At 42.6% G+C, this 1,153,433-nt stretch overlaps 8 protein-coding genes, 1 long non-coding RNA gene, 7 other non-coding genes and 1 pseudogene across 61 annotated transcripts; 11 read left to right on the forward strand and 6 right to left on the reverse strand.

The window, feature by feature from the left end:
* Positions 1-6,408: 6,408 nt before the first annotated feature.
* Positions 6,409-22,058, reverse strand: LOC146350907 (uncharacterized). The gene is made up of 7 exons (XR_014788780.1): positions 21,593-22,058; positions 17,928-18,071; positions 15,544-15,639; positions 12,580-12,670; positions 10,490-10,525; positions 8,331-8,567; positions 6,409-7,833 (listed from the first exon to the last, which is right to left on the reverse strand). It is a non-coding gene; the product is annotated as an uncharacterized LOC146350907 (long non-coding RNA).
* Positions 20,971-310,591, forward strand: CTBP2 (C-terminal binding protein 2). 13 transcript variants are annotated; one of them, XM_084841493.1, is made up of 12 exons: positions 22,899-22,977; positions 162,528-174,491; positions 192,813-192,973; positions 269,188-269,342; positions 283,281-283,425; positions 290,659-290,865; positions 294,411-294,625; positions 296,770-296,900; positions 299,248-299,375; positions 301,244-301,361; positions 302,314-302,348; positions 304,540-310,591. In XM_084841493.1, the coding sequence occupies exons 3-12, from the start codon at positions 192,916-192,918 to the stop codon at positions 304,557-304,559; spliced, it is 1,212 nt and encodes a 403-aa protein (XP_084697619.1). In that variant the 5' UTR covers positions 22,899-22,977; positions 162,528-174,491; positions 192,813-192,915; the 3' UTR covers positions 304,560-310,591. The 13 variants fall into 13 exon arrangements, with proteins under 13 accessions (XP_084697621.1, XP_084697613.1, XP_084697623.1 ...); XM_084841495.1 differs by lacking the exons at positions 22,899-22,977; positions 162,528-174,491 and adding an exon at positions 20,971-21,481; XM_084841494.1 differs by lacking the exon at positions 162,528-174,491.
* On the reverse strand, positions 163,566-163,683 carry LOC146350909 (5S ribosomal RNA; annotated as a pseudogene).
* ZRANB1 (zinc finger RANBP2-type containing 1) lies at positions 296,406-371,092 on the reverse strand. Of its 5 annotated transcripts, none has more exons than XM_084841479.1 (12): positions 370,738-371,066; positions 352,135-352,239; positions 350,247-351,097; positions 340,353-340,540; positions 337,683-337,836; positions 331,277-331,348; positions 327,187-327,546; positions 326,069-326,267; positions 322,748-322,868; positions 318,067-318,196; positions 312,067-312,296; positions 296,406-311,339 (listed from the first exon to the last, which is right to left on the reverse strand). In XM_084841479.1, exons 3-12 carry the CDS (start codon positions 351,058-351,060, stop codon positions 311,121-311,123), a joined length of 2,487 nt encoding a protein of 828 aa, XP_084697605.1. In that variant the 5' UTR covers positions 351,061-351,097; positions 352,135-352,239; positions 370,738-371,066; the 3' UTR covers positions 296,406-311,120. The 5 variants fall into 5 exon arrangements, with proteins under 5 accessions (XP_084697605.1, XP_084697606.1, XP_084697608.1 ...); XM_084841480.1 differs by having other exon boundaries at positions 353,949-371,066; XM_084841482.1 differs by lacking the exon at positions 327,187-327,546 and having other exon boundaries at positions 370,738-371,092.
* A 39,110-nt stretch (positions 371,093-410,202) lies between these two features.
* On the reverse strand, positions 410,203-467,694 carry ABRAXAS2 (abraxas 2, BRISC complex subunit). Of its 4 annotated transcripts, XR_014788782.1 has the most exons (11): positions 467,594-467,694; positions 454,306-454,396; positions 453,382-453,418; positions 451,374-451,440; positions 446,973-447,163; positions 444,333-444,452; positions 443,669-443,753; positions 438,039-438,153; positions 425,737-426,730; positions 417,156-424,667; positions 410,203-416,316 (listed from the first exon to the last, which is right to left on the reverse strand). XR_014788782.1 is itself a non-coding variant. In XM_084841521.1 (9 exons), the coding sequence occupies exons 1-9, from the start codon at positions 467,663-467,665 to the stop codon at positions 426,264-426,266; spliced, it is 1,245 nt and encodes a 414-aa protein (XP_084697647.1). In that variant the 5' UTR covers positions 467,666-467,694; the 3' UTR covers positions 424,684-426,263. The 4 variants fall into 4 exon arrangements, 2 of the variants coding, with proteins under 2 accessions (XP_084697647.1, XP_084697648.1); XR_014788781.1 differs by having other exon boundaries at positions 410,203-424,667; XM_084841521.1 differs by lacking the exons at positions 410,203-416,316; positions 417,156-424,667 and having other exon boundaries at positions 424,684-426,730.
* A 456-nt stretch (positions 467,695-468,150) lies between these two features.
* EEF1AKMT2 (EEF1A lysine methyltransferase 2) lies at positions 468,151-487,555 on the forward strand. Of its 2 annotated transcripts, XM_084841529.1 has the most exons (6): positions 468,151-468,301; positions 472,205-472,270; positions 472,849-472,963; positions 474,466-474,573; positions 476,012-476,228; positions 481,193-487,555. In XM_084841529.1, the coding sequence occupies exons 1-6, from the start codon at positions 468,249-468,251 to the stop codon at positions 481,288-481,290; spliced, it is 657 nt and encodes a 218-aa protein (XP_084697655.1). In that variant the 5' UTR covers positions 468,151-468,248; the 3' UTR covers positions 481,291-487,555. The 2 variants fall into 2 exon arrangements, with proteins under 2 accessions (XP_084697655.1, XP_084697656.1); XM_084841530.1 differs by lacking the exon at positions 472,205-472,270.
* Positions 487,556-490,376: 2,821 nt separating this feature from the next.
* Positions 490,377-660,033, forward strand: FAM53B (family with sequence similarity 53 member B). 20 transcript variants are annotated; one of them, XM_084841501.1, is made up of 10 exons: positions 497,934-501,882; positions 502,437-502,575; positions 503,757-503,884; positions 504,880-504,977; positions 506,403-506,451; positions 507,796-507,885; positions 535,603-535,839; positions 542,229-542,283; positions 568,668-569,446; positions 651,635-660,033. In XM_084841501.1, exons 7-10 carry the CDS (start codon positions 535,753-535,755, stop codon positions 651,989-651,991), a joined length of 1,278 nt encoding a protein of 425 aa, XP_084697627.1. In that variant the 5' UTR covers positions 497,934-501,882; positions 502,437-502,575; positions 503,757-503,884; positions 504,880-504,977; positions 506,403-506,451; positions 507,796-507,885; positions 535,603-535,752; the 3' UTR covers positions 651,992-660,033. The 20 variants fall into 20 exon arrangements, with proteins under 20 accessions (XP_084697643.1, XP_084697642.1, XP_084697629.1 ...); XM_084841500.1 differs by having other exon boundaries at positions 504,880-504,945; XM_084841505.1 differs by lacking the exon at positions 504,880-504,977 and adding an exon at positions 518,344-518,485.
* On the reverse strand, positions 630,475-896,218 carry LHPP (phospholysine phosphohistidine inorganic pyrophosphate phosphatase). Of its 7 annotated transcripts, none has more exons than XR_014788783.1 (9): positions 896,061-896,218; positions 863,546-863,733; positions 857,582-857,735; positions 852,219-852,282; positions 845,197-845,289; positions 820,469-820,560; positions 674,948-675,058; positions 649,631-649,781; positions 630,475-635,819 (listed from the first exon to the last, which is right to left on the reverse strand). XR_014788783.1 is itself a non-coding variant. In XM_084841524.1 (8 exons), the coding sequence occupies exons 1-7, from the start codon at positions 896,186-896,188 to the stop codon at positions 674,962-674,964; spliced, it is 816 nt and encodes a 271-aa protein (XP_084697650.1). In that variant the 5' UTR covers positions 896,189-896,218; the 3' UTR covers positions 630,475-635,819; positions 674,948-674,961. The 7 variants fall into 7 exon arrangements, 5 of the variants coding, with proteins under 5 accessions (XP_084697650.1, XP_084697649.1, XP_084697651.1 ...); XR_014788784.1 differs by lacking the exon at positions 649,631-649,781 and adding an exon at positions 671,652-671,740 and having other exon boundaries at positions 635,683-635,819; XM_084841524.1 differs by lacking the exon at positions 649,631-649,781.
* A 13,275-nt stretch (positions 896,219-909,493) lies between these two features.
* Positions 909,494-913,788, forward strand: NKX1-2 (NK1 homeobox 2). Its single transcript, XM_084841531.1, has 2 exons — positions 909,494-909,719; positions 912,411-913,788. The coding sequence occupies exons 1-2, from the start codon at positions 909,494-909,496 to the stop codon at positions 913,043-913,045; spliced, it is 861 nt and encodes a 286-aa protein (XP_084697657.1). The 3' UTR covers positions 913,046-913,788.
* Positions 913,789-927,900: 14,112 nt separating this feature from the next.
* OAT (ornithine aminotransferase) lies at positions 927,901-951,732 on the forward strand. The gene is made up of 10 exons (XM_084845964.1): positions 927,901-927,990; positions 934,761-934,983; positions 941,461-941,685; positions 942,156-942,251; positions 943,794-943,921; positions 945,280-945,402; positions 947,136-947,264; positions 949,102-949,215; positions 949,707-949,851; positions 951,072-951,732. Exons 2-10 carry the CDS (start codon positions 934,785-934,787, stop codon positions 951,230-951,232), a joined length of 1,320 nt encoding a protein of 439 aa, XP_084702090.1. The 5' UTR covers positions 927,901-927,990; positions 934,761-934,784; the 3' UTR covers positions 951,233-951,732.
* A 71,296-nt stretch (positions 951,733-1,023,028) lies between these two features.
* On the forward strand, positions 1,023,029-1,023,102 carry TRNAT-AGU (transfer RNA threonine (anticodon AGU)). The gene has a single exon. It is a non-coding gene; the product is annotated as a tRNA-Thr (tRNA).
* A 3,087-nt stretch (positions 1,023,103-1,026,189) lies between these two features.
* TRNAT-AGU (transfer RNA threonine (anticodon AGU)) lies at positions 1,026,190-1,026,263 on the forward strand. The gene has a single exon. It is a non-coding gene; the product is annotated as a tRNA-Thr (tRNA).
* Positions 1,026,264-1,027,046: 783 nt separating this feature from the next.
* TRNAT-CGU (transfer RNA threonine (anticodon CGU)) lies at positions 1,027,047-1,027,120 on the forward strand. Its single transcript has one exon. It is a non-coding gene; the product is annotated as a tRNA-Thr (tRNA).
* Positions 1,027,121-1,030,690: 3,570 nt separating this feature from the next.
* On the forward strand, positions 1,030,691-1,030,764 carry TRNAT-UGU (transfer RNA threonine (anticodon UGU)). The gene has a single exon. It is a non-coding gene; the product is annotated as a tRNA-Thr (tRNA).
* Positions 1,030,765-1,031,110: 346 nt separating this feature from the next.
* TRNAT-AGU (transfer RNA threonine (anticodon AGU)) lies at positions 1,031,111-1,031,184 on the forward strand. Its single transcript has one exon. It is a non-coding gene; the product is annotated as a tRNA-Thr (tRNA).
* Positions 1,031,185-1,032,115: 931 nt separating this feature from the next.
* TRNAT-AGU (transfer RNA threonine (anticodon AGU)) lies at positions 1,032,116-1,032,189 on the forward strand. The gene has a single exon. It is a non-coding gene; the product is annotated as a tRNA-Thr (tRNA).
* A 114-nt stretch (positions 1,032,190-1,032,303) lies between these two features.
* Positions 1,032,304-1,032,375, reverse strand: TRNAP-GGG (transfer RNA proline (anticodon GGG)). Its single transcript has one exon. It is a non-coding gene; the product is annotated as a tRNA-Pro (tRNA).
* Between the last annotated feature and the right edge of the window lie 121,058 nt (positions 1,032,376-1,153,433).

The raw sequence follows: 1,153,433 nt of genomic DNA on the forward strand, positions 1-1,153,433 counted from the left end.
CTATTCAGGAAAGGGGTCCAACTGAGGGTGTCTTGGCCAATGACCCCCAAAACCTAGAGTCAGCATTGCTTTGTGGGAAAGTTATTGTTCCTCATGTTACTTGGGCAAAGTGCCCAAAAGGGCTGGATGTGCCTGATCTTGGCTGCTAAGCAGGGTCAGCCCTGGTTGGTACTTGGATGGGAAACCACCTGGGAATCAGGCTTCCTGCACTGAGCAGGGGGTTCGACTCGATGGTCTTGTAGGCCCTTTCCAATCCTATGCCTCTACGAGTTCTATGAGAGCCGTTGTTGTGCCCTGTTTTTTGCAAATAGCACTTTGCCCTGGCAACTCATGAAACTCATGTTTCATTCCATGCTACAGCTCCTGTTTGAAGGTCAGTTGCATGTAGGCCCTTGAAAAACAGTTCCACGATGTTTACTTTTTCTTTTCTTTTTTTACAATGAATATGTGCACAACTGTTTGTGAATATCTTCAGCCCTAGGTTGTGGGGCTGAGGGTGGTATGCAAATCTTCATATATATCAACAGGAAACACACAAAGTAAGTCCATGATAACAGCAGGAAGCTGGAACTAAAAGAAATGCAACAAAGAATGTTGGTGCAATTTTAACTATAGAAAAAGGTGGTGTTTGGCATGTTTTGGTTGTTCTTGACAGGTCAAACTCCAACTTCACTCACTGAGTATTCACATCTTTTGCCATCTGACCCCCAACATCTCTATTTTTTGTCTGTCTTTGAATTCCTGGCTAATTAGGCGACTCTGTGTTCCCTATGAGACTGGCCTTTTGTGCAGAGTTTGTAATTACAGTGTCTGTGCAGGGCTCTATTAATTGCAAGAATTGTGATTTTTAGATTAATGAGTTAATTGCTAATATCTGCTTACAACATTCCCTCAAGATGTATTACATTACAGTAAATAAAACTCACGTGTGGGATAGAAGTTATCAAAAGCAAACTACCGTGATCTTAGATACGGTTAGATGGTTAAATTAATGTTTATTTACAATACAGTTTTAATAAATTGTGTTTTTTTTTCCAAGTCACAATTGCACAATACACTGTTTCGCTGGGGTGAATGAAGCAATTTGGCCAGGAAGGTAAGGTGCTGCTTCCACTGTTGTCTTTCATATCACAGAAGATGTAGCACAGAATCCTTGATAGGATATCCATTCATTACTTTAAAGGAAGAGTGCAGAAACTCTTTCAGCCTAAGGGCTGAATTCTATTTCAGAGAAGCTGGGGGGGGGGGGCTGCGTGCCAGTGGTGGGTGGGGTTGAAGGCAAAAGGGGGTGGACTAAAACTACCAGCATATTGTGGCTTCAGCCTGTTACTGCAAGAAAGATAATCCTTCGGAGAGGTATTTCAGCCTTTTAGAATGGGGATAAAACTGCACAAAAACCAGGAAACCAATACAAGATTGGTGGTTGAGAAGAAGGGCTGGGGGCAGCAGAAGGGGTGTGACTTTCCAGGGAACCCTGGAGGATCAGACTGGGATCTTCAGAGGGCAGGATTTGGCCCCCAGGCCTGACGTTCTGCATTCCTGTTTAAAGGAAATGGTATAAAATGTATGGCTCACCATGAGAGGTGGCATGATTACTGCTCAATGCAAAATATAATGTAGCTTTACTATTCAAACTGTCTGCCTAAGTCCAGTATCACCATACATTCTAGGTTCCAATACATTTTTTGCCCTGTATCCTCCCACTTCTGTTTCATTGAGATGTCTTTGATCACATTTGTCAGGTACCTCAGCTATCATTGGATGTGTACAGGGGAAAAAATGGCACCATGAGATATTAGAATTAGAGCTGTGCACAAATGGCTTCTCAAAATTCTCCAGCTTATTTGTGGGCAGAGAAATTGGAGGGACAATTTCACCGAATTTCTCCTAGGGGAGGAGAAATTCTCCAGCAGTTTCTCACAGGTGGGGTTCACTTTTGGCACAAGTTGTAGCACAGATTCTTCCTCCCCCCCCCCCCCAAGGGCTTTTGGTTTATTGCACTGCTTCTGTAAGTGGCATTAGCATCAACTGTTGAACAACTGTATTGTTCTTCTGAGGCAGAATTTTGAATTTCTTTTGGTGGTGTTTTTGAGCTTCCCTAATCACTGCGAGGTGGCCGAGGGTGTTGCGTGTGTTTTCTCTATTACACATCTTTCCGTTGCTCTGCAGCCTCCCAGGCCACCTGCATTTCCTGATCTGAAAAAGCCCTATGGGAGGATAATGACTTCCTCTGGGTGGGAAGCCAAGGAGGCTACAGGCTGCCCGAGAAATGATTGTACAGTGAAAGATAGGACACTAGCATACACGCCTCAGCCACCTTGTAAGCTAAACAACAAGAACCCTGAACCAAGCCCATGAGAATTTCTCCAAAATTTCTTCTCCTTTGAATTTCTTTTCAAAAGCGATTTCATTTCTATCAAATTGAATGAGAATGGTCAGGAAAAAATGTGGCTGACATTTTTGGCACAACACTAATTAAAATGCCCAAATGGGCTGCCCACCTTTATCTTGCATTTGACAGAAGAGATTGCAGATTCAAGGCGACAGTTTTCCCCGTCACGTTGCCATGATGGCCGTTCGATGCTACAAGGGCAACTCATTTAGCCACGCCCCCATGAACTCTGCTTTAGGCACCCAAAAATAGTCATGCCACTGCGTATTTCCCAAGCAAGAAGAAATAGGCACTCATTCCCAGCAGGGGAAACATGGAAGTTGATCTTGAGCCTTGCTTTGAATGAGTTCTTCCTTCCGTGTCACCCTGAGAATTGCTATCTGGGATAGGCAAATGGGCTTTTGCATGCTCATACAAACATACATCCCATCTTAAAAAAACAAAGATAGCCATGCTGATCCAGGATGGGAAAAAAATCCAAATTGTAGAGTTGGAAAAAGTTGCAGAAAAGGGCAACTAAAATGATCAAGGGGCTGGGACAACTCCCCTATGAGGAAAGGTTACAATATCTGGGATTGTTTATCTTAGAGAAAAGGCGAGTAAGGGGAGACATGATAGAGATGTACAAAATTATGCATGGTGTGGAGAACGTGGATAGGGAGACATTTTTCTCCCTCTCTCCTAATACTGGAATCCAGGGTCATCCCATGAAGCTGGTTGGTGGGAGACTCAGGACAGATAAAAGGGGATACTTCTTCACACAGTGCTTAACCTATGGAATTTACTTCCACAAGATGTAGTGATAGCCTCCTTTTGGAGGGCTTTAAAAAATTAGACAAATTATTAGAGGAGAAGGCTATCAATGGCTACTAGTCATGATGGCCATATGCTACCTCCAGTACCAGAGGCAGTGAGCCTATGTACACCAGTTGCTGGGGAACATGGGTGGGAGGGTGCTGCTGCACTCATGTCCTTCTTGTGGGTTTCCCGTGGACAGCTGGTTGGCCACTGTGTGAGCAGAATGCTGGACTTGGTCTGCTCCAGCATGGCTCTTCTTATGGTATAAAAAGTGTGTGGGGTTGGGGGGTGGGGAACAATAACAAAGAAATGAATTTATACTGACAGATTTCCCCCATTGTTTCTAGTACTATATTTTTGTGAGTTTAAAGAAACTTACCACCCAGTCCTAATGTTTACTAAGATGTAAGTCACACTTTGTTTCGTGGCATTTATTCTCAGGGAAATGTGTACAGGATTGTGGTGTTAAATTGTATGCAAGTTTCTAAAAAGCTCTGTTGAACCTGTCTTGTGCTATTCATACCAGGTGTGAATGTCACAAATGTGGGATAGAAAGTAGAAGAGGAACTGCATGTGTGTTGTTCTCGCCAATGTAGGTTGTTGATTCACATATAGACCAATTTATGGAAAACTAGTTTAAGCCTTATGTGTGAGATTGCTTGAAAGAAAAGCAATACTGATTTGAGGATGTGAGGAACATGAAGCTATTAGTGACCACAATTTAAAATTGGCAGTGGTCATTAAAAAAAAACACCCACATTTTTCTAAACTGTGAATCTCTATTTTATTTCAAACCTCTTTTCTCATCATCTATTTAATGCCCTACTTTAGCCAATTTGTACATTCCTAATTCCTAGGTAATATAATTCCAACCATTTGCTGCTACCTTAATTTCCTATATGATTGTGCTTGGTCTGAAAATTGTGTAGATATATCATTTGAATCCTGTCCCTCCTCCAAGAAGCTCAGAGCAGTGTTTTATTTGGGTAGATGAAGCCCAAAGATGTCAACTTATAAAAAGGCTCACCCAGTGAACTTCATAGCTGAGCAGGGATTTGGACCCAATATTCCCACCTCTACTCTAGGTACTGGACCACACTGGCTCTGTTCCTGGGGTTTTGTATACACTCTAGCTGTAAAAATATCAGCTATGCAAAACTAACTGAACAATCTTGATTTCCATGATTTGCTCCTATTTATAGAACATGTGAACCAGTTGGACCTGAGCCAGAAATAGAAATGGACTGAAAGGGCAGAGAATGCTGCAAAATCTACAGTTCCATGATTACTTGTATGCAAATAGCATAGTTGTTGCTAATCAGCCAACAACAGATCGTGACTGTAGGCCTGAGCGAAAACTGAAATAAACCAGCAAGAGTCTAGAGCAGCCTTCTCTAACCCGCTGCCCTCCAGATGTTGTTGGACTACAAATCTCAGCTGACCATTGGCTATGCTGGCTGGGGCTGATGGGAGCTGAAGTCCCAAACACCTGGAGGCCATTGAGTTGGGAAAGACTGGTCTAGAGAGAAGAAATGGTTGCCCTGATGGCATAATGGCAAGCTATTTTGCCATACTTTCACAAACCAGAAGAATGGTCCTGAGAGAAATCCTGGGCTTAAAAGAAGGTAATGTTCACTAGTGGGCTAGAATGGCTTTATATTTAACCAGATATTTGAAAACATAGAACTGTAAGATACAAAGGTCCCCAGTGGATCATCTAGTCAGGCAGGTCTTGGCATGCAGCAGGGCAAAGTGACCAGTTTCAGGCAGCACCATGAGTGGGGGTTAGATAAAGTGAGAATTGGTGTTTGAATGGTGCAAGTCTTTTGAAAGTGTTGGCCCCAGCTGGGGTAAAGGTGGTGGCAGCTGGACTCCTCTTAAGGCAGTAAGGTATCTTGGCACAGCAGTGCATCTTGCCCAAAGCCTGGTGCCACAAAGTCTAAAGCACCGCCATGAGGTGGGTGCCCAACCTTTTTTGGGGAAACCTTCTAGAGCTTAATTTGTATCAGGCTCCGCCAGGGTTAGCCCTGGGTTCAGCAGCATTAGGGGCCGAGTCCTGAAATATGTGACCTAATATATATGTGTTCCTCAGAATGTGCAAAGTACCTTTCCCTCACCACTGACTAGCAACACACACTTGTTCTCTCACACTTAGGATTAAGGAGCAGAGCATCCAGGGCAAATGGTATGGACAAAATAGGGTTTATATAATAGAGCACCACCGTAAACACCCGTTGGACACAGCCCTCTCGCTATTAGCCCTGGCATTCCTGAGAGGGCTTCAGCAAACATGCAAGCAGGGTTCCAGCTTGCACGAAGGGCGGTGCACATACAGCTGCATACATGTACAGCTTGAGGGATGGGATCTACATGTGGATGCCTGGAGGTGGCAACGTCACATGCGTCACATCTGGAAACAGGGCTACCGGATGTGGCCCCACTTACGTGTTTACTTAAGCCCTGTTGGGAATGCATGAATAGGGCTATTACGTTATTACATTCAGCTTATGTGACAGACAATGTTCATCATGTATATAATTATGGAGCTTGGTTCCCTTTGGCAACTGGCTGATGTGACAAGGAAGAATGTTCACAGGATAAAAGCAATTTCAAATGGCCAAACTGATAAGTATAATTGTTGTGAATGAATTGTTGTGAATTGTTGTAAACTAAGATAATTTGTGAATTCAGTACATTCCAGTAGAGATGGAGTATTTCTCTCCTACCTAATCTATCTGATCTAAGTGAATACTGTTTTACACAAGATGACTTTCCACTCAGATACAGGTTCGATGTAGGGAAACCACATATGTACCTAACACTCGTATTTCACTCCATTAACCCTTCTGTGCTATCTTGAGAAAAATTTGCTTCATTGGGCTTTGGCCAGGCACTCTGGTAGGTCTCCAACAGTGCTCCACCCCAACTCCAGTCCCAATCCTACTTTTCAGGCAGGGCCAACTTCAAAACTTTGGGAGCCCCCAAACACTAGACCATCAGAGGATGCCTTAACAGCCAGTATGAAACATGCAAAAAAGCAGCCCCAAATCCTCTGATCAAAGGGTGTATCTTCATGACAGCATCACCATACTCCATACAAGTGCTGCCCAGGAATAGTGTCTACCTACAATTTTGGGGGGCTATCTACACAAATTTATTCCTTTATATTCTGCATTAATCCAGAATGCTGCCTTAGATCCATACTCACAAACATTACTGGAGATTCGAATACGTATTTACTAAGAATGTGTAAAAACAACATTTTGACATTAAGATTGTGGTTGCAACAAGATGGGTAAGCAAACTTAAGTAAGACTAAAGGGATAGCAAGATTATGCTGCATGGTTGTTTGTTTTGTTCCATTTTTTTCAGTGGGACCCCTGTTAGCCTCAGGGGGTCCTAATATTTGCCAAATGTTTCTGCCTTTGGAATTGGCCAAGTCTCCATGTGTTCAGCAGTCCCTAGCCCAGCACTAACAATGACCTCTGATGCATCTCCCCTCCCCATCCCACAAGAAGACGCATGGACCCTGGATGTCAGGATAGTCACCTTGCTTCCCACTGGGGAAGATGCTTTAGTTCCTGTTTCACTTTATACACATAACTGCAAAAACAGTTTAATTGTGAAAACACTTTCCTTTTTCCAGCCATTTGTACTTAGGTACAAATAGCTGAAGCCACTCCCAGAGATCGTAAGTAATGTCCTCATTCCACAAGGCACCTGCTTTCAATTTGAAGCCTGAGGGCAGTGAGCAACGTCTTCTATTCTGAGGGCAGTTGATATTGATGAAAAGCCTTAAATACAGTTGTCCTTCAGGCACTTGCGTTATCTTGCACTTGCTTACTTATTTCCTTTGTTCATAGTACAGTATAAATTGGGGATATCAGCAGATCTGTGATGGACATTGGATAGGCAGGATCTACCTCAGTACAAGTGTTTGGAATAGATGGCCTTAAATGTATCCCATTACCTAATACTGGTCATATCACTACAGAGATATGATTCTCTGTACAATTGATTCCTTCTGCTAATTAACTAGTTCTAAGCTGAACTGTAGAGAAGTTGAACTTTGAGGAAGTTCAGCTTTTATAGACAGGGAGGGGAATCCATAAACATATCTCTAACTGTTTGTTTAGGAACACCTGGCTCACTTATCAAAATTGCACATCCATCAAACGTTAAACCAAATGGATCGACACAAGGATTACCTATGCAATTTACCTGGAAACATTAATGGGAGATATTTCAAGGACATATACACTCAAGTATTAAGTCTGTTGACTCAGCAACACAGGGATAGATTACACCTATTGTATGCACAAGTTTTATGAGGTATTTATCTTGTCTAGGCTTGTTGAAAAACACAGGACAAATAGGAGAAACACTAAGAAGAAAAAAATGTTTTCACTGTGACCAGAAAGCAAGAATTGTCAGAAGACACATTTTTTCAGGTGTCAGCAAGTCCTTTTACTTGCATTTGCAAAAAGCAGTGAATTTGAGCATTTTCCACCAATACACATTTACCTATTTGTAGAAAGTAGGAAGTAATACATGTTCCCTGTCTCTTGCCAATGATTCAATTCAGTAGGTTTTCTGTATACAAGTCGTTTTTCTTTCTTTCTTGAAAAGAATACATTTGCCAGCTGGGGAAAAGTGTGACATTTGATAAAGAATATCAGACATCTTTAAACTAGTGTGACTCATTGAAATACAGCCAGAATCTACTTCTTACTCTACACACTTTCACATTAAATAAGCATAGTATATAAAAGCAGGTCCATATCAGAAAATACATTATTAGATATATCTGTGTGCTGATTAAATGAATAGTCCCAATTCATAGATGATCTTATTTCACTTTGAAAGGAATCATTTGTTTTGGGAATATACTTTTGCACTAGCATTAATAATATAATTTGTGCAGGTTCTGTACTAACCTTTCAGCCCTGCAGCTCAGACACTCTAGGGGACTTTGCTTACAACTGCTGTCATAGAAATCAGACTAGATATACCCTTAAGCAATGCAGCCACATACATCTATGTAATTTCAGTGTCTATATTTATGTATGCAAATTAGCTTATTTTAGGAAAGACAGCTTGTTCTTCACCAAGTTGCATGTGATATTTGAAAAGTGCATACCTTGTGGAAGGGTATCGACCTGTCCATGAAGTCGAGAAAAAGGTTGGCTGTGTTTCTCGCATTTTTGAGACTTGCATTCAGCAAACTGAAAACCAGCCCATAGGTCAGGAAGCAAAATGGGAACATCAAATTATCGTTCTAACAGTAAACTCAGGTTGGCGAGTACCCATCCGTTTGGGAACAAAATTAAGACTGACTAAAAATCAGGGAATAGTTTCTGTGTACTCAGGGAACTTCCTAGGTATGTAGAAATAGAAAAGTGAATAAATTAAAAGAAAAACAGGCAATAACCCCCCCCCCCCAAATTTCCTGAGAAGAACCCGTGAGCTTACAGAATGGTTATAGCATTAGAAGAGTGAGAGAAAAAGAAACTAGAAGTCAGGCAGATGGTTAGTTAAGTCTATGGTTGCAAGCAGTTGAAACACAGAATATTAAGATGACATTTGAAAATCAACCCACCAAAATAACCATGGGGGAAAGGGGGAACTGGCCTGCTCAAGCCCTCTACAGCTTGCAATAAGTATCCTGGAGGTAGGCATTAGTGTTGGGGTAGGAGGGATTTGTGGCGTCAGGTTAAAAATCCCCTCCTCTGTACTATGCAGTTTTTAGAACTGTGTACTCTTCTCCCTACCTGCCGCGATATAGTTCTAGAATGCTTGGATTTGGGACTGGAGCTGCCAGCCCTTTAGCACACTACAAAACACAATGAGCAGCCTTCATGGAGGGGTGGAGGGAGGTATCCTTATCCCATCCCCACTCCTGAAACCTGAACAGCATTACTACATGGCTCCTCTTCCAGGCTGGCTTAAGCCCTGAGCAGGAACATTCCTCTTCAGGCACGGAAATATACTGCAACAGTGGGCCAGTTCACACGTCACAATAAGACAAGATGAAAACAAGCCACGGTGGCTTGGTTAATTGCTTGCAAAGCTGTGCTGCTGCAGAGAGACGATCAGTCCTCCCGCCTGCTCCCAGCACCTATCCCAGGGGCCTTTGCAGTACAACTCCTCTATGCCCCCTCTGGGATGAGGTTCTCCCCTCCCCGCCACTTTCTTGCCTTCCCAAGCACCTGCATTGACAGGTATATGCCAGATCTTTGGATGGAGGGAGGGCGTTTACCTTTTTAGGATGAGGTGGCTGAAGATTTTATTTATTTTCTTTCTTTGACCCTTTAAAAAAGCTTCCTTGCTTCTCACAGCCACGACAAGTGATGTTCCGCTTCCTAACACAGTTATGCATGTATGCGTGACTGTCTTACCTCTGGGTAAGCACACATGCCCCTAATTCAGAACCATAGCAATTTGGGAGAGGGGGATTAAGTTTTCTCCCTCCTGTGTTCATGCCAAAATCCACCCCCCCACACACACACAGGTAATGGTTAAAAAAAGAAAACAAGTTGAGAATGTTTCTGTTTTTTTTAACACTCCTGCTGGTGGGGGGTGGGGGAGAGGGAATTTAGGCATGAATACAGGAGTGGGGAAGCTCAAATTCCCACCTCATGAATTGCAATAGTCCTGAATTGGGGGCATGTGTGCTTACCCAGACATAAGTCAACCACGCATAGCTGTGCTAACTGGGCACACAAGAAGATAAAGCCAGTTGCTGTCAAATGAAGTGCCAGGGTAGAGGGCACTGCAAGGAGTAGTTGGGGTTTTTACGACTCTTGCCAGGTGGCTCTGTAGCCTTTCCCAGCAAAACATATACCGGCCACTCTGTGGCTTCGGTCGTCACAAGCCACCCTGAAACCAGCAAGGGTGGCAACCCACCGTGGGTTCTCATGTTGTGCATCACTGGGTTGAGGATTCCACTTATGTACTGCTAATGGAAACCCAAGGCATTTATAAAAGAAATATATAATCACTTAATGAAAATAATTATGATTCATCAACTATAATAATTGAAGCAGATTTCTATTATGATCTTGGTAAACACTGGACTAGAATAGTGAATATGTAGTGCCAATAATTGGCTGCAGTGGATTTAACAAGTAAAATTAACCCTGCTTGACAACATTGTAAAAACCCACAAAAAATTTTCCTATATTCCCAGTACTAGTTTACTCTCAAACTGAGTGCTGATACTTGTAATACTGAAGCGTATTTTACAGGTTTAATTTATTCAACGAACTAAAGCTTTTAAAAGGTCAGATGCATAAGTACCTTTTCACTACCACTGTTTGCACACTGAAAACCAATCTGAAGATGTAGAGAGAAAAAGAGAAAAGTGACTAGCGTTTTATTTTTTAAAAAAAAAACATTTTTGTAATTGAGCATAGCACAATCAGTTCTTTGGAGTCATTTTAACATGTCTTCATATCTTCCTTTGTTTATGAACTTGGCCCAGGGTTTTTTCCAGACATTTGAATAACCTTCAGATATTACTGTAATTACTATTACAGTTGACTTATGGTATCTGGAAGACCATTCTTTTTTGTAGTGTATGTATTAAAGCCTTGTTTTTTTCATGTGCACCGATAAGTATGATACTTATTTGAACCAATAGTTTTATATTTTGGATTCCTTCCCTCAGTACTAGAGGCAGTAAATAACTTGTGGCTCCCTTCAAAGCAGTAACTGTCACGCTTATTGTGAATGGGAGCTGAGAAAAGGGGATGGACCCTAGATCTCTCTTAAAAGGACTTGCTGGACACTTGAGGAAGTACGGAATGGAAGCGGGGCACCCACAAGTGTCAGTTCACCATTTAAACCCTGGGGATCACCTTGCTAAGTTTGATCTTGTCCCCTTTTCCTGACCTGTCCCTGTCAATGGTGCACAAATTAGCCTATATGCAGTCCCGTCTTGTCGATTTTCTTGCAAGTTTCATATTGCACTTCTTCCCTTTGCCAGCTGAAACATACAACGCTATCGACAAGGCAAGGCTACACATACCTGACAGCTGCAAGGTACTTGCAGCACTTGCACAACTGTGAAAAACCGACCAAAAAAAAACCATTAAAAATTCTGAACACATTTGCACATATTTCTGGGGGTGAATATATATTACGACCCCTTTTGCACAAACGTCTGGGATCAATAAAATAAAATAAGCCAGGGAACAAAACGGGGTCATGATCGGACCGGGATGGGCAGACAAAACAGGTTCTGCTGCACAAGACCCTGGGATACTGGGTGGAAGACTGAGGGGGAAGGAGGGAGAGAACAACCCACAGTCAGCCTGATTGTCTGTCAGGCACACCGTGGGTTGTTCTGAAAATAACCCACACTCTGTAGCTTGTTTGCAGGGTAGGTTGTCATGTCCTGCGAATCCATACAGTGTGTGTGTGTTCTCTGAGAAAAAGTTCCCAGGACACTTTATTTTCTTACTTTTTTTTTTTGTTAATAACCCAAATAACCTAGCTTCTCTGGCTGACATAAAATTAACCCTTTAAAACAACAAAAGCATATTTTATTTATTTATTAATTAAATTTATTAATCACCAATCTGGCTGGTCACCCAGCCACTCTGGGTGATGTACAACATACAATAAAACAGTTTAAAACAATAAAATTCTACAATAAAAATATTTTCTAAAATACCCTAACCCACCCCAAATGCCTGCCTGAACAACCACATTTTTAATGCATGGCGGAAGCTCATTAAAGAGTGGGCATGGCTGAGTTCCCTAGGGAGGGAGTTCCACAGAGTGGGGGCTACCACAGAGAAGGCCCTCTCCCTCGTCCTCACCAGTCTAGTTGTCCTGGCTGATGGGACAGAGAGAAGGCCATCCAAGGCTGATCTTGTTAAGCAGCCTTTCTGGTGTTGCTGGAGGCGCTCCTTGAGATAGGCTGGGCCAGAACAATATAGGGTTTTAAAGGTCAAAACCAACACCTTGAATTTGGCCCGGAAAACAACTGGTAACCAGTGCAACTCCTTCAGCACTGGAGTGATGTGATCTCGCCAGCAGCTGCCTTTAATCAGGTGAGCTGCCGCGTTCTGTAGAAGCTGCAGCTTCTGAACTGTCTTCAAGGGTAACCCCACGTAGAGCGCATTACAGTAGTCTAAACGAGAGGAGACCAGGGCATGTACTACCGATGGGAGCAGATGGTCGGGAAGGTAGGGGCGCAGCTGCCATATCAGATGGAGTTGGTACAGCGCTGTCCGGCTCACAGCTGACACCTGAGCCTCCATGGACAGCTGGGAGTCTAAAATGACCTTCAGGCTGCAGACCTAGTCTTTCAAGGGTAACCATACCCCATTCAACACCAGGTCAACATCCCCCAACCTCCTCTTGTCTCCCACCAAAAGTACCTTGGTCTTGTCAGGGTTCAGCTTCATTTTATTCCTCCCCATCCAGCCATTCACCGTCTCCAGACATTTGGACAGGGATTCTATGGCCAACCTTGGTGAAGATTTGAATGAGAGTTAAGAGCTGCGTGTCATCCGCATATTGATGACACCGCACCCCAGACACCGCACAACAAAAACACAGAATCCATAAAATACCATCACATGCACTGAAAAAATAACAGACGCCAAAATAATAACCTGATCACAGAGAGCTAAAATAATCCAAAAGGGCAAAATGTGTACTTTCCAAAGCTCCTTCATATGCTACAGCACCCCACTGGGACTGCAAGAAACTATCACCCAGGCATCCCCTTAGAAAGTATTGGGATTTTATTGTTAAACAAGATACAGCAAGCTCCTTTCACGGTGCTTCATAATGTTATCCACTTTACTCTCATTCCCTTTCAAGTAAACCTTTGGACTCAGTTGCTTCTTAAATAAACTACAAAACCAAAGAAATGAGTCCCAAAATAAAAAAAAACACCCAATGTTCAGGAACAAACTACACTGAGATCTCCCTTCCTTGATATATGTAATTTCAAAAGGCTCTGCAGCATTCTCTGGATCAGGACTACATAATCCTAAAAGCCAATCTACATGTTAAGGGAAATTACAATGTACAGCCTTCCTTGGACTATATCACTTCAGAGGGCTGCTAGTTAATCATATGACTAAATGCCTTCCTGTACATAAAAGACTTGGATGTTAAGAAGGCCAGGCTAGAACCTTTACATCTAACATGCTAATTTTCTATATGGAAGAAGCATTCACTTGTGCGATTTCCCAGTCTGCATTCTCTGAAGTGGTACAAGCCAAGGAAAGCTGGGTGTGTAAGTTGGCTCTAAGCAGTCATGTTTTAAAACAGTCTGAACGATAACCACCCCATTTTTTAAGGGTTCCCTACACTATAACGTGATGATGTATGGTTAATATCCCCCTGGCTTCAGAGGGTTTTCCCCTCTTTTAAGCACACTTCTTGGAAAGATGTAACTTTCGCAGTAGAATAGGTTGCAGGGTTTATCAGCCAGCATTGCTGGAACAATTAGACTGAAGCTGCATGAATTTTGGAGTCTCTTGCTTTCTGTCTGCCTAGCAAAAAATACTTCCCTCCCAAAGGAAGCAGGACAAACTTTGATGGCCAGAATCTTATAAGAATGAGAAAGGAGCAGGTGACTACCGTGACTACCTACATTTTAAGAGGTGGCCTACAGCTGAGAGGAGAAGACAGGGCTTCCAAACTCTGACCTAAATAAAGGGAGCTGATGTGCCTTTCATGACAGGGCAGTTTGTCAGGTGGAGCTTCTGTAATTACTGCAGAACCACGACAGGAGCAGCTGTCTGCCGAATTTCCTCCTACCTCACATCTAACAACAACTTGGCAACCCTTGTTGAAGGCATGAAGCTAACTTCACATACGTTATTTCCCAATGGTGATGTGAACTATTTCAAGGTATACTACAACCGTTGCCCTAATCCTTTGAGGAGAGGAGCTTTTGACGTTGGTGCATGAGGTTTTTAAAATGTGTGAGGTGATAAAAGTTCACCTGGCACAAGTTAAAATCACAACATTTAGCATGTGTTAACTGATACCTTTACAAGCCAACCAAGCACAGAATCTCTTGTGTATTTACTGTTTTGTGTGTGTGAGTGTAACACAGGTCTTTCTGTTCATGCCACAAACACAGTTCATTATTAATTATAATTATTATTGATTTTTCCAGTGTTGTTAAGTTCCACAAAAACTCTTTATAAATGAGCACATATGCATTAAAATGTTTTTATTAATTTTCCAAATAGAAAGACAAAACAAACAAAATATATATCTAACTAAAATCTAGTTATTGACAGATGGTAGTATGTTTAACATATTGTTTCTGTTTAACTTTACAGACAAAAATATAGGTAGAATCCATTGGCTGGTTGGAGGTTTTCTTTATGGTTATTCATAATGACAAGTTACATTTAGGGCACAATCCTATCAGGAGAGGCGGCCGCCTCTGAACTCAGAGGCAACCGCCTATCCAATGCAAGGCAGGAGAAGCGCAGAGGGGATTGTCCCCTCCGCGCTTCAGCTGCCCTGCATTTGTGGCTAGACAGCCAATTTCAGCTTTCTAGCCGCAGGAAGGCAGAGCAGGGGAAGCGGCTGCCGGAAGACACATAGGATGTGTCATACTGGCATTTCCACCTTCCCCACCCCAGAACGCCCCCTGGAATGCCCTGTTTTTGCTGCTCCGCACTCCTCTTCCGAGCACGGAGCATGAGGCCATTCCGCGCTGCCTGAGAGGCAGTGGGGGAGTGGGGGATGGTTGATTCTCAGGGAACCGATGTATCCTATGGCTGTCTAGCTGCTGACTAGCAGCCATAGGATTGCTCCCTTAGTCTCTTTTCAATAAACTGAAGTATTTGACAAATATTATTGTGTATGTTCCTGATTTATATATAAAATAATCATGCCATATTTTATAATATAAAATGGTATATTGTTTATAAAAATCAGACATTTTGACAGAGCATTTTTTTAGTCTGTATAATATATGAAATATTAAGTCTGTATAATATATGAAATATTAGTGAGTGAAAAAAAACTGGATATAATGTACCAGTTAATCAAACATTGGATTTATCTGAGGGGGGGTTCAACCCTTAGCAAGACAACAAGTCATATATAATACAGACTTGTTTTATCTGAGTGGCATGGGAAACTTTTCAAAAGCTAGAACAGTGGTCTGCAACTAGTTGTTCACTAAATGTATTGCCAATATGGAGCAGTGGGTAAAATCCCTTTTGGGATTCCACTTTTCAGTTTGCCTACAATCTTCAGTTCCCACACTTACCTCATCCTGTGCACAGAAACCCCCGTCCCCCGGTCCATTGGTACTAACAGCGTTTATGTGCATCACTCCTCTGTTATCCAATTCCACTTACCTACCAAAATGCTGAAAAGTTCTAGAGATATCCAGAAGCAAAAGGGAGAGCTGGTTGTGTGTTCCTAACAGTTCTTATTTCACCATGTCCTGGAAACTGAGGACAGAGGTAATGGGAGAGAGAAACAGGTGGTAGCAAAGCGGTTGTTTTGTTGTTTTGTTGAAAATGTGTTTATTAAGGGCACAATTCTATGCATGTTTGGACAGAAAAAGTCATACAACTCTCAGCACTTGAAATGCTGGGAGTTGTAGGACTTTTTCTGTCTAAACATGCATAGGATTGTGTCTTAAATCACCTTATGAACATCCAAAGGTTGTTTATAAGAACAACAGCATCAGAAGCTTTCATAAGTGGAGATTAAATTGATCTCAAAGTAAGATGATATGACTCTGGATATATGAAAGCAAGCATTGTTAGTCTGGATAAGTACAAATAGTAGAAAACGAAGGTGCAAACATTTTATTGTATATTGCTAGATTATAGATAGATCAAATATAACACTACATACCATGATTATGATAAAATATTTTACACTTCTTTTGTTTTTCTCATTATCTCCATTTCATTTAACAGTTTACATCCAGCACATTGAACAAACTGTCCAATAGACAATTCTGAGGATTTTTTCACATAAATATTTCATTTGGACGTGCTAGACGCATTCAGTAAATGCATGGCAAACCAAGAGCAAGGTGGTGTAGAAGTGGCTGCCAGCAACTACCTACTTTGCAAAACCAACAGCTATTGTCAACACTCAACCACCACAAAATTACCATTCAATTGCATGGTTATTACATGAAGTCACACAAAATTAACTATAAGATGTTTCCATGTTGGGCTTATCAAGAGCTTATTTTGGCCATGTGAAAGTACCCAGTGTCTGTCAAGAATGTATAATAGACCACATGCAGTTACAGCCATGGTATATGAATTTCCTGGTATGAATGCAGAGCAGGCCATTTCCATCCAGAGATATCAGTGTATATATGACATTTCCAGTAGCACATGAATAGTAATAATAATTCTTAGCACTGATCTAGTGCTTGTATTCAAAGTGCTTCACATACATTGGGTCAGTACACAAGACGCGAGGGTGGTGAACAAGCTATGGGGACTTGTTCACCACCCTCGCACATGCTGGCTCATTTCCTTAATTACCCTTGATGGGTGCGGATTGTCATGACATCCGAACCCAGCAAAGATGGGTGACTGGGGTAGTTAATAAACCACCCAGAACCCATGGCCTGTTGTAGGGTGTTTTGTTAAATACCCCAACAAGCCACCCTCGCCAGGTTCGGATGACACAAGAAGCCACGGCAGGGAGCATGAATCAGTAACCTGGGGCCCACAGGCACCACAACCCAACATGGTTTAAATAAGCCATGGTGGGCTGCAGTGATCATGCAAACCAGGTCAGTATCTCAGTAATACTTCCATCAGCCTGGTAAGATAGGACATACTGAAGATTGGGGAGAGAAGGAAGAGGCAACTGACAAAGAGTGATTTACCCAAGTCCACCTAACAAGCTCATGACTGAGGCGAGATCTGAGCCAGGGACGGATCCTATGGATGCTTACTCAGCAATAAGTCCCATTGAGTTAACTGAGATTAATGCCCTATCGGGTGTTCTCCTTCATACAATTGTGATCGCATGGAGGAAGAAAGCAGGCTGACCCTGTTGGCGTTGACTCCATCGACAACTTGGGCAGGACTGTCTGAAAAGGGGAGCCTGCTGTACATGCGGAGGTTCTCCCCATGTTCAGAACACTGAGGGGGAACCTCACATGTGTAGAACAGCCTCCTCTCTTCAGACGGTTCCCCCTCAGGTGTGGATAGCAGGTTGGGTGGAGCCAGTGCGGACACAATGGCAGGGGTGGGGCCAGCAGGCGCAGCCTTTCACACTTCCTGCATGTGATTACTGGAGGGAAATGCTCGAAGGGGGCTCAACTGCGCATAGGATTTCGCCACTACATTACACCAGCTCTCAATGGTGGCCTTATTACCACTGGTTATCCACAGTTGCTATCCACTCTTGGAGTTTCAGTACAATTATTATCACTAAGGGTAGTGGACACCTCTCCCTCCCCACAAGAAACCATCACCATTGTTTGCACACCTCTGGAAGAATCTGCTGATATACCTGGGTCAGAACATATAGCAAATATAATAACAGCCTCTAACTGCTGACATGTGCAATAAAATACTGGGAATGTTTCAGTGGGACTTATTGCCAACTTCCAAGTGAGTATACATAGAACCACGGCCTTATTTTCACTAGTAACCATCCGATTCTAACTTCCAGAATCAGAAACGAGGATTCCCAGCAAATAAATGGAGTTTAATGGACAAGCTTAAGTCAATCAAGGCTTCTGTTGAACACAAACCTCTTGAAATCGTTTCCCAAACAGCAAATTCAAATGCTGATGCTGATTCCAATATAGGTAGTTTATTTGGCTTCAGGTTTTGCCTAGCTTCGGATTTTGTTTCCTCCCTGACAAAGCAGCAGGAAATAAATATGACAAAGAGAGCTAAAAGATTATACAAAAAAAAGAAAAGATAAGATCACGACCTGCCCACATCTTTGTGATAAGCAAAAACTAAGAATGACAGTGCTAACAGCCATCCTCAAAGCAATGCAGATTCAACACCCAAATGAATATGTGCCTGACCGTACTATCGCACATGTAACATCTGAACACTGTAGTGTGACTGTTATGCTATTCAAATCAAATTTAGTGCTTCATGGGGTGTACATCTCTGCTCCTCTGTCTTTAAGATGTCATCAGAAGGGGCTCAGCATGTCTGGTGGTGTTTATCCCAAGGCCCTAAAATATCCATTTCAAATTGCATGTGCTCTGTACGGGGTGAGAATGAATGTGTGACCTAATAATCACACTTTCAAATAAAAAATGTTGGGAGAAAATGACAGGGTGGTGCCGAAAGGACTTCTAAGCTGCTACTAGAAACCCCCAGTTGGAAAAAGCGAGGGTAGGGCTTGATGTGCCAACACCAGTTTTGTTTTCTTCCTGATCAGTGTCTTACTGTGATTAAGCGTGCATGCATAGAGCCAACACACATTTTGAAGAACCGGGCATGAAATTGCTGTTATTTCAGGCCTCACAGTTAAGATTTGGGAGTTCTTCAGCCTGCAAAGGTCTGCATGGCTGGCTTTCCCTGGTGAGAAAAGCAGCCTGCTTTTCCCTGGCCACTTCCCAAACTCCTGGTGCGTGTTACAGCATCCAACTGGAAGTGCAGGAAACTATAGCCTGGATATGGTCTAAATATCCTGAAATCAGTTAAAGATGCAAAATCTAAGCCTTATACTTCAGCCAGTATGAGGAACATTGCTAATTCTTGTCTCAAGGCAAGGGAGGTATTTAAAACAGGATGGAAAACCATGCAGATTTATATGGCACAATATGCAATTTTTAAAAACCCATAACTGGATTCCTTCAAATTCTGCCCAAGAGCCAGTGCAGTGTCGTGATTAGAGTACTGAACTGGGGCTGGGGAGACCTGGGTTCAAGTCCCCACTTGGCCATGAAGCTCACTGGGTGACTTTGGGCCAGTCACTGACTCTCAGTCTAACCTACCTCACAGGGTTGTTGTGAAGATAAAATGGAGAACAGGGGGATCATGTATGCCACGTTGGCCTCTTTGGAGGAGAAGGTGGGATATAAATGTAACAAATAATCAAGAGAATTTCCAGTATTATGGGGGAATTGTATTACTTAGAACTTACACATCCTAGAGTAATCAGACTCAGCCCCAGGGTTCTATACTTACCTGGGAGTAAGCCCTATTGAACACTCTAGGACTAAGGCCTGATTTGAATATATGTTTGTTTGTTTTAAACCCACTATTTTGGCATCCAAAATCCAGTGGGAACAATATCCAAAATCCAGTAAGGAATTACCTAATAAATTTGGGATCCACACACCCCTCCCAGATTTTTTACTCATGGACTAGCATAAGTATCTTTGTTTCTATGTACTCTGGCATGTTTTCTTACTAGTAATGCCCATTTTAAACATAATGCCATTTGTGTAAGAAAAATGTAATTGTGCATATTCCATGTGTGGCCAGTTTTATCATTTAGGGCCAAAAGAGACATTACTTTAAATCTGTGTCTAGCAGCGATCTTTTTCTTTTTTATACTTGAATAGGTGCAGAGCCCCCAGTTTGGATCAGGATCCCTAACATGGGCAGTATTTAAAAAAAGATTCAGATAGGACCCTCTGCACCTACTCTAGAGTAAAAATGAACAAAAGACATAGCTGCTAAGCACATATTTAAAGTAATGTCTCTTTTGGCCCTTAAGCCTGTTAATAAACGAATAGCACATCAGAGCACATGCCTGGGCCACAAATCCCCGGAGTGTTAAGGCTGCATGTGTAAGTGTGAGACGCTTGGTTTAAACAGGATGCTAACAACACACAGCAACAGGGATAGGGCTTTTTTTTTTTTTTTTTTACTCAGCTGCCGGTATGTTTAAATCAGACTGCACTCTTCGTAAATATGTTCTAGTAAACTGTATTTCGGCTGGCAGCACGATCGTTAAGTATACTTACTCCAAAGTAAGTCCATCTGCCTTCAGTGGGATTTACTCCAAAGAAAGTGCGTTTAGAACTGCAGTTTCAATTGGCAAGAAGCTTTACAGTCTCGCTCTGTGTCTGCCCAGGAGCCAGCTGGCACGTTTATGAGGACTGCTCCTACTCTCCCCACTTACAGCTAAGCGGGTGGGCCTGCAACAATTCTCGGGCGAGGGGGGGGGGATCCCGGTTCCCCGGGGGACATCGTGCACGTGGGGCACAAGGGAAAAGCAGCCGCTTCGGGCCGAGATCAGCCATTCCACGTGGCTGAAAAGAAAATGTGGGAAACACAGACACGCGAGAAAAGGACACGATCCGGGCGTGCTGCTGCAGTCGGTGGAGGTGCGGAACCAGCAGCAATAAACATTGATGTTTCGACCTTCCCACTTGCCCGGAAGAGAGACAATCGCCTCTTCTTGCCCGAAAGGCGTGGGGGAGGCGGCACTTTCTTCTCGAGGGCCTCCCCATCTGCGGTTCCTTCCGATTCCGTAAACGTTGCTCTCTCTCAAGTCCTGCCAACTTGGAGCCGCGAAAGTCGTGGAGGGGAGACCGGGGGGGGGGGGGGGCGACGACGACACACGAGTGCAGCGCAAGAGACGCTCCTCCTTCCTCTTCTTGACCCCCCTCCCTTTCCCCCCTTTTTTCTTTCTTTCTTTCTTGCTGCGTCTGTTTGTACTTTAGCTGATCTACTAATCCCCTGAGAAAGCCTATTTGCAGCGAGGAGTATCTGTAGGGGGCGAGGCTGGTCCATGTGGGTTTGTGTCATTGGTTTGCAAAGAGAGACCCCGCCTATTGCCCAAAAAGAAAAAAAGAAAAAACGAGAGAGAGAGAGAGAGAGAGAGAGAGAAAGAGAGACCCTACCTCTCCTAGCTACTCAGCACAACGGAGGAGGAAGAAGCGGAGGCTGTAGAAAATCACCCCCCCCCCTTTCTTTTTTTTTTGTTGCTGGAGGAGCACCGGCTAAATACTTTTTTTCTTTTCTTTTTTTGGAAGGGAAAAAAGCCAGGACAAATATTCCAAGTTGCAATTAGATTCCCCCCCCTTTCTTCCTCCATCTCTCCCCCCCCCCCCCATATCCATCCATCCATCCATCCTCACTTGGAGCAGCGGCAGGAGCCTGGCGAAGGAGGAGAGGATTAAGTTTTCGTGCGGTGTGTATGCGTGTGTCATTTTAAGGTGGATCTCAGGCAGCAAGAGCCCCGGCGCACACAAAAAAGAAGAAGCGGCAGCAAGCCAGCGGAGGCGATCGATAAAAGGGGGGAAGATGCAGCGTTGAGAGCCCGGCGACGGCTTCAGCCAAAGGGGGGGGGAACTGTTCCCTGTGGTCATTAAGAGCCGACGACGAGGTAAGGGGAGGGGAGAGGGGGGGCAGGAGGGGAAGGAAATCAAGGCTATTTCCCAAGCCTGATCGGTCGGGCACTGCTCGCTCGCTCTCCTCTTCCCTCCTAATAGCTTACCTGCAATCGTAATGTTTGTGCCCGTGCGAGTGTCCATGCGTCTTCGCTTCACTGCGCCATCCAGAGAAGGGAAGCCGGGGGTGCGGTGGGGGTGGGGGGGGGGAGGACAAGGGGAAGCTTGAAATGTGAGGACATCTTTGGTCACATCTCACCCGCTCCGGCCGGCTTTAATCCGTCTGGAGAGACCCTTCCGTCCAACTCTCTCCTCACGATGCTACAGATTTCGGCCGAATGTGGCTTTTTCTACCACTCCCCCACCCCGTGCCAGTGCGATTATGAAAAGGTGTGTGTGTGTTTGTCGAAAATGCTTTCCCATCCAGGGCTGCGTTAAAGCGCGCGCGTTGGCTTGTGTGTGTGTGTGTGTGTGTATATATATATATATATATATGTGTGTGTGTGTGTTTATATTCCGCCCTCCCCCATTCGATTATTATGCACATATTCCCCCCTCTCTCTCTCCCCCGGCCCCCCCCCCTTAATATATTTTGGCACGGATAGGATTGCACAGGCGTTTCTGGAGCCGAGGTGGGACGGATCGGACCAGGAGGATCTCTCGTCTTTCCCCCTAAAAAAAAAAAAGAGTGGGAGAAAGAGGCTGTTTCTTGTTGCTGCGCGGTGGAAAGCAGAAAAGCTGGCGGGGAAAGGGGGGGGGATGACAATAAGTTGCTGCCTTCCATTCTTAAAAGATTTTTTAAAAAAAAACCAAAAACAAATCTCTTCCCCCCTTTCTCAGCGCCCCCCTCCCGCTTCGGCAGAGAGTAAGTGAGAGACGTTAAATGAGGTGAAGTGGAAATCTTTTGTTTTGCTGGGCTCTGCATTGTTTACTTAGTACTGCGTGTGATGGACAACATCTGCCAGCAGATTAGCAGGGCAACCCACGGTTTGCAGCGCTGCCAAAGTCTCGGCCAAGACAAGGGAGGAGGAAAGGGGGGCGGCATCGGGGGGGCGGGAGAGGAGGGAGAGACGTTTCACACACCGCTCAGCTATGGGGACTTCCTCCTCCTAAGGCTGCGGAGAATCCACTTCTTGCCTGGTGCACGCTCCCCCGCCGCCGCCGCCGCCGCCGCGCACTTGAATGCAATCAGGAGAAAGTTTTCCTGCTGCTGGAAGTCGCGATAAGGCGAAGCGATTGCAAGAGGGTGGCTGGGTGGGCGTGATCCGTCTGGGCCCTCGTTTCTTTCTCTCGCTCCTTCCTGCTTTTTGCAAAGTACTTTGGCTCTGCGGCGGGGCTGGGGAAGGGCATTGGTGCGCAAGGCGCTTTATTTATTTTTATGGGCAAAGCGAAAGCGATCTGCGCCAGAGCCCTGAAAAACAAACAGTTGCAAAAAGAGGGTGAGCGAGAAAAACACACAACGAAACCCCGGTGGCGGTGGAAATGAGCAACGGTAGGGAAATCCGGATGGGTCTCGGAGGCACTTTGGGGACCTGGGGAGGGGGTGAAGGGGGGCATTGCTTATAAAGGCACCACCGTCTGTGGAGGACGACGGGCTATTACTGAGCAGAAATTCGAAACGCCTTGTCTGTCCTGGGGAAGAGTGTTTGCTCCATTTCATTGCGACGTTTACAAAGTGGGCTCTCGGTCTGCTTTTGGTTTACTCCCCTGCCCGAAAAGCGGCGTTCTTTGCCGCCCCAAAGCTACGCAACTCTACCGGTCTGGAGGGCGATTTTGTTTTGTTCTTCCTATTTCGTCCCCCCCGCCCCATTCCCGAGCTGGCCAGATCAGAGACTTGCGTCATATATTGTTCATCGCGACTGCTGTGTGGGTGGGGGGGGGATGGGGGGACCACCCGATCTGGATTGTTCGGGCACTTTATACTTGTAACGATCTTATTCCCTCCTCTCCTTCGCCCTCTCCCCCCCCTCCCCTTGGAACGCACGGAGAGAAACAAACATCCTTTTGAAATGGAAAATTGAAGTGCTGCGTTTCAAGAATGAAATGGCCGAGCGTTTTGGAAAGGTGTTGCCATCTGCACAGAGAAACATCAATGAGTAAACCAGCTCCTTAGCAACTCCTCTGGACACAGGATTTCTCTGTGTATCACTCTGATGTTTGTCAGGGGAGGCGTTTTCAGTGACAGAAGGAACACTTACATCTGACCCCTTAACTTGGAAGTCTGAAGTTTTCCTGTCCTCCTGTCCACCTCTTTTGCATGAAACCGTCTCCTTTCCATATAATTCAAACAAATGTTACACCACCAAGGTGTTACACCACCACTTTGTGTGTGCGTGTGCTTTTACATTGCATCAATATATACCTTTGAAAGGAAATCAGGTCTCTTGTATAGTTCTTGTGGAATTGGATATTGTAGGGCTTTGTTGTTTTTCATGGAGATTATAACTCCCGAGATCTTAAAAAAAAGAAACATTAAAAACCTGTTATCACTTTTCAATGAGTATCAGTGTAATTGTGTTGATTGAAGCTTATTGCTCAGTGTAATTCATCCATAAAGAGAGTGTTCTTTGATCCAAACTTAAGTTGGCAGGTTTCTATAAAAGCTTCTCTTTGCTTTCAGGAAATTTGTTTTTTTTTAAACAAAATCTAGATTTTGTGTATGGCCAAATATTTAAACTGATACTGTTACCTTGTGATGTATATTAGTGGAAACACAACAAAAGAGTAATTTTTAAAAAGACTAACTACTTTTTAAATATGCTTAAGTTATGCTCAGAGTTGATTGCAACCAATAGACTTGCAGAACGCTAATGAAAACATTGTAGTCATGCACTCTTGATCAAGTGTAACATGGGGAAACAAAAGAAAGCAACAGTTAACTTCTGTAAGTAGGTGGAAGAATGCTATATATAGTTTGATAATATTTTCTTAATTGCTGAGAAACAAGTTAAAAAGAGATGTGAGGTTCAGTTGATTGGCCTTGATGTTTTTATCATTGCTTGGGAAGCAGGAAAGAGATTAAGGTCACAATCCTATGCATGTTTAGACAAGAAAAAGTCCTACAGCTCTCAGCATTGGAGTTGTAAGACTCTTTTTTTTGTCTAAACATGCATAAGATTGCGCTTTAATTGGTGGTGTTGATAAATTTTGGGGAAACCATCGTTGTGATATCCCACATTGTTAGAACCAGTCAAATTTTCCCCATTGACACTGGTGATATGGGAATGTCAGTCGATTGGATACAAGCTTCCATGGATTCCAGCAGGTCTTGATTGCATCCATGGCATGTTTGTATGAGTGAACAATAAAAGTTGTGTGGGGAGGAACAACTAGTGGTTTTGGTTTTTCTAGAATTGGGAGATGATGGTGTAAAGCTACTCCAGCCCTTCTTAATAAGCCATACCAAGGACAATTGCATTATAAGTGTGTGTTCAGAATAGTATGAAGTGCTTCAGAACTGTAGCCCAGGCATTTCAATTATACAACCAATTGCAAAAGTGCTATTTTTTTCAGTTTGTGGATGTGATTTTTAAATCTTGTGATACTACAAATACAGCAACTTTTCCAAGGTGGGGTTGATAGAGTGAATTCACTAACAGACATAATCTGTAGCATAGTCTGTAGTTCAAATAGGCTATAATCTGCACTTAAGGCATGGTGTAAATGCACACGTTTTCTTCAGTGGGCCTTCACTGAATTGCCAAACTTTTTTTTTTTTTAATTTAACTGAGTTGAAGAAGTTGTGGGCATTCTCTTATTAACGGAGAAGTCCAAAATAGTATTTGTTCAACATCTCACTAAGGAAAAGTACACATTACTACAGTTAATACAGATTAGTTAATTATGTCATGATGTGTGATGTCAAGCCTTCACTCTAAGGATTGTATAAGGAACACAGCAGTTAAAATAAATTATTCTTAAGGGGTAATTAAAAAGAAGAGGAAAAATAAGTAAATCATATGATTCTAAAGAAAACTTTTTGGGGGGTTGGTTGGTTCAGGTTTACTTTTGACTGAAATTGTTCAGACTAGTAAAGTCATGGTAAGTAGCTTAGTATGACTGACTTGGTTCATGTGACAAAATAATGTAAATATTTATATTATGAGGTTGGTTTGCAAAGTTTTGATCCTGGATTATTCTTTGATTTTGGAATCAAAGATGTGATACAGTATTTAAGCCAAAACTTTAAATAACAGTCAAATCCTATGCATGCTTACCTCAAAGTAAATCCCACTGTGTCTAATAGGGTTGCTGTCTAGTAAGTGTATTTAGGATTGCAACCTAAAAAAAAAGAAAAGAACTGATTTTGTATGTGTATTTAAAAAAAACCCCACTATCTTCCTCAGTCCTGCATTGCCCTTCTTCACACTGCTAGATTGCTCTCTGATTTCTTACATCTAGCTGCGTTGGATCTTAGGTGCTAGGAAATTCATTCAGTAGTGCTTCCTGGAGGCCTAGCGACCATAAGGTCAGAAGTTTTAACTGGTATTCTGTGTTAATTACTGTATGGATATTTTGAGGGATTCTTTTGTTGTTGTAAGCTTCCCTGACATTATTTGGGGTGATGTGGTGGGATATTAATATACATACCTTTTAAGAAATAAATACATGCGGGCGACCTGTAAGGGAACTCTCTCTTTAATAAGCAGCTGTGTAGATGGTGACCCCGAGGTCAAATGTTAGAAAGAAAAGATTTCAGCGACAACTTAACTGCCACAGATGGACTGTCTTTGAGAGGATGCACTCAAATGTTGTCCTTTAGCCATCCCTTGACCAGTTCATTTCTGTTGTCTGCCTACCCTAAATTGCAGCCTTAAAGCAAAAAGCCTAAGTCCTGCCTGTTGCTTTTTAGTCCTTGAAGAGAAGAGACTGGAACACAGAATCCTGGATAAATGCAAACAAGTATGAGAATTCAGATACTGATTTATCTCGATTGGCAAATTAGTTACTCTGGACAGGTTCAGTGAATTTATTCTCGCATCACTTCTTCTCTGAAACAACAACCATATTCTCTCTTCCCACCTCTCATCCCACTGGCTCTGTTCTGCTTTGTGTTCAATAAAGATGTTCAGATCACGGGCCAGATACTGTTCTGGTTCAGGCAAATAAAGGTTCTGGTCTGATTTTTGTTTTTGATTCCTTGCATGCGAGGAGTTGGGAGTTCAGCCCTAGTTATGGTGCCTTTTTTGGTCTTGTGTTTTGTTCTTCATTGTATTCTGAGTTGCAAGGAACCAATAGGCAATATATCGCCCAATCCCCTGCCACAAGGCAGGGCCATACATCCACTGGCACCCCCTGCCCACTTCCTTCCCATGCGGTTCTAATCCTAGTGTATCACAAGTGGAGAAATGATACAACGTTCCATGATTTTTAGTATTTCTTACAGGTTAGTCCGGTTTCAGCTTCCCACCAAGGAATCCATCTATACATTATCTATCAAATAAAGATGACGGTGTAAATCCATTATAAAATACGTTCATATATGTTGGCCAAAGGGGTGTCTCAAATTTTTAGCAGTGGCACTTTTAAACCTCTAAAATAATGCTGAAGTTAAATTTTTATTCCAAATATAGAAATGTTTTCTTCCCATTAAAGGATGTAAAACAGTGACATGCTGAGAAATAATAAACGGAGTCACTGATTTTTGTTGAGCTTCTTTCCAGGTACAAGTGTGTTTAGGTTCACAGCATTAGGTGACAGTCCTAAACACACTAACGATTAAGCCTCGTTGAACACAGTGGGACTTATGTCTGAGTAAACCTCATAGGATTTGAATGTATTCACTTTTTATGAGCACAGATCTATTCCTTCCCACGGGAAGGAGAAACACTCATTCCAATAAATGCTAGAGGAAGTGTGGTGGTTGCATGTTTGGGAATCACAATTGCCTCCAGCTCTCTGCCACATGTTTTGTACATACTTAGGTACATGTGGCAGTTCTGCTTTTGCATGCTATTTTGTGTTTTCCCTTCACACTTTGTGTTCCCCATAGGGAACAGTGGTGTAAATGTGGTAAATTCATCTACCACCATAAGCTGATGCTGCTCTTAGAGTGTCAAACCCTGTAGTGCAAATTGAATGCCATTCATTCTTTTATCTGTTTATTTTAAAAAGATGGCTTTGTAGCTTACCAGTATAGAACAAGTCTTTGAAAGCCAGGATTTTTTTTTAATAGTGTGCGTCTCTTAAGGTTCAATTTAACTGGATAACTCTTGCAGAGTGACTTTTTGTGGAACTCCCGTTACAGAATGTCAGTTAATACCAAGTCACTCTGTCAGGAATCACTTTTGAAAGCAAAGTGGTACCCTTTGCCCTTGTACGTTTCCTAAATGGGAAAAAAATTAAGAAGAGTTTGTTGTAATAGTAGAATGGTGCCACTTGCTTTCATTTTTAACGTTGTCATTTCAGTAGAGAGGATGTGTCAACGTAATGTATGTGAGCTTGTCTGGGTTCCAGCACTAATCATCTTATTGTTAAAAAGCATCGGCCTAAATGTGCTGTGTCCTAGATGAAGGCTACAGATAGGCATTATTCAGGCTAGGGTTGGTGAAGACAAATTTTCTGTCAGGCTAGGAGATGTACAGAGAATACTTTGGAAGTTCATGCTGTTGAGAGAACATCTTCATTACTTTGAAAAAAATTGCAAATTCTGAATTAGATGTGCTTGATGGATTGTGAAAGACAAGATTATGTCATCAACAAATGTCTATCCAGCAATCTCGCCATCACTAGTATAGACAGAAATTGCTCTGCAACCCTGATCCTAAGTATACATGCTCCAGTCTCCCTCAAGTTTAGTTATGACTAAGGCTGCAGTTCGACACTGTAGTTATGACTGCCTGGGCTGCAGTCCCACACTTTTGTGGGAAAAGCCCCATTGGCCACAGTGAGACCTCTGAGTAAATATGGACAGGGTTGTGCTGCACGAGCCTCTGAAAACCATTGCAAATTTTAGCTGGATCAGGCCACATTCTAGCAAGTCTCCATTGCATGACATGTGAAAGAAGGGTGAAAATAGAACAGGATGTTGCTGGAAAGTTTTGTTGTGGTTAAAATATATAACTTTGTAATGGAAGAAGAATCTTCTGATTACTTTTGCTTTCCATAGATTGGGGCAGGGGTGGCCCTCCAGATGTTGGACTCCCAACTTCCATCTGCCCCAGGCACATGGCCAGTGGTCAGGGATGGTGGGAGCTGATATCAACATCTGGAGGGTCACTGATTGCTCACCCCTCATGAGAGGCTCAGCCTTGCAAATAAATTAACAAACATTACAAGTCCACAGTGGTTTTGCCTCTTATTGTCACTCATACCTATGTTAATCATTTGTGGTCCAGAAGGGAAAAGCAAAAATAAAACAAGCTTCTGTGAATTTTCCCCTGCTTGATCACCTGAAGGAAATTCCTGTATCATAGATAACCAGGCAAGTACTTGTGTACACCTTCGGCTTACCTTTCTAAGGGAGCAATCCTATGACTGCTAGACACAGCCTGGAGAGCCATAGGATATGCTCTTTTCTGGGAACCGACCTTGGAGCCTGCTCTCCAAGGTTGGTTCCTGGAAAGCTGACCTCTCCTGTCACCCGCGCTGCCATGGAGGCAGCACGGAGAAGCCCCATCCTCCGCGCTCATAAGAGGAGCATGGAGTGACTGAAAGGGGGTGTTCTGGGGGGCGTTCTGGAGCATGGAGAGCGGAGCTGCGCGTACAACACATCCAATGTGTCATACAGCAGCTTCCTCTCCCGGTCAGGTCTAAACGGCTGTCTAGCAAAAAACAGCAAGACAGGAGAGGCACGGAGTGAACGATCCCCCTGTGCCTCTCCTGCATTGCTTTGGATAGGCGGTCGCCTATCTAGTTAGGATTGCATCCTAACTGAAGCCCTCACTGATTAACGTGGTGCTTGACTGTTGCCCTCAGGCAGCCTTTAATTTCTAGGGAAGGAGCAGTGCTGGGGCTCAAACCAATGTGGAAATTACACCACTGACCAAAAAAAGGCCTTTTCGTTCATTCCAGACATCTAAGAGTGGTTCTTAGTGGTGAGGAAAATACACCCTATGCATGCCTAGAGGCAACCTTTTCTTTATTCACTTTGCTTGACATGTTCCAGGGCTGAAACGTGGTGGTCCTCAGTCTTGATTCAGCAGTCTTGTGGAAGTTAAGCAGGTTCTGGGGCTTGCCCATGCCTAGATGGGAGATTTCCTGAGAACCATATGTATGATAGATCAGAGGCATGATATAAGTGCAATAAATAACTCCTACATAGTAAAAGGTTTATGGATACTGAAATAGAAGTAACCCATAGGGAAGTTGCTTGTATATATTCATAATTAAATTAAATGGATAGCTTTATTTGGATTAAGGCTTCCTTGACTTCAATATTTTATTGTTGGCAGAACTTTGATTTTAAACATTTTATATCTGCATGGAGCTCCAGCAGAGGGCTGGGTGGGAGGAAAGATCTCTGTGTGATGAGCCAACAGAGAAACCCTTTCTGTTCAGATGCAATGCCTTCTTCTTCATAGGAGTGCTTCTGGAATGATTCCAGAGAGAAGAAACCATGTGTGGAACTTGGAACTGCAGATTCATATGGGTTTATCAGGAAAGATGAATAAGCCGTGACGGTAGAGGTCTCATATCCTGCTTTATAGGTCACTCCTGAAAATGCCATGCAGATTTCAACCTGATGTAATAATGAGCACGTGTTTTTGGTAAAGATTCCTGAGGAGGCAGGCACAGGGAAGGCAAATGTTTTCTTGGAACTGACAAGAGTTTCCTCTCCCTATTCTAATACTCTGAAGGTTTTTCTAAAAAAAAAAAAAAGCACAGGCACATTTTTCAAAAAGTACATCTCTTGTGTGTTGTTGTAGTTGTACAAGTCAGGTTTAAATAACTGTTGGTGCAGCTTTTTATCTGGAAATATAGAACATCCCAGTTGCTCCAGTATGTGTTCTACATCTGTAGTGCTGTCAAACAATCAATTGCGATTTACTTGCAGCAACGCATGCCAATTATTACTTAAGTAGACCCCCAGAGCATAGCGTAGCAAGGGAGTATGTCAAGCGGAGACCTACTCTTTATGAAGAAGTGTGTTCTAATGAGACTTGTAGTAATGTGTACTGATAACCTGCTACTAAATAAGCCCCAGCCTGTGTTGAGGGACATGGAGCAGGGCCTCTGATTCCCCCCCTCCTCCAAATAACAACAGCTTCAGATGTGGGCTGTGGCTGCAAGAATATTTTGAAAACTGTTGTGTGCAGAGCTACCCATTTTTACCTCTGTGGATTGTGACCGATGTGTTTATGGTTGAGAATCTTCTTTCTGAAAAAGGTGCCGTGTTAGCATTGGACTCTTGTCTTGGTTTAACTTGGATGACAATACACTTAGTAAAATATCTGAAGACGTTTTTAGTTTTGCTCCGTACAGATCACCATTACTCGCCTCTACTCAAAAATCCATTCTGGATACTGATGAGAAAAGCTTTTGCCATTAAAATAGATATGTGTCCCTACACCCTTGTTTTTAAAATACTGGCCTATTATTTGGAATTTGTAGGTATAGTCTGTTTCTAAAACAAGTTCATTTTAGTGAGAGATCGGCAGAAACAAGCTAGGCGAGGGAGTTTGCAAATTCACCATATCTTAACTTCTCTCTGTTTGCTGAAATTTTGATCTCTTAAAACTGTGGGAGCAGTCCACTCTCTAAAGAATCAACATCGACTACATTCCACTGTGGACACATACCAGTAAAGAAAATAGTAGAGATCATGCTCTGTATTTTGGATGACATGCCAGTCAAGTATAAAGTGTCAAAGCAAAGCTTGCTTGCAGTTATTTGAAAAGGTGATAGAAAAAGAATGGCGCAAATTATAGGAAATCTGTATTTTCTTGGATGGTGGTTGTGTGAATAAATTCAGTGCTGTGTAATTTAAACTTTAAAATAAGCAGTGTTTTTGAGTTGTCATCCAATTTGGAAAGTCTCTAGCGCCAAGGGTAATCTTGTGAAAACACTACACATGATTGAAAACACAAGTTTAAAATTGAGGTCACTTAACTATAATAGAATGGTGTTCTACCATAGCAAAACCCTAAAGTATGTTTGCACATGAGTTGCTGTGTTTCTTTAAAAAACTGAGCTTGTTTGAAATTCAGTTTGAAAAAAAGAGTTTCATATTTGCAGTTAAATTTAAAATTGGATTGAATTCTGCATTTGTAGGAATTGAGCATATTATTCTGAGAACTGACACAGCTTTGCTGAGCAAAATATAAAGTGCTGGTTCTTACCTTTAAAGCCTTACATGGTCTAGGTCCAAGGTGCCTTAGGGAGCAACTTCTCCCCTACATCCCAGTCTGCCACCTAAGGTCCTCTGAGGGCTATCTGCTGCAGTTGCCTAATGTGAGATTGGCAGCCATACGCAAGAGGACCTTTTCCTTTGCTGCCCCTCAGTTGTGGAATGACTTGCCAGTTGAAATGCACTTGCTGACCTTGCTGAAGGTTTTTAAGCAGGAATTTAAGACTCTATTATTCCAGCAGGCTTTCCCTTTTTTTGAACTCTCGTTTCTTTTTGTTGACTGTTGCATACTGTTTTTATGCTGTGTTGTTTTTATTGTTGGATTTTTGTTAAGTTGTTTTTAACTTTGTACGCTGCCTGGAGTATTTGTACATAGGCAGGTTATAAATTGAATAAATAAATACAGAAATAAATAAATAAAATTCGCTGAAATCAGCAGTGCTTTTGTCAGAACTACTGCATGTTCTTCTAGGAAGCTTTCATAGTTGCCTTTTGTTTGTACTTTTCAGAACATATATTTGAGAACTGGTGTAGTGACTAAGACTGAGCTATGAATCAGGAATTCCCTGTTTACCTAGTCTTATGCAAAATCTCCCCCCCCCCCCTGCGCAATAAGGAGGGGGGTAATAATACTTACGGTCGGGGCTGCAGTGGCTTAGTGGTTAAGACGCTGAACTGCAGACTGGAAGGTCGGCAGGTCAGCAGTTCGAGACCCGAGTGCCGCGTGACGGAGTGAGCTCCCGTCTTCAGTCCCAGCTACTGCCAACCTAGCAGTTCGAAAGCAAGAAATTGCAAGTAGATAAATAGGTACCGCCTCGGCGGGAAAGGTAACAGTGTTCCGTGCACCTCGGTGTTCAGTCATGCCGGCCACACGACCACGGAAGCGTCTTCGGACAGCGCTGGCTCTTCGGCTTAGAAACGGGGATGAGCACCGCACCCTAGAGTCGGACACGACTGGTTGGGGACACCTTTACCTTTTTTTAATAATACTTACAGCAGCCATCTCCAACCTGTGCTTTCCAGATGTGATGGACTGTAGTTGCTGTACTGGCTGAGGATGATGAGAAACATCAGGTTGGAGAAAGGTGCTTTACAAGGTTATTAGGATTAGAACTAGATGAGACCTGAACCACGGTGAACTGTGAAGTGTGATAAAATGTTAAGTATCATATTAGCAAAACTTACTCTACTTAATTCTTGTAAATGTTGTTTTATTTTTTATTTAAAATTACTTTTAGGCCACCTTTAAGGGTAAAAACCTCTCAAGGCGGCGTGTAGGATAAAAAAAAATACACATGAATACAAATAGGCAAATATACAATAAAACACTATAAAAACAAATGCACCACTTCTCTAACCTTTGTATATTTTCAACATGACAGCAAGAAGCTTTTTTTTAACCTTCTGGGTTTCATATTTTAACCTTCATATTTTAACCTTCAGAGGGACCCTACCCACCCCCGGTAACATCCAGTTAGAGAATGTAATTGTTTCATTGAAAGACTCAACTCAAAATAAGAAAAACTTTATTCTCCAATTAGATTTTGTTACAGAACGGTAGGACTAGAAGGTCCATAACGCATTGTGAGTGTAGGCAAAAAATTGTATGAAGTGTAACATTCTGGTGTAAGAATAAGCTATGGAATTATATGCTTCACCTTCCTTTGACATGGCCATGAGGAGGGGCTTGGAAGCTGTTGCTTTGGTTTTTTGTTCGTTTTGCTAGTTGCAGTTTCGTGTTCTGTCTGAATCTGAACAACTGCTGTTAGTATTAACCGTGGTATACTAAAGCAAACACCTTCAAACCTTGGTTAAGATCAACCATACTTCGCTGAAAGTGTGGAAAGGAATGAAGAAACAACTAAGGGAGTAAGAGGAGGTGATGGCCAGGTCTTACAAACAGCAGCACATATGGGAGGAGGAGGAGGAAGAGAAGGAGGAACCTGCTTCCTGTCTGACTGATAAGCCACGTGCCAGTGGCCAAGACTATATTTTTTAAGATGACATCATCTTCTGACCATTCTAGTACCCCTGGCTGTGAGCAACTAAGATCCAAACTCCGCATTACATGAATTAATTCAGTGGCATGTAGCTAAGGCTTGATTTCTTTTTTCGTTCCGGTGTAAGAGCACAAAGTCCACTTCAGATTGGGACTGCCATGCTCCAGGAGGGGAGGGTTAAATCCCCCTCCCGCTATTTTCCCTAATCCCCGCCCCCCTGCATTGATGCTAATGTAGTCCCCCCCCCTTTTTAAAGAAGTGTGTGTGTGCACGCGGGGAGATTTAACCCTCCCCTCCCAGAGCGCAGTGGTCCCAGTCTGAATTAGGGCCATGTGCACGTACACTAAAGTTTTTTTTTAAGGTCTTAGGTACACACTACACAATTAGTGTAACATGTAAGTTGGCTCGATGCTAAATTGTTTTCTTCAGCGTCAGGTTATTAGGCCAGGATGATTTGGAAAACAAGAGAATGACATGTTGTATCAGTAAAAGCAAGCATTTCTTTCATATAGATTTTTTTTAGTAAAGATAAAGCACAAAGTAAAACAGAATGCCTGAACTGTGATATTCCCATAAGCAGTATTGTCACTTGTATGCAATGTAATTATATTTTGTAAACTTGCCAATTAAGCAGTTATGCTTTAGACGGGAGGAAAAATTACCTCTTCAGGAGACTGAAGAGGAACATCGGAGAAAGCTAAATCAAATCAACTATACACATGCTAAAGTGTGTTGTGCATGCAGTTAAAATTTCAAAAATTAGCGCTGCATGGACATATATTTGGCAATATTCCTATTGAGTGAGTGCCCTCTTAGCAGCTTGAAGTCTTTCAGGTTGGAGACTATAATTCATCGTCTCTGCTTTTAAGAGGAATATTAATCCCTTGAATTCCTTCAGTGTAATGAAGGAGCAAATCGGCTGTGTCATTCCCAACTCTGGATTGCTTTTGAATGTGTTCTCAGATGAGTCTTGGATGATCGCATATCTTGGCCTAGTATTGAAAAGCAAACATTTAGGATCAGGTTTCCATTCTGAGATTCAAATATTACTAAAGGTGGATCCCTGACTACTCAAATAGGCCATCTTCTTATGTCAGAGTGGAGATGGATGGGATGATAGCTGTTTTTTTTTCTACACATTGTTTTGAAATCCAGTTAAAATCTTGAATTTTCAACATTTTGTTGAAGCCAGGTATGAAATGTTTCAGCCTGTTAAAGGAAGGGCCGCAAGTTTTAATCTCAGTTACAGTCAACTAAGTCCGTAAAGGATGATTAATTGTTGGTGCTGATTTTATTTATTTATTGCATTTATACCCCGCCTTTTTTCCTCTTGCAAGGAACCCAAGGTGGCTTACATTATCCTCCTCCTCTCCATTTTATCCTCACAACAACAACCCTGTGAGGTGGGTTGGGCTGAGAGTCTGTGACTGGCCCAAAGTCACCCAGTGAGCTTCCATGGCCGAGTGGGGACTAGAACCCGGATCTCCCAGCTCCTAGTCCAACACTCTTGCCACTACACCATACTGGCTTGATAACAAGTAGAACCCTGAGTGTTGATGCTTTGAAGACCCCATCGGTGCACTGTCTCCATCTTCCTTGTGCTAAACTTCAGAAAAAGGAACGTAAAGATTCCCTCTCTGGTCTGTTTCAGACACAGCAGTTAAAAATGATAAACGATTTGACACTTTAGAGAAACTGATATTTTCCTTAAGGAGGATCAAAAAGTCTTGCATCTGCATTGAGGTTTTGTAATATGTAAATGTATTTAAATTTAGTTAATAACTTAAATACCAGATGGAATACCCATTAAAGGATGATTTATCCAGAGTTATTTTGTTGTTGCTGAAAGGCCAAAGAGCATAGAAGAAACCAGAGGTTTCTTTAGCGGAAGAAATTTCATAATTTGGTCCATAGTTTCCAAGTCAGCTGTGATGTCCAGAAGTTAAATTCTGGCAGGGAGCAAGAAAAGCTTCTAGTATACTCTGCCACTGGAGTGAAAATGTTTTTGTAAAGCTACTGGAAACACAGGGAGGCAGGCACTGCCTTTTAAAAAATATGGCACCAGGCTGCATCTTGTGGTAGGGACTCTGCATTGGTGTTGTGGGTCGGGCGGAGGGTTTGCTACAAACACACAGACTTCATACAATGCTCCTCCCTGGAAAAACCATTATAGGGCAATCACTGGGTACAAAGGAATGAACTTATTTTGTTTCTGTGGAGCAAGAATTGAAGAAGCAAAGCTTTGCTTGTCTACTAGATAACAATGGTTGATGACTGAGCCTAGCTAAAATGTGTGAAATCTTGCTCATAACAAGATTGATTTCCTTGGGTTTGCTTGATCAATCAGGAATACCTTGGGGGTTTTCTAAGATGGTAACCCAACACAGTTTCACATCAGGGTTTGTCTATGGACTCTAGAATTCATGGTTGTTATATTACTTGTTGGTCACTTTGAGCTTGCCATGAACTGTGACGTTCTTTCTAGCTTCAGGTGCATGAATGTAGATGAAGGGTTTGTAATCCACAGATGTGTTTGCCTACTTAAAACCCTTGGTTAGTCTGTATTCTGTTTTGGACTTGCCCTTCCCAGTTTGCAGGTAGTGCTGCATGCTAGGAAGTTGCCTATGCAAACGTATTTTTTAATGTTCATGAAGAGTCTTTTCATTTGGGAGAAAAGCCATCTCTATATAGGTGTCTGTAGAAAGACTGTGGTGTCAGTGCCATAAATCTATTTCTGTTCTTCAATGAACCCATTGCAGCACAGCAAAGTTTAGAGTGGCTACCACATCACCCCAAAGCAGCTGCAGGACTACATTTCAAGTAGTGTGACATCTGTATACTGAAAGGGCCACTCTGGGTGTGCACCAGTATATATGGTACACAGCACCAGGCATACAAAAGCCCAAAGCATTTAGTATTGTGCATGTGTGGATGAATCTACACAGAGAAACATGACTAAAGAATGTTAGAATGTCTTTGGAGGTTACACAAATAATGGAGATAAACTTATTTGTGTGTAATTAAGTTTTTAGTCATTCAGTTATCCAGTCTACTCTTGTGTAAAATGAATAATGCAACATATCTCAAATTCCCTGTCTGGTTATTTGGCATGGGAAATATATCATGGGGTGGTTGTATATAATGAATGGTAGGTGAAGAACATATGAAGGTTTTACTGCAGTATAAAATGTCCGCTAGTAAGGGGTGATTGGTATTGAGCCATTTGAAAATAAATATATTGCTATCTTGGGGTCATCTGCTTCAGACTTTTTTTTCAGTGCTGTCTCTGTAATAATTCTGGTACTCTTATCTACGCAAGTCCTTTTCCCCTCCTTCGTTGACCAAATCTTAATCTTCTGAAGTTTTCTTACCTACCTAGAAGTTAAGTTGCTCTGCTTAATTTCAGGGTGGACTTGAATCGAAAGCATCTCATTGAAACTTTGTTTTATTATTGTTTTATTCCTGCACAGGCCTGTTGCCTAAATACTTGATGGAAGTGCTTAGGAATTGGAAATATTTTGTTCCAGCTCTGGCGTTAGATGCTTTGGTGGCATTCTGCGTAAAAGTTCCATTCCTGTCGGTTTTGCTGGCTGCAACTGCATCTTAACAGTGTCCCCTTTGTATCCGTCTTCTGTCTCCTTGTTTCAGAGATCCTGTAGTCCTTGCAGGCTAAATAAATATTGCAACATTTTTAATACTGAAGTGCTGCATTTCAGTGCTTTATCAAAGAGTGGAGCACATTGCTCCTTGTGATTCTGGTGCCTATTTATTTTGTGGTCTTTTGGCTTGTACCTTTTCTTTTGCTATTCAGTAGCATAGTCAATATGCTTTATGTAAATTGATTACTGCAGGTTTTTCCTCAAGTACGGCGTGTTTGATCGTTCAGGAAGCTGGCGGTTAAGCCAATTCTCTTGTAATTTCTGTTTGTAGTCCCTGCTTCATGCTTTTTTGCATTGTCGCTACCCATCTACTGTGCATCTGCTGGTGCCACTTTACAAGCTATGAAGTAATATATCCAGGAACATCAATATCTTTGTTTGGTTTCATTTATCTGTGGCATTTGCCTTGCTCATCCCAGACCTCCGTAAATGGCAATTACTTGCGTTCTCCAGTATGACACTAAGCTTTTCACCTTTATTTCACTGCAGTGTGATACAGCGAGCGAGATGACCAGCTTATATATGTATTGCAGAGCCTCTGCAACACTTCAGAGTCGAGGGGGGAAGACAAGCAGATGAAATGAATGTGATGATAATGAGTGCCAGAGAAAAGGAATAAGCAGCGTATTTTACAAAAAGGGAAAAACTTACACTGGCATCAGCCACCCTGCATCAGTGTATTTTGCAGAACATTTCCTGGCCATCAGATCCAATTAATAACAGATTCAGTCCAGGCTCCATTTTGCAGCTGGTTGCTAGCAGCAAGTTTGTGGGAGTCAGTGTGGTACAGCCGTTTAGTATCATGGATTCAGCGGGCCTGATACTTTGTTGCCCTGAGCTGTGTGCAGTCACTGTGCTGTGCAAGTTCCCCGTACGATGCACTGTGCTTAGAAAACGATCACAAAGTGTTGTGTGGTGTCCTGTGAAGTGCTTGAGCAGGGCTGGAAAAATCACTGGCACCATGTGCTTTTGGGGGCTTATAAACCTTTCATGCTGGAATCCAGGAATTTTGAAATCGATTTCTAGTCATTCTTGATAAGACACAGTGAAGGGAGGGGTTATATCTCCGTGGCAGAGGACTAGTAGCGTAGTGGCAAATTCAAAAGTGCAGGGTACAGCCACATCCCCTCACAGCCACGCCCCTTCTAAAATTATACAACCTTGTAAGATTATACAATACAAGTGAGCTTTCAGTCACTTTGTTTGGAGCATCTGGTCACCCTAATTCAGAATTATTAAAAGGTCAGTTTGAAAAGAAAACGCGCGCGCGGGCACACACACACACTCACAGTCATGTCCAGCAACTTGCTAGAAAATATTATTTGGTTAATAATAGAATCGTAGAATATTAGGGTTGGAAGGGGCCTATAAGACCATCGAGTCCAACCCCCTGCTCATTGCAGGAATCCAAGTCAAAGCTGTCCAGCTTCATCTTGAATTCCTCCAGTGTGGACTAAAAAGGTTAGTCCTTTTTAATTCAAGAAGCATGTAAAAATAATATAATCATAGTATATTTATTATTATTATTATCATGAAGAGCCATTGCAACCAGGTGTGAAGGAATGCCCCATTAAAATAAATGGAACTTAGTCCATGGTGACCCACAAGTCCTTTAAGGCTGTAATCCTATACACAGTTATTTGGGAATAAATCCCACTGAACATAATGGTACTTACTTCTGAATAGACAAGTAGGATTGCCCTATGAGGCTACAAGCATAACTACACTCACTAGGGGAGTAAACTGAAGTCTGAATCAGTCCCCTGTCAGTAGCCATGGATGTAGACAAAATGCACTCAAGTGGTGGGTTAGGAACAGACTTTTACTGGAGATATAACAAACTTACATCTCAAGGTAAGCTGGCTGAGGTCAACATCTCTTGCCGGAGGAAGAAGGAAGAAGATAGGAAAGTAGAGGGAGGAGGGAAGGAAAAGGCAGAAGAGGGCTCTCATTCCCTCCCACTGTACTCATATTAACCCGTCAAGTTCAGGTTAAGTGGCTCATGGCCCTAGTCCTTCCAACATCAACTCCATTGAACACCTTGGGACTTACTTACAAATAAACAAGCCTAGGATCCTACTGTGAACCAGAGGGGTTGGGTCCAACCCCAGGCCCCCTGCTCTGCCTCGAAGGACAAACTTGATGTGCAAACAAACAGCAGGTGAAAGCTTTTCACTGCATGGTGCTAAAACACAATCCCCTGCTAACGTCTGCACATCAAGCCCACTGGAATCCCTCTCCCACACACAACAAACCCCACGCATACGCACGAGCACAGACAATGGCAGCGGCGGCACCCCCCCTGCACCCCCCTGCTCCTGCTGTGGCCAGCAGCAGCCCTGAACAGGTGGCCGGTGCTGCAGGCATGGAGCGGGGATGGGCAGCAGGGTGGGGAAAGGGTCAGGAAGCTGAGGGGATGGCCGGGGATGGCCGACTTGCGAGGCGTGGCGGCTGCTCAGGGGGTGAAAGGCGGAGAAGCTGAGAGCCAAGGAGGAGAATAGGGGGCACCGAGAGGAGGCTGCAGAACTCCCTCCGGCTCCCTGTCTTGCCCCCTTTGTCTGGCCGGCTCTGCGTGGTAGGCGAGAGGCGGCCGCCAGTCACCCGCACTCCCTCCTCCTCTCGCCGCATCTGCCCCGCTGCAGCAGACTGTGACCCGGCTGGGAGCTGGCTCCAATAAAAGTGCAGGATCGAAGCCTCGGCGCGACCCCAGAGCACTGCACCCTTGCCGAGGATTTGTTTTGCATTCAGAAGGTCCCCAGGTTCAATCTCCAGCTAGGGCAGGAAAAACTCCTGCCTGAAACCTTGGAAGGTTGCTGCCAGTCAGTGTTGACCATACTGGGCTAGATGGAACAATTGTTTGATTCAGGATAAGGCAACGTCCTATCTTCCTAAGAGTATTGGATTTGTTCCACAATTTTTCATTCTGTCTATATCCTGTTGCTGCATTCCAGTGTGTGTGGGGTCTTCCGGGTCTGGAGGTGGATGGCTACAAGTTGAGTTCAAGCCCACAGAGGTTGGTTGTTGGATTTATGGTAGTGAGGGATGGTTGCAGTACAGGTGAAGGACTAGGGGCTCAAAGAGCAGGGCCATAACAAAGGCAAAATACTACAGGAGGGTTTGCTTCATCAATTGGTTCATGAATCTCTGAGAAGTGCTGCTTATCTATCTCATAAATAGAAAATTTAGCACTTCATCTGGGTTAATAATTGCTGTTTTTCTCTTTGTCCTTAGAGGACTTAAAATGAGCGAAGTATTTGTCTTCTAAAGCAGATGTCCAGATGTTTGGGACTTCACTCCCAGAAGCCCCTGGCAGTATGGTCAGGAATGCTGGGAGATGAAGTCCCAAATATTTGAAGATCAGCTTTTTGCCCACCCCTGTTCTAAAGCATGAATGGTAAGTGCAAAGGTTACAGATCTAGGCTGGAGCTTGTGGAAAAATATGTGTAGTGACTGTCTCATTAAGTGGCAGGTCTGGAAAAATCCCAGCATGTGGGCAACTGGGTACCTTAACATTTCATATAGTACCACATGGATTAGTGGAACTTGGTTTCCATCCTGCATCTCATCGTTCTCCATTCATCCTGCATCCAAGATGGTGAGTTTAGGGTTTTAGGCTCAGCCCAGTGGGACTTATGTGTAAGTGTGGGGACCCTGCTTGGGTCATATACAAAGTCTTCAGGGCAGAGAATTTAATTTAGTTCTTTTGATTTGCACTTGCATTATTACCTGTATAGTTTTGACCTCTTATATTAACTGTTTAATACAACTTCATTCCACCTTCCTGGCGATTTTTACTATGGTTATCGCAGTGGAATAATTACTCCTTGATTTGATTTGTTATCTGGAATATTAGTCCAAAAGCAGGGATAAAAATGAAAGTGTTGTGTTAGGCTGCAGAAAGTTTTATTTATGGATCTTTACTTACAGTACATGTTTTAAACAATTCCCTCAGTGACTTGCATAGCAGGGCAATTTATGGCTTTTCAAATAAGGTAAGTAAATAAACAGTTCCAGTGTTTCAAGCTGAACAAGGAGGAGAAATAAGCGAAAGGGCTGTTCTTACTTTTCAGACCATAAACAGATGAGAAAACATTTGAATTCAGCCTTCCCCAACCCGATGCTCTTCAGAGGTGTTGGACTATAACTCCCATCATTCCCAGATGGATTAATAATGCTTTGCACTGGAAAAAAGAGCATTGCCCAGTGTATTTCCTTGTTGTATTTCCTGTTGATCACCACTTTTACTTAAATTAAGTGGAGGTTGATGTATAGATTATTAGACATAAAGCAGACCCAGAGGGATAAGGCAGTGGTGGGTCCCTGCAGATAGGGGCATGGACCCTCAGGAGAATCCTTGAATTTTTCTTCAAATTATGTCCTGCCCTCCACCCTTCCTCAAAAATTCCAGCTGAGGCCTCATGCTGCCATGGAACTCTGGTGTCAGAGAGTAAGGCACCCCTGTGAGCTCTCTCAGCTGACTGGGGTTGGGAGTGAGACAGGCTTTCCTTCAATCTGGAGATAATGCTGGAGGGACTTGAGCTCATCATTGCATCCTACCAGCCCTGGTTCCCCACATAAGATCCTTTCAAATGCAAGGGGTAAAGCCCCCTCAATTCAAAGCATGGGAACTCCAGAGGTTCCAAGGCCCAATCCCCTCCCCCTGGAACCCACTGCTCCCTGCTGATGCACTGCTGATTTTGCTGCTGAAATGTAGCAGCATAGTGGCAAAATATTTCAAGGACAGTTTTCCTTTTGCTGCCATGCCACTGGAATTTTTTTTTGCCGTCACTGCCCCGATTTCCAGCACTGGTGGGGTAACGGAGACCACAAAAAAGGGAAGCCGCATGCAGCCCCACAGGATGGAGAAGGAGAACCAGAACGCACACCCTCAGGAGCACCTCCCGCTGAGGAGAAAGCCCTTTCACCGCTTAAAGGGCCATGGGGTAAGTCAGCTGCATATCACATCCAGATTCATTGTAAGCCCTCTTCAGTTTAATTGTGTGAAGCGGGCTCAGGTGTGCATTCTGCTGAAATCAGCGCGGTGCAAGACAGACAGCACCCACCCTCGGCTGTCAGTGGGGAAGTGCCATTGAACAGAAGCTTAATTTTTTTTTTTTACGGCTCTCTACTGTTGTCATCAGTCTGTGACCCCTGGTCCAAGTGCACTGAGGGTGGAGAAGTGCCTGGTTCAGTTGGGTCTGGTATACAGTCAGGGCCAGAAATATTGGAACAAGGATAACTGTTTTGGCAGTTGGCCTCTGTACACCACCACATTGAAGCTGAAAGGAAACACACCCAGATGGGAGCGAAGTCAGGACTTCCAGCTGTAATTCAAGGGGTTTGACAAAAGTGGGGCACTAACCATTCAGGAAGGACAGCCAGTGGCATACACACACACCCATCGTTGGTGGCTCATAAGTAATGGAACAAACCAACATCATTTCAAACTTAAGGATCGCCTTTGATACCTGGATGAAAATCCTTTGCAGTCAATGACTGTCTGAAGTCTGGAATCCATGGACATGACCCAATGCTGAGTTTCCTCCCTCGAGATGCTTTGTCAGGCCTTTACTGCAGCTGCCTTCAGCTGCTGCTTGTTTGTGGGTCTTTCTGCCTTCAGTCTCGCCTTCAGTAAGTGAGAAGCATGCTCTGTTGGGTTGAGATCAGGTGACTGACTTGGCCATTGAAGAACATCCCTCTTCTTTTCCTGGAGAAACTCTTGGGTAGCTTTTGCTGTATGTTTGGGGTCATTATCCATCTGGAATATGAAGCGGCGTCCTATCAGTTTGGCAGCATTCAGCTGAATCTGAGCAGAAAGTATAGCCCTATACACTTCAGAATTCATCCTGCTGCTTTTATTAGCAGTCAGGTCATCCATAAACACCAGTGACCCAGTTCCATTGGCAGCCATACATGCCCATGCCATAACACTGCCTCCACCATGTTTGACAGATGATGTGGTATGCTTTGGATCATGAGCTGTTCCTTTCCTTCTCCATACTTTTCTCTTCCCATCATTCTGGTACAAGTTAATCTTGGTTTCATCAGTCCAAAGAATCTTATTCCAGAACTAGGCAGGCCTTTTTAGGTGTTTGCTGGCAAAGGCTAATCTGGCCTTTTGGTTCTTGAGCGTTACCAGTGGTTTGCATATTGTTGTGAAGCCTCTGTATTTACATTCATAAAGCCGTCTCTTGACTGTAGATGTTGACAATGGCATGCCTACTTCCGCAAGAGCATTCTTGACCTGGCTAGATGTTGTGAAAGGGTTCCTCTTCACCATGAGCGGAATTCTGCGGTCATCCGCTTTAGTTGTCTTCTGTGGTCTTCCAGGCCTTTTGCTGTTGCTGAGCTTGCCAGGTAATTCCTTCTTTTTCAGGATGTTCCAAACTGTTGTGTTGGCCACTCCCACTGTTTTTGCTATCTCTCTGATGGGTTTATTTTGTTTCCTCAACCTAATGATGGCCTCCTTCACTCGCATGGACACCTCTTTTGTCCTCATGTTGGGAGTTCCAGTGAACAGCTACCAAATGCAAATGTAACACTCAGAACCACCTCTAGGCCTTTTATCTGCTTGATTGGTCATGGGGTATCCAGGAAACAGGCCACACCTGGCCATGCAGCTGCTTGTCAGCCATTTGTTCCGTTACTTATGAGCCACCAATGATGGGTGTGTGTGTATGCCACTGGCTGTATTTCCTGAATGGTTAGGCCCCACTTTTGTCAAACCCCTTGAATTACAGCTGAATGTCCTGACTTCACTCCCGTCTGGGTGTGTTTCCTTTCAACTTCAATGTGGTGGTGTACGAAAGCCAACTGCCAAAACAGTTATCCTTGTTCCAATATTTCTGGCCCTGACTGTATACCCGCTATCTGTCCTTAGCTAGGTGCTGATATAAAGCTGTCGCCCTGGAGCAAACAGATCAGGTTCTAAGGGGCCAAAGGAAAGGCCCAGCTTGAGTATCTGCCTTCTAAATGACTCCCTTGTACTGCAGTGCTTGGGGTCAAAATGCACGTTACTTTAAGGACATAGCTAGCAGCTACATCTTTTTTTCCTTATACATCTTTTTTCCTGTTATCCCTTAATAGTAAGTGCAGGGGAATGGATCTGGATAGGGACCGCAGTGGTAATGGTGGGAGGACAGAATTAAAGCACCCCTACCTCCTATACTAGGGTCCCTATGCATATTGGGGGCCCTGCATTTACTCTTGAATAAGGAAAAAAGTTGTCTCTGCCAGCTGTCTTTATGTGTAACGTAGGGTGTAGTTTGACCCTTAGTGAACAGCTTGGTTTGCAGGGCAGGAATCATGGAAGGAGCCTGCAAGACCATCGAGTCCAACCCCCTTCTTAATGCAGGAAGCCTGATTCCCAGGCAGTTTCCCATCCAAGTACTAACCAGGGCTGACCCTGCTTAGCTTCCGAGATCAGATGAGATCATGCCCACACAGACTGGCAGATTTGGGAGCACCAGTGGCGCAAGAGAGAAGGCACCTGGTCTAGGGTGCCCGGTTCAAGTCATACACATTTCCCCCACCCTCGCCCGGCACTGAAAAGGATGCCAGAAAGGGTGGAGGATTGTCATGACCTACTCATGCCCAACAGAAGGCCCAGAATTGTATCAGGGTAGCTGAAAGCAGAGGCAGCTCTATATTTGGGGTAAACAGGACAATGACCCTCTGCCTCCCCCCCCCCCACTTTTGGCAGAGAAATCCCCCCACAACCCAGGTACATAAATGGCATGCAGCTGCTGATTGTAACTCATGATCTTCTCCTGTCTTCCTCTGATAATTTCAGTAGAATATTGAGTATCTGCCCTGCCCTCCACCCCACCAGCTGCAATAAGCACCAGTCGCCACTGGCTGAAAAGACTCTTTAGCCAACAAGCCTCCAGCAATGGGTGACTGAAGAGGGGCGAGGAGACCCTGGGGTGGTTCATCTTCTTCTCTGCTCAAACAGGGGCAGAGGCTAGAGCACCTTGGATTTGGATGAACACAACTTGCGACATATACCATTGGAACCAAAGGAGAGGGGAAGTAAGCTCACTTCCCACTCCTCAGACCCAGATATCTCAGGAGTTCTTGGCAACGGGACTGTAAGAAGGACCTAGCTCTAGGGTGCTGTGACCTTAGAGCTATTATGGGGGCTGTAAGAAAGACCTATCTCTAGGGTGCTGTGTCCAACAACCTGGTGGGGTAGGTTAGGCTAAGAGTCAGTGACTGGCCCAAAATCACTCAGTGACCTTCATAGCTGAGTGGGGAGTAGAACCCGTGTCTCCCAAGTCCCAGTCCAACACTCTAACCACTTCACCACACTGATTCTCAGGGTTCCTCTTGCTTTCTGGGCAAGGAATTCATGTTGGGGAGGGGAAAACATTCTCCCTCCTCCCTGCCCAACCTTGCCTGTCTTGAGTTCTTTGTGGGCCAAAACTTGTATGATGCAGATGCAATCTTAGTGTCGACCTCACAAGTTTAGATAAACAGTCAGGCTCTTTATATAGGTTTTCATATGTAGAGGAGGTTCACCTAACAAATTCACATAATTGGGATGATTGTGCAATAGGGCTTCTGCTATATAGCTCTGTAAGTGAAGAAAGCAAACATGGACAATTGTTTATCAAGAAACAAGTTGTGTGTTTAGCCTAGACAGCACTTTTAAGCTGTTCTGATGCATCTGTGTCACAACCAAATTTACTCTGACTTCACAACAGCAATTAATGTTGAAGACATTATGACTTTATAGAAGTTAGTATAGCCCTAGGAATAAATAAGATCACAATGTTCCCTCCCACCTCCACTAAATTACATCACAACTTTTGAGTCGCATAAAAGCAAAACAAATTACTGCACAAAGAAACCAGGTTTCTTGTACTTGTGCAGTGATCTACCCGTCAACCCAAAATTTGGAAGCTGATCAGATAGGTGATGTGTTCTTTCAAACTACAATGCATTGGTATTGTCTACAGCTAGAATAATCAAAGGAGCAAAAACAAAACAGAAAAGAAGAAAAAGCAGCTGCTAAGTGAGTGTGTTCCTGAAATCGCAAATAAACTTTTCATTAGTCTGCTCAAGCATGAGGTGTTTTTTCTCACCCACCTTCGGCATGTCATGGGCATCAGACACTTTGCTGAGTATTTTTATAACACAAAAAGAACAGAAAGGCAGAGAGTGGTAAGGCCATGCCACTGTTGAGAAACTATTTAGAACATGTGTCAAGGAGTTCTTTATATTCTGGTATATTTGGGGCCTGAGGACATTGTTTCAGGAAGGAAACCAAGTTAAATTCACAGACATGGGGGCAGGGAGTTCTTACTGTGTCTCTATGTTCCACTTTGGCATGATGAATCCTCAAAGGATAATATCCTGCTTGCTAGTTGAACCTACAACCTGTGTTCTAGCAGCTATGGAAAGAGCCCATAGAGACCCAGTTGTCATGACTAAATACAACTCAGTTTTGCTTGTTGAAATAGTAATTGTATGGTCAGTTCCACTTGACCTTCTAACAAGGTTAGTGGTATTGAAGGGTAGGGGAGAATATAAGATGGGTCAGTGAGAGACCATGTTTCCTTTTGAAGAGAAGAATAGAATAGAGTACTAATTGTCAGAAGGTTGTGGGTCAGATTCATAAAATGACTAGCAGAAGTCTTTGCGCAAGGGAAAAAGAATGAGCATGAAGAAACATAGGGAAAAATAGCAATGCACCATGGATTTTATTTATTGCAATACGCAGACATGGTAATTCAAGCCAGCAAGAGCTTGCCTACTCTGAATGGAAGAATATATATATTTATATGGCCTTGGGTTTTGCTGCCTCCTGTCTAAAATGATGAGTGTTTCTACTTCTAAAGGGGAAATCTGTATGTAGGGGAGAACAAGAACCAACACGTAAGTTTTGAGGGATGCCTTGCATATTACAGAATTCCTACCTGGAAGGCACTTTGATGTGGGAAATAACCTATGTCACACATGTGGCTTGTTACATGTGACTGCTGTGCACATGAGTTTTTATTTATTTATTCATTTATTTAATCGGTTTATTAGCTGGTCTTCAGAAAAAGCTCTTAGAGCAGCTTGCAAGCATAAAACAATGAAATATAAATAATAAGTGATATAAATGACCCCCCCAAAAAAATATTACAACGCCAGTTTTTGCTATTTGTTTATTTTATTTAAAATTGATCTCAGGCTGCCTTTAAAGGTGGGACCCTCCTAAAGCACCATATATAATAAGAGAAACAATACAATAATATGGTAAAAATGTTTTTAAAACTAAGCACACATAGAAGCCCTCTTTGGATTGGGAGTGGACAGGTTGTGGCTGGTGTATATTGTGTGTGTGTGTGTGTGTGTGTGTGTGTGTTGCAGCGGGGCCAGCCTGAGTGCCCCCACGAGTTAGAATTTCCTGTTTAGGAAAAAATGCCTGAACAGGGCTATTAGTAATAAACAGAAAAAGTGGAGACCATGCAAGCTGCACTTCTAGAGTGGTGTGGATGAAGAAATGAAGATGTATTGTAAGAGCCTTGCTGGATTCAGACCATAGGCCTATCTAGCCCAGCTTCTTGTTTCTACAGTGGCTACCAAAATGCTTCTTAGGAACTTGCAAGAACTGAGAGCAAGTGCTCTCTACCATTATTGTTCCCCAGCAACTGGTCTTGCAGGGCATGCTGCTCTGAACCTGGAGGTAGTGTAGAGCCATCATGACTGGAAGCCATATTTGAATCTGCTTGCTGCTTATTTTTAAGAAGTCAAGCAGAAGCACTGGAAGAACCAAGCAATAAATTGATAAGTGTAGTTCCTTCATTTTTTAAAAAAAAGAGAGAGTGGAAAAAGTACACGAGAATTATTGCTAAAATATATCACCGTCATTAATATTTTAAAAGCTTAAACAGTTCTAAAATGTTAACATAAGTTGCAAGAGTCCCCCCATGCAGAAAAAAATACAAAAAAAGAACTACGTAAGTAATAAAATGAAAAAACAAGATGTATCTCTTAATCATATAACGTTTTACATTTAAAAAATGAAAGACAACAAGGTCAAATACATGAAGGGTGTTTTGTTTTGTTTTTAAATTAAGGCTGCAATCTTACACCCACTTACCTAGACGTATGCCTCATTGAACTTAATGAGGATTACTTCTGAGCAGGCATGTATAGGATTGTGCTGTTAGCAATATAAATAAAATGTGAAAAGCAGTGTTTATGAAGTACAAATGAAAGTTGTACTTAATTTATTGTAAAACGAAATAATTGTGGGATGTAACAAAGAAGTTGCAATATAATTCTCTGATTCTGTTCCACCACCCGCAACTGTACATTTGTGTTATATATTGATATTCATAGTTGTTTTCAGACTGAGAGATTGTTCTGTTTACACTCCAGTGCCCTTTGAGTTGCTTTGTAAAGTAACACACTTTTCAAATTCTTTGTAGTGTAAGATCCTTATAATGTGACTGGCTTTAAGGCAGATGGTTTAGTATTGAGCTGCTGCAGTCAATTTGTTCTAGGATGATTATTGTTGGATACAAATGGTCCTTTTTAAAGAGTGACCATAGTTGAATGTCTATGTAAAACCACAACTTTATATTGCCTAATGGAACTTCAGAGCTCAAAGAAATCTTTAGAAGCTACATTGGCTTCCTTAAAAAAAAAAAAAAGGATTGCCACACATTGTTAAACAATTGTAAGGCTTGATTGAGGTTTACAGAGGAAAAATTAGAGAAAATATGTTCAGGTTTTGGGTGATAATTATTATACATTTTTAATGTTTTGCCTTGACTGTCTTAGGGTGCAATCCTATGCATGTTTAGACAGAAAAATGTCCTAAAACTCCCAGCATTCCCCAGCCAGCTATGCTTTTTTCTGCCTAAACAGGACTTTTTTCTGCCTAAAGAAGCATAGGATTGCACCCTTCATTTTTCAGTGACAGGTTACATATTTTTAAAATCAAGGGCATGCCCCATAATGTCTCTTCCTTTGGATGTAAGGGTTCACATTCTTCCTTTGTTTTGTCAACACTTGACTTCATTACAGTACAAGCGTAATATTATAAAGACCAAAATAAGTTGGCCTCCTTTATCTTTAACCCACATTTGTCTTGGGTATTAATGCAATGTAGGTGAAATTTGTTCCCACCATTGTTTGGCGCAACCCATTCTCTTTGACTGTGGTCTCTGCTGCTGTTTTCCTGTTTCTTCCCTTGGTCCTTCTTTCTCTATAATGTGCTCTCGTATCCTCCAACACTTCACAGATTAAAATATGGACACTCTTGCAACACCCCAGTTCTAATACCAAGGATTGCTACCTGAGGTCCTCATCCTGCCACTATTACCGATTGCTGAAGTCTTCTTTTGGTTAAAGATGCATTTAAACCATTACACTTTTTGTCTTGTTAACATAATTGTGTATATATGTATATTATGTATATGACATAATTTGCCCATCTTATCAACCATTCAAAATATACCTCAGTAGCTGTGCAGTGTGTGAAATGTCAAGCTATTCACTGCATGGTATTCATGCACATATGTTATTTCGCATATGTGCACCAGAGACAAAATGCATCCCTTCCCCAATCAGAAGTTTAACTTGGAGAAAGTCTGGAGAAGGGAGCTAAATCCTTAAGAATTGCAACATATACAGCAGCTCTCACTGAACTTACACTAAAACGGCATCCTCAAAAGGCAAAATAGGGACAGCTACAAGAAAACTGGGATTGCCCATGGCAAATGGACGTTGCTGGAGTACATTTTATTTCTTGTTGCACCAGACTGCAGATGTGCTTTAGATAATGAATAGGCTGGCTCTTTAGTTGGACTTCTCTTTGCTCTCTGGTAGCTCTTTGGCGTTAAGGTTAGTGTTCTGTTCTATCACTAGATTTCACCTGGAAGGCTAATGCTGTGGTTATGGATGTCGGAGGAATCCATGGGGGGGGTTGCTCGCTGAGGTTTCATCACCTTGGCCCCCTGGACTTCAGGTTGCTTCCCTGTAAGCTGGTCCAACTCAATCTGCATAGAGTCGGGCCAGCTTGTGGATTTTGGGGGTGTTTTTTTTTTAAATAGAAAATTGTACAAATTGCAGTCATTATGTGCACATTATGGCTGTACTTTGTGCAAATTACACAAATCACAGCTGCAATTTGCACAACTCCCTATTTATGAAAAAAAAAAACACCCCAAAATGATCCCAGATTTTGTGAAAAGCCTGTGGCTCAGCTTGTGAATGCAAACCAAACCAGGCGGCCAGTGGGAATCCATTCAGCCCTCCGAAGACCCAGATTTGCATACAATGGGCATCCTTATCTGCAGTTGCAATGCTCAGCTCTATTGCTAGGCTTTTTTCTTTTCTTTTTTTGCTGTTAGTGTCTTTTACTCATCTAGGCTAATCTAGGGATGGATGAGAATTTTGTTTTACCTCAAGTTTTTTAAAAAAAGAATTTACTAAAGTTTGCAAAGTTCTCCATACCTGGGACAAAAAGAACTTGAAATTTTAAAAAAAATCATATGTAGGAGAAACTGAAACTGGCAGTTTCATCTATCCTGGTCCAAGGCTTTGAGTGCTTTGCTCTAAAAAGTATGGGTTTGAGTCTCTGTGTATTCAACCATGTTAGTGCTTAATTGGGGTTGCTACCTTGTTTTTCAGACAGGCTCCCCATCTTTAATAACTATATGGCAAGCAGGTACATCAGGGCCCTCTCCATGCTGGGAATAGCTAAATGAAGATGGTGCAGATGGGTGACAGTTTTGTTTCAGTTAATTTTTTATAAGAATTAACCAACATTCGCAACATTTTTCATGTTTGGGAGAGTAAGAACTTGAGATTTAAACAATTTGAATATGGGAGAAAGTGAAATTGATAGATTCATCTGTACCTAGCTAATGCGAAGTTAGGCAATGTTCTGACCACAGCAACAAACAAAACATCCATGCCTGTGATTTAACAGAAGAGGATTCATGTATAAAAACCAAACATAAAATATTAGATGGTATCGTGTCAGTGAACCTTAGATACTAATGCCTTTGAAAATTCCAGTGGAGAGCATTTTTAATGAAATGATACCTGAAAAGGCACAGAAAAGGCAGTAAACTTGGAAAGTGGTTGTAGCTTGTATATAAGGCTATATTCAAGCAGTTCAGTCTGTTTTAGGTTGCAGTCCTAAATGTACATACTAGAATGGTACCAACATCCAATTAAGAGTGCAATCCATAGAAGATTGGAACCCTCCATCTATCCTACGCCCTGCTGGCAAAAGCCAGGCAGGGCAGAAGGAGGACAGAGGTGATTTCGTCTCCTCCTCCTCTTAAAAAAAGAAAGAAAAGAAAATCATCTACACAGGCCATTGAGCCCATCTAGCTCATTTACCAGCAGTGGGTGGGGATGGGCAATAGAAGTAATAGGAAAATGCAGATCCTCGCCTCTCCTGTCCCTTCCCTTCCGCACCCACTGGAATGCCCCTTTTTGACGTCTGAGTTCATCTGAGGTCACCATTGTGGCCTCAGAAAGCACCCACCACAGATCTGATGTTGGATTCCTCCTCCTGATGTTGTAGGATGTCTGTGGTCTTGGGAAGGGGAATTTGGAATATCCTATGGTCCCTGGGACGCTCTCCCGGGGACATGAATACACATGGTCCTTAGGATCATGTGTATTTATTAATTTGTTACATTTGTGCCCTGCCCTTTTCTTTCCATAATAAAAATGCCTAAAACTGCTAACAGTAAAATCCACAATAAAAAATAACATAACAGATAAGCAGTATAAAACTGAAGACCATTAACAAGGGGACTAGACACGCCTCCCTCAATAGGGAGTTCCACACTTTGGGCACATCCACTGAGAAGGCTCTTCCTGGAGTTCCCACCAAATGCAAATCACACATAAGTTACATGTTTGTAAAATTAGAATAATGTATCTGTTCTAACAAAGTGAGGAACAGTTTATAAACCCCTTAGCATAACTATTGGAAAAACTGTTCTGTTAACAATCTATAAAATGGAACAGTACATTTGGCGGAATGGCTGCCTGTTTTGCACATTTAGGGAGAGGCATGAGTTCCCGATCATGGCAGCTTTGTAAGTACATTCAGCCGACTGCACTTAAAGCCCTCTTCAGATCTTAGTGCTAAATGCACTAAGATCTTTAAGGTAGTCAGGGGCATGGGGATGTTCAGGTGGCTGGCATGTGCACCCCCATCCCCATTTTAGGTCTACATGTGGTGCCTGCATGGACCTATGGAGTTGGGTGTTAACTGAGTATTGATAGCATCACATTTCAAATCTTTGGACAAACCTTTCCAAGTGGTTTCATGACAATGTTAAATGGCGATTTCAGAGTACCTTGTAGATAATATTGGTATATCTTATTTTTTGTGCCCTCAGTGCTGACTCGGAGTCTGCTATTAAGTGTCCTGTTAGTAATCTTTTGGAGATGATTAGCATTTAACAGTATGTAGAACTGAAGGTTTATTTTATGATGATGCCTTTCCATAGGGCACTATACAACACCTTTTAATTAGCTGGGAATTAACCCTTTTCACACATCTCAGTGAGTAATTATAGAGTACAAACAGATCTTACCTTGGAATAATAGTTAATCTCTTTCATGTTGTTACAGATTCAGTAGCAGACAAAAGAGACTTTCAGATTCAGTAGCAGACATTTGTGACTCTGGTATATATTGTATGTGAACACACTTGCTTCCTATAGGAACATTTTTACATGAGGCAACTTATGGAAAAGGCTGTCTTTAAATCCAGTTGGTGGTTGGTACGAGTTGGTACGAGTCAGCAATGCTTGTATGTGATGAGGCTGGGGAAATACTTCACTTTCCCTCTGTCATTGAAAATCATAATTCATAGCTTGCTAAAAGATTGAACCAAAGGGTGAGAATAGTTTAAAAACTACAGTTAACTGTTAACCGGGGTTAACGCGTCCGCCTCAGGGTTTAGCGTTGCAAACACTTTTAAGTACCCTCTTCTCCCTGTATTTTACAAGAAATACTGCCCTTAGTGAGGCTAAAAAAATGTAGCTGGATTGTAGATGTTGAAATTATAAAGTAAGTGGTAGAACTCACAGATACATGTTGTGTCTGTATAGAGTAGTGCTTTCTTTATGCTATGATTAATACAGTCTTCTGTTTAAAGCTATTAAGTATAGTGCTGTAATTGATTTACACTAAGTGCAGGTAAAAAATTTCGCTGTAAATTTCTAGAGATGCTGGGCAGAAATCATAAAGGAACACCCCACCATGTCCCCATGTAGAGTAACTATAATTTCACATTAATTTCCATGCAAAGTAACCAGCAAGTTCTTTTCAGGCTGCCACATTTTATGAGGTAGCTGCATGTGTAACGCCTATTTATGTGTTTTGGAATTACTGTAAGTACAGTGCTGATATAAGATGTTGTGACACTTCTTTTGAAAAGGTTTCTATCAAAAGGAAGAAAGTGAAAGGGCCATGCTTAATGTATAAATGTCAGTAGCATATTTTATTAAATTCTTGATTTAGCGTGGACTGTTTGCAGTCACACGTTATTTAAGGAATCCGCAGTCCCCATTTGAAGGTATGTGACATTTAAAAGATCTGTAAAGGAGATTGGCTTGACAGCTTCAAATTGCATTTGAAAGAGTTTTCCTTTTCAAAACAGAAAATGAATACTTCCTATTCCAAATGTCATTGCAAAGACACAAACATATTTAATCAAGTTTATACATTTAATTTATGCAAAATATGATTTTCCTGTTCTTATTCATGAGAGAGATGCACTTGCTACATTTTTTTCAAAGGTTTAGCTTGAAACTCCTGAGCTTTTGGAATAAATGAATCCATTGTTATAAGAAGGTTCTGGAATTCTTCAAAAACTGGCATTGGTTTATTACTTGAGCCTGTCCTTGATCTAGTTATTTAGCTAACCTGGCTCGTAGCAGAATGTACAGCATTACTGGTAGAGAAGTGCTTATAAAAGATTGTTGGAGAGCTTTGATAAAAAATCTTCACAAATAACAGGAAAACATTGAAACTAAACATTGCTGTGAATCATTAGCTTAGGAAGATACCTTTGAAGTGATGGTTGTTCAGGAGGCTTGTATAGCTTTGTATTCCAGAATTCTTTGGCTAAGGAGGACTAAAAGGTTAAGCAGTGTGCTTTTCCATTTACACTACAGTGTGGCATGCATAATTTGTAAGGGACTGTGTCATGGTACATTGGGAGGTGAACTGGGGCTGAAAGTTCAGCCATCCCAATGTGGGATGCAAAGCAAATCCCATTTGCTTTGGTTGTTCATGGCCAGCTTGATCTGTATTTTTGGTACCTGAATATTTAATTTCAGAGATCGTTGGGGTGCTAACTGAAATTATTAGTAAGAAAACTGCACATTGTGATAAGAAGGTTCCTATGGTTTGTAGGTATCAATTTCGGATAGTGAGCCATCTTTGAGATTGCAGTGTTTCCAAACTGGGTGACAGCCACTTAAAAAAAGAGGGTTTTTTTGGTAGCACAACTTTCTGTATTATATATACTTGAGATGAAGTATCTATCCTAGATAAAGACAAGATTAATTAACTGAGACAATGAAAAGTTGGAAATTCAAAATAATAGCCATTGATGCTGCAACACTATACACATTGAACTTAGTAGGACTTATTGCTGAGTAGATGTATATAGAATTGTGCTGTGAATGTCTCCACTGTGTGTGGTCTTCAAATATTAGCAAGTTCTACTGTATCATATACTGTGACATTATACAAACCTGGGAAGTAATGCTGTTTCTGGTCATACGTTGCCTCTAAAGGTGGTACTGACTCTGACATATTGTCCACACATGTCACCATTGTCGAAAATGTAGGAGGAAAGGGCTGATTTTAATTTTGAAGAATTGTTCAATAAATCCACGTCATGTTTTAGGCTCACTATCTTCAGGTTTTTCCGGGTACCATTTTTATTGCTAATTTTTATTGCCTGGCAGGTTCCCCATCCATGTTCTAGCTATTAGTACCATTCTGCACTTGCTGCCACCTATCACTCCTTCCTGTTTACGCCATTGTACTTTTCTGCAATTTCTCCTGCTGCTTGATAAAATGTACACCAAATGCATATATTTGTTCTGCACTTCTGCTGCATGCTAAACCATTCCGTCGGGTTTGTTGCACAACTATCTCATTGTATGTTATTAATATAAAGGCAACGAGATAAAGAATAAAGCTGGATAAATAACTTTGTCTGTTGTACCATTTTTGTAATCTGAGTTTTGCAGAACCATTAATGGCCATACTGTATACACTTTGTGCAGGACTGGAACCAAAAAATGCAACTTGAGGTCTCATTTGAGAGGGCTTTTGTACTCATGGGCGAACTGCACAGCCAAAGGCAACTGAACCTAAAAAAGGGCAAAAACAGATGACATTTTATCAGCAGAGTTTTGACATGTTTCAGTGCTCAACAGCGCCTCCATGCTGTGGTTCCAGACTGAATCCCAAATTCTTAATGCACTTCAAAATTGTTCCATTGAGATGAGATTCCTTTGCGAATGAATTAAAATACAGATATGTATGGTTAAAAGCAACAGTAATCTATTTTAAGAAGGATCCGTGGAAAGTGGCTGAGTCTCAATAGAAGTCAAATATTTGAAAATAATACTTGATAGAGCAATGGAGAATTCACTTCAAAATAAACCTACATTTGCAAAATAATGGAGTAGGACACGTATTGTGTCCTACGTATTGTGAGGTGTCTCAAAGTAGGAGGTGGGGCCTCCCTAAGGAGTTGTGTATGGTTATCTGGAAGGGAAGCTAGAATTTCAAGAGACTCTTGACTGGAATTGGCAGCTAATGTTTGTTATTCTAAATCTGCACTTTAAATACGTTAAATACGTACCATGCAGCTTAGCCTCTTTTTAATTTCCAAGTAATTATGTGGGGCCCCAATCCAGTTTGGGAGTGCCACACATAGCAAGGGAGGCTTAAAATTTCTCTGCCCAGCCACTCATTTTCCAAAATTCCTGTTTGTTCGCACCCCTACCTGAGGGCTAAAAAATACTCATTGGCACCAATTAAGGCTTTCCCCCCTTTGTGTAGCCTCTGTGCAGTGGGGTGGGTGGGATTTTGGAAAACGTTCCCATGCATGGTGCTCCTGATCAGAATCAGGGCCCTGCACTCTGACTTGCAAGTAAAAAAAGAAAAAAACAGCTAAGTTGCACAAAGAACAAATATTCTCTGGCTGGCTTACAGAGCAAAAAAGCAAAATGGATTAAATATTAAGAATTACTATATTATTAATCACATCTGTGTCCTGCCATTCTTTCGAGGAGTTCAGGGCTGTTTACATCACATTATCCTTAACAGTCCTGTGGAGTACATTAGCCTGAGCGATGGTAACTTGCCTAAAGTCACTACTAAGTGAGCATCTTGGTTGACCAGGGATTCAAGGTGACCTAGTCCAAGTTTAACACAGATGCTACTACAAATATTGGCTCTCCAGTTTTGAAACATTCTTGAGAGTCTCCGTGATTTTTATTTTGGCATTTTACAAAAGAGTGATATGTGTGTCTTATATACTGAAGGATTCTTCTGCTTGCTAACATTTTAAGGAATAGCACACAAGTGTTTGAAAGCAAAAAAGAGAGAAAAAGAAACTGCAGGATTCCCATTAATGATTACATCAAGGGTAGGCAACCTGGTACCCTCCCAATGTTTTGGACTACAGCTCCCATAATCCCTGACCACTGGCATGCTGACTGGGGCGTATCTGAATTGTAGTCTAAAATATCTGGACAGCATCAGGATTACATATTCCAGATTTTTGTGGCATAAACTGTCGATTTCTCTTCTGGTTCCATGATTGCAATGGTATGCATAGCAAGAAATATACTACACAAGTTTATGTATATTCTGGGCTATGCAGAACAGAGTGTGAGAACCAAGATAGAGCCAGAAATAATCCCCAAGACAGTTCTCTTCTTTGGCAGAGATTCTGCATGAACTAATCATTATTTGATTATCTTTAATCATTTATCTTGATTATCTGCTCCCTCGGACTGAGATCTTTTGAGAAGCCATTGAAAAGCTCACCTGCTCCAGTTTCTCAAAAATATGAAGTAAAAAGCTGCATACAAAGCTTCATAATTCATTTCTAAAATAAAGAGTGCCAGAACTCAAACCTCCCTGGAGCTCTCACTTTCTGATTTTATGATTATGTAGTGGACTTCCAGAACAACATAACCTGTTTCCCACAGTGGCCAACGAGATGCCTATGGGAAGTTCACAAGCAGGACATGAGGGCACTCTGCTAGTTTTGTTCCCCAGCAACTGCTATTCAGAGGAGGATTCGTGGAGGATAAATTCACAGAGGATAAAGCTATTAGTCATGATGGCTATATTTCCTGGATCAAAGCAGTGGAGGCTGGTGGCTGCAATGTCAGTGGGGCGGTGAATCCGCTTCACATCTTGGATAGCTCCTTTAGAGTTCTGACTGGTTCTGACGGAAACCTAGAGTAGATTCACCACCCCACTGACATCGGAACCACCAGCCTCCACTGAATTGACCCTGGGAATATAGCCATCTGACAAATAGCCCTATCCTCCGTTGGTTTGTTTAATCTCCCTTTAAAGCTATCTTAAGTGGTGGCCATCTCCATGTATTGTGGAAGTGAATTTCCTCATTTAACTATGTGCTGTATAAATTATAGATACATGAAAACTAGTTGTGATTTGGGTAAAGAAAATATACTCTGCATATACTCTTAGGTACTCTATATTACATGTTTTGGGAATTAGTCCTGACATTGAAAATAGGTTTTTGGGCTATGTTTTAGTAGCTCTTGGACTAAGTTGGCCCATATGGTGAATATGCTGTTGTAATTACTTTCTGGAGCAATACTGCTTGCTAGGCTATATAGAGAGAAATTGTATATTTGTTTTGGGGGGGCGGGGGGATTAGAGATACTGCTTTCAGAGTCTCTTGCTTTTAAAATCTCAGGCCAATAATGTTAGCACCCCTTCTCCTTTTTGGAAAAAAAATATTTTTGTAGCCTTGTAAATGATAGAAGGATTCATGGATTTCAGTTTGAACGATCAGTTTAAATAATATTTTTGAGAGTGTCAGCTCTGTACCCAGTGGCAATAGCATTCAGATCATGGAATGTTCAGATTTGTAATTGTCACACACAGGGTTTTTTTTAATTTTCACATGGCTTTGGATTTGCTGATATGTTAAAGATTTAGTATTCTTGTCTATTTTTCCTTAAAACCTCCCCCACTGTATTAATAACTAACGATTAACTCACCCCTCTGAAAAAAATTACATTCCGGATAGCTTACAAAACAGTTCCGCTTCCATCAGCAATGGTAAAAATGGTAGAGAAAGCAGGTGAGCCCCAGGGAGTCTTACCTCTCAAAGCTGTAGTGGTGTTGGACATAAGTAAAGAGAATTAATTATGCAGCATCACTACTTCAAATGTAGCAATGGACATGCTCCTTTATAGTGAAGCATCTCTTACTAACTTTCAGGAAAATCCACAAAGAGTCTTGTGCCACCTTAAAAACTATCAAATACATTATGGCTACTCCTCTGGTAAATTTTCAGGAGTTAACATAGGCACAGTACTACTGTTAGTGTGCTAACGATGCTGTCTCCTTATGTTTATACTGCTTTACATGACAGGAATGCATCAGCCTTCAACCATTTTCCTAAGGAAAAGCAACAGAGAAGGTGGAGCTAGCAAGCTCATCTTCACACTCGGTCATTTAATTCTAATTGTGTGGAGGATTAAAATACTCAAATATGACTATTCTGTTAAGTCTTACCAAAGCTTTCCCCTCTTCTTTTGAAATGCATTGGGTCTTTAGCCCAAGCAGGAACTTGTAGTTTATTTCAGTGTTTCACATCCATATTTCACTATGGTTTAGGCCTGCTGTCTTTTGCCCCACTTTGGGATTTGCCCAGTTCTTTGAGGGGAGGGCACTTTAGGCAAGTCCTAAAATGGGAAGATTTTGTGCCATTTTAGGGAGGGGGCTTAAATTGGTGGCAGGACAGTGCTCCTTACTTTTTTCTCTAGTTTAAACTTTTAAAAGGAGGGACTTAGAATTTTGTAGGCAGACTGAAACAAGTATCTGTTTAAAAAATTCTGACCCTTTAAATCTTGGTTTTCAAAGTTTTAATCTTACAAAAAAAGATAAAAACAAACAACTACAAGAGAACATAATCAGTTGTATGGCATAAAAAACAGCTAAAACCGTTAAATGCCTAGGCAAATAGAAGTCTTGGCCTGGTACCTAAAACTCATCAAGCTATGCCTAGTGAGCAGCTCTAAGGAGGACTGGTTGCTACCACTGCAAAGGCCCTTTTTCCAGTTGTCACCCACTTAATCTCTTACAGTGTGGACACCCAGAGAAGCACCTACACAGCTCAGTGCTGATGCAGTTTCAGGTGGAAAGAGGCTTGGGTCCAAATGGTTAGAACTAGCACTTTTAATTTAGTCTGGAAATGACTAGAAAACTGGTGAGATGTGTCTCAGCTGACCAATTCCAGTCAGCAATCTTGTTGCTGCATTTTGCAACCAATTGCCATTTCTGCCATTGTCTTCAAAGGCTGCCCCACATATAAGGTATTGTAGTAGTCTAACCAGGATGTTAACTGACCAGTTCTGGTCAGTAATCTTGTTGCTGTGTTTTGCAATCAATTGCCATTTCTGAATAGTCTTCAAAGGCAGTCCGTATAATGTATTGTAGTTGTCTAACTGAGAAGTTACCAGGGAATGGATAAAAGTGGCCAGGTTATTTCTGTCCAGAAGGGGCTACAGTTCTCATTCTGCCCTTAGTTAGGTGAAAGGCACTCATGCCACAGATCCCACCTGAGTATCTAATCATTTAGAGGATCAGCTGTAACCGCACACCCAAGCTGTTAACTTTAGGAAGAGTATAGCCCTGTCCAGAATATAATGAATAGCATGTCCTTGGTCTGACAAACCACCGACTGACAAGCACTTTGATCTTATCTGGATTGGCTTCATCATTTTATTAGCTCTCATCAAGTCTATTGCTGACCCTTGTACATTTTTTATCATATCCATCACCTCACTTGCAGTAGATGAGGAGGAGACGTAGAACAGGTGTCTAACAACATGGGCGACCCAAATAGAGCCCTGCAGTACCCCATAGCTCATATGCCATGGCCCAGAGCAGTATTCAGGAAACAACCCACTAGACAAGAATTGGAACCACTGGAGCATAGTTCCTCCCAATTCCCATCTCAGTTAGCTGGTCCAGAGAGGTACCATAGCTGGTGGTATTGAAAGTTGCTGAGAGGTCTAGGGCCCTCAGTGCGATGCACATTAGCAAATCTGATGGATAATTTTGCTTCTGGAGAACGTGCATTTGTATTAAAATGAGTGGGAATTGTTTAAAACACACACGCACGGTGGAAGCCTTTGTTGGGAATATTAATGATCACAGAGTGTGGTTTCTGTTTGGTATGAGTATATTCCTGTGTTTCTGCACTGCCACAGAATGCTGTTCCAAGCCTTAGCGAGGATGTTTTTCTTAGGGGGGGTGGAGTGACAAAGACATAGGATCTGCTCACTGCCTTATCCCTTCAAATAACTAAAGACAGCTTCCCTCCAAACTCTTGTCTTTTCCAAATACCAAAAGGAGTGAAGTGTCAATTTATTATAACACTTATTTTCTTACCACATAATCAGAAGGTACAATGTTTCACATAATATTATGTATTAGCACTAATACTGTGTGTAATATCACAGTTTCGGGTCCATTGGAATCTCTATTACTAGTCTCTGTGTTTCCCTAGGAGTGTAATTCCAACACGGACATGTATAGCAGGGATAAAACATAGCTTAGAGTTGACCTTCAGGTTGAGATTATGCAGTAGACCACAAAACTAGGTGGTAGTGTTTGAGCGAGAGGCAGCTTTCAGTACTGATGCATATGAAAATCATACATGTGTCTGTTGTACTCTGCTCAAAGCAAACACAAACAACAAACATGAACAGTCTGACTGAAAATTTAAAGTTCATTTCAATTAAAGTCAGTTGTTATTGAGAGAACATACTCAAAATATGGCTGAAGGTCTATGAAAGTTTCTGTGAAAGTCTATAAATCTGGGAGACAAATCTGGCATGAAGTCAACCGATCTGCATTGCCCCTCTGGTGTTGGTTTTGCTGAACTTCCCATTTAACCAAACTGCTACACATTTCTTATGACTCTGGTATCTCCATGACACATGGAGAGGTGTTAACACTGATGTGACTTGTGCCACTCCATTTCAGTTTTAGAAGTGAAAAGTTTTAGAAGTTCACATTTAGACATAACTACTTTAAGGGTGCAGCCCTATTGTGTTGATTGTAAGCCTCCAAACCCAGGGGCTTGCGGTCATACTATGCGAGCAGGAGGAGCGGTGGAGGAGATCTTTGCCTCCCCATCCTCCCACCTTGCATCCTCCCACCCTGCATTTGCATTAGATGGGCTTGCTAGCTAGGGTACTTCAGAGGGGAAGGGAAGAAGGCTGCAGAGTCCTCAGGATAGCTCGTATCCTGGCCTCTCCAGTCTCCTCCCCTCCCTGCCCACCAGAATGTCCCCTTCTCCCCCGCATTCCTGAGTTCTTTCTCCTGACCCCAGAGAGCAGCTGGCGTGGTTCTTTCTGCACTGGCTGTGGGGGGAGGGCGTCAGAGCTCTGTTTCCCCCCTTCGAGGTTGGCAAATTCAAGGCCCCTGTTTATTTTCCCTTCTAATGTTAATGCTTTAATTTTTAAACTGGACTATTGGGTGGGTCCCGGGTAGGTCCTGGTGGAGCAATGCAGAACCCTGACCCCTGGACGCTGCCCACCCCTGCTATACATTGTGAGTTCTATCTGCATTAGGCTCTAGTGCTTGAATCTACATTTGGCAATACTTCAAATTAGGGATGTACGGACTGTGTAAAATCCGCTCCATCTGTGTTTCGCAGATTGTCAGGTGCCTTTTGTTCTGTCGTGCCTTTTGTTCTATCACAGACGGATACAAATATTTTTTTCGTCATGCAGAAAAATACATAAATAATTATGCAAGCATTTACATAATTTACTTTAGTACATAACGTTTAGCGTATTGTTCCCCATTCCATTCAACATTTCCTCAGCAGAAACTTAAGTATTTTCCTACAAATTTATATGTGTAAATTTTGGGAAAGTAAAACAATCATCTGAAAGTCCACAGACTCCATGCGGCCTGAGGGGGTCGCTCTGCAGTGGATTCCGCAGGTCAGATTCTTAGAAGTCCAAGCTCATTTTAGTCCATCTCAAATTTCTCCAGGATCCCTAGTTCAAATAATACACTGAACACTGTGTGCTTCATATATATGCATATATATGTAGGTGTATTTTGTAATATATGTAAGTGGAGGCAGAACCATCATTTTATTCCATATTGCATTTTCAGAGAGAGTGCAATTTTATTGAACAAGTGGATTGAATTCTTAACTGACTAATCAATTTTAGTAGTAAGTTAAAATGCCTAGTATTAATGGACAGCTGCATCCATTAATCAGGCTTATAGCAGATTAACAGTTGTCAGCATTTATGCTAATAGTACTTACATACCATAGATTTGTGAAATGCACTTATGTTTCCATATTTTTCTAAAACATTTGGTAGTACTCTTGCTTTGCACTTGCAGATTGCTCCAGCCACTCTTACATGCCTGCATTAGAAGTGGCAAAAAGGTGACTTGTTTGCCATTCTGACATGAGGCAGCATCACTGAGGCTTCCTCCCACCCCCACCACATTACGCTTCATGTCAGAATAAGTGGAAATAATTTGTTCTAAGATTTTGATTGCTTTAAATTTAATTTGGTGTAGCGGTAAAAGAAGATAAATACGTTATAAAAGATTTTAGCAATGTGGTATGGAGAATTTGCAAAACAAATGTTCTAAAGGACTCTGGATTAAGATGTTAAGAAGAAGAAGCCCTGCTATACCAACAATAGGTGCAACAATGCTGCCCTCCCAGAGTAGGGCTTTAACCCAGAATCTCTTGCACCGTAAGTGATGATCATACCGCAGGACTAGAAAAAGCTAGGGATGAGCATCATGTTCCTCAGCAGACACAACCCATACACCTTTCAAGTAACAGCTGAATGTATTGTCCTATAGTGTTTTGGCTAGAGAATCACTCTGTGTGTGTGAGAGAGAGAGGGGGCGGGCTTAGTTTGATTGTTGGTTTGGGGTTGTGTTTTGTGCATGTAAAGAAAAAAAAACACCCCTCCAAATCTTGATAGCTGCAGCTTTTCAAAAAAGAAAGCGGGCTGCTTGGATGTGTTGTGTTAGGATTCTTCTTAGCTGAATCATCTAAGGGACTTACTATGCGTATTCCAGTTAGTTGATTGCTATAGATTGTCCAAAGGCCATGGAAAGCTCATCAAGATGTCTAATAGCTAGATCTTATTGATTGTCCTTCAATTAATCACGTCTGATGCTTTCATTTATCAAAAAACCAAATACATGTAATTAACTTTGAAGTGATAGAGCTCATTGCAGAGTGGTATTTGCTACTGTCACTGAAATATCTCAGGGTAGATTATACTAATGGGGACCGCAAGTAAAAATTAAGCTAATGGTATTCTGTCTGTCAAGGAATAATAATTTAAACCTGGAGTGTCAGACATTGTCGTGAATCTCTGGAAGTCCAGAAAAAATACGTAACATATCAAAACAAGCGCAAACAATTATCCCAGCAACCCCCAATGTGAACCTTTATATTTTACTTAATCTACAAAGGGCTTCTGGGCTGCAGCTTCTTTTTATTCTCTGTGATTAAACAATGAATGCTGCCTCTCACTTAAAGCAGAAGGGAGGGGGGAACACATAAATAAAACAATGACTACTGGCCAGCCTTTCATAGGTGCATTGATAAGGTTGGATGTAAGGTTCTAAGTAGCCTTTTTCAGAAGTTAGCACTCAGGCATTGATGGATCATTTGAATGGAAGGTGCCAGGTAGCTGCACCATCTCATGTCCTTGTGTTGACATGGACTTCTTCTAAGAGAAGCCTTTGTGTGTAAAAATGTACTACTGTACATAGGAAAGCTTCTACAAAATTGGGAATCCCATGCAGTTGTATGTGTGAAGGCATCTCCTTTGCAAGTGGTCTGTGGCAGTGCACAGACATCAGTGATGATGTGCACAGTCTAGGGGATGGAGATAGCCTGAGCAGCCTCACATCCCTGCTCGTGTTCAGTCAACACTTGAGCCCTAACTTCTGAAAAGTGTTAATATCAAGGATGCAGGCGATAATTTTAAGTACTGTGGAGCAGTGCTGGCTCCAGGTTTTTGAGGGCCCTTGGGCAAGACACCCTCACTGGGCCCCCTCCCTCAGTGAGTCTGTCTTCTCACCGCCACTGTCACCAGCTGCTATTTCTCCTCATCCTCTCATCATTGGTATCGCTTGCTTGCTTGGCAGGCAGAGAGCCCGTGAGCAAGTAGGCAGTGGCATCTCCTGCTCCTCCTTTTCACCGCCACCATTTTTAGTGCTAGAGCAAAAGGCAGACGAACAAGGGGGTTACAGTGGTGAGGAGGAGCAGCAACTTTAGGGCGTTTGTGTTAGTGGGCCCCTGCTGGGAGTGGGGCCCTTGGCAGGTATCCTACCATGCCAGCCCTTGCCACTGGCCCTGCTATGAAGTTTTCAGAAGAGATCTTTCTCTTTAAATCTTGTTTGGTTTTTATTTAAGCTCCCCCTCTTTACTTAACTTTCTCACCTTTTCCCTTTTCGTGTCTTCTATTTTTTGTCTCTTCACATACCTCTTAGCTGGTTTTGAAGAAGACCTGCATTGCAGGCATTTAAAATATCACTCTTCAGGTGCAAGGATGAGCAGGATCTAGATGCCAGTTGATTGAATTACATTTTAAGTTGTTGCTTTTCCCTGGTTTTTCCAGTGGCCTTATTACCACAACAAAGGCATATAAAACCTCTGAAAATGGGACGATTTTATTTTAATTTTTTCTGCTCATATATTTGCAATGTGTAGGAAAGCCAGCCTTGCAAATAAATCTAGCCCACAACTATTTTTACTAGCCATACTTTCTTCATATGCCTATTTCAGATCTTTTATGGCATAAAAACCCAGTTACGTTTGTCCTTCCAAGCCTCATCTCCTGGTAGCAGTTCTCACACCTCTTGCAGCCAGGCAGTTGGCTATTTATAAGCCTGGCATACATGAAGAATAGTGAGGGACTATTTATTTTTAATAATATTTCTATATGCTTTTTATCCCTAACAAGGCCATTTACAGAAACAACATATCAAAACCAATTTAAAATGAAACAGAATTAAAATAAAATATTAAACCCCAAAAGAGTTAAACACCTTCAGTTCTCAAATTAAAAGTCAGGTGGAGTAAAATGTTTTTGCTGCCCACCTAGAAGTCACCAGAGATGGGGCTAATCTAACCTATATTTGGAAGGAATTCTATAAATAGGGTTCCTTCTATAAATACAGGGGCAAGTTGACTTGTGAATATGTGCACCAGTAGGTGTGTGTAGTTATAAGAACATTTAAATTACAGATAGGTAGTGTCTTGATTGATTGATTGATTGATTGATTGCATTTATACCCTGTCTTTTTTCCTCTTTGAGGAACCCAAGGCGGCTTACATTATCCTCCTCCTCTCCATTTTATCCTCACAACAACAACCCTGTGAGGTGGGTTGGGCTGAGAGTGTGTGACTGGCCCAAAGTCACCCAGTGAGCTTCCGTGGCCGAATGGGGACTAGAACCCGGATCTCCCAGCTCCTAGTCCAACACCCTTGTCACTACACCACACTGGCTCTCAGGGCAGTTTAGGGCACCATTACCCCAGTGTTACCTCCAAAATGATGAGACTCAGAGGTTTCAGGTCAGATTTCGTGCCTTGTGAATTTGTTCACTGCCAATTCAAAATCTGCACCACACATGTAGCCCCATAAATGTACTACGTTCATTCCACCACACCAGTCTCACCTGTCCAATTTGCCATCTATTTCCACAGGACAAATGTTTCATATCCTCCATTACCACATATTTCTCTTAAAGTGGCACTCTTGCCACTACACCACACTGGCTCTCATGATGTATCCCAGAACACAGAATTAACTGCAGGTGTATTTTACACCTGTTCTAGGTGGTATTTAAGTCTCTTTGGGGCTTAAATTCTTCATTAAAGTGGTTCCAATTTTGTGTCATGGTGCAGTGTTCCTTATAATAAAATTGGAACCACTTTAATGAAGAATTTAAGCCCCAAAGAGACTTAAATACCACCTAGAACAGGTGTAAAATACACCTGCAGTTAATTCTGTGTTCTGGGATACATCATGAGAAAACAAGTTGAACAATCCTACTCTTCGAACAGAGCTGTAATTCACGCATCTGCTTGTGCAGTTTTACTGTAAGGCTCTTGTAGCCATTTGAAAGCAACAGCCCTGCAGAATCAATTCATAGTGTCATGGTCACTTGAGAAGTGTTCCCTTGGATAGCCTTGGATTTGTCTTCTAAATAGCTAGTTAAAGTGATTGGCTCAGGCAACCAGATGTGTATAACAGTGCATTTCTGGGAGTAATTACTTGCTTGTCCTGGGAAGCCTTTCATGTAAGTATAGAAATAAGAGTAGAGCATAGGACACACCTTGAAAAGGTGGATGTTAGTGTAAAACTTTATAGAGCAAAGAGGAGGTTCTCTGGCAGGAACAAGCACATTTGTACAATTATCAGAAAGGGAATTATTTTGCTTATTCTTTGAATTATGTCACTGAAACAGCTATTAAAAGGAGAGACAAGCTACACGGCACTTACTATAGCATTGCTTGGGTTCAGTAAAATTGAATGATGGAGTAACAGAACTATTGGAACGAAATCTTCGAGAAACGGTTCTCTGGCATGTACTTCTGAATTGTAATTCAGTATGTTTTAAAATGGAAGATAGCATTGGACAGTCACTAGTCTTGCATCTATTAAACATATATGTTGTGTGCTGCCACTTCGACTAACGTAAATGGGAGCCGTCTGAAAGAATGAGCGTGCTTTAATTCTGTTGAGTGGAAATTGATTTGCAATTTCAGACAACTTATTTCCATTGCTCGGCAGGCCGCTGTGTTCAGTTTGCCTGCATCGCAGCTCACTTTGTATCAGGTTCTGTTCCACTTGATTGTATACGAAACCTGTTTTGCAAGTTTAAATTTAGTAGTTGCTGCTTCTACTTTCTGTAACAACATTATCCTCCTGAGTAGATTTTAAAGTGGATTATTCTCATGACAAGAGATGTGTATGCTCAACGGTATCTCAATCCATTTCCCTGTGTCTGCATTCCCACCCAGATTATGGTATGTGCATGGCAGAGCAGCAGGGTGAGATTCTACTCTTTTGCTGAAATAGATCCTATTATATTTGTAAATTACCTATACATGTGTATGAGAAATTGTGACGGGTTGAGAAATGTATAAATATGTACAATGCAATCAAAACAGTAAATAAAATACAATCTGTTCAGTTTCCCAAATGCAGGCACAGATGAATATGTTTGTAAAGCGGTAGTATCCCAAAGTTAAATATTAGACTTCTAAATTGGTGACATGACAGCATCTTTGCAAGCAAGGAGGAGTTATGTGTCTTGTTGTTTCTGCAGAATCTGAATGGCGTGCAGGCTTCTTCATTTGAGATCTCTGCACATGTCAAAGTATAAAAGATAGGGTAACATTTTGTATGTCATGACTATCTCTATAAAATACACTCATGGACATAAGCTTCAGCTTGACTTCTGTTTGGATTTGTCTTCTAAAGAGCTAGTTAAAGTGATTTGCTCAGGCAACCAGATGTGTATAACAATGCATTTCTGGGAGTAATTACTTGCTTGTCCTGGGAAGCCTTTCATGTAAGTATAGAAATATGAGTAGAGCATAGGACACACATAGGACACAATTATCAGAAAGGGAACTATTTTGTGGCTGCTCCCATGTCAGTAATACTCAAAATGCATTGCTGTCATGGGCATAACCATGCAGTGCGTGCGTTCAGATGATCAGCAGGGGAAGCAATGCAGCTTTGGTCACGTGACCAGGATTACCCTAATGACCCATGTGGTGTCGCAGGTTGCTGTGTCCTTCGAACCTGGCACCATGCGCTGGGTTTGGACGGCACAGCAACCCACAATACGGTGTGGGTAATTAGGATAATCCTGGTTGTGCAACTGATGCACTCTGGGGTGGGGGAAACAACCGACACTGCATTGTTTCCCCTGCTGATCATCCAAACCCAGTCACTATGTCCAAACTATGAGGATAGAAGATTGACACATTACATTAGCATCACAGATGTTGCTGCCCAAAAGCGTTCCCGTGGTTGGCTACCACACTGCTTTGGTAACATATAAAAGCAGTACAAAGACTTAAAAGAGGGAGTCAAAGGAAAGGAAGGAAATTTGGCTACTGTCGTCAAATTAAATAGTTCTGGGAAAGCAATTACATGAGATGTAATATAGTATCTTTATCAATGTCTTCCTCTATTCACTGACACAACTTTGCTACTCTCTACCTTTGTCTTGATATGTTATATATTGTATAAATGACTCAAGCCCTTATAATCTACAACAGGATTATGTTGTGTTCATGGATGACTGTCTTGGTGGGGTGGGGTGGAGGGGTGGGGAACGATATCCTTCCTTTCTGATTGGGATGACCAGACTCTGGGTAAGCTGTCACATGAAAATAGTGGCGGGCTTAGTTTATTGGCACAGAGAAAAAGTCTATGTGTGTCATATACAGTCCATGACCATTATATTGGCTTCCTCTGGATTTTCTGCCATAAGCAGAAAGTCAAAGAAATGATAGATTTGAGATTTAAAAGTTTTGAGTATAAATAAGCTTAGTAAAATCTAGAAGGCACAAGTAAGCTTTGCCACATACTGCAAAAGAAGGTTACAAAAAAGTCCAGGTCACATCACTTCACTTGCCCATCTGACTTGAAGGAAGAAACCTCTTTCCAGCCCAAACCATGGGATCCCCACAGGCATACGTGGCCTTTAAGGATTCCCCCCTGGAGCAGTGGAGCTGACATGTGGCCAGATCAGCGGATCAGTCATTTCAGGGCCAAATAAAGAAAAAAAGGTTGCTGTTTTTAAAAATAGAAAGAGCCTTAGAGCACAATCCCAAGGGATTTTCACTTGATAGACAGAGGGTTCTGAGATTGGAGCCCTCTATCTATTCTTTGCCCTCCCGTTCCTCCCTTTCTTTCCATTTTCAGCTAGGTGAGCCTCTGGGCTTGTTTAGCTGACTTACCTTGTTGTGGGTGGGATAGGCGGTGGAGAGGCTTTAGGATCTTGTGAATCTTGGCCTCCCCTCCCTTCCCACCGATCTGCCTCCTTTTTGCTCTCCCCAAATTCTTCTGACTTGAGCTCGGAAGAACAACCGTGGTACTTTCCACAGTGGCTGCAAGAGAGTTGGGAGTGGGGGAATGATCCAAACTCTGATTTCCTCTCCCAAGGTTGTAGCAGTGTCTATAGGCTCTGGAGGGAGGACCCACCATATCCTCTGGTCCCTGGTTTGCTCTCCCAGGTACCATAGATTTGCTTTGCCCGAAGAATAAAACAACCCATGAAGCTTATATTGCTTGACTCTGGGGGAAAAGGATAGCTGCCTTCGTTGGTTAAGTAGAATCCCATGGCCACGCTGCTGAGGACAAGATAAAACTGGAGGTATGGCATCATTTGCGATTCATTGCTGCTTATTTTAATTTCCCCTTTTTCTTTTCTTTGTGTGCATGTGTGTGTGTTTGTGTGGAAAGTAAGCTTTTATTCTGCGCTAATCCTCAGAAGCAGCCCGAGAAATGACATTTATGCATATTTTATAATGTGATTTCTGTCGGCATACGGAGAAAACAAATCAATTTCTCAGCAGCACACTGTTTAAAAGAAACAGCAACAACCTGTGGGATAAGTTGCAGAAGCTGTTAAAATTAATTATAAATGGCAGAAGATATAATGTTAGGCAGGGAAAAAATGTGCTAATGTGTAAAGAATATTAAAGCTTGGTGCATAAAGGAATTGTCTGATTATTTAAAAATTTATGTTTTTATAAATGCCATAATGTGTTGAAACAATATACTGTAAAGACATCTTATTTTTGTTTGGATACTCTTAACAGCTTCACGTCTTATTTCAAATATTAGCAGTTGTCTTATGTTAGAGATGAGACATTGTGTTTTCAGAGTTCCATGCATATTCTACTTTCTGGTAGTGAGCAGCGGATGCCTCCAGGCTGAGTCGTGGAGAATGGGCAGATCCATGCTGAAAGTAGAGATCCCTAAGCCAATCATAATGCTGTGGTTGTGGCACTCATGTGTCTGAAATGCTGCTTTCCTGGCCTGCCAATCTCAGTCTGGGCAAATTGCTTCTTGATCATAATTAATCATAATCCATCAAAGCCTGGAAACTGCACACACTGTCCTTGTTCATCACCAGATAACATATTGGCTTAATTTCACTGAGGCAGTAAACCTGTCTACCCAGTACCACTTCATGCAGATTAGGGACTCACATGCCTGAATGTTTCTCATATGCACCGCAAATTCCCTACAAATAGAAAACTACATCTTGTAGAGCAAGGTGCAGGACTTCAGGACCAGGGGCCAAATCTGGCTCTCCGGGCTTCCCTGGAAGGACACGCACCCTTCACTTGGCCCCACCCTTTCCCCCAACCACCAATCATTTGGTGGTTTCTCGGATTTTGTGCAGCTTTCCCCCCATTCTAAAAGGTTGAAATGCCTCTCATAAAGCTTAGTTTATGTATGTATGTATGTATTTATTTATTTAGTACACTTCTAATCTACCCAATAGCTAATGTTCTCTGGGCAGATTGTTGTTGTTTATTCGGTCAGTCGCTTCCGACTCTTCGTGACTTCATGGACCAGCCCACGCCAGAGCTTCCTGTTGGCCGTCGCCACGTCCAGCTCCCCCAAGGTCGAGTCCGTCACCTCCAGAATATCATCCATCCATCTTGCCCTTGGTCAGTCCCTCTTCCTTTTGCCTTCCACTTTCCCTAGCATCAGCATCTTCTCCAGGGTATCCTGTCTTCTCATGATGTGGCCAAAGTACTTCAGTTTTGCCTTTAATATAATTCCCTCAAGTGAGCAGTCTGGCTTTACTTCCTGGAGTATGGACTGGTTTGATCTTCTTGCAGTCCAAGGCACTCTCAGAATTTTCCTCCAGCACCACAGTTCAAAAGCATCTATCTTCCTTCGCTCAGCCTTCCTTATGGTCCAGCTCTCGCAGCCATAGGTTACTACAGGGAATACCATTGCTTTCACTATGCGGACCTTTGTTGTCAGTGTGATGTCTCTGCTCTTACCTATTTTATCAAGATTTGTCATTGCTGTCCTCCCAAGAAGTAAACGTCTTCTGATTTCCTGGCTGCAGTCAGCGTCTGCAGTAATCTTTGCACCTAGAAAGACAAAGTCTGTCACTGCCTCCATGTTTTCTCCCTCTATTTGCCAGTTCTCAATCAAGCTGGTTGCCATAATCTTGGTTTTTTTGAGGTTTAACTGCAACCCAGCTTTTGAACTTTCTTCTTTCACCTTCGTCATGAGTAGGGATGTACGAAAGTCACTTACCTTTTCGCAGCTTGGCTTCGCAGCGGGGGGGAGGCGCTTCGCTTTCCCCCCCGAAGTTCAGGCGAAGGGGGGGAGGCTTCCCGCCTCGCCCGGCCGAAATTCAGGCCGGGGGGGAGGCTTCCCGCCTCGCCCAGCCGAAATTCAGGCCGGGGAGAAGCGCCCCGTCTCCCCGGCTGCGAAACAAAAAGTAAAAAAAAAAAAAAGACCCCGTGATAGGCTATGTGACGATTTACGTAGCCTATCACGGCTAGATTTCCAAAGTCAGCCGTGATAGGCTACGTAAATCGTCACGTAGCCTATTACGGGTGTGTGTTTTTTTTTTACTTTAGGTTTTTTTTTTTTGCAATGGCGGCGGCGGCAGCCGGTCGGGAGACCGGCCGCCGCCCCCGTCCGCGCCGAACCGCCGCCGGGACCCGCCTCCGGGAGGGACATTCGCCAAAGGTAAGTCCCGTCCCGGGGGTGGCGGAGAATTTCACCGCCGATTTTGGGGGGCTGAATGCGTTGGTGCTCGGCCCCCTGAAGATTCATGGAGAAATTCTCCGCCATCCCTAGTCATGAGGTTCCTCAGCTCCTCCTCACTTTCAGCCATCAAAGTGGTATCATCTGCATATCTGAGATTGTTAATGTTTCTTCCAGCGATTTTAACTCCAGCCTTGGCTTCATCAAGCCCAGCACATCGCATGATGTGTTCTGCATACAGGTTGAATAGGTTAGGGTGAGAGTATACAACCCTGCCGTACTCCTTTCCCAATCTTAAACCAGTCCGTTGTTCCGTGGTCTGTTCTTACCGTTGCTACTTGGTCGTTATACAGATTCCTCAGGAGGCAGACAAGATGACTTGGTATCCCCATCCCACCAAGAACTTGCCACAATTTGTTATGATCCACACAGTCAAAGGCTTTAGAATAGTTAATAAAACAGAAACAGATGTTTTTCTGAAACTCCCTGGCTTTCTCCATTATCCAGCGGATATTGGCAATTTGGTCTCTAGTTCTTCTGCCTTTTCTAAACCCAGCTTGTACATCTGGCAATTCTCGTTCCATGAATTGCTGGAGTCTACCTTGCAAGATCTTGAGCATTACCTTACTGGCATGTGAAATAAGTGCCACTGTTCGACAGTTTGAACATTCTTTGGTGCTTCCCTTTTTTGGTATGGGGATATAAGTTGATTTTTTCCAATCTGTTGGCCATTCTTGTGTTTTCCAAATTTGTTGGCATATGGCATGCATCACCTTGACAGCATCATCTTGCAAGATTTTAAACAGTTCAGCTGGGATGCCGTCATCTCCTGCTGCCTTGTTATTAGCAATGCTTCTTAAGGCCCATTCAACCTCACTCTTCAGGATGCCTGGCTCTAACTCACTGACCACACTGTCAAATCTATCCCCGATATTATTATCCTTCCTATACAGATCTTCCATATATTCTTGCCACCTTTTCTTGATCTCTTCTGCTTCTGTTAGGTCCTTGCCATCTTTGTTTTTGATCATACCCATTTTTGCCTGGAATTTACCTCTGATGTTTCTAATTTTCTGGAAGAGGTCTCTTGTCCTTCCTATTCTATTATCTTCTTCCGCTTCCGCGCATTGCTTGTTTAAAAATAATTCCTTATCTCTTCTGGCTAACCTTCGGAATTTTGCATTTAAGTGGGCATATCTCCCCCTATCACTGTTGCCTTTTGCTTTCCTTCTTTCTTGGGCTGCTTCCAGTGTCTCAGCAGACAGCCATCTTGCCTTCTTGGTTTTCTTTTTCTGTGGGACATTTTTTGTTGCCGCCTCCTGAACAATGTTGCGAACTTCTGTCCATAGTTCTTCCGGGACCCTATCTACTAAATCTAGTCCCTTAAATCTATTCTTCACCTCCACTGCATATTCATGAGGAATATTCGTGAGCTCATATCTAACTGATCTGTGGGTCTTCCCTATTCTCTTTAGTCTGATTCTAAATTGTGCAATAAGCAGTTCGTGATCTGAACTACAATCAGCTCCAGGTCTTGTTTTTACCAACTGCACAGATGTCCGCCACCTTTGGCTACAAAGGATGTAGTCAATCTGATTTCGGTATCGACCGTCTGGTGAAGTCCATGTATAAAGTTGTCTCTTGGGTTGTTGGAAGAGAGTGTTTGTTATGCACAGTGAGTTGTCTTGGCAAAATTCTGTCAGCCTATGTCCTGCTTCATTTTGTTCTCCCAGACCATGCTTGTCTGTAATTCCAGGTGTCATCTGACTACCCACCTTAGCATTCCAGTCTCCTATAATGAAAATAACATCTTTTTTTTTGGCGTACTATCCAGTAGGTGCTGCAGATTCTCATAGAACTGATCTACTTCTGCTTCTTCAGCATCTGTGGTTGGGGTGTATATTTGGATCACTGTGATGTTAAATGGCTTACCCTGAATTCGAATTGAGATCATTCTGTCATTTTTTGGATTGTATCCAAGCACTGCTTTAGCCACTTTATTATTAATTATGAAGGCTACTCCATTTCTTCTGTGGTCCTCTTGTCCACAGTAGTAGATCTGGTGGTCATTTGATGTGAAGTGGCCCATTCCAGTCCATTTCAGTTCATTGACACCCAAAATGTCTTTATTTAATCTTGACATCTCCCCAATAACCACATCCAATTTGCCCTGGCTCATAGATCTTACATTCCAGGTTCCTATGGTGTGTTGATCTTTAGAACATCGGATTTGTCGTTCACCACCAGCACCATCGGCTGCTACCTGTCCTTTCGGCTTTGAGCTAGCTGCGTCATCACATCTGGGGCTAGTTGAACTTATCCTCTGTTCCTCCCCAGTAGCATTTTGACCATCTTCCGACCTGGGAGTGCCATCTTCTGATGGCATACCGACTTGTCTCTGGTTGTACTGATCTATTTAGTTTTCACGGCAAGAATACTGGGGTGGGTTGCCGTTTCCTTCCCCAGGGATCGTATTTGCCATGACCTTGTCTCTCTGCCATGACCTTGTCGTCTTGGGTGTCCCTTCACGGTTTAGCTCATGACGTCATTGAGGTGCTCAAGCTCCAGCACCACAACAAGGTAATGATCTCCTTTGCTGAAGCTGGGCAGATTACAGTCAGCTAAAAAACTAAAATGCTATTTTAAAACACAGTTTAAAAATATAAAATACAGTACAAATATTTAAAAGAATAAAATGCAATATAATAAATAATAAACAGCACAGTAATCAATAAAACAGCCATAATAACCTAGAACTGGGTGTCTGAAATGCCTGGGAGGAAAGAAAGGTCTTAGTTACTGTCAGCAAGGGCTTTGAGCTAAGTTATGCTGGTAACGGTTTAGCTCATGACGTCATGGTAACAGGTTTGGGGTCCTGCCCATTTTGTCTTTGGCTCCATCTGCCACTGGAATGTGCCCTCCAAGAGCATTTCCAAAATGGAATTGGGCTGACAGAGGTTCTGCACCCCTGTTGTATGGAGAGGTTTTAGTGTAGCCTATTTAATAATACCTAGTTTTCTATGTGCAGGGACTTCTTACATTTTATTTTGCAGTGGAGAAACGTTCAGTCATATGAGCTGCCCTCCACAGTACAGCCAAGACACAGGTTTGCCATCTCTTGAGAACTAGGCCATTAACTGACCTGGTTCACACTAAGGCTAACCCTTTGTTAATCTGTAGCTTGTTGCCTTACCCAAAGTCTGTCTGGCAGATGATTGAACAAACCATGGTTTGTTTTCTCGATCCTTGGATTTTTTGTTTCCCTCATCCTTTGTCCACTCCCTCCCTCTATCCCAAATACTGCTGCGGCATTGTATTACTGGCATGTAGAGTGGCGGGGGGGGGGGGGTTGTTGTTTTTTTTACCATCCTTGCGTATCGCCTCTGTAGCCTGGCAAAACAACCTATGAACAACCCACAGTTCTGGCTTCACACATAATGACAACCCATAGTTTAAATAAGCCAGAACTCACAACCCAACAACAAACCATGAGTTCTCTTTCTGGTTTGTTTGTGGTTAACAAACCATGCTTTGTTAGCGCGGCTGCATTTCCACATCACGACAACTCAGAATTCAACAATCCATGGGTTAAATAAACCACGGGTTAGTGTTATGTGCAAACCAGGTCTATATGTGGTAAGAACAATCCCCAGGGTTAATCTGCAGTAGGTATGTCTTCTGGAGCTGATTCTGTAATGCAAAAAAGGTCTGTGAGCAGACAACCCCCATCATTATCTTGTCTCCATCTTGTCCTTTTGTACCATCTAAATTAATCCCAGAAGCCAGTATATTGGGCCTATGAAAGACTTATTTTGTGAAGTATAAATATACCATCAGTTGAATTAATTTAAAGGAATTATCTTTCACTAGTGAAAAGGCAAAATCAACAAGGGAATAAATAGCACCCCCCTTTCTTGCCATCAGCGGTATTTGGTCATGTACATGAGCTCCTAGATTTAATTAGGTCATTAATTTTTAGAAAAGAGTTGGCTTTTGTTGCTGAGTAAGAACAGAAATCAGTGTTTTACTTTTTCTAATTCAGTACAGATTGTGATAGTTCACCCGCATTTACAGTTCCTCCAGATGTTGTTTTCTGTGGAGTGGGTGTAACTTGCAAGTGAAACAGCTACAGATAGATTACAGCTGGGATTCTACTTGCCTTTTTAGGGATACTCATGTAGTTTTATATGTGTCATCACGTTTATTTATTATGGTAAACTATGGTGCTTTCCTTTTTAGTTTTAGTTTTTGTGTGCTTTTGGCTTTTAATAATAGTTTCTATTTCTCCATGGTAAGATTCACTGAATTACTATGGAATTATGAAATGGTTCCCCTTTAACCACAAGTCAGGTACACAAGAGGGGAATCTGGGGTATAGTCTCCTTTTTGTGGTGATACTCCGAATATAGTAGGTGGAACACTTTTGGTGTGGGAGCATGGTACAGTGTTCAGTCTCTATGAAAGGGTGGATTTCAATTAGAAACCCTGTAAACACATCCCTGTTTGAATAATGGTTCATTTTGGAACTTCGTGTATTCATACCGGATTGGATGACTAGAATAGCAAAAATCTGATCGCTGACCCCCTTGCCAGCAAGCTCAGAACATAGAGGCATTAGAGCCCTTAAATCGGTAGGAAATGCATTGTTCAACTGCGGGGAAAGATGCTTATTTTTTTTCTTGGCTTCATCCATGGAAACATCTGAATTGCTTCCACTGACACGTTATGGAAAGAAGATTGTTACTGGGGTAGGGTGGGGCGGGGGAGGGACACACTTCAAGCTGGAGAAAAGGTGGAAGCATAAAAAATACCAGGCCAGATGGAAAAAAGGTTTATAATAGAATGAATTGGGGCTACCTTCACGTTCAGGTAGTGCATCTCGTTCCCTCCTTCTACACAGCATGCTAGTGCCTATGTGTTCATTATAACCAGGTTTGATGGCTATGGACAATCCAAATGTCATGATCTCGGTCTGATAAGCCATGGTACATTGGACCAGGCATGAGCTGTTTTCCTACGCTCTCTCCTCCATTCACATGCTCAGTTTTGGGACCTCGGTTTCATATCCTAGTTTGGAGGAAGCCTTAAACTACAGTTTCCTATTTCGGTCATCATGGAGAAATGTGGTTTAAGAAACCAGGATATCTTCACTGAAGCTTGGTGTGGAAAGTGGGGAGGGAAGGGGAGAGGCAAAGAGGGAGCCCGTGGGCATGCAGTTTGTTTGGGCTGATAAACATTGGTTGTGCTGGCTAGGGCTGATGGGAATTGCAGTCGAACAACATGTGGAGGGCCACATGTTCCCCGCCCCTGCTCTATTTCATCTCACATTGACTACTGTAATATTGTCCCAGATTAAGGAGTTGTGATCTGATTATCTCACTCCTTGTTCAGCCAACACACACAAATCTACCTTCTCATCCATCATCCCCATTGCTTCTGTCCCCTTTATCCTTTTCTGTCTTTGTATTATCCTTATCTCACTGAAAACAAATAATGGATTTTCAGTAATTCCAGAGAAGCCAAAGACTGTAACACCAACATTAATTATTAGAAGCCCCTTCTGTTCCCTATAGTTTTGTACCACATGATATACCTGCTTTTCAAAACTCTGTGTTCCTATTCTAATTTTAGTTATAACTCCTCTTTCATTTTCATTATTGTTTCATTATTGTTTACTGTTACAAAAATCTGTAAAAATGACTGATACTCTACTTCATTGCACAAACCTATGGGAACTAACTCAGATCTTTTTGAAAGGCTATTCTAAACCAAGCATATGACACATAAGTTTCTTACAACTTTTTTTAGCCTTTCTTCATGTGTGGCCTGGGTGTACACATGTGCAACAAGAAGTTCACGTTTAGGCTCATCTTGTTATGTGTTTTATGGAAGACGAATGGATGAATGATGGTGATAGTCAGAGGTCTGCTGCTATTGCTGCACCATCAAAGCTTTAAAAACTGTAAAGAGAATGATGTGGGTGTGTGTGTGGATTTTAGGAGTCCTTCCTTGCGCCTAAAGTGTAAGCCCTCTCCCATCCCCTTCCTCTGAAACCATTTTGGGGGTCATTTCAGGGGTTGAATTGTGACCTCTGAAATAGCTGCTCCCAATTTGCTATCTGCAAATGGAGTGGGAAATTGCGGACAGCTGCTTTGTCTCACCCTATATTTCATTCAGAGAACATTTTCCACATGAACATGTCTGCGGAGGAATGGCTGCATGTTGCAGAGGAATGTGGGCCTGCTCTAGGACTGGTACTTCTTCACCCAGGGCACTGACTTGACATGTTAGGCCTCACCGTTGTTCTATGTGACACTCTTAAAACCCCTTCATGAGTTAGTTGCTTGAAGGGAGCATCATGTGAGTACTGGGGAGCAGAGCCCTAATCCTGTCAGGCATGCTGTTGGCCCTCCCTCTGGAAATGCCTAGGCGCAAGCAGAGACCCATATTTCTCTGGAACACAGTTTGGAAATCTTACACCATTTGAAAATCTTGGAAATCTATCAGTGGACCCCAAGTTCCAGCTGAAATTCTGACTGCCAGTTTGTATATGAGAATTGAGAATTGCATCAAAATGAAAATGATTCTTTTAAAAAATTCATACATATCAGTTCCTGTTCACTTCTGTTGTTCGTAACTGTGTTGACATTCAGCCCCACAAATATGAGGAAAAATAGTGCATATGGGTTTCCTGCATGCTAAAAATTTGAATCTATGTGTCAGAAATGGATTGTCCTTCCCCCTTTGCAATCAATACCACACGGAGATAAAGCTTCAGGCTAATACTACCTTTTTTTGCTAGAAACTAGCCTCTTTACAAATGCAAATTCCAGGAAACTTTCAGACTGCCTCAGGCCCCAAAACAACTAATCCGTAATTAGAGGAGACAAAAGTGGAGTTGCTGACAGTTTGGACTTGAACCTCATGGCCAGACTTGCTTCACAGTGATGCTCCTCCCTTAGGATGGCTCCTTCCTACATTGGCTTCCAAGAGTGGCTTTCCTGGCAGAGCGTCTGAGCCCTGCCCCTAACTTTTCCTACTTCGCTTTGTGATGTGCCCTAGCATCTCTCAAGTCACGCCCCTCTTCTTCTTCTTCCTCCTCCTCAGAAACTTGAGTACCTACAGTGGACGGAGGGGACAGGGACTTAGCTGGGGCCATCTGTTTGTCAAGGTCTTCAGAGGAATCTCTCCCAGCATCTTGGCTCGCTAGGGAGGATCCCTCCCCCAGCTCCTGATCTAGCTGCTCCCACTCTGATTCAGAATCGGAGCTGTCAGACATCTCAAGATGCTTGGACTTATCCCTAACACTATTGTCTCTAAGTATCTTGGGCTGAAATCCTATACCCTTTTACCTGGGAGTAAGCTCCTTCAACTCAGTGGGACTTGTTTCTGAGTAGACATGTATAGGATTGCACTGTTAAATATCTCTATAAATAAGCTATATGTAATGTTATAAGCTATAAGGATATTTAAATTAGTTTCTAATGTGATTTTCGGAGCTGATGTGTTGTGTATAATCTATTATTACTGAATGGATATATCCTTTTTTATAATTTTATTGTCTGAAATGAATACTAATGTGTATATGTATATGTACAGACTTTAAAGTTGCTTTTTATGGATTTAAAAGTATGATTTATGATATATGTTGGTCTTCCTGAATCTATTTTATGATGATTATCTACTCAAGTAGTCTATGAGTTTTATCTTGCTATATGCCATTGGTTGGTTTTCTAGATTTGCTTTTTGACATTTGTGTACACTGGTTTATTTTCTCATATAAATTTATAGTTGATATATGCAAAAATTGTACATATATGACATTGCACTGCACTACTGTGTTTGTTATCCTGAGAATATAGCACAAGACAATTATGGTTAGAATGAAAAATGCAAATTAGACAAGAATGTGTTGATATCATTGCATCTGCAATACACTGAGAGACATCTTCCTAGAATTTTGTTCTCTGCTGAGTTTCTTGTGGTATTCATTCACTAAGAAGCCCTTTAGAAGCAAGTGTTTTGTGAAGTATCTACAACATTATTAAATAAATAGGATTTCAGCCTTAGGTAATGCACAATGCAGTCCTGTGTCCTTAACATAAGAAGAGCCATGCTGGATCAGACCAAGGGTCCATCTAGTCCAGCAATTCTGTTCACACTGTGGCCAAACAGCTGTCGACAAGAAACCCACAAGCAGGACTTGAGTGCAACAGCACCCTCCTGCCCATGTTCCCCAGCAACTGGTGGACATAGACATACTGCCTCTGATACTGGAAGTAGCATAGAAGCTTACTGCCTCTGATACTGGAGGTAGGGAAACTGTCCTTTAAAACAAATGACAGTTTTCCTATTAAATAAAGTTGCAAAGATTAAGGTAATATTGGCAAATAAGCAAAGGTAGTTGTGTTGACCACAAGAAAAATTCTGAAATTTATGCTGTAATACCTTTATTAGGCCACCCAAAAGATCACCCAAAGAAATTGTGCATGCAAAATAAAGGAATTACAGCAATGTGGAAATTGCATATGTCATTTTATTGTAGTGGTTTTATAAGTTATAAATCATTGTGATAGAATTTTCCCCCGATGATAAAATTGTCAAATTCTCTTCTAATTTCCCTGTAGTACTTCCAACAAAGCATGACACCTGTTTCAAAATATGTCTCATTTCAGCATGATTTCGATGATTGCTAGGCCTGTGTAGCTGGTAAAAATTGCAGGGCTGAAGCACATTGTTTCTAGCATACAGTTGTGGGGCAGGTGGTAAGAAGTGCTCACCTGAGTTCAGTGATTCAGTCTTGAATGTGTTTTTTGACTTTATGATTAGAGTAATTAATGCGAGTGAGGTTTCAACCTGGCTGGTCTTTAAAAGTAAACAGGTGCTCTTCCTCCCCCCTGCCCCATCTTTGTCCACCCACACTCTCTTTACGCCAAGACAGTGGTAGGCAACAGGAACATATTCTAAATAAAACTCTTCAGTTATGTGTTCTTCTCTGTAGTGCTGGTGTCACTTAAATAAGCAGTCCCTACCCTAAAACCATTGAGCATTTAAACTTGTCAGTAATAACAGGCCAGTGTTATCCCACATGTTACAGAGGGAAAGGCCTAATGCTGATCAATGGAGGACATCTGAAGTGAGATTTGAACTAGGTGTTTTCCTTAGTATTTGCTTAACTATTATATTGCACTAGCTGTACCCACTAGATTACAATACAGTTGTGCCATGTTGCATTGAGGTCCAGTTCTCAATGATATTCTAGGCCATGGTTTGAAGGCATATGGTGCAGCCAGCTTGCTGAAGCTAAGCAGGTCTGGCTCTGGACGGGAGATTGCCTAGGAGCTCCACGTATGCTTCCTTGAGTTCCATGTATAATGGAAGAAAGATGAAGTAGAAAAAATGTACTAAACAAATAAACAAGCCTATTTCTGGGCTCACATGATAGAATGCTCCTCCATAGAAAAATAAAGCAACTCTAAACAAACTCTGCACTCAGAAAACTGGATGTCAGGTAAAAGGGGTCTAGTCTGGACAGTTCTCTTGATAGAGCTACTTGCTGAGATTAAAAAAAAAAATGAGTAGAATTCAGTCATGTGGTACAGCCCTCACACAGATTTGCCACTTCAGTGTACACTGAATCAGAGCAGTGACCTGCTGTGGGATTTTTCTGTTTTGTGTACCCAATAGTGTGTGGCTTCGCTGACTTGTGAAAGTACATAGTATTCTAGGTCCGTCTGTTTTCTAGGCTCCTTGAGGCACAATCCTATGCCTGTTTAGACAGAAAAAAAGTCCTATAGCATGCTGGGAGTTGTAGGATTTTTTCTGCCTAAACAAGCATAGGATTGCACCCTTAAGCAGTAATGACAAACCATAATAAAGAATAAAACCATCAGTATTAAAACAATTCTCATTTATAATCTGTTTAAGCACCAATCCAGAAGAAGTTAGTCCCACTTCAGGTCCATTTCAGTAAGGCTAGTTATTTGAGACTAATATCCCATTGATTTCAATAAGTCTCCAGCCTGACTAGCATTTTCTGGATCTGTGGACTTAACTTTTGTTGCAAAAATCAAAGAAGCAGTCCGCTACCGATTAAAAACTTTCCCAGATAGCAAGGTGTGGCTTTCTTTAAATTATCAGCACCATCATCTTAACAGATTCTGGCATCACTGGGGAGGCATTTCCACAGAGACCCCTGCTTTTTCTTTATGGTAGTAGATTATGTGTATTGGCCTTAGAGGTGCTTTCTATTTTATGTAAAAATCATGTTTGCCGTGAATAGGCTGGTGTTTCTTGCATGTCATGTGAAGAAGAGATGTGTGGCCTTAAAACACCACTGTTTACTGAGAGTCCTGATTGGGCAGTAGCTTCCCAGTGAATATATGCAGGTATTTAAGAACATCGGTTTCTTGTTGACACATTATGTGTTTGCTGCTGGAAACATGGCTGTGTTCATGCCCAGCACCAACACAATTGTCATGTGAAGTGGCTGTCTGAGTGGCAGGAATTATTTGATGTGTTGGTGGATCCTGCTTTAGCGCATCTGGTTAGATGATTATCTTCTCTGCTTGCCTTACAATTCCATGTGATGCTTAGGCGGCTCCTGTTGGACCAGGGCCTGTTAGCTACCATCTGAGTTCTGAAAATACAACCATAGCATCAGTGACGCTTGAATAGTTCACTTTCCCTCGCTGTGACCCAGTCAGTAGCTGAGAATGCAAGTGGCATCTTTATTCGGACGGTAAAAGAGACAAGGGTTAGGAGAAGCTGTCTTACAAGGCCACTTCACATGAAAGGCTATTAGATTCAGGTCACTGAGTTTGGTCATCTGCATTTTATGACAAAGTCTAAAAATGCAGATTTGTAACAACCTATGTTAATGAATTCCAACGGCTTGAATTTCACACTGAATAACGTCTGGAATTATGAGCGATGGTGATTTACAAGACTTGGTTGAATGCAATCTTTTTTCAAGATTAAGTTGATAGAATGCTGAAATATTGCACTATTTTTATTAATGAATGTTCTTTGCTACAAATAATGTGTTGGCAAAAGGAATTCTTTTTTTAAGAATAAAACAAAGGTGATAGAATGACAACTTCAAATGTCCAATAAATTTTTTAAAATCCAATATCACATTTTAAATGTAATTTTGTGCATACGGAGAATGGAAAATGATACCTCTTTACCCTGAGGCTGCTCACTTTTCATATATCAAAAATATTCTATTTATATGCAGATTTCGATTTGCTAACTGGCACTGTGTGCAAGGTTGAAGAGATGGAAAAGAGGCAGGAAACCTGTATCTTTTAAAAATTAAATATATACTTCAAATGTCCTATCAAGGCAAGGCATTACAGTTTCTAAATATGATAGAAGTTTGTGCTCTAGGGTCTGTACGTGAAGTGTCCTTAGTCTGATGCGTGATCCTAACAGGTGGTAGGAGAAAAAGTTAGATAAAACTTTTTTAAGCAATAAAATATAAAGGAGATGAGCCGTTCTTAAAAGAAAGAAATATAAACGTATATATATTTGTGTGTGTATACTGAAGAGAAAGTATACATGACTATAATCAACAAAATCTACAGGACTTAAAACTTGGACTGGATTCTGCCCTTTGGCTTGAGCACTGGTGGTGGTATTCGCCCAGTTTTGCCAAGCTTTTGCAATCTTCCTGTGTACAAGGGAAAACTCAGAGTTGAGGCATGTGAGGACATAAATAGCTCACATATTAAGAAATGTAAAAGAAGTTAGATTTGATGATAAGACCGTAATCGCCTGGCCCTACAAGTGTGTAGGCTCGCTGAGTGCAGTAATCCTTACTTCCATGTTGAATGTGCATTAGTATGCAGGTTAAGACCATTTCTTAGCATATGACTTTTTGAAATTAGTGTCTGTCTGTGATTTTAATGTAATTGAATGTTTTAATTAATAAAGCAGTTTTGTTTAGCTTTTGTTAGAGAACTGAAATCCTAAACACACTTACCAGTGCAATCCTATGCATATTTACTTGGAAGTGTCCTATTGTTCAACGGGGTTTACTCTCTAGTAAATGTGTTTGAAACCTATAGATATTATATTATAAATATATAATATTTATATTATATTATAAATATATACTACTGCAATAAGTGAGATTGATTTGTATGCACACTCCCCCCAATGATTGGTTGAGACATACTATTGATCTGAGATCTGTCAGGTTTTATCAATGATAGTTTTACCTTTTCTTCTTTGTAAAGATTTGTCAGCTCTTCCCTTGCTCATAAAACAGATAAATTAAATGAAAAGTAGTCTCCTCTCTTACCATAGCCTGTCCTTCTCACTTCTCATTACATACCTTGAACTAGGAATACAAACCGTTCAGTGCTCAAAACAGATGAGAAAGAGATTTGCATTTCACTTATCCATTTTTATTGACACAAGTCAACTGATAAACTTGACATTGTGGAATTCCATTAATTGCCTGTTGGATGCTGTACTAATTTTGAAACACTGCATTACAACTTCCACTATGAGATGAGTAGTAGTTCACAAGCACTTTCAGTGATTCCCATGTACTTAACTAAATGAAAAAGGTTTACTTATGAAGAGTTCTAAATAACGGTATACTATTTTAGTTTTCCTTTGGACTGGTTGAATACCAGAAGGAGACCCTTTGGTGGGCAGATTAAGATGATTGCGGCATTTGGATGATGCCTGTAATCATAGGCTCATAGTTTGAAATTCTCATCACATGATTTTCCACCATGCAACTACCTTTCCATTGCCCATGGCAAGAAAAGTTTCCATGAGGGTTGCTTTTCCATGTCAGTGATCTAGCTTATACCCATATGTGCTCTGTAATTTGTGAGGTAATCTTGATTTCCACCTCTAATACTTGGTGGCCTGACCATCATCAGTAGGGATCTTGTAACCAGTGGAGTATGTGTCTTATAGGATGCACAGAGACAAATTACATATCCCAGGGGTTCCTTGTGAACCTGTCCCACCACCCCCCTCTCTCTCTCTCTCGCTTGTGCTCTTGCCCACATGTCCCTCAAACCACTCATCATAATGACGAGCATTTCATTAATAGGTAAATGTGTACTACACGTGGTTATGTGTAATACATGTGGTTAGGACATTCTAGGACACCTTTAAGGCCTGTTGGCCTATGGCTTAAGTACCTCTTATTTTTTGCACATACCCTTCCATCAGTCTAGGGGTCCAGTAGCAATCCTAACCCTTTGTAGATACTGAAGGCTGGAAATAATTTTTTTTAGAAACTGTGTGGCAAAATGACCATGGATGACATGTCGAAAGTATAGTGGAAGTGATCTAGAGGTCAAAAGTAACTTTAGCATGGAACTTCCCTAGATCTTGTTTAATAAAACTAAGGATAGATGAATCAGTCTCTTTTTGGTCCCTGTCATGTCTGCATGTATTCACCCACAAGTCTATTCTATATCTGCATTCTGCTTTTAAAAAAAATCTGCACAAGCATTCACATTGTGTGTGTGTGTGTGTGTGTGTGTGTATGAGAGAGAGAGAGAGAGAGAGAAACTGCATTCTCAACTTTATCTCAAAATACAATTGTTTAAACATAGTCTGATATGTTTTCTGAGCCAACGACTGTGTTGGAACATGGGGAAGCATGAAAGCCAGTGTATAATAAGTTCTACCTGCATGTTATTCCAGGAGCTGCACATCAGGTCAGTTTGTACCAGAATTCGCAGCAGTCGAATTCCAAGTATCCCAGTGAGAGTTTGATTCTTACCATTTAAAGTGTTTGCATCCTATCACTGGCTAAGCTAGTATAAATAAATCTGAATATTCCATAGAGCAAGTAAATAGTGAAGCAAAGATTTTTTTTATTGCTGTAGTTCTGTTGTCTTAAAAATAATATTTAAACACTGATTAAGAAATTACTGAAGGAAGTATCCAACCAAATGTGGTTGAGGACTTGAGCATCTTAATTTTATAATATTTGACTTAGAACTGCTGTTGTAATCTTAGTTAACTTTAGTAATTCTTTACTTCTTTTTAAAAAGGAGTAAAATGAATGGAATGGGTTTACATATTGCCTTAACAACTTTCACAATAGTGCAAAGCTCCCATCAAGCATGTTATCAGATTATTTTATTATGCCAACATTAATATTGGAAGCACACACATAATCTGGAGTCAGCAGGTTCATACACTACTATCTCATTAAATTTTCAGGCAAAAGCTGCAAAAATTAATTGGAGGCGTGTAATAGTTTAGAATGTGAGCAGGCTTATGGTAATATAAATTACATGAAGAGAAGACAGTTTTATATACTGAGAGAGGGAAAACTGGTTTACTTTAATGAGAAGAGATAGAAATGTGGAGCTATTTTTTCATTACAGATGCACTCTAAACTGTTTGGACTTACTTGATGAATAGAGTTAATTCTCTGCTACAGTTCCAATAATTCATGTTACACAGTTTAATGACTTCTAGATAAAAACAGGATTGAAATGTTAATTTCTGTGAAGAAATTGGAGCACTCTCGTATATCAGGCTTTTTTTCTATTAAACTACTAGTTAATTTCACTAAACAGGTCTCTGGAGATATTTCATGCTACATCGAGCTTTGCATTTCCCTCTTTTTATTAAACTTGGTTTGTTTTTGAACATTGGCTACTGGAGAATGTTTGTTTATTATAGTCAAAGCTATGTGGAACTCCTGATTCTAATGTTTCAGCTTACTCAAAACAGCTTAGACAAAATGAGTTGGACCCAAAGATGCTTTTTGGTATCCAGAAGATGTCGTCCACTCACAGACAACTGTATAACACCTCCCACTAGTATGTTGCAGGGGAAAAATTTACGCTAGATATAAATACGTCCTTCTGCTTGTGCAAGAGTTTGCTCACACATGTGCAGGCAGAACAATGAGTAATGCAATATACTTTATTTATTGGCGTTTTTCTATACTGCCCCATAACCTAAGTTCTCTGGGCGGTGTGCATAAAATTTAAAATGCGTTATAAATAATAATACAGTATAAAACACATAACAAACACATAAGCAATGGAATTAAATACAGGCAGGCCTTAAAATGTCAAAACCTCAGAATCCATTTAAAAGCCCCTGAAAGGCCCCTTAAAACTTGGGACAATAAAGAAGTCTTTGCCTGCTGCTGAAAAGAATACAAACCAGGTGCCAGGCCTACTCTGGGTAGGGCATTGCATAACAAGGGTTATGTGAAGGCCCCCTCATAGCCAGCCACCAGATCTGACATGGTAGTGACTCTCGGAGAAGGACCTCTGATGATCTCAAATTCCAGGTAGGAGTATATGGAAGTAGGCGATTCTTCAGATAACCTCACCCCAAGCCATTTAGGGTTTTAGTGATTCAGGGGGCAATCCTACTGGGGTAGGCGGCTGCCTACGAACTTGGAGGCGACCGCCTATCCAATGCAGGGCAGGAGAAGCGCGGAGGGGATCATCCCCTCTGTGCTTCACCCGCCCTGCATTTGCAGCTAGACAGCCGATTTCTGCTGTCTAGGCACAGGAAGGCGGAGCGGGGGAAGTGGCTTCCTGATGATACATTGGATGTGTTGTACCGGCACTTCCACCTTCCCCGCCAAGGACCGTCCCATTTTCACTGTTCTGCATTCCTCTTCTGAGTGCAGAGTGCGGGGCTGTTCTGTGCTGCCTACAAGGCAGCGCTGGAGAGGGGGAAGGTCAGTTCGAGCTCCAATGTCAGTTCCCGGAACCGACATATCCTATGGCCATCTAGCGGCTTACTAGCGGCCATAGGATTGCTCCCTAAATGATTTAGTATGTTTTAGTTATATAGCATATTTATATTTTTATATTGGTTTTAATCCTGTATACTACCTGGATATGTTTTATATGACTAGCAGTATAAAGATATTTTTACATAAAGAAATGACAGCGGAACTTTGAATTGGGCCCAGAAATGGACCAGAAGCTAGTGGGAGCTAACAAAAGAGAGCACTTGATGTAATATGTTCAAAATGTCCAGCCCCAGTTAACCTTGCAGTCGTATTTGAGGTTAACTGAAGGTTCAAGACTGGTTCTAGTTCGGTTTCAAAGGAGGTCCACATACAGCACATTGCAATAATCTAAATAGGAGGTTACCAGAGCATGGATAACTGCAGCCAGCCAGCCTATTAGCTAGAGCTGATAAAAGGCACTCGGAACCACCAAGGCCATCTGTGCCTCCAGGGACAAGGCTGGAGTCATGTCAGGTTCACAGTCCGGGACTGGAAGTATGTGTTCAATGAGTACTCCCAATCCCAAAACTGTGAACCTGATACTTTAGGTGAGTACAGTCCCATCCAGTTTAGGTTGAATATTATTCAGCTGAGCAGATGAACCACCCACTCACGTACATCTTGTCTGGATTGAGTCTTGGTTTATTGGCCTTCATCCTGCCTGTTATTGCATCCAAGCACTGATTTAAGCCTTTCCTGGATTTTTTAAAAAGAGAGAGATGAGTATCATCTGCATATTAATGGAATGTCCTTCTAAACCTCTGGAAGACCTTGCCCGTAGCGATTTCATGTAAATGTTAAACAGCATGAAGGATAAGGTACAACCCTGCAAGGACTCCAAAACACAGTTTCCTAGAGGTTGAGCAGAAACCCGCCAGCACTATCTTCTGGAATCGACCTTCCAAGTAGGAATAGAACCACTGCACACTGCTGCACACTGCCCAATAGGCTATCTATCATGAAGGATACTACAGTAAGTGATATTGAAAACTACTGGCAGGTCTAGGAGAATTAACAGGGTCATACTCTTCCTCTTTTTTTCTCGACTGAGGTCATTCCATGGGACGTCAAAGGCAATTTCAGTTCCAAAAACAGGCCTGAATCCAGTTTGAAATAGATCTAGAAAATCCAGCTTAGTCCAAGAGTGTCTGGAGTTCCTCAGCAGCCACCCATTCAAGCACCTTGCCAGGGAATGGAAGCTACCAGTCTATAGGGTCCAATTTAGTTTTTTCCAAGAGTGGCTGAATCACTGCTGCCTCCAAGGAAGCTGGTAGCATTGTCGACCTTGGGGAAGTAATAAAAACCTCCTGGACCCAACTAGACATTCCCTCTTTAATGAATGTGATTAACTATGACAGGCAAGGGTCAAGCATACTGATGGCCAGACTTGCCCAAGCATTGGAACGTAGGAAGCTGCCTTATGCCAAGTCAGTATTGTTGACACTGACTGGTAGCAGCTTTCCAGGGCTTCAGACAGGATTCTTTCCTAAACATAACTGGAAAGGCCAGAGATTGAACCTGGGACCTTCTGTATGCAAAGCATCTGCTCTGCAACAGAGCTGCAGCCCCTCCTCATCCCGGCCTCAACAACTGAAATTTATCCACACAGACCTCTCCACTGATTTAACTGTATCAATTGCGGAACCCAGATGTGAGCTATCTTATCCACAAGGTTAAATATTTGGAGAGGTTCCTCCACTGAATATCTTCCTAGGTCAGATTGCAAAAGGCCACGAATCATCTGGAACAGCTCAGCTAGATGTAGGGATTGGGCCCAGCACCTCTGCAGGTGCGTCCCAAGATGACATGGAAACTGATTCAGAGTCAGAAGGAGATGAGGAGGAGGAATGTACTGTTGAAGCATCAACCTGGTAGGGCTAGGAGAGCACCGTTAATCATAGGGACATTTCCAAATTCCAGACAGTAACGAGAACCTCTCCAGGAGAACCAGCTCTACCAGCTGGAACTCACCCAGAGACTTCAGAAATCCAACAAGATCTATTAACCTCTCTGGCTGGACCATTTTAATAGGTCTCCGAGCCTTACCATTGAAAGACTAAACCTCATAAGGAAGTGTTCTGACCATGACAAGGCTAGATGTAAAGGCCTCTACATTCAGAACACCATCCCTCTACCTCTCAGAAAACACCAAATTAAGAGTGTGTCCTGCTAAATGTGTTGGCCCATGACATGTTGGGACAGCCCCATGGTTGTCATGATGGCCCTTAAATATTTATTTTATTTATAGAGCACCATCAGTGTGCATCGGTATAACCTACATATTATACAACTGCAAACTCTTCTACTTGCATTTTTACAAGAATTTGCAGCACAATGCTAGCAGCAGTCTTCCTTCCAGTCGAAGTTCTTTAGATCCAACCGTGTTTATTACCTTACCTGTCTCCTGCTGACCTAGCCTATTGGCCTCTCGAGGCAATTTACAAGAATTGCAATAGATTCTAAAGCCAACAAATCTGACCAAATTTGTAGCATAAAAGCCACCTACTACCACTGAAGAAAACTAAGCAGGAAGGTCTTAACAAATTTTCTAAATTGGGAGACAATCAGCCAGTCTGCCAAGGAGTTTCCAAGGAAAGGAGTCACAACAAAAAAGATCCTAGATCTCACTGCCCCTGTCTACACTTCCATCAGTGGAGGCATACAGAGTAGGGCCTTGCTGGTAAGAATTAGGGAACACAAGGCAGTGTACCTCTCAGAAGGCACTTCTTCAGATGACATGGAGCCAGGTCATTTATTTATTTATTTTCTAGATTGCACCTCCACCTACCAAGCACCCAGGGCAATGCTTAATAAAATATTAAAACGTATAGTAAAACCAAGAAAATACAAGCAACACAGGAGCTAAAACCCTGTGTTTGTGGGGTTTTTGAGGGCAGCATTAAGATTAAAATTGAAGAGCGACAAAACATTATACAGCATTATAAGCCCGATGGAACAGAACAATCTTGCTGGACATCTAAATCAAAATTCAGAAATAGCCACTCTCACCTACTTCAGGAAGACATTCCAGTCAGTGTGCTGCTACCAAAAGGTCCTGTCTCGAGTACCCACCAACATAGCTTTTGTAGGATGTAGGACATACAAGACCTACGATGATGATCGTAAATCATGGGCAAGTTCATGGGGGTGGTTTTCTGGCTTTAAAGAGCAGTACCAGTACCCTCATTTTGAATTAAACCCAGAAACAGACTGGCAACCAGGCCACCTGCTCAAGAATATATGTTGTGTAATCTGATGTTGGACAGGAGTTTAGCCACTACACTTTGGGCCAGCTGTAACTTCCAGGTCATCTTCAAAGGCAGTTCCTGAAAGAATGCATTTACTTCCTATGGTCTTGCTGGTGGAATTTCAGCTTTCTTCTAATACTGAACAATTAAAACTCTACCTCCATTAACAGATATGAAAAGAGATTTTTCTTCTTGGAGCCGTGGCTTTCTATATATCCCAGCAGCTATTGGGTTGAAAGGTATTGCTAGCTCTACTTTTATTTAAGATAAAATGTTCCAAAGGATCTGAAGGTGTGGACATGTCCACCAAATGTGCATTACAACTTCTTTAAACTCTAAGTACCTTTACTTTTAGTCTTATCTAACCTGTGCTTACATAGCTGCATTTCTTTGTAGATTGTCATTTCCACTTATTCTGGTTGACAAGAGAATTGTTCTTATCCAAATATTGTATGCTCAAGTAAACATATAGCCCCTTGTCATCAATATATAGGGTAGACGCGCACAGGGTTTTTGTTGCGGTTCAGACATATTGACACAGCATATGCAATTCCAGCACTTCAAATACCAACTGTGTTGATCCCTGTTAATCCACAGGACTACCAAAATTTTAAGGGCAACTGTAAGGGACATTCAATTCTGTCAGTGAAATTTGTACTTCTATGATATGTTTAGTAAATGCAGATCATTAGCCAGAGTTTAGAACTGGTCCATTATATGAATTGCTAACTACATGCAGTTTTTCTGACTTTCATTCATGATGACTTGGGTGGCCTTCTCTTAACCCCAAGGCACTATTCAAGCAGATGTACTTTCTGCTCTTTACTGAATTTCCATAGGGGATTTTTACAAAAAGCCTTGCTATTGTGCCTTGATTGTAGTGTTCAGATAATGTACCAGATATTGTTTGGATTATGGGTAGTGCTGATCACTTTGTTGTTGACTACAGACAGGCCAGAACAGATGTCTTGTTGTTTTGTTAACACCACTCCTTGGGAAATGGCAGGTCTAGATGCAGTTGCCCAAGACACTGGATACTTTTTCTACTGATGTTTTGAAGTGTAGTATATAGAGTTGTTGCTGAATTGGTCCACAAGGGGAAAAAAGGAGTTGTAAACGTGGAGGCAAAGCAACACCCTTTTATTGAACCAATTTCTGGCACACTTTGAAATTGCACAGAATCTAGAAATAGATATTATTTGTAGAGCTAACAATCTATTCTCCCTTACCACTTCACTCATCCTGCCCTGTTCATATGGTGACATTTTTTAAAATTCCAGATTAATTGATCACTACATTGAGTGAGCAGTATTGTTAGTTGTGACAGCAAAGCTGAAGGATGCATCTAGGTTGTATTTACTTTTTGAAACAGTACAGGATTTAAAGAGTTGGTGTTGGGATGTGTGTGAAGGAGTGGGTGGCGGGGAGAGATGGCTTGCTCCAAGATATGATATGAGCTACAATCCCCACTTGTAGTAAAAATAAAAGAGACACATTGAAAGTTGAAATGGAGAAAGAAGGGGGGGGAGACATACCAGTCCAAGCCAAGATAGTCTAATTTCAATAATCTATCCAGACTTTGTTTTGATTACCAAATGCAGTTGGCTAGATGCAAGTAATAGGAGAGTGCTGTTGAAGAGCTGTAGTTCAAGGGTAGCACAGATGCTTTGCATGAAGAAAATCCCAGGTAGAGTGAGGAAAGACTCCTGTCTGAATCACTAGAGAGCTGCTGCCTGTCAGTGTAGACAATACTGAGCTAGATGGACCAGTGTATAAGGCTGGTTCCTGTGTACCCAGAAGAGTCTGGTTACCCATGTTGTAGACAGAATGCTGGGTTGGATGGTCCTTTGTTCCACTCTAGCTGGGCTATTATGTTATGTTCATTTATTTCATATGTATTTATCAGCTTTTTAAAAAAAACACTTGCCAATATTTTTCATACATTCAGTAAATAGCAGGGGGAAAATAACTGTTGCAGTCCATACCCATACAGAGGAACCATGTGCCTACTGTGATTACAGTAGCCCTCCAGCCTGACCTTGGCAGAACTATTTAGTTCAGCTAAAATGCCAAGTCAAAGGCACTCACAGCTCGCTAAAACCTAAGGGAAAGAGAATGCAGTTTTATAGTTCCTCTATCACAAAGCACCAAAAATGTTATTGGGGACTTTAACATAAATCCATGTTTATATGTCTCATCGGCTTAAATATCTCAATGAGCAGTTGCTGTAGAACACCACCGGGAGGGTGCTGTTGCTCTCATGTCCTTCTTGTGGGTTTCCCACAGGCAGCTGATTGGCCACTGTGTGAACAGAATGCTGGATGAGATGGACCCTTGGTCTGGTCCAGTACAGCTGTTCTTATGTTCTTATGAAAATCAGGCACATAAAGTCAATAAAATATCCTGATCAAGAGCATATAATGGAACCTGAGGATGCAAAAAGACACCAGTGAGTGGTCACAGTTCAGTAGTTGAGCACATGCTTTGCATCCAAAACTCCCAGATTCAATCCTTGGCATTTCCTGGTAAGGCTGGAAAAACACCTGTCTGAAGCCCTGAAGAGCTGCTGCCAGTCAGTGTCAACAGTACTGAGCTAGATGGACCAATGGCCCGACTCATTATAAGGCAGCTTCCTATGTACTATAGATTTTGTGCTCATTCACATTTGTGGCTTGCCTGTAGACAACACATTTTTTCACCCAGGCTTTGCTAAAAATAAAGTTGAAAGCTCAAGTTGGCATATGCACAATGTCTTGTATCCTATCACCAGCACTGGATTGTGCTATGTATGTAAACATATCAAACTGAAAATAGCCCTGAAATAATGCCACAGAATGCTAATCCAGGTTTGAGCGGGGGAGAAAACCTTACATTGTGTCTTTGCAGTATTGCAACCGAAACTTTCCCCACGACCTGAGTTCGATCCCAGTGGAAGCTGGGTCCTGGGTAGCCGGCTCAGGTCGACTCAGCCAGCCATCCTTCCGAGGTCGGTAAAATGAGTACCCAGCTTGCCAGGGGAAAGGTAGTCATGACTGGGGAAGGCAATGGCAAACCACTCCGCTATAGTCTGCAATGAAAACGCCAGCGAAAGCGGCATCCCTCTAGGAGTCAGCAATGACTCGGTGCTTGCACAGGAGGAACCTTTCCCTTCCTTCATAAGTATAGAGCACCTATTGAGAGTGTCATCATTACATCTGGTGCAAAGCTGGACAGATCAAAGAGGTTAGTCCAGTAGAGAATGTGCCATTAGGAATAAGGGAGATTTTTGTGTGTGTTCATAAGGGTCACAATCCATGTAGAAGTGCAAGTTAATTATCAATAATGAAGTCTAGTAAGTATATTTTGTTAGTTATTCAGGTAATATAGTCTTTCCCATAAAGTTTTACTTCATATTTCACAAGTCTCCTGTGCACCCATCTCTATTTGCCTAAACGTTCATATCCCTGATTTCCATCTTGTACCATGTCCTCTTGGGTAATGGTTTATATTGACTGTTTTCCAAGTACAGATTGGAAATGGCAGGTGCCAGAGACTTTGACAGTTTTGCCTGAAGGCAAAGAAATTCTCTGCCCAGTGACATTAGATCAGGAAATTCCACATCCATGCTTTAAAGCAGGCAAAAGACATTTCTGTCTTCTATAGCCTTGTAGTTGGCTTAAAGTAAGTGGGGTGTGTGTGTGTGTGTGTGTGTCTGTGTGAGAGAGAGAGAGAGAGAGAGAGAGAGAGAGAGAGATTCCTGTACAGTACAGCCCTGGGATGTCTGTCAGGAAAGGCACTTTCTAAATGAATGCCGTCTTATATTGTATGACATCAGTATTTGACATTGGGATTAAACAAAAGTGTTTCATGTACAAGGTGCAGAAGGCAATTATTTTAACCCATGTTGCTTCCTAGTGTGGAAAATCTGCTTAAAATGGACCTTGCTAAAATCATTGTACCATATACAAAGGGGTTATTAAAATGCATTCTAGAAATAGAAAATAGGATTAGAGGAGACAGTTTTGGCTTTGAGGCCTTCTTCAGCCTCATGGCCGAGATGTCGCATTTAATCTCATTTCCTAGGTTCTGCTTTGAATTTTATTAACCCCTTTCCCTTCCTCCTCTTCCCCTCCCCTTCAATTTTCAGCTAGTATTTGTTGATGCATTAGGTTCCCATTGGTTTCCTGGGCTTCCCATGTAATAGGATCCCTTGCTCTGATACAGGCCAGTGCCTTTATACGTTATGCAGATTAATTACTTTTACATTAAGTAGTCCTTTTGTTTTGTTTTTTGCTCTGTCTTTGATATCTGGATTTTTTCTTCTCAATTCTTAAGTTTTATTGTAGGTTTCCTGGTGTAAATAACACCTGGCAATTTTTAGTTATTTTATGTGAAGTAATGCCTTTCAGACTATAGCTGAAGGCAATAGGAATTTGCAGTTGAACACTAGCCACATGGATAATTAGGAAAACCTGAAGAGATCAAAAAGTTGCAATGATTTAATGTACCTCATTTGACTTGTCTTGAAATTGACTTGTCTTCAGTGGGTATGCAATAGTGCATTTATATAATACTAGTAAATTAAGCTTTCATTCTACCAGAAGAAATACACACTCCTGGCTGCTACTCAAAGTCCCCCTTCCGCCAGATCATAGGCTGAGGACCAAACTACATGTTACACTTATTGAGGCCGATGGGAGCTTTTTTCCTAAAGCTCCAAGCTACATGGGAGGAGTGATTTTCCATTGGAATGTGACTTTTTTCATGCTGAGTTCAAAGTAAGACTCACTCCCCCGCACACCTGTAATTAATTTATTTTAAAAACGAGATATAGTTACACGTTAATGAGCATGTCTGGTTTGACTCCAACTGAAATGTGTGAAGAGACAATTGAACTCTCCCACCGCAGTGTTCTCTTCCTCATGGAGGTTGGCTTGCTCTGTGCTAGAATGCTGGTGCCGAGTATGAGGTGATCTTAATATCCCAAGTTTTAAACATAAGATATTAATATGTCACATTTTCAGACTTGCCTTGTAAGCTGTATGCCTTTCTCTTTAGAAGTAATGAACTTTAACTGTCTGGAAGGCCTGGTACACATGTGAGAGCCAGTGTGGTATAGTGGCAAGAGTGTTGGACTGGGAGCTGGAAGATCCGGGTTCTAGTCCCCACTCGGCCATGGAAGCTCACTGGGTGACTTTGGGCCAGTCACACACTCCCAGCCCAACCTACCCCACAGTGTTGTTGTTGTGAGGATAAAATGGAGAGGAGGAGGATAATGTAAGCCACCTTGGGTTCCTTGCAAGAGGAAAAAACATGGGATATAAATGCAATAAATAAATAAATAAATTGCCTTTACTTTGTGAGAGTACACTTACAGTCTGCCATATTAAAAAAGACATGTACAAATGTTCACTCCTTCTACTTCAGACTTTATTTCTGTTGCAATAACGGTGTATTGAATTACTTGTGTACCAAATTTCAGCTTCCTAGCTAGTGTGGGATTAGCATAACCATTTGAGAGTATTCTTTGAATGCCCTGTTTGGGGAATGAAATATCAGAATGTCCAGTTTTCAAGGTTTTCTAATAAATAAGGGTGCCTTGGACTACATGTGTAACAAATTTTACAGTTCTACCAAACTTGGAAGTATCATAATAATTTTGATATTAATGAGTGACTCAAGGAGACTCAGTTTTCTTAAAGTATGTTGAAATGTTAAAGGCTAAAGCAATGTTTTAGACTTTTTTAGTTGTCTCTGATTGTAGAGTCCCCTTTCCTGACTTCATTTTTTGCTCTTTCTCTTTTATCTCTCTTCCCCCCAATCTATCTACAGTGGATTAATTTATCTTATTTTATTTGCTAGATGATATCTGGTACTTTTGTAAGCCAAAGTAGCTTACTTTTTTTTAAAAAAACCAGTAAAACAACATTTTAAACTGAACTTAAGATTAATGTTTTTGCCCGTAGCAGCTGTTTCTAAACTGATAGTCGAAAGTTTGTTGGTTGTGGTGTCCTGCAATATTGTGAGGGTGTGGAAAATGAGGAATACCTTAGTCACATTGAGAGTAGGCCCATTGAAACCTGTAGTCATGACTAACTTGTTTCATTGATTTCAATGGTCTGTTCTAAGTATGACTAAGTATGGATCCAATTCATAAAGTGTACTTCAAATCAACCCTGAGTGCTCATTGGAAGGACAGATACTGAAGCTGAAGCTCAAATATTTTGGACACCTAATGCGAAGAGAAAACTCTCTGGAAAAGACCCTGATGGTGGGAAAGACTGAAGGCAAAAGGAGAAGGGGACGGCAGAGGATGAGATGGCTAGATAGCATCACTGATGCAATGAATATGGACTTGAGCACGCTCCGGGAGAGAGCACAGGACAGGAAGGCCTGGCGTGCTATGGTCCATGGGGTCACGAAGAGTCGGACACGACTGAATGACTGAACAACAACAACAACTTCACAATATGACACGATGCTCCAGAAAACCAGTTTTAAGTAGCAATTACGGCGCAGATCATCATCTCAACCTACTCTTAGTTTGTAATATTTCAGAAGATAGGAATTCATGCACCTGTATACATGTTGCTTAAATTTCTGGTCGTCTGATTCTGTTTGGAATTGGTCATTATGTTTTACTCAAAAGAATCTTGCATGCTACTGTGGACACAAACTGGTTATTCCTTGTTATAGAGCTAAATACATTTTGGATGCAGTATAGTCATCTTTCTTCCAAAACCAGCAAGAGAAAAGAAAAACAGGGAGGAAGTATTTGGTGAACACAAGAGAGAAGCAATTAAGACCAAGTCAGTGAACTTTATTAATCTAGTTTATGAACTGCAGCCTATGATAGAAATAGGAGCATGCCTATAGTGCATACTTATGTAGTAGACAACTAGATTGTGAAACCTGCATCAGGACAAAGGTTGTGTTGTTCAGCCTATGTCACCATTTGTTCCTGTTGTATTATTACAGGAATATTAAGTACATGTATTAAGACAATACCTGTCTATTCTCTGCTTTTGCCTTTGAATTAACCATGGGCTTTCCTGACAATATTCTGTGTGATGAAACTGTCTAACTTTGTTAATACAATTTTCTTTTCCTGAATTGCCTCAATTATTATAATTTCTGTAACTGCTCATTGTTAGCTTGCAATTTCAAATGTTCCTGACCATTTTGGGATGCTGATGTCACTCAATTTCAAAGACTTTCTTCAGTTAATAAGGAAGGGTGTTTTTGGTTTTTTAATCTGACTCAAGGTCGTTGGATCTTTTGTTTGCTTGACTGACCGGTTTCCATGGATACATACTGCTGATAGCTTCTACACAGCTGAGAAATAAACAGAACTTCGCTTTCTGAGAATTACGTATGTAAATCTGAAGATGTGTAATTCTTGAGTATTGCCCTTTGACCTCTGACTTTTGCCACTTAGGCTCTTATCAAAGTCTAGTTGCAATGCTACTTAGAGAGAGAGAGAGAGAGAGAGAGAGCGCTGATTCATTTGTCCTTTTCCTGAGACTTTTAAACACGAGAGACTTCTGAAATATAACTTTAACCTTTAAAATCACAGAATGTTTCTGTAAATCACACTTTGGTTTAACAGCTTCTTTGTTTACCCCTGGATTGTTCAAACTTCCCACCTAAGAGAAAACCTCGACCACAAGCTCACATCAGGTCGGGTTTGATACAATATGTTTGCTGAATTTGAAAGGTGGGCGTAGACATGTATAGATCACGCTGTTAATGCTCGGTGGGAAGAGTCATTTGTGCCTCATTGTTCTAATTGTATGTTTGCAGAAATGTATTTCAAACTTGCTTCTCCCATGTCAGTTTCAAGGGACTGGATTTGATCCACAGAAACTATAATGCAACTAGAAATTAAATAAATGTTTATACGCATTGGAAAAAAGCCAGCAAATGAAAGGACAATGTGGAGCAGGTGTGTAAATGTTCTATTTAGTTGGGCATCTCTCTCTCTCGCTCTCTCTCTGACAGGAACAGTTTACTCATGAACCAAACAAATGAAACTTAACTGCAAAAGGCAGTGATTGATCACATCTTGGTAAATGGTGTGAAGTCCATAAGAAGAGAGATGTTTAACTGACAGAGTAGAATTATCATATTAGGGTATTGGCACCTGTCAAGCATGACTACTGCTGTGCTTTCATAAAGTGTCACATAGTGACATTTGATAGGCATTTAATGCAGTGGGACAAAAGAATGGGAGTGTTTGTTGCTAGGGGTTCCAGTGACACTTTAAGGCCATGTTTTGACTGTTGACATATTTTTTTAAGCCATAGTAGTAAGTAACCTACTATTACACTGGTGCGCATCTCTTGTTTCACTGGAGGTGACTGGCTTTTTCTTTGGTGTATAGGTGTATAGGAATCATTTTCGGTGTATAGATGAGAATTTTAAACTAGCTAGTGCTCACAATATGTGTTCCTGAAGGCAGTGTTAATGAAACTTATGCAAATCCACACACATGCATACCCACCAACCCACACACTTGTTATAAAATAGAACAAAGTACAGTTTCTCCAACATGCAACCTTGATGGAACCAGGTGGAGAGTATGGAGGCTGCACATGCAGCAGGACATAGCTGTGAGCTTTGACTTGCATGACCCAGGGCCTATGCTCTATACTCTGGCTCGTGGAATCTGTCCATGGCGAAAAAGGTGTGGGTGGATAGATAGCATGAGTGGGTCCTATATGTAGGCCTTAGTTAATATTATAACTTTCTATGTGCAGTAATAGAAAGTGCACAGGACTCGAGACTTGCTTCCATGCCCTCTCAGGTGTACAACCTACGTACATAAATATCCAATATGAACTGGATATTTACAGGGTTGTATATGCAACTCTTTTAAAAATCTTAATCTAAAAATGAGGCATGCCAGAGTTCAGGTTCTGCTTCTTGGATTCAGATGAGTATGAATGCTTGCTCTTGAGTGTGCTCATGCCCTGATGGTGAGAGAAATGCAGTTTGTAAATGTTCGTCCTTTATTATTGGTTCACAGACTGTTGGAGCTAAGGTATGACATTCAAAATAAATTCTAGGGTTGAGTTTCAGGGAGTAGAATAATCACAAGGGCAACTTTCTGACTAAGACCAAAGTATGCATTAGTAGCCCCTGGCATGCTTCCATGTACTTAAAGACCAGAGACATTAGGATCGTTCATGAAATTATGGGGGAGCAGGCCATGCAGGCTCTTTTGGCCACACCTCAAAGATAACATCTGATGCATGGATGGATGCTATGGGCAGGGCATTGTCAGAGGTAGGGCAGTTACTGGGGACAGGGCAACCCTGTGCGCAATAATTGAATGAAGACCTTTTATATGTGCTGGGGTCATGATACTGCCTAGAGGGCTGGTCTGATATAAACTGTAAACCTTCCAAAGCCCTTGACCACCACTGAAATGACAGTATAATGCAGGGGCTTTGAAAGGCCTCACAATCTTACTGAAATAATGGATGCCTTGTTTTTGAGACAGTGCAGTTCAAAGGTGATCCTGCTAATTGAAATTCTGTTCTTGTGACCTTGTATAGAAGTGACTTGTGTATGTCGCTATCTCTCCACCTGGTTCAGGTAAGGTTGCATGTTGGAAGAAATGCAACATTGTAGTGCATAGCTTGTAGCAAGTTGCATATGTTGGATCTAAAATGTTATGAGGTCTTAGCAGTTGCTCTGTTTCCAACCCCCGCCCCCCAACAGAACTAAGTATCTAGCATACATCATAAGACTTTCAGTTCCCTGCTGAATTTCAAGATAAAAACAAACAAGATAATTTGTATAATAGGTGAATTTGAAATCCCATTGTTGAAGGTAGTACTTACAGATTGCCTGGATATTTATAGGCCTAACACTTTCAGAAGCAAATTATTTAGTTTAATAATGTTGGCCTTGTTTGAGAAATGGACTTATTCATTTTAATTATTGGGAATAACCACAGATGCTGCAACTGCAGCCGTTAATAGGGCTCAGTACATCCGTTGCACTTATCCCCTTCTTTCAGTGGCTTGACCTAACTTTGGGCTCTGGGACATCAGTAGCCATTGATATTGCTGCATCAAAGGGTTGGAGAAAAACATGAGCTGTGGTGCTCTTGAAGACCTTTTTGGAGGTAAAGAATAATCAATCCTGGGACTGTTTACCTGCTAGTCCTATGGGTTGATTGAAGGGCAAGTAAGATAGAGTAATAAGCTTGTCACTCTGACATGCTAGAAGCCTTTGTTTGTGTTGTTCCAGCTAGTATGACATATTTTAATTAGATGTAGGTGTGTGATGTACCAGTATTGAATAGATTGTAGCTACTGGCGATGGGGTTTCTGAATCAGCAATAATGACTCAGTATGGCCTATTTTAGGGATTTAGTTTTGTTATCAGAGTAGCATTTCTAATTTACACCCTGATTTTATTTGACCCTAGAATATATAAGATACTGCAGACATTTTAAGCTGAGCATAAAATGTTGCTGAGATTGTTAAAACACAAAATTATAGTGATTTGTACATTCTGCCTTAAGTTCTGCTATTAATGGCATAAATATAGAACTGTGTTAACTGGGAAGAACATTTACTTGACGAAGTCACTCTAAAACTTCAGGTGCAATGCTGAAGCAGTTTTGCATTGCTAAAAAGAATGAAGGATGTGGGGGGGCTTAAGGGCACAATCCTATTGAGACAGACAGTTGCCTCCAACTTCCTGTGAAGTTGGAGGCGACCACCTACCCAGTGCAGGGTGGCTGAAGCATGGAGGAGAGGATTCAGATGCCTGATTTTGGGCGTCTAAGCATGGGTTTGGGGAGGGGGCAGGAACAGGGCTGGAGACTGCATAGGAAGCTGTCTAAAACAGCTTCCACGGTCTCCCCTCCCCACCCCCAGGAATGCCCCCTTTTTGCCCTGTCTGTGCTCCATGTTATGAGCATGGACAGGCACAGAAGGGCGGCTCTCTCCGCCCTAGCTATGAGCGGGAGGGGACCACAGTTTCCCGGCTACAAGCTCCTTGTGCTGTCTACAAGCTCGGAGCTGGGAAACCGAAAATAGCTATCTCCCCCGGACGCTGTCTAGGGGACATAGGATTGCTCTCTAAGCCTGTTATAACTACTTGAGATCAAGCAGTTTGTACAATATTGTAATTCTGTCATATTGTGTTCCCTTAGGAAATGCAATTTTTCCAGTTACATAACAATAACTTGGTTGGTGGCTAGATTTGGCATTTCTGCCTAAGGTAGTCTTTGACTTCTATCTTCTGCAGGACATTGTGCTTCCATTTGCCCCCACAGATCTGGAAGATGACAGATGTAGTGCTCTAGCCCCTTAGAACATTGTTCATGAAAGTTAACAGCGGCCTCATTCAGAAGAACGCTAAATGATGGACTAGTGTTAAGCCTTGGGCTTGTCAGCTTTCTCCTTCTTCTCCGGCATATCTTCAAGGTAGAGATGGCCGTGAATTTCTCCACGAATCTCGGGGAGGCAGAATGCCAACGCATTCGGCCCCCCGAAATTGTTGGTGAAATTCTCCACACACCCCGTGGCCCCCCCCGGGATGGGACTTACCTCCCTCGAATGTCCCTCTTGGCGGCGGGTCCCGGCGGCGTTTCGGTGGGGGCGGCGGCTGGTCTTCCGACCGGCCGCCGCCACCATTACAAGGTGAATGAAAAAAAACACACACACACCCATGATAGGCTACGTAACTATTAACGTAGCCTATCACGGCTAGATTTCCAAAGTCAGCCGTGATAGGCTATGTTAATCGTTACGTAGCCTATCACGGGTGACTTTGGGGGGGGGGAAGCGCATACGCAAATGGCGGCACCCATGGGCGCCGCCATTTGCGTTCCTTATTTGGGCCCGGGTAGTCTACGTAAAGATTTAAGAATACGTAAAGATTTAAATTTTCGCCGTAGTCTACGTAAATCTTTACGTAGACTACCCGGGCCCAAATAAGGAACGCAAATGGCGGCGCCCATGGGCGCCGCCATTTGTGTACGCGCTTTTTTTTTTTCTCCAAAGTCACCCGTGATAGGCTATGTAACGATTAACGTAGCCTATCACGGCTGACTTTGGAAATCTAGCCGTGATAGGCTACGTTAATCGTTACGTAGCCTATCACGGGTGTGTGTTGTTGTTGTTTTAAATTCACTTTTGTATTTCGCAGCCGGGGAGATGGGGCGCTTCTCCCCGGGCTGAATTTCGGCCGGGCAAGGCGGGGCGCCTCCCCCCCCCGGCCTGAATTTCGGCTGGGCGAGGCGGGGCGCCTCCCCCTCCGGCCTGAACTTCGGGGGGAGAACCGAAGCGCCTCCCCCCCACCGCGAAGCAAACTGCGGGACCAGGTAAGTGACTTTCATACATCACTACTTCAAGGAGATGTTTGGAAGCTTTCGCTTCTGTTAACAAACTCAGTTTATTATTATGTCACAACAAAATATGGTTAGGCCCAGCTATGGTTATTGGACCAAGCCAACTCCAAAGTTTAGTTTATGAACTTGACTTGCTTTCCTAAGTCGTAGTTAAGAATAACCACAGTTTAGGTGTACTGATCAACTGCAGTTAATAGAAAATGGAAGTGAATGTTTCTGATTTCCTCCTAACGGGGGAGATCAGAGGGGAGAAGAAAGCACTTAAGCCTGGAGCTTGTGCACATTTAGTGTTAGGCCTGAACCAGGCCAAGACTTTTGTTTGTAACTCTAGTCAGAAGAATGGACCTTTCAAAGGTCCATTCTTTCAACTCTCAAAGACTTTCTATCACAATCTTCTATGTGCTTGGAAAGCAACCATTCCATCTAGGTTTGGGGGTTATGGACACCTCTGCTTTTGTCAGGGTGTCTCTTTTACAGACTTATCTAAAGTGCCACCTTGTCTACGCTTCTTACATTTGTGAAGCTTTTTGCCTTGGATATACGAATAAGAACAGACACAGTATTTGGCAAAGTGGTATTTCAGCGCTTATTCTCTGGAGAACACCATCACACTCCTCCAAGTATGCAAGTTCTTTAGTTACAGTTACGTTGAACTTCTCAGAGACTATGAAGAAAAAAAACCCAGGTTGCTTATTTGTAGCTGTTGTTCTTCTGTTAAGTCAGCAACCTCCTCTCTTTGTCCACTGCTGGTGTCATTATTTCTTTTCATTTTTTTATGGTAGATACCTCCACAGTAGTTGTGAAAAGAATCAAGTAGGAAGGTCTCCAAACTCACTTCCAGCTCTAGCAAAATCCAAGCTAGAAGAGAGTTCCTGGCTCTCGACCTCTCCTTCCACCCCACCAGCTCCCATAACATATACACACTCTCCTCCTTTGACTTACCTTAAGCAGGATGGTAGCAGGGCCAGCAGCAGGAGCATGCAGGACGTTTAAAAAGAAAGGATTTTTTCCCCCTCCTCCTTCCCAGTGTGCTGATTAGTAGTTCATATTGGGAAGGAGGAAGGGTAGGGGAACAAATCCTCCTTTCAAAACTCTGTACATGTTCTATCTCTTGACCCACCACTGACACGCTTGGAAAAGGGCAGGAGCTGGCAGGGATGGAAGTGGGCATTTTTCTGATCTCTCCCTACCCCCGTTTTGCCTCAGAAAAATGATTTGGGGTCTCCAGAGTTTGGGGAGGAGAGGTTGAATCAATTCCAAGTTAAAGTGGGTAGAGCTTTGTGGATATTACCCATCTAGAGTCACAAATCTTAGGGGGGGGGGCATGCGAGAGCCTCCTTGCAAGAGTTCTACAAGGTTCTATGAGTTGGGTTTGTGGAAGTATGGCCACAGGAACCACAGATTAACATCAGTTACAATAAATAACCTGGTTTGCTTGGTTGTTTTATACAAGGTAGTGTAGCAGGCATATAAAGACATTTTGGAGTATGGAGTATATCAGGCCAGAACGAGATGTTATGGAGGATGTGTGGCTGCTTCCAAAAGCAGCAATTCTGTATCGCCTCTTGTTTCCCCATAATGTCTGGTAATACAAAATTTATGAAGTTGGGGTTGTTTTTTTTACCACCACCAGGAACATGAAAAGTTGAAGCATGGTGATATCACATCGCATATTTTGTTTTGCAGAGAATTGGATACACAGCAGCAGTGCATTTCCCACGAAGTCCAGTTCTGCCATAATACTTTAACTAAAGATATGTTTCCTCCAAGATGTCCAGAAGTCAAAATAAAGTATTGCATGTGTTGTTCTTTTGCTGAAGAATCAACAGAATTTTAACATGAAGATTTGGCAGAAATATTTAATAGTCATCTTTTTGGTTCTAACTGATTGCTGTATTCGTGGAAAGAAATTTTTCCCTCTGTTAGATTACCTTGCAACCTTGGCTTCTTTTTGCTTTTACATATAGTTTATTGGACATCTTGCGCAAAGACCTGTCTTGGCACTTTTAGCATTTAACTGTTGGTATCAGCTTGTGGCAGTCTGTAATGCAGAGTGGGAAGATTCTACCCTTCAAGTGTGGGATTTGACTAGATGAGTTTATAGGGGAAGAGGAGTTTTTGGTTACCAGCAGCATTGTCAGTTTAATCATGTTTGCATGCTCAAATTTTAAGATGCAATTTTTGTGTTTCATAGTCAGCTGCAGCTAAATAAACTACCAGGAAATAACTTGGATGATAAGATTTTGTGCCAACTGCATACTCCTGCCAGCAGTGTTATCCCCATTAGAACAAGGATTTATAGAGAGCACAACTAGTAGTCAAGATTAATATCCTTACATGACACTTGTGTGCAATATCATCACATTTACTTAAGCCATAATATTGAATTCGTTCTGTACATAGCCAAAATACAGCAGTTAAGACATGTGGCGTTTCCAGTAGATACAGGTTTAGATCACTGAAGGGGTCAGTGTTCTCTAGCTAGAAATACCTTTTCATTATTTGTGCTGTCTTTTAAAGTGAGGGTGGTATGAAACTAGGCAGAAGAATAATTTGTCAACCCCTGTCAATTCTCATCCCCATTTGTCCAAGTTGTCAGACTTTTCACCCGCCACTTACTCTTTTCACACACAGGTTTGAAGCGATTGAGACAGTTAAATGACATTGCTATATTTATTTGTCACACCTATACAGTAGATGTGCATGGCCACACCTAAGATGTCAGCAGAACTGTATAATGGGGACACTGACACTTGCATGTCAGTGTGGATGTGCTGTGCAATCATAGTGAAGGAAATCAAAATGGCAAAAGCAAGGTATCCTGGCAGTTGTTGGTTCTTCTTTCTTGATATATCATCAAGAAAAGTCAGCAGCAGGTGAAAATGGGAGGAAATTTTGGGGAAAGAGGGTGTGCCCTGGATCACACAATTAAAATAAGCCACCCTGTAGCAGTTATATTAATTTTGAGAGGATCACTATTAATTAAAAAGTTTTCCAAGATTTTTTAGAGAGATAAAACATGCTGCTAGAATGTGAATTTTCTTCAATAGTATTATGGTCAGACTTCCTAGTTTTGGTGATAATGTGATATCAGTGATATCACTTTAATGGTGATAAAGGAAGGCTATCACAAAAGATGAAACAATATTTCAGGGTATTTTTTTTAAGATGAAAACATGACCTACATTGTACATAGAAAGACTTGTCCGTCCTATGCATCCTTTGACTTGAGAGATACCATCAAATGAGGGAAAGAGATGCGTAATTATCTCTAATCTTGGCATCTAGGAAAATTATTTGTATGCATTTATTTTTTATGCACATAAGGTTTGAAAACTGGTGTTCGTGTGTGTGAGTTTATGTTTATAGAAGGACCTCTTGAGTGTGTTGGTGTGTTGAGTCTTGTTCATTCTCACAATATTTCGGTAACATGGCTTGGCTTGCAGATGGATGGAAGATTGTAATCGCTTGTAGCAAATGCCATGTTAGCGGCTAAGTGCAGCACCTTTCCTTGTATTGACTTGCCAAACCTATCAATGCCTTTTGATGGTACAAGACAATTACATGATGGTTGGATGACAAAACAAAGGTATTGCCTCTGGTGGTCAACAAAAATCACAATGTATGGAGAGGAATGTTGGCCCTTTCCTGATAATTAATTTCTGTGTTTTTCCATTACAGATTTTCTTGTCATAATTTGAGTGGACATATATGTTGATCTTCTTTCATAAATCCCATACATCCTTATGTGATTTCTTTGGTATTCAGATGCTTTTTTGGCTGCATTTTATACCGTATGTCTCTCCTTAAGTTTGCAAAATATAGTATACTGTAATTTTTAAATGTTTCACAATGCTATATAATACTTTCTCATGTTCATATTTGTTAACTAATGGAGAAGAGCTAAAGGACTGCTAACAGAAATCACCTTTAACTTCATTTTAATCCACTGTGTTACCTAGCCCTCTGGGATCCCTATCCACAGCTTCAAGAGCTTCTCTGAAACTGAATTCTTCCCTTGGGCTGAAAGTGGTTCCCCACCCCTGCTGTACAGGAATTAATGGTCAGTTTTGATTTAGGTGGGAGACCTAAACTTTTGCCACAAGGGTATAATTGGTTACTTCCTTAGGTGCCCCATTTTATGGCTTTAATCCTCAGTATAACTTTATACTGCTCTAATGGTTCCATTACTACTTTGTCTTCTTTTACTTCACAGAAACCCAGTTTGGTTTATATTGACTTTTTAAAATATATACCTTGGGTTACCTTGTCCCCCACCACTAGGTAACATGACTTAATTCGGGTTCTATTGGCTTTTTTGTTTACGTAATGCACCTTCCAAAAGTAATCCCATGCTTTGTTAATATAAAAAGTGGTATATCTTTACTTTTGTTCTGTGTGTTTCACCTAAGTTTGGATTTGAAGACAAATCTGAGTGACAATGGATTATATATTTTCCAAGATCTGGGAATCAGCCATTACATGATCCTTTGTTCCAGTAGTTCTAGGTGTAATTTGAAATCCGCATAACACCTAATAGAGCCTAATCCATTTAAGTCCGTGCCACGACCTAAATTCCATTGTAAGACTGACCATGCAGGCTTCATGACTTCAACATCACTTCAGCCTTTTTTCCCTCCTCTTCCTCTTCCTCTTCCCCCTCACACCCCCACCACAGGGCTTTTCGTAATAACTTGCTCAATGAAAAGATCTTGATAGCTTTCCCACAATTCCGTGCATTTTTGGTTGTTCCTAATAAAGCTATTGTCTGATTGTGGATTTTGGTATTTTTACTTTGTCTTCCCCTCCACCACATACTTGGCTGAGGCCATGTGAAGCAGTAGCTCTTGCTGGCCCAGTTATAAAAAAAGAATTCCACACAGTTATGCAGAGGAAGCTGCTTTGATGGTAGAGAAATTTCCAGCCCTTGAGCAGCCTGTAAATTGTGCCATTCGCTAATAAATATCCCTGCTCCCTACTGTGTCTTATGTGGGATCCTGTAGTATTTTTATTGCTAGGGTGATCCCTCTTTTGGTAGCATGTGGCGCTACAGCTGGGCCACCAAGGAGAATCCTGCTTTGTGAAGATGAACGGAGAATATGTTCCTCAGAACTGCCATGCTTAATGAGGCTAAGGTTCTGGTATTAGGAGATGTTAATGAGCTGGAGCATATAAACTAACCGCAGGAAAAATCCTTTTAATGGTAGCAGCAGCAGTAGTAAAAAAGAAAGATGCTATTAATATGGAAGCTGATTCACAACTTATTGCAACATGTCGGAGGAATTACCACCATCTCATCGGGTTGACCCTGTTGACTTGAAAATGGGTTTCCATCATAGAAGAATTTGGACCTATGAACTTAACATACAGGATGAATGTATATGAAATCAGTGGCTATAAAGAGTTATGGTTACAATTAGTCTCTAGCAAGCATGCCATAGTGACCATATTTATTTTAAAAACAACTCTTACAAAACCCCTATTATGCACTACTTAGTGCTGACATCCCCTTGAATATGTGAAGTGGAAGGGTTAGTTATAATGTTTAGATCAGCCTTCCCCAACCTGGAACCCTCGAGATGTTTTGGACTATACTTCCCAGCATTCCCGACCATTGGCCGTGCTAGCTGGGGCTGATGGGGGTTGAAGTCCGAAATATCTGAAAGGCACCAGATTGGAGAAAGATGGTTTAGATAGTAGGGTAAGCTGCAAATCTATCTGGAGAAGGTACTGCCAATGTTAGCTTTGTGACTTTTGTATTGTTTGTCATTGGTTGATACGGTGCAGTCCTGCATCATGAAAAAATGCCTGCACAGGGCCTTCTAGTAAGATGTGAAAAAACAGATTCTAGAGGTGCAATCTCTGCTGTTTTTCCAGTCGTGTTTGTTGCAGTGGGTTAAATAATAGGCCAAAAGTAATGACTGCAGATGCTATAATTGTCAATCCCCTCCCCCAAACAATTTGAGGCTCTGTTTGCAAAGAATTGCGTGATAACACTAAAAATAAATAATCTTCTAACTTTTTATAGATCCCCAGGCAGTTGTCTTTAGAGGACCCAAAGGTTGCAAACCAAAGATGCTTCAACCTGACAACTGAATACTTAATGAGCGTTAAAGGCACTTAAATCACAGCTTATATAGTCTTAGAGTGGGGAAATTGTATAGATGTTGGGAAGAGTTTTATGTAGCTATAGGTGTTATGGCTGAATTGACCATTATCTCCTGGTCAAGATACACACTTGTATTTTTTTCATTTGCTGTTGAGGATAACACTGGGATATGTGTTGGAATAAGCCAGAAGTCAAATTCTGTTTTTCTTCAATAAATCTTGTAGACAATTTGGGAGAAAATATATGTCTTCACATGTCTGGCAAACCAATGAAGGCTCTCTGGCAATGGTTTCCACAGCATGTATTTTGCCACTGATATCATCAACAGCCCTCCTCAATTCATATGCACTACATTAAAATACATAAAGAAGGAACTTCAATAAGCATATCACTTAACAGTTTTTAATCTAGAAAATCCTGCTGTTTCGAGGGTTTGGGTTATATTTATCCATATGACTTCTTTTACATTATGGTTGCACACTTAATATTTCTCAGCATGGATTCTCAGTTACTGATTAACACACTTTCAACATCTGTTTGGCTCTCAAAGTTAAGAGAGTGGCAAAAATAAAATCCCCCACTTTTCTGATGCACATTTAAGTAAGAAATGTTTGAAGTGCTGACAGGTGCAAGTATGAAACATATGGGTATGGAACTAGAGTTTAATCATTGTTCCAGATGAACTGAACCAGCGTAAGGGGGTGCATATGCCCTGTCATTTTAGTTGAACTTTATTTTGGTTTTGTAGCATCTGTGGTTTTATATCTGAGACATCTATTGAAAGCAGTTGGCATCTGTGAAATGAGCCAGTGTAGGTTAATACTGGACGAAACATTGGTTTGGGACTGATAATTGATTATGGACTGATAACGGGGCCTTGAACATGTCGCAGTTTCTCAGTCAATTTCAATATCTGCAAAATTAGGATGATAGTAACCTGCTGCACATGGTTGTTGCAAATGAGATACTATTACTAATCATAAATCACTTTGCGCTTTGAAAGTACTACCATTTATGTCATTAATCCATTAAACCCAAGCCCATTGAGTGCTCTCAGATAAATAATTGTGTCCTAACCTCAGTTCATCCACCTTTTAAAATATAAATGAAAATGCTGAATATACTTTAGGGGACTGTAGAAATGAGAAATAAATATGGAAGCCTCAACTAACATAGTAATTATATTTGTTGTTAGGTTATTCCTGAGAAGTGTTACCTGTGGCTCGATTGTCACATAAACATAAACACATTGCCCATGTTTCTACTGAATGTAAGATTAAAGCTGTTATAAATGTTAACTGACAATCCCCACACACATACTCACACACATTTTTTCAGTTTAGCATCATACAGTAGGAATGCTCTGTGTAGTATTAGTGTCAGAGACACAAAGCCACACAACTAGAAGATCTGGGCAAGTGGAACGTAGGTCAAACTCTTTGTCCATTTAGGGTACTGTTGTTTTACTCTGGTGACAGTAGCTCTCCAGGGTTTCAGGCAGAGGTCTTCCTGTCAAATGCTTACCTGATCCTTTTACCTGGAGATTCAATCTGGGATGCTCTGCATGTAAAGCATGTGCTCTACCTCAGAGATATAATCCCTTCCACATGCCCAGTGTGGCATCAACACAGATAAGAAAGTAGAAGCCCAGCGAGAAAGATGATGTTTTGGGTTCATGGCATGGTTTGATCTTGGACTCCAGTTTTACCCTGCAAACGTCCTGGGTTCTGCCTTTTTGGCATGTATGTATTTGAGATACTCTAAAGTGCTTGGAATTTGTACATGAATAAATACATGTTTTCTTTAGAAAGTTGAAGATTTAAAGATAATTCAAGGATGAGGTAGAGTGTTTGGAGTTTAGAAGCAGTTAACATGCTCTTTCCTCCCCTCATCCACTGGCTATGGTTCTGTGTTAGAGACTGCTTCCATATACCGGTGGATGCGAAAGCTGTTTTTCTTCTTCTGTTCCTTTTTAAGAAAGCAAGACATATATTTTAAGATTAATAACTGTTAAGGATTTATTGATATATCTGTATGTGGTAATGACTGTTATTCAAGTAATTCTGTCTTGTATCTTCTTTTTAATATAATTGCTGCAGTCTTTCATCCTCTGTAATAACATAGTGGTTTACTGTAGTTACTGGATTTCGCAGTTCTATTCTGTTAAGGTTTTAACTTCCATTCTTGTGTCTGTTTTGCCTGTTCACTGGGTGATAGCACAGTCATCAGAAATAACAGCTGTTGGCAGCTGCTTGAACTTGCGGAAGTTATTGGTTGGGATGCTGTCGTTAACTATTTGGTTGCTTTGTTATAGAAAAGACCAGGCCAAAATGGTTGTTGAACAGAACAGCTATAAGGCTAAGATTACAATAGAATAACAGCATTTACATGGTGGTCTGTCCAATTCTGAACACAACACCACCTATTGCTGGAAGAGCAACTGTTTAATTACAGTTAAAACTCCACATGGTTGTTTTGTTCATATTTCATATCTAAGGAAATTTTATTTGTATTAGCTCCCTTGCCCAAATAATCTTCAGCTGTAGAGAAAATAGATGCTGTTTTTTAACAACAGCTAATATGAATAAGACTGAAAGCAATATGATTAAGTTGTAGACAGGCTGAGTTAGGTGAAATAATAGGATGAACCTCCTGAATGTAAGAGTTGTGTGTCTGTGAAAGAACTGATGGAGAAAGTTATGGAATAACTGAATAAAGTGCTACTTTAGAGTGGCTTGAAATGTAGATGTTCTAACCTTAGGGCCCAACAGACATCATTTTAAATCTATGTCCAGCTGCGTCTTTTTCTTTCATTTTTACTCTAGAGTAAGTGCAGGGGACCCAGCCCAGATCTTAAGAGTCCCCCTACCCCCATGCTGGGGTCCCAATCCAGACTGGGACTCCTGCATCTACTCTAGAATAAAAATTTTAAAAGATGTAGCCGCTAGACACAGATTTAAAGTAATGTGTGTTTTGGCCCTCAGTTGAATTTGGCTCTGTGGGAGTTCTTTTAAATTCTTGGAGTCTTTTAGCTGGTTTGGTCTAATCCATCACTAGAATACTATATTTTCTGGCCTTGAGTAAAGAAGATGTTCAAGATATAGTATTTGGTATTGCCCTGGCAGTGTGTGCTTAACTTCTAGAGCAGGGGTGTGGAGCTTTTTTTTTTTCTGTCAAGTGCCATTGACCTACAGGGGAAAAAAAAAATCGGTGAGGTGCACCACACAATTAATTGTATTTATTAATTGCTTATTTAATTGCATTGTATATTCTTAATTGTATTATAAATACCACAAATAAATAAAAATATTGTAAAGCCTACGAAGATAATGCTGGGGTGCTGCTATCACCTGACACTTTGGCTAGTCAGGTTGGGATCCACTGACTAATAGCAACAATACTTTAACTATCCCTGGAGAAGGAAGCAGGTGAAGACACATACCTGCTCCTTCTGTGAGGGAATATTTTGGTCGGAGCAGGAAAAGCCAGTGGGGGAGGGTTGGACACCATTGCTGGATGATGTTAGGGTGCTTTCCAGCATTGCCTCCCAACTAGTCATTTTGTAGCCCTTCACTTGGATAGAACCTGGTGCGGTAGATGAGAGATGGATGCCACTGCTAGAAGGTGCTTGTAGTGCCTTCTTGAAGTGGCGTGTAACCATCTGCTCCTGTTGGTGGTATGTCTCTCAGGCAAGGCTGACGGTGTTGGGTACTGCTGCAGTACTGCATCTTGCTGTACAGCAAGGGTCTCCAACTTTTTTAGGCCTGTGGGCATATTTGGCATTTCGAAAAAGTAACATGGACACAAACACAAATTGGCAGTGGGGGATCACAAAAATGATGGGAGCCCCCCCCCCCCCATCTGCATTTGTTTGCATGATTGTGCACCTTGTATGTGTGCTACTCACTCTGGCTTCTCTTTCTCTCTCTGGCTCTGGGCATCTCTTTTTCTTTCTCTGGCCTGCCTTCCTTCCTTCCTTCCTTCCTTCCTTCCTTCCTTCTGTCTCCCTGGCTTCGTCCTCTCTCTCTCTCTCTCTCTCGTCTCTCTCTCTCTGGTCCTTCCTTCCTTCCATTAGCTTAAATAAGGAGGGAAAAAGTCCTCCCTGCTGAAAAGTGACTGGAGAGGGGCACAGTCTACCCTCCACCAAGGAACCTTGGGGAAACAAGGTGGCATCCATGGGCACCATGTTGGAGACACCTGCTGTACAGGAAGGAGCTCCATGAAAATTCATGGGGATGGGGATGGTAGATGAAATAAAGGGGGTGGGGGATGTTTTCAACTCTTGGACTAGAGGTTTCCCACTCCTGTTCCAGAGGATGTGTTCTTTCTCCCCACCTCCCCCAGGTAAAGCCAGCATAGTATGGCAGTGTTGATGATTTGCCATGCAAAAGCTATTCATGTTCACTATGTTGTTGCAAAAAATAGAATGCTGAATTGCTTCAGTCCTTTATTGCAGTTTGCTAATTTTATTTCCTATTTAACAGTTCCTGCAGTTCTAGAAGTCACTAGAGCTTTGTAAGTTCAGCTTAAAAGCATTTTAAATAGTCATTGGGCTGTGTAACGATAGCATCAATCTTATGTGCTATTATTATATCTAGAAAACTGGATTGGATATCCATTTTCATATTTAAAGCTAAATTACTGGCAAGCAGCCATATCATCTAAAACACAGAGAGTGGTAACATGTGTAAAAGGCTTCTGTGCCTATAATAGCATTACCTATGGGTGTGGGATATATTTTTAAGCAAATCAGAATATGCTGGCAACAAAATGACTTCTGAAGAAGGTCTTTTATCCTTTAAACAGCTCCCACTTTCATTCTTTCACTTTCATTATTCTGTACTCTGCAGTCTACCTACTAATAATGATTAGATCTGTTTAATTGGAGTGTTATAAGCTTCAATTACCAGCTTGTCCACTGATAACTCTGCTTTGAGTGGGGGCCGATGGTGGATTTTTAAAAAATTAACTAGAAACTAACGGTGTAGTGTAAGTCCAAGGCAAATTGAATTAATTTCCTGTTCCACTTCTGTTTAAGGTAGACAGATAAATAGCTGATTTTTTAAAGGCTCTACTGTTTCCTTCAATCACTAGCTCACAGTACCATTTAACATTTTTATTTCCTGTTTTATCTCCCCACTCCCCACCCCACCCCTTCAGTCCCTCAAATATCTAATAGGTCTCTCTGATCTGAGGCCAATAGCAACATACTTATCTGGCAAAAGTAAAATGCAACCCTAAGCATCCTAGCAACAGAAACCCACTGTTGTCCAGCCCTTCAGCAGGGTTCTCAAGTTCAAAGATGCAGGCTTTTTAATAACCCTGCTTTAATTGTTCCATTCCCCTCTCTCCCAGAGATCCTTGCTGTTATTTCTTTATTGCCCATTCTTCCCTTATCAGTAGAGACAGGAAATGCAGCCACATCAGAGGATACTATGTGGCAAATGACTCGGCGTTGGCAATAAGAGGGTGAGGGAGCAAAAGGACCATCTTAGAATAATGAATTCTGAGAAAAACTGTTCATATAGTAGTTTTAACGGTGCAAGACAAGCTCCTTTTCTCTCTGCCGTATGTTTTCTGCATCGCACTTTTTCTGAGAGAATTAATGTGCTCTGAAAAGGGCACAGCGCTTGTTCAAAATGTCTCCAGATGACATCTTGGGAGAGAAATTTAGCCAACGTGGGAGAAAACATTTACAGATAATTTAACGAAGGGACTAAGCTCAGTTGCTCCTTGATAGGAAAAATAAATGAAGGTAGTGGACACAAAATAAGGTGTGTACTACTGAAACTTTTGGGGAACTAGGTCAAAGGAAGTTCGTGGTATATCCTAATGATGGAGAAGGGGAAATGCATTCAGCATGTCACTGGATCATACTTGCATTGTACATAATGGTATTCCTGAATATTTTTCAGTTTGAAACAGTTCAAAATAGAACATACAGCAGATCTTTCCTCTGTACCCAAAACAGGCCAAATGCAACTGGAAACTGCCTGGATTCTACTGCATTTCTGAGACAGTGTTTGCATTGCAGAATATATGTCTTGTACATAAGCATGGAGTGCAAAACAACTATTTGGTATATTTCTGTAAGACCAGCAGCAGCTTTTAATAGTTGCTGCTCTAAATTATTGCCAATTGAAAATGATGATGTTCAAAACATCCCACCATATATATTTTTTAAATTTTAAATACAGTTTTTATTTTTGGGTTATTAACAAAAGCTTGTAACATTCTTGGTGTTTTTCTCTGCTATGATTAGAGTAGAGTGTAGGCTCAGGCATAATAAAATAAATAAATAAAGTCAAATTGCAGTTCAAGTTGACCTCTTGTCACCTAGGAGACAATCTCAACTTTACCACTAGGGCAGTAGCCTGCCATAGTGCAGCTCTAGCACTTGAACATGAAGCCTGAATTAGGAGCACTCTTTCAGGATGAAGTAGATGGTAGAGCAGGGCCTAAGGGCTGTGGCAATGACATCACATACCTAGCACTGATGTAAATGTGCACTTGCAAAATAAATGTGTGGGAAGGGTTGGAGAGACAGATGTAGAATAGACTGACATGGATATCTGTTCTTGGCATAGATAGAATTGGGATGCCTCTATTTTTCATTTAATAGGAACAATAATTTGAAATATGGGTAAAAGTGAAGTGGGAGGAACTGCAGCTCACTGGTAGAGCACATGCCTGGAGAGTCCTAGGGATGTACGAAACCCCCCTTAACTGGCTCCGCCGGGTTCTGCTTCGCGGGGATCCTTGCCGGCCAGCTCCACTCCGCGGGGATTCTGCGGAGCCGCCAGCTGGCTCTGCCAGCAGCCGGACATCCGGCCACTGGCTAGCAGGGATGCAAATGGCGGCAGCTGTAGCTGCTGCCGTTTGCATCCCTGTATTCAGCCGTGATAGGCTACGTAAAGACTTACGTAGCCTATCACGTCTGGGTTTTAAAAAAAAAAAACGCGTACGCAAATGGCAGTGGCTACGGCCGCCGCCATTTGCGTTCCCTATTTTTAGTTGTCTTAGTCTACGTAAATATTTACGTAGACTAAGACAGTGAAACTAAGGGGGAACGCAAATAGCGTAGCGGACGCTATTTGCATTCCCCTTTACTTTCAACGTCTTAGTCTACGTAAACATTTACGTAGACTAAGACGGCGAAAATAAGGGGGAACGCAAATAGCGTCTGCTACGCTATTTGCATTCCCCCTTAGTTTCGCTGTCTTAGTCTACGTAAATATTTACGTAGACTTAAGAGAACCAAAAATAAGGAATGCAAATGGCGGCAGCCATAGCTGCCGCCATTTGCGTACGTGTGTTTTTTGTTGTTTTTTTAACCCAGACGTGATAGGCTACGTAAGTCTTTACGTAGCCTATCACGAATGGGGGGAAGCCTATCACGACTGGGGGGGGGGGGAAGACTGCAAATGGTGGCGGTGGCAGCCGGTCGGAAGACCAGCCGCCGCTGCCTCTGGAGCCGAAGCCGCCGCTGGAGCCACCGCCACCCAGAACATCCGCCCCAGGTAAGTCTCATCCCGGGGGGGATCCGCAGGGGGGGTGGGGGTGTCAGGCCGTTCTGCCACGGAGTTTGGGGGGCCGAATGCACTGGCATTCGGCCTCACCGAGATCCGTGGCAGAATTCTCTGACATCCCTAGAGAGTCCCAGGTTCAATCCTTAGTTTCTCAGATTAAAGGATCTTGGATAGCAGGGCTGGGAAAGACTTTCCTCTGTGAGTTACTGGAAAGTTGCTGCCAGTCAGAGGAGACTTGGCTAGATGGATCAAGTCTGTGATTTGTTATAAGGCAACTTCATATGTTCATTTTCCTTCATCCTATTCCCCCTTTTTAATTGTCCCTAATGGGGAGAGAACTACCAGATATACCTCTGACCATGAGTCTATATTTTTTAAAAATAGTCCCTAGTCTTATTTATAATATAGTTATGTCTCCTGCTTATCTGACTTCATTGGATGTTCCACGTAAATGTAACCACATATAGGTAGTATCCAATAGGGGCTGTGCGCATGCAGCCAGTCCTGCCTGGCCTTGGTCCTTACATGTCCAGACCTGCCAGCCCAGGACCACCATGGCTGCGATATAGCGCTTCTGGGGGCAAGCCCTGACACAAAGAAAAACGCTAATTTCTGGAAGGGCCGTGATCTGCCCCTTCCAGAAACCAGCATTTTTGTTCATATTAGGGCTTGCCCCCAGAAGCGCTGTATCACGGCTGTGTGCAGACCAGGACTGGTGGGGCTAGTCCTGCGCACATGGGCCTCTATTGGACAGTGCCCATTGATTGATTTGTAATACTTATATAGCACTTAATATATTAAAATATCTAAGCAGTTCACATACAAATATAAAAATTGCATTTAAAATACACTATTAAAAACAATCCCAACTACAAATAATAAAAAAACAATACAAGGAACAGTAAAATGGAACAGCATACAATTAATTGCAATTAATTTCAAGCCAGGGAAAGCCTGGCATTTTCAGGAGGTATTTGAAGCATACCATATTTTTTTTACCTGCTGAAGTGCATGGGGGAGGGTTTTCCAGAGGATGCTGCTGAGAAGGCCCGCCTTCAAGATATTACATGGCAATGTTCTGTTGGTCGCAGAATGACCAACAAGGCCTCATATAACACTACTAGTTTAGATAACTGATTTTCCAGTGAGATATGGGATTATCCATCCATCTAGTCAACCAAACATCCACACAAATATCCATATGCATATGTGTGTGTGTGTGTGTGTGTGTGTACACATATACATAATACACTCTTTAAATGTATAATCAAATTTGTGAATTATGTGATAATTGTTGTCACGAGATTTGTTTATCATAATTCTTACAGAGGAAGAACAGTTTAAAGTAGTCTGTGTGTGGAACCTTCAAAGTTCAAAAGTGTATACTGAACAAAAATGAAGTCCTGGGAGAACAATAGACTGGGAAACACCTGGATATGTATGCGAGTGAAACTTGGAGTAATTGTTGTGGAAGGAAAGGAATATCGAGGAATCTGGATGGAAAAGTTCCGTAGTCATTCTACTGAGTTGTACTCTCTGGGGCAGTTTCCGACCAAGAGTTTATGTCATATTTCATAGTTGTAAGTGTATCCCAGTAGATTAAAATTACTGTTGGGTTTTTCAGTTAGCAAAGACAAGATTATTCTGCTGAGTTGTCATGTCTCTACAGATTTTGCATACTTTGGGGGCTTGTGAATTTGCATAATGAATAGCAAATAAGTACCTTCTATGGACAAGTTTTAGTTAGAAATCTAATTCTGATTCTGCACTGCTGTCAGTATAGATGGAGGTGTCTCATACAAACTCAGAATCAAGATTAGGCAGATCCATAACAAGGAAATGACCAGATATACCACCGAAATGTTTGACACGTTTTTCAGTGTAATAAACTTTACTGTGGAATGCTGACAGGCTGACCTCCAAGTCTTTGAATGCAAGGCATACTGACAGTAAACCTTACAAATCAATGCCCTATTGATTTTTTATGGGAAGTACTTCCAAGAAAGTATCCTTTAGGAATGAAACCTTAGGGTCTCCCCAGTTCTTCCATTTTGGGGATTAAACTGGATTTTCAGGAGAAGTCCCATCTCAAAAAGAAATAATAATGTGGTCAACACTGCACATTTTATTGAACAGCTATTGGCACTTATTTCACTAATGCTTCTGTCTGCTAAGCACATGTGCAAAGGGTGAGTACAAAGATAGACCCTCCAGCATGTGAATTTGGGCGGATGGATGGATATGTTTGATGAGACCCTAATTGTTGGTTGCTCTACCATGAAGATGATGCAGCCCACTTCTGGAGGCAGATTTGGGGGTAAAATTGTCAATAATTTAGTTTATTATTATTGCTTTTACTATAATGTGTGACATAATTGGTTGTTCTGCCTCAAGCACCATTATTTCCTGTGTTAGCAACCAAATATCTGTACCTCCTCACTGTGTATTGCCTTATCTCCAAACTTTCTTTTTTTGGAGTCATCTGGTCTGGGTCATCTTTCCTAGCTCAGTTCACTTCCACATTACTCAACACATCCGTAGAACACAGTTTGGCCATAGAAACTTCTTTTAAGTCCAGGATGTTAATGTGTTATGTAAAGGGAATATTTTAGAATAGGTGCTTAGCTTCTCCCCTCCAGCTTCCACATTCAGAGTTGCGGGAAAAGTTTCCTGGCTGCAAGGTATGACAGAGTGCCTTTCCCAATATGAACCTATTTGTACACTACAATCAATATCTGAAGCCCTCCTCTGAATGACTCCTTTGAGGGAGGTTTGGAGGATAGCAACAAGGGAGAGAGGCTGGTGGTTGTCCCCCAAATTGTGGAATGTTGTCCGCATTGAGGTCCACCTGTCCCAACATTGTCATCTTTTTGGTGCAAGGTTAAGACTTTCCTCTACTCCCAGGCATTTGACTACAGATGATGGGGCTTTCAATGTCAGTTGTTATGTCAGGTCCTGGTATTTTATTGTAACTGTTTTAGCTGTTTAAAATCATTTTTAAATTTTGTATGTTAAAGATCTTATATTATGTTTTTATTATGTTGTATTTTGGATTGCAATGTTTGTGAACCACCCGGAGGACTGTGGCTATTGGGCGGTATAGAAATAAAAGAAATGGAATGAAATGAATGAAATGACTTCCAGGGTCAAACTAAATGCAATTGGATGAACGGTATGCAATTAGCAATTGCATGGGGGAAAAATCGTTTTTAAAGAGTAACTAGGTGCAGGAGGGAGCTGATCTGGATTGGGACTCTGATGGTGGGACTTTAACCCTTTGCTCTCTGCTGCAATCGCAATCTAGATGTTCCCCTGCCCCAGTACAGGCGGCTTCTTTTTAATCATCCAATGGCTAATTGCATAGATGGCGTCTCACCTAGTTTAATTCCCAGGCAGGCTGAAAAGCTGGCACGTCTTAATTTACAAATCAAGCACTGCTTCATTTTTGCACAAATATAAAACTTTCCTTTTTGGCTCTGTGAATGGCTATCACCTGCTATCCCCCCCCCCCCCACACACACACCTTCTCTTATCTGGCCTAGACCTTACCAAGATTGATGGAATCATGCTGAGCAGAGGATGGAATATCTGGCGGTTGCAGTGGGGAGAGAAGCATTTCTTTATTTGGCAAAGAATGTCAGGTTTCCTATTCTAAAATAACATGGCAGATGGTACTCAGTTGACAACTCCACGGTGATTCCTGCTCATATTTGGGGGGTGGGGTAGGGGAGCAAGGAGTGAACAGTTCTGAGTGAAATAGTTCATAAAGCCTGAGGTTTGGCTAATACAGTAGCTGTTATGTCATTTATTATACAGTGATTTAAGAGCCAACTAACATGTTGATTTTTTTGCTGAGGGAATAGCACAGCTTCCTTCTGTATGATTACATGTACTCCTGACCTGGAGTCCAGGAACCTGGCATCTGCCATTCTTAGGCAAGCATGCTGCATGTACTGCACACATACATAAGCTCTGTTATTTTGGGTATCCAGCAGTAGGAAGCATACACAAGTGGGTTCTCAACAGGATTGTGTGACTTGTGAATAAGACTTAACTGCTTTTTAGTATAGGCTAACTTACAAATCAAGCATTCATTGACAGCAGTGGTTGTAGACTAGGTCTTTCGAGTTTTCTTCAGTCAGAGTGATGTGACTACATTTGTCAGAAACATGAATATTAGGGATAAAGTTTTGTTTTAATCTGTAGAAGCTGAATATTGATAAGCACTCATGACTTTCCACCTTTCCCACTCTTCTTTGATAAAAGTAACATATTTTTGAATAGTTCAAGATGCTCTGAGAGTCTTGCACTATAAATATCAGAGTTTGATTGAGACTCTTTGTTACCACTTTTCATATAATAGCCTCCAGAGTGGAACTTAAGGATAAGAATCTGATTTGATTTTCAACAAAAATATTCATTTTAAGATTCCTTTGGCTGAAAATTGTTGTTGTTGTTCAGTCGTTCAGTCGTGTCCGACTCTTCGTGACCCCATGGACCATAGCACGCCAGGCCTTCCTGTCCTGCGCTCTCTCCCGGAGCGTGCTCAAGTTCATATTCATTGCATCCGTGATGCCATCTAGCCATCTCATCCTCTGCCGTCCCCTTCTCCTTTTGCCTTCAGTCTTTCCCAGCATCAGGGTCTTTTCCAGGGAGTTTTCTCTTCGCATTAGGTGGCCAAAATATTGGAGCTTCAGCTTCATTATCTGTCCTTCCAATGAGCACTCAGGGTTGATTTCCTTTAGGATGGACTGATTTGACCTCCTTGCAGTCCAGGGGACTCGTAAGAGTCTTCTCCAGCACCACAGTTCGAAAGCATCAATTCTTCGGCGCTCAGCCTTCCTTATAGTCCAGCTCTCACAGCCATACATTACTACTGGGAAAACCATAGCTTTGATTAGACGGACCTTTGTCGGCAAGGTGATGTCTCTGCTTCTTACTATGCTGTCTAGGTTGACCATAGCTTTCCTCGCAAGGAGCAAGCGTCTTTTAATTTCATGGCTACAGTCACCGTCTGCGGTGATCTTGGAACCCAAGAAAGTAAAATCTGTCACTGCTTCCATTTCTTCCCCTTCCATATGCCAGGAAGTGATGGGGCCAGATGCCATGATCTTCGTTTTTTTAATGTTGAGTTTCAAACCAGCTTTTGCACTCTCTTCTTTCACCCTCAACAAGAGGCTCTTTAGATCCTCTTCGCTTTCTGCCATTAGGGTGGTATCGTCTGCATATCGGAGGTTGTTGATAATTCTCCCGGCAATCTTAATTCCGACCTCTGATTCATCCAACCCGGCATTTCTCATGATGTACTCTGCATATAAGTTAAATAAGCAGGGTGACAATATGCAGCCTTGTCGTACTCCTTTCCCAATTTTGAACCAATCGGTTGTTCCATGTCTGGTTCTTACTGTTGCTTCTTGACCCTCGTACAGGTTTCTCAGGAGACAGGTAAGGTGGTCTGGTACTCCCATCACTTTAAGAATTTGCCACAGTTTGTTGTGATCCACACAATCAAAGGCTTTAGCGTAGTCAATGAAGCAGAAATAGACGTTTTTCTGGAATTCTCTTGCTTTCTCCATGATGCAGCGAATGTTGGCGATTTGATCTCTAGTTCCTCTGCCTCTTCGAAACCCAGCTTGTACTTCCGGTAATTCTCGGTTCGCATACTGCTGAAGCCTAGCTTGTAGGATTTTGAGCATCACCTTGCTGGCATGTGAAATGAGCGCAATTGTGCGGTAGTTTGAACACTCTTTGGCGTTGCCCTTCTTTGGAATTGGAATGTAAACTGACCTTTTCCAGTCTTGTGGCCACTGTTGAGTGTTCCAGATTTGTTGGCATATTGAATGCAGCACTTTAACAGCATCATCTTTTAGGATTTTAAATAGCTCGGCTGGAATACTGTCATCTCCGCTAGCTTTGTTGTTACTAATGCTTCCTAAGGCCCACTTGACTTCACTCTCTAGGATGTCCGGCTCAAATTCAATGACCGCACTATCATGGCTATCAGGGACATTCAGCTCTTTCCTGTATAGTTCTTCTGTGTATTCTTGCCACCTCTTCTTAATCTCATCTGCTTCTGTTAGGTCCCTGCCTTCTTTGTCCTTTATCATGCCCGTCTTTGCACAAAACGTTCCCTTGAGATCTCCAATTTTCTTGAAGAGATCTCTAGTCTTTCCCATTCTGTTGTTTTCCTCGATTTCTTTGCATTGTTCATTTAAGAAGGCCTTCTTGTCTCTCCTTGCTATTCTCTGGAACTCTGCATTCAGTTGGGTATATCTTCCCCTTTCTCCCTTGCTTTTCGCTTCCCTTCTTTCGTGAGCTACTTGTAAAGCCTCATCAGACAGCCACTTGGCTTTCTTGCATTTCTTTTTCTTTGGGATGGATTTCGTTGCTGCCTCCTGAACAATGTTACGGACCTCCGTCCATAGTTCCTCAGGCACTCTGTCTATCAGGTCTAATCCCTGAAATCTATTCCTCACCTCCACTGTATATTCATCAGGGATATGATTTAGGTCATACCTGAACGGTTTAGTGGTTTTCCCGACTTTCTTCAATTTAAGCCGAAATTTTGCAAGAAGCAGCTCATGATCTGAGCCACAGTCAGCTCCAGGTCTTGTTTTTACTGACTGTATGGAGCTTCTCCATCTTTGGCTGCAAAGGACATAATCAATCTGATTTCGATATTGACCATCTGGTGATGTCCATGTGTAGAGTCGCCTCTTGTGCTGTTGGAAAAGAGTGTTTGCTATGATCAGCATGTTCTCTTGGCAAAACTCTATTAGCTTTTGTCCTGCTTCATTTTGTACACCAAGGCCATGCTTGCCTGTTATCCCGGTGATTTCTTGACTTCCTACTTTAGCATTCCAATCCCCTATGATGAAGAGGACATCTTTTTTTGGTGTTAGTTCTAGAAGGCGTTGTAGGTCTTCATAGAACCGATCAACCTCAGCTTCTTCGGCCTCAGTGGTTGGGGCATAGACTTGAATTACTGTGATGTTGAATGGTTTGCCTTGGATTCGTACTGAGATCATTCTATCATTTTTAAGATTGTACCCCAGTACTGCTTTTCCCACCCTTTTGTTGACTATGAGTGCTACTCCATTTCTTCTAAGGGATTCTTGCCCACAATAGTAGATATGATAGTCACCTGAATTAAATTCGCCCATGCCTGTCCATTTGAGTTCGCTGATTCCCAAGATGTCGATGTTCAATCTTGCCATCTCATGTTTGACCACCTCCAGCTTACCTTGATTCATTGATCTGACATTCCAGGTTCCTAAACAATATTGTTCTTTACAGCATCGGATTTTCTTTTCACCACCAGACACATCCACAGCTGAGTGTCCTTTCGGGTTTGGCCCAGCCGCTTCACTCTTTCTGGAGCTACTTGGAAATACCCTCTGCTCTTCCCCAGTAGCATATTGGACACCTTCCGACCTGAGGGGCTCATCTTCCGGCGTCATCTCGTTTAGCCTTGTGATACATTCCATGGGGTTTTCTTGGCAGGAATACTGGAGTGGGTTGCCATTTCCTTCTCCAGTGGACCACATTTTGTCAGAACTCTCTGCCATGACCTGTCCGTCTTGGGTGGCCCTTCACGGCATAGCTTATGGCTTCATTGAGTTACGCAAGCCCCTTCGCCACAACAAGGCAGTGATCCATGAAGGGGTTGGCTGAAAATAGCTGACTGTTATTCATGTGCTAGCCTCTTAAACTTGCCACATAGTAGCTGGGGTGGTTGCTTGCAGCCTTTGCCCATGCAATATGTCAGGTGTTTCCATGTCCTTTGCTTCCTTCGATTTAAATGGATTTATTCATTATTATTTCATTTGTACCCTGCCTTTTTACCAAGAAAAATGGCGCTCAGGGGGACTTACAATCATGAATAAAACGTGATTATTCAGGGAGCGCCTCCAGCAACACCAGACAGGCCGCTCAACAAGATCAGCCTCGGATGGCCTTCTCTTTGTCCCATCAACCAGGACAGCTAGACTGGTAAGGATGAGGGAGAGGGCTTTCTCTGTGGTGGCCCCCACCCTGTGGAACTCCCTCCCTAGGGAACTCCACCATGCCCCCTCTTTAATGAGCTTCCGCCACGCATTAAAAACGTGGTTGTTCAGGCAGGCATTTGGGGTGGGGTTTTAGGGTGTTTTTAGAAATGTTTTCAATGTAGAATTTTATTGTTTTAAACTGTTTTTATTATTGTACATCACCCAGAGTGGCTGGGTGACCAGCCAGATGGGCGATTAATAAATTTAATTAATAAATAAATTAAAACAATAAGGAAACAAAAAACACAATTAAAAACACAATAATAACAAAATAAAAACACAATAATAACAAAAAAAGCAGCATCCAACCCAACAGACCACTTTACATGCCAAAGGCTTGCTTGAATAAAAAGATTTTTGCTTGCTTGCAAAAGGACAGCAGAGAGGGAGCAAATCTAGCCTACCTTGGCAGGGAGTTCCACAGCTTGGGAGAGGCCACTGAGAAGGCCCTCTTTCTGTGTCACCACCAAACTTGCTTCTGAAGGTGGCAGTCTCCAAAGAATGGCCTCTCTTGAATATCTTGAGATTTGGGAAGGCTCGTATGGGAGAATGCAGTCTTTCAAGGTCATAGCCAGCATTTTGAATTTACCCGGAAACAGACTGGTAGCGAGTGAATCTGTTGGGAACTAGCCCTGGTCAACAGTATGGCTGCAACATTCTGAAGTTTCTGACCAGCTGAAGTTTCTAAACAGTTTTCGAAGGCAGCCCCAAATAGAGCATGATACAGCAGTCCAAACAAGATGTAATTAAGGCATGTGTGATCGTGGCCAGATTAGACATTTCTAGGAACAGGAGCAGTTGGCGCACTAGCCTCAGCTGTGCAAACACACTCCTGGCCACTGCTGGAACCTGGGCATCCCAGTTCAAGGCCAGATCCAGGAGTACACCCAAACTTTGAGCCTGAGTCTTCAGGGGGAGTGTAACCATTCAGCACAGGAATTCCCTGATCTTCCTTTTGACTAACCAGGAGTGCCTTTGTCTTGTCTGGATTAAGCTTCAATTTGTTTGTCCTCATCCAGTCTGTTACTGACATCAGACACTGGGTTAGAACTACAACAGCTTCCTTAGATTTGGATGGAAAGGGGAGATAAAGTTGGGTGTCATCAGCCTACCAGTGGTGCCAAACCCCAAATCTCTGGACAGTTGTGGGGAGGACAGTGATGCAGGGCATACTTCCTAACCAGCGTTACACATGGACTGTTAGAGCTGCGACATGCTGTTAAGAGCTGCCATGTGATGAGTAGTTATCTGTCATTGTTTTCCACCTCTTAGTCATATGGGCACATAACATAATGACTTATTAAATGGTCTCTAAAAATCTCTAACACGTAGCTTTAGGAAGGATTATATTATCTTTTTTCTATAATTCTCCTATATTATCCCTCTCTTCCTCTCACCATTTTTAATACAGCTCCCACCCCAGCACAGTGATTAATGAATTGTATCCCCAGTTTAAAAATTGATGCAGGATATGCAGCAAGAAAACAAAGGAGATTTATTTCTTTTACTGCATTTTAAAATTCACTAAGCTCTAGTTCTTAAAGGGACCATTGATGCATAATCAAATTAATGGTCACAAACCTAAGTTACTATTAGCTTGCTCTAGGGTGTTTATCTAACACCTGGTGAGAGCCAGCTAAGACTAAAACTTCTTGTTATGCTCTAAATTTTACAAACTGTTCTTTGTAAGAATCATTAATAGAATTCTACCAGTAGGAGAGGACTGAAAGGTCATATAATCCAAGAATGATCTGTACCCGACATCCCTAACATTGTTGTGTCCGTATGAAAGCAGGGGAATACAAATAAGATGTATGATGTCGGAGAATCCCATTGGAAAGTTTTAGTAAAATACATTCAAATAGCTTAAGAAAGCCAGCTGAGAATGTTTGGCTAAATTTGTCTTTGGGCTTATTGTCACATACACATTTAAAGAGTTTGGTATGAAAAACAAAACCCAGTTCCAGGGCTCTTGCTTATACAAAATATGGCTAGGGGCTATTGGAACTCCCAGTCTTTTCTTTATCTATTTAGAGCTATTTCCAATTTGCCCTCTGCCCACAATATACAAAATTCATATAAAAGCAGCTATAAGCAGAATAAAACTAATGCAACCATAATGATAAATAAAAACAGAAGCTGGAGCATTCATCTCAGTAGAATCAGAAAATATTAAAAGCTTGATAGAACAATATCATTTTTACTGCCCATCTAAAGCATAAATAAAGCATAATAAAGAGGGTGTGAACTCCTAGGAAGGGAGTTCCATAGTCAAAGTGCTGCTACAGATAAAAATCCTGTCTTGAGTACCCATCAACCTAACTTCTTAAGTGGTAGGACATATAACTGGGTTCATATGGGAGGAGGTGGTCTTTTGGATATCCTGGCTCCAAACTCTTTAGGGATTTATAGGTAAGAACCAGCACCTTGAATTGGGCTTGGAAACAAACTGAAAGCCAGTGCAACCAGTCCAAGACTGGTGTTGGTTGGACCACCATGTTTTGTATTATATTGGCTGTAATTTCCAAACATTTTCCAAGGGCATCCCCATGTAGAGTGTGTTATATTAATCTAATCAAGAGGTGATTAAGGCATGGATCACTGTGGCTCGATTCTCCTTTTCCAGGAAGGGGCACAGCTGCCAAATAATATGAGCATAGGCACTTCTGGCCACCTCTGGCAACTGGCTTTCCAGGAGCAGTGCTCAATCCAAGAACAGCACAGAGTAACACCCCAAGCTGCACATCTGATCCTTCAGAGAGAATGCTATCCCATGCAGAACAAGTTGTACCCCAATCATGTGTTTCTGTACTGACCAATAGGATCTATGCCTTGTCTGGATTGTACTTCAGTTTGTTCACTCATGTCCAGTTCCTCACTGCACCCAAGCACTTGCTTGGCATCAGTTGAAATGGGGAAATGGAGCGAAGTGTCATCATCATCATGAGGCCCAACCCGAAAATTCTGGATGATCTCCCCCAGTGACTGCATGTAGATATTAACAGGATAAGGGACAAAATAGAGCCCTGGGGAACCCCATAGGCCAAGGGGCCAAGCAATAGTACCCACAATCACTTTCTGAGAACGTTCAGCTAAATATGACCAGAGCCATTGCAAAATGGTGCCCCAAATTCCCATATCAGCTAAGCGTCCCAGAAGGATGCCATAGTTGATGGTATTGAATGATGCTGAGAGGTCCAGCAGAACTAACAGGGACATATTCCATCCATCCAATTCCTGTTGTCAATCATCCACTAAGGTGATTTGGGCTGTTTCCCTCCCAAAACTAGGCCTGAACCTAGATTGGAAGAGATCCAAGTCCATACCAGAGGAAAGATAACAATATTTGTGTGCTGTTACATCTTGCAGTCTGAACATTCCTGATTATGAGGCTGTTATTTCATAGGACCTGTGCACATCAGTGGGAGCCTTTGGTGGTTCTCCCCTGTACTGAGGATATAGTAGGAATTCTAAGGATGTTTGTGGGAGTTTCTCTCAGCACTCTGAACTTCCATATACTTTTTAATAGGGATGGAGGGCTTTGGACAAAGCCTCCACGCTGATCCTGCTTTGATAGGGCTGGAACTTAAAGGACAATGTTTCCTTGGATTTATTCCTTGCCTTGATGCACGACTTTTGAAGTGAGGCGCTCCAGCCATTATGTCTACAACCAGATGACTTTGTTTTGGGTGTTCTCAGGCTAAAGAATTCCACTAGGAACTTGCACAAAGGAATTTCCACAAACATATGCCTGTTCTCCCCCCCACACACACACACACACACACATTTTCCATCACATCCTACGCTTAGGAGGGACGCAAAAATCACTTGGCTGGATAAAAAGTCTTAGAATCAGGTGTCCCAAGTCCACTCAGTTATTGCTATCTGTAGAATCACGATATCTGACTTCCTAAAGTATGTAACAAACCTGCAAAACTGTCACTGAAACAGTAGCATACCTTTTAATCACTTCTTTGTGTCCTTAGCATCCAAGTTAAATTGCTGAATCTCTAGAACTGTGCTCCCACTGTCTCCTTAGGACAACTGTTTATTGTATTTGGGTGGTTCTGGTTTAGAGTGTTAAGTGTAATCTTTTAGTTAGACATAAATTTCTTGACACCGCAGGGAATGTGATGTATTGTATTTTCCCTGCCTCTGTCACCCAGTTACCATCCTTTAGCCTTTGAAAAACATCCCTGGAGGAAGGAGAGGCAGGAAGGCATCCGATTAATGCAAAAGTTGAATCCACTTTCACAGGGTTTCTTCAGGAACTAATCTATAAAAATAATTTCTAACGTCTTCACAATAGAAACTGTTGGGTAGGATTCTTGAATGCTGCATGTGAAGTCTTTCTCATTCTGCACCTTCTTGCTATTCCCTTCCTATTTCTATGGGTTTAAAAATACCAGTTGCCTTACTTAAACAGCTTATTTATTTTTCTCTCCTCTGCCGCTTTGGAAAACCAATCCACCCAAGGAAAAACTGAGCAATTTGCTGACTAGGAACTATGGCAAAACAACAAAACTGAGCATAGTAATGATAAATGCATGGCGTAAGCAAGGTAAGAAGGAGGAAGAAACACTTTTTTCTTGCTAGATTTGTGCTGTCATACACACAGTAATTTTAAAGGCTTATTTATAGTATTTTATAGGGAACTTTTTAGACATCAGAAAATGTGCTTAAGTTAGCCATCCCCTCGGTAAATACAGAGATGCTCTGATCTGACACCATCTGAAAAGATTAAGGGCTGGTTCTCATGTTTTGCATTTGGTAAATTTACCACAAGGTCAGTTTTCATCTATATTACCATCTGCTTTGGCATGATAAATACCAAAGAGCATACTAAAGCAACATATTTATAATTTAAAACTGACATAAAATTCCTTTCTGATGACTTGACTATGTCCCAAAGTAACATTTTTGGCCCTTAGTCACTGATAAGGCTTATCAGTTGGCTGGGCCCTGAATAGTAGTTCCAAATATATTTATAGAGTTTATCAGGTGTTAATCAAAACCTGTTACAACTGTCAAGGAGTAGATTTTTCTTGTGTCTGTCGTGAAAGTTATAGAACCTAAAAACCAGTTTTTACGATTATACTTTTTACAAGAAAAATGGGAGAACACCCCCCCAACATACACACACACACACACAATCTCAAGTTGTTACTTGTATCCATGAAAGCAGAGTTTAAGATTCTTGAAATGCCTGTTCATGATTGAATGGGGATGGTTGATCAAGTCATTTCTGTTTCTTCCAGGTTTTATAACTTTTGACTTCCTTTGGCTTGATGTTGCCAGAGGTATCTTCTCTCATTATTAGACTCATTAGAGACTAATAATTATTAGTCTCTAAATCATTATTAGTCTTCATATTACGCCAGTACTACTGGCTGCTAGTCCATTTCCAGGCCCGATTCAAAGTGCTGGTGTTAACATTCAAAGCCTTTAATGGCTTGGGGCCAGGTTATCTGAAGGATCACCTCCTCCCATATGTGCCTGCCCAGACCTTAAGATCATCGTCAGCGACCCTTCTCTGTGAGCCCCTGCCAAAGGAAGTGAGGCGGGTGGCTACTAGGAGGAGGGCTTTTTCTGCTGTGGCACCCAGCTCTGGAATGAGCTCCCTATTGAGGTTCGCCTGGCACCTACATTGTATTCCTTTTGGCGCCAGGTGAAGACCTTTTTATTTTCCTAGGCATTTTAGCATTTTCGCTTTCTAAACTTTTAGCTTTGCTGTTTTAAATCTGTATTTTAAACTCCTTCACGGCTGCTAGGTTTTATTGTGGTTGTATTGTTATATTGTGGTTTTAATGTTCTATATATTTTAAATTGTTTTATTGTGTGCTGTTTGGTTTGAATTTTTGTGAACCGCCCAGAGAGCTTCAGCTATTGGGCAGTATAGAAATGAAATAAATTAGAAAATTAGAGTAACAAAGCATAGGTGGGACCCTTTTGTTGTTCCTGAACTTTTTGGTGAGATTGTACAAATTTTCTGGTGGACACGTTTTCCATTCAGTTTTTTTACAGCAACAGCCTCAAACAAAAGGAGATTATTTGGAACTTGGCAAATGCCAAACTTAAAGTGAGTGTAGATGGCTATACTTGTTGCATAGATACTTTGGGGACAGGGCCTACAGTCAGAATGTTATGGGGAATACTAAGTTATACCAAGAGGGTGCCATCATAGGTCAACATGATATTGTAAAACATCTAAATATAGGTCTGATATATTTAAAGTTACTGATTTAATTTAATTCAGCTTCTAAAGGGGCCTGGGGACAGATCTTTGCAACAATGGAATGAGAAGCATGTGGGAGTATTACCCAGATTTTCATGGAATCAGCTTTGGTCTGTCAGGGACACAGGAAGCAAGATAAGCAGAGTGTAGAGGCCTTTAAAATCCAGTTTTCAGGAGTCACACAGCACTTGAAAGGAACATACTTCCAGGTGGGGTGGGGGAGTAGAACTGAACGTCATCAAACTGGCAGGGGCTGCTCAACCAGTGAGAGAGGCTTGTTTGTCACCCCTGTCCAGGCTCCCCCCTGCTACTACATTATTATGAATGGAGAGCAACTAATTTTCCCCATGTGTGCAGATTTCCCTGAAGAAGCCAAAATCCCCAGTTCTCCATTGCAGCATCTAAAGGCTCCCCGCTGAGATCTTTCCCCAACCCCAATTTTGCCGCATTCTAGCAATCCGCCTCGGAGTTACTGCTCCCACCCCATTTTCTCCCATGTGTGCACTTTTGCCTATTGATTCCAACCCCCCCTTTCTCTCGAGAAGCTCCCATAAACCCGAAAGTTCATTTCTGCTATAAAGCGATAAAGCGGAGAACGGACTGTACAGAACATCAAAAAGCACAATATTGCAATAGCGATTTAAGAGAGCAATGGAGAAGCGAAAGAGCACTTTAGGGCAAGTTAGTAAAGTTAGCCTTTAACCCTTTCACTGAAGGGGAGCGAGATTTATTTCTTCTGAGTAGACATGCACAGAAGGGGGAATATGTTAAAGATTAAAAGCAAGCTAGCTAAGGTGAATGAGTGTCCCCACTACTGCAGTAATGTCAATGGTCACTGCTGAGCTCCTGGGGATTTTCTCAATGGGAAAACCTGCTTCCATCGGGGAAACAAGAGGGAATGGGGCATCCCACCCCCTTGACCATGTCATTGCCAGGTCATAGAGGCATGCCCAGGATTTATTGTGGGTGTGGGGGGACATGGCACACTGTGGTAAAACTGCCAGGGAGCCACTTTCAGTAAAAAAAAAAAGTAGGAGTAAAAGGACTGTCAGAAAATGCAGCTTTTCAAGAGGGAAGCAACTGGTTAGCAGCAGATTGGTGATGATGTCATCTGCTACAAAGGAACTCAAGCTGCTCTAACTTCACACTAAATCGCTCATGAAGACAGCTCCCTGGTGTTTTCCTAAGGCAGGGGTGCAAAGCATAATCCATGGGTTGCAGGCAGCCCACAGGTCCCCAGCATCTGCTGCCACCGAAAAATGTGTGTGTGGGGGAAGGCTGTATGGTTCCTGCTATACAGCAGGAGCCTCTTCCCTAGAGCATCCCAGGAAGCAGTGTGTGAAGCTTCCTGGCATGCTCTAGGAATGAGGTTCCTGCTGTATGGCCGGACCTGGTGTTGAATGGGGTACGGCTACCCTTGAAAGACCAGGTCCGCAGCCTGGGGGTCATTTTGGACTCCCAGCTGTCCATGGAGGCTCAGGTGTCAACTGTGAGCTGGACAGCGCTGTATCAACTCCACCTGATACGGCGGCTGCGCCCCTTTCTTCCCGACCATCTGCTCCCAACGGTAGTACATGCCCTGGTCTCCTCTCGTTTAGACTACTGTAATGCGCTCTATGTGGGGTTACCCTTGAAGACGGTTCAGAAACTGCAGCTGGTACAGAACGCGGCGGCTCACCTGATTAAAAGCAGCTGCCGGCGAGATCACATCACTCCAGTGCTGAAGGAGTTGCACTGGTTACCAGTTGTTTTCCGGGCCAAATTCAAGGTGTTGGTTTTGACCTTTAAAACCCTATATGGTTCCGGCCCAGCCTATCTTAAGGAGCGCCTCCAGCAGCACCAGACAGGCCGCTTAACAAGATCAGCCTCAGATGGCCTTCTCTCTGTCCCATCAGCCAGGACAGCTAGACTGATGGGGACGAGGGAGAGGGCCTTTTCTGTGGTGGCCCCCGCTCTGTGGAACTCCCTCCCTAGGGAACTCCGCCATGCCCCCTCTTTAATGAGCTTCCGTCGTGCATTAAAAACGTGGTTGTTCAGGCAGGCATTTGGGGTGGGTTAGGGTATTTTAGAAAATGTTTTTATTGTAGAATTTTATTGTTTTAAACTGTTTTATTGTACGCTGTACATTGCCCAGAGTGGCTGGGTGACCAGCCAGATGGGCGATTAATAAATTTAATAATAATAATAATAGCAATAATAACAATAATAACAACCATAAAGCCTGTTCCTAGAACCTTTTTCCTCTTTCTCTGGTGATTGTATTGGGGGTGGGTGGGTGCTTCATTGCCTTTATACTATTGCTGCAAGATCAAGATCTGTTGCTGCTGGGATGAGCGTGAGTGAAAAAGGTGTTTGTGTATGACTGGAAAGGTCGAGCACCCATGCCCTAAGGCATCCCCCGCCCCCCTTTCCATTGGCTATGGCCCTTGTTGGAGCTATATATGTACTTGGTGCTTCAAAAAATATATGAAAATTCTGTGTCCAGGTAACTCAAATTATGTGCCAAGAGAGACAATTCTCTGGCCTATATACATTATTCAAATTAAGTCCATTTTTATTATATATATTCGCCATTTTACTAGTTTGCATAAGTTAGGGCTCAATCCTATCCAGATAGGCAGCTGCCTCCGAACTCAGAGGCGACCACCTATCCAAAGCAGGGCAGGAGAAGCATGGAAGAGATCGTTCCCTTCGCGTTTCTTCTGCCCTGCTTTTTCTGCTAGACAGCCGATTGCAGCTGTCTAGCCGCAGGAGCACAGAGCGGGGAAGGAAGCTGCTGTACGACACATTGGATGTGTTGTATAGGCAGATACGATCTCCCTACCCTGGAACACCCCCAGCCATGCCCCTTTCTGGACCCTCTGTGCTCCTCTTGCGAGTGCGGAGGATGGCGCTGTTCCGCGCTGCCTCCGAGGCAGCGTGGAAGTGGGGGGAGGTCAGTTTTCTGGGAATCGACCTTGGAGCGCGAGCTCCGAAGTCAGTTCCCGGAAAACAGCATATCCTATGGCCATCTAGCCGCTGTCTAGTGGCCACAGGATTGCTCTCTTATTCTGTTAGTCTTTGGAAGGGTCGAGGAGCTACTGAGTGCACTGAAGCCCTTTCTCCCACCTGCTGGAAATCTGCAGCAACCCTCTGGCTTTTGAAATTTCAGCAGGCGTTGTCCATTCATTTGCCATGAGGGCTAGAATCCTAAATGCTGAGATTCTCAGGAAATTAAATTCTTCTGCAAATACTGCATTCTGTGGTTTTTCTGTACTTGTGAAGGACTGCAGCTTATACACCACCCCATTTGTACGTGTTTGCAACATAATGAAATGAAGCTAACACATAATGATTAACAGAGCAATCCTATACATGGGCAATATTCAGTGGTGGTGCAATGCTAGTGCTAATGACGTTGCACTAACATTGATTACACTAGTGCAATGTCATTAACACTAGCGCTTTACCATCCTTGGGTACTACACCATGTCTACACAAAAGTACGTCCAATTGAGTTCAGTGGGGCTTATTTGCATGACACTGGTTATAGTATTGCAGCCTCTTCTTTTTACTCTGGTCTGCCTCACAGAGTAGTCATGAAGCTAAACCGTTACTCTAAGCTCCTCAGAGGTCAGGTGTACAGGACTGAAATGTAATAAATTGAGTAGGTGCTCCCTCATTCTGTGTGTAAATAGTAGATTGCTCTTTTTATTTAAGGCCTTTGTTTATTTAGAAAGTCTCAATACTTAGAGGAATTTATAAAACCTACAATATCCATAAAACTGCCAGAGTTACAAAATGCAGTAATAATTCAGGTGAAATATTTAAGCCATTCCTGGATTTGTTCTGTCCCTGGGTTGATACATTGTAGAGCTTCATTTGGTAGGAATCAGCAGTTTTATGTGGCAATTAATTTTAACTTCAATAGGAGAGCTAAAGTGCTAAAAATTTACCCTTGGTTTTCTATACAAAGGTGGAAATAACCTAATATTTATTATTAAGATTGCAGAACTATGAAGTACTATGAACAGTACAATGAAATGCAGCTTTTAAGGTTTTATTCAGAGCTGATTTAGTTTCGGGTGTAATCTGCTAGTTAAACCATATTACAGGCTTTCATTCTCCTTAAAATAAATCACATCAGATCCTGTGAAAGCCTTACTTCTTGATTACTGCACATTATTTTTCCTTCCCTCTGCTCAGGTTTGCTATATAAATAATTTTTATGTTTAATTAACTATAGTGGAAATGCAGAAAATTGAGTTTGAGACACCCAAAAAACATTTACTTCTTCATCCTCCAATTCTTTGGTTTTATCTTTAGATCCAGTTAGAAAAATGAAGGTGGTTCTGAAAAAGAGAACAAATTTCGATTATGAAATGCTTTCTTTTAGAATAATGAATAAAATATTTAAGGATGCAATCCTATGCATGTGTAGACAGAAAAATATCCTACAACTCCCCAACATTCTCCAGCCAGCCATTTTTTTCTGTCTAAATACTCATAGGATTGTGCCTGAAGATAAAGTGTTCATGTATTGCTGCCTGGTCTTTACTTCCCAAAATTATTTCTTAAAACTATGTAATTGGAAGTTTTTCAGGGAGACTAGACATGTAAAATTTCTGGAGGTTTTTTTGGAGTCATAGGGTTTTGTTGTTGTTGTAATATCAGTCTTTTAGCTGTGGGAAGGGACAGAGATTACATTTGCGCCTAGCATGCAGTGACTTCCAGGAAGCAGGTAGATAATTTAAAAGAGCATGTACATCAGTAAATATTAAGGAGTATTCCAATACAAAATTTATTCATATAATGACCTTCTCCCAAAGGGCGCAATGACTGGGCATTGCCAAAACATACGCTTAAAAGAAGCATTAGTTGCTTCACACCTCCAGCAATTAGCCAACTTAGGCAAATCCTTATTAAAGAGACATTGCGGCATCCAGTAGACACAAAGCATGGATCTCAGGTTGCTGAATAAGACGCAACCTGAGATTCATAGACACATCAGATACAGACTCCAAGGTGGGCAATCCATTGATTAGGCAAAATGGGACAGTCCAGTTCCCTGTTCCATTCCTGCTTAAGACCCTGTATATCATATTTATTCACCAATAATAAGTATTTATAGACATGGATCGTAGGTTGCCTTATTGGCCTCAATGAGTGCTTCCAGTGTTGACGGAGACGCTGAAACTGTAAAAACAGCAGGCCCAAACCAAGATACTAACAAACGTTGCAACTGCACATATCGCCATTCTGCCGTGGCTGACAAATTATATTTAGCATGCAAACTAGAGAATGACAAAGACTCATCATCAACACACACCAGTTGATCCAAGGTAAAAATTGCCTTATCCATCCGTGCCCGTCACAAAAACATTTTCTTACCATTTTTTAAAATCTGGATTTTAAATGGTTTAAATCTGGAGGTGAGAAGAAAGTAGGGCCATACAAAAGGAAATCCAGCATAAGATTGTGCCAATACAAAGTGGTTGTTTAGGGCTGCTGGATTTTATACACACACCACACACAAGTGTACACAGTCTGGGGCTTCATGGCTTCACTTTATTGAAACGATCATTCCTTCATTCACTGCCATAGGCATTCACTTGAAGCAAACGTAAGAATTCTGAAGTGAGGGAGGGAATGAGAGAGATGCCTGTAAGGTAGAATGCTGAATGTTGTGATTTATACATAGGCCTGGTTCGCATAATGCTAACCCATAGTTTGGATTGTTAAATTCTGGATTGTTGCAATGTGTGAATGCAGCCACACTAACAAACCATGGTTTGTTAACCACGAACAACCCAGAAAGAGAAACCATGGTTTATTGTTGGGTTGTGAACTCTGGGTTGTTTAAACCATGGGTTGTTGTAATGAAGGCACCTAGAACCGTGGGTTGTTCATTGACTGTTTTGCCACACTACAGAGGTGGTGGGCAAGAGTGGTAAAAAAAAAAAAAAGTACATTATGTGCGAACCAGAGAGCATGAGGAGGGAGCGAGCCAAGGATACTGAACTATGTCCCAACCAGGATACAGTGATCTGATGGAGGAAAATGTCTCAAAACAGCTGGCAGGGGGAAGCACAGACCATTCATAACTGGTGATGGCAAAGAGAAGAAAGTGGGGGCCTGGGCAGGATACAATTCTGACTGGTAAGTTGAAACTGAATTGGCTTCAAGTGAAGTGCATGAAATCCTGGAAGAAAGGTCACTCCAAGAAGCATGCCAGCAAACAGAAGGCAGCAGCAGCCATTGCTAGACCAGCTGCTGGTAAGATGCTTGGAGGGCCAGCAGATGAATGAAAACTCTGTTCCTCTTCTTAAAAACGTGGATGTTACCCACCCAACATCTGAACATCAGGACATTTAAACTATCAGAAGCCTGCCCTGAATGGATGCAGAGAGAAGGCTTCATTAGGAATTTTCCTGACACTACTTTTCTGGGCAGCTTTATAATCCCTATGGTGAGTAGATCTGGGTAGTCTTCACCAATGTTAACAGGGATGTGTCATCCCACTGTTTGGCAGTGGCTCCTCCCTTCCCTTCCCTTCCCTTCCCTTCCCTTCCCTTCCCTTCCCCCTCTCCCTCTAACACACGCACACATGCGCACACGCACACACGCTTTCCAAACAAACTCTGCAGTTCTGGGAGAGTTTCAGTTTGTCCATATAGCAATATTCCCACCATCATCAACACCATTCTTTTAATAAACATAATATGCAGTATTTTTATTAGTCCTTTGCATGAGGAGTGGAAGCTCTGCCTTTCTGCCATAAAAGTTCATGCTCTCGCGATGGGAACAAGTCACCGCCCAAAAGATTACTTATTTCTGTTGATGGTGGTGTCTATGACTGTTGTCAGATACAGTAAAAACTAGGCCAAATGTTGCCCCAGAGCAACAACTACATTTGTATGTTTCCAAGCAACTTGGTGAGTTGGTTCAGTTACAAAGGGCTTTTAAAACTCTCCATCTGGTTTCCAACCCATGATGCGACCACCCCAAAGAATGATCTAATTCCTCTGCATTTAGACTTGGAATCTTTTCACCACTCGCTTCAGAGCAGGAAATCAAATAATAGCCTTTAGGAGCAATAAGATCCACATGCTAGTCTAATTGCATGTCAAGCACGTTTGTTGCTCATATTTCAACATATGTATAGCACCACAGTTAAAAAGCATAGTTTTTAGGCTACCACTCTCCCTTCCCCTAAAATGTAATAAATCGTGATGCAGGCTGATAAGCGATGTATTAGACTTTTAAGTATTAGACTTTTACATCTGATTTGGCATGTCTTGTACATAATGAATACTTACGGTCAGACAAAATTGCATCATTCCCCCGGCAGATGTAAACTTTATATGTGCACACATTTTTAAGAAGATACTATAATAATGGCGGATACTCTAATGCTGATATATTTTGTTTTAAGACAAAATGCTGGGGATTAATTGTACTCCTTTCAAAATGTGCATATGGCTATCTGTCTTTGGAGCCAAGGAGCACCGCCAACAAACTGTGCTCTGCAGGTTCATGTAACACCGAAGGGGATAGAAAAATAGAGGAAAATGGTGATAACCTGACACTAAAAACTTCTGCTGGACATCTTACAGTACAGATCTTTAAAAAGCCCTTTCTACTGCCACTTCATTCTCTCCCCTCCACATTTAAACTTGATAAAGAAGCAGAGGGTTGTTCATTTGTTTTAAAAGCTAATGTTGGATTGTGTGCTAGGGAAGTAGTTCAGGCACATGGCTTTGCCCCTCTTGCCTTTTGCTAAAATCTATCAACCTACCAGTTAGGGTGCAATCCTATCGGGATAGAGGTCCACCTCTGAACTCACAGAGCAGGTGGAGCACGGAGGGCATCTTCTCTGCGCTCTGGCTGCCCTGCATTCACAGTTAGACAGCTGATTTCAGCTGTCTGGCCATGGGACTTTAGAGTGGGGGAGACGTCGTACTGGCACTTCCGTACTCCTGGCCACCAGCAACGCACCTGCTCCACACTACTCTTCCGAGCGTGGAGCTCGGAGACGATCCGTGCCACCTATGAGGTGGCAGGGAGGTGGTTTTCCAGGAATCAACCTTGGAGCACAGGCTCCGAGGTCAGTTCCCGAAAACCGAACAATCCTATGGCCATCTAGCCACTGTCTAGCAGCCATAGGATTGTGCCCTTAACATACAATTTCCCTGCGCAAACCTGTACCCCCAAGTAAGGGTGTGTGTTGTTTGAAATTTAGTGCCTGTGGCCTGTATGGGCTACCTCTCTTTCTACTCCCCCGAATGTTTTTGGGTGTAACATCTCTACCTTTGTACCTCTTGTGCTTACTGCAGTTCCGGTGGTGATTGCTGCCCAAGTGCAAGGAATAGAGCAAGCTCCCTGTGATGGGACAAGATTGTGCCAGTGCTGCATATCCAGGTGGCTAATGCTTTCCTGGCACTGGTCAGCAGTGATGTGGGGTTTCTGGAAAATCTTGAATTGAAAAAATTCACTTTGCATCAGAAAATTTTCTGATGTCTTAAGAGAGTGACCGGATTTACTATATTTATTTTACAGGTATTAAGTGAACAATTTTGTTTTTAAAAGTACCCCATGTTGTTGTTTTTCTTCCAATATACTGCAGATATTCATGAAATATTTGAGGGGAAAATTCAAAGTACACTTAATGTAATTTAAATGTTACAGTATGCAGACATTTTTATTGGGATACTTGTAAAAATGTAAAGACAATACCATGTACTTCCCTTGCTTTGTTTAAATTTAAGAAAAACTACAACAAAGATACTGAAAACTGTTGTCACACTAATACATTTTAACAGTTTTAGCACTGTGCATGATATGATGACAACCACTCAGCTATTTCAACAGTGTTCAATTCTTTTCTGCAGAGGTTCTTGAGGCACCTTCAGTTTCATTGTCTTTACCTATTTTATTTCACACTGAGACATAGGTATGTCGGTTATATATGTATTGTCTGTAGGTGATTTAGAGAAAATCACCCAAAATATTTATTACAATTTTGAAACTGCCAAACATGCCTAATATTGTATTTGCAATTGGCATCCAAAATTTTCTGCAAGAAAATAAAGCACTGGAAATTTTTGTGCAGAAAATTTTCCACAGTACGTCACTTCTGGTCAGCGGACAGTTAATGTTATTTGGGTAGAATATCCCAAGCACCCTCTCCCTCTGAGCAGAGTGTGGGCAGGTCCCTGGTATTCATCTGAGCTGAGGGCAATGAAGCAAAAGGGAAAGGCAGTTAGAATGCAGATGGAGGAAGACTTGTGCCGAGTCTGACCAAACACAGGCTAGAGCTTATTATCGAGCCTACTCTGTGGCAGTGATGGTGACAAAGAGGGAATTCTTTTCCACCAGCATTGCATCTTCTCAGTGTCATCCAGCAGAGCTTTTCTGAGTGCTTCATGGTGCTTTGCAAGCTGGGCCGGGGGAAAAGAGATGATAGAAACCTCAGTAGCACGCTGTGACGAGTTTGCATGGCATGTCAAAGATAAAGTCACTCATATTCATCACGACTTGGACATCACACTTAATGCAGTTCCACTAGTAGACATGCCCAGAGCACCATCTGGTTCAATTTTACTGGATAAGTTCGGTTGTTGAGGCTTGAGGATGCAGACAAAGTTGTTGGAAGAATCTGGTCAACCACCTGTGTGCTTGACCCTTGCTCGTCATGGCTTATTACATCTAATAGGGAAGGGATGTCCAGCTCGGTCCACGATGCTGTCAACTCCTGCTTGAGAGAGGGAGTAGAGCTGGCCACTTTTAAAAGAGGCAGTTTAATAGGCCACTCCTGAAAAAGTCTAAAATGGACCTAGAAGACGTTAACAACTATAGGCTGGTTGCTAATATCCCCTTCCTGGATAAAATGCTTGAGCGAGTGGTTGCCAGCCAACTTCAGGCACTCTTGAATGAAACGGATTATATAGATTCATTTGAATCAGGCTTCAAGCCTGGTTTTGGAATGGGAACTGCCTTGGCTGCCCGGTGGGATGACCTTTGCTGGGAGAGGAACGGGGGAGTGCAACCCTGTTGGTTCTCTTGGGCTTCTCAGTGGCTTTCAATACCATTGACCACGGTATCCTTCAGGACAGGCTATTGGGCTGGCAGTTGGAGGCACTACACTGCAGTGGTTCTGCTCCTACTTGGATGGCCGATTCCAGAAGGTGATGGTAGGGAATTAATGCTCTGTGCCTTGGCAGTTATGCCATGGTATACCATAGGGTTCTGTTTTATCCAACATGCTGTTCAATGCCTACATGAAACTGCTCAGGGAGGTTATCTGGAGATGCGGACTGCACCGATATGCAGATGACACCCAGCTCTATCTACCCTTTTCATCAAATCCAGATAAGGCAGTGGTCGTTCTGAACCAGTACCTAGATGTGGTAATGAACTGGACGAGGGCCAATAAACAGAGACTCAATCCAGACAGGATGGAGTTACTGTTATTAGGTGGATTGTCGGCTCGGCTAAGTGATGTTCAATCTGTTCTGGAGGGGGTTGCACTCTCCCTAAAAGATCTGGTTCGTAGTTTGGGGGTGCTCTTGGATCCAGTATTGTCACTAGTGGCACAAGCAGACTCGGTGGCAAGGAGCACCTTTTATCAGCTTAGGTGATATATCAGCTATGTCCTTATCTGGACTTAGAGATACCCTAGCTATAGTTATCCATGCTGCCTTTGAGAATGGTCCAGAAACCTTAGGTGGTCCAAAATAGGGCAGTGAGATTGTTAACAGGGACTGGCCAACGTGATTATATTATGCCAGTACTTTTCCATGTGCACTGGATGCCAGTCAATTTATGGGCCCTGATTCAAACTGCTGGTACTAACAATCAAAGCCCTAAACAGCTTGGGGCAAGGTTACCTGAAGGATTGTCTCCTCCCGTATACACCTGCCCATACCCTAAGATGGTCTTCAGCAGTCCTTCTCTAGGAGCCCCCACCAAAGAAAGTGAGGTCGATGGCTACTAAGAAAAGGGCCTTTTCTATTGTGGCACCCTGGTTGTGGAATAAGCTTCCCAGAGAGGTTTGCCTTGCACCTACGTTGTGGTCTTTTCAGCACCAGGTGAAGACCTTTTCTTATTTTCCCAGGTGAAGACCTTTTCTTATTTTCTATTTGGTTATTATTTTATACTATAGCTTGAAACTTTTGAACTTTTACATGTATTTATCATGTTGTATTTTATGGTTTTAATTGTTGTGAACTGCCCCAAGTGCTTCAGCTATTGGGCAGTATAGAAGTGTTAATAATAATAATAAGAAGAAGAAGAAGAAGAAGAAGAAGAACAACAACAACAACAGTAGGCAAGAAATTATAGTAATCTGTCTTATGCCAAGTCCGACTATTTGCCCATTTAGCCCAAGATTGTCTTCTCTGACTGGTAGTGACTCTCCAGGGTCTTGGGCAAAATTTTTCACACCACCTGATCCTTTAAATAGGAGATGCCAGCGACTGAACATGGTATCTTCTGTATACAAAGCATGTTGTCTACCAATTCTATCATTTGACTTCATTTTTTTAAACATTTGTCATCTATATTTGGCCACCAGTTTTTCTTTTCTGATTATAGGAGGGAAAACAAGCTAAAATTTACCAATACATTTATTAGACTGAGTCATATCTTTATTTATATAATTGAATACATTTATTAAAGCTAGGAATAGTTTTTAAAACATAAATTGTTTAAAACTAAATTCATATTCCTTAATTTTTAATAAAAAGGTTTTTTTATTGCTAGAAGGTAGGTAAATTGTTATCTCCTGTTTATAAAACAAATCTTGATTCATACTTGTAGTTTTATATCATAGTTTCCTGTGGGACATCTCTCTTGGATCACAGGAAGTGTGATTGGGCACAAAGCCACATACATTCCACAGTTGTTAATTTTGTTAAACTAGTAATAATAATAAAAAAATACCACCAACCCCCCTCCACCAACCCCCAAGCAGTGCCAGTGTGCTTCTGAAGAACTACTGAGGGAATATAGACAATCTGCTGAAAATCTTTGACAGGCAGTTGGAAAAGAGATACCCTGCTCCTCAAAGTTGCATTTTTGTCAGCAAATGAAGCAGACAGTATTTTAATCTTTGTTGTGTACCTACCTCTGCATATTTTCTAGAAGAAACTTCTTTTTTGCCTCCAAGTTAACTTTTGGGGGGTTAGCAACATTTTTTTTCCACAGCTCCCTTGAGTGAAAATACTCTTTGACTGCCACTTGAAAGTGTGGAAACTGACAGTGCCTTGTCCTTTGATAGGCTTTGAGATAAGATAGAAATACAGCAGGAGTTTTTGTGTATAACTGCTGAGCAGATTGTAAAGAGATATTCAGAAGATTTTTCATAATAAACAAAATGGGGACAGTTAAGAGTGTGCTATTCTGTGAATTGAGGAAGGTGTGAGCAAAGAAGAATAGACAAGCTTAATCTATGGCAGCCTACCCCAACCTGGTGCCCACCAGATGTGTTGGACTACAACTTCCAGCATCCTCCAGCCAGCATGCTGACTGGGGGATGTTGGAAATTGTAGTCCAACACATCTGGAGGGCACCAGGTTAGGGAAGGCTGTTCTATGGCTAAGAGTTACTACACAAAATGTCATGATAAAGCATGTTGTTGTTAGGTGGATGGCTACTTGAAAGGCAATTGGAAGGTTTTCATAAGTTTCATTAACACTAAGTTAAGACATGTGTGGTTCTCTTTCAAGGAGCATAGACTTAACCAATAAGGACAAAGTAAATAGTGTTCATTTCCTGCTGACCTTATAACACGAACAGATGTTTTCTCTTACAAGAGCCATTAGTCCATTTTGCGATGTTTCCATTTTCATAGGCTGTAGGCTTCAAAACCAATTTAACCCCTTATAGCTTTGAGTTCCAAGCATCGAGAGTTAATTGCTCATTCTACATATTCTGACATGGGGGTGGGGTGTGGGGAATCACATTTAGAAGTGCTGTCTTGCAAGGAAACATTCACTGTAGTGTTTTCTTTTCTTTTCATTTCTTTTCTGTTCTTGTTATTATTATTAATAATAATAATAATTTAGTTTTTGGCTGAAGTCATCACTGCCTCCCTAGTCTTTCAGCCTCCACAGGGGACAACAGATGTTTCCTCTGACAAGCTCTGTGTGAGAGACTTTTGCAAAGGATTTTTCCCCTAGGGAAGTTGCTTTATTTTCCACCACACATACAGACAGAGCGCTTGTGCATGCTCATGCGCGCGCGCACACACACACACATATACACAGAATGAGTGAGAGAAAATGTGCACATTTTTCTTCTTTCCACATTAAAAAAAACCCTCTTAGAAGTTTTTTGTGGCACCATTAAGGGATTTTACTTAGTCTGACCTGCAGTGGATTCCATAGTGGAAATTAGCCAGTGCTGCTAGATATTATGCAAAACCTATTCTGTAGTAAGGCTGGATCTCGGATGCTTTTCATTCCCCCTTTCTTAGATGACAGGCAGTTCAAAATAAACTAACTCAGAGAAGCTATCGATTACGTATTTTTCCTTGGGGCAAGAGGAATGTGTGGCCAACACCAGACATTGTAGTAAATCCCTGTGCCTTTTAATACCTGGATGTGTGAGTTTGACAGGAACATTTTCTCGGCTGGGCAGACTCTGTTCAGATTTCATGGAACACTTTCAAATCACAATGACAGGAAGAAGGAGAGAGTGTAGACCGCATTGGGGAAGGTTAGTGTAGAAGGTAAGTGCAAAGTCTTTTTCAAGCCCAGTGTTCCTTTTTGGAGAAACTGTGTGACTTGACCACAGGATCTGAATTGGGAAGAATTTCTTGTTTGAGTCAAGGTTAGGAAAAGAGAGGCGGGAAAGTCTATTCTCACCCCCCCCCCCTTTCCTCTTGTCCCCAAGTATTCATGCTGATGCCCTGGATTAAAATGTGTGGACTCCCATTTTTTATTTTGGTATGGACAATTGTTCATACATTTATTTATGTGTGTATTTATTTATTACATTTCTATACCACCCAATAGCCAAAGCTCTCTGGATGGTTCACAAAAATAAGCTGGCCCTGCCTAAAAAAGAAGAGATGCCAAACAGATAAAATCATAATGACCATGATTAAAAGATAGCCATTCTGTATAAAGCATGTTGCATTTGGCACAAATGCATTGTTTTGGGACACTATATGTGTTGCCATAATTTTATAGAACTTATTTTCAGAAGCTGTATTGTTTGCAATGAACCCCCCCACCACCACCAAGTAAACAATTGTACTGCATATTACAAGGAATTCCTGTGTGTTCTTTGACCTCATTTGAATGCTGACCAGGACCAGCTCTACCAATAGGCAGAGTGCAGCAGTTGCCTTAGCAAGCAGATGCTGGGATATGGGTGCGAGGTGATGAATGAGAGAGATGTGTGCCAAAGTGGCCTGCCATAAGCCAGCCTGCTGCCTTCAAGTGTGGTAGACAGGGCTGTTCTGTCACCAGTGTGTTAGCTTTTGAATATGGAATAGGAGAAGGTACTGTCTTGTTCTTCGCCTCAGGCAGCAAAATGTCTTGGGCCGGCCCTGATCCTAACAGTACTTCCATAGCCGTGTACATTTTTTTCCTGTCTGTCTTTGAAAACGTTAGAGTTCATTTTTTGCCAGTCTGATTATCAAAAGTCCAAGTAACACCAAGGATGTGGCACTAGCTACACTGGCATTGTTGGCAACTAAAAGTAGACAAATGTTTAGTGATGACCCAAAGTACCTGGTACTGCAACTTTGAAACACAGCATGAGGTCAGGAGCAAGCAGAGGTGCCTCGGTCACCCCCCTCCAGCTTGGAGCTGATGAGGGGTGGTGGAGGCATGCCAGTTTTCTTCTTCTGTGCCTGCTGGGTGGGTGAAGATCCAGTGACCCACCAGACACAAGCAGTGTCTTTCTCCAGTTAGGACCCATAGGGGAAGGCAGAGGTTTGGTTTTGGCTCTCTGCTTACACCCAGAGCAGGCTTCTATCCATGTCTGGGGCTGGGAAGGGAGCAGGGATCATCCATCTCCTTATCCAGCTCTGGCATTAGGAGGAAGCCTTGGGCTCCTCTTCCTCAGTAGTCTGGCTGACCTCTTACCATGGTGAGGGGATGAGCAAGGTTGTCGAACCCTGTTGGCTATGGTGTTAGGTTAGGTACATACCAGGAACATTTACACAGATTAAGAAAACAGTTGTTCTGGATATCACAAAGATACAGTTGGGTTATAGGTTACTAGTGGAATAAAAAAATGCATAGGTGAATAAAAATGGTTTCTGACTGGCATCTAAAGGATACTAACATTGGTGCCAGGTGAGTTTCCTCGGGGAGGGCATTCCCTAGCTGGGCTGGCTCAGCTGAAAATTCCCTTCCCTAATGTCTGAGGGAGGTACATGGAGAAGGGCATCCTTTGATTTTCATCCTTATGCAAGTTTGTTTTATGTTCTCGTGTAAATTTTAAATCTGTCAGAGCTTCAGAGAAACATATCCGGGTGGCAGCTTAAGGGTGCATTTACAAAATCACTGCACTGCACTGTAGTTGCAGGAACTACCATGGGAAGTATGTCTACTGTGGTAGGATTTGCATACCCAGTGTGGGGGTTTCATATATTCATTTATAATACAAATGTAAGAAGAGCTCAGGCTAGTCCTGATTTACAGTCTGAGGCTGCAATAATATTCAGCCTTTCTTGGAAGTAAATTCCATTGAGCTCAATGGGACATATTTCTGAGTAGACATTCATAGGATTGTGTTGTAAATTGATCTGCTGGGACCTCTAAACTATATTTCCTAATTAATTAATATCCACAGGTACCATGACCATTTACTCCTCCCCAGCAGGCTGTAACAGGTTATCTGCTTTCTTGTGATGTCCACAACCTTTCTCCTGGAAGGCAAATTCCTATGCACTAAGTCTGCTTACCACATTTTTCTAATAAGCAAATCTGCCAGTATAACAGACCCCTGAATCTCAGCTCTTAGAAAGAGATTCCCATGATGAGAGGGTAGCAATCCACCTGGGAGACAGGAGAACCCTTTTAACAGAGTTCTTCTTTGTGAAGGACAAGAGCTGACAGTATTGGGGTCTTCTTGCAAGATATAAAGGTATAAGCAGAGTTCAAAAACTTTGGGCAGAAATGATTCTAGGCATATTAAGCTTGTTTTCATATAATAAACCAGGATTCAATTCCCTCTTGTTTCCTTCCATTACGGAAACAAAATTAGCTTCCCATAAGCAGTGAATGGAGTATGACCTGCCTGGTGCAAGCATAGCAGTTACACAAGTGTGAGGCGATCAGTTAAACACATGAATAAGAAAAATATAAATCCTGTTTTAAATATATTTCATAAGCAAGACATGCCATTGTTTAGCTTTTCCAGCTGCTGTGAGCAACTTATTTATTTATTTCATTTCTATACTGCCCAATAGCTGAAGCTCTCTGGGCAGTTCACAAAAATTAAAACCAAAAAGCGCAGATTAAAAACAATATAAAATACAAATGCATTAAAACCACAATATAACAATGCAACCAGAATGAAACCTCGCAGCAATGCAGAGATTTAAAATACAGATTTAAAACAACAAAACTAAAAGCCTAGGAAGCTAAAATGCTAAAATGCCTGGGAGAATAAAAACGTCTTCAGTTGGCACTGGAAGGAATCCAACATAGGTGCCAGGTGAACCTCTCTAGGGAGCTCATTCCACAGCCAGGGTGCCACAGCAGAAAAAGCCCTCTTCCTGGTAGCCACCTGCCTCACTTCTTTTGGTAGGGCCTCATGGAGAAGGACAACTGAGGATGATCTTACGGTCCGGGCAGGCACCTAAGGGAGGAGGCTATCCTTCAGATAACGTGGCCCCAAGTTGTTAAGGGCTTTGAATGTTAATACCAGCACTTTGAATGTTAATACCAGCAACTTATTTTTTTGAATGATGATAGAAGTGACGAGATTAGAGATGCCTTCCTCTTCCATTGGTGGAAGTTTCCATGGTGTCAAAAATACAATTTGGAAATCTATTCTCCAAGATCTTGTTTTTGCCTGCATGGTGGGCATTTATGACTATTATGTGTTGTTGCACTTTTCCCCTGACAAACATTGGCTTGGATCCTAAAATAGATTAACTTAAGGAAGTTCATGGAAGAAAAATCCCCTCAGGGATCGCAAGTGGCTGCAGGGGTGAGGAAGGGGACGGAAAACTTTCCTTCTGTGAACTTCCTTAAGTTAACTTATCTTAGGATCCAAGCCATTGTTTTTATATATTTGTAACGTTTATTCACCTAGTTTTCTCTTTCGGGGTGAAAATGAAGTCTTAATGTAATGGCCAGATTGTACATTGCAAGTATTTTGTGGCCGTGATAGTATAGTACTTACAAGAAGTAATGTTGTGAGTGAAGGGTTTGGAGGAAGGGCCATCAGTCTCCCAGGGGCAGGGTGGGAAGAACCCTGGTGGTGCTGGTTGCTGTTAAAATGCCTGCATGTAGTTAGAGGCTCTGGTCCTCAATTATGTTTTTATTGGAGAATAAATTGCTTATGTTTCTTTTATAAGATGCTGTGTCTGTTTGGGTGGAAGCCAGAGAATACCTCTGAGTCCCTATCATAACAATTTTATTTGTATTTTTCTATTTTATTAAACTATGTGGCTGTCCTCAGTAAATTTGATAAAGTTTGAGGAAGATATTGATTTGTTTTGTTTTTACAGCCTCCCATGTGATGTACTCCCCATGCCCCTGTTTTCTTGTTTTGAAGTTTTAATGTGAGAGAGACTTGATGGTATTATACTTTCCTTCAGAACTATTATTTATTTAGTTAAAAGAGTTACAGGCTACTTTTAGGGGAAAACTTCCCAAGGTGGCATGCAAGATTAATTCCTAAGTTTAGGTTTGTATTCATTTGGAAAAGATGAGGGCCTCTATCCAGGTCACATATGAGTACTTGAAAGCATAGAAGCAAGGCATAGGATTATTTGTGAGTTACTTTATCCCTTCTTTAGTGTAATGTTTTCTGTATGTGGTCCACCTAAATCTTCTCAGCTCTAAGGGTCTTCTAGATGAGCCTCTTACTATGCAATCACCCTGCCATCATCACAGAAATGTACAGGAGGGTCCAGATGATGCAGTCTTCCATTGTAATCCTCCTGTGTTTTCCTACCACAACTTTTTCTGTCTTTTGCTTACAACAAACAATCTGTTAAAGGAAGAAAGCTGGAATAGCTGCATGATGCCTTTTGATCAGTAGTACTAGCGTCTATCTGGAAGAACCCTAACTGATCAAGTTTCAAACTAGGTGTAGGGAATTCTTTTCTAATGTAAATAGACCTTCAGGCTGTGCTTGGGAAGACAGACCTGGATAAATTAATTATTGGCTGTTGTTCCAATCCAGTTTCAATCCAGACTAAATCCTTTATTGTTGCCCCAAAGGAATCCTTCCGACCATATGATAGTCTCTTCCCACTGAGGGTGTTTCAAGAAATGGTCAACAACCCCAAAGAAATGGAAGATGAACCCTCAAAGCAATATTCGAAAGTAGAACGTTTATTTGTACACACAACATATTTCAATGTGACACCTTCAGGCTCATAAAAAGGGAAACACGTATTTTTGTTTCCGGAATATCTTATACCACCAACTTGTTGTAGCACAACATGGTCCAAGTGAACTCAAGAAGATAGTGGAATAAGATATTTTTATTATAAAAATGTGTCCTTTTTCATGCTCCTGAAGAAGATCAACCCTGACTGCTCATTGGAAGGACAGATACTGAAGCTGAAGCTCCAATATTTTGGCCACCTAATGCGAAGAGAAAACTCCCTGGAAAAGACCCTGGTTCTGGGAAAGACTGAAGGCAAAAGGAGAAGGGGATGGCAGAGGATGAGATGGCTAGATAGCATCACTGATGCAATGAATATGAACTTGAGCACGCTCCGGGAGAGAGCGCAGGACAGGAAGGCCTGGCGTGCTATGGTCCATGGGGTCACGAAGAGTCGGACACGACTGAATAACTGAACAACAACAACAACAAATAATACAGTAAGAGTGCAATCCTATGGACTGCACACTCAAGAACCAGGCAGGGAAGGAGGAGGATGGAGGTGATTTTGCCTCTATTCCTATGTGTAACTTGCAAAAAGCAGCTAGATGGCTCTCTGAGCACGTTCAGATAGCTCACGTTTCGGTGGTCAGGGAGAGGACTGGAGAAGCCATAGGATTCTGCAAATGCTGGTTTCTCCCCTCCCCTCCCGCCAGCACGCCCCTTTTTCTCCCTCTCCGACTTCTCTTACGAAGTTGCAGTTGTGACCTCATAAGAGAAGCTTTCCGCAGCAGCTGGGAGGGGATGTGGGAGGGAAGATCCATGATCAGATCTCCTCCATGCTCGCAGCTCTGTGTATGGACATGAAGGAGGGGATCGTCAGCTATCTATGGCATCTCAGACACTGTCATTGAGAAAGCAATACAGGACTGCTCTCTTAATGTTCTGTTTTGCACATCATTGTGAGTCTTTGTCTTCCCCGCACCTGACCCTTTGGTGCTACTCCCCCTTTTTTTGTGTTTTTAAAACGTGGCTGCCCCCTCTAGCACAAGTGATCATGATCTCTACCTCATCAAATTTTGTAATCTTGCTCTGCTTGATCAATCAATTAATCACAGTTTATTATATGGTCACAGACTCGTTTATGCTTGATAAAACCATCACGACGATAGGGGTTGGAGCTAATTCAGATGCGACGAGGTCCAGTACTGTCACAGGATGGATGGTGCTGCTGGCAAACAAGCAGCTAAAGTACTGAAAAATGAAAAAGTCAGGGGACAGATGGGCTGGAACCTTCTCGTGGACATTTTAGCTTTTCATGTAGAGGGTATTTTAACATGGAGTGGTTTGGCATTCTGCCACATGCATTCTGAGGAAGCACAGGCCCACAAGATTGTACCACTTCAGAAAAAGCATGAATGAATGATGTCTAACAACAGGCAAACTTAGTCAAAGAGCATATTGATGCACTAAATCAGCCTTCTCCAACCTGATGCCTGTCAGATATTTTGGAGACAGCTCCCAGGATTTCTGAACATTGGCCATACTGGCTGGGGCTGATGGGAGTTGAAGTCTCCTAGTTGAAGAAGGGCCATAGCTCAGGTTCAATTCCTGCCCTCTCCAGGTAGAGCTGGAAAAACTCTTGCCTGAAAACCTGGACAGCTGCTGCCAGTCAGTGTCAAGGATACTGGGCTTAGATGGATTAATGGTCTGACTCTGTATAAGGCAGCTTCCTATGTTTCTGTCTAAAACATCTGGAGGGCACCAGGTTGGGGAAGGCTGTACGAGATTATGGACTCTGGTAAGGAAACTTTTGTTGCTGTTTGCTAGTGCTTAGTATCACTGTCCCTTTGGACTTATGAGGAAGCAGCTGTTGTGAATGTTGTTGTTGTTGTTCAGTCGTTCAGTCGTGTCCGACTCTTCGTGACCCCATGGACCATAGCACGCCAGGCCTTCCTGTCCTGCGCTGTCTCCCGGAGCGTGCTCAAGTTCATATTCATTGCATCCGTGATGCTATCTAGCCATCTCATCCTCTGCCGTCCCCTTCTCCTTTTGCCTTCAGTCTTTCCCAGCATCAGGGTCTTTTCCAGGGAGTTTTCTCTTCGCATTAGGTGGCCAAAATATTGGAGCTTCAGCTTCAGTATCTGTCCTTCCAATGAGCACTCAGGGTTGATTTCCTTTAGTATGGACTGATTTGACCTCCTTGCAGTCCAGGGGACTCGTAAGAGTCTTCTCCAGCACCACAGTTGGAAAGCATCAATTCTTCGGTGCTCAGCCTTCCTTACAGTCCAGCTCTCACAGCCATACGTTACTACTGGGAAAACCATAGCTTTGATTAGACGGACCTTTGTCGGAAAGGTGATGTCTCTGCTTCTTACTATGCTGTCTAGGTTTGCCATAGCTTTCCTTCCAAGGATCAAGCGTCTTTTAATTTCATGGCTACAGTCACCGTCTGCGGTGATCTTGGAGCCCAAGAAAGTAAAATCTGTCACTGCTTCCATTTCTTCCCCTTCTATATGCCAGGAAGTGATGGGGCCAGATGCCATGATCTTAGTTTTTTTAATGTTGAGTTTCAAACCAGCTTTTGCACTCTCCTCTTTCACCCTCAACAAGAGGCTCTTGAGATCCTCTTCACTTTCTGCCATTAGGGTGGTATCGTCTGCATATCGGAGGTTGTTGATAATTCTCCCAGCAATCTTAATTCCGACCTCTGATTCATCCATCCCGGCATTTCTCATGATGTACTCTGCATATAAGTTAAATAAGCAGGGTGACAATATGCAGCCTTGTCGTACTCCTTTCCCAATTTTGAACCAATCGGTTGTTCCATGTCTGGTTCTTACTGTTGCTTCTTGACCCCCATACAGGTTTCTCAGGAGACAGGTCAGGTGGTCTGGTACTCCCATCACTTTAAGAATTTGCCACAGTTTGTTGTGATCCACACAATCAAAGGCTTTAGCGTAGTCAATGAAGCAGAAATAGACGTTTTTCTGGAATTCTCTTGCTTTCTCCATGATGCAGCGAATGTTGGCGATTTGATCTCTAATTCCTCTGCCTCTTCTAAACCCAGCTTGTACTTCCGGTAGTTCTCAGTTCGCATACTGCTGAAGCCTAGCTTGTAGGATTTTGAGCATAACCTTGCTGGCATGTGAAATGAGCGCAATTGTGCGGTAGTTTGAACACTCTTTGGCATTGCCCTTCTTTGGAATTGGAATGTAAACTGACCTTTTCCAGTCTTGCGGCCATTGTTGAGTGTTCCAAATTTGTTGGCATATTGAATGCAGCACTTTAACAGCATCATCTTTTAGGATTTTAAATAGCTCAGCTGGAAGACTGTCATCTCCACTAGCTTTCTTGTTAGTAATGCTTCCTAAGGCCCACTTGACTTCACTCTCGAGGATGTCCGGCTCAAGTTCAGTGACCGCACTATCATGGTTATCAGGGACATTCAGATCTTTCCTGTATAGTTCTTCTGTGTATTCTTTCCTCCTCTTCTTAATCTCATCTGCTTCTGTTAGGTCCCTGCCTTCTTTGTCCTTTATCATGCCAGTCTTTGCACAAAACGTTCTCTTGAGATCTCCGATTTTCTTGAAGAGATCTCTAGTCTTTCCCATTCTGTTGTTTTCCTCGATTTCTTTGCATTGTTCATTTAAGAAGGCCTTCTTGTCTCTCCTTGCTATTCTCTGGAACTCTGCATTCAGTTGGGTATATCTTCCCCTTTCTCCCTTGCTTTTCACTTCCCTTCTTTCCTCCTTTAAATTTCCTTATTCCATGTCTATTATTACAAGTAATAACTGATAAAACATACCTGATGCTCTGTAACAGAGCCAAAATCTGTATTTTCCTCAATTGCTATAGTGAATTGATGGGGTCTTTAGTAGATAAGGGAGTAAGTCTTCTTGTAAGCTTCAGTATCAGTCTTGGAGTCACAGGTCAAGGGAAAACGTAGAACTCTGACAAGTCTCAAAGTTGGATGGGTATTTGATGTTTTTTTAAAAAAAAACAACAACAACTAAACAGAAGAGGGAATACAAGATTACAGGGAATGCAAACTGTTATGCCTTGAAAAATCAAAGGATATCTTGCATCAGCATTATCTCTATTAACAATATGGGTCGAACAAAATGCAAAAGTGACATCTAAGGAATTAATCATGATCATGCTGATGGCAACTGGCAGGATAACAGCTAAAAATGGGGAAACCGCAGAACTTCTAAGATTGAATTCTTGGTACATGGAACTTTGGCAAAATAACCACAGCAGAAACGCTGACATACCAACCGAAGTTAGCTAAAGATAAATTCAAAATATCTGATTTTCATGAAATACATTATGATTTTATTTCATATACAACCCAGGGACATACGCAGCAACATTTGTCAAAGCCTTTCCTCAGATTATGGAAGACTCTGGATGCAATCCTATACATCTCTAGACAGAAAAAAGTTCTACAACTCCCAGCATGCTTTTTCTATCTAAACATGCATAGGATTGTGCCCTAAGGCTACAATCCTATGAACACTTACCTGGGAGTAAGTCGTACTGAATTCCTTTGAGTTTGCTTCTGAGTAGACGCATACAGGATTGCACTATTAATACAATTTGTTTTTAATTGTAAAGAAAACCTCAAAGCAGCCAATGTAAAGTGGGGGGGGGGGGTGTTGTTAAACACACTGCCAATAACTAGACTTAAATATGATGCATTTTTGTTTGTATGTCTTTGTATTTGGGAAATAGAGTAAAAAGAGAAAAAAGAAGAAGAAAATGAAAGGAGAGTTCTGAAGCACTTTGTACGTACATGCCATGACTACTTATTTTTATTTATTTATTTAAAGAATTTTTATCCTTCTCAACCAAAAGGTCTCCAGAAGTGGTTTACAGACAATAATTAAAAAGAAGACAGTTCCTTCCCTCAGGCTTACAATCCAATAATAATTTACTTATGACAAAGCAATGACTTGTGTATGTAAGAGGAGTCAACAAGTGCTGAAGACAGGATTATTGTCATTAGTACAAATGGTGCCCAAGTCATAAATCCCACATGTGTTTATACCTTAACTATATTCTATGGCAGCCCTCCCCAAACCTGTTCCCACCAAATGTGTTGTAGTCACTCCCATCATGCCTTGCCAGCATGGCCAATGACATCTGGAGGGCACCGGTTGGGGAAGGCTGTTATATGGCATGAAGGCTTTACATGCTTCAGTACTGGGGAAGTTAAAAGCAGAAGGCAGCTTCATTCATCCATTGAATTTATCACTAGTCAGTAAGCCCGTGATGGATTTTGGTCTTAATCCCACATCTTTAAGGATCCAAGACCAAGTTTCTAACCCAAGTTTCATCCCTAGCCTGCTGTCATCCAAATATTTCAAGCTACAACTCCCATCAGTTCTAGCCAGCATGATAAGGAAAGATGAGTTTATAGTGCCGCTCCACCTCCTGCCTACAATGGCCCTAATATTTGCATTACATTATTATATCTTATTAGCATGTGGAGGATCTTATCATAATGTAATTTTACCTTATTATTTGAGAACTGTAAATATATTTCTGAATCTTTGGCCTTAAATAATCATAATTAAATAATCAGAGTGGCTGGGTGACCAGTCAGATGGGCGATTAATAAATTTAATAAATAAATAAAAATAAATAATTTTAAAAATGAAACTAAAAATGTATATTAAAGTGGTTATAATGAAGATGACTGAAAAAGATATTAATGCCTTAAATTAGAACTCATTAATTTTACCCATCATGGCAAAACTCAGGTTTTCAACCTGTTAAAATCTGGCCCCATCACTTCCTGGCATATAGAAGGGGAAGAAATGGAAGCAGTGACAGATTTTACTTTCTTGGGCTCCAAGATCACCGCAGACGGTGACTGTAGCCATGAAATTAAAAGACGCTTGCTCCTTGGGAGGAAAGCTATGGCCAACCTAGACAGCATAGTAAGAAGCAGAGACATCACCTTGCCGACAAAGGTTCGTATAATCAAAGCTATGGTTTTCCAAGTAGTAACGTATGGCTGTGAGAGCTGGACTATAAGGAAGGCTGAGCACTGAAGAATTGATGCTTTCCAACTGTGGTGCTGGAGAAGACTCTTACGAGTCCCCTGGACTGCAAGAAGGTCAAATCAGTCCATCCTAAAGGAAATCAACCCTGAGTGCTCATTGGAAGGACAGATACTGAAGCAGAAGCTCAAATATTTTGGCCACCTAATGCGAAGAGAAAAGTCACTGGAAAAGACCCTTATGCTGGGAAAGACTGAAGGCAAAAGGAGAAGGGGATGACAGAGGATGAGATGGCTAGATAGCATCACCAGATGCAATGAACATGAACTTGAGCACACTCCGGGAGAGAGCGCAGGACAGGAAGGCCTGGTGTGCTATGGTCCATGGGGTCACGAAGAGTCGGACACGACTGAATGACTGAACAACAACAAAATACAGTGACAACTCTGGAGAGGGCCCATATTGAATAATACTCCCCGAATTTGTAATTGCTGAGAAGTTGGATGTCAGCAGTTCAGCTGAGTCAGATTTTGAATTTGGAAGTGAAATGTTTTAATTGTTGCTTCTGTAAAAGATGATCCTTTTGTTGTATTCGGAACAACTAACACAGTTCCTTGGCCCACACTGATCGAAGTGTAGTAGCTGAGCCAACATGACTGAAGCAGAGTTGGATTGGGAGGGCAGTTCTATAGATGAAGTGTTTCTACTTCATGATCTTTGTGCAGCCACACTGACGGGATCCTGTGTCTGTGCAGAGCTAGGGCTTTAGCTGGGAACTGACGCTCTCCTTCCCCAAAGGAGGGTTCCTATCTAGTATGCATGCCCTATAGCAGCCTTCCCCAACCTGGTGCCCTCCAGATGTGTTGGAATACAATTCCCAGCATCCCCCAGCCAGCATGGCTGCCTGGGGATGCAGGGAAGTATGGTCTGAACACATCTGGAGGGCACCAGGTTGGGGAAGGCTGCTGTATGGTGTTGGATAAGCTCCTGCATGCTCAGTTCTCTGTTTTCCATAGCTTAGAAGAATTGCTCTCTTTATGCCAGGTTTTCCCTGCTATAGTGTTAGATACTTCTCACTTGTTCTGTTGTTGCTTCTCTTGTTCGACTTTTCCCCCTTTCTAGAACATTGCTCATTATTTTGTTGTCTTAGGACACTACCTTCTTTCCCCTTCTGACAGGGCTTGGGTGCCCTGATCCAGCAAGGGGGCAAATGCATGCAAGCAGCCTATTCATGAGAAACCCTCAAGGCAAGTGAGTGGTGTATGCACAGTTCTCCCCCTGATTCAGCTGCTGGGATTGCGCATCTAGAGCCCTGTTAGAAAATAGGCAATAATGCCAGTCATATGTGTAGGAAGGCAGATGGGACAAATGAGTGGGTTTGATTCTCCCCTTGCCCCCAAACCAATTGGCACAATTGGTTGGGGACTGGCTCAGCTCAGGGACTAGCTTTATTGTGAACTAGATTATATTATTGTCTATAAAAACAATTTAGCTCTGGAAAACTGGATCATAAACAACAGTAAAGATATCCAGCGTGATGAGTGCAGCCAGTGGCCATTCTTAAAAGGATATAAACATGCTCATTGAGTTTTGAGCAGAAGAAAGGAGTGGGATGAGCCTACACACTTAAAGAGAGACAGATGGGTGGCAGTCGGCTTTTGTTGGAAAGGAAGAGAGCAAAGTTTTTCTTAGACATAGAGAAAGGGAAGCACACAGCAGGGGACCCGTCAGGATTCTAGTAATAGCAGCAGGGAGCAGGCAACTGCGCTGCTTTAAGCCTGATTTCATTAAATAGATGGAAGATGTCAAGATACGTGAGCGAAGAAGCCCAAAGGTATTTGGGTTGGAAGGAGGGAAATTAAAGGGATTAAAAAGGAGAGAAGGAGAGAGACTGTCACTACTTAGCTATAGTTTTTGTGATAACTTAAAGGTTGTTAATGCTTAAAAGAGCCCCAGGGATCCAAAACTAATAAATGTACATGCAGGCAGGTTCAGCTTTCAGTCTTAACAATCTCACAAGTTAGATAGGTTAAGAAAATGTGTTTGCTTGTTCACTAAATAGTTTGGTGTGCATGCATGTATGACATTGTCGACAAATGAAAGATTCTCTCTCCCCCTCCGTCTGTTTGTATTTTATTAATGGTAAAGTTGTTTACAAGGTTCTTCTTTACGTTTTTGTTTGTTTTGTTTTATTCTTCCAATTTTTTTTGGTATAATTCTTTAGAATGACTTTGCGGAAAATTAGCTCCCTTCACTCTCCATCCTTAAATCTCATTTCTCTGAGGCTTGTCAGGGTAGAAATTTGTGCCATTATGTAGAATAGGTTATATTTGCTCTTTTTTTCTAAAATTACATGAGACCTTCCAGCAGCATTTTTTCTTTAAATCTGGCTGCTTTGGGACTTTAATTATAAAGTCCTATTTTTCTCAAGTGCCTGCTTCTTTGCTGCAGAAACATAGAAGGCCAGAGCCATAATGGTCTATTATGCCGGTGATCCATGGAATAATGCATCCCCAAGTAGTAGCCATTAACTTCTATAGTGGCACTGATTTGCGCATTAAAGGAACCCCTAGTAGGTGTTTCTAGAGGAAACCATAACAGCTCTGTAGGAGCCGTCACACTTCATTGCTTCAATAATCTGTATATTTTGCAATATGGAGACACAACGAGGCTTTTGGCACACAATGGAACATTATGGCTGCAGATGAGTTGTCATCGTTTTAGGTTAATAATCTATGGGCCGTTAGTATCCCAAAATAGCCTTGATACTGTAAACTGAAAGTGTTTCTATGAAGGCATTTGCAAATTGTACATCCTATACCGAAGCTAGAGGAAACACAAACATGCTGATTAAAATAGGTTGATCATTTTATTGAGATGTCCCTCCGTACTGTGAAAGCTAAACTATATAGTGTTTGTCTGTCTGTCTGTCTACCTACTGTATATATATATATATATATATATATACACACACACACACACACACACCCCACACACAGTGCTGAGAATTCCTGGTTGAAGCATAAAAGGTTTGGATGTAAAGTTTGATAGGTCATTTCAAGTGTGTAAGTATGCAATTAATATATCTGTTCAGTAGATTGCATAGAATGGCAGAGTTTTAAAGTAAGAGAATATTTGCAATGTTTTTCAGAGCTGCAGTGTTCTGGAATAAGGGGCAGTCTTTTCAAAATGATCCCCCAGCCATAAAACTAGGGAAATCTTAAAACTCTAAAACGCGATGTTCTAAAGGTAAATGATTCTGGCTATCACATGTGTTCCATATTGCAGAGGTACATCCTATCCAGAATTTTAGCATAAGCAGCTCCAATTGCTTCAATGGGTTTGTCAGTAATTTGCAAGCATACATTTCAGTAATCTGTTGAACCTTGGTCAGATTTTTCATCCCATTGTGGAACTGAAGGCATTGTGTGATTAATTAGCAACATTGATGGAAAACTGAGGTACTCGTTAGCCTTCCATAAGTGAATGAGCAGTACAGTGGTTCTAGAGATAGGAACATATTCTGTGCAACAGGAGGAGGAAGAAGAACAAACCTGAGTTGTGTTGCCTCAACCTTGAATGCATAAAAAGATACATGGACATATTATGACATCATGATTGTTAAGCCATTTTTCCCCAATGAGCACGTGCAGATGTTACAATGGATTTGACTGTGCATATAATTTCTCTGGAACTGAATCTATGAATAGGATACCCCAGGAATATTGGCTCTGGTATCTCCAGAAAGGTACACTGAGAACTAATTTTGATGAGATGTTTCAATAACTTTATCCATACACCTGTGCAATAATTTCAGAAGGAGATCCTATGAGCTCATTGCACGAGAAGAGGTCCATATCTATCTGTTTTCAGAGGGGTCAACATAACAGAACTTAAGCAAATCTCTTGTAGAATTTTTAAGATTAAGGCTGCAATCCTGTGCACACTTACCTGGGAGTAAGACCCATTTAACTCAGTGGAACGTACTTCTGAGTAAGCATGCATAAGATTTAGGCTGAATTTACACCAAGCAGCTACCGGAGATAGCAGCTAAACCCTTGTATATTAATGCATTCCCATGGAGCCCCGTGAATTTGTAGAAAACACTACCTTACAAAGCAATAGTCATGCAACCATCCCAAACTGTTATTAGAGGGAACAAGTGGGACTGTCACCACCTAGGAATGTTCTTATTCTGTTTTCCAGCTAGTCTGAAACATGAACCTTGTAGGGGCAGTTCAGGCCTCAAGGGGAGTGAGATGGGGAGGAAGGAAAGACATCTTTCCCCCCTTTTCCCATCCTTCTCTGAGGCCTTCCCTCTGTTGTGCTATATAAGGCTAGAGGGCTACGGTTTGGGGCTGGCTGCTAGTCCCCTGAATATGTAATCATATGGTAGCTTCAGAGAGTGGGAAAGAGAAAGGATTTCCTTAGATTTCATTGCCTTCCTCCAGAAATGCCCCCATATAGCACATGCAGGAGAAATACTGCAGAAATCCAGTATTTTAGCATATTTAAGATTGGGCAGTAGTGTGCTCCTCCCAAACAAAACATAGCAGTAAAAACAGGAATTCCTGTCTGGAATTCAATGTGAATATACTAGTATTTTAAAAAATCTCGATACTCTCAATCCTGGAAGCTCACAGTTGCTTGTTGGGCTATCTATCCCCCCCCCGCCCCCCCCTCTCTCTCTCTCACACACACACACACACACACTCTTATATTACTGTCTAGGAAGTCTTATGTAGAAATCAGTCCCTTACCTTTGGATAACTCCATTTTCTCTTCCAACCTGACTATTAGAGGGAGTAATGATAATAATGATGAGTGTATTGCTCCTCCCCCCTGTTTTATTTTTTATTTTATTTTTTATTTTATTGCATTTATACCCCGCCTTTTTTCCTCTTGCAAGGAACCCAAGGCGGCTTACATTATCATCCTCCTCTCCATTTTATCCTCACAACAACAACTCTGTGAGGTGGGTTGGGCTGAGAGTCTGTGACTGGCCCAAAGTCACCCAGTGAGCTTCCATGGCCGAGTGGGGACTAGAACCCAGATCTCCCAGCTCCTAGTCCAACACTCTTGCCACTACACCACACTGTTTGGAGTGCTTGATTTTGGGGAATGTTCTGTGTATAACGTTTGGCGAATTAGATATGCAGTGTTTGTGAAAAATGCAGGGTTGGCCCATTTAGTGCCTTTCCATTAGCAAAGCAGACATGACAATGATCAGTTGTCCATTCCTTCCCACCATTTTGCTTCAGTGTGAGCAGGAAGCCCCTGCATGTCTATGTATTCCTTTGCTGCAAAAGAAGAAGATAGAATCAATAGGCTAATCGGGATACACTTTCTTTGTAGTTATCTCGTGTGTGTGTACACTTCGTTCCTTGGCAATTACTGGCTTTTGCTTGACCCAGTGAACCTACCATTATTCATGGTAATATGAAGTCATTGTGAGGTGCCATGAACAAGTGACCAAGGTGTATATGCAAGGTGTCTTAATCTATTATATTTTCCCAGAGTCACTTGCTTGTTCATATATTGTTTAATTGTCCATTTCTTGATTAAGAAGATAACTGTGAACAAAAGGGCATGTTGGCTTAAGGCTGGGGTGAGTGATATGAATTCTGTGGCGCCAACTCAGGGAATTTGCTAGACATTCCAAAATGAATTGGAGACTGGTTGGTGAATGTGGATGGTGAATACTGAAAGTCTCGATTTTGCAATGTGGTCAGATAACATACTTCAGGATGAAAAACTTGGTATTTGAATTGTGTGAATGTTTCTCGAGTAATATATTAGAAGACAGCTGGAGAAGACGGTGGCATGATTAGCTAGGGTGGTGTGAGGCCAAATTCCTGTCCCAGTAGTGCTACAGCAAAAGGCACATTTGTGGAAATGGAACACAAATGCTAGTAGGACTTTGTGGCTTGTTACAAGCAGGTGGTTGAATAAGTCTTGATGAGTTGGGAGCTAAGATTTATAACAGGGATGGCAAAGTTAGCAGGGGATTGAGACCATGGCCCTCTGGATAATTATTTATGGACAACCTACACAAATGCATTGTAAAGCAGAGTACTAGTAAGATCAGAAAGATGGTGAACTCCTCCACCACTGTCACCTAGGCATTTCGGTTATCGTGGTTTTTTCTTGCCTCTTCCTGCATTATAAATTTAAATGGGTTTTGTTGTTGTTGTTTTTTACTGTTTTTACTTGGATGGAGATAATATCCTGCATACTTTTTGTACCTAGGAAAATGAATAAATGTGCCTTTTGGAGTCCTTTTCAACAGCATCTTAAGACAAATTGACTGCATGTTTGGTATACATTAATAACAAGAGAGAACCGTCTGAATGTAAGTGGCCGTGGCTTATCTTTTTGACAGTTCGAAAGTTCAGCTTTCCTTTCTTCGTCACCGAAAGAGCGATAAGAGTTCTAACCTTCACTTCAGGAAACAGATAATAGTGCCGTGACACTGTTTACAGTTTTTCCACAGTTAATCATTTTTGAAAAATTAAAAAACGTAATCTGCTGCTTTGGAGATTAACAATGGATGGGTTTTTATTACATCTGGAGGTTGGGAGGAAAGCCACTTCGGATGTTGCGGCACTAACTGCATGCCTTATAAGTGTTTAACCAAAGTCTTTTTATGTCTTATGGCTATTTCCTCTTGGCCTTGTTCTTGCTCCCTCTCCCCACCACCTTTTAAAAAATTATTATGGCATATGAAAAGGTTGAGAGGTGACAATCATGAAATGAAAGTTGACAGAAAAAGCTTCATTTTCTTAGCAACTGCAGATGAGGCTTGCTAACGCAGCTCACAAGCAGTGCGGGCCGTTCACTCTATAGTATGAAATGCCCTCTAATGGCCAAATAAGCATATGACTCAGGTTAAAGTATAGCAAATGCAATTATTCTTCCCTAGTGACTTTTCCTTTGGCTACAATAAATCAATGCAGTATGGTACTTGGGATGAAGTGAGGCTTAACCCGTGGACAAGGCAAGGGTTTGAACTAATATCTTCGGATAGTCACTTGCAAGGTAAATGATGAGAATCACAAACTTGCAAACTTTATTGGCCGTTACATAGGAACATAGGAAGCTGCTTTATACTGAGTGAGACCATTGGTCCATCAGGCCCGGTATTGTCGACACAGACTGGCCACTGCTCTCCAGGGTTTCAGGCAGAAGTTTTCCCAGCACTACCTAGAGATACTGGGGATTGAACCTTGGACCTTCTGAATTCAAAGCTTGTGCCCTGCCACTAAGCCACAGCTGCTCCCAACAGTAATCTGCAGCACCCAGTATTCCCAGGAAGCTTCCCATCCAAGTACTAATCAGTCCCAACCCTGCTTAACTTCTGAGATCAAATGGGATCAGGTGCTTTCAGAGTGGTGTGCGCTCTAGAAAAGTAAAAAGTATGGTCATCCAGCAAATATTAAAAAGTGGTGTTTAATAATTTTAAATATTTGTTACTAATGTTTAATTCTTAATGTTATTCACATTTTATTGCTATTGTATTATTATGCAATAAGCTGTAATTTGCACAATTACTACAGGGAGGTTTTTTTTCTCCTTTCACTTCACATGGAAAATTCTCTTTCATTGCCTTGTTAAAAACGCTACTCCCACCCTCACAGGAACATGGCCTCCCTGTATAGCCCATGAAACATACCCAACTCATAATAATGGATAGAGTGGTTGTCATAAGGCCCTCTTCCTAATCTAGACTCATTCTGCAACTCTTCATCTGTAGTGTCAAGCACATAAAACATAAAACATTTTACAATCTTACAGCTGGGGGGCGGGGGAGGTTGTATTTATTTATTTCTGTAGTCTAAGCAAGCCTTGTACAGAAGTGTTCTTTGCATTTCCAGAATTATATTGTTTCGGTTCTTCCCTCTAAACTGAAAAAAAAATGAAATCCAAGACAACTGCAGCTGAAGTTGCCCAGTAACATTCACTGTGATATGTTTTGTGCTAGCAATTTTATATACTGTTGCCAGCCCATCCAAGTATATTCTTTGTACCTGGATGGTGTTTTGATTCATCTTTGGAGCTTGGTGTTTCACTTAGGTCAGTAAATATGGGCTTATGAATATGTTTTATTGGAGCGCTTTTGGTTGGACAGCTTCAATTAAAATCAGGAATGTAATTTCTAATGCAGTCAATTATATATTCTCTACTGCTTTTTTGTGGTGATATTTTGTGATGCATACCCACAGTGGCTACAATCCAGAAATCAATTATTTGAGCACTTGGCAATGTGTGCTGGCTTTTATTCTTTTGGCCTTAGCCCAATGATTTCAAACTTTTCCCTTTTGAGGAACACTTTCTACAGTGACTTGCAAGCAAGTAAGTGGCCAGTTCAAATATATAACAAGTTCCTGATTAGGTATTACATAGGCAAGCGTTGGCCCTTTTGCTTCCAAACCAGAAAATGCAGGGTTTTTTACTGCCCGCCAAACCAGACTTGAAAGCCACATGAAAGAGGGAGTGTGTGAGCATGAGGCTATCTCACGTAACACCAGACCAGAGTTTGGCATTATATTTGAACCCCTGTTGATGGAATAGCTACTATGCCTTCATTCAAGGGTCATGCTTTCTCTGCAAATTTTAAGAAATTCAGCACTAGAGTGTTTTTTCGTTTTTTCATTTTGTAATTGACCACGTGTATATTTCCAGTGGAGCGAATCAGGAAAGTTGTAGTTTTACCAGGCATACTGTAGTATAAGATTACTTACTTGAGGCAACAGTGGTGGAATGTATTCCTTCGGAGTTAATATTTGATGTGATATAACACCAGTTATATGGATTATGTAGATGTTACTATTATCCTATAATTGGAGGTATGACACTAGTGCACCTCTGTATTAGTACTAATAACTGCTGGATTCTGAATACACTGCTAACAGATGACAACACTAGTCAAGCTTTATATACAGAAGCTGACTTTGGCTTATGTAAGCTGTAGCAAAATATTGCAATATTTTATTTCTGCTTTAGCAGAAAATAAAGGCAGTTTTTGGCTTTGCTTGAGGCATAGCTGAAAAGAATCCTTGTAGATGTCATATCTTTTAGATAAAATGACAATGCTGTTGTTGTGGTTTTCCTGAGTGGCATTTGGACATTACTGATAGCAATATATACAGGTTTATGTGTATTCTGCTCAAAAATAAATGAAATGTGGAAGTGTGTGTATGTGCGCGAACGCTCATGCGCACATGCGTTGAACTGGGGTTAAATGAAATTAACTACAAGATGTAATGAAGATTGCCGACTTGCGTGGGCTTAGAAGGGGATTAGACAAATTCATGGAAGATAATGGCTATTAATGGCTACTAGTTGTGATGGCTAGATATTTTTTAATGATCAAAAAACCTGCCAGATTAAGACCAGAATTAAGATGATTTCATGTTGGCTTATGCTCCAGAAAGCCAGGAAATTAGAAGCTAAGGGTGAGGCTTTAACTGATGTACCTGTGATCAGTGATGATGATGTTGTGTGATGTCACAAATTGTGCTTGCTTGCAACTTACCCTCCATGCACCCAAATGTTTCCTGGGTCTTTCAAGCCCAAATTCAGATGAGGAAGATGGAGTGCCTGGGACCAGCAAAGGTGCTCCATGTTGTCCTGGTCCTGTATTGCTTTTTGAAGCATCTGCACCTTACTGTATTGTTTGAGGAATCATGCTGTGAGATGAACCATGCCAGTTTGTTGCTTACATCATTGGGTGGAAGACAGTGAGAGGGAGCTCTCTTCTAGCAGTAAGGCTAGATGCTTCATAAGGCAATACAGGACCAGGACAACGTGGGCCATTTTTGAAGTCTAGAGCGATAGTGATTCTCGTTATTCAGTGCATAAAGATCCAACAAGCTCAGACCACAATTCCAAATATGACATTGAAACTAAAAATGGTATAGACACATTGCCAAGATGTTTCCACATACACTTCCAAGTGCATAAATGATGGCCAATGGTGTTTTTCAAAATATAGTATACATTGCCTGTTTAAATGCCTCTATTTAACCTATGATGAAATAAACTTCTTAAAAGACTTATCTTCCTAGTAGACCAGGGCTGATAGTGAATCAAAACCTGGGTTGCATCTAGGAACATAGCCAGATTTCCTTGTGACATCAAGAGAGGCAGCCTCAGAACTGTTACAGCCTGCCGCAGCCAATACCAGGAACAGGAGCAAATATCATCTCTGTGGTCTAAGCCAGTGGTCTCCAAAGTGGGGTGCGCACACCCCAGGGGGTGCTCAAGACAATCCACTGGGGTGTGCGAGCTGCCTCCCGCTGCTCCTACGAGCTGCTGTTGTGTGCAAGGAGGGTGGTGGCAGAGGCTGAAGGAAAGCAGGAAGGAGAGTAACCCTTCCCACTCTCCTTTCGCAAAAGGAAGCCAAGAAGGCTTCCTTAGATTCCTGCATCAAGCAGGGGGTTGGACTCGATGGTCTTATAGGCCTCTTCCAACCCTACTATTCTATGATTCTAAGGAAGCAGGCACTTTCCTCTCAGCTTCCATCCTGCCAAAGGAGAGTGGGAAGGGTTAACAGCCCAGGCCAAGCCACCAGTCAGCCAAGGAGTGGAGACTCTGCGCACGGTGCGGGGCTGGGACCAGGACTCCTGGCGCTGGCAGAAGCCCGACCAAGCACACCTTTTGGATCCTTGCAAGGAGACCATTCCCCTCCTTGCAAGTTGACAATGGTACCTTCGCTCAGTCTTCAGCATATAGCAACAACATGTGCACATTTAAGTGGATTTACAGATTATATTAATGCTTTTTTTAAGTGAGAGCTGAAAGGGTTTTTGTACCATTAATAAATAATTTTTTTAAAAAATTGTTTATTTCATCTTTATCTCATCCTGTTTAATTTTTATTTTTTGTGTATGTTCTATAATGTACATAATCTATTAGTACAGTAGTACATGTATATAATTTATAAATAAATATACATATATTGGGGGGTGCTCAACATTTTTTCACTGATGGGGTGAGTGATCCAAAAAGTTTGGAGTCTAAGCAATAACAGCAAGTCTCAGTGAAAGTTTACTTCACGTAACTGTTTTGGCTCTTCAACTCATGCAGTTGAGAAATTTGACAATTGTGCATAGGCTCCTCATGTACATCCTGTTACATAAGTTATATATTCAGAAGGAACTCATTATAATAATATTGTTTATAAGTGTGTGTGTGTGAAAATAACATACTATGTTTATGGATTTTTAAAAAAAACTGTGGGGTCCATTAGATTCCACATGCCATTCTTGTCAGTGTTTGGACTTTACATTGGGGAGTATTATTGGCTTTGGTGACTTCTTTACAGTTATATTGTTTTATTGAAAAAAAGGAAGGTCTCAGTAAAGGTGTCTGCAAATAGTGTCATGCTTAATATGATGTCATATGCTTAATATGTTGTCATATTAATCAATATATTTTATTTTTATGGCTTTCTTGGGATACATTTGACCCTAAAATTGGGCTGAAAAAGTAGAGTCTATTGACTGAGGGTTAAGTTAAACCACTCAGACTCAGTATTTCTTATTTTTCCTCCAGATTCTTCTCTTCCAATTCTTTATTTTCTTTGTCTATTGCTGTTAATATTGCTTCTTTTTCTCCACAAGCAAGATATCTTAGTAATATTTTTATCCTTTTTTTTTCTTGACATGTTATTGGATACATCTCATTTTCAGGCATTAAATATTGCTAAAATGTAGTATTTTCCTTCTGTTTTTGCTACCCATATTTTGATTTGTTCTATTACTTTTCCTATTTGAATTACTGTAATGTTTTTGGTTAGTTTTCTGTGTTCCCACCTTGAGTCTCTGGTTTCTATTTTGTATTCCACTGTTTGCCTTATTTTTTCCTGGATGCCTATATGATCGTGTTTCTCCTCTCTTTATTTCTTTTCACCGGGTAACTTTTTCTTTTTTGTATTCAATGAAAGATTCTACTCCTCTCTTTCCTTTATGTTTTTTCCCTCTCATAACCTTGGCTCCTATCATAGTCATTGGACTATTGTGTGTGTGTTTTTAATTTGCAAGAGGCTAGTTTGTGTAAAATATATAGGATTACATCCCTTTGGACACTTTAAGACAGGCACCATCCAGTTACATGAGTCTTTAATTGCCTTCTGCATTGATGTCTTGCACTTTTAACTTAAAAACAGATGTTTTGACTTATGTACAGTTCTATAGGATGTGTTACTCATATATTTCAACTCAGAATTGCTGTGATTGTGTAAAAGAACCCTCCCAGATATTGCTGTCCTCCTCGTCTGGAGTTCAGTGAAGAGAACGGTTCTTTATTTCCAACAATCAGGAATCACGGTTATTACTGAAACACACTACTGATGTTTAACCTCTAGCATCTTTGCTTCCTCCACCAGAGTGCAGAAATAGACTTGCTACACTTTTCTCCCCTGTAGTTTTTATCTTTGATTATAACAATATCGCTTCCCCAGTCATTCTAGCCGTAGCTACTCCCGATCTTTCTTTGTTATTTTCTGACCCTCTAATGTGAAAAGTGAAAAACAGCAGTTGGACAAGACTTGAAATGAAGTTCTCTGTGGTCTAGTTCCAGCAGGGAAGTATTAAAATATTGCACTTGCTGCTAATTATTTTTTTTTATGTCCAACACTTAGGTCTTATGCTAGTCCAATCCTTCTGAACCAAAACTCTATGACAGGACCAAAGGTTAACTGCTCCCCCACACACACACACACACATTTATAATGGAAAAGTCCTCTAATGAGAGATCTCTCCTGCCATTTTGGATCTCTGGCTGCCTGGTCATTTGTATCTGTGAGAGGTAGCAGAGGGGTTGCTCCCTGGAGGCAGCTCTAGTCAGCCATGATGAATGCTGGCAACATGGCTAAATATAGCCTTGTAGACCAGATGTTAAGCAACATAGAGTTGCAAGATAAATTTGTAGTGTTTTACTCCATAGTTCATTGTAGTTGTGTAAGACCTTCTCCCGGCTAATTCACCGTTATCACCTACAACTTGCAAGATCACCAAAGTTCATAGTTACCTGCTGCAATTTGTCCAGTTCATAATTCTTGAGATTCTGAATTGAGTGCTATTTCCCCAAGAACGTCTTCCATGGCTTGAGCACAATCTTTTGTTGAGTGAGTGTCTTCTTTTTTGGTTAGTCAGTAATTGTTTCTTGTAAAGGTTTTATGTGTATGTTGTCCCCTATGCTGTTCTAAAACCCTGTCTTGTACTGAGGTGCATTTGGGAGTGGGTATTGGGGGGCGGCTTAAATTTTCAGATAGCTTTCTACCATGGCTGATGCTCTGGAGTTGGTGCAAGCCAGGTGAAAGCAAATTAAAATTCCCAAGGGGGCAATGCAGCCATGTGCATGGCACCACTTGCACACCTGTGTCAGTATTACAAGCTGGGGCAGAACTCTTGAGACACAGGCAAGGTTTTCTGAATGCTTCCCAACCAAACTTGTAACTACTGAGCCATTTCTGAATGAAGCTGACCGAACTCTGCCCATCACTACCTACTGTACTGGTGAATGCTGAAGTGCCTTATATGCTTGCCTAGCCTTTGCAGACGGCTCAAGAAAACACATTGGCCCAGGCCTGCAGAACTTGTGGGCTACCAGGACAAAGGCAGCTTACTAGCTATATGTTTTGGTCTTTGGATTGCATGATAACTTTCCTATTTTCGCAGACCCTGGCAGGCTGGCAAAACAGGAGGCTTGTGGATTACTACATGTGGCTAGTGGGCTCAGTAGAGCTTGATAGGTTGCAAGTTGCGCAGGGCCTGTTCTGACTAGCCTGTCTGATTGCAAGTCTTTTTCTGGCTGCAGAGAGCTTAAGGCTCAGTGGGACTTACTTCGATGTACAATGTATAGGTTTGCACAGCAGTTTATTTAATTATTTATTACTTTCTATTCTGCCCACTAGCTGAAGCTCTGCAGTCTGTTCACAACAATTTTAAAATGATATAATACAGCATGATTAATTTAAAACAACAATATAAAACCAAAGGACAAACCAGCAGCAGTGTAAAGATTTAAAAATACAATAACAGATATAAAAACAACAAAAATGAACGAACTAAAATTTCTGGAAGAATAAGAAGGTCTTCACTTGGGACCAAAAAGACCACAACATAGGCATGAGGTGAGCCACTCTGAGGCGGTAATTCCAAAACTGCGGTGCTACAGCTGAAAAGGCCCTCTTCTTTGAAGCCACCCATATCAGCTCATTTGACAGGGACATCCAGAGGAGGGTCTCTAAAAGTGTCCTTAGGGTCTGGGCAGGTATATATGGGAGGAGATATCCTTCAGGTAACCTGGCCCCAAGCTGCTTAGGGTTTTGAAAGTTAATAAAAGCATTTGAATTTGGCCCAGAAATGGACTGGTTTTCTCTTTTAAGCTATCTAGATGTTTATTATTGTTTAGCACTGTAATGACAAATTATATAATTATAATTACATAAACAGGGAAAACAAATCCCTGTTTTCACAGGATTAAAAGCATAGTAATAGTTAAGGGTTAATAACGTCCAGTAATTGCCGTGCCTTTATAATATTGATAAAATTGGTATTTTACAGTTTTTCTTTTCAGGCTACCCAATCTTACATAAACTCACAGAAGCTATATTGACATGCCTGCAGCTGCCTCCCAGCTCTTACCACTTATATCATTGCCTCCCAGCTTCTTTCTTCTGGGGTCATACCAGTGATACGGGGCGGAAATTTTTCCAGTGCTTTATTTTTCCATGGAAAATTCCATTTCATAAGTCCTCTAGTAACAATGAATGGATGCCAATTACAAATACAATATTAGACAAGCTTGGCAGTTTCCAAGTTGTAATTAATATTTGTCAGGTGATTATTCCTAGCAAATAGTGTAAGAATAGATATATGTCATTGAAATATATATATGTGTGTGTGCGCTTGCACCTCTGTGAAATGAAACTAATAAGTAGTGACAGTGAAACTGTAGGTGCCCCAACAACCTCACTGGAAGAGGGTTAAGTTCTTTTGAAATGGGTGGTTATCAACATCACACACAGTTCCTTGAGTTGCTAAAATGTATTGATATGTCAACAGTTTTCAGTATCTTCCTTTAAAAAAAAAACATGTAATGGAAGTTTGTGCTATTGCCTTTTCATTTTTACCAATATTCTAATAAAAATGTCTACATAATATTTAAACCACATTGAGTGTGCTTTTCTCCCCTCAAATATTTCAGGTCAAATACTTGTGCTGTGTTGGGACAAAAAATTAACACTGAGTACATTTTTAAAGTTTTGTTTACTAAGTACAAATAAAATAAACATGCTAAAATCAATCCCTCTCTAGCACATCAGAAATTTTCTGATGAAAACTGCAGATTTTTGGATGCAAATTAACCTAATTTTCAGAGGAAAATTTTCCAATTCAAAATTTTCCAGAAAACCCAGCTTACTAGGTCATACTCAGAGCTAAAGGGAGCCATAATTTAGCCAGGTAGCACTATTGGGGCCTTGGCGTTGCAGTGATCCCAGTCACTGCTACTCTCTTGTTAGGTTCATAGGTAAGGCATTATTTTTTTTATTTAGAAAAATTTTATCCCACTTTTCAGTCAACTGATCTGCAAAGTGGCTTTCAATAGATTGTAATACGAAGAAGCAATAATTTGGACTTCAGGCAGAGATACAGGCTACTCTTTCAGCTGTGCTCTAGTGATGAGAGCCTGGCTGGCAATACAGCAGTGCCAGTCTGGCCACCCAGCTAAATTGTTTGACTGTTGATCTCCAATACGTTTTGGAAAAACACTGAATTCGTGCTAGCATGTAGCGAGCTTTCTCACACTTAGTGATATATGCAGTTAGCTTTGCTCTTCCACGTGCAGGCTTTGTTGAAGGCTAGCAAGTGGTTTACCATGTGCAAGATTTTCTTCACTGAAGACTAGCAAATGGTGAGCTCCTGGTCTCAGCAATACCTGGGACACACCCTACTTTAACTTACACGAAGCCAATGTTCCGTTGTGAAGCTGCCATTTGTGATGGAGGGCCACAGAAATGGCCATGTAAGCTATATATTGGCTACCCTGGTAAAGTTGTTTGTTATTCAAGGAACTTCAGAAAATGATCATTGCTTCCCATTTAGCATGAGACCATTTGTCCGTTTTGTATGTTTTCAGTAGGGCAGGACTGAAGAATGAGCCAATGTAAAATACTAACCTTTTTATTTAAGATTTGTTCTGTTGTTCCTTGTCAGTCAGCTGTTGGCATATTCTGTCTTGTGTGGAGATAGAAGATTTATATTGTTTACATACTCTCCTTGCCCAGCCTAACCCCACTGTAAATGTTCTCATTATCCATAGAAATGTCTAATCTTCTTCCAAATCCCTTAGAGTAGCTCTTGATGATATCTTATGGCAGTAACTTTTATGTAATGGATTTTCTCCTGTAGAAGAAAGCAAATAAGTATTTTATGTTTCTAGCTATGTAATTTCTTCACTCACATACCCTAAGCATTTTTTGTTTGATTGATTGATTTTTGTTTGTTAGTAAAGTTTGTTAGGGGAATATTTATCCATGTATGTATTTTCCTTTTTGAAGAGACAGAGAAGGACCTCTCTGAAGACTTTTGGCTTGAGGGATGCTGGGTGGCTGCCAGAGTGCCAATTGGCTCCTAATTAATTGTGTTGGAAAAACCTTAAAGGCAAGTAAATGTGCTACAGTGCATATGACTTCTTGCTTTGCCATAGATAATGGAAATTAATAAGTCTCCTTTATAGTTGCCAGATGGTTCTGGATAGAATTTGACCGGGTATGATAGTTCATCTTATTTCCTTTTGTAAAACCTTTGCGCAATTGCCAATTACTATATGTAAGCGCTTGTTGCAGTCTCTGACTTAATTGGCAATGGAAGGGACTTGGAGACCATGTGGTCAACCACTATAATCTTTATTGAGGTAGGATCTTCCATAAATATTAACATCTAACAGATTTTATTATGCCCCTGAAAAGAGAAGATGATGTTTTTCCCACTAGAGCCATTCTGGGAGTCAAAGAAATATGTTTTAATAGCAACAAATGTCCCCATGTCTCAAGATCCGATCTTTTAGCTTGGCTTCTGTCATTAGCAGATTGCTTCCACACTTTTCCCTTGCTAGGATCATGAACTCTCAACACAAAGGGAGAACCTCTGAAGAGGTGAGGCAGGATGAGGCGTGATGCCAGTAGTTATCCCTTTAATAGAACACTCTGGATAAGAGAACATCCGTACTCTTTCTGAGGGTAAATGGTCTTACCAGAATTATGGAGTATTGTGTGCAAAAATACTTTGTCCTCAGGGAATATGAAGCCTGAATTTCTCTACATTCCTGATTCTTCTCTTCAGGAACCATACTTGGCTAGCAAGAAATATATACCTGCATGCAGTTCCTTGTCATGCTAACCCTCTGCTGGGAAGGACAACAGGACATGAAATCATTACCATGAACCAAAAAAACAAAGAACTAGTGGTATGTTGTACACACAACTAAGGATCTAGTCTCTTTTCGTGGTACGCTTAGCCTCCCAATCTGCAACTCTCCTTTACACAAAAATGTTGTGCTGCTATAAGCTTCAGATTGGGTTCTTTATTTCATTTCATATATGTGTCATGTTTGGGATGGAAGTGTTTATAGTTTAGGTAGCAAATGGAGTCCATCCCTCCAGTTCTACAAGGGTATTCACAAACAAAACATTGGTGGAACAAGCCCTTTTTTGCTGCTAGATCTTCTTCTTCCTTGTCCTTTTCTCTCTCTCATGGACTATGGGTGCAAAATGCAGTCCTAAGAAGCAATCGAAATATTTTTGAAATTAGTTTTTTCTTCTTCATACCCTGTGATAGTTAAGCATTCCCTCCCTCTTCAAATAAATAAAGAAATACAAGTGTAGGGTAATGTCCGAGCACTTTCAGGGAAATTTACATTTTGAAAGACACCGCTGGAGACTAGCAAGGACATGCAATTACTATATGTAAATCACTTTGGTTGTTTCCTAATCTTGCTGAAGACCGAAGAATTACAGTCCTCCCCCACCCCATGTGTATCTTCTTTTACCACTCAGATTTTATTATATTCTGAAACTGTGCATGTTCATATGTGTTAATTGCCATCTATGCTTTCAGTTATGTTTAGTCTACTTACTACTGTTATTTTAGAGTTCTGTTTTATTTTCAGATCGAGTTTTAATATAGAAATCTCCTGGAGAAAGTGGTAGGTGTATGTTTCTGTGCATTCTGTTCAATGAATGGAAATCTTTTTATTCACATGTGTGTGCGTGAGTATTTGTGTATGTCTGTTTCTATAGGTAAGCCCCCAAATCCTGTTTGTGGGGCCCTGTTCCATTTTTAGCAGGCTGTTAAAATAGGCTCTCATTACGGTATGGTATCATCATGGACACCTGTCAAAGATAAATGGAATGGGCCCAATCATGGAAATTACATTAATCTGTGAAGTACGCTCGTAGTGTGCATTATGATGAATAATAGCTACCTTTTTTACAAAGTTTTTTTTAAGCAATGATGTAGTCAGTGGTTTAATAGTCTTTGTGTTTGCACTTTGTGTTCTGTGGTGCTGGCTTTAGCTAATGGTGGGCTAATTGACTCGTAAAGAGAATTAGTACCATGAAGTGTTTTTGCTGGATGCATTGTATTGTGAATGTTCATTGAAAACTTATAGTTTAAATGTGTGTGATGCAGACATTCCTCTTTAAAGTAAGATGTTTCCATGAGGTTAGCTTTGGCACATGCAGTGTCATAGTGTAAGCCCACTTTTACATATCAGCCTATTACTAAATATGGAATTGGGCTCAGCTCATTTCTCTTAACAAAACTTGGCCCTTGTTAAACATGGAAAATGGGCACATCCGAGTGCCCGTTTGTGTTTTGGACCGTGTGTATGGAGCATGCTGTATCAAATGAAGTACAACCCTGCCCCCCCAAAAAGAAGACACTGACAGATAGACAATGTAGAATACATGAAAATAATTTGTATTGTATATAACAGTTCAGAAGGTCTTAAGGTAATTTCTTGTGACACTAACACTTCACAAATATCAGAAGAAAGGCACAAAATGTGTCAATTCCTTAAGAGTTCAATACGTATAAGATGGAAAACATCATAGATGCTGTGTCCTGACCACAAGCAGGAGTCCACAGGGCACGATGGATGCCTGAGGATACCTTTGGCAGGTAGCAGGTAGAGACAGGCTGGAGTTTTGGGACCTTGGATAGCTCCCAGCAGACAACTTGATCTGGCTACATCCTGGAGCTCAGATGAGGCCTTTTGTCCCTTTTGAGCCAGACTGCCCCTCCCAGACTTTGCCTCCTTCCTGAAGACTGGAGCACCATAAAGGGGTAGTCCTTTGGCCTTGAGCCTAGGACTCCATCTCCTCTGTTAGCTCCTGCCTGCACTGGGGGGCCTCACAGGGGCCAGTTCCTCAGGGGAATCTGTCCTGAGCGTTACCTCTGAATGCTCCAAATGTGGGGAGGGCTCTAGCTCAAGGGATTCCTGTGTAAAAGGCTCCAACTCAGGCTCATTGTTGGGGCCTGGATTCAGCACTTCCACAGCTTTTACCACTGGACTTTCTGATCCAGGCTGTTTCTCCTCCTCTGAGCTCTGGCCACTACTCAAATTCAGGATCATGCCAATAGAACAGAGAGATTCACTCTGTTTAATGCACTCCCAAATGAACTAATAGGTTCATAAATGCTGAGACATAAGAGATGAATATCTTGTAGTATAGGAATATTGAAGAAACTGAAGTTATTTATGTCACGTGATTATTTGCTGCTGATGTAATGTCTTGGGCTCTTAATCAGAGAGATCATTAGTGGGCCATAAGATTGCACATTTGTTTACCTCAACAGTTTTAACCATAGATAAGGCCAGGGCAGGTGTTTCCAACTGTTTGTGTCCGTGGTCACATTTTGAATTTTGAGAAAGTGTGGACGTTGACACAAAATAGCTGCCATGGGGATGCCCTTTCACAAAATGGCTGTCATGGGATTGGCCAGTCAAAGAAACACCAATTTCTCAGAAGGCCAACTTGTGAGGCTGAGAGACAAGTAACTTGCCCAAGAAACTGAGAATAAGAAAAAGATGGGTTTGATCCCCAAATATCGAACCATTTCTGTGCCAGGCCAAAACTTTATTTGCCCAACCATTTTAGTTTAGGTATGCCTCTTAGCTTGTTCTAATTTTGCTTCTCTTCAGTACTGGTTATGATGATGATGTTCGTTGTTTTATTATTTATGTTAGTTTGTGGAACTAATTTGGTTACCATTGCTTGTTTTGTTTGAATGGCTAATTACTCATGCTTTTGTACACTGCCCTGATATTCATAAGAGTGAACAGTTGTTTAGAAATATTTTAATTAATTAATAAATAGAAGAGCAAAACGCCCATTTACCAGAAGGCAAACTGGTGAGGCTGAGAGGCATCTAATAATCTGAGTACAAGGCAGAGGTGAGAGTTTGAGCCCCAAAACACAAAACTACCCACAGTTTTCCATTCCAACAGAACATCCATTTCACAGAAGGCAGGCCAAATAATCTCCCCAAATTATCTCTAAATATTTTTTTTCTAAAATCAGTTCATCCACCCAGATTAATAGGAAGAATGCCCCTGCGTTGCTCTGGCCGTGGGCATCAAACTCTTAGGTTAGAGGTGCCAAGATAGTGATACATCAGATTCAAAGGTTTACTTACAAGGAGACTTTATTGGGTAACTTACAGCACACAGGCATACCCAATGGTTGGATCAGACAGCTTCTCTGAACCACAAGCCATGGGGTCAAATGGCTTTTATACCATACATGTCAGCAGTGAGGCAGCACAACACTAGCAAGCGCCCCTAGCGTCCATTCCCAGCATAGGCTAGAAGTGTTTGGTTCTCAAGCACAGCCACCTGCAGCTCACCATAAACACATAGCTTCACTTCTCGGGCACAGCCTGATAAGGCTTTCTACTCATTAGTAAGGAATGCACTGAGAAGGCTGTTATTGGCCCTTTGAATCATCTTCACATGCTCAGAGGCTTACTAGCAAGGGAATTGCACCAATAATGAACCTAAACAAGCATTATGGATCTCTAGGCCCCTCTAACGCTACAAATGACTTGGCTACACTCCTGGGGCCAATATATTCCACCCTCAGATGATCAAAGGCTGATAACAGTCTGCCTTGCCACTTGATCACCAGGGGGTTGACATCTACTTCAATGTATACTTTAAAATGCAACAGCCATATGAGCAAGCACACAAAGCTATAAAGCAGCCAATAACAGTCAGAATTATTGCAACCACTCACTTCCACCACCACCTCCGATTCCTTGAAACCAGTCTGAAATCGAGTCGAAGAGAGACTTCTCTCTTAGGTGCTGTATTTTCTCACTTTTCACATACAGAGCTCTGATGCTGTGATACAGCCCAGAGGTGGGCTATTACTTCCTCCCCCTGTTTGGGAAGAGAAATCTCTCTCTTTCTCTCTGACCTGCCTGTCTTGCTGATCGTGTTTCAAATTTTCTACATAAAACTCTCTGTGCCATGCACCAGCCTTAACCCTTCACTTGTCTTCTCTGCAAGTTAGGCTGTTTGCCTTCATCTCAACAGAAACTCACTTAAACTTTTCTTCTTGCCTTACACTAGTCCCAATGATGCACATTTGGGATAGGCTCTTTTTTGCTTTCTAGAAAACTCTTACATTATTGTGGCTACTCCACCGCCAGGTAATAAGCTCCAGGCATAATCAGCTGCTTCCAATTCACCATGGGGCCAACCACAGCCATGGTTTTTCTCTTTACTTATTCTTTCTCCTTGCCTCCTTCCTCTTCTTTGTCTGCTACTTACTCTGTCTCTCTGCCACTTTCTTTTTCTTTGCCCTTGTCTTTGTTTGTTTGCCTTCTGCGTATTAACTCTGAAGGCTCTGTCTCGGGTGGCACTAACATCAAACCATTGGGAACCACACTTAGTATCATTTAGAGTTGCAACTGACAATGCAAACATTTGCAAATATTACATAGTATTTAACAAATCATAAAATACATACAACAAACCTTCATTGAAATCTAACACTATGACTGGAAAACACTTCTTGCATGGTGAGGCATGATGGAGCAATAAAGACAAGATGTTTCCAGCAAAGGCTCCTTGCCTCTGCATCCTCTCAAAAGGGGGAAGGTGTGACTGTACACCCCTTACAAATCCTTCTTAGAAATCCCACTCTGCCTCTGTCAGGCTCTCACGGACAGCTTCCAGCCTCTCCCGTTCTAGGCTAAACTAGCGGCGGCTGGGGAATTGGGTGACTCCCCCTGGCTCTGACATTCTAAAAACTGAATAGGCCTAAACCCTTGTAGGCTAGTTCTAATCAAATTATGGCTATAACGTGGAAGGTCTCACTGCATTACTGAAACTGGGCCTTGACATTACTTTTGCTCTCATACCATTTCTTTACTGTAAAAATTCACTCCCCCCCCCCGCCACGCTTTCTCGGTTTGGTTGCTCAGAGACTGGTGAGGGGAAGCGACTGTCCAAGCTAGGGAGCCTGTAACCATATTGCTAGTGCTTTTGAGCTTTCAATGGGTCTACCTGGAAATCTCAATTCTAAGCTATTTCAAACACATTAAAAAATACAAAATTATTTCTTTTGCAAGGAGAAAAGGAGAGCTATGATCTCCTCCCTCTTCTGCAAAAGAACACTTAAAGATACAAGGCAGTTTTGAACTGCACAGGTCTTAACAACAAGAGAACAACAATTGTACTTTAAACGCTTCTTACACAAGAACTAAGGAAACTGAGGCTTTCGTGGGGGGAGAAAACTCTTGGGCCTATCAGTCACTAGGCAGGCTAACTAGGGATTCACGTCATAACACACACACATACACCCCTCTTTTCTTCTTCTCCCTCAACCTGGCACACAGGAACAAAGTGCTGGAACTCAGGACGTGGCAGGGTGATGGGGGGTCACCTTATACTTGCATTCTTTACGCAGCCATCAATCTTCTTTGGGAGGTGGCAGCAGGGTGATTTTCAGGGCTTCATAGTAAAGCTTCACAGCTTATTTGTAAATCCCAAGTTCAAAACAGGACACGATGAGGTAAACAGCAACTGGATTCTTGCTTTGTCAGGGGCGACAAATGACTCGGATCAGCTTTTTCCCTCTGGGGTGTCAAACAGGAAAACAGTCGTAGTTTCCACTTGTAACATCACTGACAGCGTCAGCCAGCCAGCTACACAGATCTCACTGTTTTTGAAGACACTACTTCAATATCTTCTTTTCTTCTCAATCAGGTTGGGTCTCCCAGCTTACACAGTTTATTGCAACTTGCAGGAGCATGGTAGTAGTGTTTTCTCAATCTCTTCAGTGCACATGCTCAGGCAGTCCAACACTGGATACTCAAATCAGTGAGATTTCTTCATTGCAGGGAATCCCACAGCAAAAGCTTAATGGTTACACTCTTCAGAAATCATATAGCTGATGGCCAGTAGCTATAGGCCCTATGCAGTTCTAGAACAGTTCATAATTAAACACTGTTACCTTGACAGAGATCTTCAGTGTGGTCTCTCTGCTTCATTCCATCTTGGGACCGTGCTCTGGCGCACTTTCCACTCTTAAGAGGGGTCTAGCCCATGCCCTGGGGGCTGATTCTTCACCTTTACTCAGTTCCATGTCTTCATCTTCTGGGTCTCCATTTTCAGTTTCCACTTCTTAGGGATTTCATCCCAATCAGGTGAGGTGATGATGCTGTACCCCTCGGAACGCTGTGGGCAATTCTTCCTTCGCGCTCAGCCTATCAGTCTAACGGCTACTTCTTTGCTCCCATGCTTCGTGAGAGGCCAGGCTGTCCTGCAACATTTCTCTAATTAGCAGCCTTAAATCTTGTTCTTCTCTCAGCTTGGCCTTGAGTTTTTCTGCTGTTTCCTCTCTCTATTCTGAATCCTTCTGCCCGACAGCTCCTAAAGCTGTCAGCAATAACCATGCGAGAGGTCCTGCGCACTGCTTCTCTTTAGCTGACCACTTTTCTATCTGCAGAGATTCTAACGCAGCTTCCAGACCCACTGGTATGCAGTCCTCTTCAACCTCTGGCCATGCAACTGGGCCACTCAGGACCGCCAGTTGCTTTGCGGCTGGACCCACAGACTCTCCTGTGGCCAGCCCAGGTCAGTTTACGCCGACCCCCCCAATCTTCCTTCCCTTTGAATCTGAACATAGCAGTATTCTTTGGCACCCTGCTCGCTGCGCCAAATGTGTCGCCCCGGCCGTAGGCCCTGAACTCGTAATTTAGAGGTGCCAAGATAGGGATACATCAAATTCAAAGGTTTACTTACAAGGAGACTTTATTGGGTAACTTACAGCACACAGGCGTACCCAATGGTTGGATCAGACAGCTTCTCTGAACCTCGAGCCATGGGGTCGAATGGGTTTTATACCATACATGTCAGCAATGAGGCAGCACAACACTAGCAAGCGCCCCTAGCGTCCATTCCCAGCATAGGCTAGAAGTGTTTGGTTCTCAAGCACAGCCATCTGCAGCTCACCATAAACACATAGCTTCACTTCTCGGGCACAGCCTGATAAGGCTTTCTACTCATTAGTAAGGAATGCACTGAGAAGGCTGTTATCGGCCCTTTGAATTATCTGCACATACTCAGAGGCTTATTAGCAAGGGAATTGCACCAATAATGAACCTAAACAAGCATTATGGATCTCTGGGCCCCTCTAACGCTACAAATGACTTGGCTACACTCCTGGGGCCAATATAGCCCCCAAATTAGTTTTTCCCAAATTCATTAGCCAAATTAATTCCTGTTCAAACAACTCTCATCTCCCCTCTGTCAACCCACTCCACCTTGCCCCCACCTTTCTCTGCCAGCCAACGCAAGACCATCTCCCTCCCACATCTCCTCCACAGGAATACCATGAAAACAAACATCCTTTTTCTCTTATGATCACCCACCCCCAAACTCTTCACCACGCCCACTCCCCTATCCACCCACATAAGCATGTACCCCATCCATCCATCCATCCATCCATCACAGACACACACACATGCCCCTATCAGGAGCGCCCTAGCTGCCTCTTACAGTCCCCTCCAATAGCCAACTCAAGACACAGACGACGAGGATTCTTTCCAAGGCTTTATTCCTTTATTACTTAATGACTCTTACAGATACTAATCACTAGCGACTAAGCAAGGAACTGCACTGGGGTAGATAGCAGAGTAGCCTAAGCTCCAGGTAAGGCAGTTGGTCCCTGTTTGAAGGAGAACCGCGGGAAGACTCTGAACTTATGGGCTATGGAGAGGTCCTCCCTCTTACCCTTGGGTCCTCGGGACGCGACCGTTGTTTTAGTGCCCAACGAGCAGAGCAGTGCCCAATGAGCAGAGCACCTCCTTTTGGCGCCCTCCATCTGGCATCGCTCCCTGCCTCTGCGCTGAGTGTCCAGCAAGCCCCCCTCCCCCCCGCTCTCTCACTGCCAGGGTCACTATCTCTCTCAGGAATGCTGGCAGGAGGAATCTCTGCCAGCTGCTGTGCTTGTGAGAGATGAGCGAGCTCCTCTCCCACAGATTGCTGTTCTTCCTCAGAATCAGAACTGCTCTGGGCTCTATGGGCTCAGTTTCCATCCTGACAGCCCCAAAGCTTTCCAGGATTCAGGAGTAGGGCCCACTTTTTCCTTTCCAACCTCCTTCAGAAGTGGGTGACTTCAAAGCGAAACTGCCATTGTTATTCTGGCATTCTGGGGAAATAAAGATGGAGGCAGACAGGAGGTTGGCAGTTCTCCTTGCAGCACACCAGCCCCCCCCAACCCTGTTAAAAAAAGAAGTAAAAAAGCAAGAAGCTCATGAGGTACCAGGGAAGTTGTCTGCAGGAGCTGCAGTTCCCATGGGCGCCACATTGGGAAAGTCGGTTACCTCCATACTGACATTTTACCCATGGTTAACGATAAACAGGTTGTCGTTTACCTTAGATTTGGAAACCTGCTTCAAATTCTGAATACAAATCCTGGTTAAAAGGAGAACCCTGGTTAACATTAACCATAATTTCTGTTCTAATTTTAGTTGTAATTTCTTTCATTTCTGTTGTCATTAAAGATAATGGCTTGGATCCAAACCTGCTCTTGCATGAACAGATATCCCATTCCTAAGTTCTGCCAATCCCCCCCCCCCCGCTCCATTGCAGCCCTTTGCACCACATCCCTGACCTTCAGGAGTGGTTTTTCAGCAGTCACAGGGAGAGTGGTATGAAAACCCCATTGCACTGCTTTGGATCCAAGCCCGTGAAGCATTTTAGGGCGCAATCCTATGCCTGTTTAGACAGAAATAAGTCCATGCTGTCTGGGGGATGCTGGGAGTTGTAGGAATTTTTTTTGTCTAAACATGTATAGGATTGTGCCCTTAATAAACTATTGATATGAACCATAGTTGAGCACAGTGCAGATGTCACCTTAGGACATGATTTTACACTAGACAGGGCAGCTTTTGGTCAGAGGAAGTGTGTGATTTCCCCAGCCCACTCCAAAGTAGGAGTGTTGGCTATACCAGCCCTTTAAAGCTCAGTTGAAGCACATTTCACAGAGTTAACCTCATTGTTCTTTAAATTTTAAAACAAGTAAAAGACTGTTGTTTATCAGCTTACATATCTTTTCACACAGTTCATGGTATCTGTATTGTGTTTATCAAGCAGACTTGTGTTTATCAAGCAACAAATCAGATTTGTGTTTTTCAAGCTCTCAGATACGCAGTAAGGGACTCGTTTCCTTGGCTTCTTATTTTTACAGCAGACCTTTAAGTTTGTGTGAAGCCTGTGAGCAAACACTAAATACAGATTTTTGTTTTCCTTTACTTCTTCAAAGTCACACTTGTATGTCTTTGAAGTGGTGTATTCGAAAGCTCCCTTACCTCTGCTCCTAAACTGTTTTAAGGTTCTGAATTTCTTCTTTTAGTGCAGCACTCTCCAATTTTCATGCATTCAAGATTTGTTACATTTGCTAATTGCCATGGAAAAGTAGCAAGGGTTTCCTTCCCTTGTGATTCTTCTGTGCTCCTGATGATCTAAGAGTTCCTGCTGTCGTTGTGTGCAGTTGGCTTAAAAGCAAATATTTTTACATGCAGAGATTTTCAACCATGTCAGTAATGAAGCCATTGCCTTTTAAAATTGTTTTTAAATTATCCATTTAAGGGCGATACTTGGTAATGAGAGAGACGGGGTCTGTTTTGATTGCCATCACTGCCAGGGCTGCATTACCGGTGCAAACATAACTGTATTCATGGTGCTGGTGTTTCACTCTGTGTCATATCAACTCCACTAGCCATGAAATGTACTACTTGCAATTGCCTCTAGCTGAGCACCGAGGTGATGAAATGCCCCTGCTGCTGTGAAAGAGTAACACTTCCAGGGTCATCATTCCTTTATTCCATCTCTGGCAAGACCATTTTATTCAAGCAGGCCTTTGTCATGTAAGCAAGTTAGCTGGGTTGGGTGCTGTTTTTATTTGGTTATTACTGTGTTTTATTGCATTTTAATGCATCGTTTTATTGTTTTAATCAAGTTTTATTTGTGATTGTAAGCCACCTTGATATATCAAATAAATTAAATAAATAAACAATGTGCCTACTATACCTCAGGATTAACTAGTTTACAGTGCAATGCTGGAACAGGTTTGTAGTCTACCTGGATCAAGACATGTAGAGATGCAACTCTGGGTCTGTCCTGTATTGAACTGACACGAGGAACCTGTTCAGCTGCCAAGACTAATGAAAGCTGAAGGAGGCAGCCATGGTGGTAGAAACTTCAGCACAGCTTCCTTCTTTAATTCTAGCTTGAATTCTCAAGAGAGTGAAGGAGGCAGTTGTAGCAAAAGTATACCTAACTTCCCTGTTGTCTACAAGCAAAAGATATCCTGTGGGGAAATGAATTATTCACTGCAGTGTGTGTGCGTGCTTGTAGGGCAGACTTCTCCAACCCTGTGCCCACCAGTTGTGCTGGACAGCAACTCCCATCATTCCCAGCCAATGCTGGCAAGGAATGATGGGAGTTCCAGTCTAGGACATCTGGAGGGAGCCTGGTTGAGGCATGCTGTTGTAGGGACTGCATGACTGGGAGTTTCTCTCAAATGTTACATGTATACATTTGTCTAAGTGTGTGCATTCACACTTTTCCCTACTTGGTTGTACTTTAAGTTGCTCCCAGCTCTTTCAGCCAGCTTTTGAACAACAACTTTTGTACTTCCCAGACAGACAGCTTTTAGTGCTACCAGTCGGAAGACATTGTGCAGCTATTTCATCTTTAGTTCTTAATGGAGTTTTGTGGAAAGAAAAAAAGATACAAAAAGCAGTAGGGAGGGTTCCAAACAGAATATGACATCTTTTGGACCCCTGTAAAATTCCATAAATGAGGCAGGATGATTGCATAATAAGAGAGCCTCTTCTGAAAGCACCATCATGGTAAACTTCTTATCAATCAAGTTCAGATATACTCCTGCCTGCTCTTACTCTACTGTCCTGTTCCTCTTAGAATAGAAGAGTGTAAAATTAAACTCAGAAATGTTGACAATGGAAAATACTTCACTTGTGTTTATCTACTGTTTTTATTTACTGTAACCTTTTATTCATCTGGGTTCTTTCCCCTGCCCTTCTTATTGGTAATGCAGTAAGCTCTTGACTTTAAAAAGCTTCAGTACCTACAACACAAGGGTTTAGGTACTTTTGAAATGCAGGATCAATTATTACTAGGAGTGGGAATCATGCTCTTTAGGATCGTCACATTTTGAGGGGGAAATCAATTCATTATTACTATAAATCTCTGTGATTATGCTGCCTTCGTATTGCTGGGAAATTGGCCATTAACTACCAGGAAATTGCCCATCTCCGATCAGTTAGAATTCAGCTGCACCAATGAGCCCCTGTTCTTTTTATAAATTAACTATCAATGTGATGCATAATTGATAAGAAGAATCTCTGTGAAATTTTGATCCTCGTTGGTAGTAGTTTTGTTACGGTCTTATTCTCCCCCAGCCCTAAAGTATCATATTGCATTTGTTAACTATTAGTAGCTAGCAGTTTCTGGAAGACTAAAGCCAAACTTATTCTGGGATGCTTTATTGGAGAAATATTTAGGATTATAGCTGTTAGAGAGTGGGATTATCCAGGCTTGCAAAACAGAGTGATAACACTCTGCCCTTAATGGCATTTCATGGGCTTCTTGGATAGCTTTGCAAATGAAGGTAAGCAATATTCTAAGGAAGCAAACACACAATGACCGCAGTCCAGCCCTAGTCTCAACATATAGTAACATATATGGACACAATCATAATCCATATCAAAACACGCGTCCAACCAATGTGTCCCAGATTATCGCCACGATGCAAATGCAGACTGGGTTATGCATCAGTATCCACATTGGCTATGATGCATGGAAACCTGCTTCTGCACGTGGATCTCCTGAGTGGGATTGGAGTGAATTGTATTACATAAGAAGAGACCTGCTGGATCAGACCAAGGGTCCATCTAGTCCAGCATGCTGTTCATGCAGTGGCCAACTAGCTGTCAACCAGGAAACCACAAGCAGGACACCCTCCTGCCTATGTTGTCCAGCAAGTGGTGTACATAGGCTCACTGCCTCTGGTACTGGAGGCAGCACATAGCCATCAAGCTTAGTAGCCATTGATGGCCTTCTCCTCCAGGAATTTATCTAACCCCCTTTGAAAGCCATCCATGTTGGTGGCCATAACTATATCACAGCATCCTTCCTCACACTTCCTTGCAGTCATTAAGAGTTCCTCTTTCAATGTTGGACCCACTGAAATGTTGCTTGTGATATCATTTAGGGTTCAGACACACGCTGCCTTCACACTGTAACTTGCCAAATAATGGGTTAGCCAGAAAGCACCACATTTTACTTTCCCATTAACGCTAGTAGATGTGAGCCAACACCACACATAGTTGGAGCATGCTTCTAATTTATACCTAAGAGTGGGACCTGCAATACAGCATTGGAGTTTATCCTCACCCCCTTACAGGAATGCTGTTGTTAAAGAGCCATGTCCTCCTCCAGGATACTCTAAGCTGGGAAGCAGGCCAGTTCCCCTCACCTCCAGTTTTCCATTTTCTTTCCCAAGTGACAACCTTCTGTGGCTCCTGGAGGTCTCCAAGCGTGCTCAGTCCTTATTGGGCAGTTTTTTTGTGATGGATTATTTTGCACTCTTTAAAAATATATATGTTTACTTCTGCATACCTTGGGGTTCATCACTGATACTTCCCTCTTGTCTTTCAGGGGCCCATTTTGGCTACTAGTTCTGTCAGCACTGAACCACCTGAATTCTCTATTAGAGAGAATGATTTTGATGGAGCATGTGATGGGGCACTTTAATGTTCTGTAGAAACCACTACTGCTGTGCTGAATCCTGCCCCCTATTTTCGGAAACCCTTTCTCTCCCTGCAAAAGAGGCATTGTTTTTTCTGCCTCTTTTGCAAGGAGGGGGAGAATTTTGGAGACTGTTCTCCTTGGGGAGGGATAATAATATTTATTTTTTTAAAACTCTGCACTTGCAGGAGCCCAGACTCTTCTCCAGCCAGGAGTTCTTCCTGAATGCCTATTGGAGAGGAAGAGATCACATGGTCTCTTGGGAGGTCAGAAAAAAACAGCTGGGCTGGAGAAGAGTCCTGGGCTCCTGCAAGTGCAGGGGGTGTTTTTAAAAATATATTTTAAAAAAATAGAAAGAAGACCCCTCAAGAATTGCCCACACTTAAAAAGGTATGTGGAAACCCTGTCCCCCTCCCCAAGGAGAACATTCTTCAAAATTCTCACCTCTCCCAGCCTCTTTTGCCAGAGTTTTCATCCCCCCACCCTTGAAATGCTAAAAATGGAAGAATCAAAATTTTCAGCACCGCACTAGAAACTACACATTCATAGGGCTAGGAGTGTGCATAGTATTTGGTAGGCACCTACATTGTCTTTCACGTTTGCTTTGACTTGCTTTTAAGCACCCTGCAGCTTTTTTCCCCTCTCCCTAAGTAATTATGTTGAGATTCATGACTTTCGCTAAGGAATCCACTTGACTGTTAATTTACTGGTGAATAGTGCTGATCATAGGGAGGCTTAAGGGAAGGTTGCCAGGCTGTTAACAGGTGGTGAAGTTAATGCAGTGCAAGAGGCTAAGTAAGTTCCATTTCAGCATCATATGTTGGAACCAGCAGGTTACATCAGTAAAGCTTGAAACCTCATCAAGAACCCATGCAAAGTCTAGATGGAACAGAGATCAGTACATCCTAACATATACCAGATACATTTATTTTATTTATTATTTGTGGGGGAAGTTCATTACCCTTCCTCCTCTGGAGTTGACATTAGATTGGAGACCGTTTCAGAGGAAATGTCCCTTGCAAACATTTTGTAGGCAATAATCAGTCGAACTAAAATACTGTTTCTGGATACCCAATTAAGTGCGCAAGTACTATCTTGTCAAGTGGATAACATTCTAGATCACATTTCCCCTGCCACTTATCTTCCAGAAAGAGATGAGTTCTCACTGAATCACAGGTAGTATTATTTTACTTGGTGAAATTTTAATGAGTTTGGTATACAGTTGCTTGAAATCTGATGTTGGTATAAGGTCTTTTGCCCCCGCCCCCTTTTCACTTTTTCCAAGTTCATTTAATAGCAGTGTGGCAAGTCTGAAAGAAAAGATGTGTGAATTATGTCATGGGCAGTAAATCAGCTCCATAATTATGTCTAGGATTACCTGTATATCTCTCTGTGTATATAGAATGCTTCAAGTAATATCCTCAAATTCTGCAAATGGTTGCATTATTATTAGTAGTAGTAGTATTATCATCATCATCAATTTATATACCACTTACCATATCAAAAGATATCTCTAAGCAGTTTACAGGAACAGATTGAAATACATAGTGAGTTGCATAAAATGGGCAAATCTGGATCTAAAAGGCTTTAGAATCTTGCGTTGTCTTTTCTTGGGCCTTGCGTTTGCAGGGAGCCTTGTGAAGAATATACTGGAAAAGTAAGCTTGAAAATGCAAGAAGACATGAACTGGAAGTTATGGCAAAGACAGGTTGAGCAAACATGTTCCATCCCCAGATCACCAGAAGTGATGTGTAGGCTCTTTCTAGTTTCTAAATTTTAATCAGAAACAGCCAGCACAGTTCCCATTTTTTCTCAAAAGCTGGGGAATTAAACTTTAATTTAATAAAAACCCAAGAAACTCTGTCAAGAACACGTTACCAGAGTCTGATTGGGGAAGCCACATTCAATGCTACAGGCTAGATTGAGGCCAGAACAGTTCCTTGACTTCATATCCATGAGTATAGCTGTCTGTACAGCAATTTTTGGCCTTCCTCAACCTGGTGCCCTCCAGATGTTTTGGAGTTCAACTCCTAACATCCCCAGCCAACATGGCCAATGGTTAGGAATACTGGGAGTGTAAGAACAATATTGTTTAGGAACCTGGAATGTAAGATCAATGAATCAAGGTAAGCTGGAGGTGGTCAAACATGAGATGGCAAGATTGAACATCGACATCTTGGGAATCAGCGAACTAAAATGGACAGGCATGGGTGAATTTAATTCAGGTGACCATTATATCTACTACTGTGGGCAAGAATCCCTTAGAAGAAGTGGAGTAGCACTCATAGTCAACAAAAGGGTGGGAAAAGCAGTCCTGGGGTACAATCTCAAAAACAATAGAATGATCTCAGTACGAATCCAAGGCAAACCATTCAACATCACAGTAATTCAAGTCTCTGCCCCAACCACTGAGGCCAAAGAAGCTGAGGTTGATCAGTTCTGTGAAGACCTACAACACCTTCTAGAACTAACACCAAAAAAAGATGTCCTCTTCATCATAGGGGATGGGAATGCTAAAGGAGGAAGTCAAGAAATCACCGGGATAACAGGCAAGCCTGGCCTTGGTGTACAAAATGAAGCAGGACAAAGGCTAATAGAGTTCTGCCAAGAGAACATGCTGATCATAGCAAACACTCTTTTCCAACAGCACAAGAGGCGACTCTACACAAGGACATCACCAGATGGTCAGTATCAAAATCAGATTGATTATTTGCAGTCAAAGATGGAGAAGCACCATATAGTCAATAAAAACAAGACCTGGAGCTGACTGTGGCTCAGATCATGAGCTTCTTATTGCAAAATTTCAGCTTAAATTGAAGAACATAGGGAAAACCACTAAACCATTCAGGTATGACCTAAATCATATCCCTGATGAATATACAGTGGAGGTGAGGAATAGATTTCAGGGATTAGACCTGATGGACAGAGTGCCTGAGGAACTATGGACGGAGGTCCGTAACATTGTTCAGGAGGCAGCAACGAAATCCATCCCAAAGAAAAAGAAATGCAAGAAAGCAAAGTGGCTGTCTGATGAGGCTTTACAAGTAGCTGAGGAAAGAAGGGAAGTGAAAAGCAAGGGAGAAAGGGGAAGATATATCCAACTGAATGCAGAGTTCCAGAGAATAGCAAGGAGAGACAAGAAGGCCTTCTTAAATGAACAATGCAAAGATATCAAGGAAAACAATAGAATGGGAAAGACTAGAGATCTTTTCAAGAAAATCAGAGATATCAAGGGAACGTTTTGTGCAAAGACAGGCATGATAAAGGACAAAGAAGGCAGAGACCTAACAGAAGCAGATGAGATTAAGAAGAGGTGGCAAGAATACACAGAAGAACTATACAGGAAAGATTTTAATGTCCCTGATAGCCATGATAGTGCAGTCACTGAACTTGAGCCGGACATCCTCGAGAGTGAAGTCAAGTGGGCCTTAGGAAGCATTAGTAACAACAAAGCTAGTGGAGATGACAGTATTCCAGCGGAGCTATTTAAAATCCTAAAAGATGATGCTGTAAAGTGCTGCGCTCAATATGCCAACAAATTTGGCACACTCAGCAGTGGCCACAAGACTGGAAAAGGTCAGTTTACATTCCAATTCCAAAGAAGGGCAACACCAGAGAGTGTTCAAACTACTGTACAATTGCGCTCATTTCACATGCCAGCAAGGTGATGCTCAAAATCCTACAAGCTAGGCTTCAGCAGTATGTGAACCGAGAACTACCAGAAGTACAAGCGGGGTTTCGAAGAGGCAGAGGAACTAGAGATCAAATCGCTAACATTTGCTGAATCATGGAGAAAGCAAGAGAATTCCAGAAAAACGTCTATTTCTGCTTCATTGACTACGCTAGAACCTTTGATTGTGTGGATCACAACAAACTGTGGCAAATTCTGAAAGAGATGGGAGTACCGGACCACCTGACCTGTCTCCTGAGAAACCTGTACGAGGGTCAAGAAGCAACAGTAAGAACCAGACATGGAACAACCGATTGGTTCAAAATTGGGAAAGGAGTACGACAAGGCTGTATATTGTCGCCCTGCTTATTTAACTTATATGCAGAGTACATCATGAGAAATGCCGGGTTGGATAAATCACAGGTCGAAATTAAGATTGCCGGAAGAATTGATCAACAACCTCAGATATGCAGACGATACCACCCTAATGGCAGAAAGCGAAGAGGATCTAAAGAGCCTCTTGTTGAGGGTGAAAGTGGAGAGTGCAAAAGCTGGTTTGAAACTCAACATTAAAAAAAGTAAGATCATGGCATCTGGCCCCATCACTTCCTGGCATATAGAAGGGGAAGAAATGGAAGCAGTGACAGATTTTATTTTCTTCGGCTCCAAGATCACTGCAGACGGTGACTGTAGCCATGAAATTAAAAGACGCTTGCTCCTTGGGAGGAACGCTATGGCACACCTAGACAGCATAGTAAGAAGCAGACACATCACCTTGCCAACAAAGTTTCGTATAATCAAAGCTATGGTTTTCCCAGGAGTAATGTACGGCTGTGAGATCTGGACTATAAGGAAGGCTGAGCGCCGAAGAATTGATGCCTTCGAACTGTGGTGCTGGAGAAGACTCTTATGAGTCCTCTGGACTGCAAGGAGGTCAAATCAGTCTATCCTAAAAGAAATCAACCCTGAGTGCTCATTGGAAGGACAGATACTGAAGCTGAAGCTCAAATATTGTGGCCACCTAATGCGAAGAGAAAACTCCCTGGAAAAGACCCTGATGCTGGGAAAGACTGAAGGCAAAAGGAGAAGGGGACGGCAGAGAATGAGATGGCTAGATAGCATCACCGATGCAATGAATATGAACTTGAGCACATTCTGGGAGAGAGCGGAGGACAGGAAGGCCTGGCGTGCTATGGTCCATGGGGTCACGAAGAGTTGGACACAACTTAACGACTGAACAACAACAACAACAATCCAAAATATCAGGAGGACACCAGGCTAGGTAAGGCAGCGATAAATTGAAATTACATATAATCCAGTTTATAGTGCGAGAGACATCTTGAGCCCCAATGTGTGCAGATTGAGGACTTCATCATAAAAATGTAGTTGTGCTGACAAGATGCATGACATTGCATATATGCTCATATCTATAGCCTAAGCATTATATGAAGTATAGATAGCTTAACATCAAGCTCAAATGACAAGTGCATATTTGGTTGTACGCTATAGTAAAAATGCATACAGCCAGAGAACTGGGTCGGAAAAAATTCATTCTTTCATAAAGTGTATAAGTACTGTGCAAATATATATATATATATATATATATATATACACATATACATATATATATATATATATATATATATATATATATATAAAAGATAGGCTGTGCCCACAGGCCTACTATCTCATTACTGACTTCTTCCCTCAACTTTGTCCCTAATGTCTTAAGATACAGTAGTCTGGCATACTCGCCTTAGGGATCTGTTTAAGTGCAATTTCTCAGAGAATGGTATGTAACGTCAGCAGCATCTTTTCCAAGCCAAGGTCTGAGATGAAGTACAAGTATAACCTTCAGTGTTTCATGTTTGGGAGGAAGTAGGTGTTACTGCAGTCCTGTGTCTGTCATAATGTCTAGTTCCTTGCTTCTTTGCAGTTCTGTTTAAGAGTTTGCTCTCCCATGAATACAACATGAGTTTGCATAGGCCTAAGGGCTCCATAATGAACAAAATGGCTTAAAGATCAATTGATTGCGTGTGGTGGGGAAGAGAGATTCCCATTTCTGTTCCATTCCTCTCCAGCCTATGTGCATCTATTCCATGTAACTTGTCTGTGCACTGTCATAATGCATTGCGTTGAGGATGGCAGTTGCTACTGCCAGCTCACCCTCTCGTGATAGTGCAACATCCTCATAGGATGACTGTGGTGACACATTGCTGCCATAGCAGTTACATGGGCATCCTACTGAGAAGTGTGTCGAGTTTTAACTGGTTTGTTGCAGCTGAAATGAAAATCTGGCACTGAAACAAAGATTTGTCTAAACAGTTATTTTTGTCTCCTTCGTTACACAGTGGGCATGGGGCATTCAGTTTGTAGCCAACTGTCTTAGGGGCCAAAAATACTAAAGCTATTTCATTTTGATAATACAAGTAGCATCTGTAGGCATTTCCAATACAGATTGTTGTTTTACCAAGGGCCAACTATGTACAACTCTCTTCTTGTTTCAGGATTCAAAGTGACGTTATGCACTCGGACTACTGTGAATTTCCATAAGTTCTTGGGGGATTGCTTTATCCTTTGATTCCAAAAGTTATAAAACGCAGTAGCACAATGGCACTTGTGGACAAACACAAAGTCAAACGGCAGCGATTGGACAGAATTTGTGAAGGTAAGCCTTGATGTAACCAGTACATTTAATGAAATATTCCTAAGACCTTTAGAAAATATGCCAATCGTTCATTTGTCCTTTGTTTTATGGAAATCAAGTTCAGCACTAATGGCGTCATTGAAATACAACACAAAGCAGAGAGCTGTTCCCTGGATATATCCGTGTATTTTGTAGTTGCCTGTAATTAACATAATCTGTCTGTCTGTCTATCTATCTATCTATCTATCTATCTATCTATCTTTTTCATGGTGGTTAGCAAGCAATAGTTAAAAAAAACCACATGCAATTACTTTGTAAGGTTTTTACTATGAAATTATCCCACATACAAACCCAATGTGAAAAATGTTGATTCAGCCTTTGCGAAAGTTTGAAACTCAAATGAATTGATTTGAAAAAAAAATGAAGAATCTAAATCTATGCATTACTTTCTTTTATCCCATTTTTTAGGACCAGTTCACAACTGGGCTGCTTTTTTCACCCATGAGAGTTGTCATTATTTTTTTTGTTTTGACATTTATACCCTGCCTTTCTATGATAAAATTAAACTTGGCTGTGAAATAAGAATATAAATCAAACCAAATTAAAAACAATCCTAATAATCAAATGTAATAAACAGCAGTAAAGAAAGAAAAGAATTACAAAAACCATATAAGCAACAGCTAACACATAGATTGGATCCAGACTTAGTCATACTTGGAACCAACCCATTGAAATCCAACACTGCTGGTCCAGTTACTCTACTGATGTATCACTAGCATAAGTGACCTCTAGTGGTACGTGAATAGCATAAGCTGATGCAACAGGTTTTCCAGGGAAACCCATAGCACCAGCTTACACTATTGGTGTACCGCTAGAGGTCGCTTACACTAGCAGTACGTCAATAGTGTAAGCAGAGTGACAGTTGGATACAGCCCTACAGGATTTAAGTTAATCATGACTAACTTAAGACACATTGATTTCAATGGGTCTACTCTTAAGTATGACTAAGGCTGGAGATGTGTGTATATGAATGAACATGGAACATTGGGATCTTACTTGCAGTAATTTTATAAATGCGGAACTGTACATTACAAACAAATGCAGTTAGTGCTCACCAACAAACCTCATGCTTTTGATGTGTGTTTCCTTACCTCTGCCAGCAGCAGCCAGTGGGAGCAAGGAAATGCGAATTGTAATGACATCAAGACACTGGACAACTTTTGTGTGTGTGCATGTATAGAGGCTAATCCAGATGGTGTTGCAGTTTTCAGTAGCAGCCCTGTGTTGTTTGTAATGTGTAGTTCTTCCCCAAAGCTCAAAGGAATGTGTGTGAGAGCCACAAAAATAGCTGCAGCTATAACCAGTTGGCTTCTTGCTCACATAAATAATTCCCATGATGGAAAAGAAGCAACCTTCTGTAATGTTTAATAGCCCTTTGCCTTTACATTTTACTCTTACTATGTGTTACAATTTATCCCTGCAATCATGACATCTAGACACCTCTGTTCATTTGATTTAATTAAACTGGGATGTTCATGGTTCTGATTAAAATTGGGGGAGGATAAGGGGGTGATGTGCCATAATACCGTGAGGACCACATGGTCTCCCTTTTTACAGGGAGTCTTGGCAAGATCTTAAGATGTCTACTTAGGAAGTGTTGCTTTTGTTTTGTTTTGTTTTTTTGCTGACTTGAATAATCAAATTTGAATGGTTCTGTTGGTAGTGAATTCACCTTCTAGGCTGAAAGGGTGTGTGCAAACCTATGGCCATGTGTCTTGTGTTTATACTGTAGTACAGCTTCCCCAACATGGTGCCCTCCAGATGTTTTGGACTACAACTTTCATCAGCCACAGCAAGCATTGCATATGGTTTGGGGTGATGGCAGCTGTAGTCTGAGACATTTGGAGGACACCAGGTTGGGGAAGCCTGCCAAGGAGTCTTTCAGAGATGGTATTTCTCCATAATTTTTTACTAGAGAGCTTCAACCATGTGCCCTGCTGTTATGATCAACTTCCAAGGTCCAGGCTGGAAAAACACAGCATACCTTTCTGTGACATAAGCTTGTGTGCCTCAGGCTACGCAAAAACCATTAAAGCATGCTAAATAGTAGCGTGCAGTCTGCTATGGATTATCATCTCATGAACTATGTTAAGGCATTTAATGTTATGATAGATATGGCAACCAGGCACTCTAGGAAATTCAGACAAGGATTCTGTGTTGCCACCTCTTACTGAACAGCTTGTACAATGTGTGGAGATGGCAAACCACGTTGAGAGCTTCTGTATGCATTATTATGAGAATAATTAAAATGCAAAAGTGATTGCAACTGGCTAGTCAGGCTTTTTACAGGATGTTGGTGAAAGTGAATGCCCCAAACAAAAGTATGTACATAGATCAATTAGGTATTCATTAGGGAAGTTTTTTCCCTTAGCGTACATCTTGGTATATTTGCGATAGTGACACATCGTAGCTTAGATTTTGGGGGTTTGGTTCATTGTTGTTAGGAAAGCACAATCCAGAAAGTACAGCTCCTCGCCAGTTCTTACACATTTTAATCAGTTTGTACAGAATAACTGTTTGAAAGAATACCATGGTTAGTTAGCAGTTGATCCATCCCTGCTGTTGGTCTAGACAGTATACGTTACTTCTATTTACCTACAGTGTCAGACTTTCTAATGAGTTCACTGATACTTCTCTCTGATGAAAATTGGTGGTGCTCCTATAAAAGTTTTACAGGCAGTAGCAAAAAGAGAGAGAAGGGTGTTATTCAATCTGCGGTAACTTAAATTGTGTCTTATAACTGATTAGCTACCTCTGAGGACAGGATCTGTCCAGAAGTATGATGAATTGTAGACAAAATGAACCTAGACATGAATGGTAAGATTATAATGTTCCCAGACTGAACCAGAAGTTCTATTATGTTTTTAAAAACCTTGTCCCATAAGGAATATAAAAGGATAACTATAATTTCCAAACTGCTATGGCACAAGCTTTCATAGGCAAGCACCTGTTTCATTGGATATATAAAGCAAGTAGGTTTTTGTGTACAAAAGCTGATGCATTTGTTAGCATTTAAGGTACCACAGGATTCTTGGTTGTCCTTTGCTTCAGCAGACTGACACAGGTGCTCTTCAAGGGTAGTCAGATATGCATCCGCACCTCAGCATCTTGCTAAAGTTTTCTGGAATTTTTGCTAGGGAAATCATTCAGTGGAACTCATATTCCTCCCCCACACATACTAACACACCTTCACCCAGTGCTTCTAAGTTTGTTATGAATTATTTAGCCATCGGTTGAGGGTGGACTGATGCTTGTGATTGTTTTCCATACACAGGCCCTCTGTGAAAGACATTATTGAAACTGATATCCCTTGGGAAGCAGTGTTCCCTATGAGACAGGAGTAAATTTCAAACTCCAAGCTGGAAGTGTGTGGTTGCTGGGGGAAATGGTGTGTGTGTGTGTGTGTGTGTGTGTGGCGGGTCTTTGTTTCATCATACAGAATACAGAAAAAATGTTAAAGCCATTCCACCTGTCAGTTTAATTAACCCAATCAAAATTGGGTTAATCTTCTCCAGAGCAGAGTGAAGTATGCTTTCTTTGTAATCCTGAAAAAAATGCTGACAACTGCCAGAACTGTATGGCTGGAGAGAGAGAGAGAGAGAGAGAGAGCAAGTGAGAGAGAGTGAGAGCGCGAGTGAGAGCTGTATTCTACCCATCAGAATGCCATAAACATGCAGGTGTAGCGCTCTATCTCATCTCTAAAACAGACTTTGAACCTGACTTAAAAGCGTTCCATCAGGCAGCTTTAGATTTTTCAAAAGGCACCCTTCCAGTTTGATGTTTGCTATCAGATGTGGTTGCTAAGTGTACAAGAAACTTAGGAGGATCAGAGGACAAGCCTACTTAACAGAGCATTAGATACAATTGAAGTTTAGATTCTTTTCCTCTGAACAATGGATTTCACAAGTCTTTCTCTTCTGTGTGTTTTTTTCCCTCACCAAAATATTTTTTTCCTAATCTGTAAAGGTGCAGTTTACATAAAAACCAAAAATCCATTTGTCATTTGCCAAGTACATTTGCAATTTTAATTATGCTTAAGGAATTTGCTGCTGTCACACACCACACAACATGCTTTTGCAACTGCTATTAAAACATTTATGAGAATAACAGATTATGACTAAATGCAGTTAAGAGATACTTTAAAAATAATACTGAAAAATTATTTCGCCTGACTAAGGTTCATGGGATTTCAATTCATTTCAAGGTTTTCTGGTGGCTGCATTTGTTGGACGATGATGAATCCATAATTTTAGAAAGATACGGCTTTTTATATGGTGTAATATATCTGGATGTCTTAAAACCTTATGTACAGGTGACTGGGGAGATAATATGGCTCTTTTTTTTTTACTTAGTCATTACTAGTTGAGTGGATTACAGACACTTGTTATTCACTCCAAATGTAATGCGCTGCATATAATGTTCCATATTTGATGTATATTTGCCACAGAATCATATTATGCCAGACAAAAACAGCTGACAACTTTCTACAGAACATAAGGTTATTGTTTGTATTGATATAAGAACTGCTACCCAGATAAGATTCAGGGCCTAAGACCAAGTCTACAGAGGAACTGAAAACATCCCAGGGTCCTGGTTCAATGCTTTGATGCTAAATCAAAAGTATGATAAACAATACCTGGAAAAGTGTATAGTGTGACTTTGTAGTTTAGTGGTCCTTACCCTATTCCCTGTATTTGACATGTGAAAAGGTGTGTGTGTGCGTGTGCGCACGCATGTTGGTATGCATTGGAAAGTGCTGTGGCGACTGGATCATAGATCATGGAATTGGACCAGCGAGGTCCTTAGAACCCCATGCATAGACATACCCTTAGTAGCTATGTTGGTACTACAGAATAAGAAACAAAGAAAGTCAGGTGGATTCATTTTATCGACCCTACTGGAGGCAAACATTAGAGAAAAAACGAATTTGCCCTGAAGTATCTGTATTTAGAAGGAGTACACAATATATTATAAACATGCAGTCTGCTTGAATTGTACCAAGAAGTCTTAAATCACTTTCTCCCACTTTGCCCAAGATGGCAAGACATAGAGATGAACCAATCAACAGTACTTGTACCAATTTCTGACAATCAAAGAGGGGAAAAGGATCACCTCCTTCCTTGTATGCTCTGGTGGTTGCAGTTTAGGGCATTCAACCATTGCTAGTGCTTCTGCCAGCAGAAGCTTAGACTTCAAGCCATTGCCTGATCCCCTGTAATCATTGCTGGAATTCCCCTGGCTCACCTCTGGCTCCTGAATGGAAAAGAATCTGTCTGGAACTGGGAAGTAGAACTCTTAAAGCATAGTAGGTAGCTCCAGCAGTGTCTCTACAATTATGGTTTAGAAAAAAAAGCTGTTTGCTTTGATAGTGTTTGTGCCTCTTTATTTTCATTAAAATCGAGGACAGATGAATCTTTATAGGAATCTAGCCAAATCTTATAGATAAATAGTTCAAGTGAATATTGCTGTTCTGTGTGTGTAGTTAGCAATACTTTGTTGTTGTTGTTCAGTCGTTCAGTCATGTCCGACTCTTCGTGACCCCATGTTCCCCACAGGCTTAAGTGGACTTTCCTTGGCTTGCAAATGAGATGCTATGTAGGCTCCAAATTAGGCAGATGCGCAGTCATTCCTACCACACTGAGGAATGTCATTTTTTTCTCCAAACCATGCACATGTTGCTCTCTTGTCTTACTCAAAGCTGGGGCACGGGGGAATCTATATGACAAGATTTAGAGTGTGAGATAGACATGAAACAAGCTGTGCAAATGAACATCTTGTACATTGCATTTAGTGAAGTGTAAAACAAGTGAATGAAGCCCCAACAGCCCACTGAGCGTTACCGACATAAGCTTTTGTAACAGAGGCAGCGATAAAGATGGAATATCGTTTTGTGTGGTGTTTTTGTCTGCCAATGCATGATTCCAAAATATAGGTCTGTCTTACTTTTATGGACTTGGTTTTCATGTTTCATCTTGAAGAGTCTACACAGATCCTGGGAAACACTTAAATGCTGCTTGAACTCCATATATGAGTAGTCTCTGTGTAGAGTATCATCCTAATCTTGCTGGAATTTCCTGTTTAATGGCCAAGATTGAATCCAAAGTCTAATTATTTCCCACAAGGTAATTCTATATAGCAACGTGGATGAAATGGTTCAGCCTCCAATGCCACATGAGAAACATATCATGAGTAAGTGGACTGTAGTAGCTTATTTGCATATTTTGTTGCATATAATTAAGTTTATGAATAATTTCATAATGAGTCCAACAGCTTCTCGGTATATGTGTTACACTTAATCTGAGATGCTCTAAGGGTGCTTCCAAATGGACAGCTCCTAGCACTACCTATCAAAATACTTTGTGCAGCTATTCAGTTTATCCCCTCCTTAACAGATTTTTTTTTCATGAAAGAACAAGATGGATTCGGTTGTGGAAAAACATGGGAGGGATATAGCTGGACGATGGTGTTGTCCATCTGTATTACAGTGGAAGTTTACCTCTGTAAAATTCCATGAATGAGACAGGGCAATTCCACTATACAAATCTAGCCTGGATTCATCCTAATTCTGTAGAGCAGAATTAACTTCAAAAGTGGAAATCCTTGAAAGAGCTCTTCAAATAGATGTCACTAGGCTTAGAAATAATTAAATTTGAAACCATAGGACAGATTTGGGTGTTTTTTTTATTATGTTGCTCTCAAGCCATTTTATTGTTCAAGAATACATTTCTATAACCGCTAGAGCCACTACCTAATCTAGTTAAGAAAAATGAAAGTTGGTACTCTATGTGTCTTTGAATAGTTCTATGGAGTGGATGCAGCTTCCCCATTACTACTGCAGAGGCTGATCCTTCTTCAGTAGTTCAATAACTTATGAATATAATGGAGGAAATAGACTTGCTACAAAAGGAAATGTCTGTTTTCTTCTTTCAAAACAATGAACAAACAAAAGCTGTACACTTTAGTGCTATAAAGGAGTGCACACTATTCAAAGTAACACCAGTTTTTGAAAATAACAAAATGTTACTGAAATGGCAAGAGAATGGGTTCAGAGCCTGTGTCCTATGGGCCTGCTCTGGCCCACAAAGCCTCCTTGGGTTCCTCCAAGCTCCACCCCCTGGAAGATTCCCTGCTGTTATCTCTGATCTCACTGATGTCATCTGGCCTGTGCAGGGCAATTTATCCCCACCCCACAGATTCCTGATGATGAATTCTGCAGCCCTTGTAGGTAGACTTGCATTTTTTTTCCTTTTAAAGTCCTAGAAACATACCTATAGGAAAGAATGGAATAAGCACTCATTACTTCATGTACACGTTCTGTTTAAAGTTTTAAAATTGTTCCAAAATTGCTCTATGAATTGTGTGTGTGTGTTCCATGCCATCTTGTAAAAATGGCATGAAAATAGAAAGCTTGAGATTTATTAGGTATTTTCCTTCACTGATTGCATAGATGTTCAGCTAGACAAGATCCCATAAAACTTACTGTGGTCCAAAACAGACTTTTGTTTCTGTTTTGGACCACAGTAAGTTTTATGGGATCTTGTCTAGCCATTTCTTAGGATAGAAGAAGCACATGATGTCTCAAAGAAGCAAGAAGGCAACACACGACTACTGGAACAATTGAGGCAAAGAAAAAAGAACCACCCCCTATTTAAATGTTCCTGGGGATAGAGAACTCCTCTAGTCAGTGAACCAGAGAATTGAAAACCCAGCCAATGAGGCAGAGGATGGGGTCCCACCAATCATATGCAGATATAGACAGATAAGATAGCCCTTACATGACCTCATCTATGGAATGCAGCGGAACCATCCATGACCCCAAACCGCACTTGCTAAGCCCCTGCCTGCTCTCAGCAACCTGCCTGGACTCACCCAGGTGGCGGCATGGAGCACTGCAATCGCCATGGCGGGGGGGGGAATGGAGATCATGAAAATTTGCATATATGCAAAAGGGGCCATGAATAGCTCATATGGGCAAGATTACAGGCGTTTGCTTGCCTGTAATCTTGCGTATATGGGCTCTTCAGAGCCCTATTTTGTATATACACGAATATGCGCATATCCACAAATGCACATATTTGTGTATATGCAAAATGGGGCCATGAATCGCCAATATATGCAAGATTACAGGCAAGCAAACGCCTGTAATCTTGCCTATATAGGCGATTCATGGCTCCATTTTGCGTATATGCAAATATGCACATTTTCACAATCACCATTTTATTATTTTTTTAATGGCAATTGCGGAGCTCAGTGAGCGGATGCAGGCGGTTCAGTGAGTGGTGGGAGCTTGAGTGTGGGTCCAGGGGCTGGGTGGGCGCCTGGAGAACTGGGGGGGGGGCACCTGCCCATCCCTACCTATAAATCCAGATCTGGCTTCCTGGGTGAAATGAGATTCCTCCATACCACGCACACATCCCAGAATACAAGTAGCTAACAATGGGGTTGGTAGATGCAGTTTGTAGCCTGTAAGAAAAATGGCACTTGTTTGGCTAATCTCAAACCTTTAAAAGTCCAATCAATTTCTATCACACACCTCATTTAGAACATTAATTAAATGTAGGGGTTCATGAAGGGACTGCATAATTTATATTCTTACAGCTTGACTGATAGGACAGTACTTTTTTTTCCTCTGAGCCTAGAGTCTGTGGCATGTTTTAAGAACTTGAATGGAGCTACCCCGGGGCTTACAGAAAAAGGGAAAGTCACTTCTATAGTGTTGCTTAGCATAATACATTAATACAAGCAATATTGCATACTTCCCAGGCACAATTTCTTGTGTACAGTTAAGCGTGTTTACCTGTGGATTTAACTGAGGGGTGGGCAACTTGTGGCCCTCCAAGATATTGTTGGACTGCAACTCCCATCTGCACTAGCTGGCATAGCTAATAGTGAGAGGTGATGGAAGTTGAAATCCAACAGCATCTGGAAGGCCACAGCTTGCACAGCCTTAATTTAATTAGATAAAGGCAGGCCCCAGTGTAACTAAAGTTCAGCAAAGCATAACTTTAGAGGATTCGTCCTTATCCTCCAAATTAACAATGCCCATGTAGCAAAACTGAAAAAGTAAGTTTCGAGGTACATGGGCCTTTCCACCAAATCAGATCCAGCAACACTTTTGGTTTAATTTGATGAGCCTGTTTTGGAAGATGGTAGCACAGTTTCCCATTTGAATGCAGTAGATATGGAGAGAAATAGCTGTGCTGCTGTTTCCCCTCCTTCTAAAAAACACCTTACTGGTTGAGTGCTCTAATACTGCAAGAAATTAAAGCAAAAATATATCCATCAGGATCTAAAGAACCATGTGAGTCTCGAGACCATCCTCCCTTTCCCTCTCCCCCAAAATAGCAGATCCCCATGTCACATGAAAAGCTACTTTTGAAACAAAGGGAATGACATGGAGCAGGATAGGAGAATCAGCTGTTCAAGGGGAGGCCAAGGTTCCACTGTGCATGCCCAAGCTGCTTGCATAAGCCCTAAGGAATTGTTTTGATCCAAGCCATAATAAAATGAAATGAAACTACAAATAGGATCAACTAATGGTTTGGGGACAGGAACAAAACAAAAGAGGCTACTCCTTTTTTAAAACCGGGTAAATTCCTTTTCTGGAGCTATATAGCAGGACAAAGACAGCCTTTAAAACCCTTTTTAAAAGAATATAAAACATTCAAAAACTGGGATCGTTTTTTTAATCACTGGTCAGCATTCTTGTAATGGGCAGTACTCAATAGGATATAGCCATGTTCCACTCAGCTCAAGCATAAAACCAACAGCTCGACTGAATTGTGGCCTGATGCCCAGGCTAGGACCCATAGATCTGACCCAATAATCTGCCATCAGACTGGATTTTAAGTTAGGTGCCAATCAGATATTTCCTAATGTAAGAATAATATTTAAGTGTGTTGTGCGTACATATAAAATTCTTAGTGTGTGATGAAAAGGATTTGTACTATTTACTGCAGTAACAAAAAAAAAATTAGGGATTACTAAGACATCTTGTCTCTATTTGGGTCAGAAATATAGCCCAGAGGCATTTGTATGATAGATGCATTAGACTGCATTAGTGACTTGGCTATCATAATAGCATGATGCACCATCATGTGACAGCTGGGGCTTCAAACATTTTATTGTGGATTAGCCCTAAAAATGCACAAGCTGACCTAGCAACAACCAAATGGTGACTATTACTACGCTGTTTTTCTTCCTCAATATCACAATCTAACATTTGCGTGGATATCTGTACTTTTCTCAAAGAAAGGAAACATTATAAATACGTTCTCTAGTCCTGTTCAATTCTGAGAGAGAGAAAGAAAGAGAGCAGTTCTTGTGAAAACAAGGATTCATGGAAGTCTGGCTACCGCCACTCAATATCTGTTGACTTTGTTGGTGTTTTTAAAGTGTTTGTTGCAATCTTCTGAAGTGTTAACCAAGTGTAGCAATGGCTAGTAGGTTGACAAAGAATAAATACCTCTCTCTAAATCCTTCCACCTCTCTGTGATGAGAATGTATAATCCATATTAACATTATGATGGGGCAAAGTATAATTAATAGTTGTGTCTATTTTACATCGAGTGTGAGTGTGTGTGTAAATAGCATAGCAGGAGACAAAAGGTAATGTCTATTCTCTGCTTTGGGCTTTGTAAAACCAAGGCTTTAGAGCCTTTGATCCTCCCTTTTCAGTGACCTCTTCTCAGGTCTTAAAATTATTAAGATTACACTTTAAGATTACACCTCTGCAATTTTCCTTCCTGGGATGATGAAAGGATTTGAGAATTATGGTAATAACACAAAGAATCCTTTTGGAGAATAATTAGCGGAGCTGGATTGAAACTGGCCTCTCTTCTCCCCTCCCCTTGATGCCCCAGTATTAAAAAAAAAAAAAAAATCTGTAGTGTTCATAAAGTGTTTCACAGATACCTAGATTGTTTCTAAGCATGATCTTATATACTTGTATATTTTCCTTCTTAGGGCTGGCAGGCCTTCTCCTATTTAATATGTCCTTAGCTCTGTGTGGGATTAGCATTTCATCAGGATGGATTAAGATTGAATTGACATTGAGGCTCCATTACCCTCCCCCACCTCCCGTTCTTGGTAGAGGTTTATAGCAAGGGAGAGGAAAGGTATAATTTTAAAGAAATCCTATGTTATGCATAGGAAACTTTTTTAAAAAAAGAATGTGATAGCTGTGATCTGAGGGCAAATGTATACTGCGGTGTTTGGGCTGATGCAGTAGGCTGCATCAGGCTAAAATGATGTCACATGGAACAAAAGCTTTAGGGGTTTTATTTAGCCTTTAATCCTCACAAACTGACTAGTTGTCCATGTGAGCAAGTCATCCCAAGCAGGAAGGGATAAACCATCTGGATTAAGTACAGCAACTCTTTTCCATGTCTGAATTGTACAGAAAAGACCTTCCCATTCTACAGTTTTTGGAGCCAGGCTGAGTTACTGCTAGGTCTTTGCTGTGTTTTGTCGACTAAAGTTTCGAAGAATTAATAATTCAGGCAGCACTTTGAAATAGTAAACCACTTGTTGGGCTGGTTCCTGAAGCTACAGAAGGATTCAGATATAGTGTGTTTTTTTGTTTTTTGTTTTATGCGTGTAACCGAAGATTTAACAAGAGAGCTTGGTTGTACTTTATTTAAGCTGAATATTACTGTGTTCCAATGCCAATTCCAAGCAAACATATTAGCCGCTCTCAGAGCTGGGATGGAGCAGGATGGTATGAAGACAACTGGGAGAATGAAAATGCATCTGAATACCAGAGACCTCCAGGGAAAAGGAATTCTCTAACCTACAGTGGTGAGGGAGTTTGGTATGAGCAGCCAACCCATAGATCCCATGATATCATCTTGCAGGGAGGTGCTGAACTGAAGCAAGAACTGTATCCATACCAGGAGCCAGTTTTTAACCAAGGTCCTATACGGAAAGGTTCTGTTCCTGACTTTGCTTACTATGACAGGCAGCCTGCAGTGTCTGCACGAAGTTCCTTGCCACCTCAGGATTACTACAGTGACCCATCCTTAGCTGCTAGATCACCTAAAGACCCACGCTGCTACAGAGACCACATGATTAATAGACCATTACCGAATTATGGCATGCCGAGTGCCAGATTGGCTTGGGATCAGATGCAAGTACGATCACCTACCCCACTTGAAGCAAGCCGCTTGTATAGAGATCCTATGACTAAAATGATTCCTGAGGCACAGAGGATTCGAAACAGAGATCCTTCTCCAACAAGGTATGGAGTTGAACCTCAAATGCCTAGATATGGAGTAGAGCCTCCAACTTTTCCCAACCGGCAAGTTTATAATGACACAGTGGACAGATCTATAGATTCTGCAGCCAATAGACAAGTTACTCCAACATGTTTGGTAGTTGATCCAAATTCAACTGCAGCTCCTGATGGAAGCGTAGCTGCTCCTGTAAACCATGGTTATGGACCAGTCAGGGAAAATGTTGGTGCAAAGGTTCCTTATAATGGCTATGAAACAGCCACAGCTCCTTCCCATACTCAAATGCCCATGCGTTTTCCAGGACAGGACATTAAAAAGAATGTGGATCCAGAGTTCTTAGCACTTATGCGTTCTGAAGGAGTGTCTGAAAGCACACTCAGTGCCTTGCTGCAGCAAGGATTTGATTCTCCGAGCCTGCTGGCAGTGATGGAAGACAACGACATAAAATCAGTTGCTCCAAATCTAGGGCAGGCAAGGGTTCTTCTTCGAATTGCTCATACCTACAAAGCAGAAATGCAGTTGCAGAGGCAGGACAGGAAGAACGCCATCATCCGTCCCAGGTACAGATCTAACAGCTTCAGTCACCGAAGTGAATTGCTCCAGAATGAGTATGGGATGCACCCTGCCACCAGTCCTATGGCAGATGGTGCAGTAGTGCATCAGCCACCAGCCACTTCTATGCAGGCCGTGCCCCCAAGAGTTGCAGCATTAACTCGTCGTCCATCTAGTGCTCCAACACAACATCTTCTGGAAACAGCAACTTACCCGGCATCTGGGTTACCTCATCAAGTTGCTCCTTTCCTTCCCAATTCTGGATACAGTGGTTCTGGTCCATGCAATATGCACACTCGACAAGCAGCTGGCTATTCTGCTCCGGCTGGAATATCTATGAACGCACTACAAACGAACCCACATCCAAGTCCCAAAACAGCATACTCAACCACATACACGGTACCCATGGAGCTGATGAAGAGGGATAGAAATCCTCCATTGTCCCCGATGCACAGCCCTCACAACAGCCCTCAACTCCTTCGAAAGCAAGGGGGCCAAACAGAACCCAACCTGGTACCAGCAGGACCAAGTTTTCCAATGCAGCATTCTCCGTATCAGAAAACCACAAGGCGCACAGGGCCACCAGTCATTGTCTCCACCATGGCATCACCTGAGCCAAGTAATTATTTTAAAGTATATTACTTTATAGAGTTCTTTAGGGCTGCTATATTCATGTTTAATTTAAAAAAATATTCAGTGTTCTAATGACCTTAGAAATAAATTACTAAATATATAGTCTCACACATCATGAGGTGATATTAATCTGTTCTATACTTATTAAATCACTCCAGCACTAGGATTCACCGTGTGCTATAATTGGCTTTTGGGGTTTACAGCAAATAAAAATGGCAAGTATGCCAAATTATCATTCCACAATGAATCTTGCCGTTTCTGTTATTTGCAAGGTACATAAGATTAGATGCTATACACTTTCTAGGCAATTAGGCTGAAGGGTTTCATTTCAAGACTGACTTCTCCCAGTTGTTATCAGTGCAAATGTGTTTCTCCAAGGAAATGGTTAGTGTTTCCTTGATGAAATTTATCAAGCAACTAATGATGTGATCCTGGATCTGCCAAACTTGGGCAGTAATTGTTATTCCTTTTGGACAGTGCCCTTCTTTTTTTAATAGGGTGTCCCAAATAAAATGCTGTGCTGTTGATTTCCTGTTGGAAATACTTATGAATGCAGAAGCTGTTCACAAAATAAGTTTGCATTTACTGCTAAAGCCAATCATTAACCACTAGAATGATAAATACGTGGGATTGCTTCTCCTGGAATTCCTTTCCTTGTTGCTGCTTTTACTTGGAAAACATAAGCTGATAAGTTTCTAAAGTTAACAAAGCTAAGCAAATATGAGCCTAAGTAATTCATTTTGCAACAAGAGGAACTATTAGCAGATCCCTTGCATGGGATGTGTTCAAATAAACCCTGACGAAGACAGTTGCTGGAACTGTAGAAATTGCCTTAAATTAGCAAATTGACTACCTCCACTGGAACATAATCCTAAAAAAGGTAGTTGTGACTAAGTTGGCAATACTATGTCTACCTACTTGGGAGTAAATCCCATTGAATTAAGTGGGACTTACTACTGAGTAAATATTGCTAGGATTGAGCTCATTGAAAAGCCACAGTAAAGCACATTTAAGTCTCATTGATTTCAGTGGGAGAGTTAAGCATGTGCATAACTCCCTTCTAGTTAATATCATTTTGAAGTGCTTATTTTTGGCTTGATTGTGCCTCAAAGTATACCATTTATAAGCACAAAAACAAACACTGCCTTGTAAATGATATAGTGTTATTTTAAATGGAGGAGTGATAAAAGTTACCAAAATTCAGACCTCGTTTCAATTTAAACATAGATTGTTCTTGGGTTAGATTTTGTAATGTCTGAAATAAATACAAGCATACCTTGAATAGATGAGAATTCTGTACAGAGCTGTATTAGAAACAGAGTACGTTGTTGTTTTTAATCAATCCTTTTGAAAAAGTCAAGGGTGGGGAAAGAGCATAGGTTATGAGATGCAGTGCTTATTTTGCTAAACTTTGGTCCTTTGTTGATTTTTTAGTAATGTTGGAAAGAAGAGTACGTATGATTTATAGCTGAGGTGATTTCCATATAATTTTGTATATGAATTAAGAATTTTTCAATTTATAGGGATAAAATGGTTTTTTAGAGGACTAGCATTTAGTCCCATCTATCAACCAGAGCCTCTTAAATTAATTTTTAGGGCCAAAATAAATGCTCTATCTAGTACAAACGGTGGAGCCATGCCTGCTAGTTTGCTTTATCTCCATTTAAGCGTCTGCAGCTCTGATTTGGATCGGGGCCATGGTGCTCTGGGAACGGGGCTTTAGACCTTTCCCCCACCATTTTTTTCATGAAATTCCAACCTCTCCCCGTGGGGGGTTAAAAGAAGAGCAAAAAACTGTTAGAGTCATTGGGTGTTACCTCAGAAACGGTGGAAATGGTATGCTTCCACATGAGGCGTTTATTGTGCAGTTGGCATTGTCTCATTCACGGAATGTTACTGGCAGTACAGGTGACAGTGTCTTCCCCTTGTAACACTCCCAGGTTTCAAACAGCTTCCTCCGCCTTTTTTTCTTTTCACAAAAAATCTGTTAAGGAAGATAAGACCGAATAGCCTCACAGTGCCTCCTAATTGATAGCACTAGGAGCCCTCTGCCTGGAAACACTGCCAAGCACAGTCCGACGGTCACTAGCAGCTTTCAGTAGCTTTGTGAGTACAGACAATTTTCAGTGGAGTTCATATTTTCTTAGGGTGAAGGCAGATATTCATTCTAAATATGGTAGAAATGGTTTTGAACACACTTTCTTTGCCCTGAGAACAAATGCCTCAGAATGCACATTATACATGTGACATTTGCACAGCACTTTAGAATATCTGACTGCCTTCACCTTTTATTCTTTTCATCACTCTCTTTATTATTTAAACTTTGTAATGTATATTTGGGGATTGGGAGGGAATCAATAGCTGGTTTCCCTTTTAAAATATTAGTCTATTATAAGACAATACCGACAGCATTGTTGGGATGCTGAGCAGCCTCTTCCTTGAGTCAAACATTCTTTCCCTACAACCAATTCATTTGCATGAGGATGACATTTGTTGCTCCAGTAATTTCATCTGATAATGGCCAGCTTGCAAAGCGGATCTGAAAACATATTCCTTAATTATGTGTTGCTAAGCAACGAGAGGGTTTGGTCATAATCACAGAAAGATTATCTTTCTATTGAAGTCACTGAAAAGGTTTAGCTGAAGTAGGACCTTCAGCTAAAATTGCCTCCATTCTTGTTTTGTTCTGTTCCCCCCCCCCCCGCCAAACAATGAAAGAAGGTATTTTTCCCCCTTCTTCTTAAAATGCATATTTAACTAGGAGTCAAGGTAAGATCCATTGTAAATAGAAACATGAGTGAAATGAGAGTTCCAGGATAACTTAATTATGAAGAAATGTATGTCTTTATGCAAATCCATTCTCAACCAATATATTCAAACAATAACTTGACATACATATAACATATAATCACTCATTTAAAATGACATGGTTAGGATGCAAAATTGGACAATGGTAGAACATTCATCTTTTATGTCATATGTCCTGTCAGGAGTAAGATATGAATGTCAGTGAAATATTTTGATCTCAACTTGGGTTTTTTGTATAAAAAAAAAGTTACTTGAACAGTGTAAATGTTAGCTGTTTAAGCTCTAATCCTATACACATTTACTAAGCCCCACTGAATTCAGAGGGATGTTCTTCCAAGAAAATATGAACAGGATCGCTCTAATCAATGTTGATACTTGCTCATTAAATTTCAGTGATTTTCCCTCTTTGGCTGCATTGCTAGGACATAAAGAATTATTAATTTCTTGTCTGTATGTTTATAATATATAAAATATAACATAATATATAGTAGATAATTTTTTAATTTTACAAAATGATTTAAAATAACATTTTAAATTGGTAGTCCATATTACACTTAAGCTACAATCCTCAGCACTCTTACCAGGGAGTAAGCCCCATTGAAAACAATTGGACTTACTTCTGAGTAACCATGTATAGCGTTGTATTGGTAATATATAATGGGTTAGATCCAGAGTCGCCCTTCTACAGACTGAAGGGCTCCTATTTGCAGGAGGGACCAAGATCCCGCAGAGGCTCCCACTAGAGGATTAGGGGGAGGCAATTCTGCCAGCACCCCTGCAGCCCCCTACATCTCCTCCCACACTGTTCCAGTGGAACTGCCAACCCTCCAGAGCAGATTTTCAAGGGGTACAGGTAGCTGCAGGAGGGGAGAGGAATGGGTGAAAATCATCTTCCCCGCTTCCTTCATTGGAAGTATTCCATGAACAGAGTTCTGCTCGTGGAAAGTATGGATCTAACACATTCCTTTAATTGAACTTCAAAGGGCTTTGGCTATTGGGTGGTATAGAAATGAATGAATGAATGTAATAAATAAAATAATGCTTTTAAAAATCCATTTAGTAAGTTCATAACTTTATGCAAATGTATTTTCATATTTGCTTTTCAGTTATGGCAAAGGATTCATTAAAGCTCAATAGTATTTAGTTCAACAGAAAATTATTATTAATGTAAATGGGAAGCTAACAGATGGTGGGGAGTAGGGAGGGAAGGGAGGTTAACAAGGCATGAATGTGAACAAATGCACAGACTTGATGACAAATATCAAGCTTTCTGGAAGCCCTTTTTACCTGAGGGATGGAAACCAACTCAAAATTGAGTTGGACATGGCTGTGTCCAAAGGCAATATGGCTACAGTAATGGTCTTCGCTATTACTCTGTTTTCATTGAACATGGGAAATTTTGATTTTTAATTTGTGCGATGTAGCTTTTTTTATCAGTGATTATGAGAGCCGGTGTTTCATAGTGGCTACAAATCTCATTGGTTTCAATCTTGCCTCTGCCATGAACTCATTTAGGTGGCCTTCAGCAAGCCGCCTGCTCTCCTCCTCAGTACCCCTCCCCATCTGCAATATGGAGGATAATAATACTGATGTATTTTACATTGTTGTTGTAAAGATTACAGATAGGTAGTGCATGTGATGAGCTTTGACCTTATGTAAGTGCTATACAAATGTTAAGTATTAATTATGTTTTATTAATGTGATTGTTTACAATTTTTGTGCATTGCTCCAGGTGTTACTATTGCCATGAATGTGACAAGTAAGTTTGAGAAATTATTAAAATGAATAAATATTTCCAACTTCTCCCCATACAAGTTGGGAATATTTTTTTTTTCATTTTATGAAACACTGCCTTAACTTGCCAATCAATTAATTTGCTGGTATTGGTAGTCTCAGTTCTCTGTTTAAAAAATGATATTATAAAGACTGGGAATCTCACAGTGGTTATGTGAAGGAAAGGTGTGTTGTATGTTTCAAATACTTTATATACAAATAATAACTATTATTGTTCCTGTTTAATTTAATGACTGAAGTTGCAAAGGAATTGTAAGACAGAGTTGGGGGGGGGGTAACCAGAATTATTGCTTGTTGTAAAGGCCATGAATGCTCAGGCAAATTAAGAAATGTTGTATTCTGTACAAATAATAAGTAGATTTTAAAAACAGACATTAAAAAACTCAACAATACTGAGATGAGGAGGTCACATTTAAAAAAAAAAATAGGTGACGAAATTGGCCTCATATCAATTTGGCTCTGAAAAATCCCTGATCCATTACAGATCTTTCCCTGCCAGTCCTCCACTGTCTCCAGCCTTGATTGTTGTTGAATTCTCTTTTCCTTAAATCCTGGTGGTGAGTCTCCACAGCCCTTCCCTTTCTATTAGGCTCACTTTTCAGCAGTAACAATGTGGGATGAGGTCTGAAGGGATAGGCTACTCCTTGGATTTTCATTAGACCCCAGAGCTTTACAAACAGAAAGTTCTCAGTGCAAAACTGCCTGAAATGTTAATTTGCCAGGGCTGCTGGGCCCTCACCAAGGGCCCATCAGCCCTGGAAAATCACATTTCCCGGAGATCGCTGCACCAGAGATCTCTGCACCAGGTTTGTCAGGCATAATGAAGGCTGAGGAGCAGCCTTCACCTCTCTGCCACCATTGCTGCTGCTAGAAAGTAAGTCTTGAGGAAGGAGATGGGCCAGATGAGAATTATCTAGCTTATTTAGGAGTCTGGTTGAAATTCAAAGGGATTTTGGCTTGTATCATAAAAAGCTTGCTATAACTGGGAGAGGGTCATTTCTGAACCCTCCACTCCAAATTCTGTAACTGCAACATCACTAATAAAGACTGGCTGAATCCTGACTCCTTTGCCAAGTAATTCTCTCTGAAAATGTTAAAGATTAACCTTGCTAACCCAGCAGTGACAACATTTAAATGCCTTTCATACCAAGCTTATACCAGCCACAAGTTCAAGCTTTGGCTAGAAAAACACTGTGATAGCATAAAAAATTGGAATGATCATGAATTTAGACATTAAAATAGTCTCTTTAAACTATGAGACTCATGATGAAGGTACAACAGTTAGCAATCCCACTTGTCATCTATAAATTTATAGATGATTTCAGCCTTTTTCAGAAGTTTCCTTGGGACCACAGTTTGATCCTAATTTGTTTTAACTCTAACTAGAGTTAGAATAAACCACAGTTCTCCAAGTTTGTACTTAGCAGGAAAATGAAGATTAGTCAAAAGTGAAAGCAGAAGCTTTTGTTCATATCTCACATGCCAAGGATGAAAGGAGAGGATGAAGAGCCCTTGAGCTTAAGGCTCACGGCAGTTTGGTCATTATCACCTAAACCACAGATTTAGATTATTGTCTGAACCAGATCTAACAGTAGCAACCAAGTCAGACCAGATTTGGGTGATATTGACCTTGGGTGTCAAGCTAAACGATGGTTTAGTGAGATGTGAACAAGCCTAGCCTCCTCCTCTCTACCCATGCACAGCTGAGGAGTTTGGAAGTTTTTGCTTCCATTTTTAGTTAACTGCAGTTTGTTGTGTCATCTCGACCAACAAACTGTGGTTAACATTAACTATGGTTAGTTTAAAACAAGCCAACTTCAAACCATCATTTCTGATACTGGCTTGTTTACACTAGCCATAGTTAATATTAGCTACATATGCTTAGTTTGGAAAAGATGGCAAGCTTTGGAATAACTAAAAGTGGATACAAAAGTTTCTGAACTTCTCCTTTAGGTCATGTAGTAGGGGGAGCATGTGAGTCCAGGAAGAGGCTAAGCTCATTCACCTCTCGCTAAACCACAGATTAGTGTAATGTCCAAACGTGGTCACTGCCAATAAAAAAATCAAGGAAAATTAAATAAAATATCACAATAAAATATAGCTCCTTCACCTCCACCACACCATCCCTGTAGATTCTCCCTTGGACCACTTGGAACTTGTAAGTGACGGTGAAAATGGACATTACTTTAAATCTTTGACTAGCAGCTACATATTTTCCCTCCTCCATTTTTACTCTAAAGTAAGCACAGGGTCCAGATTGGGACCCAAGCAAGGGAGTAAGGGGGCTTTAAAGATCCAGTTTGGGCCCCTGTGCTTACTCTAGGATAACAATGAACAAAGTATGTAGCTGCTAGACACAGATTTTAAAGTAATGTCTGTTTTGATCCTGAACCAATAAGATCTTTACTGTTTATTGGTTTAGAAATAATCTTCAGACTCAGTAAAATTTCTAATTCATTTAATATATCGCAGCATTTATATATAAATGAGCTAAACTAAAAATGTAAAGATTCCCAAAGAGTAGATGTAACTCTACGGATACCCTTTCCACAGTCAAGCGATTTGTGGGCTCCCTTCTCCCCCTTTTCTGTATGACCGCCCCCCCATCTCTTGTGAGCTTTAACCATGGTTACAGCATTATGTCTATACTGTTACTAACTGAGGTTAATGTTTGAAAGCCAACTTCACCCTCTGGTTTTAAACTCTGATGAAAGGCTAGCCATAATAAATATCGATCGTTATTAGTCTCTATGTAGACATAACCCAATGCCATGGTTAGTTTTTCAAATGGAAAGCAGGATGGGATTTGCATGGAAGAAGAAAGAGTAAGGCAGGCCCATTGCCTAATACCAATGTCTTTACCATATTTACAAGACTGGCAACTGTATATCCACACTAGGCTTTTAAGTTTTATTTAATTTGCACATAGTCCTAATAGCCTATAACCACTAACAACCTAGAGTTCATCTGGGTACAACTCATGCTTGCTATGTCCTAAAGCAGAAAAATGAATAATGACAATACAGGTTTCTAAATAAAAAAAAAAAATTCAATGCAAATGGCTTTTACCACTTAAGGTGTCCAAATGCTGCTCACATTGTGAACAAAGAGCATGTACAGTTTCATCTTCATAAATCACATGCAATTTTAGAAACAAACAGAATTGTCAACTTCTTGAATTATTTATTTCATCTTCCAGCTACAAAGCTGCTAAAACAAATTTTAATAAATACCTATATATACAGTGTCTATGTAATATAGGAAGACTACTGAAATAGTAAGGTATGTCTTTTGTCACGGGATATTGGACTTCTCAAGCTGTGGCGTTTTATCAGTGATAGATGAAGGTGTAAATAGGATGTTGATGAAAGGTAACGAATTATACTGCTGATTTGTGATGAAATCATGGAAGTGGAAGGTTGGCTCCCATCCTGCTTTGTTCTGAGCTAAACATTATATCTTATTCTAAATACTCTTCCATTCAGTCTCTCTCTCTCTCTCTCTCTCTCTCACTCTCTCTCACTCTCACACACACACATCCCAGTCAACTGTCCATCATCACACTTGCACTTCCACTCATTCCTCATTAATACACAGAATCATCTACCCTTGGCTTTAATCAGCCCATATCTTATACATACAAGCTCACACATTACTCTGCTCAGTCTCACACACATGATTCCTTACCTAACTTGCATATAGGTTTATAATTGGGTGCTCCATTCCTGGGATGCCCATTTTCTTTTGGTGGAGAAATGAGTATGCTCAGTAGTGTCCTTGGGCAAGAAGTCTTGAGTTTCTGAATATTTTATCTGAAGAGCAATTTCTTAATCAAAATTACTCTTTGTGCAAGTAGGTGTGGTACGGGGCTGTGTAAAGCCCTAAATCAGCTACCTTGAACCTGGGAAATTATTGCATATGTTCTCCACATAATGGCAACTTCATATAGTATACAACAACAGCAACATAGTAATCCTGTAATAAAATCAGAATTCAGTGTTTTAATCTCTGATTATTACACATTTATAGTGGCACTCTTGACTCAGAAGTAAGTCCCACTGACTTTCTTTCAGGTAAGTGAGTATAGGATTGCAGCCTATATCTCTTTGTAAGATTCTCTACTTGAGGTAATGGTAACTGAATCTGAATAATTATAAAGTAATTTGAGTGATTCATGGTGTTTTTAAATCAAAGGTTTAGTTATGCAAGGGTATTGCTTTTCTGATACTCTGGGTGGCTTTGACCATGGTTATAGCACATGCTTGGCTAATAAATTAGTTGCATATTTCTAAGCCGTTTGTTAAAAGGTAGTGTATCTTGACTGTTTATCTACAAAAATGCCGCAATCAACATTGATTTCTGGTATAAAGATATATATCGCTTAATCAGATGTAAGGATGCAACTATAAATGTAGATATATTGCTTTCCTTCAAATAATGGCTTGCTGTGGCAGAATTGTTCAGGTTAGTTGATGTGGAAACATTCTTATTTGTACTGCTATCAGTTTTCTTATATGAATATTCTCAGGTTATTAGAGTTAATTCTGAGAATTATTCTAATTGTTATTGTAGCTAACATGTTAAAACGTTTTTGCAATGTTGAGCTTGCTGAGTAGCTTAATACTAATGATGTTGTCTACGCTGACTAGTTCGACATACTGATTTTACTACAGTATATTGTGCAAGGTCAGGAAGCTAGAACTGAAACCTGAATTCCATTGGTGGGGTTCAATGACATGTTTGTTGGTCTGTCTGGAAAAATGAGTGGTTCACTAGTCTCAGTATAGCCAATGTGGAGTCCTTCCTGAAGTATTTGTGTAGGATCAATAAGTGATTTTTTTATATATAAAGGTCCCTTTTACTGCTTCCCCAAACTTGCATTATTGGGCTTAAAATGGTATAGAGGCCCTTAAAAGCTGTAACAAGATTGGCATTGATAAGATAAAGTTCATGCTGGCTAAAGAATTTTCCAGGATATTTGGCATATGTATGAATGTCAGAACAAGTCATTTCATACTATTAATGGTTCAGAGATGAGCTGGAAATACACTTTATGAATTCCTAATTAGTAATATTAATTTCCAATATTGATTGTTGTGAAATTAAGATGACTAGAGGATCTGGACCAGTGGTTGAAAAAGCATATGATGTTTTGGAGGCAGTGGATAGAAATTATCCCGGGGGAAACTAGCCAACTTCACAACATGGCAAGCACAATTGTAGCTCTGGTTAAACAGCCTTTAGCTGTTTCATTGATTCTCATTGCTATTTATTGAATGACTTGAAGGAAGACGTATACATCTTATATTTGGGAGTATTTTATTTATTTATTTATTTATTTCTTCATTTCATTTCTATACCGCCCAATAGCCGAAGCTCTCTGGGCAGTTCAAAATGAGTTTAAGGATCTCAAGCAGCCCCTTCATGGATCACTGCCTTGTTGTGGCAAAGGGGCTTGCGGAACTCAGTGAAGCCATAAGCTATGCCGTGCAGGGCCACCCAAGACAGACAGGTCATGGCAAAGAGTTCTGACAAAATGTGGTCCACTGGAGAAGGAAATGGCAACCCACTCCAGTGTTCTTGCCAAGAAAACCCCATGGAACATATCACAAGGCTAAAAGATATGACGCCGGAAGATGAGCCCCTCAGGTCGGAAGGTATCCAATATACTACTGGGGAAGAGCAGAGGGGATTTCCAAGTAGCACCAGAAAGAGTGAAGTGGCTGGGCCAAAGCCGAAAGGACACTCAGCTGTGGATGTGTCTGGTGGTGAAAAGAAAGTCCGATGCTGTAAAGAACAATATTGTTTAGGAACCTGGAATGTCAGATCAATGAATCAAGGTAAGCTGAAGGTGGTCAAACATGAGATGGCAAGATTGAACATTGACATCTTGGGAATCAGCGAACTAAAATGGACAAGCATGGGCGAATTTAATTCAGGTGACCATCATATCTACTACTGTGGGCAAGAATCCCTTAGAAGAAATGGAGTAGCACTCATAGTCAACAAAAGGGTGGGAAAAGCAGTACTGGGGTACAATCTCAAAAATGATAGAATGATCTCAGTACGAATCCAAGGCAAACCATTCAACATCACAGTAATTCAAGTCTATGCCCCAACCACTGAGGCCGAAGAAGCTGAGGTTGATCGGTTCTATGAAGACCTACAACACCTTCTAGAACTAACACCCAAAAAAGATGTAATCTTCATCATAGGGGATTGGAATGCTAAAGTAGGAAGTCAAGAAATCACCGGGATAACAGGCAAGCATGGCCTTGGTGTACAAAATGAAGCAGGACAAAGGCTAATAGAGTTCTGCCAAGAGAACACGCTATCTTAGCATACATGCTTTTCCAACAGCACAAGAGGCGACTCTACACATGGACATCACCAGATGGTCAATATCGAAATCGGATTGATTATGTACTTTGCAGCCAAAGATGGAGAAGCTCTATACAGTCTGTAAAAACAAGACCTGGAGCCGACTGTGGCTCAGATCATGAGCTGCTTCTTGCAACATTTTGGCTTAAATTGAAGAACGTAGGGAAAACCACTACCTAAATCATATCCCTTATGAATGTACAGTGGAGGTGAGGAATAGATTTAAGGGATTAGACCTGATGGATAGAGTGCCTGAGGAACTATGGACAGAGGTCCGTAACATTGTTCAGGAGGCAGCAACTCAATCCATCCCAAAGAAAAAGAAATGCAAGAAAGCAAAGTGGCTGTCTGATGAGGCTTTACAAGTATCTGAGTAAAGAAGGGAAGCGAAAAGCAAGGGAGAAAGGGGAAGATATATCCAACTGAATGCAGAGTTCCAGAGAATAGCAAGGAGAGACAAGAAGGCCTTCTTAAATGAACAATGCAAAGATATCAAGGAAAACAATAGAATGGGAAAGACTAGAGATCTTTTCAAGAAAATCGGAGATCTCAAGGGAACGTTTTGTGCAAAGACAGGCATGATAAAGGACAAAGAAGGCAGGTACCTAACAGAAGCAGATGAGATTAAGAAGAGGTGGAAAGAATACACAGAAGAACTATCCAGGAAAGATCGTAATGTCCCTGATAGCCATGATAGTGCGGTCACTGAACTTGAGCCAGACATCCTCGAGAGTGAAGTCAAGTGGGCCTTAGGAAGCATTATTAACAACAAAGCTAGCGGAGATGACAGTCTTCCAGCGGAGCTATTTAAAATCCTACAAGATGATGCTGTTAAAGTGCTGCACTCAATATGCCAACAAATTTGGAACACTCAACAGTGGCCACAAGACTGGAAAAGGTCAGTTTACATTCCAATTCCAAAGAAGGGCAATGCCAAAGAGTGTTCAAACTACCATACAGTTGCGCTCATTTCACATGCCAGCAAGGTTATGCTCAAAATCCTACAAGCTAGGCTTCAGCAGTATGTGAACTAAGAACTACCGGAAGTACAAGCTGGGTTTCGAAGAGGCCGAGGAACTAGAGATCAAATCACCAACATTTGCTGGATCATGGAGAAAGCAAGAGAATTCCAGAAAAACGTCCATTTCTGCTTCATTGACTACGCTAAAGCCTTTGATTGTGTGGATCACAACAAACTGTGGCAAATTCTGAAAGAGATGGGAGTACCAGACCACCTGACCTGTCTCCTGAGAAACCTGTATGAGGGTCAAGAAGCAACAGTAAGAACCGGACATGGAACAACCGATTGGTTCAAAATTGGGAAAGGAGTACGACAAGGCTGTATATTATCACCCTGCTTATTTAATTTATATGCAGAGTACATCATGAGAAACGCCGGGTTGGATGAATCACAGGTCAGAATTAAGATTGCCAGGAGAATTATTAACAACCTCAGATACGCAGACCCTAATGGCAGAAAGTGAAGAGGATCTCAAGAGCCTCTTGTTGAGGGTGAAAGTGGAGAGTGCAAAAGCTGGTTTGAAACGCAACATTAAAAAAACTTAAGATCATGGCATCTGGCCCCATCACTTCCTGGCATATAGAAGGGGAAGAAATGGAAGCAGTGACAGATTTTATTTTCTTGGGCTCCAAGATCACCGCAGACGGTGACTGTAGCCATGAAATTAAAAGACGTTTGCTCCTTGGGAGGAAAGCTATGGCAAACCTAGACAGCATAGTAAGAAGCAGAGACATCACCTTGCCGACAAAGGTTCGTATAATCAAGGCTATGATTTTCCCAGTAGCAACGTATGACTGTGAGAGCTGGACTATAAGGAACGCTGAGCACCGAAGAATTGATACTTTCAAACTGTGGTGCTGGAGAAGACTTTTACGAGTCCCCTGGACTGCAAGGAGGTCAAATCAGTCAATCCTAAAGGAAATCAACCCTGACTGCTCGTTGGAAGGACAGATACTGAAGCTGAAGCTCAAATATTATAGCCACCTAATGCGAAGAGAAAAGTCCCTGGAAAAGACCCTGATGCTGGGAAAGATTGAAGGCAAAAGGAGAAGGGGACGGCAGAGGATGAGATGGCTAGATAGCATCACCGATGCAATGAATATGAACTTGAGCACATTCTGGGAGAGAGCAGAGGACAGGAAGGCGTGGCGTGCTATGGTCCATGGGGTCACGAAGAGTCAGACACGACGTAACGACTGAGCAGCAACAACAATTTCAAACAGGCATTCTGTTTTCATTGTTGACTGCATTCTTGATCCCGTTCCATTTGAAACTGAAGAAAGATAATGGATTAATATATTAGTGTCCCTATCATTGTGTGGCATTGCTAATCAACATTTTCATGCTATTTCTTTGCAACACCCTTATTTGCATTTTTAAGTCCTATCATCCAATATTTAAAGCTGTGGTCTGTACCCTGTGCCAGGATATGGATATGTCACTGAGCAGAAATGTTACATTTTCTGTGCTAGTGAGTAACTCATACATGATTTGATGCGACAGATAGAAAACATGAAACTGCCAAGTTGGACCACTGGTCCACCTAACTCAGCATTATCTATCCTGATTGGCAGCATCTATCCAGGGTTTCGGACAGGGTCCCTTCAAAGCCCTACTAGGAGATCATAGATGGACTACTCATTCTAGAGTGTTGGTCTTCTGATTAATTGTTGGTGTATTTTTTCTTAACACTCTTAGGAGAATAGTTAACAGAGTTATCTTTAATTTCTATAGAGTCTCTGCTGTGTTTCAAAAATGTTACTGTGGGTAATTATTCTTATGTTTCTAAAGGCAGTTATAAACTCACCCTAATGCTTTAGTGACAGTAATTCCTAACACTAAATGTTTTTACAATATTTAAAATGTTAGAACAATTTGTCAAATGGAAAATGAGAACTATTTCATTAGTAACTATACAACGTGTATATCCCTTTCCTATTATAGCAGGTTATATTTAGCCAGTACATTTTATATGAACTGTTGCTTATTCAATCATTTGCAACGTATGGTGGGGAATTTTGGGCCAGGGGACCAAATCCGGCCCTTTTGGGGTCCTAATCTGGCTCTCCAGACTTTCCCATATGGCCATACCCCCTTTCCCCCAACCACTGGTCATTTGGTGGTTTCCTAGCTTTTGTGAAAAAAATTCCCCATTCATTGAAATGCCTCTCCTGAGAGTTAATTACTGGCAGTAGGATACAATATGCTGGTAGTTTTTGCATTTTTGGCCTCACCCCTTGAATTAGGTCCTTAGCCTGACAGAGATTCCCCACCCCTGCTCTGAGGGGCAGTTCACTTCTGAGTTTTTCTATGCGATCATCTACACAGGCATACAGTCACATAGAAGACAGTTGGTTTGAACTGTATGGTATACATGTTGAGCCAGTATTCATTGTCATAATCTGGTTGGATAGAAGAAAACGCAGCTGAGAACATGGAGATGGCTGTCAGATTACTGTGTGTACCACCCTGTTTAGCTTTTCCGCATGTCTTTGTGTATATGATTGGGTGAAGAAACTCAGTCGCCCTCAAATTACACTTTTATTATACCAATCCTCTTAACTCGTGTCCAACAAAACTCACGCTATTTTATTCACCAGGGAAAGGTGCATTGTATTTACTTTCACATTCCCCCAGCCACCCAAGCAACAGTTGCAAAATCTATTTATTCATTTTAGATATATTTATCTTGCCTTTCCTAGGCTCAGGGCTGATGATAATAACAAAAGTGTTTCAGGGGATTTATGCCGTATTTGGTTGAGTCTCAGCTGACTGGAGCCACACACATAAACATAAGATGAGACTAATGAGGGCATTTTTTGTTGCTAAATGTGTGGTCCTCAGGTACTGAAAGTTCCCACCAAGCCATGAGAGATGGGTCAAAGAAATGCTAATGCAGGGAGCCTCAGAGCAGTTGGCATATAAAGTGAGGAAATCTTGACAAATATGGAAGTTTGTGGGGTGGATTCTTGGAGCTCTATAGATGCCACTTGGACTATACCATACAGGGATGTCAGTTGTGCACATTTTGGCTATAGCTCAGAAATGTTTTTTAAATATATATGTATTCTTTTTATTTGCTTATTTAGGTAAATTTACTTAGGGTGCAATCCTATCCAGATAGGCAACTGCCTCCGAACTCGGAGGTGACCGCCTATCCAGTGCAGGGCAGGAAAAGCACAGAGGGGATCATTCCCTCTGCACTTGTCCTGCCCTGCATTTTTGGCTAGACAGCTGATTGCAGCTGTCTAGCCGCAGGAGGACGGAGCAGGGGAAGAAGCTGCTATACACATTGGATGTGTCATACAGGCATTTCTGCCCGCCCCAGGATGCCCCCAGACACGCCCCTTTTTGGCCGCTCTGTGCTCCTCTTTGGAGCGCGGAGGGTGGAGCTGTTCCGCGCTGCCTCGGAGGCAGCGCGGAAGTGGGGGGAGGTCAGTTCTCTGGGAACTGACTTCGGAGCACCAACTCTGAGGTCAGTTCCCAGAAAACAAGATATCCTATGGCCATCAAGCCACTGAGGATTGCTCCCTCCATTTTACTTTTTAAATAAATAATAATTTCTATATATAGGGGGGTGTGTGTGTGTGTGTGTGCGTGTGTGTGTAAGGAGGGGGAAGGCATAGAGAGAGTGGGGAATTGGGAATTGTTCATGTATAAAATCAAGTAATCTTTCAATAAAATATTAATAACAAAATGAAACAAACAGTAATTGCAGTCAAGCACAGTAAAATCAATTAAAAGAAAAACAGCACAAAACTCATAACAATGAAAGAAAAGTTTGGCAGCCATAGCCTTGCAAACCAAGAATGTTTTCTCACCATCTCCAAAAAGAAATGAGAATGGCTGTGGAACTCCTCTGGGAGGGCAACCCAAGCATCAGGGCAGCTCTTTGATAATAGCCCTACGGTTCACATCTGATGTTCTTCCCTACCACAGGGGAGGCACTTGGCACACAGGCCAAGCTGCTGGCAGTGAATGCTGCAGGGGCTCACGCAGTGGATGCGATCTTTAAGGTATACAATACTAGGCTGTGAAGGATGTTCATTTTCACCTTAAATTCTGCATAGAACCAAATGAGTAGCCGATGTAGTTACAAAACAGGCCCAGTAGATGTTTTTCCCGATTCCAGAAAGTTTTGTAATTTTTTGCCCAAGTCCCGTGATTTGTGCAAATGGGATCGTGTGTGTGGTTGCTTTTTTCAGGTCCTATGATTTACGCAAATAAGATCCCCCCCCCCCACCGCCGCCCTTTTTTCGGGTCCAGAGATTTGTGTAAATGGGATTTTTTTCCCTTCAGGTCTTTAAATTTGCTCACATGGGGTCATAATTTTGTTTAAAAGAATTATGAGGGGTCTTGAACAAATGCCCACTTTCACAAGTCCGCCTGTCCTCTATGTAGCCCCACAGAGGCATATTCCTGTTGTAAATATCCTTGTCAGTTTCATCCCCTCCACATACTACTTCCTTTAGCCTAGCAGAGCTAGATTCACTACTTGTCAATGAACTTGTCAATTTCATCCTCCACTTCAGCACTCCCTCCCCTCACTTGCGGCAAGATTCTGTTTGTCCCTTTCGAGTTTGATCTCTGCTTGTGCCCAGCTAAGTATCCAGGGGTTCCTAAATCAATCCTGTAGAAAAGAAAGGAATGTTTGAAATAAATGTCCTGATTTTGAGTTAGTAATCAGTTGATTCATTAATATTTTCTGTGAAAGTGGAATGTGAAGCCTGGCAGAGGTTTTTTTAATTCAGACTTGAACAGATCTTTACAATGACATCTAGGGTGACTGATGGAGAATGTTCCATATGATTGTACTCTAGAATTAGAATTAGAGTCATAAATCGTCATAGTTAACTTTCTCCCTTAATTGCAGTTGTTAATGATCTGATAACTATATCACAATCCAGTCCTCAACAATTGTTCAAAGAAATGTCTCACCTATTTCAATATAATAGGGGGCCCGTACACAAATTATTCTACCCATCACCTCTGAGCATGGTGAGATGAGAAGTAAGTCTTGGGATCATATGCTTTCTTCCCTCTTTTTTTAACCATGTGCAGAAGGTACCATCTTGATCAGGAGATCTCACAGTATTCCCAGTGGGTTCCAAAGGATCTCCACATTCAAATTAATGGTGGAATCTATTAGTTCAGATGTTACCTTCTATGTACCTTTTATGAACTATCTCCTAGTAGTCATGGAGGGAGTGTGTGAGCCCAAATACTGCTCCCAGTCCCAAAGTAGGACAAGCCTTTTAACACATGATGTGCATAGGATTGGGATGTTAAGTTGGCTACAGTGTAGGAACAGTTTACATAGAATAATTTGGGGAACATGTTTAACTGGTTCAAGTTCCTGAACTCTCAGCTGTTTTGGAAAAGGTAATACTTAATGTGTTACCATTGTGTGCTCAGTTAGAAATGCCATGCACCTTATAAAGGGCCTATAAGCACAACTGGGTGTAGAATAAACATAAGACTGATACATCAGAGAGAATATCCTGTTTCGGTGAGTTTGTACAGAGCAAATAACGAGTTCTTAAGCTCTGCAGAGAATAGTAAATGAGAAATGGGCTATCATTATTGACTGATTTGTTTCTGGAACCAGAGCTTTTGGCGCTCAGTAGAGGTTTCCTTTAAGTGTATTGTGTGTTTGATAAAAAGCTTTCCCCAGGGACGTGGTGGAGGGAAGCATCAAATCATTGTGGTTTGCTTTTGTTTTTTCCCCCAGCTACTCACAAGTAAGTCTAATGTCTCCTGTAAGCCAAACATTAGAAGGCAAGGGCCACTTAATTCCTTAATATCATCCTTGCTTCCTTGACACATCATTGAATCTGGTTTAATTGCCTGCCAGGCTAAAAGTGATGGGAACAGTTATAATGGCGGGTGGATAGGTAATGTGATCAGGATAGGTAATGTTGGCAGTTAACTTAAAGTGCATGAAACCTATGCATCAAAGAAATTAGAGTTTTCTGGGTTTTTAAAAAAACAAATTAAAAGAATTTTAAAGAATCATCAAATTGTCTCATCTGATAGCAGAAAGCAAAGGTCCAAGAGAAGCAGCTTCTCATGGGATTGTAAAGAAAGGTTTTATCTCACATTACTTGTAGCAGGTGCAGCAAATCTAAAATTCCTTCTGATGTTGAAGGCAAATTCCCCCATTCTTTCATCTTTTCTGGGTATTTTGAATTTTCTTTCAGTAGGAAAACAGGTTATGTTCCCTGTGGCTTTTTATGTGTTTCAGCTCTGTTTTATTGATTGGGTTTTTAAAAATTTGATTTGTATCCCCTTTTGACCAGAATCCTCAAAATGGCTCACAATATTCATAAAACACAGTAACAACAGGCATATGATGGAGAATTTGTCTGCCCTCCCTCCCTCTCCTGGTACTTTGTTACAGAGCAGTTGGTCTTATGTGTATGTCAGAGCAGACATTCTGGCTGAATCAGAACTGGGTGTGTGGTAATGTCTTTGCCTGACTGTCTCCCTCTCCTAAAGCAGATAGCCAAAGCATGCAAATTCTAAACAAAATGGAGATCATTAATGTTAAATATTGTATAATGAAGTCTTACCCAGACAACAAGAGAAATTGAGCAAGGACAGGTTCGAAGACCTCTCTGCTCTCAAACAAAATGATCAGTTCCTCACTGGAAACAGAAGAAGGAAAGCAGGTAGAAGAGCTTACAAACACACCAAATTGTACGTGTTTCATTTTAAATTAACAGGACTACTCAGTATTCTAAAGGAAGCCAACTATGACAGATAATATCTGGGAGAACTAAAGTGAAGGTTCTGATTGGCAACATCAACAGCAACAACTGGGCATGCCTCCACTTTTTGTGTTGCATCTGTTGTTACGACCTTTGGTTTCCAGTTTCCTTTTGTGATCTCTGTCCTGTGATTGTTGTCTATTTACCTTTTAGAAGGACAACTTTCTGTTTTCTGGACGTGCAGGAAACAACCGGCTCTTATTTTGGTTGGAGGGCCAGTGGGCATGTTATGCTAATCACTGAGATGCTTCTGAGCACAGCTTCCCTGTGACAAGTGACATTGACTCTGATCCTAAGGGTTATACATGGTTACCACGGATACTTTCTTGGCAGCCACTCCACTGCCAGGGCCATGGAGACTTTCAGTGTGATTACACTATAGTAAGCACTTTACATATTACAGCAGGGGCAGAGATCATTCACTATTTCTTGTTCTTGAAATTGTTCTTGATTGTTCTTGGCAGCATCCTGTGGGCAAGTGTAAGGTATATTTCAGCTCTGATTCTGGTCAGCAGGGTGGAGTTAGGATTTGGTTCAGAACTTTGGATGGAATGCAACTTGTGTGAATGTGGTAGAGAGTTGCTGAATTTCTGTTTTCAAAATAATAATAGTATGAAAATGAAGAACTAAAATGATTCAAAAAAAGAAGGCATCCAAAAGTAAGGACTCAGAATAGTCATTTAAATGGGAAAACTGCTCAGGTGTGCTGGTAGAATTGCAGGCAGTTTAGCAAAGTATTTATTTATTTATTTATTTATTTATTTAATAATTTATACATCAAGAGATATCAGAGCAATGTTCAATAAATTAAAACGAAATGCAAAAAGTTACAATAAAAGCAAATAAAACAATAAAATAGTGGCTGCAATTTACTCATCACTTAGGAAATGCTTACCTAAATTTGACTTAACTCTACAGCTGCCTGATTCTTAACAATACATGTCAGTTGAGTAAAGTGTCTACAATGGCACACAACTTAGTAATTACGTTAAAGTGAGATTTACAGTGCAAATCCCATACGCATCTACTCCAGAAGTAAGCCTCACTGGGGCTTACTCCCAGGTAAGAAGGCAGAGGATTGCAGCATTAAAGAACTAGTGGAGAGTGTGGGCAATATGTGGACACTATCACAGAGTTCCTATTTAATGTTGCCTCCTTTGTAATTGGATGAAAGACATTACAGTCACTGTTTCCATGTTCATTTCATCTCTTCATGGCCTTCTCAAGGCTGAAAATGCCAGGTTCTCAATCCCGCCCCCCTTAAACTTTCACTGAAATATTTTAAGACAGGTAAAGAAAAAGGCCCAATTTCCACCTACAATGTTATGACATTTCTTTCCACTTAAAGGTGACCAATGACATGTCGTGCCAGTCGTCTAGTTTAGTTGCAGCTAAGCACCCTTCCTAAGCGCTCCAAATCCTTCTCTTACTGTAACAAGTAATGGGGGGGGGGGGTTCCAGTTGGAGTTTTGTATAAAAAAATAATATCTTGCAGGAGTAAACATCACTTTTTGACAGGCTTTAGTGCTTTACTGCTTTACTGGGCTTCAAGCCTGGAAGGCTTTAAAAATCATTATACTTTAAGGGGAAGTTGAGGAGAAAGGAGGGAAGGGAAGGGGCTGTTCTAACCAGCTGTTGTGATTTGGGAAAACACTTATCTCCACCAGAAGAAAAGTAACTGTGATTGAGAGAGTCATCCAGCCCTGAAATAGCCATACCCGACAAGATTAGGACAAAATTAGAGCCTCGGTTTAGGTGAGCTTACTTCCCTAATACAACAAACATGAATAAAGACAAGTCGTTGATTTCCATGGGTTGCATGTGTTTAAAAAACACACATCCTTGTAAACCTTTTATTACAGAACATTGTTCTTTCAGTTGATTGCTTTTCAATTTAAATGAATGGCCTAGCATGTAATAATGCTTTGGCAAATCGACACATAGGGCAAGTGCCAGTTTTAATGAAGAAAGGAAAGTTTATTGTTGCAAAGATTGGTGCATTTTGTTGTGCGTTTCCATATTTAACTTACGGGGCAATTTGTCACCAAGTATATTTGCCCTGACAGAAATGATACAGTTATCTAGATCCATTTCAATCGGGCTTCAGGCCTGGTTTTGGAACAGAAACTGCCTTGGTCGCCCTGTGGGATGACCTCTGCCGGGAGAGGGACAGGGGGAGTGCGACCCTGTTGATTCTCCTGGACCTCTCAGCGGCTTTCGATACCATCGACCATGGTATCCTTCTGGATAGGTTGTCTGGGTTGGGAGTTGGAGGCACTGCACTACAGTGGTTCCGCTCCTACTTGGATGGCCGATTCCAGAAGGTGGTGCTGGGGGATTATTGCTCTGTGCCATGGCAATTGTGCCATGGGGTTCCACAGGGCTCTATTTTATTCCCCATGTTGTTTAACATCTACATGAAACCGCTGGGGGAGGTTATCCAGAGGTGTGGGCTGAGGTGCCATCAATATGCGGATGACACCAGCTCTACCTCTCTTTCTCATCAAAACCAGGTGAGGCAGTGGCTGTTCTGAACCAGTGCCTGGGAACGGTAATGGACTGGATGAGGGCTAATAAACTGAAACTCAATCCAGACAAGACGGAGGTACTGTTAGTGGGTGGTTCGTCTGCCCGGCTAGGTGATATTCAACCTGTTCTGGAGGGGGTTGCACTCCCCCTAAAGGATCAGGTTTGTAGTTTGGGGGTGCTCTTGGATCCAGAACTGTCACTTGAGGCACAGGTGAACTCAGTGGCACGGAGCACTTTTTATCAGCTTAGGCTGGTATACCAACTACGCCCTTATCTGGACAGAGATAGCCTAGCTACAGTTATCCATGCTCTGATAACTTCTCGTCTGGATTACTGCAATGCGTTATACGTGGGGCTGCCTTTGAAAACGGTCCGGAAACTTCAGCTGGTCCAAAATAGGGCAGCAAGATTGTTAACAGGGACTGGCCTGCGAGCTCATATTACGCCAGTACTTTTCCAGCTGCACTGGCTGCCAGTCCATTTCCGGGCCCGATTCAAAGTGCTGGTGTTAACATTCAAAGCCCTTAACGGCTTGGGGCCAGGTTACCTGAAGGATCGCCTCCTCCCATATGTGCCTGGCCGGACCTTAAGATCATCAGCAGCAGCCCTTCTCCGTGAGCCCCTGCCAAAGGAAGTGAGGCGGGTGGCTACTAGGAGGAGGGCTTTTTCTGTTGTGGCACCCCGGCTCTGGAATGAGCTCCCTAGTGAGGTTCGCCTGGCGCCTACATTGTACTCCTTTCAGCGCCAGGTGAAGACCTTTTTATTTTCCCAGGCATTTTAGCTTTCTAAATTTTTATCTTTGCTGTTTTAAATCTGTATTTTAAACTCCTGTACTGCTGCTAGGTTTTATTGTGGTTGTATTGTTATATTGTGGTTTTAATGTTCTATTTATTTTAAATTGTTTTATTGTGTGTTGTTTGGTTTTAGTTTTTGTGAACCGCCCAGAGAGCTTCGGCTATTGGGCGGTATAGAAATGAAATGAAATGAAATGAAATAAATAAATAAATAAATAAAATTCCTTACCACAGGATGTCTTGTGGTACTTGCGAATAACAAAAACCTTTTCCTCTTTGATTCATTCCTTAGGTAAGTCCTTGCTTTATTAAGGAAATAAAACTATTAACAGCATTATGGGTGTGGGGGTGTGGCTGTGTTGGTACATGGACCACAGTGGAGCCCATTCTCCACACTTATTCATGATAAGTGACAAAGATATTGATGTAAAAACGTGGTGACTTGTTAAACAACCATTCACTCTCCACCGTTTGTTCTGTTCTATAAGAAAATGAAAAATAGCTACTTTCTTTTGTAACACATGTGATTTATGATATTTCACATTCTGGATGCATCATTTGCATATACACCGACATATCCTTATTTCTTTTGTTTTCTTCCCCTTCCCTCACTTAAGTTTCTTGTATGGATTAGCACTCCAAGCTTATATGATGGAGTATGGTTTAACTGATGTTTGGAGAATTTTACATCCTGCTGATAGAGAGGTATACTTTTATTTCACCATTTCACCATAATTGCTTTAGATTAGACTATTCTTTGATTTCTACAACTTTAGTATGTCAAATCAAAGATTGCAAGATTGACACATTGGTAGTGTCAGATCATAGTTTGGAAGTGCATGTTTGGAACTGCAATTTTCTGATACTACTAGGGCCCCCAGTCTTTGGCATTTTAATGTTTCAGTTCTTAATGATGAGAAGTTTAAAACCCAGACGTTCGCTAACTGAGTATTTCAATACTAATGAGGGTACAGCAGGTTCATGCGCCATTGAGCGCCATTGAATGGGAGGCTAGTACAGCTTTTATAAGGGGCCGAATTATGTTTTATGCTTCTTATCAAAAGAAGCTTTAAAAAAAACTCAACAGACACAAATAAGAAGCTGAAATATCTTATAACTCAGTTTGCCACTTCCCCCACAGCACAACTTTTATCAAGAGCTACAGAATACTAATTATGAGTTGAATAATATCCTTTCTCAACAGGCGGAATTTGCTCTGACTTGCCTACAACAGAAATATTGGGAAAATGGTGAACGTCCTAGTAAGATCCTTGCACATCTTCTTAAACAGCACCAACATCAAAACGTTAGTTCAGCTATTAAAGATGATAGTGGCAAAGTATATACTTCTTCTGCAGACATAAACTCAGTCTTTAAAGTTTTATTCTGATCTGTATAGTACCGGTAATAAAATATCAGTGCAAGATATGGATGCTTTTATTCTCAGATTAAACTTCCATGTTTAGATTCTTCACAACAACAGCTCCTTTTAGCTCCCTGCGTTTAGAGGAAATTATGAATGCGATAATGAAAATGAATACCGGGAAATCATCTGGACTGAATGGATTCCCAATTGAATGGTATAAAACATTCTCTAGTTTTTTTAGCCCTGAAGTTGTATTGCCTCTATAACGATATTTTTGAAGCGAGCTCCCTTTCTTCATCGTTAAATGATGCTTATATTACTGTGATTCCTAAGCCAGGCAAGGACCATACCTATTGTGCTAACTATCGACCTATATCGTTAATTAACATAGATATCAAAATATTAACAGCAATCTTGGCTGATAGATTACAACAAGTCATGGCCGTAGTGATTAGACCAAACCAGGCGGGATTTATTAAAATAGACAGGGGGCTGATAATCTTAGATTAGTTGTTGATATAGTTGCTTTAAACTCTGAAAGAACTGATCAGGTGGCCATCATTTCCTTGGATGCAGAAAAGGCCTTTGACAAAATTCATTCAAAATTTATTTTTACTATATTGACTAATTTTATATAGAATTTTTGAAATGGGTTAAAATTTTATACTCAGCTCCTAGAGGGAGAGTAAGAACTAACAGTTTATTCACAGCTTTTTTATTTTTACTTGGGCGGGTACTAGACAAGGTTGCCCATTTTCCCCATTGATATTTAATTTATGTTTGGAACCCCTGGCATGTGCTGTTAGACAAAATAATAGTATTCATGGATTTGTCATTTTGTTTTAGAATTCAAAATTAGTCTTTATGCTCATGATCTTTTGTTGCTTATCTTGAGACTACAGTCGTCGGTTCCAGCTTTGATGAAATTGATTAATATGTTTGGTGAATTGTCCAGCTGTTCAGTTAACTGGTCTAAGTCAGAAATAATGCCGATTGGAGATAGGATATACTCCAGTGTATTAGCCAATTGGCAATTTCGATGGTGCCCAGAGTTCATTACTTATTTAGGAATAATTATTCCTAGAGATATATCTCAAATGATTAGTTTAAATGTAAACAAGTTGATTAATGATATTTCACAAGATATAGATAGATGGGCATCTTTAAAGTTGAGTTTATGGGGTAAGGTGAGTACACTTAAGATGAATACCATACCTTGAATTGTTTATGTTATACGTGGGATCCCTATAGTTATACCTGGCAAATATTTCTAAAAACGTAATGCTTTGTTTCATAAATTCTTTTGGGGTTCCTCTCCACCAAGAATATCTTTAAAAAGGATGCGACTTCCAATTAATGAAGGCGGGTTCGGTTTTCTGGATCTAGCTACATACCATCAGGCCTATTTGCTGACCTCTACTAAGTTTTGTTCTTTTCTACTCAAATTATATTTTCCTCCTTGGTCAGTATTGGAATCTTCTTGTCTGGAGCCTCTCTTTAACTGGATGACATTAGGTTCTCGGCATATTAAGGTAGACAGAGCTCCTCCCACAATTTTGGCAGTTAGGAAAGTTTGGCGTATGTCACATCAGTTACAGTTTGATCCATTTTCCCATGCTAGAATCACTTTATGGGGAAATCCAGATTTAAGAATTGGCCAGAAAATGTTTTGATGGTGGACTTGGACAGATGCAATTATCCTTACTCTGGATCAATTAGTGGGTGTTGATGAGTTTTTGTTATTTTCAGCTTTATGAGATCAATTTGATTTGCCTGCTACAGTGGAATGGTGGTACTTGCAACTGAAACATTTGTTAGTATCTAGATTCGGTCCTGCTGCTTTTAGTGCCTCGGAGTGTCCTTTGCTATTGGAAATACTTACTGAAGCTGATCAGATATACTGACCTACAATTCATGTTTACAAACATTTATTATCAATGAATAAATATGATACAAGTGGTTTACAGCAGGAATGGAACAGGGAATTGGAACGTCCTATTTTGCTTAATCAATGGACTGCCGTTTTGGCGTCTGTATCGGACATTTCAATGGATCTTTGGTTATGCCTTATTCAACAAACACTTTTGTTTGGGGACTGTTGGATGCCACAACGTCTTTTTAGTAAAGGCCTGTCAATTATTGGAGGTGCAGTGCAGTCAGTGCTTCTTTTATTCATATGTTTTGGAAATGCCCAATGGTTGCCTCCTTTTGGGAGGAAGTTATTGTATGGATAAATTTTGTATTAGAAAGCTCTTCAATATTCACTTATGTAAATGTTCTCTTATTTACCTGCTTCTTGGAATGTAACACGTGGTCAGCGTAAATGGATTTTGTGTACCCTTTTGGTTGCTAAAAGACTGATACTATGATATTGGAAGGATAAAAGCTCATTGTCTATGATGCAATGGACTGAAGACTTAACAACACTAGCAACATTTGAAATAGTGGTATATAGGTGTAACTTGCAGATAAACATATGTGGATATTTGGTCTGCTTTTACTGAAGTTTATGTATAACCTTTTCCCCCCTTTTTTTTCTTTCTCGAATATTGTAATATTTGAAACTCAGGATTTTAGAACATGTTGATGTATTTTTATTTTTATTTTGTTCTTTTTTTAGGTTTTCTTATGTTTTTGGTTTGGTTTGGTCTGTAAAAATTCACAATAAAAGATTGGGGGGGAAATAAAAAAATAAAAAAGTTTCTTGTATGGGTAGCAAGTTTCTGGGTGTATATTTTAGCACTGGGTTCTATCAAAACAAGAACACAGTTGTCTGTTTAGCCCATAGTTGTCTGTTTCATCTCACCTATAGGAAGATAGGAAGAGCTGGGGAAATGATAGATTTCAACCAAAACTGTACTCTGTATTCAGAGCTCAGCTTTCATTCCCCAAGTACTGTGTTCCATGTGTGCTATGAAGACTCTGTTGGGAATTGGACCCTCTCAGATTCACATACCTCTGCCTGATGTAGATTACAACAACCTAATAATAAATATTATTATCCCCTTCATGGATCACTGCCTTGTTGTGGCAAAGGGGCTTGCGTAACTCAGTGAAGCCATAAGCTATGCCGTGCAGGGCCACCCAAGACGGACAGGTCATGGCAGAGAGTTCTGACAAAATGTGGTCCACTGGAGAAGGAAATGGCAACCCACTCCAGTATTCTTGCCAAGAAAACCCCATGGAACATATCACAAGGCTAAAAGATATGACGCCGGAAGATGAGCCCCTCAGGTCGGAAGGTGTCCAATATACTACTGGGGAAGAGCAGAGGGTATTTCCAAGTAGTGCCAGAAAGAGTGAAGCGGCTGGGCCAAAGCCGAAAGGACACTCAGCTGTGGATGTGTCTGGTGGTGAAAAGAAAATCCGATGCTGTAAAGAACAATATTGTTTAGGAACCTGGAATGTCAGATCAATGAATCAAGGTAAGCTGGAGGTGGTCAAACATGAGATGGCAAGATTGAACATCGACATCTTGGGAATCAGCGAACTAAAATGGACAGGCATGGGCGAATTTAATTCAGGTGACCATCATATCTACTATTGTGGGCAAGAATCCCTTAGAAGAAATGGAGTAGCACTCATAGTCAACAAAAGGGTGGGAAAAGCAGTACTGGGGTACAATCTTAAAAATGATAGAATGATCTCAGTACGAATCCAAGGCAAACCATTCAACATCACAGTAATTCAAGTCTATGCCCCAACCACTGAGGCCGAAGAAGCTGAGGTTGATCGGTTCTATGAAGACCTACAACACCTTCTAGAACTAACACCAAAAAAAGATGTCCTCTTCATCATAGGGGATTGGAATGCTAAAGTAGGAAGTCAAGAAATCACCGGGATAACAGGCAGGCATGGCCTTGGTATACAAAATGAAGCAGGACAAAAGCTAATAGAGTTTTGCCAAGAGAACACGCTGATCATAGCAAACACTCTTTTCCAACAGCACAAGAGGCGACTCTACACATGGACGTCACCAGATGGTCAATATCGAAATCAGATTGATTATGTCCTTTGCAGCCAAAGATGGAGAAGCTCCATACAGTCAGTAAAAACAAGACCTGGAGCTGACTGTGGCTCAGATCATGAGCTGCTTGTTGCAAAATTTCGGCTTAAATTGAAGAACGTCGGGAAAACCACTAAACCGTTCAGGTATGACCTAAATCATATCCCTGATGAATATACAGTGGAGGTGAGGAATAGATTTCAGGGATTAGACCTGATAGACAGAGTGCCTGAGGAACTATGGACGGAGGTCCGTAACATTGTTCAGGAGGCAGCAACGAAATCCATCCCAAAGAAAAAGAAATGCAAGAAAGCCAAGTGGCTGTCTGATGAGGCTTTACAAGTAGCTGAGGAAAGAAGGGAAGCGAAAAGCAAGGGAGAAAGGGGAAGATATATCCAACTGAATGCAGAGTTCCGGAGAATAGCAAGGAGAGACAAGAAGGCCTTCTTAAATGAACAATACAAAGAAATCGAGGAAAACAACAGAATGGGAAAGACTAGAGATCTCTTCAAGAAAATTGGAGATCTCAAGGGAACGTTTTGTGCAAAGATGGGCATGATAAAGGACAAAGAAGGCAGGGACCTAACAGAAGCAGATGAGATTAAGAAGAGGTGGAAAGAATACACAGAAGAACTATACAGGAAAGATCGTAATGCCCCTGATAGCCATGATAGTGCGCTCACTGAACTTGAGCCGGACATCCTCGAGAGTGAAGTCAAGTGGGCCTTAGGAAGCATTAGTAACAACAAAGCTAGCGGAGATGACAGTATTCCAGCCGAGCTATTTAAAATCCTAAAAGATGATGCTGTTAAAGTGCTGCATTCAATATGCCAACAAATCTGGAACACTCAACAGTGGCCACAAGACTGGAAAAGGTCAGTTTACATTCCAATTCCAAAGAAGGGCAACGCCAAAGAGTGTTCAAACTACCATACAATTGCGCTCATTTCACATGCCAGCAAGGTTATGCTCAAAATCCTACAAGCTAGGCTTCAGCAGTATGCGAACCGAGAACTACCGGAAGTACAAGCTGGGTTTCGAAGAGGCAGAGGAACGGATGCAATGAATATGAACTTGAGCACGCTCCGGGAGAGAGCGCAGGACAGGAAGGCCTGGTGTGCTATGGTCCATGGGGTCACGAAGAGTCGGACACGACTGAACGACTGAAGAACAATAATAAATATGCATTCTATAAGGACAATGCAACTATGCTGTGCAATGCTCCAATGTGTTGGTACATCCATAAGATGATTCAGTGTAGTACTTAGGGAAGCCAATACAAAATGAAGGTTCATTGCTTGTACAGGTATTGAACAGAAGGAAACTTTTTCACTGGGATTCTTAAATCCAAATCACTACCTGAGAGATGCCAAGGGACCATAAAAAGGCAGAAAATCTGGTTTATCGTGTGTGTGTGTGTGTGTGTGTGTGTTTGGGGGAGAGAGAAAGAGAGAGAGAGAGAGAGAGAGAGAGAGAGAGATTCCAGTATGTTTAGAAACAAGCAAATAACAGGTCACCTTTCAATAGAATATTGTGACTTCTATCAACATTTGAAGATGCACCAGTTTTGAGTAAATAACTTGTTTCCATTTCTTCAAAACATTCTGCTTTAGTAGCCACATACAGTTTAAAGACTTCAGTCATATACCCCTCTCTTCATAATATGAAAAACAAGAGAGTAACTATAGAACGTTTGTGCATTGTAAGAGAGAGTGTCAAGAATGTTGACACAGCCAGCTTGGTTTTCCCCATGTTAGAGGAAATTCTGGAGCAGCCTTCCCCAGCCTGTGCCCTCCAGATGTTTTGGACTTCCAACACCCATCAGCATGGCCAACAGTTAGGAATCCTGGGAGTGGTGGTCCAAAATATCTGGAGGGCACCAGGTTGGGGAAGGCTGTGTTAAAGGAACACACTAGGGATGTACGAATCCCTTACCTTGTTCCGGTGGTGGCGTCCGCTGGAGGGGGGGAGGCGCTCCGTCCCTCCCCCCGGAATCCTCAACGGGGGGGAGGTGATCCGGTCCTCCCCCCCCCCCCCAGAATCCTTGACGGCCGCTCTGCAGAGCAGCCAGCCAGGCCAGGGCCGTCCGCAGCCGCATTTCCAGCTGCGGACTGGCTGCTGGGTAAAAAATAAAACGGCGTACGCAAATGGCGGCGGCTATGGCTGCCACCATTTGCATTCCTTATTTTTCACTGTCTTAGTCTACGTAAATATTTACGTAGACTATTACGGTGAAAATAAAGGGGAACACAAATATCGTAGTGGGCGCTATTTGCGTCCCTTTTTGATTTGCCGTTTTAGATATTTACGTACGCTAAAACAGCAAATCAAAAAGGGACGCAAATAGCGCCCACTAATCTATTTGCGTTCCCCTTTATTTTTGTCGTAATAGTCTACGTAAATATTTACGTAGTAATAGTCTTGTCCCGGGGGGGATCCACGGGGGGCAGGGCGTGGCAGGCCATTCCGCCATGGATTTCGGGGGCCTGCCACCCCCTGCCCCCCGTGGATCCCCCCCGGGACGAGACTTACCTGGGGCGGATGTTCCGGGTGGCGGCAGCTCTGGCGGCGGATACGGCTGGTCTTCCCACCAGCCGCCGCCATTTGCAATCTGGTCGTTTGGGGGTGGTTTTTTTTTTACATAGACGTGATAGGCTATGTAAAGACTTACGTAGCCTATCATGTCTGGGTTAAAAAAAAACACGTACGCAAATGGCGGCGGCTATGGCCGCTGCCATTTGCATTCCTTATTTTTCGCCGTCTTAGTCTACGTAAATATTTATGTAGACTATTACGGCAAAAATAAAGGGGAACGCAAATAGTGAAAAATAAGGAATGCAAATGGTGGCAGCCATAGCCGCTGCCATTTGCGTACGCTGTTTTTTTTTTTACCCAGCAGCCAGTCCGCGGCTGGAAATGCGGCTGCGGACAGCCCTGGCCTGGCCGGCTGCTCTGCGGAGCGGCCGTCAAGGATTCTGGGGGGGGGAGGACCGGATCACCTCCCCGCCCGTTGAGGATTCCGGGGGGAGGGACGGAGCGCCTCACTGAGATCCGTGGCGGAATTCTCTGACATCTCTAAACACGGCTGCTAACCATTTCAGTTCCGAACTAAGATGTTGGGAAAGAATTTATGGGATATGTTTTGCAGCAGCTACTGCTCATCTACAACAGTGTGCTGTAACAAGCCGTATCTAATGGACAGCAGTGGGCAGCCTGTAACATAAGGTTAACAAAAGCTTACATAGAGGAAAAAAAGAATGCCTTCTTCCACTGTATGTGTGTTTGGGATAGTTATATGACACAGAACTGAAGCATGCTGCGATCTGCTGAGTCTTTGACAGACTCCTAAGCGGGTTCTTCTTCCCAGGGTCCCCCTCAAGAGCTTCTTTCTTTCAGCTAATGACAAAATAGATTGAAACACCACAGGAAATAATTTCCAAAATCCTGTGACTTGAGCCTTTAGCTGGTTCCCCAGTTCTTGAAAAGACTTCGGAAGTTTCTGTACATGTCGGAGTCTTTCTTCCCTTCTAAATAAAGAAATGAGCAAAATTTTTCAAAATGGATGGGGCTGTGCTACTGGCTGAGAGCTCCGAATGGGGCTTAGGGATGATGGAATTATAGCCAGACTGAGAAGTAGGAAAGCTCTGGATAAAATAAATCCTAAGGCTTTTTGCTGAAGAGTAGGACCATCCCATGCATAATGTGCTCTTATTCATTTCTGTATTCCCTGCAATTCTTTGAGAAAGATAGGTTTTGATGATGCAGTTGGTTTGCAGACTGCTGCAGGCTCATGTGGAACTGAAAGTCTGTATAAATTGAATAAAACACAATAGTACCACTTCCCTCTCCATTAAAAATTTTCTAGATACAAAATTCTGTATCATGTTGACGCATAGAAAAAAGTCATGTGTTCAGATAATTGGGGGAAGCCTGCAACATGTCAGGGTTTATCAGAATTTTGAATTAACTGGACCTCTGCTTAACTATAGGTAAATTGCCATATCTGGAGGACATGAAAAGTATCTGCTTATTTGGATAACGGATTCTCTTGTGGGGGGGCAGGGTGTCAGTAAAGACAATTTATGTTGTGAGTTAGAAGATTTCTTGTTTAACAAGGTGTTGTAAAAGAGCTTCTGCTTATGAGATTTTTTTTTATACTATAGTTCTGATTGTTGTTCAGTCATTAAGTCGTGTCCAACTCTTCGTGACCCCATGGACCATAGCACGCCAGGCCTTCCTGTCCTCCGCTCTCTCCCGGAGTGTGCTGAAGTCCATATTCATCGCATTGGTGATGCTGTCTAGCCATCTCATCCTCTTCCGTCCCCTTCTCCTTTGGCCTTCAATCTTTCCCAGCATCAGGGTCTTTTCCAGGGAGTTTTCTCTTCGCATTAGGTGGCCAAAATATTGGAGCTTCAGCTTCAGTATCTGTCCTTCCAATGAGCAGTCAGGGTTGATTTCCTTTAGGATTGACTGATTTGACCTCCTTGTAGTCCAGGGGACTCGTAAGAGTCTTCTCCAGCACCACAGTCTCTTTAAAAATTTACCACAGTTTGTTGTGATCCACACAATCAAAGGCTTTAGCATAGTCAATGAAGCAGAAATACACGTTTTTCTGGAATTCTCTTGCTTTTTCCATGATCCAGCAAATGTTGGCGATTTGATCTCTAGTTCCTCTGCCTCTTCGAAACCCCGCTTGTACTTCTGGTAGTTCTCGGTTCACATACTGCTGAAGCCTAGCTTGTAGGATTTTGAGCATAACCTTGCTGGCATGTGAAATGAGCGCAATTGTACGGTAGTCTGAACACTCTTTGGCATTGTCCTTCTTTGGAATTGGAATGTAAACTGACCTTTTCCAGTCTTGTGGCCACTGTTGAGTGCTCCAAATTTGTTGGCATATTGAGTGCAGCACTTTAACAGCATCATCGTTTAGGATTTTAAATAGCTCAGCTGGAAGACTGTCATCTCCGCTAGCTTTGTTGTTAGTAATGCTTCCTAAGGCCCACTTGACTTCACTCTCGAGGATGTCGGGCTCAAGTTCAGTGAGCGCACTATCATGGCTATCAGGGGCATTACGATCTTTCCTGTATAGTTCTTCTGTGTATTCTTTCCACCTCTTCTTAATCTCTTCTGCTTCTGTTAGGTCCCTGCCTTCTTTGTCCTTTATCATGCCCATCTTTGCACAAATTGTTCCCTTGATATCTCCGATTTTCTTGAAAAGATCTCTAGTCTTTCCCATTCTGTTGTTTTCCTCGATTTCTCTGCATTGTTCATTTAAGAAGGCCTTCTTGTCTCTCCTTGCTATTCTCTGGAACTCTGCATTCAGTTGGATATATCTTCCCCTTTCTCCCTTGCTTTTCGCTTCCCTTCTTTCTGAGTTCTGATACTCAGGCTCAAATTACATGCATCTTGTGTCATGCATGAAAGGTCACAGGTGTGTTTTTAAAAAACAGCTTCTCTCTTCCAAATACACATGAATGGGGAGCAGGAAAAGATCAGGCAGAAAAGTCATATGCATTTGGAAATAAGCCAGCCACAATGTAGACATATAAAGGACTAGTTCAAGCTGTAACACTGCTTCCACCCTCTGCCCCATACATCTTTTGTATGCTGGTATTTGGGGAGGGTGGGCTGCGACAGGGGAGAACTGTTCCTCCTCTAGAGATTTTTTTAAAATTGCAGCTCCTTCCCTCTCCCCACCCCCACTTTTATAAGTGGATGGAGTAAAGGGAGAGGATGCTGTTGGGAAAATGGAGGAGGAAGAGAGCAGCTTGCCCCTGTCTCAAGGTTCTAGAACAGGGTTCTAGAATAGGGTTCCCCCTTATATTTTCTATTGTAGCTGGTACCTCCTAAACCCCAGAGAGCTGCCTGTACTGCCTATAGGGTTGGGCTAGCCCTGTGCATGTGCTCCGTTAGCACTGAAGCAAGACACCTGTATTGTATTTCATTATCACAACTTGAGTACAAAATGTCTCATAAGAAGTGGGATCAGATTCTGGTTAAAATGCCCTTCCGCTGGGTGGTTAAACTTTTGTGAAGGATATATATAGTCTATAATAGAAGTACTTTTTCTATTATATTTAAGGCATTCATTATTGGACCATGTCCTAATTCTTGTTTTGTGTTGTAGGCTGAAAATGACTGAAGTTTAGTTCGGACAAGTGTTACGCGTTAATTGAGAGTAACCTCAGGGTATGTAACTATAGAATTCTTAGGTTTATAGGTGATGGATTTTATTAGGGCAATAAAATATAGAAAACCATTAAGGAAAAATGGCTTACTACATCATCATAGTTCCACGTGATTTATATCTTCATAACCTTAGGCACATCTGAAATATTTTCAACTGCTTCTGTATACATTATCAGATAAATCTAGAGTGTGTTCTCACCTACATCAGAATTGATTTTCAGTTTCTCTGGAAGTAAAATACAGCAGGGGTGAAAAACAAAGGTTTTATTCCTATTACATTTTAGCATTTTAAACTGTAGCCAATCTATTCTTGCCCTTTTGTAAAAGTGGCATCAGTTACACAAATAATGTCATTCATTGGTAATGAGAGTTACAAGTAAATACCATACACATGTGAGAATTTTTGCACCCAGTTTAGGACTGGTAACATTTTGTGCCAAAAAGTCACATCTCAGGATTAGTTCTCTTTAATCTCCTTAGTTTCTTCTTTAATTCCCTTGGATGTGGGTAGCATCACAGATGTGACATGTCACTTCCCCTTTCTAAGTCTGTTGGAATGCTTTTTGGTAGAGGAGTTGACCATATAGTTGATTTGTTGCCTGTTTTCAGTCCCATATGCCAGATTTACTTGCAGGAAACATGGAACAATATCATTGCTGAATGATCAGGTGACATATCCTTGAAAAAGATCTCATCTGAATTTTGTCTACATGATTGGCCATATCTGACATCTACCAAACTGAGTTTTAGAAATACAGGTTAGTAGGTAGAAAAAGATCCAAAATCCACAGTTGGGTAACACCAAACAAAATGCCACAAAAGCGTGCAAGCTTTCAGGTTCTCCAGAAGTTTGCATCAGGCTAGGTGGCACAAAAAGCAGGTGATGAGGGAAGAAATAGAGAAGTCCAAAAATATGATGTTGTGCCCATGAGGCCTGCAGTTTTCGACTCTGTCTCAAAATGGAGGTTTGCAGACTGAATCATTGGTAGACGTTGCAGGTATCAGATTATGCCTAGCAATACATTCTGGGACAGAGAAGCAATGGCTGATCTCCATTTCTGAAAATGTAAAGGCTGGCTGTATGGCTATCTTTGTTTTTCTTAGGTAGAAAAAAGGAAAATCAGGTGTGCAGGAGGACTGCCAGTATCTTGGCCTGAAGACCTAGGTTTGAATCACTAGAGACTGATAACTGGCAACTTATCGATATCTTCATTAATCAAGAACCTAACCTATATAACACATGAACATTGTAGAAGGCTCCATAGGTGGAAGAATAAGAGATGCAATTGGGGGGGGGGGATAAGAAAGAGGGAATATGCTTTGAAGAGTGTGAAACGATTAGGACATTAGAAAAGTGAAGCGAGCACAGTGATTAGAACATAGGAAGCTGCCTTATACTGAGCCAGACCACTGGTCCATCTAGCCCAGTATTGTCAACACTGACTGGCAGCGGCTCTCCAGGATTTTAAGCAAGATTCTTTCCTAGCAATACCTGGAGATGCCATGGACTGAATCTAGGACCTTGTGCATGCAAAGCAAGCGCTCAACCACTGAGCTATGGCCCTTCCCCATGTTGTCTTTTTATGTAGTTCAAATACTACAAGTCACCCAAGAAGTAACTGTTTTAAAACAGAGCGCGCCCCCCCCCCCCCCCGGACACACACACAGGACTGGCAGTGTTCATGGGAAGATCAAATTTCAGTGGGTACTATTTGTGGGCAGTCCCGCCTAATTATGAAGGTGTCAATAGGCCTTCCTCTCGGAGAAGGAAATGGGTAACAGGAAATGGTATAATTCTGTTGCCTTCCAGTATTTGGGGCTCTGATAGCGGCTCGATCCATGTCCTTCCAAGTGTGCTGCTGTTGGAGGGGGGGAAAAAGTTTAGATTGGCTGCTATTGTGATGCACTGTGATGGTTGGTTTTTGGTTTGCGGGTTTATACAATGTGAGTATGCACAGAACAGATGGCTTTGTAAATCAGTAGGCAGCAAGACTCGTTTGTCTGCATTTTGTGTTCCTATTGCAAGAAGAAATGGGGAAAGTTGAGAATCTTCCCTGACAATGAGATACCTCACAATAGGGGAGATGCTTGACTTCCTCTTGCATGTCACACTTCAAGAACCAAAAATGTATGTGCAAGTCATATATATGTGCACTGATGCCTTGGATAACCCTGTGAAGCCACCCTAAGCAACAGTATTTTGTAACTAGCTACATTAAGACATAACTGTAGCATTTACTCCCAAACATGAATTTTCCAGTGAATGTTTCCAGTAGTTTTCCGCAAAGGTATTTCCCACCATTTTTTATTCCCTCCTTCCCTCCTCAGAGGGTCTGTACTACATGAAAGATGGATTTTATTTATTTATGGCTGAGGCTGGATTGACATCAAAGAACATAGCTTTATGAAAAGGCTATGGAGAAGTTCTAAGAATAAATTAATAAATAAATGCCAGACTTGTCATTGCCAAGGGGGTTCACAGGAGCCCTAGTAAAATACTACCAGGATTTCCCCCTTCCTAATTGAGGAACAGAGTCTTGCAAGGAGATGGTATATGTGGGGCTATGGTTTGAATTATTACCACAGTAACACTGGAAAACATGTCTGGGACATGTGCCAGGCATAGATGAAAATCATAGGGTCCTGCTGACAGAAACTAAAGTAATCCGGCTGTAAGATGTCCTTGAAATTTATTTACACCCATTGCTGTATAACTGCTAATCTATTATATTTGGGATTCTCTGACCAAATATTGATGAAATGTAAAATTCAGGGTGGCAGTAATACTTGCATTCTCAAAGGGGGAGTCTGGGGATCCCTATGAATGAGAATTAGGCACAATTACTTGCAAGATACAGTCAGGGCCAGAAATATTGGAACAAGGATAACTGTTTTGGCAGTTAGCCTCTGTACACCACCACATTGAAGTTGAAAGGAAACACACCCAGATGGGAGCGAAGCCAGGACTTTCAGCTGTATTTCAAGGGGTTTGACAAAAATGGGGCACTAACCATTCAGGAAATACAGCCAGTGGCACACACACACACCCCCATCGTTGGTGGCTCATAAGTAATGGAACGAATGGCTGACAAGCAGCTGCATGGCCAAGTGTGGCCTGTTTCCTGGGTACCCCATGACCAATCAAGCAGAGAAAAGGCCTGGAGGTGGTTCTGAGTGTTACATTTGCATTTGGTAGCTGTTCCCTGGAACTCCCAACATGAGGTCCAAAGAGGCATCCATGCGAGTGAAGGAGGCCATCATTACGCTGAGGAAACAAAATAAACCCATCAGAGAGATAGCAAAAACAGTGGGAGTGGCCAACACAACAGTTTGGAACATCCTGAAAAAGAAGGAATTAACTGGCAAGCTCAGCAATAGCAAAAGGCCTGGAAGACCACGGAAGACAACTAAAGTGGATGACCGCAGAATTCTGCTCATGGTGAAGAGGAACCCTTTCACAACTTCTAGCCAGGTCAAGAATGCCCTTGCGGAGGTAGGCATGTCATTGTCAACATCTACAGTCAAGAGACGGCTTTATGAATGTAAATACAGAGGTTTCACAACAAGGTGCAAACCACTGGTAAAGCTCAAGAACCAAAAGGCCAGATTAGCCTTTTCCAGCAAACACCTAAAAAAGCCTGCCCAGTTCTGGAATAAGATTCTTTGGACTGATGAAACCAAGATTAACTTGTACCAGAATGATGAGAAGAGAAAAATATGGAGAAGGAAAGGAACAGCGCATGATCCAAAGCATACTGCATCTGTCAAACATGGTGTTATGGCATGGGCATGTATGGCTGCAAATGGAACTGGGTCACTAGTGTTTATTGATGACCTGACTGCTGATCAAAGCATCAGGATGAATTCTGAAGTGTATAGGGCTATATTTTCTGCTGAGATTCAGCCGAATGCTGCCAAACTGATAGGATGCCGCTTCATATTACAGATGGATAATAACCCCAAACATACAGCAAAAGCCACCCAAGAGTTTCTCCAGGCAAAGAAGTGGGATGTTCTTCAATGGCCAAGTCAGTCACCTGATCTCAACCCAATAGAGCATGCTTTTCACTTACTGAAGACCAGACTGAAGGCAGAAAGACCCACAAACAAGCAGCAGCTGAAGGCAGCTACAGTAAAGGCCTGGCAAAGCATCTCGAGGGAGGAAACTCAGCATTTGGAAAAGACCCTGATGCTGGAAAAGATTGAAGGCAAAAGGAGAAAGGGACGGCAGAGGATGAGATGGCTAGATAGCATCACCGATGCAATGAATATGAATTTGAGCACACTCTGGGAGAGAGCAGAGGACAGGAAGGCCTGGCGTGCTATGGTCCATGGGGTCACGAAGAGTCGGACACGGCTTAACGTCTGAACAACAACAACAACAACAATGGGTTCCAGACTTCAGGCAGTCATTGATTGCAAAAGTTTTTCATCCAGGTATTAAAGCCGATCCTTAAGTTTGAAACGATGTTGGTTTGTTCCATTACTTATGAGCCACCAACGATGGGTGTGTGTGTATGCCACTGGCTGTACTTCCTGAATAGTTAGTGCCCCACTTTTGTCAAACCCCTTGAATTACAACTGAAAGTCCTGACTTCGCTCCCATCTGGGTGTGTTTCCTTTCAACTTCAATGTGGTGGTGTATGGAGGCCAACTGCCAAAACAGTTATCCTTGTTCCAATATTTCTGGCCCTGACTGTAGGCTTCCCTGCTGTACAACAAACCTGTGAAAATCCAGTGACTCCAGAGTCTCTCTCCAAACAGTGAAAAAAATTTAATTTAAAAAAACTTATCTGAAATAACTGCAGTTATTTATTTATTCCAAGTATTTATAAGCCACTTTTTCAAGCCAAACGTTCACAAAGCAACCTACAAAGAATGAAACAATAGTATACTATACAGATCTTGTACTGTAAGTGTCACATATAGCCATCAGTTCTCCTTAAGGAAATGCAGAAGTTAAAAAGAGATGTTTTTAAGGGTCCAATACTATGCATGCTGGCAGGGAAAGGCTGGGAATTATGGCACTTTTTTCTGTCCGAACTTGCATAGGATTGTACTCTAAGGACCACTTAAATGTCTGTAATGAAGAGGCCAACAAATGTTAACCAGAAGGGAGTTCCATAACTCTGGGGCCACTACTAAAAAGGCCCTGTCTCTTGTGTTTGCCAACCTAATGGATTTTATTGGTGGACATATGAGCAGTTCCGTTTCTAGGTACTAGTTACACACTTAAGTCAATACATTGTGGCCAGAAATTATCTTTGTATCTCTACATCCCTGTTAATGCTTGTAATACATTACATCTTTGCCCTTGTGGGTATAGTTGGTGTCTGTCTGTCAACGGTGTTAATGTTTATCTTCTTAAAAATGTTATTTTGTCCCACACAAACAGTGCTTAAAATAATCTCTGCCCTGGAGGAACTTTTTGCAAGGATAATTCATTGTAAATTACATTGTCTACACTTATTCCCCTCCTACCCCTCACTGAACTATTCCTACACATTGTGGCAACACAGTTCTATTTAAGACAAAATCTAATTTTCCTTCAATGGCACATTAAAATAATGCCTGTCAAGGATATTTTAAAGCTGTGTTAAAAAGCATTGCTGCAGTCCTACACTCGGTTACAGAGACATAATTCCTACTGCTTTCAGAGGGATTTAAATGTGTGGGACTGAGGGCAAGATTACAGGCTAAGATGCAAAAACATAGATAATCATTTGTGACTGTTTCCCTTGTGCTCCTGGAAGTGCAAGAACTCTACTTTTGATCTCGGCTGAAGCTCATGGGCGTGATAATCCAAAACCAGCCATACACATGAAAGACCAGGTTGTAGCACCATGGACAGGTTTTGGTTCATGCTTGATGACTTATACCTTCCATAAGTTCTGTTTAGGATGCAAAAAGTGCTAGTGGAATGTTTAACAATAAACATAAGTATTATCCCACATATTCTCCTTACTACTTATCAATGCTCTCAGCAAACACTCTTACAATTAAACATCTCTCCCCACCCCACACCAGTTTTGCCATTTCTTTAAAACGTTTAGCTGACAGTAGTAAGGTACACTGCAATACTGTGCTGAACCCAGTATTTGGGGGCATGTTCTTAATCTCTGGTTACATATGAAGGTATATAATTGTGTTGGGGTATTGGAAGTGATGACTAGTAATACAAATCAGAATGTGGACCATCTCAGATTCAGCATGACCTGTTCTTTTGACTCATTAGACATTCATAGTAACTGGATCTTATATGCAAGGCTATGTGTTTCTTTGGAATTGGGAGGATTCGCAACAGTCTGGGAGTGACCAGCGCCTTGCCTTGTCCGCTGTTAGAAAGAATAAAGTTATTTGAGAGATGCAAAAATATTCAGGCGTATTGCAGATATGGCCAAGCTGAATTAGGCTGTTGGAGAGCAGGTGTTGGGTCTTATTCTCAAATGATTCCATAGGAAGATGCCAAAAACAGCCATCTTCATAGCACAGAGCAATCCTTTTGGAGCATTGCCTTATGTTAGTGTCCAGTTTATTACAGTAAGCAGCAGGTAAATAGGCATGGCCTAAAGCAAAACCAATCAACATTATAAGTCTTCAGATTTGCTTTACTTTTATTTAATAGCCTGGCTTACATGTGAGCAGGACAATTGGTCTGGGTGACAAGGAGGAGGGGAGGGAAGACTGACAGGAAGCCAGGGCTTAAAAGTATCCCATAGCTGGGAGGTGATACTACAGTCCAAGAGCTCTCTGTTACTAGATAAGTACTGGACAGCAAGTACTGGACAATATTTAAAACAATATGTTTTAAAATAGAACTTTATTTTTGTATGTGCCTGTGCTTTTTCATTGATTGGATCATGTTCATGTTTTTTGGCTTGCACTTATGCAAAGCTGTTGGTGGAAAGTGCTCTATCCTATTGGCTGGAGTAGATAGCACATTGTTAACACCATGCTTTTAGCTGGAGAAGGTAGCAAATTCTTTACAGTTATACTAACTGCAGGTAATAATTTCAAGCGCAGGACAGGGTGAGCATGCCTGGACTCATCCACATTGCCGGCAACTGTCATGTTCCCCAGCCTTGACCTGTCTTCTGGCTCTGAAGCAGAGGAAGAGGAAGAGGGGACTCCCTCCATTAATGCTGTCCCCACTAGGCCAGGGCCTCCCAGACCAGAGGATGTGCCTCTACCTGACTCCTCTGGTGCAGAAGACACTTCCCCATTACAGCCTTCACTACCCCCACCCCGTAGGAGCCAGTGGTTACAACTCAAGGGTAGGCATAAATGGCCCTTCGGTTGATAGATTGAGAGGGACCCCTCTGCTCATGACCTAGCTGGGCTTTGGAGTTTCCCGGCATCTTAGCTGGACGTTTCGATGCGAAGTGGCCCAACTGGCCACAATATGAATGTAGCTTCAGGCAACGACAATGATCTTTTTTCCATATAAACAAAATGAGCTAGCATAGTCCAGCACAGACCCAGAACCCTGGCAGAGACACCAAATCCGATGATTCACCATTTCCTTCTTCTGCAGGTCTTCAAAGGCTTGGTGGAAAACTGCAATGAAAGCAGTCCAGTCATTTAAGAGGGCACTTGATTCCACATGGAGTAGCCCATTTTGCAGCTCTGTCTTTCAGCAGGCTGAGCACGAAATACACCCGAACTCGATCCAAGGGGAAATCTCCTGGGTGAAGATCCATGTAAATTTGACATTGGGCCAAAAAACTGGGGAACAGTCCCCAACCTCCCCCAAACTTCTCCAGTAAAATCATTATAAGAGGAAAAAGATCATTGTATTATTTCTGAACAAGAGCCTCAGTTTGTGGCAAGATTCTGGAAAGAGCTGTTCCAGGCATTGCAGGTAGGAGTGTACCTCTCCTCTGCTCGCCATCCCGAACAGATGGGCAGACTGAGCAGACCAATCAGACTGTAGAACAGTATCTGCACTGCTATAGTATTTACCAACAAGATAACTGGGCCATGCTACTACCTTTTGCTGGATTTGCTTGTAATAACTCGGTCCACTCCTCCACCCAATACACTCCATTTCTTGTGAACTATGGCTTCCATCGATGCTATTTTCCTGATCCTTGTCCATCTACCAGTGTGCCTGCAGTAAGCCAATTGCTGGAATAACTACAACCAGTTCAAATGGATCTGAAAGGCCTAGTTGATCAGGCCAAAGAAACATACAAAGCATATGCAGACAAGAAACAATGGCCTGGACTATTTCTAAAAGGAGGAGCTCTAGTATGGCTGTACACAAAGTATCTTTGCACCATCTGCCCATCACGAAAATTAGACTACTGGTTTCTTGGTCCATTCCCAATCACTCCTGTGGTAAATCCAGTGGAATTCCATCTTTGTCTCCCTGATTCAATTAAAGCACACCCTGTTTTCCATCAATCCTTGCTGGTCCCATACATCCCTGATGATGAACCACATAGATACCAGCCACCACCACCTCCAGTGCAGGTAGATGGGGAAGAAGAATTTGAGGTCCAGTATATTTTGGATTCCAGAATACGCCAGGGAAAATTACAATACCTGGTCGACTGGAAGGGATATGGGCAAGAGGAGCATTCCTTGGAACCAGCTGGCCCCCCACCCAGCTACTCCGTCAATTCCATAAACGCTATCCCACCAAACCAGGTTCCCCAAACCAGAAGGGGGCAGTATCTGAGGGGGGGATGATGTCATGTTCCCCAGTCTTGACCTCTCCTCTAGCTCCGAAGAGGACTCGGAGGCAGAGGAGACTCCCTCCATTAATGCTGTCGCCGCTAGGCCAGGGCCTCCCAGACAAGAGGATGTGCCTCTACCTGACTCCTCTGGTGCAGAAGACACTCCCCCAGCCTTCAGCGCCCCCACCCTGTAGGAACCAGCAGCTACAAATCAGGCAGTAGCCCTTTACAAAACAAACTACTTCTCTGAGAGGGTGGAGTTAACTGCAGGTCTTGAGCTGCTGGGCTTTATAAGGCTTCAGACTTTGTTGCTGAGTCAGCGGTTCTCTTTGCTTGAATCTCAGCTAACTGGGAGCTAGCCAAGGTCCTGGAAGACCCTGCCTGGTCTAACTTGCCTGACTATTTGGCACCCTTATACCGGACTGGCCTTGCCTTGCCTTGGCTACGAAGGTGGTGCCGATGAGAGAGATTTGGATTCTGGGACCACGGGCTATACTTCCTGGAAGATGGGCTGTTGGCAAGGGACGGGTTGCACCTCACAAAGGCTGGGAAGAATGTGTTTGGCCACAGCATGAAGAACTTCATCAGGAGGGCTTTAAACTGAATCCTACGGGGAAGGGAGATGTAATGTTGGGGGTAACAATGGACATAGGCGCATGCACTGCAACGGAGACAACAGCTCTGATAGTGCCCAATAACAGTCTTCAGACATATGTAGGAAGAAAGCCAGACTATGAAGCACATGGTCTTCGATGTCTATATACTAATGCCAGGAGTATGGGAAACAAACAGAACGAACTTGAACTCTTAATACAGGAGGGAAATTATGACTTGATAGGTATAACTGAGACTTGGTGGGATGACTCTCATGACTGGAATACAGCAAATGAAGGATATAACTTGTTCAAAAAGAACAGGAGGAACAGAAAGGGAGGTGGGGTTGCACTGTATGTGAAAAGTACATATCTCTGCACAGAAATACAGGAGGAGGAGCTTGGTAGCCCCATTGAGAGCATCTGGATCAAAATAAATGGAGCAAAGAATAAAAGGAACCTGGTGGTCGGAGTCTACTACCGGCCACCCAACCAAGGAGAAGACGAGGATGAAACTTTTGAAAAGCAAATAGCCAATGTTTTAAGGAAGCATGATGTAGTAGTAATGGGGGACTTCAATTTCCCCGATATTTGTTGGGAGACACATTCTGCAAAACATGGCCCCTCCAGGAAATTCCTGCCTTGTGTGGCGGATAACTTCCTCCTACAGAAAGTAGAGGAAGGAACTAGAGGATCGGCTATCCTTGACTTGATCCTAAGCAACAGAGATGACTTAGTGGATCAAGTAGCAGTTACAGGAACTCTGGGGGAAAGCGACCATGTTGCACTTGAGTTCTTGGTTCTAAGGGAAGCAAAAGCCGAGTGTAGTCAAACGCGTACCCTGGATTTTAGAAAAGCTGATTTTAATAAACTCAGAACAATGATCAGTAAGGTCCCATGGCAAGCGATGCTAACGAGAAAAGGAGTCCAAGATGGGTGGGAGCTTTTAAAAAAGGAAATTTTCAAGGCACTATCACAAACAATTCCAACAAGAAGAAAAGGTGGAAGACAACAGAAGAAGCCAATGTGGCTTCACAAAAAGCTTAGGGATTACCTGAAAACAAAAAAGGACACATATAGGAAGTGGAAAGATGGCCAAGTAACAAAGGAAGAGTACAGGCAGGTAGCACAGAATTGCAGGGATGGCATCAGGAAGGCTAAAGCTGAGAACGAGCTGAGGTTAGCGAGGGATGCTAAAAATAACAAAAAGGCTTTCTTCAGGTATGTGCATAGTAAAAGGCAGAGGAAAGAAATGGTTGTTCAGTTATTAAATAAGGATGGCAAAATGATAACAGATGACACAGAAAAGGCAGAGGTGCTCAATTCCTACTTTGGCTCAGTCTTCTCCCAAAAGAGGGTCTAAGACCCCCTGGCAAAGGCGAAGTGCAGGCTGAAGGGGCAGGATTGCAGCTTGAGATCGATAGGCATATGGTCAAGGAACACCTCATTACATTGAATGAGTTCAAATCTCCAGGGCCAGATGAACTGCATCCTAGAGTAATAAAGGAACGGGCAGAAGAACTCTTAGAACCACTGTCTATTCTCTTTGAGAAATCTTGGAGGACGGGGGAAGTGCCAGTTGACTGAAGGAGGGCTAATGTTGTCCCTATCTTCAAAAAGGGTAAAAAGGAGGAACCTGGGAACTACAGACCAGTCAGTCTGACATCAATCCCTGGGAAAATTCTGGAGCAGATGATAAAGCAATCCATCTGGAAGCACCTTGAAAACAATGCCGTGATTACTCGAAACCAACATGGAAAAACAAGTCCTGCCCGACAAATGTGATCTCACTTTTTGATCAAGTAACCTCCCTTGTAGACCGTGGGAATGCTGTAGACATCATATACCTCGACTTCAGCAAAGCTTTCGACAAAGTGCCCCATGATATCCTGATGAGCAAACTAGCTCAAAGTGGGCTTGATGAAACAACGATCTGGTGGATCCACAGTTGGCTTCAGAATCGGACTCAAAGAGTGCTTATCAGTGGGACCTTCTCAAACTGGGGAGAGGTAACGAGTGGGGTACCGCAGGGCTCAGTCCTGGGCCCAGTGCTCTTCAACATTTTTATGAATGACTTGGAGGAGGAGGTGCAGGGAATGCTGATCAAATTTGCAGATGACACAAAATTGGGAGGGATAGCTAATACTTTGGAAGACAGAAACAAAATTCAAAGTGATCTGGATAGACTGGAGCGCTGGGCAGAAAACAGCAGAATGAGATTTAATAGGGATAAATGCCAAGTTCTGCACCTAGGAAAAAGAAATCAAATGCACAGTTACAAGATGGGGGATACGTGGCTCAACAACACTACAAGCGAGAAAGATCTTGGAATTGTTGTTGATCACAAGCTGAATATGAGCCAACAATGTGATGTGGCTGCAAAAAAGGCAAATGCTCTTTTGGGCTGCAGTAATAGAGGCATAGCTTCCAAATCCTGTGAAGTACTAGTTCCCCTCTACTCTGCACCGGTTAGGCCTCATCTGGAGTACTGGGTCCAGTTCTGGGCACCACATTTTAAGAAGGATGCAGACAAACTGGAGAGGGTTCAGAGGAGGGCAACAAAGATGATCAGAGGACTGGAAACAAAGCCCTATGAAGAGAGACTGAAAGAACTGGGCATGTTTAGCCTTGAGAAGAGAAGACTGAGGGGAGATATGATAGCACTCTTCAAGTACTTGAAAGGTTGTCACAGAGAAGAAGGCCAGGATCTCTTCTCGATCATCCCAGAGTGCAGGACACGGAATAATGGGCTCAAGTTACAGGAAGCCAGATTCCGGCTGAACATCAGGAAAAACCTCCTGACTGTTAGAGCAATACGACAATGGAACCCATTACCTAGGGAGGTAGTGGGCTCTCCCACACTGGAGGCGTTCAAGACGAGGCTGGACAGCCATCTGTCAGGGATGCTCTGACCTGGATTCCTGCACTGAGCAGGGGTTTGGACTCGATGGCCTTGTAGGCCCCTTCCAACCCTAGTATTCTATGATTCTATGACTGGCCTGGCCTCACCTTGACTGGACTTGACCTGATCCGACCTGACTTTCCAGGCCCTTTCCTGTACATACCTTGCTGGTTTTAGCCCCTCTGGGTGCCTTGCACCAAGCTGGACAGGACAGCAACCATATTTATTTATTTATTATTAAATTTATATGCTGCCGTTTTTTGACTTGCAAGGAGCCCAAGGTGGCTCACTTGTCTCCCTCTCCATTTTATCCTCTCAGCGAGCCTCTGAGGTAGGTTAGGCTGAGAGCCAGTGACTGGCCCAAAGTCACCCAGTGAGCTTCATGGTTGAGCGGGGACTAAAACCCAGATCTCCTGGGCCCCAGTACAACACTCTAACCACTACACCACACTGGCTATTAATAAAGGGTATTATCATATTGTGTTCCTAGCTTTTGCTCACAAGCTAGGAAGCTAAGCTTAGTTCTCCTCTTCACCACCACCCCAACAAAACAGCACTGCCTTTTCTATTTTTCTTTGTGGAGGAAGAGTTAAGCTCTCACTTAAAGCATTTTGGACTTCCACAAGGCTTTTGACAAAGTCCATCACCAAAGACTCCTGAGCAAACTTAGCAGTCCTGGAATAAGAGGACAGGACCTCTTGTAGATCAGTAACTGGTTGAAGAACAGAAAGCAGAGAGTAGGAATAAATGGTAAATTCTCCCAGTGGAGGGAAGTAAATAGTGTGGCCCCACAGGGATCTCTATTGGGACCAATGCTTTTCAACTTGTTCATAAATGATCCGGAATTAGGAGTGAGCAGTGAAGTGGCCAAGTTTGAGGATGACTCCAAATTATTTAGGGTAGTTAAAACAAAAAGGGTTGTGAGGAGCTCCAAAAGGATCTCTTCAAACTGGGAGAATGAGCATCCAAATGGCAAATGGGATTCAATGTAAGCAAGTGTAAAGTGATGCATGTTGGGTCAAAAAACCAACTTCAAGTGTAACCTGATGGGATCTGAGCTAGCAGTGTCAACCAAGAAAGAGATCTTGAGGTTGTGGTGGAGAGCTCAGTGAAAATGACAACCCAGTGTGCAATCGCTGTAAAAAAAAAACCAAACAAACTCCGTGTTAGGCATAATTAGAAAAATCATTGAGAATAAAACTGCCGATATCATACTGCCTTTATACTGCAACCACAGTTCTGGTCACCACACCTACAAAAAGATACTGTAGAGCTGGGGAAAGTGCAGAAAAGGGCAACTAAAATGATTAAGGGGCTGGAGCATCTCCCCTTTGAGAGAAGGTAACAATAGCTGGGATTGTTTATCTTGGAAAAAAGGAGGGTAAGGGGAGACATGATAAAGGTGTACAAAATTATGCATGGTGTGGAGAATGGATAGGGAGACATGTTTCTCCCTCTCACATAATACCAGAACCCAAGGTCATCCCATGAAGTTGATTGGTGGGAGATTCAGGACAGATAAAAGGAAGTATTTCTTCACACAGCCCGTAGTTAAACTATGGAATTCACTACCACAGCATGTAGTGATGGCCACCCATTTGGATGGCTTTAAAAGGGGGTTGGATAAATTCTTGGAGGCAAAGGCTACCAATGGCTACTAGTCCTGATGGTAATGTGCTACCACCAGTATCAGAGGCAGTGAGCCTATGTACACCAGTTGCTGGGGAACATGGGTGAGGTACTGTTGTGCTCATGGGTTCCTGGTGGGTTCCTGGTCGACAGCTGGTTGGCCACTGCGTGAACAGAATGCTGGACTAGATGGACCCTTGGTGTGATCTAGTATGGCTTTTCTTACACTCTTATATGTGACCAGGTTAAAATGATTTCTAGAATCTTTGCAAAACCTTCGAGTTCTTTTCTGGGACCAGAATGATCGGTTGTTCCATTACTTACCTCTTCTCTGCCTTCCTGGCATTCAGACCACAACAAAGAGCTTCTCTCCCTATAAGAGTTCTGAAGCTGGGCAACTTCCAGCACATGTAGATGGCTTATCTCCCCCCATCCCTCCCACCTTGTAGTTACTGAAATACTATAATGGAAGAACCTGTGCTTATGGAACCTCCGTATTTTAGCAGCTTCGGGGGAGGGCTTCACTCTTTCTCCCTTTGGCCCTATATCTCCCTACTTTGTCAAGCCAACCTCTGCCTTATTATTGCCATCTTCACACATTGCTGCTGCACATTTGGCAAATTGAATAAAGTTGGCCTCAGAATGTGTCTACATTATACTGATCTGGTGCTGATATTGGCCATGTGGATCATGAAAACATGCCTCCTTCAATTTATTCATTATCATCCATTATTATTATTGAGTAGAATTTCCTGGGGAAACTATTTTTCAACTCCTAGAATTGCAGAAAATGATTTATCTTACCTTTATGTATGTCAGAAACAACATTGGCATTTTGGACCAATTCCATCCTGGATCTAAACAATAGAACTACTCGATGTAGGTCAGCATACATCTAATAACAGGTCAAATCGGTTCTGTTTTTAGGCTGCAGTCCTGGTACAGCTAGGCAGCTTAAATCCCATTGAAAACAAAGGGATGTAAACAGCCTAACTGTACATAACAGTTGCAGCCTGTTCTTTTCTACCATGGTGAGATGGACTGTGAATTCTCACCAAGACATAAGAAACCCTTCTGCTGCTAGAATTGTACACATAAACAATAGTATGGGATAAGAATTTTACAATCCATTAGATCCAGGTTACCCAAATACATTTAAAGATTAACCCAAGAAAATAACTAAAGTAAGCTACATCCAGTGGGACATCTGCACTCTTTAAGAAATAAACTGCATAAAAAGATTATGGGGTGTTTAGTTTTTATTTTCCTCTTTATATCCTTGCATCTGGAAAGAATATCAAAAGCAGATGCAGACTGGGCATTTGGGGAACAGGATGGAATCCCCAAGAAGGTACCTGCATCCTCCTCCTTTATAAATATGTATTATGGGTGAGGAACTCCAACAAAATGTGGTGCTGTGTTGGCAGTGTGCCCCACCACTACATCCACTTTGTGTGTTCATGCACATGTATGTGCGTGTGCATAATTTCTCCACCTACCTCCTCTCTAACTCTATTGCTAACTGTGGGCGTGGGTTTATAGAAGTGTTTTATGATATGATCCTTTTCCTAATAATACCCAGTATTGAGTTAGACTCTTTTACTGCTGCTAGACTTATGCCCTATTTGCAAATAATGGTGGCAAATCGTGGGTTCATTAACCCACGATTTGCTGTGCTGTGTACAACCACCATTCTAAACATGCAACCTCCAGTCAGCCCGATCTGAGGTTATTCTGTGATGTGTGAACCCAGACAATATGGGTTAATTCTGGGTTAAACAATCCACAGTTAACCTAAGAACTAATTGTAGATAGGAGGTTGCATATTCAAAATGGTGGCAGCACACAACCCCAGCAAATAATTCACTGCTGTTATGTGCAAACCAGAAATAATTAATTAATGAAATAATGAATGAATGAAATAATTAATTCACTGCTGTTATGTGCAAACCAGATCACTGAGCTGATGTTTCAGTAAGCTGTCCGCTACAACCCCAATATCTTCCCTGCATAGTCACAGCCAAATCAAGCCTCATCCATGTATATATGTACAATTTATTGATTGCCTAACCTTCCCACTCTGTTCCTTGTACTCTGCAATTCTCTCTTTCCCTTCCTTCCTTCCTTCCTTCCTTCCTTCCTTCCTTCCCTCCAGAAAACCAGAGTTGCCCTATTTCATCCACATCAGCAAGCAATTGTTTGTATTTGCCCTGCAACCCTGGATTGGAAAGCACATTTTGATCCTGGTTTGCAAGACATGTACAAGCCATAGTTTACTGATTCAGACAACTATGGCTTGCCACAAACTGGGAAGGAACAGAGGTAGTGTTGGTGTGCAAAGGGAGGAGGTAGTGGGTGAGCCTGAGTTTCCTTAAATGCTCAGTCACTTAGGGCGCAATCCTGTGCATGGTTAGACAGAAGAAAGTCCTACAGTTCCCCAGGCTGGGGAATGCTGGGAGTTGTCGGACTTTCTTCTAACCACGCATAGGATTGCGCACTTAGCCACCAAACCATGGTTTGAAATTAGATCTGAAATAATCCAGTGAGTCTATCTCATCTCCTGTTGTAGCCAATTATATTAATTAAGCCGGGTTTCTAAAAAGGGGTGTGGGACTTTGAAATCCTGGGGCTATATTCATCCAGACCAGATAGCACCACTACTACTGCTAGACCAGGAATCTGACATTCAGGCATAGTTTAATCTACAGTTTACATTTAGAATTTAGCCTAGAGACTGAAATGAAAACAGAATCTAATCCCACAACTTGCTTTCCAAAGGAAGGATTGCAAGAGTGCCTCTGATAATTCTTGTACTGAAACACATTGAGCTCCTTATGATTTTTATTCTTCCGTCTCAGCAACATCCTGTGGCTCACCTCTTGCTTGTGGTTCTCTTCTGTTTTGTTGGTGTATTCATTTTCACTCTAGCCTTTGTTTTAACGTATTGAAAAATTTAAGCTTGGTTAAAGTGTTTGTTACTGACCTCCCACGAAAACATATTTGAAGAGAATGTAAAAGTATTTTCCCATAGCATCTATTGTTTTGCTTTAAATGAACTTTCTCCTCTACTATACATATTGCTCAAGAACTGCAGGATCAAACAATATTTCTTTAGACTTTCTGAAACTGAATCTGTATTTTTGGTGACCTTTTCTAGTCAAGCAAAATGTCTGTTTTTATTTCTATTCTGGATGTGCAATTTGCTGGCATGAACCTTACAACGAATTTGGTTTTCTTCCCCCATGTTTGATTTTTCTCTTGTAAGTTCAGTGGCTCGAATGAGTTTTAAGATGTGGTCTGACATTTGCTGCTGAAATAGTTTTAAAATCTGTAGACAAGGTGGCATGTTCAATTATATTGTTCAGCAACAGAAAACACAATCATTCCCCCAAATTTCCCAAACATGGGAAAATCATTCCCCCAAACTCTAGGAATTTTGGAATCCAATATTCTGGTTCTTTCTTGTCCATTTTCTCTCTCCTTCATTCCATCCATCAAATAAGGCTTACTGGGACAGTAGTTTCTAATTAGGCCCACATATGGATTGTACTATGAACAACAGAAAAAAATTCTTTGAGTTTTTGTGTTGCTTTCATGCAGATATAATCATAAGTAATTTCTATTAGGGTTGGGCATTTGGTCAAAAATATGTAGTCCATGGATTAATCAAATATTGGTCCAACAAGCAGGCATAACACGATGATGCTGTAAACAGGCTGCCATCTTCGTAATGGTATTTTTTGGCTTCACTGAATATTTGGCTGCAAACAATGTGTATTTATTTATATAATTTCTACCCCACCTTTTTGATCAAGAAGGAACCACAAAGTGTTACATAAAATTTAAAAAAACATTAAGTCAGGACTGCATTCACACACACACACACACACACACACCACACATAACATTACTCTGAAGTAGCCCCTACACCCCAGAAATGCCCCTTAGTTCTCATTAGGCCACTGTAGCTGTTCCCACCCTGTTTCAGAATAATTTGTTGAGTTTGGGGATTGTTTATGTGAATGTTGTTCTGGATCATTGACTCCTTAACCAGCTGTTGACCTTTCTCTTCTCCCTGGTGTTGAGAACAGCAGGGAGTGGGATGTGGCACCAGTGACTCTGCAGCAGGAGCCTTGCTCATGTTCTAGTGCTTGTAGATATAAATCAGCATTTAGTAATTATTCATTGTACTGCTGTTTGCTTGTTTGATGGTTGTGTATTCTCTGTTGTCAATTTACTCATCCCACCTAATAAATAATAATTCCTAAGATTTGTGTATATGTGACTGTGTGTATATATATTTCATTTACTTTTTTGCTTGAACATTTCTTAGTCCGCTCTTCGGTCCAAAAGGTCTCCCAGAGCAGCATACAATAAAATAACACGATTTTCAAGGATCTTTCCTCCCCCCACACACACCACAGCTCATCCCATTCAGCAGGGTCCTTCAACCTTCTGTGTAGAATTTTCAGGGGGCTGGAGGACTGCCATGAAGAGGAAGGGGTGGGGAACTCCTCTTCTGCCAGCCCAGCCAGCGTGCACCTAAATCTGGACCTGACCCCAAGATCTGAAAAGTCTAAACAATCTAAAAGGCCTATGTGAATGAAAAGGTTTTCATCTGATGCTGAGACAGAGAGCACCAGGAAAACCTTTTTAGGAAGAAGAGTTCCACAGTTGTGGGTCCTTAACCACAAGGGCCTATGCCTAGTCATAATCCACCTTACCTCTGACAATGCGAAGATTCAGGAAAAGCCCTCTGAGAATTATCATAATACGCAGGCAGGTTCATGTGGCAAAAGGAAGGCAAAAGGGTACCCTGGTCCCATGTTGCTAGTACTAAAGGTTAAAAGCAGCCCTTTGAATTGTGCTCAGAATAGACTGGGAGCTCATGTAGGTCTTTTATAAAGAGCAAGATGTGTTGCATATTCCTGGTCACATTGTGTTTTGAACCTTTCCAGATTGCTGTCCAAAGAGGAAGTTGCGAGAGAATGAATCACTGTGGATAGGCTGTTTCTGTCCTGGTGGGCCTAAGCTAGCGGGAGGTGTTACATACCGCAGAAACCGCTTGAGTTGCCAATGACAATGCAGGTCTGGTAGCATCTCAGACCTGTGGACCTTCAGAGAGAGTGAAACCCTGTTTAGAACAGGTTGAACACTACCACCCAGGTCAGACGGACCACCAACCAGCAATACATCCATCTTGTCTGTGCTGAGCTCTAGTGCATTGGCCCTGATTCAGTCTATGGCTGACTCGAAACACTGGTTCAGTACCTCCACAGCTTCACCACAAGTTAACGGCAAGGAGAAGTAGAAATATAAGAAGCTGCTTTATACAGTCAGAGTATTGCTCCCTACCTCATTATAGTCTAAACTGTCCGGCAGTGACTCTCAGATAAATCTGAGAGATGTCAGGATTGAACCTAGGACCTTTTGCATGTAAAGCATGTGCTTTACCACTGAGCTATGGCCCTTCTCCAAAAAAAGAATAAAGAAAAATTATAGAAGGCTGCCTTATACCAGATTCTTTGTCAGACTATTTGTCCCTGCATTATCTGTTCCGGCAGCTCTTCAGGTTGTCAGGCAGCGAGGTCTTTTCTATCACTTGTTACCTGATCCATTTAAGTATACACCCCCAGATTGAACAAGGGTCCTTCTTCATGCATAGCATGTACTATACCACTGAGCTATGGCCCCTCCCCAAATAGTGTGTCATCAGCATACTGATGACCCCTCATCCCATATATCTGGTTTCATGTTGATGTTAAACAGCACGGGAGACAAAATAGAGTCCTGTAGCACACCATAGTATAACTACCGTGGGATAGAGCAGTAGTCCCCCAGCATACCTCCTAGAAACAGCCGTCCAATGAATAGAAGAGCTCCAGTGGAGCTCAGTATACCTCTCCCCGTCCCAATAGTCACTCCAGAAGAATACCATGTTCAATGGTATTGAAAGCTGCTAAGCCATCCAGGAGAATTAGCAGGGTCACACTTGCCTTGTTCTTCTCCTGGAAAAGTGATCAAAGTTGTTTGCATGCCAAATTCAGGTCTGAAGCTGGACCAAATGAATCTAGATAATCAGTGTCATCCAGGGGTGCTTGGACTTGCCCAGCAACCACCTACTCGAGCATCTTGCCCAAGACAGATATATTAGTGATTCAACGAAAGATAGAACCATCCTTAGGGTCCAGAGAGGCCTTCTGTAGGAACAGTCTCGCAACTATTTCTTTCAGGACAATCAAAACCACCTTCTCTCATAAGAAGACATTAATAAATTCTGGGCCCAGCTAGTCAACCCTGCCCTGCTAGGGGAGCACATGCAGGGTCGACCAAAGACTTCCAAGTGCTTTGTCCATATCCCTGGGCCTTAGCAACTGGAATTCATGCAAGAGCACCTGACTAGATGATGATCTGGTCACATTACCAGACTGCGGTGCAAAGTGCAATTTAAAACGCTGCAATCAGTTTTAATCCTCAAAGTGCCTTTATGTCACAACAGGTGACATATTTTTTTAAATATAAATCTATGCACAATCCAGATAAAGTTAAGCGCTTGCAATTACCATTAATTTCAATGCGAAAGTTGCGCACCTGTCTGAAGCTCTCCCGATCAGACCAATGGGACATTGAAATGCCTACAATAGACTAACAAGTTGGCATGTACTCTGCAAACCTAGGTACATTTTTAGGTGCCACTGCAAATTTGCCCTCTAATAATCTGAGGCTGGTTTAAGTCTGTTGAGAGGCAACTTCCACACCTGTGCATTTGTTTCATATGTGGCTTGGCTTGCTCTTTGCTGGGATGTGACTGCTATTGTAAGACAGATTTCTCATCCGATGATTGGATCGGACTGACACAAATAAAAAAAAAACATTACCAAATTAGTTATGACAGTGGCTGGGTTCAGCTATCAGTGGGGGAAACAACACAGTGTCGGTTGTTCCCCCACCCCTGCATGTGCCGGTCACATGACCAGGATTACCCTAATTACCCATGCTGCGTCGCAGGTTGCCATGTCGTCCAAACCTGGTGCACAGTGCCATGGGTTGTTGGGTGGCTGAAAAGGCATTACACCCGCACTCGGACAGGTTCGGACAACATGGCAAACCACAGCGTGGCAGGGGTGATTAAGGTAATCCTGGTTGCATGATCGGCATGCACGGGGGTGAGGGAAACAACCAATGCTGCATTGATTTCCCCACTGATCATCCGAACCCAGGCAAGTGTGGTCCAAGTGTCTTGGACTACATGTTTACCAGACTTTGGCTTTCTGTCTGCTCTGGAAGTACCCTAACAATTTTTCATACCGCTGTGAATTAGTCTTTGAGTGTTTTGTAGCATAAGAGCGTTCTTGCTTGGGTGCGTGCGTGGGTGCGTGTGTATGTGTACATGCACACACACATCTATTACTTTTCACTGCCATACCTCCATAATTCCATCTAGAACCTATGAAGACCATTTCTGAAATTCTTCAAACCCACTTTTGTTGAGTTTTGATCAAAAGAGAATGTTATCTGAAGTGTAAGGGGAATTGAAAACTACACTATATAAACTTCCACATCACTAATGAATCTGCCCTTTCTTTTATGTAGCTTTATCATTGAGTGTATTCTTGCTTAAAACTGTTTATATTTCTTGGCATAAACCTTGGTTCCGCCAACTGATAGCAATATTGTTCATCAGGCCTCATTTCGGTTAAGGTGGAGATGAGCCATCCAGCCCCCCTGTGCCCCAAATTGGAGTAAAGAGCATTTCTATGAAACTGACTTCCTGCTGTGTTTTTTGTAAGCATGTCCCAAAATGGGGGTCAAGAGAATTCCTGTTCAGCCAAAGCAAAGAGCAAATGTTACCATCCGGTCACTATCTTCCTATACTAATTCCAGCCTATACGAACAATTCAGAACTATGTGTGGAAGAGTCATGTAAAAGGGAAGCCAAAAGCAAGAGAAAGTTTGCCCAATAAAACCCTGCAAGCTTTGTAGAAGCAGGATACTAGATACAAAAAAGTACAGTTCTTACTTCTGCAGATTATTTCAGGTATCATGTGCATGTGACACCTGCAAGCCATATGGGAACTGTGTCAGTCCCCCTGCTAATTGCTACTAGTCCAAATGGCAATGATCTGGGTCAGCAAAGGTGGCACAGTCCAAATGTGCTCACAGATCATTGCAACATAGTCCTACTTTTTCTGCCCCGCATTTCTTCCATAGTTGGGAAGGGGCCATAGCTCAGTGGTAGAGCACCTGCTTTGCATGCAGAAGGTCCCGGGTTTGATCCATGGCATCTCCAGGTAGGGCTGGGAAAACTCCTGCCTGAAACTTTGGAGAGCTGCTGCCAATCAGTGTTGAAAATACTGGGCTAGATGGACCAAGGGTCCAGCTCAGTATAAGGCAGCTTCCTATGTTCCTTAAATGTAGGAAGATGCCATTTGAATTCAGCCTTCTACTCTTCTCAACAACTTTCCATTATACACACACACACACACACACGTATATACTGTATAAAAGTATTAGGCATTGCTATTTCCCCTTATCGCTAAGTTACCAGCAAATTGACACAGACGGAGTACTAGACCTGGTCCCAAATCCTAGATATTTAGCTGTCAAGTTAGTCCTTCTGACTTGAGCATCTGTGTGGCTGCTTACAAAATGTGCCACATGAGTGGCAGCAGTTATCTGGCAAACCCTGTGTGTGTGTGTGTGTGTGTGTGTGTATGTGTGTCCATCTGTCCATCTAGAGCCCTGTTAGCTTTTGTTATTGTTGTAGGCAACAACAGGCATAAACCCAAGTGCACCACCTCCGTTAGCAGAACACATTTTCCTTTAAGTAATGAAATAATGCAGAGTGACAGATTAAATATGTTCGAGACAACCAGGAAAACGGGACAAACGTGCAAGTCAGTTATTGGCAGGGGTTGTGGGGGGGGGGACACAAATACAAACAGTTCAGAGTGCATAGTGTAGGATGTATTTATTTTTTGGGCCAGCACTCACATGATTTTATTCAAGGGCTGGGAAAGAACTTTGAATTAGTTAAAAGCTGCAGCAAGGTCTTGAGGGAGTGTTCGAAAGAGTTTGGAGCCGTGCAGAGGTGACTATAACTCCTCTAGCAATTCCAGACTATTCTTCTGTAACGGGACAAAAGCCTTTTCTTTTCCCTCCCGTGTTGAAAGAGACATTTGTCTCAAGACTTTGCAGCTGTGGGCCGTGGGGATGCTTGTTTGAAGATACCCCCTCATAGACCAGAGGAGAGTCGGCACACTGAACAGTGGTGTAGTATTTTATACTCCCCCCCTCCCCGTTCCTCCCTCCCTCCCTCCCTCCCTCCCTCTCTCCTCCTCCTCTACCATGTGCAGTTTTTAATAAGAAGAAGAATGTGGAGGCAACATTTTCAAGGCAAGGGGAAATTTCCTGTTTTCTTTTCTCTGTTTGTTTAATAAAAGTGTCCCATTGACTTTTAGAACTGTAGTGACTTCTGTTGCAAATGGGGGGATTCAAGGGAACGTTTGACTTGGTTCTTGATGCACTTTTTATATACTGCCAGAGAAGATGTTTAAATCCTCTTTTTTTTAAGAAGAAGAAGAAGCTGCGTGGCGTAGGCAAGTGAGATTAATAAGAATTAGGCAAATGGCTTCTTCTGCTTTTGTTTCAGCGAGATAGTTCCAGCCGTCTTGCAGCCACACAAAGGCTGCCATTTACCAGGGAGTGCTCCCTAATTCTCTTGGCAGGGGTGCCACTGGAATCGGATACAAGTGGGTGGCAATGGGAGGAGCCGCAAAAGAGGACAAGCAGGCTTTGTGTATTTTTTTTTCTAAAAATGCAACAAAAGCACTTTATCCATTGAGCTGCGTGCAACAAGCTGTGCAGCTTGTGAGTCGGGGTGGAGTAGTTTTGAGTTCTCAGTGTACATACAGAGCCCCCTCCTCCAACCATCTTTAAAAGCTCTCTGCTTAAACGTTGGCTAAACTCCATAGAGAGCTGAAAGTGCCAAAAAAAAAAATTATTGGACAATGCTTCTGACAACTGGCTTCATACTGGAAAGCTCTGAAAGGAGAAAACAGACCATCTTCATTTTGAAAGCATTTCTGGAGCACCTTGTTGATATTCTGGTCAGAAAATTGGATTCAGTTTCCTTCCTATTGTACACGCCTTTCTTTATTGGCGACTAGTTCCCACTGAATAGAATGATATACTTTTGTCCCCCTAGTCCTTTCTCTACTTTACTCTCTGTACATAAATATATATACCGTTGATTTTCTTTCTCTTTTTACTTTCGTGTAATGCTGCAGTTCCTTTTCCCATGTCCCAGACAAATGAGGTTTGAGATGATTGTTGTAGAAGCAATATTAAGGCGTCATAATAAAAACAAAGGTGATATATTAAATGATAAACACAATATAAACAAAGGAGGACAGGCTTTCTCTCCTTTAATTTACCCAGCCCCCTTAAGTTACCACCTGATCTTAAGAATTTTTTCTCAGAAGAAAGTCACACCAAGTTCCTAGTAAGTGTTTTTAGGATTGCAGCAAAAGTCATGTATTTTTTGCCCCTTATGTTGTCAATTAAGCATTCGTAACGAGAGCAACTATCATTCCCTCATATAACATTTGAGCCTGTCCTAACCACTGAGTTTATGATTTTATACCGTATTTGTAGGTGTAAAAGCCCTCAAACCATAATTTATATTTTAAAAGGTTTGTATAACTGTAGTTGTAAATCGTTGTTGGGGCGTGCGTGTGTGTGTGGAGATAATAAAACATTTCAAATAACACAGTTGAACAATGGGGCACATATTATTTCACATGATTTTAGACTGCAAATCTGTCAGTAGTTTTCATTGAAATGTAATTACTGGTACATCCTGTTCTCCAGTAGCTCCACTTCCAAAGTTTTGTTTCTGTCACAAGTTGAAGTAATTGACTCCATCCAGTTGCTTTGAATTAAAAGAAGAGAGAGAGACACAGAGAGAGAGTTTTTAAACATTTTAGCCACATTTCTTGCTAACATTTGTCCTTGGCATATGAAAATATATTCTGTAGTACTGGTGTCCCCAGTGTACTGACTGTGGACAGCACTGTGCCCATGGAAACCTCCTTTGGTGCCCACCACCCTCTCTGCCCCAGTTTGTTTTTTGTTGTTGTTGTTGTTGTTTTAAAGATTATTTTAAAATTAATTTTAAAAACTGGCATGCTACAAAACAATGTACCGGTCTCCACCATTTTTATTTCACAAATCTCTCTGGGCCCAATATGGCTCACAGAGACGTTCTTCAAAAATAAAAATGGCAAGTAGTTGCAGCCTAGTGCCTCAATTTGGAATGTACCCAGAGGCCCAGAAAATAAGGAAAAGGTGGGGGGGGGGGACAAACATGCTAGAGGGCTAGGGAGGGTGGCAGGGATAGAGAGGGGGGTGCTTTGGCTCGTGGGGGGGTGTTTGTGTTTTTCCATGTGTTTTCAGTGTGGTGTGTGTAGCTGGTTTGTTTGTTTGTTTGTTTTGGTGTGGGGTGTGTTTTGTCTGGAATATATGTGTGTGTGTTGTGTGTGTGTGTGTGTGTATGTGTTTTGCCTCTGTGTGTTTCTTTCAGCATCACCACTTTGCCTTCTATGAATTTTGTTGTGCTTTGTGGGTTTTAATCTGTGACTTGACAATTGAGGCTCATACCTTAACATCTGCCTTATAATTAATTTCTTGGCCAAGTTACTTCTCTCTGGGCCTCATCAGTTTGCCTTCGGTAAAATGGCTGTTGGAGGAGAAAACTGCGGGCTTAGAAGAGTGGTTTTTGAGCTCAGACCCCACCTCTGCCTTGTATTCAGGTTCTGTTGGCCTTACCAGTTTGCCTTCTGGAAATGAGTGTTTTGTGACTGGCTATACCTACCAAGGCAGGCATTTTGTGAACCTGCCTGTGACACACTCTCTAAGTTACAATTACGCCCACCAGCCCAAAAAGGTTGGGGACCCCTGCTGTAATGACATGATGTCTGAAAAGCCTGGGTCATCAGCTCTTGCAAACATGCCAGTTCATCGTAATTCTTGGCCCGCAAAGTTACAGATGTTGTTATATCAGAAGAGGGAGAAAGGAAAGCTGCATTTCTCTTGCCTTGCAAAGTCACTTATTTAATCAGATAATAAAGTTTCAGCCAAGGCCAGTTTTGTTTTGTGTTTGGTGATTTATGGTTTCAAAAAGCAGGCACCAACCCCAAAGTACATTGTTGTTATTAAGTGTTTCCTGCCTTCCTTAGAAACTATGCTCTGATTACAAGTTACCGAGGAACATAGGAACTGATACACAGTGTAACTGGTAGTGGCTGCCTGAAGCCATTGTCTTGATGGGGAATCTTAACTTCAATTACCCTCCCATTTGCGTCTCCATTCTGCTTTTGACAGTAACAATGTGAGACTGTCATTTAGTTATATTCTCAATCCTAGAGACTGTACACCGGCATCAATGTACAATTGGAATGCTTTATTAAACCAGGAAAGGGGTTAATCTGAACAGAGAATAGCAGTTCAGCAAGCCTTTTGGTTTTATGCGTTTTCCCCTTTAATCCTGGTTATCTGCTTAGGGCAAGCTTCTTTCACTTATCCCAATCATCTCAGCACTCTGCCATGCATACTGCGACACAGTTGCACGTCCATCTGGATGAAATGCTGAAAGATGCATTACTTTTCAGTAAACAGAACCACAAAGGCAGGAAGTGAGATATCCAATATTTATTTGTTAAATTTCAAATATTTCATTTGGCCTTCTATTCGGATTTTCTCTTTAAACTACAGTTAGGTGTGAAATCTTCAGTGTGTTTCTACTAAATGTACAGGAAAGAGTTGGCTGAGTTTTTTCCTCTTAAAATAACAATCCCAAATGATACCTTCCCTAAAGCCAGTCCAGGCATTACAGCCTGGTGCCATGCCTGCCTGTTCCCTTTTGTGTTCCTTTCATTATTTCTGCCATGCTCCCCACCCTTCAAGCCACTGCCACAGACTTCCAAATAACTCTGGCTCAGTCAAAATGCCCAGCAGGCTTAGGAGGCCGTTATGGCATCTAGGAATGGCAAAGATTATAGTTGCATCTAGCAACTGCTTTCCAACAGTTTGATCTCACTATTGCATGCAGGTTCTGCACCCATGACAAGATTCTCATTTGCTTTATGTGTGTACCTGACCTCCTGAAAAATATGAGCTAATATGAATTAATGTCACTGAACTAACTGTATTAACTAGTGTATTATCCAAGCTTTTACTCTCATATGCTATAGGGAGAGCTGGTATGGTATCTATAAATAGCAGCCTGGACAGAGGCACAACTCTAATATTTTCTTTGTTTTGTATCACTGTTGTTGCCTTTCTCTGGCACTAACGATTATTTGGACTCCATTTCATATTCTGTCCCCCTCACAGTAAGTTGCTGAGATACTATCTCAAATGCTTGACATTGAGGATCTTCATTTTAGCCTATAACTCATCCTCTTCCCTCCACTTCTGTCTTTGGGCATTTTCATAAATGGCTCTACGAACACCTTTAGTCTCTGTCTTAATACATCAGTTCTGAATGTTCTAAAGCTCTATAGAAAGTAGAAGGGGCTAACGTATATGCTGATAAATGTAGTGACTTAGTTTAATAATAAAGGAAATTCAAATGGCGTTTGGCTTAACCTTTTGAAGACCTGTATGATAACAGAACATAACTTTGGTCCTCAGTATTGATTTATAAGTTCTGCATGAATGTTAAGCGCTCATGGAATGCATTCCACAAATACAATTTTCTGAGTTCAGAATCACTCTCTTTGATTTTCCAGCGCTGAGCAATCTAATGTTTATTGTCAAAGCAATAATCTTAAGGGACTCGTTTCTGTGAGAATTTAGGAAGTTCCAGACATAAGTGAGAGGTAGTTCTGGAGTAAATTAATTTCTTCTTTCAGTGCTTAGAGTTGCAGAGAATTCAATAGCATGTGTTGTGATTGAACTGTGGCCCTGAGTCTTTAAGAGGAAAACCTAGTAAGATAATGCCAGGTTTATTTTGTCAGAAAAGCACCCCTCAGGGCAGTACTTTCAGAAGTGGACTTTGCTATTTGAAGTTCCTGGCCTGTATCACATGAAGCCTCAGCTGTTTGTGTGCATGCTCAGAAGTGTGCTCTGAATGTTGGTGCTCAAGGCAGTCTGTGGAATGCACCCTAAAAGGAATAGCGCTTGGCCAAGCATAGAAATTCAAGCTGGGATCCAAAGAGCTATTGAGTTAAGCCCAGAGCTTGTACCTATCCAGGTGCCTGTTTTTGTTGTTGCTCTTGTTTTCAACAACAAACCCTCATGCCATTTCACTCTCCTTCAAAAACAGCTTGCCCTACGGCATGTGGGACCAAAAAACATCTCAAGTTAAAACTTCTGAATTTGAGTACTTATATAGTACTTGAAATCCACTGGCTTTAAGTCATCACAGAGAGATGTGAAAACGTATAGCTGTCTACTTGAAGGTGGTGGCATTTTTAGTCACTAGAAGTAACAATCTTCTGGGAATATAATCTGTGTCCCAATTTAAGGGACACAATCCCTCAATGTGTGAGTATGGGAGTTTCTATTTCCACTATTCCACTTTACAGTCCGGTTTCCTAGGGACCTGTGCTATTCCTCTGCATACAAAGAGGCTAATGTGAGGCTCTAGCCTTCTCCAACTTGGTGCCCTACAGATGTGTTTGACGGCAACTCCCATTATTCCCAGCCAGCATGGCCCTGCTGGACGGGGATAATGGAACCTGTAGTCCAACATGTATGGAGGAGTACAGTGTTGGGGGAAGCTGCTCTTGTGCGTGGTGTGGGAGCACTTGATGCTGCAGAATTGTTGAAGCTAAGTGGGTGCGGGCTTGATCAGTGCATGGATGGGAAACTACAGACAGTCTCATGCAAACCACTTTTAAGGCTGAATCTACACATAGCAGTTTTACCGCTATCATACTGCGATGATAACTATTGGTGCACATGACACCAATGGGCACCAATAGTTATCACTGCAGTATGATAAGGGTAAAACTGCTATGTGTAGATTCAGCCTAAGGCTGCAATCCTATACATACTTACTTCGTAGCAAGCACCATTGAATTCACAATGTAGAGGGTTGTGCTATAAACTATCCAAATGAAATTTCAGAATAAAGACATTGGGAAGCAAGTTGAGAATACTTACCTCAAGCCGCATCCTCACTCTTTTGTAAAGCCAAAACACCTTAACTACAGTTTTAGTTGCATCCATATGACCATCCGTGGTACTATTAAGGTGATTTAACACTTACGCTCCATTTGGTTCCAGGTATTCGCCCACAAATAATGAATGGCCCTATGCATCCTCGTCCATTGGTGGCTTTATTAGATGGAAGGGATTGTACAGTGGAGATGCCAATTTTGAAGGACTTGGCTACTGTTGCATTCTGTGATGCGCAATCAACTCAGGAAATCCATGAAAAGGTAAAGAAAATGATTTTGTCTCTTGCAAATCGACTTACAAAGGAAAACAAAATGAACGTTGAGCTTCTAACCTAATTTAATTTCTGCTAGGGAATATTCCAGGACATTGTATCTTAACAGATTAATATAGTGACATCTGCATATGACAGGGGTACATAGATAGCATTTCTTTGGACCAACAGAATGGTGTGTCTGAAGCCCAACTAGATGTGATGGAGCCATTTTACATTTCTGTACACAGTTTGAGTTAGTCTGTCCTTAATTACACGTGTTGTAGTCAGTCTGAGATTGCACCTGGTGATGAGCTAAACAGAACAAGGGCAGGAGAATAATGCACCCTAAACAACGGAGCTTGGGAAGATGAGGAGGAGGCTTAAGCTTTTGGGTGTAGAATTTATAGTCCTACCCACCTTTATACATGAACATCGCAGAGCTAACAAATGCAGCTGCCTCCATTTTTTCTAGTTTGGCCCCCTGACTGCCTACTAGGCCCTTCAGCAGACTTCCCCTACCTGGACCATGCTGGATAGGAATTATGGGAGTTGCCGTCCCAACACATCCGGAGGGCCCCAGGTTGGGGAAGCCTTGCCCTACAGTGTGCGCTGTTAAGAATAAGCCGCCAAGCCTCCCCTCAAAACATGCAGAGTACATCAGACATATTTTTAAAAGAGTAGGGCTTTACTAACCTTTATGATACACCGGATTTGGATCTACAAGAGGCATCTTTATCAGTTGTGAATTTGTGACTGCGTATGTTCGTTGGCTTATTCTAATATTCTCTTCCCCCTTTGTATTGCTGTTGCTTTCTTGATCAGTCTCCCCCATCATCTCCCGTGCTGGCTGGGGAATGATGGGTTTTGTAGTCCAACACAGCTGGAGAGTGTGAGGTTGTGGGGAAGCTGCCCTAGACAATAATGAATACACCTGACATTTGGATTCCTGAGCACATCTAAAGTTTCTTTGATGGCATCTGCCTAGGATTTGATGGCTAAGCGTGTTGCTTAAACAGGCACTATCAGTCTCCTGGATTCAAAAACTGACTGATCTTGTTAGATAGGCTTTAAAATAGGTAGGTAAGTGGGGAAAGGTTAATGCAAACAATCTGCCTAGCGCAGGTGCTGTGCTCCTTGCATTCCATGTTTTTATGAACAGCTGTCAGTAACAAACAGCATGTGTTCATGAAGAACAGATTGAGCTACTCTGGCCTGATTGATTTTCTTAAATGATACAAAATCAATAGACGCAAGCAAAGGAATTAATGTATAAAAGCAGATCAAATATACTTGGATTCCATCTAAACATTACACGACTGTTTCCCAGGAACTTTTTGAACCTGACTCAGCTAGGGGATTCTATCAGGTAGATTGGCAAATGGCAAGAATCATTGAAATGAAGCTTGAGATAAGTGCGAACATATGCAGCTTGTTGAGGCAAGCTAAAGTCCAAAGTAGATATTAGATGTAGGTACGCATACCATTTCCCCAGTCACTCTTTTTTAGTCAGCTTTGAGAGGGGGAGATCAGCAGCAGGAAAGCAACAAAGAGTGAGGAGTGGGGGTACTAAACCCCTGCCGCCACTGATCTCCCCACAGAGTTCCAAACGTGTGTTTGCTTTTCTTTTTATAGGTAGGGAGGCATTGGGGGAATGTTTCACAAGTCTTTGGAACATTTGGTTTGGCCTTAAGGTAATTACATCATCAAGTTCAATATATATGGGAATAACTCCTCCATAAGGCTTTAAATGCAAGTGAAGCTCCATTTGGGAACACCGTTTGGAAATGCCATAAATATTACAGGGACACTGAACACAAAACTTGTTGGCTACTCGCCACAGCTCTTAAAGACAAGGCCAAAACTGTGTATACAATCATAGAATAGTAGGGTTGGAAGGGGCCTACAAGGCCATCGAGTCCAACCCCCTGCTCAATGCAGGAATCCAAGTCAGAGCATCCCTGACAAATGGCTGTCCAGCCTCGTCTTGAAGGCCTCCAGTGTGGGAGAGCCCACCACCTCCCCAGGTAATTGGTTCCATTGTCGTATTGCTCTTACAGTCAGGAGGTTTTTCCTGATGTTCAGCCGGAATCTGGCTTCCTGTAACTTGAGCCCATTATTCCGTGTCCTGCACTCTGGGATGATCGAGAAGAGATCCTGGCCTTCTTCTCTGTGACAACCTTTCAAGTACTTGAAGAGTGCTATCATATCTCCCTTCAGTCTTCTCTTCTCAAGGCTAAACATGCCCAGTTCTTTCAGTCTCTCTTCATAGGGCTTTGTTTCCAGTCCCCTGATCATCTTTGTTGCCCTCCTCTGAACCCTCTCCAGTTTGTCTGCATCCTTCTTAAAGTGTGGTGCCCAGAACTGGACACAGTACTCCAGATGAGGCCTAACCAGTGCTGAGTAGAGGGGAACTAGTACTTCCCAGGATTTGGAAGCGATTCTTCTATGAATGCAGCCCAAAAGAGCATTTGCCTTTTTTGCAGCTGCATCACATTGTTGGCTCATATTCAGCATGTGATCGACAACAATTCCAAGATCCTTCTCGCTTGTAGTGTGGTTGAGCCACGTATCCCCCATCTTGTAACTGTGCATTTGGTTTCTTTTTCCTAGGTGCAGAACTTGGCATTTGTCCCTATTAAATGTCATTCTGTTGTTTTCTGCCCAGCGCTCCAGTCTATCCAGATCACTTTGAATTTTGTTTCTGTCTTCCAAAGTATTAGCTATCCCTCCCAATTTTGTGTCATCTGCAAATTTGATCAGCATTCCCTGCACCTCCTCCTCCAAGTCATTCATAAAAATGTTGAAGAGCACTGGGCCCAGGACTGAGCCCTGCGGTACCCCACTCGTTACCTCTCCCCAGTTTGAGAAGGTCCCATTGATAAGCACTCTTTGAGTCCGATTCTATAGCCAACTGTGGATCCACCGGATCGTTGTTTCATCTAGCCCACTTTGAGCTAGTTTGCTCATCAGGATATCATGGGGCACTTTGTCGAAAGCTTTGCTGAAGTCGAGGTATATGATGTCTACAGCATTCCCACGGTCTACAAGGGAGGTTACTTGATCAAAAAATTAGATCAGATTTGTCGGGCGGGACTTGTTTTTGACAAATCCATGTTAGCTTCGAGTGTTCACGGCATTGTTGTCAAGGTGCTTCCAGATGGATTGCTTTATGATCTGCTCCAGAATTTTCCCAGGGATTGATGTCAGACTGACTGGTCTGTAGTTCCCAGGTTCCTCCTTTTTACCCTTTTTGAAGATAGGGACAACGTTAGCCCTCCTCCAGTCATCTGGCACTTCCCCCATCCTCCATGATTTCTCAAAGAGAATAGACAGCGGTTCTGAGAGTTCTTCTGCCAGTTCCTTTATTACTCTAGGATGCAGTTCATCTGGCCCTGGAGATTTGAACTCATTCAAAGTAATGAGGTGTTCCTTGACCATATGCCTGTTGATCTCCAGCTGCAATCCTGCCCCTTCAGCCTGTACTTCGCCTTTGCCAGGCGGGTCATAGACCCTCTTTTGGGAGAAGACTGAGCCAAAGTAGGAATTGAGCACCTCTGCCTTTTCTTTGTCATCTGTTATCTTTTTGCCATCCTCATTTAATAGCTGAACCACCATTTCTTTCCTCTGCCTTTTACTATGCACGTAGCTGAAGAAAGCCTTTTTGTTGTTTTTAACATCCCTTGCTAGCCTCAGCTCATTCTCAGCTTTAGCCTTCCTGACGCCATCCCTGCAATTCTGTGCTATCTGCCTGTACTCTTCCTTTGTTACTTGGCCTTCTTTCCACTTCCTATATGTGTCCTTTTTTGTTTTCAGGTCATCCCTAAACTTTTTGTGAAGCCACATTGGCTTCTTCTGTTGTCTTCCACCTTTTCTTCTTGTTGGAATTGTTTGTGATAGTGCCTTGAGAATTTCCTTTTTTAAAAGCTCCCACCCATCTTGGACTCCTTTTCTCGCTAGCATCGCTTGCCATGGGACCTTACTGATCATTGTTCTGAGTTTATTAAAATCAGCTTTCCTAAAATCCAGGGTACGCGTTTGACTACACTCGGCTTTTGCTTCCCTTGGAACCAAGAACTCAAGTACAACATGGTCGCTTTCCCCCAGAGTTCCTGTAACTGCTACTTGATCCACTAAGTCATCTCTGTTGCTTAGGATCAAGTCAAGGATAGCCGATCCTCTAGTTCCTTCCTCTACTTTCTGTAGGAGGAAGTTATCCGCCACACAAGGCAGGAATTTCCTGGAGGGGCCATGTTTTGCAGAATGTGTCTCCCAACAAACATCGGGGAAATTGAAGTCCCCCATTACTACTACATCATGCTTCCTTAAAACACTGGCTATTTGCTTTTCAAAAGTTTCATCCTTGTCTTCTCCTTGATTGGGTGGCCGGTAGTAGACTCCGACCACCAGGTTCCTTTTATTCTTTGCTCCATTTATTTCAACCCAGATGCTCTCGATGGGGCTACCAAGCTCCTCCTCCTGTATTTCTGTGCAGAGATATGTATTTTTCACATACAGTGCAAGCCCACCTCCCTTTCTGTTCCTCCTGTTCTTTTTGAACAAGTTATATCCTTCAACTGCTATATTCCAGTCATGAGAGTCATCCCACCAAGTCTCAGTTATACCTATCAGGTCATAATTTCCCTCTTGTATGAAGAGTTCAAGTTTGTTCTGTTTGTTTCCCATACTCTGGGCATTAGTATATAGACATCGAAGACCATGTGCTTCATAGTCTGGCTTTCTTCCTACATGTGTCTGAAGACTATTATTGGGCGCTATCAGAGCTGTTCTCTCCATTGCAGTGCATGCGCCTATGTCCATTGTTACCCCCAACATTACATCTCCCTTCCCCGTAGGATTCAGTTTAAAGCCCTCCTGATGAAGTTCTTCATGCTGTGGCCAAACACATTCTTCCCATCCTTTGTGAGGTGCAACCCATCCCTAGCCAACAGCCCATCTTCCAGGAAGTGTAGCCCGTGGTCCCAGAATCCAAATCTCTCTCGTCGGCACCACCTTCGTAGCCAGTCATTCACCCGGAGTATTTTTCGTTCCCTTTCTATCCCTCTTCTAACTACTGGAAGGATGGATGAGAAAACTATCTGGGCCCCAAAGTTCTTGAGTTTCCTTCCCAAAGCTTCAAAGTCTGACGTGATCTCTTCGTAGCTCCTCTTGGCGGTATCATTTGTTCCCACATGGATGAGAAGAAAGGGATGCCTGTCAGTGGGCTTTATGAGTGCAGGCAACCTTTCAGTCACGTCTCTAATCTGTCCTCCCGGGAGACAACATACCTGGTGAGTCCATGGGTCTTCGCGACATACTTGGGTCTCGATCCCACGCAGCAAGGAGTCTCCCACTACTACCACTCTTCTCTTCTTCTTCTTGTAGGCCTGGGTTTCATCGCCTCTGTTTGACTGACCTTTAGCCTCTTGCTCACTCTCATGCAGGTTCCCCTGTGATTCTTCCTCTGCAGGCTGTCCTCCAGTCTCATCCGCAAGTAGCTGGAATCGGTTCCACAGCTCCACTGCTTCCACTGGTGCAGAGTGGCATCTAGTTCTTCTTCTCCTGTCACCCTTTTCCAAGGAGTATCCTTTATTCCATTTTTCTTCACCTCAGCATTTCCCACTGCCTCATCTTGCTGTTGCTCTTCAAGCTTCTGGTCTGCCCTTTGCTGCTGTAGTTCCCCCATTCTGTCCAAGAACTCTTCGTGTTCTCTTATTCCCCGGAGGGTCGACAGTCGCCGCTCCAGTCCACTTACTTTTTCCTCCAGCAGCGTGATCAACTTGCACTTGTTGCAGGTGTAGGCCATGTTGTTCTCAGGCAAGAAAACAAACACACCTTGCAGGTCACCACCACTGGAGGGTCTTGTCCTTCCATAGCCTCTTTTCCCTTTTTGTGTCTAGCTTTGTGATTGTTCTAGACTAGCCTGTACCTGCTCCTCTACTCAGTAGAGGTTAAAAGCAGAGTCCCACTGGTGTGAAAGTGTGTGTTACAAGACAAATAAATGGAAAAAAGTTAGTTAAAATAAAAAATAAAAATAATTTAAAAAAAATGTTAGGGGCCTCCCCCTTGACCTCCCCTGCCGAACTCCCCTGGCCAACTCCTGTTTGCTCCCCCTGTTTGCTCGCTCTGTTCGCTCGCTCTCTGGGAGCTTGCCTGCTTCTGTAGTCCCTGGACCAGCTGGAGCAGCTTGCTCTGCTCTGCTCTGCTCTGCTCAGCTGGGAGGCGGGAAACACACTGAAGCTTCCCGCCCAGTCAGCTGCTGGGAGTACTCAGGCCACACCCCTCCAATTCAGTTGGAGCTCTCAGAAGCACCTGGTGATCTCACAGCCAATCAGAAGGATAAAGGGCAGCCTCCTGGGCTTCCTGCAACCCACTTACCTCTTAGCCTCTGTCTCCTTTGTCTCCTTTGTCTCTTCAACCACTGCAGCTCTCCTGGCCAACTCCTGTTTGCTCCCCCTGTTCGCTCCCCCTGTTCGTTCGCTCTCTGGGAGCTTGCCTGCTTCTGTAGTCCCTGGACCAGCTGGAGCAGCTTGCTCTGCTCTGCTCTGCTCTGCTCTGCTCAGCTGGGAGGCGGGAAACAGACACAGTGTATATTCCATGTGCTGTTAGTTTCACCGAGCACACCATCTAAAACCTGTAGAATTTGGCATTCAAATTCAAAAGCCCAATTCTCACTTTATTGAGAGAAGAAAACTTTTTTTTCCCTGGTTCTTATGAGAAATATGTGAAGTTAATGTCTGGAGAAGATTTGGAAACTAGTGGAGTAATACACAAGAATCAAACTACACATTATGTTGATTCTGTAGAATTCAGCCCCCTTTCTTGTTCTCCCTTACTTTAAAGTAAGCATGCAGGGCCACCAATGGAGCCTTTTTCCTTCCTTTACCTGCTCTCCAAGGGGGATGGATTTGGGGAGGGAACAGCTGAGGAGTTAAGGATAAAACCTCCGCTCTCTGCCTGCATTGGTCCCAGTCCAGAACAGGGCCCCATATGCTTGCTTTAGAGTAAAGAACAACAAGAGCGGGAGCTATACGCTACAAAATTAATGTAACATTCAGTTTGACCCCAAGAGAGGCTTAGATGGGTTGAGGCCCTATTCTGTATCTCTCTCTCCAGACTTCTGTTTCATCTTTTTCATGCTACCCTTCACCAACCAGCCAATGTTATTGGCCATGTAAACCCCAGTCACACTTCCCTTTCTTTCCTGTGTTGTCCCATTCCTTGCCAGAAGAATTCAGAAAGCCTAGATCTTGGAAGCACAATAAACATTTTCATATGAATGTTTGGCCTAGAACATGTTTATCAGTGGATATCTTTGAACAAAAATGGACAAGCTGAGTAGTAGTTCAAGAAGAATGCCATGTAGAAAGAGATCTTTCTGGGAAAAGGGGTGGGGGGCTGAAATCCAAGTCTCCGAGAAATTAAGACAAAGGGGAGGCAGATGGTGGGGGGAGAATGACAAGATCAAAAATGACTGGGTGGAGGTGGCAGGCAAATCCTTAGAAGGCTTACTGTCATTCATAGCTCAGTCTGTCCTCAGGATGCTCGCAACTTAAGGAATTATCCCTTGCTAGGGCAGGCTTCAGCGCTGGTTTTAAATAATCAGCAGTAGACTGGTCAACTCAAATATAAAGCTGTATCCAAGGAATCTCACCCTTGTCATTGCCTATTTGAAGTATTTTCTACTCTTGAGCTGTGTTTACACTTCGTACGGAATAATGATGGTGAATGTAACTTTACTCTTAGTGACTCTCTCTGGCAGGCAGTATAAATCTGTGCATTAGAGTGTAAATCCCGTTGGGGCTTGTAGGGCCTTCTGATCTGTAGTATCCCATCATGTGAGGCCAATTGGATGTCAATGGCTGTCGTTTTATCTCTTCCTCCTCTTGCTCTTACCCAGTATCTGGAAAAGTTCATATTTCTCTCATCAGTCATTTTTGAGAATCTGATCGTAACCATTCCCAGATACAAATCCTTCCTTGCGTTTCCTCATTTCACATTTTTCACCACTTCATGCCAACATCATAGTACCTCGTCCACTAAGCAGTGAGGAAGCAAGCTGTGGCTCAGTTATGGCTGTGGGGCAGCTTACAACGGTGCTCAGCTTCAACTGAGCACCTTAACAACCGCATGGGAAGAAAATGGTCTAGATTACGGTTCAATATAATGCAGTGAGCTAAATGTCGAGGTGGAAGATGTATAACATCCACTTCATAACAAAACATTGGAATACTGCAATTAATATTTAATGACACAGTGCCTGAGGATTTGGAGCTTAATAACTATTGTGTAGCTAACAGAGGCCCAATACAGATGACCGAATCACCAAGTGGTAAGGTTCTCCCCAGACTCATGGGGGGCATTCCAACTTGTTTTGGGAGTAGTCTCCTCCTTCTGTTGGAGGCAGGGTCAACCAACCTTTTTGGTTGCTCCAAAAAGGGAGGGGCTCTCTCCACACACCCCAGACCGGCCCTGTCTAGTGCTGGCAAAGCAGTTAATCAGAGGTTCAGTCAGCTTTATGTTAAAGCCTTAACCTGACTTTCCATCCATGAGCAATTGGACTGGGGAAAAGCGGATCACACGCAGCATCATTAGGTTCAAGGCCTGGTGAGTGGCTTGCCGAGGGAAGTGGCTCAGCCGCTCCTAGGGAGACCACAGGCAGCAGCGTTTGGCAGTGAGACGCCTCTCTCTCAGCCATGAGACTGTGGCTCAGGGCTTCATTCCGCTGCACATTTGGCTTCCAGATGGCTTCCTGTTTGGCTTTGGCTTCTCACGGAAGCTGCTGGTGGCACAGGCCATGCAGGCCATCAGAATGCCACAGCTCAGATCCCACTGCCCTTCCTCCAGCCACGGTGAGCAAGGAACAGAGTCTGAGTGCTGCCACACACAGGTATTGCCCATGCACCTGATGGCAGGATCTCAGGCAACAGAGTAGTTGGCGACAGAGGTGGTTGTCATTACGGGACTGCATGCAGAGGTCAGGGCTGTCAACATGAACATAGGAAGCTGCCTTAGAACGTGTCAGACCATTGGTCCATCTAGCGGAGTACTGTCGACACTGAGTGGCAGCGGCTCTCCGGGGTTTTAGGCAGGGGTTTTTCCAGCCCTCCCTGGAGATGCCAAGGATCGAACCTGGGACCTTCTGCATGCCAAGCATATGCTCTACCACTGAGCTACAGCCCTTCCTAGTCCATGGAAGCCCAGCACTTCACAGCAGCACCAGCACAGCTTCGGAGAGGATATGTTGCGGACTCCTCCCAATGCAGCCCACAGGCCCTGCAGTTGTATTGCAGGGTAGGCCCAGCCAAAGGTTTTGCAGGGGATGATTGCCATGTCTGCATTAGAGGTGGGAGTGGCCCTACCCCTTATTGGGGGTAGGGAGCACAGTACAAACCTGCTCTGGTTCTGGCTCCCAAGAAGCAAGTGGGGAGGAAGGGCAAGCATTGGGGGGGAAAGTTCCAGGAACAACCGGAGGAAAGAATGCAGTTCAAGAATGCAATACCACCACTAGCAGAGCTTTGTCCCTAGTGCCCTGCTTGCCAGCAAACTAGAACAAAGATGATCACAGAAACTGCTCATAAGGCAGTCTGTGGAGGTGCACACATCGGAGGCCTCTGCCCTGGCGACGAGCACAAGCCTGAGAAGTATTCTACTGGACCACAGATTCTCTCTCTCTCCAAGCAGGTCAGAGTCTTCACTGAACCTCAGTGACAGGGAGGATGGCAAACTATCAGAAGAAGAGCTAGATGAGTCAGTGAGCAATCAGGGCCTCTTGTTTCTGGCCAAATGATTCCTCATGCTCAAATGGCCTACTATACCTTGCATCTATTTGGTGAGAAAGAAAGGGGTGAAGTGCTGGTCCTTCTGCCCAAAGTGGTAAAAGAGGTGTTCCTACAGGGGCTCACGAAAGCACAACCTGTACCTTTCTAGATTTTTTTTTTTTACAGGATCTGGAAGAGGGAGTGAGACAGCCCTCTTAAGAAGATGTCCACACTCAAGATGACCAATAGGTTATATACACTGCCTGGAGCTATCATGGATCAACTCCAAGTGCCTACAGTGGACACCTGTGCCAGCTCTTACTTCTTCTGTAGTGAATGGAGCCAAGGACCCTTGTGATAAGAGGATGGAGGTTGCAATAAGAAAAAACTGACCCATTTTCAACTGCCTCAGAACCTCTGCAACCAACTTGGTCCTCACTAGCATCAGCACTCTAGTGAAGGCCATGTTGATTATGGAGGCTCTGAGGGTGGAGAGACTTGGTGATGTAGAGCTCTCACCCGAGGAGCTGAAAGTGGGCCTTAAAAAATCTCTCCATGGTTCTCCTAGCAGATTCATCTTGGGATGCTGTACAGCTGGAGTCAGAGGTTTGGTGGCAAAAGTAGCCAGGCACAGTATCTGGCTGAGAAAATGACAGGAGCTATACCTTTACATATCCATCAGGCCATGCCACAGAAGGTTTTTCTGCTTCTGCTACAAGAGGCATTTATCCTCCGTCTCAGAGCCTTTGTCTTCAGTCTCAGGAACTGAACATCAGGGTGTTCACCAAAGTTCTAATACCGTTGTTGATTCAGGCATACCTGTTCCTGGAAGACACTTTGATCTCTGAATAAGGACACCAAAAATATTCAGACAACCCTGGGCTGCCTCAGGGACCATGGGTTGGTGGTCAACATGGACAAGAGGCCCTGACACCAATATGTATCCCAGAACACCTAGATGTTGCCTTGGGGGATCCGATGACTGCAAATCTCATAACCCTTGCATAACAACTAGGCATGGTGGTGTCTTGCCAGGACTCAGTAAGCTGGCCAAGGTTCTATCTGAGGCCCCTGTAGCAGCTACTGCTCTCTTACCAGGAGCAGATAGCATGAGAATCCTTGCAGTTAACCCTCTCCTTGCATTGGTGGCTATCCCCCATTTCTTGACACTGGTCGGAGTAGTAGTCACCAGAAGACCACTGTTTGGCCAGGGCCAACATGGACAGCCACCTAACTGAGAGAGAGTGAACAATTGAGGACGCCAAGAAGAACATCCACTTGGCTATAGCTGAGGACCACTGAGCTGGCCTTGGTGGCCTTTCAAAACCATATCCAGGATCAATGTCCTAGTCAGGAAAGACGATACATTCACAAAGGCCTGTATGAATGGGCGAAGTAGAATGCACCTGGTACAACTCCATCAGGAAGCCATCAGAATTAGTTCAGCTTCATCTATGCTCCTTTAGGACAGCACACCTGGAAGGGGTGACCAGTACACTAACAGATTTGCTAAGCAGGACATAAGTAAAGGAAGTAGAATGGGCACTCAACCCACGGCTGTTCTGGATAGCTATTCAGGGGTTCAGCAGATCAGAGTTCTTATGTGTTCACCACCACAAAAAGCAATCAAGTCTCAAGGTTCTTTGTTTGGCACCCATGCCCAGAGGCAGAGGACACAAATGCCTATAGCAGGCTTCTCCAATCTGGTGGCCTCCAAATGAGTTGGACGACAAGTCCTGTCATCCTCAGCCACCATGGTGGCCATGCTGGCTAGGGATGATGGGGTTGTAGTCCAACACATCTGGAGTCCACCAGATTGGGGAGTACTGTCCTAGAGGCACCTTGGCCAGCAAGACTCCTCTATGTGTTTTCCCCATTCCAGGTTATGCCAGCAGTTCTCATGTGAGTCCAGGAGCCAGCTGTGGTGCCATACTGGCCAAGAAGACCCTGATTTCCAGACCTAGTAAACTTGCCAGTCCAGAGGTGTTGGTGGTTAACAACATATGTGCTTCTGCACATATCGACAATGACACACACCTGTCCAGAGTTGCTTCAGTTCATAGCCTGGAGGCTGAAAGCCTCGACAATGACACACACCTGTCCAGAGTTGCTTCATCTCATAGCCTGGAGGCTATGGGGCTAGAGGAGTTGGGTCATTCAAATGAGGTGCTGAAAACCTTGTCGTCAAGGATGGAATCCACTAACAATGTGTATAGCAATACATGTAAGACCTACCAGCAATGGGCAGATGGGTCTGGCAGATCAAAGGGAGGCAACAAAATCAAGGACATGGTAGATTTTTTCCAGGTACATCATTCTAATGGCCTGAGTACTAGCACCCTTAAAAGGCAGGATGCAACACTGAACAGTATCATAAGCTGCAAAGGGGTAGAGTACATATCCAACTGCTCCCATATTCATATCTTCCTAAAGATCATAGCAGTATTTCCCCATTCTGGAACCTGAACCAGGTCCTCACAGCATGCTCTCACAGGTCCTGTGATGGGCACTGCCATATGTCACTTAAGAACCTAACATTAAAAATGGTGCAGCTGGTAGCAGTCACTACAGCATAAGAGTCTCAGGGCTAAACGTTGTATCTTCCAATTGTCAACGCTGTGTTTTCCATGCAGACAAAGTGGTGTTTTATACCAACCCCTCCATCACCCCTAAGGTGAATTCAGTTTTCCTTGCTGCCCATGTTCTTTCAGACTGTGGTGTGTAGAGGGATGCTGCTCCTCTTGTAGAGGAACTAAGATTGGTTGACTCTTCCTCCAACAGAGGGAGGAGCCTACTCCAAAAGCAAGTTGGAATGTCTTCCATGAGTCAAGGAGAGTACATAGTAAGTGAGCTCCTTTTGTCTGCTGCAGATTTGCTTGGCCATCTTTATTAAAGAAAGCATGGTATATTGTTTTTCCTGCCGTGGATTCCTATATGTGGTAAAGATTGGGGGCCATATCAGGTTTATCTGTATTCACATAAAATCCCTGCTATATCTTTAGCAAGTGCCCTCAACAAACAGGACAGTCATGGGCTGCAGAATTGTAGTTAGCGAGTGAGTATTGAAAGTGGGAAGAGTTCCTTGTTCCAGTTTTTGTCCTGACCAATTCCTCATCTATCCAACTCCCTCCAACTCTTGCTGAGATCAAACCTGAAGAGGTAGAATTCAATTTGTGGGATGGAGGAACAGGCAGTGAACACTTTGCAGAGGGGCCATATTCATCCCAGCCTGGTGCTTTCCAGATATGTTGGACTGTAACACCCATAATTCCCAGACAGGAGGGAATTATGGGAATTGCAGTCCAATACATCTGGAGGGCATCAGGTTGGGGAAGGCTGTTCTAGCCATATTCTCCATCTCTTCTCTGAAAAACCTTCTCCTTTCATAGCTGTCACATTACTAGCACATTATGAATCTTACCAGTTCTAAAAGTAATACATATTTGTTGATCTTCTGGTATCCTAAGGGATAACTTAAAAGAGGGTAGAATAACCTCCCAGTTGAGAAAACGGGAGGCTAGTTGCACTGTCCTTTTTCTACACAGCTCTTGGGAAGTCCCATCTGCCTCTCTACCATTTAGTTGCTGTTAGAGAAAAAGAAGTGTTCGCCTACATCACAAAGGATTTGAGAATGTTTAATGACCAGGGGGCCTGCAAAGGTTCAGAAATGATTGAGCATTATCTAGATAAATACCTTAGCATGGGAATACATGGGGGCATAGTTCATTCAGACAATTCATCATCTAATACAAAATATTTCCAGTACTGAAAGGTGGTCCAGTGGCACATGGATGCAAAGGGAGAATATTAGTGTATTTCTATCTGTTACACAGACAAAAGAGCATGTGCAAATTCTCACTGCTTATGATTCTTGTTTGGACAATTAACTGTTTTCACCCAAGTTCTCTCAATGCGTAAGCCTCCTGACTGCAAGTGAAGCCTCCTTCAGGGCAAAATACCTTATACATAAACACTGGGGGTTTCTTCACATATATGCTGGAGTTCTTTAGGGTTTTCACTATTACTTGGAAGTCTCTGAGCACTTTATCAGACTGAACCATTTGCCTTGCTAGATCCTTTGTGTGACTCATCACCGGACTTCAGCAGCTGTTACCGGAATACATCCATCTGCTTCACTAATGTCTATGATTTCCTTCTTTTTGTGTGTGCCTGTGTGTGTTTGTTAGGTTTTAAATGAAGCCGTCGGAGCAATGATGTACCACACTATCACTCTCACCCGGGAAGACCTAGAGAAATTCAAGGCTTTACGAGTCATTGTTCGGATAGGCAGCGGTTATGACAACATAGACATCAAAGCTGCAGGGGAGCTTGGTATGTTTAGACTCCATTCTAGTAGAACCTCTTAACCAAGTTGTTGGTTGTTATTGTTTTTAAAAGTAGTATAAATTACTGGATTGTCTCAGAATCATGTTTACAGCCTGGTTTTTTATAAGACTGGCTTTGACACAGCGAAGCAGCTTTATTTTACTTGATGTGATACAGCTGCTCCAGAGTTCACATGGAAGCCCCAATACAGATGCACAGTTTCATGCACCTAAAGGCTTCCCCATTCTCAGCTGTAAATTGCATGGACTGAATCTAATGCTTTGTGGAGCTCTGATGTGGATACGAAACTTCACGGACATTGGAGACTGCCCCATAGTTCTCTATAACAGAGAATAGCCCTTCAGTGCGGTGGAGGTTGCCTGTTGCACTCTGGAACAATCTCCTACCATAGATAGAAGACCAAGAGTGTGACCTCCATGCCTGGGAAGCTCCATGTTGACATTGGAATCCTACAGTTATTGGATTATATCCTAATGCTTCAAGAAGAGTCTGTGAATGCTAGGAGCAGCACTATAGGGTTGGTTCAGACATAATGCTACCACCATGTAGCATTCTAAGAATGAGCCTAGACAAGCATATTTATTTTATAAAGCTGTTGTTTCTTACTCAGTAAACAACATCTTTATGGAAGACTAGAGCCCTTCAGGCGCTATGCAAAGTGATGAAAACCATGACGCAAGCAGGAACAAAGCTGCGGTGAGTAGCCCTGTCCCTGATATCACATCATAACATAGCTCTGCCCACAGACACCCACACATACAGCATGAATCCCTGCGACAGGGAGCCCTTTGCATGTACACCTGTATGTGTGCAGGCCCATACAATTCAGAACCGTGATCATGCGGCGTTCTGAATCTCGTAGAAGCCTACAAGCGTACAGCCTCCCTGCTACAGATATCCGCTCTGTATGTGTGGATTCATATGGGCAGAGCTATGTTATGATGTGACGTCAGGGGCCGAGCTACTCAGTGTAGCCCTGCTCCTGCTCACATGGTGAGTTTCATCACTTTGAATAACACTTTAATAGGACTTAGGTGTATGGGATATTTAATGTTGGCTGGTCCCAAGAAGAAATCTTTGCATGGAGTTAATATTACAGCTGCTAAAATACAGTCACTATTTAGACCTTATCTGCCTTCTGAACATGCATAGCTATAACTTGGATTTCTGATCTTGTGACTCTTGTGATAGCCCTATGAAAATGCAAAACTAGCTTCTACTTGGATTAATTGAAATGAAGCAAGCCATTTGCCCTAATATATTTTTAAATAGCTGAGCTAATCTTTAGTCCCTGTGGGGCATCATGCACCTTCTCAAGATTCTTCCCTTTTGAACTACAAATAGTCTCAATATTTTTTTCAGAGGTCTGTTCTTTAGACCTCTGAAAAAAAGTGAAGCATAGTCTGTTCCATGCTTCACATCCACAGGTGGCAAATGGGCTAAATTGCATGTCCTAATCGAGAGACTAGGTTTGCGCTCTTGGACGACATGTCCATTCAGTTTTATTTGTATACCGTCCTTTAATGGGTTGAATCTAGATTTAGGCACATGCAACTGGTGTGGCGGAAGTGGACTTCCCTGCCTCCTCCTCCCTATAGCAGTCCCTCCAGGTCCCTAAAAATGCTACACAGAGGGTCAAGAACCCTGCTGAATGGGATCAGCTGTGGGGCGGGGGAAGGAGAGATCCACCAAAATCAGGCAGAGGCACATTCTGTAAGCAGAGCCCTCTCATCAATGTAAGGCAAATCCTAGATCCAGCCCCATATATATTATGTTTAAAGCAATTTACATAAAAACTGATAATTATAAAAAAAAAATTAAGACAAAGCGGTTAATCCACAATGCCTTGCAATATTAAGAGAAGCCTAATATGATATCCCTTGTCCTTATGTTCACAGGTGTATTTGCATATGCCATGTTCACATTCTGTGATGTATTCCCAACATCCTTTATTCCAGTTAGGACGAAAATGGTGGCATGTTGCTTGATTGTGATATTTCTTCAAGAATAGTCTATTCTCAGTTGTACTGCAAGACTGGATATCTTGTTTCCCTTAATATAAAACACCAAGAGCTGCTGCTACACATGTATGTATACATACATACATGTGTGCTTCCCTGAAAAGAACAGCTGGCATACTATCAGTACTTAATGCAGTTTGGATAGCATTTCTATTATTTGTCACTTTTATGTCATTCCCACATTTATTTATTTAACATTTATATACCACCTTATTTGCTAAAAAGCCATCAAGGTGATACACAGCAATTTAAAACAATCGCATCTTAAAACAAACAAAAACATTTCAAACAGTAAAACATTAGAACAGCCTTCCTCAACCTGGTGCCCCCCAGATGGTTTGGACTTCAACTTCCATCAGCCCCAGCCATCATGATAAATGGTCAGGAATGCTGGGAGTTGTAATCCTGAACATCTGGAGGGCACAACGTCGGGGAAGGCTGCATTAGAACATTAAAATAACTACATAATTTAAAAGGCTAGGTTAAAATGAAGTGTCCTCACACCCTTTCTAAAAGCCAAGAGAGGTGGGGAGGGGCAATTGTAGCTCTTGAGGGAGCTCATTCCATAGTTTTGGAATGACACAGGAGAAAGACCTTTCATGTGTGCTTTCTGTGGGAAATGGTGCCCTCAAAACGGTGAATTTGTCTTTGCCTTTATATTTTCCCTTTGGGGACATTGTTAGTTCAGGGTTCTTACTTAAGGGCCACTTGTCATGATATGGTGGTGTCTGTTTGAATCTGCTTTAACATGGTGGCTCTTCCACAGACTTCTTGTTGGTATATGCCAGGGGGTCCCCAGTGTGACACACAGCTCTTTACTCTCTACCCCCTTCAAAAAAAAAAGTAAATAAAATATTAAAAAATGCTAGGGTGCCAGGTTCTCTTTCCTGTTCCTGGACCTGCTGCTGATCAGCTGTTCAGCAGCAGGAAGAGAAAGCAAGGCAAGGGGGTAGAGGGAAGAGAAAAAGTGAAGGTAGATATTAGGAAGGGAGAGAAATAACGAGGAAATGGGTTGGGGGAGAGAAATCGCAAGGCTAGAGTGGAGAGAGAGGAAAGGGAAAAGGTCTGTGTGGACAGAAGATTGAGTGGGCCAGGAAGCAACTCTTTCCATTTCCCCCTCCTGCCAAGCCTCTAGCCTTGCTATTTCTCCTCGCTATTTCTCCCCTGCCAGGCCCCCACGGTAGCCATTATATGACTAGCCACATCCTCAATAGCAGCCATTTTGGTGCCCACAGCAGTGTCTGATATTCCCAAATGTGCTGATGTCCCCAACAGTTTGGGGACCCCTGTTCTACTTGACAATTATTGCATAGGAACAATCCCAAAACACCACCAGTATAATGAAACTGTAGTTTATCATCAGAGAGTGTTGATATAGCTATGCAAAGATGTCTTCTAGGACCAACCCCTGTGGATGGGCTAATGGTCACCTCAGCAGTTGGCAGGTTTCTTTTCAAGGCCCTGTTTAATAGTATGGTATGTAGACAGTAGTCCCCTTGGTTTGATATCTCTTAGCAGCGAAGTCTCTTGCTGCCTGACAACAAACATAGACAACTAATTATGTTATCCTTAACTAGATTTAAGAATTATAACATATTGGCCATTTCAGTGTGCTACTAAAATGCTAGTGAGCTGTTTGCAAGCGCATCGTTAATTGTTTTACCACTAATGAGTACCACTGCATTAGCATATAAAATAAAATTGATCTTTATAGGGTGCCAGCTGTATATGTTTGTCGATAGGGTGTCATTAAAGTGATTAATTGCTTCAGAGTACTCCACTGTAAATCTTAATAAAACTAAAGAAACACGTATCCTTTGCAGCACTCATTCTAAACAAGACACTTTGCCAGATCATTTACATTAAAACATTCTAACTTGCCTGGGAACTCCCTGCTGTTTTCCTTACAACTGGACTTTGCTGTCAGAAATGTGAGATGGAGCAACTTCTCGGGGGATTTTTAAAACAAGTAATCAAGGGAAAGACTGAAGGCAAAAGGAGAAGGGGACGGCAGAGGATGAGATGGCTAGATAGCATCACGGATGCAATGAATATGAACTTGAGCACGCTCCGGGAGAGAGCGCAGGACAGGAAGGCCTGGCGTGCTATGGTCCATGGGGTCACGAAGAGTCGGACACGACTGAACGACTGAACAACAACAACAATCAAGGGCTGTCTAATCATGTATATTTTGAAGATTTCCTTCTGAGAGTTCTTTCCTTCCCAGTCCCCAATATGCCATCACACAGAGGGTGTTGCAAGCATGGTCCTTCAGATGTTGTTGGTCTCCAGCTCCCATCAGCCGTGGCCATCATGGCCAATGGTCAGGGTTGGTGGGAGTTGTAGTCCAACATCATCTGGAGGGGGACAGGTTCTCCACTCCTGCACTGTCAATATATTCAGCTGTAATTCTAGCAGCATTGATTCACACAAATGTATTTTTGAGAGCTACCATGTCAATTGGAAAGATATATATCTCAGGGCAACCACCGGCATCCTCAGGGAAAGATCCTGAAGGGCGTTGTCTGTCAGAATTGGCATGAGTAATGGAAGATGACAGGAGTTGTTGCCCAACACATCTGGAGCACCCCAGGTTGGGAAAGACTGATCTAGATGGTCTGTTCTTCTGATTTTATAAGGCCATTCTTTATCTCTGACCTCTAGCATTACAACATTTAAAACAGAAAATCCACAGGTAGCCAAGAGAAAAATGGCCATTGGCATCCGAGGCTTTGGGCCTTGTAGACACTTAGGACTTAATGTCTGCATTACAGTTGCGTCTTGTTTTCTCCTTCTTTTGGTACATTGCCCGTGGCGGACTTTTGGTGGCTATTAGTAGTTATACATTTACTTGACTGCTTCATATCATTTTCTATACCACCTCATCTGTGGCGTGAACACTGCATGGGCTGATTTGCAGGAAGGTTGCTCTTAATAGGGAAATGCCAAAATACTGTAGTAAACAGAACTTTCCAACATAGTGTGGTCCATCAGTGTGATGTCGAAGTTAGAGTGTCAGAGGAGGGCTGGGTGGACCTGGGTTCAAGTCCCTGCATGTCCAGGAAGCTTTTTCTCAGCCTAATCTAACCTATTTACAGGGATGGGAGTGGAAACTTGTGTTATGCTGCCCTCAGCTTCTTGGAAGAAGGGTGGGATAAAAACGTAAGAAATAAACTATTTTATTAAATGTTTCATACATAGCATATTTGGGAATTGCTCTGAGTCCATTCTAAAAGACTGTTTTTAAACTTGTATATTATAGTATATTTTTCTGCCCGAAACGAGGTCAAAATGAGTTTTGCTTTTAAAGCACTGTGGGCAGACAGAGGGAAGGATGGTCACACCATCATTCCCGGACTGATTGGGACATGGTTTTGTGGGCCTAGGAAGGAGTGACTTGTGCTGAACGCTTCTTTCTCGGGAATCCTGGCATCACAAAGAGCCAGTCCTGTGCTGAGCAAACATTGCTATACTTTGCTTATGCGTCTTAACCCTGTCCTGTTGTTAACTTGCATGGCTCGGCATTACCTTGTCCAAGCAGCTCTTCCTGCACGTAGACAGGGCAAGGTGGGGAAAGCAGCTCCTTTGGTGATCTTAGGGACACAATGGCTTAAATGGAAAGCATGGCAGTAAGGAGTGCAGGCTCGGGGACAAAAGAGCTTCCACTGTTAAATAGAGTTGGATTCCACGTTACCCATGTACAGTGGGAATGGGTGGAATGGGGAATCGAGCTCTCTCCTGCATGTCTTCTAGAGATTAGTATAGACAAGGGCTGGATGCGCCCGATCTCAGCTGATCTCAGAAGCTAAGCAGGGTCAGCCCTGGTTAGTACTTGGATGGGAGACTGGGAATCGGGCTTCCTGCATTGAGCAGGGGGTTGGACTCAATGGTCTTGTAGGCCCCTTCCAACCCTATGATTCTATGTCTATGATTCTATGTCTAATGAGAACTGGGGCTCATTCATAGTGCCCACAAATAGTAGGAATGCTTGCTGAAGCTGGAGAGGACCAGAGAAAAAAGGGGGATGAAAAGAACGGATCTCCAACAAGAGACTCGTCCCTTTACATCAGTCTCATTGCTGCTGCCTGCATGGATGAGTTGGCGGGTGAGGCAATGACTGGAGAGAAGCTTTGGTGGCTACAGTACTCCCTCCTCACCATCTGTATGAGTGGTTCAGAGGCAGAGCTCATGCTTTGCATGCAGAAGGTCCCGGGTTTGATCCCTGGCATCTCCAGGGAGGGCTGGAAAAACTCCTGCCTGAAACGCTAGAGATCCGCTGACAGTCGGTGTCAGCAATACTGACAAGATGGACCAATGGTCTGACATTCTAAGACAGTTTCCTATGAGAACAAAGGAAGGACTCTGTGGCTTCACTTCCTCCCTGGAATGGTCCTTTCTCAGTTCTACCAGGCCCAACCTCAAAAAACAGGAGTTGGCGATGGATTTGCTTTCCCTAATGGGATGATGCGAGTACATGAAGGATCTCCAGCTCTTGTGCCTGTATTGATCTCTAGAAAAATGCCTGTGTTGATCTCTAGAAAAATGGATCATGTTCTTTTCTTCCAGCTGCTGCAACAAGCAGCATTAGAACTTGTATCTGGACATCCATGATGCACATCAGCTAATGTGGAAGTTACTGAGTAGGCAAGAAACAAGAGGCTCTTTGTGCAGCATTTCCAGTCTGCTGCCAGAGTGGCAATACCAGGCTAGCAGGACATATAGTCTGACCTATAATGAGGCAACTTTCTGTGATTTCCTAGGACAAAACATCTCTGCATATGGAAAAACAGCACATCAAGGAGGAGGCAGGCTTAGACCCTACTCTATAATGAACTACCTTTCCTTGTGCAGGGAATTGAGTACTTCTACACCACTTCATTCCCATGTTAAACCTGCAGTGTGCTTATGTATCCCTATAGCAACATAGGCCTGGGCTCTGATGGTATACATTATAAATTGTGCCAAAAGATGCTATATTTGATCCACTTTCGTACTATTCTAAAGAGTGTTGTCTCACCAGTTGTTTTCTGCAGTGTTTGCCTATTGTCTCAAAATAAACTTAGAGCTATTTTGTAACAACTGAGGACACTATGCTGGTGGCCTGAATTTTTAGTATTATGTTTGTGAAAAAAACCTTGTGATTTCCTGGCAATTTTCTCAACCCCTAAATCTTGTGCGTTTCTGCCCCATATTGCAGGGATTGCTGTTTGCAACATTCCCTCAGCAGCAGTAGAAGAGACGGCGGATTCCACTCTCTGCCACGTCCTTAATCTCTACAGACGGAATACGTGGCTCTACCAGGCGCTGAGGGAAGGAACCAGAGTGCAGAGCGTGGAACAGATACGGGAGGTGGCTTCCGGGGCAGCTCGTATTAGAGGCGAAACGCTTGGCCTGATCGGATTTGGTATGTTGGTGGCTTCTGAGGGAAACAGAGTGTGTGTGTGTGTGTGTGTGTATGAATATATATATATATATATGAAATGGATCCCATTTTTCTTTCACTTACATAAGAGAACTTTATGTTATGGGGCAGCACACAAATGGTGTAAATAAAAATAAATCAGTTGGGACCAGGTCTTACATGAAGATGTGCGTGTGGATTCTAGAATCATGCTTCCCAACTGCAACTTTTGTTATGTGAGAAAGCTGAAGTTTTGAGCAGAAGACCAGCAGTGGAGTGGGGTGGGGCAAGAGGCTCTTTCCCCTTTTGGCTGTATTTTTTACACTCATAATTATGTCCCCCCAACTGCTCTTCTCCCACAGGAGAAAATATTGTTTATACAGTTACAGAATCCAACTTTTCCTTTGCATTTGGCACCGAATATGCACAAGCCTTGCTGGTGGAGAGTTCATTGGCCACGATTTCAGCTCTCCTTGTGCTGTGAAGCACCTGGAACATCCCATCTGGAAAGGAGACCGCTTTCTAAACTGGAGATGCTCACCAGTAGAATGGCTTCAGCTCCTGGAGCGACATTTGTTCCCCAAGTTGCTACCAAGGGCCCCTCTCATGGTGGTGCTTTAACTGCTGTTAGGAGTCTCGCTCTCTTTGACCGCCAGCCTAATCCTGCCATTTCTGTGCTCAGAACAGAGTAGGCCAGCGAGCAGCCGTTTGCACTTGCTTCTCAGATTGTCCAACTTTCCCCCCTGTACTAGGCACTGAGCTGCACATTTCTGCAATGCCTGTTAATGAGTAATTGCAATCAAAGCTGGGTGTGCTTCTGCCTGCCCATCTGTGCCTAAACATGGCACAGTCAAGAAAGGGGAGATTTTTTTCTATTAATCACCCCACAAAACCAGTATTATCTTATTCTGATAGCCCCTTTTCCAATGTGAAGGCATGGCCATGGCTGGTTCTATGACTTTCTCTACATTTTCTAAAAAGGAAGAGTCCTGTCTTGATGTAGAAGTCGGTGAGTTGAGCCCAGGCAGTGACATTGAATTGGAATGACATTGTGGATAATGACCTGCTGATTGCACTGCAGCTGTCCCTCTTTATCAGAAGAGCCTTATTAAACCTTTGCTTCCAAACCATGACAGTTGTCTTAGTCATGCCCAATTAAATAGCCATTCAGCAAGAGTGCAGAAGGAAGAGGGAGGGGAAAAAGCCCCTACAGCAAACTAGTTGCTCTTATTATAAATAAGGCTCAGAGGGGGCTTGTTGTTGTATTGTTGTATCAAAGTCATTCGTAATAAGATTTGCTAAACATGCCTTTCTGTTTTAGATCAGGATTGAGAAGCCATGCAGAGGCTTAAGTGGGGCTGGAACATAGCATTTTTGTGGCTACTACAGCTGCTGAAGATCAGCACTCCAGTATTTTGGGAAACTGTACTAAGTGCAGTGGGAATCAAGTTCCTTCGCCAACCAGAGTCCCCTCACTCCCTGTCCCTCCCACTTCCAGTTTGTGAATTTAGCAGTACTCTACGGGTACATCTACATCCCCCGTTAAAGCTGGGACATGCTTCTGTATCCACATAGCAATGTCTGTTCAAATTAATTGCCTCTGAAGTGCTATGGCAAATAGTTAATGGACATTTTTGAAAAATGCCATAGCTGCTTATATTCTAAAAGGAGATTCTAGTAATGTCCTTGTACACGCTGCATTACACGGTCCATGTTTGACCTTCAGCTAAGTCAGCAGTAAGCCTGTCTATCCAAAGAATTTCTCTCTTCGAGATTTAAGATGTGCCAGCAAAAAAAGTGGAGGGGGACACACAAAGCAAGGTGTTCTCTGATACCCTCTTGTGCCTGGAAAAAAAGACGACACATCTGGATAGGTTTCTCAGACACACACACATACTCAGATTCTACTTAAAAAGAAACACCAGGTGAATTCAAGTGAGGTGCTGGGGGAAGTAGCATCAGGGATAACTTTAGCATTAAGAAAACAGTAAGTGATGAGTAAGAGATGATTAAGCCTTAGTGATCATATGTATCCCTTATATATTCATGGTATGTATTCATGCATTCCGCAGTCTAAAAGGAGACTTACGGAGCAACCTTATGGCCGCTCGTCAGCAGCTAGGTGGTCAGAGCTAGTTTTCCAGGAACCAACCTTCCCCCCGACTTATGCACTGCCTCGCAGGGAGTGCGGAACAGCCCCGCGCTCCGAAGAGGAGTGCAGAGCAGTGCAAACGGGGTGTTCTGGGGGGCGCTCTGGGGTGGGGAAGGCAGAAATGCCAGTACGACAGATCCTATGTGTCGTCTGGCAGCCTCCTCCCCCGCTCTGCCTTCCTGCGGCTAGACAGCCGAAATCGGCAAATGCAGGGCAGGAGAAGCACGGAGGGAATGATCCCCTCCGTGCTTCTCCTGCCCTGCATTGGATAGGCGGTCGCCTCCGATTTCAGAGACGGCTGCCTATCCCCATAGAGTTGCACTTTTATTGTCAATACCAGTCTTAGAGACAGTCCCCATAACTATGCCACTAGAGCAGGCCTGCACTACGTGTGACCTCAAGCCCCAAAGATTGCCCACCAGCCACATATCGTGGTCCAAGAGCTTGATCACCCCTGCTGCTGCAGTTCCAGGCAGCCAGCAAAAAAAAACCCTTGGCAGGTCATTGTACATGAACTAATGCCCTGTGTTTGATCCTGCAGAACTTAGGACCCACCAAGCCAAAGAACAATAACACTACCCTCAACTGAACCTTCCTTTGTGTATGTCCTGCTCTCCCCACCCTCAACATATCTAAGGCCAGAGGCCCTGCTAGACCTGAGGATCTTTCCACACAATTAGAGTATTATCATAGTCTTCCTTCGGTGGGGTAGTCATTCTGCTATTTGCAACTGTTTAAATAGATACATAGATTTAAATGGATTATAGCAGGGCGGTAATGTAACAACCAATTTTTTTAAAAGAGTAAAGGTTTGTGTAATGCTAGCAAAATATAGACAGAGAATGCTGTGGTCCTCTTTTATTTTATTTTTTAAAGTAGCACTGAACTAGCCTGCGAAGAGAGGCATTTTCCCAGGTACAGGCGACAGTGCAGAGAAAAATATGAAACCCCTGCACCAGCAATTCCGCTTTCGAGGGCTGCAGTGAAAACATCTGCAATCTTTGCAGTTGGGCCATTTTGCAAACTTGCTGCCTATTCTCAAAGCCTCCCCCACTGCTGGTGCCTAGCACAATGGGGCATGTGGCAAAAGCTCAGCTGCATGAAGAGCGGGGTGACAGAGAAGTTGTGCAGAAGTGTCCGCTTGGCTCTGGCCAGTGTGCTTGTGCCCTTTGTTTCCTTTTGCAAACAACCCATTTCAGCTGCTCCTGACCAAGGGAGAATGTAGGACAGAATGAGAGCCGCATGCATGCCTTTGCCGTGGTCGGAGAAAGCGTCCGGCAGCAAGTCGTGCCGATTGGTGCCTTTACATGCACTCTTGGGGATTTATTCAATGCCGCCATTTTGCCAAGCCTATGATGACAACTCTCTGCTTGTTGTCTTTTGTTTTTTGCCTTAGGTCGCACTGCGCAAGCAGTTGCAGTTCGAGCCAAGGCATTTGGATTCAATGTGATCTTTTATGACCCGTACCTACAGGATGGCATAGAAAGGTCCCTGGGAGTCCAGCGGGTCTACACGCTCCAGGATCTGCTGTACCAAAGTGACTGTGTGTCATTACACTGTAACCTCAATGAACATAATCACCACCTTATCAATGACTTTACGATTAAGCAGGTAATTCTAAATGGAGGCAGATCATCTTTTTGGCTCCAACTGCGGTCTAGGAATGTGTGGCTGCCGAGTGCTAGAATTCCTGCTGGCAAAGTGATAATACCAAGCAGATGCAAGGAGTAATCGTATGTATTTTTACCTTCGGGATAGTTGAGAGTTATAGCTAATTGTCCATCTGTCTTTTGCACATTATACATCAGGTGATGCCACTTCAGCAGGTTGGCTTAGCGCTATCAATACATTACAGATAGCCTAATATTGAAGAATGTAACAAGCTGAAGATGGTTTTGTTTTCTTTTTGTTTCCTTTTTTGGCTCAAATCTTTGGGCTGGATCCAGATTTAGGCGTGTGAGATTGGGTTGGCAGAAGCAGGCTTCCCCGTTCCCCTGCCTTCATGGCAGCTCCTCCAGCCCCCTGAAAATGTTACACAGAGGGTCGAGGACCCTGCTGAATGGGGTGAGCTGAGGTGTGGAAGTGTGATCCCCGAAGTTCGGGCGGAAGCAACTTCCCTTCCATCCACAGATCCTGGATCCAACCCTTGGTCTTACTGGAGTAAGACGTGCTTCCACCAGTGAGTGGGCCTTCTAAAAATTTACACTTTGAGAAACTGGGCTGGCTGTTAGTGTAAGCAAGAGCAAGATTCTTCTATCCACGTTTTCCCTTTCCCTTCCCTCCTCTCTCTTTTGGAATAACAATAACATTTCAGCTAATTTCCCTTTTAAGGCCGAGGAATCCACATGGATCTGCTTCCACCCTGTTGTTTTCAGGCTGTGCTGCTTTGGTTCTCCGGTTCTCTTAATTACCTCTATTCTATGCAAAGAGCACATAAATAAGTAGCAAATGGGCACTTAGCGTAACAGTCATAGTGCAGCATTTAGTAACCTAGAAAAGCACCTTGGGGACACAGAGTATCATGTGAAAAAGGTAATGCTTCCAGAAAAGAGTATTCAGCCATAGGGTGTGTATTTACCATAGGAAAGGGTTTTAGAAATTCTATTTGCAGTGCTTTGAGATGGAAAGACAGATCTTGTGTAGCATCTCTTTACACAGCTGTTTGGCCAGATCTGATCCTTGTTTCCCCAGTTATCCATGGCCCAGTCCTAAATATCTGCCTCTAGAGCAGCTTTCCCCAACATGATGCCCTCCGGATGTCTTGGACTACATCACCCATATCGCCAGCCAGCATGGCTGTTGCTGTAATCCAACACTGCTGGAGGGCACCAGGTTGGACAAGGCTGCTCTAGAGCCCCTGCCTAGTATCACAGTCTCCAGGGTAATGATGCACTTTGTGGCACTGCACTGGGGCCTCATCCAGGAGAGCAAAAGCAAAGAGGCAGGTTCAAGCCAGTGCTGCTGGAAAGCAATACTTTGATTTTGAAAGCGTATGCTTGAGCTGGAGAAAAAGGTGCATGAAGATCGTTTCGTCCCTGAGAAAGACTGATGGTTGAAAACATATTAAACAGTGTCCATAAAATAAATGGCTGCTTTCCAGCATCTGCTTATGGACTGCCTCTTCCTTTGCTGTTCTGGATTATTCTCTCCAGCCTCATTGAAGCCCAGAACTGGTCCAATTATGATAGCAGGCATTAATGCTGCTGTGCTAGGGTGAGAGACCCAGGAAAGTCCCTAAAATCAAAGGCAAGATTGCATGGGCCTGTGTGGCCTTTTCCCTTACAGCAGAGGTGCAAAACTTCAAGCCTGGGGCCCAAATCCGGCCCATATGAGGTCCCAGTCTGGCCCTCTGGGGTTCCCCCAATTGCCACACTCTTTTTCCCTAACCACCAGCATGCAGTGGTTTGCTGGCTTTTGTGCAGCAGAGACGCCTCTCCTAAGGCTTCGTTACTGGCAATGAGAGTTCTCACTAAAATATTCCAGTATTTTGGTCTCGCCCCTTTTTGCCTCCAGCCCTGCCCCTTCTGCTTTTGGCCCCACCCATCACTGGAATGCAGCCTCCAAGAGTTTTGGTTCGGGCTGAAAGAGCTTCAACGTTCCTGCTTACAAAAAGCACTTAAACGAGTGGAGTGCGCGCTGGCGGAGGCCAGAGGCAGCTACTTCGGCAGTACAAAGCAGTGGCAACACTCTGCTTGTGTTGAGCTCTAGTCATATTCATGCTTGAACAGTGTTTTCTTTCTTCCTGGCTCCGTTAGATGAGGCAGGGAGCATTTTTGGTTAACACAGCACGTGGTGGTCTGGTGGATGAAAAGGCCTTAACTCAAGCCCTAAAGGAAGGAAGGATACGAGGGGCAGCACTGGATGTGCATGAATCAGAGCCGTTCAGGTAAGTAGAGGTTTTATTAGTATGGCAAGTTCTATCCATAAAATTATGTAACACCATATAGATACACATAGTAAAAATTTCTCATTCTGTAGTAAACTACAGAAGCATTGATAAAATCTGTTACACGGAACCATTAAAAATCAGAATCAAAGATTCACAAAGATGTTAGAACATCTGTATTAAAAGTGGCTTGCTCTTTTTATTTTGTGTTAAAAGGGTATGTGAGCCTCTTTGGGTATAGCTCTCCAAAGAATTGGGGCCAAACCTGAGAAGGCCCTGCTATGGCCCCTGCTAGTGTTTTAAACTTACTTCCTTAACCAGAGGTGGGAATCTTAAGTAGGGTCTCCTGAATTTTTAATGATTTTCAGCAGGATTTTTCAGAGGCTGTTAGGATTTGAGGTGCTATAAGACACGTCCTTGTTTTTGCTGCAACTGACTAACACATTTATTATGGCATAAGTCTGAATAAATGAAAAGCGGAACAAACAACCTGCAATGATTATGTGACTGCAGTCAAACATTGCCAGATATTCCATGGAGCCAGGAATGCAGCTGTGTAGATGACAGCTTACCTTTTAAAAATAATTATGGTGTCATTTGTTAGTAAAGACAAGCAAGGGCTGCTTGCTCCATAATCCTGTGGATGTCAGTGGCAAACTTAGCAGCATGGCAAAGCGTCTCCAACTGATCACCTGCTAGAATTGCAGGCTTCTCAAACAGGAACTCAAGCAATCATCAGTGGCGAAAGTCACTGCCTAGGACCACCCATGACTCCCAGGAGCAAGGGAGTACTCCTTCCATGGAATCTGGCTGTTTGCTCTGAAAAGCTCCTATGAGGGATTGGAGTTAGATTCAGAAGGACAATCGCTCTTGAAAGAACTGAAGGTACTAACTGAAGTCAAACATACGAGATGCTGCTGCAAGTGAGACATTGAGTTATGGAGAGTTGGGGAAAGCCAGAGTTTTTGTTCTAATAAAATAAATACTTTAGGCAACTTGTGGTCATCCAGGTGTTTAGGCCTTCAGCTCCCATAATCCCTCACCATTGGCTGTACTCGCTAGTTCTGATGGGAATTGCCCACCCCTGCTTTAAAGATACTTGACCACTGTTTGACAATATTTGCACAGTCCAGTCTTCATTAGGGTCTACCTGTCCTCCTCCTGAGAATAGTTCTGATATGTACAGAGTCTAGAATTCCACTTTCTAGGAAGAACAAAATGAAATAAATACCGTTTTCCCAAAAAGCCTTGCTGACCTTTGCAAGAAACCTCTAACCACAAGGATTTTTAGAAGTATTCTGAGATGCCAACAGGGCCGGTGAGCCACTTTGGGGCGGCAAGGGCGGAGTTGGGTTTCAGCCATACTGTTGGCCTGTAAGAAGTGATGGAGACAGGGGTGCCCTCACTCAGCACCATGCAAGCATATGGTTGTTGGCTGGATAGTCCCCCTTCCTAATGTTCAGCAGACTGTGCCGGGGCAAATCACCAGGTAGCTACCACGTACTTTCCTGTTGCTGACTAAGGTGTCCTCTGTCTCTACTACCACCTCTACGGCACTTAAAGGTATGGGTGGAATGCCCCATCCACTTGAATTTTATCTGGTGAACTGCCTCACCAGTCACTGTTGTGAGATACTGGCTTTCACCATGTGTAAGCATACATGAGAAGAACAACCCAGGACATACCCGGTTGGTAACTAAAGTCAGGAGTAGGGCAGGCTTGCAGCAGGGAAGGCAGAAGGCAAGATCCTCTGTAGTTTGTGGACCACGGAAACCCAACGTCAGAGCTACACTTCACCCATAAACTCTCCAGATGGCCTTGGTCAAGGCACACTTACTATCCCCATCTGTCAAATATCTTCCAGTGGTGGTGTGATTTGGGATAAGTATCTTACGAAAATACGGGAATTGTAGGGCTTTTTACTGTGTAAACATGCATAGGTTTGTGCCCTCAGTAGAACACCTTTTTGCTGGGAGATTTTTCATATGCCGAAGTGGAGTATTTTATACAGGGCAGCTTCTAGAGGTAAAACTGGAATAGGAATTTCGGCTTATAAGTTTTCTGTCGTTGGCCGATTTTCAGTGAATATTTTATGTGGTTGTTTGTAACTTGCTCATTAGTACTTGGCAAAGCTCTTTGAAATTCCTCGTTTTATTGCCTCTATTCAAGTAATTTCATTTGGATATAAAATGTGGAAAACCAAAGGACTATTACATATAGCAAGAGGGTAAGGGCCTTCAGTCCTGTCTTATGTCTTATGATATCTATCTGGGTTGAAAGGGGGCACAGAAACACTCTAGGAAGGCATATCTTTGTTTTTCTTTCTTTATATTTTTTTCTGCTGTAGCTTTGCTCAAGGGCCGCTGAAAGACGCTCCTAATTTAATTTGTACACCACACACTGCTTGGTATAGTGAACAGGCCTCACTGGAGATGAGAGAAGCTGCTGCGACAGAGATACGCCGAGCTATCACAGGTGTGGCAACTTGCTTTCTCATCGATAGCTTCCCATCAGGAGGCAACCCAAAGTGCTTACCCCAACTATTACCTTGGGTTGGATCCAGATTTAGATATACTTAGAGTAGACCTATTGAAATTAATGGGATTCAACTTATTACTAACAAGTTCCATTGATTTCAGTAGGCCTACTCTTAAATATGACTTAATCTGGATCTAACCCCAGGGTGTGCAGTGTCTCTATGCCAGCATTGTATATCCCAGGCATTGGTTGCACATGTATGTGCCAGTGTATAGAATAACAACTTTTTGAACATTACGTCTACCATATGTAGCAGCAAATGCATTCTCTTACTTCTGTGGATTGGGTGCATGCGTGTATGGCAGGATTAACTTTTAAATCAACCACAGGGTTAATGTAATTCCAACAGCTTTTCAAATTGCATTTAAATCTTTGACATTTACACACACACACGCTCCTGGATGTTCAGCCATGGTTCCCCTGTCGTTCAAGAAAGCTTACTGAGTTAAATGCTCTCTCGCACTTACCACCCAAAAAGCACATCAGGGGTGATCAATATATCAAAAGCTACACTGAGTCAGGATAACGTCACTATTAGGTGGTCCTGTGTCACATCCCTTCTCTAAGTCTCACTGACCCAGTTTGCATGTAATGCCCAGTCATGGGTTATTCAATGCACAGGTTGGCAGGGTTGAGCTGGAACAAGTGAGTGCACAGCCAACTGTGTGCGCCTCACTTCCGCTTTCAATTAACAACCTACAATTGCCCCGTTGGTAGGTTGTTAGCATGATATCCAAACCCGGACTCCCTGGGTTGTTTAATCCCCAAACAACCCAGAGTGTCCAGGTTCAGCCATCTTGCCATCAGCCTATGAATAGGGTAATCATAGGTTATTAATTGAAAGTGGAAGTGAGGAGTGTGCTGGAGGGAGTGTCGTTATGTGTGAACTGGGTCATTGTGAATCATGACCCTTCCCCCTGCTTTGGATCTGTAGGTACCTCAAATAGAGGCACAGCCTTAATACTCTCAGCTATCTGGGTGGGGGGGTGTTGCATATTGTGCAGCGTATCTTGAGTACTTGGATACACACTTTTCATTTTTCACAATAATGGCAAAAATCAGAATTGGGCTGGACAGCACTACTGTTGTAGATGTGGTAGCAAATCACAATTAATGACATAGTGAACCCCTAAATGGATGGGGATTGTTATCTGAGTATTTTCAGGCAAACACAAAGGGTATAAACATCTCCACTTGAGCTTCAGCATCTACACAAATACTCCATACATGTTACAGGCACCCCTATGGCATACATAAATAAAAAGTTAATTAGTTTGTTATTTTTCTTCTTGTTTGGTTATTCTCCTCTGTCATATTGGGTTGATACTCTACTGCTCCCCTAACTGAAGCAATTCTGGGAATATCTGCTGGGAGGGAAGGTGACATAATTACCATCTTTTAGACTGCTTTTTCATTCATTCCAGTGAAGAAGCCTGCAGTGACCAGCAAACTTTGCAGTCCAATGGGACTTGTAAAGTGACTTAGTGCAGTAAAAAGATGGTAAACTGTTAGTCTGCTGGCTGAATCTAGCCCTTCGCTGCAATTCTGTTTAGCTCCTGGCAGATAGTTATCTTTGGAAAGACAACAATACTGCCTACTGTCTCACTTGTAAGCAAATTCCACAGCACTGCTTTATTTTGAACATTTATTCTGAATTTTGGTGGAGGGCTCAGGATTTTCTTCCCCTTCCCATGTCCAATTATAGTAAACAGTGCAGGAAAACAGCAAGCTGGGTTTAGTTATTGCATATCAATAAGACTGACTGTGCCTGATCCCTTTTTGAATTTGAATCGTTCCTACTGCAGGTCGCATCCCCGAAAGCCTACGAAACTGTGTGAACAAGGAATTCTTTGTCACAACAGCTCCTTGGTCAGTAATAGATCAGCAAGCAATTCATCCAGAGCTCAATGGTGCCACATACAGGTAAGATGGAGAAAAGGATTTCTTTTTAAAAAAAGATTAACACTTGCTTTACGCAAGAATGGAGCTAAAGAATAAGTTACAGAAATTCTAGCATTTCTCAGAAGATGATGGTAGCCCTTCAACGGCGGTGTACTGAAGCTTCCTCATAGAAGGCTCTTCTTTATTCCAGTCAAGACATTACTGACAGTGCTGAGAAATCATCTCCACAAGTAACTTGCACTGCATGTAGGTCCTGTAATAAAGGTACTATAGATTCACTTTGTGCTTCTCTGCAAGGCCTTTCCAGAGTTTCAAGTGAATCTTACTAATTTACCCACTTATAACTTGCCCCCTTCACATGACATAGGGAGCTGCTGGGAGACAACTTGAACACCTCGTACCATTAATTTGGAGTAAAAATATACTATGGTGTTCCTTAAGGACTATTCCACGATTCTGTGACTTGGAAGGCTCTTGGCAGAGTTAGGAGTGGCACCAGCATATCTATCAGTATGATATCTACACCTGGTACAGGCTGAGAGGTGGAGTATGACTTAGAACAAGGGGAAATACATATAAATCTTATATATGGCTAGAAGAGTCAGGGGAGATGAAGAAAAGTTGCACTGCAGTGTTCTCTGGCCGCTGGAAATGCCAACCAGTCCTTTTAAGGGCCTTTGCCTGTAGTTGTGCAATAATTGTGCAGTTGTTTAATAACTTGTTGCAAGAGAATTCAGACATACTTTGTCAAGGCAGTGCTTTTGTTGCAAAGAGTGCTCATTTGGCTAGTGCCCATGACTGCACAAATGGCATAAGCATGGGGAGAAAGTATTGCTCCCCTCACCAAGTGAACATTATGGTGTGTTTTTGAATAAATAATTCGCTTTAAATTCCTCATGGCTTTCAAGCACCAGATTATTCATGCAGTCTTAAATTCACTTGCAGATGTTTGTCTCTTTTTTGTTTCCCATAGGTTTAATAACCTATCAGCAATCCTAAACACAGAAGGTATGAACTTTCCGAGGAATCCCAGTGGGGCACAATAGATCCCTATTTCTCTCCACCTCCCTGTCCACATGCAGATAATCCATCAGGGCAGTTATCGAAATTTGTGCTCCCATATTTTCATCCCCTGTGACTTCTGCATGCACCATCTGGGAATTATAGGATAGAAACAGGGCTCTGTTGAGTTCTGTTAGGATCTCTGCATGCATCAGCACTGCACCCACATGGGGAGGAACCACAATCTTCTGTAATCAAATTTGGATAGCTAGAATTGCTGTTTTAGAGGGACCATGTGGCCCTCCAGATGTTAGACTACAACTCCCATTATCCCTCACCATTGGCTAAGGTCACATGTTCCCCTCCCTGGCATAGGTGATGCATTCCCCAGGGGTAGCCATGGATGGTAGTCTGTTAACAGCAAAAACAAAAGGGTGTTGTGGCACCTTAAAACCAACTATACATTTCCCAGCCAGGCATGAAAGCATCCTTCAAGTGTTCTTCTCTAGTGGCCCCAATGTGATCTCCTGTACATATCTTTGTGACTGCCTTTGGTCTTACTATTAATTAAAATGACACTTCTTTGTCTCAAAGGCACATCAGGTATTTTTGTCCTCCTTAGTCTCTCCCCATCTCTCTGCCAGGCATAGTTTGAGCTCATGAGCAAGACTCTGTGTGTTCCAGATTGTGACATGTGAGAAAAATCATGAAGTCTAATATTGGGTTGCACACAGTAACCATCCAGAAAATCTGTTTTCAGATATAAAAATTGCCAAGTTTCTAACCCTCTTGGATATGATGCTAGCCTTGCAAGTAGGTATGCAATACTCTCAAACACTAGATAAGGGCATGAGGAACCTCCTGCTCCTTCCCAGGACTAACAGAAATAAATTATGCAAGTATAATAGCAGCTTGTTTTAGTATACATAATTTATACAAGCCTCAGACTTAGCTTAATTTTAGTAGAAAATATCCACTTTTTTTTTAACAGAGCACACAGCCCTGCTTATGATGCATTCTTCAGTTGTAAAGTTAACCTGCTAAAAATCCAACTCTATTCAAGGAGTGGAATTGACTTGCAAGATAACTTTTTATCTTTTCATTGCTCCTGTAAATGCAGCGGCCCCATAACTATAACCCATATGCTGGGATTCAGAAGGATGCAAGATTGCTTCTGCTCACTGAAGAGACTTTCTACTAGCCAAGTGGAATTTGGGGTTTTCCCCCCCCTAAGACTCCTGTGTCATATCCCAACACTTTTTGAAACTCCCTCAGTTTCAAAAACATTGCAATGTTGAGAACAGGGGGTGACTATTGGAGAAAACCAAGTATAAAGGCCCTTTGGGCTTTCAGAACTAGTTGCATGGCTCTTTAGATCATGGCCACAGGCTCAGGCACCAGCAGTACACCACTTTATGTTAGGTCAGGCAAACTTGAGTCTAGTTATATACCCTGATTAGCAGCATGTTCAGCATGTCAGGTTTCACTGAAAGAAAAAAAACACCTTTCCTGATTTAAGAATAAATACAGATTCAAGCTGTATGTGTAAATTAAGAGGATACGATGTAAAACTACTGAAACAAGAAAAATCACATTCTTTGAAACTTTTTCTTGGCAGCAACTCCACAAGTCAGGTCTACCCTTTTGCTTCATGTTCTTTAAAGGATTTTCCAGGAAGAAAGTATGTCCCCTAATAGCCAAAACATTTCAGTTGCCCTTGCTTTTAATTAATTAACAACAAAGGGGTCTGTCATATTTTCTCTCCAGATATATGTTTTGACATCAATAAAAGGAATAATGCAGGGCAGGGGCAGCTTTGGATTGTTCATGCAAGGCTGACCTGCAGCTGCTGGAATGTGCACTCTGTGGATGTTTGTTTTAATGTCTGGAATAGTTCTGTCTTATGCTTCAGTGTGGCTAAACCAGTATGAAAAGGAAAACAGTTTGTAAGAGCAGTAAGTCAGCTGAACTGTTGATTAAAATCAAACCTATCCCCTTCAAAACATACTTGGAAAGGTTCAGAGTTTTCTATAACAACATGGTAAAACAGAAAGTGCTCTCTTGCTGCAATTATTTGGCAAAGAATAAAGTTACTTCAGAGGCTATTTTTTCCTGTTGACCTCATTTCATAGCCTCTTCCTCTATAGAAAGTTTGCATATTGTGCTCCTTGTAACTTGGAAATCAATCTCTTTCTAGATATCCACCAGGCATGGTGAGCGTTACACCAGGCGGGATTCCGGCAGCTATGGAAGGTATCATCCCAGGAGGGATTCCTGTTACCCACAATCTTCCGACAGTGGCACATCCTTCCCAAGCTCCATCTCCTAACCAGCCCTCAAAACACGGGGACAACAGGGAACATCCCAATGAGCAATAGCAGATAATTTAAAGCACTCCAACTTGGGACCAAGAGACATTGGAAAAGAAAATTACACACAAACTGACAGGAATTTGATACAAAATTTGTAAGGTTGATTTTGGACTGAAGCATCATGATGTTCCAGTGTTAACTACAAATAAAAAAAAAATAGGAGTCAAGACTTGGGGGAGGGAGGGAGAACCCAGAAGAAGTCACCTGCTTACTGAAGCACTGAAAACTAGGATTTGATGATACATTACTGATCAGCTTCTTTTATTGTGTGTTTAAGTTTCCTTCATCTTTACATCAATCACAAGAATAATGTATATTTCTTCTCAATCCCTTTGGGGAATAGCAGCTGATTGAAGTATCTGCTGCTTAGAGCATGTCCAACAGTCCTAACAAAGCTTACATGATATTAAGAGGAAACCATCATGTGACTTCAGCCCTTTCCTTCCTCACTTACCTGGCTTCTCCTTGTACAGCCTGAGGAATGATAACAGACATGGGGGAACAGTTTTGCTTGTTGCAGTAATATATATGGCCATTAATGGATTGGAGGGATGCTACTCGAGTTTAACTGCAGTTATGTAGGTCAGGGGAGAGAAAAAGGCCCATGTTAACTAGCTGCCTTTTAACCACAGAAATTGATGCTTCTCCTCCAAGATACACTTAATAAAGTAGCTGTACATTCAATAACACGTGCTGATGATGCAAAAAAAGTGTTAAATCTCACATTTATACTCAAATATATTTTTCTCAGTTTTAAATCCACAGCTATTTTATTGAGTGGAAAAGTCTTGAGCTGGAAAGGGTTCAAGAATAATGTTGCATTTCCTTATGTCTCAGGAAAAAAAACACTTTTTATGGTAACTTGTCAGACTGTATGAACAAAACCCACTTTTTTAGACATTGAAGTCTTCTTTTCTTCATGTGATATTTTATACAAGAACACTTCAAAAATGTGTTATTAGATGTGACTGATTTTAACAAATCCTATTAGATTTGTATCAACTAGTTACATGTTATACTCATAGTCTTTTGTGAATCATCGCCTTTTTGTTGAAAAAGATGGCCTATTCTGAGCCTTTGTATGGGTACATTCCTGTTTCTGTGATAAAGTTTTAAAAGCTGTCCCAAACAAAACAAAAAAACAGAACCAATGGCTACCAGAAGTATGTTTTGTTTTAGTGTGTTACCGTTACTGTATTTGTTTATTGTAAAGGTGGACATATAGCGTTCAGTGCAGTTTTCAATAAAAAGTGACCATTTCTATAATTTGAGCTGGACCAGGCCCTCAATGTACTTGACCCTATTCAAAATGAGAACATACTTCCAGATCACATGAGTGATCAAGCCAAAACTAGCCCTTCTAGTATTTGATTGAATAAGGGTGATTATTCTCCTCTATTCTCAATATTCCACCACACAAATCATTCATAGTTTACAGACTCTTGAGAAACTATTGAATGGTCTGAAGTTAAAGTGGACTGTGACTTTCCAAGATTTCTCAGTCAGTCACACACCCCTCTCCAAACAACCTGTGTACCAAAAATGTATTCCCATTAAAGTCAATAAGAGTCCTCTTGAGTATCTGCACTTATTTGAGAGTTTTAGCCACAATCCTCACAGGATACAGAACAAGGCTACACACTGCTAGGCAATGGCCAACTAATGTTTTGAGCAGGCAACCGGAACTCTACACAGGGCAAAATGACAGAAGGCCCCTCCTCTTCCATGCTCACTCTTTCTCTCATCACATGAGACAGTAATGAGTGTACTGGGAGAATTCCCCATTTATTTGAACGTAAGATCTCCTTGACCATACAGGATAGAACCCACTAGAAGCAAGGGAGAAGCAAGGGAGATACAAGAGAGTCTACTGCTGTTCTCACCTTAAATAGAATCCTGGGAGCCCTATGACTGGGCCCCTAAGTTAGGGAGACAGCCGTAGAGCAAGAACATGCATTACTCTTCTCATCAGTGTGAGACTGCCATATGCAAAGTGGCCCATGATACCCACAGTAGGCTGGTAATGAAGAGCTGCCGTTGTTTTGACAACTGTTTAGTGTACTGACAGCATATGCAGTAGTGGGAAGAGCCGTGAACTACGGTGTGGGAAGCCTGTAGGTCAAATTGCTCTAGCCACATAAAAGCCCCCCTTCAGGTGTTCTTGCTATGTTGAATGAAAGCATGAGAAGAGAGCTCCAGCTCCGCCCCGCCACCTCCGTCATCACATCTGTCACCCTGCACACTTGGAGGGCAGCCATCTGAGCAGGAGAGCCTCCTGTATCCATGGATATTTTCCACACAATTAAGAACGCTCCTGGAGTGCTCCTCCTCTCATGTGTTCATTCAACACAATAAAAAGTACAGCTGAAGAGGTATAAACTCACTAGGGAACCTTTGTCCAGTCCTTATTCTCTAACTCAGCCTCCAGTCTATAATACAAGGATGATACTGTCCAAGCTTACAAGGCTGGTATAAAGATTACCAAGATTAAACCAAATCGTGTAAATTTAAAAATCACTGTAAATTCTATAATCAGTGCTCTACAAACTTCAGGGAGTGACACTAAAGTATGTGGGAAAGAAGCTGTGAACAACAAAGGGACAAGTGGCAAGATGAGTAGAAGCTGCCTCCAGCGCAGGGGGAAGGTAGTTTCCCTCTTTTCCTCCTTCCACTACAGTATCTTCAGCCTCTGGGATAGTGGCAGATAAAAAGTAAAGACGACTAGATTCAGGCATAGGTTGATACAAATGCAATCCCACCACAAGCACAAAATCAGGCCATACACACAGTGCCACAGAATTCCACTTATACAATTATATAATTATTTTTGACTGCTGATAGATTAGTTTTCCAATGCCTTTTTAAAGTGAAGTTGGCTATTAAATAATGTCTAGACTGAAGGTATTTGTTGGGGGTGGGGGGAGAAATGACAAATAATGTATGGAAAGACAGAAATTGAAAACAAACCATTGGTACAAAACTTGTATTTGTTTTGTTTTAAATTAATGGAAAAGCACATTACCAGCTTTGAACATATTTAAGGGAGTCAACTTCATAGATGTGTCAATGATCTAACACTGCAATTATGAATAACTTACCATAGACACCAGTATAGAGCAACCAGGAGGAGGAACATTGGTGAGTTACAGAGAACATTTAGGAAGCCACACAAATGAAGGTGAAATAATAGAACATTTACACCGGCATTAGTGATTTTTAGAAGCTGCTATTATTGGAATATTAAACCAGGCAGTGGCATTCCAGATAGGCATAATTAATGTTGTTGAAAATGAATACTTTGTAACAGGGCAATTGCATTTGAGGCAGGCTCTTCTACCACCAGTGAATGTGCTAGGAACCTCTGGCACAAAATTTGGCTGCTTTGAGGCAGTTAACTTCACATTACTTCCAGGTACTGACTTGAAGAAAAACACCCCACTTGAAATTAAAACCAAATTTATCGCTGGGGGAGGCTTTAAGTCAAACTCCAATATAATAGTTGTAGTTCTAAAATTCATCTTGATATGATAAATAGGTAAATTGCCAAATGCAGAAGATGTAGGTCATTGAAGAGTTTATAAAATGCTGGAGTAATTCAGAAAGTATAGGTCCACTGCAGTAGGACAAAGCTTCGAACAAAATAAAGTTATTAAAGTACAAAATGGTGGAGATAATGAGAAAGAAAGCCATTTTGTTGCTAAAACAGTGCTTTTAGCATTTGAAATAGTGGTACTTTTCTAAATAGAATTGGGCAGTAAGCTTTGAAGTCAGACATATGCAACAAAACAAAAGGGGGCGGGGAGAAAGAATTCATACAGGTATTTACGCAGGTTTCTCTACCCCCACTAGAGCTCAAAAGGAAGATCAGCCATTCAACAATGCCTGAACTTAAAGCGTTCTATTATAGCACCCCAAACTACTCTAGAAAGAGAACTCAAACTGTAGCTTGCCCTTCAGGTTTAAAGGTGATAGTACAACTAAAACAACAACAACAACAACAACCCAGTTGTAACTTAGAACACAGGCAAGTGAAATAACAGTCTTCATTTTTTTTAAGAAGACATCAATAAGAGACCAGTGCATTATTGCAATCAATGGTCAAGGCACAGCCACAGCTTACTCGATGCCTTTTCTCCAGCGCTGTAACAACTACTGGAGTCACAATCTAAAGAAACACTGACATCCACTGATTATCACAGGCATGTACTGAGACAACATTACAAGAAGCGGATTGGGTATTGCTGTCTGCGTAACTGTAAAATATATGGGGAATATGAGCCAGTAAAAATGTACACTGTTACCAATATTATTTCAGAGAGCAACCAAATGGTTTCATCCAAGAAGGGTCCAAAAAATCTCAGACTTTGTTACTGCAGTGGAATAAGCATAGCTAGAGATTTAGCTATTTTCCTCTACTACGGTAGGGCAAATAAACGTAAAGTGATGCTTTTATTTAAGAAAGCTGTATTTCACTGGAAATAGCTATATATTAATGCTAGATAGTGACTCAGATTTTGGGCATAAGTTGCATCATTTCAAGCAACTACCTCCTCCAACACAAGCATAATCACCAAACTTATTCTACTGGTCCAGGAATGCAGGGATTTCACTGTGAAGCATGTAAGGTGGGAACAGATTGATTAATTAATGAGGTATTAATTTTACCTTATGATTGTATTTAGAAAAAACTAAGTTAGGATTGTACATTAAAGCAGAACCTGTTTTAGGAAGACTAAACCAATTATTGTAATGTTTAGGAAATTTAACTCATCACAGGTAAACATGCACCTTTACCTGATAATCTCTGCATGCACCAAGTAGAGAACTAATGACCAAAATACACACACACACACACACACACACACTCTCTCTCTGTGTTATATGCTTGTGTCAGAGGTGGAAAAAGTTGCATTATATTTCTTCCATGTAGTACCTTGATGAAATTTCAGTGTAGTTTTGTCACTAGGATTATTATTTCGTGGATTTTTTTTTTCAATACCAGCTAAGCCACATTTAGAAAAGCAGCAAATTCTGAAGGGTTCCTATATTTAACAACTATGTAAAAATACATATGTATAGTTTCTGTCCAGATTCTTAAACAAGGAAATCTATTTTGCAAGTTTCCTTATCACCATTTCCACCATCATTAGTCTTCAAAAAGTGCTCATCAGGATCTGCTTTATGCATACAAAACTATTCAACCTTTAGTGTTTTTAAAGTGAGGTTTTGGATAGGCTATATCCATTCAAGATAGCATGGCTAAAGTTATCAAGTATAATAAAAAGATTTTCTACTGGAGAATATATTCTGAACTTATACTTTCAGGAAACTTACATATTCAATGTGGCCACAATCAACATGCAAAAAATTCCAAAGTTTACATACCAAGAAAAGATAATATACAGTACTTTAAAACAAACTTTAGAATAAAGGCTTTTAAGGAAAACTGCCAAAGTGCTTTCTCACTCGATTTTAATGACCAAGGAGTGCTCCTCAATGGAGGTGATTTTAACTTGCACGGGGAAAGGCTTGATAAAATATTTTCTACGGTACAACTCACAGCAAGACCGGGTTTGGACAAAATGCAGTTTTCAGTTCAATTTAGCAAACTCCACACAATTGTTTAGCATATAGCTTTCTGAAACAGTACTTCTTTGACTATTTTAAGTAGGCTGGGAAAAAAACCTATCCCAAAGAAATGATACAAAATATTAATGGACAGCAGAGAAGCCTTTACAGAAAACTTAATCAAAATTTATCATCCCTTCCATAGTTTTTTTCCCTTCAACATTTCATTTTATTATAATGGGCACAATATTAACTGAAATCTTAATAAAACAATAAGCTTGTTCATACTTCTGACCTACTCTGGATATATGGCATCAACAAAAAGCCACATGATCTGACCTGGGCATTAGCAATATTTCATATAAAATGATCTTTCAAGGAAGTGTGCCAGAATGCCTAAAACGTGATGCAGAATAAACAAGTTTTACTGTAAGTCTCAAAAAGAACAGATATTCATCTATGATGTGCTTTTTTAAGTGCCCGTATTCAAAATAAATTTCTTCAATAATTTTAAGATGCTGGTAATACTTTTTCCTATTACACAACTTTCTTACACGACCACATGCGGTACATTTATAGGCAGATGTACAACTGGAAAGAAAAACGCTATGTGTCTTGGTAATAAAATTAGGGCTTTGCATTTTTACAAATGGTAGTCCAACCAACGTAGCTGTCTTCACAGATCGGATGAGCCTCTGAATTCTCCCCATGCTGATTAAAAATCCTATGCAGGATGCTTCCTGCTACAATTGGATCATCATGTAACAAATAGCTAGACTGTGCCCCAAGATCTGGGGTTGTCACCATACATTATATGCAGCCAGATATCTCAATTTTATCATTCATCGTCATCGTCTTCATCTTCCTCTCCATCTGAAAGGGACGTACAGGGGCGAATTTGTCTATAGCGGTCAAGCCATTTCTCTACCATCTGCGTTACCAGGGGATGGTTGCGCCGGCGAGAGCTTTTCTGCATAGCAACTAGGACTCCACCCTCGGTCACGCAACAGTCCAGCCACTCCCTGAGCAGCTTCTCCTGCTGTTCCTCATTACCAATCTTCAGAGAAAGAACACATACACTTAGGACATGCTTCAATTCAGATTGCTGACAACTAATACAGACTGGTGCCCTGTGGCAGTTGTGGTGTACCAGGAAGACTTTCCTTCAAAAATTCAGGAGTATCCAATTCCTACACAACGCACAAAGATCACACCTTTTTTACTTCCCCTAAATGAAATTTGAAGTAACTGCCAGCTCTGCATTTTATAAACAAATAATTAAAACTGATTAGGATTCCCATTCCACTTGTAAGCATGTACCAAATACTACTCCTCTAACTTTATTCTTCTCTTTAAGGAGGATACAATGGGAGTGGTTAAATGTTATTAGAGGGTCTTGTAGCCTCCCTCAAGCATTCTAATTCCAACTTTCTAGTTACAGAATCTAAGCGTACTGTCTTACGCTAACACCATTCAGGACCTCACTGTTTTGTAACTGATTTCTGTCTAGAAAATCTCTGCAGATATTCCTCAAAAGCTTTACTACTACACTTCTAAAAACACACACACACTTATACACAAATATCTAAACAGAAAGACTCTCAACACACCTCACATCTCTCCCTTAGTTTTCTGTAAGCTATTCAAATGCCTTTTCTGCAAGATAATTTTTCACACATTGCCCACATGCCATAGCACTCAGGTTCTCTCTTAGGGCATTTTTCTTTTGATACAATGTTTCAGGCACTTATTTGAGTCAGTCTGAACTGCTCAATGTTTCTTACCTCTTGAGCAGACAGGAAGTGAATGTGCAGCAGCTTCCTTTCACTGTCAACCAATGGTAAAAAAGTAATAGTAACATCATCATCAGTGTTCAAGTTAGCACCAGCACCTCGATTGCCATAGCCATCATTCTCCATGGCAACCAAAGCAGAGAAGTGGCCCCTCGTGTAGCCCAGAGCAATAGGGCTTTTCCAACAAAAACTCTGTTCCCACAACAAAGGCAAATATACACCTAAGAAGAAGAGGGAGTGGTGAAAGGGTAAGTCAAAGTGAATTATTTTATTGAAAAGTTTCATCTGAAAGCAAGACACTGAACGATATTACAATGTACATCTCAATATACCTTTAAAATTTAAGCCATGATAATTCCAGTTTCACATTAGGAGGCTGAGTCTTTTTCGATCAGTGAGTATAAAATGTTGTAAATTTATGCTGATGGTATTCACTGGCCACACAGTAAATACAACACACATGTACTTGCTTAAGTTTGCACTGAAGAGACTCACAGAACCATGGGTCCCAGTAAAAATTCCAAGGTAAATGGCATCAGAGAGGCAATTAATTCAAAGACTCTACACATGCCTTCTTTCTCAGTATCTAAAAGTTTCAACACCATCTTAAAATATCAACTATCCTACATGGTTACAGAAGTGGAATAAAGTTTTATGCAATTCAGTGCCAATTAACCTAGTCCCCATAGCCTGTCATTACATATACTTGAATCCTCCATCCCTTCTAGGAACATCAGAAGTTATTCATAGACTTCAGCACAACAACTAAGTCAGGAACGTGCCCTGCCTTGAGAGAGTTTAAAAATAGCAGTGAGTAATCCAAGTGCATATGTAGCATAGCAACCTTTGACAGAAAAACTCTGTTCAATGTATGTGCACAGGAAGCTACCTTCAATATGTCTCCCACAATAGACCAATGGATCTCTTGCAATCAATTAGCATCATTCCTATTTCTTGTTCTCAAGAACAAATACTTGGCAATGTCCTTCACAGTGTGGCAGTTAAAAATGATGGTACAGTGCACACTGCACCTACCTTCAGCAAAGCTATGCTCACTTACATATTCTGATTTCATGTACACTTTATATTCCAAATGCTATATGGGGAGTGTTTACACACACAGAATTTGGATTTACAACAGGCCATTGTCATTTGGCTCTCACCTGATTGACTGTGGAACATCTCCGGGCATCAATGTGCAACCCCATTGCTAAGTCAAAGAGCATACATGTAGCAGACCCACTACTTTAAAAGAATACAGCAGCCTAATGTGCCTTCCACATCCTGTGTGCTGCCTCTTCCTTGTCTGGCATAGACACAGAGAACATCCCAAGATCTGAGGCAGCAACAGCACATGAATATGTTTCATCAGAAGAGAAAAATGATACTGTTATGGCTACAGCTGCTATGATTGATCTGACTTTCTCTCCACCTTCCTAGCAGACTGTGGAAGTACTTGAACCTCTCCTGGGATTTTCCATGGCATCTAACTTTACGGCCAAAAAGCAAAGAGGATCTCCTGAGTGCAGTCACATTAGCAGAACAGCTCTACTGATCAGACCACCAGCTTATCTAAGTTAAGCCCACAAGAAGGATATGAGGCAATAGCCTTCTCCTACTGTTGTTCTCTATGAATGATATTCAGAGGTATTCGGTCTCTAATTGTGGAGTATATAGGCCATCATAAGAAGTAGCCACTGACATCCTTATCCACCACAAATTTGTCTAAACCTCTTTAAATATTCTTGGCCCTAAACAACCCATCTTTCTCTTTCATCTTATTTAATACTGTATGGCAAAGCTATGCTACAGGCAGTAAGAGTTAGGGAAAGGGGGCAATAGCAACTGGGTTCTGTCACTAGCAATGGGCTTAGATCTCAGCTCTGATATAGCAGCTACTGGCTGACCCTAACCCTACTGCTTGATCCCATAAACTGATACTGTGGAATAGCAGCTCATAGGATTAAATAGGTGAATAGTGGAGGAGAAAAGGGGGTAAGCCAGGTACAAAGCACAATCTGGCAGAAACAGGCACAAGCCTCCACTGGAGATCATGCTAGCATTGTTCCCGAGCCTTCCGCAATCTTGCAATATTTTCCATCTTTCCTCCAAAACCAATCAGACACAGCCATTTTAGAAAAAACAGGAAAGCAAAGAATTTCAAGACTGATGTTCCCCCTACTGGGCCACACAATCATTGTATGAGTATGGAATATGAACTTCACTGATTAAATATATTACTACTACCCCTGACAATTGGGGAAACCCTTTTTAATTTAAAAAACTATAGCCCAAGTTTTAAAAATTAACTTTGAACTTAAGTATTTTGGGGAACAGCTGTAAAATGTAAAGAATACATCATCTTGAAGCTACCCATGCTCTGATAACCTCTTGTCTGGATTACTGCAATGCATTATACGTGGGGCTGCCTTTGAAAACAGTCCAGAAACTTGAGCTAGTCCAAAAAAGGGCAGCAAGATTGTTAACTGGCCAACAAGATCACCAGTACTTTTCCAGATACACTGGCTACCAGTCCATTTCCAGGCCTGATTCAAACTGCTGGTATTTACATTCAAAGCCCTTAACGACTTGGGGCCAGGTTATCTGAAGGATAGCCTCCTCCCATATGTGCCTGCCCAGACCCTAAGATCATCCTCAGCGGCCCTTCTCCGTGAGCCCCTGCCAAAGGATGTGAGGTGGGTGACTACCAGGAAGAGGGCCTTTTCTGCTGTGGCTCCCTGGCTGTGGAATGACTTCCCTAAAGAGGTTCACCTGGCGCCTACATTGTACTCCTTCCGGCGCCAGGTGAAGACCCTTTTTATTCTCCCAGTATTTTAGCATTTTAGCTTCCTAGTCTTTTAGCTTTGGTGTTTTAAATCTGTATGTTAAATCTCTGCATTGCTGCTACATTTTATTCTGGTTGTGCTGTTATATTGTGGTTTTAAGCTTTCATATTTTATATTGTTTTCTGCTGCACTTTGTGGTTTTAATTTTGTGAACTGCCCAGAGAGCTTCAGCTATTGGGCAGTATAGAAATGAAATAAATAAACAGAACAGAACAGAATAGATATCAGTTATATTAAAGAATACATAAACCAAAAAGGTTACATGATATTAAATGTATCCCAGTCCTTAGAAAGTAATTGCTTAAATATGCATACCAACTAGCTCCATATATATTTTACATTTCAATATTAGTTCTACTGAAATCCCTGATCAGCAAAACTTCATAAAAAAGACCATGGGCAGTATCCAATGGGGTGTTTCCGCACCCTGCGATTCCCTTCTGCCCCCCCGACCCCCTCCCGTCCCAATGATTTCCTTCCACAAGCGGTGGGTCTCACCGATTCCACTGCAGAAGCAGGACCCACTGCTTACACAACAGAGATTTAGCGCTCCTAGAAGAAGCTCCAAAAGGAGTGGAAACACTCATTTCTGGATTGGGACACATCAGCAGAACTCCCTTATGAGACCTGCCCCATTCTAGAAAGAAAAGTTCCCACTTGTTTCAGGTTGCTCCCGGAAGCACTAAATCACTATTGCACAAGCAGTGAGGTCATTTGCACAAGAGAATTGGCAGGGCACAAAAGAATCAGCAGGAGTGTAAGCCCCCTTTTGGATACTGCCCCATGGCTGCAATCCTACATCCACTTATTTTGCATAGCCTTGTACAGAAATGCACTGTAAATTTGTTACTACAAGTATTCTCATTTGGGGATGGTCATTACATTTTTTCATTGCTTACTAACTTGTTCATACTTCAATAGTTTTAATGCTTTTAAGAAGAGCAGTAAGATTAAGAATATCTGACACGATGCATTTTTACTCCATCAAAACAGAACTGAAGTACTAGATGTTTAGAAACCAACCTAAATAATCTTTGACCCAATACAATTTTTTTAAACTCTATCCCTTAGCTCCATTTAAAAAAAAAAAACATTGATAAGGAAAGTTGAGAGGTCAGATTGGATTTGATGGGAAACATTCTGGCAATAGGATTGTGAAAAAGATATCAAGGGTAGCAACAGTGCAGGCAGTTATTGGCCACAGCCTTTTGGAGCTGCCATACTAGTAGTAAGAATGCTCAGTAGATTGAGGGGCTACAAGTGGCCAGAATACAGTTTGCAGGATTAAAATCAAACACATTTTTGTCCAGCAACACCATTAATGCAATTAAATAATCAGTGCATGTTACAAGACAACTCCTGGATTTCTTATTTCAGTCACAACGTTTGCTTGCATTTAAAAGGTTTGCCTACGGCTGTTGCAACTGTATTTGTGAAAAAGGAAATCATGCTGTCCCCAAATGCCTCTCTTCCAAGACAGTGTGCATCTTGCCATGCTTACTTCCCAATCTTTTGGAACTACAGTTCCAGTATGACAGTATACTCTCAGCTGGTTCTCATAGTAACCTTTTGGTGCACCCAGGAAATCCTGGTAATCCTCTAGTATTCATTTAACATTAGATGTGTGAATCAACTAGTCACAAATATGGGTCATTAATCATTTCTGTGATCATGGAAGCATTTTTATAGCCATGTAAGTCACAGAAGTATCTAATGGTCAGTTCACTCTACCATTGTCCAGATTAGTGCTTGCCTCAGGACATGTATGAATTCAACTACTGTGTGACAAGGCCTCAAAATAACTGGATTGATTGATTGATTGATTATTTATTTATTTATTTATTGCATTTATACCCCGCCTTTTTTCCTCTTGCAAGGAACCTAAGGCGGCTTACATTATCCTTCTCCTCTCCCTTTTATCCTCACAACAACAACCCTGTGAGGTGGGTTGGGCTGAGAGTGTGTGACTGGCCCAAAGTCACCCAGTGAGCTTCCATGGCCGAGTGGGGACTAGAACCCGGATCTCCCGGCTCCTAGTCCTACACTCTTGCCACTACACCACACTGTTTCAATCCAGGTATTTGAAGTAGCAAGTAGAATTTACCCCAGGGGTGGGGCAACTTTTTTGTCCCAAAAGCTGCATGCAGAGTCAGGCAGTGTGTTGGGGGCTGTGCACATACATGTAGAAAACAGTAATCTAGATACATGCTATTAGCAGCAGGGAACAGCAACCTTAAATGCTTCAGAATTGCTGGGAGGGCACAGGTTTTAGCCTCTCCACATCTCTCCCCTCCATCCCAGCAATCCTGATTAACATTGCCATTTCTCTGCTATTACCATTTTATGTGATAAATCAAGTGTGATTTTTTTTCTACCAAGCATATATATACAGTAGTAATAGAAATCCATGTGTGGGATGCACCATTCTAAAATACTAAGTTCGGTGATAATTTCTGACAGTACAGTAATATTTCTTTGCATAATAAGCCCAACTATGTCAACCAATAGGATTCTGCATTAGTGCTGCTACATTATGAGACACATAGAAAAATCCAGTTAGGAGGCCTGCCTGGATAAGTAACTCCTTGAGAGACCTTTGAACACTGAAGTTATTCTATATATATATGTCTGCCAACTGCTAAAATAGAAAAAATACGAACACAAATAAAATGGATGCAGTTATCCTGTCTTAAACACATTAGGTGGCCTTTGAAATATTTATAAATCCTTGCATTGCACTGAACTGGGATGAACATCACTTGCCAGCAAGTAATGGATTCTAAAAAATCAGTTTGTATATAAATTCTATAGAATTTATAGAATTCTATGGGTGAAAACCAACTTTGTGCGAGTGAAAGTTTGTATCCCCCTAAAAATCTGCTCTGGATCCAGGGAAGAATTTGACGGCACGCAGGGGGCAGAGCCCCCCTTCTGGTTCTGCTGATGGAAGCATTCTGTCAGTGGAAAAAATGAACTGGATTTCACTCAACAGGAGCTAAGAAAACTGTTGAACATGAAGCCTACCTAAGCTCAACAAGTCAGATGTATTACATAAATCTACTGCTACATCCATTTACCATCTTTCACAATAGTTTTTCTCAACAGTTTAAATTAAAAGTCAGGTTTTATTCTAAGTCATGCTTACCTTGAAAACGGGTATATCCTAAAGTTTCTCCCCGGAAACTCTTATAATATTTTACTCCATAAACTATAATTGGTCTTCTAAGAATATGTGCAAGTACAAAAATGTGTGTCTGTTCCAAACTTGCCCCAGGCTGTATCAAAGAGAACAACATTCGAAATAAAAATGTCATGTCAGATAACACAAAACAATTAATAGTTTTTGATTCAATTCTACCAAAATCATGACCACTATTTAGATGTTGATTACCAAATCAATCATTTTGTTGAATTGTTTTATTTATTTATTTATTTATTTATTACATTTATATCCCGCCTTTTTTCCTCCAAGGAACTCAAGGTGGCGTACATAATCCTCCTCCTCTCCATTTTATCCTCACAACAACAACCCTGTGAGGTGGGTTGGGCTGAGAGTGTGTGACTGGCCCAAAGTCACCCAGTGAGCTTCCATGGCCGAGTGGGGACTAGAACCTGGATCTCCCAGCTCCCAGTCCGTCACTCTCACCACTACATTTTGAAAAGTTTAATTACCTAAACTTAATGTATGCAATCATCATTGTATTGGTGCTGGAATTATGGGAAGAAAGTTAACGGGCTTCAATAAAATCCGAAAGCTTCACCTACCAATTTTTCCCCAATTCAGTTAAATAATGGCTCCCGTGTAGCTTTCTAGAAATAGTACCTAAGGTGGTAAAAAGCACAAACGGGGACCAGGCTTTCTTTTGCACTCTTGTAATTTGACCACTGCCAAAAGAGGTCACTTTATCTCAAGTTCATGTACTAAATTATTGTACAGTGCTTTGTACATTTTGATAAGCCATTTTAATATTATAATAAAATTTGAGTAATGCATTTTGAAATCTTAGATGCCACTTCAGTACTAACAGAGGAAATTACCCTGAAGCAGCACAGGGGTTTCCATTCCAGAATGTCCCTTTCACTTGTCTTTTGTTTCATGTTACATTGGGCTTGCTCTCAATGCATCTTTTATTTTGTGACAACTGAAAATATTCAGAATGAACTAATGCCCAACACTAGTTAAGCACATTATGCTCAATGGTAATTTGTGATTTCTCCACACTTTTGTCCAGTAGGAAACAAGAGGAAGTACTGTTATCAGCTATGGGACTATGCCCCAAATGCTCTCATTTTTCTGGAGCAAACTTAACCCCGCAGTTGAAGCAGTCACTTTTAGTCACCTGTACTGGTACAATACACCCAAGCAGAGATCCAAGTAGGACTGGAAAGAAACCTACGGGGTCCAACCACATCCAAGCCATCAGTGACAAATCTAACCACCTTTGTAGCAAAAACTGTCAATCCAGGACAAAAATGCAACAAATATATAAGCCCACAGGACTCAAGCAAGCTCATATCTACCCTCAAAGGAGAAGATTCCTCTTCTGGCAATTGAGGAGGACAAAGAACATTAATTGCAACCAAATGATGCTGATAAATCTATTCCTCTATCGCCATACCTTTGCAGAGATATAAACAAAGTGTAGCAGAATGGAAGAGTAACAAAGCACTTTAAAATGCTCACTGCACCAGTACAGATGTAACACTCCCAACTGTTTAACTAGCTTAGAACCTCCATTTCAAATCCTGGTTAAACATAAACCTGGTTAGCCTAACAGTAGTTAAGGTCTGTGGCAGGTATTCATAGTGCAGGAAAGCATAGAAACATAAGAGCCATGAGGCACCAGACCAAGGGTCCATCTAGTCCAGCATTCTGTTCACACAGTGCCCAGCCAGCTGCCCACAGAAAACCCACAAGCAGGACATGACTGCACAGCAGCCGCCCACCCAGGTTTTCCAGCAACCGATGTACATAGGCATACTGCCTCTGATACTGGAGGCAGTATAGAGCCATCAGGTCTAGTAGCTATCAATAGCTTTATCCTCCATGAATTTCTCCAATACCCTTTTAAAGCCATCCAAATTTGTGGCCATCACTACATCTTGTGGAAGTGAATTCCATAGTTTAACTATGCCCTGTGTGAAGTACTTCTGTTTATCTGTCCTGAATCTCTCACCAATCAGCTTCATAGGATGACTCTGGGTTCTAGTATTTTGAGAGAAGGAGAAAAATGTCTCTCTATCCACTTTCTCCACACCATGGATAATTTTGTACACCTCTATCATGACTCCCCTTACTCGCCTTTTTTCTAAGCTAAACAATCTCAAGACATTGTAACCTTTCCTCATAGGGGAGTTGCTCCAGTCCCTTGATCATTTTAGTTTCCGTTTTCTGCACTTTTCCACAATATCCTTTTTTAGGTGCACCGACCAGAAATGTACACAGTATTCTAAGTGTGGTCGCACCATAGATTTATATAAGGGGAGTATGATCTTGAAAATTATTTTTTTAATTCTTTTCCTAATTATGCCTAACATGGAATTTGCCTTTTTCACAGCAGCCACACACTGGGTTGACATTTTCATTGAGCTGTCCACCCCAACCCCAAGATCTTTTTATTGGTCAGTCACCGCTAGCTGAGATCCCATCAGCATATACGTAAAGTTGGGATTTTTAGCCCCAACATGCAGCCCTTTACACTTGCTTACATTGAACCACATTTACCATTTTGATGCCCAGTTTGGAGAGATCCTTTTAGAGCTCCTTGCAATATCTTTTTGTTTTAGACAACCTAAGTAATTTGGTGTCATCAGCAAACTTGGCCACTTCACTGCTCTCTCCTAATTCCAGATCATTTATTAATAACTTGAAAAGCATTTGTCCCAATAGAGATCCCTGTGGGATTCCTCTCCATTGGAAGTTACCATTTACTTCTACTCTCAGCTTTCTGTTCTATAACCAGTTACTGTTCCATAAGAGGACCTCTCCTCTTATTCTACAACTACTATGTTTGTTGAGGAGTCTTTAGTGAGGGACTTTGGCAAAAACATTTTGGAAGCCCAAGTAAACAATGTCTACTGGATCACCACTGTCCACATGTTTACTGACACTCTCAAAGAACTCTAAAAGGTTAGTGAGACAGGACTTACCTTTGCAAAAGGCATGTTAATTCTTTTTCAGCAGGGCTTATCCTTCTATATGCTTACTAATTTTATCCTTTATCATGCTTTCAATCAATTTACCCAGAACAGATGTTAAGCTAACATGGATTCCTTTTTAAAAATTGGTGGTACATTGGCCATTCTCTAGTCCTCTGGTACAGAGGCTAATCTTAGGGGAAAGTTAAATATTTTTGTTAGAAGATCAGCAATTTCACATTTGAGTTCTTTTAGAATTGTAGGATGGATACCATCTGGGCCTAGTGATTTATTTACTTTCAATTTGTCAACAAGTTCTACAATTTCATCTTTTGTCACCAATATTTGCCTCAGTTCCTCAGACTCCCTTTCTGAAAATCAATTCAGGCAGAGGTATCTGTCCTATATCTTCTGCAGTGAAGACAAATGAACAGAATTAATTCAGTGTCTCCACAATCTCCTTATCCTCCTTTAATTCTATTGTCATCCAACAGTCGAACTGCCTCTCTAGCTGGTTTCCTGCTTCTGACATATTTAAAGAATTCTTTATTGTTGATCTTGATGTTGTTAGAAATATGCTTCTCAAAATGCTTTTTGCATCTCTTAGGGTGGGTTCACACAACACAACACAACACAACCTACAATTAAGGTATGCAGTGTAGGTTGTTCACAGAACAACCCATGGTGCACCCAACAGATGATCAGGCTCATGGTGGGTTATTCTCCACTTCCTACCCCCTAAGTCCTCCAGCCTGCATCCTAGTGTCCATCGTGACAGAACCTGACTTGTCTGCCTGTCCCCTCCCCCTCCCCACTCTGATCATGACCCTTTTCATTCCCCAGCTTTAAAAAAAAAAGTGCCCCTAGACATCTGTGCAAATGGGGCCATAATATAGATATATATTTATTTTTTGGCTGCAGAAATGTGCACAAATATGTTCGTATTTTTTTGGTCGGTCTTTCAGAGGTGCGCAAGTGTGTACATATGGTTGTCCAGTATATGTAGCCTTGCCTTGTCAATATCTTTGTAAGTTTCAGCTGTCAAAGGCAGTGAAATACAATATGAAACTTGCAAGGAAATTGACAAAAGACAAGACTATGATCCTCTGGGTTTTAAGTGCTGAACTGACACTTGTGGGTGCCCTGCTTCCATTCCACACTTCCCTGAGTCTCCAGCAAGTCCTTATAAGACAGATCTAGGGTCCATCCCTTTTCACAGCTCCCATTCACAGTAACCACAGCAATAACTGTGAATATCACACACAGACAGATTATGGAAGTTTGGATTTTAATTTGTGAACTGAGTTTGCACAGTGAACACAATTAAGCCCAACTTTGTATTTCCATGTCCCATTGATCTCAATGGGAGAGAACGAAGTATGTGAAAACTTAAAAATTCTTAAGGCTCATTGACTTTGGCTAAATGGTGCTCATGATATTTAAATTCTAAGATATGGCAAAACCCATATTAATTTTTTTAAAAAACACCAGCCACAGTATTGGAGGTCACTTAAAAGAATAACTTCAGCTTTTGGATGGCTAGTCAAAAAATATACCACAATGAGGGAGGAAAAACAGTCCACAACAATTCTATGTGTGAAATACAAATACCTTTCTAAACAACTTTGTCTTTCCCGTATTTATTCTTTTACTTACACACACACACACACACACACACACACACTTACCTGACTAGCAAGAGAAAGTATAAATGCCCAGTCTTCCTGCCACTGTTCTTCTCGCAGTGAGAAGTGTAAACCAAAGCTTTGAGAGTACCATGACTCCCACTCTTTCCATCGGGTATAGAACCTACAAAAAGTACACGTAACGGAAAAATGTTTATTCATAATTCCAAATCATACTGAACTGTGTAAGAAGGACTCTGGAAGTTCCCCCCCGCCCCACTGCTCTTGCCACTTTAATCTGGTATTGTACATGGGGGTGTGGAGGAAGTAGAGAACTGAAAATTAAAATGCCAGATTCTGAGAAAGATTGATTGTACTTACGGTTGCAACACAATGCATTTAGTGTCTCCCTACATATTTGTAGTACAAGACTGGTGATCGTTTCAAGTAGGGTGTTTAGCTCATTACTTTTGGTACTGCATCACATGTGACAATCATGTTCACAAAAGCATTGTAGTAGATGACTTCTCCCTGAATATACTGTATGTATGTGACCAAGCATCTAGGTCAACATACACTGTTAAACTGCTCTGATATTCTCCTTTCTCCCCATCCCACACCACCAAAGGTTAAAGGCTGCTTAGCACTTTCTTGCACCTATTCAGAAACACCTATCACCTTCAACAACTAACATTTCAACATGGGTGGTGCCTTGCCCTCAATAGATACTGATGCACAGGGACTCTGTGACCAATCTTTAATGAGACAGAACAACTTCCTTCAGTTCATACGTGACGCAGTTGACCATAATTGAAGTACTAGTTTAAAATTAAGAAGCTCATTGTTGGTCTGCTCTTTCCAAAGCTCTTGGCACAGATTCATCAGCCTGGATTTTAAAATGGGGGTAAAGTCACTTGATGGAATCTTTGTATGTTTACAAGTAATGTGTGTTGCCACTCTATCAGCCTAGTCAGATTGACCTTGATGGTACAGTATCCAACAAAACCCAACATGATAGTTTGAAGAACCCCCACCTGAAAAAGAACAGAAAGCAGAGGATGCAAGCGCAAAGTAAATACTTCAAGATCATCAGTGAGCTGTGGAAGTCTGTACAGATCACTAATTTTTCCAAACCTAACTCTTCGTGTAATTCATCTCCAGGAAGATTGCAAGAAGTTCTGCAATGAACACAGATGCCCTAGTCGAAGGGCCTTCCTATGGTCAGGCACCTATGGACAAATGGTGGTCCCACATGGTCTCTGGACTTGGAACTATCCATGAAAATCACTGCATAACCCTTGAGAAGTGAGTGGTGTTCATAATACAAACCCTCTGGAAGGGTAGGTTTTGTGTACGAGATTTCAGAGCCAATTTACAATTAGTTCACTGAAGCATATTGTGGAATAATTGTATTCAAAGTATATATAGTACCAATTTCCATGAGAAAGGCATTAGTTTTATCAGCTGCTCTGGGTTCCAGTCCATTTCTGTTGTTTTTACAACAATGTAAAGTGGTGGTTTTAACTTTTAAAGCCCTTAACAGCTTGGGATAAGGTTAGTTGAAATATCGCCTTCTGCCATATATATATCAGTTTGAACCTTAAGATCCCTATCAGAGGCCAAATGAAGCAAGGCGAGTGGCTATTAGAGTACTGAGAGTACACTGAGAGTACCTTCTCAGTGATGGCACCATGCCTCCCTAGAGAGGCTCATCTGGCACCATCTTTATGGACTTTTTCAATGCCAAGTTAAGCCCTTTTTATTCAACCTGGTATTTTAAACAACTAGCATTTTAAACAAATAAAATCTGGGCTCTCACTGTGTAAGCTGTGTTTTATTTTGTAAATTGAACTGCTACACCAGAAAGGGCATTCTTAAGGCTATATTTTTGTGTTTTTATGTATTTTAATTATCATATCATATTTTAATATTCTATCTTACTCCTTTTTTAAACTTCCCAGGGAACATCTGTGGATGAGTGGCCACATAGATCTATTCATACTAATACTAATTTTTCTTTCTTGACGTGAAAAAAAAATCAGATGCTTCCTTTTCCTTCTGAGGACCTTGTCCAATATAACCAGTCTACCCAAATAAATCTTGACAAAAATAGCTAATCTTTTATAAGGTTGTAATTGCAAATTGAAGGTTTGCGCAGCTGACCAGTCAGCAGAATAGTCTTTTATTTACTTTTCAGTTCCCTACAAATGCTGAACCTGTTCTAGAATATACAATGGATTGGATCCAGATTTAGGTATATACAACTGGACTAGCAGAAGGAGACTTCCACACTCCCTCCTCCCCATGGCAGCTCCCTAAAAATGCTGCACAGAAGGAAAGGGGACCCTGCTAAATGGGGTAGACTATGTTGCTTGCAGGAAGTAGAGATCAAGCAGAGGCACATTCTATGTTACAACTGCTCCCACTTTAGGCTACTCTCGCAATACCATTGCTCAGTTCCTTCCATCCAAGGCTTTTCCTACCTGTTCCACCCACAGAAGCTTCTATTGGCAATGATACCTTAATGGAACCTCCATGTTCAGAGTTGGTATACCTATGAATACCAGATGCTGGGAACACTGTTGCTCTCATACCCTGCTTGTAAGCTCCCTAGAGCTATTTGGCAGGCCACAAACAGAAGACAAGTTAGAAGTGAGGTCTGAGCCTCAAACACTAAACATCCAGAACATTCCCTCTCCAAATAATTTCCAAGTCTCAGATTCCCATAAATGGATTCCCACAGTCACACTCCAATTACATTTTCCCCTCAGTGCACTGATTTTTAGGGAGTTTGTTTTGCCCATAAGATGCAGTTCGGCACACTGTACAAGGAATCACCACTAATTCATGGAGTGAAAGCTTAAGTTCTAGTGTGAAAGCCCATCATAATCAAGATACTAGATCCATAGTTCACAGAATCAAAGTACTGCACACATCAATTCCAGTTAGACAACTGATGTGATTTGGGGCTATAGAGGTTTCTGGACATATTTCAGAGCATAGACTACAAGAACAGCAAGTAAAAAAAATCAAAGATGACATGATTATTTCAGTTACTGCTTTATATAAACTGCATTGGACAAAAGTCATTCAGAGGTGACTAAGAAAGTATGTTGGTGTAGTCGTTTAATATGGACTTTATATTATAGACACAAGCCAGATAGCGTGTATAAATTCCAAGACTTATAGCAAGATTGCAACTTACTTCATCCACCCTGGAACAAAAAGAGAATAACAGGAACTGTCACAGATGTTTGCATGTTTCAAGGTAAAGTCACTCAGCAAGCTATGGTTACTTTTGTTCCAAAAAATTAGAATACAGATGTTTATTTGTGAATTATAGCTCTTGCCACAGGAATTATTTCCAAAAGCATTTCTGCTTACCAATGAGAACAATCATGTAAACTGTCATGAAGAGCTTTACGTAGCACCGAGTCCTTGTCATAAATGCCCCAGGTAGCTTGTAGTACTGAATCAAGCAGGCAATCTCCTGCAGTCCGATTCCAAAGTGCATAAAGTCTACTGTCCAAACGCGTACCCAATTCCAGAGACCAGTTTATAATGGGAGATTCTTCTTCTAGTTCTAGAAAATATTAACAATACAATGTTAGTCATCTTACATCCAATGAAAATGAAAAATACCTGTTACATTCCAAGGTACTAGTGCACATGCTTTCTGAAATTCTAGAATTACATTTACCAGGATGTGGCAGTTTTCCATCAGTAGATCTCTTGACATAATTCCAAAATGCAATCATACAATCCATGCAACTGCATACACACATAGCTCAATTGGGAGAAAGTACTGCAGTACAAACCTACATTTCAGATGCAATCCAAGATCCTTACTGCTAAGCCTTATTAGCAAGAAAACCCTATTCAATAGGGCCTATTGAATACAGTGGGACTTACTTCCAAGTAAGCATGCCTAGAATTGTACTGTTAAGTGCTACTGTTACAGCTTCTGTCAATGTACCAGAGCCAAAAAGGTGAAGGTTTATTTAAAAGCCTAGGAAGTATTAAGCAGCTGAGAAGCAAGGAGGAATTAAGTTTAGTTTTCAGTAATACATAAAATTAAAATGTATTATATGGTGTGCTTTTGAGGATATTTCAGTTACTATAACTTTCTCACAAGTAAATAAACTGAGGAAATTCCAATCATATTTTAAGAACTCCTTTCAAAATTTATATTCTACAGGAATATCAAGATACTTCAGCACAATTTCAATCACCATCTTTTGCAACATGAATTGATGTGCACACGTGTACAGTTTTGGAAATATATGTATTCTTGCCTCCAATTTTCCTTTCTCTTGCCACTATTTGCCAACCTGCCCAGTTTTTTAACACCTAGGCTGACTACTAGTCCTGGGAATGGGGGTAAAAAAAACGCGGTAAGCCTGTGTTAGTCTAGGCATCCCTTTACCCAGCCTTACTGATAAGTCCTATTAGACAGATCTGGTATAGCCTCATAGTTATCAAAGAAAAATGACTTTACATACTTCTATTCTGAGTACCCCCTTCATGGATCACTGCCTTGTTGTGGCGAAGGGGCTTGCGTAACTCAGTGAAGCCATAAGCTATGCCGTGCAGGGCCACCCAAGACGGACAGGTCATGGCAGAGAGTTCTGACAAAATGTGGTCCACTGGAGAAGGAAATGGCAACCCACTCCAGTATTCTTGCCAAGAAAACCCCATGGAACGTATCACAAGGCTAAAAGAGATGACGCCGGAAGATGAGCCCCTCAGGTCGGAAGGTGTCCAATATGCTACTGGGGAAGAGCAGAGGGTATTTCCAAGTAGCGCCAGAAAGAGTGAAGCGGCTGGGCCAAACCCGAAAGGACACTCAGCTGTGGATGTGTCTGGTGGTGAAAAGAAAATCCGATGCTGTAAAGAACAATATTGTTTAGGAACCTGGAATGTAAGGTCAATGAATCAAGGTAAGCTGGAGGTGGTCAAACATGAGATGGCAAGATTGAACATCGACATCTTGGGAATCAGCGAACTAAAATGGACAGGCATGGGCGAATTTAATTCAGGTGACCATCATATCTACTATTGTGGGCAAGAATCCCTTAGAAGAAATGGAGTAGCACTCATAGTCAACAAAAGGGTGGGAAAAGCAGTACTGGGGTACAATCTTAAAAATGATAGAATGATCTCAGTACGAATCCAAGGCAAACCATTCAACATCACAGTAATTCAAGTCTATGCCCCAACCACTGAGGCTGAAGAAGCTGAGGTTGATCGGTTCTATGAAGACCTACAACACCTTCTAGAACTAACACCAAAAAAAGATGTCCTCTTCATCATAGGGGATTGGAATGCTAAAGTAGGAAGTCAAGAAATCACCGGGATAACAGGCAGGCATGGCCTTGGTGTACAAAATGAAGCAGGACAAAAGCTAATAGAGTTTTGCCAAGAGAACACGCTGATCATAGCAAACACTCTTTTCCAACAGCACAAGAGGCGACTCTACACATGGACGTCACCAGATGGTCAATATCGAAATCAGATTGATTATGTCCTTTGCAGCCAAAGATGGAGAAGCTCCATACAGTCAGTAAAAACAAGACCTGGAGCTGACTGTGGCTCAGATCATGAGCTGCTTCTTGCAAAATTTCGGCTTAAATTGAAGAACGTCGGGAAAACCACTAAACCGTTCAGGTATGACCTAAGTCATATCCCTGATGAATATACAGTGGAGGTGAGGAATAGATTTCAGGGATTAGACCTGATAGACAGAGTGCCTGAGGAACTATGGACGGAGGTCCGTAACATTGTTCAGGAGGCAGCAACGAAATCCGTCCCAAAGAAAAAGAAATGCAAGAAAGCCAAGTGGCTGTCTGATGAGGCTTTACAAGTAGCTCACGAAAGAAGGGAAGCGAAAAGCAAGGGAGAAAGGGGAAGATATACCCAACTGAATGCAGAGTTCCAGAGAATAGCAAGGAGAGACAAGAAGGCCTTCTTAAATGAACAATGCAAAGAAATCGAGGAAAACAACAGAATGGGAAAGACTAGAGATCTCTTCAAGAAAATTGGAGATCTCAAGGGAACGTTTTGTGCAAAGACGGGCATGATAAAGGACAAAGAAGGCAGGGACCTAACAGAAGCAGATGAGATTAAGAAGAGGTGGCAAGAATACACAGAAGAACTATACAGGAAAGATCTGAATGTCCCTGATAGCCATGATAGTGCGGTCACTGAACTTGAGCCGGACATCCTCGAGAGTGAAGTCAAGTGGGCCTTAGGAAGCATTAGTAACAACAAAGCTAGCGGAGATGACAGTATTCCAGCTGAGCTATTTAAAATCCTAAAAGATGATGCTGTTAAAGTGCTGCATTCAATATGCCAACAAATCTGGAACACTCAACAGTGGCCACAAGACTGGAAAAGGTCAGTTTACATTCCAATTCCAAAGAAGGGCAACACCAAAGAGTGTTCAAACTACCGCACAATTGCGCTCATTTCACATGCCAGCAAGGTGATGCTCAAAATCCTACAAGCTAGGCTTCAGCAGTATGCGAACCGAGAACTACCGGAAGTACAAGCTGGGTTTCGAAGAGGCAGAGGAACTAGAGATCAAATCGCCAACATTCGCTGCATCATGGAGAAAGCAAGAGAATTCCAGAAAAACGTCTATTTCTGCTTCATTGACTACGCTAAAGCCTTTGATTGTGTGGATCACAACAAACTCTGGCAAATTCTTAAAGTGATGGGAGTACCAGACCACCTTACCTGTCTCCTGAGAAACCTGTACGAGGGTCAAGAAGCAACAGTAAGAACCAGACATGGAACAACCGATTGGTTCAAAATTGGGAAAGGAGTACGACAAGGCTGCATACTGTCACCCTGCTTATTTAACTTATATGCAGAGTACATCATGAGAAATGCCGGGTTGGATGAATCAGAGGTCGGAATTAAGATTGCCGGGAGAATTATCAACAACCTCCGATATGCAGACGATACCACCCTAATGGCAGAAAGCGAAGAGGATCTCAAGAGCCTCTTGTTGAGGGTGAAAGAGGAGAGTGCAAAAGCTGGTTTGAAACTCAACATTAAAAAAACTAAGATCATGGCATCTGGCCCCATCACTTCCTGGCATATAGAAGGGGAAGAAATGGAAGCAGTGACAGATTTTACTTTCTTGGGCTCCAAGATCACCGCAGACGGTGACTGTAGCCATGAAATTAAAAGACGCTTGCTCCTTGGGAGGAAAGCTATGGCAAACCTAGACAGCATAGTAAGAAGCAGAGACATCACCTTGCCGACAAAGGTCCGTCTAATCAAAGCTATGGTTTTCCCAGTAGTAATGTATGGCTGTGAGAGCTGGACTATAAGGAAGGCTGAGCGCTGAAGAATTGATGCTTTCGAACTGTGGTGCTGGAGAAGACTCTTACGAGTCCCCTGGACTGCAAGGAGGTCAAATCAGTCCATCCTAAAGGAAATCAACCCTGAGTGCTCATTGGAAGGACAGATACTGAAGCTGAAGCTCAACTATTTTGGCCACCTAATGCGAAGAGAAAACTCCCTGGAAAAGACCCTGATGCTGGGAAAGACTGAAGGCAAAAGGAGAAGGGGACGGCAGAGGATGAGATGGCTAGATAGCATCACGGATGCAATGAATATGAACTTGAGCACGCTCCGGGAGAGAGCACAGGACAGGAAGGCCTGGCGTGCTATGGTCCATGGGGTCACGAAGAGTCGGACACGACTGAACGACTGAACAACAACAACATTCTGAGTACACAGAACTGCCTCAGCCACAAACTATTTACTCCTTACATGCTAGAGAAAGATACCATATTTACCTTTTTTAAATTGAGAAAGAAAAATATAAAACAAGTGCATCTAACCATTCCTTCACATCTCTACATCAAAAATTTCTCTTGATTTCAAAATCACAGCCAAGGCATCTTCAAGTCTAGTTCTGTAGGTTTGATCCATTTCCAGTATTGCATAAAGGGAGTCTAGTTCTGACTAGCAGTTTCTATTCTCTGAACTTTGAATTTTGAAAGGTGCTTATAACAAGTAAATCTATTTATCAACATGATCCAAACGTTATACCTTCAAACCTCCTAAGACAGTAGTTAGTCCATTTCCATGCTTTGAACAATAAAATTTGAGTAGTTATTAACATATGTCATCATTGCAGTATATTCTTTTCTTCCTTGTCCCCTTAGGGCTCTGACCAATATTACTAAGAGATCTAACTGGATTTCTTATCCTATAATATCTTTCCAATAGTTAACAAGACTACAGTGCCAACATATATGGGCAAATGAACTGGCAGTTTCACAACACCAACAGGAATCAAAAACTCTCAAACATTTTGGACAATTTTTGCAGGGTACCACCTACGTAGAAGCTACATCCAAGATAAATTTCACTGACTCCTTGACTCCTTACACACACACAGACACACACAGTATAATTACACTGCATTCTTCCCCAACTTTCTTTAATAATTCTATTCCACCAATATTCCATAAATCCTGGACAAAAGACACTTATTTTTCTGAAGTAACTTCTCAAAAGCAATCAATATTTAATTAATATTAACGGCCTGTATAACTGATATAAGATACTTACCTTTTTGAACATCCCTATCAAGTACTTCATCAAATAGTTTCTCTTGAACTGTTTGTGGTAAGTCTTCAATATCTGCAGAAACAAGAAATTTTACCAGTGACACATTTGAAGGATAACAAATGGCTTAAGTCAGGGATGGGGAACATGCAGTCCAACATCATCTGTAGGGTCACACACTCCCACCCCTAGCTTAAGTGTACAATTCATTGTGCCCCAGGCATCTGAGAACTGCTTCACAACATAGAACTATCATTTAGAGACCAGCAGGAACAATATCCATACAGTGGCTGTTCCGTATGGAAACCAATCTGAGCCAAGTTGGTACACATGAAATGGCTTGTTGAGTTTTCAACTGCCACACAAAGGCCATTCACATGGTAGTCATGTCATACAAAGTGGCCCTTTTGTCCCTGGAAATACATAGGGCTAACTAGCTTCAAATCAAGTACTCCATTTGAAATTTATTATGCCTTCTCCTGTATGAAATTATGCATTATGTTATCCTGGTCTCTATTCATAATTCCAACCCAGTGGCTCTTTTCACAAAGCTTGTTATTTTTACCTGCACATGCACCAAAAACTGAAATCCTAGATTAAAGCAACAATTCTTTATGCTAATTGTAATTTGGTGGTCCACCCAACACACACTCCAACACCCTGCCCAAAAATGGAAGATTAGACACTGGACAGTAATTATCCCAAACTATTGGGTCTACATTTGTTTTCTCTAATGAAGTTCTCACCACTGCCTCCTTCAAGGCAGCAGGGTCACACCATCCCTCAAAGAGGCATTAACCACATCTGCAATCTGTATCTCCAGAGCCAGACATCAAAAAGGCCATTCATCACCTGAAAAAGTTCTGCTGGACCACACTGAGCTGATGCAATGTTAGCAGAGATTTCTTTGTCACCATCGCCACCACAGAATAATATCAAAAATGGATTCTTACCTGTGTTCAGTCAGATTCATTACGAGTCTTCCACCATTTGTGTTCTAATCGCTGACCCTGTCATTTCATCGCCCTCAACCCCTAAGAATACCAAGGAGCTGACACTGCTCTACGACCGGGTCAAGGACGTTTGGGAGTGATCATATAGATAGCCCAAGTAATCCCCTCATTCCAAATGGAAACCAGGGCTAAGCCTGCAGGAAAATCCTAAAGAGACCTCAGAAAACCATCTGGTTTCATCAGCCTCTGGGGGTAGACTATCATGTTCACACCTCCACCCTTGCAGAGTTAAAGGCAGCCTAAAGGTCCAACTTGATCAGGTAACTATATGCTTTTTCCCACCCAAAATAAAGTAATATATTGAATAGTAAGAATATTCTGTGCCATGGGTTCATAGGTCAGGCAGCCAATACATTCAACTGGTGTTTATTAAGTGCACCTACAATAGGAAATACATTCATGCTCACAACACATACAATCTCCGTGAAGAAAGTGTAATATGACACAATCTTATATTATATTGGTTGTTGTTGTTGTTGTTCTTCAGTCGTTCAGTCGTGTCCGATTCTCTGTGACCCCATGGACCATAGCACGCCAGGCCTTCCTGTCCTGCGCTCTCTCCCGGAGTGTGCTCAAGTCCATATTCATTGCATCGGTGATGCTATCTAGCCATCTCATCCTCTGCCGTCCCCTTCTCCTTTCGCCTTCAATCTTTCCCAGCATCAGGGTCTTTTCCAGGGAGTTTTCTCTTTGCATTAGGTGGCCAAAATATTTGAGCTTCAGCTTTAGTATCTGTCCTTCCAATGAGCACTCAGGGTTGATTTCCTTTAGGATGGACTGATTTGACCTCCTTGCAGTCCAGGGGACTCATAAGAGTCTTCTCCAGCACCACAGTTCGAAAGCATCAATTCTTCGGCGCTCAGCCTTCCTTATAGTCCAGCTCTCACAGCCATACGTTGCTACTGGGAAAACCAGTACAAACATAGCTTTGATTATACGAACCTTTGTCAGCAAGGTGATGTCTCTGCTTCTTACTATGCTGTCTAGGTTTGCCATAGCTTTCCTTCCAAGGAGCAAGCGTCTTTTGATTTCATGGCTACAGTCACCATCTGCGGTGATCTTGGAGCCCAAGAAAATAAAATCTGTCACTGCTTCCATTTCTTCCCCTTCTATATGCCAGGAAGTGATGGGGCCAGATGCCATGACCTTAGTTTTTTTAAGGTTGAGTTTCAAACCAGCTTTTGCACTCTCCACTTTCACCCTCAACAACAGGCTCTTGAGATCCTCTTCGCTTTCTGCCATTAGGGTGGTATCATCTGCATATCTGAGGTTGTTGATAATTCTCCCAGCAATCTTAATTCCGACCTGTGATTCATCCAACCCGGCATTTCTCATGATGTACTCTGCGTATAAATTAAATAAGCAAGGCGACAGTATGCAGCCTTGTCGTACTCCTTTCCCAATTTTGAACCAATCAGTTGTTCCATGTCCGGTTCTTACTGTTGCTTCTTGACCCTCGTACAGGTTTCTCAGGAGACAGGTCAGGTGGTCTGGTACTCCAATCTCTTTCAGAATTTGCCACAGGTTGTTGTGATCCACACAATCAAAGGCTTTAGCATAGTCAATGAAGCAGAAATAGAGGTTTTTCTGGAATTCTCTTGCTTTCTCCATGATCCAGCGAATGTTGGCAATTTGATCTCTAGTTCCTCTGCCTCTTCGAAACCCAGCTTGTACTTCCGGTAGTTCTCGGTTCACATACTGCTGAAGCCTAGCTTGTAGGATTTTGAGCATTGGTACTTCCAAACAAAATTAGTTTAGGGGAAGGGTATTTAAATTTCTATTAAGAACTCCATTCTAGAAGCCCCTACATTATTATTATTACTTCAAGTAACACAATTCTTGCTTTCTTTCCCATCTCACCTCACTTACCAAAAGAGATGCACCAAATGCAATTATTTTCACTTAGTGGAGTAGTCAGATTGTCTGTTTTGCATTACATGATCCAGTGAATCAGAACAAATTAAGTACAAAATGCAGAATTGAAGAAAAGGAGTGTTTCTGTTTTTAAAAATCTTGCAACAGAGCTAGGTCAATTCTTTTCTTAAAAATACTCTTTGGCAACAAGTAATTCTCTACTCTAATTTGAGCACAGTGATTTCGCATTTATGAAATCACTACTCAAAGAGTTACAAGAATTTTGAAAGGTAAAGATAAAAACAAATGAGAATCTATACTGCAGTCGCAGCAATCAGTTGCCACAATAATTTCTATCTCGAGTATCTTAAACTGGAAAAGAGAATTCAAACGCCATGACAGCGGGCTGTGACATGCCCTTTGTAGCAAGACGCTGGCATACCAGCAAAAATATAGTTCATATTCCTAACTTAGGCCATAATATAGTTACCATTTCTAATTCTAGAGCTGGTTACAGCCTGTTCATCTAAAATGCAAAATCAATATAACTATTTTTAGAGGGGCTGCCCTGCGCAGGAACATACTGTGTGCCAAAACTGGCACAGCAAGGGGGTCAAGAAAGGGCCACTGAAGTTAGTGCAGGGCCCAGACTGAAGGGAAAGAAATGCCAGCCCCACTAGCTTACCTTCAGTCTGGGACAAGGGGGAAGATGGTGCTCAGAGGAACTGTACTCTGAGGCATACATTCTATAAGTCAAATTCCATCTCTTCCCTAGAACAGCCTAGGGAGCTGAAGAGGACATAGAGCAATCCAACCACCACATGTTGATGCCCATTGTGGGGGCTTCCACAAACTCACCCAACAACCACTTTTGCCCATAATGGCTGCCTTCATAAGGACTGTACTGTCTTTACAGTCATTTCTCAGGTGGAGCTGGACACCTCCCTACCAAGCAGAAGGACTGCAACAGCTATCCCTATAGACAGCTCTAAGTAGGGATGGCGTGGGAGTCCGAAGAGGGGGTGGAGTCCAACAGACTCCCCTCCCCCAAGCCTCCACTAGCCAAGCCCTGGGGCGCTGACGGACCTGGCCACCAAGCGCTCTGGAGCTTGGGGAGTGGCTGGGAGCGCTGCAGCACCCAAGCGCTCTCACCCTGGCCTCCTTGGGAGGAGGCCAAGGCGAGAGCGCTGGGGGGTGCACCACGTCAAGGACTCTGGCAGTCAAGACCTTGTGCGCATAAAGCACAAGGGCTTGACTTCTGGAGTCCTTGGCACAGAGGGGAGGGGAGGGTTGCACAGCTCGGAAGGTGGGCAGGGTGAGCAGGGAGGCTCGCCAAGCGGGTCCAGGTCATGCAAGTAGGGGGTGCAGCTCGTTGAGCTCCCTCATGCCCCAGATGGAAATGGGTCCATCCATCCCTAGCTCTAAGGCACTAAGCATCCCAATTCAACTAAGGAGATTCTTATGGAGAAGTGGGATTACCAGATTAGATCTCCTTAAGAGAATGCATAAATCAGACGTACACCAAAGGGCAGATGTTTATTCATACCGTATTGCTTTCAATGGAATATGCATCAGGGCAGGCAGGCAAATGCACATTAAATTGAACGAAATTCATTTCAAAATGCGGAGTGTTTAAGCCAAAATTTGACAAAATCATGCGCTTTGGGTTAAAAGGATCATCAACTTGCCATAAACCTATACTGATAATGCCTAAACATTTCCTGATATCAATCCTCCCTCATATCCATTCCTGTTTTGAAATAAATGAGTTCAAAACTGTCTGGAGAATTATGAAAGCTTAGTGGTAGATAATGAACAACAGAAGGTTTTAGTTCAAGAAACTGTAATGGGGGCCACACACGCCGAGGTTGGGGCATATTATTTGGGGTGACCCAAAGCTTAGTTTGGCAGTGTACAAATCCCAGTTCCTTATCCATTTTTGAGTACAATGGCTATTAGTGGCATAGGGGTGCCCATGCTTGTGCCAAAAATGGAATTGGGCCAGGTGCAGTGCTGTGATGTCTCGTAAAGGCCACTCCCTCTAGAGGTTTGGGTATATGATCTGGGGTGGCCCAAGCCTTATTGCAGGGTTGCATACCTACAGATCCTTATTCGTTTTTTAGTAAGTTGGGTATTGTTGGCATGAGGGTGCTCTGTTTGACAGTGTCTAGGGCCCCACTGAAACACTGGTCCAAAAGCAAGGCTGAGGCATCTTGTAGAGACTACTCTCTCCATGAATTTGGGTGGTCTAAAGCTTAGTTTAGGATGTACCTTATTCATACGTTCCTTATTTATATTCTGGCCAGAACTCTCCACTTACATGCACATTTGGATGAGCATCTATTGTGCTTGCTTCTGACCCAACTAAGGAGACTGACACTGGGAAGCTTGCTTCTGCATGCAGATTTAATACCAAATGAATGTTAAAATACAGCTTTTTGATTTGAAATTCGATTTTCAGCTTTAAGAGTGGACATTTTCTTGTTATGTCCTATCTGGGATGTAACAAAATGCACAACGCCTTGCTTTTCCCTACACCTCTATACTTAAGCAAGAATCTATTCACAACTGCACTTGCTTTGGTAAATCATGATATACCCAAATTGCAGCATTTAATCCTTGCAAAAATCTAAATGTTGGAGCAGCCCAGTGACTAGAATCTTGAGAATCTCAGGATTGTTCAGTGTTGTTGTTTTTTTAACTGAAACGTTCTCAATATGCTGCATTAAAAAAGTTGGACATTGTTCTGTAAGACTAGAATTACAAACATTGTGTGCACCACAAACCTCTTTAGCCTTGCTTCCAGCATATCTTGGGAAATACAATTCTATCTCTGCACCCTGCAATATACTAACAGCCATCTTCCAGAATAGGCTCCAGTAAACTTCTTTCTAGGATATCACTTGCATGTCCAAGATGTATTTCTAGAACTAGAGGAAGGCTTGCCACAGTAGTTCCCACCAGCTATACCTTCCCTTTGCATGCATGCTTGCATACATCACCAGACTTCCACACACCTCTAGGGTCCATTTCAGGAACATCTACTATAACTTCTGAAAAATGCAATGACTACACCATTGCACATTCACAACTTGGTGCTCTTTGGAATGCAGTTACCCCTTTGCAAGCAGCAGTAATCACCATCAGCAAGAAACATGGATATTTTATAGTGACAATGTTCTACAGCAGTGTAGGCTATCAGAATTTGAGCAAACTTGTGCACATTTCCATGACAGATATTTATTTAACTAACAAAAACAGAGGTTGAATCCAACACTAAAATACAAACCTGAAGACTGAGTTATGCAAACACAGGAAAGTGCCTTAAAATAATTTCAATGTTAATATAATACTGTGAGGACAGTCTTTCTATATAAGTTTCCTTATCTCTCCATGTGTAACAAAGGCTTAATGATGGCAAAGATCTCTGAAAACGGAAAGCACTATTGTAGACTCCCCAGCAACTTCTGCAGGAAGAGTTAAAAGAAGTCAGAAGTTGGCAATTAAGGACAAGTTAACAGAGAAAAATATATCATAATTACCTGCAGGCAATGTAAATGTTACAAGGTCAGTTAGGAAATAGCAAGCAAAGTCTCCCTTCCGCTGATGAAGAGAAGCAGCAATTTCACGCCGGATTTGTTCAGTAAGCTCTGGGCACACCATAGCTGGAATGCACTTAGCTGCATGTTGGGATACCTGCAACAGCACATTTTATGGCTTTGTTTGCTTAAGAGAGAAATGGATTACACATATCAAAACATCTGAGAAAGTTATTTTCCAAGACAGTTTACAGTCAGTCAGCATCAAGTAAGAGCCAATATGCTACATTTTAGAATGTTTGGACTTGGAATGAAAACATCTGGATTCCAATTCTTACTCAGCCATGAAGGTTGCTGGGTGATCACAGGCCAGTAACATGCTTTCAGCCTAACTTGCCCCACAGGATTGTTGGAGGAAAATGCCATCCTGAGTGCCTTAAAGAATTATGGAAGCTAACGAGACACCAATTGGGTTTTAAGATGATTAGAACTTTACCCAAAGATTAAATGCTATGTGGCAATCCAGAGAAAGTTAAGTTCATAAGAAGCGCTGCCAGGATTTGTGAACAGTCTTTGAACTGACATCATTCCTTCAGATACAAAATATCTCAACATGCAGCCTTATTTTTTGCCCATATCATGCTAATACATGAATTTATGTGTTTCCACTATGGACACAGCTGAGAAATATTATTATTTATCAAGGGTCCTGATTCAGCAGAATACCAAGGGCTGCTTCAGATTTAACATATTGGGCAGGTTTGCATGACACAAGCCACCCTGCAAATAAGCTATGCAGTGTGGGTTATTTGCGGAAAAACCCACAGCGCACCCGACAGAAGATCAGGCTCACTGTGGGCGATCTTCTCCCTTGGACCTCCAGCCAGTATCCCAAGGTCCTTCACAGCAGAAGCCATCTTGTCTGCCTGTCCCACCCCCCTCCCCACTCCAATTGTGACCCCTTTTTGTTCCCCGGATTATTTTATTTTATTTTTTGGCCCCCAAAATTTGCCAAATGGGGCTGTAATGGCGGGGTCGGTCTTTCAGAGGAGCACAAACGTGCACGTACAGCTGTGCAATGTGTATATCCTTGCCTTGTCAATGCCCTTGTATGTTTCAGCTGTCAAAGGGAATAAAGTTACTAGGGAACATGAAAGGAAACTGACAAGCTGAGACTACCTATAGGCTAATTTGCGCACTATTTAAAGTGACAGGTTGGAAAAACAAGTGCACCAAAAAAGCATTGGGGACAAGATCAGTTACTTAGCAAGGTGAGCCTCAGGGTTTTAAGTATTGAACTGACACTTATCAGTGTCCTGCTTCCATTGAACACTTCCCTGAGTTCCCAGCTACTCGAGAAAGGGGAGATGCAGGCTTTCCCACCCCGCAACCTGACTTTTCTTCCCTTTCGCAGTAACCGCAGCTGCAACTGCTCCGAATGGGAGGCATGAAAAAGGAGGGGGGTGCCCAGGTCACCCTTTTCTGGAACAGCTGGAAACTCTGGGGAGCGTTGAATGGAAGCAGGACAATGACAAGCATCAGTTCAACACTTAAAACCCTGAGGATCACCAGACAAGGCAAGACTATATGTTTTGGATAGTTGGTGTTGTGCATTTGCGCAACTCCAAAAATGTGACAAAAATATATTTATTTATTTATTTATTTTAAAAGAGGACATTTGTGCACATTTCGGGGTCAAAAAAATAAAAAAATAATGTATTTTGTCCCCATTTTTGCACAAATGTCTGAACAGCAAAATAAAATTTAAAAGCAGGAACCACAACTAGGGCGAAGGGGACTGGGCAGCAGACAAGAGGACAAAGGCAGACAAATCCCAGGGACTTGCCGCCAAGTCCCCAGGATACCTGCTTGGCCTGGCAGAAGGATCGAGGGGGGAGAACAACTCCCACTGAGCCCGATCATCTGTCGGGCTCACCATGGGTTGTTTGGACAGCAACCCACACCGTGTAGCTGATTTCACAGGGTGGGTTGTCATGTCGTGTGAACTTGACTACTGGGTGGGTTCAAATAACATAATAACCCACACCCAAGAGTTGAATATGGGTTGAGTGTGGGCTGTCATTGAACCATAGTTTGTTGTGTTGTCTGAACCCAGCCATGATAACAAACCATGGGTCACAACCCAACAAAAAACCATGAGTTCTCTTCATGGGTTGTTCATGCTTTGTTAGTGTGTGGTTTCTAAGCGTGTGGTTTGTAATCATGGTTTGTTAACCCAGCTGGGTTCAGAGTACATGTTAACCCACATTTCAACAACCCACACTCAACCTTGAGTGTGGGGTATTGTGTCATCTGAATCCAGTCATTTTCTACAGTTAGTGAAATTACTTCCTCTAGGCAAAATTCCTGTGCAAACTAGCCACAAAGGGTCAGTCAGCTTCATTATTTTCTTTCTGTATCAGAAAATTGCCTGTATTACACAACAGAGGGAAACTAAGCAGCCTCAAGGATCTGCATTGGGCTCAGTGGTGTTTATCTTATTCATATCTCTCTGTGATTTACGTGAACATCTTTCAAAAGCACCAAATGGCGAGCCTGACCAATCAAGGAAGGCGTCATCATTAATCTCATTACTCAAATAGTACCTGTTGATATTTCCGTTATCTCTGGGACTCCCATCAAGTACACCAACCAGCAAAAGTGAAGACTCACCTCTGTAAGCAGAACTGCTAACATATCTTGTCTTTGAAAACGTATAGCAAGATGAACAAGTGTGTATCCTACATCAAAAGCAGAAGGGCGATTTAATAAGCGTACTTCATCTGCAGTAAGCTGGCGTGCAATATCTCCTCCTGATGACTTGTATGCTTCAATAGCAGCTAGGTCACCTTCTACAACCCCTAGACATGGAAGACACATTAGAAATTTTATTTTTTATATACAACAGACTGCTGTAAACCAAGTCACCATTTACCACACAGTTTCTTACTGCACACCTTTGGAATCCTGACTTAGGGTGGGAAGGAAATTGGATGTGGTTGCTATTAGATGGGAAGCGTTGCAGCCCTGTCAATTACATTAACCAATAATGCATGCACAGTTCACAGCAATACATAGGATTTTTAGTGCAGTGCACATGAAGGTGGCACTCCATTCAGTACCAATCCATGGAGCAGCACAAGTCAAGTCCATATAATTCTTGTTCCTTTCAGCCTTTATCCATACCATGGAAGTTCAAGAGAAGGAACAAAAGAACTGCATATATTCACATGGCCACTGTGCAAGGACTTCAAATACATGAATAATGAAATTAGCTTCTTGCATCTAGTTGCACTAACAGAATCTCACCTGAGGAGTCCTTCTGCAATTGATTTCAAGACAACTTGGCCAGATACTCTCTCTGGACACTGGGCCAAGTGTGTCATGTTTGAAGGCATGGGTCAAAGTCCAAATGTCAGATCTGGCTATCTTCATGAGAGGAACATTTCAGAAGTTAGCCAGGATGAAACGTGAGCATGGCTGGCTTGAACATAATGTGACAGAACTTACTGAAATCTTGCCTGTGATGGCATACAATCTATTGTGAGATTATTTTTATCCCACTCTTACTCCAAGGAACTCAAGGTGGCTTCATGCATACCTATGGGACGGCGCGTGAACAAACTCAGCCCTTAACCTGGTGCACAGTCCTCTTTTTTGAAGCATCCAAAAATTCAATTGCTAGTTTCAAGCAGTGTAAGCCCTCTAGCAAAAAGGAGCACAACCCTCTCCCACAAGCTCTTACTTGTTCAGCTATTTGGAAAAGCTAAGAAACGGACAGAAAGACTCCCGTCTCTTACCTTCACTGTACATCAACCCAAATGAGAGAATCCCTGCTGAGTCTCCCAAGTTTCTGCACAAGACAAAGAGCCTTAGGAAGGGGTTGGTGGCCATAGCCATAGTACCCTTTACTTACCAGGCCAAAAAAGAAGAAGCCAGCTAGGATGGCTCCCTGGGTGTACAACAGCTGGATAGAAGGTATAAAAAGTGCCAGTACAACTGGTTATTCCTGCCTCCCTGCTCAGTAAGTACAGGAGACTTGTTAGGGGCTAAAAGGGCCCCCTTCTTACCCTTTAGTGCCCTTTGCTCCTCCCCATGGGTCTGTCTATCATGGGGGTCAGGACACATAGGTGCATAAGGGCTGGATTGTGCCTAAAACCAAAAAGGAATGTGGATTTAGTATTTTTGTACACACACAGTTACTTAAGAGCAACTAATATATTCAGGAGATGCATAACTCATCTTTTGAAAAAAGCCCTCAGTGTGACTTACAAAACAAACTGTGCCTATACCTAGGAGTGGAGCATGACTTGGGCTCGAAGAATGGAGGCCAATGTTTAACTGGGTTAAAACATGCCATAACTTTATTGCTTACAGCTTCCAGATAATTTTGGCATTGAATGGGTAGGAATTCAAATATTATTGGCAGCTGATGAACTGACAGCAGCTCCAGCCCTTGCACCGGGGGGTGGGGGGGGGCTTAATCTGACAAAGAAGCGCAAGTTAGAACTAGCCTGATGTATGTTTTTTGGAATATTTTGAAATTGATTTACATAGGGCAATTAGATCAGTAGAGAGTGATCTAATTTTAGCATGTTTATTTTACTTGTGTTTAGCAGAGAAAGCTAGAAAAAAAGTTAAATTTTTGTCACAATACATCACTTATTTGACCTGAAATATTTGAAGGAAGACATTAAAGCACACTTAATGTGGTTTACATTTCATTTATTATGTAGAAATTTTTATTGGGATACTTGTAAATATCTAAAGACAATAGGATGTACTTCTTTTACTTGGTTTAAATTTAAGGGGGGGAAAGCTATTGAAAACTGTTGACACAGTAAGGGCCTCACTGCTTAGAAGTCCCCAAACTTGGAGGTTTCTGAGATTTGTATGCCCTGCCGGTCTGAAGCCAACAGGACAAGGAGCGGCAGAGGCAATCTTTGCCTCCGCATCCTCCAGTCTTTGATTTTTTGCTAGACAGGCTTTTCAGCCTGTCTAGCAAGGGTGCTTCAGAGGAAGGAGGTTGGAGAAGGCTCAGGATAACTTGCATCCTGGCCTTTCCAGTCTCCTCTTCTCACTGCCCACCAGAACGCCCCCTTTTCCCCCTCTCCGAGGTTGATATTTTGACCTCGGAGAGATGGCCAGCACAGTTCTCTCCACACCAGCTGCAAGGGGGCAGGGGCAGATTTCTGACTCCCTCTTCTGAGGTCAGTGCACAGTCTCCAACCTCAGAAGGGAGATTCCAAATCATCCTATGGTCCCTTGGACTCTTGCCCAGGGACCATACAATTGCCCTCTAATAAATTTTAGCAACCCAAAGTACTGTGCATGATATGTTGACAACCATCATCTGTTTCAGCAGTCTTCAATTCTCTTCCACTGAGATTGTTGGGGCACCTTCAATTTTGCTATCACTACTTATTAGTTCCATTTCACATTGAAGCATATATGCATTTAAATCATATATATGTATTTTCTCGCATACTTGCTAGGTATAATCACCTGAAAACACTACAATTTTAAACTGCCAAACTTGCCTAATACTGTATTTGCAATTGGCCTCTATTCATCATTACTAATGAAAAATTTTCTATGGAAAAATAAAGGACTGGAAATTTTTCTGGAAAACTTTCCATACCATCATTAGGAAAGGTAACGGAATGGGCCACTACTCCTGCCCGTCTCCACCATTCTTCAGGCATGGCTGGCATGCCAGTCCCTAAACTCACCCCACTTACTCCTCAACTACGATCCTTACCTGATGCCCAAACAGTAGCTGTGACAGAGTGAGCAGAAAACAAAACAAATTTGACATTAGTTTTTAAAGAGAAAAATACAGTGCGTAGTATCCAATAAGAGCCCATGCACACGTGACCAGCCCTACTGGCCCAGGTCTGCACCTTCCCAGCCCTGGTCCATGCACAGCCGTGATATAGCGCTTCCAGGGGCAAGCCCCGACATGAATGAAAACACTGGTTTCTGGAAAGAGCGCACTATGCCCCTTCTAGAAACTAGCATTTTCACTTGCATCAAGCCTTGCCCCAGAAGTGTTATATCACAGCCACACATGGACCTGGGCTTGTGGAGCTGGGCACATGTGGACTGGGGCCTATGGGGCTGGTTGCACACACACTGCCCTATTGGATATTACCCATTGTTTTCTATGAGGAAGTAAAATCTGGCTCCCTAACACAAAGTTAAATTCCTTTCCTGCTCCTTCAACCACTTACTTGACTCTACATCCAAAGCAAATGAAATTATGCTGCAATAACCAGAAAAGGGTGGAAGAGGGGCTGTCACAAAAACACTGGACAAGGAGACTAGAAGGGGGAAGTTTGCCTTCTGGTACAAACCCCTTAGTCCCATTCCCAGGTATGAAGTGGTATGGGTCAGTCACACTGATGAACATGCCTAAGGAGGTGTGTACAGCTCTGAAAAAGTTATTCTCAGAAATTGCATGAGACATGTATTAAAATCATATCCCTTAATACATATCTCCTGCTGTATATAAGCCATGCAACAAAAAGTTACGCATGTGCGCACGCACAAACAAACATTAAACACGAGTTTAAAAGAACTGTTATTTTAGTAAAACTGATAATGGAATCAACCTAAGAAAGGAAATACTTCACTTCAAACAGCAATATCTTACTAGTTTGTGGATGCATTAACCTTTATCATCATTTTCTGTTTAGTAAGAAGACGGGTTATCAAAAATAAATTATGAATTTAAGATGTGACCAATGGGCCAGTTCACACGATCCAACAGCCCACTGTGAGTTAAACCATGGTGAGCCACGGTGCATACTGGCTGGCATTTTGCATATTCAAACCCTAACCATGGATTGTCGTGTCGTGCAAACCTGGCTTCCATGGGTTATGCGAAGGTTAAATAACCCTCTTATGAAAGGGTTAAATAACTCTTACTTTTACTTTTTAAACAACCCTCACATAACCCAAGGTCTGTTGTTTTGCTGGCATTTTGCATATTCAACTTCTGGCTATGTATGGGTTGTTGTGCCATGCAAACCCAGCCGGCAGGGTTTATGTGAGGGTTAAACAATCCTCACATGACCTAAGGTATGTTGTTTAACCCTCACATAACCCACAGTGGCCGGATACACACAACACGACAACCCATGTTCAGAGGTTGAATATGCAAAATGTGGGCTGTTTGTGCAAACCAGGTCATTTTCTCTGGTCATGATAGGGTATGACATTCAGGATACTGTGGCTACATTGTGTGTTGAAAATCTCAAAATGCATTGCAGCTTCTCTGCTTCTTATCCATCTGTAAAGTTATTCTGTTTGTTATGTGGATATCAAGCAGTTTTTCTGAGTGGGGGTGGAAGAGCTAGAATTCTTCATCTGGAGTTGCTATAACAGGACCTGTTAGTCAGAAAAGCGCGTTACTGAAACTATACTGGTTATTATTCAAACTGTTCAATGTACCTTGCTAAGATGCTACACTTGTCCCACAACCACGTTTCACTATCATCTTTAAGCTATGCAATTAGCCAATTTAAAATGGAAGGCATTTCTACATCTATAAAACTATGGTTTTAGCAGAGTATCCATTATTTATTTACAGATCTAGAATACCATATCCTCAAAGATGGAATGAACTTCATTATTTATATCAAATTACTTCATCCATATCTTAATATAAACTGGCTACATTAGATCATATATAAAAATTTCTGAGTAAATGATCAAACTAAGTACAAACCTTAAGCATTAATAATGTTATCCCATCATTTCAGTCTCCACCCCCTCCCATCATGTGCGTTAGCAGTAGGAATTTTGACCACTGTTTGAAAACAATGGTTTCAAAAATGTTAAAGTTACACCAAAGAAGGGAGACTAGTGATTTTCATACATGGTCACAGAAGCAAAGCTAGAAAGAGTAGTGATCAAATAGCTCTGAACAATTAATCAATGAATTAGAATCCAAGCCAACTGATAGCAAAAAGCCTAATTCACCTTTCTCTATAAAATGTAATGAAATTACATCAACCTTGACATTAATCAAATGCCTACTTATCTGGGGCACATATTAGTTCCTTGTACAGACTTAGACTTCGCTTACTCGACTTCACTGTTCATGCCATCCTGGTGATATAAATAGATCCAGATAGGGAAGTTGGTAAAAGAGGAGAGAAGTTAATTACTTAGAGCAGCTTTCCACAATCAGATGTCCTCTAGATGTTTTGGACTACAACCCCTATCAACCCCAACCACAGGCCATACTGGCTAGGGCTAATGGGAGTTGCATTCTAAAACATCTGGAAGCCACCAGGTAGGGCAAGGCCAAACTGGTGTGTAATGCAGTTTTGCCAAAAAGGACACAGGGCTCATTTATGCATTCTACTACAGTGGAAGCCACTGTGGTCCTACTTAGCTCTGAGGCACTTGTCCTTCAGAGGCATCTACCCTTACTTCATGCACTGCTATCCTGCAGAACAGGATTATATCCCAGGGCAACATAAACTCCCAGTGGCATGCAGTAGAATTCCTAAGGCCACCAGAATACCTTATCAACTTAAATATGATGCCCAAGACTTGAGTATCGACAACATTAATTCAGGATTTCAATAGCAAGTAATCCAGCCAGGACTTCCTGTGCTGCCACTAATAGATGTAATGTGATCACTTGCCAACATCCCACAAATCTCCACTGTGAACCAAGGATAACAATCAATGCGTTGCTGAAAAGGGGGAAGAAGGTGGGAGCAGTCACTACCACAATCTAGTATACAGACTTACTCTCCTCCCTTTCCCCCCATCAGATAATCCTGGAAAAATCAGAGTAAACTTAAAATGATATACAAGTTAAAATTATTAGAATATGGATAACACAAATTAATAAGGATTTTAAAGACTAAAACTACATCTTGAAAGTTATGTGGGCTAACCAAAGATTGCCACTTCCCATCTTGTTTATAGAAAGCACAGGTTCCTTTCTGCTGCTAGGCTGTGGTATCAAACTTGAGGATAGGAGAGCCAGTGTGGTGTAGTGGCTAGAGTGTTGGACTGGGAGCCCAGCGATCTGGGTTCTAGTCCCCACTCAGCCATGGAAGCTCACTGGGTGACTTTGGGCCAGTCACAGACTCTCAGCCCAACCTACCTCACAGGGTTGTTGTGAGGATAAAATGGAGAGGAGGAGGATCATGTAAGCCGCCTTGGGTTCCTTGCAACAGGAAAAAAGGCGGGATATAAATGCAATAAAATAAAAATAAAATAAAATAAATTTAAAAATCGGTATAAGATCTATCCTGTTCTACTAGGAGTGTAAAATATTCCATAACTGGGGCACAGTCTGTGCATTTGTGTACAGTTAGCAGATTTTTTGAAAACCAGAGATGGTCTTGCCTATTTGAATTTAGTAGCATAACTCCAATGGATGCAAACTTCATTGTTCAATGGCAAACTTCTCAAGCTTTAGCTTTTGCAGGATACACAGTTGACCTGGTTGGGACATAACGATAACTCAGAGTACGGGATGAATATGTGCTGTCAATAACCCACGATTCAACATTACATGTGAAGCCTGACCTATAGTTTAACTACAAGTTGTTAAACATGAACAAGCCAGAGTTCACAACCCAACAACAAACCATGGGTTCTGTTCTTGGATTGTTTGTGTTTAACAACCCATAGTTAAACGATAGCACAGGGTTTGCACATAGCAACCCATCATTCAAAAACAACCCATGATAAAACAACAACTCCACGATTCAACCCATACTCTGGCTTGCCGTTACGTGCAAACCAGGCCAGTGTGATCTAATGTTACAATAGAAGCAGAACATCTATCAGTAAGTAGTCCAGTGGAGAACAGAAAAAAACAAAATAGGCAAGCGCTTACCTATAAAGACCAATTTCCATTATATTTTATATATTCAAAGCATCAGTCCCTGAAATGTTAACGTTGTGGAGCAGAAAACTCAACATTACTTGTAAGTAAAAACAGTAGCCTCCAATACCTTCAAGCCTAACTACTTGAAATAAATTCAAACAATTCCAAAGAGAATACAGAACTGATGCGTTATATTTTTACAATTAATACAACTGATTTAAAAAAGGGAAAGGTTATAATTTTGAGTAAAGCTGCTTTGCTGTGTTTAAACAACTTGTTGGAGAGGAAACATTAAATTCTGCAGTCATTGGGGAGCACACCCTCACAAGATTTAGAGAGCCACTTTGGAATGGTGAGCCTTTAATTGTGCTGCTCCCCTTTTGTTCAGTAGCCAGGGCAACTGAAGCTTAAAGGGACAAAAAAAATGTGTAGACAATATCAATTTGCCACCAGTTTTAACTAGATTTTAATTACATTTACTTTCTTTTTAATTAATGGTGGAATGAGACTGGCCATTTCAGCCTTGGTGTACTGTTTCTGAAAGTTGTGAATGCCACAGAAACCTAGTATGTCAGAGGTTGGTAAATACCTTAACATTTCACTCACATGTGGCAGAGATATAGGTGGATCTGAGTGGATTTGGTATTACGATAAAGATGGGCTACGATCATGCTTTTAACATTAAACAAAAACAGGCTTTGAAGAACCATGCAGAATCTAGTCATGCAGAATCATTTGGTACCTTACAAAAGGCATCCCAAGGGAAACAATTTATCACATACCAATTTAAATAAATGCTAGAGTGACTGACATCATCATTGCTAAGAATAATTATGGAAAACAGCAACTTGAAGCCACTATAAAAAGACAGTGAAGAAACAATTTTAACCAGGGGAAATGTAATCATATTAGAAAAAATGATATATTTTCTTTTTAAGGATGCACTGCAGTATAGGATGCAAACGTCCTAAACTCCTTAGAGTTATTTGCATTTTGAACTCAAAAATCTTGGCCAAAATAACAATTTATATTTTTTGCTCTTTTAGGGTGCAAAAGATTGCACCCTTAAAATCTATATATAAGCACTACAGAAAATATTACCTTATGAGGACCTTCCTTACTTGGCCAACTAGAAGGAAGTCTTACTTGCCTCAGGGAGCTGAGCACAGTTTGCAAGCCTATCATATTAAAATTATATATATTATTTGCTGGGTTTCTTATATTGTTTTGACACAAGTCAGTACTACCATTACAGAAATATTAGGTATCCGCGTTAGACACCAATGTTAAATTGCAAGTTTCTCAAACACCAGCACTCCGAGCTAAACATCTATATAATGTTTAACAAAAGCAAGCAAGAACATTCCTGTTCTTCAAGTGAGGAAGAAAATGTTCTATTCATGAAAGTTAAAAAAAAATCCATCAGAAGTCTTTGTGTAATAAAAGAGAAATATGGCAATGAACATTGTTTCTAACATTTTACTATCCTAGGTTTTCAAATACACAGGATAAAAAATGGGCTGCATCCAGACTTAGTCATGCTTAGAGTAGGTCTATTAAAATCAATGTGACTTAAGTTACTCATGACTAACTTGTCCCACTGGTTTCGATGAGTGTACTCCGAGTATAACAAAGTCTGGATCCAACCCTATGACAAGCAATTCCACCTCCCAGAGAAAAAGATTTCCTGACAATGCTTTGCATATTGGTATTGCTGTGAAGGAATAGTCCCATTACACCCTTTCTCCCCACTGCCCCTAAGGCTTGGACTGCCTCCCAGAACAATTGTGTGATGCTACCTCTCTCTTCCTGCAAATTCTTCTTCAAAATCCAGTCATCTCTTTCCCATGCCCTACTGCGAGCAAGTTCAAACTACATAATAGCTGCCCTTGATCAGACCAAAGGCCTATCTAGTTCAGCATTCTATTCCCACAGTACCCAACCAAATGCCTATGGGAAGACCACAAGCAGGAGTGCAATAGCCCTGCCATTCATGTTCCCCAGCAACTTGTATTGAGAGGCATACTGCCTCTGATGCTAGAGGTTATATACAGCTATCATGACTAGTAGCCATTGATAGCCTTATCCTCCATAACTGTGATGCTACATGTAATGGTAAATGTGTCATTAGCAACTACATCCAAGTTTTTTTTAGTGTACAATACTAGGCAGGGAAGCAATTTTCATCAGGAACACAGAATGCAGGGAGGGGAGGTTTAATCCTTCCCTCTCCAGCTGTGATCCCAACAAAAATCACACACACACCCCACTGCACTTCGCCTTAAGGGAAAAAGCTCTCATCAGTACCAATCTTATTAAAGACAATTTAAAGCATACATTGTAATGTTTATAATATGCTAGACTGTTTTAGAAAAAATATATTGGTTACTACATTCAGATTAAAAAATATTTGTTACTATTGCAGTCAGCATTATGCATCAAAAGCTACGTATCTGTTGTTATTGTCAACTGACAGCCACACACTTGTGTAAGATCTTCACTGTTTACAAACACTTGTGAACTGCAGCTGCTGATTCTAAGACACATCTTGCCATCTTACAAAGGGCAACACATTTTTAGATACATTAGTATTCATATAAGGCAGTTTGTTGATAAAAACCTTTAAAAACTTCATTTTGTTCCACATCTTAACCAATAAACACCATGCTTCTTCACTTGAACATGAAATATGACAAAGAACTCACCAACACAAGCATTGAGAAACAGCCAGTCAGTCTTCTTCATTCTGTTTTTTATTTGCTTTAGTTTTTTGAAGTCAACTTCAAGTTCTTCTTTACTGCCAACAGCTCCAGCGAGCTCAATTCTCTGAAAGTCCATTTTCATTTCAGATTCCCGTTTGGTTGTAGGAGGTGATCTTCTTTGGCTATTACCACTACTACAGCTTCCCCTCCACCGAGTTCTATCTTGTTCATTTATTATCGAAGAAGCCTCTTCCGTTCCTGCCAATTCTATTGCTTCAATGTTGTTGGGTCTTGGATGATCACAGACAACACATTTTCTGGCCTTAGCCCAGTTTTCATATGTACAAACAGAGCAAGTCCAATGCTGTGTCCGCATATTCAATTTATTTCTATCATTGTACTCCTCACAAGGATCCACAGAGAAAGGAACTGGTCTTGAGCCAGACCCTGAAGACTGAGGGGATTCTGTGGGGCTCCTGGTCCTACGCTGAGACAAGCACTGAGTGCATCTTATTGCACGAGGCCAGTTCAAATATGTGCACATATGGCATGACCACTTATTTGCACTTTCCATGCTGTAGGATGACTTAACTCTTGGTCTTGCACTGGAATCTGGACATATCAAAGGGCTGCTGCCTCCTTCAATACTTGCAGGATCCCAGTCTCTACCAACATCACTTGAACCACTCTTGAATGGATCTTCTGTGATAATAGTTCCACTAGGTCTTTGAGCACGGCACATGGTACACTTGATTGCAGATGGCCAGTTTTCATATGTACAATACTCACAAGCCCATTTTATTCCACGTTCTGTCATCCTGCACTCCCTGAAGTTAATTGTTTCAGGCAGAAAGCTTTAAAAAGAGAGTAAGAATAAAACTATTAGAATATACACATTATGTACCATCCACAGCTCTGGAAAAAAAATCCTCTCCAAGTTCTTCAGAAAAGTGACTAATTTCAAAGCTTTATCCCATTAAGAGAACAAGCCAAGGCAAGCCTCAAGTCATGCACTCCCTCCTCCCCTTTTCTCCTCATATGTCTGTGTGTGTACAAAAGGCATATGATTAAACGCTTTCAGTTTCAATTTTAAATAAACTCAGTGTCCTATAAAACAGTTTTCCTGTTACATCCACACTCAGTTTAGTTTTTTAAAAAAGGATCAAAACATAGTTTCAAATTCTGGTTTGTTAACTAGCTTAATATGGCTTTATTTAGCTGTGTAATTTATTCACATGATAGAACCTGCTAAACAGCTATCAGCGACCTTGATTAATTCTTTTTCTCTCATGCAATGCAAGATTGCTTATAAGAAATAAACAAACAGACAGATATGGCATATTTTAATAGTGTAGTTGTCTTAGTTTAGTGACAAATAAAGCATCTTTCAAAAATGAATTGGAAGGTATACTGGAAGCTATTTTCTGCTATTGCTTAGCAAAGATCAGTACCCAGCACCCGGCATCAGGAATACCACAGATTTATAAACTGTGAGTATGTATTGGATGACATCTTTTCATCCTATTATTTTATTAAGAGGGGGAAAAATAGGAAAACTTTCTCCAAGCTGTTCCAAAATCCCACCTAATGAGGGTCCATTACATACAAGCTGGAAAACTCCTGCTTACTAATGGATTGTGTGCTTATAAATTCATCCAAGAGGCAAGACTGCAAGCAGCATTATGAGGAAGTTATTGTTACATACATCTAAATTACAAAATTAAGTGAGTTTTACACAGGTTAACCGCAGAAGAATCCAAATATTTACAATTTTATGAGGGTCCTCCAAATTTAGAAACCACAAACTCACAACTACAATACATAAGATAAGAGAGGGAAGATGCTGTGTTTTCAGATGGCCATATGATTTCAAACAAATGGCTGCATTTACTTTTTCTATACTGAAGATCTATTTCATCTCCATGCTGTGTCAGGCCTTGTCCTCTTCCATGGAAACTGCCAAGGACGACCAACAGCACTATGTAAACAGCTTTTCCTGTAAATAATATGAATTCTTGTTAAAATCTTACTCTAGCATACAGAAAAAGAGTACTGATACACTAGCTACATTCCAACTCAGTATATTTAAAATATTCAAATCTTGATCTACTCTGATGTTAAATTGCCATATGTACCACAAATCAGTGAATCAGTTTAAACCAGGGATGGGCAACATGTGGTCCTCCAGGTGTTTTCACTTCAACCCTATCATCCCTCACTATTGAGTATGCTGGCTAGGGCTGATGGAGTTGTAGGCCCAAATATCTGGAGGGCTACGTGCTTCCCATCCCTGGTTTAAACAAACTGAAATTGCAAGAAACACACTTAGCCTATGGGGTTGCTGTTTCATTAATTCACACACAACTTTAATAAATATGCCCAACTGCATAATGCATTAAGTAGTATTGACTTAACAATTAGCTTCTCGTATTTATCAATACATTGCTTTCAGAATACCTTCAGAATGGAGAGAATCCACAAATGATTCATGAATTATTCACGAATCAACATTCAAACTGACTACGTTCTCACATGTTTTAGAATGGGGGTGAGGAGTCTTTTTCTTATAAATGCCTATTGATCCATAGGAAGTCAATTAAGCTGCAGCCAACAGTGGGTAGAATTTGTAGAATTGTATACTGCTCCCTTTCTCTGCCACCCCATCGAGCCCTCTCTCTGCTACCCACAGAGGGCTGCAGGTATCCCAGCCAGCCCTACAGACAACCACCCCAGGTTCCACCACCAGTTAGCTAATCTGAACTGTTTAATGGAAAGGTAAAAGATGATACTGAAGATTATCTGTCAAGGAGAATATATTCAAACTGCCTCCAGCAATTGGTCAAATCAACAAAAGCTAAAAGGTTAATCTCCAACCTAAGGTATCCAGCCTCACAAGGCCCAGTAAGGACACTGAGTGACAATGCTAACTCACTCTCATTAAGACTCCCATTTACTCATCTTGGAGAAAAGACTAATGAATTACACTTCCTTATATACATAGCCAAAAAGCCTTGACTCTTGTAAAGGATATTCTCAGTATCTAGGGTTTCACCTTTTCAAACAAAATAGTATTTTGTAGTCAAGACAACAACTGAAAACCTTTTCTCCTTGTAGATTTTTAGATAACTTACCTAGACAAAGTTGCATTGCAAATCATAAAAAACAAGTCTCTGGTTCAATTCACATACAACTCCAGCATGTAGTTTTTATACACTATGAGGCACATATGATATGATCTATGTGCTCCAAAAATGGGCCTATTGATCATTTGACTGGAGAATGCTTGAACAGGTATTCACATATGCAGGTCACAATTAACACAAGTTTCTAATATAGTTGGGGGAGGGCACACTAACTCAGGGCTTGCTTCCCTGCCTCACTGATCTTGCATATGTGGTTTTAGAAAACAGAGGGGTACAAATGTGATTTAGAGTTACAGATCTCAGACTCCACCCTTCCCTCACAGCCTCTGGTTCTCATCTCCCTGCCTCTATTTCAAGCATACTCCAGTGTTCTGAGAAGCCCTTCTCTCCCAGTCACACACAAAAATCCAATTTTTCAACAAAGCACATACATTTGATGCATTCTTGTTTTCCAACTGACAAGATTTGTCTTTAAGCACAGGTTTGTACAGGCAGGAGGTAGAAACCATCATGGAAAGAGATAAAGCACTATTAAGTTCAAAATCACCACTAGAAGAATTACCTGGAATACTTTAATTGCGAGTGTTCAGAAAATGAGAGCTCCAGTTTCAAAATATTGAGTTCTACTAGTACCTGTGGCCCCTTCATGGATCACTGCCTTGTTGTGGCGAAGGGGCCTGCGTAACTCAGTGAAGCCATAAGCTATGCCGTGCAGGGCCACCCAAGACGGACAGGTCACGGCGGAGAGTTCTGACAAAATGTGGTCCACTGGAGAAGGAAATGGCAACCCACTCCAGTATTCTTGCCAAGAAAAACCCATGGAACGTATCACAAGGCTAAAAGATATGACGCCGGAAGATGAGCCCCTCAGGTCGGAAGGTGTCCAATATACTACTGGGGAAGAGCAGAGGGAATTTCCAAGCAGCGCCAGAAAGAGTGAAGCGGCTGGGCCAAAGCCAAAAGGACACTCAGCTGTGGATGCGTCTGGTGGTGAAAAGAAAATCCGATGCTGTAAAGACTCCAGGAAAGAGCGGAGGACAGGAAGGCCTGGAGTGCTATGGTCCATGGGGTCACGAAGAGTCGGACACGACTTAACGACTGAACAACAACAACAAATTGGAACAAAGGACAACAGCTTCAGTCATCCCAAATCTGCCTCACTTCAGGTCAGATGCATCAAAGGAGACTTTGGCTGATACTCTCATTTGCAGCATACAGAATTTTCACTTAGGTGGAACTAGGTCAGCAGTTCCATGCCTTGCACAGTTCTGACCTGTGGCAATAGACAAATCCATACAGGGTTGTGTAACTTTTTCGCACTATTCAGGTTCAGAAATTACAATCATTTATAGAATCAGATGAGAATACATAAGAATTTCTATGTAGAAGCAGCAGCTGCATAGGGATGGTCTATGGCCAACACTTCAGTAACTTTTTTGAAACTATGTATTGAGGAGAAAGTCACTAAAAATTACCGCCCATTCTGATATGCAAAGACAATTATTTTCTAACAGGCATTTGGTCTGTCCAGCTGTTAATTTTAACCTCCCTGATATTTTAAGTATGTTATCTGCTCCCTCTCTTATTTTGTATTTTATTGTTTTTTTAATCTGTTAGATTATAAACCATGGTGAACTTTTTTTTAAATGGGAAAGCAAAATAAAAAAAAATTTCTAATACACACATGCACACATGTATCTCTGCAAGCAGCTATACTACTGGGCTGGTTCACCCAATCAAAATAAACCATTTAAATAAACTTATTTAAATTACAGCATGTGCCAGGCACAATTTGAATAAACATTGCCTGGTCTGAACCCAGGCAGTGTGGCTTGTTGGAGGGGGAAACAACCTTCCAATTACCCTACAACAGTCACTTGACTGTGTGCATCTGGTCAATGTAATCTGTACACTTGCTGCAGTTCAGGTAACACATCTGATCATGCCGACAATGGCCTAAGCATTAATAAGCTAAATTTAAATAATCATACATTTACAGTGGCATGTAGTTTTAACACAGTATTTGTTTAATGGAGGGAGGAGAGAAGAGATTACAAGAGCACTTAACACCAGCAAAAGCTCAGAACTTTGGTTCAGTGCAGATGTCATGATGCTCCCTGCAAAGTGTAAAGTAAATGCTTTGTGTAGGAACCTTTGGTTTTAAACAAATAAATCATTTGACATGTGATCTGTAAATCAGGAACCAGCTTCAGGAACAAACACTGTACCCCATCCCCTGGCACACATTTGTCAACCGTGGTTTGGCATTACATCTCCACTGACATAAACTACAATAACACCAACAGATTCCATCTTAACCAGGACATACAAACCCATTTCAAACTCTGGTTAAGACGGGAATCCTGGTTAACATTAACCATAGCAGGGGTTAGTGCAGATGTAGGGCCAACCAGGGTGAAGGCTGAAAAGGGAAGGAGGAATTCACAAAGGGGGGGGGAGAAGAGAATAGGCAGGTTTGCACCATCATGGAGGGAAAATAAGCCATGGTGGCTTAGGTTCCCTCTCCGCACATGCAGGTCACAAGCCACCTAATTAGCATAATTACCCTTGCCAGGCACAGGTTGTCATGATGTCCAAACCCAGAAAGGGTGGGTAGCTGGAGCGGTTTACAAACTACCCTGAAACCCTAGAACAAGCTGTGGGTTTCAGGGGGGAGGTTGTAAACCACCCCAGCCAGCCACCCTCGCTGGGTTCAGATGTTACAACAACCTGTGCCCAGCGATGGTAATTATGCTAATTAGGCAGTTCGCGACCAGCACACGCTGATCATGCAAACCCAGTCAACACAGATAGTGTTCTTGGGGCTGGCTCCCAATTTGCAAAACCATGCTTTAAAGGAAGCCAAAATAATGACATGGTTTGCACGATCAAAATAAGTCACAGTGGTATATTTAAGTCACCACTGCTTATTTAAATCACGACACACGCCAGGGGCAATCCCCATAATCACTTCCCTGGGAATGGCTTTTTATCGGAACCCAGAAGGCATGACTTGTTGGAGGGGGAAACAAACCTCTAATAACTACTACAGCCAATAGGTTATTGGAGGGGTTTTCCTGCTCTAAGAATCCATACCACCCAGGTTCAGATGACACAACAAGCCGCACCCTGGCAGTGATAATGCAAATTGTGCCACCATTTAAACTGGCCGCAGTCGCTTATTCCGATAGTACAAACTGGCCCTACATCTGTTCCAGCCTCAAAAGAATTAGAAACACACTCAAAGAAACATTTTCATTACACCATTTATAGTACAGCATCATAAGTAACTCTTACGGACCTTTCTAAGTAGTAAACAATAGCAAAGGAAGTGTATATTTATCCATAACAGAATATCCAGCAATAGCAGAACAAAGGAAAGAATACTTTTGAAAAGTTAGAGTGCGTAAAATTACATTCTAATCAACAAGGAATTTCTCCTGTATATTTCCTACTGAAGTCACAAGAACAAATTCCACTAGTTTCAGATAGAGTTTGTGACAGACATAAACGTAAGACATAAATTCATTTAGTGTGAGAGTAACAAAAAAAAAAATTCATTAGGTTCGCATTTCATGCAAAGGCAATTTCTCCCTAAGACAACCTATAATGCACAGTAAAATTTACCAGCTGCAGGTTTTTTATTTGATTAAAGTGATAGAAGTCACTCCTGAAGCCTTTCTCCACTGTGAATACTATAAATTAATTTCCTCTTGCTCTATACCAATCCTTCAGCTAGTAAACAGATCTATATAAATATGCTTGTAGCCAAACATAAAATGATATAGTAGTTTTGGCAACAATTTATGCCAGTTTCCAATGCCTGTATTAGAAAATAAGAACTGAATGCACATGTTTTAGAAGAAAATTAGGTAGACACTTTTCCCATATAGCTGTGAAATAAAAACCATCATGAATTTAAGGTAATGTTCTGTAAGTGACATTGCAGCTTCACTCTAAAGTAGCAGTACACAGTTCTTTGTGACGTAAATACCTTTGAGCAAAAATAGTACCTCACACTCATTACTTAAGTACTAAGTTAGCAGTTATTCATTCCAATCCCGCCCACCCCCCACCCCATGTATCTGACAATAGGAGAAGTCCAGGATCACTACTCATTTAAAGTTTTGAATTTAGGCACAAAATGCAAGCACAGCCGCATTGCATCAACTGAGAATGTCATACTTGCTTTTCCTAAAGTGCAGATCAAGAAAAGCTCTTAAGTCCCCACTTTTCATATGAAAATGCAGTGATTTAAAATATGCATGCTTGCCCTTCTCAAATGATCAGGGCCAACACATTTGTACTTGCTACTGTGGTACCATCACCCTCCTTTCTTCCATCTCTTAAACTGCAGGAAGCTCAGCCTACTCAAACAGGCCACATGAATGGCATAGAACCCCAGCGATGCAGGTATGGAGAATCAAATTTATCAGCAAGGCTAAACTAGATCTGAATGTTTTGTTTCACACAGTAGCATTTCTTCTTGTCTACAGGAGAGCCAAAGTACTGCCATTTCAGTGTAGTAATGAAGCTTTATGTTTGCTTGCAGCTTTGCTCCAAGCACATTAGTGCTATTAAACCAGTTTAAACAATAGTGACTTTTCCAGTATTCAGCATTTCAAAAAATTTGACTTGTAAAATCCATTTATTTTCAAGCGTGAAATCAAGCAACTGCAAGCCTTGAATAATGATTGGTGCAGCTAATGTTTTAAAGATTCCAAGTATAGACCTGCTTTATTACAAAGGTACAATGACTGCTTGCCAGGTAAATTGCAACAAAACTGCAAGAGCTCACTACATCTAACCAAAGTGTAACCTAAATAAAACCAATCTAATGCAGATAAGTTTTTACCCAAGCAATTATTCAGTCTCCAGAAGATACAAGCAGCTCCCTACTGATAAAAGTAATACAACTCTAAACTCTGATCACAGTAAATTGGTTCCACATTGAGTAGTACACAGCATTCCCAAGTAGGATGCAAGCCTTCTGAGAAAACAGCACAATACCCTCATCATTTATGCTGAGTGAGAGCCACTATACATATGCATTTAGAAAATGCTCTTTTACCAAGTCACAGAATTTAATTCCCTATGAAGATAGTCAGATTAAGAGAAGAGATAATAGCCAGAGAAGCCACTGATCCACCCAGAATGATCTGCAAGTATGTGAGCACATCATATAAAGTAAGACCTGGTTTGCACATAATAGCAACATGCTTTGTTGTTGGGTTAACCACTGGGTTGTTTAGCCCCTAAGCAACTCAGAGCACTGAGTTTGAACATCACGCAATGTATCATCCACTTGTTATCCTCTGAAAAACTACGAGCACACTTTAGTCAAAGTTTAGTACTTCAAAATCCAATTGTTTTCAATGAGAAATATTTTAAACAAGTTCTTAACTCTCCCATTGGAATAAATGAGAAACAGAAGTGCTTACTTGGGCCCAAACTAGCCCCTATGTTTGAAAGCACCCCAATTTATATCATACTTTTTTCTAAAGAGTTTCTTGGAAATTGCTAAAGTAGTTCTGCCTGATCAGAGCCAGGATTTAATAGAAGAATCTTGACTATTCCTTTAATGGCTGATTGCTGAATTGTCAATTCACTTACAGGGGTTAGGGTCCAAGATGAATGGAGACAGCAATAGTTAACAGGGAAACTGGGGTACAGCCTTGCAGCAACCAGACAAGTCACTATGGGGATTTGCTGCCTGCTGTAGTAATGCTTCATTCCACTGTGCTCTGATTGAATATTTATAAGCAAAGCAAATATTATGAAGACACTGCAAGTCTCCATTGCTCTCTTCTCCAAACAAAAGACACCCAGTAGCACTGCCCCTAGAACTTATCAGTCAGGCATAGAGGGCGTTTTAACAAAATCAGTTCTCTGTCCACTTCAAGTCCTCAGTAGTCCTCAAATATTATAAGTTTTAATTTTGTTGTAAGTCACTTTGAGTATTTTTTTTAAAAAGGATCTAAAAAATCTTCATCATAAATCCAAGGGAAAGATACTTTAAAAAGCAAGCAGTATAGCCACAGAATCTACCACAGAATTTTGGATTTGTGGTTACTACTGCATGGAATGCTTCTGGAGAAACGTGCAGGGTTACAAAAATATTAACATCCACATACAACCATTTCTTGTATACTGAGAATAAAATAGTGCAATTAACCCTTAAAGCTTTGTTTACACACACACAAATTTATTTATGTAAAACATTTGTATCCCGCTCTATATCATCAAGATCTCAGGGCAACGTATAGATAAAATCAATTTAAACAGTATAAATTAATAAATAATTTAAACAGCTAAAACATATTAACCCATTAAACAAGCTAATACCAATTAAAATCTAAAACAATAAAAAAGTTAAAATAGCGTACAACTTTAGGGAATGCATTTAGCCCTCAAAAGCTTTGGTAAAAAGCCATATTTTAACATGGCGCTGAAATGAAACCAATGTATGTGCCAATCAGGCAGGGGAGGGCATTCCACAACCAGGGTGCCACAGCAGAGAAGGTCCTCTCCCACATCCCACCATAGTGCAGGTCTCACACTGGTGGGATGAAGAGGAGGGCCCCTCCAGCAGATCTCAATCCTCAGGCAGGCATATACTGGGAGAAGCACTCCCTCAAATATCAAGGTTTCAAGCTGCTTGGGGCTTTAAATGTCATAACCAGAACCTTGAATTCTGACCAGAAGCATATTGGCAGCCTGTGCAATTCCTTTAAGACTGGTGTTATATGATATTTACGAGATGTTCCAGTCAACAGTCTAGCTGCTGCATTTTGCACTAGCTGCAACTTCTGAATCGTCGTCAAAGGCAGCCCCACATAAAATGTATTGCAGTAGTCTAATCAGGAAGTTACCAGTGCATGTACTACTGTGGCTAGGTTATCCCTGTCTAGAAAAGGCCATAGCTGGTGGATGAGCCAAAGCTGACCCCAAATACTCTGGGCCACAGAATCCACATCGGCTCCAGTGACAGAAATGGATCTAGGAGTACTCCCAAGCTACACACCTCCTCCTTCAGGGGGAGTGCAACCTCATCCAAGACAGGTCACTTACCCAATTCCTGGACTCAGGAACCACCAATCCACAGAGATTCCACCTTGTCAGGATCTAACTTCAGTTTATCGGCCCTCATCCAACCCATTAGAGCCTCCAGGCACTGATCCAGCACCTTCACCATCTCAGCGGACTCCGACAACAAGGAGAAATAGACCTGAGCATCATCAGCGTACTGGTGACAACCCACCCCAAAACTTCTAATGACCTCACCCAACAGCTTCATGTAGATATTGAACAGCATGGGGAATAGAATAGAACCCTGTGGCACCCCACAGCTAATAGCCATGGGGTAGAACAGGAATCCCCCAATACCACTCTCTGGAATCAGCCCTGCAGGTAGGAATGGAACCACTGTAACACAGTGCCCCGAACTTCCAACCACCCCCTAGACCCACCCAATTAACCCACCCCTGCTAGATCGTATTAGCCAAGATGGGCAAGGGTCAAGCTTACATGTTGTGGGACAGAATGATTCAAGCATCTTGTCCACATCATTAGGCTGCAACAACTGAAACTGATCCCAGGAAACACAACCAGATGGAACACTGGACACCTCCCCACACTCTGCGATAAGTGTGACGTCAAGTTCTAAGCAAATATGAGCAACTGTCTCCTTGAAGTGCCTAGCAAATTTATTACAGCAAATGACAGAGGGTTCCAATCCCAATTTCTCTTGAGCCTAAGCCAAATCCCAACAGGCTCTTCACCACTTGGAACAATTCTGCTGGATGACATTTCGAGGATGAGATAATAGAGGTGTAATAAAAGCTTTTTGCCATCTTCACTGCCACACAGTAGGCACAATGAAGAGTCTTTGTTAATCTTTGATCGTACTGGCTCCAAGACCTGCTCCACCTGCACTCTTGCCATCGTCCAGCCCGTTTCATTGTCTGTAGATCTTCCGTAAACCAAGGTGAATTACAAACTCCACAGCACTAGAGTGGTTGCTTGGAAGCGATTGTAATAGAGTTATTTAAATTCTGCAGAAATACACAAGAAGCTGAAATCCTATGCACTGAGTACAACCCATTGAACTCAGCAAGAATTTACTTTAACTTTGCAGGATCTACTTTGCTTTTTACTAGAACCTCGAAGCCCACCAGCTGGAGCCATGTACAAAATAGTGGCTCAGGAAAGAGGATGTAGAACTCAGAAACAAGGTGTCTGAGCACATGCTTGGCCCAGGAATTCAGCACCAGAACTGCAGCTTGCATACACATGAATACACGGTTCTATTCTACTCCTGTTTCCCTCCAAGCTTTCTTGATTTCAGCAGCCTAGTTAGAGATAAAAAAAACCTTTTCCACCATTGGGGATTGATCCCTCTTGCTGATCTACTGAGAATTTCCTAAAAATATACCAGCAGACCTACTAGAAAGGAGAGGGAGGCAAGCAAGCAGGCAAATACCACCTCAGAGCCTGCTCCAGTCAGACTTTCTCACTCCCCCACAGGGTCGTCTACCAGCATCTGCTCTGTGGGAAGATCTCAGAAAAGGGATGCAGGTAAGTGAACAACACCTCCAGCTGGACTGTCTCCCCGACAGGGCCATCTATCACCATCTGCCCTATGGAAAGGATCCTGGTCGCTTGTTATTTTTTAATATTTATTATTTCATTAAACATTGTTGATGTTACTTGTAAGCTGCCTTGGAAGGATTTGTATCCTGAAAGGTGAGATATGAATAATTGCAACAAATAAATATCAGAATTGATTTTCTAATTGGGAAGTTAATAGCAACATCCCAGTGCAGTCTAAAAGACTAAAGTGCTAGTCTGCTTTTAAATAATACAATTCCTGCCTTACAAAAACAAAACTTATCTCTAGTCTTTCTTAGCTATCTGTTCAAGCTCTCAAATCCTGCATATACAAGCATATTAAAATCCTACATTTTAAACATGTCAGTGCTATAATCTACTGCATATGAATAAATGGAATTTTAAGTGCCTCTGAATATGAATAGAACAAAACATATATAAGATATGGTACTAACACGTTTTTCCATGCTCAGCAGTCAATAAACTATTGAAAGTCCTGTTTTTTAATAAACTGATGCAAACCAAATAGAAAATATATTTTACAGACTGCAATTTCATTTTAACAGAAGTTTCTCCTAACTGACATCCAAAATACTACAATTCCTAAAAAAATCAGCTTGCTAAAAAATCAAGGTCTTCATTGAGTTCATCTTTATTAGTTTTAAATAATTTTAGGCTGTCTTTAAGGATGGAGCCCTCTCATAACTAAAGGAATATGCAAGTGTTTTAGTGGGGCAAGTGATAATGTAATGTCAGATTCCCTGACTGTCCCTAGGGGAAAACTGTCTATTGCCTGTACAGCTCCAAGCATCCTCTAGGATTATTCATGAATAATTGGGCAGGGGGGAGTCTAAGACCTGGTTCGCACATAACAACTCAGAGTATGGGTTGAGTATGGGTTGTCATTGAATCGTGGGTTGTTATGTGCGAACCCTGCATTATGGTTTCACTATGGGTTATAAACCACAAACAGCCCATTGTTCATACTCAACCCATACTCTCTGGGTTGTTGTTACATGCGAACCTGGCCTAACTGTAGCATTACCTACACTTTAAAAGAGAGACAGACCAGGGGGCATATTGACCTGATTTATACAACATGACAAGCCAGAATACAGTTTGAGAATGGGTCATTGAATTGCGGGTTGTTGAGTTGTGTGAACCTAGCTGTGCTAGCAAGTCATGATTTCTTAACCATGAACAACCCACAGTTCACAACCCAACAACTATGGGTTCTCTTTGTGGGTTGTTCATGGTTAACAAACCATGGTTTGTTAGTGTGGCTGGGTTCATACAACACAACAACCCATGATTCAACAATCTACCATTCAACAACCCATACTCAACCTGTACTATGGCTTGTCACATTGTATGAACCCAGCCATTGTAGTATGAGCAAGAGCCTGCATCATAGGTTTCATGTAGGCAACAGCCTACTTCATCAAACACAAGAAGTAAACATTTTAACTAAGTTTAGAAATTCCAAGAAAATGCATGAGTTTCAAGTCAACTGACATCACAAAATAATAATCATGCCCATTCTAATAACTGTACTATAGTACATTATTTCACAACTTAGCCAACTTGGGCTGTCCGATCAGCAGGAGATACCCTGCTCATGGTGTACACACACGTACACACACACACACGATGTGAGGAGGGTGGGGATTCAAGAGAGGACTTTCCTAGTGGCAGCCCCCGCTTTGTGGAACTCTCTTCCAGGAGAGGTGCAATGAGACCTCACTGTGACTATTTTTAAACCTAAAGACCTATTTACATAAACATTTGGTTCCTGTCTGTTTTAGGTTAGATTATTGTTGTATTTCAATTGTTTTGGTATGATAGTTAGATTTTGTGGTTGTTTTATTGGTACTTTTATTAATTTTGTAAGCCACTCCATGCTCCTTTTGGAGGAAGAATGGGGTATAAGAATTCTAAGTAAATAAACCAATCCATTTGGGTTCACTAAATGTTTAACAAACTGCCACAATAATAAACGGTTTTTTTTTTTTAAAAGGCAACTCTTCCATCCATTAGTTGTCTCTAGACAACAGATGTCCAATTATTACTGTCTCCTAGCAACTAAGGTTAGACGATTCACACATTTGTAACCCTTATATGTAGACCAATAGCCTGAACATTCATTTATCACAACACTATCAGTAGGATTTATAGAAAACAAAGAGTCCAGTAATTTGGCAGAATCAGCTGTTGTTTAATATATTTATTTTCCTTCACTATCTTGAAATGGAGGATAATAAATGATGCAGCATAAACCAAGATGGCATGACAGAGTCCTCTACACATTAGGTTGGTGATGAAAATAAGCCAAATGGAAATATATCCAAGTCCAAGCAAAATAAATGGATGAAAATAAAAATACAGAAGGATATGATGTAGGAGGAATTGGCTGGTTTTACTATTTGAATAGACAAGTATATGGGAAGGGAACTAGTATAGTTAAAGAGAAATAAACAACTAAACACACAACAATGGTTTTTCACACTATCTAGATCTGTCCACTAAGGTTCAGAGATCCAGCTTTTCCACAACTACTTGTTTCAATCCAACTGTTACACAGAATAGCCTTGATCAGGTCATATTCACACAAAATGCAAATGATATGTGATTACATGCAGTCCAGCTTTGGTCCCTTCATCATTACATGAAAGTTCAGGCATATCCTGCAGTGTACATATCTTGTACAATGCAGTACAAGAAGCTGCAGTTGAAAACAAGGCAAAGTTATAATCACAGAAACACTAGCATCTACTCAAGAAATTCTTCGAATCATAATAAATTTAAAGTTCGTATCTCTTGCTCAACACTGCACCATAACAGAATGTTGTATAAAGTTAATCTGAACTCTACTTTTAAGGTATTAACTTCAATATTACTTAATTTTACAATTAGATTACTAGTAGACATAATATCAAGAAGGATTTCCCTATAATATGCATTTTTACTCCTGTTGAAAACCAAACAGGTACCACACAATATTGGTTATGGCAATATTTTTATTCTTTCCACCACTAAAAGTTCAGATCAATTAAAACGCTACCACTGAGACAACAAATACTTCTCAGGTTGTGTAAACCTTTCCAATTTGAACCCATTCTGCAACTTTGCACCTACCTTCTTATCCTAACATTTGCCTCCTGTTTTGCTAAATCAAGACTGTTTATTTTTGCCTCTGTGCCTTCCATGGGACCTCAGAGTTCCAAACCACACTAGTGACAGACATGACTTGTTTAATTTTTTTCAAAGTGAGCCTTCTCCATTACTGCCTTATCCCTGGAGGGCTTTGTGTAATTTGAAACAGTAGTAGAAGGCCTACCCTTAACCAAGTTATGCAAGTACTTCCATCTTGACTGAACAGCGGGGGGGGGGGGGGGACCTACAAACAAGGTTAAGAAAAGGAACTTCTTGAAATCCTTTCTAAGAACGAAGTTTTGTTTAATTCAAGAAGCATACTGTAACACTGGTTGGCCCTGGTAAACAACATTTCTTCACTGACTTTTTTTTTCTGAACCAACATAGCAACTTGATTTTTATCTGTTCTAGATGCATGAAGAATTCAAACCCAGTCAGCGCTAAAACTTCAGTTTATTGTTCATGCAAACACCAAAAAAAAGTATTAACCCTAATTCATAATATATGCGCTTATGCAGTTTTTAACATTTGCCCTATTGAAGACGATGGGTGTGAAGAAGTTTCTCACCTACAATATACCTATATCAACAGATTCTTCCTCCTAACCCTCCATACTGCATGACCAAAACCTTTACAGTGTCATAACATGCGCAAATAAAATGCAATAAATACCAGAAAGTTGTCTGAATTGGCACCTTGACAAAATTTCAACTCTTCAGATCACTGTCAATTACAAGTTAACATGTACCGCTCAACATGGCACCATAAATAATGCACATAACCATCTATAGGGGCTTTTGACCTATTCCTCCCCCACCCACCCCATCACCACCATAGAGCAAGCAGCATTTGAAATGCAGGCAAGATTCAAAAGGCTCGATAGAAGTGACTCCTGTGCAAAAAATTCAAAGTCCCACTGGGCACACCTAATGATGGCCTATCAGCAATGGTTGAGGTCATTTAGAAACAGCCCCCTCTCATTAAATGGCTATGGCAAGTGCATACTATCCCTGCACATCAGGAGTAATATATATCAATATAGCTATTTTACTCAAACTTAGCAGGCCAGGAAAAGAATTTCCATTTCCTTCTTCTTTCACATGAATGTAACAAGCACTATTTTAATTCCTGTAGCAAAGTGTAGTAGTGCACTCTACACCACTACTACTCTGAACACGTGTTGTGAAACTTTTAAAATGTAAAATCAGCCTTCCCCAACATGGTGTCATCCAGATGTTTTGGATTTCAGCTCCAGCCAGCAGAGCTAGTGGTCAGGAATCCTGGGAGTCGTAGTCCAAAACATCTGGAGGGCATTAGGTAGGGGAAGACTAAGTGTAAATATTGAAAACACAGATTTCTATACAAGAATCTAGTCAACACAGATTCATTACGTGCATGGATATCTGGCACATATAGATTTGGCTAAACACTACTAGTAACTATTCATCTGAAGTCAATAAGAAGTTTCCTTACCATAAATTTCTCAATATGCAAAATTTTAGGATTTGAGACTTTCAAAATAGGTATTTTAGGCCACTTTGTTTTCATTTAAGAAAAATTTGAAATGGGAGCATTTAGTATTTCATCCTCTAACCTACACTTGAGCTCTTTTTTCATTATTTATCCTTTACTACAGAAATAATTATTAGCCTTAACTCATCATGGTTACAAAAGGATCATCAGTAATTGCAACAGCAGCTTAAGCTTCTGCTATGTAGCTAGAACATAGCCTTCAGCTAATAAAGAGGTAAGCTGCCCAAACCTTGGGTAGAGGGCAACCTTGCTGGCAGACCCAAGACTTACTTATACATGATACTGGACCATTTACTTTGTAGCTCAAAGCAGCAAGGCTCTGGCTATTTAAATAGGAAATGGGTCAGAGTGAGAAGATTAAACAATTCAAACTTTCCTCCCTACCACTTCCAATTAGGAAGTGGCTTTGTTTTGTGTTCTATGTCCTGGTCCTGATCAATCTTACCTTGGAGAAAGAGAGAGAAGGGACTGCTCAGTGGCACCTTCCCTTTGGAATTCTCTGGCCCAAAAGGTCAGCCAAACCACCTTTCTGTTTGTCTTTCATCAGCAGTTAAATGTTTCTGTTCACAAGTGTGTTTCATGACCGTTAATATTACTGTTGCTGCTTCTTTGCAAGTGTTATATTTTTGGTATTGCTATTTTTAGCACTACTTAGGAGATTACTGATATTTTGTAATTCACTTTATATGTTTTTAAACAGGGAATATAAAATTTATGAAAGAAATAAATTAGTTTAATATGCTTTACAAAATATGCCCAAAGTCACATAGTATTAGTGTTGTACACAACTGCATTTCTATATACATTTATCTAAATTTTGGATTATTGTAACATGCTCTATCCAGGACTGCCCTTATAAATTTTCATTGGTATAAAATGTTGCTACCAGGCTGTTGCCTGGAGTGGTGCAACGAGAACATATCACCCCAATGTTATTTGGCCTGAACTGGCTACGTCTCTGAGTCCAATTTAAGGTGCTGGTCCTTGCCTTTAAGGCCATAAACAGCTTCCAACCTCAGTAAATGACTGAAATGCAGCAGATATCTATAAGGAGCAGGGCCCTTTTGGCTGTGGCATCAACACGGTGTAAAGCCCTCCCTAGAGAGGCCTGCCTACCCCAAACACTAAATATTTTTAGATGTCAAGTTAAGACCTGGCTTTTTAGGGTGAACTTTGATGAGGACTGTGTGCTGCCTGGTTGTGTTTTTCTTCTCTTCTTTCTGTTTTTCTGTAAGGGTTGTTTACCCCTTGTGATTTGCTGTTGCATTATTATGTGGCCTTTTATTTTTTATTATTTAATGCTGTTATTTTGGTTTTATTAGTCATAGTATGACTACTGTTTTAATTTATATATTATGTTTTCAGTCACTCTGATTTCTTTTTGGACAAGAGCAGTATAGAATTGTTTACAATAAATTCATAAATGGTAAGTTTCCATGCAGACAGGTTAGAGTTCAATAAATACAGTAACTTGAGAGGTCTGGTTCCGACAAGCATAAACTAACAGCAGCTTTCGCGGTGCAACTACTGATTTCCTTAGTGGCTTCAGTGGAGTCCATAAACACCTACTGGACATTCACAAGTAGAATCACCTCATAAATAAGCCTGAAATCAAAGAGGAGCACATCCTCTTGAATCAGTAATTTACAGATTCAAATGAAAGTTACAGATGTAGAATTTGTAACTGCATTTGAACTACAATAATCAAGATGCTGGAAATCCACAAAAAAGCATAGCTGGGACTGAATACACCCCGTGATTCAATAGGATGTAGCTTGTCTTCAATAGCATCTCTGCCCAATTGCCAGAAAAATATGACAGCTAGATAAATATTTGCCCCTGAAAACATAGGCAGCATATGTAACAGGAAGCATTACAAATTATAGTGTCACCTCTCATGAGCTCTAGGAAAGGCATCTGATGGTCATACTAAAAACCTATGCAATTACAGAACTACATGGCACTTGTCAAGAACTATGTTTGGGCCATCCTGCTGTCACACACACATCCGATGCAACCCTCAGGGCTGAAACCTGTGCACCCCTGTACTATATAACACATCAGAGCCAGTGTGGTGTAGTGGCAAGAGTGTTGGACTGGGAGCTGGGAGATCCAGGTTCTAGTCCTCACTCGGCCATGGAAGCTCACTGGGTACTTTGGGCCAGTCACACACTCTCAGCCCAACCTACCTCACAGGGTTGTTGTTGTGAGGATAAAATGGAGAGGAGGAGGAGGATAATGTAAGCCGCCTTGAGTTCCTTGCAAGAGGAAAAAAGGTGGGATAGAAATGCAATAATAAATAAATAAATAAAATCAGCTGAATATGGTATATTGAGAGTTGGATTAGAAGGGCTGAAAAAAAGAACTCACTCAAATGGGGAAGGAGAAAAATAATAATGCACAGAGCCTCAAACAGAAGTTTTTTCAAGACACACAGCACTGGGGAACATGCAACTCTCAGAAACTGAGGGGAGGCTATTTGCAGTAGTCCAGGTATTCATAAGGTGCCTTGAATGACCTCCCAAAAAAGCCTTGTTTAGCCATAAAGATAGCTACTGTAATGTGGGAAGATCTTATGAGACCCTTTTAAATTATCATCCAGTACAAGTTCCCATAAAGGTCTGATGCTGTTCAAGAAGTGTGATCAAGCCAAAGATGCAGTCTCCTAGTGAGAGTTGCTGTTATGGAAAAAATAATAATCTGCTCAGCTACTACTGCTGCATAAAAATACGTTGATTCCACTTTAAGCAAGGATGAAGAATTTAACCTCTGTACTGTAAAAAAAAATAAAAAAAAATCCAGTATTTATGACAAGCTACTTTTGCAACAGAAATAGACACAGGTTACAGTTGATGAATAATGAGGAAGAGGAGGGGCTGAAAACAGGAGAGGTATGACCTCACTATAGTAAGTTGTAGGTACTGCAGCACTAAATGTGGATAACCCAGCACACAGAAACATTTCTCTACTGCATATGCCAAATGGTATTTTTAAAAGAGCTTAGACAGAATAGTGATAGCTGTCTTAGCTGTACATCACTGAGCATTTACTGCATCAAATTCCCCCCCTTCCAAATGCAGAAGTGATGCTATCAATGCAGACAATGTCTTTCAGACCGTCATGCACATTAAGGAAAGCAAAACAAGAGTTGCAATATTTAGTGGTTTCCCAAAAGCCGCCGAGGCTGTGAGTGACTCAGTACATGTTACATACACATTAATACTTCAAGTACAGAAAGCCAACTCTCTCACGAGCAACTATCATAGGCTGCAATTCCTAGTAAACAACCCAGTTGCGACAGCAGCATCCCTCCCGGGCAGGTGGCTGAGTATCCCAAATCCTTGTGGTGCGGGGGGATTCATTACACAGAGTAACAGATAAGCATTCCATCTAGCTATGACACCCTTCCTGTTAATCCTGGGTGACCCCCATGTCCCCAACTCAAAACACAATTAAGGAAGTTTTAGCACATCTCCCTTGCTCTCTCCCCCAGCGCCTTTCCCCGCGCAAGAAAAAGCCTTACGGACAGGAAAATAAAGAGGAGCTCAGGAACGAACAAGGGACCCGAGAGAACTACTTGGCCCTGCCCCCATCTTTAAACAAAGTGTAAAAGCTGGGGGGGGGGCGCTAAAAACCTCTGGCGACCGGCCGAACGGCGTTAAGAATCCTTTATACTTTAGCAGTACAGTACTAGAGCGGATGGGCCTGCCAACAAAGTGATACTGAAAAGGTAAGGGGGAAAGGGGGAGGCCGAGCATTAAGGCAGGGCTATAGGAGAGCAGGCAGGGGACAGAGGAGTTAACCTCCCTGTTCAGAAGCGCAACTGAACACCACCTTCCCCTCCTCCGAGGAAGAACTATACGGCGCTGGTAGAAGAATTACCTCACATTCAGACACGGGGACGAGGGGAGGGGGGACACTCAATGTGAGGTAATTTCTCACAGGAAGTCTCGAAGTCCCCGAAGGATAAAGAGCTCTATGGAACCCACTACGCCGCCACCCCGTTTCCTCCAAGCCAGCACGGGTGAGGGAAAGGGAGGACAGGTTTACTGTACCTTGTAGGGCTGCCTCCCGATCCCGCGGCTGTCTCCTCAGCAGCTGCCGTTCATGCCCCTCACCCGCATCCCACCCACCCCTGCACCGCTGGCTGCGGCCTCCTGCTCTCACCCCCCCCCCCGGCTCAGGACATGGTTTCTTCCTGGTCTGGGCGGCTGAAAGGACGTAATTAGTTGGAAGGGCGCTACCACCCGAGCGGGACGCGGGGGGGGAGACCAGGAAAGGCGATCCCGCCACCCTAGAAGCTATCCTGGCTCGCCTAATGGCGGCGGCTGGAGCGGCCCAAAGCAAAATAAACCCCCATACGGCAGAGACTGGAGCTCGCACGTCAGCCCGCCCGGCCTGGGGCCCTGCCGCTCGTTCATTGGCCAGTAAGAGGCCGCCAGCCAGCCAATGGGACGGCGCCTCTTTGGAGACGAACAGCTGATGTCATCCCAGTCTTTGGGGCGCTTCATTGTGAGGATGCTGAAAGGGAAAAGGGGGCAAAGAAGAAGCTACCCCCCACACAGGCTCCCCTCCCCCGTATGTATGTATGTATGTATGTTTACATACACACGAGGAAAACCTGAGCGGCCCGCCTCGACCCTCCTCAGCAAACAGGGCAGAAATGGCCGCTTCACAACGGCAGAGTCCTCGCAGGACATCCCCGCCCCCCCGTAAATAGCCAGGCAGGGGCTCCCTTTGCTCCACCACCTAGATTTCTTTCACCTGCAAAAAGAGGAGGCCGCCCTAAAAGAAGCTCCCATTCCCCGCAAGCCAGGAGACTCTGCTCTCCTTATATAGAGCTAGGCAGGACACCCCTTATCGCACCCCCCTCCCCTGCCTTTTGTTGCAGCCTGGACAGGTGCTTCTCATTCCCGCCTATCCATCTCCCTAAGATATGGTTCCCGCTGACTGCTTGCTTCATGTCATTGAAGCTGGCGTACAGAGTTAGCCTATTTGGACCATCATTTTTTCTGACTTGGTGGTAGTGGCCAAGACAATGCTTCCGGACGAAGAGCTCCTAGCACTAACCATTTAGAAGGCAGTGAGCAGCTATTCCGTCTTTTTTTCTCCTTTCCGTTTCTGTGGAAGGAAAAAGGCAGAAGAAGCAGTGAGGAAACCCAGGAGGTTTCAAGTGGAACATGGTGGCATCTGGAGGCGCCCCCCCCCCCCATATCACGAATGGGGCAGTGTGATGGAACAATAAACGCCTAGTGTGGATGCACCACTGGGCTGCCCAGTGGACTTATGGGGCCTGGGCCAATCGTGATGTTTGGTGCCCTGCCGCTGCCCCCTACAAGGACCCATGCATGGGGGCTCTCAGCAATGTGGCAGGGCAAGGTCAAATGGTATGCACAGGACCGGGGGTGGGGGGAGGTTTACTTTGCAGGAAGGATTGTTTTACAAGGCCCTGAGGCAAGTTGCCCACCCCCCCTCTCTGGGCAACCCTGAGAGTGGCTCTAAAGCAAGGGTGCAGAACTCAGTGGTCTTATAGGCCCCTTCCAACCCTAGTATTCTATGAATCTCAGGCTCCAGGGCCAAATCAGCCCTTCTGGTGGTCCCAGCCCAGAACTCCAGGGTTTCCTTCCCCAAAAAGCCACACTCACCCTTACCCTGGTCCGACCTCCTTTCCTCTGATGACTGATCATTTGATGGTTTCCTGGCTTTTGTGCAGTTTCCTCTCCCATTCTAAAAGGTTGAAATGCCTCTCCTAAGGCTTAGTTATTGGCAGGAAGAGGTCTAAACTAAAATATAGTGGTCTTTTGCCCCCAGCCCTTTTGCCCCACCCCCTAACCCCTGAGCACTTCTCCAAAATGGAATTTGGCCTTCGGGCTGAAAGACGTTCTGCACCCCTACTCTAAAGGGTCTCGGGATGAATGTCTTTCCTATTCCAGCTTCCTAGAATAGTAGCTGGAATAGGATTTTGATTTTGCTGGAGCCTGGAACCTTCTTCATGTACTTTTTCAGAACTTTACTGAATTATGACTCCAGTAAATAGCCAGTATTTTGGGCAAATGCACCATGAGTTTATATAATAAAACAGAGGATAGTCAAGTATAAAATACTGGATAGTATGTTACAGTGAATTATTCTGCCAATTTCTTGCGATCTATTTCTCTCTCTCTCTCTTCTTGCCTATAGACTATGGAGCTGGGGATGACCAGGCAGGACTGATTCCATGCCAAAGCTGAGCTTATAGGTCCTCTCTACTGTGCCACAAACCAGAATTTCTGAGCTATATGTCAACATATGGTTTATATTCACAAGAACAGTTGCTTCTATTTAACAAATCCTTAACTTACTACAGTACTAAGCATATTTATTTGGAAGTTTAATATCATTGACTGCAATGGAACTTACTTCAAAATACAGCTGAAATCCTATGCATATTCACCTAGGAGTAAGCCCATTGAACTCAGTGAGACTTATTTCTGAGTATCAGGCTGTGAATATGCTTATGATTACAGCCTTTAATTCTTGTTTTCTTCACAAAGTGAAGAGGAACAAAGAGTGCGGGCTTTACTTTAAAGAAGATTACTTTCCCTGATTTACGTAAAGGGTGACGTAGATGAGCAAAGTTGGGCAAAGTACAATGGGCAACCAAACTAGCCAAAAGGTTTTATCTATAGAAATAGCTGATGTATATGAAACAGAGCTTGCCCCTCTGAGAACCTTTTCTCTCATACTTCTTTCCTAGTGCCACCTGTAGAACTGGGGTTCGGGTTTGGGGGAGCCTTGGGGAAGATGCTTTCCATGGGCCCACTTCCTCCTTGCTGCTGCTGCCCATTACTTGCCCTCTTCCCCTGGGCCTGGTCTGAACAGCCAGCCAGAGGTTGAGGTGAGTGGATGCTCCTCCTCCTCCGTGTTTCTGTAGCTGTTCACTTCCTCACTCAGAAATGGCAGGTAAACAGGAGGAGCAGGGCCAAAAGGCTACAGGAGTTGGCAGTGGGTCTCCTGCTGAGACATGGGCTTCAGCAGATACCTGATGACACTGATATCAGAAATGGCTCCATCCCTTCCCAGAGTGCCTCAGATACAGTTTCTCCCATTAGAAAAAGTGAAGAAGAGTTGAATGTTTTTTTCCCTTTCCTATAGTAGCTACCATTTTATAGATAAAATATTTTTTAAAAAAACACTGCATGTTAAAAGGAGAATTTGTGATGTATGTTTCTTCTACTAACTCTGAAACATCTGAACTAGTTCTCAGTCCACTCTAGACAAAATTATTACTGCTGCGAATAATACTTACACTTCCTTGAAATGATCCCTCTTTCTTTTATGTATTTATTTACAACATTTGTATACCACTCCACATCTAAACAGATTCCAGAGCGGTGAACAACTAGAGAAAAATTAACAAAAGATAAAAAGAAGAAGAATGAAACATATTAAACTTATTCTTTAACAAAACAACAACCAAGAGTGCCAATAAAACCGAGGCTGTTCCACCAAGGAAGGCTTCCTGGAAAAGAGCAGCTGCTCAATCTTTTCATCCTTAACAGATTTTTTTCTGGTAAGAAAAAAGACAGAATTAACACAGGAAGGCTACAAACACAGGAACACAGGAAGGCTACAAATTGAAGACAATGACATCTGGACACACACACATACCCATAAAATTCTGTGAATGAAGCAAATGTGATTGCACAATAAAACCCTAGCCTGAAAGCATCCTACATATAAATGAACAGAACATGTGTTCTTATCCTATGTAATTTCCCGCCCCTGTGTCAAATGTAAGATTATAATCTCAGGACAGGGACTTGTTTTTTTGTTGTTAATCAGAAACATATAACAAACTTCTCTGGTAATTGGTCCTCTGATTAAAATTGATATTAATTTGTACCATCTGATGTCTCTGATTATTTAATTCAGAAAGGTGATACTCTCCTGCAATCTCAAGTGGTTTAATACTTTTGACCCTTTTTTCCCATCACATTTGTTGGTCTCTTCCTCAGACATGGCTTTCTCCATTTTTTGGTCATTTTCATTCTTAACTCAAGGCTGCTAAACAGCTATAATACATATCTCATTATTCAGACTTTCTTTATATATATTTGTCTTCATCATATTTACATATACTTTTTTCTGCCAAGCAGTCTTATTTTGCTTTTCTTATTAATTTGACTTCTTGCCCCTGTCACTTGGTCTCAATTCTCTTCTCCATCCTCTTCTTTTCTTTTAACACTTCCTCCTAATATGTTTGCTGAATTGTTAAGATTCAGATTGCTATGGTCCATTCTTCTATAACTACCTCTTTCTCTCTCAAGTGCCTTCTGCCACTCTCCTCCTTCATCATTGTCTTATTTCCATTGTTCTCTTTTGCTCCAGTATCCACAATGGATATCTCATCCTTTCTTCTAAATGTACTATTTCTACAATTCCATCTTTTCTGTTCTATTGCTATTCTGTTCTGCTACCTCTTACTCATATATTTATAATCTTGGCCTTTCTTCACATACTGTTCCTTCTGACTTTGGTCATTGTTTTACCTGTTTAGAAGTAATCTTCCTTGCACGCTCTTTCCCTTTCTAATTACCGGCCTCTTCTTATTCCCTTCTTTTTCTTCCAGACTTCTAGGGTACCTTGTTTATTTCTCAGGGTTTTCCATTTCTATATTCTAACTCTGGTTTCCAGTTCATTCCATCAAGATTACGAATGATTTATTCCTCAGTAAATTACAGGGTCTCTCTTCTAGTCTTGCTCCCTAAAATCTTTTTGTACAGCCATAGTGGAATCCTAATTTTAATTTTCACCAACTGGAGGGGGTGAGGATGAGACAAACCCATTTATGCCACTGGAAATCCAGATACATCACTGGAACTATGCTACTACACCACTAGAACATCAAATATACTGGCATAACTCCAATGCTACACTTGTTATGCTGCCAGCACTCTCCCACAACTCTGCCAACAGAATGGCTAAAACTAAGGTAGGAGTAGCTACACCTCACCAAAACTCCCTCATTCCCATGATATGCCTACAATGACAACAAAACTTTACACCATCTCAAGGGCTGGTGTAAGTATTTTCCCTCTCACTGAAGTCAGTAGGAGGGGGGAACCCCTTGGAAAAAAGCTGCCCCAGTGTCACCTCCTGCCCCACCCACCTTGGAAAGGACAGAGCTTGGGATGTGGTCTAACTCAACACCCAATCACAGCACACCACGTAGGCAGAATACAAGTCAGATGATGGAACATGTGGCTATATCTGTCTGGCCCTATGTTGTGCACACTTTGAGATCACAAGGGGGAACTCTGGTGATGGGAGACTATGGAGAAAGGGCACTTTGCACAGAAAGAGAAGCATTCTACACCAGAAAGATGGACTTTGCACAAAAAGGGGAAACTTGGTGATAATGGCCACATTTGTTACACTTTCCTTTTCACCCTGTCCTCACAGCTCTTTAAAATTCCCTGAATTTAAAAACAAAACATTTTGCAGATGCGGCATGTGTGGTCTTGTTGGTGCTTAAAGAAAAACTTGTGGGGCAGGGCCATTAAACAAGGACAAATGTAAAGCATTACACATAGGAAAGAAAAACCGAATTCACAGGCATAACAGCTGAGAACAAGCTACAATTGCACGGAGAAGAACACTTGGGCAGTTAAGTGGATAGCAAGCTGTACAACTGTGTGATCCTAGAGCACAGAGTCTCAATGTCATTCTAGCAGCAAATTCAAAAAGTAACAGTGCCAAAGCTGTTATTGGTTGTGAATTAAAGGAGCATGTGCATCCTAATATTTTTGCCAAGACTCTTTTTCAGAAGCTGCCCCCTCAGAATTCCTCTATTGTTTTAAAGGTCTCACAATTGAAAAAGAAATGCAATAATGTTTTTCAAAGGGAAATACTGCTGAGGCAACACAGGCTGCTAGAAGTTCAGACTGGTACTGAAAGACATAATGGCCGCTCCCTGGATTAGGATTTGTGTTCATCACTGTTAGATGAGGAAGGTGTATTGCCATGATATTAACCTTCTTACATCTTTATCTTTACATGATGTGGATGATACTGTTCTAAGAGGCTCTTTTGTCAACACAGACCTAGCTGGCAAGAGGAACTTCAAGCCAATAATGCCTGATGCTAACATCATTACTGTAAAAGCTTCAAGTGCTGCTATCAGATGACTGACAAGGAACTAAGACGTCTGGCATGCTCCTTTCAAAGTAAAGGAAGTGCTTCAGGGGCATGAGCCATGGAAAACAGTAAAAATCTCATGACAAGAGTGCTACTTTAATTCACTCCTCCTCCTCCTTCTAAGTATCCAGCAGCATACATTGCACCGCATCACATGTGTCAAGAACTAAATTAATAGACTCTATAGATGACGATTTCAGAAAATGGATGGTGATTCAACTATAGAAGAGTATTTTAAACCTCAGGACCTGTTTTCTAGCCCAATCCAAAAATGTAGTTTTCCATGTACCTACAATACCTTCTCCTGCTAGTGATTTTGAACAGATTAGTTCATTTCAGGGTTCCCAGATTTTCAGGTGTTGACCTTATTGGTACTTATTTTGCCTCTGCAACGGTACTGTGGACTGCTACTCTCTCATGGAACGGCATTCTCTAGGGAATCTTATCTGACCTCATCACATTCACTCCTATTCTGATTTAGCTAATAGAAGCTCCATAAATGGGACCTACCACAAAATGTAGCGTTCAGCAAGGTACACCTGATGAAATGTCCTCTTCTACACAACTATTAAAGGTATAGGAGCCCTGTCCGCTTTTTCATTTGGCCACCCTAGATCATTCATGCTAAAGGAATCTTGTGGGAGGAGAGCTGTGGAAGTCAGTATTTGGAAGTAACAATTTTTATAACATGGAGAATTCATAATCATTATGTCTAGAGCTGCAATATTTAATGGATCAATAGATGAATTGGTTAAAAAGCTTAAAATTGACTAAAAAGGTGTCTCTGATTAATTGGGCAGCAGATTACACACACACACACACACACACACACACACACACACTTCTCCAAACTGGGGCCATCCAGATGTATTGAACGGCAACTCCCATCATGGCTATTGGCCATGCTGGCCTGGGAATGATGGGAGTTGCAGTCTGGCACATCTGGAAGATACCAGTTTGGACAAGGTTGATATATAATTTTTGAGTTGATAAAAACTGCAGAAGGTAAGAGCCATCTTCAAAGAGGTACATACACCTTTTCCCTCTCACAAAAGGAGGGAATGCCTCTTCTAAGAGGATGCATACTTCAGTGCATGTGTGCATAATTTAAAAACAAAGGAAGTATGCTAATTGCTTGAGAACTAATTTTGCCCATATGTAAATATCTTGAAATAATGGAGGGAGCAATCCTATGGCCACTAGTCAGTGGCTACACGGCCATAGGATATCTTGTTTTCCAGGAACCAACCTCGGAGCCCATGATCCAAGGCCAGTTCCCGGATAACCGACCTTTCCCCCTTCCACACTGCCTCACAGGCAGCACAGAAAAGCACCCTGCCTCACGCTCACAAGAGGAGTGCGGAGCGGCTGAAACAGGGTGTTCCGGGGCAGGGAGGGCAGAAATGCCAGTACAACACATCCAACGTGTCATCCAGCAGCCTCCTCTTCCGCTCCACCATCCCACAGCTAGACAGCAGAAATCGTCTGTCTAGCTGAAACTGCAGGGCAGGAGAAGCACGGAGGGAACAATCCCCTCCATGTTTCTCCTGCCCTGCATTGGATAGGTGGTCGCCTCTGAGTTCAGAGGCGGCCGCCTATCTGCATAGGATTGCACTGTTAATCAATTAATAGTGCAGTCCCATGGTGGATACTCTGAAGTAAGTACCATTGACCTGGTTTGCACCACACGGCCAGGTCATCATAGGTTATGTAACCCACGATGAGCTGCAGCACATGCTGGGCACATGTGGCCACTAATTTGAATATGCAACCTGTGATTGGGGACTATGTCATGTCATGCGAACCTGGCCATCAGGGGTTATTTGGGGGTTAAACAACCCTCGCATAACCCTTGATTAGTAGTAGTTGAACCAGCCCACTGTGTTCAATGGACTTAGTATTAGGTAAGTGCATAGGATTGCAGCCTAAAAGTCATACGATTAAGCACATAAGAGTCCCGCTGGATCAGACCTATTGAGTCCAGTGTCCTGTATCCTAAATGCTTCTTGGGAAGCTTTCAAGCAGGACATACGAGCAAAAGCCCTCTACTGCTGTTTTCTCCCAGCATCTGATATTCAAAGTGACTGGTAGCCATTGATAGCTTTATCCTCCATTAATTTGTCTAATCCCCTTTTAAAGCCATCTAAAACTGGTGGTCATCACCATGGGCGTCTCTACATTAGCAAAAACGCCAAAAAAACCCACATCCTTGCCAGGGTTTTCTGCTTTCAGTTTCTTTGTCGGATTAGAAGGGGCTCCTTTACATGGCAGACATGTGGTTTGAATCAAAGGAGCACCTCCCTCTTCTGAGCAGACATAAGATTGTGCTGTAAGTCTGCAACCCTAGATACACTTACTTGGGAGTAAGCCCCACTGAACTTAATCACATGCTCTGAATCAACAGAGGACATTGATTCTGAGCTTGGTGGAGTGGGGGATCAGATCTGTCTCCCTTCATTGCAAGGAGGCATTTAACCCTCTTCTCCCTCTGACTGAGAAATGTGCTCAAGCATTTACATGGCAGACACATGATTTGAATCAAGGAAAGTACTTCCTCAGCAAATTCATAGCATTATGGCAGCATTTCACACTATCAATATGCCATGTTTTAAAACTTATCCAGCTTATCTCGTTCCAGCTTATCTCCAATCTTTTTGAAAGCGGGATAAATGGGAAAAGGTGCAGGAGGCATCCTGGAGGTTAACAATGTCATGTAAAGGACCCACAAACTTCCAAGAGTGGCCAATCACAAGCGTGCAATAAATTGCTTGTGTAGAGACACCCCATGTGTTGACTAAGAGTACTTCCAGCAGAGGTTTTTATCATGCAATTGCCCTTCATTCACAGAAATCTCAGGTGGTCACCTTCCACTTGTAACCCTCCAATGTTTTCCCATCGCTTCTTCCATCTTTTTTCTTTCCACAAAAAAATCTGTTACGGAGGAAACAGGTCTTTTTATTGGTAGCACTTGGAGCCATCCTCCTGGAAGCACCCACAGGTTCCTTTAACTTGATAACAGCTCGACTTAAGTTTGAACTGGACCTTAGAATGTTTGCAAGGAACTCTCCCAAAGTTTGTCTCCAATACAAACTGTCCCTTTGCTTTTCCAGCCAGCCCCATGCTTCTTCTCAATTCTCTCCCCTCAAGTGTGCTTTCTGACTTTTCTTCAAAGCTTTCCTGGCTCTTGTACTCTCTGTTATATAGATGCCCTCAAGCCCACACTCCTGCTTTTATCTTCTTTTCACATCCCTTGAATCCTTTATTTCTGTTCCATGTAGGAGTCTCCATTAAGGAAACTCTGATACATTTTCTTTAGAATATTGCTAAACCTTTCAGATCGTTGTTTAAGGGCTTCCATTGTCACCCATAATGTCTTTACTGCATGGTGAAGATCCACAGGGCATTCAGCAATGACTAAATTACCTTTTTTATACTAGAAAGTGAAATATTCAAAGACTATATGCAAGGGTGAAAAGATGTGATGTAGTTCCTAGTAAAAGCGGTGCTGCATATTTCTCCATTATGTAATTCTGGTCAATATTGTCTATCAGTCACATACTGATAACTGACCTACCAGAACCGGTCAGAATGCGCAGATTTGTACAATCCATCACCTGGTTTGCATGATCGTTACATGGTTTGCAGATCATTCGCATGATGTTAACAAGCTATGTGGCTTGTTAACCCCGCAGCACATGCCAGTCACATGCTGGCTGGATTTCCCTAATTACTCTTGCTGGCATAGCTTGCCATGTCATCTGAACCCAGGCGGCATGGCTTGTTTGAGGGGGCAGCAACCCCCAAATAACCCATAGGCTGTTGCTGAGTTATAGAATCATAGAATAGTAGGGTTGGAAGGGGCCTACAAGACCATCAAGTCTGACCCCCTGCTCAATGCAGAAATCCAGATCAAAGCATCCCTGACAAGTGGCTGCCCAGCTTCATCTTGAATGTCTCCAGTGTGGGAGAGCCCACTACCTCCCTAGGTCATTGGTTCTATTGCCGTATTGCTCTAACAGTCAGGAAGCTTTTCCAGATGTTCAGCTGGAATCTGGCTTCCTGTAACTTGAGCCCATTATTCCGTGTCCTGCACTCTGGGATGATCGAGAAGAGATCCTGGCCTTCCTCTCTGTGGCAATCTTTTAAGTACTTGAAGAGTGTTATCATACCTCCCCTCAGTCTTCTCTTCTCAAGGCTAAACATGCCCAGTTCTTTCAGTCTCTTCTCATTGGGGTTTGTTTCCAGTCCCCTGATCATCTTTGCTGCCCTCCTCTGAACCCTCTCCAGCTTGTCTGCATCCTTCTTAAAGTGTGGTGCCCAGAACTGGACACAGTACTCCAGATGAGGCCTAACCAGTGCTGAGTAGAGGGGAACTAGTACTTCACGGGATTTGGAAGCTATACTTTTATTAATGCAGCCCAAAATAGCATTTGCCTTTTTTGCAGTCACATCACCTTGTTGGCTCATATTCAGCATGTGATCGACAACAATTACAAGATCCTTCTCTCTTTTGTGTTGTTGAGCCAAGTATCCCCCATCTTGTAACTGTGCATTTGGTTTCTTTTTCCTAGGTGCAGAACTTGGCATTTATCCCTATTAAATGTCATTCTGTTGTTTTCAGCCCAGCACTCCAGCCTATCAAGATCACTTCAAATTTTGTTTCTGACTTCCAAGGTATTAGCTATCCTGCCCAATTTTGTGTCATCTGCAAATCTGATCAGCATTCCCTGCACCTCCTCCTCCAAGCCATTAATAAAAATGTTGAAGAGCACTGGGCCCAGGACTGAGCCCTGCAGTACCCTGTTCATTACCTCTCCCCAGTTGGAGAAGGTCCCATTGATAAGCACTCTTTGAGTCCGATTCTGTAGCCCACTGTGGATCCACCGGATCGTTGTTTCATCTAGCCCACCTTGAGCTAGTTTGCTCATCAGGATATCATGGGGCACTTTGTCGAAAGCTTTGCTGAAGTCAAGATATATTATGTCCACAGCATTCCCACAGTCCACAAAGAGGTTACCTGATCAAAAAATGAGATCAGATTAGTCTGGCAGGATTTGTTCTTGACAAATCCATGTTGGCTCAAGTAATAACTGTTTTCATGGTGCTTACAGATTGATTGCTTTATAATCTGCTCCTGAATTTTCCCAGGGATTGATGTCAGACTGAATGGTCTGTAGTTCCCAGGTTCCTCCTTTTTACCCTTTTTGAAGATAGGGACAACATTAGCCCTCCTCCAGTCATCTGGCATGTCACCCGTCCTCCATGATTTCTCAAAGAGAATAGACAGTGGTTCTGAGAGCTTTTCTGCCAGTTCCTTTATTACTCTAGGATGCAGTTCATCTGGCCCTGGAAATTTGAACTCATTCAATGTAATTAGGTGTAACACCTATCAATTACCTAATTACAAATGTAATTAGGTGTTACACCTATTAGGTGTTACACCTATTAGGTGTTACACCTATTAGGTGTTACACCTATTAGGTGTTACACCTATTAGGTGTTACACCTATTAGGTGTTACACCTATTAGGTGTTACACCTATTAGGTGTTACACCTATTAGGTGTTACACCTATTAGGTGTTAGCTATCAATCTCAAGCTGCAGTCCTGCCCCTTCAGCTTGTACTTCGCTTTTGCCAGGGGGGGTCAGAGACTCTGTTTTGGGAGAAGACTGAGCCAAAGTAGGAATTGAGCACTTCTGCCTTTTTCTTGTCATCTGTTATCATTTTGCCATCCTTATTTAGTAGTTGAACCACCATTTCTTTCCTCTGTCTTTAACTATGCACGTATCTGAAGAAAGCCTTTTTGTTGCGTTTAGCATCCCTCACTAACCTCAGCTCATTCTCAGCTTTAGCCTTCCTGATGCTATTCCCAGAGTTCCTGTAACTGCTACTTTATCCACTAAAGTATCCCATGACTGGAATACAGCAATTGAAGCTGATATCACTTGTTCAAAAAGAACAGGAGGAACAGAAAGGGAGGTGGAGTTGCACTATATGTTAAAAATACATATCTCATAAAAATTAAAGCAAATGGGAGAGAAAAAAAGTAAACCATGAAAGCAAAAAGTAATCTGGAGATGAGGACAAGGAGGTATTCTGAAAGTAAAACATTAAATAAGAACAAAGAAATCAAGAAATGCCTCTCACATAGAAGGCATATTACTTTTCTCATCACCAGGTATAAGCAAAATACTACTGGGATAGACAGGAGAATCATATCTTCCTCAAGAAGAAATGAAAGGCCATAAACTAGTTCTCACACAGGAGGAAAATCAGCCCACAGAGGGCTGCATTCCTTAAACAAAGGCCGTGGAAAGCTGCAACGCCTCTTATTTACACAATACTAAAATGACACCTCCAGGACCACCTTGCAGCTCAAATAATCAGGTCTAACTTGCACCGCAAGTAATTGGTATTTACTTCTGTGTTTAGAGGTTTGAGGATCAGGGTGTAAAACTCTACTATGGCCCTCCATGTGTTGCTGGACTACAACTCCCACCTTCCCTGACCTTTGGCCATGCTGGCTGGCGCTGATGGGAGTTGAAGTCCAACAACATCTGGAGGCTCAAAGATTCTCTACTCCTGAGAAACTTTAAATGGCATCTGTATGTCAGCCATGTTATAGCTGTCTTCTGACCTGGGAAGGTTCTTATTCCATAGTTGAAGGGCAACTACTGAAAATGTTCCTCTACATATCTTTGTTATCTCAACTTTTCTTTAAGCAAATGGAAATAATGTGGTCTCTCTTGATCTCATAGAATCTCTGTTGATCTGATAGTTTGCAAGGTATGCTGCTGTCTTGATGAGCATCACATTTCTGAAGCTAAAATCCACAAAATCCACAAAATACAAGATAAACTAACTTAGACAATAATTTTGAATTACAAATAGCATGGTGTTTTATGCCTGGTGCTATATTGGTTGCCAGTCTGTGCTTGCTTAGTACCACTCTGAGTCCTCAGTTAGCAATTTATTTTCTTATGATGTTTGCAGAAAAACTGTATAATGCAGTACTACTTGATCAAAATCTTAGGTCAGAGGTTCCCAACCTTTTTAGGTCAGTGGGCACATTTGGATTTTTGAGAGACTGTTGTGCATGCTCTCACAAAATGGCTGCCATGGGGGGTGGGCTTGTCCATTCACAAAATATTTGCTATGGTGAACATGGCCAGTCACAAAACACCCATTTCCCAGAAGGCAAATTGATAAGACAAAAAGAAAAGGAACTTGCCCAAGAACCTAAGTACAAGGCAGAGTTGGGGGTCTGAGCTCCAAAGCATAAAACCACTCTTTTGAACCCAAATAAAGATGGCACTGAAGGGCAGTACCTCACTTTGCAGCATGCCAGATATAGGTAGCTAGATATAATTAAAAACAATCTTAAGAAATAAGATAAAGATCAGGAGGGGCAGGGAGCCTGGCTCCACATTGGAAACCCCAGTCTTTGATAAATATATGACATTTACAGCATCATGACATAGTTTGTCAATAAGCTTCCAGACTAGCAGGTATAAAGTGAAGGTTGTGCTGTTGTTACATCTGTAACCAAGAAACAACATGCTAGGCCAGCCTTCACCAACCTGGAACCTTTCAGATGTGTTGGACTACAACTCCCCGAATCAAATAAATATTGCTCCACAGCGGTCACAAATTCCTGTCCAAATTGACTATATGGGTGTTCTGCTATACTGCCTGTCTTTCCTTCCCGGTGTGTTTGTCAGTCAAAAGTGTGTGTGCGTGCGTGTGTGTATAAGGGGTGCTGTGTCTTCAGGGATCCTGGCGGCATCTTAGTCACTGGGCTGTTACTTTCTACACCACACCGGCTGATGCTGCACAGGGTGCTGTGGTGTCCTTGGTTGGGTGTTGTCTGTGTGGTGGCATGGGGTGATGTCAACAGGTGTTCAGCTATGGGGTGGCATAGAAATAGAATGAATGAATGAATTTCCCCATCTCTGTGTGTACATTGGCTCATTCCATGCATAGCTAGTGTAGGGACAGCACTGACATGCTGCTCCATGAGTGGCGGGAACTGGTGGGGTTACTGGGGAAAAGGCTGCTGGGTTGCCCTGTTTTGTGTTGTTAAAGTGATCTTGTTTTGCTGTTGTCTTCGCTCCTGAGAGTACATATAATCTGAGATATGTGCTCTCTGGCAAGGGGGTTTATACAGCAGCAAAGTCAACCTATCATCCGAGATATGGACTCTATGGCACGAAAGTTATCTACTGCTGGCAGTATCTGCAGTGATTGTGGAATTAGTCTGTAGAGTTAGTAACTGTAGAGTTGTTAAATACTGCACTCTGTTGTGGCTGTGTGGTGAAGTAGAATGGACATACATCAGTCATTAATAAATAAGGTGACGGCGTTAAAAGTTATACATACCTCGGCTGTAAATAAAGAGACAATATGAACAGTGCAGTAAATAATCCTACAATATTTCCTTTATTCACATTTTCTGTGCCAACAATTAGCTCATAGCAGCTCTTGTGATGGCTAACAAAGAATTGTTAGCAATTATTAACAATATGAACCATGTCAGTATCTCCAGACACTGTGCAAAGCACCACTGATGACAAAGAACACTCTCACATTGTATCTTAGCATGGATTTGCATGCAGATTAATGTATCAGATGGCCAGACAAATATTCTCTATGCTAGCAGAAAACCTCTGTTCTATTTACTGAGGACAGTATTTTCATAGCAAACTGAATCACTGTTTCCTAATCGGATTACTGGATAAATCAGGGAAAGTGAGACTGTGATCATGTCAGACATAATCCACTGATGCATCTTTTAGGCATTCTCTCTCCAGCTTTCCCTTAACAGATTGCTGAGTCTTCTTCACTTGGTTAGTATTAAGCGGCTCTCTCTCTGTGTGCGTGCTCATGTGTCTGCCCGTGCACTCATGCATCTTGATGTACCTCCCAAAGAATATAAACATTAGACAAAGACCCAGTAGCTCATCATGGCTGATGGGCAACATGGCAGGGATAGTAAAAGACAGTTTTTAACAACAACATCAGCTACACAGGTTTTGAGCAGGGTTCTCAAATAATGTCACAGTGAGTGACCTTGACAGTGGCAATCATATATGTGGATGAGGGGAGGGAGACTCTGGCCCAGTTCACATATAATGAAAAGCTACCAAGGGTGTATTTCCCTATAGAGCTTCTTGTGGTGGTGGCCGCTATTTTGAATATTCAAGCTGTGGTGGGGCCACATAGTAGCTTGTTGTTACATGCAAAGCTCGTATGGGTGCGTTGTTGGAGTGCTTGACAAGCCACCTGAAACCCTAAAATGGCCCATGGGCTCTGGACGGCTTGTCAAGCACCCCAACAAATCATCTTCGCTGGGTTCGCACATAACGAGAAGCTATGGCATGCCCTGTCATGGCTTGCATATTCAATATGGTGGCCACCATCACAGCCATAAGCCCTGTAGGGAAATTCCCCCACAGTCTCTTCTTGTTACATGCAAATCAGGTTTCTGGCTGTTTCCACCTGCCTTGCCACACCCCCAGCCCGAGAAATCTCCATAAGGGAGCTGTTGCTACTTATAGTGCATGCGCGCGTGTGTGTGTATGTGAGAAGATGTTTGTGCTGTTTCGGGGACAGCTTGGGGACATCTACCCAGGAAGAGACTTCTTTCCATCTTGTTACCTCCTGTTTCTCTGCTGCCAAGAGGTAGCCAGGTGAAAAACCGTGGGGATGAGGGTGCCCTTTCTTGGTTGAGGACATGCAACCCTGATAAGAGGAGGGTCACTCTGATGCTTGAGGGTGGGCTGCTTGAAGTGCCTTGTGGCTTTAAAAAAAAATGTCCTTGTTGGCTATGAGTTTGATGTGGATGAGGTATTAATATTGTTAGGTCTCTTAACCCTTAAAGACTGCCTAGAAATAATTTTAGAGAGTCAGACAGATGAACGGTTTAGTAAATTGTTTAATGTGAGGTTAATGCTGATATTATTGGTATTGTATATTGTTAACTGGTATGTCTTGTGGCTATCAAACATTTACATATGTTTTAAATGAACTGTATTTATTTATTGACTGTACTTTTAATTCTGTACTTGTGACTGTGTTAATGTACTCTGCCGCTGAGCTATGGCCCTTCCCCTCTGCCTATCTTTCCTAAAGCTAGTGTACCTGAGCTGATCCCATGGTAAAACTGTTCCTTGATCATACCACTTCAGATAGCGGGTGAAGGATTGCATGACTGAATTCTCCTTCAAGAAAAAAAAAACCCATCCTGCACACAGAGGGCGGTATCTAATGCTGCGTTTGAGCTAGCAGGAACAACTGCGAGACTAATGGGAAGCTAACACTTGATAGCACAACCAGAAACTAGCCCAGACTAGCACTTCTGGAATGGGGCAAGTCAGTGGAGCCCACAGAAGGGAACTCTGCTGATTTGCCCCATTCTGAAAGCACTAGTTTGAGCTAGTTTCCAGGATTGCGCTATGAAGCTCTAGCTTTTCATTGCATGAGCAGTCATTCCCACTAGTGCAATGTGATTGGCACTGGCAGACCGCCAGCCTTGGATACTGCCCAGTATATTTGTTTTCAGGGACAAGGGTTCTAACCTAATTTCCTTACTGACATGTTGGTAATTTCCTTACTAACATGATTTACATGTTGAATCATTAGATGTTCTAAGCAGCATATAACCAAGAGTAAGGCTTTAATCTGAACATTTTGTTGTGTGTTTTCTTCCTTTTATTGTAGATGAGAAGTAAATGTGCACCAGTCCCATATGTCCACTGGAAATAGCTGTGGTATTTGTGTAACACATTCCAAGTTACTTAGGTATCAGTACCATAGAACATTGCAGAATAAAGGTGCAACCCAGACCATGTTAGTCCAACTGCAAACAAATAGATCTGAGCACTTCACTCCCACAAATTTCAACAGTATTTAAGTGCACCAAAATGCTATGAGTTGTGCCCTTAAACTACAGCCTTATGAACTGCTGAGCATACTTATCAATAAAACTAAGTATGAAAAGCTAACCTTGAAAATCAGAACTTAGGACAGACCTAGCGTTCCCAGGAGGCATTTAAGTTCCCAGTTATGTGTGTGTCAAGTGCCACAGGACCCAAACTCAGCATTCTGGGGGACAGGCACTGGCTCTTTATTCACAGTTCCACCACAGGTCATGGATGACAACTATAAACCATCTGGCACACTTCACAGAACAGAACTCTCTTGAATCAGGAAGTCAGCTGTCTATCCAGAATCATTATCTTCAGTGGGCAATAAGTTGCTTAGACTGAGGAACTACAGCAGAGGCGTCGATTAAACTGTATTGCAGTTCTTCATGTCAGTAACTTGTTGCTTGGATGGACCACTGATTGTGGCTCAGTTTACACTTTCATACTCATGACATGTATTTTGATTAACTATCACAGATCAATCATGCTTTTCAGTTGAGTTCTCATATTCAGCTATGGGCCAGCAAGTGATGGACAGTCAGGGCCAGAAATATTGGAACAAGGATAACTGTTTTGGCAGTTGGCCTCTGTACACCACCACATTGAAGTTCAAAGGAAACACACCCAGATGGGAGCGAAGCCAGGACTTTCAGCTGTAATTCAAGGGGTTTGACAAAAGTGGGGCCTAACCATTCAGGAAGTACAGCCAGTGGCATACACCCCCCCCCCATCATTGGTGGCTCATAAGTAATGGAACGAATGGCTGATAAGCAGCTGCACGGCCAGGTGTGGCCTGTTTCCTGGTACCCCATGACCAATCAAGCAGATAAAAGGCCTGGAGGTGGTTCTGAGTGTTACATTTGCATTTGGTAGCTGTTTACTGGAACTCCCAACATGAGGTCCAAAGAGGTGTCCATGAAAGTGAAGGAGGCCATCATTAGGCTGAGGAAACAACATAAACCCATCAGAGAGATAGCAAAAGCAGTGGGAGTGGCCAACACAACAGTTTGGAACATCCTGAAAAAGAAGGAATTACCTGGAAAGCTCAGCAACAGCAAAAGGCCTGGAAGACCACAGAAGACAACCAAAGTGGATGACCGCAGAATTCTGCTCATGGTGAAGAGGAACCCTTTCACAACATCTAGCCAGGTCAAGAACGCTGTTGTGGAGGTAGGCATGCCATTGTCAACATCTATAGTCAAGAGACAGATTTATGAATGTAAATACAGAGGCTTCACAACAAGGTGCAAACCACTGGTATTGCTCAAGAACCGAAAGACCAGATTAGCCTTTTCCAGCAAACACCTAAAAAAGCCTGCCCAGTTCCGGAATAAGATTCTTTGGACTGATGAAACCAAGATTAACTTGTACCAGAATGATGGGAAGAGAAAAGTATGGAGAAGGAAAGGAACAGCTCATGATCCAAAACATACCACATCATCTGTCAAACATGGTGGAGGCAGTGCTATGGCATGGGCATGTATGGCTGCCAATGGAACTGGGTCACTGGTGTTTTTTGATGACCTGACTGCTGATTAAAGCAGCAGGATGAATTCTGAAGTGTATAGGGCTATACTTTCTCCTCAGATTCAGCCGAATGCTGCCAAACTGATAGGACGCCGCTTCATATTGCAGATACATAATGACCCAAAACATACAGCAAAAGCTACCCAAGAGTTTCTGAAGGCAAAGAAGTGGGATGTTCTTCAATGGCCAAGTCAGTCACCTGATCTCAACCCAATGGAGCATGCTTTTCACTTACTGAAGACCAGTCCGAAGGCAGAAAGACCCACAAACAAGCAGCAGCTGAAAGCAGCTGCAGTAAAGGCCTGGCAAAGCATCTCGAGGGAGGAAACTCAGCATTGGGTCATGTCCATGGGTTCCAGACTCCAGGCAGTCATTGACTGCAAAGGATTTTCATCCAGGTATTAAAGGCGATCCTTAAGTTTGAAATGATGTTGGTTTGTTCCATTACTTATGAGCCACCAACGATGGGGGTATGTGTATGCCACTGGCTGTACTTCTTGAATGGTTAGTACCACACTTTTGTCAAACCCCTTGAATTACAGCTGGAAGTCCTGACTTCGCTCCCATCTGGGTGTATTTCCTTTCAACTTCACTGTGGTGGTGTACAGAGGCCAACTGCCAAAACAGTTATCCTTGTTCCAATATTTCTGGCCCTGACTGTATATGTATGTGTGAACCAGCCCTGTGCTCTTCCGATTGCTGAACTGCCTGATCACCTGCCTGGCCTTCATGCATCTGTCATACCATGTTGCTTCCCCGCAGATTCAATTCCTCAACTTTGGACTCCTTGCTTGTTTTAGGGACTTTACCTGTACCTGGACTACCTTGAATTCTCCTTCATTGCCAAGATCTGGTCTTGCAAATAATGAGAAACCATGTGCCTGGGAAGCAGGCTGATTTTTGTTCTGGAGGCCAGAATTATTCTTTCTTCTTCTTGATGAAGTTTTGGTGAATTTCGTAGTGCTTCTTACCCATCACTGTTATATAAATAAACTACAATCCAGAGCCCACCGGGTGTCATCCATGTGGACCACTTCTTTGTTTTTTAAAGGGGACTTTGCATCTACATCCTAAATATGCATGCTAGACCAGCCTTTCTCAACCTGGTGCCCTCCAGATGTATTGGACTATAACTCATATCATCCCCAGCCAGCAAGGCCAATGTTGTAGTCCAACACATCTGGAGGACACCAGGTTAGAGAAGGCTGCAGTAGACCTTTCTGACTGGCAGCCTAAAGATTGCCTGTTTCCATAGAAAAAATTATATGTATAGTTACAGATGTCAAAAGGTTATTAAAGGCCATATTTTGACTAAAAATTCAACGTAATTACTATCATCATTACAATAATGAAATCCACGAGCAATTGTTTCAGATGCATGTCAGCTGGCATGGTAATAACCAACAAGCTTAAAAAGTTTCCTCTTTTGGATGTCTTCAAGGCATTGTTTACCTGGGACACAAGGACCCTGAAGGACCCATTCAGACTTGTATGTTTCTTCTCAGGATCTTATATATGCCTGTAAGCGGGAAACCCAACCTGTAGATATCCACACCACCATGAGTAGCCGCACAGCCAGGGATATACACAAATGGAAGCAGAGTAACGGGGTGGGGGGAGAAAAGAAAAGGCCCACTTCAGTCTGGATGGATGATAAATGATGAAATGCAGATCCACACCTTGTTTGATGGACATCGCCCCTTGCAGAGAGCAGAGTTAGCAAGACTTCTGGGGGAAGGATTTTTGAGAATGGAACTTCTGAGACACAAGTAGCTAAATGCCTCCCACATTTTGGAACCCTAGAGTGTGTCATTTTGCCTTAAGAATGGACCCAGGGAGGACGCTCTGGGAAGTGAATGTGGATACCTTCTCCTTAACGCTCTACTTAAGGGTCAAGCTGTACATTATATGCAAGTGCACATATTTAAAGCCCAATGGCTCCTTTCATTAGGGAAAAGCAGCTTTGGGAGGATGTGATTTGGAGTAAAGCAGCAGCAGGGGAAGGGCTTCTTAACCCTTCATCCACTTGCAGTTCTTCTGCTGCAGTTCTTCTGCTACAGTTCCTCCACAAGCCACTTCTGCCCTCCCGCACATGAGGGAGGCAAACATGTATCTGAAATCCAGCGAGTGGCTAGGGGTGGATCTGCAACAAACAAATGGTAATGGGATAGGAAGGGCTGAGGCCCCTCCCTTCCACTCAGTACTTCTCCCCTCATCTCTTCTCTCCCCAAACTGCTTTTCCAAAGCAAGAGCAGCTGTCAGAATTTAAACACATACATTTCCATCTAACATGCACTTTGGGCCTGAGATTTTGTCCTGCTGTTTGTAAAAATATTTAATATTGATAATAGCAAGTTATTTTACTTTGTACTCTCATCCTGTTGGGATTAACTTTTTACTGCGCTAGACTATATCATACTTTATTGGTAGCACACTATTATTACATATCTATCACTTACATTTGTGGTCTTCCTCCAAGGAGGCCCCAGATAGCAGTTTATTCTGAGAACAACTTTATGAAATAGGTTAGTCTGTGGACTTACCCAAAATCACCCAGCGAGAGCCTGGTTTGGGGGGTGAAAGGGTATACTGCAGGCAGGTAGAGGGTTTAATAAACCTGGAATGGAAGCAGGAGCAGTGGGGGGAGGGAAGCAATGCACACAAATGTACACAGAATGAACTAAGGTCAGCTGTTTCCACTGAAAACTGTGAATTGAAACAGGAAGCTCTGTGAAGTGGTGCCATCAGGTCAGGTCTTTGGGGCAGTTGTCCAGGGTCCCACTCAGTAGCACAAACAGGAGGGCCCCTAAACGCAGCAGGATTGGTTTACCATGTTCTGAAGAGAGTGAATTAATGCACATTAACATCTAAAGAGAGCCTCCCCACATAAGACCATTAAGGGCACAATCCTAACTAGATAGGCAGCCGCCTCTGAACTCAGAGGCGACCGTCTGTCCTAAGCAAGGCAGGAGAGGCACGGGGGGATCGTTCCCTCCACGCCTCTCCTGCCTTGCTGTTTTTCACTAGACAGCCATTTTCACCTGTCTAGCGGTAGGGGGGCTGACTGGGAAAGGAAGCTGCTGTACGACACATAGGATGTGTTGTATGCACAGCTCCGCTCTCCCCGCCCCAGAATGCCCCCCTGGAATGCCCCTTTTCAGTCACTCCACACTTGTCTTCTGAGTGCGGAGGATGGGGCTTCTCCGCGCTGACGAGGGGGGAGGTTGGATTTCCAGGAACTGACCTCAGAGTGCGGGCTCCAAGGCCAGTTCCCAGAAATGAGCATATCCTATGGCCCTCTGGACAGCATCTAGTGGCCATAGGATTGCTCCCTCCGTCTAGAATCTAAAATTACCTAACTTCGCCACTGTCTCTGTGTAAACAGTTCTCAGGTATTCATCACATCACAGTGCAGCATTTGAACATCAACTAAATCGTGAACCATTGCAGAGCATAACCTGTTCCTTGATTTTGAGGCTTCTATTATCTCTTATCTTGGGTGGTTCTTAAACAACCCGGATTTTGCAAGATGACATTGGCTGTCTTTGAAGACATGGAAGAGAGTTCAGGACATCTTAACACAGGGTACTTAATTCTGTACATAGAACGTTAGGTGACCACCAACATGCCAGAGAACATTTGCATTTCATTTAGCTTCCCCTTGCCCTCAATTCCATTCCCTCCAGTAATGTTACTGTGCTCATCCTTGTTCTCAACAATTTTCTAGGGGGATTCCTGACTTTTAAAAGGCAGAAAATACTAGCTTACTCTGAGAGAGGCATATATTTAGAAAAGTCACAAGGTAGAGTGTTTGACAAACAAAATAAAAGCATGTTTAAAAAGTTAACCCCTCCCCAAGTAATCACAATTATGTTTTATCAGGAGGATTCTTCCCTGTTGCGCACACACCAATCAAGAGAACAAGGCAAAGGAATGGCTGCAAGTTATGTATATCTTCAATATGGAAGATCTGGGAAAAGCTCTGGCCATTTGCCAAAGAGAGCACACAGACATTTCATGTTTACATTTGTTCATGTAATCCCGTCTCAAGCACTACTTCCTAAATTGTGTTACAGTATGTGGTTGTCTGGAATTGCTGAATGCTTTCACTATAAAAGGGCGCAGAGTTTAGTATACAAACCCGCCGAGAAAAGAAAAAAGAGGTCAGTATTGTTAAAGCAGTTTCAGCGTGATGAAATACAGGTGCAGAAAACGTGGTAAAGGGTGAATGGCTCTTTACGTGTATCTGAGGCTATAGGTCATTTGCAAGTTCTTATTTGCAATAATATTCATTTGTTTATTATATATTTACCCCATTATATCTTTAGGGCTCAGGGATAAACTATACATGGCACCCGTGACCAGGAGATCTGGTGCTGATCTCACAATGTTATGGTGGCGGTTTTTAACTAAATACAACTGCAGGAGTCACTAATTTCATGTGGCTGGGGGCATTTAATTCTTTCCCTCTGCAATATTTATTAATATAAATCACACACACACACACCACATTACTCATGTTCATAGGCATCTGGTTGGCTACTCTGGAAACAGATTACTGGGCTAGATAGTCGTTTGGTCTCATGTTCTCTGTGTAGGGGAAATATAGGCACCTGTATTTTTTCCTCTGTGGAGCAAGTAGCAGTGGGGCTGGGGGCAGTTTAGACTTTCCTTTGGCCCCATAGAATACAAAGTTATTATCAGCCCTGAGCGGCATCACCTCACTCACAATTCAATACATCAGTATTTTGTAACGTAAGCATGGTCCTCAAATCTTCAATATTCTTTGTAATTTGCTAGGCCTATTTGGAAGTATCTGCTAGCAGTTTCTCTCTGGTGGGATCCACACATAAATAATGTTGGGGAGCTCTTTTTAGTCCCTTCAGAAAATAGTTCACTGCACACCCAAAGAAAATATTTCTGAGTCAGTTCTGCCTTGCTGATGTTTATAAATGGAATGAAGGAGAGAGCAACCTTCCCATGCCAGTATGAACTGGAGTATCCCCAAATGACTACGCTGTCAATAGATCATTCAACAATGCTTTATTGGTGTGACAAGGGATGCAAACAGAGGCTCTATGGTGAAAGTGTGCATGCATTTGTACTCTTGTACTGCCGTCCTTTTGAGATTGTCCTCTATGGTCAATATATGAAGCTAATGCAAATGCATTGCCCACCTTTCAATCTTTGAACCCTTTATATGGTCCTGTTCTGTAAGTATAAGGAGCAGTACCTCGAAGATGTGTATGCGAAGGTTCTGATCTCCAAAGGAGAAGATAGGACCCTGCCTGGCTCAGCTCAGAGGGCAGGCTGAGATGAAACAAATCCAATGGCAAGTAAGGGAAAGATGGCAAAAGCAGAGTGTCTCATTTCCCCAGACCGGGCAGTAAGCCTGGCCAGGAAAGCTTCATAGGGGTTAGGGCAGGGGTGGCAAACCTTGTTCAGCCTGAGGGCTAAGTTCAATTTCAGAGAAGCTCTCAGGGGCCACATTTCAGTGGTAGGCAGGGCCCAAGGTAAAATGGGTGGGCCTAAATGCAAAGGGGGTGGGGCCAAATACGACCATACTTTAGCTTAAAACTCTTACTACCAGTAACTAACCCTTAGGAGAGGGATCTCAACCTTTTTGAATGGGAGGTTAAAGGTAGAGGTGATCCCAGCCAGTCGTGTCCGACTCGAGGGTGTGGTGCTCATCCCCGTTTCTAAGCCGAAGAGCCAGCGCTGTCCGAAGATGCTTCCGTGGCCATGTGGCCGGCATGACTGAACACCGAGGTGCACGGAACGCTGTTACCTTTCCCGCCGAAGCGGTACCTATTTATCTACTTGCAATTTCTTGCTTTCGAACTGCTAGGTTGACAGGAGCTGGGACTGAAGACGGGAGCTCACTCCGTCACGCGGCACTCGGGTCTCGAACTGCTGTCCTGCCGACCTTCTGGTCTGCAGTTCAGCATCTTAACCACTAAGCCACCACGGCCAAAAAACCCAGGAAACTACCAAACAATAAACCATCAGAGAATTGGGGTAGGGCCAGGGGAAGGCAGAGTGGCTGTTTGGGGAATTCCAGCGGACTGAATTTGGCCCATGGGCATGACATATTGATGTAAAGGAGCATCTTTGCTGATTTGGCTCACTGCAGTTCTCTCCTTTGGCCAGAGCTAGGTGGTTGTCACAGGCTGAATCTCTGCCTGATCGGACATCCCTCAGGTCGCTGGTTCAAGATCCACAGCCCCTGAATTCCCACTGCCAGTGGCCCATGGTGATACATGCCACCTACCCTACTCCCTTGATATATTCCTCTACTTTGGAAAACCATGGTCAAGGGGGTCTCATTTAGATTTCTATCCCCTTCCTTCCTAGAATGTTTTCTTCCTTATCTATGTGGGTGGCTGAAAAAAATTCCCTCTTCTACGTAACTATGAAGCAGAGGTAGGGAATGTGTTGCCCTCCAGATGTTGCGGACTGCAACTCCTGCCAGCATAGCCAATGGTGAGGGATGACAGGAGTTGCAGTCCAACAACATCTGGAGGCCAACATGATCCCCATCCCTGCTGTAAACGCACAGGTGGAACTTCCTACTTTCTATCTGCTCATCCTATTCCCATCATGCTTCTTACTGACCTGCTATCCACAGACTCCAGTGGTCCTACCTAACCTTCTCACAAATATCCAAGGCTATCAAAATAATAATATTCTGATCTGGGAAAGATCTCATGCACATTCAATTTATGTTGCTGTTCAGTTGTGTTCGACTCTTCGTGACTCCATGTACCATAGCACGCCAGGCCTTCCTCTCCTCCACTCTCTCCCAGAGTGTGCTCAAGTTCATATTCATTGCATCGGTGATGCTATGTAGCCATCTCATCCTCTGCCATCCCCTTCTCCTTTTGCCTTTAATCTTTCCCAGCATCAGGGTCTTTTCCAATGACTTTTCTCTTCGCATTAGGTGGCCAAAATATTTCAGCTTCAGCTTCAGTATCTGTCCTTCTGATGAGCAGTCAGGGTTGATTTCCTTTAGGACGGACTAATTTGACCTCCTTGCAGTCCAGGGGACTCGTAAGAGTCTTCTCCAGCACACAGTTCGAAAGCATCGATTCTTCGGCACTCAGCCTTCCCTATAGTCCAGCTCTCACAGCCATACGTTGCTACTGGGAAAACCATAGCTTTGATTATACAAACCTTTGTCGGCAAGGTGATGTCTCTGCTTCTTACTACGCTGTCTAGGTTGGCCATAGCCTTCCTCCCAAGGAGCAAGTGTCTTTTAATTTCATGGCTACAGTCACCGTCTGCGGTGATCTTGGAGCCCAAGAAAATAAAATCTGTCACTGCTTCCATTTCTTCCCCTTCTATAGCCAGGAAGTGATGGGGCCAGATGCCATGATCTTAGTTTTTTTTAATGTTGAGTTTCAAACCAGCTTTTGCACTCTCCACTTCCACCCTCAACAAGAGGCTCTTTAGATCCTCTTCGCTTTCTGCCATTAGGGTGGTATCGTCTGCGTATCTGAGGTTGTTGATAATTCTCCCAGCAATCTTAATTCCGACCTGTGATTCATCCAACCCGGCGTTTCTCATGATGTACTCTGCATATAAGTTAAATAAGCAGGGTGACAATATGCAGCCTTGTCGTACTCCTTTCCCAATTTTGAACCAATCAGTTGTTCCATGTCCGGTTCTTACTGTTGCTTCTTGACCCTCATACAGGTTTCTCAGGAGACAGGTAAGGCGGTCTGGTACTCCCATCTCTTTCAGAATTTGCCACAGTTTGTTGTGATCCACACAATCAAAGGCTTTAGCATAGTCAATGAAGCAGAAATAGAGGTTTTTCTGGAATTCTCTTGCTTTCTCCATGATCCAGCAAATGTTGGCGATTTGATCTCTAGTTCCTCTGCCTCTTCGAAACCCAGCTTGTACTTCCGGTAGTTCTTGGTTCACATGCTGCTGAAGCCTAGCTTGTAGGATTTTGAGCATCACCTTGCTGGCATGTGAAATGAGCACAATTGTACGGTAGTTTGAACACTCTTTGGCATTGCCCTTCTTTGGAATTGGAATGTAAACTGACCTTTTCCAGTCTTGTGGCCACTGCTGAGTGTGCCAAATTTGTTGGCATATTGAGTGCAGCACTTTAACAGCATCATCTTTTAGGATCTTAAATAGCTCCGCTGGAATACTGTCATCTCCGCTAGCTTTGTTGTTAGTAATGCTTCCTAAGGCCCACTTGACTTCACTTTCTAGGATGTCCGGCTCAAGTTCAGTGAGCGCACTATCATGGCTATCAGGGACATTCAGATCTTTCCTGTATAGTTCTTCTGTGTATTCTTGCCACCTCTTCTTAATCTCATCTGCTTCTGTTAGGTCCCTGCCTTCTTTGTCCTTTATCATGCCCGTCTTTGCACAAAACGTTCCCTTGAGATCTCCGATTTTCTTGAAGAGATCTCTAGTCTTTCCCATTCTATTGTTTTCCTCGATTTCTTTGCATTGTTCATTTAAGAAGGCCTTCTTGTCTCTCCTTGCTATTCTCTGGAACTCTGCATTCAGTTGGATATATTTTCCCCTTTCTCCCTTGCTTTTCGCTTCCCTTCTTTCCTCAGCTACTTGTAAAGCTTCATCAGACAGCCACTTTGCTTTCTTGCATTTCTTTTTCTTTGGGATGGATTGAGTTGCTCCCTCCTGAACAATGTTACGGACCTCCGTCCATAGTTCCTCAGGCACTCTCTCTGTCAGGTCTAATCCCTTAAATCTATTCCTCACCTCCACTGTATATTCATAAGGGATATGATTTAGGTCATACCTGAATGGTTTAGTGGTTTTCCCTACGTTCTTCAATCTATGGGTGGGGCCAAAATATTATTACTGATTTTAAGCCTACTGAGAAGTAAGGTGGAACATCAAATTCCCAGCTCAAGGTACATAGTGTCCAAGGCTGGCTAAGAAATTTTGGCACCTGAGACAGAAAATCCTGGAAGTGCCTCTCTGTGGGAATAAAAATACAGCAATAATAAATTAGGCAGCTAACAATTTGCTTCCCTTTGATGACACCTCAATCAGCTGCCTGAGGTGGCTGCCCCACTCTGCCTAATGGTAGGGCTGGCCCTGAGAAGGGTTGTGAGAGAAGATTTGGCAAATTTAGGTTGCACAGAGGGAGGCCCTGCTGATGCACAGTATTGCATGGGTACATGTCAAATCTCTGGGTCTGGCAGCCTGAAGTGCCAGAAAGATCTTCCCAAGCAATCTCTACCCAAGGTCTTGTCCAGTCCCATCTTCAGCTTATGGCAGATAAACTCCACCAATCAGGAGAACACAGCTAGTTATTTTCCTAGAGCTTGATAGGAATCACAGCCTTTCCTTCAAACAGCTTGACATGTTATGCTATTAAGTATCTCTGAATTTAATGTCACACACTTGAATGCGGCTGAGTATGTGTAGGCAGAGAAGATTACACAGTTAATAGTCATATTACCTGTCAAAGCTGGCAATATGACCCTCCAGGGATACATTTTACACTTTAAAGATGCAACGTACTTGGGACTTAAGCATATGTACTTAGAAATAAGCCCCATTTAAATCAACGAGCCTAGCAAGTAAATGTGTGCAAAGATGGGCTGTAAATGTTTCCATGCTAATAAAATTGGCTATTTTCACATCGCCATGCACTGACTACATTTTATGAATACCGAGTTGTGCATGGGTTCAATTAGGCAGCAGGTACATATATGCAAGGTGCACAATTAGAATGTGGCACAATTTCTAAGATCTGTTTTTTGAATGGGATGGAAAGGAATGGAATGTGCCACCATTCTGTACAAAGGAGTGATGTTCGTGTTTAATTTTACTCTTCCTAGATATAATAGCACTTTTTTGCTAGCAATGCAATGCATCTGAACTTAATTGTCTCAAAGGGGAGGGGTTTACAATATATTCCTGGGAAATCGGTTCCACCATGTTAAATGGGACTTACTCCCTAGTAAATGTCTTTAGGATTGCAACCTTAGACATAACTGTTAAAGGGACAGGTGTTGTGTCTTCCTTGCATCTGCTCACCCCAGCAGGTTCTAGTGAGAACAAGTTATCTTGGATTTCCTTATCTAGTTTAGCAGATCTGAAATACTGGAGAAGAAAAAAAAAACAGTAATAAAAACCATTTACAAGGTGCACTTTATTGGAATGTCTCAGCACATTTTAAAAAATCTATACTCTGGGGCCAAGCACAATAATGTGGAAGCCAATTTCCAAACCATTTTACCAAGAGAAAAACGAGGCCTCCTTGCTTTATACCAAGCTAACAAGGAGTTTATAGTATGGTCATGAATGTAGGACACTTCCAGGGAGTCTGGTGTTGTCTATACCCATCCCATGAAGTACCTCCTGAAATGTTTCTACCTTCAAAATGGGCATTAACAGCTACAAAAACACATTTCCACATCACATTGTCAAATTTTACTATCACACAGCATCTCATACTCCAAATGCTAAATGTCATGTACACATAGCAATGAAACTCCCAAGAAAGGTGGGTAAACTATGATATTAGGTACAAAATGAATACATATCGGAAACCGTACACAGAATAAGAGTATAGGAATTGTACCTATTAAGTAGATACCACTAGTTTATTGAATAGTATTGTAAGGCAAAATGCAAGAGAGACAGAGAGAGAGATTGAGTGGGAGGGGGAGAGATCACTGTTAAGTAAAATAGCCCTTCCATAGTGCAAATGGGTTAAGTAATCCATATGGCCTTAGTTAACCTCTGTTAATGAGGAGACAGCCAACTGGGCATGTGATACGAAATTCTAGATCATTTATCAGGCAGGGATATTGAGATGCTATGGGTAGCTTGTTGTGGTGATGTTACTGGGTTCAGGCTTAAACATACTTTAAGTGTAAAGAAACTTCAATAATTAAAGCTCAGTGGGGCAAAAATAAAAATGGCAAATATGTTTAAGTCTGCATTTTGCTGAGGACAAGGGAGATAATTATGTTGCTCAACACATTAAATGGATACTAGAATGCTTCCTGTGGGGAAAATTGTAATAATTTTGGTTAAGATACTACAATTTCTTAATATTGATATTCCTGGAAAAAGAATTATGTTGGAAAAAGATAAATTAGCTGCATTATAGAGTTTTACTCCTGAGGTAAATAAGCCAAGCGTCCAGGCTGAAAGAGGTGGTAAAAAAAAAGAGTCCTATAGCCGGGACTAGATCATTTAGTTCTTGAAGTGAAGTAAACAGGAGATTGAATTTCAGCTAAAGGTGAATTATGGAACAAATACTAGAGTGTGCAGACCATATTTGATTAGGCTTTCGTGTCTGAGGGGAAAACAGTGTCACTCACTGTAATGGGTACTGGAGTGACTGAACTCCCCACCTATTTCCAAAGATAAGAAGTATTTGTGAGAATGCTCTCTTTTATTCCAGAATAATACACAATAGCTGTAACTTCCTGCTTTTTCTTTGACTAATATGGTAAGAAAGATAAGGGGTGTTCAGAGTCCAACATTGTACAGACACAGACATTTAGGGCCAAAACAGACATTATTGGATTGGACCTCCTGCACTTACTCTACAGTAAAAATGAAAAAAGAGCATAGATGCTATACATGGATTTAAAGTAATGACTGTTTTTGTGTAAGGGAAAGCAGGATCACATTTCCTTGCCCCACCCCTAACTTCAACACCCACCCTCTAAATGCATGGAGGACAAGATGGTACCATGTGGCACTCCTTGGTACAATTGTCAGGGGGCCAAAGACAATCGCCCAGTGCTACTTGCTGTAACTGGTCCTCACAGACAATCTAGTAGGATAACATGACCAATGGTATCAAAAGCCACTGAGCAATCAAGCAAGGGTAACAGGGTTGCACACCTGACCCTCTCCTAATAAATAATCCATCAGGGTGACCGAGGCCAATTTAGTCACCAAACCAGATCTGAACCCAGACTGAAATGGGTCTAGAAAATTTGTTTCCCCAAAGAGCACCTGGAGCTGGGCTGCCATCACTCTCTCAAGTACCTTTCTCCAAAAGAGGATCAACCATATTTCCTTTGATGTTTATTTCATAGGAAAAGAGGATCCTGTTACTATTGATTTTTTTTCTTTGTCATTGTCTTTTTTGGACAATATAAAGATAAAAGGTTTGAAGCCATATTAAATAGTGCACATTGATACAGTATCACTCCAAGTGGAAGGAAATTCCAAGGGTGGCCTCTTTACAAGGCCTATTCCTTGTAATATGAGAGAGGGCAGGAAAGATGGTATCAGGGGAAAAAAAGGACTGAGGAGGGCAGCTAGAATGTATACCATAGGTTAGGAAAGGTAGCACTACATCCAAGAGGTCACCAGCATGGTTACTGAGCAATATCAAGGAAGCTATTAAAGAAGGCTTCCTTCAGAAAATGGAAGCCTTGCCCAAATGAGGAAAATGAAAGGGAGCACAAAGGATTTGCAGGCAAACAATAAGAGATGCAAAAAAGCATTTTGAGGATCATATCATATCACTAACAACATAAAGGACAACAATAAAGAATTCTTTAAATTTCTCAGAAGCAAGAAACCAGCTAGGGAGACAGTTGGACCATTAGACACCAACAGAGTTAAAGGAGTACTCAGGGAGGATAAGGAAATTACAGCTGAATGAATTGTTTTCATCTGTCTTCACTATAGAAGATGTAGGGCAGATACCTATGCCTGAACTGATGTTTTCAGGAAGCGAGTCTGAGGAACTGAGGGAAACAGTGGTAAAAGATTAAGTTCTCAACCTTATTGACAAACTGAAAGTTAATAAATCAGCAGGCCCAGATGGTATCCATCCTAAAGTTCTTAAAGAACTGAAATGTGAAATTGTTGATCTTCTGACAAAAATATGTAATGTCCCTAAGATCAGCCTCTGTACCAGCAGGCTGAAGAACGGCCAATGTAACACCAATTTCTGAAAAGAGATCCAGGGAGATCCAGGAAATTACAGGCCAGTTAGCTTAGCATCTGTTCCGGGTAAATTGGTTGAAAACATTATTAAAGATAAAATTAGTAAGCATATAGAATCAACATGCTAAACAAGAATCAACACAGCTTGATTCCACAAAGGTAAGTCATGTCTCATTAACCTTTTAGAGTTCTTTGAGAGTGTCGATAAACATGTAGACAGGGGTGATCTGATAGACATTGTCAAAAGCATTTTGGAAGTCCAAGTAAACAAAGCCCCTCAGCAAAGTCTGCTGAGCAAACTTAGCAGTCATGGAATAAGGGGAGAGATCCTCTTATGGATCAGTAACTGGTTAAGAACATAAGAACATAAGAACCATGCTGGATCAGACCAAGGGTCCACCTAGTCCAGCATTCCGTTCACACAGTGGCAAACCAGCTGCCATCCAGGAACCCACAAGCAGGGCATGAGCGCAACAGCACCCTCTCACCCATGTTCCCCAGCAACTGGTGTACACAGGCTCACTGCCTCTGGTACTGGATGTAGCACATAGCCATCAAGACTAGTAGCCATTTACAGCCTTTTCCTCCAGGAATTTGTCTAACCCCCTTTTAAAGTTATCCAAACTGGTTAAAGAACAGAAAGCCGAGAGTAGAAAAAAAATGGTCAATTCTCCCAATGGAGATCCCACAGAAATCTGTATTGGGACAAATGCTTTTCAATTTGTTCATAAATGATCTGGAATTAGGAGTGGGCAGTGAGATGGCCAAGTTTGCCAATAACACAAAATTATTTAGGGTGGTTAAAACAAAAAGGGATTGTGGAGTGTTCCAAAAAATATCTCCAAACTTGGAGAATGGGCATCAAAATGGCAAATGTGGTTCAATGTAAGCAAGTATAAAGTGATGCTCGTTGAGGCTAAAATCCCATTTTCACATATATGCTGATGGGATCTCAGCTAGCACTGACTGACCAAGAAAGAGATCTTGGATTGCAGTGGACAGCTCGATGAAAATGTCAACCCAGTCTGCAGCTGTGAAAAAGCCAAATTATATGTTAGGCATAATTAAGAAATGAATCGAAAATAAATCTGCCATGATTATGCTCCCCTTATACAAATTTATGGTGCAACCAGACTTGGGATATTGTTTACAGTTTGTGTACAATACAGGATATTGCTGACCACACCTAAAAAAAGATATTGTACAGTTTGAAAATTGCAGAAAAGGGCAAATGAAATGGTCAATGGGCTGGAGCAACTCCCCTAGGAGGAAAAGTTACAAGGGACTGTTTCATTTAGAAAAAAATGTGAGTAAGGGGAGACATGACAGAGGTGTACAAAATTATGCATGGTGCAGAGAATGTGGATAGAGAGACATTTTTCTCTCTCTCATACAATATTGGAATCCAGGGTCATCATATGAAGCTGACTGGCAGGATATTCAGGATAGATAAAAAGTACTTCTTCACACCGCACATAGTTCAACTATGGAATTCACCTCTACAAGATGTAGTGATGGCAATCCATTTGGATGGCTTTAAAAGGGGATTGGACAAAATCCTGAAGCTGAAGGCTATCAATGGTTACTAGTCTTGAAGGCTATAGGCTATGTCCAGTATCAGTGACAATATGCCTATGTACACCAGTTGCTGGTGAACATGGGTGGGAGGGTGCTGTTGTACTGATGTCCTGCTTGTGGGTGCCCCATGGGCAGCTGGTTGTGTGAACAGAATGCTGGACTAGATGGACCTTTGGTCTGATCCAGCATTGCTCTTCCTATGTTCTTATGGCACAGAAGGGGCAAAGAGCATTCCAGAAGGGAGGGGGAGCATGTGAAAACCACTTTTACTTCAAGTAACCAAAGGGGCTGGTGATGAAGGGTTGGAGACTAGCTACTTGTCTGGTGGGGACACTTGCCCCTTTGCAAACCCCCAGCATAATTTATGGAGATTGCCCTGGAAACGTATGGTGTCCTTGTAATATCTGTTTAGTTACAAATATACAAGGAGAGCATATTGAAAGCAGCAGTTCTTTAAATGAGGCAGTATGCCTGCTAATCATCCTCCATCAGGTTTCCAAAGCCCAAGAGTTGCAGCTAGGGATGTTGGAGAAATCCTTAACAGAACCAAATGAGTTTGGATTTTCATGCATCAAACCTGCAGATTATGCAGCAGACCGACCCTTCCCCTGTCAGGCAGATTTCACCAACTTGCACAAAATTCAGGAAAGCTAGAAAAATGGTCTGCAAGTTTCGTCATAGAAAAAGACATAAAATTAAAAAACACAACCAAAAATGCTCATCCCCCCAGGCTAAATGGTGAAAATGTGCATTTGGGGGAATTTGTGCATTTGCATATGTGCGAAATTGCACAATTGCGCATCTGCGCAAATATGAATTTGTACAAATTCGGAAACAAATAAAAATCCAATTCTGCTGATGGGCGGACGACAGAATGAAAGGCATCTGACATTCCATGAAACACAGCTGGAATGGATTTTACACAGTCCGTACATCCCTAGTTGCAGCTGTTCCCTACTTTTGACTACAGCCCAGTTTCAGCTAGCTCCAGCTAAACTCCCTCTGCCCAAATTCATACCACAACAAATATTTTCCTTGACCTTCCCATTAGCTGAAGAAGGTTATATTCCAAGGGCTGAAGGTGGACTTCTAGTCATTAAGAGCCAGTCAACTTTTTTTGTCTTACATCAGACACCCAGTGAGACAAACATAGTTTTAAGGCCTACTCACAATAGTCAAGTGTACCAAATATGAAACAATACAAAAAGGATGTATATATCAGTGGGGGGTGGAGAAGAGTCATATAATGGCAAAGTTATCTGTCATGCAGATAGGTTTCTCTCTTAAGGATCTTAGAAACTGCTAGTTGATCACTTATTCCTCATGATAAGGAAGCCCCATGAATCAGAGAAGAAAACTTTTAACTGATGGGAGTTCATGCCCATAGTATGGGAAACAAACAGAACAAACTTGAACTCTTAATACAAGGGGGAAATTATGACTTGATAGGTATAACTGAGACTTGGTGGGATGACTCTCATGACTGGAATACAGCAATTGAAGGATATAACTTGTTCAAAAAGAACAGGAGGAAAAGAAAGGGAGGTGGGGTTGCACTATATGTTAAAAATACATGTCTCTGCACAGAAATACAGGAGGATGAGCTTGGTAGCCCCATCGAGAGCATCTGGATCAAAATAAATGGAGCAAAGAATAAAAGGAACATGGTGGTCAGAGTCTACTACCGGCCACCCAATCAAGGAGAAGACGAGGATGAAACTTTTGAAAAGCAAATAGCCAATGTTTTAAGGAAGCATGATGTAGTAGTAATGGGGGACTTCCATTTCCCCTATATTTGTTGGGAGACAAATTCTGCAAAACATGGCCCCTCCAGGAAATTCCTGACTTGTGTGGCAGATAACTTCCTCCTACACAAAGTAGAGGAAGGAACTAGAGGATCAGCTATCCTTGACTTGATCCTAACCAACAGAGTGACTTAGTGGATAAAGTAGCAGTTATAGGAACTCTGGGGGAAAGCAACCATGTTGTACTTGAGTTCTTGGTTCTAAGAGAAGCAAAAGCCGAGTGTAGACAAACGCGTACCCTGGATTTTAGGAAAGCTGATTTTAATAAACTCAAAACAATGATCAGTAAGGTCCCATGGCAAGTGACGGTAATGAGAAAAGGAGTCCAAGATGGGTGGGAGCTTTTAAAAAAGGAAATTCTCAAGGCACAATTACAAACAATTCCAACAAGAAGAAAAGGTGGAAGACAACAGAAGAAGCCAGTGTGGCTTTACAAAAAGCTTAGGGATGACCTGAAAACAAGAAAGGACACATATAGGAAGTGGAAAGAAGGCCAAGTAACAAAGGAAGAGTACAGGCAGGTAGCACAGAATTGCAGGGATGGCGTCAGGAAGGCTAAAGCTGAGAACGAGCTGAGGTTAGCGAGGGATGCTAAAAACAACAAAAAGGCTTTCTTCAGATACATGCATAGTACAAGGCAGAGGAAAGAAATGGTGGTTCAGCTATTAAATGAGGATGGCAAACTGATAACCGATGACAAAGAAAAGGCAGAGGTGCTCAATTCCTACTTTGGCTCAGTCTTCTCCCAAAAGAGAGTCTATGACCCCCCTGGCAAAGGCGAAGTACAGGCTGAAGGGGCAGGATTGCAGCTTGAGATCGATAGGCATATGGTCAAGGAACACCTAATTACTTTGAATGAGTTCAAATCTCCAGGGCCAGATGAACTGCATCCTAGAGTAATAAAGGAACTGGCAGAAGAACTCTCAGAACCACTGTCTATTCTCTTTGAGAAATCATGGAGGACGGGTGACGTGCCAGATGATTGGAGGAGGGCTAATGTTGTCCCTATCTTCAAAAAGGGTAAAAAGGAGGAACCTGGGAACTACAGACCATTCAGTCTGACATCAATCCCTGGGAAAATTCTGGAGCAGATGGTAAAGCAATCCATCCATAAGCACCTTGAAAACAATGCAGCGATTACTCCAAGCCAAGAACAAGTCCTGCCAGACGAATCTGATCTCATTTTTTGATCAAGTCACCTCCCTTGTGGACTGTGAGAATGCTGTAGACATAATATACCTTGACTTCAGCAAAGCTTTCGACAAAGTGCCCCATGATATCCTGATGAGCAAACTAGTTCAAAGTGGGCTAGATCAAACAACCATCAGGTGGATCCACAGTTGGCTACAGAATCGGACTCAAAGAGTGCTTATCAATGGGATCTTCTCAAACTGGGGAGAGGTAATGAACAGGGTACCGCAGGGCTCAGTCCTGGGCCCAGTGCTCTTCAACATTTTTATTAATGACTTGAAGGAGGGGGTGCAGGGAATGCTGATCAAATCTGCAGATGACACAAAATTGGGCGGGATAGCTAATACGCTGGAAGACAGAAACAAAATTCAAAGTGATCTTGATAGACTGGAGTGCTGGGCAGGAAACAGAATGACATTTAATAGGGATAAATGCCAAGTTCTGCATCTAAGAAAAAGAAACCAAATGCACAGTTACAAGATGGGGGATATGTGGCTCAACAACACTACAAGTGAGAAGAATCTTGGAATTGTTGTTGATCACAAGCTGAATATGAGCTAACAATGCGATGTGGTTGCAAAAAAGGCAAATGCTATTTTGGGCTGTATTAATAAAAGTATAGCTTCCAAATCCCGTGAAGTACTAGTCCCTCTCTACTCACCACTGGTTAGGCCTCATCTGGAGTACTGGGTCCAGTTCTGGGCACCACACTTTAAGAAGGATGCAGACAAGCTGGAGAGGGTTCAAAGGAGGGCAGCAAAGATGATCAGGGGACTGGAAACAAAGCCCTATGAAGGGAGACTGAAAGAACTGGGCATGTTTAGCCTTGAGAAGACTGAGGGGAGATATGATAGTGCTCTTCAAGTACTTGAAAGGCTGTCACAGAGAGGAAGGCCAGGATCTCTTCTCGATCATCCCAGAGTGCAGGACACGGAATAATGGGCTCAAGTTCCAGGAAGCCAGATTCTGGCTGAACATCTGGAAAAGCTTCCTGTTAGAGCAATATGACAATGGAACCAATTACCTGGGGAGGTGGTGGGCTCTCCCACACTGGTGGCATTCAAGACAAGGCTGGACAGCCATCTGTCAGGGATGCTCTGACTTGGATTCCTGCATTGAGCAGGGGGTTGGACTCGATGGCCTTGTAGGCCCCTTCCAACCCTACTATTCTATGATTCTATGTCTGAAAGCAGCATGGGTGGGTGAGTGGGCTGGCTGTGTCCAGAGAACTAAATGGATTTTTGGATGCCAGATTGATGCTGCCCCCACAACCCATCAAGGCAACCCACTAAGGGCCATCCCTATTTGACAAACTGTTTTTACAATGCCTGCTCTTGCTATGCACCTAGGGTGGCCTGGTAAAAAAAAGGGGGGAATAGGGCTCCTGCACTGTTTAATATTTCTATAGAATGGTGTATTTCAGCAGGTCATGCTGGGAAGGGGTGGAGCTGGCAGGGAAGGCAGCTAATGCTATTTACTTTTTAAAAAAATCCTACATGTTAGATGCAAAGAGCATTTAACTTCATGTGTGGTTTGTCTCTCAGTGTGCTACCAAATGAGGACATCATTTCAGCAGAAAATGGATCCCCTGTGAATATCCATGTGCAAACATGTGGTTCCAGACTGCTTCAAACCATGACTGGGGCCCTGCACAGAACCGGACAGAAGCCAAAACACATGAGGATGAATCTGCTGATCTATTCAGGGCAGTCACTGAATTGTTGCTTCAACAGAACAGAGATGCTTTCCTTTTATTGAGTTAAGCAATTGACCTGTTTGGTTCCTTCTCATGCCATTAATTTTGTTCTAAATGCACTTTGCAGAGTGGCAGCTGGAATAGACTGGAGGCAGTCGCTTTTGTGACCGTCTAAAAATAGGACAGAATAAAAAAGCACATCTCTGAAAAGAAGTTTGACAGAATGTAAAGAGCAGTAGGGGAGAGGGTTTAACCCTTTCCCTCTGTGCCATTTTTTGTAATGAAAACTGCCTCCCCATTGCTATTTTGCTCCATGGGGGAAAATTGTCAGAAAAATGGTGCCAAGGGGAGGGGAATAAGAACATAAGAAGAGCGATACTGGATCAGACCAAGGATCCATCTAGTCCAGCATTCTGTTCACACAGTAGCCAACCAGTTGCCAATGGGAAACCCACAAGCAGGACATGAATGCATAGCACCCTCCTGCCCATGTTCCCCAGCAGCTGGTGTACATAGGCATACTGCCTCTGATACTGGAGGTAGTTGTATAGGCATCAGGACTAGTAGCCATTGATTGCTTTATCCTCCATGATTTTGTCCAATCCCCCTTTAAAGCCATCCAAACTGGTGGCCATCACTACATCTTGTGGAAATGAATTCCATTGTTTAACTATTCGCTGTGTGAAGGCCTTCCTTTTATCTATCCTGCATCTCCCAGCTTCATCGGATGACCCCAGGTTGTAATATTATGAGAGGGAGAAAAACGTCTCCCTATCCACTTTCTCCATGCCATGCATAATTTTATACACCTTTATCATTTTGTACATCTCTCTCATAATTGTGTACATCATTTTGTACACCTCTATCATAATTAGACACACTCCCTTGCGGCAGATCCATAATCACTGGCAACCTGCTGTGGCCACATTTTAATAATAATAATAATAATAATAGGAGAGCATAGATCCCTCATATCATGTATAGCTTTGTCCTTAATCTGGCCAAACACACCCAGATGCAGTAGTTTATACTGGCATATCACAGCATATACAAGTTATTGAGAGCTAGTGTGGTATAGTGGTTAGAGTGTTGGCGTGGACTCGGGAGATCCGGGTTCTAGTGCCCACTCAGCCATGAAGCTCACTGGGTGACTTTGGACCTGTCACTGACTCTCAGCCTAACCTACCTCACAAGGCTGTTGTGAGGATAAAATGGAGAGGAGGACCCGATAAGCCTGGAGAGAAGAACTATATGAGCCACCTTGGGTTCCTTGTGAGAGGAAAAAAGGCAGAATAAAAATGTAATTTAAAAAAAGTATTTAAAACAGGGTTGAAAACTACCATTGATTACACCACAATGATTGATTTAATTGATTAGGCAAGTTAACATGGGATGTAAATTGGACTGATGCCCTGTGAAATAAAGGATATTGGTGGTAGAATAAACAAAGGCCTCATTCACACGTGCAAATTCGTGCATGATAGCTTCTTCAAATACAGCCATGTGAGACAGTTATGTTGCAAGCTAACACGATCTTTCTTTTTTTGTGGTTTGCACCAACATGGTGAAAAATGCCTGAACCATTGGGGGTGGGGTGGAAGAAGAGGGAGAATTGCTTTGCAAAATTGGCAGTCTCCATGTAGTAATATTTTGTTACTACAGCTACCACACCACATTTTATACAAGTGAGTTGGGTCTAATTTTTGATCAAGCATAGAATCACATACTGTCGATAGGTTCCAGTGGATTTTCCCCTAACAGCAACTGTAGAATTCAGAGAGGACATCCTGGCAGGCCCAACCTACCAAGTCGAACCTATCTAGCTATTATCAACTGTTATAACAGGCCTCTAATGTTCATAGAAATGACAAGCAAAGAATGGTAATCATATGCAATTAAAACATGGAAGAGGAAATTAAGAATAGACACTCAGACTATACACGAGAAAACAATCATGTTGCCATCCTGTGCCATGTATCATTCTCCTCTTACTAAGTGCTAAACATGTGATACAGTCAAGGACTTCAAACAGAGAAAACCATATGGCTGCACCAGTGACCACATTAGGTCAAATCTGTCAAATTATTGGGGGTGAAGAGAACATAGGGGGCCTTAATTAAATCCACCAACTCTACCCCCTGACCCCCACCAATTTTAATCAAATCATGCCCTACTATAGCTTAAGGTTGCTGTCAGAAAAGACAGGGGAACGAGGGACCCCCTAATCCTGCTGTAATTGAAGTATACACATTCAAATGAAAAAAACAACAACCCCCACATGATTGGGGCTTTTGATTTATTTTGTGCAAACAATGGTGGGAATTGTTAAACCTTCTTCCAGGTCCATATGTTCCTATTAATTGGAGCCTTGATAAGCACACACTATGTATTGCAATAGAATTTGCCAGAGAATTTCTATACCGCCTGTAATAAAAAATAGATCTTGTAAATGCAGTAGCTTGCTTGTTCTCAGAGGTACTGGACAATGTGAACTCATCCACCTGAGGCAGGGCGTGGCTCTAAGCCTTTGTTTAAAGGAAGGAATTCAATTGCTGAGTACTAAAGCTGCTGCTTGGCATGCATCCCAGTAAAGCGCACAGCACTGTGTCATTAGGAGGGACAATTACATGGATTCTACTGTAATGTTAAAAAGCATTCTTTTCTGCAGGAACAGAAGGGAGGGGTGCATGTGGGGCAAGGAACATTATGTTCAGTAGGCTGGAACAGTTGCCAGGGCACAGGTAGTGCTGTCAAAACAAAGGAGCTTTGGTCTATAAAGTCTGAAAATAATAGTATGACAATATTGCACTGAAGTGACCTTGTTTTTCATTTGGGGGTCTGCACAGTAGCAAAAAAGGATTCGATGGCTGTAATCCTATACACTCTGTCCCACCCTTCTTCCATGGAAGTCAAGGCAGCAGATGTGGTTCCCCCTTCTGGTTCTCACAACAGCCCTGTGAGGTAGGGTAAGCTGGGAACGAGTGACTTGCTAAGTGAGCTTCATGGCTGAGTGGGACTTCAAACCAGGATCTCTTTAGGTTAAGTCCAACACCCTGACTGTGGTGAAAGTGTGAAGCCCAAAACAGACATTTCAAGTGTGTATCTAGCAGCTACATTTTTCTTTTCTCCTCTATAGTAGGTGCAGGGCTCCCCAATTTGGATTGGAATGATAGCATAGCAGGGTAAGGGGGCTTTTAAGATCTGGATTATGGCCCTCGCATCTACTCTAGTTTAAAAATGAAAAGAAAACATAGCTGCTAGACACATTTAAAGCCATGTCTGTTTTGGCCCTGCCTTTCAGCACACCTAGCTGCACTAAGTACCGTTGAACATACTTCCAAATATACGTGCACAGCACCAAGGTCTAATTTAAGATTACTGTAATGTACTCTGCATAGAGCTACCCTTAATGATAGTTCAGAAGCTTCTGTTGATGCACAAGATAGCAGCTCAGCTCCTCTCCAGGATGAACATTAGAGAGCATATTACATCAGTGCTCTAACTATAGCTGCAGCATTGGCTCTCCATCATCTTTCAGAAACAATTCAAGATGCTGGCTGTGATCCATAAATGCCTGAGTGGTTAGGGCTGCCTTATCCCTGCTGTGTGATACTGGACCTCACATACAACATTTTTGATACTGACCCGTTGCTGTGTATTTTGATTGCTTTTATAATGATTGTACATTCATTTTGTGATGAAGGGTGGGATAATTTTTTAAAATAAAGTATTTTACTGCAAGAGAGATGTGCAAATTCCTTCTTTGGACATTACACAGGAAATATGAAAAACAAAGTTCAAACCAGCCATGCTCCTCTACCTCCTCTGTAATATGAAAGTCACCTTGTGTTTGTTTCACTGGAGTTTCCCAAACCATGTTAACAGTTACGGCTGAGAGCTGAACTTCCTGAATTAAAGCAGAACATTTGTATTGGGGCTTAGGTCCTTTACATATTAGCCCTTTATAAGTTTGATTTAAGTTAAGCTTGGAATATATGAAAAGATGAGTTGCTTGATTCATACTTCAGGCTGAAATTCTAAGCACATTTATTAGGGAGTAAGCCCTTTTGAAAAAAATGGGACTTCGGGGTAAATATGCATAGGATTGCACTTCATGAAACCTAATGTGAATGAATGCAAATATTTACACCATGATTTCTTGGCTTTAAATCAAAGTGGTGTTTACATCTTTCCCATTAGTAGTTCAAAATTATTATAAGCATATAATAATTGGCTGAGGATCCATCTAGTCTTAAATCCAGTGTTGTGTTTACAGCAGGGATGGGGAACGTCCAGCCCATGTATGTTCTCTTATCCAATCTGCAGAGGCTCCTCCGCAAGCCCAGCCCCCTGGCCTGGATGGTACCATGGGTTTGGGGAGGAGGCAGGGAAAGGAATCCTCTTATTCTCTCCAATCTGTGATTAGAGATAACAAGGGGATTCCCTTCAGGGAGCAGTGCACTAAGCACTGCACACCAAGTCCTCTTTGTATGCTGCTCCAGTCGGGACAGCGAACAGTGTGTGAAGAAAGTGCCCACCTCAGCCAGCGTTTACGGGAGTGGCTCCTGCAAGTGCAGGCCAAGTCCCTTTTGCTATGCAGAGAAAGCTCCGTGTCACTCTCTACACAGAGAAAGGAAAAACGGTGGGGGCTGGATGATCTTTCTTAATAAAATCTCTAGGGAGAGGGTGGGTTTCAGGGGCAGACTCTTGCCCCCTTGATGTCATCTGCCCCATCAGATTGGTCCAGGGGGCAATCCAGGCTGAGGACTAAAAGAAGGTTCCCAGTTACTGGTTTACAGTAATAGTCTGCCAGATGTCTCCTGGAAGCTGACAGGACATGATGCAAATAGTCTGCTGCTTTTTTCCAGCATCTGGCATATTGTCTCTTAACACACCTATTGGTACATTTCATCATTATATATAAACAATAAGAACAGTGAACAAGGACACCAGGTTATGATTAGTGATGCTGCCAAATTTCATAATTAGTTGGATTGCTGGTCAAACTTCGCCTGTTCATAAATGCTCACCTTTTTAACAAGCCTGGACTGGCGTTTCATGAATTCACTATTTTCAGAATTGATCCTGAACTTCTGAACATGTGCAGTCTGTATCTAAACAATGCTGTTTCTGTGCATGTGCCGAGTTGGTTGGATTAATCCTTTTCTTGCTTACAGTAAACTGTGATGTCACAACTGTCGCTTACTGTTGTTAGATTGGATTTGGGTCATTGTTGATACAGTACTTCCTTTTATTTTGTTCAGCAAAGAAATGTGTACTTTGCTTACTGCTGCTGGTAAGTGGAGTGTTTCTGTGAAAGGCCACAGGAAACAACTAGTCAAGAAGGGGGCACATAACATGGTGATGTGCGACGTCCAACGGGTTTCCAACTACAGCTCGCAAGATGCACTTCATATTGTGCCTGTGCAAAAGCTCACTTACGCAGAAGGAGAGTTAATTTGAAGGGAGGACTCTCATCCGAGCATACATAGGTGAGTTTATTATTCAAGGAAATTAAAAAATTTACCCAGGGAAAGTTCACCCATCACTAGTTATGATAGCTATGTAGGCAAAATAAGGAGTATGCTTTGGGTGAACCCCAGGTTTTGCAGTAGCAGAATTTTTTTTTTTTTTTAGGGAAAAAACTATGGAGGCAGTGGCACCCCCTAACAGCCCAATGAGTAGAGCATACTTAGTGGTTAATAGGATTGCAGCCCTATTCTCCATTCATGGTTAGTGGCAATCAGAACATCCAATGCCAAAAATACGTTGCATGGAGAAATAATTCCTTTGTTTGACCAGAGTGGACAATGAAACACCTTAACTGGATGACAAAGCTATAGCATTTTGAGAGAGAGAGAGGGAGAGAGAGAGGGAGAGAGGGTGAGAGAGAGAGATCTGTTTTATTCTAAATTCTACGTAATTTTACATAAACGGCTATCATGCCCTGCTCTAAAAACCTCTATCCTTTTAAAACCTGTTCCCTACTGAGCTTGCAGTTCTATATTCATCTTCCCATTGCTGCAGCCCCATAAAGACAGTGATGTCTTACTGAAGGATAAGATGAAGCATCTGACCAAGGACATTTCTACATCAGCCTAAAATCCTGCATTTAAAACGGGGCTTTCTGCTTCCATTTTAAATGCAGGATCACAATGACTCCCTTTTTCACGTGCTTCCTTTCCCCCCTCCCTCCCCCCCTCCCCATATCTGAGTCTTCCATTATTTTTCACTGATCTCGCTCCTCTTCTTGCCGCTTTAACTCTTTTCATGGAGGAAAATGAAGCGGAAACACATCAGGGCAATTTGATAACTCATTATCTGTGATCTATTTAAAAATGGAACAAAGGGCATTTAGTGCCGGAGATGCCCTGGAGGGTTATGGCAGGGTGACGGCGCCATAAAAAGAGCCCACAAACTTTTGTGAAGGAGCAATCTCAATTGCAGGATAAAAGCTCCATGTGAAGGAGTCCCAAAGGATGCGAATAAACGATATTATTACGCATAGTCAATGCAATTTCCTCTGAGGAATATAGGCTTATTGGCAAGATCCCAACTGACTCTGGTGTGGAGACTCAAAGCTGAATCCAACGATGGGTTGATTGGCTCCATTCCTCGTGGAAGACTGTGACAAAAATGACCTATATTGGAGGGATCATGCAGGTTCCATGACTGCCAGCAAGATTGGGCCTACAATTAGGTTAGAGTGGTCAGTTATGAACTGCAAAAAAGAGGGCATGAATGATTTGCATAAAATTTGCATATGCTAATTTGTTTTAGATGCAAATTCAGAAATGATTATTAGAATTTAAATAGAAATTCAGTACATCTTAACAAATCGCAGAAGATCTGTGTCCGCCTGTTTAATCTGCTCCCCAGGTGCTAACAGTTGATGGCCAACTTTTCTTCTGCTTCTTATTTTTAAACCAGCCTGGACACTGAAAGGATTGACAGGTTGGTAGCTCCTTCTTGATTCTGTGGGTGGTGATGCATAGCCGTTCCTAATTGGTGGAGTGATTTATCTGGTTAATTCCAATAATGAATTCTGGCATGCTAACTAGTTTTGTGACCCCCAAGCAGTCAGCGTCCAACTTCTTAGAGGGACAAGTGGTGTTCAGCCCCCTGAGATTGAGCAATAACAGGTCTGTGATGCCTTTAGATGTCCAGGGCCACACAAGCACTACACTGACTGGCTCAGCATGTGTCTCCACTATGCCGACAGATGCAGGTAACCCGTGAACCCATTTTTGATGGGGATTGCAATTATTCCCCATGGATGAGGAATTCCAAGTATAGGTCATAAGCTCATGTTGATTAAGTCCCTGCCCTTTGTACACACCACCTGTCGCTACTATCGATTGCGCGGTTTAGTGCGGTCCTCAGACTGGCCCTGCCAGGGTTGGTCATGGCCCTGGCGGAGCCCCGAGAAGATGGTCGAACTTGACTATCTAGATGAAGTAATATCAAATATAGAACAGCTCTCTGGAAGCCCTTTAGAGGACTATGCCCTATAAAAGAGGTCTCATGGCCACCTTAGATTAGGCAGAGTGAGGCATCGGCCTAAAGCAGCTTATTTGAAGTGTCATGAGAGGGCAGCAGATTGCTAGTCATTTAAATAATTATTACTGCATTTTTTACTGGGAGGGGACAAGCACTCCTTGGGTTTTCTGTTTCCTGTGCGAAAATAACTTCACCAGCCTTGGGTACCATCTACATTAACTTGTGGGTGTAGGTTCAGGCAACAAAATGTCTTGGACCAGCCCCAGTAGGTGAGAGTAGAGCTTGATTTTCCAAGGAAGCAGCTTCCAGGCAACCTAAAGCAGTCAATGGAAAATGAGATCGAAAAGGTGGTATGAGTCAGGGAGGATGAACCAGGGAAGTTCTGATTTTCTAACTCAACTGAAGACTGATCTCATCCAAACTCTGTATTGCTAACTTGCTAGACCTTGGCAAGATTAATTTTATGCTCATAGAACCTCTTACAGGGAAAAGTTTGAAGCTATATGGCCTTATATACCTGTACATCTCTTTGGGGCAAGGAGAGGAACCAAATACATTTTCCATTTTTCTCCCCACAGCTAACAGAGCATCAATAACATGTATATAATGCAACACAATCCAAACGTTTCTGCTCTCAGCGGAAAAGGGATGATTTTTCTTCCTCCCCTCATTGGCCTTCCTTCATTAAAATCTTTTGGCAGAAAGGGAGGCAAACTATATAAAATAGCCTCACAGCTAACAACTACACCTTCTAAATGGATAACTCATAAGGAAAATAATTGATTTTCTCAATGCTACATCTTTCTACTAGTGCTAAATTGATTCTTCAGAAATACAGCAGGATGCTTTACCACTTAGGCATTTCACTCCAACTGTATTAAAATTGCAACACGCTGGAGTCATAAAGTACAAGGACAAACTATCAGTTCTAAGGAAATGGATGCAGTCAAAATGGTGTACTCAAGAGAACCAACAAATGCCAGCTGGAACCAATAAATCAGGCTTCCCCAACCTGGTGCTCTCCAGATGTGGTGGACTACAAATCCCATAATCCTCAGCAAGCATGGCCAATGAACCCAAAGTCCCTTAAGTATAATTCATCATTATCCTCTATAGAAATAAAGACTTCTGCTTATTGCTACCATATAATTACCTTTACATTAGGCGGTGCCCTTGCCTTGATCTGTGCCAAGGCAAATACCAGTTTTCAGTACAAGGGGTAGATGGCAGCCTTCTTAGTGCTTGGTTTTGTGCTGAGAGAGCTTCATGAGTACCTCTTCACTTCCATAGGAAGTGCACTGGGAAAGCACTCAGAATATAGATAATGAGAAATATAAATATTTAAACATTGTAAAATGGCACAGGGTGAGGGTTTTGGTTTCTTAGCATCAATGTTCCAGGCATTAGCCATGTTACCTGCATAATCACTACAGGTGTACTTGCTGTAAACATGTGCATATATGTGGCTGGAAAGAAGACGGGAATTATACTCTGTGTGACAAAAAATGGTTGCCCAAACTTCTAGATATTTGATGCCGATATATAGGAATTAAGCATTTACACAGTATTTATAGAGGCCTGTGTAGCACTGGCATCTTAAAGTCTGATATTGGCCTCCAATACATTTGAGATGGTCATTAACATATTTTTCAGCCTTGAAAATTATCGTATAGAATTTAGACATAGCATGCCCTCCTCCCATAACCTTTCATTTTTTGGGAAAATAATTTGACTAAAGAGATTTCCACATTTCTGACTCATCTAAATATCTAACGCACTTATGAAGCACTGCTCCAACTCACTTTTAGCTCCTTTCTTTTAAACCATACAGCCTTATCTATTAGTCCCATGGAGTTCAATGAGAGCTTCCAAGTAAGCATCCTAACTGCACACTTACTTGGGAATAAAGCCCATGGATCTCTGTTCCACGCTGAGCCCTTAGAAACACAGATTCATCAAAAGCAACTTGCTTTTAATCTTCTGCTCACAAATTCTGCCTTTATGTTGGAGTCTACTCAGCCCTTCCTGTGTACTTCAATAATCCGTCCAATTATTTTGTAAATTATTAATAGCAGCTAATTATGGTATATAAGTCTCCAAATCAGAAAGTGGCCTCTGGCATTTATTTATTTTTTACTTGTTCTATCCCTATTGATGGCAATATGAAGCTTGAGTTGCGCATGACACAGGCACCTTACTGAAACTAAACAGGTCTCAGACTGTTGAAGCCTGGATGGGAGGGAGACCATGGCAAAGCCTATACTGCCTTGAGTTCTATCACGGAAGAAAGGCAGGATAAAAATAGAAGTGTGACGTTTGGACAATTAATTCTCTTCACAAGAGACTGTGCAATAACAACCCCCACCCCACCCCATACAAGAGATAGTGAGACATTTTAAAACTGACTATAGAGCACTTACTGTGTTCGCATTTATGCCTCAGATAATACATTACGTATCCAGGCAGACAAAAACAATCTGCCACCATAGTAACAAGGTAGAATGTGCATCTCAAATCCTTTGAAGATTTCTTTCAGAGGTGCTGGGAACAATTCTAAGCACATTTCTTCTCCTCTTATTATAATTTGTTATTATACAATGTGCATACAAATGCAAAATAATTGGATGGATTGTTGGAGAAGCGAGTACAGACGGAAGGCTGACTAGACTCCAACTAAAACACAGAATACAAGAACAGAAAAACCACATTACTGTACAACGTTGTTATTATTTGAGGCTGGATACCAGTAGCAATTAAGGGTATGTATTTACATCAGCTACCACCCAAGGGAGCAGAATTCCACAAGTGGTACAGGTGTTCTAGTTGGTCACACCATAACAAATAACTGAAAGAAACAAATTACAATGAACAAACAGGATAGCCAAGTCTGGTAGTTTCACTGGAGGTAATTAGGCCTCTTTGTGAAAATAGTGCTTTCTGAATTACTGAGAAATCCTATGAAATTAATGTCCTGTAACTGTAATGTATAAGAAAGTGGCAAATTTCCTGGAGGTTGCTTCTTTCAACGGAAATTTAGTGTAGGATGGAGTACAGTGTTTAACTGGCAAGAATAATGGAAAACTCACGTGGAGGTGAAGAGAAAGGTCCCTCTTCTCATTTTTTCTTACATACAAACTATTGACTAAGGGCAGTATCCAGTGCTGCCCGCATACTAGCAGGACCCACCGCTAGTGCAACAGGAAGCTAGAGGATCCTGAAGCAACTAGAAATGAGCCGAAATGCTTGTAAGTCAGTGGAGTTTATGGAAGGGAGCTCTGCTGACCTGTCCCGTTTTGGAAACTAGCGTTTGTTTTAGGAAGCACTAGCTTCCTGTTGTGCTAGCAGTTGGTCCTGCGGGTGCAACAGAATGAGCAGAGGCGTAGTGATAGCATTGGACAACACTTTCTGTCATATTCAAAATATGTAATAATGTCTAAGTGTTATTTCTTTTTCCACCTCCCTTGATTATGGGACGACAGGTAGAAAGTTTAATGGAAATGTCTTACCACTGCCATCAACCCCATATCAACTAAATTATGGTTGTTGTACTGTTCAAGAACCAATACCCAAGGGGTTGTCATGGGAAAGTAAAGGGGCTAGGCCACTCTGTAATGAGAGCACTGCTGTCTCTACCTTGTACATTTTTAAACCATGATTTCTGCACCACAAATACTTCAGCAAAGGAAAAATATAAGCTCCTTGTCTGTAGCCACAATAACTATCTTGGAATCCACCACAAGATGTGTGGTCACACATCTCACACAAGAATAACACATGGATCGTCTTAATGGCTCCCCTTAGATAACAAGCATCTGCAGAATACTCTCTCACTTTCCTTGCACAGGAAAACTAGAACAAAGTTATGATAGACCTCTACCAAAGCATAATTCTCAACCAGCGAGAAACGGGAAAAACTGAAAATAGAAACCAAATGTATCTACTCCCATCATTCAGCATATGAGCATCCCTCTAAGATCTGGGCTGGAATGGATGATGCATGGGGGAGCAAGACACATCCAGGACTGACCAAGTTCTCTTTGTGAATGGAACTTCTGGTTCTGAGGCACTCTGCCTCTGAATACCAGTTCCTGGGGGAAATACAATGGTGGGGAGGCCTGTTGCCTTCATGCCTTGCTATCGAGTTTCTCAGATAACTTGGCTGGCCACCAGGATATTGAATTAGATGGACTTTTGGTCTGATCCAGCAGGGCTCTTCTTACAATCTTATGCTTTAGATGTGATTGGGGGAGATCTGGTTGTAAAGAAATGGGTTTGCTTCCACCATGTGTAGCTTTGGCCAAGTTAATGGCCACACAGATGCAAAGGCATACATTCACCATATAACAGCAAAGTAAAAGAAGAGAGAGAGGAAAAGCTGACTCTTGTAATGGAGGTGGTGGTCCAGGATGAGCAACTATAGGAAAAACATAGGAAGCTGCATTATACCGAGTCAGGCCATTGGTCGATCTATGCTCCCAGGGAGTCAGACAAAAACCTTTCCCAGGCCTAACTGCAGATGTTAAGATACTGAACTTGGGACCTTTGCCAAACACAAGAATGCCATGGGAACCACTTACCTGCATCTGCTGTAGCAGATAAAAGGGACAATATGGCAGAAACCAAGATGCACGTAGGCTTAAAACAACAACAGCCAACCAACCACTTCACTTTCTGCCCCTAAAACATTCAAAAACTCACAGAATTTGGTCTCCAGGTTAACTTAGCTGCCCAATAGCTGCTTATCAGTAGCATGTAGCACAGAAAAGCTGTTAACATGAGTAGGCTTGAAGAGTATAAATCCCAAAGGCATAGTAATGTGATGCCAGTAGAAGAATGTATTTATTTATAACAAAAGAGATTTGAAACATAATACTTAAAATTTACCCTACAATTGTACAACCCTACAATCAATAAATTAAAATTTACCCTACAAGATTCTTTCAGTGCTCTCATTTACATTCCTATTTTGCCTTTAAAATATGTTTCCAGTGTAAGTTTGCTATTAGAATGCATTGTATTCTAGTCTATGGTATTCAGTAAAGCTTGCTAATACATTTTCCTTGGTATAGGTAACAGCCAAGAAATTCTGAAACTAAAGCACAAGAGAGCCAACATCTTCATGTTTGAATTCTCCAAGGGACCAGATCCCACATTTTAATGGAAAACACTTTATTATTTGCAAAGTGTTTCCACTTTTCTTAATGATGGAATCAATCACAGTCTTACAGGTCTGTAAGAGGAGGCATGTGTTGGGGAAAAGCAAATCCAGGTCAGGTAAGATCTGAATAAAATCATGCCCATAGTAAGGAATGCCTGGCTAGCAACAGGATTAACATTTCAAATGGGGAAGATGTTCCAGGAAAAGAACACAGGAAGTAAGACTCCCCAACACATTTTCTCAGAAGGGCTGATGAGGGAAGAAGGTGCAACATGCTTGTTACTCACTGTACCCACTGGTACAGTACTTAAAAGTTGGGGGTGGGGCTCAGAAAAATTGGAATGAGGTACAGCTAAGACCACTGTGGATCATGTTCATCACACTTAGCGCAACCTTTAAAGGTCATGGAAGCAGTATGGGGTGAATCCGTGGCTAAATGGTTCCTACATCACTTCCAAAATATTCAGAAGTCATTCTAGCTAAACCAAAATCCTTCTCATATTCACATCTGCTGTAATTTTTAATGCACAATGATAGATGCTTCACAGAGCAATCTCAAGTTAGGTCAGCCACCTCCAGTTCAAAACATTTTTAAACTCCAGGTATGCAAGGTTACCACTAATACAAAATCATATTTCTCTGTGTTCTATCGATTGCTGGTCAACCAACAACAAAAGCATAGTCTTTCTCTCCCATATCCCCTAATATGTTCTTTCCTCTCAGAGCTAAAATGTATGATGGCATTTTTACCTGGAATTTTCTTTCCGTATTTACTACTCATGCCATTGTCAAGCTGATCAAATAGCCAACGCAGAGCACATTCATCCTTCTTTAAAGCCATCCAAGTCAGTAACCTTCACAACAACTTCTGGTCGCACATTACATGGCATAATTATGTGCTGTGTGAGGTACTTCCTTTCGTCTGCCCTGAATCTCTCACCATTCAGCTTTACTGATGACCCCAGGTTCTCATGTTACACAGAAGCTCAGCCATGATGGCTTTCTCTACATGCATCTTGCATTTTTATTGGCATCACCCTGGCATCTTGGCTAAAGAATTCATTTTGTTCTGAGAAAAGCAGTAAGAAGCTTGAAGGTGCAAAGAACTAGAGGCCCCCAAATGGTAGTAGAGGGTTAAGTTCCCACTTGTCTACATTTGCCCTCTACTGATTAAATTCAAAAGGAGTTGCTCCCATGGAACTGCAGGTGCATGCAAATACCTACCCGACTTCCCAGACAACCCATGAGGGTATATTTAAATTGGTCAATCTACGGCCTTGGTGGAAAACACAGACCAATCCTGAAGCATTTTCAAATAGATCAATTGGATAAAGCACTACACAGGCACCCCTCATGATGCCTCTACCCAGCTGTCTCCCAGATGCATCGCTTCTGCAGTTTTCAGTCAGCTAGTTTTAACTGAAATAGCAAGGAAACTCCACCAGGCCTCCTTTCATTTCTAGAGTCAAACTACTGATTCCTTTATTCTGCCCCATCTTGAATCCAGCCTCAGAGCCATTGACCCCTTTGTAACAGCCCTCAAATTAAAGCTCCCAGGGTTCTTCCTTGTGATTTGAGGCTCAGCTTCAAGATCAGCCCACTGTTCATATTGCTCTCAAATTTGTTTCTTGTGAACTTTCCTAGCACTTTCTCTGCCCTACTCTGGTGCCTAAATTGTTTGCAGGAGAATAATCCTTCTCTCCCTCCTCTTGAACCACCTTGTTGCATTTGCCTAGATAGATCTATTTCCCTGTATTCCCAGATAGAGCTTCACCCCCTGATACAGCATCCATAATCTCTCCAGCCAGGTTCCTTTTGGGATGCAGTCCACCTTGCGAGCTCTCTGCATTGCTCACTGGAGCTAGGGGTCTTCCAGGATGAGTTGCTGACTTCTTCCTCTGTATGAGTTGCTGACTATGAGTCCAGTGATTTGGACCACAATATACTTTTTGTCTTGGTATCGGCCATTACCAACAACAGAGTATATTCCTTGCAATACTTCTCAAACCATCCCCAAAATGTATTCAACACTTAGTTATATCAGCATCCTTTACTAAAAAAAAAAAAAAAAGAGCAATAGCAATGCATATCATAGCATATAATTTGCTGCATCCTGCCCTGGACACTCCACTTTCTTCTGCATGCTTTTGGGGTTTCTGAGATTGTATGAAGGGCACCATGTGTGCACTGGGGTTTTGGGAATGATTGCCCTTTTTAATACAGCCCCTTGCACCTATATATGTGCACACTGACACCTCTGTCAGGGAAGTATCTAGGGTGACATTCAACAGGCCATGAGGGAGAAAATCAGCTGAGAAAGCATATTCCACATGCTTGAGAAATACAGACACTTTACAGACATATAGGTCCCTTTGGATCCCAGCCTCAAAATCAAGAATAAGGCTATCTTCTTTGTAGGAAGCACTACCTTGATAGAAATCTTAATTTCTTTGCAGCCTGAAAACAGTTGAAAGGTATCTTAAACTTTAGATTTTTCGAAGTCTGTTCCATGTTCTGTCACAGATTCTTTCAGTGCTCTCATTTACATTCCTATTTTGCCTTCAAAATATGTTTCCAGTGTAAGTTTACTAATAGAATGCATTGTATTCTTGTCTATGGTATTCAGTAAAGCTTGCTAATACATTTTCCTTGGTATAGGTAACAGCCAAGAAATTCTGAAACTAAAGCACAAGAGAGCCAACATCTTCATGTTCCTAAATTTGAGATTCCAGTTAATCTCATTTCAATTTCAACAGTACAGACAGTTTGCAGAAAAGAAGCAATGATACTTCTGGATTAGGTATGACAGTACATTTCAAAGTGTACCCTGAACTCATGACGATTAGAGATTTAGTTTACTTTTTCAGTAAAAGCTTCAGGAGCTACATTCTGAGCTAAATTTTAAAACGTCACATTGCATACAATGCATCTATTAGGACCCAAGTAAAATGCACAGACTATATTAGGGAGCTCCTAATAGGACAAGTTATACTTCAGATCCATACCGGTTGGGCTGAAACTTATTAGTGAGCATATGCATATGTTCACTAATAAGAGCTAGGCTGTAATCACTATTAGGTACTGCAGAGTACTTCAATAGTTTAAAAGAAAAGGCATAGATAGACTTGGATTTCTGACTACTAATTTTATAAGACCCCATTTTTTTTTATAGGCAACCATCACTTAAGTGAAGTAATTTGTGTGTATACTAAATGGAATTGCTGCCTCCAGAAGTTGCTGTGGTGTGCTATGCAAACTAAAGGAATGCTGCCGCCAGTCTTCTGTGCAAGGATTATAGATATTTGTCATGCATGAATAAATGTGAATAATGGGCATTTAAAAAGTGATTACTACGGTATACATACCATAATCTCATGGGTGCTCCTCTTTACCCTCAGCCAATGTGGAAATCAGTATGCAGTTTTGTCAATCATTTGTACCTTTTGAAAAAAAATCTTAACACTGCTTTCACTTGTAGATGCATGATCTCACTGCAATGGAACCTTGCTGACAGATATTAAAAGATAAAGGATTAAATAATATTTTATTGTCACATTTAACTGCTTTGTCAGAGATGTACATTAAAGGTTTCTGAGCGAGATAAAAATAATTTTTTTAATGAACTGATGAGATGGTAACAGCACTTATTTAACAAACCAGCAATATAGTTGCTTGCAGATACCCAAAGTTAAAAAAAACCAAACTTCTTTTTGTTAATTAGAACAAACTGCGTGAAAAAGAAAACGCATCATGTTAAGGCCAAAGAGTATGTTAAGTACTGAAAACAGAAAAGTTTAAAAGTTCCAAATGTCCAAGGAGACAGAAATTTTTACCATATTTCAAAGCCACTTGGTTTTACTTAGTACAGACAACAGAGAGGCTAATAAATAGGTGTGGGATCATTTAGCTTTAGGCAATCAGATGTCTAAAGGAAATCTTCTTGTGGGTGTTTAATGAAGAATGGGATTATATATGATTAAGATGCATTTGTCACAGACTGAGGAGTTTGCTGTTTGCTAAATGAGGAAAGAGCCTAATTGGATAATTAATGGCACAATTTCATATCATTTGGGCAACAATTCTACTGCAAGCATAAAATAAAAAAAAATATAAGTGCATCCAAACATTCTTTGAGCCGAGTCACTTCATGCCTCCAAAATCACAGGGTTCTCCCCTCCCCAACAAGAGCTACAGTTTAAATTTCAGAGGAAACCCTAGTCTATTTTACTAGGCAGCCTCTTCCATTCCCCATGACTTAAATTTTATAGAATAAATCTGGAAATCTTTGCAGGTTACAAGAACTTGTCTTCATTAAATGTTCAACATTTGCAGAGTTCTAACACAAAACTTTGACAGAACTGACCACATCACCTTCTGCTATGTGCTCTTCATATGTTTAGAACAAAAACAAGACAATGAGGATAGTGTGGCAGAGTTACTTGAAATCCACCAAGGTCAGAAGAGTTGCGCTTGAGACATTCACTGATGATTTACTGGTAATCGCTTTTCTACATAAAAAGGCAACCATAATTTTAAGTGATACACATTAGACTAGTAGAAAAAGATCGAAACAAACCTCATCTCTATTAAAAGAGCATGCAGAGAAGATAGTTCACATTTGTTCCAATCAGGCTTCTTGGATTATCAAAGTTTTTTTTTTCTGGCAATGATCTATTTGGCTTCACCATTAAAAAGCCTGCTGATCAAGGTCCTTAGAAATAACCCCCACCCCCTAAAATTCAAGGCATGATAGTGCACGAGGTAAGCTTTGATTTGAGATCATTAAAAGACTGTGCTTAGCTGCTAAATCCCATGTTTCTTATGGAGAATATGGCAACAAAAGCTACACATTTTTCAAATTTCACTTTGCTTATTTACCAGTACATCCATGAATATCATAAATTAGTATGATTTGATTATCCTAATGATTCCATTCCAAAACTTGCAAAAGTGTATCACAAAGTGGATAAGCCATCTAAGTTCAAGTCTTCTACATCTGCTGTGCACAATAATCCACTTTTGTAGCCCATTTCCTCCAAGTCAAATCCCAAAATATTTCTGTAACAATTAGGAAAGATGGTGCTATATTAAGCTTATGTTCTATTAAATCTGGGAGATTTGAGTGTTCCTGGAATCTCCATCTGCATGTGTCAAGGGTCGAGAATCTCTTGTTTGTGCGTATTCGCTGTCAGATGACTCTGTAGGTTCAAGCAAATTCTCATAGTCACTGTCTTCCGATTCATTAATATTGTCACCGGTTGTTTGGGAAGAGGATGGCATGGCTGTTCCATTGCCTGAATGCTTCAATCCTGTATTTGTTGAAACATAACTAGAAGAGCCCACCGCTTGAGGTCGAGGCATAAAAACACTGCTGTCTAGAACAGCGGGGCGTACAGCACTGTCATGATTGATCACACTGAAGTCAGCATAAGGGGGTGGAGGGTCAGAGACTTCCGATTCTTCAAGATTGCTACCTTCCACAGCAAATCCAGCAAGGGACATTCGTGGGGTGAACACAGGTTCCAAGGTATCATTTGACATTTGCCTGCTTAAGATGGTCTGCTGCAGTCCTACAAAAGTGTAAAAAGAATTGCAATTACCTGCAAGAGCAAAATAGTTCGTCTACTTATGTATGAATCTGTTTGTTAGAAATTTTGATACTGTGGATGTGGGAAAAGAACTTATTGTAAGTCGCCTTGAGGGCTGTATTTGGGCCGAGAGTGACCCATAAATTTATAAATAAAATAAAATGCAGGTTATATACCCAACTGTGTTTAAGCAAGTCATTTGAGTGAAAATTTGTCAGTGCTGAGCATAAAGTGTAAACTGAACTCAGTTCCCCTAGAAATCACGATAGTAGTGCTAGCATGATTCATGTAACCTGTTCTTTAGATAGGAACAGCATCTTGCAAGAAAACAAACACTTGGTCAAAATGAAGTAGCGCCACTTGGGTCAGTTAATTCAGACAGGATTTCTTAAGTAAAGGCAGACAGTAACATAAACTTGATAATGAACTGCTACTGATGCATCTCAAGAGAATTCCACACAGGCAAAACAGTACTGTATAGGAACAGCAGAGCATGTATAGCATACAACTATTACACCACAGAAAGGGATGGAAACCAAACATTACATGAGTGGAACCCTGCTTGCACAACAGGACTTTCTTACTCTCTCCTCTCCCCTGCAGTCCCTTGTGACTGCTGAAAATTTGCTTTGTACAGCCCTTTGGGGCTGACTTTCAGACTCTGCAGGGGACTGCAGGAAGGAGGGGGGATCACCCTCTCCCTTTTCTGCTGGTGGAAGTAGTTCCATCAGTGGAAAAATTGGATTGGATTTCACCCAGAGGATTGCCTATGCAAAAAAGACTTAAGTACTTTAAATGGTTTAATTTCAACTGACTTCTAGTTAACAGAGCAAAATTGATAATTTAACAGTTATTCCAAGGTTAACTTAAAAAAAAGGAAAGAATTCGGAACGGAATTTGAATCACTAGAACACTACATGAAGGTCTCTCATCTCTTCATTCTTTATATTCAAATGTTACTGAGACCAACTGGGATGTGACATATGTACCTCTGAACTGAATGGCAGCAACGTCTCCTGGTTTTCTGACTTAATGATGAGCCTAAGCACAGCTCACTTCTCATGCATTCTGCTACCAAGAATGGCACCTTAGTGCCAATTGCTCCATCTCCCTTTGTTGTGCAATGTTTAAAAGATGGGTGCTACCATCGCACTGTGTCCTGGCACCCCGCTCCACACTGATGGCAGGTACTGGAGACATATTTATGTATCGGCAGCACCCCATGTTCCAATACAGAGGGGAGGTGCCCAAAGACACCTCCTCTGTGCCTCTCAATTTTTTTATTTATTTTTAATAGAAGTTGGGTTTCTGGGCAGCTGCAAAGTGGCTTGCAGCCACTCGCCATATTAATTTTCTTTTCCCAGAATGCCTTTGGGCCCCATACGGGCCCAGAGGCTGTAAAATGAGTGTTTTGTGACTGGTTGTGCCCATTTTTGTGATTGAACATCTCCATGGCAGCTATTCTCTGAAAGCACCCATGACATTCTCAAAATATTAAATATATCCACCACCCCAAAAATGTCGAGGACTCCTGATCTAACTGTTTAGAGAGTGGATCTAACTGTGCACTCTCTAAACAGGCATGCTATTTTTGGTGGTATCTCGTTTGCAAACATAATCCACCGTTAAGTCATGGCAGTTACTCAGCCTACTATTGTGTTTTGAGAGGGAGAAGAGGATGGGAGAAGACATAAAATTATATACCAACTTAGAACATACAAAGCCTTCTCATCACTATTAGCATTTAGCCATAGTGACAGAAAATTCTGTTACTCTTTAAGAGCAGTTATAGAAATGTTTAAGATTTGCATATATTGTCTGCTTTTAATCAATGAAAGTATGTCACCTCTATAGATATGTTTAGGATAAACAGAAGGTTGAGTTTTTTGCGGGATTTTTTGGCGGTGGGAGGAATAATGTATTCTTGTTAATAATTCATTGTGGTTTGCATATCTTCAGCTGAAGGTTGTGAGGGTACTGCATTTCCTGAGCACTCAAACCATACTGGGATGGATCCAGTCTTGCTCTTTTGTTCGCAGAAGGAACCAAGATCCAGTGGACTGTCCCTGCTGGAGGAACGCAAGGAAGCCTGGACCAGGCAGGAGAAGGCAGCCGGGACATCCAACAGAGACAGGTGGGCCAATGTACCACCTTATTGGCTCTGCTGGGACTGTGTAGCTGCCAGTGAGAAGCCACCCCCCTGGCTGGAGCTGAAGAGGGAAAGAAAAAACTCCCCCAGGGTTAATTATGGCTGATTCGAGAGCTGGCTGGGAAGACTCTTATCTGCCCAGCTCTGATGCAGGGCAGCAGCACCCTGGCGGCAGTGGTGTCGAAGGCGGGGTCGCCCTTTTTGGGGGAGCCACTTTGGGGGAGACGCAAGGGCCACCCCCCAACACTGGGTTGACTGGTTCTTGTGGCTTCTATGAATGGGTGTTGGTTGTTGTTTTTTGTTTTGTATCTGTTTTGCTTAGGATCCTGTTATGTGCCTGGGTGAGAGGATATATAGCCAAGTCAGGGCACTTGAGAGAGCCCCCAATTAGTGTGGTTAAGGGTCAAGGGAGATATGGAGCTGGAAGGAGGGCTAGCCAGGTTAAGGGAACACGGCCCAGACAGCTAATAGCTGGGCCGTGGTCCGGCCCTCCCCCACACCACAGGCATGGTGGTTACCGTATCAGCCTGCCCTCGGGTCTCCGGATGCTGCTTTTAAATGCCAGATCGGTTGAAGGTAAGACCTCCCTCATCCATGACTTAAAAGTGGATGAGGTGGCCGATCCTGCATATATAACCGAGACCTGGGTGGGTGAGCAGGGAAGAGTTAGTCTCTCCCAGCTCCGCCCACCGGGGTACTTGGTTCAGCATCAGGGAAGACCTGAGGGCCGGGAAGGGGGTTGCTGTGATCTCTAGGAACTCCATCTCCCTCTGCAGGCTCCCTGTCCATGTGACTACTGTTCTGGAGTGTTTGCACCTTGTGTTGGGCCAGAGGGACAGATTGGGGACTCTATTGGTGTACCACCCACAGACTCCCTATCTGAGCTGACAAAGGTGGTCTCTGGTGCGTTGTTGTGATCCCCCAGACTGTTGGTTCTGGGGGATGTCAATATTCGCGTTGAGAGCACCTTGTCTAGGGCGGCTCAGGATTTCATGGCCTCCATGACGACCATGGGACTGTCCCAAAATGTCATCGGCCTGACATATGTAGCGGGGCATACTCTAGACTTGGTTTTCACAACTGGACATGGAGATGGTGGTCTGAAGGTGGAGGACTCTGCATCAGTCCCCTTGTCATGGTCAGATCATTACCTGCTGAGGTTTAGACTTACAGCAGCGTTTCCCCTCCGCAAAGATGGGGGACCTATTAAGATGGTCCGCCCCCGGAGGCTAATGGATCTGGATGGTTTCCAAAGGACTCTGGGGAGGTTTCTGGCTGATATGGTGGGCTCTCCTGTCGAAACCCTGGCTGATCTGTGGAATGCAGAAATGACCTGGGCGGTTGACATGATCGCTCCAGAGCGCCCTTTCCTGAGTAGAGCTCGAACTGCTCTGTGGTATACCCCAGAGCTGAGAGCAATGAAACAAAATAGGAGACAGCTTGAGTACAGATGGAGAAGAACTCCTAGTGGATGCAATCAAATGCTGCTATGTGCCTATGGTAAAGTATATTCAGGGGCAGTGAGGGCGGTAAAAAAAACACACCATCTTGCTGCCTCTATTGAATCTTCTGTCTGCTGCCCAGTGGAGCTTTTCAGAGTCATCTGGGGGCTATTACATGCAAGCCCTAAGAACACTAGATCCCTCTGAGGCCAGCTATAATGCATTTGCTAGGCACTTCCAGGATAAGATCTCTTGCATCCGCTGGGACTTAAGACTCCAGTGTCATAGCACATGAATCTGGTGAGGTATCCGGAGGATAGCCTTGTCCTGTTCTCCTAGATGAGTTTCAGTTGGTACAGCTCGAGGACTTTGACAAGGTGCTTGGACAGCTTCGTGCAACAACTTCCGTACTGGATCCTTGCCCCTCTTGGCTGATAAAAACTGGCAGGGAAGGAACAGCGGGCTGGGCCAAGGAGGTGATTAATGCCTCTTTGCAAGAGGGGATGGTCCTGGGCCGCCTCAAAGAGGCAGTAGTGAGACCACTCCTAAAGAAACCCTCTTTGGACCCAGAAAATATTAGTAATTTCAGACCAGTGGCAAATGTTCCTTTCCTGGGCAAGGTTCTTGAGCAGGTGGTTGCCAACCACCTCCAGACACTCTTGGATGAGACCGATTACCTAGATTCATTTCAGTCTGGGTTCAGGCCAGGTTTTGGCATAGAAACAGCCTTGGTTGCCCTTTATGAGATGGGGGAGTGTGACCTTGTTGATTCCTCTTGATTTCTCAGCGGCTTTCGATAACATCGACCATGGCATCCTTCTGGGACGATTGTCTGAGCTGGGAGTGGGAGGCATTTCATTGCAGTGGTTTCATTCCTACTTGGATGGTTGGCTCCAGAAGGTGGTGCTTGTGGAATATTGCTCGGCCCCGTGGCTTCTCCAGTATGGAGTGCCACAGGGGTAGGGATGGATGAAAGTCCCTTACCTGATCCCGACGCTTGCTTCGCGGTGGAGGGGAGGCGCCCCATCCCTCCCCCCGAAATTCTGGCTGGGGGGGAGGCGCCCTGTCCCTCCGGCCACGAAACCTCGTCTCCTGCCGGGATGCAAATGGCAGCGGCCGTAGACGCTGCCGTTTGCGTCCCTGCAGTCAGCCGTGATAGGCTATGTAAACATTTACGTAGCCTATCACAGCTGACTTTGGGGGGGGGAAAAAGCACGTATGCAAATGGCGGCACCCATGGGCACCGCCATTTGCGTATGCGCTTCCCCCCCCCAAAGTCAGCCATGATAGGCTACGTAAACATTTACGTAGCCTATCACGGTGTTTTTTAAACCTATCGTAGGTACGTAGCCTATCACGTTTGTTTTACTTGGAAATGGTGGTGGCGGCGGCCGGTTGGAAGACCGGCCGCCGCCGCCGCCAGGGACATTCGAGCAAGGTAAGTCCCGGGACATTCGAGCAAGGTAAGTCCCGTCCCAGGGGGCAGACCGTTTCTCCACCAATTTCGGGGGGCCGAATGCGCTGGCATTCGGCCTCCCCGAGATTCGTGGAGAAATTCTCTGACATCCCTACAACAGGGGTCAGTTCTATCACCCATGCTATTTAACATCTACATGAAACCATTGAGTGTGGTCAACTGGAGTTTTGGGGCGTGTTGTCATCAGTATGCTGATGACACGCGGCTCTATTTCTCCTTTTCATCTTCTTCAGGTGAGGCTATGGATGTGCTAAGTCGGTGCCTGGCTGCGACCATGGACCAGATGAAGGCTAATAAACTGAAACTCAATCCAGACGAGACTGAGATGCTGCTGGTGGGTGGTTCTTCTGACTGGCTGGAGGGTGCTCAACCTGTTCTGGATGGGGTTACACTCCCCTTGAAAGAGCACATTCGTAGCTTGGGCGGTTCTCCTTGAGCCATCTTTGTCACTTGAGGCTCAGGTGTCCTCAGTGGCATGGAGTGCCTTCTACCAACTTCGGCTGGTGGCCCAGCTACACACCTATCTGGACAGGTATAACATGGCTTCAGTTGCCTATGCTTTGGTAATCTCCAAGTTAGATTACTGTAATGCACTTTACGTGGGACTACCTTTGAAGATGGTTCAGAAACTGCAGCTCCTGCAAAATGTGGCAGCCAGACTGATAATGGGGACTAGAAGGTCCAAACATATAAGACCAACTCTGGCCCGCTTGCATTGGATGCCTGTATGTTTCCGAGCCCGATTCAAGATGCTGCTTTTAACCTATAAAGCCTTACATGGCTTGGGACCACAATACCTGATGGAGCGCCTCTCCTGAGGCGAACCTACCCGTATACTATGCTCAGCATCTCAAGGTCCTCCTCCAGCTGCCTACACCGAGGGAAGCTCGGAAGACAGCAACAAGGGAGAGGGCTTTTTCGGTGGTGGCCCTCAAATTGTGCAATGATCTCCCCCACGAGGCCCACCTGGAACCAACACTGTTATCTTTTCGGTGCCAGGTTAAGACCTTTCTCTTCTCCCAGGCAGTCGGCAATATATGATAAGTGTTTAATTGATCCTGAAATGTCTTATGGTTGTTTGTTTTTGAGATTGTTTGAAGTTGTTTCAGATATGTTTCTTTTGTGTATATTGGCTGTTCATGTGTTTTTTATGTAAATGGTTTTTAATCTCTGTATATTGTATTTTTAATGTTTTTAATCTTTGTAAACCGCCCAGAGAGCTCCAGCTATTCGATGGTATAGAAACGTAATGAATGAATGAATGAATGAATTGCTGTTTTCCCCCTTTTTCCCATGCTGTTTCAGGACCCTGTGATCCAAGGAGAAGCTGGGATTGCTGAAAATTATCTTCTATCCTTTTCTTCCAATGGAACATCCCATAAATAGAGTTCTGCTGGTGGGTGGTCTGGAGTGAATCCAGTATTTTGTACCTGAGAAAATGCAATACCTTCCCAAACAACATTTCCATTGCTATTGAAACCACCATACAGAATTGCAACATGGGCTGCAACATGGGCATTCACTATATATTTATGGACCATAATTAGAGGAAATCCTCACCCTTTAGATGCAACATGTTAACTTTTAAGAGTTTTTAAAGTTCCCCTGGTAGCTTTGTAATCTCCTATGCAGCAATGCTTATCCAGAAGCAATTAAAAATCCACAACCATAGATATGACAAACTGCAGCAGGATTCTCTTCTTTACACACCAAGGCCCTGCCATTTTGTGAGCCTTCACATTTTTAGCCCATCAGTTCCACTTCTCCACAGCCAACATCTATATAGCCCCTTACCAAACATCACTATGCTCTCCCTCATGCCCCATCTATACTATTGTCACTGTATTATGGCTTGTAAGAGTACAGCACAGTGAGTAATATCCAGTGCAGGTACCCTTTGATCACTTAGAAAGGCCCTGGACTATGGCAATGTTCCATCCATTGTCATTACACATTTGTTACACTCTTGCTTCAGCTGATTAAGAACCGAGTCATAGGACCATGTTTTTGACATCGTAAATCAATATCATGTAATAGCTACATCATGGGAAACTGCTCACATGTTATCTATCACAGACAGAAATTTCATGTACAAGCAGTCATGTGATAACTAGAACAGAACTACCACACCATTAGCTATTTCCCCATATACCTCATAATAGCTCTGTACTCTTCAAATTCTGGGTAAGGGTGGGGGCAGGAGAAAGCAAAGTGGCAGATGCTCTGCCACATCCAAGGCTCCACCAGTTTGTGCTGCTCTGTGTTACTTTTTTCCCTTCTTTGGGGGCCCCTTCCCCCCAGGTTGGCTTCAATGAGAGAAAAGACTTATGCCAGCTCTAACTCTTGCAAATACCCACACCAGTTTCCCCTCTTGGGGAAATGGAGACCTGGATCAGGAGATCCAAGGTGAGCTCTGCCCTGCCCCATTTTGGGGTCCACTGCTCATGGTAGACCTATGCCTGCAGAGCTTTCCACAGGCATACTGGGATGGATATGTCTCATCCTAACACCCCTCGAACCAAGAGACTGGGAGTTAGGATTATGTTCTTAACCTAATAGACAAAATAAAAGGGATGGGAGAGGAGAGAGAAACGGTTATTTGGGGAAGGAAGGAGGTTGGCAGAGCTCCCTTATGCAAGCTCCACTTACCTGTCTCCTTCCAAAAACTAGTGTTTCTGCTCGTTTTGAGTTGCCCCGGAAGCACTAAATTGCTGCTTGTACAATAGACTTCATGGGGCAGAAGAGAATTGGCAGGGGTGGAAGCGCCCCATTGGATTCTGCCCATTGTAACTAAATTTGCTTATTTCCACTCATTTCGGAGCTTAATCTAGGAAGGCCTAATTCTCCCTTCCGCAAGCAGTGGGTCCCGCTCGTTCATCAGTTACAGAAGGGAATTGGCGGGGTGGAAAGGAATCGACAGAGCGCCCCGTTGGATTCTGCCCAGTGCTTACAGTATGATCAGAGCAAAAATGCATGATACCACCATACATTACACTTTTGCCACCTTACGCTTCCACAGCATCTCTGATCAATGCTGTGAAGGAAGTTATTTTGATGAAACAAGGCAATTAGCCACAGGAAGGGATGTCACGGCGTGGTAATAGTCTTATCTGTCTGTCAGAAAAGTAGGATTGAACAAGCCAGAAAACTGTACAGAAGCAGAAAATAAGTGCAGTATAAGTAACTGTATTGGTCTTGATTTCATTTTAGGTTGCTAAATATATGGCATGAACATTCACTCTATTAAAATACGGTGTAGAATTCTAGTGAACCCCTGCTCAATGCAGGAATCTAAGTCAAACCATGTGTCAGGGATGCTTTGACTTAGATTTCTGCATTGAGCAGGGGATGGACTTGATAGTCTTATAGGCCCCTTCCAACCCTACTATTCTATGATTTGATGAAAAAATGCAGGTTTTTAACATGGATAACATACTGGTAGCAACATGTTAAATCAAAAATGAAAACCTAGTATGAAAGTGGAAGGTATTCTGACGAGAGGAAGTACCCACTGTACCAACCTTGAGTCAACAATCTTGACTATAGATCTTGTTTTACACTTGCTGTTACCCCAAGGGTTGTATTTATGTAGAAAAATCTAGAGACTGTTTTTCCCATCATTGACACTATTCAGTGCTAACACTATCAGAAGGAACATGTTAAATAAGAGGTCTAAGTATCAAAAGAATAACATATTGCCCATCCAATCAAATATTGAACATTTAGTCAGGTGTACTGGAAAACTACCTGTACGAGGGTCAAACCTGTACGAGGGTCAAGAAGCAACAGTAAGAACCAGACATGGAACAACCAATTGGTTCAAAATTGGGAAAGTACGACAAGGCTGCATATTGTTGCCCTGCTTATTTAACTTATATGAAGAGTACATCATGAGAAACGATGAACGGTTGGATGAATCACAGGTCGGAATTAAGATTGCCGGGAGAATTATCAACAACCTCAGATATGCAGACGATACCACCCTAATGGCAGAAAGTGAAGCGGATCTAAAGAGCCTCTTGTTGAGGGAGAAAGAGGAGAGTGCAAAAGCTGGTTTGAAACTCAACATTAAAAAAGCTAAGATCATGGCATCTGGCCCCATCACTTCCTGGCATATAGAAGGGGAAGAAATGGAAGCAGTGACAGATTTTATTTTCTTGGGCTCCAAGATCACCGCAGACGGTGACTGTAGCCATGAAATTAAAAGACGCTTGCTCCCTGGGAGGAAAGCTATGGCAAACCTAGACAGCAGAGTAAGAAGCAGAGACATCACCTGGCCGACAAAGGTCCGTCTAATCAAAGCTATGGTTTTCCCAGTAGTAATGTATGGCTGTGAGAGCTGGACCATAAGGAAGGCTGAGCGCCGAAGAATTGATGCTTTCTAACTGTGGTGCTGGAGAAGACTCTTACGAGTCTCCTGGACTGCAAGGAGGTCAAATCAGTCAATCCTAAAGGAAATCAACCCTGAGTGCTCATTGGAAGGACAAATACTGAAGCTGAAGCTCAAATATTTTGGCCACCTAATGCGAAGAGAAAAGTCATTGGAAAAGACCCTGATGCTGAGAAAGATTGAAGGCAAAAGGAGAAGGGGGCGGCAGAGGATGAGATGGCTAGATAGCATCACCAATGCAATGAATATGAACTTGAGCATGCTCTGGGAGAGAGCGCAGGACAGGAAGGCCTGGCGTGCTATGGTCCATGGGGTCACGAAGAGTCGGACATGACTTAATGACTGAACAACAACAACAAACTGGAAAACTGCTTAAGAGTAGCACTTAAGGGCCATGATATGATTATAGTACTTCATTCTTTAAAATTCAGAGACATACACCAAGAGTGGTACAATGGTGAACCAGGGCATTAAATATTGTAAAAGGCACATCTGAAGAATCAACCACAAACGAAACAAATATTGCTCACTATTGCTGATATTTTCACTTTACCTTTATCTACCCTGACCCTTTATAATTTTCTAGCTATTTCTTTATTATTCCAATATATGGCCTGCTCTCTCAGTCCATAGCTCTTGCAATCCTATAATCTCCTTTGAGCTTTCTCCTCTAAGCAACTGCTTGGAATTTCATCACATTGTATCTAATAATTTAAATACCCAACTAATACACAAGACATGTACGAACATAAGTGTTCATGAGTAACACAAAAAGGGATGGGGTGCTCTAATAAAAACATGTACTGGGCTCCCTATTCAAATAGTTTAATAAATTACATGTTATAAAGCTAACTGGTCTACCTTCCAAATATAAAACATACAGCTTCTCAGTCAGCTATTTATAACTAGCATCAAATCTAATGCCAAGTGGTTTTTAATCGGAATGTAAGAACTGCAGACCACATTCTGACATCCAGCTATGACCACTATGCTTCAGATACAGGCAGACACATTTCTAGAACCCCATTTACACAGGTCATAACCAACAGCCACCATATTTGATGCTACAGCTGAAGTGTCTTGGTTTTGATATTTTCACTGCACATGGAGTCCCCATAAAAAATCTATCTCTTCTGCATTGCAAACTGTGTATCCCCTCCCTCTGCTGCCTTTCCACCTCCAATATTTTTTTCTTTTGCTAGGCACTTATGCTGCAATTTCTCCAGCCAATATTCGAGTGTTGGAGCTGCATCAGGGCTTATCATGCCCCTTCTCCGGTAGAAATTACATGGAGAACTGAAGTAGTTAGCATTTGGCTGAAGCATCACCCCTGCCCTACTATGAAGGTAGCTACAGAAACGGGAAAGCCTGTGAAACTCAGAGCTCCAACAGTGGGTTGACAGAAAGGGAATATACAATTGAAAACAGTGTGCATGTGCAAGTGTATATTCCACTTCAAGAAAATGCATGCTCATGTACATGCACCTCCCCACCCCAAGCCTGTCTCCTCCTATCAGCTTTCCTTACTTGGTCCTGCTATCACAGAATTATAAAGTACATAGAATATGCCTGATATTTGGACTAAGTAGTAGTCCATGTTCACCTAAGTAGGTGAACATCTCTCTTAAAACTAGAGGCAGTCGTATGTAATTGTTTCTAAATACTCAGCACTTTGTTCAAGACTTTTTCTATTTGTGCTACGTCCTATATCTCCTAAATGATGGAATTCGTTCATATATATTTCAGACTTTACTGTGTAATAGAGCACAATGGAGCTGAGTGTTACATTGAGTTTTCAAGCAACCAAGAGAACATTTACAGAAGAGGCTTACTTATTTCCTGCTCCTTTTCATTTTTCCTTTGTGAGATTTGCCTTTTTAGCTTATTCACCTCCGCCTGAAAAGATTCAACAGCTCGCTCACTCTTCTCTACATCTATACATACTGCCTGGGAGAAAAACAACAAGGTTAGTTCAATGGACATTTAGCAGTCTTAGCAGAAATATAATGCGGAAGTCAAGATCAAGGACACATCCATCATGAGATGTTGATAATTCATATTTTATTTGTCACTTGTGTCCAAACCTCAATTACTGTACGACAGAGGAAATTGCCTAAGCTTCCACTGTGGACATCCTCCCATAATAGCAAAAGAATGACGTAGTTGACACTGTTATAAGCAGCTATGTTTTGGTTTCACACACAGTGCTGTTAAATGTGCTGACTGCCTTGGAAATACACAGAAACCCTCCCTGAAAATAGGCGATAATATTCTGAGCCAAAGTCAAACAGGCTTTCAACCTCTACCCCCTTGGACATGAGAACAGTAATTGGAAGGAACAATCTTATGTCCCCTAGACAGTGTCTGAGGGGACAAGAAGATTGTTTGGTTTCTGGGCTCCACACCTCCTCCCACTCCTCCTCATACCCAGTGCAGTTCTGGCTACATCTCCGCACTCGGAAACAGAGCACAGAGATGGGAAAAGGGGGTGTTCCTGGGGGCGGGCAGGGGGCATTGGCCATATGTTTCCTACAGCCATCCCAGCCTCCTTCCCTCCTACTCCAACGCGCCGCTGCTAAACAGACAAAATTGCCCGTCTAGCAGAAATGCAGGGCAGGTCTGCTGGAACTGGAGGTAAAGATCGCCTCCGCACTCCAGACGCCCTGCATTGGCTGCCAACTATCTTCATACGATTGCACCCTAAAATGATTTAAAGCCTGTTTCTGTGTTCTACAGTTCAAAAGCATGCGAGTCATGCATTCATTTATTTAAAATATTTATATACTGCCCTTCTTTTGGTATCAGAGCAATTTACAAAATGTAATTTAAAAAAACTTCAGTAAAATCAAACTACGACACAAAAGCGGAAGATATATAAAATAGGCAGCTACACCACCTGGCTTCATAAATTAATTTAAAATGCTGGGTAAACAAACAGGTTTTGAGCTGGCACTGAAAATAACACAATGGTGCCAGTCACACCTCCATGAAATGTATCAGTGGAGGGACAGAGCTGCCTATAGCCTGGGATGCATTGCCACAAAACCTTGAAAGCAGCCCCCAGCCACTAATTCTGGCAGCAGTTTGTTCTGGCAAACCAGAGTAGTAAGAATTTAAGTGGTTATTTGGGGCAAATGTGGGAGAACTGCCTCTTGAGTTGCTGCAGTACTGCAGTTTATCTCTACTGCAGCAACTAAAGTCGAGGAGATGAATGGGCTGCTGAAGAAGTAGTTTAATAAAAATGCATTTATGCCTATAGCTTTTCAAATATAATTGTGATACATTTAATGAATACTGGTCAAGTAAGAAATACTCAGGAAGTAACTTTGTACTCCTTAAGCAAGTTTTTAAAGAAGTTGTTACAGATAAATGAGAAAGCAGAGATCCATACTTCCTTTCTAGAAGTAACAACTATACTTAATCTTGCAAGAAAAAACTATGGCAAAGCTGACAGATTTGCAACTTTCAACACAAAGGGAAATTGAGCGAGCATTTAAGCAAGTATAGCCAGGCTTCTTAGAGCCATTTAAACATTAACATGCGGCACACATGTGGGTTCTGTTTCTAGAAAAATCAGAAGATAATTTGCTGGAAAGCCAGCATTTTCTCCATTTTGTGCCAGACAAAGTTCAGCAGACCTGCAAGATTACTGTTACTACATATGCTCAAATCTGACTTTGACAAAGATGTACCATGTAAAAGAACCACTATGGGTAGAAATGTTCACAACAGGATTGGCACTCCATATCAATCTATCCATCCACTAGTTAAAAAAGGGAGGGGGGGGTCTATTAAAAAAAAGATGTGTGCTTGAATATAGAAGAGTGCTTCTGATCACTTCTAAGAAGCCACAGCAAACCACTGCGCATCTGAAATAAGGTAGATGTCTCAGTCAGGTGGCACAGCTACCAGTCAGATTTGAGCTGTGACAACTTTTTCTCAACACAGTTTGGTGAAACGTCTATTGCAGAATGAAAAATGAAGCAGTACAATAAAGCAGAGTTCCATATCTACTGACCCATGGGCACTACAGATACACAATGTAATTCGACAGATGTCAGTTTAACAGATCTGTAAAGTGAATCTCATGGCAGAAGATGGATCAAACTGGATCTCCCTCGACAAAGTAAAGTGGTGAAAGAAGGAAAAGGAGATGGCAATCTCATGCATGGCCTGGAGAAATTACAGATGCTTATTCTACCTATAATGCCACAAATCAGGTTTCAGGGACATAACTGGGCAGCTACTTATTGATGTAGCTAGTGATGTCATGGCTCCGCCTAATTGGCACCTAATTTCTGAAAAAGCAACAGAACTGGCAATAGGGCCTGAACCACTTAAAGGGAAGGAATGGAGTGGACTGAAGGAAGGTTTCCATTTTCTGTTTATTTTCAACTGTTTTTTTAAGATCCCTCATCAAGTATTTAACACAAAGAGGCTTAATGCATTATACACCAGGGCCCCAATCTTACAATCAAATACAAAAAAATAAACACCTGCTTTTGAATGCAGCTGCAGAGATTCGGCAGTCTGTCCATTCAGATCTTGAAGTGAGATTTGGACCTAAGAACACAATTTGTCCTCACTGGGTGTATTGGGAGTGCTAACAAGCGCAATGAGGGGGAGACATGTAAACCTCTGCCGCCACCTCATCTCAGTGCGCACCTGGACAATGCAAGGGGAGTGGATTGGCTGCACTTGGGTAGGAGGCAGGTGCAGGAGGGATGAGGACATGGGGCTGGGTGAGACGGAGATCACTTGCAAATGTTTACAAGGTCTGGAGCCTTGGATGATGCAGCACTGGTGCAAATATCATTGCCAATTCTCCTTTCCCCACATGTGCCACACTCAACTCCTGTAGCCATCCACAGAACCAAAGACAAGGGGCCCTGGGAATCTCAAGGAGCAGTAACAGAAAGAATGAGGCTGCTGTCTTACAGCCTGATCCAGTCTATACATGTGTACTACTTAACAACCATTCACACTTTGTTCAATAGGACTTACTTGCAAGACATATGCAGGTGATTGCTGCCCTGCAATCTTAGCCTATGCATGTTTACTATGGAGTAATTTGCACTGAATTAAGGCTGCCTGGCTGCAGGAAAGGGCAAAGGCTATGCCTGGCCACAGAAAGAGTGTTTTCAGTCTGCCTGCTGCTTCACGGTAAGAATCACCGTACAATGATGATCACCGTACAATGCTGGCTCCGCATAGAATCATACTATTCCTGGTTCTTTCCCCCTCTCCCCTTCACAGTAATAAGTCTGACTTACAGAAACTGCTACAAGCAATCCTGACTCTGAGGGGCAAGCTCATATTTTAGTAAAGGAAAAGTTGGAAAATCTGATGTTTTTGCTTTTAGGAGAGGACATTATTGGGGCAAGGGTGAGTTCCATTGCTTACAAATAAAACTGCTGCTCACTCAGCGTGGAGGAACTGAACAGCAGTGCACACTACTATTAGTACAAGAGAGCAGAGATGGGAGGTGGCAGCCAATCAGAGTGGAAGCAGCAGCAGCAGGTGGCTGCTGATTGGATTCCATTGCCGCCTTCTTGTGCCAATCAGTTTCTCCAAGCTGCATGAGCAGCAGCTGCCACATTGGAATTGCAGGAGGCTGCTTAGGTGCACAATGGGTGATTTGGGGTGTTGGAGGCAGTGGTGTGAAGTGAGACTGCACGGTGGGTGGGTGAGGAGGTGCCAAGACCCACCTAGAACAGCACTGCAACTCAGTTTTGGGTCATGAACCATACTGGGCTAAAGTGTAATTAAACTAAATGTTCAACTATTAAACAATGGAACATGGATACTTACCGTGAAGGTTCCTCCTGGTTTGGTGTTAAGGAGGCACCCAACAATGGGTTAACTCCGCCTGTTGCCCAGAAAAGCAGGGATCATGTGACCTAATTTTTTGCCTCTAGGCTTGGTGTTGCTAGACTCCACCCCAGTTCCATCCTGTGGCTAGGCATGAGATAGAGTACAACCTCCTGAGTCCAAAAAAGAAATTTCCTCCCTGATTAGGCTTAGGCAGGAGTGCAGAGAAGAGGGTGCAGCTTACCTATAGTTTCCAACTATGCCATGCGAATCAGCCACTGATTGATGAGGACGTGGTTTGGATGCCTCCATCACACCAAATCAGAAGGAACTACCATAGTAAGCACTGAATGTTATGTTCTCAGATTGGTGTGAGGAGGCACCCAACAATGGGACATGTACAACCTAACCTAAAGTCTAGGAAGAGTGACAGTGGCTGAAACTATGAGGAAGAACATGTTGTATCACTTCTGTCACAAAAGATGCCCCCATGGAGGAATTGAACTTGTAGTTTAATGAAGGTGCTGTCCATGTGGAAGCCCTACATCAGCAATGGGCAAATTGTGGCCCTCCAAATGCTTTGGACTACAACTCCCATCATCCCTCAGCATTGGCTATGCTAGCTAGGTGTGGTGGAAGTTGTAGGCAAAAACATCTGGACAGCCACAAGTTGCCCACCCCTGCCCTACATATTTCTGTAAGGGGTGTGTTAGTAGAGATGGCTGTGAACTTGGGATACGACCCTGGTCAAGTGAGGTGTGATATGGAGATTTTTAGTCAGGTGTTGGGCTTCATGTGGCAATACATGCCTTAAGCCATCTGGCTAAAAGGAGAACTAGAAACTTTTTCCCCCAGGGAAAAAATGGGCCGAAAGGAAACAAGGTGTCAGTGTCCCTGAAGGATTCTGTGTGACACATGTAGATCTTGAGTGATCTGTGCACATTCAGCTGGTGTCAAGCCTGCTCACAAGGATGAAAGGGCAAAATGAGGTTGGAGTTCCCGAGACCTGTGAAATACAATGTTTACTTTTTGTATGAAGGAGGGAAGAAAAGAACAGTATAAACGGGACTTTTAAAAAATACTGAGGTTACATACCTGCCTTCCTTGGCGATAGGGCAGGGGTGGGGAAGGCTTTCTGATCCATGGGCTGGATGACCCCTCTCAAACAATCCAGTGAGCTGGATGACATCACGGGGGTGATGTCACCCACCGTCCAGAGCCTACCTTGCCTTTCTCTGCACATAGAGAGACATGGAGAAAGGAACTTGGCCAGTGCCTGGAGGAGCCATTCCTCCAGGTGCTGGCTGAACCAGGTACCTCCTTTGTGCACTGTCCCAGTTGGGACAGTGCATGAAGGGAATCTTTGATTTGATCTCCGATCAGTGATAGGTCAGAGATAACAGGGGTGATTCTAATCCCCATGGAGAGGGGGACGGAGCTTGCTGCGTGCCAGGAATTCCCCATCCCTGCAGTAGTGGGAGGGAGAACCCATTGTTGAATGCCTCCTCACACAAAAATCAGAAAAGCAAAATTATTCCTGGAACAAGTTTAAAATTTGAAATAAAGCTGGTTTTCTTGCAGTTCTGCATTATTAAAGCACATCAAGTTTATCACAATAGTTGTTGACTGATATTAACATACAAGGAGTTACCTGTACTTTTTCCTGAAGTGCGTTATAAACCTGATATATAGCCCTGATGTCCTTCATCACGCCATCTTTATCAAAAAAATCAGTACTGAAAATAAATCAGAAATAATGAGTTAGAAGAGATCACACTTAAAACTTACTCTACATTTTACCCTTCAATTTATATTTCTTAGAAAGCTATTTATATTTCTTAGAAATCAATATTCCAAGCAACAGTGCATGAACTGCCATGCCTTTTGCAGAGCCAGTTGTTTTTGCTCAGCCTAATATTGAACTGATTAATGTAGGAGAATTTGCTCCCTAAGGTAGCAGAGTGAAGAACTACCTTATTCAATTTAACCCACCCCCAATGTTTTATTGCGCTAACAAAATATAATCATTATATAGTGAAGAGCACATGTCTCTCACTGAACTCCATATATATTCTACACTTGGAGTTCTTCTACAGCTAAAGCTTGGTCCTGTTAACTTTGCTTTTCTTGTGGGGTTGTTTTACCTTGATAAATATTTCCAAAGTATTTTTCTATTTCTCTGTACTGTTTAGAAGACAGTAATCATGAAATAGAAGTAGATAATCAAGGTGCTACATATCTATTCTTGGTTTAAATCTAGATTTATTTGTTTGTATCCCAGAATGGCAATGGTTACATATGAAAAGAATGCTTACCCATGCTCCTTAATAACTTTGGTATAATTTTGTGAAGTATTTGGCACTGAAGAAACCTTGTATTCCTGCTGGCTTGTGTTGCCTAGATTAGGAATAGCAAGTGACACTCTTTGATTATACCTACAGAAAGGTTTAGAAAGACAGTTGTCAGCCTTCATGTAGATTACTTCCGGCAATGTGATCTCTTTTTGAAGAGATTCTAGTCATAGTAATAACCAAGATAACCCATCACCTTAACTGTTCCCCTAGATCAAATTGTTCCCCTAGATCCTATTAACAAGGAGGAAATAAGATTTCACATAGACAGCCGCAGCTGCAAGTTACTAATTAAAGAACAACTGTCTAACTAATTGACTAAGCTTATATTTCCATATTACTAACATCCCAATGTAGGTGCTTTTTTGAGATTCTGAATAAATGCAAGATAGCTTTTGTTTGCTAAAGATATTTATTGTTGGAAAATATTAGAGGACCTCTTTCTTTCACCATTACAGAAACATACTAGAACTAAATTGCTTTAAAAACCCAGAACTAGTTTATCTCTAAATCTCAGCTCCATAGATTAAAGTTGATTTTAGCAAAATGTTTAGTTGATTAATCTATTGAGTAAAGTTTGCAGCCCTATATAAGTAAAACCAGATCGGCCATATATAAGGAGCCAAATTGTAATGGAGTCATTTTCATGACACACAAGTACTATATTAATTTTAATCCCTCTTGCAGGCCACTAAGAAAATCTCTAGCTGCTACAGCCCACAAATCGAAAACTTTTTGTTAGCATAGGGACAGGCAGGAGGATTTACTTGCAAATATACTGATAATACTGCTTCCATTCATATGACTGAGACACATTTGACCAGCAGGACTAAAAAAAAAGAAAACCTTCAAGATACTTTTTTAAAAAGCTGTTGCTGTGGCGTGGTTCGTACGTAACAACCCGGCTCTGGAATGAGCTCCCTAGTGAGGTTCGCCTGGCGCCTACATTGTACTCCTTTCGGCGCCAGGTGAAGACCTTTTTATTTTCCCAGGCATTTTAGCATTTTAGCTTTCTAAATTTTTATCTTTGCTGTTTTAAATCTGTATTTTAAACTCCTGTACTGCTGCTAGGTTTTATTGTGGTTGTATTGTTATATTGTGGTTTTAATGTTCTATATATTTTAAATTGTTTTATTGTGTGTTGTTTGGTTTTAGTTTTTGTGAACCGCCCAGAGAGCTTCGGCTATTGGGCAGTATAGAAATGAAATAAATAAATAAATAAAATAACAACCACCCATGGGTTGTTGGGGTGAGTGCGAGCAAGCACACTGCTTCCCATGCACCTGCTGCTCCCACTTTGCTAAACAGCCCAGGAACGGTCCATTCCTGGGTTGTTGGTCATGACATTTGAACCCTGCACTCCAGGTTAGTGAGGGTTAAACAACCCAGAATTTTAACCCAACAACTAGCCATGGGTTCACATTCTGGGTTGTTTAACCCTCAACAACCCAGAAGTGCTGGGTTTGGATATCATGACTAATTATGTATGAACATTCCTGCGCTGTTTAGTTGCTCGCACTCAGCCCTACCAATTCACGGGTTGTTTCACCTATGAAATGTTGTTACATGCAAACCAGGTCAACCTGTAATCCAATATTAAGTCTGACAATGAACCCAGTATTTTTCATATATAAGCTATACTTTCTGGATATTCTGCTTAGAATCTGCCATCTAATTTCAGGAACAGCAAGACAGCCTCCAAAGGCTGGCATACTGCTGGCGTACTGCAAACCAAGGCACTAGTCTCAAGCACCATCTTTTAACTTCCAAGAATGCCACATGGGCCCCACGTGGAGCACCAGCACTTCATTCTGAAGCATGCCCAGAAAAACGAAAAAGGTAGGCTAAAGGTGATGGGGAGCATCACGGAGGGCTAGAGGGGATGGCAGGGAGTGAATGAGGGTGTTTTGCCTGGCTTTCTGTGCTTTGCCTGGCTTTCTGTGCACACACACAGAAATGCGAAGGCTCAGGGAGAAAAACCTGAAAAAATTTATTTCTCAATTTTCCAATTTCTTAGGTTTTTGAGCACGTTTCTTTTAACCTCACGAGTTTGCCTTTGGGAAATGGGTGTTTGTGACTGGCCACACGTGCTATGGCAGCCATTTTGTGAAGGGGCAATCTTCCTCATGGCAGCCACTGTGTGAAAGCACCCACCACATTCTCTCAAAACCCCAAATATGAACACAAGCACAAAAAGGTTGGGGACTCCTGTCCTAGTTCAACACTATGTGTTGGATTCAAACTTACTCGTATTTACAGTAGACCCTCTGAAATCAATGGGATTTAAGACCAATTGATTTCAGTAGTCTACTTGAAGCCTAAGTCTGGTCCAACTCTTTTTTTTAGCACTAGAAACTGCACCAGCTATTTTGTAACTGGATCCAACTGAGAGCAGCTTCAAACATTCTAAACAAATAATAGGAAAGGGAAAACGATCTGTGAATGCAGAAATGAAATTATTTTGAACTCCTCCAAAGTAGTGTTAAAACAAATGTCCAAATATATCTGGATGGATCTGAAATCTATTGCTGCCCTTATTACTCATCTTAATCAAAATGTGTAGTTGGAACAAAGTGTTTTTTCTACATCCCAGGAATTGTTTACCTTCGGTTTGGTCTAAAAAGAACATATTCTAAAGCATGTGTTGAGTTATTCGCGGTGGAGATGAAACTGAAGAGAAGGAAGACAAGGTCAGGCACTCCAAGAATCTGTGTCAGCTGTTTATGGATGATGTGTTCTCTATATGACATTTGTTGCTGAGTGTTTCTCCTAAATCTGTACCATCCAATAACATTCTACAAGGGATAAGAGGAGAATGTATTAAGGACAATAACTTTATCTGTTGATATTTTGGAAGTACACACAATACAGATAAACTACTGGCACCAGAGTTCTTAAGTAATAATTATTCTGATTATAGAAACAAATATGTTCCTGTGCTAATGTGTCACTTAAAAAGCAGACACTGTAATCTACAGAACATGGAATATTTTCATGTTATCTATAATCCTATGTATAATGATGGTTTACATTTTGTAATGATGGAAATGCCTTCATTTCATATGTGTCAGCAGATCTCATCCAACTTTGAAAGCCAATAGATCTAGGCTAATCACTCACGTGTTATTTCATGTGGAATATACAGTCAGGGCCAGAAATATTGGAACAAGGATAACTGTTTTGGCAGTTGGCCTCTGTACATTGAAGTTGAAAGGAAACACACACAGATGGGAGCGAAGTCAGGACTTCCAGCTGTAATTCAAGGGGTTTGACAAAAGTGGGGCACTAACCATTCAGGAAAGAGTCAGTGGCACCCCCCCCATCGTTGGTGGCTCATAAGTAATGGAACAAACCAACATCATTTCAAACTGAAAGATCGCCTTTGATAGCTGGATGAAAATCCTTGCAGTCAATGATTGCCTGAAGTCTGGAACCCATGGACATGACCCAATGCTGAGTTTCCTCCCTCGAGATGCTTTGCCAGGCCTTTACTGCAGCTGCTTTCAGCTGCTGCTTGTTTGTGGGTCTTTCTGCCTTCGGACTGGTCTTCAGTAAGTGAAAAGCATGCTCCATTGGGTTGAGATCAGGTGACTGACTTGGCCATTGAAGAACATCCCACTTCTTTGCCTTCAGAAACTCTTGGGTAGCTTTTGCTGTATGTTTTGGGTCATTATGTATCTGCAATATGAAGGGGCGTCCTATCAGTTTGGCAGCATTCGGCTGAATCTGAGGAGAAAGTATAGCCCTATACACTTCAGAATTCATCCTGCTGCTTTTATCAGCAGTCAGATTATCAATCAACACCAGTGACCCGGTTCCACTGGCAGCCATACATGCCCATGCCATAACTCTGCCTCCACCATGTTTGACAGATGATGTGGTATGCTTTGGATCATGAGCTGTTCCTTTCCTTCTCCATACTTTTCTCTTCCCATCATTCTGGTACAAGGTAATCTTGATTGCATCAGTCCAAAGAATCTTATTCCAGAACTGGGCAGGCTTTTTTAGGTGTTTGCTGGCAAAGGCTAATCTGGCCTGTCTGTTCTTGAGCTTTACCAGTGGTTTGCACCTTGTTGTGAAGCCTCTGTATTTACATTCATAAAGCTGTCTCTTGACTGTAGATGTTGACAATGACATGCCTACCTCCACAAGAGATTCATAAAGCTGTCTCTTGACCTGGCTAGATGTTGTGAAAGGGTTCCTCTTCACCATGAGCAGAATTCTGTGGTCATCCACTTTAGTTGTCTTCCGTGGTCTTCCAGGCCTTTTGCTGTTGTTGAGCTTGCCAGGTAATTCCTTCTTTTTCAGGATGTTCCAGACTGTTGTGTTGGCCACTCCCACTGCTTTTGCTGTCTCTCTAATGGGTTTATTTTGTTTCCTCAGCTAATGATGGCCTCCTTCACTCGCATGGACACCTCTTTGGACCTCATGTTGGGAGTTCCAGTGAACAGCTACCAAATGCAAATGTAACACTCAGAACCACCTCCAGGCCTTTTATCTGCTTGATTGGTCATGGGGTACCAGGAAACAGGCCACACCTGGCCGTGAAGCTGCTTGTCAGCCATTCCTTCCATTACTTATGAGCCACCAACGATGGGTGTGTGCGTGTGTGTGTGTGCGCGCGCCACTGGCTGTACTTCCTGAATGGTTAGTGCCCCACTTTTGTCAAACCCCTTGAATTACAGCTGAAAGTCCTGACTTCGCTCCCATCTGGGTGTGTTTCCTTTCAACTTCAATGTGGTGGTGTACGAAAGCCAACTGCCAAAACAGTTATCCTTGTTCCAATATTTCTGGCCCTGACTGTATATACCACATGAACTGGAAAGAATAAGTTTAAAAAAAAACCTGGAACACTAGTTGTTCTGACTTTTTACAGCAGATTGCTGATGAAACATTTATAATAGTCAACAGAGTTTGAGAAACATTATTATGTTTAGTGTATTTATATGCTGCTTTTCCCAGCGTAAACTGTGCCCGAAGTGGCTTTAACTTTAAGTTATTGTCAAAGAGCATTTCATTTGAAAAAACAATTACAAAACACATTTTAAGACAAAATAAATACAACACAAGCTAAATTCAATATGAAATTATCTAGACTTAAGAAATAACAAGTACAGAGCAAAATCGAAATTAACAGGCCAATGTGGTAAAGTTATAGGTGCTGGCAAATTACAAAACAAAGTGGACATGTGCTGAAGAGACTGAGGCTCAATGAGCTTTGTTTTTATGTAAGGCTGAACTGATTGTCACAGTCGGGAGGCGGCATCACAGAGGAAGAAGAGCAGGAGTGAGTTCAACCTGAAAGTTAGATCAGCTTCTGACTAAGCTAATTTTTCTTTACACCTTTTCTTTGGCATTTTTGTTGTTGTTTTCAACTAAAATGACATTAAGTTCCCTTTAACTGTTCAGTGATTCCAAACAAGCAGTAGCAATACCATATTAAAGAGGCCTGCCCTTGATATTCAGGGACAGGGGATTTACACGTCACTATCTAATCTCCCTTTCTTGGCAAGGATGCTCAAGTGGGTTGTGGCTAAGCAGCACTACATACTCCTGGATGTATGGATTTAAATCTGTTTCAACTAGGCTTCTGGGCTAGGGTATGAGACACAGGCTGACTTGATCAACCTGGTTGACTAGCTGGGGACAGCTAGCCTGTTGGTTCTCATGGACCCACCAAGTCCCTTTTGATACTATTAATAATGGAATCCTTTTGAAATTGACCACATAGATTGGAAGTACAGAGGCACTCTAAAGGGGTTCTGGTCCTACCTCAGTGGAGTCACAGAGAGTGGTGCTGAAGGATTGTTCTTTCCTATGGGAGCTCTTGAGTGATTCCACAGGGCTCTATCTTTATCCCATGCTTAACATCTATATGAAACTCCTGGAAGGTGTTGTCTAATATTCTGGAGCAAGTTGCTGATGCCATTCAACCCAATTCTATTTCTCCTTTCCATCTGAACTAGGTTTGGAATAAGATGGAGTTTCTCATGATCAGTCCCATGGATCCTACAAGACCTGGTCCCTGTTCCTCTGCCTGGCACATTTCCACCTGGCATGAAAAAGTGGGATGCTGACTAACAGCAGCTACAGAGGCTGTTCAACATGCCTACAGAACAGCGAAGTTTAGAGAGCAACTCTTAGTTTGGGATAAGATTATTTTTGCTGCTAGTTAGATTGTTTTTGCATTGCTTGGCCCCACTATGAAATATCAGTAGATTAAATTTTGTCTTGTAAAGGTTGCTGAGTCATCTTCAAATGTTTTATTATGTAAACTCTTCTGATGCTGTGAGTTGCTTTGAGCATGGTTTACCATGGAAAAGCAGCATACAAATAAACTGATGGAGGTCCTAGACCAAGAGAAGTGATAAGACTTCCCTCATCCTAGATCATGACCTTCTCCTAAATTTATAGGTGGAGTGGTGGCCAGGAGCATGCTCTACCAGCTGTGGCTGTTATGTGCGAGCAGTACCCCTTCTTGGAAAGGAGATCTTGCCACTGTTGTGTGCCCTGGTAACCTCTTGAATACACTACTGTAATGAGCTGTACGTGGAGTTCCCCACTAAAATAACTCAAACTTCAGTTGATACAGAATGGGATAATCAGATTAACACCTGCTATTAGACAATGAAGTATCAATTCTGCAAGGGTACCATTGGTTACCAATTTATTTCTGAGCCAACTCAGAGGTGTTCTTACATACATTTAAAGCCCTGTAAGTTACAAGTCCACATATTACAGAAAGAAAAGCAGGGTAAAAAAAAAAAATCAAATCACCAAGGAAGAGGCCTCTATAAAACCTTCTTTTACATATAGCCCAATGTGACCCAAATATTTCTTATATATACCTGACGCTGTACCAAACGTACCCACACCACTTCTCAAAACCTGCCTTAGCCATGGGCACTGCAGGTCTAAATATTTTAAGTGATCAAACTTTAAGTACTTTTTCTTCAGCCCTTATTAGTTGCACAGGAAATTTTTCATAAGGATAGGTAAACTTACTTTTCTCCGATCTTTAAGAATCCTGTCCAAATTCTCTTCATTGACTTTGCCTGCATAGTCATAAAAGCTTAAAAGAAAAAAATGGAGGTTTGGCTTACATATCAGATCAAAATCATGTGTAGTGAAACAAAATGTACTATATGGATTGTATTGGCATACCTGAGCTGAACAGACTACTCATTCGCTACATCCATATATGATCCTAATCATATAGAAAAGTTGTATGGGATGCTTAGATAGCTATGTTATGAAAACTATCATCCTCCCCCCCCTAAAGATCTGTTACTATTTAGATGTCAAGTGAGTCACATGTAACAGATGTACAGATAACCTATAAAAACTGCACCTCTCTCAACTAGTTAATGAGAAAATCCTGGCATGGAAGTCTGGTTACATGCATGTTACTTACACTGTTATTAAAAAGGAAGGAGTACAATTGCAGGAGCAGCATTTATACCACTGGGCCTAAGCATCCTTTTGACAAAGGCAAATGCCTACACTGCAGCTTAGTATTAGTTTGTTCCTATGTGCCCATCCAATGTGCCGGAGAATGTGGGAGCCACTGCGTGCAGGAAAAAGTTATGTGTGGACAATGCATATACTTTGTATGCAGTTGAGCCCTGCACACTTTTTATCCAATCTTATCCACATTGAACAATAGGGAGAGATGGAAATGTGAGTATGCAAGCCACGCATGCACATCCTGAGTACACACATTTATGCAGCACTCCAACACCCCACTCTGTATAGCGTGCACACACACACATATGTTTAAATGAGGATATTTTCAAATATTTTCACAGATCTCAACGTGAGATTGTCTTAAAGTAACATAACTAATACTAATAATTTCTCTTAACATCACCAACACTAATAATTTCATGATTATAATACAACTTTGGATGACAGAGAAATGAAAAAGAACTGGATGGGAATAAGACAATTCTAGTTTATAAATACATGCTATAGATAATTTTATACCACTGCCTCCATTACAAACAGTTATACATTAAACACATGCAGAATCAAATTCATAGCATACAGCTCATGGACTCTAAAGAGAGATATGTAGAATTCTGTGCACTTTGAGAGTCACAAAACAGCTGAACTTAACCAGCTGAAAATTCTGTTACTAACCACCTGGTACAAACAGGAAAAACTGGCTTCTCTGTTATTGTTTTAGACAGAGTTTATCCAGACATTCCAAGAAATGCCTAATGTATTTTTTCTACATCTTTAAAAGGACTTAGTCCTTTGTTTTAAAAATGGTGGCTTGCAAGTTGACACACAATTAGGGTGGTATCCAATCAACCACTCCCACCAATGGAATGAGTTCCATCAGGGAGGACCCAATGCTGTCTCCCCCACAACACACTTAAAATCTGCTGACAGGTGTTGGGCGACCCTCCAGAGCATATTTGGGGGGCACAGGGGGAGGAGGGGAGGAGAAAAGTCCCACTGCACAAGCAGAAGTCTGCTTGTGTAATGCTGGATTTTGCCATTTGGTAGTACTTTTTAATGTGATGTACCGTATATATTAAAAATCATGTTTATGACATATTTTGGCCACGTAATGTGAAGAGAAAACTCCCTGGAAAAGACCCTGATGCTGGGAAAGACTGAAGGCAAAAGGAGAAGGGGACGGCAGAGGATGAGATGGCTAGACAGCATCACCGATGCAATGAATATGAACTTGAGCATGCTCTGGGAGAGAGCAGAGGACAGGAAGGCCTGGCGTGCTATGTTCCATGGGGTCACGAAGAGTCGGACACGACGTAACGACTGAACAACATGACATACAGAACTTCCACTTGCATTCAAGATTTCCTTTTGTTCTATACAATTGTTTCCCCTACTTTGCATTACATGTTCTATTGCATTTTTCTTATTTAAATAACTAGGCTGGATGCTCATTCTGGTCAATATTAGGGAACTGTATTAATGCTGGATACAGCCCACCTACTGCTGGCAAGGGGCGGGGAGGAAAGAGGTGACAAAAGTAACTTACCTGAAGAGTTTGGAACAAGGCTCATGATTATGGACTTCTGTAACAAGAATGCATATTTCAGTTACACAAGACCAAGGGAAAAGCTACAGAGATGTACTCCACATATGTTTTTTCCCCAAGTTGCAGACCAAAAGCAAACCACTTATGTTTCCCAGGACACGATGCCTTAAAATCTAAGAAAAATTCCTAATGGCCACAGCAGCACATCCCTGCAATGTGTGTAGACTTATAGTCACTCCTTAAATTTAATCCAGTAATTTAAGGCGCAATCCTATGTGCGCTTAGACAGAAAAAAGTCCTACAACTCTCAGCATGGCTGGCTGGGGCATGCTGGGAGTTGTTGGACTTTTTTCTGTTTAAACACACATAGGATTACACCCTAAAATACTTGTCCATAGGCACACAATATCAGTGAGATTATCTTATACAAGCAATTGTTTCAATCAGTTGATTATAATAGAAATAATATAAAAGATGCTCTTCTAATGATAGTGGACCAAAATATTGCATCCAGATATGTTTCCATGTTTCCAATGCAATGCATCAAACTCCTTTCTCCTTAGAAACTGAATAATGTTTTAAACCACCCAAGTGTAAGGTAAAAGTCTGCAGTTCAGCTGGAAATCTGTTGATTTGGAAAAACAACATGCACTCAGGTGCACATGGACACAATCATGACCTAGCTGCTCTTTATTTTCTTTTTCAGAAACAAACCAAATGTACACCTGGGACTTATCATATCCCCCCCCCCCAAATATAAATCAAGTGGCACTAGTGAACTAAGTTCCATACGTTCCTATGAAGAAACTTACTGAAGTCAAACTGACTTGACTCTTTGACCATTCAAAGAATTGATCACCTGCTAAGCACTAAACCCCAGGAGTGTAATCTTGTACTATCAGAAAGAAATATAGTGTGACTTACCAATTACTTGAAGAAATTCAGTGTTGCTGATTTGTGAGTCACTAATACTAAATGTCTCCTCTTGTCTTACCTCTCCCAACAGAAATCCTTCCTGCAAAATGGAAGAAAATGATTATGATTAATGACAGGAAAAAACTCTTACAACTGTACTCCATTTTGTTTTATCTTCATGCAGTTTTCACAAGTATATGCAAGTGAAAATGTTAAATGATCCCATCTGGAAAGTTTAACTATCAAAACAGCTGACTATAGGAAAAGGCTGTATTACAAGACAGTAGAATTTTAGTATAGGCAAGGGTCCCCTGTAAATCCCAAGTGATTTCCATCAGAAAATCCTAAAATCTAAAGAAGCTGTATTTACCTTTTAAGTAGATCCTCAAACATATGGATTTTGTGAATAAAACCTTGAAAAGGAATTGCAGTATTGCAGGCCAAGATATGCTCAAACACATGTACAATGGCCTCAATATCTTAAAAAAAAAAAAAAGAGGGAGACAGAAGCAGCTTTGAAAGAAAGGATAGGTGATGCTTAACCTTTGTCTTGTTTTCAGCTTCTCCACTAAAAATCCCAGTCTATAGACTGTTCTTCCTCAAAAGTTGTGTTTGACATTAGAAAAAGGGGATGGAATAGAGAAGCTGCAGCCAAGAAAAAGGGTCAAGCACTTCCTACTCCAAATTCCCTCCTCCTGATGCTGCTTTTCTGAAAGCTATCAAGACCACCTTATCTGCACTTGTGCAGCTCTTGTGTAACATGCATTGCTCAAAAGCAATATTCAAAGCCAGTGTTAACATCTTCAATGCTCCTGTCTATTTCTATGTTATAAACTGTCTGGACCAATTTCTAAAGGATTCAGTCTAGACTGGGAAAATGGGAGAGCCGAGAGATCAGGCAAGCCTGTTCCAAGGATATCTAGATTAAAAGTGCAACTCAGTCAAAGGAGTCTCAGCCGCAGAGACATACATTTTCAGCTCTTAGCAACAACTCTATATTTGTCAGATAAAAATAATGACCAATATAATATAATTGGTTATATGAACATACCAATAACTTTGCAAGCTAAGTAATCATGAATAACTCAGGATAACACTTCATGCATCTGATGAAGTGGGGTGCACTCCACAAAACCTTATGTCATAATGTCACAAGTCTCTTTTTTGTTTTGCCGCAATGGACTATCATGGCTACCCCTCTGATGTTATCAATGAAATACATTCATACATCAAAACGCTAGTGATGCTTCACAGTGAGCTTACCCAATGAATTATGATGCATCAGAGGATACCAAAATGCAGGAAATAAGGTAGAGCATACAATTAAAATGTGTTATTTTGACATTTTTGTATTTTTTCTATATAGTGTAGATTACTTTCAGTTTTAGAATTTTCATCATGGGAATGGCACTACAATGACATATTAAAACACAATACCAAATATGTCATTTGGGCCTCATGTTGAACATATTAAGCAGGTTGATAAAAACAAAGTTGGGGACCGCTGCTTTGCTTTATGAGCAGCATCTACTTCCAATCCTCAACACAAGAAATATATTAAGACTATTTTCTTCTTTAGAGTCTCATATAAAGTAATGTGGATTGTAGACAATTTTCAGATCTACGATTAGTCAGACATGACCCAGAAAGGGCCAGATAGTTATGAAAATCACAGCTCAAAGACCAAGATAAAGCACTCAGAGTAGAAAAGTCTTAATAACATTCTAAATTATCTTGTTCTCTGTAATCTCTCCTAAGCACAATGGAACCTGAAATCCAGGCTCTTCATATAACAAAACAGGAAGTTCCTTGGTCTTGAAAAAATAATGTGTAGAGCAAAGTTCCTTCTAAAACAGAACTAAAAAGTGACAGCACATACAAGAGTCTAATTCATATATACAAAAGCCACAATCCAGCAGCTGCGAACTGAAAATGTGGTCAGAACATTCCTATTTTTGGCTTTGGAACAGCTTGTGCTTCCAGAACCTTGTCTTCCATAGCAAACAGGAGTCATTGGATCAGGAGCCAAAATTGTTTAAGTTGAAAAGAATAATGTTATACTAAGGACACAAAGACTGGGTTCGGATGTCAAGATAACCCACAATAGGTTAAATAAACCACAATAGCTTATTTAACTCATCATTGGGTATTGTGTTGTCTGTCGAGAATTTTTTAATCCATGATGGTTTCTTTGGCTGAAATAACCCATTCTGATAACCCATAGTAGGTTAAATAACCCTTACGGCAGATCATGTTATTGTGTCATCTAGTACTCACCATGGCTTATTCCGATCGCCTACAGAGTCAGCTGGCAAGAGCAGCCAAAACCGCGGACACCACTCTGATCCAGCCTACAGATCCTTTTTTCCTGAACTCTGACAAGCAGCCCCGGGACAACTGCAGCCAAACAAGCACAGCATTCGCTGATACCACACTACAGTTACAAAATGACAGCGTTCCCTTAGTACAGTGAAAGCCTTGCGCTACTGCACTACGCTGCTACAGTGAATTATAGGCTTCCTTGATCGCTACTTTGAAACTTCAAAAGCTTGGGAAATAGGGAAAGAATTGCTCCCTTTTTCATGAAGTGCAGTTCTGCAGTTATCCACTACAGCATCTTAACGCTCCCCATGAGGGGGCCCCAGCTATGCAAGTTCATGCCATTCCAGCAAACTATCAAGGGGCTAGACTTCCTACTCCCCTTTTTCTTTTTCTGGCCTGCCTTCCCTGATCACATGATCCTGCAGCTGTGAAGTAACACAATGCCAGCCTTGCGCAAAACAAAAAGAAGTCAAGAGGAAAAGATCCCTGTTCACAACTCTGAAAATGAGCAAATCTAGAAATGTGCAAAAGTGCAAAGGAAAGATTAAAAAAATAAAGAGGAACAGAGACAACTACAGAATAGAGGAAAATTAATCAGGGAGTGCTGTGATTGTGCAGCTTTGCAGAAGCAGGATCATGCTATCTGGGAAGGCTGGCGTTTTCATCAGGGGAGGCTGTCTGTGTGTTTTCACTACTCAAAGTAGTTGCACGGGGTTTTGACAGTGCATAGAGTGCCTCCCGACTGAGGGAGGCTGTGTATGAAGTTTTGTCCCCATACTGCAAACTTCCAGCACTCTAGAGGTGTAACAGTTCCACTGCTTAGTCAGGAGGACTACAGCAGGACAGGGGGTGGGATGGGGTGAGAGTCAAATTACACACAGTAGTTTATTAGAATTGATGCTTTCGAACTGTGGTGCTGGAGAAGACTCTTACGAGTCCCCTGGACTGCAAGGAGGTCCAATCAGTCCATCCTAAAGGAAATCAACCCTGACTGCTCATTGGAAGGACAGATACTGAAGCTCAAATATTTTGGCCACCTAATGCAAAGAGAAAATTCTCTGGAAAAGGCCCTGATGCTGGGCAAGACTGAAGGCAAAAGGAGAAGGGGACGGCAGAGGATGAGATGGCTAGATAGCATCACCGATGCAATGACTATGAACTTCAGCACGCTCCGGGAGAGAGCGCAGGACAGGAAGGCCTGGCGTGCTATGGTTCATGGGGTCATGAAGAGTCGGACACGACTTAACGACTGAACAACAAAGTTTATTAGCTTGGTCATGTGGCGAGGCATCTTGGATTCTTTAAAAATAAGCTACTGTGAGTAGCTTATTAAGCCACCATGGCTTAAAGTGACATCCAAACATGGCCAAAGTATTAAAGAAGTTTGGTTTACAGACCTCTAAAAATTAATGACAGAAACAAAGAACAGCATTTACTCCTTTGCTCCTTATGCATTATGAAGAACACAGAATTAAAATAGGCTAGTTTCTTTCAAGGAGGCAGTTCACTAGCTAAGTCAGTTAAAATTCAAATCACCGCTTGTGTAGAACCACGTTAGTTCATTAACTCACTAAACCAAGGATTTGAGGAATACTTTTTTTTCGAAATCTATATTCTCTCTCATTAGTTCTCAAACTAGCTCACTTAAAACTTAATTCGATACAATTAATGGTGGTTTAAACCACCATAAAAATCCAACTGCAAATCAGTGTCTGGAGCAAGCAAAAGAGGGCTATAAAATCGTTATAGAATACAGTATTTGTATTATGAAAAAGAGTGGTTTTAAGAAGTGTCTTAGATTCTTCATAGCAACCTTCCTCCAACATGGTGCCCTTGAGATGTGTGAGGATCAGTGATACAGGGCAGAAAATTTTACAGTGCTTTATTTTTCTGCAGGAAATTTTCCGTTTTATAAATTCTTTAGTAAAAATGAATGTATGGCAATTGCAAATACAATATTAGGCGAGCTTGGCAGCTTCAAAGTTGTAATTAATGCTTTTCAGGTGATTATCCCTAGCATACAGCTATATAATTGAAATATATATATGTCTCAGAGTGAACCGGAACTAATAAATAGTGACAGCAAAACAGAAGGTGCCCAACAACCTTTGTGGAAGAGAGTTGAACTCTTGTTGAAATAAATGAGCGGTTGTCAGCATATCATGCATAGTTCTTTGGGTTGCTAAAATTAATTACTGTATCAACAGTTTTCAGTACCTTTGGGGATTTCTTCTTAAATTTAAACAATGCAAGGTAAGTACATACTATTGTCTTTACATTTTTACAAGTATTACAAAAAATCTATGTAATATAGTATTTAAGTCACATTAAGCGTGTTTAATTTCCCCCGGCTCAAAGATTTCATGTCAATATTTGTGGTGTACTGGGACAAAAAATTAACATGTTTTCTTCTTTTGCTTTGTGGTTTACTACATACAAGTAAAATAAACTTGCCAAATTATCTCTCCCTAGGACAACGGTAGACAACTTCTAGCCTTCCAGATGTTCTGGCCTATGGCTGTCATCAGCTCTAGCCAGCATAGCCAATGGTGAGGGATTGTGGGAGTTGCAGGCCAAAACATCTGGAGGACCACATACTACCCACCCCTGCTCTAGGGCATCAGACCATTTTCTGATGCAAACTAAAAATGTTCCTACACCAATTAAGCTAAATTTTCAGTTTGCAACAGAAAATGTTCTTATTCCAACAAGTGTTTCCAAAAAGATAACATTGGCTTCAGTATACAGTAATGTACAGTATTTTCTTATAATCTTATACTATACTGTTTTATACATAGCTTAGAAATTTCTTTTAATATAAGCAATTCATAAATACTATTAAATCAGTCAATCATGGTTAGGACAAAGCATGGTTTGGCATTACTTCCTAACCAACCCAGTGACAATCCTTCTAGCAATCAACACTGAATGCAACCGAAGGGTATATTCACGCAGTACTTTGCTGCACTCCCTTGTTGAGTAGGAAGCATGATCTAGAAAGCATACGAAGTGTAGTATTGTGATATCTCTGCATCAGATTTGTGGACTTCGTCATATTCGCAGCCCGCAATTCTTTACAGCTCTGTATGGGATACACATAAGTACCATATGGCTGAACAGGGATTGGGTGCACTGAATGATCCCTACACAAAACCCCACAGGGAAATTACTAGTTTTTTGAGCTTTGTGAACAACACTATACAAAAATTAAAAGAGATCTAGCTCGCAGACTTAAATACAGCACAACAGAAGGAAAATGTAAGGTCCATCAGGAAAAGCCAGAATGAAAAAGATGCATCTCAAGGAGGTGCTCAAACATAACAATGAGATAAGAGTGAGAGGTGAAGTGGAAAGATAGACATAGGGAGACGTAAAGTTGGGGGTAACAATGGACAAAGGCTCATGCATTGCAATGGGGAGAACAGCTCTAATAGAGCCCAATAATAGTCGTCACAGACATGTAGGAAGAAAGCCACTCCATGAAGCACATGGTCTTTGATGTCTATATACTACTACCCAGAGTATGGGAAACAAACCAAGTGAACTTGAGCTCTTAGCACAGGAGAGAAATCATGACTTGATAGGTATAACTGAGACTTGGTGGGATGACTCTCATGACTGGAATACAGCAATTGAAGGATATAACTTGTTCAAAAAGAACAGGAGGAACAGAAAGGGAGGTGGGGTTGCACTATGTTAAAAATACATATCTCTGCAGAGAAATACAGGCAGGTGAGCTTGGTAGTCCCATTGAGAGCATCTGGGTTAAAATAAATGGAGCAAAGAATAAAAGGAACATGGTGGTTGGAGTCTACTACCGGCCACCCAATCAAGGAGAAGACAAGGATGAAACTTTTGAAAAGCAAATAGCCAATGTTTCAAGGAAGCATGATGTAGTAGTAATGGGGGACTTCCATTTCCCCTATATTTGTTGGGAGACAAATTCTGCAAAACATGGCCCCTCCAGGAAATTCCTGACTTGTGTGGCAGATAACTTCCTCCTACACAAAGTAGAGGAAGGAACTAGAGGATCAGCTATCCTTGACTTGGTCCTAACCAACAGAGATGACTTCGTGGGTAAAGTAGCGGTTACAGGAACTCTGGGGGAAAGTGACCATGTTATACTTGACTTGATGGTTCTAAGGGAAGCAAAAGCCGAGTGTAGTCAAACACGTACCCTGGATTTTAGGAAAGCTGATTTTAATAAACCCAGAACAATGATCAGTAAGGTCCCATGGCAAGCGACTAACGAGAAAAGGAGTCCAAGATGGGTGGGAGCTTTTAAAAAAGGAAATTCTCAAGGCACAATTACAAACAATTCCAACAAGAAGGAGAAACGGTGGAAGACAACAGAAGAAGCCAATGTGGCTTCACAAAAAGCTTAGAGATGACCTGAAAACACAAAAGGACACATATAGGATGTGTAAGGAAGGCCAAGCAACAAAGGAAGAGTACAGGCAGGTAGCACAGAATTGCAGGGGTGGCGTCAGGAAGGCTAAAGCTGAGAATGAGCTGAGGTTAGCGAGGGATGCTAAAAGCAACAAAAAAGCTTTCTTCAGCTACGTGCATAGTAAAAGGCAGAGGAAAGAAATGGTGGCTTAGCTATTAAATAACGATGGCAAAATGATTAACAGATGACAAAGAAAAGGCAGAGGTGCTCAATTCCTACTTTGGCTCAGTCTTCTCCCAAAAGAGGGTCTATGAGCCCCCTGGCAAAGGCGAAGTACAGGCTGATGGAGCAGAATTGCAGCCTGAGATCGATAGGCATATGGTCAAGGAACACCTGATTACTTTGAATGAGTTCAAATCTCCAGGGTCAGATGAACTGCACGCTAGAGTAATAAAGGAACTGAAAGAAGAACTCTCAGAACCGCTGTCTATTCTCTTTGAGAAATCATGGAGGACGGGTGAAGTGCCAGATGAATGGAGGGCTAATGTTGTCCCTATCTTCAAAAAGGGTAAAAAGGAGGAACCTGGGAACTACAGACCAGTCAGTCTGACATCAATCCCTGGGGAAATTCTGGAGAAGATTATTTTATTTTAATTAATTAATTAATTAATTTTAGTTCTATACCACCCAATAGCCGAAGCTCTCTGGGCGGTTCACAAAAATTAAAACCAAACGGCACACAATAAAACGATTTAAAATATATAGAACATTAAAACCACAGTATAACAATACAACCACAATAAAACCTAACAGCAGTGCAGGAAGTTAAAATACAGATTTAAAATAGCAAAGCTAAAAGTCTAGAAAGCTAAAATGCCTGGGAAAATAAAAAGGTCTTCACCTGGCGCCGGAAGGAATACAATGTAGGTGCCAGGCAAACCTCACTAGAGAGTTCATTCCACAGCCGGGTGCCACAGCAGAGAAAGCCCTCCTCCTAGTAGCCACCTGCCTCACTTCCTTTGGCAGGGGCTCACAGAGAAGGGCTGCTGAGGATGATCTTAAGGTCCAGGCAGGCACATATGGGAGGAGGCGATCCTTCAGATAACCTGGCCCCAAGCTGTTAAGGGCTTTAAATGTTAATACCAGCATTTTGAATTGGGCCCGAAAATGGACTGGCAGCCAGTGCAGCTGAAAAAGTACTGGCGTAATACGAGCTCACTGGCCAGTCCCTGTTAACAATCTTGCTGCCCTATTTTGGACCAGCTGAAGTTTCTAGACCATTTCCAAAGGCAGTGCCATGGATTACACATTGCAGTAATCCAAACGAGAAGTTATCAGAGCATGGATAACTGTAGCTAGGCTATCTCTGCCCAGATAAGGGCGTAGTTGGTATACCAGCCTAAGCTGATAAAAAGTGCTCCATGCCACTGAGTTCACCTGTGCCTCAAGTGACAGTTCTGGATCCAAGAGCACCCCCAAACTATGAACATGATCCTTTCGGGAGAGTGCAACCCCCCTCCAGAACAGGTTGATTATAAAGCAATCCATCTGTAAGTACCTTGAAAACAATGCAGTGATTACTCGAAGCCAACATGGATTTGTCAAGAACAAATCCTACCAGACTAATCTGATCTCATTTTTTGATCGAGTAACCTCCCTTGTGGACTGTGGAAATGCTGTGGACATAATATACCTCGACTTCAGCAAAGCTTTTGACAAAGTGCCCCATGATATCCTGATGAGCAAACTAGCTCAAAGTGGGCTAGATCAAACAACTACCAGGTAGATAAACAGTTGGCTACAGAATCGGACTCAAAGAGTGCTTATCAATGGGACCTTCTCAAACTGAGGAGAGGTAACGAGTGGGGTACCGCAGGGCTCAGTCCTGGGCCCAGTGCTCTTCAACATTTTTATGAAAGACTTGTATGAGGTGGTGCAGGGAATGCTGATCAAATTTGCAGATGACACAAAATTGGGTGGGATAGCTTTGGAAGACAGAAACAAAATTCAAAGTATTCTTGACAGACTGGAGCTCTGGGCAGAAAACAGAATGACATTTAATAGGGATAAATGCCAAGTTCTGCGCCTAGGAAAAAGAAACCAAATGCACAGTTACAAGATGGGGGATACTTGGCTCAGCAACACTACAAGAGAGAAAGATTTTGGGATTGTTGTCGATCACAAGCTGAATATGAGCTAACAATGTGATGTGGCTGCAAAGAAGGAAAATGCTCTTTTGGGCTGCATTAATAGAAGCATCGCTTCCAAATCCCGGGAAGTACTAGTTCCCCTCTACTCGGCACTGGTTAGGCCTCATCTTGAGTACTGTGTCCAGTTCTGGGCACCACACTTTAAGAAGGATGCAGACAAGCTGGAGAGGGTTCAGAGGAGGGCAACAAAGATGATCAGGGGACTGGAAACAAAGCCCTATGAACGGAGACTGAAAGAACTGGGCATGTTTAGCCTTGAAAAGAGAAGACTGAGGGGAGATATGATATTGCTCTTCAAGTACTTGAAAGGTTGTCACAGAGAAGAAGGCCAGGATCTCTTCTCCATCATCCCAGAATGCAGGACATGGAATAATGGGCTCAAGTTACAGGAAGCCAGATACCGGCTGAACATCTGGAAAAGCTGCCTGACTGTTAGAGCAATACGACAATGGAACCAATTACCTAGGGAGGTGGTGGGCTCTCCCACACAGGAGGAATTCAAGACGAGGCTGGACAGCCATCTGTCAGGGATGCTCTGACTTGGATTCCTGCACTGAACAGGGGGTTGGACTCGATGGCCTTGTAGGCCCCTTCCAACTCTACTATTCTATCATTCTATGATATTACACTGGTGGGGAGCTGCAATGAAAGAGAGAGGCTAATTGCATGTTTAACAATATGCGGTATCCATAAAGCAACCAATCATGCAGGGGCTTATAGGGAAAGAATTGTAGGTATAGGGCCTGTTCACACAATCAGTGCTGCCCACCGTGACTTTGGAAGTAATCTAGCCGATTCATGAACTTCATTAGAGAAGCAAAAAAGCAGTAACAAAGACACAGAACGTGCAACTAAGACTGCCAGTATGGTGTAGTGGTTAGAGTGCTGGAGTGCAACTTCGGAGATCTGGGTTCTAATCCCCACTCGGCCTTGACACTCAGTGGGTGACTTTGGGCCAGTCACTCAACCGAACCTACCTCACAGGATTGTCGTGAGAGTAAAATAGAGAGAAGAACCATGTAAGCTGCCTGGGGCTCCTTGCAAGAGGAAAAAAGGCGGGATATACATGCAATTATTATTAATAATAAATTTTTAAACCAGCTATATCAGGGCTTTTTGTTAAAAAAATAGTGGATTCAACAGATATGTATCTAAGGCAAAAGTTTAGTATGGGAGCAGATCAAGGTATAATTATATTAATGTGGCATATGCAAACAATTTAGATCTGTACTTCACCTTGAAATTACTGCAGCGGACAAGGATACTGAGAGAACTATACATGTATTCTTTGCACCCAATTATTCACTTCAGAGCTATTTCACTGTGAATGAATGATCTAGATAAATCCACTATGACATGTTCATTTCCAAAAGGCAAAATTTATTCCTACCACAAAGGAAGCTTATTTAGTCTAAGAACCATAATGATAAAGCAACATAGCAATTCTAGAAAATTAAAGGTGGTGTACAGTTTTTACAACCTTAAACCACTAAGGATTTCAAACATATTGGCTTTGTTTGAATGCAGTGCTAAAACACAGTTTAGCTTCTGAGAATGAATTGCAGTGAGACTTGCTTCCCCCCTGCCCCGGCCCCAAGTGTAGTTCCCCACTCTCTGTACAAGCATGAGAAGAAGTTTGGAAGCTTTTACTTCTCGTTTAGATTAACCACAGCTTGTTGTGACATCCAAATATGATTAATCTTTATGGTTTGTTGAAGCCAGCCAACTGCACACCATAGTTTATGAACCTGGCTTGTTTCAGCTAACCACAGTTAGCTGTGGTTATTTAAAAATAACCACAGTTTAGAGTTCAGATGACACACTAGACTGTAGTTAATCTAGAACAGTAGCCTGAGGTTTACTATGGCTCTTTCTTGTAATACAAAGGGAGCAATCCTATGGGGATAGGTGGCCGCCTCCAAGCTCAGAGGCAACCACCTATCCAGTGCACAGTGGGAGGAGCACAGAGGGGATCGTCTCTGCATTTGCGGCTAAACGGCCAACAGCTATCTAGCCGCAGGACACTGGAGCACGGGGAGGCTGGACAACACATAGGAAGTGTCGCACCAGCACTTCCACACTCCCTGCCCCTGGGAACGCTCCCTTTTGCCTCGCTCTCCGCTGCTCTTACGAGCATGGAGCGCAGGGACGATCTGCACTGCCGACGAGGTGGCAGGGGAGGGGGTGGGGAGGTGGTTCTGTAGGAACCAACCTCGGAGCACGGGCTCTGAGGTGAGTTCCCAGAAACTGACCAATCCTATGGCTGTCTAACCGCTGTCTAGTGGCCATAGGATTGCACCCTAAATCTTGGTTTAGGATTACTTCTGAATACAGCCATTGTAAACCATATCTCATATTTAAATTAACCACTGTATACTGTACCTTGTGTTTTGTTATAGCCCAGCTTCCCTCAACTTGGTACCCTCCAGATGTCTGGGTTTCAGTTCCCATCAGCCCCAGCAAGCATAGCCAATGGTAAGGAATGGAGGAGCTGTAATCCAAAACATCTAGACAGCACTAGGTCGGAAAAGAATGTTATAGCCTATGCTAAAGAAAATGGATTCTTTACATGATATTTAAAGAGAAAAAAACATGATTTTAAAATTATTTATGTAACAGGCAACACAGGGAGACTAACAAAGTGACCATGAACAGCACATTTTGCTCAGGTTAAGACTGTCTCTGTGGTTTTATTCTCTCCCACCACAAGAACTACCCATGAACATAATTTTTTTCAGTGGTACTCCCCTGTCTATTCTGCCCCTTAATACAGACATGTGCAATCTTGTACCAAAACCCATTTCTGGCAGGCAGCCTAATCTACCAAAGGCTTACGGCAATCATTTGCAAATTGCTGATGTATTTCCTTAACACTGATTTAACTCATGGTATCTGCATCATGTCTGCTGGGCATGAGCCAAGTAACTTTTAACCCAGAAGTAACAGAGTATGTTGTGCCCTAGAAACAAGAGACATTTCTCCCTATTCTCTCTTTCCAGTTTAAAGTTTTGATTGAAGGTAGTAGGAAGATGGCTGGAAAATTACATGGGAGCCACTCTGCTGCATCTTAAAGTGGCACCAATAGCAGAAATACAGCCAACACCTCCCCATCTCCTCCCTGCTTGACTCCAGGAGTCCAGCAGAACATTGGGGTAAGAGAACATCCATTATTAGCGTTTGGTGCTACAGTAGCCTGATGAAGTGTACACTTGCATAAATATAAACGTAACACTAACACAAAAGAAAGGAATTCAGTTATAATACCAATATAAATATTGGTTGAAGCATATATCTGCTTGCAGATTTGTCCATACACAGTGCAATCAGAGGAAGTAATATAACAAACTCAGGTGGCAAGTGATAGCAGAAGTGGAGCAATTCAGAAGTAACAGACAGGAATCAGCATGTTCAAGAGGACACTTAATTTTAATTTAGGGGTTTTTTACGGAGGTGTTTTGAAGAAGTTCAAAACATCTCTGTAAAAAAACCCTAAGGGGGCAATTCCCTCCCCCCCCAAAACAGCCCAATGCGTACTGAATATGCTCCATAGCCATTAAATTTTTAGCATCAATTAGAAAAAACATGTAACTGGAGGGACAGAGAATGCTCTGCTTGAGCTAGCACCCTGAACAAGAGTACTCCGGTTCCACTTGTCCACACTATAAACGTTAACACTAACACAAACGAAAGGAATTCAGTTATAATACCAATATAAATACCGGCTGAAGCATGTATCTGCTTCCAGTTCACATATGCTCATAGTTAAGTTTCAAGATACTCACGCAGCTACAACTACAAGCATCATGTTTCAAGACCTTAAGATATGAACAAAGTGTTCGCTGCACGTTTTGCATTTCTCCGCGATGAGAACGGGCTACTTCTCGAAGCTCAAGTGACAATACAACGGCTACAAATGACGCAGAATCGCTTCCTCACGTGTCACCGTGTAGATCAAGCGACGTACTTCTCAGGCTTGGCATCGCGCGCTCTATGGCAGCGGCCCCTATGGCACCGGCCCTAGACCCCCTCGCCGCCCCCCGCCTCCAACTGCGCTCCATGAAGGATCCACAGGCGGCTTCCTGATCAACAGAACTGTTCGGTGTTCTCGTCATATGCTTTGCCGCTCCCCACCTCCTTTCAGGCCTCCTCTGCAACTCCCTTACCCCGCCGCTCCTATCCCACTTCCCAAGACGGCTGCTCAGGACCCGCCGTCCCTTTGAGCCCATTCCTCCTTCCCCTCACACCCATTTCCTCTTGCCTGCCCCTGCCTTCCTCGTTCCTCCTTCCCCTCCAGAGCGGGGAGAGAGGAGAGAGAAAGCTCCCCTCACAACCCGCCCAAGACGAGACGAGACGACCGGCGGGCGGGAGCACTTACGTGGTCGGCGCTGCTGTTGGCGCTGTAGTAACAAACAGAACTGAACGTGTAGCCCGAAATGGAAGCCGCCATGATGGAGCCCCACCACCACCGCCGCCGACGGTCCCACAAGCCACCGCACCTGCGCCTCCCCACGCCCCGGCTTCCGGGCAGCGCCGCACGGCCTCCTGGGAAACGTAGTTCTCAGCGATCTAATGCAAGCTGAGGGGAGAAAGGCCAACCTCAGCGGCCGAAGGTTAGGGAGCCGCCACCGACCGCAGAGGATTAGTCACTTGCACTGCGCATGACAGGATTTGGAGCGCGGTCACCTTTTATTTTTCATAACTGGGGGCAGCCCTTCCCTTGTCCGCCAATAGGAAATCTCCTCCTACTCGTTCCAATGAGCTTTAAATCGGTCCCTCCTTTCCAGAGGAGAGATGACGTAACTTTGGCAGGGAGGGACCTTTCTCGGATCCTTCCCCCCCCCCCATTGTACCCTCGGAAACAGCTGCTGGTTCCCATCGCACGCTCTTAACCCACAGGAAGAGGTCGAAGGCGCAGCGAGGAAACGGTCCTCCAGAAGCCTAGAGGGGCAAATCCAGAGCAGGCCCAGCGCCGCTTTCTTCTGTAATTACACCCAGGTCTGTCCAGAGTTTCAGGCTCTCACCGGCAGGCAATGAGCGGCGGGCAGGAGGAATTCGAGCCGTCGGCGCTGGGCACCAAAGAGCAGTGAGTGCGCAACGTGGGGCCGGGCTGGAGTCTGCAGTGGACTCAGGGCGCAATCCTGTGCCTGTTTAGACAGCATGGCTGGCTGGGGGATGCTGGGAGTTGTAGGACTTCTTTCTGTCTAGACGTGCACAGGATTGCGCCCTGAGTCACTGTCAGCCTTTCCCCGACCTGGTGTCCTCCAGATGTCTTCGGATTTCAGTTCCCATCAGCCAGCATGGCTCATGTTCAAGAATGCTGGTCCAGAGCATCTGCATGAGGGCAACACTTTGGGGAAGGCTGCACTATTTATTTATTTATTTATTTATTACATTTTTACACTCCCCAATAGCTGAACCGCTCTCTGGGCGGTTCACAGTTAAAACCATAAAACACAAGACAATAAAATGCACATGATAAAATACAATCCAAACGTTTAAAACCACAATATAAAAATAGGCAGAAGGTAGCAGTGGTAGAGCACCTTTGCATTCAGAAGGCCCCAAAGTTCAGTCTCCAGGTAGGGCAGGAAAAACTCCTGTCTGAATTCCTGGAGAGCTGCAGCCAGTCGGTGTTGACAATACTGGGCTAGATGGACCAATGGGCTGACTCGGTATAAGGCAGCTTCCTACCCTATGTTCACCTTCTGTTTGTGACATTATAGCCTAGTTGCAGAAGTTAAGTAGGAATCTTGATTCTCAGACTTATACAGCTGTCTGAGGTTTAATGTGAGGAGGAGCTAAGGGCTCTGTTTGTGGCGGATGACTCTATACTTGATTGAAAGCTGAAACTTAAATATTGTATCAAAACCTTTTTCTAGTTGCATCTAATAAGTATGTCAAAATAACATTGTCTTAAACAGCATTTTCGACAAAAACTGTTCCTTTTTAGAAGCATCCTGCTCCCTGTTTTTTATGTTTTGTTCTTCATTGATTGGGGAATGGGGAATATAAAATGTTTCCTCTTATGATGTCTTGCTGTATGATTTAAAAAACAAAACAAAAACAAACTCAAGCAAGCTCAGATGTTGTTGGTGCTGGGAGTTGTAGGCCTTTTCTCTGTCTAAGCATGCATAGGATTGTGCCCTAAGAGAGCAATCCTATGGCTACTAGACACTGTCTAGAGGGCCATAGGATTTTTCGATTCTGAGGAACTACACTCCCCTCCCCCTTATAGCTAGCACAGTTTCTCTGCACCAGCTGCTTCTCCATTCTCACAAACAGAGCACAGAGAGGGCAAAAAGTGGGGTGGCCCAGGGGGCGGGGCAGAGACTGTGGAAGCCTATACCAGGGTTCCTATGTGCCATGCAGCCTTCTCCCCTCCTGCTGCGATGGCCCTGGCTAGATGCAGGAAGTCGCATGTCTAGCCAAAAATGCAGGACAGCCGGAAGACAGGTTTCCTTCTGTGCTTCAGCCATTCTGCATTGGATAGCCGTCAGTCTTCGAGTTCGGAGGCTGATGTCTATCTCCATAGGATTGTGCTCTAAATGTGGCACAAGGTGGAAAGAATAAGTATTGTTTGCATGTTTGCTTACATAGCACTGTGCTTTTTTTATATCAACCCCATGAATTAATTCTGAACAAGCTTGCTTGTTGAATTAAACCTTTAATTGATTGATCTTAGCCTGTTTATTAAGTTAATACAAGTTTGTAGCCCTAAGTGGCCTCTAGAACATGTAAAGCAATAGTGTCACCCTAAGGGCATGTGCAGAGTTCATTTTCCTCAGAAATGAGTAATGAATACACCAAGGATTAGGGAGGGAGGATTCCAGGTAAGGTGTTGTGGCTTTCAGGCAGGCTTGAGCCTTGGTATTTCTCATTTTAGAAACTAAACACATCTATTTTCCCAGAGGAGAGCCAGCCTTTTTGTTTGCAAATGTTAATTCACTTACTATATACACCTTTAGAATTGCTTAGTACTAAATGCTGAGCTAAAATAGAAACTGGCCAGGTGCATACAAATGATTTTCTGTCACAACTCTTTAAAAGGCCAAGGTGGCAATTGTCTCTGTGTGCTTGGAACCTAATCCTTCAAGTTATCCCTTTTGTGGCACCAACTTTTACTAGCCTTGCTGGTCTCGTAAAATATGAAAAAGCTGCTTTTAGATAGCAATAACATCAGTTCTTGACTCCTGCAGTTCTGAGCTGTGGCCAGTCTATGCTGTTGACAAGAGAATGCAGGCCAGTCTGCACATCTGACACCTCAAGCTCACCTTAAGAGCATCCTGTGGGAAAACATATTTGCCATACTAGGCCGCTTCCCGCACCCCACTAGGCTGCAGTTCTATATATACTTACCTGGGAGTAAGTCCCACTGTGTTAACAGAGCTTTATTTATTTAGTTATTTATTTAATAATCTGTGTTCCCACCCAAAAATGGTGCTCAAGGCATCTAACAATAAAACCAGATTTAAAATGAAGTTTTAATTAAACAAAAATAAATAAAAACACAATAAAAGAAATAGCAGCAATTAAACCCCTTTCGGTAAAAGACTAACTTACATGCTGAAGGTCTGCCTTAAATGAAAACACCACTACCTGCCAGCAGAAGGACAACAGATAGGGGGCCAACCTAGGGAGCAACCAATGTTCCCTCAGCATTGAGTCTCAGAGCTTTGGGAAGGCCCTCTCTTACATCTCCACCAAACAGGCCTCTGATGGCGGTGGTACTAAGAGAAGTGCCTCCCCTGAAGATCTTAGAACCCAGGCAGGCTCGTATGGAAGGAGGAGGTTTTTCAGATAGCCCAGTTCTAAACCGTATTGGGCTTTATAGGTCATAATCAGCACTTTGAAACAGACCTGTAGCCAATAAAGCTGTCGTAACAGTTACACTTCCTGTAACTGGTCCCAGTCCACTGTCTGGCCATAGCATTCTGGACTAGCTGAAGTTTCTGAACACTTCTCAAAGGTAGCTCCACATAGAGCATGTTGCAGTAGTTCAAATGGGATGTAACTGGGGCCAGATCAGACATCTTTAGAAATGGGCACAGTTGGCACACTACCCTCAGCTGTGCAACTGCACTCCTGGCCATTGCTGAGACCTGGGCATCCAGGGCCGAATTCAGGAGTATATCCAGTCTGCGAGCCTGTGATTTCAGGGGGAGTGTAACCCCATCCAGCACAGAGTGAGCCCCTATTCCCCGATCTGCCTTTCGACTAAGTAGGAGCACCTCTGTCTTGCCTGGATTAACATCTGACACTGATTTAGAGCTAGACCAGCTTCCTTAGATTTAGATTGAAAGGAGAGAGAGTTGGGTGTCATCAGTGGTGACATGTATAAGATTGCTCTAAAACGCTTATATTTGTTAGGCCTGTAATAATCAGTATATTTGATGCTGCTGTTGGTTAGTTTGGGTTTTTAGATAGTTCACATGATCAAACAAGTCACTATGGTGTGTTTAAATTGCTGGATTGACTGGCCTAATGCCACATGCCATTAGCTTAATTGTAGTGTTGTCCAAACCTGGGCAGCATGGCTTGTTTAAGAGAGAAACAAGCCAGTGATTTAAATAAGCCACAATGGTTTGTCTTGATTGTGCAAACTGGTTTAACATATTTATGGATTGGGTTTTAATGTCTACATTTTTTTTTGTTTTTTATTTGAAGTTTTGTAAGCCACCTTGAAGAAAATTGTAAGATGTGGTATAATAACAAAATTAAATGTGAAGTGCAGTCCTATCTATCCTTACTCGTAAGTCCTGCTGTGATCAGTGGAGCTTACTCCTAATTTGATGTGCTTACTCCTAGTATGGACCTGATTAAATTTAGGATTGGCTGTAGGTAGAGATAAAGTAAAGGGTGGGCTTATGACTTTTCTGGGAACAGGGCAGGCCATGCTTCCTTAGGTAGTTCCTTCTCCCAGTTGGGGGAACTAACAGATGCAAAGTCTTTGCTCTGTTAATGTCCATATTCTTTTCTATCCCTATAGCTGGGATGCAGCATATGAACAAGAATTACAAAATTTTAAAGAAAGTGGCAATACTGGTGAGATCTGGCAAGTATCAATAACAGCATGACATGCTTCAGTAAATGCTTGTACATTATTTTCTTTCTAAAAGTGCATGTAATAAAATAAAATTGTACATCTGCTCTTTTGCTTAGAGTACTGGTAATGTGATACAGAGGTTTTTGTGAAAAAATGCCAGCTCTTGTCTGGGTGAAACCTGTTGCAAATTAAAATGGCTAATTATCATCTGACATCTGTTTTTTTATGTGGGAAATGAATTGCTGACTACAGTTTGCTTGGTAGAGGCCAAATGTTCATATCCCTGACATTTGCCAAAAATTAAATAAGAGGTACAGGCAAAGATGCACTGCTGCTTTGTGTTTCTATAGAAAATGTGTTTTAAAAGACCAGCAACCTCTCATCTTCTGTAACACTAACCCAGCAGGTTTCAGAGCCATCCATTCATTTAAAAAATTGAGCTAAACAAACTGGTAATGTAATCTCGGGAGATTGATGCGTTGATGCTGACTTAATGTGGATGCATTGCATGAGATTGATCAAGTTTGTTTGCCTTTGCTTTGCATAGCTTAATGGAGTTAGTTACCTGAAACTTTGTTTCTGATTAGGTTCGGCGAAGAGAGCATGACTCGTTTAATTAGATGGATAGAAAAACAAAAGATACCCCTGGACAGCTCTGTGCTTGACATTGGAACAGGAAATGGTGTTTTGCTGGTTGAATTGGTTGGTATTTGTAAAAACCGTGCATTTTGATGCAAAATCTAAAGCTAGGAACCAAGCAAGCAAAAGCTGAGAATTGGCTGAAACACTGATTAAAATGCAGGACAGTCCATTAACATCCAGTGGTCCATCTCCAACTATTATTTGAATTCATTTTGAATCTTCAATGTGAACAGGAGAACATCAGTCCTGATATAATTCAGTTGCATAAAATCATGGTCTAGAAGTTTGTTACAGTCAAAAGAAGGAGCTTTGAATCTCCAAATCCTATGTAGATAAAAGAGCTTGTGAACATTTCTGAAAAGCTGCCTCTGACAAATACTGGCTGAATTGGTATCCTGATTGGATCCTAATCCTGATACAGTCTTATCTCTTGGCTAAAGCAGGAGAAGGGAACTGTCCAGATGTTGTCGGACTGCAACTCCCATTACAATTGACCATTGGCCATGCTGATAGGGGCTGATAGGACATGGAGTCCAACAACAGCTGGAAGGCCACAGGTTCCTCACCCCCCAAAATTATTCTACAGCTAGTTCTAGTGTAATCTTCTCAATATATTGATTGTATGGTATGTTTCATTACTTTCTTGGAAGAAGAGTGAATAGCATGTCCATATTCGAGAGACATGGTCCAGTCTCATAGTGTTTTTTAACTGTTCTATGCTTATAAAAAGAAGCATAATAAAATCAGCTGCACTTTAATTGAGACTACCTAAAAATGGCTTCATGTGTTACACTGAAATGGTGCTTTACATTGTATTCCCAGTGTAATGTATGTAATGGGGGACTTGTACATCTTCCTTTATAGTTTGATGTGTTATCTGTACCTATATCTAGTATCCATGCATCTCTTGTTGGAAAGGTTTTTATTTATTTATTACATTTATATCCCGCCTTTTTTCCTCATTTAAGGAGCCCAAGGCGGCATACATAATCCTCCTCCTCTCCATTTTGTCCTCACAACAACAACCCTGTGAGGTGGGTTGGGCTGAGAGTCTGTGTCTGGCCCAAAGTCACCCAGTGAGCTTCCATGGCTGAGTGGGGACTAGAACCCGGATCTCCCGACTCCCAGTCCAACACTGTAGCCACTGTGGCACCAGTAATGTGAAAAATGGATTCACTCATGCAACCATTTTTACTGTGTCAGCCTCTTTAAAGTATCCTAATCTCAGTCAATTTATGAAAATCATAAATGTGTTGATTGCAATTATGCCCTGATGTAGCAATTGGGAGTTTTTCCATTGGTTAATAGAACCTTTAATCTGAAAGTTTTCCAACTCATGAAATAATCCTTCTATAATTTGGTATAGTTTGCTGACATTCTTATGTTCCAATCTTACATAGACTGCCATAAATGCCATGGAAGCCAATTGGTAAACCAAATAAGGGCACAATCCTATGCATGGGAATGCTGGGAGTTGTAGGACTTCCTTCTGTCTAAGCATGCATAGGATTGTGACCTAAATGTGTTTAAGACTTAGTGGGCTTTTATTTTCCTCTCTTTAGGCCAAATCCGGTTACACCAACCTTACAGGAGTTGACTACTCTCCTTCTGCAGTGCAACTTTCAAAAAAAATAATGGAGAAAGAACAGCTGCCTCATGTTAAATTGCAGGTGAGTCTTCATAGGGAATGGGGGAAGTGCAGAAAAGGGCAACCAAAGTGGTCAAGGGGGTTATGGAGGATTTTCCCCAAGGGAAAAGGATAAAAGCACTGGGGGCTATTTAGTTGAGGAAGTAAATGACTTAGGGTGGACATGATAAGAAGTGTATAGAAATTAGGTATGGTGTGGTGAAAGGGAGGATAGCAGAAAGAAACCTTTTTCTCCCTCTCTCATAATGCTAAAACCAGTGAATTTGATAGGCAGTAGATCCAGAACATTCATTGGGCTGGATCCAGACTAAGTTAGTTCTGCTTAGGGGTAGGAGTTGTGCCTTCCAGATGTGTTGGATTACAAGGTTGAGTAAAGGTGAACTGGATGAACCTTTGGTCTGATCTAGGAAGGTTCTTCTTAATCCCCACTCAGCCTTGAAATTCATTGAGGCTGCAATCCAATATCCACTGACCTGGGAGTAAGCTCCATTGAACTCAATGGTGCTTACTTCTGTGTGGGATTGCAGTGTAAAAAATTTGGTTAGGGAATAATCTTGTGGTTCCAAGGACCATTGGATTCTTCGGTGTCCCCCCTCTGAAGCTGTAGACACTGCTATGACCTTGGAAGGCGAACTCTGGAATCTGATCCTGTCCCCTCACAGCCGCTGTGGAAAGAACCACACCAGCTACATTCTGAGGTCACAAGAGCGGCCTTGGAGAACTTGAGAGAGGTCGAAAAGGGGGTGTTCCAGGGGGCAGGGTGGGGAGAGGAATGGCCAGGATACAAGGAATCCTATGCTCTCTTCAGCTCCAGCCCCATGCCTGCCAGCATACCTCCTCTAGATGGGCTCAGAGGCCTGTCTAAAGAGAAAAGGCAGAAAAAAGGAGGACAGAGGCAAAAATTGCCTCTGTTGCTTGTCCTGCCCTGCTGGCGGCAGCAGGGCATTGGATACTTGGAAGCCTCCAAGATTAGAGGCTTCCCTCTGACAAGAGCACAACCCATGGGATTGCACCCATAAAATATTTTAAAAGGTCTGTTGTCTGATAGGGTGTACCACGTTAGTCAAAAATATTTTAATCAACTGAATTTAACTGACTAAATATTGCAGCTCTATCATCTTTACAATTTACCATGTTTTGTAGGCTTTTCAAGTTGGAGAAAATCCCTAGAAATGACTGAGATTTCTAACCAATGTTTTGTCTTAAGCTTCGGGGCAGGTTACAATCAATAATCCAAATTAGATTTAAAAAATAGAATCTGCTAAAAGTACATAAAATACATAATAAAATGTTGACTAAACAGAACGAAAATATCCCTAAATGCCTGTCTAAAGAAAAGTGTTACACCTTTTCGTTTTTAGTATGACTCTAGCAACGCATAGGTATAGCAGTCCTGACTTGTTAAAGTATTAAGTAGAGATTGCACTAAAAAGTTTAACAACTATAACTACCTTGTACAGGTAGAAGATATTTTAAATTCCTCTGATGAATTATCAGATTTTCATGTTTGCATCGATAAAGGGACTTTTGATGCCATCAGTCTGAACCCAGAAAATGCAGCAGAGAAAAGGAAGCAATATGTGCAAGTCGTGCACAGAGTGTTGAGACCAGGAGGCTTTTTCCTCATAACATCTTGTAATTGGACCAGGGAGGAGCTGTGCAAGGAATTCAGTGAAGGTGTGTGTTTGGCTTGCAATTCCATATATCTAGTTCAGAATGTGTTCCTGTGCTTTTTGTGTCTTCCACATGTCAGAATTGCTTGGTAGAAGTGCACGCCTCTGTTTGCATTTCACACATTAAGGCACTACTAGTGAGGGATCTTTAGGTCTTCAGTCTTAACCAACATTGAACTAGGCTCTGCACAACATGAGGAACTAATTATGTAGGAAAAACAACCACTGCAAAGTTGTTCTAGAGAGTACACAGTATGTTCAGTTATATGTGAATTTCTGTGAAGGTATACTATTTTTGAAAGGACACAAAGTTCAGTGATGGCTGTAAGCACCTAATTGGCTTTTAATCTTCCTAACTAGTCCTGTCAAAAGTATTTTGGCAGCTCAGGTGTTTCAAGTTTGAGGGCAAAGTTTATAGGCTTTTGAAAATGTGCTACTGCCAGTATCAGGAGCAGTAAGCCTATGTACACCAGTTGCAGGGAAACGTGGGCGGGAAGGTGCTGTTGCACTTGTGTCCTGCTTGTGGTTTCCTGGTCGACAGCTGATGGGCTACTGTGTGAACAGAATGCTGGACTAGATGGACCCATGGTCTGATGCAGCATGGCTCTTTGTATGTTCTTAGGAAATCAAGCACTGGTACAGTTGCTTTTTTTTATAACCCAGTTGTGTTACTGGTTTGCTATATGCATTGTGCTTGGTTTTTCTGAATTATTATACAGTGCCTGTTCATTTTCTAAACATTATGGTTGTGATCCAGAGAAGGGACATTTACACACTGGAGTTCTTCAAAGTGTGTGCATAGACAAAGCTTTGCTTGACATTTTCACCACAGCTGTTTCCATAATGCCAGAGAGATAAGCTGCTTTTTAAATTGAAATGCAACATGTCTCTTTGGCAGTGAAAATGTTGATGACTTACAAGAGCGAGTAAATCTTCGTCTGCATGTGCAGCTTTAACATGTTAAAATGTCGCATCTCTGGATCCTAGCACACAATTATAAGCTTGAAACCCAGGAGCAGTAGACCAATAATCCTCCATGGAAAAGGACAAATGAACTGTGGAGAGTGGGATTTCTAGCAATGAATCTGTAGTTTCTTCAGAATCTCTCATTTTTTCAAAAGAATATGTTTCTGATTGTCACTGTAAAAAAAAAAAAAAGCATGTAAAGTGTTTCTGCTTGAATATTCAGAAATCAAATGCACTTTCAGCAGTCTTCCTGCTAACGTGAGGCAGACTGTTAAAATACATCCTATTCTCCTTGACCCACATTTTTCCATAGCATCATATATCTCCTTTCTCTTTATTGCCTGTGTGGGGAAAAATATAATGTAAACTCATTATTGCTACAAAAATTAAGAAGATAAATTAAGCAAGTCTAAATTTTCAGACACTAAATAGGATTTAAGCTTTCTGATCCCCAAACAGTTAAAAAAAATATTTCCTGGCTCCAAGACTACTGATTTCATATATATCACACATATGCCATCTGAAATTGGAATTAATGGCATGATGTTGTTGTTGTTGTTCAGTCGTTAAGTCGTGTCCGACTCTTCGTGACCCCATGGACCATAGCACGCCAGGCCTTCCTGTCCTTCGCTCTCTCCCAGAGCATGCTCAAGTTCATATTCATTGCATTGGTGATGCTATCTAGCCATCTCATCCTCTGCTGTCCCCTTCTCCTTTTGCCTTCAGTCTTTCCCAGCATCAGGGTCTTTTCCAGGGACTTGTCTCTTCGCATTAGGTGGCCAAAATATTTGAGCTTCAGTTTCAGTATCTGTCCTTCCAATGAGCAGTCAGGGTTGATTTCCTTTAAGATGGACTGATTGGACCTCCTTGCAGTCCAGGGGACTCGTAAGAGTCTTCTCCAGCACCACAGTTAGAAGGCATCAATTCTTCGGCACTCAGCCTTCCTTATAGTCCAGCTCTCACAGCCATACATTACTACTGGGAAAACCATAGCTTTGATTATGCGGACCGTTGTCGGCAAGGTGATGTCTCTGCTTCTTACTCTGCTGTCTAGGTTTGCCATAGCTTTCCTCCCAAGGAGCAAGTGTCTTTTAATTTCATGGCTACAGTCACCGTCTGCGGTGATCTTGGAGCCCAAGAAAATACAATCTGTCACTGCTTCCATTTCTTCCCCTTCTATATGCCAGGAAGTGATGGGGCCAGACGCCATGATCTTAGCTTTTTTAATGTTGAGTTTCAAACCAGCTTTTGCACTCTCCACTTTCACCCTCAACAAGAGGCTCTTTAGATCCCCTTCGCATTCTGCCATTAGGGTGGTATCATCTGCGTATCTGAGGTTGTTGATAATTCTCCCAGCAATCTTAATTCCGACCTGTGATTCATCCAACCCGGCGTTTCTCATGATGTACTCTGCATATAAGTTAAATAAGCAGGGTGACAATATGCAGCCTTGTCGTACTCCTTTCCCAATTTTGAACCACTCGGTTGTTCCATGTCCGGTTCTTACTGTTGCTTCTTGACCCTCGTACAGGTTTCTCAGGAGACAGGTAAGGTGGTCTGGTACTCCCATCTCTTTAAGAATTTGCCAGAGTTTGTTGTGATCCACACAATCAAAGGCTTTAGCATAGTCAATGAAGCAGAAATAGACATTTTTCTGGAATTCTCTTGCTTTCGCCATGATCCAGCAAATGTTGGCGATTTGATCTCTAGTTCCTCTGCCTCTTCGGAACCCGGCTTGTACTTCTGGTAGTTCTTAGTTCACATACTCCTGAAGCCTAGCTTGTAGGATTTTGAGCATAACCTTGCTGGCGTGTGAAATGAGCGCAATTGTACAGTAGTTTGAACACTCTTTGGCATTGCCCTTCTTTGGAATTGGAATGTAAACTGACCTTTCCCGGTCTTGTGGCCACTGCTGAATGTTCCAAATTTGTTGGCATACTGCGTGCAGCACTTTAACAGCATCATCTTTTAGGATCTTAAATAGCTCGGTTGGAATACTGTCATCTCCGCTAGCTTTGTTGCTAGTAATGCTTCCTAAGGCCCACTTGATTTCACTCTCGAGGATGTCCGGCTCAAGTTCAGTGACCGCACTATCATGGCTATCAGGGACATTAAGATCTTTTCTGTATAGTTCTTCTGTGTATTCTTTCCACCTCTTCTTAATCTCATCTGCTTCTGTAAGGTCCCTGCCTTCTTTGTCTTATATCATGCCCATCTTTGCACAAAATGTTCCCTTGATATCTCCGATTTTCTTGAAGAGATCTCTAGTCTTTCCCATTCTGTAGTTTTCCTCGATTTCTTTGCATTGTTCATTTGAGAAGGCCTTCTTGTCTCTCCTTGCTATTCTCTGGAACTCTGCATTCAGTTGGATATATCTTCCCCTTTCTCCTTTGCTTTTCGTTTCCCTTCTTTCCTCAGCTACTTGTAAAGCCTCATCAGACAGCCACTTTGCTTTCTTGCATTTCTTTTTCTTTGGGATGGATTGAGTTGCTGCCTCCTGAACAATGTTACGGACCTCTGTCCATAGTTCCTCAGGCACTGTGTCTATCAGGTCTAATCCCTTAAATCTATTTGTCACCTCCACTGTATATTCATAAGGGATATGATTTAGGCCATACCTGAATGGTTTAGTGGTTTTCCCTACGTTCTTCAATTTAAGCCAAAATTTTGCAAGAAGCAGCTCATGATCTGAGCCACAGTCAGCTCCAGGTCTTGTTTTTACTGACTGTATAGAGCGTCTCCATCTTTGGCTACAAAGTACATAATCAATCTGATTTCGATATTGACCATCTGGTGATGTCCATGTGTAGAGTTGCCTCTTGTGCTGTTGGAAAAGAGTGTTTGCTATGATCAGCGTGTTCTCTTGGCAAAACTCTATTAGCCTTTGTCCTGCTTCATTTTGTACACCAAGGCCATGCTTGCCTGTTATCCCGGTGATTTCTTGACTTCCTATTTTAGCATTCCAATCCCCTATGATGAAAAGGACATCTTTTTGTGGTGTTAGTTCTAGAAGGTGTTGTAGGTCTTCACAGAACCGATCAAGCTCAGCTTCTTCGGCCTCAGTGGTTGGGGCAGAGACTTGAATTACTGTGATGTTGAATGGTTTGCCTTGGATTCGTACTGAGATCATTCTATTGTTTTTGAGATTGTACCCCAGGACTGCTTTTCCCACCCTTTTGTTGACTATGAGTGCTACTGCATTTCTTCTAAGGGATTCTTGCCCACAGTAGTAGATACAATGGTCACCTGAATTAAATTCGCCCATGCTTGTCCATTTTAGTTCCCTGACTCCCAAGATGTTCGATGTTCAATCTTGCCATCTCATGTTTGACCACCTCCAGCTTACCTTGATTCATTGATCTGACATTCCAAGTTCCTAAACAATATTGTTCTTTACAGCATCGGATTTTCTTTTCACCACCAGACACATCCACAGCTGAGTGTCCTTTCGGCTTTGGCCCAGCCGGTTCACTCTTTCTGGTGCTACTTGGAAATTCCCTCTGCTCTTCCCCAGTAGTATATTGGACACCTTCCAACCTGAGGGGCTCATCTTCCGGTGTCATATCTTTTAGCCTTGTGATACGTTCCATGGGGTTTTTTTGGCAAGAATACTGGAGTGGGTTGCCATTTCCTTCTCCAGTGAACCACATTTTGTCAGAACTCTCTGCCATGACCTGTCCGTCTTGGGTGGCCCTGCACGGCATAGCTTATGGCTTCACTGAGTTGCGCAAGCCCCTTCGCCACAACAAGGCAGTGATCCATGAAGGGGTAATGGCATGATAGCATCCCATTATCTGTCTTTAATCAATATGAGGAATAAACTTTAGCTAAGTGGTATTGGTCAGCAATATAAAATTCCCACTTTTATTTAAAAAAAAAACCCTGCAGAGGTTGCTGACATGTGTGTGCTGTATTTGAATTAATATCAGAATTTAAAAGGATTTTCAATAAGAGTATAAGTTGATTGCTTCAAAATGAAAGTATCTTACTTTTCTTGGGCAGGATTTCTTCTCCTGGAGGAACTGCCAACGCCCACATTCTGCTTTGGAGGAAGAACTGGAAAAAATGTAACTGCTTTGGTTTTCCAACAGAAAACATAAGTTTTCTATACTGGGTGAACTTTTGATGGAAGACTCCCTGACTTGAATTCTGAATTTCATTGACAAATGATATAAAACAGGATTATAAAATGAAATACAAGTTTTAGAGAGTTTAAAAGTGTATGCAAATTTGGTTTCTTTGAAGCAAACTTTATTACAGGTATATTGTATGAATGTAACTAAAGAAAAACATTTTTCTAAGAATAAAATAGCTAGATACTATCTTTTGCATTTGAAATCTAAGGTATCTTTTATTATGTTATGGTGGACTTGAAAAAATTGGATGAATCTTGATGACATTTGTCATGTTTGGTATTGTGTATTAAGGCAGGTGGAAGTGAAATTGCTGTTCTTTAGAAATGTGACAGATTGCCTGATATAACTTCTTGGATGACTAAAAGACTATATGTATTAACATTTGAAAATGTGTGTGCATGCTGAGATCTAAAGGAGGGGGAAGATGGCACTGTTCACTAAAGGTTAAAATGCTTTACAAAGGTATAAATGATTATATATTGAAGTTATACAAGAGCCATTTCAGGTGACAGTTCTAAAAGATAGGAGCCAAATGGCAATTGATGGTGTCACTTTCTCCCTCTGATGCAGCTGGGTAGAGTTAGTGTAGGTGAATGTAGTTCTAACTAATGTAGTTAATAGCTGCAGTTTAATTTATGTAGAAATAAGATTAGCAACCACAAGCTTGGTTGTGATTTAGAAATGGAATGCTAAATTTGAGAATTTTCTTTCATTGATTTCAGACAAAGCAGAATTTGCAGGGTCTTAAACAGTGTTGGTTGAACATTGCCTCTAATCTATGTTGATAAATACTGTGAAAATTCTAGTTTTACACTGCATTTTTGGAACTGCATTCTTTTAAGTGCTTTCACTTCAGTGTGTTTTTATTAGTTTGTACAGCTTAGAACAACCTTCCCCAACCTGATGGCGGCCAGATATTTTGGACTACAATTCCAATTCCTGATAATTGATCATGCTGGTTGGGGCTGATGGAACTTGTAGTTCACAACATTTGGAGGGCACCAGGTTGGGGGAGGATGACTTTGACTCTAGCATAAAAACATTACATACAAACTGTTGATTCAAGACAGTCTTTCCAATTGTGTTTGGCTCTTCTGCAAACTAAATGCAGGTTTAAATTACATAACATCAATAAATAGATGTAGGCATCAAGCCTGATAACCTAGGAATGATCATACTAATCACTTCCCACCTGCTCTTTATTTTATGTTTCTGAGATTATGATAATACAGCTGCCTTGAGGGAACACAGCCATTTTTTCTCCCTTAGGTCTAAATATGTACACACATTTTCAAATAGCAATAAATATGGTATTTTAGTCATTCAAGAAGTTCTGTCAGGCAATCTGTCATACTTCTAGACAACAGCAATTTCTCTTGTGCCTGTCAATGGTATTTTATGGGAAACTTAATTTCAGCTGGAGAAGATGGATTTTGGGAGTCACTAAGGAAACTGAATAGGAGCTTCTACAATCTTTTTCCATCTTGGCGCTCTCCTCTTCTCTCTACCTCATCCTGCCTTGGGTTCAATTTGTAATGTGTAATATAGAGGTCCTATGTGATCCTGCTAGGAGTTGTTTGGATAATCCTCCATATTCTATACTAGGAATGGTCCCTAGGCCAGAGCTCAGTGCCCCAAGCAATTTTATCTGGTCTATGTTGTCCCTGCCTAGTGTGCTTAAAATATTTATCACACTTTAAGAAAAGCATAGAGCCACTTCCATCTGTGTTTTGAGGTGATCTTTCAGGAAAGACATTTATTTCTGAGGTAACCCTCCTTTTCCCCCACTAATTCCTGGTCTGATATCATCTGAACACAGCAAATCCCTTACTATTGGGTGATGTCAGCTTTATCATAGAGCCTGACTGTCTGTGGGGGAGGATCAAATTGTTCTGGCCCTCAGACAAATATCAGGAGAATAGAGTATCTGAAGCATATATCTATATGGCATTGCGGCTGACTACCATTTTGAACACCATCCAGAGGCTTCAGGTGGGGTAGCAATGCTTTTTTAAAAGGATAATATTTACAATAACTAGCAATGCTAACTTTATAGTATGTGATGAAAAGCGACCCAAAACTTCATCCCTGCTTTGTAGAAATTGTTATGTAAGCTATACTTTTTTTTATTATTTTTTTGCCGCTAGAAAATGTATATATGGGCACAAACAGACCTGTGTGGGTGAAGGAGATTCACTGCTTCTGTTTTGTTGCACAGCCCAGGGTGAGAGATGAACATCAGAGGAGCACATGCTTTCCCCAACTGTGGAAAGTGTAGAGGATGACACTGACTTTGGCAGATTGTGGGAGCTATTTGTACATTAGGATGATCTTATTCTTGAATGTTCTTGTAAATGGCACATTAGATGGACAAAGTTGGTGGTATGTTAGAACACTGGCCAACAAGAAATAATGGTTCTGTTCTGCATTAGACCTACTGGTTTTCTGTTTATCTTCACCCACAGAAACAATGCTATGACTCCTTCAGGGGAAGTGCCCTTTTCATTACAGATTATTTTCTTTTGGCCAGTGTTCCAAGATACTATGCTATATAGTGAAACTGCAAGTGAGAAATTTTGTAATAAGAGCTGAAATCCCACTTTTTTTTTTAAGTCAATGAAACAGCTTTTTCTCACCTTGGCATGATGCAAGTTAACAAAAGGATCTGTGGACCAATGATAGCTTTCTTTTGTAGGATCATAAAACCTCATTCACACTGGTTCCTGAATCTTCTGGCATTTTAATTCTGAAGCAGTACACAGTCCTATTGGCAAAAAATTAACACTGGAATGAATCTGGTTATTGATCAGCAGATGAAGCTCATGCTCCTTTGCCTGCAACTGTTAAATGGGCCATGTTTTTAAAGGTTAATCATGAGTTTGCCTTTTAATTATCTCCGAAAGGGACAGTTCTGCAAAGCATGATATGCTCTTGACATCCTCACCAGATCCAGACATGGAGAATAATCCAGACAAGAGCCAGGAATTCTTCGTAAACTCAATCCCAATAATTGGGAGGCAGGAATGGATTTTTTAAAATGGAAAATGGTCAAACTACTTAAAGAATTCTGAACACACACAAAAATTTAAAAAAATAAGGAAATTGGACATTATAAAACCTGCTTTCATTAGGATTTACAAGACACGAGTGATTAAAAAACATCTTTCATTCAACCTGCCTTGCATTATTAAGATGAACTGGATGAAGTTAATCTTTCCTGTATGTGGTATTTGGTACAGCACCAACATAGGATGAAGGGCCTGTGTCAGGCGGTTACTATTGTCTTTATATAGGGATAACATCTCCAGGCTTCTGGTCTGCTTGGTTTCCAGTTTTGAATGTTTGTCCAGAATGATGGGCTCTAGGGACAAGTTGGGGATTCTGATAGTATATTGACTTACTGGTGTCTAGCAGTTTACCTGTCTGACCTGACTGAGGTTGAGTTGGTGCTGAGGATTCCCAGGATGGCAGCTCTGGGGAACCTCAACATCCATGCCAAGGTTTCTTTGGCTCAGGACTTCATGGGTTCCATGACAACCATAATGCTGTCCCAAAATGTCAGCATATGTAGAAGAACACACTCTTGACTTGGTTTTACTAGCATGACAAGAGGGTGGTCCTCTGATGGGGTGGGGGTGGATCATGTCATGGTCAGATTAGGTAGTGGACCTATTAGGATGATTTGTCTCAGGATGCTGATGGAATCGTATGGATTCCGGAAAGTGCTTGGAACTTTTTGGTCAACACAGCTAGTGCTCCTGTTGAAACTCTGATTACTCTGTTGAATCCTGAGATAAGTCAGACAATTGGCACAATAATTTCTAAGCATGGTCTTCTGCTGGGCAGAGCCTGAGCAGTAACCTGGTTTCCTGGAGAGCTGAATACTATGAAGCAGGCAGGGAGGCAACTTGAACATGTGCTGGAAAATGCACAGTAAGTTTGACCAAACACAGATAATAGCTCATTATTTGGCTTCCTGTGACTTTTGGATCTTCACTATACTCTCTAGCAGAACTTTCCCAAGTGGTTTGGACCCTTGTCCAAGTCGGCCCAGCAAGAGTTGTGAAAGAACCTTCAGAGTTTGTAAGGATAAAATTGTTTATGTTCACTGTGACCTGGATACCATGATTAGGTCAGTTCAGTCTGTGGATGTATCCAGAGTCCTGTCTAGTCCCATGTTATTGGATTCATTTCAGTTGTTGCAGCCAGAGTGTGTGGTCTTGATCCATTTCAATTGAGTTTTGGGCCTGGTTTTGGCACAGAAATGGTCTTGGTCACTCTGGCTTATGCTGGAAAAGGGATGTGAAGTATGGAGGGAGTTTGAACCTGTTGATTCTTCTAGATTTCTTGGCAGGTTTTGATACCATTGACCATGATATCTTTCTGAATAGCCTGTCTAAATTAGGGACTGGAGACACTGCATTGTGCTGGTGGCGTTCCTGTTTAGACAGCCAATTCCAAAACATGGTCCTGGGGAACTTCTGTGTAGCCCCATGGCACAGTTGAGAGAGATCATCCAGGGTTTTAGAGTTGTATGTTATCAATGTGGTGATGACACACACATCTGTCTCCTTAACATCAGACTCAAGCAAGATGGTGGAAGTGCTGGACTGGTGTCTGGGTTTGGTAATGGACTGAATGAAGGCCAATAAACAATCCAGACAAGGTGAAGGTGTTGTTGGTGCCTGGTTCATGTGTAGGAGAAGGTGGCATTCAGCCTGTTCTACATGGGATTGCATTCTCCCTGAAGGATCAGGTTGATCTATGTCCATGGTCTTCACTGCAAGGCCCGCAAGCCATATGTGGCTTGCAGAGACTCCAAGTGCGGCTTCTCCCCCCCGCATCTCTCCTTGCTGCATCTGACAGAGCTCCTTCCTGTCCCAACAGCCACAGTGCTTGACGCATTGCTCTACAAGGACCCTACTGCTAGTCCTTTGTTGCTGGCCCCTTTATTTCACCGCCTGCCCTGCCTGCCAGCTACTTAACCACCTCCTCCGCAGCTGGCTGCCCTGCTTCCCAGAGAAAGTCACTGCAGGATGACAAGGTGTGTGTGTATCTCTCTCCTCTCTCAGTAGCCAGGAGCTGCCCCGCTGGGTTGCAATTGTTTCTTCCCTTCCTGTCCACAGTGTGGTGCGAGAGACCCACGATTAGCATCTTCCCAGTTTCCCCACCCTTCCCTCTTCCCTAAAATACTATTACAGCTCAAGTCTATGCATGTAGACTCAGAAATAAATCCCATTGGATTCAATGAGTCTTACTTCCAAGTAATTGTGCATAAGGATTGCAATCCTAGTAGCTCAGTTGTGATAGACCCACTCGCATTTATTTATTTATTTATTTCTATACCGCCCAATAGCTGAAGCTGTCTGGGCAGTGCACAAAAATTAAAACCAAGGAGCACACAATAAAACAATATAAAATATATAAAACATTAAAACCACAGTATAACAATACAACCAGACTAAAACCAGAATGAAACCTAGCAGCAGGGGAGCAATTTAAAATACAGATTTAAAGCAGCAAAGCTAAAAGTCTAGAAAGCTAAAATGCCTGGGGAAATAAAAAGGTCTTCACCTGGCACTGGAAGGAATACAATGTAGGTGCCAGGCAAACCTTGCTAGCGAGCTCATTCCACAGCCCGGTGCCACAGCAGAAAAGGCCCTCCTCCTGTAGCCACCCGCCTCACTTCCTTTGGCAGGGGCTCACGGAGAAGGGCCGCTGACGATCTTACAGTCCGGGCAGGCACATATGGGAGGAGGCGATCCTTCAGATAACCTGGCCCCAAGCTGTTAAGGGCTTTAAATGTTAATACCAGCACTTTGAATTGGGCCCAGAAATGGACTGGCAGCCAGTGCAGCTGGAAAAGTACTGGCATAATATGAGCTCGCAGGCCAGTCCCTGTTAACAATCTTGCTGCCCTATTTTGGACCAGCTGAAGTTTCCGGACCATTTTCAAAGGCAGCCCCACGTATAACGCATTGCAGTAATCCAGACGAGAAGTTATCAGAGCATGGATAACTGTAGCTAGGCTATCTCTGTCCAGATAAGGGCGTAGTTGGTATACCAGCCTAAGCTGATAAAAAGTGCTCCATGCCACTGAGTTCACCTGTGCCTCAAGTGACGGTTCTGGATCCAAAAGCACCCCCAAACTATGAATGTGATCCTTTAGGGGGAGTGCAACCCCTTCCAGAACAGGTTGAATATCACCTAGCCAGGCAGACAAACCACCCACTAACAGTACCTCTGTCTTGTCTGGATTGAGTTTCAGTTTATTAGCCCTCATCCAGTCCATTACCGTGCCCAGGCACTGATTCAGAACAGCCACTGCCTCACCTGGGTTTGATGAGAAAGAGGTAGAGCTGGGTGTCATCCGCATATTGATGGCACCTCAGCCCACACCTCCGGATAACCTCCCCCAGCGGTTTCATGTAGATGTTAAACAGCATGGGGAATAAAATAGAGCCCTGTGGAACCCCATGGCACAATTGCCATGGCACAGAGCAATAATCCCCCAGCACCACCTTCTGGAATCGGCCATCCAAGTAGGAGTGGAACCACTGCAGTGCCTCCAACTCCCAAACCAGACAACCTATCCAGATGGATACCATGGTCAATGATATCAAAAGCCACTGAGAGGTCCAGGAGAATCAACAGGGTCGCACTCCCCCTGTCCCTCTCCTGGCAGAGGTCATCCCACAGGGCGACCAAGGCAGTTTCCGTTCCAAAACCAGGCCTCAAGCCCGATTGAAATGGATCTAGATAATCTGTTTCATTCAAGAGTGCCTGGAGCTGTCCTACAACCACCTGCTCAAGCACCTTGCCCAGGAAGGGGATGTTGGCCACTGGCCTATAATTGTTAACATCCTCTGGGTCCAGGTTAGTCTTTTTCAGGAGTAGTCTGATTACTGCCTCTTTTAAAGCGGCCGGCACCACTCCTTCTCTCAAGGAGGAATTTACAACCTCCTGGACCCAGCCGGAATCCCCTCCTTATTTGATTTAATAAGCCATGAAGGGCAAGGGTCAAGCACACAAGTGGTCGATCGGACTTGGCCAAGCACCTTGTCCACATCCTCAGGCCTCAATAACTGAAACTCATCCAATAAAACTGAACCAGATGGTGCTCTGAACGCCTCTACCAAAGGAACTGCATCAATCGTGGTGTCATGGCAAATCTGAGTGACTTTATCTTCAAAGTGCTGTGCAAACTCATCACAGCATGCAACCAAGGGTTCCACAGTCTCTTTCCCTGGCCCAGAATGTAACAAGCGGCGAACCACTCGGAAAAGCTCCGCTGGACAACTGAGAAGATGCAATGCTGGTGGAAAATAACTATCTCTGTGCCATCCTCACCACCACAGAGTAGGCTCGATAGTGAGCTCTTACCTATGTTCGGTCAGACTCAGCATGAGTTTTCCTCCACCTGCGTTCTAGCTGTCTCCCCTCTTTCTTCATTGCCCTCAGCTTAGGTGCATACTAAGGAGCTGGCTGGGCTCTGCACAGAGGGAGAGGGTGCTGTGGTGCGATTGTGTCAACCGCCCAAGTTATCTCTGTATTCCACAGAGCGACCTGGGCTTCAACAGGAGCCCCGGCCATACCAGCAGGAAAATCTCCCAGAGCCCTCTGGAATCCATCGGAATCCATTAGCCTCCAGGGCGGACCATTTTTGCGTGGGGGCGGGGTGGAGGGAGAGGTGAATGCTCATCTGGGGGAATAGACACAACAAGTGTGTTGGTGGATGGAGGATTTTGCCTTCAAAGGCTGTGGTGTTGGGTTTTTCCATTTCTACTCATTTTGTTTTGAGGGAGGTCTCTGGGGCTTGCCTTAATGGACTTCAGAGTATATGTACAGCCTCAGAAGTTGCATCTCTCTCATTTTTTATGTTACCTTTTAGCAATTGTTGGGCACAGTAAGAAGAAGGCTAGGATGTTTTTACTTTTCTTTTTTTAACAATGTTGGGATTTATGCCTCCATTGGTTTGGCAAATCATAGGTCAGTGTACGTTTCTAGAGAAGGCTGGTTTTATAAATTAGTTTGTTTTAATAGTTATAAGCTGATAAAAGCAGATATGTAGGAAAAGCTAATTTGTTTTGGCCTTTTATTGAAGGTTGCCCAGAGTGTGTGGAAGCACTGTGGGAACAGAATGCTGGACCAGAGAGGCCTTTGGTCTGTTCCAGCACAGCTCTTCTTGTGTTCTAAACATGCTGCTGCTTCTTGAGTTGTATTTTAATAAACAAATTACAAGAATGCTCATTAGGAACAATGAGAGCACTCTGAGTACATTAAATCAGTCTTCACACTTTTTCCACATTCAGTGAATTACGTTTTGCTTTTGATCGATTTGTGTTAATTTTAGTAGTAAGTTAATGTGGCTCTCACACAGATTTTTTTTTGGGGGGGGGGGGCAAAGTGGCTCCCATTTGAAAAATAGTGGAGGCTACTGATCCATGCAGCCTGGAATATAATGTATCCAGGGCTAGTGCAACACCTTCCACCACCTGAAGTGGGAGTTTGTGCCGCTGCCCTCTCTTCTCTCCCCTTCCCTGGCCTCACCCGCCCCATCCCCCACATGACGATTATGGTGGCAGCTACAACCTGCCCTCTTCCACCTTTTCATTCCCCCAACCAGGGTTGCCTTCTCTGGCCCCTCCTCCTGGCCACAACTGTGGTTGCGGCAGCCACTCACTTGTCCCCTCCCCAACTGTGTTGATGATGAGGGCGGGGGTAGCTGCTGCCCACCCTCCTCCTCCCTTCCCCCACTCCTCTTAAAGCAGTGGCAGTCACCCTCCTCCTCCTCCCCCCCGCTGCTTTTCTCTTTCTTCCTCCTGCCCCCCAGCCATGGTGGATGCCCATCCCCTCCTCCTCCTCCTTCTAATGGTGGTGGCGGCTGGCCTCTCTCCTCCCTCAATACCTTGCTTTGAATGGTCCTTCCTTGAGCAAAGCATTGGTGTGGAGGTGGCCCTGGAGATTGTGCCATGGCAGCACAGGCACTCTCTAGGGCCACCTCCACACCAATGCTTTGCTCAAGGAAGGACCCTTCGCAGCGAGGCATTTGAGCCAGGCTCTCTGGAAAGCCGTGCAGGCTACTCTTTCTTCTGAGCACCTGGTGGGGTTTCTGAGAGAGTCTACACACCCAATTCTGTGCTTGGCAGGGTCCTCAAAGCGAGGCACTGGACTGGTGGTGCTCCAGAGAGCTGTGCCAGCCGCCCTTGCAGCAGCAGGAGAGCAGCCAGCAAAGCTTTCTGGAGTGCTGGGCGGGGAGCGCAGTTCTAGGGGTGAAATCCACTGACAGAAGCGGGGGCTTCACCCCGTTTCATGGAAGGTCCAGTCCTGAATGTACTGCAAGAAAAAAATTAGCGGTAATTACAATGCATTGCAGAGTTGCCTGTATGTCAGCTTGTACGTGCTTTATCACTGGAGTCCCTTCCACTAGCTGAAGCTGGTATGCCAGTTACAACCATTTCTAGACATATTGCCTAGCCACATCGATCTATTGTCAAGAAACTGTGATTCAAATATAGCTGCTAAGGTGCTGTGACCGCTGTTGGGATTACATCTTGCCAGTGTATAAGCACTTGAACTACCTCCCAGTCCAATTCAAGGTGCTGCTGCTGACTTTCAAGGCCTATACAGCTTTAAACCAGGTTATCTGAAGGACCACAGCCTCCATATTAGCCTAGCTATATATTAGGATGTTATCCAGATCATGTAAAGATCTTTTTTGACCTGCTGTGGGTGCCCCGCCACCTAAGGTGAGGCAAGCGGTGATGTGAGAGAGGGACTTCTCAGTGGTTGCCTCCCAACCATGGAATGCTCTTCCCAGGGCAGTTCACCTAGCCCCTACCAGGGGTTGGATCCAAGGTAGACATTCCTCCAGTAGAAAGGATACTATTGACAGAATGGGACTTCCTGCATGCCCTCCAAATCTGCTCTGGAGGGTCCCCCAACCCTTCAGAGCAATTTAGAGGGTGCCTGGGGCCTGCAGGGAGACATTTTTCTCCCTCTCTCATAATACTAGAACCCGGGGTCATCCCATGGAGGTGATTGATGGGAGATTCAGGACAGATAAAAGGAAGTACTTCTTCACCCAGCACATGGTTAAACTATGGAATTCGCTACCACAAGATGCAGTGATGGCCACCAATTTGAATGGCTTTAAAAGGGGGTTAAATTCCTGGAGGAGAAGGCTATCAATGGCTACTAGTCCCGATAGCTATGTGCTTCCACCAGTAGCAGAGGAAGTAAGCCTATGTACACCAGTTGCTGGGGAACATGGGCGGGAGGGTGCTGCTGTGCTCGTGTCCTGCTTGTGGTTTCTTCGTCAACAGCTGGTTGGCCGCTGTGTGAACAGAATGCTGGACTATATGGACCCTTAGTCTGATCCAGCATGGCTCTTCTTGTGTTCTTATGGGGAGGGAAAAGACAGGAAAGTACCGTTCTGCCAGTAGTATCCATTTCACTGGCGGAATGTTGACCTTGGATCAAACCCATCATCATTCTGGCACCAGATAAAAATATTTTTATTTTCCCAGGCCTTTTAATAGCTTTACTTCCTATGAAATTGGTTTTATGCTGCTTTTATATGCTGTTTCTATTTATTATGTAGCATTAATATTGTGTGTTTATGGACTATAATTTTTAAATATGCTGTAAGCTGCCTTGGGAAAAATTATTTTTGAAGAGGGAGATATAACATGTATAATAAATAAATTTTGCCTCTAATGCAAGGCAGAGATGACTTTTTTGGACCACCTCAGGTGCCTTAAAATACCCAAACTGAATATAATTGCTAGACCTGCAGGCAATTCTTCAGTCTACCATGATTACTGCTATTTGTTTTCTTGAGGTACATATGGATCATTAAAGGTGCGAGGTCTAGAGACTTAAGCTTTGTTGTAAAAGACTGGATTAGAAAATTTTAACACCTAGAACATCAGAACTGCTTTAGATTTTTTTTTAACATATATGCATCTTCTTTCTCTCTCTGCTTTTTCTCCTTTCTACCTATCATGCTACTTGTCTTTCTTTACTATTTATGTTAAGTTTTTTCTTACTCTTAAGAAATTTTGAAACCAATGGTGATGCCACTGGTGACCCTCTTGTAGGTCATAATCTGCCCCATGAAAACCAATGGATTATAATAGGTAGCCATTTGAAATTAAGGAAGCGGGGTTAGTGCTTTCAGACAGCAAAGCAGGTAAGGTGCAGCAAAGGTAAAGGAGTGATTTGAGAAACCACAAAGAAAAGTTGATGAAGAACCAGTCTGAGCAGGGTACTGATTTTTCCTACTATGCACTGGATCTGCAATACTGAATATAACTGAAATATTAAGCCTGGTCCTTTGGAAATTCTTTGCATCCAACTCACTTGTTTTGAAACTCAAGGAATAGGTTATGAACAAGAAATAGTCTTTTAAAGTGATTCAAACAGCCAGAATACAAATATTAATTACAGACCACACTTAGTAACACTGTGGTTTTTATTGCTTAGGTTATTCAGTTTGGACAACCATTTGAGAAGGTTTTATGTGTAAGGACTCCAAAGCTAACATTTAAACGAGTACTTTAAATATAAGATTGATATGTGATTTGCCAGGTCACTTTAGCTATTCTTCCTGCTGGATCTTAACTAAAGCAGAAGTTTTTCGCTTCGATGCACTGCCACATAATAGATGTGACAGGGGATAGCTCTGCAATGCAGGATACCCTTCCTGGCAAATCCAGAAGCAATATGGTGCCCTGCTGCAGTGAACACACAGTGCAACTAAAGACTGGACTATCCTAAAGGTTAACAAACTGTATGTTGGTGCCCCCTTCCTCAGTTTTATTATGAAAGGACAATACTTAATCTGTTATATCACTGTAATTTTGCCTGATGCTTCTGCTGCAGTTAAAACTTGGACTTAGAATACTGGAGCTATACAGTCCAATGATACTAACCTAGCAGTAAGCCCCACTGAACTTAGGGGTACTTACTTCGGAGTAAACGTGCACAGGATGGGGCTGTAGGACTTCTGTTGGTCAGGAAAATGGTTTAGAAAACTTGTGAGCGCACTAGGCTAGTCACCACTTTCCAAATCCACACAACATTTAGTAGAAGAAAGAAAGGGGCATGGAGAAAGAGCAGCAATGACTGTACTAATGGAAGGAATACAAGTAGCATCTGGCGCTTTTCTCTTGTGCCAAAAGTTTGCTAGGGGATCAGCATATACCAGTAGGAGTCACTCTTGGCTTCTTAATAGAAATTTTAAGAAACAAACACAAGGCATCCTTGCAACCAAATGCACTGATTTATAGGTAATAATTCCTGCTTAAAGAACACCAGGGCATTAGCCAAGAAAAACACAGACAGTATTCTTGATAGGTTATCTTTAGATTATTTCTGTTTGATTTATTTTTCCTTGTGGTGTTCAAATTAATTATCTTTTAATGAGTCTTCTCAAATCTGAGAGAACAAAAATTTGAAGCTATTAACTATAGGCTGTTAAATCAATTTGTTGAGATAAATTGGAAATATTATAAGCCTGAAAACCAACTAGAGCTACACTGTTTGTTTTAGTGGTACACAACTGATATAATTTTGGATATAATTGTCACAGGTATACCACATGCCAAGTCTTAATCCAGGCAGGTGACATTAAACTTACTGATATGCTAACTGTATAATTGTTCACTCTTAATGTAAACTACCTTCTATCAGACCTTCTTGATAATCTTGATATGAGATTGGGAAAATGAGATGATGGACTGTGTGTGTAGCATTTAGCACATAACTGCCATCCTTTATTCTTGAGCTGAATGTTTTTATGTTTGTATCTGCTTTGTGTCAACCAACATTAGATTTAAAAAATACCCTTATTACCAAATGATCACAACAAATAATTTGTGGATTGCATATTCAGCACAAGTATGAGCTACTCTTATTACGTATTAGTCTGGAATATGTCACACTTTAATTCAGCAAGGCCATTGCCTCTTTATCTTATTTGTCCTCACAATAATGTTATGAGTAATTTTATTTTGACCACTTTAGAGTTGGGGAAACATCTGTCTGTCAATCTTGAGTACTGATCAAGTTTCCCATACCCAGCTTCAGTATTTTATTCATCAACCCTTTCAGTCCTATATTTATTTATTGCATTGACATCCAACATTTCCTCTAAGGAGCTCAGAGCAGTGTTTTAAACTGTAATGCCATGCTTACTTAACCTGGGAGTACATTTCATGGAACATGGTGGGACATTGCTGAGTAAATATGCATAGAATGGGGCCGTTACTTTCACAACAACCCTGTGAGGAAGATTAGGTAGAGAGAGAGTGATTTACCCTGGCCCACCAAATGAGCTTAACAGCTGAGCACTGAGCAGATATTTGAACTTGGGTTTCTGCACTGAAGCCAAGCAAACTAGTTATCACATTGGCTCTTTTCTAGGGTCTCTCAATTACCATGAAGTTTTGCAAAATGTAGGATTTTATGCCCATTCTAAATACAGTGGTTGATTTCAGGAGCATATCCAAATCCGTAATAATCCAAATCTGTAATTATTGCATCAATAATAGCACCCCCTCTTAAAAAAAAAGTCTTATGGATAATTAAACCCATTGAACAACATGTAGACACTCAGATTAATCTGCTCCATGCACACTAGTCCTAATAAATTGCTGTAGTTCAGCCAGGCAGTTATCAGCCCTGTGTACAACAGGAAATAACAAGATTTGTGCAGAACAAAAATGCTTTAGTTAAAAAAAAAAAGCCACACACACTACACCCATGTTACATATAAAGCTGGGCCAATGTTTCATTCAACACAGGTGGAATTATGTCAGGAAAACAGACACATTTCCAGTTTCACTTGAGAAAATGAATAAGGAAGATCCTAGAGAAAATTTAGATTTCCCACACTATTACACTCTTTAACTAATTACAAATAGAACTGTAAAGAAGTTCAGCAGAATTTTAAACAGGGTCATATCTATTCCAACACGTTAGTCACCCCTTGTTGCAGAGTTCCTCCCAAGGTCGACTTGGCTGGCCTCTCCTTGACCAAAGCTGCTCTTTTCTAGAGAGCTTTTGGGGCTCTGTGCTTCTCTCCACTTTTATTATGTTTTTCTTTATTAGTTTTATGTCTATGTGCTTTTATTATGTTGTAACTGTGCCTTTGGAGGCAGAAATGGTACGTGCACGCATGCGCGCACATACTGCATTAACAAATAAACCAACAAGCCGAGGTAATTCATGTCTCTCTTCAGTTAAGCCCTCCAATGTTATCATAATTTGGACACATCAATCTGTCTTGAGAGCTGCTTTCTACTGGGAAAATAATACAATTTAAAAAATATAATTTCCCATCAAAAGAGGTTCATTAAAAGAGCAGGGAGTCAGCTACACCCATTCCTGGAGCATGTGGACCTGGTAATGGTGGTGCACGCGGTGGTAACCTCTATACTTGATTTCTGCAATGCGCTGTACTTGGGGCTGCCTTTATATTTAGTTCGGAAACTTCACCTGGTACAAAATGTGGCAGCCAGGTTGGTCTCCGGGACATCCTGTGGAGACCATATTACACCGGTTTTAAAGTCTTTACACTGACTGCCAATTTGTTTCCGAGCAAAATATAAAGTGCTGGTTCTTACCTTTAAAAACTTACATGGTCTAGATCCAAGGTACTTTAGGGAGCGCCTTCTCCCCTACATGCCAGTCTGCCACCTAAGGTCCTCTGAGGGCTATCTGTTGCCATTGCCGAATGTGAGATTGGCAGCCACATGCAAGAGGGCCTTTTCCTTTGCCGCCCCTCTGTTGTGGATTTCAACCTGCTGGTTGAAATGCGCCTGCTGACCTCGTTGAAGGTTTTTAAACAAGCATTAAAGATGCTGTTATTCCAGCAAGCCTTCCCTTTTTATAACTTTTGTTCCTTTAGCTGACTTTTGTATATTTTTAAGCAGTGTTATTTTAAGATGTGTTTTATTGTTGGATTTTTTTTAAACAAATTGTTTTTAGTTCAAAGTTGTTTTGAGTGATATGTTTGTCCATATGTTTTATGTAAATGGTTTTTAAACTTTGTATATTGTATTTTAATGTTTTAACTTTTGTAAACCGCCCAGACAGCTTCAGCTATGGGGTGGTATAGAAATATAATAAATAGATAAAAAATACAGTCAGGACTGACCCGACTGCGCAAGTAACACAAGTAGTTGGATGGGGTGGCAAGTGTTTTAGTAGCGGGGGAGAGAGAGAGAAGAGGGTAAGGAATAAACTACTAGGGAACCCAAGAATTCTGCCTTCCATTCTCTGGAAACAATTTATAGGACTCTAGAGCTCACACGGCTTGGTTTTTCTGAGGCAGCAAAACAAAATCTAGCTCCAGCCCTAAAAGGTCTTCTAAATTCAAATTGATGAGGAAAGACTCCACTAGGTCCCAGTGCTTCATTTCAAAGATGTCATATTCCTGGGTTTCAGCCTGTGTGGCAGCCATACCCCTTGACCTGGAAGACCTTCTCCTAATCCCGGATGTATTCAAGAAGTGTGTGCGTGCATATGCGTGTGTGTATATGTGTGTGTCCGTCCGTGAAGGGAAGGCACTTTGTATTCTCTAGCCGGCTCTCTTTGTTATGACTTCCTATGTTCCTTGGCATTGCAAAATAGGTGCCGGGACTGAGGCTTGGCTCAATTCCAGGCAGGCACCCTCTCCATAGGAAGTCGCCACCAAATAAACTGCCAATGCGATGCAAATCATCACGCAGGCCCTCCTCTTTGAAGTAAACCCGCCCAGACCGTAAAGGTTTTATGGAGCTATTGGGACACCTGGAGAAAAACCCTATAGCTCGGTGCACACGATTGCCGCTACTACACCCGGTGTTGTGTCTTCCGCTGCCGCTACTCCTACCCCGCAGGGCACAGAACAAGGGCGCCCCCCGCCCCACTTCCATAGCCAAAGCTGAGCTGAAGACAATTTCCAAGTTAGCACCCCCACCCCATGCAACTTGCAAAAGCAGCCGCGGCCGCCACCTCGCCCTTCTCGCAAAGGCGGTGGAGTCTGCACAGCGATCGGGTGCTGGTGCTTTTGCTGCCCCGATGGCTTGCAAGAGAACGAAGCATCGAGAGCCGCGCATAAGTTCAGCCTTGACGTTCGGTGCTTTGGCTTGAATTTTTTTTTTTTTTTTGCATTGGGTCGGGCGTGGGGGGGGGGGAGCCGGGGGCGCAAAGGACTCGCTGAGAAAACAAACCAGGAAGTGACAAGCCTATTTCCTTTCTCCGGGAGGATCGGTCCACAGCACCGTGCTTTTAGCAGGGGAGCCGCCTGTGCAGTCCTTGCAAGAGATCGTGCTTCGGGCTGCACCGGGGACGCGCACAACGGGCGGCTTGGGAACGGGGGGGCGTCGAGCCATCGGCCAGGTAAGAGATGGCGCTGGAGAGAGGGGCTTTTAAGTGGCCGCACGCTGTCCTTTCGTTCTCTAGCCTTTCTCCCCCCCCCTTTCCATTCCTGTGCCATTGGTCTCGTCCTGGGGGCAGATATGGTTACAATGTGTAGAATAGGAGAGCGCAGACACTTTTCATTCCCCTCTTGGACAGAAAGAGAGGAGGGAAGGCTGTCTTGATGGCTTGAGGTGGAAGCTATTTATTATCTGATTTCCCTCCCCCCCCCCTTTTTGGGTTGGTTTGTTGGTTTCTTTAGTTTTTGGTTGGTAATTGGCGCTTGGTTTTCTTGTCTGCACCTGAAAAGGAGATTGGGATGGAGCGATGACAGGGGGACGGTCGAAGCAGGGGACGAAGTCCCCCAACCCCCACCACTTAAAGGTTTGCTAGGGGTATTTCGAAAAGGGAACCAGCAAGCGAAATCAGATGATTGATCCGAGGCGTTTTCTTTGAAAATCAAATTTCTAGCTTCATCGTTCTGGGCTGTCATGGCCAGAAAAGAAGATACTTTGAGAGACGAGCCGGGAGAAGGATGGGGGTTGGGGTGGCGGGGTCAGCTTCTCGAAAAGTTTAAGAATTATCCTTTTGTTTACTGAACTTTGCGTGTAGCTGGATAGGTGGACACAGAGCAGCAAAGGGCTGCCGCTTCGATTGATTGAATTGAGACCTTTCACTGTAGCTGCTGCTTGCTGGAAGTGTGTTAACGTTTTTACCTTTTCCCTCCCCGATATTACATTTGTTGCTTCTCTGATTCCTTTTCACAGAATAATAATAATTAATAATAATTTACCGCGTGCTTCGCATTTGCGCATGGCGATAGGATCTGTCCTTGAAAGGCTCTTGTAAAGTCACATTTTTCCAATACGTCATTGATTTGTCGAAAGTTTTCTGCCCAGGCTTCATTTCTCTTTTCCCCCTCCTGTGAATATAACCAAGTTGGTCTGAGCATAAACAGGTTGCTAATGCTTACGGTTGTATGTGAGTGTTTTACAGCTCTGTTCCTAGCAACATTTGCTCACTGTGTTTTATGTCTGTACGTCCCACTTGGTCATGCAGTCTGTATTTTCCACTTTTTAACGGTATTTCAGTACTGTATGCCTCAGTGATTGTGTTATGCGTATTGTACTTAGATGGTGATTTTGCTATACTTGATCAGTGGAGGGTTGTTATGGACTATTCTTCAGCATTATGGCTTGGGTCCAGACTTAAGAGTGGGTCCAGACAAGGCTTTTATTGTGCATATTATTATTGCTTTGCCTCATTCACAGAATTTTAGAAGAGGTCCAAACCATGTCTTCATCAGTGTGTAACCCTCCCATGTGGGTCTTCCATCTCTTCTTACCAGAAAAACCAATTAAGGAGGAGAAGATGGAATAGGTTCACAATGCTTTTTGATTGGGAGTGCTAGGTGTCCCATTCGTTATGCTTGGAGTAGACCCATTGGAAACAATGAGTCTTAAAGTTAATCATGACTCATTTATGTCCCACTGATTTCAAGGGGTCTACTCGAAGTACAGTTAAATCTGGATCCAACCAAATGTGTCTGGTGGTAGTTTAGCTCACACCTAGACAGACATTTGTATGCATTCAGTTATAAGCTACCTGAATAAAAGCTAGCTCGCTATGAATTGGGATTTATTGTTCATTTGTTTGTTTGCAGGATGGTGTAGTATGACTGATAAACAGAGAGGGTTGTATTTTCCAATTAACCCTATTTTAAATGTGTTACTTTCTTAAATATTCATTTATACATCTTGGTTTTATCCGTTACGGTTTCTTATAAAGCCTAGTTAGAGTAACCAAATAGATGTAATAGTATTGATCCTTATGTTAATCGAGCATATCATATACATAAAGTCACATTACAAGTGTTGATGAAAGAAATAGCTTATTTTGTAAGATTATATTATTCCTGAGCTTGTTTGGGGCTGTAATTTAATTATTCTTTGTGCATATGTGCTGAATACTTTATATTAGATAGGCTAACAGTTTGCAGATTGTTAGTGCTGCAAAACAAAGCTGAGGAAGTTGTAAAATCTGGAGCAGACCCTTTATCTGTTTCACAACCCCTTTTTTGGATCAGGGGAAAATGTGCTTTTTCTGAGATGATTTAGGAGTGTGCTTCAACTGTAGTCTTGGCAGTACAGCATATAAACTGATTGAGTACAAACTCTGTTCTGTGTTGCGACCACATAGTACATAGTTGGACTATGGAGAAAAGATACAGAGCAAAGCAAGAACTACAGTGGGAGACCACACATGCAACTAGAGAATGGTACTAAGTGTTTAGATGCATACTTGTTGCAGGATTAGGCCATAGCCCTAAACTATCCCAGTGTGAAGGACATCTTGCATTTGGCTTTATTGATTAATACTAACCCATATTTTCTAATTAGGTTAGCTGAATTTACCTGCTTATCAAATAGATCCAGGCTATTCATTTTGTCCTACTGGACTGTCCCTTCTAAAAGTCCTCTCTTGCATTTCAGATTCTGGGAGAGTAGACCAGCAGGTATAGGCTAGGGCTTTTGCAAGAAAAACATAAAGTAAACTGGGGCTTACAAGAGAGTAAGGCCTGTGAACACAGTGATACTTATTTCTGTGTAAACTTGCATAGGATTGTACCGTGGAGCAGTAAAGATAACAGCCTTTATTCGGAACAATCAGTATTCTCAAAATGTAGCATACAAGCATTAGAGTTTAGCAGAACTCTTCCTCAAGCTGGATATTCAAGATTTTTTTTAAAGGGGAAAAATAGATTTTTTCAGCCAGGGCATGGAGTTAATCTCAGCATTTAGAACTCAACAAGATACATTTTATTTCCAGATTAGCATATTTCTTCTTTGGCAGTCTGTTGTGTGTGTATATGTGTATGCACATTATGTGTTCCATCTGCATTGGGAATAATGACTTGATACAGCTTAAGTAAGGAAAATAATGCCAGCAACAAGCACTGATTCCAATCAAGATTCAGATGTGTTCTGGGTAAATGTTTTAGGCTGCAATCCTAAACACACACCGATTAAGCTCCTTTGAACACAGTGGAACTTACTTCAGAGTAAACATCTATAGGCTTGCACTTTGAACAAGCCAGGATTGTGCTGCTAAAGAAGTTGTAGACCTGGGTTCAAATCTTTTTGCAATGAAGCTGATAAAATGGCCTTGGGTGAGTCACTATTGCTATATCTCAGTCTAAACTACTTTGTAAGGCAGTTATTCTGAGCTCTTGTGGTAGAATGGGAAATAAATCTAAAGATATAATGAAAGCTGTGTTCAGAGATGGAACTAAGTACTGAAGAAGTAAATAAGTTTGGGCTCATACAACCAGTGCAGTGAATATACTTAATCACTGCAAGGTTTACTCTTGATTAATGAAGTCCTTCATGAAAGTGTTTGTGAGACTTGAAACTTGATTGAAGTTTCTTATAGACTACTGTGCGATATTCCTAAGGAATATTGCAGATATGCCCAGTACATCCTAAAGTTATGAAATCCACTCTTACTTGCAGATGTTACAGCAAATTCCTCCCCCCGGCCCTTTTCATGTTGCATAGTACCCAAGGTTGGTCAAATTATTTTGGCACCCAAGGCAGAAAATCCCACAAGTGTACCTCTCCGTCCTGACAATAAAAATACATCAACAATAAATTAAATAACTCACAATTTACCCTTTCATGACACCCCAAATCAACTGCCATCTCTCTCTCTCTCTCTCTCAGTCAAAGAAATTATTTCCACTAGTTGGCTTACTTCCATATTTTCTCTTCATACCGAAGCCATATTTAAGGAATTTTCTTTTTAATTATAGGTTGAGTATTCCAAAATTGGATTATATTTGTGAACTATAGGGAATATGGACATACTGCATTGCTAGAATCAGCTACCAGTTCTGTAGCAATTATGAAGTCTACAAAACTGTTTGTTTTGTCCTATGATATATTTTATCTGGATCTAGGTTTCAGTTGGATAATCCAAAAAGATGATATATAACCATTTCTTCCCAATTAACACAACATGAAAGAATGAAGATTTGTGGTGCTGCCTTGGCAATCATTTTTCTATGAGCTGAACATATGTTTCCCTAGAAGCCTTTGGCCTCTGTCATTCAGTTTGGAAGTGGACCTATCTCCGTATATATCTCTGTAGGCAAGTTATTTTTAAAACGAGCCACAATTTATTGTGTAATATGTTGATAAAAGGAGCTTCAGCTTTAGATTTGACCCAGATGTTAATGTTTTCTTTCTAAATGCTCAAACAATACTGGGAATATATCTCACTAGGTTAAAAGTGACTTTCAAGTTGCAACCCGGCTTGCAATAATCAGGATCCTAAAAATTCTCAATTCCAGGGGCAGTTTTAGGTCTCTTTTGATCCTGCTTAATTCCATTTACCCCTCAAGCAGTTTATTTTCATGTCTCTGCCTTGAAAGAATGATTTGCTCTACAATAATGATATACATGGTGTCAGCATAACCTGACCTACCTGACTCTACCAGATGTTTTTAACGTTGTAGTTTTTGATATCTGGGGGGGAAAAGAAAATGCTTCTATACCCACTTTCAACAAATACAAGCCATGCAGTGATTCAGTGATTTCAGTGATTCAGTATGCTATGGGAGCAGTAGTTATATAAATGGGCTAGCAATAGAACTAATGAGGTGATAAGATGTAATAAGTGGAATTCATTTCTTATTTATACAGCTCTCACTTTAAAAAAATCTGGCATGGAAGATTATGGTCCCTTCTTCAGAGTCGATATTTCTCCACAAAATTTCCATTGGCTCATGAGTTGAGCAGTGCTTTGCAATGAAGCAGGACTGCATACATCAATACGTGAATGGTACTGAAGCTAGGCTTTGTGTTCTGTGTTCATTTTAGCAATCTTTTCCTATATGTAATCCTATTCTTTGTCTTATTTATTACGCCAACCGTGTTTTACAGAATAACAAACGCAAAACTGTCTTGTTCTGCTTAAACAACAAAGTCTTCTTGTGATGCCTTGAAAGACTTAATGATTTTATTATGGCATGAGCTTTCGTGGACTAGAATCCATTTCATCTAGTCCATGAACGCTTATGTCATAATAAATGTGTTAGGGCGCAATCCTATGCATGCTTAGACAGAAGGGAGTCATACAACTCCCAGCATTCCCCAGCGAGCATGGCTGTCTGAGGAACGCTGGGAGTTGTGGGACTTCTTTCTGTCTAAATGTGTATAGGATTGCGCCCTTAGTCTTTAAGGTATCGCAAGACTCTTGGCAATGTTTGCTGCAACAGAGTAACTTGGTTATGCCTCTGGAAATAATTTGGTTTAGAGAAACTGACAAAGGCAAATTGAGTAGCACTCTTGTGTTTATCAAAGGGCCTATGCATTCAGATGTTATAAAATTTGGTCAGCCTGGACATTCACGTGGAAAAGATGTGGCTCATTTGCCTGGGACCAACTGTGCAGTTCAGTTACTAGAAGCCAGAGGTCCCCAACTTTTTTGGACATGTGGGCACATTTGGGAATTTGAGAAACTGCTGTGGGCACCACCACAAAATGACTCTCATGAAGGATGTGGCTAGTCACACAATGTCTGCCATGGGGCTCTGGCTATGGGGGTGGGGAAGAAATGGCAAGGCTAGAGACTGGGAGGGATGGGGAAATGGAAAGAGTTGCTTCCTTTCTCACCCAATCTTCTTCCATTCACACAGACATTTCCCCTTTGTTCTGTCTCTCTCTCTCCACTCCCAGCCAATGGCCTTGCTATTTCACTCCCCCAGCTCCTTTCCTCCCTATTTCTTTCCTTCCCCATCCCTAGCCTTCTTCTTTCTCTCCCTTCCTAGCCCCTAGCCTTGCTCTTTCTCTCCCCCTGCCACCTTTTTACCTTGTAGTTTCTCCCCCCTCCTAGCCTTTATCCCCTCTCCCCCTTTCCCTTGCTTTCTCTTTCAGCCCACTGAAGCAGTGGCAGGTTCAGGAACAGGAAGGAGAACTTGGCTCCCTAATGTTTTTCAATTTTTTATTAATTTTTTTTTCCAGGGGGCAGGGAGTGAAGAACTGTGCGGGTACCATTGGAGGTGCTGCTTTGGGGATCCCTGCTATAAGGGATTACTTCACTTGGTCTCTTCTATGGATGCATGGGGAGTGTCTTTATGAAAGAACAATGTGTAAGCACAGTTGTTTTAAGTCTACTTGAAAACTTAAGATATTTGATATGCTTTTGTTAAAGTTGCCCATGCTAAATTGCTTTAAAAAAAAAAAAAAAAAAAGTGGCATTACTCAGCTGCTTTTATTAGTGGTGGCTGTCCTGCTCTGACATAAAATAACTACACATGCTGAGCAAGCTGTGCTGACTTGTAGCTATGATATTTACGAGTAAAACACATGGGTGTATGTTGTAAACGTGTCTTGGTGTCAGCTCCAGAGACTAGCTTACAACAGGCTGCCACAGAGTCTAAGTCTGAGACATGGGACAATGGACATTTGGGACAGAGGCAGGAGATGTGGTTGTGAATGGGCTGGATGTCAAGCACTGGATCTGGCAAACAGGGAGGTAGGGTCAGCTGAAAGCACATAGGCCAATACTGCTGCCTACAGAGTGCCTTTGCCCTGTGGAGCCTGGGCTGTCTGGTTGAAGGCCTAGAGCAGGGGTGCATGACCTCAGGCCTGGCGATCAAATCCAGCTGTCTTGGGGTCCCAGTCCTGTCCTCGAGGCTTCTCCAGATGGTCCTACCCCCAACCCCTTTTTCCTAACCACAGATCATTTAGTGATTTCCTGGTGATTGTGCAGTACTTTTCCCTGTTCAAAAAGTTTGAAATGTCTCCTGAGGCTTACTTACTGGCAGCAAAAGCTTTAAGCTAAAATATCCTGGTATTTTGACCCTTTTGTCTGTGGCCCTGCCCACCACTTGGAATGTGGCCCCTGAGAGCTCTGAAATGGAATTCAGCCCTTGAGCTGAAAGAGGTTCATCATCCCCTAGCCTAGAGTTTTTGTGTTACAGGAGGTAAGGTGTTGGAAGACTGGCTGCTGGATGGCCCTTTCCATGACTCCCTTTGGTGGCTTACGTTTGCCTTCTTTAAATGTATATTTCACTTCTTGTGGTATCAAACGAACTCATCCATGGAAGAGTGAATCTGAATATGCATTCTAACCTCTGACTAGGTCCACGGGAACCAAGGCGAGAGCTATTTCAGACTGGTTTTGCTGTTGCAACCTTTGACTTATATGGTACAGCCAGTGTTCTTATTAAACCGTCTTAGGTATTTCAAAATGCTTGTTTTAAAGTAGTACCGAACTGGGGAGGGCAAAAAGCTGCTCCAAAGCTGTTTTGAGAGTTGCTGAAAAGCTAAAAAATGTCATAATTTTAGCCATCACTCCTTAACAGTTCTGGAATTGAAACAAAATGCCTAATAATAATAATAATAATAATATGGTTATTACTCTTTTTTGGAACAAGGGGCAGGGAGGAGTAGGACAGGCATTATTCTGTTTAAGTGAAGTCACTGTTGGCAAAACAGAAAGATACTTGACTGGGAAATGTTCAGTGTATTTTTTTAAGCTCCTGGCAGTCCTATTTGCCTAGTTTTAAAGTTAATCTGTCAATTCAGCTGAAGGGCTTGAATCAGTTCGGGATAGTTTGTGAGGGAGAAGCAGTCTGCCCTACTATCTAGCAGGGTGAGATTGGTGAGCTCAAGCTGCACAGCGTGGGGTACTGCTGAAGGGCAGAAAGTTGTCAATTATTTTATTAACAATTAGGTTTCTTTACCACCATAGAGGTACCATTTTCTGCGTCAAATACCAAAATGTCTTCAACTCTGAGGAGAGAGTAAATATTTTGTTTCTAAGCACACCTTTTACAAAAGCCACCTCAGATGTTGTTGTTTTTTTGCAAACATTTTGGAGCCATGTCTCCAGAATACCCCATGGATAGATAAACTTATTTCAAATGTCAATTTCACTGACAGTCCTATGTAATTCAGAGCCTGTTGTAGAATTTTGGATGTTAAGGAATTGAGAGCAAGGCAAAGCTTTGCATCACCAGTTTATGTCATGTATTTGTCCATCTATTTCACAGGTAGGGGAAATGTGTGGTCCTCCAGATGTTTTTGGACTGTAGCTCCTCTCATCCTTCAAAAGCGGCTGTGCTGGCTAGGGCTATTGGGAAGTTGCAGTCCAACAACATTTGGAGGGCCATATGTTGCTCACCCCCTTATGTATATGGACAAAGAGTTGCCTACATATGTAACATTATGTATGTATATATGTATTAACAATAAATACGTTTATGCTGAGTATTTCTAGGGTGAGTATGGGGTGATTGACAGGAAGAATGGTGGATTTGAATATGTGTGATGATTGGCTGAGTGGGTGAAGGGCAGAGTGAAGTGTGTGTGCTCTATAAACTGTGTGCTGTGCTTTTGTGAGTCAGACAGGGTTTAGAACAGAGATGATTTGAGATAGAATTTGTGGTGGGGACTAGAAGATAGGGATATAGGATTTTAGGACTGAGAATTGAGAGAGGGAGATCTGTGGTGTTTTGTAAAATAATTGTTTGAGAGTGTGATCTAGAGTACTATGTATGAGAGAACATTAAGTATGATAAAGCCATTAAGAGGTACTTGTTTATTACTCAGCAACTTATTACTGTAGTTAATAAAGTTTATTTGTTTACCCAAATCCTGCAGCTTCTGTTCTTGGCTACGTAACGGGAAGATAATAAAGGAAACAATACAGGTGATATTATAAACAAGTGTGTCCTTGCAGATAGAGGACTGAGTGTGGGTTAAACCTGAGCCTTAAAGGTCCTGGTAGCTGCGTGATTGCGTTTGGGAAAGGTCTTTCCCGCTTGGGTAAGAAAGGCCTTAGAGAAGGGGAATTCTCACTAGGAGAAGGCAGGAATGCCACCGGTGTTAATATTTATTAACAATATTTATATACTGCTTCTCATTTGAAATAAATCCCAAAGTAGTTTACAAAAGAATAAACACAAGCCAAAACAAACAAAAAAGATCACAGACACATGCAGGGTAGTATCATGGTGTTGGTATAAAGACAGTGCACGCCTAGGGTAAAACCAAAACAAACAGATATATTTTCAATAAATGCCTACAACATACCAGCGTTGAGGCCTGATGTATTTCAGATGGGAGATCTTTCCACAGGGTGGGTGCCACTACAGAAATAGCCTGTCTCGGTGTTGTTGCCAAATGGAAGTCTGTATGCCATGGCATGGACAACAGGGCCTCCCCTGAAGATTGTAACGGCTTGGGAGGGTGGTATAGGGGGAGATGTTCCTTGAGGTAACCTGGTCCTGAGTTGTATAGGGCTTTGTATACTAATGCCAACACCATAAACCTAGCTCGTTAACTTTTGAATCTCACTTAATGTTTCAAACCACACCTGTAGTAACTGCATTTTCTTGAGCAGCAATTTTTCTTTCCTGATACAATGAAGATACCGCACTGAAGAAGTAACATAGAAGGCTAATCAATTTATTTATTTGTTTATTACATTTCCATACTGCCCCATAGCTGATGCTCTCTGGGCAGTTCACAAAAATTAAAACCTCAAGGTATGGCATAAAACAATATAAAATATAAAAGCTTAAAACTACAATATAAAAGTACAACCAGAATAAAACCTAGCAGCAATGCGGAGAGATTTAAAATACAGATTTAAAACAGCAGAGCTAAAAGATTAGAATGCTAAAATGCTGGGAAAATAAAAAGGTCTTCACCTGGCACTGAAAGGGGTACAATGTGGGCACCAGGTGAACCTCTCTAGGGAGCTCATTCCACAGCCAGGGTGCCACAGCAGAAAAGGCCCTCTTTCTTGTAGCCACCCACCTCACTTCCTTTGGCAGGGGCTCCCAGAGAAGGGAGCCTCTGCCAAATCAATGTATAAATATGTTGTGTTGATTTACTTATTTCAAATGTAAAATATTTTTTTTAGCCTATCTTTCAGCCAAAGCTGTGAATCTGGCTAACAAAATTAATAAAACAGTGTATATTTTATTAATGTTAAAGGCCATTCTTTCTACTGCACTATGTTCTTACTTTTATCATTTTTCTCTACCAGGTAGGAGAGGATTATGGCAGGAGCCATCTCTGCTAAATAAGGAAACAAAGAGCGCAACAAAAGGACCTTGGAAACCTGTGCATTTCGAAGGTACTATAGATTTCACAGCATGGCATGGAAGTATCTTATATCTGTATCCATATTTATATGAATGATATTTCTGCATTTGTTCCCTCCATCTTGTGCTAGAAGGGTGGACCTCAGGCAGTCTACCTAAAGGCACATTGCTGAGGTGTTCGTACTGAAATATAAGGAATCATATAGAAATAGTGTCCTCTTAAATCTCTGGATAATACTGTTCACTGGATAATAATGGGATGAACTTATGTGGTAGAGCTAAAGACTGCAGTCATATGCACACTTACTTGAAAGTAAACCCCATTGAACTTAATGGCACATAGTACCGAGTAAACATGGAGGATTGGGATGTAAGGCTGCAATTCTGTGCACGGTTATATGGGATCAAGTCCATTGAACTTGCTGGAGGTTATAGGTATTCCTAAGATCAAGTTTTAAGGCATGTAGGCTTTTAAGATTCTGACTGCATTTGGACATCAGAAAACCCCAGAGTTTTTTTTTAAACCCTGGATTGTTGTGAATAAAATGGGAGCAAACAAGTATGCTGGCTCCCGCTACCCAATCAGTTACGCCAGGGCCAGACAGCCAATGGGTTCCAACTCTGGGTTGTCCCTCCTCCAACAGTCCAGAATTCCTGGTTCATACCTCATACTAAACAATCCAGAGATAGAGTGTCCCTGGGTTGTTTAGCCCCTGTAGCAGTAATCGGGTGATGGGACGCTCCCTCGCTCCCACTTGGTTTACAACGACCCAGGTTTGGTTTTGTTTTAAAAAATCTGGGTTGTGATGTTTGAATGCGGCTGAAGAATCCAGTCTGACAGCTTGGAAAAGACTTGTGGTCAGATCCTTCTCTCCTCGGTGGGCTCTAACTAATAAGAGTTTCAGTTTTGCTATTAATGAGCTTGTGTTTCATGAGTTAATATCTATTACACAGTGGTTAGTACTCAAATAGTAAAACAACGTTTTATTGACCAAGTATGGATAGAGTGTTCAACTTGGCCTTGAAAACTGCCTTTATATCAGAGCTTAGCCACAGACTTGCTGGGTGGTCTCTCCGAAACTCTACTCCTGTCTGATTTTTCTAACCTGTAGAATATTAACAAAGACATGACTCACCGGATGAGTTGTGAGGATGGACTACATTTCAAGCAGCAAACCTAGTACCATTTCTGTACGAAATCATTTGAAATACACGTGGTATGCTAGAGATTACTGCTCTCCCCTTTGTGTCTCAGAACTCTTGCATGCAGGTTAACGTGTGGTTTCTAGAGAGACAAATGGTGACATTGTGAAGTATAAAATCATTAATTAAATGAACAAAGTTCAACGCTGTCCTTGGAAACTTTGCTCATAAACCTTCTGCATGGAAAGAGGATTTGAATGTAGATAGCTGTAGAGAGAGCACGGCTAATGTGGCATCTGGCATCCTTGGCTTGGGGAAGGCTGGTATAACTTATTTTCTGACCCCTAAGTAGAGATCTTGCCAGTTGATCAGTTAAGTGTGATCAGCTCAACTCAGTGTTGACCAGTTAAGTGTGTCATGGTCCCAGATTTCTGTCTTAAGGTGTTCCCATGGCCTAGCAGATGAAAGAGGAGCACATCAATAGTATTTCTAGCAAAATTTGATCCTAAATTGACAAACCCTCAAATATTTGAAGATTTAATTTTTGAAAAGATGCAGCAAAACCCTGCTGAAATCCTGCCTCAAGTTTAGTTAGACCATTGGTCCATCTAGCTTAATATTGTTTACTGTAACTCTTACCAAGTCTTACCAGGTCTTGAACAGAGATTTTCCTACCTTTCCAACCTGAGTTCCTTTTTACTGGAGGTTCTGAGGATTGAACTTGGAATCTTACACATGAAAGCCATCTGCTGCTTCTTTGAATCATATGTCATCTTCTAAATATGTCAAAGGTATAAGGCCATGCCACTCCCTTAGCCAAGGATGCTGTGGTATTTGATATTTCAACCCACAATTGCAAGGGTGCAAGCTGGCAAGAGTGCCCGTTCTAAACCACTGAATCACAAATTTAGGGCCCTAAACATTGAGAGAACAGTACTTGAAAATGTATGTTATTCTGTAGTTGCATAGGTAGGACTCTAAACATTTTGGCTAGAATCCTGTGGAGTGTTCTAGCTGTATGAACATAAGTCAGAGGCTGACAAAATATTTGAAAATCATGAATGGCATTTTTGACTTCTTTTGAGATGATGCTGGCATCTGTGAAGCATGCGGACAGAGCTACTGTCAGGCCATTTCGGGGTGGCCTGGGTTCTAATTCTTTTTGGGCTCTCTCTTTCTTCCCATCAGTAGCTAATGACACAGATGGGATGGAGGCTAAAGCATCTTTTGGGGATTAGTCACTCCTGACTGATGCCAGTGATTCCAAAAAACAGAATTTACAGTAAAGATAGGGCATATTCCTATCAGGATGCCCGTCAGCCTCCAAACTCGGAGGCTGATGAGCATCCTATGCAAAGCAGGAGGAGCTCAGAGGCAATCTTCATCTCCACGCTCCTCCAACTCTGCATTTTTGCTAGACAGGCTTTTTCGCCCATCTAGCTGGGACTCTGAGGAGCGGGAGAGAAGGAGGCTGGGGAGGCCAGAGGACTTGTTGTAAGCTGGCCTCCCCAATCCCCTGCCCTCGACACACATGGAACTGCCCCCCTTTCCTCCTCTCTGAAGTCACCTTTGCGACCTTGAAGAAGCAGCCAGTGTGGTTCTCTCCATGCCAGCTGCGAGGCAGAGTGGGAGGGGACAGGGAGCTCAGATTCCTGGGTTAGAGCACTGTCTCAGACCTCGCATCCAGGAATCTGAACTATCTTATGTCTGCTCAGATGCTGTTTAGGGGGCATAGGATTGCTCTCTTAGTAGAGATTCATCACTGAATCTCCATGTGGTTAGTCAGCCATACTATTGGTTGTGTTATGAGACCGGCATGCTGGATATGGGTGCAAGGCATTTCCTGGCATTTTATATAGTATCGAATATTGGCCACGTGACTAATGTTTCCATAATGGAGCTGGACGTTGGCCTGGTCTATAAGCCAGGATATGCAGATGCTTTGTACACCCACACTCAGCCCTTTAGGTCCTGCTTCACTCCTCTGTTTGTGCAAGTACAGACACAAGCCAAGAAGCCCCAGTGGCTAAACTGATAAATTATAGTTAATGGCTTCTAAACAAGCAAGGATATGAAGCCATGGTTTAATGTTGGCTTCCAAGACCTGGCTTGTTTGGAAGCCTTTAACCATAATTTCCCAGTTAAGATGTAATGGGAAGCTGTGATGAACTGTGGCTTCTTGGCTTGATCGCTCAAGAGGAAAGCAACACAGAACCAAATATGCATGTCCTTACTTATTTGATCATCCGAACATAGCCACGCATTCAGATGTGCAGTGTGGAAAATATTCAGCTCCAGTACAGCTTTTGGAAATAGTAGTTTACTTTTCATTAAATGTAATATTTTATAAGTGCATAGTTGAAGTAAGAGTTATACAAGCTCAGTAAAGCTCCAAGTAAAGGTTTCCATACTCCCCCCCCCACACACACACTAAAGCATACTATCGTAACATTACTGAAGTCTGCCAGGCATAAACTCCATGGCTAAATTCCATAAAGGAAGGGAATTATATAACATAAGGGGTAACTAAAGCCAACTGTCATATAGCAACCTAACTTGAGCACACTCCGGGAGAGTGCGGAGGACAGGAAGGCCTGGCATGCAATGGTCCATGGGGTCACGAAGAGTCGGACACGACTTAACGACTGAACAACAACAAAAAATCCTGCTTAATTAACAGTCTGAAAGAAAAAACCACTACCAAGGTTCCCCTGGGCTCACCTCATTTTCTTCCCCTTTGGGGTAGACTATGCACTCAGTGTAGTTTGCATTCTACACTGAGTGCATCTTGGCTATATCTAGTACCGTGAACTAGTACGAATCTTGGTTATATCTAGTACCGTGAACTTTTGGAGTTTGTCACATATACTGTTATTTTGTGGATTTTCTCAGTGTCCAGCATAAAATATTTTTTTCTTTAGAAACTTCTTCTTGAATAGCTGATTGCTTATGCATATTTCATGAGAAAAACGTTGGAAGTGCCTGTTAAGACTTTCTAGGTGACCTAATTGAAAGACATTTGACCTATTGATGGTTTCCAGGAGCATAAAAACATAATGTCAAATTGCTGAAAATTGCAACAGCTCAACTAAATTACAAAATTGCACCTCGCTTCCCCCCCTCCCCCGAAAGGAACTCATTTCCAAAAGTTTGAGATAACTACATTTATCAGTTTGATTTCTATCAAAACCAGGCAATCATGGATAACATAAACTTAGCTGTTCCCCTGTGAACTTTCAGTGCGAGTTTGTTTTTCCATAGAAAAAGCTCTCATTGTGTATGTCCTGTAGAATTTATGAATAAGTAGCGTTGCTAAAGTTTGGGAGACAAATTCTCTATAGTTACACTGATATACATTGAAGATAAATCCCAAGGAATGACAGACTGAAGCCACAATCCTATGCACACTTACCTGTTGGAAGTAAGTCCCATGAAACACCATGAGACTTACTTTTGAGTAAACATGCATCGGATTGGGTTGTGAAACACGTTATCCAACAGGATAGATTTTATTTATTTTTTTATTGCATTTATATCCCACCTTTTTTCCTGTTCCAAGGAACCCAAGGCGGCTTACATGATCCTCCTTTTCTCCATTTTATCCTCGCAACTACCCTGTGAGGTAGGTTGGGCTGAGAGTCTGTGACTGGCCCAAAGTCACCCAGTGAGCTTCCATGGCTGAGTGGGGACTCGAACCCAGATCTCTGGGCTCCCAGTCCAACACTCTAGCCACTATGCCCCACTGGCTCTAAATAAATTGGGTGTAAATTTAATCAGGATCTGATGCATTTTATTAGATTCTTCAGCTGAACATGCTTTCCATCAATTGTGACTCCATCTCTTTGGAACTTCCTATCAAGGAACCTCCAGCTTGCTCCTTGCTTCTGTGACCTGGTTCACATGTAATGACAACCCAGAGTATGGGTTGAATTGTGGGTTCTTGATGAATCATGGGTTGTTGTTACATGCAGACCTTCCACTATGGTTTAACTATGAGTTATTAACTACTCACAACCCAGAGTTCATAACACAACAACAAACTATGGGTTCTCTTCCTGGGTTTTTAAATATGTTTTTAAAATATTACTCTAAGGCATATACAGGCTAATGCAGTTATTTCAGGTTTATTGGCAAATAAATCCCTGCTGGCTTTATTTGTTTGTTTTGTAGTTTTAAAACTAAGATTTTACCTTCGTGTGTTGCTTTAAGTGTCTTAATTGTTTCAAATGAAGAGAAGACTCAATGTAAGCATGTATAAGTATGCATACATGCGTATCTTTTGCATGCATGCAATCTGTCTTTGTAAAATGAGAGTTGGAGTTCATATTTCTTACTGGAGGTCACTTGCAAATGGGAGAAGGCAACAAAATATACAAATCATAGAATGCATCAAATTATGCAAATAAGGAATGAATAGCTGCATGCATGATGTTACTTTTAGGTTCAAGAAACTGCCCCTTAACACACACAAGAACATTAATTTAGGAAGCAATGACTGGGTTCACACAACACGACAACCCGCACTCAAGAATGTTGGGTGGTTGTTGAAACGTGGGTTGTTGTGTTGTGTGAACCCAGTGGCGGTAGCAAATCATGGTTTATTAACCACAAACAACCCACAGTTCACAACCCAAGAACAAACCATGGGTTCTCTTCATAGGTTGTTGCTCATGGTTAAGAAACCATGGTTTGTTAGCACGGGTGGGTTAGCACATGACAACCCATGTTTCAACAACAACCCATGGTTCAACGACAAACCCACGCTCCACCCATACTTAACCTTGAATGTGAGTTATTGTGTTGCCTGAACTCTATATCTTTCACTGAAGATACTCCTTTAAAACGTTTGGAAAATAAACGGTCGGTCACTTCTGTATGGCTAAACTGCACCCAGATAATGAGGAAATACTGGAAGCTCATGTTCATCAAATGTTGCTTTTTGGCTCTCTTGATGATGATGCTTGCATGAACTTTGAGCATGTGTTCACTTTTGGTCTGATTGTTTGTCTAATACATGCACATCCCATCACTGGTGAAGGGTGCCGAGATGTATTTAATGCAGTTTCCCCTCCTAAAAACATATGTAAGTGGTGACTGAGAAGAGGTCCAAGTCCCCACATCCACATGTATTTTGAAGGGAAAAGCTACAGTTCCTGCATATGGATGTCTTTTATAACTGACACATTTTTTACTTGGGAATCTGTGTGCTTCATGAATCTGATGAGGTAGGTTCTGGCCTATTAAAGCTCATGCCAGCGTAAGTTTGTTAGCCGTTAAAGTAGCCTTCTCCAACCGAGCACCATCCAGATTTTTTAGACTACAACTCCTGTCATCCCTGACCATTGAAAGGCTGGCTTAGGCTGATGAGGGATGTAGTCAAAACATCTGGATAGCACCTTTAAGCAGAGAAGACTGCTTTAAGGTGCCGTTGGAAACTTGGTGGTTTTTCTCTCTGAACTGAAGCCTGAAGAAAACTTGTTTAGTGTTAGGTTCAGTCTGTGCTACCTGCCAAAGACCAATCAGTACAACCTCAAGTAAGGGCATGTCTGTGGAAATTTCCCACTCACCCATGTTTGCACTTTTGTACAAATAATAGTTTTTTAAAAAATACATTTACATAATATTTTTAAATTTCTGCCATTTACATTCTGCCTTCCTTTTCCAAGGATATGCTCTGATACAATACAAGTATGAGTGCTGCAAGTACAGCAAAACAAAACCAGGGACTGTGTTGCTTAGGGTTCTGCACGCTTTCGTCCTGTGTTGGCCCTTCCATCCCTTGAGGTTCCGCTGATCAGCTGGAATGAATACTGGCCATAATCATAGGCCGTGCACAGATGCTGCAGAGCTTTGGAGGAGCCAAGGCCCAGAACTAACTCATCTAACCTTCCCCCTAAGCCCTTGCGTTGCCAGTTAAGCAGTATACTTGGTACTCTATTTAGTATGCCATTATATTAACATGAATCACTCTGTCTATAAACAGTGCTTCAAATGCTCCAACTTGGAGGCAGGAAAACGTAGCCACTGATGCATGTGGGGTGGGTATGTGGCCTACTTCAGAGAGGACGGTCATCCATTTTATGGGGTGTCAGAGGACATTCCTCTGTATGAAGGGCTGCCCAGTCCAAGTTTGGTTTAAAGATAAAAAAGGGAGGGCAGAGAAATGAGGGTCACCTGGTCATAGCCTTCCCCACTATGGTGAGATGTATTTTATTTCTCTTTAAATTATAGTAGTTATTTCCAAAGTTGCATCTATGCATATAAATTAACATATGCAGTCCTTGTATAAATTGCTGTCTTCTTTTGTCCTCTTTCCTTTTCCTTTTTTTCGGTGATGCTTTTCCTCTTTTTCGGTGATGCAAGAGCTGTTGCCCTCAATGGACGTGTGAACAAAAATTGGCTGTGGGTAGGAGCTGGTAAAGAAATGTAAAAATATAGTTTTACATTTACGCTGTGCTGAGTTGTAATCTTGAAGCTCATTTGCCCACTAGAGTTTGAGGTTTTCCCCTTTTCCTCCTATCTCTCAAGGCCAGGCCCACTCTTCGGCCCTCACTGTTTCCCACACTGATAAGGGTGTGCGTAGACCAGCCTTCCCCAACCCGGTGCCCTCCAGACTGCAACACCCATGTGTTGGACTGCAATGCCCAAGCTAGCTGGAGATGGTGGGAGTTGCAGTCCAACATATCTGGAGGGCACCAGGTTGGGGAAGGCTGGCACAGATTGTCCAATTAGCACATTTGCTTGCCTATGAGGGCATCCCTGGGAGGAAAAAAGGGTCCCCCACCCCCACCCCGAGATGCTTCCAGCACTCCGGGTCATCCCCTGCAGTGACCAGCTTAGAACACAGGAAGCCTATTCACAGAGTGGCTCAATGTGTACACGCTGCACACAGTAGGTTTCAGGATGCAGCCCTGGGTGTGTGCATGTCCAATTTGTTTCAGTTAGGACACTGTATGTGATTGAATACGTGAGTACATCCTGCCCACATAATTTGTGCATGCATATTTTTAAACTGGACAAATTGCATGCCAAGATGTACATGCCTGAGCATTCCTCTACACACTGGTGTGTGCACTCTTTCTTAAGTCACCAGAGATCCAGCTATATGTGATTTTGTGCCTGAGAAGACTTGGCATGTTGCTTATTCCTGCCTCTTGCTTGAGATACATTAGCATTTGAAGAGGAGTTGGGGATCCTGCTAGTGGAACACTATGAGCCAAAAATGCTTGCTTTGTCCAGAAGTTTTTAAAAGCTTTGTTGGGCTCCATACTGATGAGAATTTAATTTCAGCAATTCTCCATTTCAACTTCTCTTGGGTAAGTCTTTATCTATTCATATGCAATGCCTCTGTGTTATCTGCGTTTTGAGCAAACACTTCACCAGACTCAGCACTTTAGCAAGACACTTTATATTAGAAAATACAATTTTCTCCAGGCTGATGTTGCAGATTGAGCTACTTAACTAGCATGTGCTTGGCCTATGAGCCTTCAGGTGCTGAAAGGAAAAAAATGTTATTCTGTGGTGAGACAGCTATGTAGCAAGTCCAGAGTTTAGTGTGAAAGTCATTAAGGTTCACTGGGCCAGGTCCAGTTTTAAATGCATCCCAAGCACACATTTGCACTGAATGCTCAAGAAATACATGGATTTTTGTGTTGATGCCTATAAACCTATGAAGAAAATATAGAGAGTGATTTGTGATAGATACTTCAGTTGTTTCTTCTTTGGGTGGAGTTGTAAAAGGTATTGTCTCTAAAAAAAAATGTATAATTATGATTTTGGACTGGTTTTGTTGTTGCTCTTGTTAGACTGGATCACCTTAAAGAGAATTAGCAATGAAAACAACTCCTCTTCTCAAATACGCAAACAGCACTTGGTTTCATATGAGTTTTCTAAGTCTTGGAAAATCTGACTTGAAGATGTTCTTCTAACAATACTGTTTCTGGGAAAAGGCCATACTGATGTTAATGACAGAACAGAGGAAGCTCATATAAAACTGGTTCCAGGTTTTAAATCACAATACTTCCAAGTGGACTTTGGCTCCCCCCCCCCCTTTATTTGCTGTGAATTTGCATGAGTTGTTTTGCTTTCTGACATCACAGGCTGAGAGGATAATGTGTCCAGGACTACCCAAGTAATTCCATGATATTTGAACAGTGTGTTTCACTATGCTGCTCACTGTGACTAAACGATGTTGGCTGATCATGAGTACCATATCTGTACTTATGGGAAGGACTGTAGCTCAGTGCTAGAACACATGCTTTGCATGCAGGAGCTCCCAGGTTCAATTCCTGGCATCTCCAGGTAGGGCTAAGAAAGAATCTTGTCTGAAACCCTTGAGAGCTGCTGCCAGGCAGTGCTGACAGTATGGGGCTACATGGACCAATGGTATGACTTGGCAAAAGGCAGCTTCCTTTGAATAAAGAAGGTATGTAGAGAAGTGAGATGTCTATGTGACAAAAAGCATGATAAGAGGGAAAGGAAAGAGGGTGGACCTTGTTTATTTGCAAGAAAAGAAGGAAGCAGCAAAAGGGGAAAGACTGTAGCTGGCAGAAGAAACTACTGGAGGCAACAGTCACTCATGAGAAGATAAGCAGATGTCAGGGGGATGGGGAAACAGAAGTTAAATAGCTATCGAAATCATGAATGGGTGAGAAGGGAGGGATGGCAAACAATAAGATACGGGCGTTTTGATAATACATTACTTTATAAATGAGTAGGAGTGGTAATATCCCATGCCATAAAGTGATTTAGAAACTCTCCCGGGTAGAGAAGCCCACAAGGCAACTGGTTTTAAAAATACAGCTGTATGTATCACAGGTCACAGGGGGATAGTTACGTGAGGGGCTGTTGTTAACGCTTTGGCAGCACTTCACTAGGTGGGGCAGCTCCATTTTGTACGATAAATATGGCTCTTTGTTTTGAGAAGCAGGAAGTAATGGAATGGGAGAGGGAAAAAGTACTACCATATCACATAGGATTCAGCATATGGCAGAAAGAGTTTAACCCTTGGTGATTTGACCTTTTGTGTTCCTGTGCGATACCGGAGATGACCACAACAAAACTGGGTCTACCATAATGAGTGGTATTGTGATCAGAGGGACAAATTGATGACCAAAGTAATGGTCGGGAAGGAACATTTTAGGACTGACCCTCCCCACCTTAATGGTCGGGAAGGAACATTTTAGAAGGACTGTCCCTCCCCACCTTAATGTGTGAAGCAGCTTGTTTGTTCAAACCCATATACAATTTACATCACCTTTGGGTATTTCTTTTGTGGTGTGCCTTAGTCTCTATTCATTTTATGCTTTAGCCTGGATGATATTTGATTAGAATCATTTAACCCTTAGGAATCTCATACAGAATTGGATCCAGATTTACGCTTGATCAGCTGTAATGATGGAAGTGGATTTCCCTGCTCTCTCCTTCCCATGGCAGCCCCTCCAGCACCCTGGAAATGTTATGCAGACACAGGAGACCCTACTGAATGGAGTGAGCTGTTGTGTGTGTGTGTGTGTGTGTGTGTGTGTGTATGTGTGGGGAGGGATCCCTAAAAATTAAGCGGAGGGACTTTTTGCAAGCAGAGCCCTTCCTCTTACAGAAGATAACTTCCTCCTGTGGAAGGCAGATCCTGGATGGAACCCATGGAGGATCTTTTTCCCAGGACAGAGGGCTATACTGAATGACTGTGGCATACAATCCAGGCATGATCCACCAGGAATTTGAACAGGGTTTGATAGGAAGAAATTGTTGGCGCTGCAGACGAGAACAATGATGCCTATGTACAAGAGCTGCCCAGTGGGTTGGGCCCTTCAGCAGTAGGATTTTATGTCATTATTCTGCCAGCTGTATTCTTTTTAAATATTTGAATATTAAATTTTAATGCAACTTTTTAGACCTTGTGCATGCATCAGTATGTTGCTTCCATTAGTTTGTTGTTGCTTATGTAAGTAAACTTCACATTTTTGACAAACCTCATTCTCTGCATGTAATCAGTGGGCATTTAGCAGGCATCAAAACTGCTGGGGGAAGACTTTGCATGTCAGAGCTCTGGAGGGGTTTGTACTGTGCTAATGAATTATGATGTGCAAGTTTACATAAAAAACTTGTAATTTAAATATCCTTCATAGGCTATCCCTTGTCACTTTCTCTTCATTTCTTCTAATTAGGTGCCTATTAGTAAAAGGGATTTAGAACATTATTGGCAGGTCAGTATATAATCTAAAATTCCAGGGCAGTGGACAAAAAGCAGACAACCTTATTTTGTGTGCAAAATTCAGAATCCTGAGAAGTTGAGCTGTCATTAAAAAACAAACAAACCAAGTTTCTAGCCCTTGTGGCTGTGATGAAAGTTTTGAAAGTTCTTGGCTGTTCCTCAGTATTACCAGAATATATTATGCAAAATAGGAATTTGGGTTACTGTGATGCATAAGTACACACAGCTCTATTAGCACTGGCTAAAAAGAAGTCTCTCAAGACCTTTTACTGCAACCCTTCCCTAACTGAAGAGAGTGGATGCAGATGGTTCCTTCTTTGCTCCAAAAAAGCATATAAAAAGGGAAGGGAGCATTCTTTCCCTCCTACATATTCATACCTCAGCTAGAGATGTCCGCATCGATTCCTTTGCAGCCAGTGCACGTAGAGACCATCTTCAGGGAACAGACTGTAATGTATTTAATGAATCTGAGGAAAGTAAGAAATTTTAAAGGCTGCAGGGCAATATACACTTGCTGTTCAGTCTGCCAAATTTGCATTAATTAGGACAACTTGCAGCTGTCTGGCTTCTTCATTAGGAGACATTTGTCTTGGGTATGGGGCTAAACTTTTACTTTTTCTGACACGTTGAAAATTCTTTGGTAATACCAGCCACTTTGTAAGCAAAGATTGAAATAGTGGCATTACTTTGTTGAAAAAGTAGATGCAGTATGGAGCAAATACCGTGTTTTAATATAGCATCTTTGGGACAGTTTTCTTAGGGTCCCTCTCCAAAGAGAGAAAGTTCATGATTTAATCCATTGATAGGTTGGAGTTCAAGTAAACATGACATGGCATGACTAAGGCTACAATCCTATATATACTTACCTGGGAGAAAGTCCCATTGAAAACAATGGGGTGAACTTCTGAGTAGACATGTACAGAATTTCACTGTAAATCCCATTGGACTTGTTCAAGTAAATATGCAGAAGCTCGCCCTAAAATGTGCCTGTCCTCATCTTGGATTTGATACCATTTGGTAATAACCTGGCAAATGTCTGCTCATTTCCACATGTGGGAGCTGAAGTGGGTGCACTTTGAAGCATATCTGGGCTGTGCAATTTGCATCATGTCTTGCTGTCAACATTTACACATCATATGGTATCATAATAAACTATTGGGGTAAGCTTGGGTGTCATTGGATGCCATGATTAGTGCTGGAACACAGTTACACTATCCCACGTTGTTCTTGGTTCTAATTGGTACAAACCTCACCATTTCTTTCTGTACTAAACAGACACAAGTAAGTTAATATTTTATTGACAGAATAGGTTTACAGTCATGTACTCATTGTAGGAGGTACATCTTTTCATAGCTGCTGTTTGGAAGTGGAAATTCCTCTTTTCTTCCCACTGTGCCACTATCAAAGCACTAGAATTAATCATCGTATGGTACTGGTCATAACTTTAATTCATTAGTCATCAGTATTAATAACATTGTCATTATTTGTAATGAAAGTTCTCAAATACCTGGGTTGATTTGACCGAGAGCCAATTTTAGCCCTCTTGCCAGAAATACTTTTTGTGGCCAACTAATCAGAACTCCAGAGATATTTTATGCTTTCTATAAATGTGTGGATACAGATATTCAGAGAAGGCAGAATACTGTTTGCTGTTTATAGCCTTCAGTCTACCTTTCATCTCTTCAATCCTCTCACATGCACACTTTCTATCTAGCGCTGTTCAGATAGCCCCTCCATAATAATGGCTGATTCCTGACCCCCCCCTTTTTTTAATCTACTGGGTGAGTGGGAGGTCAGAATTTGCGTGCTGTATGTGGGAATGCTTTCCTCTCGTGACGCGTACTTGAAACAGCATAACAAGAGGCAGAATTAGTGCTTTAGAAATGCGCCAAGTTCTAGTGACCTGCTGCTGTGCATGAAGGAACATAAAGAGAAACCACTTACGGCAAAGAGAGCCAAACATTGGCCATTTCCCAGAATTCCATGCAAGGCAATGACTGAGGCTGCTGTTGCTAAATATTTTGGGATGGAGGATCAGTTCCTCATTCTCTCTTTCAGTCAGTACCAGTTTCTGCACCTGCACAAGGAAGCTCAGATCTACTGTAATGGTGAATATTGTGTCAGATGAAAACATGACTGCAAAATTTGGCTTAGAGTAGTGGTGCCTACTTGTGTTTTGTGGTTGTGCAGAACTACCATCTGCCTTCTATTTTTCAAGAGCCACTTCCTATTCCAGCTGTTCCCTGTTCCTCCACTCCTGTGCTACATTATTCTGGCTACCAGGCTTATTTTACATTATCCTTACATTTCTTTAATCATCTGACTGAGGTTTTTTGAGTTCAGTTTTGGGCAACGGATAATTGAAATTTAACATACACTTAAAAAGAGAATTGGCATTATTTTCTCTAAAGAAACTCTACAAACCCAAGAGGCTGTTGGCTGCGAATACATGAGGGACTAAGATACTTGGAACTGGTCCAGACCACACAGTTTGACTGATAGTGTTCAAGGCTGGCTCCTTGAGTATTATGACTGGCCCTGAGTGGAAGTAGCCTCCCCAGATTTCAGTAGATCTTGGTCCACAGCAGGAGCATCGCACAGGTTTAGGGCCGAGAAGGTAGAAGCAATAACACTAGGGTGTTTTAGCGCAATCCAGAAAGTATGCAACAGCTTTTTATTCATCATGCAATGTTTTTGCCAGGCCAATCTAGCTGCAATAGTGCAGTATTCCATCTCTAGTCTGGTGGGGGTGGAAAGTAAGTTCTGCTACAGGAGAGTGGTTTTGCTGCAGGGTGTGTTGGCTTGTGAAGGCTGAACATAATTTCTCTGGACCTGGCTCAAGCTTTTCCCAGGAGTCCAACTCTTCTAACAAGGCCTTGTCTGATATGAAAAATTGGATGACTGACTGGCATCCTTTAGTTTCCTTTAGTTTCCGTTAAGCTCCTCACATTCCTGGATATCTGATCACCCCCCGCTTCCTCCAGGGAACTCAGGGGTACATAAATTATTTTCCCCATCCCACTGTATCCTCATAACAAGTCTGTGAGGGAGGTTAGGCTGAGAGATAATAACAGGCCCAATAAGATTCACAGCTGAGTGGAGATCTGAACCTGGGTCTTCCTAGTCCTAGTCTGACACTACACCTGTCAGATGCCCAGCCCCTGGGTTTCTTCGTAGTCAAGTGGACAAACTCTGTTTCCAGTCAATTACCTTTATTATGCAAGCTACAAACAAATAGGCATTGCCTTGGGCTGACAGTATCCTCATGCAGCAATCAATGACAAGCTTTCCTAGCAGGCTTTGCATAATACAGTAGGCTTCAGGGAGCTCCCAGAATAAAACACCATGAATTAGAGTTGCTAATAAACTGCTGCTGGCTACTACAGACCCCCCTTCTTAAACTGAGTGGTCTACCAAATCCCACCCTCAAGGTGGGTCTTTCCACGGGGTCTCCTCCCTTGCAGATCCCTTGGAGCACCTCATGACCCTGCATTGCTCCTCCCTTTTCACTTGATGTCTAACTCCTGGGTCTCTTATTCCTACCCTGTCCTCCTCTTGATTAGGAGCCTGTGTTCCCACAGGTTCAGAGGACCCGGTCTGGCTGTCATTCATATGAATAGATGGCAGCTGGGCTTCATCTTCTCTGTCACTGTTGATTCCCAGTAGTGCCCCCGCTCCTGCAACCTTGAAGCATCAACAACGCCTTCCTCATTCCCCTCCCCATTTGACTCAGAATCAGTTCCCATGTATTCTTGAGGGGTGTCTGCAGAGGTACTGGGCCCGATCCCTATGACCATTGTATTTAAATACACACATAACACTATGGCGTGCATATATATATATCTACATATATCTGAATGAGTGCACTGACAGATGAATGCCTTTTTAGATGCTGTTTTAGATGCTAGAATTATACATTGGGTGGCCAAACGTAAAAGAAATTCCAGTTGAAATTCCCTCTTCTATACAACTATTAAAGGTGCAAGAGCCCTGTCCTCCTTTGCATCTGGCTACCATAATTGTACGTGTGCTGAATTCATAAGGTTTCATCCCCCCTAAAAGCACTACCAGGCAGTTTTCAACCATATTCATTGATCTGAAGCACATATCCTTTCCATTTTATGATTTATAGAAGGCAGTATGTGCAATTTTTCCCCATGGCATAGCTGATGGCATGGCCTTTTTTCTTGGTTACTAGACTTGTTAGTTTTTTTATCCATTGCCTCATATCTTTATTTGTAGTCTTGGAGGGCTGAAATTGATGGCCTCTGTACCCTAGTGGAAGGAAGATACTGCCTTTTGAACAGTCTACTTAGTAGTTGCTGTCAAAAGATTAATTTATCCTGGAGACTTTTCCTTGAGAAAGCAGCTATTTGTGTTACAACATGGAAAACTTTGTCAGCTCTGGGGGTCACTTTGAATACCTATTGTGAGTTGGGGGCTGCTCCTTGTTTGAATACATGTCTGGAAACACATCGGTAGAGGGAGTACTGGAATTTTTTAAAAAGGCGCATATCAGTCTATGTTTTTCTATTGATCTGCAGTAGATGTGACAGGACAAACAGCAGCTTGCACTGTTTGATATCCTGTTTCTGCCAGGACTCCCTTCACTTGAGTCCCACAGAAGATAGTGCTGTGCAATATAAGACACTGATTGAGAATGAATAAGATACCTGAAAGCACTTGGACAGTTAAAAGATGCTGGGGAGATAATCATTTACCAATACACAAGGATTAAGGGTTGTCTTAGGAAATGGTTCAGTATTTTGGATCTAATTAATTAAGCTAATGTATTTCAAGAATTGAACTGGCTTTGCTTCTTAGGAATGCATTGGGACACACCAGTTTGTGCTGGAGAAAGTGCATCCCTAATCGACCTACTGTGATAGCTACTTGACTTCAAGTTCATTTAATTGTTTCATTTTATTTATGATAAAATATGGAGCTGAACGCATGTGAGATCACACCCATTCTGAAAAGTTATATGTGCCTATCTCTTACTCTAATAGCATTAAAGTAATTTTTAAAATCTGTATTGTAGGACAAAAAATGGGCTGCTGTTGTATATGGAAATTCGTGTGTGTGTGTGATATTGTTTCAAGGAGCAGATCTAAGATAACCTCAGTTCTTTTTTATTACAGCTTTGTAAGGACTCAATGTGGGATTTTACATGAATATGGAAAAACAATTATTTGCTAAAATTTTCCAATTTCCATGTATTGAGTAGTTTATGGTTTTTCCTTCCAGTGTTTGTGATAGCTATCCTGACAAGTAGTGTTGCTATGCATGGGTAGAAAGTCTGATGAGTTTTTTGAATCTGTTCAAATAAGGATATTTTGAGAAGGCATAGCTGGTAGGAAATATTAAATTGCAAACATGAGAATTTACATGAGGGGAAGTTTTAAGATATGCGGACCTATGGTTTGCTTCTGTCTCAGATGGCAAAATCATACCCTAGAAGCAAAATTCTCTGGGGGGAAAAAAAATGTGGATGTAGCAAATTGTATGAACAGCAAAGTATTTGTAAAAAGCCAAGGGTTGTTACAGAACTACTAATACAAGTAAAGTTGACATTTGTGTGACATTGTTTTCAATTGTATATGTATAGATGCAGATAGTAAATGTGTAGATGCAGACAGTAAATTGCTGTAAACTCATGTAAAAGCAACGTTTGGCTTCTCCATCAGAACTGAGACCCCAGCATCATCAGTGCTAGCTTTTAACCCCACTATTGATGGTCTCTTCCTCAATATATTACAGTTATATGTTTGTTGTCCTGGAAAGAAGAGAAGGGTGTGGATATTTGGAAAGAACAGAGTTCATATAGTATGACCCTGTGGTCCTTTGAGGCTTATTGGAGCAGTAAAGACCAATGGAACCCTTATTGACCACATCTGGAAGAAGGTATTGCCTGGTGAGGAGGGAGAGCTGGATGGCTTTTTCTCAACCTTGCCAGGTGAGATGCCTTAGTGGCTATGGTGGCACAAGCCACTGCTTGAAACATCAGAGCTGCGGTAAGTACAGCAAGAACTATCTGCTTGTCAAGGACCTCATGGTTGAGTCTCCACAGTCAAAAGTTAAAAGGCGAAGAAAAGATAATCTTGCTTGTCCCTGATTTAGAAGCAGGGCAAGCCTAGGGAAAAGGGAGGGAGTGAGGCTGTATGCTTCACAATGTTCTTCAGTACTCCCAAGGTAGGTATCCCAAGGAAGATAATGTGTGACTCTATATTAGTTAGTAGCACCTATTGTCAGCCTTTACTGTGCATCCTGCCCATATTAGATTACTGGATTAGACTACTGTAATGTGTTTTAGATGGGTCTGCCTTTGGACATAGTCTGTAAACTTCATCAGATTCAGAATCTGCCTTCCTGGCTGTTTGTTTCTTCATTCATTCGGGTGTCGACAAGTATGAACTCCTATTATGATATTTCATTGGCTTCTGTTTCGTTTCAGACCAGTGCAAGGAGCCATAACTTGTCTAGGTCCTGAGTAGAGATGTAAAATTTATGGAAATCTTGAGGCCACAGGAAAAAAACTTTTTTTTCCTGGAAAAACCTGGAAATTTTCAGAAAAATAGAAAAATAAGCAATACTTATTTTTTTAGCACTCTTTACAGAACTAAAGTCACTTCGTTGCTTTAAGACAGCCTTCCCCAACCTGGTGCCCTCCAGATATTTTGGACTTCAGCTCCCATCAGCCTCAGGCAGCATGTCCTAATGATCAGGAATGCTAGGCACTGTAGTCTAAAACATCTGGAGGGTACCAGGTTTGGGGGGGCTGCTTTAGGAACATAAAGTAGTCTTTCTGTTCCTAAAGTTATTTTATGTATGGATTAGTTTGCTCATAAAATTATCATTATATTTTAACACTTTAAAAAGTAAATTCATAATTATTGTCTGGATAGATTAGAACTACATTAAATGGCTGCTCCAGCATCAGAAACACAGGATTCTATAGAACAAAACCTAAACTGTCAAGAATGAACATTTACTGTCAGGAATGCATAATGGTGACTCACATGCTGGGAAACTGAGCATAAATGTCTATCAGTAAAATATACTTTAGATCAATGATTTTAATAAAGCATTAAAAAAAACTATGCTGGGAATTTATAGAAGATTAAAAAATATTTTTCTCTGTGGCTTCATTATTTCCAGACATGTTACATCCCTAGTCTTTCAGTAAAAGTGTTCTTATTACATAGTTTTTAGAAATCATTTTGAGGGGAGTAAAGGCTGGGTAACAATATATAAATAGTTTGTGTTAAATTCTAAAAGAAAATATTTCATAATCCAAATCTGTTCAGTTTTTCAGAAAAAAACAAAGACAGTCCTCAGAAAAAAAAAAAAAACCTGAAAAAGACCCCCCCCCCCCGATTTTTTCTGGGACCTTCACATCTCCAGTCCCTTATCTCAAGGACGAGTGCTTTGTTTCTTATGATTCTCCCTCCTCCTTCCCCTGAAAAAATATTTGGCCAGTGAAGCCCTGCTCCAGGTAGCATCTTTTTTGGATGCTAGATTGTCATGAAATAGTAGCAGGTTTTTCTCTGTGGTTGCCCCAGAGCTCTAGCATGCCTTTTCCCAGAAGGTCCACTTTTCTACTTTGCTTGTCTCCTTCTGAAGACAGTTAAAAACTTTGATTTTAACCAAGTCTTTGGAAGATACGCTTTTAAATTTCTAATTGCTGCCTATTTAGTTCCCGCCACCTTTTTAATATTAGAGTGACTTTCAATGACAAATGTGTTTGCTGCTGGTATTAAACTAGTGTTTGTAACAGCAAACATGTAAAGTATAAATTGCAGTTGCCGTTAATAAACACCTGTCTGCATATTTTAGGGAATACTCTTTTGAAGTTAGAAGGTAGGTTTTGAGAACCTCCTTTGTGGCTTTAAACCGAAGCCTATACATCTCATTAACAAAGAAACTACTAATCTGTATATCCATATTTGCATGCACACATTCATGCAGCCAAAGTTCTTCAAAACAGAGCAACCAACTTTAAAATCTGGAATAAAATGATCAGTTTCTAATGTAATTGCTTTGATGCATTAGGGCACAACTTGGCAGAGTTTTGAACTCTGGTCATACCAATTCTCAGAAATGTTGCAGGCAGAAAGGAAGGCTAAAAATATTCTTAGAAAAGATTGACTTCTGAAAGGACATCTCAAATCACTTTTTCATGGAGGCAAAGAGTTCAAATCCTCTTTCCTCATGTAGTTAAAAACAGAACAGCCAGGCCTGCAATTTCCTATTCTTGAGAAGGTAAAGATATATTCAGTAGAACTCTAGCTTAAGTTTGAGAAACAAATAATATTACTACTTTTATTATACTCTTCTCATATGGTGACATAGATTTATCTTGGAGGGCATGCTCTGCACAACAGGATGTCCTTTCACGAAGAAATATTTTGCCTGTACTTGCAAAATCATTGTTGTAAGGTCTCCTGAGTATCTTGCAAAAGCATTAATCATTACCTTAGGGAAAAGATAATTATCTGTGGAGAAATCATACCCTGATTCTAGATAAACTCTTGACTTAACAGTGTGACTGCTGCTCAATAGTTCAGAGGGGAAATTCTTTTTCATCTTCAATAGCAGAGCTGTGAAAGATCTCTGCTTGGGATCTTGGTAAGGTGCCACCAATCTGAGCAGGCAATATGGGTCAGGACTCTAATATTGATTCACATAGGTTCCTCTAGCCACTAGACCAGGAAGAGGAAACATGCAGACGGCATGTGGCTTCTGCCACCCCCCGAAGTTGTAAAAAAGAAAAAAAGTTTGCATGCTAATGTTGCCCCTTTTAGTGTTCTATAGCCACCACAGACCATCAAAAGAGTCAAAGTAAGCTTGCAAACAAACTCATGTTGACCCTTTCAGCGCTACAAACCCCATTTAAATTTATTTTTTCTGGAAGGGGGGTGCAGCCCACGGGGGCCGGATCGGGGTGTGTGTGTAAATGGTCCCCAGACCTCTCACAGTTGCTCACTCTTGCACTAGAGAGACCAATAGTAAATCAGTATTAGGCAGCTTCGCATGTTCATATATGTCAAAGTGCTTCATTTTGGTTGCATCACACCCAGTGGGGTTCAGTTGCCATATTTGGAGCAAATGTTTTGAGTTTGGAACTGATAGAGTTTAATAAGTGCTATGAGATATGGCCAAAAGATGAGGAAATAAAGGGGCAATATTTATCTGTTTCGCCCTTATTTGAAGACATGGAAAACCCAAAGAGCTGAAGCCTTCATAATGAACTGCTCAGTGTAACCCACAGAGCCTTAAAGAAGTTGTGATTATTTAAAAAATCTAAAGACCCATAGTAAGGTTTCTTTCTGGTAATTCTCCCCGCTCAGGGTATTTCATTAATTATTAACTATGTAAGGAGAACTCCTCAGAGTATCTACTGCTTTTACCAGTGTAAGAAAACAGTTCTCCACCCTTTTCAGGATTTAATTGCTTCTCAAAGTCCCAGTGCAAGCCAAGCACTGGGCAGACCACATGCTGATAAAAACAACTCACTTGTCAGAAAATGGCTGACACAAATGGCGGCATTAGCTAATTTTAAGTACCGTTGTCATTTTTTATAAAAACTACATCTACTCCTCACTCACTGCCTCCTATCTTGACCCTTACGTTATTGCAGAAGTGGAGGGTCAGTATTTTTATGGCTAAGAGTACAATCTCCCCTTTTTGTTTTATCAGAGACAGTGCTGTATTTTTTCCTCTCCTCTGACCCCATGTGTTCATCAGTTTCACTTACTCCTAATCACCTGACAGGTCTCTCCTCCTCTTGCATTACTTGCATTTGGTATATGATTCTCTTGCTATTCTGCTAGTGTGCTATTAGGTAGTGGGTGCTATAGACTGGTATTTTCATCGGCTCTACTGCATTGCTAGCTGATGGTTCTGATGTCAAGGCACAAGCTTGCAAGGCATGACTCCGTCAGTTCCGCTGGCTGGCTAAATTAATGTTGTCACTTTCAGAGGTGATGCAACCTTTGGCTTTCTGATAAAATGTCATGGGAGAGGGCACTGGACGGTCACTGGCCTAGTAACTCTAGTGTATGCATATTTCTGCTTTTGTGAGTTCACTGGTCAGAACTTAGCCCTGTTGGTCTGGTGTCAAGGTTCAGGACTCTTTGGGGTCATTAGCTTAGTAGCTTTAGCCTGCAGGAATGAGGTCAAGAAAGAGGCCTCAAAGAGGTCACTTTCTCATCGCCTCTGGCTTGCTGCAGGAGAAACTGGCCACCAAGCATTTAGAGCTGACACCACAAAAAGGTGAATATTTGAGGATGTGTGCAAATTACCCATGGCCACTGAGGCTGTACTTGATTTCCAAAAGAAAATTGTTAGGGGGTGGGGGGGGGGATGTCAGTCCAGTAAAAAGCTGGTCAAATGGCAGTCCAGCAAACTTCTTGAATTTATGTTGAATAGGCCTTTGAGGATTTACAGATGCATCTCTGGTTTGCTATTCATTTTACTCTTAGCTTGTACCAGTTCTACACTTGTAGCTAAGAGTGAACAAAAAGTGAAAATACATTAAATAATTTTGTTTTTCTTCTTACTCTCCTTTCACTAATTTGTTTCTCATTTCCTTTCAGCAGTTAGATGAAAGGAGGACCCCCCTTTCCCATGCCTTTTAAGTGTATTTGAGAGGTTGTGATTTTGGGGGAGAAAACTGTGCAGCATGAGTAAAGATACACGTGATGGTTAAAATGTGCCTTGCATACAATTTCCTCCAGGGAAGTGATTTCTATGTAGGAATTTTTTAGCTTGATTTAGTCATGAGAGAAGAGAGAGGCAGTAGCATTTATTCTAGAATAATTGAATCTGGAATAAAAGACTATGGGTGCTTCCAGACAGACAGCTCCTAGCGCAAACAATCAAAAGCTTTGCCTATTGGGCGATAGAAATGAAATAAATGAAATACATAAATAATAGACACTGTGCAACTATTCTGTCTTTTCGTCCTTAATGGATTATTGTGTGGAAAGAAAAAAGATGGAAGAAGTGGTGGGAAAACACAGGAGGGTTAAAAATGTATGACACAATAAGTCCTCTTCTGAAAGCATCCTGTGTTGTTTTAGTAATTCCCTTTCTGAATATTCTGCCATATCCAGAAGAGTTTTGCCCATCATATTATTTGTTTTTATGGGTTATAATTGCATATTTTTATTCACACATAAAGCAAAGGTAGCTGTGCTGGCCAAAAGAAAAATTCCAAACAAAAGTGTCCCAAATCCATATAATATAATATCAATGACTAGGTTCTTATAACACCAGGGTGGTTAATAATCCATGGTGGCTTATTAGCCACCCCTGCACATGCTGGTTGTGTGCTGCCCAATTACCTAATTACTCTCCCTGGGCATGGCTTGTCATGCTGGCCAAACCTGGAGAGGGTGGCTGGCTGGGGTGGTTAACAAACCACCCAGCAACCCTACAACAGACTGTGGGTTCTGGGTGGTTTGTTAACCACCCTAGTCAGCCACCGTCACCGAGTTTGGAAGTCACGACAAGCTGCGTCCAGTGAGGGTAATTAGATAAATTGGGCAGCACACGATGTGCATGGCATGTACTCGGGATGCACGAGAGTGGTTAACAAGCAATCATATCTTATTAATCACCCTCACATTGTGTAAACCGGCCCTGTAGGGTATTTATGGTGATGGGGATTTTGGCAGTTTTCTTTTGGAAATTTTGTTTTTGGCCAACACGGTTGCCTTCGCTTTTTGTGTGACCTGAAGAATACCAAATTTAGCCATTCAGTGCAGGATCCTACACTGGAGGAAGATGGTTGTATTGTATATTACCTGAAGTTGAGACTATATTCTCTGAGGGTACATCCTCTCCAACTACTAGGTAAAGCTATCTAATTTGGCTTCCACTGACTTGTGCTTATTTACCATCTAAAATTATTGTCAACTTTGTTAGTATAAAACTGTCTAGTTCTATCTACTTCCACCTATTGAGGAACTTTTGTGTTTCCCTAAGGCTGGAGATGTTACTGCTAGATTTTATATTTTCGAAAATGGAGGATTATTTGTTTCTTCTTTCCAGAAACTCTTGGAAAGATCCCAGGTGCAACCTGAAACCATCGCAGTACCTGGTATGCAACCTCCTCCCATTTTCCATTTTAAGACTGTAACCAAATGCAGACCCCATAGCATTCCCCTCTCTTCATTTCATTTATTTACCATCTTGCCTGATGAAGAGGCCTGAGTGACTCAGAAGCTTGCACACTATTTTGTTACCTTTGAGTTGGCCTAATAAAGTAGTACAGTGATATGAATTTTGGCTATTTTCTTTTGGAATATTTTTAATCTTATTGTAAGCCAGCCAGTAAACTTTGCTGGGCAGCATATAAATACTGTATATAAATAAATGCTACTGTTTCCCACCAGTTCCACTTTATTGTGGATAATGCAAATTGGTACTCCCTGTGTGTCGTGCTTTGGGCATATAAAACCAGCAAAAGTTCTCTCCTCAGTTACCCCTGTTCACATATTGAAGTTCAGTGGGATTTGTTCGTTTTTCACCCTACTCTTAATTGGTCATTCATCATTCTGTCTCATTTAGATTGTGATCAGGGATTGATTATGCACAGCGAGAGAGAGAGAGATTTTTAAAACAAAAGTTTTAAAAATCTGTTATTTGACCATCTTTTAGTAACACAAAATGCAGGTACAGGAATTCCCACATAGAATAGAATAAAGAGCTCTGAGGAGCTTCCATCCTCAAATAAAACACAAGTTCCATGTTTGCTTTTCTTTTCCTGTTACGTGTGTGCATGTGTGTGTGTGTGTGCGCACGTGCGCATGCTTGCGTTGTGGACAAGCAAACTGTGTGGCAAAGCACTACGCAGTCCACATTTCAACAAACACAACATGTATTTAAATTTTATACTACACTGTATGGCAAAGCAAGCCCAATATGAGGCATCTTCGGGGCTTTGGCAGGGACAGAGGTGGGCAAGGTGCTGGTGGCACCAGCAGTACTGGTAGCCAGGCTGAGTTGCCCCCAGTCTGGATAGCGCATCCTGGTTTAGAGCAGCAGAGTGCGGGAGGCCAGTCACAGTGCCCAGAGGCAGGGTTGCTGTGTTTGCTACTTCCTGCCTCTGTCAGACAAGACCACTCTCGTTCTTTGTTCAAGTCAATGTGAAGCTGAATAGGAAAGTAGGACTAAGGGAGAGGGGTTTGCACTTCAAAGAAAACTAGAGCAGAGATTAGGGATCGTGTCCTCCTCCTAATCACCGCTTAAAAACCTAACTTCTCTGATTATTGCTTTATGCCCTTTGATTTGAGTTTCTGAGAACAGCACATTTTACCTGTGCCTAGCACAAAAACTACTGGCCAAACCATCTGACGTTTGGCAAGTTCAGTCACCTCCATGGGGGCTGCTAGGTGCCCAGATTTCATGTACTTCTGTGGAAACAATGAAAAGTTATAGCTCCTTGCTTTGAGATTTTTTGTTGAAAAAATCAAATTTTAACTCCACCTACCACAAAACACTACTGGGCCAAACTGTTTGATATTTGGCATGTGGAATCACCTCCACAGGGGCTGACAGATTCCCAAATTTCATGAATTTATCATGAAAACTGAAAAAGTTACGGCTGTTTCTATTTTCCAGTGCACGTCAATGGGAAAATGTCATATCTGAATCGCGCTTCAGATCCAAATCGATCCGAAGTGAAGCGGGGCTACTTTGGAACGTCTGAAGCAGCATCCGAAGTGGAGCGGGGGGTCCATGCACAGCCCTAGTGGGAACCACTGTTGTCAAACAGTTTAAATGTGTGGTGTAAACAGTCCCCTGCGGTAGTACCGTTTCAGAAACAAAGCTATTATATGAGAAACTGAGTAAAAATGCAGGTGAATAGCCCATGTTATTAAGGCTGGGGGGCCAAATCCACCCCTCTGGGGTTCCCCAGATGTCTCTACCCCCTTGCACTGGCTCCACCCACCAACTGTTTGGTGGTTTCCTGGCTTTTGCGCAGTTTATTCTGAAAGGCTGAAATGCTGCTCCTAAGGCTTAGTTATTGACAGTAAGAGCTTTAAGTAACAATATCCTGGGGGGGGGGGTGTTGTTGAAGTTTTGACCTCACCTCCTTTTGCCTTTGGCTCCACCCACCACGGGAATGCAGCCCCAGAAAGCTTCTCCAAAATTGAATTGAAAAAGCTTTCCCACCCCTGCTTTATACTAAAGGGCTCTCATCTTAGAAATGGGCACCGTGGCACAAACTGGTTTATATTTTATAGCTGCATAGTGAAGTGGGATTTTCATACCAACAAACGGGTCTGCCTTGCTTGATTCATACGGGATACTGGGTAGCTAAATCAGATATAGTGCCTACCCTGTGCGCCCGCAGCTAAGCATATTTTTTTAGGATTTGCGTGTTAGTCTTGTCTCATCTTCCCTGCTTGTAGCTTTCATAATTCTCAGGTCATTCGGTTGTTCAGAGATTAATGGGGAAGCTACCAGCAAACTATACTTGAGGACAGCTACTATGACACACAGAAATGTGAGACTCCATCACACTTCCTTTTTTCAACAGTAAATCTTCACAAAATGTATTGATTTTCTTCCTTCCATGGTTTTGCACTCTGGGTGAACCTAGTTCTGACAAAATAATAGTAGATAATTTTTCTTTACTAGCCAGCTGGCCTTTAAATGAGCATTCTCAATGGCACCCACTTGCAAGCTCAAATCCAAGTAAACAAGAAATATGATTTGTAGGCTAACCAGGGAATCAGTATTGGCTCTTAATGTTTTCTAATGCTTATCAGCATATTCTGAATCATTGACCTTACATAAAACTGCTTGATTTTAATTGCACAGTAGGGGATAAATGTTTAGTATCTTATACCTCATGGTTTTCTTTCTCTCTTCTCTTTCCATTGACAAAAAGACAATAAAATGTTTAAACAGGATTATAAGCAATACTTTGGAAAATTATTTCTCTAATTAGATCTTAACTACAATCTGTCAGTTTTTGGCTGCAAGGCCTGCCAGAAGCTGGAAAAAAATTGTTTTGGCTATCTGACTTTTCCCTGATTCCCCCATCTAGTTCATGTAAATATCTCACAGTCATTTGAACTTTTATCTTGAAATGTTTTGAAGGCTGCCCTGGGGTTCGGATAAATAAGGTTGGGCTATATGCAAACATCTTTATGAATTATAAAACAATTGTTCAGCTTTTTACTGAAACGTCATTCCAGGAAAAATATTCCATCAGTGTTGGGGTTGCATTAACTATCTTTCTGAGTATGCTCCTTTCCCATTGCTTTGGGGTGACTTACTTTGCCTTTGGGAAGGGGAAATGGGGCACAGGCATCAGCCCAGCAGGAATGTAGGCATCTTTCTATTTCATAGTCCAGCCCATGGCTACCCAGCTCCTGCTTTGGGCAGGTGATAATTTTCTATTGCGGGAGCAAGTTGACACCCTTGGACATACTTGGGTTGTAGATTGGGCACCCAGTGCCTTACAGCAAGAGGTACAGAACCTCATGCCCGGGGCCAAATCTGGTCCTCCAGGATTCGTCAGATGCCCACATGTCCTTTCATTTCAATTATTACATTTCTATACCGCCCAGTAGCCTGAGCCCTCTGGACGGTTTACAAATATAAACCTTTTCCCCAACCACCAATTGTTTGGTGGTTTCCTGGTGGGTTTTGTGCAGTTTTCCTCATTCTAAAAGGTTGAAATATCTCTCCTAAGGCTTAGTTACTGCAGTATGAGCTTTAAGCTAAAATATGCTGGTATTTTTGGACCTGCCCCATTTACAGTCAGCCCCTCACACCTCTGGAATGTGGTGCCCGAAAGGTCCTCTGAAATGGAATTCAATCCTGGAACTGAAAGAGGTTCTGCACTCCTGTCTTAGATTCTGATTTCTACAGGGAAGAAAAATTCTTGCGCCAGAATGCCTTCCCCTATTAACTTAGTCCGTTACTTGAGAATTTGCAGTAATGCAACAGGAGGCTTAGAAGCAGTTTGCAGTTGTAGAGCCCCTACAAATAGCTATGAATTCCCTCAATCTCTGATCCCTAACTGCTGACAAATGTGTTCTGCCTTCTTTTCTTGCTAGCTAGCTGATAGTCACTAGTTTATAGTGGTCCCCCACCTGTTCAGTACCCTAATTAATCAGCTCTCCATCTTGTAGCTGCACAGTTCATGTAAGAAGGAAAGGACATGTTTGTCCTTACCACAGGTATAATTTAATTGTACAGCCACCATGTTGTGCTCTTGGACACATGGGAAAAAGTAGGATTCCCTAGATCTATTGTGGGAGCAAGGACATATTTCCCACAAAGCCTAAATTTCAAACAATAATTTGTGAAAGCAATTTACAAACAAGTTGTGTTTATCTTTCTGTGCCCCTCCCCCCTTTTCTTCCAGAGAGTGAAGATTTTGGAGCAATTTTTGTACAGTTTCTAAAACAGATGGGAATTGGTTCCATTGAAGCTTTCTTCTGGGAAAATGCACTGAATCAGACACTGTGCCTAATATGGCTGATTGTGACCTTTACCTCTACTGGAATGGACCCCAATGCATGACTTTGTTACCATGGTGATGATCTTAACTACAACTCTGGAAAACAAAGGTGCTGATTCTCTATCACGCAGGGCTGAGCTGGTAAGAATTCATTTCACACACTGACAGCTTAGCTTATGCTATGAGGCATTTATATCTTTCAGAATGCAGGGCTGGGCTCTCATCTGGAGTAAAAACAAGTAGAACTTGGTTGATTTTTTCAGTGGTACTGTGCTTATAGCCCAATTTAAACACAATGATGCATGAGCAAGCAGAACTTATATATGCAGTGTTGCACATGACCAATACTGTATGTGCACACGCGTGTGTGTGTATGAAAGATGTGTCTGTCCTAGTTTATTCTGAGCATAGAATTGGGATTTTCGTGGCAAGTTTGGCTTTTCTTGGCAGAGATTTTTTATGAGTGGTTAATGCTTTGCATGTTTTTGCATAACATAATAGTTGATATTTCTGCTTACTGTTTCCCAGAATCGAACACTAGTGCAGACGATCCGTGAGAAACTTTAGTAAAATGTATGCACAGCAATTGAAGGTCATCTTTCTATTAAATTCTTTATTTACCTTAAGAAAAACAATTGCGATGCCTAATTTACTTCTTCACTTCCCAGTTTTACTATTAAGGCACAACCCTTGTGAATTGGTAATTACAGTTAAAGTGGGCACAAATATAGTTTCAAAACGTTCTTCTGACTTCCTCATTTTTTTCTTTTTTCTCAGACCTAAGTTTTGTTTTTTGAGTAATTGTTTAATGTTTGGAGAGAAATATAGACTGTCCAAGCACTCTTTCTTCTCTGCCACTTAAGTAGTAGAAATACCAGTTGTTGTTGTTGTTCAGTCGTTAAGACATGACCGACTCTTCGTGACCCCATGGACCATAGCATGCCAGGCCTTCCTGTCCTGCGCTCTCTCCCGGAGTGTGCTCAAGTTCATATTCATTGCATCGGTGATGCTATCTAGCCATCTCATCCTCTGCCATCCCCTTCTCCTTTTGCCTTCAGTCATCTTTCCCAGCATCAGGGTCTTTTCCAGGGAGTTTTCTCTTCGCATTAGGTGGCCAAAATATTTGAGCTTCAGCTTCAGTATCTGTCCTTCCAATGAGCAGTCAGGGTTGATTTCCTTTAGGATGGACTGATTTGACCTCCTTGCAGTCCAGGGGACTCGTAAGAGTCTTCTCCAGCACCACAGTTCGAAAACATCAATTCTTCGGCGCTCAGCCTTCCTTAAAGTCCAGCTCTCACAGCCATACGTTGCTACTGGGAAAACCATAGCTTTGATTATACGAACCTTGGTCGGCAAGGTGATGTGTCTGCTTCTTACTCTGCTGTCTAGGTTTGCCATAGCTTTCCTCCCAAGGAGCAAGCGTCTTTTAATTTCATGGCTGCAGTCACTGTCTGCAGTGATCTTGGAGCCCAAGAAAATAAAATCTGTCACTGCTTCCATTTCTTCCCCTTCTATATGCCAGGAAGTGATGGGGCCAGATGCCATGATCTTAGTTTTTTTTAATGTTGAGTTTCAAACCAGCTTTTGCACTCTCCACTTCCACCCTCAACAAGAGGCTCTTTAGATCCTCTTTGCTTTCTGTCATTAGGGTGGTATCGTTTGCGTATCTGAGGTTGTTGATAATTCTCCAGGCAATCTTAATCCCGACCTGTGATTCATCCAACCCGGCGTTTCTCATGAAACTCTGCATATAAATTAAATAGGCAGGGTGACAATATACAGCCTTGTCGTACCCCTTTCCCAGTTTTGAACCAATTGGTTGTTCCATGTCTGGTTCTTACCGTTGCTTCATGTCCCTCGTACAGGTTTCTCAGGAGACAGGTAAGGTGGTCTGGTACTCCCATCTCTTTAAGGATTTGCCAGAGTTTGTTGTGATCCACACAATCAAAGGCTTTAGCGTAGTCAATGAAGTAGAAATAGATGTTTTTCTGGAATTCTCTTGCTTTCTCCATGATCCAGCGAACGTTGGTGATTTGATCCGTAGTTCCTCTGCCTCTTCGAAACCCAGCTTGTACTTCCGGTAGTTCTCGGTTCACATGCTGCTGAAACGTAGCTTGTAGGATTTTGAGCAAAACCTTGCTGGCATGTGAAATGAGCACAATTGTACGGTAGTTTGAACACTCTTTGGCATTGCCCTTCTTTGGAATTGGAATGTAAACTGGCCTTTTCCAGTCTTGTGGCCACTGTTGAGTGTTCCAAATTTGTTGGCATATTGAGTGCAGCACTTTAACAGCATCATCTTTTAGGATTTTAAATAGCTCAGCTGGAAGACTGTCATCTCCGCTAGCTTTGTTGTTAGTAATGCTTCCTAAGGCCCACTTGATTTCACTCTCTAGGATGTCCGGCTCAAGTTCAGTGAGCGCACTATCAGGGACATTCAGATCTTTCCTGTATAGTTCTTCTGTGTATTCTTTCCACCTCTTCTTAATCTCATTTGTTTCTGTTAGGTCCCTGCCTTCTTTGTCCTTTATCATGCCCGTCTTTGCACAAAATGTTCCCTTGAGATCTCTGATTTTCTTGAAAAAATCTCTAGTCTTTCCCATTCTGTTGTTTTCCTTGATTTCTTTGCATTGTTCATTTGAGAAGGCCTTCTTGTCTCTCCTTGCTATTCTCTGGAACTCTGCATTCTGTTGGGTATATCTTCCCCTTTCTCCCTTGCTTTTTGCTTCCCTTCTTTCCTCAGCTACTTGTAAAGCCTCATCAGACAGCCACTTTGCTTCCTTGCATTTCTTTTTCTTTGGGATGGATTTCGTTGCTGCCTCCTGAACAATGTTACGGACCTCCATCCATAGTTCCTCAGGCACTCTTGTCTATCAGGTCTAATCCCTTAAATCTATTTGTCACCTCCACTGTATATTCGTAAGGGATATGATTGAGGTCATACCTGAATGGTTTAGTGGTTTTCCCTACGTTCTTCAATTTAAGCTGAAATAGAAGCAGCTCATGATCTGAGCCACAGTCAGCTCCAGTTCTTGTTTTTACTGACTGTATGGAGCTTCTCCATCTTTGGCTGCAAAGTACATAATCAATCTGGTTTCACTATTGACCATCTGGTGATGTCCATGTGTAGAGTCGCCTCTTGTGCTGTTGGAAAAGAGTGTTTGCTATGATTAGTGTGTTCTCTTGACAAAACTCTATTAGCCTTTGTCCTGCTTCATTTTGTACACCAAGGCCATGCTTGCCTGTTATCTCGGTGATTTCTTGACTTCCTACTTTAGCATTCCAATCCGCTATGATGAAGAGGACATCTTTTTTTGGTGTTAGTACTAGAAGGTGTTGTAGGTCTTCATAGAACCGATCAAGCTCAGCTTCTTCGGCCTCAGTGGTTGGGGCATAGACTTGAATTACTGTGATGGTGAATGGTTTTCCTTGGATTCGTACTAAGATCATTCTATCGTTTTTGAGATTGTACCCCTGTACGGCTTTTCCCACCCTTTTGTTGACTATGAGTGCTACTCCATTTCTTCTAAGGGATTCTTGCCCACAGTAGTAGATATAATGGTCACCTGAATTAAATTCGCCATGCCTGTCCATTTTAGTTCGCTGATTCCCAAGTTGTCGATGTTCAATCTTGCCATCTCATGTTTGACCACCTCCAGAAACCTTGATTCATTGATCTTACATTCCAGGTTCCTAAACAATATTGTTCTTTACAGCATCGGATTTTCTTTTCACCATCGGACACATCCACAGCTGAGTGTCCTTTCGGCTTTGGCCCATTCGCTTCACTCTTTCTGGCGCTACTTGGAAATTCCATCTGCTCTTCCCCAGTAGTATATTGGACACCTTCCGACCTGAGGGGTCATCCTTCCGGTGTCATATCTTTTAGCCTTGTGATACGTTCCATGGGGTTTTCTTGGCAAGAATACTGGAGTGGGTTGCCATTTCCTTCTCCAGTGGACCACATTTTGTCAGAACTCTCCACCATGTCCTGTCTGTCTTGGGTGGCCCTGCACGGCATAGTTTATGGCTTCACTGAGTTACGCAAGTCCCTTCGCCACAACAAGGCAGTGATCCATGAAGGGGATAAATACCAGTATACAAAGGCAAATTAAAAAACACAATAACTTAAGGAAGCAATAAATATAAATGAATAGATATGAGGAATGCACACATTTAATGTGTACAAAAATGCTTTCAAACTGAGATATAATAAATAAAATCCCTAAAGCTGGGGAAACAGTGCTATTTCCCTATGTAATTCCCAGGGGGAAGGGGTATTTGAGAGCTCTCTGCCACCTTTTTAGGAAATTTTTAAGAAGTGTGTAGATATTCAAGAAAATATAATTCTACCCTTGTTTTGTTTGTATTTTTTAAATAACCTTATAGATATGCTAAATCTTGATAAATATAAATATGCCCATATCATCTGAAAATGACAGGTTTCTTTCCAGAAAGGTGGAAGAATAAAAAAATTTCTACTAGTAGTAATTGAATAGGTGTGTGTATGAGAGGTATTGTGTGCAAGCTAAGAAGGAGAAGACGGTAATGGGCCTTGTTTGGGTTGCCTACAACTTTCACCTGGGAGAGAGCTCCTAAATACCCTTTCGTCCTGGGAATTACATAGGGAAATAACACCATTTCCCCAGTTTCAGGGAGGTATTGTTTTTGTGACGTCAGCCACCATTAACTAATTCCTACCCACATCTCAGACATATTTGTATGCCTAGAAACCAACATACCCCACAATAAAGAATGAAGTAATGGCTGCCATTCTTAACAAGCCTGGAAAGAAAGCTTCAAGAATTAATGTGGGTATGTAGAGAAGAACAACAGTGATCACAGCTATTATCTGGAAGCATAACTGAGTAGCTGTGCAAGCCTTTTGGAACGAGAAACAAATGTGAGGGTTCCCAGAGATGGAAAGAAAAAGAAGCAGGGGGAGAAGGAGAGAGAGAGAGAGAGAGAGAAGCAACATCAGCTGAGAAGGGAAGTTGTGATGAAAGTTGCCCACCCAGGAGCAACTCGTCTTTATGACCATATTTCAATACATGTTCCAACACATGTTTAAAGTTTAGTACTCCAAAACTCTAGTGGTGCAATGCTATGCATGTCTACTTAGAAGTAATTACCTCTGAGTTCAGTGAGGCTTCCTCTGTGGAAAGTATGCAGAGGATTGTAGCCTGTGTTTTAAAGTGCTTGAAGCTGCGGTGCTACATATACTTAACTGAAAGTGAGCCTATTGGTCTCAATGGCACATATTTCTGAGTAGACATGTATAGATTGTGCTGTAAGACTGCAGATACATAGAAAAACAAAAGCAAATGTAACTGGTGAAACTTGGATAAAGCATATCTACAGTATCAATATAGATTGTATCAGTATAAATATATATTTGATTGAATGTGCTTTATTACTACATAAATCTCTTTTTTGTAAAGTGAGAGGGACTTGCTAGAGAAAAAAATGGAAAAGCAGAAGAGGGAATGGGTCTGCACTAGAAGTACAAAAGAACAGTGAGCTAGTATATCTAATTTCATGAAAATTACTAACATTTCTGTAGCTGCTGAGATATTGTCTTATTGGATGCAGGACTACAATTTGATTCCTGCTCTTTTTTCCCCTTTTGCGGGGAAGAGAAGTCACAAAGCGATGATACTGATGAAGGAGAACATTTATGAAAACAGGACTTTACTGAAACTCAAATCATTTTTTGTTTAATTTTGGCAACAGTAAGAACAAGACAAATCCTGTAAAAGCAATCTGGAACTGTTTTAGCTGTGGAGGTAATCTTAATGTATATATTTAAATCCACAATCTGTATAACCCTGAAGAGAAATTAGAATGAACAACTATTCAAAATTTAAAACTTCACCTGAGTCTTTAATCTTGTATTAGCACATTCACAACATTACTACTTGACTCTTTCTCTGGTTTAGTCTTCCATATAGTTCTGGAAACTATTAACAAAGGAGACCCATTAAAAGGAATAGAAGCTACAAAAAAGCAGTACAAGGACAGAACAGGCTTCTTGTTTTGAAGTTTGCCATTATCTTTCCCTTTGCTTGTGTGCCTGACTCTATCCCATGAGTGGTGCACAGTTTTTGAATGGCATCTAGAATAAAGGTGTTCTAAATTTTTCCCTGTACCAACCTATCCATATTATAAGATTTTCAGAAGACGTTCTTCTCTCGGTTCCTTTGCTATGAAAAGCTCATCTTGTAAGACTAGTCAGAGGGTCTTCTCTTTGATGGCACCCCGTTTCTGGAGTGCCATCCCTGTTGAAGCTTGACTGGCACTGATGGTGTTATTTCAGCAACATTGTTAGAATTTAGTCATTTGTCCAGGCATTTTAAAGAGTTATACATGTTTAATTTCTCTGCTGTTTTTAATGTTTCTGGCTTGTTTTTATTGAAATGTTTTATGGTTGTATTGTATTATATTGAGACTTATTTTTATTTTACTGCCCTGATACTTTGGATGAAGGGTAGGTTAAAACCAGAGTCAATAGCTTTTCTGCTTGTTTTCAGCACACTTCAAAGAAGATGAGTCAAGGACCCACTCTTTTCTCTTGTGGAATTATGGGTGAGTAGGACAATTTTTTTTATTGTTCAGTTATCACTGCAGATTATGAAGGGGAAATGTAGCAGAGGTCTTTGAACTGATCCTCCATGTTTGGCTATGAACAAGAGCTTTAAATTGTATTTCCTAATTTGTCATTCACTTCTTAGAATTCCATATGGCTGGCTGTTGATCTGCTTTATGTTACGCAACATAGTACCCAGCTGATGAGCTCTGTGTGTGTGTGTGTAAATTTCCAACTGGCTGCCCTGCATGTCAAATTTTGGGTGACCTCCACCTCATCTCAAGTATTGTAGAATCTAGTAAATCATCTATTCTCACTTCAGTCTAAACCAGATGTACTTAACTGCGGCAACTGACAGGGAACAGATCCCATACAAAGCATTTTAGTGTCTTGAAAAATCAGCTAAATGGCACATCTGGTATATTCAAACTTCACATTCAGTGATGCTGGATAGACTAGCCCTAGTTGTTCATGGGTATGACATGAAACTTGTCTGCCATTCTTGTATAATTTTCTGCTCACTCCAAGCCTGGATTTTGGGATGCTGAGTGTTTCAATACTTTTTTTTGGCATGTGTGTCCTAAAAATACTTTTGAATGTCACTTATTTTCACAGTAATTGGTACAATGAAACAGAACATCACTTCCTAATCTTTAAAAGAAAGTAATAACCACCAGGCAACAGGAAGGCCTGGTGTGCTATTGTCCATGGGGTCACGAAGAGTCGGACACAACTGAACGACTGAACAACAATTGCAGCTTAATTGGTATTCTTATGCTGCTTTCAACAGTTGACATACTGTACTGGTACATAAGCTGCCATTTTTTTGAATAGAGATATGCTGTTGAACTTTATGATGTTTGGGGTGTGGTTGGATGCCTTTTAAGGCCTGGTGGTTTTGAAGCACCTAGTTCTGTATTGTATTCCTTAGTTTCTTATGTGACTGGGCAATGACCTCCAGACCCAATTAAAACATTAGGTAGAGTTTGAGCCAAACTGTTCTATCACAAAAGCTGTATTTTACAAAGTGTCTCTTCCCACCATTCACAGGCATTACCCCTTATTGAATTACTAGGGGCTGAGCAGTTGTATGGAGGGCAGTTGTATGTAATCTTCCAGACAGGGAAGTCATCTGAGATGGGAGGAGACAAAGTATTTGTGGAGAGACAAAGTAGTGTGCATGCGTGTGTGCATGGGGGTTGAGTACGTGTATGTATATGTACATATGAAGGAATGTGTTGTCTGTGCCCAAATGAAAATGCAAACTTCAAAGTCAACTAGTGAGAGAAACAGTCTGTTCTCTTTATGTTCTCTGTAAAGAATGAATCAAGAAACAAAGATTACCAATCCAGTTAATCAAAGAATATGATGGGCCCAGGACTAATAAGGTTGTTTGTCATTAACTTTCTACAAATCTGTATGCATTTGAGTTACGTAAGTGCTAGTCTTATTTTGCTAAAGTATCCTGTTACGAAGGGATCCTAATTGTACCTTGTTCATCCTTTGTGCAATTGTTTTTATCATGCCCAGTCAAAAAGAGCAAATCCCACTGGCATTATTTTTGTTTCACTCTGTAATTTTAGGCATCTTTTCCGATGCTTTTATTCACTCAAGCTTCCAACTAACTCAGGTTAACCAGCCAAGTCACTGTTGAAACATGCCCAGATAGGTTCACTGCTGACATCCACAATGAATTCAAACTGCTATGCTATTTCCGGTTAGATAGTTGTGTTCTTGCTTGCGCAAAGAATTGAGACAAGTACATCCTTTTAAGTTTGGATTTGAATTAGGGCCAGTGGGAAGCTAAGAAATGCAGTGCCACATGGGACCTCCTTGGACCAGAGCGAGAGCTTGGCTGCCCTTCTTGTCTTCTCAGTCAGGAGAGGCATGGTGTCTTGAGAACTAATTATCTAGTTGGCTTTGAATGGAGGCAGCAGAAGTAGGAACTAATAAAGCTGGTCTATCCATAGAATAAATAATACTGCTTTTGAGAAGGATGTTGTGTAAGATTAGCATTAGGATGATATCAGGATAGCCTGTAGCTAGGGCACCCTGCCCATCAGAGCATAGATTGAAGCAAATTGGGAATGGTGACTGATATCCAACTTCTACTGTATAAAGCATGGGAAAACTTAAAGTTGTCCCTGGCAGACATGCCATTTTACCTCAAGGAAGAGGCCAGATAGCCCAGGCACTATCTTCGTCTCAAATGCACTGATGGCCTTCTACAATATTCCTGCTTCATTCTCACACTCCATAGATTTACCCATGGTTTACACAGGAATACTTCACCTACTTTAGCTTGATTTAAATATTTGTAAATTAAAAAATCAATAAAGCAAAAGTGAGGCATTTTCTAAAATCAAAGTTACCGAACACAAAGCCTTACTTAATCATCGGCAAACTGCTCTGGGCTTTCCTCTCTCCACAGATAATGTTGTTGCTTTTAAGTTTCATAACCATAACCAAGTTATTGCCATTCATTTCCTGTTAGTTAATTCTGGACTACTGTCATTAGCTTTTTAGGCTTTCAGTATGTCAGAGTAAATGTCACTTCCCTTTAGGCTTTGTTTGATTTCAATCCCTCTATCACTTAACCTCTAGCATTACCTGTTTACTCTATTGAAGTACACCACTTTAAAACAAGTTATGGGAATAAAACTGTTTATCATAACTACATATGTAGAAAATGTGTGTGTATATATTATCCATTAGCATTTAGTGGCTAATGGACAATATTTCTCTCTATCATCACAATTATGTGTCATTCAAAGGGTTTGCCAAGGAGAAAACCAGTATTCAGAACCACAGTAGGGAAAAATGATAATTAACTAATTCCTGAATGTCTTTCAGCCTAGTCATATATATTTTTATATATATGCAAGAAGTTGCAGTGCTCAAACTACCTTATCCAGTATAGTTCCATTTGTGTCAGTGGGATCCTATGGAATCGAGCAGCTTTAGGATTTTATGTTATGATGTTCAGTATAAATAATAAGGAAGGAGAGTCCTATAAGAATTAATTTCATTGTTTTGCTAAAGGAGCATGATAACTTGGAAGCACCATGTTGAGCAGAGTTATGCTTCACAGCTTTTAGCACGGGAAGCGTCACCATAAATGCAGTTACCCACCTCTAATATGTCAGAAGGATGCTAACTATGCAGCATATGTCAGCTGTGTAGTTGCCTAGGTTTGAGCACAGTCTGAATGTCCTGTAAACTTTGGATACACCACCCATGCTATGGAGCTTTTGGCTCTCACCTATCACCAACTAGCAGCAGAAAAGCTGGGCATCTTCTGCCACATATGCCAGATGTTGACATTTGCTTCCTGAAACAGGCACAGAACTGTTTTAGAAGCACTGCTGAGGGTTTTGGCTTTGTAATTCAGGGGTAGACAACCTTTCTTGGAAATTTGAGAAACTGTTCTGGGCACCACTACAAAATGGAGGTGTGGCAAAGGACAAGTTACCTGCTCAAAGAACTGAGGTGGGGCCTGAGTCCCAACATACTAAAGAAATTTCTTTGAACCCACAGTTTTCAGCCCCAACAGAAACCTATTTCACAGTGATCCCAGCTACCATTAAGAAAATTTGTTAATTTTTTTTAAGTGGTAAGGGTAGGTCATGTTGGCAAATGCTAAGAAAGGTGTCTGGGAGCGCATTGGTGCTCACAGGCACCAGGTTGCCTGCTCCTGTTGTAATTCCTTAAAGTGCCTCGAAGTAGGAACCCAGATTGTTGAAAAGAGATGCAAAAGGTTCAATCCCAAGTGCCAATATAAGCCTCAAAATTCTGCTATTATAAGCCTCAAAATTCAGTTGTTTATAAAAATGACACCTGTATAGCTAATAACTTGAAACTTGGCATCCATAATATACCTGATGGGTTCTACAGTTGTGGAAAGTTTCAAACTAATCTGATACAAATTGCCACAGATACAGGAAATAACAGTGTGCTGAAAATGGCTACATTTGTACTTTTTACTCCAAGCTGTGGTTTGGTATATCATATATTTCTTTCAAATTGTGGGGAAAACTACTGATGTACTTCATTCAGGATTGTCAAGGGGGTGTGGCTTGCATTGGTTTGGTGAAATTCTGAACAATGCTTTAAAAATATCAGGGTTTTTCTGTCCCACGCAAGCCCATGGGAGCCACTGCTGGAAAAGTTATGTCATGGATGCTCAGATGCACGCTGAAGCAAGAATTGCCAATGTTCCAGTGTTATGAATTCTACTGTTCCTTTCAGCACTCTGACAGCAGGGGTGGGGTAGCAGAAAAATGTCAACTGAAATGAGGCAATTTTGAAGGCTGAGGGAATCACGCTCACTGATTGACAGATCATTGATGAAGACAGGAAAAAAAGGGGGAAAGCTGTGTTGGAGTCCTGTGCAGGCTTACGCAGAAGTAAGCTATTCTGAACATACAGGGACATATCCATATCTACTCAGTTAATAACACAAACTATAAGTGGTTTTTTTTTAGTCTGTTTGTGTGTGGCAGGGGGGCGGTGGTTTAGGACACTATAATAATTTCCTTTTTAAAAACCAGGGAAATTCAGTGATAAAAAAAAAAACTCTGCTGGATTAAGACCAGAGTTAAGGCTATCTCAAGCTCCACAAATCCAGGAAACTGAAAGCTTAGGCTGATGTCTTAAGAGACATGCCCCGTGATCAATTCCGATGTTGTACAATGTCACAGATTGTGCTTGCTTACAAGCAACAAACAGTCATGGATCAACTCACAGGAGGGATTCCTCTAGCAATACAGTAAAGTTCAGATGTTTCATAAAGTAATTCAGTACCAGGATACCTCTGCAGGCATACCATCCTCCCCATCTGGATTTGGGCCTGAAAGACCAGGAGAAACTGTCAGTACATAGAGGGTAAGTTGTAAGCAAGCACAATTTGTGACACTGCACAACATCATTACTGATCATGGGCAGAGGTAGCCCTAGACTAGCTGCCAGCAACTGCCGCCCCAGGCAAACCATGTAGTCGGTTCCCCCAAACCTCAAGGGCGGACCTGCGCTGAGGTTTTTGGTAAACCGGGAAACATTTTACCCCTATTTTTTGTTTAATGAAGAGCCCCCTCTTCCAGTGTCTTCAGAAGCAGAAATATTAGCATTTATAATAACACACGCCCAAAATAGTTTTATTTACTGAGCGCTGTATCAGCACAGAGGGTCTGAAAAAACAACAAAGGAGATGAGCACAGCCATCCACTCTGTGAAGGAAACGAAAGCCCATTTACAATGCACAATGAAGGTTCTTGAAGAAGGGTACTGGTTGCATCCATCCTTGGGGTGACATGGCCAGCGAGGTGCTTCCAGCCCCTAGGCTCAGCCCTCTGGGGGCAAAGGAAGCAGCTGCACTCCAGGGGGTCTCTCACTTCCTGCCTCCAGCTTGGAGCAGCAGTGCAGCAGGAAAACATCCTGCGCTGCCTGAGGGAGGACCAGGTCCCAAAGGCAGGTGGGCGGCCAGATTTAGCCCCACCATCCCCAGTTGGTCCCTTGCTCACCTCCACAGCCTTATCATGTTCCCTCAGTACGCTCACGGGAATTGAAACAGTGACATCTTTCTTATTTTATTTGTATTTTTAAAAATTTGTGTTGTTGTTTTTTAGTTCTCCTGTATGGATGGGCTGCCCCTGATCACAAGGCACATCTCTTTAGGCATGAGCCGTAGCTTCCAGTTTCCTAGCTTTGTGGAGCTTGAGCCAACATGAGATAGCCTTAACTCTTATCTTAAAGTGACAAGTTTTTTGATCACTGAATATTATTTAGCTTTAGGGAGAAATTGGCCAAAATATAAACTCAATTTAAAACTACAATTGTAACAATTTCCAGAGGGCAGACCTGAAACTTTCCATAATACATGCATCTGATGAAGTGGATTATAGTCCACGAAAACTTATGCTGGATTAAATTTAGTAGCCTTTAAGGAACCAAAGACGCTTTCTTGTTTTGTTTTTTTTAATTCATTTGTATCTGTCAGTTCTACTGCTTTCCTCATAAACAGGAGGGATAACTTCCAGGAAGTGGAAGCCGTAGTTAGTAGCACTTAATGTTCCCATCTCAGTGCTGGGTCTCATACATGAGATCTGGAACAGAGACTTTTAGGTGCCAGAAGCAGACAATCTAAATGATGTCCCCAGCCATGATGGTAAAAATACAACGTAAAGCTAAATCATTGACAATTTGCTGCCATAATGGCAGGGCCTGTCCCAAATGCATCTTCCACTTCCTGTAGGTCAGTCACATGGTTTACTGGGAAACCAGTAGAGTTGGCAGGCATGGTTTCAACAAATATGCAACAGTTTGAAGATTAGTCATATTGCACATTTAGCCTGTCTGGGAACTTTCTCTCACTTCTCCTGTATGTGTATATGTCAGGTGGCAGGTGATGAGCAGGCACACAGCTTTTTAGCCATTTATGATACAATTCATTTTGCTGGGTCATACTTTGAACCTTTACAATATGGCTCTTAAATATAAGCACAATCTTCCTCAGTTCTTCCTTCTATTAAACCTCTTGACGGTAAAGGCAGTTCAACAGTGGAGCCAATTACGTGGAGGGGTGGGCAGCCCCTCCCTTGCTGGAAGTCTTCAGGCAGAGGCTGGACAGCCAGCTGCTGGGAATATTCTAGCTCTGGATTTCCTGCATCAAGCAGGGGGTTGGACTAGATGGCCTACAGCTCCTCCTCCATCTCCATGATTCAATGTAGTCAGTAATCACTAGAGTTTAGCATTTTCTCAAGGAAGAATCAAAGGTAAAAAGTGCTGCTCCCAAGCTTTTGTTAATTTAAAGCCCCTTTTAATTTGGAATTAGTCATTTAATTCTTCAGCAACTTTGCCTCGGGACCTATGGGTGTGATTCTATAAACATCTGTTTCTTCTGTGCAAAATATTTGCTTACTACTTAGACTTATTTGAGCTGAATTTAATGAGGCTATATTAAGATATATGCATAGTTTTCCTGGCATTATTTTCCCTAGTGTAACAAGGGAAATATGTGTGGAGGATTCATTTCTAAGTAGTAGTGGTTTTCTGTGATCTTTATAAAAGAGAGAGAAGAAAACTGATGCTGGATGCAAATAAAAGTTGATATAATAAAAGGAAATATATGCTGTCATCATTTTGACATCATTGTTTTTAGAAGGAAGAGACTCATATTTTACAAGGGCTAAGCATCTAGTGTTGTATTATCTTAATAATACTTTGTTGGAATAAGTACATTTTCCTGCACTCTTCCCTCAAAAAGCACCATTTTACTTTCCAATCAGGGCTATGAATTCTCATATGTGTACATGAATCAGGCTGTAACATCAGATGCACCCACTGAACTCAGTGGGACTTAGTTCTGGGTAGACATGGATGGGATTTCACTGTCAAGAGCCTGTTGCATGACATGTGAGAACTTTTGCCCTCTCATACAGAAATCAAGAATTAAGTTGCTCAGTGCAGCACAGTGGAAATGTGAGAGTGGTGGTGTGCTGGAAGAGAGGTGGCATTTTCTTTGCTTTTACTGCTGTTTTTGCTCCAACCAGGAATGGTTGGCTTTGCTGCAACACTTTTCCCCAGCAGCAAGTTCCTGGGAAAGTGGCTTCCTTCCCTATTTTTCTAGGTGTGTTGAGGATTGCTTGCCTCTTCTGACAGTGCTGTGGGGAAGTGGAGTGGAAAAAGTCTGAGAACAGTGTATGTAGGGTGTGTCTGAGGGTGTGAGAAACTCTGTTCTTCTTTATGCTAGGATAGGTATGACGGACAATGGATAAATCCCTAGGGAATGGAATGTGGCAGCTACGATGCCCTGAGGCTTTGTCCTGACATAAATTGGTTTGTGGTGGCATTAATCACTTCCTAAGAGGGCGAGATGGAGGCCATGGCTACGGTTGGAGTGTGCCTCCTACCCAAATTCATATGAGAGTTCTGAGGAAACAGGCATGTTGAGGCTCTGGAACGAGGATTTCAAGCTTTTAATTTATCGATGCTGTTTTCAGACTATATATGCTCCAACTCCTTCTGTTGCTGAGTGTCCACCTAAAGCAGATTGCCCACCTAAATGTGACTAATTGCTATATACATATGACAGGAAATAATGCTGAATAAAGTCTTTCTTCCATCTATGTGGCCTACAGTTAGGTCTCTAGGCTAACTTCACCATGAAATTATTTGATTTTATTCAGATCAGCAAAGCTTCATTACCAGTCTTTCTAAGGGCTGTATGTAAAGTGGGGGGGGGGGGCAGTGAATTTGTTGCTGCAGATAAGCTGACTCTGCTGTGGATTCCTAGGGCCAGTACAGACATTACTTTAAATGTGTGTCTAGCAGCTACATCTTTTTCATTCTTACTCCAGAGTAAGCACAGGGTCTACTCTAGATACATAGCTGCTAGACACACATTTAAAGTAATGTCTGTTTTAGCCCCCAAGTGTGTACCCAGAAGGACTGCTTCTTTTGACAGACATGTAGGTGTGTAGGAGAAGCCGCACCTTTACTCTGCCTTCTTTAATCTCTCTTCCGCTGCCTCTTATATACTTTCTATTGTTCAAGTGGTGCCAAATACAAGTTATCTAGTTTCCTCAGGGAATATCTGTGGAGGTCTGATGAGCAGAGCAGGTTTTCAGATGAGAGAACAATTCCTTCTTGAGAAGAGACATGCCAGTTTCTGCCCGAAATCTCTCTTGGGTCCATTGCTTTTTTCCCCTCTAAGAAAACTGTTTCTCTCCCCAGGTATACGGAGTGAAGTGACATTTCTCCATCGTTCTCCTGTGAAGATTGTTAAAACATGAATGTTTTTCCACGTGGTGACAATTCAGAACAAATATTTTCCAGGACATTGATCTGGCAGTGCTGGGGCATGTTTGGAAAATATCTTCACAAAAGAATAACAACAGGAAACATCTCTCCCATCCCAAATGAATTTGGACTCTCAATTTCTTAAGGAGAGTTATAGCTAAGATTTAATTAAAAGTAGCTTGGATGGGCTTGGGCCTATTCAGCCAATTCCCTGTTCACCTACTCATCTGGCTTTGGCAGCCAGGGAGGCTGGAAGCTGTCTGTGAGAACCTGACAGAGGTGGGGTGAGATTTGCAGAAGGGTCGCCCAGGTTGAAGTGTCACTGCTGGAGGGCTGAGCAGTGGCGCCCTGTTTAGACAGGAGCCTAGCTGAAAGGCTAAAGGCCCTTATCTGTCAAGCGATCCGGAGGGGGTGTCTTACAGACACACCCTCCCTTTTAAGCTGATGCAAAGGCAGAGAGCCTTTGCTAGGAACATCTCGTCTTCATTGCCCGAAGCCTTCTCTGTTTGGATCCATCATCATCTGAGCTTTTGGATGCACTCTTTACATGGACTGAAACTTTAGATTGTTAAGGACTTGCCATGAAAAGTGCTGTGAGGCTTTTCATAGACTTGAACTCTTGTTGCTGTGGATTGTGTGTGTCTGTTGTCAGCTCAGCATACTGGCAGGCTGGGTTTGATCTACAACGTTTGGACTTTCCTCTGCCTGGACGCATGCAGTGTGGAGTTACCAGTGCGAAAGTGGTGGCACGGAACTCCCTGCGTGTCTGGGTTTGTCCTTCGTTTGACCTTGATAGGCCTTGACCATGTAGCCTGGAGTTATCAACGAAGATTCAAAGTTGGTCTCTCTATGGGTGTAGTTTGTTTAGGCCCTTCAGGAAGATATCCCTTGATTGCCTGATGGGTTCATTCCAGGAATCATTCCCTTTCCATGTCTGGGGTTGGAACCCTGTGAAAGGATTGCCTGGTTAGGTTCCCATGAATCCAGAGTCCCTTCTGTTGTATTCAGAACTGTGGAGAATGACAATGGGGAAACCACGTTGATGAGGATCTCAGTCATGGTAGTAATATTTAGCTGTGGACTGTTCTGGAATTGCATACAGCCTATAGCTACTGACCACCTGCTATATGATTTCTGAAGAGTGTAACCGTTAAGCTTTTGTCGTGGGATTTCCTGCAATAAAGAAATCTCAGTGATTTGGGTGTCCGGTATCAGATTGCCCGAGTGTGTGCACTAGTGGGATTGGGAAGCCTGAAAGGAATGTGGAAAAAACACTTTGGTACCTTTTGGGTAACCAAGGAAAACTTGACAACCAAACAGATTGGCTGACATATCCCACCATACAGGATGGTATGGTTTTGCGAACTCCAGGTCAATTTAACCATGTAAAGTGTTTCCCCCCACCAGTTTTACATCAATGAAGGCTCTGCCCTTTTACTTCTGAAGACCATGATTGTGTGTATGTGTGTGCTGGGAAGGTGTGGGGGCTTGAACCACCTTGTTTTGTGGGCTCTGTGTGCAGAAGGATTCCAGGTGCACGGTGATGCCAGTCCCTTTGGACGAGACATTTATTTTTGTATTAATTAACTTTAGTAAGAAAGGAAAGGTAGTGGGAAAGGTTGTAGCCTGGCCTATCCTGTAGGGCCCAGATTAAAAAAGAAAATATAAGTAGGGCTTGCAACGGAATGTTGCTGTATGTCCTCATCTCCCGCTGATAGAAATGTGCCAGGCATGTCTTCTTCTAGGATATTATAAGCCGCTATGGGCTCCAGCAAGCCAATTCTCTCCTCATTCTCTACCCCTCAGACCTCTGTTTGTTGTTTTCCAACTGACAGTCAACATTCTGTGGTTCCCGGTGAGCACTGAGCATGCTCGGTCCTCATTGACCTTTTTGGGGGGGCACTTCCTCCATTTGGGTGGATTTAAAAATACTTTATTGTACTTCTGCAAATTTTGGGGTTGCTCTGTGTGTGCTGATTTCTGCCATTTGATTCTCAGTGGCCACATTTTGTTTTCATTTCCTTCAGCATGGGGACACAGAATTGGATTGTCAGGGGGGAAAAAACACATTTACCTCCAATCTTTTTTTTTTTTTAATCATTAATTTGGGGAAGAAACATTTTTAGTATGGAAGATTAAAGAACAAAGGCAGCTTTGGAGAAAACATGAAACTGGCCCTCTTGAAGAAAAGTGGTGGGTCTTATTTGCATGAAAGCCACAAACCTTGCCATGCTATGGTTTCTGAAGAGGCAGATTGTGTTCTCTAATTTGTTTCCTACTGAAATACCCTAGATGCCTTATCTTTTAAAATATTTTTTTGTGAGACAGGAAAGCAGTTTCTTTGTCATTGCTATCAGCTAATTACCACCATTAAATTCATTCCATAATTAGAAGCCACATCTTTAATCTAAATGGAGGGGACAATCAAAAGTACAAGATGCTGCTTTCTTGTGCTCTGTGCATGCTAAAACACTAAGGCAAATAGTACACAATGAATTAAAAGCAGGTGGCTCACTCAAGAGATGCATGATAATATATTGGCTAAGAAAAGTCTGTACCGTGTGATCTGAACAGTTTGTATGCCCAAGCCACACCCTTAGTTCAGAATATTATAGAACCCATAATTACTTTTTCTTACAGTAATTTATTTTTTTTAATAAATTATGTCATGGAGACCTGAGTTGAAGGAAGAGACCTGAGCAAAATATTATATATTAAAAAAGTACAAAAGGTGGATATTTGTGTAGTAGCATTTAAAGTTGTGTTGAGTGTTTTTAATTATAAGTTTTTTTCTGTATGTAACAAATGTAGTTGATAAATTAACATTGTATTGGTCAAGGAGACCATTTACACTTATGTTAGTTTAAAGAGGTAGTGGCATTTTTGAAGTTTCAGAAGTAAAAAAAAACAGAAAATGATAGTTCTCTTCCTGGATTTATGTTGCTGATCTTCCAAATAGATTTGCTTGTACCTAATCTCAGGGGTGCTTCTATCTGCTTTAATAACTGTGTGGCAGGGAGAGGTTTGTGTGGTATGGCTCCTGTTGCCATTAGAATGGCAATCTTCTCTCCAAAGAATAGTCACTGAGCTGTTTCAAGGCATGGACAACTGTAGGTTGCTACATAGGACAGCACTGTGGTAGGCAAAAGAGATTTTTGCAGCAGCAAGACAACAGATAAAAATACATTTTCTTTCTGGTGTGACCATAGGATTTGCTCCAGACTTAAGTTATGCTTATAGTAGATGTATTACAATCTACAGGACTTAAGTTAGTCATGACGAACTTGTCCTATTGATTTCAGTGGTCTACTCTAAGTATGATTAAGTCTGGATCTAACTCATAGTACACAAATTTATGCTGTTCAGAAAAAAGCTTTGGAGATGGAAGTGAAATTAAAAAGTATATGTATTCACTGATGTGGGTGTACAAGTCAGCTAAAAACAACAACCCTGACTAGCACTAGGAGAGAAGAATCTCTTTGGTGGCAAACACTTGCATTTATTTTATTTAACCAATCTATCAATTTCTAGACTATCAATTTATAGATATCAATTTTTAGATAACTTTAAAAAGATATCTCGAAGCCATTTACACTGTAAACATTTAAAATACAAAACATCTACAGTTAAAACAGTTTTTTAAAAACAAAATACACAACCTCAATTAAAAGGTTTAAAATCAGGGAATCAACAGTCAACAAAAAACGGGGCAGAAAAATCAGTCAGGGAAGGCGTGAGTGAAAAGGTAGATCCTTAACTGACACCTAAAACATGCCAGAGTTCGCACCTCCCACATATCAAGTGGGAGGGAATTCCACAAAGTATCTTATTTTCTAAGTCACTGTATTATGAAATATAGGATCTAAATTGTACCTATTATCCACTATAGGTTGGTTTCAGACTTTGTCATACTTAGCCTAGGCTCATTGAAATAAGTGAGACTTAAGATAGTTAGACTTAAGACTAACTTAAGTCCAATGTATTTTAATGGGTCTACTCTAAGCATAACTAAGTTTGGATCCAACCCTATGTTTTGTCAGTGTTGCCTGTACTACAGAAATGGTATAGCATTCTTCGTAGGCAGTCTGGAAGCTGGGAATCCATAACTATGGAGGAATACTGCACATATAGTTCAAATGTTATTGATTAGTTCCTTAACCTGCTTCTGCAAGATTTATGTAGTTGCTGCTGAAAATTAAAATTCCATGGTCACAAGTGGAAAACTGACTACTTCCTGCAGGCGTTAGGAGCATAATATCTGTTACCATATCCATCAGCAGTACCTATGTTTCCCTGGCTCCAGGTCTCAAACTTTTCTGTAGGCTAAAGCTGTAGCATTCATTTCAACAGGGCTTGTGGTGGCAGAGGAATAGTAAATAAAACATATTCTCATTGAGATGACTAAGCTGCTTGAATAGAAGAAGAATAAATATTCAGAATTTGAGAACTGAACGCATAGCAGAACTCAGGTAGTCAGAGACAAGTGCAAGATTACCCATATGGTTTCTATAGATAACCCTGGTAATATGCCCCTGCCCAGTCAATACATTCTTCAGGGGAGGCACTTCTAGTACTGCCTCATGCTTCCTCTGTCTGCTCTATGGTTGTCAGGGTTAGGGCGTGGGTGTTAACAGTACCTGCTTTGTGGAATTCCTTCCCTATTAACATCAGGCACACATCTTACAGTGTTGGCTTTTAGATGCTTGCTTAAGACCTGTTTGTTTAGACAGGCATGCCCTGAAGTATGACTCTAGCTATATAACTTTTTGATGTGTATTTTGTACTGAATGTTTATATTCAGTGTTTTATGAATAATAATTAAATGGATACCTTTGTAGGGATGCCTTAATTGACTTTATTTATGCATTTTTACACTTTTTTATTTCTGACCCGCCCTATGACAAACCACTGGATAATACAGTTGGGACCTGCAATAAAATATTGTTGTGTATTCCCACCCCGTAAGATTAGTGCTCCTGTCCAGAACTCCAGCCAACCTTACAACAGGAGCCTTCTAGTGCTATTTAGGTCTCTCAGGTGGGGGAGGTTCTCAGGAAGTGAAAGGTATCTTTTCCATTCCACTGAAGCTATCCTTTGCTTTGAATTGGTGCCAGAGGGACCTTATCTCTCACCTTGCCCTCCTTTTTCTTTAAAACAGCAACCCTGCTTTCAACCATATACTGAGGCTGCAATCCTATTCTCAATTACCTGGGAGTAAGTCTCATTGAGACGATACCACCCTAATGGCAGAAAGTGAAGAGGATCTAAAGAGCCTCTTGTTGAGGGTGAAAGTGGAGAGTGCAAAAGTTGGCTTGAAACTCAACATTAAAAAAAAAACTAAGATCATGGCATCTGGCCCCATCACTTTCTGGCATATAGAAGGGGAAGAAATGGAAGCAGTGACAGATTTTATTTTCTTGGGCTCCAAGATCACTGCAGACGGTGACTGTAGCCATGAAATTAAAAGACGCTTGCGCCTTGGGAGGAAAGCTATGGCAAACCTAGACAGCATAGTAAGAAGCAGAGACATCACCTTGCCGACAAAGATTCGTATAATCAAAGCTATGGTTTTCCCAGTAGCAATGTATGGCTGTGAGAGCTGGACTATAAGGAAGGCTGAGCGCCAAAGAATCGATGCTTTCGAACTGTGGTGCTGGAGAAGACTCTTATGAGACCCCTGGACTGGAAGGAGGTCAAATCAGTCACTGCTAAAGGAAGTCAACCCTGAGTGCTCATTGGAAGGACAGATACTGAAGCTCAAATATTGTGGCCACGTAATGCGAAAAGTCCCTGGAAAAGACCCTGATGCTGGGAAAGATTGAAGGCAAAAGGAGAAGGCGGCAGCAGAGGATGAGATGGCTAGATAGCATCACCGATGCAATGAATATGGACTTGAGCACACTCTGGGAGAGAGCGGAGGACAGGAAGGCCTGGCGTGCTATGGTCCATGGGGTCAGGAAGAGTCAGACACGACTTAACGACTGAACAACAACAAAGTCTCATTGAACTCAGTGGGACTTCTGAGTAGATATGTATAGAATTACACTATTAATTGACAGATCCATACAATCTGCCTGACTTCTAGTTTCTTTAGACCATCTTTTCCCCCTTCCTCTTGAACAGAAATGGGGAAATAATGACAAAATCCATGATTTTAGCATAGCTATGATTGGTCAATAGTGTGTCTGCCCCCCCCATGAAAGGTAGCAGCAACTGCCATCAGCATTCTGTAAGGTGACAGGTCTTTGTTGTGCCACTTTAGCTTTAATTCTTTGAATTTACAAACTTGTGTACATCTGTGTACCTACGGAGTCCCCCTAGTATGTAGAAACTGCTACCTTATTTGTTGGTTTACTGTTTTGCTTCCAAAATTATTGGTACTAAGGCACCCAAGCTGGCATTAGAGTGAATGATAAATGGGGAGGGGGGGGAGATGCTTCCTTGTCTCCAGAGAGTTCACAGGCTAAGGGCACAATCGTATGCATGTTTAGACAGAGAAAAGGCCTACAACTCCCAGCATTCCCCAGCCAGCCATGCTGGAAGTTGTAGGCCTTTTCTCTGTCTAAGCATGCATAGGATTGCACCCTTAAAAACTGAAATGTGGGGGAAATAAAGATAGACCTGAGGTAATGGGTAGAATTTTAATACACAGTAGTTCTATACAAATAAAATAAGTAGCTAAGCAGTAATCTTTTCTACTCCCTACTAATCTCTCCGGTAGAAAATCAGTGATACAAAATGAATGCTTTTGAAAATCTATCAAATTGACCTAGTATTTCTTTTTAATCCACTGAAATAAATGAGAGACATTTATTTGTGTGTGTGTGTGTGTGTGTGTGTGTGTATTCCCGACAATGGCCTGTTAAACAAAGTTTCACGTCTTTCATTGGAAATCATTTCTCAGATTTGTTAGGAGTGCTATTATACAGTACTTTTAAACATGCTAGGGTTGTAATTTCAGATGGTATTTTTGTTATTGAGAAGTATTGTCACTTCTTGGTTTAAGGCAGATTTACGTATGATTTTGTCAGCAACAATTGTGTAAAAAAAAAAAAAAAAAAAGAGCCCCACAATCACATTAGAGTTAGCTGCAAAACCAATGTTCAACCATAAAAACAGTATTGCTTGCAAAGGCAACCTGGTACCCTCCAGCTGTTACAAGCCTTAGAAAATGTAAACTGCTTTAGCTGAATCTTTGTTAGAAAGTGCTCTGGTTTTCCTGCGATAGTCGTCTAATTCATAATCTAGGCTATAAATAAGACACTTAAAGCTGGCTTGTGGCATTGTTTCTTTAGTGGTCAAGTCTGTATTGAGTTCTACTTAGCCATTTGTTCTCATCAAGGGTTTGCCAGTTCTTGGTTCTCTAGCCCTAGAGTTTTCTCCAGTCTGTCTAGGGAACCCAGACTATCTGTTCCCAGTATAGAGAGGTTCGCCTGGCACCTACATTGTATTCCTTCCTGCACCAGGTGAAGACCTTTTTATTCTCCCAGGCATTTTAGCGTTTTAGCTTCCTAGTCTTTTAGCTTTGGTATTTTAAATCTGTATTTTAAATCTCTGCGTTGCTGCTAGGTTTTATTCTGGTTGCATTGTTATATTGTGGTTTTAATGCTTTTATATTTTATATTGTTTTATCCTGTGCTTTGTGGTTTTAATTTGTGTGAACCGCCAGAGAGCTTCAGCTATTGGGCAGTATAGAAATTAAATAAATAAATAAATAAATTATAGGGACAATTGAGTTCTTCAACAGGTGGCTTTCTGTGGCAGTTTTCATATGATAACACTGTCTTGTAAATCCCTATATGTGGTGAAATTACAATGTCCGTCTTTTTGTTTTTCTAGAGATTTTTCAGGGCAATCTTGTGATTTTAATATCACAGTGTTCAAATGTTCATTGTGCAAATGTTCAGTGTTCTTTCACTTGTCCGTTTTTACCATATGCAGATATGGTTGCATGAATAGTTTCTATCGTATCATAGTGCTGGCTTGAGTTTGTTTTTGAAGCGAAAGATCTGCCTTTGAACCATTGGCTTTCTATGGTTGACCTATAGAGCCACAGAATCAATGGCTGCTAAGGTGGGTTGGTCAGGCTGCCATTGCTTTTTCCCAGCCACTGGGGCCTGAAAATGCATAGAGCCTGTGCATGTTCAAAACATCAGGTCTTCCTCGGTAAGCCCACCTACATCCTCACCCAAGGCTGAGTAAAGTCTCTGTGCAAGCTTCTGATTGCCTCACTGCTAAAACAATTATGTCAGCATGGTAGAGTAATTGCCACTGCCAATTATGTCAGCACAGCAGTAGAGGAAGAATCCTGCTAAAGCAGGAACATAAGCCCATTTCGGGCCCCATGGAGGAGCATCTAAACAGTGGCTCTTGAGTATCAGCCAACACTGCCCATAGAAACATTTTCCTGTGCTGATGTAAAGGACAGCAGCCAAGAAAACTGGTAACAAGAAAGCCTAGGAGGAGCATATGGAGATTGGCGGGGAGGGGTTGGGTTCAGTTTCACAGCTGATGAGAGTGGAAACCATGTAAATGATAAAATGGAAGCCTTAGGGGCAGTGGTATGATTTTAATAAAGGCTTCCTTCGTAGGACTTGCTCTCTGCAATCACAGTAGGTTACAAAGGAGGACAGCAAAGAAGATTACTCCTCTCACATCTGTTACTGATAAAAATAATCCTTTTTTTATGGCTTCTATTGCTTCACAGGCTTCTTTCTTAATAAATATTCATAGTAGGTGCACACACACACACTCTGAGTAGGTTTCCCCCTTATTAAAAGCTTCATCACTCCGGTCTCTGAATCCACCATGTGTACACTCCACCCCCCTGTGTCATTCTGTTTAAATAGGCCATTCATTTATCCAAACTATCAGGATGTTGGGGTTGAGCTGGATTCAGTGCACAATTAAATTTGCATTCTAGTGGCTTGGGCTTGACTATAAGCGCTATAAGAACACCAGATTTTAAAAAGAGAATCTTTAAAAGTAAGATAATCTCAGTCTTTATTTTCGCCTCATGCTGAATAGGATGTTAAGTGGGCTTTCAAATATGGTTAAACCATATTTCATGCATAAGCAGTTTCAGTTCCAGTCTTCTGATTTCCTTTGTCTCTTGAGAGAGAGAGAGAGAGAGAGAGAGAGAGAGAAAGAGGAGGAAAAAAAGTAAAAGAAAAAAAAACCTGGACACCCAGATAATAGTATGAAGCCCGTTGCCCCTCTCTACCACTTTCTCATGGTTTGTTACTTAACAAAGCTAGCGTCAGCTGGATTTAAGTCGCAAGCTTTAATAGCTGTCAACCGCAGCAGATATAGGTGAGCTGTTAAAATGAATAAGCTGCCCACGTTGAATTATGGTGTAGCTCCAGCACCAGTGAGTTTTAGCTCAGAAGCCTGACGCACTTCTTAGGGTGTTGGTGGGGAAACCACACACTCACATATTGTTTAGAGCCATGTGCGTGTCTGTGTGTATGTATGTGCGTGTCTATGTGTGGATATAGATATATATCACCTATCAGAACAAAAGAGCCAATGCGTAACATAGGTGTCTGAAGTTGCGAAATTAGAATAATTGAATGACTATGTAGTTTTATATTTACAGGTTGCTTTAGATCCACAGCAGATTAATAAAAGTAATATGTACTTGCATTAAGTACTTTTACATCTGAAAGGGGGGAAAGCACTCTTTCCTAAAATAAAGTTAAATAACACTCCTGTGGTTGACAGACCTAAACATATACATAAAAAGACATGATGGTCTGTTCTGTAATACCCACCGTGGGTGGTTTGGGACATAACGCTAAACCATGGTTAGCTACACTGGGACTTTATATGCCACTACCACCTTGATTCTTTGAGCTTGTGCCAGCTGTAGGTCCTACTGAATTAATTAGAACAAATGGTCCATTCTCTATCCTGGAAGTTCACTTTTCCTTACCCTTTTTTTTTCATTGTGCTTGACACCCCTTGACAGCAGCCTGGGCCCGATCATTAACAAGACTCTCAGGTCCTATTTCATGGATCCTGAGCCCCTATTTAAAAAAAATGCTGAGCTCAAAGTCCATGTACAGTGAGGATCTTGCCAAAGTTATTTTCTCATAGGATATTTTTATATAAATGAAGGCACACAGAACACACATAGCAGAGTAGTAAGCAGCCATCTTCGCAAAGTGCAAGGGGGAAAGTAAATAATTTGATTGCTGCCGAAGACAGTAATCTTTTCCCATTGAATTATCTCTTCTAAAGGTTTATAGCTGTTCACAGAAATATTGTTGAAAGAGGGAGAGAGAGGTGTCCTGTATCCTCTTGTACAGGATTACCAAGGCCTTTTGTAAAATAGTGATGTCTGGACCCCAAGGATCATGGCAGCTTGCCAATAAAATTAGCTTCTATTTCTGTTTCTTTTGTCTGGTGACCTGACCTGAGAAGGCTCTGTTGGCTGTAGTTAATACAGTGAGGGAAATAAGCAGTATCTAAACATAGATGTAATTATTTAGTGTGTATATCGTGCTTTGTATTGTGTTCCTTAAAGTGAGGAAAAACTACATCAAGCTAAAAATAGAACTTGTAGCTGCATCCTCAAGCAGATCTCAGCATTTTGATTGTTGGGTAGCGTGAGCATCCACTTGCAGATGTCCATTCCAAGAGGCAACTGGTGACATGCATGTAGTTAAGGACATACATCTATTTGTGGGTTCTAAATGTGAACTTCCTAACTCTGAACATTGTTGGGGGTCAGTGTTCACCATTACAAGCTGGCGGTGCAGAACTAGAGCTCTTCCCCTAAACATGAAAATGTCTTAAACAAATGCAGAGGATCTAGAAAATATTCCCATCCAATTGATACATCTGGAAAGGGTATGACCCAGAGCACTCCAATAAACTGCAACAGAGGCCTAAAAACAGACTTTTGAGGCGAGAAACAATGGACAAAGTACAGATAAACCTGGAAAAGAGCCAGATATGGTGCCCAGAACTGCAAAAATGTGAAGGACAACAACGAGCTTCTCTCTGAAATATCAAACCAAATAGTTACTCTGAAAACCGACCTGATGCTAGAGTGGAAAAATTCACTCAAGCCACTTGGAGAGAAAATTGAGGAGTTCTCAAAAGTGGTAAAGGATGCCTCCATGAAAGCAAGTGAAGCCCTAGAATCAGCACTCATTGCCAAACAGAAATGGCGGACCATAAAAGATGTAATACTTACCTACATGAACGTATACTCGAGTTGGAGAACCACAGAATCTCTGGGTAAGAGTACCGAGTAAATCCAGTGACAACGTCAACCTAATTCCAATTCTTACTGAGATTTTTGCACACCTCTTCCTTGCACTAACTGTAAGCCCTGTTGATATATATGAGAGAGAGCACACAGGGCCCTGCCACCAAAGCAAGCACCTGGTAGAAGGCTCAGAGACATTATTATAAAGTTTGTTAACAGCTCCCTCAAATACAACGTACTGCAGGCTATGAGAAACAAAGGAAATATGCACTACAAAGGCAATAAACTCCAGCTATATCAAGACTTAGCTTCCGAAACACTACAGAAAAGAAAAAAAAACCCTGCAAATTCTTCACCATCTCTCTTTGCAGTGCAGGAATTCCCTATTGCTAGAGTTTTCCCATGAAAATTCTGATCATTTATGCAAGCAAAACCTATTCAGTCTCTACAATTGCGGAAGCAAAACGAGTGCTACAAATCCTAAATCTCCAGTCGGATCTGTCCTACACACCAACCGAGGAAGAAGAGATAGGGCCACTGGAACTAACTGCACAGACAATGGATAGACAATGGTACAAAACTATAAAGGAAAAAAGACCAACACTGAAAACTTTGATGGACCAGCCAAGCCCACAAACCTGGATCCTTCAACTTCATATGGCACCTGAAAGACCTTGACTGGGTTTAGTTGACATGTTGTTTAACCCTCGACGAGCCGCAGTGCCCACGGATGCCAAGTTGTATATGCAACCCCCACTCAGGGGTTGTCATGTCATGCGAACCTAGGAAGCATGGGTTATGTGAGGGTCAAACAACCCTCACATAACCCTAAAACAAACCATGGGTTATGTGAGGGTTGTTTAACCCATCCTCACTGGATTCACATGACACAACAACCCCGAGTGGCGGTTGCATATTCAAATGGCAGCCACTCACAACGCAGCCTCACCATGGGTTAAATAACCCATGGTGGGCTGTTGTGTCATGTGAAAAGCCCCGTTGCATCCTAAACACAGATTTAACATTTCATGGGAGGGAGATAAGTATGAATAACAATTGCTAAGGCATAAGCTGTACTGTAAATATATTACTTTGTATAATGAGTAGAATATCAATAATAATTGCTGCGTAACAAATTTATATGCATGTATTATTTCTTTGGTTGGGCGGGGTAGATTATCCTCAAGTCAAGCCTCCAAATTCAAAGGGGAAGGAGGTTATACCTTCTGTATGAGTGCATTGCCTTCAGCGTCTCACTGTGCTGGGGGCCAAAAAATGTATGGCTATTTTATGCCATGTTTAATATTTTGGTTAATGTTTGTTATAGGCTGCAGGTGCAATAGCCAATCTGGTTGAAAAAAATTGAGTTCAGTTAATGAAAACAATGTAAGGTCAAAGTTTTCACCATTTTCAGTGACTGAAATTAAAACTTTAACTATAAATGCCAGAGGTTTGAGAACCCCAGTCAAATGAAAACAAGATCAGAAATTTATCAAAAAGAGAAACACCAAATTGTGCTTCTTCAGGAAACACACGGAAAAAAGGAAAATGGTAATATGTTAAGTTCAACAGGGATAGGAAAGAGTTTCACAACGTATGGGACTTCAAAGGCCAGAGGAGAATTCGAAGGCCAGAGGAGAATTTTTATATGCAAACTGAAGACACCCTTTAAGACCATACTGAGCGATATATATTTATGCAAGGAAAAGCTGGGAAAATAGACTTGATTATAGGATCGATATATGCTCCAAACTCAAATCAAAATGGTTTCTTTTTACATGAAACTCTCCATAGATTGAATGAATTTAAGCAAGGCAAAATCATTGTGTGTGCAGGTGTGTTAAGGTTCTTAAAGCTAATAAAGATTGTAATGTGTTTGCTAAATTTCTCGAAGACTATGACTTCATAGACACATGGAGAATGCTTCACCTGGAAGAAAGAGATTATTCCCTTTTTCTGCATGCTGCCACAGTTCTATGAGACTAGATAATATGTACTTGCATTTTCTTTTGTGTCAAGAAAACTTCCACAAAACTTAAAACAAGCCTCTATTGGACAGATAACATCCTCTGATCATGCCCCTATGTGTATGGTGTTGCACATGGGGGTGGAAGAACAATATACATACATGTAGTCTCTATTATTAAATGAAACACAGAAAAAAACTCAAGAAAAAATACAATTGTGCAATATTTAGAAATCAACAACACTCCAGAAATCTCAAAAGCAATTATATGGGATTGTTTAAAGACAGTAATACGTGGAGTTTGCATCAGTGAGAACAGCTGTTGGCACAAGGAAAAAATAAAAATGGAAATGTTATTATTGAAGAAAATAAGCACCCTAGAACATAAAAAGACTTCCAGCAAAAGGATTTACAGACGTGTACTACAAAAGTAGAATTAACACTTTGGAATTAAACAAAATAGCAAACTCGTTACGATATTGTAATCAAAAATATTATGACTTTGATAATGAATGTTAAATTATTGGCCCCCCCAAATTAAAAAAAAAAATCCAGGAACAAAATTCCCTGTATGAAATATTATTTAGGTCATACTTTGTATAATGTAAAAGAAATTTCCCAAGAATTTAAGAATGTTTTTGCTAACTATATCCCACAGACCATCCACACTTAGAACAAATGAATGAATACTTAGGAAAGACACAATTTAAAAAGCTAAGTGATTACCATCAACCTTTTATTAACCAAAAAATAAGAGGAAAAAATATAAATTGCAATTAAACAAACCTGAAATCCTAAAAGGCTCCAGGGCTGGATGATCTGCCAAGGGAATTTTATAAAAAAAATTATTGAAACTGTCACACAACAATTAGAAATTCAATTTAATTATATCTTACTTGGGGGTGCTATCCATACTTCATGGAAAGTCTGAAAAATAATAATGATCCCTAAACGAAACAAAGATTCAGCATTAGTAGATTCATGCAACCTATAACTTTAACCGATCAAGACTACAAAATATTTACTTCAATCTTCACTGAAAGACTAAGCAGGGTAACTCCAACATATATCCACCCAAACCATACTGGTTTTATTAAAGGGGGGAACATAGGGTCTGCTATCTGCAAAGTTCTCAGTGTAATGTAGCTTTGTAAAAAATAAGCGACCAAAGCAATTATTGCCTCAATGGATGTGAACAAGGCTTTTGATCTGGTGGAATGGTCTTTCCTGTTCAATTTCCTTATAAAATTAAATTTTGGACTCCCCGTTGTAAATATTATATTGAGACTATATGCTAATAAGGCAATAATCAGAATTAATAACTATAATTCAAAGATAATAAACGTTAACAGAAGTACTAAGCAAGGATGCCTTCTGTCAACACTTTTATTCACATATGATATTGAACCACTAGCAGAAGCCATACGTATAAAATCAACTTATTTACAGACAGTGTAATATTAACCCTTACAAAACCAAAAGTATGTATTTCAAATGATGCTGAAGAATTTAGTAAATTTGGGGAGGTTGCAGGGCTAAGTATAATTTTTTTTTAAATGTTGGCTCTTAAATTATCTAAAGAAATAAAACTGGACATTAATAATGCCGCAGGAATCAAAATTTGTAACAAGAAAAGAAAAAATACAGGAAAAGCTTTTAAATATCTAGGTGTTAAAATATCAACCAATTTTATGGACCTATTGAAACTCAACTTTATTCCCCTAATTAAATACATGAAATTAATTCTTAGAAATGGGACCAAACTACATTTATCATGGCTAGGAAGAGTGGCAGCTATAAAAATAATTCTATTACCAAAATCTTTGTACCTTTTCCCATCCCACTTCTGGAAGACAAATTAATACTTGCAGAAAATGTTAAACCAATATCTAGTTAATGGTGAGAAACCTATAATCAATTAAACTTCTCAGTATAGGCTACCTGCTAGCACAGGTGCTTACCAAATTTAAGAATTTATTATGAAGCATACCAGCTTAAGCAATTGATTAGCTTGATCCATGATAATAATCCAAACTAATGGGTGGTGAGGACTAGGGTAAAACTCAGATCTAAGCCCTTCCATTCTTCATACAAAACACATCAGTGGATAAAATTAGACAGAACCCTTTCTTGAGTCTTATTCTGAAAAAAATGGAATAAAAAGCCACTTCCTTTGATGTCTCTGCAGTGCTTACTCCTTTTTTAGCTTTCTCCTTTAATCCATTATTTGCTAGTGCTGGCAAAGAAAAATTCAAGACCTGTGAATCATGTAAACTATGTAATTTACAAGCTCTCTATAATAATATGCAACTAAAAGCTGAGCCACAGTTAGTCAGCCACTTAGGCAATATATGTTATTCTTTGTCCAACTACACCAAATTTCACCTCTAATGTTATGGTAAAGTCTCAAGCTATTAGGACCTTAGCTCAGTTTGAAAGGTTAATAATCAAAGCGGAATCTGACTTACCTCACAGATATATAAGTTACTGATTACAGAAACTATGGAACCGCTCCTGGAATTAAAGCTAGTTGGGACGGAGATCTCAAAGAAAAAATAGAAAATGGAATATGGTCCAAAAAACCTGTAGGATCAGTCTCGACTAGAATCCGATAAAATTCTTTAAAAGTGATCTATAGATGGCATCTAAAATTTATACCATGATACGCCCCAAGTGTTGGCATAATGGTACAGATGTTGGATCTTTTTATTATCTATGGTGGAAATGTGACATAATCCAGAATTTTTGGCAAACTGTCTTTGAAGAATGTAAGAAGAATATAAAATTCCAATTGCAGCTTAACCCCAAATTAGCCTTGCTTTCCCTGTTATGGAGGAAAATAAAGATCCTCCATATAAAGAAGGAGTATTTTTCATGATGGTCACTGCTTGACAGGTTATTGCAGCTAGTTGGAAGAGTGACACAGGATGAACCTTAGATCTTTCGTATGGCTTCCTGTGGACATTACCGACATTAAAGTACTTAGGGAACAACAGGACACTGACACTTTGCCAGCTCTTGGTTCTATTTCCTAGTTTATGTAAAAAATGAAGCAAAAGAACCACCAAATACATGTGATACTCTTGGGAAAGGCTGTTTGAGATGAATAAACTTCATCTAAAGTTTAGATGAACTTTTTCTCTATTTTCAGTCATTGATGAAATGTATATCGGGCTAGTTCACACAGTCAAACAAACTACTGTAGCTTAAACAAGCCAAGGTGGCTTGCTTTATTCCCCGGTACATGGGGGCTTGTCATGTGACATGACCCAGGCCTGGCTTGTCATGTGGCATGGCTTGTTTGAGAGGAAAACAACCCTCAAATAACCCTACAGGTGATAGGTTTTTTGAGGGTTGTTTCCCCCTCAAACAACCCATCTGCCCAGGTTTGGACAATAGGGCAAATTGCTCCTGGGCAGGTAATTAGGGGAATGGTGCCCAGCATGCGCCAGGGATTAAAACAAGCCACCATGGCTTGTTTTGATCATGCAAACTGGGTCATTGTCTCTGATTTGCTGTAAATTCCCCTGATCTTTGTTGGTTTATTTGTGTATGTATTCTTAAAACTTAATAAAAACAATTAAAAAAAAACTTCTGATCATTGTTGTATTACTGGAAAGATGTTATAATTTAGTCACTGTCGGTGGTACAGTATTCCCTAGAGGCTTATTTTCACGAATAGCCTGTTTGTTTTTCCACATTCAGTACCGTGGATAACAAGCCACCCAGAACCCAACAACATCCCTGTTCTGGGTTGCTTGTTACCCATGGCAGCAAGTCACCCTAGCTGGGTTCTCATGACACAACAAGCTGTGCTGACTACAGTAATTATGCTAATCCCGCCAGCCACGATCATGTGAATCTGGCCTCTATGTAGCATTTTCAGGAGGGCTGCCAAAGGGAGAGGGGAGAGGCCCATGCCTAAAACTGCTAACGTGCACTGCGTTGAAGATGAACAATTGTTCAGTGTTGAAGCTGAATAAGTACAATGTTTAATTTACTATTACTATTGCATATCTGTTTATCAGCAACACTGTTCCAGTTCTGATTTTTGATCCTCACTAAACTCTTATATTCACATTTAAACTTTAAATTCTAAAAACAAAATTCTCAGAGAATTCTGTTATCACATGTAAAAAAAGTTGTTCATTGCTGCTTGTTCTGTTTGTTCTTGCTGCTTCTTATTTTATATTTGCAGCTTTTGCTCCGATAACAAACTTTTTTCTCTCTGTATCCTAAATGATTTACTTGTCAAGCCAAATTCTAAGGATTACCTAATTTATAATGAAGTGTCCCATGATATTTTTGTATGTGTGGGTTTAAAGAAGTGAATGATATGGCAAGTGACCCATATTGTTAATTGGAACTAATGAATGTATATTATTTTATCATTTCAAAATTAGAAAATGACAGATGGAGAGATCTCAGCAGGAAATGTCCCCTTCAGATCCAGCAGCCAAGCACCAACATTTGGGACTGCTTGCCTGACAAAAGCGAAGAAAGCTCCATATGGCAGAGAGAGGCAGCTAGCACATGCTCGGTGACCAGCTTGATCAAAGACCTCAGTCTCAGTGACCGCAATGGAAACCCCTCAGCACCTCCCAGCAAACGCCAATGTAGGTCACTCTCTTTTTCTGATGAGATGTCTAGCTGCAGGGCTTCATGGAGGCCTATAGGATCGAAGGTCTGGACTCCTGTAGAAAAGAGACGGTGTTATAGCGGGGGAAGTGTCCAGCGCTACTCCAATGGATTCACAACCATGCAGAGGAGTTCAAGTTTTAGCCTTCCGTCCAGGTCAAACACACTTTCCTCCTCCTATGACCAGTCTGGATTTAGCAACCGATTTGGATGTCAGCCATGCCAAGGAATGCAGAAGTCAGCCACTTATGGACAGACAAATGATATCTGGGGCAACGATCACAATTCTGTTGAGGGTAGCAGGGTTGACATCCAGCGATCACTCTCCTGTTCCCACGATCAGATTTCCTTTTCAGAGTATTGTCTGCCCTCGGCAAACAGCACACCCGCTTCAACACCAGAGCTGACAAGGCGCTCCAATGGGCTTTCCCGAAGTCGCTCCCAGCCATGTGTCCTTAATGACAAAAAAGTTGGAATTAAACGACGGCGGCCTGAAGAGGTAAAGGAACAGAGGCCTTCACTGGACCTTGCCAAGATGACCCAGGTAAGAGTTGATTACATCACTAACGAATGATAGGGCCAGGCCAGTGATATACAAATCACATAAGGCATTTATTTATATAGAGACATGTGTAGCACTCTGAGCATGCACTCAGAGTATTGGGTGGTATTGTGCAATTATCAAAACCAGAAAGCTGTCTAATTTCTTTACCTGGTTGAATTCTATATTTTATTTTGTTTATGTGGGGAAGTGGTTCTGTCGTTGTAAGCAGGAGATGAATTCTTATTCTAACAGGTGTGCTTTTTAGGGCCAACACCACCCCTGCCGTGTGTCAAACTTAGAAATGAAATCCTCACTGTCCAGAAGGATTCTCACCTTTTGAAACTTTCTCTTTCTCATAATGTAACATTCAAGCAACTTAATAGTTTCACAAAATTCAGCATTATTGAAATGAAATTGTGTTTCCTACAGATAAGCAGAATGTGCTTCAGTTAGCAGGGTTTTTTTTTTTAAAAAAATCTTGTACGAAACTGCAGAAGGGGGGGGCTTTCAAGCATATGCTGTGGAAAGTGAAAGAAACCTCAAGGGTGCTTAGTGTTCACCTGCTTTCTGTTTAAATTCTCAGAACTGGGGAGTTTGCTGGCTATGAGAGCTTCAGGCAGACTCTTAGCTTCTGTAATCTTCCACTTCATTATCACATTTCATTTTCAGTTGCAAAACAGAGGGCAAAGCATTCCTCTTCAGTTGGGAATCCAAAGTGTGAGCAAATAAAGATCAGGTGTGCACATCACAGAGGATGTTACTCCCATAAATCCATAATTTTCAGAAGCCATTTGTGAGATAAGCAGCCTTTAAAAATGTAAGAAATATAACTAAGTTTGAAGAACCCCTTCAAAGAACAGCATCTCAAACCAGCTTTATATTTTTTATCTAATAACCAAAGTTTTATCTTTTGTCATTTCGTTGTCAGTAATCTGTAGGCATATATATGTTGATGGAATAATGATACCTTAGTGTGGGACAGAGATAAATTGGGGTTTAAAGATCTGATAGCTTCTTCTACCCAATCCCCAACAATAGTGTATTAACCCTACTTTCCTGGCATAATTCCCGTTTTAGTTTTATTGCTGTCTACCTAATGGAGAAGCTTCCGTCCCCCACCTTCCACTTAAGCTTCCACTACCTCTAATATTCTTCTTAACATTGTTAACATTGGGTGCATGCACTTAAAGCAGCTGTTGCATCTCCATGAAGATATAATCCCTTCTCATTGTGTGTACTGCCTTGAATGACGTTTATACTTGGGATTCTTCTTAATAAACGATGCTACATGAAATGTACATACTATTTTTGTTAACAGTGAATTTCCTTAGCAGGTATGGCAGACTAGAAAGCTTCAGTTGTAAGTTACTTCCCTTTACTTCCCCATAATGTCTTTTTGTCAGTGGAAACTATTTTCCTTTTTATAAGAACATGATGCTTTACCATATTTTATGGCGCTATGGGTGATAGAACAAGTTCATTTTCTTTTGTGTTTCAGGGAATGCTTTTTCCTTCTCTAGAGAAGTTTAATAGATAAAAGGGTAAGGAAATAACATGCTCAGGTGACTTGAGGGGGAAACATTGCGTTATACTGCTCTGCAGTCCCAGTTTGAAAATGTGTCAGTGAAATTTAATATGCTAAGCTGCTTTATTAGCTAATAAACTGGATAGGTAGTAAAAACAACCTTATTATATTTTATGAGTCCCAAGTTGAAATCACACAGCTAGTATCACTGAAGGCCTTTTCATTTTCTTGTACTAGTGGAAACTGTTTTAAAATATATAGTTATGCATATTTGTACCCAGGTATATATAGGTTGTTTCATTTGCTCCAGGCTGGTATCCAAGGAAGAGTTGGTGGCTGGAAGCAGAAGGTGTAAAAGGGACTGCTGAATGAAACAAACCTCTGTGGTTGGCTTAGTTTTTTCATCAGCAGAGCTCCAGGTACATCAAACATACATGAAAGCAGAACACGGCAGAATTATAATTACTGTACACCAGACTTAAGTGTTGGTGATTTAGCAAAACATGTGCCTCCTGGAATTTCGGTGGAATAGGAAAACCTGTGACAAAACCCATGTGTATATTACCAGGTAAAGGTGATAGCAGGAAAATGGTAATCTTCAACTGGTATCACATTTACCTCTATGGAAATGATCATTGTTATGAAGTAAAGATTATGGGTTTGATCTAGGTTAAGTTACTTGAACTTAGGTCCCATTGAAATCAATAAGGCAATCTATATGAAGCCACTGGGGGCTATCATCAGGAGGTTTGGGGTGCAGTGTCACCAATATGCAGATGACACGCAACTCTACCTCTCATTTAAATCCTCGCCAAGGCTGGCTGTAGAAACCCTGTCCCAAGTGTCTGGAGTCGGTGAGTGGCTGGATGGAAAGGACTAAGCTGAAACCGAACCCCGACAAAACCGAAGTACTTTTTGTGGGAGAGAAGGGGAGGTTGGATGATGTTGACCTGGTGTTTAATGGGGTGCGGCTACCCCTGAAGGACCAGGTCCGCAGTCTGGGGGTCCCAGCTGTCCATGGAGGCTCAGGTGTCAGCCGTGAGCCGGGGAGTGCTGTACCAACTCCATCTGATACGGCGGCTGTGCCGCTATCTCCCTAACCATCTGCTCTCATCACTAGTTCATGCCCTGGTCTCCTCTCGCCTAGACTACTGTAATGCGCTCTATGTGGGGTTACCCTTGAAGATGGTTTGGAAGTTGCAGCTGGTGCAGAATGCGGCAGCCCGCCTGATTAAAGGCAGCTGTCAGCGAGACCACATCACTCCAGTGCTGAAGGAATTGCACTGGATACCAATTGTTTTTCGGGCCCAGTTCAAGGTGTTGGCATTGACCTTTAAAACTCTATATGGTTCCAGCCCAGTCTATCTTAAGGAGCGCCTCCAACAACACCAGGGACGCCACTCAACGTGATTGGCCTCGGTAGGCCTTCTGTCTGTCCCATCAGCTAGGACAGCTGGGCTGGTGAGGACTAAGGAGAGGGCCTTTTCTGTGGTGGCCCCCACTCTGTGGAATTCTCTCCCTAGTGACCTCCGCCATGTCCCCTCTTTGATGAGCCTTTAAAAACCTGGCTGTTCAGGGTGGGCATTTGGGGTGGGTTAGGGTTTTTTTTAGAGCAGTGTTATTGGTTGTTGTTGTTGTTGTTCAGTTGATTGTGTAAATTCGTTATTAGTATTGTACGCCGCCTAAAGTGGCCGGGTAGCCGGCCAGATGAGCGGCTAATAAATAAAATAAATAAACTGGCCCATTGACTTCAGTGGGAAACTAAGTTCAACTAACTTAGTCAGGAACCAACCAAATGGATTAACTCTTTCAGAATCAATGATCATTTAAGTGGAGTTTCTGTTGTAAGACCCATTGAATGGATGTTGCGCAACATCACTGCTTTGTGGTTTTTCCATATGTCTTTATTTGGGATTACTCATATGAGCTAAGATTCACAAGTGCCGCCATGAGTTGACCTGTCTGGCCCTAATAAAACAGCACCCTGGTTTTAATTTTACTATTTTGCTTTGCCAACCTTCATATCCACAATATAGTTTGACAACTATGGGTTAGTTCACACATTGCACTCTTAATTAGATCCAAACTAAATCAGATGTAGGAGGCGTGTTAGCATTCTCCCGAGGAACGTGTGGGGTCTGGTTTTTGTTTTAACTGAAATGCAGCCACTGGGGGCTATGCATTTGATTGGAGTAGTGTAGGGAAATAACCTTTTCCCAGAAGCCAATGGTTCTGATCAAAATGTTCATTCTTAAGCTGCTTTACTAAATTCACAGCCCCTTGTACGTGCATTTTCAGTTAACAACAACAACAAAATTAAGAGACATCTCCGATATCTTATCTACTGTGGTAAGGACTGGATGAGACAGAACAAGTTAAATCTTAATCCAGTCAAGACTGAAGTACTATTGGTTGGTGGACTCAAGGTTGGGTGTGAGGCCTGTATTTGGTGGGATTGCACTCCCCCTAAAAGATAAGGTTTGCAGCTTGGGGGTGCTCCTTGACTAGGCACTCCATTAAATGTACCAGTGGCATCAGTGGTGAGGGATGCTTTTTTCCAGCTCCAGTTGACGTGCCAGCCATTTGCCTTCCTGACGAAATCAGAACTTGCCATTGTCATTACACTTCTGTAATGTCCTCTGCCTGGGACTGCCCTTGAAAAGCATTGAGAAATTTCAGTAGGAGCAAAATGTCACTGCCTGATTGTTAACAAGGGCTAGGCCTCATGAACATATGATATATATTTTGTTTGATTTGCACTGGTTATCAACTTGTTTCTGGACTCAATTGAAGGTACTAGTTTTAACTTTTAAAGTCCCCAAAGCCTTGGTATCCGAGTACTTTAAGGACTGCCTACTTCCATCTATCTATGTCTGAGGCCTTGCTCTGATCCCTTGGTTGTATGAGGTATGATGGACAACTGCTTGGAGCAAGGCCTTTTCTGAGGTGATTTGTTGTTGTTTATTCGGTCAGTCGCTTCCGAGTCTTCGTGACTTCATGGACCAGCCCACGCCAGGGCTTCCTGCCACTTTGTTAAATGCCGTTCCAGATAAGAGCAGCCAGGCCCTGGCTCTTTTAAGAGTTTGTTTAAAGCATGGCTGTTTGGGAAGGCATTTGGCTGAATGGTCTGGCTTGTTGTAATATTGTTGCCTTTTATAGTTGTCTTTTGTTGGTTGTAATTTGATACTGATGATATTTATATTATCATGAGGCTTTGTTTTGTAGGTTGCTTGATATCAACTGATGAAAAAAGTCAGTGTATACATTTTTAAAATAGAAAGTAGTAATAATCACATGTAAGCTAACTTCCCTCTGACTGGAATCCCAAAGAAAAGAACAAACTTCTTAAACTAGATGTTTAGATATTTGAAACATAATTTGTGTAATTACTTTTGACTTAGGGCTCCTTCACACCGGCTTTTTATCCTGCGATTGAGATTGCTCCTTCATGGAAGTTTGTGGGCTCTTTACATGACCCAATGATCATCACAGGCATCACTAAATGCCCTTTGTTCCGTTTTTAAATATATAGCAGATAATGAACTATCAAATTACCCTTTTGTGTTCCACTTCAGTTCCCTCCATGAAAAGGGTTAAAGTGGCAAGAAGAGGAGCGAGATCAATGAAAGATAATTGAAGACTCAGATAGGGGGAGAAGGAGGGGGGAAGGGGAGTGTGTGTAAAGGGAGTCAGTTGTGAACCTGCACTTAAAACTGAAGCAGAAAGCCCCGCTTTAAATGCAGGATTTTAGGCTGCCCGTAGAGATGCCCTTAGATGCTTTCTTATAATGACCTAGGAGTCCTTGTTTTTATTTATCTAGATAGTTCCCAAATCACCTCTTCCTCCTCTAGTAGTACGTTTTAGTGCCTTGTTTATTTGAATCCAAAATACTTAGATATTATTCCTATATTATCCTGGAAATTAGCAAGACAGGGAAAACAGAGCTGCATGCCATGCTAACAACTGGGTACATATAAAAACCGTATTTGTAGTACTATTTCCACACTCTAAATATACTTTGTGTTTGAAGGTGCCCCCAAACGGTTATGGTGTGCTATATTGGACAGTGACGGAAGAATAGCACAATATGTTCTGCTCTACAGCAAGGTTCCTGCTGTGCAAGACAATACAAAATCGTCTGTACCACATCTTTGTGAGAAAACAGCCAGCCCCTCTTGTGTAGGTCCTTGTGTGATCTCACCATCTGGATGGAAGAACTAAATAAATTAGCCTCAAATGGTGGATCAGAGTCCTAAAAAGCCCAACATGATGGAATACTACAAGAAGGCATTCAAGCAAAGCAGACTTTCATGTAATTGTAATTATGATCAGCCTTTTTCATCAGAGGAAGCTGCTTTTAATGAAATGCAAAAGAATCAGTCACATTCTTCTAATTTGTACTAAAAGCTATTTTGGTAATGCTTTCTGTACAGTGCCTTGTCTTAAAACTACCTTAGGGAGGATCAGAAAACATTTTTCATTCAAGGATGAACTAAAAGCAATTAGGATTTTTAAAAAGAGATGGCTAAGAATGGTTATGGCCGAGATGGAAATGGATTGGTGGGGAAAGGAACAGAAAACAATTGTTTACCTTTTCTCAAAAATACTAAAATTAAATGACATTTGATTAATTTTACCCACAGCAGGATCATCATCATCATACTGTGCACCCGTTGCCACTGGGAGTAATGATTGCCAATGCTGTAATTGAGCTCAAATTTGAGAGATAATATCATTTCCTGGTAAACTGGCAAATCTCCAGTTCGAACCTCAGCTGCGCTGTAAACACTGGATGGCACAATCTCTCAGCCTCTCCCCCATCCCAGCAGTATGGGGATGATGATTGCCTAATGCCTATCATATAGAGTTGTGTAAGGATTACAAAAATGTTACTGGGTTGGATCCAGGATCTGCCTTCCATTCACAGAAGGTACTTGCGCCCTATGTTTTGGGATCCCCCCTCACCTCAACTCATGCCACTCAGCAGGGTCCCTTGATTTTCTGCGTAGCGTTTTCAGGGGGCTGCAGGGACTGCCATGGGAGGAGGGATGGGGAAGTTTATTTCACACGCCGAAACCTGGATCCAGCCCGGTGTGCTTTGAAATACATTGTACTGTATTGTTATATTTAGGGGAGATAGGAATATCAGCAACTGTTAGTGATTGTCAGGCTAGCTACAGATTGCTACATACATTTGAGTCCGTGCCTCCTTGTATGTAGCAGGCACCTTTAACAGTGATCCAACATGCAGGGCTTGTTTAGAAGGATTGGGTCGGCTTATCCCATCTGATAGAAATTTTTACTTTTTATACGTCCCTGACATTATTGCTTTGTAGAGCTGCATTATTGTGCAAAAACGTTAGAAACATGTTTATGTAGTGAAAGATCACACACCAGTGAATTGGGATTTTTATAAGCATTCTGATAGCAGCACAATGAAGCCATTTACAGTTACTGGTGAAAAGTAGCATGTTGCCTAAGGCAATGGATTCATTTAGGAGACTAGAGCCCTTGTTCTCTATTCTTCCTTAGATTTTTCTGTGGCTAGAGGAGAATTGCTCAGCTTTTTCTCCTCCTCAAAGGGCTGCTATGAGCCTGAGCCTCTTGGTGCTTATAAAGATCAATGAGATTCCTAGAAAGTAGATATTGTACAAAATAATGCGACCAAAATATTAAAGACAACACTGCTTTTTACAGAAGTCCAGCACGTTGAGCAGGTGAGGCACGCTCCTCCGATGTAGACTTCAGTTCTGTGGTCATGCCTCCACTTCAGAAAGGAAACTTCTCTGTATGGCCCTACATTTTAAGCTATTCATGTTTAGTCATACAGAGAAGTTTCCCTTCTGAACTGTAGGCGTGACCACAGAAATGCAGTCTACGTGGGAGGAAGGTACCCCTTCTGCTCAATGTGCTGGGCTCCTTTAAAGTATTTTCAAATGCAAGCCATTACATGTTTAGGTCTTCTGAGATTTAGGTCTTCTGAATACAGTATGTCTTGATCAAGACTTGTTAATATAGTGCAGGATCCTGTATCTGCATCTCTTTCTCACCCTCTCTCTGTGTATACATAAAGAATATATATGAAATTGCAAAACAAGAAAAATAACTGCAAGTACTAAATAGGGTAAAACCTAAACATCCTTCAGCCTTCCTCCAACCTGGTGTGCTCCAGATATGTTGGACTACAACTCCCATCACCCTGTCTAGAGCTGTGTTGGCTGGGGTGATGTCCAAAACATCTGGAGGGCACCAGGATGGGGAAAGCTAGCATACTTCAGTTTTAAACTTTTTAAATGTTTATATTTTTTTTATCATGTTGTATTTTATGATTTAACTCATGTGAACTGGCCAGAGAGCTTCAGCTATTGGATGTTATAGAAATGTAATAAATGAGTATTTGCATGTGTGAAGGATTTTGTTGCACATTGAGGTTCTCAGCTAAAAAGTGCAGTCTTAAGCCTACTGAAATATGTTTGATTCTAGGCACTGATGATTATGGAGTCAGGATTTTTCCTTATTTGTTGTCCATCACATAACATTGATATGTTTGAACCAAACGGAAATATCGAAAGAGCTGCTGAGCATAGATCCCTTTTGTGTCCTCTTTTGTGTACTGTGCTTCTGTCTACCATGCCGTCGGCTGTCAGCACTGTTATCCCTTCTACAATCTACTTTTCATAAGGTCATGGCTGTTGCAAGCTCTGCACCTTTTATCTCGAAATAATAATAAAAAAAGCAATGGGTTTATCTTTGAAAATGCCAACAAAGCAATTTTACCGAGACTTCCTGCAAGTTTGGGCAGTTAAATTGTTGATAATTTAATGACTGAGTCATAAGAGCGAATATGGAGTAAGGTAGTACAGGAAGGTGAGAAGCCTGCCTTCCAACACAAAGTCCCATTTTAAAAAAAAGCAACTTGTTTACTTCCTTTTAAGAAGAAATATTTTATCTAAAGTGAATTGCTTCCATTCATTTCTCTAACCCATAGAACGCAAAATAATTGCTCTTGCACAGCACGATCCTAAGCATATTTACTCAGAAGTAAGTCCAGTGGGACTTACCCTCTAGTAAGTGTGTTTAGGATTGCAGCCTTAATGCAGAAATAACTAACAGGCACAGATTCACAGGTGATATATTGGATTCATCCTCCAAAGAATTCAGGGCCTGTGACTCTGGAAACCTGGAACCACATCCAAGCTTTGAATGTAAATTATTTAGGGATTGTTTTTATGATCTCACCTCTAGTCCAGGATAAATTGGTAGAAAAGCACACAGCTCTAACGATGTAGTCCTTGTGTTCAGGTTACCTATTTTAAGCAGATATACTGCAAACATAAAATGTATTTCAGTGCAAAGGAATACTGATCTGTGAAGGTGCTATAAATCCCTTCCAGCAAGTCTCTACAATCTTAAAAAAAACACCCAGCAATTCCAAAGGTTTCATTAATGCCCTGACCTAGTATGATGCTACAACTCTTTCCCTGCCGTCCTGTAATCCATGTATACATAGCACATGTCCTAATCACATTTCTATTGAAGGCAAAGGCTACAAAGAATACAGTAAAAAGAGAGACCCTAGAGTGGGTAGTGCAGTCTGCAATTTAAGACCCAGGAGGCATGCTTATAATAAAGTAGCATGTACTGATTATACTTTGCCAGCCATAGAGAAGCAGATTTGTGGTGGTAATTCATGTGACAAAATGTATATATGAACCAGGTCTAGTTTAGAAATTTAAGTGTGTTTGGAAGGAATTATTAACCTGAGTCATAATCTTCTAAAAACAAACCTTAAAAGCTAATTTTGATTTAGGTAGGATAAGGGTGCAATCCTATGCATGTTTAGAAGAAAAAAGTCCTGTTTAGACAGAAAAAAGCATGGCTGGCTGGGGAATGCTGGTAGTTGTAGGACTTTTTTTTGTCTAAATATGCATAGGATTGTGCCCTAAATTTGTTAGTCTAAGATGCTACAAGACTCTTTGTTGTTTTTGCTGATTAACGTGACTTTACCTCTGAACACGATTGTCACTTATGGCATATTTTTAAGTAATAGTTCAGTTGCATAAAGAAAGCTTCTGTTAGAACTGGTTATACATGCCACTTTTTCATATCCAAATCTGGATCTTGCACTGCCCTGGAATCCTGTGTATGAAGGATGGCTAAGAAATATTCTAAATAAATATATAAATCTGTGATCTGAACCCAGCAAGAATTGTAGGGCTACATCTAGAAAGTGGCTCCCCTATGGCTGGTTTTGGCAGGCGTTTATATGTGAGAACTGGGAAGCAGGATGCAATTTCAAGGAAGATGTACTGATTCTACGAGGATTTTGTTTTAGATTATTGCTTTGGCTGAGGTATTTGTACAGACTTCATTAGGTCATAGCTTTTTTTTAACATCAGCAGGAATCAGCGTGGACACTTGCACAATCTCCATGTGGTTTGTAGGTGTCACTTGCACCCCTGGTCGTGTTCCTGTGTAGAAAACTAATTCGGATGTATCCAGCATTTTGACATGGCTGTGTGCGTGTTGATTCTCTTCAGAAAGCTATCCCATGAGTACCCCATATTATAGAACTGGCCCTTCATGCCATCATTCCTTTGAAAGAAATTTTGTCAGTAGCGGCTTGAGGGTGAATTGTGTAGATATCTACAGCTCTTGCAAGAACGTCCTCCCCTGCTGCTCCCTATGGTGAAAGAGAAAGGAAGGCTGCCATGTCGTTTGAACGCTGAAAAGCTTTCAGCTTAAAAATATGTGTGTGAGAAACCCTGTACCCAGGCAAGTTTAAGTATTCAAAACCGCCAGCGTCTATAACACTTCACTTTGGCATTTGAGGAACTGTAAGTGGGGTTTTGTGTTTGTTTCTTTTTGTACATGCAATAGCAGAACAGCTGCTCATAGAGCTTCCTCCCCCCCTTTTTGTTTTTTAGCGCTGTTTTAATCCCTGACATCAATCAAGCCACAACACTTAAAGGGGCACAAAAGCTCAATTTGTTCTAGTATTGCCCCTGACATGCTTTCCTCCCATTGGGAAGGCAGGGGGACATAATTGTAATGCCATATAATAGAATTGCATTAATTTCTCCTAGTGACAGAGTGAAGGAGGAAGGTGAACTGTAGTGCTGAGCTTTTAAAGAGAGCTGTTAAGTATCTCAAACAACTTAATTTGGCTATCTCCGCAGTTTTGATGGCTTGCACAGATAAATCATGCAACATTTCAGTCCAGCCTCAAATCTCTATATGCTCTGGCTACCCAAATTCCATTGTCACTGCTGGCCAAAGGGGTATATTGAACTCTCATGGGAAGCAGAATAATATCATATAGCTATGTCAAGGTGGGTAGTAGCAGGGCTGTTTATACTGGGAGCAAAGCCAAAGCTATAGCCAGCCAAGCAGGTGGGTCAGAAGGATTCGTTTATTAGGGTAAAGCATATAAAGAAAGGCGACAAAGGAGAAATAAAATCCAACCATAAAGCATCAAATGACATCTTCCTTTTCCATGCTGTATTAGTTTATGTTCTTGACGGAACAACTGGAAGTCCAGTTTCATGCAGTTTATCGTTCAACATGAAATCCATATTGTTTCTTAATAGCCACACTGGTGATAGGGTAATTAGGGTGGTAGCTCAGAGACTTGCGACTCGCTTCTTTCAGCCTCCACAATAAAATGTAGGACAGTTACTATCAATTGAAAGAGTAAGTCACTGAAAGCATCAACAGTGAAACAGAGGATTTAGAAGATTTAAGGGATGGGAACCAAGTGCTGCATGTTCTTTGCAGCAGGAACACATGAAAGGAATGCCTCTTCACCCTGTTGTAATGCATAAAATTTCAAATGTTTAACAGCAATACATCCTGATCCCCTGGCTTCCTCATCCCATTACTCTTGTGAGGAAAACCTCTGTGTGTGTGTGTGTGTTTATTGTGCTGAAAACATGCATCAAAGTTAAGAATAAACATCTTAAAGGAATATAAGCTTAATTTGACCAGATTCAGAGTAGGTGTTAATTGCTTCACTTTGACCAAAACAACGTTGCCTTTAAAGGGAAAACACAGCAGCCTAAGGCAATGTGATTTACCAAAAAAAGAAGTATAAAACCTTAGGAAAATATATATTTACTACAACTTGAATATATGACTCTTAATACAATTAGTAATATTTTCTAATTTATCTGAAGCTTTCATTACTTAGGAAACAAAGTAAAATGTACTAATGCAAGAGTATCTAGTATTAGTATAACAAATTGTTACTCTAGAATAAAAACATAATTCAATATCCAGTGAATTAATCAGACTGGCCTGTAAATACATTTATGTCTCTCTGATCCATCTGTCTGTCAGCCTCACTCATGTTTAGAATGGTCAGTTATCATTTATAAGCAAGGAACAGATCGATGTTGGCACTGTCAAGAAGGAAATGCAACTGCTTACCACATATGGTGGAGTTGTCCTAAGGTGGCATATTTTGGAGGGGAAATAGTAAGCACAATTAAATTTATGTTAGGTTATGAGGTACCATTAGACCCTATTGTTATCTTATTAAGATATTTGAAAGAGGAGTAAGTAAATATCAGGATGTTAAGTAAATATCAGGAGTTAACTTGGAATTTATTTGCGGCAGCCAAAATATTAATAGCCACCAAATGGAGAAATAGCAAGGTACTCGCTATTAAAAGCTGGTCATTGAAAGTATATGAAATAGCAAAAATTGTAAAATTAACAAAATATGTACAAATAAGAGACAGGAAGAAGGTTCTTTCAAAACATTTTCAGTAATTGGAACCCCTTTTTAGAGTTTATGAGTTAGATATTGGTAAATATAAGACAAATTAAGGAATTGTGCAATTTTGATTAGATGTATGGTAAAATTAAGGGGCCGCGGTGGCTTAGTGGTTAAGATGCTGAACTGTAGACTGGAAGGTCGGCAGGTGAGCAGTTCGAGACCCGAGTGCTGCGTGACGGAGTGAGCTCCCATCTTCAGTCCCAGCTTCCGCCAACCTAGCAGTTCGAAAGCAAGAAATTGCAAGTAGATAAATAGGTACTGCCTCGGGAGGAAAGTTAACAGCGTTCCGTGCACCTCGGTGTTCAGTCATGCCGGCCACATGACCACAGAAGCGTCTTCGGACAGCTCTGGCTCTTCGGCTTAGAAACGGGGATGAGCACCGCACCCTAGAGTCGGACACGACTGGTTGGGGACACCTTTACCTTTTTATGGTAAAAGTAGGACTACCTCATCCTTCCTGAAGGAGTTCTGCATGGCATGTATGATGGCCATCACATTTTATCTTTACAACAACCGTTTTGAGGACAGAGCTGACAAGGTTACCTGGTAAGCTTTGTGGTGGAGTGGTGATTTGAGCCCGGCTCACTTAGTCTAAGTCTATCATTTATGGCTCTTCTATGTTGTCCTTTAAAAACTGTGTCAAACTGTTGCCTGAGATTATCTACCTTCTCAAATCTAGTTCCATATGAAAACACACTTAACAGGCAGAACCAAAAGGTGGCAAGCCTAATACAGAGCTAACAGTGTTGTTTCCGTCTTACTTTTCCATAAGTATTTCTGTCCTGTTTCACATGGCCAAAATGTTGATAGCTGCATCCTGAATTGTCCTAAATCTTGGTGATTCAATTGGCAACCCTATGTACATTTAAAAAAAAAAACTTTATGAAAACATTTATCAGGGAACAGCTAACTAAAGGAACATACACAAGCATACAGAAAATAAATAGAAAAGGTATTTGGTTATATGCGTGTGCATGCATGCAGAATTTTGTATATTATTATTAAAGTTATATAAAATAATATCAAACAGTAATCAATTAATAATAAAACAATCAACTGTAATACAAAATGCAACCCTATATACATTTTATGACATGGTGGTTGCTTGGCAAATGGGAGAACCTTCACACACAGAGCCATGGTAATGATTGCATAAATGCATGCATTGTCATGCGCAGCCTCTATAGTTGTGCTCATCTTCCTGAGTAGCAATGGAATATGAGGTTTGTGAGGGAGGCACAAAAAATTCCAGATAAATAAAGAAGCTTTGAAACATGTTGCTTGACTTGTCTGTGCCTGCTGTACCCATCAGGATGTAACTGGGGTAAGTCCCCCAATGCAAACGAAGTCTGTGTTTCCACATCTTATTTGCCTAATACATACAACGTGGTTTTTCCAGTCTAAGGTGATGCCAGGGAGTCAAAAATCATTTAACTGTAAGACAGCATAAATAAAAATTAATAATAGTAATTTCTGACAGTCAAACTAAAGTAGAGCTACTCTGTTTGGTAAAACAGAGTAAATGGGCTACAGGCATCTATACCTAGTGCATGCAGGGATATGACTCAATGAACATTGGCAAGCCACAGGTGTATTAGGATACTAAGAAGTGATTAGAGCCCAGGGAAGGTTTGTAAAAGTTCTAACTGATATGGTTTTCATGCTTAATCCAGATCCTTTATGGTAGTTGCTCACACAGCAGAAATTGCTTGCATAGTTTTTCTCTGTTATGGTGAGAAGTAAAATCTTCTTCTCATTGTGATTGCATCATACCAAAGACATCTCTTCTCCTTCTAGGCTTGAGCACCAGCAGAGAGGAAGATAATCAGATATATTCTTTGATTATAATTGGTGCTTGTAAAGAATGGGCAGGTGTAGTTCTCTAGCAGCCAGCTGCTCTGCAGACTCATAAACGTTCATTCTTTACTTCTCAGGCTCCCTCAACAGACAAATGCACTGAGACAGCAATTTGTCATTTGAATATATGGCTGCCTTTGTTTTCCTGCAAACGTATTATAGGAGCATATGAAAACAAGAAATAAAAAGATCGTGTTCTTTGAACTAAATATGCTATGGCTTAATCATTAATAAGCAACAGGTCAGGCATGCATTAAATGTTTTTAAACTGACAGATTTCCTCGTACGAAGGAAAAGGCAGGAGAGCTAAGGAAGGGATCTATTTATCAAAGATTGATTTAGAGTCAGAATTACAGTTGCGAATATCTGCATTTTTAATTTTCAAGGGCAACCCCACATATTTACAGTATGTATATGAGTGGGCATGATGTTTCTGAATGGTTATGGTAGATCTAGGTAAAAGGAAGACAACATGTGAGGCCTTAGGTCAGGGCTTTGCATGGGGAATAAGATGACCAGTAGCAAGCTGGTCAGCACTTTAAATGGGGAACTATGAATAATTGTCTTTTACCATAATAAATAGTCTTTTAAAACACGTTTTACAAGAGAACATACATGTTTCTATAAAAAAAAGGAGCATATGTGTTTCTGTAAATAAATAATAATTTTTAAAGGATGTGTACCTATAAATAAATGGAAACTTATGCTCCATAATCCTAGAATCTGAACTAACGTACAAATTAACATGTACATTAACAAACTGCAAAAGAAGAAATGTAATTTTCTGGAGTGCAAGTAAATGTTATTTACCAGATAAAATCCCCAAGCTTACAACTTTACTTTTTGACAACGTGGAACATTGACAACAGTAATCAATGTTTCCCACATCCCTAGAACCTTTGTTGGGTTCACATTTGGCCAGGATAAATTTTATTCTGTCATCATTAAAGCTTCTCAAAAAAACAAAACCATATATTTGTCTAACGCAAGCAAACTGCAGCATTCTTTTGCCAGGCCAAATATGGAGATAGTGATAGAAACAATGGCCAGTGCATTGACTGGAAGCCATTCAGTGAGCTTTTATTGTTATTAATATTAATGGTAACACTGAAATATTATTTGGGTTTCAGACTAGAATCTTGGGTTCTGTAAATTCAAATACCACCAGATTTGAGGGGGGGAAATCCCTTGTTCCGTGAAGGGTCACTTAACACTCCATGTAAAATCAACCTTAAAAACTTGACTAACAGGTGAATTAGAAGCAAGTTTCATGAAGGAAGCAACCATGGTAGACAAAACAGAAAAAGGAAATAAAAGCAGAGAAGCAACCCCCGCCAACAATGTTCTTAGCAACAACAAGATAGCAAGGAGGGCTAAAAACAACCGTGTGTCAATGTAGAAAATGTATTTGGTAATTTCAACAGCTGCGCTGTGGATCATGTAGCATTAACTGTTTGGCAAGGAACACTAGATGTAATCTGAAATGGCATGAAGTTAATTGTCATCAACAGAGATACAGCTGTAGTAGTTCAATTCAGATGATATGGTTAAACCTAAAAGTGTTCTGCCAACTTGTTGGGGCACTTGCTTGCTTTTTCCAAAAACGCAAGGTTTGTGTCTTGCTGAGTTCATATTCTGGATGTTCTGCTCCAGGGCAGCAAGATGTAAATGGATACATTATCCATTAGGATGTGGCAATGTCACAGATGGATGGTAAAGTACAGACAGCGGCATCTGTTGTGTACAATAGGCCATAAAAACTGGGATATCTTAATGCCCCCAGATGGATTTTGAACATTAAATTGCAAGCTCTGGAGAGACCAGTTCGTAGCCATGCTGGTTCTGCACAGGGAGACACAATGACCTGGTTCACATGACACAACAGCCCACCGTGGCTTAATTTACCCGTGGGGGCTGTTGTGTTGTGCCGGGTACCTGGCTTGCCGTGTCATTCAAACCCAGGTGGCAGGGGTTGTTTGAGAGTTAGACAACCTTCAAATAATGCATGACTTGTTTTAGGGCTGTTTGAGGGTTGTCTTACCCTCAAACAACTCCTGCTGGTGCCCAGCACAATGTGACAGCCACTGTGGATAAATTAAGCCGCAGTGGGTTGTCGTGTCATGTGAACCAGGTCGGTGTGTGAACACAGACGACCAATTACAGATGGTTACTTGCAACTATGTTTATTTAGCTACTTCGTAAACCAGTCATTTGTATCATACTGTCAATTGGTGAGAATTTGATCTCCCTTCTGCTCCTTATCAAAAATCTAAGGAAACGGGGGAAAGTTATGTGTCCCTGCAGCTTGGTGCGGTGTTACGGATAGTCATCTTGTCAAGTGGTCGCAAGTACACAGTTGCCACTTAATAAAATGTTCATTTATACTTACTAGTGATGTGCAAAGGGGCCGCGGTGGCTTAGTGGTTAAGATGCTGAACTGCAGACTGGAAGGTCGGCAGGTCAGCAGTTCGAGACCCGAGTGCTGTGTGACGGAGTGAGCTTTCGTCTTCAGTCCCAGCTTCTGCCAACCTAGCAGTTCGAAAGCAAGAAATTGCAAGTAGAGAAATAGGTACCGCTCCGGCGGGAAAGGTAACAGCGTTCCGTGCACCTCGGTGTTCAGTCATGCCGGCCACATGACCACGGAAGCATCTTCGGACAGCGCTGGCTCTTCGGCTTAGAAACGGGGATGAGCACCGCACCCTAGAGTCGGACACGACTGGTTGGGGACACCTTTACCTTTACCTTTTAGTGATGTGCAAAGTCCCTCATCTCATCTCAAAATCCTTTATTTTTAAAATACCTTTCCTTGAGAATGCATGAAGCAAACGGTCAGTTTTTTCAAGTTTTTCCAAGAAAGCACAGAGAAAATTGCAAACCTCCTGCTCCCCATGAGAAAATGATGGCCATGAGCATCCTCAAGAGCATCAAAGCCAAGTACGGACTGGCCAGCAAGGCCTTGCATCTGTCTAGCAAGCCCTTGCCACTACAAGTCATCTATTCCCCCTTCTCAAAGGTAAGGGCTTTTTTGTTTGGGAAGGGGAGGGTACTTCCTGGGAGGGCTGGCTTTGAGTGAGGACAAACCCCATTTCAAGCCAGACCCAAATTCAGAAGGATCTGAATGTGGCTCAGAATTGGTCTAGATTTTTTGAACCAGATGAGCTTATATTTCAAGCTTTGCCACATCCCACTTTACTCCCATCCCTAGTATTTATCCGTAGAACCAGAGCTAAGCTGCTTGAGACATAGTGTCCTAAGCAAAAAATAAAATACCCTTCCTACCACCCACTTCACCTCTGACTTTGACAGCCATTTTTCCCTATGCCATTTTGTCACGTTCCAACAACATCAGTCTTCTCTCCATCCCTACCTTTACAGAGTAGTAGTTAACTTGCCCTCTTCTTTCTGTGCCTCTCAGTGATTCTTAGTCCCCAGATCCCAGCTGGCTGCTGCTCCTGACCCCCTGAGGTATCATATTTGGTGTTAAGCCCCTAGACTTTCAGAGCCACTAGAAACTGTGTTATTCCCATCTAGTTTTAGGCCTTCCATCCTGCTTTGATGTCAGTTGTTTCTTAGCAGCAGAAACCAAAGCATTTCTTTTATATCTGCTGCTGCAGCAGCAAAAACTGCCCCTGCTAAGTGCTGCCCCATCAAGTAGTAGGGCTTTCTCTGCAAAAGCTAGGTGAAATAATATTTATTGGACCAACAACTTCTGATGCTGCTACTCTTCCAACCTTGACTGGGTTCACACAATGCAATAACCCACACTCAAAGTTGAGTATGGATTGAGTGTGGGTTGTCGCTGAACTGTGAGTTGTCTTGTCTGAACACAGCCATGCTAACAAGCCATGATTTGTTAACCACGAACAACCTATGAGGAGAAGCCATGGTTTGTTGTTGAACTGTGAACTATGGCTTGTTCGTGGTTAACAAACCTTAGTTTGTTATCGTGGCTGGGTTCAAACAACATAGCAACCCATGGTTCAGTAACAACCCATGGTTCAAGGACAACCCACCCTCAACCCATACTCAACTTTGAGTGTGTGTGGCTTATTGTGTTGTATGAACCCAGCCATTACATGATTCTTTCTTAGGCCAGGGCATTTGTAACTGAAATAAAAAAGGACGAAATAAGGATATTCTTTTCTTTTTTTGCTGGTGAAGGAAGCCTTTCTCCATATGACAGAAATACCTAACTTGAAGTCTCAGGTCAGCAAAGCAGTGGAGAATGAGAAGCGGAGATTGTGTGCTTCTGGAAGGAAGTGCTGATGGTTTATTCCAAGGCTTCTGTAGCCTGAACGGCCATCTGTAATTATATACACTCTGGATGTGATTCTATTTATTGCTCACATTTTGCCCTAGATTGATCTGATACTGTATTTCATATGAGACAGCTGGTTTTTCAAAAAATGATCTTGAAAAGGCCTTTACTCATTTATATTCCCATTAAGCATTACTTTATGTATATTTCACACAATTAAAAAGTGGATCTTTGTGAAGGACATTTCTGCAGGAGGATATTTTGGGCTGTGAAAACTGCATCAGTTAATGCAGATCAGAAGACTTGCAGCTGTGTTGAATAAGAAACATAGAGTAAGGGTAACAATGTTTTTCTTCTAAATAAGTCATTTAGAGTCTTGCAAACTTTTGAAGTGTATGTTTATCACCAGACATAGATGTTCAGAACAAATTAAAAATAGAACTTACATGTTCAGGCTGCTACCTGAGTGTACAGCTCTTAGACCAAACAAAAAAAGTTATTAGATTCAGTGTAATTAGTAGTAGCAGCAGAAGCAGTACTAGTACTTCTAATAATATTGATTTAGGATGAATACTGCACTACGAGTGATTATTTCTCTGCACAGGAGGCTCGCTTTCTGCATTAGATGCAGAAGGTGAACATGGGATGGGTGGAGAGTGACAGAACCCAGGAATTACCAAATGAGTCAGCAAGAATTTGTTGTTGTTTATTCGGTCAGTTGCTTCCGACTCTTCGTGACTTCGTGGACCAGCCCACTCCAGAGCTTCCTATCGGCCATCACCACTCCTAGCTCCCCCAAGGTCGAGTCCGTCACCTCCAGAATATCATCCATCCATCTTGCCCTTGGTCGGCCCCTCTTCCTTTTGCCTTCCACTTTCCCTACCATCAGCATCTTCTCCAGGGTGTCCTGTCTTCTCATGATGTGGCCAAAGTACTTCAGTTTTGCCTTTAATATCATTGCCTCAGGTGAGCAGTCTGGCTTTATTTCCTGGAGTATGGACTGGTTTGATCTTCTTGCAGTCCAAGGCACTCTCAGAATTTTCCTCCAGCACCACAGTTCAAAAGCATCTCACTCAGCCTTCCTTATGGTCCAGCTCTCACAGCCATAGGTTACTACGAGGAATACCATTGCTTTAACTATGTGGACCTTTGTTGTCAGTGTGATGTCTCTGCTCTTCACTATTTTATCAAGATTTGTTATTGCTCTCCTCCCAAGAAGTAAACGTCTTCTGATTTCCTGGCTGCAGTCAGCGTCTGCAGTAATCTTTGCGCCTAGAAGGACAAAGTCTGTTTGTGCCTCCATGTTCTCTCCCTCTATTTGCCAGTTATCAATCAAGCTAGTTGCCATAATCTTGGTTTTTTTGAGGTTGAACTGCAACCCAGCTTTTGCACTTTCTTCTTTCACCTTCGTCATAAGGTACCTCAGCTCCTCCTCGCTTTCAGCCATCAAGGTGGTATCATCTGCATATCTGAGATAAATCCCAACGATTTTAACTCCAGCCTTGGCTTCATCAAGCCCAGCATGTCGCATGATGTGTTCTGCGTACAGGTTGAATAGGTAGGGTGAGAGTATACAACCCTGCCGTACTCCTTTCCTAATCTTAAACCAGTCCGTTGTTCCGTGGTCTGTTCTTACTGTTGCTACTTGGTACTACAGATTCCTCAGGAGGCAGACAAGATGACTTGGTATCCCCATACCACCAAGAACTTGTCACAATTTGTTATGATCCACACAGTCAAAGGCTTTAGAATAGTCAATAAATCAGAAATAGATGTTTTTTTGAAACTCCTGGCTTTCTCCATTATCCAGCGGATATTGGCAATTTGGTCTCTACTTCCTCTGCCTTTTCTAAACCCAGCTTGTACATCTGGCAATTCTCGTTCCATGAATTGCTGGAGTCTACCTTGCAAGATCTTGAGCAGTATCTTCCTGGCATGTGAAATAAGTGCCACTGTTCGATAGTAGTAAAGGTGCAGGTAGGATGACACAAAGACAATTCAGACTGGGGTCATAGAATCATAGAATAGTAGGGTTGGAAGGGGCCTACAAGGTCAGACATTGCAGATAACCCATGATGGGGTAATTAAGTCATGATGGCTTACTTAACCCATCGTGGGTTATTGTGTCACCTGGTGGGAGATTTTTAACCTACAGTGGCTTATTTGGCCAAAAATAAGTGGTCTGCAGAATGGATAATTTAACCCATCATGGGTTATCATGTTGTCTAGCAGTCACTGTGGGTTATTTTGGCTGGCTACACAGCTGTGCGGGAAGAGTGGTCAAAACCGCTGCTGCTCTGCTCTTTGCTGGCTTTGCGCTTAGTAACACATTAAAGCAACCAAGCCAGCAGTGTAAGGGGGTGGGGGGATGAGCAGGATTAGGACCAAACCTCATAGCCAGCCTCGCCTACCCAGAAGGCACCCGATGCATCATCAAAACCCAGCATCCTAGCACCAGTGAAAATCCAAAGTGATTCGAAAACCTCGGGGGTTTGCAGGATCCAGACAAAACTTCATACACAGCCTCCTCCAGTCAGGAGGCACCCTATCCACCATCAAAACCCAGTGCAATCACTCACCAAGCAGAGAAAATCCCTAGTGCAGCAAAAAGTGGGTGGTGGCTAGAAAACCTTGGGGGTTTGCAGGATCGGGACCAAATTCCACATGCAGCTTCTCCTAGTTGGGAGGCACCTGATGCACCCTCAGAGCCCTGCACAATTACCCCAGGGGAGCAAAAATCCCAAGTGCAGCAAAAAGGGGGAGATGTCTATAACACCATGGGGGTTTGCAGGATTGGGAGCAAACCTCACAGCCAGCCTCCCCTACTCAGGAGGCACCTGATGCACCCTCAAACCCCAGTGCTCTTACACTGACAGTAGCAAAAATCCAAGGTGGCTATAAGCCTTGGAGGTTTGCAGGATCAGGACCAAGCTTCATAGAGATGCAATGCTCACTTGCTAAAGCACAATCATCCCCATAGGCATTATGAAACCTTGGGGGTTTGTGGGATTGGGCCCAAACTTCACAGCACAGCTTCTCCTCGTGGGGAGGCACTCAATCCACCATCAAAACCCAATCATCCCCATAGGCATTGCTGGCAAAGAAGCTTTAACATCTTCCCAGTACTGCAATTGTGAAGTCTTACCCCTCCGCTTTTTGCTGCACTCAGAATTTTTGCTCCCCTGGGGTATTTGCAGTGGGTTTTGATGGTGGATTGAGTGCCTCCCCACGAGGAGAGGCTGTGCTGTGAAGTTTGGGCCCAATCCCACAAACCCCCAAGGTTTCATAATCATATCCCCCTTTTTGTTGCACTCAGGATTTTCGCTGGTTGGTGAGTGATCGCGCCGGGTTTTGATGGTAGATCAGGTGCCTCCTGACTGCGGGAGGCTGCGTATGAGGTTTTGTCCAGCTCCTGCAGACTTCCAGTGCTTTAGAGGTGAAACAGCACCACTGCTTGGGCAGGAGAACTGCAGCAGGACAGGGGGCGGGGGTGTGAGTCAAACTATGCACAGTAGCTTATTAGTCCAGTCATGTGGTAGGGTATCATGGACTATTTAAAAAATAAGCTACTATGAGTAGCTTATTAAGCCACCGTGGGTTATCGTGACTTCCGAACATGGCTTCAGTCTTTGCTGCAGAAGTGAATCTTGAAAAGGGAAAGTATAAGGATCAACATGGTGGCAGAATGAAGACATGGAAGGGAGCCAGTAGCAGATGAATTTGTGTAGGGAAGAGATATTGAGAAGAAGTATAATGGAAGACGAGGGAGGACTGGTGTGTGGTGCAGTGTTGTGAGTGGTTGCGCTGGAGGTTTCGATATTAACTACATTTCTATACCGCCCCAGAGCCAAAGCTCTCTGGGCAGTTTACAAAAGTTAAAACATTAAAATACAATATACAAAGTTTAAAAACCATTTACATAAAAGCATACAGGCCATATATACAAAAAATATATAACTGAAAACAACTTTGAACTAAAAACAATTTTTAAAAATCCAACAATTAAACATCACAGCTTAAAAACAGTACACAAAAGTCAGGAAAGGACTGAGAGTTCTAAAAAGGGAAGGCCTGATGGAATAATAGAGTCTTTAACGCCTGCTACAAACCTGCAAAGAGGTCAGCAGGCGCATTTCAACTGACAGGTCATTCCACAACTGAGGGGTGGCAAAGGAAAATGTGCTCTTGCATGTGGCAGCCAATCTCACATTAGGATCAGATAGGAGATGCATTAAGCATTTTGTTCCCTATGGTACAAATACTATATCTGGCCAGATAGCACGCTGAGGACCCAGGCTAGTGGTGGGCAGGTCCTGGGCTAGAAGTAGGGCCTGTGATCTTCATCTTCTTACACACACTTCCTTCCCCCACTCACTGTCTCTCTGTGTCTGTCTGTCTGTCTCTCTCTCTCTCTCTCTCTGTCTCTCTCTCTCTCACACACACACACACCCAACTGACTTTCTCTCTCTCTCTCTCTTTCTGTTGTTGTTGTTCAGTCATTACGTCGTGTCCGACTCTTCGTGACCCCATGGACCATAGCATGCCAGGCCTTCCTGTCCTCCGCTCTCTCCCGGAGTGTGCTCAAGTTCATATTCATTGCATCGGTGATGCTATCTAGCCATCTCATCCTCTGCTGTCCCCTTCTCCTTTTGCCTTCAATCTTTTCCAGCATCAGGGTCTTTTCCAGGGACTTTTCTCTTCGCATTAGGTGGCCAAAATATTTGAGCTTCAGCTTCAGTATCTGTCCTTCCAATGAGCAGTCAGGGTTGATTTCCTTTAGGATGGACTGATTTGACCTCCTTGCAGTCCAGGGGACTCGTAAGAGTCTTCTCCAGCACCACAGTTCGAAAACATCAATTCTTCTGCACTCAGCCTTCCTTAAAGTCCAGCTCTCATAGCCATACGTTGCTACTGGGAAAACCATAGCTTTGATTAGACAGACCTTTGTCGGCAAGGTGATGTCTCTGCTTCTTACTATGCTGTCTAGGTTTGCCATAGCTTTCCTCCCAGGGAGCAAGTGTCTTTTAATTTCATGGCTACAGTCACTGTCTGCGGTGATCTTGGAGCCCAAGAAAATAAAATCTGTCACTGCTTCCATTTCTTCCCCTTCTGTATGCCAGGAAGTGATGGGGCCAGATGCCACGATCTGAGTTTTTTTAATGTTGAGTTTCAAACCAGCTTTTGCACCCTCCACTTTCACCCTTAGATCCTCTTCGCTTTCTGCCATTAGGGTGGTATTGTCTGCATATCGGAGGTTGTTGATAATTCTCCCCGTAGTCTTAATTCTGACCTGTGATTCATCCAACCCGGCTTTTCTCATGATGTACTCTGCATATAAATTAAATAAGCAGGGGGACAATATACAGTCTTGTCATACTCTTTTCCCAATTTTGAACCAATCGATTGTTCCATGTCCGGTTCTTACTGTTGCTTCTTGTCCCTCGTACAGGTTTCTCAGGAGACAGGTAAGGTGGTCTGGTACTCCCATCTCTTTCAGAATTTGCCACAGTTTGTTGTGATCCACACACTCAAAGACTTTAGCGTAGTCAATGAAGCAGAAATAGAGTTTTTTCTGGAATTCTCTTGCTTTCTCCATGATGCAGCGAATGTTGGCGATTTGATCTCTAGTTCCTCTGCCTCTTCGAAACCCCACTTGTACTTCCGGTAGTTCTCAGTTCACATGCTGCTGAAGCCTAGCTTGTAGGATTTTGAGCATCACCTTGCTGGCATGTGAAATGAGCGCAATTGTACAGTAGTTTGAACACTCTTTGGTGTTGCCCTTCTTTGGAATTGTAATGTAAACTGACATTTTCCAGTCTTGTGGCCACTACTGAGTGTTCCAAATTTGTTGGCATATTGAGTTTAGCACTTTAACAGCATCATCTTTTAGGATCTTAAATAGCTCAGCTGGAATACTGTCATCTCCACTAGCTTTGTTGTTAGTAATGCTTCCTAAGGCCCACTTGACTTTACTCTCGAGGATGTCCCGCTTAAGTTCAGTGAGCGCACTATCATGGCTATCAGGGACATTAAGATCTTTCCTGTATAGTTCTTCTGTGTATTCTTTCCACCTCTTCTTAATCTCATCTGCTTCTGTTAGGTCCCTGCCTTCTTTGTCCTTTATCATGCCCATCTTTGCACAAAACGTTTCCTTGATGTCTCCAATTTTCTTGAAGAGATCTCTAGTCTTTCCCATTCTGTTGTTTTCCTCGATTTCTTTGCATTGTTCATTTGAGAAGGCCTTCTTGTCTCTCCTTGCTATTCTCTGGAATTCTGCATTCAGTTGGATATATCTTCCCCTTTCTCCCTTGCTTTTCGCTTCCCTTCTTTCTGCAGCTACTTGTAAAGTAAAGCTTCATCAGACAGCCACTTTGCTTTCATGCATTTCTTTTTCTTTGAGATGGATTGAGTTGCTGCCTCCTGAACAATGTTACGGACCTCCATCCATAGTTCCTTAGGCACTCTGTCTATCAGGTCTAATCCCTTAAATCTATTCGTCACCTCCACTGTATATACATAAGGGATGTGATTTAGGTCATACCTGTATGGTTTAGTGGTTTTCCCTACGTTCTTCAATTTAAGCCGAAAGTTTGCAAGAAGCAGCTCATGATCTGAGCCACAGTCAGCTCCAGTTCTTGTTTTTACTGACTATATGGAGCTTCTCCATCTTTGGCTGCAAAGTACATAATCAGTCTGATTTCGATATTGACCATCTGGTGATGTCCATGTGTAGAGTCGCCTCCTGTGCTGTTGGAAAAGCGTGTTTGCTATGATCAGCGTGTTCTCTTGGCAAAACTCTATTAGCCTTTGTCCTGCTTCATTTTGTACACCAAGGCCATGCTTGCCTGTTATCCCGGTGATTTCTTGACTTCCTACTTTAGCATTCCAATCCCCTGTGATGAAGAGGACATCTTTTGTTGGTGTTAGTACTAGAAGGTGTTGTAGGTCTTCATAGAATCGATCAACCTCAGCTTCTTCGGCCTCAGTGGTTGGGGTGTAGCCTTGATTTACTGTGATGTTGAATGGTTTGCCTTGGATTCATACTGTGATCATTCTGTCGTTTTTGAGATTGTACCCCAGTACTGCTTTTCCCACCCTTTTGTTGACTATGAGTGCTACTCCATTTCATCTAAGGGATTCTTGCCCACAGTAGTAGATATAATGGTCACCTGAATTAAATTTGCCCATGCTTGTCCATTTTAGTTCGCTGAGTCACAACATGTCGATATTCAATCCTGCCATCTCATGTTTGATCACCTCCAGCTTACCTTGATTCATTGATTCCAGGTTCCTAAACAATATTGTTCTTTACAGCATTGGACTTTCTTTTCACCACCAGACACATACACAGCTGAGTGTCCTTTCGGCTTTGGCCCAGCCGCTTCACTCTTTCTGGCGCTACTTGGAAATTCCCTCTGCTCTTCCCCAGTAGTACATTGGACACCTTCCAACCTGAGGGGCTCATCTACTGGCGTCATATCTTTTAGCCTTGTGATACGTTCCATGGGGTTTTCTTGGCAAGAATACTGGAGTGGGTTGCCATTTCCTTCTCCAGTGGACCACATTTTGTCAGAACTCTCCACCATGACCTGTCCATCTTGGGTGGCCCTGCACGGCATAACTTATGGCTTCACTGAGTTCCGCAAGCCCTTTCGCCACAACAAGGCAGTGATCCATGAAGGGGCTCTCTCTGTTACCTTTTTACAAATTAAACCTGCTCTCCCCCATGTCTCCTTCTCCCAGAGAGAAAAGGGAGCTACTCTAGCCTGCCTTATTCCATGGTTTCTTTCTCAGATCCCTGAGAGAGAAGCTGTAGATCAGCAGTTGGGATACTCAGGCCCATGGAGGTTCTCCACCTGACCCACCAAGGTTTGGGCTCTCTCTGCAGGCCCTGACCATCCTCCCCTGGCCTGGAGGCTACAGGGGGGTTGGGGAGGAAGTGGTGAGAGGAATCCCCTTCTTGTCCCTGATCTGTGATTTCCTGTATGTATCCCGCCCTCCGAATTGAGAGAGCCAGTGGCATGTAGGGGAATCCCCAGCTGGGTCCCTTTCTAGGTGCGTAGAGAGGCACAGTTCCCCACCCAAAATGAGTGGGGGCAGGGTGATGATGTCAGTGGGCCTTTCCTGACCCTGGAAGAGGGGGAGGAGAAAAAATCAGCAGCAGGGAGAAGAGGTTGGGGGAGGCAATAGGACACTTGCAGGCTTCAGGAGAGACCCCGAAGGGTTGCATGCAGCCTGCAGGGTGCCCACATGTGGTGTAAATGCTTTTGATGCATTCTCAGCTAAAGCTGAGCAACTTTAGTAGTGACATGATTTAGCAAAGCGAAAGGAGAAGACATCTGAGTTTATTTCAGATCCAGCCCTTATATATGAGCATTGCTTTTGTGATAAATTTGCCTATAGTAAAGTATCTAAAATGAAAAGGAATTATGAACAGGAGCAGGATTTCTTCAATTATAATATTTATTTTAATCAGTAGTTTATTTCTTTCCCTTAAAAAAAAAATCCCAAAGAACATTCCCCTCCGTGCCATCTGGACATCCTCCTCTTGTTGCCATCTGGTTATCTCAGGTAACATGAAATAGCCACAAGGTCATTTTTTGTGCTCTTCTGGGGGGATAACAGGCAGTCTTCGATAGCTTCTCACCTCCTGTTCTGTCCTACTGTATTCCTCAGCATCATCCAAGACCCGGGTCTCCAGAAGGATAGCATGTTTTGCATGTTCTCCCATTTCCATTCTCTTGTTTAACCCTCCGCTTTGAAATCCACCCAGATCCCCATGTCTCTTTTCAACAATATATGTTTAATGAAAGTCTTGGGAGCTGATGTTGAAAGGTGATTTAGAAATATTGTTAAATAAATCTTGCTTGGTTAGCTTGTCTTTGGAAGATAGCATTCTGTGCATTCACATTTCATGTCTCCCTCTCCCTCATAGTAGATGGCACAAGGAGAGGGAAACTACATACTGAGCGGAAAGAATGAATTCATCAATGTATTATGCAAGGAAGTTTTATTTGCAGACAAATAAAATTACTTTGCCTTTATGGTAACAAAACCTGGAAGCTTGTCTGAAACACCATCCTTCTTTTAATGGGGAAATAACCTCTCCTGAAACACTGCTAATCCTGGGACAGGATGCAAAAGCAAACATTAAGTATGTTTTACTTGTTTGTATTTTTGACGATTATCCTCCAAGGATTATTTTGGACATTTCAGCTAAAAAAAGAGTTTCCATTATATCTAAGGATGGAAACATGTTACCAGAAAATAAAATGTGAAAAGATTTGGCTGCCTCTTACTAGATCCCATTTGATCCAGGAAAAGCTCTTCCATTCTCGTTTGGAAAAGTACACACATACACACACACACACAAACACGAAAAAAGATAGAAGAAACTGTGGGAAAACTGTGGTGGGTTCCGGTGCCTCTGGGTGCCAGGTTGGCAATCCAAGCCCTTGCCCAAAGACGGTAGGTTGTTGGGGTGGCTGACAAGCCACCCAGAACCCACGGTCTCTTTTAGGGTGGCTTGTCAACCACCCCAACAACCCACCTTTGGTGGGTTCATGTGTCACAAGAAGGTATGGTGTGCCCCCTGCTGCACCTCAAATATTCAAAATGACAGCTGCTGACAGAACAAGAAGTCCCACAGCCCATTGTTTGGAAACTGGGCCATCGTTTGCCCCCCCCACCAGCCCCCCATAAAATTCCATGAATGAGGCAGGGCAATGGCAAAATAAAAGCCTCGTCTGGAAGCACCCTATGTGTGTTTGTGATAATGTCATAACAAATCCTCTATCATGTCTTCTTACTCTTCCCTATTAACTTTACTACTACCCCTGCTGGGGCTTTCCTGATATAAGATCTGTGTCCTGCAGACCATGTCCCAGTAAGCTTGTGCTCAAGGCCACGTCAACCAAAGATGTAACAGATCTGCAATAATGAAATTGCATTTCTAATTTCAGCTAAAGGGCTTTAAAGGTTAAAACTAGCATGTTGAATTGGGCCTAGAAAAGGAGTGGTTGCCAGTACATCTGGCATAGCATCAGTGTGATATGATCATAACACCCAGTCCCTTTTAATAGTCTAGCCAATTGCTGAGAGCCCATGCTAACAGTGGGAGCCCTTTCTGGCCTTCGGTATTTTATTTGTCTTATCTGCTTGGTGCTGGCCACAGCCTTGAGTTTTTGTTTTAATTTTTAAGCTGTGGTCAGGTAAACCTTTGCTGCTGCCGTCATTTACATTTTCCCTTGACTTCTGCCAGCATTGGGGAGCCACCACTTGAGGGGAAATTCTCTCAACATTTTCTTCCTGGTTAAAATCCCTACCATGGAGGCTGCCTGGCCCGTGATCTGAGAAACACCATGTGCAGCTGCTGATTTGAATGCCATGTGAGAGGAAGAAGGGTTTGAAAATTTCCATTCAGCTCCGCCACAATTACTAGAACATTACTATCTGTGGAGGCAGTGTCTGAGGGACTGTGGGATATCCAGGCTGAGTGACCTAGTGTGTTCCCCTCCCTCACCCCTTCCCTCCCCCATTCTCCAAGGCTGTGTAAGAGGGTCCCAAGTCCAACAGGGATAGTTTGTGGAACTTTGTGGAGTTCTTACCTGCTGACACCTACCACCTTTACCCTGGTCTCCTATGTGCGGTGAGAACGCTTGGAGTTCGAAAGCTGTGCACACAAGGGTGAGACTGGTTGTAGCCAACTCAGAGGGTAAGCAGCTGTACATTCTTTGTAAGGATTGTAAGGTCTAGGAGAGCAACCGGCTATCAATTAACCTGGCTAGCTGACGACCTGGAGTTTCCTTCCCGATCCGTGCTGTTGCTGTGTGTTTTTATTTCCTATTTCTTTTTCTGGAAGACCAGAACGCACCCCCCTCCCTCCCCACCCCTTTGAGGTCGTATAGGACATCTTGGGCGTTGGTGGCTTGGTGGGGGGTTGGGGTTGGGGAGAGTTCTGAGGAGCCCACAATTGTCATTTGCATCTAGGGATGCATGCAACTTTGATTTTTGGTAAATTTGAAACTTACAGTCCAAACTCTGGCATGGCCTTCCTGCTGGAAACGCCGTGGGAACTTTCCTTGGAAAGCCTGGGTTTATTTGATCTTAGGGGTTTTTTTTTTCCTGTGCCAATGGTTCTTACTAGAGAAGGATATAAACATTTTGGACTGGTCCCTATGACAGAGGACATTGTGTCTTAGGTAAAGGCCCTAAATCAATCAAGAATAACAGATTTTTTCAGTGCTAAATCTGAAAAAAGGACAATAGTAGATGAGAGGGAAACTGCACTTTCTGGAGAGTTTCAGGAATGGTTCCTGGGTCCATCACTGTCTGACAGTGATAGACTCAGAGAAAGCCATGGACTATTGACTCTGTGATACAGGAACCATGGTCGATTATATGACTCTCAAGTAGGGCCTCTCCTTTCCTAGTAGAGCCCCCAAATCAAGAGCCTAAACAGGTGTTTGGTGTAGTTAATAAATCCCGGCAATTACAGTTGTTGAAGCAGAATTTGGTTTGTGCTAATTATCCCAAACCAAAGGGTGTGTTGACTCCACTGCAGCACAAAGGGCTTTTGGGGGGGCGGGCAGCATGTCATCCTCTATCTTTTTAACCTTGGTTCTATTTTAAAGATTGAATATCTGTTTTATAAATAATATTCCACTTGAGCTGTTGTAACATTTGCTTTGGCTAATATAGCAGCTAGAATCTACAGCGCTAGAGCTGGTTTTTGCAAGATGGGGATGCATGTTTATAGGTGCTTTAAGGATAACTCCCCTTGCATTTCTCTGGGAGTAGCAGGTGATTGGAAGGGGAGATCTTCTAGTCTTGCTCACAAGGACCTTCCGGTGGGGAATCTGATCGAGCTTACTATGACTAACGACAGGTCTTCTTACCCCCATGTTCAATCACTAAATGCTATACCAGCTGTCAGCCTCAGCGATATCTGTACTAATGAGAAGGGGGAAGATGTTAGTGCTCCTTTGAGGAATTTTATGCCAAAGGAATATGAGGTTATTAGAAGTTTTGGTGCCCTTTCAGATGTGGGCCAGCAAGACCTTTTGCAGAGACTTTCCATTTTACAGACGACACTACTTAACATGAGCAATCGAGGTGACGGTTTACACTCAAAAGATATTTGTTTGACTGTCTCTGATCCCGAGAGTGACAAGGAAGCTAGTATTGGAAGGGGGACTGAATGGCCCCTGATGAACCATCAGAAGCCTCCTACCAAACGAACAGAATGTAATAGTCAGGGGGGAACTCTGCCTTATTTGACTATCAACAGCTTACCCTAAGGAGTGATCTTGCTTTGAGCCTAGAAGTTGTGGTTCTGCAGCCTAGTAAACAAGTTCTAACGACTGTGCTTGGGAATGAGAAAGAAGTAAGGACTACCTCTGTCCCAGATGCACCCTCTGCTCCTGCTAATTTTAAACTTTAAATAAAGGGGAAATTGACTGGTTGGGTTCTCGATATTTGGAAATATATGAGCTAGGTTCTCAGGACCCTGCCAGTACTAACAGGAGTGGCTCCGGAACCTGCAGCCCACAAACAGACCAGCATAATGGCTATGTTTTGGGCAATGCTGGGGGCACCCTGGACAAAATTGTGGAGCTTGACTGACTGCATCAGGTGGCTGGTCCCACTCTGCTCAAAATTATCTCTTGGAATATTGTGGGCTGGAATGCTAAAAGTAGGAATTCAGTTCTCCTTGAGTATCTGAATGAATTTGACACAGTCCTGCTTCAAGGAACCTGGTGTTGCAACCATATCTATCTAGTAGTCTAGCCACCACATTCCAAATTAACTGCATTCTGAAAAGTTTTCCAAGGCAGTCCCATGCAGATCTAACCTGGAGCTTACGGGATCATGGATCGGTGAGGCTGGGTTGTCTCCGCCTAGGTAAGGTCATAGCGGACTTACCTGGCAAAGCTGATAAGCTGCCATGGAAGCAAACTGTGCCTCCTGTGACAAGGATGGATTGAGGAGCATCCCCAAACTGTGAACCTTCAGGGGAGAATGCAACCCCAGTTTTTACAGCATGAACACCATTCCCCTGTGCAGACAACTCCCAGTGTGTTTCATTCCAGTGGTCAAATTGTCACACTAACTTTAAAGGTAGAAAAAACAATAGAGTGTAATTAATTCCTCGTGATCATTAGAAAGTCATTGACATGAGTGGAAGCAGGACCAAAGCTATAAATATGTCCTAAGAAGTGGGGAGGGATTTTTTTTATTATGTGTGGGGGGTTTTCCTGAGGAAAATAGATTTGCCAGAGCTGTGCAAGTGAAATTGCCTCCATGTGGTAGTAATATACTCACTGGCACAGAGAAACATAGCAGGATTAGACAAGTTGGGTTCAACATTCTTGACTTTGGTGGAGCTGATTTTCATAGGACTGAGAGATTTTGATATTACAGGAGAGCCAGACAGAATCCTGGAGGCAAAAAGGAGTTGGAAGATAGCTGACCCTTTCTGCTTGGACTCTGATGGTAAAAACAGACATTGCTTAAAAGGGTGACCATTCACTGTGCCTGATTTTAATGAGGGCTGGAATTAAAATATTAAATAAATGAATATGAACTTGAGCATGCTCTGGGAGAGAGCGCAGGACAGGAAGGCCTGGCGTGCTATGGTCCATGGGGTCACGAAGAGTCGGACACGACTGAACGAGTGAACAACAACAACAACAACAACAAATGTTTGGATACTGTCACAAATTAGAGCTCCATTATCTAATCTTGTGTTACACTGCCTGGGCTACCTTCTACATTTTCTAATTTGGCTCGGGACTTAACACAAAGCAAACCAGACACTCTCTGGTTTGGTATGGAAGGCTAAGTTTATTCTAGAAAATGTCGGTATAAATCCAGGTCACCATGTATTACGTTGGATTTGCTTTTTGTGATTTTTATCAATGATTATCTGAATGTATAATTCTTATTTATTTAAAATACTTCTTGGCCGCCTTTCAGGGCAGAAGCCCTCCCAAGGCAGCTTACAGCAATAAAATACATAAAAACAGTTAAAATATTAAAAGTTATAAAAACAATAAAAACAATAAAAGCCACCAATAAAACCCGCAACAATAGCAGTCATATCAAGAGAAGGCCAAGATAAAATAATATGTTTTCAAGGCCTTCTTAAAAGTCTGCAATGACGGAGCATGGTGGACCTCCAATGGCAGCTTGTTCCAAAGCTGTGGGCCACTGCAGAGAAGGCCCTCTCACGTGTGGTCACCCACCTGACTGCTCTCATTCTGATCTTAAAGTGCAGGCAGGCTGATATGGGTGAGGGCAGTCCTTCAAGTAACTTGGTCCCAAACCATTTAAGGCTTCAAAGGTCAAAACCAGCACTTTGAATTGGGCTCGGAAACTCACTGCTCAAGCTGGAGTTTCTGAACCATCTTCGAAAGGCAGCCCCACATATAGCGCATTACAGTAGTCCAGGCTGGACGTGACTAGTACGTGGATAACATCCATCCTCTCCAGATAGGGCTGCAGTTGGTGTACCAGCCTAAGCTGGTAAAAAGCACTCCTGGACACTGCAGCCACCTGGGCTTCTGCGCACTTGGTCTTTCATAGGAGTGCAAGCCCATCTAAGACCAGTTTTAAACCTCCATCCGAAGTAGTTGGTTTCCCAACCCACAGTACCTCCATCTTATCTGGATTACGTTTCAGCTTGTTCAGCCTCAACCATCCCAAAACAGCCTCCAGACGTTGGTTCAAGAGTTCCACAGCCTCCCTGGGATGTGCAGATGGAATCGAGAGGTAGAGCTGAGTATCATCCGCATACTGATGACATTTCAGCCCAAACCTCCTGATGACTTCCCCCAGCGGTTTCATGTGGGGGACAAGATAGAACCTTGCAGCAGGCTAATTGTGCTTTGCATGTTACTTCATTGCAGTACATCTTGAGGGATAATAGCAAGCCTCTCCTTTTGCTTTTGAGCATCTGTATTAGCTGGTAAGTCCTCTCACTCATCTTTTACTTGGGGAAGTTGAATATGAATGATAGTGGGTGGGCTCTGTGTACATCATGCAGTTTTCATATGCATGGTTCATTGAACTGAATGGTTGCTACGCATGAGGCAAAGATCCCACGTGGTGCAATGTAATGAGCACTGAACATGGGCCAGGGAGTCCTGGGTTCCATCTCTGCTCAGCGTTACCCAGGGTTATTGTGAGAATTAAATAGAAAAATGTTCTGGGTGCCATCCTGAGCTCCTTGAGAGAAGGGTAGGATACAAATACAAGGAATGCTACTAATAAGGACCTGGTGAAATACACTAACCATATTTTTTATTAGTACCAAGATAATGTGTAGCAAGACAATCAGGGTTTAAGTTCAGCTGGGGAGGCTTTGCTTGTTGTGGTGGTCTTGAGGAATGTGGCCTGTGGAGTTACCACAGGTGACAGGGCTTTTTTGGTGGCGGCACCTCACCTGTGGAAATCTCTTCTGGTACAGATTCAGCTGTTTCCCATGCTATTGTCACTTAGGCACCAGTTAAAGACATAGTTATTTGTGCAGGCTTTAGGGGTATAGATAAGTGCTGTATTTATTTATTTATTTATTTATTTAGATTGATTGATTGATTGATTATATTGATGATTTTAGTATATATTTTTTGCTTTAGAGTTATGATTTTAAAGTTGTTGTGTGTTGTGTTTTAAATAGGTTGTTAGGTGTTCTGGGCTCTTTGTGAGGCAGGGTGTGATATAAATCAAATAAGGGTGCAATCCTATGCATGTTTAGACAGAAAAAAGTCCTACAACTCCCAGCATTCCCTAGCTAGGCATGCTGGCTGGGGAATGCTGGGAATTATGGGACTTTTTTCTGTCTAAACATGCATAGGATTGCATCCTGAATAAATAAGTTTGAAATTACTTGGATAAGTAGCTGGCAATATATGGAGCATAGACTACAATGTCTCAGGGCCTATGCCACTGTTGTGACTTAACCTGTGGCCTGACTGTTCATGGATAATGGCTCCTGGGGGGAAAGACTTTGGACGATTGGATGCATCACACTGGACATAAATTGTAAACCACTAAGGTAGATAATAGTAAAGAAATTGTGTTAATTGTGAAGCATATTTTTGAAAGAGAAAAAGAAAGGCAGTTAATGTCCTACCCTATGCCATGGGACTTCAGAGGTTTAATTCCTTTTTCATGTCAAACTTTAACTGCCTTTGGGCCGATGAAACATTTTTTATTTTTTGTAGCTAGTGTGTGAGATACGGTCAATAGTCCCTTCCTGTCTACAAAAACTATAGTAATACCACACAGATAGAGCTAATTATTATTCAGCATGCTAGAACGTTCTTAGAAATGACTCCACACATTCTGTCAACGCAGGGAGGGGGACCATGCCTGCTTGGCCTCCTCACAACGCCAGTATCCTGTGGCTCCGCCTCTGTCCTCCATGCATTTGGTGGAGGGTCTGAAGGGGAAGCCTGCGCATCCACCGACAGCTATATGCCTGCAGGATTCTCCTTTGAACTTCCTGCCGAATGGGCCGCTGATGTCGGGGGTGGGGCCAGCAGACTTGACCCTGTTTCCCTTCCATGCGTTCCCTGAATGTCTGGAGGCACTTCTGAAGAGGGTTACAGAAACTACAGTAAATACACAGTCGCTAGTTACCGTTATGGGCTGCAGTTATGAAAATGTATGTGCTTTCCATTATTTATTTATTTTTAAATGTCAAAGGCCGTTTGTCCAAGTTGGCTGACACAAGGGAAACAATTGTACTGTAATTCATACAGCTGTGTGGCCACTTTTCTTCCACAGGAAAACAGAAATGAACTGGCAAGAATCAGGCTTATATATTCTACTAATACGTTTGTACAAAACTGAAAGCAGTAGAATTCAAAGTCTTCCATCAGGCCTTTTAGGTGCTACTTTAGGGAAAAAAACAATTTGCACAAGGCATTTATTATTGGACAAGATATTTCAATTAAAGTATTTGCATGAGAGACTATGCTGAGATTTGGAAATGATTAGTGGAGTTTAATGCTGAATGAATGAACACACTCATTCATTATGGACTGGTTGCACTTCTCTATAGTGAAATCCTATATATGTCTACTCAGAAGTATGTCCCACTGAGTTCTATGGAGCTTACTCACAGGTAACTGTTTCTTGGTTTGCAGCCTTACGGTAGAATCCTATGCATGTTTAGACAGAGAAAAGGCCTACAACTCCTGGCTGGGGAATACTGGAAGTTATAGGTCTTTTCTCTGTCTAAACATGCATAGGATTGTGCCCTTAGATACTTAAAAAAATTCAGAAAAATTAATTTCTGGCTCTTAAAAATTGTTTTGTGTATCTTTGGGTTGAAATTTAGATGGAGATATAGTTGCTTATCATCATCCTCATCCTCATCCTCATGTCCCTTACAATATAAAAAGAACAATATAAAAAGAACTGAATCTAACAAACTATGATAGTTTTAAAAAAATGCAAGATTTTTGTTTCCTTTTAAGTTAGATTTACAAAATCAACAACAAAACAATGGATACAAAATATACACTTCAGTCCTAAAATGATACAATAACCATGCAGTACAAAAGTTGATTTAGGCTGTTATACTAATATAGTTTCGTGGATCACAGCACTTGGTAATGAAATAACTGGGGGGGCTGGGGGTGGACGGAGATGACTTCGATATCGGACAATGAATGAAATAGAAAACTCTCCTTCTCTCCCCCAGAAGATATCCCTCCCGCTTCCATATAATTACAAGCAGTCACATTTCTAGATGTTGCCCAACTTCTTCGACTATGCCCTTAACACAAAAGGACTTGCACTACAGTTCTTATTGCAGCAGTGCTGTTCCTAATGAATGGCAAACCTGTCAGCCTGCTTGATTTATGCCTGAACCTGAGACACCTATTTAAATCTCATGTAACAACACCCTGGTGCAGATGTCAGTGTAGTGCAGCGCTGGTCTTGGAGTTGTTCAGCTGTCTAGACAGTTTGAGGTGATAGGTCATTCAGAAAATGTTACAGAACTGCATGTGCCATAATTGGATTATTAAGGAAATATGAAACCAGTTTTCCAAAGTGGTGGCCTGTTTGGTGGCTGCAGTTTTCACCCTTCCAACTTAGAAAAAATTAGGTGGTGTAATTTCTTAGTAGTAGCTTTTATAAGTTTCTTAAGCTGCAATCCTGTGTACACCTTCTTGGCAGTAATCCTATTAAACTCAGTGGGGCATACTTCAGAGGACTGGACTTTACATTGCATAACCTTCCTAGGAATAGTATCACATTCATATCATTGCCTTTTCTATGTGACTAGAAAATAGTTGTGAAAATAAATAAATCCAGCCTTCTGTATTGAAGCATGAACCTTTGTCACCCAACATATCTCTTGGATTAAACCATTTTACATGTTAGTTGGTCGCACAACGATGATGAAGCAGAGTGTATGAGTGGGGGACAGGAGATTAATTAAAAAATACATCGTCCAGATTGCTCAAAACCACAAACCATACCACATGTTACTGGGGAATTTCCAGGTGCCGTGATGAAGAAGATGCTGGCTCCAGATATGGTGGTCTGGCCCTTGAGTGTGTAAAAGCAAATCCTATCTACCAACTATAAGAGAAAATCTTTATAGCTCTTTATTACATTTGTAATACGTCTAGATATTTAGAAGGGAAATTATATTACTGATGCTATATTTCTGAGACTGAAGGCCAGTTTTTATGATACCTTTCCCCCCTTCACTCAAGGAGTCCTAGCCTTTGCTGGATTAGCACATTTGCAGAGAAATCTAATATGTAAATGGAACAATTCCTGTGATTGTAGCAGAATTTTTCTTTTCCAGCTAGACAGAGATTATATCAATGGGTCGTAAATTAAGTGCTTGTTCCATTTCTATGAGAGCAGTATTTGCTCCATGAACTCCTACAGGCTTATGAGCAGGGGTGTATATGAACATGGGAGCTCGTAACATTCACCTGTTATGCTCTTGCCTGTGTTCATTGTTATGTCACGGTTACAGCTTACTGTGGTTTAGTCCACAGTCAGCTTCCCCAGTGGTTTCAGTGTGAGGGATATTCTGTGTACACAGTGGGGATATATGCATGGAACTATTCCTGCCCATAAGTGGGGAAGCCATGGCCCATGAGGGAACTCATGACTTGACCAGAGCTTCAAGACATCTAAGGAGCACCTAGCTTAATGAGCATTTTATTGGCAGCTAACATAGGGGTTTACTTCTGTAGTTATTATGTTGCAATGTGATCTTGTTGGCCAGTCCCTGTTAATAAACTTGCTGCCCTATTTTGGACTAGCTGAAGTTTCCGGGCCGTTTTCAAAGGCAGCCCCACAGATAACCTCTCGTCTGAATTACTGCAATGCATTATCAGAGCATGGATAAGGGTAGGCAGGCTATCTCTGTCCAGATAAAGGCATAGTGGGTATATTAGCCTAAGCTGATAAAAGGTGCTCCATGCCACTGAGTTCACCTGTATCTCAAGTGACAGTTCTGGATCCAAGAGCACCCCCAACTACAAGCCTGATCCTTTAGGGGCAGTGCAACTCCCTTCAGAACAGGTTGGGTAGATGAACCACCCACTAACAGTACCTCCGTCTTCTCTGCACTGAGTTTCAGTTTATTGGCTCTCATCCAGTCCATTGCTGTGCCCAGGCACTGATTCAGAACAGCCACTGCCTCACCTGGGTTTGCTGAAAAAGAGAGGTAGAGTTGGGTGTCATCTGCATATTGATGGCGTGTCAGCCCACACCTCTGGATACCCTCCCCCAGTGGTTTCATGTAGATGTTAAACAGCATGGAGGATAAAATAGAACCCTGTGGAACCCCATGGCATAATTGCCAAGGCACAGAGCAATAATCCCCCAGCACCACCTTCTGGAATCGGCCGTCCAAGTAGGAGCAGAACCACTGCAGTGCAGTGCCTCCAACTCCCAACCCAGACAACCTATCCAGAAGGATACCATGGTTGATGGTATCGAAAGCTGCTGAGAGCTCCAGGAGAATCAACAGCGTCGCACTCCCCCTGTTCCTCTCCAAGCAGAGGTCATCCCACAGGGCGACCAAGGCAGTTTCTGTTCCAAAACCAGTTCTGAAGCCTGATTGAAATGGATCTAGATAATCTGTTTCATTCAAGAGTTCCTCAGACCACCCAACTGAAATCAAGGCAAAGATTCCTAGTTGAGTCTATTAGCCACTACACTCCACCAGCAAAAGAACTCCGTACATTAATAGTAGAGAGAGCTTAACTGTCATGAAATTGTTAACTAAAGAGTGGTAAAAAATGTAAGATTTTAAATTGTGATATTGACAATTATTGTATCTTTATTGTATTTCTAAAACATCAACCCTGTATACAACATTACAATATTTACCTCATTGGGAGATCCTGAAAACCTGCCACACATATATGGAATGAGAACTTTACATTTGAAAGGAAGATGAGCCTTCTTACATAAATAGAATCTTTGATGCTTGTATGAATGTAAATTACTCTGGTTTTGTAATCCGAACTCCTTGCTCAGTTTTTCATGCTTTTAAAAATCTAATATTTTGCCAAACACACACCTTTTTCTAGTTTTGTTCTGGATTCTGTTATTGTTATTAGCCTTTCCTTCACCCATTGTTGTTGTTGTTGTTGTTCAGTCGTTCAGTCGTGTCCGACTCTTCGTGACCCCATGGACCATAGCACGCCAGGCCTTCCTGTCCTGCACTCTTTCCCGGAGCGTGCTCAAGTTCATATTCATTGCATCCATGATGCTATCTAGCCATCTCATCCTCTGCCGTCCCCTTCTCCTTTTGCCTTCAGTTCTAAAAGTCTTCTGGGATTCTGTCCTTCCTCACAGATCCAAATCTTTGCTATCCTTGCAATAACTGGTCCCACTTCTAAATTTAGCTCTCTTCACAATTGTTTGGAATATGTCACTACAGCAGTAATTTCTATGTAAAGCTATATTGGTAGTGTTTCTTAAGAATTCAAAGGTACAGTCAGGGCCAGAAATATTGGAACAAGGATAACTGTTTTGGCAGTTGGCCTCTGTATACCACCACATTGAAGTTGAAAGGAAACACACCCAGATGGGAGTGAAGTCAGGACTTTCAGCTGTAATTCAAGGGGTTTGACAAAAGTGGGGCACTAACCATTCAGGAAGTACAGCCAGTGGCATACACACACACCCATTGTTGGTGGCTCATAAGTAATGGAAGGAATGGCTAATAAGCAGCTGCATGGCCAGGTGTGGCCTGTTTCCTGGGTACCCCATGACCAATCAAGCAGATAAAAGGCCTGGAGGTGGTTCTGAGTGTTACATTTGCATTTGGTAGCTGTTCCCTGGAACTCCCAACATGAGGTCCAATGAGGTGTCCATGCGAGTGAAGGAGGCCATCATTAGGCTGAGGAAACAAAATAAACCCATCAGAGAGATAGCAAAAACAGTGGGAGTGGCCAATACAACAGTTTGGAACATCCTGAAAAAGAAGGAATTACCTGGCAAGCTCAGCAACAGCAAAAGGCCTGGAAGACCACGGAAGACAACTAAAGTGGATGACCACAGAATTCTGCTCATGGTGAAGAGGAACCCTTTCACAACATCTAGCCAGGTCAAGAACACTGTTGTGGAGGTAGGCATGTCATTGTCAACATCTACAGTCAAGAGACGGCTTTATGAATGTAAATACAGAGGCTTCACAACAAGGTGCAAACCACTGGTAACGCTCAAGAACCAAAAGGCCAGATTAGCCTTTGCCAGCGAACACCTAAAAAAGCCTGCCTTTTTTATCTGGAATAAGATTCTTTGGACTAATGAAACCAAGATTAACTTGTACCAGAATGATGGGAAGAGAAAAGTATGGAGAAGGAAAGGAACAGCTCATGATCCAAAGCATACCACATCATCTGTCAAACATGGTGGAGGCAGTGCTATGGCATGGGTATGTATGGCTGCCAATGGAACTGGGTCACTGGTGTTTATTGATGACCTGACTGCTGATTAAAGCAGCAGGATGAATTCTGAAGTGTATAGGGCTATACTTTCTGCTCAGATTCAGCCGAATGCTGCCAAACTGATAGGACGCTGCTTCATATTGCAGATGGATAATGACCCAAAACATACAGCAAAAGCTACCCAAGAGTTTCTGAAGGCAAAGAAGTGGGCAGTTCTTCAATGGCCAAGTCAGTCACCTGATCTCAACCCAATAGAGCATGCTTTTCACTTATTGAAGACCAGACTGAAGGCAGCTGCAGTCAAGGCCTGGCAAAGCATCTCGAGGGAGGAAACTCAGCATTTGGTCATGTCTATGGGTTCCAGACTTCAGGCAGTCATTGACTGCAAAGGATTTTCCTCCAGTTATTAAAGGCGATCCTTAAGTTTGAAATGATGTTGGTTTGTTCCATTACTTATGAGCCACCAACGATGGGTGTGTGTATGGCTGTCCTTCCTGAATGGTTAGTGCCCCACTTTTGTCAAACCCCTTGAATTATAGCTGGAAGTCCTGACTTCGCTCCCATCTGGGTGTGTTTCCTTTCAACTTCAATGTGGTGGTGTACAGAGGCCAACTGCCAAAACAGTTATCCTTGTTCCAATATTTCTGGCCTTGACTGTATTTCTTAAACACAGAGGGCTCTGAATGACTTACTATAAAGTACCACTTTAAAGGATTACACCACTCTGGTCTTGGGGCACACAAGAGCAAAGTTAATAAATGGCATTCTATGTATCTATGAATACTTTTTTCCTTAAATTTTCATTCGTGCAGTATGCTGGTGCAGCCTCATATGGCTTCACCCCATACCTGTAGTGGCACACAGATGGTATGTAAAAACTCCTGCCCTTCATAGGCTGTGTATTGACAATAGCTTTTCTGGAATCTTGATGTAATGATGTGGAAATGTATTGGGTATGTGTACACATCCATTTTTTCTGTCCTGCCGAGATCGCCCGTCAAACTGGTTTTGCAGGACTTTCATACTACTTCAAGCTGTACTCTGGAGAAAACACAACTGTGACATCAGTGCGTCTGCAGCAGATGCCTGTATGTCAGGGATAGGCAATCTGGTGCTCTCCAGATGTTTTGGACTACAGTTCTCATAGGCCCAGTCAGGATGGCCAGTGGTCAGAGGCTATGGGAATTATAGTCCAAAACCTCTGGAGGGCACCAGGTTGCCTATTCCTGGTGATGAGCAGTCAATAGATGTGACATTCACTGTTACCTATGACGATGAACAACACACTTCCCTTATCTGTGACTGAGGAGGTTTTGAAATGGTTTCTAAGGGTTTTTTCTCCCGAACAGTTTTAATATAGAAAATATAAATACATATTTATTTACACACCCAAGTAATCCTTTAAAAGAAAATAGATTATTCCAAACTTTCCCTTGGGAGTGAAAATGATAGGATCACAAAATGCTGGTCTGGTCAGTTTCAATACTCCGTTGACTTATTTCGGACTAATAGTAGCTGCTGATCACCCTTTTTCCTCTATAGTAAAATGGCATGTTTCTCCATACTGTTTATACAATTACTAAGATGTTGGTACCAGACAAGGGTAGTGCCACGGTAACAGAAAGAAGAAAGTTCTTCCCATTGCTCTACAGAAATAATAATCTAGACCAGCCTTCCCCACATTGGTGCCCTGCAGTTGTTTTGGCCTTTAAATCTCAGCAGTCCCAGCCAGCATGTTCAATGATCAGCAGTGCTTGGAGTTGTAGTCCAAAATGTCTGAAGGGCACCAGGTTTGGGAAGGCTGTTATATACAGTCTTCATGGTAGTCAGTCAACAAACATTAAGATAAATGGAGTGTTTCATGAAATGGATTATAGTAGGGAATGCCAGTATGTCTTTGCCACAAAAGCTGGATGAGAATGAGGTAGCCTTGTGTCATTTTTGGTTGGCTCTGAAACTCAGAAAGGCTTATTCTGTATTTCTGCTTGATAATTACATTGCCAAGCCTTAGTAAGTTTAAAGATAGATAAATAAAAATATTAAATTAATCTTCACAACACTCAGCCAACACAAGGTGTACCAAATCCTTTCCCTCAGAGGTCACCTTGGTGGTAAAGAAGGGCTGAACTCTCTCTCCCCCTCCAAAGTATCCATGAAGAGAGGGAGGATGGGTTCTGAGACAGTGTACTCATGTCTCTGAGCCCACCTTCCCCACTAAAGCAACCATGGGAAGAAAAATTAACACAGGGCTGCACATTTGCTGTTTTACTTAAATTCTAACCCAGTTTGCCTTATAGAATACCAGTACCAGTATAATCCCAAGTTCTTGTTTCTCTGCCTGCCCCATTAAACACAGTAACAGCTGTCAAGAATTGTGTATGTTTCACCGTGATGTCACCTGAGTGCTTCCAGCTGTGGGTAGGCAAACAGAAATTAGCTTATTTTAGTTTTTCATTATTTTAAAATCATAACACCCTGGGCAGTGCATATGTCATACCATATAAAGGAAATAGTCCCAGAGACCCATTTAATGCTTAGATGAGAAACTTCAGAAATGTAAAGCTTTTGACTTTTTGTTTTCAAACTGCAGCCCTTCCCCCTCTGCCTTGCCACATGGCAAGTTTCACTTGAAACTTGTGGAGGGAAGCCTACCTGAAAGAGCTCTCTGGATTGTGATTCGTGAATAAGATGTGAGGCAGATGCTTTGAATACAAGTTTTAGAAAATCTTTAGCACTTTTTCCAATTGTGGAGAGCGTCAGAATTGCAGTGGTCTGGTAGAAATGTTTCTACATGATTCTGACACACTATACAATGAGGAAAAAGTGGGGAGAGACATACCTGAATGAGCTCTCTGGACTGGGGTTCTTGAATAATATGCATGGCTAATGGGACATAAAAAGTTTAGCTAAGAGTTAGTTCAGACTTCCATATTTCTCATATGAGTGTTGCAGTTATCAAATGATAGTTCGTGCAATACTACTGTCATAGATAAGCTATTACAGTGGGTTCCTTCTTACTATTTCAGCCTGCCCTCACTTTTGCATGTAATACCAATTTATTTAACCCTATTTGTGGGTTATTGGTGGGGGTGAGTGAGAGTGAGCAAATGTGGTACCTCCAGCGAGCTCCTCACTTCTACTTTCTGTAAACCACCTACGATCACTCCATTTGTAGGTTGTGAAAATGATGTCTGGACCCAGACACTCTGGGTTGCTTAGCGGTTAATCAACCCAGGGTTAACCCAACAACAAATCATAGGTTAACTCTGGAGGCAGCTCATTTGCTCACTCCTGCTCATACCTGACGACCCATAGTTTGTTGTTACATACGAAACAGGTCTAAAGAAATCTGATGTAAGGTAGTAACTTTGAGACAATAGTTTCTCAGTCCAGAAATAGAAACTTGTGGGAATACATCTAATGGAGGTTTCTCATTTCTACAGTGAATGTTGAGGTATTTGTGAACCAAAGAGCTCTGTCTGTCACAATCTGATACTATCTCGTCACTGTTTCCATTAGCCGTTATGATCTTTGATGCCCTTTTTCTTTGCTTGAAGTGTCTAATATTGTGTCAGCTGCCTGATGGCTGGAGAATCCAGATTGGCTAGTAGGACTAGTTTTGCATGTGGGGAGAGCATTCCATTATGACAGAGAGAATTTCTCATTAAATACAAATCATGCACTTGATATTAAAACTACCCTGTTGTGAGTAAAACCTCCCCATGGAGTGCCGGCAACACCTGGCCACCTCCTTCTCAGATATATGAGCTTCACAAAGTAACGTGCAAATGTGATTTCCACCTTGTACAACAGTCAAGCCTATTTATACTCACCTTTCTTGTGGCTCCATCACTTTGCCATTCCTTTCCCACCGCCCCAGACCTCTTTTTGTTAGACTGCTCTGTTCTGTACTGTGTTTGTTGTTTTAAGCGTGCAAATTTAACAGCTGCAACAGTGTCTCTATCAAGTTGAGGAAATCTTCTAAAAATGCTTTGGTGCCAGATTCTTTTAGCATTGTATTGTTTATTTATAGCTCTGCAAGAGTTCTTCTTTGCAGAACTATCCTTTTATTAAGATTTTCCCTTTTCAGAATTTTGGAGCCTGGTCTACAGGTTAGAGTCTTTCTCCATCCTTCCTGGAGATGCCAGGGACTGAAACTGGGATCTTTCCCATGCAAAACATGAGCTACGGCCCTGCTTCACCAATAATCCATGTATTATTGGGTATTAAGCTGCCTTGGGTGCCTTGCAAGAGGAAAAAAGGTGGGACATAAATGTAATAAATAAATAAATTATGCAGGACAGACAAACAAAACCTCTCCAAATTCTTCCAGCACCCAGTTTATATGTGCCTGGGCTTTTATTAAGATGTTGCCTGTGACTGGGACCGTTCTAAAACAATGACTATGTTTGTCGTAGGTTGTTGTGACTCATGTTTCAGTTTTTCATACACCATCTTTTTAAAAGCTCTGTTAACCTACACCTATATTAATAATTACGGTGGATGCAAGTCGCCAGGACAATTCTTGTCTGTGGAGAGAGGTCCTTGCCAACTATTATGTCCTGTGTAATAGGACATAATAGTTTGATTGTACAAATGGGGAATAGAGATTGAAATTTGCTTAGGCTGCCAGGTGAATTCTTTGCTGAAGTGGGCTTTGAACCTATGTCTCTCTGGCTCATATCTAATATTTTAACCACTAGCTCCATGATGCTACTTTTCTTGCTTCTTTCAAATCCCTCCTCAAAACCTTTCTTTTCCATGAAGCCTTTGATACAACCTCTACTTCTTGTACCCTACCATGAATAAGCCTACATGCCTGTGACTGAAACAATCACATATTCTTTCCCTGTTTGCCCCAGCCTCTATTTCCCTGCCCATGTTCTGTTGTCTATCTTTTGTCAATTTCTAGATTGCAATCTCCTCGGGTTGGGGACCTGTCCTCTCAAAATAAGTAAAGCACCATGTATGTGGAGGGTGATATGTTATGATATTCACCTCCAGATGCATACACTCATGTTGTTCCTATTGAGGGCCACTTATATGTTCTGGCCAATAATGTCTGTTCCTTCCATTATCTCTCGCTTTTAAAAAAATCATATTCAAGTGTCTTGGAAGTATTGCTGGAAATCGAGTACAATTTGGTGGATTCAGGTAGCCATGTTACTCACACGATAGATGCAGTTTTTACCCTAGCTATTTGAAGCTATCATCACGTAGTAATTGAACACAAGATACTTTTTTTATTTCCTAAGAGCAGTACGTTTCAGTGGAAAGACAACTCCCAAATAATAAAATTGTCACAATATGACATGACTGTTAAGATGACATGTGAATCCACCCATTATGCATACTTGATAAAATTAGTGGCACTGATGTGAAGATACTGATTGGCATAAATCAGATTTTAAAATATATCTTATCACTTTGGAAAATTGACTAACTTGATTTAGGGAATATCTCTACCTCTGAAAATAGTGTCTATAGTCATCTTTAAGTCTTATTTTACATTAATCTTGCCAAGAAGGAAAGTTTTTGTTCACTATCACAAACTGATCTGGGTTACTTTTCCCCCTAGTCACAATCTCTAACCAATTGCTTTGAGAGAAAGGTCAGTGCCTCCATTTTAACAGCTCTGCTTTAACTACTAACAGCAGTTCATTGAATGTGCCTATTTACATTCATGACTTCACCATGCTTGCGTGCATGACATCTAACTGAAGCAAGTATGTTGCCCAGCATTTGTCTTTAAAAGAAAACAATGTCTCAACTGTTCTGCCCTTGCTATTACTCACATGAGAGGAACAGATTGAAGGCATAACAAAGATGTACAGTGTCTCTTTGCAGAGTAAGTACAGATGCCAGTTGAATCTGAAAGAGTGACACTATCCCATGACTTTCTTCAATTGTTGAAGCATCTGAAGATGTATTGCATGTATTAGTGGGTGGCTGAGGTGACAGGCCAAGCCCCATCTTGGAAGAGCTCCCTAAGCATTTCAACTTTGCTTGCTTCTCTTCCCCATGTTTTTGTCCCCATAGTTGGCTGGAACCAGTGGCTACAAGCTCCCAAAAAGGGAAGAAGGGAAAATAGCGAAGCTCATTCTAGGCAACTTCCAAAATGGTTTTCCTAGAATCTCCCACCCAGTTTATTACATGGACTGGTTTTTTGGCCAAAGGTCCATCAGTTGCCACCCTACTAGTAACTGAATGCAGATTTTCAGACACGAGACATTTCTTCTTATTTAACAAAGGTCGGACTTGCACATGAAGCCTATAGGTTTGTTATAATGTCCTTAAACGTCCCTGGACAAGCATATTTTAAAAAGTGCTTAAGCAAGTCATTGGGTCCCAAATGGAACATAAATTTGCCTAATTTATTTTCTTTTTTTATGCAAGTTCTTTGGACTCAAGTTAGCTCCCATGTTAGTTGTTATGAGAACTTTGTGAATGCCCCTTGCTTAATAGAAACATTGAAAACACTGATGAATACATTAATAACAGATAAGCTTTGGATTTGTATTGGCCCTCCTCCTATGCAAGTACGGTGAATGGTCATAGCATTGTTGTAAATGTTTTGAATACAATTAGAGGATAGGTTTTGCAGTAACTATTAGTTTCTCTTTCTCTTGAGTTAAACAGTTCATGCAAAGTGATTTTCCAAACTGTGAATTATTTACATTTCGTTTAATCAGTAAGATTAAATTGGGTTTTTAAAAAACTGCCTGATGTTTAGGTTTTAGTGTTTTCATTTTAAATTTTTGGAAATCGCTCACAGGAGTATGTTGAGAGGGCAGTACATATGTACTGAAACAAATAAATAGAACAATTACCTATCAGAACATTACCTATGTTGCTTATATTTCTTTGCTTAGTTACTGTGGTTTTATTTTTTAAATGGTAAGAGCACACAATTCTAATTTGGAAAACCACCCCCACCAATGTTTGAAATCATGAGGCTGGGTTTTTTAAAATTAACATTGAGATTCTCTAGATTCTAATGAAGAACTAGATTTCCAGAAAAAAGCTTTCAATTGCTGAAGTTAACCTGATGTCAGTTATTTGTTGAACTGGTTTAGGGCACAATCCTATGGGGATAGTTGACCGCCTCAGAACTTGGAAGCGACCAACTATCCAATGCAGACTGGGTAGAGCCGGAAGGTATCTTCTCCTCAGCACTCTGGCCGCCCTGCATTTGTGGCTAAACAGCTGATTTTGGCTGTCTAACCGGGTTGCCTCGGAGCAGTGGCGGGGTGCGGCGGGAGGCCAGACGGTGTATAGGAAGCATTGTACCAGCACTTGTACAGTCCCCTCTCCTCCCTTCCCCCAGGATCACTCCCGTTTCAGCCACTCTGCACCGCTCTTATGAGCATGGATCCGGGGACGAACCACATCGCCAGGGAAGGGGAGGGGAGTTGCATTTGTGGGAACCAACCTCGGAGTCTAGACACTATCTAGCGGCCATAGGATTGCACCCTTATAGTACTTAGAATCTTATAAGTAGAGGGATCTAAAGACAAAGTGAGAGGCCTGATTGTTCAACAGTCCTTGCTGCAAATAAAGATGTTGATCTGATCACCTGTACGATTTCTCTATTCATTAACATTGGCCTTAGCAGAAAAACAGCCTCATATAATTGCAACATCTTGGTAGAGCATTAGTTATTATCTCTGTTGAATAACTGCTAGGGCAGCTTGCCATGTCATTACCAGGTACGTAACATTATTTGGGCTCCTGTTGACTTTGGTCTAGTCTATAAAGCAAAAATGTCTGAAGTTGTTAAATATGATTTAGAAGGCGAGACAGGTTAAGAGTGACCTTTCTTTTCTTTTCTTTAGAATAGCTTGTCACTTGGGTCAGCCCTTGATGAACCTAGACTTACAAAACTAATTCTCAAAACAGACTTTGAGGCAAGGAGGTTTATGAAGCAAGTCCAGCCTTTAAAATCTCAACACATGGTCTTGATTTAAGTTTCAGAAGGATCTGTCTTGAACTGAATGTTCTAGGACAACCTTCCCCAATCGGGTTCCCTCCAGTTGTGTTGAACTGCAGTTCTCATCATCTGAACTGCAGCTTCCATCATCCCCAGCCAGTGTTGCATGGGGAGGGCTGGTCGGGAAGGCTGTTCTAGGAGAAGATCCATAGGTGGGATTCACTCTCAGAGAAGTCCCCGCTAACATAAGCAAATTTAGCTTTGCAATATACATGTCGTTAACGTGTGTGTGTGTGTGTGTGTTTGTGTGCATCTAACAGAGAAAATATTAATTTGAGTTAATCTGCATTGGTTTTTGCCTGCAAATTAATCTCTGGAGAACCAGCTGACTTTTAATTACAATTTATATGTATGGGTGGAAGTATATTGGGGTGGTTGAGACATGTCAGTTTCTGCTGCAGTTGGTATGAGAGGAAGAAATGTACCTAGCAGCATGTTTAACTGCCTTTGATTTACCTAGCCAAATAGATCAGGCTCTCATTAATAATAAAACTGAATAGACTAGGAACAACCCTTCAATATGACATTAAGAGAAATACAAACCCCAGAATCTTTAAGATTCTTAAAGATACTTTAAGCACAATATTTGATTCAGTATTTGGAACAGACTAAACAATGCTCTCTAAGAGTCTTAAGAAAACCAGGGGGCTGTCTTCACAAGTGATTTAGTGTGAAGTTAGAGCAGTCTGAATTCCTTTGTGACAGATGACGCCGTCACCAATCCACTGCAAACCAGCCGCTTTCCTCTTGAAAAGCCGCATTTTCTGAAACTTGTTTTACTCCAACTATTTTACTGAAAACCGCTCCCTGGCGGTTTTATCACGGTGTACCATGTCGTCCTTGTCCTGCATTAAATCCTGAGTGTGCTTCTCTGACCTGGCAGTGACATGGTCAAGGGGGTGGGATGCCCTATTCCCTCTTATTTCCCCAACAGAAGTAGTTTTTGCCATTGAGAAAATCCCCAGGAGCACAGCAGCAACCCCTCACATTACCACAGTAGTGGAGGCACTCATTCACCTTAGCTAGCCTGCGCTTAATCTTTAACATATCCCCCCTTCTGTGCATGTTTACTCAGAAGTAAGAAGTAAATCTTGCTTACCTGCAGTGAAAGAGTTAAAGGCTAACTTTAGTAACTCTCCTTAAAGTGCTCTTTCGCTTCTCCGTTGCGATGTTGTGCTTCTTTGATGTTATGTAGTTTCTCTGATGTAAAGTCTTTTTTTATGTAAAGCTCCTTCTCCGCTTTATCACAGTAACGACCTTTCGGGTTTATGGGAGCTTCTCATTGAGATCAGGGAGAAGGAGAAAGAGAGAAAGTGGGGGGTTAGAAGAAATAGGCAAAAGTGCGCAGATGGGGGAAATGGGGTGCAAGCAATAACTCTGCAGCAGGTTGCTGGAATGTGGCGAAATTGGGGTGGGGGAAGCTCTCATCATTCTCTCAGATGCTGCACTGGAGAATTGGGGATTTTGGCTTCTTCAGGGAAGTCTGCACACATGGGGAAAATTAGCTGCTCTCTATTCATAATAATGTAGTAGCAGGGGGGAGCCTGAACAGGGGTGGGAAACAAGCCTCTCTCATTGGTTGAGTAGCCCCTGCCAGTTTGATGATGTTCAGTTCTACTCACCCCACCCCACCCCACCCCACCCCACCCCACCCCACCCCACCTGGAAGTATGCTCCGTTCAAGCACTGTGTGGCCCCTGAAACCCGGATTTTAAAGGTATGCTACGCTCAGCTTATCTTTCTTCATGTGTCCCTGGTGGACCAAAGCTGATTCCATGAAAATCTGGGTAATACTCATAAGCTCCCTAGCTAGACAGGCTTGCTAACCACTCTGAACAACCTAAAAACAAACCATGGGTTCTGACGATGGCTTGTTCGAGAAAAATAAGCCACACTGCATGGTTAACAAGCCACCCTGTGGAAAATGTCCTGGGTTCAGACATCACACCAACCCATTGTTCAGCAAACAATCTACGTGCAACCACTGAGTGTGGGTTAGTGTGTTATGCGAACCCAGTCATAAACTCTGCCACAAACATTTACTCACTCAAGAAAGAGACTCAGACTGACTCACTGACTCATTCAGACAATGGCAGACACACACAACTGCAGACACACACACACACTCACACTCACTCACTCAGAGCCAGGTCTGGTCCGAGACATTTTGCTGCCTGAGGAAGACCAGCAAATGTCTCCCATTCCTCACTGGATGAACTTGGATCAGTCACTCTTGTGAGGGTATAAAGGGGAGACCTTTACTTACTGGGGAGCTGGTGTGTTTCTGTTCTCCTACTGTAATGGGTGGAATGGGGAGGGTTCTAGAGAGTGAGTAGAAGATGACTGGCATGCTGGGCAGGGGAACACCTCTGACATCACCACTAGCTGCATGCTGGGCAGGGGAACACCTCTGACATCACCACTAGCTGAGCCAGTGAAAGTTCACAAAGACCACCATTTCAAATTCTGGGCATGCGCTCACATACAGCTTCCTAGGAAGGGATGGTAAAGTCGAATGGCCAGTGATAGATTCAGACTGGTTGTTAGGGATAGGAAGAGGCAGTGGGCTAACTAGAGAATACTGTTAAGGTGAATCAGTTAAGGTGGAGCAGCTGAGCTGAGCCGAGGGAACGAAAAGGCAGTAAAAAGAGCCCAATCTCTATATGTCTACTCAGAAGCGTAAATCCCTGAGCAAAATGAGGCTTACTTCCAGGTAAGAGGGACAGCTCAATGGAACTTGCGTCTCTGAGTAGATATGTATGTATGTATGTATGTATGTATGTATTTATTTATTTATTGCATTTGTATCCTGCCTTTTTTCCTCTGTAGAGGTTTGATATGTAGATATGTAGAGGTTTGCGCTATTACTAAACCTTATGCAAACATCCCCCTAGCCCTTAACTTCACAGCCCCCACCCCCCAAGCCGTCCACGAGACTAGATAACAACACTGGACTAACTGCAGTGCTGTCATACACTACTCTTCCTGCCTCCCATCAATATGGGAACAATAATAATGGACTCCTTCCCAAGGCTTTAGTAACCTGTACACTCACTGTGCCACCACTGCCCCTCGTGCAATGTGGGTGTAAGGGCCAACTTTATTTGCATTGGCAAGGTGTTCTTAAAAATGTTTACAAGCACAGCTAGCTAGTGAGCCCCCTGCAATGGTGGGCTGGAGTTGGAGCCCCCTTAGCCGAGTGGTTAATAAGGCCATAGGTCAGACTTGCTCCTTGGTCTGAACAGCAAGGCTCAGCTTTCTGCCATTTTCTGCAACACTAAACCTTGCCTTGCCTCTTTTTTGGTCAGCTTCGCCTTTCTCCAAGGACCTTGACTTGGAGCCAGGTATATGACAACCATCTGGATTTAATTTTCCCAAACACACAGTGATGGAATAATAAAATAAAGGTCGGGACAATTCCTCAAAATACAAATGGCAAACAGTTTCCTTGAAAGGTGCCATATAAGAGCCAAGAAGTTAAAAATTTCTGAAACCAGCCAATAGACTTTTATAACGGTCTAAGTGGTGCTTTCCTGGCAATCCATGGTTGCAACTCCAAGGAGAGACTGTGGATGGTTCTCTAGTGGGCAAACGAAAATGCACAAATGAAAATGTACTTTGTCTGCCAGTTGCCCTCTGTTTTAAGTTTGAGTATATTCTCTTTGCTGGCTTGGTATCAGGTCTTTTCTTGGTAGCTGCTGCCAGATTCCTGACATACTGACATACTGTAATGCGGCAGCCAGAAGCATTTGTTCATGACGGCTTAAGAAATTTTCAAGAAATCCTCGGCTGTTCTCTTGGCTTGAGATACTCATTTGCCTCCCTGCTTTGAGTCAAAGCAATATGGTCAAGGAACAGTAGTCCTCTTCCCCCACCACCCAGCCCCATTTCCCTTTAGAATGTTTTGATAATTGTTTCTTATTTTTCTGTCTGAGGCCACTGAAGAGAATAATGTAAAAGAACAAAAATAATTGTCCAAAACAGAGACAGTGTCCAGGCAAGACATATGGCAAGACATTAAAGGATGATTTGGAATCTACAGCCAACTTAAGCACAGCTGTTATAATGGTTCCTTTGGGCATGAGAAAATGTTACTCAAGTCTCTTGGACAAATCAATTGTTGTTGTCTACATGTATTTTTCATGCTGAAGTTTTAGCCATGATTAAAAGAAATACTTGTGGGCATCTTGTTTAGAGCTACTTCCTAAGCATCAGCAAAAGAGGGTTGTTGTCTTTAAAGCATAAATCACTGGAGCAATCAGTGCTGCCTAAACCCCAATCTCATAGCAGCTTCTTTTACAAATTTGCAAAGAACTTCCATGACCTGGGGCAACATCCACCAAGGAAAATCAAGAGTGTAACAGTATTCGTTGCTGCTCTCTAAATCTGGTAGTGAGTAGAGGCTCCAACCTGTGTCTCTGACACAGCCACAGACAAAACAAGCTTTCCAAACCACACAGATACCCACTTGTACATACAAGTATCCCATCGCCCAGGAACCCCAACCCTATTGGGCCTTTGGGCATATTTGGAATTTTGAAAGTGTCCTGGATGCCCCCCAAAATGGCTACTGTGCAGAGCGTGGTCACTCACAAAAACCTCACAAGATCTCATGGTTACAGCAGAGTCTTGCAATATCTTAGCACCCACTTCATTGCTCAGAATGATAATGAGATCACAGAATCATAGAATCATAGAACAGTAGGGTTGGAAGTGGGCTACAAGACCATCCAGTCCAACCCCCTGCTCAATGCAGGAATCCAAGTCAGAGCATCCCCGACAGATGGCTGTCCAGCCTCATATTGAATGCCTCCAGTGTGGGAGAGCCCACTACCTCCCTAGGTAATTGGTTCCATTGTCATATTGCTCTTACAGTCAGGAAGTTTTTCCTGATGTTCAGCCGGAATCTGGCTTCATATCATAGAATCATAGAATAGTAGGGTTGGAAGGGTGTCCTGCATTCTGGGATGATCGAGAAAAGATCCTGGCCTTCCTCTCTGTGACAACCTTTCAAGTACTTGAAGAGCGCTATCGTATCTCCCCTCCGTCTTCTCTTCTCAAGGCTAAACATGCCCAGATCTTTCAGTCTCTCTTCATAGGGCTTTGTTTGCAGTCCCCTGATTATCCTTGTTGCCCTCCTCTGAACCCTCTCCAGCTTGTCTGCATCCTTCCTAAAGTGTGGTGCCCAGAACTGGACACGGTACTCCAGATGAGGCCTAACTAGTTCTGAGTAGAAGGGAACTAGTACTTCCCAGGATTTGGAAGCTATGCTTCTATTAATGCAAGTCAAAATAGAATTTGCCTTTTTTGCAGCCACATCACATTGTTGGCTCATATTCATCTTGTGATCGACAACAATTCCAAGATCCTTCTCACTTGTAGTGTTGTTGAGCCATGTATCCCCCATCTTGTAACTGTGCATTTGGTTTCTTTTTTCTAGGTGCAGAACTGGGCATTTATCCCTATTAAATGTCATTCTGTTATTTTCTGCCCAGAGCTCCAGTCTGTCAAGATCACTTTGAATTCTGGTTCTGTATTCCACAGTATTAGCTACCCCGCCCAATTTTGTGACATCTGCAAATTTGATCAGCATTCCCTGCACCTCCTCCTCCAAGTCATTAATAAAAATGTTGAAGAGCACTGGGCCCAGGACTGAGCCCTGTGGTACCTCGCTCATTACCTCTCCCCAGGTTGAGAAGATCCCATTGATAAGTGCTCTTTGAGTCCAATCCTGTAGCCAACTGTGGATCCACCTGATGGTTGTTTCATCTAGCCCACTTTGAGCTAGTTTGCTCATCAGGATATCATGGGGCACTTTGTCGAAAGCTTTGTTGAAGTCGAGGTATATTATGTCCACAGCATTCCCACAGTCCACAAGGGAGGTTTCCTGATCAAAAAATGAGATCAGATTCGTCTGGCAGGACTAGTTCTTGACAAATCCGTGTTGGCTTCGAGTAATCACTGCATTGTTTTCAAGGTGCTTACGGATGGATTTTTTTGTTATCTGCTCCAGAATTTCCCAAGGGATTGATGTCAGACTGACTGTTCTGTAGTTCCCAGGTTCCTCCTTTTTACCCTTTTTGAAGATAGGGACAACATTAGCCCTCCTCCAGTCATCTGGCACTTCTCCCATCCTCCATGATTTCTCAAAGATAATGGACAGTGGTTCTGAGAGTTCTTCTGGCAGTTCCTTTATTACTCTAGGGTGTAGTTCATCTGGCCCTGGAGATTTGAACTCATTCAAAGTAATTAGGTGTAATTAGGCCTATCGATCTCAAGCTGCAATTCTGCTCCATCAGCCTGTACTTTGCCTTTGCCAGGGGGGTCTTAGACCCTCTTTTGGGAGAAGACTGAGACAAAGTAGGAATTGAGCACCTCTGCCTTTTCTTTGTCATCTGTTATCATTTTGCCATCCTTATTTAATAGCTGAGCCACCATTTCTTTCCTGTCTTTTACTATGCACGTAGCTGAAGATAGCCTTTTTGTTGCTTTTAGCATCCCTCACTAACCTCAGCCCGTTCCCAGCTTTAGCCTTCCTGATGCCATCCCTGCAATTCTGTGCTACCTGCCTGTACTCTTCCTTTGTTACTTGGCCTTCCTTCCACTTCCTATATGTGTACTTTTTTGTTTTCAAGTCATCTCTAAGCTTTTTGTGAAGCCACCTTTTCTTCTTGTTGGAATTGTTTGTAATTGTGCCTTGAGAATTTCCTTTTTTAAAGACTCCCACCCATCTTGGACTCCTTTTCTTGTTAGAGTCGCTTGCCATGGGACCTTACTGATCATTGTTCTGAGTTTATTAAAATCAGCTTTCCTAAAATCCAGGGTACGCGTTTGACTACACTCAGCTTTTGCTTCCTTTAGAACCATGAACTCAAGTATAACATAGTCGCTTTCCCCCAGAGTTCCTGTAACTGCTACTTTACCCACTATGTTATCTCTGTTGGTTAGGATCAAGTCAAGGATAGCTAATCCTCTAGTTCCTTCCTCTACTTTGGGCTGCAGATGGAGCTGGGGGCCTCATGGGCACCGTAGAATGTCTCCGGGAGGTGCTCTGATGCTCATGATACTGTGGGCATCTCTACACCCACCTAAAATCCTGCATTTAAAATGGGGTTTTCTGCTTCCGTTTTAAATGCGGGATCATGACGACTCCTTTTTTCACACACTTCCTTTCCCCGGTTCCCTTTCCCCCTCCTTCTCCCCATATCTGAATCTTCCATTGTCTTTCATTGATCATGCTCCTCTTCTTTCCGCTTTTCCTCTTTTCACGTAGGGAACTCAAGCGGAACACAAAGGGGTGATTTGATAGCTCATTATCCGCAGTCTATTTAAAAACAGAACAAAGGGCATTTAGTGCAGGAGACACCCTGGAGGGTCACGACATCATGTAAAGAGCCCGCAAACTTCCGTGAGGGAGCAATCTTAATCGCAGGTAAAAGCTCCATGTGAAGAAAGCCCGTGTTGGGGATCGCAGCTATAGCCAACATACATTCAAGTCCCTTTCTTCTAATGCAATGTCCAGTCTATAACACCGTCCGCTGGTTATTTTTGACACTAGTGGTCTTCTGCTATGACCTAGCCCTTCCACACCATTGGCATTATCTGGCCCCATCTTACTGTCAAGGCCAGAATGTAGCAGCCTGCTTCTGCTTGTCAGTCCTCTTATGCTGTCTCTCCAAAGTCTTCATACACAGAAGAAATGACAACATGTTTTGGGGAATTACTGTGGATTTGATTAAAGAGTAAATATCTAATAATTCATTGATGGGCAGAATAAAGAATGGAAATGGATCCTTTGTGAACTGGTGAGTTGAACGTACCCAATTATTCTAAATTTACTTTAATGTAAATTTATTCTGCAGTTTACAGTTAATCCTGATTATCGTTTTATCATTTTGTTAATATAATGTAACTCAGTATCTTTCTGTAAAAGCACTCTCCTTAAACATAACTATATATGATCTTGTATTAATCATCTAGTAAATTGTCTCAGCCTGCTTTGGATTGTTCATGCTTTAACATCTCATAGTTGTGATAAAGACTATGCTTAAACTGACATAAGATGCCTTTTAGAATCACAGAAATGGAGCTGGAAGGGACAGAATGGATTATTTTAGTCAAAGTGCCTGTCCTGAGGCAGGGAATTTTATACTTTAAGCATTTCTGCCAGATGCCTCTAGTTTCCTCATAGGAATTTCCAGCAGTGGAGATTTCCCAACTGTGGAACTTGTTCCAATGCCCCACATTTTCTGCAGTTAAGAAGTTTTCCTAATACTCAGTCTGAATCAACTGCTTGCCCTTAAATCTATTACATCTTGCTTGTCCTGTTAGTAGCATAGAATGAACTCTCCTTTTTAGGATGGCTCTTGTGTCCACCATTTATTCTTATTTTGCTCCAGTTTAAAATGCTTTGTTCCTGGAACCTTTAATTGTATGACTGAAGACCAGGGTGGGCAATTTGCACTCCCCATATATTTTTGCCTACAACTTCCATGGGCACTAGCTACTATAGCCAATGGCTGGATGGTGAGAGGGCCACAAGTTGCCCACCACTGCTGAAGGCAATTCAGATGTTCAGGGAAATAATCTGGTAGAATCCTGGATTGTACCACTTCAGGCTGCAGGCGGTTGTCTGCAATACTCTGCCCATGTAGAATGCTTGCTGTGGAGGGAAAATACTAAGCTAAAACTCCTTGACATACTAGCTTTCCTTTTGCAAGGTTTTTTTTTGTGGGGGGGTTGTGTGTATGTTTGTTTGGCATTAAACAGATCCCCACCTGCAGTCTGAAATTAATAGTCCTTGGCAAACTGTAGCATGTGCTTTTCTTGCACATTTGAATTATATTTGTACTCTTCATATGCTGCTCCAAATAAATGCACAGGGCAGTTACAGTTGTGTGAAACACTAATTGTTACTAGTACTACATTTCCATTTTTAGGAAGTGTCATGTGTTCTGCTATACATTAACCCTTTTCAAGGTATTTGGATATCTATGTTGAATGGCATCCTTTATTTTAAACAATTGCCCTTCTCTCCCCCCGCCCCCCCAAAGCATCATGCTTCAACAAGACATAATGGATGTCCCTGATATGTAGAAAGCTTTCTCTAGAATCATTTAATGGACCAGCTGGCTTTGCATTCAAAGCCTTACACTATATACTTGCATTGAACTGCCATTTGGAATGGAAAATAGTTAAGAAATGAATTCTTTTTTTTTTATCAGCAGCATGCTGGTTGGAATACATTGCTGACAACGTCTAGAGAAGTAGACATACCTCTACACTGTCAGCAAGGTATTAATGTAACAAATCAGTTAAACCATCCTTACTATGGTAAAATATTTGCTTCACGACCAGGACTTGTACAAGCCAATAAAAGCTTAGTAAATGAGCCCAACATTTTTCTAACCTCTGTGCAAATAGAGCATTTCCATAATATGCCACAATTGGTAGTCCTGGGTATAAACATCATGTAAGCATGAGGTTCAGATTCTATTAGTATTAACTCCAGAGTAGTTGTTTTTACTTGACAAGCACAAAATAATTTCCCTGTATATGGTTAGATGATCAGATTCAATTCTAGGTATCTCCAGGCAGGACTGTGAAAGACCTCTGCCTAAAACCATGAAAGGCAATATTGAGCTAGGTGGACCAGAGATCTCAGTATAAGGCAGCTTCCTTTGTTCCAAAGTACTCTAATTTTAGATAATGATTTTGTTCTCAACAATCTTTTATTCATCTTGACCTTGGCTGAAACAAGGCTAGTTAGTAATGATTAGCCAAATATTTCCAGAACAATCTATTCTGCAGGTGGTTTTCTGCTTTTCCTCATGCTCCTGTAGTCTTTTACTATTGCTGTTTTATGCAGTGGAAACAGCTATAGAATAAATGGGGTGATCTGGTCTCTTGAGAGTAAAATATGAGGGACCTTTTCTAAGAATAGCAGGTGGGGCAATGTAAACCTTGCCAGATGCAGGGACAAACTGCAGGCACACTTTATAGTTCTGATTCCTAAGGTGCTTTAATTGAGCCAACTTGGTAATTTTGTATTGTGAAGGTATTTCCGTAGTTTATTGTCCACACCTTTACACATACACACTGTGTGTATGTGTGTTGAATAGGAAAAACACATTACCAAGGTATAGTTCACACAAGTCAGCCTCTTTTTTTCTACATCTGTTTTAATCATCTGCAGATACGGAATTATAAAGTGAAATATAATGTGTGAAGTGGTGATGAACTGTTGTTTCATAGATGCCCTGTGCTCTAAGATCTGTGGCTGTGATGGCTCCAACAGTGGTGCTGTGACTGAGGAAAAAATGCAGAAGAGTGAATATTGGTGGTGGTTCACTGCCAGTACAAACCTTACATTTCCCCATAGAGTCCTGTACCTGGGGATAGATGGAAGGGGTTGTGTGGAGTGGATGGCTTGTGGGTCTGAACCAGCCCTTAATTATCCTGCTTTCTGTGACTCTTAAACAATACGCCCAGGTAACTTTCTTCCTTGCCTGCTTCTGCAGGTCACTGGAGATCTGCTCTCCTACCTCTGCAGAATGAAGGTCTTGCTACTCACATCATGCTGCTTTTAAGAACCACTGACATTTGCTTATTCTGGAGCACGCTCAGCAAACTTGGCACTGCTTTTCTACAGACTAGACTAACTTTCCTGGTGTGTAGCAATGTTTAAATCCCAACTCTGTGGAATTGCCCAGATACTAAGAAGATTGAATATACTGTGCATATCCAAGAAACGTCTGTGCGCTTTCACAGAATATAAGTCATTGTTGGATTGTAACTCCAACCCCAAATCACAAGGCAATAAAGAATTAAAACAACCCATAAATGAAAGTTGTTCTTAACTCCAACATCCTTTTTCAAGCTCTACTCTCTGCTGATCCATATCTCATACCTAACTGGCAGTATACCAGCATGCACTCACACACTTAACATGATTGCACCAAGAGGGCCTTTCAATGTCCTTTCTGTATCCACCTCTGTCACAGAATCACAGAACAGGAAGGGACTAACATGCCTCTCCTCATGGTTGGAAACATGCAACCCCACTCCAGATCAGTGAATGTGATGCCAGAAGCAGAGAACAGATGTATCTCCAAAAAGGTACCTGCTGGACACATAGCTCCAGGTGATTTAAGAAAGTGATTCTGAAAGGCATGTAAATATAAATTTGGGGGTAGGTGAAGCTATAGTGACACCACTCAATACTCCCCCCACTGATTTATAACCTTGCTTCCCTGTTCTATGCCCTCTGAAGACTAACGCCCTTTGAGTCCCCAAGTCAAAGGAAACTGCCAGGTCAGATTATTTATCCATTTAGCCCAGTAGTGTTTACTCCAACTGGCAGTGGCTCAAGCAAAGAATAAATACAGAACAAAACAATGACGTAGCAAAGAGATATGTAGAAAAAATAATCATGAAGTGTGGTTGAAATTTTTATTTTATATAGGTATAATTTTATTTTCTAAACTACCTGAAGGGTCTGAAGGTGACACTTTTCTACAATGTACACAAACCCATTATAGTCAAATTAGAATAATAAAACACAACTACACTCATTCCATTTTGGTTCTCTCCCAACTGCAGGGAACAAAAGTTGATACAGTAATGGGCAGAACCACTGATTTGACTAGGGATGGATGCATTAGCCTGTTTCTGGTCACTGTCATTTTTTTATGAGTTCATAAGTCTGTTCTGTCTCGTTTCTGCATTGATAAACATCAGCATGAAAATTCATATTTAAATAAATTTTTAATGTATTTTCTCACAACACACACATTTCTAAAATTATTTTCTTGCAAAGTATGCATTTTAAATGTACTTTAGCTTAAAATATGCATTTCAAAACACATTTTAGTGTTTTTTGACCCAAGAACTGCATCGCAAAATTCGGAGAAGAATAACTGTGTTCTGATTCACACATTAATTTGGGAGATGCGGATGAAGTCAGTTTATATCAGAATTTGCAAAGAACAAATTCCTGAAGCATCTCTAGATTTGACATTTGTATCTAACAACAACAAAATAATAAAAAGTTTGATATTCTTAATATAAATAGCTTTATTTACTCTCAATGTATCCTCCAAAGCGTTCAAGAAGAAATACATGTTTCTAAAAACAACAAGAAATATATGATATCCCTGTTTTATGCTTACCACAACCTGATGAGGTAGGTTAAGCAGAGAGACATTGACAAGCCCAGTGTCACTCAGAAAGCTTTGAGCCAAGGTCTTCCTGGTTTACACTAAACACTCTGACCACTATACCACACTTGCTCAGTATGCAATGTATGTTTTCCAGTAATGATTATTTGTATAACAGTACTTATCAGTACAGTCAGTACTTATGTCCATTTGGTTCTCAGTAACATTAATAAGTAATTTATCTTATCCTCCATTAAGAAGAAAAGCAAAGCACATATAATCAACAGCACAATCCTTTAATGTCTATTCAGAAGTATGGCCCATTTAGTTCAATGGGGCTTACTCCCAAGTAAGTGTGTATAGGATTACAGCCCAAGTATCTCCCCCAAAGTCTTTTAGTGCAGGGACAAAATCTAAGTCTTTGGGGCCTGTAGCCAGTGGAAATTCATGAGCCCAAGAATTTTCAACCTTTTTGTTTTTTCAGAGTTAAGGCAAAGAAGGCAGAGAGAATAGGCTGAGCTTTCAATGGGAAACTAGTGAAGTGGAGAAAAGGGACTTGTTTTGAGTGTCTTACATTTAAAGTAAAATAGGAAATGAATAAAAATGATCAGGGATGTGTCTAGTATGTCATATGGGACACTGTTAAAATGCTTAGACATTCACTGTTGCCTGATTATCGGCAACTAAACAGTGGCCTGACAGTAAGATTTGCCTCATTATTTGCGAATATAATAGTATTCTTAAGAGTGAAACCATAGGAGTTGCACCTTTTTTTTCATTGTGGAATTACTTCAACTACAGTAGAAGTTTCTTAGGTCACCTGATGAGGGCCCGATATGGGTGCTACACTCATCTGAGGTTAGACTGATGACTGTGAGGAGTACTGGCTTTTTCCGTGCTGGCATTCTGTGTGTGTGTGGCATTTCTTTCAGGTCCATTTTATTTTAGCTTTTAGGAGGCTGGTTAAAAACTGGCTATTTCAGAATGTCTTTGGAGCAGAGGGCAGTAGTGGTTCATGCATGCTGGCCGTTTTGTAAATTCTATTTTGCTGTTTTTAGCTGTTTTGCTTGTTTTGTTTTATTGTCCTCATTGTGAATTTTTAAGCCACATTGAGGGCCATCCTGGGGCCATACGGTGAAATATAAATTCAATAAGTATAATCAACAAAAATACTCAAGTTTTGTTATGTACAGGTGTTAAAGGCACAGATGACTTGTTCTGTATGGAATTAGGCACCACATCTTGATAGACCAATATTCCCTATACTGCTAATACAATGTGTGTTATTGTTCTGTTGCTGGTTTTTATATTGCCTCTTTATCTGGGCTTTAGCCTGACTGTTAACAGGCTTCTTTGCATATTTTATCATCTTTACTACCCTCCTTTTTGGGGTGTAGCATTTATTCTGTGATAATTTCATCCTGAAAGTCTCTTCAAATTCAGTCAACAAGGGTTCCTTTACAACTGTCAGAATTATTCCAGTTGTTAGTTTACTCATTCTGCAGTGTTTTAAATACTAAGTGCCAGTCTGCTTCACTTTTGGTTGGACGAATCCTGTAATCCCAGTGTTGTTCCGTAAAAGGATAGACAGTAGCTTCTAATAAATGTTGTTATACCTTGTGTTTCAGTTGTGACCCTGGAGTTTCAAAGGTCACTCTGTCTTTTCTACATATTGGGGAAAGATGCCGTATAAATTCTGGACTTTTTCTTTATTGTCGAGCACTATTAAAAAGGTGTAAACCGTGTTCTCCCCACCTGGCACCCTCCAAATGTGTTGGATTACAACTTCCTTCATCCCTGGTAAATGCTGTGCTGTCTGGGATGTTGGGAGTTGTAGTCCAACACATCTGGAGGGCACCAGGTTTGTGGAAGATTGGTTTAAAGGGACCAGAGTTGTTTGGGATCCTGATGTCATCCCCATTTGCTCAGTAAAGCTCTTATTGAGAATCTCCAGTTTAAAAGAATTTCTTAGTTCTTGAATCTGCATAGATGGAGACCCAGTAAATTGCTTATAATGTGTGGTATTCTCTATTAGGTTTCAGTTTCCATGCTTTGCATCACACACACACACACACACACACACGTACACCCTGCCTGTAGCTGCTGAGAAACTTGCAGTGGGAAACTGGTTTTGTTGCTTTGCATGATTAGAGTTGGAGACCTCAAAATCTTGTGTGCATAGACAACTTGCAGATGGCATCTGCTGACACCAGGCTGGGCCAGCGTGGTGGAGCTTTGTTTTGGGGCCGGGGAGGGCGGAATCTGAATCAGTCTGTTATGGGTGGGGTTTTTTGTTTTTGTTTTAATATAGGTGACATTTTCCCCACCTTGAAGATAATTCCAGCCACTTTAATCAGTCACACGAAATAGTTTTTTGGGAGAAGTCTGAAATCCCTGTCATCTCTTTTTCACATCTCATGAAGATTGGAACGCCACTCTCTGGCAGGGGGTGTTAAGTAATCATTGTGGATTGTGTTTTGGCAGAGCCTCCCCATCTTTACAGGAGATAGCATCTGGCTTGAAGTTTAAAGAGAACTTCCAATAAAGCAGCAAGGCCCTGCAGTTACTGTACATGTTTTGTACCAGCTTGCTTTGAAGTTAACATGCTTTGGTTTGTATGGTTTCAGTAAAGAAGCTGAAGCATGGTACCTCCAGGGGCTACTTCTGCCTCATACTACTGGCCTTCCCCCCCTCCTGTGCTGTGCAAATAGAGCTGGTTTTATGTAATGTACCTAGTGAACTTTATGCAGGAGAGCAATTATTTATTGGCAGCTATTGAAATAAAATGAGGCCTTGCCATTTCATTAGGGCTGACCCCACTCGTATCTGAGAGATGCAGTTGTTTCCTTGTTTGCCTTTTGCTCCTAGGGGATAGCATTCACTACTGGCTAAGTTCAACAGCTGGTTACTAGTCCTACACTCTCTTTTCAGATGGTTTGTTCTGAACACAGGGCTGTATGTATGAGTGCCCCAATTCTGTGGGAGCACAGAAAAATGCAAAATGTGGTATTCATGTTTCTGAGGATATCTGGTTGCATTTTCTTTAAAAACAAAGTTCCTAGTCCTTATGATTGTGAGGACATGTTTGAAAATGGCGGGCCATGCCAGGTGAAATCTTCGAAACTAGAGAGGTAGTTAAATTTTTTTTTTTTAGTGATTGGGCTTCAGTGCCTTGCATTGCTCTGCGTGATTAGCAAAACCAGAATAAATGATGCAGTATAACAAAATGTACAAACTTGCTAAATTAATCCACATAACTTCTGCGGATCATGAGATTCAGGTTTTCTTGGTGCAGAATTAATTGCCTGAGGCAGAATTTTAACTTAATTTTTTTTTTTAGTGAGAAGCACACATAGGCCTGCTCATAAATTATAGGTTGATGTTTTCAGAAGTTTCCATTTACATCTGACTGTTCTTTTCTTCTGTACTCCCTTGCATGGCATGAGAGCTCACATCTCTAGATTTACAGAGAGTCTTTGAAGGTGGGGAAGATAAGCTTCAAACACAGGCTTGCTGTACCATACTTTATAAATACTTTGAAAAATAACAGTAAGCATGATATGAACAGTGCTATTACTTAATAGGCCATCAGACCAGATCCATTTTTCTGAAACATGTACAATTCCCAAAGAAGCCCACCATACAGAACAGGACTTCCCAAAACATGGATGGGGTGCAGGGTGCATCTTGATAGGGAGTGAGGCTTGGAGAAAATTTAGCCCATTGCTTCTGTGCCTTTAAGTAGCCTTCCTCAAACTGGTGCCCTCCAGATATTTTATACCTCAACCCCCATCAGCCCCACCTGCATGGCCAGTGGTCAGGAATGGTGGTTATCATCCAAACCATGTGAAGGGGACCATGTTGGGGAAAGCTGCTTTAGGATCTATTTAGCTGTCATGGCTAACAGCCACTGAGAGAGCTATCCATGAATATAAAAAGTTGCATAAAGTATTCAGCTCTGATGTGTGAGTTTAAATGTGTTGCTAGAAAGTTATATAAGACAAAATGCTTAACTTTACTGTTGCATATAAACAAGTATTTTTTTTTTTTAAAAACCCATGTTTTAAAATACACATATTTTATCACATTGTTTGAGGAAATGTCCTTAAATGAAGAGAGCATGATAAATCTTACCACTAATGGGTAAATTCAACAGTAATTGCAGCTGCCAGATGCATTTCAACCTTACGGTCTTCTTCAATGCCATAAATGTTGCAAACTGGATTAGCTAATCCAGAGGATTATAGGAGTGTTCATGGTTACATAGATTGAAAGGCATATTCTTTCCATAAAGATGTATATTATACTTCAGTTAACTCCATTTGCAAATCTTACTTGGAATATCTTGTTATATTAAAAAAAAAAATACTGGGCTGGGCTGCATATAGTAATTTGCCATTTGTTTCTTCAGATAAACAGGTTTACTATGGGGAATCATCCACTCACCAGGCTTTCTAAATCGGGACAAAAGTGGATTGCAATTCCAAATGGTTAGGTTCAAGTGTGTAAAGATGAATATACAAACATTTGTGTGTGTGTGTGTGTGCGCGCGCGCGCATGTGTGTGCAATCCTGTAGAAATAGATGGGTGGCTCTGACCTCCCCTGAAGTTGGAGGCAACTGCCTATCCAATGCAGGGTGGAAGCAGCACAGAGGAGAGGCTTCCCAGTGTGCTTCAGCCACCCTGCACTTCGCCTTAGATGCATGTTTTTGGGAAGGGAGCGGGAGACCAAATAGGAAGCTGTCTAAAACAGAAACAGCCCGTTTTCATCAGTCTGAGCTCTATGTTATGAGCGTGGAGGTGGCAGCGGAGGCTCTGTTCTCTCCACGTGAGCAATGAGGGGTGGGGGAGCGGAGCACAGTTTCCCGGCTGTGTGCTTGTAGCGCCGTCTATGAGGTCAGAGCTGGGAAACCGAGAAATCCTATCTCCCCTAGATGCTGTCTAAGGGACACAGGATTGCTCTCTCCATGTGCTATATATAGGAATATCGAAAGCTGCCTCATACTGAGTCAGACCATCGCTTCTCTAGCTCAGTATTGTTGACAATGATGAAAGCGGCTCTCCAGGGTTTTTTTCCAGCCTTACCTGGAGATGCTGGAATTGAAACTGGAACCTTCTGCATACAAAGCAGGTGCTCTGCCACTTAGTGTGTACTATGTTTCAGTTGCCACATCATGTCTTTCAAATGCTTGGGGCTTAATCTTGGTGCGCCATGCTTGCAAATGAGAGAAGGAAATACGTGGCCACACGAGTACCTACAGGCAACTAGCTGTGAGGGTAAAATTCCTGCCATGTTTATGCTGGGTGACATAATTCTGTAGCTCAAGGGGGTGGGGATGCAAATGTGACTCGGCAAAACTTGAGCTCGTTGAAGTCCTCCAATTTGCACCTTGAAGCTTGTTCTATCAATTTGGGTCCGTATCAGATTGTGAGATTTTTTTTCTGGCGTGGAAATTTGTAGGTATTTCTATGTGCATTTCTTGAAATGTATGCATTTGTGTGCACAGTTTTAAAATGTACACATTGACTAAAGGCTGTATGTGAATATTTCTCAACTGTATGCATTTTTTCAAGCACATTTCCCAAAATATATGTATTTTTCATACACATTTTTTGGGGTGTGGAAATCAGGTCACCAGCCTGTAAATGTATGGATTTCTGATCATCTGTGTTCATCTCTGTGGGTTGTGAATTGAGAAACCTTGTATACTTTACAAACATTTAATTTAAACGTTTAATTGCTCCCCAGTCCCTAGGTGGGGGTGACAGGAGTCAACAACAACAAAACATTTAGGCTTCAATGTATAGATCTCAGTTCTTCTGATTCTTGAAAGCAGGTCTATCTGTGCTGCAGTAACTTTCTGAAATAATGAGTAAAGAAACACAAATTATTATTATGCAGAACAAATATTGTACGGGGAGAACTCATTGATACAGCAGTATTGGCAGAGTCTTCCTTCCTAGGTGTATAACCCAACTTGGACTCCCTGCCAGGCATATAGTATTCTGTTTGTATTTCATGTATTTTTATAACTACTCTCTGTGTATTTTTTTCCTGAGCATTTCTGTCATATATTTTCCTGACACTTCATTCATCACTTGGAAGTTAAAGCCAGGGAAAAGAAATGCCAGTATAATATCTGCCTCCTTTTCTCCAGTGTGACTGTTGATCTTGGAGTTCTTTGGACTTTCCCTCATTGCTCTAGTATATACTGGCAAAGCTGGCTAATTGCTGCTGGGAGAAATAAGACAGCCACATCTTTCAGCATCTCTTGGAACTGGGCTCCAAAACTCACAGTCATGGTGCAAATTAGGAATCTAAGGCAACCAGCAGTTAGAACTATTAGATTTCTACATTGACTTTAACATAGAGAGTCAGTGTATCGATGTATTTCATTTCAGCTCTTGGGTTCCATGGAATGCCATAAAAGTTAAATACCAAGATACTGGCTGCATTTAGACATCACAGTAAACTACAGTTCATCATGACAGGAGTGAGCCTAGCATCCGGGTGTCACAGTAAACCATGGTTCATTGTGATGGGAACGAGCTCCTCCAGAGGGCCATAATTCAGTGGCACATGCTTTGCATGCAAAGGGTCCCAGGTTCAATCCCTGGCATTTCTATCATCAAGACCCTTGCTTGAAACCCTAGAGATCTGCTTCCAGTCAGTGTAGACAGTACTGATCCAGATGGACAAATGGTTTGACTCCATGTAAGGCAGCTTTCTATGTTCCCTCTCCACCTGTGGTATGCCCATGATGAGGAGTTCAGAAGCTTTCATTTCTGTTTTTGATTAGTTTGTCATGTTGTCTGAATCTGACAAAATCTGGTTAATCTTAACTATCTATGGTTTATTTGAAAAAAGCCAACATTAAACCATGGGTTACGATGCTAATTTATTTCAAGATTACTCACAGTTTAGGGTTCAGATGATACACAAATCTGTGGTTAATCTACATTGAGAGTGGAAGCTTCTGATGTCTTGTGGCTACACTGGGAGAAAGGGAAGGGAGGAGTATGCAGTCCCAAGGGGTGGCATATTCCTGTTGTGACAAACCATGGTTTATCATGATGCCTGACTGTAGTCAAACTTTTATTTGCAAACTGCTTTATTGCGATTTCTAAAAGGTGAAAATGACATTGACCTACCTGCTTTGCTTTTTCCTTTAAGTGGCTGAGTAACTATTTTAAGAATTGTAAGTACATATGAATGGTAACAATGGAGTATTGTTCTTTGGACTCCCAGCCCTTCTTGTCAACCCTTGATGACAAGGGTTGCCTTAATTGACTAACTGTCCAGATTTTGAATAGAATGTTTCAGGACTTGTATCACTACATCGCAGATCAGGTGATGTTTGAACATAGTTAATGAAAATACTGTTTCAACTAAAAGAGACCAAAAAGAAGTATATGTTAGCTGCATTGCATTAAGTCAGTAGAGGGCTTCATTGTAAATGTTCAGTGCAAAACAACACTGGAACCTTTTTATGACAAATTTTGATTTAACACAGATTCTCCATCTGTCATCTCTGATTATTGATTTTTACCCCCCAGAAAATCACATGGCCATTAAATTATTTTTGCCCCAATTGTTTGAGTTGCTAACATAGACACTCACTTTTAATGTATCAAGTGCTTTGAAAACTTTTAGCTTGTTCATTCTCATCAGAATTCCCAGTTAAGAGGGGAAAAGAGATGTGACTTGACCAGAGGCCACTCAGAGATAAAGAACAAAAAAATGATTTGAACTCAGATCTTTCTAGGTTTAACAGCCCAATGCAGCCCTCTGGACTACAGTGTTCCCATATAATTCTCAAAGGGATAGTTTGCTCTTCAGAGAAGTTTCTTTGTCCTAGCTATAATGTAATAAGGGGAAAGATGATGAAGTCCTCTGCAAGGACCCATCTTGGGTGCACTGTTTTGATCATTACAGGTCACAGACATCTGAGTAACATCTGTGAGGTCCCAGCTCATGAATACATTGCTCATGCAAATACAGACATTCCAACCTTAGCATTTTAAAAAATGACCCAATATATTATAGCAATCAGCTCTTAAAAGGGTGGACTACTCGATACCTGTACAGCTCAAAGTCACTCCACAGTTTCCTTCTCGCCAATGAGTTATTTTTAGCTCTATGAAGAAACAATTGTAGCACAGTGTGCTAAATGGCAAGCATGACAGTTTAGTAGGTAAGACTAGAATTGTTGACAACTTGTAGCATTACACCTTCAACAGGAGAACTGTTGCAATAACCCAGCAGGGATGAAAAAGAAAAATGTGGTGGTGGGGGGAAGGTATTTGTGTAAAACCATTTTAGTCTTTTTAACTTTGTGCACCCTAACCTAGTTAATACTATTTTTCCTAGCATAGCTACTTGGGGATTGCTTGCTTTAGAGGAAGATATTCTTGGAATTTTACCCCCACACCCTAAAAATACAGACTGAATTTTACATTTGATAAAAAGGAGTATTTTGATGAAGAAATGTTCGTAAGTGTTGTAACCGTCTCAGTGTGTGACCTGCAAAAATGAGTGACTGCTAGATGTAATTGGGAAACTGATATTCTGTGTTTCGGTTATCTAAACCTTTAGAATGGATAACTGAACAGCAAATATTGTTCAAGGAGCAAGTTGGATTTAGGCCTGGAAGAGCTACTATGGATCAGCCTCCCCCAACCTCCCCCAAGCTCTCCAGATGTGTTGGACCGCAACTTCCATAATACCCAGGCAACATAGCTCTCTGATGGAGAATGTAACCGGGGAGGTGGGAAATATACTATGGAGAAGCTGATTTCTCTGAAGAATATAGTATCCAGATGGGCCTTACTTTCTTGCCTGAGGATGTACTGAAAGAGAGTGTATAGACATAAAGGAGGGTCACAGATAGAGGTCTACCCAGCACAAATGGATTTGGGTTGGGCACGCACTATCCCAAGTGGTGGAGCCAACAGTAGGTCATTATTTATTCCATTTGTAATACTTTTATACTGCTTAGTATACTAAAAATCCTAATGGTTTACATTACACCACTTTAAACTGCTGAGGATATGGTGTGTATTGAGATAGGCCTAGGTTCCGTTGAGGCCTAGCACATCCAGTTGAAAGGACTAAAAGATGTCTGCCCAAGAGCTGCCGCCATTTCAGTAGACAGTACTGGACTCAGTGATTCGATTCCCTGTAAGTTAGTTTCAGTTGAGAGAATTCTCTATTCTGATTTGGAAGAAAAGTTTCTTTGCTTTGGCTGATGGTCCCCAAATGTCAAAATTAAATGCTTGTAGAGAAGCATGCAGAATTCTTAAGTTTTATACATGCATTTGAAATGGGATAAGGAGGCTCGGGCTATCAAAATATACAGTCTGTCTCTCCTTGTGTGGGATGGAGATATATGGTCAGGATTGTGCAAATGCCACAATTCCACAGAAATATAGAAAAACCCCAGAATATGGTAATAGGCACAGAATTCAGGTTCCTGAGAACTGAAGTGCTCAGTTTCATGAAGAGTCAATTTTTAGCCCTTATGGTTGCAAAGGTATGCTTTTAACTGTGTGGGCAACATCTACTGAAATTTCAGAAGCTAGAGGGGTGACTAAGCAAGATTCCCGGTAGTTGGAGTTGAGCCTTCAGTGCCCTGTATAGCTCCTTACCTCTCCAGTTGATTGGCAGCACCAGTTTAAATTATGCAAAAGAAGAGCAGTGTGTATTTTTGTTTGATAATTTATCAGGTTACAGAATTGAGCTTTTTCTTGGCTTGGTATCTGAGCTGGTATTTCCATTTTTTTTAAAGTTAATTTATTTATGTTTGTGCAGAGTATACACAGCTCTGAATATGGCTTACAGCCAAGATCACTTAGCTAAGAAGTTAGAGATAATCCAAAGCAAGTTTTTATGTGTCTTCTCTTTTTTTTATTTAAGACAAATCCCTGGTTCCCTAATGAAAACAAATCTAGAAATGAAGGCTACAATGCTGTGCACACTTAGCTAGAAGTAAGCTCTCACAAACACAGTGCTTACTTCTGAGGAAATATGCATAGGGTTGTTACGTCTCTTTAAAAACAGATAACTTTGTTAGTTTTAAAACTCTGCTCTGTGATCTATGACATGCAATTATATTGCCTCCCACACTTTAAGAAGGATGCAGACAAACTGGAAAGGGTTCAGAGGAGGGCAACAAAGATGATCAGGGGACTGGAAACAAAGCCCTATGAAGAGAGACTGAAAGAACTGGGCATGTTTAGCCTTGAAAAGAGAAGACTGAGGGGAGATATGATAGCACTCTTCAAGTACTTGAAAGGTTGTCACAGAGAAGAGTGCAGGACATGGAATAATGGGCTCAAGTTACAGGAAGCCAGATTCCGGCTGAACATCAGGAAAAACTTCCTGACTGTTAGAGCAATACGACAATGGAACCAACTACCTAGGGAGGTGGTGGGCTCTCCCACACTGGAGGCATTCAAGACGAGGCTGAACAGCCATCTGTCAGGGATGCTCTGACTTGGATTCCTGCATTGAGCAGGGGGTTGGACTGGATGGCCTTGTAGGCCCCTTCCAACCCTATTATTCTATGATTCTATGATATGTACTTAAATTAATAAACCAATTTTTTGGAAAATATCAATTTTTAATAAATAAATAAATAAAAATAACATCTATTTTATATTGTAGGCTCAGATTTTTAAATGTTGTAATGAATTTAACTTGTGCATGAGTATTTGGAAATGGCCACTAACATATGGTATAAGATGGAATGGCCAGGGGTTGCCAAATACATAGCAGAGTGGAATATAATAGAGTTGGGTAGAACTGAATAAGTAGGTAGGGTGGGATTAAGATTGGTCAAGAAGAGAGAGTGAAGCAAAACTACAGTTAGCGCCACATTTTCTTCTTATATTTAAGTTCTGTGTTACCAAAAGGACTGTATAGTTGTACATCTGGGAAGGTATAATTCCCCAAAACCTGAACAGAAACCTACATTTTGGTTGTGGTTTACTTTGGCATCACTGATTCTTATGTGGCCGTGCTATTGAGAATTTGGCTGCACGCCAAAAATTCTAAGTCTCCCAAAGTGATAGCCCTCTCTGTTAATAAGTGCCATTCAAATTCCTAATTGCAGGATGCTAAAAAGACACAGAGACTGCAACAGAGCTACTGTACATAAACTAAAAGAAAAAAAAAGAAAACGTTCTGTTAAAATAACATTCCCAGCCTTTTCAAACTAACGACATCAGGGAGGTGCCAAGATAAGACTTGTGTTGGCATGTCCAGGCATGTTTGCAGAATATTAGGCCTGTATATGATAAAATCAAACACTTTTCTCAGGGCCAATGTGTAGTGCTTGTTCACAAGTAGTCAGCTGAGAATAAAAGCAACTGTGGAATGCAAGGAATGCCTAACAGTGCAAACAGTCTCATGGAATTCAGATCCATGTATAGAGATTAATTATGATAGATGATGTTTTAACACCTCGGGTTTGTTTGGTTTTTTTGCTGTGAGGATTTCTCCTCTTATCTCTAAATATAAGGGCCAACGTACACATTATAGCAGATACTTGGCTTTCTCACACCACACTCTTACCTCTCTCCCAGTAACATGTAGACCCAGTTCACACATCATGGTAAACCACAACCTTTTAAAATTGTGGGTTATTGTGACAAGGTGAGCAACTCATGGCCTTACAGATGTGTTTGGCCTGCACCTTCCATCATCCCTCAGCCACTGCTGATGGGAGCTGTAGGCCAAAACATCTGGAGGGCCACAAGTTGCCCACCTTTGGTCTAAACAAACCACAGACCAGGGTAGGTACTTTCTGTCTGTGGTTTGTTTAGCATTACATGTGAACCAGGAACTCTGGCTTGTCGCACTCCTCTGACAAGCCAAGGTAATAATGCTCAGTCAGGGGAGAGACAAGCCAATGTTCCTGGTTTACATATAATGCTAAACAAATCATGGACAGAAGGTCCGTGGTTTGTTTAGCCTGCTTGCAGTGAGAGGGATTGGGCAGTATAAAATAGCACGCTGTCTTGTTCACAATAACCCACATTTTTTTTAAAAAATGTGGGTTATCATGACATGCAAGCCGGGAAGTAGTTTCCCGTCAGTCAGCATAATATGATGCTGTCATGTCATGTTGTGCCTTTCCCTGCCACCAGTGGTAGCCAGTGATATGTAAAAGAAAATGCAGTGTGATAACGTCAAATTTCAGATCAAGTAAAAGTATGCATTATTGTGAAGAACATCATATGGCAATGCCAGTTTTGATGACAGCCCCATGTCTGCCGCAATATGTACTCATGTACAATATGTAGCCTTATGGAGCTGCCTTATATAAAGTCAGACCCATGGTTCATCTAGTCAAGTACTGCTTACCCTCACTGTCGGTGGCTCTCCAAGTTCCGTGTTATCTGAGATCATTTAGCTGGAGTTGCTGAGGATTGAGGCTGGAGTATGACGTGATGCTAAAAAACATTGCTAATGAGCAGAGACAATTGTCTTCTACCTTGTGGGCAGAGAATAGCAAAAGTGGTGAACAAACTCTAGTTACTGAAGAAGATTCCTCAGTCTTGATGTTGTGGAGGATCAAGCTATATCCTTTCAGAGGCCTCTGATTTTATGAGCTCTGCTGGACAGACTTTGCATCATCTGTAATGATGCAAAGTCATCTGGCCCTGGCTATCTCTCTAGCACCACCATATTTGTATTAAACCCTGAGAGTGCCAAACTAACAAGGCAAGGCAAATATGAATACTCTGTCACTGCTTTCAGCAACAGTGACATTGGCGTGTGGGGAAGGGGGAAGGTTCAGGTTGCAGAGATAAATAGAATATAGAAAACAAAACTGTATTCTCTAAGGGAGCATTATGCATGAGGTGGGAACACACACAGCTAGACAAAACAAAAAAGCATGCCCTCCAACACTTGAAATATGATAACAGGTGCACTTGTATGGCGTTAAACCAGGGACTGACTCATTGCACAGTAGTGAACCAGCAAAACAAGCTAACTGCTTCCAAGGGGCAGGATGGCTTTGACTCAGAGTGTTTAAAGGTAGAGGCATTAAATATATGGTTTTGCATTCTGACACTGGGGTAGGGGTGGGGTGGAGAAAACATCTGTATGGTTTTTATCAGATTGCGTAAGATCTCTCACTCTCTCATGACATCTGGTACCAAATAGAAGAATTGGTATTGTACCATTCGGAACACTGTAGCGGAAGGCAATGGCGATGGACGAGTGCCAATACAAATATGAATAGAGTGCTAGCTATTAAACAGCATTCATAACCCGAAGATAAAAGGTCTGGAGTTATATATGTCTTGATCTTCTCTTTGCATTGCAGCACATTAAGCACAAGTGGCTTGCCTTCATAGCTCATTCCCGCCCTCTCTTTTATCTGTGCCATGCTGGTCTCTACCCTTGCTCTAAAAACACTGCCAGCTTTGATCTCCCACCTGTTTCAACTGCAGCTGTCTTTGTGTTTTGTCCCATGATGTTATATAAGGGCGAACCTTTCAGTAATTGTGCACAAAAGCTGCAGTCTTCAAGCCAATTACTTTGGAATGATCCCAGTGAAATAATTATTAGGAGCATTCCAAAATAGTTCACTTGAGGAGTGCAGCCAGCTATCTTGGTATCCTTCACATTTTTTCCCGAGATACTGTGCCATGATTGACTATAGTTAAGCTGCAGAGGCAGAGAGATGTCTGCCTAAGATCAGCCTGTCTTGAATTCTGCACTAAAGCCCCCAGATTCTGTGGCCAAAAAACAACAACCCTACATTCTATTAATTCGTGGTGGGACCTAGTCAAGGCCATGGGTGGCTGTACCCAAATGGAAGTACAGGGTAGGGATAATAGGCGCAGTGGACCATGGAAATGGGATAAGGCCCATGGAGTGAAGAGGCACACCATGATAACTGGAAATCCACCTCTGAAATCCACCCCTCTCTCATTTCTTGGCTTTTAACATGCACCACTAATGTATTTTCTTCTTTTCTGTGAGTGAGAGCTAGAAACTTATTCTTTATGTAAAAACAAATGCTTGCATTTTAAGGGATCTGACAAACCTCCCAGCTTCAGTTTGTGAATTGGTCTGGTTAAAGAAGAAGATCCAAATTTTTGCTAAGTTTGTACAACTCCTTTTGGCTCACCAAAACTGGATTTGGATTCCAGTCCATATGTCAATCTGCTTATATGCTAGTGCATCTGCTGATCAAATCTATAAGACAGAGTCTGTGAGACATGCAGAGAGACATCCCTTTTCCTAGAGAAAGATTCCCACAGAAATCTGAAAATGAGAGTTTTGTACATGTCTCTGTTAAATGGGAAATCAAATGGTACCCCAAAATGGATAAGGTATTCTAGGCAACCAGAAAGCTGACATTTGGTATATACATAGTTGAAGATTTAAAAAAAAAAAAAGTCTGAAAGGGAGAAATTTATACATAACAGAGGGCAAAAAGTGCACTCCTAAATAGTTACAGTTCTTTGAGTCACTCAGCTGAAATTTGGTACATAGCCCATGACACGCTGGCTAGGTTCAGATGTAATGCCAAACCAATATGCGAGCGCTGGGCTCATACTTCACTCCTTCACTCATGCATTCCCATCCTTTCACAGCAAACCATAGTTTGCCGGTACATCTGAACCAGCAAACAGTTTAACTGTGGTTTACAATTTTGGTTTGGAGCGCAAGAGCAAGTCATGACAAACTGTAGTTTGCTGCAAAAGAAGGGGATGCAAGAAACCATGGGAGGAGGCCAAGACTTGAGAGCCAGCATGGTGCACTGGCTAGAGTGTTGGACTGGGAGCCGGGAGATCCGGGTTCTAGTCCCCAATTGGCCATGGAAGCTCACTGGGTGGCTTTGGGCCAGTCACAGACTCTCAGCCCAGCCTACCTCACAGGGTTGTTGTTGTGAGGCTAAAATGGAGAGGAGGATTATGTATGCCACTTTTGGTTTCTTAAAAGAGGGGAAAGGGTGGGATATAAATGTAATAAATAAATAAGACTTGCTCACATTACACTAAACACTAAACTATGGTTTGGCATTATGTCCAAACTGAGTGATAGATCAGATTAGAAAATTCTGGGAATAGAACAGTTTTACACGTGACCAAAACTTGGGGCATGGAGTTTCCTTCATAACAGGGGCCGGCATTTCAACATAAGCCAAGGTATGCTGCACATGGAGTAGACTGGTAGGTTGTGCAACTTGTGTTGCCTCGTCATACTTGGATTTGAGATAAGGGGTAGTTGCAACAAGGAATGTAGATCTATGCTTGCAGAGTTCGATGTTCATTTAGAGTAACAGATGATGAATGAAGATTCATAAATCAATTTGTATGGGGTTGGCTGGGGCATAAGAATACTTCCAGTGAGTGCATTTTTTTTTAGTGTTTTCAAATAAAACACTTTTTTTAGTGTTTTCAAATAAAATTCAAATAAATTTTACAACTGCTGCAGGGAAGTTTGTGTTTTGGACAGGATGGGATGGGATGCCCAGTTAGCAGCACAATGTGATCCTTGATCAGATTTTGCACTTGTCATATGCATGTGCTACAGGGTGGAATGACTTCAGCACAGAGTATCCCCACGCCTCACTGTTCCTCCTCAGTGAGGAAAAAGACCCACCTTTGACTCCCTGCTGTAGTAAAGCAGGCATAGACACATTGAAAGTTGCGTATTCAGCCTGCCATCTCCATGCCTTTGACAAGTGCACAGTCTCTCCTGTACTTTCCTAATCCTCTTCTGTGTTTTGGTCATTGCTGTTTCCCTCTCTCTTGCCCACAGTCTGCTGCTGTCCATCCCCTAGCCACTGTCCTGACTTTCATCTTGAATTCCTCTTCACAATTCGCAAACCCCTTCCCAGAGTCATTTTATGAACTTCTTTTATTTGATTCTTTTTTTAAAAAGTTTCTGCAATATGTTAATTAAGAAGGAGGTCGCTTCCTCTGTCCCTCCCACCCCGCACAGACGACAGCCCAACGAGGTGTGCTGCTGCTACATTTCCACAACAGGTATGCTGGATGGTGGATGATGGGAGCTGTAGGCTCCATGTATCTGGAGAACACCAGGTTGGGTGAGGCTGGCTGACAGCAAGAGACACAGGAGAATGAGCCAAGAAAGGATCTCACCCACCAGCCTTTAAAACGCCAGTGCAGGAGAGCTCATCCAGCAATGTGGCTTTTAAAAAGGGGTCTGAGCAAGACAGTTGCTGCATCAGATTTCCAAAGAGCCTCCTTTAGTACTCTGTTTGACCTTGAAATAATAGATTACAGTGAGAACCACTATCAGTCACTTCATCTGGTTTGGTTTCTGTTCTCCCATTCAGGGATGTTTCTTGGGATAGTCTTGTTCCCACAGCTTCACTCAGTGCCATCTCAAAACAAGCAAGGCCTGCCTTGCCCTGCCCTGCCCTGCCCTGCCCTCTCCTAATATTTGGTAATTGTAATAAAAGCCACAAGCTGTTCCAACTTGTGTCTGAGGTCTGGCCCCGAGCTTAGCACCCCAGGACCAGGCATGTCCAAAAGTCAGCTGCCTGTCACTTGAGTGCTGCAAATGGGTGCAAATCCTGGTGGAATATATACCTTTTCCCATCATGAGCTTTGGGGCCTCTCCCTAAGCCCCTCAGATATACTAGCAGCTTGCCTCAAGATGATCCTGCCAGCTACAGTGTAAGGCAGCTCCGTGCAATTTCACCCGTTGGAGCAGAATCTAGCCCCCCCCCCCCCCCCGGTATCTAACCACGCTGCTGATCTGTACTAATGTATATTTTAGTCTGGTTTCAGGCCAGGGTACAGCACTAAAATGGCCTTGGTTGCTCTGTCTGACGACCTACTCCGGGTGAAAGACAAGGGGAGTGCTACCCTGTTGATCTTCCTGGATCTCTCAGTGGCTTTTAACACCATTGATGATGGTGTCTTACTGGATCAGCTCTGCAGGATGGGAGTTTGGGGCACTGTGCTACAGGGGTTCCACTCCTACCTGCAGGACCAATTCCAGAGAGTGGTATTGGGGGATTCCTGTTCTACCCCATGGCTATTAATCTGTGGGATGCCACAGGGTTCTATTCTATCGCCCATGCTGTTCAACATCAATATGAAGCCGTTGGGTGAGGTCATTAGAAGTTTTGGGGTGGGTTGTCACCAGTACGCTGATGATGCTCAGGTCTATTTCTCCTTGTTGTCGGAGTCCGCTGAGATGGTGAAGGTGCTGGATCAGTGCCTGGAAGCTGTAATGGGCTGGATGAGGGCCGATAAACTGAAGCTAAATCCTGACAAGATGGAAGCTCTGTGGATTGGTCGTTCCCAAGTCTGGGAATTGGGTAAACGACCTATCCTGGATGGGGTTGCACTCTCCATGAAGGAGCAGGTGTGTAGCTTGGGAGTACTCCTAGATCCATCCCTGTCACTGGAGCTCCAGGTGGACTCCATTGCCCAGAGTACTTGGGGCCAGCTTTGGCTGATCCACCAGCTATGGCCTTTCCTGGACAGGGATAACCTAGCCACAGTAGTACATGCACTGGTAACTTCCTGATTAGACTACTGCAATGCACTTTATGTGGGGCTGCCCTTGAAGATGACTTGGAAGTTGCAGCTAGTGCAAAATGCAGCAGCTAGACTGCTGACTGCAACATCTTATAAAAATCATATAACACCCATTTTAAAGGGATTGCACTGGCTGCAAATACACTTCCGGTCAGAATTCAAGGTTTTGGTGATGACATTTAAAGCCCTAAACAGCTTGGGACCTTGATATTTGAGGGAGCGCCTCTCCCTATATATGCCTGCCTGAGGACTGAGATCTGTTGGAGGGGCCCTCTTCTGCATCCCACCAGTATGGGACATACACTATGGTGGGACGTGGGAGAGGGCCTTCTCTGCTTTGGCACCCCGGTTGTGGAATGCCCTCCCCTTGGAAGCCCAATTAGCACAGACATTGGTCTCATTTTGGCACCAAGTAAAAACATGGCTTTTTACCAAAGCCTTTGAGGGCTAAATGCATTCCCTAAAATAGCACACTGCTTTAACTATTTTATTGTTTTGGATTTTAAATCCAAAACTTGTTTAATGTGTAATATTTGTTTAAATGTTTAATATGTTTTTAACTATTTAAATTATTTATTGTTTTATACTGTTTAAATTGATTTTATCTGTACCTCACCCTGAGATCTTAATGCTATAGGGTGGGATACAAATGTTTTAAATAAATAAACAATAGAACAGTTTGGTCTGACTCAGTTGTTAGTTTTGGCTTGGCCTTGGGAAAGTAGAATGTTTTGGAAAGGTGCATGCTCTTGTGTAATAAGAATTCTATTCACCTCAAGAGGAGACAAAGGGAGGCTGCCTTGCAAGCCCATGGAGTAATTCTACAATGTAGGGCCTGACAAACAGAGCATTTGTTCTGCAACTGTGAAAGGTTGAAAAGATCCTTTTGAACCCAGGGTGGTACATACACCTTTAATCTCGGAGCTGAGGGAGAACAGCAGTATTGACACAGTTGCCCTCCAAGCAGAGAGGAGTGAAAGGTGGAATTCAGAGGACTTGGCCACTTCACTTGCAGCACTGTTTGCAAACTGAATACACCTCCGTGGTTACCAGGTAACTAGAGACCAGAGAATTCTGCAAAACTCTGTGGCATCAAGATTAGCAAAGGCTTCTTTTCCTCTTCAGGCAGACATTGGCAACAACATCATAATGCCTGCCTGACTAATGAAATGTCATGGGGCCATCCTTTCCCCAACACTCCAGAAAACATTTCAGCCTGTGAAAACTTGCTTTTTGAATTTGAAAGATGGGCAATGGAGCTTCCAAACACAGCTTAGTTCATAAAACTGTAAGTGATTCCAAAGCAGCCCAGCCTTCTTTCTGGAGCCAGAGTGATGGTGGCTCAGATTTCAGACAGATACGTGGCTACCTGTTTTCCCATCACCTGCTCAAGAGTGACTCAATTCAGTCTCTGCCCCTGGGGAAAGGTGTATTGGTAATGGGTGGGTATGTCAGTAATGGGTGGGGGTTGGTGGGTGGGATGTCTCAGCTGTTCTCCTGTGGTGCACTTGGCCTCTTGCAAGTACAGCTGGAATCCCCACCTGTGACAGACCCAAGATGTACAGAGACTTTCAGCCCACAGAGTAGAAAGGAGCAACATGGGTCTCCAGGTTCTCAGGCCACATAATAGATCTTTCTGTCTGGTACAGCCTCCCTCTGTGGCCGTGGTGGCTTAGTGGTTAAGACGCTGAACTACAGACTGGAAGGTCGGCAGGTCAGCAGTTCGAGACCCGAGTGCCACGTGACGGAGTGAGCTCCCGTCTTCAGTCCCAGCTCCTGCCAACCTAGCAGTTCGAAAGCAAGAAATTGCAAGTAGATAAATAGGTACCGCCTCAGCGGGAAAGGTAACAGCGTTCTGTGCACCTCGGTGTTCAGTCATGCCGGCCACATGACCACGGAAGCGTCTTCGGACAGCGCTGGCTCTTCGGCTTAGAAACGGGGATGAGCACCGCACCCTAGAGTCGGACACAACTGGTTGGGGACACCTTTACCTTTACCTTTTTACAGCCTCCCTCACGAATTCACACCTGCACGTTATACAGTATGTCACTTGATAACGCATCATTCAGTGGTATCAGTGAAGTTATTTTAGAATTTTGCATCAAAGTAATTGTCACAGAAATAATACCTGGTTTTTTGTACTCAGAAAGGCATCCTGATTAATATATCCAAAGACTACCAAAATCCAAGTTGCCAATTTTGGGAGGTCATTGTTTGTTCTTATTTTGAGCATCACGAACTCAGAAAAATGCACGGATAAATAGCACTAAGCAGCAAACCTGCAACAAAGTGAACACAAAAGGGTTCAGAACCGGTGGAAACCTGGAAGGAAGAAATGGAAGTTGTCTGGATGGTTCTCACCTGCAGCCTGAGCCCCACCAGCTATGGCTCAGCAGGACAGTGGGAGCTTCCTTGGGTCTCTCCATCAGTATCATGATGGGTTGCACAAATTTTCAGAACAAGAATTGAATAGTCTTGTTTCTCTACGCTGTGATGAGCAGCACTGAGATCGTATTTATTGTATTTAAGATATTTGTATGCTGCCCTTTAAAGGAGAAAAAAAAAAAACCTTGTTGCAGCTTGTAGGAGCCCTGTGTTCCATAAACCCCAAGCACTGGCAGATCCCAGTGTAGGACCAGGCAGCTGCTACTAAGGTGATCATCCTTGGGCACCTTTTTATGGAGTTGTATGGGTGAATTTATAACAAACATGTGGAGTCCACTGGAACTGCCCAGCCTCAGATGAAAGGGAGCACATGTTTGTTATAAGTTCACCCTCTTCCCAACCTGGTGCCCTCCAGACATTTTGGACTACAACTCCCCCCCATTCCTGACCATTGGCCATGTTGGCAGGGGCTGGTGGGAGTTGAAGTCCAAAACAACTGGAGAGTGCCCGCTTGCGGAAAGCTGGGTTAGAGGGACAGTATCGCTGGCAGGAAACATGCTTCTTGTACAGGTACTGCTGGTACAACTGCACCTAGTATCGGGTGCTGAAATGAACAGTTAAGTTCTGTATGAAGACAACAAACATTCTGTTGTTAGATTTGCAAAACCAGAAGAAAATGGGCACAGCCTCACATGAGGATGTTGGAAGATAACAGAAGAAATGCAGGAACCAATGAAAAGAGAAACATTTCCTGCCATTTTTTCCTCATGAACTTTGCTAAGAATAACCAATCTGTACCAGTGTACGTTTGGGGAAAGGACATATGGCTATCCCAGAGGGTTTGACTGAGCCAGGTTCACTTAGATCATTTTCCTGAGATGTCCTTTTCAGCAGCAGTTTTTCCAAGTGTAATTTTATATTTTGATGAAGAGTAATTAAGTAATGTTTTCCATGTCATGTGGAAGCTTTAAAATGAGTGTCTACAATTAATGATTGTCGTACTACATTCGAAACCTACATAAGGAAGGCAGCGGAGCCAGTATGGTGTAGTGGTTAAAGTATGGGACTAAGAGTAGAAGGACTCTGGTTCTAATCCCCCCTCAGCCACGAAGCTCTCAGAGAGACATTGGGCCAGTCACGATCTCTCAGCCTAACTGACCTCACAGGATTGTTGTTAGGATAGAATGGGGTGGGGGAGAACCTGGTATTTCTGCACTGCGTTCCTTGTACAAATGGCAGGATAGAAACCTAACTAGTAATCATAATATACGATGGAGTGTTCTTTTTGCTGTTATCTAGTAAACATGCAATAGAACAGGAGTGAGGAACCTCTTTCAGCTCAAGGGCCAGATTTAATTCTGGAGAAGCTCTCGGGGGCTGCATTCCAGTGGTGGGTGGGGTCAAAGGCAAAATGCATGGACCCAAGAATACAACCCCCTCCGAAACTACTAGTATATTGTAACTTAAATCTCTTACTCCCAGTAACTCAGCCTTAGGAGAGGCATTTCCACCTTTTAGAATGGGGGGAAAGCGGCACAAAAGGCAGGAAACCACCAAACAATCAGTGGTTAGGGGAAAGGGGTGGGGCCATCTGGGAAACCCCAAGAGTTGGCCCCCAAGCCTGAGGTTACACTCCCCCGCAGTAAAAGAAATGAGAAAACTCTGATAGGGAGGTGCTCAAATGTGCCAACACCTTTGCTTTCCAGTTGCAGCAGTTCAGCTTTCTATTTTCTTTTCTCTTTTGCAGAATTGTCAAACTTTTAACAGCCTTAGCTGCCTTAGCACCACAGCAGATGACTGCGCTCACCAGAATCAGTTCTCACCTGGCATCAGCAGCACCAAGTCATGGACAACCTCCTTGGATGTCATGCCAGGCAGGACACCAGCCTGCACCCCTGTGCCAGAGCCACACTCAAGTGTGGAAGAATGTAAATCGAGCAAAGAAGATGATTTCTCCTATGAGGAGTCAGAGTTTTGTGCCACAGAAGACGAGAGCAGTAGGAAAGAAGATGAAAATTCCTCATGGAGGAACAGTGGGACAGGAGAGGATAATGTCTTTCAGTTGGATGGTGAATTAGATATTGAGCAAATAGAAAACAACTGAAAACATAAACAGGATGACCTGTCTGCGTCAAAGCTTTCAGGAATGGTAAAATCTTACAGATGATCATGCAGACAGAGAAGAAAATCCACATTCTCCTCCTCTGCAGGTGGAGAGGACAAGAAGCTTTGCCAAAACTTCATCAGGTATCTTGTTAAACCTTGAAACTCTTTAGAACTACTGTAGCCCATGAGGTTTTGCAAACGAGCTTTAGAGAAAACCTCCAAATTACATCAGCACATTTTTTTTAAAAAAAGAAAGCTTTGTAGTTGTATCAAAACTTGAAATTCTCAAGCATTAGAATTACAGTAAATTAAAAACAAACAAAAAATGTGTTTGGAACAGGGCTTAAGCAAGAAGAAAGGAAAGACCAGAATGTCAATTGCTGGTCTTCATTCACAAAGTAGACAACATGCCATCTAGAGAGGAAGCTGATCCCATCTTCTGCCTGATGGGAATCCTAATTTGCTTTGGCTTTTGGAAAGAGTGGAATATAAATATATTTTATTGTTGTTGGCTGATTTTGGTTCTTAACTGCACCTCAGCTATCCTTAGCAAAGGGGAAAAGATGAAGATTAGTGTTTTATCTGAATTCATTTTCTGTTAGATTATCTTTCAGATTGCATATCTGATAGGTCCTACAAGGTCTCACAAATCAGAATTTCCAATTCTTTGCTGTAGAGTCAAAATTCCCAGAGATACAGGAGCCTGTTATGGTCTTTAAGCTCTTTTTTTTTTTTCTTTTTGTAGTCCTCAATAGTACCATGAAAAGAAAGCACGATACATTTGTCCTGACCCAGCAAGGGAGATATGTGGGCGTAAAGAGGTTTCCATGCTTACAGCCCAATCAGATACAGGTGAGCCTTTTGGATACACATCCCCATCCATGCTCATCTGGTCCAGGTTGGATTGACTGGGGGCATCTTTTGATGCAAATGAGGATGCACAGCCCTCTTTGGGCCCAGATACTTGTTACGTCTAGCTAGTTACATGCAGCTAGAGCTGGATTGAGGCCATTGTCTTGGGCAGAGGATCAGCACAAACATTTGTGCATCCAGAAATTTAAATAAATAGCAGCAATAAATGGGTAATGCTATATCCATAATATAGTATTATGTTATCTGGGTAACTGGTATTTGGGTTACATTGTGTGAGACAGAGTATATAAAAGTTAGGGCACAATTGAGAATCCAATGCAGGCTGGCCATAGCACAGAGGTGATTCTTGCTTCCATGCTCCGGCCACCCTACATTTTTGGCTAGACAGCTGATTTTGGTTGTCTAGCTGCAGCTTCAGGGAAGGGGAGGGAAGGAGGCCGTGTGGTGCATAGTAACACAGCTTCTGCAGTCTTCTTCCTCCCCGACCTCTGGGATCACCCCTTTTCCCCATCTCTGCATTCCATTTCCGAGCGTAGAGAGAACTGTGCCTGCTCCGAGGGAAAGGGGGAGCAGGGTGCAGGGGTGGGGAGAGGGGATTCTGCGAACCATGTTCGTACCCCTGGCTCTGACCTTGGTTCCCAGAAACTGAAATATCCTATGGCCCTCTAGACAGTGTCTAGTGGCCATAGGATTGCTCCCTCCATGAATAATGGAGTTTCTTGACATTAGTGCTTGGCATCTGAAAAGGATCATAAATACCTTGGTTTTTTGCTGGAGTGGATAACAAAGCCTACCCCACCCTGGCTCCCTCCAGATGTTTTGGACTTCAAATCCCATCAGCTTTGAACGACCATGGCCGATGGTCAGGGATGCTGGGAGTGCTAGTGCAAAACATCTGGAGGGCACCAGGTTGGGAAAGGCTGGGATAACATATGGTTTCTTAGCTGCATTTTATACAGTTTGCCACCCCCATAATAATTGGCATCTAACATATCACATTCATCAGCAGAAAGAAGTGAAGGTAACACCTTGCTTTGCATGCATTGCACATCACCTTGGGATCATCCTCATGTCCTAGGACTGGAAAGACCAAACAGTAGCATAGGGCATGTACAGTACTATCTTTCTTTCAAGAAAGACAGTAGCGATAAGCACAAATAGGGATGTTACCACAGGTACCAGTTGCAGGGCCTATATCCCTTATGGTGGATTGCTTATATTACCTTTCTCCCACCCCTACCTCCCCATGGAAGTTATGGATGCATATGGTCCTAAGAGCAGGAGAAAGTACCCTCAACAGGTATCTGTTGCCCAATTTCCCCAGCTCAAAATAGAATAAAACTTTACCTTTCAGAGCAAACCAATTTCTAGCTACTTGGTGGTGTTGTCAACTGAAAGGAGTTTATTATAAGAGCACATAATCTAGTGCACCCTGGAGGGCTTGTATTGAGCATCACAGATCAGGCTTTGAGGATTTTGTTGAATATTCACAGATCAGGCTTTGAGGATTTTGTTGAATATTAACATGGAAACCTTAGAGATTCATGCCCCTGAATCTCTAGAGCAGGAGGAGGGAATCCGTGGCCCTCTAGACATTGTAGACAGTAACACTCATTATCCCTGGCCATTCGCCATGCTGGCTGAGGCTGATGGGAATTGTAGTCCAACAATATTTGGAGGAGTGCAGCTTCCCCAGCCCTGTTCTAAGGTGTTAACTCTGTTTTCTATCGAGTTTGAGCTACATTGCTTTTATGATCTGAGTAAGCTCAGTGTTTAGCAAGTGGTGGCCTTAAAAACAATTCACGTGAACTGGCATATATGGTGAAATACCCATGGTAATTGCATGGGTGCTGGGAGAAAGATGGCATCGCCCTCCTCCTGTTGAGGTGGTTGGTTACATATTACTTTTCTCAGGCCTACATTCTCTGTTCACATTGGTTCTGCCTCTTTGCTCTCTCAATACTCCCCAGTCTGATTTTCTGCTAGTTGGGCTGTGTACAATCTGTATTATTACTACTTTAAAAAACAGATTTCTGCATGAAGATAGCCACAAATTCTGCACATTGTATAAACTAATCATATTTGCATGCATCTTCATAAGATGGAGCAAAGAACTGAGTTTGGTACTAGAGCTCCACCTCCTCACCTCTGGAAATTCCTCTCAGCCACCCCTCTGGCTTTAGCTATTTCACCAGACTTTGCACACACATGTGTGTATGTGTGTGCAAGAGCATATATGTGAGTATACATACACACATGCACACACTCCTGCCTACTTATTCTGTCAGCCTTCAAAGCTAGAGATACGTGCTTTTTTTTAAAAAAAATCAAAGCTGAAATTGTTAGGAGGCGAAATTATATGTCCAGTATGTCACAGAATGCACATAGTCCTGTTTATACAGAGACATGCCTACACAAATGCAGTACAGGCCTGATTGAGCATCCTCTTGGCCTTGGTGCAGTTTTGACTTGACTGTATACCCACAGATAGGTCTTCAGTGGCAGAAAAGTCAGTTCTGCCATAACATCAAACTATAGTTTGGCATAATGCAAGCCAGCCTTGGGCTTGCATTCCCCCCCCCCTCCCCTGGGCCATCTTCCATTTCCTCTTTTGCAGCAAAACCAGTCTGTTGTTACATCCAAACTGCCAAAATACAGTTTGCACCTTTCATCCAACTGGAATTACAAACCACAATCAAAACTGGTTTGAAATTAAGATTTGGTCAGCAAGTGCAAACCATAGCCTCCAGGGTTCCATGTAACGGCACACCATGGTTTTCTATGAAGGGGGGTGGAAATGGAGCTGGGGAGAGGAGGAGGGAGTGCACAGGCCTGAGGTTCTGTATTACTTAAGAACTGAACCATTCTCACATTTCAGGTTTCAGTCACAGGAACCTTCAACCTATCTTACAAGATCTGTGATCATCACAAACAGACTCGCATGTAAACGGTGACAAATAAACAAGTAAAGAGAAGGGATCAAGGTTACATCTGTCTACTGATGCATCCTTGGATCAAACACAGGACTTCCCATTTCACTGAAGGCATATTATAGAATGCAAACCTCATATATGTGGACTCCCTGTGCACAGACATGGGAGAAACCTCCAAGATGACTAACACATAGCTTAGATGAACAAGCAATAAATATATAGTGCAAATCAGGATGTTTTTACTTAGGCAGATCACATAGGACCTGTCTTTTGCCATGGTGAGGCTGATACAAAATGCAGTTTGAGATGTAAATGTTCAGTTAGCAGCAGTCCAGCATTTCCTTCCACCTCTCTCGTTGATAGCGGTGAACAATAAGCATGTACAATTTAGGACACATAACTCAATTAAATAAGCTGTTCACTTACTACATGGAAACCAATGTTTTGTTTACTTACGGGGCGGGGGAAGAATAGAAATTTTTTTTTAGTGACACAACCTTTTTACTGCACTTTTTTTCCTACGGTGGTGTAGGTGCTTGTGGCATCTAATACCACAGTAGATTCCATCCAGTGGTAGCTTTACAAATGTCCAGTCAAACTGCACAGATTTTGTTTGTTCATTTGTTGATTTCTGCTGTTTTCTCCCTAATTGATGCTCACATAATGTGCAAGCCATATAGGGAGAAAACTGCTTTAATTCTGAATGTCCTGGATTATGCATTTTGGTGCCATGATACAACCTGGTAAACATACCTATATCCTTAATATTCTCAAAGAGGACATGCTTACAGCGTGTTGGCTGCATGCCGAGTTAACATGCACAGCTGGTTTCAGAAATTGACAGAGCAGGTGTTCATCTTGGTGATGGGCAAGCCTCCCCAGGCTTCATTTGAAATGGGTTCTCCCAAAATGAACTAAATTTGCCTCAGTTCAGGCCTGAATTAGCTCAGTTTACACTTGGGCCTATCCAGGTTTCATTGTACTCTCAATGATGTCCTCAGGAATGTGTCAAATGCTCAAACTGAAGGCTCCCATTCTCCATTCCTTTTGCAAATTTTTTTGTTCCTCCTCCCCCCACCCCCGAATTTACCAAGTGGCAGTGGTGGCCTTAATTATGCAGCAGCATTGTACCCACTGGGTCTTTAGGAGCCCTGGGAAACTAGTTTCCAGGAATACTAGCACCAGGATGCTTTTGTGAGCATGCTGAGCTCCATCGACCAAGGCCCCTAGAAATTCTAGTTTCCACAGGTCTTCATGTCCACAATGCTGCTGCCACCTAATGAAGATACAGCAGCAACCACCACCACTTCCTGCAATAAAGGTAAGGCAAAGCTATGATGGTGGAAGGATTGATACTGGGGCCAATCTAATTATGAGTTGAGCCTGAACTTTGGAGAGATTTGGATTCAGCTTGTAGACCACTTGGGAGTTTTGAACTAAGGAAATCCATCCTCTGAACTCTCCAGTCAGCTGCATCACTACTGTGGCTTAGAAGATGTTTGGCAGGTTCAGCTCACTGAAAGGGGATGCTGTTTTCTTCTGAATGTCTCTACCACAAAACTATTAAGGTGCAGAATACTTCTACTTCAGGAGCTGGAAATCCTTTAGCTTGAACATAGGGGTATTGCTGCTGCCCTCTGCGACATCACCCCAAGGAATTAAATTTCCCTCTTGGGGATTTCTCCAACAGGATAGATAGGGAACAGGGTAGGGTTGGGTTGGAATGAGTGGCAGAGGAGCTGGGTGATATAATAGTATTGGTTTGGGACTGGTGAAAAAGAATGGAGCACGTGTGACATGTGAGTCCATCCTTAGCTTTACAGATTGCTTGCAGCAGATACTGAGGGCTGGTCAGCACCAGCCATTTATGGTTCCAGGCTGACATTATCTGTGTTGTGGTCATCTGAGCATTTTATTGAAGATAAACCACTGCTGAGGTCAAGCTGGGCAAAATTTACAATGGCAGTTGAATCAGCCACATCCTGGCAAGCTAAGTAGGTCATGTGAATCAGCCCTAAATAACCAACAATAGCACAGTGCAGTCTAGGATATACAGGTACAATCTGAACACAGACTGGATGTGCAAGAATGCACACAGTGCTGTGTACGGTCTTCCATACAACTAAAGGGAAGGGTTGGTTATACAACATCTGCATGTATAACCACTTCACAAGGACATAGCAAAAAGTAGCTATTCAGTGGACGTTTTGAATAGTAGCAGACTGACAGTCTGCCTGTTTGCACTCTGTTCAGCAATGCTAGAAGAATCCATGAGTCCAATATGGTGCAGGCATATTGGAATAGGAAGTTTGAGGGGTTATTGTTTAAGGTGACATGCAGGTTCTATTGCACATAGAAGCTGTGCCATAATATTTCATACATGGTGTAAGAACCACATTTCTTGAAGTGCTCGTTGTCTGCCTTTTCTCAGTTACTATTTAAAAATACTCTGTGCAGCCCTAAATCAGCATCCTGCAGAACTGCACCAACTTTATTGGTCAGTTGCAAACACAGGGTTGGATCAAGACTAAGGCTGCAATCCTGTACACACTTACATGGATGTAATTGTCACTCAGCTCAATGGGGCTTACTTTTGAGTAAATATGTATAGGATTGTGCTGTAGGTTAGTTGCATTTAGGTCGCACTGAAATTAGTGGGACAAGATAGTAATGACTTCAGTCCAATTGATTTCAGTGGGAACTAAGTTCAACTGATGTAATCTGGATCCAGCCCACTTTACTTCTTTTCCATTTGTTATATGTTCCTGAAGTGACAAGACTTCCCTCCGCTTGGATTTCATAGGGACTTTCCCTAACTCTCATTTACTATCAAGTAACTGATCAATCACATATCTGATGTGCATAAACATACTCCCCCATTTTTACCATAACACTCTGTAATTGAAGTAACTGTTCCTTATCATAGCATCTGTATTTGGGCTTACCAACATCTTGTTCCATTAGCATTATGCTTTTTGAGAAAGCATATCAGTTCTTTTAGGTCTGACTTACATACATCTTGATTTGTGGCAGTTCAGTTTGCCGTTAGCGCTATCGAGATGTTGTTTTCCTTTCTTGGGACTTTAAACTCATAAGGGCTTTAAAAAACAAAAACAAAAAGGGCTGCTACCTACAATAAGCTAAATACACAGAGTAGGAAAGTGCCCCAAAGGACCACTACCCAACTCTCCTAGCTGTAGTGTAGCATTTATATAGCAGCAAACTCTCTTTGCCTTAGTAAAGATGCTTCACTGAATAATGGCCTTACAGTGGGCACATCTGCATAGACACACTATACTGTTTTGCCTAAAGTTAGGCCAAGGTGGCATTTCATTGGTTTTGGTTTTGTATGATTTATGTACTGAAACTGAGTTTTTTAAAGCCTTACTTAAAAAAAAAAGGAAAAAAAAGAAAAGAAATAAAACTTTGTGGAGTTACGAATGAGTGTGTGTGTTTGTGTGTGTACACATGTACATACACTCACACAAAATTAAATGTCTGAAATGCAGTACGTCTCATGTTCAAAGGACATGCACTTGATTGTAACATCTAAGATGTGTTGCTCTGTAGAAACAACAGAAGCTCAGCTGGATCACTGATTTCCCACATCAGCTGAAAAGTCACTGGATCCTTCCAGCAGGGACCCCTGGTTCCTGCTGGATTTATCTGATACTACACAGACCACTTGAATTAACTCACGTGGATTCAAGAATCTGTCACTGGCATTTGCTGTGGACAAATACTTTTATTTTCTAAGTAGTAAAGTCAATTCAGCAGGGAGTCAGACAATGCCTTGTTTGGAACTGGATCAATCTGGACTTTAGGCATTTCATGATAACAGCAATAAATGTTAGCAATCAATTTCCCTTTCAAAAAACCATTTTAAATGCAAATTTTTTGGAGCTGTTTTTAAAAAAAATATTTTAGCACTGGTAAACTTGCTTACAGGGAATTTGCCATGCATCTGCAGTCATTGCTGTTTGGAACAGGTGTTCGTGAAACATTAAGATACATGAAGAAAAAAGGAGGCAGAAAGGACATATTTCTGTGTTTGATTGTAATTTTTCACAAGATAGCCTAGCCTCTTTGGCAAATAAACATTGTGTTTCAAGTGCATTTTTGAATAGTCCTTATTGAACAGGACAAGAGGATATTTTTAGGATTGTAGCAGTGTTTTCCAACATTTGTTTTTGATGTTTAAGAATCAAATGAATCAAAAGATGATGGCCAAAAAGCCTTTGGAAAAACATGAACTCTGGTAGCATTCTGTGTGTGTGTATGTGTGTGTGTGTGTGTTTACACATTCTCTGTGTGTGTGTGTGCGTCTTTCTGTCCATGGTAACTGCACAGATGCAGTCATATTGACATGTAAACAAAAGTCAGCTCTGTAGTTGGTGTTACATTTGTTCAAAATCAACTCTTACTGAAGACTATTCCTTGACCTGAAAATTAAGAAGACTGCTGATTTGTACTCTCTCAAATGACATTATTGCACTATAGAGCAGCTCAGTCTCAGGAATTTACTTGTTACTTTGACGATGTAAATAAAGCTTTCTGATTCTGTAACCTGCCACCTGCCACTACTCTTTGTTTATGCTTTCCAGTGTTGTTCCAATGACCAAGATGCCATCATCATTGTTAAAAAAAAATGAGTTGCTTGCTCAAAGGACAGGGCTACTGGAAAATAAGGGCCTTTTTAGTTACTTGGGCACAGGTACTCTTCAAGCATGTCTGTGCAACTAATCATATTGCCTGTGATCACACAGAAACGACACTATCCCAGCCTTTGATTTATGCTCAAGATTTAGCCCTTTTTTATCCCTCTTCTTCTAGCTCTAAGAAATGGGTATGGTGAAGTACAACACAATTAACAGAAGGGCCAGAGCTTGTCCAACATTGCCTGAGCAACTCCTACACATACCTCTAGCAGACTCGTAAAGTGTTCAAAGTTTTTCTGTCATTGCAAACTCCCCATCATTATGAAAGGGCAAGGGGCAGAATGGCGTTGGATTGGTCTTTCCTTCCCATTCTCACCTACACAGGGCCTCATTTATTCATGTGCCATTCAACACTAGCAATAGTTCTGCTTATAGGCAAGATGTCCAGCCTGCTCCTCACCATGTTCTCATATGCAGTGGAGAACTTCCACCCTTACCTGGGGCAAGTGCAAAATCTACTGTAATGGTCCCCAAGCAAGGCATGGCTAATCAGAGGCACTCTTCTCATGGGTTTTGCATTGCCCCAGCTGGTTACAATCAAGGAATGCTTTGCTGTACGTGGAATGCTAGCACTTCCAAGGGAAATTATCAGCTTAGTTTCTTAATCTTCATCCCTATTCTAATGTCACTGCATTTGCTTACATACATCCCTTGATACCACTGCCCCTCTGATTCCTCCCTTCTTTCTAGGGAATCAAAGAGCTGAGGGCACTAGGCAATGGCTTGTCAGAGCCTTCCCGCAACCTGGTGCCCTCTAGGTGTGTTAGACTACAACTCCCATCATCCCCAGCCATCATGGCCATTGTCTATCACACGAGGGTACCAGGTTGGGAAAGGCTAAAACTGGCCTCTGCACATGGACATGTATTCACACACACACACACAGTCTGCAGTTGGAGAATGCTTCACTAAGCAAGAGTGACATTGACTAGACCAGTTCATCTTCCTTCATAAATACCCCCAGAAAGTTTAAGGAAAGCACAGGGTTTTACAATCCAAAAAAACAGAACCCCACTGGCCACACTAACAGGATACATTTGTAAGAAACTGGGAAGATAAATACCATGAATATCTGCTTGAATTCTTTAAACAAGTGCACAAGACACCCAAATAAAGATTGTAAGTGTCACAACGGCATATCAGGAACTGGATGCTGAAATCCTCAGTGATTAAAAAAAAGCAGCTTCAACCTTGTGCTCTCTATCAGGGAAATCTGCTGCTTATGCTAAATTTAGGTGTAGAGACCCAGAGCCACTTGAGCAGTGTCCTACGACCTCTGCAGTATCGTTAACAAAATTCCCACAGGGCTTAGTATAGCTACTGCATACAAAATATATGGTCTGTGTCTTTTGAATTGAGGAGAATCCAGGAGTGACCGTAAACAAACTCTTGGAAAGGAAGTATAGAAAATTAAAAGGTGTATTTATACAGTAGCTGCCACCATCATCATCTTCCACCAGATAATTCTTTCTGTAATAAAATGCGAGCCTTCAGACTTGTTCTTCTAACACAGTGAACCACGGTGGTCTTTTCTTCATAATGGTGTAAGAAAAAACTGCATCACTTTTCTTGGGAACTGGCTGCTCTGACAAATGCCCAAGCCAGACTTTGATGGAAGGACTATTAATATAGGCAGACTGAATAGCAGTGCATAACTCACTGAGATATTCATTTAGGGGGTGGTAATTCAGTTCTTACAGCATCTGAAGGGCATCAGGAAAGAAAAAAGTGTTATTTACAGCAAAACTTTAGCACCATTTATTCCCAAGCTATTTCACCCAGCAAAAGACTTAAACCCTCCCCATAATCCAATACTGTACAGACAGTCTATAGGGTACAGTCAGTCTTTTCTGCAGCCCCAACTCTCAGATCTACAGCAAACACTGCAACCTCTAGAGCCTCCGGTTGTAATAACACAAGTTTAAAAGAAGCTGTTTCCAGAGCATCAGGAAAAGGAATGATGGAGGCCAAGGCACAGCTGGCATTTTCTAGCCCAGCGGTGGGGAACCAGAGGTTGTTGAACTCTTAAGTCCCATCAGCCCCAGCCAGCATGACAAAGGGTTGGGTGACAGGAGTTGTAGTCCAAGATCTGGAGGACCACAGGTTCCCCACCTCTGATCCAGTGGGATGAAAGGATGCATCCCCTGCATCAGCAGGGTCATGACTGGGAATTGCTTCCTCACCATCACTGCACTAGTCCTTTGGATGCCCTTCAACAATAACAGCGATGTTGTGATCTTCTACCTTGTCCTGGTTGCTCAGATGCACAAAGTATGCACACGAGTGGCCACAGGCTTCCTGTCCAGTGGCAAATATGAACAGACTGAAAGATCTGCAGAGTGCAGGCTGTGCTAACCTTCCTCAGGTACTGGTCGCTTGCTGACATTTTATGTTGGTGGGGATGCAGGTTTTAAACTCCCCTACCCATGTCGAGACCAGCACAGCACTTGTAAAGGAAAGAGTGCCTTAAACATCGTGCAAAGTGTCATGATCTCACTACTAGAAAACATCAATGGATAGAAGAATACCTTCCTTGTGAGAAGGCATGAACACGGCGTCCAGAGAAAGTTGAGATCCAGCACATGAACAACCTCGTTGAGAAACTGAGCCACACTAAGTGGCATATATTCTTACAGTCATAGATATTTTAGTGACACACACACATTGCCAAAAACCAAAAGAATAAAGGCATTAAAGTTTATAAAATCCCAGGGAAGACTTGCTTCTGATTGCATGCACAATCCACTCAAGCCTTGCAAAAACCAAATCACTTATTTTCCTAGAGTTGAAAGAACATATTTATTTCAGCCACATTTACAAATGTAAGGGTATATGGTTGGAGTCCACAGGAACCATCGGAGTTTAACATTAGAACTAATGATGTCACTGAGACTCATGTTTCTTGGCTTAGAAAAAGGAGTCTCAGGAAGAGTTATGAGCCCCTGGATTCAACATAATGCTCAAACGCTCACCTCAGATGCAAGACAAATGCTATGACCCCTGAATTCATCATTGTCTAATATTTAATGTGAGCAATCTATCCCCTCAACCACCCCCAGCACCCAAACCCTTTCCCACCAACCCACTCGGCTCTCCCTTTTCTGAAACCCACTTACCAGACTGGGGCCAAGGCACAGGCACAGACATTGGTTGGGTACTCATGTGGCCAAAAAGCAGAAATTTGCTTGCAAAGGCTGAATCTTGGTTGGATTAAGAAAACACAACCTGAATTTTGAAGCAGAAGCAGCAGACTAACAAACTGAAGGGAAAAGCCCAGGTAAGAAAAATCCAATTTTAATTATCTAGTAATGACTTATTTTCACAGAACTATTATGAGGATGATAGCTACTGATAATATCACTTTACTGGCTACAGACTTGCTACCGGCTCCTCTCATCATATCCTTCAGAAGAGTTAAACAGGCTAACTGTGTGCGTGTAGAGCAAAAAAAAAAAAAATGTTTTTGTGCTCGTTGGTTCTTGTATTATATATTGGGTTGCATCCAGATTTAATCATGTCCAACTGGACTGGCAGAAGCAGACTTCCCCACAGCAGCCTCCTGAAAATGCTATGCAGAGGGTTGGGGGACCCTATTGAATGGGGTGAGCTATGGGGTAGGTGGAGCGGGAATCTCCAAAAATCAGGTAGAGACACCTTCTGTGAGCAGAGCATTTCTGTCAATGGAGGCATATCCTGGATCTAACCCATTATGTATTATATTTCTTCTTCAAATTTGGAGCCTTCAACAGTCCAGTTTAATCTCTCTCTTATTCCCTCTTAGCGCTCCTCTGGCAGAGACTAACAGGCAAAGGATCTATCACCACTCATACACCCTCCCATAAAAGTCTAGTGTGAAAATAAATCCTTTCCCCCACAGGTCCAACTTCATTCCATGGAAGAAGAGTGCTTTGAAAAAAAAAACAGAATAAAAATATCCTCTGCAAAGAGAAAGATGGAAAACACATTTCAGAAGCTTTGAAACATCCAAAACGTCTCTGTGCAAATAGCTTAAGGAACATAAGAAAATGCACAGATGTTTCAGTGACCTCTCACATTGGGCAGAGGGTGGTGCCAAAAGAAAACCTGATAATGAGTGGAATAATCAGATCACCGTCTTTTCATTAGCATCTGTTAAGATTGTGTGCTCTCCAGAGTCATGTTTACTATATATGTGAGCCTGTTTCAGCTTCCTCTCCAATTGTGCTGACGTGCCGAGTATAATACTACACTCAAATCCAGAAAGGCCTTACAAGCACAGTCCAAACAAGTCTGATTAGAACAGGCAGTCACCAGGTAGATGGGTTGCTTACCTGTAACTGTGGTTCTTCGAGTGGTAATTTGTGCATTCACACATAGGTGCTCTGCGCCAGCATGGAGCCTTGATTCGGGAAAATTCTACAGCTGCGGCATTATAGGTGGGAGCCCTACCCCCACTGTCTACTGCGCATGTCCCAGTGGGGTCCCACCTATTCCCTCAGTTTTTTGAGACCAACATTGTGGCCTCAGAACTGAGGAAGTACATCCTCTGAATCAACAACAAAATCAAGAGGGGGGTGGTGGGTGGGTCATGTGAATGCACAGATGACCAGTTGAAGAACTACAGTTACAGATAAGCAACCTGTCTTTCTTCTTTGGGGTCTCTGTGCATCACACCTATGGGCGAATAGCAAGCTGACTTACCAGAGGGGGGACAGTGTCCTAAACAAGAATCAATGACAGGGCTGTACATCAGAATGAACAGGCAGCTCTTGGTCTGACATCCAATCAGTAATGCTGCACAAAGGTAGATGGCATAGACCAAGTAGCAGCATGGCAGAGGTCTGGGCCTGCAATGCCTTTCTCAAAGACTAATGATGTGTGCTCAGTGCACTACAGCTGTAGCGACATCTGAACAAGTAAATTGAGACCAGCCAATTCATATGCAAGTTCAATTGTCTTGACCACCCAGGAGACGAACCGCTTCGGCGATAAGTGTTATCCTTCATGTTGCTCACCATAGCAAATAGACAGTGACTTTCAGAACAATTCCGTTCTGGACTTATAAAAGGCTAGCGCTTGTATGACATCTAAAGTGCGTAGCATAGATTCCAGTGGAGTAGAGCAGGATGGAAAGGTCAGCAGGATGGTGTCTTGACCAAGGTGGAAGTTGGAGACTACCTTTGGCAAAAAGGCAATATCAGGATGTAAAATGACCTTATCCCTATGGAATTGAAGATAAGATGGATCAACATGGAGGGCACAAAGCTCACTTGCCTAGCAGGCAGAAGTAATCACTACCAATAATGCAGCCTTCCAGGAGAGAAGACGCAAGTCTACCATCACAAGTGGCTCAAATGGCTTCAGAGTCAGCGTCTTAAGTACAACTGAGGTGCCCCCAGGTGGAACTGTAAGTCAGAGCTGCTAAGTTCTGAGCCCCTCTCAGAAATGTCTTTGCGGCTGGGTGCGACAAAACTGAAAATCCCTCAACCGGAGGATGAAACGCAGAAAGGGCCAAAAGGTACACTCATAGGGACAACAGCTTGAGGCCCCTGTCAAACAGCTCCAATAAAAACAAGAGGGCTTGGTGGACCGTGCACCCTTGAGGGTCAAAACCATGCGATGTAGCAAAAGCTGGAAATGCTGCCCATTTCCCAGTGTACAATCTCTGAGTTGCCAGCTTATGGGCAGCATCCAGGATCCTCTGTACCAAGGGCAGTATCACTTCCGAGGCGTCTAAGCGATTCTCCATGTAGTCATGCGAACTGTTAGCAGATCTGGATGTCCACCTGACTGCCTTCCCTGGTGAAGAGAGATGAGAGTCTGAGATACCATTTGTAGAAGGGGGATGAACCAGGCTTGCCTGGGCCACCACAGCATGATCAAAATGCACTCTGCGTTGTTGGATCTGATCTTTGTCAACACCCATGGTATCAACGGGAACTGGGGAAAGGGATAAAAGAGCATCCCTATCCAAGGGTGGACGACTACATCTCCCATCAATCCCTGACTGTGGCCTGCACAAATGAAAAACTGCAGAACAACAGTATTGTCCTTGGTGGCAAATAGGTCTACCGTTGGTGTGCCCCACTGGCTGAAAAGAGTTGCTAAGATGTCGCTGTCCATCTCCCACTCGTGGGAGACCTTCAATTAGTGACTGAGGCAGTCCACAAGTACACTGTCAACACACAATGTGCAGTTGATGGAGTGAGCATTTGTTGAAGTTGATAATAGCTGGGCTGTGGGTGGTACCAGTGTCACTGTCTCAGTTGTTGTGACTTTGAGACATGGCAGTAACGGCAGCCTTCTGTACAGAGTCAAGACTCATCGGTTTTGGCACTGAGTAGGTCCTTACCATCGAAGGGCCGGCCTTTAATCCTGCCTCTTCAGAAAGCCCAGCTGATCTTAACCAGGCATGACGATGGAGTGCCACAGCACCCACCAGTGCCTTTCAGTCACAATCCACTTGGTGCTGTCTTGTATGGATCTGCTGTCTTGAGAGTCTCATTGCCTCATTTTGAAATTCATGGTCTAGGTTCCTCTGATCGTCAGGCAAATGCTCAAAAAATGTACCACCTTTATCCCACAACGGGAGTTGGTAGCCCAACATGGCAGCCTGATCATTCAAGACCTTGAGGCCATAACAGTAGACGAATATACAGTATACGCCTGCCCAAGAAGTCAAGACAACATCCCTCTTTATCAACCAGAGAGGAATGTTGTCTATGCAATTTACCCTGTGTGGCCTCTACTACAATGGAGTTAGGGGCAGGATGTTGGAAGAGAAACTCTGTTTCTGCCTCCTGCACCCTATAATACTTACAAGGTGCTTCAACATAGCCATCATGGTAGTTGGTGTTTTCCAAGATTGTTTGGTTGTAGCCAGCAAGGCTAGCAACATTGGAATGGAGACTGGCTGAGTCACCTCCATATTGATTGCATCAAAAACGAGATCCTGGACTCAAGGCACTGCTTGCTGAGTTGCCAGTCCAAGTGTCTAAGCCATTCTTAGCACCTGATCAGCAAAATGCCCCATATCCTCTGATAGGGAGACAACATTCTGGGACACCATCAGGAGAAGAGATTGAAGGTTGTTCAGCTGAAGGCGATGTCAAATCTGAGAGGTATCCCACGGTACCAGACAGGAGTGAATCTTGTGGGTGAGGCTGAGTCAGTGTTGTTTGTTTGACCGCTGCCTGTTGTGTAGCAGGGGAGGGGGCTGTTACTGACAGCGCCACAGGTGGCAGTGCAAACTGCTGCGCCGATTCAGGCCACACCTGAGGTGATAACATATCCATCCCCAAAGATTCAGACTGAGTAGGTGCTGGAGCCCGAAAAACATCTTTGGTATCAGGTGACCTCGACACCAAGGATGTCGATAGTAGCATCTCTCAGGTGGTTTGGATGGGCATCAATAGTAGCATCCCTCAGGTGGTTTGGATGGGCATCAATAGTAGCATCCCTCAGGTGGTTTGGATGGGCATCAATAGTAGCGTCCCTCAGGTGGTCCGTACAAACAAGTAAAGGAAGAACCATATGAATCTGCACCCCAATAACAGGGTCTCTTGTACAGTAGTCCCCAATCAGATCGACAATCCCACTCTGGCAGCAATCTCGACCTCTCCCTTGGTCCATCAAGGAGCCTGAAATAATAATCTCTTGCTGATGACGCCAAGAACATCAAATCTGGTGAGTCATACCTCTGCGAATCCTCATTGCCATGCCTCTACTGTGGAACATACTGATGGGGTGGTGGTCTTGGAGACACATTATGAATGTCCCCCTCTGATGTAGAGATAATTGGGTGGGGTTCCACCACCGGTGCTGGTGGAACCTGAGGAATCTGAGGACTCTGGAAGTGGCGGGACGGGCAGGATCACCCTCGGTGTTGACTCAGGTTGATCCCAAAGAGAGATGGGCAGTGCAGGTGACTGCGGTTTGCTTCAAGGAGATCATGCAGGTGGAGGTCGAACCACCTGCTTCAATGGTCGTGGTTGGTCCCAATTGGAACCATATCGCCTCTTTGGAGATTTTTTCCTTTTCTTAGCACTCTCCCACCCTCAGTGGGAGGAGCAGATGTGTGCTTCTTTTACTTTGCCCTTTTCTTTAGGTTCTTTGCCAATGACAGCGTCAAAGACCTACCTGGTGTTGGGGGTTGGTGTTGTATGCTTGCCACAGTATGAGCAGGACACTCTGGGGACTTTTCCACCACTGAAGTAGATGGCGATGGGGCAACAGGTGGTTGAGCCATAGATGTTTTAGGCTGCTCAACAGCCTCAAGTGCTTTGCGCCAGAGCACTGTCTTAAGCCGATCAGAGTGGTTTTGGCACACCTGTTTAGAGAATGCTCAGCAGTGTGGGCAAGACTCTACCGCATGCCCTTCCCCTAAACAGAAGCAGCAGAGGGAGTGGCCATCTGATGGTGGCAACTTGCTGTCATATCCCATACACTTTCCAAAGGGGGCCCTGAGGGCCATGTGCCCTTTCAGATTATCACTAGATCGTGAAATAAAACACAAATAAAAAGTAACACAATAACACAATAAGAAAAAGAAACATACAACAGGCAGAGAAAAGATAGAAACAAAACATCTCTGCAGCACCTAATTGAGATCAAACTCAAGGAAAAGCTCACTTAGGAGGCTGCCACAATGGCAGACGAAAGAGAACTGAGGGAGTAGGCAGGAACTTGCCAGGACATGCGCAGCACAGGGTGGGGGGTAGGGTTCCTGCCTAAAACACCTCAGCTACAGAAGTTTCCCAAATTGAGGCTCTGTGCAGGCACAGAGCCCATATGTGTGATGCACAGAGAACACAAAGAACTGAGAATTTTGGGCTGTTTAGTCACAGTTTCATTGCAGAGGTTACACATGGCCAAAATTAGCACCACAATTATCTTGATCTGGGGTTATTTTGCACCATTTATACTCTTTTGCAAATATATATGAAGATTAGGGATAAGTGGATCTAAACATCTCGATCTCATCTGCTTCCAAGTTTGTTCTGCTGCGGTTTGCGTGGGCTCAGGTGTTCCCCGCATAGACATCCATATGTATTTTTGTGCTCATTTTTTAGTTTCTCAGTTTCTGTTTTAAAACTGTTAGTGTGATTTAAATCTTTGCAATAAATTGTTTTTTTTTTCAATTGGACACATTGTTGTACTCATGCCTCCATTGACTAAAGTGTATTTGTGCACATTTTAGAAGCGTTCACAGTATTTGTTGCATGTTTTTCAAACATGTGCATGTTGTCAAACCCCTCCCCTCAACTCCCACCGCAGAATATATCTCAAGCCCAGAAAGGTATGGAGCTTTGACTGCAAGTTGTATTCAGTTCCACAAGGTGTGAATTGTATAAATCCATTTAAAAAAACCCTAGGTGGAGCTAACTTCAGTTCTCACCAATCCCTAGTGAAGATAGCAAATGCATTGTGGACCATTTCCTCTCCCTACTTGGCCACTCTCCATTTATGCCTGTGAACATACATGTCATCAGCCCTGGCACATGCTCATTTTTTAAAAACTACAGTGTGCTGTTGTTTACAGAGTCTTCCCCCCCACCCCCAACATCCCTAGGTAAGTCTTCTAATGCTTGTGATACAAAATGTGTACCAACAGTGTGATACAAAGTGAAGACTCTTTCCTAATCAACAGCACCAAGCATGCAAATATACTCAGGAAAGAGGTCTGATTGCATCACGCTGAACAGTCTGCAATAGCATCTGTTTAGAGATGGGAGGGGCAAAGGGCAGGGGTAGAGAAGCTACAGTGGCCTCACCAGGAAGATGGCAGCCACGGCACCATCAACTTGCTCATGGCAAAGTGCAGTGAAAAACACAGCATGGCTAAATGCTTGATCTCTCCAACAGACTGAAGCTTGTGGGGTTCAGAGATAATGGGCTGCAAAGAAGCATTTCTTGAAGACATATATACAGCATGTGTGCAATGAACATTTTTATGGATAGATAAAAGGAAACCAACATCACTGCTATCAGAGAGACTAATAAACCATGTCTTTTTATTTGTTAAGATGGTTCACTATAAAAATTCAATCCTATATCCTATTGCAGGTCAGTACCATCATGACTGGATTTGTAATGGTATTATTGTCTAAGTACCTGTAAAATTACTGACTGCCATTTCAAGCAATAGCCAACACATAAGTACATTTAGTGATTGTTAGGAACAGAAATCTGAATGCACTGTGGAGTATCAGTGCAAACATACTTCAGAATTACATGTAGGGTTTGAAAACTGCTGTGGAGAGAGGCCACTATAAGACAGATAATTTTCTATAATTCAGCTTAGGGCCAAGCTAAATGTGACATGGTGATTCATACAATTAGCAACTGCATGAATTATTTCTAGAGTAAACAGTAGGTGATCCAGATTAGGGCTCTTGTGGGGGAGGGGGGCAAACTTCAACCCTTCGCTCCTCTGCTGCCATCTGGATCTGGATAAGACCACCCATGTCTGCTATTTGCATCCAGAGGAACCCCATGCAAACAGTTGTGGGACCCCCTGATCCAGACTGGGATCACAGCAATGGACAAAGGGTTAAAGCAGTGTTCTCCAACCTGGTGCCCTCCAGATGTTTTGGACTTCAACTCCCACCAGCCCCTGCCAACATGGCCAATGGTCAAGAAGTTGTACTGCAAAATACGTGTAAGGCACCAGGACGAGGAAGGTGGGCTAAAGCCTTTCTACTCCCCACCAGAGCCCCATCCTGCATCAGGCTCCTTGGCATCTCCCATTACTCTTACAAAAACACAGTTGCATAATTGTTAATTGTGCTAATGGTGCCACATGTAGCTTGGCCCTGATGAGGATAAGAGCTGTTGCAGAGTGCAATAAAGAGTTTGTGTGCCATTGGCACATCACTAAATCAAGACTATAGGCCTATTATTTCTCACTGAGGTGGAAAACCTGCGTCTGGGCAGGTGGGGGCTCACGTGACTGAATACTCATCCATAACCCCCCCCCCAATGCCTCCACATAGAAAGCTAGCATGTCATGGACGGTCTCCTGATGACCTCCTCCCCCAAAACGGCTGAGGCTGAGCAAAAGGGTCAGAGGCAACCTTGACTGTCCTTAGGATGTCTTTGCAGAGAGGTTTGGAAGGGAATGAAGATAGAAGGCGCACTTAAATCTGATACCTACCGACCACAAATATCAGTCCATGCTGTTCCTCTGCCTATAATTCCCCACCCACGCTGCAAGGTGGAAAAACTGTATGGCCAGCATGGAACCTGCAGTCAACAGAGCATGAAAGACACTGCCATTATTGGGGGGGGGGGGGATACTTATTTCTGCCCAAGCTGTTGCCTTTTCCACTTCCCAAATATGGTTTTTGTGCTAATGGACAGCATCAGTAGTGTGGGCAGTTCCTCTGCACATCTGCCACGTTGCACATTCCTGTAGGAAGAATGCCCAGTCCAGTTCCTTCCTGCAGAATTCACAGGCCCAGGATTCTGAAGCCACTGCATGCTTTTCTCCTGAGTAACTCATTTCACGTGACAGAGATATTTGCTGAAGAACAGTTGGAGCAGATGGAGTGTTCATAAATTTTAAGAACTGGGAACGGTATCAGACTCATTCCTGATGCTACTTCAGCTTAATTCAGTGGAGAAATAAAGGCTGTACATATGCTGTAGACAAGAACCTGTAAGGTTCTGGCTTTTGTCTTCTCACTGGCTCCAGTGGTAGGGGAGGTGCTCATTCCTCCTATATAGAAAGTGAAATGCAATCCTCAAAAGTGAAGTCCACTGCATTCCATGTGGCATACTCCCAGGAAAGTGTGCATAGGCTTGCAGAGATAGAAGAGATAGAAATGCCTAGTTCTCACAGAGGTTGTAAGCCTGTATCTGGGCTGTACCACTTCAGGCTGGAGATCTGGGCTCCCATTTACTGATTGACTGGATTTGTACCCAGACTACCCAGAAAATGGCACTCAAGGCAGCTTACAATCATAGGCACTAAGAAGATTTTTAAAATAAAAAACTCACAGAATCATAGAATCCAACCCCCATCGAGTCCAACCACCTGCTCAATGCAGGAATCTAAGTCAAAGCATCCCTGACAGATGGCTGTCCAGCTTCATCTTGAATGCCTCCAGTGTGGGACAGCCCACTACCTCCCTACGTAAATTAAATTACCTAGGTAAATTAAATTAAAATAATAATAAAACAACTACATTAAAAACACAATTTAAAACACAACAATAACAGAATAAAAATAGCACCAAACCCAACAGACCAAATTAAATGCCAAAGGCCTGCTGGAATAAAAAATGGCTTTGCCTTTTGGTGGAAGGACAGCAGAGAGGGTGCCAACCTAGCCTCCCTCAGCAGGGAATTCCACCGCTTGAGAGCAGCCACCGAGAAGGCCCATGACTGAATGCTCTGTACACAAAGTTCCCTCCACAGAGAAAACTAATGTCGGGGGAAGGTTCTCACAGACTTTTCTTTGACAGCTACTTTTATATAGGCATATATTTCTAATAAAGGGACATTCGCAGTTACTTGAGCCACACCTGAAGTGGTACAGCCCCAACCGCAAGTTTACTCCTTCAGTGAAACAATCTTGACACCTTTTGTATGTGTAGTGTAGTGTAATGTAGTGTGTGTATGTGTGTGTGTATGTGTGTGTGTGTGGGGGGGTGCTACTCCAGGCTACTCTTGCTTTTAGCCTTAAATGCCATAATGCCAAGAAGCTACTGAAATGGCAAAATGGGCAAATGTTCTTGCAATACAGTGCTAAGGTTAGCCACAGTTATTTTCTGCTCCCTTTCCTAATCCAAGAAGACTTCTGAGCTGCAGCAGAAGCAACAGAGGGCATAGTCATTTGGCTCAGAAATCCAGAAACCAAATACCAGCTCTTTCGGTTCAGCATCCAGCCACCGGAAGACAGTTCTCTACATGTGAGCTGTTCTTAGAAGAGCAAAATAATGTGATTAGATAGAAGCAGCCCAGTCGTGGGAGCCTGGGATCCCTCCAAGACAAAGAAAGCGAACACAACTGTGCATGTTTCTTGGGATGACATGTGAACAGAACTCAAGACGTGCACAAAATGGCATGGGTGCAAAATATAGGGGGGAAGCTTCTTCCAAAATGCTGGGCACTGATCTAGCTCTGGTTCTATCAGGAGTTAACAGCAGTTGCACGCCAAACACTTTTGAAAATAGCCCAACTATTGCCTGGGCTAGCTTCAAAACAATCCATTCCCTTGTCTGAGAACAAGTGCTACTTCTCAGATTAGAAAAGGCGGATGTAATACAAAAAGAGTGCCCACAGTGGGTCCTGGAACCTAGCGTTGCAACTGAAATAACAGATGTGCATAGCAGTGAATCTGGCTCAGACACCTGGGTTGCCCCTTCTCTTAGACTTCAGGGAGGCTGTGCACACTTTAAAAATGTTTAAATGAGCCGTATTATGTATACATTCATTCACTGCCTGTTATTAAAACAGTTGGTTTTTTTTTAATAGTTAAAACTGCTCTATAGAGTTTTTAAATATTTAAAACTGCTGGGGGAGTTTTTTGGTTGATGCTACATAGGGTGCTACCATGGGCACAACGCAGAGCAAGCTTCTGCTGCAAGATTTAACACCCCCCCCCCCCCGTTCAATCCTGAAGAAGAAAGGTATGTCTGAACTGGAGGGAGGGAGGTTGTTCACAAGGCAGCTTCACTGTTTTACAAATGCTTACCTTCACTCTAAGGAGAATGCTGCTTCTCCCTTGGAGGTTAGCCCCAAAGCACAATCTTATCATTCTCTGATTAAGAATTAGACCAGCCTTCACAAATCCAGCTCTTCCAGATGTGTTGGACTACAGTTCCCCATCACCCCCAGGCTGGCTGGTGCTGGCTAGAGATGATGGGAGCCAGGGTTCCCTCCAAGACAATGAAAGTGAACACATTTGTGTGTGTTTCTCAGCACAAAGTGTGAACGGAACTCATGACCAATGCATCTGGAGGGCATCGGGTTAGGAAAGCCTGCATTAGACCAATTCTGCCTTAAACTCTTTAGGAGAATGACCTAGAGACGGAGTGACCGGTCCCTGTGGGCTTTCTTCTAGGAAATGGCGGCGGGGGGCGGGGAATCAAGTCAATACAGGAAACAGGTCCTAGGCCGAGTGTTCTGTGGCACAGATGTTTATTCAGTGATTTGGTAGGGCTAGATGTACCCAAAACAGATAGTTAAGATTAAAAAGATTCTTCGTGGGTGGAGGATAGGAGTCCTAAGCATTTATCAGGCTTAATTTTTTTTGTTTCGCTTTTGGTTATAGGCAGTATTTCACCTTAGGTACTTGCAATGGCGAGTTAGAAAAACTAGATTTTTGAGGCATGTATGTAGTGCTGCTGGTTGCTACATAATTACTGCATTAAAGTTGGGAGCAGAGATGTAAACAAACTGAACAGAAGCGTGCACAGTTCTGTCAAAGGCCTCGTGTTCAGTCACCTCCTGGAGCACCTTTACTTCTGCAGTTGCTTCAAAATCACATCCACAGCTTCAGCAAGGTTGTTCACATAACCATCTGCCTTCACATCTGGGTGTTGTTCATCACAAGGCCTGTGGAGGAGAAAAAAGGACAGAATCAGTGGAGGGTGGAATGGTGCACAGAAATAATGGGAGCATCCCCATCTCCTTACTGTGAACCATAATCGGGAGGGCTGGTTCACAGAGTGGTTTCCGTCCGCTCGAGCAGCACCACTTCTCTCAAGGAGAGGCTAATGTGTGCACAGGCAATCATGAAGGATGGCTAGCAGCCAATCTTGTACTTTTGTCCCTTATTTTGCTTTTTTCCTAGCACAGTGACGGTTTGAATTGCTGCCAAATATGCCTGTGATCACCCAGCCAACATGATACATTTGTTAATGTAAATACCTACTGGGCAACAGTTCAGATTGCTTGCATGGGCCATGTCTTCTGTAAACCAGGCCCCAGTTAATTGTTTTCAGTAAAGCCCTCTCCAGATGTTCTAAGGGTGGGTAGGCTCTATACATGAGGAGGAGGAATGGGGATGAGTGTGCTACCTCCTCACCCACCCACCCACCCCCCGCTGTTATTTTCATCACCCTTCACACGCAGAAGGAGACTGTTTCCAGTGGGGAGCTTTCTCTACCCATGGAGGCTCTGCACATGATTTAGACCCCTCGAAAATCAGGGCTCTAAATCACACAGACAACCTCCAAGGATAGAGGCAACATGTAGAAGGTGACAAGGATGGAAATGGGGGCAGGGGGAGCTAGTGCGCTCCTCCCCACTCCCCTCATATGTACAGCCTAACAATGCTAAGAACATCTGAAGAGGGCTTACAAGTTAGTGTCCGTGCAACATTATATAAACAGAATCTCATGTAATTGAAGAAGGATGTATAAAGGACTTGGATACCTTCTAGACCACTTCAATAATAAAGTTAGTTATCCTGTATTTAATGAATAGGACATAATTTTTATGTAGTGGAGCTACAAAACACACAGAATGTGAGATTTATATACATGCATTCATTTCTAGCACCACAAGAGTGTTGGTTTATTATGACCTTTAAACCTCACACCCATTTAGCTGTAACCGCTCTCTCTTCCGATTCCTTGTTCTTTGCTAATTCACAGTCCTCTGTATCTCTTCCTCCTCCCCTACCCTCCAAAGATCGGAAGTATACTTTGGCTGAAGTTTCTGTAGCAAGAGTATTTCAGGATAATGAGGGTCAAGAGTTTTCAGGTCAACCAAGATGGGAACCAGAATTGAACGCCTCCTAAGAGATTGGCTCAGTCCTGGAGGGACTTCAGGGACAGACATAAGAACACAGTTGTGCACTCTACAATTTCCTCTTTTCAACAGTGTAAAAGGCAAAGCTATATTTACTGAAAGGTATTTCCTCACCCTGTGAAAATACATTTCCCAAGGGATGTATACTGGGTACAGATGCCACTTGCAGCAGATACTTGTCAGAACAATAATATGTTTATGTTCCTGAGGTAAGGCTACCAGGGGCTTCTTCCCTTCCGAAGTCCTCTTACTTTCTCAAGTGAATTTAATTTCTTACAAAGCCTCTTTGGACTATTATTCAGCAGTGATAGACAGACAGATTTTTTGGGAGAAGAAAAAGGGGAATATGCTGAGAATCACTGTGGTTTTGTTCAATTTATGAGTGAGTTTGCCAAGCAAAGATATAGCCACACGAAGAAACCTCTATCTTTTCTTTTCTTCATTGTATTACAAGGTAAAAACTAGAACCTTCTAGCATATTTCTCTTTGCCTCCCGGCTAATTCATACCTTATAATCACCCATATTATGACCATCTTAGTTCATTTAATAGCTCACGTGTGTAATCTTCTCACCTAAAAGCACAATGTGGGAGAAGGGAACTAGTGCAATACCACAGGGTTTTTCAATTTCAAAGAGACCCTTCTCATGGAAGCTGCAGCTGTGATACTGTTTGACTTCCCAACCCATATGTTACACTGCTCACATAAGGAGATCATTCTGGTGAGTTGTTAAACAAATAAATAAAATGCCGACGCAACATACAAATTGTTGCACTGTCTCCTAAGCTTGTCATACCCAAGCTCTGTGGTTGCAATAGTGTAAACGAAACTAACAGTAAACATTGAATGAAGGCCCTACATGGCAATTTACTTTGGAACTATACACACACACACACACACACAAAGCCTAAAAGTACAAAACCAACTAGTAAAACCTCACAGCTCCTGCTCACCTACTGAATTCCTATGTTGGAGATTCCTAGGTTTTTCATGGAATTGAAGGTGGTTTGAAAGAAGATCCCCTTGTCAGGAAAAGTCCTATGTTCATGGTGCATAAACTCATCTTATTTTCATCTCTTAGAGCACAATCCTATGCTTGTTCAGACAAAAAATAGTCCTACAATTCCCAGCATTCCCCAGCCAGTTGTAGGATTTTTTTTCCTGTCCAAACTGGCATAGGACTGTGTCCCTATACACAGATTTTTCGGGGAGGCAAGAAGGCTATAATGCAGGGCTGGGAAACCTCAGGCCCAGCCCCCCCCCCCCAGGGATTCCCCAGATGGCCCCCTTTGCAGCCAGCCACCTATCAATTGGTGGTTTCCTGGATTCTGTGCAGTTTTTCCCCCGTTCTGAAAGGCTGAAATGCTTCTCCTAAGGCTGAGTTACTGGCAGTAAGACCTTTACACTAAAATCTGCTGGAATTTTTTGTATTTTGCCCCCCCACCACCACCACTGGTAGGTGGCCCCCAAGAGCTTCTTTGACATGGAATTCAGCCCTCAGGCTGAAAGAGGTTCCCCATCTCTGCCATAGTGACATGCTGAAATAGCCTGAATATATTTAGCTTTTTACGTATAGTACAGAGTCATGACAAATAATACCTGTGTCAGAGATATATGCAGGGGAGAATACAGCAGCTGCGCCAGAAGTAATGATCCTTCTGTTCTGGGACTGCGTGACGTTCACTCCAACCTTGTTACGTTTTGCAGTGTCAGGAGCACCAGTGTACCTTTAATGGCCATACACAGTCTTCCTTACTTGACCCATGCAATGCATAGATATTTGCACAGGGCAGTGTTTCCTCCACTAAATAGAACCACATGCATGTAGATACTGGGTACAGCTTCAGCGGAGACCTCCCTCCCACAGATACCAACTGAAATCATGGAGGCCCCCAGAGGGAGAGGAAGCAGCAGCAATTCCAGCTTATATCACCTGTTGAACTTTGTAACTAAGAAACTAGGGACTGAGTTTGCGTTTTTCCTCCTGCCTCCCAATCCTTTTTCCTTTTGTGACATGTCTTTTAGATAGCCAGCCTGTGAGCAGGGAATGTTTTCTTTCTGATCTCTGTAACCTGCTATGGAAGCTGTTTTAACTGAAAACCAGGGTAAATTTGCTTTAAATAAATCATAAATAGACGCTCTAATTTATTTATTTATTTATTGCATTTATATCCCGCCTTTTTTCCTCTTGCAAGGAACCCAAGGTGGCTTACATGATCCTCCTCCTCTCCATTTTATCCTCACAACAACAACCCTGTGAGGTAGGTTGGGCTGAGAGTCTGTGACTGGCCCAAAGTCACCCAGTGAGCTTCCATGGCTGAGTGGGGATTAGAACCCGGATCTCTGGGCTCCCAGTCCAACACTCTAGCCACTACGCCACACTGGCTCTCATAGACCACAAGGGGTCCTAAACTGGGTGCATCAGAGTGTGGTTGACAGTGCTGTCCTTCTGTCTTATAGCAGTAACTTCAGAGTTAGATTGTTGTAGCAAATGGTCATATCCTAATACCTTTTAACCTTCAGCTCCGAATTTTTGTTATTATTGTTGATACATGGGCCCATCTGGTAATCTGTTGTTTGTTTTGCAGTTTCCTTTGTAGAGCTCAAAAATAAAACCCAATGTTCAAAGGAATGTGTTTTCTTTCCTTTTTACACATCAGGGTTTAGTGAGCTGCCAGAAGCTCACAAGCAAATGACAAGGATAAATGGTTCCCATGCCAATGGAATTTTATTTTTTAACTCAATGGGAAGAAAAATATTGTTGCCATATTAAAACATTTGATTTACTTCACAGCGGGGCATAAATCCAAGACATGATTGTTTTATTTCAAAAATATTTCATACGTCTTCAATGAAATTCCAAAAATCATATTTCTTTACAGAAGCAATTTGTTTATACTATATATAAGCTATGCACACCTTTTGATGTGGCAACTTGGTGAAACAGTAAGTTTGAACATAAGAATAGAGGAAAACACAGCTTTCAATCCCAAATATTGACAGATGTCATCAAGCAGCTATATTAACAGCTATGATTAATAGCAGTATATCAGATAAAAAATGGAAGGATGTAGGAAGAGGGGTCAAAAATAAGATATGGATGTTGCTACAAGGTTTAAAAGATCAATATTTGTAATATTTAACACCTCATAGATTACAGAAGATATATAAATCTAATGCACCATGCTGGAGGTGTGGTCAGGAGAGTGCAGACTTTAAACATATATAATGGACCTGGAAAGATACAAAGGGTTTTTAGATCAATATTTTGGCCACCTAATGTGAAGAGAAAATTCTCTGGAAAAGACCCTGATGCTGGGAAAGATTGAAGGCAAAAGGAGAAGGGGACGGCAGAGGATGAGATGGCTAGATAGCATCACCGATGCAATGAATATGAACTTCAGCACACTCCGGAAGAGAGCGGAGGACAGGAAGGCCCAGCATGCTATGGTCCATGGGGTCACGAAGAGTTGGACACGACTTAACGACTGAACAACAACAATCATGATTACAGAGAAAAGAACTATAAATTACCTATGAACCCATTTGTCTTATTATTGAGTAAGTTGAATAAATTGGTAGCACCCAAGACTGAGTGACCTGGTTCACAGATAACACTAGCCCATGATTAAGTAATCCATGGTTTGTTGCCCTAGACAGGGTTTGTCTGACAGGCTATCGAACAAACCCTGGTTTGTTTTCTCAAGCCCTGGATTGTCCTTTGCCTACTCCTTCCCTTTATTCCAAATTTGCAGCACTGTAGAACTGGCATGCAGAATGTCTGGTATTTCTGACCGCTCTTGTCAGCTGCCTCTGTAGCCTGCCGAAACAACCCATTCTCACATAATGACAAGCCATAACTTAAACAGCCTAGAATTCACAACCCAACAACAAACTATAGATTCTCTTTCTGGATAGCATGGCCACATTCACACATCATGACAACCAGAATTCAACAACTCATACCATGGGTTAGCGTTATGTATGAACCAGGCCAGTGACTACTAAATATGTTAGTTTCAGTTCAGATATCAATAGCAAAAAAATTGGAAAAAACATGAAGTATCATCTTTAAGAAAATGGGAAAGTAATATCTAGAATAGAGTACTAATGCACAAAATTTCATTTTATAAGAAAACTTGGGAGGGCCAAGCTACAAATAATGATTCTCTAGAACAATGGGATAAGTTTATTCAATACCGGAGATGAAATCATAACTACAGGGATATAAATAAAGAAGTTTTAGAAGTAGTATAAAATTGAATACTGGGTGAGTAAAATATGACAACACTACATAACTAATGCTTTAAAACAAACAAAGGTTTGTACTTAATTCTGATTTAGTCTGTACTTTATTTTACCCTTCTGGAATGCTTTATCGGTATGTTTTATGTTTCTCTGTTTTGTAAACAGGAATTTAAAGAAAGGTGGATAACTGGCTTGTTAATAGTCTTGGCCATTACATTCAGAACAGATACCAGACTGCAGACTTTTAGAAGAATGAAAGGATGGAAATTACTGGAAATGGAAGTTCTCCAATCCATATCAATGAAACATAATTTAGCGCATGCTGGGAATGGCTGTACTGGAAATATAGGTTCGGTTGAATCCTGGATCTGCCTTCTGCAAGAGAGAGAGCTCCCCTTACAGAAAGTCCCTTTACCTGCTTGGGGGGATCCCCCCTAACCCCCACCACTGCTCACCCCATTCAACAGGGTCTCCTGACTCTGTGTAACATTTGCCATCAGACAGAGGGAGCATGGAAGTCCACTTCCATCAGTGCAGTTGATCCAGCATAAATCTGGATCCAACCCATAGTATTGCTCCATTACAGAAACAAAAAGTTGCATCAAAGTTTGCCCAACCCAGCTTATCAGCTATATCAATCACTAGCTGGAGGAAATATGGAGACTTAAGGAAAACCAAACTACTTTATGGCTATAAATGATCTTTCAAACACATTTATTTCGAGAGACTGTGCAGTACCTAAGGCTCCGTTCATCTCGCTCACAATTACCCCATGGTAATGGTTAAGGACCATTCTTCCCATTCACTTTTAGCTGATTTTGGAATATTTGTGCTCTTTATGCTGTCCAATTGAAGGAAAGGACATTTTTGTTTCCATTACAGACATTTTCAAAGGGGCTCAACAGTTACAACCATTAAGTTAATACCATTTACAAGCTCTACATTCTTCTGTTGTTGTTGTTGTTGTTGTTGTTGTCCGACTCTTGCTGACCCCATGGACCATAGCAGGCCAGGCCTTCCTGTCCTGCACTCTCTCCCGGAGTGTGCTCAAATCCATATTCATTGCATCGGTGATGTTATCTAGTCATCTCATCCTCTGCCGTCCTCTTCTCCTTTTGCCTTCCATCTTTCCCAGCATCAGAGTCTTTTCCAGTGACTTTTCTCTTCGCATTAGGTGGCCAAAGTAGTTGAGCTTCAGCTTCAGTATCTGTCCTTCCAATGAGCAGTCAGGGTTGATTTCCTTTAGGATGGACTGATTTGACCTCCTTGCAGTCCAGGGGACTCATAAGAGTCACCTCCAGCACCACAGTTCGAAAGCATCGATTCTTCGGCGCTCAGCCTTCCTTATAGTCCAGCTCTCACAGCCATAAGTTGCTACTGGGAAAACCATAGCTTTGATTATACGAACCTTTGTCGGCAAGGTGATGTCTCTGCTTCTTACTATGCTGTCTAGGTGTGCCATAGCTTTCCTCCCAAGGAGCAAGCGTCTTTTAATTTCATGGCTACAGTCACCGTCTGCGGTGATCTTGGAGCTCAAGAAAATAAAATCTGTCACTGCTTCCATTTCTTCCCCTTCGATATGCCAGGAAGTGATGGGGCCAGATGCCATGATCTTAGTTTTTTTAATGTTGAGTTTCAAACCAGCTTTTGCACTCTCCACTTTCACCCTCAACAAGAGGCTCTTGAGATCCTCTTCGCTTTCTGCCACTAGGGTGGTATCATCTGCGTATCTGAGGTTGTTAATAATTCTCCCGGCAATCTTAATTCCAACCTGTGATTCATCCAACCCGGCGTTTCTCATGATGTACTCTGCATATAAATTAAATAAGCAGGACAACAATATACAGCCTTGTCGTACTCCTGTCCCAATTATGAACCAATCGGTTGTTCCATGTCCGGTTCTTACTGTTGCTTCTTGACCCTCGTACAGGTTTCTCAGGAGACAGGTAAGGTAGTCTGGTACTCCCATCTCTTTAAGGATTTGCCAGAGTTTGTTGTGATCCACACAATCAAAGGTTTTAGCGTAGTCAATGAAGCAGAAATAGACGTTTTTCTGGAATTCTCTTGCTTTCTCCATGATCCAGTGAATGTTGGCAATTTGATCTCTAGTTCCTCTGCCTCTTCGAAACCCAGCTTGTACTTCCGGTAGTTCTCTGTTCACATACTGCTGAAGCCTAGCTTGTAGGATTTTGAACATAACCTTGCTGGCATGTGAAATGAGCGCAATTGTGCGGTAGTTTGAACACTCTTTGGCATTGCCCTTCTTTGGAATTGGAATGTAAACTGACCTTTTCCAGTCTTGTGGCCACTGTTGAGTGTTCCAGATTTGTTGGCATATTGAGTGCAGCACTTTAACAGCATCATCTTTTAGGATCTTAAATAGCTCAGCTGGAAGACTGTCATCTCTGCTAGCTTTGTTGTTAGTAATGCTTCCTAAGGCCCACTTGACTTCACTCTCGAGGATGTCCGGCTCAAGTTCAGTGAGCGCACTATCATGGCTATCAGGAACATTAAGATCTTTCCCGTATAGTTCTTCTGTGTATTCTTTCCACCTCTTCTTAATCTCATCTTCTTCTGTTAGGGTCCTGTCTTCTTTGTCCTTTATCATGCCCGTCTTTGCACAAAATCGGAGATCTCCCTTGAGATCTCCGATTTTTTTGAAAAGATCTCTAGTCTTTCCCATTCTATTGTTTTCTTTGATTTCTTTGCATTGTTCATTTAAGAAGGCCTTCTTGTCTCTCCTTGCTATTCTCTGGAAATCTGCATTCAGTTGGGTATATCTTCCCGTTTGTCCCTTGCCTTTTGCTTCCCTTCTTTTCTCAGCTACTTGTAAAGCCTCATCAGACAGCCACTTTGCTTTCTTGCATTTCTTTTTCTTTGGGATGGATTGAGTTGCTGCCTCCTGAACAATGTTACGGACCTCTGTCCATAGTTCCTCAGGCACTGTGTCTACCAGGTCTAATCCCTTAAATCTATTCCTCACCTCCACTGTATATTCATAAGGGATATGATTTAGGTCATACCTGAATAGTTTAGTGGTTTTCCCTACGTTCTTCAATTTAAGCTGAAATTTTGCAATAAAAAGCTCATTAACTGAGCTCCAGGTCTTGTTTTTACTGACTGTATGGAGCTTCTCCATCTTTGGCTGCAAAGGACATAATCAATTTGATTTCGATGTTGACCATCTGGTGATGTCCATGTGTAGAGTTGCCTCTTGTGCTGTTGGAAAAGAGTGTTTGCTATGATCAGCGTGTTCTCTTGGCAAAACTCTATTAGCCTTTGTCCTGCTTCATTTTGTACACCAAGGCCATGCTTGCCTGTTATCCCGGTGATTTCTTGACTTCCTACTTTAGCATTCCAATCCCCTATGATGAAGAGGACATCTTTTTTTGGTGTTAGTTCTAGAAGGTGTTGTAGGTCTTCACAGAACCGATCAACCTCAGCTTCTTCAGCATCAGTGGTTGGGGCAGCAGCATAATTTAAACCACAGAAAGGTGTGTCTTTGCGTCTTGATTAACAGCCAAATTCTTTCTGACAAAATTTGGAGAAAGTATCTGTGTACATACCTGTGTTTCTTGGCAGATGGCAATTCAGTTCTTTTTTGAAGATAATTTGCTACACTCCCAATTTGCTCATAATAATCACACTTAAACCATAAGGCCAGTTCAGGCACTACTTTTTAACAATAATGCTCTAAGGCAGCCTTCCTACAATTCTCATCATCCTCAGTCAGCGTAGGTTGTACTCTTAGCACATCTGGAGGGCACCTGGTTGGGGAAGGCTGCCTTAAGCCCGAAATTAAATGGTTTGGGTCCAGACTTAGGGTAGGTGCCTTCAAATCAATGGGACTTCAGTTAGTCATGACTAACTTAAGTTCCATTGATTTCAACAGGTACACTCAAAATATGGTTAACTCTGGATCCAACCCTATGTCAATGCCACTTTTCAATATTTGGAATATGGTTTCTTGAGAAAAAAAACTAGAAACTGGTGTGCAGAAACTACTTCGGGAGTGAAAATGTGGCTCTGGATCTGAACGATACCTGAAGTGTAGCATATCTTCCCTGTGAGGATGTGGAAACTGTACCTTCATACATGTTCTTGCTGGACATCTGCATACTCCCCACCACATTGGATATCAACGACATGGATAAATAGTGGAAGCAGGACTCACTTGCACTTCCTGTGCCATGGATGCCACTGATGCCTGAAGCTGCTCTTGGCATTCAAAAGTGACTGGTGAGGATATTAAGACTTTTATCCCGAAACACCCATAGCGTGTCCCTGCCCATAAATGACTGCTGATTAATTTCTCTTTTTTATCTTTTATTTTTGCACAATATAAACGTCATTCCCCCTCCAAACTAAGTTTCATAACTACTCCATGCTGGAGTCAAGATTAAGAAGAAAAAACCATTCTCAATGTAAAAGTACATTAATATATCCAAATATTTTAGTGGTATGTTGATGTCCCTCTTACTAGACAGAAATAAAAACAAACACTACGGTATTGAAAGAAGATGTATACAAAAGGACACGCAAGGTATCGGAAGTGCTGGCTTCTTTGCTTGTCATGTTGATGAACCCTAAAAGGCATTTGCATGAGAAGCTGATGAAAAATAAAGACACTGCAGTGGCAGAGGCTATATAAAAAGGAGTTTATGCAAGGAGGAGGACTTGGGTGTTTCCATATGTATGTTAACTAGCATCTGTTAAAATCCTGATGCAGCCAAGTTACACTTGCCAGATTGTTATCACATTAAAACTTACCTCCAATATATATGAACACGTCATGTAAACATGGTTTAAGATGGACAGGCCAAGCTACCGACAAACAGGCTCATCTGCACTGCTTCCTCCAGTGCAAACCATCAGGAATGCAAAATAATTATTTCCTTCATAAATAAATGAATAAATTGAGTAAATGCCAGGAAATACCAGTCTCAAGCTGTCTTTTCCTGTTATCATTTCCCCCCCACCCCAGTGCAAGTGAGCACGCTCATGTGCAGAAGAGCTTTCCAAAGACAGTAGGCTTTAAATCAGAGTTGCGCAAGGGTGTACTTTGGCCTGTTAATGCATATAGAGAGCTCATGCTTCCTTTTTCTTCAGTAGACCTGAGCAGGAAGCATCCTGGAGCTGACCTGAAGACTTGAACAGAGGTGGGCTGGGCTGCAAGCCACTGCAGATGCAAACTGAGGACACTGGGAAGAGTTGGCAAGAGGCCTTGCAGAGAGTACTGACTTATAGTCATGTTCCAGCTCCTTTGTTGTGGCTTCCAGTTGACAGATGACAAGATGGCTAAATCATTAAGGATCTGGCTCAGCCACATCCCTGACAAACATTAAAAAAGTTAATAATGTTGAGATAAAGATCACTGGGGAAGGATTCGAGCTCAAGCTTCTTGTATATAAAATGGAAGTGTAGCAAGATTTTTTTAAAGCCGTTGTGTTGTTTGGGAGCGAGGCCAGTTTCCTGCAGCAATTGAGAACCTCAGTTATTCCAAAGCTATCCCATGTGCTTCAGAGTAAATACACATGGCTTCATAGGGCGAGAGCAAGGTAAACAGAAAACTATCTGGTTCTTATTCTCCTGTCACATGTTAGTGTCTTTATTACTAAGGCTGCAGTTCAGTGCATACTTACTTGGGAGGAAGTCCCACTGAACTCTGTATGGCTTACTTCTGAGTCAACTTGCCAAGGATGGGGCTGCCTGTCAGTGTTCATGACCATATTCAGATTTCTGATATTTTCCTATATTTGCCATGTCAGCACACCACCAAATCTAGGGCGCAATCCTATGCATGATTAGACAGAAAAAAGTCCTACAGCTCTCAGCATTCCCCAGCCAGCCATGCTGGCTGGGGAATGCTGGGAGTTGTAGGACTTTTTTCTGTCTAAACATGCATAGGATTGTGCCCTTAGTGTGTTGTTGTTTTTAATTCCAGAAATAAGGTATAGTATAAACCAGGGGGAGTGAACCAATGGCCCCGCAGATGTTGTTGGACTATGACTCCTATGTCTAAGGGAGAGGCTGTAGCTCAGTGGTGGAGGACCTGCTTTGCATACAGAAGGTCCTAGGTTCAATCCCCGGCATCCCCAGGTAGTGCAGAAAAAACTCCTGCCTAAAACCCTGGAGAGTCACTGCCGGTCAGTGTTGATAATACTCTGCTAGATGGCCCAGTGGTCTGACTCTGTATAAGGCAGGTTCCTATGTCCCCATCATCCCTGGCCATTGGCCATGGTGGCTGGAGTCCAACAACATCTGGAAGGCCACAGGTTCCCCACCCCTGGTATAAAGTGAAGACAAACACAGGGAGAAAATACCATCAAAATTCTGGATTCTGCTGTATTTGTGAAAACAAACCCTTGCAGACTTATTTATATAATGGTGGGTTGGCAGCCAAGCCTGCATTTCTGCATATAAAGAGAAGAAAAATTAAGCCTTCCACAAAATATTTCCTTCCTGAATATAGTAATGTACAGATAAGAATGAAAGTAGAATGAAGGCTGTAGAAGAATGAAGTCGTTTTTTAAAAAGAACCGATATACTGATATGGTCATTAGTTGTATACGTGATTAAACATTTCAAGTATTTTATACAGTAGATTTCCAAATATTTAAAAGTTTGTTTCTGAGCCACATCCTCTGGCCTCGACATTAATGTACTCTGCCTTTTGGTGGGGAATAATGATTGCTGAAAACAGTATTCAAATTTCATATTAAGCATATTTTGCTACTTGTAATATTCTGGTTATTATGCACATTATGCACAACAATTATCTGAAAGTGCATAAATATCAGGATATTTTATGATAAAGTATTTGGGTCTAAATCCAGTCCTGCTTGATGCATGTGTGCAGCACATGGGTGCATGCACAGGTATTGCACCAGGTTGTTGCATGGAATCTGAGTCCTGAGCATGGGTCCCATATCCAAATATCACATGATAAAAAGGAAGATACCACATACTACAGCATACCAATCTGCTGAAGTGTTAAAGTTGGTATATTTTTTCAAGGGCCAGAATGCCATGTCAAGTTTATTTTAGCCAAAGATATGATGACCATTCTTGTTCTCCGTGTTTTATTTCTAGCATTGCTACTCCTAATTGTTGCTTGATTTCAGACAGTCACTTGACTTTCTGTAATTAACAGCACAATCCTATTTCAGAACTAAGTCCCAATTAGTTCAATAGAATTTACTCCCATGTATGTAAGTATAGCATTGTAGCCTCAATCCATCACCACGTTAAGCTAACACCAGTTTCTCTAGAAAAATGGTAATAATAATAATAATAATACAATCTTTACAGTTGATGTTTTCCATCATCTGACTTCAAAGCATTTCACATAAACAACTCCCCAAGGACAGTAAATATGTATTATCAACAAAGAGAGGATAAATCACTTAAAACTATACATAAATTCATTATGCATCACAGATGAAATAAAAGATTCTTTAATTTTTTTTGGAAAGTAAATTTCACAGCCATTAAGAAATAGATGCCATTAACATTTACTAAAAACAAAACAAGTTGGAATTTGACAAAGAAAAGAGAGTTTGTAGGAAAAAAAATGAATATTGTTAATGTCTAAGGAGTCACACAACCTTTTTGACATAGTGAAATCACCACATCTTCCCATTTGGATCGTGTGGTCTAATCTTGTGAATGCTCTCCTTGAAGTTGAGATTTAACTGGCACTTTACAAAGATTTTTAAGGATGTGGTGAGCTGCAAATCTAGGATGTCCAGAGCTTTCACAAGGTAGTTACCATGTCCCCCCACAAGGGAATTCACAATGGCCTCAAAACCACACAAAACTGATCAGACACCAAACCTCTATTCGTACTTTGGGGAGACCCGATGCACATAGAGGAGGCTCCCCTCTGCAGACATTCCTCCCAACTTGTGGACACGCACTCCATGCTTTCATTAATCTTTTGGAGAGAATGCCCAAATAGGGCTCATTGCCTTCTTGAATATCCTTCCATAGTCCTTTCTATATAGTTTTTAGAGCTGTTGTGTTTTTTTCCATTGGGCATCCTCATGTCAGATCAAATGCTACTGTTTAACCATGTCCACAGAAGCATCTACGGACTATTTCTATGCTGGCCCAGTTCACACATAACGAGAAGCCACCATGGGCTTCATGTTACCAATGAGTTGTTTTAAGGTTATGGATGGGCTGTTTTAGGGTTACAGGTGGTTTGTCAACCATTCCTACAAAACACCCTTGCTGGGTTTACACATAACAGCAAGTTTCAGAGCGCCCCCAATGTGGCTCAAATTATTCAAAATGGCCAACACCTCCATGAGAAATCCAGCAGGGAAACTCACCCACAGTAGCTTCTTGTTACATGTGAACCAGGTCACTGACTGGCAGCAGCTCTCCAGGTTTCAGAGAGGAGTATTTCCTAGATCTAACTGAAGATGCAACGGACTGAACCTGGTATCTTCTGCATGCAAAGCATGGGCTCTACCACGGAGTTACAGCTTTCCTCCCTTTTCCTTCACAGCAGGGGGAAGTTTTATTGCCTCCCACAAGGAAGGGAAGGTTTAATCCTTCCCTCTCCAGCCCTGATTTTACTGCTAATCCCCCTATTTAGAAAAAAAAAAAACTTAGAAAAATTGCGTCAGCGGAGATTTTTTTCCTAAGCCCCAGAGCGACACGCTCCGATTACTGATAAAATCGGAGCTGGGGCGGAAAATATTAAACCACCCCTACCTGGACAGGAGAGTCCCAATAAAAATAGATTCCCCCTCCCCAACTGTATGGAGGGAAAGGTGTTGTTGCTAGGTGTTGGCTAGATCTTTAATGTAATGTGTGGTGTGGCTGTTGAGTAAGATTCTCAAGGGAAGATCTACCAGTGCCCTTGTGTGGGTGGCCAGGTCCACTGGCCCCACTACCCACGCGACCATCACCAGCATGCACACAGCCCCTATCACTGGCAGGCACAATTTAGTGTTTCGGGGGGCAAATCACAAAATGAGTGGAAACACACATTTCTGGAAAGGCCGTGACCTGTTCTGCTAATTTTGCAGCTTGCCCCTGGAAGTGCTACATCGCATGGCTGTCAGTGGTAGAGGCCATGCATGTGCCAGGGTCAACTGCATGCGCACTGGGCCCAGCGGACCTGGCCATCAGCACAACAGCACCATTGGATCCTGCCCTCATTGCTGTTCAAAGTGAATTCAGTGCCACAGCAGCAGGGTTAAACTAGATGCAATATTTTCCCCACTTTAAAATAGCAATTGGGGGGATCTGGATCATGGTACAAGGGAATTACTCCTTTGCCCACTACCATTTTTCCTCAAAACCCCCACCCCACCCTGCAAGCTGCAGATGCCATCACAGCAAATGGCACTTTTTGTGGGCAAATATCAGCTTTGTGAAGTAATTTTCAGTGGGAAAATGCCACTGGGGGAAAGGGTTTGATCCTATCCCCCCACACCATAGTTCTGACCCAGATCTCCCCCCTCCACCACACAACTGTTAACAATAATTTTTAAAAATAAATTTTAAATATCAGAAATTTTCCTAAATTTAATGTTCTCCTTGGCAGAAGATTAGTTCACTTATAGAAAGCGAAGGGGCACAAAGGGGAAATTCGGGGGTGGGCTGTATGTGCAGGAGGTTATTGTGGCTTTTTTCAAAACTTTAATGTATGCATGTGTGTGCTTTATATACCAAAATAAAAGTCTTACTACTACTACTACTACTACTACTATTTTTATAATATCTTTTCAAAAGGGGGAGACAGGCAATGACATATTGAACATCACGTCTAGTTTGGCCATCAGCCACTGATGACTGATGACCAACAGTAATTTCTCATGAACGAAATTACTGTTATTTGTTAGGTTTTATTAACAGGAATCCCGAACCCTTCTCTGCTAACATACTCAAGTTATATATTGCTTATGGACCTGGTAGCATCCAAGTTACAGAGAAAAGCTATTCCGTCTGCTTCTCTGTGCTGACAGGAGAAGCTCTCGCCAGCTATTGAGGCCAATGTTCTGGATGTGTGTTTCAGGGAGGAATATCAGGAAGCCTGTTTGGCTGGAATGAAAAATGAAAACTATAATACCATCTAGTGGGCTTTGTCCAACCTTTTGGATAATTTCTCAAACTTGCCACTTCATCTTAAGCCGAAGTTCCTTGCTTTTAGGGATACAGTTCCACACATTTTGTCTTTCTTTTCCTTTTCCTTTTAAATGATTCACTTCAGTTTTAAAATCCACTTCATGCTATGAAACTGCTTTTGAACTTGGGATAAAGAAAGACAGATATGTTGAAAGTAAATAAATGGTAAATCAATAAATTAAAATCTTGAAATGTATGATGGGACCATGGGCGTTGGGCGTGAATTTATAAATGTTGGTGGAAATAAAAGTGTCCCCAGGCCGAGCTAGCTGGGAAGACTGTCACCAGAGGACTTGCATGTCTTACATGGGGATGCACTGAGCATTGCTGTTCTCCATGTGCAGTACAACTGTTTTCAATAAAATGGCATCTCCTCCCTCTGCCTCCAACGGCAAATGCTCAAATGTGTTTCTCCCTCTCTGCCAGTTTGCTGAGAAAATTGGGGAAAGAGCTCGCTGCTCTGTCGTTAAAATCCAAGGTTAATATCCTTCTGTCTGCTTAGTTTTATTACTGATGAATGAGGTTAGGTTCCCCCCCGCCCAACATAATATTTCACTGTAGTTACAAGCAGTTAAAGATCACCAAGGAGGATCTTTTCCAGGAGGTACACAGAAGTATGTATCTTAAGGATTCCAGGCATAAGTACAAACAAGCATCCACATTAAATACACCTACAGAAGTAACAGGTAAGCGACGATGTATTTATTAACTCACTAATTTTGAAAAAGTTAACTTCTAGGTCTTTCCCAAGCTGCCTAGGAGACTGCAGCACCCAATTCTTACTGTGAATACCAACCACCATAGGCAACTCAGACTAGGGGTCTATGTATCAAATATGCTAATGAAGAGAGGCAGAATGGGAAGATGATTTTGACAGTTTCATTGTATGAGATACAGATGCCTTCCCTACAAGTTACAGCTCTACAGCAGGAGAACTCAGCAGTCAACCCAGCCCAAATGGCGTTCTTTCTGCCCCAGCTAGCACATCCATTGTTCTGCAATTGCTTTACATAAAGTGGTTATGTGGCTGCCATTGGCATCTACTCAACACAATTCACACACGTCACAGGACTGAACAATTCTGGAGTTTCTGTAACACATTTAAACAAAAATAAAAATCAATGCAACTTTTTTTCCAGCATGAGGAGTCCCCCACTGAACTGTGTGAGCATGAGAACTGCATCACTCCATCTAAAGGAAAAAGTTATAAACGAGGGCAAACCGATCCCTGTACATCCCTGGCAATGGCTACCTCTCTCCAACAATCTTTTCTTACTTTTTGCTTTTGTAAGTTGTGTGCTTACAGGAAAGATCCAATGATGTACTACCACTAGTACGACTGATGTTGCGCTAGTGGAAACCAATGTTCGTGCAATATCAATAGTGCTTGCTAATCCAACGGCTTTCCCATTGCTAGCAAGTGCTATCAAAGTTGTGAGAACGTTGGTTTCCAGTAGCACAACGCCAATAGCGCTAGCAGCGGCACAGCACCAGACCCTGTCCCATGTGCTGATTTCTCCATTTTTACAGGGCAATAACTAACCAAAGCTTTTCTAATCTTAGCAAGGTTAATGAACTGGTGACTAATTATCACCCCATTTCTGGCTTTCCTTCAGTCAACACGTCTGGAGACAGATTCAACTGTCCCTCTGGAGGAACCTCTGCCACCAACACATCAGGAAGCCTTAGGCTAGCTGTTCTTTCAGCATCACTGAAAATGCCCCACTGCTGGCATTACATGGATAGTAAAACTGGTCTAAATTACAGGCTGGATTACAAACTTATAGTGTATGTCAGCCTTCTCCAACCTGGAGCCCTCCAGATGTTTTGGACTTCAACTCCCATCAGCCCCAGACAGCATGGTCAATGGTCAAGAATGCTGGGAGTTGTAGTCCAAAATATCTGGAAGGCATCAGGTTGGGGAAGGCTGGTGCATGTGAAAGTATCTTGAGCTCAAAAATATGATATAAATGCCAGGTATCATCATTATCTGAAGAAGATGCTGATTTAAGTGCCAACTCAGTATTCAACAGCACAACAATCAGTTGAGATTTGATACCAGATGAAGGAGCCAAGCTGGCATGCATTACAGAAGCCTTGCTGGACGAGACAATGGTTCCTGCCCTGCCGGCTTAATTACAACCAGCTATTTCTTTTTCTGCGCAGCATCAATGAAATACTGAAGGCCCTTACTTTTAAATAGCAGTAAACACACAAATACATTGGCAAACACACTGAAGACACACACAAACCTGCTGTTGTGCCTGAAGTCCAAATTGGTTTATTTTTCAGAACCAGCATTTATGAGTCTATGTGGCGACATAATCACTTGTCCACATGTGTTGAAAAACTTGAGGGTTGGGCACACAGCACAGCAATCACTGCTTTACCACATGCTATCCCACATTTCAGTAGAGGGCTGGTGCAGTGTAGCGGCCAAGACACTGAGCTATGGATCAGGAAGTCCCCAGTCTGAATCTCTGTCATAAACTCACCAGGTGGCCTTGGGCAAGCTACTCTCTGCAAGCCTCATCTGCAATATGGCGATAATAATACAGACTTACCTTACAGGGGTTATTGTCAGGATTACAACTGGATAATGCTTGTGAGGCACTCTGAACACTTGAAAGGGCAAGACAAATTTTGTTGTTGCTGTTGTTGCTAAAGTTTTATGATCAATAAGCAGTGCAATTCTAAACCTGTTTACTCAGAAGTAAGTTTCATCATTTTCAGTAGAGCTTACTTCCAGGTAAATTGTATAGAATTATAGCCTTAGATATCCACATCTCATGAATCTTATGGGCAGCTTTTAGAGTTGTGTGAATTAGTCTTAATGCTACTGAAATTTAAAAACACGCCAGAGTCCCAGTATAGTGATTTACTCATGAGTCATGACACAGGAGCTCTGATAGACACACTGAGGTTCCATCTGCCCTCCAGGGCAGAACACACACAGCTCTTCTTCCATTGATGTAAATGGGGCAGCCTACAGAGGATGGAAGCAAAATTCTGTATGGAATGGCATGTAGATATTTCCCTCTATTGAAGAGATTCAGAAAGTATGCTGAAACATGAATTTAAGGAGAGCTCATCACGAACAGCTCTGAACAAACAGAAATTAAGCAAGGTGAACATCCTGATTTATCACCCAACCTTTTGTTGCTTTATGTCCTTTAGAAATGAGGGGTTAAAAATGTAGGATGTAAAATGAAGTCCCATTTTACTCCTGTGGTTGAGGGATCACACCACTATGGCAAGCTAATTATATAGCCATATAGGCACAGAAACCGTATCTTGCCAATGAACAGGAATGATAGCTCAGTCTCCCCCACCACTGCTTTCTGCTGTTTCTCTGACCTCTTCGACCCCCCTTTTCATCTTTTTAATTACAGGGATAAATCCCACATACCCAAGCCAAGCTATGCGTAGCAATGGCTTCAACAGACCCAGTTTTACACACTTCTGATGTTGTAGTAAAATTTCACTACTGATGGTTCACCACTGATGAGAAGGGGGAAATATAATGTCACTGCCCACTAGAAAGGGAAGCAGTTCTGCCCAAGTAAGGTCAAAAGGAATAAAAATAATCAAAGACACAAAAGACAGAATGAAGCACTCAGCTGCCCATCAAATTAATGGGAACTGGGTGTCACTCTCAATCTCTTATACAGGGTTTGTAACACATCAGTTAAAATGCATTGGCATGCAAGTTTCAGTGCTCTATTCAGGTGAAATAACAAAAGGAACAGCAAGACAACAAAAACCTAATAGGAATCGAATTAAACTTGTGTTTACAAAAGCAATTCCAACACCCAAATCTGCATGCAACTTTGAAAGATCCACGATGCCACTTTTCCTTTTGGCCTGAATGGACTAACCTCACAGGTGATCTGCTCAAACAGGTTCAGTATCTGAGATTTGGTAGTAGATTGGATTTGGGCTAACAAATGTAGCTTAGAGTAGACAGAAGTGCTTGTGATTAGTAAGACTACTTGTCCTGGTACAATTAGTTTTGGATAGGGTGGCACTCCCCCAAAGAATGAGGTCCACCAATTGGGAATGTTCCTGGAACAGGAGTGCCTGTACCCAGCTTCAGCTGAGGTTGGTGTGCCAGGTTGCTGGGGAACAGGGACCTGGCTATGATTACAAATGCCTGTTACATTAAGGTTGGATTCCCGTCATGCACTCTATACGAGGCTGCCTTTAAAAATTATTTGCAAATTGCGGCTGGCCCCAAATTTCATCCAGCTAGGATTTTATCCAGCACCAGGCTGTTTTGAAATGTACAATTCTGTTACTATTTCATCGGCGGTGGCTTCCTGTTTGTTTCCGAGCCCAATTCCCATCTGTGGAATGATCTCCCAAGGGAGGCTCACCTGTTGCCAACTTTGATGTCATTTCAGCTTCAGAAGAAATCTTTTTATTTGCCTAGGCTTTTACCATGTAGTGTAATCCAGCTGTTAGGCTTGTTTATCTGTTCCACTGAATAATATAGCCTGTTTAGCTGCTGTTTTATCAGTTGTTTTTATATTTACTGTTTCTATAATGTTAATGTATGCTGCCCTGGGAATTATTCTGAAGGCCAGCCTAGAAATAGTCTAAAGAAATAAATGGAGTGTGCTGGTTATTACCTTTAAACCTCCTCCCACATGATCCTGCCCATACGCTCAGGACCTTAGAAAACTCTGCTCTGTGTCCCACCACAATCAGAGGCATAGTTGGTATGAATTCAGGAGAAGACGGTCTGCATTGCAGCACATTGGCCAAGGATCTTCCTGCCTGATTTTCCTGGAGAACAGATTGGCCTCCATGTAGCTGTTAGCCTAAACTGCTATTATTTCAACATGGTATGGTCTGTCAACTCTGAAAATGACTGTTGATTATCTCATGCGTTCTCTGGTTACTTTTTGTTGTTTCTTTTAATTTGTAACTGTTCGTAACTTTTGTCACTGCTAGCCACTTTGAGCACCTTATTAAGAGTTGGACAGGCAGGATGCAAATATTTTTTATAAAATAAGTATCTTGGGGCGGGGGGGGGGGGGGAAGCCAGGCAGTGCCTCTGTAGGCCATGTCTCCATTTTAAAGACCTGAAGAAGCAGCTGTGAGTTTTATTGCCTGTGCTTGATTTTGACACATGGGCTGGATACATGGGATGCCTCTGCTGTACAGTGAGAGAGCTGGCCTGGACAAAGTCTAGAAAGGGAACTGGCATTTCTGCTACTGAGATATAGAAGTGTGTGTGTCCCTCACCTATTCTGGGTAAGGGTCAACAAAGGGTCACATATCATTCATGGTTTACTGACAGAAATAGTATACATATTATGAAAAAGAACTTTAGGGAAATTATGGATTCAGCAGGCAAGCTTAAAATTCCACAGTAGAAAGTCTCAATTTCTATTTTCATATATATCATTAAGGGACATTCAAACAAATATAACATGATATCAGTGTAGCTGGTCCAAATATACGCTTTAGTTTTTAGGTCACTACTCAAGGGACTGCTCATACTTTAGATTCTAAAGTTCAGAAACACTGAAAGCTTGAGGAATTAAATCAGGGAGAATACAAAGACTGTTCCATGTCATTTTAACAGTGTAAATTAGGATTTGTTTATTTTAATAAATGCCTAACCTGGGCTAGCAATTACTGTTCTTGTAAGCTTGCCTGAAGTAGATACATACCAGCTTTAGTGCTGGAAGCCTCAGCAAGACAGAACATTTGCTTGAAAAATGTAATACACTTCAAAGCTGCAAACACTATCGTTTTCCACTATTATTGTTTTCCAGGGTGAGCCTACACAATCAATATGTATGGGTTAACTTTCTATAGTCAGTCATCTGGGCTTGAGCACTGTCATGTGTGAGTCTGTTTTAATATATGCATCCTCTCTAGAAAGGCAATGTGTTGTCTTGACAATGGAATTCAGGTGCTACATGGGTGGTGGTAATGTTGGAAAGTTTGGTATGACTTACTGCAGAGTTGCTTTATTCATAGAAAGCATAGCAACACAGCATTTAGTATTAAAAGCAATAAATGCAACCTAGAGCCAGTTTAAAAGAAGTTCAAATCAACTTACTTTATTAGCACTTTTATGCACATTGTCAGAGAAGGCTATCTAACACTGTTTAACTACAAACACCCCCTAATGCTGGGTGCATGAGTGTATGTAAGCAAAGGCATGAGATATAGTTACTTGCATCCTTCCAGAGGAGAGTACATGGCGCTTGTTGCAGAGGCAAGAGGGAAAAGGAGGAAGGAGGAAAAGGAAGGAGAGGGAGCAGGAAATAAGAACTGATCAAGCTACAGGGCATTCTCTATCACCACCTAGTGTCCAGAAGCATGCGGAGTTGTTCCTATTATCCAACAGGTAACATGACAAATTGATTAACAGAATTATACATAGCTCCCTGGTAGTGCTTTTAGTACTGGTGTACACAGCAGGCTTCCTCCTTGCCAAGTAAACAGAGGAAGGGAGGAGTCTGGAGGCAGGATTATACTTACGAGGGCAGGTAGTTAATTAACCGTGCTTGAATACAACACAGATATGGGTTATTTTGTATTTAGGAGAGCATAGCAGCTTTATTGGTAAAACACACGCACACACACAAAGCAGCAACACCTACTGACAGAAGACAGAGCCTTCAAAGACAAGAAAAAAATCTGCAAATATTATTGTGGTTACTATATAATACAGAGTAATATATGTGAAAAAGCCAGGCTCCTTCCCAAAAGAAACTCACAATTTAAGATATACTAAAAAATAAAATAAAAGACAGAACATAGCAGTAACCATTCTACGATAGAAGCTGGGGAACAAAAAGAAATGTCCAGAATAGCCACTCCTTCCAGAATTATCTATGGTACAGTGGGACAAAACTCTTCTGTTCTGTGGGGTTAAGACAGCGGAGCCCAATGTCCACAAGCAAACAACCATGGAGGGAGCCAAAACAGATCAACCAAACGTAAGAACTTTGAGCGAGGAGCAGGGGACAATAGGACTTCTCAAAACAGAGGGAGAGGATATTTTCACCATATTGTTTTTAAGCCATACAAGCAAATGTACACTGAAATAACTGAAGGTTTTTTAAAACTAACAAACCCCAAAAGTTACATGGTCTTTCGGCTGTGTAAGCTCATCCTAGTTTTACAGGGACTAAGCCCACTGATTTTGTCAGGTTGTGTGATAAAAGGAGTGGCTGAACCTACTGTGTTTTAGGCAGCCCATTCCTTCAACCCAAGCATAATGGGCAGATCAGTGCTGAAGCCAATTTGCCTACAATGGGAGGGCAAGAGGTGCCAAGCACTGCAGCAAACTCCTAAGCAATACTGCCTAGACCTGGCTGCTCTGTACCCACTCCAGGGCCATCTTCATCATGGACACATTTGGTGGCATCATGGCATTGATCAGGTGGCCGTAACGTTGCAAACATCTGTGCTACGTTGTGAAACTTCTTCTCAAGAAAGATACAAAATGGACAGTGCCACTTGAATAGGTCCATCCCCAAAAATGTCGCTTAGCAGGAGCCATGCGCTATTTCATTTACATTTCTATACCGCCCAATAGCGAAAGCTCTCTGGGCAGTTTACAAATATCAAAACCTTGATATATAATACAGTAACATAATATAAAAAAAACATTTTATACACACACACACACACACAATTTAACAATCAATAATAAGAAATCGCAGGACCCATTGAAGACCCTATCATATTCTCTCAAATGCCTGGGAGTAGAGAAAGGTCTTAACCTGGTGCCTGAAAGATGACAATGTTGGCACCAAGTGGAACACACTGGGAAGAGCATTCCATAATCGGGGGGGACGGACACTACCGAGAAGGCCCTCCCTCTTGTTGCCATCCTCTGAACCTCCCTCAAGGAGACAGCTTGAGGGCTTCACATGTTGATCGAAGTGTATAGGTAGTTTCACATTGGGAAAGGTGCTCCATCAGGTAGTACAGTGGGAGTGGTGACAACAAGTAGGCAGAGAAAAGCCCACTGTCTTGCCTAGGAAGTGCCTATAAACTAAAGAACCACCTCTGTTCAGAGAGTGATAATGTTTTGTTTGCATTTGCATCTGAGGAACTCAAGTGTTTAACAGAGCGGGACAGATGCTCTCAGCTGTGGCTAAATTTGACTTTCTGAACAGAAATTGCAGCCATCAGGGTGCTGGCTAAGGCTTTGGTTCTCTGGTTCACTGCTTTGCTTCATCCTGAAATGGATTAAAACTAGGGATGTGCCATTGATCATAACAAGCTACGGATTTTTACAGGGCCTAAACCAGGAGTGGGACACATTTTCAGCACCAAGGACCATGTAGGAGAAATACTTCCAGTGCCAGAGGGCACCTGCTCATTTGTATAGTTGATTTTATTAATATACAGCTTTCATCCCATTTGTTGTAACAAAGGCAAAAGGCAAACAAGGGTTGACGGACATTAGCACTCTGAAATTACAACCCACAAATGTGCAAAAATTGTGAGTTAGCCTCTGAGAAACCTTCAGAAGCCTCTGAAACACCCCTGTGCTCAAATCTGTCCACACAAAGACTTTAAATGCCCTGATTTGAAGGGGACTAAACAGCACATTTCCAAATACATTTTAATATGTCTATTAAAGGTACAAAAAAGATTAAGATTATTTCCATAACCATCATTATAATCCATCATATTTCTAAATACATTTTATTTTCTTAGTCTGCTTGGGGACTCCATGGCATTATTTGAAATACAGACACTCAGCCATCCCTGGATCTTAGTTCTGTATACAGAATACTGAAAGGCTTCTGGAAGGCAATTAAGTGCCTGCCTTCCCTAGTCTGGCTTGCAGCTTTAGTCATGGTGATTAGCAACACACATGCTGGAATTGCAATCTGCACTGTGTGCACAGCATGTTGCAAAGTAAACTAAACCAAAATACAGAGTGACATATAATGAGATTAGAGAGATGAGAAACTCCAAGCATGTTTGGGATAATTAAAATTATAATACTAGTGACATACCATAATATTTAAGCAGTTCCTGTAAATTATGAAAAAAAAAAACCATGGTAGAAGCAATTACTTGTGGGGGAAAGAACAGTGGTGATTAATGGTGAGGGAGAACAGATCTTCCTTCTGAATTTTCCTAGCACCTTCCCCAAATATCAGCACTGCTGTAATCAGTATCCTTGTTTGCTCTCTGTTCTGTTTGGTAAGACTGCCTGTTTCACTGCCTTCCAGAAACATACGTACGTTCCTCAGCCTCCCAGTTCCTGAACATTGCTACCATTTTATTTTGCTGCCTCACGTGCTGCCAGTTTCTGTTGAAAGTGAGCAGTACAGCAGGAGTGGGGAACATATGGCCTTCCAGATGTTGTTGGACTACAACTTCCATCATCTCTGACTACTGGCTGATGGGAATTGGAGTCCAACAACATTTGGAGTGCCATAGGTTCCACACCCCTGAGTAGGGGCAGCAGACGGTTGTACAAAAGCTGAGGCAGCAGCACAAACACGCCCAGCATGGGTATTTGTTGATCCATCAAGCTGTAACTGCCTGATCCCCTGGACTAAGACTGTCATAGATAGCTGGTTGTGATGCTGGCTGTACTGCTCTTTCTGGTAATATAAATTATAGAAATTGTTATCCCTAGCATTTTCAATCTCTAGTGAAAATGTCAAATTATGGTAGCAATATGACACATAGGGTCGGTTCAGACACTCCATTCCTGGCTTTCTAAGTCATAGTTTAGCAGCCGGGAATGGGCAACAGGATGGCCTTCTCCCTTTCCTCCTCATCTCCCTTCCTCAGTGCTTATATCTCATGATTTAATTAAACTGCAGTTAGCCATTATGTCTGAAATGGGGAGCTGTGGCTTGATGTCAGTTTACTAACCAGAATCTTAAACCAACTTTAAACTGTAGTTTAAGATCCTTGTTAGTAACCTGATATTAAACCACAGTTCCCCATTTCAGATGTAATAGTGAACTAAGGTTTAATTAAATCACAATGTAAGCACCGAGGAGGCAAGGGGAGAAGAAAGGATGGAGCCTGCAGTCCTGCTGCTCATTCCTGGCTGCTAAACTATGGCTTAGAAAACTGAGAATTAGGTATCCAAACAGGGCCATGCTTAGCCATGCATGTCTTGCTGAAATCAGTGGGTGTGATGCATGAATAACCAACTGTTAGGAAAGATATTATAAGGGGTTGTGCTTCTTATCCCACAGGTTCTGTTACTTGTGCAAATCCAACATTAATAGGAATAGAGGTAAAATGTATTTTGAAAAGTGAACACACCTATAAGACATAGTCTCTCTTAGCTGCCTTATACCTCAGACTGCTCCAGATGTGCATGCTGTGCAGCATGGAAACAGCTGAAGAGGCTAAAAAGGAGAAGGGCAAAAGGAGAACAGGGAGGGACCTATTACGGCTCCATAATCAAACTGTAGAGCAAAACTAAAACATCCCGTTGCTATATTCAGTTCTGTGCCATATGGAACATGTTTGATTCAATAGGCAGAATGTTCATAACAAGAAATAAAGAGATCTACAACTCTGAAGCCCCAGGAGTGACAGAAGGATGAAAATTTAAAGAAACTTGGATGAAAGGGGATTTGGCCTAAGACAACAGGCAGCCATTTTAATAGGAGTAATTTGGGGATGACATTGGCCAGACCAAAGCAGCCGTAAAATGGATTAATGAATATGTTCCATACATATACTCTTAAAGCTTTCTAATCCTAAAGATCTCCAGATGACTTTCATATCCTTCACTAGGCCATTTTACAAAGACCCTTTCATTCGCATGTCAAGAAACTTTGAAGCAATTGACTGCTCTGATCCCTTACAAATTACAGAATTGAACTGGCCAGCCCCATTTTTATGCAATCAACTCTTAAAAGCTCTGTGGAGGACATAATCATGAACTTCTAAGGAGGCCTATGTCAAACCTACTGAAGTCAGAGGAAGCTTTGTGTAAAGAAAAATACCAATCTCTTGGGCCCAGCTCTGCTGTAAAACCTAACAAAACATTGTTTCAGCTTCCAAAAATACACACTTTAAAACCCACACACCACGCAAATCTTATACGCATATGGCTTGTAGCAGCAGCAGAAGCTAAAACTATGCACATTGACTTCTGCAATATCTCACCTTAATGAAACCCCTTTAAACTTAAAACACTCCTCTGGGCGATACTACATGTTATACACAGTTGCAAGTAACTCCTCTGCCTCATTTTTTTTTCATTGAACAGCAGTTATGGAACACTCTAATCTGGAAGAGAGGGGAGGGATCCTTTCTCCTTGGGCCATTTGGTGTGTGAGCTCAAAATCAACTCCCCTTTTGAGCAGGGGAATACATTCAGAGATCTGCATATTTTCCTCACCATGGGGAGGGGAAGCAGTTTGGGGATGGGGACAAGTTTGAGCAGAAAAATTGCCTGCAGGGAAAGGGTTAAGCGCCTCTTTCCCAAGCACCCCTTTCTCTGCTCCTGATTGTAGTTGGGTTTCATTTTAAAAAATTGTTGGAGAAACAATTACACATAACTGCGTGTAACAAGTAGTTTGGTCCTTAAATGGTGAGCCAGAAAGCTGTGCTATAAAACAGCCTTGCCAACCTAGTGCTCTCCAGAGATGTTTTGGACTACAACTCCCAACATTCCTGACCACTGGCCATGCTGGCTGTGACTGATGGAAACTGAAGTCCAAAACGTCTGGGCAGCACCAGGCTGGGGAAAACTGGTTTAAAACAAGGCATGCATGCATGAATACCTCTGAAAACCATTCCGGGGCCTATGACAGAATATCCCCTCACTTCTTTTAGCTTTCAGTCGATGAAAATCTTCACACTTCTGGACTATTCTGGAAGTTCCCTAAATTAATTATGGACTGAGAACCTTTACTCTGTGGTTATTGATTCAAAGCTGCCTTGGTCACAGATTTCTTTTCTTTTTTCTTCAGCTGGAGAGAAACCCTGTTCTATCATCTGGATAGATATTCTGACAGCTTTGTGCCTCAGGAGATGCTGTTTGCTGTAAACAGCAAGTGGAGGGGGTTGGGGAGGGATCGCCAATAGGGAATGATTTTCAGCAAACTAGTGCAGGGGCCCTGATCTCTCTCTCTCTCTCTCTCTCTCTCTCTCTTTCATTTCTATACCGCCCAATAGCCGAAGCTCTCTGGGCGGTTCACAAAAATTAAAACCAAACAACACACAATAAAACAATTTAAAATATACTCTGATTTTAACCTCTACTGAGTAGAGGAGCAGGCACAGGCTAGTCTAGAACAATCACAAAGCTAGACACAAAAAGGGAAAAGGGGCTATGGAAGGACAAGACTCTCCAGTGGTGGTGACCTGCAAGGTGTGTGCAATGTTTGTTTTCTTGCCTGAGAACAACATGGCCTACACCTGCAACAAGTGCAAGTTGATCACGCTGCTGGAGGAAAAAGTAAGTGGACTGGAGCGGCGACTGTCAACCCTCCGGGGAATAAGAGAACACGAAGAGTTCTTGGACAGAATGGGGGAACTACAGCAGCAAAGGGCAGACCAGAAGCTTGAAGAGCAACAGCAAGATGAGGCAGAAGTGGGAAATGCTGAGGAGAAGAAAAATGGAGTAGAGGATACTCCTTGGAAAACGGTGACAGTTAGGAGAAGAAGAACTAGACGCCACTCTGCACCAGTGGAAGCGGTGGAGCTGTGGAACCGATTCCAGGTACTTGCAGATGAGACTGGAGGACAGCCTGCAGAGGAAGAATCACAGGGGAACCTGCATGAGAGTGAGCAAGAGGCTAAAGGTCAGTCAAACAGAGGCGATGAAACCCAGGCCTACAAGAAGAAGAAGAGAAGAGTGGTAGTAGTGGGAGACTCCTTGCTGCGTGGGATCGAGACCCAAGTATGTCGCGAAGACCCGTGGACTCGCCAGGTATGTTGTCTCCCGGGAGGACGGATTAGAGACGTGACTGAAAGGTTGCCTGCACTCATAAAGCCCACTGACAGGCATCCCTTTCTTCTCATCCATGTGGGAACAAATGATACCGCCAAGCGGAGCTACGAAGAGATCACGTCAGACTTTGAAGCTTTGGGAAGGAAACTCAAGAACTTTGGGGCCCAGATAGTTTTCTCATCCATCCTTCCAGTAGTTAGAAGAGGGATAGAAAGGGAACGAAAAATACTCCGGGTGAATGACTGGCTACGAAGGTGGTGCCGACGAGAGAGATTTGGATTCTGGGACCACGGGCTATACTTCCTGGAAGATGGGCTGTTGGCTAGGGATGGGTTGCACCTCACAAAGGCTGGGAAGAATGTGTTTGGACACAGCATGAAGAACTTCATCAGGAGGGCTTTAAACTGAATCCTACGGGGAAGGGAGATGTAATGTTGGGGGTAACAATGGACGTAGGCGCATGCACTGCAATGGAGAGAACAGCGCTGATAGCGCCCAATAATAGTCTTCAGACACATGTAGGAAGAAAGCCAGACTATGAAGCACATGGTCTTCGATGTCTATATACTAATGCCCAGAGTATGGGAAACAAACAGAATGAACTTGAACTCTTAATACAGGAGGGAAATTATGACTTGATAGGTATAACTGAGACTTGGTGGGATGACTCTCATGACTGGAATACAGCAGTTGAAGGATATAACTTGTTCAAAAAGAACAGGAGGAACAGAAAGGGAGGCGGGGTTGCACTGTATGTGAAAAATACATATCTCTGCACAGAAATACAGGAGGAGGAGCTTGGTAGCCCCATCAAGAGCATCTGGGTTGAAATAAATGGAGCAAAGAATAAAAGGAACCTGGTGGTCGGAGTCTACTACCGGCCACCCAATCAAGGAGAAGCCAAGGATGAAACTTTTGAAAAGCAAATAGCCAATGTTTTAAGGAAGCATGATGTAGTAGTAATGGGGGACTTCAATTTCCCCGATATTTGTTGGGAGACAAATTCTGCAAAACATGGCCCCTCCAGGAAATTCCTGACTTGTGTGGCGGATAACTTCCTCCTACAGAAAGTAGAGGAAGGAACTAGAGGATCGGCTATCCTTGACTTGATCCTAACCAACAGAGATGACTTAGTGGATAAAGTAGCAGTTACAGGAACTCTGGGGGAAAGCGACCATGTTGTACTTGAGTTCTTGGTTCTAAGGGAAGCAAAAGCCGAGTGTACTCAAACGCGTACCCTGGATTTTAGGAAAGCTGATTTTAATAAACTCAGAACAATGATCAGTAAGGTCCCATGGCAAACAATGCTAGCGAGAAAAGGAGTCCAAGATGGGTGGGAACTTTTAAAAAAGGAAATTCTCAAGGCACAATCACAAACAATTCCAACAAGAAGAAAAGGTGGAAGACAACAGAAGAAGCCAATGTGGCTTCACAAAAAGCTTAGGGATGACCTGAAAACAAAAAAGGACACATATAAGAAGTGGAAAGAAGGCCAAGTAACAAAGGAAGAGTACAGGCAGGTAGCACAGAATTGCAGGGATGGCGTCAGGAAGGCTAAAGCGGAGAACGAGGTGAGGTTAGCGAGGGATGCTAAAAACAACAAAAAGGCTTTCTTCAGCTACGTGCATAGTAAAAGGCAGAGGAAAGAAATGGTTGTTCAGCTATTAAATAAGGATGGCAAAATGATAACAGAGGACAAAGAAAAGGCAGAGGTGCTCAATTCCTACTTTGGCTCAGTCTTCTCCCAAAAGAGGGTCTATGACCCCCCTGGCAAAGGCGAAGTACAGGCTGAAGGGGCAGGATTGCAGCTTGAGATCGACAGGCATATGGTCAAGGAACACCTCATTACTTTGAATGAGTTCAAATCTCCAGGGCCAGATGAACTGCATCCTAGAGTAATAAAGGAACTGGCAGAAGAACTCTCAGAACCACTGTCTATTCTCTTTGAGAAATCATGGAGGACCGGGGAAGTGCCAGATGACTGGAGGAGGGCTAACGTTGTCCCTATCTTCAAAAAGGGTAAAAAGGAGGAACCTGGGAACTACAGACCAGTCAGTTTGACATCAATCCCTGGGAAAATTCTGGAGCAGATCATAAAGCAATCCATCTGGAAGCACCTTGACAACAATGCCGTGATTACTCGAAGCCAACATGGATTTGTCAAAAACAAGTCCTGCCAGACAAATCTGATCTCATTTTTTGATCAAGTCACCTCCCTTGTAGACCGTGGGAATGCTGTAGACATCATATACCTCGACTTCAGTAAAGCTTTCGACAAAGTGCCCCATGATATCCTGATGAGCAAACTTGCTCGAAGTGGGCTAGATGAAACAACGATCATGTGGATCCACAGTTGGCTACAGAATCGGACTCAAAGAGTGCTTATCAATGGGACCTTCTCAAGCTGGGGAGAGGTAACGAGCGGGGTACCGCAGGGCTCAGTCCTGGGCCCAGTGCTCTTCAACATTTTTATTAATGACTTGGAGGAGGAGGTGCAGGGAATGCTGATCAAATTTGCAGATGACACAAAATTGGGAGGGATAGCTAATACTTTGGAAGACAGAAACAAAATTCAAAGTGATCTGGATAGACTGGAGTGCTGGGCAGAAAACAACAGAATGGCATTTAATAGGGACAAATGCCAAGTTCTGCACCTAGGAAAAAGAAACCAAATGCACAGTTACAAGATGGGGGATACGTGGCTCAACCACACTACGAGCGAGAAGGATCTTGGAATTGTCGTCGATCACAAGCTGAATATGAGCCAACAATGTGATGTGGCTGCAAAAAAGGCAAATGCTATTTTGGGCTGCATTAATAGAAGCATCGCTTCCAAATCCCGGGAAGTACTAGTTCCCCTCTACTCAGCACTGGTTAGGCCTCATCTGGAGTACTGTGTCCAGTTCTGGGCACCACACTTTAAGAAGGATGCAGACAAGCTGGAGAGGGTTCAAAGGAGGGCAACAAAGATGATCAGGGGACTGGAAACAAAGTCCTATGAAGAGAGACTGAAAGAACTGGGCATGTTTAGCCTTGAGAAGAGAAGACTGAGGGGAGATATGATAGCACTCTTCAAGTACTTGAAAGGTTGTCACAGAGAAGAAGGCCAGGATCTCTTCTTGATCATCCCAGAGTGCAGGACACGGAATAATGGGCCCAAGTTACAGGAAGCCAGATTCCGGCTGAACATCAGGAAAAACTTCCTGAGTGTCAGAGCAATACGGCAATGGAACCAATTACCTGGGGAGGTGGTGGGCTCTCCCACACTGGAGGCCTTTAAGACGAGGCTGGACAGCCATTTGTCAGGGATGCTCTGACTTGGATTCCTGCATTGAGCAGGGGGTTGGACTCGATGGCCTTGTAGGCCCCTTCCAACCCTACTATTCTATGATTCTATGATTCTATATAGAACATTAAAACCACAATATAATAATACAACCACAATAAAACCTAGCAGCAGTGCAGGAGTTTAAAATACAGATTTAAAACAGCAAAGCTAAAAATTCAGAAAGTTAAAATGCTAAAATGCCTGGGAAAATAAAAAGGTCTTCACCTGGCGCCGAAAGGAATACAATGTAGGTGCCAGGCAAACCTCACTAGGGAGCTCATTCCAGAGCCGGGGTGCCACAGCAGAAAAAGCCCTCCTCCTAGTAGCCACTCGCCTCACTTCCTTTGGCAGGGGCTCACGGAGAAGGGCCGCTGACGATGATCTTAAGATTGATCTTAAGATGATCTAGATTGGGAACATGTTCTGGATAGGGGCCCTGTGACTGCTTTTTCTCCAAAATTAATCTGGCTACGTGAAGCGCTCTTGTTTAAACATATAAATATCATTTGCAGGTTGGACCTACTCAGTTTCATGTCAGAGTAGAGATTTGTTCCTGGGTCGCTTCTCTTCTACTCCTTCACCCTAACCACTACACCACACTGTCTTTCATATTAATAGTAATATTCCTTTCACCTCCATTTGCACTTAATTAGCCCAGGGACATGCTTGAAACACTGACATGACTCCCACACCCTCCTCCAGTCCTTTTTCCTCACACTCAGAGGCCTAATATTCACTAAAGTGGTAAACCTGTGCCTGGGCTGTACCATTTCAGACTGCAGCTGGCAGCACACATGATTCAACACACCTCAATACCCCTGCCAGAAAAAAAAAAAAACCTTTCTGCATGGAAAACTATATGTCAGGGAGGAGGTTAGGCTAAAATTCTTTTGCCTGACATCTAGATTTCTATGTGCAGTGTAATGTTTTTATGGAACAGCATTCAATTCTCTGAGCTCCACCTACAGTTTGAAGCGGTATTGTCCAGGTACAGGTTTACTCTCTCAGTAAGAAGTAACTACCACTACTTGGAAGTGGAAGAACACAAGACCAATGCTTTATTTTCACAACAGAGAAATTACAAAAGTAAACAAGCAGTAAATGGGAACCGCTCCCATATCAACCTTTACAAATTGAGCAAAGAGGTTAAAGTTCATGAAGAACATACTTTATATATGACTAAGGAGTACTGTTCGACTTGCTGTGAAGTGTAGCAAGCTCTTTTGACCGTTCCACATGAGGTGAGTGAAATTTTTCATCCAGTCAGGAGAAAGACACAACATCAACTCCCATCCTGTGTGTTTTCCCATCCATATATCTTCATCAGCCATAAAAAGGCATCCCATTGTGAAGAGTGTTTGGATGACAGGGGTTCTTAATAAGTCCGTGCTGTGGTTCAGTCAGGGCTGCTGGCACTGGTGTGAGAATTAATCTGGTCTGTCTGTCTGTCTGTCTGTCCATCTATCTATTTATTTATTTTCATTTCTATGCCGCCCAATAGTTGAAGCTCTCTGGGCGGCTCACAAAAATTAAAACCACAAAGCGCAGCATAAAACAATATAAAATATGAAAGTTTAAAACCACAATATAACAGTACAATGAACTGTGGTGCTGGAGAGAGTCCCCTGGACTGCAAGGAGGTCAAATCAGTCAATCCTAAAGGAAATCAACCCTGACTGCTCATTGGAAGGACAGATACTGAAGCTGAAGCTCAAATATTTTGGCCACCTAATGCGAAGAGAAAAGTCCCTGGAAAAGACCCTGATGCTGGGAAAGACTGAAGGCAAAAGGAGAAGGGGGTGGCAGAGGATGAGATGGCTAGATAGCATCACCGATGCAATGAATATGAACTTGAGCACGCTCCAGGACAGAGAGGACAGGAAGGCCTGGCGTGCTATGGTCCATGGGGTCACGAAGAGTCGGACACGACTTAACGACTGAACAACAACAAACAACAAAATAACAGTACAACCAGAATAAAACATAGCAGCAATGCAGAGATTTAAAATACAGATTTAAAACACCAAAGCTAAAAGATTAGGAAGCTAAAATGCTAAAATACTGGGAGAATAAAAAGGTCTTCACCTTGCGCTGGAAGGAGTACAATGTAGGCGCCAGGAGAACCTCTCTAGGGAGCTCATTCCACAGCTGGGGGGCCACAGCAGAAAAGGCCCTCTTCCTGGTAGCCACCCACCTCACTTCCTTTAGTAGGGGCTCATGGAGATCTTAGGGTCCGGGCAGGCACATATTGGAGGAGGCAATCCTTCAAGCAACCCAGGTCATTGTGAATAAATCTAATTGAGAATAGATGCCCCTTCTCAACCTGGCATTTTAAGCAGGCCATTTGTACCTTCTGTGCCTCACTATTCCTGTACAAAACTTTACATATGTGTAGCGCAAATCCACAAAAAGCAACAAAGGAATGAGGGGAACCAACAATGGACACACAGATGAGAGAAATAAAATTTTAAAAGAAACCAAGCATCAGAAGGGGCAATTATACAAAATATCCTAAGGGACAGGTTTATAGGATGATGACAAGAAAAAACCTTGACAAGGAAAGACATCAGGATCAATACTTATGTCTCTGAAGAGACATCTCAACTTTTCTTTCCACAAGACTAACTGCAGGAAACTAACTGTGCAGGACAGCCTTCCCCAACCTGGTGTCCTCCAGATGTGTTAGGCTACAATTCCAATAATCCCAAATGGAATGATGGGATTTTTAGCTTGACACATCTGGAGGGCACCAAGTTGGGGGAGGCTGCTGTAGGGTAACACTCTTAAGGTGGGATGATGGGAGTTGTAGTCCAACACATTTGGAGGGCACTAAGTTGGGGAAAGCTGGTGTAATGTAACAGTCTTAAGGTAACCAAGTGATTTTCTAGTCATGATTTTGACTCAGCCTGCCAACCTTCAAGGTTTACAGAGGTTTCCCATCTGTCCTTCCATTTTATTCAGTATTCAGAGAGTTTGTGGATTAACAGTGTGGGTGATCAAAGGAGATGTCATGAGAGCCAAGAAGGTCTGCAAATCAAAAGATCTGCCTGATGAAAAATGCTTCTGAAATTTGGGTGGGTATGAAACTATGGAATGTTTTCCTGAGGAAGGGAGAAACATAGTATATACAGGGCCATTGAAAAAATTTCCTGCCTTGGGTGCCAAAAGGTCCAGTTCCAGCCTTGGACCGGTAGATGGAAATTCCAGGTGGAATAACTGTAGCAGAATCTCTGCCTCTGCCACAGCTGTCACAGAAGTCAGAGAGTTCAGACATTTGATGCATTATGTCAGCTAGCAAACAGAAACTGTGAGACACTGGGCAAAATTAATCAACTTAGTTGGGAGAATTGCATCACCGACATGCAGAAGAATTAAACAGAAGGTAAGAGAAAGTTTGATATGTCTTTACAACGTTAACATTGTAACAGTTGCCTTAAAACATTCTGTCTGAAAGAGGCACCTTTCTGGAGCAACAGAAGTCAGGATTATTGCCCTCAAAGAAGCTGTTTTGTTATAAACATTAGCGTTCTCCTTTGTAATAAAACAAATTACACCCATCATATTTGAGATTCCCCCCTCCCCATGGCAAGAACCAGCTACTTCAAAATTCCCACTACCACTTCTTTTAGCACAATGTATTAGCTTTAATGGAGTTTAGTTCTAAAACTGGAGATGTAGTAGAATTGGCTATTCTGAATAGGGATTATTTGCCCCTTAGGGAGCAATCTTATGCATGTTTAGATAGAGATAAAAAGTCCTATAACTCCCAGCATTCTGCAACCAGCCATGCTGGCTGGGGAATGCTGAGAGTTGTAGGACTTTTTCCTGTCTAAATATGGGTAGGATTGTGCCCTTAAAGGAGTAGGCCTACAGCCGGTGTCTGCTCTTGGATCTGGCTGTGCTCTTAGATTCTCAGGTGGTGGCTGTGGCCAGGGCTGTATTCTATGAGGTTTTAGCTGATTTGTCAAAAGTGCTAAAAAGTGAGAAAGAAACCTTACCAGTGTTTCCTCAACTGGACTACTGTCATGTGCTGTCATGTGTAGCTGCTTTTTAAAAACAGTTTGGAAATTTCAATAGGTCCAGAATGCAAAAAGCCAGACTGGTTGCTGATATTAGCATGCAGCTACCTTTCTGTTTTAATTGTACTCAAAAGTAAACACACACACACACACACACACACACCCCAATATGGACTAGGATAACATCATGCAGAGAAGGGAGGTTTAATCCCAAGCCATGAATGCCCCCCTCCCAATTACCATGACCAGTAATTACCACCAGTAGTAAGAAGGAGGAGGAGGGGGGGAGAAGCAGCAGCCGCAGCCACAGCAGCTGCCGCCCCACTAGCACCTGAAAATTCAAATGTATACTGATGGGAGTTTGCACTGGCCAGGAATGCAGTTTAGGAAATTGGTCGTGATCACTGGGGTAGACAGGAGTTGTAGTTCAAAACATCTGGAGGGCACTGGTTGGGGAAGGCTGATACAGTTTATGAATGCCTACCTCATTGCTAGGGATATGTGGAAATCATTGTGATCATAATGTAACGTAACTGGTCGTATTTCAACATCTTAAATTAGGGAAAAATATTTACTAATGTTGAAAGTTTTCCTGGTGATTGTGTCGGCTTGGCTTTATTCACCGGGAAGAGAAAAATTACGCTAAGGTCAAGATGAACCCACTCACGGCTTTTGATTGTTTATGTGGCTATTGACCACGTAAACAGCAAGTACCATCTGTCTCTCTGTTTCCATTAAATGGTATCAGTGCTGCACCGTAAGCAGTCAAACAGGTACAGATAAGAAAGTACAAATCTTGGAAGAACTTGGACTCAGGCAGTCCTAGTTCTTCCAGGAATTAGGACTCCAGTCCTGTAGGGCCTAGGCAGGGCCTGAGAAGGAGGTCTGCATCAAGATAGCACAGAAGTTCAACCTAGAGGCAGAGTTGACTGTAGGCAAGGCTCTAAACAGAGAAGTACAACCAAAGGGGCTGGAACAAGAAGCTGCACAGAAAAGGACAGGCAGGCAAAGAAAGCTGTTTGTTATTTATTCAGTCAGTCGCTTCCGACTCTTTGTGACTTCATGGACCAGCCCACGCCAGAGCTTCCTGTCAGTCGTCGCCACCCCCAGCTCCCCCAAGGTTGAGCCCATCACCTCCAGAATATAATCCATCCACCTTGCCCTTGGTCGGCCCCTCTTCCTTTTGCCTTCCACTTTCCCTAGCATCAGCATCTTCTCCAGGGTATCCTGTCTTCTCATGATGTGGCCAAAGTACTTCAGTTTTGCCTTTAATATCCTTCCCTCAAGTGAGCAGTCTGGCTTTATTTCCTGGAGTATGGACTGGTTTGATCTTCTTGCAGTCCAAGGCACTCTCAGAATTTTCCTCCAGCACCACAGTTCAAAAGCATCTATCTTCCTTCGCTCAGCCTTCCTTATGGTCCAGCTCTCGCAGCCATAGGTTACTACGGGGAATACCATTGCTTTAACTATGTGGACCTTTGTTGTCAGTGTGATGTCTCTGCTCTTCACTATTTTATCAAGATTTGTCATTGCTGTCCTCCCAAGAAGTAAACGTCTTCTGATTTCCTGGCTGCAGTCAGCGTCTGCAGTAATCTTTGCGCCTAGAAAGACAAAGTCTGTCACTGCCTCCACGTTTTCTCCCTCTATTTGCCAGTTATCAATCAAGCTGGTTGCCATAATCTTGGTTTTTTTGAGGTTTAACTGCAACCCAGCTTTTGCACTTTCTTCTTTTACCTTCAGGGTGAAAAGAGAGCCAGTGTAGTGTAGTGGTGAGAGTGATGGACTGGAAGCCGGGAGATCTGGGTTCTATTCCCCACTTGGCCATGGAAGCTCACTGGGTGACTTTGGGCCAGTCACAGACTCTCAGCCCAACCTACCTCACAGGGTTGTTGTTGTGAGGATACAACGGAGAGGAGGAGGATAATGTAAGCCGCCTTGGGTTCCTTGCAAGAGGAAAAAAGGCGGGATATAAATGCAATAATAAATAATAAATAAATTCGTCATGAGGTTCCTCAGCTCCTCCTCACTTTCAGCCATCAAAGTGGTATCATCTGCATATCGGAGATTATTAATGTTTCTTCCAGAGATTTTAACTCCAGTCTTGGCTTCATCAAGCCCAGCACGTCGCATGAGGTGTTCTGCATACAGGTTGAACAGGTAGGGTGAGAGTATACAACCCTGCCGTACTCCTTTCCCAATCTTAAACCAGTCCGTTGTTCCGTGGTCTGTTCTTACCGTTGCTACTTGGTCGTTATACAGACTCCTCAGGAGGCAGACAAGATGACTTGGTATCCCCATACAACCGAGAACTTGCCACAATTTGTTATGATCCACACAGTCAAAGGCTTTAGAATAATCAATAAAACAGAAATAGATGTTTTTCTGAAACTCCCTGGCTTTCTCCATTATGCAGCAGATAAAGAAAGCTGGCAAAGGGGCAAACTAGAGTAAGGGTGGGCAGAAGGTAGATCTTCGGATGTTTTGGACTTCAACTCCCAGAAGCCCCTGCCAGCATGGCCAATGGTCAGGAATACTAGGAGTTGTGCCCTCCAAATGTTTTGGGCTACAAGGTTGGAGAAGGCTAGTTTAAAGGATGATACTCTGCTGATAACCATGTCCTTTATATAGGCACATACTTGAAAGCCATCATTGTATTATAGTTCATGAAAATTGGCACAGGGCTTCAATTCCATGCAGGTAAGACAATAGCTTTTTCAGACATTCTCAATTAAAAAAATAAAAATAAAAGTGAATAAATGTTGGAATCTACTTTCTGCAGAAATACCTAGACAGCACCTAGGGCAAGGGTGGGCAACTTGTGGCTTTCCAGATGTTGTTGGACTGTAACCCCCATCAGCCCTGGCCAGCATAGTCAATGGTGAGGCATGATGGGAGTTGCAGTCCAACATCTGGAGGATCACAACTTGCCCATCCCTGATCAGGAAAAAATCCAGGCCTGGCCCAGATGTGTTTATAATCAGACCAAGTAGAAAGTATGGGTTGTCAGAGAGTGAGTGAGTATGGGTGTATGTAGCCATGATGGGCCAGGGAAGACAATATTGCCTCTTTTTCCTACTATTCACCACTCTAGTGCATAGACCAGGACGATCAGAGTTTGAATCCTGCCTGATCCTGACAGTACTGCCCCTGCTTGCAATAAAAGGCTCTGAAATGGCACAATTACTTTTCAGCAACAAGATGTTATTCAACAGCCCATGGTATGTAGGCAATTCTTATATGCTTTAATGTAACATACCATAAACATTCGACAATGTAAAATTCCAGGTCTAATATCTTCCCTACTGTCCCTTTGTACTCAGCTGCCCAGACCAGTGGAACATCAGAGTAGCTAAGACCAATGGGAGTTAGAGGAAATGAGTCACCGCTGCCTGTCCAAGCCTACTGTGACATGAGAGCAGACCAGCCAATGATATCAAGTGAGGCACAATATTGACAAACGAAAGAGACTGGAGGATGAGGAGACGTATGCAGGGGTGTTGGAGGATATGTATCAAAGAAATTGAAACATATTCTCCCCATAATTTGTCAATGCGAGGCAGTGTGCACAGGTCATGTCACCTGAAACCTGTTAATATAAAGACACTCATAGCTCAAGGGCAACCATCATTGTGTAAGCAGGGATTTCACCGACTAGGATCAGCCTTCCCCAATCTGGTGACTTCTAGATGTTTTGGCTTGGACTACAACTCCTAGCATTCCTGACCATACTGGCTGGGGATGATGCAAGTTTAAGTCCAAAACATCTCAATCGCACTAGGTTGGGGAAGGCTGCACTAGAGGAACTTAACTTGAGTCCCCAGCACTGCCATAGTACAGCCATTGATTGTTTTCTCCCTCCCAGGGGTGGGCAACTAGGGGCTGTCCAGATGTTTTTGCCTACAACTCCCATCAGCCCTAGCTAGCATAGCCCATGGTGAAGGAAACTGTAGATTAAAACATCTGGAGGGCCACAAGTTGCCCACCTCTACTCTACACAGTAGTGTAGTCCCCTTCATGGATCACTGCCTTGTTGTGGCGAAGGGGCTTGCGTAACTCAGTGAAGCCATAAGCTATGCCGTGCAGGGCCACCCAAGACGGACAGGTCATGGCAGAGAGTTCTGACAAAATGTGGTCCACTGGAGAAGGAAATGGCAACCCACTCCAGTATTCTTGCCAAGAAAACCCCATGGAACGTATCACAAGGCTAAAAGAGATGACGCCGGAAGATGAGCCCCTCAGGTCGGAAGGTGTCCAATATGCTACTGGGGAAGAGCAGAGGGTATTTCCAAGTAGAGCCAGAAAGAGTGAAGCGGCTGGGCCAAACCCGAAAGGACACTCAGCTGTGGATGTGTCCGATGGTGAAAAGAAAATCCGATGCTGTAAATAAAGAACAATATTGTTTAGGAACCTGGAATGTCAGATCAATGAATCAAGGTAAGCTGGAGGTGCTCAAACATGAGATGACAAGATTGAACATCGACATCTTGGGAATCAGCGAACTAAAATGGACAGGCATGGGCGAATTTAATTCAGGTGACTATCATATCTACTACTGTGGGCAAGAATCCCTTAGAAGAAATGGAGTAGCACTCATAGTCAACAAAAGGGTGGAAAAAGCAGTACTGGGGTACAATCTTAAAAATGATAGAATGATCTCAGTACGAATCCAAGGCAAACCATTCAACATCACAGTAATTCAAGTCTATGCCCCAACCACTGAGGCCGAAGAAGCTGAGGTTGATCGGTTCTATGAAGACCTACAACACCTTCTAGAACTAACACCAAAAAAGATGTCCTCTTCATCATAGGGGATTGGAATGCTAAAGTAGGAAGTCAAGAAATCACCGGGATAACAGGCAGGCATGGCCTTGGTGTACAAAATGAAGCAGGACAAAAGCTAATAGAGTTTTGCCAAGAGAACACGCTGATCATAGCAAACACTCTTTTCCAACAGCACAAGAGGCGACTCTACACATGGACGTCACCAGATGGTCAATATCGAAATCAGATTGATTATGTCCTTTGCAGCCAAAGATGGAGAAGCTCCATACAGTCAGTAAAAACAAGACCTGGAGCTGACTGTGGCTCAGATCATGAGCTGCTTCTTGCAAAATTTCGGCTTAAATTGAAGAACGTCGGGAAAACCACTAAACCGTTCAGGTATGACCCAAATCATATCCCTGATGAATATACAGTGGAGGTGAGGAATAGATTTCAGGGATTAGACCTGATAGACAGAGTGCCTGAGGAACTATGGACGGAGGTCCGTAACATTGTTCAGGAGGCAGCAACGAAATCCATCCCAAAAAAAAAGAAATGCAAGAAAGCAAAGTGGCTGTCTGATGAGGCTTTACAAGTAGCTCACGAAAGAAGGGAAGCGAAAAGCAAGGGAGAAAGGGGAAGATATACCCAACTGAATGCAGAGTTCCAGAGAATAGCAAGGAGAGACAAGAAGGCCTTCTTAAATGAACAATGCAAAGAAATCGAGGAAAACAACAGAATGGGAAAGACTAGAGATCTCTTCAAGAAAATTGGAGATCTCAAGGGAACGTTTTGTGCAAAGATGGGCATGATAAAGGACAAAGAAGGCAGGGACCTAACAGAAGCAGATGACATTAAGAAGAGGTGGCAAGAATACACAGAAGAACTATACAGGAAAGATCTGAATGTCCCTGATAGCCATGATAGTGCGGTCACTGAACTTGAGCCGGACATCCTCGAGAGTGAAGTCAAGTGGGCCTTAGGAAGCATTAGTAACAACAAAGCTAGTGGAGATGACAGTATTCCAGCCGAGCTATTTAAAATCCTAAAAGATGATGCTGTTAAAGTGCTGCATTCAATATGCCAACAAATCTGGAACACTCAACAGTGGCCACAAGACTGGAAAAGGTCAGTTTACATTCCAATTCCAAAGAAGGGCAACGCCAAAGAGTGTTCAAACTACCGCACAATTGCGCTCATTTCACATGCCAGCAAGGTGATGCTCAAAATCCTACAAGCTAGGCTTCAGCAGTATGCGAACCGAGAACTACCGGAAGTACAAGCTGGGTTTCGAAGAGGCAGAGGAACTAGAGATCAAATCGCCAACATTCGCTGCATCATGGAGAAAGCAAGAGAATTCCAGAACAACGTCTATTTCTGCTTCATTGACTACGCTAAAGCATTTGATTGTGTGGATCACAACAAACTGTGGCAAATTCTTAAAGTGATGGGAGTACCAGACCACCTTACCTGTCTCCTGAGAAACCTGTACGAGGGTCAAGAAGCAACAGTCAGAACCAGACATGGAACAACCGAGTGGTTCAAAATTGGGAAAGGAGTACGACAAGGCTGCATATTGTCACCCTGCTTATTTAACTTATATGCAGAGTACATCATGAGAAATGCCGGGTTGGATGAATCAGAGGTCGGAATTAAGATTGCTGGGAGAATTATCAACAACCTCCGATATGCAGACGATACCACCCTAATGGCAGAAAGCGAAGAGGATCTCAAGAGCCTCTTGTTGAGGGTGAAAGTGGAGAGTGCAAAAGCTGGTTTGAAACTCAACATTAAAAAAACTAAGATCGTGGCATCTGGCCCTATCACTTCCTGGCATATAGAAGGGGAAGAAATGGAAGCAGTGACAGATTTTACTTTCTTGGGCTCCAAGATCACCGCAGACGGTGACTGTAGCCATGAAATTAAAAGACGCTTGCTCCTTGGGAGGAAAGCTATGGCCAACCTAGACAGCATAGTAAGAAGCAGAGACATCACCTTGCCGACAAAGGTCCGTCTAATCAAAGCTATGGTTTTCCCAGTAGTAATGTATGGCTGTGAGAGCTGGACTATAAGGAAGGCTGAGCGCCGAAGAATTGATGCTTTTGAACTGTGGTGCTGGAGAAGACTCTTACGAGTCCCCTGGACTGCAAGGAGGTCAAATCAGTCCATCCTAAAGGAAATCAACCCTGAGTGCTCATTGGAAGGACAGATAATGAAGCTGAAGCTCCAATATTTTGGCCACCTAATGTGAAGAGAAAACTCCCTGGAAAAGACCCTGATGCTGGGAAAGACTGAAGGCAAAAGGAGAAGGGGACGGCAGAGGATGAGATGGCTAGATAGCATCACCGATGCAATGAATATGAACTTGAGCACGCTCTGGGAGAGAGCGCAGGACAGGAAGGCCTGGCGTGCTATGGTCCATGGGGTCACGAAGAGTCGGACACGACTGAACGACTGAACAACAACAACAACAACAACAACTCTACACAGTGGTGCAGGAATTGCAGGATTGATCTAAAATGACTTCCTAATGGGTATCCCAGGAACCGTTTATTAGACCAGAAGCCAGGAATAAAGGCTGCACTGCCAACCCTACATGGAAAAGAGCTTTTATAGAAACTAGGGCAGAGTAAGGTATCTGTGACCCACTTGCTAAGTACAGAATGCTATTTTAGCTGCTGGAGAGTGAACAACTGTTTGCATAATAGACACTGAAGCTGATCCATTGGATCGGGCAGACAGATGGTAGATGTCCAAAGTGATATAAACTGGCTACAAAAAATAAGCAACAAATCCAATTATCCCTCTAATGCCTTGGTACTGTTGTTCATTGGAAGGACAGATACTGAAGCTGAAGCTCAAATATTTTGGCCACCTAATGCGAAGAGAAAACTCTCTGGAAAAGGCCCTGATGCTGGGCAAGACTGAAGGCAAAAGGAGAAGGGGACGGCAGAGGATGAGATGGCTAGATAGCATCACGGATGCAATGAATATGAACTTGAGCACGCTCCGGGAGAGAGCGCAGGACAGGAAGGCCTGGCGTGCTATGGTCCATGGGGTCACGAAGAGTCGGACACGACTGAACAACTGAACAACAACAAATGGTTCAAGATGTGTTAAAACCTTTTATCTGCCTGCAAAATGTTCATTTCTGTTCCCTGATTTTAGTGATGTCAGCAGATCCACCTTTGACAATGAGTATAAAACCAGCTGTTTGGAAAGTGGAGAGTTCTGTATGCAACCACCGGCATTTATTCACTTCCTAGCTTTGGTCTTAGAGTAGCCCAGTTTTACTCAACTCAGGTACTATGATGTGTTCTTCCCAGGTGAGCTTTCCTGAATCCACAATTCTGCTCCATCTCTGGTGCAGAGCCAGGCCAGGATTTTGTTTTTGTTGCTGTTGTTGTTAATGTGTATCACTTTTCACCTATGGATGCTACATTTTGTTTCCCTTTGTCCACAAGACCCTTGTGAAGTTCTCCACTGTTTACTTTAAAACAATTTTGAATAATGTGCTATCCACTGCAAATTTCCATACGTCACTACTCTCCCCTGTCCCTCTAATTTCTAGGTCATTAGTGAATTTTTAAGAAGGAACAGATCCCAGTGCAGATCCTTGGAGAACCTGACTATTGAGTCCTTTCCACTGTATGAACTGTCCATTTATGCCTACCATCTGTTGCCTAATCTCTCAACCAGCTGCTAATCCACTAAAGGGTATTTCCTTTGATGCCAGGATGATTTCTCATTTTTAGAGGGTCTTTGATGAGGGGCCTTGTCAAAGACAGTATCAACTCTATCACCATTATCCACATGTTTGCGACATCCTTATACAATTCTGTGAGATTTGTAAGGCATACTTTCCTTTTACAAAAGCCATGCTGACTCTGCCTTAACATACTATGTTTATCCATGTGTGTTTTCAAATGCGGTGTGTTTTCAAATACAGTTCCAGCTTATTGGTCCAATGCGAATACCGTTAGAAAATAAACAGGAAACAGCATTACCCAAACCCTACTTGATCTACGTTTACTATCTGTTTTTTCCTCCTGCCAATGTTCCTTTTTTGTTGTTGTTGTTGTTGTTTGTAAGCCAGTCTGAATATAATGCTTTTAGAAAAGTTACTGATAACTAACCTAAAAACAACTGCTACCATTTGACAGCAGAAATTCAACAACTTAAGATTTTCCAGGCTTGGACTTGCAGTAATAGTGAATGCTGTGCCTACTGGGTTTCTGCCTCTCATGCACCTGTTAAAGGCACAAAGCATCTGTCAGAAAAGAAGATGTCAATCCTTCACATGATAAAAAGCTGAAATTATTATATGGAGTTACCCTATTATATGGAGCTACCAGAGATATAATATGGAGATACTGGTCTCTCCCTGATCAGGCATCTACACTTAGGAGATGCAGAAAGCACACAAAATAATAATACTGAGATGTCAGGGTGATAATTGATTAATGGGGCCTGTCTCTGAAGGGGATTGTCTTTGACCCTTGGAAAACCAATGTGCTTAGTGTCCAACTGGGACCAGGAAGAGCCTAAGTTCAAATCCCCACTCACTCATAAAGCTCTGGCTTGAGCCAGTCACCATCTCTCAGCTTTACTTATCTCGCAGGGTTATTGTGGAAATAGAAGAGGAGGTGGATAGAAAGAACCATGTATGCTACCTTGAACTTCATGGAGAAAGGGTGGGATAAAAAAAAATGTAATCAATCAATATGGGAACAGACACAAATGCATGCCTGAATTCCTCTTAAATTGCATTTATGAAAAACTATATATTTATATCTATAGATATATATTCAGATTATCGGCTTTATATTGCACTGCACTTGTGGGTATGAAGCCTCTCACACAGATTGGCTGAGCTTCACTGATGTGATGGAATGCTCACAAATTCAAGGAACACTGCTATCAAAATGTTTAGTCTGGATTCTGTGAGTGAAGGAAAAGTTGTTAATTTGGCTAGGATTAAAACCTGACACACTCCTTAGGGGGAGGAGTATCTCTGTAGCCAACGATTTGGAAGATATATCAAGAACTGGGAAACTAGGGGGGGGGGAACCAGATGCAGGGTGGCTGAAGCATGAGAGGAACCTGGGTAAGGAGAGATGGTTGTGGTGATGGTTGACGGATGTTGTCAATTGTCAATTCAGTCAGCTTCTGCATGTGGAAACTGGGGCTTCAGCACCTTTGAGAAGGTCTGAAGGCACCCATTTTTAAATTAAAATAACAGCAATAAAAAAGAGAGTGAAGAAGAGTGGTACAAGGCATTAATTGTTACAGTGAAATCATGTGTGAAGTCTGCAGCTGGCTGTCTGTCATTTGCATTTCTGTCCAGACCACATAGTTTGGTTAAATCACTAACCTGAAAATTAGGGGTTTCAGAGGAAATGCTGACAAATCCTAAGCTTCAGTAGCCCAGCAGTAACCCTCAAGACCATTTTACACCAAGGCCAAGTTTAAAAGAAATGAATGTGTTAGGGGTGGGTAGAGCCACGAGAATAAAATTACAGCCTTTTCCCCATGTATGCACTGCTGTGTACAGTAACAGCTGGTAAGGTTGATAATAGCCGTTGGCAGTAAATAGTTTGGGACTGGGCCTACAAACATACCAGCCTCTGCTTTTCCATCAACAGCTTCATGTTTTCTCTGAAATGCATCTCATTGTCTCATATCTTCCCCTTGCTTGATATGCAGGACACTACCTGCCTGAGCCTCAAGTGTCTCCTTGATTCTTTTCCAGGTCAGCTCTGTCCTAGCGTAGCATTTTCATCTTGATAACTCTTGGAACTAAACAAGTTAAGTCACCGTAGTATAACAAGATGATCCATCGCTGCTTTACCACAAGATGTTTCCAATGTGACATTTAAAGGCAGTCTTACACAAGCGCATGCAGGGCAAAATAAGGCATGGCCTGCAGGGCAATGAATAATTGGACGGCAGCTTTTCTTATTACATTTTTCCAAAATGGAAAGCACTCACATGCACTCCTGCCTAAAACAAGTGTGAAAACATTTTGGCAACTGTGCCACAATACAAACCCAAAGTGTGAAAGACACATTTAAGGCTGCAATCATATGCACATTTACCTTAGACTAAGCACCACTAAACACAATGGGACTTACAACTGAATAAGCATGCATAGGAATGCACTGTTAGTTTGTCCTACAGTACACATACAGTACACCAACACATCTTACTTTGGGGCAGTTTTATTTCTACTATACTAAGCTGGGGACTGGGGAGCAGTACAGAGCTGGAAAGGAGAATAAGTCTGACTATGTTAGCCGGCACCATGGGCCATCTTGCTTCTGCCTATGTATGCTACAAACCTCTGCTGCTTGTGCCACAGGTTAATCACTGAAGGGAAATAATTTTGCTGTAGGTGGAATAGCCAGGTGTCCTACGTTAGAGAGGAGAGGAAAACTGGCAGAGGACAATCCTCTATCTGAAGGCATCCTCTGTTTGATGGGCTATCCAGGCCAAGTCTTGTTTAAAGTCAAAGAACCCTAAGGAGGGAGAGCAGCAGGGGCCTTGAAGTTGCCCATCAGCACTTAGTTCCTGGACAGCAGACCGCGCAGGTACATAGGTCACCTAGTCAATGTTCTCCACTATAGTGAGATGTATTGCATTTCTATTTAAATTATAGTAATTATTTCTAAATTTGCATCTATACATATAAATTAGCATATGCAAAGTTTATGCAAATGGGTGTCCTCTTTTTTGGTGATGAGTAAGTGGCCACCCTACTTGTAAGTCCTCATGCAATTCCATACCTAATTCCTAGTTTCTTTTCTGAACCCTTAAATCAGTTGGTATAGCTTACCAAGATTTATTTATTTATTACATTTATATCCTGCCTTTTTAACTCCTTAAGGAACCCAAGGGGGTGTACATAATCCTCCTCCTCTCCATTTTATCCTCACAACAACAACCCTAGAGAGGTTCGCCTGGTGCCTACGTTGTACTCCTTTTGGTGCCAGGTGAAGACTTTTTTTTTTATTTTCCCAGCATTTTAGCTTTCTAGTCTTTTAGCTCTGGTGTTTTAAATCTGTATTTTAAATATTTGCATTGCTGCTAGGTTTTATTCTGGTTGTACTGTTATATTGTAGTTTTAAGCTTTCATATTTTATATTGTTTTATGCTGCACCTTGTGGTTTTAATTTCTCTGAACTGCCCAGAGAACTTCAACGGTTGGGTGGTATAGAAATTAAATATATATCGAACACAGGTAAGAGCCCACTATCGAGCCTACTCTGTGGCGGTGAGGGTGGCAAAGAGGCAGTTCTTTTCCACCAGCATTGCATCTTCTCAGTGTCGCCCGGCGGAGCTTTTCCGAGTGGTTCGCGGCCTGTTACATTCTGGGCCAGGGAGAGAGACGGTGGAACCCTCGGTAGCACGCTGTGACGGGTTTGCGCGGCACTTTGAGGATAAAGTCGCTCAGATTCGTCATGAATTGGACACCACGATTAATGCAGTTCCATTGGTAGAGGCGTTCAGAGCACCGTATGGTCCAGTTTTATTGGATGAGTTTCAGTTACTGAGGCCTGAGGATGCGGACAAGGTGCTTGGCCAAGTCCGATCGACCACTTGTGTGCTTGACCCTTGCCCTTCAAGGCTTATTAAATCAAACAAGGAGGGGTTGTCCGGCTGGGTCCAGGAGGTTGTAAATTCCTCCTTGAGAGAGGGAGTGGTGCCTGCCGCTTTAAAAGAGGCAGTAATTAGACCACTCCTGAAAAAGCCTAACCTGGACCCAGAGGATGTTAACAATTATAGGCCAGTGGCCAACATCCCCTTCCTGGGCAAGGTGCTTGAGTGGGTGGTTGTAGGACAGCTCCAGGCACTCTTGAATGAAACGGATTATCTAGATCCATTTCAATCGGGCTTCAGGCCTGGTTTTGGAACGGAAACTGCCTTGGTCGCCCTGTGGGATGACCTCTGCCGGGAGAGGGACAGGGGGAGTGCGACCCTGTTGATTCTCCTGGACCTCTCAGCGGCTTTCGATACCATCGACCATGGTATCCTTCTGGATAGGTTGTCTGGGTTGGGAGTTGGAGGCACTGCACTACAGTGGTTCCGCTCCTACTTGGATGGCCGATTCCAGAAGGTGGTGCTGGGGGATTATTGCTCTGTGCCATGGCAATTGTGCCATGGGGTTCCACAGGGCTCTATTCTATCCCCCATGCTGTTTAACATCTACATGAAACCGCTGGGGGAGGTTATCCGGAGGTGTGGGCTGAGGTGCCATCAATATGCGGATGACACCCAGCTCTACCTTTCTTTCTCATCAAAACCAGGTGAGGCAGTGGCTGTTCTGAACCAGTGCCTGGGCACGGTAATGGACTGGATGAGGGCCAATAAACTGAAACTCAATCCAGACAAGACGGAGGTACTGTTAGTGGGTGGTTCGTCTGCCCGGCTAGGTGATAATCAACCTGTTCTGGAGGGGGTTGCACTCCCCCTAAAGGGTCAGGTTCGTAGTTTGGGGGTGCTCTTGGATCCAGAACTGTCACTTGAGGCACAGGTGAACTCAGTGGCACGGAGCACTTTTTATCAGCTTAGGCTAGTATACCAACTACGCCCTTATCTGGACAGAGATAGCCTAGCTACAGTTATCCATGCTCTGATAACTTCTCGTCTGGATTACTGCAATGCGTTATACGTGGGGCTGCCTTTGAAAACGGTCCGGAAACTTCAGCTGGTCCAAAATAGGGCAGCAAGATTGTTAACAGGGACTGGCCTGCGAGCTCATATTACGCCAGTACTTTTCCAGCTGCACTGGCTGCCGGTCCATTTCTGGGCCCGATTCAAAGTGCTGGTGTTAACATTCAAAGCCCTTAACGGCTTGGGGCCAGGTTACCTGAAGGATCGCCTCCTCCCATATGTGCCTGCCCGGACCTTAAGATCATCAGCAGCAGCCCTTCTCCGTGAGCCCCTGCCAAAGGAAGTGAGGCGGGTGGCTACTAGGAGGAGGGCTTTTTCTGTTGTGGCACCCCGGCTCTGGAATGAGCTCCCTAGTGAGGTTCGCCTGGCGCCTACATTGTACTCCTTTCGGTGCCAGGTGAAGACCTTTTTATTTTCCCAGGCATTTTAGCTTTCTAAATTTTTATCTTTGCTGTTTTAAATCTGTATTTTAAACTCCTGTACTGCTGCTAGGTTTTATTGTGGTTGTATTGTTATATTGTGGTTTTAATGTTCTATATATTTTAAATTGTTTTATTGTGTGTTGTTTGGTTTTAGTTTTTGTGAACCGCCCAGAGAGCTTCAGCTATTGGGCGGTATAGAAATAAATAAATAAATAAATAATAAATAAATAAATACTCTGTGAAGTAGGTTGGGCTGGGAGTCTGTGAATGGTCCAAAGTCACTCAGTGAGCTTCCATGGCTAAGTGGGGACTAGAACCCAGATTTCCCGACTTCCAGTCCAACACTCTAGCCACTACACCACACTGGCTCTCAGATGACTCCTGAACAACTTTGTGACCCACCCACCAAGCTGAATGCAGCTCTCCAGCCATGTGGGCTGACCAGCCAGTGATTGACAACCCCTTGCAGTTCCAGACAGACAAATAAAAATAGGTTCATCGAACACCAGGTGGGCCTTCATATATGGCTGGAGGGCAGTGTTCAGCTTGGTGACACTAATTGTTCCACCTGACCAAGACTGCCAGCCAAATTACTCAAACTAATGGAAAAACAGTTTGAGAAGAAAGGAAACAGGAGCTTTATAGATAAATGCCCAAGAAGGGAGAGATTAAGTGTCTTTCTCCAAAGGCTTTAATCAAATCACCTCTCTCCAAAGGGTTAAATGCATCTTATTACTTTCAAATTCTCTTATTATTTTCAAGGATGAAACTTTCATTGACTATTGCCCTTATTTTCCACGATTAAAATAAAATCTTCATTGAAAACACTTGGCCTTGGAACATGAAATCAAACAATTTGAGCTGGCTCCCGGACAACCTCAAACTACTGATATCGTAAAGTAACCATTGGCAAAGTACAGAATTGAAAGACGGAGAATAATGAACTCATTCAGAACAGCCGAGCAGGTCAAGAAGAGTTAGAACGTGCAAGGAGAATTGCAAACCTGAGAGAGCTGCAAGAACACAATATTCTCAGTACAGACATGTGGGGTGTAAATGTGTAGTAACCCCAGGGAGGTCAACACAGTGGAGCTGTAATAAAGCCAGATTAAATGGAAGCCAGAATTTGGCCTAAATATGATTTAGAACACTTGAAAATGCTGGAGTGGAATGAAATAATGGCACAGTCCTTTTCATAAAAAGAAAATAATGGGAAACGGCAGGACTTTAGTGCTTTCTATACATACAGGATGAATAAACAATTCTGTTATTAAACCATTCTGGCAGAGAGAGAAGATATTGGATGGCTAAAATTCCTGAATCCAATCTCTCTGATTAGCAGCTACAAAAAATGCAAGCCTCTGGGCAAAAAAATAATAAAAAATTACTTCACCATTGCTTCTTATAAATCCGTCTCACATAAATTAACTGGCCCCCAGATTTCAATGCCTCAATGTGCATTTGACAAAGGGGTATTACTTGCAGGGATCTGTGCAGCAACTGACTGTAACTTTTTCTTATTTGGAAATCAGGCAGAGAGCCAAACAACTGTGGACACACTGCATTTATTCCATTACTAAACTATTTTTGCCTGTTAAAAGTTGCTGTATAGAACGTGCAGACTGGACAAACCATTATATTATTCATTTGGGAACAGGCTGTTCTCCTGAATGCATGGACCAATTCCAAGTTGTGGGGTATATGCCAGGTAAATTCAAATCTCAGTAGTACACAGAATTGTGTATACTCGCTAGAATGTCTTTTGTGTGCATTCTGCTAGGGCACAATTGAAAACATAGTGCTGAGGCTACTGCCTGCTGAGCCCAAGGGTGGAGCCGGTGACTGCGAGGACAAGATTATGGCAACAATATTCCAACTGGGAAGCCCAGCTGAAATGGAAAAAGGGCAAGGGCCAACAAATCCAGCAACATATAGCTAAATGTCTCTGAGGAAGACACAGTTTGAAGCCTTAAAGGACAAATGGGTTAGGAAGGAAGGATGAAGTCAACACAACCCTGGCTGTGTCACTTTCTTTGACCATCTGAGGCATAAGCTCTGCTACCACCACTGCACACACACACACACACACAAGCTTGGCCCCCCCCCATTTTTTAAGAGAACCAGCACAACCACTACCAGCAGCCAATGATAAACCTTTTAAGAAATGCCACTTTGGCCACTGAAACAATTTCAAAAAGTTGCCCAAATATGCCGCCTACAAACGGGGCAGCAAGTTGGATCCACAAGTTGTGTGTGTGTGTGTGTGTATTTTGTGCTGGCTCTCATTCTTATACCAGTTTCTGAAGGACATGGTCTTAACCACACCCTTTCATAACATAAGCGTCCTCTTACTAAGAAGAAATAATTTATACTACACAAAAGTTTACACCCCAACAGTTGTTGTTGTTCAGTCGTTCAGTCGTGTCCGACTCTTCGTGACCCCGTGGACCATAGCATGCCAGGCCTTCCTGTCCTCCGCTTTCTCCCGGAGTGTGCTCAAGTTCATATTCATTGCATCAGTGATGCTATCTAGCCATCTCATCCTCTGCCGTCCCCTTCTCCTTTTGCCTTCAGTCTTTCCCAGCATCAGGGTCTTTTCCAGTGACTTTTACACCCCAACAGAGTTTTTGTCTATTTTGCCCCCAACAGATTTTTTGTCTATTTTGCCCCGCTGTAGGGGCACTGACCTTAACAGCCTGTCTCTTGATGCACTGGCCTCTAGCACCATTCAGAATCATCAAGGTATCCTACGCTGGCTGGCTCCCAGATTGCTGCATTCCTGTCTGCTCTCGTCCACCCACTGCCGGCCAAACGTCTTGGATTATGCTAAGCATGCTCAATGGCCATGAAGAACATGTGCAGACATGTTCAAGAAGAGAGCTGCCATTTTAGAAACGGATGTCACCATGCTGGATTTGTGAACATATGTGCGGGATCAGTGGGATGCAATTGGGCATTTTTAGTATGTTTCAGGTCTTTAGGAGGAGTCCAGGGACTACTTTGAGAGATAGATAAAAGGAGAGAAAACGTGTTTAACATGACACCTATCCTGTATGAATACAGCTTTACTCCTTTTGGATACAACCAATATGTATACATGTTGTGGGCACATACTGTTTTAAATGGTCTCAAAAAAGACTGCCAGTCCACACAATCGCGGCTGGGGAAATAAGCCACAGAGGCTTATTTCGCCTGCTGCATGTTCTGGTTGTGTGCCATGAGGATTAGCATAATCCTCGGCAATACAGCTTGTCATGTTGTGCAACCCCAGCCAAGGTGGCTTGTTGCCATGGGTAACAAGCCACCCAGAACCCAACAACAGCCCACAGTTTCTGGGTGGCCTTTTACCCATGCCAACAAGCCACCCTGGCTGGGTTCACACGACATGATAAGTCCCGCTGCCAAAGCTAATTATGTGAAACTCCCCAGCACTGACCAGCACACAGAGGGTAGTTAACAAGCCGCTGTGGTTTATTAACCACCCTGCGATCATGCAAACCCAATCAGTAGGTACCCAGGAAGTCAGGTTGCCACATGTAAAACCAAAGTAAGGTTACAACTGAGTGCTGGGGATGTAGCTCAGATTGCTCTGGTTCCACCCAAATAAACTCAACCACCTGCCTATCAGCTGACTTCTATTTTGCCCCCTACACCTTTTTGCTTCTTTTACATGTCATTAAATTAGCCTCAAGAGTTTCCAAGTTGAACCGACCCAGAGCCAGTTTTATGGCAATGTAAAGAATGGATGCAAGTGTGGTTTACAAGCCACTTTTCTTATTACACAAAGTCTTGAAAAAGGTTTGCTAACCTTTGAGCATACTTAACAATCCCCCCCCCCCCTGCCATTTCCCCCTGGCCTTCTGTGTAAAAAAAGCTACATTTGAAAAGCACAGGTCCTAAAAGGGACTGCTGTTTTTTGTTTTTAATCAGATGGCAATGATGAATACAGCATGAAAACATTTAATAGTTCTCATTAAAGGCATTGCTGGAGAAAAGACTTGATTTATGAACAGTACACCACAGTTATAAATAAGCTGCACTTTGCTTCTCACACAGCTGGTCAAGAAAATTAATGTTTTGTTTTCTGTAACCTTTGTACTCTCCTTTCCTCTGCTACTATGGCAAAGCTTAATGCATATCAAGTCGATGGTTCTCAGAAAAGGACAACACAACCTTGCCCAGCTTTTGGATAAAAAGAAAACACCCAACAAAAATTGGTAGGCCTTTGTTTTTGCCAAAGTTGGAAGTCATCATATTCTCTCAGTACACAAGTGCATTTCCCCTTTTCAGAAATTAACTCACTGCCTGGTTTTCTTTTTGCTTAGCCCAGCAAAGTATACCAAGAAAATATACTTAAGACATATTTCACTTTGAAACCACTCTGAAATACATCCATCAGCAAGCTAAAAATAATCTGAGGACTGCTGGTTCACCAAATAGTGGGTCTGAGACAGGTTCCCCCCCCCCCAGTGCTTCTAATTCAGGCTTCCCCAACCTGGTGCCCTCCAGATGTGTTGGCTACAACTCCCATCATCCCCAGCCAGCATGGCCACTGCTTAAACAATCTCACTTGGCCAGCTGAGTAGTATTCTCCTCAGAATGATCACTTCCAGTACAAGGTCGATGCTGCTGTATGTGTGATTTAGCCATGGGGAGGGGAACAAACAACCACCCCAACTCCACCCATCTTTGCAAAGCAGAAAGTCATACATGCAGTGTTTAGAAAACAGGACTTAAAGAAGAAAGGAATCTCAGTTTTTGAAATAAAAGGAATTTGCTTTAGTATTATAGGATTAAATATCAGCCTCCGCTTTTGCAAGATCTGTATTATTTCTAGGATAATTTTGTGAAGCACTTTGATACTCCAGTAAGAGGGGCTTCCTGAACCACAGTCCTAAACACATTTATTTGGACTATGCACCACTGATTTCCAAAGAACTTGTTTCTACACATGTGTGCTTAGTATTGTAGATTCATATAAGTAAGCAGCAAAAGGAACTGAAAGAATACACGGGGGGTGTAACTTGGAGGCACCTACTGCCACCCACTCTGACCCCTAATTACTTAAACCATCGAGAATCAATCCTGCCCCTATCTGCATAACTCCATCTTGATCATGCTAGAGTGTGACAGAATACTGTGAATTCACTTTTATGTACATATAAATTGTGAAGTGTATTTTACAAATACTTATTAAACTATTATTTTTTTAAAAAACAGTGTCTACAGCTATTAAATCACATGCTACAGATCCAAATTCTCTTTGCGAGCGTGCAGAGCAGTCCTGTGCATGTTTACTTAAAATTAAGTCCCACTGTGTTCAATGGAGCTTACGTCCAGGAAAGTGTGCACAGAATTGCAAACTGGCAGCGCAATCCTATGCATGTCTACTCAGAAGTAAGTCCCACTGTGTTCAGTGGGCTTACTTCCAGGTAAGTGGGTATTTGCAGCCTATATAGGTTATAGGGCACTGTTTATATTAAACTAATATGCACTGTTGTCATACACAGACGGCTGTTTTTCAAGGGAGTGGGAAGAGGTTTTGGCATGTTATTTCCATTATTTTACTGCCTACAGTATTCTTAGAAGCAGCAGCAAATGTTTTTTCAGGAATGCATTTGCTGAAAGAACAAAAGAGCAAAAACAAAAGGCAAGTCTTTCTGTAACACAAATTATACTTGAGCTCAGGTACAGAAAAATGTGCTTTCAAAATATGCAGTTTGGAGAAATATTATCCTCACCTATATAAGGAATAAAATCTGATGGGTCTGTAGCCAACTATTGTGTGACTCTTTTGTTGACCTAGCTGCTTCATACAGAGGTTAATGGGGGTGGGTGGGGGTGGATAGTTCTTGCAGCAAAGGAGAAGAGCACAACACAGTAAAGAAGGCAGGAACGAGGTACCTTAACACAAAAGTTGCCATCGACTGCTGCACTGGAAAACTGATAAAAAAGAAGGCTCCAAAACAGCCTTTAATGCAAGTTTTAATGCAAGATGAATAAAGTTTTCTTAATAGCTATAATCCAAGGACTTGTGATAGTCCCTACAAATCAAGTTGCTAAGAAATGTGTATCTTGTCCTCCAGATGAACATAAAAAGATCTCAAAAGAGAAGGACCAGAATAATCTATATTTTAAACCAGGGACGGGAAGAAAGTAGATCAGAATCTACTGGTAGATCTCTGGGTGATTTGCAGTAGAACTGAAAGGGTTTCTGATTCCCAAGTCTCTAACAATAGCAATAACTAAAAAGATGTTCCCCATCCCCTGAATTAGATTGCTGGAAAAAAAAGTCTTGGAGGACAAACTAGGTGTGGATTTTTGTGTGGAAGGACTTGTGAGCTTAGTTCTGGTACTGGTCACAAAGTCCTGGGCTGAGCATGTGCACGGAAGCACCCTGATCCCCTGATTCTTAGCATATGCCGGCCTGCACCACTAATTTGTACCTTGCTGCAGTTGGTGGAGTTCAGGAACCTAAAAGAAAGTAGATACTGCAAACCTGAAGTCTGCACGCCCCTGTTTTAAAACAGTTTTAACCTGATTTGACAGTACTTCAAAGTATGAATAATAACCTGAAAAATTGGAACCAACACTGCAGCAGCAGTTTGGTGATGGTGGAGTCAGAAGTCTCCATAAAGTGGACATTATTGATGGGGTGGAAAAAGGAAGATATTTGACAGAAATATACTTAGGAAGGGAAACCCACAAGAACTACGTAGAGATACATATTATAATGTTTGAATGTTAGTTTCATGGAAAGGAACTCTGGCTATAATAGAATTGAGGTAAAGAAGACAAGAATAATGCATCTGGCATTGGGCTAATGAAGACACACCACGATAATTAGTAGCAATGGTATATTCTGTATGTTGACATTAGAAGGATATAAAGGGCATGTCACAAAATAGAAGGGAGGAAGCAGAATTTTAAAAACAAAATGTGCATTTGGAACTTATGCGTCCTACCTTGGGACACTTCACACTTTACATAGGAAGCATAAAAAGGCAAACTATGACTCATTCCTGGATCCTTTGATACTAACTAAACCAACCTAATATGTCTAAAACTACGTAGGCCAAATTTTGTGTCCTTTTAATGTTGATTGACTTTGACACAGAGAAAGTGAAGATCCCATAACTCTTGCTAATTCCTTCCTGCCCTTGTTCCCTAGAAATGAATAACATCTGATTAGAAGTTACATTTGACTAATGTAAAAAATCAACATCACTATGTGGATTTACACATTAACTCAGTATATGAAACTATCCTGGCTTCTAGCAGATGGTGTTCTGCCCAAAATTCAGCCACAGACCATTATGAGAATGAGTAGCCAGTAAAGCTACATTCATAACTTTTAATGACTGAGCTCAGAGTTCAATTATCCCAGTGGCTTCAAAACTAGTTGAGTTCTGCATTTCCCACAAAGCAACATTACTGACGCCCCATAGAGTAATAATGTTCTCCCCAAAATGAGATGCAGATGCTAGCTTTGTGGTCATCCAGCTTTGATTAAAATATATTAGAGCAGCAATCAGAACAGAAAGGCTAACAAGTACACTATAATTTGGGGAAGTGTCTTAAATCATTGTTGTAGCATAACAGAGTATTTGTGGGGCCCTAATGGTAGAGATGGTGGGCTAGATTTCTCTCTCATGCAAAAACAGAAATGACAGGTCTGGGTGTCATTTCTGTGTCCGCTCTTTGCTCACACAGCAACATTCTAGACCAGGGGTAGGAAACCCAGTGCACTGCAGATGTTTTGGACTACAGCTCCCACAATCCTTGACCATTGGCCATGCTGGGTGGGGCTTTTGCGAGTTGTAGTCCAAAGTATCTGGAGGGCATCAGGTTGCCTATCCCAGTTCTAGAAACAGGCACATGTCTGCTTGGCAGTAAAGGATTTAACCAGGACTTGGTACCATAGTATTCCCTTAGTATCTGCCAAGATCAAAGATGAGGATAGAGGATGAAGAAGAGAGAGAGAAATGGGTAATTGTGTGTGTGCTGAGGGAGAGGGAGGGAATGCATAGCCTTCTGCGTGTTCTTGCAAGGTGATGTTATTCTCAACCAGTTCTGCCCTGGACTACAAACCTTCTCACGCTGGCAATCGTAAGGATTCTGAATGCTTGGAGGGGAGGGGGATACTGTCTGGTATCCCCACTCCCAACATTCAAACTTTCTGTGTTCCTTTGTGAGCAGAGTCAAATATAGACAACTTGTCCAAGTGTAAGCTCTATTAAAAAAGAGAATACAATGGGTTGGATCCAGTCCAGGCTATGTTAATGGAATGATGTCCCACTGAAATCAATGGGACAGGTTAGTCAAGTCTTAACTCCCACTGATTTCAACTAACTGAGTCTAGATCTAACCCATTGTCTGGATGTTATGAACAGGGATTGTGCATGTGGTTCTACTACCGTTACACATATTTACACAGATTGCAACTGGGTTAAACAGGGCTATATGTTTTTTTAAAACTTTTTAAAAGCAGCTTTTAGGTGGGCATGGTTATGTGCAAAAGATTACTTCCAGACTTTCTTTCCCCTGCCCATAGCATGCTTTGCCTCCTAAACAAAAGCTTAGTCTACCAGAGGTAGATGACTAAATTTTTGTGTGCCTGCTCTATATTTGTTCAAGACAAATACCACTGTTAAGGTCTGCACACACTACACCAGCCTGCCCCAATCTGGGGCCCCTTCAAAGTTGCACTACAATCCCCATGCTGGCTAGGGACAATGGGGGTTGTAGTACAACACATCTGGCAAACACCAGATGGGGGAAGGCTGCACCGAATTAAGAATAAGCTTATGTTGAGCAGGTGCATGAGGAAGTACTGAAAGCCACCTCTAAAACTGCGGGAAATAAGGAAATGACTGTATTAGTGTTATACCCGTTTGGTTCTATCTTGCTTTTAAAAGACACATTTTGTTCCTACAGGCCACAGTGCATTTGCATATTCACTTAGCCCTGGCCAGAAAAAATACAGAACAGTTCCCCAACTTTCGTGAACATTAAGAATTCAACTCTACAATTTTTATAGAAGAAACCCCCTTGAAAGAAAACTGGCAAAAGTCTTTAAGGGCACAATCCTATGGCCACTAGACAGTGGCTAGACAGCTATAGGATTGTTCAGTTTTCGGGAACTGACCTCAAAGCCCATGCTCTGAGGTTGGTTCCTGGAAAAATGCCTCCCCGCCCCCACCCCCACTGCCTCATAGGTGGAACAGATTGTCCTTGGGCTCCGTGCTCAGAAGAGCAGCAAGGAGTGGGGCAAAAGGCAGCGTTCCCGGAGGCGGGGAAGGGAATGAGGAAGTGGCGGTACGACACTTCCTGTGCATCATCCAGCCTCCCCCCCCTCCGAAGTCCCGTGGCTAGACAGCCAAAATTGGCCATCTAGCCATGAATGCAGGGCGGCCAGAGCACAGAAGAGAAGATCCCCTCTGCACTCTGCCCACCTACATTGGATAGTCGGCCACCTCTTGAGTTCGGAGGTGGCCACCTATCCCAATAGGATTGCTCCCTAACTAATTATTCTTATGCTTGTCTCCTTAATGGAAGGAAGGGAATTCACCTTCATTAGCCAATAATGAAAATCCGGTTTGGCAATGATTAAAAACCAAGATAAACAAGGATTTTGTGACATGTAAAAAAAAAATACATATAATGTGCAATGTAACATAGGTTGTTAAATGTATTAAATTATAGTCTTAAAAACATGAGAAATCTGGTTCTGGAGGATGGTTGTTCAGAGTTTTGTGAAATGTGCCCCAAGGTACTACTGCAATTTTTTATTTTATTAAAAAAAATATTACATTACATTTCTATAACTGAGGCTCTCTGGGCAATTCACAACAAAACCATAAAATACAGCCAGATAAAACATAATATAAAACTTTAAAGTTTAAAATCACAATGTAAAACCAAAATAAAAACCAGCAGCAGGGTAGAGATTTGAAGTACAGTAATCGATTTAAAAACAACAGAAACTGAAAGACTAAAATTCCTGGGAAATCAAGAAGGAGGAACCCCAGTGACTAAATGTCTCAGCCCCAGTGACAAAGTGTCAGCAAACAAGCGAGTTAAGCAACTGTGTGAGGGAAAGGTAAGAGAAATTTCTTAATGATTTGTTAAAGTACCTCAGGTAATCATTTAAAATTGATAAATAGCAGCTGAAGCCAAAACAGCTGCGCAGCTACATCCCAGAGGGATAACAACTCACAAAGTTACATGAGTGAGCTAAATATCAGGAGGGTGGGGAATCCAGTAAGAACTTACAGGCCTTGCAGTCTTGCATTAACCAAGACCCCTGAGTGGTTGAAAAGAACCGCAGCTGCATATTTTAAACTAACCCCAAGCTCAGAAAGGGAGAACAAGAATCTGCTTAAAGCAGGAAAAAGTGCAGGATAACTTCAGTTTGGGCCCAGTTTAGGCTCAGGCATTAGGCCTTAATGAGCAGTTCATTAAATAAAGCAAATTTAAGAGTTGAGCGTATCATTTAAGTTTTAAAAAACACACACAAAAAGGCTCCAGACCTTGCAAGCCACAGCCTTCCCAAATCACCTAAAAAAAGATATTGTAGACCAGGAATAAGTACAGAAAAGGGCAACTAAATGATCAAGGGGCTGGAGCAACACCCCTATGAGAGGGGAGAGACCCTTGTGTACTGTGGGAATGCTGTGGACATAACATACCTCGACTTCAGCAAAGTTTTCAGCACAGTGCCCCTTGATATCCTGATAAGCAAGCTAGCTAAAAGTGGGCTAGATGAAACAACTATCAGGTAGATCCACAGTTGGCTACAGAATTGGACTCAAAGAGTGCTTATCAATGGGATCTTCTCAAAGTGGGGAGGTGTAATGAACAGGGTACCACAGGGCTCAGTCCTGGGCCCAGTGCTCATCAACATTTTTATTAATGACTTGCATCAGGAGGTATAGGGAATGCTGATCAAATTTGCAGATGACACAAAATTGGGCGGGATAGCTAATATTTTGGAAGACAGAAAAAAATTCAAAGTGGTTTTGATAGGCTAGAGCGCTGGGCAGAAAACAACAGAATGAAATTTAACAGGGATAAAGGCCAAGTTCTGCACCTAGGAAAAAGAAATCAAATGCACAGTTACAAGATGGGGGATACGTGGCTCAACAATACCACCAGCAAGAAGGATCTTGGAATTGTTGTAGATCGCAAGCTGAATATGAGCTAACAATGTGATGTGGCTGCAAAAAAGGCAAATGCTGTTTTGGGCTGCATTAATACACGTGTAGCTTCCAAATCCCGGGAAGTACTAGTTCTCCTCTACTAAGCACTGCTTAGGCCTCATCTGTAGTACTGGCACCACACTTTAAGAAGAATGCAGACAAACTGGAGAGGGTTCACAGGAGGGCAACGAAGATGATCAGGGAACTGGAAACAAAGGCCTATGAGGAGAGACTGAAAGAACTGGGCGTGTTAGCCTTGAGAAGAGAAGACTGAGGGGAGATATGATAATGCTCTTCAAGTATTTGAAAGGTTGCCACAGACAGGAAGGCCAGCATCTCTTCTTGATCATCGCAGAGTGCAGGACACAGAATAATAGGCTCAAGTTATAGGAAGCCAGATTCTGGCTGAACGTCAGGAAAAATGTCCTGACCATTAGAGCAATACAGCAATGGAATCAATTACCTAGAGAGGTGGTGGGCTCTCCCACACTAGAGGCATTCAAGATGAAGCTGGACAGCCATCTGTCAGGGATGCTTTGACTTAGATTCCTGCATTGAGCAGGGGGTTGGACTCAATGGTCTTATAGGCCCCTTCCAACCCTACTATTCTATGATTCTATGAGAGAAGGTTACAACAGCTGGGATTGTTTAGCTTGAAAAAAAGGAGGGTAAGGGGAGACATGATAGAGGTCTACAAAATTATGCATGGTGTGGAGAATGTGGATGGGGAGACATTTTTCTCTCTCTCTCAAAATACTAGAACCCGGGGTCATCCTATGAGCCTGATTGGTGGGAGATTCAGGACAGATAAAAGGAAGCACTACTTCACACAGTGCATAAACTATGGAATTCGCTACCACAGGATGTAGTGATGGCCACCAATCTGGATGGCTTTAAAAGGGGGGTTGGACAAATTCCTGGAGGAAAAGTCTATCAATGGCTACTAGTCTTGATGGCTGTGTGCTACCTCCAGTACCAGAGGCAGTGAGCCTGTGTACACCAGTTGCTGGGGAACATGGGTGGGAGGCTCATGCCCTGCTTGTAGGTTCCTGGTCAACAGGTGGTTGGCCACTGTGTGAACAAAACACTGGACTAGATGGACCCTTTGTCTGATCCAGCATGGCTCTTATGTTTTTATGTTCTTAAGGTTTTCACCTGGCGCTGAAAAGACCACAACACAGGCACCTCTTGCTGGGGAGGGCATTCCACAACTGGGGTGCCACCAGTGAAGAACCTCTTCTTAGTAGCCATCTGCCTTGCTTAATTTGGCAGGGGCACCCAGAGAAGGCCCTCTGAAGACGAGCTTAGGATCCAGGCAGGTATAAATAGGATATAATTATGAGAAATGACAACAAAGGCTTGCAACAGACAGAAAGGAAAACCATGGAAAAAAGGCTTTGTAAGAGAAGTCCCTAAAGGACAAAATAGACATTACATACCAGATGTTAAGAGTTTTTGTTTTTAAATTAAAAGTAGTTACAGGAAACGACGAGCTGAAATGGCAGAACCCTTTGGGAGAGAGGTTGATTAACCCATTCCCTCCAGCTCAAAATTGCCCCTCCCCAGCTGCTTTTCCACCTGCAGAGGAAATTATTCAGAAAAATAGCTGGAGTGGAAAGGGATAAACAGGCCTTCCCTTCTTCATACCTACAAGATGAAAAGATACCTTAAGGGTGGTGCACAAATAGCTCAGTCCAATCATTGGTAATAATGAAGCATCTGCCTATGAAGCCTCCAGCTGGGAGCTCTATTTAGGACTCCAGCAGAAAGAATTATGGTTATAGAGAATAAAGACAGCAGCTGTAAGGTTGTTTCTGGTAGAGGCTGACTGGTGGATCACTGGCAGGAGGAGTTACTTTAGGGAAGCTTGGTAATCCCATAAGCAATATAAAAGATGTTTGGAAATCAGGAAACTGAGGGTGTTGCTACGTGTTACATTAATTGTGTGACTTGCAGCCATATCAAAAGGATTAAAGAATATTAATACTAGGTGCACACAAGCAGCCCGCCAATTTCCATCGGGACTGCAGGATGTAGGGAGGGAAACTTTTAACACTTCCCAGCTATGCCCTTGATGGAAATCACAAAACTGGTGATAGAAATAAACTCCCATTAGTGCCAACAGGAGCTTCCTTTACATTTCTAATTGCGGCGTGCGCTGGTGGAGGGGACTTTCATCAGGATCACAGCTGGGAAAGGAAGGGTTAAACCTCTCCTCCCACCACAACATGCATGCCCAGGATTACAATTTTCTTTAAAAAACAAACAAACTGTGGTGTAGCCGCAAACGCCACAATTAAAGCAATGTGTAGTTAGTCCCTGAGGAGCTTGAAAAGGGACAAGAGCTCTAAAAGGGAGCACATGCAAGCATTCCCCCCGCCCCCGTCTCCATGCTGTTTCTGACCTTGCTGTGTTGAACATTTCGGTCAGAGGGGGCTCAGGGCTGGCCCAAGATATTTTGCTGCCTGAGGCAAAGGACAAGATGGTGTCCGCTCCCATTCCATATACAAAGGCCAAATGGAATGGTGATTGAGTGTTCTTTTGACACTGGCATCCTCCACCATACCCAAAAGCAACAGAATAGCTTAGGGTGTACAAGGCTGGCTGTGTAGCCCACTCCCCCAACACCTTGCTGTTGCCTCACAGCATCCGCCGCTTGAGGTGACTGCCTCACTCTGCTGAAAGGCAGGTTTTACAAGCTCCCTTGCTGTGAAATGTGGCAAGTTGGGAGAATGCTGGGAGTTGTAAGACTTTTTCTGTCTAAACATGCATATAATTGTGCCTTTAATCTGCATTTCCAGAAAGGTTGGGTGCAGGCAAAATTTTCCTCCTATCCTACTTCCTCACAGGCTTTGAAGAAGTGGTAATTTGCCACTATGATGCCATGATGCAAGTATGATTATAAAAACAGAAAAACTCATCTCCTCCTTGCAACAACCCCAACACTACATTACTATCATATTATCAACGCTACAACCATTAGTTCATTCATCTCTCTCTCTCTCTCTATATATATATATATACACACACACACACACACACACACACACACATATAGTCAGGGCCAGAAAATATTGGAACAAGGATAACTGTTTTGGCAGTTGGCCTCTGTACACCACCACATTGAAGTTGAAAGGAAACACATCCAGAAGGGAGCGAAGTCAGGACTTTCAGCTGTAATTCAAGGGGTTTGACAAAAGTGGGGCATTAACCATTCAGGAAAAACAGCCAGTGGCATACACACACACACCCATCATTGGTGGCTCATAAGTAATGGAACAAACCAACATCATTTCAAACTTAAGGATCGCCTTTAATACGTGGATGAAAATCCTTTGCAGTCAATGACTGCCTGAAGTCTGGAACCCATGAACATGACCTAATGCTGAGTTTCCTCCCTCGAGATGCTTTGCCAGGCCTTTACTGCAGCTGCCTTCAGCTGCTGCTTGTTTGTGGGTCAGAATTTTGTGGTCATCCACTTTAGTTGTCTTCCATGGTCTTCCAGGCCTTTTGCTGTTGCTGAGCTTGCCAGTTAAGTCCTTCTTTTTCAAGATGTTCCAAACTGTTGTATTGGCCACTCCCAATGTTTTTGCTATCTCTCTGATGGGTTTATTTTGTTTCCTCAGCCTAATGATGGACTCCTTCACTCGCATGGACACCTCGTTGGACCTCATGTTGGGAGTTCCAGTGAACAGCTACCAAATGCAAATGTAACACTCAGAACCACCTCCAGGCCTTTTATCTGCTTGACTGGTCATGGGGTACCCAGGAAACAGGCCACACCTGGCCATGCAGCTGCTTGTCAGCCATTCGTTCCATTACTTACGAGCCACCAACGATGGGGGTTTGTGTATGCCCCTGGCTCTACTTCCTGAATGATTAGTGCCCCACTTTTGTCAAACCCCTTGAATTACAGCTGAAAGTCCTGACTTTGCTCCCGTCTGGGTGTGTTTCCTTTCACCTTCAATGTGGTGGAGTACAGAGGCCAACTGCCTAAACAGTTATCCTTGTTCCAATATTTCTGGCCCTGACTGTATATATATATATATATATATAAAAGTAAATGCGAAGATTTGGGGCATCAGTTTCTAGCTTTGTAGAATTTTGTAGCATTCCATTTTTGTAGCGATTGTCTCTGCTGAGGTATTTCTGTATAGAATAATATTTTTATAATATTGTGGTCACTAAGAGAATGAATAGGAACGCTATTTTTGTAGTTAACTAGTAATCAGCAGTCTCCCTATGGGAGCATCACTTACCTATATAAGGAAAGAGAATAAATTAATCTTATCTTTTGGTGGGCCAAAACAATTTTTTTTTTTCCAAACCTTCTGGGAAAACTCTGTCTTCCATTATTGGCTCTGGAGTCATATTTGAAAGCAGGGTTTGTGTGTGTGTGTGTATTTTATATATAAACAAACTGGAGGGAAGGAAGAAAACTCAAAGATAATCATCACAAAAGTGGTCATGAATTCTTTCTGCGTTACTGCCAAAGAGAAAACTACTAAAGAGATAATCAAGGGATGTTTGAGGAATTCAGTAACAGTAGATTCTGATATGAACTGACCTGGTCTGAAACTCCTGGAGTAATGTGATCAGAACTTATTTACCAACTTTCACAATTTCCAAATGTTCTGATGCATTTCATATTGGGAGGGATTGTAGCTCAGTGACAGAGCAGCTGCTTTGCATGCAGAAGCTCCCAAGAGTTCAATTCCTGGCTTCTCCAGATAGGGATAGGAAAAACTCCACCCTGAACCCTGGAGAGTGCCGCCAGTCAGTGTCGACAATACTAGGCTAGACGGACCAATGGCCTCCTATGTCTCAAAAAACAACGAAAAGCCCATATCCAAATGCTTTTTGAAATGTGTACTTTGGGAGAAAATACATTTAAAATATTATTAAAATTTTTGTGCAGATTTTTAAAATTAAATATCAAAGATTACTGTGGAAAAGGGACAGAACAGACTTCTGAATGCAAATGGGACAGAGTGACTTCTGGATGCAAAAGTGACATGGACTAGAAGAAACCCAATTCATCCCCCTGTTTTGGCTTACAACTCCCATCAGCTATCACCACTGGCTATGGTGACTGCCAAAAAGTGCTGGCCTCACCGTTTAGCTTGCCAAGGACCATTGGGCTCCACGCTCTGGTTGCACCACAAGACCTGTACTGATCTCCACCCAAGGCCCCACCCAAGCACAGACATTTTTATTTCAAGTGTTCGCAGCCCTAGTCGCGCTTTATCAGCTATTTTAGCTGAAGGTTTATTCCGTGCTAGTAGCCCAGTTAAACTCTTCTCCATTCATATTCAACAGACATTTTCAAATTAACAATTCAGGTTCTGTTCTGATTTGGGAAAAATAAAGGCATCAACCAGTTCTTATGCCCTAATTGATTCCATGGGCCCTGCAGGCCCAATATAGGGAGCATCTCTGTACTACATAAGAACGTAAGAACGTAAGAAGAGCAATGTTGGATCAGACCAAGGGTCCATACAGTCCAGCATTCTGTTCACACAGTGGCCAACCAGCTGTGGACCAGAGACAAGCAAGGCATGAGAACAACAGCACCCTCGAACCCATGTTCCCCAGCAACTGGTGTACACAGGCTCACTGCCTCTGGTACTGGAGGTAGCACATAGCCATAAAGACTAATATTCACTGATAGCCTTTTCCTCCAGGAATTTGTCTAACCCCCTTTTAAAGCCATCCAAATTGGTGGCCATCACTACATCCTGTAGCAGCGAATTCCATTGTTTAACTATGTGCTTTGTGAAGAAGTCCTTCCTTTATCTGTCCTCAATCTCCCACCAATCAGCTTCATAGGATGATCCCGGGTTCTAGTATTTTGAGAGAGGGAGAAAAATGTCTCCCCATCCACATTCTCCACACCATGCATAATTCTGTAGACCTCTATCATGTCTCCCCTTACCCTCCTTTATTTCCAAGCTAAACAATCCCAGCTGTTGTAACCTTCTCTCATAGGGGAGATGCTCCAGCCCCTTGATCATTTTAGTTGCCCTTTTCTGCACCTTTTCCAGCTCTACAATATCTTTTTTTAGGTGTGGTGATCATTATTAATTTTTCAGTGTGTTTTTTTTTTTTACTTGTTCAATGCATGTGGATTGGAGATCCTAAATAATCTTCCACCCCAGAAGGCCTTGCTCCATTCATCTTCCTGTTTCAGGGTCTCAAACAGGGATGGGCAACCCATGGGCCATGTGCAGCCCTACACGGCCACCATTTAAAGCAAAATTAACTCTGCCACATTGAATTTTGGAGGGAGACTGCCGCTTTATCCTTTAAAAAAGGAGCTATTTTGCCACTTTCCTCCACTGCCATGCCACCACATTTCAGCAGCAAATTCAGTGGCATGGTATAGAGGTCTGAACCCCTATGTTTCTAGCGGGGGCAATGCGGGGCCCCTGTCCCTGAGAACTGCCCACCCATGGTGTAAATTGATGTGGCCAACATTTCTGACAGGTATGCCACTAAGTCTGCAGTATAAGATAGCTTCACTGAAGTAACCGCACACTACAGTACATATCCTTTGGTGTGATTTTTACCTCTAGACTGAGCTGGGAGAAGGCAGAAGAGTACAGCCTTAGATCAGGTAGGCATGCCATTGTCATAGCCTGACCCAGAAGCTCTCCTGTTCCTGTCCACGCATCCCACAAACCACCACTGCCTGTGCTACAGTTTGATTCCTTATGATTGAAGATGAGAGTAAGTGCCAACAGCAAAGTTGTATCCAAATATGACAAACTGTTTCAGCTGCAATAAATTATTTGATGCCAACTACCTCTCTTGTCCCTTGCCATCTGGGATACATTCCGATCATCCTTTCGTTTCTTTTTTTCTTTCCATTTTCTGGTACTGTGGACTGTCTTCAAGAAGAGAAAAGTGAAAGAATTCCTGCCCTTTGGTGTGGTCTCATCAGTGCCAGGTGAACCTTATACCCACTAATGTAACCAAATCTGCCTGATATAAGGTGATCACTCCCAATCAGACCTGGGATCTAAAAACAGTTGGAGTAATGAGGCTGCACGCAAGAGCTCTTTTAGTGAGCAAGAGGCGGCTTATGGCAAACCGGTTTTGTGGGATCGGTTCCAGCTTCTTCCTCCTGATGAAGTGGACAAGGTGCTTTCATCTGTAAGGCCGACCACCTGCTTACTTGATCCTTGCCCATCTTGGCTCATTATGGGCTGCAGAGAGAGACTGGGTGAGAGGATCAGGGCGCTGGTGAACGCCTCCCTTGAGGAGGGAGTGATGCCATCAGCCCTCAAGGAGGCAGTGATAAGACCGCTCTTAAAGAAGCCCTCTTTGGATCCCCAAGTTCTGAACAACTTTCGCCCAGTCTCAAATCTGCCATTTTTGGGCAAGGTGATTGAGTGGGTGATGGCGATGCAGTTGAAGGCACACCTGGAAGAAACTGATTATCTAGACCCATTTCAGTCGGGCTTCAGGCCTGGGCATGGGAGAGAAACGGCCTTGGTCGCCTTGGTGGATGATATGAGGAGGGCTCTGGATAGGGGTGAATGCTTCTTCCTTGTTCTACTCGACCACTCAGCGGCTTTTGATACCGTTGACCACGGTATCCTCTTGGACCGCCTGGAGGGGTTGGGCATTGGAGACACCGTATTGTGGTGGTTCTGGTCCTTCTTCTCCAGCAGGTACCAGAGGGTAGCACTGGGAGAGGAGGTTTCGGACCCGTGGCCACTCACTTGTGGGGTGCCACAGGGATCCATCCTCTCCCCAATGCTATTTAACATCTATGTGAAGCCACTGGGGGCTATCATCAGGAGGTTTGGGGTGCGGTGTCATCAATATGCGGATGACACGCAGCTCTACCTCTCGTTCAAATCTTCACCAAGGTTGGCCGTAGAATCCCTGTCCAAATGTCTGGAGACGGTGAGTGGCTGGATGGGGAGGAATAAGCTGAAGCTGAACCCTGACAAGACCGAGGGACTTTTGGTGGGAGACAAGAGGAGGCTGGGGGATGTTGACTTGGTGTTGAATGGGCTACGGCTACCCTTGAAAGACCAGGTCCGCAGCCTGGGGGTCATTTTGGACTCCTAGCTGTCCATGGAGGCTCAGGTGTCAGCTGTGAGCCGGACAGCGCTGTATCAACTCCATCTGATATGGCGGCTGCGCCCCTTCCTTCCCGACCATCTGCTCCCATTGGTAGTACATGCCCTGGTCTCCTCTCGTTTAGACTACTGTAATGCGCTCTACGTGGGGTTACCCTTGAAGACGGTTCGGAAGCTGCAGCTGGTACAGAATGCGGCGGCTCGCCTGATTAAAGGCAGCCGCCGGTGAGATCACATCACTCCAGTGCTGAAAGAGCTGCACTGGTTACCAGTTGTTTTCCGGGCCAAATTCAAGGTGTTGGTTTTGACCTTTAAAACCCTATATGGTTCCAGCCCAGCCTATCTTAAGGAGAGCCTCTAGCAACACCAGACAGGCCGCTTACCAAGATCAGCCTTGGATGGCCTTCTCTCTGTCCCATTAGCCAGGACAGCTAGGCTGGTGAGGACGAGGGAGAGGGCCTTTTCTGTGGTGGCCCCCACTCTGTGGAACTCCATCCCTAGGGAACTCCGCCATGCCCCCTCTTTAATGAGCTTCCGCCATGCATTAAAAACGTGGTTGTTCAGGCAGGCATTTGGGGTGGGGTGGGTTAGGGTATTTTAGAAAACGTTTTTATTGTAGAATTTTATTGTTTTAAACTTTTTATTATATGCTGTACATCGCCCAGAGTGGCTGGGTGACCATTAATAATTTTATTATTAATAAATTTAATAATAAAATTTAATAATAATAATAATTTTAATCTTACACAATAAAGCAAGATTTTGAATTGGGGTGGTTAGGCCACCCACCAAATCTCGTAACTGGTTCTGGGTCCAAGGCTAGAAGGGTGGCCCCATGGTGCCTTCTGGCACTGGCACTATTCCTGCCAAAGTTAAACCCATTCCTTGTTTTCCTATATAGTCCTCAGGGTCCTCTCTTGTCCTCATATCCTTGCCTACACTACCTTCCCAGTTGTCCACCTCATTGTGTATGTGGATGGTCCCCCGGTTACACCTATACATGGGTGTTGTGTGTCTGGCAGGTTCTTGGGTACATGGACTGTGTGTTCAGACTGGAAGCATCCTGCTTGTGAAACTGACTGAATTGTCAGGTTACGGTTTGCTGTTTGGAGTGTCTTTGCTTTAGAATATAACTCAGTATTATTACAGAAGTACTTAGTGATCTCATCTGTAGACTTACAAGCCTCCGCCAAATTTCCTATTATGTTTTGACGTATGTTACAAGAATAGTCACCAGTAATGTGGGAAAAACAAAATGTAAATTTGTAAATAGATATCGCCTGCAGAGAGACCTATGTAATGCAGAATTCTGGATTTCATGAGTATATATCCTGGTGAGGTCTTTTTCACATAACAAGCAACCTGTACATATGTCAAAATGTAATATATGAGAATGGGGAATGAGAGTTCCCAATAACTTAATTATCAGGTTTTCCGTTTTACCAGTTCTGATCAACATATGTCTGTCTGTTTGTTGCTTATGGGATACTGTCTTATTACTCCATCTTATCTGTCTTCCAGAACTCAAGAGTAAGGAAAAACATAGATTAATGAAAATGTGTATGTTGCTGAACTTCAAAGAGATCACCTAGTGAGAATGAAGGTTTTTAAAAAATAAACCACATGCATAAAGTGATTCTTTTGTGTGCACTTGGTACAGAGGCAAATCTCCCTAGGACAACTCTGCTCATGCTTTCATGGGTTCTTTGGTGGCATGAATAACAGGAGAGAGAAAGTGGGATACAGAAGCACAGTAGGCAGTCCACTGGTCCATCTAGGTTAGTATTGTTTACACTGACTGGCAGTGGCTTCCAGGATTTCGGAAAGGTGTCTTTCCCAGCCCTAGCTGGAGATGCTGGGGATGAAACTTGGGACCTCTTCCATGCAAAGGAGGCGCTCTACCACTGAGATGTGACCCTTCCTTTGTTTGGAGAGAATAATGTCCTCATTCAAACTGGAACCTAATGATCAGAGGCAAATATCACTTTTCTCGGTGATCCTAGAATTAGAAGAAGACCCCTTCAAGTGGAGCCAGGTCTGAGAGGATACATGAGGTGTTATAAGCATATTAATATTTCCTTAACACAGGTGTAGGGAAAGTAGTAAACTGCAAATCTGCAAACATTTGGGGCAGTATTGAATGTTCCTAGAATAAGTAGAAAACAGCCAAAAAGCTCATTTCCGGGACAGAATAAGTCAGCAGAACTCACAGACGGAACCTCCGCTGACCTCTTTTTTGGGGTTTTCAGGGTTGCTCTAGGAAGCACCATCTTCCTGTTATGCTGGTGGTAGGTTTCCATGGCACAACATGCTGCCCTTAGACTTTTCCTGTCTCTTGAGCCTTCTCCAAGTTAATCCTCATGACTGAACCAATATTCGTAAAGCCGATGTTTTGCCCTTTCCTCTTCCTCTTTGCCATCATTCACACCTTCCTGCCACCAAAGTCTCCCCGAACCCATGAAAGCATGGTCAGTGTCGCTATAGGAGCACTATTAAGAGATTTGCTCCTGTACCAGCTCTTGGCAAAACAATCATTTTGTGCATATGTTCTGCTCTTCTTTCGTTGGAAGACTATAAAAATCACTGGCACTGAAATGCTTTCCAGATTTGGCTACTAACTGGGATAAAAGCAAAATTAAACAGGAAATTGATTTTGACTATGCTAAAAGCAAATATATCTGAGGCTCAAAGAAAAAAAAAAGCAAAGGAAGGGTGGAGGATGTTCAGGAAAGTGGGAACAATATAGTCTGCTCAAGCAAATCCAGACTGCCAGATTTATAGCTAACTGAAGCATCAAAACATTTGCTTTCAAAAATACATACATACGTACATACATACATACATGGACTTGGAGTCCTACCATGTAGGGATAAGCAAATAAGGAATTTCAAAGTCCTGATTGATTCATGAACTGAGTTTTCTCTGCTGCTGTTCAGTTTGTTTCTCTCCCTCTCCATATGAAAACCTGCTTCTTCTACACTGTATCTTTGCTCCCTTCCCCCAGCATTATTCTCCTGGAACTCAAATAAGCAAAATAATCATTTAACTGCAACCTCCTCCTCTCACCCTGAGAATATATACTTTCCAAATGCCTCCCAGTCAACTAGCTCCTGCGCTACTTTATTCCAATTGCAAGACTTTGGAGGGAGCAATCCTATGGCTGCTAGACAGTGGCTAGACAGCCATAGGATATTGTGTTATCTTGGAACAAACCTCAGAGCCTTCACTCCAAGGTCGGTTCCTGGAGAACCAACCTCCCCCCAGTTCACGTTGCCTCAGAGGCAGCGCGGAACAGCCCCATCCTCCAAGCTCGCAAGAGGAGCGCAGAGCGGCCAAAAAGGGGCATGGCTAGGGGCATTCCAGGGCGGGCGAAAATGCCTGTATGACACATCATACGTGTTGTACAGCAGCCTCCTCCCCCGCTCCACCCTCCCACAGCTAGACAGCTGCAAACGGCTGTCTAGCCAAAAATGCAAGGCAGGAGAAGCGCGGAGAGAATGATCCCCTCCATGCTTCTCCTGCCCTGCTTTGGATAGGCGGTTGCCTCCGAGTTTGGAGGCAGCCACCTATCTGGATAGGATCGTGCCCTTAATAACAAGGAAGGTTTGCTTTGTAATTGACTGAGTGGGCAAATTCAAAGCCCCCTTTTACTTCTTTTTTGTCCTCCTGAGGCTGATTAAGAAACAAACAAAAATACTGAGTTGTGAAGGGGAGCTGCTGCAGGGCAGAAATAAAAATCTGGTGTGGATTTTTGGAAAAGACCATTTCCTAGGCTTTTAAACCCTGGTTTTGAAAACAGATGCTTGCTGGAAACAGAAAACAGATGCTTGCTGGAGCCTGTCAGGGCAGTGCGGGTAATGTTTAGTTTTTAGAAAGAGACCTGCAGGAGAGCCAGGCTTATGAAGGGACAATGCTATATGCACTATTAACCTTTCTTCTTAATTCTGTGGAAGGGCCAGGCTTTCATTTGCTGGGTGGAAAGGCAAAGGCACTTTTACTATATTCTTGCTAGCTAGTAGAAGTGTATTTGGCTATGGATATAATTTGTGGATCTCTGCTCTCCCCTTGTTCTTGGATTTTGTCTCTTTCTCCTCTTGAGTAATGAGTTTATTAGTATTGGATAGGAAGAAAGGCAAAAGAGTAACAATTCTTATGACTATTTTAAAATAAATTTTCAGAGAAAATAGTTCAAATAAGCAAGAATAACTTTACACTAGGAAATTAATCACCACAATTACCACTGGCCTAGGTTAGATGAATGCAACAATGTATTAAGTATGGTAACTATTGGAATTTCCTTTTATGTACCCATCCACCTGAATATATGCTTGATAATAGTTTTAAATTGATAGTCAACAGATAGCTACTGCTAGCTTATACTGTAAGCTGCCCAGTTTACTCAATATTGCCAACACCAGCTCCCTGTGCACCTCATTCAAAGTGTTTATGCCACTGTCTAAGAACACATAGTCACAATAATCTGTGTGTGAGGGGTGGGGGGATAACTCCAACATGTTTCTATATGGAGATATAAGGGTACATTTATTATTCCTCCAGAAAGGCAGACAGTGAGTTGATTCTCTTTTTCTGGGACATTTAAATATTAGAAAAATAAGACAGGCAATCAGCACTATAAAAGCATACCTTCTAGCAACTATCACCTAGAACAGATGGAGAATACAACATATGGGCAGTAAGTCAACTATCATATATAGTTCTATCTTCAAAGATACACTTGAAGAAAGAAATGTAATAGACAGAAAACAGACACCCTATAGCAGTGATGATACTTAATATCTGTAAACCATACCATATGTATTTCAGAAGAGACTGCTTTATGTGCTCTGAAGGAACATCTGTGTAAAGTAAATAATTTTGTTTGGGTCTGTGGAATTATGACATGCAGTCTACAGCACTCAACAAGGTTTGCAGGTATCTAAGGTACACACACACAGACACACACAACAAAAAGGAAGCAAGCAGGGAGTTATAAGAAAAACAACCTTTGACCATGTTCCCATGTTTGTAAGAAAAGTAATTTCAGTTTAATGCATCATTTAGTTCCAGTACTGTTGTCACTAATGTCAGTAAAACTGGGCTTCAGATTAAGGCAGATGGGTAGATAGAATTTTGCTCCCTTGCCCCAGCCAAACAAAGCCAAATACTGCCATTCTAGGCTATCAGAATTCCCCTCCCCTCCATGTTTTGTGACAGACAGATTGGAGGGAAAAGCAATATTTGGCAATTCTTATTGGAGGCAGGCCTTTCCAAAGCACAACCTAATGGGTCTGAAGTCAAAATAATCACAGATACCGACCTGCTTCACATGTAACAACAACCCAGAGTACTGGTTGAGTATTGGCTTTCATTGAATCATGGGTGGTTGTTACGTGCAAACTCTGCACTATGGTTTAACTGTAGGTTGTTAACCACAAACAACCCGGCATTCACAACCCAACAACAACCCATGGTTTCTCTTGTGTTATTTGTAGTTAACAACCCATAATTAAATCATAGTGCACAGTTCGCATGTAACAAGAACCCACAATTCAATGGCAATCCATACTCTGGGTTGTCATTATGTGTGAACCAGGCCAATGTGATTCTTTTTTGTTTCTGTTAAAGATGGGTTCATCTTTAAAAGAATCTTTGTATAAGGGAAGACAATGCTGACACAGCTGAGAAAAAAAGTATTTCACATGTATGCACCACCTTTCATGGAATGTCAGGTCGATGTTACAATATGCAATTCATGAAACTGTGACACGTCCCATTACAATACTTAACTTCTTTTTTAAGATGAAAGCTTGTGCATAGACTTTACCAAGTCTATAGGTAAAGAAAGTACATCTAGTATGATCTCGCACATTGTGAAAGAAGAGATAAATCAAAGGGCATGAACAACAAAGCTTTAGGGTAAAGGAGGACCCAAGGATGAAGACACTACATTATTACTTGAGATACTGAAATACAAATGGGAGAAGACAAACTCCTATAATATTGACACAGCATATAAATGCTATTTACCAGAAGTCATTCTCTTGTAAATTTACAGAGGCCATTTGGGGCTCTCTGGGTGATAGTTTTTGTTGTTGTTCAGTCGTGTACGACTCTTCATGACCCCATGGACCATAGCATTCCAGGCCTTCCTGTCCTGCGCTCTCTCCCAGAGTGTGCTCAAGTCCATATTCATTGGGGTGATAGTTACAAGTCGCCAAATACTTTCATGAGAAGCACAACAGAAGTGCGGAATATCGTATCTGCAGTTACTATTACTGTATGATTGGTCCGCTGACTTTATACAGAAGGTGCATTACAGTCTGTATGAAGTTTAAACCTTCATCCTTTGCTCACAATACCTTCCCTGCTTTACCTCCCCTGCAAAAAAACTGAGGTCCTGCCTCAAAATTATATTACAGTATTGCTTACTGTAACTCAACTCATAAAATCAGAAATTACCAATATGGTAGACCTCCTTCAGAATACAAAATCCTACTTAGCCAATTTGATTAATATTAACTTTAGACTGTTCTACTTTTAAAAAATGGATCAAAGAAAAATATGCAGCAGGACAGAAAACAGACTCCAGTATTCACTTACAGCCTCTCCACGTACATTCTGCAACATTTTCAGCAACTACATGCTAAACCGCTCCAACACTGCTTCTGAGTGTAACCTGGAGGCAGTGGGGAGGGAGGTATGGTCAGTAATTCCAGGAAAATACTATCTCTTTTCCTCCTCCAACACTCTCAGTTCCAGGTGGTATGATAGCAAACATGTGGAAACGAAAGACCAGGGAAGTTTGAGAATTTTGTTCAGTATATATTTTTAAGCAAACTGACCTCATTCGCACTTCCTGGACTAATATGGGGATCAGGATGCAGTTATCTTTTCATTTTTACACACCTCTGAATTCTGTGATACGGTTCCCTGGTCAAAATGCATATAACGGTGTGTATTTTAGGGTAAAATGTGTATTTTAGGGTAAAATGTGTATTAAAAGCATAGAGTAAAATAGGTAAACATTAGAATTTGCACGCAGTTTCAAAAAAATAATAATCACAGATTGATGCAGAAATGGGATGGAATGGACTTATGAATGAGTACATGCAAAACTGACACAGTCCAACAACTGAATGATTTCTCCATCCCTAGGTGAGACTCCCAGGGTATGTAAAACAGGGGATACACAGCAGGTAGAATTTCTTTTTCTCAAGAAATACAGTGCAATATGTCTTTGAATGCTAAATGAATGTATGTGGGGGGAGAGAAAGATTCTTATGAACAGGCAAGGCATGAATATTTAACACTGAGCCAATTCAGTCCAATTATTTTGTTTGGAAACCCTCTAGCCATGTTTGCATTGAGATCGCATGATCTCTAATGTGGAACATGTGCTCAGCAAGAATGATAAAACACCTGAATTTGAAAGGCTGGAATAGCGTACAACCTCTTTCCATTTTGTTGCCTAGATACTGTTTTGTCGAAGCTTATTATTTTGAGAATTAGAATGTGAAAAAACAGGTGGGACTGGCACATTAAAATGTTCACATCTGCCTTGTAAAGTCACGGGCGGAATGGTGCGAAACATCAGTGACGCATGCAAAACAACCAGCATTCTTAAACTTTAGCAACATTGCAGGGTCCTAGCAGTACTGCAGGCTGGCTAATGGCCAACAATAATATCTGTTTCTCATGCATGATCCTCAGAACCATTTTTTCCTTTTTCTTTTTCTAGTGGTTAAGGTTTTGGTTAAGAGAGAGAAAGAGAGAGACGGGGGAGGGGGAGAGAGAGGGGAATAGGAAGAGAGAAAGGGAGGCAGTGGGAGGGAGAGAGATGTGGACAAACTCTCTTAAACTTTACAGTCCAGTCCTAAATTAGCTCCAGAAACTAGGGAAGATCTGGGTGGAAGTTCCATTAGCCAGTGTGCAAGATTTCTGGGCTAGGAACTCCCTCTCAGATCTTCCATATTGCTCCAAATTCCTGATGCCATCCACAATTCATTTATTTACCGGAATATTCCATACTGGATTTTTCCAACTAAAAAAAGAAAAGAAAGAGAAGCAAGCAAGCACAACTGGATTACCCTCTGTGCTGCAGACATCAGTTGATCAAAAACATGTGACTTGAGATGTTTCTTTTCTTGAATCACAGCCCAATAGGAAAAGGCCTTGACATTCCCTTCTAACTGCTCTCCATGTGAACATTGACTTGTACTAGGCAGCCTTTTACTGAATTAGACCGCTTGCCCAGTACTTTTTACTGCAGTGGACAGTAGGTCTCCAAGATCTTGGGCTATGTGAATTGAGTTTCTTTAACAGAAGATGCCAGGGAATGATTCTGGGGCATGCTGAAAGCAAAACATATGCCTTACCACTGAACTATGGCCACTCTCCTCTCCAGCCTTACTTAAGTTGGATCTGTTCCTACAAAAAGCACACTAGGGAAGTGATGTCCATTACCAGTTCCTAAACCAATATTTTACCAATTGTTTCCCAGTTAATTCTTCCATAAATGTATGTGGCAAAATGTTCCACCTGTGACAACGGTGAATATAAGGAGACCAAGTCTGTGTGTGTGTGCGCGCTGTTCTTTGAGTATGTTTTAGTCAGTGATAGCTAAAAATCCTGTATTAAATAAAGCTCTTTTAAGACCATCCAAATGTGTTTCAAATTAAACGCTGAAGTTGGTTGCTTACACAGCTGGAAACAGGATCATTTCTGAGATTTGCAGATTCCCTTGTCCTACATTCTTTCTGGAAATTTGTATAGGATAATCAACTTAACTTTTAGCAATATCAGTGAAGGACTTACTAATTAACTTCATCAGAAGGATCGTTGACTGGTATCTATGCTTGCTTGCCCTGCTCTTCTGGACAACACTAGGATATTATCCTCATCTTGGAGCACTTGAATTTATGTCATCAGTTCCAGGGACTGATAAACCAGACCAAGGCTGTACTCCCAATTGAGTTGAATTAACTAGGTTTTTGTTAGGAGTCTTAGAATAGGTTAGATATACCTAGCTCCACAGGGTCTGTTGATCCTTCAGTGCATAAAGAATTAGGGGGCAGTATCCAACTATGTCATTCTGTTAGAGCAGATGGTGTTGCACTAGCAGAAACTAGGTTCCAAACTATGCACAAGAGGAAAATCCAAGTAAAGTTATGTTTGCACAAGCATGGTTGCTCAAGCAGTTATGCAAGCAGTTATGCACTATACTTGTGCAGCCCATTGTGAAACCTATTGTGCAAGCCGTTGCGCATTGCCCTAGCACAACGGCTTGCACAACCGGTTTCATAATAGAAAGATTCAGTGGAACTCCACTAGCGTTGAGTTTGCGGAATGACGCTATTGGATACTGCCCAATGGAACCCTTGAGTCTTATGCTGCTTAATGAGTGAATTAACAGTGCAAATGGGAGAACAAGGATCAGTACTGTACAGCTGCCAGTTTAATCAGACTAAATGGAAACATATTAATTTGGGCAAATTCTACCTGCATTCAGCCACTTAATAAAGATGCTTCTTTTGTCTATAAACTAAACCAGATTGCTTCTGTTTAGCTGATCACTTAGCCCAAGATTGTAACTCCTGTCCTAAGCCATTCCAAATTTGATTTTGGTCATATGATAACAAGTGAGAGCCAAACTACATGCTACACTAATTGCATATTATGTAGCTGAAAGTTAGCTTTCTGTTTACTCTAGCGTAAGCATGTGCAGCTCCAATTCAGATTGGGACAACTGTGCACCGGAAGGAGAGGATTAAACCTGCTCTCTCACCATTTTCCTGAAATCCCCCTCTCCATAAAGAAGAAAAGTCTCCACTGGTGTCTGCAATGATAACTACATTAACTGAAACTGTACACCAGCCTTCCCCAACCTGGTGCCCTTTAGATGTGTTGGACTGCAACTCCCATCAACACCACCAATGATGGAAGTTGAAGTCCAACACATCTGGAAGGTGCCAGGTTGGGGAAGGATGCTATACACAGTATTCTAAAAGTGGCAGTACCATCAATTTATCTGAGATATTTTGATAACGGCCATTCTATTTTTAATTCTTTTCCTAATAATTCCCTACAATGGAGTTAGCCTTTTTCACTGCTGCTTCACACTAAACTGTCCATCACAACCCTAAAAATATATTTCCTGGATAGTCACAGCAAATTCACACCCAATCCCCACCCTCACTCACGCAGGACAGATATCGCCGTTTTGAATCCAACAGACAAAAAATGGCAATGGTCTGCTTTGTTAACTGATATCTAATCTATTCTGGACCCTACCTACTTTAAATGTATATATATATGGTGATGTGTCAGATGAATCAAAAGAGGGACTTGTTTGATAAGGATTTTGGCATTGTTTAGGGTGTGTTCTTAGAAGTGGCATTCCCCACTCCCACCCCTATTCAGATATATAGCTTATAAAATATGTTCTCTAAAAAGGCTTGGATGACTGTATCATACCACAGTTACATATACAAGTTTTTTAAAAAATTAAATAACCTTGAGCCACAATGATCTATGTGGCTCAAGGAGCTACTCAGTTATGAGAAGGGCTTCAGAATGTGGCTCCAACCAGAAGATCCCATTTGGATAATTGTCCACTTGTGAAAATGGAGCCAATTTTCTGATTCATTTATAACTTTCCCTTCCAGTACAAAAGCACCCTGAAGGAAGAAATGAACAAAAGACAGAACAGAATTTGACATTTCTTCCAGGCTTCTTCTGAAATCACATTTGGCAGGCAAACTCAAGTCTGCAGAGAGTGCCTGAGAATGTGCATGGCAAAAACATTTTCAGGTTTGATCTATTTTTTATGTTTTCTTAAGACATCTGTGCTCTCTTAGCACTCAGGACAAACCTCCATAAATTCCAACTAAAAATCCTGGCTGATAAAGGAGAAACTCAGCTTTTAATTAATTACCAAAGAGTGGTTAATGAACATGCTTGTTAAGTTAAACTGCTTATATAGAGAGGGTTCAGTTCAAGGGGACGGAAGCTTTTAAACTGGCGTTGGAATACTTTAAGAGTAAAACTATTAGTCTCAACGCACAGCACAAACACACAGGAATCATGCCAAGGATCTCAATACATCCCCATCCCAATTCAATATACCATCTTCTGTGGCTATGATATACACATGTGTGATGAGATCAACACCATCTCTGAAGTGTCCAAATAGGTCTCTTTTCACAGCTCAGATCACCAAAGGCAGCTACCCACAATGAGACTTCAAGCCACAAACGTCAAGTATATAATTAAGATTCGAACAGCTTGGCTCACGGTCATACTCCGTAAATGCATGAAAAGAGCATGCAGAACTCCCCTTGCAATAGTGAAACAACTTCATAAACAATTTTGTAGATTAACCAGTGTTGCTCATGAAACAGGCCATTTTGGATCTATCAGCATTATCTTTATTGCTCCTCTGTTTTCTCAACACCTTATTTTGTCTGTACAAAGTAGTCTTGATTGAATTCCCCCTTCCTGTTGGTAGAAGTGGGATCAGAATGGCCTCTGGTTGGCTTGTAATTACCGTGTTTTGTCTAGATGTGATCAAGACAAGGCTGATATAAAAACATGGTATAATTTATGCTCATGCCTTGTTATTCAATTAACCAAGCAGAACATTAAAAGTGAAAGCAACAGATTTAACTAGCATTAGTGGAGAAACTGTTTTAAGTATTAGCATGAAAACAGATGACTGAACTAGAGTACAAACAGACAGTCCATTAACGCTACTCCATTGAGGTTAAGTTGTGTCATGGGCTTCCAGAGTCTTTGAAGACTTTAACACATCAAATTACATGGCATTCTGATGATACAGTTATTATTTATTGCAAGCTCTTTTACAACATGGAGATGAAGCCAGATACCTTTAAAAACAAAATTTCCATCCTGCATGCACTTTGTCAACAGAAAAGCTCAACAGATTTCAACTATGTATATTCCATATTTGGTTACCCACCAGTTTTCATAGCTGTATTACACATTTCTGCATTCTTTTTTTCTAACTAAAAAAAAGTGAAAAACTGAAATATCTAACACTGTAGTGGCCACAGATTATGTTTCCTATATGGATATAATCTCCATGTAGTTGTCAGTCCTGGCTCCTGCAAAATCAAGCGGTAAGGTTCCTGGTTTATTGCAGCCATAATTCTGAATTATGATTAGTGTTAACCATAGTATGTTGCCTTAAGCCCTAATTAAGATGAAAATGTACAGTGAAACCATGGTTTAGCTTACCCAGGCTAAGCCCTTCTTCCAAGAAAATAAGTTGGAAGACAGTAGTATAATCATTTCCAACAGTGACCTTGTTCTGATGTAACGCTACACTATGCCTTGGCATTATATGAACAAGTCTCAGCTTACACATTCCCCACCTCCTCCTCTGGAGTACCCACGAGGAAGAGATAAAAAGCATCCACTTTGACCTTTAAACCAACCAGTTTATCTGTTTTAAAAACTTATACTGTCTTTTTAAAAAAGAATGCAACGTTGGCAAGCCACAAATTTAATCAAACAGCAAGAGTTCCCCATTATATCCAAACCGAGGAGACCAGTTTAAACGAGTGGTTCCCAACTTTGGGTTACTAGATGTTGCTGGACTACAACTCCCATCATCTTCAGAAAGTAAACCAATGGTCAGGGCTGATGGAAGTTATTATTTGATTCATATCCTGCTTTCCACCAAAAACTGGCACTCAAGGTGGCATGTTTTTGTAGTCCAACAACATCTGGGGACCCAAGGTTGGGAACCATTGGTTTAAACTATAGTTAGTGAACAAGTCAGGACAATAAGTTATGATTGAACCTGGCTGGTTTGAACTTATCATTGTTTAAAGTAGGGATGTGCAACTTGTGACTCTCCACATCTTTTGGCCTACAATTCCTATAATCCCTCACCACTGGCTAGGCTGGCATGTGCTGATGGGAGTTGTAGGCCAAAACATCTGGAGGGCCAAAATTTTCCCACCTCTAGTTTAAACTAACTAGATTTTCCCTCAGTACCTAAGGGAAAACTCTGGTTAACTTAAAAGCAGAATAAGATGCTACTGATCTCCTTCTCACAGCCATTCCAGAGGAGGAGAGAAGGGAAGTATGTAAGCACAAGGTTCATTCACATAACACTAAACCACAGTTTAGCATTACATCTCAAAAGGCCCTGTATGTGTTGATAGTGTGCTTTGTTGTTCAGTCGTTAAGTCATGTCCAACTCTTCATGACCCCATGGACCAAAGCACGCCAGGCCTTCCTGTCCTCCGCTCTCTCCCGGAGTGTGCTCAAGTTCATATTCACTGCATGGGTGATGCTATCTAGCCATCTCATCCTCTGCTGTCCCCTTCTCCTTTTGCTTTCAATCCTTCCCAGCAACAGGGTCTTTTCCAGTGACTTTTCTCTTCGCATTAGGTGGCCAAAATATTTGAGCTTCAGCTTCAGTATCTGGCTAGTGTGCTACAACATATAAATTAAACCATCAAAGGCTTCTGTGGGGCCAATGCATTGACCAAGAGAGAAGGCTGCCCACTGCATCTATGCATACTCAGTAAAATGGACTTGTCTACTGTCAGGAGCTGCCATGGCTCATACTAGGAGACTTTGGATTTGAGTATGGCTGCCTCATGCAGTAAGCCACTGAACTGCGTATTACAGCATCTGCCTAGACTAGCCTTCCCCAGCCAGGTACCCTCCAGACATTTTGGACTTCAACTTCCATCAGTACCAGCCAGCAAGGCCAATGGTCAGGAATGCTGGGACTTGTAGGAGGGCACCAAGTTGGAGAAGGCTGGCCTAGACAGTTCAATATCCTCAGGCCTTGGATTGACCCCGCCCACCCAGGCTGGCTATTGGATCCTCCTGGACAGAAAGGAGCATAAGAGGCTTCCTGTTCCAGGTAAGCGTAGCTTGAGCCACAAGGCTTTCTGAGCTCTGGTATATTTCTGTATGCTTTGATTTGTGCTTTAGTCCTGATTTCTGGTTTGCTCCTCGATCTTGGCTCCTGGTTTGTTCCCTGGTCCGCACTTCAGTCCTGACTACTGCATTTTGGTGAGGGGGTGAGTTGGGAACAATTCTTATTATGTAAAAGTAAATATTTGTGGTTGCAAGACTGAACAGTACGTCCAGTCTCAGTTCAGGGTTGGAAAAGGCGTGTTTCACTTATCAGAGACAGCAAAAGTGATATCTGAGGGAAAAAAGCAAAAGTGAGATCTGCTTGCTACTTTGCAAGATGAAGAGGAAAGCAAACTGCCGTAAGCACAGTTTGTTTAGTACAGATGTAATGTTTAACCATGGCCAATGCAAAGCCACTTCAATCCACAGTATCACAAGCTGCTTTGCAGACTGTCTTAACTATGGTTTAGGTATTCAGACATTTAGGCTATCTTTCCAGGAGGGGCGTCATTAAGGTAAGCCACCTGGGCACAGCCCCCTGGATCTTTTTTGAGCTGTGCCCTGGATCTTTTGAGCTGTCCTATTTGCCATTTTTTTACATTTTCCCATTAACTTGCATTGGAAAACAGAAACGGCCATAACCTTTTTTCATTTGTATGATAAATACATGAAATTTGGAGAACTTGTTGCCCCCATGGAGCTGATTGAACCTGCCAAATTTCAGACACTTGGGTCCAGTGGCTTTTGTGCTAGCCATGCATAAAGTTTCCTTTTCTCAAAGACTAAAACAGAAAGTAAAAAACACCCAAGCCATACAGCGGATTAGAGATTCTAATCAGATGGTGTTTGAGGTGACCATTAGGTGGTCAGTATCTCTAATCTCTGGTATAGGTTTTTTTCAGGAGTAAAAAACCTCTCACCCCCTACTTTTCGGCTCTTACACACCCACTTCTGGGAGCTTGTTTGCAATGAAATTTTGAAGAGGGAGAAGGAAGAGCTCCATGTGAAATACTGATATTTCACACAGCATCTCATTTTACTGCCCCAAACTGGAACCTTTGGCTTCTGCAGAAGTTTAGTAGCTTCAGTACAGCAAAGGATCCAATCAGCCTTCACAAACTTATTTCTCCCCCTACACTTTAATTCCTCTTAAATAGCTGTAGGGCTCAAGTTATTCCAAACGGAGGGTTAGGACTATGTGGCGCCATGGAACTGCTGAGGCTTTTAAATAAGTTCTACAGTTTTTAAAAAGCTAGACAACCCCCTTGGCTACCTCACCTCATAAAGTTAATTTAAGTTAGTGCAATCCTTATGAACCCTCCACAGCTTCCAAAATTCCTCTGAAGGAAATTCAGAAACCTCTCTGAAAGGAGGCACTTGCCTTAGGGAATTCTCTCTGCCTCCCCCCTTTGCACATTTTCAATCACCATTCATCTTTTATTTTTCCTTCCCCTATCCTGTTCTTTCTTTCTCTTCTTTATTCCACCCAGAGCATATCTTGGGGAATTCTTAAAGAGAATTCCCTTCAGTGGGCAAGAGAAGTTCTGAACTGTATTTGTCTTTATACAAACAGACAAGAGCATTGGTTTTTCTCCTTCTTACTCAAGTCTTTGAGAAAAGTGGCTTCACATGGTTGCAGAGAAACAAATCTGGGGCTGTTTTGTCAGTTGCCATTATCCAGCAATAGGAAGGGCTGCAGCTCAATGGTAGAGCACATGCCAGGTATGCAGAAGGTCCCGGGTTCGATCCCCAGCATCTCCAGGTAGGGTTAGGAAAGAATCTGGCCTGAAACCCTGGAAAGCCGCTGCTGCCAGTCAGTGTCGACAATACTGGGCTAGAGGGACCCAGGGTCCGACTCAGTATAAGGCAGCTTCCTATGTTCCTCTGAACAGAAAGCTTTAATAAAAATTGGAGCTTGGGGTTTGTTTTTAAGTGCAGGGGAGATAAATACTGTTCATTTATACAAGCCTATGTATGCCTACTCAGTACTCCCATTATGTTTATTGAAGCTTATCCTCAGGAAAGTGTGCATAGGATTCCAGCAAAAGTTACTTTTCCAGGGAGGTTTGCACCCTGATGTTCTGCATGTTTACTCAGAAATAAGGTACTGCGGGCTTAATACAGTGCCTACCCAATTCCATCTAATGAACTGACTATCCTTTCAGCTCAGTCCTATGCATGTTTTGTCATTTGTGTGTTTTTTCTTAATTCTGCATGAACTCCAACTTCAGTGGTGAGGGACAGGCACTTAGTACATGCTCAGAGCTTCTCCATAACTTAACCGTAGTTTTGAAAACAGACTCATTGGCTGAATCCTGGTGAAGTCTTGGCACAAATGAAGTTATGGGGAGGAAGATACAATGAGAGCTTGTGTATAACAAGGAGGAGGTAGAGGAGAGTTGCACAAAACAAGACATCTGTTTTTATAAAGAGTTGCTAGAGGATGGTAGGATGAGGAGGGATGGTTGCATGGAGGGGAACAGAATTGGCAGGGGGGAAATGTAAGTGCACAGTGGTGAAAGAAAAGCATTCTGCATATGCTCAGAGGCATTCTCTATTTAAGAACATAAGATGAGCCATGCTGCATCAGACCAAGGTCCATCTAGTCCAGCATTCTGTTCACACAGTGGCCAACCAGATGCCCATGGGTAACCCACAAGCAGGACATGAGTGACATGAGCAGGACCTTCCCACCCATGTTCCCCTGCTGCTAACATTGGTGAAATGTAAACAATTTCTAGTAATTCTAAATTTCTATGCATGTATATCCTTCAGAAATTTTGCAGGTTTCTTGCCTGGGGAACACCTCTAATGACCTGTGCATTTTCATACAAACTTACCCAAAAACTATTGGTGAAGGGGTGAAGGGAAGGGAAAGCAAATCATTTCCTCCTCCAAATTGGAGAACTCCCCTTCCACATGAACTGCTGTATCTATCCTTCTGAAACTTTGCTGGTTTCTTACTTAGGGACAACTCTAGGCTGTCTGTAATTTTCAGAACAATGGTCCACAAGGAACATAGGGAGATAAGTATGCCCTCTTTTGGAGACCTCAAATTGTCAAGGCTACCCTTGCACCAAAACCCCTGTGGCTATCATTCTGAAATTTGGCAGACATGATCTCCTCTGATGGGACAATGAATCCTGAAAATTGTATCCAATTCTTCCAAGTAATAAAATGTTATTGGCAGTTCCCTTTAAAAGAAAATCAACATATAAACCCTGCACCTATTTTTCTGACATTGGGCAGGTGTAATCCCCTTCTATGGGGCTACTATGCCTGAAATTATCACCCAGTTCTGACCAAGAGAAAAAAGTTAGTTTTCCCCCCCAATTTCCCGTGGTAGTCAGCAGGAAGCATAAAGACTCATTTTTCCAAACCTTAACTTAGGTTTTGTGCTGAGCTGAAATGGTCCGACTATAAATTGGCCTGAGCAGAAGCAGGATGTTTTCCAAAATCAGGGTGTAAGTTGAAGTGGGGTGTAAGTTGAAGTGGGGTAGGGGGTCAGTGCACACTTCTTATGTATGTCATCTATACACACATGCAAGCACACCACACCACACCCACACATATGAGATGCGCTTAGACTCAGAGAGAGAGAGAGAGAGAGAGAGAGATGCAAATTTGTGTTATGGGCCTGTGCCCCAGATCTTTTAAGAACCTAGCAACGACCCTGTTCCCAGGTAACACTCAGTTATAATTTAGCACCACTTGCACGAGCAGCAACAAGCTTTAAGCTCGTGGATGGCCTTCCTCTGGCATGGCCATGGGGAAGAGACTGGAAGTTTCCCTTTCTGTTTTCAACTAACTGTGGTTACTCACTATGTCCAAACCTAGACAAACTGTTAACTATGACTGAGAGAAACAAGCCACATTTAAACCACTGTTAATTACCATGGTTTGTTTCCCTAAATCATAGCTAACACTAGCCACAGTTTGTCCTAGTTTCAAGATAAGAAGTAACCAGTGTTAGTTGAAAATGGAAGTGAATGGTTCTGATCTCATCCTTACAAGGAAGAAAGGGGAGAGGGGGAGCTCCTAAGGCTCATGCATGCAACACTAAACAATGGTTTAGTGTTAAGTGTGAATCCAGCCATTTGCTTAAACGTGGTGTTAGGAGTGTTATCTGCACAGAGCTGCTGTCATTTTGCAGCATCTTTCTGAAGGCAGCAATATTATTAAAATGTAATTGCATTCATGTGCTGTGCTATCATGTGCTACAATGCCCTAGACCAGGCACCCTGGGACACCTTGCTGGTACCTGCTAAAGTCCTCTACTCCTCCCACTTTATATTATTACTACTACTACTGCATTTTCTTACTGGCAGCTAGAATTGCTTCAAAGCAAAGTGAAAGCCTCCAGCAGCTGCCATCTTCAGTTCCCATGAATGCCTCTGGGCTACACATCGACTAGCCACACCTTCTATAGCAGTCATTTTGTGGTGGTTTCCAGATAATTTCTCAAATTGCCACATTTGCCCACACAAATTGCCAAAAGGTTGCCTACCCCCTCCCTAAACTGTGTACTTGAATATATGCCTGTTAACTGGTCTTAACAAGGGAGCTTGATTGATCCTGAAAGACTGATGTGTAAAAACATCATGGTAAAGATATAAGTTATAAATGGCATGGCTTCAACCTTTCCTTATATGTGAAGGCCAGCTTAAAGGACATGCAGGCAATTAAAAGGGGTTTTTAAATGTTAATTACAACTGACTTAAGTAACTAATGACTGATCTTTTGATTGCATTAGGTTCATAAGTGCAATTATCTTAACTTCAGTATGGATTACAATCATTGTCTAATTAGAAACACACACACCATGTAGCTTATATTAGCAGCCCAAAGCAGACTGAATAACTCTTTAGGGTCATTTTGTTAAACTGTATTAATGCGTTTATCTTGTGTACTTTAAAAGTATCTAAAATAGTTTTTGGATTACAGTCCTTCTGACCTTAATATACAAGTATGTTGACTTCCTTGGGATACAGCGGCTCAGTGGGAAAAATACATTCTTATATTCGGGATCAATAGTGAACAAATGCAATTAATATACATGCATTTTCTCACAGCGCTGACAGAGCTTTTGCTGCATTACTTCTGTTCATATACAGAAGAGGGGAGGCACACTGGTTATTCTGAGCTGTGCTTACAGGATGTTTAACCAGGAAGACTACGTATGGCTCAGCTCGCTGTGGGAAGGAGTTATTTATTTTACTACTACACATGTACTATACTTTAAAGCCCTGATCAGAAGAATAAAGTACTGATCAAAAGGAGAGAGACCTGGAATAGCAGGTCAGGATTAACAAGCATTAGCCAAGCAGCTAGCACACAATGCAGCTGTGCTTTTTTACGCAGCCTGTGATTCAAGCCAGGGCTAACTCCCCATACCCAGGGCTCAAAGGATGTGACCTAGTTTCTCCAAACTTTTTAGAAGCCAAATTAAAAGAGTTTAACCATCTGTGGGCTAGAAGCAGAGACTTTTCAGGGGTAGAGGCCATTACCAGAAAAAGACTGTTTCAAAAGTCCAAGAGGATGGTAGTGGTGAGACAACTCACCGCCTGCATTTCAGTCCATTCTACAAGCTCTCTTTGTTTCTTGTGCTTCACAATTGCTTCTGACTTTATTTTGTTTTGTCTTGTTCTAGGACTGGTTATGGAGATATGGGTTGGGTCCAGGTTTAGCTGTGTGCAACTGGGTAGGCAGAAGTGGACTTCCCTGCCCCCTCTTCCCTACGGCAGCCTCTCCAGCTCCCTGAAAATGCTACATCAAGAAAATGCTACTGTGAACCCTGCTAAATTGGGTGAGCTGTGATGTGGGGGAGAGGGGATCCCCCCCAAATTGGCTGTGAGTGGATCCCTTCCACCAACAGAAGGCAAATCCTGGATCCAATCCCTCATGTTTGAGACAGATGATAACTAAAAGCTCTTCACATTTACTATTTTCCAAGATCAATGACATTCCCAACTATTTAGGGGTCACCCAAACAGCAGCGTCCCGTTCTCAGTTTAAAGCTGTAGCACACAAGCAGAACAGACAAAAGCCACTTTAATGCTTAGTTAAATGGTGAAATCATGCTTTTAACCAGATGTGACTAACCTATGCACAAGTTTATGCTTGTTATATCATGTGCACCTATGGGAAAGGAAAGCTCTGTGCATATGAAGTGCGTGGAGCATTTTCCTCAATGCAGTCAACTATGGGAAATGCGTGGGTAGTCCTCAAGATTGTGATGGAGCAGGTCAGTCTGGGAGACAAGATGCTTCTGCTGTCAATGGTATTATGCTCACTGTGTTCATGTACGTCTAATGTGCACTTTATTAACAGTGAAAATAAGACATCCAAATTATCAGCAGTCCAGTTTCCAGCCCTCTGTGCTCAAAAACCTGAAATTTTGAAATTTTACCTGTAATTTTGGAAGATACAAACCAAAGTTCATGCTACAGAGTGAAAACCTGACTTCATGCTACAGGAAGGAACTTGGCAGGAAGGTTAGTTGTTATCAAATGCTGCACACTTAAAGAATGTACAATAACATCCAAGCTGATTTATTAAAATGAAGGTAATTCCAAAGTAACGTTAGTGTAAGCCCTCTGCCTTATTTTAGGGTGTATTTGTTTATTCCTTATAAAAGTAGGACCACAGTCTACACTACACCCCAACACCCTTGAATGGTGGCTTCTAAGTCCCTTGGTACAGGGAGAAGCAATTGGTTGTATTGAGAATCCATCAAAACCCAGCCACAGCAGCCATATGCTTGTACATGTTGTCATTTTGCATATTATCTGTACTCAACTATATGCAAAATTATATCTTAAGTACAAATTGTTTTTAATTTTGTATATTTGAACCAACTACCTTGCAAATATTTTTATAGCAGTGCAGAACATGCAAGCTACCTCTATTTTTACACTTGAGCAGGAGAAAATATGCATTAAGAGATTGGAGGTTAGGAGCAGAGGTGTCAAGGAAGCTACTAAACTGACAGAAATGAGGGGAACATTAGAATAAGCTTGGATAAAGTTTTCCTTAATGGAGGCAATCTCATTAGTCAACTGACTACCTCCCTCCCGAATAGACCACTTGTTGATACCATTTTGCTATCTGTCCTTTTCAGCTGCTGTTACTCTTTACACCAGGGCTGGGGAACTCCAGAAGTTCTTGGACTGCAACACCCATCAGCACTAGCCAGCATAGCCAATAGTGGGGGATAATGGGATTTGCAATGTAACAACATCTGGAGGGCTACACATTCTTCATCTCTGCTTTACACCAATGTTATGAACAGAGAGCAGCAATGGGGAAAACCCTTTGTTAATTTAAGAAGTTTTCTGCTTCAGAAGAACAATACCTTAATCAACATTTCTTTCTTCTTAACTTACAAGCCAGTGCAACACCTTGTTTGAGTAGGTCAAGCAGCATCTCATCCTTTAACAAGCTCTGGCTTTTATTAACAGATTTTATGAAAGAAGCCATTTTTATCTACAAAACGACAACTATAAAACATTCTCAGTATGCAAATTGATTTAACTCATTTTACCTGGGATCATTATTTGCATTCTTTTTTTAATCTGGTACCAATACTGAGGACATTGCTAACAGCCACAGCAAACATGTTGCTAAATCACTCACCAGGCTGGATCACCAATCCTAGGTCTAAAGGCCCTGGCTTAAGGCCTGCATCTACCAATGCTGATCTAATAATGCTCAGATATTTTGTACCATGACAGCAGGATTAGAATTGCATTCTATTCTCTCTTTCCCCATGATTGTCTGAAAGACTGGAAGAGAGGTTATAAACAAAATCAGCCTACTTACACACACACACATGCACATATACATACACACACGTGTGTGTGTGTGTGTGTGTGTGTGTGCACATGTTAGGATGCTTCTGCTGTTAGTTCAGTGTCCAAACTCCATTTTGGGGAGCCAGCAAAACCTGCAAAGCAGTCAGCTCTATGTGTCTTTCCCTGTCACCCAAGTAATGTCCCGCTTCATCCAGCCAAGTTAATGGGGGGTTTGAACCTTAATTACTGTAAAATCTTTGGTGGGAACTGGTCAGCTTACCTCAGGAAAGTATAATTTACCATGTATATACACCCTGGCCTAAATAATGATTTAACACAAAATCTGTGCAGCGTTGGTCAAATTAAGGGATATGACAGAGAGAAACAATTGTGCTTGCTCCCCCACCCTAACCTTCACATGTTGATTAGAAGTTGAACACTGGAAACTATGCATATATAGCCTCGCTCGCCATTTTTGCATTATCCCATTGCGTTATCCTGCACACAATTTTTATTTATTTATTTATAGTAAATTTCTTAATCGTCCATCTGGCCAGTGATCCGGCCACTCTGGGCAATGTACAATGGTACAATTTAAAACAGTAAAATGATACATTAAAACATTATTTAAAAATACCCTAACCCTTATAACCTCCTTCATGGATCACTGCCTTGTTGTGGCGAAGGGGCTTGCGTAACTCAGTGAAGCCATAAGCTATGCCGTGCAGGGCCACCCAAGACGGACAGGTCATGGCAGAGAGTTCTGACAAAATGTGGTTCACTGGAGAAGGAAATGGCAACCCACTCCAGTATTCTTGCCAAGAAAACCCCATGGAATGTATCACAAGGCTAAAAGATATGACGCCGGAAGATGAGCCCCTCAGGTCGGAAGGTGTCCAATATGCTACTGGGGAAGAGCAGAGGGTATTTCCAAGTAGCGCCAGAAAGAGTGAAGCGGCTGGGCCAAACCCGAAAGGACACTCAGCTGTGGATGTGTCTGGTGGTGAAAAGAAAATCCGATGCTGTAAAGAACAATATTGTTTAGGAACCTGGAATGTCAGATCAATGAATCAAGGTAAGCTGGAGGTGGTCAAACAGGAGATGGCAAGATTGAACATCGACATCTTGGGAATCAGCGAACTAAAATGAACAGGCATGGGCGAATTTAATTCAGGTGACCATCATATCTACTATTGTGGGCAAGAATCCCTTAGAAGAAATGGAGTAGCACTCATAGTCAATAAAAGGGTGGGAAAAGCAGTACTGGGGTACAATCTTAAAAATGATAGAATGATCTCAGTACGAATCCAAGGCAAGCCATTCAACATCACAGTAATTCAAGTCTATGCCCCAACCACTGAGGCCGAAGAAGCTGAGGTTGATCGGTTCTATGAAGACCTACAACACCTTCTAGAACTAACACCAAAAAAAGATGTCCTCTTCATCATAGGGGATTGGAATGCTAAAGTAGGAAGTCAAGAAATCACCGGGATAACAGGCAGGCATGGCCTTGGTGTACAAAATGAAGCAGGACAAAAGCTAATAGAGTTTTGCCAAGAGAACATGCTGATCATAGCAAACACTCTTTTCCAACAGCACAAGAGGCGACTCTACACATGGACGTCACCAGATGGTCAATATCGAAATCAGATTGATTATGTCCTTTGCAGCCAAAGATGGAGAAGCTCCATACAGTCAGTAAAAACAAGACCTGGAGCTGACTGTGGCTCAGATCATGAGCTGCTTCTTGCAAAATTTCGGCTGAAATTGAAGAACGTTGGGAAAACCACTAAACCGTTCAGGTATGACCTAAATCATATCCCTGATGAATATACAGTGGAGGTGAGGAATAGATTTCAGGGATTAGACCTGATAGACAGAGTGCCTGAGGAACTATGGACGGAGGTCCGTAACATTGTTCAGGAGGCAGCAATGAAATCCATCCCAAAGAAAAAGAAATGCAAGAAAGCAAAGTGGCTGTCTGATGAGGCTTTACAAGTAGCTCACGAAAGAAGGGAAGCGAAAAGCAAGGGAGAAAGGGGAAGATATATCCAACTGAATGCAGAGTTCCAGAGAATAGCAAGGAGAGACAAGAAGGCCTTCTTAAATGAACAATGCAAAGAAATGGAGGAAAACAACAGAATGGGAAAGACTAGAGATCTCTTCAAGAAAATTGGAGACCTCAAGGGAACGTTTTGTGCAAAGACGGGCATGATAAAGGACAAAGAAGGCAGGGACCTAACAGAAGCAGATGAGATTAAGAAGAGGTGGCAAGAATACACAGAAGAACTATACAGGAAAGATCTGAATGTCCCTGATAGCCATGATAGTGCGGTCACTGAACTTGAGCCGGACATCCTAGAGAGTGAAGTCAAGCGGGCCTTAGGAAGCATTAGTAACAACAAAGCTACCGGAGATGACAGTATTCCAGCCGAGCTATTTAAAATCCTAAAAGATGATGCTGTTAAAGTGCTGCATTCAATATGCCAACAAATCTGGAACACTCAACAGTGGCCACAAGACTGGAAAAGGTCAGTTTACATTCCAATTCCAAAGAAGGGCAACGCCAAAGAGTGTGCAAACTACCGCACAATTGCGCTCATTTCACATGCCAGCAAGGTGATGCTCAAAATCCTACAAGCTAGGCTTCAGCAGTATGCGAACCGAGAACTACCGGAAGTACAAGCTGGGTTTCGAAGAGGCAGAGGAACTAGAGATCAAATCGCCAACATTCGCTGCATCATGGAGAAAGCAAGAGAATTCCAGAAAAACGTCTATTTCTGCTTCATTGACTACGCTAAAGCCTTTAATTGTGTGGATCACAACAAACTGTGGCAAATTCTTAAAGTGATGGGAGTACCAGACCACCTTACCTGTCTCCTGAGAAACCTGTACGAGGGTCAAGAAGCAACAGTCAGAACCAGACATGGAACAACCGAGTGGTTCAAAAGTGGGAAAGGAGTACGACAAGGCTGCATATTGTCACCCTGCTTATTTAACTTATATGCAGAGTACATCATGAGAAATGCCGGGTTGGATGAATCAGAGGTCGGAATTAAGATTGCTGGGAGAATTATCAACAACCTCCGATATGCAGACGATACCACCCTAATGGCAGAAAGCGAAGAGGATCTCAAGAGCCTCTTGTTGAGGGTGAAAGAGGAGAGTGCAAAAGCTGGTTTGAAACTCAACATTAAAAAAACTAAGATCATGGCATCTGGCCCCATCACTTCCTGGCATATAGAAGGGGAAGAAATGGAAGCAGTGACAGATTTTACTTTCTTGGGCTCCAAGATCACCACAGACGGTGACTGTAGCCATGAAATTAAAAGACGCTTGCTCCTTGGGAGGAAAGCTATGGCCAACCTAGACAGCATAGTAAGAAGCAGAGACATCACCTTGCCGACAAAGGTCCGTCTAATCAAAGCTATGGTTTTCCCAGTAGTAATGTATGGCTGTGAGAGCTGGACTATAAGGAAGGCTGAGCGCCGAAGAATTGATGCTTTCGAACTGTGGTGCTGGAGAAGACTCTTACGAGTGCCCTGGACTGCAAGGAGGTCAAATCAGTCCATCCTAAAGGAAATCAACCCTGAGTGCTCATTGGAAGGACAGATAATGAAGCTGAAGCTCCAATATTTTGGCCACCTAATGCGAAGAGAAAACTCCCTGGAAAAGACCCTGATGCTGGGAAAGACTGAAGGCAAAAGGAGAAGGGGACGGCAGAGGATGAGATGGCTAGATAGCATCACGGATGCAATGAATATGAACTTGAGCACGCTCCGGGAGAGAGCGCAGGACAGGAAGGCCTGGCGTGCTATGGTCCATGGGGTCACGAAGAGTCGGACACGACTGAACGACTGAACAACAACAACAACCCTTATAACATTATAAGTGTTAGCAGACACCTATTCCCCATTCATGGAGGTTTATGAAGGGGGTGGGACCAGTTGTTTTTTCTCCCCACCCCTTCTATCTGATAATAGAGTATTTGTGTACAGGAGGTAGGTGGGCTGCTTCAGGATATAGAAAACTTAGGACCATGTGGCGGGAGCCAGTCTGGAATCTTTGAAACAGCCTGAAACAATTTCTGTAATGTATTGAACCCTGCTTGGTACTGCCCTTGGTGGTGTAGAAGGAGGGGGGGGTGTACACAACACATACACCTCATCTCTCTCTCTCCCTCTCCCTCTCTCTCTCTCTCTCTCTCTCACACACACACACACACATACACACACACACACACACAGCCCTCTCGGGTCTTTGCACAGCAGACATTGATTTCCAAGTTTCATTCCACTCTGAAGAGGGCTACATACTTTATAATCAAGTATTTAGAACTCAAAAATCTCAGTTTGATATCTTCAGGTATGACTGAGACCATGATGCAAAATGCCAGTCATGAAATACAGACATCACATATTCTTCCATCGTTATGCTAACACCATGGGGTTAGTGCACTGCATAAAAGAACCCATAGTGGCGTGTTGACTTGACATAGTTCAGCTGTAAAGGAGATTTTGCAGATATCAGTACTGATGTGTAATCGTGTTCCCATTAGATTGCCAAAAGCCTGGAAGGAGAGAACATTCTATAAAGTGCACATACAAGCATAGGATAAGAACATGACACAGCCAGTTTGTAATGAAGAAGTTGGAACATGGAGCTAAAGGAATGTAGATAAAATGCTCATGCCAAGGCAAGCAGTCTAAGTAGAGACATGCAGAAATGTGGGTGAGGTCAAAGGGTATTATGTCTCAATCAGCTGGTTAGAGTCTGTTCAGTAATTAAAGTCTCTTGATGCAGAAAGAGGAGAGATGTAAAAATTTTATTCAGGGGCAGGCCGAAAAGAAAAAGGTATCAGAGATGGTTTAAAGTAGCCTTCTTCAACCTGGTACCCTCCAGATGTTTTGAACTGCAATTCCCATCAGCCCCAGGCAATATGGCTAATGGTCAGAATTCAGGGAGTTGTAGTCCAAAACATGTGGAGGGCGTTATGTTGGAGAAGGCTAGTTTAAAGGAAGACACTCTGCCAATAACCATGCCCTTTATACAGGCACATACTTGAAAGCTATTGTTGTATTCGAGTTCATGGAAACTGGCACATGCCTGCAATCCCGTGCTGGTAAGACAATAGCTTTTTCAGACATTCTCAATTAAAAACAAAAGTAAACATTTTTTGCCTTCAGAGTAGATCAGAACTTTCAAAACCTGCTGTCAATGTTTAATATGGTCTCAAAAAGCAGAGGGATGTTTGTGTGGGGGCATTTTGAGTAATCAAAAAGAAGTGGAATGAGAAAAGTTAAGGAGAGGTATGTAGAGTACTGGTTTATTTCTTTCAGGCTCACACCATGCTGCAATTTAGAGAGCTGTCAACAGATTTTGCCAAACACTCAGTATTGCTGGCAATTATGTCAGTTAAAGACCCACCCAGAAGAACAACCAACAACCCAGTTGTTGCATGGAGAAAATATTCTAAAGCTGCTTTCCCCATTGTGGTGCCCTCCAGAAGTTTTGACTACAACTCCCATCAGTCCCTGCCAAGAGGGATGGTCAGGAATGATGCAGTTCATCTGGAGGGCACCAGGTTGGGAATGGCTGTTCTAAAGCATGCATATTCTGAATATATACTTTAACTCCAAACAGAGGCTCCTGCCAGTAAAATTTCACACCTGAAGGAAGAAGGGTCAAAAGGGAAGAGAAGCTTCAGAATCCACACAGCAGTGAAACCAGGTCGACAAGTGCATTGGGGTATTTCCAGACAACTGCATCTACAAAGGTGGGAATGCAATTTCAGAGTGGATCTCAGTCATTTAGACCTGTAAGAAGCTTTAGCCCTGACTGGTCACTAACTGTCTGGCTGGGCAACCCCCATAATGAACATGGGTGGGTCCCAGTCCCAGCAAAAACAAAGAAAGAAGTACATCACTTTTGTCAGGACATTTCATCTTGCCCATAGAACCCAACCATATCCACCTGGATGCTTCCTAAGCAAAGCTATGTATATGCTAAATAAACTATATCTGCACAATGGCAAATCAAATCTTGTGCCAAGAAAATGTGAAGCCCTATAAAGTATGAACATCAAAGCATGTTTGTTTATTTTGCATGTTTGTTAATTTGAAATATTTCTCTGCTAATCACAATAAGGGGCAAAGAACTGCACAAACTTGCCCTTTGAGCACTGGAAATCTAACTTCTCCAGTTTCTGAGAGTTCACCAGGCAGGGGCACCACCCACATACTTTCAAGTCTATCTTCACTCTTACATATGAGAAATTTCCATTTGCATTGGGTAGCGATGGTGGCAGAGGGGGAGAGGAAATTGAAGATTTTCCAGGTAATTAATTCTGCACCCAATGCCTATTTCTGCACTTCCATGGAGCAGGTATGGAACACAATAGCTCTGCACTTTGCAACAGTAAGGATCTCATATCAGTAGGGCTTTGCCTTATGTTCTGGGCTCTCAGCAGAGATGTGGGTTAAGGAAGGCTTTTCACATGTTTTAATGGGAAGACATTCTCTTATTTTTTTTCCTGATGGGCCTTCTTTATACTCTCACACTGCATTGCCACAAACACCATGTTCTTAAGTTGCACACACGCTGGGGGATGTAGCAATTCTCTCTAAGCCATCCTCCACTAGAGAAATTTCTCTGCCTGGTATAAAGCTTGCTCCCTTTTGGAGAACCATTCCCAAATCAAGTTTAGGAAAATATCTTTCAAGGCGCTCCTCACTGCAGACTCTCCTGCTGCTATTACTTACACTTGGGTACCACATCAACGTCATGCTCTGCTCCAAGCTGTAGTCCATGTACCACTTACAGTTTTAGGAATGGTGGCAGCTAACAAAGGCTCCTAGTCACTGTCCCCTCTCCATTTTATCTAACCAATTTCCACTCTGCAGATGCAATCCAGGAAGAATTTCAGAGTATGCAAAGGTCTATTGATGCCATCTGACCCCAGTCTAAAATAGGAAAGCATACAGCAGATGTCCTATCATAAGTATATAATCATATGAATGCAAGCAATATGATTTAATGGGGAGAACATATTAACTTAAATTCCTGCATTGAGCAGGGGGTTGGACTCGATGGTCTTATAGGCCCCTTCCAACCCTACTATTCTATGATTCTAAGTTATACATTTCTGTGAAATCCAGATTTTCATTGGTTCAGCAAAGATGTGAGGAGAGGTAAAACAGCATTAAGACAATAACACACATGCCACTTCATCTCTCCTAGTTAATTTTTTCGTGGTTAGATTTTTAGATAAAAAGGCATCACATCAGTTTCTTAGGAAATAAATGATCATCAAAAGGAAGTACAAACATGCCCCTCCAGTGGCTTATTTTCCTGGTAAGATATACCCTAGTAAAACATAGTGATGAAGAGGGATGTGCTTATGTAATTAAAAAAAAACAACCTCTGAAATATCTCTCTATGCCTCTCAGCTTTTGCAAAGAAACAGGGCCGATTGTGAGCTTAGTATTTCGGGGGGGGGGGTGTATGTTAAATACTCATAGGACTTTGGGTGATTTTTTGTCCTATGATAAAGCTTTGTTACAAATTGACTATACTTACCTCTGATTAAATTTGCTACAAGATTGTTTTCCAAATGTTTATACAGGGTTATATATAAAATTTAAGTAAATGTGTATCTGTAAATACACCTATAATATTTAGTGTCTGCATTCCATGTTAAGAACATAACAGGGGCAGGTCTATTCTCAAACATTCCATAATGAATAAGACTCTTGCCAACAGACTGGCATGAGGATCAGAGTCTGTGAGATTATTTTTAGCCCCACTTACACTGATGTAGTCCTATTGATGCCCATATGACTACCCTAGTGTAAGCAATCTATGAATGGAGCAGCCCATAAGTACATAACTCTATCTTCTGGGCATATGTACAGATCTGATAGAAAAATGAGTCTCCCTGACACTGTTGTGCGTGTCAGGGCAACTTAAAGTGTATCTAAGTCCATAAAGCTTCTGGAAAAGAATGGGCTCCTTTTAGCATATGAATTGCTGTTGCTCAGGGACCAAGCTTCCAATTGCAAGTCAATTTAAGAGATTTTTTAATCTCCCAGATGGCAGTCACTTTAGGAAAATCAAACTATAAGGGCTTGCTGCATTACTATAAATGGTGAATTGCACAGGCCAAGAAAGATTATTTATTTATTCATTCTTAAATGCATGAAGAGCCAAACCCAGCCTGTCTTACTCATGAGCATTTATTATAATAGGACTGCTTGTGACAGCAAGGCAAGAAGGTTTTGTCCCAGAAGATACTGGGGCAGCGGGGGGGGGGGTGATCCTCAGGCACGGCAAGAGTGTATGGTATTGCTTTGCAAATAAACATTCCTGGAACAGCTTCTAAATTGGAACAGAGAATTTTACCAATGAAATACTGCTAATCCTATCCACTAAAATGAATTAAAATCTAACTAGGGGCAGTATCCAACAGGGCTGCTGCGCTTAAGCAACTGACCTCTAGTGCAATGCCAATAGCATAAGCTGGTAAAACAAATTTCCTCTAATTTGTTTTACCAGCAATAAACACTAAATGAAGAATATACATCCCAGTAAAACAATAAAAGCAGATAAATTACAGCTAAAACCATATCACACATACAAAACTCAGCAAAATAATTTTAAGGGAAAACGAAAGTAGATAAATGTATCTTTGGGGCCCACTTAAAGTCCTACAAAGATAGGATCTGACATACTTCAATAGGAACAGAGTGCCATAAAATTAGGGCCACTACCAACAAGACCCTTTCCCTCCCAGCATCCTTTTCTAGAACATTTCAATTAATTAAATCATATGTATTCATTAATTTTCAACTCCCATCCCCCCCCCATTGTATGCTCACTATTTGCCAGAACAAAAGCTATTCTTTCATAGGAATAGCTGTGCACTACTATTGTTAGTGGTATTTATATCCCAGGCTACATCAGATAAATTAAAGCAGGCCTTTAGGGGCCGTAATTCAGTGGCAGAACACAGGCTTTGCATGCAAAAAGTCCCAGGTTCAATCTCCAGCAATTCCGGGTAGGGTTAGGAAAGAATCCTGCTTGAAACCCTGGAGAACTGCTGTCAGTCAGTGCAGACGATACTGAGCTAGATGGGCCAACGGTCTGACTCAGTATAAATCGGATTCCTATGCACCTATGATATAATACTCAACAGTATTCAAACATGAAGGCTGCAATCCTAAACACACTTACTAAGGACTAAGCCCAGGTGAACACAGTGGGACTTATATCCAAGTAAAAACACGCAGAATTGTGCTACACATCTTGCTTCCAGAATCTCTCTAGCTTTATTGCTATCTTTCCATCTTTCTCTTATGCCACAACCAAATTGCTGTGGATTTCACATCAGGTACTCACAGCAAATTGAAAACTACCAGATCCACAGGAGTGACTTTGGACTCAATTTAGTCCTCAAGCCTCTTCTCCATTAGTTTAAATGTGTATTTGCTTTTTCTACTGACGTGGCCCTCACAATAAGGACATCTCAACATAAACTTTATGAACTTTACAGCCACTAAATTTTCACCAAATCTGCTTCCCATCAGCAGGAAGCTGACAGGCAAGAACGGGATCTAGAAACTCTTTTAAATTACTTCCAGAAACTCCTATCTGGCCATTATGCTGGGAACTTCCCATGAGCTTTGAAAGGCCCCCAAAGGCATTCAGAGAGCCTGGTCCTCCCTTTTTTCCTTACCAGCAAACACGAACAGCAGTTTTTCATATACATCTTTGATGGGTCTGACTTTTCTGTTCATCATCTTAACAACCTGATTATTTAATCTTGTTTTCCAATCTAAACTTTTTAAAAAATGCATTCACCTCATTAATTAATTTCTTTTTAGCCTGAGCAAATTGTGGTGTCTATTGCATTGCTCTTTTCACTACTCTATCCATGCCACATCTTTAATATTAGATACATAATTTAAAATAATATTTTCTTCATTATGCCAAAACACAGACATAGCTGGCTATGTGTCAAGTGAGGATATTAAAGATTCCCACCAGGCATATTCAGGGTGAATATTTGCTAATGATAGCATTAGCAACAATACGTTTGTGTAACTTTAAGGCTGTAATCCTATCCACACTTGTCTGAGAGTAAGGCCTGCTGAACACAGTGGGCTCACTTCTGAACAAACATCCAAATAGAACAAACATGTTAGAGAACTTATTCATCTATTTTTATCTATATGCTGTAAAAATGCTGGTTGATATAGTAATGCAAATTGGTGCTGAATGTCCTACTATAGTCTCAGCCATATAAACATCAGAGTCACTAAACTATTTGAAATAGTTAAAATATAGTTTTATTTGCTGTGTTCTACAGCCATTTTAAAAGTTATCTATAAATGCAAGTTTAGGCTGAATCCTGTGTCTTCAAGCAAGCTGCTAATCACAGCAATCACAACACTAGAAAATTTTACATTTCCCCCCATCACATTTTATTTTATTTTATCACATGTCTGGAACTTTGGTTTGTTTTTTCAAAGGAGGTGGTAGCCTTCTTTAACAAGACTAGATTTCAATAAAACATACACAGACACAGTAAAACCCCTTCTAAGGTAACAAACTCAATGAAGACAAGTTGCAAAATTCCCATTTGTTAGGGTCTGTTTATGAATTAAAACTCTATAAAACAGACAGTGATGTAGTAGTAAATTTTCAAGTACAGGTGCTCATCACAACAGCTCCCATAGCCAAACTGAGGGAACAGGGAAATCTGAGGGGGTGGCAGATGACATCAGCATACCTCCTAATAAAAAAGTGTGCAGCCCTGTGAGCCATGGTTTCACTACAATCATGAAAACAGATTATATATAATACCACGGAAAGAGCCATAACGTACTTTGATTCAGCTTGGCAGCTTACTGCTAAGTATTTTGCCAGAATGGGACTCAAGTCCCTATTGCAGGACAGACCCAGTTCCCAAAGAAAAAAAGTCTTCTGTCAAGGCTCTATAAGAACCGACAGCAAGATAATGATTCAGGAGAGTTTCTCCACTGCTAGGTATTGAGGGGGAAAGAGACCCCATATGCCTGTGCAGCCTGGTCTGCCATAGCCAGCTGTTCTGGAAAATCAGTCAACTATTTCCCACTCCATGGCTGCGGTACTGACACAGAACACCCCTGACAGCTAAACAACCTTCTTCTGAGGGAAAGGAAATCTTGTGAAAAATCAATCATGGGATGGGGCAATGTCTCCCTGTCCCCTTTCCCATCATGCTCCTGTCTGCCAAATTCTTAAAGACCCTGGAAATGTTTACATTAGTAACAGTTCTTTGACACACTGGCTTTTAAAAATAAATAGTCCCAGAAATGCAATTACCTTTCCTCGCCTCACAGCACTGGAATGAAGAATGTGCACAAATTAATGAATCATTCGCACAAAATTACTGTCTGCGCACTGAGGAGAACTGTGGCTTCTCACACACAAATCATGCAAAAATATTCCTGCTAGGGAATCAAGTCAAACTTGAACTGAAATCCAGAACAAATCTTTATTTTACTTTTTCCTGAACTGGAAGAGAATTTCAACCACTATCTGAAAATATCTGTTGAATATAAACTCGAACAGAAGTTTATCCTCCCCAACTTCTGTGATACTGATTCAGAACAAGGTTTTGACTAAAAAAAAAACACCAATGGGTGCAGTTTCAATGGGTCTAGTCTAAGCCTAGGTTCAACCCAGTATCTTGTGGTGATTGTTTTTTCTCTCTCTTCTAAATACAAGCTAAGTCTGGCCAGGCTTCTGTATTCCACCCCATTCAGCAACTGGGAAGCAGGTTGGAGGCCTGCTGCTTTAAGGCTGAAATCCACTGCAGCCAACTGTGAAGATAAACAGCTTGATGGAGGAAGAGGGAAAGGCCGCCATTGAGGAATTCTGCCGAGTGCCTCCCCCATGCTGTAGCCCTCAGCCGGTCTCTAGCTGTTAAGGCTGTTGTTGCTGAAACATTTTCTTTTTAACACTTGACCTGAGGGTCAACACATACATAGCTTGAGCGTGAATTGCGTTACAGACAGGCTCCATCTCCGTCAGTTAGGCCTGCAGCGGCCCAGGGGGCATGGAAGCATTCCAGTGTCCAACTCGGAGGCAGATAAATCCAAGAAAATACAGTAATGGCTTTCAATTATTTCCCAGTCTGAGATAATTCTTCCTATATTGATTTGCCTGCTGAAGAGTCCTTGTTTACATGAGTATTATAGAGGGGTGCCTGGGATATATTCTCAGTTCATGTGGCCTGTTGCTCTGTGCAACTCAAAACACCTAGAAGGTGCCCAGTGCTTCTCAGTGGCCAGGAAATTCAATAACGTTAACCGAGCTCTTTTTCAGACAGCTTATTTTCTGCAGAGGTCAGTGCTGTCTAAGAGACTGATCCTATGCAGTATTGTTGTCATGCAGCAGTAGAGTACAGAAGTAGACACAGAGATCCCAGGACCAGTAGTTGGCATCAACCCTGTCTCTCTAAATCAGCAGGAGCTACTCTGCCATTGTAGTGGAAGAAAGCTTCTATGTAGCAGAAGGGCGGGGGGCTTGTACAACCTAACAAGATTGGAAAGAGAAGTGGACCCTAGTAACAATACTAGGGACCACAACAGCTTCACCTCACTCTCTCTCCCCTCCCTGAGGTTGCTGGAAATGGCCCCTTCATCTAGTACCATTGGAAAGTTTTGCTAACAAAACTGTAGTAAAGATATTGGGGTTAATTATTATAGGTAGAAGAGGATACAAAAGAATATAATTCTAGCTGTTCTGGCACATGCTTCTGCTTTTGTTGTGATAGCTACAGCACAGGATATAATCAGGCTAGAAAGCCAAGACCTGTACTTCTGTTTTTCTTTGGTGCTGACTTTCTGCTCCACCAACACTGCTGTAAAAAGCAAATTCATGAAATGCTATACTGGCTACTTCATTGGAAAGTCCCCATTCCTTGGTGAACCATGCTTTGTGTATAATGCCACCTAATGGACATTTGGGCCTGTAATCATGAAACATTGCAACAGAAGGAGAGATGCATACACAGGGCTTGAGGAGACAGAAGGAGACAGTAAATGATACAGTAATCCACATGGTGATTCCTGTAAAATATATCCTGCATCAAAATAGTTAGGAATTACAGTGCAGGACACATTTTATAAATGCACAGTGTGGATAAGGTAGTGATCATTTATTCACAATTTTAGTATGCAAATTACTTTATAGTTTAATTGTGGTTGGCCTTACAGCCACTCTGTGAAGTACATTATCTTTACTCCCATTTAAGAGATACAAAACCAAGACCAAAATATTGTGGCTTGTCCCAAGTCAACCAAATCAATCTGGGGCTTAGTAAGAGTTGAAGTTAAGATCTCTTGTATCCAAGTCCAGCACAAATCACTTTAGGTTATAGAAAGAAACAATCACATGTAACACATTGCAACAGGTTAGCAAATATACAAACTCTCCCTAAGAGCACATTCAAAGAATGTGACCCATAAATTCAGGTGCACACTTAAGATTTCTTTACAGAAACATCTAAATGCCACAGACCTTTGTAGCATTTTGCAAACTACTCTGTCTTTAATGTTGCTATTTACCAGTTACAGAGTTCCAACCAGTCAGCAAACTAGAAACTCTGGACGAATTTTAAACAACATACTCTATGCACACAGTGAACACATGCCCAGGGCTGGCCAATTAGCGCCATGGCTGAGCAGAAATTTGAACCTGGATCTCCTACATCCAAACTAAATACAGTACACACTGCACTACAGTCACTGTTTGCATATTCCCATAAAGGAAAAACAATGGATACTGAAGGCAAGAAATGGGAATAATGGGAGGGAATGATCAGTGGAGGGTAACATTTTGGCTTTTTGCTTCTGAACTGAAAACCCTATACCTTCTTATATGGGAATAAGCCCAATTAAACTTCATGGGATTTATGTCTGAGTAGATATGTGTAGGTTTGCACTGTAACTCTGGCAGAAGTGGCGCTATACAAATAAGTTGCCTCAAGTATACAACATAATTTTTCTCAACTGCAAATTGTTGTTGACAGGCACTATTAGGATTTCCCACCCGACCACCAAGAGACATTTTCTGGGGAGTACTCAATTCAATGGTAGTGATTTAATTAATTCATCAGTACTGAGTTCCTTTATTGAAAGTTTTTCTAAGATACACTTCCAATAAATATTACATCACGTTCATGCTTGTTTTCTTCTTTTGATGTCTTTCCTCCATCTCAGTTCTGCCTCATACATTGCTACAGTTATGAAAGAGAAGAACAGCAATACAGCCTGGTATTTGAATTACATGATTCTGGAAAAAGTCATCAACAGAAATGAAAAGGGGTATTTTCAGTTAATTTTAATAGGTTCATTTTATACCTACTTAAGAAAATTCCAGATTTCTTTCTTGCCTGTTTATTTGCCAGGTATCAGTATCAGCATGTTCCAAAGGAAGTATTTGTACCTGTTTATGTGCCATCATAACTTAATAGCAATGGCACAGGGGTAGGAAGATGGCTTTTACTGAATATCTTCAGGTTGTCATTGGGAATCTAAAGCTACATTTTGGTTCCTTGGCTAATCAGTGAGATGCCTCTTTTTACTTTTCCCAAAAACCTTCTTTAAACTCACGGTGGCATAATTCAGACAGCCTCAAACCCAACCACTTATATATCTGCTTCATTTCAGGCCATCAACCTGCAGATAACCATCCTTCGATATGTGGCACCCATTCTAAGTAGCCCTGATCATGGGCTAATTGAATACACTGTAAGCAATTTTGGGATATAGCCAACATCCAATCCATTTTTGTTAGCTGGAGAGAAACCTTTGGGAGATTTTCTCCCTTTTCTCAGCCCTGAATCTCCTCATGCAGATCCTTTTAGATCTATCTCTCCTTGCTCTAGTTCCTTCTCTCTCTTTTGTTGCATAGTTCTGTTACTGCAATACATCTTCCTTTTACTACTTTCATAACTGCTACCTCCTATGCTTTTAGATCTCATTGGTTCCAATACGTAACATCTCAGTCCTTTTCTTTCTCATGGACCAACACATGCGTTACCACAGTAGATCCAGGTGATCTTAACTCAAGCAGATCCCATCATTACAGAGGGCTATAGGATTCCCATTGGTTTTATAAAATCACAATGTACCCCAAAAGGCAGCCAATCTGAAAGTGCCCTAACCCACAGAGAGCCTGAATAAATCACTAACTTCCTATTGAAATGGACAGTGTCCATGAAAGCTTATGCTAGAATAATTGTTTTAGTCTTTAAGATACCACAAGACTTTTTGTTGTTTTTGCTGCAACAGACTAGCACTGCTATCCCACCGGAAACGTTAAGTGACTGGGATCCTCATATCAAAGTATAATTTCTACTTGTGCCAGTTCAGCCTTTTGGGCGGAATGACTGGGACCAGTCCAATATCAACTGTCTGACCTCATATTCTTATGGCTGCAAATCAGTTTTTAGGCTCCCACCCTGATAAAAGAATGTTGTATCAGAAAACCCAACCTCAGCCCTTTCACATATTGCCTTTTCTATACCCCAGTCCTGCTCTACCATTGCATTCTCATTTTTCCAATGAGTTAAGGGACAACTATCTAACACAATTAATTCCAGCTGTGTTGATTTAAAACACGGTGACTTTTAAGCTTTTACACAGGACTCCCTGGATGATGGAGACTAAGATAGTCTGATTGTTCCATCAAACCATACTTTGCCCTCAACCTCCACCCGAAGATTGGAGGACTGGCCATCCCCACTTGCTGAAGATGACAAGTAAGAGTGAAGTGAGCCATCGTTGTTCAATAATTATATCCCCTGTTGTGGTTGCAGGCAAGTGTATTGTATGGAAGACTTGTGAGCATTTGCATTGTAATGTAGCCTTGAGAACCAATGCATTTTACTTGTAATCAATAAAACTGAATTCTATCATTTCAACTTGTGGTCATAGAATCATAGAATAGTAGGGTTGGAAGGGGCCTATAAGACCATCGAGTCCTACCCCGTGCTCAATGCAGGAATCTAAGTCGAAGCATCCCTGACAGATGGCTGTCCAGCTTCATCTTGAATGCCTCCAGTGTGGGAGAGCCCACTACCTCCCTAGGTAATTGGTTCCATTGTTGTATTGCTCTAACAGTCAGGATGTTTTTCCTGATGTTCAGACGGAATCTGGCTTCCTGTAACTTGAGCCCATTATTTCGTGTCCTGCACTCTGGCATAATCGAGAAGAGATCCTGGTCTTCCTCTCTGTGACAGCCTTTCAAGTACTTGAACAGCGCTATCATATCTCCCCTCAGTCTTCTCTTCTCACGGCTAAACATGCCCAGTTCTTTCAGTCTCTCTTCACAGGGCTTTGTTTCCAGTCCCCTGATCATCTCCGTTGCCCTCCTCAGAACCCTCTCCAGTTTGTCTGCATCCTTCTTAAAGTGTGATGCCCAGAATGGGACACAGTACTCAAGATGAAGCCTAACCAGTGCTGAGTAGAGGGAAACTAGTACTTCATGAGATTTGGAAGCTATACTTCTATTGCTGCAGCCCAAAACAGCATTTGCCTTTTTTGCAGCCACATCACATTGTTAGCTCATATTCAGCTTGTGATCTACAACAATTCCAAGATTCTTCTCGCTTGTAGTCTTGTTGAGCCAAGTATCGCCCATCTTGTAACTGTGCATTTGGTTTCTTTTTCCTAGGTGCAGAACTTGGCATTTATGCCTGTTAAATGTCATTCTGTTGTTTTCTCCCAGCACTCCAGCCTATCAAGATCTTGTTGATATTTTGTTTCTGTCTTCCAAGGTATTAGCTATCCCACCCAATTTTGTGTCATCTGCAAATCTGATAAGCATTCCCTGCACCTCCTCCTCCAAGTCATTAATAAAAATGTTGAACAGCACTGGGCCCAGGACTGAGCCCTGTGGTTCCCCACTCATTACCTCTCCCCAGTTTGAGAAGATCCCATTGATAAGTGCTCTTTGAGTCCAATCCTGTAGCCAACTGTGGATCTACGTGATCATTGTTTCATCTAGCCCACTTTGAGCTAGCTTGCTCATCAGGATATCATGGGGCACTTTGTCGAAAGCTTTGCTGAAGTCAAGGTATATTATGTCCACAGCATTCCCACAGTCCACAAGGGAGGTTACCTGATCAAAAAATGAGGTCAGTTTCGTCTGGCAGGACTTGTTCTTGATAAATCCATGTTGGATTTGAGTAATCACTGCATTGTTTTCAAGGTGCTTACAGATGGATTGCTTTATGATCTGCTCCAGAATTTTCCCAGGGACTGATATCAGACGGACTGGTCTGTAGTTCCCAGGTTCCTCCTTTTTACCCTTTTTGAAGATAGGGACAACATTAGCCCTCCTCCAATCATCTGGCACTTCACCCGTCCTCCATGATTTCTCAAAGATAATAGACAGTGGTTCTGAGAGTTCTTCTGCCAGTTCCTTTATTATTCTAGGATGTGGTTTATCTGGCCCTGGAGATTTGAACTCAGTCCAAGTAATGAGATGTTCCTTGACCATATGCCTATCGATCTCAAGCTGCAATCCTACCCCTTCAGCCTGTACTTCGCCTTTGCCAAGGGGGTCATAGACCCTGAGAAGACTGAGACAAAGTAGGAATTGAGCACTTCTGCCTTTTCCTTGTTATCTGTTATCATTTTGCCATCCTTATTTAGTAGTTGAACCACCATTTCTTTCCTCTGTCTTTTATTATGCATGTAGCTGAAGATAGCCTTTTTGTTGCTTTTAGCATCCCTCGCTAACCTCAGCTCGTTCTCAGCTTTAGCCTTCCTGATGCCATCCCTGCAATTCTGTGCTACCTGCCTGTACTCTTCCTTTGTTGCCTGGCCTTCCTTCCACTTCCTATATGTGTCCTTTTGTGTTTTCAGGTAATCTCTAAGCTTTTTGTGAAGCCACATTGGCTTCTTCTGTTGTCTTCCCCCGTTTCTTCTTCTTGTTGGAATTGTTTGTAATTGTGCCTTGAGAATTTCCTTTTTTAAAAACTCCCACCCATCTTGGACTCCTTTTCTCGTTAGAGTCTCTTGCCATGGGCCCTTATTGATCATTGTTCTGAGTTTATTAAAATTGGCTTTCCTAAAATTCAGGGTACGTGTTTGGCTACACTCGGCTTTTGCTTCCTTTAGAACCAAGAACTCAAGTATAACATGGTCACTTTCCCCTAGAGTTCCCGTAACTGCTACTTTATCCACTAAGTCATCTCTGCTGGTTAGGATCAAGTCAAGGATAGCCGATCCTCTAGTTCCTTCCTCTGCTTTCTGTGAGAGGATTCCTGTTCCTGATTACACAGTCTGGTCAACCCTTACACTACTGCTAACTTTTAAAGTCTTAAGTCACTTTGGACCTGGATACCTTAACAACTGCTTTAAGTGTGTCATGATGCAGATGAAAATTTGGCCGTCTTCTCTCTTCAGTTGATCTGCATTAGTCAGCTGAGAAGCCTCAATTTTCATCTTCATTGTGGCACATTGGACAAAGAGGTTTGATTAAAAAAAACAACAACGCCCCTGCTGGATCAGGTGAGGGTGGGGGGCTGAGAAGTGCAAGAGGGAGTGTGTGAGTGAGCAAGCATGTGTATCTGTGAATGGTGTATGCATGAGAAAGTAGGGTGGCCCACCCACTTTGGACTCTGACCACACCTAATGCTGGCAGGGCTTTCTCTGTAGTGGCACCTACCTTATGGAATGCCCTGCAACTTGTGCTCATCAGGCCCCAATACTCTATTGGCTTAGGCAGCTGACACAAACATGGTTAAGGCCTTCGGCTGAATATTTTCATGTTTCCCTAGTTTTGACTTGTGTCCCTAGAAATGGTTATAATTGTCAGTCTATTATGTCAGTATTGTGGTTTTATTATTATTCTCATTAGGAATGAAGAGCACAATATGCAGTTTTATTATATTTGATACTTTCTGATTTGTTATCTACCTTGAATTCATTTTGGAAATAATGTAGGATAGAAAATTTTAAAAATATAATAATAATAATAATAATAATAATAATAATACTACAACAACATACACTGACCTCTGTCTGTGCTTACAGCCCATAATGCAACTTTGCATGCTCCCATTGGGGTGGTATAACTCACATATATCTTTTTCCCTGGGGCAACTGTGAATACTCACAGCAGGTTATCAGCTGTAAGAATTGTGCTTTTCTAGCCATCTCTATGAGCAGGATGGACTATCAAGAAACCAGTGTGGGTTCATGCACCTTGTACTTCTGGGCTGAAAGGAGCAGATATTTTGAGACATCATACCTGAAATTAAAGCCACCTGCATCTGCTCTAACATCTCCTCATTTCCATCTAGACCTCTGTCCAAGTCTTTGCTGACATCAGCTTGCATCTAATGTTCTGCATCCTCTGCCTTCTTCTGCTAGGCAATATATGCATCTTTGGATACCACCCTTATTAGTAAATGAGAAACCTAAGCCAACGTCACATAAACACCCACAAAATGTCTGTACAAGGCCAAGAATTCAGACACGTTCCTTTGACTTCAACCCCTTACTACTGGCACCAGTACAAACTGCCAGATCACATTTATGAACCTTAAGCTTCTTCACAGTGTTAGTCTTAATGCACCGGCATCACTACACCATATTTCTATAACCCCACCCCCAATTTCAGCTTGCACAATGTTAAATCTGTTTTGTTCTGTTGTGGCACTCCGGCTCTGGAATGAGCTCCCTAGTGAGGTTCGCCTGGTGCCTACATTGTACTCCTTTCGGCGCCAGGTGAAGACCTTTTTATTTTCCCAGGCATTTTAGCTTTCTAAATTTTTATCTTTGCTGTTTTAAATCTGTATTTTAAACTCCTGTACTGCTGCTAGGTTTTATTGTGGTTGTATTGTTATATTGTGGTTTTAATGTTCTATATATTTTAAATTGTTTTATTGTGTGTTGTTTGGTTTTAGTTTTTGTGAACCGCCCAGGGAGCTTCGGCTATTGGGCGGTATAGAAATGAAATAAATAAAAATTAATTAATTAATTAATTAAAGGGTATTTTCATGGCACTTATTTCAACAGCCAAGAATTGAGCAAACATAGGAAACAATGTTGTAATTGGAATAGCAGCATGCAGTATTGTAAACTGGAGAATCCAGAACAGTAAAGCTGCTTAATTGAGTTTCCATCAGGTCCAGTTGTTCAAATTAATCCAGGAAGCATCTGTCTGGCTGAATGTGTGCTCTTAGTTGCTGAATATGGGTTAGATCTTAAATCATTTCATACACAGCATCCTACTGCTTCCTCTCAATTGTCCTTTTATATAACAAGCTGTGCTCTGACATCAGCAACTCCCTTGACAATCACCATATTAGTGCACAAAAGCAGAGGGCCAAGAGACCACATTTGGCCTAAATATTCTGGGTTAGGAGACAAAATCCTCTGTGATACAGAGTAATTACTTTGCTATCTACACACAAAGAAAATGTTCACAATTTCTAACAATGTACTTTCCATTACACTCCACTGTCAAAGCAACTTTCAGATATATTTAAAGAAATTATCCTCAATATAATACTTGTACTGTGACAAGACACTGAACATACGGCAGGACCTTTCTTTAAAATAATAACATTTGTCATGCCTCAGTCTAGTATACCTAGGCCATTCTGACTTATGGTTCCCTTGTGGATAGGTATGATTTTAATGCCCAGCACTAATATACTGAGTTTATGTGGGAAGAGAAGCCACACCATAACAGGTGCTGGCCTAGGGGAGCCAGGGGGCATGGCTTCACTCAGACATACGCAACGTGTCTTACTCTGACAGTTGTGTGACTCTGCTTGAAGGCTTTAGGGTGCAATCTTATGCATGTTTAGACATAAAAAAGTCCTACAACTCCCAGCATTTCCCCTGTCAGCTATGCTGGCTGGAGAATGCTGGGAGTTGCAGGGCTTTTCTCTTTCTAAACATGCATAGGACTGTGCCCTTACTCTATCAAATAACGGGCTATTTCAACCTGTGTGAAGCCGACCCTCTTCACTAATCACAAATAAGCAAAAATGAAGAACATCAGAACTGAGTTTCATTCTTACACATTTTATTGTGAATCGCTTTGGGATTTATTGTGAATCCCTTGGCAACAAGCAGTATAAAAGTATTTTAATTAATAAATAAACAGAGCAAGCACTGAGGGTGGCCACGGCCATACTTTCTTTTGTCTCATCTGAGCGTTCCTGGCACCCTATGACACTCTACTGAAAAACCTCTGGACTTGCATACCAAGCAGCAGTACAAATAACAGTCATGAAAGTGATGATGGAGAGAACTCAGAACAACTACAGACTTTGTAAATTCCAAGTAAATTAAAAGTAGTAGAACCCAAAGCAAAAAACGAACCTCTAGATCATTTACCATAACCAGGGGGTTCTTCCTTTAACTAAAATTGCAACGGCACTGTGGCTCTGTACTCAATTGTTTTCAGGTTTGTTTGTTTGTTCTTTCATGCTATGAGAAAAATATTCCCATACTGGAAGAAGTACAAGCAATTCTTTATCCTGCTAAAATTAACTCACTCTCTCTCTCTCTCTTTCTCTCATTGAGAAGAAACACAGGAAACTGCTGCCAGACAAGGCTTGTAGTTTTGAACTTGTCTGCTGAACCTGGATCAAGTAGCAGTTGTCCCTGACTAGTACTTAAGTGGCAAATCCAAGCTTTCTATGTAGCCTGCAAAAAAACCTGGGATGGGGTGCTGCCATGTTAGAATATGTGCTTTTGCCCATGGCTCTAGTAAAACAGAAGGAGGACAGAGAAAGTCCCATATGTAGCTTGGCATGATGATCTCCAATGCAATTGGGGAACTGATCTTTGCACTTGTCTTCTCAGTGGCAGCGAAAAGTGTAAGCAAACAGACTGATCTTCCTCCACCGCTATTCCATCAGGTTTCCATCACTATTCCATCATGGTGTCTCGAGCGCCTTTGCTGCCTTCTGAAATCCTCAAGTAGCCAGAATCAACACAGAGACGATAGGGCTCTTTTCCAAGGCTTTATTTCCATTCAACCTAATGACGCTTACAGATGCTAATTGCAGGAGCCTAATGAAGGAAACTTAAGAGAGCTGCCTACTTGGGGTTCTAACCTTAGTGAATCAGTTGATCTCCGTTTGGAGGTAAAGGCAAGAAGCCTCTGAATTTAAGGGCTAGGAGGCAAAAGTCCACCCCTTTCCCATGGGGCATCGGGGTGCGGCTGTTGACGTCACGCCAAGCAGGCTGAGCGCCTCCTCTCGGTGCCCTCCATCTCCCGCTTGTCCCTACACCGGCGCCTAGCATCCCGAAGCTCCAGTTGTCCCTCCCCCTGCCTGCCAGGGTCGCTACCACTCACAGGAATGTGATCAGGGAGGGGCTCTTCCTCCTGTGGAGCCTCTGAACAGCGCGCGGTTTCCTCTCCCACGGTTTCTATCTCTTCCTCAGAATCAGAACTGCTTTAAGGCTCTATGGGTTCCATTCCAACCCTGACATATGGTGGGAACTGGGAATCAGTGTCAGCTGGTGTTCCCAAATGCAGCTAGAAGGATGATGACAAACAGGTCCATTTTCATCAATATCTCACCTGGGTTTGTAAGTTCGTGTGTGATTTTTTTTTTCTTCCTTTGAACAAGAACAGATAGCTCTGCTCCCTTTAGGCAACCTGCATAGAGGCAAGGGACCAGAAGAGGGATGGTGTTCTGACATTAACTGTAACACTGTTCCATACAGTGTTGGCATGAGACATTTTTGCGCCGAAAGTGGGAAAAAAGGGTGCTCCCAAATGTTCTTTGGCATTTGCACTTGAAAGTGATTTCTTCACATTCCTTCATGTTAAAGATTGCACTGCTCATTGTGCTGGATCAGACCAAAGGCCTATCAAGTCCAGCATTCTGTAGCCACAGTGGCCATCCAGATGCCTATAGGAAGCCCAGAAGCAGGACCCACTGTCAGGCCTAAGCAGTATGCATGCATTCTAACAAGGTTAATTTTTCTTAATTGTCCCACTACAAGTCCCAGACTCAGAGTTTCTTGTCTTTCCAATTGCTTAGACACAGCCATTACTTCACTGGCCAATTTGGTTTTACACTATCTTATTTTCTTCACTGTACTACCCCAATTCATTCCCCGTGATCCCTTTGATTATTGACAAAGAAAATGCTTGGAAAAGTCTACAGATTCTGTGGATAAATGTAAAGAATTTAGATGGCTAAGCTCCACCTCCCTAGTCCTCAAACAGAGTGATACAAGCAAACCTAGGGCTTACAAATAAACAGGTTATAAATCTGGGGGAAAGTAATGATGTGAAGACTAAAAACAACTCCTATTCCAAGATATCTAACCTTGATTATTAAAACTGGTGTCTAACAAATGAATGGTATTGGAGGTCGGAAACAGAGAACTTGAGTCCTCTTATTATACCAGCCATGTTGTGGACTTCTGGAAGGTGCCGGGTTGAGGAAAGGCTGCCTTATACCAGCTACACCGCTGATCAGTGAGGGTAGGAATAGTTCCATTTGTTGTTTTCTTGCTTTTGGCCATTTAAATTGTCTTAGGTTTACAATAACTCTGCAATTAATGGATTTCTTTTTTCTTGATGCCGAATACTTAGCATACAGTCGGTCTGTTCAATAGTTCATAACAATTACAAATGAAGCATTCTGCTTTCTCAGCAGCTTGCCTAACCATGATGTATGCAATGTGTTCCAGATGGGAAATGGCCTTTTGCTCCAGATATTCTGAAGCCTAATTTTCACAGTACTTTTACCATGATAAAGCAGCCAGGCAATCTAACCACAGTACTTTTGCACAATGAGTATTCTGTTTTGTGCCCTCACATAGTGAGTGCTAGTATTTCCCATGCCAGGGTTTCCAGTAGGTTTCCTTGGCATTATAAATACTATCCCAAGACCAGACAAGCAACAATATTCCCTACACAACATAGATGCAACTTCCATTGTCTTATGTCAATGCTATCACTTAAAAGAAAATATATAGCCCAGCCCAGCCCAAAAGCTTGGGCTAAGTAACAACAAATACCTGTAAAAGAGAGTAAGATTCTAATTCAATTCAAACAATCAGTTCAAACAATCAATTCAGGACATCACAATATAACAGAGAGAAAATATCCAGTATAATACTCTAATTTGATTACATTTCCCCAATTTAACCCAGAGGTCAGAAGGCCAGCCCAAACTGGTCTTACAACATTTCCAAAAAGTGCTGCAATTGGACAAGAAAAAACACAATGACAGATTTGGGCTTCCTCCTCGATCCATATAATTGTTCAGGATTGTTGGATTTAAGCTTATTCCGCTTCATTGCCTTCAAAAGGACTAAATAAAATTAAATCCAAGCGCTATGGCTAAACTTATATAGGGGCTGGGTTACCTATGATCTAGGAGTTACCACTTCAGAGGATCTAGGTTTTAGTTTAGTCATCATATATTTCCAGGAAAAGAATGACTCTCATCTATGGCAACACTGAGCAAAATCTAGTGTACGTGAGTAGATTACATTAGACGTATTTCTGGCAAAGAGCCAGGTTATCAGCTTGGCATGCACACATTGCCTTTCTCCTCCCATCATTTATTAATTTATTTAAACGTTGTAAAACACAGGTGGCAGGTAAATCCTCACCCAGAAGAAGAATTTTATTTCACTGGTGCCACTCCTTTCTATCCACAAAACATGCATACATGTACAATGGATCTGAGGATGAGACTATTCTATTTCTCAGTGGTGCACTGACAGATTTTTTGTCCAACAGAAGGTGGTAAACCATCTGAAATCAAGGTTTCATTTTTCATGGAAAGACTGGGTGACAGGAATCAGATGGCACGTGGTGCAATTCTGGTTCTTCAAGCTTCCAGATGTATATAGCTTTCCCATGCACAGTATTAATGCAGAATCTGACCTCCTTCACTATTTTCTTTGAACTATCAACCATTTTAACCCATAGCAAAGCAAGAAACTTACTTTACAAGATTAAAGATCAATTCACCACCTTGTAGTCACCTCAATTCTTCTCTTAATTTTCCTGTTGTTATATGGCACCCTTACGTAAGAACATAAGAAGAGCCATGCTAGATCAGACCAAGGGTCCATCTAGTCCAGCATTCTGATCACACAGTGGCCAACCAGTGACCAGGAACCTACAAGCAGGGCATGAGCACAACAGCACCCTCGCACCCATGTTCCCCAGCAACTGGTGTACATAGGCTCACTGCCTCTGGTACTGGAGGTATAGCCATTGATAGCCTTTTCCTCCAGGAATTTGTCTAACCCCCTTTTAAAGCTGTCCAAACTGGTGGCCATCACTACTTCCTATGGTACTGAATTCCATAGTTTAACTATGTGCTGTGTGAAGAAATACTTCCTTTTATCTGTCCTGAATCTCCCACCAATCAGCTTCATAGGATGACCCTGGGTTCTAGTATTTTGAGAGAGGGAGAAAAATGTCTCCCTATCCACATTCTCCACACCATGCATAATTTTGTACACCTCTATCATGTCCCCCCTTACCCTCCTTTTTTCCAGGCTAAACAATCCCAGTTGTTGTAACCTTCTCTCATAGGGGAGATGCTCCAGCCCCTTGATCATTTTAGTTGCCCTTTTCTGCACCTTTTCCAGCTCTACAAGATCTTTTTTTAGGTGTGGTGACCAGAACTGGACACAGTATTCCAAGTGTGGTCGCACCATAGATTTGTATAGGGGCAGTACAATGTTGGCAGTTTTATTCTCAATCACTTTTCTAATTATGCCTAACATGGAGTTTGTCTTTTTTACAGCGGCTGCACACTGGGTTGACATCTTCATTGAGCTGTCCACCACAACCCCAGGATCTCTTTCCTGGTCAGTCACCGCTAGCTCAGATCCCATCAGGCTATACTTGAAGTTGGGATTTTTTGCCCCAACATGCATCACTTTACACTTGCTTACGTAGAACCACATTTGCCATTTAGATGCCCATTCTCCCAGTTTGGAGAGGTCCTTTTGGAGCTCTTCACAATCCCTTTTTGTCTTAACCACCCTAAATAATTTGGTATCATCTACAAACTTGGCCACTTCTCTGCTCACTCCTAATTCCAGATCACTTATTAATAGGCTGAAAAGCACTGGTCCCAATACAGATTCCTGTGGGACCCCACGATTTACTTCCTTCCATTGGGAGAATTGACCATTTATTCCTACTCTCTGCTTTCTGTTCTTTAACCAGTTACTGATCCATAAGAGGACCTGTCCTCTTATTCCATGACTGCTAAGTTTGCCCAGTATGCCCTTCCCTGTCTTTCCTATAGAGTTCATATGCAGAGATGACCATATCCCACAGGTTCTCTCCACTCCACCAGGTTTCTGTGATGCCCACTATATCCAGGTTTTCCTTTAAAATCAAGCACTCAAACTCTCCCATTTTGGCGCGGAGGCTTCTAGCATTTGTACAGAAACACCTATACACAGTATCCTTCCCCAGATGCCTCTGGCGTGTGCATCTTTTGCTATGGGATGGTGGCCCCTTTGATTGGCTATTATGTTCTACCATGTGCTCCTGGCCTATTTCCTCCCCTTCTACATTTGGGCAATCAAAAACATTTTCATCTTCATCCCTTTGGGATGATTTAACCTGAACTGGATGCTTCCCAGCTCCTGTCAGCTTTCTACCAGGGTTTAGCTTAAAAGCTGCTTTTAATAGCTTTTTAATATAAAAAGCCATCCTTTTTATGTTTAGCACCAGCAGTCTGGTTCCATTTTGGTTCAAGTGGAGCCCGTCCCTCTTGTACAAGTGGAGGTTGTCCCAAAACATTCCCCAGTTCCTAACAAATCTGAATCTCTCCTCCCGGCACCACCATCTCATCCACGCATTGAGACTTCTCAGCTTCAGCTGTCTAGCTGGCCCTGCGCATGGAACAGGTAGCATTTCCGAGAAAGCCACCACTGGGGCTCCTCGCCTTACAACATCTTACTAGTGAAGTAAAATAGCAACTTAGCTCATCCTGAAAACCAATAGTTAAATACAGCAATTGAATCCTGGAGGAAGGAAGGAAGGAATATCATAGCTGAAATTCATATATTTGACATTTTGTTGTGAGAGAAAAAAGATAAATTCCAAGTACCTCGGTGATAGTGTTGAAAAGTAGGAGATGAATTTGGAAATAATAAATATATTATGTAGCATGGTGTTTCTGTTAAAACAAAAACAAGAATTCTTCCATGAAATGTAAGTCTGGGAGATTAATGAACAAAAGGCTATTTATTCATGCCAAGAATGCCAGGACCTGGCTTAGATGGGTCAGAAAAGGTAATTTCTTGTTCCATGAAAAAGTATAATTGACAAGCTTTTTAAATTATGTGAATCAAAAAGCCAAAGAAATAGGCTATAGGAACTACTTTTTGTTTTGTTTTTTAACCAAAACAGGAGAAATAACAAGCTGTGTCCAGAGGAATAAAGCCCAACTCATCTCTGTGGTGGAAACTTTATTCATTTCTGTCAGCTCTGCTAATGCTCCATGAACCTGGGAGCCTGTGATAGTGCAGCCGACCTATGGCTGAGCTGCCATGAGCTGCTGTATTAAAAGGTGGATTTATTTTATCTGCTAAGGTTTACTTCCCCACCTTTCACACAACTACTCACGCTATGATACTGTAATAAAAGACAGAGAGCAATAAACACTGAAATAAAGCCAGAACTCTTCTGTGGTAAAAGCAAGATTCATGTGGTTATGCTAATGCAGAAAAAGCCCACATCAAGCATTTGCTAGGAAAACATCAAGCGAATCCCCAATAACTAAAATGCTGGGGCTTTGCTTAGTTCCAATATTGACCTCAGGCTCATTTGTGATTATTCAAAAACTTCTGAGAATAGCCAGTCTGCTGAACCATGTAGCAAGAACAGTCTAATCCATTCTTCTATGGCAGCAGTTTTCAAATGATACTCTGAGGGACCCCTGGGAACCTTTGGAAGCTTATCAGGGGGCATTTCTACACCAGCCTAAAATCCTGCATTTAAAATGGAGCTTTCTGCTTCCGTTTTAAATGCAGGATCAAAACAACTCTCTTTTCCACCCGCTTCCTTTTCCCCCATCCCCTTCCCCCTCCTTCTCCCCGTATCTGAGTCTTCCATTATCTTTCATTGAACTCACTCCTCTTCTTGCCGCTTTTCCTCATTTCACAGAGGAAACTGAAGTGGAACACAACAGGGTAATTTGATAGCTCATTATCTGCGATCTATTTAAAAACGGAACAAAAGGCATTTAGTGCAGGAGGGTCTCAGCATCATGTAAAGAGCCCGCAAACTTCCATGAAGGAGCAATTTCAATCACAGGATAAAAGCTCCATGTGATGAAGTCCAGGGAATCCTTGGTGAGAGTCAAACTAGCATAATTTACTCTAGCATAAGCACAGGTAGGCCCGATTCGGATTGGGACTAAAATGCACCAGGAGAGGAGGATTAAAGCTCCCACACCATTATGTTACCCAAAATTCCCTCTCCATGGGGGCGGGGGGGAATGTTAAGGAAAAAATTCAAAAAGCTTCCATTGACACCATTGGAGACTTTTTTTTCTTTTTTTTACCCCCTCCCCATGATGGGGATTTCAAGAAAAAACTGGCGGGGGAGGAAGTTTAATTCTCTCCTCCCAGTACACAGTGGTCCCAATCTGAATTGGGGCCACATACACTTACACTAGAGTAAATATCTAGTGTATAGATATTTATATCTACACACTAGATACACACAGATATAGATTTATATCTATGAACATAACCTTCAGCTACACCCTACTCGATTAGCGGAACATGTAGTTTGGCTCTTGATTTGACAGCATCAGACTTGATTGTTAAAAATCAGGTCTGCCACAAAATCCATATAAAATGGGGCCTAGCAGGGCCAGCCCAAGACATTTTGCTGGCAAAGGACAAGATGGTGCAGCCCTCCCCTGAAATTGAATCTTACTTCAGTACTGGTGACAGGACAGATCGCTACACCTGAGGGCAGCAGGCTAGCTTAGGGGCACAGGGAAAGCCACACTGCACACAGAACTCTGTCCTCCAAGACCTTGCCACTGCTCTCCAACTCCCAGCATCTGCTACCTGAGACAGCTGCCTCTCTTTGTCTAATGGTAGGGCTGGCCCTGGGAGCTAGGGTGGTGATTAAAAGCCTAGCATGGCCAGGCAGGAGTGGGTAGCTGAACCCTCCTCACACCACTATGCTTTTTGCCCAAAAACATATGTGCCCAGCCATTCATCTTCAAGGGAGGGTTACTTCTGGTCTTTCAGAACCCCACCAGGAAAACACACAGCTGGGCACAGTGGTTATGGGGTAAAGAGCACTCCTCTCACTGCCTGTGCTGCGATATAAATGATTCCCCTGCTTCCATATTCAGTTGCAGGCCTCGATTTCAATGCGTGGTTTTGCCCCAGGTATATCTACTTTGACCCCGAGAAGATCAGTAATAGCAGACAAGCTTCCCCAAAAGACAGCTTGCCTACTACTACATGTCTGCCCCAAAATGTGCAGATGCAGGAGAGCATAATCCCACATGAACTGGAACATGCACACTAGAACATGGGTGGGCAGATCTACCCATAGATCCAAGGGTGATTTGTATTAGATTGGTAGAGATTTTAGGCTCTCAGTTGTTTATCAACAAAATAACTCCTGCCTCCCCAAATCCTGCCTACATTATATTGCTGAAATGAAGAATGCTGGGGGTAACCACAAGTGGATTTTTGTGTGGAAAGACCATAAGCTGCATTCAATTCTGGTGCTCAAAACAAATTACCGGGCTCAGAATTCTTTAATTCTAAGTGTATGTCTTTTGTACCAGGCTCTGTTTGGTGGATCTTGAGATTATAGTAAAAAATAAAGGACATTGATCCTACAAGCCTGAACATCTGGCCAGTCTAGAACATACCCCAGAACCCACTCCCATGTTTGGGGGTGCCCTGGTAGACATTCAGGGGTTGTTCAGTAGACAAGTCAATGTGGGAAATGTTCCCTGAATGCAGAAAAAACAACAACAGTGCTTGATGGCATTGGATATCTGCCATTATGACTGACCCATTCATGCCATGAAACTAGACTACCATATGCAGGCATTAATAATTACAATCCCTCTCAATTCAAGAAAGGTCAAAAGAATTGCTTTCATGATCAGCCAATTATAGTCCACTTTGTGACTTATGAAGTGAATATTATTTGTTTACATTTGGTCAAAGAGGTGGATGGGATTCTGTGTGTAATTTATTTAATAGATGAACATGCATTGCTTGATTTAGTTCAAAAGCAATAAAAAATAAATTGCCTGACTTGCTCATATCCTGCAGCTACAAAGAAGTCAAGGCCAATTCCTCCTCCATGGGGCTGATAGGTGGAAACAAAGTGAGAAAGGTATTGCTTTTGTAGAGTGACCCACCAAGGAGAGCCTGCTTCAAACTATTCTGATAATTAGGCAAGCCTTCAATGATCTAGACCAGACTTTCCCAACTGGGTGCCCTCTGGATGGACTAGCCTACAAAATCCAATGGCTATGCTGATAATGGGAGCTGTAGTACAGCACATCTGGAGGACACCAGCTTAGGGAGGGTTGCTGTAGACTTTACTTTAAATAAAAGTATCTTTTTTATCATTATCATATCTATGTACAACACTGCAATTTGATGGAGAGACTGTGATTTGGCTCAAGACCAACCAATGAACTTTACGGCCAAGTACACTCATTTTAACTTGGGTCCATGGGCAGAATCCAACAGGGCACTTATGCCCCAGCTAATTCTTTTCTGTCCCACTGATTCCCTTCTACAAGCAGCAGGTCCTGCCAACTGCATTGTGCATGCAGGACCCACTGCTTACACAAGGGAGATTTAGGGCTTCCTAGGGAAAGTCCCAAAACAAGTGGAAATGCTCGTTTCTGGAAGGGGGCAGGTTAGCAGAGCTCCCTTATGTGAGCTCTGTTGGCCTGCCTCCTTCCAGAAACGAGCATTTCCACTCGTTTTAGGTTGCCCTAGAAGCACTAAATTGGCATTGCGCAAGTGGTGAGGGCCGCTTGCGCAGTGCAATCGGAGAGGCAGGAGAGAATCGGTGAGTGCATAAGCACCCACTGGATTCCACCCTGTATCATCAAGACACTCTAGCAATACAGCTCTGCCAAAGCAAGATTCAGTCTGAAGACAACTTGAGCACACTCCGGGAGAAAGTGGAGGACAGGAAAGCCTGGCATGCTATGGACACGACTTAACGACTGAACAACAACATGCACTAGTTAAGGGTCAAATCAATCCTCACGTGGTGATTGTACCACCTCAGTTTCACAAGGAGAGCTCTTTGTGTGAATCAGCTTCTGGGATGGGGGAAGGAAAAACTTACCAGATTACAGAGAATGCTCATTTTAAGCAGTTCTCTCTGAAATGGAAAGGATTTTCTTCTTCAGTACACAATTCTCATGAAATGGCTGCCTGAAATGGGCACACGTGGAGACTGCTGTATGAGGCAAGGTATTGGAGTGTACCAGCTTGTCATACAGATCAGCCATTTGGGAAGGGATGGGGAGGGATAGAGCACATGCTTTGCATGGAAAAGGTCCCAGGTTCAATCCCTGGCATTTCCTGGTAGATCTGGGAAAAATGTCTGCCAGAAACCCTGGGGAGCTGCTGCCAGTCAGTGTAGACAATACATGGATCAATGGTCTTGGTTATTTTCTATGCTCATGCCATTGCAAGCTGCTGCCAGGATGGTTTGGTGGAAGCATGGGCACAACGAGTTTGGTGCAGCCAATCTGAATGGCACACCAATACATGCTGCGTATACATAGAGCAGTGACCAAATGGACCCGTAGGTTTGAGCAGAAGGAAAGGAACTTGCTGTTGACTTGCCTTGGAACGATGGTGCAAATACAAGGGGCCTCAGGACAAAGGAATGCAGAAATTAACCAACCAGAGTGTGTACACCTGGTGTGTACACCTATGGTGAAGCCATAGACTTCTATACCCCATCCTGACTTATTCCTTTAGAGCCAAAGCTCCCTTCCATGTAGTACACATGGGAAAATCTTTCACGGTATCCTGCAGAAGTGAAACAGAGGGATGTGGTTAGACAGCTCTTGAGAGCACAATAAAAGGAGAGCAGGACTTCCTTTTTTCTGGACCTTTTTGAGGCCCTGTGATAACTGAGGCCCTCATTTATATGTTGGAAGTTACCAAAGTTCAAGCCAATCCCCCTTTTTTTCTTAAATCCGGAGTATTGTACTAAGGAAGCCTGTTGTGGTAGCTTCCTTTAGCAGAAGGATCCTGTGCACTGCATGACTCTTTAGTTGACCATTTAGGGTATCTTTATGGCCTTTCACTGCTAGCAGTATGCAAACAGTCTGCATTTAGAGAAGAGACCAACTTGCTTACTTCTTCAAAGATTTCCTCTTTTGCATTCCTACACTTCTTTCAAAGAAAAAAAAAATGGCCCACTGCAAATACATTGCATGATTATTAGCTGACACAACTGTTTAGCACTTTTTAGAAAAGCATCATTTTGAAAGCTTTTCCAACTTCCCCTCCAGATGATGTAATCTTCAGGCAGATGTCAAGCTTGGTTACAACTGCAAATTCTTCACGTCGGAGTTGGACAGACTCTTTTAAACATTCCCCTATTTTTAGGTCTGAATTCAGTCCCCTGCAGCCAATGGTTTAACAGAAGCTAATGTTATTCAACTGCAAAATGTCTTTCAGAGCGTGAACAAAGGTTCACTTTGTAACAGGTTACAGAGCTGAGCGCAGCTGCTTTGCAGAGCTCTGTGCTCAGGCAGTTCACGTGACAAGGAGAAGCCCTTGAAGGTCCCACTGTCCATAAACTGCATTTCAGAGGATAAATGAGGGTTTGAATTCAGAAAGACATGGATGAGCTTTCAAATGGAGGCATTATGCTCAGTACAGTCCTGTGGGGTCACACAAGAAGAAATACTTTGCATCATGTACCAGCTGGAAACAGTCAACTTTCCACAAGGGTGAAACATTCAAACCATAGAGCAGACTACTCCATGGCTAAAGTAATATTTGGGTTCAAAGGGTTAGGAAAGCTAAAAAAAAAAAAGTCATTTCATATTGAAAACACTGAGGGCTAAATACTTCTGTCACCAGGTCTTGCAAACAAAAATACAGATGTTTGATCCCTAGTCAAGGTAACCAACTACAGACATATAGCCAACCCAGTAAGCTTCCATGTGGTAGCTAAGGAGGGGAAAGAGTCTGTGCACTTAAAAGATTTAGAGTGTAATAATGCAACTTCAGAGCTTTCGATGTATGCATTTATTTTAGGTATTTTACACCACTCCAGCCAGCAAGGCTCCAAGCAGAACAGATTCTGTATAGCCAATAAAATCAATTGTAACAATAAAACAATAAAACAATAAAACAGAGCAGTTAATCACAATGGTAAAACAGCATGAAATTGAAAGTCTAAAAGGCCTGCACCAATAAAACAAAGTTTTCTTATTGCTGAAAAGAGAACAATGCTCAGAGCCAGGTGGAACTCCTTCGGGAACACTGCTCCAAAGTCAGGGTGCCACAACCAAAAAGGCCTTATTCCCTAGTCACCACCTGTCTAACCTCCAATGGCACAGTAATCCAGAGAAGGGCAAGTTCATGTGGGAGAAGGGGGTCAAGTTACCTGGTTCCCAAGGCATTTAGAAGTGCTGCTGAATGGAGGGCTCCTGGTGCTACCAATCAAAAGGCATTGTGCACCTGTTCCACCTTTTCCTCCTGAAGAAAGCAATCCTATGTTCCCTAGACAGCATCTTGGGGAGATAGGATTGTTCAGTTTCCCAGCTCTGAGCTCGTAGATAGCGCTACGCGTTCATAGCCGGAAAACAGTGCTCCCCGCCCCCCGCCCCCTCCCACTTGTAGTCGGGACAGACAGAACCGTGGTGGCTGCCCCTCTGTGCCTGTCCATGCTCATAACACGGAGCACGGACAGGGCAAAAAGGAGGCATTCCGGGGGTGAGGAAGGGAGGAGACCATGGAAGCTGTTTTAGGCAGCTTCCTATGTGGTTTCCAGCCCCATTCCTGCCCCCTCACTGAAGCTGTGCTTAAACGCCCAAAAGCGGGCATCTAATGAAAACTGCAGAACAGCCAGAACATGGAAGGAATCCTCTCCTCCATGCTCCAGCCACCCTGCACCGGACAGGCCATCACCTCCGACTTCAAAGGAAGTCGGAGACGACTGTCTATCTCAGGAATATTGTGCCCTAACTGATTTTTCCTGCTAAGGAAAAAGATGGAAGAAGCAGTAGGTAAACATGGGATGGTTACAAATCAAAGACCTCACCTTCCAGAACCCCCACAAAATTATATTTGAGGCAGGGCAATTGCATGATAAAGGCCTCATCTGGAAACACCCCAGGGCTTTAAAGGGTTAAAACCAGCACCATGAATTATTCTTGGAAACAAAGTGGAAGCCAACACAGCCATTTCAAGAATAGGGAGATATGGTCTCTGTGCCAGGTCCCAGTTGGCAGTTTCCAAACAGTCAACAGAGCCTGCCTCACATATAACACTCTCATGTAGCTCACAAAGCCACCATACTTCTTTTGGAATTTATACTATTTCTAAACTTAAGACACTGATTTCACTGAATGCATTAATCAATACTATAATTTGTGGAATTCCATCTGTTTATTTTGTAACAATGATAGGTTTGATTACAATATTCAGTGAAATAAAATTAAAACAAGTGGGAACCAAACTAGGTAGAGGAATGGAATTTGCATTTAGCCAACATAAGCCAGCTTGTTAGGAAAATAACAGACTGAAACAAGATCTGAATGGGCATCTGCCTACTAAAAAACAAGGGGCAAGTGCACCCTATATTGCTGAAAAGTGATTTATAGCTAAAAACAGCAATAATACTCCAATATATGGGGAGTATCTGAGGAACTGAGGCAAATAATGGTGACGAAAGATGAAGTTCTCAACCTTATTGACAAACTGAAAGTTAATAAATCACCAGGCTCAGATGGTACCCATCCTAGAGCTCTTCAATAACTCAAATATGAAAGTGCTGATTTTCTAACAAAAATATGTAACATGTCCCTAAGATCAGCGCCTGTACCAGAGGACTGGAGAATGGCCAATGTAACATCATTTTTTTAAGAGTTCCAGGGGGATCTGGAAAATACAGGCCAGTTAGCTTAACGTCTGTTCTGGGTAAATTGGTTGAAAGCATTATTAAAGATAAAATTATTAGGCACACAGAAGGACAAGCCCTGCTGAAAAAGAATCAACACAGCTTCCGCCAAGTATTGTCTCGCAAAACTTTTAGAGTCCTTCGAGACTGTCAATAAACATGTGGACAGGGGTGATCTGGTAGACATTGTTTACTTGGACTGTCAAAAGACTTTTGACAAAGTCCCTCACCAAAGACTTCTGAGCAAACTTAGTAGTCGTGGAATAAGAAGAGAAGTCCTCATATGGATCAGTAACTGGTTAAAGAACAGAAAGCAGAGAGTAGGAACAAATGGTAAATTCTCCCAATGGAGGGATGTAAACAGTGGGGTCCCACAAGGATCTGTATTGGGACCAGTGCTTTTCAAATTATTCATAAATGATCTGGACTTAGGAGTGAGCAGTGAGGTGGCCAGGTTTGTTGACAACACCAAATTGTTTAAGGTGGTTAAAACCAAATGAGATTATGAGGCGCTTCCAAAGGATATCTCCAAACTTGGAGAATGGGTATCAAAATGGCAAATGCAGTTCAATGTAAGCAAGTGTAAAGTGACGCACATTGGCAAAACATCTCAACTTCAAGTATAAGCTGATGGGATCTGAGCTAATGGTGACTGACCAACAAAGAGTTCTTGTGGACAGACCTTTGTGGTGGACAGCTCAATGAGAATGTCAGCCCAATGTGCAGCAGTTGTGAGAAAGGCAAATTCCATGTTAGGTATAATTAGAAAAGGAACTGAAAACTGCCAAGATGATACTCCCCTTATACAAGTCTATCGTGCGACCACACTTAGAATACTGTGTACAGTTTTGGTCACCGCATGTAAACAAGAATATTTTTATACTTGGGGGAAAGTGCAGAAAAGAGCAACTAAAATGATCAAGGGGCTGAAGCAACTCTGCTGTTACAGGAGCTGGGATTGTTTAGCTTAGAAAAAAAAGGTGAGTAAGGGGGGTTATGATAGAGGCGCACAAAATTATGGATGGTGTGAGGAAAGTGAATAGGGAGATATTTTTCTAACACTAGAAACAGGGGTCATCCCATGAAGCTGATTGTTGGAACATTCAGAACAGATAAAATGAAGTTGTTCACACAGCACATAGTTCAACTGTGGAATTTACTTCTACAAGAGGCAGTGATGGCCACCACTTTGGATGGCTTTAAAAGGGGATTGGACAAATTAATGGAGGAGAAGGCTATCAATGGCTACTAGTCCTGATAGCTACATGCTACCTCCAGTATCAGAGGCAGTATGCTATGTACACCAGTTGCTGGGGAACATGGGTGGGAGGGTGCTACTGCACTCATGTCCTGCTTGTGGGTTTCCAAGCACTGCTGGTTGGCCACTATGTGAACAGAATGCTGGACTAGATGGACCCTTGGTCTGATCCAGCATGGCTCTTCTTATGTTCTTACATGTTTGTGGTGCCAGACATATTTACAACAATTGCACTTCATCAGAGGCAATGATGTTTTCTAGTTTGCACTATAAGAGATTCCTTTATCTTCACTAATTGACTACCCCAGGAAGGACAGCATTACAGACTTATCATGAACATGGTCTTAATACTGACCAAAGTTGGCAACATTGCAAAGACTTTTTTTCATTTATATCATAGCCGACACCACAACTTTCAGGGGACAGGATAACAAGGTAGGCCTTGGTTAAAGGCATTTTTTAAAAAGCCAAAGATACAAATATTCAGTACTAATATCTCTGTTATGCCCTTTCTGCTACAGCACTTCACCCTTTCAACACAGAAGCAATTTCTTTTGCCAATTTTTATTGGAGTGGGAAGTTGTTTCTGATCATGCACATTCCCAGAAACTTCATTATCCCACAGCAACATCTTGTTCCCTCTTTCCTTTTATTCATACTTATTATAGAGTCAATCAAGTCCTGCCAGCATAAAATGTCACCTATTTTCTTTCTGATGCAATATACTCAGGTCTGAACATTATTTTTTTTTCTGGGTACAGAAAATGAAAGAGTCAATTGCTCTTCTGAAAACTTTTAAAAAACAGATGCAGTATAAATTGGAATCATAGAATTCAGTCATGGCCCAGTCTTTATATTCAGGAATCCTAGTATTATATTCTAGTATACGAGGTTGGTGGAGGCAATTTGTATGTTAGATTCTTGCACATATTGACAGGTGTAAGTGACTAACCACATCTGCCATATCCACAACACAGAAACATCCCAATCAGTCCTAGCATTAGAACACAGAACGTTTTATATTTCACACACAAAGGGGAGCAACAAAGCTTGACTGGACTCTACGCTATTACATACCATGCATAAGATATGTAAGATTTTACAATGTCTAGACAGATGGGAGCCTGAGTTTACCACTTAATATGTTTATGTAGGTTTTGCAGAACTGAATTGTCAAAGACAATATACCAATGACTGTTTTCTAGCCATTTTTAATTTGTTTATTTACAGTTGTGGAAAATTAAGGAAGAGAAAAATAACCTCATAGCAAAGACTGCATATCTTTTATCTTTCAAATATCTAAATTTAAAAAATATCCTTATAACAACAAATCTAAAAGTATTTTTGTTTTGGCAGGGCTTCTTGTGTGCATCTTGATCATTATAGCAGATCTCTATACTTTTTAAATTGTGAAATCATCATTTTGTTGAGCCTATTAAAACATACATTTTTACCTTCACATAGGCATGTGATCTTGCTTTCTTGTTTGATCCATATGCATTTATATTTTAACAATTTTTTTCCAGTCCTAGAAGCACCTTTGGTTACAGCCTTGTCGTTCTGCTAACTTTTTGACACATTCAAATCCAGATTTCTGAAAGATCGCTCAAATATTTACCAAATACATTGTATCCGTTCCACAACACCCATGAAAATGACATTTCAGTAACAATAGCTAGCCTATCTTTACTTGCTAGTTATAAGTGTTATATGTCACTACAGAGGGAGTGCATAATTTTCAGCTATTGGACAGTACAGTAATGTAATAAATAAATAAAATCTAGGACAAAAAAAGCATATTCACACAATGTCAGAACAGCTAACATAATGGGAGTGAGTGAGAAGGAGGTGCTATATTAATCTCCATCAGAAACTGCATCATAGACTATACCCAGTTAGTACCTTAATTGTAGGTTAACTGTGGATTGTTTAACCCACAATTAACCTACAGCGTCCAGGTTCAGATATCACACAGCAACCTCCAATTGGTCCATGGCAAATTATGGGTTAATTAATTAACCCACAATTTGCTGTCATTATGTGCAAACCAGGTCACTCACTCAACCACAATCTATACAAACGTTATGGGAGATTTCCAGGTACAAAACAATAGTGCTTTTGATTGCGAAGGAATATAAAATATGATATTCTGTAACAGAATCACAGACTACGCAAAATGTGTATAACAAGTTCTTGCTTTTTTAAATCTTGGAGATGAAAAAGTGATTTTGTGGAAATGCTCTGGATGATATGAGGTAATCTAATGGAAGTGTTTGGCTATGGATGCAAAATAGAGCGTTATAATAGCCATTAGACATAACTTTTCCAGGTGTATAAGTCTATGATCCATTTATGCTTTTAAGAGTTGCAACAGTTTTAGATCTGAATGACAGTGACTGCTCTGTGCAGTAAAATGCATATTCAGAAATGTTCACAACTGAAGCTCAAGGGCTGAAGAGAAAACCACTTGCAGATTAAAGTCCCTAGGATTGTAACAACTATGGGTGGGATCCAGACTTAGTCATACTTGAAATCAACTAACTTAAGTTCCATTGATTCCAATTGGTGTATTCTAAGTATGACTGAATCTAAGTATGACCATTGATCCAAAGTGAACCCATGAGAGGGCCACAGACCACTCCTCCCAAACTATCCCTGCGCAAACCACAGCTTTGTTTTCACCATGGTTCCATTGTTGCCATTAAGGTTCATGAAAAAGGAATATAAGAAGAACTCTGCTGGATCAAACGAAAGGCCTGTTCTAGTTCAGCATCCTAAAATAACACTTTCTTCTCAGGCTTGTAGGAAGATGACATCACAGAAACATGTCTAAAACTGTACTGTAACTATCCTAAAATGTAAAACCTGCACAAGCACAAAGGTTCAGCCTGGAGTTCCTGCTCTCTGCCAGGGCCAGTCTGAGACTGTGGGAGGCCCTTCCTGAATCTTGATCTGGGATGAGCATTTTCCTGCCCAATGTCCAGTTGCTAGATATGGGAACTTCAGCTGAAACTGGAGACTGAGGCCAGTAGGCAGCAGATACCATTTTGTTGTCCTGGAGAAAGGGCAGGAGGCCAGGCCCTTGTCATTTATACCAGACCTGGTCCACCAATCACAGGGGCTGATGTTGTATACTCCTATTTCTGTTTGTGCCCAAAGATGGCTCTGAGGCCTAAGCTCCCCTTCCTAGTCTTAGGTAGCTCTGTAAACTAAGTCCAAGGGAGCTTCCAGATGGAAGGCTCCTAGCACTACCAATCAGAAGGCACTGTGTATCTATTCTGTCTTCTCTTTCAGAACAGATTGTCTGTGGTAAGAAAAAAGATGGAAGAAGCAGTGGGAAAACACAGGGGGGTTACAAGTTGATGACAACGCCGTCCAGAGGCTCCATAAAATTCCATGAACAAGGTGAACGAGGCAGTGCAATGATGCCATAAAAGCCTCATCTGGAGGTACTCCGAGCCTTAGTACGTGACACTGCAGTGCTGGTTCCAGGTTTTGGGGGCCCTTGGGCAAGGCAGCCTCAATGGGCTCTCTCCCGCAGTGAGCTTCTCACGGCCAGTATCACCAGCTGCGATTGCTCCTCATCCTCTTTCCCATCATTACTACCACTTGCTTGGTTGACAGGCAGACAGCAAGTAGACAGCAGCATCCTTCTCACTGCCACTGTTATCTGGGCCAGGGTTAGAGGGAGGTGAACAAGCAGGTTGCCATGGTGAAGAGGAGGAAGAGCAACTCCAGGGGCTCTGGTCAGTGGGCCCCTGCTGGGGTGCGGACCCTCGTCAGGTGCCTGACCATGCCTATCCGTGACGACGGCCCTTGACATGTGCTACTAGATTATACTGAAACAACCTTTTTTGATCAAAATTTGAGTTTCCCTATCAATTCCTGTAACTTTGTTTCAAACGTTCTCAAACGGTGATGCCTCTTCCTGCCCTTCCCCGCCCCCACTTCACTGTGCATGTTTTAAGATCTGGAACTTGTAAAATGTTATTGAAACCATTTCTTCCAGCCTCTAAATACAAATTTAAAAACAAACAAACTGAAAACGTCTCAAAGGCAGGGAGAAAGGCACTGCCATTGGGAAGGAGGAGTGTTGCTGGTATAAAAGACATGCACTTACAGTTAAAGATTTCTGAGCCCAGGAATTTGTTTTGAGTACCAGAACTGAATGGAGCTCACAATCCTTCCACACAAAAATCCACTTGCGGTTATCCCAAGCATTCTTCATTTCAGCAATATAATTTAGGGCAGGATTTGAGGAGGGGGGGAAGTATTTTGTGGTTGCTGTTGTTAAAATAATTTGGACTCATCAGTCCTTGCCGATACACTTCAAATCATTCAGAGATCCAGATTTACCTTCGGTCCACTCCCCAGTTCAGAAAGCAGGACTAGCTCTAGGTTGGAGGGGGCCTTCAGCAAACTGCCCTTTGGTCCCCCCCCCCATGGGTGAATCCTGCTAGGCTTCTCAGGTGGTGGTGGCAGGAGCAGGAGGCAGCATCACTCCAATCAGTCCTGGACAGCTGCGCTCAGGAGCCGCCACATTAATGCAGAGGCGACACCAGGGGAAAGATATTGGCGGTGGCACAAACCTTTGTAAACCACCCAGAGAGCTCTGGCTATGGGGCAATATAGAAATGAAATGAAAATAAATATATTTCTGGCAGATCTCTTGTGCCTTAAAAAAGTTTTGTCCCAGATAATAAATTTTTGAAATCAAGAAAAAATACTGATGCTACCTATGTTTTAATTTCTCACAATGCCTCTCATACAGCAATACTATGGGGCACTATGGCACCAAATGGAGTGCCAGAAAAAAATAAAATTAAAAGGAGGCCCTGGGCAGCTATTAGCAGTGGGCCTTGCTCAGGCACTGGTAACTCCCTGGGGGTGCCACACACTGATATCGAGCTTGCTAAAAAGGTAATTAGAATTATGGAGTTAAAATGAAGCAAATGGCTATGTATTCTTACTTATTCTATATGGTAACGCTTGTTAAGAACTTCAATTCTTGACTAGGAACCTCGCAGTCGGAGGCTTGAAGCTCAGACCTTCTTCAGGAACAGGAAGAAACAGAGTTCTGCAACATCAGCCTTGCCACTGGCAGGCAAGCAGAATGAAGCCACTGGATTGGACAGGCCTGGTATAAATACTAGAAGCCTGGCCTTCACCCATCTAAACAAGAGAGCAGTAATTTCTGCCCCTTGTACTTAAGGCTCCAGAAATTGGACTCAACAGATAAACCACCACAGTTCTTCATTGTACATATCTAAACCATAAAATGTTCAAGGTATGTAGTATGGAATTGCTTCAGACTTGGGTAACAGTCACTTCTTTAATTTTTTAAAATTTATATGGAGCTGGCTGGTGACATTTGTCCAAATACTTCATTGCCAGGATATGTTTTTGCTTTGGCTTCAGATGGACCATGCACACCAGGACAAAACTTGACAAAGAAACGAGGAACCCACAGCCTAAAAGGAAGGAAATCACTAGTGAAACCACAACTGCACAGCTGTCTTCTACGCTAATGCTTCTCAAGCAAATATCAACAACTCCTCCAGCATCTTTAGGACAACAATCTCTCTAGCTCTTTGTGATGATATTGAGCAGGGTTGCTAAATGATGAGCTAGCAAATATTTGGCCACACCGCAAGCCATGGGAGCAGAAGAAAACACTGTAATGTTTGGTTAACTACCATGGCTATTCTACAGTGGAACTTTTCTACTGCAAGGTTAGATTAAGCACAGAGAAAATGGCTACCCACCCAAAATGATATCTATCCCATCCTGTTCTAAGACAGGGAAGAGGAGACAAAATGTTGGAACAGAACCCAGAGACCCAGTTATGTCTCATGTATCTTCAAAATGAAAGTGGGTTCTTGCATATTATATTGTGCAGGAGAGCACAGACACTTTATCAGAAACTTTGGCCTGCATAGAAGGCCTTTCTTTTCATATATTCATTCCAGTTACTCACATGGCTTCATGAATAATGCATTGGTAGGGAAAGGAGAAATATAAATTGGCTTGACAGGCAACCTGAATAAACTAAAGTGGCTCTCAAAATTTATCTAATAGGTAACACCAATAAACCCCTTCATGGATCACTGCCTTGTTGTGGCGAAGGGGCTTGCGTAACTCAGTGAAGCCATAAGCTATGCCGTGCAGGGCCACCCAAGACGGACAGGTCATGGCAGAGAGTTCTGACAAAATGTGGTCCACTGGAGAAGGAAATGGCAACCCACTCCAGTATTCTTGCCAAGAAAACCCCATGGAACGTATCACAAGGCTAAAAGATATGACGCCGGAAGATGAGCCCCTCAGGTCGGAAGGTGTCCAATATGCTACTGGGGAAGAGCAGAGGGTATTTCCAAGTAGCGCCAGAAAGAGTGAAGCGGCTGGGCCAAACCCGAAAGGACACTCAGCTGTGGATGTGTCTGGTGGTGAAAAGAAAATCCGATGCTGTAAAGAACAATATTGTTTAGGAACCTGGAATGTCAGATCAATGAATCAAGGTAAGCTGGAGGTGGTCAAACAGGAGATGGCAAGATTGAACATCGACATCTTGGGAATCAGCGAACTAAAATGGACAGGCATGGGCGAATTTAATTCAGGTGACCATCATATCTACTATTGTGGGCAAGAATCCCTTAGAAGAAATGGAGTAGCACTCATAGTCAACAAAAGGGTGGGAAAAGCAGTACTGGGGTACAATCTTAAAAATGATAGAATGATCTCAGTACGAATCCAAGGCAAGCCATTCAACATCACAGTAATTCAAGTCTATGCCCCAACCACTGAGGCCGAAGAAGATGAGGTTGATCGGTTCTATGAAGACCTACAACACCTTCTAGAACTAACACCAAAAAAAGATGTCCTCTTCATCATAGGGGATTGGAATGCTAAAGTAGGAAGTCAAGAAATCACCGGGATAACAGGCAGGCATGGCCTTGGTGTACAAAATGAAGCAGGACAAAGGCTAATAGAGTTTTGCCAAGAGAACATGCTGATCATAGCAAACACTCTTTTCCAACAGCACAAGAGGCGACTCTACACATGGACGTCACCAGATGGTCAATATCGAAATCAGATTGATTATGTCCTTTGCAGCCAAAGATGGAGAAGCTCCATACAGTCAGTAAAAACAAGACCTGGAGCTGACTGTGGCTCAGATCATGAGCTGCTTCTTGCAAAATTTCGGCTTAAATTGAAGAACGTCGGGAAAACCACTAAACCGTTCAGGTATGACCTAAATCATATCCCTGATGAATATACAGTGGAGGTGAGGAATAGATTTCAGGGATTAGACCTGATAGACAGAGTGCCTGAGGAACTATGGACGGAGGTCCGTAACATTGTTCAGGAGGCAGCAACGAAATCCATCCCAAAGAAAAAGAAATGCAAGAAAGCAAAGTGGCTGTCTGATGAGGCTTTACAAGTAGCTCACGAAAGAAGGGAAGCGAAAAGCAAGGGAGAAAGGGGAAGATATACCCAACTGAATGCAGAGTTCCAGAGAATAGCAAGGAGAGACAAGAAGGCCTTCTTAAATGAACAATGCAAAGAAATCGAGGAAAACAACAGAATGGGAAAGACTAGAGATCTCTTCAAGAAAATTGGAGATCTCAAGGGAACGTTTTGTGCAAAGACGGGCATGATAAAGGACAAAGAAGGCAGGGACCTAACAGAAGCAGATGAGATTAAGAAGAGGTGGCAAGAATACACAGAAGAACTATACAGGAAAGATCTGAATGTCCCTGATAGCCATGATAGTGCGGTCACTGAACTTGAGCCGGACATCCTCGAGAGTGAAGTCAAGTGGGCCTTAGGAAGCATTAGTAACAACAAAGCTAGCGGAGATGACAGTACTCCAGCCGAGCTATTTAAAATCCTAAAAGATGATGCTGTTAAAGTGCTGCATTCAATATGCCAACAAATCTGGAACACTCAACAGTGGCCACAAGACTGGAAAAGGTCAGTTTACATTCCAATTCCAAAGAAGGGCAACGCCAAAGAGTGTTCAAACTACCGCACCATTGCGCTCATTTCACATGCCAGCAAGGTGATGCTCAAAATCCTACAAGCTAGGCTTCAGCAGTATGCGAACCGAGAACTACCGGAAGTACAAGCTGGGTTTCGAAGAGGCAGAGGAACTAGAGATCAAATCGCCAACATTCGCTGCATCATGGAGAAAGCAAGAGAATTCCAGAAAAACGTCTATTTCTGCTTCATTGACTACGCTAAAGCCTTTGATTGTGTGGATCACAACAAACTGTGGCAAATTGTTAAAGTGATGGGAGTACCAGACCACCTTACCTGTCTCCTGAGAAACCTGTACGAGGGTCAAGAAGCAACAGTAAGAACCAGACATGGAACAACCGAGTGGTTCAAAATTGGGAAAGGAGTACGACAAGGCTGCATATTGTCACCCTGCTTATTTAACTTATATGCAGAGTACATCATGAGAAATGCCGGGTTGGATGAATCAGAGGTCGGAATTAAGATTGCTGGGAGAATTATCAACAACCTCCGATATGCAGACGATACCACCCTAATGGCAGAAAGCGAAGAGGATCTCAAGAGCCTCTTGTTGAGGGTGAAAGAGGAGAGTGCAAAAGCTGGTTTGAAACTCAACATTAAAAAAACGAAGATCATGGCATCTGGCCCCATCACTTCCTGGCATACAGAAGGGGAAGAAATGGAAGCAGTGACAGATTTTACTTTCTTGGGCTCCAAGATCACCGCAGACGGTGACTGTAGCCATGAAATTAAAAGACGCTTGCTCCTTGGGAGGAAAGCTATGACAAACCTAGACAGCATAGTAAGAAGCAGAGACATCACCTTGCCGACAAAGGTCCGTCTAATCAAAGCTATGGTTTTCCCAGTAGTAATGTATGGCTGTGAGAGCTGGACTATAAGGAAGGCTGAGCGCCGAAGAATTGATGCTTTCGAACTGTGGTGCTGGAGAAGACTCTTACGAGTCCCCTGGACTGCAAGGAGGTCAAATCAGTCCATCCTAAAGGAAATCAACCCTGAGTGCTCATTGGAAGGACAGATAATGAAGCTGAAGCTCCAATATTTTGGCCACCTAATGCGAAGAGAAAACTCCCTGGAAAAGACCCTGATGCTGGGAAAGACTGAAGGCAAAAGGAGAAGGGGACGGCAGAGGATGAGATGGCTAGATAGCATCACGGATGCAATGAATATGAACTTGAGCACGCTCCGGGAGAGAGCGCAGGACAGGAAGGCCTGGCGTGCTATGGTCCATGGGGTCACGAAGAGTCGGACACGACTGAACGACTGAACAACAACAACACCAATAAAATCACTAGCAAGTTTTCCTTGCAAGAATTTACACTGCATCTTTTGGCACAGACAAGACGGTTGACCCTCTGTAACAAATAATGGAACAAAAAATGCAAAATGAATTCCAAGTAAATGTTAAATATCCCCATGCAATTATATAATAACATTTTAAAGTCCAAATAGTATATATTCTTGATAAACCCTTGATGGGAGTCCAAGAGTTTTGACACCTCTGATGTGAGGATTATATTAACATACAGTACAAAAACATTAAATATGGGTCTACATTTAAAAACTATCCAGAAACAGCAATTGGTTCAAAACAGAGCTACAAGATGAGCATTTTGATCATATTATGCCTATGCCTTCCCAGCTACACTGGCTCCCAGTCCATTTCCAGGCCCAGTTTAAAGTGCTGATTTTAATCTATAAGGCTCTATACAGTTTGGGATCAGGTTACCTGAAATATATTTTTTTTCTATATATAAGTACCCAAATGTTCAGAAGCCTGCTCCATGTGCCCTCACCAAGTGACGTGAGGCGAGTGGCTAAGAGAGGTTGTGGAATAGCCTCCCCAGAGAGGCTCACCTGGAGTCTTGTAATGCTCTTTTTGGTGCCTGGTGAAGACCTTCTTATTCACCCAGGCCTTTTAAACATTCCTTGGGCTCTCATTGTTTTAGTATGGCATGGTTTTTAATCTGAACTGCTATTTCATGCTGCCTCTTTTAGACAGAAGTTTTTTATGTTGCATTTTTAAATGCTGTTGTTTTTAATTAGATTATTTTCTATATTAACATTTTATTCTATTTATCATGACCTGTAAGCAACAAAGAATATTTGTTGATGGGCAGCCATATAAATTAAATAAATCAAATATGGGTCCAGGCTGTGGCAACTCTCCCATATCCTCTCATAAGCCATAGTGTAGACAGTCCATGTGGTGCAGTGGTTAGAGTGCTGGACTGGGGCTCTAGTCCCCACTTGGCCATGAAGCTCACTGGGTGACTTTGGGCCAGTCACTGATTCTCAGCCTAACCTACCTCATAGGGTTGTTGTGAGGATAAAATGGAGGAGGAGGAGGATCACGCCTTCGGTTCCTTGCAAGAGGAAAAAAGGCAGGACAGAAATGCAATAATAATAGTGGAAAGGATTCAAAATGGCTGAGTAAAACTCTCTGCATCTGGATCATACTTTCCAAATCCCAGGAAGTACTAGTTCCCCTCTACTCAGCACTGGTTAGGCCTCATCTGGAGTACTGTGTCCAGTTCTGGGCACCACACTTTAAGAAGGATGCAGACAAGCTGGAGAGGGTTCAGAGGAGGGCAACAAAGATGATCAGGGGACCGGAAACAAAGCCCTATGAAGAGAGACTGAAAGAACTGGGCATGTTTAGCCTTGAGAAGAAAAGACTGAGGGGAGATAGGATAGTGCTCTTCAAGTATTTGAAAGGTTGTCACAGAGAGGAAGGCCAGGATCTCTTCTCAATCATCCCAGAGTGCAGGACACGGAATAATGGGCTCAAGTTACGGGAAGCCAGATTCTGGCTGAACATCAGGAAAAACTTCCTGACTGTTAGAGCAATATGACAATGGAACCAATTACCTAGGGAGGTGGTGGGCTCTCTCACACTGGAGACATTCAAGATGAAGCTGGATAGCCATCTGTCGGGGATGCTTAGACTGACTTAGATTTGGACTCGATGGTCTTATAGGCCCCTTCCAACCCTACTATTCTATGATTCTATGATCATTCCCAGTTATAACAAGAGTGCCTCAGCAAGTTTCTGAAGAGGTTGTCACCCCAGAGGTATAAAATGGTCAAAATGTCTGCCTCTGGGGCATCAGCCTCTTTAGGAAAGCTGCTGAGACACACAGTGGGTGTCCAGTGATGGCTTTGCTTTCATGTACTTCTACTTAGGGCCTAACCAGGTGCATGGACAGCCCCACATAAAGTGCATTACAGTAATCTAGTTGTGAAGTTACCAGTGCATGAACTATAGTGGCTAGGCTATCCCTATCTAGGAACAGGCATAGTTGTCATGCCAACCAAAGTTGGAATATAAATGTGTAATAATCATAATTATCATCATCATCCAGCCCCACAGTTAGTTTTTCATTTGGTCAACTGGCATGATCCCACTGGACGTTTTTCTTTCACAGATTGCATAGCAGAGCTTTCCTCCACAATTTCTACACAAGAACTTTGTTATCATAACTTGAATGGATAGCCAGCTTCTGTAGCTACTCTCAATTTGTTTTAAGTCATTTTATCATTCAAGGATTGCTTTCTGATGGCTCTGTGTCTGCAACCAAATGGAAAGAATAAAAATAACTGTTTCAAAGGAATGGCAAGTTTAAGGTCCAATTATCGTAACATTGATTTATTTCCCAATTGCATCTGATACGAAGCCCCCATGCTAAAGGGCTAAGCCCCTTAAAATGTTACAGAGTCATATTGATGTCAGTAATGCTTCTTTAAAAAAAAAAAAAAGCCATAATACTATGTTGCATGCTAGCCAGGAAGTTCTAAAATCAAGATCAGGGTGAGAACAACACAGAACACCATGCTTACTTTGTTTCAAATCTCCTGCACAGAATGGTTCTGTGTTGTAAGCAGAGAAAGCACACTGTTGCCTTCTGTCCATGGTCATCTGGTATGTAGGAGAATGAATGCCAAGGGAAGACGTAAAGATTCATGGCATTAACACATTGGGCCCCTGTGACTAGGTTGGACAGTTTCCCCCCCAGTGCTATTCGATGCAGCCTGTCTGAATATTGAAATCTGCAGAATTGCTAAACAAAAGCCCTGTGAATCTCTGTCTCACATATGCCCCAAACAGCTCAACCTGTTGTTGTTTTGTAACTACCTCTTGGTATCTTATAAAAGCTCAACAAATGTGCTCAACCAATGTGATTCCAGTAACGAGAGGATGTGGTATTCCAACTACAATCATTGTAAAGAAAAAACACACCAACTCCTCAGCACTACCAAAAATTGCCAGCACAACAACACACCACCAATGCATTTTGAGGCATTTTCTGCTGTGGGGAGGCAGTTGAAAATACCTCTGGGCATTCCCCCACCCCTACCATTACTGTTAATGTGTACTCTGCCATGAAGCATCAGAATAATACAAACCACAGAATTAACATGGAGAATCTTAGTGACACTTTTACTGTGCATGCCTTGCAGTAGAAGGGATTGGTGCACGCTCTAAATGTGTGTGTGTGTGTGTGTGTGTGTGTGTGTAATTTATTTATTTATTCATTCATTCATTCATTCATTCATTAGACTTATTAGCTGCCCATCTGGCTGGCAACCCGGCCACTGTAGGTGGCGTACAATACTAATAACAACACGAGATACAATGGGGTGATGGGAAAGGGAGACGTTCCCTGAGGTGTCCTAGACCCAGGCCGCTTAGGACTTTAAAGGTCAAAACTAGCACCTTGGATTTAGCCCAAAAATGAACTGGCAGCCAGGTAAGATCATATGGAATCAGTACTAAGTGCACTTAACTATTTACTCCAGATAGTTGAGGTTTCCGAATTGTCTTCAAGGGTAACCTGGCACATGGCCCATTATAGTCACCCAGTCATAAAATTACCATAACATGCACAACAGTTTATCCCACTGAAATGGGCACAATTGACAAATCAACAGAATCTGAAAGAAGGCACTCTTAAATGAGTAGCATGCAGCTCGTCCTAATTTTTTTTTACTTTATTGTAAGTAGGTGGGGCCCCAATCCAGATCAAGACTACTGTATGCTAGCTGGGAGGGTTAAACTTTCCCAATCAGCAGCTTCTCCCACTAAATTTACCCCTCCTTGCACAGGAGCTAAAGAATGAAAAGAACTTCATTGGCACCATTTTTCTTTCTTTAGCCCCCATGTGCAGGAGGGGCAAATATAAAGGGTAGGGAAGCAACTGGATAGGAAGGTTTAACACCCCCCCACCATGCATGGTGGTCCTGATCCAGACTGGGGGCCCACCCACTTACCCTAAGGTTAAAAAATGTTAGGATCAGCTACATGCTACCCTTTAACATAGTATATAGTTTAGCCCTTATTTGGTGGTAGCCACCAAACACCAAGCCCCCTCATTAAGGAGAATTGTTAACCCTCATCAAGAACAGGAATATTCCCCATATCCAGACAGGAGGCCTACCCTTGGTCAACAGCTCTACTCATGTGGATTGAGCTTTAGTTTATTAACTCTCATTCATTTCATCACTGACCTTGAGTAGTAATTCATAGAGAAACATGCTACATGTGACAGAGTGGGAAAGAAGTAATAAAGCTAGGTGTCATCAGATTACTGGAGACACAGTACTTCAAACCACAGCCCTCCATCCAACAATCCAAATAAACTCACCCAGCAATTACATGTTGATGTTAAAAAGCATAGGAGATACGATGTAGGATATTTCCTAGAGCAGCCTTCCCCAACCTGGCGCCTTTCAGATGTCTGAGACGACAACTCCCACCATCCCCAGCCAACACTGACCATGCTGGCTGAGGATGATAGGCATTTTAGTCCAACACATCTTGATGGCACTGGGCTGGTGAAGGCTATGCTGCACGATAGAGCAGTAGTATAGTAAGTATGGTGATCAACATGAATATAGCGGTGTAGCTTATTTTCTGTATCTCTGGGGTGAACCTACATTAACAGGCTTTATAACAATATGTGGAATACACTGCAATATATTTCAAGAATCAGAAGAACTGAAGGCCACAGATCATTCAATACACATGCATCATTTCCATTTATGCACTACTCTGCTAAGAAATATATTTCCTCACCTTCCTCTCTTTATACTGAAAAATACTGGCATTTTAGTCAACAAGCCCTACCCCTCAAATACAGTAGACCTTCCATCACTTGCATCCTACTAATCTCACTGGGAATATCTGCCTGGCTCCTACACTGCAGAGGTTGCTGAACTCCAACTCCCATCAGCTGCATACAGCTTAGCCAATGGTTAGGGATCATGGAAGCTGTAGTCCAATAACATCTAGAGGGCCACAGGTTGCCCACCCCTGCTATACACTCTTTCTCCTCCACCATTTCATCTCCGGCCTGAAGTATGTGGACCTGCAGCAATAACAGTCTCATGACCCCACTGTTCCCTTTCAACAGTCCCAAACTGTCATGACCCACAATGGTCGGTTTGCATGTAATGACAACCCAGGATATGGGTTGTCATTGAATTGTGGGTTGTTGTTGAATCTTGGGTTGTTGTTACATGCAAACCCTGCAGCATGGGTAAACTCTGGGTTGTTAAGCACGAACAACCCAGAAAGAGAACCCATGGTGTGTTGTTGGATTGTGAACTCTGGGTTGTTTGTGGTTAACAACCCATAGTTAAGCCATAGTACAGAGTTCACACGTAACAATAATCTACAATTTAACAACCCATGATTCAACAACAAAAAGTACTCAACCCATACTCCGGGTTGTTGTTACATACATACCAGGTCACTCTGTGTGTGTATGGGTAAAAACAATTTTGCTTGTCCAGCTAGTAAGAGGCCTACAAAAAACTTACGGTTCAAGAAATTCCAAACACTGATTAAAGTGTCACCATCCTAACTGGAGTAAACAATGACATGTTTCCATCTGGACACTGTGTTTCAGCCAGGGTTTTTCCCCTTATGTTTGCACATTCACGAATCTTCAGATCCAAGTGGAAGAAAAGCTCATCTGACAATCCAAGCAATGCCAAGGAACAAACTTACATGAAGTTTTGAAAGCTGGAAACCTTTCATCAGTGAAGTATCTGAAAAATCCAGTTGGACTGAGGTCACCTAATGAAGCATTCAGTCTTTATTGCCATTTGGCAAATGCTGCTAACACCTTCCAGAAAGAGTCAAAGCTGCAGTAAATGTACTAATGGCACCATCTAAGGGCACTAGAATGTAGTACACTTCCCTGGCTCCCAAGCACATGCTGTATACAATCATACGCTAAAAACTATAAAAAGCAACATAAATTATAGTAGCTTTGCTTTCAAACAGTGGAAACCATACAATGAATTTCTTATTTTTCACATGGCATCAGTGTTTTCATTTCCTTTTATAAATGGAAATTGTTTTCCTTCATTTTATAAATGGAAATTCCTAGATAATTATATTGGGCTTTTATGTACTATATACTAAATTATCACTCTTAATAAACCAGTGCATCATGTCTTCTTTTACACATTATTGGGCATTCAAATAGTTTACACACACATGCACACACGGGCTTCTTGTTAGTCTCAATCATATCTTTTTGTGCTGCTCTGAAAAGTTCCCTTGAGTCTTAGAACAGCTTTGTCAAGTGCTGAAGGGGGCAAGCCCCACTACAGATACTCCCCACAAGGCCCTTTCTACCCTACTCATTGTATATACCCTTTAATATTATTAGTGATCAGTAGAGTAGGCAATTAAAATAGTAAGGAATTCCTTGCAATAGTCACGCTTTCACGGTAACTTTGGATGCTCTGTTGAGAAAGTTGGAGCCTCAGCCCGTCAGTCCCTGAGTGGAATCTATCTGCAGTGGGGGAGGAAGTTGCACCCACCTACCCTACCAACCAGGCATATCTGTCCCACCTGTCTGTGCACTAAACATCCAACCCTTAGACATAATGTTTGCATGTCGCCCGTGCACATAGGCCTGATCCACATGACCAAGTTCTGTGTTTTTTAGAAGAGTCAAAGAGTGCACAGATGGGAATCCCAACAATGCTAAGGCCAATACACAGAAGTCCTATGCACTGTTCTTACTTCCAACACATGCTCTTGAGGCGGGACAGGAGCACCCAGTGGGCTGAATGGGAAAGTGTGCGTGATCGTTTTTCTCCACCAAGTGGAGGCTTTATCCTGGCAGTCTCATCTGAAACACCCCATCATTGCTGGACATATAGGAGTGCATTATACAGATATAAGAGTACATTATATAAGTGCAACAAAGATAAAATGCAACATAGATTTTAAATAAGGACTGATGGTCACCGTATTACAGACTTTTTAGCTAGCTTTGGAGGAAGAGCACGGTAGAAGTGCAATACATTAATTAATCATTATGCAGTGATTAAAAGGTTTATAAAACACATTTTGGCCCATAAAATGGTGAGGGAACGAGTATGGGTTTTTCTGGGTCTCAGCTGTGCTCATCCCTCTTCCTATCTCCCCATGATGTATCCACAGATGTTTATAAAAAGGATCAGAAAGGCACTGAATGCACACTCAGCCCATGCAATACACTAAGGTGCAATATATTACTTTAGCTTCCTACAGTCCAGAGGGGCAATTATGGGCTCTGCTGCAGCCATACAAGCAGAACTGCCCAGCTTCATGGCATGGGAGGGGCAGTCTCCAAAAAGAAAAAGTACCTGCTTTTTTCAGTGGGAGATTTCCTGCATTTTGGAACATAAGAAGCTGCCTTACACTAAGTCAGACAACTGGTACATCTAGCTCAACATCGTCTACACCAGGGGTGGGCTGATTTCAGGCTTTCAGGATCTACGTGTTTTGTTTGTTTGTTTATTGCATTTATATCCCGCCTTTTTTCCTCTTGCAAGGAACCCAAGGTGGCTTAATTTTTTTTTACTAGAACCTCAAGATCTACCTACTAGACACTAATGCAAAAGACTTAGAATTAAATAATTCTGATGCCAGGAGTTTTGTTGCTGCTATAGTTAAAGAATCAGAAATCCTTACCAATCTACTTCAATCACCCAGAGAGCTTCCAGCAGAACCAGATCTACCCTGGTCTACAGTGACTGGCAGCAGCTCTCCAGGGTTTCAGACAGGGGTCTTACCCAGCCCTCCCTGGAAATGCCAGAGACTTGAACCTGGGACCTTCTGCAAGCAAAGCATGAGCTCCGACACTGAGCTACAATGCTTTCCATAGCTGTTATGGGCCCAAAATTAGCACTAAAGCTCTGGACAAAGAATGCAGAAAGGTATCATGTGGAGTGGTTCTCAGTTTCCTTTTCTGCTTGCTTGGAAAGCCAGGGCAGGGATGGCTCCATGAGCCCTGAAAGGGAGCTAGCAGTATTCCAAAGTGTAGGGTACAATTGATAGTACAGCTTGGTATGCTTTTCAATTCATGGATACCTTGTGGGAAAGGAGGAATCTACCACAATTTGAGGCTTCTCTCAGATTTTTCACCAAATCCAAATCCAATGTTATGGCTTCATTAGTGCAATGATATGGGTGGGCTCCATACAGAAACAACCAGTGTGACTCAAGAACAGACTCAGAATTTTGCTCTGTTATTTGTGTTTTCATAGAAAATATTTTAGTGAGGCTGGATTGGTAGGGAACAAGGACTAAGGGGGAGCCAAAGGTTGTCTTGGATAAACTGTTATCATTTCTGAGGAAAATGAAGCTCACATCAAACTTTATTTTTAAAAATTACTAAGTATCTGCATGACATTTGTAATTTGAATTACTCAGTTCACACCTGAACTGCAGAGTCTTGCTTTCAGAGCTGTGGAATCTGGGTTTCAACTGGCAGCTTAGGGCAGAACAACACATTGGGAGAAAAACTGAAGGTTCTCAACCCTGTCTTGCCAGACAAATATGGAAGGGGCATTTGCAGGACAGAATCAGCCAGTGGGAAGGGATGCCCAAGCCATTCATTTCAAATGAACGTTCTAATATCTTGCCAAACAAGAGACTTTGTCTTCATATGTTTGTGTCTTAAAACATTAAGAGGACACATGGCTTGATGGGAAAAATGTGGACTTTGCACAAGCTGAGCTCTAATCCCAAATAAGGTCTGCTATACAGTGCATTCCAAAACTGCATTTCACAAAATGAAAGAAATTATTTTCCCATAATAAATCCATGCATTATAGCCATACTACAGAGTCATGAAGGAAAAGGCAGGGGATGAAGGCAGAGAAAACAAATCACAACCCACAGTTTTATCCTGTTTTGCTATTTAAAGGGCACTGACCTGTACTTTCCAGTCCGTACTTGTAGAGCTCTCATCCCGCATTGCTGGGCACCTCCTACGTCATTAACAATATCATCCCCAATCATGATGGCCTGTCACAGCAATGAAATACAGACAGAAGTGGTGTCAAGTGCATTTGATTCCTGTCCTCCTTCATCTTCCTTGACATAATAAACTGCTCGATTTGATGTTTAATACAGCCATCATACAAATTAAACAAGATAATATTGTCACCGTATTGATTAAAAGTCAGCCCACCTTGAATATAATTCAGCCTCCACCTATGAGGGCAATGCAGCCAAGCAATAAACATCCAGGCAATTTGAAAGCCATCAGACAAGTCAACATCTTTTAGATGCAATGCAATGGGTTATGCTGACATTTCAAGAAGTTCCCATTGTTTCTTTCAAACACTAAGTAGTTACATTTCATAGTTTATTGTACTATATTCCCCCTCCCCCTTCCTATCAGCCAAGATCCAGTTTCCCTCATAGTGCTACATGCTTTCCATCACTATCTAACAGAGAACTGCCTAATTGTTCACTACCCAACAAGCACCAATTAATTGCCTATTGTGGAGTTGGTTACAGATTTGGAGCATTGGGGTTTGGAATAATAGAAAATTTATTATGACTGGCAATGTCTTTGTCTGTCAATTGCTCCTGTTATTGGTCTTAAAATATTATAAAATATTAACAGGAAAAAGAGTTACCCTAGATTTTGCAAAGACCATCAAAAAGTCTGCTAACATTTTTCTCTGATCAGATTTACTATTCAAGTCAAGTATTCAACTTTAGCAAACTTTGTTCCAGTTTATGCTAAAGACAAAGCTGAACGTGTCACCCTACTCTGAAAGTTATGTATAGCTGTAGGTGGAACATAGCTACAGCAGCAACATGTGTGACACAAAGCAGGCAGGTCTGTCATGCTATGACATAAGCCACCTGCTGGCTCTGTGATGAGCACAATGCCTTCAGCATATGTGTCTTCCAGGTCTGCTCACATTACTACCATATCAAAAAGGGTTGTGGCAGTATGCCATCACAATAGCTGATGTGACAGATTAAGCACTAATCGCTAAGCATGTTGGCTCCTACAAAACATAAAAGGACAGAGAAAAAATATTTCAAATTTTTAGGAGCCACTATCAAATTTTCTGGAATTAGGCCCAATAGGAAGCTGAGAAAACAATTAGAACTCTTTACACAAATATTATATTTAAATACTTGGGGTTTTCCAACCCCTGCATCCCAATAATACAAAATGGGATTTTACTTTAGTACACCAGGTCTCATGACTTGCTCTCATGCTCTGTCATAATCAGAGTGCATTGCATCACTTGCTATCCGTGAATTTAAGAATATTTAAGAATATTCGAGCAGGCATGTTTTTTCAAAATAAATCACATAAATGCAACTACTGTTGCAACACAAGTATACCTCTTATGGCAAGGGATCAAAGACTGGATATACTTCGGCATTTATGAAAGCATTCGGGACAGTGGCTCTGATTCCAGCTCCGATCGCATAAAACAAGGTGTTGCATGCCGCTAAAGGCTCCAAGCTGTGGACAAGCACCGCATCTGATTAGCAGATGGATTCAGTAAATTCAGATCCGATGCAACTGCCTCATGATGCCTTCTGCATTGACTGCAGGAGCATTCCCGATCCCTGAATGTATCTTTCGTGTTCAGTTGGGGATTGGGGAGCTTATCATCACACAATTCTATTTTTATCATTGTTTCTTGCTAGTAGGGGGTATCAGGGTAATTATGTAGCAGGGGGAGCCAACATCTTCACTACAGATTTTACACAGATTCCATAGGAAGCTGCATGATTCTGTTGTGTAAGTAGGAAATCTGGGTTAATGTTTGAGTGTTCAAATCCCATTGTAGCCCCAATATGAAAGTTTCAAACTGAATGAATTCTGGAAGCATTTTTAATTGTCTGACCTGCTGGATGGGCTTAGCAGGATCAGCACCTAGTTCTGTTTCACAGGAACAGGAGCGGCTTTTTTGTTTGCTATCAGACATTTAAAGAAAAGCAGTTTCCTATAGTTTAAAAGAGCTCTGAGGAAGACGTTTGCAGAATGGAGAGACGCCACAAAGTGATATTAAAAGGAGTGGTGCAGCTAGGGGCAAAGTCCAAGGCCCCACAGCTCAAGGACCCCCAAATGATCACCCAGTGAGTGGCAGATGCAGAAGCAAACTCCATTTTATTCCTGTAGTCATTGGGGCTGTTCACATGTAACACTAAGCCACTATAGGTTAATCTCCCTGCAGGGCTTAGTGGAGTGCACCAGCTGCCATTTTGAATATGCAAACAGTGGCGCATTTGTATCTTGCTGTGTTGTGTGAACCTGGCATCGTGGGTTGTTTGAGGGGGTAGACAACCCTCAAATAACCCACTGCATGTTTTAGCATTATCTGAAGGTTGTCTACGACCCATGACGCCGAATTCGCACGAAACGGCAACCCACAGCAGGCAGGGGTGCCTGCAGACACCAAGCAAAAAGGGAGCCTGGCAGGACATGGCGATCCCTGTAGCTAAATTAAGCCATGGTAGGCCGTCATGTCATGTGAACTGGGTCACGGTGCTGCTATTAAATAAGTGAGTTTAAAATGCAAACCTGCACATGCTCAGAGAATTCCTTTTAAACTCAGGACTGGCAAAGAGTGTTGTTTTTTGTTCTAATGTATCAGGAATGTAGGAGCCACTTTAAAGTGGGGGGGGAGAAATGTTTGTTGTGTGCTTCACAACTGAAGTAACACACAGGGCCATCTAAAGAGCATTCCTTCCCACCCTCCTCATAAGACCAGTAAGTCCAGGTTCTAACATTACCTTGCGCTGCAATTAACTGGGACGCTTGATTACTGGTGAAGTATTTCATTCTGTCTATACAGAAGTTTTCATGCAAGGAGACCATCCACATTGAAAGTACAGCTGCACATGAGCAGCAGTGCCTATCCAGGCCAGCTTGTGGCATACGCATACAAAAATGTACTCCAAGCCCCTGGGATTTCACAGATTTACTATCGGTGAAGGGCAATAATCACTAAAGGAGGAGCAATTATTCCCAAATCATTTAGGATTTAAAAAATCATTGGCAAGAAGATAGAGGTCAAGAGGTGCACTGTCAAGGGAAATAAAAAACTCTACCTGTCAAACCTAGGTTTAACTTCCTCTCTGACTGCAATATAGTAAGGAGGGGGAGAACGGGAGGGAGAGAGAGAGAGAAAGATAAAACTGAAAGGTCACACGCTCACTGAAGGCCAGAATTAAAAGATCTCCAGTTTGTCCTCACATTTTACACAGGGAAAACTGTTGTTTTGTCTAATTAGTATGTGGAAATATTTTAAAAATTAACTAAAATTCCCATTAAGAGAGTTAGAATGTGTTGCACACCGCAAGAAACACCAACCATTGTGAACAAAATTACAATGAAGGTTCAAGAGATGTGTCACACACAAAACGCACACAATGCAATTGTATATGTATCTACTAAAAGTAAGTCCCATTGATTTCAATGGGACTTACTCTCAGCTAAGTGTGTATAAGATTGCAGCCAAACCCATAGGCATGTTCCTTGAGATAGTAGCTGTTATAGAATTGCTGTACACATATCCTCATTTTCTTGTGATCGGTTTACCCTCATATATTCAAATAGACTGAGGAAAAACAGTATCAGAATACAAATTTTTGGGAACATGAGATGAATATATGTAACAGACCCAAGAAATGTGGACCAATATGATTCAGTGGCCAGAGCAAAGAGTTCAAAACCCTATGTAGGCATGAACCTTAGTTCTCACCTTGAACAAGGCATGCTCCCTCAGCCTAACCTCAATGGAAGGAGATGGAAGGAGAAGCCAATTGTGGCTTATCCAGATTTTTCAAGGAGCCGGCTTTGGTGTGTGCTGGGCTCCACGAGCAAGTGTCTTGCACCAGTAAAAGTTGCTTCAAAGAACATACTTCCAGGTGGGAGTAAGGGTTTGGAATGAATGTCATCTAACGGGCAGGAGCTGCTCAAGCAATAAGAGAGGCTCCCCCCTCCAGGCTCCCCCCCCCTTCTCCTTTGATAAAAACCTGGGAGTTTTCCTCCCCTGTATCCACAGAAATCACTCTCTTTCTCTCTCCCCCCCCACACCTGCATTAATTACTTGCTTATAGCAACAATCATTATAGGAACACAGTGTTCTCACTGCCCTGCTGTGATCAATTGAAGCATTGAAGCTTTGACGTTAAGGCTCTCTAAATGTGTTCTTTCGATTCATGGGAATCTCAGTAACTTCAGGAGTACACATTTCAGGAACAAGCCTCACTGAGCACAATGGGAGTTAGTTCCCAGTAGACACACATGTTTGTGCTGGGAAAAGAGGGGAAACAAAGAGATGGGAAACCAGCCCCCTTTCTAACCCAATGCTGTGCAAGAACAAAGGTGTGAATTAGTTACTTAGAAAGGGAATAAACCAAACAATGGAGAATCGCAGCTTTGGGAAAGGGCTTTACAGCCTTTAGGGAATTAATGCTTTAAAATTTTCTATTTCGATTGAGGGGGATCTCTGTAAATTCTGAAGTCCGCATTCAGGGGACACGCCTCATTGACCACAATGGGAGTTACTTCTGAGTAGACACTAATTGGTTTGTGTTGGGAAGCACAGGGATGGGAAACACACAGGAAATACCCCTTGACTGGAGTCAGGGTGAAAGGCACACCCCTGGACAGGGCTAGCATACCCGAGGTAAATGTGGGGGTTGGGGCACACAACAACTATACCATGGAGAACCCAACTTAAGGAAAAGAATCAGACTTTAAGCAGTCTCGGGAAATCCAGTTTTTCCCTGATAAGGACTGGGGTGGCTGCTGGATGGCCACAACATCATGTATCCCTAACGACCTCGAAACGCGGCCAGCTCGGAGTATATCACTCATGGAGGCACCCCCTTCCTTAAATTTAGCAGTGATAAACATAGTAGCAACTGTAAGGCACATTATACACTTAAAAGGGTTAAATAAATTATTGTCAGTAATCAACATTCAGGAACAAAGGCTTCTATAAAATATAATATTATGTTTTCTGTTTTAAATGAAGAGTATACTCACGAAACCTATAAAACACAGACTAAAATGCACTAATTTTAAAAAAATAAAATAACATTTAATATATAATCCTTCTCAGAGCAGCTTCCATATAGTTTCCAGGCAGTCAGCCATCCAGGTTGCTTACAGGGCCAGGGCCACTTAGTTTCAGCAGCAAAACTGCAACACATGCCCTTCAGATCACATAACCTGCCTATACATGGAGATTTCAATCCTAGGATAAGCTAACTTAATGAAGTTCATGGAAGGAGAGGTTTCTGTCTTCTCATCCCTGTAGCTACCTCCAAACCCACTCACCCCAAGCCTTCCCAGAAGGTCAGCAGGGGCTCCTGAATAATGAGGGGAAAGGATATCTTCCTTCCATAAAATTCCTTATGTCAACATACCATAGGTCCCAAGCAAAATTATGGATGTTTCAGGAGCACCTCCTGTTTCGCAAGGCAATGGTTCAGTGGCTACGGCATTATTTGGGGGCTGAGCACACTAAGGATCAATGCATCCCTCCTCCTTCTATGAATAGACTGTGATGCAATATAGTTTAATTATTTTTAATTATAATGTATTTCTTACATTTCTATTCCAAGATTTTGCCAAGGAGCTCAGACTAGCATTTTGTCCTCACAACAATTCCATGATGGAAGACAGGGACATGCATCATCACAGAGTGAGCTTGATTACCAAGTTGTCAACCTTGGTTTCCCATGTCCTTCCTAGCCCAACATGACAGCACACTTTAAGACTTGGTCACCTGAATGGTTAAGAAGTAGTGTGCGTCTGTTATAGGTATCAATATTTATAGGAGTCATATGGAGAGTAGGTGGTGGCCGCAGGTCAAGTATAAAATATTGTTTTCCCCTCTTCACTCTTTGCTCTGTAATACTTCTGCTTATCTGTGTGTCTACATGAATCTTATATCCACCTGGCAAAGATTAGGCTGAGAAATTGACTTGGTCAATGTACTCGGTGGATCCGCAGCTACACTAGCATTGAGCTCAGCAAGGGAGGAGCCGTAGCTCAGTAGTATAGCATGGGTTTGGCCTTAAAAAGGTCTCAGACTCAATCCCTGGCACCTCGAAGCAGGCTGGCAAAGACTCCTATTTAAAAACCTGGAGAGCCACTACCAGCCTATGCAGGTAGCCAGCATGAGCTAGATGGGTCTGACTTGGTATCAAGCAGCTTCCTATGTAATCCATCCAAGAGTTCAGCACCTTTCCTACAAAACAGTCCGGGACTGTTTAGCTTGTAAAAAGAAGGTGAATACAAGGACACGATTGTTGTTGTTGTTCAGTCGTTCAGTCGTGTCCGACTCTTCGTGACCCCATGGACCATAGCACACCAGGCCTTCCTGTCCTGCGCTCTCTCCCGGAGTGTGCTCAAGTTCATATTCATTGCATCTGGTGATGCTATCTAGCCATCTCATCCTCTGCCGTCCCTTTCTCCTTTTGCCTTCAGTCTTTCCCAGCATCAGGGTCTTTTCCAGAGAGTTTTCTCTTCGCATTAGGTGGCCAAAATAGTTGAGCTTCAGCTTCAGTATCTCTCCTTCCAATGAGCACTCAGGGTTGATTTCCTTTAGGATGGACTGATTTGACCTCCTTGCAGTCCAGGGGACTCATAAGAGTCTTCTCCAGCACCACAGTTCGAAAGCATCAATTCTTCGGCGCTCAGCCTTCCTTATAGTCCAGCTCTCACAGCCATACATTACTACTGGGAAAACCATAGCTTTGATTAGACAGACCTTGGTTGGCAAGGTGATGTCTCTGCTTCTTACTATGCTGTCTAGGTTGGCCATAGCTTTCCTCCCAAGGAGTAAGCGTCTTTTAATTTCATGGCTACAGTCACCGTCTGCGGTGATCTTGGAGCCCAAGAAAGTAAAATCTGTCACTGCTTCCATTTCTTCCCCTTCTATATGCCAGGAAGTGATAGGGCCAGATGCCACGATCTTAGTTTTTTTAATGTTGAGTTTCAAACCAGCTTTTGCACTCTCCTCTTTCACCCTCAACAAGAGGCTCTTGAGATCCTCTTCGCTTTCTGCCATTAGGGTGGTATTGTCTGCGTATCTGAGGTTGTTGATAATTCTCCCAGCAATCTTAATTCCGACCTCTGATTCATCCAACCCGGCATTTCTCATGATGTACTCTGCATATAAGTTAAATAAGCAGGACGACAATATGCAGCCTTGTCGTCTTCCTTTCCCAATTTTGAACCAATCGGTTGTTCCATGTCCAGTTCTTACTGTTGCTTCTTGACCCTCGTACAGGTTTCTCAGGAGACAGGTAAGATGGTCTGGTACTCCCATCTCTTTCAGAATTTGCCACAGTTTGTTGTGATCCACACAATCAAAGGCTTTAGCATAGTCAATGAAGCAGAAATAGACGTTTTTCTGGAATTCTCTTGCTTTCTCCATGATGCAGCGAATGTTGGTGATTTGATCTCTAGTTCCTCTGCCTCTTCGAAACCCAGCTTGTACTTCCGGTAGTTCTCGGTTCGCATACTGCTGAAGCCTAGCTTGTATGATTTTGAGCATCACCTTGCTGGCATGTGAAATTAGCGCAATGGTGCGGTAGTTTGAACACTCTTTGGCGTTGCCCTTCTTTGGAATTGGAATGTAAACTGACCTTTTCCAGTCTTGTGGCCACTGCTGAGTGTTCCAAATTTGTTGGCATATTGAATGCAGCACTTGAACAGCATCATCTTTTAGGATTTTAAATAGCTCAGCTGGAATACTGTCATCTCCACTAGCTTTGTTGTTACTAATGCTTCCTAAGGCCCACTTGACTTCACTCTCGAGGATGTCCGGCTCAAGTTCAGTGACCACACTATCATGGCTATCAGGGACATTCAGATCTTTCCTGGATAGTTCCTCTGTGTATTCTTTCCACCTCTTCTTAATCTCATCTGCTTCTGTTAGGTCCCTGCCTTCTTTGTCCTTTATCATGCCCGTCTTTGCACAAAACGTTCCCTTGAGGTCTCCAATTTTCTTGAAGAGATCTCTAGTCTTTCCCATTCTGTTGTTTTCCTCGATTTCTTTGCATTGTTCATTTAAGAAGGCCTTCTTGTCTCTCCTTGCTATTCTCTGGAACTCTGCATTCAGTTGGATATATCTTCCCCGATCTCCCTTGCTTTTCGCTTCCCTTCTTTCCTCAGCTACTTGTAAAGCCTCATCAGACAGCCACTTGGCTTTCTTGCATTTCTTTTTCTTTGGGATGGATTTCGTTGCTGCCTCCTGAACAATGTTACGGACCTCCGTCCATAGTTTCCTCAGGCACATGATACAGGTGTACAAAATTATGCATAGTGTGGAGAAAGTAAATACGGATATGTTTTTCTTCCTCTCCCATAATACTAGAACCCAGGCTCATCCCATGTAGCTGAATGTGGGAGATTCAAGACAGATAAATGGAAGTACTTCTTCACACACACTGCTGGTTGGCCACTGTGTGAACAGATTCAACATGTCTCTTCTTGTGTTCTATTGAGCCCTACTATTAGGCAGAGTGAGGCAGCTGCCTCAGGAAACAGATGTTTGGTGCCATGAAAGGGCACAAATCGTTAATTATTAATGTATTATTATTGTATTTTTACTGCTAGGGAGGGGGAAAGGTGCTTGTGAGATTTTCTGCCTCTGGTGCCAAAATAACTTGACTGGCATTGAGTACTATACACTTTGACCTTGTGGTGGTGGGGGCACCATTGCTGATCTACCTCAGGCAGCCAAATGTTTTGGCCTGACCCTGGTGCTATCTTTGGTGGTTTCTCATGCTTTCAATAAATATTGCCCCTGGTAAGATACCTAGAGGTAACGATGTGCTCCTTAGACATTATTTTTGTTATCAGAGACAATTGAGAAGTAAAACAGGATGGTTACACCGCCTGCTGAGGGAGGAGCAGAGGATCAGGAACAGAGCGATATTTACTTGCCCTTGCTTGCTAGTCAACCCTCATGCTAGTAATTTGCATGCCGCACTCCTGCTCAGTAAGGAGAAGGAAACCAGCTATCCATGCTCCCAGGGTTCAACAGGTGACACATGGTTGATTGGTTCTGTTTTCAAGAATACCCAGGATGCACTGTGACAAGCAGGGGGCGCTGACTAGGCAAATGACATTCTTGCTTTTAGTGTAGTACACTGACATTGAGAAAAGGTGGGAAAGTTGCCTTGTGTAACCACTGGTTCAAGAGATGCATTCTTATGCACCATTTCATACCTGTATTTCGCGTTATCAGAATCAGGAATTTGCAACTACCAGTAGTTTATGCACTCTTGTGTGACCCACTGTAACTCCCATTAGAACAGGACAATTGGCTATGGATAGACCTTTTTTATGATGGCATTAAACTACTGGAACCTTAACATTATTTAGGTTTTATCTTAATGCAGTAAAAATCACCCACTGTTACAACGGCCTTAAAACATATGAATTAGGCTATTTCGGTAACCGTTAAAGATGTGTTATTCTTTGTCATATTACTGAATCATAAGAAGGAGCTGGTTACTTCTAAGAGGTTTAAATTTCCTATCTATTAAAGTAATACCAGCAAACTGTTTTTTTCTAGGCTACTGAGGAAAGGTTAAACTGAAAATTGGACATGAGGGAATACCTTCTATTCCAAGAGCAGGTTGAAAACATCTCAGCTGTGGCAAGCAAAGTCAGGCTCTCTTTACAAAGCAGTTATCGAGGGAAATGACTGGTGATAACTTCATTGATTAAAGCAACTCCAAAAAATTCAGACTTTAGCCACTGTCTAGTTTCACCGCAGTGAGACAATTTAAGATGTTGTGGTGGCAAAATGAGGACAGCAGAAGACTGCAATACGTTTTATAAAGCACAGATGGGGGATTTACAGTGATTTAATGATGCAGTTAATGTTATATTTAAGTGCAATACATAAATGGACCTGAACATTTTTATGAGACGAAAGTCATCACATTAGCAGTTATTTTATTATCCCAGGCAGAGACTAACATACGCAACGAACCTAACATATGTAAATGGACAGCTCCATGTACCAAACAGAACTGCCAGCTATTTCTCCCAAATGACAATTATTAAGGGCTTCTCCACATAGGGCTTTTATCCTGCTGTGGAGATTGGTTACTCAAGGAAGTTTGTGGGTCCTTTACATGACATCATCAATCTCTAGGGAATCTCCTGTGCTAAATGACCTTTATCCCATTTTTTTTAAGATCGGAGATAATGAGCTATCAAATTACAGCGTATTGCGTTCGTCATAAAAAGAGGAAATCCTACAAAAAGGGGTGCTAGACTACAGCGCCATCTAGTGGCTGTATAATGAAACACAGAACATGTAGATAAGGGGGGAAAGGAGGGGGAAGAAGCATGTGTAAAGGGAGCCTGTCATGATCCTGCATTTAAAATGGAAGCAGAAAGCCCTGGTAAAGTTGTGGGATTTTAGCCTGGTGCAGAAATGTTCTAAGGCTTATTCTTAAGAGATCACCTGAATTTGTTTCATGTGTGACAGATAAATCAGAGGTGGGGGGGGGGAGATTTCACAATGTCAGGTGTGAAAAATATAAGAGTCTGCCCACAGATTTGGAAGCTGCTTCCATATTTACATTTCCCCCCTACATTGAGTTTTCCCCCTGTAGGTAAAATGCTATGTATAAGTGGCCCCTTAGGCCAAGAGAAATGAATTTATACCAATACTTCCTGTATAAAAAGAGCAACTTGTATTATATTAAGAGAAATAAGAATACAAAAGAACAAATAGAACAGGATGAATTATTTTACAGCTATTCAAAAGATGCAGGCAGATTTTGATATCTCTCTTTTCAACACAGGCACAGCCTTAACACTAGGCCAATGATTTTGAAATGGTTTTCAACAGAAGCTGGCAGAAGCTTATAGGAAGATAGGCAATGGCTGAAAGACTGCTAAAGACACATCCACCATTACTGATATTTCTCTGCAACGTTCAGTCACAGGGAAGTATCAGGCACATTCCAGGATGTACTCTTGATTCACACAAAATGACAACTAGACCCAACCACCTTCATCAGCACCTGGCATGAACTTAGAGGGAGCCTCAGAATGTACTCTAGAATTCTCTGCCACATTCAAGGCAAGGGTTCTTTGCCTGAGGATTGTTATGAAAAGGGTTGTCTCAGGGTAAGAAGTATGAACTATCTACCATACCAGGCAGATCCTAGGTTGACTGCCCAACACTGGGGTCTCCAATGTAGTGCCTGTAGACACAATATGCCTGTAGACACCTCTCTTGGCACCCAACAGGCTCTCTGCCGTCCTGATTTTTTACTTTTTTTTTAATAAATTAAGTTTTCCTTAACTTATAAGGCTGACAAGCTCCAAAATTAAGGGCTGGCCTCCAGTGGCATCTTTATTTCCAAAAATGCCTCTGGACCCCGGAAGTGAGTGGCTGCAACCCAGGGAGGATCCTGGGGGCCTAGAAGATGGTGGGGAGTGAGGAGGGAACAAATTATACCGCCAAGCAGAGCTACGAAGAAATCACCACAGACTTTGAAGCTTTGGGAAGGAAACTCAAGAACTCTGGGGCCCAGATAATTTTCTCATCCACCCTTCCAGTAGTTAGAAGAGGGATAGAAAGGGAAAGAAAAATACTCCGGGTGAACGACTGGCCACGAAGGTGGTGCTGGCGTGAGAGATCTGGATTCTGGGACCACGGGCTATACTTCCTGGAAGATGGGCAAGGGATGGGTTGCACCTCATAAAGGCTGGGAAGAATGTGTTTGGCCACAGCATGAAGAAATTCATTAGAAGGGCTTTAAACTGAATCCTACGGGAAAGGGAGACGTAAAGTTGGGGTAACAGTGGATGAAGGCTCATGCACCGCAACGGAGAAAACAGCTCTAATAGCGCCCAATAATAGTCTTCACAAACATGTAGGAAGAAAGCCAGACTACAAAGCACATGGTCTTTGATGTCTATATACTAATGCCCAGAGTATAACAAACAGAACGAACTTGAACTCTTAATACAAGAGAGAAATTATGACCTGATAGGTGTAACTGAGATGTGGTGGGATGACTCTCATGACTGGAATACAGCAATTGAAGGATATAACTTGTTCAAAAAGAACAGGAGGAACAGAAAGGGAAGTGGAGATGCACTACATGTGAAAAATACATATCTCTGCACAGAAATACAGGAGGATGAGCTTGGCAGCCCCATCGAGAGCATCTGGATCAAAATAAATGGAGCAAAGAATAAAAGGAAACTGGTGGTTGGAGTCTACTACCAGCTACCCAATCAAGAAGACGAGGATGAAACTTCTCCAGTCAAGGAAAGAGGAGGATGAAACTTCTGAAAAGCAAATAGCCAATGTTTCAAGGAAGCATGATGTAGTAGTAATGGGGGACTTCAATTTCCCTGATATTTGGTGGGAGATGAATTCTGCAAAACATGGCCCCTCCAGGGAATTCCTGACTTGTGTGGCAGATAACTTCCTCCTACAGAAAGTAGGGGAAGGAACTAGAGGATTGGCTATCCTTGACTTGATCCTAACCAGCAGAGATGACTTAGTGGATAAAGTAGCAGTTACGAGAACTCTAGGGGAAAGTGACCATGTTATACTTGAGTTCTTGGTTCTAAGGGAAGCAAAAGCCGAGTGTAGTCAAATGCGTACCCTGAAATTTAGGAAAGCTGATTTTAATAAACTCAGAACAATGATCAGTAAGGTCCCATGGCAAGCGACTCTAACGAGAAAAGGAGTCCAAGATGGGTGGGAGCTTTTAAAAAAGGAAATTCTCAAGGCACAATTACAAACAATTCCAACAAGAAGAAGAAACGGTGGAAGACAACAGAAGAAGCCAATGTGGCTTCATAAAAAGCTTAGAGATGACCTGAAAACACAAAAGCCAGTGTGGTGTAGTGGTGAGACTGTTGGGCTGAGAGCCGGGTGATCCGGGTTCTAGTCCCCACTCAGCCATGGAAGCTCACTGGGTGACTTTGGGCCAGTCATAGACTCTCAGCCCCACCTACCTCACAGGGTTGTTGTGAGGATAAAATGGAGAGAAGGAGGATCATGTAAGCCGCCTTGGGTTCCTTGCAAGAGGAAAAAAGGTGGGATATAAATGCGATATATTCCCCTTCATGGATCACTGCCTTGTTGTGGCGAAGGGGCTTGCGTAACTCAGTGAAGCCATAAGCTATGCCGTGCAGGGCCACCCAAGACGGACAGGTCATGGCAGAGAGTTCTGACAAAATGTGGTCCACTGGAGAAGGAAATGGCAACCCACTCCAGTATTCTTGCCAAGAAAACCCCATGGAACGTATCACAAGGCTAAAAGATATGACGCCGGAAGATGAGCCCCTCAGGTCGGAAGGTGTCCAATATGCTACTGGGGAAGAGCAGAGGGTATTTCCAAGTAGCGCCAGAAAGAGTGAAGCGGCTGGGCCAAACCCGAAAGGACACTCAGCTGTGGATGTGTCTGGCGGTGAAAAGAAAATCCGATGCTGTAAAGAACAATATTGTTTAGGAACCTGGAATGTCAGATCAATGAATCAAGGTAAGCTGGAGGTGGTCAAACAGGAGATGGCAAGATTGAACATCGACATCTTGGGAATCAGCGAACTAAAATGGACATGCATGGGCGAATTTAATTCAGGTGACCATCATATCTACTATTGTGGGCAAGAATCCCTTAGAAGAAATGGAGTAGCACTCATAGTCAACAAAAGGGTGGGAAAAGCAGTACTGGAGTACAATCTTAAAAACGATAGAATGATCTCAGTACGAATCCAAGGCAAACCATTCAACATCACAGTAATTCAAGTCTATGCCCCAACCACTGAGGCCGAAGAAGCTGAGGTTGATCGGTTCTATGAAGACCTACAACACCTTCTAGAACTAACACCAAAAAAAGATGTCCTCTTCATCATAGGGGATTGGAATGCTAAAGTAGGAAGTCAAGAAATCACCGGGATAACAGGCAGGCATGGCCTTGGTGTACAAAATGAAGCAGGACAAAGGCTAATAGAGTTTTGCCAAGAGAATACACTGATCATAGCAAACACTCTTTTCCAACAGCACAAGAGGCGACTCTACACATGGACGTCACCAGATGGTCAATATCGAAATCAGATTGATTATGTCCTTTGCAGCCAAAGATGGAGAAGCTCCATACAGTCAGTAAAAACAAGACCTGGAGCTGACTGTGGCTCAGATCATGAGCTGCTTCTTGCAAAATTTCGGCTTAAATTGAAGAACGTCGGGAAAACCACTAAACCGTTCAGGTATGACCTAAATCATATCCCTGATGAATATACAGTGGAGGTGAGGAATAGATTTCAGGGATTAGACCTGATAGACATAGTGCCTGAGGAACTATGGATGGAGGTCCGTAACATTGTTCAGGAGGCAGCAACGAAATCCGTCCCAAAGAAAAAGAAATGCAAGAAAGCCAAGTGGCTGTCTGATGAGGCTTTACAAGTAGCTCACGAAAGAAGGGAAGCGAAAAGCAAGGGAGAAAGGGGAAGATATACCCAACTGAATGCAGAGTTCCAGAGAATAGCAAGGAGAGACAAGAAGGCCTTCTTAAATGAACAATGCAAAGAAATCGAGGAAAACAACAGAATGGGAAAGACTAGAGATCTCTTCAAGAAAATTGGAGATCTCAAGGGTACGTTTTGTGCAAAGACGGGCATGATAAAGGACAAAGAAGGCAGGGACCTAACAGAAGCAGATGAGATTAAGAAGAGGTGGCAAGAATACACAGAAGAACTATACAGGAAAGATCTGAATGTCCCTGATAGCCATGATAGTGCGGTCACTGAACTTGAGCCGGACATCCTCGAGAGTGAAGTCAAGTGGGCCTTAGGAAGCATTAGTAACAACAAAGCTAGCGGAGATGACAGTCTCCCAGCTGAGCTATTTAAAATCCTAAAAGATGATGCTGTTAAAGTGCTGCACTCAATATGCCAACAAATCTGGAACACTCAACAGTGGCCACAAGACTGGAAAAGGTCAGTTTACATTCCAATTCCAAAGAAGGGCAATGCCAAAGAGTGTTCAAACTACCGCACAATTGCGCTAATTTCACATGCCAGCAAGGTGATGCTCAAAATCCTACAAGCTAGGCTTCAGCAGTATGCGAACCGAGAACTACCGGAAGTACAAGCTGGGTTTCGAAGAGGCAGAGGAACTAGAGATCAAATCGCCAACATTCGCTGCATCATGGAGAAAGCAAGAGAATTCCAGAAAAACGTCAATTTCTGCTTCATTGACTACGCTAAAGCCTTTGATTGTGTGGATCACAACAAACTGTGGCAAATTCTTAAAGTGATGGGAGTACCAGACCACCTGACCTGTCTCCTGAGAAACCTGTACGAGGGTCAAGAAGCAACAGTAAGAACTGGACATAGAACAACCGATTGGTTCAAAACTGGGAAAGGAGTACGACAAGGCTGCATATTGTCACCCTGCTTATTTAACTTATATGCAGAGTACATCATGAGAAATGCCGGGTTGGATGAATCAGAGGTCGGAATTAAGATTGCCGGGAGAATTATCAACAACCTCCGATATGCAGACGATACCACCCTAATGGCAGAAAGCGAAGAGGATCTAAAGAGCCTCTTGTTGAGGGTGAAAGAGGAGAGTGCAAAAGCTGGTTTGAAACTCAACATTAAAAAAACTAAGATCATGTCATCTGGCCCTATCACTTCCTGGCATATAGAAGGGGAAGAAATGGAAGCAGTGACAGATTTTACTTTCTTGGGCTCCAAGATCACCGCAGATGGTGACTGTAGCCATGAAATTAAAAGACACTTGCTCCTTGGGAGGAAAGCTATGGCAAACCTAGACAGCATAGTAAGAAGCAGAGACATCACCTTGCCGACAAAGGTCCGTCTAATCAAAGCTATGGTTTTCCCAGTAGTAATGTATGGCTGTGAGAGCTGGACTATAAGGAAGGCTGAGCGCCGAAGAATTGATGCTTTCGAACTGTGGTGCTGGAGAAGACTCTTACGAGTCACCTGGACTGCAAGGAGGTCAAATCAGTCCATCCTAAAGGAAATCAACCCTGACTGCTCATTGGAAGGACAGATAATGAAGCTGAAGCTCCAATATTTTGGCCACCAAATGCGAAGAGAAAACTCCCTGGAAAAGACCCTGATGCTGGGAAAGACTGAAGGCAAAAGGAGAAGGGGACGGCAGAGGATGAGATGGCTAGATAGCATCACGGATGCAATGAATATGAACTTGAGCACGCTCCGGGAGAGAGCACAGGACAGGAAGGCCTGGCGTGCTATGGTCCATGGGGTCACGAAGAGTCGGACACGACTGAACGACTGAACAACAACAACAACATAAATGCGATAAATAAATAAACAAACAAACAAACAAATAAAAAAGGACACATATAGGAAGTACTAAGAAGGCCAAGCAACAATGCAAGAGTACAGGCAGGTAGCACAGAATGGCGGGGATGGCATCAGGAAGGCTAAACTGAGAACGAGCAGAGGTTAGCAAGGGATGCTAAAAGCAACAAAAAGGCTATCTTCAGCTACATGCATAGCAAAGGACAGAGGAAAGAAATGGTGGTTCAGCTATTAAATAAGGATGGCAAAATGATAACAGATGACAAAGAAAAGGCAGAGGCGCTCAATTCCTACTTTGGCTCAGTCTTCTCCCAAAAGAGGATCTATGAGCCCCCTGGCAAAGGCGAAGTACAGGCTGAAGGGGCAGGACTGCAGCTTGAGATCAATAGGCATATGGTCAAGGAACACCTAATTACTTTGAATGAGTTCAAATCTCTAGGGCCAGATGAACTGCACCCTAGAGTAATAAAGGAACTGGCAAAAGAACTCTCAGAACCACTATTATCTTTGTGATATTTTAAAGATCAGAAGAAAAATTATTTTGATTTTTTTGAGACATCATGGAGGACGGGGGAAGTGCCAGATGACTGGAGGAGGGCTAATGTTGTCCCTATCTTCAAAAAGGACAAAAAGGAGGAACCTGGGAACTACAGACCAGTCAGTCTGACATCAATCCCTGGGAAAATTCTGGAGCAGATGATAAAGCAATCCATCTGAAAGCACCTTGAAAACAATGCAGTGATTACTCCAAGCCAACATGGATTTATCAAGAACAAGTCCTGCCAGACGAAACTGACCTCATTTTTTGATCAAGTAACCTCCCTTGTGGACTATGGGAATGCTGTAGACATCATATACCTTGACTTCAGCAAATCTTTCGACAAAGTGCCCCATGATATCATGATGAGCAAATGAGCTCAAAGTGGGCTAGGTGAAACAACGATCCGGTGGATCCACAGTTGGCTACAGAATTGGACTCAAAGACTGCTTATCAATGGAATCTTCTCAAACTAGGAAGAGGTAACGAGCGGGGAACCACAGGGTTCAGTCCTGGGCCCAGTGCTCTTCAACATTTTTATTTATGACTTGGAGGAGGGGGTGCAGGGAATGCTGATCAAATTTGCAGATGACACAAAATTGGGTGGGATAGCTAATACCTTGGAAGACAGAAACAAAATATCAACAAGATCTTGATAGGCTGGAGTGCTGGGAGAAAACAGAATGAAATTTAATAGAGATAAATGTCAAGTTCTCCACCTAGGAAAAAGAAACCAAATGCCTAGTTACAAGATGGGGGATACCTGGCTCAACAAGACTACAAGTGAGAAAAATCTTGAAATCGTTGTCGATCACAAGCTGAATATGAGCCAACAAGGTGATGTGGTTGCAAAAAAGACAAATGCTATTTTGTGCTGCATTAACAGAAGCATAGCTTCCAAATCCCGGGAAGTAATAGTTCCCCTCTACTCAGCACTGGTTAGGCCTCATCTGGAGTACTGTGTCCAGTTCTGGGCACCACACTTTAAGAAGGATGCAGACAAACTGGAGAGGGTTCAGAGGAGAGCAACAAAGATGGTCAGGGGACTGGAAACAAAGCCCTATGAAAAGAGACTGCAAGAACTGGGCATGTTTAGCCTTGAGAAGAAAAGACTGAGGGGAGATATGATAGCGCTCTTCAAGTACTTGAAAGGTTGTCACAGACAGGAAGGCCAGGATCTCTTCTTGATCATCCCAGAGTACAGGACACAGAATAATGGGCTCAAGTGACAGGAAGCCAGATTCCGGCTGAACATCAGGAAAAACTTCCTGACTGTTAGAGCAATACGACAATGAAACCAATTACCTACGGAGGTAGTGGGCTCTCCCACACTGGAGGCATTCAAGACAAGGCTGGACAGCCATCTGTCAGGGATGCTCTGACTTGGATTCCTGCATTGAGCAGGGGGTTGGACTTGATGGCCTTGTAGGCCTCTTCCAACCCTACTATTGTATGATTCTATGAAGGGTGCTCTGCCTATGGCGTGTGTGTATGTGTGTGTGTGTGTGTGTGTGTGTGTTTTGCTTGGGCTGGCTGTGTGTGTGTGTTTTGAGCATCATCAGTTTGCCTTCTGTGAAATGGGTATTATGTTGTGCTTTGTGGGAGCAAATATGTGATTTGGCATTTGGGGCTCAGATCCCACCTCTGCCATGTAGTGTTCCTTGATTAAGGTTCCTTGTCTCTGAGCCTCAGCAATTTGCCTTCTGTGAAATGGGTGTTAGAATAGAAAATTGTGGGTCCAAAAGCATGTTTTTATGTTTTAGAGCTCAGACCCCACCTCTGCCATGTACTTAGGTTCTTGGGCAAGTTACTTTTATTTTAGTGTCACCAGTTTGCCTTCTGGGAAATGAGTGTGCTATGGCTGGTTATGCTTACCATGCCAGCCATTTTTTGAGAGCCCCCATGACACTCTCTCGAAATTCCAATTTTGCCCACTGATCCTAAACATTTGGGGACCCCTGGGCTAACTCTTTTACAGGAGGCAATTTACTTCCAGTAAACCCCATACAACAGAGAAGGTGCACCCGGGGCCAAGCATAGCACATGATGGTTGAGCACTTGTGTTTTTGTTTCTAGATTGCATTATTTATTTGTTTTATGTTTGCATGATGGGATGAATTATAGAAAGGTAGTTCAAGCTTTTTATTTTTTTGGAAAAATGGGATATAAATGGATAAAATAAATAGAATTCTATTGGCCTGGATCCAGAGCTCCACATGAGGGATAAATAAAGGGTGACAACAATACCAGCAAGGGGATAGTGTACATGGCTGTGAACATGTAAAGGGACAAGATGTGTGAAAGTGTATTGGGATTAAACTTCTGCCAAATGGCCTTGCTGGGGAGGACGAGGCATTACTGGATCCAGGAGTTCAAGGATTAGGTATGAGCCAACACTTTAATATTTGGTTTGAAGCACCAAAATATATTATTCTGAGCCTAAACTGATAAGAATATTCTTTTTCTTCTGATCTTTAAGATATAATGGTGTGCGTGTTCAAGCATGCCAAAAAAGAAAGACTCACAAGAATGGCCATTACATGGGAAATCAAGAGGTATTTTCCAGAAATAAAGACACATTGTCCAAAACCGAGTGAGGCCAATGGACTACTCTAAATTAGACAGACATGAGTTCTATGGGGCAGAAGAACTGAAGTGCATTAGCATAGCAATGGAATGTCATGCTACATCATCACACCCTCTAATAGTGAATTCAGGTGGCGAGTACAGTCAGAAATGGAGCCAAAACGGGACTGATGAGAAATGAAAGGCAGATATCAGCATGTCCAGGGGAATCTTGTAATAATACTGTATTACAAAAATATTGGAAAAAAGAAAAAAGAAAAGTCTGAGGGAACAAAATCCCCTGTCCCCAAATAGTCCAAACTCCAATGAGTGACAGAAGAGAAAAAGAGGGAAACAGGGGGATGGAATGCCCAGCTTGATCTTGAACTCTGAACTGGAGCACATTTTGCTTCAGGCACCATACTGGAATCCAATAATTTCATCTCAACATTGGCCTGGTTCAGATATAACAATAAGCCAGGTTCTGGGGGAATCCTGGCTTATGTTCAAGCAGCATGCTGGTACACAGTGCTGGATTGCTCCTGCTGGGTTCTTCCTGCGGCAACAGGAAGCAGCAACGGCTAAACCAGCCTTCCCCAACATGGTGCCCTCTGTATGTGCTGGACTACAATTCCCATTATCCCCATTCCCATCCCATCATCCCTAGCCAGGAAAATCTGTGGTTCGCTGCTGGCTTATGTCTCTGGCTTGTCTAGGGAGAGGCAAACCAGAGTTTCCAGATTGCATTAAATGATAAACAAACCACGGAAGGCCCATGATTTGTTTAGTTGCTCCCATTTGCAGGAGAAGTCAAGCAGGAGTAACTGGGCAGGGTTCGCCAATGTGCTGCTTGAGCACAATAAGCCAGGGTTCTCCCAGAATCCCTGGCTTATTGTTACACCCAAACCAGGCCATTGCAACAAACCGGGCCACTGCCTGGCACTGTGACATTACGGAATGCTTCTGGGTCCTGCCATCTAAGCACAAGGAAGAACCATCTCTGTGTTAAGACAATGGAAATCTTACAATAGTAGCAGCAAAGGTTTTTCATGTTACCTTCTTAACCAGGGGTAGGTAACCTTTTGGGCCCATGGGGACATCTGGAAATTTGAAAAACTGTCCTGGGCACAACCACAAAATGGCTGACATGGGTGGACATAGCTAGTCACAAAGGACAAGTAATCTGTCCAGAGGCAACATGGGAAATTAAGATGGCAGCAGCTAGAGGCTCCCACTTCACTTTGAAGCAATCCCAGCTGCCAGTAAAATATAAAAATGTTTTTAAAACAAAAATTGGGAGGAGTAGGATATCTCAGTGGGCACTGCTTGCCCCTGCTCTAAACCCTTACCAAGTCTAATTGTTGGCTTTTCTATGTAGTCCTGTAGTGTTTGTTTCTGAAGCAATCAGACTTAAGTCTACTGAACCCTTTCCTGAAAATCTCCCCATTTTTTTTTTTTTTGGTCAAATGCATTTCTCTGAAATAGGCTTGGGGGTTTTTGGTTAGCCAGGCCCTTCAGGTTGGGATTAATGGATTAGTACAAGTGGAAGACTGCTCACTTCTGGCCATCTCATTACCAGAAAGATAGCAACAAATTGGAAAGACTTCGGAGAAGAGTGCAAAAAATAGTTAAGAATGCTAGGGATTGACTTGCGGAGGAAGATTACAAAAAGGGAAACATATAGCTTAGCTACAAGTTAACTAGGAGGAAAGATCAGGATGACAGTCTACAGCTAACACACACACACACACACACACACACACACACTTCTTTGTGCCAAGCCAATGGCCATTGCAATTTATAACAATATTCATACGGATATACATAATCAGACATAAAACATACAATAATACTGTCCAATATCCATAAAAATCTATTTTCAAAGATTTAGTAAACAAATATAGTCACAGAATGGGTAGCATGTTCTGGAAAACCACCTGGCAAAATTAGGGATAATGAAATTATTAATTTTTAAAATTTGGTTAAGGTGTTAGGGTGCATATCATGATTGTAGTGAGAGAAATAGGTTATCAAATAAAAGCGCGGAACATGTAGATTCGCAGAAAGACAGTGGTTTTGCCAATTTGCACCCCCCCCCCAACCCCAAATCAAACTTAAAATCCTATTTTTAAAACTGTGGTAAATAGAGGCTGCAATCTTTGAACTACAGAATGCTGGCCATAGTATTAAGACCAGTATATTGAAATGAGCTCCTTACAGTCGCTGAGCTGTTATACCAGAGGTGGGGAACGTCTTTCAGCCCGAGGGCGAAATTCAATTTCAGAGAAGCATTCAAGGGCCACATTCCAGTGGTGGGTGGAGCCAAAGGCACAAGGGGTGGGGCCAAATACCAAAATTACCAGCATATTTTAGCTTAATACTCCTATTGAGAGTCACTAAACCTTAATCACTAAAGGTGATTTCAACCTTTTAGAAGGGGGGGGGAGAATACGCAAAAGCTGAATAACCACTAAATTATCGGCATTCAGAGAAAGAGGGCATGGCCAGGAAAAGCGTGTGTGGCCATCTACGGAACCTCAGAGGGCCGGATTGGGACCCCATGGGCTGGAGGTTCCCCACCCCGTGCTATACAATGTCTAGGAACATTCCACACAGAACTGAAGAAAATTGTGAGCACGAAGGTCTAAGGACAGATGTGCGTTGCTGGTGGAAAAGCAGAATAGGGGGCAAATAGAACTACCATAGTGCTGTTCAGTTTTGAGACAGAATGTGTCTGTGTTGTTGTTTGTGTCTGGCATATTCATATGAGTACTGTGTATTTAGAGGAAATTGGGTAAATGATTTGTTGTGTGAGAGTGAACAGGAAACGGACACAGAAAGTACACATATCTGGACAACACCCACATTCCAAATTGATAGTGTCTCCACCTATTGTTTGATACTAAAGGAAAGAATTCATTTCAAATTCCAAACTTTGGTATTTTCAAAATTAGGGTGAACATCCCCCCCCCCCCGCTTTAAAATCCCTTTTAGGGAGCAATCATCAACAGACATCTGAGCCTGGATGACTTACTATGTCTTCTTAATGCCTATATTCTAGAATAAGATAAAACAAGCAAAGCATGAAATACAGGGTCATAACATCATCTCTAGGTTCCAAGACACAACACATGCTGGTTTTTTTAATATCATCCATACCACTGGATGGAAATATTATCTTGTAATTCATAACTCTTATTCCTTCCAGGTGGAGGTCTGCACTGTGGCAGGAGGACTTACACCTTTAGCTCAAGTCAAACCAGAACCTATCTCCTATGTATTTCTCTCCTAGTTATATGCAACATGATATAATAAAACAAAAAAAAAACTATGAAATTAAAAGTAAATATTGTTATTGTCTTTCCACATATTTTTAAGAACTTCCACTGGGTACTAACAATGATGCAAACTAACTGAATGCAGTATAAATAGACAATGAAATAGTCAACAACTCACAGGTATTTTCTATCCTATAGTATAGTAGTTTCTACATTGACAAACACAGCAATATTAAGAGATTCAATCCTGGATCCACATTGCATCAATATTTCCTTCTCAACTCACATTCTGATGTAATAAAGCTAAGGCGATGACTTGGGGAAAGGATTCATTATCCCAACTAGTTGCCAGTGATGGTACAATAAACCATCACCAGGATTTTCCCAGCTGTCCCTTTCAGCCATTCACTTTGTTGCTCCCCTTCATGGTAAGGTGTCTTTTCCCACCAACCCTCAACTCCCAATCACACATTAGTGATTTTCACACTTTGCAAGCCAAGGTGATCCCCAGAAGTTGCTTGTACACTGGATCCGTGCTGTAATACAATGAATTGCATGGCCTGCTGTGTGATGTTCACTAGTCCTATATGAATATGTCCTTCATGCAGAGGTAAAACACAATGTCACCATTGTGCTCACCATGCTTGTCATGTCTTGGGTGTTGATAACACCCACAATGCATCTTATTAAAGAGGTACACTCTTGTCATGTGATCTTATCTCCCATTTCCTGTGTTGTCAGTCTTGATCGAGGTCCAAATTAAACGTGAAGCCAGGTAAGCAATAAAAAATTACCCATGCAGTGTTGAAAGTGCCCAGTATCTCAGGGCAGGTTACCTCAACTGTGTTAGCATAACAGGGATCCCTAACTCACTAGGCTACATTGCGCATATTGCAGGTGAAGGCCCATTTTAAATAGGATGCTTGAGGATGGGCTGTTTGAAGTGCCTTGTGGCTTTTTCTTTCCCTTTTTTGATGGGAGTTTGATGTGGATGAGGTACTGTTAGGTCTCTTAACATGAACTGTTTAGTGAGTTGTTCAATGCGAGTATATGTTATTATTGGTACTGGGTATTGTGCTCTTTTTTTGCTCATTTACACTGTATTGTAATGTATTATAATTACAGCAATTATATTTGTTTTGTGAACCACTTTGAGCACAATGTATTGTGAAAAATGTAGTACACAGATACATTTGCTATGATTATGTGCAATTTCTTTCTTGTCCACCTAGCATCATGTTTAAATTGGGCCTCAGACATGCTCTGAGTGGATCCTTTAATTCCAAAACCCCCTAGAGTTTCAGAGAAGATAGGAAGCCATTTCCCTCACTTTTGCACTGTATTGTGCACTATGAATTTCTCCAATGTACAAGCAGGGCTTTCTCTTGTGTTTTCCCCAAACTATGGAATGCACTCCCTCAAGAATTACAATTGCCCCTGCCCCCCAATCTCTTGGCCTTTAGAAAGGGTGTAAAGACACATCTTTCCAATTTAGTCTTTTAAAATGTGTAGTTTTTACTGTTTTTAATGTTCTTGTGTTTATTGTTGCACGGTTATGTTGCTTTAAATTGTTGTACACTGCCTTGATGGCTTTTTGGCAAATAAGGGGGTATGTAACTCTTAATAAATAAATAATAAGTAATGAATTTGTCCCAGCAATACTTCAGGGCCAACTTGTGCTAAAACAACAACAAAACCTCCAACAAACCTTGCTCATGTGATTAAACTTCTTGTGTCAGTGGTTTAACATGGGACCCATGAATTCATGCAATTTTTCTTTTCACAGAAGGTGAGTAATAGTCTTCTGTGAGTTTGCAGCACCCACATTACACTGTGAGAGTAGATTACTTGTATATATTTCCACCACCACCATCACGCCACTGGGTGCATCACTGGAATTGACTCAGAGAATGTTCATCAAGAAATCTTACCTGGTGTGGTTCAATGCCCATTTCTGTCAAGGCTGACTGGAAAAACATTTTGGCTGGCTTTCCCACCACCTCAGCTTGAATATCGCAGGCATACTAGGTGAAAGGACAAAATTAAGATAATTCGCTTTCAAAACAAAAGTGCTGGATTGATTTACACACAAACAGAGCACACGGAGAAGCAAGCAATTATGGACAGTTCAATTAATGAAGCATGGCTTAATGTAGGGACACTAACGGTAGAAATACTAATAATCTACCTCTAGGTGTCCATAGAGTATTTTGCGTCTACAGATTTGCAACTCTACAGGAAGCCCTTCTGAAGATATAAGACGATTTCCTTAAAAATGTCCACAAGGATTTACTAAAGGGAAGGGGCTCTTGCTTCTCCCCCTCATATAGCCTAGTCCAGGGGTCTCCAACCTTTTTGGACCTGTGGGCACATTTGGGAATTTGAGAAACTGCTGTGGGCACCACCACAAAATGTCTCCCATGGAGGATATGGCTAGTCACACAATGGCTTCCATGGGGGCCTGGCTTGTCAAAAGTGAGCTAAAGAGTTTTTGTGGGGAGAGAAACAGTGCAAAACAGCAAGGCAAAGGAAGAGAGGGGAGAGACAGAGCAAGACTAGAGGCTGGGAGGTGGGAGAAGCAGCAAGACGAGGGGGGGGAGGGGAAAGAAAGAGCAAGGCGAGAGAGAGAATGAAGACTACCCCAACATTTTCCAAGGGGGCAGGGAGTGGAGAACTTTGTGAACACTATTGGAGGTCCGCATGGGCACAATGGTGCCCACAGGAGCCACGTTGGACACCCCTGGCCTAGTAAGATCTTCTGAAACTGGTTGGGAAGGCAGAGAAAACCAGTCTGGGGATGCGAATGGTATTACCAACAGCATTTTACTAGTTCAAGTTGGTAAAGACTCCCTGCGTATTTCATGCCCCTTCATGGATCACTGCCTTGTTGTGGCGAAGGGGCTTGCGTAACTCAGTGAAGCCATAAGCTATGCCGTGCAGGGCCACCCAAGACGGACAGGTCATGGCGGAGAGTTCTGACAAAATGTGGTCCACTGGAGAAGGAAATGGCAACCCACTCCAGTATTCTTGCCAAGAAAACCCCATGGAACGTATCACAAGGCTAAAAGAGATGATGCCGGAAGATGAGCCCCTCAGGTCGGAAGGTATCCAATATACTACTGGGTAAGAGCAGAGGGTATTTCCAAGTAGCGCCAGAAAGAGTGAAGTGGCTGGGCCAAACCCGAAAGGACACTCAGCTGTGCATGTGTCTGGTGGTGAAAAGAAAATCCGATGCTGTAAAGAACAATATTGTTTAGGAACCTGGAATGTAAGATCAATGAATCAAGGTAAGCTGGAGGTGGTCAAACAGGAGATGGCAAGATTGAGCATCAGCATCTTGGGAATCAGTGAACTAAAATGGACAAGCATGGGCAAATTTAATTCAAGTGACCATTATATCTACTACTGTGGGCAAGAATCCCTTAGAAGAAATGGAGTAGCACTCATAGTCAATAAAAGGGTGGGAAAAGCAGTACTGGGGAACAATCTCAAAAATGATAGAATGATCTCAGTACAAATCCAAGGAAAACCACTCAACATCACAGTAATTCAAGTCTATGCCCCAGCCACTGAGGCCGAAGAAGCTGAGGTTGATCGGTTCTATAAAGACCTACAACACCTTGTAGTACTAACACCAACAAAAGATGTCCTTTTCATCATAGGGGATTGGAATGCTAAAGTAGGAAGTCAAGAAATCACCGGGATAACAGGCAAGCATGGCCTTGGTGTACAAAATGAAGCAGGACAAAGGCTAATAGAGTTTTGCCAAGAGAACACACTGATCATAGCAAACACTCTTTTCCAACAGCACAAGAGGCGACTCTACACATGGACGTCACCAGATGGTCAACATCGAAATCAAATTGATTATGTCCTTTGCAGCCAAAGATGGAGAAGCTCTATACAGTCAGTAAAAACAAGACCTGGAGCTGACTGTGGCTCAGATCATGAACTTCTTATGCAAAATTTCAGCTTAAATTAAAGAACGTAGGGAAAACCACTAAACCATTCAGGTATGAACTAAATCATATCCCTTATGAATATACAGTGGAGGTGATGAATAGATTTCAGGGATTAGACCTGATAGACACAGTGCCTGAGGAACTATGGACAGAGGTCCGTAACACTGTTCAGGAGGCAGCAACTCAATCCATCCCAAAGAAAAAGAAATGCAAGAAAGCCAAGTGGCTGTCTGATGAGGCTTTACAAGTAGCTGAGGAAAGAAGGGAAGCAAAAAGCAAGGGAGAAAGGGGAAGATATATCCAACTGAATGCAGAGTTCCAGAGAATAGCAAGGAGAGACAAGAAGGCCTTCTTAAATGAACAATGCAAAGAAATCAAGGAAAACAACAAAATGGGAAAGACTAGAGATCTCTTCAAGAAAATCGGAGATCTCAAGGGAACGTTTTGTGCGAAGACGGGCAAAGGACAAAGAAGGCAGGGACCTAACAGAAGCAGATGAGATTAAGAAGAGGTGGAAAGAATACACAGAAGAACTATACGGGAAAGATCGTAATGTCCCTGATAGCCATGATAGTGCGGTCACTGAACTTGAGCCGGACATCCTCGAGAGTGAAGTTAGGAACCATTACTAACAACAAAGCTAGCGGAGATGACAGTATTCCAGCTGAGCTATTTAAAATCCTAATAGATGATGCTGTTAAAGTGCTGCACTCAATATGCCAACAAATTTGGAACACTCAACAGTGGCCACAAGACTGGAAAAGGTTAGTTTACATTCCAATTCCAAAGAAGGGCAACATCAAAGAGTGTTCAAACTACCATACAATTGCGCTCATTTCACATGCCAGCAAGGTGATGCTCAAAATCCTACAAGCTAGGCTTCAGCAGCATGTGAACCGAGAACTACCAGAAGTACAAGTGGGGTTTCGAAGAGGCAGAGGAACTAGAGATCAAATTGCCAACATTCGCTGGATCATGGAGAAAGCAAGAGAATTCCAATAAAACATCTATTTCTGCTTTATTGACTATGCTAAAGCCTTTGATTGTGTCGATCACAACAAACTCTGACAAATTCTTAAAGAGATGGGAGCACCAGACCACCTAACCTGTCTCCTGAGAAACCTGTACGAGGGACAAGAAGCAACAATAAGAACCAGACACGGAACAACCAATTGGTTCAAAATTGGGAAAGGAGTACGACAAGGCTGCATATTGTCGCCCTGCTTATTTAACTTATATGCAGAATACATCATGAGAAACGCCAGGTTGGATGGATCACAGGTCAGAATTAAGATTGCTGGGAGAATTATCAACAACCTCAGATACACAGATGATACCATCCTAATGGCAGAAAGCAAAGAGGATCTCAAGAGCCTCTTGTTGAGGGTGAAAGTGGAGAGTGCAAAAGCTGGTTTGAAACTCAACATTAAAAAAACGAAGATCGTGGCATCTGGCCCCATCACTTCCTGGCATATAGAAGGGGAAGAAATGGAAGCAGTGACAGATTTTATTTTCTTGGGCTCCAAGATCACTGCAGATGGTGACTGCAGCCATGAAATTAAAAGACGCTTGCTCCTTGGGAGGAAAGCTATGGCAAACCTAGACAGCATAGTAAGAAGCAGAGACATCACCTTGCCGACAAAGGTCCGTATAATCAAAGCTATGGTTTTCCCAGTAGTAACGTATGGCTGTGAGAGCTGGACTATAAGGAAGGCTGAGTGCCGAAGAATTGATGCTTTCGAACTGTGGTGCTGGAGAAGACTCTTATGAGTCCCCTGGACTGCAAGGAGGTCAAATCAGTCCATCCTCAAGGAAATCAACCCTGACTGCTCATTGGAAGGACAGATACTGAAGCTGAAGCTCAAATATTTTGGCCACAAAAATGCAAAGAGAAAACTCACTGGAAAAGACCCTGATGCTGGGAAAGACTGAAGGCAAAAGGAGAAGGGGACGGCAGAGGATGAGATGGCTGGATAGCATCATTGATGCAATGAATATGAACTTGAGCACACTCCGGGAGAGAGCGGAGGACAGGAAGGCCTGTCGTGCTATGGTCCATGGGGTCACAAAGAGTCGGACACGACTTAACAACTGAACAACAACAAATATTTCATGCAAAGCAAATATGAACCATGATTGTCATAGTCTCCAACAGAGAGCAAATCCACTTCCAGTCTCTAGTAATAAGAACCCAGGTATGTCTGCATAATGGCTGGGGTCTCAATCCAGCCTGCCAGGGTTCCCCAGATGGTCATGCCCCCTTCCCATGCCCTCACCCCCTTTCTCTGACTACTGACTGTTTGGTGGTTTCCTAGTTTTTGTACAATTTCCCCCCATTCTCCCTCATAATGCATACGAATACTTGCCCTATGATGGAACATCACGACACTGAGAGCTCATGTTCCCATTTCTCATCACTGGCCACCACTGGCAGAGGTAAGGAAACTCACAATGTGATGACATCATGTCACAAGGCAAATATAGTTCCAGCCTCAAACGCTTTTGTTCATATTATGCCCCCAGGATCCAATTCAGATATACAATAAATTATTGTATTTATTATAAATGAATAAACCATCTGTCAACATAAATATTCTCCAGGCAGCTCAAAACAATACAAACAATCAAATAAACACAGCAACAGTAAAATAATACACAATTAAAAGAAATGAAAACAGCAGATAAAACAAGTAGCAATAGTTGTTCACCCCAAATTAACACTTACAAGCCTGGGAAAATTAAGGCACCTTGGGCTGATGGCAAAGTAGATAACACAGTAGGTGCCAAGCGAGTTTCCCCAGGTAGAGAGTTCCGTAATCCAGGGGCCACAGTTGGTGAGCCACCTAGTAAGGACCAGACCAAGTGGCCTACAAATACCATCAATACTAAAATATTTAGGGCAGAAAACAACAGAATGACATTTAATAGGGATAAATGCCAAGTTCTGCACCTAGGAAAAAGAAACCAAATGCACAGTTACAAGATGGGGGATATGTGGCTCAACAACACTACAAGCGAGAAGGATCTTGAAATTGTTGTCGATCACAAGCTGAATATGAGCCAACAAGGTGATGTGGTTGCAAAAAAGGCAACTGCTATTTTGGGCTGCATTAATAGAAGCATAGCTTCCAAATCCCGGGAAGTACTAGTTCCCCTCTACTCAGCACTGGTTAGGCCTCATCTGGAGTACTGTGTCTAGTTCTTGGCACCACACTTTATGAAGAATGCAGACAAACTGGAGAGGGTTCAGAGGAAGGCAACAAAGATGATCAGGGGACTGGAAACAAAGCCCTATGAGGAGAGACTGAAAGAACTGTGCATGTTTAGCCTTGAGAAGAGAAGACTGAGGGGAGATATGATAGCACTCTTCAAGTACTTGAAAGGTTGTCACAGACAGGAAGGCCAGGATCTCTTCTCGATCATCCCAGAGTACAGGACACAGAATAATGGGCTGAAGTGACAGGAAGCCAGATTCCGGCTGAACATCAGGAAAAACTTCCTGACTGTTAGAGCAATACGACAATGGAACCAATGACCTAGGGAAGTGGTGGGCTCTCCCACACTGGAGGCGTTCAAGACGAGGCTGGACAGCCATCTGTCAGGGATGCTCTGAGTATCTGCACTGAGATATTCTGATGCTCTGATTCCTGCACTGAGTAGGGGGTTGGACTCGATGGCCTTGTAGGCCCCTTCCAACCCTACTATTCTATGATTCTATTATTTTAAAAATAAATAAATAAAGAGCCCTCTGTCCAGTTGCCACCCTCTCCACTTTGGCAATGGGAGCAACCAGTGGAGAACCTTTAATGATATAAGGCTTGGTCTCCCAGTTTAACAGCAGGCCCTGCCTTTTGTGTTATTTCATTTGCTGAAGTGATGGCACTGTTCGTATCTGAACATGGAATGCTACTAGAAAGGCTAAACTGTGGTCAGCCATATACCACACAATGTCATTGTCTTTGCATCCAGCCTTACATCCTATCTGGCAGGGGTTGGGAACCTCAGTCCCGGGAGCCAAATCTGGCCTGCCTGGGAGCCAAATCTGGCCCTCCAGGGTTCCCCAGATGATCATGCCCCCTTCCCATGCCCTCACCCTCTTTCTCTGACTTCTGATTGGTGGTTTCCTAGGTTTTGTGCAGTTTTTTTCCCATTCCAAAAGGTTGAAAATACATCTCCTAAGGCTTACTTATAGATACTTCTAAATAGGATACAGAGATGTGTGGTAATGATGGGACTCCTAAAGGACCGTGACACCACCCACCCAGAAATTTTAGAAGCATCTCAATTGTTAATATATAAAAATGAGGCACCTCTTGCCCTGCCCACTTCTTCTTCTTCCCCTTGCTTTATGAGCCGCATTTTGAACCCCAAATGACCAGAAGTAGATTAAATTAGAGGGCTGGGCATTTATCTATAGCTGGCAATACAACCTCTGCCCCAGGCAACACTCCCAAAGCAAGAAGACTTAAAAAATTAAATAAACAAAGCCCAGCAAGCAAGGAGATCCACTTGCCATTTTCTGTATAAGGAATCTCCAACTCATATCTACCCACATGCTGATCAATACAAACTATTATTATTATTATTATTATTATTATTAACAACATTTCTATACCGCTCCATAGCTGAAGCACTCTGGGTGGTTTACTAAAGTTAAAACATTAAAATGCAATATACAAAGTTTAAAAACCATTTACATAAAAGCATACAGATAATATATACAAACAACATATAACCAAAAACAACTTTGAACTAAAAAGAATTTTGTAAAAATACAACAATAAAACACAGCTTAAAAACAGTATACAAAAGTCAGCAAAAGGAACGAGAATTCTGAAAAGGGAAGGCCTGCTGGAATAACAGAGTCTTTAGTGACTGCTTAAAAATCTTCAAAGAGGATACATGATCCATGTCAACTAGCATGGATGTACGGTGCAATAATTGAACTTTTACTATAATAATCCACATGTCCATTTAAACTATTAAAATACCTCCAATGCCGTCATGTATGCTCCAACGTCCAGTTTCAGACCATCGGTTTCTTTATAATAGCGTCTGAAAATGTAAAGGTTCCAATTTAAATTCAAATATTTTAATGCTTCAACCTGTTTTTTACAAAAGATTTAAATTTGTTTTTCCTCAAGCTTTCATACAACACCTTCCCCCCCCCTCAAAAGCAGTAGAATTAGCAATATATTACATGGCTTTGAGTAGAATGTAGAACAAAAATGATACAATGCTAATGTGACAAAATGCCATAAACAACCTTCAGTAGTGTGTGCATGTGTTTGTGTGCAGACACAAAGATGCAGCACGCCAACCAGCAAGCCAATGGTTCATCATACTGATATCCTGTGGCTTTCAAGTTGACTACAATGAAGATTCAGAGAACAATGAGGCAACGACAATGGTAGGCGCCTTGCGAACAGATTTGTAAAACCCATCTCCAGTTTGGCACAGTCATCTATGGGCTGGCTAGCACGGCAAACCATTCCACAGTTCTTCAAAAAATTCCATATATTGTCCTGCCCAGTTTCACACAAACATGCACATCCATAGAGTGAAAAAGACTGGAATGAGTTCTATGTTATCTTCGTTCCCTCTCTTCAAAAAGTATGCGCACCAAAAATAAAGTTTTATATCTTCTTCTGCTACAAAGACCATGGTTGAAATATGTCATGAGCTAAACAGCTACGGCAAATCTATATATTTTGTACATATAAACTGGCCTAATTCATGTAATATGTTCAGGAATGTAAGAAGCGCCAATCAGCTGACAGGACTGTCAACTTTTCAATTGATTAGCCACAGGCTTTTAACTGATTAATCAATTAAATGTAAACATATCTGAATAGTACCAAAATCTCACTACAGGTGTCTGTTTTGAATTACTGAAGGAAGCCTTAGGGCGCAATCCTATGCACGTTTAGACAAAATGACTCCTACAACTCCCAGCATTCTGTGGCCAAACAAAAACCAGTGTGCCATTAACTCCCACCAATCAAAATTTGCCCTCACTAATTAAAATTAATACCAATAATTAACTAAAACCTACCTTTTTCAGCTTTCAGCTCTACCTAATGTTTCTTTTATTCTGTAGTACTGAATAAAAGCTGGGGTGGATGCCATTTTCCTGATGAAAATTGCCCCCACAAGGTACTGTTTGCCCAATTAGCAAAAGCATACATATTTTCCATATGGGAAATGGCAAGATGGTCGTATGGAGGGGAAGAGTTAAACCCATCCCGCAGTGCCGCAGTCCCAAACGGGGGGGGGGGGCAGCTATGGCTGCCTTTAACAAAAATGTAAAAGATCATAGATCTCCACTGTCTCATCCAACTGAACCCTATGGCACGTACGTTTTCATAAAAGATGGGTATATACACCAGGGAGATGGCAATGGGTTCCCTGCTGCATGTACACATCTTTAACACATAGATCTAAGTCACACATAACACTAACCTATAATTTTATTTAACCCATGATTTGTTGCCCTAGCCACAGTTTGTCTGGCAGATGATCTCTGGGTTGTTTCCCTCCTCCTTCACCTGTTCCCTCCCTCCCTGTATCTGAAATGCCTTTGCAGTCCTATGGTACTGACATGTAGAACAGCTGGGTGTTTTGACCTTGCCTTTGCCTCTGTAGTGTGGTGAAACAATACGTGAACAACCCACGATTCTGGGTTCCCACATAACAACAACCCATGGTTTAAATAACTCAAGGGTTCACAACCCAACAACAAACCATGGGTTTGCTTTCTGGGTTGTTCATGATTAACAAATTACAGTTTCTTAGCATGGATGGGTTTGCATATCATGACAACCCCGAATTCAACAACCCATACCATGAGGTAGCCCTATGTGCAAACCAGGTCACACTTTCTTCTCCCATTAAATGTGAAGTGGCCTTTACTTTGTAGCATCTCACTGACCAAATCGAACCAGAAACGCAAGATTAAGTGGTCTGAGGTTTGCCTAAACTGATAGTCCAATTCTAACCAAGTTTGTTTGGAAATGCTAAGGTAGAACTTACATCCAAGTAACTATGTTTAGCAATGAAGCCTAATAACAGCCTTTTCTTCAGTGAATGTCCAGAATATTATTCAGCAAATTTCTTTTCTTTTTTTTTAGAAACAGTAAAAGAGAGAAGCAATATAATGCAAGTGTTTTCTTTTAAGTCCCTAGACAGATAGGTAGAGAACAAAAATGTGTACGATGAGCAGTCAGATAAGATTTTATGCTTTATCCTTCTGCCATTTTCGATTATTCAGCACAGCCTCTCTTTAAAATGACCACTTGACCTTTGCTAGAACAGCCATTAACCTTCTATAGTCTAGCGTAAACAGCTTAATTTTCTGACAGTGGCATGACAGAAGAAATTACAAAGCCAATTCCCACTCTCAGCCCAAAACAGATGCTAAATGTAAATCACTCCATTCTCACAAGGAGAGCATTCTGCTCCAGTAACTCTAATGCTCTAGGTTTCTAGACAGCACACTAAAATTTTAGCAGACAGAATGTTAGTTTCTTCAAAGTGAGTTTGAAGAAATGAACACTATTAACACACATATGCTTTATATAATGTTACTGAAACACCACATCAGAACAAAAAATTGCATGCCAGTAGTAGTAGTACTAGATGACATCACAGGAGCCCTTTTTAAATCAAAGCAACATTAATGTCCCCATTTCTCACAAGACAATGATAGATCAGTCTTCTCCATTTTGGAAGATCTTACAAATTCAACTGGAGTGAGCTTGAATATCCATTACAAAGTTTGTGTACGCTTTACATGTTTGCAACATTTACCTCACTCAAGTTAGCTTTGGTATGTCCACATGTAATATCAGAGGAAGCCAACAATAAATGTACAGTAGATCTCCATTTACCTCTATTGTAAGCAAGGCTTACAGTTACTCAGAAGAAAACCAAAGTTGCCTACTAGGGTACAGCCGCCAAGAATAACACAAAATGGGTGCACTCCAATACAGTTAAGTGCATTTAAGACCCCAGTCATAAGCCCATTTTGAGTCCTGTTGTGTTCAGTAAGACTTACTTCTCAGTAGACGTGCGTAGGATCAGCTGTGTCATGGAGGTAAAATACTTTCAGGTACGTCTGAAGCATGTTTATTCAGAAGTCCTACCAAGTTCAATGGGGCATATTTTCTAATAATCATGCTTAAGGGCACATCCTTAATTGTCTGCCGCAGGGTGCCCAGTGCATGCATGCTCTCAGCAGAATCCATTAGTAATGATTTCCAAAGCCCCTACATCAAAGTGAAATTTGAGCTGTAAGCACCACAATATAGTTGTTCTGGGGAGTTTAAGAGCATTGCTTTTCTGATAAAAAGTTGTATGTTTTAAAGAGATCGCTCTGTATATTCACACTTTGCGAGATTTGACAGGGTGGCATTCCTGAAGTATTAATTCCTTCTGCATCACTCAAACTGTAGTGGCGTTTACTGATGTAAGTCTCACAGCCAGGCGTCAGTGGAGACGGCCTCTTCCCCTGTTCAGCCAGCGGAAATCCTCTGCTGGAACAGAAGCCTTCCGCAGACAGAAGGAGCTCTCCCATTCATGAAAGTATCACCACAGATCCAACCTTTGTCTTTTTTTTAGTTCTCAAGAACTCTTCCTTACTGATATTAAACCAAACAAGATCAAAGCCAAAGACAGAGTTGTGGGCTTTATTCTAAGCCAAGGCTTGTGGCTTATTTCTCCCACTACTCCCCCCGCCGCCCCCGTTTGTCAAGACCAAGCACTTCCCCTTGCGTCCTCACCAATAATCTACCATTTCCGTTCTTGCTTCTTCCACTCCAGCTGTCATGCTATTACTATTTACATTCTATTACTATTTCTATTTATTATTATTATTATTATTATTATTATTATTTACATGCTATTTCTATTACTATTACTATTTACATGCTATTACAATTAATATGTACATTTTAAAAAACAACAAACCACTCCATTTAAACTAGGCTTGTCAACTGAGAGACATGACTGGAATTCTCACTCGGTTTTATTGCCTATAGGAGCAACATACCAGACGGGAGGTAACAATGGAAGCTGCCTTATACCAGATCAGACGATTTGTCCACCTAACCATGTGTTGTCTACTCAGAGAGGAGCATTCCTCGTCTAATCAAAATTTATCTGCTCTGACTGGATACCAAGACTCGCAGAGGCTAGGCATTTCAAAAACCAGGCACAGAAGGTTACCCTAATATGAGGTTGTCACTTCTCATCTAATGAAAGCGAACCATTAGTTAGACTGGGAAGAAGTGTTTCTACCTCATACTACTTAGGGTAATCTGGTCAGGAATTAGGAAATTTCCCAAGTACAGATAAGGGTGAATGGGCAGCACCTACATAGGCAGGAACATTAAAAAAATTGCCTTACAGTGAGTCAGACTATTCCTTTATTTTTTTTTTAATTATTTCTTCGTTACATTTACATCCTGCCTTTCCTCTAAGGAGCTCAAGGTGGTGTACATAGTTCTTCCCTCCCACACCTTTTATCCTCACGGCAGGATTCTTCCCCCCCCCCCATTTTTATCCTCTCTCAGATTAGGGTGAGCAACAGTGATCGGGCCATGGTCACCCAGTAAGTTTCATGACTGACTGGAGATTGAACCCATGTTTCCACAGTGCTAGTCCACCACTCTAACCACTATACCACATTGACTCTGTACATTTATCCCATCTTGTCCAGTATCATCTAATCTCAATCAGAGGCTTTCCTATCACCTACTACCCAGTCCTTTTAACTGGAGATACAGAGAATTGAACCTACAACTTTCTGCATGCAAAGAATGTGTTCTACCACTGAGCTGTGGTTCCTCCCCAAAATAATGTTTTGTGTAAAATTAGTCTTGGGTTACACAATGTTCTCATATCCCAAAAGGTAGATAACTGGACATATAAATAATTTAAATGAAGAGCTCACTCTAAATCCAAATTGCTGGGATAGACAATATATACTGCAGCCGGTATTACCTCACACAATGCAACAGCAGCAATATTGTTATTCTAAAGAAAAGTAGCTTGACTAGGGATATACAGATTTTGTTAAATCCATTCTCTCTATGTTTCGTTCTGTTGTCTGCTCGTAGACGGAATTGGATCTTTTAAATCAGAATTTCATTCTACTTGTGCTAATTTGCATAAGTGCATGTGCACATTAGCAGTAATGTGCTACTGCAAATTAGCGCTAATGTGCATTAGTGCAAATCCCCCCCAAAGTGAAAAACCAGTCTGCAAGTCCACAGAATCCACATAACTCAAAAACATACCACAAACATTTCTGGCATTTCCAGTATTTTAGAGAACTATATACCAATTCACTTACCCTCTTCCCAGAGATAGAAGAACTGGATTCTCCAGACCAATGAGAACTTGGAAGGCATCATTAAGGTTTTTGTAAGAAAAGTTGTCTGCCGCGTCACCAATCACCACGCAGTTTGGGTTTGATTTATCAATATCAGCAAATTCAGGGCCAACATCTAAGGAAAAAGAGAAATTCTAATCCATCCTTTGAAGAAAACACAAATTTATTTCTGATTATTGATAAGCAAATGCAAACTGATTGAACTAGAGCAGACCAGTCGTGACTACAGCTGCATTCTGTAACTTCTGAAATACAAACATGATCCTATTCTGTGGGAGAAGCCAAAAAAGTAATGTCTCAGTAGTGGCTAAATGGAACTATGCTTCAATTGATGTCCACTAGGCCCCATCATTACATGCCTTCAAATGGCCCTTAAAGATTCACCTCTTTACCTTGACCTATACCTGAGTTAAGATTTTCTGGGTCCGTTGTGTATAACAGGGGTCTTGACTCTCAGGCCTGTGGGCTAAATCCACCCCTCTGGGGTTTCCTAGAGGGCCATGCCCCCTTTCCCTCCCCCTAGGACTATCGTTGGGTGGTTTCCTGGCTTTTGCAGTTTCCCCCCCATTCTGAAAGGTTGAAATGTTTCTCCTAAGGCTTAGGTACTGGAAGTAAGAGCTTTAAGCTAAAATGTGCTGGTATTGTAGCCCTTCCCCTTTTTGCCTTTGGGCCTGCCCACTCGAGAGCTACCCTGAAATTGAATTTGGCCCTCAGACTGAAAGCGGTTCAACACTCCTGGTGTATATGATACTGTTTGGTTTTAATTGGTAATTCTTATTTTATCACTGTTTTTTATTGTTCTTGTTGTGTTATGTTTTGTAGTTATACGTTTTGTTGTATACTGCCTGGGCAAAGCAGGGCCAGCTGCCAACAGGAAACCCACAAGCAGGACATGAGCGCAACAGCACCCTTCCACCCATGTTCCCCAGCAACTGGTGTACATAGGCTCACTGCCTCTGATACTGGATCACCATATAACATGTAGCATATAACCATCAGGACTAGTAGCTATTGATAGCCTTCTCCTTGGGGATCCTTATGTGGCCAAACAGCACCACCCACGCACAGGAGGGCATTATTAGAAGGGTTAGGGAAACCTCACGTTTGGCAAACGTACAAAAAACACTTTAGACCTCACCCTCCAGGTTGGAACCCCCCCCCCACCCAAAACAGCCCAATGAGGACTGAGCATGCTCAGTCGACACAGGATGCTAACTGGGTGTGGGGGGGGGGGACACAGAAAAATAGGAGGTAGAGGGGAAATTGAATTAAGTGTCCTGGAAGAGGGCACTGCTGGATGGCACCCTAAACAGGAGCATTCTATTCAGCAATATTGTGCTGCAGGTCTGACTTGTGTGAGCTTTTCTTCATGAGGCTGTTAATCTGCTGTATCTACTGTTGGTTTTGTCACAGAATTGAGATCCGAGCACTACAACAGGAGAGTTTCCTTTCCTGCTTTTCAGATACATAACCTCTAAGTGGCACTGTGGTATAGCAGTATAGTGCAAATTCACAAGAGGAAATCACACTTTCTTTTGCTTTCACAATTAAATGCCGCATTTACCTCACTCTAAAAACAACTTGCCAAAAGTACTGGTTAGATACGGAAGAGAAACTGGAGTGTCACGATCTCATCTAAGGAACCCATAAACAACCCTGAGTAGGGAATAACGAGCGCACAATAAATGCCTCATGTAGAAAAGCCTGAAGTCCCATAAAACACAATGAAGAAAAGGAAATCTAAAAATTAGAGGTAATCAACACATTTCGCATTTTATATTTCAACAGTTGCTTGCCATGCATGGCATGTCTCTTTCTATATTTTGCCAATGTATTTTCTCTGCAACAGCCCCCCCCCCCCCAATTCTAAACATTTCTTTGGATGTTATTGAACTGTGACAATGGCAGATACATGCTGGGATACCAATATGAAATTATGGCTTAAAGCCACACACATCCTACTTCTTTGCTAGCATTGCAAGAGTTAGGGTCAGGCCACAAGCCACAGGGCATCTCAAATTTTAGACACTTGATTCTTAGGGAAACCAAGCAAATGTATCTGTGAGATGGCAAGGAGACAACAGTCATTTGGAATCAACTTGACATCACCAAGTTGCAGGTCAGCATTTTAGTTAAGTTTGGGGATGAAGCTTAAGAGTAAAACAAGAGTGCACATCACTATATTCCCAAAAGTGATTCTTTCAAATTTCAAAATAAACTGATGTATCTAAAAAGCGGTGCCTAGAAGCTTAAAAAAAGAGAGACAGAACTTCAAAAATGATCCCTGAAAATACAACACCCATGGCAAGGAACCTGTGTGCTCGGACTAAGGTTAAAAACAATTCTGAGTAACTACTAGAGTTTATATTTTTATATTGATATTTTCAAAAACAGGGGTATCAAACATTACGTTTATCTGAACAATCCTAGGTGTAACCCAAAACCTGCATGACACCTCGTAAAGCCTAATCCATTTCAGTCTGTGACTCTTCCCCCATTCCAACTTAAGATTCTGACCATGCAGACTTCATGATTTCAATATTAAGGGCTTCTCCACATCAGGTTTTTTATCACGCAGCTTTACCAGGGCTTCTGCTTCTGGATTCTTTGTGGGATTAAGATGGGTTCCTTCACACACTCTTCCTGGCTTTTTTTGGAGGGTTGGCTTTATCTGCAAGTTCTATATGTTTCAATAGAGCCACTAGATGGCACTATTGTTATAGCACCACTCCCTCTTCACATGGACAAATTCAAACCATTTCTTTTATTAACTCATTATCTCCATTTCAAATTAAGCTGCAAAAATGGTCAGGAAGCACAGGAGACATGCTGGAGGTTGACAATATCATGTAAAGGACCAGCAAACTTACATGAGTAACCAACCTCAATTGCAAGATAAAAGCCCCATGTGAAGAAGACCTAAGTCAGCCTACCACTCCAACCCCCACAATAGCTTTTTGTAACATCTTGATCTGGAGATCTCAGAAGCTTGCCCAGCATGCTGGCTGGGGAACGCTAGGAGTTGTAGGACTTTTTTCTGTCTAAACATGCATAGGATTGCACCTTTAGTTAATCACCGTTTCCTCATTTTAGACAGTGGTGATACAGAGAGGGACATACTGACCGTTGAGATTCTCATTTGAGGCTTCATAAACTATGGTTTATGAAGCCAGAAATTAGCGTTGGGAATGAGCACTCCTTTTCCCTCAGTCCTCCCCTTCCCCTTTTGCTTATCAGCTCCTGCACAATGATGGTAGCTTGTATTAATCTCCTCATCCCTACACTCCTCCCTGCCATCATGCACCAGCTTTGGAATGAAGATCTTGGCTTGTATTAAACTATAGACTTCCTCCTTATGCCCAAAAGGAGGCCAAATAACAAACAGGAAAATAAGCCAGGATCTCATGTCAAGATCTTTATGCCGAAGTTGCGTTTGATGGGAGGGAGGGGCTCTCAGCCCCTACGCTCACTCACAGTTTCATAAACTGTGGTTTAAGAAGGCTTGAATGATTGTCCGACTCTGGACCACTATGTTTTCCGATCATCCCTGCCCTCTTTCAGCATCATTTTGAGACTCTGCCTCTTTTATTTAGCTTCCAGTTTCCTTAGTATTATTCCCGCTTTTCTTCTGCACCCCCTTCCTTCTGGTCTCTCTTGCAATCTGCAGTTTCAATACAGATCTTTACATCCCTTCTCTTCATCCTCATCCCCAACCTCCGTTCCTCTAAGGAGCTCATAGCCATAAAATCTAGCCAAGTCCAGACTAGTCAGAAATCTAGAGTCGAAAATTACTGCACTTATTATTAGGTGCAATTACAATATTATTATGTTGTTGTTCGTGATTGAAATCCAGGACTGGGCCAAGACATTTTACTGCCTTAGGCCAAGGACAACATTGTGTCCTCCCTCCCACCCCATTCCACATATAGAAGCTGACCAGGCTGGTAGATGAATCTTATTTCAACACCTGGGATAGGATGGCATCCAAGGATCGCCACGTAGCTTAGGGGGAGGAGGACAGGCTGCGTGACACACACAGTTCTGTCCTCCAACAGAGGGAAACAGCCAGGGTAGGTCAGGAGGAATAGCCAGCACTGCCCTGAGCCACCTCCAGCATCTGCCCCCTAAGGCTATTGCCTCACTCTGCCCAAAGGTAGGGCTAGTCATAATGAAATTGCATGTACAATTTGGTCAAACCAGACACATGGTTAAGACTACCTGATTTCTGTGACATGAGGGATTAATGCCACAAGCACCAGCTACAACCATGGTTGTTGTTATTTGTAAAATCTCCCAAATCAAATCAATCAAGTCTTTCATTTGCAGCTCGATGGACCAGATGGGAGACCAGCTGAGGCCCTCAGACCTCAGCCTATAGGGATTTCATGTCAGGAAAGGGAATAGCAACCTCATACCATGGGTGGACATTGGAGCTGGTCCACAAAGATAGCTAGGGAAGAGACTTGGGCTGGATTCAATCTACAATAGAATTGGCCATACAGAAGACAAGTCAGGACAAGACCTAGGACCCAGGCAACCCAGGTCTTGCAACACTATGGCAAACAGGGAAGAGGCAGGCATGACAAGAAACGTGAATTCTGGACAAGCAATAAGCTCATGTGGAAAGAAGTTGTACCACGGTGCAGGGCAAGGTTACACCAAGGTCCAGATATAGACAGAAAGATTCAGGGGAAGAGAGCTCTCTTCCCCTGTGAAGAACACTAGTTACAATGTTCTATAAACCAGTGGCCAGACTGCAAGAAGCCTCCACCCCTTCCTGGGGGCAGGGTGGAGGGTGTGGAAGAGATAACAGCGAAACAGGTGCCAGTGGAGCAAAATTAGCCCGAGCTGGGCTTCATTCCAAGTGTAGCAGGAAATGACTGACACCCCCAGGAATTTCTGGCACTGGTGTAGAAAAGGCCAGTGCCAGAAGGCTCTCCAACCTTTTTGGGCCCATGGGCACATTTGGCATTTTGAAAAAGTGCCCTGGGCACCACCACAAATTAGCTGCTGTAGGGGGGTGGAGGCCAATCACAAAAACATTGGAAGCGTCCTCCCCGCTTATCTTTGTGTGTGTATGTGGATATGTACCCTGCGTGTGTGGTATTCACTCTGGCTTCTCTCTGGATCCTTCCTTCCTTCCTTCCTTTCTTCCCTCCCTCCCTCCCTCCTGTCTCTCTGGCTCCCTCTTTCTCTCTCCCTCTCCTCTTCTCCCCCACCCTCCAGCTCCATTTCTCTCTTTCTGACTTCTTTCTTTCTTTCTTTCTTTCTTTCTTCTTCCCTCCCTCCCTCCCTCCCTCCCTTCCCTGGATCCTATGGTCTTTCTTTCTTTCTTTCTTTCTTTCTTCCTTCCTTCCTTCCTTTCCTTCTCTCTTTCTCTTTTTTCCCTCCCAATAAAGCCAATTGAATGATTCATCCAATGGTATTAATAGGGAGAGGGGAAAAACAGCTGGAATGGGGGGCAAAGGTCACCCCCACACACTCCAAGGACCCTGTTCCTCCAAGGGTCCTTGGTGAGGGGTGGACTTCGCCCTCCCCCTCCAGTTATTTTTCAGCAAGGGGCCTTTCTTCTCCCTATTAAATACAATGGAGCAATTTGTCCATTGGTTTTAATAGGGAGGGGAAAAGACCCCTGCTGAAAATCATCTGGAGGAGGGGTGAAGTCCACCCCCACACCAAGGACCCTTGGGGCAACATTGTCCTTGGTGTGTGTGGGGTGACCTTTGGCCCCCATTCCAGCCTGTTGCCCCTGTGGCATTTTTGGATCTAACCCATACAACCAACGAAGTTTCTGTGTGAATTACACTCAGTGGCATATGAAATGACTTCATTCTCAAAGAGGAAGTGAGACTGCACTGTGTTCAAATTACCCACTTATACTATGCACGACAGTTAATGCGTATACAGCATGAAAAACTAACAGACCATCATGTATAAGAAGGTGTGGCCTCAGGTTACGCTCCTTCAGAATTTGGCATGCTGCTGGTGCTGGAGCAGTGACTTCATTCACCACAATGTCAAAGCCAAAACGCTGCAACTTTTCGACAAACATATTCCGAGTAGCTTGAGTTTCATTGGTGCAGAACCGCAACTTCAGGCCAGATGCCTTGATCCTGTCAGAGCCAAATTATGAGACATTAAAATCAATCAGCTATAGAATTCAGGATTTACATTGATTCTCTCAAAGCCTATGAATACTCCAAATACTACTTTAAGGGTTTTACCCTTAAAGGCGGCCTAAAAATAATTTTTGATGATGATGATGATGATACATTTTTAAGAAGAATGAGGTGAGAATAATATATTTGAAATCCAGATGTAAATAACTCAATTAATAATTATTATACAATAAAAATGAACAGCATACAAATATAGATATAAAGCTGCCACTTTGGGAAAACTTGTCATGCCATATAAATAAAATTGGCCTTACAACACGGAACATAAATGGCTGGGCCAGAATCCTGCAGGACCCTGAATCCAAAGACTATCTTTCTTCCAAGGATATTGTACTGCTACAAGAAACATGGGTCCAGGGGATTTTGCTGTTTAACGGTTTTCAATCATATTCTATTGGAGCAGTCCCTGGGGAGGAACATGGAAGATGTAAAGGAAGTTTAGGAATCTTAATTGCTACATCTTTGTGCGTAAGCACAAGGATGCTGCCATCCTATAAACAACATGCAATGGCTGTCCTTGCTCATTTTGCTCGATGGGATCTGTTGATAATAAATGTTTATCTTCCCCCTCAAAAGAAGAAATTACAGATTGGGGAAATTTGGGCAGAATTTGAAGCATACGTAGCAGTTCTGCTCCAGTCCTATCCCAATACATATGTGGTTTTGGGAGGGGACTTTAACGCCAGGATGGGTCCAAGTGATCACACCCTATATTCCCAGCAAAAAGCTTATCCCCCTACACCTAGTATAAATGGCCTTCCATTTATTCGACAATCTAAAGATATAAAATCTAACTACTCTGGGCTCTTACTACATCAATTGATTACAAGGCTCAACCTGCACATTCTGAATGGTGCGTTCGGGAAAGACCACCCAGCGGAATTTACCTATCTGACGGGAAACAGAATGAGTCAAATAGACTATCTTATTATATCAACAAACTTGATTCCCTTTTTGAAGGACATGGAGGTCGTCCCAAAACTTCACAGTTATCAACTCCCAGTCTTATTGACTTGGAAAGCCCCACACCCCTATCTACGAAGTGCCAATCGCTATATGCCTATGATACTCCCTGAGGGGCAAGCTTACTGTTGTGTCAAATGGACCCCAAGGATGGACATGGAATTACAGGCAGTACTTGCATCAGACAACATGCAAAACATTAAGACATCTCTAATACTTAACACCCAAACAATGAGCCTGGTGGAATTTTATCAGAAGTTAGCCCGAGAATTGAAACAAGCCTTCACTCGGAGAGCAAGGGTCCCTCAACAACGGCACCATCCAACCTCGAAGCCCTGGTTCAATAGGGAATGTGTTCAAGCAAAAAAAAAGCCTTACAGAAGGCCTATCAAAAGTATAAATTTAGTTCTGATCTGAAGGCGGCTCAAGATCTTCTTGAACAGAAAAAATCCTACAAACAGCTACTCATACAAAAGAAAAAGAAGGCTTGGAAGGAGAACTCTGTGAAACTGATTCAAGCAGTCAAATCTAAGGATCCAACCATGTTCTGGCGGTTGAGAAAGATCTCACCAATTTGTGGACCAGCATTGCCAGACTGTTATATTCATCCAAAGGCTTGGGAGAAGCATTTCTATCAATTATACAAGGATTCTGATGCTGCCCACGTGGCCTGGAATATTGCGCTTGAAGATGCTCCGCCTTGGCCCCCGGTCTTGACCTCAGAAATTTATGATCTAGCTGCCCAAGTGAAAACAGGCAAAGCACCGGGCGAAGATCTGATCCCTCCAGAGGTGGTCAAAAACAACATAGAATGGTGGGCAGTGTTGCTATTCTCCTACATTGACATGACTGGGCAGATACCAGAAGATTGGGGCTCTGCCATTATTGTTCCTATATTCAAGAAGGGAAAGAGAGACGACCCTGCAAATTACAGGCCCATCAGTTTATTAAGTATTATTGGTAAATTATATGCCAGGCACTTATATAGGAAGCTAAAAGACTGGCTGGAACAGGATATGATATTGGCGGAGGAGCAGGCAGGCTTCAGGGAGGGTCGCTCTACCATAGATCAATACTTGGTGCTACAGCATCTCATTGAGAAATGCATCTCAAACAAGGCCACCTCGCTCTATGTAGCCTGTATAAACCTTAAGGCAGCTTTCGACTCTCGAGGGTCAAACTATGGAAGAAATTAGAGGCCTCTAACATTGATAGGCGCCTGCTCCTACTCATCCAGATTCTATATAGGGACACCTCCCTTAAGGTCAGATGTAGTGCTCACAGCCACCTTACAAAGGCTGTTCCAACACAAAAAGGGGTTAAGCAAGGCTGCATCCTCGCCCCACTTTTGTTCAACTTCTACATCAATTTAATGGTAGACCAGCTAAACCATACTGATTTTCATCCCCCCAAAATTGCGGGTGGCACATAACTACTTTACTATACTCAGATGATGCAGCTATTATCTCAAGGACTCCAATTGGGCTTACAACAGAATTGCGTTGACTGAATACTGTGAGGAAGAAGATCTGATGATCAATTATCAAAAAACAAAAATCATGACTTTTGCAAAAAGACCAAAAATTAGATCATGGATGATAAACCAGCACAAGATTGAGCAGATCTCCCAATTCAAATATTTAGGGGTAGTCTTTCAAGCATATGGTTCCAGGAAGGCTCATGGCGAATATGTGGCGTTAAACACACAGAGAAGCTCGGCAGCAATATCACAATTTATGAGAATGAAAGGCGACCACTATATCCCTTTAGCCCTCCAATTAGACCAAGCAAAAGTACTAGCGCAATTATTGTATGGCTCCCGATTGGGGCCTTTCCCGAATACCCAAATATTAGAACATGTACAATCAAATTTTCTGAGGGCAATACTGGGTGTTCCTAGGGATGTCTCCAATGCAAAGATAAGATTAGAGACTGGCCAGATCAAAATTGAAGCTAGGGTTTGGGTGGCTATTCTTGTGTACCGGCTTAGACTGTCATATTTTCCTACTGGCCTTGCCCCACTAATTTTGCAAGACGATTTTAAATCCAATTGGATTCAGTCAATTGAACAGAAAATAACTTTCTTGGGTCTTCCCTTGCGGACTTTATTAAATATGGGCTTTGAACAGGCAATGGAGACTATCAAGCAGCACACTGCAGATATTGAGAAACAAAGTGACCTCAATAGTGCCCCAGAATTCTATCTTAGGGAGGACTACAGATACATCGTAATAGCTGCAGCCTATCTTGAACAACTGGAACTGCATAAACATAAAAGGGCATTTACCTTGGCCCGCCTAAATGGACTCCCCTCAGCAGTTTTGGAGGAACGGTACAAAAAGATCCCCTGATCAGGCCGCCTTTGCCCCTGTGGCATGGAACAGATAGAAACTACAGAGCACGTTTTGTTGTGGTGTATATTTTATAGAGATATTCGTGCTGCACTCATCTCCCGACTGATGGATTGCTTTCCAGGTCATACAGGACAACAACATACCTACATATTGTTGTCTGATACTAATTCGACATTTACATATAGTGTCGCCAAATTTTTTGAGGCCACAATAGGTGTTCGAAGAAGGATGCTGAGGGAGCTCAGACTTACCTAGCTGGATGAAAGATAAAGTCTGGAGAGTAATGCCATTCACCCAATATGGCTAATATGCATTACATTAGTACTACACTGTGTTGAAGTGTCTGTTAATTTGATTGGGGATTATGGCAGATAATTTTAATGTAGTTCCTTTTGGGGGCTGGTCTTTGACCGTAATAAAGTTCTCTCTCTCTCTCTCTCTCTCTCTCTCTCTCATCTATCTATCATGTCATGCCAGTATATGCCATTGGCACTGGGCTAGAGGTCACATATGCTAGCACTACGTCAATAGCATAAGCGGAGTGGCAGTGCTGGATAATGTGTATACACACACACGCACACGAACATACATATATATATATATATATATATATAGCGTGCAGGATCTCCGCTATGAGCACATTCGAATTCAATTAATCAGTTCTCTATTTAAATGTAAGCATTACAATTATTGCCTTATAACAGCAGCTAAAATCACAAGGGACTATACAAAGATTAAAAATAGAGCAGGTCCTCCAGGCTTCATTAATTGCATTCTGTTTTTTCATTAAGCCGGAATCATTAGTTTTGAACAAGATTTGAATATGTGCAATGTGTTGCAAACTGGACTGAAGACTGGACAATCAGAATTCAAACTCCAAATGTCTGGCACTGTTGAGTACAGCTCATATCAACCTTTTATTTGAATTTTATTCTGCATTATCTCAAGGATTCAGGGTGGATCCCCTTTTTCCCCCAACCAAAAATATAAACATAATCATAGAATAGTAGGGGTGGAAGGCCATCGAGTCCAACCCCCTGCTCAATGTAGGAATCCAAGTCAGAGCATCCCTGACAGATGGCTGTCCAGCCTCGTCCTGAATGCCTCCAGTGTGGGAGAGCCCACTACCTCCCTAGGTAATGGGTTCCATTGTCGTATTGCTCTAATAGTCAGGAAGTTTTTCCTGATGTTCAGCTGGAAACTGGCTTCCTGTAACGTGAGCCCACTATTCCGTGTCCTGCACCTCTGGGATTATGGACAGAATTATGATTATGGATAGAAGTTTGCAACATTGTTCAGGAGGCGGCAACAAAAAACGTCCCAAAGAAAAAGAAAACGAAGAAGGAAAGATGGCTGTCTGCTGAGACACTGGAAGCAGCCCAAGAAAGAAGGAAAACAAAAGGCAACAGTGATAGGGGGAGAGATGCCCAATTAAATGCAAAATTCCAGAGGTTAGCTAGAAGCGATTATTTTTAAACAAGCAATGAGTGGAAGCGGAAGAAGAGAATAGAATAGGAAGGACAAGAGACCTCTTTCAGAAAATTAGAAACATCAGAGGTAAATTCCAGGCAAAAATGGGTATGATCAAAAACAAAGATGGCAAGGACCTAACAGAAGCAGAAGAGATCAAGAAAAGGTGGCAAGAATATATGGAAGATCTGTATAGGAAGGATAATAATATCGGGGACAGATTTGACGGTGTGGTCAGTGAACTAGAGCCAGACATCCTGAAGAGTGAGCTTGAATGGGCCTTAAGAAGCATTGCTAATAACAAGGCAGCAGGAGATGACGGTATCCCAGCTGAACTGTTTAAAATCTTGCAAGATGATGCTGTCAAGGTGATGCATGCCATATGCCAGCAAATTTGGAAAACACAAGAATGGCCAACAGAGTGGAAAAAATCAACTTATATGCCCATACCAAAAAAGGGAAGCACCAAAGAATGTTCAAACTATCGAACAGTGGCACTTATTTCACATGCCAGTAAGGTAATGCTCAAGATCTTGCAAGGTAGACTCCAGCAATTCATGGAACGAGAATTGCCAGATGTACAAGCTGGGTTTAGAAAAGGCATAAGAACCAGAGACCAAATTGCCAATATCCGCTGGATAATGGAGAAAGCCAGGGAGTTTCAGAAAAACATCTATTTCTGTTTTATTGACTATTCTAAAGCCTTTGACTGTGTGGATCATAACAAATTGTGGCAAGTTATTGGTGGTATGGGGATACCAAATCATCTTGTCTGCCTCCTGAGGAATCTGTATAACGACCAAGTAGCAACGGTAAGAACCATGGAACAACAGATTGGTTTGAGATTGGGAAAGGAGTACGGCAGGGCTGTATACTCTCACCCTACCTATTCAACCTGTACGCAGAACACATCATGCGATGTGCTGGGCTTGATGAAGCCAAGGCTGGAGTCAAAATCGCTGGAAGAAACATTAACAATCTCAGATATGCAGATGATACCACTTTGATGGCTGAAAGCGAGTAGGAGCTGAGGAACCTCATGACGAAAGTGAAAGAAGAAAGTGCAGAAGCTGGGTTGCAGTTCAACCTCAAAAACACCAAGATTATGGCAACCAGCTTGATTGATAACTGGCAAATAGAAGGAGAAAACGTGGAGGCAGTGACAGACTGTCTTTCTAGGCACAAAGATTACTGCAGATGCTGACTGCAGCCAGGAAATCAGAAGACGTTTACTTCTTGGGAGGACAGCAATGACAAATCTTGATAAAATAGGTAAGAGCAGAGACATCACACTGAGAACAAAGGTCCGCATAGTGAAAGCAATGGTATTCCCCGTAGTAACCTATGGCTGCAAGAGCTGGACCATAAGGAAGGCTGAGTGAAGGAAGAGAGATGCTTTTGAACTGTGGTGCTGGAGGAAAATTCTGAGAGTGCCTTGGACTGCAAGAAGATCAAACCAGTCCATACTCCAGGAAATAAAGCCAGACTGCTCACTTGAGGGAAGGATATTAAAGGCAAAACTGAAGTACTTTGGCCACATCATGAGAAGACAGGATACCCTGGAGAAGATGCTGATGCTAGGGAAAGTGGAAGGCAAAAGGAAGAGGGGCCGACCAAGGGCAAGGTGGATGGATGATATTCTGGAGGTGACGGACTCGACCTTGGGGGAGCTGGGGGTGGCGACAGCCGACAGGAAGCCCTGGCGTGGGCTGGTCCATGAAGTTACGAAGACTCGGAAGCGACTGGCCAAATAAACAACAACAAACACTCTGGGATGATCAAGAAGAGATCCTGGCCTTCCTCTCTGTGACAATAAGGGACATTCTTTCTTGTGCTCTTGGAAGTTCTGGACACAGAGGAACATTCTTAGTTTCATGGGATAGTGCCATATTGCAAACAAAGAACCAGGCACTATCCTTGATCTTAGGGATGGAACTTTCTGACTTCATATAGATTCACATCTACAACCCCAGCTGCTGTTTTTGCAGGTAAGGTACTAGTAGAATCCAAGGGAAGCTCAAACTGAAACATGATCCAAGCTAGAAAACTACAACTAAAGCTGCAATCCCACAAACATTTCCCTGGAAGTAAGCCCTATTTGACACTATGGGACTTATGTCTAAGTAACATGTAAAAGCTTGTACTGTAAGTATCTCATCCATATATCTTATTTTCATATTCAAAATGCAGAGCCTCCTCTCAGAGGTCAAAATCTAAGAACTCCAATTTTAATGAGGCAAAACACATATTTTTTACAGTATGGTGTGTGTGTGTGTGTGTGTGTGTGTGATTTTTATACAATACAATTGATTGTATAAAAATCAATTCAGGAAGATATATCCATCAGAAGCAACTCTGAAAAACATGATCCCCAATGGGAAAACCAAGTTATGACCATTTCAAATATCCAGAGATGTCATCTCCAAATTCATCCTTTGGTATTATTTGTCTTTCCTAATCATAGTTATGTGAATTATCAATTACACTTAGTGGTTAATTGCCCTTCATAAAGATAGCTCTTCTATTTTAAATTAGGCAGTTAATATATTGTAACTAATAGCATCCACTTGTATATTATAAATATATCTTCATTGATTGGAGCAACGAATGTGAGAATCACTCATGAGTTAATGAAGCAATTGAGTAAAGAAGTGCAGCGTGTACCCAGGGAATAATTATTGTTAATTAATTATGATGTGACCTTCTCAGAACAATGAACAATTGGTATGACAGTTAGATGACAGTACTTCACATCTGTTATTCCAAATATAGTTTAAACTGGAGTATAAACACAATAATATATTTTACATTCAAAGGCTTTAAGAATAATTATTATACTATTCAAACAATCTTACTTAAAGTGTAACTTATCAGATATGTAACATAATAATTGCAGGACATGATTGACTTGAACATTTGTTCATTCATTCAGATGCTGATGTTTACTTAAAAAGTCAATGCATAGAAATCTGGACCAATGTAAACCAATCAAATTGTATGCACATATGAAGGCCCCTACATGGATTGCAACAGATGCAGCCAGAGCCAGCCCAAGAGATTTTGCTGCTTGAGGTGGAACAGCAAATGGCATCCCACCCTCAAAGGCTGGCCAAGTTAGTTTGGAACCTGGGGCAGAAAGTTCTAAAGGTAGCTCTCCCTGGAAGTAAAAATACAATAAACATACAATAACTAATGATTTTCTGCCTTTCATGACAGCCAAAATCAGATTGTTACCACTCTGCCTAATGGTAGGGCCAACCCTGGACACAGCAATGTTTTAATTCAGATCAAAGGTACAACCATCATTCTGGATGGACGGTGTGTCAAGTGTGCTGCACCAGCATGTTAAATTCAACTATATGGGGACTTTATCCCTGTGCTATGGAATTAGTGGAGTTGGTAAGGAAGGCACAACAACTGTGGCACAAAACAGCAATACTGGGCCAAACCCACACTCTACTGCGTACCTCTTCTTTGAGGTACTTCCCTATTCATTTTTCTTTTTTTGACTGCTACTATCCATGACTGAAGGACCTGCCATCTGAAAACACCCTAAGAGTTCTGGCTAAAAAATCCTTTCAATAAAGAGAAGGGGAAATTGAGCATTAGGTCTGACATCTACACATTTTGAGAACACCTACTTTTCTTCTCTCTCACTGCCAACATTTTGAAAACAACGAAGTTAAGGCCCAGCACAGAATTAGATCAACAACCAAAAGGGAAAAGGACAAAGTACCCCACCCTCATGTGACAGAAATAAACAGAAGTAGTACAGTTGCATAACATCAATTTTTCAATAGCTTAGTATCAATAGTTGATAGATCATCCAATACTTTCCAGGACAAATAGCAACTCCAAGAGGGTGATTTTCATTGGGACTGGCATGGGGGGAAAGGGTTAAACCCCCATCTCCATGTACCTTGGTCCCAATCCTGATTGGCCCCCCTCTCACCATTGCTATTTAAATGCTAAAAACTAGACTCGTTAATTGCAATCATGCAATTAATGTCATGTCTAGTTTGACCTGGAATGAGCAATACCGAATATTATAGAGGAAGCATACAACAATGTCAGGTCACAGTGGAATACTCCATTTTATGTCATTTGCTTCAGATAATTAACAGTATGACACTGTTGATCATGCAATTAAGACAGAAGTTGCGGACAATTCTTATTTGTGACCCAATCACAACAGTGGATGCCAAGGGATGAAGCCAATTAACTGAGGCAATACAAATTAACCTCATGATGTATGTCCACAAAAGTCAGTATTCAAGTGATATGGGCTGGATTCTTATAGAGAAGGGGATTTTGTAATCCTGATTCAACTCCTGGCATTAAATCTTTATCATGACCCCTGTGATAGTTCAGAAGCAAATGTACAACACATGAAGTGAGAAGTGACAAGGCTCAAACCTGCCTGGTCATGTCCAACTAGGAACCCCATCCTTTCCAATCTCAGGTGGGTATAGTCTGATTAGGGCCAGAGTGCCCTTAAGGTTCTAACCATCTAAAGTAAGGGGGAAAAAAACCACTCCTTTTTATTACTTTATCAGCAGCTCTAGAACTGAGCTTCGGCACTGCCAATAGATTCCAGGACTAAGCCCACTGAATCCTGGCTCAAGTATAATTCTGCAAGGTAGGCTGCACCTTCAGTGTTGGGAAAGGGCTGTAGCTCAGTGGCAGAGCGCATGTTTTGCATGCAAAAGGTCCCAGGTTCAATCCCCGGCATCTCCTGTTACAGCTAGGAAAGAATCCTGCTTGAAACCCTGCAGAGCTGCTGCCAGTCAGTGTTGAGTCGACAGGACTGGGCTACATGGACTAATGTCTGACTCAGTATATGGCAGCTTTCTATGTTCCATAGTTTCCTATGGGTGCTTTTTTATTTAAGTCTGCAAGTTACCGCTCTTGTCAACCTGTATTATATTAGTCACTACCTACTGTCTCAGTTTAGGAAGAAATCCTGCTTAGGAAGAACATAGTCTTTCCAGAAATTGACATTTCGCGAAACCGCTATTGAAAAGCAACTCAGGATTCCTCCTGAGGCCCAATCTACATGGCCAATTTAGTGAGGAGCAAAAGCACACCGTGGTCATTTGTGACAGGTGATGCTGTCGCCAATCTGCAGCAACCCCGCAGCTTCCCTCTGGAAACTGCATTTTCATGAAGTTGTTTTAGTGCATTGTTTTCCTTAAACATGGCCCTTGGGCAGTTCTGATGCAGTCTGCCCCATCCCCCCACATTTAATCCTGGGTGTGACCTGGCAGTGAATATTAAGGGATGGGGCCACCCCTTTCCCCCCCTTTCCTCTTTTTCCCCATTCACAGTAGGGAGCTTTTGGACACAGGCTTCCTTTCCCTACTACTTTGCAGTAGTGCATTTTTCCCATTCACAAACTATAGCCTATTTTACTCATTCATTCACAATATTGCAGTAGCCTGGTTTACCCATTCACAATCTATAGCCTTTTTTAACCATGCACAGTGGCGTTGTTTTAACCATTCACAATATCACAGGGGTCCTGTTTTCCCATTCACAATATCGCAGTAGCCTGCTTCACTGATTCACAGTATCAATGCAGTACTGTTTTCCCATTCACAATAGTGCAGTAGCCTGCTTGACCCATTCACAATCTGTAGCCGTGCTGTTTTAACCAGTCATGATATTGCAGTAGTGCTCTTTTAACCTTTCACAATATCCCAATGGTGGATGAAAGGGGAGAGGTGTGGGGTAAACTACAGGGACTTAATTCAGTGCTTCCATTAAACTGCCCTGAGCAGGGGAGCATGGGCACAGGTGGGAAACAAGCCTCTCTCCTTGGCTGAGCAGCACCTATGCAGTTGATTATGTTCAGTTCTACTTGCTGGACTCCACCCACCCAACCCCTTAGTATGATGCTCTCAAGTGCCATGTGACCCATGACAGCGGGCTTTTAGGTAGTGTATACTCTGCTTTCCTTGCTTCGTGTGCCAAAGCAATTTCAAGAAAATCCAGATATAACCACAAAATGCTTCAGAAACCATCACCATGTAGATTTCCCCTGAGTCATCCATTATGAGTTTGCTCTTTCACGTTGTTGGATACTATGTTTTTGTTTTATCTAAGTTGACTAGGTCCTATCCTGTCCAGTGGAAATGACAAGCTGGATCCCTTACTCATGAAATAATGTGCTTGCAAGCAGATACTTTTGTTTCAAGGAGCAAGCTTGAGCACCTTCCCATGAGTAAACCTACCAACGAGTGTACAAAAAGCAGTAGGACCAAAGGAGGATATATATTCATACAATGAAATATAAATTAAAGTTAAACAAAATGGGAAAATGCACTGAGGCATGCTGATGCAAACACAACTTCAGATATCCAGTCTTCAGATTTGCAGATGAACTCAACTTAGCTGATGAGTTGAAATATTTTCTTCATTCTCCCTTATTCCAGAAGGAACAATAGCAACAATTTTGAAAGTAACGGTGCTTTGACATGATCGCTTGATTTCTCTCCCTTGCCCCCCCCCCCCACAACTCGTGTCATAACCTTTATGTCATCTAAAAGCAGAGAGGGGGGAAAGATTGTTTATATTTTACACACCCATAAGCTGACCCAAAAAAATGTTGGCAAGGGCAGTTGGCTAAGACTGTACAAGGTCACTCAGGATGTCCAATAATTGTCCTAACACTTTACCTGTTATGGCACAATAATGAGAGTTTTTTTCATTATTTTCGGGTGAATGAACCTGGCAGATGCTGACAGCCAGCAGATGTGTAAAGTTCGAGGTGATTTGTAAGGGACCAGCTCATCTGATGCACAGTAATTGCATTGTGGGACATTGTCACTCAGAGCCTTGTCCTGTTCTGTCAGAATGAGGTAAAGGTCAGTTCAAAGAACTGGCATAGCAGAAGGGACAGCTCCTCACTGAAATTAAAAGTATTTTCATATATCTCCTACATACCCAACCCACAACATGAAGAAACCCAGGAATGTTCCCGCTATTATAACTTATTGGATTGTTTGGGAAACTGGACAATTTGTGACTGTTGCATGTACACACACATATATACAAGTTGTTTTCAGTTCCCACTTGTAGATATCATGCTTCCTCATTAATCTGATCATTCACTTTTTCGTGACACAGAAATTCACTTTATTTCTTTGTAGTTCATTTATAACCCATCCTTCCTCTAAGGAACTCAGAGTAAGATACATGGGTTCTCACACAGTCTGCCAGACCAGCCAAGTCTAAAAGACAGAATTGCATCAGGCATCTTCAGACCATTTACTAGGCCCAAAGAAGTTTCACTACTTACACTTACATTTGTTCCCCCGTCTATCATCTTCCATGTATGATACAGCCTCATACACACCAGTAGTTTGCCATGGAGTAAAAACATTCAGACAGTTATTCATCAAAAGATGTAGCTATTCTGTCTTTTCTTCATTAACTGTTTTTTTGTTTTGTTTTCTTTTTTGTGTGGAAGGAAAGAAATGGGGAGAAGTGGTGGGAAAAAACTGGAGGGTTACAAGTTTAAGACAAGGTCATCTGGACCCCACATAAAAATCCATGAACAAGGCAGGGAAACTGCCTGACAAAAGTCTTGTCTGGAAGCAACTTCAGATTTTAAAAAAAGACTAAAGACTTGAGAAGCCATGGGAGACACACATGAGATGAAAGGCATGGTTGACAGTTGATAGGATCTGCTTGCCTCAAATTAGGTCTTGCTAGAAGCAACATTATCCCATTTCTGATGCCGAGAAAAGGACTATGCCTTTGGTTCACCTACTTCTTCCTCTCTCCCACCAACATCCTCTCTTCTCTCCCCAGCTTGTATCCAGTGTTAGTCCTACTAAACCAATTGAAATGAATGGGACTTAAGTTAGAATAACATTGTTGTTGTTCAGTCGTTCAGTCGTGTCCGACTCTTCGTGACCCCATGGACCATAGCACGCCAGGCCTTCCTGTCCTGCGCTCTCTCCCGGAGTGTGCTCAAGTTCATATTCATTGCATCGGTGATACTATCTAGCCATCTCAACCTCTGCCGTCCCCTTCTCCTTTTGCCTTCAGTCTTTCCCAGCATCAGGGTCTTTTCCAGAGAGTTTTCTCTTCGCATTAGGTGGCCAAAATAGTTGAGCTTCAGCTTCAGTATCTGTCCTTCCAATGAGCACTCAGGGCTGATTTCCTTTAGGACTGACTGATTTGACCTCCTTGCAGTCCAGGGGACTCGTAAGAGTCTTCTCCAGCACCACAGTTTGAAGGCATCAATTCTTCGGCACTCAGCCTTCCTTATAGTCCAGCTCTCACAGCCATACATTACTACTGGGAAAACCATAGCTTTGATTTTACAGACCTTTGTTGGCAGGGTGATGTCTCTGCTTCTTACTATGCTGTCTAGGTTTGCCATAGCTTTCCTCCCAAGGAGCAAGCGTCTTTTAATTTCATGGCTACAGTCACCGTCTGTGGTGATCTTGCAGCCCAAGAAAGTAAAATCTGTCACTGCTTCCATTTCTTCCCCTTCGATATGCCAGGAAGTGATGGGGCCAGATGCCATGATCTTCGTTTTTTTAATGTTGAGTTTCAAACCAGCTTTTGCACTCTCCTCTTTCACCCTCAACAAGAGGCTCTTGAGATCCTCTTCGCTTTCTGCCATTAGGGTGGTATCGTCTGCATATCGGAGGTTGTTGATAATTCTCCCGGCAATCTTAATTCCGACCTCTGATTCATCCAACCCGGCGTTTCTCATGATGTACTCTGCATATAAGTTAAATAAGCAGGGTGACAATATGCAGCCTTGTCGTACTCCTTTCCCAATTTTGAACCACTCGGTTGTTCCATGTCTGGTTCTTACTGTTGCTTCTTGACCCTCGTACAGGTTTCTCAGGAGACAGGTCAGGTGGTCTGGTTCTCCCATCACTTTAAGAATTTGTCACATTTTGTTGTGATCCACACAATCAAAGGCTTTAGCGTAGTCAATGAAGCAGAAATAGACGTTTTTCTGGAATTCTCTTGCTTTCTCCATGATCCAGCGAACGTTGGCGATTTGATCTCTAGTTCCTCTGCCTCTTCGAAACCCCGCTTGTACTTCCGGTAGTTCTCGGTTCGCATATTGCTGAAGCCTAGCTTGTAGGATTTTGAGCATCACCTTGCTGGCATGTGAAATGAGCGCAATTGAGCGGTAGTTTGAACACTCTTTGGCGTTGCCCTTCTTTGGAATTGGAATGTAAACTGACCTTTTCCAGTCTTGCGGCCATTGTTGAGTGTTCCAAATTTGATACAACTTATCTGATACAACCCAAAGTTTTGACATCATACCGGGCCAGGATTTATTTTCTTATTTTGTTATTAGCACACAGTGAACCTGCACACAAAGGTCTGGTTCGCACAATTAAACATCCCAGTTTGTTCACCATGGGTTGTTTGGAAGCATGTGGGAGCAAGTCTGCTGGCTCCCGATTGCTCACTCACTTCCACTTTGCTAAACAATCCAGGGACATCCCATTCCTGGGTTGTTCTCCATGATGTCCAAACCCAGAACTCTAGGTTGTTGAGGGAGAAACAACTCAGAGATTTAACCCAAGAAGCAAACTATGCTTCTATGTACAACGCAAGGAAGTGTTCCAGTATTTTAGATGCTGAACTACACCACTAAGAATTTGCTATATTTACTTTGACTTTAATACATCTCTTTGATAATGCTTCAGCATCCTCCTACTTGTACAATGCTTTCCCTTATTATCTCATCCCCAGTAACCTTAAGTCATAATCTTCTTTTTCCTTTTAATGCTCTCTTGTCTTTGCTCAAAACCTTTACCTATTAAGCTCTCTTTGTTTGTGCTCAGAGGCAGTGCCCTCCTCTCCTTTCAACAACTTTGCGATCCTTCTTTCAACACCTTCTCATTTACCAATTTTTTTTTTGCAAGGAAAGGCCAAAATTAGCAAGAAAGCAAAGGGGTTAAGGAAGATAGTAGGCAGATATACACAGAGATGTGCAGCAAAAAAGGTGAGCTGGATCAAGCTCATGTACAGTGAGAGTACAGGAGGTCAGTATTACTATGTGGGGTAAAAAATTGGGCCACCTGAGAGGGTAATTCTTAATGAGTAGTGGCTGTGTCATAGAACAGAAAAAGGATGCCAGTTAATAAAAGTCATATACAGTTTCAAGAGAGAAGCAAAAAAACAGTGCATAGTTGGGTTGTTGTTAACACTGCGATAGTTTGGGCACTATGACACAGTAGGACTATCTCATCCCACAGCAATATAATACTAGGGTCCTGAGAGTTATACTTCCTGAAAGGTATAGGAGCCAGTCCATCAATCACAACAAAAAGCCAACAGCGGTTGAGCAAAGGTTGGAAGTACAGAGGGAGAAACATTGACTATGCAGTTGAAATCATACCACCATTCCGAGGCCCTATCCCAGGTGTGGGCAACTTGTAGGCCAAAACATCTGAAGGATTACAACTCCCATCACCCCTAACCAGCCTAGCCAGTGGTGAAGGCTGATTGGTGTTGCAGACCAAAACATCTGGAAGGCCACAAGTTGCCCACCACTGCCTTATGCTCATAACCATAAAAGACTCCAAATCAAAAGCAAAACATAACAGAGGTAACAAGCCATAATTCTGTGAAGCAGAAATCTCCTCCCTCAGGTTGTTGAGATGCAAGCCAAAACAGCCCAAGCCCCCCTTGTGACAGGGCAGAAAATTCAAGGAGGAACCTCCCAACATGGTGAAAACAGCACTAATTAATCAACTATTTCCTGCCCTTTACCGGTACCTCAGAATCTGCCACCTTACTCTGTTTAACAGTAGGGCTTGCCCTGGGTTTTAATAAGTTGATAAACTGGTGAGATGAATTTATTTTAAACATTTTAGTAAACTAAAACAGTGCTGCCAATTAAACAGGGCAACACATTTTTAAAAAACCCCAAAAGTATGTTTTAACAAAAACTGAAGATGACAGGCTTTGCTCCTCCTGTTGGCTACAAGAGTGGATGGTTCTTCTAAGATGGTGCTGATGCCCTATTGCAACATATACATGTTATCATTTAAAAACAAACTATGTCTGCCACTTTTCTTCACATGCAAATACATGCAAATATGATAATTTAAACTCATATGATTAACCAACTAAGATTTCACTTTCCAGGCTATTTTAAGTGTTAATGTATTCACTGTTACTCCATTGTAGCTTGACAATAAGCTCCTCTAGAGTGGGCCACAGGACAGTGTACAACCTCTCCCAAGCTGCTCTGGCTGGGCTTTCTAAAACTGGTTAGATTAAGCCCATTAAAGTAAGATAGTTAGATTAACTGATTAAAACCTTTCTGATAGACTAAAAAAGTGCTGCCAATTAAATCTGGCAACACCTTGACGCTAGGTATTTTGACATTTCTACATTCCTGTGTAAAGTTGACACCTAAACCATTGATATGGATGCCAAGGAACTGAAAATAATTATCTGTCTTGCATATAATAGCTAAAGTGGGCGGGGGACAACCACCAACACATTGAGACACAGACACATGAAAAGCCAAGCAGCAGGACTGAAAAGCTAATTTTACAAGTAGCATGTATTGATGGGCATGCAAACGGTGACAAACTGAAAACACATAGTTCAGCTTTGACAAGGATGTTTAACTCCCTTGTCCAGCACTATGGGCCTTCAATCCTATTGTTCTAATTCAGTGCATAAAACTAGTAGCCTCAGGGTTCATCATCTATTAACTGAAACCCACTGATTAAAAGTTCACCAATTAGCCTTCTGATCTTTGAGCCTGATAGCACAGAAAGGTGGATCTAATTGTGAGCTGAAATTGCATGAAAAAGCTCATCTTTGCAAGCATATAGCATTTTCCTACTTTCCTGTGTTTAGCCCAAAGACACCTACGGACCATGCAGTTCAGCTATTATTTAATTAGTATGAACAGCCCAGGAAACAAATTTATTTGCCATTACTACTATACTGAGCTGCCTTAATCACAACATTTTTATGGGCAATATAATTCAGTAATCATATTACACTGGCCTTTGTTTCATACTGATGGATAGTTAACTGTTTGCCTTTGAAGCCACTAATTATCATCTATAAAAGCCAATCAAATCCAATACAACACTTCCACTGTGAAACCATTATTATACTTTGTATATAAAGAGCATCTGTTGGTAAACAATTAACTTGAAGCTAACAGAAAGGAAGCAATTGTTTGCCTCATTTTAATAATTATCTAGTTAATGCCTTGCAACAAGAAGTAGAAGTGGATAGTTCAGTCAGCTGTATTTCTTTCTAAAAGATGCAAACTAATCACCAATTACTATGATTCTGTAAACTCATTGTATATGGTATTATGAGTCCAGGACTGGGTTCGGACGATCACAGGGCTAAAACAAGCCATCGTGGATTTCCCCTCGCCCCCATCCCCATGTGTGCGGCTACAGTTTGCATAATTACCTGCGATGTAGCACAGGTTGGCATGTTATTTGAACCTGGCAGGGTGTGCGACAGGGATGGCTTCTTACCCACGCCACAGCCAATGGCTTGTAGGGGTCACGGTATTGGTAAGAAGCCACCCCTGCACCAGGCTGGGACGCAGCAACCCGCGCTGCATTGTGGATAATTATGCAAATTGCAGCGCACAGCATACATGAGAGGGAGAAGGCATGATGGCTTCTTTTACCCCGTGATCGTCCAAACAACCACATAATATTGCAAGGACGGTTTATCCTCTAGTGTACATTGTTTTGTGAATGGTCCTACGAATTATTGCCAGTTCTCAGACAGGAATATTAGCATGCATCCATAGGGATTAGCAAAATGTGCTTTAATTGGCATTAGCATGTGATTCCAGGTAGCAGTCACCCCAATAACTTTGTGAATGTCATTATGTGGCAACAGACTACCTCCTTACTGGAGGATCCGCACTGAAAGTACTGGGGCCACACCAGTTGCAGAAATGGAAAATACATTAACATATACCATGCTGCATTTATATTTTCAGTACCTTTTGGTACAGAGGAGTCTCCTAAGCCCTGAGAGTACCTATTCAGACACAGTTCCTAGTCTGCAGTGAAATGTAGCATTTAATATATTTTTCTACCTATCCTACAGGCTGTCTTCAACCTGGCGTAACACAGCATACCTTACCATTAGGTTTTAGACATTTGCAACTACAACAATAAAAGAACTGCAGGGCTCAGTTTCAGCACATCTTGTGGATGTTTTGCCCCAGAATCTGTTCAGCTGTTGGGCTCTAGAACCTAAGGTTCCCATAGGAACCCTAATTAGCAGAGACCTTTCCTCTTTGCCCAAAGGCTTGACTGGAAAAGATGTTATTTCAGAGCATGGGTAGTGTGACCTTCCCACTTCCCTTGCTGGGTCAAATAACTTGCTATCATGTTTGCAGGTTTGCAGGCAGAATGCCCAACTCAGGAGATATGACTTCAAGGCAGGCTTAAGACCCAGCATGCCTCACTTTACAAATTAAAACACAGAACACACCTATATAGTTATATCATACAGTGAAACGCAGCCTTCACATCTCCCCTTGTAATGCCTACTCTCAGTACATGAAAGGGCCACTTCCCTGTCAGGAGCTACTAGGATTAGAACCCAAAACCCTCAGTGTGATGTGGTATCAGAATTGTAGCTTGAAACATCTCCATGGCAGCAAAGATACCAGGCTCATCTCTCAAGCTCTGGAGCAAAGCCCATCTACCCAAGCCATCGTTCATCTATCCTAGACAGGAAGGGCTATAAAAGGCTTCCTGATTCATCTGGGACCTGAGCAACAAGATCTTCTTGGCTCTGGTTTGCTTCTGTGTGTTCCTCAGTTCCGACTCCCAGCTTGGTCTTGAGGTTCAGACTCCCTGCTGAACTTCTACTCCCTGGCTCACCTCTGACAGATGCCCATAGCTCAACTTTGACATTCACATAGAATCAAAATCTTCCTCCATATGATGCATCTCAACAGCCCTCACGGAAGTGTTTCCATGATTAATGTATTATGTGACCCAGGCCCTCCCTTAGGTAGAGCTGTAGCTACCCTAAGATGGCAGAAGCTAAAAAAAATGTGCTGACACAACTACTGAAAGCATGGGCAGGAAGATGCAGCTTCCATGGAAGGTCCTTGTAACATGAGACATTTTTGTTGTGAATGTTCCTGGGGAAAATATGGATGGTACATTTATACCCTGCTTTTTCCCTCAAAAAACTCAGGGTCAGACTAGACATGGTAGACCCGTCTCCTTAAGCGTACTCTAGGTTTTTTTTTTAATCCAAGTCCGCCTTACTTCCATTATCAGACCCTGACTAAAATGAGCCTGGGGAAAGACTTTATGGTGGTAAGCTATGTGCCCCTTTTATTGTTGAAGGCATCTCATACTTTATATGAGATTGGGGCAAATCAGCATTTAAAAAGAGAGATCTGCTACCAATCCATCTAGCTGTCCATTATGACAGTTTATATGGGACTCTGAGGTAGTTTCCCATCCAGCCACTGACCAAATTGAGACATGCTTAGCATTAATGATGTTAACATTATGTGTTCTCAGATCATTATCTCTTACTATTAATTTTCAGTACTAAGATGATTGATACGACATTTGAAAGCAATCATAAACCTTCACCAGTTACCAGGTGTAGTCAAGCAGAGGCAAATCAACCGTACAGCATTTCTAGGATGTTATTTATTTCTTGTATCTGTTGCTCAGACAGCTCTTTTTTCAGGGGGTAATGTTGTTTTTCACGTCCCACAAAAGCTTCACATAGAAGACCAGAAATTGGTTGTGTGGGGCAGGGGAAAAGAGAGAAGGGAGATGATCAAAACAAGTGAGGCCAAGAAACAACCAGAAATAAGATTGTGGAGACAGCCGCTAAGGGTTGGCCCTTACCTTCTCACCAATCTCTGGTATTTTTTTAATGAAGATTTTTGTGTGGCAAGATGAGGTAGTGATTCTTCATATCATAAAGGGAGATACACTGACTTTGAAAGACTTCTGGACATTCTTAGAGAAAATGGATATTTATGAAAGCTCAGAACTTTGGTTGTGTCCAATGGTGGCTTTGCCTTGGCAGAAAGTAATTCCTCTTCAGAGCACCTAATTTTCACCAATCCCGCCTACCCACTTAAGCCTCATGCCCCCACCCATCCCCACAAAGCTGCTCCTGAGGTCTGCAGGACCCTCCAGAACAGAACAGGATGTGGCATAGAAGGCTACAGAAGGCCTGAAGGAATTGGCAAAAACTGAGCGCCCTGCCTCGCATAAGTAGAAGTGCTTTCCGCTAAGGCAGGGCCATAATTGGATACAATCCCTTAAGTTTTTCTAATATTTGCAAATCAATAATCTAATAATGACACTTCACTAATAAGGAGGTAAATAGAAGGCTGACCAAATTTGGAAGTCTAATAGAAAACTGTAAAGGACTTTTAAGGTGCAATCCTATGCATCTTTAGACAGAAAAAAGGCCTACAACTCCCAACATGCCCCAGGCAACCATGCTGGCTGGGGCATGCTGGGAGTTGTAGACCTTTTTTCTGTCTAAACATACATAGGATTGCACCTTTAACTGGAAACTTAGAAACTTTGGATGAAAACTGTGTGCAGTTCTCTGGTTTAAGAGAAAGAGGGAGGAGGATTTAGAAATCCAAGTCTCACTAGCACTGTTCAGGTATTCATGCTCCACATGACTGGATAGCATGAGGGTGAATATCTGAACAGGGATTATGCCCTGGTAAAGTTATAGTGTTTTTTTTAGTAATTCGACATCGCAAGAGAAATACTTTACATGTAAAAAAGCAAAGATGGCCACGTAGTCCATGTGGAAAAATATCTAAAATTAATAGTTGGGCAATACCTTTATTAGGATCAACCAAAGTCAACAAAAATATGCAAGCTTTTGAGTTCCCCAGAACTCTTCATCAGGCTAGATGGTACTAAAAACAGGGGGTGGGGGAAGAAACAAACAAGTAAAAAAATTGCCAAGATGTTGTGGCCAGTTCACAAAGACCCAGCCTCAAAATGGAGATTGCAGACTGAATGGATGAGTCTGCGGTAGGTGTTGCAGGTATCAGATCACACCTAGCAATGCATTTTAGGAGAAATTAGCAGCGATCATTGATCTCCATTTCTGAAAACACAAAGGTCATCTGTTGTTCTGATCTGCCTCTTGCCTTGGCGGAAACACACAGGTTCCTGAGTTGGCATAGAACAGACTGATGTTGAAAATGTTTTATTGATGACATTACAAGTTTGACAAGATTAAAGATATTCAACTGCATAAAAACCATGTTGGAGATGCAATAAGGATGAGGAAGATTTTCTTGCATGATCGGTGGTAATCTTAAAACATAAGACAGTATTGGAGGGATGCTTAGCAAGATGTGAAAGAAATTATTGGTTATACAGTAGCAACAGCTCCTTTAACAGTATCGTTCTGCTTTTTGAAATATAGTGTTAAATCTTAACACAGAGTGCTGGTGGCCAATAATTTATTGATCACTGTAAGGATGACAATAGCAAAAAACTGGAAGATTAACATTGCTTCAGTTCTGGCAGAATTGAGGTAGTGGTCTTGGCAGGTGTCATTGATGATTACAGTAACTCATTTTAAATGGTTGTGGGAGGGCAGATCTTACACAACTACTGCTTTGCTGGTAAAACAGCATCCTTCTTATAGATTCTGGAACAGAATTAAGCCAGTGGAAAGTGCCAGAAAAGAACATTTGCTTATGATATCAAGGCTGTAATCCTAGGCAGACTTACCTGGGAGTAAGCCCCATTGAACCCAGTGGGTCTTTCTTCTGAGAATACAAGGATAGGGTTGGACTGAAAAGTTTACTTTTCTTTTTCACTATTAAAAATGCTTCAGACTCCAACCTGGTGTGTAGTTTTGGCCTATGACTGCCAGAATTCCTGACCGTTGGCTATCCTGGCTGGGATTGATGGGAGCTGAAGTCCAAAACATCAGCTGGCACGAGGGCACGAGGCTGGAGAAAGCTGTCAAACATATATTTGGGTAGACATTTCTGATGAAGACAGAGGTATACTTAATGCTATTGTTTCTTCTTTTTTACTTGCAGTTGTTTGTATATTTTAACTGGAAAAATGATAGAAATCTAAACAAGATGATAAAAACTGAAACCACATAGTCTAAAGTAATGTGGCTTGACCGACAGATGTTTTCTGAGGTACAAACCTGTAGAGGGAACATTGCAGTGACATCGTGGAAATTCTGTACTGATTTATATACTATGAAGCAGAAGTAAAGATGAGTTACCTTTGCCTCAAGTACACAGCATCTCAAGTCAGTTAAATCTGTTTGTGGGAATCGTCATTATTTATAATTATTTCTATAGTTATTACATTTACATCCCACCCTTATCCCTCTTGCAAAGAACCCAAGGTGGCTTACGTGGTCCTCCTTGTCTCCATTTTATCCTCACAATAACCCTGTGAGGCAGGTTAGACTGAGAGTCAGTGATTGGCCCAAAGTCAGCCAGTGAGCTTCGTGGCCGAGTGGGAGCTAGAAACCAGATTTCCCAAGTCCCAGACCAACACTCCAACCACTATACCACACTGGCTTTCATATTAGTATGACTATCATGTTCATTAAGATGACCGGTATGTTAACATGACTTTTGCACACGGAAAAGCCCTCTCTAGGAGGGGAAAATAATATAGATTTCAGAGAAAAAAAACTGAAGACTGCTTTTTAATTTCAGATACAGCAATATCTCTAAGCCCCAACTGCCCCACTCCAAAACCCAAGTCTCCCTTTCCTGTCTTTTATTTTTGATATGTGTATTTCTGTTGCTTCAGTGATTCTTGTTATCCAACATTTCCCTGACTCTGGTGTTCCCCATCACAGAGGATAAGATAGCGAGGTTTAAGGGGAGGGAATGGGGTGGAAGGCTGTGGGTGACAGAGGAAACGTAGCTATTGTGGCTTGTTTTGATACTTTTGTATTTACCAAAATCATGTACGTGTTTTATATACCAAAATAAAGTATTCATACTGGTTTTTAAAAGACACTAATAATACAATAAGAGTACTCAGCACTTGACATACAGAAGGTGAAGCGCGGCTACTTAATTTTGATTCTTATATGCAGCTTGATTTTTGAATGAGTCAACATCACCAATCACTTCCACTCACAGAACTTACAGATGCTGCAGTGAATGTCTGCATTTCACACAGAGACATCAAGAACAGTCTCTGTAGATCGGTTTGCAGGATGATCTGTACCAACTCCCTGTGCCCCCCCCCCCGCCCCGCATTTCGAATTGTTTTACAATTCCAATTCTGCTGGCTTCTCTTGCAATCCAGGCCTTGTAAGACTCCGCAGGTATCTTATTCTAACACGACTGTCCAGCTGCCCCACCACCTCGTGATAACCTAGATTTCCGTTCTTCTTTTAAAGAGCCCTGTTGAAAGTTGTGCTAACAGATGCCCTATAGTGGCCAAACAACAGGATGTCGTAAATGTCCAACCGCTGTGGGCTTTCAGATGTATATGCTAATAGGGATGCTATCAGCATACAGCTGTAAATGCAAATAACGGGTCTCAGGCAGGGCATGTTTTATTGCTCTTTAACCACCTTCAGTATTGTAACGGGCCAACTCCTCACTGGTTGCAACATGAAAAGCAAATAGCTTACCTCATGTTGATGCTGTATAAAACAATCAGGGCAATAATGGCACAGAACAGAGGAGATGTTATGGTTGATTTGAGAAAGGCTTTTAACTAAGATTCTTACTAGTGTTCTTGCCTATTATAACAATAAAAGGGACTATATAAGTAATTGCTAGCAAGGGCAAAGGATACACACTATGGTCGCACTTCATATTAAGGGTTTTTTTAAGCACACAGAGGCTTGCATAATCAAGAGATAGTTTAATAAAATAACAAAACAGAGACAGAAATCCCACACATGTCTACTCAAAAGTAAGTCCAGGTAAGTTGGTACAGGACTACAGCCAGAGAGACTATTTTGGAATACAATGGGCTCTTCTTTGGTGACCTATAATACATTTAACCAAATAAGCTGATGGCCAGCTAGAAAAATATTAGCTAACTACCTTTATAAGCCGTACTTACTTCAAACCTTAATATGAAATGTAACCCAGCCGTTGCATTTGGTTATTCTGCCCTGCACTTATGATCAGATTGTTCTGACAATTGCATCCATTACTTTGTAAAAAACAAACAAAAAAAAAACACCAATCCAAGTTCATAGATAAAATAGCTTTTCTGCAATAAATATAATAAACCAAGCGTAATCAAGTGTAAAGGGAAATGTCTTCTTTAGTTTTGCTTTTCAGCTTCAGGTTTGATTTCTCTTTCCAGCACATGCAAACCCCTAAGATCTTATATCAGCTTAAATGTCCAATTTAGTTTGGTCCCTAATAGTACAATCCTATATATGTCTACTCAAAAGTAAGTCCTACTGAGTTCAGTGGAGCTTAATCCCATCTAAGTGGTTATACAATTGCAGAGTTAAAAGTTCCCCTCATTATTTCAAAGCAAACCCCAAAACTAAGAAGGGACTGGATGCTTTTCATGCCACAGCCTTCTTTTCCTAATTAAAGAATTGACATTTTCTTTATGATGGGCTTTAGGCAGGAGAACAAATTACTACTGAATAAAATGCCAATTACAATTTCAATTAGCCATACATTTGCTGAGAGATTTCCCTCTATATGACTCTCTGAATGGAATGCTGTTGCAAAGAAGAAAAAATCTCTCACATGGACTTTTTTAGGCACAAACATAGATTTATCACATTCCCACAGCTGCAGTGTGAAGGTTTATCATTCCACAGATAGGAAACTGAGGCTACAACAGAATGACTTGTCTGAAACCACTGTTAATGTGAATACAACCATAGTGACAGATGGCAAACTGCAAAGAAGTTAGTTGTCATGTCTACCAACTGTGACCTGGCACGCATCCTATTCATGCAAAGGATTGTATCCAATGCTGGTCCTACTTAGTGTAGACCCACTGAAATGAATTAAAGATACATTGGACTGACATTGGGTTGTATCCAACGTATGCTAATTGTATAACAACAACAGATTCAATATGAAGAACATTTAAGTGCTCAAAATAGCCATCTTTGTAACATGCAAATGATCAGACATAAGTCAAACATGAGTGTGGCAAAATTCATCAGTGCTGATCACCTAAACAAGTGGAAAGCCCATGGCACAAACTCCATGAACAATGCTGGTACTGGGCTTGTCTCCTTCTCTGGTTTAGGGTGCAATCCTATGCAGATTGAGACAGAGAAAAGGCCTACTATTCCCAGCATGCCCCAGCCAGCATGCTGGGAGTTGTAGGCCTTTTCTGTCTAAACCTGCATAGGATTGCACCCTTAAGGTACCAGGGTCTCGCAGAAATTAGCACAGAATCAGTACCTCTCTATGGAAGTTCAGAAGAGGCACAAATTTACATTTATGCCTCTTTGGAAAAAAAAACACCACAAACTGTTGATCCACATCTTATCGTTTTCCCATTACAACCATTCTCATCAGCCATTTTCTATCTCAGACTCATTTTCAGAACATGCTCATGATAAATCTTTAGGTGTAATGACAAGAGTACAATTGAACTATGTATGCGGAAGCAAAAGGAGGAAACATGACATATAACCCAAAGCTAGCTGTGAGCCACGTGCAATGCAAGTTATTTTGGGCTCAGGCGCCTGTAAGCAAATTTCGCCCTCTCTTCTACCACTGCGGACCTAGCCCAAATGTATTTGACTTTTCTGACTAAATATCCCTGGGACCATCATTAGCGAGCATGTCAAGGCACACTTTGAAGATTCAATATGTTCCCCCTCTCTCCCTTGGGTCAAATAACCGGAGAAGCCAAATTAACTGTTGAAACAGATTGATCCCTAATAAACAACTAGGACTCAATGGCTTCCAGCATTTCGAGTAGAACTCCAGCATCTTATATATTTTGCCTCAAGGCTCTAGTTTCGCTGCCATTTCAACCAACATCGTCTGACATTACTCTAAGTTAAATTACATCTTAGGTTGTCTACATAGATTATAGTACATAAGCCACAGTAAACAAAGCAACAAACAATAAAGCAATATTTGGTAGCCCGACTCATGTGGGAGGGATATGGGAGGGAAGCCTCATACTGACTAATAAGATGCGAAAGCCCTCTTAAAATGACAGTACAAATAACCCTTTGGTTTAGACCATTTATAATATTTGTCCTGTTTTGTCAAAGAGAATGGAAAACACTGCAGTGAGATTGTACTTGCCTTGCAGAAGAAGGCATGGCTAGAATGTCTGAATAGGCACACAGTGTAGAACTTGTTTCCCTACTGTATCCACATATAGATAAGTTAGATACATGCACCCTCTCGCCTACCAAACCACTTTATGAATCTGATGAAGCATACTATAGCTTACAAAAAATTATGCCACATTAAATCTCTTCAAGGTGCTACGTTTTTGTTGTAGTCTCCGTTTACTGGCATTTGTTCGAAGAGAACAATATTAGATCATTATTTTTTAAATCAGGCACACACACACACAAAAATGAACTGCCAGTGTATATAAACAGTATCTGGAGCTATCCCTAAAATGGATGGTAAAATGTCTCTGTGTTATCTGCTTTGCCAGTTACCCAAAGTAACACAGATGGGTTTGGGGGGTATTCTCTAACAAATAGTGCAATCCTATGCATGTCTCCTCAGGACTAATCCCCAGTGAGTACAATAAGGCTGACTCATGGGTAAGTGTGTATAATGGGAATGGCGAAACTCCATCCTGTGGGCCAGATGATGCCTCCATGGGTACCCCATGGCCTGTAAGCTTATTTTGCTGTTATTTCCAATCAGAGATAAGAGGGTATTTACAGGCAATTAATCTTTAAATAACCAGCAAAGAATCAAGCTATTGCAAAAATTTTGAGATGTGAATTTTGCAGGCAGGAGAGCTGCTTACTTGTGAGTAGACATGTAGAGGCTTGGTATTTACGATGTTATTTGAAGTTGCTGCTGAGTGATTCAGTCCTGCTTACTTCTGAGTAGACATGCAGAAGCTTTGTCCTGCTTACTTTTGAGTAGGCTTAAAATGGCAATAATCACATTTGACCCCAGCCACAGATGGAATGTGGCAGCCAAGACCTTTCCCATTTTGCAATTTGGCCCTAGGGCTGAAAAATATTTTCCACCCTGATGTATAGGATTGCAGCCTAAGTTCCATAAAAACTCATTATAATTGTAGCAGTTGTTGTGGTTTTGCCAAGGCAAAGTGTAAACAAACACCATATAAACATGTAAACAAACATATAAGGCAGAACCATATAAACATTTGAGCTAAATGAAAGGACGTATTATATTCTGGGGTTGTATACATCTCTAACCACAATTCACATACAGAGGAAGGTTCAGATAAATGCTGCAACACGTGCATAATCTCCCTTGCTTCTGTCCTGACCCTGCAGAATTCTACAGTACTGCCAATATTCTACCACTTATATTCACCAATAAGAAGGTTATTAAAATGAATTGAATTATTCAGAGTAATATAAATGAAATGAAATTCAATAGTCCAAGTCGGAAATTATACATGTGGGAACAATAAAGCTTGCTTTTTTAATTGGCCAAAGAAAAAACAAGTTCTTGACAATGAGCAGCCACTGTGATATGTCTACAGGAAGGCAACTTCATGGGATGTTCCAATGAGCAACCCCCCACACTGGGGGAGGGCGTGTTGGTGGGGGTTCCACCTGTCAGTCCTCCACCCATGCCACCAATACCCCACCCTGCCAGCCACATGCTGAGCAACTATGGGAAGGGGCCCTAAATGAACACCACACAAAGTGTTCCTCCATGTGGCAGGGATGGGGATAAAAAGGTGTGACCCTTCTTCCCCCTCTCAATGCATGGCAGGTGTCTGAACAGCTCTTCAATTATCATTCCATGAGATTTCTAGAAAGGACAGGCAAGTACTGGAACATCTGAAGAAGGCCTTCGTGAAGCCACATATGAAATATGTGTCCAGTTTTGATCATCCATTTCATGGAGACTGAATGTAAGCTTTAATAGGTCTAAAAAGAACGATTCAATGATCACAGGAATGAAGAATCTATTTTATGAGCACTGATGTTAAAAGTCTGTTTAACAAAGAAGGCTGAGAAAAAGCATGATATCACTCCTATGGACTGTACTCCTGAGACTGGAGCCCTCCATCTATCCAAAGCCCTGCCAGCAAAAGCCAGGCAGGGCAGGAGGAACACCCAAGGCAGTTTAGCCTCTCATTCCTCCTAAAAAAACACAAATTCAGCTTAGATAAGCCTCTAAGCCCATCTAGCTGACTTACTGGTGGTGGGCGGGGATGACCACGGAGAGGCCATAGGATCCTGTGGATAGGATCCTCTCCTCTCCCCGCCCCGAGTCCCACCCCTCTTTTTGCCCTCCCCAATCTCCTCTGAGCAGCAGCCCCTTGCCGCTGCTTTCCAGTGCAGCTGCAAGGGACCAGAGCTGGTGAGGAGGAACAGCCTGAAGTCAGATCCCTCCTCCCAAGGTCATAGGAGTGTCTACAGCCTTGGAACGGGGAATCCAACATATCCTATGTTCCCTGGGATGCTCTCCCAGGGACCATAGGATTTGGATATTAAGAAGTTTAGCTTAGAAACCAGGAGACTGTGTCTAACCATTACCGGTGTCAAATTCAAGAAGTAGAACCTGGAAGAGTTCTGGAAGCAAAGAACCTCATAAGGTTCAAGCCAGATTTACAATAGATAACTTCTGTGAAACCTCTAATACAATTTCTTTCTGATACTTCAATTGTAGCCCATTTAAGTCACAGAGAGGTGGTTTTTTTCCTACCTTTCATGTGATCTTAATTCCTCCCCCTTCGACTGGGATACTAGGAAATTCCATGAGAGCCAAAGGGCACAATCCACCGGGAAGTTACCCTGCGCCAGTCCTGTTGAAATGAACAAGAGCTGTGCAGGAGCATTTGAGGATTCTTATGCCGCTCCCATTCAATTCAGTGGGACTTGCTCAAGAGAACATCACCATGGATTGCACCCAAAATGTCTGGAAGTCTGGGAAGATGCGCCCAGTTATTTCCCACAAGACTGCTTGGTTTGCTTGCACTCCGGCTTTGACTGATGACTATATTTGACGTCAGAACTCTCCAAACTGGAGGAAGGGGCATTAAAATGGTAAATGTGATTTAATGCAAGCAAATGCATACTATGGACTTTTTGCCCTAATGATGCACAAAAATCCTAACCAAGCATCCATGCTGATGGGGTCAGAGCGAGTGGTGATTGACCAAGAAAGGGATCTTGGGTTCGCAGTGCGTAGCTCGATGAAAATGTTGACCCAGTGTCTAGCTGCTGCAAAAACGGTAAATTCCATGTTAGGGTTCATTAGGAAAGGAATCAAAAATAAAACTGCCAATGTCGTAACACCCTTATACAAATCTATGGTGCAACCACACTTGAAATACTGTGAATACCTCTGGTCACCACACTTGAAAAAGGATATTGTAGAGCTGAAAAAAGTGCAGAAGAGGATCACCAAAATGATCAATGGGGTGGAGCAGCTCCTCCATGAGGAAAGATTGGGCAGTATACTATGCTGCCGCTCCACCGCTGCTGGGTATGTTGTACCAGCAGAAGGAAGCTAGCACTTCCTAGAGCAACCCCAGAAACAAGCCAAAACATTCATTTCTGGAAGAGGACAGGTGAGTGGAGCCCTCTTTTGCTAGCTCTGCTGACACATTTTGTTCCAGAAACGAGCATTTCAGGTCATTTTTGGTTGCTTTAGGAAGTGCGAGCTTCCTGTTGCACTAGCAGCGGGCCTCGCTGCCACATGGGCAGCATTGAATACTGCCCATTACAGCAGTGGGGGATATTTAGTTTAGAAAAAAGGCAAGTAAGGAGAGACATGACAGAAGTGTATAAAATTATGCATTGTGTGGAGAAAGTGGATAGGAAGAAGTTTTTCTCCTTCTCTCATAACATTCCATGAAGCTGAACGGTGGGAGATTCAGATCAGATAAAAGGAAGTACTTCTTCACAAAGCACATAGTTAAACTACGGAATTCACTACCACAAGAGGTAGCAGCCACCAATTTGGATTTTAAAAGGGAATGAGACAAATTCATGGGGGACAAGACCATCAATGGCTACTAGTCATAACAGCCATATATTGCCTCCAGTATCAGAGGCAGTGTGCCTCTCCACACCAGTTGCTGGGGAACACTAGTGGGGGGGTGCTGTTGCACTCATATCCTGCTTGTGGGCTCCCATGGGCATCTGGTTGGCCACTGTGGGAACAGAATGCTGGACTAGATAGGCCCTTGGTCTGATCCAACATGGCTCTTACTATGTTCTTAGGGACAGTGACCCTGGGTTTCTATATTTGCCTGGCCTTACTTGCAGCTTGTGTATTGGCTTGTTACACAAATAATATCAAAGCATTTTTCTGCCATGTATTTGTTTGAGGCACACTGTGGTCTGGATTTGTCTGTAGGGGATTGATATATGGAAGATCCTGCTTCACAGCAAAGGGTAACCAGATAACCCTCTCTCAAAATACTAGAACCTGGGGTCATCCTATGAAGCTGATTGGTGGGAGATTCAGGACAGATAAAAGGAAGTCCTTCTTTACATAGCACATACTTAAACTATGGAATTTGCTACCACAGAATGTAGCGATGGCCACCAATTTGGATGGCTTTAAAAGGGGGTTGGACAAATTCCTGGAGAAGGCTATCGATGGATACTAGCCTTGATGGCTATGTGCTACCTCCAGTACCAGAGGCAGTGAGCCTATGTACACCAGTTGCTGGGGAACATGGGTGGGAGGATGCTGTTACGCTCATGCCCTGCTTGTGGGTTCCTGGTCGACATCTGATTGGCCACTGTGTGAACAGAACGCTGGACTAGATGGAGCCTTCCAGCATGGCTCTTCTTATGTTCTTATGTGTGATTGTGATTCTGCTTTCTATTTTCCTAATACTGTACTACCACTTGCCTATTTTGTGATGCAGGGTCAGCTGTAGCACATTTTAAGTACCCTGCGCCCCTAAGAGTAGGGTTGAACACAACACTCTCCACACTAGGAAACTATGATATGTCAAAGAAGCCACATTAAGACCATCTGCCTGAGGCACATTTGATCTTGGATATGTGGTTTGTTCCTACCAGTGCAACTAGACTCGAGAGGGGCCTTTGTATTTTATTTATACCACAATACTAAGTCTATGTGAAACTGAAGTAAATTCTGGTGAAATTCATTACATTTACTGCAGATGCAGGTGTTTAGGATCCAGTAATATTTTAACAGTTATATCTTTTACAAAAACACCACCTGCACATTGTTTTCATTTTAATTAGAGACCACACTGAATGTCAGCTTGCTCATTTAATCTTGTTAATTTTCATTGTCTCTTAATGCTCATTCTATTTGAGATCAGTTTTGCTATTTTTAAAAATTAAGGTATGTTAAATGTACTGCTTTTATCTGCTGGTGAAAGTCTTTTTTTAATGCTAAGAGATTTTGAAAGCATTAAGGGTGCAATCCTATGCATGTTGAGACAGAAAAAAGGCCTACAACTCCCAGCATGCCCCAGCTAGCATGGCTGCCTAGACAATGCTGGGAGGTGTAGGACTTTTTTCTGTCTCAACATGCATAGGATTGCCCCATCACATTTTAAAAAAATTATTATAAAGAAATATAAAAAATATGCAACAGGGATACCTTCTAGAACAAGTCACCTCATCAGCCTGTTGCAGCTAAAGCAACAAAGCACCACATAGCACCTTAAAAATGACTCACTGATCATGGCACAAGTTTCACAAGCTATTTGTAAATATATAAATGTCTGTTTTGCATCATCTCCACTAGCAGTGTAAGTGAAATGTGTGGCAGCTATAGCAAAAATGTCTCTGAGCATGTGTAGAGTGCCATTTACTATAATAACTATTGACAGCCAATCCAGGATGAGATCAGAGGACAGGACTTCTAGGTCAGAGGCTGTGGCTTCTAGAGAGTCATACATCTTATCCTTCCTCAACGGGGTGCCCACCAGATGTTTTGGACTTCAACTCCCATCAGTCCCTGCCAGCACAGCCAACGAGTAGGAATGCTGGGAATTGTAGTGCAAACCATCTGGAAGGCATCTGGTTGGGGAAGGCTGCCGTACTGATTTATGGAAATCGGGCAGCGCTACCCTACAAGCCTATCAACTCTTCCTTTGCCCCCGACAGTGTTTTGAAGCGAGCAAAGGCACGGAAAGGACCCTAACAGGAACGCCAACCACACCAGTTCTTGAGCCGATCCTCCAGCTTTCTAAGAAGGAAGCAAACTCCCCTACTCACTGCTCCGACGAGGATCAGGCGTGGTGTGCAACGTACGAGCAGGGCCGGTCCTCCGGATGGAGGGACGGAGCTTTGGGCGAGACAAGACGCTGATCGCCCCGTCGCTACAGCGCTCCCACTTACTTTTTCACAGCTTCTATAGATCCTGGAATGGGGACTCCGCCTCCTTCGCCTCCGCTATCATAAAGCACCCCGCTGATGTCTAACACCACTCCCTCGACGCCCGCAAGGCGTTTAGCCCAATCAGCCATAACGGAGAGTAAACGCTGCCCGCACGCTCCGCCGAGCGCCCGCTTACAGATGCACATAGCCCGCCGCCGCCGGATCCCGAACCCTTCCTGCCTGCGAAGGCGTCTGGGAAATGTAGTTGCCCTTCGACGCGGAAGACGCAAGCGGCGCCTCAGGGCGCAATCCTCCCTACGCGCGCTGACCTGAGAGTAAGCCCCTCTGAACTCAGGAGGGCTGACTTCTTAATAGACGCGCCGTGAGACCGCGCTGGCAGGCCCATAGTGAGCGCCAAGACATGTTGCTTCGAGGCAGAACAGCAAATGGTGTCCCCCCCACCCCCTCGCCTACCTATCCAGGTCAAGGTGTTTAGTACCCAAAGCCAGGCAAATTATTTTGGCACATGAAGCAGAAAATCCCACACGTGCCACTCCCCATCGCCAGCAATAAAAACACAATCATAACAAATTGTTGTTGTTGTTTTATTTAACAGTATTTATGAATTGCTAGATAGCTAGACATGGCTATTAATGGCTAGATAGCATCACGGATGCAATGAATATGAATCTGAGCACGCTCCGGGAGAGAGCGCAGGACAGGAAGGCCTGGCGTGCTATGGTCCATGGAGTCACGAAGAGTCGGACACGACTGAACGACTGAACAACAACAACAACAATGAATTGCTTACATTAAAAGAAATGTCTAAATGATGGGCACAAAGACCGTATGAAATCATGATTAAATACTGTATATTATTACTGTATACAGAGGATAATATTGCCTTCTCGGGAATGGTTGTTGGAAAAAGTATGTTTTCAGTAGGTGCCGAAAACCCAGAAGGGTCCTGTCTAATTTGTAGTGGCAAGGAGTTAGGGTAACCTGATTCACACGTAACAAAAAGCAACCATGGGTGAATTTCCCCATGGAACCTCTTGTTGCGGTGGCTGCCATTTTGAATATTCGAGGTGCGGCGGGGGTGCACCATAGGATGTCATTACATGCAAACCCAGCAAAGGTGGGTTATGGGGGTGGTTAATAAGCCACCCAGAACCCATGGGCTGTTTTAGGGTTGCAGGTGGCTTGTCAACTTCCAGCATTCCTGACCATTGAGCATAGTGGCAGGGACTGGTGGGAACTGAAGGTCAAAATATCAGGAGGGGCCATATTGGGGAAGGCTGGCTGGTCTAATGGTAGGGCTGGCCCTGGTGAGCAGAATTAAATGGCGTAGCACCTGCAACCTACTTGAGATAGGTCGACTCAGGGCTGGCTCAAGGTTCCATGGATGACTCTTGGCAACTTACCTTTACAGGACCCTCCATCCTCCTCATGCCTCCAGGAAGCCCAATCCTTCCCGCTGCACCACCAAGAGATGGTGGTAGATGCTGATCTTGTAACCAAAATATGCAACAAGTCCCTGAGATCAGCCTCTATACCAGAGGACTGGAAGATGGCCAATGTAACACCAATTTTCAAAATGGGATCCGGGGGGATCTGGTAAATTACAGGCCTGTTAGCTTAATATCTGTTCCAGGTAAATTGGTTGAAGGCATTATTAAAGATAAAATTAATAAGCATATAGAAGGACAAGCCCTGCTGAAAAAGAATCAACAGCTTCCGCAAAGGTGAGTCCTGTCTCACTAACCTTTTACAGTTCTTTGAGAGTGTCAGTAAACATGTAGACAGGGGTGATCCGGTAGACATTGTTTACTTGGACTTCCAAAAGGCTTTTGACAAAGTCCCTCATCAAAGACTCCTCCTGAGTAAACTTAGCAGTCATGGAATAAGAGGACAGGTCCTCTTACGGATCAGTAACGAGTTAAAGAACAGAAAGCAGAGAGTAGGAATAAATGGTCAGTTCTCCCAATGGAGGGAAGTAAAATGGTGGGGTCCCACAGGGATCTGTATTAGGACCAATGTTTTTCAGCCTGTTCATAAATGATCTGGAATTAGGAGTGAGCAGAGAAGTGGCCAAGTTTGTGGATGACACCAAATTATTTAGGGTGGTTAAGACAAAAAGGGATTGTGAAGAGCTCCAAAAGGATCTCTCCAAACTGGGAGAGTGGGCATCTAAATGACAAATGCAATTCAGTGTAAGCAAGTGTAAAGTGATGCACGTTTGGGCAAAAAATCCCAACTTCAAGTATAGCCTGATGGGATCTGAGCTAGCGGTCACTGACCAGGAAAGAGATTTTGGGGTTGTGGTAGACAACTCAGTGAAGAAGTCAGCCCAGTGTGTGGCTGCTGTAAAAAAGGCAAACTCCATGTTAAGGATAATTGGAAAAGGAATTGAGAATAAAACTGCCAATATCATACTGCCCCTATACAAATCTATGGTGTGGCCACACTTGGAATACTGTATAAAGTTCTGGTCACCACACCTAAAAAAAAAAGATCTTGTAGAGCTGGGAAAGGTGCAGAAAAGGGCAACTAAAATGATCAAGGGGCTGGAGCATCTCCTGTATGAGAGAATGTTACAATAGCTGGGATTGTTTAGCTTGGAAAAAAGAGGATAAGGGGAGACATGATAGAGGTGTACAAAATTATGCATGGTGTGGAGAATGTGGATAGGGAGACATTTTTCTCCCACTCTCAAAATACTAGAACCCAGGGTCATCCTATGAAGCTGATTGGTGGGAGATTCAGGACAGATAAAAGGAAGGCCTTTTTCACACAGTGCATAGTTAAACTATGGAATTTGCTACCACAGGATGTAGTGATGGCCACCAATTTGGATGGCTTTAAAAGGGGGTTGGACAAATTCCTGGAGGAAAAGGCTATCAATGGCTACTAGTCCTGATGGCTATGTGCTACCTCCAGTACCAGAGGCAGTGAGCCTATGTACACCAGTTGCTGGGGGACTTGGGTGGGATGGTGCTGTTGCGTTCATGTCCTGCTTGTGGGTTCCTGGTCGACAGCTGGTTGGCCACTGTGTGAATCACTGTGCGGGCATAGCAGCAGATGCCAGGATCCCTCAGGATTGTCTCTTCCTCCTCTCCACCAATGCCACATTTACCTCCTCTTCCGCTGCCATGCTCACCGCCTCCTCTTGCTCAAGATGTCCTCCCCTCCTACTGCTCTGTGCTCACCTCCTCCTCCCACCTTAAATTTCCTTACTCCCCCAGCCCCGCCCTCCACTACCACCACTTCCTTGTTAGGGCTGCTGAGGTGAGTGTAGTGATGGGGTGGGTAGGGGGAGGAGGTAGGTGGCATCGGCAGGATAGGGGAGAAAGGAGGAGGTAAGTGACTTGAAGTTAGGGGGGAGGTGAGTGCAGCAGGGGGAGGAAATTTCAGGCAGGAAGAGGAGGGGAGGGGAGGGGTCAAGGGAGTGTGGTGGCTACGGACACTTTTTCTATCTGTGAAATGTGCTCACAGTCTCAAGAAGGTTGCCTGCCTCTGGTTTAGACCAGCTGAAGTTTCCCAACACTTTTCAAAGTACAGCACATTACAGTAGTCCAAACAGGATGTAACTAAGGCATGCATGACCATAGCCAGACCACACATCTCTCGGGACAGGCACAGTTCGTAGTTCCTGAGTTCTATAGAAAGCTATGAATCTGATGTATAGAGGCTCTGACCTCTTACCTGAAAAAAAAAAGTCTTGATCCCTATACAAGAATATTTGGGTTGACCCATTAACTTTATTGGGACTTAGCAAGTATAATGCCTTAATGGGTTTATGAATCAGGCTGCTTAAATAAACTTCCTAACCTTCTCTTTTTCTTTTCTTTGTCACTCTTTTTTTTTCCTTTTTCTTTCTCCCTTCCCTCCCTCCTTCTACTTTCCTATACCTACCCTTATTTTCTTTAGGCCCAGCCCTGTACAGGATTACATGCATCTAAGAACTTTGAAATTAATTGTCCAAGGGGCTTGCCTAATTTTTCATAGGATCTGCCTTTAAGCCCTTTATCCAGACATTTTTAATTAATGTTTGAAAGTGAAAGAGTTTCTCAGTTTCACCTTATGAAGCACTGATAGCAGCACCAACACATTCCAGGGGAAGGGAATTCTACCACAAAGAAGTCCGAAGATGCCACCTGCCTGCTCCACTGTTATACAAATGTCCATGTTTCAAAGGTGCCTTGAGTCTGAACCACCAAGATATAAGATAATGAACAATAATAATTATATTATGATGATCTCTACAGGTGGAGAAAAAAGGGAAATAGGAGAGAAGATGCATTACCCAGACCGGTGTTGTCAAGCAGAAATAAAGGGAAAGAACTGAGGAGAAAGAAAAGAGGGGCAGAAAGGAAGACCGACACAGTTAAATGAAGACACATCTCTGTTCCTTAGCCGGGATGGATAATAGGCGAAATAATGTGGTTCACTAGTGAAAGATTTTGGACAGTGACATAAATATTGTCTGTATGGGAATAATCTCACAAACCATTATTTATCTGGCAGTACATATTAGTCTTTTCCCTGGGGTAGATTCTGCCACCATTACTCTTGTTGAGAAGCACCTTACATGGCAATTGGTCCAATTGAAATGAATTACTGCTAGAGAGGTATGAAGGTCTGCTTTTATTGTGGCCAAATCTAAAGAAATAAAGGCTACAATCCTATACACACTCACCTGGGAGTAAGGCCCATTTAATTCAATGGGAGGTCTGAGTAGGCATGCATAGGATTGCACTGAAAATATACACTGGAGTACTCATTGGAAGTAAGTAACAGAATATAGCCCTGTGTCCTGCATGGTAAACATTTCGGAAAATGCTCTGAATGGTTGTAATTATTAATCACAAAAACCAGATAACAGATATATTCAAATATCCTATAAACCATGACATATTTTTTTTAGAATCTAATATAACTTCAGGCATTGTAATCTAACAGATTACTTGGGAGGGTAGGGGACTCTTTTTCTTTTAATTTTGTAATGTTCCCATATCATTGTAACAAATTACTTATGAGTATGTGCTATTCGTCCCATTTAAAGTCAAGCCTATACCAGTGTGTCTGGATTCTTTCTCTCAAAATAGCCCCCATGTTAATATACCTGTGCTTATTTTGAAAGAAAAAGACATGCCAGTTGATATATAGGTCGCCACAGAATATGTTCTTGCGAATTTATTGTAATCATTGTTCTAGCAGACTGGGTTTTAACACATGAAACAGATGGAGTTGCATAAAGTATCAATTTTAGGGCTAAAGGGTGCTTTAAATATTGTCAAGTTACCAACACACACATACACACAGAGAGCGAGCCTGCCTGGGTTTGGTTTGTTTTTCAGCTCAGGCAGACATTAAAATTCTGTCTGAGTGCTGTCTTTAAATTGCTTTGATGCTAGGTGGGTTTCAACCCTGACCTGTCCTGACGGCAAGTGATGGCTGTTACAAGCTCTGGATCAATATTCATAGCGGGTGTCCTAGACTGATAACACTATCCAAGACAATGTTCCCTATCAGTGCAGACAGCTGAGATATTGTACCATTAGTGGTGTTGTTTTAAATAACCTGATCCATTTCTGGGTCTGTATAATGAATTTTACAGTTTAGATATTATCTTTAAGAAGAAGTGACTTGTAGCACTGAGGCAAATCAATGATTCCAAGACTCCTTGGCTTTTCTAGAAATAAAGCAGACTATAATTCCAACACTGTTTCTTATATATTCTTGAATTGTGGCATGCCAGTGATTGTGTTCACAATAAAAAGCACCTGCACTTTATCAAGAGAATGAAAAAACACATTGTCACCTATGTTTGAACATACTGGATAAAATCTCTTATATTGCTATAAAACAGTATGGATCCGTCCACTTTTTTCCATGACAAGCTAATGAGGTTTTAAGGTATTTGTGTAAGGTAGTAGTCTGGTGCTATATAAACTGGGGATATCCAACTTGCAATCAATTAAGCTCTATGCACATTTACCAGGGAGGAGCCCCCCATTGGACACAGTGGAACTTGCTTCAGCACAAACATACATAGGACTGGGCTGCATTTGATTGATTGTGTGTATGTTGTTGGATGGATGCTTCTGCTTTGCAGTCATTGGTGGGGCTAGATGACATTTTGGTCCATTCCAATTCACTGTTGCATCACATACTCAGGTATAAGACCATTTTTTTTAAATGCAGCTGAACTAACTTGGCACAAATTCAAGCACTTTGACTTAATTAGGTTGTCTATAAGTGCGATTAGCTAAAACAAAATTAGTAATGTTGGGGGGGGTGTTGCTATTGTGAGCCATAGCTGAGTGGTAGAGCACCTGCTTTGCATGCGGAAGGTCCAATGTTCAGTCTTCACTATCTCCAGATAGGACTGGAGAAGAGCACTGCCTGAAACCTTGGCAAGCCACTGCTAGGCAGTGTAGACATTGCTGAGCTAAATGGACCAACAGTATGACACTGCATAAGGCAGTTTCCTATACCCCATCAAGACACCTTGATTATATACATAAACAACAAGTATTAGCCTGTTTCCATCAAAGGACCTCAAAACTAGTCAATGAATTTGCATCAACAAGTGTCATTTGGAAGCAGATTTAATTTAACAAAAGTTGTTTATCAACCTCGGAATTCAGATATGAGTGTTTCTCAAGTATGGAGCAGATTGGCCCAAGACTGCTCAGCCCATCAGAGACATCAGAAAAGAGAAGTTGGTGGCAGCCAGAGAGGCCTCCAAAGAAACTTTCCCCCCAAGATACAGCGCAGATCAGTCAATAGCATCAAAAGAAGCACTTAGGTTAGAAGAACTGAAGAGGTAAGAAGTTGAGGATGTGATTTTATGGGAGAAGAAATATAGTCCAACATAGTGATAGACCCTTAGCTAATCCTATAAAAGGTTGATGCCTGCCTGTGAGCCTCACGAGCCATCTGTGAGCTGATATTATCCCTTTCCTCATCACCATTAGCCGAGCAGATGTGATACTATGGATGCTCTTGGAGAATACTGATTATCTAGACCTGATTATGTAGACCCATTTCAGTTGAGTTTCCAGCCTGGTTATGGGATTGAATTGTTCTTAGTCACTGTGATGGGCCTTTACTGAGAGACAGGGGGAGTGTGACCATATTGATTCTACTCAGTCTCATTGGCTTTTAGTACTGTTGACCATGGTATCTTCCTGGACCAGCTCTGCAGGCTGGGTGTTGGAGGCATTGTACTTCAGTAGTTCCACTCCTCCCTGCAGAGTTTGTTTCAGAAAGTAACATTGGGTTACTATACTTTGATCCCATAGATCTTGAACTGTGGAGTCCTATAGGGTACTATCTTGTCCCCAGTGTTATTTAACATGTATGTGAAGCCTTTGGGGGCAGTTATTACAGTTTTGGAGCAAATTGTCATATGTGAACCGAGAACTACCGGAAGTACAAGCTGGGTTTCGAAGAGGCAGAGGAACTAGAGATCAAAGCGCGAAGATTCGCTGGATCATGGAGAAAGCAAGAGAATTCCAGAAAAACGTCTATTTCTGCTTCATTGACTACGCTAAAGCCTTTGATTGTGTGGATCACAACAAACTCTGGCAAATACTTAAAGAGATGGGAGAACCAGACCACCTTACCTGTCTCCTGAGAAACCTGTACAAGGGACAAGAAGCAACAGTAAGAACCAGACATGGAACAACCGATTGGTTCAAAATTGGGAAAGGAGTACGACAAGGCTGTATATTGTCGCCCTGCTTATTTAATTTATATGCAGAGTACATCATGAGAAACACCAGGTTGGATGAATGACAGGTCGGAATTAAGATTGCTGGGAGAATTATCAACAACCTCAGATACACAGACGATACCACCCTAATGGCAGAAAGCGAAGAGGATCTCAAGAGCCTCTTGTTGAGGGTGAAAGTGGAGAGTGCAAAAGCTGGTTTGAAACTCAACATTAAAAAAACGAAGATCATGGCATCTGGCCCCATCACTTCCTGGCATATCGAAGGGGAAAAAATGGAAGCAGTGACAGATTTTACTTTCTTGGGCTCCAAGATCACCGCAGACGGTGACTGTAGCCATGAAATTAAAAGACGCTTGATCCTTGGGAGGAAAGCTATGGCAAACCTAGACAGCATAGTAAGAAGAAGACACATCACCTTGCCGACAAGGGTTCGTATAATCAAAGCTATGGTTTTCCCAGTCGCAACATATGGCTGTGAGAGCTGGACTATAAGGAAGGCTGAGCACCGAAGAATCAATGCTTTTGAACTGTGGTGCTGGAAAAGACTCTTACGAGTCCCCTGGACTGCAAGGAGGTCAAATCAGTCCATCCTCAAGGAAATCAACCCTGACTGCTCATTGGAAGGACAGATACTGAAGCTGAAGCTCCAATATTTTGGCCACCTAATGCGAAGAGAAAAGTCCCTGGAAAAGACCCTGATGCTGGGAAAGATGGAAGGCAAAAGGAGAAGGGGACGGCAGAGGATGAGATGGCTAGATAGCATCACCGATGCAATGAATATGAACTTGAGCACACTCTGGGAGAGAGCGGAGAACAGGAAGGCCTGGCGTGCTATGGTCCATGGGGTCACGAAGAGTCAGACACGACTGAATGACTGAACAACAACAAATGCTGATGAATTACCACTCTATCTCCCTGTAACATCTGCATCAAGTGTGGCCATGCAAGTCCTTGACTGGTGCCTGGACTTAGTAATGGACTGGATGAGGACCTATAAACTGAGCTTGAATCCTAGTAAGATGGAACCCCTGTGGGTGAGTAATTTCCATTTCCAGGAGATAGGCTTGTTACCTTGTAGATGGGGTTGTATTCCCCCTAACGGAGCAGGTTTGTAATCTGGAAGCACTGCTAGATCAGGGGTAGGCAACCTTTGGGGCCATGGGCACATTTGGCAATTTGAGAAACTGTCCTTTGCACCACCACAAAATGGCTGCCATGGGAGGTGTGGCAAAGGACAAATAACCTGCCCAAAAGACTGAGTACAAGGCAGAGGTGGGGTCTGAGCACCAACACACTAAACAGCTCCTTTGAACCCACAGTTTTCTGCACTGACAGAAACGTATTTCACAGCAATTGCAGCTATTAGGAACAAAATGTGTTAGTTTAGAAAAAAGCAGGAGGGCTAGGGCACCTTGGTGGGTGTCAAGAAAAGTGTCCAGGGGTGCATTGGAGCTCACGGGCATCATGTTGCATACCCCTGGTCTAGACTGTTGACTGGGGCTGGTTACAGGGAGCATATGACTCCCTTGTTACAAGAGCTTCACTGGCTCCCAGTCTGTTTCCAGGCACAATTCAAAAGTGCTAGTTATGACCTATAAGGCTTGTGACCATGATACCTGAAAGACCACCTCTTCCCATATGGGCCTGTCCAGGATTTAAGATTGTTGGGGGAGGTCTTTCTCTTGGTCCTGCCACTATCAGAGGCATGTTTGGTGGGCCTTCTCGGTGGCTGCGCCCAGGATCTGGATGTCCCTCCAAGGGAGTCTGGGTTGGCCCTCTCCTTTGTTGTCCTTCTGCCAACAGCCAAAGATGTTTTTATTAAGCAGGCCTTTGGCATGTAAGCTGGTCTGTTGCTGAAGGGGTTTCTAACTGGCTGAGTGCTATTTATTTCTTTTATTGTTGTGTTTTAATTGTTTTTAATTTGCTTTTATGTTATGTTTTTATTAAGATTTGTTTTTCATCTGTATTTTATTATTGCTAGCTGCCTTGGGCACCATTTTTGGTGGAAAGGCAGGATATAAATTCATTAATTAAAAATAGATAAATACCTAAATAAATCAGAACAAATGTGGCATATCCTTTTAAAAGGCTAATACCCTCCCTGCTCCCAACATCAATATAAAGAAGTATTTACACTAGCTGTCAGTTGGACTTTTGCCATTTATATTTTCATAGGAATGGCACAATGAATTCAAACGATACAGTAACAGAAAGATAACTTTCTTAGTACCTACAGCAAAGAACTGCATTAATTCATCTGAATCCTGTTGTTTTTGATACCTCACATTTCCATCAAATCCACCAGCAGTGTGCAATGCCTTGTGTATGAAAATGTTCCTGAAATTTGGGGTGCTGATGGTTTACATCTGGGAATTACAGCAGATTTCATAGGCATGAGTACTACAGAACATGACCATACATGTTGAAAGAATAGGAACATTAATCATTTATAATCAAAGCCATGTGATCCAAATGCAGGGACGGCCAACTTGTCTTCCAGAAGTTTTGACCTACAACTCCCATGATCTGTCACCATTGACTATGCTGGTTAGGGATGATGGGAGCTGTATGCTAAAACATCTGGACTGGAGAGGTACAAGTTGCCCACCTCTCCTCTAGTGGATCCCAATTAATTGAACTCATGAGTTTTATGGTGCTTCTTAATCACTATGGCTTTGGCCTGTTGTCATACAGGACACTTTACACATGCTGAAGGCAATAAATATTAAGGCAAAGGTCCTAAATAGAAGATGGTTTGCAATGATTATGGTTTCAGAGGGTAATGTGGAAGATGTTTGGGTAAGTGGCAGCAGAGGGGAGAAGAACTTTTGAATTTGAAAGGGGATATGCTCCTTTGAAAGGCTCTTCTACCACACCAGCTGGGAATAGGAGGCCTAAAGCTGCAATTAGGTGATTTGCCCCTCTCTGCCCTATCCCATACCTGCTAACAATATTAATTGCTAACTCATTGTTCCTTAGCAAAATAGAAGGGTGAAGGGGGTCATTCATTAGCCTCCCAGTCCTATTTCCGGATGGAATAGATAGGTTTTGAAAGCCTCCTAATTTGCCTTTTAAAAACGGCTGGGCATGAGCTGCCCCTCCCGCATAATAAACTGCACTGTAATGAGAGAGGGCAGGCTCATGTTCCTAAACTGCCCCTCCGGATCACTGAATTGCTTTGAAATCCCTTGCTTTCTTTCAAGATCTGGATGTCTCAGCCCCACCTAGCTTTTCAAACTAGAATGTGCCTTTGCAATCGTTTATTATACTGCTCGATAAAATCCTCTATGGCCGTTTTGATTCTATTCTATTGCAAGTTGGTTTGCCAACAAGGGACAAGCCAGTGGCTAAGGAAACCAAGGCAGACACCATCCTCCCAGAAAATCCACGCTACTACCATTTGAGAAATAAGACGTGTCCCTAGTTTGTACCCTGCATTCCATCAGGTGCAAACTCAAGATCAATTAATATAGAATAGTTACAACTTCATGAACTTTAACCATGCCATACTATATGGACTCAGAATAATTAAATAATGACAAAGGGGTAAATTTATCCTACTTTTCAATGTTTATGTATGGAGAGTGTGGATTCTGTTCCGTATTAGGAATTATAACTACAGAAACTGGGAAGTAGTAGTTATTCCAGTGGGATCCAATAAGCAGTTCTCTGACCTTTTCCATGGACCACTTAGGGAGCAATCCTATGCATGATTAGACAGGAAAAAAAGTCCTACAGGTCCCAGCATTCCCCAGACAGCCATTTTTGTCTAAATATGCATAGGATTGTACCCTTAACCTTTTTTGTGCTACAAATCTATCTATCTGTACACACACACACAATATTTTCATTTTTAAATAAATCCAACATGAGCATCAGACTTTGAAATCACATCAGACTTTGAAGCTTTGAGAAGGAAGCTCAAGAACTTTGCGGCCCAGATAGTTTTCTCATCCATCCTTCCAGTAGTTCGAAGAGGGATAGAAAGGGAACGAAAAATACTCCGGGTGAATGACTGGATGAAGGTGGTGCTGGCGTGAGAGATTTGGATTCTGGGACCATGAGCAATACTTCCTGGAAGATGGACTGTTGGCAAGGGATGGGTTGCACCTCACAAAGGCTGGGAAGAATGTGTTTGGCCACAGCATGAAGAACTTTATCAGGAGGGCTTTAAACTGAATCCTATGGGGAAGGGAGACGTAAAGTTGGGGGTAACAAGGGATGAAGGTCATACACCGCAACGGAGAGAACAACTCTGATAGCACCCAATAATAGCCTTCAGACACATGTAGGAAGAATGCCAGACTATGAAGCTCATGGTCTTCGATGACTATATACTAATGCCCAGAGTATGGGAAACAAACAGAACGAACTTGAACTCTTAATACAGGGGGGAAATTATGACTTGATAGGTGTAACTGAGACTTGGTGGGATGACTCTCATGACTGGAATACAGCAATTGAAGGATATAACTTGTTCAAAAAGAACAGGAGGAACAGAAAGGGAGGTGGAGTTGCACTATATATTAAAAAATACATATCTCTGCACAGAAATACAGGAGGATGGGCTTGGCAGCCCCATCGAGAGCATCTGGATCAAAATAAGTGGTGCAAAGAATAAAAGGAACCTGGTGGTCGGAGTCTACTACCAGCCACCCAATCAAGGAGAAGACAAGGATGAAACTTTTGAAAAGCAAATAGCCAATGTTTCGAGGAAGCATGATGTAGTAGTAATAGGAGACTTCAATTTCCCGGATATTTGTTGGGAGACAACATGGCCCCTCCAGGAAATTCCTGACTTGTGTGGCAGATACTCCTCCTGCAGAAAGTAGAGGAAGGAACTAGAGGATCGGCTATCCTTGACTTGATCCTAACCAACAGAGATGACTTAGTGACAGGCAGAGAGCCAGTGAGCAAGTAGGCAGCAGCATCTCCTGCTCTTCCTTCTCACCATCACCTTGGCCTGGGCCAGAGCAAGAGGCAGATGAACAAGCAGGTTGCAATGGTGAAGAAGGGGGAGCAGGTCCAGGAGACTCTTGTCCATGGGCCCCTGTTAGGGTGTGGGTCCTCTGCAGGTTCCTCACCATGCCTACCCTTGATGCCAACCCTGGCTACAATGCCATACACACGTCCTTGGGAGTATGCCCCATTGAACTCAGCAGGCTTTACTTCTGAGTAGCTATGTATGAGATGAACTCAGAGTAGATGTGCATAGGATTGAGCTTTGGAAACACGTTCCACTGCCCCTTCACACCCTACAGGAGGAGCGGGAGGGGGAAGGCTGCAGTCTCATCGATTGAAGGACGGTTTCCAACCCTTCTGCTCTTCTCCACGTGTTTGGGCAGGCAGGCGAAAAAAATTAATAATAAAAAAATTAATAATAATATTACGGAAGGAACGTGCCAAGGCTGGGTCGCAAGAGCCCCTTCCTTCCAGTCTCAGCCCCCTTCTCTTGTCAAGCCTGGATCCTCCCCCTCCCCCTCCCCCTATCCAGGCGGAGAATCCCCTTCTTTCTAGACGAACATCTCCGAAGTACACGCTAGTAGCATCCGAGGGAGTCCCTCCTGCTGCCTCTTATGGACAGCCTCCTCCCCCTGGGACCAAGCCACGCCGCGTCTTCCAGCAAGCAGCGCTGGCTCTTCACCTGGCCCCCGTGCAGTTGCTGCAGACCGTGGGCCACCGCAGACCCGCCCCGCGCTCGGAGGGGGGAATGCCGGACTGTCAGGACAGCGGGGCCAAAGGAGCCCCCCTCCATACGAAAATCTCCTTCTCCATCTTAGACATCCTGGATCCTCAGAAATTTACCAGGAGAAGCAACCCGGCGGCAGGGAGAAGGCAGAGCATCCCGCCCGCGGGACAGCGGGAGAAAAGTTTGGGAAGAGTTGAACTAGAAAGGATTCCCAGCAGCAAAAGGAATAAACTAGAGGCGTATCATGGTAGGCGATGCGTGGTTTTGTTGTATGATTTTTAAAAATCTGGTCCGCGGGGGTTTGTTTCGTTTCGTTTCAACCCCCCCCCCCCCGGTTGATTGATTCATGGCAAGCAATAAACCATGTTTCTCTCTCTCTCTCTCGGTCTAAATATAGAAAGGTGTCTATGTAGATGGCTTGTGACACCTTACAAGACGAGCATAAACTTTCCTGGACTAGATTTTTTGACTGGGTGTCACCATCCCAGCCTAATCAATGGGGTCGTTCTTCTGCGATTTAGAGCCCTGCTGTGTGCTAGGTGTTGCTGCTGGGGGCTGCTTGACACTCCGCAACCGCACTTTGCGGATTGCACCCCGACTTGGATTGAGTTCAGTTTGTCGAACTGGAGCGCAGAAGGATGTAAGAAAACAGCTCGCCTGGCTGGCTTGAATTAAAACTGTACGGCTATAGCAAAACTTTAAATACTCTGGATCAATTTCTTAACAAAAGATGTGAGGGCGGGGGGGGGGGAGAGGATGGGGACCTGGAAGCACTGCTCCCTCTCAGAAGTTGTCTCGGGGCTCCTTTGCCTTTAACAGCACGTCAGGCGGAAATTCAGCAGGAGAGGCTGAAACAGTTTAAAGGTACACAGGAACCTTGGCTGAATCTACATATAACAGTTATACTGTTATCATCCCGTTTTCATAACTACCGGTGTCAGGTGTGAGAAAGCAAATAATAGTAATAATGGCCATTAACAGTGATGATGTTAGCAACCCCCACTTACTAATGACGAAAAGCACATTTTGCTTTACCTTCCAAAAGAGGAGCCCTTTCATTCAAAACAGGTCCCGGGGCTGGACGTTAAGTTTAAAACCAGCTCCGCTTGGAAGCTAACCCGTTCCATTGCTGGCCCTGTTTGCGGAGACGGTCCAAGATGGTGAATGCTTGGGGGTAGTCAGGGCCCTACAAAGAAGCTCCTCTGCCACGGACCAAGAGCCACCGCTGGGGCTACTGAGCCTAGCTGGGTTTGTTTCCCTTTAAGAAGTGGCGGAGGAACGGGAAGCAGCGAAGCAGAGCTGGCGGAGTCACGGCTGAGCTCGCAGCGCCCCCAGGCCTGGTGGGAAAGCGCCGGCGATTGTTTTCGGCTCAGCCTTGTCGGATGGGCCTGAATGGCACAGGGACGCGCCAGGCAAAGGACAAGCTAGATAATTGTTCCTGTGGTCTCCCCCACAAGAGGATGCCTTCGCTCCCCCTTGATCGATATCCTATTACCGGCTCCTGCGTATCTCCTTCCCACAGCTTGCAGGTACCAACTTCAAACCTCTTTCCCCCCCTGTCTGATCCTAATATTGTTCGATTAAAACTTACCTTTAATAGATGACATCTATCGATCCGCCCCTTCGCAAATCTGAAACTCTATTAGTACGGCAGCGAAAAAGAAGATGGAAAAGAACGGGGGTGGACGGGGAATGGGGGGAGGAAAGAAGAGGGACGTACTCCCCTTCACCCAAAAACATTAAAAAATGAAATAAAATACTTCAAGTAACTTTTTTTTAAACATGGTAAAACACACACGCACGCACCCCTTATCTGCTCCCACCTCCTTCAAATTAGTTTCTCAGTTCTCAGAATGGTAGCTCTGTGGGAAGGGGCTGCCTAGACGTTATTGCTGGTGTTTTGATGGGACGACGAGTTTGCAGCAAGGGAAACGCGCAGTCGTTCATTCATTCATGCCTCGCGTAATGTATGGGGGCGGGGGGACACAGGTCCTGCTGTAGGAACGACGACACATCCCGCTTCGTGATAATGCAGACGCTGCAGCCACACTACCTGATCTGTAGAAGTGTCCATACTTCTTAATTGGTGGGCACCAAACTTTTAAAAAAGTTTTTATTTCAGTAAATGATTCATGAACGATCAGAGGTCCAGACACCTTTTTTGACGATAGAAGTACCTCCGCTCAAGCTTAGAAAACAGGCCTCCTACAGGGGGGAAGAAAACAAAACCCAAACCTATTGAAAATAGCACAAAAGTGAATTTCGGGAAGCAACTTTGTCTCACACGTTAGATTTCTGACCTACATATAACGGCCTATTTCACGTCAACCTCCCATGCTTTCTCTGAAGTCAGTCAGATTTTGGCGGACTTAACTTTCAAGTAATGTTCAGGGCTGCAGCTTTAAAAAACATCACCACCATCACAACATCTTATGTTCAGTTTATGATTCAATTCAGTTTATGATTCAGTTCAGTTTATGACTTTATTTTCAGTTCATGATTCACTTATGATAAGCGTCTTTCCCTCAAGTCGCCAGTGCGGCTGGCTGAGTCCCGGGGAAAGGCACTCTGCGTATGCTCAAAAGCACTGGCTAAGCACCGTTCCCGACTAAACTTTTGACTCTTCATGCCTTTCTCTCTCCTAAATTACATATTTAATGTAATGCATATGTTCCAGAGCTCAGCTCCTCTGAGCCCGAGGGCTGGGGGTGGGGTGGGAGAGTATGATGGGGCTGAACGGAAGGCAGCCTGCGTTGCCTCGGGCTGCTCGCGCAGCGCACGCTTGCCTGTACGCGAAGTGCAGCAGATCCATTTGGACAGGATCCGGGGCGGGGAAGAGTAGTTAGGCGGGTCAGTCTCGATCAGGGGGCGCACTTGTTCGAGAGAGGCAGCTGGTCTCGTTGTGTCACCCTGATCAGCGCCATTGTGTGTCTCGCAGATGCGGACGGCAGCGGAGAGAGCCCGGCGGCCGCCCTGGCAGCATCGGAACGAGAGGAGCCCGGCCGAGACGGGAGCCGCTCAGCCACCGCGGCCGGCTCCGCGTCGCTGCACTCGCCCGGCGACTCCCCTCCCGCCTCGTCGTCGGAGCTGGACGAGCCCGGCTCGCCGCCGGCGGCCAAGCGGCGCCGGGCCGAGCCCGGTTGCGCCAAGCCTCGGCGGGCCCGGACGGCCTTCACGTACGAGCAGCTGGTGGCTCTGGAGAACAAGTTCAGGGCCACGCGGTACCTGTCGGTGTGCGAGCGCCTCAACCTGGCCCTGTCGCTCAGCCTGACCGAGACGCAGGTCAAAATCTGGTTCCAAAACCGGCGGACCAAGTGGAAGAAACAAAACCCCGGCGTCGACGGCACGGGGCAGCCGGGAAGCAACGCGATGCCCCCGGGAGGAGGCGGAGGCGCAGGCGGCAGCCCTAGTCCGCCAGGCCCCAGCACCCTGGCCTACCAGACTTTCCCCTCTTACGCGCCTGCCAGTGTCCTCTTTCCAGCCGCTGCCCCGCTTCCTCTGGCAGGCGGGGGGCCCTTCCCCTCTTTCCTTAGCCCCACATATCTGGCTCCGTTTTATACCCCCCACCTATAAAAAGGGCTTCCAGACGTTCCTAGCCAGGAGTGAGTGGAGGGAAGCGAACCGATTGTGTTTGCAAGCAAGAACGAAATCCAGTGCTAGAAATAGTCTCTTCACTTCACCCTATGTGCTGGAATTGTTTGTGGTCCTAAGATCTTATTTAAGAGCATGCCCTCTAATCAACCACTCTGTGAACACCACTGCCTACTTTCAGGTGCTTTCTTGAGTCTCCTTGGCTTCTTTGGGTGGGAAAAGAGAATGTGGGGGAAAACAGAGAGCAACCCCCAACGTTTCCTTTTATTGAGAGAAAGCAAATCTGCATCAGGTAATGTAAGTCTGTGAAACCCCTTTGGAAGCAAGAGTGACTCTTAATGCAAGAATATGGATTTTTAAAAACAATCAGCTCAGATATGCAGCATTATTTATATGACTGGTTGTTAATCTATAGAGAATGAAAGAGGGCACAAATGTTGTGGATTTAACAGTCAGAAGGGCAGCAGAATCTGGTCCTCCCCCCCCCCCATAATCTAATTCCATTTAGGTGTCATGTGATGCACTGAACCACTGTAATTCCATTCCTACTCTTGTTAGATATCCTAGAAGATGCTGGACCAGACCATAGTATTGGGACCCATGCTGCATGACCCTGCTCTGACCATTGAATTCACTCCTAGACAGAAATACCGGATGCGTGTAATAGTGGATTATGCAAAATGTAGATTGGAAATGGAGACGGTATTTTAATAAAATGTGCGTTGTACTATACTGTCTTGCATTTTAAAGCAGCTATTCTCTTGTGGTGGGTCTGGAACCACTAGAGGGCAACAGAAACCTCATGGAGGTTTCCATTAAATCATTCCGTGGTTGAAAACAGTATAATCCTATGCCTTTTTATTCATAGGTATAAGTCCCACTGTGTTCAGTGGCTGTTACACATAGATAAGTGTGTATCAGATTGCACTGTCAAGTGTGCTATACACTGTGCCCCCAACCAAAGTAGGGGTCCTGTACTAGTATAATTATCTCAATATATGTTTATTTGTGTACAAAACCAGATTTTTGTTTGTATGTTTTGTTTGCTAAGGGTTGTACCCAGTGGGTGCCCCTCTGCTGATGAATGGCTCTTTGATCTGGCGGGGGCTGCTACTAGCAGAACAGGGAGAGGTAATTTCCAGCAAATTGCCTCCCCCGACCCCGCACTATCTTCCCTGCCATTGTGAAGGTTCCTCCATCCCTCTGGACTGTAAGGACAAGGAAGCGAGGGCATAGCTGAAAATGACCCCCTCCAAATTTTGTGGATGCAAGCCTCTGCTGAATCAAAGGGCTTTCCTTCAGCAGAGGGGCACCAATTGGATACAACCCATACTTCATATACACAAATAGTATCAATAGTATAGTGGGTAGAAAAATAGCACCAAATACACAAGCAGTTACTGTTAGTGATGTACCACATCCCTGCTGAAAAGGAGTGTCCACTGCTACAACAACCACTTGTTGCAGGTCTTAAACTCACCGCTCCTTTTGTGCTTCTCTGCCCTAGTGCCTTGTTGCCAGCCTCCTAGTGATCAAATCATAAGCCTAGGGTTGAAGTAAGGAGTGTGGGGACCCTATGTGTATTGTACTCAGAGACCCAACATACTGCTGACCATTAAGTCACAGATTGCACTTCACTTAAGGTGCAATCCTATGCATACTTGGAAAAAATGCCCTACAACTCCCAGTATTCCCCAGCCAGTCATGTTGGCTGGGGAATGTTGGGAGTTGTTAGACTTTTTCTGTCTGAACATGCATAGGATTGTGCCCTTAAGCACATAGCCAAGCCGCATCCAGAATAAAGCAATCTTGAATGTGTAGTGGGAGACATATTAAAGATGTAGACATTTAATAAAGATGAGTTACGACATCGTTATTTTATTTTGATCCTAAACAAAGGCTAAAACCATCTGCTGATCTGGTGTTCTGGAAGACAGTGGACCCAGGCCTTTTCCTAATGAGACCTATCTCCAGAATTTTGTCTTTATTTAGGATCCACTTGTCACTGCCCTGAAAAATCATGCCTCCTTAGCCCTTTGTGCTGCTCTGTTCCCATTTCTGCCCAAGGAGGCTTTTTAAAATATACACATCTCATTCACGCACATTGTTTATATTCTTGCTTGGGTGAAACAGCTTTTAGTGGGTGGACAATTTTTTTGTCTTAGCCCCAAACTTGGATTGTTTCTTTCTTCAAAACAAAAGAGTACTGTAGCACCTTAAAGACTAACATTTATTTTGGCACAAGGTTTCATGGACTGGACCTCATTTTGTCAGGTGCATGAAGGGTTATCTTCAGCTGGCAGATGTAGGTATACAGAGAGCTGATGTAGCGTGGTGGCTAGGACTTCAGTCCTATATGTGCTTACCTGCAGGGTAAGCCCTACAGAATGCAGTGGGACTCAGTTCTCAGACACTGAGCTCCAAATCAGGAAGCCCCCAGCTCAAATTTTGCCTCTGAAATGAACTTACTTGGTGGCTTTAGGCAAGCCACTCTTTCTCAGCTGCAGTCTCCTCATCTGCAATATGGGGGATAATAATATTGACTTACCTTATAGGGTTGATGTAAGGATTATAACTGGACAATGTATGTAATGTTCTTTGAACGCTCAAAAGTGTTTACATATGTTGGTGATTATTATTGTGCATGATACAGAGCAGGAACATTGCTAGGCCTGGGCCCATCAGGCCTGGGCCCCAAATCTATTTCTCAGGGCACTGGATCTGTTATTCAAAGCCCTGAGTGTCTGCTGGTGCCAAAGGAGTTTAAAAAAACAAAACAAAACCAGTATAGCTTAATTGCCTGGCAGGCAGTGCTTTTCAAGGGGGATTGCAGCTGGGGAAAGAAGGGTTAACTCCCCTCCCCCCATCCCTCTTTGCATGGCAATTAAGCTTAGAAGAAGAAACAATTCCATTGGTTTAGGATGATCTGAGGCAGGGCACAAATTAATTGAAGAATTTATTTTATTAGATTATTTGGCTGAGAGATTAACTGGCTGACTTTGCTGCCTAAGAAATTTAAATAAATCCTAGTAGTTATTTCTATATTTTCATATATAGATATAAATCAATATATGCACATTTTATGCAGATTTGTGTCCTGTGGGCCTGGGCCCCCAATTTTTTAAGCCCCTAGCAATGTCCCAATGCAGAGGGAAAACAGGTAAGTAGTGTCGCCAAAAGGCCGTGCAAGAGGTCCAGTATGCTGATGACTTCTCTAGGCAAAGTTACAATGCGCACAAGATGAGAACGGGAACCATTCCCAACAGAGATAAATCACTGTTTTCAACTTGTATACATTTGAGCTTTGCCTAGATGTATCACAGAGCTCCTGCATTTTGTGGCCTTTGGGCCTTGCTGTTTACTTTGCCCCACCCTACCCTTCTCTTATCCATCTATGTATATTACCTGCCAACTGAGGATAACTCTTAAAGTGGCTGTTGAAGAAGTGGGCTCCAACTCATGGATGCTTATGCCTCCATAAATCTGTTTGTTTTAAGGAGCCACAAGATTTATTGCTTTTGCTGCAACAGAAAATACTGCTATCCCTCTGGCTCTTTGCCATAATTGGAAATGTAGGCATTCCTCAGATAATCCTTGTGCCCTCTGGTGGACATTCCAATGCATGCACTTTTTCTTTAATTGGATCATTGCTGGACCAAATTAATGTAGACGTTGCTCAGGACTTTGTGAAGTATGTTAGGACCACAGATGATGACTTGCCCAAGGCTGTGTGGGGAACTTCATGACTGAGCAGTGTTTTCTGCTTGGGTCTCATAATTTAAAAACCAAACACTTTAGCCACTGTACCTGCTTTGTTGTTGTTCAGTCGTCTCCGACTCTTCGTGACCCCATGGACCATAGCACGCCAGGCCTTCCTGTCATACCTCCTTAGCGCATTGTAAACTATAGAACAAACTTTTATGCGAACCAGGGTGGCGGTGTAATGGTTAGAGTGACGGAATAGGATCAGGGAGACCCAGGTTCAAATCTCCACTCATCCATAAAGTCTTGGCTCCATCACTATCAGCCTAATCTACCTCGCAGGGTGTTGTAAGGATAAAATGAGCAGGGGAGAGAACCATATAGAGCACCTCAAACTCCTTTCAGTAAAGGCAGGATGTCAATATAATGAATAAATAACATCCATAAAAGCCTGTTGAAAAAGGGATGGGTTATAGGACCTCATGTAGTCTAGCCACATACCTATAGCAGACTTCTCTTTCCTGGCTGGGCTGTTGCAGGCTTTCCCTTTTCTTCCAGAAACTTGCTTAAAGGAGAGGAGCCTAACCTATCAAAGGAAAGGCCAGGAATCCTGTCTGACAAACTGAACAACAGCGAAATGCTGGCTGGCAGACAGGCAACCTCAACAGGTTTCTTTACAGTGTACTATATATGTCTACTCAGAATTAAGCCCCATTGAGTACAGTGGGTCTTACTCCCAGGTAAATGTGTGTAGGACTGAGGTCTTAAGGTGCAATCCTATGCACGTTTAGACAGAAAAAAGTCCTATAACTCCCAGCATGTCCAAGCCAGGGTGGCTGGGGCATCCTCGGACTTGTAGGGCTTTGTTCTGTCTAAACATGCATAGGATTGTGACCTTGGTGCCTCTTCAGAGGGAGGTAAGGTTGGGGGCCTACCAGATTAGAAGGATAGCTAGGTGAGTTTGGCAAGACTGGGAATGGGGAGGTAGGGGGTCCTAATGTTGGCCAAATGTTTCTCTTAAGGGGCCTGCTAATAATCATGTGCTACTGTTATACAAAATTGGAGCTTAACGCTCATCACATGACCATATATCACATTTTTGGCAGCAACAAGCTGTGTTCTGGGTGTTAATAAATTTCTAGAATAAGTATTTTGAGTTACCTGGAGCCTCACAAATAAGTACCAGTTTAATTTTGAGAGCCATTTGAAATACAGTTTCATTTAAAGGTCATGTCGGAATGTCAAAAGTAGCTGACTTTGTACTAAGTGTACTTAGAGCGCAATCCTATGTGTGTCTACTCAAAAGTAAAACTCCCATTACATTCAGTGCGGCTTACTCCCAAGGATCTGAGTATAGGATCACAGCATTTATTTCCTCCATTTGATCTCTATTACATTTGCTCAGATAAAGTGTTAGGCCTACTTCTCACTACTACTTTACTACTTCACATTGCAAGTGGGGGCTCACATGAGTGAATATGCTTCTGTACGTGGAAGCTGGTGGTTCTAATGTCAGTGGGGTGGGTTTCAGTCAGAACTCTAAAGGATAGTTTCTTTACAGAGTTCTGACTAAAACCTGGGGCAGATTCACTATCCCACTGACATGGGAGCCACTAACCTCCACTGCTTCTATGCCAAAACAAAAAATCCCTTTCACATAAAGCAGCACATGTCAGGAAGAAGAAAGACCACCTTCTCCCACATGAGCCTGCCCAGGTTTTAAGATTTTGCAGGGAGGCCCTTCTCTCAGTACATGCTTCCAGGCTGCCCTACTCTCTGCCAAGGGCGGCTAGGTGGGCCCCGTCTCTGTTGTCCTTCCGCCAGCAGGCAAAGACATTTCTGTTCAAGCAGGCCTTTGGTATGTTAGCTGGTCTGTTGGGTTGGGGGCTGTTTTTATTCTGAAATTTTGGTGTGTTTCTGATGTATTGCTGTTTGTAACCAAGTTTTTATCTGGTTTTAGAGTTCCTATGATTAATTAGCTGCCCCGAGCACCACTTTCTTGATGGAAAGGCAGGGTACAAACCAAATAGATGATGATGATGACCACAACCATCACCTTAGACTAGAATCTTTGTCCCTGACATCTAGTTTTTGATGCGGAGCGTTTTCTTTTTTTAATATACAAGCATTCAATTATGTGAACCCACATCTGCAATCTGAAGTGGTACAGATCAGGCATAGGGTTACCTCCTCAATGAGAACTTGGCCTGAGAAACATACCAGCCATTTTCCATTGACAGGACACTATTACCCTAATTGCTATTTTTCTCAGTAGCAAAAATAAAAAAGGTGATGGTTCTGCTCTGGACCAAGCAGAAGCCCACAGGGATCAATACCAGGCGGCAGGAGCAGGCCAGAAGTTGCAGCGCCCAGGAGAACCCCTACTGAGCAACTAGCTCCAATGAAGTCTGAGGCCAGACTGAAGCCTTTTACGCTACAGTCCCAGACTCCATCCTTTCTTTCAGAATGGAAACCGTAAAGGGGCAGGCCTCTGGCTTGTAGCCTAGCACTCCTCCATCTCCAAGAGATCATGCCTGGCACACTGCTGGTGTTGGCACATTAGCTCCCTGGAATGTAGGGCTCTTGTAGACAAGGGTGCTGGTCCAGTGCTAGGGCTGGGCTCAGGGGTCTCTGGCAGTTCTGAGGTAGTGCTCAAATCCGGCGTTTTCTCTGCTGGAACCACTGGATCTTTGGCCTCAGAGTCCATGTCACTGCTGGACTCCGGGGTCATGGCACTGATGAGGGACTAAGCAATCGCATCTTAAGAGCATATGTAATCACAGGAAATGAAAGTGTGCACCCATTTATATTCCTAAAGACTATAATCTGAGTTATAAATGATGGCTCTTTCTCACATATCTCTGGAGCAGATCTTTAGAGAGCTGCAGGGGGAGGGGAGAATCAGTGAAAATCACCTCTTTCTCCATTTTGCCATTGGAAATGGTCTGGATCAATGGTCTCCTGGATCTAAGCACAGAGGGAGCTCTTCCAGTCATGGAATGCAAGGGCTGGGTCCAAGCCATTATCTGCATTTGTTAAACAGATGAGCATGCACACACACTACTATCTGTATTCTTAGTGTCACCCATGACAGATTCCTCTTGGATCACATGACCTTAGGGCATAAAGTTTAAGCAAAAGTACTTTCTTGTGGAAATGGTTGTCCTGCTTTCACTTCTTCACTAAAACAAGGCCCTTTAACATGGCTTGCTATTCTGAAGGAAAACAGGGTAACCTGTGCACAACTTGTGGACATTTAGTTATTTATTTTATATCCTGCCTTTACATTAAAAATAGCTCCCAAGGCAGCTAACAATTATAAACTATGGTCACAATGTTACATAATTAAAACATAACCACATTAAAAGCTATCAGTTAAAAAGACATCTGTTAAAAAAGAAATTAGAAATAAACAACACCCACCAGTTAAAAGCCTAGGAACAAGGCAGCTTAACGCCCCAAGGCCTGCCTGAATAAAAATGCCTTTGCCTGCTGGCAGAAGGACAATAAAGATGGAGGTAGCCTGGCAGGGAGTTGCCGAACTGGGAACAGCCACCAAAAAGTTCTTTCCCGTATTCCCACCAAATGTGCCTCCAATGGTGCTGGGAAAGAGAAGGGCCTCAGCATAGGGAAAAGTGTAAATGTGATAAACACATCTGTTTTGGGAAGCCTCAATCATGGTTTTCCATTTTGCGCACACACACAAACGCACACACCAAACCCGACATGTGTATAGTTCTCACACAAGGTGGTATAAGCATGGTATAGAAACCTTTCATGCAACTGATGTAGGATCTGGGGTCACCTTACCCTGAAACAGAGGGATGTGGTCTGATTTAGGTAGCAGCTTTTTAATTGTTTATCTACTAAACCAACAAATATCTTACAGCAAGGAGAAAGAAAGAGCTAAACCTGATGGAAATTTTCCATTTTGGTCAGCAACAACAGAAACATCCCTTGATACTTTAGAGATAAGTACAGAAAACCCTGGGGCCATTTTGCAGGAAGTAGCATGAGCAGCTAGGTGGAAAATGTGAAATTTGAGTAACTGAATTGTAGGCAAGAGAGGCAGTGAGCCTTCATTCTTTTTGGATTAAATGTTTGCTAACCTAGCTGCGCCAAAGCTCTAAAAGGGTCACATTTAGCTTGCAAACAAGCTAGATGTGATGTTTTTGGCACTCTGTAGTACTCTAGATACCTATTTTTATTTAATTGGGGGGGAATTAAATTTTACCGGGGAGGGTAGGGGAGAAATGATAGAGGTCTACAGAATTATGCATAGTGTGGAGAATGTGGATAGGGATACTTTTTTTTCCCTTCTGTCAAAATACTAGAACCCGGGGTCATCCTATGAAGCTGATTGGTGGGAGATTCAGGACAGATAAAAGGAAGTCCTTCTTCACACTGCTCATAGTTAAACTATGGAATTCGCTACCACAGAATGTAGTGATGGCCACCAATTTGGATGGCTTTAAAAGGGGGGTTGGACAAATTCCTGGAGGAAAAGGCTATCAGTGGCTACTAGTCCTGATGGCTATGTGCTACCTCTAGTACCAGAGGAAGTGAGCCTATGTACAACAGTTGCTGGGGAACATGGGTGGGAGGGTGCTGTTGCGCTCATGCCCTGCTTGAGCGTTCCTGGCCAACAGCTGGTTGGCCAATGTGTGAACAGAATGCTGAACTAGATGGACCCTTGGTCTGATCTAGCATGGTTCTTCTTATGTTCTTCTGTTCTTAAATCATTTTTGGTCATCTAGCAGACTGTAGTCTATGGGGGTGGGTCTGGTGGGAAAAATGGCCCCCAGACCTCCCCAAATTGCCCACCTCTTATTTAAATGTAATGACCTGGTTTGCATGTAATAGTGGCAAACACTTCTGCTTGGCATAATTAATGTCTGATTGGTCTGATCATAGATTGTTGCTTGATGTGTGAACCTGGACACTTTGGGTTCTTTGTGGGTTAAATGACCCAAAGTTAACCTACACTTAGTTTGTAGGTTAACTTTGGGTTGTTTAACTCATGAATAACTCAAAATTTCCAGGTTTGTATGTCGTGCAATCACTTTAGATTGGGCTGATTGGAGGCTGATTAGGCAAAGCAGCAGTGGCTTCTGTGTGGAACACAGCCTGGCAAATTGTAGGTTAATTAAACCATGATTTGCTCCCATTATGTGCTAATGAGCCACTGCAGAAGCTTTGCACCCAGGCTCAGTTTGCTACCATCACGCCAACAGTTATTGTGCACTTTCTGACTTCCAGCAGAGCAGTTCAAGAAAGCACAAGACTGATGCATCACACTCCTTGTCCTGTGTGGTCATTCCCTTCTCCATCATCCACTGTGTCATTTGGAAGTTACAAGGACTCTGGTTTTGAACCAGAGTGACTCAAGTTTGGGATTACTTGCTGTATCCAAAAATAGGGTGGCCATGTGTCTTCTTTTACAGAGGACAGTCCTCTGCTTGAAGGGCTGCCAGAGGAGAGGACCATCCTCTATTTGAAGGCATCCTCTGTTTGAAGGGCTGTCCTGACCAGTTCCAGTTTAGAGTTAAAGAACCATAAAAACTGTTGCCCATCAACACTTAACACCTGAACAGCAGATTGAACAGGCAGGCACATAGGACAGCTGGTCACAGTCTTCCATACTATGGTGAGATGTACTATATTTCTATTTACATTACAAGAATGATTTCTACATTTGCATTTATAATATAAATTAGCATATGCTAATATTATGCAAACCGTGCCCCTCATTTGGGGCAATTTATTTTCTTTGGCAATTCATAAGAGGCCACCCTACTCCCCACCCACCTAAAGGGCTAGCTTGTGATCTTGTGCAATGTTTGTCATGTTGTGGTGCAGGGTAGGCCAGGTGAGTATATTAGCACTTTGGCACCACCGCAATGCATAGACACTTATACTCCCACCAGCCCAAGCTGCTGCCATATAAAGTCATTCCTGGGAGCTGGCCCAGCTCCTCTTCACCACCCTCATCTCAGAAACTCCATGCAATGCATTTGAACCGAGGACCAAGTACAGTTTACCTGTTATGGAAGCAGCATGGCGAACCCATAGCACAAAGAACCCTTTTTCTGTTCCTTCCTCTGAGTGATGGAAGCAACGTGTAAACTGGCCCTGCTTTGCTCCTTTCTAGTTTCCACTCCTTCAAATGTTTCCTTATCTTGAAAAAGAAAATGAGGGGAAAAACACAATATGTCCCCAGTACCTGATTTTAAAGATGGTGAAAGACTGAGGTTGCTTAAGTTGTATCTTTTGTTATAGTATCCCAGGCATTGCAGATCATTCATAGTTCTGTTAGCTTGGAGCAGTTCCAGTGTGGGTGATACGCTCTCTGTGTGTGTCAACAAATAGATAAGATAACACACTTAACTATATCACTAACAACATGCCAAAGGTCAGACTTTAGATAACATCCCTCAGTCCTAATTACAGAAGCAATCTCTATTGACGTCTGTCTGAGCCGTTCAGTGGAAGGATTTCACAAATACTGATTTACAGCTTTCATCCATATTATGCCTCGATGTTCAACCCCAAAGACAATTTTCTTATATGTAATTGAGTGCTGCTGGCAGGGCTGAATTAAACATACTTAAGCCCCTTTGCTCTGCTGTATTTTACAGACCCACATATCCTTGATGCATGAATTATATTTGCTTGCTTGCTTGTATTTTACTTTGCTAGTCTTTACCGAAAGCAGCAGCAGCACAGTAAATAGAGCCATGCATACAAAAACTCTTGACTCTGGTACACCCCACCATAATCTGCCCATAGCATCTGCTAATTCTTTTCTTTATCCTCATAAGAGAGAAACCCTATGACAGTGTGTGAGGGGCCACAGGATGCTCAGGATTTCCCCCTTTGAGGCTATTGACAGAGCTACAATCTCAGAGGGGAAAATCTGACAGGGGACATCCACCCCTCTTCCAAGCCACTGTGGGAAGCTCAGTGGCAGCTCCCTCTCCTGATGTCTGAGCTTTGACCTCGGGAAGGAGAGGGATGGACAGGTGTGTGCGCCAGTGGATGGGGAAGGAAGAGAATTGGCCATGGATCCACCAGATCCAAAGGCCTCTCAGCCACTGCTCCTGCCCCTGCCCAGATGAGTGAGCTAGACAGGCTCAGAGGCCTGTCTAGTGAAAACAGCTAAATCAGAAGACAGAGAAGCTAAGAAAACCTCTGCCACTCCTTCTGTCCTTACAATCTAAAAGACAGGACACAAAAAGAAAAAAATTGGGTAGCAGGAGCTCTGGACCAATCAAGTAACAACTGAGGAGGGTGGTGTGGAGGGGAACACTACCAAACCAAAAAGCAAATTGAGGAATAGTCCTTCTTAGAATGATTATCTGAAAACACTTCAGGAAGATGTGGAGCCAGCTGAATGTGCTTGTATGTTTTAAACACAAATGGTTATGTGTTTGTTACCAGAGGATTCATTTGACATTTCAGTTTTGGGGAGATTTCAGTAGAAAACAAAGATTCACAGCATGAGACAAAAGTCTGCTCTTGGCTAGTTAAAGCTGAACTGCACAATCTTATACACATTTACTCTGCAGCAAGTCCTATTGAGTTCAATAGGACATACTCAGGTAATAGGATGCATGCCCTTTTGCTGGCTGGGGGATTATGGGACTTGTAGTCCAACACTTCTAGAGGGCATCAGATTGAGCAGTTTCCCACTACACCCCCCGGGTGTTTCAGAACACTTGGTTATTGCTCCAGGGAACCCTAAATCTAGTTATTGTGAGAGATAAAAAAGTAATCACAACACATGCTTTTAAATGGCATTACAATTCTATTTATTTCTATATTTGCATCTATGCATATAAATGTGCATATGTAAACTTTTATGCAAATTGCCACCCTTTTTTGTCTTCTTTTTTGGTGATGCATTTCCTCTGTTTTGGCAACTCATATGTAGCCACCCTCCTCTTCCTTCCTCCATAGCAATGTCCTGCCATTTTATAAAACCTTTTTCTTTCCCCTCCAAGGTTCATGTTTTGGTTGCCATGCACTCCCCCTTTCCAGTGCTGCATCTGCCCAGATTTTAAAGGTAAAAACAGCAATTGCAAGTATGGCCATTCGCTGCTGCAGCCAAGCTACCCATCATCCATTATGGGAAGTGGGGATTGGAATATGGCGCTGTTGTTGCTGCTCGTGGATCAGGGCTTTTATGGGAATCTGTTAGTTTAACATGCTATCAGGTATGTGTACTTTGCAATCACTCTGAGAGATGGTAGCAAATTTATTTAGGTTTGCAGCAGTTGGAGCAGACTCACTATGCTTCTTGAACATGAATGAGTGATTGTATCTGAAGGAGAGCTTTTGACAGAGAGGCAACTTCCCTAAGGCTGCAATCCATACCTGTTTACCTGCGGGTTAGCCCAACTCAACTCAATAGGACTTACTTCTGAGTATGTAGCTATAAGATTGTGCTGTTGATCTGGTTCCTAGGGAGGTGGCGGGCTCTCCCACACTGGAGGCATTCAAGATGAGGCTGGACAGCCATCTGTCAGGGATGCTCTGACTTGGATTCCTGCATTGAGCAGGGGGTTGGACTCGATGGCCTTGTAGGCCCCTTCTAACCCTACTATTCTATGATTCTGTGGTTCAGCTGTAAGGCTTAGTAGTCTTGTCATTTATTATATTCTCGAGGGCAGGTTAACTGAGGATTTCTCACATAGTCACAAGAACTATTTTTTATTGGAGGGGAGTGGAGTGAGGGAAGGAGAGATTTATCAGCAGAGTCCACAAAGTGTCTGGGCCATGAAACACTGCCAGGTTGGCAGAAGCCAAGAAACCAGGCACCAAAAAGCCAAGTAAGGTCAATATCTAGAAGGGAAGACACAGAGGTGGAAAAGGTAAAGAGCAGAGATGATGCAGAGGAAACAGGTACAGAAAAAATGGAGTAGCAAAGACGCAGAAAATGAAAGCAGGGAAGTGATAGCTAGGAGAGGAGAACGTACAAGATAAAAAAGAAAGTAAAAGAAGTTTTAATGCTCTTTCTATTGGCATTTTGCTTGTAGACTTGAAGATTCACCTGGACGGTATGGGAATGAATATGTTTGGTGCCTGGATGCTCAAAATCTGGAAATGACTGTGGCAAGGAGCTGATTGCTAGAAGAACAATGTTTCCCCCCTCCCTGCTGTCACTTGGCTCACCCAGAATGTTTGCTTCTGCTGTTCCACCAGAGGATCTAGGCCTATAGCTAGACAGGGAGAGGGGAGAGGAGCAACATTAGCAGGAGCTCTGGGCCAATCAAGTGACAATTGAGGAGGGTGGTGTAGAGGGGAACACTACTCAAAGCAATGCGCTCCAGCCATTGGTGACTCTTCCTCGGCCAGTTGTGGGTTAAGAACTGAAGAAGATTCCTGATGCATTGGATCAAAGATTCATATAGTTCAGCACTTCATTTGCCACAGTGGCCAGCCAGCAGAATCTGGGAAGCAGAGAAATAATAGTCCTGCTATCTGTTCCAGAGCATCTGGAATTAAAACGTATCCCTTCTTTGGAGAGTCCATTTAGCTATTATGGTTAGTGTCCAATGACCATTCTCTATGGATGTATCTAATCCTTTTAAAAAAGCTATATTCAACTCTAATCGTTATACTAACAAATATTTAACTCTAAGAACTGGTGCCTGAGTTTGCTTTCCTCCACCATTCCCTCCTTACCCCTTTTTTTTTCTTTTTGTGTCCTGTCTTTTAGATTCTAAGTGTCCTGTGGACAAGGATCTTCTTGTTTTCCTATGTAACTGTACTGGAACCTTTTTTGAGAGGGATACAGATGCTTTAAATAAATACTGCCCCACCCCCAAACATCGCTTCTGTTAGGGGGAAAGCAACTTCAGAAGGGTTTTCAGTGGGGAAGCAGGAAGGTGTGTGTGTGTGTGTGGTGTTTACTTAACCCTTTGTCCACCCAGTTTTCTCACTTCGATTCCTCCCTCTCCACAGCATCTTTTCCATTTGTGGGGCTTTTTTTTAAAATGCAGAAGTCCAGGAAAATCTGGATCCAAAAGTGACACAACCGTGTTTAGACTAAATCCCATTGACTGGGTGGACCTTATTCCAAAGTAAACATGTGGAAATACGCAGGGCGTCCCTATTGTTGTTCAGTTGTTAAGTCGTGTCCGACTCTTCATGACCCCATGGACCATAGCACACCAGGCCTTCCTGTCCTCCGCTCTCTCCCGGAGAGTGCTCAAGTTCGTATCCATTGCATCGGTGATGCTATCTAGCCATCTCATCCTCTGCCGTCCCCTTCTCCTTTTGCCTTCCATCTTTCCCAGCATCAGGGTCTTTTCCAGGGACTTTTCTCTTCGCATTAGGTGGCCAAAATATTTGAGCTTCAGCTTCAGTATCTAGGGCATCCCTCTACCCTAGACTTAAAACTAGCCATTCCCTTTCTCGAGTAGTGATTCTGGGCATTTTAATTCTGTGAGGAGGAATGGAGAACTTGGAACAGAAAATTCTTAGCATCTTTGTTGTTGTTTGTTGTTCAGCCGTTCAGTCGTGTCCGACTCTTCGTGACCCCATGGACCATAGCACGCCAGGCCTTCCTGTCCTGCGCTCTCTCCCGGAGCGTGCTCAAGTCCATATTCATTGCATCCATGATGCTATCTAGCCATCTCATCCTCTGCCGTCCCCTTCTCCTTTGGCCTCTTAGCATCTTTACCAAACTACAATTCCCAATTATATATATAAAGAGAGGACATACATCCAATATAAGTGTGTGGTAGTTAAGTGCTCATAACTATACAATTAAAACAACACATGGGTGAGGAAGAAAGGACCAGTTAATGCCTAGGCAGAATTGATAGTTAATATATTGGGGACACAGAAGGAAGAGAGACACGGGGTTAAAAAAAATCCCCACCCAAACCCCAGCGAAGCCTCCAGAGATGGCTTTTCTATAGTCACAGCCTGATTGGCTGGAAACGGAGCAAGGAACGTACTAAAAGGATCAATGACTGGCAGAGTTGGGACAGCAGCCAGCCAATAGCGAGCGGGGCTGTCGGGGGAGGCGTCGCCGCTGCTTCGTGAGTGGTGTTGGCGCGCAGGTGAAGCCAATGGGGCGCCGCGGCGGCGGCGTGCCTTCTTAGCGGGCTTGTGACGTGGCCGGTCTTTTCAGCAGTGACAGGCGCTGCAAGAAGCCGCCGCTGCCCTTTCCTCGGAGCGCTCTTGGCGGAGGGAGAAGAAGCCGGTTCTCGAAGGTACGGCGGAGGGATTTGGCGGGCGCGGTCCGGTTTTGGGTGAGGTGCCCCTCCGGTCGGATTCCTCTCTGGGCTCTTCCTGAGGGGGGCCCGGCATCCTACGTCCGCTCTTGTGGGGGATACCGAGGAAGGGGCGGCTGGCACGGCCCGCAGTTCAGGGCTAGAACGGATCTCTGGGCGCAGCCTGGTGTCTCAGATCGAGATATTTTCGCCTTTAAAGCAAAAGCAAAAAACCCAAACGTCTTTCGTCCGGTAATGTTCTGCCTGCCCATCGCCTCCTCCCGCCTTCAGTTGACGCAGATCCTCTGTGCGCTGCCCGTGATCAGCGGCTCTAGAGTCCGTGACCAGAATCGTAGCTCCTGGGCATGGGCAGAGTGTACGCCCACTTGGCTGCACCAACGTGTATCCACCCACCTGGGCTAAGAGGGAAGGGCTTGTGTGTATGTTTCAGCCCCAGCCAGTCTTGCTATAGAAATCTATGCACAACAGTATCCCTCAGGCTGCTATAGTATGTGAAGCCTTAGCGCTATAGACTCTGTAATGTAGAACCTTACGGCGCAATCCTGTGCATGTTTAGACAGAAAAAAAGTCCTACAACTCCCAGCATTCCCCAGCCAGCCATGCTGGCTGGGGAATGCTGGGAGTTGTAGGACTTTTTTTCTGTCTAACCTTGCATAGGATTGTGCCCTTAATGGATCTTTTCACTTATCTCAGCTCTGTAGAGAGCTATTGGGCGCTAGTGGTCTTGGAGGAAGCTTCCTGGCTGTTCCTACTTTCTTTAGAAGCAATGAAAATGAGCATTGTTCTGTCTGGAAATCTGGCAATGATCTGATACACACCTGGGAGTAAAGCCCATTGAACTCGATGAAGCTTACTTCTGAAGACACAGGATTTGCATTGTCAATGGTTAGCTATTATGATTTTCTGTTTTCTCCCTTACTCCAACCAAAGGTGTGTCGTTTTGGCATAGCATAACAGAGATTGTGGGTGGAAATGGACAATAGTTTAAAAAGTAAACTGCCTTGTGAGAAGCATTGCCACTTATGGTATAAATACATACTTTTGCCCTATGGGTGCTGCTTGCCAACTTGCCAAACCTGTTCACAAAGGCAAAAATACTTTGAGTAGTGGTCCTTCTTCCATACTGACTACAGCGCTTTTAAGATATACTGTCTGTTCCAGCCTGACATTTCTCAGCTGCACTGAACAGATGTCTTTTCCCAGCTAATATCGTGAGCCCTGGTTTCTGAAGCTTGAAAACACTTCTTTCTGGCAGTTTCTCTATCTGCATCACTATCTCTTGTCTCTGCTATTGCAACTAGTGATATGTCTAGAAGGCACCACTTTACATGGAGTTACTTCATATTAGCAATGCCTTTACAACTATACAGATTAAGAACATCCCTCAAAAACACGTCTGCTGCTTTAAAATCTGCTATATGGGCAGTGTGTATCAAATCTGATTTTCTAAAAAATGAGTTTAATGTATTATACAAAAGATACTGCCTTACCTCCTTTCTCTGTTCCATTATAATGGGGGATTTTAATGGTCATTCTGTCTCATTTGGCAGTGTTAGCATGCAATGGTAACTTTCACAGTGGTTTTGACTGCATCATAGTATTGGTGCCATCCATTTTATTAAGACAAATCTTAACGTCTTTCTGAAAATAGCGTCTGCCTATGCCTATTAAGCAAGTTAGATTATTTTCTGTGAGGGGTGTGTGGGGGGCCTGTCCTGTCCAGCCCTATCACATTGAGTATCAGCCTGATGTAACTTTCAGTGATGCAATTCTGAATCTGGATCTCATCCAAACCTTTTTTGTGAAATCTCTAAATGTCATTTTGGAACTGTGTTAACATCCTGTGTTAATATTAACAGGATGACTCTTTCTGAAGAGCTAGCAAAGTTGTATAGCCTCTTCATATTCTGGCATTGTAGGACATGAACAGTGAAAACCTATGCATGTTTACTCAGAAGTCAACTGTGTTCCACTGTTTTCAGTGGAACTTACTAGTAAGTGTGTTCAGGATTGCAGTGTAAAAGATCTTAGAAATGGGTTCCAAAATTTACTCACTCCTACAAAATTGTGCAATAGAATAGAATTTAAGGCTGTGTTTATCTCTGCCCACAGATATGGGAAAGATGGAAAGCTTGTGTGGTGAACTCAGTGCAAAGTTATAGAAAAGGGTGTTCCTCTTGTATTCATTAAGTTTGCATTTGCCTGGTGCTGTGCAAGAATGTTAAATGTACTTTTAGTTAATCCAGGACATTTTAAACATATTGTAACTTAAGTGTAGCCTTGCTATTCGCAACTTGGCTAGGATGATTAAGAGTTCCTTTCAGGTGAGGAGTTTGTGTGGTATGCTGCTCAAACCACTTGTGACATATAAGTACACGTGGCTGGTCTGGTCACTTTTGGGGCAGGAGCAGTTAAGAAAAGTTTTGGAATCCCTCCTTTCCATAGCAAGTTTTCAGTTTAATCTGTCAAACATATTAATCAGTATACATAATGGCGTAAGCATAGGTATCTTTACGATAACTTGAGCAGATGCCACTGCAGGTGTCAGTTGCCTGTAAATGTTAAAGTTGTGGCTGAGTTGTAATCCAGTACTGGTGTATGCCTTTTCTTTGCCATGTGCAAAGTTCTTCTTTATACACGGCAGAACCGGTGGAGGGGGTAGTAGTTGTAGGGCAGGAGGAGGCGATATCCTCTGATCTACCTGGTCCTTTTAGCAGAGCAACTGTGGTAGGAAACAAGCAATCTAAGCTCTGTAGTCTATCCATTGCTTAAGATTTATCTAATACTTGACCAGGACGTCTAGCATCTAACTGTCATTGCAATGAAATTGTGACATGTTAAAACGTATTTGCATGGAACCTTTGAACATGTCAGTAAGGAACTAAACGTTTCAGCAAAATATTGTTGCATCCCCCACCCCAGTAGTGAGCAATTCCAGGGTATAGAATCATAGAATAGTAGGGTTCGAAGGGGCCTACAAAACCATTGAGTCCAACCCCTGCTCAATGCAGGAATCTAAGTCAGAGCATCCCTGACAGATGGCTGTCCAGCCTCATCTTGAATTCCTCCTGTGTGGGAGAGCCCACCATCTCCCTATGTAATTGGTTCCATTGTCGTATTGCTCTAACAGTTAGGAAATTTCTCCTGATGTTCAGCTGGAATCTGGCTTCCTTTAACTTGAACCCATTATTCCATGTCCTGCATTCTGGGATGATCGAGAAGAGATCCTGGCCTTCCTGTCTGTGACAACCTTTCGAGTGCTTGAAGAGTGCTATCATATCTCCCCTCAGTCTTCTCAAGGTTAAACATGTCCAGTTCTTTCAGTCTCTCTTCATAGGGCTTTGTTTCCAGTCCCGTGATCATCTTCGTTGCCCTCCTCTGAACCCTGTCCAGCTTGTCTGCATCCTCCTTGAAGTGCGGTGCCCAGAACTGGACACAGTACTCCAGATGAGGCCTAACCAGTGCTGAGTAGAGGGGAACTAGTACGTCCCAGAATTTGGAAGCTATGCTTCTATTAATGCAGCCCAAAAGAGCATTGGCCTTTTTTGCAGCCATATCACCTTGTTGGCTCATATTCAGCTTGTGATCTACAACAATTCCGAGATCCTTCTCGTTTGTAGTCTTGTTGAGCCAGGTATCCCCCATCTTGTAACTGTGCATTTGGTTTCTTTTTCCTAGGTGCAGAACTTGGCCTTTATCCCTATTAAATTTCATTCTGTTGTTTTCTGCCCAGTGCTCCAGTCTATCAAGTTCACTTTGAATTTTGTTTCTGTCTTCCAAAGTATTAGCTATCCCTCCCAATTTTGTGTCATCTGCAAATTTGGTCAGCATACCCTGCACCTTCTCCTCCAAGTGATTAATAAAAATGTAGCAATACCTGCTTTAGTTTCTCTTTGAGAGAAGACTGAAAATCTGTGGTGTTGTAATATTTGCTTTATTTATAAATATACAAGTAAAAAATAAGTGGAGGCCAGCAGATGTGTTGTATCACATCAGATCTCCAGAGAAAGATCCCATACACCAGCGGTCCCCAACCTTTTTGGCGCCAGGGACTGGTCCAATTTTTCCACGGACCGGGTTTTTTTTCCCCGCTGGTGGACTTCTGGCTGCTGGGACGCAAAAGGCGTCCGCTGTGCAGATGCCATTTGCGTCCCTATTCTTTGCAGTAATTGGCTACATAAAGATTTACGTAGCCTATTACTTGTAGAACAGGGACACAAATGGCATCCGCATAGCGGACGCCATTTGTGTCCCAGCGGCTGGAACTCTGCCAGCGGCCGGAGCTGGCCGGCAGCTCCATAGACTCGCTGCGGAGCGGAGCCGGCTGGAGCCAGCAAGGATTCTGGGGGCGGAGGGATGGATCGCCTCCCCCCCCCCCCCGCGGACCCAAGGTGAGGGAATTTCGCACACCCCTGCGGCCCGGTTGCTGACAGGCCATGGACTGGTACTGGTCTGCGGCCTGAGGGTTGGGGACCCCTGCCATACACCAGAAGCTCATTCAGCATCAGCCAATTTACAGCTCTGTCTCTATATTCGAAACTGTTGTTTCTCACTGTCTCATCTTGCAGGCACTGGTGTGTTCCTCACCCCTGCAGGTGAATGGCTGGTTCAGGAAACATTCACAGCCATTAAAGGAACAATAGTGCTCTCATTTAATATCTGACTTCCATCAGCTGTAACTTTGGTTTTGCTTTTATATTCTTTATTTCTTCCCTACCTTTGAAGCAATTTTCTATGTTGGCTTAAAGAAAAAATCACTATAATAAAAACAATTTAAAACAGAGATGTTGTTGTTGTTGTTCAGTCGTTCAGTCGTGTCCGACTCTTCGTGACCCCATGGACCATAGCACGCCAGGCCTTCCTGTCCTGCGCTCTCTCCCGGAGTGTGCTCAAGTTCATATTCATTGCATCGGTGATGCTATCTAGCCATCTCATCCTCTGCCATCCCCTTCTCCTTTTGCCTTCAGTCTTTCCCAGCATCAGGGTCTTTTCCAGAGAGTTTTCTCTTCGCATTAGGTGGCCAAAATATTTGAGCTTCCAACATACCAAAAGCAGCAAGATCTCTAAAAGCAGAATAGAGTGTTAAAGCCATTTAAAGTAACCAAGGAGGGGCAAACATGTAACAGCAAATTCAGTTTGCTTTCTGTATGTGAGATGCCCCTGAAAGTAGAGGACTTCTTGTTGGCTGACTATAGTTCCAGTCTGCTGCTATGAGGGATCGGTCACTTGATAATGTCATAATATAGATATTAGAGATTGGGGCTGAAGCTTAGGAACAGTGGCGTGCCTATCACTATCTTGTAAGGTCATGGTTGAGTAGAGGACTTTGCATATATATAGTGTTGGTTAGTTCTTGAAATTCTGTATAAACCATTTAAAAAACCCAGATCTTACGAAACGGTAGGCAACTAATGGCACTGAAAGGTAAAGCAGGCTTTATTTGTCTTTAGGATTAGTTGCTGTCACAGAGGTCTAGTGACAATTCAGAGTAATTGCTCTGTAAAAGCTCATACATTAAAACCTGTAGCAGAGTTCAGCAGAATAGAGACATGTTCTTAATATCTTGTTACCAGCATCAAGGTTCTAGGAATTCTTTGCAACCAGCCACTCCTTTAGTTTTTCCAGTACTTCTTTACCTACTGCTAAATGGGCAACTGTGGAAAAAATGCTCCAGTAATATACCTTGTCATTACAGAGCTTCAGTATATTGCTAAATACCAGGGGAAGGCTGTTGTCTTCATGCCTTTCCTGTAAGCCTCCAAGAAGTATCTGGATGGATGTTGGTTGGTGAAATACTGGACTAGATGGGTCTTTGATCTGATCCAGCAGGGCAGTTCTTATGTTGCAAAATGTGCACAATTTAATTTTTTTTTCTTTTAACATGCTCACTGTGGTCTTTTTCTTTTCCCTGCTGTATTTTTGTAAATCAGAGCTGTCATCCTTTTGTCCAAATTGATTTGCTAACAGTCCATGCAGTCTGTCTATCTGCCTCTAGAGCTGATGCATCCCTCTTAGAGTATATCTGAAGAAATCATAGCTTCACTGGGATCTACGTAATTGGAACTGGCTATAGAAAATCCTCTAGCATCTTCTGATTGTTGCTCTCAGGTTACAGAAGCTGTGTGATCAAACTATTTTATGGCTTAGAGGTGGGAATGTGGTGTGGAGTAGCTACGTTGGTTCTGATAGGTTGAGCACAAATTGGGATGTGACACATTGACCATAGGTCATCAAAACAGATCATGAGCTCATACAAACGTTTTTAATTGACGTTTTGTGTAAATTCACAAATTTTGTGAATTTTTTTGTGTAAATTCATCTCTATGACTTAATGTACAAGCACACTTGTTTGTGAGTGCATGTATCTCCGCACCAGTATGTTGGTGTGTAGCATACTAGACTGAGGGTTGGGATGGAAGCCTGGGTTTGATTCTCTCATGTTGCCTGCCATGTTTTAGCTAACTTGTGGAAAGTTTCTATCTCATTTATAAAGTAGGAGCTGTATTGGCTGTTCTGTGAAGAATTTTTAAGAGTGCAGTAGGATCTAGACTGCCTTCCACTATGGTGAAATGCTATAAAAATACTTGAAGGTTTTCCTGCATCACACTATTTTTCCTGTAATCACAACTATTTTTTATAGATGTCCGTTATAAATATTAATGGGTTCCTTTGCAACTCTGATACTGAAGCTGCTGTCTTCCATGAGGGTCTAGGTTTCTTACTAGTTTTCCTATGTTAACTTTTCTCAGGCCTACGCCATCCATACTGTAATCATGTTCTCTAAACTGGCCTGTCCACAATCATTTGGTGTTCTTCGTCGGGGTGTTCATGCTTCAGTGAGTTCAGCAACATCGATTGCAACTAAGAAAACAGTCCAAGTCCCCCCATCATCTGATTACATATTTGAGCGCGAGGCCAAGTATGGTGCACATAACTACCATCCACTCCCGGTTGCACTTGAAAAAGGAAAAGGTATGTATTTTTTATCTATCCAATATGTTCGTAGGCAATAGTGATTTAAGCAATGTTGGGTAATATAAATCTTAATTCAGCCATGCAATTTCAGTTTACCACTTTCCTCTGTCCCCTCCCTCCTGGTGAGAAATGCATTATTATTGCAATAGTAGTGTTTCCAGGGGTAGATAAATAGTGAGATGTTGTAGCTGCTGCATATGCTGTTTCTCCTTTGCTTGCCTGTTCATGCTTTCTTTTTCAAAAGAGAGAATACCACGACTGTCAGCAGCTAGAATGCTCGCTTCTTTTAAAAAAAACCCGGCTGAGAAACAGCAGAATCTGTGATTGCTGCCTGCACACTTGCTTTCTTTTCCATAGAGAAGGAGCAAGCACACACATGCTACTAGTATGGGAAAGAGACAAGGGAGTGGGAGGAAGGGGCTGGCAAGCACGTGTCTCAAGTAGGAGACTGTGCCCTCTTATTCAGTTTATGCCATATTGTCTTGTGTGTGAGAAGTCATCAAAGAATGGAAATTAGCTGCTTCTCTCATACAAAAAATGGTGATAGCATAAATAAAAACACGATAAGCAGTTTGGCGACATCAAAGGAGCTCTGTGCTGATATCTTTAGGACATGGCTCCAGAGCCCTAAGTTCTGGTCATCAACTACTGCTTCCCAGCAAACCACTTTTGGATGTGTGTTGTGGGTAGAAAGGCCATATCCTGCCCCAAAGTGACCTAATAATAAATCTCCTCTTATCCCTGCAGCTACTGGGAAAACTGCAGTGTGCCAGCAAGAGACACATTCTTGTTTTACTGGCATGGAGTAGTCTTTCTGTTTTTCCTCCTATCAGTTTCCTGGGCAATACCAGCTGGAATTCTCCAGTCTGAAGAGGTTTTTCCTCCTAGCCTGTATGCTCATGTCTCCATCTCTCCCAAAATGTTTGAAGAAGAGTCATGGGGATAGAGGAGTTTGGCATTTGGAGGATGGTGTGTGGTGTCACTTGGTTACGAACCTGTATTCTTGGTTCATTGCTCCCTTCTGGTTTTGTTTCAGTGCCTGGCTAGAAGTAGCTTCCCCTTAGCCAACGCTGATGTAATATACAGAACTGAGAGTTATTTTGATGATATGATCAAGAGAGAGGTTCATGTAATTTTCAAGATAGGCAGCAGCAAGCAAAGTTTGTGTTTGCCAGTCTTTCCCTCCCTGCTGAGGCTTGGAGGTAAGTATTTCATAAAGAGTTGTGAGGAGCAGTCTACAGCTGTCACCAGCTGACACAGTTCTGTGACTGTTCCTCTATTTCTGGCTGACTCTCACTTAGCATTTGAAACCAGTGGAGATGACGTCAGTTCCTTGAAAGCTTGTGAGAGTTCCGAGCATGTAAATGTCATGTTTCCCTTGGTTTGCAGAGAAGAGCAAATCATATTACATTGCGTGTTGCTTGCCACCTACTTCTGTTATAAAACGTACTGTTCCTCTGTATTGGCTTGGCTTTTCATAGTGAGTGGGGTGAGTTGGGAGTTTGAAGCTTTGTCCAATAAATGTGTCTTGCTACAAAGTACCTCTGTAACATACAGGAGTCCAGCCCTGGCGCAAGCTGTCCCGCCACTTGAGGCGAGTGAGCACATGTGCTGCTGCATCATGATCCCCCCTTTTCCCTTGCCTTTACCACTGAGATGCGCAGCTGGAAGAAGCAACTGGCATGGCTCTTCAGTGAGTCTGCCCTGCCGAAATGCCTGGCTCTGAGGAAGGACCCCTCAGAGCCAGGTGGACTGTCTGAAGAGCCACTCTGTCTGTTTCCGCAGCCGATGTGGCTCCCCAGAGGGCAGCTGCTCTGGGGAGCCTTGCTGGCTGCTCTCCCGCTGAGCCGGAGAGGAGCTGGCAGGGTTCTCCAGAGCACCTACTGGAGGCAGCAGCAATGGGCCCTCCTGGCGGGGGCAGGAGGGTGCAGTGCAATTCACCTGTCCTCCCACTCTGTCACTTGAGACATGCTTCACCCTGCTTCATGTGAGGGCCGGCCCTACAGGAGTCCCCAAACTCTGGTAGAGCTCAGTAGCCAGACCCCTCCCCAAAGTCCTTTGGCACACCAAGAACCTGGAAGCACGCAGTGGAGGTGTTCTCATCTTTCCCCAGGCTTTGGAGAAAGTGAACGCATTACACATCCCTAGCTGCTTCTAAAATTCCTGCACCTCGTGTAAAACATGAGAGTGGTGCTTGAGTCATCCACCTCCAAGGTCTCTCGGACAGATGGAACATTCAATATTTTGCTGCATACTGGGTATGGATAATTGGATAATGAGGGGATAGGAAGCGCTTGCTAGAACTAAATTTGTGGTCACCGTGGCAACCGTATTTTGTGGGGCCCAGGTTCCAAATTGAGGTTTAGTTGGTATATATTTGTCTTTTAAAAAATGGAGCCTGCAGGAAGAGTTATTGTAATGCAAACCTTAAAGAAAGCCCTTAGATCTTAATAGCTATAGGTGTGTTCCAACCTTGTAAAATAGCTCCCCAAAGTTACTAGCCTTCAAACATTTTTACTTACCAGCGGGTAACTCATAAGAGGGGCTGGCAGAGGAAGAACTGAGTACTCTATCTCTCCTTTGCTGCCACCTCTTATGAGCAAAAAGCAGGCCAGTAAAAATGTTTGATGGCTAGAAACACAGTGTGCTCTGCCCCTTTGCCACCACTCCACCACATCTCTACACTAGACATGCAGGAAGTGATCCCATCCTGCAGGTCTAGCTCAGAAAGCAAGTGGGCCTGCAGAGGAGGCTGGATCACTTCATGCCGCCTCCAGCCAGCCATATTCCTATGCTAGATGCAAAGGAGGTTCACTTGCTGTGTGTCTAGCACAGGAACCCAGCACACTGAGGAAAGTAGTGGTTGTTTTCTACACTGGATGCATAGGAGGGAGCTTCATCTTTTTAGTTGCTCCTAATACAGGCATTGTGCTACTGGTTCTTTTGGATTTTCTAATGGACTAACATGGCTTCCTGCAGTCTTTAATATATTGGTTATGCAGTCATCTGACACAAATAAAATCAGGATAATCTCCCTAAACTCTGCTTGATCATATAAAAATTAACACCCTTAAAATTCCCTTGGTCTCTCTAGCTGTGCTAAGTTAGTTTTGTGTGTGTGGATCACTTTAGGAAAAAAAATACAAACACCAGCTGCTGCACTTACTTTTGGGTTAATGTGACTTCCTTGTTTTGTTCTTGTCTTCTGCCCATAGATGTCTTCATGTATATCTTGTTTTAGCACTGGAGCATAGCTGAGCCACCTAGTTTATACACATCTCCAAAACTCACTTTCTAAATGACAATATTGATAAACATTTAATTTATCTGCTATTTCTGCCTGTCAGCTGAGATAAATGTTCGTTTATAATCAGATGAATGTGTAGGGAAAATAATGCACATAAGTCTGCTTAAATATTGAGTATATTCGAGGCTTATTCTACATGTGAGATGTGCAGCTATCCGAAAAATCCTTTACGGAGGGAGCAATGCTATGGCCGCTAGACAGCGGCTAGATGGCCATAGGATATCTGGCTTTCTGGGAACTGACCCCGGAGCCTGTGCTCCGAGGTTGGTTCCTAGAGAACTGACCTCCCTCCACTTCTGCGCCGCCTCGGAGGCAGTGCGGAACAACCCCATGCTCCACGCCCACAAGAGGAGCGCGGAGCAGCTGAAAAGGGGTGTTCTGGGTAGGGAGGGCAGAAATGCCTGTATGACACATCCAATGTGTCGTACAGCAGCCTCCTCCCCCGCTCCACCCTCCCTTGGCTAGGCAGCCACAATCGGCTATCTAGCTGAAAATGCAGGGCAGGAGAAGCGTGGAGGGAATGATCCCCTCCGTGCTTCTCCTGCCCCACATTGGATAGGCGGTCGCTTCTGAGTTTGGAGGTGGCCACCTATCTGCATAGGATTGCGCCCTAAGTAAACTAAGTTGTGCTGATTTCCTGATTACAAGTACTCTTAACAGTATGTGGGTCCAGTGGAGGAGAGAACCTACATTCAAAGCTTACATGACTAGCTACACTGCTAGGTCTGCTTCAACTTCCTTACACAGCTACCTCTTCATCTTATGGTCACTTAATATGTTCATGTGCTAATGTATATACAAGGTTTCATTTACTATGTTAATTAAACAACAGTGTCAATAGATAGATTGGCTGTGGCTCCCTGTGTACCTGTGGCAGCATTTGTTTGCTGCAATGATGAGGATGATTAGAAGCATGTGCTTTACAATTGGAAACAAAGCTCTCAGTGCCCTGCCCGACATCTGCTGTTATAGAAAAAGATGACCCACTTAGGAAAGGGTGGTTAAAAATCCCAGCAGATAGAAATCAATAGAGAGAAGTCTTGAGTCATTCTGAGTGTAAAGCAAGAGGAGCTGGATTTTAGTTCATGTGTAAAAATGATCTGTTGCTGCTAAACAGGGGTACAGAAAGCAGAAAAGGTTGGCCAGATTGGAATCCTGCCATCCATGTGGCTGTTCATAGTTGATGCTTAGCTGATTGAGCGATTAGAAAAATAGATATCAATTGGTGTCTCCTTCCTAATAGATGTATATGGCAGATGGTATGTGCATGTCTGCAGGTATCTTATTTCCCAAGTACCTTTCTCCCCAACTTGGTCCTTGCCCTTGGAACACTTAAATATCACTAAATGTTTTCCTCTGGTACTACATAAACTTGATAACTAGAATAAACTTTAAAAAGCAAATAAACTAAACCAATATGATAGTTTTCCTAATTTTGATGTTCAAATGTATTTCTCTCATACAGAATGACATCTTCTTAGTAACTGCCATAGAGGACATGCACATGTGATTCTCTCTGTCTCTTCCCCCCTCCCCCTGGCCCCTTCAGTTTTTGTTGTAAAAGTGACTAGGTTCTTGGTTCTGTCTTAGTGTAAAGCACCTGAGCACATATTACTGGGCTGCCCAGAACTTGGGACACCAGCTGTTTACCTCATTGATCACCTGACCTACAGTGTCTCTGAAGCTTGACAGCATTTGGCAAGCTTTGCTGCACCATGAGAATGCATCTTTATCTAATTAGAAACTCAAATAGTGCCAAAGTCTGTTTTCTTGCTACTATGTAATCTCATCATGCTTGTAGTAAAACATAAGTGCTTGGAAACTACTTAGAGGTCAACTCTTTTATTGGTTTACAGTTGCAAATTAGTAGCTTTGGAGAGTAGTAATATCTCACCAAACATGTGTCTGTTACACTTATCAAGCTGCCAAAGTGATGTGCAACCATATCAGGTGCTTCCTAGAGGACAAGTAAATGGTTGTTTTGTCTTGGCATCTTGCAGCCTGCTGAAGCATAACCCTTGGGGGGAAAAGAAGGCAGCTGTGTAGCCTTCAGCTCACCTTGGAGATTTGAAAATAACCAGCTTTCCCTTGGCTTTGGCCTACAAAGGGCTACCTTGATTAAACTCAACATGTGAGTTTATCCACGTCTACCTTAGGTAGATTTGGGCAGAAGCTGTATGTTGGACAGTGTGGGTGAAAAGTCAGTGTGACCTGAATGGAAAAATCTGCTCATCGTATATGGGAAAGCTTTTGGTCTGTTGTAGTCTTTGAAGAAATCTTTCCTTCTCTTCTCTGAGTGCAAACTGCAGCATGTCAGTCACTTCGACTAACAATGTCTTTAGGAAGTAGCATCTGGAATGCAAATTTGATACATATGTCAAAAAGCTATGGTCTTTCCTAGCTGAAGTCAATATAGAAAGCTGTTCGTGGTAGTCAGCAGATTACTATAGGCTGCGCAAAAAAATGTAACACGGCAGTGCTAGCAAAGGGCAGAATTCAGTGGCAGTTAACACTACATGGTTAATATTCCTTTGGCAAAATGTGGCACTCTGGGCATTTTTAAGGGGAGTGGTTGAGGGTTGGTGGGTTTGCACTTAATTTTAGCAGTTTGTACTTTTAGATATCAGTCTGTTCTCATTACTACTACAGTGTTTGTCACAATATAGCCTAACCACTGCTTCGTCAAAAAACTCCTAAGCTACCAATGTGTTCTCTGAGTGCAAGACAACAGTTCTTAGCCTGTAAAAGATAAACCTTAAGTTAAGCCTTTGTGTCCAAACCTGTTGGGGAAATGGAAAAATGTGAACTCTATACTGGTGTCATTCTGGCCAAATTTTGCTAAGGCAGCCACTCCATTCATCAAGTGTATCTGGATTGATGTGCTGTTTTGCAGAAACTTTATTTATTCAGCCATACGTTATCCCATGCTTATCAATTGAATGATTTGCAACACAATCCTGTATATGTCTACTCAGAAGTAAGTTTGAGTTCAGTGGGACTTACTCTTAGATAAGTGATTGCAACCTCACAGAGTTCTGTGGCTTTCACCCTATGCCTCAATTCCTCAGACAACAAATGCTCAATTTATTTTGCGTTTGTTATGTACTAGATGTGTCCTGTTACTATTCTCCTAATATCTTAACTTTTTTTGTCCTATTTTTTTCCAGGTGTTTATGTGTGGGATGTAGAAGGCAAAAGATACTTTGACTTCTTAAGTGCATACAGCGCTGTCAATCAAGGCCATTGTCACCCAAAGATAGTAGATGCTCTGAAATCCCAGTGTGACAAACTTACTCTTACCTCGAGAGCATTTTATAATGATGTGCTTGGTGAATATGAAGAATATATCACTAAAATGTTCAAATACAACAAGGTGCTTCCAATGAATACAGGTAATATCCCTGTCCTCCCAAAACCATGTGAATGAATATATCTGTAACTTAAGTGGAATGCTGTAGAGGACAGTAGTGAATCCCTGAAGCCTGAAATTGCTTCCTCAGTGTTTGAAGATCTGTTGGGCACCATTTTCTGTGTCTGCTCTGACCATTCTGAGAGAGAGCTTAATGTCACTAAGTAAATGGGGGTAGCTCCTACGTATTCCAAGTGGATAGATTTCCCCTGGGTGCTCAGGCCCCACACATCTTCCCTTTGGAGGAGAGGTGTATATACAGGATTCCATCTTTTTTTGTGGGGACTGGTGCTGCTTTTTTGCTACCCTTTTTTCCAGGACCCTAGGTACTTACCATCCCACGCTTTCTGTGATCTCAATAAGGAATTCATTTATCCTCTGGCTTCTGTTAGTAATGGATGTATTCTCCTTCTCTCCCCTCCTCCCTCCATTGTACGTGCTCTTTTGCCTTAGGTGTGGAGGCTGGTGAAACGGCCTGTAAGCTGGCTCGTAAGTGGGCATATACAGTGAAAGGAATTCCAAAATACAAGGCAAAGATTGTTTTCGCAGGTACGTCAGAGCTTAATAATGTGTTTCAGGTGGGGAACATAGGAAGCTGCTGAGTCAGACCATTGGTTCATTTAGCCAGTACTGTTGACACTGACTGGCATCAGCTCCCCAGGGTTTCAGGCAGAAGCCTGCTTGGAGATTCTGGGGATTGAGTAGTAGAGCAGGTGCTTTACTACTGAGCCATAATACCTTACCTTTGGATAAACGAAATGTGGTGGAAATTGTTGATTATGTAAAGGCTGCATCTAAAAATACTGAAAGGGTGCAGCTTTTTCTTCTTTTGGTCCAGGCATGCACATTTGCTCCCACTGACAGGAATGGGAGGGAAATGAACTACACCAGCTCCAGGACTGGCCTTGTTCTTTCCCCTTGTTTGGTCATGTCAGGGGAATGAGAGGGCTTTGGGTCCTGTGGATCCAGGGCTACCCCCAACACTCCCCTTCTTCCCCACCACCAGTGAAATGCCATCAGTAGTATATCTACACCCACAGAGCTTTCTGCTGGCAAGCCAGGGATTCCTCCAGGGCTGTCATTCTGCCAGGCAAGCAGCATTCATGTACTTTCCAGAGGCTCCTCAGGCTGGCTGTAGGATTACAGCCTAAACTGTAACAGGCTCTACTTCAGGGGTGGGGCCCAGATTGCTTTCCGGTTTCTTCCCTGAGGGCCGGATGACATCAGTGGATGGACCCTCCCCTTGAAGCCCTGCCCACTGATGTCACAGAGGAGTTTTTCCATGCAAAGAAACTCCTTTTCTCGGTGCAAGATAGGCATGGAGTGATTGCTCTAAACTTTTCTCTGCTTGAAGAAAAGGGCAGTCCTGCTCAGTGATAGAGGAAGGCTGCCTTTCTCTACTGCTGAGAGAGGAAACCCTGCTCTTATCTCCAGTCAGGAATCATCAGGGATAAGAGTGGGTTTTCCTCTCCCTGTGCTAAAGAGACCTTCCTGTTCTCTAGGTTTGGTAGAGGGGCATGGCTTGGGAGATGACCTCCGTAGGTTGGAGGTCTGTTTGGTGCTATGCAGATTTCAGGTTACACTTAATGTTGCTGGGAGAAAGGGACAAATAATGGCTGTTCTCCTATTTTTGAAAATATAAAAAAATCTAGCAGTTACTATTTATTGTTTAGATAGGCCAGTTAAGAAATGTACTTAAATGCTATTCTGTTCCATTAATCTTTATAGTATCTTTGTATTACATGATGTTTAAATTCTAAATGTGGATGTACCCTCTTGTAAATGAATATTGGGTAGTGGAGATATGTTTCTGTGGGAAAACAGGAGTACAGGCTACATAGCTTGGCTGGGGCTCAGTTCCAAAAATTGATGATAAAATTGTGACAGATCACAGTTGGTAGAGGGACGTGATCTAAATGCCACAATAATCAATGGAAATTTCTCTACCTTTTTGGAACATATGGTGTCCGATAACCTCTTCGGATTGTTGAGCTAACTGGGTTCCATAACATAACTAAACAGTTAATACAGGTGCTTCTTTTAACCTCAGTGTCTGTCTCTGTCTCTGTCTCTCTCTCTCATTCATTCCAGCTGGCAATTTCTGGGGAAGAACGCTCTCTGCTATTTCAAGTTCTACAGATCCTTCCAGCTATGATGGGTTTGGACCCTTTATGCCTGGTTTTGAAGTAATTCCATACAATGACTTGCCAGCTCTTGAGGTACCTCAGAATTTTCCATTCTGTGAAGTAACCTAGCCTTTTTTTTTTTTGCTGTATTTGTTTTCTTTTCATGTAAGCTGTCCTGGAAATCTGACTGAAGGACAATATGAAAATGTCCCTAATAAATGACAGAAGTGCTACTGCAATTGCAGAAATGGCTTCTGGGTTATATCCAGGTGCAGCCCATTTGACATTAAGGTTTCTCTGTGATCCTGTCCACAGGTGCATGTGGCTGATTTTCATGTATAAACTGGTCCTAATTGGTTGTGGACTAAAGCTTTGATCTCGTTAACCATAAGAGGTCATAATTTAGTAATAGAACAGGTTTTGAAAATCAGTAATGGTAGTATCACTACTTGGTATTTTTTCAGCAGAGAATCATGGTCTCTTCGAAGAGCCAAGTGGATGGCCCCATGCTAAAAATGGGATCACCCACAAACAAAAAGGCAGGATTCTGCATGTTGGGGGCAACCCCAAGGTATGCAGAGCTAAATAACATTGGAGGGGTGAGGGGGGGGGCAGGGGAACAAAAGGGAGGCCAACAGAAAATGTGGACTATGCATGTGTGAGGTTGAGGGGAGACAGAAGGGAATGGACACATATGCAGCCCAATGAGATAGCAGCACAGAAAGGATTCATGGCTGGGGACAGCTCTTGCAAAGGATGTGCTTTCCCAGCTCCCCAGTGGAAGAGTGGTGAGGAGGACAGAGTGGAAGATGGTGGAAGGAGAGTGGTGGTGGCCCAAGAAGGAGAGCAATGAGCAAAGAGGGAGAAAGAAAGCAGGAGGGAGGAACAAAATGGTATTTAGAGCAAGGAGTGAGGAAGAGTGGAAAAAGCAGAAGTGAGGCAGACTGGAGACACCACATATTTTAGTGCTGGGTCTCTCATTTCTAATTGCAGCATCAAGTACTGGTAAAGATAGTGTAATCTAGGATAAAATGTGCACTCCAGCTGTCCCAGCTTTTTCACTTTATGTGGATCGGAGGGGTGGGTAATATTGAGTACTGTGCCATCAGTGTACTACCCAAGTATCATGTAACCGGTGCAATTTGTTTTTGTTTTTTGCCAGAATTAAATAGAATTAAAGTACTTGTTTTTCATGCTGAGAATATTTGAAAACTCTTAAAAATTTAAGTCCCAAGCAAACTTAAACTTTCAGATAGTTGGTCATGTATGTTTGAGGTTGAAATGAAATTTAAAAAAATCTTATCTTTGTCATCTATTGCGGTATGAAGTCAATATAAGCGGACCTATATAGAAGTTAGATGCAGTGTGTCTTGGGTAGAGGGGCCGAAACTGTACCTCTCCATAACTGCATTCAGTAATCTTGTTTCCTCTGCAATATACTTGTCGTTTAGCGTGCACTTCAAGATCCAAATGTAGCAGCTTTTATGGTGGAACCAATTCAAGGTGAAGCTGGTGTGATTGTTCCTGATAAAGGTTACCTAACAGGTGTGCGAGAGCTTTGCACAAAGCAGAATGTAAGTAAGTTACTGTGTGAAAAAGAAAACATTTAAGCTCTGGAAAGTGGCCAAGCCTTTTAACTCACTAATGCAATGGGTCTCTTTCTAGACAACAGTTAGTAAATACCTAATACTATTATATATATTTCAAGACACATACTAGTTATTTTCTGATATTGCTGGTCATAGTGGCATTTATCTAACATAAAGGGCTGTATCCAATAATAGTCTAACTTAAATCCCATTTATTTCAATGGGTCTACTCTAAATAGGACTAAAGTTGGATACAACCCATAGCTTCCTGAATCTCCTAAAGGCCTAGCAATGAGTGATACAGCATTTCTCTTTTTCTCAAAGGTGAGCCATTGCTCAACCCTACTGTCTTATCAGTCCTATGCCTATCTTGAGCAGACAACAAAGTTACTGGAATATGCTTTGTGTGTACCCTTGAGTTTGGACTTTATCCCACTAGTGGGCCAGTAATACACTGTCTTTACTTTTGAGGCTGTTGATGTGGCTGTTTTTAGAGAGCAACCTTGTTTACCTTCGGGTACAGCGGTGGTGAATCTCACCCTGTGGAATGTTTATAATATACACACTATTTGGACTTTACCATAAAAATGGAAGGTCAGATAGAAATGTGGATTATGGATGTGATCAAGAGAGCCATAAGACAAGATTTGAATTTGTAGTAAAGCCTTGTAATACCTTCTTCCTTTAAAAAAAAGAAAGAAAAGAAAAGAGAGAATGGCAACATTAGTTGTTGTGTAACATCAAGGCCCGTCTCCAAGCCTAAAATAACTCTCTGGATTACAGCCATTTTCTTTGATGCTTCCAGTGGGGAGGTGATGGTGAAACTTTGATAACACTATGCAAATAACGTTTGTTCTGTAGACAGAGATATGAAAGGACTATTGAGTAGAAACAGTGTAAAGCAAGGGTCCCCAACCTTTTTGGACCCGTGGGCTCATTTAGGAATTTGAGAAACTGCTGTGGGCACCACCACAAAATGTATCTCACAGAGGATGCAGCTAATCATGTAATGACTGTTGTGGGGGCCTGGCTAGTCAAAGGTGAGCTAAATAAAAGCAGGGAGAGAAATAGTGAGGCGAAAGGCTGGAAGGGGAAAAAAACAGCAAGATAGAGGTGGGGAGAGAAACAGTGAAGTTAGAAGCTGGGAGTGGGGGAAATGGCAAGGCAAAGGGAGAGAGAACAAGCAAGGCTAGAGGCAAGGAGGGGAAGAAACAGTGAGCTAAAGAGGTGGTAGGGGGAGTGAGGCTAAAGTCTCGGAGGGAGGGGGAAATACCAAGGCAAAGGGGTAGAGGGAGAGAAAGAGCAAGGCTGGGGGCTAGAAAGGGAGAGAAAGAAGACTGCCTTAACATTTTCCAAGGCTTTTATTACAACCATTTTTTTTAAGGGGCCACAGAGGGGAGAGCTTCATAGGTGCCCTGTTGGGGACCACTGCTGTAAAGCGTTCTTGGCTATTGAGGTTTCATCCCTCCTATCTCTTAAGAATAGAGGGGAACAAACATAGACTAGAATCCTTACTTTAAAGGTTTCCTATTCAGATATTATGTGATACAGTCGTATGTTGAGTAGACCTTAATTTGTTCGGTGAATGATCTTATTCATTTCAGGTAGTTTGGAATGCAGTTGTTTGGAATGCTGGGGTGAATTTACTTTATTGAGGAAATATTTCTCTTTGAATATGAGTAGCAGCTTATACATTGATTCTTTTAAAAATAAAACAGGTTCTCCTTATTGCTGATGAAATTCAGACTGGGTTAGCTAGAACTGGGGAAATGTTGGCTGTCGATCATGAAAATGTTAGACCTGACCTGATCCTGCTTGGAAAGGCCCTGTCTGGAGGTCTTTATCCTGTAAGTATTACTTCTTTTGGGAGTTTTCAACAAAGTAAGTGCAAAGCTGGCCTAAAGAAAAAATGGGTCATTGATGGAGTGAAGTTAGTCAGGACTATATTCCAGCATTCAAGTTTTCCAGTATGTCAGTGCTCTAGCAAATCATTCCAATTTGGTATAAAACAAAGCCTTATGGGAAGGAAAGAATACAATACAATCTCTCAGGAGGACATGTGTGTTGCTGGATACTCTTGTATCCTTGGCAGACTTGTTTCCTTCTTGGAGGGAGCATTGTTTGTAAGCTTTTCCATGTTGCCCTTTAGGTGTTACTGATCTGCTGTAATTTTTCTATAACACATTTTTTTTTTACATAGGAAGCAGCTCTGGAATTGAGAAATGCCCTATGGCAGTTGTAATATGCCAAAGAAGGAAGTAAATGGTTCTCGGCTATAGCCTATATAAAATGGTACAAAGGGCCCACTGACTAAATTAGTCCAAAATAATATAGCCTCTACCTTAAGCTTCTTTGATATGTGCTTGACCAAGCTTAATATGACCTCGATCTATACTATGTTAGAATAACTGCAGTCCCTGATTCCCTTTACAGTCCCTTTACTAGCCCTACAACCCTGAATTTCCAAGGTCATCAGATATACTGGGCTCAGGTACTATACTGGTGCACAATGCATGCTATTGATCACCAGCAATTCATACTTTGAAAAAAGCATGAGTTTTGTTAGTATATAATTCAGGAATTATTTCAAAACTATGCTGCTTGGTCTGAAACACACTAGGATGATTTTTTAAAGATATGATAGCTCTAATACAGGGGTGCACAACCTGTGACGGCACGCACTCCCCCAAGATGTTATTTGCTGCCTCCCATGACCTTCACAGCTGAAATTACCATCTGCTGCCACTGCCAAGGACAATTGTAGGAATCAGCACTTGGAAGGCCTGCTTCCCGAAGGACACTCTAGGAACTAGTGCTCGGAGGGCCTATTTTCTGGTATTGAGGGAAAGTGTGTGTGTGTGTGTGTGTGTGTGTGTGTGTGGCCCTGATCCCCTAACTGTCACTGCACATCAAAGTTGTGCATCTCTGCTCTAATTCTTGAAACTTCTCAGTTGTTGGTGTATTAAGATGAACTATCATAATCATGAAGGGAAAGATTTATCTGTAGCATTGAACTCCTTTACTGAGCCCAGGGAACCAAGAGGAAAAGGAGCAAGAAAGCTATTGTGCTGTGCTTCAGTTCTGTGTTGGCTTATGAATGGTGTAAACTGAAGAACAGAACAAACTAGTCCTATGCCTGGCTGTTTTTATGGCATTTGGATAGAGTACTGAGTATCACTTAAGATGGGAAACTTAAATACACTTACTTGGAAGTAAGATCTATTGAAATCAGTGGGTATTGCCTCCAAGGAAATGTCTTTAGGATCAGGATGTTCAAGATATCTTCTAGCATTAAGATGGGGGGAAAAATCCTGCTGAGCAGCCTGAGTGCTACAACCAGCATTTTGGAAACTTCTTTTTTTTTTTTTTTAGCTGAGTCAGTAGTTTAAAAACAGTAAAATGCTAAATATAGTAAATAGGAAATCACATCTACTTGCACTACAACCTGAAAAACATTGCCTTAGGAGTACGTACTACAAAATGGCAACAGGACATTAAAAAAAGCTGTTTAGGATTGCTGCCACTCTGTTCAGCAACAGGAACTTTGTAGGTGGCAGACAGCAAATTGTTCAAGAAGCACTTGTAATTTAGTGGAATGCCTGCAGTGTTGTGAAGCAAAGAACATTTCCCATTTTAACTTCCGAGTTCTTAATAAATGTCTCAGTATAGAATTTTTGCTCATAGGTTTCAGCAGTACTATGCGATGATGAAGTTATGCTCACCATTAAACCTGGTGAGCATGGTTCTACGTACGGAGGAAACCCCCTGGCCTGCCGGGTTGCCATGGCAGCACTTGAGGTATGTAAATAGTAGTTTGAGGCACCCTTCCTCAACCTGGTGCTCTCCAGATGTGTTGGACTACAACTTCCATAATTCCCAAGCATGATGGGAGCTGCAGTCCAGTGCATCTGGAGAGCACCACCTTGGGGAAGCCTTGTTTACGGCCATCAAAATACTATAACTTACACTAACCACACTGCAATATCTAAATAACTTGAAAACTGTGTATTCAACTGTTAATTTTCCTAAACTTGCCCATGAAACTAATTATAAAATGTAATGCAAATACTAAACAAATAACTGCCAAGCAGCCATACATCTGCTCTGTATCATTCATGTGTTCATGTCTTTAAAACTGAGTACTTGCGTGCATCTGTAACTTTGGGAAATTGTCCTCCCTCTTGACTAATTACATGGTGGTGGTGTGATATGAGCCATACTGAACTTCATATTTACATTGTTGCAATGATGCCTCAGTGCTTTCTCATCTTGATTTCAAACTGCTTTAGGTGATTGAGGACGAAGAACTAGTGAAAAATGCAGAAACCATGGGCAACTTATTGAGGAATGAACTTATGAAGACGCCATCAGATATTGTGACTTGCGTCAGAGGAAAAGGATTATTAAATGCTATTGTTATTCGGCAAACTAAAGGTAAGGCTATCATACCAAGGCTTGAGTGTGATTCAAGTCCTCATTTTAATACTTGCAAGAAAATTCTGCCAAGACCCAGTTCAAAGGCAATAGTGCAATATGCCATCCACCCATAATGGATGGGATGCTGCTGCTGTTTGAGTAGGGAAATGATTGTCATGTTGTGTCCCCCCCCCCCCCCATCACCTTAAAACAAGGTAGGATGATGCTTCCTCTGGTAGCAAAGGAGGAGCACTTGGCCTGTAAAGAGGGGGAGTAATATGCAAGACCTAAAATAAAATTGCTCTGGAAAAAGTGTTTTTAGACAGCCCTTGTCAATTTCAGTTGAAGGCTCATTTTCATTTCATTCATTGATTACATTTCTGTACTGCCCAATAGTCAAAGCTCTCTGAGCAGTTTACAAAGATTAAAAATCTTAAATACGACATTGCAGCATAATATAAAAAAAATTTACATACAAACGTATAAACATTCACACACATTTATCTATATAAAACCATTTTAACAATCAACAATAGGAAATCCTAGGACTCATTAAAACCCTACCATATGCTGTCAAATGCCCAAGAGTAGACGAGCCGAAAAGATGATATTGTCGGGGCCAGGCAGTCCTCATTGGGGAGATCATTCTATAATCGGGGGGCCACCGAGACGGCCCCCTTCCATGTTGCTACTTACTGAGCCTCCCTCAGAAGAGACACTCAGAGGAGGGCCTCAGATGCTGAGTGACCAATAAGGGTAGGTTCCTATCAGGAGAGGTGCTCCGTCAAGTATTGCAGTACTGAGCCATGTAAGGCTTTATAGGGAAAACAACAGCACCTTGAATTGGGTTCCAAAATGTACAGGCAGCCTGTGCAAGCAGGCCAGAATCTGTATCACATGTTCGGAACTTCTCATCCCTGTTACCAATCATAGCAAAGTCTGAAGACCTGCTGCCAGGGGTAAAATAGATAGTAGCCCAAAATGCTTGACAAGTTTTCTCCTGGAAACAGTTTATAAGATCAGTGCTCCTATGTGATGCCTAAAAAGTGGAGGCACAGCTGCCTCCATGTGGCCACAGCTCAAATATTATTCCAAGGCTGTTTAGAAACAGCAACTTTGAAGAAATTTCTCCCCTTATTGGAAAGGAAACGCAACCTCTCTCGTTTGCTTCATATTACCTTATACTGTAATTGGTTGTAAGAGAAACAGCTGATTGTGTTTTGAATTTTGTTTTGAAGAATATGATGCCTGGAAAGTATGCCTGCGACTCCGTGACAATGGACTGCTCGCCAAACCAACGCATGGTGATATCATCCGGTTGGCTCCCCCGCTAGTGATCAAAGAGGATGAGATCAGAGAATGCATTGAAATTATCCACAAAACCATTTTATCTTTTTGAAGGCACCCGATTCAAAGTGTGCCCGCAGCTTAATACCATAGTGCTACTGCAAAAGCGATGCTCTGGAGCCCTTCCCCTCCTTCCTTCCCTGTTTAATACTTTTCATCCTGTTGGGGGTGAAAACCCAAGCATTCTAAAATCAAATAGTTTAAACTTTTTTTATAATGGACCCAAAGAAAGCAAATGACTAAGTTTTTGCTGCATTGTGACTCTGGAAGATTTGGTAGGCTTTGTTCAATGAATTATGCATTTGAATTGTTTATGAACATCTCCTTGCATTTCTGCCAAAGTTTAAATTATAGAAATCTAATGTACCAAATGCTGCATCTTAATAAGCTATTTTTAAAAATTCTTTGGCACTTTTGTGGAAGACTGAAACCTTACTGTTGGTGCTAATGCTTGTGTTCTGTCAGGAAAACCTAGCTTCAGAGGATCAAGGATGGTAGAATCTTTCACTTGTTTAAAATGAGCATCTGTTCATAAAGGTTAATCAAACAGTATGTTGTACTGATAAATGTTTTCTTATTTTAACAAGCAGATACCTTTTGTATTAAGACTAATGGCTTGCCGGCGTTAGATGCGGATTCCAGAACATGTGGTTTTCTTGTCCAGGGGACTATAAAAAGGGCTGAATGTAAAGGTCACGATTATTCTAAAATAATCACATCCACTTGGAAGATGCTCGCTCGCGCTCGCTCGCTCACGCTCTCTCTCTCTTTCTCTCTCTCTCTCTCTCTCGCGCACACACACACACACACACACACACTCACTCACTCTTTATCCAGCTTCAAACTGCAAGGCTGGTGCTTGTCATGTACAATGCAGCTAACTACATACCTCTGACCCAGCTGTCCATTCTGGGACTGTGTATGTGTGTATGCCTGCCCTATCAAACCTCTGGGTGTGTGCACCATGTTCTCACAGACGGCCAGGGTACTCTCCCCTCTTTCTGCAGCCAGAGCTCCAGAGGTGAGGAGGCTTGCAGCACACTATGCTGCCTTTTCCTCTTGAGAACTCCAGCAGCTTACAGGTGTCTTAAGAGTTGCCAGAGTGAGTCCTCTGCCATCTTCTCCTGGACTTTAAACGCCTCAGGGCAGGAAGTCTTCTCTTCCCCTGCCTTTCACAAGACAAGTCATTGCTTTGGCAATGGCTCTGCATCTCTTGGTCAGCTGCTTACCCTATCTCACAGCATCTCTGTTGCGACATCACCCATTTCCCTCTTTGCAGTTTTGTCTGCTGCTGGTGAAGACTTGTTGGCTGGGTGGAACTCCAAAGAGGGGACTATCCACACTCTTTGAGGAAATTAATATTCTGCTGTTGGTGCCCTGTGCCCTCATCCACAGTGATCAAATGAGCTAAAATCACAACAACTCCACTAGTGCTACAGCATTGTCAGCATAAGCTGTTACGGAGAGATGCCTTTAGGAAGATAGCTACCATTATTCCTCTTTAACCATGCTTTTTTCATAATTGCACTGGTGAGAGATTAGTAGGATGAATTTTTCTACTTTTTGGGAAGGGTTTTTAAAGACAAGATGAGAATACTTCAAGTTAAGAAACAGAGTAACAGAACTAATCACACCGAAAAGGCTAACTGGAAAATGAGGAACCACCCACTGTCCATTTAAACTAGCTTGCGTGCATGAAGAAACCAGTACAAAAATAGTAATTGTTGCCTTTTTAGAAATGCATTTGGAAAGAATGGTCATTCTTCTCTGTTAGTCATCTATCTGGCGTAAGAGGTGGAACATGTTTGTAACGGCTGCTCCCTGTTCATGCAGAAAAGGTTGTCCTGGAAATAAATCCTGCGATTTTTGCAGATATCCAAAACTGTCCATAAAATGTGGGTTGGGTAGTGAGAGAAAACCACAGATTCTGCTCCTGGTGAACAAGCCAGGTGATGTTTTGGGTGGGATCAGCTGCCAAAGGCAGAGCAGTCACAAAAGCAAAAGTTTCAGTATTTTCACATTGTTTGTCATACTTGCTGTTGTGCCCTAATAGTTATCTTTTGTCTGTGACCAACTTGTCTAGGATATGTTCTTAAGCCTTTAGTGTTGTTACTCCATATTGATTTGGGCATGGTTGATACTGTCTGTTTTTAAATGCACCTCAATGTTATAAACAAATTTGTCAGGACTTGTTCACCACTGAACAGCTAAGTTGTGCCAGTTAGTTAAAACTGCTTTTATAAATGGTCCTGCCTTAAGGAATTGCTTAAATCAAGATGCAGGCAATGGTTACTAATAGAAAGGAAGACCAAGACCTCATTGCAATTCTGATGTGCCTAGTTTGGGGAATCTAGGTCAGTTTTTCATATTCTGAAACTATGCTGTTCTGGTACCTGGAGTTTCTTACATAGTTGTTTGTTTACCTGGATAAGCCTCTGTGATGCCTGTCCTTTTTTTGGTGAACCTATCTGTTTCTCTTTTCTTCTGGAAGTTTCACAAGAAGGCATGGATGCAGCATGACTGAAACAGTGCTACAGGCTGACCAAACGAATGGGGGTGGGTGGGGGAGAAGTGGCTGTATCTTAGTAGGCTTATCTCAACTAGTGGGCCAGAGAAGGAGGCACAGATAAGAATCCATGCTGGAAGTCTACCTTGGGTTTCTCGGAAAGGGTGGGTAAAATGAACATTTATTTATTTATTAAATTTATTAATTACTCATCTGGCTGGTCACCCAGCCACTCTGGATAACATGGATTATCTGGGAATGATTTGCACAAGAAAGTCAAATTAAGGAATAAACGGGTGGTGCTTTTATACACATACATTGTAATTCTGTGCTGCTGATGGTAGGAAGCCGACCTGACGGGGTCTGTTGCACTAATTGATCTGCCAAATGTCTTTATATTCAATTGTATGTGAATACTAGTCTTGGGAAAGGATGTAACCTTCTCTCCTTTGCCCTCCAATGTATTATTATGTTTTAAACTCATGAGCAGCTGGCCATTATGACAAATTTAACAGTTTGTGAAGTGACATACATAAGAAACTAAACATGTTGGTTTGAATCAGCAGGCTTGGAACATAGATACGCACATCACTGCCTTTGGCTGTTTTCTTTATCTGTCCTTTTATTTGTTCTATCTTTTAACAAGCAGCCAGGAGGTGGTGCTGTGTACCCATCTTTTATGTAGAGGGCCCCCAAAATTGAGGTAGGAGAACTGTGCTCGTCTTTAAGCTTCTAAAATGAGAAAATGACCCATCTTTTGCAGCTAAATCTTTGTCTTACTATCTATCCAGTCTTAGGACCAACACAGTAAAAGCCATATCCACTTTGTTTTTAAAGGAACACATCAGATTATGTTTTTTTAAAAAAAGTTTTTTAACATAAACAAATCATGCGTAACAAATCTTGTGTTTTGTCACAGTTGGCTCTTCTAGAAGCACAAAAGCCTCCACTTTTTTCTTCTACACAGCCGAACGGAGACTTCATCAGCATGTGGAAATTGAAAAATAAAGTTGGTGTGGGTTAATGCAAAGAACACGTCACTGAAGGATGTGTAGTTTCAGGCTGGGGCTGCTCGCACAACCCAACAGCCCACTGTGTGTTAATAGACCGTGTGCAGCCGCCATTTTGAATATGCAACCCTTGTTGGGTTGTCATGCTGTGTGAACCTAGCAAGCATGGGTTAAACAGCCATCGTATAACTCATGGTCTGTTTCAGGGTAATGCGAGGGTTGCTTAAGCCTTGCATACTCCATGCTCCCCGGGGTTGCACAACACGGCAACTCTAGAGTGGGGGTTATATGTCATCCAAACCCAGTCATTCTGTCTCTGCCATGAACTCATTGGCTGCATTCAGATGATCATATCTTGGCTTAGTCAATGGAAATACGAACCAGATATATGCCTGAGTGCATAGCCCCTTCCTCTCTCTCTCTCTCCTGAGTGCATCATGAATAAACCCAGAAGTCCTCAATCATAGTTTGCTGTCTGAACAGGGAAACTATGGATTACCAGGTTTGGAACATACCAGGATTTTCAATGACAGCTTGAAGTCTAAGATCCTGGACTGTTCTTAACTTAGTAACCATAGTTTCCCACTTTGGACATAAACAACAAACTACAGTTAAAGTCTTGCAGGTTTACCACAGTGCACCAAGGAGGAAAGGGATGGTGCAAAGGCAGTATACTGGCAAAAGCTCACGTATATCTTGGTTTATTAAGTTGATATATGATCGGCTGAACCGGATCATTGTGAAGTCTTGGGCAAGTAGCAGCCTCATTTCACCATAAGTCATTAAAACAAGATTTTTGAAGCACTTTGCAAATTAAAGTGCTATATCAATGATAAATCATAGTTGTGGGTATAAAGATCATAGGTGGCTGCGTTTGTGAAATGCTTTCACCATATAAAAATAGATGTAGCTATTCTACTGTATGTAAAACCAAGAGATGTCAATTGCAGTTAAATATTTATTTAGGTTTATATTCCATTTTTCAATCAAATTATTCCCAAGGCAGCTTACAAGCAACAGGTTGAAATCTATCACAATAAAGGAGAATCTGTGTCTGTCAGCACCATATCTCTGAGATCATGAAACTTAGACACTTGAAAATTGGCGTGCGTGTGTGTGTGGGGGGGGGCGGCGGCAGCACTAGGGCTGTGCACCTTGGTGTTATTTGGTTGTTAAAATACGTTAATTTAAATGTGTTTGGAGCCTGCAGTAGCATCTTCAGTCAGTAGGTTGCAGAGTTGATTAATCATCCCTCAGGGGAATGGAGTGGACACACCTTTCCCGGGGTGGGGGGCTATAGGGGAGCACCATGGCAGGGGTTTATTTCTAGGGATGCGAGCAGCTGTGGCTTCACTCAAACAAGGCAGGCAGAATGTGTCCACCTCTAACTTTGCTTGAAGACTTCTCTGTGTCAAACTAAGGGCATTGCAACCTGTGTGAAGCTATTTCACGCACTTCCAGAGCAACTGCTATCAAACTGTGTTCTTTTCTGGGAGGGAGGAAAAACCGGCTGGTTTTCCCCTTGCAATGATCTTTCTGGGCCGTGGAAGGTGCAGCCTTCCAGTGACCATCGAACCCATTCTAGATATAAAAAGGTGCTTATATTCCAATGGAAACCTGGCAGAGTTGTTGAAGCTTATTAGCTGGCTGTGTGTGTTGGCACCTATGCTAGAAAATGATTGTTTTATTTTTTATCACATTTTCATCTACTATGGAGCATTGTGGGAGATAAGGAACTTGCATCACTCTATATTCCAAATGAGTTTAGTATGTCACTGCTAGTTGTGGTTTGGGAAGGATCTCATAAGACTGAGGTGCTGTTTGGGCTCTGTTCAATCTACACAGGTGATTGAATGTCTACCATGATGATGTCTACCATGATGATGCCTACCATGAAAGAGGTGTACAGCAACTAAAATCAAAGTATCTTGCTTGCTTCAGAACTATTGTTTACCCATATGCAAATGTAGTTGATTGAGTAAACGTTGTGAGATGGATCAAGGAAGCTTTAATCCAGTGTTGGTCCTAGCCATGCCATACATCTTCCTTCTGTTTCTACCACTTTTAAGTGTTGCCCAGATCAATACATTTTACAGCTAGAAAAATGTGCTGCTCTGTCTTATCTGTAGAATGTATTCAAATCATGAGAGCTAGAGGTTTGAGAAATTTAGATTTTATAGAAGTCCAATATTCTATAGTCCCCCTGGGTGTAAAGTATATTTTAAAGCATTTCCTCAGACATTGGGGTCCTACTGAGCTCAAACACTGAAGACAAATTACTATATATTTTAAAAATAAGCTCTGGAAATAGCAAATAGCTCAAGAGGGGTGCTCTTTTTTTTTTTTTTTACACTGAAGAAAGAAGTAGTGTTTGAAGTAAGCAGAAAGGATGTAAAGGCTCTGCTCATTTCTCAAACTCTGCTTGTATCTGCACTTCGGTCAAATGAGTACCACACTTATGAATTCAGTCTTATGGAATGAAGATACAATTTGTTCCACAGAGGATTGCATGTATACTTTCATTTTATGATGCTTCAGAATGTGCCATTTGTTTTCCTCTTTTTTCATATACAATATTAGATACAAAAATGATTTCTGTATATAAACTGTTGGCTACCTGTCAAGAAAGGTCACAGCCCAAACCAGTAATCTCTGACTGTTTCACACCCAGGACCTACCTTTACCTGCAATACAGAATCCGATTTCAGAGTTCCACACAATATGTATTAGTCATTTTTCTCTCTTTTTCTCCTTTTCTCTCTCCAACCCATAAATGGGGGAACAGTACATTGCTAGGCAGGGGTGTTGCTAAGCACTTAAAAGATTTGGGGCACAAGCCCATAGGACACAAACCTGTGTAAAATCTGCATATGCTAATTTATATCGATATATTCAAATTTAGAAATAATTACTAGGATTTATTTAAATTTTCTAAGAGGCAAAGCAAGCCAGTTCATTTATTATCTAAATCAATTTAAAATAAAATTTCCATTAATTTGCACCCTGACCTAGATCATCCCAAAGCAATACAATAATTTTTTTTCTAAGCTTAATTGCCATAAAGGGCAAGGGGGGAGTTAACTCTTTCCTTCCCAGCTGCAACTTCCCTTGAAAATTGCTCCTTCTGTGGCAATTAAGCTGAGGGGAAAAAAACCCTTCCATTGACACCAGGGCTCTGTGGAATAGTTCCATGGCCCTGAAAAATAGATCTGGGGACAAGGCAGATCTATTTAAGCAAGCTAGCCTGCCCCAGTTCTATAGGTGGAAAAGGCAAACCCCGCAAACCTGGCAGCCCATTTCTTCCCCAGCTAATTAGTCAACGTGGACAAGGACAAAGATCCTTCCTCACTCAAAATATGGCATCCATTTGGACTTTTGAGCATCTACAAAATCAACCATTAAGTTCTGTTTGCACTGTGTTACACAGTGTAAACAGCCCAAGGAAGGTAGTGCCTTTCGCCAATGCATAACGAAGGGAAAGGATGCATCCTGAATTGGGCAATGGTAGCATGTGGATGGTGGGCACTCAAGACTCTCCCTCTGTGCATGTGGGCGAACATGCATGTTTTCATAGCCAAGTTGGGCATCTCCATCAGAGGAGAAAAGAAAGTTAATTTTATTATCAATAACTGTTAAAACCATACCTTACAAAACTGTAATAGAGCACTAAGCATGTGATCAATATGTAACCATGTTCAGGTTTGGCCTGCAAAAGTGCTGTAGCTGCCTTCATCCCCCATTATTGTCCCCCGGACTACTCCCGCCCTTAAAAACTGCATTGAACTGGTTATTTTGATAGGCTCTTTCTTTAGTGTGGCAGTAACATAGAGCAGCCTGGATCTACTGGAATTCTTCCTTCTGTGCTGGGACATGAGAGGTCACAATCACATGAAGCTAAAAGCACATTGGATTTCTTCATGCAATGCAGTTCTGCATGGATCCCTCTGCACGGTGATTCTGTGCAACTTGACACCCAGAACAATGGATTGTCTGAAACCACACGGGCATTTAAAGAGTTCTGTTTGCTCTCACTGGGGTAATGTTTGAGTGGTAGAGATGGTGCTCAGCTACTTAACTTAGGCTGCACTCATATCCACTGTGGTAAAAGTCCAAACTGGACTTGGAGGTCCGTGCCCAGCTGCCCTCCAATTAAGCTCTGGACACACGGGTAAGATTCAACTCGAGTTTATTCATGTACAATGAAGGCAGCTCTGTCAACCCAGAGAAAGTGCAGATCAACACTCACCAGTTACATTTATAATCATAATGTGGCTAAATAAGTGACATCAGCCAAGCCTAGCGCGCATGTCTGCTCATTATCAATTAAACTTTTACTGGACCATCGCCCCCAGTCTCTTCTCTCGGCGCCCTGTAACTTTTTGCAAGGATGACGATTCATAGGCCTGGGGTGAGTTGCTGTGGAGACAAGATAACTTATCTCTACTGTCCTAGCAGTTTCTCCTTCAATACAGAAGAAACAAAGACAACAATTATGGGCTTTTGAGGAATCTGCCACATTGGCACAAAGAAGCCGATCAACATGGCCTTGCCTTAGCTATTTTCCACATTCCCTCATTTGATCCAATAGGAGCTGAATTCTTCATATTGGATCACCTAGAGAGTGCTGTCAGCCCACTGCTTCAGCAGTTCTTTCCAATTTTCTACCTCTTCCTTGTGGCAAGCCTTGATACATAGCAAGAAACTGCTGGTTAACTTGGCTTTTTATAAAAGACGTGGTGCATGCAAAGATGCAGGCTAAGAACAACACCAAAAATAGAATACCCAACACAGTGAGAAAACCTTGCCTCAACCAGGTGAAGTTTAGGAGCTACCCGGTTAGCCAATCTATAGGATTCCATCCTTTCCAGGCTTGCACAGGTACATGCGCTACTTCCCTAATGTTTGCTGCCAATTGTTTTACCATTTTTTTCATTGTCATCAATCTTTAGACAACAGTCCACACAGAGCGCCTTTAGCTGCCAGCAGATAGTCTAAACCCATCCTGTTCTGGATGACGGCTTCCTGCATTTGAGGCATTTGAATAGCAACCAGGCCTAAGGCATCTGCAGTATGATTGGCAAATACTTCAACTACTGCATGTAGCCTGAAGTCTACTGGTGAGATATGTCAAATCTCGTGCTACTATATTGGGTTCAAAGACAGCTGGACTTATCCCAAAACGGTCCATCTTTATGGGTGCTATTAGAAGAGAATGTTCTTAATGTAGGAATGACAGACCACCATGTGTGAGCATTTAGAAATCCCAAATCCTTTCAAGTACTGTTATCTGACTTTAAAGGAACCAGGGGTCTTGCCAAGTTAGCTGCACTCAAAGGTTTGGCCTCCCAGGGCATTGGAGCCAAGGTAGCCTTAGAGGCCACTAAACAGATCCAACAGTCTGAAAGTGCAAGGGTTTGTTGGATGCTCTGAGTTATACTTAGAATGCTACTTGGGGAAGGATCAGTCTGTAATACTGGCTCACGAGGACTACCTATACAAGAAGATAGAAGGTAGATTAAAACAACACATCCAAACATTTTGTCAATGCAAATTCTTTAAAATGCACGCTATAATGCTTAACGTTGCTAGCAACCCAAATTCAACTATTAGCTAGTATCACCACATAGGATCAATTTTTATTACTTTCTTTTGATTTAAAATGTTAAAGGTTGATCCTGCTGGTTATAATGTTCAATCACCCACTGACGTTGTGGGTGGACCCTCAGATAGTCTGGCAGAGCTGACCAAGCCCTGTCAGATGATGGGGCATGTGCAGCTTCCCAATGGTTGACTGCATGTGTGAGTTGTGGAAAGTCAGACAGGTCAGTACTTGCGTGATGAGCCTGTTCCTCCTCTGCTTCTACTTCTGGTCTTGCTTTGTCCACAGAGCCCAGAGAAAGGCTAGCGGTGCTGTTTCCCTGCTGCGAGTGGTCCTCACCTTCGCTCCCTCCTGCAAGTGCAGGATCAGAAGAGCCTTTTGACAGACTCTTTGAGCAATGGGTGTAGTGGATCCAAGCGGACTTTCCTTTCACCTTTACTGCTGTGTGAGTGGTCAGCAACATAAGATGGGGACCAGTCTAACGTTCTTGGAGGCCTTTGGCTGTCCATGCGCAAACGTAGACCTCCTCTCCGGGTAGGAATGGATAAGCTGGCACATCAAGGGGCAGTGGCTGTGTGTTGCCCATGTGCTTGTGGATACGCTGGAACTGGCCCTGGAGCTGAATAATATAAGCAGTTAAGTCTTCATCCCCTCCTAGCAGTGTGACATGAGGAACAACCCGTTCTCGGCCGATTGGTGGAGGCCTTCCAAATAAAATCTCATGAGGAGACAGACCGATGGGCTGTTGGGGGGTAGTCCTTACTGATAGTAAGGCTAGAAGAAGTGCAGTAGGCCAGGTGAGGTGGGAAGTTTTGCAGATGTTAGCCAGCCTCTTTTTGAGAGTGGCATTCATTCTTTCTACTTGCCCAGCGCTTTAGGGGTGGTAGGGGGTGTGGAGATGCCAGGTGACCCCTAAACATTTTGATAGGGCCTGTGTTAGTGCAGCAGTGAAATGTGATCCTAATCTGAGAACACACACTGAGGCGGGCCAAATCTCGGGACAATGTCCTTCACTAAATGTTTCCCTACCTCTTGGGCTGTGGCTTTCCTGCAGGGGAAAGCCTTTACCCATCTCGATAATTTATGTACAATGACTAACAGCCACTGAAATCTTTGTGTTTGGGGCAAATAAGCGAAATCAGTCTGAATGGATTTAAATGGCAATTACACCCATGATCTTCCAACTTGGGACCCAGGCGGTATGACTTTTGCATTCTCCTTCACACACTGAGGGCAGGCAGAAACCACCCGCTTAGCCATTTGATGTATAGCTGGGGCAAACCATTCTCTGCAAAATTCCCTTTGCCAACCCAGTACTACCCACATGGCCCTGGCTGTGGTGCTGCTGTAATACTGGCCTTAGACCTGCTTTTGGTAAAACAAGCCTGCCATCTGGGACAGCTCAGGCTCCAGAGCTATCTTGTGTAGCTCTAACCGCTGGCCACACTTTCTTCTCCTCTGCACTGGCAAGTTCCCACCATGTTAATAAGGGTGGGGCTGGTATCACAGTGCAGAGGTGGTGTTCAGGAGGCAGTGGATGAAGGTCGGCTGATTTTGCCTCCTTATCTGCCCTGGCATTCCCTTGGGTGACAGGGTCATTACCAGTGTCAAGGGCTCCTTGGAGGGCTCTCAGTCTAATCCAGTAGCCAAGTCCAGACACAGACAAAGGGATTCTTTTCAAAGCTTTATTCTTCTTTTACAACTTAACAGCTCTACAGGTAGCAACTAGATCTGAGCAGCAGCATCCCTATGCCCTAAGTTGGAACAGTTGGTCCCCGTTTGAAAGGCAATTACTGGCAGACCCCTGAATATAAGGACTAGGGAGAATCCCTCCCCTTTTCCCTTGGATCCTCTGGGCACAACCATTCTTCGAGTGCCAACTGGGCGCTACGCCTCCTTTCCGCGCTCTCCATTTGGCGCCGCTCTCTGCGTCTGCGCTGCGCATCCAACCAGTCTGCTATCGGTGCTGGGTCACTCCCTGGACTGCTTTCTAATCTAGGAATGTGGGTGGGAGGAAACTCTGTCAGCTGCGGGCCCTGGGAAAAAGGGGCGCGCTCCTCTCCCAGGAGCGACTGCTCTTCCTCCGAATCAGAGGAATCCACCCTGACAACCAGTCCCGTGAGCTTTGCAATATACTACTTCTAATTCTTGAGGCAAATGGATTGTGTTCAGCAGCCTGTCGATTTCAGGACCATTGGAGATTGGTTTTTCCCCGCTGCTGTGATGAATCCTCACTCTTTCCATAGGGCACCTGTAGCATGACAAACTCCAAAGGCATATTTAAAATCAGTGTAGACAGTGAGAGCTCTCTCTCCTGCTTTTTCACAAGCTCTGGCTAAAACAGTCAGTTCCGCGGCTTGTGTACTTTTATTTCCTGGCCGGGGTCCAGAGTCAATTACTTCTGTGTCTGACACTACTGCATAGCCTGTCTTACGGATTCCATCCACCAGCCTGGAAGACCCATCAACAAACCAAATGAATTCAGAACTTTGCAAAGGTGTGTCCTTCAGATCGTCTCTAGGCATTTGCACTTCATGAATAACTGCTTTACAGTCATGCGGGAGATCTGGATCTTGCTCAGGCATAAGAGTTGCGGGGTTTAACACGTTACACCGTGAAATAGTTAATTCTGGAGTTTGGAGCAACAAAGTCTCGTATTTGGTATAACGGGCACTGGAAAAATGCTGGGTATTTCGGTGGGTTAACAAGGCAGATACTGTATGGGGTACCCAGAGTTCCAAAGGGTGACCAGAGTTGCAAAGGGTGACCAAGTACAATGTCTTGGACTTTTTCAACGAGTGCCGCAGCTGCAATACTGCATAAACAAGAGGCATAGCCTTTCGCAGCGCTAATTGCCCAGAGTAATACCCTACTGGCCTCCTATGAGGTCTAAAATTTTGACAGAGAATCCCAGAAGCTACACCACGTTTCTCATGTACAAATAAAATAAAAGGTTTAGTATAATCTGGAAGACCTAAAGCTGGAGCAGATACAAGGAGAGTCTTTACTTGTTCCCAAGCCTGGGAGTCAAGCTTCGTCTATTCACGCTCTTCTGAGGCTGCAGCCTTTGTTTTTTCTAACCATGGCTTCACAATTTCAGAGAAGCTAGGGATCCAAGCTCTGCAATACCCCAACATGCCCAACAGGGCTCTGATCTGGGTTTTAGTAGATGGGGCATTCATTTTTGTAATGGCGTGCACACGTTTACAAAATAATTTTCTAGTTCCACAAGACAGAATGTGTCCCAGATATTCAACTTCAGACTTACGCCACTGCAACTTCCTCTTTGTAATTTTATGTCCTCTTTCACTTAAGGCGTTAACCAATACGACCGAATCACTTTTGCAATCTTCCTCTGAGCATGCACAGAGTAAAATATCAGGTCTAATACTGTATATACACGTACACTTGCAGGGAAGCTGCATATTATGGTGGCAGGATTTGGGACAACATGTCTTGGAATCACAAATTTATTGATTAGCCTGAGGTCTTGCACCATGCTGTAACTGTGGGGCTGTCTTGGCTCTACCCTCTTTTTGACAGCCAGAATTGGGGTGTTACATGGCGAAATACATTGTACTAAGACACCTTGTTTTAAGAGTTTTTCCATTAGTTTCCCAATGCATTCTCTGGCTTTCAATGACATGGGATATTGCTTCACTCGTGGTGGGGGGGCATGTCAGTACGGACGGTAATTTTTATAGGAGCTGCAGATTTTAGCAGCCCAATTTCTCCCGAATCTTTCGCCCAGTACTCAGATGGCGGCCCTCTGAGCTCTTCTGGCAGATCTGTGTCTGTCGGGGGACTGTCCTCCTCTAAAAAAGCCATAACATTGGAGGTAAGCAGGGTGACGTAGAGCCCATCTTGGCTGCAACTGATAGAAGCATTTAACTTTGCTAGCAGGTCTCTTCCCAAGAGGTCTACTGGGCTTTCTGACATCAGGAAGGAATGATCTGCTGCAAAAGGGCCAATTTTAACCAGAACTGGTTGACTCAAGGGAACAGTGGATATTTTTCTATCAATTCCTATGACACTTTTTCCGGAATCAGAAAGGGGTAAGATGATTTTATTCAGCATGTTTTTTGCAGCGCCAGTGTCAAGAAGACAGTCATAAGGTTTCCCATTTATGTTAAGGGTCAGAAAAGGTTTTGCCAGTTTCAATTTCCAGCTGTTTGAGGTTTGACTCTCGCTCCCAACCAACTCTAAACCTCCTTCTACCCGTCATTCTGACGTACCAACACTTTCTGCTCCCTGGTAAGTGGCAGGCCCTTGCCCCTGCCACTGCCCAGTCTACTGATCTTCTTGCCTTTGATTCCCCTTCTGGGGACTCTCATTTTTCCAGTGACCTGGTTGCTTGCAATAATGGCACACTTCCCGATCATAACCACTTCCCTGTCATCCCTCATTTGCCCCTGCACTTGCTCCTCTACCACATCCTCTCTGACCATGTCCACGCTCTCGTCTTCTCCCTCGGCCACACCCCAGGAACCTTGTTCCTGTAATGGCTGCCGCCAACAACTTTGTCTCTAACTCTTTCTCCTTCTTCCGTTGCTTCTGCGCCTTCTCCTCCCTTCTATCAAACACATACTTTGCTATTGCCAGCATCTCCACACTATTTTCCTGCCACCCTGGCTGGTGTTCCGTGAAATATTTTTGAATATTAGGAGCAGCTTGCTCCACAAACATACCTACTATCAGGGCAGCATGCCTTGCCTCATCAGGGTCAATGCCCCCATACATGCGCAGAGCATGAGTCAAACTAACCAGGAAATCAGCGGGGGATTCTGATTTTTCTTGAGTCACGGCCCGCACCTTAGACCAGTTCATAGTTTTCTGACCCATTCGTTGTAGAACGGTGCGCATCCGTTCCTGGTACTGAGTTATGACTGTCCAATCGGCTGCATCATTCGGATTTAACAGGGGACAGGGGTCGGGCTGGCGTTTAAAACCCCTATCTGACCCATTTGTGTGCAGACACTTTGAATTTGGTTTATAGCTGGATATATCCTTTGGGATGGTGCCAGATCTTGGTTCTCTGGGTAGGGGGGCGGTGGACAAGATGGCGCGGATGGTACATTCGCGAAGGACGCCGCTTTACTTCTTGCCTGCCTTTTCTCAGCCACATCAGCCCAGAGAAACCAATAATCCATGTTTTCGGACACCCTGTCCTCTAGAACAAGGCGGAAATCTCTTAAGATGTTTTGGTTGAAGGATCCTTTGGGTGGCCATGAGTGACTTAAGAACTGGCCATTTTTCTGTGCACAACAGAACCAAGCGCTTTTTACTCAAACCAGCCATGCCTGGCAGAGTATTCCATTGCTTAAGCATAACATCTAGGGATGACCCCATCGGGACACTCCGACCCCCATCCATATTATCTCCTTCAGCTAGTTAAGGCTGTCCTGTATATACCTTTCAATACATAATGGACATCACCTTAAACAAAGGAACCAACCAGGGGGGCTTACCTTTTTTTAACAGTGAATCTTACCCTACTTGGAGTTGGCCTTGGTTTTGAAGCACACCTGTCCCGCCCGTTCAAGAAGACCCCAAGGTGAACTCACCTAGTGCCGGCTGGGTTGTTCAGGCATCCAGGCGGGGCGTGATTGCGCTGCAAAGCTGGGCCCTCCGGGCTGGCTCACCAGATTGTGGTAAAAGTCCAAACTGGACTTGGAGGTCCGTGCCCAGCTGCCCTTCAATTAAGCTCTGGACACACGGGTAAGATTCAACTCGAGTTTATTCGTGTACAATGAAGGCAGCTCTGTCAACCCAGAGGCAGCGCAGATCAACACTCATCAGTTACATTTATAATCATAATGTGGCTAAATAAGTGACATCAGCCAAGCCTAGCATGCATGTCTGCTCATTATCAATTAAACTTTTACTGGACCATCACCCCCAGTCTCTTCTCTCAGCACCCTGTAACTTTTTACAAGGACGACGATTCATAGGCCTGGGGTGAGTTGCTGTGGAGACAAGATAACTTATCTCTACTGTCCTAGCAGTTTCTCCTTCAGTACAGAAGAAACAAAGACAACAGTTATGGGCTTTTGAGGAATCTGCCATATGGGCACAAAGAAGCTGATCAACATGGCCTTGCCTTAGTTATTTTCCACAACACTAGGGGTGGGCAACAGGTGGCCCACAGCTGGAGGTACCCCTTTCTGCCCCCCAGTATAGCCCCCACTGCACCACTGAATTTGGTGGCAGTGCATTTTTTTTATGGTTTCAGTGCTACGGCGCACTAAAACACTTAAATGTAACTTGTTTGCTGATGGTTTGGGGGGATTTAATTTTTTTCTGGTGTATCCTATGGATGGTGTAGTGCCTCACGGGTGGTGGTAGTGGGAGGTCTGGGGGACAAAAATGGTGCTGAACCTCCTGCAGTTGCCCACCCCTGGTATGCACACCTACCTGGAGTACGTCCCATTGAACTCAGTGGGATTTTTCACTTTGACATGCATAGGATTGTGCTATTGAGCGCTATTTCTGATTTACATCTAGATTCCCTACACAAGAGGTAAAATCCTGAACGTGAGTCCTAGACTGGTTTCACTGTAAGCGAGCTTCCACAATAGAACCCTCAAAGAGAACAATAAAATGAAGAAATACTATCATCTTCTCCTTTTCTGTCTAGCTTAGCCTTCCCCAACCTGGTCCCCTCCAGAAGTGTTGGACTGCAACTTCAATAAACCCCATGGGCTTTGGGATGATGGGAGCTGTCATCCAAGACATCCGGAGGGCACCAGATTGGAGAAGGCTGAGCTAGCTGTTATGGCAGTGTGGAAGGACCAGTGTGTTTAGGAAACACTTGTCTGGAAAAATTCTCATAGACTGGCCAATTGCCCAGGCTGCCAGGATCCATCAGCCCCACCTAGAGAGATTAATGTCCACCAAGCTGTAATGGGCTTGCTGGCTCCTGCATGAGCCTCCATTTGGCAGTTCCGGTGTTTTAACATGTCCAAAACATGCATAGGGTACTAGCGCTGCAAATTATTTTTAAGCAATTGTTATTTCTAGGCATGAGCTACACACCTTTTAACTCTCCCTTGGGATAAATTTCATTTCCTGGCCCATTGGGAGACATGAAATGTCTTCTCTCTTGCTGGCTGAGCTTTCCAGCTAGTCAAGCTGAGCAAAGGTCTAAAACAGCTAACTCCTGGTGTTTAAAATAGGAAGTTCACTGCTTAAATTCTAACGCTAGCTAAAAATCACAATGCATGTGAAACTTAGTTGCTTTATGTTTAACCATTAGGATGAATTCCTCTATTTTATAACCAACTTGTCCCCCACAAAATATGTGTTCTAGGGCAGACTGTAGGACAGAGTGGCAGAACCTCAGGCGTGGGGTCCAATGCAGTTCTCTGGGGGTACCCAGAAAGTCGGACCCCTTTTCCCAGGAACCACCCACTTTCCCCAGCCACCAGTCATTTGGTGGTTTTCCCAGCTTTTGTGCAGCTTTTCCCCATTCTAAAAGGATGAAATGCCTCTCCCTAAGGGTGAATTACTGGCAGTACGTGCTTTAAGCTAAACTATGCTGGTATTTTTTCTTTCTGTATTTTGGCCGTGTCCCTTATGCCTTTGGCCCCACCCACCACTGGAATGCACTCCCTGAGAGCTTCAGAATGGAATTCAGCCTTTGTGCTGAAAGGGGTTCTGCATCCCTGCCCTGGGAGACCACCAGATCCAATAATCTGGCAGTCTTACATGTGCGCGCACCTAAGCTATCTCCCTTCTCTCATATTCCCCAGTAGTCTGTCCAAAGACCGGCAGTTCTCTCCCACTGCCTATATGGGCCATTACTTTATTATTTATTTATTACATTTATATCCTGCCTTTTTTTCTCCTTAAGGAACCCAAGGCGGAGTACATAATCCTCCATTTTAGCCTCACAACAACGATCCTGTGAGTCTGACTGGCCCAAAGTCACCCAGTGAACTTCCATGGCCGAGTGGAGACTAGAACCTGGATCTCCCGTCTCCCAGTCCAACACTCTAGTCACTACACCACACTGGCTCTCTTTCTGTATAGCTGGTACCTTAGAACAATTTGGTACCATTATTGTAAGACATTTGATTTAAAACAATCCTCCAAAACCAACTCCTAGGCTGCCCGAGATAGAACATCCACATAAATGTCAGATTCATTACACCCGTCTTCACCTGTCCGGAACTGCAAAAACACGGATGTTGTATTTTGTAACCTACTGTTGAATTCTTAGTGATTCTCAGTGTAAACTGATCTAGATGTAAATTAGTTATGTCCTCCAGCTTGTACTTCTGAACATGAGAGTTTTGAGTTTCAGGGACTTGTAATACCTCACCTATGAGGTGGTATTATGATCCCTGAATTCTTTGCTTTAGATTTCAACCCCAAAACTCTGACTCTCTCCTTCCTAGCCCATTTCCAATGCACCCATGCACTGATCCTCAAGTCTCCTCCCTGCTGTGTCATCTGGCCAAGTGGTAAGAATTTCCTCACATATCAGGAAGGATGTGAAATAAAATTACTAGGTGTTATTCCTCCAGTCACCCTCCCTGTCACAGCTTCTGAATTTGAGTTATATCTTTCCCTTTGCTCCGTTTTTCACCTTCCTGCCAACTTCTTTAACTACCCCTACTCTTTCCTCGTACTGAAAATAGAAGACTGAGTTTTATGACCTCTTGAAATAGTCAAAATGGCCCCTGATATTTTCACTTGATAAGCTATTTTGGTGGTAATGTCTCTAGAACAAAGTCCTATGAACTAATATCATAAAGCAGTAACTTGAAATTTCCATTAGTTGGCCCCTTCTGTGATGGTATATAGACATCAAATAGACACCGCTTGTTATCAGGAAGCTTATGGGATTGCTTGATTTTGGAGTCCTGTTCTCCTGCATAAATTGTTTTTCTTACTATTTTTATGGTGTTTTAATTTTACCCCACCACCTTGGGGGTCTGCTCTACGTGACAAAACGGTGGCCTATAAGAATAAGAAACAATGAAAATTAGTTGCAATGACCAGAAATGTGAAGAGGACTGGGGTTGATTTTTGCAAACACAGAGCCAACACAAAGGACTGTAAACGTTCTTACACATCTACATTGCTAGGTAGAAACAGGTCATATATGTATAGATTGTTGGCATGTGCATGGATTAAGGAGGGTTCTCCCCCGACTTGCTTTCAGACACTATGTGGTGGTGGACAACCAGCAGTCCCCAGACATGCTATTTCCCATTTATGAGCCATGGCTGATCCCTGCAATTATAAGGAAGTCCCTCCTACAAAACCTCAAGATGAAGCATGGCCCAGTTTGTCCTCATTTAGTCACTAGTGGCTAATACAAGGTAGTATCCATGTTAGTCCTACATAGAGCAGACCTATTGAAATGAATGGAACTTAAGTTATTTGTGACTAAAGATTCATTTCAAGGAGTCTACTCCATGTAGGTCTAACCTTGGATACTACCCATAATATTGTTATACGATCAGGGTTGATCTAAATCAGGGACACAAACTAATTTCAACCCTTTTGGCTCTCTTTAGCCAGCACAGATGCCATGTTTTCCCATTTTTTTGGCACCCATGGGTGGGATCCAGGCCATGGGGGGCAACAATGGCCTTAAACCTCTCAAAGTTGCCCACCCCTGGTCTAAATTATCTCTTGGGATCCCTTCCAAGTCTTGTGTTTCTGTAATTGTAAGAGACTGCTAAAATGGTCAAACAGGTTGGACACATTTAGCTGGCAGATTTCCTTATGTTATGGAAATCAGCTGATGGCTGTCCAGAGCAATGGCCAGTGACTTCTGGAAGGCTGCATGTCTTTTCCTCCTCCTCCCCACTCCCCAAGCAATGTGCTAATTCCATCTGTCAAATACAAGGACATTATAGTTGCAGTTGCAGTCAGTCTGAGGGAAGGTTATAGCTGGGGATTTGGGGAAGTTCTAAAGGTGCTGGGTGCTATGAGTTTCATTTTTAATGCCTGTTGCTCCTTAACTTCCATTCCTTGGTGGCATTGTTTATGACCTGGACAATTAAGGGCTATCGCAGGGCTGGGCTGCCCTTTCACTGCTCTGCCATGTTGCTGAATTAAAAAAGAAATTACAAACAAAATGGTGGCCATGGAGCACTATTGATTGGCTTGCTACTGAATTTCACTGGAAAAAATTGTGATTTTTAGATTTTTAAAACTGATTTCTTCCTCCCGTCCCCAGTGCAGTCCATGGTGGTAGGTGCACAAAAAATGGCACCTGGACCTTCACCAGTTGCTGACCCCTTTCCTGTAATTAATTATTTCCTCTCAGTATTTTCTGTTCATGTTTTTATTAGAAAGTAGTGCTACTTATGTAAGATCTTAGTTATGGCGATGGGCTATTGGAAGGCTTTACATTATATTTCCTTTAATACAGTGGTTATTCTTCCAAGCCAAAAAGCTTCCAAGCTATCACTGCATGATACCTCCAAAAGTACAGGGAGAATAGCTGTCTCTCCAGTTGCTTCCACACCATGGCTGCTGATTTCCACAGTCAGCTGGAAGCAGAATTAAAATGGTTGCTCACTGCAGCACTTAATAGAGCACCATTTTATCAAGCAATGCCCATTGCCATAGCCAAGATATTACTTAAGCAGCGCTATTTTGCAATAAAAACATTAACAGAAAATACTGCAAAGAAAGAAGTAATTAAAGCCTTCCCCCTTATGGGAAAAGGAACTGACATAAAAAAGCAATTAAGAGTCTCTTCAAGGAGCAATTAAGAGGACATTCATTAGTAAAGCTGCTTCTATGCTTGAACCAATAAAGATGGTAGAAGCTGCATGAAGGATGGTACACAACTCTTGATTTTGTCTGTTCTTTATTTTACCCTTCTGAAAATTGACATATGTTTTATGTTTGCTTTGTAAATAAAAATGTGCAAGGTGTGAGAGAGAGAGAATGAGAGAGAGAAAAGATGGCAGAAGCTGCAAGGAGGAAACTTTTAATTAAAGGCACAGGAGCCCTCAAGTCCTCAAACTTTCCTTTGCTAGTTCATTGGAGAAGCTGGCGCTGCAGTTGTGTTTTAAATCAAAACTTGTCACAAAATAGATCTGAAAAAGGCTGACAGTAACATCTAGATTCTGTATGAAAAGTGAGTGAACAGTGCATTCCAAGTCCAGACTACACTGTACGGAAGTTACCGGAGACACTTACAGTACTAGGCCACCTTGTAATTTTTGTATCCCAGGCAGTTGTTTTGTTTGCCGCTATGGTTAAGTTGGTCTTGAGGGTCAGAGCTGGTGGACAAAATGATCGGTTTGGATGATCAAAGGAGGAAAAGAAGCCACCATGGCTTCTTTTCCCTGTCCCACATGTACTGCTCGCGCATCCACCATTTCCCTAATTACCTTTATTGTGGTGTGGGTCACTGTGTCAGCTGAACCCCGCAAGGTGCATGGCGGGAGTAGTTTCCAAACCACCTCGTAACCCCTACAACAAGCCATGACTTCTTTTTACCGCTGATCATCACCTGGCCAACGTAAATGATTAGAGAAAAAAATAAGCGTTGATTTGAAATATATCTCTGCTGAATGTGGAAAGCCTTTACATTACAGAGGCATGTGAAGAATTTAGGACCATTACTGCAGAATATTAAGAGACAATGACAGTTGCTGATTTGCAAGTTACTAAACTCTAAACAGACAGTTAACATTAAAAACACATCCTGACGACATGGATTTCCTTTAGTCCATATTGCCCTATTCCCCAACCACCATCTTGCAATTATTGCTGCAGGATGGTAATTCAAACATCTGTTCGCATACACATATCTCAGAATATTAAAAAACATTTTTCCTTGCTTGCACATAAGCTCAGGGATTTGCATGGAGATGTGGGTAGAAAAAGCAATTTCACATTTTAACTGTGGACTAGATGAGCATATAAATTAAAATCCAAGATAGATGCTGGTAGTAGGCCCTGGCAATACCCATGTGGGGAAACAAACTTCTCTCAATTTTTTTTTTTTGCTATAAATTTCCAAAATGCATTCACACAACTTTTTGACACCAATTAATTGTTTCCTGTTCACTCAAACTGGGTATTTCAGTATTAATGTGTTTATTTACTATTTATACTATTTATAAACATCTTTATTATCTCAAATATGTATGTTGACTGATCAGCATTAGTGTGCAAATAACGCAGTGATATTTTGTAACACATTTTTTTAACATATAGTCCTTAGATTGGAGGAAACACTAAACGCAACATGTATAGAATTCTGTTCAATAATTAGCAATGCATATTTTCTGCAGGTGTGACCTTGATACATTTTTTTTTAAAGTACTTGTGACTTTAACCTTTCAAGAAGGGAAGTGTGGGTGCCCAGTAGATTCCATCTTCTGAGGCAAACTGGAGATGTTTTTCTTAGGCAAGCTGGTTTGACAAAAATAGATTTCTGTAGTGGTTTGATAGGCTCTGAACAATTTAGCACAGGTCAGTGAGAAGTAAAAATTGGGTTACTGGGATTTTATATTCTCTGTGCCAATGTAAGCGGTGAGAGGAACAGATAGTTGCTGGGAATGATGAAAAGCTGAACGTTTGCAGTCGGTAATGTTTACTTGGGAGTAAGTTCCATTGAACTCATTTCTTAGTAGCCATGCACAGGATTGCACCTTTCAGTAGGTTAGTTAGTGTGCCTGCCACAAAAAAGATTTCAGGCTGCAGCAAGCCATGCTGGGCTGAAGGCTCAATAGTTGCCCTCCATTTGAAAACAGAAAAGCGAGCCATTATTCACTTCTTTGTCACTCCGGGCCAACATTGCCATGGAGCGACCTGCTATTGGTAGCCCCATGGGAGGGCAGGGATAGATGAAGGCAGGAACAGGTGTATCTTGAGTGTTGTTGGCCCTAGTGTGGGCAAAGCTTTTGGGCAACGTTTCAGGGAGTAAGATGTCTTGGGCTGATACTATTATCACTAACTCAGCAGAGACTGAGTTATGGTGATAAGGGTCAAAACATGTGATGCAGGAAATCTGTGACCAGGGCTAGATCTACACCTTGTGTCATATTGATAAGATCCCATCATGGTGACGCTATTTCCCTCTTGTGCATTTATAACCCGTAGCACACACAATCACATCTGTTGCAGTATTTTGAATAATATGGAATAAAAAGCCAGAAATAATGCTAGAAAAATGGTATATGGAATGAGGAATGTGCCCCAACTGTTATCAGTGCACTTCAATAACAATCAAAAGCTAAGTAAAGATCTAGCCTAGATCTCACAAAGTTTAATTTTAATATATTGTTATTTGCTTGGGGTCAGTTTATATTACCTCCAGGGGTCACTTACCATTCAGTGATGCTGAGTACAAAGAGACTGAGGATTTCTCCCATTGCAGTCTTTTGGGCAAGTTACCAAAGGTTATCTTGAATTGATAACCTTTGTTTTACAAGGCCTGAGGTGGTTGGGAGAAATGAACCTGGGGGAAGGCTGAATCTTAGCCAAAGGGAGAGCGGTTTTTGTCTTGCAGATGAAGAAGGAGATCCCCTGGGCAGTGACAGGGAGCAAGGTTTTGTTTGGAGTTGTGATGTAGGCCTTCATCCTGACCACAGTGTAAACAAATCTTTATAAAAGAAACACCACAAGTCTCCAGTGCCCTCCTTCCAGGAAACTGAAGTCTAAGTAATCTCTGAAGCCCCTGCAAGTTTACCCCTTCCAGGACTAGAGTGCACAGTCGTCATGAGGTTCCTCAGCTCCTCCTCGCTTTCAGCCATCAAAGTGGTATCATCTGCATATCGGAGATTGTCAATGTTTCTTCCAGCAATTTTAACTCCAGCCTTGGCTTCATCAAGCCCAGCACGTCGCATGATGTGTTCTGCGTACAGGTTGAATAGGTAGGGTGAGAGTATACAACCCTGCCGTACTCCTTTCCCAATCTTAAACCAGTCCATTGTTCCGTGGTCTGTTCTTACCGTTGCTACTTGGTCATTATACAGATTCCTCAGGAGGCAGACAAGATGACTTGGTATCCCCATACCACCAAGAACTTGTCACAATTTGTTATGATCCACACAGTCAAAGGCTTTAGAATAGTCAATAAAACAGAAATAGAGGTTTTTCTGAAACTCCCTGGCTTTCTCCATTATCCAGCGGATATTGGCAATTTGATCTCTAGTTCCTTTGCCTTTTCTAAACCCAGCTTGTACATCTGGCAATTCTCGTTCCATGAATTGCTGGAGTCTACCTTGCAAGATCTTGAGCATTACCTTACTGGCATGTGAAATAAGTGCCACTGTTCGATAGTTTGAACATTCTTTGGTGCTTCCCTTTTTTGGTATGGGGATATAAGTTGATTTTTTCCACTCTGTTGGCCATTCTTGTGTTTTCCAAATTTGCTGGCATATGGCATGCATCACCTCGACAGCATCATCTTGCAAGATTTTAAACAGTTCAGCTGGGATACCATCATCTCCTGCTGCCTTGTTATTAGCAATGCTTCTTAAAGCCCATTCAAGCTCACTCTTCAGGATGTCTAGCTCTAGTTCACTGACCACACCGTCAAATCTGTCCCTGATATTATTATCCTTCCTATACAGATCTTCCGTATATTCTTGCCACCTTTTCTTGATCTCTTCTGCTTCTGTTAGGTCCTTGCCATCTTTGTTTTTGATCATACCCATTTTTGCCTGGAATTTACCTCTGATGTTTCTAATTTTCTGGAAGAGGTCTCTTGTCCTTCCTATTTTATTCTCTTCTTCCACTTCCGCACATTGCTTGTTTAAAAATATTTCCTTATCTCTTCTGGCTAACCTCTGGAATTTTGCATTTAATTGGGCATATCTCCCCCTGTCACTGTTGCCTTTTGCTTTCCTTCTTTCTTGGGCTGCTTCCAGTGTCTCACCAGACAGCCATCTTGCCTTCTTGGTTTTCTTTTTCTTTGGGACTTTTTTGTTGCCCTTCTTAAATCTAGTCCCTTAAATCTATTCTTCACCTCCACTGCATATTCATTAGGAATATTAGTGACCTCATATCTAACTGATCTGTGGGTCTTCCCTATTCTCTTTAGTCTGATTCTAAATTGTGCAATAAGAAGTTCGTGATCTGAACTACAATCAGCTCCAGGTCTTGTTTTTACTGACTGCATAGATGTCCGCCACCTTTGGCTACAAAGGATGTAATCAACCTGATTTCGGTGTCGACCATCTGGTGAAGCCCATGTATAAAGTCGTCTCTTAGGTTGTTGGAAGAGAGTGTTTGTTATGCACAGTGAGCTGTCTTGGCAAAATTCTATCAGCCTATGTCCTGCTTCATTTTGTTCTCCCAGACCATGCTTGCCTGTAATTCCAGGTGTCATTTGACTACCCACCTTAGCATTCCAGTTTCCTGTAATGAAAATAACATCTTTGTTTGGCATACGATCCAGTAGGTGCTGCAGATCCTCATAGAACTGATCTACTTCTGCTTCTTCAGCATCTGTGGTTGGGGCATATATTTGGATCACTGTGATGTTAAATGGCTTACCCTGAATTCAAATTGAGATCATTCTGTCATTTTTTGGATTGTATCCAAGCACTGCTTTAGCCACTTTATTATTAATTATGAAGGCTACTCCATTTCTTCTGTGGTCCTCTTGTCCACAGTAGTAGATCTGGTGTTCATTTGATGTGAAGTGGCCCATTCCAGTCCATTTCAGTTCACTGACTCCCAATATGTCTATATTTAATCTTGACATCTCCCCAATAACCACATCCAATTTGCCCTGGCTCATAGATCTTACATTCAAGGTTCCTATGGTGTGTTGATCTATAGAACATCAGATTTGTCGTTCACCACCAGCACCATCGGCTGCTACCCGTCCTTTCGGCTTTGAGCTAGCTGCGTCATCACATCTGGGGCTAGTTGAACTTATCCTCTGTTCCTCCCCAGTAGCATTTTGACCATCTTCCGACCTGGGAGCCCCATCTTCCGATGGTATACCGACATATCTCTGGTTGTACTGATCCATTTAGTTTTCATGGCAAGAATACTGGGGTGGGTTGCCGTTTCCTTCCCCAGGGATCGTATTTAGTCTGACCTCTCTGCCATGACCTTCCTGTCTTGGGTGTCCCTTCACAGTTTAGCTCATGACGTCATTGAGGTGCTCAAGCTCCAGCACCATGACAAGGTAATGATCTCCTTTGCTGAAGACAGATATCTATAAGCAGGGCTAATAGCAACTCTCCAGGGTGGGATGATGGCGTGAGACGGGGTGGCATGGCAGCAGAACATTAAAGAACACGCCCAGCACTACTGCTCTGATAAAAATCAGAGCTCCTTACAGTTACTTTGAAGTTAAATATAATATCAGAATGCCGATTAGATCTCTGGCATCATGTGCTAGGGTGGCCATGTGTCCTGCTTTGCAGGAGACAGTCCTCTATTTGAAGTATTCTTTATTTGGAGGGTTGCCCAGCCCAAATCTGGTTTAAAGAAGAAGGAAGAGCAGAGGCCTTGGAGATACCCATCAACATTTAGCTCCTGGGCAACAGACTGAGCAGACACACACATCAGCTGGTCACAGTCTTCCACACTATGGTGAGATGTATTGTTTTCTAGTTCAATGATACTCATCATGTATAAATTTGCATCTGTATGTATAAATTAGCATATGCATATTTTATGCAAATGTTTGTCTTCTTTTGCCCTCTTTTTTTGGCAATGGATAAACGGCTGCTCTAATCACCTCTGTTTTTATCCTGAGTTGATGAGGAGAACCAGCAGGGCTGGGATCCCTCAGCAAAATGCCCTCTGGAGAAGCCCCTTCTACTTTGTGGGGCCTGGCAACAGTAGTGGGAAGTATTGGCACCCTAAATAAATGCCAGATGTTGGACAGCACCATGTAAATTTCTCACAATGTCACTGCTATAGCATTACTTTAGGGCATTGTGGGAAAATAAAATGGCGTCTCCTGGTACAGATTCAGAGCACCATATTTATTTTGTCAAGGGCACCCAAGATCTGAGGAAAGCATCAAGTGTGGGCCCTGCCATGGTGCTTGGGGTCCCAGCAGCTGCCTGAGGAGGCTGTGTGGTGAGGCTGGGTAGGGCCTCAATGTTAGCGTTGATTAGGTATCTGCCTCACTAAACTACAATTCCCAGGATACTTTGGCAGAAGCTATGACTCTTAGTCTGATTTAAAACTGACTTACAGTGCAATGCTATACCTGTCTGCTCAGCAGTAAACCCCACTAAGTTCAATGGGACTTACTCCTAGGTAAGTGCATACATTATTAGTCTTGGTTTATAAGGTAAGTCGGCTCTGAGTCATCTCTCTCAGCTAGTGCATCCATGAATGCACATCACTGACATTTTTGTGAACTCTTCATATTTTGCTTAAATTTGGTGGCTCTGCACTTGTCTGGTGGTAGTACTCTAGACTGCTTGAAAGCACGCCCAATGCTTATTTTTAAAAGAATAAAAAATTAAGCAATCAAGCCACAGGCCATTTCTTTCCCCCATGTTCTGGGAAAAATGTCTTTGAAATGCTTGTTGGGGAGACATCCCTTGCTAGCTTGTTCTTCCATGCTGTACAAAGCCAGTACTGGAGCGCTCAGCCAGTCATGTGTGTGCATGTATGTATGTGTGTGTGTGTGTGTGTGTATGAATGTATGGAATGGCAATATCCCTGAGTCAAATATCTAGTATGGGAAAAAGCTACCCTTTCGCAATCTACTGTGTGGGGATGGGATAGTATTATTATTTATTTATATAGTGCCAAGAATCTACTTGGTGATTTAGAGAGTAAGAGAAGTCAAAAGACAGGTCTCTGCCTCAAGGAGCTGGCATTCCAAATCTTGACCACAGGAGAGACAACAAGGGTGAGAGACAGAACCCAGGATATTGTGCAAGAGTGGCAGAAGTAAAGAGAATAACCTGTTTTTTGTTGTATTTTTTAAAGATTTTTTTGAAAGAAAGCCTCTAAGGGTGGATTTTTATGCAGCATGTAGACAGAAAAAAGTCCCAGAACTTCCAGCAAGCATGGCTGACTGGGGAATGCTGGAAATCGTAGGACTTTTTTTCTGTCTAAACATACATAGGATTGCACCCTAAAGCATGCTTCCTGAACATGGAGCCCTCCAGTTTTGGTCTAAAACTCCTGTCTTCACTGACCATAGCCATGCTGGCTGGGGCAGATGATCGTTGTAGTCTGAAACATCTGGAGGGCCCTAAGCTGGAGAAGTCTGCTCTAAAGATATGGGTGAAATGGGAGATCAAGCTGGATTGGGTAACATTTGGTGGATGATGTTCTATATACACGACACTACAGTGTTTTTTTTTTTCAAGTTATCTGTCTGAGTCCTTCCCATTAAATTTCAGCTGTGGCACTTTTTCCTTCTTTCCTTAGGGAAGAATGCCTTTGGGAAAAAGATAAGCTGTGGAGGTTTGTACACTACAGGCTCAGAAACAATACTACTCATTCGGAAGGAACACTTGTTCACAAATGACAGCCTGACAAAACTCGCTGGTAGTAAAAGGCCCTACACCTTTCTTTCTTGCCCCAGTTGTTATCATACCATGGTCAGTATTCTGTATTGTGGCTGCAGTAAACTTGGTTTGAATCTGGATCATAGCAAACATTTGGATTTCTCCCCAGCAGTAGGCAGAAATGGCTCATGTCCTGAAAGGGGGTGGTAGGTTTTGGTATTCCCAAGATTGAGACTGAGTTCTGTGGAGCTTTAAGACAAACCTCTATATTCTGATAAACTCAACAGTGCCCCCTAGAGCATCTAATAACTTGGCACCATCCTGGAAAACTGTGAATAAGCTTATCCCACCTTTTTGTTCCCCAGTATTCACCCAGAATTTAAGCTCTTGTCTTCTTAGGATTTTAGGACATGAACATTCCAAAACAGCTTTCTTTTTATTTTTCCCCAGAGCTGGGCTAAAGGGAGAGGCCCTTAACAGAAGGGTTAGAACTTCCCAAGCAGCTGGAGAGACTAGGGTGGAGGTTCATCTTGATTGGTGGCAGCCTATCAGTAATTCCTTTGAGGGGTAGAATTGTAAAATAGGGGTCTGTCTGTAAGGAAAGTCATCTCCACTCCCAGATTCATAATGAGCTTATTTCCAGGCTATGCTGGCCTCAGCTAGTACTGGGTAAATGGTTCTGTCTGCAGACTGGAGGGAAGCAAGTAGACCCTAATTTTTTTACATGAAAAAGAACAAGGGGTCATATTGAAAACTGCCCCACTCCCCTGCCTTACCTTGCTGTGCTCTGTTGCTTTAAGCCAGAGGTGAGGAACCTGCCAGTTGTGGTTAGAGTACAACTCCCATCATTCCTGACCATTGGCCATGCTGGCTGGAGCTGATAGGAGTTGTCCAATATCTGGAAGACTGCAGGTTCCCCAACTCCCACTTTAAGCAGTTTCTCCCAGACTGGTTTAGATATTGGAAGTGAGCTGGGCTAGGAGGCAACAGAATGCAGTGGGGAAAGGTAGGGGGATGGTTTTGCTCCTCTCTCTTGCACACTCTGTTTTGGATAGCGGGATAATTCCCCATCCTTGGGGGATAGAAGGGTGGGACAGAAATGACTAAAGAAACAAAGAAAATGTGCAATCGGGACTGACATGGGAACTGCTGCCCTGTCGCATTTAGAAGCCTTCCCATGATCATAATGGGCATCTTGCTAGTAAAACATAATTCACCTTCTATGACTTTTGATCCCATGAACTTCCTTTCTTAGCATACACCGTTGGAGCTTTCCTTGAAGTCGTCCAGCCCACCCCCCACATGCACCCAGGAGCCACCGGAAAAGAGGCAAGCCACTGTTCAATTTAAAAATTGGCTTGCCTCTTTGGAAGTGGGAGCTGCTCTGGAAAGCATGTCAAGGAAAGCTTTGAATGCGCACTGGCTTCCTTAATCATGTGTAAATTACTTTGGATAGCAGCTACTCTCTGCAATGAACAGAAGAGCATGTGTTTGTGTGAAGTTTTGAAATTCCTGTGGCTTCCAAGATATAATAAGCAGTCTAGCACTTTCAGAACAAAACCATTCACAACACCTTTCATGTCTAGTTCTATGTTTAGTGAAGACAGGTGTAACACTTTAAAAATGGTGGAAGGTGTCTGATAGCATCAACTACTGATCTTACAACACACACTCTCCGCCCCCCCCCCGCCAATCCTGGGGCAAGCTCTGACAAACATTTCTGCATGTTTTTGGTGTGACTCAGTTTTATTTTATTTATTTCAAATGTATGTACCATATTCTCTGCTATGGGGGTGGTGTGCTGTGATAAAAACAATGCAATAAATCACAACATTTAGAGGTGCTGAACCAGGGAAAAAAACAATTTCTCCTCTGAAAGGGAAGCAGATGAAGATTTTGTTATGGCTGTGATGCGCACCAACTGGTTAGCAGCTGTGACGTCACTAACATACCACCCTTGGATATTTAGAGCCATTTCCAACTGTTTAAAAAAATGTGAAGATTTTGTCTAGTGAAGGATGATCATAAATGTGCTCTTTAAAAATTAAGTACAAAAAGAACATCGAGTGTACCTCTTCGTACCCCACAGCATTGCCCTATAGTTTAACATAATTTTCTTCATCTTTTTAAAAAACATCATTTTTCTGTGCATAACATTTTCCTTCTTCGTTACAACAAACATTCCATGGAATTAAATCTTTTTAAAGGCTTTTATCATTTGAACCGAGGCTCCTGCATGCTTTTATTTATGTTTACCCTGTTATCAAGATTTCTAGGCTCAACTTGGGTCTATGTTAACCATATTGATCTGAGGGAAATTGCTCTGATTATGCATTCCAATGTTACGTCTCTCCCTGGACCCACTTTCAACATAATTATATCATATTGCTTCAAAAATGCATATTTGCAAGAGCTTTAGGCTGGGAAAAAGTACTGCAAAAGAGGAAATACCTTTTTGACAGCTAAGCTCTGTCTTATGTTGCAAAACTAGCAGATCTCCCTCAGCCCCCGCCCCTTATTACTATGAGGCCTAAAGTGGCTCTTACTTCAATCCAGTTAGTAAAGTGAATGTAAAATCTGCACCAGCCAGAATTCTCATTTGCATTACAAATGTCTCTTCTCTGTTTTTTGTAGTGCATTATCAATGAACAGCCCTTAAGATGAATAGCAGGAGACAGGCTCAAAGGCAATTTAAGGCTCACATGTGAAAACAGTCTTGAGTGTGCAATCCTATGTATGTCTGCTCAGAAGTAAGTTCTGAGTTCAATGGATCTTACTCTCAGGTAAAGGGAGCAAAGGATTGCAGCCTAAGGGTGCAATCCTATGCATGTTTAGACAGAAAAAAAGCCCTCCAACTCCCAGCATTCCCCAGCCAGCCTGCATGGGATTGTGCCCTAAGAGCATTTCTACATCAGGCTAAAATCCTGGATGTGAAGAGAAAAGTCACTGGAAAAGACCCTGATGCTGGGAAAAATTGAAGGCAAAAGGAGAAGGGGGCGGCAGAGGATGAGATGGCTAGATAGCATCACCGATGCAATGAATATGGACTTGAGCACACTCCGGGAGAGAGCGGAGGACAGGAAGGCCTGGTGTGCTATGGTCCATGGGGTCACGAAGAGTCCAACACGACTGAACAAAATCCTGCAACTTTACTGGGGCTTTCTGCTTCCGTTTTTTGCAGGATTTCGACAGGCTCCGTTGGACAGCAAACATGTGATGTGGAATTGAAAACTTCCTTTGGCAATGCTCTATATTTTCAATGAAACAGTGCCATCTAGTGGCTGAATTATAGCACTACACCGGCATTACACACTGGTGAAATCCGGTGGGTTTTTTAATTCCAGCTTATCTTGGATCTTTTTGAAAGGAGGATAAATGGGGAAAACCATGGGAGACATCCTGGAGATTGACGACATTGTGTAAAGGACCTGCAAACTTCCATGAGAGGCCAATCCAGTGCGTACAATAAATTTTATTTATTTATGTATTTATTTAAAACATTTCTTGGCTGCCTTTCAGGGCAGAAGCCCTCCCAAGGCAGCTTACAGCAATAAAATACATAAAAACAGTTAAAATATTAAAAGTGTTAAAAACAATAAAACAACAATAAAAGCCAACAATAAAACCAGTAACAACACTCATGCAGAGCAGCCCTAAGTGCCCAAAGCCTTTATCAGGCACAATCTGCTGAGAACAATAGCCTCCAGGGTCCAGTAAAGGGAGATACTGGCTGCAGGAGAACTGGAGCTAAGATACCCTTTCTCCCCTCGTAAGAGCAGTGTGTCAAAATGCTGATCCTACCAGGTTTTTTTTTTTAAATTTTAAAAAAAGCATCTTCTCCCATTCTTTCCAAGTCTCCAGTAGTGGGAGAAGGCATGTGACAGGAAGAAAACGAGGGCAAGCTAATGTTGTTTTTCTCTTCAGCTTCTGTGAATACTGGCACAAGGCTGTAGATTCATGGGATGAGAATGAGGGAAGTCAGCTGTGCTCCACCCAGAGTCTCTGCTGGTTACAGTCCCCCCTGCCCCCCCAATGCTATTTGAGAGCTTTTAAATGTGCACATCTGGAAAAGTCATGGGAACACAAGTTAAAGAGGCCTTTATGTGACAATGGCAAATAATCAATGGTGTTGGCAGTTGAAGAGAGAAGCAGCTGAGAAACATTCTTAAATACAAGAGATTGATTAACGATTTTGCTTGGTGTTCAATACTTTAATGAAGGCTATGCTAAGATCCATATAGAGCTTCATACTTAGCATTTATTCAGCCCTTAGAGCAGGGGTGGGCAAGTTCATGAGGTCCAGGGGCCATTTTCACCCCCCTGCAGCCTGCAGTCCTGCTACCCTGTACAATTCGACTGTGGCAGCAAATATTTTTTTTAAAAAAATAAATGATTTTCAGTGGCAAGCTGCTATGGAATTCTGCAAGGGCCAAATTTAGCTTGAAAACAAAATTGACAGCAAACTGGGGTTTGTTTGTTTGTTTGCTGCCACTGCAAATTTCAGCAGCAGGGAACTGTGGGGTCTACATGTGCCCCACAGGCCATGTGCTGTTGACCCTTGGCTTGGAGTGTTCCAAATGTTTGCAACATTGCATTTGTAATCCTTACAGCAACTTTGTTAAGTTAGGTGAATTTTTTTTTTTTTTAAATCCTAGGGAGGTTGTGGCTTAGGTGAGATTTGAAACAGGGTCTTTTGGCTCATAGCTCACACTGTTAGCTACTATGCTACACCATCTCTGAGCATGTAGACATAATGACAGTAGTGAACTTTTTGACTTGAATATAAAGTCGCCAAACCCAGCATGTGAGAGCCGCATTTCAGCTAAAATATAGCACTGTATTAGAGTTCTTCACAATTCGTAATTGGGAGTCGGGTGGGAGGGGAGGATGTGTGAAAATATGTGGAATACGTGTAGATGTAACTCATGTAGGGGCTTGAACATATTTATGCAGTGCGCAGCAGAATGCCCCACATCACCATATTCTATCATACAAAACCAGGTTTCATGCTAAACGGTGTGACTGCAGCCCTTGCAGATGCCTTGACCGTGGTAAATGAGCTAGATTTGACCAGGCAAGGTAGTGTGCTGTGCTCACTTACTAGGGAGTAAGCCCCATTGAACACAGTGGAACTTACCTCTGAGTAAACCTGCTTAGGACTGCACTGTTAGTCTCAGTCCCTCTTAGGCAAAAGATGTACATATTTGAATAGAAAAAAGAATTCTCTGTCTTGTTGCACCAAAACCCACATCATTTCCCCCCTGCTTTACTTGAACCACCCGTCATGATAGAATAAATACTGAAAGCTGTGAAGCAAGCAGCCCTAGTTGACTGCCAGTCATGACTCTTTTATTAGAGGTAAGGTATTATTTTTCTTCTGTAGACTGGGTCTTTTTCTGACCCACAGCAATATAACTTCCTGGTGAGACCTGCTGAATGATTTCCTAAACATGTATGTATATACCATCCCAGAGAATACGGGTTGATTTTCTTCTCTAGTATGTCTGAACTAATCGCTGGTTGCATACTGGAGATGAGACTGCAATTCACTTTAGGGCCTGCCATAAACCGTGGGAGTTTGGTCAGAGTGATTTATGAACAGTGGCAGAACACTGAAAGAAAATTCGGTTATATGTTTACTGTGGGCTTTTCAGGGCCGTATACTATTATTTATAGGGTATTCTCTTAACTCGCAAACTGTTCAGATAACATCAGGCTGTACCACTAAATAACATTTAGAGCTTAAGGTTTCAGGCACTATTATTGATTGCCTTGGTATTGCATTGAACTTTGTTTTAAGCTATTCTGCTTGTGGTGCTCAAATGAGGATGGAACTGGCCACAAAGAGCAGTATTGGCTTGCATAGCGCATTTTTCTATAAAGTTAGAAACGAGAACATCAGAGACTATTCAAGGAGGTAAAATATCAAGAATGTATGCAAGAACAGATCAACGGTTTTCAGTGCCACAACTTTCTGTTAATTATGAATCAGTTTCCTTCTGTGTATTAAGCACACACAGACACAGTCTTTCTGTTTCAGCCCTATGTTGTCTTTTGAGCCCCAAACGTAAAAGAAGCATCTGCTTTGTCACTTGACCACATTTGACTCCTTGTATCATGCATCCTGCTATCCAGCAGAGGGTGTATGCACACAGGAAGACCGAAGAATTGGGCAAAAAGAATTGGGCAGAAAGTGAGCAATATTGACTCCTAGGCAAGGCTGGTGTCAAGGGTAGGCATGATGAGGCACCTGCTAAAGGCCCACACTGGCAGGGGCCTCCTGACAAGGGCCCTCTGGACTTGCTTCTCTTCATCATTGCAGCCCGCTTGTTCACCTGCCTCTCACTCCGGCCCAGGCAATGATGAAACATATAGAGGAGCGGGAGATGCCACTGCCTACTTGCTCACTGGCTCTCTGTCTGTCAAGCAAGCAAGAGGTAGCAATGATGAGAGAGAGGAGGAGGAGCAATAGCAGCGAGTGACAATGGTGAAGAGAAGGTAGACTCACTGAGGGAGGGGGATTCTTTGTGGGATAAAGACTGGCTCCTTTACACATGCTTTATTCTGGGGGGTTTCTTTCTCTGGTTTTCTATATGTTTCATTATACAACCACTAGATGGTGCTGTGGGATTGTACAAGTACTCAAGACTCTCATTCCACTGTTTCTAAATAATACCAGACTTTCCTCATTAGGGAAAAAAACAGCGATAATGGTTGCAAAGCACAGGAGAAGCCCTGGTGTTGTGTAAAAGACCCAGAAACTACGGTGAATGAGCAATCATGAGCACACAATAAAAGCCTTCTGTAGAAAGGCCCATAAACTCCTATAGTTATATATATCCAGGGACACCCCTCCCACAATGCCTGGTTTTGAGGAAGGACCACCTCAGAGCCAGGGATGTGGGCCTGGCTTGCTCTCTGGCTGCTTTTTCTGGCCACCATGGCTTTTTAGAAAGCCTGCCTGTCCACTGGTTCTCTCTAAGAAGATCCTTTGAGTGAACCAGAGGGCAGGTGGCAGCAGCAATAGGTGGGGGGAGATGCAGTGGTGGTAGTGATGACTGTGGGGGGCTAGACATGGCAGTAATGTGGGGGGAGTGGCACGTGAGTGTTCTCCTGCCTCGGGGCAGGACAGCTTGCACCAGCAGTGGTGGCCAGGAGTGTGTTTGCACACCCGAGGCTAGCATGCCAACTGCACTTATTCCTAGAGATGTCTGATCTGGCCAAGGTCACACATGCCTTAGTTATATCCCATTTGGACTACTGCAGTGGATGTACTATTACCAGAGTGCAGGACACGGAATAATGGGCTCAAGTTACAGGAAGCCAGATTCCGGCTGAACATCAGGAGAAACTTCCTGACTGTTAGAGCAATATGACAATGGAACCAATGACCCAGGGAGGTGCTGGGCTCTCCCACACTGGAGGCATTCAAGACGAGGCTGGACAGCCATCTGTCAGGGATGCTCTGACCTGGATTCCTGCATTGAGCAGGGGGTTGGACTCGATGGTCTTGTAGGCCCTTTCCAACCCTACTATTCTATGATTCTATGTGGGGCTGAGTTCGAAAACTGTTCAGAAACTTCAGCTAGTCCAGAATGCTGCAGCCAGACAGCAGTTTGGGGCCAGTTACAGACAGAATGTGACTCCCCTGTTACAACAGCTTCACTGGCTACCAGTCAGTAGTATCTAACCTGAGCATGTAGAACAAGTTAAGAGAGAATACTATACAATTAATAATTACTAGCAATCTTTCATAACATCCTAGAAATTCAGAGTTAGAAGGGACACTGGAGTTCATCTAGTTCCTTGCCCAGTGCAGGAATCTACAGCATCCCTGATAGATGGCCATCCAGCTACGTTATTATTACTATTACTACTAATACTACCAATGTTTATATTCCACCTTCTTTCCTCTTGCAAGGACCCATGCTGGTTTACGTGGTCCTCCTATTTTCCATTTTATCCTCACAACAACCCTGTGTGGTAGGTTATGCTGAGAGTCAGTAACTGGCCCAAAACCACTCAGGGCACAATCCTATGGGGACAGAATCATAGAATAGTGGAGTTGGAAGGGGCCTACAAAGCCATCGAGTCCAACCCCCTGCTCAATGCAGGAATCCAAATCAGAGCATCCCTGACAGATGGCCATCCAGCCTCGTCTTGAATGCCTCCAGTGTGGGAGATCCTGCTACCTCCCTAGGTCATTGGTTTCATTGTCGTATTGCTCTAACAGTCAGGAAGTTTTTCCTGATGTTCAGCCAGAATCTGGCTTCCTGTAACTTGAGCCCATTATTCCGTGTCTTGCACTCTGCGATGATCGAGAAGAGATCCTGGACTTCCTCTCTGTGACAGCCTTTCAAGTACTTGAACAGCGCTATCATATCTCCCCTCAGTCTTCTCTTCTCAAGGCTAAACATGCCCAGTTCTTTCAGTCTCTCTTCATAGGGCTTTGTTTCCAGTCCTCTCCTCTGAACCCTCTCCAGCTTGTCTGCATCCTTCTTAAAGTGCGGTGCCCAGAACTGGACACAGTACTCCAGATGAGGCCTAACCAGTGCTGAGTAGATGGGAACTAGTACGTCCCAGGATTTGGAAGCTATGCTTCTATTAATGCAGCCCAAAAGATCATTTGCCTTTTTTGCAGCCACATCACATTGTTGGCTCATATTCAGCTTGTGATCTACAACAATTCCAAAATGCTCCTCGTTTGTAGTGTTGTTGAGCCAAGTATCGCCCATCTTGTAACTATGCATTTGGTTTCTTTTTCCTAGGTGCAGAACTTGGCCTTTATCCCTATTAAATTTCATTCTGTTGTTTTCTGCCCAGCGCTCCAGTCTATCAAGAACATGGTCGCTTTCCTCCAGAGTTCCTTTAACTGCTATTTTATCCACTAAGTCATCTCTGTTGGTTAGGATCAAGTCAAGGATAGCCGATCCTCTAGTTCCTTCCTCTACTTTCTGTAGGAGGAAGTTATCCGCAACACAAGTCAGGAATCTGATACTCCCAAGGAAGTGTGTATGGGATTGTAGCCTGGGTTGGCATCAAGTGTAGGCATGGTGAGGAACCTGCAGAGGACCCACACCCTAACAGGGGCCCATGGACAAGAGTCTCCTGGACCTGCTCCCCCTTCTTCACCATTGCAACCTGCTTGTTCATCTCCCTCTTGCTCTGTCCCAGGCCATGGTGATGGTGAGAAGGAAAAGCAGGAGATGCTGCTGCCTACTTGCTCACTGGCTCTCTGCCTGTCACTAAGTCATCTCTGTTGGTTAGGATCAAGTCAAGGATAGCCGATCTTCTAGTTCCTACCTCTGCTTTCTGCAGGAGGAAGTTATCCGCCACACAAGTCAGGAATTCCCTGTTGGGGCCATGTTTTGCAGAATTTGTCTCGCAACAAATATTGGGGAAATTGAATTACTATTGAAGTCCCCCATTACTACTACATCATGCTTCCTTGAAACACTGGCTATTTGCTTTTCAAAAGTTTCATCCTTGTCTCCTCCTTGATTGGGTGGCCGGTAGTAGACTCCAACCACCAGGTTCCTTTTATTCTTTGCTCCACTTATTTTAACCCAGATGCTCTCGATGGGGCTACCAAGCTCATCCTCTGGTATTTCTGGGCAGAGATATGTGTTTTGAACATATAGTGCAACCCCACCTCCCTTTCTGTTCCTCCTGTTCTTTTTGAACAAATTATATCCTTCAGTTGCTGTATTCCTGTCATGAGAGTCATCCCACCAAGTCTCAGTTACACCTTGTTCTTGTTCTTGTTCAGTTGTTAAGTCGTGTCCGACTCTTCGTGACCCCATGGACCATAGCACGCCAGGCCTTCCTGTCCTCCGCTCTCTCCCGCAGTGTGCTGAAGTCCATATTCATTGCATCGGTGATGCTATCTAGCCATCTCATGCTCTGCCGTCCCCTTCTCCTTTTGCCTTCATCTTTCCCAGCATCAGGGTCTTTTCCAGGGACTTTTCTCTTTGCATTAGGTGGCCAAAATACACCTATCAAGTCATAATTTCCCTCCTGTATTAAGATTTCAAGTTCATTCTGTTTGTTTCCCATACTCTGGGCATTAGTATATAGACATCGAAGACCATGTGCTTCATAGAATCATAGGGTTGGAAGGGGCCTGCAAGACCATCGAGTCCAACCCCCTGCTCAGTGCATGAAGCCTCATTCCCAGGCGGTCCCCCATCCAAGTACTAACCAGGGCTGACCCTGCTTAGCTTTTGAGATCAGACTCATAGTCCGGCTTTCTTCCTACATGTTAGTGAAGACTATTATTGGGCGCTATTAGAGCTGTTTTCTCCATTGTGGTGCATGAGCCTTCATCCATTGTTACCCCCAACTTTACGTCTCCCTTCCCCGTAGGATTCAGTTTAAAGCCCTCCTGATGAAGTTCTTCATGCTGTGGCCAAACACATTCCTCCCAGCCTTTGTGAGGTGCAACCCATCCCTTGCCAGCAGTCCATCTTCCAGGAAGTATCGCCTGTGGTCCCAGAATCCAAATCTCTCTCATTGGCACCACCTTCATAGCCAGTCATTCACCCGGAGTATTTTTCTTTCCCTTTCTATCCCTCTTCTAACTACTGGAAGGATGGATGAGAAAACTATCTGGGCCCCAAAGTTCTTGAGTTTCCCTCCCAAAGCTTCAAAGTCTGACATGATTTCTTCGTAGCTCTGCTTGGCGGTATCATGTGTTCCCACATGGATGAGAAGAAAGGGATACCTGTCAGTGGGTTTTATGAGTGCAGGCAACCCTTCAGTCATTTCTCTAATCTGTCCTCCCAGGAGACAGCGTACCTGGCGAGTCCATGGGTCTTCGTGACATACTTGGGTTTCGATCTGACACAGCAAGGAGTCTCCCACTACTGCTACTCTTCTCTTCTTGTTGTTGTAGGCCTTGGTTTGATCACCTCTGCTTGACTGACCTTCAACCTCTTGCTTGCTCTCATGCAGGTTTCACTGTAATTCTTCTGCAGGCTGTCCTCCAGTCTCATCCTCAAGTACCTGGAAACAATTCCATTGCTCCACTGGTGCAGAGTGGCTTCTAGTTCTTCCGCTCCTAACTGTCACCCCTTTCCAAGGAGTATCCTCTACTGCATTTTTCCTCACCTCAGCATTTCCCACTTCTGCCTCAGCTTGCTGTTGCTCTTCCAGCTTCTGTACTTCGCTTTGCTGCTGCAGTTCCATCATTCTGTCTAAGAACTCTTCATCTCCTCTTATTCCCTGCAGGGTTGCCACTCACCATTCCAGTCCTCTTACTTTTTCTTCCAGCAGTGTGATCAGCTTGCACTTGTTGCAGGTGTAGGCTATGTTGTTCTCAGGCAAGAAAACAAACATGGCACACACCTTGCAGGTCACCACCGCTGGAGAGTCTTGTCCTTCCATAGTCTCTTTTCCCTTTTTGTGTCTAGCTTTCTGATTGTTCTAGAGTAGCCTGTGCTTGGTCTTCTACTCACTGGAGGTTAAAAACAGACTCCCACTGGCATGGAAGTGTGTGTTACAAGAAAAATAAATTAAAAATAAATAAATAAAAAACTTTTTTTAAAAAGTTAGGTGACTGCCTATCCAATGCAGGGCAGGGGAAACGCGGAGGGGATCGTCCCCTCTGTGTTTCAACTGCCTTGCATTTGCAGCTAGACAGACGATTTTGGCTGTCTAGCTGCGGGAAGGCAGAACGGGGAAGCAGCTGCTGGACGACACATAGGATGTGCCATACCAGCATTTCCATTTTCCCCGCCCCAGAATGCCCCATTTTCACTGCTCTGCACCGAGTGCGGAGCGCGGGGTCATTCTGCACTGCCTGCGAGGCAGTGCGGGGGGGGAAGGAGGTCGGTTCTCCGGGAACCGGCATATCCTATGGCTGTCCAGCCGCTGACTAGCAGCCATAGGATTTCTCCCTCCATGAGCTTCATGGCTGAGTGGGGACTAGAACCCAGATCTCCTGAGTGCCAGTCCGATGTCCTAGCCACTGCACCACATTGGCTCCCATTTTAGCCTCTGCTGAAATGCCTCCAGCAAAGGAGAGCCCAGAACCTCCTGAGGCAGTCTGTTCCACTGCTGAAAGCAATTACCATTAGGGAGTTTCTCCTAATGTTTAGCTGAAATCTGCTTCCTTGCAGTAGCCCTTCAGATATTTGAAGACTGCTATCGTGTCTCCCCTAAATCTTCTCCAGGCTAAACACAACCAGCTCTTTCAACCATTCCTCATAGGACTTTCTTTCTTTCTTCATACAAATATCCAATTGTTTTTCTTTGCACATTTGCACTTACAAACTTAAACAGAATGAACAATGCTGGTCAAAATTTAAATAGGTTTTAGGTTTTAGGGTTTTTTTTTTTTTTTTTTTACAATGATTTAAAAGTTTCTCCAAAGAACCATGGGAACTGTAGATTTGTGAGGCTGCTGGATATTCTCTCTTAGAGCATCTCTTGTTGTTGTTCAGTCGTTCAGTCGTGTCCGACTCTTCGTGACCCCATGGACCATAGCATGCCAGGCCTTCCTGTCCTCCGCTGTCTCCCAGAGTGTGCTCAAGTTCATATTCAGAGGCATGTGAAATGAGCGCAATTGTATGGTAGTTTGAACACTCTCTGGTGTTGCACTTCTTTGGAATTGGAATGTAAACTGACCTTTTCCAGTCTTGTGGCCACTGTTGAGTGTTCCAAATTTGTTGGCATATTGAGTGCAGCACTTTAACAGCATCATCTTTTAGGATTTTAAATAGCTCAGCTGGAAGACTGTCATCTCCACTAGCTTTGTTGTTACTAAAGCTTCCTAAGGCCCACTTGACTTCACTCTCGAGGATGTCCGGCTCAAGTTCAGTGACCACACTATCATGGCTATCAGGGACATTCAGATCTTTCCTGTATAGTTCTTCTGTGTATTCTTGCCACCTCTTCTTAATCTCATCTGCTTCTGTTAGGTCCCTGCCTTCTTTGTCCTTTATCATGCCCGTCTTTGCACAAAACGTTCCCTTGAGATCTCCAATTTTCTTGAAGAGATCTCTAGTCTTTCCCATTCTGTTGTTTTCCTCGATTTCTTTGCATTGTTCATTTAAGAAGGCCTTCTTGTCTCTCCTTGCTATTCTCTGGAACTCTGCATTCAGTTGGCTATATCTTCCCCTTTCTCCCTTGCTTTTCACTTCCCTTCTTTCCTCAGCTACTTGTAAAGCTCATGATCTGAGCCACAGTCAGCTCCAGGTCTTTTTTTTACTGACTGTATAGAGCTTCTCCATCTTTGCCTGCAAAGGACATAATCTGATTTCGATATTGACCATCTGGTGATGTCCATGTGTAGAGTCGCCTCTTGTGCTGTTGGAAAAGAGTGTTTGCTATGATCAGCGTGTTCTCTTGGCAAAACTCTATTAGCTTTTGTCCTGCTTCATTTTGTACACCAAGGCCATGCTTGCCTGTTATCCCGGTGATTTCTTGACTTCCTACTTTAGCATTCCAATCCCCTATGATGAAAAGGACATCTTTTGTTGGTGTTAGTTCTAGAAGGTGTTGTAGGTCTTCATAGAACCGATCAACCTCAGCTTCTTCAGCATCAGTGGTTGGGGCATAGACATTAATTACCGTGATGTTGAATGGTTTGCCTTGGATTTGTACTGAGATCATTCTATCATTTTTAAGATTGTACCCCAGTACTGCTTTTCCCGCCCTTTTGTTGACTATGAGTGCTCCTCCATTTCTTCTAAGGGATTCTTGCCCACAGTAATAGATATGATGGTCACCTGAATTAAATTCGCCCATGCTTGTCCATTTTAGTTCGCTGATTCCCAAGATGTCGATGTTCAATCTTGCCATCTCATGTTTGACCACCTCCAGCTTACCTTGATTCATTGATCTGACATTCCAGGTTCCTAAACAATATTGTTCTTTACAGCATCGGATTTTCTTTTCACCACCAGACACATCCACAGCTGAGTGTCCTTTCGGCTTTGGCCCAGCCGCTTCACTCTTTCTGGTGCTACTTGGAAATACCCTCTGCTCTTCCCCAGTAGTATATTGGACACCTTCCGACCTGAGGGGCTCATCTTCTGGCGTCATATCTTTTAGCCTTGTGATACATTCCATGGGGTTTTCTTGGCAAGAATACTGGAGTGGGTTGCCATTTCCTTCTCCAGTGAACCACATTTTGTCAGAACTCTCTGCCATGACCTGTCCGTCTTGGGTGGCCCTGCACGGCATAGCTTATGGCTTCACTGAGTTATGCAAGCCCCTTCGCCACAACAAGGCAGTGATCCATGAAGGGGATCTCTACACCAGCCTAAAATCCCTCATTTAAAGCACGTCTTTCTGCTTCCATTTTAAATGCAGGATCACGATGGGCTTCCTTTACACGCACTTATTTTCCCCCTTATCTGAGTTTTCCGTATGTTTCATTCACACTGGGAGCCAGTGTGATATAGTGGCTAGAGGGTTGGACTGGGAGCTGGGAGATCCAGGTTCTAGTCCCCACTCAGCCATGGAAACTCACTGGGTGACTTTGGGCCAGTCACAGACTCTCAGCCCAACCTACTTCACAGGGTTCTTGTTGTGAAGCTAAAATGGAGAGGAGGATGATAATGTAAGCCGCCTTGGGTTCCTTGCAAGTGGAAAAAAGGTGGGATATAAATGCAATAAATAAATAATTATACAGCCACTAGATGGTGCTGTCGTCTAGCTCCTTTTATTGCCAGTTTTCCTCTTTTCACAGAGGGAGCTCAAGCAGAACTCAAGCGCTGTAATTTGATAGCTCATTATCTCCAACCTTTTAAAAACTGGAATAAAAGTCATGGAGGGAGCAATCCTATGGCCGCTAGACAGCAGCTAGACAGCTATAGGATATGTTGTTTTCTGGGAACCAACCTGCCTCCAATTCCTTGCTGCCTTGGAGGCAGTGTGGAACAGCACCATCCTCCGCACTCGCAAGAGGAGCGTGGAGCGGCTGGAAAGGAGCGCTCCTGGGGGCATTCCAGGGCGGGGAGAGCGTAACTGCCTGCATGACACATCCTATGTGTCGTACAGCAGCCTCCCCACTCTGTCCTCCCACGGCTACACAGCCGCAACCGGCTGTCTAGCCAAAAAAGCAGGGCAGGAGAAGCGTGGAGGGAACGATCCCCTCCATGCTTCTCCTGCCCTGCTTTGGATAGGCGGTCGCCTCCGAGTTTGAAGGCAGCTGCCTATCTAGATAGGATTGCTCCTTAAGTGTGGGAGACGCCCTGGAGGTTGATGATGGAGGATAAAGGATCCGCAAACGTCTGTGAGTAACCAATCTAAAAAGCAGGAAAAAATCTCTGTGCGAAGAAGCCCTTAGAGAGCCACGTACAATTATGGCGCTGTTCAGATGCTGTAACCATGGTGGGTGAAACCACACAGGATAGGGAGCAGAGTGGTGGCAAAAGGCCTCCCTCTGATCTGTGCATATCCAGATATTGAATGGAACACATATATTTCACAGGAAGGTCTGCCACTGTGATCCTTTTTCCCTGCCCCATGCCTTTTCACTAATAAAAGGGCTTTTAATTCATAAGTTTCGTTAGGAAGATCTGTGCACAAAGCTTGTTCATGTGTGCAGATGAAGCCAGAACATATCTGTACTGTATCTTCACCCACGTTCTTTTCACAAGCCTTACCTTTTAATTTTTACTGCTTTTGTTGTTGCACTCCTCTGTTTCCCTGTTACTTTAAGTTCAGAAGCATTGCAGCATGAATATGAACAGATGGTCAAACACTGAATGCTAAAATGTGATTCTGAAGGCTAAGGGCAAAGCAATCTGCCCATGGAGCATGTTTTCTCCTCAACGTAAATCTTGGTTAAGCTATGAGTCTTTTGAAAGAATTTAATTAAAACCAAAGTGGTACGGGGGGGGGGGGGGGAGAAAGAGGTGAACAAGGTAGAAATCTAGAGATAGAAAGGAGATAAGAAGAAAAGAGTGCAAGAGGAATTAAATGCAGGATTTTAAACTATGCTTTCAACTCTCTGCTTGGTCTGATTAAAACAATAGGCATGTATTGGCTCTTGCAGAAGGACTATCAGCAGGTATAAACTCTGTTTCTGGAGTTTGTTTACCTATGAACTCCATTTAGAGAAGGTGCTCCACACTGGAAATATTTCATCCCCCCCGCCATGCCCCCGGTGGCACCTGGCTAGAGACTTTAAGCTCAAGGCCTCTGGGCCAAACTGCACTTGACACTGAGTTTCATGATTTGTTCTCCTGATGGCTTAAAAGGATTTTAAAAAACAAAACAAAAAGGAGTCACCAGTTCTACCAGGGATTCCTAACACAAGTACAGAACTCACACAATGCACTGAGCCTGTTTTCATCTACTGTAAGTATGGTGGCTGGTCAGCCACTGTGTGAACACAATGCTGGACTAGATGGACCCTTGGTCTGATCTAGCATGGCTCTTTAGGTTCTCTTCTTAAGTGTGCAAGTCAGGGATCAGCCCAGTAGATACACAGAAGCTGTAGGAGCAGCTGTCACAATCTCACTCCCGGTAGCAGCTCCAGGTTTTTGAGGGCCCTTGACCTTCAAGGCGCCCCCCCTCAGCGAGTCTCCCTTCTCACCACCATTGTCACCAGTTGCTGTTGCTCCTCATCCTCTCTCTCATCATTGCTACCACTTGCTTGCTTGACAGGCAGAGAGCCAGTAGGCAGGGGCATCTCCTGTGCTTCCTTCTCGCCACCACCTTTGTCTGGGCCAGAGTGAGAGGCAGGTGAACAAGCAGGTTGTAATGGCGAACAGGAGGAGCAACTCCAAGGGGCTGTTGTCAGTGGGCCCCTGCTGAGTTGTGGGTCTTCAGCAGGTGCCTGACCATGCCTACCTTTGATACCCTGTTCTCCCCCCTTCTGTGCATTGATAGAATGTGCAGATAGAATGTGAGAAGAGGGCTACTTTTATCATTCAAGTTGTGACCAGGAACGTATTTAAATATATATATATATATATATATATATATATATATATATATATATATATAATGGTTTTATTGGCATTACTTGAATCCCATCTTAGAAGTTGGAGGTGGATGGGGAAAGCTTTCCACGTCCAAGGACGGAACCAAATCTCGTTTGGATTTTAACAAATTGGCAGACATGCAATCCTCAGATGAACCTTTTCTTTGAAGCTTCGAGAAGCAGCCTTAAATCTAAGGTCACTGTTGGTTTCAATAAACATTGTATCTTGACATTTCCTTCCCATTTTGTACTGTCCCACAATCCAGTTTGTTTTTTCTTAAATTCTTCTTTTGTTGCCTTGGCTGCTTGCATTCACAACAGTTATCTTTGGAAAAACAAAACTACAGGAAGAAAACATAACCTTGAAACTTTCTAAATATTGACAAGTGTTTTGCTTTTTGTATTTCTTTTGTGTCCTCGCGGTATGCAATAGAAAGGATCCTTCTGCGTTTTAGTGACATTTTTCTTTTCTAGAACCAGTATTTATTTGTGTGCGTGTGTGTGCACGTGTGTGTTTGTGTGTGTATTTGTGGGTGGGCGACCCATTTCCACAAATGACATTGAAATCTATTTATTTTACAGATGCAATACAAAGCTTGGATATCGTTGTTATTACCTTTGGCCCTTTCATATAGAACAAAGCCTCCTAACCACTCAAGTATTTCTGGACTGCTACCTCTTTTCAAATTTCAGGCTTTCTTTTTTGTTTGTTTGTCAGGCCAGTGTACTATCTAGGTCAGAATGAAATTCCCAAACTGTATGCTGGAACACAGTATTGTGATGCCAGATACTTGCTAAGGGGCTGTGGCAAATTAAACAAATGCTCTATTATATATCTGAATTTGTCAAGAGCTCCCTTCACGCAGTTACTTAAGGACGCAAGATCATAAGAAGAGTCCTGCTGGATCAGAGAACGGGTCCATTTAGTCCAGCGTTCTGTTCCCACAAGGGCCAACCGTATGCCTGTGGGGAATCCACAAGTAACACATGAGCATCCTCCCACTTACTGTGTGCATATTAGTAAGTTCCAATGGCCCACAGTTTGCCTCAGAGGAATTTAAATGTTTCATGGACCACAACAGCATTCAGCATTCACCTCTGCTCATACCGCCTTACAACAGAAATGGGCATGCTTCTTATCAGCATATCATGTTGTTGTTGTTGTTGTTCAGTCGTTCAGTCGTGTCCGACTCTTTGTGACCCCATGGACCATAGCACGCCAGGCCTTCCTGTCCTGCGCTCTTTCCCGGAGCGTGCTCAAGTTCATATTCATTGCATCCGTGATGCTATCTAGCCATCTCATCCTCTGCCGTCCCCTTCTCCTTTTGCCTTCAGTCTTTCCCAGCATCAGGGTCTTTTCCAGGGAGTTTTCTCTTCGCATTAGGTGGCCAAAATATTGGAGCTTCAGCTTCATTATCTGTCCTTCCAATGAGCACTCAGGGTTGATTTCCTTTAGGATGGACTGATTTGACCTCCTTGCAGTCCAGGGGACTCGTAAGAGTCTTTTCCAGCACCACAGTTCGAAAGCATCAATTCTTCGGCGCTCAGCCTTCCTTATAGTCCAGCTCTCACAGCCATACATTACTACTGGGAAAACCATAGCTTTGATTAGACGGACCTTTGTCGGCAAGGTGATGTCTCTGCTTCTTACTATGCTGTCTAGGTTGGCCATAGCTTTCCTCCCAAGGAGCAAGCGTCTTTTAATTTCATGGCTACAGTCACCATCTGCGGTGATCTTGGAGCCCAAGAAAGTAAAATCTGTCACTGCTTCCATTTCTTCCCCTTCTATATGCCAGGAAGTGATAGGGCCAGATGACATGATCTTAGTTTTTTTAATGTTGAGTTTCAAACCAGCTTTTGCACTCTCCTCTTTCACCCTCAACAAGAGGCTCTTGAGATCCTCTTCGCTTTCTGCCATTAGGGTGGTATCGTCTGCATAATTCTCCCGGCAATCTTAATTCCGACCTCTGATTCATCCAACCCGGCATTTCTCATGATGTACTCTGCATATAAGTTAAATAAGCAGGGTGACAATATGCAGCCTTGTCGTACTCCTTTCCCAATTTTGAACCAATCGGTTGTTCCATCTCTGGTTCTTACTGTTGCTTCTTGACCCTCGTACAGGTTTCTCAGGAGACAGGTAAGGTGGTCTGGTACTCCCATCACTTTAAGAATTTGCCACAGTTTGTTGTGATCCACACAATCAAATGCTTTAGCGTAGTCAATGAAGCAGAAATAGACGTTTTTCTGGAATTCTCTTGCTTTCTCCATGATGCAGTGAATGTTGGCGATTTAATCTCTAGTTCCTCTGCCTCTTCGAAACCCAGCTTGTACTTCCGGTAGTTCTCGGTTCGCATACTGCTGAAGCCTAGCTTGTAGGATTTGGAGCATCACCTTGCTGGCATGTGAAATGAGCGCAATTGTGCGGTAGTTTGAACACTCTTTGGCGTTGCCCTTCTTTGGAATTGGAATGTAAACTGACCTTTTCCAGTCTTGTGGCCACTGTTGAGTGTTCCAAATTTGTTGGCATATTGAGTGCAGCACTTTAACAGCATCATCTATTAGGATTTTAAATAGCTCAGCTGGAATACTGTCATCTCCGCTAGCTTTGTTGTTAGTAATGGTTCCTAACTTCACTCTCGAGGATGTCCGGCTCAAGTTCAGTGACCGCACTATCATGGCTATCAGGGACATTCAGATCTTTCCTGTATAGTTCTTCTGTGTATTCTTGCCACCTCTTCTTAATCTCATCTGCTTCTGTTAGGTCCCTGCCTTCTTTGTCCTTTATCATGCCCGTCTTTGCACAAAACGTTCCCTTGAGATCTCCAATTTTCTTGAAGAGATCTCTAGTCTTTCCCATTCTGTTGTTTTCCTCGATTTCTTTGCATTGTTCATTTAAGAAGGCCTTCTTGTCTCTCCTTGCTATTCTCTGGAACTCTGCATTCAGTTGGGTATATCTTCCCCTTTCTCCCTTGCTTTTCGCTTCCCTTCTTTCGTGAGCTACTTGTAAAGCCTCATCAGACAGCCACTTGGCTTTCTTGCATTTCTTTTTCTTTGGGACGGATTTCGTTGCTGCCTCCTGAACAATGTTACGGACCTCCGTCCATAGTTCCTCAGGCACTCTGTCTATCAGGTCTAATCCCTGAAATCTATTCCTCACCTCCACTGTATATTCATAAGGGATATGATTTAGGTCATACCTGAACAGTTTAGTGGTTTTCCCGACGTTCTTCAATTTAAGCCGAAATTTTGCAAGAAGCAGCTCATGATCTGAGCCACAGTCAGCTCCAGGTCTTGTTTTTACTGACTGTATGGAGCTTCTCCATCTTTGGCTGCAAAGGACATAATCAATCTGATTTCGATATTGACCATCTGGTGACGTCCATGTGTAGTGTCGCCTCTTGTGCTGTTGGAAAAGAGTGTTTGCTATGATCAGCATGTTCTCTTGGCAAAACTCTATTAGCTTTTGTCCTGCTTCATTTTGTACACCAAGGCCATGCCTGCCTGTTATCCCGGTGATTTCTTGACTTCCTACTTTAGCATTCCAATCCCCTATGATGAAGAGGACATCTTTTTTTGGTGTTAGTTCTAGAAGGTGTTGTAGGTCTTCATAGAACCGATCAACCTCAGCTTCTTCGGCCTCAGTGGTTGGGGCATAGACTTGAATTACTGTGATGTTGAATGGTTTGCCTTGGATTCGTACTGAGATCATTCTATCATTTTTAAGATTGTACCCCAGTACTGCTTTTCCCACCCTTTTGTTGACTATGAGTGCTACTCCATTTCTTCTAAGGGATTCTTGGCCACAATAGTAGATATGATGGTCACCTGAATTAAATTCGCCCATGCCTGTCCATTTTAGTTTGCTGATTCCCAAGATGTCAATGTTCAATCTTGCCATCTCATGTTTGACCACCTCCAGCTTACCTTGATTCATTGATCTGACATTCCAGGTTCCTAAACAGTATTGTTCTTTACAGCATCGGATTTTCTTTTCACCGCCAGACACATCCACAGCTGAGTGTCCTTTCGGCTTTGGCCCAGCCGCTTCACTCTTTCTGGCGCTACTTGGAAATACCCTCTGCTCTTCCCCAGTAGCATATTGGACACCTTCCGACCTGAGGGGCTCATCTTCCGGCGTCATATCTTTTAGCCTTGTGATACGTTCCATGGGGTTTTCTTGGCAAGAATACTGGAGTGGGTTGCCATTTCCTTCTCCAGTGGACCACATTTTGTCAGAACTCTCTGCCATGACCTGTCCGTCTTGGGTGGCCCTGCACGGCATAGCTTATGGCTATGCATATCATATCATATCATACTGCTGCACATACTATCACTAGACAATCACCTGCAATGTTGTTTCTGGGCAGAAGCTTTAATTCACATTCAGAGGTGCAGTGGAGCAGGGGGTTGCAGGGATGCAGCTCCAGCACTTTTTTATTAGCAGGATGTCATCTGCCACCCGCCACCCCCCTCACTTGCATCTGATTTCCCTGTTCCCTCTGAGCTTAGCTGCAATCCTCACAGTAGCTGGGGGTGGAAAATGAATTTTCCCAGAAACAGTATATTGTTCCCTGTTGTAATGCAAACTCTTTTGGGACAACTTGGACTTGAATGGGCAGTGAAGACCTATTAGCTTTACAGAAGATCTGTTCCTGGTGGATATGAAACACCATATGGTGAATATGGTTTGTTGATATGGATCAAGACAACTGCCTGCTTTTTTGGACTCGCTTTGGGGGTGTGGTTATGGGGACCGAGTGCCTGGACTTCCAAATTTACCACTATACCACTGTTCACACTTGGACTTGTTGAAACCCTGATCGCATAGGCATGGCAGGAGTCAACAACTGAATCAAGCATCTACAAGAGGTCATGTTGTGCCTTGTCAGCGAGTAGGCCAGTCAATGGTGACCCACAATTACAGGAGACTAAACAAGTGGTATCCATAAAGAGACAGGTCCCTTGTCATATACTGTCCAGATATTTCCCGATATGGTTTGGTGCCAGTATGTTCACATGGAAGTCATTACGGTCATGTCATCAACATGAATTGCTGATACAGCATATCCAGAATGTTTTATGATACCATCTCCAGCATTATAGGGGGAAGTTGAATTCCATGCGCATAGGCCAGAAAACAATTTTGAGCATGCAGTTTCCTCTGATGTACCCCAGTCAGTCAGTTGCACAGACTGACATCCAATAGAGAAGCATACAGGAATGGGGCTGACACCATCAAGAATGAGATTGCAAGGCACCTGAGAGACTTGATTTGTGATCCTGCACCTTGTGTGGTTATTCATAAATATTTTCATATGTAATTCTGTTTAGAGTACTTTCAGTTTTGGGTAGAGGAGGAGAAATGTTAGATATTTGAATTTGTCTAAGACTCAAGTCAGCGGTTTTCAAACCCCTGACCTTTAAGGCACCTATTCTATGTTGACTTGCTTGTGGAGGAACCTCTAAGTATCTACCATGGAAACCCTTTTTGTGCAGAGGCCTGGCCTGTGGAGACTCACAGCTGCCCAGTGTTCATTGATTTTGTCCCGTAAGATGCCCCTTCAGCTGTGCATTGCAGAGAGAGAGAAGGACTGGCAGGTGAGCTGTCTTTCTGGAAAAATTCTCCATCACCACTGATCTTGGGTCACATGATGCAGAAATCCCACGACTGTACTGGGACTTTCTGCCTCCGTTTCCTTCGCAGGAACATAATGCGCTCCATTTTCCCCCTTCCTCCCTTCTGTTTTCTCCCTTTATCTGGGAGTTCTATATGTTTCATTTATGCAGCCACAAGATGGCACTGCGGACTAGTTCTTATTGTGTGGTTTTTTTTCATGGAAAAATCAGAAATGAATCTGTTTATTACTACTTTATTTCCATTTCAAATTAACCCGCGAAATTACTTGGAAAGGATGAGAGAGGCACTGGAGGTTGACGACGTCATGGACCCGCAAACCTCCGTGTGACCAATCTCAAATGCAGGATAAAAGCCCCGCGTGATTACACCCCTTCTCAATGAGGGACTCTTGGCAAACTCCAAGGAACCTGAGAGTTCCCCAGAACACTGTTTGAAAACCACTGCTCAGAGGGAGCAATCCTATGGCTGCTAGTCAGCGGCTGGATGGCCATAGGATACGTTGGTTTCCGGGAACCAACCTTCCCCCCCTCCTGCGCTGCCTCGCAGGCAGCTCTGAATGGCCCCACCCTCGGAAGAGGAGCAAGGAGCAGCAAAATCGGGGTGTTCTGGGGGGCGATCTGGGGCAGGGAAGGCAGAAATGCCAGTATGACACATCCTATGTGTCATCCGGCAGCCGCTTCCCCTGCTCTGCCTTCCCGCGGCTAGACAGCCAAAATCATTGTCTACCCACAAATGCAGGGCGGCTGAAGTGCGGAGGGGACAATCCCTTCCATGCTTCTCCTGCCCTACATTGCATAGGCGGCTGTCTCCGAGTTCGGAGGTGGCCACCTATCCCCATAGGATTGCACCCTAAGTGAATCTGCAGTTATGTTTCACTGAGTTATGCTGAAACAGGTTTTATTATATCTACTAATTTTATATAGTATGTTTGTTACTTAACAGAAATCCTTTATTATGAACCCAGTCTTGTACGTGTATGTGTTTGCCTGAAGTTGTTTGTGGAAGAATTTGCCAATATCTTGCAGACTCCTATAGTGTCTAGTTCAGAAATGGTCTCCTATAAAGAGATTAGGTTTCCTGATGACTGTTCAGTTCTGGGAAATGGTAGCATTCAAATCCACAACTGTAATTTAGACTATTTCTCCAAGCAGAGGATTAAGCAGAGAACTATCCTACATGCACAGGCTAATGAGACCTTAAGAACTGGAATGCTATACAACAGAGATGGAAATGTGTGGTTCTCCTGATGTTGTTGGACTGCAACTACCATCATCCCTCACTATTGGCTATGCTGGCTAGGCCAGATGGGAGTTGCAGTCCAACAACATCTGGACGGTAACACGTTCTTCACCCTTGCTGTGTAATATGGTGAATCTCAGGGAAAAGTGTACATTGCATACAGATGCATGCAATGAAGCCCCAACTTTTTATGTTATTTAGGGTGCAATCTTATGCACGTTTAGACAGAAAAAAGTCCTACAACTCCCAGCATTCCCCAGCCAGCATAGGTGGCTGGGGAATGCTGGGAATTGTAGGACTTTTTTTCTATCTAAACATGCATAGGATTGCACCCTTAATTTATTTTAAATATTTCTAAGACACCCTACTGGGCAAAAAGCCCTCGCAAGGCTGCTTACATAAAGAAAACCCCTATAAACACACAGTATCAAATATAATTTAAAACATTCATTATATTGATATAATTTAAAACAGCGGCTAGAAAGTTCTTGAAGTGCAGCTAAACAATCCATAACATTAATTAACAGTGCACTCCTAGCCATGTCTACTCAGAAGTAAGTCCCATTTGGGGCTTGCTCCCAAGTAAATGGGTAGAGGATTGCAGCTGTAACCATTCAAAACACAGTTTAAAACCACCAGTAAAATAACCACTAACAACCACTAAATAAATAAAAAAACACATTGGTGTGTGTGAGTGTGTGTGTGTGTGTGAGAGAGAGAGAGAGAAAAGAGAGAGCAGAAGGGCTGCTTAATCCCTTTCTGTCCAGCTGGTTTCTGCTCAAAACTCCCACTGCGAACTGCCTCTCTCCTGCAGAAAGAAGAGAAGTAAGCAGCTTGGAGGAAGATTTTGAGCTGAAAAACACCTGCAGAGGAAAGGTTAAGCACCCTCTTACCCCTGCCGCTTCTCCATGCCCAGTTGCAGTGCTCTGAGGCCAGGTGTGGCGCCATTCAGAGGGCAGGGTGTTCAGCAACCTCCGCCAAACTACCCCCCCCTTTTTGGAAGGAAAAAAAAATCTGGGCACATGCTTCTTCCATTGTACAGCTGCTCCTGTGATGGTGCAGAGCGGGAAGGAACTGCCAGGACCTGAGCATCAAACTGCACAGGTGCAAAGCCTTTCCCCGTGGGATAGCTGTACCCCGGGTGATGTGTCCTTCGCCCCACCGGCCACAGTTGCACCAGCCACCGCTGCTTGAAGCTGGACTTAGTTAAATGCAGTAGTTGGGGGAATGTTACATGCAGCTGCTTATGCTTTGGGTCTCTAGTATGGTGCCCATGGGCACCAATGTGCCCGTCTATAGCTCCTGTGGCACCTGCCAGGTTCTTTTCCCTCCTAATTTTTTTCTTACAATTTTTAAAAAATACACTTTAAAAACAACTGGGAGGTTGGCATGCTGCAAAGTGAAAGTCTATCATCCAGCACCATGTTTATTTGGGTTCAAAAGAGTGGTTTTATGTTTTGGAGTATCCCTCCCCCAAAGCCTACCGAGCCAATACAGGGATATATTTTATGGATTGCTTAGGATAGTCTCCCCAAGTCAAAATCAATCTTTCCAAATCCCCCATGTAATTAGAATGGTTCAATTTTAAATGGAAGTGGGGACAACGTAAGCGTTGGTTCTGTGCCAATTCGTTAAACAATGGTTACTTCAAAAGCAAAAATCAGCCTCTGTTTTGAAGACTGCAGTCAGTTTCCCCCCGCAATTGATCTTGTATTGAAGATTTGTGGCTGTTTGGAGAATTGTTTATGAGCTAAGCTGACCGGAACTTTGAGGTGTGAATGGCAAAGATTCAACTTAGCTCTAAATATGCCGATTTCTTCTCCCATGACAGGCTGCAATAAATTTATTTATCATATTTCCATCCTATCCTTACTCCAAGAAGCTCAAGGTAGTGACACAACAACCCTGTGAAGTAATTCAGGTTAAGAGATGCCCACAGCCAATCAGGGAGATTCATGCGATTTTACTCCTTGGTCACTGGTCTGAGTCCAGCCAGTAACCCACACCAGCTCTCTGATGATGAGCAGTTCGTCTGGCTATCTAAAATCTAAAATCAGGGTTATATGATTCCATTAGATTCTGATCCAATTCATGATCCTCATCGTATCCATTTTGGTTGAATTGTGCATTAGAGTTAGCAAAGAAAGAGAATGTTAAAAGCTGATTGCAAATGGAATAATATTTATCAGGAAGACAAAATTGTGTTCTTATTCTCTTATATCTCCAGCAAAGGAGATCGTTACCTTTGCAGATGATACCACTTTGATGGCTGAAAGTGAGGAGGAGCTGACGAACCTTATGACGAAGGTGAAAGAAGAAAGTGCAAAAGCTGGGTTGCAGTTAAACCTCAAAAAAACCAAGATTATGGAAACCAGCTTGATTGATAACTGGCAAATAGAGGGCGAAAACGTGGAGGCAGTGACAGACTTTGTCTTTCTAGGCGCAAAGATTACTGCAGACACTGACTGCAGCCAGGAAATCAGAAGACTTCTTGGGAGGAGAGCAATGACAAATCTTGAGAAAATAGTGAAGAGCAGAGACATCACACTGACGACAAAGGTCCGCATAGTGAAAGCAATGGTATTCCCCGTAGCAACCTATGGCTGCGAGAGCTGGACCATAAGGAAGGTTGAGCGAAGGAAGATAGATGCTTTTGAACTGTGGTGCTGGAGGAAAATTCTGAGAGTGCCTTGGACTGCAAGAAGATCAAACCAGTCCATACTCCGGGAAATAAAGCCAGACTGCTCACTTGAGGGAAGGATATTAAAGGCGAAACTGAAGCACTTTGGCCACATAATGAGAAGACAGGATACCCTGGAGAAGATGCTGATATTAGGGAAAGTGGAAAGCAAAAGGAAGAGGGGCCAACCAAGGGCAAGATGGATGGATGACATTCTGGAGGTGACGGACTTGACCTTGGGGGAGCTGGGGGTGGCGATGGCCGACAGGAAGCTCTGGCGTGGGCTGGTCCATGAAGTCACAAAGAGTTGGAAGTAACTGAACGAATAAACAACAACAAAAATTCTCTTATATGCCAACTCTTATCGTAAGACTTAAGGGAGGAAAGTGCCGATTGATCATCAGGGTGGTAATGTGCATATCTTTTACCCATGAATAATGCAACAATGAAAATAGCTGTGCATCCACAGAGATTCACTCAAGGTCAAATCGCTGAAGGTCACTTTGCACTTAATCAGCTATTTGCTTTTAAAGTATAAACCCATTCAAAGACTGAAGTCTAAAAGGTCTAGACGGCATTTAATGCTTTATTGGTAGGTTGAGAGGCTATTGACCACTACTGAATTAATGAAGCACTCTTCTGACTGAGAGCTTTGCTTACTTAAATCAATTTATACTTCATTGGTTTCCCTAAACCACTGGGAATAAATAGGAAAAAGTAAAATCATGGAAAACTCGCGGCTTCTTACAACTTGCTTAAAAACCAAGTGAGATTGGTTAATCCATCCAGCATTTGCAGCTGATGTTGCTGTAATTTTGTTCAATATGGTGAGATGCCCAATGCGGGGAACATAAGAGGGTTCTGCTCACAAACCTTTCTTTTTCCTTTGTTGTATTTAAAAATACAACTATTTTTAACACATAGTTGTAGTGATTTTAAAAGAAAAATATAAAAAGACCAAAAATAAACATTATGAGAACAATAAAAATAATGTCATAGAATCATAGAATAGTAGGGTTGGAAGGAGGCTATAAGACCATCAAGTCCAACCCCCTGCTCATTGCAGGAATCCAAATCAATCTAAGCATCCCTGACAGATGGCTGTCCAGCTTCATCTTGAATGCCTCCAGCGTGGGAGAGACCACCACCTCCCTAGGTAATTGGTACCATTGTTGTATTGCTCTAACAGTCAGGATGTTTTTCCTGATGTTCAGCCGGAATCTGGCTTCCTGTAACTTGAGCCCATTATTCCATGCCCTGCATTCTGGGATGATTGAGAAGAGATCCTGGCTTTCCTCTCTGTGACAATCTTGCAAGTACTTGAAGAGCGCTATCCTATCTCCCCTCAGTCTTCTCTTCTCAAGGCTAAACATGCCCAGTTCTTTCAGTCTCTCCTCATAGGACTTTGTTTCCAGTCCCCTGATCATTTTCGTTGCCTTCCTCTGAACCCTCTGTGCCTGTAATCATATATGGCATATAGTATATGCAATTTTGCTGTTTATTGTTGTCAGTGACAACAATATAACTTTCCTCAGTTCCACCCCACCCCCCGCCGTCCCAAACGCTTACAAGTGTATGATAATTTAATATAGGCTGGTAGGCATTTTGTTTTAGTGTTTTGTTGCATCATAGTTTGCAGAGGGTAGTTTTTATTAGTGCTTACAAGGCTTATGGCTTGACTTTCACTCAGATGCTCAGCCAGTGTTGGCTTCAGGTTTTGGAGGGCCCTTGGGCAAGACAACTTCAGTGGGCCCCCTCCCTCAAGTAAGTCTCTTTCTTACTGCCCTTGTCACTAGCTGCTGTTGCTCCTCTTCCTCTTTCTTATCATGGGAACCACTTGCTTGCTTGACACTCAGGGCTTTTCTACATGAGGCTTTTAACCTGCCACTTTACCGAGGCTTCTGCTTTCAGAATCTTAATTGCGGAATTAAGATCGGCTCCTTTACACAAGTTTTTTTCTGTGGTTTCTCTCTCTCGTTTTCTATGTGTTTCATTACACAACCACTAGGTAGCGCTGTGGTATAGCAGAATTATGGAAACACACGAGGGTTGCATGCCATCATTCAGGATATACCGGACTTCTCTTGTTAGAAAAAAAAGTGGGGGGGAGGGTAAAATAGTTGCAAAGCATGGGAGAGGCCCTGGAGGATGTCGACTTCATGTAAGGCACCCACAAACTACCGTGAGTGAGGAATCATGAGCACACAATAAATGTCTTGCATAGAAACGCTCTCAGAGAGCCAGTGAGCAAGTAGGCAGTGGCATCTACTGCTCCTCCTCACCACCACCATTGCCTCAGCCAGAGCGAGAGGCAGGTGAACAAGCAGCTTGCAATGGTGAAGAGGAGGAGCAACTCCAGGAAGTTCTTGTCAATGGGCTCCTGTTGGGGTGTTGGCCCTGGGCAGGTGCCCAACCATACCTACTGTTGACGCCGGCCCTGGCTGAGCCCAGCATCTCTTTTTTTTAGATAGCAAGCGTGGCCCTCTTCCTTTGTTGTAGGCAATATGTGCAATCAGAGAACCAAAACGTCTGCAAAATCCTACTCCTGGTTTTCTCTCTATCCTCGTTCTAGGAGCTCCACCCAAAAGTCTCTCTCTCCTCACTGCCAGTTCTTTGCCTCCTAGCAAATCACCCATTCTTTGCCCCTAGTCAGGCAAAGTATTGTGGCATTGCTTAGCCCAGGAATGTTTTTAATGTCAGGGTTGCACCTAAAGAGTTTCTCCCTCACCAAAACAAACAAACAAACAAACAAACCATTCCAGTCCCCCCACCTCCACCACCCCAGACTTCCCGTTTTCCTGGCCATCTCTGTTCCCCACTGCCATCCCCACACCTGCACTGTTCCTGCTGTGGCTTCACTGACACAAGTGCATCACAATATAAGATTTGTCAGAGAATACCTCTTTCTGTAGATGGCTATTGAAACAATAAAATATCAGATGAAGCTTGTACTCTCAACGCAGTAACCAAACTCACCACATCAGGCAGAGAATGAGTGATTGAGCTTTGTAGGACTGCCTGGATTTATCGGTCCATCCCATTTCTGAACTGGTTCTATTGGGCGGCATTTTGCAAGTGCCATGTTAGCAGAGAAAAGTTTTCTGCTCCAATGTCATGGCATCAGCTCCCTCTGTGCATGGCACAAAGCAAAGCAGCTGTTTGCTCCACTTCAAATGCTTAGGTACCTTCTGCTCAAGGCCACTTGTTTGTGTAGTGGCAGAAGCTTTGGCGTGTGTGGAAACACTCAAGGATCACATGTTGTCCCTGATAACTAATCCAGAAACTGCTGTAAGGGCAGGATCTGTCACGTTTATATTTTCTGGGATCCACAAAGAGAATTCAATGTATTTTAAAATGTATTTGCACACAGTGCTTCCCTAATTACTAGAAGGACACAACAACAGAACCAGAGATAGTGAGCAAAAGGATAAAACCAAAATCCTCCAGAATTCATTAGTTCAATCATCAGCCCCTAGGAAATGTGCAAACCATGGGGAGCAGGGAGCAACAATGGACACAATCCTTATAAGGGATAAAGACCCTAGTAGGGATCCCAGTGGGGCTTTCTTCTGAGTAAACCTGCTTAGGATTCCGTTGCACTTTTCTTAGCTCTTCCAGTACACCTGGTATCAACATAATCTTTAGTCTCATTCAAGAAATTGTTTGAGCATACTTTCAAAAGGACTATGATACTTGACAGTATTGAATGGCTGCTATACAATTATATTTAGAATTTGACAACTTGTTAGAATTTGTTAGAAAGACAGTATTCAATATCTGACAACTTATTCTGCCATGACACCTGATGTTTGATGCCTGACAATATTTGTCAGGCCATAATATTTGACTTCTCGTGTTTGATTTTGTTCAACATGGTATATTTCCTGTTCTACAAATATTTTGATTCTCACCTCCCCATCTATGGGGGTGGTGGCAGCTGAGAATGAGAATGAGCCTTTAATTGTCAACCCCAGGATACCCTTTTGGCTATTTATGCCAAAGGAACTAAAGCTATATAGAACAGGTCTTGATCACAAACACATTTATTTGGAAGGCTGTTACGATGGAATAAGTAGGGTTTAATTCCAAATCCATGGATTTAGGACAGCAGTGTCAAAGACAAGAAGAAACATGCATGCCAGTATGGCAGACCTGAACTTGGCACTGTAGAAATTAGAAATGCATACACAGGAGAAGAAAAAATGGAGATGTGCCATGAATAAAGTGATGTTGATGAGGTTAGAATCTGGCCAGGAGGTTTGAATTCCACTAATTTGATTTGTATGGATATTTCCCCAACTTTAGTAGTGAGAATGCCAAGCAGGATTTAGTTCAAAGCATGATAAAAGAGCAATAATCCTTTCGGTTCATGCCATGCCCATCATTTGGTTTGGTTTGTTTGTTTACTGGAAATTAGCTCTAGGCTGTGCTTTTCAAAGCATTTCCCTAATATGATATTTATAGCATTTCCCTGCTCTTCAGTTTTCTTTATGACTGTTTTCTCAGAAATATTTTTTTTTAATGTCTCTTTAGAAAACATATAATATTAAAACTATTCTTTTAGAAAGCTGTTGATAATCATTTAACTTTTTCTTTTTCTTTTTAGCATTCATCTTGTTGGAACTAGTAGCCAGTGGGGCTCTGCAGCAGTTTGGCAGGGCTTCCTGACAGCTGAATCTCCAGAGAACAAGAGGTTGTTCAGACTGAAGAGCCAGGAATTATATAGAGCCAGATAGGGCCTTATGGGCTTCTCGGGGTACTTTATCCTGCTGGGCTGAAAAGTTGCATTACATCATCTGCAGGGTGATGTGCGGCCAAGGATGGGTGATCAGGCCATCCGGTCTTCCTCCTCCAAACTGCCCAGTGGTCCAGGCAATAAAGTGCCACTTTCCTTTTGTTAACATTCCTTTTTAAGAGCCATCACTTGTCAAAGCAGCCCTGCTCACAATGCAGCAAATGTCACCACAACTAAACACCACTGAAAGTAATGGCATTTAAGTAATACCCTTATATCCAACCTTACCTTCAGAGGACGTTGTTTTATTTCACAACAACCCTGTGAAGTAGGCTAGGCTGAGAGATAGTGACTGGCACAAGGTTACCTGGTGAGCTGTTACTGAGAAGCTCAGCCATGATGGCTTGTACACATGTAGTTTCTCTTTTTGTTACTGGCATCATTGCTCTGGCGCCTTGTCCGCTGTGTCTTTTGTTCCGGGAAAGGCTGCAAGAGCAAGGGCCGCATGGCAGCTAGGAGTGAAAGGAGCCTGATGGTAGCATGCTAGGCTACCTGTCTTTATGTAATTGAAATTCATGACCTGTATGTCTTCTCTACCCTAGTTGAGTTAAGAGGAGTCATCCTCTTGCAGGATGCAAAACTTGGAAACTCCAGATACATGCCACGGCCTTATTGACTACCAACTCACCCCACTGGTCAAGCAGCCCACGAGGCTACCTTTAAATTGGCCAGTCTAAAGCCATGGCAGGAAATATGGTCCAGTCCTGCAGTGTCCTCACCTCAAGATACATCAACAGGTTAAAGCGCCATCTGGGCAGCCCCTAGTAGTGCCCTTTGTTCTAGGAGGCTCCACCTAACTGTCTCTCAGGAGCATGGCTTTTTAATGCAAATTCAGTTGAGTGGCCAGAAATCTCTGAAAGGCTCCTATTCATCTTCTAGAGCCACACTACTGGGACTTTTTCTTTTATTTTCACCTGCAGGATGCCCAGAGTTGTCCTGGTGTGTTTTCAGATGAACCTATAATTCTCCTTGGGTCCAGCCACCTTGCACACTTCTTGACTGTGGGGCTCAGCATGGACAAACACTCTGTCACAGGGCTCCAAGATCCACCCAAGGTCTGCCTGGCTTGCTGTCTGTTCCTTGGGATCTGTTCCTAGCACTCCCCTTCTTCTTCTCTGGTTCCTGGCCTATGTTTCCAGGGCCAGAGTTTTGTTTTCTTTTGCTTGCACTACCTTATTGCCTTCTATACGCAGATAGAGCTCTGCCTTGTACATCCAGATAGAGGTTCATACCTGTGAAGACCCAATTGCTGCCTTTAAGCCATTTCCATTTTAGTGGGGCCACCCAATCACGCTGGGAACACAGTTATCTGCCTGGGATACGTGAAGACCCTCCTTCTTTTAGTACATGACTGAAATTTCGCAGCCACTGACCTTTTGTGGGCCTCTTAGCTCCTCAAGGAGCCATCCTTCGCAGTGAGAGAAAGCAGTGAGACTGTTACGAGCTGTTGACTTCAAGCACTTTGGGTTGACCCTCCTGTAGCCAGACTAGGAGTCAAGAGTGTTGTGTTAAGCTTCCACAGAACCAGGGACTATTGTGGCCACTTATGAATCACCTAAAAAGAGGACATGCATTACCAAGAAGGAGGACAAGAGAGCACTGATTTGCATAAAATTGCATATGTTCATTTATATGTATAGATGCAAATTGAGACATAATTATTATAATTTATATAGAAATACAGTACATCTCACCATAGTGTGGAAGTCTGTGGCCAGGTGACCTGTGTGCCTTGCTCAGTCTGCTGTTGAGGTGGTATTAATGGGCAACTTCAAGGACAGCAACTTAATGGGCAGCTCTTCCTTCTGATGGTTCTTTATCTTTAAACTGGACTGGGACTGGACAGCCCTTCAAATAGGGGATGCCTTCAAAACAGGCAACAGTCCTCTGGCAGCCCTTTAAATAGAGGACTGTTCTTTGAAGAGGAGAACACAGGGTCATCCTGCCAGGCACCCCAACACTTACCTAGCTTCCCATCCTTGTCACGATTCCCTGAGTTCCCTTGTCCCTCTCTCTAATTGTTATTTTCTTTAGGTGAGTCATGGTCTAAGGAGAAACTATGTTCCATTCCTCTTCATTCCAAATTCTGTTTCTGAACTGCATGCCACAGTTGTGCACAGCTCCAGGGCCCCTAATAATGCCTTAGGCAACCATTGGTCTCCCCATTATTGCCTTTGTCCACCATCTCAAGATACCTCAGCCCTTGAGTGGGTGGCTGGCAACACATTGTAGTCCTCAAGGCCATCCAGACCAGGGCCAAAACCTGTGTATATTCCCCAAATCTCTCTTTGACCCTCCTTTTTTCTGATCAGCTCACTTGAAAAAAGAGCTGATTTGAGCACTAACATTTGCTCCATATAAAGGGTCTCGCTTAAAATGTGTAAATCCCAGTTTTGAACCAGTAGTTCAGTGATGTACTCAACTACTGAGGGAAATTCTGGAGGGAATCACGTCATGTTTTAGGGAGGGTAGTTCTGGAATACACTGACATTTCAATTAAATTCCAAAGCAGACCTAATTTTCTGTGATAATATATCTTTCCTAGTGTCCAGAATCTATTACAGCACAAGGAGATTGACAGGAGAAGAAAAGTGTATTTCTGATCCCAAGAACCATGATGGATGGATACTTTCAGAGTTTTGAGATCTGTCAGTGGAGCTGAAACAGTTTTACTGCTGGTAAGAAATTGAGAATATTATGGTAAAAATAATACTTCGGCATTATGTAACACATTTCAAGCATTTGGAGCGCTCCACATACATCATCTTAACAGCTCTAAAAGACAAGTATTATTACTATACTTGGTATAATAATGGTATTATTATTAGGGCTGAGCCAATTGTTCATAATTTGACACGGGAGAATGTTTCATTGAAGAGAGAGGCAAAATATGCAAAAAGAGATGCAAATTTGGCAAAAAAATAATAAATAAAATTGAATCTGAAGGATGAGATAGCAGTGCGTTGCATACAGACTTCCCATTCTCAGGTAATAATGGTGGAAGAATTGTTCCATTTTGTTTGGTGTGACTTAACCGGTTTTTAATTTTAACTGAGGCGCAGATTGCTAGCCTGTGTTTACCTACAGTTTGTCCTTTCTTAAACTTCTTCTGACTTTGGCCAAACTAAATGTGTTGGGGCAGTAACATGTAATTTATTCCTCTGTCTTCATGTCATTCATGTCATTTTATTTGTTATATTTCTATACTGCTCCATAGCCAAAGCTCTCTGAGCAGTTATCTTCCCCGTTCAAAGATTTAGGGCTTCATCACACGGAGCTTTTATCCTGCGACTGAGATTGCTCCTTCATGGAAGTTTGTGGGCTCTTTACATGACGTCATGACCCTGCCGTGACCCTGCTGCACTAAATGCCCTTTGTTCCGTTTTTAAATAGATCGCAGATAATGAGCTATCAAATTACCCCATCGTGTTCCGCTTCAGTTTCCTCCGAGAAATGAGGAAAAGAAGAGGAGCGAGATCAATGAGAGATAATGGAAGACACGGGGAGAAGGTGAGGTGGGGGAGGAAGCACCTGTAAAGGGAGTCAGTCGTGATCCTGCATTTAAAACGGAAGCAGAAAGCCCCATTTTAAATGCAGGATTTTAGGCTGGTGTAGAAATGCCCAAAGTGAGGTAGAGGTGTGTGTGTGTGTGTGAGAGAGAGAGAGAGAGATTTTGTGTGTGAGAGTGAGCGAGCGAGCGTTTAATTTTTACATAAAATGAAATACATGGGTGAGGGGAACTAAACCCTTTGCCTTCCCCACTGTACTTTGCTGTGCTCCATTGCTTTCAACAATTTTCTTTCAAGCTCAGGTCACTTCCGGAATTGGAGCTGGGCTGGGAGGAAACTGACTGAAGCAATGGACCACAGAATCACTCTTAGTGGTGTTCAGGAGGGCATGTTTTCCTACCCTTATTCATGTGTTCCAAAAATTAGACGTACTCACTGCTCCAGTTTATATTTGAACAGGGCAGACGCATGACACATGGCTGCTTCTTCATGGCCCAGAGTCACAAGAACTTGCAGAAAGGACAAAACTATAGGCAAATACAGTCTGGCGCCCTGCAAACTCTTCCAAGGTACCATCTGACATATTGTGCTTTCATAGAACCCATCTGCCTCGTGAGATCATCCTCAAGAGCTCTGCTCCATGTTCTGTCTATATGTGACAGAAGGCCACCTATGGCAAAGAGCAATCGTGCTTTCAGTACTACACAATAATCTCCAACAGGAGATGCACTTGCATTTCCTTCCAGGTCTTTAGATTGTTTGGCAAACAATTTATTCAGAATGTGCATTAGAAGAATGCAGTGTCCAAGCCTAGTTTAGACTTTACCAAAATCAGCTGCATGTTGGGAAAAGGCTCTTAGGCATTGTTGTGGTACCTACTGGGAGAAAGGCATCGGAAAATGGCCTCACTACATACATAGTTCTCTATCCAACACATATAATGACTGTGTGCCATTTTGCCAGCAAACAACCCATGTATTCATTCTGTCCATGAACAGAATGAAAAAAAATCCTGAGTGATGTGGCTAAGTACTCGGCTGTAATTGGTCATTATTTGGATGTCAGATGACTCCCATCCACTTTTCTCAGTGAGCTACACGTAAACGTTACAGGCATTTTGAATTGCTGGTGACTTTCCTCATTAAAGGATACCTGAACTGGGCAGCCACACACACACAGTAATGTTAAAAAGAACGTGATGTGAAACCCTTTGCTGACAAAGCAAAGCAATGAAACAAAATTATTTCATCCATACTAATGACAGGACCATTCCCAAAGCATTTCAGATGAGGGAATGCTGCCTATGCTTGAGATGAATGAGATGTGAAAGCAGTTAATGACTAATTTTAATGAATTAAATACAGATTGCAAATGAAGCCATTTAAAGAAGTATCCTGTCTTATATTCAGAATGGGAGGCTTTGGCCCTTTACTTATTTAGTATAAGTAGGGATGGATCTCTCTGTTTCAGGGCATCTCTACACCAGCCTAAAATCCTGCATTTAAAATGGGGCTTTCTGCTTCCATTTTAAATGCAGGATCACGACGACACCCTTTTTCACCCACTTCCTTTCTCCCCTCCTCTTCTCCCCTCCTTCTCCCCATATCTGAGTCTTCCATTATCTTTCATTGATCTAGCTCCTTTCCCTCCCGCTTTTCCTCTTTTCCTCAAGTGGAACACAATGGGGTAATTTGATAGCTCATTAGCTGCGATCTATTTAAAAATGGAACAAAGGGCATTTAGTGCAGGAGACGCCTAGAATGATCACGGCGTCATGTAAAGAGCCCGCAAACTTCCGTGAGGGAGCAATCTCAATCGCAGGATAAAAACTCCATGTGAAGAAAGCTTTAGTGTTACCAAAAGTGGCCTGTTTCTGCATGAGCTTGTGGCTTTGGGAAAAAAAATCAGTACAAAAATGGATATGCATTTTTCGTAATGTCTGCATTAACATTTGCATTTTGGGCACATGTTAAAATGTACACTTTTTTCACTGAATGCACCCATTGACCCAAGCATGTTTGTGTCCATTTTGGAAATGTATGCTTTTGTCTTTGTGCATTTTTCAAAGTTGTGCATGTTGTTGAATGCATAGTTTTGTTCTCTAGAATGTATTACAAGCTTGGAAATGTACAGATTTCCAACTGCAAATTGTGTTTAGCTCCAGGAGGTGTGTATTGGGTAAATCTGTTAAAAAACAGCAACACTTGATTGAGCAAATTCTCACATAACCTTAATTACAAGGCATATACACCCTGGGATAGATCGATAAGCCATTAGGTTTGAGCAAACTAAATCCCTTATGGTCTCCAGTATGATATAGTCACGAAAGGATTGAGCTAAAGGGAAACCAAATAGTCTTAACGGTTGCTTTCTTCTCACCTAATAGTTGGAAATGGACAATGTGCTCAGCAGGCTTAGAGCAATAAAAGGACAAGTTGAAGATTTATCTAGATAGAAATGCTTGATAGCGGCAGGTAAGATTTAAGCACATTCATTTTTGAACGGATAACACTATGCAGAACAATCTCACCACATATGCTGAAGATATGGCTTCTGCTGTTTTGCAGCTCTGCTAGGGACTGCTAGTACTTTGGGAAAGCGATTTCAAACTCATACATAATTCATCCACAATAATTCTCCAGTAAGATATAATTTTAACTGGGGCGAGGGGAAGGTAACAACAACCAATGCTTGTTCAGCATCCCTATCATCCCCATCTCAAAGAGGAAGGGTTTATAACCACAGTAGATGCCATTCAGTATTCCATCAGCTTCTCTCAACCATTGAGACCCACAATGAGAAATCCAGAAGGGTGTGACCAAATTATTAACTGAGAGTCAAGCCAAGTGCAAATATCTTCTTCGAAGGATCTTCACCTTTATTTAGTACACTACATTCTATTGGATGCTGCTGTATGGGTTCAAGCAGCTACCATTAGGGTAGCCACTTATGCATCACCAGAAAAGAGGAAATTCATCAACAAAAATGAGAACAAAAGAGGACACAGATTTGCAAAAAAATAGCATGTGCTAATTTTTATGTATAGATCCAAATATAGAACTCATTACAAAAATGTATATAGAAATACAGTACATCTCACCATAGTGTGGAAGGCTTTGGCCAAGTGACCTATGAGCTTTTCTATACCAGCGATTTATTGCACACTTATGGTTGGCCACTCACAGAGGTTTGTGGGTCCATTACACAATGTTGTTGACATCCAGGGCCCCTCCTTCCCCTTTCTGGCTTATCCCGCTCTAAAAAACACCAGACTAAATCAGGATTTTTTTTTTTAATGTGCAGAATTGGTACTGTGCAATGCTGACACAGCACTATATTTCAGCCATTAGATGGCACAGTCTAAAGGAAAACATAGGAAAAGTGCTGAAATGAAAGGTTTTAATTCAAACCACGTGGTTGCCCGTGTCCGCCCATGTAATGGAGCCCACTGTAATCCCACAAAGATTCCAGAAGCAGTCCATTAATGTAGAGAGGCCCTGTATGCCTGCCTGCTCAGTCAGCTGTCCAGGTGCTGTTAATGGGCAACTTCAAGGCCCAGCTCTTCCTTCTGATGGTTCTTTACCTTTATACTGGACTGGGACTGGACACCCTTCAAATAGCGGACACCAAATAGAGGACTGTCCATAGTAAAAAGACATGTGGCTGTCCTACCATAGAAAGCTGTAAAGCCTTCAAATGGAGGACTGTCTCATCATGTATTAGCTGACTGGCAATTTCAATGGTGCTTGGATGTTATTAGTTATCTTGGAATACTTATTCCCAGAGTTATATCTCAAATGATTAAGCTTAATCTGAATAAAATAATTAATGAGATTTCTTTAGATTTATATAGATGGGTATCTATAACACTGAGTTTGTGGGGTAAGGTAAGGTAAATACACTTAAGATGAATAAGATACTTTGGATTGTTTATGTTATACGTAGGATTCCTTTATCTATATCTAACACTTTTTCTCAGAAAATCAATGCTTTGTTTTATAATTGGAGAGGGAGGTTGCTCTCCACCATCATTATCACTGAAAAGGATGCAACTTCCAATTAAAGAAGGGTTGATCTGTTAAGCTTATTTGGCTAATTTCTGGTGGTGCAATTCAGGTAATGCTTCTTTTAAACATATGTTTTGGCAATATCCAGTAGTTGTTTGTTTGGGGGAAGAGGTTATTATATGGATAAACTTAGTACTGGAACAGTCTTCAATATTTGTTGATGCTCTTTTAAATTATTTACCTGCTGCATGGAAATTAATGAAGAATCAGTGTAAATGAATTATTTGCTCCTTTTTGACAGCTAAAAGACTACTATTACAAAACTGGAAGAATAAATGCTCACTGCCTATAATGTAATGGATTGAGGGCCTTATAACACTTCCAACATTTGAATGGGTGGCATATAGATGCCATCTTCAAATGGATACCTATTTGGATATTAGGTTTGCTTTTGTTGAAGCGTATTTATAATTACTAGAAAGTTGTGTGTGTGTGTATATATATATATACACACACACACACACACACACACATTTCATATGTATTAAGTATTATGGATATATACAAATCCATGTATGTATATTTTAAAAAACTGGAAAAAGCAAAAAGAAAAAAATCTTTAAACTGGATTTGGACTGGCCAGTCCTTTAAATAGTGAATGCCTTCAAATAGAGGACTGTCCTCTGTAAAAATAGGACACATGGCCACCCTACTATAGAAAGCTCAACTGTGATCCTTGCCAAATCCATGGCAAGGATTTGTCTGCTGTTGGTTTCCTTCCCTCTTTTTGGCCAAAGGACATAATGTTTCATCAACATGGATGTAATATGGTATTCAGTCCAGCAGTTTCCATGTTGAGTTTAATAGTTAAAATAGATGCTGTAACAAAGATATATATCACAGGTTGGAAACTTGTGGCCCTCCGGATGTTTTGGCCTACAACTACAACCATCTCTCATGATTGTCTATGCTGGCCACGGCTGATGGGAGTTGCAGGCCAAAACATCTGGATGGCCTTAATGTGCCCACCTGTGATATATATCAAAAATAATACTTTTTTTTTTTCCTGGCATAGACTCCAAGCATCATACCAAAAAATGTGTGAGTGACTGGAAGAAATCAAGGTAGATATCTGGTAAGTCAATACTACCCGTGTTTCTTTTCTGTCTGAAGCTAGGCCATTTACACTGAGTTGGGATGTTGATAAATAAGCATTACCATCTCTGTTCAGTATACTAGGACCAGTATACCAGGTCTGCTCCATTGTTCCCTGACTAGCACAATCTTCAAGTATTTGAAAGGTTGTCACAGAGAGGAAGGCCAGGAACTCTTCTCCATCATTGCAGAGTGCAGGACACGGAATAATGGGCTCAAGTTACAGGAAGCCAGGTTCCGGCTGAACATCAGGAAAAACCTCCTGACTGTTACAGCAATACGGCAATGGAACCAGTGACTTAGGGAGGTGGTGGGCTCTCCCACACTGGAGGCATCCAAGATGAGGCTGGACAGCCATCTGTTGGGGATGCTCTGACGTGGATTCCTGCATTGAGCAGGGGGTTGGACTTGATGGCCTTGTAGGCCCCTTCCAACCCTACTATTCTATGATTCTATGTTCACATTTGCATCATTCTGGGCAGCAGCACTCTGACTGCCACATCTCTGAGATGCACGCAATCTCTTTGCAGGTCTTCACCATTCTGGTAAATCCAGGCAATACCACCTCTGGCTCTGGAGCCCTTTGAGGTATCAAGAAGGCTTAGAAAAAGGCTTCTACCTCTGTGAAGGGAGAACACCATCGGAAGGTTTAGTCTGTATTCAAACAGTATCCTCATCTGAGTAATTCTGAAGGGGTGTGCTGGGGAGGCACACTAGTGTGCTAAGATATATAGCGTGCTTCCAGATGAGGCTTTTATTGTGCTGTCACCCTGCCTCATTCATGGAATTTTACGGTGGGTCCAGATGTCATCATCTTCCATTTGTAGCCTTCCCGTGTTTTCCCATCACTTATTCTGTCTTTTTTCTTACCAGAAAAAAATCCATTCAGGAAGAAAAGATAGAATAGCTGCCCAGTGCTTTTTGATTGGTAGTGTTAGGAGCTGTCTGCCTGGAAGCACTCCCCACTTCCCTGAGTGATATGTTTCAGGAGCAGCATTTTCCTGGGCTTGGTTTCCTTTGGAAGGAGAGATCGCTGGAGAATTATGGGGTTTGGGGGATAATATTTGGGTTCATTTATGAATAGTCAAGTTGACAATAGGCAAAGTCACACGATTTAAACACTCTTCCAAGCAGTAAACCCACGCTTGTTTTCCATCCTGGTTTTTGTGTGTGCAACAATAGACGCTGACTGCACATTGTTCTTCTCTGTACATAAAGGCACACAGTTTTCTCAACTTTTTGTATGTATTTAGAAATCAAGATTCATTCCTTTCTGAGGAATGGTTGTGGATTCCTTACAAAGGACTGCAAGCCAGAGAGGCAAGATAATATGAACTCTGATGCATAGCCATGGTTGTCGAAAGCCTAGTTCTTGTGATGTGCTGTTCATATTTTGGGAAGCATGCTAGAAAATGAGCGTGGACCACTGAACCTTAAACCTACTAGCTGTTAGCTTATCCATGGCACCTGCTTTTGCTATGTTATCTTAGGAGGGACTGGTTTTGTTTTTTACTTTGTCATTAGGCAACTGGTGTACATAGGCTCATTGCCTCTGGTACTGGAGGCAGTACACAGCCATTGATAGCCTTCTCCTCCATGAATTTGTCCAACCCCCTTTTAAAGCCATCCAAATTGGTGGCCATTGCTACATCCTGTGGTAGTGAATTCCATATTTTTAACTATGCACTGTGTGAAGAACTACTTCCTTTTATCTGTCCTGAATGTCCCACCAATCAGCTTCATAGGATGACCCTGGGTTCTAGTATTTTGAGAGAGGGAGAAAAATGTCTCCCTATCCACATTCTCCACACCATGCATAATTTTGTAGAGCTCTATCATGTCTCCCCTTACCTTCCTTTTTTCAAGCTAAACAATCCTAGATGTTGTAATCTTCTCTCATAGGACAGATGCTCCAGCCCCTTGATCATTTTAGTTGTCCTTTTCTGGGCTTTTTCCAGCTCTGCAATATTCTTTTTTAGGTGTGGTGACCAGAACTGTACATAGTATTCCAAGTGTCGTCACACCATAGATTTGTATAAGGGCAGTATGATGTTGGCAGTTTTATTCTCAATGCCTTTTCTAATTATGCCTAATATGGAATTTGCCTTTTTTTACAGCGGCTGCACACTGGGGTGACATCTTCATTGAGCAGTCCACCACAACCCCAAGATCTCTTTCCTGGTTGGTCACCACTAGCTCAGATCCCATCAGGTTATACTTGAAGTTTTACTTTTACTTTGTGAATGCTATCATGTTGTTCCCCCCGCCCCCAATCTTCTCTTCAAACAACATGAGAGATAACCCCATAACTTCATCATCTTTCATTTCTTTGAAAAAATAAGCCAAGTAGAGTATTAGTCTCTCAGTGCAAGAGTCAAAAGCATGTGGTTTCTATGGAGCAGAGATATTACATTACCCTCTTTCTGATTCTGCCCAGCACTGCCCCCCATAGAGAGTACTGTTAAAAAGCCCAAGGGATACCTGAATGGCAAGAAATTATATGCCCCACTGCTACAAAAAAATACTACATGATATATTTCACCTATATAACTCCACTAGAGTTAAAAGCTTCAATGCTCCACTGATCTTTTCTTTGAACATTGAAACTGTAAGCAGTAAAAAGTCATGCATAATGGAACAGCTGCTATCATAGCACTGCCCGTGGAAATGTAAGCTTTATTTTATCAACCTGAAGCCCCTACAGGTATTCTAGTTAGCTGATTCTATATTCTCACTTGGTGTCAGACTCTGCTTCTGTACAGGTAACCAGACCAAGGGCTCCTTCACACAGGGCTTTTATCCTGCTACGGAGATTGCTTACTCACAGAGGTTTGCGGGTCCTGTACATGACGCAGCCCTCCTCCAGGGAACCCCTTGCTCTTTGTGAGCTCTATTGCGTTGTTTTCCATGATGACGAAAGTCTGGCATTTTCCCTCCTAGGCATCAGCCTAGTTTAGAAGATGCAGGACAGGCTCTGTGGTACACACAGCTCTGTCCTCCAAGAGAGGGGAATAGTGGGGAGGGGGGTCAGGAGGAACAGCTGGGGGCTGCCACTGCTGCCTCCCAGCATCTGCCACCTGAGGCAGTTGCCTCGTTCTGCTTGTTCAAAGAAGAATCCCTTTAAGCCCAGAGTTCAACAAGCACTATAGAGAGCCAGTTGAAAACTATCATTCCCTCAGACCAAAGAAAAATACCATTCCCTCAGACCAATACCATTCTCTCAGAAAAATACCATTCCCTCAGACCAGCTCTGAGGCTTTCTCAGTGGTGGCCCCACACCTTTTCAACTCCCTCCCCAAGGAAATACGTATGGCCTCATCACTGCTGTTTTGTTTTGTTTTAAACCTCTGAAGACCTATTTATTCCATTCTGTACTTGCTGCTTAAAAATCCTTTGCTGCTGCTGCTGCTGCTGCTGTGTTTGTGAGTGTGTGTGTAACTGTAATTTGTGTGTTTCATATTTTTGTAATAATAAGTCACCTGGTCAGGGTAGCACACCCTGAAAGCCATTTTCATTTTTTTTTTAAATAAGTAAGTAAATAAATACTGTGCTGTGTTCCCAGGAAATGCTGCACATTCCACAAGGCTAGACGCCAAGGATTCCTTACTTTGGTGCAGTTACATGCAACTTAAATTGTATTAGTGGCTTCCATGTTCAGTAGCGCCAGAGAGAATATGGTGTTCATATACTAATCATGGTATAAATGTTTTGATAATGTTCTAAAGTGTTCATGCTGTGGAATGAGGCTTAATTTCAGCCATATAATATATGGATTTGGACCCTGAACTACAACAGATTAAAACAGAGGATTACCTATAACGAGGCAAAAATGTCCCCCCCAAGTTCAAATAATCGTTTGAATGTTCTGAAGAGAAACATCGATCTTAAAATGTTTGTTGGCAATTTTCAGTTCATATTCAGCGCTTTCCTGCACCAATTATCTTTTATTCCTGGTTCTTCGTGATTCACCGACAAGTCATCTTCACACTCCTTGACAACTGTAGTTCTCCACTGCAGAAGGCTTCCTGATCAAATTAGCAGAACCACACTGGAGCAGACACTCACACTTTTATGGGGACAGCATTCAACCAAATGTGGGTGGTACATTTTGTCCCCCAACAAAAGGACTTTGCACCATATGTCAGATGGAGAAGTATTAACTTGAGATGAACTAGTAGAAATTTGATACATAGGGTTGTATAATGAACAAGGTTGCATGGCACTGAGACCCAAGTAAGCAGGAGGCACTGTGGTTGACACGTAAACCTCCTAGGCAGGAGGGACGGTACGTTAATAAAGCGCTGCTGTCATCTGGCAGCCAGTGGACCAGGCTTGCAGTGTGGGGCACCATAACTAAGCTGGCTAAAGCACCTGTCTAGTAAACAGGAGATCCTGGGTTCGACTCCCAGTGGTGCCTTGGGAATGAACCTTTTTGGTCCCAGCACAGCAGGCTTTGCTGAGTACCTTTTGCCATTTCCTGAAGCAAGAAAGGATCCCATAAAAGCTCTAAGTAGGTGCTGTGACTCGGATTCAATGGAATCACAATGCAGAGTACTAACCACTACTCAATCACCACCATGGCCTGAGAAAGCTGGGTGCACCTGCACTGGCCTGGGGCGGGGTGGGCAAGGGCGTCTGGCTGCATAGCCACAGTTCAGCTGGCCAAAGGGTTTCTCTGGGTGTTTTTGCGAAGGAAAATCAGAGCTGCCCTTGTCTGGACAAAAATAAACATGTAACGGTACCAATCTGCCCCTCATGCCATAAACAAGGTCTGTCCAGGATCTGACCCAGCACCTCACACTTCCTAAGCAAGAATCATACCCCTACACTAACATGCCAGACAGGAAGCCACTCTGTCCTGAAGTCATGCTGCCCGTATTCAAGGGGATTTGCCATCCAGCCCCCCAGCAGAAGGGAGAAAAAATAATGTGCCGCTTCACTCTTGCCTATTGGGAGCTAGTGGGCTAGCTTTGCAGTGTGGGGTGCCATGGTTCAACTCACAAGGGTGCCTTGGGAACTAACCCTTGGCCTCAGCAGTATGGGTGTGGCTCAGTGGCACTGGCTAAGTGCTTTCTGCTATTCCCTGAAGATGGAAAAGGGATCTATTAAAGTTCTGAGTACATGCCATGACTTGGGACTCCTTCACACCGGGCTTTTATCCTGCTATGGAGATTGCTTACTCACAGAGGTTTGTGGGTCCTGTACATGACGCAGCCTCCTCCAGGGAATCTCCCACTCTTTGTGAGCTCTATTGTGTTGTTTTCCATGACGAGGAAAGTCTGGCATTTCCCCTCATTCCACCATGGAGTCAACAAAAATGAGGGTGTACAGTTTAAAGTCACTTTTATTGCAAATAAAACAACTATGCCACCTAGTGGCTTTGTAATGAAACATATAGATCTCATTGAGAAGTTTAGGTTTTTTTTAAAGCCACATGGAAAGGACCCGATTTAATCCTATAAAGATTCCGGAAGCAGAAGCCTCAGTACATTACAGGATTTTTAGACTTGTGCGATGAAGCCCTTGGAGCCTTTCTACATGAGGCTTTCATTTTGAGCTCACGATAGTTTGTGGGTCCTTTACATGACGTTGACATTCTCCAGGGCCTCTCCAGTGCTTTGTGACCATTACTGAAGTTTTTTTTCTTAAGTGCGGTATTTTTTTCAGAATGGTCTCTATAACACTGTAGAAATCTCATGTAATTGCACAATTCCACTATACCACAGCTCCACCTAGTGCTTGTATAATGGAACATATAGAAAGGCAGAGAAAGAACCCCCCCCCGGGGGGGGGGACATGTAAAGGAGCTGAGCTTAATCCTGCAAAGTATCCAGAAACACAAGCCTCGGTAAAGGTGCGGGTTAAAAACTTCATGTAGAAAGGCCCTTGGTTTCAAACCAAGGTTGCTGCAGCCATAGCACAGAGTATTAACCACTGTATGATCATGGCTGACCTGATTTTGTCCCTTGCAAGTGGCTGTTTCTTCCAAAGGCACAGTGGGTCTCTTCTGGCAGGATGAACCAAAATATCAGACTGTTGAGACTTGGCCAGAGTCTGTGTGGAGCAGGGAGGCAGATAGGCCATGAGTTTGATTTGAACCAAGGTTGCTGAGGCCACAAAGAAGTATACTAGCCAATATATAATAATGAACAGGGCCTTTGGTGGTGGCTATACCTTTGCTGTACAGCAAGAGCAACTGTGTCTGCCATCACAGTTCAGCTAGCCAAAGTGTTTTCTCAGACGTCTTTGTTTAGGAAAATCAGAGCTGCTTACCATGCCCATGAAAATAAAAATGTAAAGGTACAGCCAGTCTCTATACTGAGGATAGGGCATGCCTAGGATTTGAACTCAGAACCCCTCACACCCTAAGCAAGATTCATTCCCCTAGACCAACAAGCCAGGCAGGCAGGAACTGAGTCTGCTTTTAAATCAGTCATGCCACACATGCTAAAAAGGGCTTTGGTGCTGAGCCGCCCTAGCAGAAAGGGATATCTCATTTTAAAAAAAATTATTTACAATGATTTTTATGCTGCCTTTAAGGGTAAAACCCTCTCAAGGTGATGTACAGGTTAAAAAAAATCATACAAAGGCATACAAATAGACAATAAATATATTCTATAAAACACTATAAAAACAGACGACAAGTTGCAGCATACATGCTGCTAACACCCCACTTCATTCCGGTCTTCTGCCGGTGAATGGGTCAAGGTTGCAGCATAGGATGCCATAGCTAAGTTGGCCAGAGTACCACCCTAGGAAAAAGGATGACTCCACATGGTGCCTTGGGAGCAAACCCTTCTGGCCCACGCAGTTTGGCTGTGGTTCCACAGGGCTCACATAAGGTCTTCTGCTGCTCCCTGAGGCAGGAAAATGAATCCACAGAAGTCCCACGTTCGTGCTGTGACTCGGATTCGAACCGAGGCTGCTGCGGCCACAACGCAGAGTACTACCCACTATACGATCATGGCTTGGTAGTGCTGCCTCTCTGCAAGTGGCTCTTTCTTCTGAGGCCTGGCCAAGGCTCTTCTAGCAAGATGGGCCAAAATTTCAGCCCCTTGGATCCTGGGCAGAGCCTATGTGGAGGCGGAAGAGCACCTGATAGCTTAGTTGGCCAAAGTGCCCACCTTGTAAACAGGATTCCCTGGGTTCGAATCCCAGTGGTGCCTCTGTTCAGAGGTAGGAGTGGTGTGCTCCCCTTTTCCAGCCACGTGTAGCAAAAAAAATTCCCAGTTGTCTTTGCAGTGAAAATGAACATTCCTTCCCCAAATTGAAGTCAAAAGGTAGAGCAAGCCTTCCTACCATGGACAGGACCTGCCTTGTCTGGGATTTGAACCCAGCTCCGCTTGTACCCCAAGCTAGAAGTGTACCTCTGTACCAACAAGCCAGATAGGAGGCTGTTCTGGGCTTAAGGTAGTTGTTGCCAAGCCTCTCTGGCAGTACACGCTGCTGATGTGCCACTTTGCTCCTGTCACCTGGCAGTGATTCAGCCAGGCTTATAGCACGAGGCACCATGGCTAAGCTGGCTAAAGCACCTGTCTAGTAAACAGGAGATCCTGGGTTCGAGTCCCAGTGGTGCCTTGGGAACCAAGCCTCTTGGCCCCAGCACAGTGGGGCTTGCTGAGTGCCTTTTGCCACTCCCTAAGGCAGAAAAAGAAACACATAACAGTTCTGGGTCTGAGTCGTGACTCAAAGTCGGACTGAGGTTGCTGCAGCCACAAAGCAGAGCACTAACAACTACACCACCCTTCCCCAGCCTGATGCCCTCCAAACATGTTGGACTACAATGGCCATCATCCCTGGGCAGCAGGCCTGGTCCATGCTGGCTAGGGATGATGGGAGTTGTAGACCAACATTCCTGGAGTGGGCCGGATTGGCGAAGACTGCACTCACTGCATGGTCACAGTCTGGGCCTCTGGAAATTAGATGCCTCTCTGCCAGCCTGGGGGGGCGGGGGGAAAGAATGGCTAGGCCAGTCATCACGACTCAGCTGGCCAAAGGGCTTCCCTGGATGTCTTTGTGAAGGAATAGTAAAGCTGCCACCCCCACCCCCTGCACAAAAACAGAATCATAGAATCACAGAATAGTAGGGTTGGAAGGGGCCTACAAGGCCATCAAGTCCAACCCCCTGCTCAATGCAGGAATCCAAGTCAGGAATCCAAATAAAAATCTAACAGTACAGCTGCAGTGGATAAGCCTTGCCTGGGACTGGAACCCAGGCCCTCTTGGAACATAAGTGAGAGCCATACCTCTAGACCAGCAAGCCACTGTGAGGCTCCTCTGTGCTTAAGGCCATTGTGCCAACCAAAGGCCTTGCTCCTTAGCCTGTCCTCTGGCATGGAGTGGGCCAGACATGCAACATGGGGCACCATGGCTAAGCTGGCTAAAGCGTCTGTCTCGTAAACAGGAGTTCCTTGGTTCGAATCCCAGTGGTGCCTTGGGAACTAACCCTTTTTATTCTGGCAGTATGGCTGGAATAAAAAGTGTGGCTCGCTGAGCCTTTTCACACTCCCCGAGGCTGGGAAAAAAAATCCATAAAAGTTTGGAGTTTATGCCATGACTCGGATTCGAACCGAGGTTGCCGCAGCCACAACGCAGAGTACTAACCACTATACAATCATGGCTGAGCTGGTGCTCACCCCCTGCAAGTGTGTGTTTCTTCTGAGGCCAAGACACATCTCTACTGGCAAGATAAGCCAAAACATCAGCCACTTGGGACTAGGCCAGAGCCTGGGTGAAGCAGGGAAGCAGAGGAGCAGCTGACTGGGGCACTGTAGCTTAGCCGGCCAAAAGATCGGCCTTATAAGCAGGAGACCCTTTCAGTCATGCCTCTGTCTTTCTCTTTAGATGTGGGAGCAGAGTGTTCCCCTCTTCCTGCCAAATGTGTCTGCTGTACCCTCACTATGTCTTCAGAAGGACCACTTTGGTTTGGACCTGTGTGCGGCATAAAGAAAACTCCCACCCACTCGCCATGAGTCGGATTCAAACCTAGGTTGCTGCAGCCAGAACACAGCATACTATAGAATAGATGATCAAAGGCAGAGCTTGGGGACGGCTGGTGCACCGCGGTGGGTGGGAGTGGGGGCGGGGGCAAGAGCAGCTAGTGACATAATCACAACTTGGCTGGCCAAAGGGCCTCCCCAGGTGTCTGTGTGAAGGAAAATTAAAACTACCTCCTGCCCAGACAGAAGGTAGAGCCAACCTTCCTGCCAAGTGTAGACAGAGCTTGTCTGGAATTTGAACCCAGCACCTCTCATAACCTAAGCAAGAATCATGCCCATAGACCAGGAGTGTAGAACCTCAGGCTTAGGGGCCAAATTTGGCCCTCCAGGGGCCCCAGAAACACTACCCCTTCCCCTTCCCCCACCCCTTTCCCCAACCACCAATGGTTTGGTGGTTTCCCAGCTTTTTGTGCAGTCCCACCTCCCATTCTACAAGGTTGAAATGCCTTTCCTCTGGCTTAGTTACTGGCAATAACATATGCTGGTATTTTGGGGGTTTGCCCCTATCCCTTTTGCCTTTGGCCTCACCCACCGCTGGAATGTAGCCCCTGAGAGCTTATCTGAAATGGAATTTGGCCCTCAGGCTCAGAGAGGCTGTGCACCCCTGCCACAGACCAACAAGCCAGACAGGAGGCTTTTCTGCCACCCACACTGAAAGAGCTTTACTGCTGAGCCTCCTTGGCAGAAGGGAATGCGCTTTGCTAACATGCCACTTCGGCCCAGTCTTCTGCTTGCAAGTGAGTCAAGTTTGCAGTCTGGGGTACCATGGCAAAGCTGCCTAAAGCACCCATCTAATAAATTATTCTAGTAAACAGGAGATGCTGGAGTCAGTGCCCAGTGGTGCCTTGGGAGCTAGCCCTTTTGGTCTTGACGGTATGAGTGTGGGTCAGTGAGCTCGCAGACGTCCTTTTGCCCTTTCCTGAAGTAGAAAAAAGAATCCACGGAAGTCTGGAGATTGTGCCATGACTCGGATTCGAACCGAGGTCGCTGCGGCCACAACGCAGAGTACTAACCACGATCATGGCTGACCTGGCGCTGCCCCGTGAAAGTGGCTATTTCTTCGGTAAGCAGGACACATCTCTTCCAGCAGGATGAGCCAAAATGTCAGCCCTGTTGGGACTTGGCCAGAGCCTGTGCATAGCAGAGGTTGTGGAGGAGCAGCCAGCCTTGGCACTATAGCTTAGCTGGCCCAAGCACATGCCTAGTTTGAATTCCTGTGGTGCCTCCATCTACTCGTTTTGAGGTGAAGCAGAGTGCTCACCCTTTCCTGCCAAGAAAGACTCAAGGTTTTCTCTGCGTGTCTTTGAAATGCAAAATGAGAGCACCCCCCCAATAAACCAAAATTTAAAAAATGCAAACAGCCTTCCTGCCACGCACAGGATTTGAACCCAGGAACTCTCACACTCTAAGCAAGAATCATACCACTAGACTAACAGGCCAGACAGGAGATTCTTCCATGCTTACCATAGTTGTTCCACTCATGCTGAAGGGGATTTGCCACCAAGCCTCCCTGGCAAAATGTGACACACTCCACTTTGTTTTCTGGCAGCAAGCAGGCCAGACCTACGGCATGGGGCAGCATGGCTAAGCTGGCTCAATCACCTCTCTAGTAAACAGGAAATCCTGGGCTTGACTCCCAGTGGTGTTTTGGGAGTTGGGCCCCGACAGTATGGGTGCAGCTCAGTGGGGCTTGCCGAGTGCTGTGTGCCACTCCCTGAGGCAGGAAAAGAATGCCATAGAAGTTCCAAGTTCGTGCTCTGAGTAATCACTGTACATCAGCTGCTGAGCTGGAATCCACAAAAGTCTGGAGATTGTGCCGTGACTCAGATTTGAACCGAGGTTGCTGCGGCCACATCGCAGAGTACTAACCACTATACAATCACGGCTGACCTGGTGCTGCCCCCTGAAAGTGGCTGTTCTTCTGAGACCAGGGCACGTCTATTCCGGCTGGTAGAGCAGCTAGGACAGGGGTAGGCAACATGTGGCCCAAAGGAGGCATGCATCCCCCCTGGCCTTTTTTGCAGCCCACCATTGTGCCACAGCAAAATAGCCCCGCCCCCCGCCCCAGCTGCACAATTTTGGCAGCAAACTACGGCTTTTTGCTTTTAAAAAGGGCTTTCCCACCACCACTGCACCACCAAACTGGGTGTCAAATTCAGCAGTGCATCGATGGACCACAGTGGGGTCTGGGAGTGGGGACGGCAATGTGACCCTCCAACCACTGGAAGTTGCCCACCCTGGGCTAGAACATCCAAGGGCAGGGCAGACTTTGGGCTCCTTCACACGGAACTTTTATCCTGCAATTGAGATTGCTCCTTCACGGAAGTTTGCAGGCTCTTTACATGATGCCATGATCATTCAAGGTGTCTCCTGCACTAAATGCCCTTTGTTCCATTTTTAAATGGATTGCAGCTAATGAGCTGTCAAATTACCCCGTTGTGTTCCGCTTCAGTTTCGTCCGTGAAAAGGAAAAGTGGCAAGAAGAGGAGCGATAAGATCAATGGAAGATAATGGAAGACTCAGATGGGGGGAAGGAGGGGGAAAGGGGAGGGGGGAAAGGAAGCGGGTGAAAGAGGGAGTCGTTGTGATCCTGCATTTAAAATGGAAGCAGAAAGCCCCCTTTTTAAATGCAGGATATAAGGCTGGTGTAGAGATGCCCTTTTCCAGCAAGGTGGGCTGGAATGACGGGCTGGCCTGTTTGGAGTTGGAAAGGGCGTGGGGGGAGTGAGCAGCCAGGGACATTACACTGCCTGAGGTGGGGCAGTAAATGATGCCCTCCCCGCCTACACCATCATGGTGTATAGTACCCAAGGCTGTCTAAGTTATTTTGGCACCTGAGGCAGAAAATCCCATAAGGGCCTCTCTCCCTCTCTGGCAGTAAAAATACAATAATAATAAATTACATAACTAAAAGAATTGCTGCCTGTCTATAACACCCAAAATCAACTGCCTGAGGCGGCCGCCTCGTTCTGCCTAAAGGTAGGGCCAGCTGAGGGATCTGACTTTGGCACCATAGCTTAGCCGGACAAAGCACCTGCCCTGTAAGCTGGAGACCCTGGGTTCGACTCCCAGTGGTGCCTCTGTCTACCTGTTTAGAGGTGGAAGTGGAATACTTCCCTTTTCCTGCCAAGCATGGCCAAAGGTTTTCCAATCAAAAATAAGAGGACCCCCCCCTAAATGAAAAGGTCTAGCAAGCCTTCTTCCAGTGTACAGGCTTGTCCGGAGTTTGACCCGAAGTCTTCTCCTACCTTAAGTGAGAATCGTACCCCTAGATCAACAAGCCAGAGACGAGGCTCTTGTCTTTTTAAACCCACTGTGCCACACACACTCGAAGGCCTCTGTTGCTGTGCTTTCCTAGCAGACAGCAGCACAAATTGCTACTTTACCGGGTCATCTGGCAAGGAATGGCCCAGTCCTGAAGCATGGGGCACCATGGCTAAGCTGGTTAAAGCACCTGTCTAGTAAACAGGAGATCCTGGGTTTGACTCCCTGTGGTGCCGTGGGATCTAACCCTTTTGGCCCCCGTAGCACAGGTGCTAGAGTGGCCATGTGTCCTATTTTACAGAGGACGCTCCTCTGTTTGAAAGTACCCCCCATCTGAACGGCTGTCCCAGCCAAGTCTGGTTTAAAAGGTAAAGAACCATCACAAGGGAGAACAAGTAAAGGCCTTGAAGTTTCCCATCAACAGTTAGCACCCGGGCAGCAGACTGAACAGCAGGTACACAGTACAATTATCCCCACTGTATTGAGATGTATTATATTTCTATTCATATTATTTCTACATTTGTATCTACACATACAAATTCACATATGTACATTTCATGCAAACACAGTCTTCTTTCTTTCATCCTCTGTTTTGGTGATGGAGAAATGGCCACCCCAATGGTTGCAATCGGACACAGCTTGCAGAGGGCCTTTTGCCATTCTCTGACACAGGAGGAGAAATCCATAAATGTTGTGAATATGTGCCCTGGCTCGGATTTGAACTGAGGTTGCTGCAGCCACAATGCAGAGTACTAACCACTATGCGATCATGGCCAGGGCCTGGGGAGGGTGTGCACACCTTTGCTGGCCTGGGGGTCAAGACCCGTAGGGTCCATGGTTACAGCTCAGCTGCTCAAAGGGTTTCCCAGGGTGTCTTTGTGAAGGAATACTAGAGCTGCTGCCTCTGTCCACCAAAATAAAAATCCAAAGGTACAACCAGCCTTCCTGCCCTGGTCAGGATTTGAACCTGGGACTTTGCACACCCTAAGCAAGCCTCCTCTCTGGCTTGACCAAGAAGCTAGGCAGGGGGTTTCTCAGTACTTAATGCCATGATGCCACCTGCAAGGACCTTACTGCTAAGCCTCCAAGACAGAACAGAGCATGCCTTGCTAACATGCTGCTTTGCTCCTGTCATCTGGGAGCAAGTGGGCCAGGTTTGTAGCACGAGGTGCCATGGCTAAGCTGGCTAAAGCACCTGTCTAGTAAACAGGAGATCCTGGGTTCGACTCCCAGTGGTGCCTTGGGAGCTAACATTTTTGGCCCTGGCAGTATGGCTGAAGTTCAGTAGGGCTTGCTGAGTGCCTTTCACCACTCTTTGACACAGGGGAAAAAACCCCCTAAAAGTTCCAAATTCATGCCATGACTCGGATTCGAACCGAGGTTGCTGCAGCCCCAATGCAGAGTACTAACCACTGTACCATCACGGCAGGGGTGCCGCTGCTCCCTTGTGTGTGGCTGAGTCTTCCCAGGCCGGGCGGGTTGATTCCAGAAAGATGGGCCAAAACATCAGCCCATTGGGACTTGGCCCACGTCTGGGAGGGGCAGAGAGCTGGAAGATACCGCAGCTTAGCTGGCCAGGGCACCTGCTTCATAAGCAGGAGACCCTGGGTTCAACTCCTAGTGGTGCTTCTGTTTTTCTGCTTAGAGGTGGAAGCAGGGGTGCTCCCCTTTGCTTGCTGAGTATGGCCAAAGGAGTTCTCCTGGTGGTTTTGTGAAGGAAAATCAGAGCCACCACTTCCGTAGTAATCAAAATCTATTCATTCGTTGATTATCTATTTATTGTATTTCTATATTGCCTTTCGGAAACTAACCAAGGCAGTTTACAAAAACCTCAGAAAATGAAAACTACAATCAAATAAAAACATGGGGCAGTATCTAATACTGCCGCTCATTCTGTTGCGCCAGTGGGACTCACCAATCATGCAACAGAAAGCTAGTGATTCAAAAAGCAACCCCAGAAACAAGCGGAAACACTTGTTTCCGGATCGGGATAGGTCAGCAGAGTTTCTTTCTACAAGCTGTGCTGACCTGCCCCATTCTGGAAATGAGCATTTTTGCTAGTTTGGGGTTGTGTTTAGAACTTCTAGCTTCCCGTTGCAATAGCGTTGGGTTCCGCTGGCGCATGGGCTGACTTGGATACTGCCCAGTGTAAAACATTTAAAACAGCCATAGTAAAATCATAGTGGAAAAACAACCATAGTAAAACATTAACAACAAGAGTGAGAACAATTTAAAAAGCCAAGTTAAAAAAGACGTACAGGGTACAGCCAGTCTTGTTGTCCAGCTGGGATATGAACCTGGGATTTTTCTCACCTGAAACAGGAATCAAGTCCCCAAACTAGGCCAAATAGGTGGCTCCTCTCTGCTGAAAGCAATTGTGTCACTCACTCTCAGAGGGCCTTTTGCCACTCCCTGTGGTGGGAAAAGAAATCCACAAAAGCTCCAAGTATGGATTCAAACCAAGGTTGCTGTGGCCACAATGGAAATTACTAACCACTATAACACCTTCGCTCAGCTAAGTGTCTGCTGCCCAGATGTGTCTGTGAAGAAAAATCAGTCAAAGTGGAAAAAATATTTAAAATTCTTATGTTACAGCTAGTATTCTACTCTGGGAGAGGATTTTTGAGGGGATTTAATCCAAGACCATCTCGTAGCAGAGACTGCTGCATCCACAACTTTACTGGTACTAACACTATATGATCTGCTCTGTGCTTTCATAGCCCCCTGGTGGCATCCAAATATGTCTCTGTGTGCGTGTGTGTGAGTGTATAGTTCCTCTTTTTAGATATTGTACTGTACATGCCCCCTTCATGGATCACTGCCTTGTTGTGGCGAAGGGGCTTGCGCAACTCAGTGAAGCCATAAGCTATGCCGTGCAGGGCCACCCAAGACGGACAGGTCATGGCAGAGAGTTCTGACAAAATGTGGTTCACTGGAGAAGGAAATGGCAACCCACTCCAGTATTCCTGCCAAGAAAACCCCATGGAACGTATCACAAGGCTAAAAGATATGATGCCGGAAGATGAGCCCCTCAGGTCGGTAGGTGTCCAATATACTACTGGGGAAGAGCAGAGGGTATTTCCAAGTAGCACCAGAAAGAGTGAAGCGGCTGGGCCAAAGCCGAACGGACACTCAGCTGTGCATGTGTCTGGTGGTGAAAAGAAAATCCGATGCTGTAAAGAACAATATTGTTTAGGAATCTGGAATGTAAAATCAATGAATCAAGGTAAGCTGGAGGTGGTCAAACATGAGATGGCAAGATTGAACATCGACATCTTGGGAATCAGCAAACTAAAATGGACAAGCATGGGCGAATTTAATTCAGGTGACCATTATATCTACTACTGTGGGCAAGAATCCCTTAGAAGAAATGGAGTAGCACTCATAGTCAATAAAAGGGTGGGAAAAGCAGTACTGGGATACAATCTTAAAAACGATAGAATGATCTCAGTACGAATCCAAGGCAAACCATTCAACATCACAGTAATTCAAGACTATGCCCCAACCACTGATGCCGAAGAAGCTGAGGTTGATCGGTTCTATGAAGACCTACAACACCTTCTAGAACTAACACCAAAAAAAGATGTCCTTTTCATCATAGGGGATTGGAATGCTAAAGTAGGAAGTCAAGAAATCACCGGGATAACAGGCAAGCATGGCCTTGGTGTACAAAATGAAGCAGGACAAAGGCTAATAGAGTTTTGCCAAGAGAACACGCTGATCGTAGCAAACACTCTTTTCCAACAGCACAAGAGGCGACTCTACACATGGACATCACCAGATGGTCAATATTGAAACCAGATTGATTATGTACTTTGCAGGCAAAGATGGAGAAGCTCTATACAGTCAGTAAAAAAAAGACCTGGAGCTGACTGTGGCTCAGATCATGAGCTTCTTATTGCAAAATTTCAGCTTAAATTGAAGAACGTGGGAAAAACCACTAAACCATTCAGGTATGACCGAAATCATATCCCTTATGAAATATACAGTGGAGGTGAGGAATAGATTTAAGGGATTAGACCTGGTAGACACAGTGCCTGAGGAACTATGGACGGAGGTCCGTAACATTGTTCAGGAGGCAGCAACGAAATCCATCCCAAAGAAAAAGAAATGCAAGAAAGCCAAGTGGCTGTCTGATGAGGCTTTACAAGTAGCTGAGGAAAGAAGGGAAGCGAATAGCAAGGGAGAAAGGGGAAGATATATCCAACTGAATGCAGAGTTCCAGAGAATAGCAAGGAGAGACAAGAAGGCCTTCCTAAATGAACAATGCAAAGAATTTGAGGAAAACAACAGATTGGGAAAGACTAGAGATCTTTTCAAGAAAATCGGAGATCTCAAGGGAATGTTTTGTGCAAAGACAGGCATGATAAAGGACAAAGAAGGCAGGGACCTAACAGAAGCAGATGAGATTAAGAAGAGGTGGGAAGAATACACAGAAGAACTATACAGGAAAGATCTGAATGTCCCTGATAGCCATGATAGTGCGGTCACTGAACTTGAGCCGGACATCCTCGAGAGTGAAGTCAAGTGGGCCTTAGGAAGCATTACTAACAACAAAGCTAGCGGAGATGACAGTATTCCAGCTGAGCTATTTAAGATCCTAAAAGATGATGCTGTTAAAGTGCTGCACTCAATATGCCAACAAATTTGGAACACCCAACAGTGGCCACAAGACTGGAAAAGGTCAGTTTACATTCCAATTCCAAAGAAGGGCAATGCCAAAGAGTGTTCAAACTACCGTACAATTGCACTCATTTCACATGCAAGCAAGGTGATGCTCAAAATCCTACAAGCTAGGCTTCAGCAGTATGTGAACCGAGAACTACCGGAAGTACAAGCTGGGTTTTGAAGAGGCAGAGGAACTAGAGATCAAATCGCCAACTTTCACTGGATCATGGAGAAAGCAAGAGAATTCCAGAAAAACGTCTATTTCTGCTTCATTGACTACGCTAAAGCCTTTGATTGTGTGGATCACAACAAACTGTGGCAAATTCTTAAAGAGATGGGAGTACCAGACCACCTTACCTGTCTCCTGAGAAACCTGTACGAGGGTCAAGAAGCAACAGTAAGAACCGGACATGGAACAACCGATTGGTTCAAAATTGGGAAAGGAGTACGACAAGGCTGTATATTGTCGCCCTGCTTATTTAACTTATATGCAGACTACATCATGAGAAACGCCGGGTTGGATGAATCACAGGTCGGAATTAAGATTGCCAGGAGAATTATCAACAACCTCAGATACGCAGACGATACCACCCTAATGGCAGAAAGCAAAGAGGATCTAAAGAGCCTCTTGTTGAGGGTGAAAGTGGAGAGTGCAAAAGCTGGTTTGAAACTCAACATTAAAAAAACGAAGATCATGGCATCTGGCCCCATCACTTCCTGGCATATAGAAGGGGAAGAAATGGAAGCCGTGACAGATTTTATTTTCTTGGGCTCCAAGATCACCACAGATGGTGACTTTAGCCATGAAATTAAAAGACGCTTGCTCCTTGGGAGGAAAGCTATGGTGAACCTAGACAGCATAGTAAGAAGCAGAGACATCACCTTGCCAACAAAGGTTCGTATAATCAAAGCTATGCTTTTCCCAGTAGTAATGTATGGCTGTGAGAGCTGGGCTATAAGGAAGGATGAGCGCCAAAGAATTGATGCTTTTGAATTGTGGTGCTGGAGAAGATGCTTACGAGTCCCCTGGACTGCAAGGAGGTCAAATCAGTCCATCCTAAAGGAAATCAACCCTGAGTGCTCCTTGGAAGGACAGATACTGAAGCTGAAGCTCCAATATTTTGGCCACCTAATGCGAAGAGAAAAGTCCCTGGAAAAGACCCTGATGCTGGGAAAGACTGAAGGCAAAAGGAGAAGGGGACGGCAGAGGATGAGATGGCTAGATAGCATCACTGATGCAATGAATATGAACTTGAGCACACTGCGGGAGAGAGCAGAGGACAGGAAGGCCCGGCGTGCTATGGTCCATGGGGTCACGAAGAGTCGGACACGACTTAACGACTGAACAACCACACTGTACATGCAGAAGTTGGGATCATGGCCAGCAGGGCACACAATTTTGCTGGCCCGATTGGTAGGTGAAGTCTGGCTCCTCCTCCAGGTGTTTCGCTTTGCATGGAAACGACTTTGTGAAGTGTCCTTCAGATGGAATCAAATGCGTAGATCTCAGTTCCGTCATGCTTTTTCTTAGTTCTACATTACTAGCCCTGCACTTTTGGGGGTGGGGAGGGTTCTAAAAGTTTGCTTTTGGTTACCTGTACTGTAGTGTGTTCTCCATACTCCTCAAATTTCCTAAAAATAAAGTTGCAGGAAATTTTTTTTCCTATGTATATCAGGGAGAGATTAATGTAGCAAATAGGAAGAGGCAGTGCAAATGTCTTCGAAGGCAGCCATTCTCTGTTTGTGGCTTTCTCATCAATACTTTTCAATCTTTTTGGCCAAAATGGATAGGTCTTCAGATACGCTCAGGTCACCACAACCCCACCTGAAAGGTGCAACCTTTGGGCTGGCTGCCTTTAAAATGATTTCTATATTGGGCTTTCAAAGCATAATTGTTGCAAAGGAGAACCTCTCTCAAATGGATGTGACTTGACAATCCTCCTTGGCACTAGAATGAAAGGGATGGTTAATGGCTGTGCAAAGTTGATGCATGAATGAGATCACACAGCAATTAAGGCTTTCAAATACAATTTCGTGTTTTCAAGTACAATTTATTTGCTAGTTGCCTGAACTGTTATACTAGATGTCATCATGTTTTAAAGCTTTATCTCCACAAGTGAAAGTTGTTTTGGGGACTCTGTTTTTTAAAAAAATATTATTATTTTAACAATCAAAGTAGCACTTCTAAAGTCATAGGGTGCTTCCAGACAAGGCTTTTATAGAGCCATCACCTTGCCTCATTCACAGAATTTTACTGGGTGTCCTGATATCCAGCTTTTCTATGAGGCTTTTAACCCACCACTTCATTGAGGCTTCTGCTTCTGGATTCTTTGTGGGATTAAGATATGCTCCTTTACACATGCTTTTGCTGGCATTTTTCTTTCTATATGTTCCATTACACAACCACTAGGTGGTGTTGTGGTATAGTGAAATTGTGCAAATACACCAGGGTTTCATGCTGCCATTCACAGAAATACCAGACTTTCCTTGTTAGAAAAACAAAACAAAACGCTATAATGGTTGCAAAGCACGGGAGAGGCCCTGGAGGATGTCGACGTCATGTAAAGCGTTCGCAAACTACCATGAGTGAGCAATCACAAGTGTACAACAAAAGCCTCATGTAGAAAGGCTCATCATCATCTACCATGCATAATTCCCCCCCCCCCCCCCAGCCCAGATCTGGTGTTTCCCTACTACTCTGTCCATTTCTTTTCTTAGAGCAGAAAATCAGTTAAGGAAAAAAATGGAATCACTGCACAATACCTTCTGACTGGTAGCGTTCGGAGCCATCCATCTGGAAACACCCACAGTCACAAGGAAGTAATGACTGCAGTGTGAATGTGTATTATCCAACAGTTTTGATTTGCTAGGTTTAAATGGCCCAAGCAAATAGTAAGAGAACGTCAGGCATCTTTTATTTTTATTTTTTAATGTGTTCTTCAAAGACTCTGTTGCTTGAGTAACTCGTCGTCTGGTTCAGTGCAGTGCTGGGAGGCAGATACAGCACACCTTTGTTTGCAGAGTCAGAAGCACACCCACCCACACAAACGTGCTGTTCTCATCCAGTAACAAGAGGGTTAGTCTGGCTATGGGGGAAGGGCTCTGTTTTTCTCTTCTTCCCCAGAAACTATTAGCCCTATTCTTGCTCCTTTGTAGGAGGGGTCTGTTGCTCTTCTTTATTCTTCTAAGCATATTAAGCATATGCTTAAAATGCTTAGTCAAAAGTAAATCCCATTGAGTTCAATGGGACATCAGGTGGCCACTTGCAAATTGCCAAAAGGGAACATGGGAACATAAGAAGAGCCCTGCTGGATCAGACCAAGCCTCCGTCTAGTACAGCATTCTGTTCACACAGTGGCCCATCAGCTGTCGACCAGGAAACCACAAGCAGGACACGAGTGCAACAGCACCTTCCCGCCCATGTTCCCCTGCAACTGGTGTACATAGGCTCACTGCTTCTGATATTGGAGGTAGGGTACAGGCATCAGGACTAATAGCCATTGATAGCCCTCTGCTCCAAGAATTTGTCTAATCCCCTTTTAAAGCATCACCAAAAAAAGAGGACAATAGAGGGAAAATATTTGCACAAAAATTGCATTTGCTAATTTATATGTTTAGATGGAAATTTAGAACTAATTATTGTTATTTAAATAGAAATACAGTACATCTCACCATAGTGTGGAAGACTGTGAAAAGGTGAACTGTGCGCTTTGCTCCAGGTGTTGTTGATGGGCAACTTCAAGGCCCAGCTCTTCCTTCTGATGGTTCTTTTATCTTTGAACCAGACTTGGACTGTACAGCCCTCAAACACAGGACTGTCCTCTGTAAAAGAGGACACACTGCCACACTAAAATTTGGACATACTCCCAACTTTTAAGAGCCCCAGGCTCAGAGGAACTCCCATAAAGTCTCTACTTTAAACATTTTAATTGAGAACGATATTGGAAGCAGGAAGAATCATAGAATAGTAGGGTTGGAAGGGGCCTACAAGACCATCGAGTCCAACCCCCTGCTCAATAAAGGAATCTAAGTCAAAGCATCCCTGACAGATGGCTGTCCAGCCTCGTCTTGAATGCCTCCAGTTTGGGAGAGCCCACCACCTCCCTAGGTCATTGGTCCCATTGTCGTATTGCTCTAAAAGTCAGGAAGTTTTTCCTGATGTTCAGCCGGAATCTGGCTTCCTGTAACTTGAGCCCATTATCCCATGTCCTGCACTCTGCGATGATCCAGAAGAGATCCTGGCCTTCCTCTCTGTGACAATCTTTCAAGTACTTGAAGAGCACTGTCATATCTCCCCTCATTCTTCTCTTCTCAAGGCTAAACATGCCCAGTTCTTTCAGTCTCTCCTCACAGGGCTTTGTTTCCAGTCAACTGATCATCATTGTTGCCCTTCAACTTCTTTGGACTAAGGAGAAGAATAGATGTGACATTCAGATTAAGTACAGAGTGACTGACCTGCAGCCTGACCAGCCTCAGTGTCTCCCAGTGGAGTATTGTACTGGTCAGGGATCTGTGTGTCTTGATCAGGGCAAAAGGCAGTTCTGGGTTTTCAGAAATGGGGGTCAGTTATTGCTCCCGCCCGAATGATAGGTGTTAACTGATAGCTGCATCACTCCTATCTGTGACTCATTCAGTCTGCAATCACCGCTTTATCACCATTTTGGAACTCAGCCTATGCTGTAGACCTCACAGCCACAAGATCTGTTCTAATGTTTGAACTTTTCTGTTACTTTCCCCATCCCCCTGCCTTTTATACCACCTAGCCTGATGAAGAGTTCTGAGGAACATAAAAGTTTGCACAAGCTTTTGTGGCATTTTGGTTGGGTTGAGTAAAGGTATTGTCTGACTGGATTTTGGATTCCCCACCCCCACTGGATTTTGGAAGTTTTACTCATGGAACAGCGTGGCTATCTTTGTTTTTAAATATTAGAAAGTAATCCGAAAAACACATCGCACAAAGGCAATGAGGAAGACTTACGTCCTTTGTCGGATATAATGTGCCCCAAACCCTTGTGAAAAAGGGTTTCACTGCTCCAAAATCTGTTTTAGATATGGAGTGGTATACAAATATTATAAATAAAAGAAATAAAGTAAAAATAAATTAAAAAGTATGAAAGCTCCAATTCTAAATTCCTGCGAAAAGCTGTATTAATACATGAGGAAAATCTTCAAAAACAGTTGCAAGGCAAGATAAATAATAATAATAATACTATCCAAGGGGAAAATTAATTCAAATAGTTTAAACGCAACAGAGGCAGCAGATTAGCTCTGCAGCTAGCAACATAAGTGGCTGCCAGAGAGCCAGATGCAAGGGCAGTCGAAAACATTTTTTACCACTTGGCTTTGGGCTCCGATAATTGTCACTGGCAATGGAAAAAATTCACAGTGTGGTTAAGTATCACCACAGGATATAGAAACCAATTACTTACAAACAGAGGTCGTTTTAAAAATAAGTGCTGTTGCTCCTTTATTAGGCATAGTCGAGCCAAAGGAGAAAAGCCGATATAGGTTTTGTTGTGCAGAAAAATGGTTTCCCCCTGTAATAAGTAGTCATTGTGAATTTTCATATGTGGTCATTTGTGGGCATAATCAACAGCCTAATTCCTAATTTTGACATCTGGGTTGCTAACGTGTTGTATGAGGGCCTGGCTTACTAGCATTTATGAACACTGCTCACAGCACTTGCTTGACAGAGCCATGCGTTCAGGATAAGAGCAAAGCAAAGATGGCACTAATAAAAAGTATGGTTTTATGCATGTGTGTGTGTATTCTGCTACTTTTTAGCATTTTCATTGTGTTTGAATTGGAATGATTCTGGCTGTAGAGTAGAAAAGTGTAGATATAAAATTTCTAGTCATAGACATAGAGCAGGGGCTGACACAGAGGAAAGGCATTGAACATCAGGCCTGGGGCCAAATCCAGACTACGTGAGGTCCCAATTTAGCCCTCTGAATTTCCTCAGATGGCCATGCCCCTACCTGGCCCTACCACTTTCCCACAGCTTCTGATTGTTTGGGGGCTGCTTGGTGGTTTACAGCTTTGCGTGATTCCCCGCCCCACACCCCCATTCTAAAAGGCTGAAACGCCTCTCCTAAAGCTTAGTTACTGGCAGGAAGAGGTCTAAGCTACAATATGTTGGTGTGTTTGGCCTCAGCTCTTTGGCCTTTGTCCCAGCCCATTACTGGAATGCGGCCCCTGAGATCTTCTGTGAAACTGAATTTGGCCCTCAGGCTGAGTTTCGACACTCCAGACATAAAGCATAAGTTTAGAGTGGGCCATTTATGCTGTTTTTGTGCAAAACTCAGCTCAACAAGCATCTTGCAGCCCTTGTTCAGTATGACTTTAAGAATGCATAGATTGTACAAATTCTTAGCATCAGAATTACGATGAGGAATTTCCCTAACCTGAACTTTGTCCATTTCACCTTTCAGCTGAAACAAAATACTGCTCAATATGCCAGTTACTTCCTATTTATAACTTTTCAGCAGAGAGTAAAACCGCACTCTTCATGTGGTTTTTCTACAAGAAGTCAAAACAAAAGCTTGTTGTTTCTGTAATATAGCACACTGAAAGACTCAGCAGCCCAGACCCAGGCTAAGTTAGTTGAATTTCATTCCCATTGAAAACCGTGGGCCTTAAGTTCAATCATGACTTACTTGTCTCACTGAATTCAATGAGAACTAAGTCCAATTAACTTAGCTGGGACTCCACATAGCAAGTTGGTATCATATTGGCTCAGTTAGCAATAAAAATGAATTTGTTTCTCTCCCAACCACCATGCCACAAATGCCTCCTCCCACTCTTATTTTATTTATTATATATTATTTTTTATTTATCTTGCTCCTGTGGATGGATTCTCCCTATGATGATGGTAATAAGATCCTCAGGTTCTGTATTGTTCTTGTTTAATTTTTGAAATTGATGTTTTATTTCTTCTGTTATTAGTATCTCTTCTATGATGACAGGGTTACCCAGTTCATATTCCAAAGGAGCATTTAAGAGCACAATCACTTAACAGCTATGAAAACACACACTGGATGCAAAATTCAAGCACAGCTCCCTTTCTTTCTTTTTTCCCATATCAACAGTCACAAAGATTTTGTTCTCTGATGAAAAGTTTGACAAACAAGCATGAATTTGTGATAATCAAGACCTGTGGATGTAGGCAACTAATAGGACAATCTCATATGCATCTATTCAAAACTAAGTTCCATTGAGTTCAAAGGGGCTTATTCCCAGATATAAGTCAGAAGGTTTTAAACTGCTAGCTTTAGCTCATACTAGATGTGAATGAACAGAAATTCTAGAATAGTCTGCCTGGAACACTGGCGGAAGCAAAGAACCTCACTGGCTTCACGAGAGAGCTGGCTAAATTTAGGGAAGGTACCATGTGATTATCCACTTTGGGCATCGGTTGTGGCTCACTGAGGTCAAGAAAATGTTTTCCCCATATTATTTGGGGATTTATGGGAGAGACTGCAGGAACTGTAGACAGGAAGTTGTGTGGTATAGAGTTGTGCTCTCTTGCTCCCAGTTCCTTTTGTGCAGGTTCACTGAATTGGCTGTGCTCTCACATGGACTCTGGCAGCCATATTTATGGTTAGGGAGGAATTCCCACTCCAAACAAGCCAAAGACCTGCATCTTCCCCCTTTCCTTAGTCCAATTATCTCTATTTTCTTTCTGTGGTGAACGTAGGTAATTTTAGACTCTGGACTTAATGGTCTTATGTGAGGGGGCTCTTTAGATGGTAATGTTTACTTTAGAGATGGGGAACATGTGGTCTTCCAGATGTTGTTGCACTGCAGTTCTCATCATCCCTCACCACCAGCTATGCTGGCTAGGGCTGATAGCTGGAGTCCAACAACATCTGGAGGGCCAGCCCCCCTCCCCCCAACCACTGCTTTACTTACTTCAAGAGCCAGCCCAGCTGCGGTTGGGCCCCTCCTGCTTATTCTGCTGAGTGGGGCCCTGGACTTCTGTCCCAATATCCTGCCCTTAGTGAACCACTGTTTTCTCATTAGCCATATCTTCTGCAAATGTTATCTTGTTAAACTATTGAACCAGCTCCTGTAGCTCTCCCGTTAACACAGAGATGAGGAAACTTTTTCATTCCAAGGGCTTAATTTCAAAAGGAAATTAGTGGATGACCAAAGGAAAAGTGGGTGTGGCCAAAATGTGATACTCACAGGTAAGCAGGCAAACCTGTACATGTCTACTTACAAGTAAGCAGACAGTATCATTCAGCAGAAATTTCAAAAAAGCATCACAAATACCAAGGCTCTGCATGTCTACTCAGATATAAGCCAGACTGAATTACTCAGCATCTTCTTCCCTCTCCCAGCAGGAAAAAGCTCTTATCTTCAATCAGCAGCTAATTGGAGCTAAGAGCTTTTTCCTGCTGCACAGTGACAAAGGCTTCCTTTCTCACCGATGAACAGGGAAAAGCTCTTATATCCAATCAGCTGCTGATGAACTCTGGTGACTGCAGTAAGGGTGGACACATTGTACAAAAGAGCCAGCTGAACACACATAGAAAGAGAACACTGCTGACACTTCTCTGCCTAGATCCCTTCTAGGTATCCTGCCTAAGGACTCAAGACATTGGTGTCCATGAGTCAAGGGCCTAGGTCAGAGAAGGAGATCTGCTCTGTCCTGTGGCCCTTGGAGTGCCCTCCCAGGGACCATGGGGCTGAAGCCTTAGAGTGCTTTACATATCAGTAATCCTTGAAACAATCTAGTAAGGTAGGTCAATTTAACTGAGTTGTCCAAGTCACATCAGATATCTGTAGCACTGAAAATTAATACTCCAACCAGGGCTGGTCCTACCTCAGGCAGCAGATGCTGGGAGGGGACAGCAAGATGTTGGAGGAGAGACCTATGAACCGCACAGCTTGCCCTACAACTTCAGGTGTGGTGGTCCCATTGTCAGTGTTGAAGAAATATTCAACTGCTAGTCCATTTGGCTTTTGTACATGGAATGGGAGGGGGCGCCATCTTGTGCTTTGCCTCAGGCAGCAAAATGTCTTGGGCCATCCCTGACTCCAACCTTGGAAAGATTATCTCTGGAGTTTCAGGGCAAGGCTTTTGAGGCTGAAGATAGATGTGGAGATGACTGCCAAAATGGAATTGTGGATGTACTGGATTGTGTGTGTGTGTGTGTGTTTTCCTTCAGTCAATGTGTGTGCTCAATGTTACTTTGGCATTACAGAGGAAATAAGAAAACATGCTGGAGGGAGGTGGCATGAAGAAGACAAATCGCTCTGGAACCAATGACATTATAAGTTCAATGGACTTGAAGTTCAAAATTACAGCCATTAGGACCAATGTCACTGCTCACTTCCTATGCAGCTGTTTTCCATCTTATTTATGAGCCAATGTCGAATTCAGGCATGATTATCAAGCAAGAAACTCCAAATAGGTTTGCATTTTATTTTCCAAAATAACATCAGTGAAGAACAGCATGTTCCTGTTGCCCAGTTGTGTCTTCTCCATGATTTCATACTGTACAGGAACAGTGAAAAATTATGTTTATGGTCCCTTGTGAAAACTAACTGTGGTTTTAATGATTTAATTTCCTTGGTTTTTTATATTTATTTTTATTCCTCCAGCACACATGAAAGGAAAATGATGCTTTCAACATTAATGAGGAAAAATACAGAGTTGTTTTTGTGTGCTGATGGATTTTGATATTGTACCCCATTTCTCTATTATTCTCAGCCAGACCTGTCATGAAGATGATAATGATCCAGAGCATTCATGGCGTAGAGAACCTGAATACGACTTGTGCTAACCAGCAAAATACCATTAAAATGTTAATGTATGATAGATATTTTTAATATGTTGGGAAACAGCTTTAAATCAAGAGTTCTGCTAGAAATTGCAATGAATACATGATTGAAATAATTAAATGAAGATAGAACACTGGAAGCTGTCTTATACCATATAATACTATTAGTCCATCTGGCCATGTATTGTCTGCTCTGACTGCCAGATGCTTTCCAGGAACTCGGGCAGACAGACCCATAACCAAGAAGGCTATAGCCATACCTACCTCACAGGGTTGTTGTGAGAATAAAATGGAGAGGAGGAGGACTATGTGAGACCCCTTGGGTTCCTTGCAAGAGGAAAATAGGTTGGATTTAAATGTAACAACAACAACAATAATGAAATAATAATAACCTTTGGCTTAATTGTATGGGTTTCCCTAGAGTGCAGCACTTTTTGACTACATCATGACAGCATATCTTAAGGGCAGCCTTCTCCAATCTGGCGCCCTGCAAGCGTGTTGAACTACACCTACCATCACCCCCAGCCTGCATGGCAAATGGGTGGGTTGGCTGGGGAGGATGGGGCTTGTAATCCAACAAATCTTGAGGGTGCCAGGTTGGAGAAGGCTGTGCTCAGGATTTATTGGAAGTAAAAAAAAAACACTTGAGAGGCCAACTACGGTTGAATCTACACATAGCAGTTATACCGTTATCATAATTATTGGTGCCCATTGGTGTCATGTGTATCAATAGTTATGATAACGGTATGATAACGGTATAACTCTTATGTGTAGATTCAGCTGTAGTTACACTACAGCTATGTGGAACCAAGCCTTGAGGGTGTCCTTTCCCTTGCTAAGAGCCCTCGGGAGGAGTGTGTGTGATTTTCATCAGAGAAGAGACCTGAAGGAAGGGAGTGCGATATTTGGAGGCAGGGGAGCAAACAATAATGGAAGGCTGGAGCCTTTCAGGCATGCTTTTCGGCTTTCTGGAGGCATCTGGCTGACCACTGTTGGAAACAGGATGCTGGACTAAGGCTGTGATTTTAAACACACTTACTAGGGCATAAGACACATAGAACACAGTGGGACTTAACTTCAGAGAAAACATGCACGATTGAGGGGCTGTCTTCACAAGCAATTTAGTGTGAAGTTAGAGCAGTTTGAATTCCTTCACGACAGATGACGTTGTCACTAATCCACTGCCAATCAGCTGCTTCCCTCTTGAAAAGCTGCATTTTCTGAAACTCCTTTTACTCTGACTTTTTTTTTGTTTTTAACTAAAAGCAGCTCCCTGGCAGTTTTGCCACAGTGTGCCATGTCCTCCCTGCATTAAATCCTGGGCATGCCTCTGTGACCTGGCAGTGACATGGTAAAAGGGGTGGCCCCATTCCCTCTTGTTTTCCCAATGGAAGTAGTTTTTCCCATTGAGAGAATATCCAGGAGTGCAGGAGCCACCCCTGACTTTACCGCAGTAGCAGGGGCACTGATCCACCTTAGGTAGCCTGCTTTTAATCTTTAACATGTTTACTTAGAAGTAAGAAAAATCTTGCTCCCCTGCAGTGAAATGGTTAAAGGCTAACTTTAGTAACTAGCCCTAAAGCGCTCTTTTGCTTCTCCAATGCTCTCTTAAATCGCTATTGCGATGTTGTACTTCTTTGATGTTCTCTGGTTTCTCTGATGTAAAGTTGTTTCTCGGTTATTATATAAAGCCTCTTCTCTGCTTTATCGCAGTAATGATCTTTCAGAGCAATTCTTTAGCTCTGCCCTCATGTATGTGCACATTTAACAATTATCTGCCTATTTTATATTATTAATGCACAGTTATACACATTTCTGTGCTTAATATGAAAAATCTGATAATCCTATATGCAAGATGTTATTGTATGGAGGCATATTTGGCTTGCTTTAAATTCGGAATGTGGTTCAAAAACATGTTAGGTTTGGACAAAAAGGGGTAACACAGTAATTCTAAGACATTGGGGCACAATCCTATGTATGTTTAGCCAGAAAAAGTCCTCCAACTCCCAGCATTCCCCAACCAGCCACAGCTGGCTGCAAAATGCTGGGAGTTAGAGGATTTTTTCTGGCTAAACATGCATAGGTTTGGGCCTTTAGTCTCTCTCTCTCTCTCTCTCGGACTAATTTTAAAGTGTGATGAGCAATTATGTACATCTCTTTGAAAATATGCACTTACACAAAATCTATACTAATCTAAATGATTGCCCATATTGTGACTATGGAGGAAGGAACCTGTTGAGTCCTAATGTGAAACATAAAAGTGGTCCTTCCATATCAGACCCATTATATATCTGGTTCCTGTATCCTCTCTCTAGGGGCAACAGAGGTTTTTTGAGCAGTACACACGGAATCATGGGTCTATTATGGATTTAAGCTGTCAACAATCATTCACTTCTGGATTTCCGTTATAAGACATTGAGGGAGGTGCTCTCTAACAACTTTGGTTTATAGCCACTGGTGGATTCTGATCCAATGGTTTTACTAGAAAGCAGCCTATGTTTGCAGAGGCGTCTTCTTTCAGTAGACGTATTTAGAGGTGTCTTTTTTCAATATATGGCCTGATGCTTTTTGAAAAGCTACTTTGGAAGAGAGGAATTTGCCCTTGCGAACACTTATTCTGAAGCCTGAGTGTATGTGGGAAAATCCATTTGGGGCTGATCTTAAAGAAATGTTGGATAGAGAAAGGATTAAGACACCCCCCGCCCCCCCGTTCTCTAAATTTTCTTCTGAAGCAGCATCAGATAGTCTTACACATCGTGGAGTGTAATGTGTATTTAGGCCCTTTAACTTCTGAGTGTGCCTGACTGCCCAGTATTTTGCTGTAGTATGTACACTGAATGTATGTATACTGAACTGTGGTGCTGGAGGAAAATTCTGAGAGTGCCTTGGACTGCAAGAAGATCAGACCAGTCCATACTCCAGGAAATAAAGCCAGACTGCTCACTTGAGGGAAGGATATTAAAGGCAAAACTGAAGTACTTTGGCCACATAATGAGAAGACAGGATACCCTGGAGAAGATGCTGATGCTAGGGAAAGTGGAAAGCAAAAGGAAGAGGGGCCGACCAAGGGCAAGGTGGATGGATGATATTCTGGAGGTGACGGACTCGACCTTGGGGGAGCTGGGGGTGGCGATGGCTGACAGGAAGCTCTGGCGTGGGCTGGTCCATGAAGTCACAAAGAGTTGGAAGCGACTGAACGAATAAACAACAACAACATGTACACTACAGTGTAGGCCATCTGGCTGAAGGAGTAAAAGGGGCAACATGGAGACTTCTTTAAAAAAGCTGTTCAGCTGGATTCCAGAATAACTTTACCAAAAAAAAAATTAGTGACCAGTTTAGGCTGGTGCACTAACTGTTCCCATTTCTGAAGAGGTTAGACCTGACCATGGTTAGTTACACATACCTTAGTTATACATAGATTGGACTATTGTCACATGTTTTATCTGGAGCTATTTTAAACAATGCTCGGAAACTTCAGCTAGTACAAAATACCGTTGAAAGGATGCTGACCTATGCCATTTTTTCGAAAGTATATTACTCTGCTATTGTACACCGACACTGGGTAGAATTCACGAATGCTGTTTATCACCTGCCAGCATAGTCTTATGCATATTTTATTTGGAAGTAGGTCCCAATGGATTCAATGACACGCAGCTCTACCTCTCATTCAAATCTTCACCAAGGTTGGCCGTAGAATCCCTGTCCAAATGTCTGGAGACGGTGAGTGGCTGGATGGGGAGGAATAAGCTGAAGCTGAACCCTGACAAGACCGAGGGACTTTTGGTGGGAGACAAGAGGAGGCTGGGGGATGTTGACTTGGTGTTGAATGGGCTACGGCTACCCTTGAAAGACCAGGTCTGCAGCCTGGGGGTCATTTTGGACTCCCAGCTGTCCATGGAGGCTCAGGTGTCAGCTGTGAGCCGGACAGCGCTGTATCAACTCCATCTGATACGGTGGCTGCGCCCCTTCCTTCCCGACCATCTGCTCCCATTGGTAGTACATGCCCTGGTCTCCTCTCGTTTAGACTACTGTAATGCGCTCTACGTGGGGTTACCATTGAAGACGGTTCGGAAGCTGCAGCTGGTACAGAACACGGCGGCTCGCCTGATTAAAGGCAGCCGCCGGCGAGATCACATCACTCCAGTGCTGAAGGAGTTGCACTGGTTACCAGTTGTTTTCCGGGCCAAATTCAAGGTGTTGGTTTTGACCTTTAAAACCCTATATGGTTCCGGCCCAGCCTATCTTAAGGAGCGCTTCGAGCAACACCAGACAGGCCGCTTAACAAGATCAGCCTCGGATGGCCTTCTCTCTGTCCCATCAGCCAGGACAGCTAGACTGGTGGGGACGAGGGAGAGGGCCTTTTCTGTGGTGGCCCCCACTCTGTGGAACTCCCTCCCTAGGGAACTCCATCATGCCCCCTCTTTAATGAGCTTCTATCGCGCATTAAAAACGTGGTTGTTCAGGCAGGCATTTGGGGTGGGTTAGGGTATTTTAAAAAAAATTTTATGGTAGAATTTTATTGTTTTAAATTGTTTTATGGTGTGTTGTACATCGCCCAGAGTGGCTGGGTGACCAGCCAGATGGGCGATTAATAAATTTAATAATAAATAAATAAATAAATAAATAAAATGGGGCTTACTCTCAGGTAAGTGTGAATAGTAGTCCAACTGAATACAGAAGGACTTCCAAGGAAACATGTCTGGGATTGCACTGTTAAGAGCATCTCTACACCAGCCTAAAATCCCGCATTTCAAATATTTATTATTTAAAAAGTGTTTCTGCTTGACTCCTCATTGTGGGTGTTCTAAATCTGCCTCTCTTCTGGGGCTGCAATCCAGTACTTAGGAGTACACCCCATTCAACACAATGGGTCTTATTTCTGAGTAGGCACGTACAGGATTGTGCTATGGTTCTTGTTTTTATTTTGTTGTTTTATTGTTTAATGTGTATTTTGCTTTTATTGTTCGTTCTCTGTGTAATCTGTTGTGAGCATTCCCTCTTTGGAACTGGAAAGGCAGGAGAGATCTTCTGATAAATAAAACATATCTCAATATATAGTGCTAATTTCAGATGTGTGTTAACATAAATGAAACTTACCCAGATTCTGTTTGTCTTTTATTGAACCATCATGTTTCATGGAAAAGGAGACACCCAAATCCAAGATTCTTGTTTTCATGTGTCTCTATTGCACGACAGCCAGTTTCCTCCATGTGTGGGTTTATTTAAAAAATGAAAGTAAAGTACATACATAAATCAACAACATTAACTAATGAGAGAAAGATGCCCAATTTCGCTGCAGGGATGCTACGATTAATCATACTGGCATATGTAGACTACTTAGTGTGTCAGCTATAATGTATTACTTCTTTGAGGCGTTATGGCATATGCTGTATTTATTCTTCCACTACAGTGATTATGTTCTTCCTGCTACATTTAAGTCATATAGCTGTGAGTTTAGGATGTCCAGAATCACACTGGCTAAACAGAAGAAAAGAAATATAACCATGTCAAAAATAAATAAACGGTGCATCTAAAATAAACTGAATAACAACTGAGGAATGTTTTGACAGGAAACAGAATGAGAAATTACAGCAAATTACTAATCTAAAGGGAATTTGTACAATCAGAGAGAAAGGGGAGAAACAAGACTTTCTCTACTTTACACAGAAATTAGCATTTCTGAACACCTACACAACTCTTATTTTCCCTACCTCCAAATAGCAGCATACAAAATATATTGTTGCTATGGTAGAATGGCATGATACTACATATTACAGACCTCAGTGGCTTCATTTTTTTTTCTTGTTCTCATCCTCTAGAAAAAAATGTGGATAATCCAGTTCTTCAATTCTACCTGTCTCTCTTTTTTAAAAAAACTTTCCTCGTGGGATCCTTTGTCTGACATGCTTAATCATATTGGCTTTTGCTAAAACCTTTTCAGAAGCAGTGTCATTTCTTAGAAGAGTACATGAAGAAAGTATATAGATCTATTAGATATAAATATCCAAAATTTTGTGAATGCTTACATTCACATGTTAAATTTGACCATCCCAGTCACATTCAGAAAACGTCATTTATTAGTTTATGTCCCTGTGTATTGGACATCCAAAAGTGAATGTTGACAATTCCCCACATGAAATCATTAGCATTTACCAGTGCGTCTCTGATTTCTGTCATGTTCATAAGGTTTGTCGGGGATTGTTAAAATTAATATGCAGCTGCTGAAGAAAGGCAGCACAATGTGTCACAAAAATAACTCACAAAAATATATCACAAAAGATATTTCATAGGACTTTCTTCTTAAAAAATGAAAATGATGTCTCTGTTCTGGAGTCTTGGGCATTGGAAGTAGTTCACTTGTAGACAGACTGTGCTTAGAGGCAATACAGAGTTAGCCAGCAGAAAAGGAACAGAAAAGGAACAGTAGTAGATAGAAGAGAAAAGTAAGAAAAATCAAGAGCTCAGATTAGAAAAGGTATACGTGAGAAAATTAGAAGCTATCTCTTTACTGGGAGGTGGCAGAAGAAACATTTGTCAGATAAGATTGGAAAGGTCTTGACCAGAACAATATGGTATGGATGTTGATCACCCAAAACATTTTGTGCAAAACAGCCCTTATTCATCAGGTTTGAAATTAATTCAGAGTAGGTACTTTTCAGAATTAGTTGAATAAGACAAGGTTTGCTACCACAAACAAATTAAGCAATGTTGTCTGGATGGCTGAGATTGAGATGAACTTCACTCGATCACAATTAGTCATTTCCTTGCTGTTGACACATGGTTTATAGAACTGGCTGCCTTTTCCAGAGAACTGATGTCCCCAATTAAGAGAAGCAGCATCTAGTCCTCTACGTGTGACAGAAAACATGTATTTCATTTGCAGGAGAAATGTAGGCTAACAAGGGATTCCATCACAGACTTTCTGGTAGATATTTTTTAATGTATTTAATATAATCTGGCACAAATCTTTAGGCCTAATTAAAGCCATAGATGTTTTGCTCATATCATTTATCATGCAGTTTAAGAAGGAAAATGTGTGCCATTTTTGGTGGAAAGGCAGGATATAAATACAATAATAAATAAATAGTTTCAAATTTGATCTGTTTTACAGGTGCGTAATCCTTTGGTGGCTGCTTTAAGTTTTGCAGAGTGTTGTAATACTTCCACACTACTCAAGAATTGTCATACTTTTTTCATCCACGTTTTGTGGCATCTACATGATGTTGCCAAGTTGTTGTCCTCCTGCATTTCCCCATGCTTTTTCCATGTTTCACTATTTCCATTCCAGTCAAAACCAATTTATCAGCAGTTTAATTTAATTTTTATTACTTTTTTTAAACAACTGTTTATTGTCTTAAGTGTACTTTATTATTTTAAAAAGATTTTTAATTTATGCTAAAACATTTTTTCACTTACGTATTTTTGAGAATTATTAAAGAATTTGCACAATAGTTCTTAAATGAAACTGTTTTAGCATGATTTAAAAAAACTCATTAAAAATGTTGCCCTGCATCTTTCAACTACTGCAAAAACACTTTTAGTCACCTTAGAAACCTTTTCTAAAAAGTTATTTAAAGTAAGCATGCAATAGCAAGCACTTTAGTGCAAATTTTAAAACTGATTTTTAAAAAGGGTATGCTCAGATGAACTGTCCCTTCCCTGTCCACTTGGCTATATCACACCCATGCGGGTGGGACATAATGGGACATACATGCAAACATACTGCACAAATTGTGGAAAGGCAAGTACAGTATCACATGTAGCTTATAGTGAAAGAGCCATGCCGCAGAGAGCATTAGGATTCCCTGGTCAGGAAGCATTGGGCAAATACATACTCTTACCTGGGTGATTTTTGTAAATGAGAAGCATGAAGTCCATAAGTCATAAATCTTCCAACAGCCTCCTTCAGCTTTTTTATATAGAGGGTCAACCGGGAGCGAGTTCAGGTTGGCCTTGTTTGGGATCAAGAATTCCTGGCTTTTGGCCTCTTCTGAGGCCTAGTGTGTTAATGTAGCAGAAAGAGGTGACAGAATCATGAGATGGTAGAGTACCTCTTACGCTTGTGAAGTAGAGGGAGAATGCCGTTTTTGAATGCCTCTGTATTACTTTCTGCAAATAAAAACTTTCACAGTCCGCAGAAAGGTAATAGGCTAGCCTGCTGTGCTGGCTTTCTACTTGTAGAGTTTGAGCTTTGCGTGCTTACTGACCGGACCTTTTCAAAATATGATTCCCCACTTTCAGGGTGAAGTGGTTCTCACTTCTCCCACCACCTTGTTCCTATCTCATTGTGCTGCATGTGTAGACCAGGCCTATGTAGACCAGGCCAACCACATCTGAGACTAGCTTGTCCATCTACTGCTTGCCAGTCTTTCTGAGGCTCTCCCCACTTCGCTGTAGATAGTCTTCAACATTTTATGGATGGAATGCCAGTGTGGTGCAGCGGTTAGAGTGTTGGACTGGGACTCAGGAGATCCGGGTTCTAGGCCCCACTTGGCCATGAAACTCAACGGGTGACTTGGGCCAATCACTGACTCTTGGCCTAACTTCACAAGGTTGTGGTGAGGATACAATAGAGGAGGAGGAGGAGGAGGGCTATGTAAAGCACCTTGGGTTTGGTGGGATATAAATGTAATAACACAATACAATACAATACAATACAATACAATATGGACATTTATACGTACCTGTAATACTCTTATTCTTACACTAAGGATCATTACACATTACTGAAGGCTCTTTGCTGCCTGCTCTGTGCTATACTTGTTCACTTATGCAATACAGTCTGACCTGCACTGCCACTAATATAAAAGCTAACACAGTATTTGTTCTTCTGTTAAAGATACAAGAAAATATATTTCCCCCCTATAACATTAACAGTTTAAAACAAACATCACCATTGCACAACATAGTGCCTAAGTGTTCATCCATACGCATTTACATGCGCACTTGATACCTGATCTCCAAACATGCCCAGCCCCTATGAGATTTAACTTCTAGAAACCTGGGTAGGAGCTGAAGCCTGAGGAATAACAATTCTACTGTGTGTCTGTGCATGCACATTAAAAACAAAATGTAAAAAGCTTCCCCACTATCTTTCCTGAAGGCAAACTGGTGCCACAATAAGAATAATTAATTTACCAGGTCCAGTTATAACGTATCAGGAGTCTCCCTGCTAAACAGAGGCTGCTGGAGCTTCTCAAACTGTTTCAGTCCAATTATTTTTGACCTGTTAGGGGGGCAGGCTGCTTGCTCACACCACGTATTCAGTTTCTCACCTGTAGCTTAAATCTGCACAGGTACTATGGTAGAGATATTGCCTTCCAAAAGAAACCTTGCATTTGTACAAGGGAAGCTGCCTCATATCAGCTACCGTAGCTCGATCTAGCCCAGTAGTGTCAGCCCTGCCTGGCAGTAACCCTCTCAGGTTTCAGAGAGAAGTGTTTCCCAGCCTTAGCTGGAGATGACAGGGATTGAACCTGGGACCTTTAGCATGCAAAGCTGGTGCTCTATCACTGAGCTGTGGTAGAATCGTAAAAATGTGCACAAATCTAAAACTGCCTCTTCCCTAACACTCAAATTGAATTCCTAAAATGCACGTATAACCATGCTCATGTAGCTAGCCAGGTGAGAAAAATACCCAACCAGGCTGCTTTAAATCCAGTCAGTAATGCTTCTTTTGAGAACTATGAGTAAATTGACTGCAGGGTGAGGTGGAAGCTGTTTAGAGTTTACAGCTTTCTGAAATTGCTAATTAGAAGCAGTAAGGTTTGTATCTGACTGAGCAAAAACATGCAGGATGTGATTCTCCTGCTTTTAATGCATCAAGAAAACTGGATACAGCAGATTTCTCTAACGAATGCGTAAACTGTTGGCCAGCAAGATGGTGCTGTGGGAAAAATATCTGATTTCAGTATGGCATTCTCATTTGAATGCAACGAACATCCCCCACATTACCATGTAGCTAAAGAGAACAGTGAACTGTGGATCAGTTTATACTGCCAGATGTCTCTGCTGTTATTTTGAGTGACCTTATTAGCCAGTTCAACTGAGTTTGAGCTTGATCAAGGCACAGAATGAGGTTGCTAAAAGTAATTTTAAAAAACGTACCAAAAACTAATGTTGAGAGAAAACAGAATGAGCTTCATTAATATTTCGGCCACGTCAGCGAAAAATCAAATCTCAAAGAGAACATGAACTAGAATTAGTTTTGGGGGAACCTGTAAATGAATAATAATACGTTCACGATCGCATCTCAAACATTCTGGCACTTTAGGCTGAGTGCCTCTGAGCACATGCAGCATTCCTTTCCAACAGAAGAACAAAGTTTGAAAACACCTAAGGACAAAGTGTCCTTCGACACATATGGAGTGCATTTTCTTAATGTAGGGAATGTTCCTTCATCGGGCTGGAGATTGTCCAGCTGTCTAATATCCTGCATTTTGTCTTCCTCCTGTGTGCCTATAGTGGTAACAGGGCCTTGGGAACTGTACTGGGTGAGAGGCAGGCTGGGACAAGAGAATAGGCGGTTGTTCATCTGAGAGAAGGAGATTTGGATTTTGTGGAGGCCAGGCTGCCTTGCCTGTTTGGTAGCAGCTCTAAGATCAATATACACACACATGTGTGAGTGTACACCTACAACCTTGCTAAATGCACCAAATTGGTGCCAGACACCTTCTTGCACCTGTCATTCAAGGGCACATCTCCCATTATGTGATCATTGTTACACTGCATGCAGGGTATACTACATTCCAAATGCTGTTATTCCCAAGTGGCACCTTTGTACACACGTGTACACTCTGCCAGCACGCCTGTGCGCATCAAAACACATTCACTGGAATTCTAAATGGGTTTTTGTTCACTGGTTCTGGCAACCAGACTAGAGTAAAATTCTGGCCTGTAAAAATGATTTCTGGAAGAAAACCTTATCCCAGGTTGTCGCAAAGAGGGAAAGCCCTGGACAGTTTCATGACATTCAGTAAATATGCACCAAGATAGGTTACATTTGCTTTAGATTTCTGTGTAGCAAATTTAATTCCTTGTTTACCACTCAAGAGCCATTGTGCAAAGTGCGCTCACTCAGTATAGACAGAGTGAAACTGATCACGAGGGTCCCTGCATTATTGGGCCATGCTCCCAATCCATACTAGCTGGGGAATTCTGGGAGTTGTAGGACTTTTTTCTGTCTAAACATGCATAGGATTGCACCCTTTGCTGGTTTGACATTCTTTTTCATCTTTTTTTGTTTTAACTTGGAGATGTATTATGCTTTGTGATTTATTATGTTGTGAGCCAGTTGGAGAGCTCTTTGGGACACATCACTGGGGAAAACAACAAACAAAAACACCTCAAACGAAAAGTGGTAAGAAATCTCAGGCTGTAGCTCTTCACCCCTGTGATTTTATCATGGTTTTCATCTTCCATCAATTAGAATACTTGCATTGAGTGCATAGATGTTTCAGTATAAGATCTGAAAATAGTCTGCATACATATCTGGCAATCTGTCTTGGGGCAGTAGCTCACTGGACTTCTCCAAGGAATTGAATAACAACTGGGAAAATATCCATTTTGTGTGTTGTCTCTCTTGCTCACCGTTTATTTTGTTCCTAACACAGATAATTCTACCTTCCTGTCTTCCAGGTAGGGATGTACGAAAGTGACTTACCTTTCGCGGATTATGTTGATGGTGGGGGGAGAGGCGTTCTGTCCCTTCCCCCGGAATCCTGGCCGGGGGGGGAGGCGCTCCGTTCCTCCCCCCCTGGAATCCTCGAACTGCCGGCTGTGCTCTGCGGCAGCTCTGCGGAGCAGCCGGCCAGGCCCGGCCCGGCCAGGCCAGAGCCATCCGCAGCCGGATTTCTGGCCGCGGAGGGCTCTGGGTAAAAAAACACACAAAAAAACGCGTACGCAAATGGCGGCGGCTACGGCCACTGCCATTTGCATTCCTTCTTTTTACCATCTTAATCTACGTAAATATTTACGTAGACTATGACGGCGAAAATCAAGGGGAACGCAAATAGCGTAGCGGGCGCCATTTGCGTCCCCTTTTGATTCCCCGTTTTAGCCTACGTAAATATTTACGTAGGCTAAAACGATGAATTAAAAAGGGATGCAAATAGCACCCGCTACGCTATTTACGTTCCCCTTGATTTTCGCCGTCATAGTCTACGTAAATATTTACGTAGATTAAGACAGCCAAAAAGAAGGAATGCAAATGGCGGCGGTCGTAGCTGCCGCCATTTGCGTACGCGTTATTTTTTTTTTTAAACCCACCCCCAACCATGATAGGCTATGTAAAGATTTACATAGCCTATCACGTCTTTTTTTCCCTTTTTTTTTTAAACCTAGCCACGATAGGCTACGTAAATCTTTATGTAGCCTATCACGTCTTTTTTTTTTTTTTCCACAAGCTTGGTGCATTTATTCATTTGTTGGTGCATTGGGGAGGGGTTAAAAGGAGTGGAGCTAACACTTCTACATTACCTCAGTCTGTATAGTGAGAAGCAGAGCAGTCCAACTGTTGCAGAACCCAGAGTCAGAGAGACCACGGAGTGAAGGAAAAAGAGATTCTTTATTTAACGCGCGGGCTTAAGGCTGGAATCGTTTCCAAAGAGCCAGAAGCCCCGATTTACATTAGCACATTGGTTTTATAGACATTGTGACATATATGAAATGGCTCCTCCTCTCCCTCCCGCATGGGGTTGCAATCCTCAACATTTTTCCTCCTAGCACCATTGTTTATAATACAAGAACTGGGTTATAGGGTAGCCATGATAAGGAGAGAACAGAAGAGAACAGCAGAGAACAAGATATACAATTGTATGACCTTTGACAAGATAAGGAATTCCTGTGTCTCGTCAGCTTACAACAATATATTCAAGGGAGAAAGAGCTCAGCAAGAACATGAAGCATGAGACTGCATGAGGCTACTTAGTCTGACCCCTGATATGGCTGCTACATTCCCCCCTTAAATGCATAATTTCATTACAATTATAGCATTTCTGATAACCATACAAAGCTTTTTGTGACATACATATTACTTAGCCTCTTGTTGGGCTATTAGAGCATAGAGGGCAGCAGTTTTACTAGCTGAGACATAAAACAGATTGGTTAAACAGCGCATAAGACAAGGAACGCAGAGACATAACAGAACTTTTATGAACAATACTGGTAGAATTAGGATGAACAATGCTTTCAAGCCAGCTAAGATCTGGAAGCCAAGGGGTTAACTAATTTAGCTAATTGTTTTGTCTTATTGTTTTGTTAGCTACTATATTGTGCAGCTTGTTGATCTGTTCATCTACAGCATTGCCATTATCAGTTAAGTTAAAACAACAGAGCTTTTGGTGTGTCTCACAACTTAAATGATGAAGAAGGAAGAGGTAATCTATACCAGCTCTATTTTCTAGAACTGCACCTTTTAGATCACGCAGCTTTTTATTTAACAATGACAATGCTCGTGAGGTGGCATTTATGCATTTGGCTAAGCTGCAAGCTAACCGGTTGATTTCCAGACCATCAGCCACGGCTAAACTTGGAACCCCAACTAGTGACATTGCTAAGGCCAATTTTTCTGAGTCAGAATATAACTGCACATGACTATTACAATTTTTAGTTAGTTGGAGTGCTCGAGGCTGCCGTTGACGGATTTTTTCAGGCTACAGGGGAAGAATTGGCACCAGTTCAATTGGCGGCTGAGGCAACATGGGTGGTTATCAGACAAGTTGGCAGGAATGAATGACCAAGTGCGGGAATTACATGTCTAAAACCATCCATGAGGCAAAAGTATGTGGGCATCATTAAAAGATATGTTTTGAATTTTATTACAGTGGAAGGGGGCCAGGGATAGCTTTATATTTTCTGGAAAAAATTTTGACAATTAAGCATTTGTGCACACGTAGCATTTGTTTCAGCAATGATGGGGGTGCGTAGAGTGAACTCTGTAGGGGGTAGGATCTTTGCAACCACGCCCCAATTAGCATTTTGGGAATAAGTTAAACTTACACCATAAACTTTTAACATGGTATCTTTTTGAATTTTCCCAGGATGTCTACAGACAGGTATTAAGCAAGAGCTAATAAGCCTGTTTGCAGGTATACCTCTTGGCAAACAAAAATGTTTTATTTTCATGATGTTAGCCAGGTGAAGCCAGTAATTATCAGCAAATCACTGGGACAAACTTCTTTTTCCAGGGGCAGACCCCCCTTTTTGCACCTTATTAAGGAAACACAATGCAACACTACTAACACTACAACACGCATGTTTGATCTTCTTTGGGATCTGACCGTACGCTGGGCAGCTATTTACCTGGCAAGCTGCAGTAGGGTCTAGTCCCCTTCTTCAATTCTCCAGTTGCAGGTCTGACCATACGCAGGGGGACAGTTTCCCGGTGTGTCCACAGTAAGGTCTAGCCTGAGTCTTCTTACTGCTTTTTCAGAATGATTTTTAAAGGATTTTCAGGATTTCTGTTTATGGTCTACTTTCCCCCTCTCGCTCTCTTGACTCGTGTCCAATGTATCCAGGGTTTAATTCTAGCTGCTTTCATAGCTGCGGGGGTGGAAAGTATGACAGTTTTCAGTCTTCTCTATCTGGGAGTCAAAGGGTTATTTTTCCCTCTTTAACTCATACTTTAACTCTTGGTTGGAAAGGATGAACTTCTGTGATGGGAATTGGGGGCTTATTTTTTTAAGACAAAGCGACGCTGGGCTTGAAGACCTTTGCTCAGTGTTTGGACTTCTTGTTTAAGGCTAACGTTTGCTTGCTCTTGATGCTGCTCCAGTGTCAATTATGAAGTCAATGTCACGGCCCCTCACAGTCAATATCACGGCCCCTCTCAAGCTGTCTCCCTCTTCGCCCATTCTGGCCCCTTTGGTTTTCTCCTTTGTGTATTTGATTTATTTTATTTGGGCATTCATGCCACTAATGTCTATCTTGTCCACACTGGGCACACTGGTTCTTTTTTTAAGAATCTTCTGCCTCTGCCGGGTCTTCTTCTTTTCTTTTTTCGTTTATGTCTTCTTGGGCCTCTGGGTCGAGGGGGGTGTACTGGCGATAGGCATTTGAAAGACGCTCCAAGTACGCTCTGGGGCCTCGGTGGCACCTTGCAGCACTTTAGACACTTTGGTCATATTAATTGACTTCTTCATACCTGCTTTCATGGCTTTTAACAGCAGGGTTTGATACTGGGTGAGGCGCTCTAGCCCCACTTGTGTTTTGGGATTCCAGCAGGGGGGGTTACTTACAAGGAGACTTTATTGGGTAACTTACAGCACACAGGCGTACTTAATTTTTGGATCAGACAGCTTCTCTGAACCACGAGCTATTGCACTAAATGGGTTTTTATACTATACATGTTACCCATGAGGCAGCACAACACTAGCAAGCATTTTTAGCATAGGCTAGAAGTGCTTGGTTCTCAGGCACAGCTTCCTGTAAACAACTTCGCTTTCCAAAGTGCTTGATAACACTTTTTATTTATTAGTATGGGAAGACAAATTTTTTCTCTTTTTTTTGCTTTCTTTTTCTTTGCTGATCTGCCTGTATTGCAGATCATGTTTCAAACTTTTTATATAAAACTTTCTGCTCCATGCACCAGCCTTGTCTCTTTATTTGTCTTTTTCAAGTTAAACTTACTTAAACTTTTCTGCCTTACACTAGTCCCACTGACACACATTTGGGATAGGCTCTTCTTCTCCTTCTAGTTACATTTTCTTCATTTTAAAGAACTATTACATTATTGTGGCTACTTTACCCCAGGTAATAAGCTCCAGGCACAATCAGCTGCTTTTAATTTACCCTGGGGGCAACTATGGCCACGCTTCTTTTTTTACAAATTTTTTTTTTTCTTTGCCTTTTGCCTTTTCTTTTTCTCTCTTCTCTATCTGTCTTCTACTTTCTCTATTCCTTCTTTTCTACTTGCTTTTGTCTTTTCTCTTCGTCATCCATTGGGAACTACACTTAGTATCATTTGGAGTTGCAACTAACACTAATCTGCAAATATCACATATACTTTATGATATTTAAGAAATCATAAAATATACACAACAAACTTTTTCTGCAATTTAACACAATGAATGGAAAACACTTTTTGCATGGTAAGGCATGATGGAGCAGATCCAGCAATTATACTGGTCTTCTGGCTGAAAGCTCAGGGCTCATTAAAATCAAGGGACGGGCATACCCACACACGCAGAGTTCTAGGTCACCATTTTTGCATCGGCAACTCTATGCTGCATGAGTTCTGGCAGAAGGAAATCTAAAAGTTATAGATCAAACTCAGCCTGCTGTACACTGAGCTGACTACAAACATAGACACACGGTCCACAGCGATGAGAGTTCAAGTTTATCAAAAGCTTCATAGCACTGTCCATGGCAAGTCTTTGACAATTTAAAATTTTAGTTCATGTGCAGAGTGTCTCTAAAAAGCCTAGACATTGATGGAGGCAAACAGAGAAGGCTCTGGGCAATGAAGATGCGATGTTTCCAGCAAAGGCTCTCCACTTTTGCATTAGTTTAAAAAGGGGAAGTGTGGCCCTACACCCCTTCTGACAGACAAGGGCCTTTAACTTTTTAGCAAGGCCTCTGTCTAAACAGAGCGGCACAGCTTAGCTCTCTAGCCGTGACACTTTAACCTGGGCAACTCCTTTGTAAATTTTATTTTACTTCTGTCAGGTTCTCTCACAGACATTTTAAAAACTTACTCTTTTTTTTTTCTTTTCTAACCTGGTACACAAAAGCACTGAAACACTGAGTGCCGAAACTCAGGACGCTGGGGGGTGATGGGCATCGCTTTATACTTGCATTTTTCAGGCAGCCATTAATCTTCGGGGAGGCGGTGGGGTGATTTGCAGGACTTCAAAGGCAGGCTTCTCAGTTTGTTTGTATTTGTAAATCCCAAGCTCAAAACAGGACATGATGAGGTACAGGGCCACCAAATTCTTGCTTTGGCACGGGCAACAAATAACTCGGGTTAGCTTTCTTCACTGGGGTCTCAAACAGGAAAACAGTCTTAATTTAAAGTTGTAACATCACTGACAGCGTCAGCCAGCCAGCTACACAGATCTCATTGTTTTTTCAAGACAGTTGCTCCAATATCTTCTTTTCTTCTCAATCAGGTTGGGTCTCCCAGCTTACACAGTTTATTGCAGCTTCCAGGAGCATGGCAGTAGCGTGATTTTGGCTTGGCCAGGAACATGCTGTCTGGTTTCTCGGTCTCTTTAGCACACACACTTAGGCAGTGTAACACTGGATACTCAAATCAGTGAGATTTCTTCATTGCAGGGAATCCCACGGCAAAAGCTTAATGGTTACGCTCTTCAGAAATCATATAGCTGATGGTCAGTAGCTACAGGCTCTATGCAATTTTAACACAGTTCAAAGCTAAACACGGTTACCTTGACAGAGATCTTCAACGTGGTCTTTCCGCTTCATTCTGCTTTGGGACAGTCTTATGGCACACTTTTCACTCGAAGAGGGGTCTAGCCTGTGCTCTGGGGGCTGATTCTTCACCTTTATTTTCTATTTTGCCTTCATTTTCTGGGTCTTCATTTTCAGTTTCCATTTCTTAGGGATTTCATCTCAATTAGGCGAGGTGATGATGTTGCACAACTCAGAAGGTTGTGGGCAATTTTCCTGCCCCCCCTCTCTCGGCGCGCTAGGCTAACAGCTACTTCTTTGGCCTTACACTCTCACGCTCCCACGCTTTGTTAAAAGCCAGACTGTCCTGCAACATTTTTCTAATTAACAGCCTCAGATCTTGTTTTTTTTTTTCTCTCAGCTCGACCTTGAGCTTTTTGCTGTTTTCTCTCTCTATTCTGAATCTTTTTTTAAAAAAAACCTTTTTCCTTCTTTGTTTGACATACATCTCAAGGGGGTGCAAGGTTTGCTTCCCCCACCACCCATAGCCTCCCTCCTAAATTGAAGACAGACACAATTAGGGAATGGGAATTGGTCAGTGAGTAAGGGGTCTCACTGGCCGACACAAGAGGATTTTTCACACCACGCACTTTGCTACTGGCCTGGGCACCCGGACGGTCAACGGTATGCGTCAGAAACCGCAGTAGCCACTCACACAATCATCAATCTCTCCACTACATCCATATGTCCCTGCCACCCACTTTTCCCACTTTTTACCAGAGCGGAAAACGGCTTCCCCAGCTTCCTCAGCTTCCTACTGAGTACTGGCGTGCTAGGTACTGGCGCCCACTCGGGGGTGTGATCAGGCCCCCCTTCTACCCGCAAGGAGTAGGTTCTTTTGTATACGTATACCACCAACACTGACCTTCTTCATAAGGCGGGGCCCTCTTTTTTTCTGCCCAGTGGCCTTTCTCCCTAAAGGCGGGGCCCTCTTTTTCCCATATACTTGCCTTTCTCCTGAAGGCTTCCAATGTGGGTTTCAACTCAATTGCAGCTGCGATATAGGCAGGGCTCAAGTTCCTTCCTCCGCTTCCCAAGGTTCTCTTGCTGCTCGCTACCGTTTGGGCGATCCCGGTGCAGGCTTTCTCCCATTCACTCGACAAAAAGGTCGGTGGCGCCAAGAAAGGGAGGCATGCGCCGAGCTCGTCTTCCCGGTGCGGCGATCAAGAGCAGGCAACTGCCACCTGTCTGGCTCAGAGCCTGCCACATCCGAGTCACGGCACCATTTATGTTGCAGAACCCAGAGTCAGAGAGACCACGGAGTGAAGGAAAAAGAGATTCTTTATTTAACGCGCGGGCTTAAGGCTGGAATCGTTTCCAAAGAGCCAGAAGCCCCGATTTACATTAGCACATTGGTTTTATAGACATTGTGACATATATGAAATGGCTCCTCCTCTCCCTCCCGCATGGGGTTGCAATCCTCAACATTTTTCCTCCTAGCACCATTGTTTATAATACAAGAACTGGGTTATAGGGTAGCCATGATAAGGAGAGAACAGAAGAGAACAGCAGAGAACAAGATATACAATTGTATGACCTTTGACAAGATAAGGAATTCCTGTGTCTCGTCAGCTTACAACAATATATTCAAGGGAGAAAGAGCTCAGCAAGAACATGAAGCATGAGACTGCATGAGGCTACTTAGTCTGACCCCTGATATGGCTGCTACAGGTGTGTTTCCCTCATGCAGGATAACAGATGCCTCGCAGAACTAGCAATGTAAGCTAATACGACTGTAAATACTTTATTGAGTACACGCTATACCAAATGTAGCACAGAGGAATGAAGCTCAACTCTCAGGTTATTTTTCCAGGCATAACAGGTGAAAAAAGTACACTAATATTTCATAAGAAGTCAGTGCTGAGATGGAAATATTCATTTTTCCTTCCATGGTTGTTTTGCCTGCAATTCATCTGCTGTGTGTCTTTTTACAACTGGGTGAGATTAATCTCTACAAGGACCGGAAAATAAATTGCATTTCTAAATTAGCACGAACAGTTCATTTCTCCCCCTCCAGTCCACCTGAGAAAATATATTTTAAGTTTAGAGCTGTGCACTCAGTGGTACAATCAGAGCAGGACTTTGGGGCACACGTACAGGGCTCCATACAGCAGAATGAGCAGGAGGGCCTCCAAATGCGGTAGTCTACCACATCTTGGTTTCACACATCTTTAAGTAAGCAAAGTAATGCACATTAGCATCTAAAGACCCCCCCCCCCCCGACCATTAAGACCAGAGTAAGTAAAAAATTACACAACTTCACCACTCTGGACACTACAACTCTACAAGCAAATACACTCATCCTGTGATGGGAACACAACATCTGTTCGATTGCATGTCTCCCCAGTTCATGTTTAAAGCAAGGCAGAGGGGACGGACTTATTTTTACATCAAAGGGATGCATTCCCCAATATGAGTCAGGGCCAGGCCCAACATGAGGCTCAGTGAGCCTCCTGCCTGAGGTGGCCCTTCGGGAAGGGTGGCAAAAGACTACACCCCCCACTGCTGCCTGTCTGCAGCAGGCCCCACAGCCATATCCATCCTATTTTGGAGCTGAGCTCCAGCTCCTCTTGGGAACTCAGCTTCAACTTTAAAAATGCTGCCACTGCTAGGTCCAGGTAAGCTGCATTCACTGGGCAGGGGGAGGGTATGAGGGTATGTGGCGGGAGTGATAGGCACAGTTAGAGGCAATGGGTGTGATGGCTCCAGGATGGTGGCCCAACCGAGTGGGTTGCTTTTATTTGCCTGCCTCAGGTGACAGAATGACTTGGCCAGCCCTTTAGAAGGTTGATGAACCCTTTCCGACTTACCTCACCACAGTCTGTTTCTTCAGGTACTCCCTCTCTCTCAGCTCTGATACTAAAGTGAGCAAGGCTGAGAAAAAAGTGCCATTGTTGTTGTTGTTGATGATGATGATGATGATGATGATAATAATAATAATATCCCACCTTTTTTCCTCTTGAAAGGAATCCAAGGTGGCTTACCTGGTTCTCCTCCTCTGTTGTTGTTGTTGTTGTTGTTGTTGTTACTACTATTACTACTATGTAGAAGTACATAGGACATATACATTTATGTCCTACTTTCTCCCCACCCAAGAGCTGGAGGAAGCATGCATGGTTCCTCCCTGACAGCAACTCTGTGGGGCAGGTTAGACTGAGAGGTAGTGATTAGCCCAAAGTCATCCAATGAGCTATGTAGTGGGGATGTGAACCTGGGTCTCCCCAGTCCAATATTCTAACAATTATACCACACCACTCTTGAAGTAATGGAGTTTAAGGAGGTGAGACAGTGTGGAAGGGTTATTTGTTTAACCCTCAAATAATCCCTGCCACCTGGTTCACACAACACAACAAGCCGCAGTAAGCCTGGCTCCTGTGGGTGCCATACAAAGATGGCACCCGCAGGCACCTGGCATGACGTAATAGCTCCCATGGGTAAATTAAGCCATGGTTGCTGTTGTGTCAGGTGAACAAAATAATTGTTCACCCACACCACAGCGCTGTGATTTAGGTTAGCTATAACTCCATTTTATAAATAGGAAATGGAGATTGCAAGAGAACAGCCTGGCCAAAGCCTTCATGTGGATTCATGAGTATTCAAAGACCTGCTTCATCCTCTCCCTGGCTTGGTCCAACAATATATATACTGGTCCACACTGCTTTCTCTATTATAACAGAACTGTGGGTAATTCTGAACATTCTAAATAAACCAGGGCCAATGGGCCAGTGCAAATGAACTGTGCTTCCTTTTCCCTCATTTCTTCAGAATCTCCCAAGCATCTTCAGAATCTCCCAAGCATTCTTGGAATCTCCCAAGCAGAATCTTGGAATCTTGGAATTTCCCAAGAATCTTGGAATCTCCCAAGAATCTTGGAATCCAAGATTCTTGGAATCCAAGAATCTCCCAAGAATCTTGGAATCCAAGAATCTTGGAATCTCCCAAGAATCTTGGAATCTCCCAAGCAGAATCTTTCCCTCATTTCTTCAGAATCTCCCAAGCATTCTTGGAATCTCCCAAGCATCTTCAGAATCTCCCAAGCATTCTTCAGACTCTCCCAAGCATCTCCCAAGCATCTCCCAATCTCTCATGCATCTTCTCCTAAAAGGACAATCACAGTGCTGCCATCTTATCTGGGGCATAGGATTTTAGGAAATGAATGTGGGAAAAGGAAGCGCAACTTACTTGTACTTCCTCCTTTCTCCTTTTTCAGAAAGTCACTCTCAAAATGCTCCTTTGAGTGGGAGTAGGAGAAAGCGAAAAGCTACCCTCTGAGAAAATTCAATAAACGTGTTGTATGTTTTTGCTTCTAGTAATCTAAGACCCCAATAAAAGGGAGTCTGGGGTCACAAAGAAGAAGTTGTCAAAACTTTACTCATGGTACTGAAAAGCTGGAACTCAAATGTTGAACTCTAGAATATTGGGCTTTTGTTTTTGTCATGAGTGTCTGTTAACTTACTTGGGAGTTGTTGTAGCAGTTGTTTAATTCACAGCCAGTTGTCAAGGTCATGTATGAAAAGAGAAGGAAGAAATGAAAGGGAAGCCAGCTGTAGAAAATATAAGACAAGCTCAGAACACATTCTGCCCAGGAAATGAGCTCCATTGAGAAAATAGTTACATAGGCAGCTTCTTATACCAGGTCAAACCATTTGTCTATAGAGACTACTACTGTATACTCTGTCTGGCAGCAGCTGTCAATAGCCTTGACCATTACCTGAACTTCTTAATTGGACATGCCATTAATTGAAACTGGAACCTTCCACATGCAAGTACGTTTGGTCCCTCCTCAGTAATGGTGGTTCTTCAGGAAAATTGAATTCAGTCTCTTGTTTCTTGTAAGTGATATGAAACAAGTAATTTGGGATAATTTTAGCTGCTTACTAATTGTGTTTGCCAGTGTACTGCCTGGAAGGGTCTGGCCCATCTTCACCTATAACGTTAGAAGAATACAAAAACCCAGCGCAACAGCGTTCAGGCCTGCAAAGTACGGCTCAATTCTCAAATTTAAAGGTATTTAAATGCCTTTAAATTGCTGTTATCTCCACTCAGTTATTGGAGATAGCAGCTGGCATTCTTGGGAACCCCAGCTCTTATCAGAGATAAGGGTGAGAGTTTCTTGCACAGGGAGAAGGGTCAGGGACTGCAGAAGAAGCTTGCAGGCTGGATGGGGAACCTCTGCAGGCCAGATCTTGCCCACAAGCTGGAGGTTCTCCATCTCTGGTATAGGGACTGAGGTTGGCTGAAGGCCATCCTGACCTACCATCTTTTTCCTTAGCTTTTGCTAATATGTCTCCAGACCAGAACAGGGAATGTATCCTTCTTAAGAACCCTAGTCAGGTGGCTTGGATCACTCCTAGCTCTATTTATTTGACAAGTAGTTTCCAATTATTTCCCCACCCCACACACCATTAATTTGAGGGAGAGATGTTTGTGTGTGCATTCCCCAAGCTTTGAATGCTGAAGTGTCTGCAGAGGGTTATATGAAAGATTATTCCATTTCTCTACAGTCCTTCCAACAACTCTGCTCCTTCTTTACCCCTTTCTGGGCATTGAGCCTCTTACCTGATTGTGCACAGCTCTAAATGGCATGAGGAACCCAGTCATGTACAACCTATTCATGTACCACTTCAGACCTTTGGCCCAACCTGTGGATAGTGGTGGAGCTGAGCTGTCAGGGTTGTAATAAAGGGGGCAGGGCCAGCAGGCAGGTCACTGCTCTCCTGGCCCATATGATTGTAATTACATGGACCATAACACCTGAAAAGGGCTCTGTCTAGATGAATGGCTATTTATCACAAAAGGTAATTACCTTCCCATTTGTTTATAAATTTCATTTATGCTTAGTGCTATTGTAGTTGTACATTGTTAATGTTTTGAAGCTCCAGCAAATGTTTCGATTATATGTTGTACTCTTGTTTAGCATCCCAGGATGTGTGTATTTTATTCCTGAGATATTTAATTTTCTGCCTTATTGATTTGGTTCATCTTCCAGACTTCCACTATGCTTCAAACACTCCTTAGATACACCTGATGAAGTAGGCTGTTGTCTATAGAAGGTCCTGCTCCAATTAAATCAGTCTCTAAGGTGCCGCGTGACTGTTTGCATTATTGCCCAATCCTTACCCCATTTATATGGCAGCGTCCTATCGATTTCAGAGGAATTTACTTCCAAATAAGATGTGTTTAGAATTAGGATTCCAAGGATTCATCACTAAGATTTTTCTGTTTTCTCTGCTTATTTCAATCCGCAGTCATTAAAATAGCCCTGAAATCAGTTTTTAAAAATTGCACATTCAGTTAAAAAAATTGCTATTAAGATAAGAGTGAAGCTATTCTGAAAACCATTATTACATACTCCTGATAACAGAGAGATGTTGTTACTTGGCTGCCAGTGAGAGGTTTTTAAAATACGTAGATTTGGTTTGAAGCACTGACATTTTGAATGGTTTAAAATGCATGTCTAGAGATGTACACTGTTTTTTAAATAGCCGCTACTGAGCAACTACTTGGAGCAAAAATTGCACATGTGACAGACAGACTGCAGTAAATAATTCAAACATCACACCGCACCATTTATTTAAAACATGTTTATCTCATGTTTCTTAGAAATAATGCAAAGCAGTTCACAAAAAATAAAAGAAAAATAACAGAAAAAATGATTAAGAACAAAATAAATTTAAATGGCAGTTGTTATCCAGGAACAAAATAAAGCAAGCAACAGAATAATAACAGCAAGGTCAAAAACTAAGCATAGCAGAATCTATCTAAAAAGTCATCAGCCTCTCTGAAAGTCCTGCTGGGACAAGCAAGTCCTGATGAAGTCAAAAAGAAAACAAGGATGTAATCAGGTGGGCTCCTCTACTGAGGAAATCCCATAACGTCACCAGAACTGAGAAAGCCTTGTTCTTTGTATCCATCCATCAGTTTTCTACAGCAGAGGAACTCAGAGAAGGGCCTCAGATATTCACCAAAGTGTGCAGGGAGGCATCTGTGGATTAAGGCATTTGTTATATTCCTCATTTTTAGAAAAGGCAGTATCTAGTCACTTTTTAAAGGCCCAAATCATACGCTGTTTATTGAAGAACATGCGAACAGAGCTGAATAGCAAAATGAAAGGAAAACACAAGAACAGTTTGAGGGTGGAGTCTTAAAATTCAGCCAGATCATTTCCCATTGCTACAATAGTCCTTCACCAGCCTTCCACAATGTGGTGCTCTCCAAATGTATTGGACCGCAGCTCCCAGCATCCCAGCCAGTATGGCCAATGGGAGTGCAGTCCAACACATCTGGAGGGCATCATGTTGGGGAAGGCTGCTAAGCCACTGAAGGCTTTAAAGCTAGGAGCCAGCACCTTGAACTGAGCCCAGAAACAAATAGGAAACCAAGGAAGTTCATAAAAGACTAGAGTAATGTCTTATGTCTGGCCATCCCCAGACAACAGTCTGGTGGCAGCATTTGGACCAGTTGAAGTTGCTAGACACTTTTCAAGGGTGAGCGATGTAGAGCATGTTATAAGTAACCCAGTACTGAATGTAAAGCACAGATGACTGTGGCTGGATCAATAGCACAGCTGGCATAGCAGCTGAAGCTGGTAAAAAGCACTCCTACTCACTACCATCACCATAAGCAGCAGCAGATGAAGGAGTATCCCCAAGCTGCAAACATACGCAATAGGACAGGGGTAGGAAACTTGTGGGCCTCCAGGTGTTCTGGCCTACAGCCCCCACGATCCCTTACCATTGGTGATTCATTTATTTGTTTCATTTCTATACTGCCCAATAGCGGAAGCTGTCTGGGCAGTTTACAACATGCTGGCTATGCTGGGTAGGGCTGATGGTAGTTATAGGCCAAAACATTAGAGGACCACAAGTCGCTCATCCCTGCTCACACCATGAAGTGAAACCCCTTACAGCGCTATCTGAATATCTAACTCCAGATCCTGGCCAACAGTATTTCAGTGACTGAGTTTTGTTTTGCTGCCCTACATCTAGTCCTTAATCACTGTCAAACACTGGCTCAGGTTTTCCACTGCAGGCCTAGGAGCTGATGAATGTGAGAGGGCAGGGGCAGTGCGTCTAAAGTATTTTGAGCTCACTGTTGACATTTCAGCCCATGTCTCTTTATCCAGAAGTTTCATGTAGATCGGGGTGGGCAGCAAGAGGCCTATGAGACACGTGTGTTCCCGCTGCTCCCCACTCCGGGACTGCCCCACAACAACCCCCCCAATTTTTAAAGGAACAAAACTGTGTTCCGTGGGGGCTATGGAACTCTAGAAGTATCAGATTTAGCTTGATAGCAAGCTAGATTATCCCCTTTAGTGCTACTGGATGCTATGCAGGAGCTGGTCTTGCGAACTCCCAGCCCAGTCTCTTCCCACATCACTTGTGCCCCAATCTGGATGCAAGTGGTGCAGGAAGGGGGAGGCCAGCTCGGCCAAATCCCTTTCTCCTTGCAAAGAGAGGCATGGAGCTTAGTGGGAGGGGGTTGGGCTTCAGGTGTGGGCCCGCAATCTACTTGATGTCATCCAGCCCACTGGTTTGGTCCAGGGGGGCGGGGAAGTAATCTGGCCCCCAAACCAAACATGGTTGCCCTCCCCTGCCTTAGTGTCCATGGTATGGGAACCATTTTCAGCCTGAGGCCAGATTGCCACCTAGAAAACCTCCTGGAGGCTGCATAGGAACATAAGAAGCTGCCTTATACTGAGTCAGATCACTGGTCCATCTAGCCCAGTACTGTTGACACTGACTGGCAGCAGCTTTCCAAGGTTTCAAGCAAGAATGTTTCCCGTTCTACCTGGAGATGCCAGAGATTGAACCTGGGACCTTCTGTATGCAAACCGTGTCCTCTACCACTGAGCTACGGCTCGTCCCACATGCCAGCAGCAGGTGTGGCCAGAGGCCAAAGTGGGTGCTGCCACCCCATTCACCTTTATGAGGGTGCTATTGCACTCATGTCCTGTTTGTGGGCTTCCGACAGCATCTGGTTGGCCAATGTGTGCAGGGAATGCTAGACTAGATAGGCTTTTGATCTGATTCAGCATGGCTCTTCTTATATTCTTACCTCATCCAGTGCAATTGATCCCTAATTCATGCATACTATGGTATGATTTGCATTTCAAGCACTTCATGGAGGCAGCTGCACACAGCAAGCAACCCATGTGACTCTGGCCATTTTAACCCAAACAACTGATCCCTCTTTTTTCCCACTTTTTGCAGTGGGATGTCTAAAATCTCCAGAGCTGTACAAGGAGGCCCTTTACACAAATAGTCTGCCATATGGAGCTGCCTTCTTGTCAACTGCTTGCCACGTAGAGCTACTCCTGAACTTTCTGTTCCCTGATTTTCTCATTCCACTTAAGTCTATTCCTGCATTGAGCAAGGGGTTGGACTTGATGGTCTTATAGGCCCCTTCCAACCCTACTATTCTATGATTCTATGAAGTAATCTAGAGATCTTATGGTGTCTGCTAGCCCCCCACACCCTTATAATTTGCTTCAGGTTACTTTTTTATTTTCCCTCATAAAGCTTTTCTTGTCTGGGGTCCCGGGTAGATCACTGAATTTGTTACCCTGAAAGAGGCTAACTTGCTCTGCGAACATATTCTGTGGTGCTGTACAAAGGTCAGCCAGCTTGGAGGGATTTCTGACAGAATCAAGCTATGAACTAGGTGGTTTCTAAGAAGCTAGCAGACTACTGTGGGTACAGAAGATTTCCAATGGATCACGTTATAAAGGACAGTTCTGTGCTGGCAGCAATACTTCATCTAACATGAAGCTGAATACCACCGAGGATTTGCAAAATAGTTGCCAGTTAGTCACAGGGTACAGCTATAAACCTATTTTCATATTCTTAGTGGGCTTATGTGGGCTGAATCCACACCTTAATACTCACTTGGACCCTACTGAACTGTCTGGATACACCCTCTCGATGGAAATGTCAACCCATTGTGTGGCTGCTGTAAAAAAGGGCAAACTCCATGTTAGGCATAATTAAAAAAGGAACTGAGAATAAAACTACCAACATCAAACTGCCCCTATATAAATCGATGGTGCGACCACACTTGGAGTATTGTGTACAGTTCTGGTCACCAAACCTAAAAAAGGATATTGTAGAGCTGGAAAAAGTGCAGAAAAGGGCAACTAAAATTATTAAGGGGCTGGAGCATCTCCCCTGTGAGAGAAGGTTACAACAGCTGGGATTGTTTAGCTTGAACAAAGAAGGGTAAGGGGAGTCATGATAGAGCTCTACAGAATTATGCATGGTGTGGAGAATGTGGATAGGGAGACATTTTTCTCTCTCTCTCAAAATACTAGAACCCGGGGTTATTCTATGAAGCTTCAGGACAGATAAAAGGAAGTACTTCTTCACACAGCGCATTGTTAAACTATGGAATTTGCTACCACAGGAAGTAGTGATGGCTACCAACTTGTGATACAAGTTGATCACGCTGCTGGAAGAAAAAGTAAGTGGACTGGAGCGATGACTGTCGACCCTCCGTGGAATAAGAGAACACGAAGAGTTCTTGGTCAGAATGGGGAAACTACAGCAGCAAAGGGTAGACCAGAAGCTGGAAGAGCAACAGCAAGATGAGGCAGTGGGAAATGCTGAGGTGAAGAAAAATGGAGTAGAGGATACTACTTGGAAAAGGGTGACAGGAGAAGAAGAACTAGATGCCACTCTGCGCCAGTGGAAGCAGTGGAGCTGTGGAACCGATTCCAGGTACTTGCGGATGAGACTGGAGGACAGCCTGCAGAGGAAGAATCACAGGGGAACCTGCATGAGAGTGAGCAAGAGGTTGAAGGTCAGTCAAGCAGAGGCGATGAAACCCAGGCCTACAACAAGAAGAAGAGAAGAGTGGTAGTAGTGGGAGACTCCTTGCTGCGTGGGATCGAGACCCAAGTATGTCACGAAGACCCATGGACTCGCCAGGTATGTTGTCTCCCGGGAGGACGAATTAGAGACATGACTGAAAGGTTGCCTGCACTCATAACGCCCACTGACAGGTATCCCTTTCTTCTCATCCATGTGGGAACAAATGATACCGCCAAGTGGAGCTACGAAGAAATCACGTCAGACTTTGAAGCTCTGGGAAGAAAACTCAAGAACTTTGGGGCCCAGATAGTTTTCTCATCCATCCTTCCAGTAGTTAGAAGAGGGATAGAAAGGGAACAAAAAATAATCTGGGTGAATGACTGGCTTCGAAGGTGGTGCCGATGAGAGAGATTTGGATTCTGGGACCACGGGCTATACTTCCTGGAAGATGGGCTGTTGGCAAGGGACGGGTTGCACCTCACAAAGGATGGGAAGAATGTGTTTGGCCACAGCATGAAGAACTTCATCAGAAGGGCTTTAAACTGAATCCTACAGGGAAGGGAGATGTAATGTTGGGGGTAACAATGGACGAAGGCTCACGCACCGCAACGGAGAGAACAGCTCTGATAGCGCCCAATAATAGTCTTCAGACACATGTAGGAAGAAAGCCAGACTATGAAGCACATGGTCTTCGATGTCTATATACTAATGCCCAGAGTAAGGGAAACAAACAGAATGAACTTGAACTCTTAATACAGGAGGGAAATTATGACTTGATAGGTATAACTGAGACTTGGTGGGATGACTCTCATGACTGGAATACAGCAATTGAAGGATATAATTTGTTCAAAAAGAACAGGAGGAACAGAAAGGGAGGTGGGGTTGCACTGTATGTGAAAAATACATATCTCTGCACAGAAATACAGGAGGATGAGCTTGGTAGCCCCATCGAGAGCATCTGGATCAAAATAAATGGAGCAAAGAATAAAAGGAACCTGGTGGTCTACTACCGGCCACCCAACCAAGGAGAAGACGAGGATGATGGTTGTTCAGCTATTAAATAATCAAAGAAATGAATCAATAATATTCAAAGAAATGGTTGTTCAGCTATTAAATAAGGATGGCAAAATGATAACAGATGACAAAGAAAAGGCAGAGGTGCTCAATTCCTACTTTGGCTCAGTCTTCTCCCAAAAGAGGGTCTATGACCCCCCTGGCAAAGGCGAAGTGCAGGCTGAAGGGGCAGGATTGCAGCTTGAGATCGATAGGCCTATGGTCAAGAAACACCTAATGACTTTGAATGAGTTCAAATCTCCAGAGCCAGATGAACTGCATCCTAGAGTAATAAAGGAACTGGCAGAAGAACTCTCAGAACCGCTGACTATTCTCTTTGAGAAATCATGGAGGACGGGGGAAGTGCCAGATGACTGGAGGAGGGCTAATGTTGTCCCTATCTTCAAAAAGGGTAAAAAGGAGGAACCTGGGAACTACAGACCAGTCAGTCTGACATCAATCCCAGGGAAAATTCTGGAGCAGATGATAAAGCAATCGATCTGGAAGCACCTTGAAAACAATGCCGTGATTACTCGAAGCCAACATGGATTTGTCAAAAACAAGTCCTGCCAAACAAATCTGATCTCATTTTTTGATCAAGTAACCTCCCTTGTAGACCGTGGGAATGCTGTAGACATCATATACCTCGACTTCAGCAAAGCTTTTGACAAAATGCCCCATGATATCCTGATGAGCAAACTAGCTCAAAGTGGGCTTGATGAAACAACGATCCAGTGGATCCACAGTTGGCTACAGAATCGGACTCAAAGAGTGCTTATCAATGGGACCTTCTCAAACTGGGAAGAGGTAACGAGTGGGGTACCGCAGGGCTCAGTCCTGGGCCCAGTGCTCTTCAACATTTTTATTAATGACTTGGAGGAGGAGGTGCAGGGAATGCTGATCAAATTTGCAGATGACACAAAATTGGAAGGGATAGCTAATACTTTGGAAGACAGAAAGAAAATTCAAAGTGATCTGGATAGACTGGAGCACTGGGCAGAAAACAACAGAATGAGATTTAATAGGGATAAATGCCAAGTTCTGCACCTAGGAAAAAGAAACCAAATGCACAGTTACAAGATGGGGGATACGTGGCTCAACAACACTACAAGCGAGAAAGATCTTGGAATTGTTGTCGATCACAAGCTGAATATGAGCCAACAAGGTGATGTGGCTGCAAAAAAGGCAAATGCTATTTTGGGCTGCATTAATAGAAGCATAGCTTCCAAAACCCGGGAAGTACTAGTTCCCCTGTACTCTGCACTGGTTAGGCCTCATCTGGAGTACTGTGTCCAGTTCTGGGCACCACACTTTAAGAAGGATGCAGACAAACTGGAGAGGGTTCAGAGGAGGGCAACAAAGATGATCAGAGGACTGGAAACAAAGCCCTATGAAGAGAGACTGAAAGAACTGGGCATGTTTAGCCTTGAGAAGAGAAGACTGAGGGGAAATATGATAGCGCTCTTCAAGTACTTGAAAGGTTGTCACAGAGAAGAAGGCCAGGATCTCTTCTTGATCATCCCAGAGTGCAGGATACGGAATAATGGGCTCAAGTTACAGGAAGCCAGATTCCGGTTGAACATCAGGAACAACTTCCTGACTGTTAGAGCAATACGACAATGGAACCAATTACCTGGGGAGGTAGTGGGCTCTCCCACACTGGAGGCGTTCAAGACGAGACTGGACAGCCATCTGTCAGGGATGCTCTGACTTGGATTCCTGCACTGAGCAGGGGGTTGGACTCGATGGCCTTGTAGGCCCCTTCCAACCCTACTATTCTATGATTCTATATGATTCTACCAGTTTGGATGGCTTTAAAAGGGGATTGGAGAAATTCCTGGAGGAGAAGGCTATCAATGGCTACTAGTCTTGATGGCTATGTGCTACCTCCAGTACCACAGGCAGTGAGCCTATGTACACCAGTTGCTGGGGAACAAGGGTGGGAGGGTGCTGTTGCGCTCATGTCCTACTTGTGGGTTTCCTGTGGGTAATTGGTTGGCCACTGTATGAACAGAATGCTGGTCTAGATGGACCCTTGGTCTGATCCAGCATGGCTCTTCTTATGTTCTTATGATACACTTTTTAAGACAGATGAGGATGCATATTCCCAACCAGGACCCATTACTCATTATCTTTTTTCCTCCAAGGAACTTCCTCGTCCCTATTTCCTTCCTACCATAATTTTGTCTTCACAGAAACCCTGTAAGGTAGGCTAGACTGAGAGAAAGTAACTGGCCCAAAAGTACGAAGTGAGCATTAGAGTTGAATTATAATTTGGAGCCAGGTCTTCCCAGCCCTACTCCAGCACTCTAACCATCACATCACACCACAATGGCTCACCAATGGCTTGTTGATACCACATTCCCACCTATTGTCATTTTCACTAGCTGACTTTCCAAAAGGCTTTTACTTTGAAATCTTACCTCACCATGGCTAAGTTACAACGTACAGGTTTTTCTGTGAGCATTTCCTAAACACCTCCATTGTGTTAGATGCTGCATTTAAAACACCATTGCCTAAATCAATCATTTGGTTAACGTTGGCATATATAATTACCCTTCAAGCATTTCTTTGGCCAGTTGCTCCTCAAAAATATGTAAATTCAACATCTGTTATATTGTTATAAAGCTTTATCTTCCCTGAAGAATTCTCTAAATCTGTTCAAAATCCTTAATTTACAGCTTTTCAAATGCCTCTTTCCTATTTTGGAACCCGTGAATTGGCAAGATTGTATGAAATATCAGTCCTGACTATGTTCTTCTTGGTTGGTGATGTGAATCTTCTTAGCAGTTCATTAATTTTTTCTCAAGTATAAAAACAGATGATAGCTAGTGTATGTACGAACACTTAATATACATAAGGGCACAATCCTAAGGGCACAATCCTGGCTGGGGCATGCTGGGAGTTGTAGGCCTTTTTTTCTGTTTAAACATGCATAGGATTGTGTCTTAAGAAGCATTTCCCTGCAAAGTGATACACATACCTTAAAGAAGCCTTTCCAAACCTGGTGCCTTCCAGATTCCTTGGATGGCAACTCCCATAATTCTCAGCCAGCACTGATGCTGCGTTTACTTCACACAGAGCGTTTTTTTCTATCTGAAGCAAAAGAAACATCTGTGCTGGTAAATTAGCCCTGAATGAGGTGAGGAGTAATATGGATTAAAGATCAGTAGTGTGTGTCATATTAGAGATGGATAGAACTACAGTAACCTATGGCCAGAGATGGTGGGAATGCCAAGTAAAAAAGGCAGAAGCAACAATACTTAAAACAATACTCAGGCATAAGGGGATTCTCTACACCAGGCTTTTATCCTATGATCGAGATTTGTTTCTCATGGAAGTTTGTGGGTCCTTTACATGATGCTGTCAACCTCCAGAGCACCTCCCATGCTTTGTGACCACTTCCGTGGCATTCTTTGTTACCAGGAAAATTCACTATTTTAAAATGGTGATTTGAATCGCTCCGTGTAGTTACAGAGTTGCGCTATAACTGCAGCTATACCACAGCGCCATCTAGTGGTTATAGAATGAAACATATAGAATTTGGAGAGAGAGGAAATCCCTGGGGAAAAAAGGGAAAGTGCGTGTAAAGTGCTGAGCATAATCCCGCAATGAATCCAGAAGCAGAAGCCCCAGTAAAGTTGCAGGATAAAAAGACTGATGTAGAGAAGCCCAAGGCTGCAGTCAGTAGATTAAAATGGTAAACCTGTTTACAGACAGTATTACTTCAGACTGCTGGTGGGCGATCACATTTTAAAGGCTTCACCCTAAAAACAAAACAAACTCTCTGCACATAAAACACTAGCAGGTCAGGGAAAAGGCTTCAACTTCATTGCTTCCGTGATAGACCGTTTTTCTGTGATGAGAGAGATCCCCTCCTCCCCTTGTTCTGCTGGAAATTCTCACCTGCAGCCCACAGAGAACACTCAAGGAAAGCTTTATCACTCAGTTCTGTTAAAATTTATCTGAGTCCATTAGAGTAGCACAGCACTAGCTGACTACCTGCAAACTGACCAATCCCTGATTTCCTGTCAAGGTTATATGTACTTCAGAGTGGTCTCTGGACTGAGTGAAGTAGTCAGCCAATAGCTGCTGAAGTGAGACAGGTTTGAGTTAGTTATTCAGGTGATGTGGTATCCTCCCTAGCGGCCTCATCAACGAGGCTTGGTCAGGTTTCCCATGAAACCTGTGTCTTAACTGCTTCTACTTTAAACCTTTACTAGGAGAGAGTTTATCCTAGTCGCTAGCGCGGACTATCTCAGGGCACAAAGAGAGGCGGAAGATGGCATGTAAATGTCAAGTGAGCAATTTTGACTCAAAAGTGGGAAAGGATTTTTCTGCTTTGTACTCAAGTCTGGCAGCTGCAGCTGTAACATCATGAGTTTGATCTGACCATAGCCTGCTCTGAGATGGAATATCTTACATCTTGTTAGGGCTGCTCATGTAAAGATCCTGCAAAGTATTGTGTTATATGATTACAACATGCTATATTATATTATGTAGAGTATTATGCAACAAAGCGGATTTTGTGTGGAACCCATTATAAGGTGACGTCTATTGGTTTCTATTTATTTTATTGTTATTTAATTTGTTATATTTTATGTTTTGCCACATGGCCTTAAGAAGATCTCCAGAGTAGCTTACAGCTATAAAAGCAACATGAAACAGTACCATGTAACCACCACAACATACCAATTAATTAAAATGCAACAATTAAAACTACAAAACGCTACTGTGAAGAAAAATAAAGTACCAGGTTAGGTCTCCAAACACCATCTGACTCATCTTTTGAATGCCTACTGGAATTTGTTTTAAAATCTCACTTTTTTTTTTTGTGAGCTACTGTAGGTTCAGTTTGGGTATCCTTACTGCCAGGTTGAATAGGCTGTTGACAATATAGAAGAATATGGGAATAGGAGTGAGCAGTGAAGTGGCCTAGTTTGCGGATGAGGATGACACCAAATTATTTAAGGTGGTTAAAACAAAAAGGGATTGTGAAGAGCTCCAAATGATCTCTCCAAACTGGGAGAATGGGCATCTAAATGGCAAATACAGTTCAATGTAAGCAAGTGTAAAGTGATGCATGTTGGGGCAAAAAAATCCCAAATTCGAGTACAGCCTGATGGGATCTGAGCTAGCAGTGACCAACCAGGAAAGAGATCTTAGGGTTGTGGTAGACAGCTCAACGAAGATGTCAACCCAGTGTGCGGATGCTGTAAAAAAGGCAAACTCCATGTTAGGCATAATTAGAAAAGGCACTGAGAATAAAACTGCCAACATCATACTGCCCCTATATAAATCTATAGCATTCACAAAGTAAAAGTAAAACTTCAAGTATAACCTGATGGGATCTGAGCTAGTGGTGACCAACCAGGAAAGAGATCTTGGGGTTGTGGTGGACTGCTCAATGAAGATGTCACCCCAGTGTGCAGCCGCTGTAAAAAAAGGCAAATTCCATATTAGGCATAATTAGAAAAGGCACTGAGAATAAAACTGCCAACATCATACTGCCCCTATATAAATCTATGGTGCAACCACACTTGGAATACTGTGTACAGTTCTGGTCACCACACCTAAAAAAAGATATTGTAGATCTGGCAAAAGCACAGAAAAGCATCTCGCCTATGACAGAAGTTTACAACAGCTGGGAGTGTTTAGCTTGAAAAAAAGGAGGGTAAGGGGAGACATGATAGAGGTCTACAAATTATGCATGGTGTGGAGAGCGTGGGCACTCAGGGGAGATCACCGCTTCATCCCCAGAGGATGAAGGGCATTCTGCCTCTGAGGCAGAGTTCGGGCAACCACCTAGCTCCCAAGAGGTCATCACCCCAAGAGGCAGGCCAATAGGGCTCTGTGAGAAGAAATGCTTGATTACAAAGGAGGACTCCTCAGGAGGAAATTACGCTTGGGGAGCAAGGCCCTCTTCCTGAATAGTAGTTTGGCCAGAGGACCTGTAACGCATTGCAGCTGAGCCCTGGGTGAGGGCTCAGAAAGCTCTGGCTATATAAACCTTCAGTTTTAGCCTAGGCAGTGCTGCAACAACATATTTTTTTCAGATCTAGTGCTGTGTTTTCTAGAACTTGCTTGTGATTGAGCCCCTTTACTACTGATCCTTGGTCTCCTGCTTGACTCTGCTTCTGGGCTGGGTATTGTATCTGACTGCTTAACTGTGCTTTGACCTTTGCTTGTATCTTGACCACTCCTGCCTTAGCTTGACCCCCATGCTGGAATGAAACCTTTGTGCTTGATGATTTGCCTGTTTTGTTGCCTTGTCCCATAACTTGTTCTGATGCTGAGTCCGATTCAGCAGTGGCAGATAAGTATACACTTCAGTCTCTGACTGACCTATGGCCTTTTCTTGCCAAACTGGCTGAGAGGAAACTGGAGTAGTAGAGTGGTGGAAGCTGCTGATCCTAGAGGTCATTCCTTCAGCTGATGACGGGGCAAAATGTGGAAAAGATTACTGGGTGGCTGCTAAGGAATGTGGATAATCTCCCCTTCCCAGTATTACAGGATTGCCATCTCTCTCCTGCTACCTGCTATATATTCAGAGAGCATATTCCAATCAATACTGCAGAGAAAGCATTACATTGTAAAATGCACTACTGTCAGTACCTTTCTTGTCAAACGTTTGCAAATAGCAACGGCCTTTAATAATAAATATACCTATTTGCTGTTTTAACCATACTGAATTGTCTTGTGAATATCAGAAATAAGCTTGACTAAAGTATGGCAAATGAGAACTCTGGTGGGTTTCTTTGAACATTCTTTTTTTGTTTGTTTTGGGTGGTTTTTATTTTACAGTAGTATTTCTATGAGCTTTGGAATCTTCACTGAAATTTCCTGGGAAGGAGGTTTGCTAACCTATCTTGCAAAGGTATGAAGGACCAGCATGTCCAAAGCATGTGTACACACAAAGGCGCATTTGATCCAGTTCAGAGACTTACCTGGGTGGTGATCCATTTCCTCCACGATGCATTTAAGCTGCTTTCCCCAACCTGGTGCTCTCCAGATGTTTTGCACTATGCCTCCCAGCATTCCTGACCATTTGCCGTGTTGGCTGGTTCTGATGAGAGTTGAAGTCCAAACCAGCCAGAGGGCACTAGTCTGTGGAAGACTGACTTAAAGGACTGGGTGATGCAAGTGCTCACATTGACGATGACCCAATTTGCACATTACTGTAAGTCAGGGGTGGGCAACTTGTGTGTGGCTCTCCAGATTTTTGGCAACTCCCATGATCACTCACCTTTGGCTATGCTGGCTAGGACTGATGGGACTCATAGGCCAAAACATATGGAGGACCACAAGTTGACCGCCCCTGCTGTAAGGCCATGGTGGAAACAAAGGCAGGTACCCTAATGGAGCTTCACTTGGGTAAGAATTTGAACTGGGTCTTTAGACATTGCCATTGTACAGCCTAGGAGTCATTGTGCGAACAGAGTGGCATTTTAGGCCCAAAGCAAGGGCCTTAGAGCCTATATGAGAGAATGAGTCTTCCATAGATATGCTTTTGTCACTTCCAGTGTACAATCAATTTGCAGCTCCATTCCAGGCTACTGCACTGCACAGCTGTTTAGCACATAAGAGTCATCCGTTGCAGTGGCTTATAGGTGGATATGTTCTAGATATGTTGCATAGCAATAAAGGATAGTTGTGCTTGAAAAGTCTCCTCGATTCTTGCCAGTTCTTTTGCTACCCAACACAACAATTCAGCTGGTCATAACAGGTCATAGGCGGGAAAGAGAAGAGGGAAGTTGCTTCTCAGCATGGCATCGAACTCGCACTTCCGACAGAGAGGTATGAGCCGCTACTTGTGTTCCTACAAGCTGAAGCCAATCCATGAGATCCGCGTGCAAATGCTGGACATGATTGTTTGACTTACTGTGAACATGATCAGAAAACCATGCCTGACAACATTATCCAATAGACCCATCTCCTAGGATGATCTGCTCTGTTTAATAAAAATACCCAGTTCAAGGCCAGAAAAGGCATGAAAAATGAATGCAGTTGAATGCTAAATTAGGACAGTGGCACCAGGTGCTCTGGGCTACCACCTGTTTCTCCTGGGCCACCTATGCAGTATTCATGTCAGCTGGGTGAAATAAATGGGGCGTTGCTTGCTACCCTGTCCATACTCACTTTTTCCTGCAAGCGGCCACTCCCACCGCCTTCTCTGCTGTCCACTGGGCTGTTCCACAGGAAGTGGTTTATCTATGTCATAGAACTGCATGGATGGTTTAGAACTACATGAAGGATCTATTCTAGGGTACTTCCACCTATTCTGAAAGAGACAATAGCTGGTAAAGAAACAAAGGGAAGTACCTCATTAAAGAGGCACTTCATAATGAATGGTTCTGTGTTGCTCTGGGGCGCTGGTAGCCACGTTTCCCATGCTAATCCATTTGTCCTAGCAGAAATCAGAAATGAGATCGCTTCTATGAGCATCTGCTCATAGTTTGTAGGTGATTAGTGCTCTAAATCAGAGCACTAATTACCCACAATTCTGTTAGTATGGAAGCACCTTTAGCCCTTTGTATCACATGAAATATTTTGTTTTTCTCTGAGGCAGTCTTTCTGGAGCAACTAGGACAATGGAACCAATGACCTAGGGAGGTGGTGGGCTCTCCCACGCTGGAGGCATTCAAGATGAGGCTGGACAGCCATCTGTCAGGGATGCTCTGACTTGGATTCCTGCAATGAGCAGGGGGTTGGACTCGATGGCCTTGTAGGCCCCTTCCAACCCTACTATTCTATGATTCTGCCTGTAACTTTGGTGTTTTCCATCTAAATGGCATAAAATTTGCAGTCATTCTACTACCCTCTGAAGGCATCAGAACTGCCAAACATCAGATAGGTTGGTCCCCATTTTCTGGGTAACTAAGATCATGCATATCCTATAACCTTCTCATGAATTTCGACACAGCTGAATAATTTCTCCTCCTTGTAATTTGACTCCATTTGCATGAAATATGCATGCTTTCTTCTACTCCCGAGGGCATCAAACCTACCATATTTCAGATAGACATGTCAAAGGGCCCTTACTTCACAACCTAACTGCTCTAGAGAATTCTGCTCTGCCAGTGTCTTTGTTTCTTGTCTTCCGCTTGCCTTACTGTAAGCTGTATATAGAGCTCTACCCTATTCCTTCAATGCAAAACAATGCTTCTATTGCCAAGCAGTTAAAAATAAATGAATTTTCATTTTATGTTCATTTGTTCACATTCCCATTATTTTACTACAAAGATGAATGAATGAATGAATGGGGGCTCAGTTGTTGGTTGTGTGTGTTTTTTGGAACTCATTTTTTTAAATGAATGAACAGGCTTAATTAGCAGGCTAAGCTGGAGTACAACAAGCAGACTGTACTGCTTTGTTGGCCAGGCCAAAGCAAAAGGTTATTATGCCAGGCCTGGCCAGTCAAAAACCTTTATGCAGACTGCCATTGCAATAGTTCAGGTTGCATACACGTTCCCTACTCTGCCTCAAGAGGGCTCTGGGGCCTATGCATAGCTGAAGCCCCCATCTGCAGAGTCTAAGCTAGCTAGGTAGCTCAAGCATTGACTCCATACGGAAATGTAAAGCTGTGGGCAGTTTATTGTCCAACTTTGCTTGGTGACTGTAGCCATGAAATTAAAAGACGCTTGCTCCTTGGGAGGAAAGCTATGGCAAACCTAGACAGCAGAGTAAGAAGCAGAGACATCACCTTGCCGACAAAGGTCCGTATAATCAGCGCTATGGTTTTCCCAGTAGCAACGTATGGCTGTGAGAGCTGGACTGTAAGGAAGGCTGAGCGCCGAAGAATTGATGCTTTCGAACTGTGGTGCTGGAGAAGACTCTTACGAGTCCCCTGGACTGCAAGGAGGTCCAGTCAGTCAATCCTAAAGAAAATCAACCCTGAGTGCTCATTGGAAGGACAGATACTGAAGCTGAAGCTCAAATATTTTGGCCACCTAATGCGAAGAGAAAACTCCCTGGAAAAGACCCTGATGCTGGGAAAGACTGAAGGCAAAAGGAGAAGGGGATGGCAGAGGATGAGATGGCTAGATAGCATCACCAATGCAATGAATATGGACTTGAGCACGCTCCGGGAGAGTGCGCAGGACAGGAAGGCCTGGCATGCTATGGGATCACGAAGAGTCGGACACGACTTAACAACTGAACAACAACAAAATTGTTATGTAAAGCAATTGGGCAAATTACATTTCCAATTGACAAAATGGGAATTTTTTGTGTATAGAAATATAATGAATGCATGAAATGAATGCATGAAATGAATGCATGAAAATGAAAGGTCAGTTTCCCCCCTCAAAGAAAGAGAAAGTCCACATAGCCAAGCTTGTGAATCTAAAGTTGAATGGTTCCTTCCTACTCTGTACAAAAGTGTTCCTTGCTTATAAATTCAGATCAATGACATTTTTCCAGGCTTTGGAATTTCTGGACAAGGAGAAAGGTCATTGATTCCTTACTGCTCTGGAAATTCAGCTGACAGTTATTGTTTCTTCCTGAACTGGATTTAATATAATATTTAATTATATTAAATCCAGTTTAAATCTGGATTTAATTTAATATGTGGGTGCATGTGAGTGTGAAGAGAGAGCCTGACTACGGGGCCCCCACAGGAAGTATAATGTGTCTGTGCACAGAGTATCTATTGCTGAGCCCTGCCTTGTCCCACTGCATTCAGTGAAAGCCATTCAGAAGAACTTAGTCCAACTCTGTCTGCATCCTGGGTTATGCATCTTGGGGCATCTCTACACCAGCCTAAAATCCTGCATTTATAACGGGGCTTTCTGCTTCCATTTTAAATGCAGGATCACAACTCCCTTTTTCATCCACTTCCTTTCCCCCTCCTTCTCCCCGTATCCAAGTCTGCCCCTTTTCCTCTTTTCACGGAGGGAACTCAATAAAGTGGAACACCACAGGGTAGTTTGATAGCTCATTATCTGTGATCTATTTAAAAATGGAACAAAGGGCAATTAGTGCAAGAGACGCCCTTGGGGGTCATGGTGTCATGTAAAGAGCCTGCAAACTTCCGTGAAGGAGCAATCTCAATCGCAGGATAAAAGCTCCGTGTGAATAAAGCCTTGGCCATGCCACAGTGTGCTGGAACTCTGGGAACTGGCTTCTATCTGTCTGCTTGTATTCAGTGGAAATGGGGATTGCAATGTTGGCGAAGGACACACAAGCAGATCCATCAACATTTCTTAAAGAAAAAATCTTCAAAATGGTGGGAGGTTGCTTTTTGGGGACAGGTTAGCTTTTCTGGAGTCATCTGCACATTTCCTCCCTAAAGGGCTAGTTGAGCAACTCCTCTTGAGTGGTTCACTTGAGAGACTTCAGGCTGTGGGAACTGAGAGGAAAGAGTTGTGCTATTTGTCCCTAGGGTGTTCTTAAGAGTGCCCTAGTGAATTGCCTTCAGAAAGATCTCTGTTTCCTTCCACAGCAACTGCGCCACTCTGTACTGCAAGTCCTCTGCTGCAAATGAGTACTGCATGCGTGTGGTTTGTGCAAACAACTAGCTGGCCACGTATGCATTGCCCCAAAAAGAGGCCAAAGAGGATTGCATTTCATTTATTACATTTCTATACCGCCAAATAGCCGAAGCTATAGATTTTCATAAAGATTGCATGTACCAATTTATATGCTTAGAGGCAAATTTAGCAATCATGATTCTAATTTAAATAGAAATACAATGCATCCTGCTGTAGTGGGGAAGTCTGAGCAGGTGACCTATCTACATGCTCAATCTGCCGTCCATGGGCAAGTTCAAGGCTCAGCTCTCCCTTGTTCTGGTTCTTTCTTTAGCTTTCAACCAGATTTGGACTGAACAGCCCCTCAAATAGAAAACGTCTTCAAACAGAGGACTGACCTTGAACAGCCCTCCAAAGAGAGGGCTGTCCTCTGTAAAGTAGGACTCATAGCCACTTTACTTACAACAGATGTCTGGAAATGCTCTAAGGTTAGCTATTGTAAACTAGAAATGTATAACTGCTCTAAAACAGTGTAATTCTTGGGTTGGATCCAAAGGGCTTTCCTTAAATGGAGGGGCTTCCTTCATTGGAGGAAGATGCTTTCTCTGGGGGTTCAATGAAGTTTTTATAGGGCCATCACCTTGCTTCAGCCACAGAATTTTATGGAGGGGCCAGATATTGTTGTCTTTCACTTGTAACCCTTCCGTGTTCCCCCACAGCTTTTTCCTTACCGCAGACAATCCATTAAGGAAAAAAAGATGGAATTCCTGCACAATGCCTTCTGATAGATAGTGCTAGGAGTCCTCTGTCTAGAAGCATCCTCTGTGGACCCAACCCACAGTAAAGAGAATGTGTGACAAACCCCTACTTCTGATATAGTTCAACAGTATCCCTTAGAGCATCTGGTCAGTTGGCTTATCTCACATTTGGTCCTAAAAACGTGGCTAAAATCTTAAGCTCTTTCTAAATGTGACTAAAACCTTAAGCTCTTCCTAAAGAATAGGCCAACTGGTTCTAACCACCCTAGGCTTTTGTGATGTAAGTTTACAGTCATTAAGAAGATCTGTCCAGTCATTAGATAATTTTCTGATTAGCTGGCTAGACCACTGACATCAGAAATGGAGGTGATCACATTACTGGACAAAACGACCATTGTTGTTGTTGTTCAGTCGTTCAGTCGTGTCCGACTCTTCGTGACCCCATGGACCATAGCACGCCAGGCCTTCCTGTCCTCTGCTCTCTCCCGCAGTGTGCTCAAGTTCATATTCATTGCATCGGTGATGCTATCTAGCAATCTCATCCTCTGCTGTCCCCTTCTCCTTTTGCCTTCAATCTTTCCCAGCATCAGGGTTTTTTCCAGTGAGTAAACAACCATTAGTCTCTGCTAAAGGGCTGGCTTTTAATGAACTAAAATACCCGTAAAAGAAAGGTTAACTCCTTTTAGAGTTTTCCATATACTGTCTAACCAGAGGCCAAGACCATCCTCTGTGTAATAAACTCTGCACATTCTCCAAAACCCACGACTGTACTCAAGTAGGTACTATGTTACTAGATTAGTTAGACTGACTTTGTGCACAATCCTGTGCGTGTTTAGATAGGAAGAAGTCCTACAACTCCTGGTATTCCCCAGCCAGCGTGGGGTTGTGCCTTTTACTGATTTTATTTCAAACTCTGTGTGTGATTGTTGCCTTCCCTTTGTTTCCAGCCCCTCTTTCCCCATATAAACTCCTTTCTGTATTTGGACATTTGGCTGTATGGTTTTAAAAGGGATCTCTCACTAAACTCTTCCCCACATGAAAGAACCACACAGTTACAAAGCAACCACTTGTATTTTTAGGATTTTTTAAAAAGGGTTTTCATAAGTTTTGTGTTTCTGGGCTTTGCGAAAGAACGTCCAAAGCACCTTTCTTATTATTTCCCCTCCTCGGGCTGAGCGGCAGGGAGGGACCTTGGCAATAGGGCTCAGAAACTCCCTGAGCATCTGGACAAGCAGTTAGGGTGTGTCAGGAGGTTAATCCTGACTGGTGGCAGCCTATCAGGAATTCATTTTCCTGGGGAACCCTTGTAAAGAAAGGGTCCTCCAAGAGGAAATGTCATTCCCCTCCTTCCAGTCCTGTAACAGGGTGTATTCAATTCATGTAGACCTTGTTACAGGTACAGCCTAGCCACTTCATTTGTTAATAAAAAAGAATCCAGACCGCAGTCCTAAAAAACCCTAGCTGTGCATGCAGGGGAATTCCACCTGTGCAACCAAGGATACCTTTGGAATTTCTATGGCAGCTGCTCATTTGGCTGAACAGGTATTTTAAGGTGGCGAGTGGTTTGCCAGTCCAGCTAGTGAAAACAACGTTGTAGGACTTCAGCACAGGAATCTGAACGTCTAAGAAGTATTTTGCACTGTGATCTTAAACACACCTAGCTGGAAGGAAGGGCTAATCATACAACTAGTTTTAGGGCTTGTCTGAATTAGTCAGTCCTTTATTTTGTTATTTTTTGTGACATAGATTAGACAGGCTCACGCTGAGCAGCTCTGCCAACCATTTATGACCGGCACAAGCTGTCAGTGCTTCAGTGATGAGCAGTTCTGATCTTACCCACCTCCTCGGGGATGCAGCCAGGCTTTGCTTCTGGCAAATGGGTGAGGGCAGATACCTATAAGCAGCACAGCAGGCGCATTCCAATTCCGTACTTAAAAATGGTTATGTGTGTTGGCCCTAACGCCCACTCATAGTGCATGGATTTATTCCAAGTTAGCATCTGGATGTTGCTACTGCCCTTATCTCATTTATCCTAACCCCTTCTAACATTATTGCCATATTGCCCAAATCTGAAAGGTGGTAATCTGACCAGTGGAAGTCTCAAAGCTGGGAGTTAACCCTGGGGCTCTCAGATTCAAGCTCTGTATGCTGTTTTCTGGCCCACACTTGGGCTGTCTGGTTCAGCTTTCCTTGCAATCCTGAATTTCCCTCTGGCTTCCTGCTTGGTGGTAGGGCTCTCTGCTCTGAATTGCTTTCATTAAGTAGGAAAACATATAAATAGCTCCATGCAGGTAGGTTGATATTATAGAATCTGTGGCAGTAGGACACAGTAAAATAGCTAAAATATGCCAATTCATAGGTTGTATTTACATCTGCCTCCTTCCCTTCCAAATTCCTGACTCCGAATGTATGCAGCTGACTGGAGTCTCCTACAGCAGCCAAGCCAAACAAAAAATTGAGTCTGGCAGTCATTAGCTGCTTGAATCATTCGTAGTCACCTAAGTCATTTCTATCATTTGGGTGAGACTCCCAGAAGCAGGAGCGAGTGGGAGGGAGCACAGGTGTCTACAGGAATTTTTCCAGGGGGAAACGAGGAAAAGTATATACATGCATAGCTAGCTTCAGAGGAGGCCTACTATTTCTGATACAACTGGTGACTGAACAGCAGGAGAAGCTTGTGCAGCAGTCCTACCCTTCTGCTGTTTCCCAGTGGGGAGATCTGCTGCCCATCAATGGGTAGATCTGTTGTCTGAATGACATTTTTCCACCCTCAATTCTTCTCTGCTCCCTTCACCTCCTCCCAAACCCAGCATCAATTTCCTAGAATGAATTCTTTTGTCCCAGCATCCCCTGTCTTGGGCTTACTCCTGTTCCTGTGCTTCCTTCCTGGGGGCTGGGGCCCCCTCCCACTCTTCTTCTCTCCCACCCTGCTCTTGTTTTCTCCAGCCGCTTACCCAGCCTGCCTGTCATCCATCCTTCTCCCCCACCTCCAGCCTCCCTGCCTCAGTCCTGTGGGCATCCTAGCTGGCTGGGGGGTCTAGGTGGCCCCCAGCTGGGATGCCCGTGGTGCATCCTGGTGCCTCTGTCCACCTGTTACAGACACAACAGCGTCATGGGAAAGGAGGGAAAAAGAAGGGCCATGGCTCAGTGGCAGAGCACTTGCCTTGCATGCAGAAGGTCCCGGGTTCAATCCCCGGCATCTCCAGGGAGGGCTGGAGAAATTCCTGCCTGAAACCCTGGAGAGCTGCTGCCAGTCAGTGTCAACAGTACTGGGCTAGATGGACCAAGAACCTGACCTGGTCTAATCCAGCTTCCTATGTTCCTAAGAAGCAAAGCTTGGGACAAATTAGGACAGTGGACAATGGCACAATTTGGGGTGGGGAGAGGGGAGCTGCCCCCCAAGGATGCCCATGAGTGGGAGTGACCTTTGTCCTTAATTTGTTTCTATCAAAATAGTAAAAGCTTGAAATGTCTGTTTTAACCCACTTGGATGATCTTCTTTGTACTACTTTCTCCAATAAAACAAATGGGACGTGAGCAATATTATTGGGTGCGGCATTAGGCATTGCTTAATGCAGTTTGCTGCCATAATCCTAGAATGCGCTGACAGACTGACATGTCAAGCTGAATTGAATGATCAATTCTACCAGTACTTTCCTAATCAATGGAGAAATGCAAAACAAAAAGGGACTTCTATATACTGGAAATGAAATGCATGCTGAGACAGAGTATTTCTCAAGACAATGCAGTGACATGAACATGGGACAAATTGCTTTACTAAAAAATAATGTTCAGGTTTTTTTTAATAGTTTGGTTTTCAGAAAGTGAGAGCATGATCTCAGTATTTATTTAAAGAGTGTGATGAGGGAAATTCAACACAGGTTGGAATGTATTGAACAAACATGTAGCTTTCCTTTACTTCTTTGCTAGGAACTCAATGGAAGAAACTAGGCAATCTGTGGCTGTCTGAAACCCTGCATAAAAAACCTCCTCAAAGGTAAGGTTGAACCAGGATGCTCTTGCATATCTCTTCTACCTTACATTGTAGTCTGTGGGTTTCAGAAGACAATTTCAGAGATTGGGGGGGGGAGAGATGAACTGTCTGTCCAAAATGTATGTGAAAGTTTTTGATCTGGTGTAATTCTAATTTACTGCCCTGGGCATATTTTAAAAATCTAATAGGATTAAATGTTTCATTCCGCTTGTTACAGCACAATCCTATGCATGCCTACTCAGAAGTAAGCCCCACGGAGTTCAGTAAAGGTTACTCCCAGGTGAGAGTATACAGGATTGCAGCCTGAATTATCCCCTCCACCCCGCTCCCCGTCAATGAGTAATGAATCCTGGATCAGGAAAGAAGAAACCCAAATAAATGTCATTGATCAGCAGATGGAGAATAAGATCAGGATATCTAAAGTGCATTCAGTCATGCTTTGAAATTTTGGGTGGATAGGGTAGTTGTGGGGTCTTAAAAATGCAGGCCTTAGCCATGAGCATCTGCTGGAATTTTTTTTTTGGGGGGACTGCACAGCAGTTTGTGGCTGTAATCTGCACACATAGCGCATACTGCTACAACACACCTGCGCACTTTCCTTGTGTGTGCTCTTTGTTGCTTAGCATCACATTCCATGACATTTAAAAGCCTACACAGAGTAGTAGAAGATCTTGGGAAATGAACAGCATTAATGCAGAAGAGTGTTATAGTCAAGAAGCATCATGAGCTCCAACAAAGGTTTGTTTGGAATGAGAGATAAGAACAGCAACGCCTAGGAACAAGAGAACACCCCCCGCCCTCCAAATGCAGAAACACAGTACAGCTGTCTATATAGTATATTTATAACATTGATAACTTCACACGACTTATCCCAGAATGATTACTTACATTCATCTTGGAAACACTGGCGAACACTCTCTAGAACCATCGTCCCAATCTGATGCCCTCCACATGTTTTGTACTGCAATCCCAGCAATCTGGACTGTTGGCCATGCTGTCTGGGGGTGATTAGAACTGAAGTCCAAAACATCTGAAAGGCACCAGGTTAGGGAAAGCAGCTCTGGAGACTAACACTGAAGTCTGTGGGGAATGTCTTTAACAGTGGAAGGGGAAATCAGTATGTTTGATCAGGTTTTAGAGTTCTAGAAGAGTCTACTCACTTTACTTTTCAATTTGTTATCCGCCACTTTTTACATCCGCTAACAATACAACTTTTGCATGGCTTGAATTTTGAACTACAGCAATGTTCTTTTGGAATTGTATTTTTCCCCTTGAACTGTGCATTTTGTGTATGGTTGCACATTTTAATAAAACCCTGATAGCATCAGAGAACAGGTCTACCATTTCTGGTAGATCTGTTGACTCAGTAGCAATAAGGCCAGGGCACCAGGTCTATCAAGATAGGTAAAGTGAGCCTCTGAGATATTTGTATACCAGGTCTACCCCTCTGTTTCTTAGTGGGTAGACCTGGGGGGTGTTTCCACCAGCGATTGACTCCAAGCTGGCTGTGTGTTGAGGTCGTTAGGGATACATGACGTCGTGGCCATCCATCAGCCACCCCTTGAGCTTATCAGGGAAAAACTGGATTTCCTGAGACTGCTTAAAGTCCGATTCTTTTCCTTAAGTCGTGTTCTCTCTGGTATAGTTGTTGTATGTCCTAACCCCTGTATTTAGCTTGAGTATGCTAGCCCTGCCCAGGGGTGTGCCTTTCACCATGACCCCGGTCAAGGAGTGCTTCCTCCCATTGTGCTGAATGAGGCTTGCCCGTTGAATGTCCACAGACATAACAGAAAAGCCCCTCAATTGACATGGTACATTTTAAAGCCCAATTCCTTAAGTACGATTAAGCAAGGGGGGAGAGGGGGAAGCTTCTCTTATTGGTTGAGCAGCCCCTGCCAGTCAGATGACGTTCACTCCAGCCCCCACCCCCATCAGCAAGTATGTTCTGTGCAGTGATTTTTACTGGTCTGGAGAATCTGCTTGTGGAACCCTGCTCACAGCAAAGCTGATTCCTAAAAAAAAAAATCTGGTACTCCTCCATTTGCTTCGCCTTCCATTGTCATGGAAACATGGCCCAGACGGTGTCTTTCCACCCACAGCTGAAACCGGCTGGCCATGTTTCCACTCTATTGGCTTCACTTTGTTTGCAACTTTGTTGTGATGTTTCCTCAATCGCATCTTCTCCTTTTCCTGTTTCCACAGCTCTTAAAGACCCAGCTTATCATTGCTGTAGCCTGGGGCTCTGTGCTGTTTCCACTGAGCTATAATTGAATTATTTTCTTGATGGCTGGGTGGAGTCTGAGTGGAGTCTGGGTTGGGTCTGATTACCTCACCACTGTTCCCACCTCCTTGGCCGTGTTTCCAGGACAACAGAAGAAGAAGCTAATGGAGGAGTACCAGATTTTAAAAAAGGAATCAGCCTTGCTGTGAAGAGAAGCTTCCCCCCCCTTTCTCCTTTCCCCTGAAAGTCCAGATGCACCTGCATTTCAGGAGCAAGCCTCATGGAGCGCAATGGGAGTTACTTCTGAGTACACACATATATGCTTGTGCTGGGAAGGGGGGGGGGGAGAACACAAAGAAGGAAAACAGCCCCCATTTTAACCCAGAGGACCTCATTGACCACAATGGGAGTTACTTCTGATGAGACAGTAATGGGTTTGTTGGGGTAAGAATAGTAAACACAAAGATGGAAACCAGCCCCCAATGTAACTCACAGGATCTCTATAAAGAAGCTGTGAAGTACTTTCTTCCTAAGGCAATTCATCGGAGCCTCATAATCCCGCTTCGTCGCTTAATCGCACATAAGGAATTGGTCTTAAAAGTGTGCCATTTCACAATTGAGGGGGAATCTCTGTAAGTTCTGATGTGGGCATTCAGAGGCAAGCCTCATGGACTGCAATGGGAGTTACTTCTGAGGAGACACTAATGGGTTTATTGTGGTAAAGAGAGTGAAACCAGCCCCCATTTTAACACACAGGATCTCTACATGGAAGCTGTGAAGGAGTTGCATCCTAAGGCAATGGACTGGAATTCTGAGATTGTGCTTAATAGCATTTAAGGAACTGGGCTTTGATATTTGCTGTGTCAATTGAGGGCTTCTCTGTTATTTCTGTGGTCATTGAGAGGGCAAGCCTCATTCAGCACAATGGGAGAAAACACCCCTTGACTGGGGTCATAGGCTGTGTTCTAGTGCTTATTTTCAATTATGTTTTAAAAGTTGGTCCCTTGGCATCCTGCTCCAAAACGGTGATGAAACTTCCGGAAAACAGGGAGGGAAGAGGTTGGGTAACTGAGGTCAGAGTGACACACCTGCAAAAGCTGGGCTACACGCCCCATGGGCAGGACTATGATACCGAACCCAGTGTGGTTGTAGAAACAGGTCAGTAACGGAGCCAAAGTAAGCTGGAGAAGTCGGACTATAACCAAAGTGGTTATAGTTCTTCAGAAGAAGCGGTTTTTCCACATTAAAACTCAGGGTTGGTTCTGAATGGCCATGATGTCATGGAAACACCGAGACCTCACCACACAGCCAGGTTGGAGTAAATTGCTAGCGGAACACGGCCTCAGTTCTTTCCATGACTCCCTTCACCCCTGTGATGGCCCTTTGGGCCAAAGGGAATGTTAATGGGATGAGAGGGTTGACCTACTCAGCTTGCAGCCTACTGCTAGGTTCTGTTCTACAGGAAATGCACAGTAGCCTCCAGTATCTTCACAAGAGGTCTCTTTATTTGTATAATACATGAGAAAACACTAACTTCCATGGAGCTGCCTCAGCTCCAAGGCCACCATTAAGATAGAGATGGGGAGAGGTTTCACTTGGGCCTCCTGCCAGAGCTGAAAATAGCAGGTTCTCTTAATGTTATATATCACAAGAACCCATTCTAACCCTTAAGAAATTGCACTGCTGCTACAATCAATTTCACAGCTCCATCTGCATTTCCTTAAGACACCAACAACACTGGACTACACTGCAGAGTTGTCATACGCTACTTTAACACACACACCCCTGAGCAAAATGGTAAGAACAACACTGGGTTACTCTGCAGGACTTGTGTAACCCACACGTTCTCAGCCACAGCCCTGCCTCCCGCAATGTGAGCATAATAAGGATGAACTTTATCTGCACCCACTGTCAAAGCAATTTTTTAATTGTGTATAAACACTGAAAAAATATTAACAAAACCTGAATTAGAAGTATTACAAACTCCTGTCTTTGCCTTTGGTTTTTTGGTAGATGCACTACTGCCCAAATCCAGTTATAGGATACTCCTGGTTTTCTAAATTGTTTTTTATGAGACCGCAATTACTTCCTAACAGGGAAGACCCCCAAAAGGTTTAACACACCCAGAAGTGTGAACAAACCCAGATAGTGGGTGTTGCCGTGACTGCATTCATTGGCTAAAAAAGCAAAAAGGTGGGAGCAGCGAGTTGCTCACAAAATGATTGGGCAGAATAGTGCTTGCACATTTTGCCTCATGTCTTAGGTTCTACAAAGGCTAGAGACTTGCTTTTTAAATTGCCCCTCCCTGCCCCTTCCTGCAGATGCCCAAGAGCATGTTTTTTGGAATGGCTATCCTGATAATGTGACAGTTCCTTTTCACTTTCCAGCTTTGGAGGGTGAAAACCTAGGGTTTTAAGGTGCTTTCACATTCCAACATTAGCAGCCCAATCCTATGCATGGCTTTTTTGGCGGGTGTGTGTGGGGGAGTGGGATTAACCCACACAAAATCAGTGTTCATAAGGAGTGCATCTTCCCTTGTGATTCTGGGATTGCCAGGGATTGTCCTTACAAGCAACCCCCCTCCCCCCGCCCAGTTCCACTTCCTAGAGAGGTGACGTTCCTCTGTACTTCCCCCACCTCACCTGTGGGCTGAAAAACAATTCATTGGTTTACTTTAAATTAAAGTGAACTCAGCCAAGGGCCCATGCGAGGAGGAACAGGATGGGAAGTCAGTGATTTGCAAACTCTCAGTCAGTGAAGGGGCTGGTCATACTGCTGCCTGTTTGCTTTATGAGGCAGGTGCTCTTGCAGACTACCAAACTGAGGGCCTAACAGACTGTGGGGCTGCCTGGCTGGGCTTGCCTGAAAGCCAGCCGCACTGTCCCTTTGAGGTCCACATTCTACCATTTGCATTGCAGCCACTCTCAACTAGGGATGTTGGAGAAATCCACCGCGGACCCGAATGAGGTTGCATTCCCAGGAATCCAACCTATGGAGTTTGTAGGGGATGGCTTCTCCCTACGGGCGCTTTTCCGGATTTTTCGTGCCTTGTTTTCTTTTTAAACAGGACAAGCTACGCCAATTGCAACCACAATTGGTGCATCTTGGGCAAATTCTGGCCGTAATTAATATGTTTATGCCATTTGCAACCATGAAGTGGTTAGTTATCCATAAATTGCAGAATGGATTCACAGCCCCACCAGAATCGAAGCCATCAGCCTCCACTGGTATAGCTTTTGCTGCTTAGTTATCGTTGTGTTTTAATGTTACACATTTATACTGTCCCTTCCAGATATTATTGCATTATATATTTATGCCCTGCTCATTCCTATTTGTTTTCCTGATTCTGAAGGGGAGATCTAAAACTGTCAAAGTAGGTTGTGGAGTGCACTTAGGAGAATTCACTTTGGCCATCTCTGTAGGGGGCTGCGTAAGTGGATGGTGACCTTTGGAAAGTTTAGTACCCTTTTATTTCCATCAAGCCGCCATTATCCGTCTTGGTATTGATCTGATCCCCCCCCCCTTCCCAGCAGCTGACTCGCCAACAATGCTTGGGAGTGGGGTGGAGGGAAGCTTAAGAGGGAGGCAAGAACAGAAACCATGGCTTGGAGATGAGTTCAGTCCCACTTCTTGGATAAACTCATGCATCAACATTTAAGCCACTAATGCTTGCATGTGAGAGTCACTTAGGGAGAGTGGTATTTCAGCAGAAACCACAGAAGGGGAGGAAGAAGGTAAGGGTGGAAATCAATTCTTCTTTTTTTTACTTCATTTTTATTTATTTATTCCCCCCTTACATACAGTAGTCCAGGCATATCAAAAATTATAATAGGTTAAGGCAGAAAAATATAGAATACATTGGTCCCATAAAGCAGAGAGTACAATAATACAAATAATAGTAGCCTATCACGGCCTAATGCAGGCATGCAAATGGTGGCTGCTACAATGACTGCCATTTGCGGCCGCAGCAGCCCAGCAGTGGCCAGAAGAGGAGCTGCATCCGCCACCGCATCTGCCGCCGCATCTGCTGCATCTGCCACCACTGCTGCTGCATCCGCCGCCAGGTAGGTCCGTTCTGGATGGTGGTGGCGGGGGGGGGGGGGAGGCTGTTCCGCCATGGACTCCAGGGGGAATCCGGCCTCACTGGAGTCCGTGGCGGAATTCTCCAACATCCCTAGTTTGAGTATAGATTCAAATGGTGTTAAATTTCTTAGGACCTGTTGTTTGATATCCTCTCTTCTGATGAACGTACCTACTGGATACCATGCTAACCAGTTATTCCAGCCTCCTTCAAATGAGTCCTCCAGAACTCTCTGGGGAGGGGCAAGGCATTTAGGTAAAATTCTTTCAACCTATAAAGCCCCTTCTGTTTGAAGGCTAGTATATCCGTAGGTCGGTCCTCAGAGCAGAAGGCTGGATGATAATGTAAGGGAGTCATAGGGGATAACGCTGGTAGAAATTTTTTTTTCCTCCCTTTCCGTACCTGTAAAATTGCTCTCAATTTAGAGGTTTCACTCACACATATTCTCTTAAATTCATTTTTAATATATAAAAATGAATCCACTGTCTGTGATGGTAACATTGTTCTCTCCACCTGTACCCAATGATTATTAATATCTGTCGATAACCAAGACAGGAGATGACGTAACTGATATGATTCATAATATAATACTAGATTAGGGATACCCCATCCTCCTGCTGTACATTGCCTATATCTAAGAACTTTGGCTGTACGTGGTTTCCAACTTTTAAATACAAATTGCTCTAATCTATTCTGCTAAATTCGCAATGTCTTATATTGAAGTTCTGGGGTAATACATAAAACAAATACGTTAACTTAGGAAGGACCATCATCTTAATAGTTGCTATTTGACTGAAAAGTTAAAGATTAAGTTTCTCCCATTTACTTATATCCTTCAAAATATTTTTCCATAGCTGCCCATAATTTATTTTAAAGAGTTTTCGTATATTCCTAGATAGATAAATCCCTAAATAGTGAAAACAATTATTTACGAATGGAATCCCTAGTCTTTGTGAAACTCTTAGTTGCTGGCGGAAATCAATTCTAGCTATATATACCACTTCTAAAATATAATGGGTTAAAATTCAGTAGGGGAAAAATAATCGAGTGATTCAGCTCAGCAGTATGAGCCTCCTGGCTATTGAAAGCTGCATGGAAGGCACTACTACATGTACTACACTATAGGATAGGTGCCACCTGTAAGGACTCAAAGCAGGATCTCTTCTGTATCATCCTGGACTTGCGTGGATAGGGTTGCCATTTGCCAGCTTTTCAACTGGGCTCCGTGGATGTGGCTTGATGTGCCAAATTATCAGGTGATAATAGCCTAGCACAGATGACATATGGAGAAAATTAATTCATGGAGTGGGCGGTGAGAATCAGACCCACTGACCCTGCTGCACCGCCAGCTGACCTTCTGTACCAAGCCTATGCTCATACATGTTGCGTGTGTATAAGCTCTGTATGCAGGGTCTATTCTCTGCATTTCTGCTGGGTTTGTGCCTAGGAGCAATCCTATGGCCACTAGGCAGTGGCTAGATGGTCACAGGATTGGTCAGTTTCCGGGAACTGACCTCTGAGCCCGCAGTCTGAGGACGGTTCCTGGAAAACCGCCTCCCTGCCCCCTTGCTCGCCACTTTGTAGGTGGCACGGAACATCCCTGGGCTCTGGGCTCGTACGAGCAGTGTGGAGCAGGGCAAAAGGGGGCGTTCCTGGAGGTGGAGAGGGGCGGGGATAGTGGAAGCCCCTTTACAAGGCTTCCTATGCGCCATCCAGCCGCCCTCCCTGAACCGCTTCGGCTAGACTGTCGAAATCGGCTGTCTAGCCTCAAGTGCAGGGCTGCCAGGACGCAGAAGATAAGATTCCCTCCGCTCTCTGCCTTCCCTGCATTGGATAGGTGGTCACCTCTGAGTTTGGAGGTGGCCGCCTCTCCACATAGGATTGCTCCCTTAAGTTGCTATTAAAAGCACAATAGCAGGACTGGTTAGCGGGCAACAACAGCCTGTGGAGAAAATCTCACAGGGCGCAACTTCTTGGGGACAAGCTCTCCCTGAATGCCAGCACTACTCATGTTTGGAAAAGCTTCTTATACCTTCCCTACCATCTGCTATGATTCATTTATGTGTAATTATAACTCTTATGCTTTTAATTTGTAGTGCTCTGTAAAAGGATTGTAGTATTGCATTCCTTTTGTTTGACTTTACTGTCAGCTCCTTTGAGTTACTGTTTCCACAAACCAGTGTAAAATAATTTGAAACAAACCCTTTGTTGATGAAGTAGCCACAAAGTGACTACTTTGTGCTATGAATTTCATTCACTTATTTAATTATTTCTGTTTGCTATTTCACATTCTTGTATCAACTGTTTTTATCTTTGTCGTTAGTTGCTTCAGTCTTCCTCAGAAAAGAAACGTAGTGAATAAATATAAAGTGCGATATATATTTTTTAAACCTCAAAATCGCGGGCATTGAAACAAATTCCTCTGATGTATAATATCTCAGCTTGGTCTATCATGTATTTCAGCAGTGCTCAGCCACCCATAGATCAGGAGCTTAGATAATATTGCTCTTCTGTACAGGCACAAAGAAAGGGCCCATTGCTTAGAGGTAGAGCATATGCTTTGCATGCAAAAAGTATTAAGGTGTTTTATTTAAAGTGTTTACCCTTGAAGACGGTTTGGAAGCTGCAGCTGGTACAGAACGTGGCAGCTCGCCTGATTAAAGCGAGCCAGCGAGATCACATCACTTCAGTGCTGAAGGAGCTGCACTGGCTACCAGTTGTTTTCCGAGCCAAATTCAAGGTGTTGGTTTTGACCTTTAAAACCCTATACGGTTGAGGCCCAGCCTATCTCAAGGAGCGCCTCCAGCAACACCAGACAGGCCTCTCAACAAGATCAGCCTCGGATGGCCCTCTCTCTGTCCCATCAGCCAGGACAGCTAGGCTGGTGAGGACGAGGGAGAGGGCAATTTTATTGTATGGACTATTTTTATTGTTGTACATCACCCGAGTGGCCGGGTGACCGGCCAGATGGGCGATTAATAAATTTAATAAATAAATAAATAAAATTATTAAAAGTAATATCAAAATAAATGTACTAGCTCAAATGTTCTAAGTAACCCAAGATCCCTTTTCTGGTGACAGCCAATTCCAGAGTATGAAAGTCTTCAACAACACAGCCAACGTGTGAAAGCTACTCAGCATTGCTTCCAGAGCCCTATGCAAACATTCACACAGCTAGAAGCATGGAGGGGACGTGAAGGGGCACATGCCAGCCCTGCTCCCTCCAGCCCCCAACCTCCCCATGTTGACCAAGAAGGTCTGAAGTGAGATTGTAACAGTGTTCACCTGAACCCAGCTACAGTGCTCCATGCAATTGCAAACTTGGTTGTGCAGGGTTCCCGATTGTGTGGAGGACGGTAACTACATCCAGCCATATGCGATTATAGTCTTTTTTCAGACTTTCTGGTTCAGCCTGGAAGGTTGGGAACAGGGGTGAAGGGGTGGTTCACACGTCCCTATGTACCCTACACGATTAGACTTTTAAATGCCTGCATAAGGATCAAGTGGTGGTCGCCCTATGTGGAAAGCTGTCTCCTATAAACCTGATTGTCAAACCTTGGCATGGTAGAGGGCAAACACACAATGTGGTCCAACCCACTGAACGGATGTAGGTCAGTGGCTGAGCACATGTTTTGCATGCAAAAAGTCCCAAGTTCATTTCCTGACATCTCCAGCTAGGGCTGGGTAACGACTCTTGTCTGAAACCCTGGCGAGTTGCTTCTAGTCAGTGTAGAGAATACTAAGCTAGATGAACCAATTGTCTGACTTGGTACAAGGCAGCTTCCCATGTTCCTGTCCCCAAAGCTCTTAAGCAGAAAGCATCCTTGCTAGTTTTCAAGTGCAGGAACGTGGGATGAATAAAAATGTGCTTGCATGACAGTTTGCTTCATGATTAGCAAAGTGACCATTAATTATTGATACTACTTGTCCAGCCGCAGCATTCGTTATTGCAACTCTGCCACCCGGGGACTCTGGAATTAAAGACATCCATAACCTTTCCTGGAAAAGTGCTTAGCGTTTTCAATCTAAGTGCACATTTTTTCTTGCACTACACCGATTACATGCCTTAGAAAACACAGGATGACTGCTTCCCAGAACATTTTTTTTCTCATTGAAAATGACCCTCTAAACCTGATGTATTTTTAAGTGCTGCAATTTAACTTGTAATACAAACAGCCCCTCCAGTAAACATACGACATGTTCTTTTTTCTGGACGTGTTACTTGGTATCCTGGGGAGAGTTAAACTCATGTCACTATTCTGTTTCGTTTCAGTACAAATGTCTCACAGTCTTAGGATTGTAAACATATCTGTGCTTTTCATCTATAATGTTTTCCAACTGTGACATATGTTTGACAGGTAGCAATACATGTTGTGGCCATCAGAGGTTGAATCAGTTGACGCATCCCTGGAATTCCTATTTACTTCTGAGAGATGTGAAAGAGATTCTTCCAGGAAACGCTGGAATCCCAGACTGAGGAAATATATTTTGCATTTTAACTTTGTTGATGAAAAATAGACAAGTGATAGATGGCACATGTGTTTACACATTTCTTTAATAGATTCAAATACTAAGGCCGCTAATTTAGGATGTCTCTGACAAATTGCTGGACAGGTGGAGGTAATCCTTGAACTGAATTACAAAACCAATTTATTCCATACAGAACTATTTTTGATGAAATATCTTTTTATGCATTGAAAAATACAAAAGCACAGGTGAAAGTAGATTAGTTCTGTAACTCAGTTCAGAGTAGTTCTAGCTGTAGAGTAATTTATCGGAGTGATCTCAAAACAAGATTGAAAAATAATAATAAAAAATGTTTAAAACCTAGGAGTGAGGGAGGCTACTGGAGCTGGATTTTGTTTTGTTTTGTTTTTTGCCTGACCAATGGAAAAGGATAAATTATCCTTCAAACACCAATATGAACAGTAGCCATAAAAGGATAACAACAGAATGAATGGCACAATGATTGTGCCATAAGATAAAATACTTTGGCTTCTTTATAAGTATCTTACACATAAGTGGTTCAAAGGCAGTGCGAAATCATCTATCATTATCCTCTTACAGTTCCTGTTCCTGATGGTATGTGCAGGCTTGAAGGGAATGTAGGACAGCAGTGACGTCACGTGCCAAAGTAGAAATTGTGTGCATGCACCATTCAGGTCCTTTGAAGCTGGAGTAATGGCTACCACTGGCAGTATACATGGGATTCTTTTGGGATAGGGCCGCTATTTGGACCAAATTATTTTTCCGCACATCTCCATAGTCTGTGATTTAATTAAAAGGCATGGTCTGTGATTTAATTAAAATCACAGAGGTCTGCAGTCTCTAGAACAGTATCCTCACATCAAGGGAGAATCTTCTATTAGTATATAGCTTCCTTGGCATTTTCTGGATTTGAAGCAATAGCAATGTATGTCTTTAAGTTTTGATCCTGTGACATTCTTTTAGCTGTTGTTCTGCACTGGCATTTTTTTTTATAAGGATTCTTCTCTTTTTTTCTGAACCGTAGCTCCCTGCATTGCTGAATTTAAAAACAACAAGAAAACACCATGCCTTCTACTCAGGTATTTCGGGAGGGGGAAACACTGTTGTATGTATATATCTCCCATCACACTTCTTCGGATCGTGGGCATTGGCAGGTGTTTGAAAGAACAAATTTTCTCCTCAGGGCACAAAAATGCACACATCCATGGTCATTAGGGACTATACACATTGCATTGGACTGTTACTCCCCTCATGCCTAGCACACAGCTGCCGCTACATCATTTGTGGGTAGCTCCTAGGAGGTTTGGGCAGATTTTAACCAGAATATGCAAAATGTCTCTTTTGGGTTCCTCCTGCTGTGCCACTGCCATGGTTAAAATAGACCTGAACTTCATGGGAGCTGCTTAATAGAAACAATTTACTATGCAGAGTGACATTCATATGGTTTGTGTTCCTGTAGGTTATTATGTCTAAATGCAACTGTTTTTGTTATAATATATCTGTATCTATCTTATATATGTAAGAATTTAGGGGAAGATGTCTTCAGAATTAGTAGTGTATCCACTGAGAGAAAATCTATCAGGAAATATGAACAGTTCAAGGGGAGGGGATGAGGGGAACTACTAAACCTTTTCCGTCCGCTTCCCACACAAACCACCCATTGAATCAGTTTTGCTTTTAAATCAAGATAATGAGTAAATGCTGTAGAGATAATTGGTGTTGTGGCCATTTGTGCTGGCAGCTGTATTTCTGCATTTTGAAGTCATTAGGAGGACTTTCATATAAACATACAACATACATATCTGACATTGCCTCATTAAAGCCCTGAAGAGGAGAATCTCAGATACCACATATGAGTGGTAATGTTCTGGATGCATAAATGCCTTTCTTGTTGTGGAGCATCTCACATTTTTCTTGAGAAGAATGCAAACATGAATTAAGAAGAAGAAGCTGTTAGGATTCAAACAACAAAGTCTAAGCAGCATCATTATTTTAGCCTACTAGAGGAAATTTATCTGAGAAATCAACCATGCAGAACTGTTTATCATTCATTGGTAGCTATGGCATTAATAACTGGTTTTATAGATAATCTGCCAATGTAAATTAAGGCATGAGCTACAATGTTCATGTGACTAAGTTTTCATCTTTGGTATGTGCAGTAATCCGTAATTTCATCACAAAAGAAGCCTGTCTTGTTTTTCCTGCAATCTTATTTATTTATTTATGTATTTGATAAATCAGTAAAGGTCACTTTTGTGCTATATTGAGACTTAATCCAGACAAAAGAGAGGTGCTCCTGGTCAAGAGAGAGATAGGGTCTGGAAGAGGAATTAAAGCTGTGTGGGGTGGCTTAACACTCCCTTTGAAGAACTAGTTTCACAGTTTGGGGTTGCTTCTAGACTCAGCTTTGCACCTGGATGCCCAGGTAGTGGCTGCCTTATTACCTCTAGATTAGATTATTGCCATGCATGGCAGATAGGGATAAATTTGGAGTGTCTTTGGAAACTGCAGTTAGTCCCGAATGCAGCCACTAAAATGCTGCTGGGCACTCACTTATGGGATCATGTTACACCTGTTCTACAAGCACTGTACTGGCTAGCAGTTTGTTTCTGGGTGGAATTCAAAATGTTGCTGATGACCTTTAATGCCCCAAAGGTCTTAGATCAAGGATACCTTAGGAACTGCCTCCCCCCATACCGTAAGAACATAAGAGCCATGCTAGATCAGACCAAGGGTCCATCTAGTCCAGCTTTCTGTTCACAACCAGCTACCTATGGGAAACCCACAAGTAGGACATGAGCACAACAGCACCATCCTGGTCATGTTCCCCGGCAACTGGTATTAGGAAGCATATTACCTCTGATACTGGAACTAATATATAGCCATCATCACCAGTAGCGATTGATAGCCTTATCCGCCATGAATTTGTCTAATCTCCTTTTAAGGCCATCCAACAGGGTGGCCATCACTACATTTTATGATAGTGAATTTTGTAGTTTAACTGTGCAGTGTGTGAAGAAGAAGTGCTAGCCTGCTTGGATTCTAAGATATGACAGAAAGGCCCTTCTCCGTGACCTGACTATTGTGGATCCATGGCTGGTTGGAACGAAAGAAAGGGCTTTCTCTGTGGCTGCACCAAAATTGTGGAACTCTTTGCCCTGGCAGGACTGTCTTATGGTGTTTCACTGGATGGCAAAAACCTTCTTGTTTAGGCAGGCATTTCTTTTGTCAGATTGGTAAGACATTATCTGATATATCTTCTTTATTTGCTGCACCTGCAGCAAATAAACTTAAAAAGTGAAAATGAACAATATATGGCATTCAAGGTAACTCATGAATGAATCAAAATAGGCCAAGGACATCAGTAGAATCACTTGCTGCCAATTTTATGATGATGTATTTATTGATTTTTGTGTGGTTGTTACTTGTTCAAAAGCTTTATTGCTTTATGGTAACAGTGAATTGTTTTATTCTGTGTTGAGGGCTCTGTTGAGCTGAATTGGTCTAAAATAAAATAAAATAAAAAATAACTGGAAAAATAGAGTGAATAAAAAAATAGGAAGGAATATAAAAAGAGCACCCCAGCTGTGAACCTGTTCTTTCCATTCGATTGTTGCACCATCCAAAATGGACAACCACCACACCTTTCCAAGATGGCATGGATTCTGAAAAGGTCCATTTTATCTGGATTCAGCTTCAGTCTGTTCATCCTTCTCACAGCAGCCTCAAGCCTTTAGCATAGAACTTTGGCCATCTTGAGGATAATAAAAAATATAGTAAAAACCAATGTGTGTTGATTTTGACTGAGCTCTTTTGCCCTCATGATGGTGGTTTGCTGTGCCAGGCACACTGTTAAATGAGATGCCACTGATCTCCCATTCACCAAGACCTTCATGAAGAACACATAGTTTCTGTAAGGAGTTTTTTCTCACCTCTGGCTGGAAGCTTCTAACCCACACACTTCCTCCACTTTCTCTTCCCAGCCATTTTTCAGTCCCTGAGGTCATTCTTCCAGCTTTTCATCCTCATTTTTGCTGACAGGTTCCAAAATAGAGAAAGCTTGTTTATTCTTAGCAATGGACCGCAATACTACACTCCATGCTTGCCACCTGCTCACCCACCTCTTCAGCCACCCCTGACAGGGCACTCTGCAGCTGGGCTTCTGAGTCAGAGTTGACCCCGTGTAGCTGTTGATCAAACGAGGTTCTCACCTCTTCACTGTGATACTCCAAGCACTGCTTCAACTCTTTTTGGAGGCATCTAGGCTCTCCTTCAGAATAATGCCTTTAATTTCCTTTATAAAAGACTATTCTGACATATGAAGCGCTAGAAGCACTAGCATTTGCTTCAGTTTGGCTCATTCACCAGCTCACAGTTTCTCTCCAAGGAAGTACTATCCCATTCCTTGTACTAATGTTAACATATCCATCATTTCCACACACACGCATCTTCGCTACCTCACATAACAGTAATTTCAGGCTCTAAAATATCGGTTACTAGCCAAATTTTGATTAAGGCCTTTGCTGAAGTGCTATTTATAAATAAATAAACATCACAAAAACATTTTACTCTGTGTGTGTGTGTGTGTTCAGCTGATGTTGAGCATCTCTACACCAGCCTAAAATCCTGCATTTAAAATGGGGCTTTCTGCTTCCGTTTTAAATGCAGGATTGCGACGGATTCCCTTTACACACGCTTCCTTTCCCCCTCCTTCTCTCCCTTATCTGAGTCTTCCATATGTTTCATTATACAGCTGCTAGATGGTGCTGTGGTCTAGCTCCTCTTATTGCAAGTTTTCCTCTGCTTGAGTTCACTATGGAACTCAAGCAGAACTCAAGCGCTGTAATTTGATAGCTCATTATCTCCGTTCTTTTAAAAAACGGAATAAAGGTCATTTCATGCAGGAGATGCTCTGGAGGGTGACAACGTCATCTAAAGGACCCACAAACTTCAGTGAGTAACCAATCTCAATAGCAGGATAAAAGCTCTGCATGAAGAAGCTCGTTAACTTCCAGTTGTAACCATTCTGTGTTTTCCCACCACTTCTTCCATCTTTTTTCTTACCACAACACATCAATTAAGGAGGAAAAGATGGAATAGCTGCACAATGCCCTTTGACTAGTAGCTGTGGAACCATCTGTCTGGAAGCACCCAAAAGCTAAGGTCAAAACAAAACTGCAAGTTGTCAAATGTATGGTATTTTCCTCCTCTCTAAATGAGGGACAGGGTTTATTTTAATTCTGATCTTAATTACACTGCCATTTTAGCAATTTTACTCTAATTACTTCATTAAGAGCTCCTTCTCATTTACAGCCAGACAAGTTGCAACTGGAACAAACCCATGAAAGTAATGGCACATTCACTCAATCTCTTTAACATTATCAAGCACAATGATTATCACTTTCCATTAACATGGAAAATGAATCCCCCCCAAAGCAAGACGCAGTTTGTTCCAACTGCAGCCTAATTAAATGATTTTTTTTGTTATTTTCTGGATCATTCACCCTTGGTTCAATCTAAGCTTAAATTTAAGGGTAATCAGCATTTTTAACTAGAGACTCCCTGGCCTCCCACTAATGAGATGGGGTCCTGCTTAATCAAACAGAAAGAGCAATCCTGTTTTATGTAAAAGTGAAGTTGACTTGACACTGGCTGTTAAGAAATATCACCACAGAACTGGCGTCAAGGATAATAGGCATGGTTGGGCACCTGCCAAAGACTCACAGCCCGTCAGGGGCCCACTGACAAGAGCCATTTGCACTTGGTCCTTCACTTCAGGATTGGAACCTTGATTGTTCATCTCCCTTTCACTCTGGCCCAGACAATGGCAGCGGTGGTGGTGAGGAGCAGTAGAAGCCATGGCCTACTTGCTCACTAGCTCTCACCTTTCAAGCAAGTAAGTGGTAGCACTGATGAGAAAGATAATGAGGAACAAAAGCTGCTGGTGACAACAGCAATGAAACGGTGGACTTACTAAGGGAGGGGGCCCATTGAGAATGCCTTGCGAAAGGGCTCTCAAAAGGTTCCCTCACTGTCCCTCAGTTGAATAACTGAAACAGGCTTCCACCGTGTACCAAGCTGAATGGTGCACTGCCACTGTGCCACTGCCATATCATTTTCTAGCGATCTAGAAGGGGACCAGGGGCAATGTAAAAACAACACGCAAGTTGCTCACAGTCAATCTTAGGATAGCTTCTGAAGGTACAGATCCTACATGGAGGCCACTTGAAATGGTGCTGCAAGTGTGCTGTTTGACATGCACTGGCTTGGAACATTTGAAGCTGCCCTATACCGAGTCAGACCATTGGTTCATCTAGATCAGTAATGAGTATACCAGGGTGGGCAGAAGAAGGTAGATCTCCAGATACTTCAATTCCCAGAAGCCCCTGCCTGCATGGTCAAAGACCAGGAATGCTAGGAGTTGATGTCCCAAGCATCTGGAGACGTACTTTCTGCCCACCCCTGGTTTACACTGACTGGCAGCAGCTCTCCAGGGTTTCAGCCAGGAGGGGTCTTTCCCAGCTACAGTTGGAGATGCTGGGGTTTGAAACTGGGACCTTTTGCATGCACAGTATGTGCTCTGCCACTGAGTTAGAGCCCTTCACTAGGTTAGACTGCACTGTGTTTTTTTGCCTCCACATTGTGCAGTGGGGCCTGAATCAACATGGCAAGCCTGTTTGCATGAAACAGCTTGCCACATATGATGGTCATCACATGTGGCAGTGTTAAGTGGCTTTCATGTCCTGGTGGTATTGTTTGAGCCCAGTTTCTGAGAAGACCATAATGCAGTGAGATTTGCGGTGGCCAGCAAAGAGATCTTGGGTTAAACAGAACCATTTATTGGTACTTCACGGACATTCTGATTTGGGTTAACAATCTAGAGAATTCAGTGCCCTTTCAGCTTCTGTTTTCATGTCATATATGTGCTATATGGTAGAGGATGGTGCCTGAACATTATGAAAGAAAGCAAGAAAGAGTTTTCAGGACAATGCGGGAGGCTGCCTCTGCTCTAAGGCCAAGTGGGATATATACTGAAGGAAGTATGTACAGAGACAGGACACCCTGGCAATGTAATATGGTGGCGTATAGAGTTCAGCTGAGGCAACTTAAGGATTTGCAGCATTCCAAAATGTATGTTGGACATGGAAACTACTGCTGCTTATAGCTGTGTGCTAGCACCTCATGCTATGTTGGTTCCATAAATTCATAAAAGGAAATGATTCCATCTTCAAAAATGAACCCAAATAATGCTCGAGCCACCTCTCATTACTCACTACTATATCAAGTTTATGGGCATTGTTAACACAGTCTAATGCTTCTCTTAATTAAAAAAAATCAACTAAAATGAAGACAAAAGTCAGAGATCTGAGAGTAATTGTTCCTTTCATGGGGACCTACCCCCCAGGACATTAAGGAGACAAAATTAATCTCCAGTCAGTCTCTAATTTTATCTGGGATAATATTGGCTCATATATTTGTGGTCTTTCTACAATTTAGCTCGTACATATCTAGAAGCAGTTTATTTGTATAGCAATATGGACTCAGGGTGAAAGTGGAAATTATATCATATCAAAACATCCTTGAGTATATGCTACAAATCACCATTGCTTGTCTGAGAAGAATGAGAACTTGTCCTTTAAAGACAGAAGACATCTCTTTCATTCCTGTTGTCTGTCTCTGTGAGCTGTCACTGTCAAAGCCATTTGTCTCCAGCTTTTGGAAAGCTTACATTAAGAGGACATTTTGCAGAAGTTAGAACTTCTACTACATCATTGTATAGTGTATACCATGTCATGAGCCTACACTTTACAATATCCTGGAAGGTGTGAATTAATACTAAAGCCCTGTCCACATATTCTATTTTCTTTGGATCACAGTCAAACCATAAACCTTCTCTACATGGGAATGTGATCCTGATTGAATGAAGGCATGCCAGACAGAGACAGGTTGCTGTTTGCTGTGTTTCTTCATGGGCACACTGGCAATGTGGCTTCCCATGGGAACCACATAGTATGCACTTCTGGGAAAGAAAGAAAAATCAGTGCTTGTTTTGTTTCCTGGAAAATAATGTTGACAGTTTTTGCTCAGCTCTTAAATGAAGCCAACAGAGATTCACATCCCAATGTGAATACAAGCCTGCACCTTAGCTAAAGTTGGTGAGAATATTGGTTAGAGTATCTCATGTACCTAGCAATACTTGGGGTCAAAACAAGCATTGGGGTGATCAGTAATACTCAAGCAATTAGCTAGGCCTGAAGCCAGGTTTTGGTGGGTCCTTGGGTGTCACAAATGCTCCCCATTGCGGCCACCACTGCTGTCTGGACCTACTACATCGTGCTGCCATCAGATGCTACTGTCACAGCCAGTCACTCTTGTCCTCTTCCCCCACCTCCAGCACTGGATGCTGCTTCCAAGGTTAGTCACTCTTCTCCCCTCCTGGTGCACTGACCCAGTGGCTGGTCCTTTTGAATGGGAGGTGATATGCCACTCAGCTGCCATCCGTGGCAAGCTGTTGCCATCCTAGATTCACCACAATGCAATGATGTCAACATCATTTGGCATTGCATTGTGGGGGATCTAAGATGGCAGCTTAACATGGATAAGAACATAAGAAAAGCCATGCTGGCTCAGACCAAGGGTCCATCTAGTCCAGCTTTCTGTTCACACAGTGACTGACCAGCTGCCAGTGGAAGCTCACATGAGTAGGACATGAGTGTACTAGCACCCTGCAGCTCATGTTCCACAACAATTGGCTTACAGAGGCATACTGCCTCCAACACTGGAGTAATATATAGCCATCATGACTAGTAGCCATTGATAGCCTTATCTTCCATGAATTTGTCTAATCCCCTTTTAAAGCCATCCAAACTGGTGACCATTACTACCTCTTGTGGAAATGAATTCCATAGTTTAACTATGCACTGTGTGAAGAAGTACTTCCTTTTATCTCCCACCAAGCAGCTTCATTGGATGACCCCATTGGGTTCTAGTTTTATGAGAGAGGGAAAATGTCTCCTTATCCACTTTCTCCAAACCATGCATCATTTTGTACACCTCTATCATGTCTCCCCTTACTCGCCTTTTCTTCAAGCTAAACAATCCCACCTGTTGTAACTTTCCTAATAGGGGAGTTGCATTTTCTACAACTAATTGGCAGATTGGCTCACTGGATAAGTACATCTGGGTAGGGGGAGGAGAGTGACTGGCTGTGGCAGGAGCTTCAGTATCTTGAGGAGAGAGGAGCAGAGTGACTGGCCATGACAGCAGCATCCATCTAGGCAATGGGAGGTGTGGGAGCACAGTGATTGGCCAGAATGGCAGTGTCTGGTGGCAGTGGCGACACAAGCTGGGGTGTGTTTGTATGTGTGTGTCCAATGGTGGAGGGAGCAGCAGTGGTGCTAGATGGGGATAGCAATAGTGGGGCAAAGAGGATTGGTGAGGGGCGCTATTGAGCCCCATGGGACCTCAGGGGTGCCCAACCATGCTGACTTCTAAAGCTTGCCCTGCAAGCAGCCCGTTGAGAGAGTGCAATGTAGTCCATGATGGCAATGACTCCTAGTCAGTGGGTCAAATGTCCAAGCAACAGATTCAGTATTATGCTTTATTGTATTAATCTGTAAGCTGCTCTGAGAATCATGGTTGAAGAGTGGATAAATTACTTTAATTAAGAACTAAATAGCTGATGATGAATATTTTGAAGTCAAGGGCCAACTGTCCCTTGTGTCTCCAAGCACATGAGTGGCCACCAGAAACCTGTATCTTTATTAGATCCTGATTCTTCAAGAGGAGCAGCAATTATGTCATCTTGCCTTTAAAGGCATGGTGGCTAGCCTTGAACTGCATATATGGCCCAGATCTTACTCCTGAGCTACATCTGTACTGTACAGGAGAAGGGCCAGGAAACAATGCAGAGGGGCAGGACAATTGCTAAGCATGTCTGGGGGTTCCTGATAAGGCCTAAGTGTGGCTTGAGGACACTGATTCTATGGTTGCTGTTTTATCAAATATAAAAGATTGAAAGAATTGTTTTAGATATGTCATAGGAAATGTGTGGGTGGGTTATCACTTACCTATAGTTAAGGATGAGTGATATTTATAAATTAAACTGGCAGATAACCAAGGATATGCTATTAGAAAGGCAAGGACTTTCGTTATACTACAATATATGATCAAAGCAGTGGCTGAGCCCAAGGGAAATATAATATATCCAGGTTTTTGCTTTTTTCATTTTGATGTAAACTTGACAGTGGTTAAGGTAAGCATGTTATTTTTCCATTAACTTTATCCCAGGAGTTTTATACTAGCATTTATACAAACAAGGCATTTAATGTGCTCTCATAACGCAAAAATCCTTAGGTCACTGCTGCCTTGGAAGAATCAATGACCAAGATTCATTCAAAGTTATGCATATTTTCCATTGGTTTTAGTGGAAGACATAAGCATATGCTTAATGTTCTCCCACTGAATTCAATGGGTGTCAAATGCTGAACTTTGGCTGGATTGTGCCCAATGTTCGAAGGATGTGAAAATACCAGTAAAATCTTGATGTTGTGCTTCAGAAATGTTGGGATTGTGTCAGAGACTTCCTGAAGGAAAGCGGGTCAGCCTGATCTCAGTGATCTTGTTCACATGTAACAAGAAGCTACCATGGGGGAATTTCCTGGTGGGGCTCGTGGCAGTTGCCATTTTGAATATTCAAGCCATGGCAGGGGCGTGCTGTAGCTTGTTGCTACGTGTGAACCCAGCAAGGGTGGGTTGTTGGGGTGCTGGACAAGTCAACCACAACCCATGGGCTGTTTTAGAGTTGTGGGTGGCTTGTCAAGCACCCCAACCAGAAATGACGGCTTGAATATTCAAAATGACAGCCTCTGCCGCAATGAGAAGCCCCACGGGAAAATTCTCTCATAGTGTCTTCTCATTACATGCAAACTGGGCCACTGTTTCTTAGGCTAGTGGTGCTGATGTAGCTTCCCGAGTTACTTGCTAGACATATAATTGTACATAAATGCTGCCATATGTAATGTTGTGTTTGGTACACATTTAGAGATAGCTAGGATAATAAATTTATAGCCCTGTATGCATGACGTTAGTCTGTCCTATCCCTGAATAGCTCAGAGTGAATAATGGTGATACTAATAATGATAATAACAATAATATAATATAGGTAGCACAAGGATCCTATCATAAAAGCAGTCCTAATAATCCAGTAGAAAAATGGAAGGCTGGCTAAGCCTACCATGACCTGCATTCCCTGAGTTTTCCTCGTTCTACTTCATCTGGAGGAAGCTTTCACCTTGCTATGTAATTTATATGCATTTATGTGATATACCATGCACTCCCATGCATGTTTACTTGAGAGTAAGTCCCACTACTTTCAATCCCTGATAAGTGTACATAGGATTGCAACCTAACTGTAGCAGGGTAGCAATGGAGGTTGAGGCTTATGAGCGTTTCAGGACTGTGTATACCTTTCATTTGTAATGTCTTCCTCACAGCCATTATGCTGAATCATAAAGCAATTAAGCAACATATAGAACAGAAAAGAAGGAACTGATCAGTGCAGAAATGCTAGCTAGTTTAATGCCCTTTACATAGCTCTCCAGATGGATGCTATTACCCCTTCCATTGTCTATTTTACTCTCCTTTTTCTAATTGCAATCATACTTCTTGCAGTCAGAATGTACTTCTTAATGAGTTAGTCGAATTGAGTTCAAGAAGGCGAATTCATGAATATGTATATCCAATCCAAGCATGATAGGTAATAGGGCCTCTTCAGTGGCTTTTTGGTAGTGAGATTTTGGATGAGTAAGGCACTGTAAAGTTGAGGGATAAAATTCCCATGTTTCTCTGAAAGGTAAGTTCCATGCTTGAGATTATTAGGAAAGGGAGTGAATGTGTGTGGCCCCAGTTGTAATATTGTCTACAATTCTGGTCACCACATCTCAAAGGATACTGAAGAGCTGGAAACAATGCAGAAAAGAGAAAATGATCAGGCTGTTGGAGGCCCTTCATTAAGTGGAAAATCTACAACAATTAGGGGTATTTTAGTTTAGAAAAATGGTGAGTGAGGATGGGGCATGATTAGGGTGGCCACTTATGAATCACCAAAAAAGAGGAAATGCATCACCAAAAAAGAGAACAAGAGGATGCTGATTTGCCTAAAAGTTGCAGATGTTAATTTATATGTATAGATGCAAATTTAGAAATAATTATAATAATTTAAATAACTATATAGTACATCTCACCATAGTGTGGATGACTGTGAGCATTTCTACACCAGACTAAAATCCCACAACTTTACCGGGGCTTTCTGCTTCCGTTTTAAATGCAGGATCATGATGGGCTCATTTTACACGTGGTTCCCTTCCCCTCCTTTCCCCGCCCCCCAATCTGCGTGTTCTATATGTTTAATTATAAGCCACTAGATGGCACTGTGTTCTAGCTCCTCTTATTGTGCGACACTTCCTCTTTTCACAAGGAAAGTCAATGTGCTGTAATTTGATAGCTCATTTTCTCTGATCTTTTAAAAAATGGGATAAAAGTCATTTAGCACAGGATACGCCCTGGAGGTTGGTGAAGGACCTGCAAACTTCCATGAGTAACCATTCTCAATCACAGGATAAAAGCCCCGTGTGGAGAAACCCTGTGTCCAGATGACCTATGAGCTTGCCACATAGTTGGAGGTCCTGTTGATGGGCAACCCAGCCATTCCTTCTGATGGTTCTTTCTCTTTAAACCAGACTTGGATTGGACTGCCCTTCAAACAGAGGATGCCTTAAAAATAGAGGATAGTCCTCTGGCAGCCCTTCAAATAGAGGACTGTCATCTGTAAAAGAGGACACATGGCCTCCCTAGCATGATAGACATTTTCTACTATTACGCATAGTGGGGAGAAAGTGGATAGGGATAGTTTTTTCTCTTTCTCTCATAAGTTTAGAACTTGGAATTAGCCAATGAGACTGATTGGCAGGCAAAGGAAATATTTCATACCGTAGCCCTATTTCGGCGTTCAATACACATGGGTACCAAGCACACGAAGAGGTCAGTGGAAACATGCAGGGATAGCCCTGCTCTTGCAATGATACACCACCCCAGCCAATATGTGATTGATGTCAATCTAAATGGGGCACTTCCGCACATGTAGAGTTTGATTGGACAGGGTTTTCATCCTTGTGGAGGAAACCCTACATGCGTACAAGGGATCCTTTCCAGACTGATGCTGATCATAGTTGTCTGGAGTGTATGGCTGGTGTATGTGTTACACATTTCCTCTTTTTGGGTGAAAAAAAAGTGTCTGGCTCACTATGTTCCCACTGTCCTCTTCACACATTTAGTAACTACATGTACCGAATGCGGGAATAAGGCTAGTACGTAATGAGTTTGTGGAATTCTCTGCCACAAGGTGTGGTGATAGCTGGCTGGCTTTAAAATGGGACAAAGTTATGGAGGACAAGTTGGGAAAGGGCTGGAGCTCAGTGGTAGAGCCCATGCTTTGCATTCAGAAGGCCCCAAGTTCAATCCCCGGCATTTTCAGAGAGGGCTAGGAAAAATTCCTGCCTGAAACCCTGGAGTGCCACCGCAGTCAGTGTTGACAATACTGGGCTAGAGTCTGACAATGTAAGGCTGCTTCCTGTGCTATGCTAAGTCTTTCAATGGCTAGTAGTCATGATGGCTATATCCTGCAGCCTCCATGTTCAAAGGTGGTAAAATGCTGGGTGCTGTTGTCAGGAGCAACAACAGGAAAAGGCCTACTGCCTTTATTATGACCTGCTTGTAGGCTTCCCCAATGCATCTGGTTGGACAGAGTGGGAAAAAAGATTGTGGACTAGATGGGCCTTTGGTTTGTCACAGTGGGGCTCTTCTTAGGTGTCTATGACAGAGCTGAATCTAGAGCAATATTTCACTGCTGGCATACTGTTGGAACTGTCCCTAAGACACACTGCCTAGTAGTGACTTGGTTTAAATTGTATATAGTGAGCACTGTAAGAAGTCATTTCAAAGAATCCCAATGGAGGCCAGAGATAGCGAGACAACATGGGATACATTTGGGATTTGGAGTCTGTCCTCCTGGCTATATTAATTATCTTTTTCAAACACAGCTTCTTCCTTGTTCCCTTATTCCCTTCAAGGAAACATAGGACTGTCATTCCCAGAATGAAGTGTAGGAAAAGGAAAACCCAAGCAAAAAGGGTATAATTTCAGGATGTTGATGAAACAAAAGCAAAACAGTTACCACAGGGAGATTTTCCAATTCCAGGGTGACTGTGAGAATGGAGAAGGTAAATTTAAACATACCTATGGACTAAGAACTTGAAAGGGGGAACTGGCTGTTTGGGTTGTTAAAAGTGAAGACTGAAAGTCACTTTCTGGAATATGTGCTCTAATTCAAGCTTACGTTTTTTGGGCTTGCTGCAGCACTCAGTTGGGGGGTGGGGGGAAGAGTCTGGTTTTGAAAGATCTATGAAATGCTTTGCTTGCAAAGGTGAGAGCAGGGTTCACTGACCAGAAGCCAGGACAGGAAGCCCTAGAGACAGCAGAGCTTCCCTGTCCTGTTTCTGTGTTGTTTTGTCTGGTTTGATATTGTTTGTCTAGAATTTACTGCCTGTGAAGTAGCATGAAAAGAGAGTGGCTAGAAATCCCACCAGTTTGCGGTACTCTGGTCGACATTTTGTAAATAAAGCTCAGACCTCAGGCAGGCTAGGTGTTTTTCTTTATTTTTTAACCTGCTATTCTTGCTTTCCTGTATTCAAAAGCTGGCTTTACCACAGTAACTAGCCCTGTGAGTTCTCCTTTCACTGCCCAACTCCACATTAATCTAGACTGCTCTCACAGTTTTATTGCTATTACAGCTTGTACCATCCTTTAATTAGCTCAACAGCTGTTTGTTTGGACTACAGCTGAGCCAAAATGGCTCAGAAAATAATTGTTTGATAACTTACTTTTTGTCTCCTGTAGACTGTTGCAGAATTTCGCCCCTTCAAGAATATTTGGCAAAATGCCCCTCCCCCATTTTGACATTCGCAAATTAGGTGGAGAATTTGGGGTGCAACTGTGGATCCAGTTTCAATAGTGCTTACTATTATTTTGATATTGTTGAAAGAAACCGTGAGCTTGGACTTGACCTCGACCTCCTTTCTTAGCCCATTGCTTCCTTCATTCACCAACATAAATTAATAACATAGTTTAATTCTGTATTAGCTGGGCTGAATTTCCCATAAGATAATTTTCCGTTTTGGGGTTCCCTCCAAACTGTTGGAGACTTCTACATCCCCCGAATATATTTAATGAAATTTCCCTGCACAATTTTGCCACCTGCAAATAGGGTGGAGAATCTTGAGAGGTGTCCTGCTCTGGTACTGCTGCCCCTCTGGGGCTGAGCCTGTTTTAGAGCTGCCCCAGTCAGCTGCATGCTGGTAGCAGACAGAAGGTTAGGAAGAAAACAAATGCGTTCAGACGCTCCGAGGCTAGGCATGGCAAAAAGCCATTTTTGTTCAGCCCAAGTTGAACAGGGCATCACTTTATTTCTGTAAACCTTGGGGTTCCTCTGGATATGGGGAGACCCTTGTTTTTTGTTGTTGTTTTATCCTGTTTTGCTTCCAAACTGATTGGGACAGGGCCATGAGTATCACTATTAGGGGAAATGATGATCCCTTTCTAAAAGAATACATAGAGAACTATCATTAGAACAAACAGAAAAACTTCCTTCTTCTTAAAGCAGATGGGAATAATGAGAAATGAAGAGGAGACCTCTGAAAATCTAATGTAGGTCAGTGGTACTTCTGTATAAGGGGCATTCAACCCACCTAGATCTTTGCTGGTGGAAGATGAAGGCTCCATATGTCTCAAGATCTTATCCTTCCCTAGAACTTTGCATCCTTCAGGATGCAACCCACAACCCCTACTCCAACGGGGAGGGGGAGGACTCACTCCAGAGTTTCCAAACACCTGCCTTAATGGATAGAAGTTACCTGTTGTTATTGTTGTTATTATTTCAGTGTATAACCCGCCTAAATACAAAATACTCTAGGTGGCATACAAAGTTAAAAACAATTTAACAAAAAAACCAACAGTAAAACATTACAGTATAAAAACAGTATATAAGTCAGCAAAAAGGAACGAGTGTTCTAAACAGGGAAGGCCTGCCGGAATAACAGGGTCTTTAATGCCTGCTTAAAAACCTTCACCGAAGTTGGCAGGCACATTTCAACCGGCAGGTCGTTCCACAACTGAGGGGCAGAAAGGAGAAGCTCCTCTTGCGTGTGGCTGCCAGTCTCACATTAGGCAGCTACAGAGAGAGCCCTCAGAAGGCCTTAGGTGGTGGACTGGGACGAAGGGGGGAAGGCGCTCCCTAAGATTTACCATCCCCTTCAAAGTGGTGATTTTAATTACAGTGATTAACAGACACATTAAACATTCTGATGTAAGGGTAGAAGAATATACATTCACTTTTAAATGGCAGGGAAGGTGCTTTGCATGGGTAGCTACTGTATCCATATCCTATTTTAAGGAAGGGATCTTTTCCCTCCTCACCGCCACTTCGTCTTTGATTATGTCTGGATGTTCTGTGCTCTGTAGACGGTCAGCAGCTAGAAGGGGAAATAGTGGGGCCCTTTATTGCAAGTGGGTTCCAGGTTTTGACCCTGATGTAATGTCTTGACAAAGATGTGAACTCTGAGACAATGCTTGCAAGGGCCTCAAAATGATGTTTGCATTAGGGATGTATGGACTGTGTAAAATCTACTCTGTCTGTGTGTTGCGGTTTGTCAGGCGCCTTTTGTTCCATTGTCTGCCCACAGACGGATGCAATTCTTTTCCCGTCATATGGAAAAATATGCAAATAATTACGTAAGTATTTAACGTAGGTATTTACATAATTTACCTTAGTACGTAACATTTAGCATATTGTCCCCCATTCCATTCAACATTTCTACAGCAGAAACTTATGTATCTTTCTACAAATTTATATGTGTAAATTTTGGGAAAGTAAAACAAATAATCCGAAAGTCCATGGACTCCGTGCGGCCTGAGGGGTTGCTCCACAGCGGATTCCTCAGGTCGGATTCTTAGAAATCTGAGCTCATTTTAGTCCATCTCGAATTTCTGCAGCATCCCTAGTTTGCACACTGAGGGGCAGATCAAAATTATATAGATGATGATGGTAGGTAACATAATATTGCTAAACATTCATGTCTCTACAAAAGGATTTTACTCATATCAACATAATTCAGAAACAATGGTCTTTTAAAAGATTGGAGGTAAACAAGTTAGTTCCAGTTTGAAATAATGCTTAGAAAGGTATTTTAATCAGTCCATTATCTTTTGATTTGATGTTCACAGTAACCACGGAAACGATATACACACAGCTCTGGTGGATAACAATTGTTCAAGAGAATAGTGAAATGTACATTGTTAGTGTGCCATATAATTGGTATCTATCATGTTGCATTGTGCAGAGTAAAGAAAGTCCCCTTTAAAATATGCTCAGATGAAAAACTGCATAAGTAACATTACACAAGGTTATTCAAAAATAACAAACAAAATGTTGTGTATGAATTGCACACAATTATAAACAATTTCTAGCTTTGAAGATTATTTCTGCAATCGCTCATTTTTATGTGTTTGCCTTCCTGAGAACTTGAAAATATTTTCTAGTGTTAAGCAAAAGATTATTAGGTTAAGGTACTTCCAAAAAGGAAGTATTTTTCCCAGAAACAATTGCCTATCACCAGAATTTTTGCTTTTTAAATAGGGAATCGTTCATTATTTACTTCATAATTGAAACTACTATCTAACTTGATGGAGTTTTTAGCATGTTACTTTGCAGGTAGTGGAGGCTGGTGACTCCGATGTCAGTGGGACAGTGAATCTGCTCCAAGTTTCAGTCAGAGCTAGTCAGAACTCTAAAGAGTTCCTTTAGAGTTCTGACTGGCTCTGACTGAAACCCAGGCTGGATTCATCACCCCACTGACATCGGAGCCACCAGTCTCCAGTGTTTGTAGGTAACTTTGTAAAAGTTTTTGTTGCTTTGCTTGGTATTGTCTCCTCTACAATTTTTACTTAATGACTTGGTTTTAGATCACAGACAAATAATCTCTATTTATTTACAAAACATTCTTTTAATTCACCTATGCAATTAGTGCACACTTCACAGAGTAGTTCTGCTGTTTGTCATGTAGAACATTGTTTGATCTTGAAAATACAATTGGCATTTTTGGGACTTGACAGGTTATAATGCAGTCATATATTAGACCTGCTGATCAGTAGGGCTTCCACTTGGGTTTCCACTTAGGCTTCCACTCAGCAAGAATACAGAGCGGTGGGGCACAATGACAGCTGGGAGTTCCAGGAGTGAGCCCAGCAGAGTATATGCCAGCATGACTGCTTTTGAGAACATGCCAGGTACAAGGGTCTGAAGGCTATTATATTTTGTAGAAAACCAAAGACTAGGATGCAACTACAAAAGACATTCCACAAAAGGGTCAGAGGGGTCAGGATGATTTCTGAAAGGGGGGTCGTAGGTGCTTGATGTGTGAGCAGATATTAGACTGGTCAGTCAAAGCACAAGGGACTCCGAGTATTGTCAATGAATGAGTGGCAGAGTGTTGCCCTGATAGCATTTGGGTGTGTGGGGAGATTATTAATTAATTAATTAAAATATTTAACCATCTTTAAAGTTGGAAAAAACTCTTCTCAAAGCAATTTATGATATAGGTAAGACTATTGACTAAAACAGCAGCATTAAAATACCATTCCGATATGAATAAATAAATAAAAATATTAGCAATAGTTAAAATCATAACATGTATAATAGAACTGAACATCATCAAACTGGCAGGGGCTGATCAACCGATGAGAGAGGCTTGTCTCCTGCCCCTGTCCAGGCTCCCCCTTGCTACTACAGTATTATGAATGGAAAGCAACTAATTTTCCCCAAGTGTGCAGATTTCCCCAAGGAAGCCAAAATCCCCTGTTCTCGAGTGCAGCATCTGAAGGTGCCCCTCAGAGTTTTACCCCATTCCAGCAATCTGCCGCTGAGTTATTGCTCCCACCCCATTTTTCCCCATGTGCACACTTTTGCCTTGAGAAGCCAAAATCCCCAATTCTGGAATACAGCATCTGAAAGCCTACCCCTGAGAGCAGCTCAGCCCCCCAATTTTGCCCCCTCCCAGCACTCTGCCCTGGAGTTATCGCTTTCAACCCCTCTTTCTCCCTTTCTCCTTCTCCCTGATCTCAATGAGAAGCTCCCATCAACCTGAAAGATCCTTACCGCAATACAGCAGAGAAGGGACTTTACATAACAACAGAGAAATGACTTTACATCAGAGAAACTGCAGAACCCTTTCACTATAGGGGAGCAAGATTTATTTCTTACTTCTGAGTAAACATGCACAGAAAGGGGGATATGTTAAAGATTAAGCACAGGCTAGCTAAGGCGAATGAGTGCCTCCACTATTGTGGTAATGTGAGGGGTCGCTGCTGTGCTCTTGAGGATTTTCTCAATGGCAAAAACTACTTCTGTTGGGGAAATAAGAGGGAATGGGGCATCCCACCCCCTTGACCATGTCACTGCCAGGTCAGAGAAGCACACTCAGGCTTTAATGCAGGACGACGACATGGTACACCGTGATAAAACCGCCAGGGAGCGGTTTTCAGTAAAATAGTTGGAGTAAAACAAGTTTCAGAAAATGCGGCTTTTCAAGAGGAAAGCGGCTGGTTTGCAGTGGATTGGTGACGGCGTCATCTGTCACAAAGGAATTCAGATTGTTTTAACTTCGCACTAAATTGCTTGTGAAGACAGTCACCAGGACACTTTGGACTGGGCTGTTCGCTTGCTACTGGGCATCTCTGACTGAGCCTCCAACCAGTCCTGAGGCTTGCTTGATGCTTTTGTGCCTGCACAGTGCAGCCTTACTCAGTCACGCTCTTCAAGGCTGTAAGAAACATTAGTGTATTGGAGTTAAGGTGACCTCAGGAGGGAGGGAGATTCAGGGCAGCCCCTTGCCTGTCTGCCTCTAGGCGCCTGAAATGTATTCAAGTGGCAGTTCCCAAGCTTTCCCTTGGCCCTTGCTTTTCCCAGCAGGAAGGCGAGTGTGAAGGAAGCCTGCTCCATTAGGTGCTGCTGCCTCAAGATGCCAGGAGCACCTTGACATGGGGGCTCTGACAGAGCAGCTCCCTCTTTGCTTTGGCTAACACTCACCTTTTTACCACATACCACAGAAGCCATCAGATTATCTGCATGGTAAGGAAATGAGCAGCAGTGTGGCCGACTCTCCCAGGGAGTGCTTGGGAGGGGACAAAGTGTGCCAGGCAGGCTCCCCTCTTCTTCTGTGAGCCTGGTGCTTGGCAGTTGGCTTGGGCACGTTGCGTATGTAGCTACTTGGGTCCCCTGTAGCCCTGGGTGTGAGAGGGCTGGGTAAAAGGGGGAGAATATTTGATGTGTGTGTGTGTGTGTGTGTGTGTGTGTGAGAGAGAGAGAGAGAGAGAGAGAGAGAGAGAGAGAGAGAGAGAATGCTCTGCCTGGGGTGTATGGAAGAGAGAATGCTGGCCTGCCTGTAACTGAGAGAATGAGAATGCCTGCCTCTGTTTGTGTATATTGTGTATGGCTACCTTTACATTAAAGAAAAACCCCTCAGTCCTCCCATTGTAGAGCCCTTCCGTGCTTACAGCAGGCTCCCAGATGGCAGCCCCCTGATTGCTGAGAGGAGAAGTTTTGAATTTTCAAGGTTCCATAGATCTCAATGAAACAGCTCCATCTAGTGGCAACAATCCAACTTAATTTGATACGTCATTATTTCCGGATCTTTTTAACATGGACTACCCAGGAAATACCTCTGGATGTGCCCTGGAGGTTGATGATGTCATGAAAAGGATCCGCAAACTTCCGTGAGTGAGCAATCTCAATAACAAGATAAAAGCTCCATGTGAAGAAGCCTGTTGTCTGTGTGTGAGAGAATGCCTGCCTGCTTTTGCCGCTGGCTCCTCCTATAATGATAAGTTGCCTTACTCTCCAGCCCACCAGCCAAAGTGGGCACCAGCTACACTGGGCACTACAGAAAAGGCCCTGTCTCTTATGCCCACCAGTCTGATAGATCTTACTGGTGAACTCTTGAGCAGGGCCACCAGTAAGACCCATGGGCAGAGCCATACAGCTGCAGGTATAACCTGGTCCCAATGTAGGGCTTCAAATAACCAGGGGGGCGGGGGTCTCCACCAGCAATTTACTCCGAGCTGGTGCATGTTGAGGTTGTTAGGGATACATGACATTGTGGCCATCCAGCAGCCACCCCGGAGCTTATCACAGAAAAACTGAGACTGCTTAAAGTCTGATTCTTTTCCATAAGTCGGGTTCTCCCTGGTATAGTTGTTGTGTGTCTCAACCCCCGCATTGACCTTGGGTATGCCAGCCCCGCCCAGGGGTGTGACTTTCACTGTGACCCTGGTCAGGGGGTGTTTCCTGTGTGTTTCCTGTCCCTGCCAAACCAGTTAGTGTCTCCTCAGAAGTAACTCCCATAGTGCTGAATGAGGCTTGCCCTCTGAATGCCCACATCTTACAGAGATCCCCCTCAATTGACATGTCACAGTTTAAAGCCCAATTCTCTAAGCATCGTAAAGCATGATTCTCCTTTCTTTGGTTCAATAGAGATCCTGCAGTTTCAAAAGGGGGCTGGTTTCCGTCTTTGTGTTTACTGCTCTCTTTCCCACAACAAAGCCATTAGTGTTTCCTCAGAAGTAATTCCCATTGTGCTGAATGAGGCTTGCCCTCTGAACGCCCGCATCAGAACTTACAGAGACCCTCCTCAATTGACATGGCACAGTTTAAAGCCCAATTCCCTAAGCGTCGTAAAGCGCGATCTCGAGGCTCCGATTCTCCTTTGTTTGGTTTATTGCCTTAGGAAGTAACTACTTAGACCCTTCGTTATAGATATCCTGCAGGTTAAAATGGGGGCTGGTTTCCCATCTTTGTGTTCTCCCCTCTCCCATTTCCCAGCACAAGCATATGTGTGTCTACTTGGAAGTAACTCCCATTGTGCTCAATGAGGCTTGCTTCTGAAATGCAGGTTCATCTGGACTTTCAGGAGAAAGGGGGGAGGGGGAAAGCCTCTCTTATTCATTGAGCAGCCCTTGCCAGTCAGATGATGTTCACTCCCCCCTCCCCCCGGAAATATGTTCTGTGAAGCGATCTCCACTGGTGTGAAGAACCTGCTCATGGAGCCCTGCATGGACCAAAGCTCAGCAAAGCTGATTCCTTTAAAAAATCTGGTACTCCTCTATTTGCTTCTCCTTATGTTGTTGTGGAAACACGGCCCTGGTCCTTTAAAGGCAATTGCCAGCTCTTTAAATGGAGACATCCTGGCAACCAGTGCAGCTGGTACAGAATCAGTGTCAAATTGCCTAGGTCCTGCAAGCAACCAGGCAGATGCTTTCTGCACCAGCTGAAACTTCCAAATTATCTTCAAGGCAGCCATGTTACAGTCATCTATCTGGTTGTAACTAGGGCAGGAATAACAGTAGCAAGGTCCATGTTCTCCACATTGATTTACTTAGGGCCAAACTGATCTCGACAGACAAGCACCATGGCCATTAGCTGCTAGCCCTTGCCAGCTTCGGGCAGCTGTAAACCGGCAAACATAGGCATCAGAACAAAACGGATGTGGCATCCCTTCAGAGAGACAGAAAATACTCAGAGATTTAGTACTCCCATGACATGTCCACCCAATAAAGCACATTTGTCATTTTCCCCCCCATATTCAGCTTTGGATATTTTCCTCCAGTAGATTTTTCAGTATTGTGCTATGCAACCTGCTAAAAGCTATGATTTGGCCAAGATGAAAAAGATCACATGCCACTGGTAGGTTCTGTTAGGGGAGGGGGAATCAAAAACTATCTGTAAGCCACAAGCCAATTCTTTCAGTGTAGCCCATCAAAGCCTCCAACAGCATTCCCTTGGAAGGAAGGTGGTCCATTTCCTTTTTCATGGATAAAAATGATGTGGATAAATGATTTTTATCCTCTCTGAAGTATTGTGCTATTGCAGTTCCTAATAACTTGTGCATGTTAACAGCCCCATATATTGTGTGTGATGTCTTTCCTTTAGAAGCCTGGGATGGCTTTGTCTTGACATTTTGTACGGCTGAAATTGTTTTAATTTCTTGGTATGCTGCTGGAGTAATCATAATTTTCTGCCATGTATATTCTTTGCCTTTTAGAAAATGTATATCAGCTATTGGCATCTTTCCTGCATACTCTTTTGTGAATGCTGAAGAGAATTCATTTCTTCCTCCCCTCTCCCCATCAGCCAAGTCTGAAGCTATTGTCAATACATTATTGCTATTATACCAGATGTCCTTGTGCCACTTCTGTTGTCCTTTTATTCTTATTTTGGCACTCAGAACATTTTTGTTACTGTTCATCTGCTACTAAAATCTTGCTTCATTCGTTACCTTTGCTTCTCCTGTAATTTTGCTGGGGTTTCCTAACAGAATTGTGCGAGCTCCACACACTTTCCTTTACTCCCTCTTTCTCTTTCTTACTCATGATTGCTTTCTGCATCTCATTGGAAACCCATATTTTTCTCTTCGGGCCCCTAGTATCTGCGCTGCCTAATGTATCACAGAACCTCTGGGCCTACTTGAATGTTAGTCTCTTTACTTCTTTGCATCATTTCCTTCCATTACTTTATTCGATTCAATTGTCCCTTCCATTACCACCCTGCATGTAGTATTAAAGCGAATGGCATACAGCACTTTCAGTTTATCATTTCTGCTTCTCTTGTAACCCTGGAATAGAAACAGAAAATAAAGGAGGGGAGAGGAAGAATCCTGAAACTGTCTTAAGCTGAGAGAGGGACTGGGGAGGAATTTTGAATCAATATTGATGTGTTTTTGTAATTTCTTTTGAAAAATAAAAAAATTACACACACACACACACATTTCTGCTCTCACTCTGGCTCCAATTAAACACTTATTTAGGGTGCAATCCTGTGCGTGATTAGACAGGCGCCCTTAAGGAAGCATTGAAACATGTCTGTCTTTATGGTTCAGGATCAAAATGGTTATCTCTCAGTATAAAGTACAGTTGGCTTTGTAGCTTGTGTAGAGATCCTTCTTTTTTTATTTATTCCTAACAATGTCTTGATCAGTTTCCTTGTTCAGTTTGTCTTGCTCATACATGTCAAGTTCAACATTTTTCATGGATTGTAACATATTTCACAGTATAAGAACAATAAAGTGAGAACAGATAGAAGTTCCTATTTCATTTATAACAGATCTGGAGGTATGAGACATTTTTATGCTTCACTGATGGATTACTGATAGACTGAAGTCAATGTCAAGTGCCAAGCTACTACAAAGGCTAAAATTTATAATGTACATATAAGAATTATAGGATATTTTTTGAAACGGCTGTTCTGTAGCAGTGTTTTGATATTCTGTATTGAAAACTAAGTTCATTAATTCATACACAAGTTAGCCATGAAGCTTGCAATTAAAAGTGTATAGGGAAAAGGGCTACACCTGTACAGAAGTCCTCTGGCTTTAGTAAGCAACAAGGTATATCGGGTGAAGAATTTATAAACACCTATGCTTGCTGAACTTGAACTTCTATTACTCAAAAGTTGTAATGATTTTATGTGGTACATTTTTCCTATGAAGCAAATACAGTATTTGTGCAGGATTATCACTACCAGTTTACAATCAGCTGATATGGATGGATCCTGGACTATATCTCTGATTTATTCTCTACCACTATGGGGTACTGTTAAAGCTGAGTTGAAGGCAGCAGACTGAGGTGAGGTGGGAGTCAGGACCAAAGAACAATCAGGATCAGAGAGAGCAACCCAGAAAGCAGGACTGAAGAACAAGCCAAGGGTCAAGCCCAAAGAGCAATACTAGAAACACAAAGCCGTGAGAGGTCTGGTAGCCCTTCTGCTTGAGCAAGGCTCAGCTGGAACTGGAAGCTCTTTGTCCTAGAAGGAGCCAGTGTCACCTGGGGAAGGTGGAGTGAATCTGAAGGTTCTTCACTGTGGAACTGCTAAGGACAAGTTCAATGGTTCACCACATGAGGGAGCTGCGTGCAAGTCCTGACAGGTAGCTGCTGGACAGGACAGCTCCTGACAGGTAGCTATCAGCAAATTAAGTGTCCAACTGAGGGCCAGACCACAGACCCCACAGTATGCCCAAATACAAATTCCTAAGACACATCTTTTTTTTTTTTAAAGAACTGTCAGGCAAGAACAAACAGCACACTACTGCATCTCTCTGACCTCTACCAGAGGCTTTTAAAGGTTAAAAGCATACACATGAGGCTTTTAACCCACACCTTTACCGAGGCTTCTGCTTCCAGATTCTTTGTGGGATTAAGATCAGCTCCTTTACATGTGTTATTTTCTGGGACTTTTTCTTTCTCTGCCTTTTTATATGTTCCATTACACAACCACTAGGTGGCACTGTGGTATAGTGGAATTGGACAAATACATGAAGGGTCTATAACGCCATTCAGAAAAATACCAGACTTTTCTTGTTAGGAAAAAAACCCACGATAATGGTTGCAAAGCACGGGAGATGCTCTGGAAGATGACAACATTGTTTAAAGGACCCACAAACTACCATGAGTGAAGAATCACAAGTGCACAATAGAAGCCTCATGTAGAAAGTCTCTCCCCACACCCACTCTTGCCCTTTCTCTCCCCTGCCTGATGCTCACTCCTTACCCTCTCTAGGCAGTGACACCTTTTCTTTCTATGTCTTTTTTAACTTTTAGGAAAGATCAGGTGTGCTGAGGGGGAAGCTGCAGTCACGGCCAACATCTTCATTTCTTCCATGAGCCTTAGGCAGCCCCACGTGCCCCCAGAGACACTCTGAACAAATCAAGATGCTAGGCATGGCTACTGCCAACCTTTTCGAACAGTTAAAAGAAAGGCAGAGAAAGAAAAGGTGCCCCTGCCTGGACAGCATTTGTGGAGCTCCCCAGAGGACATCTTGCACAGTGCTCCCGTGACCTTGGCAATGCCACTGGTCCATCCAAATGTTTTTCACTACCCAGTCATATACATCTTGGGCTCTGTTTCCATGACAGCAGAAGGAGAAGGAAAGAGTGGCTTACTCACATTTTTCTAGGAGCCACTTTTGGTCTGGTCAAGGCTCTGCGGGAGTGTGCATTGCTCCATTTTAAGTTGCTTCTAACATACTTCCAGGTAGGGTGGGGGTGTTGGAGTGAAGTCATCTGAGTGGCAGGGGCTGCTCAACCAATAAGAGAAGCTCCCCCCCCTCCAGGCTCTCCCCCCTTTCTCCCTAACAAAGGTGAAAATCACAAGTAATTACTTGCTATGTGCACAAGTGAGGGAGAAGCCTCCTAATGAGCCCCAATCTTTCCTGTTGCTGCACTTGATCACTGTAATGGGTCAGGGGAAATGAATTACTTCCAATGTGGGCATCTGGGAGAGAACCCTCATTGAACACAATGTTACTTCTGAGTAGACACTAATTGGTTTGTGCTGGGAATCACAGACCCGGGAGAAAGGAAACAACCCTTGACTGGGGTCAGGGTGAAAGGCACACCCCTGAGCAGGGCTAGCATACCCGAGGTCAATGCGGGTGTTTGGGCACACAGCAGCTATACCACTGAGAACCCAACTTGAGGAAAAGAATCGGACTTTAAGCAGTCTCAGGAACTCCGGGTTTTCCCTGATAAGCTCTGGGGTGGCTGGAAGATGGCCACGATGTCATGTATCCCTAATGACCTCAACAGTCAGAGTAAATCGGTGGTGGAAACACAGCCTTGGTCTTTGTCTGCTGGGTTAAGACAGTGGCATAAGTTTGAAATTGTTTTCTAAAGTTTTACATTGTTTTTAAAGTCTTCAGTTTTTAAAAAGTTTTTAAATGGTTGCAAGTTTGAACTGTAAGTCACCTTGGGGGTGCTATTTGGGTTGAAAGGTAACTCATACATTTATAAATAAAAATAAAATATAACCTCCACAACATTTTCTTCTTTATTTTGTTTTTAAGTTTTGCTTTGGAAATATGGGGAAGAAAAGAAGTAAAGGAGAGATTAGGTGAAAGAGAAAGCAGGAGAATGGCAGAGAGAAAAAGAGAAAAAGACAAATACGTGGTAAAAAAAGAAGTGGGTCCCATGTTTAGGTTGAGGTAAAGGTAGTTTTGGGGCCTGGAAAGCCGAGTGCTGCTGCTATACATAAACAGCATTTTGGCAAAAATTGCTTAAGAATCTTTTATTTATTTAAAATATTTCTTGGCCGCCTTTTAGGGCAGAAGCCCCCCCAAGGCAGTTTGCAGCGATAAAATGTTTCAGAGAAATATTTGGCTGGGGACAAACATTTGGTTCATTCATGCATGCCTGTTTTCTAGTGATCCATCCCTGGCAAATGTTGTTGTTTATTCTGTCAGTTGCTTCTGACTCTTCGTGACTTCATGGACCAGCCCACGCCAGAGCTTCCTGTCGGCCGTCGCCACCCCCAGCTCCCCCAAGGTCAAGTCCGTCACCTCCAGAATATCATCCATCCATCTTGCCCTTGGTCGGCCCCTCTTCCTTTGGCCTTCCACTTTCCCTAGCATCAGCATCTTCTCCAGGGTGTCCTGTCTTCTCATTATGTGGCCAGAGTACTTCAGTTTTGCCTTTAATATCCTTCCCTCAAATTAGCAGTCTGGCTTTATTTCCTGGAGTATGGACTGGTTTGATCTTCTTGCAGTCCAAGGCACTCTCAGAATTTTCCTCCAGCATCACAGTTCAAAAGCATCTATCTTCCTTCGCTCAGCCTTCCTTATGGTCCAGCTCTCGCAGTCATAGGTTACTACGGGGAATTTTTGTTGTTGTTCAGTCATTCAGTCGTGTCCGACTCTTCGTGACCCCATGGACCATAGCACGCCAGGCCTTCCTGTCCTCCGCTCTCTCCCGGAATGGGCTCAAGTTCATATTCATTGCATCGGTGATGCTATCTAGCCATCTCATCCTCTGCCGTCCCCTTCTCCTTTTGTCTTCAGTCTTTCCCAGCATCAGGGTCTTTTCCAGAGAGTTTTCTCTTCGCATTAGGTGGCCAAAATATTTGAGCTTCAGCTTCAGTATCTGTCCTTCCAATGAGCACTCAGGGTTGATTTCCTTTAGGATTGACTGATATGACCTCCTTGCAGTCCAGGGGACTCGTAAGAGTCTTCTCCAGCACCACAGTTCGAAAGCATCAATTCTTCGGCGCTCAGCCTTCCTTATAGTCCAGCTCTCACAGCCATACGTTACTACGGGGAATACCATTGCTTTAACCATTTGCTGGCAAATGACTGACCCTACTTTGGCTTTTGGGGAGTGGTTGGGATGCTTTTTTTTTTTTTTTAAGCAACAATACACACATTTAGGTTTTTGCTTCTTCTTCTTTTTTTTAGCATGCACTGGAGTTCATCAGGTTTCCAGCCTTCTCTCCCAGGCCTCTAGAAGTTAAGGTTAGAAGGATTATTTGAAAATAAGTTGTTTTAAAATTTTTTGATTTTCTCTTTCTTTTTAAAGAACCATTGAAGTAAATGATGTTATTGAAACATAATGAGGTGGCTTAGTGCTACTGTGCTTTGCAGTAATTATTATGAGGTTTAAAAGGACTGTGATATGGTCATGGAAGCTGGTTTTGGAAATTTAGTCTTAAACAGAAAATTATAATGGGAGATGTTCAGAGGAGGGCCTCGTATTTATTCATAGCACATAGGCAGAACAACCATCTGGTTCAAATGTACTCTTTGCTGAACAGTAGCGAAAGTTCTGAAGTCATCATTTCAGCTGTGTTAGCATGGAACTCATGGACTGCCTGCTGACACCCCCCCCCCCATTATTCTCTGATACCTTTGGCATGTCTTGACCTATGATTCATGCCAGATCCTTCATTAAGCCAGAACATCAAGTAGACTAAACACACACAAATAAAGTAGCTTACATAAATGAAGAACTGCATCTAGAAAATAGCCAAATGCTTCTTGTTTACTGCTCCAGTTTACATGAAATTAAATAGGACACTGGCTTGTTTGAATTTTTGTCCAATTTGTATAGCTATATCAACAGCAAGACCTGATATCTCATGTGTCAGAACAGAGAGACCTTCAGTAATGTATATGACTAACATTTACTCTTCCCAGTACAACCCACTGTCTTACTGGACCCTTGTGAAAGGAAAAATGTAGTCAGAGTATTAAAATATGTGCCTTCTGGGCACTAGATGAAAATGGATCTACTAGTGGTACAGTTAGGCAGCTTGAAAAGAAGAGAACATCCCAAATATTAGAAAGTATGTTAACTTCTTGATTGCTGGTTGCAGCTAAATTCCTGTTGTTGCTGGTCAGAGCTAGTCTTGACAGCAGGGCACTTGGAAAAAATCTAAACTGCTGGGTATTTCTAAAGATTGCTTTTTTAAAGCTTGGGAAATACTGGTACCAGATAAAAATTCTTCTCAGATCCAGGGGAACATAGACCCTAGATATGTCAATAATCAATTAGGGCAAATCCTATGCATGTTTAGACAGAAAAACGTCCTACAACTCCCAGCATTGCTGACTGGGGAATGCTGGGAGTTGTAGGACTTTTTTCTGTCTAAACTTTCATAGGATTGAGCCGTCAGAAGATTTTCCCCAACTAGCGCACTTCAGAAGTGTTGGCCTGGAACTCCCATTATTCAATAATTCAGCTCGGAATTATCAGAGTTGCAATGCAAATATCAGGAGGGCACCAGGTTGGGGAAAGCTGACTTGGAGACATGGGTCCTGTATAAGCAATACAGACTCAAAAAAGGACAGTTCCTACAGAGCAGAATGTCTGAAATTTGTCTTTGTTTTGTAAACTGTCTAACATACCTTTGAAGGGGGCATGTCACAACTGAAATAAACCAAAATGTGTTTCACTTGGTCCTTGTTGCATTACTGAAGAGAATTTCAACAGTCCCTTTAAGAAATATGGCTGCAATCCAATCCTTTACCCACTTACCTGGGCATAAGCCCCATTGAACTCAGTAGGACTGATTTCTGTAGACATTTATGAGAAGATTGCATTGTAAAGTTATTGGAAGGTATCTTTCCTTGATAAAAGCGAAAACTCCATTTCACTCTGTTGTGCAGAGGATAATGTACATAGTTAGATAAGCCATGTTTCTTTTTCATGAGCCATAGATAACATTTCCTATAACAGATGTAAGATATGTAGTTTGTTGAAATTGTCTTTGTTTAAAACAACACTTGGAAAATTCTAATAAACAAAGGTTTAGTTTTTTTTAAAAAATGCCTTAGGATAGACATGTGAACAGATTGTTAAATAACAGTGCAAACAGAGCATTTCTACTCAGAAGTAAGCCCTACTGAGTTCAGTGGGGCTTACTGCCACATAAATGGATGTAGGATTTGAGCCTTAATATTCTATGCCATTGTCCTATGTTTTGTTGGATAATAGGAACAACTCCACATGTTTCCAGACACTGTCTGATAGAGAACATGTTCTATCAACAGCTACTTGTCTTGTTCATCCCCCTTGTTGTTCTGTAACTTGATTGATTCCTTTTTCATACTCTCTCCCCCTCCTCTTCATCTCTGCAACAGGCAATGTGTGCTTTCTCCTTGAGGGAAGCAAGTAACCATATCTCGTGCCTTTACTCACTTAACACTCACACACCCAGCTTTAGGAGATGCTGGTAGTTGAACAGTGTTAGATAACCTTCTTCAACGATGTGTATAAAATAGGGGTGGCAGAGAACGGACCATTCCCCTCAGCCACCCAGCAAACTTTGTCCCAGATGGAGCCTACCTGGCGCTGGCCGGGTCCAGGTCTGTCCGCTGAGTCCTTGAGTCCACTGCCGGTGTGCAGATGCAAATGGCATCCGGTGTAGTGGATGCCATTTGCGTCCCTGGTCTTTTCGTGACAGGCTACGTAAATATTTATGTAGCCTATCACGGCAAAGAGCAGGGACGCAAATAGTTTCCGCTACGCCATTTGTGTCCCTGCTCTTTGCCATGATATGCTACATAAATATTTACGTATTTAAATACCTATTATGAAAGGACCAGGGACTCAAATGGCATCCGCTACGCCGGACGCCATTTGCGTCCGCACACCGGCAGGGCAGCGGACAGAAGTCTGGCTGCAGGTGGGCCTGGCTGGCAGCTCTGCGGACTTGCCGTGGAGCAGAGCCAGCTGGAGACGATTCCGGGGGGAGGAACAGATCAGCTCCCCCCCCCGGGGACCCCCCTAGGCGGATTGGTGAGTGGAGTTCGTACACCCCTAGTATAAAAGGACTAATAAAGTAAGTGGATTTGAACTTCCTCTAGCCTGCATTTATTCCCTCTAATAATAAATAGTGTGTTACCATGCTTTTTTGTATAAGGCAACTCTGCTGTAAGTCACACCAGACTATCCAACATGTCTGACAGTTTTACTTTGCAATCTTAGGGCCGATCTACATTGTGCCAGCCATTGCAATGAATTCGGTGTCCCGTCAGGTTAAACGCTCTCGCATTAAAATGTGATTATTCACACTCACCCATTTTTCCCATTGCAGTGCTTCATCGAATGCGCGAGCTCGGTTCACACTCGAGTGCTGTGCTGTTTTCCTGCTGTTTTCCTGCGTGCACTTGTCTGATCTTTGATGCTAAACAGGGTCGGCCAGCTTCACAGCTTCGAATCTTCAAAGATCATGCCTGAATTAGAAAAAAAAACATCGCAGAGAAGCCCCGATTCTGCGAGGATAACGCCTTAATTAAAAAAACAACAACATCCAGAACGGGGGATAGGAGGGGGTAAAACTTAGTCTCATTTGAAGGGATAGAATAACCCCCTACTCAGTGCAGGAAGCCTGATTCCCAGGCGGTCGCCCATCCAACTGCTGACCAGGGCCAACCCCACTCAGCTTCCAAGATCAGACAAGCATGTGCACATCCAGCCCTTTGCTTGTTGCTGAGGAAATGGGGGCTGCTGAGGAAGCTACGTGATCAGTAGCTGGAAGAAGACATGGGGCCGTCGAGAGCTGTGATTGGACAGGAGGGAAATACAAACACCACTGTATATGGACAGGTGAGGGAGGGGACTATGACCGGATACGGTAGCGAAGGTGGAAAATCAGAGCGCATTAAGGGGAAATACCGGGATATTAGGGTATTGAAAGTGGGAGCACAGAAGTGGGAAATTCCTGTTCCAATTCGAGGTGGGTACTGCGTAGTGTGAAAGGCGGGCGGTGAAAACTCATTGGAAGTGAAAAAAGGCAGTAAGTGTAGATCCAGCCTTAGACTGATATCCTCACCATGAGAGTAAAAACCCTGCAGTTCTTCCATGTTTAGTATACTAAAAACTGTGCTCCCATGTGATAGAAAAGAAGTCATTCCGCAAATACGAGACACCGCTTTTTTTTTTTTAGCAGTTGAAACTGAATGCCTCTTCCTCTTCCTCTCTCTCTCTCTCTCTCTCTCTCTCTGCCATTTGGGGCACATTTATAAATATTAACCATGTAAATATTTAAATTACAGAGATTTCTAACCTCGACTTTAGAATTTGATGTTAAAAAATAGCATAAAACCTATAAGTAGACTGTAACTCTAGAAAACTCAGTGGAAATTATTAATAAGTAAATAAGGAAAAGGTTACAGTGTTTGGGGCTTAGCAAAAAAGGCAAGTAAAGAGGGACATAACAGAGGCGTATAGAATTATGCAAACTGTAGAACCCAGGGTCATCTAATGAAACTGAATGGTGTAAGATTTAGGACAGATAAAAGGAAGTACTTCATGCAGTGCACAGTTAAAACTATGGAATTCTGTACTGCAAGACTGTAGTGATTAGACAGCTTTAAAACAGGATTAGACAATTCACAGAGGATAAAGCTATCAAAGGCTCCTAGTCATGATGGTTATGTATTACTTCCAGTACTGGAGGCAGCATGCCTCTCAAAGGGGAATACCAGCAGGATGGTGCTGTTGCATCCATGTTCTCCTTGTGGGCTTCCCGTAAGCTTCTGGTTTGGCCACAGAATACTGGACTAGATAGGGCACTGGTTTGTTCCTATGTCGATACTCAGACCCTTTGTTTCAGTCCCTAGTCCTTTTCTGCACTCCCTTAAATAGCCTCTTGCCACCTTTATTTGAACTGCCCAGAGAGCTTCGGCTATTGGGTGGTATAGAAATGAATATATATATATATATATATATATATATATATATATATATATGATTATTTTAAAGGAGCAAGTGGAAATCTTATGTGGCAGAGCATGCGGCACAGCAGGGGTTCCAAGAGGTAATTCTTGAAGAAGAAGTACACCATAATGTCTATTCCTGTTCCAATGGAAGGCATCTTTGAGGTCAGCCTGTATAGGCAATTCCTTTATGTCAGGAATGGGGAACCTCTGACCTGTGGGCCTAATATGGGCCGTGGGGTTTGCCCATCTGGCCCACAGAGCCTGAGGTTGGAGATAACAGTGGAGATGAAAGAGACTTGGCCAGATCTACTCCTCCCAGTGCTGGCTAAGTCAGTTTGAGCACCATGTGCCACTCCAAGCCAGGAACGTGCCTGCACTGAGCCTGCGCCAATTGGGGAAGACATGGTGCGGGTGAGAGGTCTCTGGCCTAGGCAGTGGCAGGAGCATTCCAGCTGCCGCCTGGCTCAGGGCAGTTTCTCCCATGCTGTGCCCTCCCTCATCTTGTGTGCACATGAAGAAATATACAGCATCTTGCTCTTGAATAGAAATTTTCAGTTTAAAGGAGAAACCCCATGGATAATTTTTTTTTTCTAGAACAATTTAGAGGTTGACTTCTTTAAACACCCTATGCTTTCCTTACATTTCAGGAGATAAGTCCAATAGAAATGTTAATTTGACGACACTGCTCTGTGGAAATAAGGATCAAAGCATGGACTAAGGGAAAGATATTTCCAGCAGAAATCAAGACAGAAGATTTAAAAAAATGACATATGTTAAAAATGTTAATGTCAAAGCTTCCCTTTGCTCCAGAAAGCAATCCTTATAGTGGGCAGAGATTTTTAAAATGTATCAATGGTGATAGCAACAACCCACAGACTTACTAGTTTATTGGATTTGCCATAACATCAAAAAGACACTGAGTCCCTTGACTGTCTAGTGCAAAAAAGGAAAAGGATTATTATTTTTATTTTTTTATTATTAAATTACTGGCAGGAATCCTTCAGAAGGATAACATTCTGTTGACCATCTTATGGCAAGCTGTTGGAGCTTCATTATCACATCTTTCTCTTTTATTGCGTTTTAATCTGGGACTGCTGTTTTGTTGGCGCCATGCAAGTGGATGTTCTTGCAGGACTTTTAGGCAGCAGGTATCACTTTCCAGAGATCCAGCCAGCAGGGAATAAAATAGTCTCTCTAGCAAGGCAGGAAAATTTGGAAGATTTATTTTCATTTTTATACGGCTCGAGTGGCCGCAAAACAAGCCTCAAAAAGACATCTGTAGAGGTTTTTTTTTTTTTTTTAACCTTTCGATAAATGTTTTCTTCTTTAGGCAACTGGAGGCTGTTGAAATAAGGTTTGTTTTGCATGAGAGAGATGGTTATAGACTTTTCTTTCCTCTGGGCTTTTAAAAGTTGCCTGAAGCAAGAGGTTTAAAGGAAGAAATGTATTTATTTATTGCATTTATATCCCGCCTTCTTTCCTCCAAGAAACCCAAGGTGGCGTACATAATCCTCCTCCTCTCTGTTTTATCCTCACAACGACAGCCCTGTGAGGTAGGTTGGGCCGAGAGTCTGTGACTGACCCAGAGTTACCCAGTGACCTTCCATGGCCGAGAGGGGAGTAGAACCCGGATCTCCCGGCTCTCAGTCCAGCACTCTAGCCACTACACCCCACTGACTCTCTTTGACAGGTGAAGCTTTTTCTGGCATGATCGGCATGCAGATGAAGTGATGAGAAAAGCTTTAAAATTTCTGCCTTAACTGCCTACTGCTAGCAGTGCACCAGCCGGGTTAGGTTTCCAGCATGTTGCCTAATGGGCTGCCTTACTTACCCCTTGGCCATATATAAGCTTACTGGGTTTCAGGAAAAACAATCATTTGACCATCCACCTGAATAATTTTCAGACGAGAACTCTGGTACGCACTGGCCCAGATTAAGCTCAACATGTTGGCGGTGGATCTGATCAAATGTTGTTTGTGTTAGCATTTGTTGGAGTTAGTTAATTGTAGCTCTAAGCACTTAGCAGGCCCACAGAAAACTATTTTTACATTTTAACTGTGTGTCTCATATCAGAACCTCAAGGCTTCACTCAGGGCTGGCATCACAGTAGGCATGGGCGGGTACCTGCCAAGGGCCCACACCCCATCAAGGGCTGACATGGGTCTTCTGGACCTGCTCCTCCTCCCCTTTGCTGTTGCAACCTTCTTGTTCACCTGCCTCTTGCTCTGGCTCAGACAACAGTGGTGGGGTGAAGGAGGAGCAGGAGATGCCATGGCCTACTTGCCCACTGGCTTCCTGCCTGTCAAGCAAACAAGTGGTAGCAATGATGAGAGACAGGAGGTGGAGCAAGAGGTGACAATGGCCGTGAGACGGTACAGACTCCCTGAGGGAGGGGGCCCCTTGAGGGTGTCTTGCCCAAGGGCCCCCCAAATCTAGTGAGCACTAGCTCACTAGATGAGACTATGGAGATCCACAACTGAATTGCCTGTCTCTACATTTAAGCAAATAGTGGCTGTGGAGAAGCAAGCCTGATTTGGATTGGGACTGTGGCACTGAGGGACAGGGGATTTAATCCTCTCCACCCCAGTGTCATTTCCTGATGAAATTAGGGATGTACAAAAGTCATTTACCGTTTCTCGGATCTGCTTCGTGGTGGAGGGGGAGGCGCTCCGTCCCTCCCCCCACAATTCTCAATGGGGGGGAGGCGCTCCATCCCTCCCCCCGGAGTCCTGCCCGGGCCGGCTCCGCTCCGTGGGGATTCCGTGGAGCCACCGGCTGGCTCCGCCCGCAGCCAAACATCCGGCTGCTGGGCAGCAGGGACGCAAATGGCGGCTGCTGTAGCCGCCGCTGTTTGCGTCCCTGCATTTAATCATGATAGGCTATGTAAATATTTACGTAGCCTATCACGGCAAAGTAAAAAAAAAAAAACGCGTACGTAAATGGCGGTGGCTAGGGCGGCCGCCATTTGCGTTCCTTATTTTTTGCTGTTTTAGCCTATGTAAATATTTACGTAGACTATTACGGCGAAAAAAAAGGGGAACGCAAATAGCGTAGTGGGCGCTATTTGCATTCCTTTTCGATTCACCGTTTTAGCCTATGTAAATATTTACATAGGCTAAAATGGAGAATCAAAAAGGAACGCAAATAGCGCCCACTACGCTATTTGCATTCCCCTTTTTTTTCACTGTAATAGTCTACGTAAATATTTATGTAGACTAAAACGGCGAAAAACAAGGAACGCAAATGGCGGCCGCCCTAGCCGCCGCCATTTGCGTACGCTGTTTTTTTTTTTTACCCAGACGTGATAGGCTACGTAAGTCTTTACATAGCCTATCACGTCTGGGTAAAAAAAAAAGACTAGACTGCAAATGGCGGCCGCGGCAGCCTGTTGGAAGACCAGCCGAGCCGCCGCCGTCCGGAACATCCGCCCCAGGTAAGTCTCGTTCCAGGGGGGATCCGCGGGGGGGCGGGGGGGCAGGCCGTTCCACCACGGATTTCGGGGGGCCGAATGCCAGTGCATTTGGCCTCACTGAAATCCGTGGCGGAATTCTCCGCCATCCCTAGATGAAATTGCCTCCTCCCAAGGGGAAAATTATGAGCATTATTTTCTGGGGAGTCCTAGATAATCCAGTCCAATGCATCATCATCATCATCATCATCATCATCATCATTCTCATTTACATTTCTATACCACCCAATAGCCAAAGCTCTCTGGGCGGTTTACAAAGGTCAAAAATATTTAAAATACAGTATACAGAGATTAAAAGCCATTTAAATAAAACACACACATATACACAAGACAACATAGATCTAAAACAACTTGAAACAGCCATCTCAAAGCAAACAACTATAACCATAAGACAATCCAGGATCAATTAAAAACTTATCATATGCTGCCAAGTGCCTGGGAGAAGAGGAAGGACTTAACCTGGTGCCAAAAAGATAACAATGTTGGCGCCAGGCGGGCCTTGTCATGGAGATCATTCCATAATTGGGGGCCACCACTGAGAAGGCCGTCTCCCTTGTTGCTGTCTTCTGAGCTTCTCTTGGAGTAGGCAGCTGGAGGAGGGCCTTAGATGTTGAGTGTAGTGTATGGGTAGGTTCATGTTGGGAGAGGCATGTGCATTTAAAAGTGCCCCCTCACAAGGTGTGTGGCAGCACTTGCAGTGCCTCCTTTTCAAAAGGACAATCTTGAGAGCTTCACCACACCAGGCTAACATCCTGCATTGTTACCGGGGCTTCTGCTTTCGGATTCTTTGCGGGTTTAAAATTGGCTCCCCAATTTTAAAATTTAAAATTGGGGAGAACATGTGCTTTCTTGGGGAGGGGAGATTGGGAGGGGTGGTGCAGGCCCTCCCCACCACTGGGAGAGGGCCCCCTGCTGCATGGCACGAAGGACAGGCTGGCACACCCATTGGTGCCCCACTCAGGAGATAACGTAGCATGGAGGAATCTTAAGAAGGCAGGAGCCTGGAGGTGGGCGGGGGAAAGCGCATTTTCGATATGTTTTATTATACAGCCGCTAGTTGGTGCTGCTGATATATTGGATTATCTCTGTGCCTTTTCAAAGCGGGATAAGTGAGGAAAAGCACACAAGGCATCCTGGATGTTGACGGCATCCTCTAAAGGACCCGTAAACTTCTGTGAGTGGCCAATCACAAGTGTGCAATAATTCGCTCATGTAAGGAAGCTCTGAGACTTGAACCTCATTGTCCTCTGGCCACATTGCAAGAGAACCTGGGTTGCACTTCTCAGATCATGTTAACGGCTGCATTTTGCCATGGTGCCATTGGCACAAGGGCATTTGAGTACATTTTATATCATTTCTTATATGTCTGTGTTTGTGATATTTTATTGTGAAATGCTTAAAACACACACACACAAGCAGCCATGGAATGAAATACGAGATCAATCCCTGTTGCTCATCTGAGATTTTCCTGAAGGCATACATGCAAACACACTAACCAGCCACTGTAGTCAGGGCTTTTCAGTTTCCTAACATGTCACTATTTTTTTCCAATGGGAAACAAATAGGGCTTAATTGCAAAACTAAAAAGTATATTACCTGGGGACTGATGGTGGTGTGGGTATAGCAGACAGTATATTCTTTGCATTAACAGAAGGGAGAAACCTCTATTCATTTTTGACAATATCATTTAATATCACTGGTGTGATATTAGAACTGTTTTAGAAGTGTTGTGTATGAACTGTGTGTTTGTTATGTCCATACCTTTTGCTGTAGGAGTACATTGTGCTTATTGAGTGACACTGTGTCGACCAGAGAGGATGACTTCAGGAAGTTGTGATCATTTGTAGTGGGTGCTTCGTTTACAATGGGACTCCCCGGTAAGTGCATATACGATTGTAACCTTATAGTACAATTTATTTATGTAAAAAAAGTTCTTGGCCGCCTTTCAGAGCAGAAGCCCTCCCAAAGCAGCTTACAGCAATAAAATACATAAAAACAGTTAAAATATTAAAAGTGAAAAAAACATAAAAGCAATAAAAACAACAATAAAAGCCACCAGTGAAACCAGCAACAATGTTAACAGCGGTAACAGCAACAATAGCAGTCATATCAAGAGAAGGCCAAGGCAAATAATATGTTTTCAAGGCCTTCTTAAAAGTCTGCATTGACGGAGCATGGTGGACCTCCGATGGCAGCTTGTTCCAAAGGTGTGGGGCCACTGCAGAGAAGGCCCTTTGCATGCCCCAGCAGGCATGCTGGGAGTTGTAGGACCTCTTTCTGTCTCAACGTGCGTTGGATTGCACACTCAATCCCTTTGGATGTATCACTACTGGTGGTACTGATTACCCCAAGGGTGAGGAACCTTTTTCTTCCAAAGGGTTGTTGACCCATGGGAAAGGTCAATTGAGGGCAACTGGTGCTGCTGGTTGGCGGAGCCGGATCTGAGGGTGGGAACCAAAGCCCAAAGTGGACGGAGTTTGTAGCTTGCCATCACGCTCTCTCTCGTTAATACCCCACCTCTTTCTGTCTCTTTCTATGCTATCCCACATGAAATCAGACTGAGGACTGCAGGTTCCCCACCCCAGGATTACACAAGCAGTGTTTGAAAGCCAGAATTAGTTTTCCCCCACAACACCAGTGAATAGTGTCTCATTGGTTGGGTTTGCACGATCAGCAGGGGAAACAACATAGTATGGGTTGTTTCCCCAGCCCCTGCATGTGCTGCTCGTGTGACCAGCATTTACCTAATTACCTGCGCTATGTTGCATGTTGCGGTGTCATCTGAACCTGGCTTCTAACCCACCCCATAACCCCTACAACAAGCCATCAGTTGTAGGGTGGGTTAGAAGCCACCTCTGCTGCACCACACGCTGGGTTCAGATGATTGGGCAACATGGTGCGGGTAATTAGGTAAATGCCGGTCACGCAAACAGCACATTCAGGGGAAACAAAACATACTGTGTTGTTTCCCCCGCTGATCATCTGAACCCAGCCATTGAGTATATTATGATTTTTTTTTAATGATACATAAAAAGCATCTGGAACATTGTCCTCTGCAAGGCTTCTCTTTCAAAGAGAAGCAGTCTTCGCTGGTATGTCACAGCTGTGTTTGAGATGCCAGCTTTTAATTAAGCCAGTAAAATTACAAACACACACGCACGCACACACAAAATACTTTGTAAGCACACTAATAAAGTATATTAAATTGTATGGTTCATTATAGTATTCTCCTAGCTCTGGAAGATTCTTTGCTGTTCAGTGTTTTGCTGTAGAGAATCCCAAATCTTTGCTCTACTTGCATTAAGGTTTTAAATGCAAATAAAAATTAACCTATTATCCCTGCCTGCTGGGTGAGATTTTCCAAAGCTATTAGACTTAAACCTTTTGCACTCCAGGTGTTCTTTTAAGGCTTTCATGATTGGATCATAGTCTGAAAAATTATCATACAGCAAACACTGAGTGAATATTTTTTTTTCACCCAGTTCTGTCTCTAGCAAGCTTCTATGAGTCATAGTCATTTAATTTTGTCATTAAACCAAAGCGCACCCAATCAGCTGTGTATTTAGATAAGGTAGCTTCTTAAGCTCCTAATGCCACAGTCACATTTATTTCCTGCTGTGAGTAGGTTTTAAAAAGATTTTTTTTCAACAATTAGATGCTTGGTGATAGTAGTGCGACCACTTGGCACTAACTGCAGAGACCACTGATAAAGAAGTCTGAAGCTAAATTGTACATAAGCACTATGACTGCCCCCCTTCATGGATCACTGCCCCTTCATGGATCGCGGCCTTGCTGTGGCGAAGGGGCCTGCGTAAGTCAGTGAAGCCAGAAGCTATGCCGTGCAGGGCCACCCAAGACGGACAGGTCATGGCGGAGAGTTCTGACAAAATGTGGTCCACTGGAGAAGGAAATGGCAACCCACTCCAGTATTCTTGCCAAGAAAACCCCATGGAACGTATCACAAGGCTAAAAGATATGATGCCGGAAGATGAGCCCCTCAGGTCGGAAGGTGTCCAATATGCTACTGGGGAAGAGCAGAGGGTATTTCCAAGTAGCGCCAGAAAGAGTGAAGCGGCTGGGCCAAAGCCGAAAGGACACTCAGCTGTGCATGTGTCTGGTGGTGAAAAGAAAATCCGATGCTGTAAAGAACAATATTGTTTAGGAACCTGGAATGTAAGATCAATGAATCAAGGTAAGCTGGAGGTGGTCCACATGAGATGGCAAGATTGAACATCGACATCTTGGGAATCGGCGAACTAAAATGGACAAGCATGGGCGAATTTAATTCAGGTGACCATTATATCTACTACTGTGGGCAAGAATCCCTTAGAAGAAATGGAGTAGCACTCATAGTCAATAAAAGGGTGGGAAAATCAGTACTGGGGTACAATCTCAAAAACGATAGAATGATCTCAGTACGAATCCAAGGCAAACCATTCAACATCACAGTAATTCAAGTCTATGCCCCAACCACTGAGGCCGAAAAAGCTGAGGTTGTAGGGATGTACGAAAGTCACTTACCTTTCCGCGGATTATGTTGATGGTGGGGGGGGAGGCGTTCCGTCCCCCCCCCAGAATCCTCGACGGGGGGGAGGCGATCTGTTCCTCCCCCCTGGAATCCTCCACGGCCGGCTGTGCTCCGTGGCAGCTCTGCGGAGCAGCCGGCCAGGCCCAGCCCAGGTCAGAGCCATCTGCAGCTTGATTTCTGGCTGCGGAGGGCTCTGGGAAAGGAACCCCCCCCCCACGTACGCAAATGGCGGCAGCTACGGCCGCCACCATTTGCATTCCTTATTTTTGGCTGTCTTAATCTATATCAATATTTACGTAGACTATGACGGCGAAAATAAAGGGGAACGCAAATAGCGTAGCGGGCTTTTTGATTCACCGTTTTAGCCTACGTAAATATTTACGTAGGCTAAAACAGCGAATCAAAAAGGGACGCAACTCAGATACGCAGACGATACCACCCTAATGGCAGAAAGTGAAGAGGATCTAAAGAACCTCTTGTTGACGGTGAAAGTGGAGAGTGCAAAAGCTGGTTTGAAACTCAACATTCAAAAAACAAAGATCATGGCATCTGGCCCCATCACTTCCTGGCATATAGAAAGGGTAGAAATGGAAGCGGTGACAGATTTTATTTTCTTGGGCTCCAAGATCACCGCAGACGGTGACTGTAGCCATGAAATCAAAAGACGCTTGGTCCTTGGGAGGAAAGCTATGGCAAACCTAGACAGCATAGTAAGTAGCAGAGACATCACCTTGCCGACAAAAGTTCATATAATCAAAGCTATGGTTTTCCCATTAGCAACATATGGCTGTGAGAGCTGGACTATAAGGAAGGCTGAGCGCCAAAGAATTGATGCTTTCAAACTGTGGTGCTGGAGAAGGCTCTTACGAGTCCCCTGGACTGCAAGGAGGTCCAATCAGTCAATCCTAAAGGAAATCAACCCTGAGTGCTCATTGGAAGGACAGATACTGAAGCTGAAGCTCAAATATTTTGGCCACCTAATGCGAAGAGAAAAGTCCCTGGAAAAGAAAAGACCCTGATGCTGGGAAAGATTGAAGGCAAAAGGAGAAGGGGACAGCAGAGGATGAGATGGCTAGATAGCATCACCGATGCAATGAATATGAACTTGAGCACACTCCGGGAGAGAGCAGAGGACAGGAGGGCCTGGCGTGCTATGGTCCATGGGGTCATGAAGAGTCGGACACGACTTAACGACTGAACAACAACAGTATGATTACTGATGAGCGGATGCCCTGCCCTGGTCTGCTCTGGAAATAATCCAGGGACCCTAAAACTGTCTGGAACAGACTGGCCCCGTATAAGAGTCCTTTCTTTGCCCCTCTCAAACTTACCATGACAGGGGGCATGGGGAAGGTTAACATTCAGCACAGCAAGTGTCCCTTAACCACTGGGCAAAGCCTGGAATCATGAGAAATCGACACTGTGATCCTGCAGATAACTACTTGGAAGTCCCATTGGCTGCATTCACACAACCTACACTCAGTGGTTGAGTGTGGGTTGTTGTTGAACCATGGGTTGTTTGCTGAATCATGAGTTAGCGTGTTGCCCAAACTCAGGGCATTTTCCACAGGGTGACTTGTTAACCACCCTGGACAACCCAACAACAAACTATGGGTTTTCAAGGTGACTTGTTCAAGAAAAATAAGCCACACTGCATGGTTAACAAGCCACCCTGCAGAAAATGTCCTGGATTCAGACAAAACACTAACCAATAGTTCAGCAAACAATCCACAGTTCAACAACAACCCTCGCTCAACCACTGAGTGTAGGTTAGCGTGTTGTGCTAACCCAGTCATTGAGTTTACTTCAGAGCAGATACATTTGATATTGTGCTGTGGTTTCTGTGGTTCCTAGCATCTCTGGATGCTGCCCCAAGCATATACAGCAGTATCCAAAGATGGAATGTCCACCATGGGAACCATGGGAAGTCCACTTTCTCTAGCTCCCAACTTCATCACAGTGCTTGATCCCTGCACTCTATCTCAGTAAATTGGAGAAAGGGGCCATAGGGAGGGCTCACATTCGGTGCTGTAGAAGGGAAGAGATAGCTCCAATTAGGATCAGGACTGATCCCTGGAAGGGTCTAGGTCCAACCTAATTGAATGGATGGGTTGCCATGAATACAGTCACTGAATCCCTCCTCTTTATGATTTTTTTTTTTAGAACACAAGCAGACATCTCTAGAATTATGTTCTGTTAACACCTTCTTACTCACTGTAACTGCAGGTTGTCTGTGGGCTACAGGCTTCAAACATTTAGAAGTGGCTTGCTTGCTCAGTGTTATCTGGTTAAAATCTTTGAGTCTTTTTTGAACACCACAGAGAAAAGTCTGAATCCTATTATGTCCTTGTTCAGTCGTTAAGTTGTGTCCGACTCTTCGTGACCCCATGGACCATAGCACGCCAGGCCTTCCTGTCCTCCGCTCTCTCCTGGAGTGTGCTCAAGTTCATATTCATTGCACCGGTGATGCTATCTAGCCATCTCATCCTCTGCAGTCGCCTTCTCCTTTTGCCTTCAATCTTTCCCAGCATCAGGGCTTTTCCAGGGACTTTTCTCTTCGCATTAGGTAGCCAAAATATTTGAGCTTCAGCTTCAGTATCTGTCCTTCCAATGAGCACTCAGGGTTGATTTCCTTTAGGATTGACTGATTTGAACTCCTTGCAGTCCAGGGGACTCGTAAGAGTCTTCTCCAGCACCACAGTTTGAAAGCATCAATTCTTCGGTGCTCAGCCTTCCTTATAGTCCAGCTCTCACAGCCATATGTTGCTACTGGGGAATCCTATTATAGCAGGTTATTTATTATTATTAAGCCATCAGCGTGCATCATGTTTTACACAAACAAAATGCAGGTTCCCAAAGCTTATAAGTAAATATAGATGGGAAGGGATGGGGGATCAGACTAGGGAGAGGCAATTCTAGCAAGCAACAGCAGAGAGAATGATCAGAGTCCTTTAAGAAGGCAGAAGACTTTCATGTGTCTAAGGATAATACGGTTGGTGGACAGAAGGTCATGTGGTGAGGATATCTAAACATATGAGAGCCAAGAGATGTAGCACAGGGTTGGCAGTGTGGTGCCCATGGGCACTAATGCACTCCCAGATACCATTTTTGGCACCTGCCAAGGTACCTTATCCCTCCCACCTGTAAAAAACAAACAGATTTTCTTACTGGCACTTGGGATTGCTGTGAAATAGGTTTTTATTGGTGCTGAAAACTGTAGGTTCAAAGGAGGAATTTAGTGTGTTGGGCCTAAGCCCCCACCTCTGCCTTGGACTCATTCTTCTGGGCAGGTTACATGTCCTTTGCCATGCTTTCCATGGCAGCCATTTTGTGGTGGTGTCCAGGACAATTTGCCAAAATGCCAAATGTACCCACAGCCCCAAAAGATTGTTTACTCCTGATGTAGCAGAAGGCCATGAAGAGCTCTAAAGGCAAAAAGAGGGTGTTTGTGATTGATGCGGAAGGCATCATCTTGCTTCATTGCATAAAACATCAAGAATTGTGAACATAATCCTTCCTTTCCATAATTATTTCTTTAGAACAGCTGATGTTTCTGCTCACTACTAGTCGTACTGGTCAAACCATGACAGAGAACTATGCAATGCCTGTCGGTGATGTAGGTTTGCAGCTATGGACACACACACACAAAATGCTACCTGGCATTTCCAGGCCACATTAAAAAAAGGAAACAAAGAGGATTTTCCCTCAGCACAACTCTTGTGTCAGCACCAGCAACAAATAATGATTCTGATGGGCTGGGGAGGACATCTGTACTTGCCTTTGCAAAACAGGGGGATTTATATTGCTCAGCTGGAAAGGGGAGCACGTACAATTCAAAAACTAAATAACTGGGAGTGCTTCTCCCTTAATCTGTCTGGCTGTGTCTTAATTTATTTAGGGGAGACTCTTCTCCAGGTACCTTCGATGTGTTATGTGACAACAAGGGAGAGAACCTTCTCTGTAGTGGCACCCCAGTTGCGGAATACCCTCACCATGGAAGCGTGCTGACACCATCATTGCAATCTTTGGTTGTTTCTCCCCTTGGCTGCTGAGAAAGGGCATTTTCAATTCCACGTCACGTTAGTCATCCAAAGGAGCCAATCCTAATTGTGCCACAGAAACGGAAGCAAAATGCTCCAGTAGGGCTGTGGGATTTTATGTTAATGTAGAGACACCCTTTCTGGTGCCAGGTTAAAACACTTCTGTCTGCCTGGACATTTTAAGTTTGCTGCCTCTCAGTTGTTTTACTAGGAGGATTGTACTTTAGTGTTTTTATTGTGTGATTATTTATGGTTGTACTCACTTGACATTGCCCTGGTCTCCACAAGGATGAAGGGTAGGTTAAAAATACTTTCAATAAATTATTAAAATAAAGGAAAAGGATCACAAATATCATCACATTGATGCAGAAAGGGGTGCCCTTGTTTGTCATTTTCTTTTTTAAAAAGTTTACACAAGTGCTCCTACAGCTGAATTTGAATCTGGATGGTTGAATAACCAGATATCTGTTTTAAATTAATACGTTTTATTGAAAAAATTTCTAAAATGTCGACCAAAATAGGGCAGCAAGTAGGGAGAAGAAGTGATGCTACAGATTTTGTTATGTGTTTGGGGTAATTCTAAATGACCTTCTCAGGATCCTGTACAGCCTAGTGCCCTGATTGCAAAGAGATTCAGGATCTGTCCCAACTCTGTAATGCTTGATTCTAAGATTTCAGTAAGCAGAACTATTAGTGTAGATGCCTGAGGCAACACCTCTCAAAGACCTGACAATAGACAGCTGGTGGTTGGTAACATTCTGTTTATGGATTTTAATGCGAGCTAGGATGGGCTAAGAAGAAATAGAGGATGTGGGGAGATGATTCATCCTTTTGTCCTACTAGAACAGGGGTGAGCAACCTATTTTGGTCCAGCGGCTGGCTCCCTACCCCCGCCCGGACAAGCTGGTGAGGCAAATGACCCCTCCCTCCTGTGACATCATCACTTGCGCTGCTCACTTTGCTTTTCTGTTCATTTTCTTTTCATGCTGAGAAATTGAGGTGTGAGTGGAGTGGGACTCACGCAGGGCTTGAAGAACAGGGCCTGCAAGCCTTGGCCAAGTTGGGCATCTCCTTCCCATGCTGCTTGTGTCCCAATTGGGGCATGAGCGGCATGGGAAGGGACTTGGCTGAGGCTTGCAGGAGCCGGTCCTGCAAGCCCCAGCTGAGTGCGGGGATCAGAGATTGGAAATAACATGGGGATTCGTCTGTTGGCCAGAACAGGCAACCCCACAGGCTGGAGGTTGCCCTCTCCTGTACAGAACCAAATATCTGTGTGATAGGAGGAAGTCAGTCTGTGCTGGAACTGGATCTGAAAAGAAGGACGAGAGATTACTTTGCTCTCTGCAAGGAATCCTATGACAATATGGGTTCTCCGTACATCTGATGGGAAGCAGGAATCTTTTGGAGTGTTAATGCTGTGGACCCTCATCTTATGCTCAGACTGTATATATGTGTAAATAAATCTTATATCACAGAATATCAGAAGTCTCCAGTGACCTCCTTCTAAGGAAACGGAACCCTGAGTAAGTGCTGGAACCCCTGAAACTTCTCACTGCATGCACTGAACAATATTATTGCTCATGACACTTTTGCTCCTCCATTCCAGATGGCACTTGCTGTAGCAATGGATGTGCCATTGTGGGGAATCCATTTTCCAGCAAAAATATCTTGCAGTTTTGATGTCTGGAGAAAACATAGTTTCCCCATCACAGAAATGCTTCCTTAAGGGAAGACATCTGGAAAATGTAGCAACCAAGACGGAAAATAAAATCAAAGCATTTGGAAACATCCTTTGAATGATTTTTAAATGGTAATGTTCAGTCAGTTACACTTTGCACCCCGGAGGTACTAGATCAGCTCAGCTTCTAAACCCAGGATGGTTAAAGTTGTTTTTGATGGAGCTAGAACTGAACATAATCTTCCTCAGCTTTGTTCCATTGACTGCCACTGAATCCTGTGGTCATTCAAGTGAGTCGTCTGCTCTCTATTAGCCCCTAGGATTTGGGCTGCACAGCAAACTGAACGCACAATCCTGTGGCGATTATTCTCCACAGCTCAAACTCACAAACAGTGCTTCCCTTTCACGCTATTCTGAAACGAATGCATGCCTCGTTTATTTAGTATCATGATGATGATGACTAAAAGGTTTGTGGGATCATTTCCAGTGTATCTTTGACTTCCCATAATCCATACGAAGGCACGATTGTAGGATAGTAGAGCTGTTAATGGAAGAACAGCATCATCTGCTGAAGCTCAGCACCTAAGCACAGATTAACCTGTATGATCTCTTCTGTAATGGGCCACATGCAGAGATCTGGACGGGAAGAAAAGTAACTCAGTGGCAGAGGAGAAGATTTACATGCAAAATGTCCCAGGTTACATCCCCAGCATAACTAGGTATGGCTGGAAAAGACTCCTGGCTAAAACCCTGAAGAGCCACTGCCAGTCACTGTAGACCAGAGATGGGCAACCTGGGGCCCTTAGGCACCAATGCACCCCCAGACACCTTTCTTGGCACCCACCAAGGTGCCCTGCCTGTCCCAATTTTAAAAAACATTAATACATTTTCTTAGCAGCAGCTGGGATTGCTGTGGAATAGGTTTCTGTTGTTGTTGAAAACTGTGGGTACAAAGGAACTGCTTAGTGTGGGGTTCAGAGCTCACCTCTGCCTTGTACTCAGGTTTTTGGGGAGGTTACTTGTCCTTTTTCATGCCTCCCATGGCAGCCATTTTGTGGTGGTGCCCAGGACAATTTATCAAAATGCCAGATGTACACCCAGCCCCCAAAGATTGCCTACCTCTGATGTAGCAGATGGCCAAGAAGAGCTCTAAAGGCAAAGAGAAGCAATTCTAGCGAGCAACAGCAGGAGAGAATGATCAAAGTCCTTTAAGAAAGCAGAAGACTTTCATGTATCTAAGGATAATATGGTTGGTGGACAGAAGGTCATGTGGTGAGGATATCTAAACACATGAGCGCCAAGAGATGTAGTGCAGGGTTGGCAATGTGGTGCTCATGGGCACCAATGCACTCCCGGATAGCTTCCTTGGCACTTGCCAAGGTGCTTTATCCCTCCCACTTAAAAACAAAACAAAAACAAATACAGATTTTCTTAGTGGCATTTGGGATTTCTGCGAAATAAGTTTCTGTTGGTGCTGAAAACTGTAGGTTCAAAGGAGGAATTTCGTGTGTTGGGGCTCAGCCCCCACCTCTGCCTTGGACTCAGTCTTCCGGGCAGGTTACTTGCCTGTTGCCATGCCTGGGCAGGTTACTTGCCTGTTGCCAGGCCAAATGTACCCCACCCCCATTGCCTATCCCCGGCATAGCCAGTACTGAGCTAGATGGACCAGTGGTCTGAGTTGGTATTAGGCAGCTTTTTATGCACTTGTGATCAAGTCCATGTTTATTGGAAAAGGTCTGAATGTGGCTTTTTTATATCTGTTTTAATATCACAAGCTCATCTATCAGAAGAAACAATAATGGGCTGAAAATATGCCCCAGTATGATTCTGCACAGGTATGTTTGCTGTCTCAACAGTTGCCCTTATGAGCTTTTTGTATTTAAAACAAATCAAGAGAACAAACATAAGAATACAAACAACAAGTCTTGTGGCACCTTAAAGATTAACAAATGTATTATGGCATAAGCTTTTGGTTCTTCAAGACTCTCTTGTTTTTGCTGCAACAGACCGGCACGGCTACTCCTCTGGAAATAAGGATGAAGTTGCTTCTTGCGGGATTTGTTGCAGTGAAATATAGATCCTCAAGCATAAAAATATAAGGCTTCCAATCCAATAAAGATGTGATGGTTAGAGCAGCCTTCCATAACCTGGTGCCCTCCAGATATTTTGGACTACAACTCCCAGCATCCCCAACCATTGGCCATTCTGGCTGGTGATCCAAAACATCTGGAGGACACCGTGTTGTGTAAGGCTGTCCAGTAACTACTCACATGTGTTTTAGATTCCAGTGGGTTACAAAATGCATATTTACTGGGCACACGTGTATTTTGTAGCTGAATAATTGGATTGGGACCATCGTGCTTCGGGAGAGGAGAGTCTAAGCTTTCCCCCATTCATTTTTTGTCCTGAAATCCCACCCCCTGCAGGGGGTTAAAAAAGAAAAAAAGCCCCACTCTCCCATGGGGGCTGAGGGGTGGAACCTGGGACAAAAACAGGTGGGGGAAGTTTAAACCTCCTCTCCTGAACTGCCATGCTCTGAATCAGGGCTGCACATACTTGAAGGAGTGTAAATAAAAGTCACTCCTTCACAGTGAGCTTTTATCCTGTGATTGAGATTGCTCCTTCATGGAAGTTTGCGGGCTCTTTACATGACACTGTGACTCTTGAGGGCATCTCCTGCACTAAATGCCCTTTGCTTTGTCCCATTTTTAAATAGATTGCAGATAATGAGCTATCAAATTACCCCATTGTGTTCTGCTTAAGTTTCCTCCGTGAAAAGAGTAAAAGTGGCAAGAAGAGGAGCGAGATCAATGAAAGATATGGAAAACTTAGATACGGGGAGAAGGAGGGGCAGGGGGCTGGGGGGAAATGAAGCCGGTGAAAAAGGGAGTCATTGTGATCCTGAATTTAAAAGGGAAGCAGATAGCCCTGTTTTAAATGCAGGATTGTAGGCTGGTGTAGAGATGCCCAAAGTGTGCTTAAAGGAATGGTTAGTTTGGACCTGAGAAGTGGCCCTATGAAGGGGATTCTTTAAGGCAGAGGAATCCAGCAAGAATATCATGAAGCTTGTGAACAAGAATATTCTTCCATTCACAGCTCATTATGTTGCCTCAGATTGGATTTCATTTCAAACTCTCATCCTAAGCTGTTGATTATCGTTCATTACACAATTTTAAGGGATGTAAAGAAGTCAATAAATGCTTTCTATAGCTGGAACCAAGAGCCGTGATTATGTCCTTCAGCTATTGTAATTCCCGTTGCAATATTTGTATCATTGGCTGTAGCCACAGATGTTTTAGTGTGTGTGTAGCAAACTCTGGCTGTGTTTCCATGACAACAGAAGGAGAAGTGAATGGAGAAGTACTGGATTTTTAAAAGGAATCAACTTTGCTGTGCTTTGGTCCATGCAGGACTCCACGAGCAAGTGCTCAGCACCAGTAAAAATTGCTTCACAGAACATACTTGCTGGTGACAGTGGGGGTTGGAGTGCAAGTCATCTGACTGGCAGGGGCTGCTCACACAATAAGAGATGCTTCCGCCTCGTCCCCCTCCCCCCTTTCCCCTGAAAGTCCAGATGCACCTGCATTTCAGGAGCAAGCCTCATTGAGCACAATGGGAGTTACTTCCAAGTAGACACACATATGCTTGTGCTGGGAAGGTGGGGGGAGAACACAAAGACAGGAAACCAGCCCCCATTTTAACCTGCAGGATCTCTTTAATGAAGGGTCTAAGTAGTTACTTCCTAAGGCAATAAACCAAACAAAGGAGAATCGGAGCCTCAAGATCACGCTTTACTACACTTAGGGAAATGGGCTATAAACTGTGCCATGTCAATTGAGGGGGATCTCTGTAAGTTCTGATGGGGGCATTCAGAGGGCAAGCCTCATTCAGCACAATGGGAGTTACTTATGAGGAGATACTAATTGGTTTGTGCAGGGATGGGAAACACACAGGAAACACCCCTTGACCAGGGTCATGTTAAAAGGCACACCCCTGGGCAGGGCTAGCATATCCAAGGTAAATGTGGGGGTTGGGGCACAACAAGTACATTGGGAAGAACCTGACTTAAGGAAAAGGATTGGACTTTAAGAAGTCTCAGGAACTCTGGTTTTTCCCTGATAAGCTCCGGGGTGGCTGCTGGATGGCCACAATGTCATGTATCCCTAACAACCTCAACACACACCAGCTCAGAGTAAATTGCTGGTGGAAACTCCCCCTATGTCTATTGCAGAGCTAGAAGGGGTGAATGCAGGTGTTGTGGTAAGAAAGCAAATTATTTTTATACTCTCCTAAGGTAAGCTTTTTCAAAAGAGGAAAGATAAGGGAGAATGCTATGAGCTCTTCCGTATATATAGATTTAATATCTACATCTATATCTTATTTCCAAGCTCAGGCAATCCAAACACAGATGATAGAGAGACAGAAATAGTAGAGATTCCTCCCCTTGTAGAAAAATAGTAATAGAGGTGTAAACTTCCTCCCTTTCCAACACTCTCATGCTGTAGCAGCCTGAAGCAAGTATATGCATATTCCCTCTAGTTGGCAAGGAATGTAAGTCAGGAAGCATGAAGTGATGCAATTATTACCTGGTTATGGTAAAGGAGACTGGATTTGGACAGAAAAGAATTACTGGGGTCAGATGAACTTACACATGGACCAGGACCCTGTGCCCTTCTCCTCAGAGGATCTCAACATTTTGTCCTCAGAAGGCTCCAGTGTTAATGGTTCAGGAAGACAGCTTGACCATAGAAAGATACTATGAAATGTCTTGACCACAGAAAGACATACCACCTTGCCAGGACCCAGCTCTCCAGAAAGACCCCCAAGAGTTGACTCCTCTGCACCAGACTGTCCTCAGTCTGAGAATTTGGACCAT

This window comes from Heloderma suspectum, chromosome 3 (assembly GCF_057233095.1).
Source record: "Heloderma suspectum isolate Gila_16-S chromosome 3, 16-S_ref, whole genome shotgun sequence".
Taxonomy (NCBI): domain Eukaryota; kingdom Metazoa; phylum Chordata; class Lepidosauria; order Squamata; family Helodermatidae; genus Heloderma; species Heloderma suspectum.

Bases quoted from the DNA above. Each gene is read 5' to 3' on its own strand.
- CTBP2 (XM_084841484.1), top strand. From the start codon at position 204,676: ATGCCAATTCCAAGCAAACATATTAGCCGCTCTCAGAGCTGGGATGGA.
- ABRAXAS2 (XM_084841521.1), bottom strand. From the start codon at position 467,665: ATGGCGGCTTCCATTTCGGGCTACACGTTCAGTTCTGTTTGTTACTAC. The intron at 444,453-446,972 runs GTAAACAATTCC...ACCTTTCTGTAG, and splicing joins CTTTTTAGACCAAACCGAAG to GTATAATCAAAGAGTGTCAC. The intron at 443,754-444,332 runs GTAAGCATTCTT...ATTTATTTTCAG, and splicing joins AAAGTTATTAAGGAGCATGG to TACTGATTTTTTTGATAAAG.
- ZRANB1 (XM_084841481.1), bottom strand. From the start codon at position 351,060: ATGACAGAACGTGGAATAAAATGGGCTTGTGAGTATTGTACATATGAA. The intron at 337,837-340,352 runs GTGAGTCTTCAC...GTGCTGTTGCAG, and splicing joins TAGCAGTTCTGCTTACAGAG to GTATCCCAACATGCAGCTAA. The intron at 312,297-318,066 runs GTAAGCATGACT...TCTTCTTCTTAG, and splicing joins AGGATATACCCGTTTTCAAG to GTGTATATTTGCCTTTGTTG.
- NKX1-2 (XM_084841531.1), top strand. From the start codon at position 909,494: ATGCCGGACTGTCAGGACAGCGGGGCCAAAGGAGCCCCCCTCCATACG. The intron at 909,720-912,410 runs GTAGGCGATGCG...TGTGTCTCGCAG, and splicing joins TAAACTAGAGGCGTATCATG to ATGCGGACGGCAGCGGAGAG.
- FAM53B (XM_084841517.1), top strand. From the start codon at position 535,753: ATGCATGACTTTGTTACCATGGTGATGATCTTAACTACAACTCTGGAA. The intron at 542,284-568,667 runs GTGAGTAGGACA...TTTCAAAATTAG, and splicing joins TTTCTCTTGTGGAATTATGG to AAAATGACAGATGGAGAGAT. The intron at 569,447-651,634 runs GTAAGAGTTGAT...TCTCTTTTGCAG, and splicing joins ACCTTGCCAAGATGACCCAG to AATTGTCAAACTTTTAACAG.
- OAT (XM_084845964.1), top strand. From the start codon at position 934,785: ATGTTCTCTAAACTGGCCTGTCCACAATCATTTGGTGTTCTTCGTCGG. The intron at 945,403-947,135 runs GTAAGTAAGTTA...AAAATAAAACAG, and splicing joins AGCTTTGCACAAAGCAGAAT to GTTCTCCTTATTGCTGATGA. The intron at 947,265-949,101 runs GTAAGTATTACT...TTTTGCTCATAG, and splicing joins TGTCTGGAGGTCTTTATCCT to GTTTCAGCAGTACTATGCGA.
- EEF1AKMT2 (XM_084841529.1), top strand. From the start codon at position 468,249: ATGAGCGGCGGGCAGGAGGAATTCGAGCCGTCGGCGCTGGGCACCAAA. The intron at 472,964-474,465 runs GTTGGTATTTGT...TCCTCTCTTTAG, and splicing joins GTGTTTTGCTGGTTGAATTG to GCCAAATCCGGTTACACCAA. The intron at 476,229-481,192 runs GTGTGTGTTTGG...TTTCTTGGGCAG, and splicing joins GTGCAAGGAATTCAGTGAAG to GATTTCTTCTCCTGGAGGAA.
- LHPP (XM_084841524.1), bottom strand. From the start codon at position 896,188: ATGGCTGATTGGGCTAAACGCCTTGCGGGCGTCGAGGGAGTGGTGTTA. The intron at 857,736-863,545 runs GTCTGTTAGTTT...CTTTTTCCTTAG, and splicing joins ACACCTTCTTATACATGATG to ATGTTGGCCCTGAATTTGCT. The intron at 820,561-845,196 runs GTAAGATTTCTT...TTGCTGTGACAG, and splicing joins TGGGCATTGAACCACACCAG to GCCATCATGATTGGGGATGA.